Raw genomic sequence first — 1153433 nt, 5'->3', positions numbered from 1 at the left:
CTCCACATGACTAATTGGTCATATTTCTAGATTTTAGCCAATCATTTTTTGTGTTAATATGACCTGCCCATCAAGAAATTACAGCAGAAACTGTGTGTGTGTGTGTGTGTGTGTGTGTGTGTGTGTGTGTGTGTGTGTGGTTACTACTGTGGTGGAATTAAAAGGACATTGAAAATTTCACTGGCTCAGATATTCCTATGCCATTACGGCACATAATGTTTCAAATCCCATCACTGTACTCATTCCTTCAGGGTAAATAAAGTAAGAAGCATTCAATATTCACGTTTAGTTTTAAATGCTGATATATAATTTATAAAACAGTTTTCATAACGTTTTTATTCTCCAAGAGGCAACATGAGTCATTCACATAGAATTAGGTAATGTTAAAGCTAGAATGTGAGTTAATGCTCATCTGGTACAATCTGTCCATTTTTATAGAAGAGAAATAGGTTCAAAGGTAAAGCCTTGCTCAAGACCGTAAAAAAGAGAGTGCTTTGACTTTTCTAACTCTTCCTAAAGAAATGTTTTCACACTAATCACAGTACTTTCCTTTTCCATACTGATTGTAATTTCCAGAAATGCAGGATCTGAATTTTTGCAGCTATTGTCCTTTTCTCAAGTTATTTGAAACTCACTAGAGAACAAACATGATGACTATTTGACACTTCCACTATTGAAGAAGGTGATGTTTCTCAAGACAATATATATTTGCTTCTTTTCAAACCATGGGGACTGAGAGCTATGATTATGTGGAGCCCAGTAAATGAAAGACTGCTGACAAAGTGATTTAATACAGACCGTGTAAAGTGTCAATTATTAAATGTTTCATACCCAGTGATAAGGGACAAGGAGAGATAAATTACCACTTTGGTGACACATTAGAAAATACGCTCTGCAGAGATGAAGCACCTGAATTGTCAAGTTAGAAATGACCCCATTAGAAGAGTAAGAATCATGGGGAAAGAAAGAAACAGAAAAAGGCATGCTTTACACTGAATGACAGTGAGAGAGGTTATCCTGGATTTTCCTGACCTTTAGTACACACAAGGCTCATCCTTCAGCTGCATTTGGGCCCTATAGGGTTATTTCTCTAAGAGATTATTTTTCTATTGCTAAGTGTACATAATATTGATTCTTAGTAGCATTCAAACTAAGATTACAATTTTTCAAATTAGAAATGAAGATAGACAGCATATAAATAAATCATGATCTCAATAGTTCATATAATCCAATAATCAATGCTATTCAGTTGCTGTATAATAATCCTATCTGTATTCAGTACTTTTACTAATTCCCATGCTCTTTTTATCTATAGGTTTGTATTTTATGAAGTGTCACATAAAGTGTATCATTCCAATTTCCTTTTACCTCCTGTTTCATGTTAATGTACACAAAATTTTAGAGCGTATAAGAGTATGGTAGTAGTTCTCTAGAGTTAATTTTGTTATACAGTGTTCATATTTGCCACCTTCCCGAAGAAAATTTCCATATTCTTATGCTCTGGGTATTCCTTCTCAAACTATAATGTACATATACATCATCTGGGAGTCTTGTTAAAATCAGAGTCAGTAGGTCTGGGCTTCTGCATTTCTAACAGTCTCTCTGGGGAAGCTGAGGTTGCTGCTGTACAGACTACACAGTGGGTGAGAAGCAAGTAGGGACAGGGATTCCAGCAAAACCAGCAGCACCTGGCAGGTTGTTAGAAAGACATTTCTGGGCTATACCAACAGTTGCTATATATTAATCCCTGGGCCCAGGAACCCCAGTTACCACTGTAAAATGCTACTCATTCTTCCAAAGTTTTCTTTCTTTTCTTTTCTTTTTTTCTTTATTTTTTGAATGCTAATTGGCCTTAAACAAGAACTGTATTTTATATATATATATATACATATATAATATACTTGGTACTTTGCTTAAAACTCTTGAGAAATTTTAGAATAGTCACAGTTTTTCTCTTTTAAACTAATAGGGGTGGACTCAATTTAAAATGAAATTCAAAAGCAGAAAAATGTAGAGTAATAAATTGATAAAAAATTTAGTTTTTAGCATAGATTCAGTTTTCCTCTTTTTCTAGTATAAATCCCCCTTATAAAGAACAAGCACATCAGTTTTATGAAATTCTACTGCACACCACTATTATATTTATAATTTATTAGATATTTAATTATTGCTCAATAAACTTCCTGGTTTCTATAACATTCTACCAAGTTCAGTATTTCTTTGCTTTTAATTTACATTACTTTAGAGTAGGTAATGTTTTTCTATGCAATTAAGTCAAAACTTTATTTAAGAAGTGGTTAATTTCCAAAGTGACTTACTGAAACTTCATGCACAATGCACGATCAAAACAGCATTTCTGATATATATATCTATATATAGATATATATATGTCAAGTTAGATTATGTTAGATATTAAAGATATTAACCATTGTATGATTAACCAGGCCCTAATTTTCTGGAGTTTATTTCTTTCTAATATCTAGAGGAGGAGAAAAAAATGAAATGGGTACCATTATTTTGAAGGCCTCAATCTACTTGATGTCATTATATGAAAATGTATCTGTATTTTGCTTTGCAATTTTTCTTTTAGAATATTATGAAATAGTTATTCTTTCTTCGGATTTTAAATTTAGCCCAAAGTAACTCATCTAATGGCTATGGCTTGTTATGACAATTATCATGTATTCTAGGAATTCCTGTGAATCAAGAAACCTGACTTTCAAATTTAAAAATTATATATATAATCTTCCTTATAAAACAAGACATACTCTTATCATATCATATAAGCTCTTGTACTCCTTGGTATTTACCCAAAGGAGTTGAAATCTTACATCCAAACAAAACCCACACATGGATGTTTATAGCAGCTTAATTCATAATTGCCATACCTTGGAAGCAACCGAGATGTCCTTCAGTAGGTGAATGCATAAATAAACGGTGGTATATCTATACAATGGAATATTATTCAGTGCTAAAAAGAGTTGAACTATCAAGCCATGAAAAGACATGGAAGAAACTTAAATTCATATTACTAAGTGGAAGAATCTGGGCTGAAAAGATATATATACAGTTCCAACTAGATGACATTCTGGAAAAGACAAAACTATGTAGATAGTAAATATATAGATCAGTGGTTGCCAGGGCTAAAGGGGGAGGGAGGAGTAAATGGACAGAACACACTGGATTTTTAGGGCAGTGAAAATATGCTGTATGACATAATAATGATGGATACATGTCATTATACATTTGTCCAAACCCATAGAATATTCTATACGAAAGTGAACCCTAATGCAAATTAGGAATTTTGAGTGATGATGAGTCACAGTAAGTTCATCAGTTTTAACAAATGTACCACTCTAATGCAGGGCGCCCATAGTAGAGGAGGTTGTGCTTGTATAGAGACAGGGAGCATATGGGAACTCTGTAATTTCTGCTCAGTTTTGTTATGGACCTAAAACTGCCCTAAAAATAAAGGTTTTAATTAAAAAAATGTAATAATTGAAAACTTATGAATAAAAATTTTACAATTAATGAAGTTAACATGATGTTGGTTCCATACATATTCAATTAAACTTCTTAGCTTTTCAATCAACTTTTTATTGAAGTTTAAAATACATATAAAGAGTACACATTATAGTGTACTTGATGAGTTTTTATGATGTGAACACATGGAAGTTTAAGATACAGAATTAATGATATTAGTTTTATTTCATTTGTATATTTAAAGGTCTCTCTCCAGCATTCCTGCTGCTGGGCTGCTTTGGGAAGGAAGTGATATCATGTTCATCTGTGAATTCCTAGGGCCTGTATTTACAGGTATGTAGTAAACAATTTTTGAAAATATAAGAATGAACAAACATAAAATCACCATGTGAATTATGACATTTTCTCAATTAGACAATGTCCTAAATAAGCTAGTATTAACTTATTTGTTGTTCATAAATCTTTATAGTGGAGTATCAGTGGAATAGCAAGGAAAAAAGTAGCATATCAAGAAAAATTTTGTCATTAGCATTATTTAGAATTGACATATGGTAATAATGAAAAACAGAGTAACCTTTATTCACTGTTATTATTGCATTTAAATTCTCTGCAGGCACGTCTTATCTCCTGAAAAAGGAGAGAACCGTATCCACTGCCCATAACCCCTTGCTATGTTCCACTGAAAAGTACCTACCATCATATACACATACGTATATATATAATTATTACATATATAATGTGTCATCATTGCATATACTGTATATTTGTGGCAATATAATTACTATAAACTAAAACTTTCTTCATGACAAATCAACTTCAAGGTAAACTGGAAATAACTGAAATATATTTAATATAGAATAAGTTATGAAAGTAGTGATTGTGTTATTACAATATTTTTACTATTCTTTTGGATAAAGGTAAGCAGGTATCTCTCTTGCTCTCTATTTTCCTCTCTTTCTCTCTCATTATACTTTACAAATGTTCTTTAGTGTAAGCCTGGACATGACCAAACCACATGATGTTCTACCACTTAAGAAAAATATCCTGTGTAATACTGAGTTATGAAAACAATAAAGATGAATGATAACTATAATCAACAAGTTCATTCTGTTACCTTCTGTATACAACCTTTTGTTTACTTATCTGTTTGGTAATAACATGCAATCTTTACTACATTTTATTGTAGTATATTTAAGGAATAATATTTGAAGCATAGATTTGATTAAGGGACATATTTGTAGGCAATCTAGTTGAAATCACCTTTTACATGCCAATGTTTCTTGTTTCCTATTAGGAATTATTTTTCTCTTAAAAAGAATTTATGGCCCTAATGACTGAAATAGTATGCATATGAAAAACTTTCCTGTCATCCCAGCACCTTTAACCAGTCATTTAATTTTGTTATTTATAGATTTATAAAGCTCATAGCTATGGTTCTTTGTTCTTTCTATGAAGAACCTAAAACACTCAAGGTGCTATCAGTAAAGTATCTTAGAGTAGTGGCTAAGAGTGTAGTGAAAGTAATCAAATATAACTGGGTTTAAATTCTGGTTCTTTCACTTGTTACCTAGTGTTTCTGCAAAATTTATCTAATTTCTATGTACCTTAATTTATAAAAATTCTGCAAAATAAAGATAATATTAGAATACACTTCAGGATTATTCTGAAAAATTTAGTAAGTTGATATTTGTAAGATGCTTATTTTAATGTCTGGAACAGACGAGACATTCTATCAGTGTTCGTTATTATTTGCCATGTAGTCTTTACTGATATTATAATTAGTCATTTTGACAGTGTGCAAAGAAGGAAGTTTAACAGCTGATTCAAGGGAGTGCAAAGGAGAAATGCCTGAAAATTATGCCTGAGTGCCTCTGGTTTTTCAGCCAGCCAGCACTAAACAGGGAGCATGGTCGAAGACTGCCATACTTTAATCAATGTCTAAGTTCATCATCAAGCAATTTATTCAGATCAAATAGATGGAGACCAAAGACTTATAAAATCCTCCCTACAAATTATTGATCAAGGACGACTGTAACAATAAGCCTTACTTTTCCTACAAAGTTGTAGCAAAGTTATATTAATCTTGACTTCAATTTTATTTTTACCTCTATTAAGACTTGAAGACAAAAGATTGAAAAAGATTTTCTTCCTTTTCTGTTGGCTTAGCAGTCTCCTAATTCAGCAGTAATTTAAATAATTAGGTAATAGAAACTGGGTAATGAGGATAATAGTCCTTTCAACTTCCCATTCATATTTTTTTTTTTCCTTACCATGTTTTCTGCCCCATGTTTGAAGCATTTTTTTAAAAAGTGTTTCCAACCTGGGAGCAGAAATGACAACATGGTGTGTTGGAAGTGATTAATGCCTGTCTAGAGAGCACAGTGTAACATGAGTACCTTCAGTATCACCCAGGCAAGCATTAATCAGTACCTCAGCACAGCCTGAAGTGACTTTTTGTGATAATAAAAAAGAAATCTTTCCCCAAAATGTATGTCAAAAATGTGTGTTGCAAGTATTTCTCTGGAAAGAAACAGTTTTTGATGAAAGCATTTTCTTTTTATATGAAATGAAACATTTTCTGATTTGACACACAGCATGTCAGTTCTGGGGTGGTTAAGAAAATATACCACTTACAACTCAAAAAATGAGTGGCAGTTGTAAATTATATCAAAGCCTATTACACAAAGAGAATGTTCCTCAAAGCTAGGTAATACCACACATATACATAAGGGTTATCAAAAACCCATTAAATTCGACCCTTTTAGGTTTTCCAGTTGAGATTAATTTCCCAACATAACATTCCCCTTTTACAGAAAACCTTTCTTTCTCAGAAGCTCTTGTTCTCATGGGACCTTTCCACAATTTCCCTGATAGCCAGGGGCTAACCAGCAATCCTTCACAATCTCGTAAGGCATTTCATTTAAATTTATATTGAGAAATTTATAGTCTTATTAAGTTGTCTTCCCCTGAGATTCATTTTCCTGTGTTTCATTGGTATTTCATTTTAAATAGGTGCCATTTAAAATCTTGCCCCATATTTTTATGGGCCACACTACAATCAAATGAGGTTAAATCAAAACTTGAATGTTTCCATGTGGATAACCAAAGAAGACATTTTTCAGTACTTTGGTTTTGTATTACTCATTCACATGTGCTGCTTAAAGTTTCTGTGATCTCTCAACATATTTAAGCCTACATTTTATAGTAAAGATAATCATTATAAATGACTGATTGTGCCCATGTTAAAAAACAACAGTCAATGACTTAATAATTTAATATTTTAACAAGTGTTTTTTTTCATCTTACTATGGCCTACTTGATCACTGAGACAGTATTTCTTGATCCTGGTAATTAGTTGAGGCACTTCTTTCTTCTTTTCCAAAGCCAGATATTTCACTGTAAATCTGCAGACCCAGCAAAGATCCACAGCTCACATCAGCTGTAATAGTGAGTTTTGAAACCTCCTAATCTACATGTCCTTGAACAAATTATCTTTTCTTTATATTCTGGTGAAAAAGATCAAGCTTTTGGAACAACTGAGATTCCTGAAATCTGACATGCAAGGAGTATTCCCTATGGGAGCTTTAGTAAGCAGTTCAAAAAACATCACTCTATGAGAGGAACCCTTAGCAGTCATCCTCAAAAACAAAACTGTTCAGAAGATGATGATGATTACGGCCATATTAGCTTCTTAGCGCTGCTGTAACAAAGTACCACTGACTGGATGTCTTAAAACAAAAGAAATGTATTGTCTCATTGTTGTAGAAGCTGGAAGTTCAAAATCAAAGTGTCTGCAGGGCCATGCTCTCTCCCAAGACTCTAGGAAAGAATTTCCCCTAATCCCTGCCCCACTTTCACTTCCTATTTCCCCCCCTTTCTTGCTTGCTTTCTCTCGCTTTTTGTTTTCACTGAATCTTTTTGGATTATCAGGAGTGTAATGTTAGTAGAAGAGGTTATATGTGAGAAAAGAAATAACTTATAAGAAGTTGTTGGTATACCCAAAAGATGTACTAACTTAGAAATAAAAGACTAAATAAATTTTGACATCAAAGTAACTATGTAATATTGAGCACACCAATTAATTACCTTTGGGTGCAGTTTTCTCATTTATAAAATTTAAAAAAGGATTATTAAATTATTGGCTATGTAAAGCATATATACACCTGGAAGATATATGAAGGAGATGCCAGCAGAAAAATAATATTTATTTTAAAACTGCTAGTAAATTGCTAGTAAAGCCATGTTATGAATCCCATTTAATAAATTTTATATGTACATCCTTAAGTGATTACCTGTTCTGTTTGGACCCAAAAAGATATATCAAAATGAAAATTAGAAGACAAATCTCAGTAAACTGTGGGAAGAGTGGTTATCTCCAAATTAAAAAGTATCATATTTAAAGCATACATAAATTTAATATCAGAGAACTCATTTATTTTAGATATCTTATTATTAAAATTGGTGGTTTTGAATGGCTGTAACCATTTGAGATTATCTAAATTATTTCTAACATAATTTAAAAGGTTTTTTTCACTTGTATTTTTGAAAAGGAAATCAGAATTCCCCCCAAATTATCTGGTACCAGTATTTATAATTTTTTGAGTAAATATAAGTGTAAAAAAAGCACTCAAATAACTGTACAGTCCCTTAAGGTAGCATGTTTATTAAGGGATTTCTGTTATGGGATTTGTACGCACAATCATATTTAGCCTTTACCAAAGCTCCATAAGTAATGAGATTGTTTCCAATATATAGGAGGAGAAACTGAGGCTTAGGAAATTGAATATCTAATAAACTGACATCATTTAAAAAGGATGAAAGTGAACTACAAATTCTGGTTTATCTGAATCCAAACCTAATGTCATTTCCTCAGTATGAAGGCGCCAGACAACAAAGTGTATGAACTTTTGGTCTTGCCCTTAAGCCATTTGTAATGTCCTTTGTGAAAATCATATATGTGAAAAGTTACTGTCTTTCATTTGTCTCCATGTTCTAATGCTACCATCTAAATCCAAGTCACCATCCCCTGCCACACACACATAAACTGTAATAATAAGCTACTAAGCAGTTTTTTTTTTTTTTTCTGCTCAACACTTGTTTCCCTCCAATCCATTTCTAATAGAAACAGCCAAGGTTATATTTTAAACAATATAAGTATGATCATTGTAGTCCTTTGTAATGACTGCTCAATGCTCTTAGGTTAAAATCCTATATAATATAACCTGGGCTTCCCTTTTCAACCACTTGGTGTACATCTTATATCACTTAAGCTGCATGAACTATTTTAGAGCAACTATTTTAGACAGGCTATTTTTTCACCTGGACAGTTCATTGCAGAAAAACATACATAAATCTTCCAGGTCTTAGATTAAATGTCATTTATGTAACTAGGTTATTATTTTCCTTTTCAAGAGCTCTAAACCTAGGTTAATTTTGTGTTTAATATCTATTGCCCTCCCTAAATAGTATTCCCATGAGTTGTGTCTATATTGTTTACTGCAGTACCCACTGTACATGGACTAGTGTTGATGTTCACTTATTCAACAAATTTTTGTTGAATGTCTACTTGGTACTAGGTATAATTTTAGATACTGGGAATATACTAGTGAACAAATTAGACAAAAACTCCTGTATTCATAAAGCTTTCATCATAGTGCACAAAAGAAAGAGTATACAATAAGCATAATAAATATATAAATGCACGGTATATTAGAAGTTGATGAGTGCTATGAAAATAGAAAATAATGGGGACTGTCAGTATGGGGGAAAAGTTGCAATGTTTAAATGGGTGGGTAGGATTGGCCTCATTAAGAAGGACATGAGATCCTCAACAATTGTTTTTCAAAAGAATGCTTGAAACCTTAAGAAAAGACAGTTTAATAAATACCCCCAAAAGATGAGATGTGATGAGAACTTGTGGAAAATGATTATATCAATAAGGAATAAACTAGGAATAGTTTTATAGAGGAAGTGATATAAGACCTAGGTTTTGAAGAATGTACAGGTTTGAGAGATTGAGATTAAACATGAGCTATTGGGAAAGCTTTTCAGTAAAAACAAGTGGAACAAGCAAATGTAAGAAAGTACAGAGATACTCAAGGACTGCTAAATTTGATGGTATATGAGTGAGTACAGGAAAATACTCATAATACTTGTTGAAAAGTCCAATTAATATGTTATTTTTGAGAGTTTGGAGGTTATAAAAAGACAAAGTTTAATACTATAAACAGAACAATTAAGTAACTATTCGGGAGTGTTTATTTTTATAGTGGGTCAGTAATGATTGGAGTCCCTAATGCTATTTAAGAACCTATTTAAACAACCCAACAAAAGGTAATAATAATTTATATCAGAGTGCTGACAATTTAACAGAAAGCAGAATATACAGGTTTTGGCAACTATTAGGATATATGATGTGACAAACTTGAAAAAGTAGAGTATTATTCTGAATATTAATTTGGGGTAATTGTAATATGGGACCTGCTAGTTACTAAGAATAGAATTGGGATAAAGAGTTTACCTGTGAGAAAATAATGAATTTGGATATGATTATTATAAATGTAAAATGCCATTGTATATTCAGGTCATTATCTTCAGCACCCTATGGAATCCACTCATAGAACTTGAGAAAAGGATTGTGATATATACATTTGTTCATTACCTTCAACTATTATCTCTATGCAGCTAAGGGACTGATGAAATACATCAGAGAGAAAATGTAAAGAGAAGAATAAGGATTTAAAACAAAATTTTAAAAACACATACTGGATCAAGAAAAGAATGCTACAACAAGAAGGAAGAGATGTCAAAGGGATGAATAAGAAAAAGTGGTCCAAGAAAAAAGAAGACTGGAAGTATGTAGACTATTAACGTCAAGGAATGAGATAATGTTAAAAATAAGAGATAATTTAAATACCACAGAAAAAGATAAGAACTAAAGAATGGTTATCAATAATCTGGAAACAATAAGGATATTGATTACTTTGAGAGGAGCATTTGTTGAAATATGGAATGGGATGATGAAAATTGCCTTTTATGAGGTATTAAGGACTGACTAGATTAATACTTGAGAAGAAAGAAATCAGGTCTATAGACTGTCCTTTCAAGAAGTTTGGGAATTACATAAACACGAGATAATTCAGTAAGTAGTTAAATTCAGAGAGATTATTTTCATTTTAGTTTAGGGAAGTAGTGGGTATGGTTGTGTTTATGGGGACAGAGGAAGTAAAGGACAGGGAGAGAGAGAAAAGAAAGTAAGTTTCTAAAGAAAGGAAATAATAAAAACCTGATATTAGGTGAAAGGGTGTCTGTAAGAGGTAAGAGGTCACATCTGAGAGAAAAAGAAGACAAATATAGGAGAATGAGAAATAAGTTTAAAGATGACACTCAGATAAAGTATTACAAAAGAAAGTCAAGAAGACATGAGACAGGATTGGCTACAGACTGTTATGTCCAGGAATGGAAGGGCCCTGAAGATATGACAACACCAGGAAGCCAGGGAGCCAATCAATGGTTAGGAAGGTATTGAATCAAGTAATGATGAGAAGACAATGTAAGCATGTATTTGGCTCTGAGTAGGTTTGGCAAGATGTGACAAAGGCCTAATAATAGGAAGCAAAGTTCATGGCAACTGAAAGAAGGTAGACAGGACCTTGATCCCAGAGAAACTGGCAGTTCCAGATACATTAGTGAACATGATGAAGTCCATTTCTAAAACTAGTAAAAAAGTGGCCAGAACAGGCTAGAATTTACTGACTGGAAACCACAATTTATAATATAAGAAGCATCGATGTTCACTTGTTTTTAAGACTCCTCATGTTTGAGATGTTTCTTATTTCTATAGTGTGATAATAAGATTTTCCATCATGTCAGTGATAGGATTAAAGCTACAATTTGTGATAAGATCATTCAATATGCAGAAATAGGTGAGATTAGAAGAGAACCAATGGTATATTATGTCAAGCAACAGTGAAGATTTGATTGGTTCTAATCCATAGAGTATAGTTGTTTTTTTTCCTCCCCTCTCAAGTTCTCCACTGAACTGTTTGAAAACACCCACTGCTTTACTTTCAGTGATCTGTATTATATATCTTCTTGTTTGTTTTTTAAACTTGTCTCAAGATCATGAACTTACGTATCATTATTTACTTAGGAGAAACTTAGGCACCAACATCAGGTACTTCTCCGTAAATTAACATCTTTAGAACAATAGGAATGTCTTTGGGAATTAATATATTAATTGAAGCACATTATACTATATTGCCATTCCTTAAAAAGACTTTTGATCCATTACTGGGCATCAAGTAGACAGCAAGATCTGTTAAACTGAACCTATTTTAAAAATAAGCAGGTGAAAGAAACATAGCTTGTTATTTTTTGTAGTGAATTATTCAGTGTTTTAAAAAATAGCATGTGCTTTCTTTACCAAACATTATTATTCAAGTGGCCTGAAAAGAGCTAATATCATTTTGAACATGGATATATAGAAAGGAAAATGCATAGTACATCCAAAGAGCACAGTTTTGTGAAACTTTGTACTATTGTCAAACTGCAGAGAAAACACATAGTAGTGATTTCCCATGCCTGATCATTATTGAGGGGCCCTGATAGAAGTTAATGTAGAAATGTAGTACTAATTTATTGATGACAACACCTTTAAGAAGGCTAACTGTGGGGTCTTTTCTTGGTATCTATATCAAAGAGATGAGGAAAAAAATGATAGAATAATAGGGTTTGTCCACTGATGTATTGGGTATGTTGAGATATAAGAACAGGCAGAAGTTTTAAGCTTGAAGGGAGTAATTCAGAAAATAGAACAGACAGAAATAGGAAATAGGTCAAACTAAAGACTTCCAAAATGAAAGATCTTGGTGGTAGAGAACCTCTCAGGTATGATGCATTCCAAGGTAATCATTTATTTTATCATTCCACAAACTTATATTAACCCTTACTTTTAAATACTAGGCATTCTTCTATATGCTGGGTATAGAGCAATGTAGCTACAGAAACAGAAAAAGTCCCTGTATTCATGGAGGTTAAATTCTAATATGGAAAGATAGACAAAAATAAATAATTAGGCATAGAGATCAGATGTTGATAAATGCTATGGAGAAAAATACTGCAGACTAAGAGTTAAGGAATCAGAGTGGTTAAGGGGTTGCTATTTCATGTTGGGTGAATGGAAGGTATTGCTGATATGGGAATAATTAGGAGAAACCTGAAAAAAAATGAAGAGTGAACCGTTCTGATAGAGGACTGTTTCAGGGGGAGAGAAGAGTACATTCAAAGATCCACAGCAGCAGGGCCTTACTTAGTGTGTTCTAGGAACTGGAGTAGAGTAAGCTAGAGGAAAGAGGTAGAAATTCAGAGAGCAGAGGGCTAGATCATAAGGGTCCTCAACACAAGTACTTCTTTGTCCAGTAGAATTTCTTCACATTGGAGAGTTTTAAGAAGATGGTTTTCATAATCTGACTTTTAAAAAAATTTTTATTGGAGTATAGTTGATTTACAATGTTGTGTTAGTTTCAGGTGTACAGCAAAGTGAATCAGTTATACATATATTCACTCTTTTAGATTCTTTTCCCACATGGGCCATTACAGAGTATTGAATAGTGTTCCCTGTGCTATACAGTAGGTCCTTATTCGTTATCTATTTTATATATAGTAGTGTGTATATGTCGATCCCAATCTTCCAATTCATCCCTCTCCCCCATACTCCCTGGTAACCATAAGTTTGTTTTCTACATCTGTAACTATTTCTTTTTGTAGATAAATTCATTTGTACCCTTTTTTTAGATTCCACATATAAGTGATATATGATATTTGTCTTTCTCTGTCTGACTTACTTCACTCAGTATGACAATCTCTAGGTCCATCCATGTTGCTGTAAATGGCATTATTTCATTCTTTTTTATGGCTGAGTAATATTCCATTGTACCACATCTTCTTTATCCATTCCTCTGTCGATGGACATTTAGGTTGCTTCAATGTCTTGGCTATTGTAAATAGTGCTGCAATAAACACTGGGGTGTATGTATCTTTTCGAATTATGATCTTCTCCGGATACATCCCCAGGAGTGGGATTGCTGGATCATATGCTAGCTCTATTTTTAGCTTTTTAAAGAACCTCCATACTGATCTCCATAGTGGCTATACCAGTTTACATTCCCAGCAACAGTGTAGGAAGGTTCCCTTTTCTCCACACCCTCTCCAGCATTTCTTGTTTGTAGATTTTTTGATGATGGCCATTCTGACTGGTGTGATACCTCATTGACTTTCATTTTTGATTCACTGGTGATTTATGGGAAGGAATAAGGGTATGAGAATGGAAGCCAGCAAGAAAGCTACTGTAATAAGCTAGGTGGAAAATAATAGTGCTTTGGATCATGATGGGTATGGTGAGAAGTCAGATATAATTTAAACTTGAGCTAAAAAGATTTGCTGATGAATTTTATGTGGGCATTGAGGGAAAGAGTAGTTAAAGATAACTCCAGGGTTTGGGGGTGAACATTTGAAGGAAAGCTATCCATATACTGAGTCTTTCAAAATTAAAACTCTAACCCCAGATTTAATTTTGAAGGTTCCTTGTGGATTAGTAACTTTCATATTTAATTATTATCATTTTAGTTAAATTTCAGGAGGGAGTAGGGATAAATAAGCGTGTTCATTCCTCCCTGTTTAATGAAACTCCAATAATTCATTCCCTACATACTATCTACCTGGGACCTATATGGGATTTATTTGGTTTATTAAATTAATGCAAACAACAGAACTAATGATGCAAAATTTTCTGTGAAACAAATTAATATTGTTTTTTTCCCAAGTTATTTGAATTATCCCTATCTAAATATCTCTTACAATGATGTTTAAAGTAATTTTTTCAAGTCATTTTTTAAAAACTTATTTTCCAGTTTTATTTTGCCTAATTTTTTACCTGTAAGGTACACTGGAGAGAGAGCAGTGGAAGAAGAAAGAAAAAGTCAATAAAAAATAAACAAGATATGAGGTTTAAAAAGGATTAAGGGCACACATTTTGCCTACACATGTAAGTGTATCTTTAGTGGCAGTTCTCATTTAGTATCTGACCTACTATTGATAGGGCTACTTTTATATAAAATAAAAGAATATAAGAAAACTGCAGTTCAAACTATGTGTCCTGCAATGATGGATGACTATGTGTGCCCCAGTACATCAGGGATGGATTAAGCTATTGAAAAAGCACTCAACATTGGCTAAAGAACAGTAATATATGAGAAATTCTACAGTTAATGCATCATTAAATACTTTGCTACAACTGATTTATAGGTGCAATATACTACCCTGTGTCAAACAGTGCAATGTAATAAATGATATCAAAAATATACTCCCAAAACTTTTGTTATAATCAGTCTTTTGAGTTTAGCTTAGCACTTATCTAAGTACTGAAGGCATCCTATTTTCCTCTTGATAGTATCCACAGTCTAATGGCTTTTGGCTACTGGCCTACATTTGCTGAATCCTGTAGTTGCAAGAAAATTATTTGACTTACAATAAAGGACTAAGAAAAATGTCCAGTCCCACTAATGGCAATAGTAACTGGTAGACTTTTCCTGATTAGAGTACTAAAAAAGGGATCTAACTTTTGTTGCAGGAAAAACCCCTAAAATCTAAGAAAACTGACCTTTACCTTGTACATTTTTATTGATTCCCTGGCAATTAGCTTTGGCTGTCATAACAAACCACCCAAATCAAGATTTAACTCAAGATTCTGTGGGTTAGTAATTTGAACTGTGCTCCACTGAGCAATACTCTGCTCAACAAAATGGCTCCATTTCTGGTTGTGGGATGATTGTCGGCTGGGGAAATGGACTGGTGCATGGTAGGGGAGTGTTGCTGAGTCATGTGTCTCTCATCATCAGCAAACTAGCCCAGGGTTATTCACATGAAGATGGTCACAGGGTTTCCAAGAGAAGCAAGCAAGCACCAGCCTCATGCACCAGTCCTTCTCAAGTATCTGCTTATATCATGCTTATTAATATGCCATTAGCCAAAGCAAGTCATGGGATGGCACTCAGTTACATGGCAAGGGGATCTGGTTACAGGGAGGGTGTATGAGTTTGCTAGAGCTGTCATAACAGACTGGGTGCCTGAAACAACAGAAATTTATTTCCTCACCCTTCTGGAGTCTAGAAATCTAAGATCAAGGTGTCAGCAGGGCTGGTTTCTTCTAACACCCTCTTTCCTTGGTTAATAGATGGCCATCTTCTTCCACTGTCTTCACATGGTTTTACCTCTGTGTCTGTCTGTGTCCTAATCTCCTCTTATAAGGACACCCATTATATTAGATTAGGGCTTGCCCATATGACCTCATTTTATCTTAATTACCTATTTAAAGGCCTTTTCTCCAAATATAGTCACATTGTGAGGTACTGGGACTTAGGACTTAAACATACGAATTTTGGGGGTATACAATTCAGCCCATAACAGAGGGAAAGAACTGTGGCAATTTTTGATTTTTCAGTTTACCTCTTATCTCACTAATTTTTCTAGGAAAACATATATGTATAGCAGACAACTGCTTATGAGGATCATGTTTCTGACTTGAAAATACCTCTTTAACAACAGAATATTTCCAAGCTTAGACATTAAATTTTAGGTTAATGCAAGGATTCTCAATTTCAGCATGATTGATATTTTGACCAAATAATTCCTTGTTGTTCTGTGCAATGTAGAATGTTTACCATCATCCCTGGCCTCTACCCACTAAATGCCAGGAGCACCCTTTCACCAGTCCTGACAAGTAAAAATGTCTCCAGATACTGACAAACACTCTCAGGGAAGTAAAAATTTTCCCTGGTTGAGAATTACTGGGTCAAGAGAGAAATTCTAAGCAGGGAAAAGTCATTTCTTAAACTAACAAATTATTAAGAAGGAATAAGACATGAACTTTTGGCATCTGCTTCTATGTTTTTCTAAAATTAAATTGATTTATCAGATTTTATATTTTCTACCTTGAGAACATGAGCATGATACTGAGCATGATACTGAGAACTTCCCCATTCTGAACCAGATAATACAATTTCTAAGACATAGGTTAGAGTGTCACAGAAAAATTTTCTTAAAGCACTGGCCCCAAAACAAAGTTTAGGTTCAATCTTTTAAGAATTTAATTCCGGAAAAAAGAAGAAGAATACCAATGAAACATTAAGATATGAAAACATTTTTTAAATAAGTAAATGAAAACATAAAACCACCTTTTCTGACAAATATAAATGATTTGAACTTCTCCTAATAAAAAGAAAATACTTTCATTTAATGTAATAAATAAAACTTAATTATATGAGGCTCATAATAACACACCTACATCTGTATTTCATAGAGGATGAGCAAAATATACTATGCAAATACAAATAAAAATGGAGTCATTACTAATCTCAAGCATAATAGATTTCAAAATAAAAATTAGTTGATTATATAACAAAGTAATTTAACAAAAACAAATTTATATAAATCCTTACATATAAAATTACATGTCAATATATTCAAGTCAATCAATGTAGATCATATCAAAACTTAATTTTACTTAGAGCTGTTGTCATATCACTAGAAGTCAATGACAGGTAACTAGATGAAAATTCAACTACAGAATATTTGGATAATGTAAATAATATAATCAAATTGTGTTTGCATGTATATAAATCAAGATTTAGTTATAGATACCTAAAGGTTAGATAGATGTTTATATCCTAAAATTAATGTATCTTTTTTAATGCTTATAAAACATTATACATGTTTTATATTTATCCTATAATAGATGAAAATAACACAGGATTTAGTCTTTGATCACAGTTGAGTAGATTTAGAAACTCATTACTAAAGAGCTTTTAAAAAACTAACAAAAAAATCTATCTAGTATAGTATTAGTCTCATGAAGACTGGGTGAGAAAAATAATTTTGTGATAGCTGTGAAGACAACAATAAACAAAAAAACAATTCTGGGAAGAATCTCAGCTAAGTATAATATAAATGGACCTGAAATGAAAAATACTTTACCTCTGATCTTGCTAAGTATCACACTAAAAATGTTGTACTAATTTTCACTTCTACTATAAATATACGAGAACCTTTTGCCCTATACCCTTTATGTTTGACTGTCACCCTATATGCAAACCTTTCCTTGACTTCTTACTCCTTCCTATGAACATTTGGCTGTAACTTCATTAAAAACTTTATCTTTTGCATTATGTTTGTGATGGAAATATATTTCAAAATAGTAACCACAATAATATCCTCTGTCCTTGCATTCATCAAATGCCTTCACTTGGGTACTAAAGATTTCTCAACCCGATATCCCAGTCTAAATAGCCAGACATTAATTATTCACTGCTCTGTGGGAAAAAAGACAAACATGAAGCAAGAAAAAGGGAAAGAAGATCTTGATAATTAAAATTTAAAAGATATGCACCTAAGCATTGGACTAAAGATTTGTATGCACACTTGATCAGCAGTTTTCCACTCTGGTCCCATTGACTTTAGGAGGGAGATAAAGAAAAGACCACACAAGAGGACCATATGTTAGAGAACACAAGACTCTTCATGAGCAAACACAGTCTTTTGCCAGCACCTGAGAATTCCCTGAAATCAGAGTCCTCACCCACCTACTGTCTTTCTCCATTAAGGATCAACATTCAACAGCAGCCAGCCAGCTTGTTGTCTGGTCATTTGCTTTTTAGGTGTCATACTTTGAGTAGACAATCTAAGACATTCAAATCATCTGAGGATTAAAAGTTGGGGTCTATAAACGTAGAGACGTTTCAGTGGCTTAGAAAGACACCTGCACGTGACTAAGATTGACTAGAGGAAATATTGCCAGAAAAAAACTGTGGAACGCGCTTCCACTATTATGTATGTTAGTCTTTGCTAAGGTATGAATTCCCTGTGGTTTACTTGTATATTAGACTACCTTTCTTATGTAAAGACGCCTTAAATTAGAGTTGGCTAGATGGATATCTCATAGAGTCTAAATGTCAAGTATCTCCAGACTATTTCACAGTGAGATCTATAATATTTAAAAACTACATGCAAGTTAATCAAAGATAGTATTTAATTGTGAAAGTCTGAGAATAATTCTAAATTCTTGGCCCAGGAATGGATCAGACTACTTCATCAGAGGTATGTAACAAAAGATTGTGCATAAATCACCAGCTCCCGCGCCACCACAAAGGTTTACTGTGAAACTGAAAAAAATTGAAACATAAAGTACCTAAAACACCTAACACATACTTGTAAGAGTTACTACTATTATTATCAATTCTAATTAACAATAAAGTAACAGATTTCAAATGCAATGATATTAAATGTCAACTAATAATGCTAGCAGAGAATAACAAAGTAATAGTGGCATGATTACAAAAATCAAAAATCACTGGCAAAAAAACCCCCACAAAACCCAGAAAAAATAATACCTGCTCCTAAGTAGTAGTCTGATCTATCTGGGATTGAAATTTCCCACACAATTCCAACTGGATATTTAGAAGCACACAGAGCCAGCCTCGACTCCCACAGATCTTAGGTGTGCTGACTTGTCTTTCACTGGAAAGACTGAAATCAGAATGCTGCTCCTTTTTATTAAAGGAGAATTTGGGGAAATTTTTACCTTCTGGATACAACATTAGTTCAAGACAAATTTGTGACATGGTCATTTAACTCTTCACTTTCCTTTTTATAAACCTCCCTCCCCAAATTTAGCCCTTTTCTCCTCCATGTTTGCAGAAACTAAGAATTTCATGCTCATAGCGCCTTAGTACTTAACCTTCTGATAACTCTTTACAAAATATACTAAAAACTGAATGCCCTGATGTAAAGAATACTTAAAACTCACAAGAAAATAATATCAAAATTTTGAAAAGTGCATATGAACAGATATAAAAAATAACTTAACTAAACCATAATTTAAGCTATTAACATAACTATAACCATAGTCTTATAGCATACAGTACAAGTTTCATAACTGGAGAAATACAAATATAAGTAATAAAAGATGTCACATGAATAAAAGTTTTTCACCTATGAAGTGGGCAAAAGCAAAGACAGAAATGGCCATAATATTCAGTTCAGAATATATGGGGGGAAAAATGCTCACAAATTATAGGATTTTTTTTGATAGAATGATTTGGTCATTTCTATCAAAAGAATATGTTTGGTGCAATTTCAATTTTTAGAATACATCCTAGAAATATATTTGTGAATTAACAAAGATATACAGAAGTTACATGGTTTGCAACATTGTATATTTAGAGAGAAAATCATAAGAGATAGCATAAATAACCTCAAAATGGGGAAGATGAAAGAATTAATATTATAACCATAAAGTTGAGTGGCATAAAGTATTAAAGACAATGAGGTATAATTAATTACAATGGTATAGCTATATATCCAAAATACGTTTTTAAGTGAAAAAGTAATTTTCAGTACAGAAACCCTGATCACATTCATATAGTGGTTATCGTAAGACAAAAGACCTAGTAGGGGGAATATAGCTTGGAGTCTTTTTTCAATACATAGTTTTCTTTTTTAAAAAAATAGTTACCATAACATTCATTACTTGTATAATTATAAAATTTTGTAAAGTAATGATCCCATTAGTGTTGATAAGTATAACATTAGGTATTCATTTAGCAACATCTAGATGAAAAGCTTCCTCATACATCAAGGCACTTGAGTAGGTGTCATATCTTAGAACTGTATGCTTGGCAGTATAATATAGAAATCATCTTGATACTGAAGTAATATTCTTTTATTTTTAAAGAATAGCATGGGGCTTCCCTGGTGGCGCAGCGGTTGGGGGTCTGCCTGCCAATGCGGGGGACACGGGTTCGAGCCCTGGTCTGGGAGGATCCCACGTGCCGCGGAGCAGCTGGGCCCGTGAGCCACAATTGCTGAGCCTGCGCGTCTGGAGCCTGTGCTCCACAGCAAGAGAGGCCGCGATAGTGAGAGGCCCGCGCACCGCGATGAGGAGAGGCCCCCGCTTGCCGCAACTGGGGGGAGCCCTCGCACAGAGGCGAAGACCCGACACAGCAAAAATAAATAAATAAATAAAATTAAGAAGTGTTGTAAGAAAGGATTAAAAAAAAAAAAAAAAAAAGAATAGCATGGAAGAGTAGGTGCCTTCTTCAAAGGCTAGATCCTAAGGAAAACTGAACCTTCAGATGGATGCAGTGTGGTCCAAACCATTGTTTAACATCAACAACGAAAATGTCTGTAGAAAACATGCATACAATTTCCTGAAAGAATTTCAAAAATTCAGGTTCCTGGGACCTACCCCAGACCTGAGGAATTAATAGATGGGATTAAATTACACTTTTAATAGCACCACACTACAGAATAAAGTTTGAAAACTTGTGTTCTAAACTTTGTAGATCTGAGGGCTAAGATAAGGGAAGAAATGGAAAAGGCTCAGATAGGTCTTTATATTTCACAGTTCTAAAAAATAATAACTGGGAAAAATAGTACTATTTCTTTACTGACTCTAGCCATTTGATAAGTAAAATTAAGAAATAAGGCTAGTGGTTTCTTTTAGTTAAAAGCAATGACTTGCTTTAACACTTTTATTTCAAATGAAACAATTAAAATAAAATAGGAAGCAATAGTCTTTGTAAAACACACTAACTTTAGTGGGATTTCTTATCAGTTCACTGTAATTTTCTTGGTTGTGGTATAATTGAGGTTTTGGATTTGTTGTTTATAGTCATAGAATTCTTTAACTTTATGATGGAAAGCACTATGTATAAATATATTTAGTATGGATGTTATGATCCCTTCATTATTGGTTGGCAAGATCTTTAAGTATGCATTTAAATGATCTTTTACATTAGGCTCAGTAATTTTTATCATTCATTGTTTCTTTTATTTCCCTAAATGATTCTCTGTGATTTTGTTATACACTTTTAAGTTTATAAATCATGTCTAAGAATCAACATTAATAAAAGTGATGAATTCATAGTTCTTTTTCATATAATCGCATTTTGGAGTCATGTTTTCTGCATACTTTTTGTTAGTTTTCATGTGTTATCCAGCTTTGGGGTCTCCTATATATTAGCCTTTTAGTCTTAAAAGTAATTGAAGGAATTTATTTTTGCCAACATAAAAGCTTTTGGTCCAATTTACCCATTTTGCATAATTTTATTGAAAAGCTGTTCTCTAGTTCTCCCAATCTCAAGCACTTTTGTTTAAAGCATCTGGTGTAACAGCTGTGGAAGTCAGTATTTTCCTTGCCTCCTTCGTTTTCCTCCTTGCCTCCTGCGTTTCCATCATATCCCCTGTTCATCATGCCTCAATATCTTTATCTTTTATCATAAAATGACTCTTCTAAAACACTCTCAAGTACTATTCCTACTTGAATCAGATTGGTATTTCTTTCTTCAAGAAGTTATCATGATTCAATCACCAGTGTTAAAAAGAGAGTTATGTTCTACCACTTGAAAGGATTACATGTGCGTGTGTATGTGTGTAAATGTAATGAGATAGATATATATTTATTTATATAAAATACATATAATAAACTATATAAATATATCTAATAAAATTATAAAATCAAAGGCAGGTTAATCAATTGATGTCACCTGGTATTTTAGAAAGGTGTCATGGAATTTTGATTGTGTTTCTAGGAATTTTGAAATATCATATTCTTTCTTTATCATCCTCAACTCCCTAATGTTTTTTTTAAAGAATCAATTTTATTTATTTATTTATTTTTGGTTGCGTTGGGTCTTCATTGCTGCTCGCGGGCTTTCTCTAGTTGCGGCGAGTGGGGGCTACTCTTTGCTGCGGTGCGACGGCTTCTCATTGCAGTGGCTTCTCTTGTTGTGGAGCGCCAGCTCTAGGTGCATGTGCTTCAGCAGTTGTGGCATGTGGGCTCAGTAGTTGTGGCTCATGGGCTCTAGAACACAGGCTCAGTAGTTGTGGCACACGGGCTTAGTTGCTCTGCAGCATGTGGGATCTTCCCAGACCAGGGATCGAACCCGTGTCCCCTTCATTGGCAGGTGGGTTCTTAACCACTGAGCAACCAGAGAAGTCACTCAACTTCCCATTTTGCAATTTAACATTAACATATTATGAGGGTTATTGTGAATTGGCTATAATATGTACTCCATCTATTCCAAGGATTTTGAGTATTATTTGAGGATTATTATAAATATATACAAATATTAGAAACATAAAAATTAGATATATATCTTTGTTTATATATAATTATACCTTAATTTTCTACACATATAGCTTGAGTTGGATTGGTATTACTCTCCTCTTCTCATAGTGTTCTAGCTGTCATAGAAACCAACTAATAAATATAGTGTCTTTGAGAGAAAAATGCTTTGTTTTGAAACGTCTATATTTTGGTTTTTATCATTGGGTGAGTCTTATTGATCTTTGCCATCTCTTGCCTAAAGCCATTAAAGGGAAGTTGTTAATGGCAAAAATATGATGGCTAAATTTGTGCCTTTATTACCAAACATATTTGATTCCTTTCTATTGATCCTCTTCATCCTGCCTGGTCAGTAATTTGTACAAAAAACTAGGTCTTGTTGTTTCTGTCACTGGTTAAATATTTGAGCTTCAAATATAATACATCAGGTATACGAAACAGAATAGTAAACACACGGCAAAGTTTTTACTCACAGTGATATCCAATGATGTGTCTGGTGCAGCAGGAACTGTGTGTGTGTCTATGTTTATGTTGGCAGAGAAACCATTTCTAACATGGTAGGACTGATATTTATTAGTTCTTCTGTTACCTACATGACATACCAAGTCCAACACTTCTCCTGAGCATGTGAAACTGAAGGCATACAGAGGTTACAACATACAACAGATACAACTTGACGGGAAATTCTAGATTGCTGAAAGTCAGCTGAAAACATGTTATAGTTTCAACAAATACACCACCCTTAACAAAAGCACTGCCTATAAATTTGGCAAATAATTAGCAGCTGGTTTTTGAAAAGGCAGGAGCCAGGCAGCAGGGCTCTTGAGCACATAAGCAGACAGCCCATAGGTAGCTCCATTTTATCAGGTTAATTGACAAAATTGTGTCTAATTAAATTAATTAAAGATGCTTTGGATTCCCCAAGGTGTGTCTGTAAAAGGACTGAATATGCTGTTGGAGGCAGTTACTTGAAGTCATCATGTTCATGTTTAGTTGGAGTTGAATTCCTGTTTTCAATATAGCTGGGTTTGGAAAGAGAAATCTGGAGTGTTTATTGCTGTTTGTTTCTTTTCCTTTTTCTTTTTTCTTGACAGCTTCTTTCAGTCCATTCTAGGACTTGGATATGTCTCTAGATAAAGTTGGCAATTAAAATTTACACATTAACATATATAAAAATATTGCATATGTCAATTGAAGTAGGTCTGTGGGTTTTGAGGATTTGATATCTATGACCTGGATTATCCACTGCAGTCCTGAAAGAGCACAGAGTGATTTTTTACACTGGTAATACCGTTCCCGGGGTGGCAAGTTTCTTATCTCTTGCAGAAAGAACTCAGAGATGAGATAGGGAGATCAAGAAAGTAAAGTGAGCATTTATTTAAGCAGAGAGCGGGCAGACAGGTGAGTAGCTATCCCGGGTTTCTTTGGCAAGCCGGTTATGAAGGGCATACAAATGAAGGGGCAGAATATTCATTGGGGAAGGAGGAGTTTGGGGGTTGTATTTCCTGATTTTCATCCCAGCTCCACCTTCCCGAGGGGAGGAGGGATTTTTGTCCTTATTTAGTTTTTATCTGAAGTGTCATGGCATCAGTGCATGGTGGGTACTTCTTATCTGCAAGGCTAATTTTATTGTAATGAAAGCATAATGAGCAACAGGTTACATTCAGATGCAGGAGATTCATGTATTTCCCCACCTTTCTTTGCCTGTCTCCAGGACCCTCATCACCCCAAAATGTGTGGTTTCCTGTCAGTCTGAAGGTTGCTGCTTTTCTTTGCCCATGGACCCCCGCTGTTACAAGATGTGTGATTTCTTGCCACCTGGTCCATGTCCCACCCCCTCCTCTCTGCTCATATCTAGCTATCTGCCTGGTGTAACAATACTGCAGAGGTGACTACTTGAACCAATCACCTAGCTAATGTACAGAGCCAAATAAATTTCCCAGAATACCTTCACTCTACATACCATATGCAAGCAGCATGTGATATGAAAGAAGTAAAATGGTAAGCAAAAATTGGTGTCTTTTCTGCTTTCAACACTTCAATGCCTAGAGGAAACCATCCTCATTGTATCTCTGCCATCATCGTGTATGCACTACCATTATGTAAAACATGCTTTACAAAAGAAAACTTCTTGTTGGTGGTCATGATGGAAATGAAGAAAGTTCCAAGAAGAGGATGATAAAGGTTTTGGAATGTATTCTTAGTAACTATTAGTGCTGTGCTGTATTACTATCGTTACATTCAATTACCAATACTGTACAATGAAGCCCAGAGGGTGGGGTTGAAGGGAGGAGATCAGTGGTTCGTGGACAGAGGGAGGAAAATGTTGGGAAAATACTAAAAATAACTCATAGTCTAGAAGAATCCTAAAGGGTATGCAGATTTCTATGATAGATTTTTACTCAATGTCCAAGCTAGCTTACCTATGTTGACTTGTATGGTTTATGCTATATATATAAATGGCAAATTAAATATTATATTAGAACTCAACAGTGTTTGGGAAAAAATAAGTAGTATAAGGAGCAAGAAGGTTCTAGGGGGACTTGTAGTAGGGAGCCAATTGCTGCAGTAAATAGGGTGATTATGGTATTACATATTGAGACTGAAAAGGTGTTATTAGATTTTGTAATATTGATACTGTGTATCTGTATAAAATAACAAAGAAAAGGTAAACTATGTAAAGTTGTTCTGTAGTCCAACATTAATGGAGCTATTATGCATTTCCTTAGGTTCTACTATACCATGTTCAAGGGTCCATCTGGTTTTGGAGGTACCTTCTAAATGATACTAGGTTTTATCTGTCCATCTGTCTATCTATCTATCTACCTATCTATCTATCTTAGGGCTGTATAAAATTCAAATACAGCTTCCTTTTACATATAGAATATATTTAGCATACCACTCAGGACAATGCTTTTTAATTAAGACATAAATAGTCAGCCAATGCAACCACCTGTCTATATAGAAAAACCTGTGTTAGTCAAAAGAGCATTTCCTAAATAAAGATTTAAAAGCCCAAAATAAAATACTTCAAACCAGGAAAGAAAAAACAGATCAGATCTTATTTAAACTTTTTTTTTTTTTAACCCCAGAAAGACAGCTAACCCTAGTTTATTGTTTTTCTTTTTGGAATCATCTTTCTATATGTATAGTCAAATTCAGGCACTAGATTGCCTTATAAATATTAATTTATAGTTAATTAGTCTTTTTATTTGAAAGAGTGCTGTAAATGTCTGGTTCGTCAAAGCATGCATACTAATTATAAGTAAAAGTACCTTCACAATCTTCATAAGGAAATGATAGTTTAATCTTAGGACTGTCACTTATTGCGATGCATGATGCCTGGCAGCTCTATGTCAAAATGAGTGGTCAGAAGGGTATACTTCAAAGACACTTAGGTTCTCAATTGACAAAACAATAACACAGAGAGACAATCCCCAGTTAAATGAGTAGCACCACGTATATGGAGTTTCCAACACTTCATTTTACACACTTTGTAACTTTTTACTTGAATAGAGGAAATCCCAAATTATAGGCCAGGATTTGGGACAAAACTCAAAAGTTCCTAAAGGCACATGCTAATGTGAACTTGCTTACATTTGAATTGTTTTAATTGCCCTGTAGATTGGATGAAACTGTCTACTCACAATGTTTTTTCCTTCATTCTAGCTGTTCTTGCACTTCAACAGTGTTGTAAAATATTTAGAAAAATGTCTGGTAGATAAAAGTGGCTATCTACTCTATATTGGATCTCATTGTACACTACTAGGTATAGCATGGGTGGCTATCTCCTTTCCTTGAGTTATTCTTAAATTTCTGAAAGGTACTATGTGATGCACTGGAGGAAGATTAAGAAATATATTTTAGCTTACAAACTAATACTGTCTTTAGACTTCTAGGAGTGTGCTAGGGATTATAATAACTGCTTTATATTTATATTAACTCATTCAATCTTTATAGCAACATTTTTAAACTGTTTTATTATTATTCTTAATTTTTAGATGATAAAATTACAGCTTAGAAAGGTTACAGTAAATAACGTAAAAAAAAGAATAAACAGAAACTTCAATTAAATACTGTCAGGAGGCCAGAATGGGGAGTTCTCATGCGCTGTGACTACAGCAGAGCCCAACAGGAAAAAGAAAGACTCCTCTTCTTTCCTGGCAAGGACTTAGCCAATGAAAAGCCATGGACTCTTTACTAGAGCCCTCCCAACTTCCTTTTCCCTCTATAAAAAGAGTTCTTCTCAACATTTTTGCTGGGGACTTGCATGTGGCTTGTCATGGTTGCAGACCCCAAATTGCAATGATCTGCTGATCACAAATAAACCTATTTTTACTGGAGAAAAAACTGGTAGCCTGTTTTAGGTCAACACTGTAAATCACGTAATATGAAAATAGAAACTACAGATTTCAGTATAAGCTGGCTTGTGACAGGGGCCCAGGGTCTTAAACACAGTACAATACTGATTTTTAATGTTAAATTAGTTATTTTTCTTTTTAGAGAATTTCTGGCTTTCTTTCCATTCAAAGAGCTACTAAATTCTGGAAATTCTTCAAATGAGAAATACACTTTTCATGTAAAGTGTAAAATTAGTAAGGATGTTTGGAAATTTCATCATCAATAGCTACATGTACCCATGTAATTTCAAACTGAAATTTCAATCGAAATTAAAACTCACTCTTTCCTTGATTGTTGTGCCTCCCATCTACTGCATTTCACACTCTTTTCCTACCACTCTCCCTTGCACTCAGTTTGCTCAATCTGCTTATGCCTGCTGGAAAAGACAGGCATGTGTTTGACCTTAAGATCTGGGCTGGAGAACTTGGTTTGCCTATCTAGATCCTCTCTTCATGTTTCTCCACCTTTCTCTGTTCAGCCAATGGGGATCATCAAGACAGGATCAGGAGGAAAGAGGGTAGAGGTCCACATGTTTTAACCCTGGCTCCTTCCCAGTGGGGTCAGTGCAAGTGGACTGAGTTCCTCAAGCAAAGGCTATTGGAGCTCCTGTGAGGCTGTGATCTATCTACATTGCTTTCTTTGTATTAACTGCTCTCTCATCCCCTCATTTTGTCACTAGCCCTAGGATATTATGCTTTTCCTTGTGGCTTCCCTACACAATGTTCACACACTTGTAAATAGTTCCTTTATTAAACTCTTCTCCAGTTACCCATTTTGAATGAACTATGTATTCTCTGCTAGGACTTTGATTTTTACAGGGCATATGCACTTAGTATTCTTTCTGCCAGGAACACCTTTCTCCCAGATATCCTCATTGCTATTCGTTTATTCCCATAAAGTTGTTGCTCAAATGTCACTTTTCTCAGTGAGGTCTATTCTGACATTTTTATTTAAAATTACAACTCCTGCCCCTATCCCAGCATCCATATTCCCCTTACCTAAATCTGTTGCTTTATAGCAATCATCACCTTATAATAATCTACCTAATTTATGTATTAATTATTCTCATTGACTTTGCTCATCATTAACGTGTAAGAACCACGAGAGGAAAAATATTTGTCTATTTAGTTAATTTATGTCTCCCAAGCTCTAACAGAGTGCCTAGCACATAGTAAGCAGTCAATAAATATGTTGGATGGATTTAAAAGTTAATGCAGGGGAAGTAAGTTTGACAAGGGAGGCAGCATGGTATGGTGCTAAGAACATAGTCTATGAAATCAGATATATCTTCTTTCAAATCACAACTCAGCCATTTGCTAGCTTTGTGAAGTTAATCTTGATGAAGTTCAATCTTGTTATCTCTAATATAGGCTAACAATACCTTGCAGAGCTGTTGTGAGGTCATAGGTTGCCCGGTGTCCTGGTGATATCCGTAAATATTAGTCTTCTGCTACACTTATTTAGTGGTGTTGTATTCTACCCATATTATATTACATCTAAAGAGTTGGGTCACATGATTAAAATACAAGTACAATTACTAAAAATGCTCATAGCACTCTACTTTTTCTCACCCTACTAGTCTTCACTCTTCTTTTCATGTTGTGGGCCTTCCACACATCAGGGAAAACATTTATCACCATATGAGCTCCACTGCCAAAGGGTAAATATTCCAAGGCACAATTACTAGATTTCCCTCTCAGAAATGGATAGCATACCTTCTCTCACTGCCCCCACCTCTTTCCACATATATATATGTATAATGTCATATCATAGGCAGGACCTTGAGGGACTATGGACTTACTATTTCACTCAGTTTTTTATAACAGTAAAAGAGGGAAGATAAAGGAATTAGGAATTAGATGAAAATTTTTAAAAAAACTTGTTTTGATAATATCAAATAAAAATTTAATGTGGCCCTTAGATCACTAATATTTTTCTTGTTTTGACTATTAGTTTCTGGGATGCAAACTCAAATCCCATTCTTAGCAGATAGAAACTTTACTTAATATAATGATATTTCAGTGCAATCAAACTTGAATTTTGATGGACAATTATGATTTTTCTGTTCTTATTCAAATGTATCCCCAGCCTAAATCTTTTGTTGTAAACCAGGAAAATCTACAATGTCAAATGGACATCTCTTCTCTGTTGTCCTATAAATACCTCAAGCTGAAAACATCTCAAATTGAATGCATCTTCCTCTCCCACAAACTTACTCATCCTCCTTTATAGTTTAACTGAATTGCTTAACTATTCAAATAGTTGCTAAAGCCAAATCTAAGAGTCATTCTTGCCTCCTCTTTCTCTGGCTAAATCTTCTGCATTGATTCATACATCCATCAGCAAACACTTATTAAGTACCTCCCAGACCCTATGATGCATAAAATATTTCTGTCCTCATGAAACTTACATTCTAGTGAAGTAAAGAACTCATAGACATGTAAATCGATGAGCAAAATAATTTCAGACTGTCATAATTCCAAAGAAGAATATAAGAGTGCTGTGACAGAGTGTGAATGGAGGGTGGGTGAGGAATCACTGAGGAAAGGTCTCTCTGAGGAGATGATAATCTAAGATGAAAAGATCATTGTCAGGTGAAGTCAGCCATGCAAAGATAAAGGAACAGGGTCTATTCCAGAAAGAAGAAAGAACCAATGTACATATATACATTTCTGGGCACATTCACAGAACAGAAAGAAAATTAATATTGATGGATGACCATAGTGATAGAGAACATATTAGATGAACCTGATATATTAGCAAGGACAAGGTGAACTAAAGATTTTGTAAATTATGTCAAGATTTTGACTTTGATTCCTGGTGTAAGGATAAAACATTGAGGGAGCCAGTGACTCACTAAATCTATGCAAATCTCTTCAGATCTTTTGACACTATTTTCCTCTGACTTCAACTCATGGCTAGCTGTTCCCTCCATTCAGGCCATGATTAATTAAAACATTAATTGAATTAATCCATTAATTGTTCTTTATCCATACTCTTCAGTCTTTCTACCCTCTAAGTCTACTCTCCACAATAAAGCCAGATTTACTTATTTAAGACTTTATTTTTTAGAGAAGTTTTAGGTTCACAGAAAAATTGAGAGGAAAGTATAGAGATTTCCCATTATTCCAGGAGATATATATCTGGGGGTCAGGCTTGGTGCTGTTTTCTTGTTTGCTTTGTTTTTTTTTAGTAGACTTTATTTCCCATATACTGTCTGCCCCCACACAGGCATAGTTTCCTTCGTTATTGACATGCCCCATCATAGTGGTATATTTGTTACCATCAGTGAATCTACGTTGACACCTCATTATCACCCAGAGTCCATAGTTTACATTGCAGTTCACTCTTGGGATTGTATATTCTATGGGTTTGGACAAATGTAAAATAACATGGATCCATCATTAGAGTACCATACAGAGTATTTTCTCTGCTCTAAAAATCCCCTGTGATCCACCTAGTCATTTCTCTCTTCTTCTCTACCCTCTAACACCCTGGCAACCATTGATCATTATATTGTTTCCATAGTTTTGCCTTTTCCAGAAGGTCACCTAGTTGGAATCATATAGTATATAGCCTTTTCAGAATGACTTCTTTTACTTAGAAATATGCATTTGTTTCTTCCATGTCTTTTCATGCCTTGAAAGTTCATTCTTTTTATCAATGAATAATATTCCATTGCACTGATGTACTACAGTTTCTTTATGCATTCACCTACTGAAGGACACCTCTTTTGCTTCCAAGTTTTAGCAATTATGAATAACGCTTCTATAAACATTCATGTGCAGGTTTTTTGTGTGGACCTAGGTTTTCAACTTCTTTGGGTAAATACCAAGGAGCACAATTGCTGGATCATGTAGTAATAGTATGTTTAGTTTTATAAGAAACTGCTAAACTGTCTTCCAAAGTGGCTACACCATTTTGCATTCCTACCATTAACTACTGTGGGTTCCTGTCGCTCCACATCCTCGCCAGAATTTGGTGTTGTCAGTGTTTTGGATTTTGGCCACTCTAATAGGTGTGCGGTTTATTCATTTTTAAGGAATGTTACTCTCTTGATGAAAAGTCTTTGATGATTGAATAAAGAAGGAAGGAAGAAAGGCAAAAGGAAGGTACAATTCTCCACTTGTTCTTCATTGCCATGAAGGTAAAATCAGGTTCTTCAACAAATGTTAAAAGATCCCTTCTGTATGATCTCTTTCCCCAACGTCACCATCTCTCTTATGCATTCTGTATGTTTGAGACAGTGAACTATTTATAGTTCCTGAATAAGCCCTGCTTTTATTCCTGGAATTTACATGTGTTATTTTCTTTGCCTAAATAATTTTCAACCAGTTTGTCTGGCTAATTCCAACATAATTTTTGGATGTCAGTATTATTCTGGACAACCATGCCCCCCCACCCCAGAACTGGTTAGTTGGCCTGGTGTGTCCTCCCATAAAGACCCTTTATTTACTCCTATCATGGAAGAATCACACCATGTGGTGTGATTGTTTCTTGTCATTTTTAAACTGTAAGCACCTTGAGGGAAGACTGCATTATTTTCATTGGGTTATTCATAAACACTTGATATTTAGTAGATGTCAATTAATATTCACTGCATCACACTCAATTGATTTGATGTCTGTGTGTCATTCCCCTCAAGATAAGAAAATGGAGGTGGGCAGGGTGGGAACAAAACTATACTTTGGTAACCTTTTATACACAATCTCACCTGACCTTTTTTGGTTTGTATACAGTGACAGCAAACTTACGGTGAAATAGTTGAGAAAATATGATATAAATATACATATATATAGATTTGATAAATATTTGAATGATATCAATAAGGAAAATCACAGAAAAATATTTTCATGTATATAACTCAGAGCGATATCTATTTATTGGCTTTAGTGAATGAAATTAATAAATATGTATATGTAATTTATCATTTAACTATGATATTGCTTTTTAGAAATAAACTAATTTAGAATAGCTTTAGATTTATAGAAATAATTATCCACATCCAATTTTCCCGATTATTAACATGGTAGTATGGTACATTTCTTATAATTAAAGGACCAATATTGATACATTATTATTAACTAAAGTCCATGATTTATTCAGATTTTCTAAGATTTACCTAATATCATTTTTATGCCACAAGATCCCATCCCAGATACCACACTGCATTTAGTTATCATGTCTCAAAGCTACGACTCACTTGACTGTGACAATTTCACAAACTTTTCTTGTTTTTGATGACCTGAACAGTTTTTCAGAGTACTGGGTCAAGTATTTTGCAGAATATCCCATTATTAGGATTTGTCTGGTGGTTTTCTCACAATTAAACTGGTTATGGATTTTAATGAGGAAGACCAATAGGAAAACTGCCATTCTTATTACATCATATCAAGAATACATATATCAACATGACTTTTCGATGTTGAAGTTGACCTTGATTGCCTGGCTGAGGTAGCGTTTGTCTGAGTTTTCTACTGTAATGTTAATGCCCCCACCTCTTTCCGAACTGTAGTCTTTGGAAGGATGTCACAATGCACGGTCCACTTTGGAGTGGAGAGCTATGCTCCACTTCCTTCAGAGTGAGATATCTACATAAATATTTTGGAATTCTTATACATCAGAGATTTTTCCATAGAAATTCCTTTTTAAATATTGTTTATATTTTTATTCTTAGCCTGCTTCAAATAAAAGTCTTACAAACTACACATAAGTATAGATGTTTATCGCTGCCATTCCTGGCCTCAGAGAATTAAATCTTAACCCATAAGTAAGAGAAGGTATATATTTTTGTTTGTCAATTTTAATTACAAGAGACATAAAACTAAAATGCAATATACTTATCATTTTCTTCTTTTTTGGCTACCTGTTAAGTTTTTTCTGATAGGTGAGAAGAAAGATTGATTTATGTATTCACTGTCCCTTGCAAACACACACATACACACACACACACATACATACATACACATACACACACCCAACACCTTAATTGCATATCCAGATCTAGTCATAGACCAGCTGTGAAGGAACTGAAGTTAGTCAGATTGGTTCAAATCTGCTTCCCTTGTCAAGATTTCATTGCCCCTACTCTGATGCCCCTAGTCTTCTCCCCATCTCCTTCTATGAATGTTCTACACACAATAATCCCCTAAAGAAACTCCTATAAAATTATTTGAATACTGCTCTGTCTACAGTTGCCTTTTTAAAATAAATGAATTTAATTCATTAAGAGTAACATACTATCTGGCACTTTTAAGAAATAAGGTGCCATGTAATAAATGGAAATAGGGAATACATTTCAGACAAAAGAGGAAGATACAGAATCATATGATAGAGTGTACAGTATTAATTTTGAAATCTGATATATGGTTGACTTGACATCCAGCAAGACAGCTTTGAATTATAACCTGGGAAAAGTTAAGGTTGATCTCTGATTGACAGTGAAGACAAAAGCAGAGCAGTAAGCAAGTGATCAAAGAATTAAAGCAGAGTTTACAAACCAATTAACTCATAACTATGTCACAGTAGAAAGTAATTTTGCAAAGTGATGACCAGTGAATGGAGACTTGTAAAAAAGAGTCTTGCTTAGCACTTGGAGAAGAAGCAAACGTAAAAAAGCCTATCTAAGCAAGTATTTAGATTAACAAAACTTGTAAGACAAAATAAGAGATCAAATATCCTGATTTTAGCTCAGAGCTTGTTTTATTTTTTTATAAGTTGGCATTTGGTTAGTTGTCTTTTAGAATCATCTATTTAACTAGTAGATTAATTTCTTTATACATAAACGTGTAAATTTAATGATGAATCTATTCCCTTGATAGTGACCGGATCAGTGTGCTTCCTGCCTGCACAGAGCTTACTGTAGTCAAGAACTACAGAGGGCTCATTATAACATGCTGTCCCCGATAGATAGCAATTTGGAAGCATAACACAAAGTAAATAGCATTGCTTAACTTTTATGTATACCTGACCCTAAAATATCATGTTGTATTAAAAAGTGTTTGTCATGTGGTTGAGAATGAATATACCACTAGAAACACTTTAATAGCTCCTTACTGGAATTAGCTTTATTATAAATAAATTTTTTAAATCCAAAATAGAATTTTAAAATCATTTGTAGAAAATAGCTCATGTTTCTTTTTCTTTTTTCTTCCTTCGGAATATATACTAGCATGATAAAAATAAAATAAATTATAAAAAACAAATAAAAAAGAATTAGGACGTTTCTCAGATGAAACTAAGTGAATAAATCTGCATACTTCTATTTGTTTGATGTAGCAGACAATTACATTATTACACTTCATAGGATAAACCTAGTTAACAAATCATGCACATTGTTCCCTTATTTCTATTCAGCAGATCACACGGTTAGACTATAGTCTGATAACTATTTCCATTTGCAGACTCAGAAATAAGAATTGTACTTCTGTTCATTTCTCTCCCCTCCCTAATGCTATTTAGATTAATAAGATAAACACCATTCTAAGTCATTTGTATTTGGCCAAGGTAAAGTACGTGGAATGAAATTTTATTCTTTCCATCCAATACAGTTCTCTCTGCAAAGAAAAAATAATAGTAAAATATTGAAAATAGGAAAAAATTTGACATCTTAAGATGCTAATCTGATTTATATTGTTTTAATGTTCATTTTATTCTAATATACTAGAAAAACAAATGTTTGTAATGTTGTCTCATATCCTAACCCCTATCTTATTTTGCAATTTATGTTAATATCATTTGCAGACTAATTTTATTTTTAAACTTGAAGCGCTACAGGCTTTTCTGTCTGAGTAAGCTAGATAATATTTTTATTTATTTATATATTTCATTTATTTAGGGTGTTTCTTCAACCTTAGTCTTAGTCTTGTAACTAACGCAGATTGCTTTCTATGGAGTAGATTCGTTCTGAACATGTCACCTACAACTTCCAATTATCCCGGTTAGCTGCCAACCAGAAAAGAATAAATGAAAGGTATGAAAATGTTACTTACTCATGTATTCCATTATTGTGGTGTAAGTGAAATGGACTGATCAGAAAAACTGAGTCTAGTGTAAAGAAGTTTAAAATTGGACAGAACTGATTTTGATTACTGGCTCTACCACCACCTGTGTTCTGCCCTTGCTTCCTTCTTAATTTCAGTTCAAAATATATAAAATAAGAATAGATAGTTTTTTGGGGTTTTTTTTTCTGTTTTTTTAAGAATAGATAGTTTTATAAAAATAAATTTTCAAGTATTAAAAACTTGGTTGAGATAATATACAGAATATTAATCTGTGCACTTTTCTCTTCTTCTTGGTCTTTTTTTAAAATTGTACTTCATGTACCTCTTCTTTTTTGCCCTGAATAGTTAGATTTATTTATTACAAAGTCAGACAAAGGGCTATGCTTACGGCATAAGTCGAAAAGATTCAAATGCATGTTTTTTTAAGAAGAGTTTTTCAGAAGCAGAAATTTGATAATTGTTTGAGGAAGTTACATAAAAGGAGAAGGGACACCAGTGCCTTGGAAATTCAGGTTCTATGGAACTGGAGAGAGAAAACTGAGCCCTTTAACTTTGGCAAACAAGATGGATGAGAAGCTAGGTGTGGTTGGACAGGTCAAAATACCATGAATCTGTGTGGAAACAAACTCAGGGCCAATAGGCACATTTTGTTACTAGCACCCAGCCAACTACCCACTGATTGTTCAGTTTGGAGCAATGAATGCCTTGTTGTGTCTACAGATTTTATTTTAGTGTATTAATAATTTAATTAATCCTCAAAGCCAATAGAATAGGGGTTGAGAGGACTTGGACATGCTTTTGTATAATAGTACATAAAGTGGAAGCTTAGCCCCTGAAGAGGGGAACAGGGCAGAATCCATTTGAACTTGCTTCTAATCTGTACTCCAGTAGAATAGAAATGTGCTTCTCAAATGATCTGTAATGAAGGCCAATTTTAACTTTGTAAAATATAGTAAAAAAGATTGCAGTTATGCCGTTATATAGCCAGAAGTAGAAGTTATTGTAGGTTGTAAAGTAATAAGATGCATATTGTTCCCAATGTGTCATTTTAAAAATATATATTAAAAAGAAAATAGCCATGGATTTATCTAAAAAAACAATATAAATATTTGTTTATCAACTTGTTAACAAAGAGAAATCAAACTGGTAAAATCTAGTTTTATTTTCTTGAGAGTACTCTGGCACCACTAATTATGATGGAATTTATTATCAAGGAACTTTATTATGTAACTTTTAGGCATAGTGGACTATTATACAGGCTTAAGCTGTATTGTGTAGATTTTTGAAAGATATTTTCAGCTTTAAAAGGGCTAGTTAAAAGATATATAAAGTTAATTTTTAGCCTAATAAAAGGTAGCATAAAATTGGGGAGTTAAAAGTTCCCCATTGTAATAAGAGTTTTGAATGGTTTCTTCTTACTGAAAATAATAAATGCATTTTAGAAAAGAAAAAAAATTTCCAATATACAGAATTCTGAGAAAATAGCTTTCAAATAGAGAAGCTTAATCTCCCTTTTCATTGTGTTAAGTAGATTTTCAGGTACACACAATCTTTGTCATATTACGTCATGGGAAGGTGATTCATAACCACAGTTATACAATGACATTTCCTCAGTTTAGATCAATTTGCAGGGTATATTTTTAGTTTATTTCAAGGTTGTCACTTGAGTAAATGAAAACATCTTGTCAGTTTATTCACCCTCCTATTTTTTACGTGCATTCCCTGAAAAAAAAATTCTGTGTGGTTTATTACTTATTAAATCACACTTGCCTTCCTGAATTGTAAAGGAGCTTTTAACAATTCAGCATTTGTGAAGTATACTTGAATTACCAGATGTCTGCTTTTATTGAGGAATATGTTTGGGTGTTTTGATCAATGGAAGTTTAGAAATACTAGGGAAAAGGCTGTTTTAGAAAGACAGCTGGCTGTCAGGTAGCAATAGACTCTTAATACTAGGATTTAGAACTCATAAGTAGACTGATGTATTTACAAAGCAGATAAGATAAAATGTAGAAACATCAAAGTTGTGTTGACTGCTGATTCTGACATGCTGAAACATTTTGATACTTGTTTTGGATTTTTAGCAGTTCATATCAGAAGTTGAATCAACAGAAGTATCAGGTAAATTATAGCATTATTTGTTCAGGGAGTCTCCTGTAGAAGCACAATCCTATTTAAGAGTGAAAAGGAATATGCTGTTACACTTTAGATTTTAGTCTCCCAGTATGTCTTACATAAGTGGCACCAAATTTGTTGTTCTTTGTTGACACTCCTTACCTAAGGAGGAGGAGTTAATTTTTGGAGCTAACTTTGAAAAAAAGACTCTACTATGTGTTTCATTCTCCTTGAGCCAGAATAAGGTGTATATTTGCTCAGAACATGATTTAATGTGATATTTTTTTCCTGAGGGATGTGCTTTCTTCTAGCAGTTTAAAATCTTTGGCACACTAACAACCTAGAAGTAATGGATAAATTCCTAGGAACATATAACCTATTAAGACAGGATCATGAAGAAAGAAAATCTGAACAGACTGATTACTAGTAAGGAAATTGAATCAGTAATCCAAAAAACTCCCAGCAAACAAAAGTCCAGGGCCAGGTGAATTCTACCAAACATTCAAAGAAGAATACCAATCCATCTCAAACTCTTCCAAAAAATAGACGAGGAGAGAATACTTCCAAACTCACTTCACAAAGCCAGCATTACCCTAATACCAAAACCAGACAAGGATACTACAAGAAAAGAAAATTAGAGGCCAATGTCACTGATAAATATAGATGCAAAAATCCTCAGGAAAATATTAACAAACTGAATTCAACAATGCATTTAAAGAATCATACACTGTGATCAACTGGAATTTATTCCAAGGATGCAAGTATGGTTCAACAACAGCAAATTGATCAATGTAATATGCTACATTAACAAAATGAATGATAAAAAAATAATACAATCATCTCAATAAATGCAGAAAAAGTACTTGATGAAATTCAACATCCATTTATGATAAAAACTCATAACAAAGTGGGTATAGAGGAAATGTACCGTAGTGTAATAAAGGCCATATATGACAAACCCACTGTTAATGTCATCCTCAATGGTGAAAACCTGAAAGCTTTCCCTCTAAGATCAGGAACAAGACAAGGATGCTCACTCTTACCACTCTGTGCAATATAGTACTGGGAGTCCTAGCCAGAGCGATTAAACAAGAAAAAGAAACAAAAGGCATACAAATTTTGAAAGGAAGAATTGAAACTGTCACTATTTGCAGATGACAGTGAAACTGTACTACTATCTTTCGCTGCACATAAGAATTAACTCAAAATGGATTAAAGACTTGAATGTAGGACCTGAAACTATAAAACTCCTAGCAGAAAACATAGGTGACAGTAAGCTCCTTGACATTAGCCTTGGAGATATTTTTTTTTTGAATTTGACACCAAAAGCAATGGCAACAAAAGTAAAAGTAAAAAAGTGGGACTACATCAATTTAAAAAGCTGCTACACAGCAAAGGAAGCCTTCAGCAAAATGAAAAGGCAACCTACAGAATGGGAGGAAATATTTGCAAATCACAGATCTGATAAGGTACTAATGTCCAAAATATATACAGAAGGCATTATAGCTCAATAGCAAAACACACACACACACACACACACACACACACACACACACACATACATACAAATCTGATTAAAAAAATGGGCAGAGATTCCGAATAGACATTTTCCCAAAAAAGACACACAGATGCCAACAGGTACATGAAAAGATGTTCAATATCACTAATCATCAGGTATATGCAAATCAAAACCACAGTGAGATTTAACCTCACACCTGTCAGGATGGCTATTATTAAAAAGACAAGAAATAAAAAGTTTTGGCAAGGATGTGCAGAAAAAGGAACAGTTGTACACTGTTGGTGGGAATGTAAATTAGTGCAACCACTATGGAAAACAGTATGGGGGTTCCTCAAAAACTTAAAAAAAAGAACTACCATATCATCCAGCAATTCCACTTCTGGGTATTTATCCAAAGAAAATAAAAAACACTAACTCAAAGATACATGTACTCCCATGTTCACTGCAACATTATTTACAATAGCCAAGACATGGAAACAACCTGTGTCCAACAATGAATGAATGGATAAAGAATATGTGATATATATAATATATATAATTAAATATTATATACATAATATTATTCAGCAATAAAAAAGTAGGAAATCTTGCTATTTGTGACAACATGGATGGACCTCGAGGGCATTATGCCAAGTGAAATAAGTTACACAGAGAAAGACAAATACTGTATAGCCTGTCTTATATTTGGAATCTGAAAAACAATCCAGAAAAATAAACTCATGGACACAGAAAACAGACTGGTAGTTGCCAGGGGCAGGGGCTGGGGGCTGGCAAAATGGGTGAAGGTAGTCAAAAGGTATGAGCTTCCAGTTTAAAAATAAATAAGCCACTGGGAATGTAGGTACAGCATGATGACTATAGTTAATACTACTGTATTGTATATTTGAATGTTGCTAAGAGAAGAAATCTTAAAAGTTCTCATCATGAGGAAAAAAATCTGTAGCTATGTATGGTGACTGACGTTAACTAGACTTACTGTGGTATCATTTCAAAACTTATACAAATATAGAATCATTCCATTTACGGCTGAACTTAATACGCTATATGTCAATTATACTTCAATTTAAAAAAAAAAAAGCATTTTAAAAACTTTGTGTAATTTTATTTGTAAAAAATTTTCAAAATAAATGTATTCAATATTGAATTATTTAATATTTAATTATGGACCGTGGATCACACGTATGCTTTAAAAATGAATATGCACATATTGGCGTGCATACTGCACATTTTTTTTTACAAAGGGGTGCACAATCAAGCAAGTCTGGAGAAAACAGCTGGGACGAGCCTAGGACAGCTCAGTGTGGCCGGTGCAGCCTAGCCTTGTGCCTGTGGTGGAGGAGTGACAGGACAAGGATTGAGGAAAGGACTGAGGTGTGCTCTGGAAGACAGGGTATGCGAACCTTCTGAATAGGTGGAGGAGAAGGAACCTAGCTCAGAGGGCATCTGAGGGACAAAGAAAATCAGGAGCTGCCTGAGTCACCTAAACCCACCCAGCAGCAAGCACAGGTGACTCCAAAGACCTGAAGAAGGAAGAGAGGGCGTCTCCAAGCCCCGTCTAATGCTAGGGCAGAGCCCTGTTCCAAGCCTGGGCGCCTGCTGCCACCACTGCTTACCTTCCCGCCCTAAGCCCCTGAAAGCCGCAATTCTTTTCATTGGGGTAGAAAGGCAATTAACACCATATTCCAAGTTCCTAATTTTAAATCATAGCATCAGAAATGGACAGACCTGTATCCACTGTCTCGCAGCAAGCACTTTTGATGTTCCGAAGCGTCCACTCGATGGCGGCCGGAAGCGGGTAGCAACAGAGCTACTCCTTTCAGGGTACCGCCCAAGTACAGGTGGGAAGGTGGAAGGGAGATGCTCAAAGGCAAAGGCAGGGATTCTGAGGGACAGAAGTGCACCCGGGAGGGAGGCTGCACAGGGTCTGGGTAAGGAACGGAGGCGGGATGCTGCCGCTTACCTGACAAGGGCTCCGGCCAAGTCGCTCTCTGGGCCTCGTCTTCCTCACCTTCTTCAGCTGCAGGGCCGGCTCTGGTCTCTGGGCCACGACTCCCGAGTCTCGCGCTTCTTCCTCTCCTCCAGCAGCTGACCGCTGACCTGGCGGACCTCCTCCTCGAACAGCTGCCTGACCTTCTCCAGCCCGGGACGCTGCTGGTGATGGAGCTGCTCCTTGCTTGCTTCAGGGCAAGCTCTCTCTGCTGCGGCCCAACAAAGAACATGGAACTGTCTCCCGGGTCCTAATGTTCAGGTCCAGGGTCTGGTCCGGTCTCGCCCAGCTTTGCAGCTTCGCCAGCAGCCTCGCCTTCTCTAGCTCCAGATTCAGCAGATTTTCCTGCATCTCCTGACGTCCCAGCCTTCGCTGCAGCCCCTCCGGTTTTTGTCTGAGCTGCCTGTTTGTTGGTCTCTCACTCTTCCGGCGGGGAGGCTTCTCTTCCCTCAGTTCGTTCAGCTCCCGCCATCTTGGGCAGCGGCACCGCTCAGACTTCCGGTTCTTCAGCCTCGCAGCAGGAATCCTTGATGCTCCAAATCCTTAATCTTATGCTCCTGGTCTGCTCTCCCTTCTTGGCCGGCCTGGAATTCCTAAATTTTCTGAATAGCTTCCTGTCATTTTTTTTTTTTTTGCCTGTGTGTGCTGCAAGTCCAGCTGCACGCACCTTCAGCTTCTGCTTCTCAGACTCCAGGAACCTCAACTGCACCTCCTAGCTCCGCACTCCACTGCCATTCCGAGACCTTCCCCTTTAAAGCGCTGATGGTCTCGCTGGCTTCTGCCAGGCCCTCCTTCTCCCGCGGGCTCTCGCTGGCTGCGTCCAGGCTCTGCTTCCGCCATCTGTTGCGCTCCAGCTGCTCTTTCATCTCCTCGTCCGCCTCGGCCTCCTGCTCCTGAAGCTGCTGAACGCGTGTCAAGAGCTCCTTGTTGTGGTCAGGCTCGAGCTGCCGACCCCTGGCACTGGTGCTGGACGCTCGCTCCAGTTCCGCTCAAGCCCTCTTGTGACTCGGCGCCATCTGCATCTTTTCCCGCTCCATCTGGATGAGGCAAGTCTGAACGGATCTACTTTGTGTGTTTGTCCAACTGCATCTCTGCTGGTACTGCGTCTGCAGAGAACCTTGGGTAGAGGTGGAAACATCCAGTCCAAATCCTCCCTCCACTCCCTGAGAAATGAAATTTTTCAAGACCTTAGGGTGGATAGGAAGGTGGCGTTTTCCCCAGGTGTTCCATGTTCCAGCTCCTTCTTTCCTCCCTCCCTTCCTCTCTTCCTTCCGTCTTTTCCTCCTTTCCTTCTCTCTTCTTTTTATCCTGTACTAAAGGTAACATCATCATACTGATTTTCCATTTTTGGTTCTTACTTTCATCAGTCCCAGGAAAAGGGCTTCTAGGGTGCTGCTTATTTTCTGTTTCTTAAGCTAGGTGCTGGTTACATTTGTGAAAATTCATGAAAGTAGAGAATTATCATTTGTCACTTTTCTCTATATAAAATTCTGATCAAATATTTTATATGGGCTATATTTTGTCTCTATTGAACATCCAAGCTTGACCTGTTTTTGATATTCTAAAATTCCCTCACAACTTCTTTATAACATCTGTTATTTCTGAAGGCCTAGCTCATGTTTCCTCATTCAGTTCAATGACTAAATTCTCAAACATTATCCTTCTTATACTCCCACTATTGATTTTAGCGTTGGTATTGCTGTTGTTGCTATTTAAGTCCTTAATTTACAGGTGCTTACTTTTTAACACTTGAAAATCATTTTAAAAATTAAATTGCAACTTTAAAATGAAGTTCTCAAAAATTGCAACTTGTTCAACTTGACTGTATATGAGAACGTGAAATCTAAAGGTGCCTTAAAAAAATCTAGACATAAGAAAAAATATAATCAAAAAGGGACATTATTATATAAATACAATAACAGAACTTCTGCTATGTAGGTAATGCAGACAGTTCTAGGTATCTAGTCAATGAGCACACAGCAAGTACTTAAAAAGTTTTCATTTCCATTCTTTTGTTCATCTTCTCCCTCCTTCCCTTTCTGTCTCTTTCCTTTCCCTGCCTTTTCTTTTCTTTTCCGTTCCTTTCTTTTCTTTTCTTTTTTCTCCATTCCTTCCTTCCTTCCTTCCTTCCTCTCTCCCTCCTTCCCTCCCTCCCTCCCTTTCTTTCTTTCTTGGAACTGGAACTAGATTCAGGTTAGATATTTTTGGCAAGAATGCTTCATAGGTGGATTGTGTACTTCCATCAGGAGGTACAAATTAGCTAGTTGTCTTTGTTTTTATGATGCCAGTGGCCATTGATTACCATTGCCTAAATTCAGGATTTCATTAGGAGTTTGAAAAATGGTATTTTTCTATGGTTTTTTCTGTGTTTTTTAGCTGCAATGTTTCCATAGAGAGAAACATGTCCTCAATAATTTGTTGGCTATCTCTGATATCGTTGTCAGGATAAATGTCTGGTTATTTCCTTTCATTTACCAGTTTTTAAACAGCAAGTTAATTCTAGATATCTTCCAAAAGCGAAGAATAGGAATTTAAAAATATATATTTTTGTATCTTTACAAATTCATAGAATTAGCTATATTATGTTTTAATATATTGCAGTGGCTATTCTTATCAATACTCATATTTTTACACCTTTGACCTTGTGGGAACCTTTTCAAGGGAGTTTATGATGCAACTCCAGCTGTGTTTGATAACATCTTTGCTTTCACATATGGCAACTTATTCTGTACATTTCCTAGATTCACCATATGTCTCTTAGGAATAGGAGTATTATCATAGATAACCATATTAGAAATATCAAATTTAAAATAATGATAAAATAGTATTCTCTAAAATATATCCCATATTTGACATTTGCTAGCTCAATTATTCTAATTTGAACTAATTAGCAATCCTGCATAGCAATTATTTTCCAATCTAGGATCCATATTAGAATCATACATTGCATTTATTTGTTATATCTAAGGAATATTACATTTTAAAGATATGCATCATGAGTTCAAAACAGTATTTCCAATTCAAATTTAGAAGTTCATGGGGTTTTGAGGTTCTGTTTTTTTTTTAACCTAGTATCAAATCTTATATCTGTAGAGTCTGTCTCCTACGTGGAAAATTTGGTTCCCAAGAATAACAAAAGAATTACTCATTTTCATATACTTTTTTCTTTAGATGGCAAGTGATATTAATTTTCTTATTTTTGCCATATATATTATCATTATTTTACTGTTTATTTTAAGATTTATTGAATCAACTGAAAGGTTTCAAAGATAGTAATCTTTAGAAATTTATACTTCTAAATATTTTTCTAACATCTGAGCTCTTTCCATCTCCTTTAGCTCAAATCTTATTGCTGTAATTTTATGTCAATTACTTCCAGTTGAATGATAAAACTGGATGAGGTTAAAGTTGCTAAGGCAGCGTCTAATCAATAATCCCTTGCACAGCCTCAGAGCAGAAGTATTTTGCTCATCTGGTTGATCTGATGCTAATAACTTTTTGCCCTCTTGTGAATTAAGGCAGTGCCTCTTAAGCCTGACGTGTATACATATGCACCTAGGGATCTTGTTAAATTGCAGATTCTGATTTAGTAGGTCTGAAGTGGGGCCTGAGTTTTCTGCATCACTAACAAGATCCTAGGGGTTGTTGATGATACTTGTCCCTGGATCACAGTTTGAGTAGCAAGAATTTAAGGTTTTCTTGGCTAAGTTTAGGGTTTTCTGGGCTAAGAATTTTTTCAGATGATTAATGTGCTACATTTCTTCTTTTTGTCATCTTGTAATTTATAGTTTTCTGGATGTCTGGGCAGGTAATTGAAGATGTAGCAGTACCAAAATTGAGGTGGATGTTTTTCCTGGGTTTCATTTTCTCCATTTTACTCATTCTCTTTATTGATGCCCTCTTTAGGCTGTCATTGGTAAAGAGGCCCTCTGCAGAGCATTAATCTGCAACCCTAGTGTCTAACTGGTCTACTTCCTTTACCTTAACCATGGTTGTCAGCACCCTCCATCACTGCCCAGGGAGGCTTAGTATATCATGATTGAGGGTCATAGTGTCTTCACATCTAGCAAGGTGACAATCACCACTGTTTGCAGTAAGGATGGCATTATTGGGTTGCTTTCCAGGGGCCAGTCTTTGAATTCACCTTTTTCCCATTCCCATTATGTTGGTGGTGGTGTTGGTAATTTGGTGTGGTTATCACCTATGATGGTCACGATCTGCTACATATTTAATGCCTTGAACTGGAACACCATCTGTACAGTAAGCCCCCTACATACGAACATTCAAGTTGTGAACTTTCAAAGATGCGAACATGTGTTCGTATGTCCAATCACGCAGTCAGTTCACGTGTCTGGCATACATTGTCACGGGCAGCTTGCCCTCCGTTTCCTATTGCTAATGATTCTTCAGCTCTCCCATCTCCCACCTCCTCTCCCTCCTCCTGTCAGTAACTCTTCTTGCCTGTTCACTCAGTGCCAACCCCTGTATGCTAGCTGTTGTACTGTACAACTGTACTTTTCAAGGTACTATACTGTAAGATTAAAAATGTTTATTTTTTGTGTTTTTTTTATGTATTATTTGTGTGAAAAGTATTATAAACCTATTACAGTACAGTACTATATAGCCGATTGTGTTAGTTGGATACCTAGGCTAACTTTGTTGGACTTACAAACAAATTGGACTTAAGAACTCACTCTCGGAATGGAGCTCGTTCTGATGTAGGGGACTTACTGTAACAGCTGCTGTTGTACCTAATTCCCTTCAATAACATCAAACTACTTAGTTTCTCCACTTCTATACCACCAAGTTGCTTCCTGATTTACCTTCTTTATGGCAGTCTTCTGCACAAAAATAACTTTCACAGTGTCATTTATTTGATTATATATGAAGTACTTTTTACAGTAGATACTACTGGAAAATGTCATGAATGAGGTCACTGAACTGCTGATTCCTCTGCACTTCACCTCTGCCACTGGTTCCAGGCTCGATTTTCCAGAATTGAGGGAGACTCAGTGGTGAGTGACAGCTAGGTCCCTTCCTCCCTGCTCAGTCACTGAGATGATGTCTAAGACCTGCTGTCATGACTGCAGCCCTGCTTTATGGTGATGTTAGCCAGGCCAGTGATGGTGATCTGCTAAGGGCGGTCTGCTAAGGGCTTTCTTGGACTTACACTTCATTACCAGGATTAATCAGACTCAACCTTAGTTTTCTTATCTGCAAAAACAGAATAATCATACCTACTTCACAAGAGAAGTAAACACTTGGAAAGCACATAACATAAAGCAAACATACAAAATACATCTTAAAAAAAAGATAGCTTTTGAAAATGTTTACTGCAAATTTTCATGAATTCACACAGACAGATTTGTCACCTTTGAATAGTTACTTAATACCTAGTGATCATTTTACTCAACTATAAAATGGTCAAAAAAAACCCAATTCCTGCTTTGCAGGGTAAGGGTGGTATCAGCACTATCCTTTAGTAATCAGGTTCCCCAGACATGTGAATGTAAGTTAATGAAAACAGAGATGATTATGACTTGCATCTCTTGGGAGATCTTATTTTTCTCTAAGAGCCTAGGATTACAAGGAAAAAAAGACATCAAAATGAGTTTTTTGAGTTCAACAAGTCCATTTCAAATAGAAACATTATATATATATGTATATGTATATAATTTTTAAAGAAATATCTTTATCCACTGCAATATTTCATAATCTTGTCCTAAATTCAGTTGTCTCTCATGTCATGAAGTTTCACAAGTCAAGAGAGATGACTGGGGAACAGTATTAGGTGAGACACAAAGAGTGTGCCAGTTTTGCCCCATGATTTGGAAGTGCTTGTCCTTGAAGTTGCCCTGCTTTCTACTCATTTTTAGCTCTGAGTACCTTGTGAAATTTAACAGCTTCCACATGCACATAGAACATCTCTTCTAATGAAAGTGGAACGGAGGAGAGGAAGATGAATGTAAGTGAAGGGAAGTTTATATGTATGTAGGTGTTGAGAAATTTGTTAACAGTTTTTGTATTTATTCTCTTCAGTGTTCTCTGATGACCTTGGGATTTAAGGTCATCTGAGGTGGATGAGGTGCCAGTAGATTCTAGAAAGCTTTTAGGAAAATGTATATATTCTCTTTGGGATACACAAAGAGAGGCTACATAAACAATTTGTGGCATTAAGCATACTGGAGCTTGCTTGATAATAATTGCAGAAGCAATTGCTGTAGAAACATCGGATGGGTGAAAATACCTTCACTGATGATGTTTAAGCAGCCCCTGTAGTAAGGTTTACTCTGTAGTAATAGGCTTTGGGAAAGTCCCAGTGTTTGTGATAAAGGTGAGTTGAAAAGTTTAAAATAAATCATCAATGTGTAGAGCAACTGCTAAAAAAAAAAAAAAAAAAGTTCATACCGAGGTAGTACTCAGTGATAGAGGTGGTTTCGAAAATGATTAAGAGAATGTTCCATTAAAGATGCCCATAGCCACATGAATGTTCATGTTGCTAAGCTCATGTGCCTGCCATCACACAAAATATGACTGAAAAAAGAAGTCTCTAAAAGTGATCATAGAAAAATACATTTTTCTTCCTTCAGAAGTATTTTTGAGGTGCTCCTTTTTCATAATGAATGATGCTGCTTTCAGTAAAAGTGCCCCCCTGTGGTCTTCCAAGCTTTGCCTCTCAAGTTTTCTAGTTTAATATTAGTTGAGCAAATGCACTAGATCCCATTCTTGCCCTGTTAAGTTCACAAAGGCAGCTGAAATTCCTTAGGCAAATTTTTGTACTTAGTACCTTAGATTACAGGGTGATTTCTGCTTCCATTTGATAGCCTTTCGAAATACTACTCGTTGTTGATGTTGTATGTAATTCTGCCAAGGTTATTGTGCCGTTGGTCTTCCCATAAGTGACATGGATAAACTTTCTTTTATCTCTTTCAGCTTAATTACATTTGATCTCCCCTGAATTATAACAGAAAGACTCATAATTATCTAAGATCTGGCAATATTTTTTAGTTTTGTTGATGGGTCTGCAGGGGCCAAATTCAATTCGAAGAAATTTGGGGAAAAGAAAAACACCCACCCTTTTGTTTGCATTGTTGCATTAGCCTTTTAACTGATCTGCATGATTTCAGCAACCTTTTCTTACCATTCTGTTCATCAAAGTAATCTTCGCAGTATGTATATTTGACAATGGTAGTCTCCAGCTAAACAAACAAATGAAAAACACACGTTTTAATGGTTCTCTATTGCCAATGAATGAAATCCATAATATTCAGAATCCTTGTTCTGTTGTTTCTACCTTTTTCTTACCACTCATTTCTAAACTCCTCTCTTTGGCAACATACAACTGTTATTCCCCAAACACATTATATACTTCAGTTTTTTCCATGTAATTATTCATTCTGCCCCAACTTGTAGAAATGCCTTTTCATATCTTCACAATACAGACACACACACACACAGAGTCACAGATTAGCAAACCGTGGCCCTATCCTTGAACCAGTCAGGCAAATTCATCTTTCTGTCACATATAGTTGTATTTATTAAACTAGTTGCTTATAATTGGTGCTATATTCAGTGCATGTTTTTATCTCCTCCTGCGCATTAGACTATGTACTTTTTGAGGGCAGAGAATGTGGCTTGGTAACAACTGTGGAGTTCAAAAACGTAAGAATCATTTTGTTTGAAGAATTAAGGGGAAAATGAAGCCAGTTTGTTCCTTTTTACTAAAAGTACAATCAGCTAAGTGCTTTTTCTGCCTTTCCACAAGCATTCGATTGACTTCTGTGATCATAGTTATGAAAATGGTTCTCTTTTCCTTGGGAAACTCCTTTGCAATTCAGTGTTCATTTTGCCTTTCTGAAATATTTACTTTTAGAACATATGATAGTCAAATATTATTCTTCTTTTGAAAATTATTTTTCAGAATTAGAGTCAATAATCTGGAGCTGCTTCTTTTCACTTCTCCCATTTTTACATGATAAAAAAGGAGAATAAAAATAATTCACAAATAACTGAAGAAAAATTAAATAATTTAAAAAATTATCACATGGATAGCTACTAAGGGTGTTGGCTGATTTAGAAATCCTGTGCTCCATTACTCTGGGAAGTTTAATTTTACAGACATCACTGAGAATTCATTTGTGCATTTTGAGTCTTTTAGAAATTGTTTGATAAAATAACATACAAATGAAGAGAATGAAGACCTGGACAAATTTCAAGTAGCTAACTAGAGAGTCAAGCCTTATATTCTCCACTCATTATCCCCAAACTTGAAAATAAATCAGTGAATCAAGATGATTCATGAATGAAAAAGAATAATACTAGGGCTGCTACCAAAGTTTCCTTTATAAAAAAAAAAAAAAGAGAGAAAGAAAGAACTAAACAGCCATGTATAGTAGCACCGACAATATCAGAATTTCCTTCTTTTGTCACTTCTAAGTGTATTTATTGTAGTTTGGTTTGGCTCCAGTCCTCCTCCCCTTGTTTTTACTTTGAATTAGGTCCAGGCTTTTTAGCTCCAGGGAAGCTAGTTTCGGTATTGAAATTGCACTTTCCTTTAAACAGTGCTAATTGCAGCCATAATCACTAGTTCATGACCATGGAAATTAATGATGGAAAAGACTTGTTAGATCATCTCTTCCATCAGATTCTGACAATACAGGATTATTTTTTACATTATGTCCTGGGGTATTCTGCCTGGTTAACTTTAAGAGACTGAAATAATGAGGCTTTAACCATTTCCCTTGGGAGAGAGTCGTGTATCCTAATAAACTTAGGACATCGATCTGAAGATTAACCTAAATTTTCTTTTTCTTTAATTTCATGCCATTACTCCTAGTTATACACCCTTGGGTCACCCTAAACAATTCCTTTTCCTTATGCATTCAATATAACAAATTTCCTGGCTACCATCCTACAAAGAACTCCATGGATGGTTTTATTGTCATTTACAGAGAAGGGTGTGATCTTAGCTAATAGTGAAGCAAAATGCAGCTATTCATTAATTCATGAATCATTCTTGTCCTAAGAGAGACAAGTAAAGACTTTTTAAAAAATCCTCAAGAATGTGACTGCTTGCATTATATCTGTGATTTTATTTGTCAGCTTTAAAAGTATATTAAAAGTAAAATTCTGTCAAAGTATTTTCCATGACCTATAAATATATCACTTCCATTCAGATTATCAACTTCTTGAAATCCTGATAGTGAAATCTGTTTTTGGACTCAATTTTTCACTTCCATCATAATGTTCACTTGTTCTGTAAGTGTGAACCTGCTATTTTAATTTATTCATTTAAAATATATTAGAACATGATTTTTTATAAATATTTGATTTCTCATTGTGTTATTTAAATGGAGCACATCTGATTTTGAATTATAAACTGATGAAGTAGTCAATAATGTACCATATCATTTAGGTTTATGATTGAGGGGAAAATACTTGGTCTCTATTTATAAATGATGATAATAAAAATAAAGCGTTATTATTATAAAAGATTTACAATAGAAGGAAAACATTGTTGCTGTTATTGCAGCTTTATTAGCAGATTTGATAAATTTCTGGGGTTTGGAAAATAGTATATTTTAAACTCTAATAATGAATTGTCCTTATGTGTATTTTATATGGCACTGATTCTAAATGAAAGATTTATGAGCAAGTTATACACTACTCACATCGTCATAGGCAATAAAAATAATAATCATCATTATTTTTGCAACATGAACTTATTTAAAATAATATGGAGCATGAGAGTAAATTACTCACCCATGTTAAGTAAAATAAATGGTCCTGCTCACCAAAATAAAGCAACAGAAATGCATTATTATAATCAGACTGCTCATGGGAATTCAGCTTAGAGAGTTTCAATATATTCCAATGATAGGTAAAATTTTGAAGAAATTTGAAAAAATTCATATGTAATTTATATTCTCAAATTATGTATACAAGGGGAAAATTCAAGGGTAATTATCAATAATTTAACATTCTAAATCTTCTGCAGATAAACACTTTTCTTGTATCTTTTTATTTTCAAATTCAGTAAGATGTCATTCTGACTCTTTAAGACTAGATCCAAGGAGATTGGTTCAAGATGGCGGAGTAGAAGGACGTGCACTCACTCCCTCTTGCGAGAGCACCAGAATCACAACTAACTGCTGAACAGTCATCGACAGGAAGACACTGGAACTCACCAAAAAAGATACCCCACATCCAAAGACAAAGGAGAAATCACAGTGAGATAGTAGGAGGGGCGCAATCACAATAAAATCAAATCCCATAACTGCTGGGTGGCTGACTCACAAACTGGAGAACACTTTTACCACAGAAGTCCACCCACTGGAGTGAAGGTTCTGAGCCCCACGTCAGGCTTCCCAACCTGGGGCTCTGGCAATGGGAGGAAGAATTCTTAGAGAATCAGACTTTGAAGGCTAGCGGGATTTAATTGCAGGACTTTGACAGGACTGGGGGAAACAGAGACTCCACTCTTGGAGGGCACACACATAGTAGTGTGTGCATCAGGACCCAGGGGAAGGAGCAGTGACCCCTTAGGAGACTGAAGCAGACCTACCTGCTAGTGCTGGAGGGTCTCCTGCAGAGGCGGGGGGCAGCTGTGGCTCACTGCAGGGACAAGGACACTGGCAGCAGAAGTTCTGGGACGTACTCCTCGGTGTGAGCCCTCCCAGAGTCCACCATTAGCCCCACCAAAGAGCCAGGTAGTCTCCGCTGTTGGGTTGCCTCAGGCGAAACAACCAACAGGGAGGGAACCCAGCCACACCCATCAGCAGACAAGCAGATTAAAGTTTTACTGAGCTCTGCCCACCAGAGCAACAGCCAGCTCTACCCACCACCAGTCCCTCCCATCAGGAAACTGGCACAGGCCTCTTAGATAGCCTCATCCACCAAAGGTCAGATAGCAGAAGCAAGAAAAACTACAATCCTGAAGCCTGTGGAACAAAACCCACATGAACAGAAGATAGACAAAATGAAAAGGCAGAGGACTATGTACCAGATGAAGGAACAAGATAAAACCACAGAAAAACATCTAAATGAAGTGGAGATAGGCAACCTTCTGGAAAAAGAATTCAGAATAATGACAGTGAAAATGATTCAGGACCTCAGAAAACGAATGGGGGCAAAGATAAAGAAGATGCGAGAAATGTTTAACAAAGACCTAGAAAAATTAAAGAACAAACACCTAGAAGAATTAAAGAACAAACAAACAGAGATGAACAATACAATAACTGAAATGAAAAATACCCAAGAAGGAATCAATAGCAGAATAACTGAGGCAGAAGAATACATAAGTGACCTGGAAGACAGAATGGTGGAATTCACTGCCACAGAACAGAATAAAGAAAAGAGAATGAAAAGATATGAAGAAAGCCTAAGAGATCTCTGGGACAACATTAAATGCAACAACATTCACATTATAGGGGTCCCAGAAGGAGAAGAGAGAGAAGGGAACCGAGAAAATATTTGAACAGATTATAGTCAAAAACTTCCCTAACATGGGAAAGGAAATAGCCACCCAAGGCCAGGAAGCACAGAGAGTCCCAGGCAGGATAAACCCAAAGAAGAAACACACGGAGGCACATAGTAATCAAATTGAGAAAAATTAAAGACAAAGAAAAAAGATTGAAAGCAAAAAGGGAAAAATGACAAATAACATACAAGGGAACTCCCATAAGGTTAACAGCTGATTTCTCAGCAGAAACTCTACAAGCCAGAAGGGAGTGACATGATATATTTAAAGTGATGAAAGGTAAGAAACTACAACAAAGATTACTTTACCCAGCAAGGATCTCATTCAGATTTGACGAAGAAATCAAAAGGTTTACAGACAAACAAAAGCTAAGAGAATTCAGCACCACCAAACCAGCTCTACAACAAATGCTAAAGAAACTTCTCTAAGTGGAAAACACAAGAGAAGAAAAGGACCTACTAAAACAAACCCATAACAATCAAGAAAATGGTAGTAGTAACATACATATTGATAATTACCTTAAACGTGAATGGATTAAATCCTCCAACCAAAAGACACAGGCTCACTGAGGGATACAAAAGACCCATATATATGCTGTCTACAAGACACCCACTTCAGACCTAGGGACACATACAGACTGAAAATGAGGGGAAGGAAAAAGATATTCCATGCAAATGGATATTGAAAGAAAGCTGGAGTAGCAATACACATATCAGATAAAACAGACTTTAGAATAAAGAATGTTACAAGAGACAGGGAAGGATACTACATAATGGCCAAGGGATCAATCCAAGAAGAAAATATAACAATTATAAATATATATGTACCAAACAAAGGAATACCTCAATATATAAGGCAACTACTAACAGCTATAAAAGAGGAAATTGAAAGTAACACAATAATAGTGGGGGACTTTAACACATCACTTACACCAATGGACAGATCATCCAAACAGAAAATTAATAAGGAAACACAAGCTTTAAATGACACAATAGACCAGATAGATTTAATTGATATTTATAGGACAATCCATCCAAAAACAGAAGATTACACTTTCTTTTCAAGGGCACACAGAACATTCTTTAGGATAGATCACATCTTGGGTCACAAATCAAGCCTCAGTAAATTTAAGAAAATTGAAATCATATCAAGCATCTTCTCTGATCACAATGCTCTGAGATTAGAAATTAATTACAGGGAAAAAAACGTAAAAAACACAAGCACGTGGAGGCTAAACAATACACTACTAAATAACCAAGAGATCACTGAAGAAATCAAAGAGGAAATGAAAAGATACATAGAGAAAAATGACAATGAAAACATGACAATCCAAAACCTATGAGATGCAGTAAAAGCAGTTCTAAGAGGGAAGTTTATAGCAATACAAGCCTACATCAAGAAACAAGAAAAATCTCAAATAAACAATCTAACCTTACATCTAAATGAACTAGAGAAGAACAAACAAAACCCAAAGTTAGTAGAAGGAAAGAAATCATAAAGATCAGAGCAGAAAAAAATGAAATAGAAACAAAGAAAACAATAGCAAAGATCAATAAAACTAAAAGCTGGTTCTTTGAGAAGATAAACAAAATTGATAAACCATTAGCCAGACTCATCAAGAAAAAGAGGGAGAGGACTCAAATCAATAAAATTAGAAATGAAAAAGGAGAGGTTACAAGAGGTACCACAGAAATACAAAGCATCCTAAGAGATTACTACAAGCAACTATATGCCAATAAAATGGACAACCTGGAAGAAATGGACAAATTCTTACAAAGGTATAACCTTCCAAGTCTGAAGAAATAGAAAATATGAACAGACCAATCACAAGTAATGAAATGGAAACTGATTAAAAATCTTCCAATAAACAAAAGTCCAGGACCAGACGGCTTCACAGGTGAATTCTGTCAAACCTTTAGAGAAGAGCTAACACCCATCCTTCTCAAACTCTTCCAAAAAATTGCAGAGGAAGGAACACTCCCAAACTCATTCTACAAGGCCACCGTCTCCCTGATACAAATACCAGACAAAGAAACTCCAAAAAAAGAAAATTACAGACCAATATCACTGATGAATATAAATGCAAAAATGCTCAACAAACTACTAGCAAACAGAATCTAACAACACATTAAAAGGATCATACACCATGATCAAGTGGGATTTATCCCAGGGATGCAGGATTCTTCAATATATGCAAATTAATCAATGTGATACACCATATTAACAAATTGAAGAAGAAAAACCATATGATCATCTCCATGGATGCAGAAAAAGCTTTTGACAAAATTCAACACCCATTTATGATAAAAAACTCTTCAGAAAGTGGGCATAGAGGGAACCTACCTCAACATCATAACGACCATATGCGACAAACCCTCAGCAAACATCATTCTCAATGGTGAAAAACTGAAAGCATTTCCTCTAAGATCAGGAACGAGACAAGGATGCCCACCCTCGCCACTATTATTCAACATAGTTTTCGAAGTCCTAGCCATGGTGATCAGACAAGAGAAAGAAAAGGAATACAAATTGGAAAAGAAGAAGTAAAACTGTCACTGTTTGCAGATGACATGATACTATACATAGAGAATCCTAAGGATGCCACCAGAAAACTACTAGAGCTGATCAATGAATTTGGTAAAGTTGCAGGATACAAAATTAATGCACAGAGATCTCTTGCATTCCTATACACTAATAATGAAAAATCTGAAAGAGAAATTAAGGAAACACTCCCATTTACCATCGCAACAAAAAGAATAAAATACTTAGGAATAAACCTACCTAGGGGGACAAAAGACCTGTATGTAGAAAACTATAAGACATTGATGAGAGAAATTAAAGATGATACAAACAGATGGAGAGATATACCATGTTCTTGGATTGGAAGAATCAATATTGTGAAAATGTCTATACTACCCAAAGCAATCTACAGATTCAATGAAATCCCTATCAAAATACCAATGGCATGTTTTACAGAACTAGAACAAAAAATCTTAAAATTTGTATGGAGACACAAAAGACCCTGAATAGCCAAAGCAGACCTGAGGGGAAAAAAACAGAGCTGGAGGAATCAGAGTCCCTGACTTCAGACTATACTACAAAGCTACAGTAATCAAGACAATATGGTGCTGGCACAAAAACAGAAATATAGATCAATGGAACAGGATAGAAAGCCCAGAGATAAACCCACTCACCTGTGGTCAACTAATCTATGGCAATGGAGGCAAGGATATACAATAGAGAAAAGACAATCTCTTCAATAAGTGGTACTGGGAAAACTGGACAGCTACATTTAAAAGAATGAAATTAGAACACTCCCTAACACCATACACAAAAATTAACTCAAAATGGATTATAGACCTAAATGTAAGACCAGACACTATAAAACTCTTAGAGGAAAACATAGGAAGAACGCTCTTTGACATAAATCACAGCAAGATCCTTTTTGACCACCTCCTAGAGTAATGGAAATAAAAACAAAAATAAACAATTGGGACCTAATGAAACTTAAAAGCTTTTGCAAAGCAAAGGAAACTACAAACAAGATGAAAAGACAACTCTCAGAATGGGAGAAAATATTTGCAAACGAATCAACAGACAGAAGATTAATCTCTAAAATATATAAACAGCTCATGCAGCTCAGTATTAAAAAAAACAAACAACCCAATCAAAAAATAGGCTGGAGACGTAAATAGACATTTCTCCAAAGAAGATATGCAGATGGTGAAGAGACACATGAAAAGCTGCTCAACATCACTACTTATTAGAGAAATGCAAATCAAAACTACAGTGAGGTATCACCTCACACCAGCTAGACTGGGTATCATCTGAAAATCTACAAACAACAAATGCTGGAGAGGGTGTGGAGAAAAGGGAACCCTCTTGCACTGTTGGTGGGAATGTAAATTGATACAGCCACTATGGAGAACAGTATGGAGGTTCCTTAAAAAACTAAAAATAGAATCACTATATGACCTAGCAATCCCACTACTGGGCATATACCCATAGAAAACCATAATTCAAAAAGACACATGCACCCCAATATTCATTGCAGCACTATTTACAATAGCCAGGTCATGAAAGAAACCTAAATGCCCATTGACAGATGAATGGGTAAAGAAGATGTGGTACATATATACAATGGAATATTACTCAGCCATAAAAAGGAACGAAATTGGGTCATTTGTAGAGACGTGGATGCATCTAGAGACTGTCATACAGAATGAAGTAAGTCAGAAAGAGAAAAACCAATATCGTATATTAACGCATATATGTGGAACCTAGAAAAATGGTACAGATGAACCGGTTTGCAGGGCAGAAATAGAGACACAGATGTAGAGAACAAACGTATGGACACCAAGGGGAGAAAGTGGTGGGGGGTGCGGATGGTGGTGTGATGAATTGGAATATTAGGACTGACATATATATACTATTATGTATAAAATGGATAACTAATAACCTGCTGTATAAAAAAATAAATACAATAAAATTCAAAAATTCAAAAAAAAAAAAAGACTTGATCCAGTCATGTAATTAACTCAGAGATAAGACAATCTTTGTTTCTTTTTAATGTCTATCCATATTGTGTTTTCTTGTTCAACACAGAGTCATCTGTTTCATATGTATTTTTATAAATTTTATTGACTTTAGTTGGGGGTCAAATTAGACATCTTTAGTTGATTGCTAAAACAGATTTTAAAATAAGCTGTTACATATGGAGTTAAGAGTCCATACTCTCCTAGTTTCAAATTTTTGTGGGGGAAATCTGCATTTTTCATTCTTGGTTTTAGCAGAATTTCAGTTTTCCTTTTGTTACTTTGAAAATAACTATTTATCTCACTTAATATATAACATCTAATAGAAACTAAAACCTGTAGTATATATTTAGAAATTCATGAATTCATTTCATCTAGTTAAAAGGTAAAATATATATCCACTCTTGTTGATAAGAGGAAAAAATAAAAACACTCCCTCTTGTATGCAGTGATTCTTTTTAATGGTGTAGGGACTCAAATGCTTTATTTGATGTATTCAGGAATTCAGTGGACACTGGAAAATTTGTCTTTATAATATCACGAATAAGTTTGAATAGTAATTTTTATGCTCCCTTTAATAGAAAATGAACCATATAGAAGATTATTTATAAGAGAAAGACAAGAAAAGGATGGGAAGATGTTAACAATTGGATGAGCAAAGAAGCAAAGGAAGCAAAGGAAGGAGTGTGACTAGTGATGTGTCCTTTCAAAAGTTAAAAAAGGACATAGTATGAAATGCCAAGAGGCTTGACAAAGTCACTGAGCCATTAGGTTTATATAAATATATATATTTTTTCTCTACACAAAGAAATAAACTAGTTATTCAATATAAATATAAATATATAACCATTTTAGTTGTTTATTAACTCAAAAAGCTTCATTGAGTTTTCCTCTCTGGTCCAAATTAAGTTTATATAAATTTTAAGATTTAAGCAGATTTTTCTGAGGATCTGATCCCTCCTCGGATGGAATGTTCTAGTTTCAGACCTATGGTGATAAATGACTGGCTAGGATTCCTGATCACCTATCCAGTTGCAATGTTGATAGGGTCCAGCTTAAAATCTTTCCCAGATTCACTGCTTATATTGTCCCAATAATATTTAAATCCAAGGTTCTTCTATTCCTAACTTTAAGAAATCATAAAATAAAATTTCCAGCTAAAGACAAAATTATGAAAATTACTGTGCTGATAAAGTACTGTACACAATTCCAAAATTATAAAATTTCCAGGAATATTGTTAATACTCTTGTAATAAACAGAATTCTTCTCTCAAGGAGCACTTTTTGTATTTGGTATTCAGAGGTCATAGTAGTCAGTGTGCTAAATAAACAGCAGAGTATAGGATTAAAATATAGTTGAATGATTCTGGACATGGCTAGGAAGTACTGTACCTTTATGACCCAAAGAATATGAATTGCAATTTTAGCATATGTTACGTATATTTTATATCAACTCTGAGTGCTTCCTGAGGAGATTAAAGTTAACCATAGAATACAAGCTTAAACCCTCCTGCAGTCCATTCAGGGGAAAAGCATCAACATGGTTTGTTGAATGCTTTTGAAGCTATTTATCTAGCTCTATTGCTACACAAATACTGACTTCTATTTTTAGGTACTGTAAGAAATATGACAGGAAGCAAGGTCTTCAGAGACTCATTAGGGCCATTAGAAAAATGCTTCTAGCAGCTCCTATCACAACAGAGGAAATAAATAAACTTTGTTCCTGGGATGTTGATTCACCCTGTTTCTGCAGCCCCATTTCCAAATGATGTATTACAGTCATTATAGTCACCTCTGTAAGACACTATGTACACAAAGTGTGACAGCCTCACCTAGCAGTTTGGGGTATTTCCTGATATATGAACCATTTGTCCTTGTCAGATTGTCCAAGGTGAAAGAGTAAAGTTTAAATATGAACCACTTCTAGGCAACACAAGTATAGGAAAAGAAAATATTTTGTCTTACTTTCTCTTGTCACAAAGGTAAAAAAAAAAAAAAACTCCAAAAGAAAATGGAGTCAAGGATAAAATGCCTTAAAAAGAAATATTACTTGTTTCATTTTTTAAAATTGCTGTTTAATAGAGCATAAAATGAAAATGCCAAAATCTGTTATTTGCAGAAAGTTGTGCTTAATAATAAAGAAAAATGTTCTAGAGATTTACAGCAGAAAGGAATATGACATTCTGTGTCAGTGGTAGAAAAAGGTGGAGGAACGTCACATTTATTTCTTTATTCAATGTAATATTACCTGCATAACTTAAGTTTATGAATATTTGCAAATGAATGGGTATTATTGGACATTTTTCTCTGAGGAATTCCAGGAAATTCTAGCAGAACCTAATTTGGTATTTTGGATTGCATTTTAATATTTATATGTAAAATATGTGTTTACATGTTAAAAAGTAGTTACTGACTAAATTTTTGTTGTAGATTTTTTTTACTCAGTCTTCAAGTTGTGTTTGAGGGAAACTGTGACTTTATCAGTTCAGGTTTTTCTGTTCCAGAACAGTAACCCTAACGTTATGTCTAGAGGTATTATTGCCAGTTTTTTATTATTCTCATTAATCCCTTTTTCTTTGTTTTGCATAACTTGTTGGAATAAATAATATTAATGTAATGCATTTGTTCCCCTAGATTGTAACTAACTTGGTCCATCATCAAAAAAAAAATAGTACTGGTTTAAGTCATTGTCTAGCAAGGAAACTGAAAGAACACTAAGTAATTCAATGAAAGGCATGTAAGCAGGGGATTTAAATGCCAATATGCCTAGAGATGCTAGAAGTGCAAAACAGTGGCTAGTGAGGCAATCCAGAGATTAGCAAACACAGGAAGCGGCAACCACTCTGAGGGATGGAAGGACAAAGGGAGGAGACAAAGTGACCTGAGCCCAGGATCTGTGGCCACGCAGCAGAAGCACAGGGAATCTGCTAGGGGGAGCTAGGACTATGGATGAGAAAGGGCCACTGCTCAAGATGCTACTGATGCAGAGAGAGAAAGGGGCAGAACTGATCTGCTTTCTTCCTGACCCCTGCGCACCCCAGTCTCTTGCCAGTACCTCTCAATGACGGAAGCTTGGTTCGTTGACAAGGAGGATGGGAAAACCTAGTCTGCATGAGTCAGCACGCAGTGAGGCAGGAAGAAAGAAGAGAAGTAGATCTGAGAGCAAACAGAAAAATGCCTAGCACAATACTCAAACTCTGGAACTATTTATTAACTATGTGGCAGCATTTTTTTTATTGAAGTATAGTTGATTTACCATATTATATTAGTTTCAGGTGTACAGCACAGTGATTCAGTATTTTTACAGATTATAGTCGATTAAAAGTTATTACAAGATAATAGCTGTAATTCTCTACTATATAACATATCCTTGTTGTTTATCGTGGCATATTAATTTAATAGCCAGCAGGAAGAATTCACATTTACAGGAAACTATCTAAACCAAATCAGGCAATAAGTATACCATTCAATTGAATTCTAATTGTAAAGCAAAAATATCTTATTACAGTGTAAAAACAGGAGTGATTCTATCAGAAGAGAGACTTAAAATGGCCCTTGCCATCAACTTGATCAATATTAATAAAACACAGATACATGTGCACACATGCACTCTAACATACACATATACACACAGTCACACCTCTCAATTTTGTCACTGTGCTGCTGCTTTGTAAGACTATTAGGAACCACAATTATATTTATCAAATAGCATTTGAATTTGCTATGTTGAAGACATTTTGCATTTCCCTAAAAAAGTACAGCTAATTCTTTTGTGGAAGCATGCAATTTAGCAGAGTTGGCAGAAGGAATCTAATAATAGGAGGTAGTTTGGACTAAATATTTATAAACTGCCTTATAACTCCAGGATTCTTTACGTGAGAGTATCTACAAAATTGATAATAGTTCTGTTCCTGAACATCAAAGTTATTTAGAGATTCCAAAGAAGTGCCTGTAAGGTGATTGACAGTGTGTGAATTTAGGAAGGTATATCATCACTAGTTGATAATTTGTAGAAATTTTGAGGTAAAACTAAAGTCTTGGATTTTCCTTTTGCTACTGAAATGGTGTTTGAAACATATGTTTTCTTTCTTCCTGTATCTTGAGTCTACCCAATTTGGAGATCCTGTTTTGTTTTGTTCTTTAGCCAAAATATTTATCATTGTCCTTATAAGCCACCATGAGATATTTGTTACAAAGAAATGATCACTGCTGCCATTAGCCTTTTCAGAGCTAACACTAGAAATTCTGCTTCTAGGATTTATTTTTCTAGAACATTTATTAAGACATTTTAGGACCACATAATTTTGAAGTACCCATTGAAGTGAGAGACAAAAATTTAAGGAGAAAAAATAACTAAGAATAATCACTTATTTAGTAGCCCTTAAAATAATTCTAAACAGCTAATCCCATAATTTTGCCACGTGTACCTACTATTTATAGAAACTAACCTTTCATAAATGTACACTTGAAAAATAAGTCAGAATGGCTTAATTCAAATCAATTAAGCATTATCATTTAAACTCCACATAGTTCATATATCTATACAATCATGAGATAACTGATTCTCTCATTTTCCGCAAAATATTTTCAGCCTATCACATAGTTTACTTTCAATGTAACTTTCTATCACCAGTACTAAAAGAAAAAACAGCAACTGAACTAAATATATGTATGTATATATATAAAATATATACATATATAAATGGAATTGAACATTTTAAAACAACTGAGTGCATGTATAAAATAGAAAAAAAATGTATTGAGGCTATATATTAGCTTACATAACATCATATTCTCATAGATATTCTATTACATATAGAACAATTGTTAAATAAAATAATGGTTAATTTTCATGCTCTTATTCTTTAAACAAAAGTTGGTATAAGGCAGGTTACTTAATATTACGTAAACAAATTTCTTCTCAAAATTACGTATAACAAATACTTTGCATCTCATATCTATTAGTCAAGGAAGTTTATGTTATTTATTTTGTATTTTCCCAGACTTCCAGGAGCTCAGAGCTTGAGATTCATGTGTATTAAATAGAGTTAGCTTATCTTTAGATATAATCCCAGCAGTCTCCTCTACATGGTGTATTTTTTAAATCTTTATTTTTATGTGTTTGGGTGTATTTTATTATAAGTTTCTAAATCATTTTTAGATGACAGAACAGAAAGAAGAAAATATGTTTATAAAAAACATATAGCAATGCCTCTAAGATGGTCCATACAGGGCATTTCATAGGAATCACTCATAAAATATGAATTAGTCCTTTAATAACTTTCTCTTCAGCACCTATCAGTTCATACTATGTGCTTCATCCATCGTTGTAATTATTTGTGTACTTAAGTACAATAGCAGTGGTATTCTATCCTTCTCTCTTGATATAAAATGAGTAAGAAAATAAGTTTTTACTAAGTTTTAAAAATATGTAAATTAAAATCATAAAGATCAGAAATACACTGATGCTCAGGTTAATAACAATAATAATAGCACTTGTATAGTTGCTCTCTTAATAGAAATTGCAGTACTCCTCTTCACACTAAAGACTACAGTGGCACAAATCAAGTAAAAGGGGCCTTTTAGTACCCAACTTGTCAAAAGTGACACGTTTTAATTTGTTGCCATTGTTGTCAAATCAGATTTGAATCCTTGTCTAAGAGTATTTTCTCCAAGGTGTACAACCTCAACCTAATCTGTAACCCACCCTCCTCTTTCAAATACCTTTAAACTAAATTCTCTGAAATACTTCAATAAGTTGACAAAGGTTACCACTTGAATTTTACTTTGAAAGTAAATATAACTATTTGGACAAAGAAGGACATGATGTAATCTGTACTAATCAAGCTTGCTTTGGTTCCAATAGCACAACAGGAGGCTATTGGAAATGCCCCCACCCCATCCCTGTGCAGAATAATTAAGCTTAGATTGGTTTGAATTCTTTTATAATTATCCTTCTCACCATGCAGTTGGGCTTGAGAAGTTAATTATAACCATTTTCATGCCTATAATGCAGAAATGATCTCTCCGTTACATACAGATTTGACAAGTCTTTAGAAGGATGTTAGATGATGGTTCCTGGCTGTATATATCCCTCCCCTTGACAGTAGCTGAATGTCTATGAGTCATTTTTAATGTTTTAGAAAGTGTTTCAATAATTTCTACATAAGCACAGAGGAGAAACAGGTGAAACTATTTGAAGACTAGAGTTTCACAATAAAGATGCTTAATATAACACTAGAAGTCTTTGCAAATCATCGTAAGTATTACTATTGAAGATATAACAATTTGCTATTTTGAAATTGCTATATTTGGTATACTTCAAGAAAAATTTATTTTGACAACATTCTTCTCCCTGTAAAGTTGCTCTAAAATTTGCTGTAAGAAAAAATCTAGTTTCAAAAATGAACACAAATTCCCTAAAATCCTCTGAAATTCCTATTGCAAAAATGTAGATGAAAATGATTGAACAGCGCACATAATTATAAAGCTGTATTGTTTTCAGGATAGAAAAAAGTAATTTTGATGTATTTTTCCTTAAAAGAACCACCGCATTATAATGTGCTAGCCTGACATGTCTGAACAATGTTTTTGGATTTTGGCAATGAATTTTATTTGGCATACTGTATTTACATAAGTAGTTGTACAATTTATGTAGATTGGAAATCAAAGAAACCAATTAAGCTTAAAATATAGCTCACCAATTTATGTGGTTTTAAATGACAGTATCACTGCAGTAAAATTAACAATTTTTGAAGGCTCTCTTCCAAGCCTCTAGAAACTTTTATTTCCATTATAGCATGCCCCAAGACTAAGGATTTATAATTTAATTAGTTTTTTCTCAGGGTCCTTATTTTGTTCACTGTCTTCCTTTTGAACTATGGAAAGTCTGCTTAATTTATAGCTTTGTAACTATATCAAAATTCTCCTTAAGTGTAAATGGTATGTCAACACGATGTTCCTAGGAAAAACTCAACCATCTAGAAGTGTCCAGGAAAGAAAATTTCACCATTTAAGCTCTTAACCAGAGATTGTATTGTTACTTTGAAGTGTGCATGATGTCAATTTAATTTTGTCATAAATGAATGTAAAGAAGTGGGTATTCACTATTCAAGAGACAACATTCAGATATTTTGAGTACAGTATTGTATTTATACCACATGTTAATCCCATTTTATACAAACAATATAACTGCATTTTTTCAAAATCAATTCACTAATCATTTTTCTTAATGACCAAATGCTGTCTGAGAGTCACAAAGACCTACCAAGTGAACCACATTTCCAAAAAAATTGTGATGATCAGTTGTCTAAAATACCTGGGCAACGAACTGGTTTGTATGTGTGTTTAGTTTAAGAGAATTGGGTTGCTGAATCTAAAAAGACAAAGATTCACAAGGAAGGGAATTGTTATATAGTAATAGAAATAATAGTCATGGTGGTAACACTGTGATAATAGTAGTAGTTCAAAAAGAGGAACATGAAAAACATGTAGCAGTCACTGCTTCAAAGTATGTCTGAGAGAGAGCCAGGCATATGTCACCAAATCTCTCTGCTTAATAAAGAGCATGAATTGGATGTAGAAAAGACCCAGTTCCGCTCCCAAGGGTTGGTACTCTTTCACTGTCTGCTCTACTTTCTGAGCTTTTTCTTAGCCCCAGTGTCGCCCTGAAGCACTTTTTAACTTTAAGAACATTTTGCAGGCTAGAGAACCTGAAAGGAGAAATAGTTTTCTTTTGCAGTCAAGCAAGTCCTTAGGTAGAAATATTCGCTCTAAATTTTTCTCTTCAATACATTTCTTAAATTTTCCTTGAAACTGGACAGTTTCCTCTTCAATACATTTCTCTCCTCCCCAGTTTTATCATACACAGTTAAAAGAGGCATTTGGCACTTTTTACATTCTCCCTGGAAATCTTCATAGACACGTCCACAAGTTCATTAGGTATATTTTTGAATTGCCCACAGGCATCAGTATTGCCAAATATCCTGCCAGTTTATAATGTGTCACTTTTTCTCAGGTTTCAATACTTTCCTCACTGTCTTTGAAGCTTCCAATGAGAAGCTTTGCTACTCTTGGGCCCTTTCTACCTTCCAGTCTAAAATAAGTACCAAATATTTTAGGTTTGGTAGTATTTTTTAAAATGTAGCAATAGATAACTGAAACACCACTTCACCCTATGGGGTTCATTCACATGTGACTTCATGTGCACACAGCCTGTAGCATAAAATAAGTATACATTTTTGTTGAAACACTGCCTTTTGCCTTACATTTTTCTAACAAGTAATTTAATTTTAGCTGCAGACTCTCCAGCCTCTGGCTAGTACTGACTTGTGAATGCTTCCTATTACTTTCAGAGGCAATCTTAATTTTCTTCTTCAAAACCTTTCCCAAAACATGGATTACGGGTGAGGGTAAAAGAAAATAAGTATAAACAAAAGAAAAATAGTTTTAGATATGAATATTTAAAAACAGGGTATCAATTTCTATATATCTATAGATATGCCCATTCTATTTGACTATAGTTTAGATTATTGTTATTTGTAAATGTCATGTTTCATTGCTTATTCAAACCAGGATTCTTTTATATGTTGAGCTTGTTCTATACAAACGCTAGATGAGGCATAAGATTGACCTGACCATTTCTTGAGAGTTTCCTTGTTAAAACATTAAACCCTAAGGATCCATGTTTAACTACAGATTCCACTCTTCCTCCAGTTCCTGAAACTATTCTGTGATCCCATTAATTCATGAAACATTTTATTCTAGCCTAATAACACCACCATGCATTAATTGCTTCCTTATTGTGACTAGATATCAGAACTGATTATTTCAAACTTTATTCCTCCAATCCTCTCATCTTCCTCTTCTCTTTCCATATTTGTGATGGAATTTGAAGAAACCCCAAATTATAACATTATAATTTATTTGTTTTTAAGACTTGCAAAATATATAATACACCACAGTAAATGAGATATGTCTTAATGTTATTTCCTCCCTTACCTTCTTCCAATTTTTCCAAAACTTCAACTTTAAACTGAATAGGCTTTAATCCAAACTCAAGTTGAGACATACACCAGTACTTCCAGCTGCTAGCAACTGACCTGTATTTATTTTTCCACCTGTGCCACCCCCATAGACGTGTAATTTTTTTTTTACTTATTTTTTTTGAATTTTTGAATTTTATTTTACTTATTTTTTTATACATCAGGCTCTTATTAGCTATCCATTTTATACATATTAGTGTATATATGTCAATCCCAATCTCCCAATTCATCCCACCACCACCACCCACCCCCTGCCACTTTCCCGCCTTGGTGTCCATATGTTTTTACTCTACATCTGTGTCTGTATTTCTGCCCTGCAAACTGGTTCATCTGTACCATTTTTCTAGGTTCCACATATATGCGTTAATATACGATATTGGTTTTTCTCTTTCTGACTTACTTCACTCTGTGTGACAGTCTCTAGATCCATCCACGTCTCTACAAATGACCCAATTTCGTTCCTTTTTATGGCTGAGTAATATTCCATTGTATATATGTACCACATCTTCTTTATCCATTCGTCTGTTGATGGGCATTTAGGTTGCTGCCATGACCTGGTTATTGCAAATAGTGCTGCAATGAACATTGGGGTGCATGTGTCTTTTTGAATTAGGGTTTTCTCTGGGTATATGCCCAGTAGTGGGATTGGTGGGTCATATGGTAATTCTATTTTTAGTTTTTTAAGGAACCTCCATACTGTTCTCCATAGTGGCTGTATCAATTTACATTCCCACCAACAGTGCAAGAGGGTTCTCTTTTCTCTACACACTCTCCAGCATTTCTTGTTTGTAGATTTTCTTATGATGCCCATTCTAACTGGTGTGAGGTGATACCTCATTGTAGTTTTGATCTGCATTTCTGTAATAATTAGTGATGTTGAGCAGCTTTTCATGTGCTTCTTAGCCATCTGTATGTTTGGAGAAATGACTATTTAGGTCTTCTGCCCATTTTTTTATTAGGTTGTTTGTTTTTTTTAATATTGAGCTGCATGAGCTGTTTATATATTTTGGAGATTAATCTTTTGTCCATTGATTCGTTTGCAAATATTTTCTCCCATTCTGAGGGTTGTCTTTTTGCCTTGCTTATAGTTTCCTTTGCTTTGCAAAAGCTTTTAAGTTTCATTAGGTCCCATTTGTGTATTTTTGTTTTTATTTCCATTGCTCTAGGAGGTGGATCAAAAAAGATCTTGCTATGATTTATGTCAAAGAGTGTTCTTCCTACATTTTTCTTTAAGAGTTTTATAGTGTCTGGTCTTACATTGAGGTCTCTAATCCATTTTGAGTTTATTTTTGTGTATGGTGTTAGGGAGTGTTCTAATTTCATTCTTTTACATGTAGCTGTCCAGTGTTCTCAGCACCACTTATTGAAGAGACTGTCTTTTCTCCATTGTATATCGCTGCCTCCTTTGTCATGGTTTAGTTGACCATAGGTGCGTGGGTTTATCTCTGGGCTTTCTATCCTGTTCCATTGATCTATATTTCTGTTTTTGTGCCAGTACCATATTGTCTTCATTACTGTAGCTTTGTAGTATAGTCTGAAGTCAGGGACTCTGATTCCTCCAGCTCCGTCTTTTTCCCTCAAGACTGCTTTGGCTATTTGGGGTCTTTTGTGTCTCCATACAAATTTTAAGATCTTTTGTTCTAGTTTTGTAAAAAAAATGCCATTGGTAATTTGATAGGGATTGCACTGAATCTGTAGCTTGCTTTGGGTAGTATAATCATTTTCACAATATTGATTCTTCCAATCCAAGAACATGGTATATCTCTCCATCTGTTTGTGTCATCTTTGATTTCTTTCATCAGTGTCTTAGAGTTTTCTGTGTAGAGTTCTCTTACCTCCTTAGGTAGGTTTATTCCTAGGTATTTTATTCTTTTTGTTGCAATGGTGAATGGGATTGTTTCCTTAATTTCTCTTTCTGATCTTTTATTGTTAGTGTATAGGAATGCAAAAGATTTCTGTGCATTAATTTTGTATCCTGCAACTTTACCAAATTCATTGATCAGCTCTAGTAGTTTTCTGGTGGCATCTTTAGGATTCTCTATGTATAGTGTCATGTCATCTGCAAACAGTGACAGTTTTAATTCTTCTTTTCCAATTTGTATTCTCTTTATTTCTTTTTTCTTCTGATTGCCGTGGCTAGGACTTCCAAAACTATGTTGAGTAATAGTGGCGAGAGCGGACATCCTTGTCTTGTTCCTGATCTTCGTGGAAATGGTTTCAGTTTTTCACCATTGAGAATGATGTTTGCTGAGGGTTTGTCGCATATGGTCGTTATGATGTTGAGATATGTTCCCTCTATGCCCACTTTCTGGAGAGTTTTTTATCATAAATGGGTGTTGAATTTTGTCAAAAGTTTTTTCTGCATCTGTTGAGATGATCATATGGTTTTTATTCTTCAATTTGTTAATATGGTGTATCACATTGATTGATTTGTGTATACCGAAGAATCCTTGCATCCCTGGGATAAATCCCACTTGATCATGGTGTATGATCCTTTTAATGTGTTGTTGGATTCTGTTTGCTAGTAGTTTGTTGACGATTTTTGCATCTATATTCATCAGTGATATTGGTCTGTACTTTTCTTTTTTTGTGATATCTTTGTCTGGTTTTGGTATCAGGGTGATGGTAGACCTGTATTTTTAATGCTATGTCAAATCCCATATGTAAAAGGAGAATGAAAATCTTTTCTCAATATATGATAGATAGCTTTCCTTTTCCAGTCTCTGCAAAGTGGCTCTATTATTACAGTCATTCAGGTTTAAACACATTCAGGTTTAAAAACTTGGAATCCTCTTTGAATTCAAAGTTTAACTCCTTCTAATATTGACTCCACAACAATATAAGCCTTGCCAAATCCTTCAAATAGCATTCATTAGTTTTCATTCAATAATAAATAATTATTAAAATACCATTACTATTATTATTATTAAGTCAATATAGGCTCATGATAAAAATATATGGAGCATAGAAAAACAATGCACATAAAGATGTAAGTCTCAACTCATTCAAGACTACTATACAGTAATAATCATTGATGACTTGCTGGCATATCCTTTCATAATATTTCTATATATATAGGAATATATACTCATATTTTTATATTATATGTATATATACATGTATTTATAAAAGTAGGAAAGTTGTAACATTCTGCAATTTAATATTTTTATTTAATATATGGTTTTCATAATTTATTTCTGATGCATTTCCAAAAATTTGTATGTCATAATTTAGTCCCTAATTTTATTTTTATTTATTTCTTTTGGCTACATTAGGTCTTTGTTGCTGCGTGTGGGCTTTTCTCTAGTTGCGGCGAGCAGGGGCTACTCTTTGTTGCGGTGCGCCAGCTTCTCATTGCGGTGGCTTCTCTTGTTGCGGAACAAGGGCTCTAGGCACGTGGGCTTCAGTAATTGTGGCACACGGGCTCAGTAGTTGTGGCTCACCGCCCAGTTGTTCCGCAGCCTGTGGGATCTTCCTGGACCAGGGCTTGAACCTGTGTCCCCTTCATTGGCAGGCAGATTCCTAGCCACTGCGCCACCAGGGAAGCCCAACAAATTGTCTTCTGAACAGGTAGAATCACTATACATTGTCAAAACAGTGCATAAGAGTACCTGTGTATACACAACCTCCCAATACTGGCAGTCATCGAAATCTTTACCGCTTGATAATCTAATAGGGTAAGAAAATGAAGCCTTGATTTAATTTGCATTTCTTTATGGAGAAAGTTGGGAATCTTTCTTTATAGTTGTTATCCATGAATATTTCTTTTGCTATGAACCATATGTTTATGTCCTCAGTTCAGATTTTTCCGTTACATTTTAGGCTGTTTCTTATTTATGTGTAAAGTTCATTGTATATTAACGAAATTAGTACTAACTCTAAGAGCTCTTTGTTATGGGTAATGAGAGAGTACTGAATTACTTTAACTTTGTTTATGGTCTTTTATCTATTTTTCCCTCCATAACTACTCCATCCCATGATAATATAAAGTACTTGTCTATAACTTTCTTTGGCTTTTGCTCAGAGCTATTATATTATTTTTAATGTTTAAATCTTGATTAAATTGAAATATATTTAATATAAGTAATGAGGTGAAAAATATGTTCTTTTGAAAAAATTGATAGTTGGATACACCAGCACAATTTATTGAGTAATCTATTACTGCACTAACTTAAAAACTTCATTATGAGCAAAATTTCTCTGTGGATGTATTCTACCTTTTTTTGATCACCCTCTCTAAACTTACTACATTACTGGATTAATTATTATTGCTTAAATACATTCTAATATTTCCCATATTTTTCTTTGTTTTTGACATTTTCTGTTTATGCTGTTAAGTTTAATTTTTCAAGTGAAAATGTTTAACTTTTACTAAATGTCCTTTCTTCCCATTGCTTACTTCCAAAACCCTGTTGGTATTTTGATTCCAGTTTCATTGAATGAACAGATTAAATTGAATTATAGATCAAATAACATTATTAAATTGTGAGGACTTCCTCTCCAAGAACAAGATATGGCTTTCTATGTATTTGAATCACTCTTTCATGAAATAGCATATCTAGATATGTGAATCTCCTCTTATTTTGTAGGAAAACTGAGTATTTTCCCAAAATGACTTTCTTTGACTCACTCACATGAATGTATTCTTTTCTTCTTCCTTTGCTTCCTTTAAACATATACAGAGTTGTATACTGTTTTATAGTTTGCCATATCAGTTCTTAATTTGAGTTACTCATAAGCATGTTTTATATTGAATCTCATTCTCATATTCCTTAAGTGAAATATTTGCACTAGAGCTCTGTCTATTGTATTTTTGTAGCCACTGTAGCATATTTACTCAAAGTAGAGTTCTTCAATATTTAATGCTAAATAAATTGAGATAATTATACATTAAAATCCCAGGTAGGATCATGGCAAAATCTAACTCATTACCTTGTGTCTGTGTTCTTTATCTTTCCACCAATGAACTGTTTGTCTTCATATGGAAAGGCTGATGCCCACACAGTTAACAGAATAATTCTGGTTCCTCAAACATCTTCTGTCTGATAACCTTGTCTTTTCCCTTCTTCTTACCTCCCTCCATTTTCTTCACGTTAGTCTGACCAAATATACAGTTTTGCAGAACACAGACAATTGGTCTCTATCCCCATCCCTAATATGGACCAAGCTTTACTTATTTTTAGTACACTTACTTTGTAATCCAAAATAATACAGTCCAATGTCAGTTTCCTCTCTGCATCACTACTTATCTGTTAAGTCAAAACCAAAGTCCCTGAATTTCCTAATCTTCATTTTTTTGAACTTGATTCTGTAAGAATCAATATGTATTGATTCTTTTTTTTTTTTTTTTTTTTTAAATTTATTTATTTATTTATTTATTTATTTATTTTTGGCTGTGTTGGGTCTTCGTTTCTGTGCGAGGGCTTTCTCTAGTTGTGGCAAGTGGGGGCCACTCTTCATTGCAGTGCGCGAGCCTCTCACTATCGCGGCCTCTCTTGTTGCGGAGCACAGGCTCCAGACACGCAGGCTCAGTAGTTGTGGCTCACGGGCCCAGTTGCTCCGTGGCATGTGGGATCTTCCCAGACCAGGGCTCGAACCCGTGTCCCCTGTATTGGCAGGCGGATTCTCAACCACTGCGCCACCAGGGAAGCCCTGTATTGATTCTTATAATGCTTTATTAGTTGAAATAGTTCTTCAATTAAGCTATAATACATCATAATATTTCAGTGTATAGTTTAGTCTTTGATTTCTTGAGATTAATATCTATATCATTTGTGTTCAGTGTTTTTGTTTTTTTAATAATAAAGCATATATGGTTAAATTGCTTTCAAAAATGAAATTTTAAAATTGTCCCAATCATTTTAGAGTGAAATTGTTTTATTATTTTCTACCTAGTTGATCATTTCAATTTTTTTATCTTCTTTATTCTAAAGATTATAAAATATTTTATAATTTCATTTACTAGCTTGGAGTTCTAAGTGCTATCCATTCTGGATTCCCTTTTGTTGTGCCCTGCCCAATGTTAGCCAAGAAAGCAAATATTCTACATGGGTATGCAACTTCTGCTCAGAAAAACCTCATGTTTGGTTTAGTGTTCAACTATTACTGTCTTGAAAATCTTAATTTTGAACAAGAGGCCCTGATTTTTTATTTGAGGGGCTTAATACCTCAATTTCGTCAGAGCTATGCCTATCTGGATGAATCCCTCTAGTTATTCTCTGAAATAAGTGATTCTTGTTCCATCTATGAAAGAAGGTGTAGTGCCAGAACTCTGCTCTTTTCTCATTGCATTGTCTCCTTGCAAGCAAACATCTATGCATCTCATAATCCCAATATAAAATATTAATTGACATTTAGACATAGGATATCAAACAAATATTCTGTTTCTTCCTTGGTTGCTGGTAAAACTCACAAATATTCAAATACATTTTAGTTGCTCTATAGTTACATTTATATTAGCTATATTGTTTCCAAAATCTTATAATTTCTTTATGCCAATAAATGTTATTGAGTCTCTGGTGTAACCTAATTGACACACCATTTGATCCTTAAGATTTGCTGTCAATCTACATAAAGATGTAAGTTCTTGGACTCAGTGTAATATTTGATTATATCAACTTACTATACATTAATTTACCTAATTAATCAATTTGGTTTAAAGTCATTTTTATCAGAAACTCTGGCTTGTCCCACAGAACCATTTAGATTAAAGGAAATGTAATGCTGAAATATATCATTAATACAAATTAAGTATGAAGACAAATGATCACCTATCCCTTCAAATTTATTTGTTCTTTCTGAGAAATATTTGCTTTTTTCTAACAAATTTATGTAGCAAATAACATAAACATAATTAGAAATATACTCTGAGTGTCCACTATTTCGGGTATCAGCAAACCCTTAAAATAAGGAAAGAGAAATGTTGCAATGAGATCTCAAAATTGTTAGTTACATAGTAACTAATCTTTGAATTACTTGGTAATATCAAGTATAATTATCAAGTAATTTGTAGGAACATGTAATTCCCTTGTAATTATAGAGCTATTACAGATGCTGTACAAAATAGGATGCTAGTACAGCCTTACCAATCTAAAATCATTGCCTTCTTTTAACATTCACTGACTGTGATACTCATGAATGAAACATCTGACTTCTAAGTGAAAAGCTCCAGATGCATTATGTACAATAGCAATTCTTTCAATCAAAAGTATGGTTTATTTTCGTCATATGTAAAACGAGATCCCTCCCACCATTGACTACAAAAACATTCTGAATTGCTATTCTCCATGTATAATTATTATATGAAAATGTCATAAATATACAAAAATGGCTTGCAAACTTATATGTAGTCTTACCTTTCTCAAACGAACTCTGTTTTGTGTGCACTCTTACAATTCTGTCTTATCAAAGTATATTGGAACTGAGTGAGCCAGTATATTTTGGCAGAAATCTGCAAATAAATGAATATATTTTCAGTAAGTGCTTTCAATAAAAGTGACAATAATGTAAAATGAAGTAGAAATGTAAATTATACCATTTTGAAAAAAAAGTAGACATAAGCTTTCTGTTTGTAAGATTGATTTTTGTGTATGTGCCACCTTTTCACTGAGGTCGCAGCCTATCATAGTCCCTGGTATTATGTGGAGGACACAATCTAACCCCCTCACTTCATGTGGCCCTATGTCTCATTCTTCATTTCCATGTCTGGACAATAAAACTAAAGGATTATGATTACTGAGACTGGAAGACAACAGAACCACCCAGAACTACTATAATGTCAGCTCATCTCTCATTGCTCTGATTCTCAACTCTCTCTCATTTGACCAATAGGAATTTTACTTATTTTTCTGTCAGCTCAGCTATATATTTCAAAGGTGATTCAGGGCATTGAGTCAGCCACATTGCTGGAAACAGAAGCCTGTGTATTGACCTTCTACATTTAAATAGTGTACAAAAACAAGTATGTGGGGTATGGTTAAAAAAAAAATTCTCTAACCCACTTGGTTCACTGATCAATAATCACTAATCAATCAGACTCTTAAACTTTGCTCAGATATTCATTATTTGACCCTAATACAGGACATCTGATAAAATTTATTTCTTATTTCTTTCTGAAAGTCAAATTTTATTTCAGAACCTCTGCTACCTCTTTTTTCCATCAATACATATTTTATTTTTTTGACATATAACATTTTGTAAATTTGTATACAACATGTCGATTTAATATATGTATATATTTTAATATGACTGCCATTGTGGGCATAATTAGTAACTCTATCACTTCACATAATTTTCACTTGTTTTTTGTAGTGGGATCTATTCTCTTAACAAGTTTGATAATTATAATTCAATATTGTTGTTTATATTCACTACACTGTGTATTAGATCTCCAGGAATTATATGTATACTGGTTGTAAATTTGTACCCTTAAACAACATTTCAGCTAGACATTTGAAGAACTGGTTCTAAAGATAAACAAAGAAAAGCTATTACTTACCTTGAAGAGTTGAAGAACAATTAGTGAATGATTATTTCAATAGTCTTTAATTAAATTGTAGTGTCCTAAATAGTTGATTTTTAGTCTACATTCATTTAAGTAATAGCTAGTTCTTTATTTTATGCCAGTTTTTCAGTGAACTCTGTATCTTATTTTAATTATTATTGCTGTTATTTTTTTAAATTTCAGTTTGTATGATCTAAAATCAGTGACGTAAACTACAAGACCTGACATTTTTCATAGTAAAAAAGAATCATAAACATGGAATTTATGAAGCAGACACAACTGTTGCAAGGATATGTTATTTGTCCCTGTTGTTCCACAAGATTAAAGAAAATGAGGACCAGTGAAATGTTCAGTAACCCAGGCCAGTGGCAATGCTAGATAGTGTATATGTCCTTCTAACTCTCATTCATTTTCCTTTCTACCATGTTAAGCTTATTCTAATATTCAGCTTTATTTAAAGTTAGCTTTTATTTATTTGATTTAAAATTACCTTTTAGATTATTTATGCCTATTGATAAGAGAAGATTTAGAAGTAGAGGGAGAGAAAAACTTTGGGATGATATTTTAGCCAGTCCCAAATAAATTATTGCCCTATGTTCTATCCTTTTATATTTTGCCAAATATTTAGAATTCATTAAAAAATAATTTACATAAAAAACTGTCAGAATGTATGTATCTTTCACCTTTAGGAAGACTGAGACTATACACATTCAATATGCAAAATTGAATCACATATTTTCCAAATTAATTATTTTTAGGAAAAAATACTTACATTAGGGATATAAGAATAATGGAAAGGAAAAGAACCTAAATCTCCTGAAATGCAGAATCTTAAGAGTTTAGGCCTTATTATATCAGACTAGGGTTTCCTATTGCACTCACATATAAAATGGCAAGTTATATTTAACATAATCTATAATATTTTTTAAATGTTTAAAATATATGTACAGGTTATTTAAATTTTATTTTTTACCAGAGTTCATACATTTTCATATAAAGTTGATATAACATTAATTGTCACATTTTTCAAATTATCAGCCTAATGAAGTGTAGAGTGTGTTACACTGAAAATAAAGATGCCTGGATTCTAGCTCTAGTTCTGAAACCAAGTATGCCTGTGAATTTTGAGAAGATGTTTAACCTAGCCTTTCTCAGTTCTGCACTGCAACTCCCATCCCCACCCCAAACCATTTAAAAAATGATAAAATTGGACTAAATGACCTATAAAGTCCCAAGTCTAATGTGCTGTGATTTTAATGCATGTGCATGTAACACCTTTCCACACAGCTAAGACGAATTGGTATTCAGTGTGTTGCAAGGTTCCCAATTCTTATTTGTAAGACATAGATATGGAGTAATGTACTGTGGCAGGAAATACATAATAAATACATGAATGAATAATGCAGTGTCCTTGATCCTTAACCCTTGCCAACATTTCTTATTAATTGAATGGCTAATTTTTGAGTAAGCAACAAATACAGTATCTGGTTCATTCAATTTAACTTTTAAATGAAGAGGCTCCTACTGAGAACTTAAAATATAAAAATTTATTATATGAAACAAAGCATTATGTCCACAACCTTCAAATCATGTCTTTTTTTATCCTGACATGTTCATTTAGGGGAAATTCTAGACCATATTTGTGTCCTGTCTCAACCCAGAGCTTTACTACCTATTCCCACTCATCATACAAACTGTAAACAGAACAAAAGAGAATACTTATTAGTGAAACGCATAAATGTCTTCCCAAAGTGGAGTAAATATAACACATTTATATAAATAATATAGTCTCTGAGTTTGAGTAGTTAAGAACCATGCACTTTAATATGATTTAAGAAAAAAATTAATTGATAAAAAATACTGACAAATGCCTTAATACTGGCTATTTACAGATTATGCAGTTGACTTGCCCAAGTCAGGCAGACTATGAAATTTAAATTCTTAGCTAAGCCTCATGAGTTATGGCTTCACCCTTTATTTCTCCCTCTATTCATCCACTCAAATATAACCTATAATGCAAAGCAACATCATTTCACAGAGAAGAATTTCACTGTATGTTCCAGCATGATACCACTCTCAGTATCCCTGGTTAAATGTGAATTCTGCCTAATATGTTAGCATGTTCGTTAGAGGACAGAGAGTAACTATTTACTTTGATCTCCCCAGTAAAATATTCATCCAGGAAAAAAAGTCAACTGAAACAGTTCCCCTGAAAATAACCTAAGAAAATAACTTTTCCTCAGTTTAAAGTGTTTGCATTTTATTGTTGAATTATAAGAATTTTATATATGATAAATAAAATTCCTATTAGATAAATAATGTATGATTTTTTTCATAGTCTGTGGTTTTCTACTCATTTTCTCACTCTTTTTTTAAATAAATATTTCATCTTAGACCAGTTTTAGATTTATAGAAAAATTGCAAAGTTGGAATAAAGAGTTCAAATGTATCCCACACCAAGTTTCCCCTTTTAACACATTATTATATTAGTAGGTGTATTTGTTACAATTAATGAACCAATACTGATACATTATTATTAACTTGAGTCCATACTTTATTCATGTTTCTTTAATTTTTACCTACTACCTTTTGTCTGTTTAAGGATCCCATCAAGGGTACCACTGTGCATTTAGTTGCCATGTCACATAGCTAAGGTTCCTCTTGACTGTGACAGTTACTCAGACTTGTTTTTGATGACATTCAAAGTTTTGAGGAATACTGGTCAAGGATTTTGTAGAACATATCTCAATTGGGCTATGTCTAATGATTTTCTCATGGTTTACCTTGTAATGGATTTTTAGAAGGAAGACCACAAAGGAAATTTGCCATTCTTGTTACATCACATCCAGAGTACATGCTATCAATATGACATCACTGTTGATATTGACCTTGATCACCTGGCTGAGGTGGTATTTGTCAGATTTCTCCATTGTAAAGTTATTCTTTTTCCCTCTCTTACATACTGTACCCTTTGGAAGAAAGTCATTATGTGTAGCTCGCACTTATTGGGTAGACTCTAATGATGGCAGGTTTCTGTATAAATTATTTAGAATTATTCTCCACTGGAGATTTGTCTCTGTTCTTCCCATTTATTTTGTTTTATTGTGGCAAAATATACATAACATACATTTTATCATTTTAACCATTTTTAAACATACAGTTCAGTGGCATCAATTACATTCACGTTGCCCTACAACCATCACCACCATTCACCTCCAGAACTTTTTACATCTTCGCAACCTGAACCTCCATATCGATTAAACTAACTCTGAATTCTCTTCCTCCAGTCTCTGACAACCACCACTCCACTTTCTCTGTGAATCTGACTATTCTAGGTACTCATATATAAATGGAGTCATACAATATTTGTCCTGTTGTAACTAGCTTATTTCACTTAGTAAAATATCTTCAAATTTCATCTGTACTGTAGCATGTGTCAGAATTTTTTTCCTTTTGAAGGCTGAGTAGTGTTCCATTTTATGTATATACCACATATTGCTTACCCCTACATCTGTGAATGAACAACTAGGTCGCTTCCACCTTTTGGCTATTGTGAATAATGCTGCTATAGGGCTGTGGTGAATAATGCTGTGTTGTGGGTGCACAATACATGTTTGAGCCACTACTTTTGATTCTTTTGGGTATATACCCAGAAGTGAAATAGTTGGTAATTCTACATTTATTTCTTTGAGAAGCTGCCATACCATTTTCCATGATGGCTGCACCATTTTATGTCTCCAGCAGCAGTACACAGGGGTTCCAATTTCTCCACATTCTTACCAACACTGATTTCTTTTTTTTAACAATAGGTATCCTAATGGGTGTGAATTGATATCCCATTATGGTTTTGATTTGCATTTTCCTCATGTCCCTGATGATTAGTCACATTGAGTATCCTTTCATGTCCTTATTGACCCTCTGTATATCTTCTTTGGAGAAATATCTCTTTAAGTCCTTTGCTCATTTTTAAATCAGGTTGTTTGGTTTTATACTGTTCTTATTATTCAGTTGTAGGAGTTCTTTATATATTCTAGATATTGATCCCTTATCATATACATGATTTGAAACTTTTTCCTTCCAAACAGAAAGAATAGGGACAATATAAGGGCATAATCATGAACTATAAACAGATTCCAGTAGATTATTTCTGAACAATGAGAACATTATAGAGTATAATAAGCCTAATAGAACTTTTTATTTCTTTCTTTCTAGTTCATTTTCTTTATTGAGTTCACAATTGTACAGGCAACAAGTTCTTTTTATTATTAACTAATGGATCCAGTTGGCATTTTATGCTATAATCCCAAGATTCTAAAATAGACTGTTGCTTTAAGACTAGCAAATTTTAAGTATGTAGCAATTTGTAGTGACAGTTCTAAAACCAAAATAGTGGGAACAGTAGAAGATGACTTTTCTCATGACATTTTTAAGATAATTAAGAGGCCAATAGGGAAAACATAAAATTTTCAAAAAACTTTCTTGAGGAAACTTTATTGAGATCAATATTTCAATTTCAAAATCACAGTAAAAATGGAGAGTTTGTTGTAATGTTCCAGTTGTGATTTTTCAAATATTTTATTAGGAAAATTTTAAACATAAAATTTGAAGAGAGTTTACACTGAACACTCATATACTCATCACCTAGAGTCAAGCATTAATATTTTACTAGACTTGCTTTATATGAGTATCTATCCACTTTTCTATCCCAATTTCCATCCATTATTCTATGTTTCTTTTTGAGACATTTTACAATAAGTACAGACATCCACACAGGCTACCCTGAAAATTTCAGTATACATGTCATTAACTAGGTTTTACTATTTCTTTAAAATTATTTCTAGGTAAAGTTTATATACAATGAAATTCATAAATATTAAGCGTACCATTTGATAAGTTTTGACAAATAAATATGTCTATGTAACCAACACTATCGAGGTATAGAACATTACCATTAACCCAGAACATCCTCTAAAGTTAGCAAAGCCTGAAGGTATATGGGACAAAGTCCAGGAGAAGCAAGGCACACACTCCAGGTGTCCTCTTCCAGTGGAGTTACATGGATATGGCTAATTGTCCCAGCAGTGATGTGTGGCAACACATATGAAGTCTGGCCAGTCAGATTAGCCCACCCAAGCCTGGTGTCCAGGAATTTTATTGCAAATCTGTCAGGAAGGCTGAAATACCTGCATAAAAATTTCAGCTATTCAGATTTCAGACCCCCAGAGCAAAGATATGCATACCTCATATATAACATTCTAAGAATAAACTATTTAATCAGAGTTGTGCCACTTGGCCTAAAATGTCAAACATACAAAAATGTTCTTCTCAGACATAATATTCTAATGGATCAGAACTCATTTCCCAGGTGCCAGTCTGAGGCCATTCCTGAAGCTAGGCATTTGTAATGAATATGGAGGTAAACCCTACAAAAATGAGAGTACATGATTAAACTGCATAATCATGCACAAAGAGAAAGGGAAAAAGCAGAAAACAGTTTGCAGCACAATTTTGAAAAATAGAAAAGAGATGGTTTAAAAGTAACTGAAAAAAAAGATGCCTACATATTGGGATGTTAACCAAAAAAAAAAAAAAAAAAAAAAAATGAACTGAAGTAGCTAAAACTTTCAGACATTGCAGACCCCAAGTAACTCCATAAGAGTCAAGACAGTGGTGCAGCTGAAATGGGGAGGTTACAGAAACTATTTATAAAGTTAAGTTGGACATTTCTCTATCCTCTCCCTTACTCATTCAGCTGACAGGGCACTTCTCCTCTTCAAGAAAGAAAAAAGAAATTTAATTTCTGGGGGAAAAATTGATCCAAAGTATCTCCAAACACAGGGTATCAGACACAGTGTACATAAGGAACAGGAGAACAGGTGTCATAATGAAAAAAGAAGTTGGATTAAGCAGAAGACTACAGACTAAAAAGAAATAATTCCAGCTTTCTTGCCATGCTTAGCTCTCAGAATGTTAGAAGTCAGGTGAGCTAATACAGAAGCTCAGATTGTCAAATTAGACTCATACAAATCAAAGATTTTGCTAAATAATTTGAATGATACAACCAATAAAAAAGCTCAGACAAGGCAGTGAGTTGTCTGGGATATCAAGAATAGCATCCCAAGTTCTTCCCATTTAGTCCATGACACTCAGGTCCAGAATAGATAAGATTGCTATGTGAGATTCACAGGTTCACCCATACAGAGGGAATATTTAAATGATCACAAATCTCTATATTTTGCCTTAAATATGTAATCCATGTGGCATCCTCCAGAGACCAATGATTCATAGACTCTCTGTTATTTACTATAGATAATCTCTAGCTAAGGACATCTTGCTAAGGACATTTCATAGTGAAGTTCTCTTGCTCCTAACAAATATCATTAGTCTGTTTACTCAGAATTAAGATTGACAAAGAGATTAGACTGGGTCACCTGCCTTCTTTTCTTTCCTCCACAGACATCCCTTTAGTACAGAAAGTCAATAGATTGCAGGCCTCTTCCTTTTATAGGATTTTCTCAGTGACTTGGCAAGTCACATCCTCCATCGGGGAATCACAAGGTTCACAAGCCCAACCTATTCCCCATGGGCTTCTGACCAGTTTCAAAGACGTTTATCTTAAATCTGAATGAAGGTTTCCAGATCATCAGACATTAGGGTAAAGTTTAACACAAGACACCAAAACCAAAACATTAAAAAAGAAAAACTGAACTGAATATAAACAGAGGGAATCAAAGGAATCAGAAAAAAAAAGTCTTGAAAAATACTCAGAGATAAGTGGAGATATATCAGCTGAGAAAAAATACTTGGATGCAATGATAAAAGAAATATTCAGAAAATAAGAAATATATTTTAAAAATAAAAAAATTACTACTGTAATTTAAAAATCAGTAGAAGAATCAGAAGATAAAGTTTATGAAATTGTTCAAAAGGCAGAACAAAAAGGAAAAATATTGTAAAATATCACATAAAATCTACTGATTCAATTCAGTAAGATACCCAGAAATTAAGAACATAAGAAAAAGATGGAAGGTCATAATTAAATAAATATCACAAGAATTTTTCCCCAAAATAAAAATATAAATCACACAAACAGTCAAGAAAATGAGTGAAAAGAATTCATAGTCAGGATTCCTTAAATGTTTAGAATACTAGGATTAATGAATGTATCTTAAAACCTCCCCAAAGAATACAGGTAGGAATTTCAACGAAGATGATGAGGGAAGTCTGAGGATGAAAATGAATAGTAAGCCTAGAAACTCTGATGCAGACTGGAGTAAGATGATGAAAACTTTCAAGGGGTTGGAAGTGGGGTGGGCTGTGGCAAAGAGTCACATGAAATGATCCTGTGAAGAGCATTTGGGTGAGAAATAGTGATAAGTAGATGGAAAAATAAGAAAGCAAAAAGAAAAGCATCAAATAACTTCATAAAAAAGAAAACATTGTAAAAGGTAAAAACAGAATATGCTATGTACCTATTGTTTGAATTAGTTTTTACATAGTCATAAGTTTTATTAAATGTTCATTTTGCATATAATTATGACTAAACCAAAAATGGAATATAATACAGAATTGTGGTATTGGAAGTTGGAAGGAGTGTGTGTCTGTGTGTGCATGTTTGTGTGTTGTGTTGTCTTTCCACCCCCCTCTCAGCTCATCCAAGTTTGATTTAGTTGTTCCTTCAAGTACATATGATTTTCTTCATCACAGTTCCTTTATCAGGGATTGTTACACCATACTGTAGTTACATAATTGTATGTTTATCTCCCTTAGTAAGTTGTAAGCCCTTTAAAGGGCATAATTTGTTAATTATCTTTGCATTTGCCTTGTGTAGCAGATTATCTTTCATGCAGTGGACCTGGATAAATATCTAAAGAATGTGTGAATGAATGAATATATCAATATTTTCTGGTTATGTTTACCTCTAACTTTTTTCAAAGAAAAAATAGAATTACATTCTGAAGCTTAACATATTATCTACAATGAAATATATGTAATTAATACTCACTTCTCAATAGTGTGGATAATTTGTACATGCTTAAAAGTAACAATAACTTGGGCAATTTAAAAATCCTGAATAAGGAATTCCCTGGTGGTCCAGTGGTTAGGACTCCACACTTTCACTGCCGAGGGCCCAGGTTCAATCTCTGGTCAGGGAACTAAGGTTCCACAGGCCCTGTGACGCGGCCAAAAAAAAAAAAAAAAACTTCCTAAATAAAACTGACCTTGAAATTGTTAAAGAGAAAATATAAATGTTTCTCTAATATTTTTCTTTTAAAAAGATTCCAATACTATCTTCCTTCTTCCTTCCCCAACAAAAATAGATGATAGATAGATAGATAGATAGATAGATAGATAGATAGATAGATGATAGATAGATAGATAGATAGAAAAATAATAGTAAAGCAAATTTAGAAAAATTTGAAAGCACATTTTTTTCTCACTTGTTCCATAGCTCCGCCTATTGCGACATATCCACATTCTGATCTCATTCCTTAATTTTTTCTGAGAAAATGAATTGATATAGTGGAGACAGTCAATGAGGTGTTTAGGAAGACGTGTTATTAATTTTCTTAAATGAAGCTTCTAAAACTAATGAGATCAATCATTTTGTATAGAGAAACTATATTTTCTCTAAGTCATTAAAATTATATCGAGAAAGAAAAATGAAATCTTCTAAATTAATAAGATGAATACTGTTTAGAAGAAAATGCTATAAAATGAATTTTAACTGATTTACATGTAGGATATTGTCACAAATTGGGTTCTCCAGAAGCAGATGCTGAGGTGGAGTGTGATGTGCAAAAAATTTTTATAAGATTCAAATCCTGTGAAAGGAAACAAGGCAAATTACTGAAAAAATAAACAAAATGAAAGAAAAATGAAGAAAATCATTTAAAATTTGAATTATAATTAAAAATTAAATTTGCTCTATTTTATCATTTCCTGCTGTTTCTTTTTGAAAGCTGATAGTTTTGAAATTAAATACTAAAATATTTTTGTGAAAACCTAATTTACCTCAGTGTTAAATATTAACTAATTAAATTAAAATAAATAAATAACAAATGAATATTCATTGCTATGGAATACACTGTTTACAGCTCACACTAACCATTTACTAACATAATTTGTCATTAAAATAAATAACAATTGAGGGACTTCCCTGGTGGTCCAGTGGTTAAGAATCTGTCTTGCAATGCAGGGGACGCTGGTTTGATTCCTGGTCGGGGAACTAAGATCCCACATACTGCAGGGCAACTAAGCCTGCATGCTGCAATGAAAGATCCTGCGTGCTGCAACTAAGACCTGACGCAGCCAATCAATCAATCAATTTAAAAATAAATAAATAAATAAATAAATTAGAAATCTATTTTAAATAAGCATTTCTTAATAATGTATCAAAAAGTAAACAAAGTGGTTTATTATATTTTATACATGAAAATAATAAAAGGACTTAAGTCCAATAGATGTATATACCTAGAACACCAATAATAAAAAACCTCTGAAGAAAACCGTAAGTTTTTCTGGCAACATAATTAAACTTTTCAGTGTAAAAATAAAAGCCCAAACTTTTCAGTTATGCTGACAGATAATTTACTTCCTACATTGTGTCAGTATTTTTACTTTAAGACCTAAGTGCTGTGACTAATTCTTGTTAACACATAAGAAGTAGCACACAAGAGACACCTTTAAACTCATCTCTGCATAAGTTATATTTCAGTTGGCTTGATGCCTTACATTTTGTTTTTCTATTCCTGAAATCATGTCTTCCTTTACTGCTGGGTTATTTCCAACTGTGTTCTGCAGCTGTTGGTTCAATGCATGATAAAGAATTGATTACACAGATCACAGAACAAGTTAATCAGCCTGGGACTTTGGTAATGAAAAATAAAGCTCCAGCAAGTTAATATATCAGTCTTAAGTAGAGAAGATATCTAAAACTAATTAAGCACTGTTCCCAGTGACAGTAATTTCAGCTCTACTCCTGAAACCTTTATACTCCCTAGAACCACTGTTTTCATAATGGTAGTGTCAAATTACAATTTCGTCTTTTGAATCAGTATAATTGAGCACTATGAGACAAACTCTACCTTATAAAAGTGACCTTGAAATCAAAGTTTCTAAGTATAGCATATCATATATGGATCCATATTATCTGACTCAATACTTCCCTTTGTCCTGGGGTAGGTAGTTATTAATGAGTAATTTCCCTTGGGAAAATAAGTTCTAGGAGATATTCAACCCAGTTTTAGGGAGTGTTTGGTACCAGTTTACTCAGTCATTATTATGAAGAAAACAAAACTTTCATAGGAGCACTAAGTAGACTTAGATTTCTATAATGCTTAACTCCCAGAAAATCTGGGGAGGTAAATATTTAACTTTTCCCATAGTGGAGGCAAACAAGGAATAAAGAGCTTGGCAATTTGTATTGGGTTAACTAGGTATTAGTATCTGCTACAGGCAGAATTATTTCTATAATAAATTATTTGTTTTAAGACACCTAAACATAACTTAAGTATTATATAGATGCAAGGAATCCAAAGTTATACATTCAGCTCAAACTAAACCTTGAAACCAAGCCATGGTAGTTCTCTCAATACGTTATCTCTGCTCTGATTTGGTTTATTTTTATTCTCTTAATACATTTTATATCCTTCCTCTTACAGGGCAGGCCAAATATTGGTAATTTTATAGTTTCTAAGACACATGGAGATAGTGAATATCTCAGTATAAAATTTAATGCTGAAGAAATAGAATCTGATAAATCCATTTATGAGTCAAAATATTTAACTCTGGTCATTCAGCTGTGGGTAAGGTGAAGAAAATATGCTAACATGGTTGTCAGGGCTACAAACCTATTTTATTGGGTTTATATTCCTGTGTTCGGGTTTACTAGTAATAATTTCCCACACCCCTAATGCCTCATCTAAGTTCAGACTCAACTGAGAAATCAAACAGTGGAGTCAAAGAGAAGGATATCCAAGTATTGGTATTAATACTAATAAATTAATACCAATAAAGACTAGATTGGAAATTGTGGGTTAGATATAGGCCATAGTCAAGTATTCTTATAATCTCCATAAATGATTAGATTATTGAACTCTGGGTAATCCAACCAAAGGAGATTTTGCATATGCAGAGATGATACACTCAATTTAGAATCATTATCTTCCATCCTTTAAGTCCCTTACTTGAAACAGAGAGAAAAGTGGGCTTCCATATTTACCTCTAGAAGGGGCCAGAAGGCAAGGTCAATATCTTCTAGAAGTAACAAAGTAGAACCACCAATTTTTCATATGGAAAGAGAACAAGACAGAGAAAGAGCAAGATGGGAGAGAAAAAAGAAAGAGGCAGAGATTTTCCTGGATCTTAATCAGACAATTCATTCTTTGGAGTGTAGTAAGTCAGTGTAAGGAATCATGGGATATATTCTTTCCAGTACAAGTGTTGAGCCAGACAAGACTAAATTTACAAAAAAAACAAAATGGTTTCTTTTACACTAAAGAAGATAAAGTCAGATAAGGCCACGTTTAGATTGGTTATGGCCAGCGAACTTGATTGTCAAGAGGGTGTATGAATCATGGGTAGAAGGGTTATGCAGAAAGTTACTGTTCAACTACAGTAGCATTGGTGAAGGGAGGACAGTTTTCTTAATAAACTCATAGGATACCAGTCAAGGTGTTCAGCACATTTTTAACTCTTACTGGTAAGGTCAAAGATCATAGTCCTGTTGAAATAAAGGTTCTATATGGCACTATGAGTGATATGGTGAAAACAAGAACATGTTTGCAAGGTGATTAAATATATATTTGAAGTTATGAAGTTGTGGTAACAGTGAAACCAGAAATGACAGTGTAGCTTTAAGGGAGAGAAAGAAGAAATTTAAAAACAGACATAAAACTATATTAATCTTTCAATTTGAAACAAAAATTTTCATATTCACCTACAAAATCCTCCAGGGAATATCTTCAAAATAACATTCCCGAATATTAATAATTTTTAAATTGCTTATTTCCCAGGCAGTTATTCAGATAAGTAAATCACCAAATTTCTCAGTACTTTTAGCTTTTTAGGAATTGTTCTTAATATATTAAAACTGGAAATTTTAGATCTTAGTCGAGGGACTGAAGAGTCGCCACCACCCTGAGTCCCGGTAACATGCATTTAACAGTTGGCTTCTGGAGACAGCGCCTTAACCCAAAGAAGTGACTTCAAACAGTGAAAACTTCAGCCACACCGTGCGGCTCGTGCTATCTTAGTTCCCCGATGAGGGATTGAACCCAGGCCCTTGGCAGTAAAAGCATGGAGTCCCAACCACTGGACCACCAGGGAATTCCCAATTAGATCATGTTTTAAATCCATTCTGCCAATCTGTCTTTTGATTGGAGAGTTTAATCCATTTGTATGTAATTACTGAGAAAGGAGGACTTCCTTCCTTCCTCATTTTACTGTTTGTTTTCTATATGCCTTATAGTTTTTTTTTTTTAAATTTAATTTTATTTATTTTTTTATACAGCAGGTTCTTATTAGTTATCCATTTTATACATATTAGTGTATATATGTCAATCCCAATCTCCCAATTCGTCCCACCACCACCACCCACCCCCTGCCACTTTCCCGCCTTGGTGTTCATATGTTTGTTCTCTACAACTGTGTCTCTATTTCTGCCCTGCAAACTGGGTAATCTGTACCATTTTTCTAGGTTCCACATATATGTGTTAATATACGATATTGGTTTTTCTCTTTCTGACTTACTTCACTCTGTATGACAATCTCTAGATCCACCCACGTCTCTACAAATGACCCAATTTTCTTCTTTTTATGGCTGAGTAATATTCCATTATATATATGTACCACATCTTCTTTATCCATTCGTCTGTCGATGGGCATTTAGGTTGCTTCCATGACCTGGCTATTGTAAATAGTGCTGCAATGAACATTAGGGTTATATGCCTTATAGTTTTTTTGACCCTCATTTCCTTCATGACTGTCATTGTGTTTAGTTTATGTTTTGTAGTGAAACATTTTCATTACTTTTTCATTTCCTTTTGTGTATATTCTATAACAATTTTCTCTGTGGTTACCATGGGAATTACATTTAACATCCTAAAGTTATAATACTCTATAACAGCTTAATTTCAATGACATTCAAAAACTCTGCTCCTTTACTGCTTTGTTACCACCTATTTCAGTTATTGATGTCACAAAATGTATCTTTATACATTGTGTGCTGTGGCATTGCCTTTAATGATATAGCCTCTGAAGTTGCATACTGTCACTTCCTGTCACATTCTGTTCATTAGAAGAGAGTCACTAAATCTGGCCTACATTCAAAAGGCATGGGATATTAGTTTCCATCTTTGGCAGGGAGGAGTGTCAAATAGTTTTAAGATGTATTTTAAAATGCTGGGACTTCCCTGGTGGTGCAGTGGTTAAGAATCCGCCTGCCAAGGCAGGGGACATGGGTTCGATCCCTGGTCCAGGAAGATCCCACACACTGAGGACCAATGAAGCCCATGCGCCACAACCACTGAGCCTGCACTCTAGAGCCCGCGAGCCACAACTACTGAGCCTGCATGCCACAACTATGAAGCCCGTGCACCTAGAGCCCATGCTCCACAACAAGAGAAGCCACTGCAATGAGAAGCCTGCACACCGCAACAAAGAGTAGCCCCGCTCGCCGCAACTAGAGAAAGCCCATGTGCAGCAATGAAGACCCAACGCAACCAAAAATAAATAAATAAATAAATAAATTTATTTTAAATAAATAAATAAATAAAACTGGAAATTTTAGAAAATTTGAACTTTAGGACAGTGGAGATAATTTAAATACAGAAGGAAGGAAGGGAAGGGTTTTTTCCTTGGAAATCATTTGGACATGAATGAATGAATGAATAATTATTAGAACAAGAACTAGGATCAATCATGTTATCTTCATCTAGTATCTGTCAGTAGGCATTAAGAATGTCTTCAATACAGTTTGTTATCTTGAATGTTGATTCAGCATTTTTATGTAGTTCTGATCCCAAATCAGATTTTTTTAAAGCAGAATTGATTTGGGATTTGCCTTTATGTAAAAGAAACATGAGATTAGTTTCTGTGAATAATCCTGCTTTTCCACACGTCATCCTGAATTCAAGGCAAGTCTCTTATTAAAACCATGCCAAATGTTAGGGCAGTTAATTTTTAATTTTTAAGTTTTTACTTGAATCAAAGTTGAAAAGGAGCTTTTGTTTTTAGATTTGTTTGTTTGCTTGTGTATTACCTACTACAACATAGAATTAGCTGTGAAATTTCTTGTGTGACTATTGGATTTATTTTATCTTTTCCTACTTTCAATGTCTAATGTTTAAACTGTCCACTCAGTATTATGCCTGAAAAAATGTGGATTTACCTAGTAGCTAAATAAAGTATGCATTAGGTCATACCAGCTCCTAAATACCCAAGTAATACAATGTATGATGTTAAAAGGAAATGATAAACTGGAAAAAATGTAAAATACGTAACAAGGATTGGTGACTTTCACATATATAAAGAATTCATAAGGTAATGAAAAAGGATAAACATACTGAATGAAAACTGGAAAAAGAAACTAAGCAGACAACTTACCTGAGAAATAACAATTGCAGCTTAAGTGTGGAGCTCTTGCTATTGGACAGGAACTGTGCTAATAACAACCTGAATTGTCTCATGTAATTCTCAAATAATCTATTATTACTGCTAGTAATAGTATGTGAAACATCATTATTGGTATTAAACTCATAATTTTATAACTCATAAAAATACAAATAGGCAGTTTGATTCTCACAAGGTGATTAAAAAAAAAAACAAACATTTAAAAATAAGGTTCTATTTTTTGCACATGTCTAATTGATGAAACAAAAATAACAAAACCTCATTTAGAGGTAAATTTTGGATATGAGAAAAAGATTCCTTCATATTCATTGCTTCTGGAAATATACAAACTTTCTGGAGTCCAATTTGAATAAGTAATAAAATATGGCAGAGAGTGTACATATAATGCTCATAAACTAATTGTCAAACAACAGACTATGTTCAAAGGCAAAACTACAGTATACATAAAAATGTTAAAGCTGAGATATTTCGATATTTTTAACATGGAAAATATGAGACTTGAGATAACCTCCATTTAGCAGAATCTTCCCAGAGTTTACCAAGTATGTCAGTTACTATATAGAAAATAGTTATTGATTAAAATATTATGATCTACAGAGAAGAATCAATTAGCCATAAAATGAAAGTTTGAGGAATATGGCTGCCAATTTTATAAAGGAATAAGCAGACCATGTAATAGACTACTATAATATAGACTAATAATAATAGACCATATTTGAAAAAAAATATTTTTCAGAAAAATAACTGTGACATACTATTAAAGACATCTATGGCTAAGAAAATGATTAAAATACATTACTTTTTGCCAAGAATAACTATTTTGCATATATTTTTGGATGATCAGAAAATATATATGAAGAATTATTATAAATTTTGCTTATTTATAAATATACAGATTATGATATTACAATTTTTAAAAGACTATATCTTTTGAAATTACTTTGGATAGAACTATTATATAAGTACACCAGAATAATAAATAATCATTGATAATTAAAATAAATATTTTAAAAATATTATTTTAATGATTTTTAATACCATCTTTCACTGTCAGAAATATCCTGGTGGGTGATAAATTATACAGTATATATTTCACCCAATAATAGTGATATATTCCTGGCACTGTGGGATGAATTAGACTGCAGGGTTGATTATGCAATGTGACATGAGGAGTACACAATGAATCTTTTTAAAATTATATAAATAAATGTGATAGTTCTTTTACAAATGTGTTTACAAACATGTTCATATATAAACTAATTATTGGATAGCACAATTTTAAAATGTTTTATTCTTTTGGAGTCACCCTATTCTGGGAGAGCCATAAAGTCCACTGGCCAATAGAAAACATTGATTATTCAGGCATATAAATAATGATAGATTACCCTAGAACAAGACTGAGATCAGGTACCGTGGTATTTGATAATAACTTGCATCTAAAGGACATTCTATAGTTTATACATTTTATCTTTTCACTCCTTGATTTGACTCTCACGACTCTGTAGAAGGCAGAACATGTTTGATTCATCTTCATTTACAAAAATGAAAATTGAGATGAGTTTAAATGACTTGGTCGGGTTTAGTTTTGAGCTAGATTTTAGCTTAGGTCTTTCTCCAAACTCATTAGTTATGTCTTTACAACATGTAATTTCTCATTGTTTCATAACAGTTAAATAGAGGAAGTATTAAAAATTTCTAACACCTAAGTTACAGTTTTTGAACTTGTGACTGATGGTTTCATCATAGAAACAGTAATTTCCCATTAAAACACAGATGGGTAACAACTGCAATTAAGATTCTTTTTCTGGTCTCTTGAGAGTCATCCTAGGTGTCTTCTTTTATTAGTATATTTACAGGTACTTAAAACACAACAATGAAATCTCTTGAGAATTCTGTTTTGTGGGGATGAACATAAGAAGTGTTTTCAAGTCTGGCATTTATAATATGATTTATTTGATGACATTACCATTCTGTGTAAAAATATATTAATGAATGGCACAACCACTGTTATGAAAACCAACTATTGTTTTCCAATGTTCTATCACTTATTCTCTTTCCATCTTTAGAGAAACTCAAGCTACACCAGCAGGGTCAGCCTAATCATGGTCTCCAAGACCAATCTGATCATCTGCAGAAGGGATTTGGCAATGACTAATATCTGGGATTTGATTTCAAAATATTATTTCTGGCATCATATACCCCTGCTTATAGTTTGCCTTGAATTGTGCAATTTACTTCGGAATATGCAGTTTTATTCCATCTGTCTGTTCTGGAGCTACTTGTTTTTGCTGTTGATTTTTCTCCTTTATAACCTGTCTAATTTTTCAGAATCCTTTTGATTTTTCAAATTATGCTGCCATAGGGTTATAATTAAGTTTATATACATATATATATACATATATATATATATATGAATAAAGCTGATTTTTGCTAATAAAGTATCCAAATGATAAAGATGACATCAGTCTACATTTCAAAGATGAGAACAGGGAGACATTCAAGATGGAGGAGGAGTAAGATGTGGAGATCACCTTCCTCTCCACAAATACATCAGAAATACATCTACATGTGGAGCAACTCCTACAGAACACCTACTGAACAATGGCAGAAGACCTCAGACTTCCCAAAAGACAAAAAACTCCACACGTACCTGGGTAGGGCAAAAATAAAAAGGAAAAACAGAGACAAAAGAATAGGGACAGGACCTGCACCAGTGGGAGGGAGCCGTGAAGAAGGAAAAGTTTCCACACACTAGGAAGCCCCTTCACTGGCAGAGACGGCAAGTGGCAGGGGGGAAACATCAGAGCCATGAGAAGAGCACAGCAACAGGGGTGCAGAGGGAAAGCAGAGAGATTCCCGCACAGAGGATCAGTGCCGACCAGCACTCATCAGCCTGAGAGGCTTCTCTGCTCACCCACCGGGATGGGTCGGGGCTGGGAGCTGAGGCTCCAGCTTCAGAGTTCAGATCCCAGGGAGAGGACGGGGGCTGGCTGCATGAACACAGCCTGAAGGAGGCTAGTGAGCCACAGCTAGCTGGGAGAGAGTCTGGGAAAAAGTCTAGAACTGCCTAAGAGGCAAGAGACCATTGTTTCAGGGTGGGCGAGGAGAGGGGATTCAGAGAACTGCCTAAACGAGCTCCAAATAAGGGCTCGAGCCACGGCTATCAGCGTGGACACCAGAGATGGGCATGAAACACTAAGGCTGCTGCTGCCGCCACCAAGAAGCCTGTGTGCAAGCACAGGTCACTATCCACACCTCCCCTCCCGGGAGCCTGTGGAGCCCGCCACTGCCAGGGTCCCAAGAACCAGGGACAACTTCCCTGGTAGAACACACGGCGCACCTCAGGCTGGTGCAACATCACGCCGGCCTCTGCCACCTCAGTCTCGCCCCGCATCCGTACCCCTCCCTCCCCCCGGCCTGAATGAGCCAGAGTGCCCTAATCAACTGCTCCTTTAACCCCATCCTGCCTGAGCGAAAAACAGACGCACTCAGGAGAGCTACACTCAGAGGTGGGCCAAATCCAAAGCTAAATCCCAGGAGCTGTGCAAACAAAGAAGAGAAAGGGAAATTTCTCCCAGCAGCCACAGGAACAGCAGATTAAATCTCCACAAGCAACTTGATGTACCTGCATATCTGGAATACCTGAATAGACAACGAATCATCCAAAAATTTACATGGTGGACTTTGTGTGATTTTTGTCTGTATAGCTTTGCTTTTACCATTTGTCCTAGAGTTTTGTCTGCCCGTGTTTTGTTTTTGTTTTTAGTATAGTTTTTTACTGCTGTTATAATTGGTGGATTTGTTTTTGGTTTGGTTGCTCTCTTCTTTCTTTCTCTTTTTTTAAATACTTTTTCATTTTTTTAATTTCTAATAATTTTTTTATTTTTTATTTTAATAACTTTATTTTATTTTATGTTTTCTTTCTTTTTCTCTCCCTTTTCTTCTGAGCCGTATGGCTGACAGGGTCTTGTTGCTCCGGCCGGGTGTCAGGCCTGTGCCTCTGAGGTGGGAGAGCCGAGTTCAGGACATTGGTCCACCAGAGACCTCCCGTCTCCACGTAATATCAAATGGCAAAAGCTCTCCCAGAGATCTCCATCTCAATGCTAAGACCCAGCTTCACTCAATGACCAGCAAGCTACAAGGCTGGACACCCTATGCCAAACAACTAGCAAGACGGGAACACAACCCCACCCATTAGCAGAGAAGCTGCCTAAAATCATAATAAGTGCACAGAAACCCCAAAAAACACCACCAGGTGCAGTCCTGCCCTCCAGAAAGATCCAGCCTCATCTACCAAACACAGGCACCAGACCCCTCCAACAGGAAGACTACACAACCCACTGAACCAAACTTACCCACTGGTGGCAGACACCAAAAACAAGGGTAACTATGAACCTGCAGCCTGAGAAAAGGAGACCCCAAACACAGTAAGTTAAGCAAAATGAGAAGACAGAGAAACAAACAGCAGATGAAGGAGCAAGGCAAAAACCCACCAGACCAAACAAATGAAGAGGAAATAGGCAGTCTACCTGAAAAAGAATTCAGAGTAATGATAGTAAAGATGATCCAAAATCTTGGAAATAGAATGGAGAAAATACAAGAAACGTTTAACAAAGACCTAGAAGAAATAAAGAGCAAACAAACAATGATGAACAACACAATAAATGAAATTTAAAATACTCTAGAAGGAATCAATAGCAGAATAACTGAGGCAGAAGAACAGATAACTGACCTGGAACATAAAATAGTGGAAATAACTACCGCAGAGCAAAATAAAGAAAAAAGAATGAAAAGAATTGAGAAGAGTCTCAGAGACCTCTGGGACAACATTAAACGCACCAACATTCGAATTATAGGGGTCCCAGAAGAAGAACAGAGAAAGAAAGGGACGGAGAAAATATTTGAAGAGATTATAGCTGAAAACTTCCCTAATATGGGAAATGAAATAGTCAGTCACATCCAGGAAGCACAAAGAGTCCCATACAGGTTAAATCCAAGGAGAAACATGCCAAGACACATATTAATCAAACTACCAAAAATTAAATACAAAGAAAAAATATTAAAAGCAGCAAGGGAAAAACAACAGATAACATACAAGGGAAACCCATAAGTTTAACAGCTGAACTTTCAGCAGAAACTCTGAAAGCCAGAAGGGAGTCAGAGGACATCTTTAAAGTGAAGAAAGGGAAAAACCTACAACAAAGAATACTGTACCCAGCGAGTATCTCATTCAGATTTGATGGAGAAATTAAAACATTTACAGACAAGCAAAAGCTAAGAGAATTCAGCACCACCAAACCAGCTTTTCAACAAATGCTAAAGGAACTTCTCTAGGCAGGAAACACAAGAGAATGAAAAGACCTACAATAACAAACCCAAAACAATTAAGAAAATTGTAATAGGAACATACATATTGATAACTACCTTAAATGTAAATGGATTAAATGCTCCAACCAAAAGACATAGACTGGCTTAATGGATACAAAAACAAGACCGGTATATATGCTGTCTACAAGACACCTACTTCAGACCTAGGGACACATACAGACTGAAAGTGATAGGATGGAAAAGGAAATCAAATGAAAGCTGGAGTAGCAATTCTCATATCAGACAAAATAGACTTTAAAATAAAAACTATTACAAGAGATGAAGAAGGACACTACATCAAGATCAAGAGATCAATCCAAGAAGAAGATATAACAATTTTAAATATTCATGCACACAACATAGGAGCACCTCAATACATAAGGCAAATGCTAACGGCTATAAAAGTGGAAATCAAAATTAACACAATAATAGTAGGGGAGTTTAACACACCACTTTCACCAATGGACAGATCATCCAAATTGAAAATTAATAAGGAAACACAAGCTTTAAATGACACATTTAACAAGGTGGACTTAATTGATATTTATAGAATATTCCATCCAAAAGCGACAGAATACACTTTCTTCTCAAGTGCTCATGGAACATTCTCCAGATTAGATCATATCTTGGGTCACAAATCAAGCATTGGTAAATTTAAGAAAATGGAAATCATATCAAGCATCTTTTCTGACCACAACATTATAAGACTAGATATCAATTACAGGAAAAAATCTGTAAATAATACAAACATATGGACGCTAAACAATACACTACTAAATGACCAAGACATCACTGAAGAAATCAAAAAGGAAATCAAAAAATACCTAGAAACAAATAACAATGAAAAGACGATGACCTAAAACCTATGGGATGCAGCAAAAGCAGTTCTAAGAGGGAAGTTTAAAGCAATACAATCCTACCTCAAGAAACAAGAAACATCTCAAATAAACAACCTAACATTACATAAAGCAATTAGAGAAAGAAGAACAAAAAAACCCCAAAGGTACCAGAAGGAAAGAAATCATGAAAATCAGATCAGAAATAAATGAAAAAGAAATGAAGGAAACAATAGCAAAGATCAATAAAACTAAACGCTGGTTCTTTGAGAAGATAAACAAAATTGATGAACCATTAGCCAGACTCATCAAGAAAATAAGGGAGAAGAGTCAAATCAATAGAACCAGAAATGAAAAAGGAGAAGTAACAACTGACACCGCAGAAATACAAAGGATCATGAGAGATTCCTACAAGCAACTATGCGCCAATAAAATGGACAACCTAAAATAAATGGACAAATTAATAGAAAAGCACAACCTTCTGAGACTGAACAAGGAAGAAATAGAAAATATAAACAGTAATAACAAGCACTGAAATTGAAAATGTGATTAAAAATCTTCCAACAAACAAAAGCCAAGGACCAGAGGGCTTCACAGGCGAATTCTATCAAACATTTAGAGAAGAGCTAACACCTCAGACTCTTCTAAAATATAGCAGAGGGAGGAACACTCCCAAACTCATTCTATGAGGCCACCATCACCCTGATACCAAAACCAGACAAAGATGTCACAAAAAAGAAAACTACAGGCCAATATCACTGATGAACATAGATGTAAAAATCCTCAACAAAATACTAGTAAACAGACCCAACAGCACATTAAAAGCATCATACACCATGATCAAGTGGGGTTTATGCCAAGAATGCAAGGATTCTTCAATATATGCAAATCAATCAATGTGATAAACCATATTAACAAGTTGAAGGAGAAAAACCATAGGATCATCTCAATAGATGTAGAAAAAGCTTTTGACAAAATTCAGCACCAATTTATGATAAAAACTCCAGAAAGTAGGCATAGAGGGGACTTACCTCAACATAATAAAGGCCATATATGACAAACTCACAGCCAACATCCTTCTCAATGGTAAAAACTGAAACCATTTCCACTAAGATCAGGAACAAGACAAGGTTGCCCACTCTCACCACTATTATTCAACACAGTTTTGGAAGTTTTACCCACAGCAATCAGAGAAGAAAAAGAAATAAAAGGAATCCTAATCGGAAAAGAAGATGTAAAGCTGTCACTGTTTGCAGATGACATACTATACATAGAGAATCCTAAAGATGCTACCAGAAAACTACTAGAACTAATCAATGAATTTGGAAAAGTAACAGTATACAAAATTAATGGACAGAATTCTCTTGCATCCCTATAGACTAATGATGAAAACTCTGATAGAGAAATTAAGAAAGCACTCCCATTTACCATTGCAACACAAAGAATAAAATACCTAGGAATAAACCTAACTAAGGAGACAAAAGACCTATATGCAGAAAACTATAAGACACTGATGAAGAAATTAAATATGATACACACAGATGGAGAGATATACCATGTTCTTGGACTGGAAGAACCAATATTGTGAAAATGACTCTACTACCCAAAGCATTCTACAGGTTCCGTGCAATCCCTATCAAACTACCAATGGCATTTTTCACAGAACTAGAACAAAAAATTGCACAATTTGTATGGAAAAATAAAAGACCCAAATAGCCAAAGCAATCTTGTGAAAGAAAAATGCAGCTGGAGGAATCAGGCTCCTGGACTTTAGACTATACTACAAAGCTACAGTAATCAAGACAGTATTGTACTGGCACAAAAACAGAAATATAGATCAATGGAACAGGATAGATAGCCCAGAGATAAACCCACACACATATGGTCACCTTATTTTTGATATAGGACGCAAGAATATACAATGGAGAAAAGACAGCCTCTTCAATAAATGGTGCTGGGAAAACTGGACAGCTACATGTAAAACAATGAAATTAGAACACTTCCTAACACGATACACAAAAATAAACTCAAATGAATTAAAGACCAAAATGTAAGGCCAGGCACTATAAAACTCTTAGAGGAAAACATAGAACACTTTATGACATAAATCACAGCAAGATCCTTTTTGACTCACCTCCTAGAGAAATGGAAATAAAAACAAAAATACACAAATGAGACCTAATGAAACTTAAAAGCTTTTGCACAGCCAAGGAAACCCTAAAGGAGACAAAAAGACAACCCTCAGAATGGGAGAAAATATTTGAAAATGAAGCAACTGACAAAGGATTAATCTCCAAAATATACAAGCAGCTCATCAGCTCAATATCAAAAAACAAACAACTCAATCCAAAAATGGCCCAAAGATCTAAATAGACATTTCTCCAAAGAAGATATGCAGATGGCGAAGAGACACATGAAAAGCTGCTCAACATCACTACTTATCAGAGAAATGCAAATCAAAACTACAGTGATGTATCACCTCACACCAGCTAGACTAGGTATCATCTGAAAATCTACAAACAACAAATGCTGGAGAGGGTGTGGAGAAAAGGGAACCCTCTTGCACTGTTGGTGGGAATGTAAATTGATACAGCCACTATGGGGAACAGTATGGAGGTTCCTTAAAAAACTAAAAATAGAACTACCATACGGCCCAGCAATCCCACTACTGGGCATATACCCTGAGAAAACCAGAATTCCAAAATAGTCATGTTCCACAATGTTCATTGCAGCTCTATTTACAATAGCCAGGACACGTAAGCCACCTAAGTGTCCATCAACAGATGAATGGATAAAGATGTGGCACATATATACAATGGAATATTACTCAGCCATAAAAAGAAACAAAATTGAGTTATTTGTAGTGAGGTGGATGGACCTAGAGTCTGTCATACAGAGTGAAGTAAGTCAGAAAGAGAAAAACAAATACTGTATGCTCACACATATATATGGAATCTAAAAAAAGAAAAAAAGAAAAATTTTCTGAAAAACCTAGGGGCAGGACAGGAATAAAGACGCAGATGTAGAGAATGGACTTGAGGACAGGGGAGGGCGAAGGGTAAGCTGGGATGAAGTGAGAGAGTGGCATGGACATATATACACTACCAAATGTAAAATAGATAGCTAGTGGGAAGCAGCCGCATAGCACAGGGAGATCAGCTAAGTGCTTTGTGACCACCTAGAGGGGTGGGGTAGAGAGGGTGGGAGGAAGATGCAAGAGTTAGGAGATATGGGGATATATGTATATGTACAGCTGATTCACTTTGTTATAAAGCAGAAAGTAACACACCATTGTAAATCAATTATACTCCAAAAACAATGTTAAGAAAAAAAAAAAAGTTGAGAACAGCAGAAATTGTTCATCATCTGAGTTACGTTTAAGTCTTTGCTTTTATAGTAATAGTTACATACCAGGTATTGTTCTATGTGCTTCACACACAATAGATATTTTAGTATTCACAACAGCCGGACAAAATAAGTGCTAATATTCTGAATTCACAGAAAAGGAAATGGAAGCATGAAAGGTTAAGTAAATCAACAATGTTACATTTCTAATGTGTTGTAGAGCTGTGATTCAAAGCCAAGCAATTTAACTCCAGAGTCAGTGCATCTTTTAATTCTTATCTTATATAAATTCTGACCTGAAAGCAACTATGACTTTTTGTAACGTGTTTTCTGTTAATAAGAATCAAAATTAGTACTCATTACCATGGATTCTTGTTCCACACATTCTCTATATATCACCCATCCTTCTCCTCAATCAGATTTTTCATTCACTCATTAATTTTTTAATTTGTATCTTTCTCTAGCTGAAGGCTGCAATTAATCAGCTCTACCTTCTTTTTTTAGTACTGCTAAGTTTGCATATATGTTATGACCTTTCTTTTAAAAGCATCACACTCCTTTTATCAATACAATCTAAAATTAAACGTAACAAAACCATTTGCTAAACAAATTAGAAACTCTCCTCTGCATGCATCCTCATTCAGGTTAAGATTAATTATAACTATTTCCCCTGCGTTGCTGTGTGTTGTTTTATAAATGTATGGGTTCATTCTATCCTATTACATGTTGAATAACTTTTCTAATATCTTTTCGTTTTTTTCTGGCTTTTATCAAGATTACCTTGAATGATGATTTATGAACATTGAAGAAACCTACACCATGCATATAGAAGTCATGTTCTAGCCATAGCATATCATTGCAATCTATAATTACTCATTATGACACCTTCATTATCCAACATGATTTCAGTAGAAACTTTTGTATTCTGGATACATTAAGACCCCAGTCTATTATGAAGGTCAACCTCCTTTGTTTTTTGTTTTTTGTTTTGTTTGTTTGTTTTGTTTGGTTTTTTTTTTACATCTTTATTGGAGTATAATTGCTTTACAATGGTGTGTTAGTTTCTGCTTTATAACAAAGTGAATCAGTTATACATATACATATATCCCCATATCTCTTCCCTCTTGCATCACCCTCCCTCCCACCCTCCCTATCCCACCCCTCTAGGTGATCACAAAGCACAGAGCTGATCTCCCTATGCTATGCGGTTGCTTCCCACTAGCTAGCTATTTTACGTTTGGTAGTGTATATATGTCCATGCCACTCTCTCACTTTGTCACATCTTACCCTTCCCCCTCCCCATATCCTCAAGTCCATTCTCTAGTAGGTCTGTGTCTTTATTCCTGTCTTGCCACTAGGTACTTCATGACCTTTTTTTTTTTTTTCTTTAGATTCCATATATATGTGTTAGCATACTGTATTTGTTTTTCTCTTTCTGACTTATTTCACTCTGTATGACAGACTCTAACTCCATCCACCTCACTACAAATAACTCCATTTCGTTTCTTTTTATGGCTGAGTAATATTCCCTTGTATATATGTGCCACATCTTCTTTATCCATTTAACCGATAATGGACACATAGGTTGCTTCCATGTCCTGGCTATTGTAAATAGAGCTGCAATGAACATTTTGGTGCATGACTCTTTTTGAATTATGGTTTTCTCAGGGTATATTTCCAGTAGTGAGATTGCTGGGTCGTATGGTAGTTCTATTTTTAGTTTTTTAAGGAACCTCCATACTGTTCCCCATAGTGGCTGTATCAATTTACATTCCCACCAACAGTGCAAGAGAGTTCCCTTTTCTCCACACCCTATCCAGCATTTATTGTTTCTAGATTTTTTGATGATGGCCATTCTGACTGGTGTGAGATGGTATCTCATTGTAGTTTTGATTTGCATTTCTCTAATGATTAATGATGTTGAGCATTCTTTCATGTGTTTGTTGGCAATCTGTATATCTTCTTTGGAGAAATGTCTATTTAGGTCTTCTGCCCACTTTTGGATTGGGTTGTTTCTTTTTTTGTTAATGAGCTGCATGAGCTGCTTGTAAACTTTGAAGATTAATCCTTTGTCAGTTACTTCATTTGCAAATATTTTCCCCCATTCTGAAGGTTGTCTTTTCGTCTTGTTCATGGTTTCCTTTGCTGTGCAAAAGCTTTTAAGTTTCATTAGGTCCCATTTGTTTATTTGTGTTCTTATTTCCATTTCTCTAGGAGCTGGGTCAAAAAGGATCTTGTTGTGATTTATGTCAAAGAGTGTTCTGCCTATATTTTTCTCTAAGAGTTTGATAGTGTCTGGCCTTACATTTAGGTCTTTAATTCATTTTGAGTTTATTTTTGTGTATCGTGTTAGGGAGTGTTCTAATTTCATACGTTTACATGTAGCTGTCCAATTTTCCCAGCACCACTTATTGAAAAGGCTGTCTTTTCTCCACTGTATATGCTTGCCTCCTTTATCAAAGATAAGGTGACCATATATGTGTGGGTTTATCTCTGGGCTTTCTATCCTGTTCCATTGATCTATGTTTCTGTTTTTGTGCCAGTACCATACTGTCTTGATTACTGTAGCTTTGTAGTATAGTATGAAGTCAGGGAGCCTGATTCCTCCAGCTCCAATTTTCCTTCTCAGGATTGCTTTGGCTATTCGGGGTCTTTTGTGTTTCCATACAAATTGTGAAATTTTTTGTTCTAGTTCTGTGAAAAATGCCAGTGGTAGTTTGATAGGGCTTGCATTGAATCTGTAAATTGCTATGGGTAGTAGACTCATTTTCACAATGTTGATTCTTCCAATCCAAGAACATGGTATATCTCTCCATCTATTTGTATCATCTTTAATTTCTTTCATCAGTGTCTTATAATTTTCTTCATACAGGTCTTTTGTCTCCTTAGGTAGGTTTATTCCTAGATATCTTATTCTTTTTGTTGCAATGGTAAATGGGAGTGTTTTCTTAATTTCACTTTCAGATTTTTCATCATTAGTGTATAGGAATGCAAGAGATTTCTGTGCATTAATTTTGTATCCTGCTACTTTACCAAATTCATTGATTAGCTCTAGTAGTTTTCTGATAGCATCTTTAGGATTCTCTATGTATAGTATCATGTCATCTGCAAACAGTGACAGCTTTACTTCTTCTTTTCTGATTTGGAATCCTTTTATATCTTTTTCTTCTCTGGTTGCTGTGGCTAAAACTTCCAAAACTATGTTGAATAATAGTGGTGAGAGTGGGCAACCTTGTCTTGTTCCTGATCTTAGTGGAAATGTTTTCAGTTTTTCACCATTGATGACAATGTTGGCTGTGGGTTTTTCATATATGGCCTCTATTATGTTGAGGAAAGTTGCCTCTATGCCTACTTTCTGCAGGGTTTTTATCACAAATGGGTATTGAATTTTGTCGAAAGCTTTCTCTGCATCGACTGAGATGATCATATGGTTTTTCTCCTTCAGTTTGTTAATATGGTGTATAACAGTGATTGATTTGTGTATATTAAAGAATCCTTGCATTCCTGGAATAAACCCCACTTGATCATGGTGTGTGATCCTTTTAATGTGCTGTTGGATTCTGTTTGCTAATATTTTGTTGAGGATTTTTGCATCTATGGTCATCAGTGATATTGGCCTGTAGTTTTCTTTCTTTGTGACATCTTTGTCTGGTTTCGGTATCAGGGTGATGGTGGCCTTGTAGAATGAATTGAGGAGTGTTCCTCCCTCTGCAATACTTTGGAAGAGTTTGAGAAGGATAGGTGTTAGCTCTTCTCTAAATGTTTGATAGAATTCGCCTGTGAAGCCCTCTGTTCCTGGGCTTTTGTTTGTTGGAAAATTTTTAATCACAGTTTCAATTTCAGTGCTTGTGATTGGTCTGTTCATATTTTCTATTTCTTCCTGGTTCAGTCTCGGCAGGTTGTGCATTTCTAAGAATTTGTCCATTTCTTCCAGGTTGTCCATTTCATTGGCATAGAGTTGCTTGTAGCAATCTCTCATGATCGTTTGTATTTTTGCAGTGTCAGTTGTTACTTCTCCTTTTTCATTTCTAATTCTATTGATTTGAGTCTTCGCCCTTTTTTTCTTGATGAGTCTGACTAATGGTTTATCAATTTTGTTTATCTTCTCAAAGAATCAGCTTTTAGTTTTATTGATCTTTGCTATTGTTTCCTTCATTTCTTTTTCATTTATTTCTGATCTGATCTTTATGATTTCTTTCCTTCTGTTAAATTTGGGGTTTTTTTTTGTTCTTCTTTCTCTAATTGATTTAGGTGCAAAGTTAGGTTGTTTATTTGAGATGTTTCCTGTTTCTTGAGGTAGGCTTGTAGTGCTATAAACTTCCCTCTTAGAACTGCTTTTGCTGCATCCCATAGGTTTTGGGTCATCATGTCTCCATTATCATTTGTTTCTAGGTATTTTTTGATTTCCCCTTTGATTTCTTCAGTGATCACTTCGTTATTAAGTAGTGTATTGTTCATCCTCCATGTGTTTGTATTTTTTACAGATCTTTTCCTCTAATTGATATCTAGTGTCATAGCATTGTGCTCAGAAAAGATATTTGATATGATTTGAATTTTCTTAAATTTACCAAGGCTTGATTTGTGACCCAAGATATGATCTATCCTGGAGAATGTTCCATGAGCACTTGAGAAAAATGTGTATTCTGTTGTTTTTGGGTGGAATGTCCTATAAATATCAATTAAGTCCATCTTGTTTAATGTATCATTTAAAGCTTGTGTTTCCTTATTTATTTTCATTTTGGATAATCTGTCCATTGGTGAAAGTGGGGTGTTAAAGTCCCCTATTATGATTGTGTTACTGTTGATTTCCCCTTTTATGGCTGATAGTACTTGCCTTATGTATTGAGGTGCTCCTATGTTGGGTGCATAAATATTTACAATTGTTATATCTTCTTCCTGGATTGATCCCTTGATCATTATATAGTGTCCTTCTTTGTCTCTTGTAATAGTCTTTATTTTAAAGTCTATTTTGTCTGATATGAGAATTGCTACTCCAGCTTTCTTTTGATTTCCACTTGCATGGAATATCTTTTTCCATCCCCTCACTTTTATTCTGTATGTGTCCCTAGGTCTGAAGTGGGTCTCTTGTATACAGCCTATATACGGGTCTTGTTTTTGTATCCATTCAGCCAGTCTGTGTCTTTTGTTTGGAGCATTTAATCCATTTACATTTAAGGTAATTATCAATATGTATGTTCCTATTCCCATTTTCTTAAATGTTTTGGGTTTGTTATTGTAGGTGTTTTCCTTCTCTTGTGTTTCTTACCTAGAGAAGTTCCTTTAGCATTTGTTGTAAAGCTGGTTTGGTGGTGCTGAACTCTCTCAGCTTTTGCTTGTCTGCAATGTTTTTAATTTCTCCATCAAATCTGAATGAGATCCTTGCTGGGTAGAGTAATCTTGGTTGTAGGTTTTTCTCCTTCATCACTTTAAATATGTCCTGCTACTCCCTTCTGTTGCAGAGTTTCTGCTGAAAGATCAGCTGTTAACCTTATGGGGATTCCCTTGTTTGTTACTGGTTGTTTTTCCCTTGCTGCTATTAATATGTTTTCTTTATATTTAATTTTTGATAGTTTGATTAATATGTGTCTTGACGTGTTTCTCCTTGGATTTATCCTGTATGGGACTCTGTGCTTCCAGGACTTGATTAACTATTTCCTTTCCCGTATTAGGGAAGTTTTCAACTATAATCTCTTCAAATATTTTCTCAGACCCTTTCTTTTTCTCTTCTTCTTCTGGGACCCCTATAATTCGAATGTTGGTGCATTTAATGTTGTCCCAGAGGTCTCTGAGACTGTCCTCAGTTCTTTTCATTGTTTTTTCTTTATTTTGCTCTGCACTAGTTATTTCCACTATTTTATCTTCCAGGTCACTTATCCGTTCTTCTGCCTCAGTTATTCTGCTATTGATCCCTTCTAGAGTATTTTTAATTTCATTTATTGTGTTGTTCATCATTGCTTGTTTTCTCTTTAGTTCTTCTAGGTCGTTGTTAAATGTTTCTTGCATTTTGTCTATTCTATTTCCAAGATTTTGGATCATCTTTACTATCATTATTCTGAATTCTTTTTCAGGTAGACTGCCTATTTCCTATTCATTTGTTAGGCCTGGTGTGTTTTTACCTTGCTCCTTCATCTGCTGTGTGTTTTTCTGTCTTCTCATTTTGCTTATCTTACTGTGTTTGGGGTTTCCTTTTCACGGGCTGCAGGTTCCTAGTTCCTGTTGTTTTTGGTATCTGTCCCCAGTGGCTAAGGTTGGTTCAGTGGGTTGTGTAGGCTTCCTGGTGGAGGGGACTAGTGCCTGTGTTCTGGTGGATGAGGCTGGATCTTGTCTTTCTGGTGGGCAGGTCCACGTCTGGTGGTGTGTTTTGGGGTGTCTGTGGCCTTATTATGATTTTAGGCAGCCTCTCTGCTAATGTTTGGGGCTGTGTTCCTGTCTTGCTAGTTGTTTGGCATAGGGTGTCCAGCACTGTAGCTTGCTGGTCTTTGAGTGAAGCTGGATCTTGTTGTTGAGATGGAGATCGGTGGGAGATTTCCGCCGTTTGGTATTACGTGGATCTGGGAGGTCTCTTGTGGTCCAGTGTCCTGAAGTTGGCTCTCCCACCTGAGAGGCACAGCCCTGATGCCTGGCTGGACCACCAAGAGCCTTTCATCCACACGGCTCAGAATAAAAGGGAGAAAAAATAGAAAGAAAGAAAGGAAGAGTATTAAATTAAATAAAATAAAGTAAGATAAAATACAATAAAATTATTAAAATAAAAAATAATTATTCAGAAAAAAAAATTTTAAGTTAAAAAAAAAAAACAAAACGGACGGACAGAACCCTAGGACAAATGTTGAAAGCAAAGCTATACAGACAAAATCTCACACAGAACCATACACACACACACTCACAAAAAGAGGAAAAGGGGAAAAATTAATATATCTTGCTCACAAAGTCCACCTCCTCAATTTGGGATGATTTGTTGTTTATTCAGGTATTCCACAGATGCAGGTACATCAAGTTGTTTGTGGAGTTTTAATCTGCTGTTTCTGAGGCTGCTGGGAGAGATTTCCCTTTCTCTTCTTTGTTCGCACAGCTCCCGGGGTTCAGCTTTGGATTTGGACCCGCCTCTGTGTGTAGGTCGGCTGCGGGCGTCTGTTTTTCGCTCAGACAGGACGGGGTTAAAGGAGCAGCTGCTTCAGGGGCTGTGGCTCACTCAGGCGGGGGGAGGGAGGGGTACGGAGGGGGGGCGATTCTGTGCGGCAGAGGCCAGTGTGACGTTGCAGCAGCCTCAGGCATGCCGTGCGTTCTCCCAAGGAAGTTGTCCCTGGATCACGGGTCCCTGGCAGTGGCAGGCTGCACAGGCTCCTGGGAGGGGAGGTGTGACCTGTGCTTGCACACAGGCTTCTTGGTGGCAGCAGCAGCAGCCTTAGCGTCTCATGCCCGTCTCTGGGGTCCGCCCTGATAGCCGCGGCTCGCGCCCGTCTCTGGAGCTCCTTTAAGCGGCGCTGTGAATCCCCTCTCCTCACGCACCAGGAAACAAAGAGGTAAGAAAAAGTCTCTTGCCTGTTAGGCAGCTCCAGACCTTTTCCCGGACTCCCTTCCGGCTAGCTGTGGTGCACTAACCCCTTCAGGCTGTGTTCACGCTGCCAACCCCAGTCCTCTCCCTGTGATCGACCGAAGCCCAAGCCTCAGCTCCCAGCCCCCGCCCGCCCCGGTGGGTGAGCAGACAATCCTCTCAGGCTGGTGAGTGCTGGTCAGCACTGATCCTCTGTGTGGGAATCTCTCCGCTTTGCCCTCCGCACCCCTGTTACTACGCTCTCCTCCGTGGCTCCGAAGCTTCCCCCCTCTGCCACCCGCAGTCTCCGCCTGCGAAGGGCCTTCCTAGTGTGTGGAAACCTTTCCTCCTTCACGGCTCCCTCCCACTGGTGCAGGTCCCGTCCCTTTTCTTTTGTCTCTGTTATTTCTTTTTTCTTTTGCCCTTCCCAGGTACTTGGGGAGTTTCTTGCCTTTTGGGAGGTCTGACGTCTTCTGCCAGTGTTCAGTAGGTGTTCTATAGGAGCAATTCCACGTGTAGATGTATTTCTGACGTATCTGTGGGGAGGAAGGTGATCTCCGCGTCTTACTCTTCCGCCATCTTCTCTTCTCTCCCGGGCTCCATTTTAAATCCTCCTTTTTTTTTTTTTTTAAATTATTAACACCTTTATTTATTTATTTATTTGTTTGTTTATTTATTTTTTGGCTGCGTTGGGTCTTCGTTTCTGTGCAAAGGCTTTCCCTAGTTGCGGCAAGTGGGGGCCACTCTTCGTCGCGGTGCGCGGGCCTCTCACTATCGCAGCCTCTCTTGTTGCGGAGCACAGGCTCCAGACGCGCAGGCTCAGTAGTTGTGGCTCACGAGCCTAGTTGCTCCGAGACATGTGGGATCTTCCCAGACCAGGGCCCGACCTCGTGTCCCCTGCATTAGCAGGCAGATTCTCAACCACTACGGCACCAGGGAAGCCCTCCTCCTTTGTTTTTGATAGAACACTTTAAAACATACATAAGAAAGTTTACTGAACATAATTTTATCTTTCTTTGATAACTAGGAGTCAATGATAGTAGTAATATCCTTGAGGCTCTGTTAGGCTGTGATAGTCCGCAGAGGATATTGAGTGAATTCGGGCTCAGCTTTTCATTTCATTCAAAGCCTCAGGGCATTTGAGCTCCTTTAAAAGTGATTTCTCTTTGGGATTCATTGAGATCTGTAGTCCTTTCTGCCACTGCTCAGCATTGTGGTTTAGTCTGCTATTTAAGAACCCCAACTGTTCTAATCAGTAAGAACTATTTAAGTGTTAGGTATTACTGATTGTTCCATATCATGCATATTCTCTGTCCTCCATCTAAATATTTGTAATGTTACAGAGTTACATGGGTGGACTCTTCCTCTCTTTTATCTTACACTCTTCCCTAGAGAACTTCATTAAGTCCCATGAGTTTAAATAATATGTATGTATTTATGACCAAAAAAAGTGTTTTTAATACTTTGTAGTACAGTTTATGTGAGATTATCTTTTCTCTATTCAAGGATCCTCTCTCTTCTCCCTCCATCCCCCTCCCCAACAATAAGCAACCACACAATTGTGTTTAATATGTATTTTGTATGGTTTACAAGATGTTTATGTAAATGTATTTCTAAGTAAATTGTACTGCGGTTTCTTATTGTGTCTTACTTTTTTCCTTTTTTTCTACTAAATAGTATGCTTTAAGAGCTATGCTTATTGCTTTGTGTACATCTAGTTTGTTGCTTCTAATTTTTGTATCTACCACTTGCGATGAACACCCACATTACATCCAACTCACTGATCCCCTGAGCAAAGCTAAGTGAGCACGCATGCCTATATCTCTGTGTGGATCTCTGAAATAATTTATTTAAAATATTTAGGAGGAGAATTGCTGAGGCATTGCTCCTCTTTGAAAATGACTCTATCATTTACATTCCCAAGACCAACGCATGTTGCAGGCAGTGCCTGGCAATACCCAACTTTCAACTTTTGCTAGTCTAATAGTTATAAAGTTATTTTTAGTCTGAAATTACATTTTCTGGCTGTTAAGGATTTTGAGAATCTCTACATATGCTTCTGTGTCATTTTTAAGGTATAATAAAATATTTTAGAATATAAAAATATCTATTAGGAAAAGGACAATGCTCCAGCATAATTGATGACTTGAACTTCAGCACCAAACATTTAATAATACCTTAGGTGTATAAATGTATTATTAGTTGTAAAAATTCTGCAAGTCTATCATTCTCTAGATGTACTCACACTAAGCCCCCATAGTCACAGGTCCCAGTTACCAGTAGGAAAATGTGGCTATTTTCAGTGAAGATGTATGCATATCTAGACGTTACCTGCAACTTACCTTCTGTTACTTTTCTTCCTACTCTACAATTCTGTAGTGCAGATATAGACGCATGTATCCATCTGACTCAACAAGTTAGATGATATTTCTAACTTCTACTGTGAAACATAATTCATTTCCCCATAACTCTTTTCATCCCTGTTAATTGAAAAAAAAGAGAAAAAATTTCTTAAACACTATTCATTGTCATATAGAAATATTTCATGAGTTATTGGCAAAAAGAAAATAATAAAAGAAACTATGATATGAAAGAAACAAAGTGCTTGAAGTATAAATATACTTAAATGTAAATGAGTAGGTAAATAAAAGATGAGGCTGGTCCTATATATATCTTCCTTTTCATTCCTTATCATCTGTTCTGCAGTAATTCTTATTTTCTTTTTTCTAATTTTGTTTCCAGCTCCTTGAAATAGTTCTCATTCTATGTCTTAAGACCTACCAATAAGAGAGATATATGAAATAAAATTAGTTTTCAATTCAGACTCTAGTGTACAAACAAATCAATTTTCCCCTAAATTATATTATTTTTACAATTTTATAACACATTCAATGCTGTCTCACCTCACAGGATAATGAAAATTTTTTCTTTTCTCTGTCAATTTTAATTCTCCAGGTGGTTTAATTAAAGTCTCATGACTTTATATATCATTGACATGCTGAATAATCCCAAATTTATATTACTGGTCCCGATAGGTTCTCAGACCTTCAAACTCTTAAATCCAACTGCTAATTCTACATGTTCACCTTCACACATAACTGGCTTGTCAAACATAAAACATAAAAGAGGAGACTCAGTTTCCTCCCTGCAACTCTGCACATCCTCCAGTCTTCAACATTTCAGGAATTGGCATTATCATCACCAATTTGATCAGGCAAAAAATTCTGAGTCATCATTGACTTTTCTCTTTCTCTCATCCTCTTCCTCCTGTCCTGATGAGAACTATGTGTCACTCATTCTACTCTACACTCAGGTAGAATATCTGCATTTAACATGTGACATATTCAATATTGAACAAATTAATGGACCAATGAATTACACTTAGGTTCATTTAAGCCTTCATTCACAATTATACTTTTGTTTAAATTATACTTTTATTTGGATAAGTAATTATAATAAATAGAAAGAATCATGGAATTATAGAATGGAAAAGGATCTTAGGAGTGTATATTTCAACCTCTTCACTTTAGGGATGAAAAAACAGAGTTTCATGGAACTTGTTTCTTTCTTTCTAAAGGCTTCATATTTAGTCATTGTCAGACCAGAGGAAAAATCAGACCTCCTAATTTCTAGACAAGAGTTCTTGCCTATATTTCGCCAAATTTTTTGGCCAAAGTTAAAACAAAGATATATGGATATTCAAGAATCTCTTCTGAATATTTGAAAATAAAAATCAATGGTAGCATGTAAACTGCCATGGGAGTGATTTGTTTGAAGTTGCTAAGAGATGCTAATTGTCTGAAATTACTATTGCCTGTATTCATTATATTGAAAATGAATGCAGAAGATAAAAATGGATATAAAATTGAGCATCTGGGAGGAGAGTAATGAATATTAGGCAGCTGAAAATAAATGAGTGATTCAGTAGCCAAACTGATTCATTTTCATAATGTGTACTAAAATATATAATGTTAACAATTAAACAGCATGGTCATATCAATATATAACAAAAGAGTTAAATGGTTAAATGTGGGAAACACTTAGAAAGTAGAATGTAGCTTTTAGAATTTTACCATTGTTTTTCATGTTCATAGCTCTAGGAACTGGGAATAGGTAAAAGCCATAGAAGGGAACCATAATGTACTCAAAAGGGTCGTCTTCCTGTTAGCCTTCTGTCTAGAAGTTATTCCTTCCAGAACTGCATCTAATTTTTCCCTGTGAAAACAACAGTGCCAACATGTATAGCACCACCCCTAGTTCTGAGGAATAATAAAATTATTCTCTGGAAAACAATATTTGGGACAGATACAAACCTGTGACTGTTAAAATGAAGAAAACTAATCAGTTTTAGATGGAACGGTTAACCAACTATGGTGGTCCTGAATTTAATCCTAGAAAACTAAGATGTAATAAATAATTATTTGCAAGCAGGATAATATTTAGAGCTACATTGACATAATTTCTCATTTGCATTTTCCTGAATGTATCATTTTTCCTAGTCAGAGCAAGATTTGGGGCTGATGCTGAGATGATGAGGCATTTAGATCATCACCATAGAAGTATAAAAGTGAAAAAATATTAATATCACTTTCTGACATTCTATAAAATATTTTACTATAAAGCAACATGGTTGAAAGATAGGTTTTGTAGAGAACAAGAGAGAGCAGAGGTTTTCTGAGTTCCTTTAAACCACAAAAGTCAGGGCAGGAGAACTCAAATAATAGCATTTGTAATAAATAGATAGATGAGCAGGTAGATGCATGAATGGATGGATGGATGGACAAACGAATGGACAGACAGACATAGGATAGATCGATAGATAGGTAAATAAATGGATAGACAGATACATCCTATGCTTTTAGCATGTGAAGTTGACTGAAAGTTGAAACACAAAGCTTGACCCTTCTGTTCCTAGTACATTTCAGAGATAGTAACTGGGGACAGAGGCATGGGGTTCACTTTGGTTCTGACCTTCAGCTTTATGAGAGGAAGATGTGTTAGGTAGGTTAAGGGTAACCTGGAAATACGGTATTCTTGCTGTTATATACATGTAGATTCTACAAAGGTATTTCCTCACAAGCTGTTCCTACCCCAACCTGGGGCAGTGTCCATGCCAAATTCAGCAAAGAAATACAGCATTATTGGGACAGGGAGAGAGCTAGAATTTCACTTTCTCAGGCCCCAAGAAGGGTCTTTGAGTTGAGTTAATGGGCTTGCCATGGGGTCCATGTAGCAAGGAATGAAGTAAATCTTTGACAGAGTCTTGGAAAATTAGCTAGACCAGGGGTTCAGTGCAGAGTATAGCAGATTCTCAAGTGGCCTAAATTACTGTCAAGGACCAAGTTGAGGCAAATTGGACAAGAATACCTACTATGCCTAACTGTTGTAAGGGCAATTCTCCATGGCAATTTTTCATGTCTTGTGATGACTTTTGTCCTGGACAAGGATGCTTGCACAGCAAATAGCCTTGGAGGCTAGAGATAGAGCCTCTTTCTGAGGTAGAGGGTATATACGTTTTCTAACCAGTACAATGAAGGTAGGGAATGTCTCCCTACCTTCCTTGCTTATATTCCTGGGTTATAAAAAATATATGTCTTGGGAAGGGAGGAAGACAGGTTTGCTGGCAATCCTTTTATAAGGTTGGAGATTTTCTAATCTTAGAAATCTTCAGCCATGAAACAGACCATATGCACAGACACAATTAGACCACCTCTGAATTGCCCCCCTGAGACTTAGTGGAGGAGAGGAACAGTTACAAATATGAAGCTTATGTGCTTGCTATGCTTTGAGTAATAAACTTTCTAAATGCATTTAAGTTCATTGTTTCTTTACTGACTGAAACTATGGAAGTGTGGTGAATAAACCTAGTAGCTACCTGTGTCTTAGGGACCACTGACCATATTGACACTAACCAAGCCTAAAGACCACACCTGGAAATATACAAGCTGGAAAATTTATCTACAAATACCAGTACAACCAGTAATAATCACGTAGATAAGAAATGTTATCATGGAGGCAATGGAGTCAGCAGATTTATACAGATTTGAGGACCTCTTGTTCTGCTACCATGAGCTCTGCTACTGTTAAATCCTTTTCTAATAATGTTGTTACTGTGTAGTTTAGTAAGATGTTGTTTAAAGAGCATGAGTAAATATGTCTGAGAGACTGGGATTCAAAGGTCAGTTTTGGACACTTATTAGTTGATTACCATTGGCATGTTGCTTGACCCTTTAAAGACTTACTTTTCTCATCTATAAAATGAGGTTAAATAATAATACATAGCTCACAGTTATTGTAAAGAGTAAATTTTTCAAGACAGCTATGGTACTTGACTATTAGCCTTAGAGATGTTCTCTAAAGTAAGTTTGAACTAAAAGTGATTTAAATTTTATTTATAAATTCTTAACATATTGTTAACTAAGTCACCATTCTATTGTATGTACTAAATTAAGCAGAGGTAATTTTCAATGTCATTCATCTTCATAACAACCTTATGAGGTGGGTGTTCTTAACTCCCATTTTACAGATTAAAAAATTGAGTCTCTAAGAGGTTAAATAACTTGCCAAATATTATCCATTTAATAATCCTCAGAATTGATTTTTAAACACAGGTCTCTCTGATGTGCAAAATGTATGCTTTCTCCACTCTGCTTTGATAATATTATGAAAAATTTGGGAAAATGAGAAAAGAAAAATCACCAAACTATCACAATAATCATTATCTTTTCATTCCATGAAAATATATTTTCCTTTCAATTATTATACATACTTTTATGATTCATTTTAGTCATAAAAATATCTATGCAGTTAGAAATGTATTGGGTTACATACTTTTTGATTGATATGGAACTCATAATACACTTAACTTCAAAAACATTATTAATTTATTAATCTTTTTCACTGTGGAAGACATTATTTTATTGCATTTAGTCAGGAAAATTTAACTTTGATTTACCAGTTAAAGTCAATTAGAAAATTTATCTATAATGAATATTTAATCTTTTTTATTGGTTTAAAAAGATTAAGAAATAAGTTATTTGCCATTTTAAGCTAAAGGAAAATATGTAACTCTATAATACAAATATCAAAATAAGATAAAAAGAAGGCAATTAGTCCATTGCAAATGGCTAATTTGTTAAGGGCTCAATCTTTAACCCTTTATCAGAGAGATTGAATTTACAAAGATGTTTTCATGCTATTTAGTTGTCTGCAGGAAAAATAGCACGAGGTTATTTACATTTATATTTCTAACTCTACAGGCCTGGTGTTTTATGTTCCTTTAAGACACATGTAATTCATTATGTTCGTGTCACAGGCAAGAAGAACTTGACATTTGTCCACTTTGGGCAGTCGTGGACATACAAGTTGCTGAACTGCATAGAGATGTGAACAAGTCAATAAGACCTCTCTCCTGACTTCATATTGTTTACATTACTTGTCAAGCTGTTTTATTTCATCTGCCTCATACTACATTCTATAGATAATAGAGTATCAAATATGTTACCCTGAACTCCTACACTGATAATTATGTTCCTTCAATAACTAAGTTTGAAAAGGTTTGCAAGATTAGCCTTTGGAAAGTGGATGAAAGCCTTCCTCTTTGAATGTGGGAGGAATATAGGATTTGCTCAGAAACCAGCTCACCACTATATCCACAGCCCTTAGAGAACACAGGGGATACTCAAATATATAAGGGAAAATAATTTAAAAGGAAGAATGAGCAGATTAACAAATAAATTATTGAGTGAATAATGAGGTTTAATGGAATTTTCTCTTCATTTAAAATAGTTTACCTACAATGTTATATAAATATCTCACAGTAGATGATATACAAAGGAGTCCAAACACTAACCACAAATCAACTTGTTTTGATTGAACGTTTATCTATCACTATTTGGGGTCAGCAGTTTAAGCCCAGGTATCAGCTAAGTCAATTGATTACTAATTAGTAAATAATATTTTCTAATCAATCATGTTTTTTAATTAAAATAATTACAATGAGAATCAAACTAAATCCAGTATGCCCTATGTACATAGAAGCACATAAGAAGGAGTCCAACATGCTCAAGGAGGTCATAGAATTCTTCTTGGAGGAAGTGATCCTCACACTGAACACATTGTTAGTGTAATTGTACTTTGAAAGTGAATTTTATCAAAATAAAATATCCAGTACAAAATTATGGGTAAATATATGATAGACCTATGTGGATTCCTACTTCTTATCTCCTTTAAGCTTTGCTCACATATCACCTTGTCACTCTGTCTTATTCTGACCACTCTTTTAAAATTGCATTCCATCCTCCCTGAATTTAGATTCCTTTTATCCTGCTCTTCATTCTCTTTTTCCCATTCACCTATAATTTCTATCTATGTACTACATAATTTATTCATGTTTTATGTTTATTGTTTATCCTCCTCAACAAAATGTAATCTCCATAATGCTGAGCATTTTGTCTTATTTCGCCTTATCCCAGGTTCCTAGAGCATAATAGGGATTACTTTTTTTAATGAATAAATGAATTAAGAGCAATTCAATAAGTTTCTGTTACATGAATAAATGAATTAAGAGCAATTCAATAAAATTTTGTTGAATAAACAAATGAATGAAAAGTAATGATAGAGTAGAAGGTGAAGGAATATGATGCATTTAATAATATAGGTAAAATTTATGGGTTGCTTACATTGTGACAAGTACTGTACTATGTACTTTAAAGTGTTGTGTAATTTAATTTTTACAGTAATGCCATAAAATGGATACTATAAGCATCTTCACTGTAAAGATAAAAAGAATGGGCTACAGAGAGATTTAATTACTTACCCAAGAACACACTACAAGTAAATATTAGAACTGGGATTGAATTGGCCTATTCTATTACTGTAAGGAAAGAGAAAGAAAGGAAAAGAGAGACAGACAGACAGAGAGAAACAGAGAGAGAGACAGACAGAGGAATAGGCTATCATTTAATGCACCAGAATGGAACCCTATTTAACTGGACAATTTTTCAGATATTCTGTGCTTTGAGGTAATGAAATTTTGGAATTGGAAAAGAACTTTAAAACAATCTTTTCCATTCTATTTTTTCAATGAGAAAACCAAGGCCAGGTGCAATAAGGATTTGAAATATATACATTTCAAAGTTCTTTAATTATATCACTTAGCTTCCCAGCTAAAAAGTAAATATATGTTGTAGTTGAATGTTATATAATTGTTGCACATGAAAATATTACATAAATCCGCATATACATAAATTACATAAACAAATTACATAGATCTCCCATAGCAAATCAAACAAATGCAAAATTGAAAAACATACAGAAAATCCATTTTCTTAGAAATAGATAATTTCTATTCATTTAAGGTTTTATTAGCACTTACTCTATTGCTAGGCTTGGGAATAAAGAAAGAAATTATATATTCTCTGACATAAAAAAACTGTTGTTATAAGAAGATAAAGTGAGTTCATTAATAATAAAAATTTAAAAAAAAACAACTCATCTTAAAGAAGAAAAATAAGCAAGCCAACCTTCAGGGGAATTTTTAAAATCAATCCCCAAAGTTATGAGCTTTCTCTCAAAATACAAACCAAATCAAATCCCAACTCATGTTAAACACTGGAACAAACATTTTGAGAAGGTTGACTTTATATATTCAATAGGACCTTCAAAGGAAAAGTATATGGCTATAAGTTAATTTATTGAATCTCTTGTTATGGCAGATTTTATGTAAAATTATTCCCAGGCTGTTAGCATTTAAAGATAACTAAACTTCACAGCCTGAAGATTTGAGGTTAAGGACAGGCCATCTCAGGAGAATAATAAAACAAGAGAGGTTAGTTTGATGAAGGGCACTGCCTTCTATAGGTCCTTATAAGATAGACTGTAATAGGAAAATTATTCAACATAGCTGTTGTTCTTGAATTATCTTTCCAGGGATTTGGACCAAAAAAAAGATGTTTTAGATTCTTTCACATTAAAAATGTTCCCTATTTTCATAATTATTTATAGTATTTTAATATATATCCTGGTTTTTCTTTACATTTGATTAAACATTAATATGTTCCATCATTTTAATCACTTAAAACTGTCTTTTGTGAGAATTATCAATATGGCATCATTTACACACTAATTGAATGATCAGTCCAGAAAATATATTCATGCAAACTTTTATTTTAATCAGAGATTATAGATTGAAAAGTGTAATAAACTGAAACCCCCACTTCAGTACAACTCACTCTGGAGTAGAGCTTGTTATAAGTTTGCAAATCATGTCTATCACCCAACAGGTAGATAACATCTGAGCAGAGACCTGAAAGAAATGTGGGAATAATCATGTGAAAATCTGGAAATCTAGAGGAAGTGTTTCAGGTAAAGAAGCCCTAAAGCTGGAGGCCAAAATAGCTTGAGAAGAGAAAGAGAGGAAAAATGTTAAGAACAAGAACAGAGAAGGACTAAGGAAAGGTGATGGAGTTTACATCATTGTAGGGCCACATAAGGATTTGGATTTTGCTCTGAGTAAAGTGGATTCAGCAGAGGAATGATATGCTTACACGTATATTTTGGAAGGATCACCTTAGCAGTTTTGTGCAGCAGCCTATGAAGAGAGGGCTGGATCACAGGAGTCAATCAGGAGGCTATTGCAACAATTTTGTTGGAATATGGCTCTTTCTTGAACCAAGATGGTATTGACTTAGAAATTGAAGGCAATAAGATTAGAACCATTTCCTGTGGGACATTGTGAGTAGAGACAAGAATTTAAGGAATTTTCTATAAAGGTAATAAATGGAGCAATAGTTGGAGTTAGGAAGTTTATTCTTTTCTTTTTTAAAATAGGAGATATTGAAGACTATTTATATGCTCCTGGGGAATGATACAGTAAAGGGGAAAAATAACAAGTCAGGGACAAAAGAGACAGTTGATGGTACAATATCCTTGTGGAGGGAAAATGAGACAGATAGAATGCAGGGCAGGAGTAAAAGACTGATTTTATACAGGAACAAGGACTGTCTATCCATTATAGTAAAACTGAAGTATGTGGATTCGGAGACAGGTAGGATGGTAGTTTTAGTATGAGTTTATGGATGCTTTCTTTTTTTTTTTTTTTTTTTTAGCAGTTTCTATTTTCTAGAAGAAATAAGAATCAACATCATCAGCGGAGAGTACATGATAGATGCTCTATTGAAAACGTGATAAGAGGAAAATGTGAAATAGTCATGCAAAGAAAAGGAAGTTAACAACTAGGGAAATGGGCCAAATGGTTAGGCAGTACTAACATTCTACATAATACCAATTATGATTAAAGTGAGAAGATTTGGCATCATTGTGAGTTTTTCTCTGGTAACATTTCGCTTTAGAGTTCAAGAGAAAAGCACATAGAAATGGTTTTGACCAGTTTGAGTTTTGTCTGGTAAGTATGAGTGGAGAGAGGAAATAAAGATAAAGTTATATGCAAGGAAGCAATTATACTAATGGGTCACGGAATTTAAGCCAAATAAACACAAATGTGACCCCGAGGGAACGAAGGACATTAAAATGTTAGGTCAGTAGAAAGAAGGTCCCAGTAGAGTCCAAGAAAAGTTGGAGTTGAAATCCAAGGAGAGAGGTAGGAAAATAGATGGGGTGTTTCAAGAATGAAATGCTTGCAAATGAGATTACAAAGAAAGTGCAGTTATTTTTAATGACAAGGTTATAGTCTATGAAAATTGAAATTATTAATAATTATGACAAGAATGTCTTTGGAGACAGTGAGAGTAGACTAGGTTTTGAAATAGTCAAAGACAGAGACAAAATGCCTTTGGGAGCCTCTGGGTGTTGCTATAAAGAGCAATCATGGAAAATATGGCTTGTACTTTAAGGCTGGCATTTTTATGGACAAGAGAGGGAAAACTTTCTAGACGCACCAATGATGCATATTGTAGACTATCACATTATCTCCAGGGTCAGAGATATGAAGGATGTGGAACAGCAGCCATATTTGAAAGGATCAAAGAGAAATTAATGTCTCCAAGAAAGAAGCAGATTTCAATTAGATCAAAAAGTAGAAGTAGAAAGGAACGTTTCGAAGGAAGTCATATGTATGGGAAATTTTATTTATGTCAGATCATGAGTTCCATAAGACAGAGTGGAAGGTTTTGTGGACTTAGGTATGAGTGGGAGATGGGGTTAGATTGAACATATTAGAGTCTGGTGGAGCTGAGAGCCTAGCTGGTGAGGAATGGCAGAGCAGATGGTTCAGTATTCTTGTGAGGGTTAATGGAAAGAAGACTGTAGGGCATGTGAAAGTCATCCTGAGGGTCTCTGGGGAAAACCGTGATGTTGAGGCGGTGAGGGTTGGAGAGAGTGAACCAATGTGAAGCTTTCCAGCATCCTGGAGCACTCTGAGGCTTCTTTTTCACTCTTGCCCAAGAACAATATTCATATTTCTTATTGGATTCCCTGTTGTTTTGCATGTTCTGACCTGTTCTGTCAAACTAGATAACTTTGAAAACAGAACCTAGTCTTACATTTTTAAAATATGTCCTTACTGCACTAACTCAACGTGCTAAGGGCATAACTTGGTAGATGCAAGCATATGACAGGATAGATTATTTCAGGGGCAATATGTTTTCTTTATCCTAAAATAAAAATGCATTGGAGTTCATATGTACACTTTACCAAGTGGGAAATTAATGACCTGTATAAACTGGAAACCAAGTCATCATACGATCAGTACCAGAGGAGACACATCATTTTGTTTTTATGGTATAAAACTGACATAATTTCTCCAAAGTGAAAAATTAAGCCTAAAGTGTTGTGCCTAAATGAAATACCAGAAATTTCTTCCAGGAATGACCTACCTTCTGCATTAAAGAGAAAATAAGCAAAGAAAACTTATTATTATTATTTTTTTGCCCCTTGTGGGAACAATCCTCCCATCCCAAAAGAAAAGACTTTCAGTCCTGACATTCACGCCTTGTAGCACCACATATTTTCCACAACCTTTCCCTAAAAAGAGATGAGAGAGATACAAAAGAGTCACAGTGTAATTCTTTGGAAAGTGAAGAGTAGGACTTCAGTGTTATCTTTAGAGGAACTGGGAAATGGAGGAGAGAAAAGAGAAATGCATGTCTATATATAATTAAAGTAAGAGTGACAGTAACCAATTGATTTTCAAGTCTATTAACACTCATGCCTATAAAAGCCAGAGCAAATGTCTGTTAACTCAGCATTTCCCATAATCCATCTGGCCAAGAAACTTCTTTTTCACTTAATATAGCTTGAAAGATTATATCCACAAAATAACAGAAGAGAGTACCTTACATATAAATCAAATTTTGATCACTTTAGTATATTTATTAGATGCAACTACTTCTTTCATTTGAAATATGAACATATGGCAAGAAAACCCAAAGGAAAACATTGGAAGAGCACTATCTACATGACCATATTTCAATTACTGCTCATTTCTTCCTGTCTCTTTCAAACAATGTCCCCAACTCGGGTACAACCTAGAAGCCTTCTGACATTGCTAACTTCTCTTCTAATTGACCTCTAATTGCTAACCTCTCTTCCAATTGACCTTCTGTCCATAGGATCTTATTGATAATGTAGTTACAGATTTGAGAATGTAAAAATGTCTTTTGCTTTTTTTACCCATAGTAAACAAACACATCTCTATGAATTATTCTAAATCAATTAAACTTTCCACTTGCCAGTAAAGATAGAAAAGCTTAAGCTCTTTTAAATAAGACTTAATTGACATCTTCTTTCTGGATAAAGTGGTTATCAAAGGTTAAAATTAATTTCCCTAAACATTGGAGTGAGTAACTATAAACAATTGTCAATTGTTTTACTTGGGAAATTACGACATTTCAATAAATATCTTCTCTTTCCTATTAATGGAGGGAGCAGTTGGAGAGAGAATCAGTAAAAACATTTTAAAACTAAAACTAAGGCATTTTAAACTACATGAAACTAAACAAAAATGGTCAAAGTCTTTAGTAATATTTATTCCATATATTGGACAACCATACCTACGTCAGGTATTAATCTTGTAAAGATAAATTTCAGGTGACAAGGTTTAATATATATACAAGGTTATGTAAAAATAAGTCTGTTAAAATTAAGTTCTCTGAATAGGAAAAACAAAAGCATTTATCTAATTGGTGAGGTTAGTGATTTGAACTGGTTATGAGTCTTAATTAAATAAATGTAAAAATGTATCTTTCAGGTAATTAGTAATCTAAGCTCCTAATTATTATATAATAAAAGTTTTAATCAGTAGATAAGAAAAGTTGTGATGATTACAACTATTTCCTTTGTAAATAGGTCTCTAAAATGCTTACAACTTTCAACTGTTTTTAATGCCAGCCCTACTCTTACAAAGTTTAAAATATACATTTATTTTATCCAACTCTATTACTCAAGATTTTCTTTAAAAATATATTCTCAAGCAATATGAGTAAGTTAGGCTAGCTTTCCTTGTTTAGTGACTCTTGGACTCCCATTGCTGTTGTTAATGTAATCCGTGTCCAAAAATATGCCCTTTTACATTCTATACTCACTTTCTCTGCTTCCCTCTCCCACTTTTTTCTGGACATTTTCTTTCCTTTGTATCTTGTGTTTCTATGTAGTTAAATATAAATTCTATTCAGCAGATCTTCCTCAGAGCAGGACTTTGTCTTAGAAGAAAGCTTCAGTTATTTAATTTTTGAATGTTCAGAGGACCATTTCTGTAGTTTTCTTGCATCTGCCATTTCTGCAGTTTTCTTGCACTCATGCAATCGCAGCCTGAAGAACTCTGCAACCCATTTTCAGATTTTACGGAATTTTTTTTGGAGGGTGTGGGCAATTGGAGAATCCTTCAATTTGTGACTTAGTACCTTGGGAAACTTGATTTTTTTGGTTCTCCAGCTCTCAGGCTCATCAGAACTCTGCCTACCCTCTGCTTCCTCTCACACACTTAGCAAAACCACAGGGATTTTTCCCCCAGTGTTAGTAAATATTCCTGTTCATAGTCAGGACACTTTATCATTTAGCTTTGCTGTAGAGGTGTGTTTTTGGTCATTTTCTTTTTTTCTGTCCTGCTTGTTATGTGTGATAGATTGATTTTTTTCAAAAATGGTCACAACAATATCTACCATCTCATATGGACTTCCAGAAAGTTGTCATTTACCATCAAAAGCTGGAGTCTGTTATATTCCCTTTCCTCTCTTGACCTTCACTGAGACATGACTGCCTTCATTAATAACACATGATCTAAATGATTCTGTGTGACTTCAAGAGTCAAGATCATAAAAGGCAATATGAGTTCTACTTTGCTCACGGTTTCTCTCTCTCTCAACATCTGTCTCTGTCTCCCTGTGTCTCTGTCTCTCTTTCTCTCCATTGTTTGTTCTTGGAAGATAGCCAGCATGTTCTGGGAAATCCCACATGAGAGGGCACTTGCAGGCATTAGGACTGACCCCTCCCCTCGCACCCCGCCAGTTGAAGTCTCAGCTGATAGCAACATCAACTGCTAAATATGACAGTGAAGTGAAAAACTTTTAGATGATTCCAGCTCCCAGTGTTTGAGCTGCCGAGCTGATACTGAGTAGAGCAGAAATGAATTTTTACTTCCAATCCCTTAATAAATTGCAAATTGGAGAAAAAAATATATATATATTTGTCTTAAGCCACTAAGTCCTAGGGAGGTTTGTTATACAGCACTAAATAACTGAAATACACTTTTTGTCGTAGGTGGTGGATTTGAGGAGATTAAAAATCACCCAGGGAACCTCGGAAGTGCTTAATGGTAATGTAGTCCAATTTATGGACCTCATTTAATAGTACTTTTTGTGTTTTGTTTAATTTTTGTTGCAATCTGGTTAATGATCTAATGCTAGAAAGCCCATTTCACTTGGTTATGAAGTTTGTGAAATTTATTAGTTTAAACAGAAGCACAGGGTACAAAATATCAAATACACAGATATCTATTTTAAACTGGTAAAATAAAATAAGTAGGCACCAAGTAACAAAATTTGCAGGATTGGATAATAGTGTTATATTTTCAGAGATATATGGTTATATCACTGGTATATACAAAAGTTTTATTATATTCAACTCAAAGTTTCAACCAAACGATTTAGAAATTCAGATTTTAACATGATATAAAGTGTTACTGAATGGAATTATTTGCAAGATTTCACATATAAATTGGACCAGATCTGACTAGGAATATAAAAAGAATAGGAAATTTTTATACTAGTATTAGTATTTATATTATTTCTACATTTAAAAGTTCAAATTTTAAAAAACATATTCTGTGAAAGTAGAAAAACATTTTTTCAATTGGAAATGAGTATAATAAAGGATAACATGGTTTGTAATTTGAATTAAAATGTTTTTGTCTTCTAGTTTCTTTGAAGTAGACAAGCAGAATACACTTTTCATTAGATTTTTGAGTGTGTTCTAATTTTTCTGTTTTGTTACATAGAAAAACTCATTAAAAGAAAATAATGGAAAATATTAAAAATTACGTGATACTGTTATGTTACGTCAAAATGTCCTTTTACTATTACTTTAATGTTCTTAACAAAGAAAAGATGTTATTAAGTATAAAAGGAGGAGAGAGAGGAAGAAAGGAAGAAACAGAGAGAAAAAAGAAAAAGACTGAAAGACAAAAAAGAAGAGGAATTTATTTTGATCAGGCCAAACAAATGTAAATAGTATTACAGAAACATAGCAAAACAAAAGAAAGAAATTGCTTTCTGCTGAAAAAAATTTACCTTAGATATAAAGAAAAAAGTTTTATGAGGAAAATATGAAAATATGTAAGGACAACATAAACATTAAGAAACCAAAAAGTTAAAGCCTAGCTCTGGCTAAGAGAGCCCTGAGGGAAAAGATCTTGTGAATGGCGGTGGAGCTTAAAAAACCATTTTGTTTTAACTGTGGATAAACTGATCCAAGTGACTTTAAAGATTTTCCTTCCTGCATATTGTGTGTGTATATATATATACATACTTTTTTCCTATTAAGAATTTGGAAGAGGGACTGTGAATATTGTTTTCAGGTCCATGTGGGACAGACAAAAATTTGAAGAAATCTAAACCCAAGTTTGAGCTAGTCATAGTCTATATTATAGAAATTTTCAAGAAAAGCAATTTCGAAATATCAAATACCAGAAAGTAAAATCCAGTGAAAAGTGTAAGTTGAAATTTTAAATGTATTTTAACTTTTGCCATTTGTCTTAGCCTCAAATCCCTATAAATGAGAGCCTGATTCAAAGGCTTACCTGTAGATACTTCTTTGCAGCGCAATACCAGAGAAGTAGGAAAAAGGGTAAAAGGGATGTGAGGCAAGGAAAGAGGAGAAAAAAATAAAAGGAAGTATGTTAATGAGCTGGCCATGGATTCTTATCAAATGCAATTGCTTGTTCAATCACTGTCTTCTAAGAAGCCATAAAGTTTATTGCTGGCGGAAGGAAGAGGAAATAATCAGTTGGCTCCCTCCCACCCCCCTACTTGTTACTGGTCCAAATTCACCCCAAACGGCATAGTTGCCCACTTTTCTGGGTAATGTTACTATGATAGTGCATAGGCATAATAGATAATCTCTCCTTTTCAGTTGGTACCACATACAGGGCTCCTTGATATGTAGCGACTTGGCACTACAAACATGGAACATCATTAACTGTTCTTAGGATGACAATTGATATTGATTCAACATCCTTATCTTACTGAGTGAAGCAAGTTTGGTCACACACACACACGTGAAATTTTAAAAAATAAAATAAGGAAGCATCTGTTAATGAAATTAAAATGCTTTATCTACTTCCTTTACTTAAAGGAGTACATTCCAAATCTGTTTTCTCATAATACTCACACTTTTTCCCAAACAAGTTTATCATGGGTAATTTTAGAGAAATGCCCTTTTGGCTATAAAATAATCCATGGTCAAAACATAAAATTTGTAATTATGATGTTCTATGGCAAAAAAATAAAATTGAAATAGGTTTGGCATGGGACAACCATCACGTTCTGCTTCCTTGTGATTTCAAACTTTTCCTCCTTGAAAATAACAGGCAGGCACTTTAAGGCTTCATGATCAGTAAAATGAGCTTTCAACGTGCTCTATGCAGTTCTCGTGTCATTTTTTAAAATTGATAATTCTCATCTTTCCCCATAAATATTAAAATGTTTTAAACTTCTTTATTTATAAAGCCAAATTCTTATTTTCTGAATGAAAAACTTAAAATCAGTTATTGATTATAATGAATATTCTCACAATAACTCATAATGCCATTTGCTATATTTAGCTAAATAAAATAAGAGCTATTAGACCCCTAGAAGCTAATTCTATCCAAATATATGTAACGTTTTCACTTGTTCATTTTTTTTTTTTTTAATAAATTTATTTATTTATTTATTTTAGCTGTGTTGGGTCTTCGTTTCTGTGCGAGGGCTTTCTCTAGTTGCGGAGAGCGGGGGCCACTCTTCATTGCGGTGCGCGGGCCTGTCACTATCGTGGCCTCTCCTTTTGCGGAGCACAGGCTCCAGACGCGCAGGCTCAGTAGTTGTGGCTCACGGGCCCAGTTGCTCCTCGGCATGTGGGATCTTCCCAGACCAGGGCTCGACCCCATGTCCCCTGCATTGGCAGGCAGATTCTCAACCACTGCGCCACCAGGGAAGCCCCAATTTTTTTGTCTGTAACATATTTTCTCAAAGAAACAATGTTATTAATGGTCATCAGTCTTCAAACTAGCTAACTAAAGTCTAAACAAGACAAACAAATGCAGAAGTATACTATGTTCATGGATCAGAGAAATTCAATACTATTAAGATGGCAGTTCTTCTCAAACTAATCTATGGATTCAAAGCAAACTCAATAAAAATCCCACCAAACTTATGTTGTAGAGATGAACAAGCTCATTCTAAAGTGATATCTAATAGCAAAAGATATTTTGAATGGTAGAACAATTTGAATGACAGATTACAAGACTCACAATAATACCACAGTAGACAAGCCAATAAGGATATACAATTAGATCATGCAGACATATAGAACCAAATAGGAGGTCCAGAAATAGATCCACTCATATATGATCAATTGATTTTTAAGAAAAGTACCAAAGTAATTCAATGGGGAAGACATAGTTTTCTCAACAGTTTTCTCCTGGAACAATTGTAAATCCATTTGAAAGAAGCGTATCTTCTTCACGCCATACAAAATATTACCCAAAATAGATCATAGACCTGAATATAATAGCTAAAACTTTTTTTAAAAGCCTAAAAGAAAATATAAGAAAAAACATTTATGACCTTGTGTTTAACAGATGTTTCTTAAATAGTACACAAAAACCTGAACAAAATAATTTATTAGTTATGTATTTGTCCTAATTAATTATGGCAAGTGGCATGGCTTTTCATTTATGGTAGTTACAAAATTTCCCTTTGTTTAAATAAAATCAGAGGAATCAGACTGCAAGCTAAAATCCTATGTGCTATCGTCCATGAAATTACCATGGTCAATTACAAAGGCTCTACCTGCAGGCCTCTCAGGAGAAAGCTGCCCTCCCTACACCAGATATGGTATACAGCCAGTAATGCAGTCTCTGAAGAGAATTGCAGCCAAAGACTCAGTTACACACACCCCCCCACACACACCGCCAGCCATACTCTTAATGCCATTGGCATTCCTAACCTAGATGCCTCCATTTAAGGCCCACTTCTTGGGGGCCCTCAGTCAAGGTCTCTGGGGACACATCGTTATGTAAAGTCTACAAAGGCAACATTCTCCACTACTGAGTATTTTAATCTGATTTTTCTTCCCTCTCCCTGTTCCTGGTCCCTGGGTCCTTAAAACATCAGGATTCTTTTATTCTGGTCTCCTCCCCAGTGAGCTAACACTCCAGCCCTATTATCTGCCATTTGAACATTGGAGATGTTGGCACCTTCCTTCTGGTATCTTGGTTACAGGATTGCAGCAAATGATAAAGGCTTGGCTCTTGCTTTTAGTTGCCTTGTTGCTCTAACTGACCATCTGCCAGGTCAGCTCACTCCTGCATTTCCTCCCTCTGTCTCTCTCTCTCCCCCTCCCCCTCTCTCTCCATCTCCACTTCTCTCTCTCTGTCTCAGCTCTTGACAAGACCTAATTTAATACAATTAAAAAATAAATAAATACATTACAGGATATGTGCAGATACATAAACATCATAGTTATAAAACAAATGGCTGAATTTAAGAACAATGCTTTAACTTTTTTTTTTCCTTTGCAAAAATTCCCATTGTATTTCTGGTGCTATCATGGTAATAGAATGGGAGTGATAGTCATTTAAACACTTTCTTAAAGTGTATTTTTCAATGGTTGAATTCATCTTCAATCTAAAGAAATTGTAGAATAAAAAAATGAGAATTTTTTTTTTAATAAAGAGAAAAAGTACTATTATAAAAAGTGAATGTGCAGAGTTTGGACTGCCACTCCCAAAATCATATTTGTAAGAAAGTGCAAATATATTTTTGTTACTACTTGTATTAATCCTGCTCTAGAATTTTCTAAATATTTGTCCCAAATGAGTTCAAATTTTGTTATATCCCTTATTTAAATTCCTGCCAATAATATTGCAGAAAAAGCAATTAGCAGATAGGTATTTTAACCACCTCCCTTTTATAGATAACTTAGGTATTTTAACAGAAACCATTACTATTAACTGTAAGAACACTATAATCCCATTTTAAAATGAGTAAGAAAAGTATCAAAATATAACGATTAGAATGATTCTCTTTAATTGAAAGGCCACAAAAATTCCTGCTGATACAGAAACCGCTACTGAATGGTCAGCAATTTTCTCAAATTGCCAAATATTATTAGAAGTGATTCATGCTGTGACAACTACTTTGTATGAAGAACTTTAAATAAAACAGGAAAATAGAGTGCAAATTCACATAAGATTTCTATTCCTCCAGCCATGCAATTGCTATAAAAAAAGTAATAACAGATTAAGTAGTTAAATATCCAGTAAATCTGAGCCAAGAAGCTATCTTGTAAGTTATTGTTATTATATTTTTTCACATAGGACATCTCTGAAGTGTTCAACTCTATTTTAATTTCTCTCAGAACCATTATGACAAAAGATTCCAATGCTTGAAAAGGTTAGGTGGAAACTGTCTGTTCTGTAAATATTATACTTCCATATTTTTAATGGATTTGTTGATCCCTGGCTATTTTACTTCTAGCAGCAATTTTAATATTTATTTTCTAATTAAATTGTGACAAAAAATGATTTAAACAGATTTAATGTAATAATAAAGCCCTTTAGGGTATTGCAAGTGTCTAAAATATTCTCATTCATTGGAAGCTGAACATCTAGAGCAAAATTTTATGAATTGTACTTTGGAAAAATTCTGATTACTTCATGAAATAACAATGTCAAATTGTCAAAGTTGTTGAAAGCTGTGTTTATTAAGAGAACATGAGCAAATATGTTCGTTTGCAGTGAGAATGTTTAAAATGTTCTTTAAGCTTTCCTGAATAGGCATATTTCATACACACATTCTTGAAACAATTTTTAAAAGTATCAGTCTTACCTGACAACTCTGAGGAAGCTGAAGAAATTTACAAGCCAAGTGTTATTATCTAATAACCAAAACCATAAGACATCAAACTACCAGAATGAGAAGGAGACTGGATAGCAACAAAGGCTTGGGGAGGGTAATGAGAGGATGATGGCTGGGAAAGTTGGCATGGTCCTGTCCTCTAATTTGGTTAGAAGGCAGCATTTAGACAGACTTTGGCAGGAGGCTTGATTCCCTACTGCTTGAATATAAATAGTCATGCTTAAGTAATAAAGGTTTAATTGTAATCCACCATGAGATTTAAGGCTTAGACTATGATGGTGAATTAAAGTAGACACTTCATTCACAATTTACATGTTTTTTAAAAAAATCATGTGTGTATGTGTTTGTAAAATCTTTTTATGTCAGACTGTCAAACACAACTTGCATTGTGGGGTTTAAGTCAACAAATATTTGAAGGAGAAAACTTGGAATCAATGGAAGTAGCCAAATATAAATAAGAAAATCTGAAGGTCTGTGCTCAGTAACTTCATCTTTTGTATATGACTCAATGGAAAAAGACCTAAAACTATCTGCTTCTCTGTTTAATTTTTCCTTTTTCTCTTTTACCAAGTAACCTTCTTCTTCACCTCACTATTCCTCAGATGTTCTTTATATATTTTTATTTTTTCACATGTAGTCAAGAAAATACAATTATTTTTCCAGTTACAATATTTATTCCTGAAAAAAAAAATTCTAGGCACCAAACAAATGTTATGAGAAAATCAAGAGAGTTTCTTTTAACTCTGCTAATTTCATCCCTTAATTTCCATTACAGGGACACTGATAGTAATAATTACTATCTTTCAACTTCAATAATCACAATAATATGCATACTTGGATTGTAGAATAGGTACTTTTTCATCTATGAACTGTTCTCTAATTCCAATTGTTCTAAATTTGTTACCTAGGACATCTGTGGTTGAAGTCCTTATTAAATGAAGGTCTTTATCTTGTCTTTCAAGTTTTATTATAGAACTAAAATTCTGAGTGATCCAATACCAGTTTCCATAATGACCTTAAAAATCTCCTGTGTAAAATGTGGTTAAGATAATTTGTTCATCTCAAGGCAATTCTTTGGATTCACATAAATAACAAACATACTTCCTTTTGTCTTAACAAACCTATGAAATGTATATTAAGCGGTGTTTCTGCAAGTAGATTTCAAGTCTAAATCTCAACATTGTCATATAAACACTCAAAGGTTCTTAAATGTTACACTATCAAAGCTACTGGACTGCTTCTTTGCTGAGAAGATAGTACTTAAGTTCCAACACTTATCTTGAGTTTTATTTAAATACTTTATAAGAAAAAAAAGAGAAAGAAAGAGAGAAGAACACTGTTAGCTGAATCTCAACAGAGATTCCCAATGTGCCCTTAGTTTTCCTGACAGCCTCAAGCAAGGTTCAGAATATTCAGTGTGTTAAACTAGGGTGAAAAATGAATGGTGTGAACTCCAGTTCTGGGTTAAAAGCTCTTAGGAAAGGTAAGAGTTATCAAAAATGATAGACATGTGCCACTGCCAAGATAGATAGTAAAATTTTATAAAACCCAGTCAGTAAAATACTAGTTCATAACATGACTTGCTTAGTAGAGTATAAAACTTTCAAAGGATCTTTAGAAATTACAATTTTGTTTTGACCAAAGGTGGTATTGCCTGAACACCTACTGTCTTATAGGCTATCAAAATAGGAATGTATTAATCATGTTTAAATCTATATCTAGTATTCAAAACCCAGCAAGAATTCACCTGGATAATAGATATAGAGCATTTAAGTCAAATAAGCTTTTATTTTATACAAATATACAGCAGAAGACATTTCACTTGGTAAAAAATATAGCACAGTCTTATATGATAATACATTACTCCAGGTTTCATTTACAATTACTTTTACTTTAAGCATAGAAACTTGACTAAATTGGCAAATAGTACTTAGACACTCAAGTTTTCACCAAAATAATCTGTCAAGGTGAAAAGATTTTTGCACTGAGTGGTATAAACATATCAGAGCGTCACTAAATCAAGAGAGGGATCAGAATGTAAGATATTTGTGCTTAGTATTGCTTCAAACCTATGCACTCTCTCTCTGCTCCCTCAAACTGTAGTATGATTTTTCTTCCTGACTTAACACACGCACACACACACACACAGACTTGTCTTGATCCAAGATCCAGTGGCACTTTGGAGATTAAAAGTTTTAGGCATAGCCTAGTAGAAATGTCTTAGAGAAAAGGGACAACCTATTAAAATAAAAAACATAAAGGCAGTGACATCGGCAGAAGAAGGAGTGCAGAGTCAGAGGTAGATGTAACTAGGGTTCTCTGGCTGTTGGCAGGGTGCTGAGTTTTCTACCATATGCCATGAGTGTGCACCAAAGGGAAAGTGAGTCCAGTTGAGACCTGGATTACATAAAATATTTACAAGTGGAAAAGAGAACCATATATGGAATACACAAACATAGACAAGCACACACCTTTATACACACACACTGTGCTGTTTACTCTTTCTATATCAAAAAGAATACAAATCTATTGTGCCATCTGTGCTCTGGATCTAACATCAACTTGTGAGAGCCAATTTTAAATTTTCAGGAATTTTGCCATCTAGCTGTTAAATTCAGTCATTTTTAAGAGTTAAATTATGTAAACTGCCAACAAAATAAATTATGGTGAAAACAAAGTTAATGAAGTATCAAAAGTCATAATTTCTTAATTATATTACTACATTTTACTATTATCTATGTTCTTTAAGTTAATTACATCTATTATATTTGTATGATTGTGGTACTATAAAATGTATGCAACTGTGAATCTCTTCTGAATTCTTTGTAAAGTCGTGTCACATTCGTAGCTTGAAATCTGTCATTGTAGGATTATTAACAAAATATGAGCAAACTAAAAATTAGGGCTTTTTTTTTACAGAGCCAGTTGTTAAAACATTCCTAGTACATCACAGTGTGATGCCTTAACATTAAATTTAAAAAGGGGTAATTTTCAACACAAGAGTACAGTAGGTTTTCTTTAGTTCAGTTAACCGGATAATAATATCAGAAATCAATTTCCAAACCAATGTCTCAAAACTTTATACCTAATACCAGCTCCACCCAATTAATTTGTATCCATCTGACATCCATATATGTGACTGTAGATGCTCAATTTATGTCCTATAGTAGAAAAGTCACAATGTAACAACACATTAGACTAGTAAGAATCCACAATTATATTTGCATGTTCCTATAAAAAAACCTGGTTCAATATGTAGTATATATTAACCATATTCATAGCTGTCTGAGAGAGTATAGCTGTAATGTTGAATTGTGGGGAAAAAAAAAGAAAAAGAAACTTTTCAAATATCCTACCAGCTAAACGCTTATAGGATAGCTGTTCTTAAGCTTTGATATGAAGAAAAATCATCTAGCAATTTTAAAAAAATATTGATGGCTTACCTCTAAGATTCAACTTCAGTCAGTATCAGTTAAGCCAGTACCCTAAGTAACGTAGGTGGTCTACAGACCACACATTTAAAAACACTTTTCTAAGAGGTAGTAATATTTAATTTAAAAAAAAATAAATGTGATATTATATAATATTGTATATGAACTATACTTTGATTTTAAAAACCTACAAAAAAAATGTGATGAAGATCACATTTTATATATACACCAGTTTGGAACTGCTTCTAGTATACATCTCCAAATGGCTTGATATCTTTAGTCAGAAATTAAAATAAAATTTGATTTAAATAAATATTAAGCAGCTTGAAATGCTTATGCTTACATTTTGATATGATTTGTACATCACTCTTCTAAAGGTCTCTTTCCAAATTTTACTGACCTAAGAAGATAGTCCTATAGGTGAAGGAGTATAATAATCCCAGTAAAGATTGTTTCAATATTAAAACTGTCAGGGAAACATAAGGGCAGTCAGGGAGCTTGATTAATTAATACTTGCAACTGGAATCAAACTGTATAGATCAGCTTCTCCAAATAGTTCAGGGTTGATGAGAAATTAAGACCACTAATAAATGAAGAGTGAGTGACATTAAATTAATGATGACTTTAAAGCTTCTGAGGTATTGAACTCATCAGGTGAGTTTATCCTTAATAAGAAAAACAACCAAGAGAAATCCATGCAGTTAGAAGCAGCATGCTTGTAATAAAACCAGCTACTGGCAAAAACAGGCATAGGATATCTTCTTTGAACTTAGACGCTTTGCTTGATAAATTAAAAGTACCACTATTTTAAAAATAGAGGTACTTAAAATGAAAAAGTTACAAGAAAGACATATGTTAAATATTTTAGTAATCTAAGTATTAAAAAAGCACCAGAAATCATTTGGAAACAAAGTAAACATGAAATAAAAGGAGATATTTAATACTCATTTTTATTAGAGAGTATTAGAGTAAATAAAAGTTAACAATACAAGTTATTGAAGAATTATGACTGAATCTAAGCCCAAACCAGTAGTATCTCTCACCATCATACCTCCTTTTTCCTCCGGCCCCCACAGATAGCGCTGCAGGATGCACAATTATCCTGTTCCCTAAACTATTTAGACTGCAGGACCATTTTCCTCTGTTTCTTTTCCTTTCATCTAACTAAATCTTACAACCTCTGGTTCTTAGTTTAGACACTTGCTCTGAGAAGACTTCCCTGAATTTCTTTCTGGGTTGAGAATATTTCTATGTGCTTCCATACCATTATGTATGCCCTGTTGTAATCCATCATCTTGCCTAATCTGTCCATCCCAGTAAATTGCTTGGAGGAAAATAACCTGTCTCCCTTTTGAACCGTTTCATCCTTACCATCCAGAAGAGTTTTTGGTAAACATTTATTGAGGGCTTGAGTGTTAAACTCCCTTGCTTGGGATATGAAGAAATTCTATTTAGGAACTGATACTGGAACAACTCATAGGAGGCTTACATGTATGCCCCCTTATCTCTTAATTTCTGTTGCAGAGCCGTTTCAAAAAACAAAGCCCATAGACCATCTACATCAAAACTATCCGAGACATTGTTAAAATATCTAGTTTTTGGATACCACCCAATAACTTCTGAAATAAAATTTCTGGAAATAGAATCAAAAGACTACTGCACGTATTAAAATCAAGGAGCCCTGCTGAGGAGAAAACATGGCAAGGATGGGTTTTTTGTTGACTCTTCGATACAGAATCCATACCATTATCTCACAAAAGTATGGAATATAAAATTCTCAACTCATGGACACATAGCAGAGTTTTGTACAGAAAATATGCAAATGTAATTATTTTGCACATAATATGTAAATATAATGTAAAGATAATAAACTGACCAGAAAATTCTGTCAAGTTGCATAAAGTAATATTTCAGAAGGCAACAGAAATAGCAGCATAGAGAGAATTGACAGATACAGATACACTAATTCATATAGATCCTGACTGCATTGCCAGGTATGATTTGTCTAATTTTATACCAATCTGAAAGTTAGTAGAATGAAGTATGCTATTAGTGAGCTAGTCAGGAAGAATAAACTTATATTAGCTTCAAATCCAATTGTTTCAGGACACTGTGATGAGAAGTTGTCGAGTGTGAATGTGAAACAAGGTCAAGTCTAAAGTCCAGGCTTGACACCTAGAATAGTACCCTTGTTACTGGTGAGAGAGGACTACCCGCCCCTCATCCTCAGTTTAAAATACCACAGGCTCATCTCTGTTTCTTTTCAGTTTTTCTTTAATTAACACCTCATTTAAACTGTGTCATATAAAAGCAATACTTAGAATCATTCCACAAGTCTTAACTGCTGACCTGAGCAAGTTATTTGAGATAGAAAATATCTAGTAAATCTCCTTATAATCAGGATGCCCATACACCCTAGTTTGCCTGGGATGGTCTGATTTAATCCTATATTCCTAGTGTGATTATTAAGAGTGCTTCTTTCATTCTCAAAAATACCCCAGTTTGAACAATAAATTGTGTGACACCCAAATTTTTTTTGGATTTTATTTTATTTTTTAAAATACAGCAGGTTCTTATTAGTTACCTATTTTATACATATTAGTGTATATATGTCAATTCCAATCTCCCAATTCATCACACCACCACCACCCCCGCTTTCCCCCCCTTGATGTCCATACGTTTGTTCTCTACATCTGTGTCTCTATTTCTACCCTGCAAACCGGTTCATCTGTACCATTTTTCTAGATTCCACATACATGCTTTAATATAAAATATTTGTTTTTCTCTTTCTGACTTACTTCACTCTGTATGACAGTCTCTAGGTCCATCCACGTCTCTACAAATGACCCAATTTCATTCCTTTTTATGGCTGAGTAATATTCCATTGTATATATATATGTACCACAGCTTCTTTATCCGTTCATCTGTTGATGGGCATTTAGGCACCCCAATGTTCATTGCAGCACTGTTTACAATAGCCAGGTCATAGAAGCAACCTAAATGACACCCAAATTTTAAACAGCATGGGTAAGTGGCATGAGTCCTATAAAAGTTCTTAGAAAATACAATCTTTCATTGGTAAATTACTTGGTTTGTATATAAAAGTTGAAACAAAATGATTGTATTGTTAAATTACCAGAAAAAAATTATTTTTGAACAACTCTAGTCTCTAGGTACATGTGGAAACAATCACAAAAGCAAGTAACAGAAAATGAATGATATCCTACCTCAGGCTGACCATCAATCCTGCTCAAATCATTTGACTGCCCTTTGCTGACTCCCTTTGTCACTCCCCTTACTCGTGTGGTTTTTATCTGAAGCAGTATATAGACTATTATATTAAGTAGCAAATTTCTAACTTGTGCCCATGTTGAAATGAAATTACTTTTTACCCCAGGTTTTAATACTAAGGAAAATTTAATAGTGGGAAACAAAACAAAAGTAATGAAAGAAATTTCCAGGTAACACTAAGTCCAGTTGCCTTTACCTGGGTAAGGCTAGGGAGAACTATATAGCCTCTAAGGGAACCTAAAAAGATAGTTTTTAGAAGTCATTTGCTAATATTTTGAAGATTTCACTTGCAGCTTCTGCTAGCATTCAAAGGGAGTCACTTCTTAAGCATTCACACGGATATATAGATTGGTAGGTATATTCAGTAATCTCTTTTGGAAAGTTAGATCCTAACATCTGCCAGGTGAAGTTTGTAATTTATGAGTTTTATTTGAAATACATTTCTTTTTGTTGAATAACAAAGCACAACTAACTTGCTCTTAAATGTAACTGTGTATAAATATTGAAAATTAATCATCCATCAATTCTGCATTTCTTGGCATTGACCTAATAGCAAACACTTGTCATCTGGTTTATTTATTGTGAAAATATACTAATTCAAATTTTACTTTTTTAATACTTTTGCTAAGAAGGATCAATACTAAAACATAACATTGAGAATTACCTATCAATTTCCAAATAATTAATATTTATTGAGTCCTTTTGATATGCCTGCCATTTATAGAAATACTCTACAGGTACTCTCATTTAATTCTCAAAACACTAAGAAATAAGTATTGTTATATTCCCCGTTTTAGAGACATGTAAACTGAGATACAGAGAGATTCATTGATCCTCCCAGATCAGTCTAGCTATATCAAAGCTAGAATTTTGACACAGAGCCTATATACCTAACCACTATATTATATTGCTTTCCACTGTTTTTTCTTAACAAATGGTCAGTTTGTATTCTTCACTGGTTACACCACTGTTTGAATACATCCACTATGGCATCTAGTAGTCCAAGAATTATAGATTAGTAATGATATTTACTTAAGAATGGGATATGAGTGATCACTTATATTAGCATACTTGTGAAATGAAGGAGACTTCTTTCTAAATAAAAGGTATTGCTATAAACCTTTATCTACTGCACACTACTCCCAGCCCATCACTATAAAAATCCTGATATTTTTCTTCTAAAGAGTACAAATCCTGACCAAAAAAATGGTGTATGGGATATATCTGCATATTATATTAGAAAGCTAAGCACTGGATTTCGTCTTAAGAAGACATATCTACAGGGATTCTAAACCCAAATGATGAATAGGATCAAAATTGGGAGATTAGGATTGACATATATACACTACCATGTGTAAAATAGATAGCTAGAGGGAAGCTGCCGTATAGCACAGGGAGCTCAGCTTGGTGCTCTGTGATGACCTAGAGGGGTGGGATGGTGGGGGGAGGGTGGGAGAGAGATTCAAAAGGGAGGGGATATATGTATACATATAGCTGATTCACTTCATCATACAGCAGAAACTAACACAACATTGTAAAGCAATTATACTCCAATAAAAATAAATCTAAAAAAAAAACCATAATGGACATTATGGTTCTGGTTGTAAAATGATAAATGTCAACCAGTACTTGAGCTCTAGTGACCAGGAGACAACAGGGACTCGTGGGAATTGTGGCAAATCAGAAAATATATGTCCTGTCTAAAGAGTCAGGCATGAAACACAAAGACGATAGTTTGACTGTTTCTAAAGGGAAATTAGATATCCAGATTATTACATGAAATACTATTTTTAGACCTTAGTAGTTAATGCAGTTTAAAAACATTTGCAAGCCAAACAATGGAGCAAACAAAACAGTCTTTGGTTCAGATTCAGTATATCCTGCCAGTTTAGCCTCTGGTCAATAGCATATAGATAAGGAGGAGAACCTTTGCAGCTGCCATGATACATGGTTATTTTTCTGTACTTGGACATAAACTTTTCAAGAAATGTACAAAGTGAAAGACTAAAGTTCACTGAACAAATACATAATGAATACCTACTCAAATGAATATTTCTTAGATTGGGCAAGTTATTGGGGGTTCAAAAATCATAGATACATTTTCTGACCTATGATACCCAAAATCTAAGTAGAAAAACAGAAACATAAGCAAATAATTACAGTTCAATATACATATTGATACTTCTTCTATAGCCTTTTTTACAGTGCTAGGAAAACAGAAAAGAAGAAGTAACTAATAACTGCTGATTAGCAGAAGTCTATGCTTTGGGTCTTGATTTAATCAGTAGGAGATTTTAAGACAGAAAAGGTGGATAGGAATAGAATTATCAGCTAAGAGAATTAATGTGCATTAATATTATTATTTAAAGTGCCTGGAATCTTGAGACTAAGCCATTTATTTTTCCATGAAATTGTGGAACAAATAGAGAGAAATGCTCACATACAACACTAAATAATATTAGAACCAAATATTAAGTCAGAGGATTTTAATTACTGATTTACTTTAAAATATTAGACATAGTATTAATTTCTCTTCCCACTAAACTTGGGTAATTATCGTAAACTCTTATAAATTCTCTTACGATAAAGTTTAAGAAAGAATTAGTGAAATTTTCTGGTTAGAAACAACATTATTGTTCATCTAATTCAACTTCCATCCACTGCAGAAATATGTTCTATAGTTGCCAAAGAGTTGCTACATCTACTTACACAATTCTAATGAAGGAAATCTCTCTGCTTGTCTAGAACTGGGTTTTATTGTTGGATAACTTTCATTCTAGAAAGCTTCACATTGCAGTGAGTTCAAATCTGCCTCCATATAATTACTATTTATTGATCTTAAGGTCTTTCTTCTAGAATAACAAAATTTTTTTCAAATTTTCACATGGTAATTCTTAAAATGTTTGAAGAAGCTGTCATTTTTGAATGTTTGAAACAGTCATATTTTTTCTTTTTGTATTCTAACCCCAAGCTATATATAGCCAGCTCCTTCAGATATTAATTATTTATTGTGGTTTCCAGAACTCCATGAATCAGTTAGCTTCACTCAATCCCATTACTACAAGTGGAACCTCTATCTCTTATTTATGGCATGATCATGAGTGGAAAAGGATAAGAGGATATGAATGCATCAGTGCACAATTGTCCCCAAGGCTTGAACAATAATACAAACCATATTAAAAGTCTGGAGTGTCATCTAAGTATATACGTCTACATATTTGGTTTAGATTTGGAGTGTACATCAAGAAAAATCCAATTATTCCCACTGTTGTTATACTCTGTATGTGCTATCTTCACAAAAATTTGTATGAAAAAAAAAACCTGTTTTTGAAATCTTTGCCATTTAGAGTAGTCCATGCCTAAATGGGCCATTCTCTTTGTGGGATCCAATATTGCTGCCCTGTTTGCCATAACATGTGCTTTATTAAGGTTACCTCTCTGCCTTTATTTTTTGCAAGTTTTTCTTTTCTTTTCATATTTGGATTTCAAGCTATTCTTCTTAATCCAAACGAAATAGTACTCCTCAACACTGTATTACTTATGTGCTAATAAGTGACTCTGAGGAAAAGCAGTGTGCCAGATGGATGTCATTAAAGTGGAACCTGATAGATTACACTCGAACAAAAGTATGAAGTATTTTGTTAAATTCTCACGGATAATCACAAGATGGTATTAGCAGGTTTAAAATATGAAAACTATAGAAATCATAAAGAAGAAGTTATCATAAATACTTGGTGAAAAAAATGACCTTTTAATGAGATATAACTTTTGTTTATTGTGAAAAGAATAGCCACCATGGAAATAAAAAATAAGCAATTATATATGATTTGGATATAATTTGCTTATGCCAGAGGGACTTGGCTAACTACTGAAATATATGAAATGCATTGAAATTAATAACAGGCATAGCAGGGACACAGTAAATGAAGTTCAAATAATAGAATTGCAAGAAAAAATTTCTGAAAATAGAGAACATTTATGGGAAAAATAGCATCAATGAAAGAAAGAAGTATGGAAAGAATAAAGGTGTTTCAGGACTCTAATAAATGGTAACCCTCTTCCTCACCCAAGTTCAGAACCAATTGAGAGGTACACAAAATGGTCAAGTAGATTGTGGTAGACTGTTACATGTTAGTCCCCAGTGAACACATCTGAGTATTCACATCCAAGTACGATCCCCTCCCACATTGACCTCAGACTTGGTAACGTGACTTGCCTTGAATTCAGCTTACATGAATGACCTTATCTAAACCATATGCAGCAGCAGAAGTATCAAACTAAGCCTAGTGAATCCACAGAATTATGAGAAAAAATAAATTTGTTTTAGGCCACTAAATTTGTTTGTTATATAGCAGTAAGTAAAACACCGATGTAGATCAAACAACAGGGCTGTTGGTGAACATGGCTTAGGTATATAGCCTAATTGGCTTCCTAAAAGTGAACCACAGAATTAGATAGTCTTATACCCACCCACTCATGGAAAATGCCTGGCAACTAAAAGTCCCTCCCCATAGGTGTTGAATTTCTCTCATGTAAAACTTGCAGCATGAAGGAACAGAACTGAATATGCCCTGTGCAGGCAGGAACATTCTTAAACGAAAAGAAAAGGGATTTGGCCATGCAAACTCAATTTTTTTCTCTGTAAATTAATCAGATAACACTTCTTTTTCCCAAGGGATTCAGTAAACAGTAAGGGAGGAAAAGGAGACATGAATGCCATCTTTATTGTAGTCTCTCCACTTGGAAGCAATAGCACATGAAAAAGATCAATCCCCATCCCCACCATTACCACCAGCTGAGGCCACAACAGAGTCTATATACAGATACCCTAACTATCAGGAGACCTCATCTTATAACCTGAGTTTCTGATGAAATTTTATAATCTCTAAGGTTCAAGATGTGTCTTTATATGTTGTTTCTTCCTCAGGATTCAACTCAATGCCTGACATAGGGTAGACATATAGGATTGAATGAATGAGCAAAAACACAAACTTTCTAGCTTAACTATAGTCATTGAATCCACTCAGAATTATTTCAAGTATGGGGAAAATACTCTATTTTGAATTTTAATGTATTTTAGTTTGTATAGCTAAATTAACAAACAAAATGCATATTAAGTGTTTGTAATTTCTGCTTAAGTCCTGGATAAATTTATTTTTAAAATCACCTCCAACCTCTGTGCTCTATGATGGCTATGTGGAATTTAATTACTATTAGTTGCTGTTATTATTTCCTGATGTTCCTTATCAGAATATTTCATTTTTATGCCAATTAGGGTACAATTATTAGGATAATGGACTCTACAAAAACCAATTATGCAATGAGACTAGATGGGATTTATCTCTAGTAATTGAGTCTCACAATTTAAGTTCAGAATAAGTGAATCAAAATGAAAATGTAGAATCATTAATCCCCCAGGCATCAACAATAAGGTTGAATTTGCTCTTTTATCCCAAATTAAGCTGATATTTTACAATGTCACATCAGTTGATATATAGGCCCAGTTCAGCATGAGTAAAGAAAGTTATGTTCATCCACTTACATTTCAGCCCCAGGCCACACATCTTCCACAAAACTTTTTTTATTAGAGGTTTACATTTGATCCAGAACAACAATGTAAATATGTGGTAAATTCTCATTTACAAAGTTTGCTTGGAACTTACTTAGTTCTAATTTTATTTCCAGTTCTAAAATGCATAGTATTCATTTCCCTTTAAAGTAAAGCAGAATGGACAGCCACTCTCTTGGTATTAGCGTGTTGCTCTGGGAATGTCCATATGCCTGATCTTCAGAAACCATGATAGAATTCTTTTTTTAAAAAAATACATCTTTTTTTTTTGGCTGTGTTGGGTCTTCGTTTCTGTGCGAGGGCTTTCTCTAGTTGCGGCAAGCGGGGGCCACTCTTCATCGCGGTGCGCGGGCCTCTCACTATCGCAGCCTCTCTTGTTGCGGAGCACAGGCTCCAGACGCGCAGGCTCAGTAGTTATGGCACACGGGCTTAGTTGCTCCGTGGCATGTGGGATCTCCCCGGACCAGGGCTCGAACCCGTGTCCCCTGCATTGGCAGGCAGATTCTCAACCACTGCGCCACCAGGGAAGCCCTAAAATACATCTTTATTGGAGCATAATTGCTTCACAATGCTATGTTAGTTTCTGCCGTACAACGAAGTGAATCAGTTATATGCACGCATATATCCCCATATTCCCTCTCTCTTGAGCCTCCCTCACACCCTCCCTATCCTACCCCTCTAGGTGGTCACAGAGCACCGAGCTGATCTCCCCGTGCTGTGCAGCAGCTTCCCACCAGCCATCCATTTTACATTTGGTGGATGTATGTCAATGCTACTCTCTCACTACATCCCAGCCTCCCCTTCCCCTCTGTGTCCTCAAGTCCGTTCTCACATGATGGAATTCTGAATTGTAGAGATGCATTGCTTTAGATAAACTCACCCTAAATAGGTATATAGCAACACTTTAAACCGTATATGTTTGAAAAGGAACTGATATTGAGTTTGGTAACGGAGAGGAGAAGAGAACATGAGGGCAAAATATGCCTGGGGACACGGAACTGGGCAGTACTGAAAGGGTACATTAATTTTATACACACACACACGCACACACACACACACACACATACACACATGTGCATTTCTTTGGGGAACAGATTTTGCTACTTAAAGTGGTACTAGAGAAACAGAATCTTAAGAATGTGTTTTCTAAGTTGGTTCTGGGTTTTGTTTAATTGGTTCGCTAATCAGTTTTAAAGGCACTGATGACAATTTCCAGTAGTAAAGAGAGCATGGATGGTTCATGGTGTGATGTGGAATAGAGATAGGCAAAATATCACCTTTGGATATTGCTAATCAAATACTTATAAGAATCAAGGTTATGGATGACCATATATTTTTTAACTTAGAACATTTTTGTGAAACCAACAAGTATAATGAAGTTGGCTACTTGCTCCTAATTGCGCCTAACAAAATGAATATAGCAAAAGATGAGCTCAAGGCTTCCAATTCCCTACTCAAGCATCACATAAATGACGTAAAATTTTCTATGTCTTCTCTGAAAAAAATCTTTATCTCCTGTAATTGCAGAGTTGAGATTGCTAAAACCCCAATCTAGAGTCTCAAACATCAAACTCCTGAATTGCGGTACAAATTGAATTACCAACCTTGCAGGGTGTCTACTGTTAAAGTGAGGACCTGATTGGAAAGGAACTGGATTCTGTAAATTGGACATATGGGAAGATTCTGATGAAGCTGGAGATACTGAACCCTAAATTCTGATGAATCTTTTTAACAGTAGTTGTCCTCCCACCCTCATCTGAGAAGGTTAACCCCACTTTGCTTGAGGAAATTGTGATGGCTACCCCTGAAGTAATTTCCTTGCAAGACCCTGCTGATTCTCCTCAGAACCCACCTCCAACACTTCTCTTTGCTTCTAGACCTATAACTAGACTTAAGTCCCAGCAAGCCCTGAGAAGTGAGATCAATCTGTGAAACATGAAGAAGTACTCTACATGCCAATAGAACTGCATGGGTTATCCAATTTACATAGACAGAAATCTGGAGGATTTGTATGGGAATGGAAAATAGGAGTATGGGATAATGATGGAAGGAATGAAGTTGGATCCAGTTGAAATCATTGATATTGGCCCATTAAGCAGAGATTCTGGAATCAGTGTTGTAGCTTGTGGGTAGAAGAAGGTAACCAAAGGAATAGACATACTCAGCAACTGGCACAATCCCCGCATTGATTCCCTGACCTGTGGAGTGTGGGCTATCATGGTAGAAAAGTTCAAATAGAAGCCACTAGACCTGCCTCTACCTAGGAAAATAGTAAACCAAAAACAATACTGCATTCCTGGAGGGATTACAGAGATAAAGTGCCACCATCAAGAGCTTAAAGGATGTAGAGAACTGTTTCCCACCTCATCCCCATTCAACTCACCTATTTGGCCTGTGCAGCAAATAGAGCTTGGAAGTGACAGTGGGTTATTGTAAGGTAACTATGTGGTGACTCTAATTGCAGGTGCTATACCAGATGAAGTTTCACTGCTTGAGAAAATTAACACATACCCTGGTACCTGATATGCAGCAGTTTATCTGGCAAATGCTTTTATCTTGATATTTGTCAGTAAAACCACCAGAAGCAATTTGCTTTCAGATGGCAAGACTAGAAACACAATTTCACAGATGTACTTTAGGGATATATCAAATCTCCAGCCCTATGTCATAATCTAGTCTTGTAAGGTAACTATGTGGTGACTCTAATTGCAGGTGCTATACCAGATGAAGTTTCACTGCTTGAGAAAATTAACACATACCCTGGTACCTGATATGCAGCAGTTTATCTGGCAAATGCTTTTATCTTGATATTTGTCAGTAAAACCACCAGAAGCAATTTGCTTTCAGATGGCAAGACTAGAAACACAATTTCACAGATGTACTTTAGGGATATATCAAATCTCCAGCCCTATGTCATAATCTAGTCTGTGGGAACCTTAACTGCCTTTCCCTTCCACAATACATCACACTGATCCATTACACCACATTGATGACATTATGCTGATTGAACCTAGTGAGCAAGAAGTAACAACTACTCTAGACTTATTTGTAAGGCATTAGTGTATCAGAGGATGGAAAATAAATCTGACAAAAATCCAGGGGCCTTTCCACCTCAGTGAAATCTCCAGGGTTTCAGTGGTGGGGGGCGTGTAGAGATATCCCTTCTAAGGTGAAGTATAAGTTGTTGCATCTGGTCCCTCTTACAGCCAAAAGAGAGGCACAGCACTTAAGGTGTCTCTTTTGGGATTTGGAGGCAATATGTTCCTCATTTGGTAATGCTACTCTTGGTATCAAGGGACTCAAACAGCTGCTAGTTTTCAGTGTGGCCTAGAACAAGAGAAGGCTCAGCAACAGACCCACTTTGGCCATACTATTCATCAGATCCAATGGTACCTGAGGTGGCAGTGGCAGAGAGATGCAATTTTTAGCCTTTGGCAGGCTCTTATATGCGAATCACAGCATGTACCCTTAGGATTTTGGAGGAAAGCCCTGCATCCTCTGCAGATAGCTACTCTCTTTTCCAGAGCTGTGTGCCACCAAGTTACCATGTAACCTGAGCTGTCCACTATGAACTGGATGTCTTCTGACCCACCAAGCCATAAGATTATGCACAGTAGCACCCCATCATCAAGTGGAAGGGGTATATGCATGGTTAGGCTCCAGCAGACCCTGAAGAAACAAATCAGTTTACTGGGAGGATTTCTGACCTTCATGGATATCTCATAGAGGAGTAGTAGTGCTGTGGCTGTCCACTTTTAGGTGATGCCTGTATACTGTGCAGAACCATCTGTAAACTAGGCCTGTTTTCTCTTAGTCAACTGATTGTAGAAAACTCCCTAATAAAGCCATAGATGCAGGCAAGGAGAAGAAGGGAAAGTAGCAGGAGTAAACTATGAGGAAATGGCCCAAATGCCCATGGGCCTCACTCCTTCCAGGAAGGACAGTGGTGACAGGAATCCTTCCAGTGGGCAGAACTTTGAGCAATGCATCTCGTTGTTTATTTTACCTGGAACAAGAAACAGCCTGAGGTTCGATTGTATAGCAACTCATGGGATGTGGCCAGTGGTTTGGTTGGATGGTTAAGTCCTTGGCTGAAGACTAGGCCAGCTCAAGTCTTAGAGTTAATAACCAAGAAGTAGTGGTGGACTGAAGCAAAAGTCAAAAGAAAAAAATCATTGAAACAGTGAAAACAAAACAACAACAATAAAACATCTATAATTGTTCTTATAAACTTACATTACATACTTAATATGTGCTAGGCACCTCAATAGTTTCTTTACTTACCTTAACTCAATACATCCCCACAGTCCTATGAGTTAGCCCATCACTGTGTCTTCTAAAACAGCAGAAGGTCTGTGTATTGTTTTTAATTATAGGGAGACAAGCCTCATAAATCATCTGTTTTTCTCACAGATGGATGAAACTGGCTTTCATATCAAAATATTTTATGCTTTCTCCTCACAATCCTGCCTCCAAATCACATATTACAGAGGCTCACATGGTAGAAAAGCCAACTAATTATGTTGTGACCCCATACTCCATCAAAAATCACTCATAAGCAAAGAGAAGGACAACTGTGATGACATCTACAGTGCTTCTATTTCTTTTTCTTTTCTCTAAATAAAGTACCATGTTTGTAGCTTAGTTTTGGTTACAAGTGATCACCAATTACCCACTCACTTTCACATTAAGGGCAATTAATTGTTGGCAGAGAGTTTATGACTCTAGGGTAACAGAGAGAGAGAGAGAGAGAGAGAGAGATTGAGGGAGACTAATTTAGGAAAAATGTGGTCAAAATTTAAAAAGTCAATTTTCTTATGTCTTTTGGAGGAAATTGAAAGCAAGCCAATAATAATGGCCCTCATTCTGTGATACTATCAATTTCTCAGGATTATATATTAACTGATTTTTGGATTCTTTTTATTATAGATATTTAATTTTCTGTAAAATAAATGTATAGCCTAAATCTACTTAGAGATAGATTTACGGTCATCTTTAGTAGGGACACTTGTGTACATTTTTTTAGATTAAGATTTAGGAAGAGAGAAAAGAATAAATGTTCCTATAACTAATATATTATAATATATTCTTTCATGATATTTTGGCATAAAGAAATGCCTGACTACACACATAACTCTTCCATTTATGGTATTTCTTTCTTTTGAGGGAATACAAATTCTAGTGCCATAATATTTATATATATTTAAGTTAGAAAGTGAGTTTTTGCCATTTTCCATAGGAAGTAAAACTGTCCTTTATGATAGTCATGTTGCAGATAATCATATCCAGGATTTCATTTTCAGTTGCCTTCAAAGATTACTATATGAAGTAATAAAACCTAATTTCATTATCCATAGTACCCAACTATACTTTAAAAAATGTTGTACTTTTAAATTTTTTGAATAACCAGTTCAACAAGTTTGAGTTTTTATTTACTATGTGCCAGATTTGGAAAAAAAAAAAATACCATTTCTCTTCTCGAGAGGTCCACAAATGTAAAGAATCCATTATACTACATATTTTTAATTCTAATTCTCAAATTTAAAGTCAGAGGCTAAAACGTTATGAATTTAAAGAGGGAAGCACTTGGAGTGCCCTATCTGAAAATGTACCAGAATTAGTGTAGAACACTCAAAGTCAAACATAGTTCTGCAAATCTTCTTTGGAACAGAAGTGTTGCAAGAGAGCTTCCACAAGTTATTTTAAGTGACTTGCATTATGCTTTATTGTTCACTTTAAAACCAGAAAGGAAAAAAAAAAGTACAAACACATAGCCTTAAATCCATCTAATGATGTCGGATTTTACTAAGGTGTTTCTTAGGCATGTATATGAGATTGAAATAACCCATGTGAGTGACAATTATAAGTGAACAGGATAATATGACATTTTGCTCAATAAAGATGATATACCTGTGGATATATTATCCTCTTCAGAGACCTAAAACAGTGATGTAGTTTGATTTGTTAGAAATAATGTCCCTTATTCTCTGAAAAATATGTAATTATTTCATGTGCCATAACACAAATGAGAATTTGAACTGCTGTTTATTGAGCACCTAGAGTGTGACAGGTCCAAGACTAAGAACTATACATAGATGATATCCCTTAAGCCTTGCAACAGCACTAGAAGATGGGCATATGCTATGATTATCCTCTTGTCGAGATCAGGAAATCTAAGTTTAGTGAAGTTAAGGTCAAGGTCATAGAGTTGCAAAATCTGGGATAAATACCAGAGTCTGTGTTGTACTTCTATAATATATTTGCTTTATAAACACCAAGAAAATATATAGATGCATTTAAACAAGAATATCTTACGTTTAATTCACTGTTCATTCATTTATCAATGAGCATGATTTGATGGAACTTAGATCGTGAGATCTGCTGTTAGGCTTAAGTACATCAGCCTAGGCATTCTTCTTTAATTTTAGCAGTGGAGTGTATTGATTAAGATTTCAAGCTCAGAAGACAGACTTCCTAGATTCAAAGCCCAACTCCCATACTTAACAGTGTTATTTTGGGCAAAATACTAAAATGTTCTGCACTTCAATTCCTTCCATGATAAATAGGAATAATATAGTACCTACTTCATAAGTTTGAGGTAATGATTTATTAAATGGAGTAGACATATAATAAGAATTAAGGAAATATTAGCTATTACAATTCTGTGTAAGAAAGGAGAAATAAGAATTTGTATTTGCTTGTATTTTCATGAAGAAAGAGTAGAAGAACGAAAAGAAAAAAACTAATAAAAATATCTGCCTACAGGGAGAGTAAAAGTGAGATTTTGATTATAAATTTTTTTATAGTTTTGACTATACTTTGTTATCAGCATCCTCGGTGAATGTATTGCCCTGCCGTTATTAAAATTAATTTTTCTCTTTCAGACACTATGATATATTTTTCTAATCTACACAAAGTTTTACATAAATTATGAGTTTTATAGGTAACACTTATTAAAGTAGAAAGCGTTTAATAGAAAGGTAAATGGTAGGATCATGTGATACATACAGTTCTAAACAACAAATAATAAACAAAGAATGGAGGAAAAAATGAGTCCAATACAACAAAACTGGAAAAGGATATGAGGTTTATACTTCATTAAAAGTTTGGTGAGAGCTAGCAAAATCACATTATTAAGTGAAAAAGAGCAAACCACTACAAAAGTCAGTGGAAGATACTAAAAAGGAATTTTGCAAGTAGGATCAGGGAAAATAAAGCTACTGTACTCTGGTATTAAAGATTCATATCTATGTTAGTATTATAATGTTTTATCCAGTCATTCCCATTAGGTTGCTTTATTCAAAGACTATGGAAGAAATCTTCAATGGCATTGAGAAATGGCAAACTTATTAAGAGACAGCTAAATTCTTGTGTGGAGTGAGATCTTGACTTTCATTACCATTGAAAAAGAGGTAGCTGGAGAGTGAAGATGTAGCTAAAACCAAGCTCAATTGCCTTTATTTGTGTCTGTGCATTTGTTGGGGGGGAAAAAGACAAGTTCTCCCTATCCCGAAAGGAACAATCCAAAGTGAATCAAGTTAAAGGAAGAGAGATTTTTCAGCTAGACATAGAAATAACAAAGTAAAATATCTTTTGACTATCATGATAATAAGATATTATCCCTGAAAATCTTTGAGATGGCAGCATGCAACACAAATGTATTCAAGATAGCTGAGTCACTAACAAGCTTCAGAGCTACAGATTATGTCATATCAATTTCCAAGCATTCTACCAACTCTGTTATTCTATGATTCTGAAAGTCAATAGCAAAAAGCAAATCACTCCAGTATTTCAACAGTTCATCCTGTCATACACACACACACACGCGCGCGCACACACACGCACACAAGGCTGTTTTAGTTAGATTTTTTTTTTTAATTTATTTTTATTTACTTGTTTTTGGCTGTGTTGGGTCTTCGTTTCTGTGCGAGGGCTTTCTCTCTAGTTGTGGCAAGCGGGGGCCACTCTTCATCGCGGTGCGCGGGCCTCTCACTATCGCGGCCTCTCTTGTTGCGGAGCACAGGCTCCAGACGCGCAGGCTCAGTAATTGTGGCTCACGGGCCTAGGTGCTCCGCGGCATGTGGGATCTTCCCAGACCAGGGCTCGAACTCGTGTCCCCTGCATTAGCAGGCAGATTCTCAACCACTGCGCCACCAGGGAAGCCCTAGTTAGATTTTTATACACATTTTTTCTAGTATCACCATCTTTCCAGTTAATTTGAGTCACCTATTATGCACATATTATTTATAATAAAAATAAAATGTTATTGTAGAAATCAAATTTGAGAATTATATATTTTTCTTTTCACCATTTATAAGTAGTTGAAACTTTTATTTGTATAGGACCAGTTTTTAAGGGACGATCTCTCTGATTTGATTTTAAAGTATATTTCCTCAATCAAAAATAAAACTTTAGTATCCAACTACATGAAGTTCCAACAACTCTCAATTTTTTAAGCATGGTATACCAAGGTTATTATCTAACATTTGTTTTTAATATGATTAGCATTGTTAAGCTAAACTCTTCTATTTTGAAACAATGTCTTCTAGACCTAACCTAACTTTATTTTGAATGAAAAACATGCTAAAATGCTTAAACTCTAAATGCCACCTTGTTTATCTGGAATTTCTGAGGCCTCAAATCATTTTAAACAAACTTTGAAGGTACATGTTCTTAATTTCATTTAAAAAAATTCTGCAAATCAAAATGAACACTTAAGAGTTTTATTCTTCAATCAAATGAAATATAATGAACATCTAAACACTCTCATAGACATAAAAATCATCCTTAGTTTTCTTTCCCCACCCTCAGCAAATCCAGAGAGAGCCCTAAAAGGTTATGTTACTCCTATATTTAGTTTTCCTCTATTTCTGCTATACCTCTGCTTGCTAGTAGCAATTACGGACAAAAAAAAATTATAATAAAACTATTAAAATGATATTCCTGTCAAAACAGTTTCAGAAAATTGCTATAGAACAATGCAGCAATCTGTCAAATTTACCCACTTCCTCCACAGTCTCATTCTCCAAATGGTCTGCCAACAATTGTACTTTAATAAACACATCATAAGAACAACAATGAACCTATTAGGATACATTGCATACATTGTGAACTTTTTTTCTTTCTGAAATGATGGTTGACATCTTAATTTTGCTTGGAGGGAAGAAAATAAGAAATAGAAATCAAGAATAAAGGTAATACTGATTTAAATGTCTCATTTTTCCTCTAAGCTACAATACAATAGTTGCTCTGACTTATTCTTATCCACCTGATCACAGAAAATTTGATTTTATAAAACGTTTACTTTTTATGAGTATTTGTGATTTACCAATATTTCTTTTCATTGTCTACCATGTTGCCACATTTTACACCTCCAGGAGGCTCATTATGCATTGTGTTCTGGGCCGTGCAGTGCATAGAACTGCACTGCACTTCTAAGTGCAGAATAATGATTATTTTGATTGATAATTGACTTTATTCTAAATAGCATACCATCATTATACTGACAGTGCCATATGTTCTCATTAGTCAAAATTCTCAACTACCAACTATATAAATGTATTAAACTTTGGAAAGCAATGCTTGGAGAATTTTTAGCAACATGACAAATACAGGTGATGGACAAGTGCTCTTATCCCATTAAGACAAATAGAAATGCTAGATAAATCATAACAGTTAAAGAAGAAGCCTAAGTCAAAAGAAATGAATAGCCTCAAGTACCAAATTAAGAGACCAAATAAAGCCAGAGCTTTAAGACAAGGTGACTTTGTGGTCTCCTATGAAGGATTCAGGTCAAAACAGGATCTAGGAGTAGGAATCTGGATTTCCAATGCTAAGGCATGAAACTTGTTATTAAACCAATGTAAGGTGCACCATAAAAACCAAACAATCTAGTGCTCCCCTAACTCAGGATCCAGAACAAAGAACACTTCTTCCCATCAGCCTAGACCAAGTATAAAGAAGTTTGCAGTGTGACCAGTGTCAATGAAAAATTAATCAGTGGATCTAAGAAAGAAACGGAGAATTTTATTCGAGCCAAATGAAGATTATTATGTGGGAACAACCCCTCACAAAGCTCTGAGAACTGTTCCATCCATTAGAAATCAAAGCACAGTTATATAGGTTTTTGAGACAGAGGGCTTTACATTAAATGCTGTAGATACTTTGCATAATGCAGATCTGTAAGTACAAAGTGGTGAGTCATTGTGACCCCTTACAAGACCAAGAAGGAATGTTATCTTTTAAGAATTTGTTTTGTACGTGCTAGGAGAATGGTACTCTTTATGGTTGAGCAGGTATTTCTGCCAATGGGGAAGGTTTGGTTGATACATAATGCAGATACATGATGCACAGTAGAGGGGAGAGAGTAGGCCAAGGGCAGAGAAATTTTTTTTTCATGTTTAAAGTTTTCTTGTCTTGCCATAAAATATAACTTTTTATCTCATCACTAGGATTTCAGATGAAAAGTGATTTTGAAGAAATCAAGGGCTTCATTATTCCCCACATATGTGCTGCAGTCTGAACTTGCATGGTGTGCATTATGGTGATATTTCTAGTAAAAGAGAGTTGGAGGGAAATTGGAAGTTCATCTCTAGGAGAATAGCTAATAACATTTGTTACATGTGTACTTGGGAATATTAGCTTAGAAAGAAAAACGCTAGTTTGCATAGAGCACAATAGGCAGATATTAAAACATACGTTAAGTGAAAAAGTCAAGAAACAAAGTGAATTTTATAACATGATACAATTTAAAAAAATAAAAACTCATGCATTCAATGTCACATATAGGTTTTATAAGGATGAGTTCATAGTAAAAGACATATATCAAATTTATTAACATGAGTGCTTATGGTAAGGAAGAAATATGCTCTTGAATCTGGGTTGTAAGGGGAAAATAAAATAACATAAATGGTCCCCAAGTAAGTGAGGAGCCAATTAGGAGACTGTGCTATGGTAGAGGATGACAAATAACTCTATAAAACTCGTACTCATTAAATAATACATTAAAACAAAACATAGGCTTTTAAATGGTTTTTTTGAGAAAAGAATGAATAATGTGGCAATTATAAATATATGTATAAGTAAACAACAACTAAAACACTATATATCAGACCTGTGGGAGTCTACCTAAAAGCTAATAAGGCAGAAGTTTCACTTCCAGGATGACAGCACGAGGAGCTCTGAAGACCTGCGCCCCTCCAGCAAAACTGGTGAAATTTATTTTTAAACATACACATTTAAAGTCTCTGAAAATAGTCCTAAGGGAATACAGCAAATGAAGAAATATTTGTTTAATAAAACCTAATAAAATCATTTAATAAAATCAAGAGTCTATGGTCTTTGAACCAAGACCTACTCTGTTCCTCCCCACTCCAGCTCAGTGATATGTAAACTCCACTCTGGTTGTTGAAGTCAAGAACACAAGACTCCTTTTCCCCCTACTCTGATTTGTAGGGTTATCATCCTGGGAGGAGCAGGATGTCAGCATTTTTTTTCCTGCCCCCTGCTCCCTGTTTCTGAAACTAAGTTCCAAGTCAGAATGAACAAGAAATGAGGGCTCCCTTTCACCCAAACACCACTCATGGGGTGCAAAGCTTCTGAACACTGAGGCCCAGATCATCTTTCCCCAGCTCATGGGGTAGAATGTTTTACAAAAGGAAAGGCAAGCCAAGTAGACATTGAGCTGCTGCCCCTCTCTACCAAGTTCTCAACTACTAAATCAAGGGTGTCATTTAGAAAGAAGTTCACCATTGTCCCTGCCCCCAACATCAGAGCCATTGCTCAGAGATTTTGCCCTGGGGAGAAGCAGGCATACAACAGAGAGCTCCAAATCTCCCTCCTTAAGAAATGACTTCATTTGCAGCTGAGTGTGAAGTTCAACACTAAGAGTACTCTCAGAAACAGTGGAGATGGTGGTGAAAGGCAACTGGGATGAGATTGGCAGATTCACTGGAGAAATATAGACCGAACAGTTGGCCAGAAAAACAGGGACAGGTGGAAGGATGCCTTCTGGGAGCAGAACAAATCTCAAACATTATCCAAGGAAACTATCCTTTTTAAAGAACTTGAATTTGATTGGATTAGTCTGTGGAACAATTTATGCCCCAGGATATTATTAAAAACAATAATGCAATCAGCCAACAATTAGTGAAGCTTAATAGCTGGATGTGGTCAGGGAAAGAGACTATCACAGAACCCTGCTAAAACCACCGTCATTGCAGGGTGAATATGGGCACATTCAGGGCTATGCACCCTGAGGAGCTGCACACAGCCCATCAGTAAAGAAATGGATGAGAAAATGCTAATATAGTCACCCAAGGGAATAATATTGGACAGTTAAAATTAATAAACTGGATTTGTACTTTCAATACAGATCGATCTCAAAAGAATAATGTTGAGTGAAAAAGATATGCACAATTAAGGAAGAGTATAACAGGGTATCAACTCCATGAGTAACCTTTTATTCCCTTAAAAATGACATGAAGGAAATATGAAAATAATTTCTTCCTTATAAAATGTGTTCTTTTTGTTTAAGTGTAGTGTTTATTAATTTAAATTATAGAGGATTTTTCTTTCATTTTCTGTACTTCCCTTTAGGTTTGAAATGTTTCACAATTAAAACAAAGACGTAAACCATTTTAGCATCATGCACTAGTAAATGAGCTATAAGAACAACCATAGAAAAACATATTTTCTATATTAAACTGAAAATAGTGAACTAGTAAAAGTCAGGACATAAGTACATATATGACAGTTATTGAAATCAAGTGAACAAGTTTTTCTATAATAAATAAAATAACTTTGAAAATTATAAATTACTACAACTGACTCAAAAAAAAATTCTGAGGAATTTAAACACATGTGTTAGTTGACTCATTAATTTTCCACCCACTGAAAACTCTTACAGACTACAGGTTGGAATGCAGATTGGTGCTTTTGAGAGAAACGTGTCAAAACATAGTAAAGTTTAACACGCATATGTTCAATACTCTAGCAATTTCACGCATAGTGGGTATAAACCCCAGAAAATCTCATCCATATGTGCAAGGGAGTCATGTAAATGACTGTTGAAGAAGCAGTTCTTGTGATAGCAGCATAGTGGAAACTTCCCAAATGTCCACCCCAAAGAGAAGCACACCATGAAGTTTTATAACTTTTTAAAGTGAATCAGAATTACACACGTTAATATGAATGTGTTAAAAATAAATAAAACTTATGCTGTCATACAAAAATAAGAATTTATAGATGGATATATATATGTATATAAAATGCAGATGGATTTATATAAAAATAAAAATTACTGTAGATAAATATTAAAAGATGAAAATAAAAACTTTATATAGTTTATGGATTTATACATTTATAATAAAATAAAATCTTGTATGAAAGTAAGAAGCAAAGAATTTTAGATAATGGTTTCCTTGGTGTAAAATACTGTAGAATAGTATTGGCAGAAATGCAGGGGGCTCCAACGGTATTTTAAATGTTTTATTTCTTTAAGAAAAAATTTAGAGAAAAGTAATCATCATAACCAGTGACATTCTAAAAGAGTTGTAATCAGAAAGCTGGGCTTTGATGTAATTTAATGAACATTGGTTTTCTTTTGTTCTCTTATATTTAACTTTCACAGTGAATTAACTCTCAATGTGAATGTTGAGGCAATACCTAGAATGAGGAAAATGATAGTTCCCCTACCCATTGCTTAACATATTTATTGAATAGATGCTTAAATATACATCTGTAAGTCACTAATTTAAATGAGTGAATGCAAGTCATGAAATGATGACACTTTATACTTCTGTTCATTTTCTCTATCTCTACCATTTTTAAATATGCCTCTGGGAGAAAAAAATGGGTTTTTTTGGAAAAACTTATGCTTTTTACTCTCAAAAATATCCCAACTTACGCTTATGACACTTTAAAAAAAAATGAAATCTTTCACTTTCAGGATAAGTCAATATTAAAAAAATGTGGGATTTTATGTTAACCTGCTTCCAGCTAATTTTATTATTGCTGTTGGATGTGGTTGAATGTATATATTGCCTTTGACACGGTTGGTGTTGTAAATACTGACAGTAGCAAAGCTGTAGGTAAGTCAGTCTCTACACTGATTTCAAAAATGCCCATTTGGTCTAGAGATTAAAAGTGTATTTTCGATATTACACAGCAACTTCTACATCAATGATCATGTTTTCTTCCCAGCCTTCTTCCATCTGGCATATTTCCTTGACATCAGACCAGAAAATCTGGAATTCACCAAAAGTTTCAAGAATAAAAAATCAGTAGATTTCACAGCAACGGCAGAGTTGGATTGCAGTGGATGAAGTGATAATGAGTATAGATCTCAGTGGGGTGACAAAACTGGAATAGAGGATTTTTCTCATGATATTAAAGCTCTCAGGTAGACATAAGATCTGCTTTGGGAATGAGAACACTGAGGTACATTAATTAGGATTTTGATTGACAAAAATGTAAGGGAAGCAACTATGAGATGCTATGAGATTACTTTCTTGGTTGGTATAATATTGTTCATGATAGGGTTAAAGCTTATCTCTATGCTCAAATCAAGATATGAATCACAAAGAAAAAAAGTTTAGGTACCTTTATTATATTTCCATATATTTTTGTTCTATTGCATTTTCTAGTTAAACTGAAGCAATCTTCCATGCTATTGTTGTTCAGAAACATTCCTAGATCTTTTTTTCTATATTTTTAAGTCAGCTTATTTTCAAAACCTAATATTACATATTTATTTTAAGCAAATGATTGATCATAGATTCTTAACATTAATATATCCTCATCCTAATCAGAAGATATTCAGTGATATTGTTAAAAGAGAAAAACTATAGCATTCCAGATTTTCTCCAATATATAGTGAATTCAGTGCTCAGTTATCATGATCCAGTCTCTGCAAGGACAAGAATTTGAATGAATTAATGTTACACATGAGTATTGAATATATGCATATTTTAATTTCACCAAACACTCAATTACCTGGACTTATTTTATACTTGTTACTTTAAAAGGCAATATTGTTGAATGATAATTTTACTTTTTGTTTGTAGGCTACTAAGTATGGATATATACATATGAATATTTCTAGTTGTTTATCTCAACTTCCCACTATTCCATTTAACATACACTTAAATGTCTCTTTTTCTTCCTCTCTCTCAGATTTTTTGGGGGTAGAGTCTTCTATTATACTTTACTTTTTTTGTTTTTCTCTTGTTTCTTTGGCACTATATTTTAACACTCTTTATTAGGCCTTTTTCATACCCACACTTTGGCAATTGTAGCCACTCATATAACTCAATTTATTATCTATATGATGATTCTTAAGCATATACATATATTACAAAAACAAAGCACACACATAAATATATATATAGAGAGAGAAAGAGAGACAGAGACAGAGAGACAGAGGCAGAGGCATAGATACAGAAAGAGACAGAGACAGAAACAGAGACAGAGAAACAGAGACAGAGAGATAGATATATTTTGTATTTCCAACTGCCAACCTGTTATACTTATTGGATATAACACACACTCAGCACATCTAAAATTGAACTAATTCATGCTCTTTTCCTTTTCCCAACTAACTGCACAAACCTGCTCCTCTCACAATATCTAATTCTGCTAACTGCACTACTACCTGTACAAAGAACCAGCTACTTTTCTCTATATCCACCATGATTATCTGAGTCTAAGCCACCATCATCTCCTGCCTGAACTTTCTGCCGTCTCTCTACTTGTTTTGCCTCCTTCCAGTTTCCATCTATTCAGTATAATTACTAATTAGAGAGAGTAACTCCTCCAAAATGAAGAATGTATCACATCACTTACTGTTTACCTTTCAATGCCTTCAAGCCTTTGGGAATAATGTTCAAACTCTTTACTGTAACTTGCAAGACTCATTTTTTTTTTTTTTTATTGGCGTAAAGTTGCTTTACAATATTGTGGTAGTTTATACTGTACAGCAAAGTGAATCAGCTATATGTATACATATATCCCCTCTTTTTTGGATTTCCTTCTCTTTTAGGTCACCACAGAGCACTGAGTAGAGTTCCCTGTGCTGTACAGTAGGTTCTCATTAGTTATCTATTTTATACTTAGTATCAATAGTGTATATATGTCAATACCAATCTCCCAATTCATCCCACCCTCCCTTGGTATCCATATGTTTGTTCTCTATGTCTGTGTCTCTATTTCTGCTTTATAAATATGATTGTCTATACCAATTTTTTTCAGATTAAACATATATGCGTTAATATATGATATTTGTTTTTCTCTTTCTGACTTACTTCACTCTGTATGACAGTCTCTAAGTCCATCCATGTCTCTACAAATGACCCAATTTCATTCCTTTTTATGGCTGAGTAATATTCCATTGTATATATGTACCCACATCTTCTTTATCCATTCTTCTGTTGATGGACATGTAGGTTGCTTCCATGTCCTGGCTGTTGTAAATAGTGCTGTAATGAACATTGGCGTGCATGTGTCTTTTTGAATTATGGTTTCCTCTGGGTATATGCCCAGTAGTGGGATTGCTGGGTCATATGGTAGTTCTATTTTTAGTTTTTTAAGGAATCTCCATACTGTTCTCCATAGCGGCTGTATCAATTTACATTCCCACCAACAATGCATGAGGGCAAGACTCTTTTTGATTGTCTCTTGCCCATGTCTCCAGACTCATCTCTTGTCACTTCACCTCTCCACTTTAATCTCCAGCAATATTTATGTTTTAATTTTTGAATCTACCTAATTCTTCTTGGCCTTCAGGACTTTGTATATGCTGATAGCTTTACTTACAATATTTTCCCAATTCTCTTCTTAGCCAAGATAACTCTTAGGCATCCTTCAGGCACAAATTATTGACCATTTCTTCTAGGATGATTTCTTTGTCCTTCTAGGCTAGAGTAGGTCCTACTGTGTTTACCATGTTATCTATACTGTATTTCCCCTATCACTGCACTTATATGCTTTTTAAGTTGTCTTCTTGACTGAACTTTAATCTCCATAAGAGCAGGGGCTATATTTATCTTGCTCACCATTATACATCTATGATCTAAAACTTTGCATAGTCCATAGATGATACTTAGTAACTATTTTTTTAATCATGCAAATGCATGGTTAACTGAAGGAATACACTGACGCATATGCTCCTGGCTAGTTAGGCAACAGTGAAACATTTGTCTATTAAAAAATCATGAATGATCAAAACAGTTGGATATATGTATATATTTATGTTTCACTTTATTCAAATATTTCCATAAATTTATTAAGTAAATGAGATTTTTTTTCCCCACACACTCCATAAATCTAGAATTTGGAATCATCTCTATGTTTTTTTGGTTTAATATTCCCCCTCTTCGTATTTTTTTAACGTTTTCTTTTCCTCAATTAGGTTTCATTTGGTAAAATGATGACATTCTTTACATGAAGATAAATAATCCATAGAGACAGTAATACATTGAGACAAGGTAAATAACACATGTAGACAAGAATAATTGTTTAATATATAGTATCCATGCCATAAATATAAGTGGGATAAACTAATGAAATTGACCTCTCAATATTGAACACAATTACTAGAGTTAGCCAAGGGGTTTTAATTTGTATGCCCTTTCTGATCAATTGCTAGAGGCTGTCTTATACTCAGTTAGGAGGAGGAGAAGTGAAAAGGCATGTGATAATTAGCAAGGAAAAATATCATGATTAATTATTGATGTCAACCAGGAAGGTAGGAAAGAGGAGTGATGGCATGTCTGCCACATATGTGCCATCATGATATTGTGCAATTATTCAGTAGAGAAATAAAAATGAATGCCAAAGGACCTCAATAGCTAGCATAAAAGGGGTAGAAATTTGAGCTAATAGTACTTTGAAATACCCTATATATAGCAAACACACATTGTATACACACATAGACTCACAAATTCACACACATGCATATAAAAGGTAATCATTAATTTATGATATTATAATATTATTGAGGCAACTCTATTAAGATTTAATTAGAAAAACTAGTGATTCTTCCAAATCTGATTTTATAAATAGGCTAAAAATATAATCATTATATATTTTAGAATATGTTCCACTTTCAAAAGCATAAAAAAAAATTTATTAATTCTATATAAATATTATATTAATTATACTTGAATAATTTAGAATTTAGAAAGAGTCTAAATTTAGTTCAGTATTTGCCTTTCCTAAGCAAATCTAGAGGCATATTTTTATTGTAATAAAAATTTGATTGTGGAAATTTGAATTTTATAAAGCTAATTATGTTTCCTTTTATTCAGAATGGTTATATAATTTCAAATGTTTTTGAAAGTTTTTATGAAAACAAAAATACTTATAAAACTTATTAAAATAAATTATCTACTAATTAGATTTTGAAACATATATAATTCATACTTTTAACTTAGGGAAATTAAACTTTTCCCAATTAAGGATCTTTTACTGTAATTAAATTTGATTAACTTTTTACTGAACAGTAGACATCATAAACAGAGATAATATGTTGGATATTTTTAACATCACTAATTTCTAAGCATAAAGCACATTGCCTGGAAAATAGTTTGTACTCAAAAAAATTTCAAAGGATACTTCACAGAATGTATATATATATATATATATATATATATATATATATATATATATATATATATATATATATATGACAAAATTTATAAATGTGGAATTATACACACAATGAATGATAGTGTTGATGGTTTTTAGAAAACAAAGCATAACTTTGTTTTAGTGGTTGGAAAACTGAGGTTGAAGGAGATTAATATAAACAGCTACTAATAGTGGATGTGGGACTTGAATTCTGATATATTGTTCTCCAAGTAAAATGTAGTTCACAGAATATAATAATTTTAATGAAATCGCTCTGTAATGAAATAGGTTGTATTTGACTAATTCTTTGAAAAAATTCACTTACACGTGATATAATCTGTTGCTACAATGTACCCATTTATGTCGTTATAAATTACCTACGTAACAGCTCTTACCTAAATCTTCGAGAGAATTGTTTGAGCCCTAGGGTGGCATCTGGCCAGGTGTTTAATTAGCTGGTTTTCATCCAGTCACTCCACAAGGTGGCAGTGTAGCATTACTACGAATACTACCCCTCTTGCATATTTGTGAAAAATTGATAAATAAATGAGAAATTGTTTTCATACACGCTGGCAAATTATTTTGGTTTTTTTTCCCCATGCTAGATATCTTGAGGCTAAACAAATTCTGAGTGAATATTAGACTTCAGAAATTGTACAAACAGGACAAAATGAGCTTGATTTGATGCCTGAATGATGCAAACTATCCAAGATTTATTAAATATCATGTCAATATCTTGAAGAGAAATCTAACTTTACTAAAATAGGAAATGTCATGTATATATGATCAGGGAACTTAATGGATTTTATTTCTTATGGTCTTACAAAAGCATACTATGTTGAAAGTGATGATTTATCAGAATCTATACTGGGCCAAATCATGCTAGTGGTCTGATTTTAAATTTTAATTTCGGATTTGTCTGTGTACTTTTGCTTGTTATAAACAGGAAAAATCACTTATAATGACTGCATGTATAAATTGATGCCACCAATAGATACTTCTTTTTTGAACTATAGTCTTTTAAATAAAGATCACTAGAGTCATAAAAAATCAGTAAGTGGAAGGTTTTTTGTTTGCTTTGTTTGTTTTATTTTCCAAGCATAATTTTGATGTATAGGATTCAACCAATATAAGTCTCAAATAGAATTCAATATGGGCAGCCAATCTACAGAAATATCCAAAATGTATCTCACCAACACTTGTGATTTGTAATAGTTTTCACAAAGTGACTGCAGTCATGCTCGAGAGTTCATGATATTCAAAAGATTCATCATTAAGTGGAAATGGGGATAGGCAAGATTAAGTGGAAGCAGAATATGTTTGAAGTCATATGTGCTGTAGGCAATAAGACGTCTATAGAGAAGCAACTTTATTGTGTATCTTCACAGAGTAATCTCCAACCTAATGAATGCATAAGAAAATAAGAACAATTTTGTCAGTGATCTTCTTTATTTGCTTTCCTCTTTTTCTAAATCTTATTTCCTGCCCTAATCAGTTATTGCCTACTGAAAAAAAAAAGTTCATAATGTGTGAATAATTAAGATATTAAGATTGCCCGAATTTGGTTTTATCTTTCCATAATTATTTTCACTTTTTAATGGTAATAGATACTCCTCCTTTCTTTGAAAAAATTGTTTCTCCTCCACTCAAATAATACTTTTCTGAAGGACTTCCAGTCATAATGCTCAGACAATCTAGTTATAGGGTTGAACCAATATCCCAGACCTGGTCAAATATATTATCCGTGCCTATGGTCAGAAAAAATAATTTATAGGTAGACTCATGACTCAATCCAGGCCAATCACAGACCTTCCCTGGAATGCGGTATATTAGAGTTTGGAGAGAGAGACAGAGAAATTTCAACTGCAATATGAAAGGACTTAGCCAAGCAAAGAAAAGAAGAGAAAGGTTGCAGAGGGGTGGAGAATCTTGACAATACTCGATAATCCCTGTCTATCTTCTGTTAATTCTGTGAATCACCACAGGATCTTTCCAATAAATGCCATTTTCTGCTGCAGTTAGTTTATTTGGATTTCTTTTACTTACAACCAAAAGAATTCTGACTGGAACAGCTATTTTTCAAGATACTTCTTTATTAACATATAATATCTTTTAAACATTTGCAGATGATATTTTTTAAAAAATACTTATCTTGACCATCTAGAGAAATATTGTAGAAAAAACACAAAAAGTAGAACATAGTCTAAAATATATAGTGATCATATTTTAGGCTATTATAAATATCAGATTTGGAAGGAGAATTACAATTCAAGGAAAAGTATATTAAAAATAAATAAATATGTAATAAATATGTTGAGTTATAGTTTAGATACAATTTTAACATAATAAAGGGTTCTTCTTAATTCAATTTTCAACACCACATCCACCTCTCCCACACCCTATGCTTTTCCCCCAACATAAATATGCAGGGGAAAAACAAGTAAGTGAGGAGGGAAAGAGGTCACAAATAAGAAATATGTTCAATGTCGTAGACTTGTAAAATAAAAATCATAAGCCTAGGGTGGGCAATCATCATAGAAACATCAAGGAAATAGATTCTGTTTTTACTCGGAGTTGAGGAGAATAATCAAGTCAATGACCATGGATCACAACAAAATACATAAAGATCCTACTCTGGAACATAAGAATGATTAGAAAGGAAAGGTAGGAACCAGTAGACATAAAGAAATTATGGATGTATGGGAGTTTACTAAGGATATTTGGATGTTGTAACTTAATTATTATGGATGGCATCTTCTTTGGCAAGGCACGTTTTGGTTTATCACTCTTCAGTTTTGCTTTTAATTTGTTGCATGTTTTGTTTTGCTTGTTCTGACATATTTTTAAGAGTCAAAGTGTAAATCCTTGATTACAAATGAAGATTAAGTGTTACCAATTAAAAAAAAAGAGTCCATTCTCTACGTCTGCATCTTTATTCCTGTACTGCCCCTAGGTTCTTCATAACCAGCTTTTTTTTCTTAGATCCCATATATATGTGTTAGCATATGGTATTTGTTTTTCTCTTTCTGACTCACTTCACTCTGTATGACAGACTCCAGGTCCATCCACCTCACTACAAATAATTCAATTTCGTTTCTTTTTATGGCTGAGTGTATTCCATTGTATATATGTGCCACATCTTCTTTATGCATTCATCTGTTCATGGACACTTAGGTTGCTTCCATGTCCTGGCTACTGTAAATAGAGATGCAATGAACATCGTGGTACATGACTCTTTTTGAACTATGGTTATCTCAGGGGATATGCCCAGTAGTGGGACTGCTGGGTCGTATGGTAGTTCTATTTTTAGTTTTTTAAGGAACCTCCATACTGTTCTCCATAGTGGCTGTATCAATTTACATTCCCACCAACAGTGCAAGAGGGTTCCCTTTTCTCCACACCCTCTCTAACATGTATTGTTTGTAGATTTTTTGATGATAACCATTCTGACTGGTGTGAGGTGATACCTCACTGTAGTTTTGATTTGCATTTCTCTAATGATTAATGATGTTGAGCATTCTTTCATGTGTTTGTTGGCTATCTGTATACCTTCTTTGGAGAAATGTCTATTTAGGTCTTCTGCCCATTTTTGGATTGGGTTGTTTGCTTTTTGCTATTGAGCTGCATGAGCTGCTTGTAAATTTTGGAGATTAATCCTTTGTCAGTTGCTTCATTTGCAAATATTTTCTCCCATTCTGAGGGTTGTCTTTTTGTCCTGTTTATGGTTTCCTTTGCTGTGCAAAAACTGTTAAGTTTCATTAGGTCCCATTTGTTTATTTTTGTTTTTATTTCCATTTCTCTAGGAGGTGGGTCAAAAAGGATCTTGCTGTGATTTATGTCATAGGGTGTTCTACCTATGTTTTCCTCTAAGACTTCTAGAGTGTCTGGCCTTACATTTAGGTCTTTAATCCATTTGGAGTTTATTTTTGTGTATGGTGTAGGGAGTGTTCTAATTTCATTCTTTTACATGTAGCTGTCCAGTTTTCCCAGCACCACTTACTGAAGAGGCTGTCTTTTCTCCATTGTATATTTTGTCTCCTTTATCAAAAATAAGGTGACCATAAAGATGCAGACGTAGAGAATGGACTTGAGGACACGGGGAGGGGGAAGGGTAAGCTGGGATGAAGTGAGAGAGTGGCATGGACTTATATACACTACCAAATTTAAAATAAATAGCTAGTGGGCAGCAGCCCCATTGCACAGGGAGATCAGCTGGGTGCTTTGTGACCACCTAGAGGGGTGGGATAGGGAGGGTGGGAGGCAGAAGCAAGAGGGAGTAGATATGGGGATATGTGTGTACGTAGAGCTGATTCACTTTGTTATAAAGCAGAAACTAACACACCATTGTAAAGCAATTATACTCCAATAAAGATGTTAAAAAAAATAAAAAATAAAAAAAGAGAAGAAAAAACACATTTAGTTCTTGATAATTTTGTGGAACAAGAAAACCATATGTTGTTTTTTACATCTACATTTTTGATAGTAGTGTGTAAAGTTAGTTTTAAGCACATCTTTATCTTGTAATAAAGAATGTGGGAAAAGTAATTAAATGACCATTTTGGATATGGAGAGCAATGAAAGTACTTGTATATATTGAATTAGAAAGTTTATGCTATTTATAAGAAATAAAATCAATGCCAGTGCTATAGTTATTAAGTTTTCAAGAGAAACTTTGGTTCAGAAAAACAATATCAGAGAAAAAGGACAAAAACTTCATTAAAGGACAGCATTGTACTAGTGTTCAATTCTACATTTTCAGTGCTTCACTGCCAATTAAGAAAAAGCAATGAGATAAAAATTCCATCAAACTATGGGAGATTAGTTTTGCTACCTGTGTGGAAGATAAATATTTTTAGGCCATGTTGATGGGCATATGTAATAAGGGAAAAACAATTCTTGATCTTTTCCCCCAAATTTATTCTCCCTATTTTCATTAAACAAACTTAGTGAGTCAGAAAACCTAGTTGATTTCTTCCTGATACACATCCTACATAATGAATTTCAATTGTAATTATTCAGAAAACCTCAATTCTGTATTACTGTTTCTTTTTTACTTTCAATCCAAGCCATTATCAGGTTTCCCATTCTTTATATTCCTTTTAGGGAGTATGAACAATGATGATATTTCCTGATTTGAAAACATATACTCTGAAATATTTAATCTGGAAAAGTTAAAAAAGAAATTCCAGTTTGTGTTATGTTCTAGTTTGCCAATGTGCTTATTTGCCTAAAAGCATATAGCATAATTTTTCTAGAATCATAATATAGTATCTATTTTTACTTTCAGGAAAAAAAATAGAAATTAGTGAAGTTATTTTCAAGAAGACCTACAGCATCATATTCAGGTCACAACGCTAAAAGAAAAGAAAAACCTTTAACAAGAGTTGCTATTACCAAATACATCTTTAACAATGGGGGTATAGGTTGTGGCAGAAAACAAAAACAGCATAGAAATATTTTTGAGTAATAGCAGTGTAGGGGTGGAGACAATAGAAAAGATTATTATTTAGGCAACAGTCAGCAAAGTGTCTTTTTCCCAGTCACAGCCAGAGAGAGAAAACATAAAGTCTTTCCCAAGTAACCTCAGAAAGCATTTTATGGAAGACATTCACTTGCAGAAACTTTCAACATATCCTATTGAAGAAAATATAACTTTAGTAGCATTTTTATTTTTTACACAGATTTCATAATAACCATTAGAATCAGAATTAAGTATGATTAGCTAAGGAAAAACATATTAAAGATAATTTTATTTTTAGTAATTTTTAGAGAGATTGAAATCTGTATCACAGCCTGGATACCAGAAAGGAACAACATTTGTTAATATATTTCACTATGAAATGTGATGTATTATAGGATGTCAGAAAAACTAAACCTGAACCATTCCCCTGATGACTTCCAATTAAGAAATTAAATAATCTCCTAATTAAATATTGATAGTGGTAATGATAAGGATATAACAGGTATAAATGTATATTCTCTGAACTCATTTTAATAATATTTTAATGACATATATATATTAAATAGAATAATTATGTAAGAAAGTATATGTAGTTAATTCTTTTCTCTATATATTTTTCTAAACAATTATGTTGTTTTAAGACTATATCCAGTTAAAACTCCCATGCAGATATTATTAACATTAACACTTAAATCCAGTAGACCCAACAATCATAAATGGTGACTTAAACATAACCTTAAGTTTTGTAAATATTTAAGTATTTTATTTAAAGATGGTTTTAGTTTACTATTCATTAAATAAAACTTTTCTAGGAAATTGCCAGCCTTAACTGTGGAATTGTTTTAAAACAATAGTTTAAGTGACTAAAGTAACAACAGAATGTTTTTATGTTGGAGTCCATGAGACTCGTTTTATTGAAAAGATAGGCACAATCTATAATTAGTATAAAATATAAATCATTTAGGTAAACTCTATGAAAATGGGTGATTTTAGAGAACTTGATATTAGTACCTTTCTTTAAATGGATTAAATTAAATATTAAATATTAAAAATATTTAATCCCTTTAAAGGGATTAAATATTTTCTTGGCCAGATTTTTATACCACTACTTTGTTACATACCATAACTTTAAAAATTTATTTAATTCATGATGCTAAGTTTAATACTAGGCTACTATGTGATTTAATTGTCACAGTATAGGAAATACTTAAGTTGATATTAATAAGATTTTATTATATGTGCCATATCAGAAAATCTCAAAATAAAGTGGTAAGGTTTTAAATTTCCACCTTCCCTGAGTTAGAAAATCAACATATTCATGGATTCAGGAACATATTCATGTAAGTTTCCTTTACATGAACTTTCTAAAAAAGTATTAGAGACGTCAACATTTTAGTGCAGACATCTGTTGAGATCATACATAATTAAGTTGATGGCACTCCCAAAAGAACCATAAATAGAAACGCTATTCAATAACTGTTTTCAAGTTCATATGTTTAAGAAGACATAGAATTCTCTTTAGTTCTGTGATTTCAGTGAGAGCCTTAGAGGTCAATGGTTACATGCTGTTCTGAGGCTCTGACTACTAAGTGTCATGTTGCAGATTCGGAATGGTATTTCCAAGAGCAACCAGAAGAGAGCATCCATATCTCAGAGACTCAAGTGGCAAAATGAATAAGACACAGGTCTACCACACAGCTTAAGGCACCTCTTTTTGGGGAAATGATGATGAATTTTTTGTGATCATGCTCAACTGGCTTAGGAAATGACTGGAGTGTAGTTGATATTCCAAGATTCAAGCATCTGGTGTTCGAATAAACCCAATTTAACTGTGTCTTAGTTCTACAAATTTGTTGTCAAGACAATTTAGGCTAAGCAGTATAGTCATGTACTTATTCCAGACCACAACAGTACACTAATCTAATTACAAATGGATTCTAAGAAGAAAAAAATTAAATTAAGAAAAATTGTTTTGCATAGCAGTGATTTATAGCCTACTTTATTCCCCAAACTAGTCAGAATTGTGAAATTCAAGACTTTCAGAATATGATTTTCACAGTAAAAAGGCAAAAAATTAGTATGAATAAAAGGGGAAAAAAGACTCATTAGACTAAAAGCAGAAGTTGTACCCGAACTACTTTTTACAGTAGTATTTTAATAATAATGCTTCTTTATTCTAGTACATAAAAAATCCACTAGTTCAGTTTCCCTTTTGTGTGGAGTATAATTTTAACTTCTTGTGTGTGAACAATATTTATGTACTGATGATGTGATTTTTCCTATTATGTATTCATTTCCAAGTCCTCATTATTTAAACTCCTCTGTGCTTCCTACTCCATGAAATTAGTCTTTGGTACTTGAATCAGAAGAGAATGTTCTCTCATATATCTCACCTAAGTTAGATCAGGTTATGTCATCATAATACTGCATGCTAAGCTATAACTATATTAAATACATAAATCAAAAAGTGGTTAACTCTTAAGTTGCAACATTTTCAGACAAAGTATATTAGAGATACTGTTGGAGCTAGAGTTTCACATACTTTTCACTGAAGGGATTTTAAAACAAGAAGTCTTACAAAATGCTAGATCAATAAATGATTTCATAATGGAGTAAGTAATTATTATTTGGAAAGTTATTTTTCTCATTCTATCACAGTGTTAATCTAAATTCTTCCTCCCTCCTTCCCTTCCTCCCTCCCTTCCTTCCTTTCTTCCTTCCTTTCTTCCTCTTTTCTCTCCAAATCTAATATCCAGAGATTTCAATTCCCTATAAAGTGGTTATGGGCTTCATTGCCCCAACCAAGTGCAATACTACTTCCTAAATATAGATTTTTGGTCAAGTTCTCTCTGATGGTCTGATGGAAACTATGTAGACTCTTCACAGAAAAAAGCATACAAACATAAAATTTTTTACAGTTTTATAGAATTATAAGATTGCTCACCCAAGCCCAAACATAGACACCACAGTGACTGATTCTTGAACCTTGTCTTTAAAAAAAAGCTCTTGACTGTGAGTCCATTATTTGAGATAATTTAAAGTGAACTTAACTTCTCAAGGCAAAAATCACCTCACTGTTTTCCATAGGAGACAGAGAAATAGGCTCAAAATTTATTTTAACTAGAAATATTCTCTGACTTCCAACTTACTGTATTATATGCATATTATGTAAAATCATGATTCACCCAAAAATTGTTTTTCAAAAGTTGTTCATTTACTGAACAACTACAATGGAACAGGCATTGTTTTTTACACAAGGAGTACAATTATGAAAAAGAAAAAAAAGGTAAATCATCGATTTCGTGCAATCATCACCTCTTTTCTATATAACTGTAACATGTAGCATGAGGGTATTATTATCTGTCTCATAAAATATCTCAACAATAGTAGTAATAATAGATATTAGTTTTTGAGCATTGGTACCAACCATTATACTAAGTTCTTCACATGTATTGCCTCATTTAATTTTGAGTACTGAAAATAAATACAATACTGTAATAAAATAATAATACTGTAATTAAAATACATTCTGAAGTATAAAGTACAAGTAAATTTGTGAACTTTTACATAGAAAAAACACCTATCATCTGTGGAATAGTAAACTTGATCCCTGGATGGTTTGAAGATATTAAGTGAAATAACCCATTGTGAGTGGCAAGTTTTAAAAATGTTCATGTTTTTGGCTCCCAGAGGACTTACTTCTCTGCAGGCTGATCCCTGAGGTACAAAAATGCCACCTTAGCTCTGCTAAGAAGACACAGAAGCCACTTTCCTGGAACCTACAGATCCTTTCTTGCCCAGAGCCTTGGGGCTTCTTGCCAGGATCTATGGAAATCACAAGAAACTACTGTCTGGTCAAGGTTGGCCAACCTCCTTGAAAAGGCTGAGCAAATGCCCAGGATGCCAGGCGCTTGTGTGGGGTGGGAGAGCCCACGCTCTGCCATGGAGCAGCAGGGGGTGTGGGGAAGTCAGACCTAGCGCAGCGACATACCCAAGATTTGATTGTAACAATGTTCTGCAGCCCTGAGGGAGAGCACAAATGCCTCTTTCAAAGTAGCCCTGTGTCTCCCTGGCTCTGAAATGCTGTTGATAGATCTCACCCGCTCCTAGCTATCTCACAGCTAGGTGGTACCCAGTCTTCAGCATCCTTGCATGGTCCAGCAGAGGGGAGACCAGACTGGGGAAATAGTTCCCTCAGGACACCAGAGTGGGCACCTGGGGGTTGTCACTCTGCTCCCAGCCTCCATCTGACACCCCATAACTTGACTGTCACCATCAGCCCTTTTGGAAGTCCTGCCCATGGTGTCAGAAAGTACCCTAGAGAGCAGATTCAGCACTTTCCCAGCCTCCAGTGCAGTGAGCCACTCTTTGGAGGAAGAGAGCAGAGAGAAGAAGCAGGAAGGGCAGGAGAGACACTGGACTGGAATCCCACTGTGACTTTTAGAATAGACCTTTCATCTGTCACCCAAAGGTATTTCTTGAGTGCCAGATGCTGTGGAAGGAAGCTACAGCCATGAACAGACAAACATGACCCTGCCTTCATGGAAATTACAGTCCAGTGGAGGAGGCAAAAAATAAAGTAAGCAAAGTCACAAAATAACATATTCATATTGTAGTGAGTGCTCAGAAGGAAATAGTTACTGTGACAGGAAAAAAAAATGTTGTTTCGTCATTTAAGTAAATCACAGGAATGTTTGGATTATAGTCTACAATGTATTTCAATATGGAAAAATGTATAAGTTGCCAGGTAAGTTAACTATTTTACATCAAGTATTTGAATAAAAATATCTCTCCAAGAAAATATACTGTTTTTATTCCAATCCTTTACAAACTCCTGGCACTTCATCAAGTACCCCAGTAGGAGATGAATGTATTCTGAAGTGTGACCAATCTGGAATCCATAGGAATAGCCTTTATCCCATTTGGAATATTCATCTCTTCCTTGCTCCAGCTGGGCTCACATGTGTGTGCATGTCCGTACCAACACACACACACACACACACACACTCACACACACTCACACCAGTTCTGGGAGAGTTCCAAAGTGGCAAATTGCCAGAGGCAAAAGGAAGTAGAAAACAAGAAGGGGCAGATAAATCTTCAGGGCCAAAATAGTCTACCTCTCTACCATTTGTTCATCCATGATTCTTAGCTACAAACTTTATCCCATAGGTAGTATACTCAGGACCTATTTTATATCTCCACTTCCAGTCTCTAAGAAATAAATAGTTCCTGGGATATTACTGTAAAACAGCTTATGAGAGTGAAGGATTAAGGAACAGGATTTGAATCCTGCTCAGGTCCTTTGTGGCACTATGACACTTGCCCTGTCTACGGACATGATCATAGCAATATATAATTTCTCAGGTTGCCTTGAGGATTAAATGAGATAGTAAATATAAAACCATTTTGTATCTTATAAATTGCTACAATAGATATTAATTGTAAACATGAAAATTTTGTGTTCTCTATACAAATTTTGGGTAATTTAGGCAAAACTTAGTGAAACACTTGTTTTTAGCCTAAAATATACTCAAAGATCCTCTATTATAATCCACATAGTCCCTTGTTTTCCCATATAAAATCTAGAGGATGTAGAGAAAGAACTAGGCTTTTTAAAAAAGATCCGTATGCTTTAATAATTATTATATGTATATGATTACAAAGTGTTGGGTTATGGTCACATACATGTAATAGTGCATATAGAGTTGTTTTTTAAAAATCTTCTTATTTCCCAACATCCTCTAGATGGGCAAAATGAAGTATTTTCCATGGAAGACCAGGGAAAGAAATAAAAATTGACTCAGAATGTTGGAGCACAAGGGGCCAGGCAAAATCGGATGGATTGCACTAAGAAAAAAAGAAAGCGTATGAATGCGAGTCGGTCTGCAATAAAACATATCCATAGAGTATAGTATAAGTAGGATATCTTGATAGCTCATTCTACTTCCCCTTACCACTTGAGAGACATCTAAATTTCTCAGCTTCACTTTCAAAGGAATCCATCCTAAACGTTCACACCTTACTTCTCAGGACACCCCTACACAAAACCTACAATCAGCTAAAACTCTGATTGTAACCAAATATACACTGGACATTTATACTCCTTTACTGTGTGTTTACTCTAGGATCATGTGTTAGTTTTTCACTCCTGCTGTAACAAATTAGTATAAACTTAGTGGCTTAAACAACACAAGTTTAATATCTTACTGTTCTGAAGGTCAGAAGTCTGAAATGCGTCTCAATGGACTGAAAAAAAAAGGTGTCCATCGGGTTGTGTTCCCTCTGGAAGGTCTAGGGGAGAATTCATTGTCTTGCCCTTTCTAGTTCCTTGAGCTGCCTGCATCCTTGTTGTGGCCCCTCTCTCCATCTTCAAAGCCTGCAGTCTTCTTATCTATCTCCATCTAATTCCAAAATCTCACTTTAAATGATCCTTATGAATATATTACATCCACTTGGATAATCCAGGTAATCTCCTTATTTTACAGTTATCTGTTTAGTAACCTTATTTCTCCTTTGCCAGACAACATAACGTACTTACAGGTTTAGGATTAAGACTTGGACATTTTTGGGTGGCCATCATTCTGCCTACCATAGATTCTACTCCAAACTAATTGCTCATATTCTCAAACTTAGAACAACATTTTCTGTAGCAATTGCTTATTATTTAACCATGAATTGTTTTACAATATTATTTTCATTGTTACTTGTTTATCTTACACTTCTGCACAACAATATTAGTATGTTAGATTTTATATCTTCTTTTCAGGGCTTGATGCACTGAGGGGCCAGTCTAGTACCCCAAATCCAAGGATACTTTCATTTCCCCCTAAGGATTTCTTTGAAAAGTCTAAAATGAAAACATTCACTTTAATCTCTTGAGATATTGCACTTCAGGAAACTCATTTGGTTGTTTGATGCCTCTTAACAATCTGCACATATCCTCTGACAGTTCACCGGGAATTCTTAACAAAAGAGGACCTGTGCTGATACAACAGCTAAGGGCAAACAGACATAGTTTATTCTGAAGCTGCGTTTATCAGACTTGGTTGCAAAGTAAAGCAGGTTCTTTGCAAAGTATCCAGGCACTAGGAAGCAAGTAGTAGGGAACAGGGCTTGCTGATACCCACTTCTACTCCTGCTGGCTCTCGTTGCCCAAGTGCTGTTGCAAAGATCATCCCTAATTTCAGTAGTTGAAATAAGAGGCAGACCTATGTGCACATGGAGATAGTCCATCTGGAGGAAAACCTGAGAGTGGATCCAAACCTGTGCCAAAGTAAGCGTTGCATCTAAATGGTCCTCCTCACATGATTGCCACTGCTGAGACAGGCCCAGCTACACACTGAGCTAGATTGACAGAGAATGCAAATTACCTTCATTTATTTGTTGAGTAGAAATGGAGTGTTCATATGTAGCTTGCTTATGACGACATTTCCTAATTAATTTTCCCTGGAGAGTATATATACTCATGTATATTTAAAATTGAAAGCAATAATATTTCCCAGTTTTAATGTATGATTTTTCATTTTTGGAAGGATTTAAAAGCTCACAAAATCACAGAATTAATTTTCGGTAGCAAGTGTCAATTTCTGCTTCTTCCCTTTGTCCCTCACATATGTTTTCTTTCTCTAGATACTTAGAATATTTTGTAATTTGTGAACTTAAACTTCCATTGCGAAAGTGTAGGTTACAAAACCATTTTGTTACTACAAATTATAAGATTTTAAACTCTTACGCATGTCATCATATCTTGCTATCCACTGAATCTGTAGGTGTGATATTGCCAAATAGAAGAAGAACTATAAAAGTGGGTTAATTCAGTTTGGCTCATTCTTCAGGGAAATGACATAGTGTATCTTAGACAAAACAAAAGGGAGGATTTGACACTTGGCTTATTTTACCTATATCAAAAAACACTATTTTTATATAATTGTCTTTTGTTAATTTTTTTCTTTTGTTCAGCAGGGAAAAGGTATTAATAAAGATTAAAAATACATGATTTTTATCCAGTTTGGCAATCAACATCAATAGCATTCACTTCTTTGAAAGTTACTATACATTTTTATTGATTTATTTATAAATATATAAATTTATTTGCTTATTTATTTATTTGATAAATGCAACTCCATTGACCCTGGCTGAGTAAAAGTGTGCTTTACCTGAGACTTAATTGATCAGAATAAAGTGTTTACATGAGTTCTAGAATAATGGTGCTAGCCACTGTGCACTTTTTAATGTAATCTTGTATTGTGCTTTTCTTTTTTCTGATGTTATGCCTATGGTTATATATAGATATAAATAATAAATACATCTCTATAATTTTCTTGAAATACTGGTAGTTCAGCATTTCAATTTCATTTGCGTTATTATTTTAGTGTGCAGGTGCTCTGTTGCATCAGTGGTGGCAGAGGGTCCTGTCTTGATGGGCTAGGTGCTGAGAGGGAGCACACAGGACACCAAATATCCAAAATTCTGTCATACAGGATGAAGTGTAAATATTTCATTCTAATACTTAATGAGTACTTATTATCATAGCCATAGCTCTCAGCCTATATGAGCTCTGTATTATTTAAGTCTAACTTAAAAGTAAGTGGTACTATAGTAGTATCCTGTTGCCATTGTAACAAATTACCACAACTTTAGTGACTTAAAGCAGCACAACTTTATTCTCTTACAGTCTGGAAGTCAGAAAGCCAGGCAAAATCAGTTTCACTGGGTTAAAATCAAATTGTTGGCAGGGCTGTTTGCTAGTGGAGGCTGTGAGAGGTTAGCCCACTTTTTCACATTTAGCTTCTATGGCTGCCATTAGTCTTTGGCTTGTGGCCCCTTCCTTCTTCAATGTGTGTTAATGCAATCTGCGTCTGCCATGAATTACCGTCTCATCTTCTGTAGTCAAAAATCCCTCTGTCTCCCTTTTATGTGGACAACCATATTTATACTTAGGGCTCACAGGGAGAATAATCTCCCCATCCCAAGATCCTTACTTATTTTATCTTATTATCAATTTAATCACATCTGCAAAGTCCCTTTTGGCATATAGGGTAATATTTATAGCTTCTGAGGATTAAGATTTAGATATTTTGGGAGCACATTTTTCAGCTTAACATAGGTATTATTATTTTCCCCCTTCTGAAGATTTAAAAAATGAGGCACACATAATTAACTTGGTCAAGGTCTCATATGTTAAAGGGTATCAAATCAGCCAAACTTATATTCTTAACCGTAAAACTCATAATAGAGTAGTAGGAAGATCCTTTACATATTACTGGAAATTTCAAACAGAAGATATATGAAGAACTGTCAAGGATGCTGTAGATGTAATTTCTTTATAACCATAAGATACTCTACATATTATGGCTCACAGACTTCTGGCTTTTAAGAGAAATATTTGTGACTAATAAGACATAAGTATTCTTGACAGAGAAAAATCTATTTTTGATAATATTATCATAATTTTATAAAGGATGTTATTTCAATACTTACTAGGAATAAAGAATGTGTGCCAGATAGCTTCTAAAATGGTTTACCCCTTGGTTTTTGTCTTCCATAATGATGTCATTAGAAACAAACATTAAATAGCACCCCCATGCTCAGTAGTTTTTACTCAATGGAAAAATTAAAACAATGTCAAAACACAAAATAAGTGTATTATACTGCTGAGTTAGTAACAACCAGTCCAGAGAAAACAGGTAGCCAGTTTTGTATGTAGACCCAAACTCACTATTTTAAGATTCACTACTCTTCTTGAGAAAGAAGCATTATATACATTCAGAACCAGACACTTTAAACAAATTTTATTCTTATTTGCAGTAATAACTGATTAAACCCATTGTTTCAAATTGGGTTCCCTAGAGGCAAAACCTGGAATGTAAATTTGTTGCACTTGGCTTATTGAGGGAATATTCTCAAGAGAAAGGGAATAAGATAAAGATGTGTCTCAGAGACTGTAGCTGTGGCCCAATGCCTCAGGGAGATCTGGAGCATGAATTGCACCACGGAGTTGGTCCCTTGAGGCAACAGGGTCTGGCTTGCTTTAGCCCTGCGAGTCAGTCATTGCTGGCAGAATGTGTCTGAGGTTATGCAATTTACCTGACAACCTGACTCCCAGTCAACATTCAGGCAAGAGCCAGTCTTCAGAGAAGGAGTCAGCTGTAAGCTGGTAGGATCTGATGCCAACAGCAGCTATTTGCTGTTGGCATTAGATTTTTTTTTATTACAAAATATTTTTTATTACAAAATTTATGTCTTTGGAAAATCATTTAATTATTATATGTGCTATCTCTCCCCTCACCCCAAACACTGTGAATTTCTCTGGTTTCCATAATGACTTATGGTTATGTCTACATAATTAAATCAGCCTAGCTGAAAAGGGTAAAGTTAATTAATCAATTAATTAATTAAAACAATTCAGTCTATCAAATTGTTTGGCTTCATATTATTGACAAATATCCTCTATTAAATTATCTCTCTACAAATGGTTAGTGGGTAACTGAAATGCTAGTACCATGTATTTAAATATCATCCTACTTTGCTTCATAAGATTGGACTACAAGATATTGGACATGGGAAACAATCATTTTGTGGTTTCAAGATACCAATTATTATATATTGACTATGTAATAACAGTTTTTATTTCCAATATTATTCATATAAAATTATGACCTGTCAAAAAACTGTGGTCACTGGCTGACCCACTTCATAGAGAACAGTGTTTTATGTTTACTCCTACATCAGACCATGAAACTCGAAATAACTTTTACCAAGTAAGTTTGTTGACTAAATGGTAATTTTCCTACTAAATTCATTTCTCAGTGATCCATGACCTCAAAGAAAACAGAGGTGCCTCAACTACTTGTTATGCATCTGAGGAAAAACCATGACTACAAGTTCACCATACTTGTAATTAGCAGTGTGAAAAAGATTTCAAATGATCCCTTATGAATAGAAAACTGTGACATTCTCACACTCTAGGCCACCAAGGGCACAGGCATTATTTGATATATTGTTAAGAAAGAGGCCCTGCTTTTAAATGCACAATATATTTGGTTGATAAGCTCCCATAAGCTTATCCAGTATAGGAAATGAAGAAATGAAAAGAAAAAGGTTCTTTCTGAGGTCACAAAAATACTGCATTACTAATTTCCCTAGCTTCATCAGTGAAGTAGACATGACCAATTAAAGATCCCAGAGAAATCTTACAGACATTGCTATCTAAACTTATATATAATGTTTTGCAAATATATAATGACAAAGACAAACATACATTTCTCATGCTTTTTTTCTTGTCCTGATCTGAGTTCCATTTTCCCTTTTAATGTTTCCTTCTTCATTGTAAACACATAGGCTCATTTGCCAACCCAATATTTTTCTGTTCTCAAAAAATTCATTACTTCTTTTCTGAGACCAGATTTGATAACAAAAATAAGTAGGAGGGAGAAGCAGAAATTTTGAACACCATCATCCTCAAATTCACCACCGGATCAGAAAAGTATAAAATGCTTCAAATTAATTTCACTCTCAAATCAATCCTTCCCAACATTATGCAAAGAAAATGTGAATTTTTTTCTTCCTGATTTTCTAAGACACTGGCTGTTTGTATGAATGAAGCAAATATAAATGTACATAAATTATATAAAGAAGCTGCATATAGATGTTTACATAAATCAATTAAGAAAATTACATGTTGCAATGATTTATATAACCTTAAAATGATTAAATAGAGCTTTGGATTCTCATCTAAATAACAATATCCATTAACAGTCTTCTGTCTTACTAAATCCTTCTGACACTCCCAATCTTTTAGCTGTCCAAGACCATAACTCCTGGGAGTATACATATTTTACTCACTTAATTTTCAATACTGTGGAGCCAATCAGTATATTAAGTACTGATTACATTTATCTACTCTCTTTTTTCTAAGTCAAAGAGCAGCTCTGATCTCTAGATAAGTTACCTAATCTTGCCCTAGCTCAATATCTTTATCTATAAAATGGAGAAAATATCTAAATCTCAGGGTGTTTAAGAGGAAAGTCAGACACAATACTTAGAAAGAGATAAACAGTGGATAAAAATTGTCCCTAGTTAAAACTTACTTTGGATATTGTTCAAAAGCTAAATTGAAGCAAGAATTAAAGTAACCTCATATTCATATTCTATAACTTCTGCCACTGATACTACCCTCCATAATTTGTGGCAGCTTTTAAAAATGTGTGTATTTTATTAAAGACTTTATATTGTGTTATATAACTGTTTCATATTATAGTGGAAGAAAGTGTTAGATACCTATTTATCTTTCTCAACCATTCTCCAGGGAAGAGAAATGACTAATAGAATTGTTTATGTTCAGAGGTCATTGATTAGACCATGATTACTAATGGGTAGGGTAGACCTTTAAAAGGTTCATTTGTCTATATGTGGTTTTCTCTCTTCTAATTCCACATTTTTAGCCTTTGGAGAAATAAACAAGCTCAAATATTTGACAGTGGTAATTTTTCCAGCTCTCTATATGTGTGTGTACATGTGATGACTATTGATAGATTTTTTTTATAGCATGGAGCCATACAAAGCATGATAAAAGAACTTGGATTTGAAGATAAGCAGAAGGACATTCTTCTATCAGTCACTTAAACCAAGTGCTCCTGTGAATCTTTACACATCTTATGCATTTGGGTTTATCAGGCTCTAGCTTAGTGATGAGTTAATTGCCTCATGTTAATCATATATAGATCCCTTAAGAGCTCTCTAAGTGGGAGAGGGATACCAAAGAGAGGTAAAGGTGGTAAAAAAAAAAAGAAGAATTTGGATAAAGCACCAATGACACACAATTCCAGACCTACTCTTACTCCTAACATATGTATATGGCTTAAATGTCCAGATCTTGCGTCAGTTATAAGGTTTAATGGCAGATGACAAGGACCAAGTTTGCTACTTAATGTGAAAGATGTTTAATATTGAAAATTGGATTCTTGCTGAACAAGGCACAGAGAAGTGGGCTACACACTAGCCTTCCAGACATGATCCCTAGAACAATCCACAGAACTGATTCACAAATTGCAATTTCTGTCATGACAGGAAGCTTAGGACTTGGGAAATTTCTGCTTAAATTTCTGGGTATAGACCACACCACCATCCCTTCCATAATCCAGGAGTCTGAATCAGGAAGCCAATCTCAAAAATATTGTCCCCAGCTACACACTGCTTCAGCCATAATCCAGGATATCAAAAGGGTCCCTGTGCTCTGTCTCTCACCACCCATGTAATCTATCAAGATTGGGCTCTCATTATAGATAGAAAAACAAAAAACACATCACAACAAAGCAAACCACTTACTCCATGATGAAGCTTGCTAGCAAGAACATTACCTCTCTTCCCCACCTAGTAGCATTCATAAGACACAAAGGAGTGTGCTGCCTCCTGCTTACCAGGTCCAAACATTATGAAATCATCAATTAATTGTACTAGTGTAAAGTGCCCTGGGATGTTGAGATCATCAAAGATTCTCTAGACTAAATTACAGCATCAAGTGAGACAGATGCTGTATTTGACAAAAATAGTGAATGCATACTGCTTCCCAGTCAGTTGCAAACAAGCAGATTCTATGATGCACAAAGTAGTAGTACATAGAAAATAATGCATCCATCATTATCTATAGTCACATATGAGATGTGATCACCAGTGAAAAGATTATGTCTCTAAAGGAGCAGCTACTGTTGGTGTCACCACCTGATCACATGTCCTATAATCTATATTTCATTCTTTAGGTTCCATCTGTCTTATGGGTATGTGATAGAGATCAACACCCCTGAATCTTTCAGATCTTTGATAGTAACATTAATCTCTCTAGTGGCCCTGGAGATTATGCTTTCAGTTTATTCTTTCTATAGGGAGAAGAAACTTTAAGGGCTTTTTCTTGGCTCCTCCCTCTATAATAAACTTTGTGAAATAATTGTGAAATAAATAATTTCACAGATAAGAAGAACAATGTGAGAATTCTGCCAGTGCCAAATATAAATATGCCAACTATAGAATCAGGGATATAGGATATGTTCATGGAACCGCTGTCCTTACTACACTTTGAGACAGACTCAGGCCCAAATTCCTTTTACTCTCTGACCTCTCTAATCCCCCAGTCAAACTAGTGGGTGGGCCACACAGCAATTATGGATGCTTAGAGAATTTTGTCAGCCTAATGCCAGTATCTATGGACACCTAAAAGATCTTGTGTGAATATTTCCCTTTTCCCAGTACAAATATTTCCTATAAAATGGCTACAGAACTCTTTGAGAAAGGCTAGGAAGAAGATGTATGCTTGTGAATTGACAGTCCTTTCTCATGTGTACACACACTATCCTTCATTCAAGGTCTCAGAGCTGTGAACTGACTAATGTCTCAGAACTTGGAAAGGAGCTATGAATCTACAATGGAGGTTTACATCAAAAGTCTGCTCATTAGACCTAGTGAGGTTTTTTTTTTCTTTTTGTTTTCTATATAACTCAAGTTTGAATGTAAGGGCTGCCAGACTATTTTACAGACAAAGACCGATCAACTAACCGCTCAAAAATCCGCGTGAGTCAAATTATTATGATACTTACTCTGGCCTGATGTCTATTAAAGAAGTTTTTCTAACTTGCCAGGGGGGTTAAGTGCAACTACTTGTCTACTTAAGTACTTTGCATATTGAATTGTTCACCTAGAAAATGGAAGATATCCTTATTATTATTATTATTTTTAGCAAGAGGGTGTTTTTCTGTAATAACATGGAATCATACAGTATCAAGAGTTAAGTAAAACAGCTCAGCTCTGGATAAATACTTGTGACAAAGTAATTTTGGTGAGAAGTTGTCATCGAAAGAAGCCAACTCTTCATTTTTAGGAAAAGACACTTTGGGGGCCTAAAAAGGAGGCATACTCTCTGCACCATCAAAAAGGAAACATGAGAATATTATCAGCTGAGCAAGAAGAGGAAAATGTAAGGTGATTATCAGTTTGAATTGATTCATAAGATTAATAAAGTTACTTAAATACCAAAAATTCTATATGGTAGATCCATCCACTAGCTTATTTTATTTTATTTTTTTGATTTGATTTATTTATCTTTTGGCCTACCGAGTATATTTTTTTTTGACAACTTTGTTGGAGTATAATAATTGCTTTACAATGGTGTGTTAGTTTCTGCTTTGTAACAAAGTGAATCAGCTATACATGTACATATATTCCCATATCTCTTCCCTCTTGCGTCTCCCTCCCACCCTCCAAATCCCACCTCTCTAGGTGGTCACAAAGCACCAAGCTGATTTCTCTGTGCCATGCGGCTGCTTCCCACTAGCTAGCGTCTCCCTCCCACCCTCCAAATCCCACCTCTCTAGGTGGTCACAAAGCACCAAGCTGATTTCTCTGTGCCATGCGGCTGCTTCACACTAGCTATCTATTTTACATTTGGTAGTGTATATATGTCCATGACACTATCTCATTTCGTCCCAGCTTACCCTTCCCCCTCCCTGTGTCCTCAAGTCCATTCTCTACATCTGTGTCTTTATTCCTGTCCTGCCCCTAGGTTCTTCAGAAGCATTTTTTTTTTTTTTTAGATTCAATATATATATGTTAGCATATGGTATTTGTTTTTCTCTTTCTGACTTACTTCACTTTGTATGGCATTCTCTCAGTCCATCCACCTCACTACAAATAACTCAATTTCATTTGTTTTTATGGCTGAGTAATATTAGATTGTATATATGTGCCACATCTTCTTTATCCATTCATCTGTCGATGGACACTCAGGTTGCTTCCATGTCCTGGCTATTGTAAACAGTGCTGGAATGAACACTGTGGTACATGACTCTTTTTGAATTATGGTTTTCTCAGGGTATATGCCCAGTAGTGGGATTGCTGGGTCATATGGTAGTTCTATTTTTAGTTTTTAAGGAACCTTCATACTGTTTTCCATAGTGGTTGTATCAATTTACATTACCACCAACAGTTTTCCATAGTGATTGTATCAATTTACATTCCCACCAACAGTGCAAGAGGGTTACCTTTTCTCCATACACTCTCCGGCATTTAGTCTTTGTAGATTTTTTGATGATGGCCATTCTGACTGGTGTGAGGTGATACCTCATTGTAGTTTTGAGTTGCATTTCTCTAATGATTAGTGATGTTGAGCATCTGTTCATGTGCTTGTTGGCAATCTGTATATCTTCTTTGGAGAAATGTCTATTTACATCTTTGGGCCATTTTTGGATTGGGTTGTTTGTTTTTTGATATTGAGTTTCATGAGCTGCTTGTATATTTTGGAGATTAATACTTTGTCAGTTGCTTCATTTGCAACTATTTTCTCCCATTCTGGGGTTGTCTTTTCGTCTTGTGTATGGTTTCCTTTGCTGTGCAAAAGCTTTTAAGTTTCATTTGGCCCCATTTGTTTATTTTTGCTTTTACTTCCATTACTCTAGGAGGTGGGTCAAAAAGGATCTTGCTGTGATTTATGTCACAGAATGTTCTGCCTATATTTCCCTCTAAGAGTTTTATAGTGTCTGGCCTTACATTTAGGTCTTTAATCCATTTGAGTTTACTTTGGTGTATGGTCTTAAGGAGTATTCTAATTTAATTCTTTTACATGTAGCTGTCCAGTTCTCCCAGAACCACTTATTGAAGAGGCTGTCTTTTCTCCATTGTATATTCTTACCTCCTTTATCAAAAATAAGGTAACCATATGTACATAGGTTTATCTCTGGGCTTTCTATCCTGTTCCATTGATCTGTATTTCTGTTTTTGTGCCAGTACCATACTGTCTTGATTACTGTAGCTTTGTAGTATAGTCTGAAGTCCAGGAGCCTGATTCCTACAGCTCTGTTTATCTTTCTCAAGATTGCTTTGGCTATTTGGGGTCTTTTGTGTTTCCATACAAATTGTGAAATTTTTTGCTCTAGTTCTGTGAAAAATGTCATTGGTAGTTCAATAGGGATTGCATTGAATCTGTAGATTGATTTGGGTAGCAGAGTCATTTTCACAATATTGATTCTTCCAATCCAAGAACATTGTATATCTCTCCATCTATTGGTATCATCTTTAATTTCTTTCATCATTGTCTTATACTTTTCTGCATACAGGCCTTTTGTCTCCCTAAGTAGGTTTATTCCCAGGTATTTTATTCTTTGTGTTGCAATGGTAAATGGGAGTGTTTCCTTGATTTCTCTTTCAGAGTTTTCATCATTAGTGTATAGGAATGCCAGAGATTTCTGTGCATTAATTTTGTATCCTGCTACTTTACCAAATTCATTGATTAGCTCTAGTTTTCTAGAGTAGAGTAGAGTAGTAGTTTTCTGGTAGCATCTTTAGGATTCTCTATGTATAGTATCATGTCATCTGCAAAAAGTGACAGTTTTACTTCTTCTTTTCCAAGTTGCATTCCTTTTATTTCTTTTTCTTCTCTGATTGCTCTGGCTAAAACTCCCAAAACTATGTTGAATAATAGTGGTGAGACTGGGTAACCTTGTCTTGTTCCTTACCAATGGTTTCAGTTTTTCACCATTGAGAACGAGGTTGGCTGTGGGTTTTTCATATACGGCCTTTATTATGTTGAGGTAAGTTCCCTCTATGCCTACTTTCTGGAGGGTTTTTATCATGTGTGTTGAATTTTGTTGAAAGCTTTTTCTGCATCTACTGAGATGATCATATGGATTTTCTCTTTCAGTTTGTTAATATGGTTTATCACATTGATTGACTTGCATATATTGAAGAATCCTTGCATTCCTGGGATAAACCCCACTTGATCATTGTGTATGATCGTTTTAATGTGCTGTTGGATTCTGTTTGCTAGTATTTTGTTCAGGATTTTTACATCTATGTTCATCAGTGATATTGGCCTGCAGTTTTATTTTTTTGTGACATCTTTGTCTGGTTTTGGCATCAGGATGGTGGCGGCCTTATAGAATGAGTTTGGGAGTGTTCCTTTCTCTGCTATATTTTGGAAGAGTTTGAGAAAGATAAGTGTTAGCTCTTCTCTAAATGTTTGATAGAATTCGCCTGTGAAGCCATCTGATCCTGGGCTTTTGTTTGTTGGAAGATTTTTAAACACAGTTTCAATTTCAGTCCTTGTGATTAGTCTCTTCATATCTTCTCTTTCTTCCTGTTTCAGTCTTGGAAGGTTGTGCTTTTCTAAGAATTTGTCCATTTTTTCCAGGTTGTCCATTTTATTTGCATATAGTTGCTTGTAGTAATCTCTCATGATCTTTTGTATTTCTGTAGTGTCAGTTGTTACTTCTCCTTTTTCATTTCTAATTCTATTGATTTGATTCTTCTACTTTTTTTCTTGATGAGTCTGGCTAATGGTTTATCAATTTTGTTTATCTTCTCAAATAACCAGCTTTTAGTTTTATTTATCTTTGTTATCATTTCCTTCATTTCTTTTTCATTTATTTCTGATCTGATTTTTATGATTTCTTTCCTTCTGCTAATTTTGGGAGTTTTTTGTCCTTCTTTCTCTAATTGCTTTATGTGTAAGGTTATGTTGTTTATTTGAGATGTTTCTTGTTTCTTGAGGTAGGATTGTATTGCTATAAACTTCCCTCTTAGAACTGCCTTTGCTGCATCCCATAGCTTTTGAGTCGTCGTGTATTCATTGTCATTTGTTTCTAGGTATTTTTTGATTTCCTCTTTGATTTCTTCAGTGATCTCTTGGTTATTAAGTAGTGTACTGTTTAGCCTCCATGTGTTTGTATTTTTTCAGATTTTTCCTGTAATTGATATTAGTCTCATAGTGTTGTGGTCAGAAAAGATTCTTGGTATGATTTCAATTTTCTTAAATTTACCAAGGCTTGATTTGTGACCCAAGATATGATCTATCCTGGAGAGTGTTCCATGAGAACTTGAGAAGAAGTGTATTCTGTCATTTTTGGATGGAATGTCCTATAAATATCAATTAAGTCCATATTGTTTAATGTATTATTTAAAGCTTGTGTTTCCTTATTAATTTTCCTTTTTGGATGGTCGGCCTATTGGTGAAAGTGGGGTGTGAAAGTCCCCTACTATGATTGTGTTACTGTTGATTTCCCCTTTTATGGCTGTTAATGTTTGCCTTATGTATTGGGGTGCTCCTATGTTGGGTGCATAAATATTTACAATTGTTATATCTTCTTCTTGGATTGGTCCCTTGATCATTATCTAGTGTCCTTCTTTGTCTCTTGTAATAGTCTTTATTTTAAAGTTTATTTTGTCTGATATGAGAATTGCTACTCCAGCTTTCTTTTGATTTCCATTTGCATGGAATATCTTTTTCCATCCCCTCACTTTCAGTCTGTATGTGTCCCTAGGTCTGAAGTGGGTCTCTCATAGACAGCGTATATTCGGAACTTGTTTTTGTATCCATTCAGCCAGTCAATGTCTTTTGGTTGGAGCATTTAATCCATTTACATTTAAGGTAGTTATCAATATGTATGTTCCTATTACCATTTTCTTAATTGTTTTGGGTTTGTTATTGTAGTTCTTTTCCTTCTCTTGTGTTTCTTGCCTAGAGTAGTTCCTTTAGCATTTATTGTAAAGTGGGTTTAGTGGTGCTGAATTCTCTTAGCTTTTGCTTGTCTGTTAAGATTCCCATTTCTCCATCAAATCTGAATGAGATCCTTGCTGGATTATCTTGGTTGTAAGTTTTTCCTTTCATCACTTTAAATATGTCCCGCCACTCCCTTCTGGCTTACAGTGTTTCTGCTGAAAGATCAGCTGTTAACCTTATGAGGATTCCTTTGTACGTTATTTGTTGCTTTTCCCTTGCTGCTTTTAATATTTTTTCTTTGTGTTTAATTTTTGATAGTTTGATTAATATGTGTCTTGGTGTGTTTCTCCTTGGATTTATGCGGTATGGGACTCTTTGTGCTTCCTGGACTTGATTGACTATTTCCTTTCTGATATTAGAGAAGTTTTCAACCATAATCTCTTCAAATATTTTCTCAGTTCCCTTCTTTCTCAGTTCTTCTTCTGGGATCCCTATAATTCGAATGTTGGTGCATTTAATGTTGTCCCAGAGGTCTCTGAGACTGTCCCCAATTCTTTTCATTCTTTTTTCTTTATTCTGCTCTGTGGTAGTTATTTCCACTATTTTATCTTCCAGGTCACTTATCCATTCTTCTGCCTCAGTTATTCTACTATTGATTCCTTCTAGAGAATTTTTAATTTCATTTTTTGTGTTGTTCATCATTGTTTGTTTGCTCTTTAGTTCTTCTAGGTCCTTGTTAAACGTTTCTTGTATTTTCTCCATTCTATTTCCAAGATTTTGGATCATCTTTACTATCATTACACTGAATTCTTTTTCAGGTAGACTGCCTATTTCCTCTTCATTTTTTGGTCTGGTGTATTTTTACCTTGTTCCTTCATCTGCTGTGTGTTCCTCTGTCTTCTCATTTTGCTTAACTTACTGTATTTGGGGTCTCCTTTTCGTAGTCTGCAGGTTCGTAGTTCCCATTGTTTTTGGTGTCTGCCCCCAGTGGCTAAGGTTGGTTCAGTGGGTTGTGTAGGTTTCCTGGTGGAGGGAACTGATACCTGTGTTCTGGTGGATGAGGCTGGATCTTGTCTTTTTGTTGGGCAGGACCATATCCGGTGGTGTGTTTTGGGGTGTTGTGACCTTATTATGATTTTAGGCAGCCTGTCTGCTAATGGGTGGGGTTGTGTTCCTGTCTTGCTAGTTGATTGGCATAGGGTGTCCAGTACTGTAGCTTGCTGGTCGTTGAGTGGAGCTGGGTCTTAGCATTGAGATGGAGATCTCTGGGAGAGCTTTCACTGTTTGATATTACATGGAGCTGTGAGGTCTCTGGTGCACCAGTGTGCTGAATTTGGCTCTCCCACCTCAGAGGCTCAGGCCTGGCACCTGGCCAGAACACCAAGGCCCTGTCAGCCACACGGCTCAGAAGAAAATGGAGAAAAAAAAGGAAAGAAAGAAAGAAAGATAATACATGAAATAAGATAAAATAAAGTTATTAAAATAAAAAATAAATAAATATTATTAAAAATAAAAAAAATTAAAAAGTAATAAAAAAAGGAAAAAAGAAAGAAAGAACGAAAGAAAGAAGAGAGCAACCAAACCAAAAAACAAATCCACCAATGATAACAGCTGCTAAAAACTATTCTAAAAAAAAAAAAAACGGACAGACTGATACCTTTGACAAATGGTAAATGCAAACCTATACTGACAAAATCACACAAAGAAGCATACACATACACACTCACAAAAAGAGAAAAAGGAAAAATACAGAAAAAAAGAAATATATATATAATAAGGAAGAGAGCAACCAAATCAATAAACAAATCTACCAATGATAATAAACTCTAAATACTAAGCTAAGATAAACATAAAACCAGAAACAAATTAGATACAGAAAGCAAATCCCAAGTCTACAGTTTCTCCCAAAGTCCACCACCTCATTTGTGGGATGATTTGTTACCTATTCAGGTATTCCAGAGATGCAGGCACATCAAGTTGATTGTGGAGGTTTAATCCGCTGCTCCTGAGGCTGCTGGGAGAAATTTTCCTTTCTCTTCCTTGTTCGCACAGGTCCTGGGGTTGAGCTTTTGGATTTGGTCCCACCTCTGAGTGTAGGTCTCCTGAGGGCATCTGTTTCCTGCCCCAGTTGGACAGGGTTAAAATAGCAGCTGATTAGGGGGCTCTGGCTCACTCAAGCTTGGGGGAGGGAGGGGTATAGATGCGGGGCGAGCCTGCAGCAGCAGAGGCCAACATGATGTTGCACCAGACTGAGGCACGCCGTGTGTTCTCCCGGGGAAGTTGTCCCTGGATCATGGGATCCTGGTAGTGGCGGCCTGCACACGGTCCCGGGAGTGGAGGTGTGGTTAGTGACCTGTGCTTGTATGCAGCCTTAGCGTTTCATGCCCGTCTCTGGGTTCTGCGCTGATAGCTGCAGCTTGTGCCCATTTCTGGAGCTCCTTTAGGCAGTGCTCTGAATCCCCTCTCCTCAGGCACCCTAAAACAATAGTCTCTTGCCTCTTAGGCAGGTCCAGGCTTTTTCCCGGACTCCCTCCCAGCTAGCTGTGGCACACTAACCCCCTTCAGGCTGTGTTCATGCAGCCAACGCCAGTCCTCTCCCTGGCATCTGACCTCCAAAGCCTGAGCCTCAGCTTCCAACCCCCACCCACCCTGGCAGGTGAGCAAGCAAGCCTTACGGGTTGGGGAGTGCTGGTCGGCACAGATTCACTGCGCGGGAATCTCTCCACTTTGCCCTCTGCACCCCCATTGCTGCACTCTCCTCCATGGCTCCGAAGCTTCCCCCCCCACCCCCACCCCCATCTCCGCCAGTGAAGGGGCTTCCTATTGTGTGGAAACTATTCCTTCTTCACAGCTCCCTCTCCAAGGTGCAGGTCCCGTCCCTATTCTTTTGTCTCTGTTTTTTCTTTTTTCTTTTGCCCTACCAGGTATGTGGGGAGTTTCTTGCCTTTGGGGAAGTCTGAGGTCTTCTGCCCGCATTCAGTAAGTGTTCTGTAGGAGTTGTTCCACATGTAGATGTATTTCTGATGTATTTTTGGGGAAGAAGGTGATCTCCACGTCTTACTCCTCCACCATCTTGAAGGTTCCTCCTATCCTTATTTTTAAGTTAAAGATATAAGTATATATACATGAGTAAATCTGATAGTGAGCTTATATAAACAATGAGGACAATGAGTACGTTTCAGACCATGGAAGATATACAGAGTAGATGATGAGAGGTACATGCTTCAAAAAGAAAGGGAATCCCAAGGGAATACTGACAAAATCATTTACATGAAAGGTGTAAAAGTGAATGTCAGGTATTCTTCAGTTATAGAGTCAAATGAGATAAAACTTTAATAACTAACAAAGCAAACCTGCACCACACTAAGAAGTCCTTCCAACTAATGCTGATGCTGCAGGAAAGATGCAAATGTCGTAGCTGAGTTTCTGTTGTAATTAGTTCTCATACGGTGGTAAACTGATGTTGATGCATTATAAGCTGGAGTGGTGACAATGACTGTAGAAATAATGCATGTCTTGCAAGTCACAAACTTCTGGAAATTAACCAAGTGACCTCTAGTGACAGCCAGGAGAGCATGCTGACTACACCAAGAAAACCTGTGACCCTTTCCCATAATGCACCATATTTTTAAAGACCTTTGTCTTTAGAAACTTCAAGGCATGCCATTCAGTGTTCACTGGAGCTTGTGATTATATTACCTTGTCACCTTTACTTTGCCAGACTCTGACTTGCATAACTGTTAAACAATATCTTGTTAAAATAGGAGGATTTGATACCCCTGAAAACAATAGGAAGCAATTGAGGGAAATCTGGTAGAGCATAAAAAGATGATCCAACATGTATATTAATAAAGATCATTTTTCAGAGTGTGGCATGACGGATTCCAGGTGGACACAAAAAGATTGAACATATGGAATCGCTTAAAAGCTAATAAGGGTAATCTATGTAAGAAATTAAGTCCTGAGAAAGAAGGGATGGACTTTTAATAGGTTGATTTAGTAGATTTAATGAGTGACTGAAATGCCAACATTTTGAAAAGAGGAATCTAGGATGATTACCAATTTACCCTCTAAATAACTGGGATGATGGTGGTGACATTTATGAAGATTTGTAATATGATAAGCATAAAGAGAAACACGTCTTAATTTGTTCTTTTTCCCCTCTGCAACCTCCACTGGGTGCTTGTTTCCATTCATATACACAGAGATTAATTAAGTGAGTGGGAAAACTGGAAGGAACTTTACAGAGGAAGGAGCTAAGTGATAAGGATTCAGAGTTTAGAGGAGAATAAAATGACTTTTGCCCAGAACATTGTCACTTGTAATAGTTTTGAGCCTCCTGGAGAAAGAGTATAGGTAAAGAGCCCAGGAGAATCTATAAGCCTTAAGCACAAGAAGAGATATTTTGCAGACTCTGGTAGCCCAGTGAGGCACAGGGTTGGGAGAAGAAGCCCCATCTCACCACACCTCACCAGTACCATTTATGTCAGGAGGACTGAAACCTTTGGTAGCACTGGAGAAAGCATTTTAATAATTATACTGCCAATTTCATGGTGGGCAGGGACAACTGTAAGTCTCCAGATAGCTTTGTAGGCATCTCCCAAGAAGAATGATCACACATATTCATGGCAGCTGCAAGACATAGAATAATTTGTAGACATTTATGAAAAGTTTCTTGGTCTACATACTTAGGGTGTAAGACTGATACTGAATATATAAAAATTTGGAAAAAACTAAAGGAAGATGAGGAGTTCAGATTCTACATATGATATTAAGGTAACAGCAGATTATTTAAGTGGAAATCTTTAGTATGCATGAGGATATATGGATATGAATATTTTGATACTGGTTTGGGCTAACTGCATAGTATCAGATATTTTGGAGAATACTGATAGTTTGAACTGCATGTGGGGGTCACTCAACAGGTAGAGTATGTAGGGGAAAAGAAAAACAAAAACAGATCCAAGATGGAACTCTTAGTAACACTGATATCATCACAATTTCTAAAAGTGATATTTTTAATCTAATTTTTTATATATAATTTTAATACAATTGATAATTTCTTAAATTATTTGAAGCATTTTTTTCCTTTATAAACATCAATTAAGTTTTTTTTTTTTTAATTAATTTATTTATTTACCTTTGGCTGCGTTGGGTCCTCGCCTCTGTGCGAGGGCCTCCTCTAGTTGCGGCAAGCGGGGGCCACCCCCCATCACGGTGCGCAGGCCCCTCACTATCGCGGCCTCTCCTGCTGCGGAGCGCAGGCTCAGTAATTGTGGCCCACGGGCCCAGCCGCTCCGCGGCATGTGGGATCCTCCCAGACCAGGGCTCGAACCCGCGTCCCCTGCACTGCCAGGCAGACTTTCAACCACTGCACCACCAGGGAAGCCCCATCAATTAAGTTTTTAGCTACAGTGTGTTTGGCCTTATAACAATGAGTGAGATGAATCTGTAGCAACTCTCCCAAATATAAGTTAGGGGGTATTTCTGGGACCCAGGAAATCTGAGATTTAGTGCCTCCTTGGAGATCTACATCTAGAAAGGTTCCCCTTTAAAATAGAAATGAGAATGAAAATCATATATTGTGATCTGTCTCTCTCTCTCCTCATTTATTTCTCCACCCTTAGTTCCCACCACTCCCACTCCCCACACACATGCAAAAATGCTCATCACACTTAGTCTCTCTCTTTGGGAAATTTGGAGAATTCCAGGTGCCTAGACTGGCTTTACAGGCATGATTTCCAAATTACAGGGAAGGCCTTCCCAGACCAGTTGATAGATCCCTAAAGTTAATTTAGCATAAAACAATTTTTTTTTTAAATTTTTTAAGTAGAGATAGGCTCGATACAAATATCTCTGGAGGTGTGCACACAGGACTTAAGCATGTGATTTTATGCAAAGACTGATACCAGAATGCAGATTTGGCTTGAGGGAGTTTGCCAAAGAATAGTCAAAGAAGCTGTTTTGACATACTTCAAAATAATACAATTATTTCCGGGTACATTAGTACTCATTGGCACTTCCAAAGGTTATTAGAACATCTGCTGAGAAAGGGGAGGCAGGGTGGTAATTAAATTACCATTCTTTATAGAAGCCACTGAAGATTTAGAACTATCCTGAAATTAGGCAGAACTTTAGTCTGCAGGTTGAAGCAGTTTATTTAAACTTACTTAACTCCTAAGAAATATTTGATGAATTAGTTTGGCACTCCTAAGGAGTATTTTGAAGATAATCTTCAACTTAAATAATATTTTGCCAATGCAGAAAATCTGCATTTGAGTTTCTTTTTGTGGGTGGCCAAACATACCGAGTATATGTGAAGTTTTTATCCAGTTTCACATTCCAAAATATAAGCCTTGAAAATGACCAAAGCCTCCTCAGGTCTATTTTCTCTCTGCTGTGCTGTGGTTAAGAACTCAGTCCCTGGAGCCAGATGGACCACAGTTGAATCCTAGCCTCATCACTTGTTAGTAGATTTTGCTTGGGAAAACCACTTAACCTTTCTAAGCCTGTTTTTTTAACCTGTAAATATAGAAAGAAAACTGGTATCTCAAATTACTATAGTGAAGTTTGAAACAGATAGAATTGCCAAACTCTTGGCACATGTGAAGCATTCAATAAATGTTAACTCTCGTTGTCAACAATACTTCCTATTCTGCTTTTGTTTTCTATTTTCACAATTTGCTATAAGGATACTTTCACAGGTGTCATGGCTGTGAATCTGAGTACAGGGAAAAAAGAAAAATATATAAACAAAAGGTAGAGGCCAACTGAGGAAAATACCAACAGGAAAATGTGGCAACAGATTAAAATACATAACTTGCCAAAAAAGTCATTTTAATTGAAAATTAGGCATATTTGAAATTATCCATATTATAACTTTTCCACTAAAAGATGGAAATAGTCAGTGATGGCAGGAAACTAGCTCTTAGAAACCTGTCACATCAAACTGGCATAATTATACTTTAAAATACCTCATTATTCATGTGTTAACATGAAAATCTTATATTAATGTACTTCTTTTTCCATACACATGCCCTATTTCTACTATATGAAAAAGAAATAATGCAATATTCAGTTTATATTTTGACATCTTTAGTCTAATTTCAAGGCTTATGGTGGAGCACTTTAAAATTAAAATAGAAATAGAATTAAATAAAATTAAAATAGAAATAAAATAGTCTTAAACACAAAGGTAGTTTGAAAGAATGTTTTTAATGTTCTATGGTTCTTTGACACAGTTTGGAATAATCTGTCTAAGAAATAGTCACTATGTGGCCTCTTTCATCAAAGTTGCATGCTGTATGCAAATGGTTACCAAGGTAGTCTAAAATAAATTCTTTGATAGAAATTATCATATTTTAAAGGAATCAAGCATGGGGGAAACTTTATACTCTCCTTTACCTGCAGCTTAATATCTGGAATCATCTATATCCATCACCATCATTATGTTTTCCCTTCCTGGCTGGTTGCCATTCAAGTATGCCTCATAGAAAATTCTCATGCAGTTATACTTTTTGTGGGAAGGCACTGTAAAACTGTTATCTTCTGCAACTAAATTCTCTTTTCAAAAGTTTGAATTATTTCCTCTTTCCTTTCTTTAGTTGTGCTTCTTGAACACTTTCTCTGTAAGAGCAGTCAAACCTATCATAAAGCACTTTGTTTATGCCTATCAAAATATACAATCTAGAAGGAGTCATAACCTTGGCAAGTCTGCTTCTTTTTCGTTTTACATTGTGTCTTCAACTCAGGTTTTATTTTTTTTCCTAAAGATGTACCATAACTTATCTTTTTTATTTTGTTTCTTTTTCATTATTTAGAACTTGGTTACCATGGCTTTGTTGTTGGACCAGTGGCACGTGGATGGAATTTTGCTTGTTCTAGAAGGTAAGTACACACGACATTCATCTTCTGTTTAAGAACTCCAAGATGATGAAAACTCGGTAAATTCTGCTGTTTTTTTACATAGTTTCTGTCCAGGATTTCATGTTTTACTTGACATTACTTTACTTTCATTTTCTGGTATATTTGCTCTGTGATAATTGTCATATTCCATTAACCTTTTTTTGATTCTGCCAGTCTGAGAATGTTTTGTTTGTACCATTGGAAATGATGACATAATTATTTGATGGTGTAATGAATCTTTGATGTCTATCTTATCTGTCATATGCTTTCCATCATCATTTACTTTCCTTACACACTAGTTATCCTAATATAAGCAATGATAACACTACAACGTTTTTTCCTTGGCCCTGAGTCTTTCAGTATCATTATCACTACTCTAACTTTCCCTGTAAGAATAACCAACACAAGGCAAAATTTTTAAGACATGCTATTAAATCAATTTAGTAAAAGCAAGGTTATAGTTGTAATAATTTTCTCAATATATTACAGATTTCTCATCCTGCCACTTCTATGTAAAGCACAGGAATCATATTTTATGAAAGAAGCAACACTGACTTTGTAGTAACTCTGAACAACTCATTCAATTGTTTTCTGTCTCTGATTTCATGTCTGTCCATATGGGATAACATAAAGCTGCATAAGAAACTCATTGACATTAATTCAAATTCAGTTCTGTAAAAACTTTGGGAGAGTTCAGAGACAAATTGAGCTAACCTGTTTCTTTAATTTGAGGGCAAATTTCCAGAAACTGCCCAAAATAAACACTTCACTGAAACCTCTAATTAGATCAATATTATTTTACCATTGATGAAATACTGCTTAAATGTACAGATTTATATTATATTCTCCAAGTAAGATTTGTTCCTTCTTGGGTTTGATATGAGATAGATTACCTCATTCATCAATTGAAAAGAGTTTAAATCCTAAATTTTAACGATGATTATTGTGTTAAAGTACAGAAAAAATTAGGGAAGTCTATAAAAATAGTTTTCCACTTCCTTGGCTTTAGCTATGTAACAACCTCAGTAATAACTTACTGCACATTTATTTTATTATAATTATAAACATTGATTTTAATGTTTAAACTATGAAGGAAACTAGAAAGCATTTGCAATCTCACCAAATGTCACTGAATATTTATGACAGGAAATTAGAAGTCACATTAATTTCTCTCTCTATGCTGTTTCTATCCACAGTAATGAATAATGCTCTTGAACCGAATATTTTATTAACTCTTACAATAATGACTAAAAATAACTGGCTCAATTGGAGCTTTCCATTAAACTGAGTACTTGTTTATTTGTTTAATTTTTATTAATTCACTCACCAGTTACTTATTGGACTCTGACCACAAGCCACACATTGAAATAGAAAATGGGAATAGAAAAATATATGTGTGTTATTCCTACGCTCAGATTGCTCATATTCTGTTGGGTCAACATAAATATATGCAAAACTCATACCGTGATGAGTGTTCTAATACCAGTGTGATAGGAACATAATAATGTATTCCGAAGAAGGAGTGTTATCATAGAGAAGTTGATATTTGTTCTGGACTTTATTAAATAAGTAGAGTTTTACCAGGCAGAAAAGAGTAATATCACAGGACAGAGTAACAACACAGAGTTCTAAAGGATGTGGTAGATTTGAGTGCTATAAGCACTGGAACCCACAACATGCATGGTGGTGTTTAGCAGAGGACAAGGCTGGAAAAGAACCTTGAGATAATATTGTTCAAGGAATTGAATAGACTGCTTAAAAAATTTAGATTTTGCTTTGCTGAAAATGAGAAGACAATAGGATATTGTCCAAATTCTCAGAAGAGCATATAATACACTCAGGATTTGACTCCTGAAACCCTCTTCAACCTAATGGCCTAGATTTACCAATAAGTAATTTATATTTTAGGCATTTTTAATTGATTATAGTTCTCCAGCATATCTGTGGCTTTATACTTCCTATGACTGGGACATATTTTCCTTTCTTTCTCTGTCCCTCCCTCACTTGGCTAATTCCTACTCTGTCTTCAAATCTCAGATTACACATCACACCCTCCAGGAAATGTTCACTAATTCTAGTATATTGTTAGGTTTTCCAGTTATGTGCTTTAACAATAACCATATCTCTAGCAAATTCATAATGTATTATATTTATGTTTTTTCCTCTTCTATCATACAATGAGCTAGTTGGGGACTAGAACAATGACTGGTATAAAAAATCTTCATACAATGGAGAAACCTGAACTATTACCTTAACCAAGTGATCAGGAGTAACATGACAAGTAATATGGTGTATAGATGTCATGCACCCCATGATAGGATAAACTGAGAACGGCACATTACTTTCCTGGTACCCTTGCAAAAATGCATTACCTAATCTAATCACGAAAAACCATAAACAAACCCAAATTGAGAGGCATTCTGCAAAATAACTGATCTTCAAAATGTCAAGGTCATGAAAAACAAGGAATGACTAAGGAGTTTTCACAGATTAGAGGAGACTAAGGAGACATAACAACTACATGCAATGTGGGATCATGGCTTGGATCCTGGAACAAGAAGAACTATGTATAGTAGTGGGAAAACTCATAAAATCTGAATAAAGTCAATAGCTTAGTTAACAATATTGTACCAGTGTTAATTTCTCAGTTACGTACTATGATAATGTAAGATGATTACAGTATAGAAAGCTGGTTGAAGGGTATACAAGAACTTTGTGCTAGTTTTGCAACTTTTTTGCAAGTCTAAAATTACATCAAAATAAAAGGTAAAAGGAGTTCCTTAAATATTTTTTAAGTATATAAGTTACTGAGGCATGGTGTTCTGAACCATAACTCACTATTTCCTCTTCTATATTTCCAAATAGTAGTTATTGAATACCTAGCCTACAACTTGTACTATGTTGGGAACTCAGAAATCTTTTAATAAAAGATAAATAATAACCACTAAAACTGCACTTTAATGGCTATTACTAAAATAAAATTAATTAAATGTAGTTTAATATAGTGCTAGTTATATATATATGTATATAATCCATTTGCACACATTTTAATCTCCCAGTGAGTTTTTTTGTGTCAGCGTGCTACATATGTAGTATTGCTTTAGTAATTTTAACTAATATCAAATTAGTAAATGTTACATTATGTCAGGTAGCAACAAAGGAGCCATAATACCATGAAAAGATTCAGTTTTCATAGAATGAGCTATATTGGGTAGCTTTTGAAGATCAAAGAATAAATTTCCTCATGAATATCAATCATGAAAGTTCTCAACAAACAATTCAATATAATCAAACCATTGCATGGGAAGCAAACCAAAGACACAGTTACAGTCTTCAAAGACATTATTTTTTAAAGCAATAGTCCAAAATATGCTGCAAGGGCACAGAGTTTTTGAAAATTATCCTCAAGGGGGAGTACAAAGAATGTCTTGTGATATGAAGTAAATCAAAACTTCAGATTAAAAATGCACTTGTAAAATATCTGTAAATATTGTAAAGTGCAGATTTATTACTGATCCTCTCTTATTCTAGACTAGTTGGTTATTTTTGGATTTTGTGACTATAACATGTGTAACTCAGCTTATGGAAGCTAAAGGTCACTCTCTGTGTTGTTTCATTTTCACAGACTTGCTGACAAGTAAAGCATTGTACACAGATTGAAATATTCCATTAGATGTGACAGAAAATAAAAGGTTAACATAAGCATTTTAGAAGTGAAAAAAAGGTTGAAATTACTAAGATCTTCCCATATATCATAAATTGTAAAGGCCGATATATATTTCAGGTCATTTCTACTCCTTCTCTTAAAATTTTAAACTTTATTTTTAAAACTATACCACTCACAATATGGTATTTGCCTACAATCTAAAATTTACTCAATTAAGGTCCATCTTATTTATGGGGGACAGAAATTTGGAGACAGTGCTTTCCATGGACACTCCCTGTCTCAGTCTATAACTCCTTATAAAAGGACCCAATGTCTCCAGAAGCAACCTCTCAAAGCCATCCCAGGAATCTTCAGCAGCTGTCTTCAGGTCCTATCTGGCCTGCCAAAACTGTCAAATGACAAAATTAAAACAATTTAGTAACTAGTGTGATCTCCTTTATTCAAGGGAAAACAATCCGCGGATGGGGGGAGTACAGTGCCTCACAAGCAGTGGTACACTCTTCCCGAGGGATTTTGGGCAAGAGTGAGTTTTATGGAATGTTAGGAGAGGCATCTGGAAACAGGGCGTGATTGACCAGGAGGTTGGGGTTTTCCTGACAGGGCTAGTGGGGTTCTATTTTCTAGGGTAAGGTAAGATGGCTAAAGCTGAGTTGGAGGCCTGTGATTGGTGTATGTTAAGCATCCTTGTCAGGTGTTTCTCATAAGTGGAGGCTGATTTAGGTTTGGTTTGTGACATGGGCTGGACCACTGGGGCAGCCTCCATTCTGTGGGTCTGGATATATGAATTAACTTTATCACTCCTCACTTTGTCTGTTTTCCTCTTAGTTCTTTTAGTTTGTTGTTTTGCTTACTTTCATGAAGGAGGTTTCTTCATATGTGTGTCACCTTTTGTTTTCCATGAATTCTTAATCTTGAGAGACTAAAATTCCCATGGGTGTGGTTGGGTGTGTAGGGTGATGGGATGGCCAGCTGAGGACACTCAAATGTATTTTTCGTAGTTCTTTCTCCAAGAGGATAAAATTTCTCCAGATAAGAATCCTTTAATGTCCAATCTTCTTATTAGGTTCTTTATTTTCTTCTATAGAACAACATTTTTAAAAAAGACATAATAAATTTTTGGTCAGGTGTCATGCAAATCTCAGAGTCAGAGAGGCCCCAGATGACTGAAGGGCTTTATAAAAATTATTTTTAAAGTAAAATTCTTTTGAATATATCTTTAAAACTGAAAAATCCTTCAGTAAAGATTCAGAATTAGGGCCTTTAGAGATTTGAAAAGCCAAATACTCCTTCCAAAAGGGTAATACTCCCACACAATGAGGATACTAATAAGTTCATCAAGTAAGCAAGAGTAAAATTGGGAAAATATTCTCATGTCATAAATTGATAGCAAACTTGAAAAAATCTTACTATTTTTTCCTAGCTTATATCTAAATATAAGGGAAGAAAAATAGTGTGAAACCAAAGTAAAAATGTTAACTAAACCTTAAAATGGGTTATGTTAGTCTGTCTGTAATTGTTTTTGAATGATTCCTGTAGAGTAGGAGGTTAGTAATCCCTGGTAGGGACTTGTTTATTTTGCACTACCCAGCAAAGCCCTAAATTGATTTATTGTGTTAGATCAGTTGATTGTTTGTCTGTTTTCTGTATAGTTGCCTGGGTCTGGCTCAGTACAGCATTAAACAATACTACAACTGTTTTCTACTACAACCTCTCTTTCTTTTTGTGTACTCTCTTATTTGATGGAAAATCAATATATTGTAGCCATCACCTGTGTTATTCAAGTAAGTAAGGTCCAGACCAGTAAATAAAGAATTATACCTATTGCATATTTTTATTGATGTTTTAATGCCCCTTTAGTACTGAACTCAGCTATTATTTTCTTGGTGTATCACATAAGGTAAAGAGGCAGTAAGTGCTCCATCTGTTTCTTCATTAGGTTAGCTATTTGTTTCTCTGTTAACTGCTATGTTAAGTTGGGAAAAATAAGAGCTTGTGCAAGAAGACAGTTGCCTTTACTTAGCATAAAATGTTTATGGTACTTTGGATTAGTTGTGGATTTCTTTGAATTTCAGTGACTTGAAAGAGCTTGGAATTCTAATCCAATTGCTTTCAGATTCAATGGAACTGTAAATAAACAATTTAGAGATATGTAAAAAAATTTCCTAATTAATTAATACATTTCATGATTACATGTATTATCCGGAATTCCAAATTGATTATACATGTTCCAGAAATTAAAGTTTGAGTATTTGGGTTGACAACTTTATGTAAAATTTGGGGACTGGATTATGTTAATGAACAAAATCAATTGTTACATGGTAATAAGTTGGAAAACACCATGCAAAGTTTTCATAAAGTAAAGCAGAAATCAAAAAAACAAAAACAAAAACAAAAACCTCCTCATATAACTGTTTGAACACCACAATTTTTGTTACCCTACAAGAGTCCCTATTTATTTATTTAAATTTGATTTTATTGTTGTAAGAACACTTAATATTAGATCTACCCTCTTAAAAAATGTTTAAATATGCAATACATTATTGTTGAATATAGGTACAATGTTGTACAGCAGATCTTTAGAGACTATTCATCTTGCTTAACTAAAACTTTATGCCTGTTTTTTAGAAGCTTGACATTTCCCTCTCCTGTCAGATTTGATTCTATGAATTTGACTATTTTAGTTACCTCATATAAGTAGAATCATGCAGTATGTATTTTTTTGTGACTGGCTTATTTCACTTAGCATAGTATCCTCAAGGTTCATCCACATTGTCACATTCGGTAGAACGTCCTCTTTTTTTAAGATTGAATAATACTCCATTGTATGTATATGCCACATTTTCTTTAAGCATTTATCTGTTGATGGTCATTTAGGTTGTTTCCACATCTTGGTTATTGGGAACAGCCCTGCAATGAACATGGGAGCTAATATCTCTTTGAGATCTTGATTTCAATTATTTTAGATGAATATCCAGAAGTGAGAAATTGAGATCATACAGTAGTTCTACTAGATGACAAAGTAAGTTTTAAAAAATTAGTGCAAAATAATAGCTTTAATTAGTATGTTACTACCTTATAAAACACGATAATCATCTAATATGGGTAATTTATATAAATCCCATTCTGTGGTATATATGACCTTCCTAGAATAGTGACAAACTGGAGGAAATATTGGAGCTGTAAAGATGTTTTAGTTTTGTTTCCTCTAATTTTATTTGGCTGTTGGTTTATTTTAAGTGTATAAGGGGTCATCATAAGTATACATTTTATATTCTAGACTAATTAAAATGGAACTTTGAAATCTTGCTGTACTAAAGTGGGTTTGAATAAGTAACTAAATAACATAATTAAATACACAGATAAAATAATTTAGATAAAGCTAAAATTCCATTGTTACCTGGCTTTTACTTCCCCGAATAATTTCTCAGAGTGATGTTTAATATACAATTGTCCACAATGTAAAAAAACAAAAATTCCTGCATACTCTTAAATTCACACATATGCAAATCCTCTTTCAACAATAATGAAAAGTGTTATTGACAAAGGACAACATCTCCTAACCACAAAATAAGAAAGACACCTATATTTAACTGGAAGGAAAAACTCTCAGATGTTGAAGAAAACAGGACATCTGCAGGGGTTTATTCCATTCAACAGTACCATTTCTCCAAGGCCCCAATTCTCTGGGAACATAATAACACATTCTTTGCAGTATGAAGCTCCTTCCTCTCTATGTTTCCTGCCTGTTCCACATTCCTTATTCTCTGTAGCATCTGATAGGGGCACACAGTTGGAAATACACCAAATCAAAAATTGCATAATTTAAATTTTTTCTAATTATCTAATATGAAAACAAGGAAGTGTGTGTCTTTCTGGGGTAAGATTTGGTTTTCAATAATAAGTGACTGTGATAAACTAAACATGAAATGCTTGAAGAAGCAGAACCTGGTAATTCTCAAAGTACAGAAAAACAAAACATGGACCTGATTAGACAAAGATCCATCTGATGGAAGTTGTCCTTAACTATCCTTTTCCTTTCTCTTCAAGGTACATTTCAGGAAATAAGTGCTTTAATATCTACTTGATGTGATGAAGGACACTAAAATTTGAGAACATTGTAACTATGTTCATTTTACTAGTATGCTGATGTTTCTTCATATCCAGTTTTTATTTTCCATCTTCTAATAAGCTGGAAAAAAAAACTGAGTAAGAGTTCTTTAGGAGCTATAAATACAAAAAAAAAAAAAGAAGAGAAAATTTAAAAGTCTAATTTACAAATGTATTGCATTTTCTAAATAAAGCTCCTTTTATTTAAGGCAAACATCTTGGCAAATAGCAAGAGAAAACACATTTATACACTTTAGTATATTTTGCTTCCTTAAATTAAATGACTTAAGATTGTTAAAGAGTGCTAAAATATTGTGTATTTCCATTAGCACAAAAATGATTTTAGGAGTAAAAAGGTAACACACCACAAACACAGACACAGACACACACACACACACACACACACACACACTCACTCTGACCATGACTTCAAAGTTTGGAAATGTTTACATCTCTATATCTTCCAGTGATTTGTTCTGTCTTCCTAGCTGAACGAGATAGAAATTCATGCAGAATACTCAATGCAAATACCTCTCTCTCTCTCTCTCTCTCTCTCTCTCTCTCTCTTTCTTTCTCTTTCTCCTGTGGTGCTGTATGCCATGGAAGTTAACCTTCCATATCTGACATCTTACGTATAAAAAGCACACCAACTTTTACAAAGTGTAAGAGGAAAATATTGTCAAATATTGTCCAAGTCCTTAACTAGGTCATGGAACCTAGTCAGTGAGCTGCTGTAGGTTTTGACAGCTGTTCCTGGCTGTAGCTCTGCTGTGTGCATAAGGGCTGCACCTCTCTCCAGATGCCAAGTAGCAGAGCAGCGGGGTGCTGATGGCAGTTAGAGCTGTGACAGTCAGCCAGCTTGGTACTTTTCCCCAGTTGGAAGGCTACTGTCTTCAAAAGTTCACTTTGGGTACTACTTTCTCGTATGTTTACAAGAAAACCACAGCCAAATGCCTCGCCTGCCCATCTGTGCCATATTAGACATCTGGACAAACTTGGCCCTTGTATGCACATCAACGTGATGGCTCACAGATTTGTTTTGTCAGCGTTCACAGACCACTGGTCAAGATATGGTTCTCAAAGAAAAATGTCCTTACCTGTATTTCTATGAAGCCCTTTGTTTTAGATATGACTTATAAATTGGATACATTACAAGAGCAGGTTTATATCATGGAACTTTTGGAAAGTCTATTCATCCTAAAAATTCCCTTGTTTACTCAATTTGCCAACATTTAAGTGCCTTCCCTTAGCCGTTACATTAATTGTTGTAAGCAGTATCTCATTGCACTATTTACAAATTACACAACATAATTGTAGGTGGAAATTCTTGAGGATGAGACTTTTGCCCCTCAGCCATTTTATGAAATCTTACTAAGAAGCATTTAACAAAGAAAACATAAATAAATGTTTTATACGAACATTTTCACTTCAGTGCTATCTTGTCCTCTGTCTTTTCAATCCACAACCCCTTTCCTCACCCTTTCTCCTGCACCAGCCACCATTGCCATTGTAAGTAATTTACTACAACTTCTGGACTAAGGGTCAAAAGTGACCTCCCACTTCCCAGTACTCTTCTGATTCAGAAGCACTTGGTACGGTTGGCCACACCCTCTTTTTGCAGCCTTTTTTTCCTATTTGTGCCTATGACACTTGAAACAGTTTGTTCTTATATTTTCCAGTCTTAGTCTATTTTCCTAGCTCCTTTCCTCCCCTCACACTTGAGACTGGCATTTTCAAAATTCTGGCTCCATCTTCCTTGCTATGTTATTCTGTTCTTGACTCTCTCTTGCCCTTATCATAGGATTTCACACATTGGAGGCATAATTTGTCTCCAGTCCTTATACCTCTTAAACTCAGGTAATGATAAACTCCGTAACCCATGTAGTACATGTACCATGGCTTCCTCAGTGTTTAGAAAACATTTTTGTACAATATTTTAGCATGTATTGTGTATTCAGTTGAGTTTCAGTTCTCTTTTTTCCCTTTTGTGTTAGTTTACTATTGCTGCTGACACAAATTACTGTAAATATAGCCATTTAAGTGATTAAATATTAAATATTATTTAAAATTATTAAATAATTCCTTTAATTATTTAAAATAACATTATTTTACAATTTTATGGTTCAGAAGTTCAAAATGGGTCTCACTGGACTAAAATCAAAGTTTCAGCCTGGGTATATATAAATTCTTTTCTGGAAGCTCCATGGGATAATTGACTGCTCACAGTTTTCAGATTCTAGAAGCCACACACATTCCTTGGCTTGTGGTCCTCTTTCTTTAGCTCCAAGGTGAACAACAGTAGGTCAAGTCCTTCTGACATCATATCACTCTGACCTTCCCTTCTGCCTCCCTCTTTCATTTTTAAGGACCCTGATATAACATTGGGCCCACCAAGGTAATCCAGGATAATTTCCTTATTTAAGTTCAGTGGATTAGCAACCTTAATTCTCTCTGCAACATTTTTTCCCCTTGCCATCTAACCTAACATATTCACAGGTTCTGGGGATTAGGACATAGACATTTTTGGGGGGGGTATTATCCTGACTACCACACTTTATCATCTTTTTGCCTAAACTATTACTTTAGCATAAAATTTTCTTGATCTAATCTGTAAAAATTTAGTGTAAAAATATTTGGACTTTCATCTATGAATCTTGGGACTGGGGAGATTTTTGAGGGTAAAAATTTCACTTTTTGAGACACTTCTGAATCTTTGTGCTATGCTGAGTATGTGGCATTGCTTCTGGTGATGAGTATAAAATGAAGAAAGTGCTGTATGGAGGGAACATGGACACTGCTTGTGATGATTAGTAAATGAACTAGATAATGCATCCAGGGAACAAAGCTGTGGGGTGGGGGGGAAATAAAAGTTACTAACTTCAGTGGGAACTTCCATAATAAGTATAGACTCTTCCATCATAGTTTTCATGCTCAACATAATCATCTACTCACAGCTTTATGAAATTAGAAGTTATAAGGACACTGAATTCATTAGATGTATATATTATGTATGTGTGAGGATTATGTTAAAAAATGTTTTAAAAAATGTTCATTTAGAGATTACTCTGTTTAAAGCTTGCTAACGATTTCAAAGGATGCCAAGATGATAGCACCCAGCCACTGCTCTGACCTCCAGAGGGAGGAGAGAGAGACAGAGACAGAGAGTCTCAATGGAGCAAATGAGGAGAGCTGTTGCTCTACAAAGGTAATACTGTTCTTAGAATAGTGAAATATATGACAGTGCTTTCTGCCATTAATCTTCCCATGTGTCGCACAGGAAGAGAAACAGAAGAACTCCTGCAAGAATAGTTTAGACTCTATCATCTGGTTCATCTTGCCCTTGGTTCTTTCCTTTCTTTTCTGGTTCTGTTAGCCAGGATCTTCCTTAAGAATTGGGATTAAGGTCCTGCCTTGTTTTTTTGAGTTTTGAAATAAGACTTCAACCCTTAAATTCTAGTCTTCATAGTTATTCACCCCATCATTCATAGCTTGTCCACAGAAATATTACCCTCTAGAGTGTTGTCTACAGTTTGGCCTCTCAGTTCAGATATTTAACCACTAAGATTTCTGTGTATTTTTTGTTACTGACTCTCCTGATTGTCTGCCTTAGCCTAATGAGATTGTTTTCATTTCTGAATATCAGCCATTTCTGCTGGTAAAGCCATGGTTCTGACAGGAACTATTCTTAATACAGTATGTTTGTTTACTTTTGGTACAGAATGTGTCTTTTCATATTAACAGGTCTCCCTTGTACCAAGTATTCGCATAACACATGTAACATTACTGCAGAAGGTAGAATATTTGTTAATAGAAACAAAGAATTCTAGCTCCACACTTCCTGCCTTTTCTCCCTGTAGCATCCTCTCCCAAGTTTAGTTATTGTATTAGCCAGGGTTCTCCAGAAAAATAGAACCAATAGGAGACTGATTGATGGATTGGTTGATTGATTTTACAAATTGGTTCACAAGATTATGGAGGATGAGAAGTCCTAGAATCTGCCATTGGCCAGTTGGAGAATCAGCTATTCGGTCCAATTCAGAAGACCTGAGAACCATTAAGGCGGATAGTGTAAGGCTAAGTCCAAAGGCCCAAGAATTGTGGAGCACAAGGTATAAGTCCTGGTCTGAGTCTGACAACCCAAGAACCAGGAGCAAAGATGTCTGAGGGCAGAAGATGGATATATCAACTCAAGCAGAGAGAATTCGCCTTTCTTCCACATTTTTGTTCTATTCAGACCCTCAATGGATTGGATAATGCCCACCCCTATTGATGAGGACAATTTTTTTTACTCAGTCTACTAATTCAAATGTTACTGTCTTCTGGAGACATTCTCATAGACACACCCAGAAATATTTTACCATCTGGCTGGGCAACCCTTAGCCCAGTCAAATTGACACATGACATTAACCATTAGTGTTATACATGTTAGATTTATTCTTGACTTTTTCAGCCCTAAGGTTAATAATATCTGTGCAAAAAACTTTGTGACAGAGATTGAAGCCCATAACTAGACACCTACAGACCCCATTTCCACTTGAGCTACTGTTATATTTATTTTCTTTCCTTTTTACCAAAGCTCCTGAAATAAATTTTCATTTTCTACTGTATCCAATGTTTCCCTTCCCATTCTGTATTGAACACACTTCCACTGGAGCTTCAAACTCATCATTCCTCAGAAATTTAACCATAATTCTTTTTGTAGTCACCTTCCTAGGTCTAATGGCCGATTTTCAGATCTCACTCTATTTCACCTATTAGCAGCATTTGATATAGTCAGTCACTACTTCATCTTTCACAAATTTTTCTTCATTTGACTTTTTTTATGTTTTTAAATTTTTATTGAAGTATAGTTGCTTTACAATGTTGTGCTGGTTTATACTGTACAGCAAAGTGTATCAGCTATACATATATATATATCCCCTCATTTTTGGATTTCTTTCTCATTTAGGTCACCACAGAGCACTGAGTAGAGTTCCCTGAGCTATACAGTAGGTTCTCCTTAGTTATCTACTTTATACATAGTAGTGTGCATATGTCAATCCCAATCTCCCAATTCATCCCACCCCCCCTTTCCCCCCTTGGTGTCCATACATTTGTTCTTTACGTCTGTGTGTCTTTTTCTACTTTGCAAATAGGTTCATCTGTACCTTTTTTCTAGATTCCACATATATGCATTAATATACGGTATTTGTTTTTCTCTTTCTGACTTACTTCACTCTGTATGACAGTGTCTAGATCCTTCCATGTCTCTGCAAATGGCACAATTTTGTTCCTTCTTATGACTGAGTTATATTCCATTGTATGTATGTACCACAACTTCTTTATCCATTCTTCTGTTGATGGACATTTAGGTTGCTTCCATGTCCTGGCTATTGTAAATAGTGCTGCAATGAACACTGGGGTGCATGTATCTTTTGGAATTATGGTTTTCTCCAGGTATATGCCTAGCAGTGGGATTGCTGGGTCATATGGTAGTTCTATTTTTAGTTTTTTTAAGGAAACTCCATACTGCTCTCCATAGTGGCTATATCAATTTAAATTCCCACCAACAGTGTAGGAGGGTTCCCTTCTCTCTACACCCTCTCCAGCATTTATTGTTTGTAGATTTTTTTATGTGAGGTGATACCTCATTGTAGTTTTGATTTGCATTTTTCTAATACTGAGTGATGTTCAGCATCTTTTCATGTGCCTCTTGGACACCTGCATGTCTTCTTTGGAGAAATGTCTATTTAGGTCTTCTGCTCATTTTTTGATTAGGTTGTTTGTTTTCTTGATATTGAGCTACATGAGCTGTTTGTATATTTTGGATATACAAAATATATCCTTGTCAGTTGCTTCATTTGAAAATATTTTCTCCCATTCTGGGGTTGTCTTTTCGTGTTGTTTACGGTTTCCTTGGCTGTGCAAAAGCTTTTAAGTTTAATTAGGTCCCATTTGTTTTTATTTTCATTACTGTAGGAGGTGGGTCAAAAAAATCTTGCTGAGATTCATGTCAAAGAGTGTTCTGCCTATGTTTTCCTATAAGAGTTTTATAGTATCTGGCTTTACATTTCGGTCTTTAATCTATTTTGAGTTTATTTTTGTGTATGGTGTTAAGGAGTGTTCTAATTTCATTCTTTTACATGTTGCTGTTTGGTTTTCTCAGCACCACTTATTGAAGAGACTGTCTTTTCTCCATGTATATTCTTGTCTCCTTTGTCATAGATTATATGACCATAGGTGCATGGGTTTATCTCAAGGATTCTTCAATATATGCAAATCAACCAATGTGATACACCATATTAACAAACTGAAGAATAAAAACCATATGATCATCTCAATAGATGCAGGAAGCACTTTTGACAAAATTCAACACCCATTTATGATAAAAACTCTCCAGAAAGTGGGCATAGAGGGAACCTACCTCAACATACGTTATAAAGGACATACATGACAAACCCACAGCAAAGATCATTCTCAATGGTGAAAAACTGAAAGCATTTCTTCTAAGACCAGGAACAAGACAAGGATGTTCACTCTCGCCATTATTATTCAACATAGTTTTGGAAGTCCAAGCCATGGCAATCAGAGAAGAAAAAGTAATAAAAGGAATCCAAATTGGAAAAGAAAATTAAAACTGTCTACTGTTTGCAGATGACATGATACTATACATAGAAAATCCTAAAGTTGCCACCAGAAAACTACTAGAGCTAATCAATGAATTTGGTAAAGTTGCAGGATACAAAATTAATACACAGAAATCTCTTGCATTCCTATACACTACAAAGAAAAATCAGAAAGAGAAATTAAGGAAACAATCCCATTTACCATTGCAACAAAAAGAATAATATACCAAGGAATAAACCTACCTAAGGAGGCAAAAAACCTGTACTCAGAAAACTATAAAATACTGATGAAAGAAATCAAAGATGACACAAACAGATGGAGATATACCATGTTCTTGGATTTATTTGACTTTTAAAACACAGTACAGTATTGACTCCATAATACCTCAATGACTGCTCTTTCTATTTTGTCTTTTGATGATTCTTCCTCTTTTTCCCAACCTTATAGCAGTGAAATTTTTATCCTTATTTGCTCTATCATATACTACCTATAGGCCATCAACTCCAATATTGACATCTCTATGGTAGACCTTTCTCCTAAACTCAGAGAGAGTGCGTCCCATATAAATGTGTAATAGACATTTCACATTTAATACACACAGACAGACTTGAGCTTTTGATCCTGCCCCTCAATCCTTCTCCTGCTTTAGTCTTTCACATTTCAGTTAATGGCAAATTTTTCTTCAAAACTGCCCAAACCAAAAGAATGTGGAGCCACTCTTGATTCTTTTCTTTTTCTCTTATATCACATATAGCACTTCACTAAATTCTGTTGTATATACCCTATCACCTCTATTGCTATTATCCCAATCTAGGTTACAATCTTCTCTTATCTGGATTACTGAATATTGTATCCTCTTAACTGATCTTACCACTTCTGCCCTTGTCCTTCAGTCTATTTTTAACAAAGCATCTAAAAGTGAAGTCATATTTTTCCTGCTAAAAAGTAAGTCATATTTTTATTATTTCTTTCTTTTAAAAGCCTTCTATGGTTTTTTCATGAATTAAAAATAAAAACCAAAATCCTCATAATGGTTTAAAAGGCCTTAAGAGATCTGAGTCCTGTTCACCCTCTCATCTTATACCCTGTATTCTCCCCTCACTCACCCTGTTCCAGCTACACTGACTTCTGCTTCCCTTTAAGACCACTTAACTTCTCCCTCCACGGGACCTTTCATTTGCTCTTCCTGAAATTTCCTGATGCCTTCCACAAATACCAACAGGGCTCTGTCTATCATGTTTGCTCTTTATGAGTCTCAATATCCAAGAAAAAAAAGGATGAAGTTTAGACTTAACTTGCTTAAATTTTTAAAAATCTGCCATCTTACAATGCATTTTCTCTAACATACTTTAAATCTGTGGCTTTAGCAAACTGCACTATTTATCATCTCTCATTTCTTTTTGCATTTAGTGTGATAATTAAAAGAGGCAGATTTGCATAGTGGTAAAGAACATGTATGCTGAGGTGAGACTTCCTGAGTTTGACTCCTTGATCTCTGCTACTTAGCAGTGTGATACCTTGAACGGGGTACTTTTACTCTGTTTTTCAATTTATTTATTTGAAGAATGAGGAAAATAAAATACCAAGCTCATAGGGTTACTGAAATAGTGAGTTAAAACATAAACAACTTAGATAATGTCTAGCAGTTAGATAGGCATTAAGTGTGGGTCTGTATCCACCAACAATTTTGACTGATGGGAGGAGTCACACTCACGTGTCAAATTTTGATTATAATGCAGATTGAGTTGTTTTATATCTAAGTGACTCCAGGCTGATTTCTTAAATTCTGTGAGTCTCATTTTCCACATTCAAAAGTGGAGGTAGTGTTGCCCTCTGTTTATTTACCAAAGTGGTTATGAGTAACAAGTTTGTGAGAAGACTTTGAATTCCTACAACTACACCTTGCCGTTAAGCCAGTCAATAATTCTACTTTCATGAATATGTATTTTCTTACTTACGTAAGAATAAAAATGACTGCTTGAATCCAGATATACTATTTTCAGTAACATTAATCACTTTTATCAAACATAATATTAAGTGTGTAAAGCTTTATTGAATACCAGATGTAAGGACATGGTAGCCCCTGACCTCACGGAATCTAAAATCTAACTGGGTTGTAAGATATAGTTATAGTAAAAGAATAAAAAATTCAGGGTAAAAATAATAAATACCAGTTGGAATGTAGCTTTAAGCATTTATAGGAAAAAACACATTTTATTCATTGATGCTAAACACAATGCCTGACAAAATTTATTATTTAACTTTTAAATTAATGAATGAACTAAAAATATAACTCAATGGATTTTAAAATTATAAATACTGAAGGCAGTCCAAGAAGGGAGAGATCATTTCCTTTTGACTTTCAGGAAAGCCTTATGTTAGACATTCAATTTGATCTACATCATAAAGTATAGCCTTTATATTAATTGAAAACAAATTATCAGTAAGGGGTAAAGTGTGAACCAAAGAAGGCATATAAGAAAGAATAAAGTTTATTAAGAAGTTAAGCAGATGGAATGGAAAGGCAGTGAGGGAGAAAGAACAATGGTGTTTTAAAAGAGAGAGAGAACAATGGTTTCAGAAGACTATGTTCTTATCCTTGTTCTGCAAAATTGGATCAACTTGAGCAAGTGGTTTGACGTCTGTGCTCAGTATATGAAGTTGGCAAGTAGTGGTTGATGATCCCTAGTTTATACAGCTAACTTGAAAAGTGAGTAAATACTATGTAAAAAAGATTGTGAACTGTGAAACTCAAAACAATTTTAATATTAGCAAAAACTAAATTCCTCCTAAGAGTAAATATATAGAATTATGACATAAAAATGAAAAGATAAATTTAGACCACATTTAATCAGTTTAGCTTATGAATATTCAGGAAGTTACTTTTTTGTTAAAGTATAGTTGATTTACAATGTTGTGCCAATGGAAGTTACTTTTTAATGAAAATATGACTAAACTAATTTTGTTGTTGTTGTTTAAGAATAATTAATCTAAGTGGATATACTGGAAGGATTGAGTGAAGTAAAATATTTGAATAAAAAGACCAGTTAAATAGTCCTTGCAATAATACTTGTGTTAGGTGATAAATAGCTGTTGTGTTATTAGGTACAATGAATTTATGAAATATGGAAAGAATAAAAGTATATAATATTTCAATACTGTTTTGTATATAAGAACTGAGGAAACTTAATATTATACAATGATAATTTGGTACAGGAGGAACTGAGAAAGTAAGCAAGATGCGGGTGAAAGTATTTTGAGATCTGGGTAGGAGTCTGAGATGATGTAGTTGTTTTGGAAAATTTAAGTTCAGATGACAGAAAACTTCAAAGTAAATAATAATCAGCTCCTAAAGCACGAGAAGGTCGGGTTAAGAGAAAGATGTCCCAATAAAGTATTGAGGGTGTTAGTTAAGATGTAATTTTAAGACGAAGTTCATCTAAAAGGAGCTGTATTCATCTCTCTGTGTTTTCCTTATCGTGAACCTTGTTACACCTTCTCCTTATGAAATTACTCTTTTCTCTCTGATGGCAGCATTCAGATTCATTGTCTCTATTTCCCAGGATGCCCTTTACACTTTGTCACAGATTCTATGAGCAAAACTAGTAAGTATTACTAGTAATTACTAATTACAGGACTTCAGAGATTTTTAGAGTAGTTCTGTTTTATCGCTACCAAGAGAAATAGCCACAAAGGATCAAAGACATCCAGGGTACAATTGAGTGAATCAAATCAATTCAATACATCATAGAGTAAAGTCAACAGCCCAAGGCTTTTTGATAATTAACACCAGAAGCTGTAAAATTACAATTCACATCATGATCAAACAAAGCATATTGTATAATCAATCAAATATGTCAATATGATTATCAAAATAAACATCATATCATAAGCAAGTACACGATTTATCCAAATTAAATTTGACAATCTCAGATGATTATTTGTCTTTTTCTTTCTTTCTTTTAATTTACTCCCACATTTTTCTTTCAAGTTGAAAGTATACCTTTCAAATGTGGAAAAACTTTTTTGTTAAAAAAACAAAAATAAACAAACAATGACAGCAAAGATGTCAAACCTTTGTTAAATTCCAAATGTTTATAAAATTGAAAACCCCAGGTCTTTCTCGATTTGTGTTTATTGCTGCTGTTTTCTTCACAGAGCCACCTGCAAGGTCAGCTTCCAAAATGTTCCCAGTTGAAATCTTGACATTATTATGAGGGCTTAAACTGCAATTTTTACAGAGAATCACTGCTGTAAATTCTTAGAGTGCATTAATAGAACAGACAAGAAATTGAGTCTTTAGGCTAAAGAGAAAACAATCAGATGCCTTTTTCCCCCTTATAATTGAAACTTTAATAATGATAATGATAATTACAAGATGATAGTGATTTAAATACTCATTTGAGCTGGAACTTATAAGAATAACATATAGCAAAAATAGTTTTATAATGGTATTTTTAAATTATGCAAATCAAGGGTCATAAAACTTCTTAAAGTAATTTTTTTAATATAATAAACTGGTTCATTCCATAATAATGATAGTTTACATTCACTACATAAGACTTTGAAAAGAATTTGAACATTTTACTATTTGTCATAGGTTGGTTCCCCAGAAATCAAGTCAGACAAAGATTAGTGTACAAAAGATTTATTGGGGCGTGCTCTTAGGATCAACAGCCAAGGAAGAAGAAAAAAGAAAGAAGCAGGACAAAACAAGGGTTGAAGTTGAGCTGCAATGCAATTTCAAAGAAGGTTTCAAATAATCCAGGGGGTCTGAAGCTGGTATGGTCCTTCAGAGCTTTTCCTAATTGAACTAAGAGGTGGGACCTTTTTATCCTGAGTCAAATAGTCATTGAACATGGGTTTTTCTGAAAAGGGGGAATGATGTTTAGCAACGTGGCTCTCCTCTGCCAAGGCAATGTGAAGGAGGACTGTCTGCTGGCACCATTCACAGCAGCTGGGAATATGCCTTCATAAAGAATTGGGAATCAGGGAGGCAAATCCTAGCATTCACTGAAGCCCAGCTCTTGAGCCCTGGGATACACATTTTTACAAAGGTTCTGGGAGCAGCTCGTCCAGGAGGATTCTGGGTGGCCTCTTTCCCTTGAGGAAACTGATAAGAGAAAGTTAGTGGGATGAACTATAGATCTGCTGCTGCCACTGGTCTTGGGACCACTGATATTCATTATTTCCTCCTTTTCTTTACATTCAAGGCTCCCCTCACTCTCAGCACTTCTTATGATTTTAGAGGTTTGCCTGGTGGCAGGAAACAGGTCTTCATCAGTGAGAGGTCTGAGCCTCTGGTTATTACACTCTTTTTAGGCTGTTGCTGCTGCATTTTTAACATTTAGTGTCAAACTTGTTCAAGAGAGCAACCAAAATAGAACCCATTATGTAATGGCAGTGCTATCTGCTTCTGATTATTAGAGTCAATTACCCCAGCTTAGTGGGCGACTTCTTTTCTTGTCTGCCGGCTCCTTGACATGGGGAATCTGAAGCCTATAGTTAGTGGAACTTTCCCTGTGTCCTCTTTTGGGAACCAGTGCCTGTAGAGCCACATAGCACAGATTTTCAGGATTAATTCCTGATTTTGGCCCCGGATTCTTAGATCCAGTTATTTTACCTGTTAGAAATACTTTTTTTCCCTGCTTATCATACACACTGAGTCTCAGAGATTGGTGCTGCAGGCTCACAAGGTCCTGCCTGTGAGTGGGTGATGCATCTGTGCCTTCAACAGGCTTCTCCACCATTCTATCAGGACAGCAACTTCTGAGTCATGCAATATGTATGTACAATCTGCCCAGTGGATCCCATGATCTTATACCCATTCCTGTTCACCCTTTGCTTTGTTAGTCACTTGGTCTAACACGATGTTAGGTGGGCTCCTGTGCAAGTGGGTCAAAAACTCTATAACTCCTTGGATTATGGTGTTGGTTGAGTTTTGTGAGCAGAAACAGCAAAACTATACCTAGAATATATGTATATCCCTGTCAAAACCTTGCTACTACTGTTGAGAAACAAGGGATCCAACTTGTCATCAGGTAGCTGTTGGTGTCCTCAAGGGATGTTGCTGTATCAGGGACTTGGCATTGGTCTCTATTTCTGGCAGGTTGGATGCTGGCAACAGCAGTAGCCATATTAGCCTTGATAAGTGGAACCCATGCTGTTTAACCTATGCATAATCTCCATCCATGCCATCATATCTATTCTTTTAAGGCTCAGATGAGCAGGGTTCACTTCTGTTGCCACCCCTGGACTCTTGGATACATGTATTTTACTTTTAGTGGTGGTATAATGCCCAGTGACAGAAGCTGGGTGAAATCAAATGTCTGAGTAATTTTGACTACCTGGTTGTTTAATCTATTTTCCATGGCAGATGCTCTTTGGTGGTGGTGCAATACAAAGATTTTCACATACAGTTCCCACTTCCATATGTGTATCTACATGCTTCTTCTCCAGACTGCTGATTTACCAGTCATTTATACACAGGCCCCATGACGAGGTAGTCAAACCATTTCTTCACTGTTCATGAGTCCATTTATATTCTAATTTTGTCCACTTCTCTTTCCTCACAAAATGGATGACCAAATAACTGTCCAGAACTCTACACTTTAGGGAGACTTGTATCCTGCCACCGTCTTTGAGGGTCATGCGTGACTGGGGCTGTGGTGCAGCCAACCATTCATTTATAGTTTGCATTCACATACTGAACTGATCCATTTGTAAACTAAGCTTGGGCTTCTCCTTTTTCTGTTATCTAACCATAGGTGCTTACTGAGGGAGAAGTGCTGGTGCAAAAGTGGTAAATAATATGGGAATCTGCGCTACCTGCTCATGAAACTTGCTGTGCCCTCTCGCCCTGCCCATGCTCAATCCTTTCATTTTAAGACAGATGACTGTAGAGCTTCTTGACTTTATGACCTGTTGGATCTAAAATAAATCAGCATTAGATGGTCAATTATAGCCTCAAGTCTCATAGGCATGTGTTACCTCACAGCTGGTCTCTGCACATCCATAAGAGCCCAATAGTACATCAAGTGCTGTTTTTTCCAAAGGAATAAAATTCTTCACTGAAAGGCGCATGGTCTTCTTCTAGAACCCTAGGGTTTGTCCTTGTGATTCACCCATCAGGACTGGTCTTAAACTCCACATGGTGTTTTTCCTGTCATTGATACTCATAATACCACAAGAGTTACTTACATCACAGCCCAGACCTGCTGCGAAGCACTTTCCTGTTATGGGCCCCCTCAAAACTGGAAGCCTTTTGTGTCACCCAGTTTGTGGTTCAGACAGTATTTCCAGGCATGAAATATGGTACTCTCAGAGTCTGAAGAGATGTATTCTGTGGTGAGCTTCCTTTGTGTGTGTGTGTGTGTGTGTGTGTGTGTGTGCGTGTGTGTGTGTGTGTGTGTGTGTGGTTAGGGTACTTTGTCAGGGATATCCCAAAGTGTTCCAGATCACTGAACCCCTAAGAATTTTTCAGATATATCAGGCCCCTGAATATTCCTGCAGTCTATCACCCACCCGCTGGACCACATGTGTCTTATTAAGACCTCTAATGAACTACACACTAATTGCTCATATTGTCCAATAAGCATGATGCCATTGATAGAGTGGATCAGTGTGATGTTCTGTAGGATGTCTAGACTGTCCAAGTCTCACTGGACTCTATTATTACAGAGGATGGGAAAGATAACAATTGTGATACACCCAAGTGAGAACAAACAGTCTCTGATCCTTTTTTTCTGGTAGGAAAACACACATATATACACACACATACACACAATGGCCTCATCCCATGTATCAAAGAGTGAATCTACTCTGGCAAAGAGCCAATATCTGTTACAACAGATACAATTGGATGAGGTTGTTGAAGGTCAATGTCATCTTCCAAAATCCATCTTGTTTTTATAGGTGCCAGACTGCTGAATCAAATAGTGAGAACCACCACTTATGCATTCTTTAGGGTATTTTTTTTTCCTTATTTTTTCTTTCTTTCTTTCTTTATTTTGGCTGCATTGGGTCTTCGTTGCTGCATGCGGGCATTCTCTAGTTGTGGCAAGTGGGGGCTACTCTTCTGTGCAGTGCGAGGGCTTCTCATTGTGGTGGCTTCTCTTGTTGTGGAGCATGATGAGCTCTAGGCACGCGGGCTTCAGTAGTTGTGGTGCGTGAGCTCAGTAGTTGTGGCACATGGGCTTAGTTGCTCCACAGCATGTAGGATCTTCCTGGACCAGGGATCGAACCCATGCCTCCTGCATTGGCAGGTGAATTCTTAACCACTGTGCCACCAGGGAAGTCCCCATTCTTAGGTTTTCAAAGGTGGCACTAAATTCTACCATTCTCCTTGGAATGCAATATTGTGATTTGCTATCTTGGCCTGGGTTGAGGCTATTTCAGAGGCTTCCAGGAGCCTTTTCTGAGTACAATTGACTTTCCTTCATAAGCCAGGAAACCAATGTAAAGGTTATACTGACTCCCAAATAGATCTGTTCCAATTTTGTACTTGGGGAACAAGAAAGAACAGAGAGTGAGTCCATTGTCCCACTGTGAACTAGACCTGGGTCAGGACTCTGTTTAATTATTTTATCCCTATGAACCTCCACTCTAAGTGGGGACCCAGTCCTCAGATATCAATGTTAATTGAAATCTTGTGTCCAAAATCCCAAAAATATGAGGGTATTCCCTCTCCTAGTCTATGGTTACCCAAATAAATGGCTATGGGACCATTTCAGGAAGGACTAGTGAATACATTATCACCTTCCATTAGATGTTGCACCTTCCATTAGAAGACCTAGATTCTCCTTCAGTTAATGTGTTTGAAGTCCATTGGCATAAGTCCAGAAACTGGATCACATTTTCAAAAAATTTTAAATTAATTAATTATATTACTTTTTATATTGAAGTGTAGTTGATATATAATATTTTATAAGTTTCAGGTGTACAACATAGTGGTTCACAATTTTTAGAGGTTATACTCCATTTATAGTTATTATTGGCTATATTCCCTATGTTGTACAATATATACTTGTAGCTTATTTATTTTATACATAATAGTTTATACCTCTTAATCCCCTACTCCATTCTATCCCCACTAGTAAATACTAGTTTTTTCTCTTTATCTCTGAGTCTGTTTCTTTTGGTTATATTCACTAGTTTGTTTAATTTGTTAGATTCCACATATAAGTGATATCATACAATATTTGTCTTTCTCTGTCTGAATTATTTCACTAAGCATAATACCCTCTGTATGCACCCCAGTGTTCATTGCAGCGTTATTTACAATAGCCAAGATATGGAAGCAACCTAAGAGTCCATTGACAGATGAATGGATAAAGAAGATGTTGTATGTGTATACAATGGAATACTGCTGAGCCATAAAAAAGAATGAAATTTTGCCATTTGCAACAACAGGGATCATACTTTTTAAAATTGGTGGACTGCTCTTAGCCTCTTGATCAGCCATTCTTTTTTTCTTTTAAATGTACAGATATAGCAGTAGCCTTGTTGGCTTCCCATCCATTTTGCCCCTAGATATACCATATTTTATTTATACCATATTTTATTAGCCATCTCTATAACTCTCTGTGGGTCAGTACCCCCACCTAGACTGCCACCATGTCTTTGCCACTCATTTACAGTAATTGTATCCTGGCATCTGATAACTAGGCAGTATCACCAAGTCTTATGCAGTCTAGCTCTATAATGACAGCTCCTACTGTCAGCTATGTCCAACTGGAAAGAGTCACCATTTAATTTAGTAATGATGATGGTACATTACTAAATGTCCTGACAAGTGTTGTATCATGTGAGCTCTGGGGGGTTTTCCAGACTTATTTAGTATATCTACTCTGGTTCTCTGATCCTTTTAATCCCTTTTTCTACTATCTGCTTTGGTGATTTTGGCACTACTATCTCAAATAGAATGAACCATATCTTTTTGCATGCTTCTAGTGCCCATCTTAGCAGTATGTTTGCACCAACTTTCAGATCCTTACCAGAGTGAGATATATATATATATATCCCAATTTGATAGACTTTCTCTTATCCAACCTGTGTTCTATCATCACCCTTGCTCCTCAAAATACAGCCCCATGTATGTTTTCTCAGCTTTAGCCAGTATAGGCAAACTATATCCTCTGGGTCCTTTGGACTGTAGTTGCCTACTTTTCTTTTCAAACTCAGCACATCCACAGTCACATCATACTGCTACTTAATTCTAGATATTGTCCTTGTGGCCAAAAGTGAATTTTCAGAGGACTTGATGTTGTATTAGAGAAGAGAGGCCTCTGGGTCATCTCTAACAATTTGGGGAAGGCAAGAGTCCTAAAGAGGGGAGGTTGGGCCATTTCTGTATACTCAAAGGATTCAAGGGGACTTGAGGATTCAAAATTTTGGTGTGCATCAACCCAGAAGTCCCTTTCCAATTTGGCAAGGCCACATTCTTTTCCACCTGGGCCCTTATCTTAGTATAATGGATCTGCCAAATTCTTTGGGGCTTTGATGCTTTATGCTTAAGTCCTGGACCTTGTCTACAGTTGTACATGACGTTCTGCATTATGAAATGAAGACCTCTTTCTATACTACTAAGGAAGCCTTCTGAACTTCTTACTTAGCATTTAATTACCAATTCATGACCCCCAACATTTAGTTATTCTACTCCAAAATATCAATTGAGCTTAACAACAGCAGTCCAATTCCACTATCTTTATATTTACTCTTTCCTCTATATTCTCCAAACTCTTGATGTATCTTGCCAGATAGTGTATACCTTTTTACTGGTAGCTCATCTCAATTTGCCACTAATAAAAGATTTAACAGTTGAGCTGAAGATTTGTGCTAGTTGTCAGCTGTGGTCCACTTATAAACAGCACTGGAGTTTTTATTGCCTTGTTGACCTAAAACAAATAGACTGTCATATATTTCTCTAGCAAAGATGGGTTTATTTGGGATCAACAGAGAATTGCAGTTTGGGGTGTGCAACCATGGTGAGCCACATGCAAGTCCAAGTCCCCCAAGGAAAAGGAAAGGGAAGAGGAAGTTGGGAGGGCTGTAATAAACAAAGAGTCCGTGGCTTTTCATTGCCAGGAAAGAAGAGGAGTCTTTCTTCTTGTTCGGCTCTGCTATCCTCACAGGGTGTGAGAGCTCTCCCTTCTGGTCTCCCAACTCTATTTAATTGAGGTTTCTGTTTATTAATATTTTACAGCCATCTGGGTGGCGGATGATCCAGCTTCAAAATTCCATCTAAGTTTGTACTCACTTGGGTTGCTTCCAGAATCACCTGTTGTAGGTTAGAATCCACTATAAACAAACTCTGATATAGAAATTAGCAAAGAGGAATCACAAGCTATGTAAAAGAAAGAAAGGAATATAATTGAAAAGAGGGAGAAGTTGAGCTGTGATACTGTCTCAACAAAGACCTCAGCTGATCCTGCAGGGAGCTCTGACACTAGAATTATCCTTCAGATTTGTCCTCAGTTGCAATGAGGTCTTTGTATCCTTAGTTGACCATTCATTTGATGCAGGCCTCCTTGGAAAGGAGATGACATTAGGTGACGTGGCTTTTGTCAGGCAAGATAGTTGTGAAGAGTGTTAACAACCAATGCTATCTGCCAGCAGCACTTCCAGCAGTGAGGGTAATAAGGTCTCTGAGTCCTGAAGGGAGACTTGCATACCACATCCAAATGCAAATCTGTAGTTCAAACTCTCAATGCCACTATGGTCTTTAATTAGGATTAAAGTTAGTTGATCAGAGTTTGAGTTACTGTCTTTCTTTGTTTTCTCTTCATCAAAGTGTGTTTACTCCTCAACCCATTAAATGTGGTTTCTGCCTCAAATATTTGCCCTGACCTATTTTTGTATAGGGTAATTGAAATGGTTAAATAAAGTTGTGTAGTGAAAATAACACTGAAATTTTGAAAAATATATATAGAGATATATTATTGCTACTTACCTCTAACCATATTTATTCATATTCTTTGCTCTACTTAATTTTCTCTTATAACACATCAGATGTCTTAATCTAATAAAATGCATGTCCTTGTCTATACAATTTTAGTTAGTTTGAAAGGGCCTTTGATGACTTACAATTAATTTTCTTTTCCTCCAAGTGGACTCTAGGAAATATAAATACAATCAACATTATTTTCTTTTCATTCTTATAATTCCCGACAATGAAAATGAGGTCACTGATTTTACTTTCATGAGCATGAACCACTTTTGTCTTTGATTGGAAACCTGTATCTCCTCTTTGACCCCACTGGAATTACCATAAGTAGTGTTCTTAGCATATTTGACACCTGGAGCAGATTATTTTTTTAACACCTTATTTCTCTATATAGCAAAATTATTTTCAGTAATAACCATGACATAAAATGAATAATAATAATGGACAGGAAAGAAATACTGACAGGGGAAATTTATTGGAATTGAACTTTATATTTATATGTATTGAACTTTATATGTATGATTATATAAAATAAAAATAGCATGCAATAAAAATTATGAAAAATTCTTTTCAATAATATTAGTGTATTTTTTAAAACAGGGAAAAATAAATATATACTTACATGTTGGTCAGTCATAGTATTGAATAATGACTACAGTTTCTATTTTTGAGCTGTAACTTCTGGAAATTTGTGAATGACTTCATCAAAATTGATCTTCTTCACATAATCATGTTCAATAGGTAGAACATGATTTGTCAATCTAGCTTTGCTCATAGTTGATTGAAGAATGCTTTTTAATAATTTTTATTTCAAAAAGTTTCTCCCACATGAAGAAACAGATATACAAATAGCTTCAAAAAGAAAGATAAGTTTGGCAGAAATTTATAAAAATCCCATTTCATAATGAAGTTTAGAAATGGGTATTTTAAGTGTTTGTTTCTTCAGGATCAACTATAGCAACTTTCAAATGTCTCTGTAGAAAGAAATATATATGTGGAGAGAGAGAGAGAAAGAGAGACAGAGCCTAAAAGGAAAAAAATAAAAAAATAAAAACTGCAAGTAGTCACATTGAATGACAGAATGAATTTAACTTATGTTCTTTTCTTTTGCCCTTAAAATCACTGTGCTAGTATGACGGTTCCTTAAAAAACTAAAAATAGAACTACCACACGACCCAGCAATCCCACTACTGGGCATATACCCTAAGAAAATCATAATTCAAAAAGAGTCATGTAGCACAATGTCCATTGCAGCTCTATTTACAATAGCCAGGACATGGAAGCAACCTAAGTGTCCATCGACAGATGACTGGATAAAGAAGATGTGGCACATATATACAATGGAATATTACTCAGCCATAAAAAGAAACAAAATTGAGTTATTTGTAGTGAGGTGGATGGACCTAGAGACTGTCATACAGAGTGAAGTAAGTCAGAAAGAGAAAAGTGAATACCATATGCCAACACATGTATATGGAATCTAAAAAAAAAAAAAAAGGTTCTGACAAACCTAGGGGCAGTATGGGAATAAAGACGCCGACCTACTAGAGAATGGACTTGAGGACATGGGGAGGGGGAAGGGTAAGCTGGGACAAAGTGAGACAGTGGCATGGACATATATACACTACCAAATGTAAAACCAATAACTAGTGGGAAGCAGCCGCATAGCACAGGGAGATCAGCTTGGTGCTTTGTGACCACCTAGAGGGGTGGGATAGGGAGGGTGTGAGGGAGGGAGATGCAAGAGGGAAGAGATATGGGGACATATGTATATGTATAACTGATTCACTTTGTTATAAAGCAGAAACTAACACACCACTGTAAAGCAATTATACTCCAATAAAGATGTTAAAAAAAAATCACTGTGCTATCATCATTTATTTTGAGTTAACAGTTTAATACCTGAAATATGTAGCACTGGAAGAGTTAGAGACTTGATTCCCAAAGTGAGCACAAACAATCCCAAATCTTAATGAATTTAGTTTCAAAACAAATGCGCATAGTTGAATCCGCAAGGGTTGAGGGCAATCTATAAAACCCAATTTAATTTCTCTATAAGATACATTTAATAAAGGATACATATTAAGTATGTGCTAAGTTGAAAATTGCATATATATAAACATGTTAATATAAATATATGTTTAAAACTTAACAATAACTGAGCAATTGCTTAGAGGAGCATTTTCTCACTACCATAGTTTAGAACTGCTAGCACATGTTTATAATAAAAAGACATCCATGTTTAATTGGTTTTATTGTTATTTTTAAATTATTGGCAATCATATTGTAAGACCATCCAATACAGTCAACCCTGTGGCCACAACAATTCAGATCTTTCTCATGTGCAAATACATTCATCTCTTCCCCAAGAATCTCCTTCCACTATATCACCAACTTGAAGTCCAAGATTTTATTATCTACATCAAGATTGAATGCTAATGAAGCTCCTGAGGTGTGGCTTTCCAACTGAAGATCTCTAAACTAAAGAGACAAGTTATTACCCTTAAACACCCAGCACAAGCATCGTTGGTGAAAGAGGAATGGGATTAACACAGTACATACTGCCATATGAAGTGGGAAGAAATAAGAGGCACTAGGCCATAGCTGGACCCATGTTCTCAGAGTTCCTTGATTAAGCACCTCCTGGAAGGGCTTCTCTGAAGCTCTCAGCTTCACCTTCCATGCTATTGGTCCCACCCCTCCACTCCCCCCATTCCCACCCCTGCCAATCTTCCTCCTTTTTCATTAAGAAATGGCCCAGGTTTGCAGTTAAAGGACTTTTTCAGTTGGCTTCTTACAAATAGAAGTTGGGTGTCAGAGGCTTGTGCTCATTTGGTCTCTTTCCCTTTCACTTTTAGTTCAAAGTGTATCACTTTAAATTATTTGAGACATTTTTATACAACAATTTATAATTCACTCTTTTAGACAAAAGCTACCACACAAGTTCCTTGTGGTAAGGTACTCTTTACTTTGGGCTGTAAGTCTGATGCTGGGGGAAAATATCCTTATGACTCTCAACAAACACTTTTTGTTTAGCTAAGAGGGTCTACAAGCCCTGCTCTGAATCATTCAAAGGTCTTAACAAAGGTGTCTTACAGGCACATTTTTGATATGATCTTTAACCTAAAAGAGAATTTTTTACTGGCAACACATTGAAGCCACTTCTTACATTAAGAATCATTTGCTCTAGAGAGGAGAGGTTGAGAACAAAAACAAGTGTCATTTTTTAACCCAGCAAGCTCTGGTTTGAAATATTTTCTCTAAATAGAACTTGAAACATGAATATTTCCTGATTTTAGTACATGAATCTCTTGCAACACCTTATCATGTTAAATAAAACTAATCAGTATTTTCAAAGTTCTTCCTGGAAACCTTTTTAGTTATATCCACAATTTAAGTAAATTCTTTTTTCTGTTTTCCAAGACCACAAGCAATATTCTTACTAATTATTTTTCATATCACTATTTTTAGGCTCCATTGGAAGTTTCCTTATTGCCCTTCCAGCTTCTACTTATGGCTATCTCCCAAAGCCCATGTTCCATGTTTTAGGATTTTGTTACAGCAGCACTCTACTTCAAGTAATCTAGGTGCCATTCTCTGAATGAATTATCAATTGCTGTAGAGTCAACCATAATTTAAGCCGAAATCAGAGACTACTTTTTGCAGATATTTAACTTAATTATCCCAACAATTTAAGAAGTAGATTTTACTACACTGCTTAAATTGAGTGAGGAAATCTGCCTACCTAGTTCTAGGGTTGAATATTAGGAAGTCCAAAATCTCTATGGACTGATATTTTCTTCTCCATCTACTCATTTTGTTTGTCTTTTGAAAAATTAATTTAGAAATTAAATACATCATTTGTTAGTCCTCTCAAACAACAACTTGAACCTCATTAATTTACCATGTGTATCCAAAACACATAACAATGCCAAGAACATAGTAGTCTTTCAATAAATATTTGTTAAGTGAAAAAATTCTGAATGCACATTAAAATATGAAGACCCCTTGGAGACATCCTCAAGAAAGGATATCTGCAATCAAGAGAAGATATTTCTCCCAACATTTCCCAAATGCTGTCCTTTGAATTTCTCTGAAACTCATGGTTGTGCATCTAAAACCAAATAATTCGCCATACAAAATAAATTATATTGTCTATGATATATGAACCTTGGTGCATTTATATGAATCTATGCTTAAAACACATTTCAACGTGTATTCAGGAAAACCTTATAATTAGGGATTAAAGTCGGGATAAGATATGGAAGTCTAGCAGAGAGATTCCACTGCTTCTCCTTTAGCAGCACCAACCCCTAATTAACACTTCAATTGACTTTTTAAAATGTAACAGTTGAAAATCAGAGCAGTTTAAAAGTGAAAAATTGTATCTTTTTGTCAGAAGAGCAATAGAAAGTTGCCCTTGATTCAGCTTTCTAGACCCTAGAAAATGCTCGTCATCTTTTTTTTTAGATTCCCTCCAACAACAAAAACAGATATACACATATACTGAAATAACATTCAAATTAATCACATCTAATTTTGAAAAGGAGAAATGATTATGAATTTTTTGCTGATTAACTACATAGGAAAGAATAACAAATCTATACCTATGGAATGTTGAAAGTAAAGCAAATTGAATATATTTGGCTCTGATAACAAATCAATAGACTTAATAGGAAGGGTTTAGAGTTTGTGGGTTTGGTTGATAGCACTATTTTGAATGAAAATCAGTATACAATTTGGAATTTCATAAGATTACTAATTTATATATATGTAAATAATTGTGTTTATTTTTTTTCTTTGAATATTTATTTAGCATGATATATGCACAAGTTTAAAAATACATGTCTTGGAAAATAAATTCTACTTTTCCTTTTATGTGTATGTGCATTTTGTTTTATGGTTCTATCCACCAGCAGGCAGATTCCAATATGGCCCTCAAGATTTCCACCCCCCGTTGTGAAAAGTCTTGTATAAGCTCCTCCTTTTGTGTGTGGGCGGGACCTGTGGATATCATGCACCTTTCTCCCTTGATATGTTACATTACATGGGGAAGGTGAATAGATTTTGCTGATCCAAATACCAGTAATTAGTGTGACTTTGATTTAATCAGAAGGGCTTCGGGAGTGGGGAGCGGGGTGTGGGGCGCCCTGACCTAATCAGGTGAAAATTTAAAAGAGAGCTTATTCCTTCCTTGGAATGAGAGAAATTCTCCTTCTGACCTTAAAAAGCAGCTACCACGAGTTCTACAGTTTCAAGGAAATGAATTGTGCCAACCACCACCTGAGCTTTTAAGAGGACTCAGAGCTTCAGAAAGGAACACAGCATGGAGTGATGTCATCAAAAAGGTGGCAAAGGAGACTGCAGCCACCATCCCCATGCGAAGATCAACAGTTAGACAGCTGTCTGCAAACAAAAGTAGTTCTAGAGCTCTGAAGTCCACTTAAGAAACTTCAGCAACACAGTGAAACAAAAAATCTGAGAATAACCACACACACAAAAAGAAGGAAAACTGCTTCATTTTGTCTCCATCACCCATTCCCAAAGCTGGCATTGCTCAGTGCCAAGAGAGAGCTCCCCAGCTAGAAAGAGTTTCTCTCACCAGGAAAGGAAGTGCGGGATGAGCAACAAGCTTCCCACACAACAAATTCAAACCACATAAAATTAGTTTGGGTTCGTGGCAGTCTGCTTTATCTATTCAGAAGATGAGTATGTGTGGCTGAACTTAGTCTTAAATAAGCTATGAGGGCTTATGTTAAAATACAGAGAAAATAAAATTTTAAATACATTACATTTTAAAACAAAAGAGAGGAATATGTTGAGGAAGAATGATTCTACCAGAAATCTAGGCAAAGTTACTGCAACTGAGTGTAAACCTTAATTCTAAATTTCTAACTAGTCTATCAATATTTTCATCAAAAGAGAAAAATATTTTCTTGGATCCGAGTCTTTAATCTGTAATTTTCATAGAACTAATTTGTTCTATGGTATAAATTAGAGTTCTGATTATTTTCATCGATTAAATTGATTACTTTAATCATCAAATCTCATAGGCATATATTTTTATAGGTCTGATTTAGATCAGGCAGTCTCTGAGGCATTATATTCCCATACATCGTGGAAGCTGTAGCATTCTGTGTTTCGGTCTTCTCCAGTTCAACACGGCCTCATAGAATAGTTTCTACATGTGAAAAATGAGAAGGATCCAGGTTACCAAAGAGAGCTGCACATGGCCATGGAGTAGATACACTTGACCCAGTCCACATTGCTCATCCAGTATATTTGAGAAAAATCCTACAGATATAGGGGAAGATATCTGGCTTTTCTTCAGGACTGATTCTTCTACATGTGTTCATACCTTCATTTTCTTTTTCCTCATTCCCACTGGTACCTTGTTCCATCAGTAATTTCAACTTTTGTTTACATTTTAAGCACCACCTCTTTAAAAAAAAATAATTCCTCTTCCAATATTTATGAACATGCTCTCCCATTATAAAACAAAATAAAATCTTTCATTTGATCCTCCCCTTCTCCTCTAGATTCTACCACATCTTTCTTCTCTTCACTTCCAATCCCCTGGAGTAGAGATGGGGATGGAGAGTACAAATTCCGTCAATACTTTCTTTTTTTTGCCGGCACTTATTTCTTTTTTCTTTCCAAGTAAGAGTTTATATTTCCTATTCTGATGCCTAAATCTGTCCAAGTGCACATACCATTGTTCCCATGGCTTCCTGACTTAGCATTTTCTTGTTTTCATAACTATCTCTTCCACCAGATTTTAAAATTCTTAAGAGTAAGAACATTTACTCATATTAATATCATCCCCATCTAGCCCAGTGCTTCCTGCAAGATGAGCACTAAGCAAATACTTTAAAATAAAATTTGATGAAAATACAGTTTTCCTGTATGTATATTATATATGTTTATAGCTGCTGAATTTTCACAAGTTGGGCACATCTTTGTAGTCAGGACCCAGACTAATAGGCAGAACATTGCCATCATACCAGAAGCTCCCTCATTCTATTTTTAGTCACAAATTCACCTTTCCACAGTAACAATTATCCTGACTGTTAACAGCATAGATTAGTTTCAACAAGTTTTGTACCTTATAAAAATGGAAGTATATTGTTTAAACTTTTTTGTATATAAAGACTTTTATCCAACACTTGGTTGTGAAATTCATTCATATTGTTGCTCATACTTATAAATCACCCATTAATATATCACATAATCTAATTAAATATTGATGAACATTTAGGCATTTTTTAGTTTGGGGCAGTAAAGAATAGTGCTGCTAGAAACATTTAGGCAAATGACTTTTGGTGAATATATATACATATATATATATATATATGTGTATATATATATATATATATATATACACATATATATATACATATATATATTTATGTTGGATATGTACCTAGAAAGTAATTGTTGGTTCATGTGTATATATATTCAGCTTTAATAGACTAAGCCAAATATTTTCAAAGTGGTTGTAACATAAAGATAACAACATACATTCTTGATTTACTAGACTCTAATACACACTACTTTTACCATTTCCCCAATACCACTAGAACTTTAAATCTTTAAACTCCATTTACCCATTTCTCATATTTCATGTTATTGTTGTCATACATAATAGTTCTACATGTAGTTTAAACTCGATGTGTTGCTTTCTATGCAGTCTTGTAAGACTCTGGGTAGAGGACTCAGCTAAGCTGTGCCTGAACTCCTGACTCTTAGGAACTGTGAGATAATAAACATGTTTTAAGTCCTTAAGTTTATGGCAATTTGATGTACTGCATAGAAAAGTATCAGACAACTGTGTTCTCAACTGGAGGCTCAACTAAGAAAAAAATCCATTTCCAAGCTCAGTTAGGTTGTTGATGGAATTCATTTCCTGGCAGCAGAAGTACTGAGGACCCAAACTTCTTGCTGGCTGGGGACTGGAGGCCACCTTCAGCTCCTAGAGGCCCCTATAAACTCCTAAAACCTTACTACAGTTCCTCAAGATTGGCTGCTATTCCTTACCACATGCCACATGTGCTTCATTACGCCAACCAGGGGAGTCCTTAGCGCAAGTGTACCAGGAAGGAGTCTTATGTAACATAGCATGATGTTGAGAGTGAGGTCCCTTCCTTTTGCCATATTTTCTTGTTCGGAGGCAAGTCAAAGATCCTACAAGGGTATAGCATTGTACAAGGACCTGAATACTAGAAAGTGAGGAACTTTAGGGGTAGCCTTAGGTTCTGACACAGTGCACAAGACAACAAATATTGTTTTGCATTCTCCATAGTCAACTTTATTTACCCTTTCTGGTATTCATTCCTTCCTGCATTTTCATATTTCTTGGTTTTATTATTTTCTTCCAGGAGAATTACTTTTTATTATTTAGGTTTTTAACTTTTGCTTCGTTTCTATTTCAGATGTGCTTATCAAAAAATTATCTTTGCATTTGTCTAAAACTATTTTTATTCTCCATTTTAAGATTATTTTTTGCTGTAGTATAGAATTCTAGAATGCAGTTATTTTCTTTCAGCAATTTAAAGATATCATTCCACCATCTTCAGATTTCCATTATTTTGCCCAAGAACTCAAAGTCAGGTCATCATTCCTTTGATCTTAATATTTCGTTTCTTCTAACTGCTTTTTAACTTTTACTGAACGTCTTCTATTTTGTTCTGTGTTCCCATTATTTTTACTCTCCATGCTTCAGTTTGAGTATTTCAAATTCAACAATTCTGTGTTGTGCTTTGTTCAATCTGCTTTCATTATTTCAGATAATATATGTTTTTATACCTATAAGGTCAAGTTGATTCTGTTTCAATTATTTGCTCAAATAATCCATTATTTTTGTCTATTTTCCCATTTTCCTTCCTTATTTTCTTAAGCATATTAATAAATGTTATTTTAATGTAGCTATCTGCTAACTCCAATATCTGGATAAAATGGGTGTTTACTTTCTGCTTTTCTATTAATTTTTGGTCATATCTGGTACCTATTTTCATACCCGGTAGTGTTGAGTAGTATTCCAACAATGTGAAAGAAAAATACATTGCAGGGACTCCAGATGATGATATCTCCCCTCAGAGAAGCTTTCACCTTCCAGTTGGGGGACTGATCACTTCAATCCTATCAGAAATTAATCTGGATTGAGATTGGGTGCAATTTCAGTAAAACCAACTCTACCTGTGGTACACTCCTGTTCTTAGTACGTGGCCATCCCAGGCTTCTGATTGAGAGCCTACTGGGTCTCTAGCTCCACAGAAATTAAAGATGGTGCAGTATCAAGCCCTGCCCACCACATTTGCATGTCCAGTTTCCGGTCCACCTCTCCAGTTTCATATCCCAAGATATTATCCCAGATAGCTTGAAATCTGGCAAACACCTAGAGGTAGGCAACTACAGTTAATTTGAGGCATGCTCCCATCATGGCTGCTCTTTGCTTCCTAAATACAGTGAGACTGAGGAAGTTTTCATTTTGCGTTATTTTCTTTTATTTTTTTGAATTTTCTTTCTTTTTTTTATACAGCAGGTTCTTATTAGTTATCTATTTTATACATATTAGTGTATATATGTCAATCCCAATCTCCCAATTCATCCCACCCCCCACCCCCCACCCCCACTGTCCCCTCTTGGTATCCATACGTTTGTTCTCTACATCTGTGTCTCTATTTCTGCCTCGCAAATCAGTTCATCTGTACCATTTTTCTAGATTCTACATATATGTGTTAATATACGATATTTGTTTTTCTCTTTCTGACTTACTTCACTCTGTATGACAGTTTCTAGGTCCATCCACATCTCTACAAGCGTTATTTTCTTTTTAAATAAATATTAAGTTCCAGTTTTAAGCCTCACTTGCCAGCCTCCTGCAGAGCACCATCAGCAAATACCCCCAGTAAAAAACGGCTGGATATCATCAGCTTACATTAAATAATTCTTTTGTTTCTGGAATTTTGGCTCCTCTAATATTTATATCTTCCAGACTATTCTGATGACTGTAAGACATGATTCTTATAATTTTTAAATTCATCAAATTTTTCTGATAGTTGTAATAGGAGTACTAGTCTACTATAAATTAGTCCACCCTACTCAGAAGCAAGAGCCAAAATATTAATTTAGGTTTTACAGATAAAGTTTCTGAAAATATATCCTTTATTAATATATTATCTTGGGATAAGAAAATTGCCTTATATTTTACCTATCATTATTAGTAGATTTTCAGCTTTTTGTTATTCACAATGGGTGATTGTCATCTTGCCAACTTTAAAAGTTGAAGATTCTCTGAGGTGATTTAGGAAAAGACACTGAGTAGTGTTGAAATGACTCTAAAAGGAGCCAAATAATAGAGAACTTGTGATGTACGGTGTGAGAATACATTCTTTTAATATCACTCCTTTGACCGCACCAGATATTTCAATATCTGTTTGACCAAATTCTGTGTACCTTATCCAAACTTTAAGGTTCCAAGCTCTGTATTTTATGTTCTACTATTCCAGGTACTTTGGCTTTATTATTAATATTTTCCATGTCAAACAGTGGTTTTGTAAGATTATATAGGTAGTACTGCATAGATCAAAGCATGAAGCTAAAGTTTCATGTTCTTTCAAAGTCTTTTATGAAAACAGTGGCCTTAGCATCTCTATCTAATATAAAGTAGGTAAGAGCTTGGGTTCTGGAGTCAGACTGACTGGGTTATAATCTCTTCTCTATCTTTTCCTAGATATCTAATTATGGAGAGATAAATTCATTGACTTTTCTATGCCTCAGTGTCTTCATCTGGATAATAGGAATAATAATATTTTACCATATTTTGCTTTATGTAATCAAAGACTCAATACCAGAGCATGAAAAGACATATGACGTGTCTGGCATATAGTAATTTCATTAAAAACTGGTTTTTAAAAATTATTATTACCTATACAGTTTTTCACATAGTCTAATTATAGATATATACTCACAATTGTTAGCACAATCTTCTTTGGCTTTTTAACCTCTAAAGCTATAGAGCAGCTTAAGTACTGTTAAAAATCAATGAAACAGTATTTTATAAGTTATTATCAAATCCTGCAACGACAGCCATTTCTTGCTGCTTATTTTCCCATTCTAAGAAAACTCCTATTTTATTAAAATAGAAGAGATGTGATAAAGGTTTATCAGGAAAAAAATATGTTTATCAGTATCTCAGAGTTATAAGTGGGTAAAAGACATAAATCAGTAAGGGGAGATATCTAGAAAACATTTAAAGAAATACAATCTAGGTAGTTTGTATGTTTTGTGTTTTGTTTTTCCCATTTTCCCTTATGGGAGTCCAGCACAATGGCTGGATGAGAAGCAGTGATCTTGCAACCACAAGTTGAAAGTCATGAGAACAAAAATTCTGTTACAAGGATGGCTTGATTAAGAGATAGAATGTGACTAAGCTCCTCTTGACAGTTATGGACTTACTGGAGTTGAACTGTCTAAACCTGCAGATTTCTTGTGAGAAAAATAAAGTTGCTACTTGGTTAAGCTATTGTAAAACTGTTTTTTCATTATATTCCAGCAAGAAATGGGGGGAAAGTAGGTAAAAGGAATTTGAAATCTGGTCTGAAGGAGTTCAGAATGTTGAATGCAAAAATGAATCCTATATAAAAAGAAAGGTTACCGATGACAAATTTTGCCTATTTAATTCTCCTTTCTTCTCTTGTCTTTCATAAGCTCCAACATTTCTATAAATAATTCTTCAAATATTAGAGATCTTATAATTGTTATAATGAGTCAAATAGTTGTCCACACACCCCAATTATTATTTTGTTCAAATATCTCTAAGATATATTTAAAGAAGCTTGATTGTTCACCCAGAAGACAAATGTAAAGGGTATTTATATATGTGTTTTAGTAAAATTTCATCTTCATTATTTTTGTGTGTTCTTAAGCTCATCTAAAATATCTTTGTATATCTTGTAAACTCTGCTTCTTGAGAGTGAGAAAATTTATAATTTACCAAATATAAATTACATTATATCACTGATGTATGAAGATACATGTAATGTTCTAGCATATCAGGATTTTGCATACATGCTACTTAGTTGTCAAATTATGGACCTTAAAGCATGTCTCCATCTCCTTGGCCTTAGTTGATTACAGTTATTGCAGTTAATACTTTATTTTTTCTTCATTGATCCTCTGTATAAGGTCTCCTCCCCTCAATTTTAACTGCTTTCCTCTCTACTTTCAATAAACTTTTGTGTAATTTGTAGAAACTAAAACTCATTAGTGTTCTTCAATCATCCATAGCTAAAGGGTTCAAAAAACGTTCATAAATCAGATGTTTCCATCATTTCTTCCATTGTCATCCTGGCTTACTTTCCCTCCCCTTCCAGCATGCAAATGTCAGAATCCAAGGAGGTGGATTCTGGACCCTGTGATGGGGGAAAGGGTGATACTTGGAGGCAGCAGAGGCAGTGTACCTGGCAGCAGAGGAAGCCAGTTAGTGGAGGTGGAGCAAAGGGGTGGGCAGAGGAAACTGTGAGAGTGGTTAGGAAATTAAGGCCAATACGTTAATTGAGAAAATAAGTAAACATATTGAGGATGATGAGAGCCAGATTTCTCACTCTCTGAAAAGGATTAACAAACATGGAGATGAGTAGTGTTACATATATATGTGTGTATACATATGAATATACATATGAAGTGTACATGTGTATATGTATATATCAATATATGCATAAACATTTAACCATATGGATAAATTCAATATATGTATGCAAATACATATATATGCAAAGTATATATGTAGCTATATATGCAAGTTACATATATGTGAGTAAAGGAAACGTTGGAGTTTTTTGTATAGTTCTTAAAATTTTTCTTTTATCTTGATTTGAAGCTATTTCAAAATAAAAATGTACTTTCCAAAAATAAACAAACTATCTCAGAAAAAGATATATTTTTTCATAAACCTCTAAGAAGTCCTTTTAAGAGAAAATTGTTGATATAGACCAAGAATTACTAAAGCAAAATAATATAAAGTAGCCAATATTAGTTTTTTAAAAATCACACTCAACAAGCAATTCCTGAATCTTCATCCTAAGTCAAATCTGAAATGACTTAGAAAAAGCTTTTTGGGTTAAAAAAATAACGGTTTTCTAGCAAATTTTTAAAATATCACTTAAAATATTTTGAGTTGGAAAACAATAATATCTAACTCCTAAAGAACGTCCCCATGTCATATCTACTCTTAGTATTGAATAAAAATATTCTGAAATTCTCTTCAAAGATCTTGAGATGAGGATACTTAATTCTAAAGCATTGCAAGGGTGTACTTTTAACAATCATATTAAGATGTCTAAACGTTGGCACCTACAATTCTCTATCACACTGACTTCCACAAAAGACAAATAATGTGAGTAGAAAAAATTGCTTATCTCAAGAACTACATATATAGTACACCACCAAGAAATATTTTTGATTGGTTGGTTAGGTAAAGTCACTTGGTAAGCTTTTCCCTTTAGTTATAGCCAACTTGCTGAAAATGACCAAATTAACAACAATATAACATCCTTTCATGAAGTATCAATCCATCCTCTGAGGTTACTCTTTTATAATGATATAAGATTTAACTAAAATAGAAGCTTACTTTTTAATAATTATAACAATAATAAGAGATTGTCATTTACTAAAGATCTATTATATTTGTAGTAGGTACTTTACTTATATTATTAAATAGAGTATTTATAGTAACCTTGAAGAATGGAAAGGAAAGTAATTTAATATTTTGTGAGTAACTATTGTGTCAGGCAGTATTCCAGACACTTTAAATATGTTACTTCATTTAACACTTATGTGACTATGTTTGAGAGATATGAAATTGAATCTGAAGGTCACATCACTTGTAAATATCAGTGTGAAGAATTGAATTGATATATGATTTTAAAATTTAAGCTCATTTAATCATAATATGTTGAGTATAACAATATAATATGCATTAATTAATTAAATAAAACAGATCAACTTTGTTAGAAAGTGAGGATCATTTAGTCCAAATATGTCTTAAGTATTTTCTTATTGCAACATAATTTTGAGGTTGTGGAAATTTTTAAAAATGTTTAACTTATGGTTCCTATTCTATTTTTACTTACAAGACTATTAGGGAGATAAGACAGAAACATGAATAGCTTTAATATTAGATATTTTAAGTGCTTAAGAGTGCCTAAGCTCAATTCTCTAGGATTTAAGTGCCAGGGAGAGTTTCCTCATTGTTATGGAGAAAGGTGAGTTGTCTCTGGGCTCATATAGCTAATCCAGTTTTGTTTCTTTCTCATTATTACTTAAATTAGAACAAATTTCAAAGTTCTAGATACACTGGGAAAGTTTCTCACAGTCTAATAATCCAAAAACATATCTGAGTCCTCTGTTAAGACTTCTCTCCTTTAAAGGAACACTTGTAGTGAAATACTGAGACACTATTTTCCCACTGATTAACAAAGTAACTAGTTAAAAGTACATGACCATCGCAAGTTGACGCTCTAGCTATTGCGGTCACCCATCATTCTTGGAGTTTTTCATTTTCATTTCTTTTCAGGTGTTCAGCTCTTTCATTAATGTGAGACATATTTAACCTATAATATCAAATTGTTACTCATTATTATTTATAATGGTCTGTTGACATCAAGCAATAGATTCTGAGATTCTTGAGATTTGCATACCGGACATTTGGCGGGGAGTGCGTCAAGAATACCTTTGAGTGAAGCAGGATTGGGCAGAAGGAGAGGATGAACTCTAATGCAGTTGCAACAAAGATCTCAGCCAAGCCCACAGAAATCTCTGAAGCTGGGGATGGCTTTCAGGGACTAAGCTGAGAGTTATGATTCTCTTAATGGCTAGAAATATGAGTGTCTTAATCCTGAAGAGGAAATTGAAGTACTTCACTTCAACATCCACTACAATTGTGAATGGTTTTTATCTAATATATGAATTTCCAACAAACATTTGAAATTTAATTTTTGTTAACGTTCAATAAATATTGTATTTTTTCAATATTGTGATTTTAAATATTCTAATGTTTCTGAAATTAGGGTGGTATATCTTATAATCAATGTGCACCTTTAGTTTGAAACCAGTGTTACACTTTCCAAGAAATTCCACTACAAAATGGATAATATAGAGTATGTGTGGGAAGAGCTTCAAGATGGCAGAAGAGTAAGACGTGGAGATCACCTTCCTCCCCACAAATACATCAGAAATACATCTACATGAGGAACAACTCCTCCAGAACACCTACTGAATGCTGGCAGAAGACCTCAGACCTCCCAAAAGGCAAGAAACTCCCCACGTACCTGGGTAGGGCAAAAGCAAAAAGAAAAAACAGAGACAAAAGAATAGGGATGGGACCTGCACCAGTGGGAGGGAGCCGTGAAGGAGGAAACGTTTCCACGCACTAGGAAGCCCCTTCGCGGGTGGAGACTGCGGGTAGCAGAGGGGGGAAGCTTCGGAGCCACGGAGGAGAGAGCAGCCACAGGGGTGCGGAGGGCAAAGCGGAGAGATTCCCGCACAGAGGATTGGCGCCGAGCAGCACTCACCAGCCCGAGAGGCTTGTCTGCTCACCCGCCAGGGCGGGCGGGGCTGGGAGCCGAGGCTCGGGCTTTGGTCGTATTGCAGGGAGAGGACTGGGGTTGGCGGCGTAAACACAGCCTGAAGGGGTTAGTGCACCACAGCTAGCCGGGAGGGAGTCCGGGAAAAAGTCTGCAGCTGCCGAAGAGGCAAGAGACTTTTTCTTGCCTCTTTGTTTCCTGGTGCGCGAGGAGAGGGGATTCAGAGCGCCGCTTAAAAGAGCTCCAGAGACAGGCGCGAGCTGCGGCTATTAGCACGGACCCCAGAGACGGGCATGAGATGCTAAGGCTGCTGCCACAACCACCAAGAAGCCTGTGTGTGAGCACAGGTCACTCTCCATACCTCCCCTCCCGGGAACCTGTGCAGCCCGCCACGGCCAGAGTCCCGTGATCCAGGGACAACTTCCCCAGGAGAACGCAGGACGCGCATCAGGCTGGTGCAACGTCACACCGGCCTCTGCCACCGCAGGCTCGCCCCGCATCCGTTCCCTTCCCTCCCCCCGGCCTGAGTGAGCCAGAGCCCCTGAATTAGCTGCTCCTTTAACCCCGTCCTGTCTGAGTGAAGAATAGATGCCCTCTGGCGACCTACACGCAGAGGCAGGGCCAAATCCAAAGCTGAACCCCGGGAGATGTGCAAACAAAGAAGAGAAAGGGAAATCTCTCCCAGCAGCCTCAGGAGCAGCGGATTAAATCTCCACAATCAACTTGATGTACCCTGCATCTGTGGAAAACCTGAATAGACAACGAATCATCCCAAATTGAGGAGATGGACTTTGGGAGCAATGATATATATATATTTTTTCCCTTTTTCTTTTTTTGTGAGTGTGTATGTGTATACTTCTGTGTGTGATTTTGTCTGTATAGCGTTGCTTTTACCATTTGTCCTAGGGTTCTGTCTGTCTGTTTTTGGGGGTTTTTTATTTGTATAGTTTTTAGCACTTGTTATCATCAGTGGATTTGTTTTTGGGTTTGGTGGCTCTCTTCTTTCTTTTTTTTTTTTTTTTGTTACTTAAAAATTTTTTTTAATAATTAATTTTTATTTTAATAACTTTATTTTATTTTACTTTACTTTATTTTATTTTATTTTATCATCTTCTTTCTTTCTTTTCTACCTTTATTCTGAACCTTGTGTATGACAGGCTCTAGGTGTGCCAGCCAGGCATCAGGGCTGTGCCTCTGAGGTGGGAGAGCCAAGTTCAGGACACTGGTCCACAGGAGACCTCTCAGCTCCACATAATATCAAACAGCAAAAATCTCCCAGAGATCTCCATCTCAATGACAAGACCCAGCTCCACTCAACAACCAGCAAGCTACAGTGCTGGACACCCTATGCCAAACAACTAGCAAGACAGGAACACAACCCTATCCATTAGCAGAGAGGCTGCCTAAAATCATAATAAGGTCAAGACACCCCAAAACACACCACCAGACATGGACCTGCCCCCCAGAAAGACAAGATGCAGCCTCATCCACCAAAACACAGGCACTAGTCCCCTCCACCAGGAAGCCTACACAACCCACTGAACCAACCTTAGCCACTGGGGACAGGCACCAAAAACAATGGAAACTACGAGCCTGCAGCCTGTGAAAAGGAGACCCCAAACACAGTAAGTTAAGCAAACTGAGAAGACAGACAAACACACAGCAGATGAAGGAGCAAGGTAAAAACCCACCAGACGTAACAAATGAAGAGGAAATAGGCAGTCTACCTGAAAAAGAATTCAGAATAATGATAGTAAAGATGATCCAAAATTTGGAAATGGAGAAAATAAAAGAAACATTTAACAAGGACCTAGAAGAACTAAAGAGCAAACAAACAGTGATGAACAACACTATAAATGAAATTAAAAATTCACTAGAAGGGGTCAATAGCAGAATAACTGAAGCAGAAGAACGGATAAGTAACTTGGAAGATAAAATGGTGGAAATAACTAGTGCAGAGCAGAATAAAGAAAAAAGAATGAAAAGAATTGAGGACAGTCTCAAGACTTTTGGGACAACATTTAACGCACCAACATTCGAAGTATAGGGGTCCCAGAAGAAGAAGAGAAAAAGAAAGGGACTGAGAAAATATTTGAAGAGATTATAGTTGAAAACTTCCCTAATATGGGAAAGGAAATAGTTAATCAAGTCCAGGAAGCACAGAGATTCCCATACAGGATAAATCCAAGGAGGAACACACCAAGACACATATTAATCAAACTATCAAAAATTAAACACAAAGAAAAAATATTAAAAGCAGCAAGGGAAAAACAACAAATAACACACAAAGGAATCCCCATAAGGTTAACAGCTGAACTTTCAGCAGAAACTCTGCAAGCCAGAAGGGAGTGGCAGGACATATTTAAAGTGATGAAGGAGAAAAACCTACAACCAAGATTACTCTACCCAGCAAGGATCTCATTCAGATTTGAGGGAGAAATTAAAACCTTTACAGACAAGCAAAAGCAAAGAGAATTCAGCACCACCAAACGAGCTTTACAAAAAATGCTAAAGGAACTTCTCTAGGCAGGAAACACAGGAGAAGGAAAAGACCTACAATAACAAACCCAAAACAATTAAGAAAATGGTAATAGGAACATACATATTGATAATTTCCTTAAATGTAAATGGATTAAATGCTCCAAACAAAAGACATAGACCGGCTGAATGGATACAAAAACAAGACCCATATATATGCTGTCTACAAGAGACCCACCTCAGACCTAAGGTTACATACAGACTGAAAGTGAGGGGATGGAAAAAGATATTTCAGACAAACGGAAATCAAAAGAAAGCTGGAGTAGCAGTTCTCATATCAGACAAAATAGACTTTAAAATAAAGACTATTACAAGAGACAAAGAAGGACACTACATAATGATCAAGGGACCAATCCAAGAAGAAGATATAACAATTGTAAATATTTATGCATCCAACATAGGAGCACCTCAATACATAAGGCAAATGCTAACAACCATAAAAGGGGAAATCGACAGCAACACAATCATAGTAGGGGACTTTAACACCCCACTGTCACCAATGGACAGATCATCCAAAATGAAAATAAATAAGGAAACACAAGCTTTAAATGATACATTAAACAAGATGGACTTAATTGATATTTATGGGACATTTCATCCAAAAACAACAGAATACACATTCTTCTCAAGTGCTCATGGAACATTCTCCAGGATAAATCATATCTTGGGTTACAAATCAAGCCTTGGTAAACTTAAGAAAATTGAAATTGTATTAAGTATCTTTTCTGACAACAATGCTGAGACTAGATATCAATTACAGGAAAAATCTGAAAAAAATACAAACACATGGAGGCTAAACAGTACACTACTTAATAACCAAGAGATCACTGAAGAAATCAAAGAGGAAATCAAAAAATACCTAGAAACAAATGACAATGAAAACACGATGACCCAAAACCTATGGGATGCAGCAAAAACAGTTCTAAGAGGGAATTTTATAGCAATACAATCCTACCTTAAGAAACAAGAAACATCTCAAATAAACAACCTAAACTTACACCTAAAGCAATTAGAGAAGAAGAACAAAAAAACCCCAAAGTTAGCAGAAGGAAAGAAATCGTAAAGATCAGATCAGAAATAAATGGAAAAGAAATGAAGGAAACGATAGCAAAGATCAATAAAACTAAAAGCTGGTTCTTTGAGAAGATAAACAAAATTGAATAACCATTAGCCAGACTCATCAAGAAAAAAAGGGAGAAGACTGAAACCAACAGAATTAGAAATCAAAAAGGAGAAGTAACAACTGACACTGCAGAAATAAAAAGGATCATGAGAAATTACTACAAACAACTATATGCCAATAAAATGGACAACCTGGAAGAATGAACAAATTCTTAGAAATACACAACTGTCTGAGACTGAACCAGGAAGAAATAGAAAATGTGAAGAGACCAATCACAAGCACTGAAATTGAAACTGTGATTAAAAATCTTCCAACAAACAAAAGCCCAGGACCAGATGGCGTCACAGGCGAATTCTATCAAACATTTAGAGAAGAGCTAACACCTCTCTTTCTCAAACTCTTCCAAAATATAGCAGAGGGAGGAACACTCCCAAACTCATTCTACGAGGCCACCATCACCCGGATACCACAACCAGACAAAGATGTCACAAAGAAAGAAAACTACAGGCCAATATCACTGATGAACATAGATGTAAAAATCCTCAACAAAATAAGAGCAAACAGAATCCAACAACACATTAAAAGGATCATACACCATGATCAAGTGGTGTTTATCCCAGGAATGCAAGGATTCTTCAATATATGCAAATCAATCAATGTCATACACCATATTAACAAATTGAAGGAGAAAAACCATATGATCATCTCAATCGATGCAGAGAAAGCTTTCGACAAAATTCAACACCCATTTATGATAAAAACTCTCCAGAAAGTAGGCATAGAGGGAATTTTCGTCAACATCATAAAGGCCATCTATGACAAACCCACAGCCATCATCATCCTCAATGGTGAAAAACTCAAACCATTTCCACCAAGATCAGGAACAAGACAAGGTTGCCCACTCTCACCACTATTATTCAACATAGTTTTGGAAGTTTTAGCCACAGCAATCAGAGAAGGAAAAGAAATAAAATGAATCCAAATCGGAAAAGAAGACGTAAAGCTGTCACTGTTTGCAGATGACATACTATCCATAGAGAATCCTAAAGATGCTACCAGAAAACTACTAGAGCTAATCAATGAATTTGGTAAAGTAGCAGGATACAAAATTAATGCACAGAAATCTCTTGCATTCCTATACACTAATGATGAAATATCTGAAAGTGAAATTAAGAAAACACTCCCATTTACCACTACAACAAAAAGAATAAAATATCTAGGAATAAACCTACCTAAGGAGACAAAAGACCTGTATGCAGAAAATTATAAGACACTGATGAAAGAAATTAAAGATGATACAAATAGATGAAGAGATATACCATGTTCTTGGATTGGAAGAATCAACATTGTGAAAATGACTCTACTACCCAAAGCAATCTACAGATTCAATGCAATCCCTATCAAACTACCACTGGCATTTTTCACAGAACTAGCACAAAAAATTTCACAATTTGTATGGAAACACAAAAGACCCCGAATAGCCAAAGCAATTTGGAGAAAGAAAAACAGAGCTGTAGGAATCAGGCTCCCTGACTTCAGACTATACTACAAAGCAACAGTAATGAAGACAGTGTGGTACTGGCACAAAAACAGAAATATAGATCAATGGAAGAGGATGGAAAGCCCAGAGTTAAACCCACGCACATATGGTCACCTTATCTTTGATAAAGGAGGCAAGCATATACAGTGGAGAAAAGACAGCCTCTTCAATAAGTGGTACAGGGAAAACTGGACAGCTACATGTAAAAGAATGAAATTAGAACACTCCCTAACACCATACACAAAAATAAACTCAAAATGGATTAAAGACCTAAATGTAAGGCCAGACACTATAAAACTATTAGAGGAAAACATAGGCAGAACACTCTATGACATAAATCAGAGCAAGATCCTTTTTGACCCACCTCCTAGAGTAATGGAAATAAAAACAAAAATAAACAAATGGGACCTAATGAAACTTAAAAGCTTTTGCACAGCAAAGGAAACTATAAACAAGACCAAAAGACAACCCTCAGAATGGGAGAAAATATTTACAAATGAAGCAACTGACAAAGGATTAATCTCCAAAATTTATAAGCAGCTCAAGCAGCTCAATATCAAAAAAACAAGCAACGCAATCCAAAAATGAGCAGAAGACCTAAATAGACATTTCTCCAAAGAAGATATACAGATTGCCCACAAACACATGAAAGAATGTTCAACATCATTAATCATTAGAGAAATGCAAATCAAAACTACAATGAGATATCATCTCACACCAGTCAGAATGGCCATCATCAAAAAATCTACAAATAATACATGCTGGAGAGGGTGTGGAGAAAAGGGAACCCTCTTGCAGTGTTGGTGGGAATGTAAATTGATACAGCCACTATGGAGAACAGTATGGAGGTTCCTTAAAAAACTAAAAGTCGAACTACCATATGACCCAGCAATCCCACTACTGGGCATATACCCTTAGAAAACCATAATTCAAAAAGAGTCATGTACCAAAATGTTCATTGCAGCTCTATTTACAATAGCCAGCACATGGAAGCAACCTAAGTGTCCATCAACAGATGAATGGATAAAGAAGATGTGGCACATATATACAATGGAATATTACTCAGCCATAAAAAGAAATGAAATTGAGTTATTTGTAGTGAGGTGGATAGACGTAGAGTCTGTCATACAGAGTGAAGTAAGTCAGAAAGAGAAAAACAAATACCGGATACTAACACATATATATGGAATCTAAAAAAAAAAAAAAAAAAGGTCACGAAGAACCTAGGGGCAAGACGAGAATAAAGACACAGACCTACTAGAGGGTGGACTTGAGGATACGGGGAAGGGGAAGGGTAGGCTGGGACAAAGTGAGAGAGTGGCATGTACATATATACACTACCAAACGTAGAATAGATAGCTAGTGGGAAGCAGCCGCATAGCACAGGGAGATCAGCTTAGTGCTTTGTGACCACCTAGAGGGGCGGGATAGGGAGGGTGGGAGGGAGACGCAAGAGGGAGGAGATATGGGGACATGTGTGTATGTATAACTGATTCACTTTGTTATAAAGTAGAAGCTAACACACCATTGTAAAGCAATTATACTCCAATAAGGATGTTTAAAAAAAACGGAGTATGTGTCAAATGGTAAAATTCTTGATAATGCCTCACACGCATATGGATACTTCAGAGTCCCTTTCTGATGCCTTCAAAGCAGATCAAGTATGTAACTAACTTTCTACCTGTGTATCTATGGAGAGATCTTTTGCTAGAGTTTTGCTTTGTGGTCTTTCAGCAAATCCTGGGGAAATGGCCTGTAGTCATGTTGATTCAAATCCTATCAGGCTAACCTGGCATCACTATTTTTGTTTGAGTATACATCATGTAGATTATTACCATCCACAAGTGTTTCTGTAGCCTTCTGTATCTCCCTTTGTCTTCTGAATGAACATTTTCTATCATTTTTGTTTCACTCTAATTACCAAAATGAATTCCCCAGGCTAGTACATCACTGTTCTGACAGGTCATTTCTTTAATTGAGAAGGATGTCTTGAAATAGAGGTAGTAGGGTTAATAATTTTCAACAAGATTCATTAGAAAAATCTCTAAAATCATGTTGACTGGTGAAGTCTCCTTGAAGTCCCCGACTGGGAAACTACACTTACAAAATATATGTCTAAAAGTGTTCTTTAGTGAAAGCTGCAACATATTCCTCACATGGAATCAGATGAAAATAGTGTAGCACATCTGGAATAAGCATCTGTTTCCTTAAATTTAATTTTCTAAAATTTCAGACAACTTATTTCTACGATCATACCTTTTTTTTCCTTTATAAACTAACATCTAGAGAACAAAAGACTCTATGACCCCTACACTCCCCCTCTAACTAAGTACTATTAGGTACTTACATAAGGAATAGTAATAGCATGAATATTCCAGTGAAGGGTTAATTCCATTTCTATGATCTGTAAAAGGACAATATTTGATTCTTTTCACAGAAAGCAATGACTAAGTTGATTACCAAATTAGTAATAGCATAATATTCCACTGGCTCTTTCAGGTTCTGGTTTTATATAAGCATACCTTCTTAATATTGGTACCAAAAAAATCACTTGTACACATTTAAAAAAATATATTTCTAAGTGTTTATGTATCCCTGATTATAAATCAAATGGTTTTTGTGGTTTTTGCCTGTGTTACAAAAAAAAAACAAAAAACATTTGAGATCATGTGTGGTCGATCTGATTCATGTCACTATGCTGACATCTATAGAAAATGAATGAGTCAGTAGAAGACATAAAAGGTTAATTTAAGGTGAACAAGTCAAGATCTGCATATGCCTTTGGGGGGATTCACATTAGAAAAAGATTTCAATTCTGGGATTCACATTTGAATGTAAGTATCCAGTATGTCACAATAAGTTACAGTTGATCTGAATGTTATACAAGTCCAGTGGCTCACCATATGACCTCAAATGCTGGAAACCACATAAGCAACACAGGAAACTTTGAGACTCAGAGAAATGGCAAGAAAAGTAATTTCTGGTTAGAGAGGAAAAATGGAAGTTAAAAAAAATAAGTCCATGAAATATTTATGGGTTTTGCATGTATCATTCTAATAAGAATGCAAATATTGTGAATGCTTTCTACTCACACAGTACTGACATTTACCAAATAGAATTCTGTTATTTGACCTCCTTCTGTAAACATTGACATTGCACTCACATTTATAATAGATTTCTGTCTGTTTTACTGCAGTTGAATGTTTCCACCGGGAATGTTATTAGTTATTACGGCTGAAAATGCACCTGCACCAGCTGTGCGGCTAAGCATAAAGAAGGCACCAGTCAAAATCCCGGAGTCTCTTAACAGACCTTTGCTGCATTACTGCCACAGATCCAACATTCATCCTGAAACAGCAGGGAGGAAAACCTCTTCCAACACTTTATTTCCGTAGAAATGAGGATCTGACTTCTACTCTTGCTTTCCCTCATAACATTAGCTACTGTTCCCTTCCTTGCATCCTAATCTTTATCATTTATACATTAGCTGTAGACAGTTTCACGTTGCATTAGTAGAAACTTTTGGAAGAAGAGGATGAAGTCAATTGAGTCATAGGAACATATAAATGTTAAAAGAAAAAAGATCAATGCAAGCAAGTTTATTTTAAAGTACAAAAGCACAAAGAGAATGGGGGAAAGCAAGAGCTTAGTCTATTTTTTCAAACTATTGAATTATTAACACAAATTACATTACTGAGAATTACTGAGATGCTCTCTGAGATCAGAAATATTTTCCAGAAAAATTCCTACTTAGATTAAGCTCTTGAATAATTATATTTTTATAATTTTGTGAGTGGTGGAGATGGAGACAAGAGTCAGGTCAATTTAGAGTAAAAATGCTAAGAACAGTCTATGCAGTAGTTCAAGCTGAGGAACAAATAAAACACTAACCCAAAATATGAATTAAAATACAACTTTCATAGATATTGTTTCTTTGAATCAATAAGGATATTTATTGATACTAACAGGTTTTTATTATACTATCAACTGGCCTGACTATTTTTAAATAAAATATTTGAAAGAGGTTATTTTTGATGTTATGCATCCAGTAGTCAATTTCATTGTATTTAATTATTTTTGAGTTAGTTGTTTTGAAGATATTTCTCGATCTCATAGGATAGGCTCAATCTCGACTTTGATGACACTTTTGTGGGTTAGGTTAAAATGAGCATTTTACTTTTCTGATAATCACCGAATTATTTTTTGTTGTTATTTATTGGAGGAGGTCATGGAGAGGGTGCGACTGCTTGTTGACCCGTGAGCTAGACACCAGCAATCATAGGCTCCTCATGCCCTCCTCTGTCCTTGGAATGTGTATTCCACTTGTCTTCCCCACACTAATACATGCCTCAAGGACACAGCCTTGAGTTAGTGATGTGCTATTGAGACTGTCAGGATGGTATATATGACTGGACCCAATTAAGGCCTCTATATAAACTTTTAATATTCTGGCGTGCAAATGTAGAGATCTACTTGTCTTGTGGATGCCCAAGACAAGCCTCATATGTAAATTCTCTTGCTTATTAAACCTGCCACCTCCCAATCTGGAGTGATCTGTCTATTTCTTTGGTCTCTCATTGCCTTCCATGTACAGAGGCCACTTTCAGATTTCACCCAGAAGCTCCTTTGTGAACCAACATTATTCCTGCTCACAAAATTATGTTTTCTCATTTCATTTTGTTTGTGTTGCTTCCAAACAATATATTTATGACTACTTGAAAATCAGTGGCAATAAATACATAGACGCTAGTTTTCAGTCAAAAGTTTAATTAATTAATATGATTTATTCAATACTCAGCTAATATGCTTTAAACACTATGGTTAGGGATCATATTAGGTACTGGAGAAATAATCCCTGCTCTTAAGAAACTTTAAATACAGTAGGGATGACAGATAAGAAGAAATGTATTTTAAGTCACTCTGATATATGGTAAAGTTTGGGGTACTTTTTTGTTTGTTAGCTGAAGGTCTGTGATTGAAGAGAAATGAAGTTTCATTAGAGGAAACAGCATATAAAAAGGCCCAGGTACAGTTTGTAGTTAGAAAAATATAATAATAGTCAGGACTTCCCTGGCAGTCAAGTGGTTAGGACTCCACGCACTTCCAATGCAGGGGACGCGGGTTCAATCCCTGGTCTGGGAACTAAGATCCCACATGCCACACGGCACGGCCAAAAGTATATATATAAAATAGTGATTAATATTTTTATTTTCATCCTTACAATAGAGTTTTCCATACCACACTGTAAACCTCACACCTGGAATTCTGAAGAGTTTTGCCAAATTTACGAAGTTATAAAAAGTATGAAAGGTGATTATTCCAAATTAGGAGAATAACGTGTGTTCATGTGTATCTACGTGCACATATTAATATGTGTGTTTTATTTGATGGTGTTTTAAAAGAAATGCAAACAAGCAAAACCCTGTAACTTACTTTCCTAAAATTGTCTCAGAGGCCCTTTTTGACATCATAAAAACAAAATCAAAAGCAAGTGCTTTCTCTCTCCTCCAGATATTTTCAGCACTAGAAACTTCCACACTCCCTAGTTTTTCTGCTTCTCCTAGTTATTGCTTGTATTTGAAAGAAGAACCATGTTGCCATAAAAAGGACACCTGCTCTGGAGTCAGGCAGGGAGGGGTAACATGCCCAGGCACTAATGAACTGTTTTACTCCAGTTAAATTTAATAAAACTCTGAGCTTCAATTTTTTCATCTGTAAAAGGTGGATACTACCATACATAGTTGCAGGAATTAAGGATGTTGTAAAGTACTTTTCAAACATAGGAATGTATGAACTCTTATTACCATGATGCTTATCTGCCTTGATTTCATCTCAGTAAAATAATTTTGAATGAAGATATTGGATAACCTAATATAATTTTCATATATTGGATTGGCCCACTTGAATTGACCCTATGCATTACATTCTTTTTATTTTCCCCTTCTTACTACTTTATAAAGTAATTGACTTATAAAACATCAATATTATTCTTAATTAAATGCATATTCATTTGAGATATAAAAATGAAAATAGTAAGAACTAGGTATAATATTCCTGTGACTCAACAAATGCAAAACCTAAGGCATTTTTTAAAATGTTTCTCTTTTTTTTAAATTAATTAATTTATTTTTGGCTGTGTTGGGTCTTTGTTACTGTGCCTGGGCTTTCTCTAGTTGCAGCGAGCAGGGGCTACTCTTTGTTGCAGAGTGCAGGCTTCTCATTGTGGTGGCTTCTCTTGCTGTGGAGCATGGGCTCTAGGTGCACGGGCTTCAGTTGTTGTGGCATGTGGCCTCAGTAGTTGTGGCTTGCAGGCTCTAGAGTGCAGGCTCAGTAGTTGTGGCACATGGGCTTAATTGCTCTGTGGCATGTGGGATCTTCCTGGACCAGGGATCAAACCCTTGTGCCCTGAATTGGCAGGCGGATTCTTAACCACTGTGCCACCAGGGAAGTCCTTAATGCATTTTGATCAAATGTAGAAATAAAACGTAGAACAAAAGAAAGAAAAATAGTTTAACTATCTTCATCGATTAATTTCTTTATCGAATATTAAGAAAATTTCAAAGCAATTCTCTAGATTCTTGTAAGGGAAAATGTGAAGAATTAGATAGAAATTATGATTACTACAGCTTTTGACAGAGGTGGAACTTCATATATTCTGGATATGTAACAAAAATTAAGTGTATGAATGTAATTCAACATAATATAGCTTCAATTAAAATTCTGCCAACTATTTATGGTCTTGAGAAAAGCAACTGATCATTGGGTAAGAATTAAATTATTCTTAGTCACCTCATTTGTTGCACAGCACTTGCTGCACTCACTTTATTAATCAATGCATTCCCATGTCAAAGTACTAGTCTTAATACCTAGAACCTACTGTGGATTATAAGTAGTTCCATGTTGCTCATAGCAACAGAGGCAAAAATTCAGTAGAAAATAATGATACCAAATTTAGATGGCCAAGGTTTATAAATATCCTATATGATATGTTCAGTTATCTTTAAAAATGCATTATATCAACTAAACAATTAATGCAATCAACAGCGGAATTAGATTCCTGAACCAGAAATAAAAACTTCAGTCAAAAAATTAATCTGAATACAATGTAAACCTTGTACAAATCTTTTTTTCTCTCAGAATGGTTACTAACTTCATAAAAGCTAGACAAGATATTATAGGAAAGCCTGTTCTTAGGTACAGATCAGATCATATTTCCACAAACTCTAGTGGAAATTCCTATTCTGTATCATTAGACTATTGTTTCTCTAAATATTGTTTTAGTAATTAGTTCTATGACTAGATGTTCTTTCAGAAGAATTTTCACTGCAATTACAATGAAATTGCAAATCTATTTTATATGAAAAACTATCTAATAGTCCACTAAATAGAATTACAACACAGTTTTGTTATAGCATTAATTTTCAAATTAGCTGATCAGTGAAAATACCTTATGCCAGCCCATTTACCATTACCGGAATGACAATGAGGCAAAAAAAAAAGATAGCTGACTTTTTAAAGCATTTTTTCTGTACCAAATATTGTACAAAACATGAAAAATGTCAAATTTTACTTAATGTTCATTACAACCTTGAAGTGGGTATAATTTTTACATATGTATAGTAAATGATAAAAGTGAAGGTTGAAGTAGTAATCTACTCTAGGTCACAGTCATTACCTGATGGAGTCAGAATTCAAACTTGCATCTGTATTGAATAAAGTACATGGGATTTAGTTCAGGAGGAAAGAATAACATAGAAAATTTCCAAAGTTCTATACTTCAATTTTTACATTTATTAAAATAGTATGTTTTATGATAAAACTGAAACTACACAGTACATTAAAATCAATTGTCCTAGGTTAAGGCAGAAGATAAAATGAACTCAAATCTGAACAACATCCTAAAACATGGATTCTAAATCTATCCTTAGCACTACATAACTTGAGGAACCATCATTTTGAAATATTTAGGACTGTGTTTTCTCATTTATGAAACAAGAAGATTAGACTAGCTGATATCTAACATCTTCCCAGATCTCAGATTCTGTCTTCTTCTTTTCTCAGAATTGTCAAAGAAAGAGCAAAAATATGGCCATGAAACAGGGGCTAGGCAAAGTATTCCTTGTAACCCATGTATTCCATGAAACCCATGAGTGATTAAAGAATTTTCTCTAAATAATAACCTAGTTATTAATATCTGACAATAACATAATGTTATTATAAGATCACTCTGACAAGACAGTAGAAATGGCAGATGTAGATTTGGCAACCCTTGAGTTTGAATAACATAGAGAATGATGAAAGGGGAGTGTCCAGGCTGAAACAATTGGGTGAATAGAAGTAACTTTCTGAAATATTGAACATTGAGGGGAGGGTAAGTTTGAGAGGGACAAACTTGTTTTGTTTTGGACATGTACAATTTTACGAAGTGTGTTAAGTACTAGATTAGGCATTTGATTTGAATTAAACAATATATTGAGATAATGAATAAGAATATTTTAAGGCCTTAAAATATATTGCCAAATTACCCTTTAAAGGGTTTGTATAATTTATCATGTCCTCAGGCATAGTATGAGACCACCCATTTTCCATACTATTGCCAAGTACTAATATTTAATATATTCAAAAGTTTTTGCCAATTTTTCGGTAAAAAAATGACATTCTTCAGGGAAGAAAAAGAATATTGCTTTAGAAAGCTTAATCTGTAGTGTAAATTTTATCTAAAGGGGTCATAACTGGCTATAAAAGGGTAAAATAAATAGAAATTAGAAATCATAAGTGGTAACTAATGTTTGGATTGCAAAACATAGAAGCCTCAATTTTAGATTTGGTCAATTTGAGTTGATTGTGAAATTAAAATTACCTATCAGAGCAAGTATTGGTGATGACTTGATGCATTAGTAATCAATTGCTCCGTAACAAATGACCAAAAGCTTAGAGGCATAAAATAACATTTAGTATCTCACTATATCCATAGGTTAGGAATCTGAAAGTGGCTTGGCAGAATCATAGGCTCAGGGTCTTACAAGACTGCAGTCAAGGTGTCAGCTGGGCTGTGTTTTTTCTGGAGCCCAGAATCCTTTTTTAAGCTCAAATAATTGTAGGTAGAATTCAATTTCTTATAGTTGAAAGTTGAAGGATTGGAGGCTCCTTTTTTTTTCCTGTCTGTCAGCCAGGGATGCTCTCGGCTCGTAGAGCTACCTTCAGTTCTTTGCTGGTGTGATCCTCTTATAAAATGCAGCTTATTTATTCAAGACCAATAGGAGAATCTCACTCTAGTCTGCTAAAACAGAGTCTCATATGATATAACCTATTTAGGGAGTGACTATCCCAGCATCTTCCTGTAGTCTATTGGTTAGAAACAATTTACACATTTTGTTTGCACTTAAGAGTAGGAGATTATAAAAGGGCATGATTCATTGGAGAAACCCCTAGGGTGTATTCATCACACCTCTCCATTAGGTTACCAAAATGTATTGTGTGGGTTTTGGTTAGGATATGTGTGGCTACAATTATCAGAGTCTCTTTCTAAAATTAAATAAAAATTAGAGGGATTATCATCTCACAATGTAAGAAGAATAATAGTAGGGCAATTCCAACCTTGATGTTTTAGCTTAATGAAATAGCTAATGGTGGCGGTGGTTGTCACCTCTCCCCTATATCATCCATAGCTTCCATGCCCTCTCTCTTCTCATGGTCACAAATTGGACTCAATCAGCTCTAGGCTTCATGTATAGACATCAAGCAATAAAGAGACAGAATGTCTTTCATTCACTTTTAATATGGAGGAAAATTTCTCAGAAGACTTCTCAGATCCCATTGGGTAGGACTGGATTACATAACTAGCCCTAGCAGCAAGGGTGTCTGGAAAAGCAATGTGGCATTTTCAGATCCTAGAGTTTTGGAAGAAAGTCTTCCATCAAAGACAGAGCATGAGAGCATGGCTGTTGGGTGTACCAACAGATAGTATCTTCCATGTTATTAAAGCATAATTTTTAATAAATATATCACCTTTTATCCAAAGTTTGCATATAGATATATTTTAGTATATCCAGAATTGTAGAACAAACTACTGTCTTCCTAAAAGACTCAAAGTTTCATCCTATCCGTAAGAAGCATCTGTTTTATTTCAGTTTCAACTTTGATTCTTGCAGAGAAATCTGTTTCTAATCTTTATATAATGGTTCCTCTGAGAGAAAAGAAATACCAGTGAGATATGATCCACCATTTTCACCCCCGAATTCACTGGAAACAAACTACTGTCCTCAAGACTTCAAAGAACCTCACAACTAGAAACCCTGATAAACAACTGTGTTTTAGATCTCCCTTCAGTAAATTCCATACAGTGTGTGATTTCAGTTTTCCACCTAAGGAAGACTTTGCATGCAAGATGACAGCATGTGCTGTTTAAAGTGATGCCTTGGTTCAGGTCAAACGGATCTCCCTCTTACTATTCCTACTTAAAAGAAAAATGGCATTTGAAATCCTAAGATAAGGCAACAAATTGGCCATAATTCAACAATATCTATGGTTTTATATGACATTTGGCACATTTGAAATCCTCAAACAAAATTGAAGTTTCAAATTACTAGACTATCTTCCTGCATCGTGAAATTGCTTCAAAAGACTCTCAGGCACTAATATATTTAAGATCCAATTACAGGCTTTCTGTAAACAAGTAATTTTTCTAAGTAGCTAATAAAGTTTTGTGTCTTTATTCATTGAACTGTTGTTGATAGATGGCAAAGAAAATACAAATATGTCAAAGGATTTTTTTCTGGCAATTGAGTGTTTCAGAAATTCTATTCTTTTTTTTGCATTATGGCTTACAAATTGCTATTGCTATTTTTCATTGACAAAAAAATTGTTTCCTAGATGTGACAACAAAAAACAAAATATTTGGAAAACAGGACTTAAATAATTAAATGTTTGAAATAACACATAATTTAAAATAATAACAGTTGATTAGTAGGATAAATGTTACCCAAAGCTAATATATGTTTTATGTTACATGCCAAGTGGAAGAAATATATATTTTACCCATTAAAAAGTACTTTCATATCACTTGCTATTTATTTGTCTTCTCACAAAGTGATGTTCTTGTTTTTGTTGTAGTTATTGTTATTTTAATCTAAAATGACTCTAGATGTTTCCAGAAATGACACCCCAGTGGTCAGAAAAATGTGTATGGATATTTGTGTGTACACACACAAACAAATACAGTGTGTGTATGCATAGATATACATATACATAAATATACATGTATAAACAGACATTCATGCATACATACATCTGTAACAATTTCTATATCTAACTCTGTATACACACATACCGACACACACATGTATATATATGACATGAGTTTATACCAATATTTCTAATTTCAATCCAATACCTCAAGGTTCTTTCTAGCCCTCCTCCTTTCCTTGTTGGTAAAGCCACTTCAGCTATATATGAGGGAGAATCCTGGGAAAAGGGGAGACCACTTTATTTATTTATTACATTTACTTTTTTAAAAATTCAATTTATTTAAACTAAGAAATGAAAACAAAAACAGTTCACTCAGTCAGCAAAATAACAGTAGTGAAGTGTTGTTTTCATATTCATTGCACAGGTGATGAAACCTGCCCAAGTTCACACAGCCAGTAGCAATAGAAGAAGGATACGAAGCCAGGCAGCTTGATATCAGGTAATATACTAAACCACAATTTGATATGGAAAATTTTTAGAATGATAACCAAAATTGGGGTGGGAAGAAGGGCATTTAGAACAGAAATAAAATGTCTACAAAGGATTCTTCAAATACAAGAAGAATTGTACTAAATCTAGTTGTAGGATGTCAATCGATGTTCCAAGTGGACTTAGAAGCTTAATTAAACATTTGATTAGGCCTAAAATAAGGTAAGAGAGACTAAGGATAGATTTTTTTCAGGATTGTAAAAGGGCCAAAAAAGTAATAACCTATTTATTTATTTCTACTTCTGAATTGGACACAGAAACATTTTGATCAAAATATTAGCTTTACTGCTATAAATAGCTGAATGAAAGTCACGACTTTTGACCTGTGAAGAAAGTGCTTGTTAATATGTTACGGAAATACACAGCCTTAAGGCCATCCTTTCTTCCCGCCCCTATGTCACTGGCTCAGTAGGACACCACAGGCCCCACATTGAGGGTCTTAGCGAATTACTTCAGCTTACCTCAGAGCAAAGAGCAAACTAGACTTCACTCTCTTTGCAGGCAGGCAGATACAAAATAGAGGCACAGACATATTCGCGTCAGTATGCTCAAGTCCTCCCTAATTCACTTAACAAATAAGTCCCTCCACCCTTGAGAAAGACTGAGTAGCAGAGAGAAGGTGGGTTTTTTCTGAGTGAATTTCCTGAAATTCATGAAAACCAGAGAAATAGAGAGTTCCCCTCAAAGGATTAAACCTCTGGAACTGGTGGGGGGTGGGGAACCAAATAGATTAATAGGAATCTGGATAACATAATCCAAGTTATTTAAAAGTTCAGAATAGAAGTAAATGGGAGCATAAGGCTATTTAGAATAAATTGGGAATAGGACAACATAGTCTTGGATATGAAAGAAACTCTAAGGACATGACCCTCAAGGAGATGGGAGACTGAAAAATAACATTTGATAAAATTATAAATAATCCCAATTAAAAAAGAAAAAGGAAATCAACTAAACTAAACCAATTGGACTTGTTAAATTGTAAAACTGGACCTCTTAAAAGCATCAAGGACATATTGCTAAGAAAGTTCACTCTGATTCAAATCAGTAATAAGGACATTGTATTGAGACATTTATTCTTTAAAATCAAAGACCTTGAGAAATTTTGGTTTTTGAAACCACATCGGGGACAAAAAAGATCTCAATAAAATATCTTTAAGTTGGGACAGATCAGAATGCTGAGGCAACTCAGCTTGGAAGGAAGGGCCTATGAGAATCTTTTCCTGAATCCATTAGAGCCAATCAGAATATTTCACTACTTCTTTGTGAACCAATCAAAGCACTTTATGCTTATACAGTGTAATATATACAAAATACTCAGACTATTCAGAGAGACTGCTTCAGAATAGGTTTTCCCTGCCTTGCCTAGCAAATTTAACAATTTAAATTTTGTCTTCCCTTTGGTTTTATTATCTTATCAACAGATTACATAGGAGACTTCTAGAAAGATGAGTTTTAATTTTAATTACAAAAGTAATTAATAATCATTGTAAAAATAATTAGTGACAAAGAAAAAAAACTAATTCTTTTTGAGTGCTTATCCTGTACAAAGTTCCTGTACAAAGTTTTTCTAAGTGTTTTACAAATATTAACTATTTTAATCATTAGAACAACTAAAGTGGATACTATTACTATGGGCTTTTATAATAGAGAAAATGAGCCACAAAAATTCACATTCTATAATTTGTGAAGCCAGGATTTCAAAGTCAAGAACCCTACCGCTTAGCATCTAATAAAAGCTCTCAAAAGCTAATACCATTATAAATTTTATCATCTAGATATAACCATTGTTAAAAGTTCCTTGTAATTTCTTATAGAAATTTTTCCAATATAAACATATGCATAGACATATATGCAGTTTTTTTTAGAAAAATGCAATTATATTACAATATTGTTTTATAATCTTTTTTCATACTTAAAATATATCTTCAATATTCTGTCATGGTATTATAGATTCGAGTCATAACTTTAAGAATAAATTCTGAACTTACACTAATTATTCAACCAAATCTTATTATTGGACATTTAATTTGTTTTCCAATTTTTACTCTTATACAAAATACAAAAATGAACAATCAGTGCATTCGCTGTTGTAGAAATATGCAATCATTTATTCATTTAAGATAAATTTTAGCTTTACATTTTTAATGCATTTTGATATATTTAATGACAATTCATCAAATAAATAATTTTTAGGACTTACAAGAAATAGACAATAAGATTGATGGTTTCTCCACAATATTTCATTACTGATAAATTAGAATTTTTGCAACATTTTACAATGTAATTAACAACAGACATCTCACTTTAATTGGCACTTCTCTTATTAATAACACAGTTTAATACTATATCTTGATTGGTTCTATGTTTAATAAAATACTTTACCCTTTTTTATAATGTGATATAGATATAGATATCACATATATGTGTTTGCATTGATATTTAAGAGCTATTTATATAATATGAATATTTTAAAGGTATAATATACAAATCAAATAATGTTCCTAATTCATGAATGGTGTTTCAAAATAGTTTACTTAAAGTTCTACTATTTCAATGATTAAAAATTATTATAGGAAAAGATAGTCATGATTTGTTTCTGGTTTCTATGACACCTTAGGAAAAAGACTGCAGAGCTGCCTTCCAGAAAACACCATTCACATAGTATTCAGGGAAGATGACACCAATCACTTAATACCCTAAGTTTCCTGAAGTTGAGCAACACCATGACCCTTCTTAGAAACGGCTTTCCTATCTCTAAGGTTATTTAATTATCTCCAGACATTTTCTCCTGGTATTTTTATGGTTTGATTTCTTTACAGGTAAAATTTTAATCTACCTGGAATATATTTTCATTTGAAAAATGGGATTTATTTTTATACTGTGAATAGACATTTAAGATCTTTCCTCAAAAAGTAAGTTGTTGCAACATTATGTTTTTAATAATCTATTCTTTTATCTTTGATGTGAAATCTTGACAATTCTTGTAATTAAAATTGGACATACATGAAGTAGTATTAGGTATGTTTAATTCCATTCATCTCATTCATTGGTCATTTATCTTGGCAGAAGTACCACACTGTTCTGATTATGGAGACTTTCTAATATGCATTTTTATCTAATATGATGAAACACTCTTTTCCTGATCCTTTTCCATCAAGACATTCTTCTAAAAAGAAAAAAAAAAAGTCTTTAGATTTCTGCAGAGTTAATCTGCAGAAAATGGTGGAAGCATTTGGTTGAAGTGCAAAGTATGTGGTTTTGTTGTATTTACTTTGTAGTTGATCAGTCGTCATTTAGTAAGTAGCTATCAATTACTTTCCCAGTCTGAGGATATACTAGTGGACAGTTAGTTATAGGCTATGCCTTCATGGAGTTTCCTGGTGATTAGGGATAACATACCTTAAACAAATGATGACAAATATCAATATGATGTGCTAAAAGTGAAATATGAGGGATGTTGTTCCCACATAAGATAAGGGAGTAACAATCTACAGGGTCAGGGCAAGCTTCCACGAAGAAGTGATGTTTAAGCTCTCACATAGAATATCAGTACACCTTAGTCATGAAAGGCAGTAGAAGAAGAAAATTTGGTAAACCATATTTTTACTGGTATATTTGCTTATTTTCTATCTTCTCAAATTGGAATGTAAGTTCCTTAAGGGCAGTGTATGTTTTATTCACTAAATCATGCTCTGTGCCTAGCTTCATGCCTGGAACAGAAGGAAGGAGAGGAGGAAAATGAGGAGAAAGGAAACGTTATAGTTGAAAGACTGAAGACAAGTGAGGATATTTTTTGTAGAATTTAAATAAGTCTATGTGTCCAGAGAAGAAAAAGCAAGAAAAGGCAGATTTTGAAGGATTTTAAAGGTCATCTTAAAAATGAATTCCATTCTAATAGCACTGAAAACACTGAGAGGTATTAAGAAAGGAAGTGATAGGGATTTTTCTCTTTAAAAGATCATTCTGGCTGCAGTCTTGAGCATGGATTTGGCTGATAGGAAGAGACAATGTGGAAATTACTTACTTGGACTAGAACAGTAGCAATGGTGATAGCAAGAAGTGGACAGAATAAGAATTCACGCAGGCAGTAAAAAGGCAGGATTTTGACTTCAAGTTTTAAGGCTTGAGAAACTGGGGGTAAATTGAGAAGAAGTGAGGAAGTCGACTAGTAAATTTTTGAACATTTAAGTTTGGAGTATCCATGACACATCCAGGCAGAGGTATCAAGAAAGCAGGTAAATCTGAATCTACTTGAATTTAAGTTGAGGGACATCTTTGGTAGAATATTAAGTAATTCTGTGATTGCTTTTCACTTGTTAAACATTTTTTATTAGTGGCTTACAAGATGAGTTAAGATAGGCTTACCAAATTTTCAGGTGGCAAACATCTGAGGCCACATAATTAAATAAAAGTGAAAATAGTAATAGAATATTTTGTATATGATGACTTTGAATATTAAATGAGATAATTGCTTAGTACTGTGTCTGTGGATTAGTAAGTGCTCAATAAATGTCAGGTTTTAAATAGTATGATTCAGTATTAAAAATAATATTTTGGGAGGAGAGAATGTGACAAAGCTGAAGAGTGCAAGTTAATAGAAATATTCACATATGCAATTGTTTCAAGAAGCAAATTCAACTGTAGAATGGAGAAGTCTTGGGATCATATCAGTTCAGGAACAAAAGTTCCAGGGATTCCATTTGACTAATAGGTTAACCTGAGTCCACAATCCATAGTTGAAGCAACTTAGGGTAAGGAAGAACTCTATGCCCTGCACTGAACAGACAATATGTGATAGATTATCTTCAAAATGTAGGATCACAAATAGGATTGCATCCACAGAACAACCAAGACAATGAAGAACACAGCAACACTTCATATGCAGAAGGTTTGAAAGAACTAATAATTGTTTTTCTTGGAAGATAATTCTAGGGAAATGAGAAACATGACAAATAGTGATTAAATTATTCTACTTTTCCAGAAAACAGAGTAATCATGATTGCATGGAATTTTAAAGAAATCAATTTTTAAGGGAATCGCTTATTCAATATAAAAATGAAATCCATAAATCTCACCAAGAAGTAAGTTTTCTCTTAGTGTATTTAAGTGAATGAAGGTAGATAACTTTCTGCTGGAATGTGCTCAGAAACTGATGAGCATATAAGACTTCCTTTATTATCAACAAAATTCACATCACATCAAAGATACACTAAAATAATGTGTATCAAACTGTAATTCCATTGTTGTCAGTTAGCACATGGCTAATGGTGTATATATTTTACAAGCTCACTGTAACATTGGATATCCTATTCAAGCTGAATACTGGAAGTAATATTTAGTTTAGTATACTAAAGTTACGTTTGGTGTAGTATACTATACAGTATAATTTATTTTTAAAAAATCACATTTAACGTCTCACAATTTGTTTAAAGCGTATTTGTTACACTAGAGTGATTGTATATCTAAGAACCTGAGATCAGAATAATAGATATTAATTCACATTATTATTTGAAGTTCTGGGTTCAGAATATCCTGAATTACATCTCTTTACTTAGATTCTGCATTTTGTAATTTAAGGGTCTGCTACTTTGAACCCTCTATATAAATAATCAAGAAGAAATATTTTAAGATATAAAAGAACTCTAGCCTTTTTCTGGTCTGTTTCTTTTCATAGAAAAGGAAGAGTTAAATCTCCAGAAAATAGACAACAAAATTATTAACCCCATCAATTGGCATTGTGATGAAATAATTTTAATAATAACGCCAAAAGTGGCTAGACATTTAACTTTCAAGCATGCATAGTCAGTGGGCAAAGTTCTATATATGAACTAATTCATGTGTCATCACAGCTACTCTCTGGGGTAGGATGAAGAAACTGAAGCACAGAAATATTCCACTAGATCCAAGTCACACAGCAAGTAAGTGTCCCAGCCAGAATCTGACCTCAGTCAGCGTGGTTATAGAATCTTCATTTTTAACATATTCTTTAATTATTTTAGTGGAATAATCAAAACTTGCATATGTCAAATTGTAAAGGACAAAATAGCTACAGTAAATTTAAATGATAATGCTATTGAATATTTCCACAAATTTGGAAAAATCTCATTTTTTTAAAAGACTTTGGCGATAAAGAGAATATTGCTCTAAATGCTCCTTAGAATGTCCTTGAAAGGACTTTAAGGAGAGGTTTGAAATAATTGCAAAATCTAGGCCTTTCCTTACCTCCTTTAGCAAGATACTTAAAGAAACCTTATCTCATCTAAAGCTGGATAAATCTTACAAAATTTAGCTATTTGGTAACATTACATCATTGCCATTTTCCTTGACCTTCCACCAGATGGAAAGCATCGACTCTAATAATTTTGCCTTGGAAATCCTAATGTTTGTTATTCTGTTAGAGAGGAAATGGTATATTGTTACATCTCTTCCAACAGTGTTCTTATTATTAAATCAATGATGCCATTTTACATAAAAAGGGTTCCATAAGAACATAACAGTCTCATAAATAAAACAGGCCCAGATTGTCTGGTGAACTGTTTCTTACACATCAAATAATGCCAGATGCTTTAAAGGTACTGGTACTGGACCACAATGTTATTTTGACCAGATTATTTATATCACATTCATTTATCCAGTTCTTTCCTTGAATAAATATCATTATTTTGTTAGCCTTAGTACAACTGAAAAGGCTTCTGGTAATTTCATAATGATTTTTCCAAAAGGAAGTTAAATATTCAAATCAGATCCAAATCACAGAAACAGACCAGGGCTACCTAGAAGTAACAAGATTCTCTTCATCTTGTCAGACTTGACAGTATGATTCATTACAGACCAATAGATTGCTATTGGTGGCTTGAGAAAGGTGAGACACTTTACCCTTATAGAAGCATAGAATATTTTTCTTGATAAAATTCATGATGTTGTAACTCTTTAGCCAGATACTATGACCCATAATGCAGGGGTTCAACTGGCAACAAACCAGTGTAGGGAGATATCCATGACTATGGGATTGTTTGCTTTTATTCATATCACATGAGTAAGAAGAGATAGTCTCAGTGTATATAACATACACAGACACACACAGACACACCCATTACCACCACTACCACCATGGCTTAAAAATCATGTTGGACTCTTCAGCGTTAAAAACTGAATAAAAATATAATCATAAGGGAGACAATTTGGTTAACATTTTTAAGAGCCATATTTAGGATTTATAATGTTTTTCTATATCAGATCTTAAAATATTTTAAAGACTGTGTATATTATATATTCACAGTTAAACTGATATGATTGTTAGCACTGGAGGGTCAAGTGACCCAAGCACTGTTATAGAAATAAAGGTACAGCTGTTAATGAAGTCTTCTTTCTCACCTTGCATTGTAGAACTTTAACTCAGACAAAATTACTTTACATTGTCTATATAGCGGGAATATATTATATTCATCCTTGCAAAAATCCACTCCTAAGTAGTTTTATGTATGAAATTAAACCTTCAAAGTGACCAAATTATGAGCATCTTTCTGAGTAGTTTTAGCACTATCAAGCCAAGAACAAGAATGAATGAACTATTGTTAGCTAATGTTTAGTTGACACTTACATGCTAGGAATTTTGCTTAGTATTTTGTGTTAAAATATGTGTAATCTTACCTAATAGGGTTATTATTGTGTGTATTTTACCATGAGTTATCACAGTACTATGTTATTGAGAAAGAAAAAAAAGAGGCAAAACATGTTTCTAGAACTTAGAAGTTCTATTATTTTGGTTAAGATATGTAAAACTAATGATGCCAAAATATTAGAAAATAATTGATTTTGTTAGTAGTGTAGCAACAGTTACTAGCTCAAAATATTTGAAGATTATTATTGACTGGAACAATACATTTTGAATTTGTAGGCTATGTAAAAGCTGAGCTGAACTTAGCATAGCAGGTAGAATTTGTATACTTAATAGAATAAAAGGAATTCCTTCCTAACTAGGGGTCACGTATGAAGCACAGTGTCTATCATCCATGCTGAATGTAGCAAAAGCAAGTTCCAAAAAGAGACAAAGAGATTACTGTGGGGAAGACTAAGAAATAGGATTAAATAGATGAATGAAGAAAATTAATACCAAGCTCTATAAAGCTGAGAGCTCAGAGTTTAGATTTTGATGTAAAAGACCATTAAGGGTAGAGTTACATAACAAAAGTTCTACCTGTCATGATCTATTCAAATAAAAATTGGGGTTATATTCAACTATTTAATATTCCTTTTCTGGTAAAATATAAATATTTCATTAAAAATTCCAATATTTGACTACATTGTAAGTTACTTATTAGAGAATATTTTTGCTAGAATTACAAAAGGATGGGGAGTAGGATGGAATCAGGATTGGACTACAGACACAGAGATTCAGTGTATGTAAAAACACATATCAGTAATAGAAGAAAGGATTGAGGGTATAGTGTAAGCCAAGGCGGAAAGCATTGAGAGGGAAACAGAACTAAAGAAAATATTTCAGAAATTTCTGAGTGATGCAAAATTGAATACTCTAGGTGACTTTCAGAGAGGTATTATGGCAATAAGATCTACATTATTCTTCAAGACCTCGGGAGTTGAAATAGTGAAGAAACTGGAACTCAAAGTTAGTAGCTGGGGTGAGGGATAGGAGAGCATCTCTATTCAGATAGCAGGTAGACGGTGCTTAAGATTTATGTATCTTCAACAAACAAAGAAAACCCCAGGCTTCTCAACTGAATCCAAAGAATAACTAAATGGACAAATGTGTATAGGCCAATTCATGATTAGCAAATAAATTTCAATCTTTGATTGTTGATTTGATATCAAAGGTATCATCTCTTAAAATACAAGGTGAATAGGCTGAAATTCGTGCTAGAATAAAGCTCAAAATAAAAAGAAGTACTTATTTGGAAGTACTTATATAACTCAAAACCTCTTCCTTCAGTATTTTAAAACATATTTGAATTTAATATAAATTTTCAGGAGAACAATAAGTAATATTCAATTGGTCCATTCTTTGAACATCGTCCAACTTTCCTATAGATATTTCTTATGAAAACTAAACACCCTTCACAATGTTTTTGTCTTCTTCATCTATTTTTTAAAATGTCTATTTATTCCAGATATTCCTTCAAAGAGCAAAGTGAGTGTTTCAAATTAAAACGGCCAAGCTCACAGCATTTTCAAAGGCTTTTGCATTTGGAGAACATCTTATACTCATTTGTCCGGGAAAAATAATTGGGGTGACTCTGACCCCCCCAATATGTGTGACTAAATTTAAATGTATTGACTACTATTAACCTTGAGAATATATCATATGATGGATTTTTTTCCATGTAACTTTCCCAAGGTATTCTCAACCCATAGAATTTTTCATGTATATTTATCAGAAATCTTATAATTTGACATAATTTAGAGGGAAATCTCTACTATTATAATAATTTACTTCTAACTCTTTAGGAATCCCCTCCCATTTTAAATTGTGATTTTCTCATTCTTGATTACCTTCAATGAGCAAGGTATATCTATAATAAATTGTTTTTGAAATGGATTTATTTTCTAAGTTATGCATGTGATACAGGTGCATATTGAACTCATTAAGCTGGATAATGTTTACAAATTGATTTTCTTCTGAACTCATCTTGTTTCAATGAAACAAATATAGTTTAATAAAGCCATTATTACTTGTCAATAAATGACATTTCATTCGATCATATATGAGTAGAATGCACAATATTTTCACAGAGCACTGCTTTTATAAAGATGATATTTTAACTAATGAATTGGTAGCTCTTATAAAATAAACAATACATAACAGCATTATTGATGAAATTGGATATATTGTTCCTTATTTATTGCTATTTACCAAATTTTAGTCTTTAGCTTGGTAAACTATTCTTTTCGGACCTCATTTTCACAAGTTTCTAAGAGTTTATACTGGGAAAAGAATTGCAGACGTATGGAAATGCAGATCTAGTATATGCCAATAACACTAATGAATTGATTCACTATTTTTTAGATAAGGAGGTAGAGAAAGAGCAGAAAAATAAGATGAAAACTGTCCTCTTTCATTCTTGCAGATTTCCCTATCTTAATGGTGCTACACATCATTTGGCTTTAATTCCAGATTTTCTATTTCTCAGCATAGAAAAGAAGATAATGTTTCTTTTCTTCCTTCTTAGTAGCATCAAATAACAAATTTTAACTATTTAGAATGAGAAAACTTGTTGTATAGTAGAGGAGTGGCAATATAACACAGCAACAATCTCAGCTCCACCACATACTAGCATAGGACCTGACCTCTTTATGATTCAAGTTTCTTTGTTAATAAAATGGAAATAATAATATTACTTAACTTATAGAGTGATTGTGCTGTTGTTGTGAGTACATCAACCTTTAGTTATTGTACTAGATTTGTATGCTGTACAATAAATTACAAATTTAGCTCCTTAAAACAATACATATTTATTATCTCCCAGACGTCTGGGAATGGCTCATCTTTGTCCACTGTTCAGAGTCTCACAAGGTTGTAATCAAGATGTTGGCTGGAGCTGGGTTTCCTTCTGAGGCTGGGGGTTCTCTTCCAAGCTGATATAGTTGTTGGCAGGATTCATCTCCTTGCACCTACAGAACACATAGAAGCCTATTTCTTCAAAGCCAATGGGAGACTCTCTCTCTTCAGAAAGGTCCTAGTATCTCTTTCACATGTTTTCACTAATGAAGTCAGGCCCACCAGGAGAGTCTCCCTTTTGATTACCTCAAATGCAAATGATTTGGCACCTTACTTACAGCTGCAAAATCCCTTTACCTTATGACATAATTTTATCACAGGTCTGAATCATATTCACAGGTCCTGCTTACATTCAATGCAAGGGAATTATACAGAGGGAGGGGAGTCATACAGCTTCCTTAGAATTCTGCCTACCACAGTTAGCTACCTACAGCTGGATATCTTTGTCCTTTCCTTTCTGTACATCTGGCAAGGTTGTACTCTACACAGAATTCTAGTCATTCATATCCTGGTCAATAAGTGGTATTATCAATCTTTTTGAATTTCATCTTTTCTTTTGAATGCATAGTGTTACCCTATTTTTGTCATAGATGTATTACTCACCTGAAATGGTGTTCTTTATCTTCCAAGTAAAGCCAAGTAGATTCTTTTGCGCTTCCTGGAGTGTCAGCCATGTCCAGGAAAGCATTATCCATATCCAGGGTGATACATAGAACAAAAGTTGGAAATAGAAGCACTCTGTTCAGTCACTGTTGTGATGTCAAGCATTGTGGGGACAACTGTAGCCTCTTTTGGTTAAACCCTGATGGTCTACAATAAGGCTCCAAGTAGAATATCTACCAGTGGAGACTAGGTTTGGCCCATGAGTCAGTATTGCAGATATCAGTTACTTATTTTGGCTGAGGGTTTTCTGCTTTTCCATGTGCTCCACAATCTTTTCCAGAAAAAAAGCCTTTCTACTTTATCACCATGTTCATGTACTTCCATGTCTGGTTCTCTGAATCAGCCTTTTCCCCAAAGTGCAAGTACTTTTCCTCAGTGGTTGGCACCCAGGACAGGTTGCTGGAATGATTTGCCAATGGCTGAATACAAGTTATGAGCTGGCTTCTTCCTGATTTCATCCATGAAGTAAGCTTTTGGCCATGGGCAGCAGAGGCTTAATGAAAAACATGTCTGCCTAATCTTTTCTTTTTCTTGAAACACTTAAACTTTTCTCTTTGACAAGACAGTATAGACTTACTAAGCCAAGAACATTACCTGTGGGCATGATGCCACATATGTGCATAACTGCAGCAGGCACTGAGGTTTCACTTGTAGCACATCTCAACACACTTCTCTCATGGTGGCACTTAGCTGTCCTGAGAAGAGTCCACAGCAATCAGGCAGTAACACTTCTCCTTTCTGAGCAGTCCCCTTCTCAAAAGGCTCAGAGCAGCCATCTTGGTTTTCATCTTGACCAGATTAGGTTTCATCTTCCCCCTGTTTCTCCTTTAATAGACCACTTGGCTCTTGATTCTGCTTATCACTTGCTCCTTGTTGCTCGAAGTTACTTAAGGCTCATATTCTAAGACAAAACAGATTCCCATGAGAGGGCATCCATGAGAGGATGGACCCAGAGGGGGCTGCTATTAGAAGATACTCACAGATTCAGGTTCTGTAAGTTTAGGATTCATCTCCTATAATGCAATATTCTGTATATGCTGGTGTCATCTGGACCTCTTTGCATCATCTTGTAGGAATTAGGGTTTAGGGAACTGACACAAATATGCTGTTTCTGTTCTGACTCAAGGATAGATGCTTGTGTGATTTTGTTATATGAGTGATGCTGGCCTAAACTGATAGTTTCATTCCTTCAGTAGACTGGATCATAACACGAGACAAAAGGTGAAGTTTAAGACTGCAAAAACATACTGCTTTTCAGAGAAGTGCATAGAAACAAGCCATAAAGAACCACCAAAATGAATAAGCAAGTGAGATATCATTCTGTCTGCAAACACAATATTAACCCATGTTTTGAGTAGGTGATTATGTGCTATGTCCAAAATATACAAATTTTATGGTGGCATTTTAAGTAAGTTGAGGTAAGTCTAATATCACAAATTTCATAAGTTTTATTCACTGATTCTTTTTTAAAAATCAGTGCAATTATTATCACAAAAGTATTAAAGAATAATATCTAAGCATTTCATTTTCAGAAATCAAGAAGTAACTCTGGTACAATTTTATGGAATTATAAAAGATTAGATGAATGAGATTTAGATTTGTTAAACCTATCCGACATCAACACTATGCAGTTCTTTTTTATTAATTTCATTGTACTTCTTTTTCTATAGTTAAAGGATGTCCTTATCCATCTTGCCTAGAGAAAAAATGCTCACAGATTCTAAAAGCTAAAGAATGTCAGGATTCAGTATTAAATTTAAAAGACAAAGTGTTTCAAAGCAATTAATTAAAGTTGGCCCCATGTCAGATAAAAGTGCCATATAATAAAGTCCTTAGAAACTGATGTAAAAATCTAAGAGTTAAAGCAGTTAGTTTTAGACCTACTCTCCTATTGATTTAAGTTGTAGGGAGGCAAAGGGTTAGTATTCCCCAACCCTGTCTCCACACACTGCTAAACAAAAGTGTTCTTGCGTTTTTCATTTCATACCAGATCTTGACATCCTTTTGAATTTATTTTACATACTTGGGGAACATGAATACAACTTCATGCTTTCATCCTTTTATAAGACATTCATTATGTGCATTAACTGACAGCTGTGAAATTATCTGCCACTTGTCTTAAATAAAAGCAAGAAAATTCAAAATAGATGTGCATTCTGTACTTAGGCAAATTTCACAGAATCTTCTTTAATTCAAATTTCTCTAGACATTTCTTTTAATATAGGCTTTAAGTACAATGAATATGTTCAGTCATTACTACATATTGAGTGTCTGATGGTTTTTGAAAGCTCAGGAGGCAGTCTACATTTTTCTCACTTGTTTTTAGTGTAACTAGGTTTGGCAGCTCTATGTGAGTTTTTGCATCTTAAAAAATCTCCATCTCTATTGCATTTTATTATATATTAATGTTGTCCTTTAAATTGTTTCAATATTCATTTTGACGTTTAAGGCAAAGTTGTCCAAAAAGAAGTGACAAGTGAGCACAATGTTTTCAGCCATTCAAGCTGATGCCACTTTTTAAAGATCTTTTTTGGTGACAAATATGAAAAAATAGCTAGTGGAAAAAGTATGTTTCCCTTAGGGAAGAGTGTCTGGGAAAATATTAATGGTCATTTCTAGCTATAGGCCTTTGTTCTGCTTTTCATAAAGATAAAGATCTGATTAGATCAAAAGACAAGGACACAGAGTTTAAGGCAAACAAAACTATACAAAAGGAGTAAAAGTGAAAAGCCCTATCCTGGAAATTCAACTGTGGAGACTCCCATCCTCTTTTCACTATTATTTAGGTTTTTTTTTTTTTAATTAATTAATTAATTTATTTTTGGCTGTGTTGGGTCTTCGTTTCTGTGCGAGGGCTTTCTCTAGTTGCGGCGAGTGGGGGCCACTCTTCATCGCGGTGCGCGGGTCTCTCACTATCGCGGCCTCTTGTTGCGGAGCACAGGCTCCAGACGCGCAGGCTCAGTAGTTGTGGCTCACGGGCCCAGTTGCTCCGCGGCACGTGTGATCTTCCCAGACCAGGGCTCGAACCCGTGTCCCCTGCATTGGCAGGCAGATTCTCAACCACTGCGCCACCAGGGAAGCCCTATTACTTAGGTTTTATAGCAGTAACCCGCAGTAAACAAAGTAACAGCTGCTCTATAGAGTAAAAGATTATTCAACCCTCAGTTTCAATTGCTTGGGCAAAAACTTCCTTTGGAACATGCTCACATACTTTACCAAATTAATGTGTACTTTCATATTTAAAATACAGATACTAGACAGATAGATGGATAAATAGATACATAATAGATGTTCTCTTAATAATTAAAACAGCATAAAGATATAATGGGACATTATTGCTTTTTAATTTGACTTATTTTGATTGGTTGATTTATATTTACCAAAATGAAAATGACAGGTGACTAGGCAGTTACACTATTTAATACCTTTTGCTTCTAAGATTTTCTTTGGGAGGTATAGGTCTGCCCTAAATAATCTGTCTGTAGGATAATAACTTAAATCATTACAGGATACTGTTTCACTTCAGGATTTACCTCAGTTTGTGTGTTTATGTTTGTTGACTAAGTATGAGTAGTTATGTTATTCTTGTAGTTATTTTACTATGATTATTATTATTACTACTACTACTATTATCATTAATGGGGAGAAGACATAGACAAATAACTTCAGAGACAAATAGAAAAATGTAACCATAGTAAGTACAACAAATCAGAGGTATATTTTAGAGAGATAACATAAAGGGATATAATACTGGTAGAAAAATAGTGGATTATTTTCAAGTGGAAGAATCTATTTAAGTGACATCTGAAAGATGATTAGGTGTTAATTAGGTTAAGTATTTGCAATTCCAATAAAAATTCTGTCAGTATTATTCATGGGGTTTGACAAGCTGCTTCTATATTTTACTTGGAAAACAAAGTATAAGAGGAGCCGTGTTAATTTTGAAAAAAGATAGGAATAAGTTGAAGAAGCTTGCCCCATCAGATATCAAAGTATAATAATTAAAAATATGGTATTAACCAATGAAGAGGTAATTAGAACAGAACTAAATAAAGAACACAGAAAAAAGCCTATACTTATAAGGAAATAAAGTATGATACAGGGGGCATTACAGATCAGTGTGAAAAGGTAGACTAGATATTAAATGCTTCCTGCACAATCAATTATCTTTATGGGGAAAAAAATGAATCCATACCTGACATCATATATATTTAAAAACTTTAGTTTTAATTTTAAATTTAGGAAGAAAATATATACTCTCTTCATAAAATTGGAGATTTCTTAAATAAGGAGTAAAAAACACAGACTTTAAAGAAAAATATTGATAAATTTGATTACATTATAATTTATAACAATTTATATTCATAAAAAGACATCAGAAAGCTAAAATATAATCTTAGGTTAGGAGATATTTCCCATAATATATTTTCAAAAATTAAGGAGAAAAGGTAAACCCAATAGACTAACAAACAAAATATTAAATTGGACAATTCATAGAAGAGAGTAATAAACATAAAATGAGCTCAAATTTTCTACTATCAAAATGCAACTAAAAACCTAGTAAGATAGAATTTCACAGGAAGTGATGACAAAGATGCAGAGAAATGACATCTCTTATTCTGCTAAAGAAATATGAACTGGTGCAATCATTTTAGTCAGCAATATGATAATTCCTAGAAAAACTGAAGATGCACATACAATGAATGCTACCCAACCATATATATGTGCACAAGAGAAATAACTAACTTGTTCATATCAATATTTGTTTTATCACTCAAGAAAAGAAAGGGTAGTGGAAAGAGGGGAGAGGAGGAGGAAGGGAGGGAGGGAGGGAGGATGGAAAGAAAGAAGGAAATTTAAAACCCTAAATGTAATCTTTAGAAGAATGGATGAGCAAATGACATTGTATTCCTACATTAGATATCAAACAAAAATAAAAAGGGATAAACTAGCTCTATATGTATAAATATAGATGAACTTTTCAAGTAACATTGGGTGTAAAAAAGTAAACTGCATGTGAATATATACCATGATATTCAATGGTATCTACCATGATCCCATTTACATAAAGTTTTAAAGCATGCAAAACAGTGATTTATTGCTTAAGAATACATATATATGTAATACAAACTATTTGTTAAAGGTGTGGAATTGATAACCCTTCAAATCAGAGCACTGGTTATCAGGGGTTGAGAATGGGAGAGGAAGTAGCAGAAGTAGATATGATTGGAGTGACAGGGATTCACCTCTATTGGCAATGTGTTATTTCTTATGTTGAGTGATGTAAACATGATTATTGGTTATATTCTCTATTGTTGTTGTTTGTTTTTTGTATGTCTAACAGTAGGTAAGGACTTTCCAGACAGAGAAATTGGTGTACACATAGGCCCAGTAGAAGGAAGAGACATGAGACTAAAAGAAAGCCAGTGTGCTCAGGTGGAGCCCATCAGGGCTAGAGTGTTTGAGATGAGACCATACAAGTTAGGCAGATGGGAAGATCATGCAGACAGAGTCTTGCTAGATGTGCTAAGAGAGCTTTGTTCTCAAAGTTATGGGGAAAGTTTGAAAGAATTTAAGTAGAAAAGTGATGTGATCAAATTTTTCTTGTAAAATAATATAGTCCCAATTTTATTGTTTAATACTATTTTCCTTCTGCCTGATTTTATGGATATAATCTAAATTTAATCATAGATTTTTTAAAATAGATCTTTATTGGAATATAATTGCTTCACAATACTGTGTCAGTTTCTGTTGTACAACGAAGTGAATCAGCTATATGCATACATATGCCTCCCCATATCCTCTCTCTCTATAGCCTCCCTCCCACCCACCCTATCCCACCCTTCTAGGTCATCGCAAAGCACCAAGCTGATCTCCCTGTGCTATGCTGCTGCTTTCAAATAGCCATCTATTTTACATTTGGTAGTGTATGTATGTCGATACCAATCTCATTTCACCCCAGCTTCCCCCTCCCAACCCGTGTACTCAAGTCCATTCTCTATGTCTACATCTTTATTCCTGCCCTGCCACTAGGCTCATCAGTACCATTCTATTTTTTTTTTAGATTCCATATATGTGCGTTAGCATACAGTATTTGTTTTGCTCTTTCTGACTTACTTCACTCTGTGTGACAGACTCTAGGTCCATCCACCTCACTACAAATAACTCAATTTCATTTCTTTTTATAACTGAGTAATATTCCATTGTGTATATGTACCACATCTTCTTTATCCACTCATCTGTCGATGGACATTTAGGTTGGTTCCACATCCTGGCTGTTGTAAATAGTGCTGCAATGAACATTGTGGTACATGACTCTGTTTGAATTATGGTTTTCTCAGAGTATATGCCCAGGAGTGGGATTGCTGGGTCGTATGGTAGTTCTGTTTTTAGTTTTTTTAAGGAACCTCCATACTGTTTTCCATAGTGGTTTTATCAATTTACATTCCCACCAACAGTGCAGGAGGATTCCCTTTTCACCACACCCTTTCCAGCATTTATTGTTTCTAGATGTTTTGATAATGGCCATTCTGACCTTCATGAGGTGATACCTCATGGTAGTTTTGATTTGCATTTCTCTAATAATTAGTCATGTTGAGCATGTTTTCATGTGCCTCTTGGCCATCTGTATGGCTTCCTTGGTGAAATGTCTATTTAGGTCTTCTGCCCACTTTTTAACTGGGTTGTTTGTTTTTTTGATATTGAGCTGCATGAGCTGCTTGTATATTTTGGGTATTAATTCTTTGTCCATTGCTTCGTTTGCAAATATTTTCTCCCATTCTGAGGGTTGTCTTTTCATCTTGTTTATGGTTTCCTTTGCTGTGCAAAAGGTTTTAAGTTCCGTTTGGTCCCATTTGTTTATTTTTGTTTTTATTTCTATTTTTCTAAAACGTGGGTCAAAAAGGATCTTGCTGTGATTTATGTCATAGTGTGTTCTGCCTATGTCTTCCTCTAACAGTTTTATAATGTCTGGCTTTACATTTAGGTCTTTAATCCATTTTGAGTTTATTTTTGTTTATGGTCTTAGGGAGTGTTCTAATTTCATTCTTTTACATGTAGCTGTCCAGTTTTCCCAGCTCCACTTATTGAAGAGGCTGTCCCTTCTCCATTGTATATTCTTGTCTCCTTTATCAAAGATAAGGTTACCATATGTACGTAGGTTTATCTCTGGGCTTTCTATTCTGCCACTTTTGGGTGGAATGTTCTATAAATATCCACTAAACCTATCTGATCACCTGTGTCATTTAAAGCTTGTGTTTTCTTATTTATTTTCTTTTTGGATGATCTGTCCATTGGTGAAAGTGGGGTGTTAAAGTCCCCTGCTATTACTGTGTTACTGTCTATTTCCCCTTTTATGGCTGTTAACATTTGCCTTATGTATTGAGGTGCTCCTATGTTGGGTGCATAAACGTTTATAATTGTTATATCTTCTTGGATTGATCCTTCAATCATTATGTAATGTCCCTCCTTATCTCTTGTAACAGTCTTTATTTTAAAGTATTTTATCTGATACGAGTATTGCTACTCCAGTTTTTTTTTTTTTTTTTTTTGATTTCCATGTGCATGGAATATCTTTTTCCATCCCTTTACTTTCAGTCTGTATGTGTCCCTAGGTCTGATGTGGTTCTCTTGTAGACAGCATTTATATGGCCCTTGTTTTTGTATCCATTCAGCCAATCTGTGTCTTTTGGTTAGGTTATATAATCCATTTACATTCAAGGTTATTATTGATATGTATGTTCCTATTACCATTTTAAAAATTGTTTTGTGTTTGTTTTTGTGGGTCTTTTTCTTCTCTTGTGTTTCCTGCCTAGAGAAGTTTCTTTAGCATTTGCTGTAAAGATGGTTTGGTGGTGTTGAATTCTCTTAGCTTTTACTTGTTTGAAAAGCTTTTGATTTCTCTGTCGAATCTGAGATCCTTGCTGGGTAGAGTAATCTTGGTTGTAGGTTTTTCTCTTTCATCACTTTAAGTATATCCTGCCACCCCCTTCTGGCCTGCAGAGTTTCTGCTGAAAAATCAGCTGATAACCTTATGGGGATTACTTGGTATGTTATTTGTTGTTTTTCTCTTGCTGCTCTTAATATTCTTTCTTTGAATTTAATTTTTGTTGGGTTGATTAATATGTGTCTTGTGTTTTTCCTAGGCTTTATCCTGTATGGGACTCTCTGTGCTTCCTGGACTTGGGTGACTATTTCCTTTCCCATGTTAGGAAAGTTTTTGACTATAATCTCTTCAAATATTTTCTCAGACCCTTTCTTTTTCTCCTCTTCTTCTGGGACCCCAATAGTTTGCTCACCTGGGAGCTCAGCAGGCTTCCTGGGCTCGAGTGGGCAGGGTAAGCACCCTCCTCTCCTCTCCTGCTACTCCTCGAGGGCCCCTCCCACCTGCCTCTCCTGTTCTCCCCTTGGCCCTCCTCCTTAGGGCTGGGACTGGCCTGGGAGCTCAACAGGCTCCCCAGGCCTGAGTGGGTGGGGCAAATGCCCTCTGCTCCTCTCCTGCTCCTCCCAGATGGCTCCTCCTGCCTGCCTCTCCTGCTTTCCCTGGCCTACCTCCTATGCCCCCAAGGACCCACACGGCTTGAGGGGGGGTGCTCTGGAGGGCAGGGGATAGGCCTGGGATCTCAGCAGGCTTCCCAGACCCAAGAGGTGGGCAGTTGCCCTCTGCTCCTCTCCCGCTCTTCCCAGAGGGTCCCTCCCGCCTGCCTCTCCTGATCTCCCTGGCCTTAGGGAAGCCGATCTTTTCTGGACTCCACTTCTCCTTCCCCCTCAGTCCCTCCACGTCCTACAGGTTCACTTGGTGGTTCCTCCCATCTCCTTGGGCATCAGGGTCCCCCACCAGCAGCCAGCAGGCGCCCTAATTGTGGGGAGATGCTAACTTGGCATCTTCCCTCACCACCATCTTCATGCACTTCCCAAGCCAAACTTCAATCATAGATATTTGATATAAAAATATAATCAAAATTTGTGCTGTCCTATGCAAAAGTAGGAGACCTACAGAAACATAGGACATGCTTGTTTTTTCACTAGGGATTTTACAGGACATTAGATTTTCCTAGACGCTAATAGATTACTCACAGGAGGTCATTCATGTCCCTGGCACAAAGTCAGTGTACTGAACATTTTCCCATAAAGCTACACATGGATCAGAATTATTGTCTTCCTGTTCTCATCCAAGTATTAGTACTAATTTTGATTCCAGAAAATTAGAAGGGGTAATATTTGGATCAGCTCTTAAAACAGGATTTTTCACACATGGTTCATTTTTGTAATTTAAATAAACACAACTTTAATTAGACTGAATGCTTTTCAGGTTTTTTGTATCTTTTTTCTTCAAATACTACCATTTAGAGTGTTCTGCATAAATAAGTATGTGTTAAAGATGTTGCACATTGACCAAAATTTCTTATACTTAATAGAAATACTTCAATCCTCAAGTCAGTTGTACAGTCCTTTGGGGAAGTGACACTGCTTCATTGAACAATTTTCATAACTTCTACTTTAGCTTCCTCTTCAGAGAAATAAATGTACTATAGACTTCTTAATGACTAACAGATTCTTCCTATGGAGCTGAAGCCACTTTATTTTCTAAGTCTCATTCTTCTTCAGCAAGTGAACAACTCTGAGGAATACAAAAAATCTTAACATTCATGATGAATTATCCCATCCATCATTAGAACTGTCACACTGCTGTGGTACTCATGTAATAGATCTTTGGTGCAAAGGCACCATCGTGATATATTACTAATAAGGTAGGTTCTTCTGAACAGTCGATTCAGCTTAATAAGAATCTTGCCAATTGTTTGGAAACATAAATTTTCAAAATGACACCTTATGCCAGACCCAATGCCATTTGCCACTCAATAAGCAAACTACCTGTTACATAAAAGGTGTGAAAACATGCTTTGAAATGCTACATACAAATATATCAATGAACAATTGTATGATTTTAGAACTCAAATTTAATAAATCTATATATCTAATGAAATTTAAATTTATAAGAGAATAGATATTTTAAAGGTTGTAAACTATCTTAAATGCTTTTCAGTCTTTTCCTCCTACAGTAATTACTTACACATATACACAGTATCTCAGTGGAACTAAGAAATAAAGCAAAATCATTTTTAAAATATAATATTACCAAAAATCACACTACTATTTTTTCAATATATACTATTTACTTTTTTGTCTTTTGAATATCAGATCCATTGTATATAATTCATTGATTGATCTTATTAGAAAATAAACATCAATTCTTCAAGGTTTTCATGGAATTAAGACTTGTTACATATAGTAACAAGATGTAAAATATGCTAAACATCTTTCTCCTCCTTGAGGATTTTTAAATGCCCATTCTCCTTTCAAAAAGAATAGTAAGTAATTGTAAAAGTAAACAAAGATTTTACTGTTAAATTCTAATAATTTCATACAGAGAATATTTTTTTTTCTCTCAGACCAATGCTTTCCTAGTGTTTCTTTTAATAAATGGAATTGTATCCTTTGGACAATGTCCCAACATTTTATGCATTTATGTAATCACAGATCACAAAAATATTGGCTTTTATGTATGTCTAATTGTGCATACTTCCCATAATTACAAAAAGAACTTGGGTCCACTTGTAATGTAATACCATGTAATACCATTGGTAACATATAAAATTTAAAAGCAGTGTTAAATAAAAACAAGATTAAATATTAAAATGAAACAGATTTTAAGACCTGAAAAGAGAAAACTCTGCACAAGTATAAACCTCATTCAAAATTTGACTACATCATTATCAAGTATCATAGATTGTGTAGAATAAAGGCTTGTTAGTTCATATCTGATGTAGAAATTTGGTAGCATAAGAAAAAGTCTTTTGCGGGGCCCCATTAAAAGATGAAAAATTCACTCAAATTTCTTACCAACATTTTTACAAAAACTATATCTTAATTTTTTTCTTATAGAATTCCTCAATGAAACCTAATGAAGAACAATCTGGAAAATGGATATTTGTTAATATTCTCTGCTACTTTTCACACTTCTAGGCATCAAATATCCCTTTGCTTCTTTCTTTTCACACATAGAAAATACTCTGAAATTGTTCAAGAGAAATAACCTACCTTACTGTCCTGTCCCTCCGGCTCAGAGCCAAGTTCTCTGGGTAATGAATTTTGTGCCATGTTTGGGTGTGGCTCCTTTTGATCCACTGACCTATAAACACAAAAGATAAGTTATTTGCCCACACACTTCACACACACACACACACACCATGCAAAATGGTGGAAGAGTGATGATTAACGTTCCTTACTTAAAAGGAGGAAAAAAAGGGAAGGAAACACTAGAATTCCTTTTATTCAAGCCAAAACCACAGAGATATATCTATACCTCTAGAGATATATCTCATTTTTAAAATATTTCCTTTCTCCTTCAGTCTCTACCTCAGAAAAATGATGTGTGAAATCTTTACATACTTTTCTTCATACCATTAAAGATGTTTAAAAACAATAAAAAGACAAGTTTTTTCTGTATTTTGAAGAAAAATGAGATCATGTTTATCTAGCAATCTATCTGTTTTTCTAACTATTTATTCATATTTATTATGTGGCAACCTATGTATCTTTTTTCTTAACATTATATCATGAATTTTCTTCCAAACCAGTGCAAATAGGCCTAAATAATTTTTAAACAGCTACAAAGTACTTCCTACTATGTATGTGCTCTATGTAAGGGCTAGGATTTACTCCATCATTCTCTTATTTATAGGTTTCCAGGGATTGTTTTTCTCAGTTATTTTCCCACAACAAACTATCACACACACACACACACACACACACACACACTGCACTTTTTTTTGGGGGGGGGATATAATCTCAAAAGTGGCTTTTGATTCAAATTTTAATTATTTTATTTTACAAATTGTAGCATTTCAAACTTGGACTAGTGTACCACATCTTCAACAGCAATAGATATGATTCATCTTTATAATTATAAAATTATAATTTTATCAATTTAAGTGAAATTTTGCATTGAGTCTTTGAATTTCATTTCCCTAATTCCTAGAGAAGCATTTCATAGGTCTGAAGGTTTTTATATTCAGAGTTTGCATTTCCATCATTTCTCATTTTTATTTTTGTCCTTTTATTCTTTTATCTTATTTTATAGGTACAAATTTATTTTCCTCCAGTTTAAATGAGAGATGATTGACATACCACACTGAATTAGTTTAAGGTGTACAGCCTAATGATTTCACTTACATACATCATGAAATGATTGCCATTTAAATTTAGTGAACACTCATCAACTCATATAGATACAAAATAAAAGGAAAAAAAATAATTTTTTCTTGTGATGAGAGCTCAGGATTTACTCTCAACCCTTTTTTTAAATAACATACAGAAGTGCTAATTATATTAATCATGGTTTACATTACATCCCAAGTGCTCATTTATCTTATAACTGGAAGTTTATACCTTTTGACTGCCTTCGCCCGTTTCCCCATCCCACACACCCATGTTCTATAGCCACAAATCTGATCTTTTTTTCTATAAGTTTCTGTGTTTGTTTGTCTGTTTTTTGAAGTATAATTGACCTACAACATTATGTTAGTCCCTGTTGCACAACATAGTGATTTGATATTTCTAAATATTACAAAATGATCACCATGATAAGTCTAGTTATCATTTGTCACCATACAATGACATTCTGTTCTTATTTACTGCATTCCCCAGGCAGTAAATTTCATCCCTGTGACAGTTATTTTGTAACTGAAGGTTTGTACCTATCCCACCCCCACCCCTACCACCGGCAACCACCTCCTTGTTCTCTGTATCTGTGTCTCTGTTTGTTTTGTTATGTTTGTTCATTTGTTTTGTTTTATAGATTCCACATATAAGTGAAACCATACGGTATCTATCTTTCTTTGTATGACTAATTTCACTTAGCATAACACCCTCTCAATCCATCCATGTTGTCACAAATGGCAAGATTTCATTCTTTTTTATGACTAATATTACATTATATATTGTATATACATACCACAGTTTCTTTATCCATTCATCCGGCAATGGGCACTTAGGTTGCTTCCGTGTCTTGAAAATTGTGAATAATGCCAAAATGAACATAGGAGTGCATATATCTTATAATATTAGTGTTTTTGTTTTCCTTGGAAAAATACTCACAGGTGGAATTGCTGGGTGGTATGATAGTTGTATTTTTAATTTTTTGAGGAAATTCCATACTACTTTCCATAGTGACTACACCAATTTACACTCCCACGAACAGTGAACAAGGGTTCCATTTTCTCCACATCCTCTCCAATACTTGTTATTTGTTGTCTTTTTGGTAATAGCCATTTTGACAGGTGTAAGATGATATCTCATTGGGGTTTTGATTAGTATTTTTCCTGATGATTAGTGATGTTGAGCATGTTTTTAGGCATTTGTTGGCCATCTATATGTGTTCTTTGGAAAAAATATTTATTTAGGTTCTCTGCTTATTTTTTAATTGGGTTGTTTATTTTTTTATATTGAGTTTTATAAGTTCTTTGTATATTTTTTATATTAACCCCTTACCAGATATGCCATTCACAAATATCCTCTCCCATTCAGTAGGCAGCCTTTTCATTTTGTTGATAATTTATTTTGCTGTGCAAAAGCTTTTTAGTTTGATGTAGTCCCATTTGTTTATTTTTGCTTTTGTTGTCCTTGCTTTAGGAGACAGATCCAAAAAAATACTGCTAAGACCAGTGTCAAAGAGATTACTACCTATGTTTCCTTCTGGGAGTTTCAGGTCTTCCATTTAAGTCTTTAATCTATTTTGAAGGGTTTTTTTGTTTTTTGTTTTTGTTTGTTATTTTTGTATCATGTGAGAAAGTAGTCCAGTTTCATTCTTTTGCATGTAGCTGTTCAGTTTTCTCACCACCATTTATTGAAGAGGCTGTCTTTTCCTCATTGTTTATTTTTGCCTCCTTTGTCATAGACTAATTGACCGTATAAGTATGTGTTCACTTCTGAGCTCTCTATTCTGTTTCATGGATCTATGTGTCTATTTTTGTGCCAATACCGTAGTATTTCGATGACTCCGATTTTGCAGTATAGTTTGAAATCAGGGAGCATGATACCTCTAGTTTTGTTCTTCTTTCTCAAGATTGTTTTGGCTATTCAGGGTCTTTTGAATTTCCATACAAATTTTAGAATTATTTTTCTAGTTCTGTGAGAAATGTCATTGGTATTTTGGTAGGGATTGCATTGAATCTGTAGATTGCCTTAGGTAGTATGGTCCTTTTAACAATATCAATTCTTCCAATCCATGAGCACAATATATCTTTCCATTTGTTTGTATTGCCTTCAGATTCTTTCTACAGTTTCTTATAGTTTCCCAAGTATAGGTATTTTATCTTCTTAGTTAAGATTTATTTCTAGATATTTTATTCTTTTTGATGCCATTGTAAATGGGATTGTTTTTTGTACTTTTCTTTGTTATAGTTTGTTGTTAGTGTAGAAATGTAGCATATTTCTGTATATTAATTTTGTATCCTGCAATTTTACTGAATCCATGTTTTAATTCCAATAGTTTTTGGTGGCATCTTTAAGAATTTCTATATGTCATATTATGTCCTCTGCAAACAGTGACAGTTTTACTTTTTCCTTTCCAATTTAGATGGCTTTTATTTCCTTTTCTTGTCTGAAATCTGTGGTTAGGACTTCCAATACTGTCTTGGGTAAAAGTGGCAAGAATGGGTCCTTGTCTTGTTTCTGATCTTAGAGGAAATGCTTTCAGCTTTCTACCCTGATGTGGAAAGTGACAATATGCATCTTCAGAGTAGGAGAATTAATGAAGTTAATCAACTGAGAAGAAACAAGTATTAATGTTTAATTGTATGTGACCTTAATATTTAAAAGTCTTAATTGACTTCACTATTTTTATTCATTCATTCAACAGATATATATGCAGCTTTTATAATGTGTCAGATGCTATTCTAAGTACCATTGTTATAATAATGAAGTATAGATTTTTTTCCTCTCGTGGTGTTTACATTATTTTGGTGTGTGAGGTGTAGGAATAAACAAGTTAATATAAAAGCACAAAATGAACTAGGTGATTATGAGATAAGGCCTATGAAAAAATGAAACAAGATGACTGAAGAGAAGAGGATTAACTTAGATTGGGTAGCCAGAGGTTTTAGTGAGAAGGTGATATTTGATCAGAAACAGAAACAAGAAAATAAGAAGGATCCAGCTGTGCAGAGTTTTGGGACCTGAGGGTTTCAGGCAGAGGGTTCCACAAAAGCAAAAATTATGATTCAGAAGTGAGTTTGGAATGCTTTAGATTCTGGCAGAAGATCGGAATGGATGGAATGAAGAGAGATAGGCAATGAGTCAGAGAGGCTGATTAGAACCAGATAGTGTAAGGCCTTGTGGGTCAGGATGAGATTCTCGAGTTTATTTTCTGATTGTTATATAAAGTCATTGAAGGGTTTGTGTAAGTGAGTAAAGCAGAGAATTTCCATTTTAAAACAATCACCAATTTTGTTTGTAGAGAACAGAATCTTAGAGAGATGAGAATAGGATCATGGAGACTAGTTAGTAGGCTATTGCAATAGTGAAGATAATTGTTTAAATTGGATGAGATATTAGTATCTTATTGCTGCTATAAAAAAATTACTGCAAATTGAGCAGCTTGAAGCAGTAGAAATTTATTATCACACAATTTTTGAGGTCAGAATTCTGAAATAGGTATCACTGGGCTAAAATCAAGGTGTTAACAGAGTACATTCTTCCTCCAGGTTCTAAAGAAAAATCTGTTCCATGCCTTTTCCAGTTACTATAGGCCACCCACATTTCTTGGCTCATGGCCCTTGCCTCCATCTTCAAAGCCAGCAATGTCTTTCTCATATTGCCATCTTTCCTGGTTCTCCCTCCCCTGCCTCCCTCTTTCATGTATAAGGACCCTTATGATTACAGTGAGCCCACCTAGATAATCCAGAATAAACTTCCCCTATCAAGATCTACTGATTAGCAATCTTAATTCTATCCACAACTTTAATTATTCTCTGTCACGTAACCTAATGTATTCACAGATTCCAGGGTTAGGACATGGACATCTTTGGTAGTCCGTTGTTCTGCCTATCACTGATAGCAATGTTACCAATGGTAAGAGGTGGTCAGACTCAGAATATAATTTGACAGTAGGCCTAACAGGATTTATGGATGCATTGGATGAGGAGCAGAAAGCAAAAAAAAAAAACAGTAGGAGAAGATTTCTCATATTTTTGGCCTGAGTGAATGCTGATACCATTTGTTGAGAGTGGGCAGTTCATTCTAAGAGGCTTGCTTTCAGGGGAGGGATTAAAGCTGGAGATATACAGTTGGAGAATTCAGGTTTCAGTTTTTATTTTTTCTTAAATATGTTCCATTCAGCCTTCTACTTTGCATGCCATAATAGTAGTAAATGAATTACTCTTCACTCTTTCTCATTTACTTGATTTCATAATAGTTGCTTTATGTGTGTCTTCTTATGTAAATTTTAATTATTTGGTGCTAAACAAAAGAGTAATTCAATTTGGAAAAGAGACATTGCCATCCATCACTCATGTGTTTTGACAACGTAATAAAAATATCTCTTTCTTGATTTGCTATCTCACTCTTTAATAATACAGAGCACTCAGCACAATCGTGCTAGAAGGGTTGTATTAAACCAAGGAACAGATAATTACTCCTCTTACTTTTAAAGGAAAATCTTAATTTACTCCATTAAAAGATGAGTTTAATTCTAGTAAAGGAAGCATGTAGATCTTCTAAAACTGAAATTATCTGTAGAAATAGGTTACTGGTCCGAGATTTTTCAAATAGTTCACCCAATATGTAAAATCTAGTATTATAGTCATTAACAGTAGGTAAGCAATTTACGTGTATACAAATTTTATCCTTAACTTGGTTGAAGAAGCTCATGTAATAAAGTGGAAAGACTTTTTATGACTTTTCAAAACATAGAGGAGATGAAAAGGCAGATATAGGTACAGATAATAAGTTTCATGTGTCCAAAATTGCATTCACTAACTGACTTGACAGAACAGATTGAATAGCAATAGGAGTAAGTGTAGTAGTTCCATAAAGGATAGTGCCACCAATCATGGACTCCCAGAGGGCTTGAGGGACCATAAATCTGGATCGCTCAAAGACTGTGAATGACAGTAGATTGGGGGAGGGGTACAAGCAGTACAATACCTTTGTAATTTAAGAAAATATTTTTTAATTGACTTAGTTATACAAAGCCTTCAGTATGGAGGACTGCTGTGCTTATCTGTATGAAAATTTAACCACCAACATTGTCATGGATATTGGCCATGCATATAGGTTTAAAGTCATTTGACTACTTTGGGCTTCCCTGGTGGCACAGTGGTTAAGAATCCACCTGCCAGTTCAGGAGACATGGGTTCGAGCCCTGATCCGAGAAGGTCCCACATGCTGTGGAGCAACTAAGCCCGTGTGCCACAACTACTGAGCCTGTGCTCTAGAGCCCGCGAGCCACAACTACTGAGCCCGTGTGCCACAACTACTAAAGCCTGCGCACCTAGAGCCCATGCTCCCAACAAGAGAAGCCACCACAATGAGAAGCCTGCACACCACAAGGAAAAGTAGCCCCTGCTCGCTGCAACCAGAGAAAAGCCTGCGTGCAGCAACAAAGACCCAATGCAGCCAAAAATAAAATAAAATAAAGTAAATAAATTTAAAAAATATATATCAGAGCTGGAAGAGCTTTTTAAATAAATAAATAAATATAAAGTCATTTGACTACTTTGATTAACATTTTTTTCTCACAAAGGCAATAATATTTTGTTTATATAGGCTTGGCTGTCAGTGATTTATTTTCATAAATTCAACTATTTTCAAAGTACATACTATGAATTTTATTCAAATTTTTTTCATTTTAGAAGTAAAGTCAATTAAGAAAAATCAGTGGTAACTCCAATTTGGACAGTTTTGTGAGGAAAATGTACTTTAAATCATTATCTCAGTAGCTGAATCTATTTACTCCACCTGAGAAAGGGCAGTGTGTAAATTCTTCACTAACTCTACCCTTATTAGTTACATTTGACCACAAAACAGAATTTTTCTATTAAATATTAACATAATTTAATTACACACACACGCACATGCACACACAAGCAGTTTTACTAACATTGTGATTGCTTACCATTTCTGGCTATCATTTATTGAGTGCATTAGTCAGGTTCTCAGTAACTCAACAAGGAACAGTGTTATTTTGTTTCTCACACAATTGTGCTGGTCTGGCCCCTCTTCAAGTCAGCTCCCTTCAAGTCACTCCCCAAGCAGTGACTTGGGGATCCTGGCTTCTTCCTTCCTGTGACTCTGCTGTCTCACCAAAGAGCCTTTATGGTTAGCACAGCAGAAGAGAGGCTGACAGTGGACCAAGAACATTAGCTCTTTAGTTCCTCAGCCTGGAAGTAACACTTCTTTTCCTTGGATAAATTTAGTTCCTTTCACCTAAGTGCAAAAGAGCTTGAGACATATGCTTTTCCTGTGGCTCAGGAAGAGAAAAATCAAGAGATGGTGCTCACATAACTTGTTCTTTGCCATAGTGATTGCTATACCAGACAATGTGCTAAGCACTTTCCAAACATTATTTCCCCAAACACTAAGAGGTAGGCACATTTTTATTTACACTCTTCAGGTAAGATAACAAGGTACAAAATACTCAGAAATTAGTAGCTCCTCTATTAGGTGGAGAAGCTTTTTTTAAAATCTAAAGCTATTTGAACTTTAATAGTTAATTTTAATGTAAGATTTAGCGTTTCAGAATATAAACCTTAATAAACAAGTGATATGACTCATGTAGTTAACAACTCTGCCCTGTATACATTGGATTTTGAATACCTAATCATTATTGGAAGCAATTTTTTTTATTTTGCAAATTTTGATCTCATTCCAAATTATATCAAACTTGATATCCCAACAGTCATTTTATAAACTTGAGCAACATTTGTGTAATTTTATGGTTATTTAGGTTGCATAGATGAGCAATTGGTCAATTATATTAAAGCTCAGTTTTAATTAAGCTTCGTGTAATAGAAATATTGCATTGTAGAAAAATTGGTTAAAACATTGATTTAAAATATCTCAAAAAATGTAAAAGTGTTTTAAAATATTTTAATGGATCAAAATGAAGAATTAAAATAATCTTGCAAGCTGACTACAGAAATATCACCTCGTACAAGAAAGACCAGACTACAGAAATATCACCTCGTACAAGAGAGACCAGATAAAAACAGCAGCAACAAACCTCTATAAATTGCCCCAGTAGAACATAAACAAAATGTTTTAGTTGTTAGAGTTTCTATAGGCTTCTATAGCTCCTAAACACGAGGTGTGATAGACTAAGTACTGTATTAAGAAAAGTAATTAACTCTATAAAATGTTCAATCAAAAATGCTTCATATGGGGGCTTCCCTGGTGGCGCAGTGGTTGAGAATCTGCCTGCCAATGCAGGGGACACGGGTTCGAGCCCTGGTCTGGGAAGATCCCACATGCCGCGGAGCAACTGGGCCCGTGAGCCACAATTACTGAGCCTGTGCGTCTGGAGCCTGTGCTCCGCAACAAGAGAGGCCACGATAGTTAGAGGCCTGCGCACCGCGATGAAGAGTGGCCCCCGCTTGCCACAACTAGAGAAAGCACTCGCACAGAAACGAAGACCCAACACAGCCATAAGTAAAATAAATAAATAAATAATTTTAAAAAAAATGCTTCATAGAATCAATGAATGATAATTCCACAAATAGTTAAATTTAGCAATGGATTTTGAGTATGGCTTCTTACATTGAATTTACTAAAAATGTATCATTTTTAATACCTAACTTTATATTAAGCACATATCCAAGAAATAATTTTAATCATATCTTTCAAACATGCCAAAACAAGTTGGAAAAATTTTAAAAATCAATCCTTTTGCTGTTGCTTATTAGGTTGGTTGATTAATGAAGAAAAATACGTATTCTTGTAAACATTTTAAAATTTTAGCTAAAGTCGGTTACTTGTGTAATATATTTAATCATATTTGTTTGTATATAAATACCTTTACTTAAATTCCTGAAATAACATAGTATACAAAACAGTTAATGGCTGAAGCTAAAATTTGATTTAGATAGCATTTATTGGTTTAATTTTCAGTGTCATTTTAATAAAAAGCATACTTCTTGATCATTGGAATAGAACAATATATTTTACAGTATGAAATTAATAAACGTAGATGTTATTGATTAAATTGACAAAGAAGATGATAGTGATGTTTCCACTGAAATAAGAATTTAATCATGTAATTCATGGGTTAGGAATGCAGGGAGAGAAGAACCAGCAACTTCTTAGATATTTCAGAAAATTTGTTGGTGAAATGATTGCGTACTCATAAGTCAGGTTTTGCTTTTATTATGATAGCCAGGGCTGCTGTGTGTAAAATTATGCTTTCTGGCCTCAAATGATTTTTCAAAGAATTTTTCAGTAACCCCGGCCCTCATATTATATAAGTTGGCTTTCTAGGAACTGAGGAGGAATCAAGCAAACCTCAGAAGAATCTCTAAATGTTAACCTCAGCCTAGACTTCTCCCCCTGGCTCTATGCCAGGACACTGGAATAGAGCACTTTCTCTAATCTATCTTAATACAGTACACATTTCCAGCTCTCTCAGGCACAGCACCTCTTAAAGCTCTTTCCTTTATAAAAAATATATTTTGTATGAATTAAAGACATAGGGCCAGATTCTTATCCCTTGTAACTTCCAGGGAATGCCTACTCATCAGACCTACTTACACTGCATTTCCCTAGAGTTAAGAGAATGAGCTGGCCTGCAGTAGTTTATTCTCTTGCTTTGGAGTGCTTTAACTTTTTCTGGGACTTCATAATTTGAAAACCTTATTGTCCCAACTTTCCCTTCTTCTAACATATTTCTCCTAAAGTCTGAGTCTTATTGCTTCATTTGCCTTAGCTTTTATTCCTGACTTTTTTGGCACTTAATCTTTTCTGAAATATTACTGATGCCCTGAGATAAAAGGTTATATTTCCTATTTTGTCCATATGCTGAGATGATCAGGAGTAACAAGTAAAATAAAATGCTAGACTTTTTTTTTTTCAGTAAACATAGATTGCTGATAGATTATTTCTTTTAGAGAAAGAAAATTAGTGTCAGAAATCTTCCCTTTTTTTCTACTATATACACTTAGGCTTCAGACAAAAAAATAATCTTTTGTTTATGCACATAGTAGGAATTGTTATTTAATGGATAATTAAAGTGAAAAGAAGTGAAAAAAAGAAAAAAAATATGACCACTCATTGAAAAATGCTTGTCTATCTTGTCTATATTTTTAACACATCTTTAAGTTAGAGAATTGTCATTAACTGATTGATCTATCCAATTGATCTGGGTGTCAAAAATACTGTTATGACATATAAACATATTCTTAATTTTTGTTTGTTTTTTAATTTGAATTCTCTTGACCTCAGAATGTGTTATTACCTTTATGCAGCCATTTCTTTATATAGATCAATTAATAGGTTATTAACTCAATCTATTAAGCCACTTCTATGTGACTGTTGCTGGATTGTTCTAATCAATTGGGATATATCAGTAAAACAGAAAAGATACTCCTCTTCATGGAGCTTACATGAGAGAGAAGATGTGATTAAAAAAAAAAAAAAACACACACAAATGAGAAAATAACATAAATGGTACTAGTTAAGAAATACAATGGACAAACAACAACAACAACAAAAAAGTAAAGCAGAGTAAAAAGCAAAAATGCAATTTTAAATAGGAAGATAGGAATTAGATTTATTGGGAAAGTAATATTTGAGTAATGACTTAAATCAGTGAGGAAGTGATTTCTTATAGATATGTGGGGGAAAAAACATTCTAGGCAGAATAAAAAGCCAATATAAGTGTCCCAAAGGAGGAGTATTCTCAGCACATATTAAGTGTGTCGAGGAGGAAAGTGTGGCGACAAAGAATAAGCTAGACAAGAGGATTAGAAAATAAAATTGTTGAGAAAGGAAGGTGAAGATCATACTGGGCCTTGGAGGCACTTTATGTACTTTGGCACTTTATTTGAATGAAATGAAGGTCTATCACAGGGTATTGAACTGTGAAATGACATGATCTAACTTAGCATGTCACTTTTAAAAATTCACTATGACTGTTGTGTTCAGAATAGACTATAGGATACAAGGATTTCATCCACGTGGCCAGTGAGAGGATGATAACAGTAATCCCAGAAAGAGATAATGGTAACTTGGTAACTTGGTACAGCGCTCTAGAAGTGGGGATGGAGAGAGTGGTAAGATTCTGGTAATGTTTTGAACGTAAAGACAGCAAGATATGGTGTGAGACTGGATTTGGAGTGTGGAAGAAAGAAGGTGTCAAACAGTCTCCTTTTTTTTAACTAAAAAAATAGAAGAATAGAGTTGTCATTAGCTGAGACGAAAAAGGCAGTGAGATAGGCAATGGCTCAGAGGAAGTGCAGAAATTAAATTTTTGATATGTTGAGTTTAAAATTTTTATTAGACATGACTGCAAAGATGGTAAGTAGGCATTTGCAAATACAAGTGGGTATACGAAAGGGAAGGCTGAGTTAGATTAAGAATGTGCACCCTGTTTGTTTATTGATGGTATTTAAAGCCAGAGGTGTGGATGATTTCGCTAAGGCAGTGTGTACAGAGAGAAACAAGGACCAAGAATTGAGCTTTAGATTCTTCCTACATTAAAACATCAGGAGAAAGAGGAGAAACTAGCAAAAGTTCTAAAATGAGTGAGCAAAGATATAGTAGGAAAACCAGGAGAGTATGCCATCATGGAGGCAGAGTGAAGAAAGTGTTTCACAGAATAGAATGGGATCAACTTCATCAAATGCTGCTAACAGGTCAATTTAGAAGAGAACTGAGAACCAAACACTAGAATTAGCTACATAGGGCCAACAGTAACCTTGTCCATAAAAGTTTTAATGCAGAGATGCAGACAATATCTTGATTGGAATGGGTTGAAATGTGTCCTCCTAAAAGATGTTGATATTCTAACCCTCAGGGTCTATGAATGTGATTTTGTTTGGAAATAGAGTCTTTGCAGATGATCAAATTAAGATGAGGTCACTAGGCTGGACCCTTATACAATATGACTATGTTCTTATGAAAAGGGGAAATTTGGACACAGAGATAGACATGCATAGAGGGAAGAGGATGTGGAGTCAAGGGGAGAATGCCATCTACAATCAAGGAACACGTGAGGATACCAGAAGCTAGGAGGAAGCATGGAACAAATGCTCTCTCACTGCCCTCAGAAAGAACCAGTTCTGCTACACCTTGATTTTGGACTGCTAGCCTCTAGAACTGTGAGATAACAAATTTCCTGGGGTGGGCCACCCAGTTTATGGTACTTTGTTATGGCAGCCCCAGGAAGCTAATACAGAGTGCATATAAGAATGTTTGGGAGAAGAGGAATTGGAAACAGATTATAGTCCATAGGTGGTAACTATAGTTATGGTAACAGAAGATGGGACTCATGTGGTCTCTATGCCCTTTAGTGCAAGCACATTCATTCAATTAATTCTCAAACAAGTGTTTGTTGAATGACCATTATATGCATTCAACTTGGATAAACACTGCAGTGCAGAGCGGAGTTACAGGGCAGGTTATCAGGCTCTCAGCAACTTGTGGACTTTTGCTACATTTCCCTATTTACAACTCATTCTAAAAATAAGGCTCTGCTGGATGTCACGACCCCTCTCCACCACCTCGCCCCAGTTCCCAGCTCTGACTCCATCTTCTGCCTCTCCTTCCCTCACTCATTCTGTTTCACATTCCTAATCGCCTCAGGCTTTTTGCCTTTTGAGCATTCTCTGCCTAGGATGTTCCAGGTCCCATGCGGCTCCCTCCCTCCCTTCCTTCAGGCCTTTACTCGAAGGGCATCTTCTCACTGAGACCTTTCCTGGCCAGAACTTTCCTAAAATTATTACTGTCCTTCTCCTTCCCACCATGGAAATATAAGAAGGTAGAAATAACAGAAAGAGAAACAGATTAGTAGTAGAAGATTCTTTGTACAAGACAGAGCAAGTGTACAATAAAAGTAAAATACAAGATAAAAATAACATAATGACTAGATAGATATAATTAATAAATAAATTTTATATATACATACATACCCATATGTATAGATAGATGATAGATAGGTAGATAATGTAATCAAAACCTTTATACTGAAATCAGAAACTAGACTCTCTTTTCAAATCCTTAGAGTACATTTATAAAGATATTCTACATATTAGGCCACAAAGGAAATCTCAGTAAATTTGTCTCTCTGTGCTGGATTCCATGCATCAAAGACACTGCAGAGGAGTGGGTACCAGGTACCAGGAATGGGACCAGGCAGGCAAAACCTTGGGAACCACAACTACAGCAGCTCCCTTGTTACTGCAATTTGAGAAGAGAGCAAGCACTGACCAGGCTGCTGTGTGCTTTTCCTCCAGCCCATATCTCCCAGTCACCCAGATCAGCAGATCAAGGGTCTCAACAGGAAAAAGAAAGCTTCATTAAAGAACTAAAAATCCTTAAAAAAAAAAAAAAAAAAAAAGACTATATTAATTAGTCCTGAGTGCCAGAAAGTAATTGCTTTTCATCTCCTATTTTTCCTGCTCCAGACTTGAAGGTCTGAGTTAGAAACAAAACAGAAATTCTTCTAAATTTAGTTAATAACCACTGCCTTGCAATTTCGGGTGATTTCCCTTTAGCCAACTTCGGACAGAATTCTACCTCTTCTTGCTTCCATAGTACCCTTCAAAAACCTGATCTATTGCCTTGATGACTTTCAGAAGGAAAATAAGTAGATTAGTAAGAAAACATTTTTGGCAAGCCTAGGCATTTACAAATGTGCAACCCATACACTACCAAAGGGAGAAATTTGTCATAATTAGCATTGTCACTCATCAAACACATGGGAAGTTATGGAAAAACTGATTATCTGGAAGGAAAAATCCTAAATTCCATTACCATATACAACTTTTGTTGGGAACACTAAGCTTCCCCTAAAGCTGCTATTTATAGGTGTGTTAGTGGCTCAGGAAATGATGGAATTGTTTTATTCCTACAATAGTATATAATTTGTATATAAAGATAATGGTTTTTAATACTTTCATTTATTTTTTGTACTGAAAACTTGATTCTTTCCATTACTGAAGAGACCATGTGATAAGCAGGCTGTACACATTTTTTAAATTAATTAATTAATTAATTAATATATTTTTTGGCTGTGTTGGGTCTTCGTTTCTGTGCGTGGGCTTTCTCTAGTTGCAGTGAGCGGGGGCCACTCTTCATCGCAATGCACGGGCCTCTCACTGTCGCGGCCTCTCTTGTTGCGGAGCACAGGCTCCAGACGCGCAGGCTCAGTAATTGTGGCTCACGGGCCCAGCTGCTCCGCGGCATGTGGGATCTTCCCAGACCAGGGCTCGAACCCGTGTCCCCTGCATTGGCAGGCAGATTCTCAACCACTGCGCCACCAGGGAAGCCGGCTGTACACATTTTAAGGCCATATTACTGAATGGTGGCCAGATTTTTTCCCCTTGAGTCTTTCTGTGTTATTTTGGTCCTTTATCATCAGTTCTAGCCAGCATTTTCTTGTCCTTCTCCCTAGGCATTAAGCTAACCACAGAATAGGCATTTTAAACAACGATCAAATTTAGATGGAACTAAAATCATCTGCCACTATTATCTAATCCACAATGGTCTAGGTTAACCACAAAGAGAGTTGTGATTCAGCTTTTGGAATTTGTCTATTCAATTTTTTAAAAAATAATGTGGAAAGTTAATCTGTATTATATTTATTGGCATGATAATGTAATTTTGCTTGTCTCAATGTTTTTAGTGTCTCTTGGTAAGGAAAGAATGCAATATTTTTTCCTTCCTAAGAATATGTACTGCTCACCTAAATTTGTATAGAGAAATATGGATGGGGTGAAGGAAACTGTTTGGATAGTAATCTCCCATTGAGTGACAATTCTCAGAAAGAATTGAGCTTATGTCTATGAGTTTTAAATAATGAAACCAGTGAGCTTTTCTCATTTAAGGGAACACAACTGTTGTACTGAATTCATACTTTATAAAAAATTCAAATTCTTATTATATCAAAATTGAGGATATAAGTTAGTTCTTTAAACTCCAATTATGTGCCAGGCGCTATTTTAGGTACTAGGGATTAGAGAAGTACAATAGAATCCCTGTTCTCATAGGGCTTATATTCAAATGGCAGAAACAGAAAGCAAATATGCAAGCAAATAAATATATAAGAAACATTATTTAAAATTACTATCAAGAAGATTAAATAAGACATGGTAGAGGGCTACTGGGGAGCTGGTCATTCAGAGAACTCATATGAGCTAGGCTGAGGGCAGAAGACCTGTCAAAGAGAATTATATTTGAATTCACACCTCAGTGATGGGAAGGAAGAAAGAAAAGATCTATGAAAAGTGTTCTTCAAACAAAGAGAAGAGGAAAAGTATAACTACTTAATTAGTATAAATTTACAGCAACTCAAGTCAGGATTCTTAAGCAATGACTGTAGCCTAATTGAAGTGGAACACTGAAACCACAAGCTGAAGACATTTATCTATTTGACTAATAAAGAAATATCACTAAATATCTGACACATATTTTTTATGAGACAGGCTTTAGACCTATAAGAGTCTATGGTTTCTAAGGGGAAAAAGGTAAAGTATACCCTGAGGAGCTATAGAAGGAATGAAATCAACAAACCGCAAAATAGCGTAAATACAGAGCTAAGTTTAACAAAATTTATAATACCTAGGAAAGTTCAAAAAAAAAAGAAAAAAAAAAAAGGAAAAGAAAATAGGAGCTGGGAATTAGAGCCAGGGAAAGGCTAAAATAGATATGAAATATACATTTTCAAGAGTCAAGCAATTATAACAAAATTTGAGAGATTCCTGGGGGTTCAAAAAGAGCTAAGCCTAGAGAATAATAACCTTTATCTTTGCAGATCTGATTCAGGTTGGAGGTAATTTTCCATCAAACAGTAAATAAAATATTATCCTTTGGGATTTTGAAACTTTTCTCTTTATGAGAAATCTGCATCGCTATTCTGCATTTCTTGTTTTGAAAGAGATCAGGATAATTGCTGCAAGGAAAAGAAATAAAAATAATCAAGACAAAAGATGATATAAGTAGTAATGAAAACTGGGAAGAATTCAACTAAGTAGACAAGTAGATTAAAAATACGAATAGTTAAAATTGTTGCTTCCCAATTTTGAAGCCAAAGGGGGGAAAAAAGATTAAAATATAGTCTGTTCCCTTTTTAATTTTTGTCAAACTGTTAAATGGAGCATCTTTTCATGTGTTTTGGACATTCTTGATTTCTCTTCTGTGAAATGCCTGTCCCCGATTTTTGTTCACTTTTCTATTGGTGATTTGTCTTTTGCTTAAGGATTTTTAAGAGTTTTGTGTGAATTTTTTTGATATGTACCAGTTAATTATCCTTTGTCAGTTAGATGTACTGCAAATTTTCTTCCGCTAGTTGGTTGTTTTGCTTTTCATTATCATTATTGTGTTTTTTAATGAACAGGTGTTCTTAATTTCCTTCTTATAAGGAACTTACCTTTCTGGATAATTTTTGCCTTCATATTTTGAATCTGTGCTATTAGGTGCAGACAAGTTTACACTCATGATGTATTCACAATAAATCAAAACTTTTATCATTAAAAAATACACACACACTTATATGTGTGAATTCCATGGTTACATTTTCAGAAAGGAGGAAAAACAGCAGTTTTTTGGGAAAGGCAAAACTTTTCAAGCACCAAAGTCTAAAAGAAATTCTTTAATTCTTCCATTTCTTGAGTAATACTACAATGCACAACCAAATCAATCATTCAAAATTTTTTAGCAAAAAAGATGAAATATTTTATATGATTCATCTTATATTTTTGATGACAGCCAAGAACATAATATAAAAATGCAACATGCCAAAGATATTTTTTTTAAAGCTAAAATATCATACCTGATAACATTTGGCTTTCTAATTATCAGGCTTTATTCAAGAATAGTGCAAAGAGTGTAAAGATTGCACATCTTTCAGAAAATTTTCCTAAATTTCTTTCTCAGCTGGGCTTTTGATAGGAACTTGAGAGAAAATACTTCATTCTCTTTAAAAAAGACCTCAATTGCTAACATTTTTAGGTGGAGGTTGAAGTTGCAAACAAAGCTATATAAACGTTATCTAAATGTATAATAAAATAGACATTCTTCTGTGAAAAGTTAAGAATCTAAGCAAAATCCCCAGTTATTGATTCTAAGTTAGTTTTGTTTATATTTATTGTTAATGGCTTGTCTTTTTCTAAATTTAAATCAGTAAACATCAGGAATTTATTTGGGTGCATGATATAAGATAGGCTTTTAATATAAAACATTTGGTAGCTCCACTTATGACAAAATGGTGACGAGCATGGTATACCTTTATGACTAATGTGCTCTCAAATCAGGTGTTTCTAATCCCAATCTATTTAACAGTCATAGATTGTACCAATTTCCGAGGAATCCTAACTTTGCCTTCTTTTTAAACTGTTCTTTCCTGTTGTTGTTTTTCTGTTTTACATGGTATTTCAGTGTAAATTCAGCCACATCTTTTGTAGGTTTGTCTTATTTGAAAGCAGCTATTGGTCTTAGTCTTATGTAAGTGAGTTTTTCCTTTGGCATCATGGCATCTTTCTGTCCCTGCTCTCTGAATATAGGAAGCAAAAGCTGGTACAGGGCACACTGAGATAAAGTTCCAAGGATGATTCAGAATACTAGGGAAATCCATCTGAGCTCAGTAGGGAAACAATGGAGAACTATCAAAGGAGACACCCTTAAAAGGGTAACAAAAATAATAGCAGCCAAAAACTAATCAAAATGTTTCAAAAGTGAAGACAGCTAACATACTATGTAAACAAATGTAGCAGTATCTTCTATGGATACTTTTTGGAAGCCAGAAAATGTAACAGATTCTTTTCCAAGTCTTGGGTAGTCTTTCTAAAATGACTTTTCATTGGATATTTTACAAAAGAAATTGTGAAAAATATGGTAAGTTAAAGAAGTTAAATAGATTATAGCAAGATAGTTCAGTTTCTAAAATGCCAATACACTGCTGAAATCTCCAACAGGAGAAATATGAAATGTGGTTTTTCCCAAATGGAATAATTCTTTCTCATGTGACATCCATTAATCTCACAGAACTTTGTTTCTGGAATTGTTTCATGGAATAGGGTTTGGGGAACTTTGCTTTAAAGTATAAATTATCTTTCTGCTGGCTTTCTCTCGTATGTCAACAAGTTGCTATTAGTAATTCCCAGAGTCCAGAGAGGTTTTCCATTCAGCTGTTTGTCATTCAGTTGACTGAATAAAGAAATTGAGTTCTTTTTTGTGTATATAAAGGCTTGCATGTATATCAGAGAGCAGCCTGAAATATATCAAGAGACAAAATGAAAATAACCTCTTTCCTGATTTCTGAGTCAGCATCCACTATGCACAGAAGACTACCCTTTTCTTGTCTTTGAATGATGAGTGATCTCTTTCCCCTGGGGCTTTTTAGTTTGCTGTAGCTTATACCATATGACTTGCTTGTTTCATGCATTAATAACAAATATCTAATTTTTAATCTTATATTTAAACTACAATAGCAATTATTTTGGTGAAAGTTATATTGGTGATTTCAAGAGCCACAGTTTTATTCTATTGTTCCAAAACTTGATTTTAACTGCACCTCCCATTTTCCATCTTTCTAATACAAAAGAATGTTTGTTGCATAATGGTTGAGGCCCAATTCATAGAAATAGCTGCACATTGTTTTACACATTTGACTACTTCTAGATTAAGGTATTTTTCTTACCAATATTGTAAGTAGAATTGTGATTAATTTGTTTCATTGAGTTAGTAAAGCTATTTAAAATTTTTCCTTTGATTTAACTTCTTAAGTCATCCTGCATCCGTAAGTCACCATTTCCTCCGATGATATGTGACATCTTACCAAATTTGTGAATATTTATATCTTCTCTGTTTTGTGCTATTTTAAATGAATGTATTCTGATGAACCACAACAACAATGAAAAATATTGATAATTGGATGTTCCTTGGATTTTCTTCCTCCAACTACTTAAAGATTTACATAAATCAGTATTTTCTCTAGAATTCTAAACTGAAAATCTTTTATATTCAGAGTAAAAAGCACACAGTCACTTCCACCTTTAACTGACACTTCTGCAATGAATGGTTGATTCATTAATACACATGCTTTTCAGGAAGTACAATTTTATTTCAACCAAGTTCTTCTGACATATTTCTACAAAGTCCTTCTGAGAACACAAGTCTTTCTAAAACAGAACATATGTTTCATTTCACAGCCTCTCTCACTTTCTTGGTGACTGTGTAGATTTATTTCCTTCCAAGCTGGCTAAGATGTTTTCCAAGTAGTTTCATAGATATATAGAATGTTTCAATAGTTATGCAGTAAAAAGTATTACAAATATGCATATATATGGATGGATTGTGTATGTTTAAAAGATCTTTCAAAGATTATGGTATTCTCTGAAAGTGGGGCAAAATCTCATCTTCAGATATTGGTTGGTATCCAAACACGTTTGAAACTAGTATTGTTCTCATTTGAAGCCATAGCTTGAAATGGTAAAATACTGGAATTTAAAAGAACTGGTTCTCAGGGGTAGTAAGAGAGCATGAATAGCCAATGAACAGGTCAAATAAATCAGCTTATGAACAATGAGTATCTTAAGTCAGAGATTTACTTCTTTTTGTATTACCCTTATAACCTAGTTCAGTGATAAATGCTTATTGAGTAAATGATTAAATAAATGAATAGATGAATACATCAAGAATATGGGTTTGAACTGTGCAGGTCCACTTACAAGGGGATTTTTTTCAATAAATATACAGTCTGCCATCTGTATATGAGGGTTCTGATTCCACAGATTGAACAAACTTCAGATCCTGTACTATGTTTATGCCCCAAGTTGGCTGAACTTGCAGATGTGGAATCCCAGGATATGGAGGGCTGACCATGGGACTTCAGCATCTACAGATTTTGGTATCTGTGGTGGGGCCAGGAACCAATCCCCCTCAGAAACTGAGGGGTGACTGCATAGCATAGTGAGAAAGAGAAAGAACCTCACATCATTGAAGAAGACAACATCAAGAAAATCAGCATGAAAAACAATTCAGATTATCCATTTATTCAAAAATATTAAAAAAATAAACCTGAAAGTCTATACCATGTATGTCATGTATATAGACAGGGTTAGTGCATACCAAGTTGTATAAGATGAATATTTTTGCCCTTACTATATTCCAAATCAAATTTTATAGATTTCAAAAGAAACACACACACACACACACACACATGCACACACATTCCTACTTTCTTGCATGAAAATGTCTCTTCAAGAAGTATATATTGATAGGAAGCGTAAACATCAGTTCTGTCCTTAGGGTAAATGACAATAAACTAACAATTTGACAAATTCAAAAAAAGCAAAATGGATTAAAAAAAATTTTTCCATCTCAACCAATGAAACCTATCAGGGTCCTTGTGATGATTAAAAGTATAGTGTAGCCAAGCATTATCCTGCCTCTTAGGAAGTGTGCAAAATTTGTGATTACTGCTTCTCTCTGCAGAATGTAAATCCAGACCAGACTCCCATTGACAGGGCAGATTTAAAACCACACAAGAGATTCATTAAATTCCTGAAGTCCATGCCCCTGCCTCCTGACATTCTCAAAAATCTTTTTGGGAACTTCTGAGGTTAGTTTCTATTCAAGTTCACCTTAGAGATTTTAATACTTTTATCAGCATTACTGCTAGATGTTGCATTGAAATTTCTTATGATTGATTTTTTTGATCAGATAATAATGCCATTTTCATGAATTTTATGAAATCTAGATAATATTTATTGCCTCTTAATAGTATTTGCAATGGAAGCGCTGAAGGCATCATGACACCTTGGTTAAAGAGATGATAGAAAAAGGTCACATGATAACCAGTGTCTCTGACAGTCCTTAAAATTTTAACAGCAGTAGCTGTCTAACAGCTAGGCTGATTTCTGACAGCTGCTATGATGAGAAAGGCCAGACTGTGGAAAAGGATGTATAACTTCTCTCCACTGACCTTCAGGCATAACAGCTGTGCACAGTCCTATATGAAAATTTTGAATGAAGAGTTCAGGTGTAATTTATATACACTCTGTGTTGGATTTTAAATGTTGATAGTTCTATAAAGCAATAGTTTCATTTTACTCAATGTAGCTTCCAAAATATAATTATTTCATAGTTTAATAACAAAAGACTTTATGAAGACATCATGCACATGTATGTTTGCACACTTGTATTAATATATCTTAAGTATAAATAATAGAAGTGAAATTTCTTGTATATATTAAAAAGTACATTTAACATTTTGATAAATGATTACATATTTCCCTCCTAGACAGTTGACAAGGACTTGCAAGTTCACAAGAATGTCCAAAAGTTATTTTTTCATATACCTTTGCCAAAAGACAAACTTCTGAAATATTCTCCAAGATATTAGGTGGCAAAAATTGCTATATGTTTTAAATGTTTATCTAAGGATGAGTGAGAATTTTTTTCATATTTATTGAGCATTTATAATTATTTTTCTATTGGTTATTAATTTTTTTGTAACAGCTAAAAAACTAGAACCTGCCCAGCCTACCTTCTGTATATGAATGCTATCTGCTGACAAGACAAAAAATAAAATCATCAACAAAAACACACACACATATACACTCACAGACAACTCTACCAACTTCTCTTGAGGCAGAAACAAAGGAGGGTAGTGGTTTGAGATTCAAACCTTAGAAGTAAACTACTTTCAAGGGCATAAATAAACAAAATGCTTGTAGGAGTATTAGGATATGCTGGTAGTTTTACTTATTTTTTTGTTCATGAACTCTATCAGTAAGAGTTTGAGTTTTGTTTGTTTGTCTGTTTGGGTTTTTTGTTTGTTTTTTCTTTTTTTTGAGAAGTTCAAGTATTCTTTAGTCAAAGTTTAAAATGTACCACACTGCATTTTCACAAAAATTCACCAGTACAAAACACTTTGCAGGTGCTGAGAAGGCAATAAAAAGTTGCCTGCAAGTTTTAAACTCATTACTATAAATTATTCTTACAGTACTTTGCAAATTCAAAATTTTCAAACTACATCTTATTTTTCTAAATTGCCCACAGTACTCAAAGTTCCTGAAGCTAAGAGGATTAGGGAGGGAAAAGTGTAGATAAACTTTTCACTCCAGCAGAACTGCACAGGAGGTATAATTACTATAATCTAGGGATCTTAGTGTATACTGTACCCTGTTTTTCATCTACAAGTCTGAAAAAATAGAATATTTAATGAATATTCTATAAGAACAGTCAAGGGAAGTTAATATAATCTGTCTATCGGCAAATAATGTCATGATAAACATCTTCAAATGGACATTTTAAAAAAACACTCATATGAACACACAAAAAACTACAGAACAGAGTTTTGAGCATTGGAGTAAAACAACTGTATCTATATTCTCAGTATATTCCCCTAGAAGTGTGAACAGTAGTGAGACAAGCACTGTGGAAAAACCTCCTAGGAGAGTTGCTACAGTAGCTCAGGCAAAATAAGATGGCAGCAATTCTGAAGTATTAAAGTTAAACTTGGAAAAATAAGGGCATATTAAATGTTTCAAGAGAGAGTTAAAATATTTGGTATTTGAAGGGTTATTGAGTGATGGTACTTAAACGAAAGGGAACTATCATTGAAGACATTAATGACATTCTGGGATGAAATATTAGGTGGTTTTGATGCTGGACTGAGACAGGTATTCCTGGAAAAGGAGGAGTACTCTTGTGTCGTGTTGTTCTGAGGTTAGGGAGAAATTGTGAAATCAGTTTTAGACAAGATTTCGGGTTTCCTGTGAAACATCAAGGTGAGTATGTTAAGTCAGATTCTTGGAAATCAAAAGAGAGTTCTAAGCTGGTGCTATACATTTCTAAATAATAGTCATATTGATGTTATGGGACTAGATACGATCACTCAAAGAGACAGTGTAATGTAAGAATAAGAAGGGCCAAGGATTGAGCCCTTTAGAGGAATAATGAAATTTTGAATGAATGCAGACAGAAAGAAAGATCTAAAAACAGACCTAGAAGAAGTTGGAAAGTCATCTATGAAGCAAGAGAAAAACCAGGAGATTGTGGTGTCACACAGGCCAAGTAAAGAGAATTTTCAAAGGACAGTATTGTCAACTGAAAAAAATAAAATGCTTCTGGAAATTTAACTAGGATAACTGAAAGGATTCTTTTTTATGGAACATTATGTAATCATTCTTAAGTCTAGTAAAAACAAGACTCAGAATTCTTATCACTATATGCCTGAAGCCAGGGAAATAATTTCTAAGTAATTTTGATAATAACAATTGTGCAGAAAGACGTGTTTATTATAGCTGTTTTATTCTATAATTTCAAAAACAATTGAAAATATGTTAGATATGCAAAGAAATTTAAAATATAATATCCATACAATGTTTTTGAAAATCACTGCAATACTGGCACAAAAATCAACAGAAAGATCAATGGAACGATTTACATAGACCTGAAATAGTTTCTAGTATATTTAAGATTTCAACATATCATTAAAAAAGAGTCAGTAATGAATGGAAAATCGCACATTCCTTCAAAAGTATTGATGTAATGTTTGGCTATCTGAACAAAAAACCATCTTACTATATTGCAAAATAAATTTCAGGAGGAGTAAATATTTATTTGTAAGATTACCATAATTTAATTCAATAAAGAAATTTAAGTAATTAAGAAAATTAAAATCATTACTAGAAATAGAATAAATTTCCCCACTCATTTCATAAAATTACTGTTGTATTTGAAAGCTAGATAAAGAAAACTCAAGAAAATTATACATTTGTATCACTTGGAGATAAATATTAGCTTAAAAATCACAATGGTGTATTTAAAAGTAATATTTCATGATCAAATACCTTATCTCAGAAACACAAACATCACTCAGCATGTTGTACATACATGGTCTAAGTCAATAGACCAAACAGAAAAAACATATTATTCCATCAATAAATATATATATATATAAAAACTTCTGGTAAAGTTCATTTCCTATTTAAGAAATATACTCCTAGTGAACTAGGCAATGAAACATATGGAGTAAACTCCAAATCAAAAATTATAAAGCAGAAAATTGGTGAATAGAACCACAGCAAAATTAAGAATCTTGATCTTTAATAAAGATTACAAAATACAAACAAAAAGAAAACAAATTAGGTAAGATATTCTCAATGTTTGTAACTAACAGAGCAGTTAAAGGAACTTCTGAAAATTCACACAACATTGAGCTGGACAAGAAGAACCTCAAAGAACTAATGGGCAAAAATATGAACAGAAATCCACAGACAGGGACAACCAAAAGGCAAATAACCGTGTAAAGAGATGGTCAAACTCATTACAATTAGAGAAATGCAAACAGAAGCAGCAACGGAATATAACTTTCCTCCCAGAAATTTGGCAAAAATAAAACATCTAATAACATAAGTATAGGCAGATAAGTGGGCATTCAGGAATCTTCATACACTAAAGGTGTAAGTGACGATTGATATATTCTCATTCTAGGAAGTAATCCAGCAATATTTAGTCAAATTAGATAAACACGTACTCTTTGTTTCAGATTTCCTTGTCCTGGTTATATATGCCAAGGAAATTCCTACACAAATCCGTAGAGACAAATTTAATGATGTTCACACACACTGTTGGAGTTAGTGGGGTTTTGAAGGCGATCTGGGTGACCCTCTTGGGGAAATAGATAAGTAAATATGTTGGATGCAAGTTAAAGAATGTAAGTTATATAAACTATATATAATTATATATATATATATATATATATTTCACAAGAACACATAGAAATAAAAAAGAATATACATTCAAAAAATTAGAATGATTCCCTAAGTGGAACTGAAAAATGGAAAAGACTGGGAATATATTCATAAAGCTATATTGCATAATGCTGCTATATTGTCAAGAACTCTGAGTATTAAACTTAATTCTCTATACCTGAAATTTTCTCTCTTTATCTAGCTAAGTATAGTTGAGAGCATTTTCTAAATATAAATTAATGAGAGAATTTCTAAAGAATATCTGATATTTTTGATATATTTGCATATATTTGATATATTTGACTGCATAAAGATTTATAAACTGTCAGAAAAAAATGATAAACTGAAAACAATCTTTGCAATAAATATAGCAGATGTAGATTGAACTGCATTGATATCTAAGTTTTTACATATGTAAGTTTTTACATATCAGTAAATAAGTACAGTTTCTCTCAAATGCGTATATGACATTAATAGCCTATCTACATACAATGAATATAAATGCCAATAAACAGATTAACAATATCCAATCTCATTCAAAGCCATGCAAATTAAAAAGCAGTGTGGTATTTTGCACTCAGCAATAAAAAGATATAAAATTTCTATGATAGTGCTTGCTAGATGATAGTGAAACAGAAATTAACTAACAAACCATATGCAAGTTGTGGAATGGCTAATTTCAAGCATAAATATCTAAAAGATCCTATGATGAGCAAAAATGAAAGAGATCAAGAGTTGTGACATGAAATTTCATCAAATGGAAACCAGAAAAAAAGAAGAGTCCTCAACTCTCTGTAAGTAAACAAAGAGGTTTGTTGAATAAACATTTTAAAAGTGAAGAGTCAAGATTTCTAAAATGAGCAGTCTCCAGTTATTCCTCATGTCTGTTCACATGCTAACTGAGGAAGTTTCTGGGAGCTGTGTCCTACAAAAAAAAAAAAAAAAAAAGCAAAGGTTTATATGGAGTACAAAGCCTCTGCAAAAAAAGCTTACAGGTAAAGAGATGTCCAACTCATAAAGGACTCATATAATCAAATATTAAAAATTTGAGGGATATCTAATAAATTGGCAAAATGCTGACAATACATGAAGTTAAAATATAGGCATTAAAACAAAAACAAACAAAATAAAACCATTTCATTATTTTCCTATTTATTTGCTTGTGTATTCATACCAAATATTAAATCCTTATCTATGAGTGGTAGGCTGGTATGCAATTTTTGAGTCTTTGCTAATTTCTTTAGTTTGAAAGTTTTCAACCATGCAAATATATTTAAGAAAATATTTTAAGAAAAGTCTGCTCACAAAAGCCCATGAAATGAAGAACACAGTCACACTTGAGCGCTGTTAGTTGACTTGTGTTCCAAATTTAGAGTGTCCAGTTCCCACTGGACACTTGTGGTGGAGATTAAGTGGCCTGGGGAGGATCTCTGGAAACCAGAATTTGTGAAATGAAGATTGGACTTGGGGAACAAGGGCAATGTTTATGTTTATAAACCATCTGAGAACAAAAACCTTTTTAAATAAAAAAAAAAAAATTGAAGAAACTTTTCTTTACAGAAAAAAAATTGTCAATGTATTTCTTTTTAATTTGTGGTTTTAAAATATTATAAAAGAGGACTATGGTATCTTGGGACATTAAAAGTAAGACATGCACCAAAGTTTTGCTAATAAGGCACAAGAGTAGTGAGTGACAGGCAATTTCAAAACCAAAATGATTACATTTTTTCACATAGTTCTCATAGCTTCACCACTGTCACATTTTCAGAGAAGCCCCTAATTTTTAGAGTTCCTGCCAGCTTCCTGCATTTTGCTTTATTTCACCTGACAAAACTAGTATTTACCTGAAGTGTTAGGAACAGTTTCACAGTAATAATTAAGGAAATGTCATGAACAGAGGTTGGTGGCAAAACACTTTATTACTGATTCTTGTCATGTCTTTTCATTATATATTCAGCTTATACACTTAGAATATTATTGGCATTTATGAACTGAATAGGATCTCTAATAAAAATCATAATGCTTAGTAAGTAATATCTCATAAACAAAATTCATTGTATTTTTCAATGAAACACATTCCTTAATTGTGAAAATCCCAAACCTGAATTCAGTACTTTATATATCATCAAGTAGTAACATTTTCTTTTAAGTCATTTCCCTGTTTTCTTCAAGTTAACTTCAGGAAACTTTTTGTTACCTGTTATTTCACCTTCCTTTCTCTCTCTCTCCCTATGTATATATATATATACATATATATGTATATATGTGTGTATATATATATTCACATATATGTATATATGTGCATATATATGTGTGTATATATATATATCACACTCTATATTTGCATAACAACACTGCCAATAATCAGAAATGGGGAAAATGAGAATATATGGTAAATGGTTAGCTAAACTGAAATCATCAACTGTGGATGAGACATATTCTGAAAGATACCTTATACCATATGATAATAGAAAACCTGAATTTAGTAAAAACCACAGAAATCGTAATACATTTTATCTGAGTACTTTATCAAACCAAATTGCATTTTGGACGATTACTCAGACAAAAAAACATGCTATTTAACTGTGTTAGATGGGGATATCTCAATGTTCATTGTAAAATGAGTTTGTGGGATATTACAGGTTAAATGTTGCAGGTTACAAATGTTTCATGGATGAAGATATCTGGAAATGCTTGTTTAAATAATTTAATCATTACTGGCTGAAGAACTTGTCAGAACATTCTCAAGAACTGTGAAGGTTTGGGCTTTTACCTTATTTGCAAGGTAACAAGTTAGCTTGCTACAGTTTCATGGATGCTGGCAGAAGTCATGAGATCCTTGGGTCAGAGGCAAATGACTTTGTTACTTATGGCACAGCAGGCAGCATGAACATGTTCCATACAGGCAATAAGAATGGGTCCAGAGAAAGCCAGCACATGCAGTGGGTTGCATTACAACAGAAGAACAATGAGTTTAGGAAACTCAAATTTATTCTACTGAGCAGTGAGCATCCTTCTCTTTTGCTCCTATCTTCCAAGGCTGTTCACTATAAAAATATACTTGAAAAGATAATCCAGATTAAAAGACATCCTGTACTTCAAAACATTCAGACAAGCAATATCCCATGGAGAATTGCCTCCTAAGAACCCTTTAAAATGCTTATTCGCATTGTGGATCTTACGGATGCACTAGGACTTCCCAAATCCAATTTGAATATGAACATTGTGTATCTCTGTGTGTGTAAAACCTCTCTTAATTAGATGTAGAAATCAAGAAAAAATTGAAATAAATCTTTTTCCATCTCATATGCTGGTTAAGATTTAAGATTGACATTCTCTTACCATTGCATATTTTAAGGTATGACAGGAAATGGAACCCTTTTGTGAAGTTTAATTAAAATATTTACTTAAGTATAATGGCCTATGCTTGAATCCTAGCTCCAACACTTACTGTTTACATGTAGGGGGGAAAAAAAGGAAAAAAATTCTTAGAACTTCAGGTTTTAGCTGCAAAAACTTACCTCGTGAATTCATTTCTTTGATTAAGTTAAATAATACATGTAAATAACTTAATGTTCCTCATATATAGATTTTGTATTATTATATTAAAATATATTCTATAATGCTATGTACTGTATTGTTTTATAAAATATTAAAATTGTAAATAAATCTAAAATTACATTAATATAGAAGCGTAAAATAAGGGTCAAGTGAAAACTGAGGCACATGCACATACACGCATAAAACAACATCATTGGAAAATGACAAATACCAAAGACCAAGCAAATTTTAATTTCCAACAAATGTCAAATACAAGATAAAAACATCAAAAATAAGGACCAAAAAAATCATTTAGTTTTAAATATTTCACATTTATTTTTAAATTATCTATATAGGTGTGATCAGAAAGCAAAGTTGTTAACTGGTCAATCATTACTTATAGTCTGGAAGCAAAAATAGGGATATTAATATTCCTCTTGAAAGATGTAAGGACAACCTCTACAGAATGAGACTGATGACATTTCCTTCCAGGTCTAAATAGTTGTATCATAAGCACAAAGCACTGGTCCTTTTTCCCTGTTAACTTATATTCTCAAGAGTGTATGAAAATAATGCCAGTCAAGTTTATATTCTTTTTGTTTAGCAAGAATTAATATTGTAACTTATAGGAGCCACAATCATGTTAAACATCAGTTGTTTAAAAAATGTGTTGAGGGATTCCCCGGTGGCGCAGTGGTTGAGAATCTGCCTGCCAATGCAGGGGACACGGGTTCGAGCCCTGGTCTGGGAAGATCCCACATGCCGCGGAGCAACTAGCCCCGTGAGCCACAACTACTGAGCCTGCGTGTCTGGAGCCTGTGCTCCGCAACAAGAGAGGCCACGATAGTGAGAGGCCCACGCACCGCGATGAAGAGTGGCCCCCTCTTGCCACAACTAGAGAAAGCCCTCGCACAGAAACAAAGACCCAACACAGCCAAAAATAAAAAAAAATAAAAAAAAAAAGTGTTGAAATAATTTATAATTAGAAAAAATACTTTCCCTTTATTAAAATCTAAACAAACAGAACAAAATGTTTCAGCCAAATTCCTTTTAAGATGCATGGGGCTTAGATTAAAATTGACTTTAATGAGATCAGAATAAGGATATCCAAGTATAAAATTCAGATTTCATGTGCTCATTTACTTGTGTTGTAGGCAATCATTTTACTGTAAGTTTCTATTTTTGTATAGTAGTTAATTAATACAAAGAGAAGAGCTTTTTTTTTTCTTCAATTTTTACTGTTGTCTCAGTTTACTTATTCTAATAAATTAGCCGGAGTTAAATATATTTTTTAACGATGCTTTTAAAAAAAATTCATGTAAAAAGATTGGTATGGAAGTTGTGAACTGTTTAAACTATGAAAGCTCAAAAATACCTTGGCAGTGTTGCCTTTGTTAATGAACTTGGCATAAAGATTCTCCAGATGAGATATTAAACTAAGGTTTTTTCTGTAAAGTCAAATATTCTTACCTGTACTTTTTCCAGATGGCCTTCTGCAAGCCATCATTTTTCAGCCGTCTATGAAACAAATGCTAGGCCATCTATTTGTTTGGGAATTACTTTGCCAGAATCATTAAACCCATGTTGAGGGTAGCAATGTGAGAATTCCATAAAAAGTTTGAACCATGTTTGAAGATATTAATAAAATATTTGACTAGGTAAAATGGCTTAAAAAGGAGGGTATCTGTGAATACAGGAAAGCAATTTCTCACACCAGGTTTATTTGCCTGATACATAGCATTAATTTAGGTAGATGCAACGTCTGTTAATTCTCTACAGGGTCTTGAATATTTTTTTAATAAAGAAAAACAAGCAAAACAATTTTCTGTCAAAATTATCATATGTGGAGCACTTTTTGTGTACTTTGAAGTAATGTCATAACCAAAACAAGAATAATTAAATTATTTTCAAACATAAAACAGTGAGAAAAATCTGGAAAAATGATTGCAGTTCTAATGATGTGTGTATTTGGCTATTACAAAAGAAAGTTTTTTACTAAGTATGGATAATAGATCTATTACTCCTAAAAAGCAATTAATTTTTTAGCAAGCACATAGCTTTTGTCTCTAGAGATAAGGTAATCAGGTAGTTAGATAACTGGAGACTAAGAATTTCCGAAATGTAATATGGTTTCTATCTCTTTTCTTAAATATCTTTTAGACTATGTATCTGTCTATTTATTATCTATCTCTTTGTGTTTATGAGTACAATATATGCTCAACTGCTGTCATTCATCCTTTATTTCAACTTCATTTTCTTAGAACCTGAGTTAATAAAAGGCTCTGAAATAATTATTTATGTTAAATATCATGAGAATCTTAATTTTGTCCCTGTGCAGTTATAAAAAAATTAATATGGCAATATTAATCTAGACATGGTTGTGTAGCATATCCAAATTCATAAAACAAGTCAGCCTCTTTATTATGAAACTACTTCTTTAATCATCTCCATTTTCTAAATAACCTGGTTGAAGTGAAAAACCAAATGCAGTTGAATACTCTTACACAAGAAAAGTATCCATGTTTTTCACCATCAGTTGATATTAACTATTACTAGTCAAAGGCAAAAATATGAGAATCTAGAACAAGGGTCTACCTGGTGTAAGAAAATAGAGTACAGAAATTAACTCCAGGCATAAACTACCAAATCAGAACCTAAATCAAGTTGGTACAAACATACATATTAAGTTTTGTAAAATGGAGACTATACAGTACATAAGTTAGTACCGTGAAATTTCTCACATGTGACTGTGTGTATTCTCCATTCATTTATTCATTCATTGAGAAAAAAAAAAATCTGTTGGATACCTATAATTGGATAGGAACTATGTTAGGCCTTAGTGATACAATGGTGAGCAAAACACTAAACAAATAGGGTACTTGTTTTTATGGATATACTAGTAGGAAAATAGAGAAATTAATATTAAACAAACATAAAAATTCAACCATAAATTGCACAACCATAGAAAAGTAGATGGTTTTGTTAAACCATAACGCTAAAAAACTTGGTGATGTCTTCCTTGAAGAACTGACAAATAAGTTGAGATCTTAAGGATGACTAGGAGGAACAAGACAAAGAAAAGGAAGAGCAATCCATGAGGGAAGGAGGTGTCCCTGCTCTGTAGTAGGAAGCATCATGGTGCATATGAGAAAGTGAGGAAGTCCATTGTGACCAAAATGGAAGTTGGAGACAGTGGTGACGACGAGGAGAGAAAGGGGGGTGAGGGGCTCACCATGAAGTGGCCTGCACGCTGTGTTAAGGATTTTGGTTTTCTGTCATAAGAGCAAGTAGAAAGTCATCAAAGGCGTTAATCAGGAACTCAAGTTGTGACATAAATAAATCAATCATATTTTCTTCTGAGAAAGGTACATTCCAGAGGCCATATTGGAGGGAGGAGGTTGAGTAAGTCAAAGTTTTGAACAAGTAAGAAAACTCCTGCAGCAGTCCAGGTATGAACTATGTGGTTATGATGGATATGGAGAGGTAGAAAAAGATTTAAAACATATTTAGTGGGTAAAAAGAGAAGATATGGAGAGGGAATGAATAAGAGAAACATGGGATGGGGTGAGGGATGACTTCCAGGTTTCTAGTTTTTACGATTAACTGGATGGTGGTGCTAATCTCTGAAATAGAAAACTCTGAGCTAGAATGATTGGGAGGTAATGGGGGAAGATGATGAGTTTAATCTTGGAAGAACTGAACTTGAGGTATCTTTCAAATATCCAAGTGGAACTATCAGAGAGTTAGGCAAATACACAGGTATGGTGTCCAGAGGTGAGGTCTTGATGGAGATTTAAATTTGGAAGTTATAAATGCTGGAGAGGGTGTGGAGAAAAGGGAACCTTCATCCACTGTTGGTGGGAATGTAAATTGATACAGCCACTATGGAAAACAGCATGGAGGTTCTTTAAAAAACTAAAGATAGAATTACCATATGACCCAACAATCCCACTACTGGACATATACCCAGAGAAAACCATAATTCAAAAAAACACATGCACCCCAATGTTCACAGCAGCATTATGTACAATAGCCAGGACATGGAAGCAACCTAAATGTCCATCAACAGAAGAATGGATAAAGAAGATGTGGTACATATATACAATGGAATATTACTCAGCCATAAAAAGGAATGAAATTCAGTCATTTGTAGAGATGTGGATGGACCTAGAGTCTGTCATACAGAGTGAAGTAAGTCAGAAAGAGAAAAGCAAATGTATAAAAACGTTTATATGTGGAATCTGGAAAAATGGTATAGATGATCTTATTTGCAAAGCAGAAATAGAGACACAGATGTAGAGAACAAATCTATGGATACCAAGGGGGAAAGGGGTGGGGTGGGAGGAATTGGGAGACTGGGATTGACACATATACATTATTGATACTATGTATAAAATGGACAACTGATGGGAACATACTGTATAGCACAGGGGACTCTGCCTAATGCACTGTGGTAACCTAAATGGGAGGGAAGTCCAAAAGGGAGGGGATAGCTGTATGTATATGGCTGACTCATTTTCTTGTGCAGTGGAGACTAACACAACATTGTAAAACAACCATACTCCAATAAAAATTAAAATAAATAAATAAATAAATTTGTAAGTTATCTGTATATAGTTGATAATTAAAGCTGTGAGTAACGATTAGATTCCCAAGAGAGGAAGTATAGGTGAAAATGGTGTAGGACTCACTTGAGGAACTCAGACGTTGAGAAGAAGAGACAAACTGGAAAAAGAGATGAATGGACATGATCTAAGAGGTGGAAGAAAACCAGGATAAGAGAGTATTGCACGGGCTTCCCTGGTGGTTCAGTGGTTAAGAATCCACCTTCCAATGCAGGGGACGTGGGTTCGATCCCTGGTCGGGGAACTAAGATCCCACATGCCGCAGGGCAACTAAACCATTACGCCCCAATGGAAGATCCCATGTGCCACAACTAAGACCCGACACAGTGAAAAATACATACAATTTTTTTTTTTTTTAAAGAGAATATTGCAGAAAGAAAGTAAGTTGATGAAAGTAGTCAGTGTGGTTCAGAGTTAGAATATAATAAGGCATGAGAAATATCCTTAGAATTTAATGATACGGAGATCCTAGTTAACTTAGTGATTCTGAAATAGAGAAATGGAGATGAAAATTAGATACACGAAAGTGATAGTCTGGGTATGTTAATATAAACATTAGGTTCAGAGAATTAATGCATTTGCTATATAACATGAAGTATAACATAAAGTGGGAAATTTTTCCATCTCATCACCCAAAAAGGGATCCTTTGAATATGTTTACTATTTAAAATGGACAATTCTTAAGTATTCTAGTTTTACATGGGAAACAGTGTAGGATGTTAATAAGAACCTTGGCCCTGAAGTTATAACACATTGAGTCCAAGTGAAACTTCATATGGCTAGAAGTATGCATCTTTTGTGAACCTCAGTATCTTCCTGAATAGCAGGTTTAATGGTAATAATTAACATATCTCAGGATTGTTTTGGAGATTCAGAAAGGAAAAGAGATAGAACATATATAGGATATAATCTATAAAGTTGTACTGAATAAATTAGATTGATCTGATTGTGTGTAATAATATCCTAAATGGTGTCTCTACCTCTGGTCTTGCTACCCCTTTGAACATCTGGTGCCTAATAAAATATCTATGTCGTATATATCTTTGTGTCTCCCTACAGTGCCCAAGGTAATACTTTTCACATAGTATAGCCACAAAGATGTGTTATTTAAATCTCAAAAAATTATGTTAGATAAATTTATTGTTTGTTGTATGTTCAGACATACCTAGAGAGGTTCTGCTTCTCTACTGTCACGTCTTATTGTGTTCACGCAATAATTATTTTTTTCCACTGGCATTTAGAAAGTGTAATTAATTGAAGTAAATAGTTACAAAGCAAAACAGTCAGTACTGACAGCCGCACTTTTAAAACCCTGTTGAATCAGTGTCATCCACATTTATCTGAAGTCAAAATGCTGACAAACTGTTATTAAATACACTTATGTATTCTAACTATTTTTAAAGTACAATTGTATTTTCTCATCTCTCCTAGCTGCTTTGTTTTCTCCTACTACCTCTACCTTGAGTCAGTTAAGGATGGCTATGTTTCACTCAGCACTAAAGGATATACACAGACTTAGCTTAATAAATACCAAGTTGAAACCTGACAGGAATCATCTGTGCCCCTCTCCAGATTGATGGGCCCTTTCCAGGAAGCTTTAATGTGCACATAAAATGTCAACTCTCTGAAATAATTTGCAGAAGATTAGTTCCATGGTGATTCAATTTGATAAGAATGGGTATTAAGAACTACCTCAGTGGACTTATTTGTACAAATCTGGCTTATTGGCCATTTCCATAAAGATCACTGAAGTGTAGATGATAAACTAGCAGGAGGAATAGCTCTCGAACCACCAGCCCCCAACCATCCCGACCTTCCAGCCTTCTGGTTGCTGAATATTTTCAGTTTGTTTAATACATATCTCTGTTACATTTATGACCCAGGATTCAAACATGCAGCTATCACTGTTGGCCTCTGGGTCTCGAATTATAGCACCTGAATTCCAATTGTCTTCATCATATTTTATTTGTTTTTAAATGAGAGACCTGTACTATTATTTGTCATCTTAAAACTTATAAGCTGGAGGGAAATGTCAAAGTAGAAAATATTTTTGCCTGTGAATGGTGGAATCCTGGATAATGTTTCTGTTTTGTTTCATTATTTTGTTAAATTTTCTTTACTTTTCAAATTCACTGGTCATCAGGAAAAAAAATATAAAGTGAAACATATTTAAAATGATGAATGAATACTAATATATCAGCCAAACAGGTCATTTAAAATACCCAGAAATAATAAAACAAGGAATTCTCTCCAACCTAGAAACGATCCACTGTCATTTTAGTTGAGACTATGAGTGTCATCAAACTATCAATCTTAATATATGAGAAAAAGTATTAAGCAAGCAGACACATAAAGAACGTTTACACGTAAAGACACATAAAGAATATTTATCACAGTGTAGTAGCTTTTACAAAGAAGCTCCAAGGATCAAAGAGTAGCTTTTCAAATAACACTTAATGATTATTTTGTGACATTTTTGTTAACCATTTGTTTTCACCTTCTAAAGTCTTTGGAAAGAGGCTCACATTTTGTCCATTTTGCCCTTTTTCACTTCCTTATTTCTTCCCTTTGTGCTTAAAAAGACTAGTTCATATTCTTAAGATGTTTACTTTTTTTTGCAACACTATTCTCTTCAAATGTTTTCCTACTTAAATGCTAAGGAATACATTGAAATAGATTCTACAAAATCAGATAAGCTGAACTACAAAAATGAAGCCTTTAATATGTCATTATCTAAAATAAGTTAGAAAATTGATTTTTAATACTAAACTTAAAAAAGGATATGATTAACGTTTACACAAACCTGATGGGAATGAGTACTGTGATGATGATCTTAGGTGAAAATATCACAAAGCCATATATCCACATACCTGTGCAGCTGAAAGCTACATAAAAGGACGAACCCTGTTTTTAATTCGTTTTTACTCATTATCTTCCTAAGTATATACAGTAGTTAGTGCCCAAGTGTTTTGGGGTTTCTCTACTAAATTTCTTACAAGAGGCAGGCGAAGTCCAACTTTTTCCAAGTGGTACTTACACTACAGCCTTAATACTTCCCCTGACCCTCTGACCACCCTCGCTGTTGCAGGGAAGAGCCATGTTGTTTCATGCTGCCCTGTCCACCTCTGGGCCCTGCTGCCGCTGCTACTCATGGTGCGATGCCATCTCTCTCTCAGTATGACCGACACTTCAACTAGCTTCATGTATGCCCTTCTGCGGTGTTCCACACCTCAGTGTACTAGGCACATATCTGGCACATTGAAGCCAGAAGCTAATGATTATTTATCTTTTCTTTTATACTTTGGTAAAGGTACTTTTACCCCTCACCCCAATTCTACCAGATTTTTGGTAAAACCACTGTTGTAGATTTAAATTACAGATTACTTTTTTCTTCCTAGTAACTACACATGAGTTCATGAGGTGGGCTGGTGAAGGATTCGAGTGACAAACCACATAGCACTAAAATCATTTCTTCTCTCTAAGCCTAACACTCTTATGGAGTCAAGTTTAATCCCATCAAATTCATCTTTACATAAAACATTAATAAAACAACTTGTGCCAAACACTATCCTAAATACTTTATAACGTTAACCTATTTAATTCTTATTCCAAATCTAAGAATCAGGTACTCTTATTAGCCTCATTTCACAGATGAGAAAACCGCAGCAGAGAAAAGTTAACTTGTTCAAGGTAACACAACTAATAAAGGAAAGATTCAAGCTTCGAACCCAGGCATGCTGGCTCCAGCTCTGTGCTCTTAACTGCTCCATATTAAGGCAGGCTGCCTCTCTCTTCACGGAAAGCAACTCAGTATCTCATGTAAATATACACCCAGTAAACCTGATCTACATTCCAGGTTAGTCTGAGACTGCAGCCCCATACAGAGACATCATGCCCTTGAATTGGCTGCAGTCATGCAAAATTGACCACATATATTCATCAATGCTTATCTTTTTGTTTCAAAGCTTAGGTAATTGCTCAGATGCATATTATCATCTTTGTCCTTTTATTTCTGAACATTCCTCTTCTAATTGTATTATCTTGTTTTTGCTCAATGCTAGGCAGGTAGAATAGAATAGAATTTAAGAACATGGATTTTGCAGCCAGGCTATCTGAGTATGAATCCAGACTACCACTTTTTGTGTGACCTTAGGCAATTTACTTACCCTTTTTGTGGCTCAGTTTTCCCATATGTAAAATATGAATAATAATAGAACTTACTTTTTAGGGTTATTATGTTAATTAAATTATTTTAAAGTGTGTAAAACACGCAAACAGTCCCTAGCATGTGGTAAGCATTAGGTCAGTGTATGCGCTGTATAAAATTTGTATAGTCTGCTACCGTTTTTTATGCTGTTAGTTTGATCGTTGCTAATTATTGAACAATTATTATTCATACTTTTTTGTAATTCTAGAGGTGCACAGTTTATTCCCTAAGTCTCATAAGTATAATAAAACAACAACAACAAACTACCTATTAAACCTGTTTACTCATACATTGTTGAGAAGAAGCCAGTTAAAAGGTAAAGACTTAAAAACTGGAATATAACACAATTTTTTCTGGGTTGGTGATAGCTCTAATTCTGTGTAATTCCACCCAGACTTTAGATGTCTTTCTAATTATATGGGAAGCACACCGCTAAATTACAAATATTTCTGAGAGTAAAATACCAATGAGATATTGGAAATTTTGATGGACTTTTTAAACTTTTTGGCTAATGCACACATAGACAAAGAATCAAACATATTTAAATATTCCAAACAAAATAGCTCATAGCTCATATTTCCATGCATTTTAGCCACTTAACGTGTAATTGGTTGACTTTTGAAACGACAGGCCAAATCATTTAAACTTTTTTCAGAGCACATGTAAACATTGGTATAGAACATTTAATTTCTCATGGAGATATTATTGAGTGGTATTTTAAAACTCTGATAAAGTAATAGGATTTGATCACATGTTATTACTAATATGCTCACAAACTGAGGTCAAATGTAAGATGATTAGTCAACTTATAGCTAATATTGTTATAATCCTGTGCTATTTAGAAATGTCAACTGAGCAGTAACAAAAAAATTGACACTCCATTTTCTTATCTTTCTTTTAAATGTCATACCAAAGAGCGAAATAGATGTGGGCCAGAGGGTATTTTGAGTTGTTTTCAGACTAAGGTTTTTATATAATGAAGTCAGTATGTATTTTGGCCTCATTTATGTGATAACATATCACCTTATTTCAATGAAACTTAGAATGCAAACAAGTTGAAACAGAGCATAAGAGAGAACGATCTAAAGTTGCTGACAGTGAAAAAGATGAGAGAGCTAAATGCTTCCAATACTGGTTCCTAGGCCACTCAAGCTCCTATGTCAGTTCTCCAATGTACATTCAACTGGATAGACTGGTAGAAGCCATTGTCCTTTGGTATGTCCTTTATTTTTTCATATTATTCAACACTTTCAGATTCAGGTTTCAGATTCAGATTCTGGCTCTGGGAGCTCCTGACATACATTTACCAGATTTCCATGAGTAATGGAACTCCCTTTATTCATGCAACATATATTTATTGAAATGTTAGTAACTGACAGTCTCTGTGCTGGGTTCTGAGATAGTCCCTACTATAGAAATGCTTATAGATCACTGAGGAATATATACAAGTTCACAGTCACAGTCACTGTAATAACTTCATGCCAGAAATGTCTACAAGATGTGATGGAAGCTCCTGGGAGTGGTTCCCAGTTCAGAGGGGGCCACTTAGAGAAGGAATCTGGAGGAATGAGAGACAACTCACCTGAGGTCTGAAGTACTGACAAGAGTTAGTTGAGAGTCTGAAGAGTGTAGTATCAACAAAGACATGCTTTGGAGTAATTGAATCTCAGTTCTACCAACGATAGGTTATGTAAACTTTGCAGGGAAACCATACAGTTGTGCAAGGTGTCCATTATACTATGGTCTCCAGTCGAGGGAGTAAGTCATGATGAAAACCAGCCAAAGCTCTAGTTACTAACCCATAGGCCATGGAAAGACCTGTGACTGCTTAGAGAGGACACATTTTCTAATTCACAGGAACACTAGGGGCTAAAGACAGATCCGATGTTGGTTTAGTGACTTAACTTCATTAGCCCTCCATTATCTAAAATGCAGGTTATAATGGTAACTATTATATTATACATAGTGTCATGAAGATTATATGAAAAAATTCCTATAATTTGCTTTGTAGCTAGGAACAGCACAATAAATGGTATTGTCATCACTAGAAAAGATGAAAATGGGAAGATAAACATGGATAAAAGTGGTTTCCAACACCAGGATCCTTCCACATTGAAGTCTTACAATATGAAAAAGAAAAAAAAAAGATAAAATATTCTGAGATATGGGACAATCATAAACATGAACTATATCTGACACCTTGAATTTAGAATAAGTTACTTTACACTAGATGAACATTTTTCTTTACTTCTCTATTTCTTCTTTTTACCTTCCATCCACATTTTATTTCTTCTTCTCACTTTCTGTTTCTTCTCCTTTTCCCTTTACATCCAGTCTATGACAGTGACCTACCAGTCTTGCTCACGAATGTTGCCAGTAGCAACTAAAAAGCGTCAAAACCCCCAAACATCCACATGGCTAGCCACTGAACATTTTTTTTATATACATGGCCTTGAATCTGCTAATTGATAAATACATTAACTTCCATTTTAATTTTTCAAAACAAGGTAGAGACAATGATATTTTAAATATCATACACTTTGCTTCTGCTGATTATGTTTCTTCCTCCTGAGCTACTCAGACCAGTACCAGTGCCAAGGAGATGACTCTTTCTGATTAGAAAATAAATGGAAATTGAAGATCTGTCACAATGTATCCAGGAGAATTGCACAAAGCAAAATAATTCTTCAACTCTGGGATGAAAGGATGAGCTCCCTCTGTGATCATCACTTCCTAGGATTGAAGAGTTCATGGTTGTATGTATGGTTTGAAATTAAACTGAGTTCAAAAGTGTGAAAGAATTTTTTTTTTTTTTTTTTTTTTTGCTGTTTATCTCCCAGAGAGAAAAAAAACTAAAATGAAAATAACAGTCGGATATTTGTATTACTGTGCAGCATAACTCACTAGTAATAGATTAAGTAAACAAATAACAGTGGTTATTAATAATTTCTTATATCATTATGTTACTCAGAAGTCCATAAAATTAAAACAGAGAAATTATCATGATTTTAGTCTATATATTTTGATCTTTAGTTTTCTGTTTTATCATTATTATATTCATACTCTTGAGTGTATATGAATACTTCCTAAATATATTATTAGAGACTATGACAAATGGCTCATTTATGTAGAATGTTAAATAAAAATAACAGGGAATTTGGAAACATCTTCATAGTAAATTAAATGGTGAGTGGAAAAAAATTATATCTTTTAGGGAACTTCTAAAAACTTTATTCTAAGATACAAAAACAAAGTACTATTCATCAAAAACATATCATGTCATGGTGGGAGATTACACATATCTCCTGCAAGTTTCTGCAATGGAAAATACGAATTGGTAAGAAACATATATTAGCAGCATGGGAATTCAGATAGTAAATTATGTCTTTATTTTACAACAGTGAAAACTTCTCATCAAATTGAAAATTAAATTAGAAATTATTATCAAAAATAGAACACAAGTCCTTACTTTTGGTATATAACTTTTTTACTCACCTTCAGTCAGTCATTCAGTGTTTCAGTCATGATCTTTTAAGGTTATATTTCAAATCAGCATTTATCCAAAAAAAATGTTGTACCAATTATTTTATCTCGTTTCTCAACTCCAATACTTTTTCTTTCCTTCTTGCATTTTCCCTTACAAATTTATATAAGGATTGTTAGTTAATTTTACATTGAGCCTTTAGGTTGTATGATACTCAGGTGGGATTGTGACTAAACAAGAAGAGGAAGAATACGGATACTGTGACTGGGACCAAGAGATGAAAATGATGATCCTTGGGAATTTACATCTACCCTTTCTGGGGAGAGGGTGAGAGAGACAATTTGTACCAAGGAGAATTACATTTTGTTAGGTGGAAGCATATTGTTTGTATTTGTCATAACATATTTATAGGACGATGTATTCCAATGATGAGTAGCCAAAAGAATGTACTGGTGATTTGACAATTTTTTCTCAGCTCCAAATAGAAGGTAATAGAAGGAGATTGGAATGAGGAGAAGGACGTACTTCTAACTCTTTGCTTGCTATCCCTGATAGTATTGCCCAGCGGTAGCTGTTTCTTCCAACAGCTGCAGGTGGTTCTCCTCAGCTTCTTTTGACACTTTTGGAATGAGTCTCATCATTCTTCCTTAGTAGGACCAGCCACACACAAATTACATTTTGTGTAAGTTCTAGATCATTGGTGCCCTTGCTCAGAGATTCTTGATCTGACAATCTAATCTCTTCCTTTTGTTCTCCCAGTCCTGCTTTTTTGCAGTTATTATCTCTGGGTTATTTCTGTGCTCTCTTTTTTGCTCAGACAGCCTTCCAACTGCTTTATAACAAATTCTCTATATTAAATATCTTTTGTTGAAATACCTGGTGTGTGGTTTCTGTTCTCCTGTTGTATCTGAATCAATAGAAATACTGAAACAAATAGGATAAATTAGGAATTTGGGATTAACAGATACACACTACTGTATAGAAAATATATAAACAACAAGGACTTACTGTATGGCACAAGGAACTATGTTCAATATATATATTCTTTTTCAGATTATTTTCCATTATAGGTTATCACAAGACAACTGAATCACTTAGCTGTACACCTGAAACATTGTAAATCAACTACACTTGAATTTTAGAATATTTTTAAAAATTTTAAAGTGGTATGTACACTTTAAAAGTGTACATAGTTTATGTTAGCCCCTTTACCAGTACAATTTGTTTTACTACCCTTTATTTTTCTATCTGTATCTACTTTGATTTATACATTTGTACATTTAATAATGCAACTCTCATTAAATCTTTTTGGGGTGATCATTTAATGTATAAATACATACATGAATAGCATCCTTAGTATCTCAAAAGAACTAATGAAGTGAGTCCATTCATATTAAAAGAAGGTGGAGGTCATGCACAGGGTTGTTATTCTTGTCACTAGTGAGAATACTCATTATGCCTCATTAAAATTACAGCTCTTGAGGCCTTTTAGTGGTCAGGTAAATAAACTCTCTCCAGCTCCTGAAACTGGAATAGCACTGAATTCATTACCCTCTTCTTCCCTAAGTCACCCCTATCTTACACCATCCATAATGGGTTTTCTCTACTAAACAATATAACTCCAGTATTTTCAAACAATTTTAATCACTCAATTTGATTACTGTTACCCACCTTTTTCTTCAAATATTGTATCCAATACATCACCTTTGTGTATTTCTATTTTTATATCTATTTGTTCATATTTATGTTAATTTAACGAAGAACTATATGTAACCTATATGTAGTCTTAAATATTTCTTTTTAAAATACCAGATTTCTTCTGTTTTAGAACTTTTACTGTCTTAAATTAGAGTCTTCCCATGGTTGCCCAATGCATATATACACTGCTACAAGATTAATTCTTAAAATTAAAAACAAAAAGTTTGTTTTCTATTTTTAAACTTGTGATATTTTAGTTTTATCTATTATTTAATACCTGACACTTTCAGCCCACTTCTAAAGTTTTCCAAAATCAGACCTGACTCTAAGAAGACAACAATAACTGCTTTTCCCAAGCCAAACCTACTTCTGTAGCCTAACCTTTCTTCTCATCTCTTAGTCCTCACTCCTAACAAAAAATGAATATATTCTCCAGGTTTGGGGACTCTTTCTTCTTCCATTATCTATAATAAAGCAATACATTTTCTCAAAGACAATCTAAATTCTCACTTTCTCTAGCATCCTTTATCAAAATCCATCAGTCACCATAATGATCCTATAGGATTTATTTTCTTTATTATGCGTTTGATTACTTAATTACATGTGGCTTTGTCATTTTTCCACTTAACTTTATCTTCAGTTTCTCATCTCTCTACCTTGGTGGAAGCACCTAAATGGAGTTTTTGGAGGTAATTATTTTTTACATTTACATATCCTCTCAGTGATTAGTAAAATACTCTATGTATAAATTGTTCCTAGTAAATATTATTTGAAAACTGTTCTTATATGTTTCTAATGTATTTACTACTAACAACATTTGACAACAACTTAATTAATTTTGTTCAGGTATCTTTAATTGTAATTGTTTGGAATGGACAGTCAAATATTTGGAAATAATTTTTTTTTAAATCAAATTATCAAATGAAAATTCACAGTAAGTGGTCTTCCAAATGTGCTTTTGGGGAAAAAAAATTACCATATGGTTCTAACAACAACAAAATCCAATTCCAGACAATTTTGTGCGCCTAACAGATTGGAGTTTTATCACAAATATGTTGGTTACCTAATGAATTCATTAGAGTGTGATTAACTTCTGGATTGTAGCAAACCTGTTTATGTATGAAATTATGGTTTGGAATGATCTTCACTTGTTGGCTTGTGAATAAAATAATTTGGTTTGTATACAGAAAATTCAACGTGCATATGGCATGAGTGCCACTTGTAAAAATATAATTCATAGGAAATGGATAGTGTGAATTTATGGTGACTTTGTAAGTTGGCTGACAACTTATTTTGTGACATACGCCCAGAAGGAATGCTTTATGTAGCTCATAAAAGAGGGTTTTAAATCCTAAATCTTATTTTCTCCATCGATTGCAATCAAAAGGATATGAAGCTATCTTTTTTGATATCTTTACAATTAGTTGAAATTATATAGGTGAAGGAATGAAGGATTTCTCAAGAAAAATTCTTTATATTAATAATTTCAAATAATTGTGAAGAAGACTTTTGAAATAGTTTTGATTAATCTATGTTTTTACATGTAGAATATTTGTAATGTCTGCATTACGTGAACTTTAGGAAGTAATAATGAAATTAAGAAAGATCTTCAGTGCATTGAAATCTGTGAATAATTAGGTAAGACAAGGAAAGCTTTGAACTAAATGTTTACTAAGACTTTTTTCTTTTAGCAACGATTTTCTTTAGTTTCACCCAAGATATTATACACTTTTGTAAGAAAGATATGACAAAGCAAAAGTACTTCAACCCATTTTCATATAAAAGAATGAAATAAATTTCAGTACTTTGTTCTTACCCTCCTCATCCTAAACCCTGCCAACCAGCAAGACCAGGAAGAGCTAGAGGTAAATAATTCGGCAAATGGTAATTGAGTGCTTATTATGTGCCAAAAAAACTCTTAAATTTTAAAATGGAAAAGTACAGTGAATGTTTACTTACATAGTTTCCAAAGGTAGTAAATAATGTTGCCTCTTCAGACTTGACATCTTTCCTGGTATGTTACCAATAGTGTTAACTACTAAAAAGGACTATACTCCATATCTAGTGTTAAGTCAGATAACTGCACAATGACTTTGGCAAAAATACAACGCCTGTTATCATGGAGTGAGTTATAATATTTCTGAAATAATTTAATTTTAAATATTAAATATATTATCATATAACTTCTATTTCTTATTCCATTTACTGAATACCATTTAAATTGGTGGATTCAGAATTTTGTTCTGACTTGGAAATTTTGATTAAAGGATACCTGAGTGTACTCAGAAATAATACCAGATACATGACATGAAAAACAGGAAGGGGTCCATTAGTCTGAAAGTTTATGAGAATGATTGTGGCTTTAAAAAGTTTTTTTTAATTTCAAATTTTTGGAGCAGTTTTATGTTCACAGCAAAATTAAGAGGAAGGTACAGAAAATTTCCATAGACCCCCATGGCCCCACATATGCATAGCTTCCCCCATTATAAACATCTCCCAACAGAGGGGTACATATGTTAAAACTGATGAACCTACGTTGACACATCATTAGCACTCAGAGTCATAGTTTACATTAGCGTTCACTCAGTGTCATACAGTCTATGGGTCTGTACAAATATATAATGACACATATTTATCATTATAGTATCATACTGACTATTTTTACTGCCCTCAACTCCTCTGTGTTTCATCTATTTGTCCCTCCCACCTCCTCACCCCAACCCTGGCAACCACTGATTTTTTTACTGTCACCATAGTTTTGCCTTTTCTAGAATGTCATATAATTGGAATCATACAGTATGTAGACTTTACATGTTGGCTTCTTTCACTTAGTAATATGCATTTAAGCTTCCTCCATCTTTTTTAGTATTTGTTATTTTATATGCAATATTCAAGGGAGGGCAACTTTTTCACTGAAAATTTTAAAAGAACAAAATAGAACAATCTACACATGTATTCATAAATTCTGATGGTGCAAAGGTGATCATGGTGATGGGAAAATTATGCTAAACTTAATATGGCTCTTTGAGTCATAGGTTCTCCTTTGCCCTGGGTATCTAAAAGGCACGTTTCATGAGCAAGATGGAATTCTCTGGCAGATTGCTTTCAGACTTCATCTGCACTACAGGTCTTCTAGGTCTCCAAGCTTCTGCCCTTTGACCTGGAGCTGGAACATCAGCTCTCCTGAGTCTTCAGCCTGCAGAGTTTGGACTAGTCAGCCTCCATAATCTCATGAGTCAATTCCTTATAATAAATATATTTCTAAATATATACACATCTTATTAGATCCATTTCTCTGGACAACCCTAATACACCTACCTTCTCATGAATACACATGCCAAACCTGGGGTCTATCTATCATCTATGTGTATTTGCATATATATGAGCATATATATACGTGTGTGTGTGTGTGTGTGTGTGTGTGTGTGTGTGTGTGTGTGACTAGAGATAGAGATAGAGCTATTGATATAGATATAGCCAGGATTCTTTGAACAACCCTACCTCTAGCAGTCTGGGGGATTTCAGGCCTTTTCCATGTGACAATGCTTTGTCATCTACAAATACTTGGAATTGGTATATTGTCACAAAGAAAGCCTGATAGAATCAGGCTTAAGCCATTCCATTCCCATGAGGCAATTTAAGTCAGTTATAACAAGGAAATGGAATGAAAGCACACAACGTTCCTTTGTCTTTGTTTCCCACATTATGTCATGAGAAATTCTTTCATGCCTGCCACGTTGTGATATCTCTGATGGTGAATAGAGAAGCCAGTCCCTTAGTGATGCAAATGAGAATGGAAAAGTTGTAATTAGATGTCATCACAGTCAATCATCTTAGACATAAAGGAGGGAGGGAGGTTATCTCAAGGGGGAGAAGCAGTGTGTCCAGATTGTGTCCATGGAAACACAACCTCTTTGTCTACCCCTCCTCAAACATAGGGTCTGGAATCTAGGGTCAGTAACCAAAACTGTCAAGGAAAAAGACTTCATCATTAGAAGACAAGCAAACAAGGGTCAGTTGTTGTATTTATTATCCCATGTTAGCTTTGGTAAGGGGAAAAGAAAACACCTTGGTAAAAATTGTTGCCTCTGACTGATCTGCCTCTTAGCTTTCTGATGTCTCAGAGTTACCATTGGCAAAAGAAATGAATTTTTTAGTAGAAACCTTGACAAATTAAAAGACGACTTCCCTAATATTGGCCAAAAGTCTCTTAAAACAATCAGCTTATCCTAATTCTAAAGAGAAAATTTGTGACTTTAAGGGATTAAATAACTTGCCCAAAGTCACCCAGCATCCCAAGGACCACACTGAGAACATTTAATTTCTGAAGAAGTCTGATTCCAAATCCCAGGCCTTCTGACTGGAGCACACTTACCACTCAACCACTCTCTGTTTCTCCCTGCTGGAGTGTAAGTGCCATGGGGCAGACAGTGTTATATGTTTTGCTCACTGCCACATTTCCAGCACCTAGGGTAGTACTTGACACATAACAGGCACTCAATAAATATGTTAGGAGGATATATATTCAGTCCAATTTGAAATGGCTCACAAATATTTTTCATTGTGTGTGTACATATGTCTATATACACACACACATATATATGAACATATATGAGAAACATTATTCAAGCTAATAAATAGAATATTCTCTGTATCTTTTGGTTTTCTAATCTGTCTCATTCATATTTTTCACTGGTAAATTGGCTAAGCAAGCAAAGAAATGTAATTGTTATTTTAAACAAAATGATGTATTTTGTAAAGTTCATGATCAATTCAGGACTTGAATTCCTCCTCTGATATCAGTCTTGGCCACAGGTCACTGAGCAGACCAAACCTGAAAAGAATGTCATTTACTTTGGTCAAAACTTAGTACTTAAGTATGTAAATATTTAATGTGAGACTTTATTGATATTACAATACTTGAGATAACTTCTTCTTGGTGTTCCAAATGAAGTCAATGACATGTGATATTCGTCGCTAGAAAGGTAAAAATAAAATAAATTAATTAAGATAATGATAATTTGAAACCCTAAAGTATCTTTCTTTCTAATCCACTAGTAGAAATATTTTTCAGTAAGTACATTCAGTTATAGAAGGCCTTTTTATTCCAATATTAAAGCATTTTGTCTCTGCAAAAGAACGACATTTTGGTTTAAGAACATTATTAAACCTTGGGTCTGTTTAAATGTCAACCTTGAAACGTATTGCATTTCCAAAAAATCAATAAGCTTTCAATCTCCGTTTGGTAAATATGCCTTTCATTGGAAGAAAAGTAAGAAACTGTCAGAGGAGCTAATCTCTTGTGGTCACTAACATACTATTTCCTCTAATTTACATAGAGTCGTATAAAAAGAACACTTTCTGTTGGTCGGTGTCATTGTTTTTCATTTGTGGATGTGTGTTTCCAAATTCTTGAAAAATCAAACAATTCCAGTCTGTTTTTTCTTAATGGTTAGAGTATCAGTCCATTTTCTATTTATTCATTTGTTTTTATTTATTTATTTATTTTACTTACTTACGTCACACAAAATCTGATATTCTGAACCAAAATGATATATCACCTACATTTATGAAACTTTATTTTCTAATTATTTTATCATTTGGAAAAATATGACATTGTTTCCTTTCATTGTTTGTATAGTATGTGGGTTGGGGGGTGGCACCCAGGAAGATTTATTTTTTTCTTTTCAGTTAAACAACACTGTTGTATGACTTCAGTCTTTTCCAAAAGCAAAGAAATGTCAGCCTGTGGCTCAAGAGAGAAAGAGTTCAGGGAACTGTTTCCTCTGATAAACTCGCAGTTGACTTTCATGGTCTATTTCGAAGAAATGGGTCAGACTGGTGAAATGTCATTTTCGTTATTTGTCTTTTGCAGTTTGTAAGCTTGGAAAGCTGCAGAGGTTTAAGAGCCAAGAGCAATGCTGGCATGATCATAAGGTCACTGGTACCTCAACATATGCCAGAAACAGAATGGTGGTTCTCAAAACACATAAGTTCAGAGAAAAAGATATCAGAAAGTTTGTGTGCCAAGTTTTTAATTACAATAATTATGTGAAATTATTCTACTAACCTAAATCGTGTTCATTTGATGCTACACTCCTATAGCTCCTGAGATCCTCTCAAAATATGGAGCAGCTGTTTAAACAGCAGATGTATCCTATGTATTAACTATACATTAAAGGTTGTCAACAGCCGTTCTTGCTGGAGAGTGTTGAGGGCTACTAAGGATTTGGAAATGAAGCAGACTGCTAGCAACTCTGCCCCAAACACAAACATTTACCATTTTAACTATTTTATTTTCTGAGATATGGCCATAAAATTTTATTAGGAACATTATTAAACTGCCTTATATTAATTTTTTAGAGCTTGTCATTCTCCAGCAAGTCTATTTAACTACCACCACCATTGTCATCATGACTAATTATTCTATTTCCTTGGACTTTTTCCAAGGTCTTTAGCCATCGTGTATTCTTTAATCTTTACCATAACTCTATGAAGTAGGTGCTATAATTATTCTCATTTTATAGATGAGGAAATGGAGGCACAGAGAAGCTAAGTCACTTGCTCAAGGTCCAACAGCTAAGTATAAAAGCAAGACTTGATCTTAGGAATTCTGGTTCCAGTGACAAACCTGCTTCTAATTATGAAAATAAGTATACATTAATTGAAAAAACGTATTAGTCTTTTTGGGCTGCCACACAAAATGTCACAAACTCAATGGTTTAAACAACAGAAATTTATTTTCTCATAGTTCTAGAGGCTGGAAGTCTAAGCTCAGGGAGTCGGCATGATCTGGTTGGTTTCTGGTGAACCTCTCTCCTCAGGTGGCAGACGGCACCAACTCTCTTGCATCCTCCTCTCTGGGCACGTAGAGAGAGATCTCTCAAATCTCTTCCTCTTCTTATAAGGACATCAGTTCTATCAGATTAAGGACCCACCCTTATAACTTTTTTAATCCTAATTACCTCCATAAAGGTCTTATCTCCAAATACCATCACGTTGGTGCTTAGGGATTCAACATACACTTTTGGAAGGACACAGTTTAGTCCATGACACAAAGTATACAAACTTAATATTCAATACTATCCAAAAATGGCTCTAGAAATCTAAACATTACTTTACATTGGTTTGACTTATTTTATTTCCAACCAGATTAAAAATATCTTATTATTGTAAGATCTTATCTTATTCTGTCTCCATTAATACAGAAATTGAAAAAGCAAACAAACAAACAAAGCACTATGGTGACCATTCTAGGCTGAAAAGAGGTCTATAGCCTTTTTGAATAGGCAATGCTTAGACTCTATTTTAAAATGTAAACAGTTCATGAACTAGGTTTTAAAGTATAACCATGAGAGTGGGTATTCAAGAAGGCAGAGGAAGGACTGAGAAGATGAAGCATTTTCTAGTCTCATCTTTTTCAATATATTTCACTTATCAATAATTATACCTGATTATAAAAATTTTAGAGGTAAGATTTGCCACCAGCTGAATAGGTTCTGATACAGAATAGCTGCATTAGGAACTGCTGCTTCATTTCTGACATAATATATGTACCGTTGGAGAAAAGGTAAAACAAATTGTAATATTGGTTTCCCTACGAATTCCAAAATGATGAAAAATACGGAGAAAATGTGACTTCGGCTGAAAGCCATGTACAGGAAATGGAATTTGATATGGAACCTTGCTTCTCAAAGTGTGGTCCAGGGATGGACAACATCAACATCACCAGGATGTTGGAGACAGTACCTCAGGCCCGACTCCAGGCCTACTAAATCAGAATCTTCATTTTCTCAAGATCCTCTGGTGAATTGCATGAACGTTATTGCATAAGAAGCACTAATATAAGGAATGTGTTCATGTGGTGATGAAAACATTTGGTGGATAGGCACAATTCTTATATTTGTATCTGATTCTGTTCAATTACTGTGGTCTAATTTTTAGAGATTATATGAGAATTATGTAATGGCTCTTCTATTTATTTTTGTTAGGATGACAAAGGGGATCATAAGGAAAATGGCTTAGAAAAGTTGAGATGAACTATAAAGGATATATTCTAATTATCTTTACATAGACTCTATTGCTTTCATTTAAACTTGGAATTTTGCTTTAAATATTAATAATAACACATCTGATTCGGAGACAAATTAATCAAGATGAAGTAAATATTGAAAAAATCTTTAAAAAGGTATTCTTAATCAGTCCATTAATGAATAATTCTAAAACTGTTCTACGAATGAAAGTGGACTAGTGTAGAAGTCAGAAAGAACAGATTGATATAAAAATGGAGTATTTGCAACCATAAAAAGAAACGAAATTGAGTCATTTGTTGTGAGGTGGATGGACCTAGAATCTGCCATACAGAGTGAAGTAAGTCAGAAAGAGAAAAACAAATACCATATGCTAACACATATATAGGGAATCTAAAAAAAAAAAAAAAAAATTGTTCTGAAGAACCTAGGGGCAGGACAGGAAGAAAGATGTAGAAGTAGAGAATGGACTTGAGGACACAGGGAGGGGGAAGGGTAAGCTGGGACAAAGTGAGAGAGTGACATAGACATATATACACTACCAAATGTAAAATAGATGGCTAGTGGGAAGCAGCTGCATAGCACAGGGAGATCAGCTCGGGTGGGAGGGAGACGTAAGAGGGAGGGGATATGGGGATATATGTATTCGTATAGCTGATTCACTTTGTTATATAGCAGAAACTAACACAACAATGTAAAGCAATTATACTCCAATAAAGATGTTAAAAAAAAATGGAGTATTTGATCAAAATTGGTCAGGTAAACTCTAAGTTCCTTGAGGGCAAAGATTCTCCAGAATATATATTTTTTAAATTCCCATTGCTTACCACAGTTCCTGGCTCATAAATGGTGAAAGTAACATTTGACAAAATAATTAATACAATTAATTATAAAATTAATAATATTCTTAAAATTAATTAATTTTATAATTAATACAATTAATTATAAAATTGATAATATTATAAAATATTAATAATTAAACTTTTGATTAAAAGTTTTCTAAAAGGGGGACTTCCCTGGTGGTGCAGTGGTTAAGAATCCGCCTGCCAATGCAGGCGACACGGGTTCGAGCCCTGGCCCGGGAAGATCCCACATGCCGCGGAGCAACTAAGCCTGTGAGCCACAACTACTGAGCCCGCGTGCTGCAACTAATGAAGCCCACACACCTAGAACCCGTGCTCGGCAACAAGAGAAGCCACCGCAATGAGAGCCCGTGCACCGCATCGAAGCGTAGCCCCCACTCGCCGCAACTAGAGAAAGCCCGTGCGCAGCAACGAAGATGCAAAGCAGCCAAAAATAAATAAATATAAATAAATGTATAAGATAAAAATACAAATAAATAAATAAATTTAAAAAAAAAAAAAGTTTTCTAAAAGGAAAATTTCTAATATTAATCTTTTATGACTTTTGGAGTAGAGATCTCCAAGTCACATTGCTATCTTGTCATTTAGGATAAAGTGCTCTTGAGTTAAACCAATGGGATTTAGGCAATGTATTAATTTCCTATTGCTGCTGTAACAAATCACAACAAATTTAGTGCCTTAAAAACAAATTTATTATCTTACTGTTCTGGAGGTCAGGAGTCTGAGTTGGGTTTCAAATGGGTGAAAAGCAAGGTGTTGGCAAGATGAAATTAATTTCTGGAGGCTTTAGGCAAGAATTTACTTTCTTACATTTTCCAGATTTTAGATGCTGCCTGCATTTCTTGGCTTGTAGTCCTCTTCCATCTCAAGCCAGCAGCAGTTAGTAGAGTATTTCTCATACCACATCACTTTGACACTAACTCTTATGCCTCCCTCATCCACATTTATCAATCCTTGTGGTTACCTTGGGCCTACCCAGATAATCCATGATGTTCTCCCTATTTTAAGGTCAGCTGATTCACACCATTCCATTAGATGGCAGCTAATTCCATCTGCTACCTTAATTCCTACTCTGCCATGTAACATAACATATTCACAGATTTCAAGGTCTAGGACATGAACCTCTTTGGGAAGCTATTATTCTACCTACCACACACAGAAATCACAATGGGACAGGAAAGATAGTCGACCTTGTGAGTACAGCCTTTTGGACCAGTTTAATGTACTACTGTTACTTTCTTTATATCTGAATGTATAGTAGGAATTGCTGAGTAGTTATATGCATAGATTTCCCCATCTTGCACATTGCAGTGGGTGTTCTCCCAACTGGGGGATCGCTACATGTAGAGAAGAGCTACTACCTTTGTGGTCCCACAACACTAAAGAATGTTCTGAACTACAAATCCTTGTGACTGATGATGGCATAATAAGAAATATATATTTGATCTTTGTCTCTGGGTCCTGACAAAGAGCTCCTAAAACCCCTGTAATTTCCTGAGTGATAGGGGTGATAACAGCATCTTTTGTTTCTGACACAGGGCTCCTAAATCCCTTGGAATTTCCAGGATGATAGGAGCCTCTTTTGTTCCAATGAGGTGACTCTTGGTGGGACCCTAGATAAATTCAGGATAGGGGCTGGTCACCAGAAAGACTAAGCTTTGATTAGAAGCCTGAAAGTTTTTTTTTTTTTAAAGATTTATTTATTTTATTGATTGATTGATTGATTGCTATGTTGGGTCTTCGTTTCTGTGCTAGGGCTTTCTCTAGTTGCAGCAAGCGGGGGCCACTCTTCATCGCGGTATGCAGGCCTCTCAGTATCGCGGCCTCTCTTGTTGCGGAGCACAGGCTCCAGACGCCCAGGCTCAGCAGTTGTGGCTCACGGGCCCAGTCGCTCCGCGGCATGTGGGATATTCCCAGACCAGGGCTCGAACCCGTGTCCCCTGCATTAGCAGGCAGACTCTCAACCACTGCGCCACCAGGGAAGCCCAGAAGCCTGAAAGTTTTAGTTCCACCCTCCCCAACCTTTGAGAAGGAAAAAGGGAGATTAAATTAATAATCAATCATGCCTATGTGATGAACTATCCATAAAAGCACCTAAATGGTAAGGTTGGAAGAGCTTTTGGATTGGTGAATGCGTGCACATGCCAGGAGAGTGGCATGCCCTAACTCCACATGACAGAAGCTCCTGTGCTCAGGACCCTTCTGGACTTCACCCTATGTACCTCTTCATCTGGCTGTTCATCTGTATCCTTTATAATATTCTTTATAATAAACCAGTAGATTTAAGTGAAGAGCTTTTCCTAAATTCTGTGAGCCATTTTAGCATATTATCAAACCTTGGGGGCAGGGTATGGAAATCCCCTAAATTTGTAGCTGGTCAGTCAGAAGTCCTAGAAGTTGGGAACTTGCATCTGGCATATGCAGTTGGGGCAGTCTTGTGGGACTGAACCCTTAATTTGTGGGATCTGATGCTTACTCCAGGAAGTTAGTGTCAGAAGTGAATCAAATTGTAAGACACCCAGGTGGTGTCCAGAGACCTGGAAAATAGATTGTCAGTGTGAATGAAAACTTCATACATTTGGGGGCAGAAGGACGGTGAGTAAAAATGGTTAGTGTTGATTATGTCACCAAAAGAAACTAGGAAATGGAAGCATCCTCCACCTTGGAGTATTTCTTAGGGCCTTAGACTAGTTGCCTCCCTGATACAGTTACCAGAAACATCTCCTTTGAAAAGTAGCTATTATTTTGCTACTGGGCCCTGATAGGAACTGAGCCATGTAAGTCTTATATACCCATTTTGAGGTATTTAGACAGATGGTCCACCTAATCTTGCCTAGACATCTGTTAGACTCAGCAGAGAATGGTGCCATTTCCTGTATCTTCCATGCAAAATATCTGCCAGAACCTCTGGGTGTCTGCCCTGCTCCCATTCCTGTAGCTGTTAGTCGTTCCATGGATGAACAAATACCATCCAGTCAGTGACTGGAAAACAAGACAGGTTGTATTGACAGCCTTAGGCAGTTTTTCCATAAGCATGCACTGAATGTAATTATCCTAACTGAACTGGGAACCCTAAGGCTTACCAGCCAGCTAGAGGCCATGTTGAAGGTGCCATCAACTTGCACTCCCTGAGTGATGTAGGTCAGATCTGCAGATCACCAGCAGTTGTCAACAATTTCCCTCTAGGGGTATCACATACATTCCTGGAACTGTACTTCTTGAGGAAAGCCAGGAATTAACTTGCCTCTAAGAAACATGGTGATCGTATCTTGGTGGTGGTTAGGGAGACTTTTCAATTGTTTAAGGCAATACCACAGTCAATCGTGTGGTTCTCAAATGACTGTAAAGAAATCTCAAAAATGAAACTATGCTTGGTTACTTGTATTTAGCAGATTGGTGGACTTCAAAATATATATTCACATCTTAATCCTCAGAACCTGTGAATGTTACTTTATTTGGGAAAAAAAATGGTCTTTGTAGATGCAATTAATAGTTAAGAATCTTTGGATGATGAGTTTACCCTGGATTACAAGGTGGGCCTTAAATCCAGTGACAAGTGTCCTTATAAGAGAAAGGCAGATGGACACTTGTCAGACAGAAGAGTTGAAAGCAACGTGACCACAGAGGCAGAGATTATAATGATTTAGCCACAAGCAAAGTAAAACCTGGAGCCACCAAAATTGGAAGAGGCAAGGAACAGATTTTCCCTAGAGCCTGTAGAGGGAGTGCTGCCTTGCCAACACGTTGATTTTGGACTTCTGGCCTCCAGAAGTGTTAAAGAATAAATTTCTGGTATTTCCAGTGGCCAAATTTGTGGTAATTTGTTACAGGAGCCATGGAAAACTAATTCATTCAAGAAAGCTTCCCAGAGGGATAAATGGCTCATTAATTTTGTGTGTTTTAGGGACAGTTATCCCAAGGAAGGGAGTCATTTAATTAGAAAAGATCATATGAACTTTGTACCTGACTTTAGTCAATGTGATCAATGACACAGCTCTGGCCTTTGGAGGCAGTCAGGTCATTCCCAAGTTACAGGCCAGGGTTGTTATGAATGATAGACTTGTTCTAACTTCCTCCCTAGGAACCAAAGCAGTGTATATACACTTGCTAATACATTCTGCTGCACCTAGAGTAATACCTTCTGCCAAGAGGAAAGTGCAATTCATAAACCTAAGGAGAAAGCCACTTTTCTTTCTAAGATAGACACTGATGGTTTGGCTTATGGGTTCATTCTCCAGATTGGAGCCAGGACTCTTGAGCACGAGGTTAAGGTCCATATTGCTAGCTGGCCTCATTACACTGCTTGAAATCTTGTTGATAATAGTCTTAACTAAATACTGACAGCAGAAATTGAACAAATCTGGTGCCAGTCTCTGTTGCTCAGATTCATCAGAGTGGCCAGAAAATGGTGTACCCAGGGGAAAATTCACTAGAAACCAAGATGATGTAGAAACAAGAAGTAGATATTGGTGGGAGACAGTTCTCTGTGGGTTTCTCATGTCTTGAACATCTCACAAGCAGAGGTGCTGTCTTTTTCCTGACAATCTTTTCAAGAGTATTTATAGAACAAATAGTCTTAGAAGTCTTACTTCTCTCCAGAATACAGGGCCAGTTTATTTACTATCCAGAATAATAAAGATATAGTCTCCCTTTGGGGAAGGCTTGCTCCCACTCTAAAATATTCGGGTTTCCTAAATCATGCGGTTCTCTCCTGTAGTGTACCTCCCTGCATGTGTGGGTATCATCGAGCCCTGTTTATATTGTGGCCTGGGGTCTGTAGCTCAGAAAACTGCAGCAAATGCTACTGTTATGAGTAATAAAGTCTATTGTTTCTGATCCCAGAGTCTCTTCCGCCAGCACCCATGTAACTGTGGCAGCCTAACTTGTCAGTTTGCAAGCAGAATAAAACTTCAGACTTCAAACCCTTCATTGTTCTTGCTACTGAACGACAACCGAAAAGAGATGAATTTAATTGTATAGGTATTATACCTCATTAAAAAATAATTAACAGAACAATGATTATAATCCGTTTTCCATCTTTTTTGTTTTGCTTTGTTTTTTTAAGATAAACATGGTTCCTTTTTTCATAAAATACAAATTACATCTGTTAGTTCATTTTGATTAATTTTAATCTAATTAAGTTTAGTCCTATATTATGTATGTATATTATTTCATTTTCAATAAGTTTACTTTATTGTACAGGGTACAGATACATTTTGTTAAATTCCATATAAGGTGATAAGTATTATGGCAGAAATATAGAATAGGGTTCTTGCTCTAGAATTACATACAAGGAACACTAGCACGGATGTATACACATATGTGGGGGGGGGGGAGTAGAGGGAAGGTGTAAATCAGGGAAGGCTTCCTGACTGTCATTACAATCATTTTGAAAATTGTGACACCAGAACTTCTGGAGATATATAGAATCACATCAGCTGTCATTTAAAAGTGTATAAAAATTATGAGAAGAATATTAAAAATAATTCATCATAAACTAGAATAATACATACATTATTTATTAAGTAAATAACAAATACATTAGTTGAATCCAATCAGGAAGTATAGCTATAGGAAGTTTGAGTGTTAGGTAGACTGCAACTTGAATTATGGGGGTATTTACTACAAAACTACTCTTTTTGGACTGAAAGTCTTCTCCTGTTGTAAACATAGTGGACGAGGGTTCAACACAGCAGTTTGGATGTGGGGAAACTGTACCAGGTAATTGTTGCTTCAGTTTTCACAAGCTGGTTTAAATTTCTGACAAATATGCAAATACTCTGAGATACTATCTTCAGAATTTTCTTGCCACTTGTCTTAGTTTTATGTTGCTTATGAAACATATTATCACAAACTTAATGGCTTAACCAGTACACATTTATTATCTTATAACTCTGTAGGTTAGAACTCACACACAGGTCTCACCAAGCTCAAGTCAAAGTATTAACAGGGCTTGGTTTCTTTCTGGAGACTTTGGAGGAGAATCAGCTTCCTTGCTCATTTAGCTTGCCGGCAGAATTCTGTTTCTTGCGATTTCCAGATTGGTTGTCAGCTGAGGTACATTGCCATCTCCTAGAGACCACCCACATTCTTTGGCTCCTGTCTCCCGTCCACTATCCTCAGAGTCAGCAGGAGTGAATTGAATCCTTATGTTGCATCTTTCTGCCTTTCTTCCGTTGTCACATCTCTCTCTAGCCAGACCAGGAAAGTTTCTTTCTTTTAAGGATGTGTGTGATTAGACTGGGCTAAAGCAGAAAATCCAGTAAGTCCTCTTCATCTACAGGTCCATATCTTAATCAATCTGCAAAATCAATTTTGCCACATAAGATAAATATTTATAGTTTCCAGAGATTGGGGTGTGGACATCTGGGGGAGGGGTGTAAGCTGCCTGACACAGGATGACATAGTTTTTCCTTGGTGGATTAGTATATTTTACCCACAGGAAGATTTAGTGTTTGGTGTAGAAATAATAAAATAAATTCAATACATAAAAACTGCTTTTATGTTAAGGAATATTCCGTGCATATTTAGTATTATTCACATGTATAATGCTTCAGAGAACTTGGCCTAATTGAGTAACAGTTCTTCCTAAAGTACTTTATGATACTATAATATGTATAATTATTATTATAAGTTGAAATTTTACTCAGGTTTTAAACTTTACCTAAACACTTAAGTGAACTTAGTAGTAAAGATATTTATATGTTTAATTTATCAGATTCACAAGCATTATTTAAGTACTTGAGAAGATCTATTGGAGATCTTCTCAAGTAAAGATATTTATAAGTTTAATTTATCAGATTCACAAGTATTATTTAAGTACTTGAGAAGATCTATTGGAGTACTTAATAAGAAAACCAAACTTATTAAATATGTAAATGCAGTTTAAAATTTTAGCAAATGTATCTAAGTTTACATGTTAGAATGGGTATTAATCAAAAAGCCACTTAAAGTAATGGTTAAAGTGTGCTAGTTTTATAAATAGAAGAGTAATATTTATAAACTTTTAAGAAAAATAGAGTTTTGAGCTTAATAATTTGAATTAATGGAATAAAATTTAATTTTAAATAAAAAGAAAAATGCCTGAGTAGTATTTTCTGTGCATGGGCTATACAAACACATACATACACTGTTAACAAGTTATCATATATATCATATGTCTTAGATGGGTACCAAAAAACATGTATGAATTAGCCAATCATAAATAGTAAAGAGGAAGAAGGAGAATGGGCAAGTAGTAACTTAAGTGGCAGGAAAAGAGGAAGTTTGACTGTTTCAAGCCAATAGAACAGACAACAGTCTTGATGTATAAAGACATCAAGATATGAGAGCATGGGCATTCTTTACCCTAAGCTATTGAGATTTCTTGTTGGTTAGTTACTTCAAACAATCCATTATAGTGAGAAATTGTAAACATGCATTCATTAAACTTAATTATACATTAATAATACATTAAACCATGCGTCAAACTGATACCTAGCAGAGCTCTGTGGGGCTCCTGGGCACAAAGCCTTTCTGTGTCTCCCATTTCTTGATTATAGGAAGTAGGCTTCATTCAGCCTCCATCACCTTCCCTGCATTCCAACGGGCAGATTCAAGCAGTTGTTAATTAGGGAAGGGAGGGGATGTGAGACCAGGGAGAAACAAACTGTCAAGAGAAACAGTAGTGCAGCCTTGGGGCAGGGTCTTGGTTCCCCATCAACGGATACACACAACAATATCTTTGAGCTGTTTTGCACAAATGAAATGCCCACCAGGTGGGAGAAGTTAACTGTTAATGAAGCTATGTTGCCCACAACCACGTAGCTCCCAGACCAGTTGGAATCTGAAGGTTGATGATGCTGACTCCTACTTACCTCACCACCAACCAATCAGCAGAATGTCCACAATCTGATCACACCCTCTTTGAACCATTACTATGAAACTTCTCACTACCCTCTCCAGGTTGGGAAACACAGTTTTGAGGGCATTAGCCTACTGTGGCCCCCTTTGCCTGGCAAAGCAATAAAGCTATTCTTTTCTACTTTACCCAAAACTCTGTCTCTGAGATTTAATTCGGTGTCAGATTACAGAGGCTGGATTTGGCTTTCGAACTTCAAATATATGCAAATACATTTATTCTAGACTTTCCTAGAGTATGGGGACCATGAACTAGAATTCTATGTAATTTTTTTTTATAAAATCATACCCAAAATTCATGATCTGCTCTCTCCAATTTTCTTTTTCTTTAAAATGGAGGTGGAATGTAAGGACATTTGTAAAGCAATATAGGCTCAGACTTTCCCCTGTATTTTATAGTTATCCATTTCACTTAATTTATTAACTCAGTTTCATTACATCTTTTCTAAAACATTCAATTTAGTTTTCATGGAAATAACGGGTTTTTCCTCTGCATGTTTCATTGGTTTACTCAATAGTTAATCAAACCATAAAAGCAATAACATCCATAACTGCATAAAAAGATTTGGAAACAAATGTACTTCCGGCAAGGATCAAACTCACTAGATAGGAGAAGTGTTGGTTTGTACTAGGAAGAATTGAAATAATAGTGGAGATCTATCAGTATGATTTACAGAGGGAATGAAGAACCTTAGTTAATACAGGTAAAAGGTGAAGTGCATGTTGGTTATTTAAAGGAATTTAACTCTGTTTTTTTTTTGTTTTGTTTTAAGTAAATTCAGCATAGAGTCTGGTAGGTGAAAAGTAATTCCAAAATTAATCAAGAATGAGATAATTAAAGGCCTTATATGCCATCATAAATAGATTCGCCTAAAGGAAATTTCTTAACATTTTTCTTACCTTTTATCATCTTGAGTATCTAGCTCAGAGTTTTGGGCACAATATGTACTTAATAAACAGTTGCTGTATTGCATTTAAGTGAGGTACAATTGAGAAAAGAGGACTTGAACAGAGGACAGGTGCCTTTAAGAGACTTAAATTATACTAAGGAAATTTGAGGGCTTAGTAAAGTTAAAAACAGCATGTGCTATTTGTTATAACTCACTAATTTGTGAACTATTTTTATCCTCTCAGACTCTCATGTTCTTAAAATAATAACTCCTCAAGGGAAAGAAGAAATGGTGTGAAATCCATAAAGTCCACAATCCCTAATGCAGTTGAAAAAACAGATCCTCTTTTAGAAGTGAATCCTAAAACTATCCCAATGGTATTCTCTCCTGTTGACCTAACCTGATTAAATTCATAGCCCTAAAATTGCACTCAGTTTTTGGCTCACACTGGCAGACTACCATATCCAGTTCTCATGCACTAAAGTGAGGAATGAGAAACCCACATGGTGTCTGTTTTGGAGTCAGTGAGGTTGCAGGGGTGTAATGAAAGATATTCCCTAGAAGAATTGGTCCCTCAGAAAATAGCTTTCTAAGCAGATATCTGTTTGCAAAAGTTTTCTTTTATATTAAGACAAAACCCAAATCTCTGTAGCTTAATAACTTGCAGTGCTTTGCATTCCATACATCTCACATGAAGTCTCACCATTATGCTATCGTATATAATATAACCATCACAGTGGAGTTTAAATACATGAATGTCACTGACAGATTGGAGAGAACAGGGGGGAGGGAACAAAGAGAAATGAACAAAGAACAAATCTAAATGACTTCAGGCTAGGTAAGGTCTTTAATTTAGCCAAGGTGTTATCTCATTAGCTAGGTGTCTTTATGCCCTGAAGGTGTTGTCATTCTTTTTTTTTTTTTTCTTAGAAACAAATTACTCAACTGGCCCTCTTGTTATACAGCTGCATCATTCAGTAGTCAATTCATAGGTTTCTCGCAGTTTGTAGCCTGAGGACAGGAGTGTCAAAGGATGGCTCAAATTTATCATGGATAGTGTCCCATACATCTGGGACATACAGATTAGTGATGGTATGTCTAGGAATGTTCATCTCTCAGTGCATGGTGGAAGTTTTTCTCTTTTCAGTTAAAATTTTTCATCGAAATAATTTAAAGATATTAAATGTATAGTTCATTTCAAACATGACCTTGGAAGTAAATTACTGCTGATCATTTAAAGCCAAATTTATAGTCAGAAAACTTCTGTCCCTGTGAATATCACTGTTTTTGCAGAGTCGGTACAGTAATGAATAGAATATTTGTGAAGGAATAGTTGTTGTAAGAGAATAGAATATTTTCTATGTTCGTGCTCTACTAGTTTTGCTATTGTTAATTGTATGTGAGGTTTCAGATATACATAAATAGCACCACAATGTTTTAACTTTTTCTAGTATTAGAATAGGCAGAGAACTTTACTTTCTGATATCACACAGATTCCTTTGTATACATCCCCACAGAATGTTGCTCTCCAATTAAATGTCATAAAAGCTCTTGGCTGGGAGCATTGCAGATTGCCAAAAATTTCCCCCTGAACTTGCAGCTGGTTGTGCCACAAGGCATACAAACCATCCAATTCCACAGAACTTTTAACAACGGTTTTATATCAGAGATTGCCCTCTATTTTCTTTCCAAATAGTAGCATTTCTCCACTTCTCCATACATTCTAGGCATAATTTATATGCAAATAGCCTTCTTATTATAAACCTCGATCCTCCTCAGATGAAGCTTACAGAAGATTCTAAGTGTACTTTTGGCTTGCTGACAACAAACATATTTAGGAAAGAAAGACCGAAACTTACAAAAGCGTCCTTACAAAAGCTAAACTGATTTCAAGCCCTCTGAACTAATCAGACGGAATTAGCAGGGAGGAGTGGAAGATGATGAGAGAGCAATGTGTTAAGTGTTAAGCATATCATCGTGGTTTGCTTCCTCTCATGGCCTGACAGCCTTGATCAGCTAATTAGGAAACCTTTACCCAAACTAGTGTCAATTTGTTATTTAACTCCCGTGGGAAATTTTCACAGCCAGAAGTCACTTGGGTGAGAACATGTAGTGATATTTAGCTTGAAAACAAGGAGACTTTAAAAAAGATAGGAGAAGATAAAGGGAGGACATTCTTTACAAATTATCTTTTTTTTTGTTATTTTATGCCATATAAACGATAACCTTCAGAATGAAAAGAGACATTCGCGTGCCATGTGTCAACTTTTGATCATTTGACATATAATGTGAATCATATGGCTGATTAAATCTATCTCTTATGCTAAGTATGAAGCTTAATTATATCAAACTCGCCAAAGCCTCACTGGCTGCTTGGGTCTGACTGACAGGAACAGCATTTACTGTCAGGTTCCATCTAAGCCTGCCCCTTTCACGTCTTAGAGCTTTCATTCATCAGACAGTGTGAATGTTAGACCCATCTCTTGGGATGGGATTACTCAAATAATAATAGTGAAGCACTCTGTCTAGTGATGTACTTATAATTTTGAAAGCGAACTACAGTGGGTACCAGCACAGGAATGAAAGCAATAGCCTGCCTGGAAACTTGATCTTTGATTATTTTATTGAGAACCACAATTTTTAAGGGGGTGTTAATTCTCTGAATGACACATTTTTTTTTTAATTTCTAGGAAAAATAAATGGACTTTCACAAAATCTAAATATTTAGAGAACTCCAGCATATAAAGTAGTTCCAGAAATAAAATACTAGATTCAAATATATTTAAATCTTGAAGATTTTATTTCCCTTAAATTTAAAAGGAAAATTTTTAGACAAAAACATTAAAAAAATTCATTTTTAATCTTTCAAAATACTAAAGATGAAATTAAGATAACTTGAAGAATTCCAGGTTAGAATAATGAAAAGGAACAAAGTTAATTCATATTGCTCACTTATTATATACCAGGGGAAGGAAACCAGTATATGTCCCACCAAAATATGACTTTTTGCTGTAAAAATCATTTTGAGCTGAAGGCAATCAAGGAGTAAACACACAGAAAGCTCCCCCCTTTCTGCCTAAAGTCCCGAAATAAATTTTCCTTTTACTGGAGACATCTCTTATCATCCAGAGATGGCACCAGAGGAATCTGCAAACAAATCTTGTTAAATTAACCCTTATCTTCCTACTTGAGGAAGATAAGGACTACCTAGCCCTAATCCCACTACCCTTAGCCCAAACCCCATTGTCTTGTCAGTTCTTCACAAATTTATTGTTTCTTTGTCTCGAAGGTATAAAAGCCTCCTCTAGTCACTTCCTTAGGGTCTTCATTCTCTTGTGAAGGCTCCCATGTACATGTAAAAACTCAATAAAATTTGTATTCTTTTCTCCCGTTATTGTCTTTGTCAGTTTAATTTTCAGACCCTGCCAGGGACCCTTAAGAGAGTTGAAAGAAACTTTTTCCTCCCCTACATAGGCATTGTTCTAAGCACTTTATATGTATTAAATCATTTATTCCTCATAACAACCAAGTGAGGTAGGTTTGTTACTATTTCCATTATGCAAATCAGGAAATAAAAGCTCAGGAATTATAAGTAACTTGCCCATAGTCATAGGTAAGTAGGTGTTAGAAATTCATTTCAAGTTTTCAGGCTTTAAAATGCTTCCAAGGTAGTATAATAGACTTTGTATATAATTATCATGATCATTCTTCCATGTGTTCATTGTATTTCCAAAGCTTCTTGAATCCACTTATTAGCAATTTATGGAGTTCTTTCAGTTGCTTCTCTAAGCATGGAACATGTCAAAAAATAATCAATTTTAGCAGACACTCTACTGTTGAACACCATACCCTTCATCCTACAGCCTGAGGCCATTAGTGGCTAAGGGATCTATTCTAGTAGCCCTTGGCATTTCCCTCATCCTCTGCTTGTCTGGAATGAACTTCAGAATCTAGGTGAGTACTGATTTTCTGTGTAGGCAAGCCTGATATTACCATATATCCAAAAATTGGAAGCCTGAGAAAATCTTAAAGACATTTTTGCTAAAATGTTCTTAATTCAGACTTTGATTTCACAGGTCTTTCGCAAAAAAAAAAAAAAATCCATTTGTTATCAGTGTAAGAATTAGAAAGCAAAGAAGATATGCTGGCTAATTAACAGGTTTAAATAAATAAAGATGAACTTTAAACACATGAAGATTAAAAAAATTTTTTTAATTATTAGGTTAGGTCAGTTATTCTTTTCATTTGACAAGTATTTGTTGAACCTGTTATGTCAGGATACCCTGCTGAGCTGCATCCCACAGACCTGCAAGACGTGTACTTGTGCAGCCTCAAGCCTGAAGAAAGAGCCTGGAGTCAGCAACAGAGACATAAATAGTTTAATGGATGGGGGGAGATCTTACATGTCTGAAGCAAGGTCGTGCGGTGACACCCCACCGTGTGCAGCAGACTGTGGGCAGGACAAGGCGGCAGTCTTTGCTCCGGGGAAAGGAAGAGGGAGATTAGCAGTTATAGGGGGAATTGACAATGGGTTGGTTCATCAGTTACCAGGGAAACCAGCAGAGGGGCATAACCTCCACAGCCCCTTTAATAAACATAGTAGAAAGTTCTGATCTAAAGCTAGAACAATCATTAGCTGGGGCCTGGGGCAAGTACATAGGAAGGTCAGTCACGTGAATAGGGTGTAGGTGAAGCAGGCCCTGGTAGAGCAGGGGATGTACGGAGAGCAAGAAAACAACCATTTTGAGTGGCCTGACTATAGAGTACGCCCTCACCCAAATGGAGATTTCATTCTGAAGGATGAAAGGGCTAATGAACAAATAAAGAAGTAAATACAGAAATGGTCAAATGATTACAAGGACAAACAAAACGCCAAATTAGAGGACTAGAGGGGTTGCCGGGAAAGGGAAGGTGGCTATTTTATCTAGAGTGGTTGAGGAATGATTCATTTATCTGTGGTGACCTAAATGGGAAGGAAATCCAAAAAAAGAGGGGATATATGTATATGTATAGCTGATTCACTTTGCTGTACAGTAGAAACTAGTACAACGTTGTAAAGCAACTATACTCCAATAAAAATTAATTAAAAAAAAAAAAAGTGACATACTCCAAACCCTAGAGAACATTTCCTGTGAATACAAGGGAGGTGACCTACTAGTTAGAGAGAAGATTAAGTAGAAATGCCCTGAGGCAAGATCATGCTTGAGGAGATCAGGAAGGTTCAAGGAGGGCAGCAGGGCTGGGGCAAGGATGAGTGAGAAGGCAGTGGATACAGATGGTTGTCGGAAGTGAGCAGAGGGCCAATTCATGCAAGTTCTTGTAATAACCTTGAAATTCACTCTCAGTGAGATTGGAAAGGTAGGGAATTACATGATCTGAACTACATTCTGAAAAGGCCAATCTGTATGTTAGGTGAAAAATAAAGGGGCTTCCCTGGTGGCGCAGTGGTTGAGAATCTGCCTGCCAATGCAGGGGCACGGGTTCGAGCCCTGGTCTGGGAAGATCCCACATGCCGCGGAGCAACTGGGCCCATGAGCCACAACTACTGAGCCTGCGCGTCTGGAGCCTGTGCTCCGCAACAAGAGAGACCGCGACAGTGAAAGGCCCGCACGCCGCGATGAAGAGTGGCTCCCGCTTGCTGCAACTGGAGAAAGCCCTCGCACAGAAACGAAGACCCAACACAGCCAAAAATAAATAAATAAGTAAACTACATTCCTTTTAAAAAATTAAAAAGTAAATAAATAAACAAAAGGGGACAAGGTTGGGAAGAGAAAGATCGGTTAGGAATCTTTTAATTAAGTGAAACTAACTCTAAGGAGGAATGGCATAGGTAGTAAAAAGTGGTTGGAGTCTGGGTATATTTTGAACATAGATTTCAAAGATTTCTATTAGTTCTATCAATAGAAAATACCAATGGAGTGAATATGGGGAGTGAGAGAAAGGGGTAACTGATGACCCCAGGTGCTTGTCCTGAATGGGAAGAGTGACTTGCAATGAATTGAGATGAAGAAGAGTGTATGAGGAACAGATTTAGGGGATGAATTAAAAATTCTGACTTGGACTATTTATATTTAAGGTGCCTATTAGACTTCAAGTGTAGATATCTAATAATTGGTTGGAGAACAAGTCTTCAGGTGAAGGCAAAGGTCCAGGCTGAAGGAATAAATTCAGAATCACCTGCATATAGATCACAATTAAGATTATGAGATTGGATGAAATTCCTAGGGGAAGGCAAGGAGTCTGAGGAATGATCCCTAGGGCACTACAACAGGGAGAGCTTCAAAACACAAAACAACAAAAAACAAAAAGCAAAACCCACACAATTAAATAATTGAGTTAAAATCCGTGATAGTCCAGTAAAAAGAAAACTAAAAACAGAAACCCTGGATTTAGCAGTGAGGAGGGGTTGTTCTTAACAAGAGATATTTTGGCATGGGAGGGGCAGAAATGCCCATATGAACTGGGTTCAAGAGGGAAAAAGACAAAATAATTAAGAAATAGTGAATGAAGTGAATGTAAAACTATCTTGAGGTTTTACTGTAAAGTAGAACAGAGAAAAGTGATAACGAAACCAAGTCCCCCTAAAATCAAGTTCCTCTGCCGAGTTTATGCTTAACATTATTCCCTTTCTTGTCCATTACCTGTTCCCCTCAAGACTGAGAAGTATCACAGAAACGGGGGTGTTGAAATCCAGCAGGACCCTGTGGGACCCTCCCAGTACAAAAGCCTTTCTGTGTCCCCTGTTTCTTGTTTGTAGGAAAAAGGCTTCAACCTCCTAGACCTTTTCTGAGTTCCAAAGGGCAGATTCAGAGAGTTACTAATTAGGGGAGGGAGGCAATGCAGAAAGAAAGGAGGAGAAGTCAAGAAACAGTATTACAGAGATGAAATAGGGTCCTGGTTCCTCTTTAAGGCATATGCATAACAATCTGATACATATCTCTGAGGTCTTCTACAGGAATGAAGGTCCCTATGCAGGTGGAAGATGATAAATTTAGGCTGAGCACCAGCACTGGACCCCAGACTTCTCAGAACCAGAAGGCTGCTAATTGAGATTCCTGAAACACCGCCCTGTTACCTCACCACCAACAAGTTAGAAGGAAGTCACACACCATGCAGCGCCCACCCCCCCACAAATTTGCCTTTAAAAACTCTTCCCTGAAACCCATTGAGGAGTTCCGGTCTTTTGAGCACAAGCCACTTCTTGCTGGGTCCTTGCAATAAACCTTTCTTTGCTCCAAACTGATGTTTTGGTTTGTGTGGCCTCACTGTGCATGGGGCGCATGAACTTGGGTTCAACAACAGTAACAGCCAGACATGCTCAAGGAAAACTTTTATTTTTTATGGGAGATTCTGTAACACATTTTTATGCTTTGGAGAATGATCCAGCCAATTTTGAAATAAATAAACGGTTCAAGAGAGAGCCAAAGCCAATTGTTGAAGTACTTTTTTTGAAAAGGAATAGGGGCATGAAATTCATTTTGCAGGTTTGGGCTTTGAAAGGAGCATGACCTGTGTATATAATGGTTCTCAATGCCATCAGGCCCACTAACTCTGTCTGTATCAAATATTTGGTAACTTGCCCTTCATTATGCAAAAATTATATTTCTAAAAAAGGTAATGTCTTTGCATTTAATTTCAAAAATATCAACATTATGTCCTAATTGCAATCAAAATGAGAAATAAAATAATTTATGACAAAATAATAATTCTTTAGCTTAATTTCTAAAACATAATTACACTGGAAAACCTGATGAAATAGTTAAATGACTGCACTGTCAAAGAGAATCTATGTTAATATAACAAGTACAGATATGGACTGACACATGTATTATGTTTAGATCCAATTATCTCAAATATAATGAGCTATGTTATTTGGCTGACTTATTTTCAAAAATGACGAGCAGCTATTGGTAAATTTCTGAACAAATTAAAGTAAAATCTTCCCTCAAGAATATATGCTTAATGAAATTCACTATAAATTCAGTGTGCATTAAAGACAGGTAAATTTTTCGTTATGCTTACTTTCCAAGTAGAATTATGTTTTAGACACAGGTAATTATAAACAGATATTTACCTACATGAATGCATGGCAAGACATTTAAAAGTTGTAAGACATATTAGAAACACTTTTTTGAGGGTATTACTATCACATTTGTTGTAGTTTTTGTAGGATTACTGGTCTCTGCCATCTAGAAGCTAGTATCACCCTCACCCGCAAGCATTTCATACATGAAAATAAACCCAGAAATCTTTAGGAGACTGTGTGTTGATGATGAGCATCACTGATTTATAATAACAAGAAAAAAGGCAGGAGAAATGAGTAAAAATGCAGGTTGGCTGGCTAAGGTGGAGGTGTGAGGGGAGTTAATTCTGTTTATTAAATGTGAGAATGGGGGAGATGTATTGCAGATTGCGGAGGAAAAACCTATGAGTAAGAGAGATAATAAACTAGGAAAACATAGTAAGATTTCTGGAAAGAGTTCTGGGCTCAAATATTGCTGGTGATCGATCCCAAAATGATGATCAGGCATCATGACTCTGTAACTTTTTCCTTGCCAAGCTAGCTGCACCAGTTGGACTTATCCAGACTTTGGTTTTTTCCCAGGTGAGAATTGATGGAGGGGGAACATTGTAGATAATACAGCAACAAGGTGGAGTATAAAGTGGTTTATTTCTGTGGCATAATATTAAAACTGAAATTTTTAGGATGGAGGGACAATAATTCTAAATAAATACCAAGCCTGCTATAATACATGTCTGATAGAGTAAACTAGCCACTACTTTATGAGGTAGCAGCATTCTCAAAGGAGAACCTACTTTTAGTTGATGTAAGATAGTTCAGAAGGAATATTTCAGAAGATGAGGGCATAGGGATTTTACTGAGATCAGGCTGTAGGAGAAAGCAGAGGAAAGTGACATAAGGGACTATAAGGGAGAATGACAGCGGGTACTCTTTCTTCCCCCAACCCTGAAGGGACAAGAGGAGGGACCCAAAGAATGAGAGAGAATTTCATGAAGAGACCACTTGACAGAAGCTAAGACCTTTGGTCTAGAAAATGCCAACCCATAGAGACCCCACAGGGAGGGAGCCTGAGGGATAAATATATGACTCACTCTTCCATTTCTCTCTGATATTCTGTGATTGCCATTGGCTGCATCCAATCAGAAGCCAAAGTACGAGAAAAATGTTGATTGTAGCCCATGTTGGTCAGCACTCTGGGGCACAGAACTGAGTGGAGAAATCTGGAGAGTGAATCTGAAGGGATGGGAGGTGGGGTCAGGTTACGGGAAGCACAGACCTCTAACTGGATGAGAGTCCAGGTTGTGAGGGATGACCCAGGAGTCCTGAGACTTTGTGTGGCCTTCACGAAGAAGGTAAAGCATAAGATTAAATTAGTCATAATGGTCTCCTTGGTAAACTGTGATGGGTAGCTGTGAATATTGGAGTTGAGGGAGAACAGAGATAGAAAACTCTTGAAGAAGCATATGGAACTCTCTTGCCCACTCTTCAATTTGTTGTGCTTTAGATAATACTTTACACATATTTAGCTTCTTAAAATTTTTGATAAATTACAAATGCAAAATTGCATTTAATACTTAACAAAGAACAACTTAATAATAAAAAGAAAATTTGGACCCAGCATTTTTTCGTGAGCTGGGCTATGTTCCATGTACATCATATGAATTAATTTGTTGATATCTTATATAAAGCCCCATTAAGTGTGTAATGCTATCATTCTCATTTTCTAACTGAAGAAACTGATGCAAAAGGAAATTATGTAACCTGCCATGCTTACACAGGCAGTTAATGATAGAGCCAGAATCCAAATCCACCTTATATTCACTATAACAAACCTAACAGATATGCAAGAAAATGTAATACAATCACATTAATTCTCAAATACGAGAGGGCCAATACTAGTAAGGGAAAAATTCTGAATTGAAAATTATTTTAAAATGTAATTTCAAAAACTGCATTTTAAAATTAAAACATTAGTAATCTGAAACATTAATAGCTCTATTTCATTTAATGGGTTAATTCATTACAGCTTTTTAACTACGTGTAAAAGGAATAGAGTAAGGTGCTGATGTGTGCAAAATCCAAAAGTGGATTCTCTGCATTTAAGTCTAAACTCTGTTGCTAAAGCCTTAGACAAGCTCTCTAAGTTTCTGAACTCTCATCTGTGAAATGGAAAAACTAATATTGTCAAACAATTGGTATTGCTCTGGAGGCATAAATGAGGTATGTGATGCTCTTAAGAGATGGTCTGGCCCATAGTTACCGCTCAAAACATGCTGAGAAAATGACAAGTCAGGAGTTCATATCTTCAAGGACTGAAGGGAAATCCTAATAATAATGTTAAAGAACAAAATTCAGTGAGTAAAATGTAAAGATGTATTTGGCTTTATTCAACAATTCATGAGTTGGGCAGATTCCCATCTAGCAAACAGGAGTCTGAGGAGCTATACAAAATGGAATACTTTCATAGTCAGAAGGAAGCAGGGCAAGGAAGTTATTCTAGCAAAGAGTGCATTGTTTCAGGCAAGGTCACTTTCCTTTGGGGAAAGGCAGTGGTCAGTCAGGCAGATTACCTCACTAGTGCTGACCAGGTAATTCCAGACTGACTGGTTAAAGGTCACATTGCTGTGAGAGGCTGGAACTGAAATTAGGTTAGGTATAAGACTTGGATTACTGATGTGGGGCTTAGCACAGGTGAATCCATTTGGGGCTGTTGTTGTTGTTGTTTTTAATAATAATAGTATCATAAATATACTCACACATTAATAACTATTTGTTAGACCTACCACTTTGATCATAGAATTGCTATTCAAGAAAAACAAGATTTTAATAAATTTGAAGCATATCATTACCTGAATAATTGAGGTCTATGTTAATGAAACTTCTGTGTAATCACTTTAAGTTATGAAATATAACTGAATTAGATCATGATCTTTTTTGGAGGGGTTGGAGTTATAAAATAATTGTCAAAGAAGATCATCATCACAGTGACTTAGAGAAGAAAAAGATTTTTCATTTAAAAAGTGGCTAAGCTCCACTTACTAAAATTTTATATATGTATATTTTTATGTATATGTATATATGTATATTTCCCAAATCTAGAGCCTTAGCCAGAAAAAAATAAAACAATATTCTGTAACAGTAAAATTGCCAGGACATTGTTAAAATTGAAGTTCTAAGAGAATGTTAATTTTATTAAAACTGCTACTTAATAAAAAATCACCTGAAATTTTCAGTTTGTATATTTACTGAACTCGTTATTGTATGCTACCAACTTATTCCTGACATATTTAGATCCTTTAACTCAATAATGTGACTTGGCATCACATGCCTATGACCCATCCATTTTCAGTGACTTCTAGATCACAGGCTTCGTGCTCAGTGGGTCCTCTAACTTCATCTTTCCATTGGTAAAGATGGGCAAGGCTTAAGCATCGCTGCTCCCAGACGTTTCAAGTACTTGATAACTTTTTATTTTAATTGTGATTTGAGTCTGCTTACAAATGTACAGAATGAATAATCAAAAGAACTCAATGTACTAGGATAATGTCTCTTGTTCTAGGAGCCTCTCTTATTAACATTTTGCCTTTGTATTAACATCTGATTTTGCATTGCCATCTCAGTTCCCATTTTTATGTAAATAATGACTGACCTCTGGCACTCATGTGTTATTAAAAATGCACACTTGGAAGCACATGTATTTACTAATTAGAACGACTCAGAGGCTTTGCAGGAACAGTAAAGAACAGCATTCGTGATGGTTAAGTTTTCCCACTTCTTGCTGTTGCTTAAATTTTAAAATGTTATTCTTTGTTCAACTAAACTCTATTCACTTTTTAAAATAATATTTTAAGAAACAGCACCAAAGATGCTTGGCAAATAATTTAATGAAATGTTACTCAGTGGAGCTGAAAAATTCTGAAAACTCAATAAATCTAATATAAATTTGAAATTTGACGTTTTGCTGCTAAGTTTATGTGTAGGAGAATATAGACATTTTTATTATTGTGTGCAAGGCTTAAATTTCATATTTGTCAATTACATCAATAGAAGTTAATTTACAAAATAGAGCTCATAAAGTCATTCTTTAGAACTTTCCGATTCCAATTAATTTTAAATCACTTGCTGCTTTAAAAAAACATTTAAAAATCTAGTTTATATTAATTTCGAGTCACTCATAGAAAAATTATATTATTAATCTATTTACTTTTGTATTTGAATGGATTAAATATTAACACATTGGAATTTCATTACTATTTACAGACCATGCCTTGTGTTACTGAGAAAAGAAAATGCCTTAGGACATCTTATTATTGATGGTTTGGTAGAGTGAACTACCTTTAAAGTTGATAATGTAATATTAATAACCAGTATGAGTTTTTTAATTAGATGCTTTAAACATTTCAAGTTTTCTTTTTCTTTCAACTAATCAAAGAAGCAGAACAAATATGCACAGATTCAGTTCATTTCAAGCACTCTTACATTTGGACATTCGTGTGTTTATGTGTGTGTTTTAAAAATATAAAAATTACTTTTTTTCTGATAAAAATGTAACATTTTCATGTTAAAAAAACAGAAAACAGGAATTAACAATTTTAAGTTAAAGTTGCCTACATACTAACCACCCCAAAATAATTACTTTTAATAATTTGTTACATAGTTTCCCAGAATTACTTCTTATATAGGTATGGGTATGAGATACCCTCTCCCCTGCCCCCCAAAATGTGCTCAAATTTCCAAAATATTTTATAATTTTGTTGTTTTAAGTTAACATTATGTGGTGAATATTTCATAGGTTAATAAAGAATTGTCATTGCCCTTATAATGGTTAACCAGCTTTATATTATGTTGAGGTATCATAATTTATTTAACCAAACCCTTTCCAATTGACATTTTAGTTGATATTGCTATTTTGACATCATAAATAGTACTGTGAAAAATATTTTTGTACATATTTGTACATTTCCAATTATTTTTCTTTGCATAAATCACCAGAGGTGAAATTGCTAGGTCAAAGTGTATGCACATTTTTAATTTTTATGCATATTGCCTTCTAGAAAGGTCAATAGGATATGATAGTGATTATTTCCACATACCCTCACCAATTAAAGTGGGTTAAAGTGTCAATCAGGAGAAATGGTATCTCTTTATTTAACTGGCCTGTTGTTGTTTTTTTTTATTACTGTTAATTGCAAGTATCTTTACATATGTACAATGTAGCTTTACAGGACTTTAAAAAAATAATGTTTATTTGTCATATGTATGGCAAATTTTCCCCAGTTATTTCCTTCTCAGTATTTTTTATAGTGATAGGTATTATTGTTTGAGTGAAATTTTAATTTTTATGAAATACTGGTTAAATTAAGTTTTGAAGTACAAATGAATGTGTGGACCATTACTTCCACAGAGTGAATTTTTTCTTGTATTTATTACTTTAGCTTATATTCAAAATTCAAAAGGTCTTTCTTTTCAAAACAATGTAGCCTTGTATTTTCAGACACTACTCTCTAAAGCCAAGGGGAATATGCTAATCTGTCTGTAAATCAACTGCAGTAAAAATTATGTACTTTAGCTTCTCCACTATTTGCTCCCCAGTGCAAGGAATCTCTTTTACCACTCCTATCATCCTTTTTCTCATCTTCCATTCCCAAGATTTGTATATGTGTACTGATTGGGCATAGGTAGCTCCAACCCATGTATTTTCACAAATATATTCTGTATTTGCTGTGACAGAACATTTTCTTGAGAAATATTGTTCCAGTATCTACTGAGAAGTTACTGAGTTTTTGTTTCTAAGAATATTTATGATAGTCATCAAAATTTTCTTCATTAAATAAAAGATAATTGAAGCAACCATCCATAATATTTTATTGTATCTATATCAAGGTTTTAATGATTTACACAGAAAAAACAGGTAAGACATTTTCTCTTATATAAGAGAGGTGAATGCTGTGGTCTAAGGACAACAGATTTTTTAATAATAAGTATTATTTTAAATTGAATAGTAAAATTTTTTTTGAAAAAATTTCTTACTAAATGTAAATTTTAAAAGGAACTGTATCAAGAAGCAGGGAGATTGGGGCTTCCCTGGTGGCATAGTGGTTAAGAATCCGCGTGCCAATGCAGGGGACACAGGTTTGAGCCCTAGTCCGTGAAGATCCCACATGCCATGGAGCAGCTAAGCCCATGCACCACAACTACTGAGCCTGAGCTCTAGAGCCTACAAGCTCTGGTGGCGCAGTGGTTAAGAATCCGCCTGCCAATGCAGGGCACACGGGTTCGAGCCCTGGTCTGGGAAGATCTCACATGCCACAGAGCAGCTAAACCCATGCACCACAACAACTGAGCCTGAGCTCTAGAGCCCGCGAGCCACAACTACTGAAGCCCGTGTGCCTAGAGCCCGTGTTCCACAGCAAGAGAAGCCACTGCAGTGAGAAGCCCGTGCACCACAACGAAGAGTAGCCCCTGCTCGCTGCAACTAAAGCCCACACACAGCAATGAAGACGCAACGCAGCCAAAAATAAAAAAATAAATAAAAAATAAAAAATTAAATTGTGTTGGGGCTTCCCTGGTGGCGCAGTGGTTGAGAATCTGCCTGCCAATGCAGGGGACACGGGTTCGAGCCCTGGTCTGGGAGGATCCCACATGCCGCGGAGCAGCTGGGCCCGTGAGCCACAACTACTGAGCCTGCGCGTCTGGAGCCTGTGCTCCGCAACGGGAGAGGCCGCGATAGTGACAGGCCCATGCACCACGATGAAGAGCGGCCCCCACTTGCCACAACTAGAGAAAGCCCTAGCACAGAAACGAAGATCCAACACAGCCATAAATATTTAAATAAATAAATAAAATAAACCCAAAGTTTAAAAAAAAAAAAGTAAGCTGAAATATTTAGTTTAAAAATAAATAAATAAATTATTAAAAAAAATTAAATTGTGTTAGAAGGATGAGAAAGGGTAAAAGAGTATAGGTGTGGGCTATATAAGAGGTACATTCTCACCCATTGTAACTGTTAAATAGAAAACTCTACAATTGGCAAGACAAAAATAACAGTGGAGTGCAATAATTAGGAACTGAAATAGCAAAAGAAACATTGGAAAGATTTAAAATATTTGCCTATGAGGAGCAGAATGGGCAAAGAAATGGGTCACAGCATGACTCTTGCTCTTATGAAGCTTTCTGTAGTATATAATTTTTAAAAATCTATGTACATGCTCTTTACGTTGACAAAAATAATTAAAATAGTTTTGTTAAAGAAAACATTTCAAACGTTACCTCAATACATGAAATATCACAAGTTTGCTGTTGCTCAAACCCTTGAAGTTTATCCCTCTCATTAAGTGGCAGTACCTCTTCTCAGAAAAAGATAACTTTAGAACTATTTTAAGGGTAAATGCAAGTATTTGTAAGAAAATATTCCTCTGACATGAAAAATTCGTTAACACATGTATTATTTTTATGTAGAAAATTAATATTTTCTTAATTTTTTTCTCTCAGACTTTAAACTCCAGTCCTCATACTGGCAGTTTTTTAGTTCATTTTTCCCTCCCCCATTATTTTAATCTTAAGGCAGTTTAGAAGATAACGGGGTTTTAATTCTCCAGAAAAACTAATTATGGAAAAGATGGCATGGCTTCAAAAAGATTTTGCACAGCACCCACATCACCAAACCAGCTTTGTTTTCTTTGGCACCAGCAGCTACTTTTATCTTTCTTTTTATTTTGACTCTTCTTTTTTTTTTTCTTTTTAAACTGCATTTATCAATGTCAAGATACTCTCACTTGCTCTATTAAGCCTTATGATAAGACATTTAAGAATAACGATTTTTTACAATCCAGGGAAGCACATCAGTCAAGGAGTTGTGTTCAGAAAGGGAAAACAATGTAATTGGACTTTAGATCCATTACCTCTACTGTTGAAAAACTAAAAGTAAGTCATCTTATTTTCTTTTTATCTGTACTTGTTTAAGTACGTTAATATAAGAAACAGCAGTTTTACCTTACAGGGTAACATTAAATCACATTTTGCAAAAATTGACAAAACAGAAGAAATTAGTGACATCCTTTGTAAAAAGAAGCGAACAAAAGACACCAGAGTGATTTGTTTTTGGTCTGTGAAATATATTAAAACTTTGCTGATGACAGTGGGAAATCAAAACATTAAAACTTTTAACATAATAAAATAGCTGTGTTTGTGAAGATTTTTTAAAAGTTTCCTAAACCAATAAGAGAGAAAAATTGAAAAGTAGTGAATATAATACAAATTAAACATCAATTGAAAATAGGAGTCAGTGTGTTAAAAAAAAATTAAGAGGTTGGTCAGGTATAAAGGAGTTCATCTTAAATTTCTAATACTGTTACAGTATGTACAGCACAGCTGAGGTAGGGTGATGGACAATATGACCTCTTGAAGCCCTTTACAGTCTTAAGGTTCCAAGACAGTTGAACAGACTGTTGAGATGATGCAACAGCTGCATATAATGAGCCACTGGCTTTTATGATTATTGAACTTAATATTTTTCCTATATATATAAGATCTATTGATTGATGCATCGAAGCATAGAAGTACAACAGCTTTAGATTAAACTAAATTATGCAATATTCACTGTAGAAAATGGAGTCCTCTAAATTTACCTAGAAGTTGGCAATATTAACCTAAATCTAATCATTAATCATTAATCTAATCATTAAATCTAATTATTAATCACACCCAATACCAACTTTCTGATTGTCTTCAGGACTGTTTAGGATTACTTTCTTTATAGACATCAAAGTACAAATTTCTCCCAATGTGAGTCTCAAGTTTAACAATTTTAAAATAATTGTGACTTCAAGCATCACTTTGTTATTTTAAGCTAATGAAAATTAAATATTTTGTTAAAAGAACATGTATGCTATTCAAGGATTTTAAAAATAAATATAGATTCAATTCTGACTTCTGTGTGAATGATTAATCAGCTTGCATTTTGATTCTTGGTCCACCTTGCTGTTTGAGTTTCTTTATTCCAAATGTTTCTTAAATATTTTGATACATAATGACCTTACCAAATTTATTGTAATTACTTTTGGATAAAGCCTTTCTGTTCTCTATCCTGATTTTTAATACTACTCTAGAACCTATTAACTTATTCTTTAAGTATTTCAAGAATGCCCTTGCCTTCAAAATCTCCATGTTCTTATCTATTCTGCTGATCACCACTGTAATTATCCTATTAAAGAACAATTCTGATTACTTCAGAATTTAAGTAATTAAGTAATCCATTTATATCACTGGACTTTGAATAAAGCAGATTATCCTCCATAATGTAGGTAGGTCTCATCCTATTATTTGAAGGACTTAACGGAACCAAGACAGGCCAGCAAAGAAATTCTTGCCAGTTGTTGCATTTGGACTTGAACTTCAACTCTTTCCTGAGTCTCCAGGCTGCTGTGCAAGCTGCTCTGCCATTTGGGCCATTATAATGAAACAGATCTAATGGTTCTCAAAATGTTAGTGACAGGTAAGGATGCTGTTCACTGTTGCTCTCTAGGTGAAGCACAGTGCAGGCCCTTAGGATTTTGGAGCAAAGCCCTGCCATCCTCTATGGATAGCTACTGTCCTTTAGAGAAGCAGCTTTGGCCAGCTACTGGGGCTTAGTAGAGACTGAACACTTAATCATAGGCCACCAAGTTACCATGTGATCTGAGCTGCCCATCATGAACTGGGTATTACCTGCCTCACCAAACTATGAAGTTGGGCGTGTAGAGCAGCACTCTATCATCAAATACAAGTGGTATATATGATATCCAGCCTAAGATGACTTGAGGTTACAAGAAAATTACATGAAGAAGTGGTCCAATAACCCATGGTCTCCACTCCTGCTACACAACCTTCTCTCTCCCAGCCCACACCTATGGCCTTGCGAGGAGTTCCACATGCTCAGTTGATAAAGGAAAAAAAGACTCATACCAGGTTTGCCAATGGTTCTGCATTATATGCCAGTACCATCTGAAAGTGGACAGCTGCAGAACTACAGCTTCTTTCTAGGACAAAGTATAAATAAACAAAACTGATCAAGGGTGGATTTGTTATAGTTAATTTTACGTGTCAATTTGGCTGGCCACAGTGCCCAGATATTTTTATTTGGTAAAATATTATTCTGGATGTTTCTGTGAAGGTGTTTTTTGGCTGAGATTTTTTTCATTTATGATTTAAATGATTTAAATCATTTTATATATGTGTATATACATATACACATATATATACATATATGTATATATAAAACATATATACGTATATATAATACATATATATAAAAGATATTTTAACATCATTATCTGAATATATTTTGTGCTTCGAACTTCCATGCATTGCTAAAGGAAGATCCTCTGACTGAATTTTGCCCCTTCCCACTCCATCCTAGAATAGGAAACACACGTCTATTTTTCAAGGCCAAACTAAAATGCTACATACTTCTAGTTTTATGATAAAGTCTAAAAAACTGTGTGCTTGAAACTGTACTTGTAGTTTAAAGATGCAGCACCAAGCGTTCCCAAGAAAGCCCATGGAAAACATCGAGGGGTTTTAGTAACATGTAATTTAATTCAAAACAGAACTCAAGACAAGAAAGGGGACTGTCTGTGAATCAAAAGCAGGTTTCGAAAAAGAAGTAGACAAGAAACTGCAATGCTTGCTACCGCTGAAAATCTCAGCTATTACCCCCAAATTGCCCCAAACTAGATAGGTTGCTACTGTTGTTGCAGCTCAGGAGCCAATGTAACCAGGCCTGGAAGGCTTACAAACACAGTCCAAGGAGAAGATGGGATAATTGTGATGCAGGGTCTGATCCACAAGTGGGAAAAAACAGACCTCAAAAAATGAACACAAATAAATTAACAAAGAGAAAAATGCAATTCAAGGAAATGATTAATAGAGAAATCAGGTAATAGCTTCAAAATAAGAATGTGTGGGAGTCTCAAAGATAATAAAGGGACTTGCATTCAAGGGGCAGGGGAAGCAAGAAGAGACTACGACAAATACATGTTGCTATTTTTAGACCTAGGAAAAGGAAAATACTGCACACAAAGAACAAATGAGGACACTGGAAGATCAATCTGAAGAATTATCCTATTTAAGAATAAATGTTACCACAATTAAATTATCCCACTTGAAAATTTTTAAGAAAAAAAAACTGAGAGTTGAAAAACAGCTTGAGAAGTTCTGGGATTCATTTAATACCAAACTTAGAAAAAATAGAGTAAATAGGGAAAAGCAATGGTTGAAAATAACAGCTGTTACTTTGTCAGAACTGCAGAAGAAAAGTAATCCTCAGATTCACGACTTAGAACCATGCTTAGTATTAGATCTATAGAGACGGATAAGCCAGATTCCATCAAGCTTCATCCCCTTAGTTGGGGAGGGATGCGTGTGAAAGTCAGACCTGCATGGAATATTAATTCTCTATATTGTCATCTACTATCAATCTCCTTCTCCAGGTTCTGTTCTCACTTTTACTATATGCATGTAAAATCTATAGTATGTAAAATCTATACTCCAAATCCAACCCACTTTCCTTTGCTTATCCCATTATTATCCTCATGCTAAAAAAATTTATTGTTCATAGAGTTCTCATAATTGCTTGTATGCAATCAATAGATAACAAATACCCCAGACAAGGAGTAAATATAACACTTGGTGAGCCTGTTAAAGGAAATAGAAGGCGTTGTAGATATAAAATGAATATATGTGCTAAAGAGAAGACTTAAGTGTTCCAAGAAACAGTAGAAATCCCATTGGTTCATCTCGCATTCTAAATTATACATACGGGTTCTACATTGAACCAATAATAATATAACTAGATATAGACAATTGCAATAAGGTAATTTGTCATGAACTACTGAAAATTATATCTATTCAGATGTTCCAAAATATTTCTAGGATATTATAGAAATAAATGAGTTTGTGCTGTTAGCATTACTCTCTTTTTTATTCTCTCTGTATTTATTTTGTTTATGCAAAGCAACTTGCTTACCTACATTTCATTATAGTATGATATAATACCAAGGTTGAAAGAGTCCTTCAAAGGATTTTAACCATGCATTCTTTTACATTTTTCAGGAAGTAGACTTGGGTTTTCCTTTTGATAACTGTATTGCTTATGAAGGTAATAGGTATTTTGTGAATAACAGAGAAACCAGCATTCGGGTAGTACTAGATATTCTATCATGATAGACTTCCAAATTCTTGTACAGATAAGAGATGTGTGATATAAACCAGATGCATCTTTTTCTCTCTTTCTTCTTATGTTTTTTAAGGCTCTACGAGTGGGAAAGCAGAGAGAGTTTATTCTTTCAAGGTAATATTCAGATCCTCTATCAATGGGGTATATACTATACATGAATTTCTAATTGTCATGACATGCTAAGACTAAACATGAATATAAAAAACTGGAAGCCATTTGGAATACTCTTTTATTCTTTCATGCATTCTTTCACATATTAAAGTCTACTATGTCTATGGCATAGGGATATAAAGATAAATGGAATAACTCTCCTGTCTTTATGTCTACAGTGTGAATCAAATTTGAACATACACATGTATATTAATATGTATATTGGAGTTTCAAAGGGAGATCTCATAGAAATATAAATGAAATGTATAGTAAGGAGAGTTTGAAGTTAGGGCTTCACAATGCATACACTTGATAGAAGGTTCATCAGATGGAGAAAGAGGGACAGAGGTGGATATTGCATTCCAGCCAGAAGAATGTGTTCGTAAACAATGCTGAGGCAAGAAAGACAGTAGGAGTTCCAAACACTGCAAGCGTTTACTATGTCTAGAGAACAAAATTTATATGTGCTTGTGACATGTTTGGGCTGTACCCAGGTCATTATAGGTCTTGTATACCAGGGGTTGGATTTTATTTTAAAGACATAGTGGAAACAATTATACATAGTCAAACAGAAAGATCATCTAGTGTGTCTTTTAGTAAAATCAATATGGTCGCAGTATTGAGCCATAGTTTTCAATTATTTTTCGTTTGAGAATTTTTTCATATTAGAATAGACTGTAATAATGTTGCAGTTTCTCAGCATTGAGAACTCATTTCGTGAAGGATGGGTTGAAGTCACGCAAGGCGGAAAGCCTGAATCCATTTAAAGCAGTGATTCTCAAACTTTAATATGCATATGGCTCACCTGGGCATCTTGTTAAATGCAAATCATGATTCTTTAGGTCTGGGGAAGAGTCAGAGAGTCTGCATTTCTCACAAGCTTTAGCAGAAAGTACTGAGTAAGAGTATATTGCTCTTTGTACACCCAAGTTAAAAAGTCCAATTCCTGTTTATAATCACTTTTCTCCAATTCTGGAGAGAATTTTTGGTATCTCTCAGGCTAAGAGCATAGTAAATATCCTGTACAATATAAAGAAAAAAGCCATAGCCTGAATCCCATAGAATAACATCTAACACTGTTACCAATTTTATGTAAATCTCAGAACTTTCAAGTAATCTGTGCCTGAACTTTTTGCAAAGTGATGACCTAAAATTCAAATACATTAAATGTATGCTCCTGAGAGAAATTCTGAGTGGTTTTAGAGTTCAAAATGCTTAGAATATTCTTTTTAATCTGCATGCATTTTACTTTCCCACCTGTATTGTATAGCTTTAATGAGAATTTCAGGATAATCTTTCTAAATCCCTAGTATCTTTCTTCCTATTATCTCTCAGGACGAGCCAAAAGGAACATCTAACTATTGCTATTTACATTGATATGTAAATTTGGTCATACATATTTTATAGAGACATGTAAATGACTCAGCTAAAGCAGATTCACCTGTTTATCCCTTGGATTGGTGTGTGTACCCCTCTTAGCAACACGACGATTGCAGATACCTGCTTAGCATAAGCAGCTTATTAAAATGCAGTAAGGAGGAGAATGCCTTTGTGAGCAATTTTCTTATAGTATTAATAATCCTGATGGAAAAACAATACAACACAGATATGGACCTTTTCAACAGTGAACCATCTAGACTTTTTCACTGTGAATTAATGCAACGGGCTTAATGGTTTCAGGGAGGTTAATGCCCAATGAAAGGGTTCACATTACTAGAAAAGGCAAAAAGGGAAGTAGAATGAGAGAGTTCTCTTTGACTTGAAAGGAAAATCCATGGAAAATAATATAAAATTCTCAGTTGGGAACTACTTGAATGTTGCCAATGAATGATATAATTTTTGAAAAACTGAAATAAATCTTTCGCTTTTTTTATTATAAGACTTTTTCAGATTTATCTCATTGGAGTCTGATCAGAAAAGAATTAAAAGAACTAATTAAATCTCTGATTTCTAAGTAAAGTTAGATCTTATTGTCTGTACCGACAGTTTGTGACAAATTAGTGTTTTCAAAGTTTGAGGATATCAAAATAAATATGATGACAAGAGTGATCATGAATTTTTCTATATATTCTTAAATAACGTTTCCTTAAGAAATGTAGTATTGATGTTTATTTTACATTAAAAATTAGTAACACTGACCACTAAAATTGAGATTTGTTAGTTATATTTGAATTATAATTTCAATTAGTAATATATATTTCTGTTAGCATGTATATAAACAGAAGTAGAAGGAAGTATCATCAAAGAAATTTCCAGTCCAGAAGTCTGCTTCAGTTTATAGCAAATTTAGCATAGATCGATATCTTATTTTGATAACTATATGTCTACTTGGGCATTAAAGACCAGGAAACGTCAGACTTGACTTCTTTTTGTCATCTTCCGTAGTTAAGTCTCTATAGGCTGCCTCCTTTGTGGAACATATTTGTATCAGAAAAAAATGTGAAAGGCGTTGAAATGAGTAAATGATTATTGGGCGTCTTCTCTGTGGAATGCAAGGTGTTGCTAGTGGACATTTGGGGGCAATCTGGTTCTATGGGGATGTACGCTTTTCATTGTCTTTACTGGTCTGTTATACAACTCTGTACAGATGGAAGTTAACTTGGAAGGCTCATGGTGATGCAAGTCATTCCTGTTCACACAGATGATAATTAATTGTGTCTGGTGGAGATGCAATTGATTTCCAGCCCAACCCCCCAGGGTGGTAGAGATAATCCCAAATATCACCTTTTAATTTCTTTTTGATATTGAGCAGTTTTGCATAGATTAGCAAATTTATTTTAGTATTCCTGATTGCCTATATATATGTCTATTCTTAGAAATCTAATGAACCAGTTTTAGCATCTTACTGTTTCCTTATCAATTACTGAGTAAAATAAGATCTTTGACAGGTGGTTGTTTTGTATTTATATGTGAGTCATGCTTTTACCTTTATCATTTGTTGACATAAAGATTGACCCTCTTATCCTCAGACATGGTTTGTTGTCCAGATATTTAGAACATGGTGGTCTGGATGAAAATTCACTATACATTATTTCCTCCTTGTAAATTTTCAAGTTCACATGAGAATTTCACTCAAGTGAAGAAAATTATTTTACTAGGAAAATCATTGAATTATTAAGTAAAATAGTTCTTAAACAAGGTATATAGGAAAGTCAACTTGCCAAATTGCAAGGGTCTCATTTTTCCACACTACCCATCAAATGCTACATCTACTCTTCTTATGATCAGAAAATTCTATGTCAACATTTACCTTTTAATTATATGCCAGCATTTTGTAGTTTACTATGCCACATATTTTTTCACTTATTCTGTGTGATAATAAACCTCTCCAATTTTAAAATATGCTATGTGTCTCTTTAGTTTTCTTTTCAATTAACAGGAATCATCATGTGCTTCATTGATATAAACTACTGTATTGAGAAAATTTAATATATGATTGAGGAAGCTTAGAATCATATACCAGACTAGATGCAGAGCTTTGCAACCCGTGTGCCAGAAATGGGTTGTATTTTTCACGCTGATATACTGATGCAGTAGGGAGGGAGAAACTTATGATTCAGACAAGAAGGGGAATAACTTTGAAGCAAAGACCTTGAGAAAGTAAAAAAGAATGGGCTCCAGTGTATGGAAAGGTGTTGGATTTGTGTAGAAACCTGAATACCATATTTAATGACCCAAATGTAATAAAGAAAATATAGATTGGTAAATATGATAGGGCTTAGTCCCTAAACAATTACATCTATTTTCTCTCTGCAGTATGAGGTAAGGTCATCCAATGAGATTGAGGCCTTATTACTTCAGTTTTAGAAATGAGAAGGTGATACAAGCAAAAGAAACACTACGGACAGGTGGAAATACATGCAAAATGGAAAGGCTGTCGAGCATGACTAAACAGCTAAAAACATGTATTAGAAGTGTGAAGAAGGAGGAAAGAATGGTAACCTAGAGTCAAATGGCAAGGGTCTTGAATGATATTTCTTGATTAGGAATTTATTTGTAGGTAATGAAGGATTGTTAAATTTTTGACACCATGAGAACAATGTTTAAGGATTTATTCAGTGGCTGAATGAAAGGCATTGGAAATAGAAGAGATTAAAGGCAAATATTTTTGTTAAGAAGCTTTTATAATAGTGCATGTTCCAGGCCATGAGAGCTGAATTCAAGTACTGTCAGGAAAAAAAAAAAAAAAAAAAAAAAATTCACAGAAAATTGAGGGAGGCTTTTTAAGATCCTCTAAAGAAAGATAAAACCTCTGTATGGTAGTTTATTCAAAGAAAAATATACCTTCCAGTAAATTATAATTCACAGTATACTAAATGAAAGAAGTTTCTACTCTTTCTTACTAAAGGTCTATGGGTAGTATAGAATTTCACTAATGCTATCTTACCTCCATCATCTTATCATGTAGTTTCCAATATGTTCCATAAACATATGCTTAAATAATGAAGGGATTTCTAGAAAAATATAGATATTACACTATGAATAAGAATGAGTTTACCCTAAATATGTGATAAATTAAACATGCATAATACAGAGGTAAAATCTACTGCTCTGTATTCTACACAAATCACAGAACTTTATATTTTCTAGCCGGTAAGAACCTTAGTAACCAATATCGCTTATTTTATATATAGGGAAAATGAAAAAAAGATATTAAAAGCTCAACTAAATAAACAAAAACAATTTAGCAAGGCTATTAACAGTGAGTGATAAAGTTGTCTTTGTTTTTGTTTTACAAAGTCTTTATTTATCACTTGGAGGCTTCTGAGAATCACAGTTTAAAAAAAAAAATCACTTGAGGCAGGATTCGTGGTTTGCACTCAAGGACTGATTTGCTGTACTGAGGTATAACAAACAAACAAACAAACAAAAAGTGTTTCTCTGTAAATGTATAGATACTTCACAGGAGTTATTTTATCAAAGCACTTGTGATATGCCTTCTTATATACCCCAATTCAAGTGTTCTAAGACAAATTCTTTGGAAAGATTTTGAAGTGCCCTTGTTGTTACATTGCTGAGGTCACCTTTTACTGGCCTTGTGACAGTCCTGTAAGAGTCCACAGTTGTGAGAGGATGTGGGACACATATACGTGACTGCCCCTTACTTGCCAGGCAGAAATTTGAAGACATTCAAAATAGAATCTACAAATGGATCATTAACTAATCAGGTTTATTTGAAAACCATGTTTATAACTAGCTTAAACATTTAAGATTTAGGCTTCAGTAAGGTGTGTAGTATTCACATTATTCGTTTATTGTAAGAGTTTGTTTCTAGGGCCTTTTTTGATCTCTCAGGATGTGTCAGAAAAAGAAGTCATGTTAGAGATAGATAAAAATAAGAATTGAAATCTGTATTTTTGTAAGGATTTGAAGTAAAAAATATTGTAGAGAAGATATGTATAGTCAACAAAAACAAAATGCCAATTAATTAATTTTATCCATCAACAAGAATGATACCAAGAACAAAGTTTAAGAGATGGTGCTGGCAATGTCTTAGCTTATTGCTGGAAGAGTCCAAGGGAACAGAAGGGTGAGGTTCAGTGGGTGAATGCTGCATGGGGGCTGGGGCACCTATTCACTAGATCCTTCCCTCCATTCCTTGAGGTGTGTCCCTGGGGGAATTAACTCTTCTTTCTACTATTACACATTTTCCCTAGTTTGTTAAGTAAGACCAAGGCCTTTGGAATATATATTTCTTTCTTCTTTTGTATAAACTTAGCAATGTGAATGGAGCAACAAGTTTCTTTTCCTTCAAGTGTATGCATTGTCTGCTTTCTACTTCCCCAAATACTTAATATCCTTAGTCCTTTATATCTTTTACATTGATTTGAAAACGCTTTTCTATGCTTGCTTCAAAATGAGTATTACATCTTAGAGTAAGTTTTTAAAAGTGTATCTTTTTACATAGCACCACTTAATAAAAATGACAATGCCATAGAGACAAAAACCAAAGAAAAACGAAAAGGAAAACAGACAAGACACACGCAGGATGAAAAACGAATAGAGGAAATCATTAAGCCACCCACCTGTCCTTCAAAGTTGGTGTGGTAGCTGGAGAAATTGCAACACAGTCTGACTCATTTTGCTGAAAAGAGCATACATCTACCCATTATCAAGAAGAGAACTCTAACTTCCTTAGTTTCAGAAATTCACCATTGTGAAAACTAAGTATATTCCTTGGTATTACATTAAAAAATAATGAAGAAAAATGAGTATAGTTTTAAAAGCTTTTTTAATCGTGTTTCCATGCTTATTCTATTACTGTATTCTGGTAAGTAGACTTGAATATCTCATCTTCTGTGGCTATGGTTTTTTTTTTTTGCCTTTAATATAGAAACAGAAAAATTGGTTTTATTATGGATTACCCTCCAGAGAATATTCCTTTTGATTGAGTTTTCTCTTTTTGGTACTGTGAGAAAAAAGGATGATAGCAATTAGAGGAATGTGGGCTAATCTAACTAAAAAATATATATATATTTTAGATTATATCAGTTCTTTATATTTTATCTATGATTGAAAATCTTAACATAATAGCCAAAGTACCAGAGCATTTTTACTGTATCATTCCTGAGTTGTAACTATGAGTTTGATTGAAAAGCCCAATTTTTAAAACATACATGATGACATTAGGTCATATTATCCAGAAACTGCCCAGAAATCATATGTTTCTGGATAGCTTATTAAATTGTTATATGAGGTTGTACAATGTTAAGAAGAATAACATATTTTTGTCTTGCTCTATCAATTCTGAAAAGAAATCTGAGGGTACAGGGAAGACTATAGAAAGAACATTAACTATTGACCCAAATGCATGCATTGTCTTACTGGGGCCCCTGAAAGCCCAAAGTAACTTCTCCATTAAATAAGAACAGATCATAAGATCATCATGGTTAATACATCAAAGAAAATCTGAAAAATCTGCTCTTTGTTATTAAAAACAAACAAAAATAAGAGTTATAGCAAGGAACTGTGATGAAGCAAAGCTATAGGACTAATATCTACTTCTACAGAATATTTTGGAGAGATTGGTATATGGAGACAAAGAAATTTCCTGTGGTTAATATCTTTTGACCTTAGATTAACAATCAAACAAAAATGGTACTAGTACCTATATGTTATTTGTAAATATGAATTGCAAAATATGTATGCTTCCTCTGAATGATAGTTTTGTTAACATCCTATTTTTGGTCATTTTAATAATCTACTCATTCCTATGTAAGTAAAAAATTAACTTCTTATAGGAAGCATACTTATGGAATGTGAAATATTAGTTATGGTAAAATAAAAATTATAGGGATTTAAATTGATCCTACATGCTGTACTACCTAATATTAATTGTGATTTTCTTCATGTTTGCATTTAGTTTTCAGGGCTGGGGAGTTCAATAAATTTGGGCCCCAAACTAAACTTGTCATCTAAGACAGCAGTCCCCAACCTTTCTGGCACCAGGGACTGGTTTCGTGGAAGAAAATTTTTCTGTGGGGGCGGGTGGTGGTGGGGAGATTGTTCAGGCAGTAATGCGAGCAATGGGGAGCGGCAGATGAAGCTTCGCTTGCTAGCCCGCCACTCACCTCCTGCTGTGCAGCCCCATTCCTACCAGGCCTCGGACCAGGCTGTGGACCCCTGACGTAGGATACAACAGAGTGCAAGCCTAAGATATATATATTTTTTAATTTTTTATTTTTTTGGCATTTTTTTTTCACACACACACACTGTATTTTATTTTTACAAGAGATAAATAGACTGACACCAAGCATTGTAAATGGATGACCACAACAAAAGCAACAATGATTGCAATTACCAAACACGAAATACATTCATACTATGTCATAATATTGACATTCAGTCCAGTAATCCTCCACTGTAATAGCTCCTTTACTTTGCAGTGAAAATTGATTTGTATATTCTTTGCCTCTGAGTCCTTGTGGGATTTTTTTTTTTTTATTCAAACAGCAAGTCACAAAAGTTATAATCATCCTCATCAGTTCACTCAGTCCCATGTAATTAATTTTTATCTTGATCTTTTGTTAGCACTTTTATGAGTTCATCAGTTTTTCATTAGAGTTCTGAAAATGCTTATTCATCCAGTTCAGCAGTACAGTTACCAGAAACCTGTACTTGTCAGAGTCTTTTCTATGAATTCCTTGAAGATGAAACCCTTTTATAGGAGCATATTTGCAAAAGCATCAGAGTACACCCAGAACTGTCTGTAAATGACAAAAGACTTAAAAATGACCACGGTTAAAGATTTGATGAAAGTTCATAATAGTGCAATTGACAAGGAAATTTAGTTATTTCTGAGATATACATTTTAAAGTAATAACTAGAATTATGACTTATAACATTATACCAGAACATATAAGATTTTTAGAAATTTCACGTAATGTCTGAAACATTTGTATTAACATATTTCCATACAAATAACCCAATGAAAGTTTAGTATTAGTTGTTTTGTTTGTTTGATTTTTATACTGCAGGCTCTTATTATTAGTCATCAAGCCTAAGATATAATACTGTGCTGTTACTAAGGTACAACTGGGATAGTCATGTAAGTTAAGATTCTATGCTCATGGAATAAGAACCTAGTAGGAAAGCTAGCTATTAACCTAATAAGATCACACTAATAAATGTATACTTTTAAACTCAGAAGAGTACTCAAATGCAACTTTTTTGAAATTGCAATGTACACACAAATCACCATGAAATTCATTAACATGTAAATTCCGTGTCAGTGGGGCCTAAGTGGAGCCCACAATTCTTCATTTTTATCAAACTTTTTGATGATGCTGATGCTGCTAGTCACAGATCACATCTGAGTAACATTTAGTCAACGTTCTCTGGAGAAACAAAACTAAGAGGATAGATAGATAGATAGGTAGATGATAGATAATAGATAGATTAGAATTTATGGAATTGGTTCATGCACCTGTGGGGGCTATCAAGTCTGAAATTAATAGGGTAGACTGAAAATTCCAGAAGGAGTCAGTGTTGCAGTCTGGAGTCCAAAGGCAGTCTGGAGGCAGAATTTCTTCCTCTTTAGGGAATCTTTTCTCTTATGGCCTTCAGCTGATTGAATGAGACCCACTCACACTCATACATGGAGGCTTTACTTAAAGTCTATTGATTTAAATGTTAATCAATCTAAAAAATACCTTCACAGCAGCATCTACATTTGTGCTTGACCAAACAAATGGGTACCACATGGCCAAGTGGACACATGAAATTAACTGTCATACATATGAAGGCTCTAAAGCAGAAATGGGCAAACTGTGGCCTCTGGGTGAAATTTGGAAAACCTCTTGTCTCCTTCGTGTATCTGACAAACTAAGTACAGTTTTTACATTTTTAAAATGGTTGAAAAAACCAAAGAAGAATAGTATTTCATGCCACATGAAATAATATGAAATTCAAATTTCAGTGTAGCTAAAGTTATATTGCAACACAGCTATATGCATTCATTTACATATTGTGGACACAGAGTTGACCAGTTGCGACTGAGATGGTATGATCCACAAAGCATAAAAGATATCTCATCTTTTACAGAAAAAATTTGTTGACTCCTACTTTAAAAGAAAGAACATGGTTTTATGTGAGTAGATTTGAGATGAGGGTATGGAGGAGAGACGACAATGCAGAAGAGTAGTTCTCAACTTTAGTGTGCGTTAGAATAATTTGGATCACTTGTTAAAATACAGATTTCTGGCCTCCACTCTGAGCTTGTCATTCAGCATGTCTGGGATGGGACCCCAGAATCTATTTATCTAATGAGTTCTAAGTTGCTGCTGCTGCTGTTTGCACACCATACATTGAGATTACTGGGATCTAGGATAGATTTAAGAAATTTCAAAAATTCTTAGCTAGATAGAAGACAATGAACCTGTAAAGAGTCAGGAAAATAACTGAAAAAAGTAGGAGAAAACCAACATCACATGAAAGATACTCTTTCAAGAGAGAGGAAGTATTCCAATGTGTTAATAGCGCTAAACAGTCAATAAACTGATGACTAAAAATATAATAGCCTTTGGATTTAAGGAAAGGAAGTCTCTGCTTGTCCCTGTTAGTGAGGTCTATTCTGGTGTATTCCTGGTATATCATGTGAATACAACATCTCTACATCTTACTACTGGAAGTTGAATGCAAGAAAGTTGAAATTAATAAATGATGCATGCTAAATTATAATTATGTCATTAGGTAACTGTGCTATATTTGAGTTGGATATGCTATTCCATTATGTTACAAAGTAAGTATATCATATTGTAAGGGGTGAAACAACTTATTTGACAGATGTCAGAGTTACTATTATAAATAGTGAGAGCTTTGTAATATTGGGCCAAAATAAACATAACATGTTAAATCTGACCTAAACTTTTTGGTGTTTTCTACCATTAGCATATGGTATTTTAATTATCTTTGAAAAAAATAAACAAACAAAAAACAAAATAATAAAAATTTAAAACAGAGCCATATTTAAAGCTTAAATAAAACTGGTGTGCTTCTAAGATCCTCATAAATGAATTACTCCCGAGAAAATACTTTATTGAGTTGCTGTTCTTTCCCTAGTGGTGTGTTTGAAAGAAAAAAAAATTTTTTTTCAGCTATCCAAGGGAAAAGGTAGATTTCCCTTTTTAGATCTTGGTTTCTTTGATATTTTAGCCATGTGAAATAAATTGAACATCTCATTATAAGAATAAATGGTCAACTTTCCTTTGTGAATACATTTTATTTATAAAATATGAAAGAGACGGCAGTCTTTATTGAAAAATAAAATTGTCATAATTTTACTGAAATGTTTAACAATTTTTCCCTCTTTCAACATTATCGCAAAGTGACACAATTCCCTAAATCACAACCAAAACTTTATCCCTCTAATGCACTGGAAGTCATATCTGGAAAAACACCTTATAATGTGGTTTTATTTCTTTTCTACTTGGAAGTTTCCCATGAGTTTAAGAGATTGAAGGGCCAGACAAACATGCATGTGCACCAGAAAGGTGTGCCACTGAAGTGAAAGGCCACCTCTCCCCAAATATTATACATATTTTTAGTTTTATATATTTATTTTTTTCTCTATGTGGTTGCTTGGACAGTTAGCTGTGTGTACCAAGAATTGTTAAATTCTTACAAACTATGCCTGGGGTCTATTGGAACTGTTTGCTATTTGGTCAATTAAAAAATATATATTCGTTCCTGAATCATTGAAGATAGGGGACAAGACTAAATTTTACTTCTTCAAATTTTTAATGTTTTCCTTCTTTGAATTTAACAACCTTAAAGATCTTAAGAATATGCATAACATTAACTTCTTAGGGATGAGTATAATTATGGTCTATGACTAATAATCTAAACTTTGCTATTGGGGAAGGTTTTTTTTTTCCACCATTAAGACAGTATATAGAATTGAGTAATTATTTCATATCTTTATAGTATCTGTGAAGGTTTTGAAGAAATATTTGATTCCATGTGATATAATTAAAATGCCCAAAATCGTTTCTAAAACAAGAAAAGAATCACAAGGAAAATAAATGGGAAGATACAAGAGACAGCAGCTATGAGAGTGTCTCACTCCTGCTCCAGTTCATTTGTATGGTCATTTGGTCTTTTTGGGAAACTGAACCAAGTAGAGGGAGATGTTATAGGAAGAAAAAACAAGTCTCTATTTAAGAAAATAAAATAATTTGGGAATAAAAAGTAAAATAAGAGCAAGCAGAATTGGACCTTATAAGCAGTGGGTAAAAGGATAGGTTAGGGAACCAGACCACTGAGATTCAAATACCGGCCCCAACACTATGTTATCTTGGGCAAATTGTTTAACTTCTCTGTGCTTTTCTTCATACATACAAAAGTAACTGATTCAAACAGCTGTTACGAAATTTAATATAAGCGCTAAATATAAGCACATAATAGTCACCATAATACATTTTATTTTTACTATTATTACTCTCTAGTGATTTAAAAGGCAGAATTAATAATAAAAAATGACTGTCTATAGTATATCCATCTTAAGCATATCTTAGTTTATATCAGTAACTCTAAAATTTACGATAATAATGTCATTTCCTTACAAAGTTTTATAATTAGAATTAGAATAATATCAATATTTGGCTGTCTGGAAGAAACCTCTCCAAATACCCCTACATGAAACTCATTTCTGTTTCCAGTTGAAACAAAAAAAGTATAAATAGATGTAACTACAAGCAATAGTAATTGATTATAGTTTATTTATTTATTTTTAATTTTTTTAATACATCTTTATTGGAGTATAATTGCTTCACAATACTGTGTTAGTTTTTGTTGTACAACAAAGTGAATCAGCCATATTCATACATATATCCCAATATCCCCTCCCTCTTGAGCCTCACTCCCACCCTCCCTATCCCACCCCTCTAGGTCATCGCAAAGCACCAAGCTGATCTCCCTGTGCTATGCTGCTGCTTCCCACTAGCTATTTTACATTTGATAGTGTATATATGTCGATGCTACTCTCACTTCGCCCCAGCTTCTCCCTCCCCACCCCGTGTCCTCAGGTCCATTCTCTATGTCTACATCTTTATTCCTGCCCTGCCACTAGGTTCATCAGTACCTTTTTTTTTTTTTTTTTTAGATTCCATATACATGTGTTAGCATATGGTATTTGTTTTTCTCTTTCTGACTTACTTCACTCTATATGACAGACTCTAGGTCCATCCACCTCACTACAAATAACTCAATTTCGTTTCTTTTTATGGCTGAATAATATTCCATTGTATATATGTGCCACATCTTCTTTATCCATTCATCTGTCGATGGACACTTAGGTTGCTTCCATGTCCTGGCTATTGTAAATAGTGCTGCAATGAACATTGTGTACAGGTCTCTTTCTGAATTATGGTTTTCTCAGGGTATATGCCCAGTAGTGGGATTACTGGATCATATAGTAGTTCTATTTTTAGTTTTTTAAGGAACATCCATACTGTTTTCCACAGTAGTTGTATCAATCTACTTTCCCACCAACAGTGCAAGAGGGTTCCCTTTTCACCACACCCTTTCCAGCATTTATTGTTTCTAGACTTTTTGATAATGACCATTCTGACTGGTGTGAGGAGATACCTCATTGTAGTTTTGATTTGCATTTCTCTAATAATTAGTGATGTTGAGCAGCTTTTCATATGCCTCTTGGCCATCTGTATGTCTTCTTTGGTGAAATGTCTATTTAGGTTTTCCACCCATTTTTTAACTGGATTGTTTGGTTTTTTGAAATTGAGCTCCATGAGCTATTTGTATATTTTGGAGATTAATCCTTTATCCATTGATTCATTTGCAAATATTTTCTCCCATTTCTCCCATGATTTCCTTCACTGTGCAAAAGCTTTTAAGTTTAATTAGGTCCCATTTGTTTATTTTTGTTTTTATTTTCATTACTCTATGTCAAAGAGTGTTTTTTCTATGTTTTCCACTAAGAGATTTATAGTGTCTGGTCTTACATTTAGGTCTTTAATTTATTTGGAGTTTTTTTTGTGTGTGTATGGTGTTAGGTGTATTCTAATTTCATTCTTTTACATGTAGCTGTCCAGTTTTCCCAACACCACTTATTGAACAGGCTGTCTTTTCTCCATTTTATGTTCTTGCCTCCTTTGTCATATATTAAGTGACTATATGTGCATGGGTTTATCTATGGGCTTTCTATCCTGTAAGATTTATCTGTATTTCTGTTTTTGCGTCAGTACCATACTGTCTTGATTACTGTAGCTTTGTAGTATAGTTTGAAGTCAGGGAGCCTGATTCCTCCAGCTCCTTTTTTCTTTCTCAAGATTGCTTTGGCTATTCGGTCTCTTTTGTGTTTCCATATGAATTGTAAAATTTTTTGTTCTAATTCTGTGAAGAATGCCATTGGTAGTTTGATAGGGATTGCACTGAGTCTGTAGATTGCTTTGGGTAATATAGTCATTTTCACAATATTGATTCTTCCAATCCAAGAACATGGTATATTTCTCCATCTGTTTATGTCATCTTTGATTTCTTTCATCCGTGTTTTATAGTTTTCTGAGTACAAGTTTTTCACCTCCTTAGGTAGGTTTATTCCTAGGTATTTTATTCTTTTTGTTGCAATGGTAAATGGGATTGTTTTATTAATTTCTCTTTCTGATGATTCGTTGTTAGTGTATAGGCATGCCAGAGATTTCTGTGCATTAATTTTGTATCCTGCAACCTTACCAGATTCATTGATTAGTTCTAGTAGTTTTCTGGTGGCATCTTTAGGATTCTCTATGTATAGTATCATGTCATCTGCAAATAGTGACAGTTTTACTTCTTCTTTTCCAATTTGTATTCTTTTTATTTCTTTTTCTTCTCTGATTGCCATGGCCAGGACTTCCAAAACTATGTTGAATAAGAGTGGCGAGAGTGGATATCCTTGTCTTTTTCCTGCTTTTAATGGAAATGCTTTCAGTTTTTCACCATTGAGTATGATGTTTGCTGTGGGTTTGTCATATATGACCTTTATTATGTTGAGATAGGTTCCCTCTATGCCCATTTTCTGGAGAGTTTTTGTCATAAATGTGTGTTCAATTTTTTCAAAAGCTTTTTCTGCATCTATTAAGATGATCATATGGTTTTTTTCCCTTAATTTGTTAATATGGTGTATCACATTGATTGACTTGCATATATTGAAGAATCCTTGCATCCCTGGGATAAATCCCACTTGATCATGGTGTATGATCACTTTAATATGTTGTTGGATTCTGTTTGCAAGTATTTTGTTGGGGATTTTTGCATCTATGTTCATCAGTGATATTGGCCTGTAGTTTTCTTTTTTGGTGATATCTTTTTCTGGTTTTGTTATCAGGGTGGTGGTGGCTTTGTAGAATGAATTTGAGAGTGTTCCTCCCTCTGCAATTTTTTGGAAGAGTTTGAGAAGGATCAATGTTAGCTCTTCTCTAAATGTTTGATACAATTCGTCTGTGAAGCCATCTGGTCCTGGACTTTTGTTTGTTGGAAGATTTTTAATTACAGTTTCAATTTCATTACTTGTGATATGTCTGTTTATATTTTCTAATTCTTCCTGGTTCAGTCTTGGAAAATTATACCTTTCTAAGAATTTGTCCATTTCTTCGTGTTTGTCCATTTTATTGGCATATAGTTGTTTGTAGTAGCCTATTATAGTCCTTTGTATTTCTGTGGTGTCAGTTTGATTTCTCCTTTTTCATTTCTTATTTTATTGATTTACATCCTCTCCCTTTTTTTCTTGATGAGTATGTCTAAGGGTTTATCAATTTTGTTTATCTTCTCAGAGAACCAGCTTTTAGTTTTATTGATCTTTGCTTTTGTTTTCTTCATTTCTATTTCATTTATTTCTGCTCTGATCTTAGTGGAAAAGTTCCCTAACATGGGAAAGGAAATAGTCACTGGATTATAGTTTAAATGTCCAAAGTCCTATAAAATTTATTCAATTTTACACACAAAAGTTGAACTTCATATGCTACAAGGAAGAGATAACTATTTGTCATTGAGCCATGCAGAGAAGTTTCCTAGTGCTAAATCCTTTGCCTTTTCTCTGCTCTTTATATTGCATCCTAGCTTAATTTCTCTGACTTGCCTTTCATGTTATTATCACCCAACATCTTGGTTTCTTCCGTGTATCACAGGCAGAAATAAGAACTGTCTATTTTGAAAACATAATTATAAGGAAGTTCTTCGTTATAGCAACATTTCCATTCCAGATTCATATTATAACATTTATTTTATAAATGTTATAAAATAAACTCTGTGTGTGGGAAGAGGTAGATGTAAGGAGTTCACAAATTTTTCTTTTCATTTTTGGCCCTTGGTATGTTATGGCAATATAAAATTGACTAGAATTATATTCTGTAAAAAAATATAAAACTTAGGCTACTTTTATTTTTTAAAATATAAAAGCATCACTTAAATTGTTATTACCTTTTACTACAAATAACATTTCTTTCCAAAAATATTTCTTTCTTTATAAAAGTACAGAATGATGAAAAACACTATGTTCTTGGGTTTGTATTATTAAGGTCAAGTCGTCTATCAATAAAGGAATAGTTCTAGTCTAGCAAAGTCAGGTTTAACAAACTTCATATAAGCAATTATTTTCCACTGGCTGTTACTCTAAAAGCCAGAGGCTAGTTTATTATTAAAAAGTGTTTCCTAGATGAAGTACACTTTCAGCATAGCAAATTTTCCAAAGTAACTTAAAAAGACAACAACTTTCAAATAATAAAACAATTTCAAGGCAAAGGCAATAACTTTCTGATAAAATATTAACCGTGTAATACTGAACACATTCAAACTATTAACAGTTCTGAACTACTATAAAAAGTGATCAGATAGAAAACCAAGAAAAATATAGTATAGTACACAAACTTTATCAGACAATTGTCTGTGCTCCAAGTATGCTAGCTTCAATATTTAAGCGATTGTAATTTGAATAATGTTTTAAATTTTTTTCTGATTTTTACAAATACTATTATTTAACCCAATGTATTGTTATGGTTATTTGTTTTTAACAACACGACGAAGAAACCACAAACATCATGCTATTAAATAAATCCTTTTCCAGTCAATATTACCTGTTAATAATTACGTGGTATGGAACAGCATTCTTGTACAAGAGAAAAAGAAGACAAAAGAGGGAAAGAGGGAGAGAGAAAGAGACAAGATGCAGAGCAGAGAGGTGAAAGGAAAGAGAAATGGAAGCTACAAATAGCTAACCCCGAGAGAAAAAGAAAATGAAGACGCTATGTGAATGTTAAGTATTCTGTTGCAAACCCAGGGATCTACAGAATAAATTATTACAAGGTGTTGCTTCATTTGACTATTCACTGACTGCCAAAATGACAGATTTCGCTGGATTTTAGTCAGGTCTAGAGGAGCATTAGAGAGTTGGAGACGATTATTCTGGTAGATGGAGGCCAGCAAAATAAAGCTGTTTCAGATCTTTGTATCCTATAAATATCTCATCTCTTTTTTCTTCTCCCCATTCTCTTTCTTCCTATAGTGGACATGTGAATGCACTCTTAATTTCAAACTTCCTACTGAATTTCTGGAAACCCTTATTTCTAATAGGAAAAGTCTGTTTCATTTGCTCACAGACATAAACATCCAAAACAACACAGATCAATTTTTATTGCTGTGCTAATCATGTACTTGAAGTATTGAGTAAAGGAGAGAGTATTTATCTCAATACATCAGTGGATGTTTATGAAACAGACATTAGCCTTTTGTCCATTATCCTTTCTGTTACTCTAAGAGCATTTAAAAGTATGTTGATAACATTTATAAGATTAAGGCAAAGTTCCTTACACCCACCACTTCATTCCTTTTTTTCTTAGTTCTATGATGGACTTGTAAATAATTTCATCATCATTATGGTAATAGTTTATGGGAAATGACATAATTTTCCCCAAACAAGAAGTTCATTTCTCCAGAAGCGTTTATTTTTCTCAGACAAAATAAATTCTCTAAAGGAGACTACTGTGTAAACTATAATGCCTTCTTTCCCTGGATTTATCCTAATGACTATACTTACCGCCTAAACTGGTTGAGTCCAGGGCCTTGTATTAAGCCATTCATTCAACAAGTTTTTACAGAACAGCTGGTTTTTTCCTTTAAGCACAGTGTTCTGTAATTGAGATGCAATGTTAAGCACAAATATCATTTGGTGCCCTCTGGACATTACAATTCAGTCAGATAGGTAGATATATAAGTACATGATAACAGTACAGTTTGGCAAATGTGGTAAATACTATCATTCTTCTTACCAAATTGCCCCCCTTATTCTTTAATAAAAATTCAATGTTTTCTCTGTGTATAGTTCAAGACTACCTAAATCATCCTTCTCCTTCCCAAATGATGTCTTATTAATCAATTTTTCTCTTGTTGAACACTTGTGTGCCAGGTATTTATCTAGATATTGAGATAATAGCAATAAGCAAAGCAGATACAATCTTATTCCTGAGAGAGTTTACATTCTAGTAGTTGAAACAGACAGTAGGCACAAAAATACATACATACATGAATTAAAATAGTAATGAATTATGTGATGGTAAATAAAATAGGGTAAAAATAAATAGTCATGTGGAGTGTGGGGAGGGAATGTTTGAGCAGAAACCTGAGGAAGAAGGAGACTCCTGGAAATATCTATGGGGGAGAGTAATCCAAGCAGAGAGAACAGAAAGCCATGAAATGAACTAGGGATACTTGAGATACTGCAGTAAGACCAGATCATTGTGATTAGGATTAAGTGAAGGAGATAAAAAGCAACACACACACACACACAAATTTAAGAGATAGAATCAGAGAATCATTTAAAATACACTCTAATTAGAGTTCTGTCACACTTGTTTAAAAGTTGGATTTTGGAACAGGGAACTATTGTAGACTTTGAGCAGCAAGCTACCATGATACAATTTAATTTTTTAAAAGACAATTATGATCATTTTAAGATTTTACTTAGGGCAATAAGAACAGAGGCAAGAAGATCAGTTAGGTGGTATCTGTATCATATGCAATAGAAATGGAGGTGACGAGAAATGGTCAAATTTGGAATGCATTTTGAATGTGGAGCAAGAAGAGAGAAGAGAAGCAGGCTTTGGTGCCCATGGATGAAAAGTTCTGTGTTAAACCTTTCCAAATTATGATGCCCTTTAGACATCCGAATGGAGATATCAGGAAGACAGGTGAGCACATATGTCTGTAACTAAGAGTGTAGCTCTGAAGGCAAGGGTTTTGGAGTTAATGACATTGGTGATATAGAAATTATTTACAGTTATGAACGAGGGTATGAATTGAGTGTAGATTGGGTGTGGATAAAGAAGAGTACAAAAGAAACCCTGGATACTGCAAGGACTCTGAGTCTGCTCTAGAGGCTAAGGGAATAGTGTTTCAGGAAGAAAATTTTGATATCTCTGAGGTTGAATAATAGGAGGACTAAAATCGATCATTGCATTTGTCAATATGGAAGTCACTAAATACTATTAATGAACTTGGCAGAATCAGCATAATTGGAGTGGGTGAAAGAGAGCGTGTGAGTTGGGGAAATGGATCAGTTTTTTAAATTTTTTGCCACATAAAGATATAGAGAAATGGAGCAGTAACTGGAGAGAGTTGAGGGATCAGTGGTCATTTATGGAGAATATTACTGCATGTTTGTATCCTTATGAAAATGACATAATACAGTGATGGCATTGATGATGTAGAGACAGGAGCTATTTCTGGGGGAAAAAAAAATCCTTAAATAGGTAAGGGAAAGAGAGTGAATCAACTGGACAAATGCAATAAGATTGCTAAGCAATGCTATGCACCCACTTGAACTTTGTGATACTAAATGTAAAGTGATTCCATCAACAGTGGTTTAATTTTCCCTACTCATGTTCTACAGGCAATTAATTAGGAGACACATAGTAAAATTAAGTGGGTTGCAGTTTTGCCCATTGAGGAAGACAGAGGGATTTGGGGCACACTATTTAAAGATGTCTATAAATGTGATTACCTGATTATAGTGATGGATTATGGCATCTAAGTTGGAAAAGGAAATTTTGAGATGGTGATTGGAAGTGAAAATGGGACCATTAAAGAATTGGAAGTTGAAAAGTTATGACAATGGGTAGAGTAAGTGAGCTGGAAATATTAGAGATGGTGGTCAGAGAAGGGGCTGATTTTGGTAACATTCTGGAGGTTATACTGTTACACATAATAGGAGTAATGGTATGAGTCTGGGAGCTGGTGGTAGAGGTAAGGTGGAGGGAAAGTTACTGACAATTATGAAAATAAAAAATTTAAAGGAAAACGGAATTGGAAAATTATTTGCTTGGGACAATCTGGTACCAAGGGGTTGGCAGGCTGAAGTCTAGTCCAGGCTCTATTTCCAACCCTGGGCTCCGGACAGAGGCTGGTCTCATGCTGAAGGAAGAAACTCCTTTTTAAATTGAACTGCCTGAAGGGAGTGCCTCTATTGAAATTCATACACAGAGAAGAGGTTTTTTAAAATAATTTGAACAAAAATACTCTGTGCTACCGATCCCTGGTTTGAAATCACCAGACGTGTAGTAAGGAGTAAGGGTATTATATTACCATTGTCAAGGAATGAGAAGGACTGACAGGAAGGCTTGCACAGGACCACAGCTAAGAAAGGGAGTAGACAGTATGCTCTGTTGGCATCAGCTTCAAACAGATTGAGATTTTAAAGATGGGGAAAAGCAATGGTCTGGAAGGGCTATGAGAAGCAAAGAAGATGTCTCTCTGTTTACAGGTCCTGTGGGTGTAAAATCATCTACCATTCTATAGGGCTGCAAGGTAAACCATGCCTTGAAGTAACAGCATATTTCAATTAGATTAAGAAGATGAAGAAAAAAGTTTCAGAGAACAGTTTTGTGGCTTTACCAGTTAATGTGTATTGTTTCCTATTTACTTAAATTCTTTGTGCTTCAGTTTTTCACCTGTAATATAAGAATGATATAAATTGTCAGATTACTGTGAGGGTTTAGAAAGATAATATACACAAAACACATAAAAGGTTTCCTAACACATAGCAAACACTTAAATATGACTTGTTATTATTCTTTATTAAATAGTTTTGAGAGTGTTGTTGTTGGTATGTGTACATGAGAGAGAGAGAGAGAGAGCAGATGAGGTTGTGTGTGATGTCAGGTAGGGCATGGATAGTGACAGTCTTACCATGAGAACTCTTAAGCTGGGAAGGTTCCTTCGAGGGTGTATTACTGATCATTATTCTACTGTTCGAGTGTTAAATCCCTCCTGTTTTACGAATGCATGATTCAAATATAATATTCATTATTCAACACATTTTTCAGCCACTACTCTTTAACTTTTGAACAAACTTGGAAGATTTTTACCCTGTCTCATTTTCTTCTTACTCAAGATTTTTTATTGTCCTGACTTGAATGGTGTGGAATGGTGGCTTAGCCAAAACCTGGCCTCTTCATTCCTTGCCTTTCATCCCCATAAGTCTCCACTTTCAAAATCACGGAATTAAATATGTCCATTTCTGATAATATTTATGTAGGGTGGCTTGGAGGTACATATTGGAGATTAGAGACGAGGCTAACTTCTCTACTTCACTACCACTTGGGAATAAAGTCTGGGAGACTGGGGAGAATTACAGATTATTTTAACGACCAATGTCACATATCCTGGACTGATTTCTTATTTCAACCACATGGGTTGGACAATTCCATCTTATTCTGATGGTCTCTAGCAGTTTCTCTTCACTCTTCTGCAATGGAGGGGGGCTAGTAATTGTTTAACCAGCAGCTGGTGCTAGATGGGGCAGTGGAGAGGGCAGGAATCATGCCCTGATTTGTAGCATTTGCTGATTTCCCTGGTGTAAATATTCTCACCATGGACAATTTCAAGATTCAGCATGAGGGACTGAATGCATTTCTGGGAAGAGATATGCAGTAGTGCTCCGTTATATTAGTATTCCATACAGATAATAGACAAGTAATCACAAGAGGGTAGATAATAGAAAATAATTAGTACAAGATGGATTTTGAGTATTAATTATTTCATTTTTCTTATAATTTATTTAATTATAAATTTATGCAATTTAATTTTTAATGATGGCTGTGTTTTACAACAAGCTCTCAAAATTCCTGGAAGATTTCTACACAGGACCATCACTAAGGCCATGGCCTTCTTCAGAACCATAACGGACTGCTCTATTTGCACACCGGTGCAGCCTGAGAGAATGAAGAAGTTAACACCCCCCAGAGGCAACCCTCGACAAGTATGGATGTGAGTTACTAAACAGGTGCCCCAACATCTCATGCCTCAAACAGACAATTTTTGACACTTCTCCGTGATTGCAGGTTAAACCTCAATAATGCACCCACCCTGATGTTTAGTCCCCTTTTCCTGTCTTACTTTCCCTGCTCACCGGCTCCTGATTTCTAAAAGTCTCATAAATAAATGACCTGCAACCATGACTTTGACCCAGACTATGCTTCAGAGAAAACCCCCCAACCTAAGAAGCTAAAACCAGAGCACTCTTAGTCAGCAACCTTTCAGAATGAGATTCTGGAACTAGGTCACTGTAAGATAAAGTTATCTTAAAGCTGAACTGCTTTTCTGACTTATCTGTGGGGATGTCTGGAAGTCTGATACTGACTCTAGGCTAAGATAAGGAGGAGAGAGGCTACCTAGTTTATAATTACCTATTTAATGTTAGAAACTCCCCCAGCAGCCAGAGCCACCTTTTTTATGTTATTTAGGGATGTGTGGATTAATGGCTTACACCTGGTGAAACCAGTTATCAGCTGGCTCATATACATGTCCAGTGGGGCATAAAAGACCCTCCTGGAAACGTTTGCCCTAAGTCTCCAGAAACCAAGACTCCTTATACATGTCTTAGTAGTTCACAATCCAGAGTTAAAGAGTATCCTGTGTGACTGAAAAGGATTTTGGAGAGCTGTGCCTAGAAGTTTCTTGGGTCCCATATGCTTACCTGCCTTTTATTTCTACTGTTCGATACAAAATCTTTCAGCTTCATTAAAGCCTTACATGAGTATGCTCTGTGGAGTTCAGTCAGTCCTTTCAATTATCTGACCAATGTAACCATTACAGTCTCTCATCACTGGAATGTAACACAGATCCCATTGCTTGTGGTAAATGGCCTGTTGCAACACCACAATTAATTAGATACTCATCTGAGCTGATTTGGGGTAAAGTACAGGCAAAGTGGAAACACTGAGTTATACAGTCATTCTAGCATTTGATTGGTGTGTTATACTACTGGGCAGTAGTAGAGACTGATGATAAGTGACTTCATGACTCAATAGAGCTTCCTGGTGTTATCGGTTCTGCTAATTCATTAGGTCCAGCGGGTGTAGCAGCAATCCATCATACAATAGAAAAAGTACATCTTGGATCAAGTACCAGCATATCCAGAGGGCCTGTCTGTTTCTTGAAGTGGTGGCACCGTCCTCCGTGTTAGCCCACTTGGGGTACACTAATGTGTCTATTTCAGCTCACGCTTAAGACTCAAGGAGTTGGATCCCCATAACTAGTTGGTGACTGAGGAGAACTGGGGGTCTGTTTCACAAATTGTTTAGCTTGTTGTGTTGGTGTTTTAGCTAAAATTGGACTACTACTCCATTGACTATAGCTGTACCACTACTATATTGTGAGAAGTAAACTTGCCTGTATACTTGCAAAGAGGGAGAATTGGCCTGGTAACAATATACATAGAGTATAGGTAGTGGTGAATACCTTGGTAGGTCAGCTTAGGGGCCTGGAAAGGCAAATTGGAAAGTCAGAGGCAAGGATATCTAAAGAAGTGACATGCTGATTTTGGGGCATATGAGGATGAACACATGCTGAGAGAATTTTTTATTTTACGCTAATACCCACCACAGAGCATTAAGTACAGAAGAGACACTCAAAACCGTGGTGCATATGAGGATGGACCTGTTAGAGTTTGGCTAGCTCTATCTGTGGCTTCTCCAATGCTCATATAATGGGTTCATGAGTGGAGTAGTCATGGTGACAGAGCCCAACAGCATTGGCCCCTTTACAAGGCCAACTGAGCTGCTGCTTTCCTGGCAGTTAGTGCTTGATATCAGACCAACCACTTGCTAACAAACTAATTCCTTCAGACACGTTTTCCCCTTTCACACCTATACCAGATATGGCTTCATCTACCCTGATGATAGTGTCTCTGCCAGAACCATTAGGGGAGTGTTGATAGTATGCCAGGCTTCCTCACATTGAATGCCACATCACAGAACCTGAAACCAAGGATGCATTTTATAGTGAAGAATTTGTGACTGTGAGTGTATGATCACGGATCCACTGATCCCACCATATACCCATCACTCTGAAGTAGTCAGCCCCATAGAACCCTGGAATGCCCTCACCTAAGGCATCAGGTGGGAAACAAAACACTACGAAGTTATGGTGCTGTCTTCTAGGATGCAATATTTATGATAATTCAAGAACTAATTCATGCTGCTTTATCAATAACAGTTAGAATATCAGGGTCCAGAGACCAAAGGTTGAAAGTAAGGTTTATCATCAGACTCAGTGACTGTTATGGGATGAGTTGTTACCATTTCTTCCACCCCCAGATTCATATGTCAAAGTCCTAACCCTGAGTATCTTAGAATGTGACTGTATTCTGAGATAAGGTCTTTAAAGAGGTAATTAAGTTAAAATGAGGTCATTAGGGTGGGCCGAATCCAATATGAACTGATGTCCTTATGAGAAGAGGAGATTAGGACACATACTGGAGGGGTGACTATGTGAAGACAAACGGAGGAGAAGATGGCCATTTACAAGCCAGGGAGAGGGACCTCAGAAGAAACCACCCCTGCAGACACCTTGATCTTGGACCTCTAGCCTCCAGAATCATGAAAACATAAATTTCTATTGCTTAAGTCACCCAGTCTATGGCACTTTGTAAGGCAGCCCTAGCAAACTTATACAGTGACCAACTTACAGAATTTACATTTTCTGTTTGCTTCTTCGGCTCTGCTGTATGGAACCTGCTGCTTTGTGCCTGGAAGGAAATTCATCCTCTACTGAATCTGAGCTTTGATTACTGAACCCACAGACAAGTGAATTGTTACATTGACAGGCATAACTGACCCTCATTATCATGCAGAGCTAGGATTGTCCTTACATAATAGGGACAAAGAAAAATATGTCAAACTTGAAGAAGTCACTAGGGATTTTCCCCAGGTTTCTGTCTTTTGAATAGGCAATTGCAGTGACTAGAGTGTGAAAAGACCAAGGCAATCAAGGGCTCAGACCTCTCAGGGTTGACAGTGGGTTCCCTAGTCAGTTAAGCAGACTTCACTGGCTGTGATGTTGTTGGAGAGTGGGTGGTGGAGGAGGGTGATAACGGGTCTCCTTTATGGCTTCAGGTGTAGCTGCAGCAGCTTGTTTCTTCTGTATTATATGTATTTTATCCTTTTTAAGAAATTGTGGTTTGTTGCTTCCCAGTAACAGGGCTGGCTACATGACTTGTGGGGCCCAATGCAAAATGAAAATGTAAACCTCCTTGTTCAAAAAGCAGAAACAAAAATGCTGTTAAAGATACTAAAATATTGTTTAAAAAACTGTTTCCTTTCTTCCTTCTGGTCTCTTTCTTGACCAGTCAGGGTGTTTTCAATTTGTTATTGAATGTCATATTCCCTCCAGGAAGGAGATCCCCCCAGGGAGAGTGTAGATCTTCATAGGTGCCCAGGGTGTCCCTTCAACTCAGCATGTGCACAAGAGTGGCATTTAGGTTGTCAAGCTGGCTCTTCTGTCAGCGGCAGGACCAACACACTATGCAGGGCAGGTGGAGAAAGTGGGTGGGGCGTCAACTTGCCTTTTCCAAGTGCTCACAGCCCCAGCCCATGATGAATGGGTGACCCTCAAGAGATTGCAACCTCCACTTTAGGAAGCACTAGCTATCTAGGTTCCAAGTGGGCTAGAGGCTTGTTCCTGACTAGTCGCCTGCCATGATGCTGCAGGCTGGGACCAGGACTGCAATTGTCATGATCAACTCCGAGACTCTGTGGGTCAGGCATCCCGATACCAACCCTCCCTTCATCTGTGCCCAGGCTGCTATGGGGGGTCAAATGGAGATGTAGAATGTAGGCCTCCCCCCGCCCCCCCCACTGATGTGACCTGGTTGCTGTGGGAAAGGAAGGGCTGACAGCAGTGGTCTATGGCCAGAGTGGGTCTGGGAAGCTAGGCAGTTGTGGTGCTAGTGGAAGGGGAGCAGGGAGCCTGGCATCCTCCCCAGGGAAATACTGAGAGCTGGGAGAGTGCAGGAGCTGAGGATCCAAGTACCCTCCTCCTCCATTAACCCATCTGCACACACACACACACACACACACACACACACACACACACACACACGCTTCATTGTTCCATCAGATTTCACTTACAAAAGATTAAAGGTAGCATTTTAAAGAATTTTAAGATGGCAACTGCAAAGCATTAAATTTCAAGTGCCAAGCCTTACTGAGCATGGACTTTAAGGGACTGCACTGGTCGCAGGCCAGTGAGGCTGGCTCTGTCTTGAGGAGTAGAATTAATATGAAGCCTGAGTAGATCTAAGTAGTGTAAAAGTTGGGCTGCAACAAACACTCATGGTGTCCTGGGTCACATTCCTTGGTCTGACTCTGATTTTATCTACAGCTGAAGTAAATAGTACTGATTTGTGGTAAAAACACCTACCTGGATTGTGTGTTGAATAGCTCTACGTTTCTGCTGCAGGAACTCACAAAGCCTGTACACAAGTGCAGCATGAAAGCTTGTGGATGATGAATTACCTGAAGGTGGCTTTCAGTCATTGTGGACAAATGGACAGCCTTTCCTCTAGAGGCTTATTTTTAAGAGGCATTGTTGAAGCTTCCAGAGATCCTGGTGGAAATGGAGTCCTTGGTGTCTACAGCATTATCATTTTGGCTTTTCCTCCTTTCCTTTTTCTCACTCTTGCTTTCCAGAGCCATCTCCCAAATGAATCTCATATACCCAAGACATTGCCTCAGGCACTCCTTTCAGGGAATGTATATTAAGATGGGGGGAGGGATGAGACACTAGTACCACTACTATACCCTTCAATCATTCTCCAGTGCTTTAGCAATAACTCCTAGTAATTTGATTATGTGAATTGCAGAGTCTTGAATGAAACTCCCAAGACATTGATGGGACTTCTAGAAGCTGGGGAAATGAAAGTGTAATTTCAAAACTGTGATTTCCTGTCTTTTAAAAAGTGGAGATCATAACCCCTCCATCCCCCCACCCTTTTTTGAACATATTTTTTTTCTCTCCTTTATTCTGGTGTTCTGGGAAAGTCTCAAGAATTATCCCTTTAATTCTAGTGGTACACAGAAAACAAACCAAATGTGGGATGACATCTTTGAGGTAAGCGTGGAGTTTTAAACTTCTAAGCCCAGTTTTCATTTGATAATGTAGATTGATGTCCATGTCTTTTTGAGTCAGCTCTTTGTCCATAAAAATTGTGTTGCTCTTTTTCAGGGAAATGGTTCTTTTCCAGATATAGATTGTAACTGCACTGCATGGCATGCCAATGCTTATTTGCGTGGACATGAGTATTTTCATATTTGAATAGTCACTGAGACAAGAACTGAGATCCAGGGGCCTACAGACAAGAAGTGAAAGCTTGGTCTCTGTTTTTGGTCAGAGAAATAACCCGGAAAAGAACTCGGCTAGATTTGTTGAAGCTCACCCTCATCCACAGGATAAGCATTCTATATTCGTTCTAATCCTGGGAAGCAGCCACTCAGCCATCCAGGCCAGAAATTTTGGACTCATTCTTCTCTTTTCCTAAATAAGTGACATCAATCCATCCATGTGTCCTACTGATTCTACCTCTTTACTTTTCTTAAAAAATGAATTCCTTCCTTTCTATTAGCACCCACCCACCACCACCACTATGTCCCTGGTTTAAGCATTTCCCATCTACTTCACTAACTATATCTCTACCCTAATTGGTTTTCTTGACTTTCTATACTTGCCCTCTCTAAGGCATCCCCCTGCCCCCACTACAGAATAACACGTGAGACTGTCAGATCAGTGCTGTTGAATAGAACTTTCTGTAATTATGGGCATGTTCCATATCTGCAGTGTCTCTTAGGATGACTACTAGCCACATGTGAGCACTGGAAATATGACTAGTGAGATTGAAAAATTATTTAATTTTAATTAATTCAAATTTAAAATTAAATAGCCACGTTTGGCTGGGGCCACCCTATTGGACAATACACCTCTAGCATGTGAACTCCATGAAGAGGCCTATCCTTAGCCATCAGAGATTGAATATTCCTTCTTTCTTGTTCCTAAAACCCCATATGCACATGATGCTTTACTGTTACTTAATTTCTTTACTGGTATGTCTCACCTGATAAGTTGTAGCTTCTTGAGGTCATGGATCTTATCCTGGAAATCACAATAAAAATAACAATAGCCTCAATAGCAATAATTTGAGACAATTACCACTTACCTCCTCTCCCTATTTTCCTGCTTTAGTCTCCCAAAAGATTCCACAAATAATTCCATTTTCTTGGAAAAGTCATTGAAAGAAAGCCCTTTTCTTTTATTTCTTGCTCTTCATTAGAGGGAAAGGTTATGGAAGTTATTGCAGAAAACCTAACATTCACTGGACCACATCATGTGTACTAATATGAGGGATCACTTTGCCTCAAAAGTTGGTAAGAAAGAAACACATCTTGACCAGGTTTTGGGGCAACCTTCTAGAGGAAGGGTTAATGACTCAGATGCTGTGCCTGTGTTGTTCCAAGAACTATGCTGGGTGATAGGGATACAGCAGTCAGCAAAAGAGACTTGATTTCTACTTTTATCGAGCTTATATTCCAGAGGAAAAGAAAAATAATAAACAAGCAATGAAATAAGCAATATGTTTCAAAAATCAATATATATTTACAAGGTTCTTTGAGAAAAGTCGGGCCATGGTGTGATACTTTCAGACAAGCTGAGTAACCCAACAGACATTTAGTCAGAGACCTTAAGAATAAGAATAATGAGCCATACAAAGTTCTGGGGAAGGAGTGTTCCTGGTATAGGAAACAGCACATACAGTGATCTTGAGGTAGACCGTCACTTGCAGGTCTCTGTGACAAGAACATCTATAGTATGAGGTGAGTATTGTCCATATTTATTGCAGATGAAGAGGCTGAGGCATAGATATATACACTAACTTTCCCAAGGTCACACAGCTAGTAAGTGACAGAGCCAGATTTTGCACTATTCTATAGGATCCCAGAGCCCACGGTCTGGATCTTGATTGTTTAACATAAAAGTGCTTAAATGAATGAGAAGATGAATAAATGAGCTTTGGAAAAGGGATCTATATAGACCATTAAAGCTCATCTGATCAGCCAAAATATCAATACTAGTCTAATAATAGGAATGTTATTTAAGGTAAAAACCATGTGAATGATAGCCACTACAGTAATACAGGCATATAATGCCAGCAGCTGGGGATAAGCTTTGAGTTTAGGTTTAAGACAATATATTGTGCTAAAAATCCTATTGTGAAAGCAAACCTATTAGATTTCACATCTATATAATTTCTTTCATAGTTAGATGACTCCTTACTATTTTTTTAAAGTTCTTCTCTCTGATAATACCATTGTTTTACTTACATAGTAGAATTTGTCTAGTGGTTAGAATAGTTTTCTCTTTAGTTCATAAAAAAATAGAAATCATATGATATTATCTCTAGATTCCACTATATTATGAAGCTATTATCATCAATATATTTTATCCTCTGGCTATGAGATACAAGAAGTTAATCTCCTAAAAGTAATATCTCAGAACTACTCCCTAAGACTTAACCTTTGGAAAAATAAGTGAAAATAGTAGGAAAGTCCTATTACAAATTGTTTGCTTGCAAATATGACGTCACCAATTAGAAGATATTCAATCATTACTTTAAGTCATGATTTTAAATATTTTATGGTAGGTAGCCCTTTGAGAATTTAATGAAGATCGTGAGTCCTTTCCTTCCAAAATTCCAAGTTTGCAATTTTCCCCAGTTCCCCAAGGCTATCATCCATAGGCATTAAGTAATGTTAAAAAGGTTAATAACACTTGTATTAAGACCTTTGGTTCTGGGTCATTTCTTCAGAAATATCTACGTAAAATTACCATATGTATTTCCTTTATTTCATTTATTCTCTACTTTTCTGAGTACTATATATATGTACTTCTATTTTTATACTTCTCTTTTTTTCACATAACACATAACATTCTTAATTTAAAGTTTAGCAAAATGTGTGTGTGCGTGTGTGCATGTGAACACACACATGTGGAATGTTTTCTTGATTTTCAGTCTTATTTCCAGGTCCCAGCCTTTTTTCCTCAGTCCCTCAGGGTTGATGCATTGTGCTGATGCACTCGTTTCTAATAAGATGCCCACACCATCAACAGCTGCTTGTTACATGTTTCTTTTTTCTCAGAACATCTCTATTCCCCCAGTCTGCTGCCTAACTTGGCTAAGAATATTTGAAGAGTTCTATAACTTTTAATATCAAATGACACATTCACCAGGGTAATAATTTTTGTTTTAACGTTTTATTCTGTAACCTCTTAATTTAGGGCCATATCTTAAGTAACAGAAAATAATGAAATATAATACATATTTCAAAGAGAGTGAATTTGAGTAATTCATTTTTATATGTCTTAGGAACCACCCAACTCCATGCAGCTGCATCATAATTGTGCTGCTGCATTGGTCTCCAGGAAAAGTAGGCATGAGTATGGATGGAGCATTATTTGGATACAATGCACTGATACAGATACTTCCCAGAGTGGATGTCGTCTTGTCATTCCATCCCCACAGTAACATAGGTTGAGAAAATAATAGCATTCTTACGGTTAACTTGATAAGTGGTCACATAGATGACAATTCACTCTTAGAATTACCATGTGGTAGTAGTAATAATCACTACCAGCTAAAAGGGTTCCATGGCCACACATTTGGGGAATCATTGAACTAAATTTAGTTGAGGCTTTGTATTTCTAGAATGTTTTGTGAAGCTCTAATAGAGGATAATACAAGCAAAGTTTTCAAAACCTATTTGACTTTGACCTTTGGACCACTTTTTTTTTTTTCATAAAGGACAAGGACCATTTATTTGTTGGAAACTGTTTTTCTATATTATGGACAATCAGGACCATGTGCTTTGACAGAACATGAAGGTACGGTTCATGAATAAACATGGGGAACATTCTGCAAATCTTGAGAAAGACCTGTGCTTCACCACAAAAATTAGATCATAATTTCTTGCCCCTTCTTCAGAATTAACAAAGCAAAGGACTCAGAAGTCTGCAATATACCTGCCCTGAAAGCACATCTAGGCTGCACATTTCTGAAATATTTTGTTTGAAATTAATACTCATTATAATTGTATTTCACATATTTGTAGGAAAAAAAAGGATGATTGAAAAACTTTGTTGTTTGGTCTGACCTCCATACCTGATATGGTTAGAGCTGTTACTACTCCAAAGAAGATACAGTAAATCATTTTATTTTATCTTTATATCAGAGTGGAAACCCTTCAAGGCTTATCATTTCATTTGAATGTATAAATTTTTATTTTCTTTAAAAAATATTTTTTAGCATAAATCAAGTCAATTTGTTTGCTGACATGGTTCAGAATACCTTCTCTAAGGGGTATGTCTATTTATTTGTACAAAGGGCCAATCTGATGCTTTCTAATTGTTTCTTTCATGATCCAAAGTTACACTATTTTATAAAATTTTGGACAAAATGTGCTGTATAATGTTTATAACTGATTGCTAAATGGTGTAAGATTCCTATTAAATCCCCATCATAAAAATGCATAAGGTAGAGTATCAAGGAAGAGGGTCTCTTTTGTTCTGGGTGATATATTTAATTTTCTAGCCTATGTTTCCTACTTAGAGTTATCTTTGACTTTTTCTTATTTTTTCTACATTTGCTGGTGATACATCTGAGAAACATTTTCGATATGAAACTAGTAAAATTTTATAAGTTTTAGATGGAGCTGAGGGTAGAGAAAATTTAAAATATAAATTTTAGATCTCTCCTTTGTTAACTATATATAAAGTAGTATCTTCTGGGAGTATGGAATAAGATATAAGCTGTGTTGAAGGTAAGGAAGTCAGTTTGGGATATGCTGATTTTAAAATGCATACATTACAGCCAATTGGAGAGCTTTAGTAAAAATCTATACACATGGAGTTATATTTTGGGAGAAAGATTGGTTCTGGAGATTCAGTACGGAATGCTATTCCAATATATGTTAATATTGGAGACTTGTGAGTTGATACAACTTCCAAGGGAAAGCATATAGCATGGGGTGGGAAGAGTAACCACAATTTCAGTATTTGAAAGGAAGGCAGAATAATAAAGGATAATGGAAAAGATTGAAAATAAATGGCTAGAAATGTAGGCAAAGCAAGAAAGATTGAGCTCTTGGATGCCAAGAAAGGGGGGATATTTAAGGTGGACATAAAATCGAAAGGGTCTTCTTAATGTTGTTAAGACATTAGTCAAGATGAGAATAGAGAGACTGAGGAAAAAAGATCAATAAAATATGCCATCAGGCCCAAGGGCCACAGGGGGGTCATTTGAACATTTGATCACTTTTAAATAAAACACAAAAAAATAACACCAATACACTTTTCTGCTTTATCTATATAAACTCTATCTCAGAAAAACTAAATAGTTAATGAAGGGAAATTAGGCTTTATAAAAGTAGTATAGCATGAACAAAGAATGATGAAAATCACCATCTTGAAATTATTAACAAATAATTACTTGGCAATGATCAATTGCCGTTAACATAGCAGAAAGATAGCTTGACTTTGTGTACTGATGGAAGTACACAAAACTACCTATGATGTATTCTTTAAAAAATCAAACCTGAATCTGACTGCCAATTTACAGGAAATAAAGGGAACATTTGGATATTGATTTAAGGGAACTGTAAAAAAAGGTATGATAAAACAGGGGACTACTGACTGGATATTTAAAAATATTTTAAAAGTTTATTAAATTTTAGGTAGGGTAATGGTATTATGATTATATTTTTAAAATAATCCCTCCATTTTGGAGATGCACTCTGAAATATTTATTTATGAAATGATATAATATCTGGGCCTTTTCTTCAATCTAGGAGAAGAGATAGTCAGTGGAGTTATGTACAAAACAAGATTGGCATTGAGTTGATAATTGCTGAAACTGGTTAACATATATAAGTGAATTTATTAAAATTTTATCAAATTTTATGTTTGAAAGTTTTGATAATATTATGTAAAAACAAATACAGAATGAAAGGAATGATTGCAGTGAAATTAAGGGGAGGAAGAGATAAAAAAATCGAGGTAATTCTCTTATATGTTTTGATAATGAAGAGATGGCAAAGTAGGATATATAAGGATACATAATTTTTACTGAAGAATTATTATGTGGTGGACACTACTTTCACTCTATGTTGATATCCTTAGGTATTATAACAGTCATATTATTTCCTCATTTAATAGATGAGGTACCTGAAGGCAGGGAGGTTAAATGGCTTGTCTGAGTTCACGCAACTGTTAAGCGACAGATCAGGATATGACATGTTGGCTCAGACAACCAGAGTGCTCTGTACTCCGTCACACGGTGTAGAGGAGGAGTAAGGGGGCCAGGGAGACTGACAGCTGAGGATATTCAGAGCAATGGATGGAACAGATTCCAAAGCATGTAGGAGAGTGTAATCTGGAACTCAGGGGCAGTAGGGTTAACTTTAAAAGAGAGAAGGGATATATGAATGAGCTATGTGATCTGGATGAAAATCACTTAACCTTGCATAGGCTCCATTTCTATCTTTGTTCAAAAGAAAAACAGAATAAATGTCTCACTTAACTGTTGTGAGGATTGAATGAAGATTTTTACTTTCTGGAAATTTAGGATCATTCCGAAACTTCAAACTGAAATTAATAATCCCAACAGATTTGTATTTTTCATAACAAACTATTTAAAAATTAGAGGGCTGATTTAAGAATAACTCTTGCTGTGAAAAAATTCACCTATATTTCAGCATTTTTGCCAACTTCATTCCAATTTGCTAGTTTTTAGCTGCTGAATTCAAGTAGAATACATTTGATATTTTATATAGAGCTCTGCTTAATTTGAATGGCTACTGTGGATTTTCAGAAACATCAACTTATTTTACTTTTGGTAATAATAATTTGGTAGTAAATCACCTGTAGACTGCAAAGTTTCATAGGGGAAGTTCAGCTATCATGGATGGAATTAAGTAATATATATTAATTACAATTTCCTAAGCTTGTAAGTGAGAAAACTATGACATATGTTAGAAAAATACTCTGAATTAGATTGTGCTGCTACTCAGTGGAAGAATCACAAATAAGAAAAACTTTTTTTGATTCCCAAAGTCTGCTTATTCTGAAAACTGAACATGTTAGAAATGTAATCAGTCAGATCCTGGTTCCCACCCAAGGTTTACACTTTGCTTTGGAAAAGTGTGCACATCATTTTTTCTCACTAACCATTAGTTCCTGCATCAATTAAATTAACAGGTTGGCTTAAATTAATCCATTACCTAGATAGCATGGGGTGGAATCAGAATAGTGTGGTGGAAAGTACATGGGTTTGGTCTCAAATAAATGTGGGTTTCATCCTACCTTTGAAGAGAAGTCAAACCTTGGGCAATTTCTTGACAGCTTTGAGTCATTGTTTCCTTATCAGTAAAGCAGAGACAATAAAATGTATCTCAAAGGTAAGTGTAAAAAATTCTAATACAAAATAGTGCGTTCTTATTAAATGTTAATTAACTTTTTCACCACCACCCCATCACTCCTACCTGGTCAAAAGTGCCTATGGGATTGGGGGAAAATTCCTTTTATCACAGGATCTTTACCTCTGTAGCAAAGCAAGAGCAAGTATTGTCTACTTGCTGAGAAAGAACTCATAGTCTTTACATGAGGGTAAAGCAAATAGCATATGATTTCCCTTGTAATAGTGATTTTCTGCATAAACAAAGGGGTTATGGATAATTTCCATAGCATGGTGATGTCACTTTTTATGAATTAAGTGCAAACAAAATACAAATATGATTCATTTCCTCGAATACAGCAGATTGTTGTTATGCTTTTTACAAAAGGAGACCAATATGATACAATACACAGAGAAGAAGAGGGAGTGTTTGTACTTAATGACATCCCTTCCTGTAAGAATGCAACTCCTCCACACTGCCACAAGCAGATGCTTGTTGATAAGAAAGTCATCAGAAAGTCTCTTTTTGCAGACTGTACACACACAGTTTTCTGGGTTTTTATTTTCTCTTTTTTCCCACTTCTTTTTTTTTCTTTTTTTTTTTTAAGTAATGTTGTATAATACTGTCACAATTAAACTTCTAATTAGGTTTCACATAGTTATGCTCATGTCCAACAATCTCAGCGTCAAACTCTAGTTGCAAAAAATATTTGAATGCAAAGATTCGTGAATATGTCTTTGAGGAAAATGGATGCTGATTGCGCTTTAAATATTTAGCATAAGAAATTCCAACATGTTTAGCAGAAGGAACTGAAATCATTATACAAAGACTGTAAGTTTAAAGTCTTTTGGGGGAGGGTTAAGCATGACAATCGGAATTAACTGTATTCAAATGTTTTTTTATTTTCTGAAAAAATATAAAATTTCATATCTTACACTACAAAAACATGTACACAAACCAAATGCACATAGAGCTTCAAACGGAGAAAAAATACAGAAATGCTAATTCTTCCTTGAATTAATGTTGAGGCAGGGACTTGAGATATCTCAATGCCTAACATAGAATAATACTATACAGCTGCTTCTGACTTGCCTGAAACTAAAACATTCTAATAAACATATTCACAAATGACTGAGTCTAAGTTTTATTCTCAGACTATTATAAATGAAATTTTATACACTTTTAAATAATAAATTGTAAAACTATTAGCATCTAAAGATGCACAAACATGTTGACCACTGAAACTTCTACTGTTAAGATAGCCCAGCCTGAATAAATATGACATTTTTTTGCCACCTTCAATTTTTTTTCATTTACATTTAGAAGAAACAAATAACATTTGATTCTGATTATTATAAATGACTTTTTTTTTAAAGAATTGGTGTCTTTTCCTAAGCAATAATTATGTGGTCATTCTGAATAAGAACATTCAATCATTTATGTGTAAAAAGACTTTTTCATAAATCAACAAGAAATGAAAAGAAAGTTCTTATCTATTTCTTCTTTGATACGTTACTATATAATTAACAGCATAATAGAGAAAAATATTCAATGTAACCAGCTGTGCTACAGAGTTGAAAAAATGATGACTTATTCTAGTTATTAATTTCAAATAAAACTAGCACTTTGATTGTTTATTCATTATCATCATCATCATCTTATTGTACCTACTTTTTATTTATTTTGAGGTTATACATCTGTCAGGACATAAGCAAAGAAAGTTTACTATCATACTTAGCTTTCTTTTCTCTTTATTTTTAGAAAGGACAAAATGAGAAAAGGATCTTATTCTACTATGCAACATCATACATCTAGTAAATTTCTAACATCTGACTCAAATGGCATTTGCCATCTAATGCACAATTACAGCCAACAAACGTCTTCCACAGGTAAATATCTCTGCTTGTGCTTTTGAGAACCCACTTTAAATGGGAGAAAGAATGGTGTTAAAAAAATCTTTAACTTTCACATGGAGATTAAATAGCAGACATGCAAACACATTAAGTGCTCAATTGATATTAATTTTCCATTTTAAACTTGAGATAGGAAACTATTTCTTCACCATTGCACACTGGTTAAAACTCTTACAAACTGAGTTAAGGATGTTTTGTATTGTTTTGGCAACTCTGAAACTAATAATGCTGACCACATTTAAGTTTAGGTAGAATATTGGAATATAATTTTTATAGTAATCCTACAACTTTAGAACACTGACTTGGTGATTATAATACAAGAAATAAAAGACCATGCACATTAATTTTTTTTAAACGGGAAAATCAAAATTTTTACATTTTTACATACAATTCATACATTTCAACAGCCAAGAAGAACTGATTATGTCATTTTTACATGTGAGCAAATGGCAAGATTAGAAAACAAATTATGATTGATAAAAGTAGAATTGAGTGACTTCGATAGATATCAGTAAGTTGAGAATTACTCCCTGCTTGTACCTCTTTTTCAAAGTTAAACACTGAGAAAGACTTATGATTTAAAGATATTGTTACTGATAGTTAAAATAACATTATGTTTAATTTGACAAATCCATCTTATGTAATAAAATTATTGAATCTATATTTTATTTTTGGTTGTCTGGTAGGTGACGATATGAACCAAAGGGATAAGAAATCACACAATCAAGATTTGTCAAACCTTGCCCTGGGTTACCGCCTCGTTGCATTTCACAAAAGCTGCCTCTCTCCTTGTTCCACTTCTCACATTTATAGATGAGATTGGCACTTCCCAATTGGTGATATATCCAGTGGTGAACAAATATTTTTGAAAGGAATTCTTTCTTCTTTTTTTGGGGGGGGGCGGGAGTACATCTTCTAAAATCATATTGACATTCCTTAGCAAGTCTCAACCAAAGTGAGATATGGATGAAAGCTATGTGTCTATTTAACTTTCATCTCAATTTACTTTCCAAAATATACATTAAGGTTGCAAAGGAAGGAAATAAATTTGATCAAAATTAATTTATAATGTTCTTTTGTGTAAAAGAGAAAATCTGCATTGTAACTTCAAATTCCAATCACTTAGATATATTCTGTCCTGACCTCCCAATCATCTTTGAACACATAAAGCTGGAAAACAATTTAAGTATATTTGTTAATGTATAAGTAATTGTGGCTAGTCCATCAACTCTAAAACTTATGGTCGTTTCTCTTTTAAATCAATACATTTATTCTTACTTTGAAGTTTCTCAATGGTTACTTTATAACTTATATTTGGTTGGTTTTACTAAATTCAATAAATGCAACACAATCTCCAATTATTTTGTACAAAAGGAATTAGTTTAGTTACTTTTTTGTTACCTGAAATGAACAAATGCATCTTTCATAATGGTGATGCCTCCTTACTTGTGATTTTATCAAGACAAAGTTAAGTCCATCTCTCTCTATTTTCTCCGGAAATTTCACTACTATAGAGTATACTTAAGCATAGTTTGTGTGGACCCATGGTACAGTATAGACCCAGTAAAGAATTATAGCCCTCATTGGACAGGACTCAAGATATCATTTGAAATTGCTTAAAACTTCCCTTTTTCCTTATATTCTTTAGCAAAGAGATACTTAAGTAAAATGTGGGCAGGGTAGAAAGAAGTTACGTCCAAAAGTTTATTCTTGTATATGCTAACATTTGACTGAAACAGCGCTTGGGAAAGAGAGAGGGAGTGCCAACAATATAATGCTGGTATATTCCCTATGGATGTCACTAATCCAAGCTACTCCAACATAACTGTTGCCATTGGTAACCAGAAGTAGGCTGTATTTTGCTTAAATGCTGTGCTCTTTGAATAATCACATGTCATTCATGATTTATAAAGTGTAATAATACAAAAAAATTTGGTTATTTCACCAAGGAACTCAGTTTTGTTCAATTTCTAATAAACAGTTCAAATGTCAGTCTTCACCAAGTGTGGTATACAGAATGTACATAGGACATATATTTCTTAATAAGGTCAATTAAATAACACTTTAGATGGGCTCATCAAAATAAATTCAGTTCAGTGTAACTGAATACAAGATGAAATTACCAAATGAATAAACTGCCATCAACAAATAAAACCGTCAAGTCTTGCCATAGAGAAAATTCTAAAGGGAAAAATATATACATATGTATTTATCATCATTCCATTGCTGCTTTAGTATCAAAATTTCTTAGAGCTGAGCCACAAGGGAAATGGTTACCAAGGATTAGCACTTAGGGGTAATGCTTGGTGCTATGTGCTGGATTTAACAACATTAACAGAAGTCTGCACAGTTAAATCCTTCTACATCCTGCTGAAAATGTGCCCTTCGGTGTCAACTTTGCTTGACAAGATATTTTCTGGGACTCAGAAAGGTGAAATTTCTTACAGGGGTGCAAGATTAATGGCTAGAAGAACTGCATTGTCAAAGATATCACAAAGTGTTTTTAAAACGCCAAAGGGGATTTAGTCTTTTAGACATTTCCTGTTGGTGAATAAAGAGATTTAGTAGCTTTTAGACACATGAGAGGAAAAAAGACACAAGCTTGGGTTAAATTTTGTTTTACAGCTTCCTTATTTCTCCAATTCCTAATACACTGGAACACTTGTTCCTGAATGTTGCTAAAATTAAAACACTATTAACAAGGCAAGCAGAATGGTAATACACACATGTGCAAGCCACACACACAGAGAGCTCCAACTTAAATTGATTCCTGGGTATATAGCAAATTATACCGTATATTCACATTTATTACCTAGTAGTTTCTAGAAGAACAACTAAAAGTAAATTTTATAACACAGAAAAATAAATATACACCCTGTATTGTACTTGTCCTTGATCAAGCAACATGTTTATACACTAGTTTCTATAACTTAACGCTGTGTAACAGCATTTAAAATTACAAAAGAAGATATCTATTTAGAAATTATCTAATCATATTGCTCTTCAATACACTTATGTAGACAATTAAGACTTGAAGTTTGAAGTAAACTTCAGTAAACTGCAGCTTTTGTTAGCCCACAAATGGCTATAAAACTTTTCCTTTCAAATAGATTCTTGGAAGTTTTGAAAAGGGCTGCCTTCATTCAGTCTATAAAGGTGCTATATATAGTTATATATTTCATGTATAAAATTTTGTAGAAGTAGTGAGAAGGATTTTGTTGTTGTAGTATAAGATAATGTTTAACCTCATGTTCTTATTCCATGCTGGTTATATTTGCTTCATGAAAAATGAAGATATTGAGAGGAAGATAAAGAGATTTTAGTAAAACACTGATCACAAATTCTGTGGCTGAAACAAATGCTTTCTTAAGGTTTAGAAATCACTGAGTTTTCCCTTTTACCCCCTTTTTTGTTAAAATAAATCTCAGGGCTTGTTTACAAAGTGCAGAATCATTCACTTGACGAAGTGACAATTAACTGAAGTTACAATGGCACCATCCCGTTGACCAGCTGCACCTTCATTTCTTGAAGGCTGTTCATAATCTTCTTCTGGTGACCAACAAGAGTCACTCCAAGCCGTCTCAAATCCCTGCATGAAGAAAGCACACATTGGATGTATGTATTGATTCAATTTGTAGCACACCTCAATACTTCACGCTGGCAAAGAGGCAAACATTTTGCAGAAACTAATTAGATTACAATCCCAATTTAGACATACAGGGTCCAGTTTTCAAAAGCAGGCTCTAAAATTGTACCTGAAAATCTGTTTGCAGTCAAAGATATATTTAAAACAAGGAGTGATATATTATATAGTTGCCCCCCTTTTTGGACATGATTATTTTGGTGGCACAGAGCAGTAAAAAAACAAATTTGCACATGCTTACCAATAAATATTTAAATTAAAGGGTACAATTTCATTGAACGGTTTTGAAAATATGGACCTACAATATGAACAAGCACAGTTTTTTTTTTTTTTTTTTTTTGCTAAAAGAAGTGAGCATAAAATATACTTTAAAAAATTTCATAGCTAAGCAGTTGAAGACCAAACTTTTCAAGTGACTCAGTCAGCACAATCATCTTCTATAACAGATATCTTTAGGGGATAATCAGCACTACATTGCTCTTATAACACTTACAAATATTTTATTTTTTACTTGGAACCCAAAGTAGGGGAGTTTTCTTCCTTTATCAAATACATCTAGGCTCTATGGGCATTTAGAGCATTCTGAAGATTACACGCTATCAAGCAGTCTTTTCAACCAAGATGCTTTCATACTGTTTCTTTTAAACAAGCTTATTATTCAAAAGAAAATTACAAATGTTTAGATTCCTAAACTACTGTCATATTATGGAGCTCAAGGCCTGTGCTCATGGTTTTAAAATGTTATTTCATAGGATATTCAGGAATTCTATTTTCCCAAAATATGCGTTTGGCAAATATAATAATTCAGGTACGTTTGGCAAATAATAACGTTAATTATAAAAAATGAGCATTAACAATTCAAGATTTTTAAATGACAAGGGATGTTTGGTATGTTAGATTTCTTTAGATAATTACTCTATTTAACACATTATGCTAAAAGTAGAATATTTTTGCATTCAGTAAATGCATCAATTTCAGATTCTTAGAATTCTTCAGAATTGGACACAATGACACTAGAATCATTATGTGTAAAATTGAATAGTTTTGGAAGATCCAAGAAATCTCTTAATTATCAGAGGATACAAATTGAATAAATGGGTACTTAACCTCCATGTGTATTATTATTGGAAATAATTATTTATCTAAATAATACCTTAGGTGTCTTTTTCTTTTTATGTTTTCTTGATTTCTTATGAGAGTTTTAGCAAATGGCAAATAGCTATAAAAAAAAAAAGCAATCACTTGGCTAGATAACACAGCCAGTCTTAGCAGAGCCGGGACGAAAACCAAGAATCTGACACCAAAGTCCACACTCTTAATTTCTCATTTCTCTGAGATATAATTTTGAGCAAAGAACTTTAAATTACATGTAATTATTTATTCATCTGTAAAATGAGAACTCTGTATATATAACATCAAATATCCAAAATTCTAAAAGAAAGAAGATATCTAGTAAAGGAAACCAAATGCATACTTCTTTGACTGAAGCTATGGTAACACAATCTATGGAAGTATACTTCATGGCAACTACAGTTAAGGGCTAACTAATACGCTCATGTTTCCACATGTAACTTTTGCATCATGAATTGAGAAGATAAGAGAATTCACAGGTGCTCACTACCAAACTTTGGACCTAAGTCAGGAGAAAAGAGTCTAAAATTTCTTAAACTGAAAGCAATCAACCTCTACTAGAGAATGTAAATAATTAGTACTTGAAATCAAGTTTAAAACATATGTTTTATCATATGCTTTATAAACCTACAGGTGATTCTGACAAATTCAGATTTGAAAGTACTGATTTAATATATACATACTTAAACTGCACAATTCATATGGCCAACCCAATTAATAGGAATGAGGTTTTGAAAATATCTATTACAGTTTATTCTGAAAGACCTGAAAAAATTTTACAGGTTTTCCTGCTCAAACAGGGTGGACTTTGCATATACAATACCAAAACCTTAATTTGAAGTGTGTGTCTATGGGGGGCGGGGCATGGGTGTATGCGTGTATGTATTCCATATTCCAACTCTTGGTTGTTTTGTCTAACTCTTATGAAATCACTAGTTTGACTTATTTTTGTTTCCACTGTCTTAACCTGTTATTATATTATATGTAAATATAACCTCATTCTCTGCAAATAACCGCAAGAAAGACTCTGGTTCAGTGCTTTGGGAATATAAATTTTTTGTGGCATCTATATCATGCTAAAGAATGAATGTTTTAAGGAATTGTATTGGATTAATACAGTTATAGAGTTTGTGTTTACAGGCAAATAAAACCTGTCCTTCTTCAGAACATTTCATATATCTAGATTTTAAATTAAATTTGTTTGAATTTTCCCAAGCATAAAATTTTATTTAGGGTCATCTTATGATCTGATTATCCCCTAAGATTCATACGGAAGGTCAGACCACTGAAATTCTCTCTCTCCTTCTTCCTCTCTCTTCCTCCATCTCACCTCCCACCTCTACCCCTCTTTCCATGGGATAAACGGAATTATGAAAACACAGCATTGAGTTTTACATACTGCCATAAATTATGTCTTTAATGGAATGCTGTTGTTTTTAAAATCTGATCTGTCATTTCAAAAGCTGTCAAATTAATGTGCAGAGATTTAGAAAGTAGCATTTATAATGCATGCAATATACATTTACCTTTATACAATGTGATTTACAGTTAAAAAGTGCGGAGAAATAAGATTATTAATGCAGTTAAACTTGTTCTCAGCAGCAAAGTAGTTTCTTTAAAAGTCCCGTTTATTATTTTTCTAATAATACTACAAATGAGAATTAAAAAGGTATTAGAAAAATGTTTCTGGTAAAGGTTAAGTAACTTTATTCCAATATTGATAAGTACATTAAAGTATTTTCTTTTATGTAGTTTTGTCTCACACTTTTGTGATTTCCAACAATTTCCATTTTACTCCTTAAAGTACATATTAAATGGTCAATTTAACAGTAATAATGTGAGAGAAATTTGATAAAAATTGAAGTATTTTACATTTCATGATGAAGGTGCTGCTCTATTTGCAATGATTTTTGAAAAAAAACTTGAAAATGGTTTAAGATGTATTTTACTATTTCATTTTTCTATATAGGAATTTCTGTAGCAAGGCAAAGTTTTAGGTGTGTCCCCTTTACAAATATTATACTAATTTTTATCATGACCACGTGTAATCTTAAGTAATACCCAAAGCCAATTCTAATGATGATGAACTATATTTCAGCATAGGCCTATGAATCTAAACATGATGAGAATAGTACTGTTACATTAAAAATGGTTTGGATTTTGTCAACAAAGCATGGTTAGTTTTAGAAACGCTGCAAATATAATGAATTGCCATTGTTGTGAAGACATTCCAATCTTTTTTTCAAATGTTATTCCATAATATTAAATAATGGAAAACACTGATATTATGGTGCTAAAATGGCAGAATGAAAAGTGAATAACAAGAGGTGTTTAGTTGATATTGGAACCAGCTCTTGATTATTCAGGATGTAGTTCATCCACTTGTAGAGGAAACATTCCTTTACATTCTTCTCCCTTCTTCTTTACACACCTTTTAGCCATATCATTGGTACTTAGCCCCACCAACACTGGCTGGATAGGAGAAGGGAGAAGAGAGTTTAATGAATATTCACTAAATTTCAGTGCTTATTCTTTTTGTCATAGTTTTATTATGCAGTTGTATATTTGGACCTTTTTGGTTCACTTAGAAGAATCCTGATAATCATTATATATGTACTGTACAAGATTATATTTATCATATATTTGGCAAGAGAGAACTTAACCATGATTTGGTTATGTTTTTCAACAGTTGAGACCTTGTGAGGGTTTCACTAGACATTTTAGCTTACTTATGTAGAGCACAGAAGACAGTAAGCTCTCCTATGTGTATTTTAGGCATATAATAAATTATGCATAATGATAAGTTAAATTTATTTGAATTAGTGTGCACAAATTTTGGCTCTAGATTTGTGACACTTTCCTTTAAAATATTTTAATATTTTAAGACCCCATTTTAATAAATGATACTAATAGGAATCTCTTCAGCTTACACACAATTGACATAATATTTAAGTTCATTGGACTTTGCTCATTTTCTGAATAATCAAAAGTTGATAGTACTGGTCTGACAAGAAGTTTAAAAAACAGCTGTAATACCGTCCTTAATTCAAATCTTTGGATTCATTTTGCAGCTCACCTCAAGCTCACAATTCCCCCTATCGACCATAACTCACTGCACTTAAACACCATAGTACAGATTGCGTAATTACTGCTACAACAATTGTTCTAATATGAGTACTCTTCACAGAACAGCAAAGTTTAGGCACAGAGATCAGCAGACAGAAACATCTAAGGTTGAAAGCCACTTTCATTGAACACATTTTAACTCTAAGATCTTGAAATATTTCATTTCTATTCCACATCAAGCCATACATGTATGTGCTGGCAAAAAAAAAAAAAAAAAAACATAAATAAAATTAAACCTTTATGTGAAGGAAATTTTCACCAAAGTATGTGGTTCTGAAAAACCATAATTGTTTACTCTTCCTTATTCTAAACCCACCATGAGAACAAATTTAATGGCGCAAATTATAGCATATTTTTCTTATGTAGGTATATGGCAGTTTGATCTTTTGCTTTATATTAATTAATTTTAGGTTTTTTTTCTAAGCATTTATTACAGGTATGAATATTTCTTCCATTTCTCAGTTTCTATTATACTCTGGCAATAATACTGGCACTAATATTTTATTTTATTATAGTATTATACAGGCTACATAAAATTATTGTTTAGATATAGGCAAAGACCGTGTATAAATAAATCATTAAGTATTTAAGAGTTTGTCTTTACTGATATCCCTGTTCCTTTGCCATAGTCCTTAATAATGACTGACTTTTTTTGGTGAAGGGCAAGCAAAATGCATAGATAATTTTGTTTCTTATATTTCTGACCAAACAAGTAACTGATTACCCACTCTTTTGTGAGTTAACATAATATTTTGAAAAATATGTTCTTACTAATAGGAAAAAAATATGGTCAAAAACACAATAAACAGGACTTCCCTGGTGGTGCAGTGGTTAAGAATACACCTGCCAATGCAGGAGACATGGGTTCGATCCCTGGTCTGGGAAGATCCCACATGCCACAGAGCAACTAAGCCTGTGCGCTACAACTACTGAGCCTTCACTCTAGAGCCCTCAAGCCACAACTGCTGAGCCCGTGTGCCACAACTACTGAAGCCCGTGTTCCTAGAGCCCATGCTCCGCAACAAGAGAAGCCACCGCAATGAGAAGCTCGTGCACCACAATGAAGAGTAGCCCCTGCTCGCTGCAACTAGAGAAAGCCCACGCGCAGCAATGAAGACCCAACTCAGTCAAAAATAAATAAATCAAAAATAAATAAATAAAAGATAAATAAATTTATTAAAAAAAATCAGCCCTACAATTCAAATATTTATAAAAATCAAAAAACAAAACAAAAAAACCACAATAAACAAGAGGACATGTATTTAAAAGGTGTTGGACTCTCCAATAAATCAGCTTCACTGTGGTTAAGGTTGGCTGGCTCAGTTCCTAGTAAGGAATGTGTTATTATGGTCCCAGGAAACTCAAGCAATTGACACATGGTGACTAACATTCTCTGAACAGGAAGATGTTGGTAAGTCTCTTAATTTCACCTTACTCTTCTGGTCAGAGTAAATAAATTAAAACATAAAATATCTGAAAGGAGGCAATATAGCAGGAGGCAACAAGCTACCAAAGTAACAGAGAGAGAAGAAATTGAACCAAGTAGAGAAGAATTGACCAGACAAAAATACTGGAAAATAGAAATGAGCTGCAGACCATCATAAGACGATAGAAGAAGCTATTAGGGCTTGAAAGAAAACAGACAAAATGAGAGAGTTTGGAGATAGAAGGGAAACTAGGAAAGTAAAGAGAAAGGAATTAAAAGAAATAAGAAAAAGTGAAACCATAATTCTAAAACACTCAACATATTTACAATATTTGGGGGCCCCAAAGAAAGTAAAACAGAGGTAGTTAATGCAAAAGCCATTATTGGTGATTATAACTATTCTCTGAAGGGAGAAGCAAAAATGTAGTGGATATAAATATATACATGTATATGTGCTATTTTAATTAAAAAAAGAGACATCATTTAATGCAAATAGTTTTATTATATATTTACAAGTAATCTGACATTGGGTAGAAGAAATACCTACAGTATCATTTTAATATAAAATGACAAATGACTTTAATAAATTAAAATGACCATTTTTACTGAAAAATTAAAGAGCAATCATGTAAAAATAGTTTTAAATTATCAGTAAAATTTTCCATTTATTATTTTAAGTATAGGACAGATGAGTTTTTTGAGTGTCCAAAGAAATAATGGGCAAAGTATACGTGTCATCAAGTATATATGATTTAGTGGTGATGATGAAAATGGGATTCAATAAATTAAGATAGCCAGCTGAGTGGTGATTTTAGGTCCTTTTAGCTATAGTTATGGAGAAGAGAAATGCTGAGAGAATGTGACATTAATTGGTGATAAATGATGGTACCCTGTTACCTTTTTGTGGATGGGCAGTGAATTCAATGAACCAGAGAATGCCAGAATAGAAATGGTGAGAACCAAGCACTCAGTGTTCATATTATGTGAAGTAATGGAAGAAGGTCTGTGGTTTAGTGCTTTAGAAGGTTCTACCATGTTTTAAACCTTACAACAATATTTTAACCTTTGAATTTGTAGGTAATTTGAACTAAGTTATCATTATATTCACAGGTTAAAACATCATTCGTGTTAATGTAATCTAGATGTAACCACCATAACAACAGTTAATTTTCACAAATAACAAATATTAGGCTAAAGTAATTACACATACAGAGTATATAATAAGATACAAACAACTTACAACCTTAAAGAATTCAATATTTAACTCTAGTGGTTTTTATTTAATAAGATTTGATAAACTTTATCTTAAACGTGCAAACAGAAAAGGGCACAATTGGTTCCACTGAGATTGTACCAAATAACAAATCAGAGGCAGGATCTAATATATCCTTGGATTGCAAGAATATAATATGCACCACTTAGAGAGTAAACAAGATTCCTGCCTGGGAAGCTTTGCTTAAGCTGATGTTACCTGGGTATTCATCAGAGCCAAAATTTAAGAGTATGTTTTGTTGTTATTTAGGGCTAGCCACACCAATTGTGCTTACAGTTTGTTTTGTTTTGTATTTACATTCATATAACATAGGTATCAGTATAAAAACTTTGTCAAGAAAACATCTTTTCCACAACACAAAGTACCAGCATTTTGCCAAGGAGATGTTATTCCAATTATTCAAGTACACAAATGTTATTTGTTTGAAGTAAAGAAGCAAAGATACTGGCCACAAGTAGCATTAACCATGCAGTTGTTAACAATACAGGCTAAAAATGAAGAGGCTTCTTTGAAAGCTGCCGTACATGGACAAAGGTTAAATGATTTCCCTTGACCTCATCCAGATTGGTTTCTGAACAATTTTTCTCACCCCAGCAATTATGAAAAAATTATCAGAAAAATTACTCACTCCAAGGTCACCTGAGCCACAGCGTCCATTGAACTGTATCCATTTTCCATGAAAATCTCTGTATATCGGCCCATTTTGATTGCTTCTAGCCATTCACCTACTGATCTGTAGGCCCCAGACCCCAGTGAGCCATGTTCTGCCAACAAATTAGGTACTCTAAAACACATAAAAGACAAATATTAAAGGTAACATTTAAATTCTTTTGTAACAAATTATATTGTAATATTAGCTCATAATCAATGGATCTTTGAGTCTATAAGTATATTTATAATAGAAAAATATACAAATGCTAACAAGGAAGAAAGTAATTCAAAATACAGAACACAAAACAATCTATTCAGATTTTTTCTATCCATAGTTAATGATGACTTATAATGGCTTGATATGTACATTTTCTGTAATACAAAACATTAGCTAAAAATTCCATGTAGTAATTTAGATGTATTTACTTCCTGAAGCTGTTTTATTTGTAAAAATAATATAGAAAATGTTACCGAATAGAGATATGGGGGATAATTTTTGTAAAGCCAATTGCTTCTAGACTTCACTAGAGAAACTCATGCTCATTTAAGCTACTTTCCCAGGAGACCAGAAGTTAGTTATCCTTTATATTATGCTCTTACATATACAGGGGTGCTTGTTAATTCACCTAATTACTGGTTAATTCCAGTAGTGGAACTGGAAAGCAAAATGTAACCCCCAATACATAAGAAAACTGAATAGAATTAATCAAACCATGCGATGCTCTTAACTATACTAAGTTTATACACTTTGTCCAATAATATATGATATGATAATGATGATGATGAAGATGATGATTTCTAGGAAGGTATCCTAAGGAAATAATCAGGAAAAATGGCAAAAAGTACACGTGCACTTTTTTGCTAATGAAAGTAAACATCAAAAGCAATTTAAATTTCCATCAGTGGGAGTTTACTTAAGTACATTTCAACCATAAGATGTAGGACATATACCTTTCTTTCTACTCATGTTCTCTGTACTTTCTCACATCCCATTTACACTTCAACCTACTTCAGTGTAGTTTCTTCCACACCAATTCTATAAAAATTGCTCTGGTTAAGGTGAGCAATGACCTCGATTTTATCAAAATCTGTGAAGATTTTCCAATATGTAAGATGACTGACCTTTCAGAAACATTCAACAATCACCACTACTACCTTCCTCTTGAAATTTTACCTTATCTCAACCTTCTTTGAATCACTGTTCTCTCTTTTGTGGCTACCATAACAGTGTACGCGTCTCTTCAATCTCCTTTGCTTGCTTCTTTGTCTGACTTTAAAATTTGGAGGTAGCCAGGACATGGCTCTATATCTTGTCTACTCAGGCTATAACTTTATTCTACTTTAGGCAGTTTTACCCACTTTCATAGCATCTATTTTTCTCCAAATTTCATCTCCTGCCTAAATCTCTCATATATTCATATGCTTACTTCGTGTCTCCATTAGTTCCTGGGGTTCTCATCACAACATGTCCAAAGCCACACTACTCATCTTCTCCACATCCAATTCTTCCTGAAGTTCTCATCTTTATACTCCGTGATACAATAGTCTGCTCCTTCCTCGTTTTCAGTCCCCTCACAATCTATAATTGTGTGTACTATCCATTCGGCTTCTAATATATTGCAAATCTGACAATTTCTATTTAATTTGTCACCACCTTAGTTCAAGACATCATCATGTCTTACCTGCACAAGCACTCTAGCTCATAGTTATTCTGCTAAATTCTACTCTCACTCTCACAATGTTTTATTTTGTTTATCTCTCTCTCCCCCAAAAGTGTGCTGCTCAGTGTTGTATAACCAGCACCTAGCCCACAGCATGACACAGAGTAGACACATGAATATTTATTGGATGAATAAGTGGACATTTGATAGTAATTTGTAGTCATTAAACGGTACAGTCAAAGATTTGTTGAAGATAGAATGAAGAATAGAATCTCAAAGTTGAGATTGTAGAAGAGTTGCAATTTTTGGTAATAGCAAAGTCTAGAATATGAATATGAAAAAGAGTCCAAGGTGGGCTAGAGACCAAAATCATTGAAGGGGAAAATTTCAAGTATTGAGACATATTTGAATATCATCTACATGGTTACTCAAATCACCTAGTTTTGTGACATGGGTTGGGATAGAGAGAAAGAGACAGTGAATCAGGAACTAACACCTTCTAGAACCAGGATTTGTAGATGACTGAATAAAGATGGGGTTGTGAGCAATACAGTCCTCCCCCATTATTTGCAGGGGATTTGTCCCAGGACCCCGCCCTCCACCCCATGGATACCCAAAACTATGGATGCTCAAGTCCCTTATATAAAATGATATAGTACAGTCGGCTCTCCACATCTGCACATACAGAGGACCAACTATATAGTCTTAAGCTAAATCTATTTAAATGAAACCTAGCAAGCTGAATTCTACATAATACATACAAGGAAATATGAAAATTCTTTGGAGATTTTAAAGCTGCTCTCAAGCTATAATGATGATGCTGATATAAATTAATACAATTTAGAATATAAAAATATCTTTTTATGATTTCCTTTCCTTATATCCATTTGTGACAACTTAACATAACTCAAACAAGTAGATGAGAGAAACACAATATTTTAGATGACAATAAACAATTTAAAAGCAGTTATTTCGGGAACAACATAAGGAATGATCTCTAAGATGCATTCTCCAGTTGCTACCATAGAAAGTTAATGATGCCTGAACAGAGTTTGAAGATTCATTCCTCATTTGTATTTAAAAATGACTTTTTGCCTAGTAAACAAATGTTATACCAGAATCATAGAACTTATGTAACTTTATCAACAAATTGTTTCTCATTTAGTTCATACTATGGGCAGCCAATTCAGTTACCAGCAGGATACCTTTTCTTGTGGAGATAGACAACTGCCTTATATATAGTGAAAATAACAATTTGGTAAATTTTCTAGTACAGAATCAAACTGATTTATTTTTTGAGAGGATAATGTTCTAATTTTTCAGGTAAAAGAGGTAAGAATGCTTTATATAATGTAACATTATTTAAATGCATTCACATGCATTCAGAAAAGTTTAAAAAATGTTCATTTGCTCACACAAATTTTTTCCACAAGATTACTCATTTATTATTTTTAAGTCCTGTTCATACTACACAGTAAATGATTATCCAAATATCTGTACTCAACTGGATAAGGAAAAGGAGTTGTTGATGTTCATAAAATATGACAGGTGGTGAAATCTATTCTAAGGAAATCAAAGAGTAATTGTTGTTATATATCTCCTGTTTAAAATTATACCAGTGCTTAATTGGCTTTCCCCCATCATCTTATAATCTTATTTTCCCCCATCCAAACCTATGCGGGGTCCAAAGCACCTGAAAATACAAATATCTGGGGATTTTTAAAAATGCTACCTGAATCTGGCTATAGTTAACATTTATCTGAAACTGGTAGGTTACACTATTAGATTAGGTACAGGTGTTTTAAGTATAATTTAATCATTTATATTTCACTCATTATAAAAGAATAACATTATGCAAAAACCATATTCAAATAAATTAGTGTAATATAGGTTCATAGGCTAGCATGTGTACACAAATAATTTCATTAACTTGATATTTGTGGCATCAATCTGAATTAGCAATATTCAGAAACACCTCTCTGGACTGGCCTTGTACCTGCTCGATGCATTAACCAGCGTCTTCAAGCTACTTGGGTTACGGATCAGCTTGTCCAACATATTGACGATTTCATCAAACTTGGGCCTGCTATTTCGGTCTTTCTGCCAGCAATCCAGCATTAATTGGTAGAGAGCAGCAGGACAGTCCATGGGGCTTGGCAGACGGTAGCCTTCCTCTACAGCTTTAATCACCTGTGTAAAGTGAAAGAGAACCGGTCCCCCAAAGCCACAAATTTAGTACAGAATAGATTGAGAAATTTCCCACTGTTCAGCTTGCATCCTTTCTTACTCTTACTCTTGCAGTAACAAGCATCACTGTCTCTAACATCCTTGATTATTCCATTTGCTGCAAAATACAACAAAGAAAAAATATGCTATCGCACAATATAAAAAAAGATAGGTTTTCCTCACATATGATAAAGAAAATAAATGGTAATCATCTCTACCTAAAATCTTGGTGTAGGGTGATTTTTAAAATTAATTGACATAAAAATAAACAGTTTATCTTTTATTTATCCTCACATTCTGGAATCAAAGAGAGATTAACTTTTCTAGTGGCTTCTCTGAAAAGTTAATGTCTTTTTAATGAAAAATTATGTGTAGAACCACATTTTTTAAAGTAATAGAACTGTAATTTTACTTCTAAAGTGACTTTTGGATGGCAAATGATGGATAAGTCAAAGGCTAAATTAGCATAAATGTCTTATGTATCATTTAATAATGTCAAGGTCTGGCTGTTTATTATCATCTACTGATTTCTGTCAGGAATTTGGAATGACTGTTTAATAGTGCAGGCATTACAAACATCATTGATTTTAAATGCAGCCACACATATGAGTATCAGTCTAATTGTGAGATTGTTTTATCAAAGACATTCTTAATGTTGCTGCTGCCATCAAAATGTCTAATTCCAGAAGAGTTCTGTCTATGCTACTGAACATAATAATACAACTTTTATTCAATTATTAAAATTTTAATATTTAAATGATACTCCAAACCAATAATAATGAGCATATTTCTCAAAATCCTATTTGAATAATTTCTTAATGATTAAACTTAATTATATTTTTCAACAAGCACTTTAGATTTGATCTGACAAATGGAAAAAATATGATGATTAGAATTGAATTTTTACCAAGATAATTTTGAAAGATTGTAGAGAAACCAGTCTCTCAATGATAAAGGAAATGGCATCTGAACAAAAGTAGTGGCAGATGGAGAGAGTTCGGAGACATTTATAACATAAGGGTAGAGGTGAGAGTAGAGAAAGTATTTGAGAGAAAACAAGTCCAAGCCTTTCACACCGGATGGCTGTTGTGATTAATTTTAGGTTAGCACATTTGTGGGGGTGGGAAATGCTGACAGGTATAATTTGGGGCTTGTTTATTTGAGGTGAGTAGGGAACCACAGATGGCAATCTGCAGGAATCTGTCTGCAGTACAGGAGATATTTGGGCTGATAATAAATGTGAGGGTCATCAACGCTTGGTCACAGCTTGAAGTAGGGTGTAGTATATATCTCCCTAGGAAGGGCACAAAATAAAGGTTCCTGAGAAGCACCAATAGTTAAGTTTGGGCAGAGAAATAAAAAGTACTCAAGGACTCGAAAAATAAATGGTCAGATAAATAATTGAATAACTATGAGCAAAATACCTGAGAGTCATCTACCACTTTAGTTAACTCAAAAACAATACAGCTTTATTATTATTATTTAATTTTATTTTTTAAACACCTTTATTGGGGTATAATTGCTTTACAATGGTGTGTTAGTTTCTGCTTTATAACAAAGTGAATCAGCTATACATATATATATATATCTCCATATCTCCTCCCTCTTGTGTCTCCCTCCCACCCTCCCTATCCCACCCCACTAGGTGGTCACAAAGCACTGAGCTGATCTCCCTGTGCTATGCAGCTGCTTCCCACTAGCTCTCTATTTTACATTTGGCAGTGTATATATGTCCATGCCCCTCAAAAGTTAAAAGGCATAGAGGGAACTTTCCTCAACATAATAAAGGCCATATATGACAAACCCACAGACAACATCATTCTCAATGGTGAAACACTGAACCCATTTCCACTAAGATCAGGAACAAGACAAGGTTGCCCACTCTCACCACTATTATTCAACATAGTTTTGGAAGTTTTAGCCACAGCAATCAGAGAAGACAAAGAAATAAATGGAATCCAAATTGGAAAGAAGACATAAAGCTGTCACTGTTTGCAGATGACATGATACTATACATAGAGAATCCTAAAGATGCTACCAGAAAACTCCTAGAGCTAATCAGTGAATTTGGTAAAGTAGCAGGATACAAAATTAATGCACAGAAATCTCTTGCATTCCTATACACTAATGATGAAAAATCTGAAATTGAAATTAAGAAAACACTCCCATTTACCATTACAACAAAAAGAATAAAATGTCTAGGAATAAACCTACCTAAGGAGACAAAAGACCTGTATGCAGAAAATTATGACACTGGTGAAAGAAAGTAAAGATGATACAAATAGATGGAGAGACATACCATGTTCTTGGATTGGAAGAATCAACATTGTGAAAATGGCTGTACTACCCAAAGCAATCTACAGATTAAATGCAATCCTTATCAAACTATGACTGGCATTTTTCACAGAACTAGAGCAAAAAATTTCACAATTTATATGGAAACACAAAAGACCCCGAATAGCCAAAATAATCTTGAGAAAGAAAAACGGAGCTGGAGGAATCAGGCTCCCAGACTTCAGACTATACTACAAAGCTACAGTAATCAAGACAGTATGGTACTGGCACACAAACAGAAATATAGATCAATGGAACAGGATAGAAAGCCCAGAGATAAACCCACACACATATGGTCACCTTATCTTTGATAAAGGAGGCAAGAATATACAGTGGAGAAAAGACAGCCTCTTCAATAAGTGGTGCTGGGAAAACTGGACAGCTACATGTAAAAGAGTGAAATGAGAACACTCCCTACACCATACACAAAAATAAACTCCAAATGGATTAAAGACCTAAATGTAAGGCCAGACACTATAGAACTCTTAGAGGAAAACATAGGCAGAACACTCTATGACATAAATCACGGCAAGATCCTTTTTGACCCAGCTCCTAGAGAAATGGAAATAAAAACAAAAATAAACAAATGGGACCTAATGAAACTTAAAAACCTTTGCACAGCAAAGGAAACCATAAACAAGACCAAAAGACAACCCTCAGAATGGGAGAAAATATTTGCAAATGAAGCAACTGACAAAGGATTAATCTCCAAAATTTACAAGCAGCTCATGAAGCTCAGTATCAAAAAAACGAACAACCCAATCCAAAAATGGGCAGAAAACCTAAATAGACATTTCTCCAAAGAAGATATACAGATTGCCAACAAACACATGAAAGAATGCTCAACATCATTAATCATTAGAGAAATGCAAATCAAAACTACAATGAGATATCATCTCACACCAGTCAGAATGGCCATCATCAAAAAATCTACAAACACTACATGCTGGAGAGGGTGTGGAGAAAAGGGAACCCTCTTGCAGTGTTGGTGGGAATGTAATTTGATACAGCCGCTATGGAGAACAGTATGGAGGTTCCTTAAAAAACTAAAAATAGAACTACCATACGACCCAGCAATCCCACTACTGGGCATATACACTGAGAAAACCATAATTCAAAAAGGGTCATGCACCACAATGTTCATTGCAGCTCTATTTACAATAGCCAGGACATGGAAGCAACCTAAGTGTCCATCAACAGATGAGTGGATAAAGAAAATGTGGCACATGTATACAATGGAATATTACTCAGCCATAAAAAGAAACAAAATTGAGTTATTTGTAGTGAGGTGGATGGACCTAGAGTCTGTCATACAGAATGAAGTAAGTCAGAAAGAGAAAAACAAATACCGCATGCTAACACATATATATGGAATCTAAGAAAAAAAAAAAAAAGGTCATGAAGAACCTAGGGGCAAGACGGGAATAAAGACACAGACCTACTAGAGAATGGACTTGAGAATATCAGGAGGGGGCAGGGTAAGCTGTGACAAAGTGAGAGAGTGGCATGGACATATATACACTAACAAACGTAAAATAGATAGCTAGTGGGAAGCAGCCGCATAGCACAGGGAGATCAGCTCAGTGCTTTGTGGCCACCTAGAGGGGTGGGATAGGGAGGGTGGGAGGGAGGGAGACGCAAGAGGGAAGATACATGGGAACACATGTATATGTATAACTGATTCACTTTGTTATAAAGCAGAAACTAACACACCATTGTAAAGCAATTATACTCCAATAAAGATGTTAAAAAAAAAGGCAATAACTATGTTATAGCATTTGTAGAAAATATTACAAAAACTATAACACATGGTTAACATATCTAATGTATTAAAATCTCATGCATATTGAGAAATAAAATAATAAAACAGTAAAATAATAAAACAACAAATAAATAAGAAAATAGGTACTAATCAAAAATTTACAAAAGAAAAAAAATGCTAAATCGATTTTGAGAAATTATTATCACTAGTGATCAAATAAATGAATAGTAAAAATTAAAAGTATCATTTGCACTCATATATTAATGGAAGTTCATTTATTTATTAATTTGCTTATTATAAGACTTCCCCTTGTGGATAAGGACAGTGGTATTACCTTAATAACGTATATGTACCCAAATTAAATGTCTTAGTATATTTTATATCATGAAATATTTAACTATGCAGTGAAAACAGTTATTCTTATTTACTTAAAACATGATATATTTTATAATGTGCTTTTCCCCAAAGCTGATACCAATTATGTCTATTTTTTTCTTTAGCACTTATTTAAAAAAAATATTGTATTTCCTTCACCGAGCAGCTAGTCTTTTTTTTTTTTTTAGCAGCTAGTCTTATATGTGATTATGAAATGAATGAATTAAACCAATTCCTTAGTTTTAAAGGAATTAGTACGTTATTTGATCTGATAAATTATTTTCAGATTATATTACTTAACTTTATTTTCAGCTAAATGTTTATATATAAATATAATACTCTGTCTCTAAGTTAACTTAGAACTTGGCCCAGTAATTAGGTCATTGAATTTAATTCTAAATTCATGTTTAGAATTTATATTTAAAATAGATTTAGAGCTATAATTTTAGATTTTATATTTAGACATTTTGAAGTGATTTTTTTTTTCATTTTTACCTATTGTTCCTTTCATAGCTTGGGGGAGAAATGAATGGCATTAGTACTCTGGTGGTTTGTGAAATGCTGAAAATCTGCCAAAGTGCAATTTAGGTTGTTCATTTTACCATACAATTTATAATGTATGGCCAATGAGTCATTATCTCAATTGACTTTGTTATTACGATTACCTTTGTTAATTGAGGTGGTTGAGATGAATGCAAGAAAAGAGAAAAAAAATAAAAATAATAAGACAACCAGAATTTTTACAGACAATCTGGCACCATTTCAGATTTCTATATCTGAAATATTATCATAAGCTATGCATTTTCTTGGCATTGACATGTAAATCAATAGTCTGAACACAATTTAAAGAATGCTGCCTTTCCTTCCAATACATAAAACCCAACACTGAGCACCTAATAAGGCATTCTTCACTGGGTGGTGACTCTATTGGGCCCTTTCCATCATGCAAGGGTCATGGGTTCATCTTTCAGATACATATACCCATTCTGATTTGCTTTTACCCACAGAGCCTCAGCTAGCATTATAAGGTTGGAATGCTTGATCCACAAACATGGACTCCCACCGAGCATATACCCTAACTAGAATATCCACCTCATAGTGAAGGATGTGTGAGCTTATCGCATACTTAGTGATGTGTTCCTAAATATTTAACAACTGGCTCTTCTTGCGGGGAAAACAGATTTATAACATTTTCTCACTTATCTGATATAAATACTCGCTCCATGTCAACTGCAAGTTACCAACATAATCTCATTCAGGTAGAAATGTTCTGAAAATTCACCAGCTGATATGTGCTGGTTCCAGCAACCACGACACATAGTTCATCATCCAGAAGCGACTAGCCTCACAGAATGCTGGAAGGCTTTTTAAAGGCACAGCTGAAGTACCAACATGGAGGCAACACTTTGATAGGAGTAGATGTCATTATTCAGGATGCAATTTATGTATTAAATCAATTAACTCAGAAACTTCTATATTGTGCTTCATTCCCAGTAGCTCTTGCAAGGTGACAAATGGTTATAGCTGTCACCAGGCACTTTGGACTACTTGTGCCCAGGTACAAGCACAAGAGAAGGTGAGTCACCATGATGGCCAAGGTTATTGATACTGAACAGCAGGAGGCATTTGAGCTGTTTTCACACAGTTGGGGTGGGGAGAAATTTGTGTGGAATCCAGGTAATACTCTAAGGGGCTCTCTTGTTACTCCTTTATAACAGCTGTGGCCAGAAAATGCTGACCCCCCCAAGAGTGAAGGATTGATTTCGTCTACTAGTTAAGCCACAATGATCTGCCAGGTTGTTGGTGATGGGAAGTCAGAATGGAGAGTGGAGGAGGGAGAGGCTAAGGACCAGATGAGGTCCTGAGATCAGCTGAAGCCACAGAGGTTACAGTTCAGTCCATAACCTGCCTCTGCTGAATTTCCCTTCAGAAGGAAAACCCCACAGAACCATGGAGCAGATGCTTCCTGAACCTGTGTGGAAAAGTTGTTCTGTGTTGCAAAAGGGGTGGAGCATAGCAACCTCGAGAATCTGTCTCTCATATCTTCACCTGCAGGGATGGAAATTGATCTACAGTCCTTAACCCTAAAACCTCTAAAATCCATCATCACATTTACACCAAGGCCATGCTTTACAGAGGTTACTCCCAGTCAGTTACAGAATATGGTAGTGATAAGATAGGCACATTCCTATGAGACTCCTATGACAGGCAATACTGGCTTGAGGACTCCTTGGCGGCCTTGGCAACCTCTCTTAGAAGTGCACTTCAGCCTCAGATGCTTGCCTCCAATCATCTTTCCTTCGATCTCTACTCTACCTGGGGTCAGATTTGTATCAGAGTCTGACATCTCTCCCAGCTTCCTCTCATCCCTTCATGTTTGTCCTCACAAGCAATTCCCTTTGATAATACTAATGTGTATGTAACTTCCTCATGGCATAGGCTTCTTGGAGGATCTAGACTAGCCAAGGCTCATTGGTATCATAGGTACTAAGATGCAAAGTGTATGTATATTATCTACATTCATTTTTAACACATATTTGCAAAATAGAAATCATTATACACATTTTACAGGTGAAACACGTGACATTCCAGAAGGTTAACTATTGCCCACGTTCACATAAGTAACAAGTGGCAGTGGAAAGATTCACATTTAAGTCTCTCTGGCATGCAGATATGTGGTCTTTCTATCCTGGTGCTGAGTCACACTATTGAAATGAGAAATAATTACCTCCCAAGAAAATAATTTGGGACAGGTATGGATATTACCTCACGGAATCAGATTTCTTGCACCATAAGAAAAAAATTAATACCCAGAATTAAAATGAGCTATTTTGGAAGATAATGCATTCTTTATCACAGGAGGTGTGAAAGTGTAGGCTGGATAAGTGAGTGGCAGGAAATTTGTAGGGAAACTTTGAGCATCAGCTGTGTGTTTTGATGAATTAGGTTCTATATAGAGTGCGAGTGCCTGTGTTGCTTGGTGTTTACTCAGAATTTCACAGATGAGTCCTTTAGTTACTATGAGATATGAAGCTTCCCCCAAAGTGACTAGAGTTTAATAATATAGTCCTGGAAATTATCTCAAATGCCACAGAAATAGTTCCAGATAGACCAATTTTCTTCCTCGGATTTTTTTTCTGTCTCCAATAGCTATTAAAAATGTACTGAGTATGTCTTTTTTCTTTGTATATCAATCTTAGATCAATAGAATTCCAGAGATTAAAGAGATCTTGGAAATCTGTTCAAGTCCATTCCCTTTATAATCATTGAAACTGACCGAGAGTTATAGAATCAAAGATGATTCTATTCTTTCAATTTCAGATTTGTGTTTTAGTTGTTTTTAAACAACAAGGTATAGCAATTTTAGACTGCAGTATTGATACTTCTTTATGTCTCATTTTTTCCAAAGGGGTAAGAATTTCCATGAGGTTACCTACCAGTCCCTAAACTAATTACTTGCATCCAAGGGCAGCATTATCCTTAGAAGACCAATAATCATTTGTCCAATAGGCTCATTTTAGACATTACTGCACTGAGACTAAGAATAATTTGCTCACTGTCAAATCTTGGTAATTTGCAGTGCTTGGATGAGAACTAAATTTCTCATACTTTAGTTAATTACAACATGCTGTGTGTTACCATAAAATATTCTTTTTTGTTTTACCATTAAAAATTCCAGCAATATTATATACATATACACATATATACATCATTCTATTCCATCAGAAACTGAAACAAAAAATTGTTAGAGGAAGAGAGGCAAACCCAGCACAAAGTGAGTTCACATCCTTCTGGAGTCAAAGTTTTTGCTGCCTTAAAGGTCATATTTAGGCTGACAGAAATGGTACTAGAAACCTGAATGCCTAAAAAAAATTTTAAAAACAGATTACTTAAAACATTTTGAGTTTTTAAAACATTTTGTAATTTATGTACTTAGTATACACTATGTATTCATACATTTCTGAATAAATACAAGAGAAAGACATTGTCACTAAATATAAAAATGCAATACAATGACATCTCTTCTTATTTTGTTTTTTATTTTAAGTTCTGAAAAATGTTGAGATTTAAAATGTTTGCTATAAATAAAGAAGCTTCTACTGACTACAGGATGTTATCTTAGCTTCCGAAGCTTGAATCAGAGTTCATGGGCTGATATGTACCTAAAATCATCTTAGTCATTTTAGTTTATTTTTATTATGTGTTGTTATGGCTTTTCTCTGTGGTAACAGAGGCAATCCTAAATCAGAAAAAACCTACTGCAGCATTCTATCCCTCTGACACAGTGGAAGGTCTCCTCTGAGAGATTTAGATTATTCTGCATGTCTTGGTAATGTAACATTTTCATGGTGGCAAAGCCTTTTTAGAATCAGTATCTGGAATGTAGAGATGATGGGATACATCATTCAAAACTGCCAAATCAGTACTTCTATTTTGCTTTCTGAGAATCTTTTTTCAAAAGAAATATTCAATGATCATGATTTTCAAATACAGTAGATCTGTCATGTTTCTTAGATACAAATTTTGATGGAAATTGAGGCATACCAAACTTAATGCCATATCTAGAAACTAAATGCCACTAATGCTAGTAAACTTGCTGAGAAAATGCAAAGCATGTATTGGACCGTCTATTAAAGGCAGACATTTTAGAAAGATCTTTAACTGTATAACATTTTTCTGTAAACCTCATTTAGATTCTTGGAAAACCCAGCCAATGCCAAAATATTAGTTTTTATTTTTATTATGCCTTAAAAATATTAGCACTTCCTTGTATTTTTCTAAATAGTTTGAAATAAAGTTATCTGCAAAAGTATCAAGGCTCTCAAATGGCTGAAATCAGGAAAAATATCTGTTGCCAATCCTTCACACCTCTTAGTTTCTATGTCCTTTTCCATATAACTTTATATTGTCCATTCAAAATGAGCAGTGTGAGTACCTGATCCTCTGATTATGGGATTGGATGATGGAATGTTGCAGGCTGGGTTTATTCTCACTCTTCAGCCATGGGGAAAATGAGCTCATATCTAGGCTAGCCTGCTGGTCTCTGAAACAAGATGAGGGCCGTGTGGAGCAGAGCCAAGGTTTACCAGTATCGATCAGCCAATCCGCAGAAGCATGACCCAGCACAGTCCAGATCAGTAGAAACACTTATGAGCATTCACCTAGCATTATGTTCTACTTTGATCTATCATTTTATTTGTGACAGATAACAGCTATATCAGGCATAATTTCCAATAATGTGAATAATAATGCTACACATATTATACACATAGTTGGGAAAGACTAATAATTCCTAGTGATGGAGTCAGAATTCAAAATATCTCAAGTGAGAAGGAGTTATAACACTAGGCAACTAAGGGGTAAATGTTTTCCTTGAGTGAAGGGAGCAGGCTTGCTGGCATTACAGAATAAAATACTTTCACAAAAACTAAAGGAAAAAATGGCATTGAAATGAGCCTTGAGAGAAGTCAGAAGCCAAACCATACATCTCAAGTTAGCATTCGGCATTTATCTGGAGAGTAGCAAGTAGCAAATAGGTCTGGTCTTTGTCTAGGCTAGATTAATGCATAGTAATCATTATATATTGAATTGAATATTTTATATTCAATTAGAAGGTTGAGCTAGGCTCACTGGTTGGAAATGAAAGGGAGGATGTAAACATTGATTCAATTGGAAACAGTATAGTGGTTAGATATTAAAATTTTGGAGAACCAGGTTGAAATTTCTGGTATAACTTTTATTATTTTTGTGGCACTAAGAAAATCATTTAATCTCTTAAGTTTCAGTTTATTAACAGCCAGACAGAAATAATATCTCTCTGATGGGTTGTTAAATGTGTGACAAGAGTTCAATACTTTGGCCATAGTCCTGCCCCTAAAATCATAAAGTTGAAGACAATAGATACTACGTTCTCTAAATTTAGAGAAACATAGGTCAGCATCCCTTCACTAGGTCAAGCGAACAGGGCAAAAGAAAACTAGTTGTAGCAATTTTAGATGACTAAAAGAAAGGGAGACTCACTGCCTTGCAGTATGCTTGTTGAGAGGAGAGAATCCATCAGCCTAATTTATTATTGCTATCCGAGAAGAATGCTGTGAAATATTTCTTGGGAAAGCCGCAGGGTGACCCTGCCTTCTCATCTGGGGAAATCTGAAGAAGGCAGGATGGCTGGGGCAGCCTGCAATAGTATCTAAAAGAGGGAAGACTGGTAGAATATCAAACAAGGATGTGCTTTCCTCAGGCGAAGCAGATATGTGTAAGGTACCATAAGAGGCTGTGAAGTGGGGAGCAGGCGGCAAGCGCGAGGAACTCTGGGACATCTCAGTTGGAGCACATCCTCCTCTTAAGGACCTTGCAGAGAGGAAGGCAAGAATCTGACAATTCTTCCTTCCCAATCTTGCTACTTAGGGTCAGGTTGGCCCTGCAGTTGTGGAAAACACTTTGAAATGGATATAGGATTGACTCTGATTTAGATTGGACTTGGATTTTTATATCTGAAAGTGAGTCAATTACTGGCATGGTACTGTTGATTCACCAAAATGCAGCTGGAGAGCTAAAGCACCTGTCTAATAATCCCTGAAGGCATAGGAGCAGGAGATTTTACAGAGCATGGATGAAAGAAATAATTGGAGAAAAAAAGAAATGTTTTAAATCAGCATGGTATTTAGTTAAAACTGTTCATTATACTGGTTTTTATATAAAGAAGTAATGAGCTATTAGTTGGTAAATCATTTAAAACAGAGTATGGCATATAGTAAGGGCTCAATAAAAGATAGCTTTTATAATTATTTGAAGAAAAAATATCAAATTTCAATGCAGTCCAAAATAGAAAGGGCTATATTGAATAGTAACGATGGAAAATTACAAAGGCAAAAACCAAAGAGCCATGTAGTCAGGCAGCATTCTGAACTTGAATAGAAGATTCTTTCATGGTTTCTTTAATTCCAGGATTCTATTAGTCTAAGCCTGAATTATTTCTCCATGTGGGAAAAAAATCTGTTTTTTTTTCCCAAATTAAATAGACAATATTACTCTTCCTACATTTTTTTAATGTAAAGAAACAGATTATTTCTTTTTATCCTCTAAGAGCATCCACTATTAAATCAATATCATTCACCCTTTTGGTTTGGAGTTTTAGCTCCCTTTATCAAGTGCATGTCATAAAAACTTGTCTGTCAGCATTCATTCTTTGATGGCTCTTTCTTCATTTTTGAAAATGATACTGACATAAAACGAGTGACACAGCACTACAGTGCTGCTAGAACTGTCTGGCAAGCTTTTATATAACAGTAACTTGCTTTCCTTTGTACTAACTTATTTTGAGCTTCTGCATAAAGGATTTTAATAACAACAAAACAGATCAGAGGTTAAGCAAAGAGTATTTCATTTTTTTAAGCAACTGTCATTTTCAGAAATATACACACACACACACACACACACACACACACACACACACACACATATATAGTCTCCCGACTCAGAGAACTAACTGTTTCAATTCAAACTTTAGGGGGAGCAGTTCCATACTTACATCTTGGTTGGTCATCTCCCAGTAGGGTCTCTCTCCATAAGACACAACCTCCCACATCACGATCCCATAGCTCCAGACATCACTGGCAGAGGTAAACTTTCGGAAAGCTATAGCTTCTGGGGCAGTCCATCTGATTGGAATTTTGCCTCCCTACAATTGAAAAAGAAGAAAAAAATTCCCACATACTTCAAATGTATCTAGGGATACTGCTTCCTCACTGAAAAGATCTAGAAAGAGATGTAGCATTTTTAAGTGAATCTGTTTGACAGCATACAGTCTCTTTTCACATATCTCAGCCCATAAGCACTTGTAGGCTGACTACTAATTGGCTGTCTGGACTCTTTCTAGTTTAAATTCTGTTTGACTACTGGAACACATACAGGACCCACATCTCAATTACAGTATCAGGATGGCAGCTCTAAGTGGGGAAAGCAGGCAGTCAGGCAAATCAATAAGGTATACTTTCATGACTTTCTAACAGAAAGTAAAGGACTCAAATTCCCAGGGTTCTTTTTTCCTTTAATATAGGGACTGTAAATAGAAAGTCTTGATTGCTGAATGTAACCATGAGAAGTTTAAAAGTTAATAAGACAAGCATGAAAATCAGATATATTAAAAACTTAGTTATACTTTCTCCTGACACCGTGCAATTTCTTTTAGACTTGATTTCTCTTATTTCCCATTGTCATATTTTTGTGTGTGTTTGGTCAAACTGTTTTGTTTTGTTTTGTTTTTAACCTAAAAGGTAAGTATCTAAATGAGATTCAACCAAATTAAAAATTATTAAAATTAGATTACGGGGGAAAACTTACAACATTATCAAGTTTGGGGTTTTTACATGATAAAAACAATGATTTGGTAAGTTTTCTCCTAGTTTACATGATAACACTTTTATATCCCACCCCTTTCAGGGTAAACTTTTTTCTCCTCATTTTTAAAAGAAGAAAAATCAATGCAACCAAACATTTCATCCATAAGCAAATATATTTTAAAAGAGAGAAAGAGAGAAGTGTGTGTTTTTAATATTTTCCTGTAAAAAGACTAATATATGCCTTCCTGTTTTGCAGGAAGAAAAAAAAATTAATTCACAAACTAGAAAAAATGGGACTTAAACTTTCTTTATGAACCAAAGTTTCAGGATATATGAAGAAATAACAATTTCATGTACTGCTTAAAATTGTTCTGAGTTGATGTTAGTTTGAATTATTGAAACTAAGTTTGAATTATTTGCTCCTTATGGTAGCACCATATTGAGAAGACTTTCCTGAAACATAGCTTTAGTTAATTAATTATTCATAGGCAAGATCACATCATTAGGCCTGGCTATGTGACACTGGGATCATCTATAATTACTACAATTCTTCTTGAAATTGTAATTTGTCGATTACTTTAAACTTCAGCCTAGAAATTTTCTCCTGGTCCTCTGACCATCATATTGGACATCAATATTATCTGAAGTTCCCTTATTGGCTCATCTCTCAGTATATGGATTTTCCACGAAGTGCTGCCAAACCCCATTTCTCAGGAGTAAGTCTTGAGGGTCTCAGGATCTCTGGCTCCTCTCCCCCTCCCTCTCCACCAGCACGACACATTCACACAGACCTTGGCAAATTTATTTTATGCATTTAACTGAGACACCAACCAATCATGCTGGGAATGGATTTTTCTATAACCCCAATCTTGCTTAGGCCAAGTTTATTAAGTGTAACTCTAATCCCAGGAGAATTCCTAATTGAGGTTTCATTTAACTCAAATAATGACAATAATAATTAGGTCTAGAAGGAAAGGGATATTCCACCAATTAATTTATTGATTTATTAAGCTGACAATTTGAAGGCTTTGTTTGCTTAGATAAGTTACTCATGATCTTCAGCATAGTATAATCCTTAACTATCCATAAATCACAATGCCACAATGAAAAAAAAACAGCCTTATAATCTATAAATAGTTTATTGTTAGACTATGAGTAGAAGTAATTTTAAAACGTTGAATTAAATAAGAAAATGTGTAACATCTATCATAAGAATAAGAGATGACAAAAGTATTCTGCATTGAAACAAAAGTTAGCCACATTGTATAGATATAAAAAGATATAATGATAAATTCCTGTCTTCATAAGAAGTTTAAACATTGAGGATATCTTGATGCCCTTCAGAAGATTTAGAATTAAACAAATGTAGTTTATTAAAAGGGATTAAAACTCCAGAAGTGCAATACATAGACTGTCCAGAAAATTCTGTTGCATCAATTCCCACAGTTTTCCACAGAAAAAACTGTCAATTATACAACAGCAATTCAGGAAGCAATTACTTTGCTGGAAAAGGGTGTTGATTTATGCTAATTATGACAATGTGAATTAGTGACCAATTTTCCATAGATGGGGGCTTAACAGTTTACATAGTATAAAAGAAATTAGGCATTAAAATACCGCCAGTAATGTTAATATATGTATATATAATATATTTATTGCTTTTAATGCAGGAGATTCTCTCTTTAACTTTTTCTTTTATGTTTAATACTCTATATGATTTTTATGAGTTGTATCCACTCTGAACTCAAACTTTTTATTTTCAGTATCTGCAAGGAAAAAATGAACTACTAAGGCTCATAAAGTGAATACTTGGCTTATCTGAATTTAATATTTGAATTTTCTGATACCTAACAAGGAGAGTTATCTGGATTTTTTTAATCCACCTTCCCCTTTTTCTCTCTCTTTCTTCCTATATTGGAGGAATTTCTTTCTTTTTTCTTTTCTTTCTTTCTTTCTTTTTCTTTTTTCTATTTCCTTTAAAATCTTTAAATATTAAATGTCTCTAGTATTTCAGAAATTCACTCTGTTAGCTCTTACCCTAGTGGTGTAGGCTGCCTCAGGATCATCTTCCAGTATCCTGGAGAGCCCAAAGTCAGACACTTTGCACACAAGGTTACTATTGATTAAGATGTTTCTGGCAGCAAGGTCTCTATGCACATAGCCCATGTCAGAAAGGTACTTCATTCCTGCAGCAATGCCTCTCAGCATACCAACCAGCTGGATCACAGTGAACTGCCCGTCATTTTTCTGTAAAGATTATACAGAAATATTAGTCCTACAACCCCAATCACTAAGGGAAAATATGAAAGGATCTCCCTTCAATCCCCAAATTAATATATACTACTACCAAATTCATATGCAATTTCTATCTGAAGGAGAATGGAAAAAGTTAAGCAATAGATAGTTAACTTGATAATGCGTAACAGTCCTCTGCTTGGTCAAAGCAGATAAAGGCTTTGAGAGCCCTTGATAAAATCTCACTTATAGTTGCTCTTTTCTACATTGTAATCCTTTATTCTCAGTCATCAGAGGAGTGTTTCCATCACTTCAACCTAGTGCCTGCCTTGGGTTAACACTGCACATTTTTGAAATGACTTAAAAGAAGCTGGCTGGATAGGCGTATTGGGGTAAGGAAGAAGTGGCCAGAGGAAGTAAGGGAGAATCTGCAGTAGCAGATGGGGGAGGGAGGGACTGAACAATGACCAGGAGAATGTTAGCATTTCTTGCAAGCTTGCTGTCTTTGTCAAGGGCACTGGACTTGGTGCAGACACACAGAACAAGGCTCAACTGAAGCTTATTTTGAAATAAAGGAATGATGTGACCTTAAGAGACTGAAGAACTTAAATATATGTATAAGAAATTTGGCAGCAGAGTCTGGTAGAGGCTGGAGATTGAAAGGGAAGTTTGCCTTGTCAGTGGACCCCTGTCATAGTCAATGCACAGGCCCTTCTTATAATTGTCATTAATGCCACTGTCCCATTACTTTTAATCAATAGCAATAGTTGCTACATTGAAAGTGAAAAGCTGCCAGACTACAGGTTTAATCAGGCCTGCAAACATGTTACATTGTCTAGCACATGCTATTTATTAATAAAATGAATTGCCAACGTTTAAAATTTGAAGACTTGCGTATTTAAAAATACAATCTTTTCCTAAAATCCAGAAGATCTGACAACATTGGCTACTGTCTGTTATCACATAATGACTCTGCTGGTACAAGTAGTGACTGGCCCTCAGATGAGTTATGAGTCTATTTGACTCTTTCATTAATATAGATGATTTTCATGGACTTTTTAGACATTTTCCTTATTCTGTCTGATATTATATACTTTGAGAGAGTTAAGTACTTTTTTTTTTAAATTTTTATTGAAGTATAGTTGATTTACAATGTTGTGTTAGTTTCTGCTGTACGGAAAAGTGAATCAGTTACACATATACATATGTTGACTTTTTTTTAGATTCTTTTCCCATATAGGCCATTACAGAGTATTGAGTAGAGTTCCCTGTGCTATACAGTAGGTCCTTATTAGTTATCTATTTTATACATAGTAGTGTAGTGTGTATATGTCAATCACAATCTCCCAATTTATCCCCCCTCCCCCCATTTCCTCCCCTGGTAACCATAAGTTTGTTTTCTACATCTGTGACTCTATTTCTGTTTTGTGAATAAGTTCAATTGTACCATTTTTTTAGATTCCACATATAAGCGATATCATATGATATTTGTCTTTCTCTGTCTGACTTACTTCAGAGAGAGTTAAGTACCTATAAAAGCTTCTCTTTTTCTCCTTTCCTTACTTCCTTTCCTCCTTCCTTCCTTCTCTCTTTTATTTTTTTTGGGGGGGGGGCACATTAACATACACTTAAATAAAACTGTAGAGACACGTAATTTGGATTTGTATACATTTTCTGAAGTGGATAATTTTCAAACCAAAGTTAATTTTTGTAGTATAATTATCCTGACTCCAGATATTTCTATTTAAAATTTAGCTTTAAAGTGGCTGGATTTCAACTTCAACATCATGGTCAATATATGAATAACACTTTGAATAGTTACATTTGTCTCATATCTTACCTTTAAAAATGTATCTAAAGAGCCATTTTCCATATACTCTGTCACTATCATCACTGGTTTACCTGAAAAGAACACAGTGGTATAAACTGTTGCTTTTAGATTTTGTACTCTTATCTAGGAAAAGTTTACCTGAAAGTTTTTTATTGTTGTCCAAATTATATACATCCGTTAAAAAAAATAGTCCTCTTTGAGTAGCAAGTAAATTCATGACATGATGATATCTTAGTATATACTAAATTGGGTCAGTGAGAAGAAAGTATCACAAGAATGATAAAGATTCAAAAACCCATAATTTTCAATACCAAAATCAATTTATGTAGAAAATGAGTTTAAGGATGAATTTTATTTTAATAGAGGTAATGACATAAAGTGCCAAATAATAATATCCAGCAAAGCACTGCAAACATATTCATCTCCCTCACAGTTCTAAATAAAAACTCCTGTCTAGTCTAACTACCCTGTTTATGATCCCTGGAATATATGTCTTATTTTCCAAACTTAATTTCTTTGTTCTTATAATTCCTTTACTTATGGCTACCTCCCTTTTCCTTCTCTGCCACATACTTACGATCTTCATCAACCCAAATTTTTTCATTCTTCAAAACCCTGTTCTGATTCCTCTTGCTGTCTGGAAACTTCTCTTGCAATCATCATTCTGATGGATGAGGTCCTCCTCTTTTCATGTCTGATATAAAACTGTAGCTAGACAGACTCTGGAGCTACACTGCTTGGCTTTGTATCCCAGATCAATCACTTACTATCAAGTGATCTTGGGCAAATCAACTCTTATCTCTGTATCTCATTTTTCTCATCTGTAAAACGGAGATATGAATGGCACCTGCCTCATAGAGTTACTGTGAGTATCCACCAAGTCCTATTGTTACCCAGGTCACTTAAAATAGTGCCTGTCACTTAGAATTTGCTATGTATTATTATTTTATAAACTTTATCAACTTTGTATCTGTGGGGTTTCATTGCTAGATGTAAGTCGACTAAGAGAATAGATCATATTTTATCCCTCACAAAATTGTAGCATTTAGTGTGTAATATGTCTGTGATACAAGATGAAAAATATAAGATCAAAAATCTTTGCTATACGAAAAAATATCTAAAACATGGTTGTTAGTTTTATCATTCCACGCTAACCTCACTATATTTTAAAACATGCCCCTTTACTCTTTGATAAAAGTATACTACATACAATTTTAGTGTTAATTTAAACTATTTTTAGGTAAGTAAAAAAAGACCTTATGATAGTAAAATTCTATCTTGTATATCTATTAATTAACTTTTTATATTATAAAGGGAAACAGGGTCTATTCAATTATGAAATGCACTGTAATTAACTTAATGGCATTCTCCAGAAGGGTGTCTGTATTTTACTTGAGAAGTGATTCATTCAGGTCATAGAGTTAGAACTTTTATATTTATTCATACAACATTAGTCTGAAATGTAAACAGAGATATAGAAAGTTGACAATTGCATGAAAAAGAAATAACTAGAAAGAAAAAGGAGTTTTCATTCCAAAATCACTTAAAACTCACTATTTAGTATAATAAGGTAGGTCAGTCTAATTTCTCACTCAGACAATTATCTTCTTTTAAAATACTTTAGAAGCATTATTCTTTGAATGAAATGTGACAAGTAATGCTAAAAAGGCGGATGCATTTCTCCTCCTCTTTAAAGTTTGTAAAAGTTATTTAAAAAGTTTGTCTGAAAAAATTCATTTGTCACATATTTGTACTATACCTACGTTAGGTAAAACATCCCATGTGTAGAGAATACACATTGGAGATGTCATTTGATTTGACTTTGGAAGATTGAAAGTCTTCCAATGTGTATTTGGAATACACATTGGAGATGTCATTTGATTTGACTTTGGTGTAATAAAAGGTGACAGATATTCCAGGAAGAAGAGGCAGCATGGGCCAAGGTATCTTGTCATGAAAGAGTTCATCAAGTTCAAACACGGCTAGAGGCCTGAATTTTGCTTTGTAATTCAGGAAGTGACAGGAGATGAGTTGGGGAATGTTGATTTTTAAAACTGACTGGAAATACAATACCTTAGTTAGAAAAAAGAGAATGACTCGTTGTATTTGTAAATGGCCAAGACAACATAACAGAAAAAAAGATTATAACTGCTTTTTCTCCTTAGTATGGCTGTAACCTAAGTTCATGAATTGAGATATGCTTCCAATTTAACTTCATTTTAATGATGCCACACCCATTTTAATGGTCCTCAGACAAACTCTAAATAGACAAAATTCTGCTTTGGGCCCTTTTGGTCCCATTCTTACATCCTAGAGCCTATTTCTGGCTTTTATTAACGTTGAAACCCCTTTTCCTTCAAAAGTCCAGAATTAATATGCTTCCCCAAGGGCGACAGCCAAAATATTTGATAACTGCTTTGGCACAGGGACCTACATGTCTGAAGTTCAACCAGCCATAATGCTGGAATATCAGAACGTCCTGGTGTACCAGACATCACCTCTTCATCTGCCTGATTTCAGGAATTCAGAAGTACCCAGAGATGAAGCTGAGTAGGCATATAAAAGGGACATGTGGGTAACCCTGGCTTCAGCTTTTTATCAAACAGCATGGGAGTATTTCAATAAATTTATAGCTAATAGAGCCAAAAAAGTATGTATTTGCTGAACACCAGCCCTGATCAAATTAGGAAAAGGGCTACATTTTCTAGAATCAGCCTGTGTTTCTAGGAATATGTCCTGTGTAGATCTGACTCTCACTTACAGAAATCTGTTGAGGGAGCTGTCATAGTTTAATTGGAATTGGAAGAACTGAATTCCAGCAGATATCCAGAGAATATAGTCTTAGCTTTCCCTCATTGGTACCTCTCAGCTCCTACCACATGAGCAGATGCCTTGTCCATCAAAGTGAAGGCCTAATCAATGTCTACAATTATCTACTCTACCCCAAGCCTTTTATGATTACAGCACTTCTCCTATATTACTACTTCAAAACCTTCAGTTTCCTTCTATGCTCTTTTTCTAGAGAATAGAAAACTTTTTCTCAGTTTCTTTCTCTTCTCTCTGTCTATCCTCTAATTTTTTAGATCCTCTTCTTACAGCTATGGGTTAGTGGTAAATATTTACTACTGCTCACCCAAGGCCTTCTGAGCAGGAGTTGGATAAAATCCCTATGTATAAATACCTCTTTCTTGGGTAAATTTGTTCCTTAAATTCAACCCAGATTCACTGAGCTTAGATGAAAGAATTCATACTCTAAAGAGAATGACTGATCAGAAACCTTACTGATATTGAATAATAATAACCTTACTGATATTGAATATATATAATAATATATATTTGGAAAGAAAAAGTAATTGCTTTTTAGGGAGATGGGCACCTGGTATTCCTCCTATAAGATTTTTTTTTTTTAGCATTCATCACTTAGTTTTAAAAGTCAGATTCATTATTTATGACAGTGTAGGTTTTGAAAAATATGATAGGGACCTAAAACACCTCTTGTATTTCAGAAAATGGGGGAAAAGCAATTAAAATGCATGTTTGCAAACAAGCATGATCTTCTTTTGTTGACAAGAATAAGACAATTCAGGACTCATTTGATTATTTCTCATGCTTGAGCCATTTTAATGATAATTATATTTAGTTTGGCATATGTTTTGTCTCAGTTCCTGCTAGCCTGCAAAAATGACATAGCATTAATTAATGTGGCTTTAGTCTAACCATTGTAAATTCAATAAGGTGGTATAAAACATTTTCCATTATCCAGCTTGAAGTACAGACAAAGAGTAAATCTGCCAATAATTTTGAAAGCATATTATCAAAAATCAATATAAAAAGAGCTCATAAAGCATGTCAAAACATGATTTTAATCACAGAGTAGAGTTTTTACATTACTTCATAATATTTACTGAGGACCCAGTTCAGGCAGAGTCTCAGTAGTAATATAAACACATTATTTGTAGAATCCACCAACCTCATATTTCATCATTTGGTATTGATAATCATAAAAGAACTACAGTTTATTGATATACTGAGTGCCCACCTACAAGGCATGATGTTATTTTTAATTGTCATCAAAATTCTATAACAGTGATATTACAAAAGACACTTTTCAGAGAAAGAAAAGTGAGGCTTAAAAAGATTCAATATATTACCTGAGTTGATTAGTGCAAGTCGTATAAGAGACAAAGTTGGGAATCAAATTCATGTCCACCTGACTATAAAAGTTGTTTTCCTTCCCTCCATACTATGATGCCTATAATTTCCAAATATTTATTTTAAATTTTAAATTTAACTTTAAAATTTCACAAATATTTAGTCTTTTGTGATAATATAAGTTTGATAATCATGACTATGCCATACCAAACTGTTCATGCATTAATGGCAGATCTGGTAGGAATTCAGTTGCTTTCAATAAATAATATATTCTTACGTATGAGCATTACTTATATATGCTCCAAGCGTTCTGAAGTGTTCGATAGTGAAGTGGATAGGTCTTGGACTCCAATTATATGAAGTATCTAAAGTAGTCAAACCCATAGAAACAGAAAGTAGAATGGTGGCTGCCAGTGGCTGGGGGAGGGGGAAGGAAGGAATTACTGTTCAATAGGTATAAAGTTTTAGTTATGCAAGACAAAAAGTTTCTAGAGATCAGCCGTACAACATTGTGCTTACAATTAAAAAAACTGTACTGTGTAATCTACACCTAAAAATTTAATAGGGTAGATATCATGATATGTGGGTTTTTCTTACCACAGTAAAACCAAACTGCATTTGCTTCCTTAGTAAGTGATTTTTTTGGTGCTAATGTTCAACAAAATCCAAGAGAGAAGAGAACACGCTACTTCTGGTAAAGCAGTCTTTTTTCACAAGCTATCTCAAAGTTAGGTGAGACAAACTTTGGGGAGTGTTGATTTAGTCCTTACTTTTCAGAGCATGGCCCTTGACAAGTGGCATAGCTATCACCTGAGAGCTTGTTAGAAATGCAAAATCTCAGTGCCCAATCCAATCTATTAAAACAGATTCTGCATTTTAGCAATATCCTCAGAGGCACGTTGTATTTTGAGAAACACTGAACTAGGCCACATCACAAGAGTTGCAACTAAATCTGGGCTTATTATTTCATTTGCATTGGTACTACCTGCTTTACTGAAACCACGAGGGCATCAAAAAACATGTGGTACCACTTAAGGGTATAAGGGAGCATTTGATTTAGAAATATCATAATTCACTGGAAAACAACAGTCACTTGTTTCTCTTACAAACATTTTACAAGATTTGTAAATAATTAAAAGTAAGCCTGTGCTTATACTTATATCTATAGTTTTATTTCACTATGCCATTCTATTTGGGTTGTATTCCATTTAGTACATTAACACTTGTAGGTGTTTGAAATTACTTTTATTTTCACTCCAAGGGAAGTTTGGAATAAGAAATATCATGATTCAATTATTAATGGTTAATGGTCACCCAGAAAATGGGACCTTGTGCTTGTAGTAGGAATAGATAGTGCTTATCAAGTGGGGGAGTGTGAAGGGAGGACGAAGTATGGGGCAATCAGAACTTAGAAAGGTACTCAGATATTTTAATTCCATTATGACCCTTATTTATTGGTTAACACTTTAGGGAAAACCACTTTTAAAATTATGTAATTTTAATTTTAGGGAAGACTATAAAATCAAAAGCCTCTATACCTTACCTGAGATGGAAACACCAAATGTTTCTATTAAATAGAAATTCCAAATTTTCCATAATATCCTCTTTTATTTCAGATTGTTTATATTGATATAAACTTTCTCATTAGCTGCTCATTTCTCAAATTAAAAATAAATTAGAATTGCTCTGACATTAGCAAAGGTGAATAATTACTTGTGGAGTCAGAAATGATCGACTTTGCAGAGGAGCTAAGGAATCTAAGAATTAACAATGTGACAGCTTTGTTTAATTAGTAATGAAAATGACTTTAAAAACACAAGGTTTAATTTACTGATAATCAATCTTCGAGCCAGTAAATCTCTGTTTCTATAGATACATATTTTTCAGGTGAGTAGAATTTAGATTTTACCAGAAAAAGCCCTTGTAAATATCTAATAAATATCTTATGTTTATTTATTATACCTCTCTCTATGCCTTAATAATGAAAAACAAGTATCAAATTAATGAGCTGGCTTCCATTTCTACTGCAGTGTTAAATTTGTTTATTTCCATCATGGTTTATCACTGATAATGGCTCATAGAATTGTTTCCTTTTGTGAAAGGGAAGTTATAAAATTCAAGCATATTCATACTGCAAACATTTTCATTTATACTTCTCAGAATCCAATCTTATACACAACATCTGCAATTGGGTGCTTATAAGCCTCTCAAAAGTAACGTGTCCAAAACGGAGCTACTGATTACCAACCACAGTCCTGCTCCTCCTGGAATTTTCCCCATAACTGACAATTCCTTTCTTCAAGGTACTCAGGACCAATAATTTATAATTATCATTGACTCTTCTCTTTTTCTCACATTCCACATCTAATCCACAAAAAGACTTACTGTGATTGCCTTCAAAATATCTATAGAATTCAACTACAACTCGCCATCTTGTTAGATTACTACCCTGACGTAACCCATAATGAGGTGTGAATAATGACCGTAGTCTCCTCACTGTCTCCCCATTTCAACACTGGCTTCTACCGTCTTTATTCAACACAGCATCCTGACTGATCCTGTTAATGTAGAAATAAGATTCTATCACATCTTGGCTCCAAGGCTCAGATTAAGAGGCAGTCTTTGCAGGGACCAAAGTGTTCACATACCGTCTACTCTCCTATGAAGTCTTCAAGTTAAGCTCTTACCAGACTCCTCTCATTCATTCCATTGAAGCGACACTGGCCTTGTTTTTTCTTGAACATTCTATGCAAGTTCCATTCGAGTCTTGCGGGTTCTTTCTACAACACACTGCCTGCCCCCAGATATCTGTAAGGCTGACACCTTCACTTATTCAAGCTTTATCAGAGAGGCCTTTCTCTAAATAAAATAGAAACCACCAACCCTCAATAGAAACAATCCATAATCTCCTAACTTAGCTTTACTTTTTTCATTTAATATATTATAAATGTATTTGTTCAATTAGTTTGTCTCCCCTACCCAAAGGTAAGCTCCATAAAGGCAGGAAATCAGTCTGTTTAATCTCTGCTATATCCCACTGATTAATAGGAATAGACATGTATTAGGTGATCAATTAATACCTTTTGAATAAATAAATGTTTCTTGTCAAGTGTATACTAAATAATAAAAATGAAGTTAGTAATGTACACTGTAAGAGCCTGGGTTTTGGAGTCATGCAGAACTGCTTTTAAATCTGGTATTATCCTATGCTAGTTTTATGATATTGGATAAGGTATTTAACCTCCTTAAGGTTAATTTTTCCCATCTGTAAAATGAGAACAAATACTAGTGTCTACAGGATAGCATTATTGTGCAGATTAAAGGAGATAATATGTAAAGAACATTAACTTAGCACATACTTAAAGTAATGTTAATTATTAGTAGTAGTTATAACTGTTATATTTATATGCAAGATCCTGTGCAATTTTCTTCATATGAGTTTTAATTATTTTTCCTAAAACACCCATGGTTTTATAGAACAAAGTTGTTTAAATTAAAATATAAATTGTATATCACTCTAACTCATTTTAACTGTTTAGATGACTGTAATTTAGTCATTGATTCATTTACTATCATTCATGTCTTTTTAAAAAGTTTTGAAATTCCCTAATGTCTGGCCCTGTGACAGATACTAGGGGTGCTGTAAACATATATCAATTTCAAGAAGTTCATCATGTAGTAAGGACAGAACATGTAGAGAGATAACTATGATACAATGGACAATATGACAAAGTGCAGAGAAATGCAGCTAGAATTTGTAAGACTGTCTCTGGCTGAGAATTCATTCATTCAACAAATACATGAAATGCTACACGTGCTGAGCACAGATCTAGGAACACACAGGTGAGCAAAATAAAACAAATGTAGAACTGGGATGCTTTCCTTTACTCAGCTATTCAACATTATTGAGTGGCCTACTCTATGCCAGGCAGACACTGAGGATGGAAGGAAAAATGAAGAGAAATGATCTCATGGAGATCATGGAGAAGGTCATGGAGAAGGTCATATTTGAATTAAACTTGAAGGTCAAGTAGAACTGAGGAAAGTGGAGAGGACATGCTAGGGCGGAATGAAGTATCTCCAAGGGCAGAACAAGAACTAGGTAGAGTTTTCTGGAAAGGAAATAGTGTAATATGGAGATATGGCCAAATTATATCAAGCTCAGTATCAAAGTATATGCATTTTGCTTGATTTGTTTGCTCCTGGTGATGAAGCAAGAGAGGAAATTGATTTCATAAAATGTATGGAATGGACTAATGTCCATTGGAAAATACCAAAATGGAAAGACTAGTTTGAAGATTGTTGGAATAGCCCTGGGTAATATATAATAAGGGCCTGTAAAATAAAATGGACTTTTACAGGATAGAATGAAATACTATATTTGAAAGATAATTACAAATTTATATGTCAGAATTATCTGACAATTTAAATCATCAATTGCCATTGAATGCGTTATTTCCTCAGACATGGAAAGAAAAACAGGGAGACATTTCTTTAATTTTTCTCTAATATTTTGTTTAAATTTATTAATTTTACAGGAGAACTAAGTTTATTTGTATATGATCCAAGATTAAGAAATATAAGTATGAATATTTAAATAGAAATATACATATTTCAATAGAAATATTATATAACTATAAATATTTCAATATAAATATTTATATTTATATAACTACATTGTATAAACTATATTATATAATTATATTATATAAATATTTATATAACTATAAATATTTCAATAGAAATATTTCTTTGGTCAATTTTGATAATATTTCCATGGGTGGAAAAAATAAATCTTAAAGAACTAAGGCTGCTGCAATGGAAAAATTATAATTTTCCACTTCTAAATTTTATTCCTGAATCTATTTGAATAGTAAAAGCTGGCTCTATGTGTGTTACATTAAAGCATCATGCATTGCGAATGAGTCAATTAAGCCAGGACCTGTGGGTTTCTTACATCATTTGTCATAGGTCTCTCTAGAATACATATATTTATTTATGATGTCTCCTGTTTAACAACAAATCACAGAAGGAATTTGAATGAGGCTCCATATTTCTGGCACGTAAGGTAGTGATAGAGGAAAGAGGAAGGTTCATGATGGCACCACCCAGAGGAGTGCTACTTCAGACTCCCCACCTCAGCTTCAATCAAAACAATCACAAGATTTAGTTGCACTTATGTCTCATTATCTGTGTGCTGCAGGTTGAGAATAACTGCTGAATAAATTAGCATCAGATCAGAGAGCATGAAATTAAGGATACAAATAAAGTGAGTTGCAACATGGTAAATTAAAAACAAGTTGAAGACTTCCTAAGTTGAACATCAAGAGCTACATTTATTAAGGGGAAATACAGCTTCAATTCAAATAGAAAAAAAAATAAGACAAAGAAGTATTTTAAATATTTACATTTTGCTTTACCTGTATGTGTAACTTCACCGCAACAACATCAAACAGAATATTTGATTAGAAGATTGGAAATTTAAAGTCTGTATTTTCAACCACAGCCCTGTTTTTTAGACTAGACTTTACAGAATTTAAATATGATCATTTGCTGATAATGGCATTTGCTTCTTAAGATAAAGGTCTCAAGTGCATATAAAATGGTATATGACACATTTAGTTGTTTTACTATGAGAGTTTAGTTGTCTTATATTGCTCAGTCAGGACTCATTCACATAAAACAAATTCTGTAATAAATTAGAGATCTATAAAAGTAGGTGACTATTGGCTCTAATAATTTTGGGATCTTGTCTCCTAATATCTGATGATATTTGATGAATTCACCTAAACAGATTAAAATAAATACTACTATAACTACCTGCAATTTTGTTCACATACACACAAATATATCTTAATTTAATCTGCATAAAATTTTTATAAGGTAGGTACGATTTTTTTCTTTTTCTGTGACATTGAGGCTCAGAGTGCTTAACTAAAGTGACCATAGATTGGTTTTAGGTTTAAGTGTAATGGGTTTACATAAATATTTAGGACATCATCTGTTTCTTCAAGGAGCAGACTTTTTTAGCTAGGGAGCTAAAATATATATGCAGAGGAGACAAAATTAAATGAAAAATTTGAATAAGAGTTTTGGACAAAGGAAGGAACATTACTGACAGTTGCAAAAATCCTTATATAGGTACAGTGTTTGAAAGAAGGAGCCATTATTTCAGGGTTAAGTGATGAGGAATTATTTCATGGAGGTGATAGAATTTGAATAAGATTTTGAAGGAATTGGAAAGGTAGTTAAGTTTCAGAGAAAGAGGCAATGTAAGCAGGGCAACATATCAATTAAAATGGATTAGGAATGAAATGGATATGGAGGAGTTCAGAGCACAGGAAGAGAAATAAATGGAAAAGTAATAACCATGTGTTTATTAATTACCTACTCTGTGTCATGCCCATTTAACCTTTACCTGTATTAATTCATGTCACCTTCACAACATTACAGAGGCGTTCTTACCCCATGTCATTAGTGAGGAAACTAAGGTTCTGAATGTATAACCAACTTGGGCAAAGTCACATAGTAGTTTATGGCAGAAGCAAAATGAAAATTGGTGGCTAGAGCCATAGCCCGTGTTCTTGACCATTATGCAGTACTGTTTTCCATAATCATAATAGGGATCTGGCACTCTCCTACACATTACAACTTAACTCATTACAGGATGGATTGGCTGTCTACATATAGGCATTAGTTTTACATATACCCTGGGTAAGAGGAAGTCATGGTCCTAGTTTATTTGAGGAAGTGAAACTTAGCAGTCATACTATGGATGAAAAGAAGACATGAAATATATCAAATATTTTGCATCCTATTATTACTGTTACTTCATTAAGAAGTATGTTTTACATTAGATAATACCTTTCCTGCGTAGGAAATAATTTTACTCAATCACTGTTATAATTCTTGTTCCCATAGTATCTAGCCCAGCACATGCTATCACTAATGTCCTTTCAAAGTCCTTCCCCTCAGATAGAGTATAGTCCCATTCAAATTCTGATTTCATTTTATTGTACCTGTGACGATCTCCCTCACATCATATTCTTACTTAAAATATTCCTCCCCATTCATCATAGGGCATGATTTTGTAAAATATTTTAATTTATTTTATTCCTTCAAAAAAATATATATTTTCTTTGTCTCTCACCTGCGTGGTGTCCCTGCCTCTTACCTATTTTTAGGCATGTACTCAATTGGGGGAAAGAAACACATCTAAGTTTTTTTTTTTTTTTAATACATCTTTATTGGAGTATAATTGCTTCACAGTACTGTGTTGGTTTCTGTTGTACAACAAAGTGAATCAGCCATATATATACATATGGGCAGAGGACCTAAATAGACATTACACCAAAGAAGACATACAGATGGCTAAGAGGTACATGAAAAGTAACACATCCAAGTTTGAAGAAACCCACATGGCTGCAGGTAATTTTATTCCTATGTTGCATTCCCCTATGGGCATTCTTACTGGAGATGTGTATCTCTTTGAGACATGGAGAAAAACAATCTCCCAGCAATACAGGCTGATTCAAAAGTTCTGCCAACCATCAACATGATAATTTTAGCTAAGGTATTTTTCTTCTGTGTTCTCATCTGTGACCTACTGTGAATGAATCATGATTTGGGAATTAACTGGTTATAAACCAGTAAATTTTTTTGTTGTTGTTTCTTTTGTTCCTCTTTATTTCGAAAACGTTTTTATTGTTGTTGTTGTTTTTGTTTTGTTTTCCATATTTAAAAGCAAAATGGCATAAATGGATATCCAATCAATTGAAATTACTTCATAGGTTGAGAACATTTATTGAACATACTTTGCTGCTATGCACATTTGGCATATGTAACTTAAAACTTGATTAACAGCAAATGGAAGTTGAACCAGTGCTTGAAAAAAGTCTAAAGCATGTTCCTTGCCAAATGTTTCAGACGATTTTACAAAGTGGTATGAAGTGTATGAAGTATAAAGGAAGGAAAGAGGATACATAGGAATGATGAAGAAAAAATGGATTAAAAGAAAATAAAGGCCTCAGTTATGTGTCACATAAATACTTTATTGAGTGACTGAAGAATTATTTGAAATCCTTATAATGGGAAGCTCAACACATAACCACATTTACAAGACACTAACAAGAATCTGAGAGATGTGAAATTCCAGATATATCTGAGTAAAAACAGGATTTGCTTTAACAAAATAATTAGTCTCAAGGAACTTTCCCAGTCTTCTGAGGCAATTACTTTCCTTAGAACTATTAAAATATCTCAATGAAAAAAATCAATAAAAGAAATACATCTGGCTATAAAAAAAAACCACTTAAAAGGTGGCGGGCATCTATGGTTACAGTAATCCTATTAAATGTTAAACTTCAATGCCTCAATCAAAACTTTGAAGTTAATATTTCATTAGGATAAAAAGTGAAGGAGCCAAGAGGAAAAAAAATTGATACTTTTACTGCTCCTTTTATCTGGATACAATGTCTCTGGTGCTGAATTCATAGTAAGTGAGTTAACACAAATATTTCAAATAATAAATAGAAATTTGGGTTCACTGAAGATCAGCTTTGACAAGAATCTACTAAAATATAGGACAAATACTATTAATATTAGGGAAATTGTTAATCACATTATTATGGCCAGTTTTCTCTCTATCCTGAAATCAATAATAATCTAATAGAAGAAATTCAGATATTTATGATCACACACACATGCATAATTTGCCATTGTACTTACTTTTGGTCACAACACCTTCTAAGTGAATGATGTTAGGATGGTCAAACTGCCCCATGATACTTGCTTCACCCAGGAAATCTCTGCGTTGCTTTTCAGTATAGCCTACTTTAAGGGTTTTAATTGCCACAGGTAATTCTCTTTTTCCTGGAAGTTTCAAACGTCCACTACAAACTTCACCAAATTCACCTTGTGATAAAGATGTAGAAAACACAGAAACTCATTACAAATCCCTACTCTAACAGTAGTCTAAAATTCTCTTAGAGTAGTAAGGTTTAGATAAAACAGAGTTGAAGGGGAGTCCAACTTCCTTATCTATGTTAAAAGAAATTAATGGTGCATTGGGAAAAATCATTTACACGTGATCGTAAGACACATTGGGGGCTATTAGTTTCATCTCTCTCACCTACAGAAACCTTAATGGAAACATTAGAAAGAAACTAAAAGCAACTGACTGAAAATCACTTCCTTCTTCCTTTCTTTCTACTCTAGCAGTGACACTAATGAGAAGAGAAAAAAGAAAAGGGCCATAGCAGGACAAAAAGGAAACAGTCTTAAGGAAGAGATGATTCATAAGTAGAATAATTGGGTGCTTCAATTTTGTAAATACTTTTGGGTATTAAAAATTATATATATTATATATGAAATATAATAATCAGTAGATGGTGAAAAACACTATGTTTGAATATACATTTTTGCTGGTTTGTTTTTTTTCATAAACCTAACATTTGCTGGTTTAAGTATGAGCTAGGCAGAAGGTAATATTAAAATATGATCAATTATATACCACCTTGAAAGCAAGTCAATTACAAAAGATTAAAAACATTCTGAGTTAGATCAGGACATTGATATATTACATTTTATAATATAAACACCGGTTAAAAGTCCGAGTTAAACACACCGTCTTACCCGCTCCAATAACTCTTTCAATGGTGATGCATGAAGCTTCTATCTCCTTGGCGAATTCATGGACAGCTTGATTGGGATCCTCATAGGTGTGTGGATCAATATAAGTTCTTACTCCTGGCAGTTTAACTGTAAAAATAAATGGGCATTACAGTCGAAGTGCTTGTGATGGATGAGTGAAATTATAAACGTTATTAATGTACAACTATGGCTTAAATCCCCAATTCCTAGAAGTGACAGAGCTGCAAGGACAGACCCTCTCCTGAATTATAGGAGTCATTTGTACAGCTATCTCTTTTTTTTTTTTTTTAATCTCATTTTTATAACTTTAGAAATCTGGTTTGTTGGCATGCACAAGACGAAGTGCATATTGTGACGACGTATTTGAGTAAGGACATCTTTCAACACTAATGTTCAGGAGTCAGTCTCTGAGGCAAACTAAGACACTTTTGTTTACTAAACTGGACAATGAAATGCTACTGGTTTAGTTGTTGGTTTGTTTTCTTATGCTTTCCTTAAAATCTTATCACAGATGATTAGTTTAGGTTTTACAAACATAATTTAAAATAACTTTTCTGGTGCTTTGGTCCTATAAGACTGACAAAGCAGTCAAGAAGAAAAGAGAAATTCACTCTATTGTTGCTGCAGGGCATTATGCAAGTCTCTTATGCTCTATGAGCCTCAGTTTCATCACATTTTAAAGGCTACCGATATTACCCTCACAGTATTTTTTGACAATAAATAACATTAAATAAGATAGGACTGTGAAAATAGACCCCAAAATGTTTTGCAGCATGAATTATGGCTTTCATGATTTTGACTTTCATGGTCATGGCAGAGTGACAAAAACAAAAAAACCTTCTTTTTGTCATTTACTTGGCAAATCAACTCATACTGTACTATTTATTAAAAATGAACATATTAATAATAAAATTAGAACCCATTTAGACAGATTTTTAAAGCTCATTATTAAAACTTGATTTTCTGCATTTCTTAAAAGTGTAGTCTTTTTCAAGTCATTTGAACCAAGGTTGCTGCTACAGGATGTGCTTAGGGAAATTCCTACCAAAATGTTAGAAAAAGAAGAAGAAATTTATTCATTTAATCTGGTGGTGTTATTTAATGACATATTTCTACTGATTGTTGTTAGGAATTAGAATTGGCCTGGAAATATGGTTTGAAATATAATAGCTTTATATATTAAGCAAAAAGTTTTTATTTTAATGATTGTAATGAAAGTATGCTTTAAAGAATTGAAAAAACCATCCAGCTGTTGCCTAGGGTCAGCTGGCAACACCACAAGCCCATACGCTTTAGAGGAATGTAACAAAACACTTACACTTTTTATCCCAATATTTTTGGTCAGTTATTACAAATCTCTAGCCTGAAAAGAAGCCAAAATCACAATAAAGTGTCCCCTACTTTGTTTTATTTTGATTTTTTTTACAGTTTGCTTACTGTGCCCATTATGAAAATGCATCTTTTCCTCTTCTGGATCTTGTTTTGCTTTGCTGTAACCACACCGCCTGGAACAGAGTAAGCTACGATTAGCCACATCTCCAAGTGGTGCATCACATCAAGCCCAGAAGCACGCAACACAATTGAAATGATTGCAACCTTAAGTGATTTTCACACCAGCAGTATGAAATAACACCAATACTCTTTTGTATGAATCGTATTTCCCCAGCTAGTATCCCTCACTCTTGCCCAGATTTCAGTGAGAAGTCTGAAGCTCTCCAAACCTATTTTTAAACATGACTTCACCATATACCATACACCAGACATTTCTCTGTTCCCTTCTTCTTTTACTGCTTTTTGCCACCTCAGAGGTCCCTGCCTTTTCTCAGGATGAACTGTCCCAAATACGTCTCTGATTCAAAAGTCTCCTCCTTTCAGCACCTTACTCCATTATTCTGTTTCATTTATTTCTCTTGTTTTGGAGTCTTTAGTGTCTCCACTGGTCTCCTGTCAATCTATCCATTTCCATCAATTTAATTAATATCTCTATCCCTCTGGCTTTATTCTTTTGAGAGTTATACTCTTATTCCCTTTGGATTTATTTTCTAGGAATATTCCACTGGCATTCAAACTCAATAGATCTGAAAAAGAAAAGAGTATCTTTCTCTTTACTTTCAATCTTGATCTGCTGCCTTCTTTTCCTCTTAATAACATTTTCATGGCTTTGGTACCTTAAGATCATAGCCCTGTTCTCGTGGACCTCACAACAAATTAGTTGCCAAATCCCAAGCATTATATAACATAAAAGTCTTTTGATCCACCTCTTCCATTTCACTAGCTCTACCTCTTCTTCAATTAAGGTCTTGCTGTTTTTCTTTTGGATTACTATCAGTGCCTCTGAACTGATGCCCCTGCATTCTATAACTGCTTTCCTAAACTACACTAGACATGGCTGTAGCCAAATTACCATAAATAAGGTATTTTTCTATTGTGTTAGCTCTCTTCTGCAAAGTTTTCAATAAAATAATAAGGTAAAGATTCCTAAACGTAGCCGCAATGCACATTTCCCACATCATCTCTGAGATATTTCTCCATGCTTCCGTTATGTTCCTATATACTGGTTCCTGCACTTAGGATGCTCTTCTTAACAATTTCCAATTATCAAAGTCCAGTTCAATTGTTGCCTTCTTCATGTTTTCTTTCCCTAATACCGTGGCTTAATGCAGTCTTGCCCCCTCTGAACCCAGTAGCTTTCTGTATCCCTCTCATGGTGTGACTGCCATTCTACAATGCAACATAGTCATTTGAGAATGTTTTTTGGCTCTCTTGCTATTGTTGTTAGTTTCTTAAATGGCAGCAACTACCATTCATCTATAAATTTCTGAAGTGACCTAGCACCTGGCTCAGAGTTGGCCCCAAAAATATTCGTCACATTGATGAATGAATAAATGAATGAGTGGATGATATTCTGGTTGAGTCTACACAAGGACAAGTGTTTGGAGAGAGAATACGCTGATGAATACTAAGGTACGTGAATAACCATATAACGTTAAAACAGCTGACCAAAATAAAAATATCTAAATTACTTTTAGTGAAACTCTAAGGAAGTGAATTTATTATTCACAAGCTCTTATAACAAAATTGAGTTTATTAAAAACAAAATTTCATTTACTTCTGCATAAAGAAAATACAGCCAAAATGTCAGATTGACAAAATATTTTCATTACAAAGTTGACTGAAAACTACTATATGATGTAAATGAAGTGGCCAGTTGACATGCACTGAGGACTGTTCCTTGGTTTCATATTCTAAAATGTTTCTTAAATATGTGTATATTTTGATATAAAAATGAAACATTTTATTCTCTATCTTTCTTAGTGTATAATTACGTATATTATACAACATAAATAACAAAACCTGTTCTTGTGCCATTTTTGAAAAATTGCAATTATCTTAATTTTATCGTATTAAAGAACTGGCAATTTATTAGTAAAGTACAGCTAGGAAAATTTAAGTAAACTTGAAGTAATATACTTAATACATATAGTGTTCTTGGGTGAGGAAAATTACACAATGAGGAACTGGTGGCTTTTCAAATTTTATTCATAACATGTAGATGCATTTGTCACTTAAGAGCCCTTAAGACATCTTGAATCACCTCACCACAGTGAAATGGAGAGAAAAAACGAACACATGATATCATCCTGAAATAATAGCTGGTCTATTCAAGCTGACATTTAAGATATTTTAATACACTGTTCATATTTTTTAGATATTACATTATTCTTTCAATCTTTAATGTATGTACCTCTAGAGAGAAGTTATTGATACTGGGTTGTTTTTTTTTTTTTTTACCAATGTTCTAAATACAATTGTGTGAAATCATCCTGAGATTTATGTTATTTAAATAATACTGACAAAAAACTTTGTTAGAGGAATTCTAAAGATACCTAAAAAGTATACAAGTTCTTGCAGTTTACATTAGAAAACAAACATCCATTCCACCTTTAACTCTCCTACCTTCAAAAAAAATTAAGCTTTGAAACTTATATCCTCAAATAGTCTTTATCATTAAATAAGCTTCATGGATATTTAAATTGCATGCAAATGCCTCATATGAAAATGGAAATAAAACTTTGGATCTCATCTAAAAAATGATTTGGGAATACCATGGTGAGGAGTTATTAACATTTTAATACCTAGGGTGAGAGTCAGGAGGTCAATAAGAAGGAGTTATTTTTGACTACAGGCATCTCAAGACTTCTATAACATAATACGGCTGCATGTCACATTAACATAGAAAATTAAGTCTGGAGCACCCCAAAGCAACATTAAAACAAACCTCAACAAGATACAGCAAGTAGAAGTGCAGCTGGCAGAGACTGGCACTCAAGCAGTGGTTCAGCCTTGGTAACAAAGCATTGCAGAGAGCAGGTTCATTCAGTATCATCTTCTGTACCTTGTCCAGATGCATCATTTTAACTCAGCATACACTAGAGTCAATAAATATGCCATTCTGTACATCAATTACAACTCCTATCTTCTAGAACCGATTTGTTTTTTTCAAATGGAAAAGAAACAGTTTCTTCATTTTGCTTCAGTCACAATTTTAATGAACTTCGATATCATTTTACTAAAAACAATTGTAGTGGAATTAGAGGAATCATCTTCTAGCCATTTATACTTATTTTCTTCTAGAAAACAATGTTATTTTATTTTTTAGTAGTAGAGGTGGGCATGAGAAATCATTAAATGTAAGCATAATTCATCTTCATAAATGAATATTTATTAAAAGGTATGGGAGTGATGCTTCCTATGTAAGTGACTTCATGGGTAATTTAGAAATCAATCTATTTTCCCCCATTTCTATCCTAAGGATTTGAATAACACAGCCTTGATAATATTAATGCAGATCTTAAAAACTTGGCCCAAGCCACGACATCTAGATTTGGATATTTGAAATTTCTATAAGACATGAATTAGTAAACAATAATCTTTATGAATGGATGGACGTGCCAATGAGTAATTAAGTTCTTGGATGTAAATTAAAGATTTGATAATAAATTAGTGGTATGAATGTCAAGCCCTCCAGAGTACCAAGTGAAGCACAGAGTCAGAACTTTACTAAATGACACCATTATGGACAATGAGGAAAGATGAGTGAATGAAAGAGCAAAAGGAGACTGTAGATCCTTACTCCACAATAACCTCCACAAAATTTGATTTTTCCATTGCTTTAGCCTATGGAAATAAACACTGAATAAACACTTTTTTCCCCTTAATTCTAAATAAGGTGGGGAGGGGGGAATGGCGAAAGAAGGAATGGTTTTGCATTTTGATGTCTTTGAAAGAATGAGCATATGCAGTGCCTGGCTCAGAAATGGACGTGCCTATAACTGTTCCTCTATTATCCAGATGGATTAAGAGATGCTTTACCATACTTTAAAGCAGAAACATTCAAAAGGCAACGTTGGAGCAAACATTAGAGTCAATATGTGTTGCTTATGGAAAAAAAAAGTTCCTTGTATTGTAGCCTCTTTTAAAAACACATTTCTCCATATATGCACTCTCTTGTTCTGACATAACGACCTCAACCACCGCATAATGTTGTGTTTAAGAATTTTATGCTGGAATCTTGAAAAAAATAAGTTACAGTTTTTTGGGAAATAGTTTGACCTTTTCACTTCAAGAGTCTCTCCAACTGTAAAGTAGTTTTAATAAAACCTCAGTTAACTCAGCCCCCATAAAATAAAGAAGCATATGAAGATTAGCTTATTTGTATATCTAATAAATACTGAAAATAGATTGTTTTATTTTACAGGACCACATTCTTCAATAAGAATGTGAGTGCAAATGCAGAAAAATGGGACATTGGATATATAGGCTGTCTTGCTAGCATTTGTATACTAGGGTACTGGATTTTGGGTTCCTTACAGAGAGATGTAAGTTACACAAAAAATGCAACTGATTTATTATTATTTACTGAAAATTCTCGGACATACTTCTCAAAGAAAATGTACATATTTTTGAAAACATGCTTTCCTTGGATAGGGGAATGGAGTGATGATTATACCACACAAAATGAGGGCACAGCTTGCTGTGTTCCCATCTCACATTCTTCCAAGGATATTAACCACTCTGTGATTAATGGCAATGTAAGAAGCTAGCTTATTTCCTATTTTATGCCTTATATATCATTTTTAATTTCTATATTATAAAAGACAAAGAAAAAAACCTTAGAACTAACACTTCTAAAATAAGGTAGTACATATGAATTTGTAAAGTTTTTCATTAATAACCTCTACAAATCATTTTAGAATTAGCAATAAGAGAAAGACATGAATAATTTGAAATACTTCAGAAAACTCAAAGATGAATTATAGACTCTTCATTACTGAGTTAAAATTTAATTACCTTAGAATTTTGATATAAAAACACATTTCGTAAAGTATGACATGTAAGTATTGTGTCTCCCTGTTTTCAACAAATTTTGTTCTAATGTGAGAGTAGGTAATTTCCTACTAATTTTTAAAATAGTTCATGGATGTGACCATTGGATTTCTCAATTAGAGTAGTCCCACTTAATATCTCCTATGGTCTGAGGTCCACAGGTATTACAAAAAAGGATTTGGTAGCAGTTCATAGCAAGCCCTCAGTTGGAATTTAATATATTATCTCTCTATATTGTGGGCAAGCCTCACATCTGCCTGCCAACAGCACTTTAAATGGCGGTCTAGAATTATAAGGATGATTTTATTCTCTATGTCTCTTTCGTAACTCTATAAAATGGAATAGCACTTCCACATACCTCCCCGACAGAAATCTGTTGAAGATGAGTGAAATAATCTGTTAAGTATGTAAAAATAAAACTTTGCTAACTTCAAATTTCAACAAACTTTCAGTTAATGAATTAACTTTCAGTTAGTTCATTGAAAAATTAAGGTAATAATTAATGTTTCAATGTAATCCACAATCATTTTGGTCAGATAAATATGTTTTGTTTTTGTTTTATTCTCTGAATTATGAGAGAAGTTAGAGTTTATCCCTTGTGCTTCCGATTTTAAATAGTATTTAAAATAAATAATAATAATTTCTAAAAAAAATGTGGTTGATTTTCTAAAAATCACAGAGTAGGTAAATGAACAAAATAAGAATTTAATATCTCTATTTTCAGAATAGTGAACTCCATTTTACTTGCCACATGAATCTCTCAGAAGAAGTAGTAAGGGATATAAAAACACTGGAAAGCTTGACAACTGATGAATGAAGGAAATAATCTAACATATGTTTGAATTTAAGAAATGCAAGAAAAAGCTACTTTGGGACTATGGGAAATTTCAGAAGAACTTATAATAAACATTATGTTATAAATATATATTGGTTCCTGTAAGCATAAACAAAAATGAATATCAAGGGGTAAATAGTAATGTTATTTTAGAAATTGCACATATTAATATCTTATTTACATTGAAGACAATCAATTCAACACTGGATGCTTGTAAAAATGGATGGGGTGAGGGTGGGAGGAATGAAGAAATGACTAGAGTCTCAAGCCAGCTGTGATGGTATGAAGTCAAAGATCACAGATAAAAAAATACCCCTGCGAAAAATGTAGGCCATCTTGGGGATAGGGTGCCTAAAATCTAGGCATCTGGGTTTCATTAAGACATATTACAGAAATATCTTCCATCACTGAGTAGATTTCCATAAAAGCAGGAAGAATATTTTTAAAATTAACATTATGCATATGTGTAAAGATTTCACAACAAAGTAGGCAACTAGAGTGATGAAAAATAATTTCAGATCAAAGATAACAACATGTAATTACCAATTTCATCTTATAAATGGCACACCAGGCATTTGAAAAATAATGGAGTATGGTTTCCTGGTGGGAACTTTGAGAGTAAAACTCAGAACTCCATAGCCCTGCAGAAGATTTAATGTAGTTGAATTGCAGAACAAAGGATCTAGATCAATGGTTTTGAAATTATGTTTTTCAGACCCTGAGATTTCCACAAGGTATATTAAGGTACTTCTAAAAGCCAGTATATTTACAATGGGCAATTTTAATGTATATGTGTTGCATTATATTAAGGTCAAAACCAATCACACATATTCATGAGTGGTCTTTCAAGAAATGAAAAACTATGATATTCCAAAATCTCAAAATGTCTATCTAACCTCTGCTCTGTAATTGTAAATATGTCTGTTCACAAATGATCACAGAATGTTCCTTGGAAATTATTTGTGTGGTAATTGACAAACGCTGATATGATTATACATACAAAATTAGGTGACAAGATTTTAGGTCAAGATTTCTTAGTATTTTACTGATTGTAGTAGGAAAATTCTCAGCCCTTAATTTCCACTACCTAAGGTTTTTTTTTTTTCTCCTTCCTAATGCTTTAATCTAAACAAATAGTATCTTTAACTGAAACCTCATAGTGACTAGAAATTGTAAAATGGAAGTTGAGAAAGCAGAGCAATAAAAACATATTTAGCTTCCATTCTTCCCAACTAATAATTTTGAACAACTTTCTTGCTGTCCAATTTATGTAAACTCAATTAAAGTTTGTTTCTTTTGCTTTATTTTGTTTTGTTTTACTAATGCATTAAAAAAATTCTGGCTTTTCCATAAATCTTTGCACACAAATTGTTAGCATTTTATTGGGTACCTAAGCACATTTGTGGCTCAATAATTTGTTTTTTGTGTACACACACACACACACACACACAAATACACATGCACACACACAAACACACTCATTGAATAATTGCTGACATTATTTGAAGAAAGATGTTAGAAAAAAAATTGTTTTCTTAGGTTTCCTGGTGTGTGATTTGTGAAGAAAATGTTCCACCTTCCCTCTTTTCCTCTTTTCTTTTATTTCTTCACTTTATAAACTCCCTGAAGTCAACTACACAGTAGAAAGAGATACCATTTTTTTTAAAAAATCAAGCAATTTAAATCCAGCTAAAGTTAGTTTTCATCAATACTTTCTAAGTCATGGCTTTATAAATGTTCATACACCCATATCTTTGAGGTTTAGTTCAAGGTATGTCTGGATGTCGTTTTTCTTTTTTTCCAAGATGTAAATTCTGCTTATTCTGCTTCAGTGATTATTTATCTCTTATAATAACCAAATTTGAGAGTCAAGTAAAATGAGCAATTCAGTGACCATTTTTAAGTTTTTTTATAGAGCAGTAAAAAAAATAAAATCACAGTTTCAAGCCATTTATATTATACTTCAGCCTTTGCCAGGTTTCAGGGTTGTTTTGTTTTTGTTTTTAGTCTGTCACTGAAGCCCTAGGCTCATATAAGAATTTCCTAAGTTAAATAATTAGGAACAAATCTGTACTTTCATATTAACTTAAAAATTTTTTTCAAATATAAAAATTTCAAAAGATTGAGTAAAAAGATCAACAAATCTTACCAATCTGTATTTGTTTATGCTCTCTTGTTCTCAGAAGATCATTGGTATCAATTCCACCACTTCTCACATCTATGCATGCATGCACACTCATTCACACCACAGTTTTTTGAATCAACAAAAATTAATTTACACCTAGAGAACACAAGTAACAATTTTAAATGACCCAAGGCAGCCCTATAATTCTCTAAAATGCATTTCAGCTCTTTTCTTGGCAAATTTTGACTACAAATAACAGCTCAATATAGTAGTGGAGGGATTTAGACTCCTTAATCTAGACAGAAATTATCTGGAATATTTCACTTTTTTACAAGGTAGCTCACTACTGTGTAGGAGAGTTCCTCTAAATCTGTGAAGAGAGTTCTTTGGTCTTATGTTCTAGCCTATAGTTTCATAGCTATAACCCAGATATATTTAGGATTTGCATTTGTAAATAATTAAGACTATCCCATTTGGACACTGATCCCAAAAATGTGCATATTTTTTACTTAATTGGTATCAACTTAGGAATATCACTTCTAATATCTGAAGTAATTCAAGCTTAAAACTATTAAGTAAACCAGTTAAAATTACATATGGTTCTGTTCTCCAATGCCACATATATCCACAATGATTATGAACATAGAAGATCCTACTTAGGCTATGGTCATTCCATGGGTCTGGGAGACAGAAAAGGTGACTTCACTTTGACAGAAGTGGCATTCTACTTCCACGTATGATATGGTTTCACTCTTGATGGAACAACAAAAACAGTGACATGTTAAATGTAAAACAGATGTTACGATCTTACAACGTCCTGCTTTAAATCAGGACCACGGTAAAAGCCTTGGAAGAGAAGTATGAATGCTTGACTTAGGGGTGATATGCTATATGCATATTTTATTTGAAAGTATCCATTGTGAAATCACTTCAGATTCCTTTTTGGGACTCAGTTTCAGTCTACTCTTCTATTAAAGCGTAACTTGAATACTAACTATTAAAATGTACACAAATGAAAAAAAAAAAAGGAATGCTGACGATAATACATGTAGGTGGGACAGCACATAGGAGTGAAAGCAGGAGGGGAACACTAACCATATTAGGCTTGGATGGGCAACAGCGCACAGGGAAGAAGCCCTTCCACAGCCACAATCGCAGCAACTGAAAAGCAAACAAGAGAGCCCAAGATAAGGAAGAGATCCCACTCCCTCGATATAGCTATAAAGACACTACGAATTTAGACAGGTGTCTGCTTTGCTTTTCAAAAGCAAAAATTCCTAAATGCATACAATTAATTTTCCCACAATGCTTTTCAAATTAAGAAGTATTTTATGGGTTTAAGAAATACAGAGCTGTATTAAATAGTTATTTTTATTTTACTTAAAAAGCTTATTTGGTAGGAAATATAATGAGCCAATGTATTTGATTATCCAATTAAAACAGACATGCAAATAAGAATGTAAGCATTTGAATATTTCCTCAGAAATTCCTGCAAAAATTATACTCAGAAGACGTTCTAAATAGCCCTGTAAATAAATGTTTTGCGTAGAGCTTAAATATTTAGGATGGAGAATAATGCCTTGCTCATTTGACCCACTGATTTCTTATAGCAGTGGCATCATTTATTACAGACTATTGAAAATGTTATGCTTACATGACTTCTCCAATCATTTATGGAAAGCTGTCAATTTAAATTTAAATTTTCAGATTTTAAATGCATCTCCATAATATATTTGCAGACCTATTGTTATATTAAAAAAAAAAAACCTATATATAATACATGCACTTTTCTGGATATTGCAAGATTCAATATTCTTTTAAATTTTCCACATATTCATAGTAAAAAATCCAGAAAATACCAAGTAAATTGTTTAATATAATGTACTTTATTGCTAGAAACCAAGTAAACTAAAGGCAGAATATAACATAGAAATTATTTAGTGCTTCAATGCATTCACTTTCCAGTATAGTTCATAAATTGCACTTAGAGTGATTTCAAGAGAACTGTGGGATGAGCTCAGTAATGGTACCACACACCAGCAGGCCAAGACTTTTATCTAAACTGTCTATTTTGAACTTTAATTACTTAAAATGTACCTAGTCTATTTTATATCAAATAAGGAGAAGAAAACACAATATAAACATCCAATATATTTGGGAATGCTAACAAAGGTAGACAAGTATTTCCAAATTAAATTCCAATGGATCTTTTTCAAGGAAAAATAGGCAATGTTCCATATATTTTCTTTGGAGCATTGACAATGCTTTAATGTTCCCACTACTAAGTATCTGAGAATTTGGCTGTCACTAAAATGGCAACTGTGACATTTATTTCCAAATAGACTATTTGTATTTTAAAGAATATGCCAAATAATTATTTTCACTGTAGAGATATTGAAAGTCAAAGTTACAGTATATCAAATTGTTAAAATACTTATAAGAGCAGATAAAGCATCTGTAAAAACCTTTGGCAAATCTTGATATATTTCCTTATAATTACATTTATTTCATTAATGTCTTAATTACTGATATCTTGGATATGTTAACTTTTCTACTGCTTCTGTTTGTATCAGCACTCAGATTTGGGGTTGGTAAACTATGGCCCATTGGCCAAATCTAGCATACCACTTATTTTTGTAAGTACAGTGCTATTGGAACATGGCCACACTCGCTATTTATTGTTTATGGAGTCTTTTGTGCTGTTGCGGCAGACTTAGGTAGCTGTAACAGAGAATGCGTAGCCTGAAAAGCCTAAAACATTTACTATCTGGCACTTTAAAGAAAGTTTGCCCTCCTCTTTTTTTAGACTATTAGTTTTGTGAGATGAAGATGATTCCTTGACCTTTTTTTCCATCAAAGTTTAAACATAATTAATGACACGTAAGTAGTTTCACTGTAATTGGTATTACCTAATGGCACAATTATCTCAATTTACTGATAGCTATTACTATGGAAAGTTTGCATAGATGTGTTAATTTTGAATAGCACAGTTCCAACTCAATAAATAATAAATAAATAATAATAGATTGTTGACAAATGTATACAACTGTTTTTTAGCAGTTAAAAAAAGATGATGTCATCTCCTAATAAAGTACAAACATCCTTCTAGTTGAGTGTGCACAGCTTATAAACACATGTAGAATTGTGCTTAGGAAAGCAAGAACTGCACTGTGAATGGCCATTACCTATAAGGATTTGTTTAATGCTTGATCAGTGTTCTAAGACTCAAAAAATACACTAATGATTCCAAAAATAATAACATTTTGTTCAGTCCTTTTTATTTGAAAAAATATAATAAGGCTTTTGTCTTACAAATTAGTACATATACACGCACATACACACACACACAATTCACTATAACACCAAATCTACAAATTTTAGTCCTGAAGAATTTAACTCACCTTACCTATCATTAGATTTCAAATTATAGTTTTTAAAAAGTTTAGTCAAAAAATCTGAAATCTTGTAAAATCAAACACTCCTACTTTTTCTGAGTCATTGTTTTAGATTTGGTACTGATGCTTTCTTTGACTTGTTTTAAGATGGCATAAATAAATACCCTGGGTAACTTAGTTAACTTCTTGGTGTTTCAGTTGACAGCCATAAAATAGGGATAATAATGGATTCTATCTCATAGGTTTTGTGAAAATAAAGTGAGAGAATATATGTATTCACTTAGATCAGTGTCTGGCACATCATATGCCTGGGAGAAAAGCGGTAGCTATTACTCTTAGTAATACAATAATCAAAGTGATAGAATAGATTCTCATTATTTCAGAGAAATTTATTTTTTTCATGATCCATATAATATTACCATACTAAGTATTTCCATTTATAACATAACTAAATATCTAATTACTTTCAGACCAATTCATATAAATATAGATGGCCAATGTAAGTTAAAAAAATCATTTCCACAAGATACATTTTCTTGGGGTTTAGTGATCAGAGCATACTGTGCATTAATATGTCATTGAGAAAATTAAAACTGAAGCTCCTTTTCTGTGAATGTCTGAAGTGGAATAGTAATCCCTCAAATTACTCTTTTTAGATTAACTCCAAGGATGCTGTCACAATAACACTTAGACACCAGATGGTATAAAGAACATGTTCTTTCCTTAATCAATAAATACTCAAAGTACAGGTTGAAAATGTTTACAAGCCTCAGAGATAATTTAGAAATAGAAACCAAAATGTGCTAGAAATAGCAGCCAATCTAATTTATGTGAGCTATGGTTCAACAAAGTCCATCTGCATTCCCATAACATTTTAGCACCTGGAAGCCTGTAAGTGACTGCATGCAGCTATAACAAGATTGTTATTATCAAAGTTTAAAATAGTTTAGCTCTTCTGGACTTAATATCAAAACTGTAGATCTTTGTTTTAACAGATATTTTGATTTGTCCTTCCAAAGATTAAAATGTGATAACAGAACCTTTCCAGACCCAAAGAAGATTCAAATGAAATTACTTTAGCCAGGTCTTACACAGAATTGATCAATACATGTACCAAGTGTGTCAATGTAAGTAAGATAACCTCCCTTCTACCCAAGAAAGATGATTATAACTCTAGGGAAGAAATTCTCAAAGATACTAGATCAGAGAAGTAAGACTACAGGCTGTGGATAAATGATGACTTAAATTCTTAAATAGAGATCATACAAGTGGATAAGAAAAACACTAAGATCCCAAAAGATAAATGACAGAGGCAGAAAGAGTAATTCCGAAAAAGAAGTATTTTAATTAAATAGAAAGTATTTTCAGTTTACTGGTTAAAAAAAAGAAGAAAATGAAAAGGTTGCATAATTAACCCATTTTAAATAAAACAATGACAACAACAAAATTGGTGGTACTTAGTGCTGGAGAAAAGACTGTAGTTTGTGCCCTCAAAGGTCACAGTGAAAAGTACCACCGGTACTTTAGAAAACAATGCTCCAAAACTTATTAAGAGTGATAAAAATGTCCTTACCTTTTGACACCATTGAGTAGCAAAACAGTTAAGATCATGGAGTTTGTAGTCAAATTAAGAGCAGTCCTGGTTGTATCCACTACTAAATGTATAGCTTTTGGTAAACTTGTTATTGATGTAAATGAGATAAATAGTAGAAACTATATTACATAGGGTTGCTTTGAAGAATGAGTTTGATTATAAATGTAAAGCTTTCTGCACTGTCCTGGGCTCACAGTCTGCACTTAAAACTTTTTTTAACTGGTATTATTATAATAACATGGACTTATGGCAAAAAGTAAGGTGTAGATAATATGCACGAGGCTGGCTACAGATTTTAAAGGAACCAATGACCAACAAATATTTTGCAGTTAATAAAATCTATTTGTGGAGTCTATGATGCAACAAAATTAATATGGTGTAATATTAAATTTTTTAAACTTTAGGTAAAAATTAGTGTGCAGAGAAACAAAATGATGGTAAAAATTATATAAAATCTTTAAGAGCTACTGTGTTGGAGTGTTTCATGAATTTGAATTTTTATGAGACAATTTTAGTTTCCCTGATTTCAAAATTTTTTGTGGTTATTTCACTTTGTAATTTTAAGAAAAACAAAGAATTCAAATAATTCCAATTATGTTGCTGATTACAATATACTGTCATTTACACTGCATCAGTTTTAAAATGCTAAAAATGGGGCTTCCCTGGTGGCGCAGTGGTTGAGAATCTGCCTGCCAATGCAGGGGACACGGGTTCGAGCCCTGGTCTGGGAGGATCCCACATGCCGCGGAGCAACTAGGCCCGTGAGCCACAATTACTGAGCCTGCGCGTCTGGAGCCTGTGCTCCGCAACAAGAGAGGCCGCGACAGTGAGAGGCCCGCGCACCGCGATGAAGAGTGGCCTCCGCTCTCTGCAACTAGAGAAAGCCCTCGCACAGAAACGAAGACCCAACAGAGCCAAAAATAAATAAATAAATAAATAAATTTTTTTGAAAAAATGCTAAAAATAATTTAAACATGTAACAAATATTTACAACAAAAGAAGCTTAGGTTATCGTTCAGTGGTAATTAGAACTGACAGTGTTGTTTTATACATTTGTGAAAATATCTCATCATGCGATACCTTTTGCATCTGTGTCTTTATACTTACTCTTCTTAGATTTATTACTGATTTCCTGATGAAGCTAGGCTAAAACTGAAAATATCTTTTGCAAAAACTAGGAAGGAGATAAAAAACATAATGATAACACATATGGTTCCCAAACTCTACGCCTCAGTCCCCATACTTCTGACAAAAAGGCATAAAATTATTCCACCCTCCAAGAGGAGGTAATGTAAAATGGCTGGAAAGAGGTTTGTTTTCATTTTTGTTTTTGTTTTAGTGTGTTTTTGAGTAACTCTGAGGGGAATCCCACATCTACAACACAAGCATACATTTATATGTGCAATCCAATCACTACTCCCAAGTCGTAGTCTAGGCAAATTGGAATAGGATAGAGTTATACACAGTAATTTAAAAATCTTTTCCAGTTGTCTGCTTCCTTCCTATAAAAAGCTTCTTACCCCTCACCAATGATTATAGCTGTCTCCCTATTACCCTCTAGAACCACTTATCAAAAACTGTCCTATCTGAGCCCTAATCCCTGGTAGGTGAGTTTTGAAATATCAACGGATCTTAGTCTTACCTAATCAAGTTCCAATCCTGGCATACTCATATCTTGCTGTGAAATAATAAGAAATATATATATTGGTCTCTGCTCCCAGTTCCTGACACAGACCTCCTAAAACCCTTGTTAAATAGGGGTACTATGAGAATCTTTTGTTCTAACTTCCAGTTCCTGACGCGGAGCTCCTAAAATGCTTGTAATTTCCTAAGTTACAGAAGCACTAGGAGCATCTCTTGTTCTAATATTTGGTCTTTGACTCTGGATCCTGACACAAAGCTCCAAAATCTCTTGCAATTTCCTGGGTGATAGGAGTGTCTTTTGTTCTAATTAGGTGACCCTTGGTGGGTTGGTTGCCAGAAAGTCCAAGTCATGATTAGAAACTTGGAATTTTCACCCTTACCTCTCATTCTCCAGAGGGGGGAGAAGGGCTGGAAATGGAGTTAATGATTCATTATGCCTACATGATGAAGCCTCCATAAAAAATCCCTAAAATACATCCATGTACTGGAAGCATGGCACACCTTAACTCCACAGGATAGAAGCTCCTGTACTTGGGACCCATATAGACCTGGTCCTCCATCTGTCTGTCTATCTGTATCCTTTATCAAATCTTTTATTATATAATCAACTGATAGTTGTAAGTAGGTGTCTCCCAGAGTTCTGTGAGCTGTTTTAGCAAATAATCAAATCCAAGGAGGGGGATCATGGGAACCTTTGATCTGTAGCCAAGTCAGAGAGAAGCTGTGGGTAACCTGGGGACCTACTGGTTGTGACTTGCATCTGAAGTAAGGAACAGTCTGGGACTGAGCCCTTAACCTGTAGGGTCTGTGCTAACTCTGTTTAGTGTCAAACCGAATTACAGGACACCCACGTGATTTCACAGGGAATTGCTTGGTGTGGAAAATATAACCCCAGACATCTAGTATCAGAAGTCTTGTGATTGTGGTAGCAGTGTGAAAGTAAAGGAGAAACACACAACAGGACTTTGCCTTTCCAACACACTTGCTTTCTCCTTCTGTTACCTGTTTCAAGCCGGAATAGTCCTATTGTAACATTCATCCTAAAAGTAAGAATCCTGGGACTCGGAGACAGGGAACCGCTTTCGCAAGGTGGCACTCATAACAAGTTGTGCAGGTAAGATGTGGGCACCAGTTACTGCATTGTAGTGTACTGGAAGCACAATTTCTTCTTCCATGTCTTCCAGCTCCTTTCATTTCTACCTCTCTCCCATGCTCAGCTCCCCACTCCCTCTGTTGAAAATTTAAATACATTTGCATGGGGAACCCTGTTATGAACACTTCTTTCTTCCTTCACTAATAGCTAGTTACCAGGTTTAAAAAGTCTGATAAATTTATTCACAATAAGTTACATACAACAACTAAATTGCCTTTATCTGAGTCTAGCCCCTATTGTAGCAAAATATACCACATTTTGTTTTAAAGTATTAAAACGTGTGTGCCGTAAAAATAGTCAATGATACTCAATGATCCAAATTCTACTACATTATTCAAATGCATGTATAAAATAGAGATTAGATCATATAAGTGACTGAGGTAAACTAAATAAATCATACATATTCACAGATTTCTAAAATAAAAACTAACCCCCAAATTCTACAAATCTACGTGTTCTACGTGCAGTCATCCTTTTTTCTTAAGGACAAAGTCACAAAAATAAACAAACAAACAAATTCACTTCAACTTACTCTGAAGACAACTATTAAGACCTAGGAATATCAAACTACATGAAAGTGACACTGACCAGGACCCTGTGGGGCTCCTGGGCACAAAAGCCTTTCTGTGTCCCCCATTTCTTCATTATACGAAATAGGCTTTATTCAGCCTCCATGACTTTCCCTGAGTTCCAAAGGGCAGGTTCAGATATTGATAGATGCTAATTAGGGAAGGGGAGGGGATGCGGAGACAAGTGAGGAACAGTCAAGAAACAGTAGTGCAGCCTTGGAGCAAAGTCCTGGCTCCCCCTCAAGGGATATATATAACAATATCTTTGAGCTGTTTTGCAGATACTGAAGCCCCCGCCAGGTGGGAGAAGTTAACCGTATGCTGCCCACAAGTGTGTAGCCCCCAGACCAGCTGGAACCTGAAGGATGATGATGCTAGCTCCCACTGCCCCCACTTACCTCACCACCAACCAATTGGTTACCTCACCACCAACCAATCAGAAGAATGTCCACCAGCTGATCACACCCTCTTGGAACCATTACTGTAAAACTCCTCACTACCCGCTCAAGGTCAGGACACACAGTTTTGAGGGCATTAGCCTGCTGTGGCCCCCTTTGCCTGGCAAAGCAATAAAGCTATTCTTTTCTACTTCACCCAAAACTCTTTCTCTGAGATTTAATTCGGTGTTGGGGTACAGAGGCCAGATTCGGCTTCAAAAGCAGAAAGAAAACTTGTGGCAAGTTATCTTAGACTACTCTTCAGTTGGTTTATTTCCCAAGCTATACTTTAATGATGATTCACTGTACTTCTTTTAATCATTCTAATGGGCCAGAGAGATCATTATAAAACAAGCTCTTCTTTCATGAATGCCACAGGTACAAGGACTGATGCAACTAGCAAACGTTATTGAACATGTTCGATTCAGTTTACTTATGCCAGTATATATTTGGGAATGCAAAATGAATTTCACCAAATACTAACCACCTTTTATAAGCTTTTTTGCTACAGTAAACACAATCATTCTCATTATCTGCAAACATTTACTAAGAATTGATGTGCTATGCTTTAAGAATAAGAAATTATATATAAAAAATGCTTTCTACTCACATTATATAATGATTCTAAACCTGGCTACAGACTAGAGTCAACTGGGGAGTTTTGGAAAAAAAATGAAAAAACCCCACAATGCCCAGGCCTCAGCCCAGAACAATAAAATTAGAACACCTTGCCTTTGGGACACAAGCATTATTATTTTTCAAAAGCTGTTAGTTGATTTTCTCCATGTTGACAACCACTGATCCAATAGGTACTCAATAAACACTTGTTGTATTGAATGATGTGTCTTATAATAGTCTTAAGGAAATTTACTTAATGAATACAAAGGAAAAGGTTTGTAATTAGCATATTAATGGTCTGCATGTTAATAAAAACTTCTAAAGTGCCAGAAGGTGCTTTAAAACAATTTGTTCTCTGGTAGTAATTTAAATAATTCTCCTGCAATTTGTTTACAGTGTTAATTTACATTATCTACAAACGAAGATTGGTTTGTTAAGTAACTGTAAATTTCATCCTATCCTCTATCTTTTTAAATCACAATTTTTTCCCCCATAACATTTAACTTTACAGGTTTCTTTCAATTGCAAGTTCTATGATTAATGACAGATTTTTGTACTTCTATATTTTAATACTAGCTACTTGGATTCTCTAGGAGTCATAATATCTCAAATAAAATAACAAAACAGTAAAACTATTCTTTATTCAGTGTTCTCATTTTGCCCTTCTGAGCTACTGGACCACAGACTTAAAGTTACGTGAAAGCAAAGCTCAGTTTTCTCAAGGCTTTTCTGCAGAAAGCCTTCAAGAAGTGGTGAATATTTTGATGTAAAAGATTTTCTCTTTGAACTGTTCCTGGGCTAGAGTAAACCAGAACTATGTATACATATCTTTAATTATATATATGTATTATATATATATTTATTTATTATATTTATATATGAGAACTCATGCCATTAATGAGGCAGGCAGGAAGGAAGATGAGGCTGGGGAGGGGCCCAGGCAGAGACTGTGGAAGGCCTTGTAGACTGGTCTAAAGAGTCGCAGGAACCTGGACACTCCATTCGCATTCATGTTTACATGCCTTACCCATCACACACACTCTCTTGTAAAATTTCTCTTCATCCTCCAGGTCCAGCTCAAATTTACAATTTCTGTAATAATACTTCTGTACCCCTTAAGGTAAGGGGTACATCCATTCTATTATTGCACCAATTTGTTAAAAATACAACACTAATTGTGTTATGTTGAAATTATCTAATTGCATGACTGTGTCACGATTAAACTACCCACCCATGCTATGAAAGCAAGAAGCATATCAAAGAATCAAATTTTATCAAAAAAGCAAATTCTGCAGGTCACCAAGCTCAGAAAAATCTAGTGAGCCCATAACAAAAGAGGTTACATGATCCATTAATTACTTTGCTAAAAGCTGCCCTGTGTGATATTTTGAATGGGAAAATCAAATTGTTTTACCTTTTTCATACATTTCACCATTTAATTTTTAAAATATTATTCAAATTTATGTAACTGAATGTCAGTACTATATTACTTTACACATGTGTACATATGTGTATTCGTACATAGATATTTATATACACATGTACCTATATATATAAATTCAAATATATATAAGTATATTTTAGATATGGCCAATAAAACACGAATGCTTTTAAAAATTATTTGGTCTACATACTCTTGTCAAGTATACATGATGTTTTAGATTAAACCTTCTGAAAATTCAACTTTCTCTTCAAGTAGCAAATAGGAAATAGAACAATGTAGGTATTATATAGGTAAGGCAGATTACAAATTTTCAAACTGATATCTAACTCAAAAACTGGCAAATAGGCAGGTAAAAGAATAAGCTTAAGAACCACTAAAAATGCAAAAAAATATTTTTTCACCTCCATCTCAATCTCATTCCACACCCCCACTCCTTTTTCTTTTCCCTTATCTCCCACTTTCCTTCTCTGGCACTGTAAAGACATATCGTTTCTTGAGTTATTTGATAAATCAAAATCCTTCTCAAACAATTTCAAGCCTCCAACTTCAAAATTATATTGTGTCTTTCATAAACCAGTAAGATTCAAGGTGATGCTGATTTGAACTAGTTAATTAGCTGATCACATAGTAAAAGGAATTCACTGTATATTCATGTCTGTAATCCTTACGATTTTTTTCTCCTCTTTAGTTTTTAGAAAATTTTTGAACATTAAGCTTATAAAAAGCCTTGCAGAAGATGGGGGGGGGGTGAAGACGCAGAGTCAGCGTCTCCCCACAACTAGGGCTCCTGCCTGCCGCTGGTGGGGGACTCTGACGCCTAAGGAGACGGGAGGAACCCCAAAGTGAATCGGTAGGATGTAGGAGGACTAAGGGGGTAGGAGAAGTGGAGGCCAGACAGGATCGGTGCCCCTGAGGCCAGGGAGATCAGGAGAGTCAGGTGGGAGGGGCCCTCCAGGAGGAGCGGGAGAGGAGGGGAGGGTGATTGCCCTGCCCACGTGGGTACCCGGAGCCTGCTGAGCTCCCAGGCTGATCCCCTGCCCTCCAAAGCCCCCTCCAGGTCTCCTGGGTCCTTGGGGGCATAGGAGGGAAGCCTGGTAGATCAGGAGAGGCAGGCGGGAGGGGCACTCCGGGAGGAGCGGGAGAGGAGAGGAGGGCGTTTGCCCGGCCCACTCGAGCCGAGGAAGCCTGCAGGGGTCCCAGGTGAGGTCCCGTGCCCTCTGAGACCAGGGGTGGGGGGCACGCCTGGGCCCCTTCTGTTCCTTGAGCCTAAGCCCCACCCCCCACGGCCCCCAGGGCCTTTTCCAGCCCTGTGGGTCCTGAGCATTGGCAATGACCACCACACAAACCTCGCCCTTGCTTAGGCCCCGCCGTCCACAGCAAGGCCTTTTCCCACTTTCTTTTTTTTTCTTTTCCCTCCTCCTCTTTTTTTACTATTGTGGTACTGATTTACCTTCCGGTTGTTGATTCATCTATATATTTATTTTTATATTCTTCCTAACATATCTGTTAGTTTCCTAGTCTAATTTTTTATTTTTTGAATTTTATTTTATTTATTTTTTATACAGGAGGTTCTTATTAGTTATCTATTTTATATATATATTAGTGTATATATGTCAATCCCAATCTCCCAATCATCCCACCATGACCACCCGCCTCACCACTTTCCCCCCTTGGTGTCCATATGTATGTTCTCTACATCTGTGTCTCTATTTCTGCCCTGCAAACCAGTTCATCTGTACCATTTTTCTAGGTTCCACATATATGCGTTAAGATACAATATTTGTTTTTCTCTTTCTGACTTACTTCACTCTGTATGACAGTCTCTAGGTCCATCCACATCTCTACAAATGACCCAATTTTGTTCCTTTTTTATAGCTGAATAATAGTCCGTTGTATATTGTACCACGTCTTCTTTACCTATTCATCTGTCGATGAGCATGTAGGTTGCTTCCATGACTTGGCTATTATAAATAATGCCTCAAAGTATATTGGGGGGCATGTCTCTTATTGAATTATGGGTTTCTCTGGGTATATGCCCAGTAGTGGGATTGCTGGGTCATATGATAATTCTATTTTTAGTTTTTTAAGGAACCTCCATACTATTATCCATAGTGGCTGTATCAATTTAAATTCCCACCAACAGTGCAAGAGGGTTCCTTTTTCTCCACACCCTCTCCAGCATTTGTTGTTTGTAGATTTTTCTGATGATGCCCATTCTAACTGGTGTGAGATGATACCTCATTGTAGTTTTGATTTGCATTTCTCCAATAATTAGTGATGTTGAGCAACTTTTTATGTGCTTCTTGGCCATCTGTATGTCTTCTTTGGAGAAATGTCTATTTAGGTCTTTTGCCCTTTTTTCATTTGGTTGTTTGTTTTTTTTAATATTGAGCTGTCTGAGCTGTTTATATATTTTGAAGGTTAATCCTTTGACAATATGGTACTGGCACAAAAACAGAAATATAGATCAATGATACAGGATAGAATGCCCAGAGATAAACCCACACACATATGGGCACCTAATTTATGACAAAGGAGGCAAGAACATACAATGGAGAAAAGACAGCCTCTTCAATAAGTGGTGCTGGGAAAACTGGACAGCTACAAGTAAAAGAATGAAATTAGAAAACTCTCTAACACCATTCACAAATATAAACTCAAAATGGATTAAAAACTTAAATGTAAGATCAGACACTATAAAACTCTTAGAGGAAAACATAGGAAAAACCCTCTTTGACATAAACCACAGCAAGATCTTTTTTGACCCACCTCTTAGAGTAACGGAAATAAAAACAAAAATAAACAAATGGGACCTGATGAAACTTAAAAGCTTTTGCACAGCAAAGGAAACTATAAACAAGACGAAAAGACAACCCTCAGAATGGGAGAAAATATTTGCAAATGAAACGACAGACAAAGGATTAATCTCCAAAATATACAAACAGCTCATGGAGCTCAATATCAAAAAAACAAACAATCCAGTTTAAAAATGGGTGGAAAACCTAAATAGACATTTCACCAAGGAAGACATACAGATGGCCAAGAGGCACATGAAAAGATGCTCAACATCAATAATTATTAGAAAAATGCAAATCAAAACTAAAATGAGGTATCACCTCATGCTGGTCAGAATGGCCATTATCAAAAAATCTACAAACAATAAATGCTGGAGAGGGTGTGGTGAAAAGGGAACCCTCCTGCCCTGTTGGTGGGAATGTAAATTGATACAAACACTCCGGAAAACAGATAGAGGTTCCTTAAAAAACTAAAAATAGAACTACTATATGACCCAGCCATCCCACTACTGGGCATATACCCTGAGAAAACCATAATTCAAAAAGAGACATGTACCATAATGTTCATTGCAGCACTATTTACAATAGTCAGGACATGGAACCCACCTAAATGTCCATCGACAGATGAATGGCTAAAGAATATGTGGCACATATATACAATGGAATATTAGCCATAAAAAGAAACGAAATTGAGTTATTTGTAGTGAGGTGGATGGACCTAGATTTTGTCATACAGAGTGAAGTAAGTCAGAAAGAGAAATACAAATATCACATGCTAACGCATATATATGGAATCTAAAAAAAAAAAAAAAAATGGTACTGATGATCCTAGTTGCAGGGCAGGAATAAAGTGGTAGACATAGGAAATGGATTTGAGGACATGGGGTGGGAGGGCGAAGCTGGGCTGAAGTGAGAGTAGCATCGACATATATACACTACTGAATGTAAAATAATTGGCTGGTGGGAAGCAGCAGCATAGCACAGGGAGATTGGCTCGGTGGTTTGCGGTGACCTAGAGTGGTGGGATAGAGAGGACGGGAGGGAGGCTCAAGAGGGAGGGGATATGGGGACATGTGTATGCATATGGCTGATTCACTTTGTTGTGCACCAGAAACTAACACAGTATTGTGAAGCAATTATACTCCAATAAAGATCTATTAAAAAAATAAATAAAAATCTTGCACTACTATTTACTGAAATGTATGAAGTGAGAGAGTGAATATACAAATAGACAATGATCAGACCAAGTAGAAAAATAGAACTCTGACCCCAAATCTGCAGCAACCAGTCCAGGAAGCCCAACTACAACCTCTGTAGTAATTGTCTCAAATGGTCAGGACTTTATCAATAAATGCCAGTTTCCCTAATTTTTGTCTGTGCTTCCAACTTAGGACCAACTAGAGGAAGCCTAATCAATCACATAGGATGCCCCACTTCTGGTTAGCCCACCTCCAACTACCCCAGGCCAATAACCTCCAATCAGGGCATACCTGAAGCCTTCCTTTTTTTCATTATAAAGCTTTAACACTCCTCTGCCTGCCTTTGGGTCTCTGCCAAATTCAGGTGATGGTGGCTGATTCCCTTGCTATAGCAAGCTCTTAATAAATAGCCTTTGCTTGTTTTAATTTGGGTGTTTTTTTTTGTTTATTTCCACAGAAGAGATCATCTTTACTAGTTCAATAAAGGGAAATTACATAGATTCATTTTTGCAATCAACCACTATCTTTGGTCTGTTCTGGCACAATAGTAGTGTTAATATACAAAATACTGAATTATGTGTTTCTCCTGCAGTATGACACCTCCACCGAGCAAACATCAATTTCCTCCATTTCTAGAAGCTGAAAGTGACTACAAGCTCCTTCCTCTGAACTTCTCCTTCCCAGTCATTTCACAGCTGAATCAATCTATCTGCAATGCTTCTTCGAGAGGAGCATACGACTGTCATGACTAACTTGATTGTGCTTATCTATTTTAGGTTTTAATTTATTTTGAGAGAAGTAGAAAGGAAAAAGCAGGAGAAAATAAAGTTGCAAAAAAAGTGATGCTAATTTTGCCAGCTTAAAAAAAATAGAATATTTACACACAGTTCTGATAGTAACATTTGTTCCAAACATTCCTTTGTCTTAATGAAAGTGTAATATTAATTAAAAATATGAGTGGGTCAAAAAAAGGGAAGAGATTATTCAAAGAAATAAGCCAAATATTTAAGTTCTGATTTATTTAGCTCCCTCCATTGTGGCTGTTAAATATTTTTCCAAAGTTGAATCACATCTATCAGCATTAAACTTATAAGGTAGAGAAACCAGGACTAATGTTTTAATTTAATTACATAAGGCACAAAAAATTAAAGTAACTGGGGAAGTACACTGAAATTATTAAAACACAAGGAATGTGTGTATTTTGTGATAAGCAAATTATGAGAATTGAATTCATTATGAGAATGATTTACAAGAAAGCTAAAGATTCATTTTCATATCGAACTATTCAAATTCCATGTAAATATATTTTGTTTTCTATTAGTATTGGTCAGGAGTACCAAAATCATATATTATGGTAGTTGTGTTTAAAATTAAATACAAGGGTGATAAATGTTAACTATTTTAATACATTATGCACATATTCAATATATAACATAACAGTGGTTAATTATGATTACAATTGCTTTATATGCATGCAATGGTGTATACGTGTATATGTGTGTGTGTATGTATATACACGCAAAAGTACTTATGTCAAATATTTATAATTGTGACCATATGTGATTTCCCAATATGAATTTGCCTGAACAAACATTGAAAAATATGGTTAATTTATAATACTGAAACTAATATGATCCTGGTATAAGCTAGAAGAATAGCTTTGATAACCCAGAGGCAGTATAGATAAAAGAATTCCTACATAGACACTTATGTAATATATGCTACATGTAGAGACCTATAACAGTATCAGGAGAGGGTGATAAACAGTGTTGGTACTTATATAAGTCTATAGAAAATATCAATTTAGAGCCCCAACCCCATAAAATTAACATTTTTTGTATCCCATGCAAAATAAATATTATTGAAAAGCAAACAAATCTTGCTACTTCTAATGATATATTTTCACTATATGAAAAGCTAAGATCCCACTAGCCTAAATGGGTAAAAAGCATGTACACTTAATTTACAAAATAGGTAATAAAATAGCTAATGATATATACTCATTGCAAATATATTAATGATCCTATTAAATCTCAAAAATATAAAGAAATTCAATTAAAAACACAGAACTATTTTTTTCCTATTAAATTAGCAGAGATTGACTAGTTTGTGAACCACCAGGCAATTTCATTCACTGTTGGGGGGGAATAGTAATTGGTACTATGATTTAGGAGGGCCATTTGTCAATATGTATCAACAGCCTTTAAAATATTCATATTCATTGACCCTTACTTTGAATTATACAAATGTGTTCTAAGAACATTAAAGATAAAAAATAGCAACCCCCTTCCCCTAAACCAACACAACAAAAGAAAACAAATGAACAAAACAAAAGGAAAAGCATATGGGAAAGGTTAGATATTAGAATATCAAAGAAGCAGTACATTTTTGCTTTTAAAATATTTCCAATTATGGAGGAAATTTTTATATTATAAGTTAATCAAAGAAAAACAGAAAACAAAACTATAAATTTTGAACTCTAATATATATATAATATTTTAAATATATATGGCAAAATATTAATAATGATTACCTCTGGTAGATATTTATGACTCATTTTCTTTCTACATTTTGTCTTGAATGTTCTATGTAATTTTTATCATAAAATTTAAATATGCATACATAAATGAAATAGCAGCTAGTAAGAAATTAAGACAATAACCGTAACTATGTAACATGCAATGTAAAAAATCAACCGAAAGGTATAGGCAAGGCAGACAGCAAGAGGTCTTGATAAAGTCAAAACATCAGGATGTTCATCTAAGGAAATGGCCACTAATCTAACCTCTGGAGATATTTTAGGATATAGCTGAAATAGTTCAGCAAGTTGAATATTTGAGGTCTAAGGAGACAAAATGCAGTGTGTGGAAAGATAGAAGCAGGATTGATAGTGAGTTTCACTTTAGGACATATTGTACTGAGATGACCCCCAGTAGACTTCCAAGCTAGGTTATTTAAGAGTCCTCCTAGAGTGAGGGGAGTTTCAAAGAGTTGGAGGCGCAAGAGCAGGATCCAGTCACCCTGGCTTTGGGGAAATGATAAGAACCAATAGGCCAAACTGCACCGGCTCCAACCAGATATTTGAGATGTACGGAAGGACTTCCTATTTCCATTTCCTGCATGAAGATTTAGAAGCCTCAGGGCTTGGGTAGAAAGATACTGGGTGGTAAAATAGACATCAACTTGGAATTCAAAATAGCTATTTCCCTTTTGGGGCTGGTGAGCGACAGTACACACTAGCACAGCTTTGGAATGATTAATTATGAATCTTTAGGACTCCAGGAAAGGCCCAGTTTGTCCTGTCCCTTTACATTCCAAATGACTAGAGAAGAGGTGAATCTAGCAGAGCATCATAAGTACATTTGAAACAGCTAGAATAACAGGAGGTCAGTGAAAGTCAGATATCAACATCAAAATAAATCAAGAGGTCCTTATGTATTAGAAAACATACAAAGTCATGCTAATATAGAATTCTGATTCATCATATATTTGTCTCATGAAACTGTGTATATAAACAATGCTCAATATCACTTATCATGTAAATATTGAATTCATGCTGATTTGATGATAACAGATTTTTACATCATCTTTGGCATGATGAGATAGAAGTTAGTCATTTGGGTAGCTAAATTTCATCTTAAAGTTTTCTGAGGAGGATTGGACCTATAGATTGACATTTTCCTGATAATTTTACTTGTAGCAAATAAAGGAAATCAGAATAATTCTACAAATTTAGTATCTACTGATTAAATACTGATGCTGAACTTAGTATCCTTAAAATGTAACACTGTGTCGCTGGCACATATGGAGATCTCACAAACAACTTCATCAGTGAGGATTGGTGGTAAATTCCAGTATATCTAGGAAAAATTAATATTAACATAGAAAATATTTCACTTAATCTTATATTCTTACATATTTTAAAGATGTTTGTTCAACTCTGCTCTGTGATTGTATGCTATGATTATCTTTTACATTCTTATGTGTACTATGTCCCCATATTTTGAAAAAAAGATATCTTTGTATTAAACAGGGAAAGCATTAAGTAATCAAGGTATTAACAAGTTAAAGTATTAAACGATCAAAGTTACATGACACGAATTGAATTCCACATAGACAGATTTTTTTAAAAATGTGTTGGCAAGATGTGTACATCATCGATGAATAGAATCAGTTCAAACCAATGTCTATTAAATTTGCTTCAGGAAAATCAAATGAAATAGACATAGGAATGTGAAAACAGCACTAGGATTTCTCAACGTCAGAAGCATGGAGGGCTCTTGGAGGTGGAGAAGCAGTATTTGTGAGATACATGAGAATATTTGAAGCCTATGGAATATTCAGTCTGGAGGGACCCTGAAGAGGAGTTATGCAGTTAGTCTAAGAAGGGCCTAAGAAAACCTAAGAAACAAAGAAGCTTTCCTCCACTAATTACCCCACAGAGGTCTCAACTTGCCAACTTGATGATATTTTGCTACTCAGGATGAAAGTGGTAGCATGAAGAGGAAGCAAAAACAAAAACAAAAGCACCTACGATAAGCCCCCAAGCATCTGTCTTGCCTTTCAATTGACCCTGAATCAAGAGAACTCATGACCATCACAGAGATAAGAAAACCAGTGCCAGACCACAAGAACAGGATGATAAGTCTTTATAAATAACAATTAAAAACATATAATTAAACATAAAATAATAATTAAAACTCACTAACATCATTACCCGCAATACTGATGGCTCAAGAGAGTGGACAATGCCTGTAGACTATTGACAGCAAATGTGTGCCAAAGGTCTGATACAGAAAAGTATGTCATTTTTCTGTGAGATTAGAAAGTCAGGGGAGTAAGAAATAAGAAAGAAAAAAGAAGCAATGGGTGAGAGATAGTAAAAGAATTTGGTAAGCAAGATAATTGGGATATAGTATGTTTTGTAGCACTATAGCTATCAGAGCCATCAGACAGATCTCAAGTCAATACTTCCACATGGTATAATAAAGAGTTCAGCTGTTTGAGTCTGAGTTGTTAATCCATTAGAGACATTTATTTCTTTCCAGGTTCACGCAAGTTTAAAAAAAGAGCACAGGTCTTGAAAAATGTGGCTTTTACCTGGTGTTTAAAATCATTTGGAACATTTTATTGTTCATTTGCTTCATTTCTCAGCAATAATTACATTCCTAGACATGCCTCAGGAAATTGACTGATTTTTTGTTGAATAGATGGTCCACCTTTTGGCATAGGGCAGTGCTATTGATTTTCTCTGTAGAGCTGGCTATCAGGCTCCTATGAAAGCCTGTGCTATTGTGGGCTCTGAGAGACATGGTAAGGTTCCCAGAAACTGGCAGAGTTTTCCACCAGAGCCCAGCGTCTACTGGCATGCCAGCATGCTCTCTCTTTCAGATGGGGATCACATTCTAAAAGAAATGGAGCTTCAGGCAAATGGAGCTTCAAATAAAAAGTGTATTCAGCTCTTGTGGTTAGGTTTTTGACCTGTCCTGTGTTTCACAGTACTTAAAATCTGAAAGTCTCCAGATTCTTTGTTAAAATAATTTTCTTCTTTGCAAAACAATTACATTAACTTGCTTCCAGTACCATAAATAGAGTTTTTCCTTCCAAAAGTTTGCCTCAATATAACTTCCTGAGAGTTGCAGTGATGTTTAAATGTTTGATCTGTGAGAAGTCGCAGGTGGGATGTTCAATAATGTCGAGCAATTGAGCCAGTAACCCTCTTGGGTTCAGTTTCCTAGGACGATTTATTTCCCACAGTGGGCAATTAGTTGTTGCTATGCCCCTAGTCTTTCTGGCACTACTCTGCCCTGATCCCCATTTGTATGTTATTAATAAATTATCATCTACTCTCTAATTATCTTTGCTTCAGATTCTGAAAAAAAAAGCACGTAATCATGAGAAAATAGAAGGGATAACAACTCTCAGATATTAAATCAATACACATGCCTGGATTTATTACAGTTTTATAAAGTCACATCTATTGCTAATTCATAAACCACTGAGATTTGTTTTTAATGAGCTCTTTTCTAAAATCAGCGATTGCATGTGTGATTACAAATATTTGTCTATTTATCATTATTTTAAAATAAAATAGTATTTGATTAAAATATTTTTATGTAATACTTATCCTTATCAAAACTTATCAAGTCTGAAAGTACATAATCCTAGTTGTTAAAGGTGCCAAATATATCAACTATCCATGCTGCCTATAACTTGAAAAGATTGAGAGGGAAATACAGTTACCTTGATGTACATTATCATTTATAAAAGTGAATACTGATTGATATCACCATGTGCATCACCACACTGGCATTAGGATGCCCAGATGTCAAATAAATAATATAAGCTAGTGAAGATTTCTTATCTCCTATACAATACTTCTTTGATATCATTGCATTTATTTTGCTGATGGCACAAAAAGTTCCATTTCTCAGGAAGAAAGCACATTTATGGGTTAGGTATTTGATTGTGCTTATGTCAGAGTTACTAACATTTTTCATTTTCCAAACTATCAACATTAATGGGAAAAATGAGACAAAGCACTTCAAATAGAGATTGATACTCAATTTATCTTTAATTCAATAATTTATGAGGTATTCATTCAATTAGGTTATGTGGGAGAGCCACAGAAGCCTTTATCCTCTATATACTTACTGGAGGGCAGAAAAGAAAACATATTTACTATAATTTGTGGTTGAAAGTGTTACATTCCATGAGAAATACTGGTATATTGTTCTGAGACTTAAGTGGAAGGGGAGAATACTTCAGCTAAAGGAACTGAGTATGTTTTTATGATAGAACAGTTGATGTGAGTTTTGACATGTGGGTGAGGTTTAAATATTGAGAGATGAAATAGAGGATATGAAAAAAGAAACCACGTGAGATCTTCTTTCTTCATTCTTAGTTCATGTGCGTTGTCTGAGGCTGACCCTACTTCAGGTTCAGGCACAAACTCTAACTGTACTGCCATGCAGTATACCTTCCCCATACTCTTCTTAGTTAAGGTCTCAGTGCTACTGATTGGTTTACTCTGTGGGGCTGTGTATTAGGTTCCTGTCAGAGCATGTGCCACCTGTGAGACTGAAGGTCAAAAGCTCTAAAGTAGGGGCTGGATTCAAGATGGTGACCATTTCTGCTTCAGGAATACAACAATTGTCTGGTCTCCTGCTACTTTATGGACCACTCCTTCTCAGTCTCCTTTGGCTGGATCTTCCTCCTTCACTCTATCTCTCAATACATATCAGAGCCCCAGGGCTCTACCCAAATAGCTTCATTCTGATCAGTGCCTTTAAATACCATATTTGTGCCAGAGCATTCTTGAATCATGTATCTGCAATTGCATAGCAGAGAATATTTTACCATTTGGATCTATTAAGTGCCTGTATTTTGGATTTTTAAAAAATCTCTGGAACTTTTCATCTATATGATCTACAATTATCTTTTGGATAAAACCACTTTGAATGTGCCTTCTGTCATATGCAACCAAAGGAATCCAGGTCAAAAACACATAGTGATAATGCTGGAAAGCTAGTTCGAAGCATGTTTTCAAGAGTCTCCAACTCCAGCTTCACTCTTCCAGTCATCCAGTCATTGGACATTTATTGAGAAGCTACACTAGAATCTGTGTTCAACATGAATACATATCTATCAGGGGAGACACATATAAAATGATGAACTAAAATCATTTCAATTGGGAAAAAAGTTTTGAGGGGAAACAAAAGTGATATTAACTAGCTTTCACAAAATCAGGAATGGTCATGGGGTTGGTGACATTTGATATGTGTGATTCTAGAATAGATACAGTTTACCAGGTATAATTGCCAAGTGTAGAATAGAGGGAAAATTCGCTATAACCCAATGTATTCCTTAATTTACTTTAGTGGTAAGATATCGCTGACTTTAATTTCTAAGAGTTATTTTATTCATAGCAGTTTGGAAGGTTCTTAAATGTTAATATTATTATCTTTAGCAGTAAATATTCAGTGGCTTTACATATAAGAGATCAGAATTTCACCAAAATCATATAGTTGAATGATATAAGTCATGGGGAAGTTATATAGTGAAGAGCAAATGTCTTAAAGTAAGAGCTGTGCTCAAGACCCAGGCCCTCACTAACTGACTATATAATATAATTTATGTTCTAGACAGTGTTCTAAGGGGCAGGAACCCACAGATAAAAATCCCTATCATTTTAGAGCTTATATTCTAGTATGGGAGACAGACAAAAAATCAACAGAAGAAATATATATATTGGGTGGGCCAAAAAGTGCCTTTGGTTTTTTAAGCAAAAATAAAAGACACATTTATCACTTTCTCCAAGAACTTTATTGAACACTGTATTCAGCCTTTTGTTCCACTACCTTCTGCCATTTTTCAGGCAACTTCATAATTCCATCTTCCCAAAACTTTTTATCTTTTTGAGCAAAGAACTGTTCCAGGTGCCTTTTACAGTCTTCCAGGGAATTGAAATTTTTTCCATTAAGAGAATTTTGTAAAGACTGAAATAAGTGGAAATCGGAAGGTGCAATGTCTGGTGAATATGGCAGATGAATCAGAACTTCCCAGCCAAGCTGTAGCAATTTTTGCCTGGTCATCAAAGAAACATGCGGTCTTGCCTTATCCTGATGGATGATTATGCATTTTCTGTTGACTAATTCTGGACGCTTTTCGTCGAGTTCCACTTTCAGTTGGTCTAATTGGGAGCAGTACTTGTTGGAATTAATTGTTTGGTTTTCTGGAAGGAGCTCATAATAGAGGACTCCCTTCCAATGTCACCATATACACAACATCACCTTATTTGGATGAAGACCGGCCTTGGTCTTTGGTGTGGTTGGTGGTGGTTCATTTCGCTTGCCCCATGATCTCATCCCTCCATTCCACACTGCTGTACAGTATCCACTTTTCATTGCCTGTCACTATTTGTTTTAAAAATGGAATTTTTTCATTACATTTCAGTAGAGAATTGCATGTGGAAATACAGTCAAGAAGGTTTTTTTCGCTTAACTTACGTGGAACACAAACATCAAAGCAATTCACATAACCAAGATGGTGCAAATGATTTTCAGTGCTTGATTTGGATAGTTTGAGTATGTTGGCTATCTCCCTCATGCTATAACGTTGATTGTTCTCAATGACTGTTTAGATGTGATCACTATTAACTTTAACTTGTCTACCTGACCGTGGAGCATCATCCAGTGAGAAATCTCCAGAACAAAACTTTGCAAACCACTTTTGACACGTTCGATCAGTCACAGCACCTTCTCCATACACTGCACAAATCGTTTTGTGCATTTCAGTTGCGTTTTTACCTTTCTTGAAGTAATAAAGCATAATATGCCAAAAATGTTGCTTTTTTCTTCCATCTTCAATATTAAAATGGCTACACAAAAATTCACCAATTTTGATGTCTTTTTTTAAAATGCACGCTGATCTGACAGCTGTAACATACAATCTAACAAAACTGTTTTGAATGAACTTAAAGACAGCTAAGTGTTACTAGAGCCATCTTATGGGAAAATAAATGAACGAAACTTTTGGCCCACCCAATACATTATAATATACATAAGATATACATACTATAATGGCAATGAGTGTTATAAGAGACAAGGCAGGGTAAGGGATATCTGATGTGCAGAGGAAGGAATCATGGGTCATCATTTTAGTCAGCTCAATTGAGAGAATTAGATTGAGCAAAGAAAGAAGGAGGAAGCCATATTGTTCTCTGGGTCAAAAGAGTTTTAGACAGGAAGAAGAGCCAATGCAAAAGCCTTACAGCTGGACTATTTTTACAAGATTCAAGAAACATCAAGAAGATAACTTTTATGAAGTATAAATTGGATATAGAGCTGATACTGAGACATAGCATTGTAAAATATTACATGTAGTGCTTCCCTGGTGGCGCAGTGGTTGCGAATCTGCCTGCCAATGCAGGGGACACCGGTTCGAGCCCTGGTCTGGGAAGATCCCACATGCCACGGAGTGACTAGGCCCGTGAGCCACAATTGCTGAGCTTGCGCGTCTGGAGCCTGTGCTCCGCAACAAGAGAGGCCGCGATAGTGAAGAGGCCCGGGCACCGCGATGAAGAGTGGCCCCCACTTGCCGCAACTAGAGAAAGCCCTCGCACAGAACCGAAGACCCAACACAGCCATAAATAAATAAATAAAATTAAAAAAAAAAAAAACTTTAAAATATTACATGTAAAGTCCTTGGAACAGTGCCTAGTAGTAGGTAGTATGTAATTCATGCTAGACAATATTAAACTTATTATTATCAATATTATTATTGTGTTACTTCCGTTAGGCAAAGATGCTTCTCTGATGGTTTTAGAATGCTACATAGCCTAAAAAATCATTCACTTTGGAAGCTATTATTCTTTGATATCAAATGTGGGCAGAGCTCTGGCATTTGTCTGAATTAAATAATTGCATTCAAGATGCCTGTACAATTATTTTATTTGGCTCCAAATGAGCTTGAAGAAATATTTCTAAGTCCAGCATATTTTACCATCAAGCTATTGTTTTCCCTAACATAAGAACTGTGGCAGGCATTTAATAACAAGTCAAATATTTCTTGAATTAATGAATCATACCATCATTTTGGTACAAAGGAAAAAATGTTATCATGAAGGAAATGATTCCAATTTAAACTCTTTTACTTAACCCTGGCTGTTGTAATTCTGTTTATGAAATTCTGTCCATTTATCAGACTACTAATTTAACCAGGAAACACTTTGAAAAAAGGACATTGCCTTTTTATTTTAAATGCCTGGGACTTTTCTTGGTGTTTTATATGCAATAAATACTCAATATATGTTTGTAATGGATAATTGGGAAGAGTGTGTCATTTACAACATATTAGACTTCAAGAGACTTGAAAAAAATTACAAAAGGCTACATTTTAATATTATTTTTAAGTAACAAAAAAAAAAAAAAAACCTGAAAGCAGTGCTTTCATAAATCTGTTTTTTCCCCTAAATTTCTAACATGGTCTGAGAAACTTAAATTTGTACCTAGCCTCCAAGTACAGTATTAACTGATTTCTGAAGAATTTTTGCCTCAGGAAATGATTTGACATTTCAAATCGATTGCGTTTCAATTGTTTAATGAAAGACAAAGGGAAACAGGATTTAGCATGTCTAACCACAGTATTTGAACATGACCAGAACAAGCAAGGGAAGATTTTTTGCCTGGAAAATAGTCAATCCTTTTTATAGGCATTACGCCACCCCTTAGACTAAATTTATCATATCAGGAACATCACAGAAATAAAGTCACGTATTAATAGCCTTAGAATCATATCCAAGACTAAGCATCTTGAAGGATTCCTTCTGCCCCTTCAGGAGCTATAAGTTTTTGGTTTTGTTTTCCAATTTTAAAATTGGCAAACAGCTTTATCTTTTTTGTGTTTATATGAAAGATAAGTACACGTAAGTGTGGGCATGCATGTGTGTAACATGTGTGTATCTTTAACCTCTCAGTGTACAAGTGGAATTAATTGAGATAAAAAAGCAAAGCTCTGAAATTTTCTTAAGATTTAATTAAATTCATAAGTAATAAAAGAGACAAAATATTAAAATATATTCTTTTATCCCAGGGTGTCTATATTGAGCAAGTTTCAAAGAAATAGTTTCTGTACACTGAAAGATGTTTTCCTTTGTATTTCCTATACAACTAAATCCTGTTAATTTAAGCTTTATATCAGACTAAGAAAGTGTCCAGTAGTCAATTTTCAGAATGAGGTCCCAAGTTTAAAATAGGGACACAGAAAAAAAGTCAATCTAATAGTATCAATGATTGTCTTCAAAGGAAAGAAAAAGAGAAGGTCAAAGTAGAAGACTTTCTCAAATATGTAACTAGAAGAGTGTGGAGATGACATCATTGGTTGAAAGACTGATTAAACAATTTATATCTATAAAATTGTATATATAAGAGACAACCTCACAAAATTAGGGTATAATAAGAAAGTTATCAATGTGCAGTGTCATTACTGATAAAAGAGAAAGATTAAAAAACAATTACAAAAAAACTCCTAAAAAACAAAAAACAATTACAACACGCTGTGCATATTAGGAGGTTTAATTTATATTCAGCCCAGGGTAATTAGCTCATAGTTTGCTGAGAACAAGTCAATTATTTTGTAGTCCCATGAAAACACCATTTACAAGTAATAGAAAAGAAAGTAAAAAGGATAGTCTGAAACCTGCAGAAAATGCTCTATGGAATATTTAGCACCTTTAAACAAGATGATCACATGATTTCTAAAACTGATAGAATCCTAAATGATGTTACAATTCTTTTTGTCATTTTTTAAATAGAACTTTCTCCCTTCAGGATTGATACTTGTCTATATTATTTTAACTGTATCTAGGTACGAAGACTCCAAGAGGTTTCTGCATAATCAATTTTAGCCTAAAAAGATTAGAAAGTCTCTATATTTAATTTATTTTTCATTTTCAATGTATTTTAGAATAAAAAAGTTTATTACTTTCTTTGAAATAGATTATTCTCATAGTATTCAATGTGTTATATTCCTGATTTTTTTCCTTTGGTCTGAATAAAAATTCAAATTGCCAATGAATATGTACTTTCAATACATAGCTGCTTCTGAGCCCAAATGATGATATAAATTGTCAATGAATATTACATACAGATGATAGTAATATATTTGCAGTATATCAGAATTAAGTCTATATCACCACTGAGTTAAATTATTTGTAATTAAAAGACATTTTACGTAAGAGAAAATATCTGGTTTATAATATATTCAAGAGGTTAAAAGGTGATATAAGAGAGTAAGTTCAAAGTGAGACTGGAGTCTAAGTGTTATTATGTTTTTGTGTGTTTATCAATCATATTTTAGCACAGTGAAGAGGGAGAAATATATATAATTCACTGTCTTTAGAACATTCCTAGAAAAGGCTTTTTTTCAATAATTTGCTATTGCTTAAAGGTAACTCCCAAATTTGTGTTAGGCTTTGTCCACACCTCTTCATTTAGTTTTTCTTTTATTTGACAAAATTTTACTGAGTTAATCAGGATACTCTATGTACTAAGAGGTAGGTTCAATTTTCTTAGTCCCAACAAAAATTGCGAAGTTCATTGCCTTGAATGAGATAGGAAAAGCCTTTCTAGAATCATATCATTTAGTTTTTGAATAAGTATGTTTATATAATACAAACATAAAATAACCTGTTCATGAAAAGTAAAATAAAATGGCCAAATATATTTCTTTTTTTTTTGATTGCCAGTTAACTTTATTTATTTATTGGGAATATACATATCAAGTATATAAAATGGAGTTTAACAAGCAATTACAAAGGAAATACTTTGTACAACTACCACCCAAATCAATAACCCCCAAAACCCCAAATATGCACACCCCCTTTACAACTTCACCGTCATCTTTGTCTGGGTAGCATCTAGTTGGGTTTTGCTTTTTTATCTAAACTGACAGTCTCTTTTTAATTGGTATGTTTAGATTATTCACATTTAATGTGATTATTGTTTGGATTAAAATCTACCACTTTGCCAGCTCTCTTCTATTTGGTCCAAACTTTTCTTTGTTTGGCCAAATATATTTCTATCATAAGACAAATGCCCTTGAAATTCAAGAATGTGCATTCAACAAAATGAAGTAAAAGTTTGGTGCAAAAAATTTGCTGGTAAAAAAATATAAATCTCAAACTGATTTTTAGTAAAGTGTATTTTCCTTTAAATTGCAAATTCCTAGTCTCAGCATCACAGTCTGTGTAATTAAGAAAAAAAAATTAAAGTGAATAAACAATGCACAAATTTGTAAGGTATTGCTATTTTTAAATAGTAATATACTTCCGTAAGACAGTAGATCCAAAATTATCTTACCATGTCTTGGGTTTAGTTATGCTGAAAATTAAGCTTTGCCTCTTGGGTATAGATGTCATTTTTATTTAACTGAGAAATACACTAAACATTTCTATATACTAAGATTTAGTTATTCTTGTATGGTAGTTTCAGATAGATATGGAATTCGTGTGTGTGTGTGTGTGCTAAAGCTATACTCTCCTTCAGCTACCAAATAGTAGGTAGATTGACTCTTCTCTCACTTTGTCTAATGCTGCAGATGTAACGAAGTGAATTGCTTTTAAGTCAATTTTGTATGCATTAGGGAAAAAATTGGGGAGGGCAGGGGCTGATTCATATATAGGTAAGCGAGAATCCTTAGCTGAATGTCATCAGTAAATTCACATTAACAATACTTAGGTTAAACAGATAAAGTGTGCTAAGTCTATAATAAAATACTTCCTATACTTTATTTGTTCTTTAATAAACCTTCAAACACACAAATTTATTGGCCTTTAGACGTCTGCTCTTTCCTCCATTTTTATTCAGTGGACCCGACAAATAATATTTTCTTATGATCCCCATGGGCCTAAATATAACTAATGCTTCTGGATTTATTGGAAAGGAAGAGGCCAACCATTTCTCAGAAGTAAATAAATGATATTACAAACCAGCTTTGCAAATGTATCATAGTTATCCACCCTCTTGGGGTAGAAAAGACACATTATCTCATGGTAGTTTTCTTAGTAGTTACAATTAACTCAATTCAATTATCTTACTTGATCGAAACCTGAGCAATGTTTTTATGACAAGACTGGTGGAATTAGCTTCTCTTCCAGAAAGCAGGGACAATGGTAGAGCATTCTCCCAAAGTGACTTCAGAGGGAAGAGATCAGTGGGGCATGAGCTAGTCAGCCTCTGACTGGGAAGGGCTGGCTGTCCTCAACAGACCACAAACTGCTTCCCAGTTTGTGGGAAGAATTTAGAATTTAGCAATTCTAAAAATGTATCACTGCTATCCTAACATTAAAAGTAAGCAATGATTTCTTAGGAAAACTTTCAACACTCAAATCAACAAGAACTAGAAGAAAGGGAATTTTCAGAAAAGAGAAAGGATGTTCAAAGGAAGTAACAGTGTTTTATGAAAATAAAATGTCACTACTGTAATTTAAGGATGTAGTCATAAATCTTTTCAGAATACAATATGCAGTATATTGAAAATGTCTAATTCTATATATTTATGAGTTGAATAGGTGCTGAAGAGTCAAAAGTAAATGAGTAAAACAGTACAAAATCAATATGAATATTGATTTTATGACTTTTTTTGGACCTTATAGTATATTTTTGTGTATTTGTGCAGGTTTAAATAAATATCTTCATGAAGATTTTCATGAGATTTTCTATAACAGTCTAACACCAAAACATTTTCAAATGGACAGCTCTCATTATGGAATATCCCTTCTAATAGTGGCCTGGATGAAAAATGAAAATACATTTGCTGTAGGAGTAGAACACACTCATGCTTTTATTTGTTTATTTTTTTAGGAAGGCTGATTATGTTCAGCTCAATGTCAGGAGATACCTTCTACATAAGCTCTTGCTGGGGCTCTATCTCTTTTATTTTTGTTCAAAATGAAAAATGTAGATAGGTAATACACATATTAATGTATCTATTGATACAACATTCAATAAAATTCACTTTAAATCAGTATACACTATGATTGATGTATTCAGGTTGAAATCATTCAGAAGCTGAAAATAAATGCAATCATAAAAAAGGGGTGGTTATTTCTCAAAATGCTTGTTTGTGGGTGTGTCTGCTTTGTATCCATCACCCTGTTAGGATAGAACTCTGGCTAACTAGAATTATTAGTTTTATCCTTCTAAAATATCAGGCACAGACACAGACCTTCCCAAACACTAAAATTGAAGCTTTTGAGAGGATACTGCAATACTTTTGAGAGGAAAAATAAAATTCAGGTTAAAATAAACTATATCAGAAAAAGATATGGTTATATTAACAACATAATAAATAATAACAAGTTAATACTATTCTTGTGTAGACAGTATACCTGGAAAAGAGGAATTGTGTGCTTAAAAGTTAGCACTAACATGGACAAGGTACGGCTTGAGAAATACATCCTACATACAGGTTATCTACTGATATATTGCTCGCCTCATTTGTTTCGGGATGTGTTTAATAGCCATATGGTCAGATCAAGGTAAGGAAGAGATCAGCTGTAAAAGTTCAGAAGCACAGCTTCCTGTCTTACCTTCCACTGAGGAGGAAGCCGATAACCACTGCCAACAAAATGACTCCCACTGTCACAGACACAGCAATTATAGGAATCTGGCTTTGATCGCTGGATGCTGCAACTGCTGATAGGAGACAGAGAAAATATAGCCTGTGGTTACAGGGATCATATGCATTCAAATAAGAGCTGCTTAATAGTCAGTAATCAATGCAAGGTTTAAGCAATTCACCCACACTTGGCTGAGATTTCCCCTTATATCTCTTCTCAATGGTGTGTAATTGAAAAGACATCTTCAGGAGAAAATATTTATTCTCCAAATGGAAATTGGAAAGAACCACTAAGTCACTGATTATTTCCTTATCATAAAAAAGAATGTCATTGTTTGTATAGTATTAATTTAGCAATCTTAGGTTTGCAAGACAAAATGGAACTTTGTTTTTGATTTCAAACACCTCCTAAATAGGAGGTGCTAAGTATATGAGATTTGACGTTTTTAAGAGTTTGCATGTGGCTGTTCTCTAGGAAAAAAATAGTCTCATTATATTAGATAGGACTTTTTCTTATAGATATAGGTTGAAATGTCCAAAATGTCCAAAATGATGTGGCTATGACCTCGTATGATATCACTATTTTGAATATAATTTTAAAAACTATAATTTCAAGCAGAATATAAACACTAAATATACTTTATTAGTAGGAACGCTTTTTCAAAAATATCAAGGCATACATTTAGAACTTTGTATCTACAGTAAGATTAGATTTGTTTACATGATCTTTTTTAAATACATGAATTTAGATGAAATATTTTATATTTTAATAACACAATTACTATCATAAGAGGAATATGAACATAATTAGATAGTGGTACCTAAAAAAGCAAGGGACTTTTTCTTTTGTGCTGATAGCTAAGTTGATTAAAATAAGAAACATATAGAGCAAAATAAATTTTATTAATGTTCTCAAGAAACCCTCAATAGGATACCTTAGCATGCTTATTGTTTAATGACATTATCATTTTGATAAATTCAGAGTGGCATGATAACAAATTTTACGTCACCAAAACTAATAACAACTATATTTCCCATGTTTTGTTTTTCACAGTCTCTTACATGATCTTGGCCCTATCAATAGTTTTGGACATTTAAATGCTACCCTTTCTAGTCTTGTCATCTCATCATTTATTCTTTTAACCAAAATTGACTGACTTTCTGACAACCTTCTTACACTGATCTACATTTTCAACCCTTTCAGATCAGTCTTCAAGAGCCCAATATCGGCAACAAGTGGTTCATGTATGAGGAAAACTACTACTTACAATAGAAATCTATACTCTTCCCCTCCCTCTTCTTGGATAATAATAGTTGCAATTCAAGGTCCCTTTACCCTGCTTTTTCCTATCCTCTGATGCTGAGGTCTGTGGTAGAGAATTTATTACTGGTGAACAGTATAAATGTAGTAGGGCAAAGCTACCCCACTATCACTAGTAGTAGCCTTCCCCAAGATTTGCTTTTTTAATTTCTAAATTTAAATTACTTATTTTCTCAGTTGACTTTCTTTTTGGCAGGTGGCACTGTTTCTAGAGAAAAACATGCAAATTTGGTCCAAATAAGTTCAATGTTATTTCATTTGTGCTCCAAAGCTTTTGATTCTCTCTTTTAATTTCCTTACAGAGTCATCCCCATAATGAGTCTTCCTCATTTTCTCAGTAGACTAATCCATTCTAACTTCCCACATTTTAGAAATGTTAAACTTTATAGATAAAAGAGAGTGATCAAGTCTGAACTCCATGGTTAAATACAACTCTATACCCTTCTTTTGCTTTACCTAACTCCACTGTTAGAATCTTTCTTGCCTCTTCCAAGATAATGATCTTTAAAGATCTCCCTCCAGGAGAGATTATCATTTCTTTACAGACTGCTTCTCTGCTACTTACAAGCCTAAACAGATAATTTCTCTTGGAGAGAACAAATTCTTATACCTAAACTTACTGATATTATTAGTTCAAACTGAATTTGAAAACAGGTCCAACATTTACTGTACATTTGGGTTAAGGCAAATTATTTAACCTTATAAAGTCTCATTTCATTAATCTCCAGTTAGGGATAATTTCCCTGTATCATTATATTTCTGTTTAGAGATAACACTTAGCATAGAGCTTCAACTATTGCCAGCCTTATTTAAATAGAAGATATTACATATACATATTATCTCCTGTTTTATTTGTCATTCTTATTCTCTCCTATTTTTCAGCATCTTGACTGAGTCATCTAGAGCCAGCCTCATCTTCTGAGAGCCAACACTACTAAATTTCCTCTGAAACGTCTCTTCTGCCTTTGAGTTCTATGCATGATATATTTGCCATATGTAATGAGTACTTCTCCACTTACCTTACCATACACTATAATGAGGTATTTGACCTTGTTGAACATACACTCTGCCTTTTAAACTCTTCTCTTGTTTCTATACATCAGATGAGATGTTTTCTCTTTTTCCCACTCTGAAGCACTGCTTTGTCAGTTCTATTGGCTCTGAATTCTCTTCCAACATTTTATGTGTGAGCAGTTCCTGATGAATGCTGGTTCTTAATCCTTCCCACTTCTTTCCATCTCTCTTTCTATCTCTTTCCATCTTTCTCCCTTTCTACCTCTTTTTCGCCCTACCTCTCATAGATATTTCTTTGCTCATGGCATCAGTTAACTATAAGCTGAAGAGTCCCATATTTATATCTCCAACTAATATTTGTCTTCAGAGGATCATTCTATTAAAAAAAAAAAAACACCTCTATTCCCTTTATTTGGATTTTATTTTCACATAAAAATAAACATGTTTAAAATCGACCCTTATACCACATCCACCCCCAATGGCATTAAAAAAAAAAAGCATCAATAAATAAACATACCATAAATCAAACCAACAAACCAAACTGATTTTATCTTTTTCTGGTTTCTTTTAAGCAGTGCTGAATTTTTCTTAACCCCTACTTACACTTAATCACCAAATATTTTTGTGTTTCTTTTATGTTTCTCCGCATGCATTACTTTTTATTTCATCCAACACTCACCTATTTGATTCAAATCTGCTGGAATATGGTTCATACGTTTTTTAAGTGCTCCCTTTGACTTCTACGTACTCACATGAAATATCAAAAAATATCACTTTGATCACGTTTCTCTGAACAAAAAGTTAATAAATACCTACTGCCTATGGAAAAAAATTTCCAAATTCTCCATCTGGTGTTCAAAAGCCCTTCTAATCTGACTCTAACAAATCTTTCTGGTCTCAATATGCCAGTTTGGGACTCTGAGAGATAGGGTTTTGGAGGAAGCAGTCATGATTAATCAGAAGTAGGGATCAAAACAGGGCAATTTCAGACTAACCAAAGTATTAATTTTGAGAAAAAGTACGGTGCTTAGAAGTGTGGAATGCTTCATTTTTTAGTAATTGCCAAGATCTCTAACTTAGCAATGTGCTAAAATGTGCATGTAGGTATAGGATAATATCTTGCAATAAAACAAATGTTAACGGCATGGCAAAATTTTTCAAAAATGTTTAAATTAATATATTTTATGAAAATACTTTGTAACGTCAAATCACAAATGTTCATATTTACGTTTTTATCTGCTGTCCACTGAAATCAGATCTTTTTATAAAATAGGCAATTAAATAAAGGGACTGTGAGGAAGAATTTTAAAAATAAATTTTCATTTATTTTTTAAAAGTTTGCAGCATTTTTTTTTAAGTTACCTTCCTTCCTTAGGCTTTCTTTCTTTCATTTTTTTTTTTTGAATTTTTGAATTTTATTTTATTTTTTTATACAGTAGGTTCTTATTAGTTATCCATTTTATAAATATTAGTGTGTATATGTCAATCCCAGTCTCCCAATTCATCCCACCCCTGCCCCAACCCCCACTTTCCCCCCCTGGTATTCATACGTTTGTTCTCTACATCTGTGTCTCTATTTCTGCCCTGCAAACCGGTTCATCTGTACCATTTTTCTAGGCTCCACATATATGCATTAATATACGATATTTGTTTTTCTCTTTCTGACTTTCTTCACTCTGTATGACAGTCTCTAGATCCATCCACGTCTCTACAAATGACCCAATTACATTCCTTTTTATGGCTGAGTAATATTCCATTGTATATATGTACCACATCTTCTTTATCCATTCATCTATCGATGGGCACTTAGGTTGCTTCCATGACCTGGCTATTGTAAAGAGTGCTGCAATGAACATAGGGGTGCATGTGTCTTTTTGAATTATGGTTTTCTCTGGGTATATGCCCAGTAGTGGGATTGCTGGGTCATATGGTAATTCTATTCTTAGTTCTTTAAGGAACCTCCATACTGTTCTCCATAGTGGCTGTTTCAATTTACATTTGCACCAAGAGTGCAAGAGGGTTCCCTTTTCTCCACACCTTCTCCAGCATTTGTTGTTTGTAGATTTTCTGATGATGCCCATTCTAACTGGTGTGAGGTGATAACCTCATTGTAGTTTTGATTTCCATTTCTCTAATAGTTAGTGATGCTGAGCAGATTTTCATGTGCTTCTTGGCCATCTGTATGTCTTCCATGGAGAAATGTTTATTTAGGTCTTCTGCCCATTTTTGGATTGGTTTGTTTGTTTTTTTAATATTGAGCTGCCTGAGCTGTTTATATATTTTGGAGATTAACCTTTGTCCGTTGATTTGTTGGCAAATCTTTTCTCCCATTCGGAGGGCTGTCTTTTCGTCATGTTTGTAGTTTCCTTTGCTGTGCAAAACCTTCTAAGTTTCATTAGGTCCCATTTGTTTATTTTTGTTTTTATTTCCACTACTCTAGGAGGTGGCTCAAAAAAGAACTTGCTGTGATTTATGTCAAAGAGTGTTCTTCCTATGTTTTCCTCTAAGAGTTTTATAGTGTCCGGTCTTACATTTAGGTCTCTAATCCATTTTGAGGTTATTTTTATGTATGGTGTTAGGGAGTGTTCTAATTTCATTCTTTTACATGTAGCTGTCCAGTTTTCCCAGTACCACTTATTGAAGAGACTGTCTTTTCTCCATTGTATATCCTTGCCTCCTTTGTCATAGCTTAGTTGACCACAGGTGCGTGGGTTTATCTCTAGGCTTTCTATCTTGTTCCAGTGATCTATATTTCTGTTTTTGTGCCAGTAATATATTGTCTTGATTACTGTAGCTTTATAGTATAATCTGAAGTCAGGGAGTCTGATTCCTCCAGCTCCGCTTTTTCCCCTCAAGACTGCTTTGGCCATTCGGGGTCTTTTGTGTCTCCATACAAATTTTAAGATTTTTTGTTCTAGTTCCATAAAAAATGCCATTGGTAATTTGATAGGGATTGCATTGAATCTGTAGATTTCTTTGGGTATTATAGTTATTTTCACAATGTTGATTCTTCCAATCCAAGAACATGGTATATCTGTCCATCTCTTGCTATCATCTTTAATTTCTTTCATCAGTGTCCTATAGTTTTCTGCATACAGCTCTTTTGTCTCCCTAGGTAGGTTTATTCCTAGGTATTTTATTCTTTTTGTTGCAATGGTAAATGGGAGTGTTTCCTTAATTTCTCTTTCAGGTTTTTCACCATTAGTGTATAGGAATGCAAGAGATTTCTGTGCATTAATTTTGTATCCTGCAACTTTACCAATCATTGACTAGCTCTAGTAGTTTTCTGGTGGCATCTTTAGGATTCTCTATGTACAGTATCATGTCATCTGCAAACAGTGACAGTTTTACTTCTTCTTTTCCAATTTGTATTCCTTTTATTTCTTTTTCTTCTCTAATTGCCATGGCTAGGACTTCCAAAACTATGTTGAATAATATTGGTGAGAGTGGACATCCTTGTCTTGTTCCTGATCTTAGAAGTAATGCTTTCAGTTTTTCACCATTGAGAATGATGTTTGTTGTGGGTTTGTCCTATATGGCCTTTAGTATGTTGAGGTAGGTTCCCTCTATGCCCACTTTCTGGAGACTTTTTATCATAAATGGGTGTTGAATTTTGTCAAAAGCTTTTTCTGCATCTACTGAGATGATCATATGGTTTTGATCCTTCAGTTTGTTAATATGGTGTATCACATTGATTGATTTTCTTATGTTGAAGAATCCCTGCATCCTTGGGATAAATCCCACTTGATCCTAGTGTATGATTCTTTTAATGTGTTGTTGGATTCTGTTTGTTAGTATTTTGTTGAGGATTTTTGCATCTATATTCATCAGTGATATTGGTCTGTAATTTTCTTTTTTTGTGGTATCTTGGTCTGGTTTTGGTATCAGGGTGATGGTGGCCTCATAGAATGAGATTGGGAATGTTCCTTCCTCTGCAATTTTTTGGAAGAGTTTGAGAAGGATGTGTGTTAGCTCTTCTCTAAATGTTTGATAGAATTCACCTGTGAAGCCATCTGGTCCTGGACTTTTGTTTGTTGGAAGATTTTAAATCACAGTTTCAATTTCATTACTTGTGACTGGTCTGTTCATATTTTCTATTTCTTCCTGGTTCAGTCTTGGAAAGTTATATCTTTCTAAGATTTTGTCCATTTCTTCCAGGTTGTCCATTTTTTTGGCAAAGAGTTGCTTGTAGTAGTCTCTTAGGATGCTTTGTATTTCTGCTGTATCTTTTATAACTTCTCCTTTTTCATTTCTAATTTTATTGATTTGAGTTCTCTCCCTCTTTTTCTTGATGAATTTAGTTAATGGTTTATCAGTTTTATCTTCTCAAAGAATCAGCTTTTAGTTGTATTGATCTTTGCTACTGTTTTTTTTTTTTGTTTCTATATCATTTATTTCTGCTCTGATCTTTGATTCCTTTCCTTCTGCTAACTTTGGGTTTTGTTTGTTTTTCTTTCTCTAGTTCCTTTAGGTGTAAGGTGTAAGGTTGTTTATTTGAGATTTTTTTGTTTCTTGAGGTAGGCGTGTATAGCTATAAACTTCCCTCTTAGAACTGCTTTTGCTGCATCCCATAGGTTTTGGATTGTCGTGTTTCCATTGTCATTTGTCTCTAGGTATTTTTTAATTTCCTCTTTGATTTCTTCAGTGATCTCTTGGTTATTTAGTAACGTATTGCTTAGGCTCCATGTGTTTGTGTTTTTTACGTTTTTTTCCCCTGTAATTGATTCCTAATCTCATAGCGTTGTGGTCAGAAAAGATGCTTGATATGATTTCAATTTTCTTAAATTTACTGAGGCTTGATTTGTGACCCAAGATGTGATCTATCCTAGAGAATGTTCTGTGCACACTTGAGAAGAAAGTGTAATCTACTGTTTTTGGATGGAATGTCCTATAAATATCAATTAAATCTTTCTGGTCTATTGTGTCATTTAACGCTTGTGTTTCCTTATTAATTTTCTGTTTGGATGATCTGTCTATTGGTGTAAGTGAGGTGTTGAAGTCCCCCACTATTATTGTGTTACTGTCGATTTCCTCTTTTATAGCTGTTAGCAGTTGCCTTATGTATTGAGGTGCTCCTATGTTGGGTGCATATATATTTATAACTGTTATATCTTCTTGGAATGATCCCTGGATCATTACGTAGTGTTCTTCCTTGTCTCTTGTAACATTCTTTATTTTAAAGTCTATTTTATCTGATATGAGTATTGCTACTCCAGCTTACTTTTGATTTCCATGTACATAGAATACCTTTTTCCATCCCTTCACTTTCAGTCTGTATGTGTCCCTAGGTCTGAAGTGGGTCTCTTGTAGACAGCATATATATGGGTCTTGTTTTTGTATCCATTCAGCAAACCTGTGTGTTTTGGTTGGAGCATTTAATCCATTCACGTTTAAGGTAATTATCAATATGAATGTTCCTATGACCATTTTCTTAATTGCTTTGGGTTTGTTTTTGTAGGTCCTTTTCTTCTCTTGTGTTTCCCACTTAGAGAAGTTCCTTTAGCATTTGTTGTAGAGCTGGTTTGGTGGTGCTGAGTTCTCTTAGCTTTTGCTTGTCTGTAAAGCTTTTGATTTCTCCATCAAATCTGAATGAGATCCTTGCTGGGTAGAGTAATCTTGGTTGTAGGTTCTTCCCTTTCATCACTTTAAGTATATCATGCCACTCCCTTCTGGCTTGTAGAGTTTCTGCTGAGAAATCTGCTGTTAACCTTATGGAAGTTCCCTTGTATGTTATTTGTCATTTTTCCCTTGCTGCTTTCAATAATTTTTCTTTGTCTTTAATTTTTGCCAATTTGATTACTATGTGTCTTGGCGTGTTTCTCCTTGGGTTTATCCTGCCTGGGACTCTCTGCACTTCCTGCACTTGGGTGAGTATTTCCTTTGCCATGTTAGGGAGGTTTTCAACTATAATCTCTTCAAATATTTTCTTGGGTCCTTTCTCTCTCTCTTCTCCTCTGGGACCCCTATAATGTGAATATTGTTGAGTTTAATGTTATCCCAGAGGTCTCTTATGCTGTCTTCATTTCTTTTCATTCTTTTTTCTTTATTCTGTTCCACAGCAGTGAATTTCACCATTCTGTCTTCCAGGTCACTTATCCTTTCTGCTGCCTCAGTTATTCTGCTATTGATTCCTTCTAGTGTATTTTTCACTTCAGTTATTGTATTGTTCATCTCTGTTTGTTTGTTCTATAATTCTTCTAGATCTTTTAAAAACATTTCTTGCATCTTCTCGATCTTTACCTCCATTCTTTTTCCAAGGTCCTGGATCATCTTCACTATCATTATTCTGAATTCTTTTTCTGGAAGGTTGCCTATCTCAACTTCATTTAGTTGTTTTTCTGGTGTTTTATCTTGTTCCTTCATCTGGTACATAGCCCTCTGCCTTTTCATCTTGTCTATCTTCTGTGAATGTGGTTTTTGTTCCACAGGCTGCAGGATTGTAGTTCTTGTTTCTGCTGTCTGCCTTAGTCAGTTTGAACCATTTTTTAAGTTCCTTGATGGGTTTTAATTATTGGCTATTTCATTTGCACTGATTAATTTGTGAGATATTTCTTTTTTTTTTAAATATAAAATTCAGTATTATTTTATAATTGGTTTGTAACTGGAGTATGATTGCTTTACAATGGTGTGTTAGTTTCTGCTTTATAACAAAGTGAATCAGCTTTACATATACATATATCCCCATATCTCCTCCCTCTTGTGTCTCCCTCCCACCCCCCCCATCCCACCTCTCTAGGGGGACACAGAGCACCGAGCTGATCTCCATGTGCTATGTGGCTGCTTCCCACTAGCTATCTATTTTACATTTGATAGTGTATATATGTCCATGCCACTCTCTTCTCATAGGAAATAATTCATCAAGATTTTTTACTATTTATTCCTTTGTTTGCCCTGACAGCATGAATAATATCTCCAACTACATCAACTAAATTTAAAAGATATAGAATTTATGAGATACTATCAATACCTTCATACTTGTTCATTCTTTAGCAGTGGTTAAAAAAAAAAAAAACAAGTAAGCCCAGTATGATTCATGATTATCCTTTTACATTTTGTTAAAATTTTTAATTTTTAAAGATATGAACCTCTAGTCACGCATATTGCCTATTTTCCTATATATGTTTATTAAGAATTAGTTGATTTATAATGTAGTTTTGGAAGAATAGCTGCAGAATATTTTGGAAATATTTAAAAGTAAATTTTGGAGCAATGAAACACACTACTATCAAAAGGATGTTAATTATGAAAATTAATATTCTTTCTTACATAATATGTTTCTTTGTGCCAATTATTATATATTTACATCATCCCTGGAAACTTTAAGATAGTATCTGTTGAGAAATCATATTGTTTTCCCTTATTTTGCTTCCCCACTCCTGGTTACAAATCCATATTACATAAATATTCTCTAGATACTTGCTACATATTTGAATCATTGAGTTAATCATTGAAACTAAAGAGGTTTGTTAGAGACAGATTATAAGGGTTTTCTAAGGCCAGGGTGAGAATTTTGGATCTTTCTCACACAGCAAAATGTATCTGTTAACTTTCTTGATCAGGAGAATGTGATCAAAGTTATAATTTTTGATTTGTAATATGAGTACACAGGAGTTGGGAAACTTAAAACAGTATGGCAGGCAAATAAACACATGAAACAATGTTGAACATCATTGGATATTACAGATCTCAAATAAAACCACAATGAGATACCACTACTCCCCTGTCCAAAAGGACAAAATAAAATAGTGACAACACCAAATGCTAATAATCATGTGGAGAAACTGATCACTCTTACGTTGCTGGTAAGAATGTAAAATGGTCACCACAGCCACTCTGGAAAACATTTTGTCGGTTTCTTACAAAATTAAACATGCAATTACCACAAGACCCAGGTAATTGTATTCTTGGATAGTTATCCCATGGAAATAAAAACTTAGGTTGACACAAAAATATATACATGAATGTTCATAGCATTTTTATTGATAATAGCAAAAACTGGTATCAGCACAGATATCTTTCAACAGGTGAATGGTTAAACAAACTATGGTACATACATATCATGGAATACGACTCAACAATGAAAAGAAACCAACTTGATATGCACAACAACTTGGATGAATCTACAGGGAATTATGCTGAGTGAGAAAAAAATTCCAAACTAAAAGGTCATGTACTGTATGATTCCATTTACAAAACATTTTTAAAATTTCAAGATTTTAAAAATGGATGTTTAGTTTTAGTGGTAGCCAGAGATTAATTATGGAACAGGAATTGTTCCTGAAGGTGGTAATTGTGTTTATAAAAGAAACAGAAAATATGAACAGACAAATCACAAGTAATGAAATTGAAACTGTGATTAAATACCTTCTAACAAACAAAAGTCCAGGACAAGATGGCTTCACAGGTGAGTTCTATCAAACATTCAGAGGAGAGCTAACACTCATCTTTCTCAAACTCTTCCCAAAAATTACAGAAGAAGGAATACTCCAAAACTCATTCTATGAGGCCACCATCACCCTGATACCAAAACCAGTCAGAGGTACTACAAAAAAAAGAAAATTATAGCCAATATCACTGATGAATATAGATGCAAAAATCCTGAACAAAATACTAGAAAACAGAATCCAGCAACACATTAAAAGAATCATACACCATGATCAAGCGGGGTTTATCCCAGGGATGGAAGGATTTTCAATATATGCAAATCAATCAATGTGATACATCATATTAACAAATTGAAGAATAAAACCATGTGATCATCTCAATAGATGCAGAAAAAGCTTTTGACAAAATTCAACACCCATTTATGATAAAAACTCCCCAGAAAGTGGACACAGAGGGAACTACCTCAACATAATAAAGGCCATATATGACAAACCCACAGCCAACATCGTTCTCTATGGTGAAAAACTGAAACCATTTCCTCTAAGATCAGGAACAAGACAAGGATGTCCACTCTTGCCACTCTTATTCAACATAGTTTTGGAAGTCCTAGACACAGCAATCAGAGAAGAAAAAGAAATAAAAGGAATACAAATTGGAAAAAAAGAAGTAAAACTGTCACTGTTTGCAGATAACATGATACTGTACATAGAGAATCCTAAAGATGCCACCAGAAAACTACTAGAGCTAGTCAATGAATTTGGTAAAGTTTCAGGATACAAAATTAATGCACAGAAATCTCTTGCATTCCTTTACACTAAGAACGCAAGATCAGAAAGAGAAATTAAGGAAACAATCCCATTCACCATTTCAACAAAAAGAATAAAATATCTAGGAATAAACCTACCTAAGGAGGTAAAAGACCTGTATTCAGAAAACTATAAGACACTGATGAAAGAAATCAAAGATAACACAAACAGATGGAGAGATATACCATGTTCTTGGATTAGAAGAATCAATATTGTGAAAATGACTATACTATCCAAAGCAATCTATGAATTCAATGTAATTCCTCTCCAATTACCAATGGCATTTTTTGCAGAACTAGAACAAAAAATCTTAAAATTTGTATGGAGACACAAAAGACCCTGAATAGCCAAAGCAATCTTGAGAAAGAAAAACAGAGCTGGAGGAATCAGGCTCCTTGACTTCAGACTGTACTACAAAGCTACAGTAATCAAGACAATATGTTACTGGCACAAAAACAGAAGTATAGATCAGTGGAACAGGATAGAAAGCCCAGAGATAAACCCATGCACCTATGGTCAATTAGTCTATGACAAAAGAGGCAAGGATATACAATGGAGAAAAGACAGTGTCTTCAATAAGTGGTGCTGGGCAAACTGGACAGCCACATGTAAAAGAATGGAATTACAACACTCCCTAACACCATACACAAAAATAAACTCAAAATGGATTAAAGACCTAAATGTAAGACCGAACACTCTAAAACTCTTAGAGGAAAATATAGGCAGAAGACTCTTTGATATAAATCACAGCAAGATCTTTTTTGACCCACCTCCTAGAGTAGTGGAAATAAAAATAAAAATAAGCAAATGGGACCTAATGAAACTTAAAAGCTTTTGCACAGCAAAGGAAACTATAAACAAGACAAAAAGACAGCCCTCAGAATGGGAGAAAATATTTGCAGACGAATCAACGGACAAAGGATTAACCTCCAAAATATATAAACAGCTCATGCAGCTCAATATTAAAAAAACAAACAAACCAATCCAAAAATGGGCAGAAGACCTAAATAGACATCTCTCCAAAGAAGACATACAGATGGCCAAGAAGCACATGGAAAGCTACTCTACATCACTAATTATTAGAGAAATGCAAATCTAAACTACAATGGGGTATCACCTCACACTCATTAGAATGGGCTTTATTGGAAAATCTACAAACAACAAATGGTGGAGAGGGAGTGGAGAAAAGGGAACCCTCTTGCATTGTTGGTGGGAATGTAAATTGATACAGCCACTATGGAGAACATTATGGAAGTTCCTTAAACAACTAAAAATTGAATTACCATATGACCCAGCAATCCCACTACTGGGCATATACCCTGAGAAAAACATAATTCAAAAAGACACATGCCCCCCAATGTTCTTTGCAGCACTATTTATAATAGGCAGGTCATGGAAGCAACCTAAATGCCCATTGACAGATGAATGGATAAAGAAGATGTGGTACATATATACAATGGGATATTATTCTGGCATAAAAAGGAATGAAATTGGGTCATATGTAGACATTTGGGTGGACCTAGAGACTGTCATACAGAGTGAAGTAAGTCAGAAAGAGAAAAACAAATGTCGTATATTAACACATATAGGTGGAATGTTGAAAAATGATACAGATGAAGTGGTTTGCAAGGCAGAAATAGAGACACAGATGTAGAGAACAAACGTATGGCCACCAAGCGGGCGGACGTGGGGGGCGGGGGTGGTGGTGGTCGGATGAATTGGGAGACTGGGATTGACATATATACACTAATATGTATAAAATAGATAACTAATAAGAACCTCCTGTATAAGAAATACATAAAATAAAATTCAAAAATAAAATAAAATAAAATAAAAAATAAAATAAATGGTTATCCCTTGGGAAAAAAAAAGGGGGGCAACAGCAGAGATCTTTGTGAGGTTGACACTATTCAATATCTTGACTGTGATGGTAAATACACGAACCATCACAAGTGACCAGATTGTACAGAACTTAATTCATACCTGTCTACACACATACACACAAAGGAGTACAAGGAAATGTAAGATTGGTGGATTGCATCAATGTCAATATCCTGCTTTTGATGTTATACTATAGTTTTGCAAAATGTTACCATTGGGGATACTGAGCAAAGTGTGCAAGAGCTCTCTCTGTATTGTTGCATGTGAATCTACAATTATCTTGATAAAATTCTCATTTAAAAAACAGAATAGCATTATTCTAGCAGTTGGGCTATACAGATTTTTGAATCAAATAGGTAAGAATTAGATGAGAGAAAGTATATTGAGGAAAAAAAAATCATAAAAGAAACAGAAATGTGTTCAGTAAATCTTGGGCAAGTAGAGACTAAGAAAGATTCAGTGATGTTTCCATAGTTTCAAGACAATTTATATTAAGGAAAAACAAAAACAAAACAGAAAAAGAGCTAGCTAGGTTAGCTGGATGGTTTCATTCATGCTAGGTTTATTTGTTGGCATGTTTTTATCATCGCCATTGGGAATAGGAATAATAAAAGGGGTCAATTTTAAACACATTAATAGTATGCACAACAAAATTAAAGTGGGTTACAGTCAGTTATAAAACATAAACTAAAACCTGACAGAAAAAAAGCTGGAGATTTTCCACCCAAATCCTCATGGTAAATAGTTTTTCTAAAATAATTATTTTGCATTCTTGTTTCTATTATTTGCATTTGGTTTTAGGGCTATATTTTTAACACAGAAGATAACGTAGATGAAAAAGGAAAGTTCTTCATAACAATTTTGTAACTGAAGTATAATATAAATTAATAATTAATAAGTTTAAAAAATTAAGCAAATCAAGAACACATGTCAATATATCATATCATGCAATTATGAACTGAATAATCAATTGGAAAATTCTTTGTAAAGTTTAAGTTCAAAGTAATGACTTTCAGATAATTTTTTGTCCTAATATACCTGAATGATAAGGTAGACTTTCCTTAACAATGGTGACTCATTAAAGCCAGGTTAACTGTCACCCACCAGATGAAAATTGCCGATAGCTTTGACAGCAAAAATGTAAATATGTTTAAGATACCATAATTCTTGACTCTAGTATTTGCAGATTGTGTTTTGGAATAATATATGTTTGTGAAGAATTAAATTATAATATTAAGTAAATAATGCTCAATAATATAATTGAAGTAATTTCACAAAATACTGCATAAATAGTTGTCAAATGAATGGTATATAACACAAAATGAAGTGTTATTTTAATAATAATTGTGTATCTTCTTTAACTCCCTTTAACTCTTCTAATCCTCTCCAGGATTAGAGTATAATCCTGGAGAAGGGAGGGATTATGCCTTAAGGTTATTTGAGTCACTCACAGTACCTAGAGTGAAAAATCTTTTGATGTGTAGGGAGTTAATGACAAATTTAAAAATAATGAACAAAACTATTATCCTAAAATGGTTCTTGACACAAACATTCTAATCTTCATAAGTAAACAGTCTGTATTCTTGTTCTCAGGAGAGAAGTTTCCACGTGTTACTCATGTATATTTCTCCAGAGTCTAGCAAAGCCAAGCACATAACAGGGGCTCAACACATTCTTCCTGAATTGTATCCAGAAGATTTCTACATGAAGGTCAAAAGGGGTTGGTATGTAACAGATACTTGGTACAAAGAAAAATTCATTCTTAAATTGTTTTCAAATACATGTACACATAAGCAAGTAAAAATAAAATTCCACACTAAAGTTGAGGCAGTACATCCCTAAAATATTTTCATTATCTATTAATAATAACATTAAAATCTGATTTTGTAATAAAAATATTTGTGTGATATTTCTTTCCATCTAGAAGTTATGCAGGAAAAAATTTAAAGGAAAGTTTCAGGTCAGACTTTGTAAAATTATATGGAAAATGACATATTATTTCTCTCAATGATCAGATTGATGAGTATTGGCATACCTAGAAACTACTACTTAAAAAAAAAAGTAAAGGAAAGAACATCAAATAGTCTGAAGAAAAACTAGTTGCTGAACATGCCAACATCCTAAAACTAAGTATAATTTTGTAATCTTTTAAAGTGAGATTTTTCATTTGTAAAATTATCCAAGCACTTGAGCATATTGTGAGATATTATTTACTTTATGGCTTTGTTCCCAGAGTTGGTAAAGCACAGAAGCATAAATAGAAACAAGCCCTATTAGGATGACCAGCTTATATAATACATATTTCATCATAAATCCAGATCAGGGTCCAAGATATGAGAGTGAATAATCCATTGCCAATATTATGGAAATTTTCTGACTAATTACATCAATTCATATGACATTTATTAAAAAAACTTTTCTAAATAGCATTAAATATTTAAATTTCAATATGTCAATTAAACTTCAGAAATGGGACTTTCCTTGCATGGAAAGAAAATAATTTATCATTTTTCACCATGGCACCCTAATCTGTATAAAATCAAGTGAAGTCATACTTAGCTATTTTTAAAGTAATAAAAATTATTTTTTAGATAATTCAGTTAAACCTGCTTTAAACAGAAGTATATCTTCATTTTCTAAAGAGCTGTATTAAATAGGTTTTTGAAAATTTTAATTTAATAGTTCTCCTAATCATTACAAAGTAAATCTGATAAGTAAGCTCTCATTTTGTTGGTTTTCAAAGGGAGGAAACACGTATTTTATTTTCTTCATTTAAAAATAAGTAATTCTTACAAAACTTGACTTTAAAAAAGTATATATATATGTATTGTATATGTACAAACAAATACATTTACACATATTTGACATTTCACACTACTTCTCTGTTATTTTCTTCGTAACAAGGCATTAATAGTGTCAGTTCTTTCATCTATAAACAAGGCAAGTTATTGCTTTCTCCTAATCCTGCTTTTAATGTGTGCTTTAGTACAAGTAAGTAATCTAAATATTTTGTTTGACATTAAAGAAGAAAAAGTTTCATGCTATTTTTACTATTTTATGAAAAGAAAGGTACAAGAAGGGTTTTCCAGAAATATTTCCGGACCCTCCACTCAGAGACGTTGCCACAGATTTTGATTTTTTTTTTCAAAACAATCAGACTGGTTCCTTAGAGCACCATTTTCTTGCCAAACTCAATACTAATGAAAGTTCCCTGTGGAATTTTCACAGAAAGACTAAGCCTAGTAGCATTGTTCAATAAAACAAGTGAAAAGTAAATGGCAATAATTCAATAAAGTATGGCAACAGTGGAAAGAAAGTCTTTAAAAGCAAGGTTTAAACAGTTCTTAAGGATCTCCTGATGTTTCATCTCCCTGTAGACTAAATGCTATGAGGATCGGGGACCGATGTGTTAACCCGCTAACCTCCCATAATAGCATGACAGCTGCTTCCTACCTGAAGGAGTAATGCCTGGGAGAGAGAGAAGAAGCGGGAGACTGACAGAATGCCCAGGGAGAGTATTGATCCACTGACTCTTTTCTGGTAACCATTACAGAGACATGAGTTGACAGTAATTAAAATGACTTACACACTGGGATGGTTTCAAACTCAAATCTTCGACTGAAGACACCATAGCCTGCTGCTGTGCGTGCTCGAATTTGGAAGACATATACTGAAGCTGGTTTCAAGCCCTCTGCAGTTATAGTTGTCTCTTTAGATTTGATAATTGTATAGCTGGTCTCTTGGTCCTTGGATTACACATGTATATGCAATAAAAAGAAGTCAAAAAAATGCATTATTAATGACAGCAAAACACAAAATCAAAGATAAGAAAAAAAATCAGAAACGAATAGGTTTGCTATCGGTACAATTATGATATTTTACAAACAAAATCCTACGCATCCTAGTTGTGTTAGTTATATAGAACCTTAAAGTGTTTTCTAGAACTCATAGATGTAAGGTATGTTCTCCACCCATCTGCCACACTTGCCTTGGGCAGAAATAGATATGTAAACTTTAAAAATAAAATTTCCAGGAGATACACTATTTTATAGACTCTAATTTAGTATTGCTAATTGTGTGCTTGTTTTTCTCATAAATGATTTATTGGAGTGCAACTAACATGCTGCTTGTTTATAGAGGAAGGTGACAATGTCTGATATACAGCCAGGTAAGACTTATGCCTTTTATCTTTAGTGAATTTGATTTCTTTTTTTATTTTATTTTATATATTTTTTTATTTTTTTAACATCTTTATTGGAGTATAATTGCTTTACAATGGTGTGTTAGTTTCTGCTGTACAACAAAGTGAATCAGCTATACATAAACATATATCCCCATATCCCCTCCCTCTTGCGTCTCCCTCCCACCCTCCCTATCCCACCCCTCTAGGTGGACACAGAGCACCGAGCTGATCTCCCTGTGCTATGTGGCTGCTTCCAACTAGCTATCTATTTTACATTTGGTAGTGTACATATGTCCATGCCACTCTCTGACTTCGTCCCAGCTTACCCTTCCCCCTACCCGTGTCCTCAACTCTATTCTCTACGTCTGTGTCTTTATTCCTGTCCTGCCCCTAGGTTCTTCAGAACTTAGGGGCAGGACAGGAATAAAGACACAGACGTAGAGAATAGAGTGATGGTGGCCTCGTAGAATGAGTTTGGGAGTGTTCCTCCCTCTGCTATATTTCGGAGGAGTTTGAGAAGGATAGGTGTTAGCTCTTCTCTAAATGTTTGATAGAATTCGCCTGTGAAGCCATCTGGTCCTGGGCTTTTGTTTATTGGAAGATTTTAAATCACAGGCTCAATTTCAGTGCTTGTGATTGGTCTGTTTATATTGTCCATTTCTTCCTGCTTCAGTCTCGGGAGGTTGTGCTTTTCTAAGAATTTGATCATTTCTTCCAGGTTGTCCATTTTATTGGCATATAGTTGCTTGTAGTAATCTCTCATGATCCTTTGTATTTCTGCACTGCCAGTTGTTACTTCTCCTTTTTCATTTCTAATTCTACTGATTTGAGTCTTCTCCCTTCTTTTCTTGATTGGCCTGGCTAGTGGTTTATCAATTTTATCTTCTTAAAGAACCAGCTTTTAGTTTTATTGATCTTAGCTATTGTTTTCTTCATTTCTTTTTCATTTATTTCTGATCTGATCTTTATGATTTCTTTCCTTCTGCTAACTTTGGGGGTTTTTTCTTCTTTTTTCTCTAATTGCTTTAGGTTTAAGGTTAGGTTGTTTATTTGAGATGGTTCCTGTTCCTTGAGGTAGGATTGTATTGCTGTAAACTTCCCTCTTAGAACTGCCTTTGCGGCATCCCATAGGTTTTGAGTCATCGTGTTTTCATTGTCATTTGTTTATAGGTATTTTTTGATTTCTTCAGTGATCTCTAGGTTGTTTAGTAGCGTATTGCTTAGCCTCCATGTGTTTGTATTTTTACACATTTCTTCCTGTAATTGATACCTAGTCTCATAGCATTGTGGTCAGAAAAGATACTTGACACAATTTCAATTTTCTTAAATTTACCAAAGCTTGATTTGTGACCCAGGATATGATCTATCTTGGAGAATGTTCCATGAGCACTTGAGAAGAAAGTGTATTCTGTTGCTTTTGGATGGAATGTCCTATAAATATCAATTAAGTCCATATTGTTTAATGTATCATTTAAAGCTTGTGTTTCCTTATTTATTTTCATTTTGGATCATCTGTCCACTGGTGAAAGTGGGGTGTTAAAGTCTCCTACTATGATTGTGTTACTGTCGATTTCCCCTTTTATGGCTATTAGCATTTGCCTTAAGTATTGAGGTGCTCCTAAGTTGGGTGCATAAATATTTACAATTGTTAATGGATTGATTAATTGGATTGATCCATTGATCATTATGTAGGGTCCTTCTTTGTGTCTTGTAATAGTCTTATTTAAAGTCTATTTTGTCTGTTATGAGAATTGCTACTTCAGCTTTCTTTTGATTTCCATTTGCATGGAATATCTTTTTCCATCCCCTCATTTTCAGTCTGTATGTGTCTCTAGGTCGGAAGTGGGTCTCTTGTAGACAACATATGTATGGGCCTTGTTTTTGTATCCATTCAGCCAGTCCATGTCTTTTGGTTGGAGCATTTAATCTATTTACATTTAAGGTAGTTATCAATAAGTGTGTTGCTATTACCATTTTCTTAATTGTTTTGGGTTTGTTATTGTAGGTCTTTTTCTTCTCTTGTGTTTGCTGCCAACCAAGTTCCTTTAGGATTTGTTGTAAAGCTGGTTTGGTGGTGCTGAATTCTCTTAGCTTTTGCTTGTCTGTGAAGGTTTCAATTTCTCCGTCAAATCTGAATGAGATTGTTGCTGGGTAGAGTAATCTTAGTTTTAGGTTTTTCTCTTTCATCACTTTAAATATGTCCTGCCAGTATGGGGATTCCCTTGTATGTTATTTGTTGCTTTACCTTGCTGCTTTTAATATTTTTTCTTTGTATTTAATTTTTGATAGTTTGATTAATATGTGTCTTGGCATGTTTCTCCTTGAATTTATCCTGTATGGGACTCTCTATGCCTCCTGGACTTGATTAACTATTTCCTTTCCCATGTTAGGGAAGTTTTCAACTATAATCTCTTGAAATATTTTCTCAGTCCCTTTCTTTTTCTCTTCTCCTTCTGGGACCCCTATAGTTCGAATGTTGGTGCCTTTAATGTTGTCCCAGAGGTCTCTGAGGCTGTCTTCAATTCTTTTCATTCTTTTTTCTTTATTCTGTTCTGCAGTAGCTATTTCCACTCTTTTATCTTCCAGGTCACTTATCCATTCTTCTGCATCAGTTATTCTGCTATTGATTCCTTCTAGAGAATTTTTAATTTCATTTATTGTGTTGTTCATCATTGTTTGTTTGCTCTTTAGTTCTTCTAGGGCCTTCTAAACGTTTCTTTTATTTTCTCCATTCAATTTCCAAGATTTTGGATCATCTTTACTATCATTACTCTGAATTCTTTTTCAGGTAGACTGCCTATTTCCTCTTCATTTGTTTGATCTGGTGGGTTTTTACCTTGCTCCTTCATCTGCTGTGTATTTCTCTGTCTTCTTATTTTTCTTAACTTACTTATTGTGTTTGGGGTCTCCTTTCTGCAAGCTGCAGGTTCATAGTTCCCCTTGTTTTTGGTGTGTGTCCCCAGTGGGTAAGGGTCATTCAGTGGGTTGTGTAGGCTTCCTGGTGGAAGGGACTGGTACCTGTGTTCTGGTGGATGAGGCTGGAGTTTGTCTTTCTGGTGGGCCAGACTGCATCCAGTGGTGTGTTTTGGGGTGTCTGTGACCTTATTATGATTTTAGGCAGCCTCTCTGCTAATGGGTGTGTCTGTGTTCCTGTCTTGCTAGTTGTCTGGCATAGGGTGTCCTGCAGTGTAGCTTGCTGGACGTTGGGTGGAGCTGGGTCTTAGTGTTGAGATGGAGATCTCTGAGAGAGCTTTTGCTGTTTGATATTACGTGGGGCCAGGAGGTCTCTGGTGGACCAATGTCCTGAGCTCGGCCCTGCCACCTCAGAGGCTCAGGGTTGATACCCGGCTGCAGCACCAAGACTATGACTGTGGAGGCTTGGTGATTCCAAAATCTGATATAGTAGGCCAGCAGGTCAGAGACTCTGGGAAGAGTTGCAGCCCAAACGAAGGCTGCTGGCAGAATCCCTTGAGTTTGATTTCTAATTATATTTAGGGGTTGGGAGAAGGAATGTGAACTTCACTGGAGAACTTTAAAGAAAAAATTCACATAAGCAAAATATTTTTTTCCTTTTTAAAAACTTCATTTTTTCACTTTCACGTGTTTGGGCTGGGTTAGTAGTGAGTGGAGATGAAGGGGAAAAAGTCACTGAAAAGATAGCTTTGGAAAGTGAAACAAAGAGGAACTATTCCTATTTTGACTGCTAACAAAAGTCTAGACAAACCATCTATAACTCCTCATTATCTCTGAAGTTACCATTCTGAATATAAAGTGTTAGATACATAAAGATTTAATACACATTCCCTGCTTTGAACTTTCTCTTCCCTTATGTTTTTCTGTGTAAATTTTTGGCTAAGCTTGTTTCTTCCTTAAGGTCTTTTCACATGTATTAAATTTCTGATAGATATTATAGGATGAATTAAAGATAGGTTATGGTTAGAGATTTTATTCACCTTTTTTAAGAATTGGCCTTTACTTAAAATAACTTATTGATGCCTGTAAATCATTATTTTCTAAATATTTCAGGGAATTTTGTCTTTACAAGCAGAAATAATGTATTGATTTTTTAAAAAGATCCAAGGGGAACAACATGCAAAGGATTTATTTTTCCTAAATGAGAAAAAAAAATTGAAAACAAGAAAATAACATTTACTTCTCAAACACTCTAGTAGGGAATAAGGTTATTATTTAATGTTCATAACTATTAAAAAGTAAAACAAATGCAAACCACACTTCTTGTCCCTTGAAGTTTACAGCATGTCATTCTGGGCCTTTAGTGTGAACACTGAAATCACGTGCTAAAACACAGCAAACCCATTTTTACTTTTATCCTCAGTTTCCTTATCTGTAAAATTGGGATAAAAATTGGAGGCTGGATATCCTCACAGAGATGTTGTAAGAATGAAACAGGTAATGCATGTGAAAACATGTATTAAACTGTAAAGCACATGTTTTAATTGTCATAATTATTATTTTAATTTTTTTCTAATTTGACACATCAAAGTCAACTTCTAACCATATTCTATGCTACCACCAATACAATCTAAAATAAACAGTGTTGGGCTTCCCTGGTGGCGCAGTGGTTGAGAGTCTGCCTGCCAATGCGGGGGACACGGGTTCGAGCCCTGGTCTGGGAAGATCCCACATGCCGCGGAGCAACTGGGCCCGTGAGCCACAATTACTGAGCCTGCGCGTCTGGAGCCTGTGCTCCCAACAAGAGAGGCCGCGATAGTGAGAGGCCCGCGCACCGCGATGAAGAGTGGCCCCCGCTTGCCACAGCTGGAGAAAGCCCTGGCACAGAAACGAAGACCCAACACAGCCATAAATAAAATAAATAAATAAAATTAAAAAAAAAAAAAAAAAAAAAAAAACAGTGTGTAAATATTCTTCCCTTAAAGCAGTTTACCATTCCTCATTTAATACGTTCAAACATATAAAATTTTCTTAGGGTTATGTATATCCAAATTTCTCTCTAGATAGATATGGTTTAAATTCTAATCCAAATAGGTTTTTCTGATTCAGTCTACATAAACAATTGATCTTTGTTTTTTTAACGCTCACGTTAGTTTAAGTGCCTAGTCTCTAAAGTGTTTAGGAAATTTTGTTAGAGTTTTCAAAGAATTTAAAGTAGAAAATTAAATTCTATCAAGTTTTACCTAGTAATGTCAGTCATTTTCTTCACTCACAAATATTTATTGATCTTGTCTACTCTATTACCCCTTCTATGTGCTAGGGGTAGAACAGTAAAAAAAGCAGGCAATTTCTTGATGTGTTCCTTTTAAAAGGGGTAAATAGCTTCTATAAACTATTGTAGTTACTGATGCTCTGAGTACACTCAAGTTTATAACTGAATGTGTAAGACTTTCTTAGTAATATTATCCTTTCCAGTTTGGCTGTGATTGAATCAGTAATTTCCAGTAAAAAATGATAAAATATATGTTCGCTACTATTTGCATTTTGTTTAAAGGGAATTTGAGTTCATGAGAAAAATCTAGACAAAACTGAAGTTATGATTCTGGTATATTTGATATAATTAGGATTTTTACATGAAGTATTAACATTTATATGTAAAGTAAGATATTTTTTTAATGAAAAATAGCATAGGAATATCACGGTTAGAATTCCAACCATGTTATTAACTAAGTACGTGTGTAAATGTGCGTATGCAACTCAACCTAAGTTTTTTTTCTTCTTTAAAATAGCATGAAATTATTTATCAAGACTCTGTGAGGACACAGAGATAGAGATAATATACATAGCACCTAGCACAATCTTCTGAGCACTAGAGCTTCTAGGTAAATTTGAGTTTACCCTATAGCATGATGGCAAATTCTTCTACTGAAAAGAAAAAAAAAATTTAAAAGCTTACATGATTGTAACTCTTAACTATTGAAAAAGTAGAAATTGATAATTTTGTCAAAAGTAGAAAAAAAATCATTGCAAGGAAACTGGAATTCTGCTCCTTGAAATAACGTATAATCTAACATCAGTTGATTATACAAAATTATACAACATTCCGTCTGATTTATCTATTAACATTATGTATGCCTCAGTGGTTCCTTATCGCGGGTCTAATGGTACGTTGTCTCTCTGAGTTAGTTGAATACTGTATTATTGAAGAGACCTAGCGAATATATCTAAGGGATCAAAACCCATAAATACACATTTTGAATCCTCTAATTATCTTCTAAAATTTGCTTCTGATCCACTCCTTTAAATCATCCTCATAAAGTCCTCCATTTCACAAACCTATATACACATCTTCAACACCCACAACCAAATGTTGCCAAGTCCTTGGTCAGGGTAGTGGTTTTGCTGCCTTCATGCCCCAGCTGAGCAAATGAGCTACATTCCCCAGCTGCTTAGCAAACACTGTTCACAGGCAGCGAGGGGAGGGCCTCAGCAGAAGGAGCCAGCTGGCACACACCCTGCCAAAGGGCAGCTTCTCTTTGCCTCTGTCTTTAATTAAGAGATGGCAATGGGCCCATCACCATGCAGGAGCAGAGAGGCCCAATGACCTCTATTAGAGCAGGGCAATCACAGGCAGAAATGCCAGCTGGCGAATGTGTGAGTCCTGGAAAGCTCTGCCACCTGTGTCTGGCCAAGAGCCATCCAATAAAATGGTGGTATCATTCTGAAGATTCAAAATGAGCTCTGGAAACCTATCAGGACCCCCACCTCAATACATGGTATAAAAGCTCATTATCCTTTTTTTTTTTTCCTTCTTAAAGTGTTAAAAAAAACCCAACCTTTTTGTGTATTTTATTGGTGTGCTCAATAATTTTGCTTGGCAAAAAAGTCTGGGAATTAGTATCTTCTCTGTAAAATGGAAAACATTGACCAAAAGAAGTTAACTTTCCCAAAATAATATATAAGGGTTGCTGTGTTAAAAGCATGTAGGTAGGCAACTTGTTATTCATTTATGGAGAATATGAATAGAAATCATTTTTCCCCAAATCATTTTTTCTTATTTTCAGTTATGCAGATAATAGAATGTATTAATACAGCTTTAAATATTAAATATTAAATGTAAAACCAAATCTTACTGAAATGAATATAATATAAACATGAACTATAAAGAAAATATTTCCACAACATGGATAAAATTAATTAGAATGAACATTAATAGAAAAGGACTCTGCCCCACCACTTGTTGAGTAACTCCCTGTTTTAACAGAAGCAGCAGCTTAAAAGAAAAAAAAAAAAGATAAATCCTTGCTCCTAATGAATATTATGTGTATGAGACTCATGCATATGCTGGGAAGTAAGAGTAAAAACAATCGAAGGTTACTCATACGGGGAAAAAAACCAGGACAATTTCCTTAAAGACATAAAAAAGAAAAACAAACTCATCGGTCCAGCTAGTTGCTTCAGGTAAAGAAAAACTATGCAGGAAAACAAGTACTTGTTAAACTTTTAGTCTTCCCGCTGTTGAACTTTATTTCATCTAAGATATGTATATTCAAATATATAGTTTTCATAGTACAGTTATTTTAAAATGTCATTATGCATCTCAACTTCTTTTAAAATCAATTTTAATTACAATAAAAATCTGGAAACTTAAAATGTTTACAAAATAATTCATAAAGATATATATATATATATATATATATATTTGCCTAGCTTTGCATTAGTATGCAGTAATAAAGCTTACAAAAACTTGAAAGAGGAATGTAAACATTAATTTAACCAATTGTTTCCGGATACAGCATGTGTTTAAATTGTAGACTTCTAGCATTGGCAATTCAGTTTGGACCACTACTCCCAGAGAAATGGGAATCAGTGAGGGTATTAATATTATAACATTTTATTTGATTTACCGTATTTTTTTTTCAGTAAACACTGTAACCCTTATCGCAACATAGCTTTGTCTCAGAGGTATTTTCTTAGGACACTCTTGGTGAATAATGTATTAAATAATATATTTTTTTCTGAAATATAAGTATCTTCATTTATGTTCCCTAGTAATCCACTAGTTACATGTAATGCCACCAGCAAATCATTCCTAGAGACAACTATTTCAAACATGATAATTGAGTTTATTTATCTATTTATAAAATGAATATATGAATATTGTACAGACATCCAAAACCTAAAAAGAATGTAGATAACCTCACTCTCCCCCACATAAACTTGGCTGTTTTGTTCTCTGTTGTATCTTTACACAGGTAATTGTTGAATCAATGATGAAAGAAGCAATTAAAAAATGCTATGAATTGGGACTCCCCTGGTGGCACAGTGGTTAAGAATCTGCCTGCCAATGCAGGGCACCCGGGTTTGAGTCCTGGTCTGGGAAGACCCCACATGCCGCGGAGCAACTAAGCCTGTGCACCACAACTACTGAGCCTGCGCTCTAGAGCCCGTGTGCCACAACTACTGAAGACTGTGTGCCACAACTACTGAAGCCCGCGTGCCTAGAGCCCATGCTCCGCAACAAGAAAAGCCACAACGAGAAGGCCGCGCACCGCAACAAAGAGTAGCCCCTGCTTGCAGCAACTACAGAAAGCCTGTGCGCAGCAACAAAGAACCACTGCGGCCAAATAAATAAATAAATAAAATTTATTAAAAAAAAAAAAATCAGGGCTTCCCTGGTGGCGCAGTGGTTAAGAGTCTGCCTGCCAATGCAGGGGACACGGGTTCGAGCCCTGGTCTGGGAAGATCCCACATGCCGCGGAGCAACTGGGCCCGTGAGCCACAACTACTGAGCCTGCGCGTCTGGAGCCTGTGCTCCGCAACAAGAGAGGCCACGATAGTGAGAGGCCTGCGCACCGCGATGAAGAGTGGCCCCCGCTCGCCGCAACTAGAGAAAGCCCTAGCACAGAAACGAAGACCCAACACAGCCAAAAATAAATAAATAAATTTATTTAAAAAAAAAAAAAATCAGTTGCAAGAAAGTTTTTTTAAAAAATGCTATGAATTACTTCAATGTATTTCAATGTTTTATCTATAATCTTTCATCTATGCATATAAATGGAATGTTGAATTTTTAAGTAACTTTCATTAACAGGATATCAGTATTTCTCATGATACTTTCGCATTAGTATAAATGGGACCATTCATTCCCCTTCTCGTTTCCAATGTTCTACCTTGGACAATTTCTTAGGTATTGCAGAGTAAGTTTTTGAACTTCCACCCTTTTCATTCTTCCCTAAGAGAGAAGGAGCGATGTCTCTGGGAGTTTGGGAGAAGCAACCGGGTAAGTGTGGCTGAGCCCTTCCTTCCCTTCTCTTTTGGGATCTGCTTCTCTGCATTATGTCAGCAATCTTTTTTACTCCTACTTTCATAGGACACATATGTCTGGGCCAGGGTCTCCTAGCCACCTCTTAGAGACTAGTTTGGGCACTCATCTATCTTTATCTGGTCTATTAGAACTCAGTTTGTTCTAAGTAGTGTATGCCATTCAGATCTAGTCTGTACAAAAAAATCACAGTAAAAAAGTGTGGGAGTTGTCGCTTCCAACATGGAAGCAACAAGGTGGCTACATATCTAAGCCAAATATTCCAGTCCAGCTTTAGAAATTATAAGTTCATCTTTAGTTTCCACCTGTTTATTCCTTTATCAATAGCTCATTTGGTTGTGGATTCAGAAAAGAGGAAGAGGGATGATTATTGCCTTTAGATTTCGACAACTATTAGGGCAAAACATGTGAGAGTGGACCTAGGAGCCAACTCAGTGAAGAAGAGGAAATCAAGCAACTATAGGGAATGTGAAGCATACACTTCAATTTTATGCCCTCAAATTTTTAAAATAAATTTTATGCTACAGTGTTAGATTTTTGTTATAGATTTTTTAAAATTATAAGGTACATATACACCTTACCTGCCTATACTTCCTTAATAGTATAGGTATCATGCAGGGTTACTGGCCATAAGAATGTGTTTTTCCCTGTGGTACACTGCAGTTACTACTGAAGGTTAACAACTCCAGTGTTTGGGACACTTTGAAAATGTCCTATGACTTCATCTTTTAATGCTGTGAACCCTAGTTAAGCTAATGTTAGACTCTACGGCAGTATCCCGGCGGTGTAAACTACTTGGCAGCAGCAGAACACAAATAAAGTGCTCCCTGTACACTTCCAGCCTTCATAATCATGACTGCAAGTCAATTGTCATTGATCTACACATAAAATTGCAACACGCTTTTCTACAAATTGGATAACTGCTGTTGCTAAAATTAAAAAAAAGAAGAAGAAGAAGAAGAAAGGATATTCTTTATTCTTAATCCCACCTTTTCAAAATATTTGATTTCATACTCCAGGATGATTCCATTGGGGCGATCTGGCTCTTGCCAAGACAAAGAGATGCTGTTTTTTGCAATTTTCCCCTTTTTCACATTGGTGACTGGAGAGGGAGCTGCGGAATAAAGAGTAGCATGATTAACAGAGCCTTGAAATTACACCTGTCTATAATGTATATCGGGCATTCTTGACATGTAGAATAACAAAAATCCCAAATAATTAAATTTTCATTTTACTCGGAAACAATTATACTTAATATACAGGTTTTTACAGATTTTGAAGTGTTTTAAAAAATATAAATCAACTAATATCCTGAGAATTTTCTATAATAAAATTGTAGTCACATAGAATCTTAAGTCTACATTTTCTCTATAAAGTTTAGATACATAAACTATCTTACTTTTTATAGAATAAAGATGTTCTTGATGACCTTATGTATATTCTATATTCCTAAAATTTGCAGACTCTGTATAATATATCCCATTACACTAATAATACATAATTATCTATATTACCACATTTTCACGACATTAAAACTCTTTTGTAATTTCTTATTTTTGAAATCATATGGGTTCTATAACCACTGAAAATTCATACATTAAATATAGTGGAGTTTTTCTTAAAAATATGCTATTAAATGTGTTAATATATTGAAAACAATAGCAAATAAAAGAGACATTTTCCTTCATTTCCATTTCCCCAAATATTTCAATAGAAATCACAATCGCTTATGGTGTTCATTGCTATTTGCCAGTGTCTATTAAATGACACTGATGAAAATAGAAAAAGGATATGCTATTTTAGGTATATCTGAATATTTTGAATTTGAATTCACACACATATGAATATTTATTTCAACATCCATTTTTATCAATTTGCTGAGACTTGTATAGACTCTGGGTTTGACACCATAAAGAGGTATTGACAAATACTTTTCTTGATGTAGATAACCTTTATTTTTGTAGTTTTCAGCTTTTATAGACAACCAAGGAAAAAACCATCCTGGACTACTGAATGGTATATATATATATTATATATATATATACACACACACATTTATATGTGTGTGTGTTTATGTATAAAGAGATAGAGAAATAATATATAATATGCATATTTTATATATAAAATATATACACATATACATATTTTATAATGTATATACATTATGTTTTTATATATACATTATTTTTATATAATGTATACATATAATAAGATGGAAAAGATGTCAGCTATAGTGAGTAGTGTATAACCACAGGCTTAGCCCTATGTGAACAGTATTAGACATCTGGTGAGATTAAAATTTAAAGATATGTTATATACATATACATATATATGTATAGTAGTTCTAACTATTTTAATCTCCAGCGGTGTTCAGACAAAGTAATACACTGTAATTTGTCACGTTTAATTATTTTTTCTACTTCTCCGAAAATGTAATTAAATCAGAGGCACCACTTTGAGCAACAGACAGCAAGAACAAAGTTTAGAACTGTTTGGTGAGCCCCATACTAGTGTGACAAGGGGGTGGGGAAGAGGCTCATCATTTAAAAACAGAAGTGAGATCCTGTCACTCCTCTGTACCTCTCTGCCTCACTGCAGAGTGAAACCCAAATGTGCAAATGCATACAAGCATCACTACTGTATGGCTCTCTACATCTCTGACCTCATCATCTCCTGCTACTGTTCTTCAGCAGCTCTACCCAGGCTGGCTGGCTGTAGGCACTTCTGACACACTACTGCCTAAGGATCTTTGTATTTGCATCCTATTATTCAGAGGTGCTTCTCACCCTGACTTCTCCAGGGCTTTCTCCCTGCTCTGGGTTTCTCACTGAGACCTTTCTTGTCTGCTCTCTACCTCAGCCCCTCTCACCTCACCATGCCCTCTGTTTCTTCAGTGTTTTATTTTTCTCCCTAGTTCTTGAACTTCCACCATCTGATATTCATATCTTAATTTTATATTTGCTTTTTCAGTTCTCTCAAGTAAAATGTAATTTTTATGAAGGCAGGGATATAGTTTATTTCATTGACAGCTGAATCCCTAGATCTAGAACAGCACCTGGACAGAGAAGGATTCCATAAATATGTATGCAATAAATGAGTGGTGGTAAAAAATCAAATATAGAGAAAACCTTTATTTTTTATTATGTATTACGTCAACAAACTCATCTATGAAACAAGGGTGAAGTGTCTTTCAATAAAATTAAAATAGAGACAGATATACTCTGTAAGAGCAAAATTTGTTAACTAGTGTTTTCTAGTGTTTTATGTACTCATAATAGGGTGATGATGACTTTGGTACTATAAAATGTACTTTTATTCTTTTAATCATAGTGCTTTGTGGTATTCAGATTCAGAGGATGCATAATTTCAGCCTTATCTGTTTTTCTTAAACATGTCCAGCTCCACAAATTTTCTGGACTACTACAGAACACATAGTGTGCATACAAAGCTAAAATTGTCTAAAAGAAGTTTTGAAATTGCAGTGTATTTACTTCCACGGAAACTTTACTGGACTGGTGGTTCTCAAAGTCACATTTTGGCATAAGTTCAAAGTCCCTATTGATTCCCTCATGAAGGAAAAGTCATGCCATATTTGGTATTGTGGACAAAGCATTCAGAAGACATGGAAACAAGAAAGAGGAAGCTATAAGTCCCCTAGTTCATCATAGTGTTTGCAGCAAAATAGCAAATTTACTGACAGAAACAGGAACAAAGAATTAAGGAAGACAGTAGAATTTTTTTTAATGTATTTTGTTCAGTAGTGAATATCTTTATGAATAATCTTAAATTATAAACTATACTTACTTTCCCATTACCCTATATATTTTTTGCATTATACTTTAGTAAAGATCCAGACAAAGACTGTTTAAAGTTCTTCACTCATTTTACTACATTGCAAACATTCTCATTTTGATTGATGTATTTCTTGTAGGTAGCTATCAGTTTTCACTTAATAAATTGATAGTGTTGCCAACTTTCTATTCATAATTGCATTTAACATGTATGTTCCATGAAGGCAGGGATTAATTTGGTCTAGTTCACTGCTATATTCCCAGCACCAGAAAATTACTTGGCATATAGATATTTCATAAATTTTTATTGAATGGAAACATGCATGAATGAATGAATGGGAAATACATACATTATCATGTATCATTCAAAACCGAGTTTGTCTCATCTTACGTGCATATACTGGGATCTTATTATTTGGAGATTTGAGCTTTATTTTAAAGCAATCAATTCTTTAATAAAATAATCAACCATTTCAACATGAAGTTATCAAATAAACATCAACACAGACATAACTAGCCTAAAGTGGAATTCTTTGTTATTTACTTACATCCATCAAAGTTAAACATAAACTGTATGGCTTTCAAAGACTGTTTGATTTAATAAACACCATTGTTTTCCAACTTGGTTGTCTCAGAGGCTAAATCATACCCTTTAAATCATGGTTCAGAATGGAGGGAGAAGAGGAAACCACTTCTCAGCTCAGAGTAATTCAAGAATAATTTGCTCTGTGAAGAGACCATCTCTGCACCATTTGGGTAAAGCTGATCAAAGTGGGGACACTGACAGCTCCTGGGGACACAATGATGATGTACAAATTGTAAATGGCAGCACTCTTACCCTACTGCAAAGTATTTTACAGAAAATATGTACATTAAAATAACTGTAACCAGACTTGCAATAGCAGGGCATGTTTAATTTATTTCATTCATCTCCCTCACTAATACCTTCTGCTCATTCTTTATCTACTCAACCATTTATTAAGTAAGCCTGGAACAAAATGAGAATTATGACACAGAACATTGCTGCCTGTAAAACTGCGCTGGATGATGTTACATCATAAAACTATTACCATCCTAGTGTAAGAAGAACAAAAATACTAGGAATCAAGTTGTGAATAGAACAAAATAATTTACATAGCTTCTAAGTTTCACCTTATGTGGAAACATCCCAAATGGTTTCTGTATTGTAGCTTCTATATTGGAGGTGAACTTTGAATACCACTATAATAAAGCAAGATATTTATCCCTTAGTAACATTTCCCATTATGGGCTAATTTGTCTAATTGAATTTAAAAAACTTAAATCGAGAATGGTTTTATATTTATAGAAAGATTATTAAGGTACTACAGAGAGATTCCATGTATCCCACACCTAATGTCCTCTATTAGAAACATCTTTAAAAAAAAGTGGATATATGTATAGGTATAACTGACTCACTTAGTTGTACCACAGAAACTAACACAACAACTGTTAAATCAACTATACTCCGATAAAAAATTTTAAAAAAGGTGTTGTAAGATGTTTCCTACAACAGTACAGTACATTTATCACAATTAATGAACCAATATTGATACATTATTATTAACTAAAGTTCATTTTTATTCAGATTTCTTTATTTTTACTTATTATCCTTTTTCTACCCCAGGATCCCACTCAGTATCTGCCCAAATTATTGTCTCTTCAACCTATTTATTTATTTGTTTGTTTGTTTAATCATTTATTTATATTCATGTGGAGTACAGACACATGGGTTTTTTATACTTTAGCTTATAATCTAATACTTTATTTTTTACTCATATTGTTAAAGCTTTGGCCATTGATTACTCTTTCAGTTAGCTCCTATGTCTCTTTGACATACCTCCATCATCCTGGTTTTTTCTGTCTGTTGTTTGTATTCTACATCACTTTCATTCCCCCTGGCACTGCAAGACCAGATGCGCTAGGTCCATCTTGTTTATTTACTGTCCTCAATCTTAGAATAAGTAATTTCTCCTAGGAACACTGGTTTCTTTTATTGGAGAATTCCAAGGTCTGGATAAGTGTGCTCCTTGCTACTGGGGTTTTGCTTCTTGGCCCTCTCAGCTGGTAAAGCCAGGAAACAAATTGGTGTATGTTAACCTGTGTATATCTGTAAACATTTCTAAATATAACTATATGTGTATATATATATATGTTAAGCTAAACATAAGTATAAACTGATGTCACCAACTCTAATCAGTTATCACACAGATTATTCTAGCTTCTTCACCCTAACTTATCTGTAACCTCCTACTTCAACAGTGGCTCCCACCATCTGCCATCCATTTACTTAATTGTTTAATTCCAGTATATATGTCTAGTGGTTAAAGAATTGCCAATCTGTGTCTGTTTGACTTATTGATAATTATGTAATGTAGAAATCTCTAACATCTCAATGGCACAAGCAATGACATACAAAAGTCTGCTTTTATGTAAAACAGCATATCATCTTAACTTTTCAAATACAGAAGCTAGTTTAGGGCACAGTGTCCTTAGATGGGAAGGGATGCCATGACACAGACAGCTTGGAAGTCAAGCAGAATTGGCTTCAAATCCTTTGGCAACCAGCCATCTCCTAGCTGAGTGATTCTGTTTAAGTTCCTTAACCACTATGAATGTAAATTCTATCTTTAAAATAGGAACGATACAAACTTTTTATATGACTGCAGTCTGATTCTGTATTACAGTATAGGTATAAGGTAGGTACCAATTAAGTACTGTTTGTATTAATAGTTTTAAAATATTAGACAATTGTTTAGGAAGACTTCAATAATAGATTCTAACTCCTTAATCCTTTCAACCTTTCATCAATCGAAATTATATGTAGCCTCTTCTCTAAACTTGACACTGTTCTAAATGTTGGGTGGGTGAGATCAAAAGGCAAAGTACCTATACAGATAAGATATTTAATTTTCAACATCCAGTGGATTTCACAACTCTACATAAATAAATAGTTATAGGTAAACTTCCTTCATCATCACAGATTTTTTTAAAGACCTAAAAGTGTTGAATTTTTAATTGCTAATTAAATGACTAATAATTCACTTAATATAGATTGATGTCTGTCTCATTATTCAAAAGAAAGTTATCATGATGAAAACATGAAACTTAATTGTGTTAAATGGAATAAGAAAATACCATTTATCAGTCCCTGTACACAATGCTATTTGTGTAGACGAAAATAAACTATAGATAGACTCAAGTATTGGTTACTTATATTTAAAAAAAACAAATAATACATCTCTATGTATCAATATTTGACCTATCCACGTAAAATTTGAATCTTAAAGCACTGAGAAAGATAAATAAGGTAATATTGAAATCTTTTCAGTCTGTGACAATCCACAAATGTGTTAAAACTTTCTCAGATGGCACTTCTTTTACTTTCCTCCAAAGGCCCCTCCACATGAGTAATGTATTAGTTTATTTATATACAAGCTTCAAAAATACATGTATCTTACATTTAATTCCATAGGTCAAAATCTGGCCAAGTGGATTGTCAATATCTGCCAGCTGGAAGCTCCCACTCATCTCTGCCACGCACAGTTCATCATATTTAGGTGTTTCTTGTTACCCAGATGGGTCTGGGACAGTGTTTTTTAAAAATACAGATTATTAGGCTTCACTCCAGGAAATTCTGACTCAGGAGGTCAGAACGGGCCAGGGATTCTGTGTTTTTAATAAACACTCTAGCTGAATTATTTTTTCAGTAATTTTGGGAAATATTGAAGGCAACCATACTAGGATCAGTTCTTTTAACAAAATTATACAAACCTGGAAACCTGAGGCAAGAAACTGGATCAGTGTTGTTTTGTGAACTGTTGACTTCTTAAACCTTTGGCTCACTCTAACTGCCTTGTTATCTTGATGTCTGATACCATATTTGCCTTTCTTCATTTGGGAATTGTTTCTTTTTATATTTTCCTGACCCATTAGTACTTTTTTGGTAAACTGATTTGTTTCTTCATTCAAGCAATCTGTTTTAGTCCAACCAGACTATAATCTCCATAAAATTAGAAAACTCTTGTGCCTTTTTCACTATTGTCTGCTTAGTTTTTAGAACAGTTTCTGGACGATCCTAGGCACACACAAATTTTGATAAGAGGTGAATAAACACTTATCCACATTCTATTACAATAGATTTTCTAGAGTTTTAAAATGAAGTCATACAGTATGTATTCTTTTTGGTTGGATTAATAAGGGACATGAGTAAACTTGCTGAGAGAAATGGATATGATTGCTGTCTTATTTTTAGTGATGTTTCATAGGTATATAGATATGCTAAAACTTATCAAGTTGTACACTTTATGTGCAGTTTATTGTATATCAATTATACACCAATAAAGACACTAAAGTGTATGTGCATGTGTGGGTTTGAAGTGAAAAGCATATGTGCCCAATGCCCCCCCAAGACTATTTATCAAAATTTGAATTAGTTAGAAAAGGGTAATAAAATAATATTGAAAGTTTTAATTTTGGGAAAAATTTGAATCTATTTTTATAGGTTAGCTATAATTGAAATTTAGTGGCTTTAATAAAAATTCTATATGGATAATTACTTCTTTGCTGCTTAGGTAGACTGAAATAAATATTATAAAAATTAATGACTACAATCTCTTGTTACAGACTTGATATTTTTGTCTTTGTATTGTACCATACTCTGATGATACAATATAAATGAAAGTTGTAAATGTATATCAAGCTATAATACAGTCTTAACTAAAATCAATTTTAAGGAAAATAAATGGTAAATGTTTAAATCAATTCATGAGAAATGGCAGGAAGATAAAATAAAATAGAAAGAAGTGTGACCAAAATTATGTTGCCTAGGTGTCTGATGCAAACTGACACTATATCATCATCTATCCTCACATTATGAACAAGCATTTGGAATACTGTGTTTACTTGAATTTTCCCTATATGTGAATTTTCACTTATTTTCTTTCTAAAAGAAAACACCTTTTAGTCTCACTATTAGCAAAACTTCCACAGTTTTTAAAAAGGTAGAATCATCTAAATATTTTACATTATCTGATTTTTACATTACCATAACACTTCTATTTCTTTATATAATTTTAGACCATCTTTTGAAAAATTTCTACCCCAAGGTAAAAAGCAAAAAATGATTTTATTTATATGGTAGTGTGCTTAGTGAGGGCAGGGACAATTCCTTAATTGTATGGTTTCCTTCCAAGTGCAAAGTGCTGACTGAAATGGACCGAACTGACATGGCAGCAATTACCAAAGGAATGGTTAAGAATGTCTATATATAAAAGAGCTGTCTGTTGGGCTCAATTCATCCTGGAAGACTTTTAAAAGTTTGTGTTTTTTTTTTTTAAACTGAAGTTATTTAAAAATTTGTTTGATCCTGATCTTGCATTTGTACCATCTGTTGGACAGTAATTTCCCCATCGTTGGTCACTTTGTGCCATTTCTGTTTTTATAATTAGGTGGGGAAATCATAAACATATTTAGCGCTCCCCCCCCAAATCTCAGTTTTAGCTAATGTTACTATTATTATTACTATTAAAAATATGATCTATGGAGAGTAATTTGTCAGCAATTGCCTTATATATTAAGCCAAAGTTTGGACATAATTTTACTTCTGTGTGCATGTACATGTGTGTATGTGTGTGGGTTTATGTAGTTTAATGAAATGTAGATACATCCTTATTTCATTATATTTTTATATATGTATATATAAAATGTGTATATTTATATATATATACATATGTCTACATCTATATCTGTATATATAACACTCTATATATACATATATATATAAATAGCAAGAGAGTAATGTGCATCTTTTGTATAGCTGGTTTAATGAAACTACATATAATGACTACTCTGCTATACTTGCTTTTGAGTACATATATATCATTTGAACGTAAGAAAACAAGCAATTAGATTTCCTAAAGTAAATGAGAAATGCAGTTGCTGAATTAAATAATAAACATATCTGAAATTGTCAAACTGGAAAAGTGGGGCAGATATTTTAAAATATGTACATGTTCATTGAGTATTATATCGTATATTTTATATTTCATACTATATGTAGCACATAAATTATAGATGTATACACTTATTCTATACTTAAGATATATTTATTACTATGTTGTCATTTGATACCACCAGAGCAAGAGAAATAACTACAGTGCATTCTCACCGCACCTGGTATCCATGGTCTCTTCTAAAGAAAAAAGGCATTTTAGAGGTTTCTTTCTCAAATAAAAATTCAATCTGCTCATTTAGACAAAACCTACAATCCCTCCATCTTAAAAGCCTGCACTGGATCTTTTGATATATGATCAAAAGACCATTCCAAAACAATTGGCTTTAAATGTCAGTACTTATAGAGAGATGACGTCCTTTTTAATAAAAAGAACCTATGAACTGAAATGTCCCGTTAGGTATAGTTTGTTTTTTTTCAAAAACTTGAAAATCATAAGATACTGAAAATGAATTGTTTTCAGTAGGAAATAAAAGCAACTTAATTGCAAAGAAGTAATTTTGATGTTATCAGACTTAATAGTATTAACCATATGCATCAAATACCGTTTTGAAGACATGTGCACAATGATGCTAATTAGAAAAGAAAATGGCAATAATAATAAGAGAGAACTATATCACTGGCATTTATAGTCAATGTTTTTTCCGATACAATCATGCAAATTACAAAACAAATATTAAATGTAACAATGTGTAAAATGACACGTGCCTCTTTATGAATTAATCTCACACCAAATAAACTATCATAGAATTTGTTTTTCATTTATTACTTCTTATTACCCTATAATAGAATTTTTATTACACAAAGTGGCCTTACTATCAATGACAATTTAATCTTAACCACAATATTCATTTGATGATAAACAGAATTTAAATAGTTTTTACAATATCCTTTTAAAATAAAGTGGGGTTATATTTAGCAAGTAACATGGCACAGTTGGAAAACTTTAATCAACACAGTATTCTTCATATACATTATATCCAAGGGAATATAGTGCCATATTTAATTTTAATCAATTTTACCAACTTTAATCAATGCTAAACCTCAATTATAGGATATGACAATTAGTCTTATAAAGTGGATAAATAGTAATTAGGTCAATAAACACACTCTCATAACTCATGTTTTTTCATAAGAGAAAAATTAATCTCTTCTTATAAATCCATATTATGTAAAGTCTTGTTTACCACAGAATAAGCCACAAACAATAACAAAACCATTAACTGGTAACTTTAATTCAATTCTTAATTACTTCAAGATTTTCATAATATAAACTGATCTAGCATTTTAAAAAGCAAAATAAACACATCATAAACAACCTATTTTTTTCCTTTATCATTTCCTATTGGTCTTAATCTTATATAGCTATATAAACAATAGGGATTATTTAATTCAACAAAGATCATGATAATAAGTTATCATTTATCTATTGACTGTTTAAATAATTAGATTAGATTTCTGTTATACCATTTAAATTCAAGGCCATCACATCATCTTTCCCTAAATATATTTTCTCTGAGGCCATCTGACAGGATTCTTTTAAAATCTGAAGTTGTGGTGGTAGAAACAAGAAATTAAATTTTATGGCTATCAAACAACCAAGGAGACCTAAGCAGTGCTTATCAGCTGACCTCATAAACATCCCAATTACAAAGTCTTGAAATAGTATAATTCCTAGCAGCAACAAGAGAGGCCAAAAGAAAATGCAAGATTAATGATTATAGGTAGTCAACCTTTTAAAGTCCAGAAAAAAGCCAAATCAAGATATTCTGTTCCAAGTTAGTAATGTTATCAGATATTCAATTCTTCAGCTCTTACCATGAGACCAATTTTAGTGAATCCAACCACATATTCCCCAAGTGGTGGGAAATCTCAGCTAATACTGAATTTGCATGTGAGGCCATTTTCTTTTGAGAGTGACCACACAGAGAAATTTCTAAAGCCAACAAAATACAGCACTATATATTTGTCATTAGAAGTTCAAATACCATGAAGTTCATATGTTTTGTTTTATTGGAGCAGTAGTTTGTGCTCATATTTTCCAGAAAAGAAAAATAGAAGTACATAATTCTAGCTGTAAAATGCCCAAGATGATGCATTTTGCAAAATTTCAGTTATTACTCAGAAGGGACTAAGTCCACATTTTACTTTGAGAAATGTTTAACAAATTTTGGCTTAAAAAAAAAAAAGGAGCAAGTACATTCATGGATGAATAGATGGATAAAGGAGTTATTGTAATTACCTGATAATACATTGCATTTATAGTAAACATTACATGCCCGATACTTTGTAGTCTAAGTACTTTATACACATTAACTCATTAAATATTTCTAAAACATCCCTAGGAAGTCCACATTATTATCATCCTCTTCTGAAGCACTGAAAAGTTAAGTAATTTGTTCAGTCAACCCACCAGGAATTGGTAGACCTAACCAGTCTTGCTTCAGAATTTGTATTCTTAAGCATTACACCATAGAATAATAAAAGAATCCCTCAATAAGAGAGATGTTGCACTTCGTACTTAATTGAACATCAGATTATGTTAAAGATTACTCAGATTACCTAATTTTTCCTTGATATGGCCTAACCTCTTAACTTTTGTTCAACTTTTTAGTATCTGCCAAAGCTGATGACAGAAAACAAAATACAAACACTAATCTCATAAAAGATTAGGCAACTCTACTGTCATATATACTGTATGCATTTTGTGATGTATAATTTTATCTACTCTGAGTTGTATTACCTAAAGCAATGGCTTTACAACCATTTGATCTACCATTTTTAAATACGTATTTTAAATATATATAAGTTAAAAAAATTTTAAACACATGTTAAGTCAGAAAGAGAAAAACAAGTATATATTAATGCATATATGTGGAATTTAGAAAAATGGTACAGATGAACCTATTTGCAAAGCAGAAACAGAGACACAGATGTAGAGAACAAATGTATGGACACCAAGTGAGGGGGTTAGGATGAACTGGGAGATTGGGATTGATGTATGTACACTACTATGTATGAAGTAGATGGCTGGTGAGTGCCTACTGTATAACACAGAGAACAAAAACACTAATTCAAAAAGATATATGCACCCCAATGTTCACTGCAGCATTATTTACAGTAGCTAAGATATGCACACAACATAAGTAGTCATCAATAAATAAGTGGATAAAGAAATTGTGAGATACATATGTGTGTGTGTATATATATATGTATATGTATGTATACATACATATATGTACATATGTATACATATACATATGTACATATATATACACACACATATATATCTCACAATCACAAGATTGTTGCCTCACATAATGTTGCAATCCCTTTCACTAACAAATTGCAATTTTGAAAACAAAATGTTGACTATTTTTTATCTGACCACAAAGTACTCAATCCAGGGCATGCTCTTCAGAAAGAATTTATGTGACTTCTCCAGCTTGTTCCAGAAAATGCTCCAAGCAGGCACAATGCTTTGTAAAGATACAGTGATTAAAATAAAGCCTATAAATGAGACAACACACAAAATATAGATTCCTATATTTTCTCCATTGCCCTCCTTGTGTGCAAATTGTGGTATATATAGGTAAAGAAATTTACCATTAACAGTCTATATTACATATAATAACCACATAAAAGAAAGAGCAAATCACTTATAATATCCAAATTCTGACTAACACTTAGTCATAAAGTAAATATACAACCTGGGCAAGTTCATGAATGTTCTATTAGCACACATTAAAACCCAACTTACTATCACTGAGAATTTTAGAATTTAAGATTTGTGTAATAGGTGTTTGGGGTCAGTACATGATTTGTATCCCCTGTTACAGGTTTCTCGGCCCAGAGTGGAAGCAGTTGCATTGATTAGACCACACTGATATGGGCCAAGGATAATATTTGCAGCACTCAGATGAAGAAGTATGCTTAAAGGCATAACAAACACTCATAACATTTATTGGGGCTCTTTCATCTTCATAAGATGATTTTTTAAAGTGTAGGAGAAATTAAGAAATCAAAATATTACAGACCTTGATGCTGACTCACAGGGCTGTAAGAAGAGATCTCTTAGCAATCTCCAAGATCTCTAAGGTATCTAATTAGATTGACAGATTTTAGAATTACTCTCAAGAAATTAAAGGTTTATAAACAAAGAATTTTTCTAGATGTGTGTTGTTGCACTCCTTGTTTGCTGAAAAGTTCTCGTGATTGCTGGAAATCTCAGATCTGGGAGCAAGGAGAACTTCTGTTCTAGCTCTGCCATTATCCTTTTAGCATTAGGGGCAAATCATGGAGCCTTTTTATGTGCAAAATTAGGGTGCTGGAGCAGACTTTATATTATTCCTTCTGACACAAAATATTCTATAAGTATAGAAATGAAGCAATGGAGGAAAAAAAAGTCCTTCTTGAATTGAGCAGAGAAGCCCTGACACATGGTCATGTATCTTGAGCATCAGTCCAATTAAATGCCTGAATTAATACAAATTACCTCTTCTGTAAATTTTAAATGATTTTTTTTCAATTTTGGGGTCCTAAAAATTCATTATAATGTTAAAATTGAATTCAAACCTTTTCCTTACTTGACGGTGGACATTATAATATTCTCAATGGACAAAGATAACAACAGTTAATGATGAAATAACTGTATATAAATTCACGTTATGTTTGTTGAGAACTAAACTGTTTAACATGAGAATTGCTTAATTCCACCTTTATCTATAGGAGGTGGGTCTTTGGGGGCAACTTCATCTTTTGAGGCAGAATTGTTCTGATGAAATTGAACTTGGGAAATCCGAAACTCTATATAAATAATTTTAACTGAATGATCTATATTCTCCAGACAGCATTTAATTACTTTGGAGAAATGTTTCTATGTTTTCTGACCAACTACTTCAAGGTCTATTAAAGTAGTGTTACAAACAAGCACCAAAAAGTGTAATTAATCATTAGTGATACACAGTTCCTTGTGGGCACTTGCATGTTAAATCTTGATCTTTCCCTTATATTTTAAAACTCCTCTTTACTTAGAGGATCCAATAGATTATACCTCCTTATGACTAAATCATCCTCAAATAAGAAAACGGAGGTACTAATGGAACAATCCAAAGAGTCTGGTAAAAAATGATAATCTGGCACTGCATGTGTATTAAATGTTGGCTAACTTGAGACCAGTTTTTTTTATTGTTGTTTTTGTTTTTTTCCATTTCTGAATATGGACAAAATTCCATGAGAAGTTCTTAGATTCAGATGCACAATACCTATTTTAAATGTATATATTTTAAACAGTGAAATCAGCATGAGACTACACTAATATAAGAATTATTACAACAATAATTACCTGGCCATTTAGACATGAGATTATCCACCCATAACTAACTCACACCTACTGGGACCTGGAAAGTTTAATGACTTTGTGATCAATTACATAATGCCAAAGGTTGTCTTTTCCCAATAATTTAGTACTCATTTCTTTTCTTTTTATCCTCTCATGAATAAATGGTACCAGGCTTTTGATCTGTATATTTCCATCACAATAACATGGTAGGGGAGGAAACGAAACTCTTTTTACAGTGTTCACTGCCAGGAATTTATAAATTATGTGCTGATTTCTGTAAGTGTGCCTGAATATAGTGAAAGGGGCGTTTCATGAATGTGTAAACAAGATAAAACATAAAAAAACAATGCTTTCTAATAGGAAAAACTAAATACTACCACTGTTATAATTTATTTTACTTTCACTTTCCCTCTTCACCCATGCATTACAAAGACATTTTTCTCAAACTTATCCCACAATCTCAGCTCATAATATTGTTGCAAAGAAGGCAAATAGAGCACTAATACTGGCTTACAGGTCCTCAAAAAGAACCTCTGGCTTCCTGCCAATCAGAGTTTTTTTCTTATTGTACTCAGTGGCCATCCTTCTTAACAAGTTTTAAAAGTTTAACAACCTTTCCAATGGGTCTTAAGAGTGTCTATATCAATGTCTATCATCATTAGGCATTTGTTTCTTCAATTCATTAAAAAAGATACATCAAATTTTGGACAATCCATAAATAATAATAGAAGTCTATTCATTTTTATTAAATATTAAAATAAAATTGATTGTATTTTACAAGAAGTGCCAAGTAAGAAAACAATTTTTTGAAATGCATAATCATTAGAGAACGGCCCAAATTTCTGATACAGAAGCAAAATAACCAATCCCACTAACTACAAAGTCATTCATAGGATTGTAAACCTGTTGTTTTCAATTATAAAATTTGATTCAAAATTTTGAATTCTAGAGTGAATCTGGAATTCAGCTCGAGTTCTTTCAAAATATAGTAAAGTCAGAAAATTCTACCAGTGCCTCAGTATATTCATTTGTAAAATTGGGATTTTATCTCTCTCCCACCTAACTCATAAAGTCACAGGGAGTTGATGCCATATTAAATGTAATATTAAAATAATAAAATCTCTATATCAAAAAAATCATGAATTTACAGAGGTAAAATTAAGCATCCATTTCCTTTGTCTCTCCTGTGGTGTCTTATCAAATCTTAAAGGCTTCACACTGCATTTTTAAAAAAATGTGTCAGAAATGGTTCTCTGGTTTCAGAATTCAAAACAGTATTTATCTGTTCATAAAACACCATAATAGGATCATTCTTCCATTTAATTAAATACTTGCAGAGAGACTACCATGTGGCAGGCACTATTTTAATTGCTGGAGAAACAGCAGTGAACAACCTAAGCAAGTCCATTCCTTCTTGAAGCTTACATTTAAAATGCTATCAATTTATCTATAAACCTATTTATTTAATGAGCAGGAGGTACCAAGAATAATCACCCCAATACCTCAAAATATTCCACTGAACTCAGATTATTACAAAAGTTTCACATCCATCTTTTCCATCTATTTTTTCCTATGTGAATTCCCTGCATCAGTTAAATTAATTACTCAGTTAAACCCATTTACTTCTTGGAATTATATATATATATATAAACATGAATAGTAATGTAAATGTGAATACACATACATATATGTATATATTTTCATATTTTCATCTTGTTTGGAATGCCCTCTCACATCTTTCTTCTAAAATATGAGCTGAAGGCGATGGAAACAAAAAGAAGACAGTAAATAACCATGTGGAGTTGAAGAACATTATGAAAGGATTAAAGTAAGGAAATATACGGGCTAAACCTTGAAATGGAAAATTTTCTATTGGGCAAAAACAACAAGGACCATTTGGGGTGAAGGAATATAAGTATAAAGACTAAGAGATAAGAAAAAGTTATATCATTCTCAGTGATGTTTGATGTTATAAAGGATATGTGTGGTGGGTGAAAGCAGAAAAAGAAGTTGGAATAAGTGTTGAAAACCAGAATGCTGTTATCACTGATTTTATAATTAGGATAGTTTGTATTGTTGTTATTATTATTATTAATATTTTATATTTGGTATAAATTAAGTGTCTTCAAATAGATATTGCGTTCTTAAAAACAGTGACCAGTGATCTGCAACTTTTTGCCCCTAATCTCAAAGCAATGGGAATCACTCCACAAACGTTTGTGATTGCTATTGCTAACACTGCTATTGTTTGTGCTGGCAGTGTGTGGTAAATGTAATACTATTTAATATCAGTGAGAAAATCGTTAGGAATTATAGAAATAGAGATCACAATGGCCTGGCAGATACTAGATTTTACCTGGGACTTGAATGATAGGCTATGAATGGGTAGGAAATAAGAGAGAAAGGAAATTTTACCAAAGAAAATGTCCAAAGGCTCAAATGTGCAAAATAGAAAAAGGCACTAAACTATGGGGACATTTAATCCTCTCTGGATTAAAAGGCTTGCACTAACATGTGTTTGGATAATAAGCTTAAATACTTATGCTAGGACCAAAGTACCAAGGACTTTGTAAGTCAAACTGATAGTTATATTGGAGACATAGGAACTAATATCATGAAGGTGGTACGGTAGGAAGATATCTCTGCCAAAGTAGGTAGGATGTCTGGGATGGGAGGAAGGCAGGAGGGGTCATATGAGATGGGTTTTAAAAGGAAAACAAAGAAAACAAAATGCGTGAATGATTGTTTTGCCATTTCTTAAATAAGTTGTTTTCTTTTTCCAAGGGAATTACAATGCTATAACTGCTCAAACTCAAACCCTACAACCACCACCCCGTGCTATCCTTCGTTTATGTTAGGAAAAATGAACATCTACTCTGTTGAAAACCTTAAGGATATCATACTCCCTGTATGGACATATTAAATTGATCACAAATTAAATTAGTTGCAAATTGAATTAATAATTAATCACAAATGCCCACTGATTCATTTCTATTATATTTTTTAAAACTTTCTTCATCTCTATTACAATGCCACCATAGATCAGGGTCTTATAATCTTGCTCTATAATTTCAACAGCCTCTAAATGGTGAAGTGCTACCATCACCTGAAAAGTAGAAGCCCTTTAGTCTGCACACAAAGATCTTGACCTTTCCTCAGCCTGTGCTTCTGGTCTCACATTCTTTCACTATCCTAACAGATGCATTTCATGCCAGCCATCCACATTTTCCTGTGCAATACTGATTGGGAACAACATTTTAAAAGTCTGGAGGCCAAAGGTAGAGACATACTTCACAGAGACATCAAGCAGGCTGGGAAATGGAAACTAACTTTTGGAGTTAGCTACAAGACGGCTAGTGGATTTATTTAAAAAACAACAACAACAACAACACACACACAAGAATATCAGCTCAAAATGAGTAAAGAATAAAAGGAAGAAAGTTAAAGGTAAGTTGTAACTACAAGAGACTATAGTAATATGTAATTATGAAAAAAGAGTGAGAACTCATAATTCTAGCTGAGGAAGAAAAAGGAAATAAAAAAGAAGGGTTCAGACGGCTTATATTTGAACATAGCTGTAACAGTTAACACTGATATACAGTTGTCCTTCGGTATCCGCAGAGGATGGGTTCCAGGAACCCCCCTCTGATACCAAAATCCATGGATGCTCAAGTCCCTTATATAAAAATGGTGTAGTATTTGCATGTAACCTACACACATCATCTTGTATACTTTAAATCATCTCTAGATTACTTGTAATACCTAACACAATGTAAATGTTATGCAAATACTTGTCAGTGCATGGTAAATTTAAGTTTTGCTCTTTGAAACTTTCAGATTACTTTTACCAAATATTTTCCACTGGTGGTTGGTTGAATCCATGGATGTGGAACCCACGGATATGGAGGGCTGACTGTGCAGCTTGTATAACTCCATACACTGAATTCATTAAAATGTACTAAACTGTTACATATACTAACTGTTAAAAATCTCATAACAACCCTATGAGGTAGATGCTGTCACCATTTCTATTTTACAGACAGGAATACTGAGGCAGAGAGAGGGTACAAATAGCGTTGGAGTTGGTCAAACCCAGGGAATCTGGGTTCAGAGTCCACATGCTTAACCACTGACAGTACTATACTATATTACAACAGTTGTGTCCTAGAAGAGGCAGGAAAACTTGAAATACCTTAATACTTTCAGATATGTAAAAACTGCTTTACATTTTTAAGGGAAATCCAAATATTTAGCATTGCTGTTTTGCTTGGATTTCCTGTACAACAAGAATTTAGGTTAATCAATAGATGTTGTATTTGTGTCTAATTTCTAAGATAAATGGTGTACAATCTTTGTTCAACATAGAAAAGTTTTTTTTCCTATGAGACATAATCACTGTTTAAAGTTCTTGATAGTCTGAGAGTTCTTATCTTGCAAGTGCTGGTTGAAAATTCCTTCCTAAATCTAGGCAGAATTACAAGATGCCGATATTAAGTGACATAAAAGCATTTGAGTTAGAAAGAAAATGTATACGAATCAATGATTAAGTAACCATAAAGTCAGATAACAGGGTATTTTAACCTGTCGTCTTAGCGGTTTGAACTGAGGGTTCATGATCTTTTTCAAAAACTCTCTGATTTATTTTAGCAATTCCAGTAGCATAGTTTATTCTGTATACAACATAGCTATATTTAATCTATTTTCTTTTATGTTTGCATTTGCCAAAAGGAAAGCCAAATGCTTGGGATTATCTGTATTTAATTGATTCAGGTAAAATGATGCCCTTGATGTTTATAAGAAGTAGGAAATATGCTTACATTACGAGGGTTTTTGTCATCTGTGTAACTATAGTATTAATTATACTTTATTTTATTTATCTTTTTGCAATGCTTATAGGTTGTACTAGTTGCTTTCTTCTTAGTTATCAAAAAATAAATAATATTTCTTTTTTGGAAATACCACTAATATCATGAGATGTTCTCTCATAGAGTCTTTGTGAATGAATATTTATTTATATAGATATTTAAAACCAAATAGAGTTGTTTCTTAATAATTCTTTAAATGATTATCTGAACATAATTATTTCTAATTTCAGAAATGTTACCATTAACCTCATGAAGTATTTGCACATAATCAGTGTGAATATTACTAAAAATTTGCATAGATATCAAACAAAACAAATAAAGGTATTCTCTGGCTTTTATTAATTCATTAAAAAGATTTTTTAATAAATATATGAGTAATACACTAAGGGGGGGAACACTGTGATAAAAGAGGAGGTTCCAGAGGAGACCCTGAGATCTGGATAAATATTGAACTTTAGTATTATGCCTACAGAATTTCAGTAATATTTATGCAAAAAATAATATTATGGAAAATATGAATTTACTATTTTTATGCAAGTTATTAAAATTTTTCCTAAAGCTTTGCAAAGAAAAACAAACTCAGGATAGAATTCTCTGTTCTTGTCAGAATAGAGATGAATTTATTTTCCATTACTTTATAATATAAAAATATACTTCAATTTTTTTCTATGGTATTTTGATACATATCTGTCCAATATTATTTATTTGGGATTCATCAATGTTAAGGTCCAACCCTGCCCAATTCTACGTCTGCAGATCCCTCCCTCTTAAAGTTTTTGGATATCAAAACATATCACTCCAAATCTAGTCATTATAATTCAAAGTCTTATTACTCACTCAGACATATGCAAAGCAAGGGATGTCTTTGGGGAAGGGAAGGGTACCACCATGGGGAGGATTCTCATGTCTGGAAGGAGAGGAAGGGGGAGAGGAAGAGGAAAAGGTAAAGCCTGGTCTCAGGAGCCATTTCTGGTGGCCCGTCTCTCTGTGGGTGTGTTTGGAGGGGGTGGTAGTTGGGAAGGAAGATCAGAGGAATAATGTGGGTAGCCTTGTGTATGACTTCTCATGCATAGTAAAAGTAAGTAGGGCTGGGGCTTCTGTCTGTCCTTGTCTGCCCAGGCCTCTGTTAACTGTTCAACCAAATGTCATTTTGCTATGAGTGACTTATTGCTTCCAAACTTATTCCTCCACAATTTAACTATCAGAAATATATTCACTGTATGATACACAAAAAGTTAATAACTTTGAAATTAATAAATGCTTGTCAATATACCTGCTTATTGATTTTCTAATAACTTCAAGTCACCATATTATATAACACCATTAGGACATTTAATACTCTATTATAAAAACAAATGATATAGAGTAATTAATTGAAGAAAAATGCAAATGACCAATAAACATGAAAAAAGTGCTTAGTTTCATGTAAATTAAAGCAACATTCATACCACTGGCAAAATTAAAAATAATTTAAACACATCTTATAGTATTAAGAGTGTAAGAAAATTAATGCTTCCATGATTTACTTATAAAACTACAAGTTTTTGAAAAGTAAGTTTACAGAATATCTTGAATTTAGAATGTACATACCTAGAGAAATTTATCTTTACCACTAGGTAAACATATGCATAAAGTAATGCTTACTCTAACATTATGAGGAAAAAAAATAAAGAGGTAAGAGGGAAGAAAGAAAAAAACTCAAGGGATGGAGGGAGGAAAGGAAAAAGGAAGGGACAGAGGGAGGAGGAGAAAATGAGCAATTTGCATGACGTAGAAGAGTAATTAAGGTATATCCATTTTATGGAATACACTACAACTGCTAAAAAGGACAATGTAAATTACATATAAACACAGCCTTGGAAGGTTCTGCAAAAGGTATTAAGAAAAAATAGTAATTTGGAACATTTGGAAAATCAAGCTACCAGAGTGGAAAAACTGTCTCCAGTTCAGAAATATTATCTAAGCCAAATAAAGTAACAATCAAGAAAACCCACTGATTAGCCAACTCAGTTGAACTTATTGGTTATATCCTTTTGTAATGTAACTTCAGACATATGATCTTTTTATTCTAACATATATATAGCTTTCACTGGTCTGTCATTACTCTGCTAGGCATTTTACATGGATTACCTCATTTAATCTCCCGTATAACCACATGAGTTAGATACTATACATTATCCCGTATAACAGATAGTATATAGGTTAAGTAAGAATTCCTAAGTAAAATGTTTAATATCATTCAGTTTGTAAACATTTCCATGTAGTCTGACTACAGAGATGACTACACAAATCTTTAAATTAGCTTTGCCCTGTGTATCAGTTAGTGTATGTGTGTGTGTATATATGTGTAGGAACTGGGCATAGCATATGTACACATGCTCATACATTTAAATAATAATAGTTATTATATGCTACACATATAATATGCTATATTTAAAAAATTTTTGAATTTCTAAAAGCAATAAAGTGGATTAAAATTAAATATGCCTACCACAATCATATTTTTTCTCAGAGATGGCAACAAGAAATTTTGCAGTCAACTTTTATCTCCTAGAAAATCATTGTTATTCAGCAATTCCCTGTAAGGTGAGAAGAACTGAGATGCAGAGGAGGGTGAGTGACTTGTCTGTAGTCACACAGTCACTGCCTAACACTAGGGATGACAACTCTCAAGTCTCAGATCTCTACTGAGTTCACCAGATCACCAACGTTTATACAATGAACTTCAGAAGTTAGAGACGCTTTAAAGTTCCTATTGAAAAAACTATATTTTCCAACAGTTCCTTTCAAAGAACAATGCTAGAAACTTCAAACACCTCAGTGACTTGCTTTTTAGAAGAGTAAATCTGAAATGTCAGGTGTAGTGGATGAGAAGGTTCTGCTGCAGTATCCTGGGGTTTGCCCTAGTTATTTTCAACTTGTCTAGACTGAGACATTGTAGTTCATAGTTGTGTCTGCTTTTCATTAGTTTTTTAAAGTGTATCCATGTATAAATCTTTCTATCTGAATTCCATAAAGATGATCAGGTTTTTCTAAAATGTAAATGAATATCATCTGCACAATCTATATCAATAATTGCATTAGCTGGGGTCCATTTAGAAAAATAGAAACCATACTAGATATTTCAACAGAGGGAATTTAACATAGGGAGTTGTTTATACTGGTGTTGTAATACTGAAACAGATAAAAGGAAATATTGAGGTATTCCACTGGTAGGTGCTACAAAAGCAGCTATCATCCTTACATAAAAGAGACAGAAATTTGGGGATATCAGAACCAAGAAGCCTGGCTGCTGCTAGTACCCCAGTTGTTTGGAGAAGCACCTCTGAAGTGGTGTGATAAAGGTGGTTCTGAAATGCCTACAGAAATTAGAGGCTGAAACAAACTGCTGTTGTGGAGACAAAGCACTAGTGGAGCAATGCCTGAAACAACAAGCAAATAAGAAGGATAATTTCCCATCTTCCAATCTCCCTCTATTGCCTGCAGTTGGTAGACTCTGACAGGAAGCCATCTGGCAAAAAGCAAAACCTTTTTTTTGCTGGGTCTCAGTATGAGGATGACAAAACTAACTATAATATAGTGGAATTCCATTTGAGAGACAAAGATTTAATTGCCTATTACCCCTAACCAAAGTTTATGTTTCTAGGCTTTTGTGGTGTGTGTATAGGGGGAGGGGCTTGGGGACAGTGAGGAATACACATGTATGTGGACAGGCTTTCTGTTGCTTTGGTTTGTACTGTAACAGTAAACATCACTTAGTAACTGGTTGTTGACTCTTACTTGAAGCCTTTCATGGTTGACTTGTATGCTTAAGTAATGATTTACTAATGTTGCCACCAAGTAATGAGGCTGTATATCATAGTGAAAAGAGTTTTAGCTTTGGAATAGCACACACAAGCTTAAATTTCAGTTCTGCAACTTTCTAGCTGAGTAACTGAGGGAAAATTGCTTACCCATTCCGAACCTCTTTTCATCTCTATAAAATCAAGATAATATCTGTCTTTAAGTTGTTATAGAGATTAAGGATATCATATTTATCTAATCTAGTCAATGCCTATTATATAGCAGTGCCCAGTATAGTATTATTACTGTAGATACTGGGAGCTTCTATTTGAATAATCTTATTTAGTCATCATAAAATCTCAGTAGAAAAGAGGAAAGCAAAGCTCTATGAATGCTTACTATGCACAGCACACTGATCAAAGTTTTATAGAGATGATCTCTTTTATAGCTACAAAATATACATTTTGTCTTGGTTTTCTAAATGAGAGGTATTAATTTTAGACAGGTGAAGTGACAGCTCAATTCTGCACAGTTAGCATTCAAAGATAGTGTGTTTTTGCTTGTTTTCTGGTTGTTTTTATCACAGGTCTAGAAATACTACAGACATCAGCTTAATTCTCATGAGTTTAGTTAAAATGGTTAGTGCCCAACTGGCAGATACACTTTCTCCTTCCAGATCAGGAACACATTTAATCAGCTTGTTTTTCTTGCCACTGTAGCCAGTATTTATCTTTTTTCTTGGTAGTTCTGCTATATTATTCATTAGCCACATCATCACTATTTATTGAATATGAAAATAGCCACACCAATTACTGATACATTTTGCTTGGGTGCTTTTAGGAGTATTTGTGTCATTTTTCTCAAAAGCTTCAAATTCTTCCATCCTTAGACATTTCTTTTGCCCAGCAATAACTATAAAATAGATCTTTAGTCTTAATTTTTGTTTGAATTAGCCATTTAACACATTTTATTTTGTTGAACCAATACAGAAAAACAAACAAAAAAATAGCGATAGGTTTTAGAAAAGTTGTACACAGCTGTCAATTTCACTATGTTTTAGCATTTATCCTATACTTCTAATAAATAAAATATTTCCTTTGGATTCTCTTCCTACTTCATAAATGTTTCTTATTCTCCTTGTCTATATATTTTGGATATATATTTTTAGAGAATATCAACAAACCAAAGATGTAGTAACTTTAAATGTCTTTTTTTTTTTTTTAACACTTTGGAGTTTAGTGTTTGGATTGATGATTTAAACTGCGGTATATATACATTTTAAATTTATATACAAATTGTTCAAAATAGTTTAGATTTTCTTCTTTTAATGCAGTATGTGGCTATAGAGTTCATAACTGAATTAATAAATATATTAACATTTTAAAACAGGAAATGTTATCTAAGCAATTTACTTATCAGTGCAGGAGTGTTGATAATCACAGATGGAAGAAGTCAGCCTAAAACAAATAATGAATAGCAAGAGGCCTTCGAATATTGCTGCTTTATAAGAAAATTTAAATGATCATACAGCTTCCTGGATAGTGAAGATGCCAACAAGATTGTGAATAGTCTCAAGTAAATTTATTATAAAGAAAGTTAACTACACCTGAAACTGCTGCTTCGCAGACCAAAATTTTTGCTATTCCATAAAGAACCAGCCATAAAGATGAAACATTAATATATGATAAGTAGAGGTTCATCATTTTTTATTACAAGCAGTTTTCACTTCACCACACTAAAAAGATTATCTCTGTACTCCTGCCTTAACTTGCAAGTTTAAAAAAAGTTAGTTGTGCCATCTAAAATTTTAGCATTTTTTTCTATAGTTTGGCAGGTGATTCATATACTCAGCGACCTTCTCCTTTCCAGTCTATACTCACTGCATTCATCTTTCAAACTAACAAAAGCATTAATGTTCTTGTGCAAAAATATTAATCTTAGTTCAAATAGTTGTGCTTCAAATCCACTACTTCAACTACACAGACGGGTAACAGACACAGGAACAAGACTAGCAATTTCTTCCATCAATTCCTCTAGTAGCTCAAGGAATAAAAATACTTAAATCTTCTATTAAATACTGAGTCCATTTTAAAATGTAACATTCAAAACATGCCACCTCTTTTGCTACTGTTGTCGTCCAGCCCAACAACATCTCTTCCTGGATCCTGTAATAATATCCTAACTGGTGTCCCTTCTTCCGGTGTTGGCCACATAGCTATTAACTACCAAGCTGTCAAAGGGATCTTTGTAAAACAAAACTCATATCATGTCAGCCCTCTATTTAACATACTCAGGTTAGTTTTAATAAAACAGCAAACTTCTCAACACGGCTTACAAGGCCTTTGATGAATATATTTGTTTGATTACTTAAGGTGTACCAGTTGTTTGTTTTTTACTTTTTAAATATATTACTATTAACAACTTTATTGTCTTAGTATGAATTATTTTATACAACATTTACAAGTATAAGGCCAAAAATGTCTATTTGGCTAAGAATATTATAATCAGGAAAAAGAAAACTTGTTTATTCATTCATTCGTTCATTTACTTATTTAATAAATAAATATTTTCCCCATATTGTACTAGAAATTTTGATGAGTACTAGGACACTACAGCAATACACAAGAAGACACAATCATTGATGTCACTGAGTTTAGACTCTAGTGAGGGATACAGGCAAATAAAAGAGGCTATTACAATGTAGCACTGTGGGAAATAACTACACTGGTAGAATAGTGTACCTTGGGAAAACATAAGTGGAGTACCTCTTCCTGACTTGGAAAGTCAGGTGAGTTTTACCAGAAAATAACTTATAAATCAAGATAGTAATAATGTCCAGAAATTAGCCATTTAAAGGAGTGTAGAGAAGTATGTTATAGACAAAAAGAACACTGTGTGTGTGTGTGTGTGTGTGTGTGTGTGTTAATGAGCATATGTTTCAATACGGCTGCAACACAAATTGTAAATTTGGAGAATGAGACATGAGGTTAGTGAGATAAACAGGGGCAAGTGATATAGAACCAATAAACTATATTAAGGAGTTTTTGAATTTATCTAAGACCAATGGGGATATTTAATAGCTACAAATAAAGAGTCATACTGCCAAGCCTGCATTTTCAAAAGCTTACTTTGTTTACCTTGCAAATGATGGATTAAAAGTGGGGGGGGGGTAATATACCAGTTAGGATATGAAAGTAGTCCCCAATCAGATATATGTTGTTTGGTGGGGATCATGATATTCACTTAGATATTCCAAATACTTCTGCAAATAAATAAATGCTACTGAATTCCAGATTCTGCAGCCATCATTATAGTCAATGTCAAAGAAATGTATTATTCCTTTTGTCCCAGTGGTTTCTCTGAAAATGTAGTTTTGGAGGAGATATCTATGAGATAGATAGGTAGATAGATAGATAGATAGATAGATAGATAGATAGATAGATAGATAGGTGATAGATAGTAAAAAAGAAGGAAAGAATATATATATATATATATATATATATATATATATATATATATATATATATGATCTAATTCTGAAGGCTGGACTTGAGAGTGACAAAATTTTGTTGGTTTTTCTTCAAGCAAAAATTGACAAAAGCTAGAAGACTGATGAATGTTACTAAATATTATTTTTACTTAGACAACCTTAAATCAAAATTTTGCCTTCATAACCCATTCCTTGCCAACATAAACAGTTGCAAATGTTGAATTCTTTGCTACAGAGGATTCCATTGACTTGCAAAAAGTGCAAGATTGTATAGGAAGTGATTTAAAAAGTTGTTAGGAATTTCTGGTATACCTTGAATAAATTTTTCCTTGTCTGGCAAAGAAATGGCAGACCAAGAAAACTCTAGAAGATAGATCTGAGGAAATTACAACAAAATGACAAATATTAAAAAATGCCATGTAAGAGAAAAGAGACATGGGATATTTGAGAAAAATTAGAATTTTCTAAAAGAAGTTCCAAAAGAAGAAAGCAAGAAGAGCCAGAAGACAAGAGTTGAAGAGAAGATGATGACCAATTTCCAAAATAGGTGACTATCATATTTCCTCATTTCAACAACTGTGTTCCAAGAACTATTAAAGAAAATAATCTCAACATCAATTTCTTGCCATATGGAAAATTTAAAAATCACAACGATAAAAACTTAAGAGACTTTAGAGAAGAAAAAAGACAATTTACAGATAAACTACAATGTACACTGATAACAGTCCATTCTACAGAACAACAAAAAGTATACCAACAGAAATAAAAAAAAAAAATTATTGTCAACCTATTACAAAAGCAGAGAAAAGCTACAATCACCCCCCATGCCAACCACCAAAAAAAGAAAGAAGATACAGATATTATGTATATATTACAAACTGATAATTATTCCATTGTAATTATAAATAAAAGAAACACAATGAAGAGTTTAGGAAAAGAGCCATGTATATATGAGAGTCTTTATTAAAAGCCCATAAAAATGATAAACATTTTTAACAAATGACATGAGAAAACAAGCCACTTGTATTAAAATGACTCCAGAATCATAATATATCAGAAAGCAAATTATAGATGAACTAAATTATGTGAAAATCCAAATACAAATTTTGAGATGAAAATATATAAGAATATTTTTTGCAGCACACACCAGGAAAGGTTTTTTTTTTTTTTTTAAATTGACACAGAAATTACAAACCATGCAGAAAAGACTGATAATTCTGAACATGTTAAAATAAAAAATAATGTGTAACAAAATTTAAAAACATACTACAGGTTAATAAAAGATATATGCATTGTTTAAAACCAACAAAATTACTATCTAGTGAATGTAAATTTTAAAAAGGAATATTTCAATATAATAAATGGGTTTAAAATTACTAGGTCACTCATAGAATAAACCTAAATGCCCAAAAGTATATAAAAAGTTTTAGTACTTTTTCAAAAATCCAGAAAAATGCAATGAAAACAAAAAAGAATACATTTAATACCCAAAATTTTAAAATCTGATAAAACCTGCATTAGTGGGAGCTTGTTGAAAAGGTCCTTTGCATTGATTTACATTTTTGAAAGTATATACATTGGCACACTTTGAATTTTAAGAACAGGAGAAAATTTAAAATACAAGAATTTAAATTCTGTGTCTCTGGCCCAACAAAACTCTAGGCAGAAGAGGTATGTACAACGATTGTTTGTATAGAAAAAGAAGTTGAAAAAAATCAAACTATTATTCAGTGAAAGAATGGATATACTGTGGTATAATCATATAGCAATTATATTCAGTAAAGTTCATATGTAGGCATTGTTACGGGTTCGATTATGTCCTTCAAAAAATGTTAAATTCCTAAAACCCCGTATCTGTGAATGTTACCATCTTTGGAAATATGGTCATTAGTACTGACCCTAGTCCAAAATGACAATGTCCTTATAAAAAGGAGAAATATGGACACATTGACATACAAAGGGAGAACCTCTTATGACCACTGGGGTCATACTGCCCCAATCCAAAAAACTACCAGAATCTAGGAAGCCTAGAACAGATCCTTCCCTAGTGTCTTCAGAGGGAGCATGGTCCTGTCAACACCTTGATCTTGAAATTCTAGTCTTCATAACCATGAGACAATAAATTTCTTTTGTTTAGCCACTCAATTTGTGGTATTTTGTTAGGTTAGCCCTAGCAAATGAATACAGACAGGTATCAACATAGATAAGTCTCAAAAACACTAAAAAAGCAAGATGTTAGAATGTACATCAAGAGTGAACCCCCTATATTACAAAGCTACAGTAATCAAGACAGTTTGGTACTGGCACAAAAACAGAACTATAGATCAATGGAACAGGATAGAAAGCCCAGAGATAAACCCACACACATATGGTCACCTTATCTTTGATAAAGGAGGCAAGCATATACAGTGGAGAAAAGACAGCCTCTTCAATAAGTGGTGCTGGGAAAATTGGACGGATACATGTAAAAGTATGAAATTAGAACACTCCCTGACACCATGCACAAAAATAAACTCAAAATGGACTAAAGACCTAAGTGTAAGGCCAGACACTATCAAACTCTTAGAGGAAAACATAGGCAGAACACTCTATGACATAAATCACAGCAAGATTCTTTTTGACCCAGCTCCTAGAGAAATGGAAATAAAAACACAAATAAACAAATGGGACCTAATGAAACTTAAAAGCTTTTGCACAGCAAAGGAAACCATAAACAAGACCAAAAGACAACCATCAGAATGGGAGAAAATATTTGCAAATGAAGCAACTGACAAAGGATTAATCTCTAAGATCTACAAGCAGCTCATGCAGCTCAATAACAAAAAAACGAACAACCCAATCCAAAAATGGGCAGAAGACCTAAATAGACATTTCTCCAAAGAAGATATACAGATGGCCAACAGACACATGAAAGAATGCTCAACATCATTAATCATTAGAGAAATGCAAATCAAAACTACCATGAGATATCAGCTCACACCGGTCAGAATGGCCATCATCAAAAAATCTAGAAACAATAAATGCTGGAGAGGGTGTGGAGGAAAGGGAACACTCTTGCACTGTTGGTGGGAATGTAAATTGATACAGCCACTATGGAGAACAGTATGGAGGTTCCTTAAAAAACTACAAATAGAACTACCATGCGACCCAGCAATCCCAGTACTGGGCATATACCCTGAGAAAACCATAGTTCAAAAAGAATCATGTACCAAAATGTTCATTGCAACTCTATTTACAATAGCCAGGACATGGAAGCAACCTAAGTGTCCATCATCAGATGAATGGATAAAGAAGATGTGGCACATATATACAATGGAATATTACTCAGCCATAAAAAGAAATGAAATGGAGGTATTTGTAATGAGGTGGATGGAGTTAGAGTCTGTCATACAGAGTGAAGTAAGTCAGAAAGAGAAAAACAAATACAGTATGCTAACACATATATATGGAATCTAAGGAAAAAGAAAAAAAAGGCCATGAAGAACCTAGTGGCAAGACGGGAATAAAGACACAGATCTACTAGAGAATGGACTTGAGGATATGGGGAGGGGGAGGGGTGAGATGTGACAGGGTGAGAGAGTGTCATGGACATATATACACTACCAAATGTAAAATAGATAGCTAGTGGGAAGCAGCTGCATAGCACAGGGAGATCAGCTCGGTGCTTTGTGACCACCTAGAGGGGTGGGATGGGGAGGGTGGGAGGGAGGGAGATGCAAGAGGGAAGAGATATGGGAACATATGTATATGTATAACTGATTCACTTTGTTATAAAGCAGAAACTAACACACCATTGTAGAGCAATTATACTTCAATAAAGATGTTTAAAAAAAAAAAAAAGAGTGAACCCTAAGGTAAACTATGGACTTTGGCTGATTATCATGTGTCACTGTAGGTTCATCAGTTATAACAACAGTACCATGCTGGCAAAGGATATTGACAGTAGGGGAAGCTGCACATGTGTGGGAGCAGAGGGCATATGGGAGACTGTTATACATTCCTCTCAATTTTATTGTGAACCTAAAACTGCTCTAGAAATATTTAAATGAAAAGCAAGATGCAAAAAAGTCATGGTATACCAAATTTTAAAGTATGGATTTTTATATTAATGCCTACATTTGCAGTAAAACTACAAAAAACGTAGAAACAATATACACACATACTTCACGATCATGGTTTCTTCTGGGAACAGGGTGAGGGAGAAAGAATGGGAGTCAGAATTTAACTATAGAAATTTTAGTGTCTTTTTTTAGAAAGTGAAAGAGAATTTAAGCTACCAAGAGGAAAAAATTCTATGCTTCAGCTTACTAGTATCTTATATCATTTTGTGTATACTTTGTTTCTTTGAATTGTTTCACCATTACAAAGCGGAAAACAGAGCACTTACATTACTCCACGTTTTAACATCCAATAACCCAGATCTATATGCAGTATTCCACATGCAAAGCCATTATGACCATTACATGGAAGGACAGACATTTAGACCAATGTAAAACCTGATAGTCACCTGTTTCACTTGCACATTCAAGGCAGAATGGAAAATGTGTGATCATGTGAAATATTAGAAATAACTTTTCTCTTTCTAATTATGAATTATATCAAATCATTAAAATTGGAGCTAGCAATTAAAATACTGGACCAATGCTTGGATTAAAAAATGAAAGTGACATCCTAACAAATCAGTCCATTTTTCTTGACAGAATGAAGTTACCTACATATTGATTTCCCCATTAAGTTCCCAAAAAATTTGTTCACTTTCTAAACTCAGAGCACAGTTTCTCCTTAAGAACCTCAGAAATAAATGTGACAAAGAATTCATCAGTACAAATCCTACATTACTTTTTCCTCCTCTGTCCTCTCTCTTGAAATTGAAATGAGTAGTGCTTTGCCTCTTTAAGTATAACTTTATACAATCTCAAAAGGGTATTCGTGCATGAGACTGCTTTGACTAATGCCTGGAGCATGAACAGTGAAACCTTATTCCTTACCACAGCCCTTCTAATGATACTTCAAAGACTAACCAAGCACCCTAGAGGCTGTTCAGAAGTGCCCATCCTTCCATGATAAAGTTTGGCTAACAGAACAGATGGCTTCAATCACTTTTGAATGAGAAGTAGCTTCTTTCTGTGAGATATTTTGCATCACATACACTGACTATCCAAAAGTCAATAGCAGTTTAAAAATTTTTTTTAAGAATAATTGAAGAAAAAATGGAAAACCATATTTGTTTTTACAGTATAATCCCAAGTATCTTCAATTCACCATCTTTTTTTTTTTTTTTTCTATAAAGGAAAACAAATAATTTTGGGCAAAATTCTGAAAAAAATACCATTCTATTATATTTTAATCACACTTATCACACTTTGCAATCCCAGATACCTACCAAAGTAAACATTTTCATTTTTGCTAGTCATTAATTATAGCATATTCTGGATATATTAATTCCAAGTTATACAAAAAGCATGTTTAAAAAACATAATTATGATACCTAAATACCACATTCAAAGGATAGAATGGCACTTTTATAACAACTGATTCATAGTTAAGAAAAAATTAAACAACAATATAAAGTAAAAATCAAATCAAATACATTCCTGAGCATGGCAAAACTATTTTATCAAAAGTATTATTAAAGTTATGGCAACTTTTCATAACTACATTCAAGGGCTCTTAACATTAGATTTTATTTTCCCCCTATCTAAGAGCATCAGTCTAGCCAGATTCCTGGAATAATCAAAGTAGGCCTGACATTATGGTCAGGTACATATAAATCAGCTATGTCAGATGCTTAAGACTGATTGGGTTTTGTTGCCATTTAGAAGGAAGGATTCCTGAATGTGAGAAGGAATGGGAGGAGTCTGTAGGAGGAAGCAGACACTGTCTGCTGCAAGGAGGATTGTTTTCTTCTGGTTTAATTATTATCATTTTCTCCTGTAAATTTCCAACAGTCATTTTATTTTTTTAATTTAATTATATTTTCTCAGCTTCACTGAAGTATGATTGACAGATAAAAAATTGTATATATTCAAAGTGTACAATGTGATGTTTTGATATATGTATACTCTGTGAAATGATCACCACAATCAAGATAATTAACATATCTATCACAAAGTCATATTATTTTGATAGTTAAAGCTCATTTTTTTTTCTTTAAAATTATTTTACAGGTAAAGATGAGGTTTGAGTAGGTGGAGAAATCTATCCAGTGAAATATTTCAGAATCATTAGAAGAATGGGTTATGGAGAGAAAAAATAAATTCTACTGAAAAGTTTCATGTACTTTTAGCTTTTATTCAAAATGCTGTTGATCCTGTTTATACATATTTTACTCGTAAGATTTTTAACCACTTCAGTGTTTGCTACTTACTGTGGCAGGAGTTAAAATTCATAATCTATTCTGTATAATTATTTAAACAAAGAGAGATTATACATATTTATTTCCACATGAAATATTTAACTTGTGTTATAAACATCAAATAAACATGCCCATTTTTAATGTTAGTGAGAATGTAATTCATAAAAGTATTTTAAATGCCAAGGTATGTCAGAAAACTTATCTGCAGTATTCTTAATTAATTTATACACACACACACACACACACACACACACACACACACACTTGCACAAGGGAGGGAAGGGGGTAACTATTCCAAGTAAACTTGTGACAGAGACAGACTATTGCTTAAAACAAAGTACACTACCTTGCTCAACTAAAATACAAAACAAAAGAAATCAATACTGAATAGCTGTGAGAGCTCATAAATTAAAAATTAAGACAGTAAAGTTTTAATGTTTACAAATTCACTTAAAACAATTTTTGAAGTGTCATTTTCCATGAATGCAAGCAAAGAAATTAAAATGAGTAATGTTTGTCTTTAAATTTGAAAGTAGAGCAGAAACAAGGAGGAAATTAGATTGTTCAATTGATTCATAACTAAAAACAGCTGTTGCACTGTATTAAATCTGTGTTCTATTTAACACTTATGTATTTGTAGTAAAATAACAAGTATTTTTAAATAAGAAGAAGGAAAAATTCCCTCCAAAAAAGGAGAAAATTTTGCTGGACTGGTAATCGTTATTTTTCCTTCCTATGTTTTCCATTTTCACTGAGTCACAGTTGTTAGGAACTTATTTCCTCAGTCTTTGTGCATATAAATGATGGTTCTAGTAATTTAGAAAAATTTAAAGGAGAAAGTCTGTGGTAATAAATGAGCATAATCTTTTGAACCGTAATGGAAAAAAATTGTTTTCCTTTCAAATGCCTTTGCTTTCCATGCAACCATTGCAAGTTAAATGAACGCAGATTTGTAAAATTGTGTTTCATGGTTAATCATTTCTTAATACTCATAATGTAAGCTATTTTTCTAATTTTACTGTATCAGCACACATGAAAAATTATACTTACTTAAAAATCCTAATTAAATAGTGGAGAAAGATTAAGTGGTTTTATGTGTAAAAAATTATAATGCATGATTAACAGAGTAAAACTCTACACGTCACTAGATACCCCACTAAGTATGAGATTTTTAAACATATTTGTACAATCTGTTATCTACCTTTCTCTCCAAAATATGTGAAAATGAATTAGCGTTAAGACTTTTAATTCTCCACTGACTCTTTAGATCAAATAAAACTGCCCTGAAAAAGGCACAGAATTCTTTAAAAATAACTAGCTATTTGAGAAGAAATATTAAATTTATAGAACTAATAATACCTAAATTCAGATTACTGTGAACAGCATGCTTACATCATTAAAAACAATAAGACTTTTCCATCAAATCCTAAAACACTCTAGATTATAGATTTTTAAAATAGATAAGTGTAAACATGTTATATTTTTAAAGCAAAACTTGGCCAAAGTGACTCAAAATTTTCTGATAAATGAGAAAAATTTTAACTGAAGTTTACATGTAGAGAAAAAGAATAAGAGAGTGTAGAACATAATAATTTGATCAGCTATTAGGTAATCAAATCATTGCTTTTTCTATCAAGCTAATTTTGGTCATGCAATTGTGAGTTAAGAACTTGATGTGAACAAAAAGCTAAGTTCTGGTAGCAATAGCAGTTGTGGGCAATCACTTAAGTAAAAGTCATTGGGTTGCTAATTGTTGCTCATGTTTCCTGGGCATTTGCTTAATTATAATATATGTCAAGTACATTTTAATCTCATGTATTTGATTGCTAAAGAAATGGCAGCAATAGAAGTGTTTCAAAGAAAGATACATAACCTTTACGGAAAAAAAGAGACTAAAAAGTTAATGATGACCAAAAAGGAAAATATTATATATTCATATGTATTGAAATAATTGGATACTGGACAGCAAGAAAATTCTGAAGGACAAAGAACAAATTCTGCATCATGATAAGTGTTGGTCCTATGTAACATTCAGTGCACCCTCAGCAAATATGGAAGAAAGGTAATTCATCAAAAATGTAAAATCTTTCCAGTGTGTGTTTAGAAGCATGTCAGATACCCATTAGACAAATGTTAATGCAGGAAAAGGCTAGGACTTGTTCTATTTAAAGGCTACGTATGGTAAAAAATCTACACATGTTTATTTTTATCAACTGAATTTTGAAAGACTTCTTTCCCTCCTCTTCAAGGAAAGATCAGATTTCACGGCCATTCATAAAGGCATTATTTTTCTTACTCAACTGGATAGTAAAGGCTGCCAAAAGGAAAGTTGGGAGGAGAAAGAAACTTGTTAAAAAGAAAACCATGAATCAGTATGAATAACTACTATGCAAATTTGCTTGAAAATAGGGGCAATGAAGAGTGAATGCCTGAACAGTGCTCTGCCAGTCTGTCACTGAAAGAAAGGAGACTCTCCGAAGACAGAAAAGGGAGTTTCTGTACCAGAGGCCGATCTTTACTGCCTGTGCCGACTCTGGCAGATTTCACAGCATTAATTTCTCTGGTTCTATTTCTGAACTCTGTTTTCTTCTGCTCTTTAATTTTCTTTCCCTTCATGGGAATGGGAAAGGAGGGAATAGTAGCATAAAATAATCTATGATTCTAAACATGCTGTGGTAGCTGTGCTGTTTTCTCCAATTTGTTAAAGACCAGCAAAAAGGAAAAACATGCACTTTGTTTTAGAATCATTGATGAAATGTTAATGCTGATTAGTGTGTCACAAGAAGACTGTATTTTTAACTAATCACATATGCTGCTCAGTTTCTGATGGGAGAGCTTGAAGGGAGCCAAGTAATTAATGGGTCTTGGAAATGTTTAATTAAAATTTTAATCAACATAAAAGTTGCATAAAAACACAATTATTTTAGTCAAATATGATTCCATTGAAGTATATCAGCTATGAGAGGGAAAAAAACACGTAAAATAAACACACACATTATTAGCTGATTTATAATATGTCACCTACCCACATTCTCAAACTTGATTAGTAATAAATGAAAATTTTCTTCCCATTTCAAGCTATGGAAACACATTGATATACATGAAGGCATTATTTTCTTCCTTTCAATCTGATTAAACTGCTTAGTATATGAAAATGCATAACCCCAAGAGTTTATTTGCTATCTCACTGCAGCAATTAATAGCATTCACATTACAAATTTCATTATTTTATTAGGGTATAATGTAAATCAGTGTAACCAATAAAGAATAGATAGAAATGATAACCTTAGAACTGACCTCCAGAATACAATAATACTATTATTATACTTAGAGGTAGGAAAAAATAAATAATACTATTATTATACTTAGAGGTAGGAAAATAACCAACAAAGAATAGGTAGAAATGATAACCTTTGAACTGACCTCCAGAATACAATAATACTATTATTATACTTAGAGGTAGGAAAATAGACATTTTAATAAGGTACATGTACTTTCATTTGTGAACTGAAATAAACATACCATATTCATTTCTCCTGTAAGAATGGAAGAGGGAGGAGCACACTGGAGAAACTGCATCTTGCTTTGGTTAATGGAATGGAGTCTGGCTTGTTTGTATACTGGATTTACCACTGTGACTTAAGCAAGTTCTCTAAACTCAGTGTCCTAATTTGTTAAATGAAGAAAACATTATACCTACAATTAGGGTCGTTATAAGGATCAAATGGCTTAATTTGTGAAAACAATATAGTAAGCATTTTATAATTTATATATAAAATAAATAATAACATTTCTCCCCCATTTCTTCTTCTGTTAAAATAGACTTTTCTTTGATTTGAGAATATATTCTATATGTGAACTAATATTTGCTAATAATCACTTTTAAATGTATATCCCAGAAGAGAAGTCAAGGACTCATAATTTCAAATCAATAAGTTTTTCTACAACGCATTATTGTTTTTCCGTTCAATGAGGAGTCTCATGGCCTAAAACAGTGGTTTTCTAAGCATAGTTCAGCACCTACCATATCACAATTAGTAGGTATAATTATTAAAAATGTAGATACTTTGACCTACACTATATCTATTGCATTGGGGGTCTGGATTTTTTGAGATGCCAATGTAATGTACAAACGTATGCTATTTAGATTCATTGTTGAGGAAGGTTGCTTAAGAACAATTTTCTTGAAGGAGGTTCCTAAAATATGATAAACGACTGTATAAACTTCCATTGTAATGAATTTTTTCACATTTAAAATTTTTATTTTTAATTATTTTATCTTAAAAAATTTGAAGCAATGAAGTTAATTTCATACAAAGAAACTTTAATGGTTCTTCAATGCATAGAAAATTAAATCTTTTTACTCTGGTATTAAAGCTTTCCAAAATCTTGTCCCAAAATAGCTTTCAAAATTTATAGTCCTACTGTTTTACATACAGCACAATCAAACTGCACCATTTGAAGTTCTTCACATGCATCTTTGACAATACTTCTCTGATTTTACTCAACATATTTCTCCACAGCCCAGCATGTTCTTTTCAGTCTCAACATGTCCAGATTCTACCTACATTTCATTACCTTATTCAAACAGTATTTCCTTCATGAAAAAAGGAGATTTTTGATTTTCTTACCTGGAAATAATTATTATTTCTTCTGAAAGTCCACATTGATTTATTAATCTTCTTAATAGACCTACTTTTAACTCTATCTTATAGTTACTTGTATACATATATAGTTTCTCACATTAAACTTTACACTCACTGAAGGCAGGAATTATGATTTATTTCTCTATTTTGAATATGGCCTAGAATAGCATCTTTTTAATAGCAGGTGTCAAAATTATTATAGACTAAATGTATTAATAGAAACAAGGCTAATGTAAATGTCATATATACATGAATTTGTTCAATCACTTATTTAATTAGCCATTCATTGATAAGATTTATTTATGCCCATATTGCTCCATGTAGGATATGAGATTAATATCACCATCAGTAAGTGAGTTAATATATTCATTAATATGACTTTGAATGTTATTCTCCTAAATATCAAAAAAGTCTCTTTCATTAATTTTAAGTGCCTATGCCATACAATGAAAATGCATGTGAATTTTCACATCTGGTTTTTTAAGAGACTAAGAATCAGTTACAATTTCACATTCTAATGCCTGCAAACAAGTTAAGCAAGGAACATAATAATAAATCTGAAGTATTGTGGTTCTTGCCTCTGGAGATTAAACAGGGGCCAGCTATGCACTATGCATATCCAAGGAATATAATAATCATGTTCAGTACTTTAATTCCTAATTTAAATTGGATCTAGAAACAAATTAAGAGAAATATTACATCTTACCAGTGGGCTTCAACTCCAATTTTGTGATCTAACACTTGTAAATTATCATATCCCATCACAATGAAACAATGAAAACTAAAGGAAAAGCAAAACAACAGTGATTAAAAAATTAACTCTGGTTTATGGAAAACTACTTTCCCAATCTTCCTCAATTATGATATATAATGCAAAAATCACTGCTCTTTGGGCATTTTCATATTTCTTATAATATTTATAAATATTTCCATTTCATCAATTGCACAAAGTATGAATGATTAGCTGGAGATAAGGTTTTCACTTGTAATAAGGGTATCAAGCCAGTGATCTTAACTAGTCATGTATGGGAGATTTACTTCTAAGACATGATTATCTACAAATCTCTTTGTAACTTTTCACATGCAGGGTATTATAAGAGGAAAATATACAGCATAATAATGTATATAGTTTATTAAGTTTATTTACGACTACAAAATTTTCCTAACTTAGGAAAAATAAAGCAAAACTCCAAATTTATCTGCCTATGCATTTTCAGTCTGTCTTTTATTAGAATGGGGATGAAAAAAACACTAAAGCCACTAGAACCAATATTGAGGACTTTGTAATTTTGATAGAAGAAATCTAAGGAAGAACTATTCTGAAATAGAAGAATCTATTAAAAATATATTTGTTGATTCTAAAATATTCTGTTATCCAATCCAACATAAATCACTTGGTTGGTAACTAAAGAAAAAAGGGCTTTGTATCAAGGGCTAATGTTGTCGATAGAAAATCCTACCCAAATCCTATTTTGAAATTATCTACTCTCTGGATGGAATTATCTTTGAACTTCAGCCTGAGAAATTTGAAAATAACGTATTGTTGGCCTTTCCAGTTTTATTGTTTGTTGTAATGTTAATGTCTTGAAAATAAATAAACATGCTTTACTTTTTAAAATAATATATATACAGATATGTATATTGATTCTGGTGATAAAAATAGGTTTAGGAAAATTAAATATATATGAGTACAGAATTATGTTTATCTATGTAGAATTTTAATACTATACAGTCTTAAATTTCAAATGTATAATATTTTATAATACATTTCTATTTCCAAATATGAATTTAACTATGTGACTGGAGATGGCCAGACATGATTTGAATCTCAGTTCCATCAGTAACTATAATACTGAATAATTCTTAGTTTCCATTTGCCTCAGTTTTCTTAGGTTCAAGTGAAGATTCCATGGAGGATGCTGGAGAATTAAATGAGTACTGAATGTAAATTACTTAACTTTGTGCCTGGAACATACTAAACAACTGTTATAATAATGACTTTTCAAGGTCAGCAGCCAGATAGAGGAAATATAAGATAAAAGCTAATGAGGATATAGTTTCATAAAAGAAACTCAGGCCAGGTCTCTAGACACAGTGACAGAATACAATTGATATTGAGTAATTATGCAGTTAACCAAGTACAGCATGCCTGCTATGGGAGGAATGAAGCATATACACACTTAAGTTGATGGAGAAATAGGTAGACAGACTGATAGACAAATAGATAAACAACACAATTCATACATATTCATACATAAAATAGGACTACTGAAGAAGTTTGGTCTTTTGCATTTTAAGAATAAATCATCTATGTTGATTTTTGAGTTATCTTTTGAGAATAAATACAGTGATGGTGGTTAATGTGATGCTCCTGAAACAAAATTGCCTGGATTCAAATTCTGATTTCTCTACTTATTAGTTCTATGTAAGTGGATTCAATTTTTGTATGTCAGATTTCTCCTCAGTAAAAGAGGAATGATGAAGGTGATAATGAAGTAACATTCATTAAGTATTCAGAGCACTTCAAGGTATTTGTAAGTGTACCACAGATGTTGGCTATGTTATTAATTTCCAGTTTCTGTAAGGAAACAGCCCCCAAATTTGGTGACTTAGATCAACAATGATTTACGATTTCTCACAATTCTAGGCATTGGCTGGGTGATTCTTCTGCAGATCTTGTCTGGATTTACTCACATGGCTGCATTCATCTCCCAGAAGGCTTGGGCTCTAGGCTTGTCCCAGAAATCCTTATCCCAAGTGTAGGGCTTTCTATGGGAAGGGTGGAGCCCTGTCTCTCCAGGTGCTTTCTCATCCTCCAAAAGGCTAGACCAGGCTTCCTCAGAAAACTATGACCTCAGGGTTCCAAGAGGTGGGGGATGGAGCTACCGGTCTTTAGAGGTCTGGGTTAACGAATTCACACCTCACTTTTGCTGTATTCTATTACTCAAGGAACATCACATTCTGGCCCAGATTGAAGAGTTGGAAAAACAGACTTCATCTCTTGATGGAAGGAGCTTTAAGTGTTTTTATACCCTACCATAACTATTATTTTTATTCCAGGACCTGGAAGCTTAAATAGAAATCTCTATGTCTGCATATAGAAAGAATGAAATAAATTCTTTAGCCAGGTCTCTAAAAAATTTATGATAATAAATGCAATCTTGAGAATATAAAACTGTACTTAATAGCCATGGTCTATAAGTAAATAATATTTTTAATATTTTCCCAGGAGGTCAGTGTATAGTACACAGAGGTATCAGTCTGTATTTTTATTGTTAAAGTTGTAACTAATGTTTAATCTAGTACCTGACAAAGAAGTCATATTATGAATGCAAACATAGGCATATAATTTATATTTGCAACAAAACTAAACAGTATTGGTAACAGTTTTTTTTCTTTTTTAATGAAGATAAGATCTCTCTGCCACTTACAATATATGTGCTCTCGTGGGATACATGTTGGTTCATTCTGTATCCCAGCAGCTTCCTATTTGGAAAACCATTTAGGACAGATGACTCAAGCATTTAGTAATGACATTCACAAGATGAAACCTTATGAAATCTATCTCTTATAATCTTATATTAGGCATGGAATTTGTAGTTTTAGTGATACCAGTGAAGAAAATCCTTTTATTTAAACTGGATTTCAGTTGTTTAATATGTCACAGTCATGAGTTTGAAACGATTCTACAAAAGTTATGAGAAATATCACTGCTATTAATAAAGAATCTTTGAAGCAATAGGAAGCTCTTTACATCACTGTTTGCACTATTAGAAAGGAAGAACACCAAAGAATCCACAAGGTTAAGTGTGAAGAGCACTGGATAGGGATTCCAGACATCCGTATTGCAGCATAAAATCTTTCAATGATTAAGCAGCCTTTGACAATTACTTCATTTTCTACTCTTCTCATTTAAATATCAATCCATTCAGTTAAATATAAATCCATTCGGATGTTGTGAAAATGTCATCGTCTACAATGTAAATCATATGCAAGTCTTTATAGAATTTTTCTTTTGTCATTATGTGTTTAGGATTGATATTAATATTGATGCTTACTTGTACAGAGATCCTAAGAAAGAATAAAAAGCTATAGTCACAACTCTTAAATGTAAACATCAAAGATGATTAAGCAAATAAGTGAAAAATGTTTCCTGACACTTAAATTTAAAATCTATCCATAAATTTATTTCTCCCTAATTAAGGTTAAGCAAATGATTTATTATTCTATTTTGTTTTCCTACACTAAAAAACTCCACATCCATTAACACTATAACAATACAAAATGTAATTTTACTTAGAGACCTCATAAAACTTTGCCTTTCACCTACTCTAAGAAGAACAAAATTGTAGTTGCAGAATATCATGAAAAATATGAAAGAAACTCAGGCATATGCTAAATAAAGTAATAACTTCTTATAAATGTACAGTGTAAGAGTTCTGCAAATGTGCATTGGTTGGGACTCAGTTTTGTTCATTTTAAATAATTAAGTTTCAAGGCTCATCAGTCTTCCCATATGCAGATTATTTTCTACAATTTTTTTTTTCTATTCAGAACCAATTTAAAATTACTGGCATGCCTAGAAATTTTTTTTAAGAAGCAAGAATATACGTGAAATTTGCCTTCAGAAACTGATAGAGCAACGCAAAGAGCAACCAGGCACTTTCATTTTAAGACATTCAATTAATTTAACCTAAATAGATAATATTTTACAAAATCGTACAAAAAAACTGAAAAACCAAAAGCTGTGATAGTTTTAACTAACAATGTTTTTGATGTAACAAATTACGAAATAATTAAACTGTAAGGTCGAATAATGTACACAAGAAGAAGCACAACAGTATTTTCAGTATTTTAAGAAGAAATCAGACAGGATTATTTAAAACATAGAAATTATGACCAAATGGGAATGCTGTCAAAATTATGATAATTTCATCTGAAAAGCAAAATTGCTTTTGGGTTCTTGAAGTGTCAGGAAGAATTGATATTAGTATTGAGACGAGATCAGTTTTCTATTAATAAAATTACATATAAAAATTTCCTGATTTTTGAAAATTAATACCATTTCACTTAATTACATTATTTATTTAATCATTTATGAGCACCTGTTATATGTTAGAACCATACTAGTCAGTGAGAATTCAGTCATGGATAAAACATGCATAATCTCTGCCCTCAAGGAGTTTATAGCATAGTGGAGGAAATAAATGAGAAAGCAAATAATGACATACTTGCATGAGAGGGATGAGCGTTTCAGAGCACTGAAGAGAAGCACCTATCTCAGATTTGATGATTCAAAGACAGCTTCTTGAAAGAAATCATCTTAGCTGGGAAATAAAGACCGAGCAGGAGCTAACCAAACAAAAAGTGGAGGTAATGGGGGCCTAGGGGATGTCTCTCGTGTGGGGTCCCATGCTATCAGCCAGTGTAATGACATCTTTTAATGTAGATCAGCAAATGATTTGAGAATTAGGAAGATGTAACTTTTCTGTTTGATAAAACTGTAAACTTTGGAATTTTCTAAGACAAATACCTATTTGTAAAAAGATACCTTTCAAGAATTTCCGTCATTTGTTCATTCACTCACTCTTCCAACAAATAATTATCAAGTTATCTCTACATGCAGGTGCATTTCTTGGCAAGAAACAATAGTAACATTGCTGCACTTGATGGAACTTACATTCTCAGGGAGGAACAAAAAAGATATACAAACTAAGTTATATAGTGCTATAAAGTGCTATGTTCTGTGGAAAAAAATAAAACTGGAAAGTGGGATAAGAAAGGCCAGGATGAGGGCCCTGTGTGTGAGCGCAGGTGCGTGTGTACTAGCATAAGCACACAATTATAAGCAGGATGGTTAGGAAACACTTCTGAAAAGATATGTAGGCAAAAGGCATTTATTATGCCAAGCTAGGGAGACATATGGAAGTTTGGGAGACGATGGTCCTAGGCAGAAGTAACAGCAAGTAGAAAAGTCCTGAGACTGGTACATATCTGGAAAGTTCAATGATTAGCAAGGAGGCAAGTGCACCTGGTAAAGTGAGTAAATGAGAAAGTACTGGGAGATGAGGTCAGCCAAAGAAGTGGTAAAGGTCCGGATCCTGTAGGTCTGTGTCATTTACTCTGAGTGAGATGGAGAGTCATGAGAGTTTTGAGCAGGGAAGTGATATCATTTGATGTATTTTAAATAGACCCCTGTGGCTGCTTTGTGGAAAATAAACTGTGGAAGTCCGAAGGGTAAACAAAGGGATTCATTAGGAGACTGTTACAATAATTTAATAATGAAATAACAAGGATTTGAATCAAAATGTTAGCAATGGAATGGGTGGGAAACAACTGAATTATAGATTCATTTAGGTGTAGAATAGTTAGGATTTAGTGATGGTTGGATGTAGGATCTGAGGGTGAAAAAGCATCAAAAAGGACTCCAAGATTATGTCAACTCTCAAACATTACCTGGTAGTATCTGATTGTAAACACAGACTCTTTGTCCAGGTTGCTTCTTTTCCTTAAGATTTTATGGGCCAAGAATCTTGTTATTAAAGTCAGATACTTAAGATGGAGGCATCCTTTCTGTAACACTTCCCTTTCCTTCTAGGCAAGTCACCTCGGTGCATTTGAGCCTATAGCTGTCCACATGAATTCCCCACATCTTTCCTGCATCTGAGAACAGAAGGCAGAAATGAGACACACAAAATCGATAGTCCCTTAATCACCAATGGGACAAACAAGATAGTTATTAAAAATATATGTAAAAGAGATGGCAATAAAGATGAATGAAATTTAACTCTCTCACTTGTTTCTAATGGAACACACTCATAACAAACCAAAATACAAAGAGATTATTAATTTACTTCTACACAATGGGATGAGCAAGGGAAAGATGGAGCAATGCCACCTACTCAGAACAACATATGAAGGTCAGAAAGCAAAATAGAGTTTGCATGCTTAGAGAGTAAATCATGGTGATTGCAGAGTCTTTCTGACTGGGCAGGTCTTTTGCCTTGTTTCAGCTAGTAGAAAGCAATAAATGTGATGATGTGTAATTTTTCTTGGAAACCTGACTTCAACAAAGAGACAAACTGCAGTTTGAAAACCATATGGAAAAAAAAAAAAAAAGAAAAGAAAACCATATGGAGAAAAGCCCACTTTTCCTAACCAAGGCCTTTCTAAATAAGCCAGTTTGCTGATCTTCAGATGTATAAGACAGCTCAGACAAAACCAACAGAGTCACTGTGGTAGGCAGAATAATGGTCCTTCAAAGATATCCATGTCCTAATCCCCAGAACCTCTGAAAATGTCACATTACATGGCAAAGGGAAATTAAAGCTGCAGATGGAATTAAGGTTGCTAATCAGCAAATAAGGAGATTATCCTGGGTTATCTGAGTTTTTCTAATGTAATCACAAGGGTATATGAAAGTGAAGAGGGACGCAGGGCAAGGTAATGTAAGAGGGACTTGAGTCACCATTGCTGGATTTGAAGTTAGAGAGAGGGGCTCACAAGCCGAAGAATGCAGGTATCCTCTAGAAGCTGGGAAGACAAGGAAATCAATTCTTTCCTAGAGCCCCCCAAAGAAGACACAGCCTTGCAGACCTTGATTTTAGCCTAATGAGACCCTTGTTGAACTCTGATATAAAGGATAATTATCAGAGATAATTATATCGAATGATAATAAATTTGTGTTGTTTAAGCCACTAGGTTTGCTTTAACTTGCTACAATAGCCATAGAAAACTAATACAGTTACCTATCCAACATGCAGCTGACTATACATGGATGAATAAGCAAGCCGAGGCAAGATGGAACACCTAGCAGTTACAGACTCTTGAGCAAAAATAAATGGTTATTATTTTAGGTTACTGAATTTGGGGGTGGTTTGCTACATAGTACATAGTCAAGCATGCTTGTGGAATAAAATGTCACTTTTTTTTTTTTTTTTAAGTGAGAAGAGAAAAGGCTCTAGGGTAGAACTTTGCGGAATAAAAATGTACAAATTGATGGGAAAAATAAAATAATTTACAAAATAAACTGCAAAATGCAAAAGAAGATATGTTTTAAGGGAGGGTTGGGTATTCCAAGAACAAAAAAATTTTACTCATAAAGACACTTGAAATACTAATAGACAACCTTTCACAAAACATTTACCAATTAGAACAAAGAACACTGCACATGGGCAACAAAACAGAGTTTTAATCCTCAAATCCATCTATCTATCCTTTTTTGTGCCACAGTTTTAGAGTTTTGATGGGATTGACTCTACATCTGGGTCCGTGGTGAGGACCCCGGGGAGGTCCCTAGGGAAGCCCATGGGGAATGAGCCAGCTGGTCTATTCCCGACCCCTCGTCACAGCGATGGGTTCCATAGTATCCCTCTCTCAATCTGGCCCTTGTGCTTGAAGTCTAGGACTGTTAGTTGATAAATTGAGGAAGAGAAGTTTTCTTTCCTTCTGGTATGATGTGCTATAAATGTATGAGGTCTGGAATCGCTCTAGCCATTTTGCTATCTTGAAAGAATTCCATCAAAACAGACCCAGAAGAGGGTAAGCTCTAAAAATCTCAGAGAAATGAAGTCAGATCCGTGATCAAACTGTTTCTGAAACTGGTGCTTTTCAATGATAAAATATGTTCCCTGCGTTGCTTAAGTACATTCTAGTTGAATTTATCTTATTTGCAGCATTTTGGCTGCTGTAGAGTCATACAACTATGAATTTAAATCTGTAATCTATTAAAATAGGTAATACTGTGTAAAATAGGGATACAACTTACATACTTCAATGAGCTGGTGTGAGGAATAAATAAGATAATGGGTGATACCTTTGGTTGTTCATATTTTAGAAAATATTATGAAAGAAAAAATAATTCTTTTATATGATAATTAAAACACCAAAGCCATGGCTGGATTAGATGAAATCTGAAATACCTTGAATTTCTCAAAACAAAAGTCCAGGGTTGGATGAAGGTGAGGAATGCAAGCGGTATTTAATAGTTATTTGGGAAAGAAGACCAGATTCAGGGATAAAAGGCAAACTCTGTCTCTATTTCCAATTTCACCAAAAATATTTTAGACATTTTGCTCAGAAATTTAGTTAACGTATCTCTATAAAACTAGAACTTGGCACATAGTGATACATGTTCTTGCTATAATCATCATTATCATTATCAGCTTCTTTAAAATAAGTTTAAGGAGCATTTAATTAAGAATTTAAAATAGATTCTGATTAAATATGAAAAAAAACCTATTCATATTAGTAAGACAAAAACAAATAAGAAAATTAAGGGAGGGTAGACTGTTGTTAAACCAGAGTCTAGTTGCACCACTGATTTGACTTACTAACAAAATAATCAATAGTTGTTTTTCCAGACAGTATAGCTAGTCCTTTTAAAAGTTCATACTTTTGAGCTGAAGAACCTCATCTCACATGGAAGTAACTGCAGAAGCCTTCGAGGGATTTTCTAAACACTTAATAGTAGAACATTTATTTTCTCTGCTGACTTGTAATAACCAAGTTGGTGAATACTTTCTCCACCAAAAGCACAGTGACATACAGTGTTAGATTTTTTTCTGTAAGGAAAAAGTAACGGTAGGACTAGAAATAATTGTAGTGCTTTAGAAAGTAGAGAAAAAAGTCAGACTACCTGACTTTATGATCCTTTACCAATTATGTAAGTGTGTGATTTCATAGTTTCAGGAAGCAAGCCACTAATATTTCCAGTCCAAGTCCCTGGAAAAATAGACTTAAGTCCTGTGAAAAACTGAATGTTTAGCTCCCTCTGAGAGTACCAATATTATCATCTTACTGGAAAATGTTTAAAATGATTCATTTAATCTTTGAGTCCTTTTATCCTCATACATAAATTTTAAATGTGTAAAATGGACCAAAACAACAACAAAAATATGGAGTAGTCCCTCCCCCCAGCCTTATCCACAGTTTCACTTTTCACGGTTTCAGATATCCCCAGTCAACATCAGTCCAAAAATATTAAATGGAAAATCCCAGAAATAAACAATTCATAAGTTTTAAATTGCCTACTGTTCTGAGTAATGTGATAAAATCTCACATCGACCCGCTCCATCCCACCCAGGATCCCCAACCATCAACATCCTCTGCTCCTGGCATCCAAAAATCCACTTCTTCATGGCTCAATGATCCAGGACCACCTGAAGCAGATGATCTTCCTTCTGACAAATCATCAGAATGTCAATAGCAGCCTAACACTATGTCACAATGCCAAGGTCATTCATTTTATGTCATCAGATAGGCATTTTATCAACTCACATCATCACAAGAAGAAAAAAAGGTGAGTACAGTACAAAAAGATATTTTGAGAGAGAGAAAGAGACCACACTGACGTAACTTTTATTACAGTATATTGCTACAATTGTTCTATTTTATTATTAGTTATTGTGGTTAATCTCTTGCTGTGCCTAACTTATGTATATATGAATATATAGGAAAAAACATAGTATATGTGTATAGCACAGGTCACCAACCCCGGGCCACGGACCTCTACTGGTCTGCAACCTGTTAGGAACTGAGCCACACAGCAGGCGGCGAGTGGCAGGCGAGCCAGCGAAGCTTCATCTGCCTCTCCCCATCGCTCACATTACTGCCTGAACTATTGGTCACGTTACCGCTCACACCGCCCCCCCCCACCGTCCATGGAAAAACTGTCTTCCACTAAACCGGTCCCTGGTGCCAAAAAGGTTGGGGACCGCTGATGTATAGGGTTCCGTACTATCCAAGGTTTCAGGCATCCACTGGGGGTCTTGGAATGTATCCCCTGCAGATAAGGGGAGAATACTGTAAACCACTAAACTGCTACCACCATTCCCATTACTACCAATAATAACTTAAAAACACTACTAATTTACTCTCTACAAAGGTTTTTTCTGAAATAGAACTATTTCTTTCTATATCTATAGTGTATCAAGGGTTAATTAATATAAGTAATAACAAGTAAAGTCTTATTAGTATGAGTAGACTGTTGATGACAGAAATTATAACTTGAAAGGTTAGTAATTTATAGGGTAATGAAAATTTTCATCTTCAAATGTCATTTACTGTTTTATTAGGGAAAAATAAAGATTGTTTAAAAAATAGATAGACACCCTCTAAATTCATATACTTTAAATACACAGATGTAATTAAAGCAGAGAAACTGCACTGTTTGGAATAATACTGTATTTGTATTTGGTTCTCTACCACAAGCCTAAGGGAAATCATTGCTCGAATTGTAGTTTAAGCATCGGTTTGCAATACAGGTCATATCCTCAGGCCTTTTAGGCTTGAAGGTTCAATAATATAGGCTCTCTTTTCTTACTAATGGAAGAAAATTTGTAAAAAGTGAGATCAAAAAGCCAGCACTGCAAGCATATTTTGTTTAATGGAAAACATTTCACATCTTCAAACACATTCTTCAAGCTAGATGCTTGTTTTGACAAAGAAGATATTGGTGTTTGTGTGCCAAGCTACAAATAGGTAATTTGCTCTGACTGAATTCCAATAATGTATTAAATGGGCTGTCAAATATTAATAAAATTAGATAAACAGAATAAATTAAAATTATCCCAATAGTCAAATAATCTCAAGATATTTTTTGTCACTTCATTTTGTGTTAATATATCATTCAATAATAGGTCATTATCAGCAAAGATTGATTACTCTGGTATTGATGTTCACCAAACAAGGCATGACTATTGAAATAGATGTAAGGGCAGTTACAAAACGGTGTATCATCTATTTTTAATAAACGCAACTGTATATCCTAAGTGGATTTGAAAATTGCCTCTACAGACATGTATGTGTGATAAAGGAAGAAAAATACAGAGAAAAACAATGCGAAGTCAACAAGTCAATCCATATCGTCATCCAAAGATAATGAATTTGATGCTATTGCTGCGGATCTTAATACTCAAACTGTCATTAGTTCTCTTCTGTTTTATTTTATTAGACTTTATTCTTCAATTCGTTAATTCTTTAGCAGGAAAATAAAAATTTCTAAGGTTGGAGTAGGATGGAGTATGCCTTCAACTATTTTTGTATCTTTCAGAATGCTCAGTAGCATATGATGAATGCAGGAGGTGCTGAATAAATACTTGATGTTTGAATGAATGGCAGTCAATTTCAGGAAAATCACATGAACAAATCATTTTGACATGCTGTACAAAAAACGTTTCAGTATTCTAAGTAAACTTCGTTTAGAACCTAATAGAGGACTCATGGATATGCTTGATTTAAACATGATTTCACATCTGTATTATGCTACATCTAAAGAGCACACTAAGAAGCTTTACATGATGCCAGGTCACTGGGAGTGCTTTCAGAACTATGTTCTCAAGGACTAGAGAGCAACAGCACTTCAGAGTGAGGTTTTAAACAACTTGATATTCTATGCATATCAATTTACAATAGGCATCTTTACACAAATAAGTTCACAGCATACATGCCAGTGAGAAGAATGATTGAACAGTTCAAATGCTGAGTGAGCTGCTCTGATTCTGAACTGAACCACATGATGGTTCACACTTGAAATGGACTTTTGACCATGTTTCTGTTAAATAGGGAGTGAGTTTGCAACCAGAATTACACAGAAGAGCAGAGTTTAAAACTAGCTTCCAGGTAAGCAGGAGGCAGAATAGAGTACCCACATTAGAAAGAAAGAAAATAGTATTAACAAAATCATTGCTGGCGTAAAAACAGAAATCAGCAGGTATTTTGTAAAGAGCTTTCGAGAAAAGCAACATCAAGCAAACCTGATTAAGCCTTGTCACCATTTCCCTAGAGAGGAGGGACAGGAAACAAATATCATAACCTCCCGCAACTGTAATTTTTCTCAAAATGTGGGCTAAACACACCCTGCAGCAGAATCACTGACGTGTGTGTGCGTGTGTGTGTGTGTGTGTGTGTGTGTGTGTGTGTGTTAAAATATGCAGATTCTCGGGCCCTCCCTTGGATATAATGAACCATAAATGCAGAGTGTGCAGTTCATGAGTAAGTAACTCATAAACACACTATAGATTGAAAACACTATGCATTGTTCTTAAATAGCACAGTAATCATTATACAAAATTCCTCTCTGGAATGAGTTCAGTCAGTTGCAGTGAATCCTTTTGTCAAGATTAGAGTGTCTAAAGAAACAGATATTAAGAAAGTAGGAAGGCCAGCTAAGCAGTAGACCTTAAATAATAATGTCTTATTTCAGAGTTCCAGAAAACCTAAACCTATGAATTACAATTAGGGCTCTGTGTCTGGATCCTGAATTTAAAAGAGGGGGGGTGGGGAGAGGCACTCAACAGAAATAAGAAAACAAAACCTTAGCACGTAATTATCTGAAGCATTCCAAAAAATTTAGAAACACGTTACACATCACACCAGTAACTGAAATTATAACATTAATTCAAATAATAGAGAAACAATTGAACTCATTATTTTAGGTAATATTTTAAGAAGCACAGGTTCCAGGCATTATTGTGATCCCCAGGGGAAGATTCCAGAAAAACAGATAAGAAAGCAAATAGTTGTACTGCCTGTGCTCCAGGTTACCTTAGAGAGGCAAGCCCAAACTGGAGAGCAGAGTAAACTTTCTTATGGAAGCAGCGATTTAAGCAGATCTGAAGACTGAGCTATCTAGGACAATGATGTAAGAAATAGGCTTCAGGCAGAGGAAACAGCAATATTTACTAGTGATTCAGAGCACAGTAGCTCTAGAGTAAGAATTTCGTGGTTTAGATTCCTATTCCCTCACTTACTAGATTTGTGACCTTGGGCAAATCACTTCAGATCTTTAAACTTCAGTTTCTTCATCCTAAAAATGGGAATAATAATAATATTATGTCATGAAGATGTTGCTAGAATCAAATAAGAAAATGCAAATAAAGTTCTTCGCATAGCAATGTGCACACACTAAGTGCTGAAACATGCTAGCCATCGTAGTCTCTGTTATTGGTACCACAGTAGGTAGAAAGGAAAAAAAGAAGGAACAGAAGTCCCTGAAGTCTCTTTTAGAAACCAGAGAAGTCTCTAGAAAGATTCTTGTCAGTGAACCAGACAAGTATTTTGAGGATTTCTAAAAATATTCCACCCCATCTGCTAATCTGTATTAAATACACTAGAGATGAATTATGGAGAAATTCATCAGATTAGTGTCTCATTTTTGAACTATGTTTTCAAAACAGCAAATAGGCATAGGAAAAGCTCAGAACTTGTGCCTCACTTAAGCCAAGTTTTGATGTGGATGGGCAGCTTCAATTGGCAAAATTAAAAGACTTTTTGTTGGTAGTATGAGGCCAATGTACAGATATTCATGATATGTAATTAAACAAAACATTTGTCTCTAGATAGTTTTCTTTAGAAACTTCAATAATTGACAAATTAATATCTGTCCATAAGCAAAAATGATGTAGCTAACAAAATTTGTATTTTTCCAAATACATTTTGATGAAAATGAAAATTATGACTATTTTCTATATACAAAGTATTTTCCCCCTTTTTGCTCTTACTTTGATGCTGTTATTCTCTTGTTTCTTTATGTTATTGCTGTGGATATTTTATTGAATTGAAAAACTTCAATGCCAATATAAAACTCAGTGTTTTAAGAAATCATTGAAGATAGAGTCACCATTGGAAAATGAAATCTCATAGTTTACTCGTCCAAACTTGAAGCAGTTGCTTTTGTTACCTGATCACTGATTCTATATATTATTTTTCACTTTTGAATTTTTTTCTTTTTATTTTACTTCACCAATGGGTCTGTCTATATAATACTCATAAAGTCTAAAAAGGTATTTATCTCATAGTTTCTTCTATGAACTCACACTATTTGGAATACTACTGAAAAGTTTCTTAAATACTACTATAGTAACATTTATCAATACCTTATTATGTGCTAAGCATTACTCTGTTTTATAGATATTAACTCATTTAATTCTCACAACCATCCAATGTTATAGATACTATTTTTTTTTTCCATTTTACAAGTGGATAAACTGAGTTTCTGGAATGTTTAAGTAACTTACCATGTCACATAGCTAGTAAGTGGCAGAGACCGTATGGAAACAGAAAGTCTGGCTCCACAGTCTAGATCTTTAACCAACACACTAATTTGCTGCTCTGTGTAACAGATTAAATGCACACACACACACGCACACAGTTTCTACTCTGTGTATTATATTTTGAAGACAATGAAATTATATTAGGTACACTGTGTAGGGAAATTGGAAAAGAAATGAAAATGTGATCTACTAGTTTTATTGAGTTTTTTTCCTTTTTTATAAAATAAAATTTGGATATACTGAATGAAAATCACTATATTAGGGCTTTAAATTGAATAAAGAATGCCCACAGATTGGGTAGTCAAAGGATCTGGGTCTCTGTCCCTGGGTGAATTAGTGTGTAAAGTGCAGTGGACGTAAGACAGTTATAAGCAGCACATTAGATGGTCAAAAGCAATATAAGTGGATCTATAAAATATTTTGATTGTGGTGAAAAACTTAGTAGTCAGAATGAGATATTTAACATAACGATTACCTGAAATTAAAAACACATGCATCCAATGCTAAATAAACTTTTAATAAGAATACTTATGAATAGAAATGAATAATCCATGAAAAGGCTGCTGTTTAGGAAAATGGATTTGGGATAAAAACAGTACATAAGAAAATATATAAACCAGGTGAGAACCTTGCATAGCTCAAAGATGGTAATGTGCCATGAGTTAAGGCATATTATTAACTCAACTCACATCATCTGAAATACAAAGAAAATACAGAATGAAGGAAAGAAAGAACAAAGGAAAGAAAGAAGGAAGGAAGGGGGGAAGGGAGGAAGAAAAAGAGAAAGATAGGATGAACAAACCTTAATTACTTGAAAAAACAGATTTTTTCAAAATAGTGAAGATAACTTGCTTAACAATTATATGTAGAAATTTTCATTCAAATTCGAACAAATTCATTGGATATCATAGTTTGAATATGGTGGCAAATCTGAAGATTTTTCAGTAGCTTCAAGTTTGAGATTCCGAAATAGCAATGCTACTAATGGCAGCAGCAACTGCAATAAAGTAAAGTGCCTGCCATTTATTGCTTGACAGCTGCAGTGGCAATGTTTCACTTCATCAGGCCAGATCTGTGGTAGAGTATTGGGCATTTCTCCTGAAACTTGCCTCTAATCTTTGAATCTATTTTTCTCAATGATTGTATAAGCCACTTAATACTTTTTATTAAAGGGCTTTTCTGTTTAAACCAGAGTAAATTTTGTTTGCAACTAAGAAAATAGACATTAAAACCAAAAAATGTTCCCCAAAGAGAAGTGTCACAGGCAACAAGTCTTTTAAAGGGATGGGGATTTGGACCAGTGGTTTGACTGGTTGAATTTCAGTGTAGCAAGAACCTATGTAGTTTTAAAGGATGGTAACCTAACAACACGGGGCATATGTCTTATCACCTCTGGTCACCTCAAATAAAGTGATTCTTGAGGATAATATTTTTGGTGACCAAATTCCATCTGTTTTAGTACCATAAAAGCATGAGAAATATAAGAAATATAGGAAGGATAGCCTGTGTCTAACTGCACTGCAGAATTTAAAGAAACAAAATTAGCTTCTCAAAGTTTAAATTATCTGCTCAAGTCATATTGAGATGATCAGAGAGTCTCCATATCTCATGTCCTCTTAACAGTGAAAAGGATGACAGAACTGCACATCAGAAACCAAGTATTATCCCACAGAATTCCTGAACTGCTAAAATGATTGACTTTATTGCCTTGTCTCATGAGAAAATGAGGCCACTGACTGGTGAAAAAGAGTGAAACCCTGAGCATTGGAATGTGGATATGTAGGAGAATACAGATGACTCAAAATATTCTCAACTTCTAAATCTTAACTGAGTCTCTCTTGCTACCATTAAGCTGTTCCACACCTGACCGAAGAAGCTGTTCCTTCATGTCTTCAATACCTTATCTAAGATCATTAACTGATAGAAGGAAGTACTTGTCTTCCTGCTCAAACTTATTACTCTATCTGAACTCAAGATCCCAACATCCTCTTGGGAGCCAACTACCTGGTCAATACTGGTGACAAGAAGCTCCTTGAATATGAGTCTCACAAGATTCTATAACTTAAATCTGCAAAAGCATAGGGAATATGTGTGAAAATGGATTCTATGTGTTCCTTACAGAGAAGTGAGAAACAATTTCATTCAAGCTGGTATAAATGCATGATTAGAAATTCTGGATCCAATGTGGTTCTCCAGGTAGCTATCACAAGTGCTAAATGCTTCTTCAATTAGTTGACCAAAATCTGGACTGAAAGGTGGGCTAAGTTTTTAAATAAAGTTCAGATACTGGGAATTCCTTGTTTTAATGTAGAAGAAGGGATTAAATGATCTACTGAAATAGGAATGTTAAAGTGGATTTATTTTCCAAAACCTATGAAACTATCCACTAATTACATCTTCAGAAAGGATCCAGAAGACAATTTCATTACCATAATGATGAGAAATAAATTGATGAGGACAGTGCCACCTTTATAAATAAAATCTCTAAAATTTCTGTTCTCTATACTTGAGAACACAGAGGTTGAAGATGCAGTGAAATGATTTCCTGATTTCTTTAGGGTTCAGGTATGGCAGAGGCCAAGTAGTAGCACTTTACCACTAGAAGGAAAGTGGGCACAGATTTCATAATAGGCAGCAGATGTGAATGGAAAAAGTCTAGTACGATGGCATTTAGTGACTGAAATAATGGGCCATTTGATCTGTACCACTAATGATATGAAGGTCTGAGAAATACAAATCAAAATTTAGTGACCTAGTTAGTCATGGTCTCTTACGAATTCCTAGACCTGATTTAGTTCACTTACCCTATAACCCCTAATAAGAAAAGAAAGTTGACTGTCCTTAAGAAGGACTGTGCAATAGTAACATACGTTAATATTATACATTTTCCTTTTCAGTTTATCTGAAAGGAATCTCTGGCAATTTCTAGATAAGTGGGAGGGGGGGTGTTACCGCCCAGATTATAAAATGTAGATTTCTGGATCTAAATTTAGATTTACAAACTAGGGTATAGAATATAGATTTCACAAATTATAGAAAACTGCCTCTGAGCTAACACTAATCCATGTGAATCCGGAATACCACTAAGAAACCCTGATCTGAGTGGAGGCTATGATGGTAATGTGACGAATGAGATTTTGTCCTGAGCCCATATTACAACTGGCACATTCAATTCTTTGATTATTTCACCAGGTTACTGGTGTATATTTGGAAGATTTTCTCTTCAACTGGAAGAAATCTCTCTTTGTCTCTGAGGCTCATGCAGTAAAAGCTATAAAACTGTAGTAATGACCAAACTAAAGCATCTCCCTTCTGCCAAAAGAGTAAACACACACCTTTAGTGGATCCATAGGGGAATGCAGCAATTAGTGTCACCATAAAAAAATAAAAGAATAAAGAGTGGGGGTTACCAACATGCCGATTTAAATTACCTGTTTAATCTGTATAGAAGACAAACTAATCTTGGCAAACAACAATACATTTAATCAAGTGGTGATTACAAATACAATCAATAAGTTCTCTCCACTGAAGAAAATCAACAAAGACCCTCAGAATGATTATAGTAATAATCTAGCAAGTGACAATGAACATTTTTTTTAACATCTCAGTCAATAGAGACCAACAGAAAATGTTTGTTGCCCTCTTCTCAGGAACAACTATGTACTTTTACCATCTCAGTTCAGCATTCTCTTAAATTTCCAACTCTACAGCATAATTTAGTCTCAGGAACCCTGATCATCTCCACATCCTGTGAGACATCATGCTGGACATGAATGGCATCAAATTGAAAGTACCTGATGAAATGGGATTATCATGTCCCCCAGACACCTTTGGAAGAACCAAGAAATAAAACCCTTCAAAATACAGTAATCACATTTCTTAGTAATATTTCTGATAGTCTGGGACAGGTTGGGACATTCCCTCCAAAGTGTTTGTTGCACTTTGCAACTCATATCATGTTAATCAAGTGCTCTGAGGAAAAAATCCAAGAGTCTAAGACTATTTCAAAAACAATTAAAATTTGGTCTATTTCAGCTTAGAATTAAGATTCTGTACCTTTGCAAATTAAAGTGTTAATAGTTTTGGTTTTTCAGTTAGAATGAGCTTATTCCTTCTAGGGATAAGATATACATTTGTGTATATTAAAAGAGCTTTATGATTTAATTCTTGATAAAGTATGCCTAGTGCAAAATTACTTTAAAGTAAAAATTTTTAAAATATGTTTATAGAAGAGCATCATAAATGCACACTCTTTTGTGAGCAGATAATGAAACATTTGAAGTAACTGCTTTCAATGGGATTTTTAATTTTCATACTATGTTGATAAGTCACCCTCCATCTATCCATCTATCTAGCAGATATATACTTTCAGACGCCCTAAAATAATAAAACAGAAGAACAACAGGAGTGAACAACAGAAGCATTGTCATGTAAATAATCTAAATGCTTTTTTCTATAAAGAAAAATTACTAAATGTACGTCAATTTTTTAAAACAATGCACTGCATAGAAAGGCAAAATCACTAGAAAACTGGAGGAGCTCAATGAATTTTATTCCTTTTCTAAGTTTGAGTTTAATAAAGCACGGTTTTTATATCCATTATTTTATCCACTTTGCAATTTGACTATTAGAGTTCTTTATGTGATTAACGTATTCACATTTCCATGAGATGTTATGGAAAAACCCGAATGAATCTTTTGGCCAACGCAGTATTTACCTATCATTTTCCCCTTCTCACACTGTTCTTTTAACTTTTTTTCTTTTTTAATACATCTTTATTGGAGTATAATTGCTTCACAGTACTGTGTTAGTTTCTGTTGTACAACAAAGTGAATCAGCCATATGCATACATATGTCCCCATATCCCCTCCCTCTTAAGCCTCCCTCCCACCCTCCCTATCCCACCCCTCTAGATCGTCGCAAAGCATCGAGCTGATCTCCCTGTGCTATACTGCTGCTTCCCGCTAGCTATCTATTTAACATTTGGTAGTGTATATATATTTCGATGCTACTCTCACTTTGCCCCAACTTCCCCCTCCCCCCACCTTGTGTCCTCAAGTCCATTTGTAAATTACTTTTTTTTCCTCAATTTCCCCCTTCATATGTGTTTATATTTCTTGACCATGATAATCCCCACAATAACTCTGTAATTCTTTCCTTGTCAACCTAAGTACTTATGCTGCATTTTACGAGGCTCATAAATTCCAACTAAGTATAGTATTTAGCTTTTCTTAAAACTTCATCTTTTGACTTGACTATTAAATTACATGCAAAAAAAGTATCATTTGAATTCTGGCAACTTGCAAAAGCAAGATGCTAGACTCCATAATGATTTAATAGCTGGAAAAATGTCTTAAATGCTGTATAAACATCCATAAATTAATCATTTAATCACTATCCTCAGCACGAAATCATTATTTCCTTCTATAGACTGAGCCAGGGTTACCTAATCAGTTTCAGTTTCTAGCTTAATGCAAGATTCTCATCTTGAAAAAATTACTATTTTTTTTTTCTTCTTATACTTGTTGAATATAATTTTGCATCTGGACAGTTCATATATCACATTCATGTCACAAACATAAATCAATCAGAAAATGACAAAAAATTATAAAGTCGAGACAAATCAATTAAGAAACAAATGCATTTCTCAAAAAACACTCCTTAGAGGAGAGTAAAACTAATGTTGGAATCTGCTGAAAGAAGTTTTATATAAAAACCGCATATGGTACAGATAACTTTCTTCAATTTAATGCTGAAGAAAAATTCAGACATTAAAACCAACTACTACAGCCCACTTTCTATAATGGTGGTACTTGATAAATGTCCAGCATAGTGGCATTGAATCTAAGAGCTTTTAGGAGCTACTCGAAGTTAATAATTTTTGTGGAAGTTGAGACTTAGTTGGTCTGAAATGTCAGATACTGCGAAAATCTCCCTTCTTATTTTGATTTTTTGGGGGGTAGTTTTGTAGTGATTTTACACTATGTGTACTCTGAGAACTTGGGGAAAATAAGCAGCAACCAAAAGTTTCTGCTCTGAATACAAATGTTTGTTTTACATGATAGCCATGCCTTGAACAGCTGGATGAAAATTATTCTTTCTTGATATTTAAGGTTTTTAAAGTTGAAAAAAACAAAAAACACAATTTGCAGTCCTAACAGGCGAGCAAGTCAAAGACAACTAGAGCAAATATCTATTAATAACATTATTTAAAAAATAAACGGTCATTTCTTACATCTAGTTCATCAGAGAAATATCTTTCAAAGAAAGTTATGCAAGCTTAGAAAATGTCCTCCCAAAGGGATACAACTCTTAATGATTGTTCAATATGCTTTCAATATGTTAATGGAAGATTCACACGTAGAACCAAGTAAGCTTGAAAGACGTTACATATGAAGCCTGACATCAAATGTTTAATGCCAGTATTTTTCTGATGTGGGAAGGCGGTTCACATTCACAGAGCACTTGTGGCATCTAGACACTGCGATGGAAAGTCAACATACACTAGTATTGCCGGAAGCTGAGTCTATACTGAAGAAAAACCTAATTTTCACTATTTTTGTCTAGCTCTTTTTAGCACTTTTATTAGTTCAACCTTAGGTTAGGGAGTAAATGGAGAAAATATAAAGGATTCACTGAGGACAGTGGTGTATACGTGTACCATGTATTTTCTCATGGAATAAAAAAATGCTATTGGCATGTATTCAACATGGATGAGAACATCTAGAGTGCTTAGAATGATTCTTTGTGAATTACACAAATACCTGTATATTATCTGGGCCACTTTTGAAAGTTTTCTTCAGTTTTATCAGTCAAAAATAACTATGAACTCAATGGCATGTGTTTTCTTTTTCTTATTCTCAAGAGATAACCACTTCATTTACCTGACACATCCAATAATTCACATTATTTTGGCCAAAACTTGATTACCAACAGCATTCTCTTGTCAACCAGATCATTCCACCACCTACAAACTTATACTAACATTATATGAATTAAGTCTGATTCGATTCAGTCAAACACATCCTATTGCATTGTGAGCTCTACCGGCAAAGATGTCCTCACCCACCAAAGCCCACCTGAGGTAATTATGAGGTAACAAGCTTATGCCCTTGGACTGAGAGTTTTGGCCAAAAAATAGAAGGAAAGTTACATCTAATGCCTCTTCCTGCCCATGTACTTGTTGTTGACAAAAACAAGTAATAAGTTACTCATAGGCTTTGAATGACTCCTGCCACATAATGAGTTATTAATTCAGCCATAGTTTATCTTTGGTTTTTACTTTAACAGAAAATAATTCTTCTATATTGTTTTCTTAAAATTAAATATTTGAGGGGAAAATTTAGGGGAATTAGTAGTTCAAGCAGAACTATTTTCCCTACTCTTTAATAATTACTCTCTAATATTTCCAAGATCTTCATATAGAATATAGATGTATCTTCACATGCATGGTGGTTGTACAATGGTTCCTAGTTATTTTAATTTTGATAAGTGGATTTATCAAAAAATTATCTCATGCATTTTTATTATAATAATAATAGAAATAATAAGATAACCCTATTTCAATCTGCAAAGAAAATTCAGATGTGGTGCCAAACAAACAAACCAACCTGCCAGATTACCTGCTAAATTAATGAATTAAACAAAAACACCTGAAGTAAACAAAACAACAAAAATGTAGATCTGAGCTGTAATTATTGCACTGTGTGAAATTATGAGATAAAAAATTTTGCCACAAATGGATTTGAGCCAGAAATGTATTTTTGAATGAAAAAATTCAATTAAAGCCTATCTTTTTTTTTTTTCTGTCCATGGATGTGTCTGCTAAGAAAGCCTTAGCTTTTATTTGCTTAAAGCTAAGATAAAGCATTTCAAGATGTATTTTACTTTAAGTCCTAACCCTCTGGATAATGGGAAGTCATCTCTCATGTCTCAGGCGACTTAGCCCTGAGCTGTGGAGATGACTGACAGCGCTCGGCCTAAGGTACATGATTTGGTTAGACATCACACTTACCTGCTTGATTTGTGGTTACATTTACAGACACATACTGCCGGGCTCCTGGGCTCAAGTCGGACACTCCATTCACTGCCTCAATCTCAAAGGTATAGTTTGTGTGAGCAAGCAGATCCACCATCATGACAGAGGTGTTTTTCAGGCCGATTTGCTGGGGGAGGTACCTGACATGACCGCCACACTCGTCACACACACCTGCATGTGAGTTGCACTTCTTGCATGCAATATAATATGACACATCTGTCCTTCCACCAGTGTCAGCAGGAGGAATCCATTCCAGAAAGACACTAGTTTCATTAACATTTGAGATGGCATTCCGAGGAGCTGAGGGGGGTCCTGGTTTGCAAAGTAAAGTGAAAAAAACAAATTTTGAGATGATAAAATTAGGCATTGTTTACTACACAAATCTCTGGTCTGAAGGAAAAAAAATGGATTTGCAATCAATCTGTTAAGCAGGGAGAATGCAAGAGTCATCAATTTGTAATAATCTTTGAAAACTCTTGTTATACCTTTGTAGAAACAATAGTGGGGTTGGTATACTATAGAAATGACTTATCTTGGCAAAGTTGCAAATTCAAATAAAGATGTTTTGCTTAGTGTATATGTAAAGAATTATGGAGTAAAAATATGTACGCAAAAAATGTTAGATAAAATTATGTATTCAAATAGTGGCAAGTTCTTTGGCAAGTCCAAGGAAAAATTCTCCTTGGGGATTGAACAGATTACTTCCCCAATGATACTCATCCCTGAAACCTAGGAAGTAAACATGAAGAATTTACTAAGCAATGAGCACAGGTAGAAATAGGATTTATTAGTGTGGCTCTTGAGTACAAATTCCACAAAAAGTAGAAAAAGTAGCCTTAGTTTATCTCCAAATAAATTGCATAGCTACTGATAAACCACCAACAGAATTTGGAACCTCCCTCATATGTCAAGAAAGAACTAGAATTTAAGTAGTTGATCAACATTACAATCTGTAATAAAATTCTACTTACTCTGATATTGTTTTAATATTGTGGCTCTGCAAAACTGTGAATTTTACTTAATTGGAAATCTAAAATTTATTTTAAAAATAACTCTCAAAAACACAATAAGAGGAAGAATGAACATGTTCTGACCTTGAAAGATCAGCAGAATAAATTTATATATAAATAACAAATAATATTCATGTGTATATTACTTTATTTCTGAAATAATAGTTAGCAGACTAAAGAGAATTAAACTTGTTTACATATCAATTGTAACAAATTTATTACTCTGGTGGGGGACGTTGATAATGAGACAAGCTATGAATGTGTGTGGACAGGGGATACATGGGAAATCTCTACACCTTCCTCTCAATTTTGTTGTGAACCTAAAACTGCTCTAAAAAATAAAGTCTTTAAAAGAATTCACTGCATAATGTCTGACTCTATAGTAGATTTTTAGATACTCAGAGTTACAACTTCAGTCAGCTGTTAATATTATATGATCAGATGTTCTCAAAGAGAAAATACATTTATATTTGTTTCAGACATAGTAAAGATTTCCCAACAGGGAATAAAATAGACTGTGATGGTAGCTGAATGGTTCATAAGCATAAATTAAGCTACTTAGGATGACATAGCTTAGTTATCTTAATATGTGCTGTCTGTTCTAAATATAGAAATTAATGTTAATTTCTACCTAACATTTATTAAGCCATGACTGCTGAGGACTAAATTTAAAAGTAATAAGAAAGCTACCTAGTATTTATAAAATGTCACTTAAAATTAAAAACCCCATAACATAAAAGCTGCCAGTTTTGACAAAACAATCTCCACTTTAGCTATATTTGTGGTTGAACCCTGTGCATTTTTCCATACAACCTCACACACTTCAATATAAAACAGTCACTTTTAAGTTGAAACAAATACTTAAGATGGAAATACAAGTGGTTTTTTTTTTTTCTATTCCCTCTACCTTATTTATTGAATAGTGGAAGGTTATGGAGAAAATGTAATTTGAGATCAAAATGTTACAGGTCTACTTGAGAGAAAAAGGTAAAATATACTTGAAATTTGTCTACTTCAAAAAGATATCAAACTTCTGAGGGTTTTTTTCTACCAACTGAAATACACCCCTCAGTTACCACCTTTCCTCTAAATCTGTAAAAACTGCATCAGAGTCTGACTCTTTTTCTTGACTCTTCTACTAACAGCCCCTCAGCATGTGGGTGGGGGCACATATGCCTCTCAAAGTCAAAATAAAACTCATATTCAAGGGAAGCCCTAAAGTAGAGGTAACCAGTGGAGACTGAGACTGACATGCACCTAAAAATAATGTAATGAAATTTCACTGTCCTGCTAATAGATGTGATGCATGAACCAAAGTAGAGCTGTGAGAAGTACCCTCAATTTGAACAGATTCATTAGAATCTGAATTTTGTTTGATTTTCTTTTCCTACAGGTCTATAACATTTTGTTGTCCAGAGTACTAGAAAAAACATTAAAAGTAGTTGAAACCATAAATTTAATAGCAAAGAGCCAAAGAGACATCAATCAAGCCATCTCATCTGTTCAAGGGTATCATCACATGAAGAATTTGTGTTATTATGAATGCAACTAAGAACAGAACACACACACTCACAGATTATATATTAGAAAGATCTTCTACAGGACTCCCAATAGTCTTTTTTGAGAAATGCATACAAATTAGTGTTCTTTTGAGACACAGTATTAGAAATTCACGCACCTGGAGACAGAGAAAATATAAAGCCTCAGGTCCTAAAAGAAAGCTAAGCAGTCCTTGCCACCAGAGCAGGGCTTTCCACCATTCCCAAACCTAGTAAATTTACAGAAAGAGAGGCTCACATTTGTGCTGAGAAAGATAAAGGTCATGGATGGACTACTTAAAGAAAGAATTCTTACAAAATTAATAAAATTTAAATAAGTCAAGATATGGTTTTCTCTCCCTAATTTACCAAACTACAGTCTAGCCAACACTCCCCCCTACTATTTGGGCTTTCTTTTGCTCTGAATAATTGAAGCAATTTCCACTGAAACCAAGATGCATCACATTCAATCACTGTTTATATCTCCTCAATTCAAATGTATCCTCTCAAAAAATGTATATAATGATGTCATTTACTTATTTGAAGAGGATTGTTTATAATTAGTAATCATCTAACCCATAAAATTATCAGAATGTGATAAAGAATGATCTTTAGCAATATAGAGTTAATTAATATCAATGATTTGAGAAATTATGAAAATATGTTTCACTGACACAATGAAATTGACTGAAATTCAGATAAAATTTCAGTTTGTGATTATTTAAGTAAAGAAACTGTATGTCTTTATATATGATACTCGTGAATAGTAAATTTCAAAAAAAAATGTGTCTTCATCTTTGAAAGCACCTACAACTTACTGGGATCTAAAATAGTAAAACATGGGACGCCATGGAAACTGAATGTTATGGGGAGATGGGATTCACTGTTCTTCCCTTCAATTTTCTGTTTTTGTTTGATCTGCTATAGAGACTATGGTAGAAAAACTAAAGATGTATTGTCATGAAGCAAACTAACACATAAATTTGTTTCCTTCCCAGAAATATGTGGAACACTAGAAAAACAAAAACACCAAAACACTGATAGATGTGGATGTACCCACTGCAACTGTTGGAATTAAATGTTTAATATTCATCTACTCATTATAAGATTACCTGATCATATAATTAATAACAGTTAAGGACACTCACTGTTAATAAACACAACAACTACTTGAAAATCCTAGTTGACAGCTGATTTTATATGTGACTCTTAAATTTGATTTGCCATCCCCCAGTTCTCCATGTTTGTGTAGTGTTTCCTGTCTTCTTTTATAAATGACCTTCTCATTGGTCTTTGCAGCTTAGTGGGGCAGGTTAGAACGAGAAGGTGGAAGAGCCATGTACTGCACGTTTTTGTGATCAGAAAGCTGCCTTGGAAGAAGAAGAGGAGGAAGAAAAATAAAAAAGGTTTACCAGAAACAGGGGAATGGATTTGTCAAAGTCATGTCTGGCTATCACGAACACTAAAATAAATCACAAAATAAAAGGAAAAATTCCATATTTGTGGCTCAGATGTTGAATTTGAAATGAGGGAAAATGGATGCTTCTCACAGTAAGTGATAAAACAGACTCAAATTTCTCAATGCTTACTCAAGAAGGTTGAAATCTGGTGAAATACTATATTGGGAGATTAAATATTATGCCTGTTTTAGGGAAATGGTAATAGAATGTAACAGGCTCCATCATGCTCTTTCTTCAAACTGGTGAAAGTTAGTATCACCAAATGTCCATGGGTTTTCTTACTTGTGCATCCCATTGTGGGTGGATCAGACTCCCTCCTGAAATAATCCTTTTCACAGACACAAGAGGTTGAAGCTTCCTCATGGGTATAACTGTGAGGTGGACATTTGCTGCAGCTCTGGCTGTGAGGTGAGGCTTTGAAGAACCCAGGTCTGCACACTGTCAAAAGAAATAAGAGACTAAGCTTTTCCCTGGAACAGATGCAGTGTTTGTTTTGTGAATAATGTCATTATTTTGACTAGTATACACAGATTACATATAACACCATCTTTTCATTAATTTCAAAAATTTTTTTCAGTTTCTGAATCATAAATAACAGGCTATTCATTCAGATAATTAAATATTTATTTTAAGTATTTAAATTAAACATGTTTGGAATAGATATATTTTTAATGATTTTTATGCTATAGGAGCTTATAAGAAATTATATTATAAAAGGTAAATACTCATATGTATTTAAAACTGAAGAAGTGCTTTGAGTATAATTTTCAATTATGCTATTATTAATACAACTTATGTTGAAGAAATACAAAATTTCCACTATGCTCAGAGAATGGCATGGTACACAGTAGTTACTTAAAATTTTGTTGTTGAATTAATAAATAAACCAATTAGTAGGTGCTAAAACCTTCACAAAATTCTGTTAGAATGGAGAGAATGCATGATTGAGCTGGTATATCATTCACATTATTATTAATTCACATTATTATTATTATTATGTTGATTCCAGGAGGAGTCTGATTTTAGGCATTTGTTTTACATTTGACTCCATTTTAGAACTTTTCATTGAGATTCTTACTGATTCAACATGCATCTATTCTAATATCAGTCATGTTTATACTATAAAAATTATGATGCTCTACAAAGGGGAAAAATTGTGCCTTATTCAATTTTCCATTCACAGTACTTATCGCAGTGTTTGACCACAGAAGGTGTTCATGTACTGTTATGTAATGCACACATGAATAAATGGCATGGCACGAAAAATGTAACTGAACTACTTAGAATCACATGAAGAAAATGTTCTCTGATATTTTTCTTCAGTTGGTGGTCAGGTAAGTAAATGCTAACTTTATTAGTTAGCATTACTATTAGTAAATGCTAATAAAGTAAGTCTCTTTATTCTGTAGATTCCCTAGACTTTTGTATCTTTCTTTCTTCTTAATGGGTAATAAAGCCAAACTTCAATATTCCAATTGCCCATTATGGACAAAGTGAAGACCATCAAACTGATGGTTTGATTACTTTTTAGAGCTTAGTTAACATAAAGCTAATCAACCATCTATGTTTTTTCATATTTTGAAAACTCACTATTTATACTTAAGCGCATTTATTCAAGTATCAATGAAAATTTGCTAAGCTTAAAGGTAAACTTGTATTTCAAAGGAATTTTTTGATAGACATAATGAATTGGGGCCAATTTTCATGTGCTATAAATGATCTGGGGTTTTAGTAATCCATGCTAAGGCTTTCTGCCATCCCCATGAATAATCAGGAATTGACAAAAATGAGAAGGTACTTTTTCAGTAGATCTAATTATAGCTATAGTAAAGCCTTAATGCTCTTATAAGTTCAGAGCGAATGTGAACGTATTTGAAAGATAAGAAGAGCTTTTTGATAATATTAGGGACATTGTTGTAGTTAAATGATTAGGAGAAGATTTAAAATATTATTTTTCTTATAATAGGATTGCTGTAGCAACCAGTACCATTCTTAGCTAAGTTACCCAATTTTTCTTCTTTTATCCTTTTTAGTAAAACCATTCTCACTTCAAACATGATTTGCTCTCAAAGACATGAACTGTCCATCTACATATTCTGCATATTTGGAACTCATTTATCACTCATGAAACAAAAGTCATTTCTTTTTAATGAGTGCCTTTTAATTTAAAAACTTTATATGATATCACATATTACACTATTTTTCAACCCTCCATGGGAACTTTGGAAATAGGAAACAATATAAATGTAAGTAAAAAGTAGATAAATGTATCTTTCTCTTCAGTAGTTGAACAAAATGCTTTCAGCAGGTGGTGGACCAGAAAGTTTCCTTGCTACTGGGTTATGAAGGTAAAAAACATAGACATGGCCCTGCCTTTATGAGTCTTAAAGGTACTGTAGGAATAATTATAAATATGATATTCTAGGAAAGAGAAAGAGCTTGGGAGTGAATATGGACACTTAATTTAGACTGGGATGTCAAAGAAGACATCCCTCAGGAAGCAGAGCCTCTGCTGAAACGTAAAAGATTAGGAAAATTATCCAATTTGAGGAGGAGTACTGCAGTGCCTTAGAGGGTAAAGTCTTTTCAAAGGACCAAAAGAGGAGAAGGACCAATAAGGATATGAAAAACACTAAAATATTGATCAGGGAGATAGTAGGAATAAAGAGGCAGAGATGAAGTTAGGGAAGAGGATACCAGGTCAGAAAACACCTTATGGTTTCTATTATTTGGGACTTTTATTTAATGGGTAAAAACAGGTCATTACAATGTTTTAAGCATGGAAATAATAAGATCAAAGTAGTGTTTAAGAGATCATTTCACTGTAACACGTGCAATGGATTGGAAAGGAACATGGTTAGAGGCATTTGACCTTTTTGTTTCTGTTGCATTGGTCCAAAAATGGACAAGAGTGGATCCAATGGTGATAAGAGTAGGTAAATTCAGGAGATGAATATGAGGTAAAATCAGCAAGATTTCATGATACATTTAATTGATCAGATGCATGAGTGATAAATCTTAAGTATGACTCTAAGGTGCTTGGCTTAAACTGCACTGGCAATACTGGTACCATTTTCTCAGAGAACACTAGATCTGAAATGTATTGGGGGAAGATAATGATTATGTTTAAAGCATTATTTAATTTGAGGTGGCTAAGGAAATCCAAATAGAGGTATAGAGAGGAAAACTGTAGGGTTTAATGTTGTCCAAGAAAAATATCACAAAACCGTAATTATCCATTGCCTTCAAATCATGGCCCTAAATCCAAGTGAGACATGCAATGCTGCTACACAATCTTAGTGTTATTTTCTTAGTTAACTTCAGTTCCCACTATCGAAAGGATTATTTTGTAGCTTTTCCTCTTTCTTCTAAGTCCTTACAAGCTCTGTTCCTTTGTGACTCTCATGTTATATTTGTGTGCGCTGAGAAAATAGAAGTTATCAGAGAGGAACTTTCTTATTTTCCTACCACCAAATCTCCAAACCTATATGCACCTTTCTTCCTGTTAAAATGGAAATGTCTTTGCTCTTATCAAATAAAAATACCTTTATTTGAATTAGGAACTGTAACTCTCTGAGAGTAATCTTCCAAGTGTCTACTATCCCTTTTACATACTCAGGGGCACTCTCAATCAATCTCTCTCTCTCTGTCTCTCTCTCTGTCTCTCTCTCTCCCCCTCGCTCCCTCTCTCTCTCCCCCTTTCCCTCCCTCCTGTAGTCATTAACAGGAGCCTGATACAATTTCCAGAACTCATCAATGGAAACAAAGTGAAGCAAAACAAAACACATAACAACAACAAAACTATCAATCTCACATGACCCCGTTTCTCCCCATGGGAAAAGCTACCAAACAGTTTGGTTTCCATGCAGAACATAATTTCTTAAATTATTTTTCCATACATGCATATTCACCTCCTCATTTTAAGTCACATGTTGACACACTCCACCCCACTGTCACTGCTTTTATTAAGAATGTGGCCTACTTGTTGCCATACTTCTCCACAGCATTTGATCATGTCTTCTTCTTGGAAACTCCAGTTAATTTTCCTACAAAATGCTAGCATAGCCTACAAGTTTCCACACAATATTTAAGAAACCCTTTAAATGTGACCTCCTACTGCACTCACTATCTCCATTCACACTAACCTACTTGCAATTTCCAGCACTTGAGAAACTCCTTTATCTGCCTCTGAATATTGCAGGAAAAGCATTCCAGGCCAAAAGACAAAAAATGTAAATTGGGGATGGGGAGGTAAAAAAGCTTGTAGTTCATGATAAACTTGGATTTAATCTGAACACATTTGGAAGACTCTGTGTGTATTATTATTAATTTTTTTGAGGACATCCTTTCTGTTAAGCACTGTGGCAGGGAATATTTGTACTGTGGTGAGAAAATAAAAATTATGCTCTATACCCTGAAGCTACGATATATTTGGGAAACAGAAAATAAATAATAGTCAAAAAAAGTAAAATTTACTTTTTACATTTTAATCATGACAATATTCAACAAAAATTATTTAGGTAAGCAGTAAAATTTCTCTAAATTCCAACTTGATATAGTTCATTCAAAATAAAGGAAGCTTCTGGAGCAAAGCTGTTTCACATGACACGTCACCTAAATATTTGAAAATACTATGCAAGTCCACTCAAGTTGGACAAGAAACAGGAGAAAAAAATGCATCCTATGTTAACATGTTTCATAAGATTATCTTAGCAGTCCTCTGGAGGCACAGAAACTATTTTTAATAATTCTTATTCTGTCCATGCTTCAAGTCTCATTTTAAGTGCTACGTTTTTTTTCTATGATGCTTGTGCTAAATCCATGATTACATATTGTTTCCTTACACATCCTTTAGAACTTTGAACCATTTGTTTAACGTCTCTTTTATGGTAGATAGAAAATATTTTGCCAAAATTCTATGTGTATGAATTCCATCTACTCCCAACTCATATAAACATTCTGGAGAATGGAAACTGTTCATTTGATTTTCATCATATGAACCATAGTTCTTTGTATTGAGTACATATTCATCAGTATTTACTGGTATAAGTAGTACATTTGTGTCTTTCTTAGGGTCTAAATGGTATGTCAGGAACTTAAAAAAGCTGGTAATCAGAGTTGTTTAAATATTAAGTTCTGGCAAGTAAAAAATATTTCATCTTCACTCACTACTTTAGAAGTTTTGCACAGATTACCAACACTAACTCTCATATGTATCACTTTAAAAACAAAGATGTTATAGTCAGTTTTTAGATTTAAACATAAGATGCATGTCATCTATATTCAAATTAATGAAGGCTGTCATTTGTTAAAAGTGTGAAAAGGTGCTGTCTACTCTGATTAAGAATTTTTTTAAATCCTCAATATTACCAAAAATGTATAGTTGACAAGTTAGGATTTTTCCAACTATTTCTTGTCATTTAAATTACTTTTAATGTTTCCAAAATATTTTCGTGTTAAAGGTCCTTCACCCTTGGGATACTTAAATGAATCCATTTTACAATTCAAAGTCAATACTCCAGAAGCATGGTCACCAAGGAAAAAAATTATTTAAGTAATGTAAAAAATACTGTTTTAGTAATTTATAATTAAATTATAATTCTCCCCATTCGAATTAAAACATACAGATCATTTAAATATATATATAAATATATATGTATAGAAGGAAATGAGAATAATAAATGCACAGACTGTTGTTGTCTATAGAGTTCAAGATATAATTAACCTTCAAAAATGTCATTAGATTTATCTAATTATACTTTATTAAGAATGACAGAAAATCACTATGAACAAGATTTTTACCATAGTTCTATCATATGTGAATTGTCAGAGAATATAAGCTATGTCAAATTTGTTTTTTAAACAGATTTTTCAAAATAAGGTGCCCACAAGATAGCTGAAATTTAAAAGATGTGTTAATTAAGAAAAACAGCATAACACAACATGCTAGAAGGAAATTACAATTCAAAATATATCCAATAATATTTATACCAAAATTTAACAGCAATAGATTTATCCTTACATTTAAAATATATGCTCAGTAAAAAAATAGGTACTGTGTTAAAACACTGACATTAAAATAGATTTTCAACTAGGTAACAGTTCTTGAATGCTTGCAAACAGAAACATAAGAACTAACCTATTTTAGAATCTAGAATAGGCTAATTAGAATCTAAGTTAAATGATTGAAAGCAATAAGGCTAATTTGAATATTAGAAAACAATATCAGAGAAGAACAAGAATACTATTGATAAATACTTTAAATATATCTCTTTCTCTAGATATATATATGTCTATATATATATATAAATTAGGCTCACCAAATATTGATAGACGCTCAAAGGAATTACATAATATTTATAAATAAAAAGTAAAATTAATTGCTACATATCCTTTACATATTCACTCATTCAATATATGTAATAAACCAAGCCTGTGTGTCAGAAACTGTACTGGACATATAAATATAAGTAAAAACTACTCATTGCCATTATGCCATTAAATAACTCAGTCGTGGCTATTGCTTACATGTTGTCTGGCACATATTTAGGCATTCATTACTTGTTTAATGTTTAGTATTAATACACACATTTTTAAAAGACACTCAAAATGACAATTTAAAAATAGCATCCTGTGTGTGTGTGTCTGTATGTGTGTGGAGACAAAAAATTTTTGACTCTCAGTAAAAGATATACACACACATATTATTATAAATTATAATTATATATAAAATTATAACTTTTACATACTTATTAAATTATACTTTATATTGTAAATTATAGATAAAATATAGATGTGTCACTTTAGAAATTGTTTAGGATTGTATTACTCTCAGATTTTTATGTTCTAAATGTATGTCATTTATAGAAGTGCTGTATCATGTAGGGTCAATGATCAATTCTACTGAACTGAACTCCCTCTCATAGTCTAGGGTAAGACACCTCCCCTATAGGTCACAAAAGAGCAGAATATCCTTAAATTTAGTAAAAAAATGTATTATGTACCAATATTACCTCCTACTTTATTTCTAAGATCAGAACTTATATACTTCATAACTAACAGCTAGCGACATTAGAAAATACTTAAAATTTGAAATATACTGAATAAGTTATGTATAGATAACATCTACGTACTAAATAACCTGGAATGGAATATTTGTCATGCTCAAGTAATGCATGTTGATTGAATTATTACTTAGTTAAAATTATTCCTTGATGATGATATGGTTTTCTAAGATAAAACAGTTAAGCTAAACTAATTTCAGTTTCACAAGTTTAAATACCAAGAGTCCTGTGGAGTATTCATGAAAAGACATTATGCAGTGATATGATGATGAGTCTCTCCACTGTGGTTTGGAATGGACTGACACATGGCCCCTAAACTGTGTACAGCTATAATTCACAAGATTACCATTTTATATTTATCTAACTAAATCTCCACTAAAATAAAAGCCACAGAATTTCAGCGACTCTTCAAAGACTTCCATAACCAATCTATATAAGGATGAACATTTATTGAAAATAATAGAATCTATGGTATCTCTCAAAGCAGAGGTTATAATTTCCCTTTAATTTTTGATTAACTGGATTTCTCTCCAATAACAAATTGCTATAGATAATTTTAAAGTTGTATTTTAATTGTTAATTTACTGGACACATTTTATTGCTGTAATTTCAATAGATACTTAAGATGCTGAGCAGTTTTGTTCTCCCAAACAAATATCAGCATGCTTTAGTAATAGTGTGTACAGGACATGTATGAGAATGTATGTGAATGTGCAAAACACTTGATATTTGGTTATATATTTTCAACTTCATTTAAAAATTAGATAAAATTAATTTAAAATTTTAATCAGATAAAGATTTGGAGTTAAAAAGTATGTTGTTAAAATGAACAGAATCCAACGCACCATTTGATTTGAAAGTATATGCAAGGTCTGGCCCAGGGTCTTGACCTTGACAGCTATGATAAAAATAGTGCTTTCTGTTATGAACATTTCACCTTGTACCACTGGGCATTACATCTCAGTTCACTAACTCAGAAGATGATACCACCAGAGTAACAAAATCATATCTCCTTTGATATGATGAAAAAGTACAGATTAAGTATGTACCATTTTGAAATAAAGAATAAGCCACTCTTTGTAGTATAAATGAATTAGTGATAATTTTCTCCTTAAAAATCAAGCAACAACTACAACCAAGGAAAATTTACTCCTCAGTCCATTCAGAGAATTACTCCCCAGATTGGTTATAATTTGACTTTAACTAAAATGTTAACAATGCAGTTCTCTTTAAAAAGCATAGATATAGAGAGATTAACTACGGTAAGTATTTGAAAACTATAATTTACATTAAAACAAAAGAAATATTTAAAAATTGCCCTGATTATTTGCGAGAAAGTGTGCTTGGATATAGGATGTACCTGGTTTATATGAACATAAATACAATGAAGGCAGTATAAAGCATACCTAAGACATGCAGTCATTCTAAATTTTCTCCGGATTGCACACTGAGACAAACTGAATTAAGCCATTTTGCAAATGTTTAATCCATATCTATGAAATGTTGTCCTTTTAAATTGAAAGTCTGTGAATTAGCAAAAGCAACTGGCTAGTGAAGTTAATTTGGCAAAAGCAACCATCTATTTGACCCTAATTTTCAGTGTTCAAGTGTCCTACTGGGTTTCAAATTAAACAATTTCAGATGTCAACATTAGGGACACAATGCTTTATTCACAGAATAGAAAATTCATGCCCAAAATAACTTAGTAAAGACTGTCCTTTAATAATATACCTTATTTCTAGAAACTTCAAGCAGGCAAAATCTGAAATATATTTCATAGCATTATATATTACATTATCTTTATTTGTCTATGTTTAGCTCACATATTTTTTCTTCTTAGTTTAATGTGATCGGTGCTATAGAATTTCTCAATCATTCCCAGAGTTTATTTTTATGTCTTAGCTATCTGGATCTCAATTTCAAAACCAGAATGAGGCTTGGCTTTTTTTCAAAAGTCAGAGCAGGAAGAAAAAGGAAGCCAGAAAAACAATAACTAAATGGCTGATCTCAAGGATGATTACAAAACAGGTTCTTTACTTCGTAATATGGAAATTTAGACTTCAAGATTATAATCTCAATTAAAATTAGATTATGTTTTAAAGCATATTCCTTTCCACTGTCACTTTATGGTTACCATCCTGCCAGCATCTCACCAAACATTCTCTTTTATAATTACATGACATAGAAACAATCATTACAGTAGCCATACTAATAAAACAAAATGACATATATTCAGCATGACCACTAGTGCCAGTCAATAAGTGGAACTCTACACAGATCCAGATCATTTAATTAGGACAATAATAATATGAATTCAGTGCTATTAATTCCATTGTATAGGTACCAGACTAAGCAATGTGCCTAAATTCTTAGAACCAGCCAGTTAGTAAAGAATCTGGAAGTTCAGCACAGGAGTGTCTGGTAACACAGCTAAGCTTTCTCACCATTATTCGGTTGAGAGCAGGCCTTGAGGCACCATCTTTCTCGTTCCTGGATAATAGTCACTCTCTATGTAATGAACCATTCTCAGGGTTGAGGATTGTGGAGAACATTTCAAGTGTATTCTATGCAATCTCAGGTAACCCAGACTGCTATTAGCAGGACTTTATTCACTACTTGTTTCTCATTACTGTGTTCTCCACAGTCCTGTTTTTAACTCTTTCAGTCCATGTGGCCACCTAATATCTCTTCTTTGATTAAAGAGCTTGGACTTATGAGGTTATTAGACTTGAGTTCAAATCTTGGCAATTTTACATTGTATCCATATGACCCTTGAGATGATACATTACAAACTTTGAAACTAATTTTCCATATCTGTAAAACAGTAGCTCCTTTATGGATATTTGTAAGGGTTTAATTGGAATACACACATACACAGGTATAGATCCAAATATAGTATAGGTATAGATATACACGATGTGTAACATACACACCCATATATGTGTAGCACAGCACTTGGCAGAGAACACTCAATAAATGGTAGCTCTTTACTAATATGAAGAATACTATGATTAATATGCCAATGGTCATCAAGTCTTGAGCTACCTCTATGTCTATCCACTTCAACTCAGAATAGATTTACATCTCATAATCACAAGATTACAGAACTGGAAATGACCTTACACGTGACTGTCACATGCCAGACGTAATACATGCACATACCAGGCTTGTATATAATGAGTAGCAGTAATTCCTCTCACCTCCCTTTGTTTTTCCACTGAAGAAACCATACTAACACTTGAGTGAGAGTAAAAGACAAGGCTTCATTAAAACTAACCTAAAATCTAAATTAAGAAAGACATTTCAGGGCTTTTAACTATTTAACAGAGAAGCAAAAAAGATTAAAATAGCCTGCCTAAAATCACAGAGAAATTTAGAACTAAAACTTTGGCCACTGATTCCAATGTTATACTTTTTCAAGTACATTCTTGAACTATTGTCAGAAGGATAATAACTCACTTTTAAAACAAAAATAAACCTCATAAAACCACGCCATGGAAAGCAGTTGTTCATGGTGGTGATGGTGTTAGACTTCACCTCTTCCACTTGACTGTGTTACCTTGAATATCTTACAACTGTCTTGTCTAACGTCATCCACTCCAGGTTTAGATGGTCACCGCACTATGGGCAAGTCTTAAAGTAGTCTCAAATTAGATAAACAAATTCAAAATGTTCACTTCATTAGAATATAAAGCTTTAAGAGACTGCCAGCATTTATCTTTTTTAATACAATCAGGAATAACCTTTTATAAGGCTAAAATTTGACTCATGATAATTTTTCCTTCCTTAAACAACAATCTCAGAAGTTAGATAATCTTTGTGAGTGCCTAGAGATGTGGGGTATATTAATTTTCTTACAGTTTTGTAGAATAATATCACAATTTTAGGGAAACACTTTCTTCTAAGGAACTACAATTTGAATAGTATGAGTGACTAACCTAAAAGTTACAGATGATAGAGGCTGATGAAAGCATGTGCAGTGCATTATAGAACCTCAACTTTTACATTTCTTTTCTTCTTTCTTCTTTCTTTCCTTTTTTTACATCATGAACATATTACATTGACACATTTTTCAGCATGAAACCTACAGAATTGATATTGAAAAGATAGCATTTGTTATGGACTAAATGTTGTTTGTGCCCTCAAAATTCATATGCTGAAGCCCTGACTTCCAATGTGATGGCAGTAGGAGGTGGGGCCTGTGGAAGTTAACTAAGTAGATGAGATCATGAGGGTGAGGCCCTCATGATGGAATTAGTGGCTTTATAAGAAGATGGGGAGTGGCTGGAGCAAAGTTAGTAAAAGTAAGTGTATTAGGGGATGTGGTCAAACAGGTGGTGGGCAACAGATCACAAAAGGCTTTGAAGGCTGCTGTAAAAACTTTCATTCTTACTCAGAGAAATGACATAGTACAATTTTAAAGGCTCACTGTGGCTTCTATCTTGAGAACTGACTTTAATGGATAAAGAGGGAAAGCAAGGGGAACAGTTAAGCGGCTACTACTATAATCCACCAGAAGGATAATGCTGGTTTGGTCCAGGTTGGTAGTAGTGGAAGTGCTGTGAAACCACTGGATGCTGCATATAATTGACAGTAAAGAAAACAGCATTTGCTGATGGATTGGATGAGAGATATAAGATAAAGAGAGGAGTAAAGCATGATTTGAGGAACTGAAAGGGTGAAACTGTCCTCATCTGACATAGAGAAGTTTGCAGATGGTGCAGGTTTTCAGGGGAAGATGGGGAATTCAGTTTGGGACATATTACATTTAAGAAGTATGAGAAATTCAAGAGGAAATGTCAACCATACAGCTGCATAGATGAGTCTGGAGTTTGAGAGATAACTCAGGGCTGAAGTTAAGAGTAGTTAAGGCCATGGGACTGAATAAAATCTCCATGGGGAAGAGTGTTCATGGAGAAGAGAAGATGGTCCTCCACACTCAGTATCCAACACACAAAATTCCAGACATTGTTGGTTGTCTTTGGCTGAGTGCTCAGGATACAAAGATACTACCAAGAGACTAAAAGCATAGCTTTCAGCTATTTATTTACTAATTATTGTGCCTTCAAAGTTCCGGGCAACTTACTAAGACATATTTTAACTTCACTTCCTCAGTTAAAACTCAAGAAATCCATGAGGTAAATAATATCATCCATTTTACACTTAAGTAAACTGTACCCCTGAAATATACCCCCCAAAAAAGCTGAGATTCAGACTCCATTCTGTTCACTGACAAGTCTGTCCCCCAATCTCCTACTTCTTTATCCTTGAAGGGATTCTGGCTCTTTATTCTTGAAAGGATTCTGGCTCTGTCAGCCTTCTTTCCCAAGAAGAAACTCAGCCCCACTTTCTCTCTCCACCTTTCCTTTTGGTTTCTGAAGGAAAACCCATATTTGGTTGGACTAAATGCCACCTGGCTTTGTACCATCCTACTTTTTATTCAAAGATGACCAAAATTAAGTAATACATTATCTGGGGGAACATTTTCATTTTTTTCTCTGTAAGATGTAAATTTCTTTCTAGCTCATGATAGTATTTTTATCAAAATTATGGTAAAAATCAACAGGGACAAAATTAAAAATCATCTTTTGGAAAGTAGTCATTATGTTGTGATACTTAAAGCTTCTTATTAAAAATACACTAAATCCATCATTAGCAGTAGTTACTATTAAGAATATTTTACATATCAGTAAGCATGGCATTGCCAGTGGTAGGTGAACGTACAGAGAAAATAAGTATAAGAAATAAATGTCATGAATTATGTTAACTTTAATAAACTTTTAAAAGACATTTTAAATATAAAGACTATAGTGTTTTACATAGATTTTACAATGAATCATTTAAACATCAACTGATATATCATAAACATGAAAAATAAATGAATACACCTAACTTTTTCAAAATCTATCCTGTATGCAAAATTTAAAAATTAATCTAGTGGTGAAATCTGGAGGGAAAAAACCCTGACTTTTCAAAAGCCAAATGTGTGATGGCTTACTAGAACTGAGTCTTCAGTCCTGTGATCAAGCCTGCCATGCAGTTTTGTCACTGAACCTGCAGAGAAAGAGGGATTCTCAAATTATGATCTGTTTTAAACAACTGGAGTAATTTGTGGTTAGGAAATATGACATTTGGGAGAACTTATTTTGATTTATGTTGTGTGTGTTTGCTCTACCCACATTTTAGGGCTCTAGTCCAAAGCAGTAATAAGTTACAAACATTGTTCTTAGGGAGCCACTAAATATTCTTGATAGATTTTCATTTATGTAAGCACACAGATAGTAGGGAAGTCTCTATTTTTTATAAACTCTTCCCCAGACATATTAAGTATTTAAATTAAAGTTGAAATGGAATCAATCATTCCTAGTTCTGAAAAATCATATTTTTTAGTGGAGTACTTCACATGAAGATTTCTAAGCACTTTTGAATATTTCACATATTTTGTGTGTTTATTTTCTTTAAGGTATTTGAAACTATGCCTAGAAACAAAGCATTGACTGAATCAACTTTTACACCTTTTAAAAAGTTTGGAAAGGTATCTCAATAATCAATCTTTGTCTGGTCTTTTAAATCATTTTAACATGTATTATGATTTTGTCATGAGAATCAAAAAAAGTCAGTGGGAAACAACTTTCTATTCTTATCCATATAATAAAAGTCAAGACAACACTTATTGAGTGCCTACTATATGCCAGGTCTTGTCATAAATGCTTTGCATATACTATCACACTTTACCTACCATTTTATCCCTTACCTCATGAATCATCTTCTCTATACAACTCTGTACATCTCCCCTTTTATTGATCCCATGTCCCTCACTTCAGTAACACCTGAAAACCTACTATTATAATTCTGTCTATTTTAAATTATCAGCAAAATCTCCTGCATCCTCAATCTATTTTTTTTTAAATTAATTAATTAATTAATTTATGGCTGTGTTGGGTCTTCGTTTCTGTGCGAGGGCTTTTCCCAGTTGCGGCAAGCGGGGGCCACTCGTCATCACGGTGCGCTGGCCTCTCACTATCGCGGCCTCTCCTGTTGCGGAGCACAGGCTCCAGACGCACAGGCTCAGCAATCGTGGCTCACGGGCCCAGCCGCTCCGTGGCATGTGGGATCCTCCCAGACCAGGGCTCGAACCCGTGTCCCCTGCATTGGCAGGCAGACTTCCAACCACTGCGCCACCAGGGAAGCCCCATCCTCAATCTTTTTTCATATTCCTTTTACTTTTTAGCTCTAGCAAACACATGGTTCTCTCCTGAAGACAGTAACTGCCCAGGGGTACTGGTTATCTCATATGCCCGCCTACCAGTTGGCTTCTAAATGGGGCAAGTGTCCCTCCTGCTCTACATTGCACTTCCCAGACCATTCTCCCTATAGTAGATTTTATCTACTATAAAGTGCCTGCCGCAAGATCTCCCATGATATCTTTTAAAATTTATTTTTGGTGAGCGCATTTAAGTTCTACTCTCCTGGCAAATTTCAATCATACAGTTTAGTGTTATCCACTGTAGTCACCATGTTATCTTTGAGAGTAAAAGCAAAAGGTGAAACCTGAAATGTATAAGTTTTTGTTTCATATCCTAGAGCCTACTATGTTTTTTCCAACATTTACATTTACTTTTTTTATGTCTAAGTTTCTACCAAAATTAAAGAAAGCTGAGCTTGTGAAGTAAGCTTTATAGAAACGCCAAACCTAAACTATTCAGGTCCTAATCATTTGAGAGTCACTGTTGCATAGGTTTGCCCCAAAGGGAAGCAAAAGTAAACATTTCCCTTCCTCTTCTTTATGTAATCCAGCTACCATTCCCACCCTGACAAATCCATTTCCCATTACCTGCCATAAACTTGAAGTACTAGCCTGCAGCAAGTTCAGCAGCAGCTCTTAGCCCACTGTCTGTGCTTCTTAGATTTAGAGCTTCCAGAGCTTGATTTGTGAAGCTCTATTCTGAAAATCGTTATGTAACTTAACTTTTCCCTTCATTTAAAATCTCACAGTCCATCTGAAAATTCTTTTTATTTAACAAATAGCTATAACTCTCAAAACACCCATCTCTGGTACTCAAACCAATAGAAAAAGGTCTAAGATCTCACTAACTGATTTATATTTGCTAGGGGTGCTGAAAAATCTGAGGTCTGTCCCAGCACTGCCTCTAACGTGTTCTGTATCTTCCAAGGAGGCTCTGGTTCTTTTGTGTCCCAATTCTTTGAGAATATTGCAGGATAGGGATTTTCTGCTTCATCCTTGGTCTGCTGGGCTTTTCTAAGTAATTAATAATTATAGATGAACTATGTAAATACACAAATTTTCAATAATTGCACTTGACTTACTCAAAGTCAACACCCTATTTTCTTTCCTCATCATTTTCATCTTTCATACTGGTAAGCAAAACATTTCTCTGTATTTAAGTATAATTAAAAGAGCAACCTTGACCCTTCTCCAAATCATATCTGCCATCAAAATTAGTTTTCCAGAGTATGGAGACTTTTTAATAACATATGATCTGAGCTCTGTGGTTAGTGGAGAACAGATTTAAAGTGTCATCCAGTTTATCCAATATTTACATTACAGAAACCTCTGTGCTTCCTTAATATAAATGTATGAATGACATAAGACTTTGAGTTAGTGTAACTGAACCAGCAGAGGCCCTATTTATTTCATGATTGATGTACAGCTCTTCATATCACACCCCTGTCCTCTACCAACAATGCCTTCCTTACACAGTGTGCAATCGGTCCTTTTTCAACTCTTCATTTCTATTTTCTATTCTTACAATTCACTGCAATTGAAATGATTCGATATAAATTTTACAACAATCTGAATAAGGTGGTCTCACATCACACATTTTATTTTAAATCACTTACTATAAGCAATACTCTGGGAATTGAGAATATATTAAGGGAGTCTAAAAAGCATGATTAACAGAAAGAGGCAAAGGATATAAAAGAAAAGCATTATCATGTGGCTGCTAATTTAGTTAGTGGATTTAATTTTTTTCATACTCTATCTTCTCCATTCTTAATATTTAATCACAGAGCATCAGTAGGTAGACTAACACAAAATATATAATTGAAATGTATACTTAATATGATACATGATAAAGTATGTAGTATAATATTTAATATAATATAACATAACAGACATCATATTATATAATATGTATTATATATCACCTGGGATCCTACAAAAGTAATAAATATGCATAAGACAACTATGAATATTTTTCCTTTGTACCATGATTTTTCATGTAAAATAAGTTGGAATCATACATTGTCACAGTGACCTGGTGCTTGAGCTTTGAAGCAACAAAGTATGGAAACAGAGATTAGGGGTACATTTTCAGTTGGCCTGATATTTCATTCCTCTTTGCTATTGTAAATGGAGGGGACTGGCTAATTTTCCTACAGTGTGTGAGAAGATGTCCAGCTGGCTGGGATAAAAGACACGTTTTGAGAGAAACAAAGTTGTTTTGCTATATGATGAAAAACATATTTTATAACCAAAAGTGAAAACAGAAAACAGTTTTCAATTGCGCTTACAAATCTGATGCTGTACAATATTTTCCTTTATGAAACAGTTTGGATATCAAAGACCAGGAGCTATCAATGTGGAACTGAGGCTTTACAGAGATAATAAAAAGGACGTTCCAATAGCTTTGTTGAATTTTCAGAGTCCTCTTGATTTTTTTAGTTGCTTCTAGCTCCTTCTGAGAGAAAGAAAACTACTGAGTAAGAGGTTCAATACACAGAATGACTACAGGCAAGTTTTCAAGTTCAAAAGTGTCTTTTTCCTAACCTAGAACAAAGAAGGGGGAAAATGGTGGATGATTTACTTCCACATCAGAATAGCTAAGGTGATTAAGCCAGCACCACAAAAACTCTTCTGAAAACTTCAGAGTAAATATTTAACTATGAAATGCCTAGAAATAATTTAAAATGATTGACTAGAAAAACAACTTGGTCTCCCCTTCTAAGCAAAATTGTAAACATACATAAAAAATTTTACTGCTGTCTACATTGCTTTCACTGTATTTTTTCATTCACTACATTTTTGATGGACCACAGTACTCAAGGAGGTCTATCAAACAATTGGAGCAGGATTGTCATTAGAGTAGTGAAATTGAAATAGGTGCGTATAAAATTTTTAAAAAGATAAAATATTTTGAAGTGACTCTGTCGAAGGAGAAAGGAGTCTAGAGGCAAAGTCTAGAGAGCAAAACAGATAATGTGCTTCGTCTCCTGAGCCAAAGATGACTACGTAGACAAAGGTGTGATTCTTTCAAATGTTAACACATCATATCCTTTATTATTGCCTTATATTTTTATACCAGACATGTATTTCTATGCTATTTATGGTGTGTACATTTACATACCACTTGTCACATTGCTCAGTTTTGTAATTATATCTGTACCTGTATTTTCGCTCCAAACTGTAAGTTCCTAGAAGATCAAAGTTGTGTTGTATATATCTCAGCATACCTGTTTGGAACCAATCAAACTCTGCTTGGATTAGCCAAATGGAGTATCAGAAAATAGCCTCTAGATAAAGGAAGTGAAATATTAAATATGCATATATATCACACTTTATGTAGCTGTGCATTTTCATTGTGTTTAATTCTGAATAAAATCCTGGTAATTTTCCATATCAATAAACAAGCTTTTCAAGTACTTATACCAATATTTTCCCCAGAAAAAGAACAGATTGTTTGGCAGCTGAAACACTGAGGATATAAGTAAATATAACAGATCCCCTAGCTACTCCTACAAAGCAAAGGAGGGGTACCTGAATTTTGTGTTTAAAAGTATCTAATCCTTCCAACAAAGATCTATTCTGTTCCACAATGATACACATCATATAAATGTCACATCTTCTTATGAGGCATTGTCTGTAACTTTTTCCTTTCTTAAAAATATCTGCCATACCATATTATCTCCTAAGTTCCATGTAGAGTCCTACAGTATGTATCCTGTGACTTAAGAAGAGCCTGTATTTGAAGGTAGTAGATTTTTAAAGCTTACAATTATGCAATTTTCCATCTACTAAAAGACTATTAAGTAGATATGTCTTGGAACTGCTGTATTAATGGAGTGGCATTTGGCAGGTAATGCTATGATTTATTTTAAAAGTTGCCTTTATGACTGTGTAAGAAAGAGAAATAATTTAATATAATTTCATTCATTCATTCATTCACAAATTTTTGATTATTTTGTCCCAGGGCTATGAAATGATAATGATATAATTTAAAAAGACAGGTTTAAAATTTATCATGAATTTAATATATAGCTTTTTTTTTTTTAAGATGGAACATTTTTATACAATGTATTCTTTCTCCTGCCTACAGCAGTTATCAATCTGTTTGCTACAAGTGTCCCTCTGCTCTTAAACTGTACAGATACACATTTGTGACGCGTTCAAGTAACCTACTACACCCTTTGGAACCACTGAAAAACTATTTACTATACTCTAAAGAGCAGTGATCTGCCTTAAAGTGCTAACATTTAAAAGTACAGACTTCCTCAAATGAAATACATAAAGAAATAAAAACACAATGACCTTACTAAACACAGAGACTCATCATTTTCTCAAAGAGAAGCCCCCTGGCATGAATAAACCATGAATATATTGTTGAAGGAATAGTATAAGAATAGTAAAAGTTAGAGCATATCAAATTTCTTTATTTTTTTGCTTCAAACAAGTACCATGGAATTTTTCTGAATCTGTTCTTCTATATCTTTCTCTCAGCCACCAAAGATGTTTTGAAAATCTCTTCGTAGCTGGCTATTATCTTAAGCACTGAGGTTATAGAGATGAGTAACACTTCCTGTAACTTGATTTTGCCAGTTATTGGACAAATTAACCTCTCTCAATTTCAGTTTCCTCATATAAAATATAGTATACTACTACTATCTACCTCATTGTATTATTGTTATGAACCACCAATATTTAGCCCAGTACCTGTCATATAGTAAGTATTTGACTGATGATAGGTATTATTATTTTTCATTTATCAAAACTTATTGGTAATCTGATAAATTGTCAGAATTTATCAGATAGCTTGTCTAAAAAAAGACAAGTTAATTTTGAAGCAATTCTCTCCTTAGTGAGTTTCCACTGTTTGTTAGGAAAAAATATCTACAATAGTTCGAAATCAGTTAGAAAAATAAAATTAGCATCATCTCTGATATCAGTTTAAGGAAACCAAAATGCCATGAAAGCCATACCTTGCATATTTGTAGATCATACCACCTAAATGTCAACTGCATCAAATTAAAGTTTTGCCTCACTTCCACCTTCTTAGAAAAATGCAGGATCTCCCTCATTTTCTTCCTTCTTATCTTATTATTTATCTTCAGTAAGGTAAAGGCAATAGATCCAGATAATAAAATTCCAAAATATATTAACAGGAATTTCAGAGAAGAAAAAAACCTCTATTGCCACCAAATACACATTTTAAAAAAAAGTTCATTCTTACCCCTACTTGGAAAATTATAAATTTTAGCTACCAACTCATAGATATCAGACTGCAACCATTTAAAATATTGATATTACTAACAGTTGGTGAGCAAGTGGTAACAATTAAATTTGTATATAGTGCTAAGGACAAGCACACTTTGGAAAGAAATTTGGCAGTATCTGCCTAAATTCCACCTCTATGTATGTCTCTTAGAGAAACACTCACAAATGTGCCAAGAGCCTTGTATTAAGATATTTATTGTGCTATTGAGACACAATCTATAGTAGAATACTATACAGCAATGAAATTAAATAAATTAGATATTTATTCACCAAAGGCATAAAACATGAAAAACTTATGTTGATAGGAAAAATAGCTGTAAAATTATACATAAAATATTTTCCAATTACCTAAATTTTGTAAAACTAAGAAAACATAATTATATACTGAATTGGAGATACACACACACAGACCCACAGAAGCACAGAACCACACACGTAGAAACCCACACACAACATACACATGAAGTACAAAAAGACATAACTAGAGGAGAGTATTTACTTTTGGAGAGGGTTAAGACTCAGTAGGAGTAGAGCCTCAACTTTACTTTTTTAATGAAATAATAATTTAAAAAGAAAACCATTTCTTTTTAAAATCAGACCTGTATTTTCAACCAATAACCCCATGGGGTTTGGTATGAAAACCTGAATGGTAACTCTACTAGGACTAGGATGTGGTGGGAATTAAAGTTCTGGGCATCCTTATTTTTAAACATTTTAGTTAATTAAATGAATGTTCCAGGGTTTAGTATTATCTTGCTCATCTCTCTCATTACGTTGATGGAAGTTTAAGCTATGGTCAGCTTGAAAAAATGATCATTTGACCAGTAAATGGCATTACCAAAATGTTTCCTAAGCCATTTCATACGTAATGAGATATAATCTTGCTGTGGATGTTTGCAAATATAAAAGAGGGACACAGTTAAGCATTGCACATTGATAAAATATTAGATGCTGTGAGCCGAAACACCACAGAAGAAATGAGCAGCTTCTAGATTTAGCCTAATTAATCCAAAATTGGATAAAGAAAAAAATACACTGTGCTTTAATTTTGGCACTAATTTTTGCTAAGATTAAAAAAGAGGGATTTCCTAGTTTAAAGAGTCTAATTATTCTCCTCAAGTACATTTTATGCACTCTTAAGAAATGTGGTTAAGTCACTTCCTCCTCTATCCTCCTTTTATCCTTAAGAAGTAAAAAGAATTTGGTTTTCCCTGTTGCTTAAAAAAATCTGTAGAAAATTCAATCTGTATAGACATTCATTCATTAAAATCCATCTTTTAATGTTTAATTCAAGAATCCCAAGAGGGAAATAACTAGTTCAAGATACCCAGTGATTTACATACTACATCCTTGTCAACAAATATGCAGGGCAGGAATGAATTTCATTTCCTTTTGTTTCACACTATTTTTTCCATCTTTGGTTGCATTTGAATTTTAACTCTGTTCACATTCTGCTATTCATAGGAAAGTGGCCTGAAGCGGACAGCAAAAGAAGCACTAAATCGAGTACATAAATCACCTCTTCCCTAGTTCCACAGCCGATTTAAAGAGCATCCTGGCACTAATGCTTGGAAATAATATACTGTCGAACCCAACACAGCAGAGGGACTCTACTTCAAATTATAGGATAGTCCAGGTGACCGTGCAATTACAATTAACCTCTTGCCCACAATGTCAGTGATAAACAGTCAAGTGAGTGATGGATCTAAGAAAGTAATCAGGTAACTGAAAAAGCGATTTCTGAGGTTTTAGTGTTTAAAAAAATATTTTTAATTAAAATATCTCACAACTTCGAAAATGGTTTCCTGGTGAATGTAATAGTGTTCTTCCCTGTTAAAGCAACTATATCATATGACATAATAAAATCGACTAGAAGAATATCTGACACATAACAGGTGATCAAGAAATGTTTATGAAAACACTTGCAGAATGTTAATAAGCACATTTGCAGAAATCCACAACCTTTCTAATCCTCAAGCACTGGTCCAATTTTTGAAATAGTTTTTCAAAGCATACTTTTTCCCAATCAGGTTTATATGAAATAATAACTATACTGATATATTGACATCAATTATGTATGAATATAATGCATGCATACAGACACAGATATAGCATATCAGGTTATGTATACTCTTCATATAGAGAACCAGAGAACAAGAGAGACAGAGAAATATTGTGTTTAAGTATACCTGGTCTTTTCACTATAGATATTAATAATTTTCATTGTGTATATGCCACATACACACATAATGAAAGTATGTAACAGCTTATTAATAGATATTATGGTTTAACAAATCTCTGTAGAGGCAAGAATTTTCCAACCTTTGAATCACACAAATGTGCTTGCATATGTAAAACTGGAACTATGACATGGACATATGTTACCCTTACTCTACTAAAATGTACTTAGTTCAAACTCAGTATATTGAATTAATATAGTGATAGTAATTACCATAAAAATTTTCCAAGGAATTCAGTGATCAATTCTGACAAAGTTCTGGTAGGTGTTATTAATGAACTAAAGTCTACTATTAAAAAGCAAACTTTTCTAATTCAAAATGACATTATAATCATACAAATTTAGAAACATTGATACTCAAAGTTAACACACATATATAAGATAATTGAGAAAGCAATTAAAGTATAAACAATTAAAAATAATACTATGTATTCTTTATTGTGACAAGTGCCAGGTGAAACAGAAGTAGTATAATAAAATGATGTTAGTTTCATACTTCTTACATTCTAGCTGGGGGAAAAAGTCTATCATAGAGTTTTTAAAAAGAGAATTAATATAATCAGTACAAACTATTGAAAGGATGAAACCCAAGAATAAATTAACCAGTTAGAGAAAATTTATGGAGCTGTTAGGATTAGAGCTATGCCTAGTAACACAAAAAAGAATAATCTTAATATTAAAAAAACAAACAACCCAATCCAAAAATAGGCAGAAGACCTAAATAGATATTTCTCCAAAGAAGGTATACAGATTGCCAACAAACACATGAAAGGATGCTCAACATCACTAATCATTAGAGAAATGTAAATCAAAGCTACAATGAGGTATCACCTCACACCATTAAGAATGGCCATCATCAAAAAATCTATGAACAATAAATGCTGGAGAGGGTGTGGAGAAAAGGGAACCCTTTTGCACTGTTGGTGGGAATGTAAATTGATACAGCCACTACAGAGAACAGTATGGAGGTTCCTAAAAAAACTAAAAATATAACTACCATGCGACCCAGCAATCCCACTACTGGGCATATACCCTGAGAAAACCATAATTCAAAATGAGTCATGTACTACAATGTTCATTGCAGCACTATTTACAATAGCCAGGACATGGAAGCAACCTAAGTGTCCATCGACAGATGAATGGATAAAGAAGATGTGGAACATATATACAATGGAATATTACTCAGCCATAAAAAGAAACGAAATTGTGTTTTTTGTACTGAGGTGGATGGACATAGAGTCTGTCATACAGAGTGAAGTAAGTCAGAAAGAGAAAAACAAATACCATATGCTAACACATATATATGGAATCTAAAAAATAATGGTTCTGAAGAACCTAGGGGCAGGACAGGACTAAAGATGCAGACATAGAGAATGGACTTGAGGACACAGGGAGGGGGAAGGGTAAGCTGGGATGAAGTGAGAGAGTGGCATGGACATATACAAACTACTATATATAAAATAGATAACTAATAAGGACCTACTGTGTAGCACAGGGAACTCTACTCAATAGTCTGTAATGACCTATATGGGAAAAGAATCTAAAAACGAGTGAATATATGTATAACTGATTCACTTTGCTGTACACCTGAAGCTAACACAACATTGTAAATCAACTATACTCCAATATAATTTTTTTTAGAAAAGAATGAAAGCAATATACACAGGATGGCTTTGTGGGATAACAAGGATCGTGGTACCTGATAGCAAAGAAGTATCACATCAATCCTGGGCTGAATTCCCCTCCAGGCTTCTTTTGCATGAGAGAAAAACAATTATACTTATTTAAGCAATGAAACTTGTTTAGGCCTTTGAACTTTCACTTATATTCAGCAAAAGCTAATTCTAATGAATACTTAAGCCCACAGCACTTCAGGGCAAAAACTGCCTTCTCCTAATCTCTTTTGAAGCAAACAGATAACAATTTATCACTGTGATCTGACTTCTTTCAGTTCATTTAACTTCCTTGAAGTATGACAGGCATCAAAATCTCTTGTAATTGACTCCTTACTGACTGGCAAGGAAATCACTGCATCTGACAAGATCTTCAAGGAAAACAAATTTCCAATTCCATAATATGGAATAAGTTCCATTCCTACTGAGCTAGTATATGAGTGAAACCATGTATATTTTACTAATTGTCTGAGATAAAGTGCAATTTTCTCACACACACCAGAAAGATTAATCCAGCAGCATCCTGAGCAGTCAATTTTACTGTACTTTTTGAGACAGAAGTTTTACTGAAATCTTTGCAAATTCTCTGAATTCTACATATATATATTTTAAATGTTGGTGAAATAAATTAAATTTGGCTTTGAATCAAATTACAAACAATTCCAAAGCATATAAACTTAATTCAACAATTTCATCCACATAAAATGAGACATTTGTATCTTTCAACTTGAATAAAAGGAAATCTAAAATACAGAAGATTTAAATCCATTGTTCACATAGCAGAAGTTTTGGAAGGAGAAGTCTATAAAAATCTTTATATTTACATCCCAGTTAAACAGCAATTCATGGAACAAAAAGGAAAATGAAAACTGAAATTAATTGTTCGGTTTCAAGTATTCTATACTTGATTTATCATGATATATAAAATTGGTGCATATCTTAGAATCATGTTTCTGTGATGACAACCCAGTTTTACATCCTTTAAATGGTAAATGAATTAATCACTTTCATATTCTAATTGGGTCAGACTATGACTTAAAGGGACACATTTTTCCATAAAACCCCTGGGATTCAAAAATTAGAGCATATTTCTCACATGAGAGACAGAGTGAATATCTATATGCTCCCTGTAGGGGAAATAAAGGAAGGTAGTGAACCAAAATTTATTTTCAGTTATAAGAAACTGGGATATGGACCAGTTATTTTCCAATTGATTCTTTATAACTCAAATGAGCATGTGCTTATATCTAAATTGGAACATTATTATCTTAAATTTAAGGAATAAAACTAATGTGCATCATTAAGTCTTATAGTTATTACATAACTGTATGATAAGTAGGAGATACTTAGTGAAAATATATGACATAGAAAAATCCAAGTTTTTCAGATGGCAAAATTAAGTTGTACCTTGCTATTGTGACACTAGCTCCCTGAAACTCAGGAATGCCTGCAAGAGGATGTTTACCTACCCTACTAGATACATTCCCAAATTTTAAAAATGCCCAGAAATAAATATCTACAAAATAGGTTCCGGCTCACAGTCTTCATATGGGCTCAATTCTTTTTTTTTTAGTTTAGAACCATTTCTTACTTGTATCATGTTAAACATGGACTTTTCTACATATTTGGTATACCTCAGAACCCAAAAGTGAATTTGTCTCAAAGTTCTAAATAAGGATAATAGTATCTTTCTCCTAGGATTTGATAAGATTAAAGATTTGATAAGGTTAAAAAATTAATGCAGAGGAAAATAGAGTAGGGCCTGTCAAGCAGTGGGGACACAAAAGATGTTAGTGGTTACTATGATTGGTAGAGAAAAGTGAAGTTTCATAAACACCTGCTGCAGGGGCTCCCTGTCTCCCACTCTCCCTAAGGCCAGGTCCCTCCATTTTGGCTTGAACTCTAGTGATTTCAAAGCCACATCCTAAATCCCCTTTCACTCTAGTAAGCGTAAGGCATTCTGTTCTTTGTAAACACAAGACAGAAAAACTGAGAGGCAAATTCTGCTTCTACTGTCTACTTTTATAGTAATTCAGACCTCATAGAGATCTTTATCCCAAGACATGATATAGACTAAACACACAGATAGCAATTTTTCAAAAGTTTAAATCAATGTATTAATGATAGACAGTTTTATTAAGGGCAACCATAAGGTTGTAAGAATGTGGAATAAGAATAATCTATCTTATACTGCTGAACAAATGGCATGAAGTATACAAACGGCTTCACCAAAGAGCATTTCTTGTCACTCCTGCTAGATGTTTAGGGCTCGGCTGAAGTGCCCCTGGGTCTAAAGAAAGATTAAAGCCTTATTCTCCTTTCTTAGGAGCATAAATAAGACTCTAGCTTTGATAGGTATTAATTTTGCATGATCTTACTTGGTTCCTTCTTTTCCATCATTATTCTCTCCAGGAATGAGTCAAAGATGTTATTCTAGAAGAAGTTTCTTAAAAATGTAATTAGAATTCTTAAAAGGTGAACAGAAAAAGAAGAAGTAGGAAATGGAGAAGGAGAAAGAAGAAAAAAGATGGAGAAAAGAATTTGTTAAAATATAATTTATTAAGGGAATGAAGATAGGCCTTTTATGTGTCAGCATAAAAGAAGACAGAAATAATGTCTGAATATGACAAAAATGACCCTTCGTTAATTATTTCTAGGCAGATGTGAAAAAGAAACATAGTCATAATTCCATTTGCTTCTATAATCATGTTCAATAGCAGTTTGTTAAAATTGTATGGCAAGCAGATCAAGGGACTGGTATGTTCAGATAGCTGCTCCAAGAGGTTAAAAACAGCTACAATCTGATCAGTAGAGATGTTACAATCTCACTGAAAAAAAATTTCAAATTAAATGATATCATAGAGAAAGAGTTTTGGAGGAAACAAGAAGGCTTTAAATTAGGCTTATTCACTTTTCAAGAAAGTTTCTTGAAAGCATACTGTTTTCAAAATCTGACTCACTTTGCTAATGCTTCCCTCTAGTTGTTGTTATTGTGAATCATGTTAGTGATGATCGCACCTTTTATTTCATTTTACAATCATATAATATGACAAATAATAAGCTAAATATCATTGCACCTTATTATACAATAAAATTCGCATGTGACTACTGTATTTTTTGCCAATAAGTGCTTTTGAAAAACTATTCTATTCTGAGAGCATTCCTGCAATTTAAAATTTACAAAAAAAAAAACAGGCAATTATGTAATGTGATTGTTCTATAAGGGTGTTCTACTGGCAGGAAGAAGATACTGACAAAGTCAGCACCATGCATGAAATTAATCACAGTGAAACAAATGTCAGGAACATACAGACACTTATCATGAATGTCATAAATGAATGGGTGGCAACAAGACATGTTAACACTATATTTCACGGTATAGACCAAAGGGTATATTCTTAAAGCCTGAGGAGTATTCTTAAAAGTTCTATTTTCCAAATGGAAGAAATATGATCATGAAAAGTTATTTCTTCTCAAAAGGATCAAATTGTCTCTTGTCTTGCACAGTTCATGTGAATAAATGGGATCTGACACCAGTCTAACTTTATCATTGACAATTCTATAGTTCAATAAGCAATCATTTTTTTCCTCTCTGAACTGCTTATTCTCCCCTGAGTTTGGTGCCCAGAGCATGTCTTTTCAGTGTGTGTTTAAAAATAATTTATATGTTGACAATCTGAAAAATAATAGTAAAACAAAAAAGCAGGACAACAGGTTCATTTTTTTAAAGAAGAGAAACATTGCAAAAGATTCCTGCAAACATGAATTTAAGTTGGCAGGGTCCTCTTACACCACTAATCATACAATAATTAAAATACTGCAGGAATTTATTTAACACCAGGTTGGTTTCACCTAGGCACTTAGATTGCCACATTACAGGACAGAAAGTCAAGGGTTCTTAACACAGTTATCCCTCCTGGATGCCTTTTTTCTCCTTATTCTTTTTCTCTTTGTAATGGTATGAGTTTCCAAGCCCCAACCCCATCCCATCCCCATCCCAGTACCTGACAGCAGTCACTTTTAGTGAAAAATCCTTTTTAAGCGTTAGTCACTAAACACATTGAAGTGTTAGGTCTGGTTGCTGATTTCCGTTCAAAGGAAGGAAAGGAACACTTTTCAACAAAGGAAAGACTTTGAAAATGACGAGCCTGAGACAAAAATGACAGTACAACTACATGCCCCTCTCTCTCTTTCTCTCTAGCCCACATCCCTCTCTCTTCCTCTCTCTCCCTTTTCTCTTTGTCCTCTCTTCACTCCCCCAATCTTCCCTTCCTTTCCTCCTTTCTTTCTATCTTTACTTTTTTTTCTACTTTTAAGAAAAATATCATTCAGGTTTTTTTTTTTTTTTTTCCTAAGTCTCCAATCTGTCTTCTCCTCTAAGCTGTGTTTAAACAGACAAAGATAGAAAGTCCAGTCATGATGGAAAAACTACCTTGTGGTCATAAAACTAGGCAGATGCTATTCTCATTAATATATTTGTCATCAAAGAAGCACAGTTTTATCCAGGATCATTTTTTTCTGCCCTAGTAATGTTGGTATTTCTAACTGAAAGAAATATAATGTCAAAGAATCAGGCATCTGTGATTCTCAAATAAGTGTATTCCTGCTACTTTCTCTTCATTTAATTTGTCTCATTTCTCCTCTCCCTGCTTATACAGTTTGGATGGGGTTTCAAATGGGATCAGTTACGGAAAGCAGTACCCATGTATCTGGTAGCCCCCAAACAGATGGGATCTCCATTTTTCCAAAATAACCCATTACTCCTGATCAGGTAACTACAAAGATCACTGTCTTGACTAATACATATGAAAGCAGAAAGATGGGATCAATACATGATGCCAAGGCTTGAATAATGCTTATCAAAAATAAAACAAATTGTTATCAGTTATTTCTTTGACCTAAAAGTCCAGAAGAGAGACGAGGTTTATAGAACTTGACTAGTAGTACAACAATTTGACAATGGGATATGAATAAACTAGAAAACACAAAACAAGGAATTCTGGAGCTCAGGCTGAGTGATCATTGATAGAGAAGAAGATGAAAAAGGAAAGAACAAAATATTTTTAACACTAGGTGATTTTCCATTTGACAAAAGACATTACATTGCAGCATATATAAGCTACCACTCTTTATAGATCCAACAGAAGCTTGCATGTGAGGCCAATGATTTCATTTGCTAGGACCAACTCACATGGTCTGGAACAAAAAAGGTCAGCAACAATAGAACAGTAGTCTAACAACAGAAGTTACAACTTGACATATCTACTGTAGGAGTCAATTAATTGCAGAGCAGCACTGGAATGATAGAATGCCACATTCACCATACTCAGTGGTACTCTAACGCAGGGGTCTGTGAGGACCACACAGTAACTATTTACAGCTTCATGAGCCACAAGGTTTCCATCACAGCCACTCAACTGTCGAGTTGTAGCTCAAAATTAGGAATTGACAATATGTAAATAATAAATAAATGAGCTCTGGGTGGGATTTGGCCCACGTGCTTGCATTTGAATGACCCCATCCCAAAGAATCACACTTGAGTAAACATTTTAAATTATTTTACTACTTTTTAATCTTTATTTTATAAGTAAATGGAGAGGCAGTGAGAGTTTGTAAGTGCTAGAATGCTTACTTCTGACTGCCATGTATTATACACAGCATTCATGGTAGAGGCACTTAGAGAATTTAATAACTAATCAAGTTGCAGCTATACGGGACACCAAACAAATATTTATGTGTCCCATCATTAATATTTCCTTCTATTCTGGGAATAATAAAAGGCATCAAGAACAGTTATGTGGAAAATTGAGTTGCATCGAAAGGGGGATGTGCTTGCTATTGCTTTAAAAGCAATGCAGCTCTTTGCACATTTGCATATAAATTTTTTCCTGAATTTAAATAAACGATTTTTTCTAATGGTTCTTATTTATTTTTGAACAAATATATTGCACTTATTCATTTTCTCTGTAGTGCAATATCTCCTGACTCAAACATACTTGCAAATATTTTAGCAACTGTCCACTGATTTGCAAAAGTGATTTATAATGCCAGAGTTTCTGATTCTGTTCAAAGTTAGCAAGTGAAACTCTAAACTCTATGACACTAAGTTACCCAAAAAGCACTGACTTTCTTAATCTCATCTGGATATTAAGAAGAAATTAAAATATGTAAGAATTTCAAGATCCCTAAAGTCTAATTCTACAAAAAACATGTCAGCGTTATTAAAAGCAATCATTAAGTTTCTACCAATCACCAAAAGGAATGTTATTTTTAGGAGGTAGCACTTTAAAAAATTTTTACTAATTCAAATCAACTTTGTCCCACTTGCAAAGTAACCTGTCTGCATAACGCATTTATTGGAAAATTTCAACCTCTTCCCTAACAGAATAAGCATTCATAAGTCCCAATGTGACTGGAAGCAACAGTTCTGTAATGGAAATGTCACTGCAACCTTAAATATAGCATTTGCCACCGTGAAAACTGTAATAAGAGATGATCACAAATGACTGGTGTGATGAATCAATGCAGAGAAAGAAGGAGAGAAAGAAGTCTGTGTAGGTGTTTGTGTGGAGTGGGGGGAAGAGTGCCTTAAACACAGGAGTAAACAGATGGCAGTGACAGAGGCATTCTGGGATAAATTTGACTTTTTACACCATGGGACTTCTCTGCTACCTGCAGTTACCTATACATCAACTGGACATAATAATGAAGATTCAAAGGCAAGTGGAGAAAAAAGAAAGAACAAGAGTGACCTTATTGCTCTCACTTTGGTGATGAGAACAAAAGAAAGGAGGAATAAAAAAGAGCAAATGAGACAGGCAAGCTGTTTTGAAAAAGGTCAGTCAATATATATTGACTGGGCTCTCCTGACATATTTCATGGTCTAACATAGTTCATAATCCATTAATTGTTTTCCTACTGTTGTATTAAATACAATGTTCTGGATAAGAGAAAACAGATTTAAAAAACTACTCTTGGACTTCCTCTTTTTATTATGATGAAATAGGTAATTCAGGCTAAATTTCCCTCTTAGAACAAGTTTAAAAAGCAGAACAAAATACGTAAGAATATCTCCTTGATGTTTGAGGACACTGTCCCTAGCAGTATTGTTGATCCCCAAACTGAAAGGCTAAGCGGTCCTTTTGACAGCCACATAAGTTTAGGGAAAGAGAGATTGGAATCTAATGGCCGCCCAGAGACAGGGGCTGAGGGATCCCAGGTAAATACAGTAGTACTACATTGGAAAGTGACTCTGGAAGCCTGCAGTCTAGATAAAACCAGAGGCACTCTCATACAGGATTTTGCTCAGCTTCAGATTATCTCAATTCATTAAAATGGATTGAGAAGATCTCAGATTATGAGTACCACAAATCCTGGGTCAAAAGCAAGCATTCTCTGTCGAGGAAAATATTATCATCCAGTAAATCAAATAATCACACAGTTTTGCAAATAAAGTATACAATACATAATCAAAAATAACCAGCACCACAAGATAGGGCAATATGAATAAAAACTATCCAGCCCCAAACAACAAGCAATATCAACTGATTCATGGAGACTACAGTATTGATATTAGCAGATGTAGATATTAAATAACTATAACTATTTAAAAATAGCTATATAAAATATGTTCAATAAGAAAAATACAAGAATAAGATTTTTTGTAGAAATTTGGAAATTTTATTTTAAAATGGTAAAATATAATAGAATTAGGAACTTAATGGATGGGGTAAGAGCAAATTAGACAAAACAGAAGAAAGAGTTAGTGGACTGGAACATAAGAGGAAAAAATTCCAGACTGAAATAAAAGGAGAAGAATGGAAAATGTAGAAGAAGACAGGGTATGAGACAAAGATAATATCCTGGGAAGTAATAACATACCTCTAATTGGAATCAGAGGAAGGGAGGAAAAATAAGATGAGTCAGAAGTAATGTTTAATAAAGTAAGGACTAAGAAATTTGCAAACATGATGAAAGATGTGAAACCACAACTTCAAGAAACTTTATTAATTCCAAGCAAGGAAATATAAAGTAATACATTTGGGGAGATTATTGTCTATGCTTCATGTTTCTGTATGTCCTACAAGCAGAAGCACTGACTGGCTTTGTTCAAGACTGATCTTTACATACATGTTTGTATAGTAAACATTCTTGGATAATAGAGTAAGTGCCTCACTCCAGAGCAAAGAGAGGTTTTTCTGTATGCTCCAGTGTAACAAAGGTACAGCTATAAAATCTCATGTTCCCTTAACACAATGCCTCTCACCTGAAATGCAACCCACTGAGTATGCAGGTGCCACCTGGCACTCTGCTTCTCTATCTGGGAATTGAGTCTCAGGGAATTGGCATGATACTAACAATCTAGCTAGTGGTAATGCAGTGAATAATAAAGCCCTTTGTCTCTGACCTGGGAGTATCCTGTCTTCTACCAGTATCCATGAAACTTGGCAAGATAATTGTATTAGTTTGAAAATGAATTGAAAATAGCAGATCTTTCACAGTTCTTGATGTATATACCAAGTAGAAATTCAGAAAGCCAAGACAAAAATAAATCTGAATATCAGCCAAAGAAAACTGTCAGTTTGCTTTCAAATGAGAAAAAGTACACTAACAACTGAATTTTCAATAGAAATCATGGAAGCAAGAAGATAATGGAGTGACACCAGCAAGTCTCGAAGAAAATTCTGGCAACCTAGAATTTATAATCAGCAAAAGCATCCTCAATATTCAAGGTGATTTTCAGACAAACAAATTGAGAAAAATTATTATCAGTAGACCCAAGTCTTAAGGAATTCTAAAAGGTATTCTTCTGGCAGCAGGAATATGATTATAAATGGAAGGACTCAGATTCAAGAATGATGATAAATAGCAAAATATGTAAGTATATGGCAAATTTTAAATTAATATTTATACAACCATAATAGTTTGAAATATAGAGCCAATTAAAATAAAAGACAGCAATGGCTTCAGTTTGGAGAAGAGTCATGGTACTAAGTGTTCTAAGGTGATCTTTTTTCTGGAAAGAAGGTTAAAGTAACAAATACATTTCTTTAATATGAAAGAGATGCATGCTGTAATCTCTAGGACAACCCTTAAACCCTCAAGAAAATAGAAAAAACAAAGAATTGAATTAAATTTCCTATTTAAAGTATGTCTTTCTATAGGAGATTAACAGACCAAGTAGATCAAGGTTACAGTATATATTTTTTTTTATTTGTACATAGAAAGATTAATGTTAAAGTTTTAAAAATCATGTATATGCCCAAACTTTGATATACAGGAATATTTCCTTTAGACACATAAAAATTAAAATTAAGTCCCTGCCTTGTAAGGGTTACTAATAATCCCTAAGGTATCTTTCAACTATGCTGCCCGGAGCCTCCAAAGCACACTTTACATTTATTTATAAAACTAAGTATATTACAGCATTTAAGACTGTGTATATGACTACATAGTGATGTTGTTATTACATAAGTATCATGTTTAAAACATTTGACATGTAAAACCAATATACAAAAATTCTTAGAAGTTTTTCTCAAAACATAACAAAGATGAATATTTCAAAAAATAATAATAATCACTGTTAAATTATTGTTTTTATTTGCTTTACTGAACTGGATAAAACATAAGAAAAGAGCAATAATAAAAAGAAGTAAAAATTACTTTTAGACACAAGTTGCTAATTCTTCAAAACTTTTGTTTCATGGGTGGTGGGGGAGAAGAGCTCCTATTTCTCTTCATTCAGTCACTACATCAATGTGAAAATATGTTGAAGCATAAGAAATTGCTGATATTCATCTATTTTGACACGTGAAAATGGATATTTCACTTGATTTATATTTTAGTAACATTTCAAATGTTAACTAACTTCTAAACTTTTCTTAACTTCTAAATGTGTGCATGTTGTATACAGCACTTACATTTTTATTTTATTATGTCAAGCATGTGTTATGGCATATTGCATACATAGCATTCTAATATAAGTTTAAAAATTTTGTGATATACTTATGGCACAAACAATAGTCAATACTAAATAACCAAAGTAGTCGTCCTCATTTTTACTCATACTGATTATACCACTCAGTCATCTGTATAATGAATAATGCTGATTGATTCTGATTGTAATTTCAGAGTTCTGAGAATGTAGATATTCCAATGCAGATAGTACAATTATTCTGAACACTGGAAGCTAGTGGTTAATAAATTACATGTTAAAAATTGTAGTAAAATATTTATCAAGTCTGTACTTGCAAAGTTATTTTGGCAATTTTCTTTTCCTTCTACAAACTTGTAGAACTGCAACACAAAACACTGTAAATGAGGCTCATCTTAAACAAGCTGAGCAATGATTTAGGCCTCAGTACATTTCTACCTGTCTCCTCAGTGATGCTATGTTTTCATTCAGAGCCGGGGGGATAAAAACACCAACATCACTAATGAAGCTGTTCAGCCCTGTGGCCTGATGTTGGAACAGCAGACGCTGACTTCATCAGTATTTAAATTACAGGAGCAAAGAATGTTTTCTAGTTGAGCACTGTTCCAGTTCTTTGAACTGACTGCCATGGATTCCTGGAGCTTGACCGCATTACAATTTTCACACTTAGCAACTGTAAAATTGTTAAAGAGATATCTTTCCACACGGTTTATCCATTATTACAGCTAAGTTTGGCATACCACCTTAGTTACGGACTTTAAATGCCACTTTCATCACTTCCCAGGGTAACCTTGGCCATGAAATCGGAAAATCAGATCATTTTCTGGTCCGTTTTCTTCTTTTCCTTTGGATGAGATTAGATTTTGCTACGCTTGACTGACAAATCCCATTTAGGATTCAAGGAGAGGCCTGTGCCCCGACCTCTTTAAGAAGTGGGAGGTGAGATGTCTTAGGCAGTGATGGGGAAGAAAGGACCAATTTCAACTCATCACACAAAGGCAATTAGTGATTAATTCACACTGTGAGACAAAAATACTTGTAAAAGTATAAAGAGTGTTTTAGTGTCAGATCACAACATTATTTAAGATTCTTTAAAAATACCAGTCATGTTCAAGGCTTTTCTCTGCATGTTTTTTCTTTCAAATTATATTTCTTGTTATGTGACAGAGTAAAGCACAAGCTCAAATTATTTTTACCTGAATAATACGTTCCACAATTAACAGGAAATATCATTTTTTAAGAAATAACCAGTGTTAATCCAAAATAGATACATTTTTCATGGCATATTAACATAAGATGATCGCTTTATTATTCAGGGATGTAATGCTTAGTTGCTCGGCTGTACAGTTCCAGATATTACCTGCTTTGAGGACATTTATCCATTGTTGATGTGGTGAAAAAGTGTGGTTGAAGAAAGGATGAAAATAATAATTGGTAAATGCCTCAGATTAACATTATGTATTCCAGATTTTGTTTTCTGAGTATATGTAATAGGATTAAAATCTCAATAATGAGTTTAGGGATGAGTTGGCATTTTAAAATCTATGTCCTGCTACACCACAAATTTACATTAAACTGATTGAAACAAAAAAACAAAAAATCAACTAGATACATTGTCATAAGAATCTGAATGAGCAAATGGATCAATGAGATGTCCAAGCCACCTTCTTGCATTTAGAGACCTGTTCAACATTGAAAGACCATTTGATTTAAATAGGCAAACTTGGAAGAGTAGTATCTTTAAGGATCAACCGGCTAAAAATGATTGTTACTTTATGTTGATTTCTACGCCTACTGTCCTGTTTCTTTCTAAACTTCTTTTTATCAATAGTTGCATTTCCAGGAATTATTATTGTATCACAATTTGCATCACTGAAGTTCTAGTGACTTCAGAAAGAATCTTTAGTAGTCCTCAATTTCTCTTTCAATACATTTAGTTTCTGATTTGTGTCCAGTCAATTTGGGGCTCTAGCCAAACACCTGGTAAAAGAATAAGCTGAAATTCATTTCTAAACGTTATGTGGGAAGAAATGTGGATCACAATACCTTGCATAAAGTGCTAAATAAATATTTGTGAAAGACTAGGCCATTTCCCTTCATCTCTCTGGCTGTATAAATATTGCAGTGCATGAATGAAGTGTTCAGCTGTAGGAACTCAAATGTTTTGAAATCAATTATAAAAAAAGATTCACAGCTGCCTAAAAATTTAAATAACTTGTTTTCCCTCAAATGGAAAATCTTTCAGTAATATGGAAATATGCACCATCCTAATAGAAAATTCTAGTGAAATTTTATTTTATATATTAGGTACATTTCTGAGAAGCTGTGCAAAGCAAGCATGTGTATAAAAAAGAAAAAAATTCTCAGTGAATTTCATTACACTTTCAGTAAGAATACCTCTTAGCAAAAGATGTTGTCTTTGGTACATGAGAAAAATTATTACATACCTTTGAATTTCAATGTTCATTTCAAAAAGTATTCTTCTTTTACCCCTGTGCTTCTAATACTATATGCCATTTGAAGATGCCAAGCAAATGAAAAAAAAAAAAAATCTCTGAAATTTGTACTTCTGCAAATCTCAAAGATACACACTCTCACTTGAAATCTCATATATGTATGTATATTAATATATTACATTCATATGATTTCCATTTTACTATTTTCATTCATTTCATTGGATTTCATTACTTAGTTGGCTGTCATTTTGGCTATACTTGGTGTGATATCAACAACATTCAGCTCTATTTTATTCACCAAATAATGATTATTAAGTATGTGCAAATTAATTTTTATTAAAAGTTAATAATTTACTTTAGGAAATATAGGTGAGAAATAAAATAGTCTTTGAACAAAATCTGATAGTTGGGCAAGGAAAAAGTGGTAAGACAAATATGTAGATAATTATAATAAAAATATACTACAGATTTGATTTCTTCTTAAACTCTACATTAGTTTTTTCAGGTAATGTTAGTACTTAGTTTACATTTAATTAATAAACTATTCCCCTATGTACGGTCAATGGATTTCTCATCACTAAATATATTTCCATGTTGAATTTTCTTTTTACTTGATAAAAAGTTCTATCATTCTGAAGACAACTATATGAATTATCTGATTATTTTTCATATCGTCAATATTTAGTGAGAATTTACCTTATGCAAACAATTGTTTTAAGGCTTGGTTATGTAATTGAGGAGTAGGTATCCTGGGTCTCTGGACTCTCAGTATTAATAAATTTTAATGAAATTTATTTTTATTCAATAAAATTTACCTGTGCTTCTACACAGTGATAATGTTCCAGAGATGGGGAAAATTCACGCTTAGGTATAAAATGTCAGCACTTTCCCTCTTTACAACAAAGAATAGATTTTTTACATTGCTTTTATCCATTTCAGGGAAGTTATATTTACTACACAGATTGTTTTAAAATAGTGAACATACTCTGTGACTCAACCATTTTACTCCTGCGTGCATCTTCAATAGCAGTGGATATGTTTTCAGGTTTTGCAGACTCAGAATGAATAAGAAAAGGCTATGGCAGCTTGGAATCCACTGGGAAGAAATGTCCGAAGGCTAAATTTGAACACATCACCATGATTCAAAACACTGATTTGAAAATAGTGTTTTAAATATATACCATTGTTCCCAGATCCTAAATTCACTCTTAAAAAAATGCCCACCTATTTGTCTGTGGCTATCAACTCAAAACAAAAAGTTAAGTGAAACTCAAGCACCTGTTTTTTCAAAGAAAACAAGATTTGCTTTATTTTAAATTTCACATAGTACACTACTCTGACACACTGTTCAAAGCTGGGCTACTTCATCAAGCTCTTAAGAGATCATTCAAATATTCTGACAACTGACAGTAATTGATTATTTAGTGTGGATTTTTTTACTCAAAACCATGAGGCCAGACTAATGCTACCAAAGAGATATATGCTGTATTCAGACTGTCAAATAGGAATACTAGGATAACATCTGTTAATTTGACATTTTTCAAGCTGTATTTATTTCAAATCTCTTTTTATTTTTCACAAACTGTTATCAAATAATCTAAAAAAAACATGGAAAAGATATAACAACTTTCCAAAATTTCAGGATATTGTTTTTAAAATCACTGCCTTTCTTAATCCAATTCCAACTACAGTTTTTAAAAATGGAACTAAAAGAACACCCTGATGATGATGAATGTGTGCAGACTTCACCAAATCCTACTGATGTTTTATAATGTAAGAAAGACCTGTACCCTAGGTAAGATATAAGTAGCCATTTCTGATACAGAAAACACATCTTTCTACTGACATGTCAGTTTTGAAAAAGCATAAAGCCAATTTGATGGCAAGTGTGGATATGTGTTATTTCACCACCAGTCAGATTACATGGAACAGGCTCAAGAGATCCTACAAGGACTATTATGATGTCAATAAAACGTTCTGTGAGTGGCAGGGCTAAGCCGGGGACAATTCACCCACTCACTAGTGGAAGTCGAACCGCATGCTGAGAACACTCAGAGGAGTACTCGGCAGGATTAGAAATAGCCTCAGCATGACCAATATAATTTTTCCTCTCCACAAAAGTAAACATCTAGCAAGTGTGGACCAAAGAGAAATATCAAATTAGAAGGATTAAGCTATGTTTCTACCATTGGCAATATATTTGTGTTTGGTAGAAATAATTTATCCAACAATTGTGTACATATGTGCAATTATGTACATGGCTATGGAAATCACATGGGGAACAATTTCCTATAATTTAGAGGATTCTAAGGACTTTTAGTATTACTACAATAATACAAATTGATATTGGTTTTATCTCTAATTCTATTTTCAGAGTATGGGTAAAATTTAGCAAATAAACTTTTAGCTTCAACACAGCTCAATTTTAACTACCAACAAATGCCCTATGGTACATTATAGCCCAGGAAAAGAACTGGCACCATTTTTGTTCCTTTGCATTGGCTAAGACCTGAATAAATATTTATTAAGAACTATCGTGCAACTAGATGCCAATAAAATGGACAACCTGGAAGAAATGGACAAATTCTTAGAAAGGTACAACCTTCCAAGACTGAACCAGGAAGAAATAGAACACATGAACAGACCAATCACAAGTAATGAAATTGAAACTGATTAAAAATCTTCCAACAAATGTCCAGGACTAGATACCTTCACAGGTGAATTCTATCAAACATTTAGAGAAGAGCTAACACCCATTCTTCTCAGCTCTTCCAAAAAATTGCAGAGGGAGGAACACTCTCAAGCTCATTCTACGAGGCTACCATCACCCTGATGCAAAATTCAGACAAAGATATCACAAAAAAAGAAACTTATAGACCAATATCACTGATGAATATAGCTGCAAAAATCCTCAACAAAATACTAGCAAACAGAATCCAACAACACGTTAAAAGGATCATACACCATGATCAAGTGGGATTTATCCCAGGGATGCAAGGATTCTTCAACATACAAAAATCAATCAATGTGATACACCACATTAACAAATTGAAGAATAAAAACCATATGATAATCTCAACAGATGCAGAAAAAGCTTTTGACAAAATTCAACATCCATTTATGATAAAAAATCTCTAGAAAGTGGGCATAGAGGGAACGTACCTCAACATTATAAAGGCCATATACAATAAACCCACAGCAAACATTCTCAGTGGTGAAAACTGAAGGCATCTTCTCCAAGATTAGGGACAAGACAAGGATGTCCACTTTCGCCACTATTATTCAACATAGTTTTGGAAGTCCTGGCCATGGCAATCAGAGAAGAAAAAGAAATAAAAAGAATACAAATTGGAAAACAAGAAGTAAAACTGTCACTGTTTGCAGATGACATGATAGTATACATAGAAAATCCTAAAGATGCCACCAGAAAACTACTAGAGCTCATCAATGAATTTGGTAAAGTTGCAGGATACAAAATTAATGCACATAAATCTCTTGCATTCTTATATACTAACAAAGAAAGATCAGAAAGAGAGATTAAGGAAACAATCCCATTTACCATTGCAACAAAAGAACAAAATACCTGGGAATAAATCTACCTAAAGAGGCAAAAGACCTGTACTCAGAAGACTATAAGATACTGATGAAAGAAATTGAAGATGACACAAACAGATGGAGAGATATACTATGTTCTTGGATTGGAAAAATCAATATTGTGAAAATGACTATACTACCCAAAGCAATCTACAGATTCAGTGCAATTCCTATCAAATTACGAATGGCATTTTTCACAGAACTACAACAAAAAATTTTACAGTTTGTATGGAAACACAAAAGACTCTGAATAGCCAAAGCAATCTTGAGAAAGACAAACAGCTGGAGGAATCAGGCTCCCTGACTTCAGACTATAGTACAAAGCTACAGTAATCAAGACACTATGGTACTGGCACAAAAACAGAAATATAGATCAATAGAACAGGATAGAAAGCCCAGAGATAAACCCCCACACATACGGTCACCTTATCTTTGATAAAGGAGGCAAGCATATACAGTGGAGAAAAGACAGCCTCTTCAATAAATGGTGCTGGGAAACCTGGACAGCTACATGTAAAAGAATGAAATTAGAACACTCCCTAACACAATACACAAAAATAAACTCAAAATGGACTAAAGACCTAAATGTAAGGCCAGACACTATCAAACTCTTAGAGGAAAACACAGGCGGAACACTCTATGACTCTATAAATCACAGCAAGATCCTTTTTGACCCACCTCCTAGAGAAATGGAAATTGAAAACAAAAATAAACAAATGGGACCTAATGAAACTTAAAAGCTTTTGCACAGCAAAGGAAACCATAAACAAGACGAAAAGACAACCCTCAGAATGGGAGAAAATATTTGCAAATGAAGCAACTGACAAGGGATTATTCTCCAAAATATACAAACTGCTCATGCAGCTCAATATCAAAAAAACAAAAATCCAATCAAAAAATGGGCAGAAGACCTAAATAGTCATTTCTCCAAAGAAGATATACAGATGGCCAAGAAGCACATGAAAAGCTGCTCAACATCACTAATTATTAGAGAAATGTAAATCAAAACTACAATGAGGTATCAGCTCACACCAGTCAGAATAGCCATCATCAAAAAATCTACAAAGAATAAATGCTGGAGAGGGTGTGGAGAAAAGGGAATCCTCTTGCACTGTTGGTGGGAATGTAAACTGATACAGCCACTGTGGACAACAGTATGGAGGTTCCTTAAAAAACTAAAACTAGAAATACGATATGACCCAGCAATCCCACTCCTGGGCATACACTCAGAGTAAACCATAATTCAAAAGGACAAGTGCACCCCAGTGTTCATTGCAGCACTATTTACAATAGCCAGGACATGGAAGAAACCTAAATGTCCATCAACAGAGGAATGGATAAAGAGGATGTGGTACATATATATAATGGAATATTACTCAGCCATAAAAGGAATGAAATTGTGCCATTTGCAGACACAATGGACTTAGAGACTGTCATACAGAGTGAAGTAAGTCAGAAAGAGAAAAACAAGTATCATATATTACTGCATATATGTGGAATCTAGAAAAATGGTATAGATGAACTTATTTGCAAAGCAGAAATAGAGACACAGACATAGAGAACAAATGTAAAGCTACCAAGGGGGGAAGGGAGGGGTGGGATGGATTCAGAGATTGGGATTGACATATATACACTACTATGTATAAAATAGATAACTAATGAGAACAGACTGTACAGCACAGGGAACTCTACTCAGTGCTCTGTGGTGACCTAAATGGGAAGGAAATCCAAGGAAGAAGGGATATATGTATACGTGTGGCTGATTCACTTTGCTGTAAAGCAGAAACTAACACAACATTGTAAAACAACAATACTCCAGTTAAAAAAAAAAAAAAAAAAAAAATCTATCACAACTACTAAGGTTAGTAACCATAGAGGATTTTGTCATCTGAAAAACATTTAATTTTGTGTTCCGATTCCATATGGAGTTTTCCTTCATTTTCTCTATCAAAAAGTTATTGACTAAGAGAGATTCTGTTTGTTTTCTTTATTTGGACTACTGTGGGTCTCATTTTCTGTAGTTTCTTCTTGTGGGAGGTGTGATAAAGCTTAGAAATAGATTTTGAAAATAGGACTGATGTATAAACACATTAAAATTTACATGGAATAGTCTAGGCTTGACTACTGGGGGTAAAAGTGAAAACAGATGTGGGGAAGGGTCATGGTAACAGCGATTTTGGCGGAACATATCTCATAGATCATATATACTGGGGTATATATGTTTTCTCTCATTCTGTAATTACACACCCCAATCCCATAAATTTTGTTATGAATGTTTGAAGACTGATACATTGGGGATCATATGAAGCACAAATGATGATCTATAACTAATATCATTGAAAAATTAAAGTTAGCTAAATAGTTTGATCAACTCTGACCCATAATTATTTAATAAATATTAAATTTATACTTATTATCACCATTCATTCAGAAAATATTTTAGAGTATTTATGATGTGCTACCCTTTGATCTAGGCACTTAGACCACTACAGTAAAGAGAACAGAAAAAAATAAAATCACAAAACCAAATTCATAAATATATATAGATTATTGCATAAGTCATTAACCCAAGAGACCAGAGAGAGAGATAGAGAAATGTGTGTGTAGACACAGACCAAAAACGAGGGATAACTGTAATAAACAAGAAGGTTTGATTAGGAGGTGAAAGGCAGAGACAGTCAAGCAGATTTCAAGGAGGAAGAAGGTAAAGAGGCAACAGAATTCTAACAATTATCTGGGACTTCAGAGGGGAATAAAGAGGGAAGGAGCTGTAAAAGGCTGGGTAATGTGAGTTAAAAAAAAAACAAACATAGCAATGTTCTCACATCATTGATTGATTACTGAAATGATTCTAAAACTTCCAAGCCAAAATTCTTCTTAAACTGCACTACTCAGAAAATCTATTTCCACCTTTCTCCATTAGCTGTGTATAAGCGTAGTTATACATGCATTTATTGATAATGATAACATATCACACCTGCATGAAGTTGCATTTGATGTGTATTTAAATTTCTCACAGTGGATTGGTAAAAATGAAATGTAAAATGCACACGGGAGTAGTTTAGAAAAAACAAAATACAGTATCATTACATTAGAATATTTCATGTATGTGTCCCAGCTGATCCTTTTATTGGTCTTCATTTTAGCTATGTATGTGTGTGTGTGCATGTGTATGTATGTGTAGGTTTTTTTGGACACCTTTATATGCTGAGCACAGTAGGACAGAATCCATTTGGGAATCTATCCGTATTTCCTTTTACAAGAAAAGAAAATAATTGTAGAGTATCTACTGCTGGGATTTAAACCCATGTTTCATGCCTGGAGATATAACATTTTATTCAAGGTGCCAAAGCTTACAAATTTCTCATTAGAAAATTCTTCAAAACAAAAGATAAGGGTAGTGTCCCATTGTCCCTCTGTTGGGATGCCTCATTCATAAGCAAGGGCAGGTAGGGGGTAGACTGAGTACAATGTGCTGAGGAATGGCACGACTTAGTGGGCAGGTGCATTTCTGAATTTAGGCTGTTCAAGTGGTCCACTGATCCCATGGTCAACTTCTAATGTCTCACAAGTATATATAAATACATGCATTGGGTAAAAGCAGAAAGTGAGAGCAACAGAATCATTAGGCCACTGAAATTAAGACACACTGTATTGATATAAACTGTTTCAATGCCTCAACTCATCATCAAGTCCATGCACCTCCATTATGTTAAAAGCCAAACATATGTATTGATCTGTGGTATATTTCTTGGAAACCATGGGGTAGAATGAACCACAAAAAGGTAGGGGGGAAAACCATTCTAGGAAATAATTTTTAAGCAACATTGATATACTAACAAATTGGAGATAAAAGGGCCTAGAAAGAATTGCTTTGCTGCTCTCAATACAGTAATAATTCTCTTCCCACTGGAGTGTAATATCTTAAGACATTTCTGGTGACCATCCAGTTTGACAATATTCATAATTAACCTGATCAATATCTATAATCTAGTTAACTGTGGTTATCAGAATGTCAGCACCTTTAACTGAATACAACAGAGCTCTTGATTCGTTTGATTATTTGGAATTTAGAGTCAAGTTTGAAGGTCACTGGCATCATTCCTTGAAAGAACCAGACATGTTAGGCATGGAAATTATGTTATAGACACAGTAGGATGGTACTTTTCAACTGTGATGCAAGTAAGTTTGGAGGTCCATAATTTCAATGGAACACTTTTTGTGGTTTTATTTCAATGATAATTTAGGGAAATTAATATAATGAGTTCTAAATTTCCTATTACTACTGAGTAGTGCCACTTTCGGGTTTATGTTTTGGATTATATTGGCACTAAGTGACCAGAGTTTATATTGTAACTTTTAAGGCCATGTTTCTCAATTGTTTTTCTAACACACTTTGGAGACCTTTAGGGTTCTCTAGTATAACCTTGAATGCTTGTGAATGTTTGTGGACCTTTAGAGTATGCCTTAATTTCCTCAAGTATAAGGGAAAAATATGTAATTAGCTCTTCTTGAAACTAGATTTCATATTAACATAAGAAAAAAAACCTAGATATTTTGGGTTGGTTTCATAGCCATTAAGGCATTTTGGGAAAAGAGAACTTTAAATTTGGTGTCTAGTATATTCAGCCCAATTTCATTTCAATAACTCTATTCACAAAGTATTTAAGTTCTAAACTCATACTCTTGTATAAGAAAAAGATTCATGAATTTATAATTATGTGTTCCATAATAAGGGATTTCTAATATGGCCTTTTGTAATTTTCACTTTGCTCAGACTACAATTTACTTTATTCTACCTCAATGTATTTTGGTCAATTTACATTTCTAAAAACTCGTGAATCTATTAGTTATGTTATTTTCATAACTAATAATTTAAATAATATTCCACTTTCACCAAATTTGGAAAACTTGCATATGTGTAAGGCAAAAGAAATAGTATAGCAAAAAACAATAACTGAAAACAATAACTTTTAAAAGAACAAGATAATCTTTAAAGTTAAGAGAATTCTAAACTATAGTTAATGCACATATACAGTAAAGGTACATATATATATTTTTTTAATAAATATATTTATTTATTTATATATTTATTTTTGCCTGCCTTGGGTCTTCGCTGCCGCGCGCAGGCTTTCTCTAGTTGCGGCAAGCGGGGGCTACTCTTTGTTGCGGTGCACGGGCTTCTCATTGCGGTGGCTTCTCTTGTTGTGGAGCATGGGCTCTAGGTGCGTGGGCTCAGTAGTTGTGGCTCACGGGCTCTAGAGCGCAGGCTCAGTAGTTGTGGCACACGGGCTTAGTTGCTCCGCGGCATCTTCCTGGATCAGGGCTCGAACCCGTGTCCCCTGCATTGGCAGGCAGATTCTTAACCACTGCGCCACCAGGGAAGTCCCAGTAGATGTATATTTGACAGTGAAAATATAACGAAAAAATTCTAAAAAGACTGACTTATAGTAGAAATAAAAATTGAACAGAATACAAGTAAATGTTAATTCTAATTAGGAATAGTCTGAGTTCATAATTTGAAATAAATTATGAAAAATTTTTATTTCCTATTGTACTTTGGAGACAATAACTAGAAGGCTATTTTTATCTCATTTTTTTTTTTTGCCCTTATGATCTTTACTTCAAATTTGGTTATGCCAGAAATGCTGTGATGTTCAATTTAGCCAATTCTTAGGTTATAACCTTGATTTCTCCACTTCCTTCAAAATATTCTTTCAAACTTGTCTTTCATAATTTCTCTGTCCTTTGCATTACAAAAAGACCTCTGTGGGGGCCCTCCTTTTACCACATGGAAATATGGTAATTAAGAGCTTTTCTGCCCCTATTTTCTCATGACTGAGTAACATGGAAAACAATGGGGTCTCCTCTTCCTGTTTAGCAATTCCGTTCATGCAACAAACATGTTCAATGTACATGTCATAATATAATAACAGTCTAAATGGATTAAATTGCAGTGTGTATTAAACACACAATTCTCTCTGGCAGATGTATACAGATATTATGCAGAGCACCACTTAACACTCTTCATATCCAGTTGCAATGCACAAAGTAACACTTCACAGGGTTCCACAAAAACCCACTCCAAGAAACTAAGACTCCTCTGAAACACCTTTCCGAAACAAACTTTTTTTAGAAATTAAGGCTGCCATGTAAATGGTGAACCATTTTCTAAATCAGTTTCATGCCCTCTCTTCAACTCCACCTACCCACCTTCTTTTTCCTTTTTTTCTGTCATTCCTTATTTATTTATTTTTTTTGATGGAAATCCAGAGAAGCAGAATAGCGCTACTCCAATTTAATTCACAGTAGCAGCACTGAGTGATTGGGCCCTAAAGCTCCGAGGTGGCTAGAAACATCTGCCAGTTATCAAGGCCTATTCTTGTCATTTGCAGGGCTTGTCTGTATTACACCATCATATCTGTAATGGGAGTAAAATGCAATTGACAGCTCACTAATTATAATAAATTGTTTTTCCTACCAAAACAGTAACATACCTAGAGACCACTTAAAATATACCGTGGTGGTTGTGGAAAGCAGACTCTTTAAACATTTCTTTATTTGGGGGTAATTCCTTTATTTATTTATTTATTTATTTATTTATTTATTTATTTATTATAATGTAGCTTCATTTTTTTAATGGGAATTTCAGGAATGCACGTTTATGCATGGTCATCCTCTTATAGGTCTAACATACTTAATATAAAAGAATCACACACTGACTATACCCACCCACCTACACTCACTCCACATTTCTATTTGTGCATTCATGAAACTGTTAATTTACAGAAGCTTGAAAATATTTATTTCTAATATGCTATGAAAGCAAAAAAAAACCCCAATTTTTTATAGATAATTATAATAGATGTTTGCAATTCTTGAAAAGTTTTGGTTCTTAAAGCATTTCATTATATGAGGCATAAACGGATTACCACCAAAAGTGAAGTTCTTAGTAACCCCTTACTTCCATCAGTCAACAAGGTTGCATCAGAACGCTTAGGCTCTTTTTTAAGTTTTGATACTTGGTCTTGAAATGGCCATATGTCAAACTGACACTTCTCATCATAGGAAAAACATATATTTTAAACAGCTGACATATTGCCACGTGTAAGCTAATATCAATAACATCAGAGTCTAGGTTCTCTGAGTATCTAACCTATTAAGGAAAAAAGACTGAAAGAAGGGCTCTGCCAGGAGGTAAATGTTCAAGTACAAATTGGTGATAGCCAAACTCTTGTCAGTGTATGACATTCTGCTACTGAAAATTGAATGAGATAAAAATGCAGCATGCTTTAAAATGATTCATATAAAAATGCAGCATGTAACATCTGAATGTATATGTCTAAAAGCATATTTTGCAGGAAGCAGTGAATACAGCCTATGGCTGTGCCTATTAACCAAAGAGCTTGAGGAGTACACTCCACTTACCCACAGTGAAATGCAAAATATGGATCAGTGAAAGTTTCCATGTTGGAGTGGATAGAGGACTCTCTTATAATAATTTATGTTCTTATCACTGACGTTGTCCTGTTCTTTCAGATTCACATTCATACTTTGTTCTGACCCTCCTGTTTTAGATTCTGCCAACCGATAAATTAATCCTCCTCTGATAATTTTTCATAGGTGTCATTAAGTACTGGCCAGTTTTCATACTCAAAGTCTTGGCACAGAAACAATGGAAATCTACTTACAATCATGAGTAATCAACATTGAAAATATATTTCTATTTTTAATCAAAAATATATTTTACTTCAAGAAAAGACTCTCTCTCTTGTCATGGCAAAAATTTGTGGTCCTGACTCCACAATCTTTTTATCTGCTCTAAAGAAAGTGTGACTTTTTGCTTCAAGTGACAAGTGTCTTTTTTCAAACAACTTTCAAATTTTGCTAGAAGTAGATCTTATTGGAAAAGTAAAGCACCCTTTAAGGTGTGATTCCAACAACAGTTGTTAAAGGAGAAGCACGGAAACTTATTTTATAAACTTATTTTGCTTCAGTAATAAGTATGAGAATTAAACATATAGCACTTTTGGGATACCTAACACAATTATATCTACCAAAATACTGTTGCATTTGATTTAATAATCCCCAAAGATGGAAAATTCTGTCTTGTGTTATGAAAAATTAGATTTACTCATGATTTGTCATAAAATATCAAATAATCACATACTATATTTGGACTACAATAATATTTTAAATACCAACTAAATACCAAATGTGCAACAGAAAATTAAATGTTTTTATTAATCATTAACACTAAATCTGCCTATTTTTATTTAACACCAAATCTTCATGCTTGAATATTGTGTTTTATTCTACTGTACAGAAAATACCAACATAACTTTTGAAATGACTATCATTCAGTTTACAGAGAAAAAATTATTTCATGAAAGTACTTGTTTTGAAAAGCAAAAATACCATACCAATAGGAATAATATCCTAAAAATATATGTATTTTTTAAAGAAATCATTGTTTCTTATAAAGAAAGAAAATAAATCTATCATCAATGAATTTTTCAATTTTATGAATATTTTATTACATTTAGGATCATGAGAAGTGTTTCTCTAGTGATCTTCAGCTTTAATCTACTGTTCTAATCATTAAGGTCTAGCATATATTCTAACACTAAATATGACTAATTATTTTCCTTTATCATGACGTACATTAAAAAATAATTTTGCTTAATTTTTCTAAGCATAAAAAAGAGCTAAAATGTTTAAATGTTTGAAAAGTAACATTCAACTAACTCACCAATTTTATTTCAGAGAATAATGTAAATACTTATCTATGCAAACATGAAACTGTCATAAATGCATATCACAAACATATACTTTGAAGAAACATTTTAGTGAATTCTATAGTGCAATACAACAATATGAAGTGTGAATTATTTTTCTTGAGTCAAATATGACCCCTTTATAGAATTCTAAAGGAAATAAGTTTTTAAGGAGTGAAGGAGAAAATAATTATTCAATAAGGGTAACTGACACTTAGTTCTCTACCTTGAAGTATGTTTTCTGTTTGATTTTACTGACTGGTGATGAACTTCTCACGTTCCTGTTTAAATCTCATCCCTAAATAATGATATGGCTTCTAGGCTCAAACCAAGAGTATAAAGAATTTCTTTCATCTTCAGAAGATTCTACTCCCAAAACCATTCTGCAATTAGTTTTCAAGTATATACTTACAGATATAATAATTTTATTATTTATGATAATGTCATCATACTTTATTTAGTCATTTTATCTCTTTAATATATCACTCAACCTCCATAGCAGGCATTCCTAGAAACAGAATTAAGTCTCAATATTTAAACTTAAATCCTAACCACATCTAATAGCTTCTAAGCATGAATCATCCCAGTAATATGTGAAATAAAGGGAAAAAATTTAGACAGTGCAGAAGTCATGATTATCAATTTCTATCACTTTAGTAATAATGAAAGGTGATAGAAATTGATAAACATGACTTTTGTGATATATACTAGCTATAAAGTTTATATAACTATTGTGGTTGCAAACCTAGTTCTCTGGCAGAGTTTCCCTCAGCTTATGTATATGGAGTATGATAAGCATGTGTGTGTGAGAAAACAGAAATAAAGAAAAGTACAATAAAGAGAGTGTGTCCTTTACTCTCACTATTTGTGTAATAATAGTTATCACAACAATTCTGTAAGATGGATTTGAATATATTTCAAAAGTTTTGAAAATACCCAGATACAATCATACTCTTAAAGCTCTAAATTAAGAGAATAATTAGAAATACAGTTAAATATTTGTTTAAATAGAAATTTATTGAAATGTTTTTCCAAAAAGAAGAGAAAGCAGTCTAAATGTCCAGGAATAGGTAAATTGTTAAATAAACTACTTGTATTTTGGTAAAAATAAAAATCATTAAAAATCATTTTCTCATAAAGTACTGAATGCAATGGCAAAATGCTCCAGTAATGCTCCAGAGATACTGAGTGTTTCCGTCTAAATCCCCCAATTGACATTTCCTATAAACCCCGTGAAACTTCAGATGGATTCTCCAGCGTCTCACCTTCAGTTCAAGATCAGAGTTATGGAAATACTAATACTTAACATCACTGGTTTTACTGGACAGTGTTTCCCTTCTAGAGACAAGGCAAAGAGGCTGGTACAGCGACATAATTTGAATCAACACTATCCCACAAAAAGTAAGATCTAAATTGTGAAAAGACCATTGCTAGCCATAGAAAAGGATAACTCTAGGAAAACAGTATAAAGAACTGGGCACTTTTAGGAGAGAGCAATCAATATAAAGCACATACCAACTAGAACAAGTGAGTAGATCAGAGAGAAGCTCAACATGAATCACTACAAGATTAATTCTTTCCCAGTGGAATTGAGTAGGCCATACTTTACAGCATCTCTGCTGCTCAACACCTTGGATGGTCAGCAATCTAAATGTTTAAACTCTTACCAAGCTGAGTAGCTGTCCATGTATCTCCTCCTCTTGCTCCCCAAACCCCACCCCTCAGCAACTTTATGACAGAGAAATAATCTAGTTTCTCCACTTACTACCTCCACAACTCAACATGGAGATGTTAGTTTATCTGAATATTCTACTACACAGTGAAGCTCTCTATTTGAAAATGTCTATTCAGGGTCTCAAAGTTTTTACCCTAACATTTTCTGCAAAAGGAGGGAAGCATTATGTTTAATATTATAATGGTCTATTTCCTCACATGAATTATGCCACTTATCCTCCTCTTCACCCTATAAAGGAAAAGGATCAAGTCTATAAACAGATTTAGTTCTAAATATATGGCATATTGAAAACCCAATAGCAATCTCACCACCACTATCCTAAGATAATGAGAACTCTATTAGAAATAACTATATAAAATTAGTCAAGGGAATGACATTTTCTAATTTTGGTCTGAACTTTTTCTAGAAACATCCCCATGGCAGAGCTCTCCATCCATGTGGAAAAAATGGCAAAGTATAAGAATAAGACAAGTACGAAGTATGTAGTATGTGGAATGTGATTATCATTCACCTGAAGAGGCTTAGTGTCTTTAGAGTCATCTCTCTCAACTTTGATTCATCCAGTATTAGGCGCCGTCCCTAAACTATACACATATTTGAGTGTAAAAGATAAAAATGAGGAGCTAAAATATCTTGGTACTCACCACAGACTTTGACATATTTTCTTTAGTTTCTACTATGAATTGTCACTTACTCGATAACTCTATTCGCTTGGGAGATCTCTCACCCTAGACACACACGAAAAGTTCGCGAAGTTAGGACAGGTAGGCATTTGGAGTAGGACCACTGGGAGTTCAGGTCTTGACTTCATACTTGATGCAAATGTTCAGTCCCTTGCCGCCTCGTTCCAAGTCCATCAGTTTGAATGACATTCACTCTCCACACCGAAAGAGAGAAAGTTTACACACCACAGAAATAGGAAAATGAATCCTATTTTTCTTGAACACATATAAATCTTTCTAACACTGTTTCTAATAGAATGTTTGAATGTGCATTTTATTTCCAATCAAAGAAACATTTGCTAAAAATCATATCTGATGGTAAGGTTTATTTTTTAATTATTATTATTTTATTGACTGAACACAGACTTACGTTTAATTTGCTATCATTATAATTTTAGGGACTTGCCTGGTGGCACAGTGGTTAAGAGTCGGCCTGCCAATGAAGGGGACACAGGTTCGAGCCCTGGTCTGGGAAGATTCCACATGCCACGGAGCAACTAAGCCCATGTGCCACAACTACTGAGCCCACATGCCACAACTACTGAAGCCCACATGCATAGAGCCCTTGCTGTGCAACAAGAGAAGCCACCACAATGAGGAGGCCTCACACCGCAACGAAGAGTAGCCCTTGCTCACCACAACTAGAGAAAAGCCTGCGTGCAGCAATGAAGACACAACACAGCCAAAAATAAAAAAATAATTAATTAAAAAAAAATAATTTTAATCTATTTACTTAAAAGTAAATTTTTTATTAACTGAATATATATTGTTTTTCAAAATTTATGAGAATTCCTGTTTTTAAAAGACCATTTTATCTATTGGACTTCAGTATTTGGAGGGTACCTTCTTTAATACTTTCAGCTATGTTCATTCATGAGATAATTAGGCAGTTCATTTCAAAGCCTTTTATAAGTCAGTGACAGTTACATCATTTTTATGATATTAAAAAAGTCTGCTATATCATTTTTATGTGACAGTAGCACATGAAGTAAGTTACTATGTATCTTGAGGCTACTAAGGGATTGATGTGGTGTTTAGAGACTAGGGAAGGAAAATCTTTCCACAGTCAGTTAATTTACATTATTATAATTTAAGCCTAATTTGTTTATTATTCCTCTGCTTGAAAGTTTTAAGCAAATTCTGCATAATACTATTATTTATATTTTAATTTGAAATAGACTAATTATTTACAAAGTAGGCTTTGTTTTAGACAAAAACATTACATTATACATGAAGAAATACAACTAACTACCTAGACTCTAAAATATCAATAGAAGTCCAGCGACAATTTCTTTTTTAAAGAAAAAAGGTTAAAGGGAAAATACGTACTTAGCATCAAAACTGAAGTGTACGTTTACAAAATCCCGTCACATTTCTCTCACACCAGACTGGTATGCTACCAAATATACTAGAAACAATCTCCACAAATTTAGGAAACTTTTGTTCTTTGTTCACATTGTGTCTCTTGTAGTAGAACATCTAGTACTTAACTGCCCTCAATTAATATTCATTGAATAATTAAATACATGCAAATTATAAATAAGTTTAATATACAAAAATGGGTTACTTCTTGAGATATCACTATATATCAATATACCTATATGTATATCTAATTTCTAACTCTCTAACTCTATCTATGTCTTATCTCCACACCCATCCCAAATGTGTAAATCATTTGGGATTATCTATGAGTTTCTCCTATAAAACTCTTCCTAACATATTCTACCCCAACCCCCAGCTGTTTTTTGCAATATATACATACCTCCTATAACAAGCAGACTTGTTACTTCCAAACTTTTATACTCAGAAAAATGACAGCGGTGGTTTTTTCCTCCTCCCTCTCTCCCATGGAAGGGTCAGTAAAAGACACCGCTGGTGGAGGAGGAGACTGGAAAGGCACAGGTAAGCCAGGGACTCAGTGCTCAGCCTCTCACTGCCATCCTCAGGGGCAGGAGCCAGGGACAGTGGCAGTTCACCTTTAAGGAACCGGGTAATAGTGGACCTGGACAGTCCCAGTAAGCAGAGAGAGACAGACATACAGGTCAGATGTCTGCCCCACCCGCATATGCTCTGCATGATCTGAGCCATTAATATATGTTCAGGGCAGAATGTTGACAGCAATTAATGTAGTGTAAACTTGTAAAGGCTTCCACTACATAAAGAATGTATGTAAATTAAAGTTTTATTTAGGTAAAGATCTTACTGTTTGCAATGAAAAGTGTGTATGTTGTTTGAATTTTTTTATAAAAGAGGAAACAAAAAGGATACATTAGAAAAACAGGTCTTTGAGGTTTACCAACAAATACACGGCCAATATTATTATCAAGACTTAGGCAATAATTTGGCAACAAACTAAAGAAAATATGAGAGAAGAACTACACAAAGTGCCCTTAATGCTGGCTTTTACTCATTCTAGCATTATTCCTGAGCCTATAATTATAGCCTTCTTATGTAGAGAATTCCATATTTGTTTGAAATGCTAAAGCTTACTATTAAAAGTAGTAAGAGTATATTTTTGGAAATAATCAAATACTATACTAACTTGATCCTTAATTAGATCTTAAACTACAAAATGCAGCTGAATATGGGAAGCAATTACTTTATTTGGTGTTTTGAAATATTAACCTAAGATAGAAATTGCTATATACAGCATACTTTTATAGATGGCAGGTATGGTGCTTTCAAAAAAAAAATTTTCAAAGATCATTAAAAAATTCTTATGGAAATTCCTTTTTCTTTAACTACAAAATAACTAAATAAGCAGTTTAGCATGAGAATGTGGAATTTCTACTGTTTCATCTCCTTAGTTATGTTGTCAGTGTTTTTCTTCCCAGGTATTGACTGAATAACTAAAAGACAGAAGGGAAGCATTTGTATGTAGAACTGTAGGTAATGGGGTGAAGGATGGAAGGAAGGGTTCCCTGAAGTGGAACCCACTTCAGGGTTGTGGCAGTGAAGCCTAAGTAAAGTTTCAATGTGAGATACATGAATATTGGAACAAATGAGTGTAACTACATTTAGAATGTTTTACTATATGTTACTGATGGCTCATAATATTTTCAAAATATTTCCTAATTATAAAATTAGGAATATAATTCCTCTTATTACTCATTGAATTTGTTTTCCCCATATTTGCTTAAAAGAGTCTTCAGTTCTGTTGGGTCAAACATACCAGTGCCTAATAGTTCCAGTCAGTGTGATTCAAATTTGACCATTTCCATTTTTTCGAGTTGATTTCCAACCAACATGTGTCAATTAAGAAAACTGAAATGATAAATTTTGATTTTTCTGGGCATAGTAGTTTCAAACCAACAAGAATAGGACTTCTTATTATTGAGTTAGCCTATCAATGAAGACACATACACACCTCAAAGTATTAAAAATAATTCTTCAGTGATTCTCATTTGAAGAGCAAGTAACTTAGGCAAGTGCAAACACTTGCTTCTACAACAAAGATTAGAAGATTCTGTCATTCGTTTAAAAATTTAATCCACTCCATTAATATTTGAAAAAAAACCCTAAAGAGTATATAGTTGATGATAAATGTGTGTAAGCTAAAGTTCTAAGCCTGAAAATAATCCAATGATTGCATTTTCAAGAAGAGCAGCTCATTTTAGCAGAGTTCTAAAACCTGAATAATGCTCCAAAAAATTCAGTCTCTCAGTATTTGTTTAATTAAAAAAATTTTCTATCACTACTTTATATATACAAATACAAAGCTAAAAATAAAATTATTAGCTTATAGTTGCTATACTTATAAAATCAAATAATTTTACAAAGTCAATGCAAACAAAACTACAGAACCAATAAAATTCAAATTAACAATACTATTAATGTCACAGATTATGATATTTTAGTTGCAAGTAAAATACTATGTTTGACTACACTCTCTGTCATTACATGGGGAACTTTCAAGTTCAGCACAAAGTGATGATTCAATCCTCTTGAAACTCTTCTATATTTAAAATGCTATGAGGGACTTCCCTGGTGGTCCAGTGGGTAAGACTCCACGCTCCCAATGCAGGGGGCCTGGGTTCCATCCCTGGTCAGGGAACTAGATCCCGCATGCATGCCACAACTAAGATCCCGCATGCTGCAACTAAAGATCCTGCGTGCTGCAACTAAGAGCCTGTGCAACCAAAATAGATAAATAAATAAATATTTTTTAAAATAATAAAATAAAATGCTATGAAACTTCTATTGATATAATGAACATTATTTTCATTTGGATTTTGCTTGGTCATGCAACAAATTACTTGGCTCCATTCTTTTACCTTTACTCTGAATAATTAATATTTAAGTAAGTTAAATTTGCATAAAGGTTTATTTGGAAAAAGTGCATAAGTAGACCTAGAGAAAATGCATATTCTCCCAGTACTCAGATTTAAAACATAATTATATTATTTTTTGCTATGGTCTGAATGTTTGTGCTCCCTCCCCAATTCATATTGTTGAAATCCTAACCCTCCAAGATGATGGTATTTGTAGGTGGGGCCTTTGGGAGGTGCTTAAATCATAAGGGTGGAGTCCTCATTAATGGGATTAATGCCTTATAAAAAAGAGGCTCCTGAGGGATCCCTAGTCCTTTCGACCATGTGAGGACACAGGGAGAAATCAGCAGTCGACATCTGGAAGAGGGCTTTCATCAGACACCACATCTGCCAGCATAGTCATCCCGGACTTCCCAGCCTCCAGAAGTGTGAGAAATAAATGTCTGTTGTTTACAAGCCACCCAGTCTCTGCTTGTTTCTTACAGCAGCCCAAAAGGGTGAAGACACTTTTTAAAGATTTTTGTGGTAATTAAAACATAAAATATAAACATCCTAATAAAGATCTTTAAGGTCCAGAAGAACATGTCCAGGAAACCCATTCTGAAAAGCACCATAGTAAGTCAATCTGTCACCTCAAAAAATGAACTACTGAGCTCTAGCAAGTAAAGTGACCTATTCACAGTCATCTGTTTCTGTCACAGGTTTTTGAAACACCATTAACTATCATTGTCTTAATTCATCAATCTGGGATCTTAGAAACTTAATCTGAAACTTTCATTCCATGAGTTTATATAGATTATGGAGACTAAAGGTAATGAGTTTTAAAATATATTAGCCATAGGGACATTTTTAATTCTTGCTTTTTTAACTGCAGTAGGCTAAAATTCTATATAGGGTCTTGAGTTAGAAAATGTCTTCAATGCATTTTACTTCCTTAAATGAAATATAGGTTATAAATAATCTCTTGACAAAATAACTATTTCAAACCAATTTAACAGAAGGTTTCTAAATGGGCTTTGTATTAAATGCTGAAGACATAACATAAATGTTCAAATTTTTAACACTGTTTTGTTTGTAATTCTTTACACTTAGACATTTAAAATTCTAACAAAATCATCTAAGTAACAAACTTTAGGTGAAATGGTGGCAAATATTCATGTCTGATTATGTGGGAGTGTATGTGGGTGTGATTATGCAAGTATATGACTCTATGTCAAAAAACAGGACCTGAGCTGCAGTAAACATTTCCAAATTCATTTAGGAAAAAGAAATATAAAAAGAAATCCTGGATGTATTCTGAAAGAAAGAAAAATTTAATAGGTTGAAACTAACATTGTTAATGTGGTAACTTAGGTATGTGTAGAAATTTCCGTGAGATAAACAATTTATAACTAATTTTCTGGATGCCACAATTCTGTTCGTAGGCTAACCCAGGGGAGTAGGTATTTTTGACTACACCTTGAATAATTTTCCATTTTAAATTTTAGAGTCTAAACTAGATGGAAAACTATGCATTAGATAAGCAAAATTGGGTGTTATGTACTCATAAAACATTTTATCTTATTTTTCTCTTCCTCTGGAGGACAAAGACTAAATTATAATTGTTTGAATATCAGAAATGACTAGAAATTGGGAAAACAAAAGAAAAGAAAACAATCTCAAAGATTTTCCTAAGCATAACCTATGGGGAAAAAAAGAGAATTTGTTTATGGACAAATTATCAAAAAGCAATAAAGTGAAGTGTCTTGCTTCAGTTGAAATTTTCTGATAACTGGTCTCCAGACAAATGAAGGTTACAGAGATATCTATGAAAGTAACCTGTGTAGTCCCTGGGGAAAGAGGAAAAGTTAAAATTGCATTCCAACATCTCTTGCAACTGGCTTGCAGCTGTGCTGTGTGTGGGTAATCTTAAGTATCTGATTTCTGAAAAAATGAAGAAATGGAGAAATTTAATAATTTACCGATATTTACTGAAGATTCAGTCTGCAGTAGTGTAGAATGAAGGGAAATGACAATTGAGACTAGTGCTAAATGACTTTCTGTTGATTCTACAACTTTGAATTACATAATAGATCATCACTTCTATGTCGTCTTTGCCACTACCTCCACTCTTCCTTCCTTCTATCCTTGTCTCCTTTATATAAGAGGAGGAGAAATACAGGAACTAGAATTGAGACAAGGTGTTCTTTCCTTATTTTTAATTCTACAATAAAAGCCCTATTAAACTGTTAGGTTAACAGACTCATTCTTATTTGCAAATGTACACACATGTTCGTTAAATTCATTTAAAAATATGTCTTAAGGTAAAGTCATTGTTCCACGTGTTACTGTTATACAAAGTCCCTAGTCTCAGGGAGTTTATATTCTGCTGACAGAGAGGAAATTAATTAATTTTACAATTATAAGAGGAAAATGTATTTTAAAGATCAATATTTAATGAAAAACTATTGCCACTAAACATGATATTATTAAAACTTTCTCTATAGGATACAGAGAAAATGAATTAAAAGAAAAAAAAAACCTACAATAAGCAACAATAACTTATTTCCCTGTCTTCAAAGTTTATGTCCTCCTACAAAAGAGGACATTAGTCTTTAATCTTCCTATTTTTTTTTAGATGGGAATGACATCTTCAGAATAAAGTACACAAACTAATGTATGCATCACCAATATAATTCAGTGAAATTACATATGACAATAGTTTATCAAGGTTTTGTTATAAGAAGAACAACAATTTGCAGACAATAAAGGCCCAGCAGAATAAAAGCCTGATTGCAGCGATGAATAATGCACATCACCTATGGTACTAATTAACCTTGTACTCCAGTAAGATAATATAGAACAATAAGGCTAATTTGAATGTGGTCCAGCACTTTTCCCTATGGCTTGTGGTTATCACCCTTCAGAACACGTAAAATTTTATTTTGTAAAGTGAGAAAGATATATCTGTTATTTTTTACATAAAATAATTAAAAAATGAAATTATATTTTAATATCATGAATTTTCCAAAAAGGTAGAATAAACATATATATAATATAATGTACAAGATATATAGTATGCTAAATAAAAACAAAATGTGCTAGGTAAAAATAAACATACACTGTTTACTTATAGAGTAAATTCTACAGAATATTAACAATACATATTAATTTGGCAAAATATTTAACTGAAATATCAATGTATAATCAAGCCAACTGGACCCAGAAAATGCCTATAATTTATAGCTAATCCTTCGATTAGTGTAACCAAGAATTTTCCCCTTCCTCTTAAAATTATAAGATGAATTAAATGGACAAGGTAAAACTAAAATCTGTAATGGGAATATTTTCTTCAAAAATAAACTCCTATGAATTTATTCAAAATATAATACTTTATTCTTTGTGATTAAATCACTGTTGGATGGACAGTCATAGTGATGCCTGAGAAGAGATAAATTATCTTCAATCAAAAATGCCAATCTTTAATGTTTTAATCACATTATTTGTTATTATTTATGTATATTTTAAAATGAAAATAATAACATTTCAAATCCCTGTTTCAAAAAATCTCTTGCGAAAGTTTGATGATAGAGAAAAGATCTTTTTAGATTTTTAGGTGGCATGACACAGCTTCCCTACCCCCCTCCAAAAAATGCTCAAAAGTGACAAAGCATATGTATACATAAGTCTTGTCTCTATTGCATGTTTAAAAGTAGGCAGGAAACAAGAGAAACTGAATGTGAACAGAAACTGAATATCTGGTAAAAAAGGTTTTCTACCTTTTATATAAATATACTTCTGAATGAAAATATTGCTCTCTTAGTTCATAACAATGTATGTTTATTTTTAGACAGAGTTTGCATATATGTGAATGTCATTCTTGATGGAAATCCTTTGTATTTGAACTATTCTCTTTTGAGAGAAAAGTATATTGTTAGGCAGTCTATTAAAATATTTATTTAGCATCCATATAATGATTACATATATGATCTTTTCTCTTTTGAACTGGTTATCTCTTGATGGGAAAAATCAAAGAAAATTTTGGAGAGAGGATAAAATCAATGCTTGTAAAATACAGTGTGCTGGTCTCTCCACTACCAGTGTGGTATAGAAGTTGAAAGCAGAAAACTGAAACAAATGGCCTGGGCTTTCATCCAACTCCACTACTTACTGACTGTTACCCTTGTTATGCAAACTCTCTGTGTCTGCTTGTTTTTCTGTAAAACTTAAGAAGCATACATGATTCATAGTGTGTATGTGTGCACACGCGTGCACATGTGCATGTACACAAGGATCAGATTATATAACAAATAAGCAGTGTTCAGTAGAGTGTGCCACATAGAACTTGCAATGGAAGTGTTGGGCATGTTATTATTATTTTAATATCATCATCAAGAGGCTCATCACCATCTCTAATAATGGAACAAAAAGGATGGATTTATTGTACAGAAAAATTCCTACACACACTTAACAAATATTTATGTCAGGCTATGTCTTTACATGTCACAATAATACCCTTCTATGTCCTTTGGTTCTAAGTTAAGAGAACCAAACATCCTCTTTTGGAAGAAAGAGGCAAAAGAAATAAGGAATTAACCTCAGGTTTTCTCGAAGAGTAAAGGTATTCAAATGAAGGAAATCAATTTATAACAGAAAAGTTTATAATAGAAGGAGAAAAAAAAGGAAATTAGGAAAGGATATAAGTAGAATTAATTGTAAGTAGAAGCAATCAAAGTAATACAAGAGAGAAGCAGCTTGTATTAGAAAAAAATAACTAAGAATTGGAGGAAAAAAAACATAACCTAGCTTTAAATCTTGTCTGAGAGTTGGGCCTCAGAGTTTTTCAAGGTCAAATACCACTTCAGTGAGGAAAAATACACGCCAAGTGCATTTTAATGAACAGTAAGAGCTGAAGTCGTCAGTACTTTCTTAAGTTTAAACAGAATATATTCACTTTAGTAGTAGAGAAGCTGAAATGACAGAATACAAATACAAAGACAAATCTTTTTTGTCTCCAGGACCAAAGTAAGTAAGACGTTTTCAGAAATAACAGGGATATGTAAGGATTACTGGAGTCCGCAGTTACATTTAGCTGTGCATCTGACCTTTCTATATAGAAAACATAAAACATTTGGGGCTTCCCTGGTGGCGCAGTGGTTGAGAATCTGCCTGCTAATGCAGGGGACACGGGTTCGAGCCCTGGTCTGGGAAGATCCCACATGCCGCGGAGCAACTAGGCCCGTGAGCCACAACTACTGAGTCTGCGCGTCTGGAGCCTGTGCTCCGCAACGAGAGAGGCCGCGATGGTGAGAGGCCCGCGCACCGCGATGAAGAGTGGCCCCCGCGAGAAAGCCCTCGCACAGAAATGAAGACCCAGCACAGCCAAAAATAAAAAAATAAATTAATTAATTAAAAAAAAACATTTGTTGTAACTAGCAGTTATAAATCAACAAGCTCTAATAAGCATTTAAAAACTATATTATTAACTAGAAACCAATTGAACAAAATAAAGAAACAGAATATGTATTTTTCTATAGAAGCTAATGACTTATACCCCCTCCTTTTTTGGTCTTATTATGTAAAACTAGTAATATTTATCATATCAAAACTGAAAAAATCCTTCCAGTATTATTTTTTTTCACTTGAAATACATTGAAAACTTTGAAAATTATCATCTTTGAAATGATGGAAATAGTGTCTCCCAAATAAAGAGAAAAAAAAAAAAAAGAAAGAAGGAGAGAAGAGAGAGAAGGAGTAATGACGGGGAGAGAGACAGAGAGAGAAAAAGTATTCTTAGGGAATTTGAGTTTTCAGCCATATTTTCCTCAATTCCTGGGTTATTTTCCGGACATAAACAATGAAGAAGTATCACTGCATATTAACAGTATTTGACTGCACATATATTGCTTTAGATCATATGAAACTACCATCTTTTGTATTTCCAAAGTGGTCATGTACTAGCAATTTCATATAATTGCACCCAATTTAATAACTTTTTTCCCACTAAAAGTCAAATATTTCAGTTATATAATAATTATACAATCTTGATTTGTCATGATTCTTTCAGCATTACTGACTACATATATATCTAAACAGAATTAGTTCTTTTTGTACCTTTTCCTATAGTTATTATCATATATTGTTCTTTGAATTTGATTTTTTAAAACAAGTAGCAGTTATTATTTTTCTTTACATCAATGCTACGATCATCTCCATGCTTGTCCTTTGGCTGTACATTTCTCCCCCATATAACTCTAACAATTGAGTTTATCGATTTTTTAAATTAAAAAATAAAAGGTGGTGCCTTCCGGGAACGTAGAATAGTCAGTATGTTTTTCTCTCAAAGTTTATATACATTGAAGTCAAACAAAACTGTATTAGAAGCTAACTCAGAGTTCTTGGAAATCATACTATCTATTTCAGCTTCAATTTCCTCACTTATAAAACAGAAACAACAGTATATCTGTCAGAGTTACATTGTTTCTATATACCTGACATATAGCTGGGTCTAAAAATGCAGGAATATGTACTATTTTTTTCCTAGAACAGTTCTGTTTTACCCATTAGAACATAAGGACATTTGCCTTTATTATCAGGCTGACTGTTTAATTTAGATGAGTCAACAGAGAAGTAACAATTATTTTAATTGTACTATTTTATTTATGAAGATCTGTTTGTTCATTTTAAAATTTTTATATTGTATTTCTTTTGTTTTGTATTCCACTTCTTTTCAACTTCCCACGATTAAGAATGACATGAAAATACTTCAAAATGGAAGTCTCCAGTAAGACCCCTTGTATCTGAAAGCCATAATATCAGAATTGGTAGGGAGGTGAAGAATCATTTAGTTTCTTTATTGTGGACATGAAAATTCAAAGGCCACACCAGGTCCATGAGGTGCAGAGGCTTTTTCCCAAGCCAGAATCTTTACAAAATCTCCTCACTCACATTGTACAGTACAGTTTCATTTTTTTTTTTTTTTTTGGCTTCCCTACCCCACCCGCAAAAGAAACAAAAGCAACAAAACAAACAAAACTTGAATAAAATCACACTTCAATACTCCAAAGCTAAAACACGAAAAAGATAAAGGTTTCCTGTACTACTTATGGGAGCAGAGAAATAAGGCAAAGTAATTTATGTGCACAAGAATGCAAAAAGCAAAAAAGTCAGAAATTGATTGAGAATTCTTAACCTACAACCCAATCTCTCTCCCTCTCTCTCTCTCTCTCTCTCGCACAGCATGTATATTGGGTTTATTCCAAAAGATTTTTCTTCCCCCCCTTTGAATATTCACATAGAATATTGAATATTACATAGAACATGTAATCAATTCTAGTTTGGTTCCTGATTATAGGGTCTCTATTGACCAGGGTAAGAGCTTCACGCTCTTGCAATTTCCTCTCACTCACACTTTGCTTTGCTCACACAGTCTTGCTTTGCTTTATTTGTTCCATTCCCCTGTCACTACATAATCCTTCTACCTTAAATTGCCTTTCCACATCCTCAGTTTGAGGTCTGAATATGGGGACAATAATCTCCTCAAGGCGACTCTGGTGACTCCTAGGTCCCTCCAGGGTGCCTCTGCCTCTGATATACAGTGTAGTTCTGCTCACATAGATGTTAGATTAGCCCATAAGGGATTTGAGTCAGGTGACAAAATTAAGTGGAGCGCAAGTGCATTTTAATGGAGAACATATAATACAGTGGGAAAACACAGATATGAAACAAACACACCTAGGTTAAAATGTCAGTTTGCCACTTTATAGTTTTAGTTAAAATTAACCTCTCTGAGCTTCAGTTACCCCCGAAACTATGGCTCACAGGATGCTGTCAAGCTTAAAAGAGAGAATGTCAATAAAACATTTAATAGTACCAGCACACAGCAGGTCTTTGCACATGTGTCAACCCTTCTTCTTGCCTTACCATCCCATATTAGATACCCTGACAATTCTGGCGTTCAGAATTGTCATAAATTGCCAGTTTTTGTCATTTATCATTTATTGGCCTCATTTCTTGGACTCTCTATTATTTCTAGTATATTATTGCTTTTTACACTCACTTGAAAGTCAAACTATTCCCTTTGGCCAGATTTTGTATTTTCAAGGAACAAGATTTTTTTTCTCCTCAGTTTTCATTCCATTCTCTTCTAACTTCAGATGAAAATAATTTAAGTTCTCCTGAGATCTGATCAGAGGAACACTCTGGCCAGTCTTCCCCTTGATGATGGAGGTTGCCCTTGGTTAAGACTTTCACTTTCATCAGATTTTTCTAAAACTCAGATTTTTTTTGCCTAACTAACTCTGTGCCTCCTCAATGATTAATTTCTTCTTCCTTCAGTCCCTAATCAAAGTTTGTCACAAATGGACTCTCCATTCCTGTAATATACATTCAATTCCTTGCAACATGCCTGGTTGGCCCAGTTTATCTCCCTCTTAAATTGAAATTAAAATTTTCACACTTAAACTCAGAAACCTCCTCAGTCTTTAAAGGCCGTGACCTGAGGAGCTGACCCGGTGCAGACTGGACTGGACAGAGTGGTCCCCCCTCCCAGGGTTCCACATGTCCTAGGAGGATAGGTCGCCATCCCAGGGCGGTGAAAGCAACACAAAGCAAACGTCCATTCAAAAAGCAGATACAAACAAACAAGCAAACCTCCAGCACTTTGCCTAGGGTTATTTTTCACTGAAATGGCTTTCAACTTTTAAGGCAACTAGCATGTACTGAGGATTTACTCTGGGCCAAGTACTAAGCTTCATGAGCCTCCAGTCTTTAAAATCTAATCCAGGTTTCAAAATCATAAACAATACTTTTACTGTGGGAGACAGTGGAAAAACTTTTTTCCTGTGGATTAGTTTCTAACGTTATGTCCTGAGATCAATAACATCTCAGTGCCTGCCAATAAAGCATGGAAGAAATCAAACTGTAAAACTAAAGTGCTATACTTGAGTATTATTTGGAGGCAACTACTAACAGATGTTTTCCTCTTGTCCGTGGTGGGACAAAAGTTCCTATTTTGGATTTAACTTCATTTTCACCTGAATGAAGAGCAAAGTTCCTCCAAGTTTAAGTGCATTGTCTGTTGCTGTTTGTTTGTGTGGGCCTGAAGAGGAAGGCTTGACTTAAGTCAGCTCTATTATTACTGTGTGAATGCCCTCACCACCCCCTCTCTCCAACCACTGACTGTGTCAAAAAAAGCTACTGCTGTCACAAAACAAGGAGTCCTCACTGTTGTGACATTTCATTTATCTGGGCAGCAACATGCTTGAAAGGAGACTGCCTCGTCTGGGTAAAGTATGGAAGACAATCAAACCCAGTTAAGCAAACCAGTGTTGACATATTAAATCATGCTTGAAACAAGAAAGCAAAAACAGGCGACACACAAAACCTTCTAAAGAAAGTTTTAAATAAATAAATAATACAGGTCAGTGTAGTTCTAAAAAAAGAAGCTTTTAGCGTTGGAAAATACTGGGACGAGGTGAATACGGGGATGTCATTCACAGGAGCCAGTGATTCTGTTGCTCTCTGATTGTGGGGTGCAAAACTAGAGTTAGTGTGGTAAAGGCAAGCATAGGAGAATACTGGGAAGCTTTAGGGAAATCACATCACCTTACTTTCCAATCCATAAAATGGAAAATAAAATTTTGATACTCCCATTCTTTATTTAAGAAATGTCCTAATAGAATCCTTTCCAAGCGCTTTGAATTCATCAGAGAAAAAGCCCTTATGCATATGGAGTAGTGCATTATTAGTCTCCTGCACAATCACACAGCAGGGACTTTGGAGTGCTCATTCTCTAAGTCTGATGCCTGCTAACAATTCCATCAAAGAAATGGAGTTATCCATCAGTCAAATTATCATTTTCTCTAATTGTTACTTCCCCCAAACTGTGTCTCTTCTTTTTTCTTTTTAAACTATACCTTAACAGCACTCAAATGAGCAGGATATCTTCAAGCTCAGAAAAGATCAAAGCATATCAACAAATCACTTGAGTTCTTAAGGATGAACCCTACTGGTCAGCCATAAATGCAGACAAAGTGTTTAAACAACAAAGAGAATCAAACACTAGAAGATAAGATGTGATCCACATCTATGACCAGAAATAATAAAGGATACAAAAGCCTTTTCATGTAATGATAACCAGTTATGAGATCATGAATAGCTTAGAATTCATAGTTTCATTTTTACAGCTAATTAATAATACACTTTCTAGAAAAAACTATGCGGAGCTAGTGGCTCCATGCCCTCCTGCTTTATAATAATTGGCATGTCTTTCTGGACTAATGTACAAACTAAATTTAAAGGCAATAAATTATACTGTTTAGGTAAACAGTATACTTAACCTTTTTTCCTGTGAGTAGTATAAACTGGATATATAAACAAATCAATTAAATAGATTGATACCTACAAATTAAGCTAAGCTTCTTATTAGTTGCTTAGATAGTTAGCTTTCTGTGCAACCCTCCAAAGTGGTTAAGCAGATTTTTCAAGGCTTATCCATACAGGAGGTGTACTACATAACTCTAAACCTGTCGAGCAGAAAACATTTGACATATTAATTATAATAGAAATATGGTCTTAAGAAGAATCAGTGCTTTTTATTCAGGATTATCATGGATGCTATATGTGATTACAAACTACAAATCAATTTGTGATTAAGTGTGTTTATATACTGTTCAAAGTACAACAGTAGAATGGAAAATCTGAAGTTAAATATATGATTCTAATGCCCAGTCTAAAACGTGGTGGCTGTGTGATACTGGGCAGGTTAATCTTCTCCTTACTTCCAACCCTTGGACCCCAATTTATCAGTTTACTGACGATCATTAAATTTGCAACTAATATATTAAATCCTGATTAGCTAAAGTCAAGTCACAGGCTGTGCTAATATTTAAATATGTTATTCCCACCCCCCCGAATTAAAGTTCTCTTTTTCCTGCAAAAAAGGATAATTTTGTTTTAGTTATTTTGTTGTAACAGAGAGCTTATGAAATACATCAAGATTTCCATCTGTATCATATCTCCATTTTTAGTACTATGAAAAAATATGATTATTCTTATTTCAATAAAGAGCATTAACATAGCACCTCTTTTGTTTTCCTTTATTCAGGATGAATTTATTTATTATAACTACACCAAGTTGGCTAATAACATGAAATTAAATTTTGTGGTATCATTTAGTATCCTTTATGCTAAAATTGTTTTAGACAAAACAGTATGACTACTAGTTTGTGTTTCCAAGTTTCATAAATGTTCCTTTTATACTCCTTTCTCAAAGCCAGGATGTCCTCTTCCCTAAATTAATTTTTTAAAATATTATTTTTTTGAAGAAGTTTGAGAGATTTTGATAAAAGAATGTAGAAAAAATTGAAGGAAATGGAGGAATTTTTTCTCTATGGTCTGTAAATCATTTTAATTCTAATGCTACTTGCAGAAGAAGAAAAGTAAAAGGTAACTTTTTCTCTATTCATGTCAATGTTAAAATGTCAATTCTCATTTTAAAAAGTTACTTTACTTGACAAATGTTTCAGTTTAATTTTTTCAGCTATTAACTCTTTAGTAAAACATGTTGACTAAAACATAAATGAAATGTACTTTTCAAAAAATGAACTACTTTTTATTTCTGATAAAATGAATACCAATGAATTTTGCATTTGGTGGGTGGAGAGTGTTTCAGACAGGGATGTATATATCCTTCATTAATTTTAGCTTCCTGTAGGCCAGCAATAATTTTTCAAAATTAAAAGTTTTATATTTGGGCATTGTATACTTAGGAAACTATAGACTTAAGTTTAGCATTTACTAGTTCACCCAAGTCTTCTGGTTCCAACAACATGAAGGTCTAAGAAAACCTGGAAACACTCCAGGTACAAATACCTAGAAATTAAATTAAATAGAACAAAGTTTGGGGCTGATAAAGTTAATTCATATATTGGGACCCACAAAATTGAGGTCACCCCAGTGGCCTGGCACATGTCACAAATCTAAACCTAAATCAGCCTGCACTTCAGAGAAACCTAACATACACCAATCAGTATCCTCCAACTCAGCTTAGTTAGCCCACCTTACCCTAGAAAGTAGGACCTGCTAGCCAGCCTTGTAAGTAAATCCGGACCTCCGAGACAATCATTCCCTGGTTCCGCATTGCCTCTTCTAAAGCTCTAAAAACCTCACTCTTGCCCAAAATCCCCTGGGAAGAGTGTCCCACTGCTGGTGAGGCACTGTACTCCCCCAGTCCATGGATTATTTTGAATAAAGGACATCAAACTTGTTACTAAATTGTTTTAGTTTTGTCATTTAACAGGGCTCATTTTACTGTGTTTTGTTTTAATGCAGGGAAATTTTAAGATGGCAATACATTTTATAAATCTGGGGATGGAAACCCACAGGGGGCAGAAAAAAAGAGGGAACCAAAGCATGGAGTGCTGCCTTTTAGAGCTGATCCTATCCTGCTTCTCTGCAGGACAGAAGGGCTGAGAATGGGTGTGGGAAATGGGAAGACTTGGATTTTAATGTCCCAGGGTCCAGGAGAAAAAGCCATAGCCTTGTGTCAAGTGGGGAGCCCTTCAGAGAGTCTGAAACCTTGAAAAACTGGCTGCACCCTCAAGAAGGCACTGGTTAGTAGGAGGAGGAGGAGAGGAGAATTTGTAGAGTTAGACAGAATAAGACAAAATATTAATATGCCTATCATTTCTGTGTTGTTTATACAGTTTCTTTGTATTTGGGTATAAAGCAGAAGGTTGGCAGACTACAACCTATGGGCCAAATCCTGCCTGTCACCTGTTTATGTAAATAAAGTTTTATTGAATAAAAAAAAAAAAAATAGAAGGCACTGGGTAAAACGCTGCCCATGTATACAAGGAGTGCCAAAGAGGCTTGTGGGAGATGGGATCTCTTCATGGAGGGAAGAAATCAGTCTTCAAGAATCAAAATTTGTGGCCTTCCCTGGATTAGGTTTTGGGGTATAAACTTACATAAGACACTAAAAGCCACCAAACCTTAATCCTAACTATCATAAAACTCCTTAATCTGGACTACACGTTACAGTCACCTAGGGAGCTTTAAAAAAAAATACTGACGCCCTGGCCAACACCACACAATGGAATCAGAATCTCTCATAGGTGTGTCCAGCAACAATATGGTTTCCAATTATTAAAACTACTTGTGTTGCACTATAAAAATGTTGAGAAGAGAAGAATTAGATAAAAACTGGTCCCAATAATACCTCATCAGTAGGAGGAAAGCTTAAATCATGTGAAGAACTCCTACAAGCCAATAAAAAAAGACAAGCGATCCAAAAATGTATTTCATAAATTGGAGTGATTAGGACATGGATGCCATTTGTACTTTTTTCTCTACCTTGCTGTGGTTTGATTTTTCCCCTAATTTGCCAATACTGTTTACTTATGGTAATAGTAGAATGAATTGATGGTAAATATGAAATTCCAAAGTCAAGAAGCAATTAGCAGAAATAAAAAAGGAAAGAATTTCATTAGGTCTAATACAATCAAAAGTTATATAATTACCATCTATATCAAAACAAGAAACATCTGGAGGGAAAGATAAATACATAATTAATGCACAATAGTCATGAAACAACATGGAGAGTGCTATATTTTGATATTTATTCAAAGGGATTAAGATAAATACATTTCTTGCCGTTACGTAGTTACATGGCCCTCAAATTTATATCTGTATTTCAGTTCCCTAATCTTTAAAATAAAGAAAAAAGGAGGATTCACTCCAAGAGTCCTTTATATTAGTGCTTCTCAAACTAAGATGCACATAAAAAACACCAAGGGATCTCGCTAAAATGTAGATTCAGATTCAGTTTTTCTATGATGGGGCTTAAGATTCTGCAGTTCAAAAGTGCTCAGGTCATGCTGAAGTGGCTAGTCAATGCCCCGCTCCTAAAGTAGGCATACTTTACATGCCTTTACAGGCTATCTCTGCAGGTGCATGTTGTATTATTTAACATTTCACATATGAGGAAAGTTGGGCTCAATCTGATTTTGTTTGTCCACAGTCACACAGCTACCAAATGGAAAAGTGAGATTTGAACTGAGACCTGCATCACCTTAAAGCCCAAAGCTCTCTGTTTACTGCATACAAAATCTCCTGGTGATTTCAGATCGATTTTGAGGTTTTAAGTCTACTTAATGAGTTTATGCCAGTGTTGGCTACTTTGTTTCATATCATTTGCATTCTTTTTTTAACTTTTTGCTCTTAAGAATCTGAGAACAGACACTGAGATGTTTGCTGAATCACACTCAGTGAGTTTTCAAAATTAAATTTTCCTGTACACACAACTTTTCCCATGAGAGCTATACTGATTTATGTTATCAGACTTTGTGAAAATTCTTCTGCTGCTATCTCAATAATAAAAAAAAGCAAACAATAAAACAGAAGGAGTACGTTGTGGTTTCCCAGTACATTTAAGTATCATGGATTTTAAATCACTTCTGAATATATCAATTCAGATATATATAATAGCCTTTATCTTTATCATTAAACCTTTTTTCAGAGAATTATCTTTCTATATTAATTTATTTCTATATTTCTGTGTTTATATATTTCTATATTAATTTGTTATAATAAAAGTAGCCTATCCAATGCATATCATTTTAATAAATGTTTTTTATCAGGAGATGTTTTGTAAAATATGAGACACTTGAACATAAATATAATCATTAATTCTCCATCCATGTGATCATAATGGAGCTCAAGATCAGAAATGCCAAAATTCCTTTGCACGGTAACAATACGGAATGTGCCACCATCATAATAAGACATTCTAGAGACTGACCCAAAGTAAAATGTACAAAGTAGCTATTACTATTGCTGTAAATATGAGGCATAGTATTTATTTGTTACATTTATTCTAAACATGGCATAGGAAAGGGAGACTCAAGACTTTGCCTAATGTACCTTCTTTTATGAGTGAGAAAGTAGGAGTGCAAAATCAAGATCAGAAGCTTGTCTAGGAGAGATTATGGAGTGTTTGTTTCTGCTTCTTCTATTTCTTTTCCTTTATTGCCAAATCTCTCTCTCTTTTTTTTTTTTTTTTTTTTTACTGAGCACATATCCAGAAGATTCACTGGACCAATGAAACATTAAGTTCTTAAAAAAGAAAAGGCTTTCATTCTTTCAACTGGTATAATAATTTACAAGCTGCCATCCACCACACCAATACTACTCATAAATAAACTGAGTTGTTTCATATTTGATATGTATGTATTTGACCCTAGGTATTATTAGGAATTCTCTATCCTTAAGACAGTATAACATGTATATGAATAGCCTCTTTTAGCAGGTAATTTCAGGGAGTAGCAGCTCTTTTATTTCTCAGATTTTAATATGCAAATACATTTTAATATAATTTTAGAGAGAAAAGAGATATATACAAAATTGATTAATATACTATGATAGATCTCTGCACTGAAAGCTTCCATCTGCTTGTTAAGCTGTTTCCCATAGTCTTCATGTGGCTTTTTTTTTCACATCTGTGTTAAACATCACCTTTTCAGAGAAACATTTTCTTACTACCCATTTTTTTGCACACTCACACTGCCAGTAACAACACTCATAAACCGTAACTGTAGATGTGAGTGCATATGTACATTTGTGAGCTATCTGTCTGCATTACTAGGATACAGGAATTGTAGAGATAGACTACAGTGCCTAGTACAATAACTTAAAGGATGAGTGATCAATAATTTAAAGAATGACTGATGATATCTAAGGAGAGAGCAAATCTCCTTTATAAAGTAGGTTCCAATATATTTACATAGTTTTGATCACCCAGTAAATAAAAATGTAGGATTATCCTTTGATAAATGATTCTACTCAAGAATATACTCTCTAGTTTAAACAAATTAGAGAATTTTCTAAGCTGAAGCTACCCTGTATTTTCCAATGGACAGACACATATTCCTGTACATAACTTTATTTTTAATAAAATATCTAAGACATAGCTAATGTTTATTGAATAAGTACTGTTTTCTAGGCATTATTCTAAATAATTTTCATATAGTATCTCCTAGAATTGCTATGAGGTAGTTAGAGACGAGGAAAACAAGGAATAAAGAGATTCAACAACTTGGCCAGGGATACAGAGCTGATAAATGTCAGAGGTAGGATTTGAATCCAGGCATTCTGGCTCAGAATCTGCATGCTTAAAACACTAGAGTACATTGCATTTCATCAGCAGCATATTTCCTGATATCCTATATCATTTTATCCAAGTTAAATTAGTCGCATTTCAAAATGAATATGCATTTTAAGAAATGTACACTTCTTTCGTTCTGCAGAAAAATGTTCACTTTTGCAAAGGTAACCAGTCTATAAACATATTTAGCTTTAGCAGCACATCTGCTCACGTAGGCAGATGGAGTATATTTCAATCAGTGGTTCTCAACTAAGAGAGATTTTTGCCGCCAGGGGACATTGGCAATATATGGAGGCATTTTTGACTATGAAAATCAGGAGTGGAGTATTAGAGGCCAAGGAAGCTGTTAAATATCCTACAGGGAGCAGGACCACCCCTCCCCCCAAACAACTAGTTATCTGGCCCAAAATATCAATAGTATCAGTGTTGAAAAACCCTGATTTAGAAAAAAAAAAAGAAAAGCAAAACCAAAAAAAATGCAGAGTATGCTCTAACATTTTAATAGAACTAATCTAAAATTATTCAAGGGAGGAGTTAAAAAGAAAAAAAAATCTATTTTATTACTCTCATGTGTAATACCTGCAAATAGATGAAATGACTTAACTACTTGATTGTCTTAGTGGTGGCTCACAGCAGCAGGTCACACACACACATATACTCACACACCATTGACACTCTGCTTTCATAATTGCCATCTTTTGTTAAAATTTTTAAATTAAAATTAGTTTCCTTCTGTTGCATAAAACAGAATACCAAATAGGACCAAAAGTTCAACTCCTTTGAAGTTTTTTGGTAATGTGCCTAATTAAAAATAACTAGGCTCTCCAATGCATAATTATATGAACACCTAATACCCTAAATTTCCAGCCAATTTTGTTTCAAACATAAATATGCACCAGAAGTTTGAATGATCGACATACTATTCCCTGCAGTATCTGTACTGTTTCTGAATCAAGTTTCTTTCTTGAGCTTAGTATTTTCACTACATTTCCTTGCTGTGCAATCATCTCCCAGTTGGACAATTAATGTGCTTTTTCTCCGCAGCCCTTGGCATGTGACACCCCCTCTTACCCTGTATTTGAGCATGTACCATATACCTTCTTCACTCTGACTGGTTTTGGCAGTGACCCACAATCTGAATCTCTTTCCTCCATTTGATATAAGTGAAACTATAATTATCTAGGGGTAATTTCAAATTACTACTTCATTCCACTAGCAACTGATGAAGATTAGTGGTCTTGCCTTGCATCTGAGTAAGTCAGCAACATAATCACAAGAGAACTCAGCAGGCAACATTTGATTCATGTGAACTCAATTACTTCTGTCAAACACATTCACTTCAATAAAAAGCAGAAACTTCCAAAATGGGTTTCTGCTAACAATTTTGTGCTCAAAAAAATTTCATTTGACTCTTAAGGGAAAAAACAGCATGAATTTCATCAGAAATAATAATAAATAACGAATATGGAAACATACTTGTATAAATGGATTTAATACATGATTAGTTCCTGAAAATAAAGAACATTTCAAGGAAATAAATTTGTATACCTAAGGCAGCTTATTATAGAAAATTCAGGCATATAAGTAAGCTTTAGAAAAATGAATTCACTCTATATTTTAAGGTAATACAGTAGAAACCAGAGTACTTGGTTACCTTGTTAAAATCAGATTATTATGGAAAAGGTAGCCAAGTTCTCCTAAAGGAAGTTAAATATGAACTGCTAAATGGACAGGGACCCCTGAATCACTTCTTGGTTGTCTTCTGGATTGAAGCCGCCATATGTTAATAAGCTGCCTAGCATTCTGATTCCTTAAGGTTTAGTTGCTAAAAGCCTCTCGGTCAAGTCTATCATGCCCTGCACGCATATCAGGTCACATGAACATGATCCAACAAAAACTACCTGGTCACTTCCTAGTACAGATTCAGTAAATCTTAACATATGACAATCATTACAACAGGTTTACTCAAACTTCACCTTCTTATTACAGCCTTAATTAAATCCCAACATATTTTGATTATAAAAGAAACTGTTATTAAATGTAAATATGTAATAAGGCTATATTATAAACACTTTTCAGCATGTGATGTTTTGAGGTCTACAAAAATCACTAAGACGATCTCTATCATAGTTAATATATCATATGCCAATCACATATGATTTAATACCTGAAACTTGAAAATTTGGCCTGAGAATCTTAGGACTAAGTAAAGATTAATTTAAAAGATATATTTGTCAATTTTTATGACCAAGGATGTTTTCTAAAGATAAGTACAAAGGTAAGATAAACACAATTATTTATTTAAAATAAATAATTTTAAAACATAGTATTCTTTCATGACTTTGCTCATCCTATTTCCTCTTTTGAATTCATTTTCCTTACCTCTTGCCTTTCGATTTCTTTCTCACTTCTTAAGATTACATACACCACTGCTGTAATCAAGGAGTATGTAATCTAATGGGGGTGGGGAGTGAATCATTAATCAAATAATAAGTTAACAAATATGTGCAAAATCATAACTCTAAATGGTTTTATGAAGGAAAATATGTGAGTAAATAACAGAGGGGGATGACCTAGTCTTCAAGGATCAGGGCCAGCTTCCTTGAACAAGGGGTGTTGGAGCACAGATCTGAAGAATTAGTATGAGTTAATCAGGCATAAAGGAGGTAAAAGAATGTTTCAGGGGAAGGGAACAGAATCATAGAAGAACAAGTAATGAAAGTGAGTCTTCGAGAAACTAAAAGCAAGCCAGTGTGGCTAGTGCATAGTTTAAGATGTGTCTAGAGAGCTAACAGGAGCAAAGTCATGCAGGATCTTAGGCTACTTTAAAAACTTTATTTTAAAGGAAACCATTGAAGAGTCTAAAGTAAGTATGTTGGGACTAGTCAGGGACTGAGGAGGATGGGTGTGTGCAACTACCAGATTTGCATTTTTGTAGAGATGATACACTCACATGGCTCAAAAACCAAAACTACATAAAAAGTCATTCATTATATTTAAAAATAAAGTTCCAACAAGATATGCTTATAGATTGGAGGAAAAAGGAAACAGAGAGAAGTGGGTGATTTTATGAGATAATTGCGTGGTAGTTTCTATAAATACTTTGGAATGGATTGAAACTGGGAGGTGGGTAAGAAGGAGATGTCAAGAATGATTCCTAGATTTCTGGCCTATCAAGGATAGCTCCAAAACATCAATGCCCCTACTTAAAGGTTTGGGGACAGTACATTAAAACCATAGAATGAGTTAGAGTTATGGAGGAATTGTATATGATACACACACTTACACACATACATACATTTACATTTGCATGTACATATAATATATAGGTTTAAATGCATATATTTATTTATGTGGGACTATCTGTGATGCCTTAATTCTCCGAAACAAACCTTCAACATTTATTTATTCATTCAATAAGATATGTTATTTATAGAATAAACATTTGAAATTCCTCCTAGAGTGGCCACATATCATTTGTACATGGGAAAACACCAAGAGGCACTATTCATATAGAATGCACTGTGTAGAACAACTTCTGGTGCTGTGTCTACAGCCTTCATGACCCACAGCCTTTGTTCCTCCTACCAGAGTAGGGTAATAAACACATTAAGACAGAATCCAGTTTATTGACATTTCCTCCAAGGTAGCCTCTCCAGTTCGTCCCTCTTTCTCTCAGGTCTCTACTCCTCAATTAGTAAGAGTACGAGAATAGAAAGTTGCAGTAAATACATGCACTAAAAAACATCCTGTCAGAACACTACTTCCCCAAGATGTTTTCCTGATAAGCACCTGCAGAATATTTTAAGCCCAGCAACAATCAAAAATTATCCTCTAAATGCAGAGGTCCTTTATACTCTGTGTCAATATGGATGAAGACAAAATCACTGTGTTTGAAGTAAAGCTACCACATATCATTCGCTAAAAGGATATAAACAAATAACCAAATCAAGCATGCTGCTTTATAATACTAGTAAACAAATTCTTAGAAATAATAAGATTCATATTATAAATATTTTAGGGAAAAGAATACAGTGTATTCAATGGATTATATTTAACTCCCACTTCTGATTCTACAATTACATATATCTTTCACCTTATACCAAGAAGGCTGCTCAAAAAGAAAAGTTAGGTAATGTTAGTTAGAACTTTCCTTTAAATCCAAACCTAAATAAAATCTGATTCATTTCCTTGACAAACCTTAAAGCATATCTGAAACATAATTTTGATTTAATAAAACTTTACATATACATATAAAGGAATAGAAAGTTGTAGATTACATGGAGAAATAATCATGCACTTGATTGTAGATGGTATACAAATATGAGGTGATGCTGAAAAAGTAAGTTTAAATATGGTGCAATGTGTTTCTAGAGAGAAATAATTAAGCAAAGTCAGTATGATTTACAGAAAATTTCCTAGTTTTGTTTCCCTGGATCTACGGTCAATCTACAGTCAGGCCTGAACAAACTTGAGCAAGTTTGATCCACATTATATACTGGATTTAGAAAAAAAAAAAATGCACCTGAAGCTACTAGTGGGATTAGGGGACTTCTTAGCATTTGGTTTTCTCCTCAGCTAATACACATTAACTCTCATTACCTATTTGGCATGTACACATCATGGTGAAAACAAGTTCAGATTCATAAGGATGGATTTTTCCTCTTTTAAGGAAAACGTGTTTTCTTCTTCATAAGTTGTTCTTCACTTTGCATAAAGTACTATCCTGTTCCAAAAAGCTATTGATAAAGATCCAAGTTTAAAAGGGCAACTCACCACACTGTGGGCAAAATGAGGGTATTTTCAGATGAAGAAGGAGGCATGCATGATCAAGTTTCAATTTAAAAGAAAAACTAAAACAAAAAAATTTCCAAGTGCAAATTGCTTTGAAATGACCTTTCTGTATTGGCTCTATCTCCAAACAGTTATTTTCTTGGGTTCTACTTATTATGCATTTAAAATTGACCCGGAAATTCTTAAAAGCAAGCATGTAATAGCCATTACATGTAAACAACACAGTAAACTAAGTCCTGTCACCTTACCCATATTTTCCAATGAAGTTCATGTGGCTGAACTTATATCTGAAGAAATTTTAAAAGGCAGTTAAAAGCATGCCAAAACAAGCCTCATCGAAGGTTTACATTTGAATTTCATATAACGAGTAAAGAGTACTATTTTCTCTTCATGGAGATAAAGTAGCAATAAAGTAGCAGACACTAATCATACAAAGAAAGTTATATACAAAGAAATAATCCCTTGATCTGAGCTGTCCAAAAATAAAACTTCTGAAAGCAAAATGAATATGAAATATTACACTGCAAGTAAGACACTCTCTGAGAATTATGTATATCCAATAAAATATTACATTAAATGTTTCATCATTGCCAGAAGTTTTAAAATTCTGAGAAGAAAGAAACCAAACTTGAAGAGAAATAATCTCCATAAATTAGCAAAGTAAAAGGTCGTTTGCTCATAATCACTGGAAGAAATACATATACATGATCCAACTGAAGATCATGACAACCCGTGCAGATCCACAGGTAAACTCTTACCTTGACAGGTGCCGTTTTTCTCTTCATATCCTGCCTTGCACATGCATTTCCCGATGGGCACAAGCCACTCCCCTTCAGCGCTGCAGTGCATTTTGGGTGGTTCATCTGTCACAGAATGGTTGACACAGGAGCCCGACACTTCAAGCAACTGTGAAGAATCAGCTCCAGTGATTGTGTCAGGGAAGACAGCCAAGTGTCGTACCACAGAAGGGCATTTTTTATAGTATACACGAACGGAAACGAGAGCAATGCAAGCACCCACATCTTGAAAAGCGAGATAAAATCCCTTTTTGCTTAGAGGTCCTACATCTCTGACCTCTGTATTCAGTTTCATGACACGGTCACCAAGATCAAGTTCTGTAAAGCTTTCATCGGCAGCAATGGTATCAATTTTGATGTACTGGTTTTCCTTGATGTTTCTCCCATTCTCATCTGACTCAAAGTAATACATGTTAAAAGTTTCCTTACAGGTCCCCAGCCCTCCAGGAAGACTGTTGCAGTCCCGCAGAGTAAACTTGAGTTCTATGAAGATTCTGGAAGCACCTTCGTTGGAGATCCAACTGGTCAAAAGCCAGTTATTTTGATTCTGTTCCATAACTTTGCATACTTGGTATGTGTGGATAGGGGCATAATTTTCATCAACTTCACCAATCTCTTCCCACTGTGTAATATAATAGAAGGACAAAAAAAATTAAAAGACAATTAGAAAATAACCAGCAAAAATAGTCAAAGAAAACTAATTCAGGTGTAAAATTTCTGCATCCTCAATATACAGTATTGAGAGGAGCAATACCATGAAAATTTTAAAAAATTATTTCCCTTTCTAAATTATGTAAATAAAGTATTAGTCATTTTCTCCAATGTAACTCAAGCATGAGGACATGTGAATTATATTCCCCAGAAAAAATCATGTATTTCAGAGTAATAGTAAAAGAAAATTCAATCTGGATGTGATTAACAAGAAGCAGTGAAAGGCAAGTATATATATTTAGAAGAACGTTTGAAAGAAAAAGGGTAGGTAAAGTTTGAAAGAAAAAAGGAAGTACACTTTGTTTTAAAATGACAATGAGAAAAAAAGCAGTAAATGTGGAAAAGAAGGGATAAAAATGTAACGTGAATCCACATTTATTTAACCCTGGCATGTTACAAATAACACAACAATGTTATAAAACTTGAAAGAAAATTCATTAGTTTAAAATTAATAACAAATGTTTATTTCATTGAACCAATCTGGTTAGGAATCTTTTACAATTGGATAACTAAGTGTTTATTCATACATTTATTCACAAATATAAACCTACAGACAGAAAATAGAGATAAAAACTATAGATTAGTAATATCGAGAGCCTTGTCATTTCAAATACTGAGACTTTTTTGTTATACATATCCTGGGAATGCATTATTCTTTCTTACCAATGCATTATTTTATGCACAATGACCTTAGAAGTTCTGAATATACACAGGATGTAGAAAAATTAAGTATGATTTATATAGCTTCCAAAATACTATTCAGCCAAAGAAGAGATCTAAACCTATCTCTTTCCTAGTAAAATACTACGGTTTTGAGAATGTCAATGCACCATACCACTTTCTAAACAGTGTAAAACGAGATTTTTCTTCTTCATAAAGGTTATTATAACAAGAAATTTTTAAAACCTGTCTACAATCTGTGTGAATAAAACTACATATAATTTTGTTTTAAATCTTTAAAAATTGTCCTGAAACACACAGAGCAATGAAACCATACATACTGACTTTCAATAAATCCAGAATGTGATTTCAGACATTAAGTATTAACTTCACAGAACCTCATTTAGTTAGACATGAAATTAAATGGAGCATTATTTTTTGATTCTGTTGAAATGACAAAGATATGAAAATGTGGCATCACAAGGGATGCACATAAATCGTATACCTCAGATGGCCCCTCTCAGAGTTCTAGCTGCCATCAGACAGACAGAAGTAAAAGGTCTGTCTTTTAATGAGGGAAGACTGCTGAGCTCCTTAAAATCACAGAGACATCAAGGTTGTATCTTACCTAACAACTTTCACATTAGGGTGTTACATGAAACCTTAGTTCATTCATTTAATCTCACTTTTGTCCTCTCTCAAAATTTATCTAAATTGTACTTAGCCTCTGATTTTCTAAACCAGCTTTCTCTCTCATTAAACTACTTACAGTTTCTTCCTGAAGCCATCCAGGTATCAATATGTTTATTATAAATGCTTAATGAATGTCATGATTAATATTTCATGGAAACAAGCACCTCAGCTAACCAAATGAAAACAACAAAAATGATCAACTTACTGTAAAAGATTAATTAAATGTATTTTCTTTGCATTAGTAAATTGGAAAAGAGCATCGAAAAACTCTTCTCTGAAAAAGGAAAACCAAAATGCTACGTTATCTCTGTTTTAGATTCTCTTATTTTTTAATAGTCTTCCAATGCAAAATACAAACATATTTCAAATCCTTGGCCTTAAATCATTTATAGAAGACTCATTTCTGCATCACATATTCCAATAGGATCCTGCTAGCAAGTCAAAGGAATTGGACAAGTAAGAGGAATTGGAATAGGAGCATCTTCCAAGATTATAAAGCAAGCAATTCACAGTCTTTGTACAAAGTCCAAGGTACCACAAATATTATTAAAAATGCAAGCCAAGCAGCACTTGACAAGACAGCTTAATAGTTACTGCTTCGGGTGATAATTTCAAAGTATGTGCATAGGCATATTACTTCTCTGAATATTCTCAATTAAGAAGAGGAAAAACTGTAATTTTCTTTGATGTTAGGATTTATCATGGTGGGATTTTATGTATTTTTCTTTTCAAGTGTCCAAAATATAAATGAAGGCTCACATTTTCTATTTCTAATGCATGAATAGGAGGACTTTAATTTAAATAATTATGGCTATAAGCCATTCAGAGAATCAGAAAGGTAATATATACACATTTCCAATAAGTATCTGCTCCTATTTAGACAAATACGCTAAGAAACAAGCAAAAATATTTCATTTATTTTAGATTGACCAGCTGAAATAAAACGTTGAATTCTTCAAAGTTTTCTTCCCTTCTAATACAAAGGAGACATCCTGCTGTCCTCAGCAAATATCTTATTTACGAAGAAGAAACAAAGAAATGAACAGAAAGTAATACTCATCAAGAACTTACGATCACAGCAGGTATATTCCTAGATGCTTTAGCAAATGTCATGTCAAGGAGATTACCGTAATTTAATGAAGGGCACAGACAGAAAACACAATATTTTCAGTTTAATTTTGTTGGATTCCTATGATCCCATGGTTTAATAAAATATTTGCTGACTACTACAAGCAAGGTGCCTGGGCATTTTGGAGGCATGGCCACTGAACATAATATGGTTGGTGTAGCTCTGTTCTTCAGGTCTGGCTACTCCTCAAGACCCACCCTTTGAGCCCAGGGTTTTTCTTTGTGTTTGCTTCCTCCTCATTCCTATTTCTTTGCCTTAATATTAAAGAACTGGTTACACACTCAGCTTGGGCTGACTTGATTTCTCTCTCAAATGCTTGGGCTTGCTCCTTTTCCCACTGGCCACTGAGAACTCCAAGTCAGGTGCATTCTAATCCCATGCCTGGCCAGGCATCACAAGTCAGTCACATTCATCAGAAAAGTGCAAAAGAAAAAAGACTTATTTTCATATCCATATGTGTATCATGGAGTTACCCACTTATCCTACCCAAAGCCATTAAGAACTATTTTCTCCCTGCCTGCCTCTCATTGCCCTATTAGGTTTCTTGCCCCAAGCTCCTATTGCCTCTTATCTTGTTAGCATTGACTTCATTTCCAATCCCCTAGCCTATACATCACTTCTTTTGCTTTCACAACTTAAAACACTGATTCAGGACACACAGCCTAAAGTAAAATCTCCCCTTACATTGTGTCCCCAAATACACATAAAGAATCATCAAGCGAACGGAGTCGATTTTGACCTTTCAAGTTATGGGGGTGCCTATTATCTAGTTCTGTTTTCATTATTATGCGTCTATACAGAGATTAATTTATTAAGGCTAAAGTACAGTGCTCAGAAACTTTGTAGTAGAGGCCTGCATATAAATACTTGACTGGTCTTGTACAGAGGAAAGATTATCAGCCTGAAGCTCTAGAATTAGTCCCAGCTCTTACAGTATCTAAATGTATAAACCAAGACTTAACCGCTGGCATACTGATTACCATAATCTCGAGTGAGAACTGAAACTCCCTATCCCAGTCATCTAATATCCAGTATAAAACATCAGAAGTGGCCTTAAAAGACCTGGTCCTATTGTTCATTTTAGAAATGAGAAAACCGAAGACCAGATTTTCCCAAGCTCACGAAGTACCACCCTGATACCATCTGAGCATCCCCTCTGCCTGTCTGTACCTCTGCCTTCTTATTAGCATGTCTCTGTCCTTGAAGTCTGGGTTTCCGTGTGGGATTCCTTGATTCACTGCATTGATTGCTACTCCACTCTGTTGATACTAAATTCACTTTTTTTTTTCAAACATGATGTAACCATGAATAATAATTTTCTCTTTCTTTCTCTTTCTTTCTTTCTTTCTTTCTTTCTTTCTTTCTTTCTTTCTTTCTTTCTTTCTTTCTTTCTTTCTTTCTTTCTTTTCTTTCTCTCTTTCTTTCTCTTTCTTTCTTCTCTTTCTCTCTCTCTCTCTTTCCCTATATATAACTTAATACTCTAAACATGGATATGAAGGTAAAGACAATTTTCTTTTTCTCTACTATACCTCAGAGTCTGACACCACAGGACACAGAGTAGGGCACTCAGTAAATATTTTATAATGAATGAATTAATAACAAACACATACATATCCCTCCTAAGTCCAGAGATATATGTTAATATGAAATCTGAAATAATTCAAACATGGTAAATAAATGACTATATGATTTGCCTTTTGTTTTTGTTTGAAGAAAAATAAATTTTGTTCTCTGTAAATTGTCTGAACTTTATATATTCAAATAAAGGAAAGTTTATAAGTTCATATTTTTGAAAATTAGTCTTCAGTAAAAACCTCTAGAAAATTTATTTTAAGACATTTGCTTATTCCAATCATACAATTATTTTTAGTTTAGTTTTGCATATTAACCTATAGAACTCTTTTTCTTTAGCATTACATTTTCCCAGTTATAACCTACAGCTTAGTTTAGATATGTTAGATAGTTTTAGATATTTTTTAGCATGAAATGTTTTAACATATCAGTTTTTATTTTTCACTCACTAGCCTTCTTCAACATTCGATACAAATTAAAAGCCCAGGATGTAGCATATCAGTTAGTGGCACTATACCTTCTTTCCTATTTCAGTCAAACAACATTAGTACCATCTTAATGATTTTCTTCGGCAGAGCGATGTTAAAATATAGCTAGGAATCAACTGCTCCCAGTTTTACTCTGAAGTGTCCAAAGCATAACTTTGTAACTAACCTTGTTTACCACATAAATGCTTCTTTGAATATAGGGATAACTGTCCATTATCCTTTAATATCACAATATTTTGTATAATGTATTTTGAAATGCTCCAAAAGAAACTAATTCTAGGCTTCTCATTTTATTTGAAATATTGTTAGATATCATTTATTTTTTATTTTCTTTGTGTGTGTGTAGTGTGTTTGCTAACTTCACTGAAGATATCCTGACCTCAAATTACTAATTAACTGTTGTTTTTAAAACAGTAGTACCTCTCCATGATCTTAGAAATTGCCTGGGAAAGAGTTTGACTATGTGCTCAAATTCCGAAATCGGACATTTTACCCATTTTAACTAGTGAGCAAAACATTCCAATTGCTACCGCATCATATGTTTACCTAAAGTCTAGAATTTCTGGAAGCTTCCTGCTCTTGCAAAAATCAAATGAAATACAATATAAAAAATCAGAAACTTCAAACACACCAAAGATCTTTTGTTTTTCTTTCTATTAATGTCTAGTTTCTTATAGTAATTTATATTTTTAATATCAGATTTTTAGTTTCATTATTTCATTTTTTTTCAATTTTGCTATACTGATTAAAATTAGGTAAAATATACTCAAATAAGAACCTAAATGAATTGCTTATTTTCTCATTTTTCCCAGGTGCATGATAAACTCTTACTAATATTCTTCCCCATAACACTTTATAAGACTTGCTATGTTTACATAAAATCATTATGTTTTTCCTCCCTGTTGGATGTACAATTGAGCTCATTTGTCTGTGTGTGCATGCAGAAGTTTGCCATTACCTAATACATTCAATCCAGGACAATTCCTCTGAGAGAAAATGAACCAGAAAAATCCTCAAAGAATAAGTGACTTAGGAACATGATTAATGGCAGAAAAAGTGAGGAATCCTACTATTGTTGGGGCGGACTTTTTTGTTTGTTCTTGCTACCTTTGATGTGTTACTGTCCACTAGAGGTCATTCCTCATTAGAAAGAAATACTGTATTATTAAGACCAGTGCATATTGAACACAAATATGTATCCCTAGTCCACCTGCTTGTCCAGCGGCTGCCCAAATGCTTAAACAGTGAGAGTCAAGTAGAGGACCAAACTTTACCTTGGGTCATAATGCTTTGAAAGAAATTTTATTGTAATTCAAAGGTAATCATGGAATGTGTGAAAACCTCAAGGCTATAATACAGTACAGGAAGAACAGGTCCGAGCTACAGCTAGTCAACCTACATTTGAGAAGATTAATTTTCTCATTACACACTATATGCGTGACATAATCATACAGAACACAGCCACATCATTTTGCAGAGGAGTAAACTAAGATCCAGAGAGACTGATCCACTAATTAGTGCCAAATTAATGTCTAAGATCGGAAGTCCCTGATATTAATTAACATTTGCTCCTTTTGAAGGGTTAAAATTTTAATGCATAAAATATACTGGCACATGAGGTCATTTTAACCAACAAAAGAGAAAATGTTTCGTTACCTAATGAACTAGGTATTTATGTTTCAAAAGATAAAGTTGTGGGCCTTTCTTGTAGAATTCTAGCACCCATCCTTCCTTGGTCAGTTTACTGACTTTTTGATCAAGACAACACAAGTCCATTGAGCAAGAGAAGTAGCTCAGTTTTTATGCACAACCGCAAGGCAAAATGGTTTAAAAAGAAAGAAATATGTAGTAGTAGTTTCTGTTTCAGAAATTCAATCTCTTTAATAGCTATGGTTTTTTAGTAAACTAAATGTGACAAAATGTATCAACTTTCAGCAAAAATCATTTGAATTAATAATCTTGTTACACTTCCTCAATAGTATGTTAGTGGAAAAAAGGATTGCATCAAATAGGTGTTTGAGCTGTTTAAAGCATCTTTAAAATTCATGAGTATGATGTAGCAATATTGCTAGAAATGAGTCAATTAATTTTCTATGTATGAAATAAAGCTGAAGTCAATTACTTTATTGCCCATAGAATAGTACAAGTATTTATGGGCTCAAATTCAATTTGTGAAACAAAATCACTTGAGAAATATAGAGATGAAAACTTTCAAGTTTATATGAATACTTTCACAGGGAAATTTGTAGACAATTGAGCATCTGCTTACAACACTAAATATGAATGGTAAAGAGGAGATTTTTTTTACCTGGAAAAACAATTCATATTTTTTTCTGTAATGTTGCAGTCAGTATTTTTTTTTTCAAAAAGGAAAGAAAGAAAAAATATGGATTCTTTCTTTATTTATTCTTTAAAAAATATCCAAGCGCACAAGAAATACTTAGAGACTGGAAAAATCAAAAGTACATTAGTAAAATATTGACAGAGAAGTTTATGATTTAAACAAAAAGGTATTTCTTAGAAAAATATTGTAATGAACATAATTTAAAAGCAAAAAAGAAAATGTACATATAATGACTGCTTATATATTTGTTGTTATTCCACTTTTAAGAAGGTATATATTAAACAGTTTCACATTACATAAAATGTTAAGATATCTCACGAATACTTCAAGCTTTTATTTGGCTTTTTCTTGAAAAGTTTACTTAGGAAAACAAATTCAAACAACAACTTGTCAATAATAATTTTAAAAGGCAGAACGAGCTAAGTGAATAGGTATGTTTGAAATTAACAAATTAATAAACTGAATTAAAATCTTAAGTGATCTCATCAGTGTTTAATCAAAAAGCAGTCCCATTAAATATGACATGTTATCTAGTTTGTCAGTAATTTTGTGCCATGAACTAAAATTTTAAAAGCAGCAGCTAAAAATAGATTTATAAACCACTGATCTAGTTTAGTTCCATTTTATACAATATATTGAGACACCTCCATTTTTATGCGATAGTAGCTTACCACTGTATATTTTCTATCCTGTTATACCAAGAGGTAGGCAGTCCAACATTTGATAACTTGTAAAACTGTGGTAATACAGATAATCTTTTGTGTACGATTACAAAAGTTCACATAGTCTGTGAGTTTATATCTTTCTAAAGAGATGACTGTGATCTCAATTACATATTTGCATAAGTAAAAGTGTAGATTTACCACAGAGATTTTAAGATCTAACGAGTCATATGTTTCTATGTTTCAGGGTTTCACAGTGGACACACACACACACACACACACACACTCACAATGAAGAATTCTTTCATGACAGTATTACAAGATGCTAGAAATGGTCCTCCGAGTGTTATTTAAATATACATGTTCTCAATAACACTTAAAAATTTTAGAGTGGCATTACTACTGTCTTTAATATAAATACTGTCCTATTATAAATAGCTAAGAATTATGCGGAGAAGCCTTCTTCTCAAAGCAATATGAAAGCTTCAGTAAATGAGGAAAAAAACTATTTCACTTGGGATTCAATTTAATGAAAATAACGTAGATTAATCTCTGGTGTTAACCTCTGGTGCACTTAACATTTCAGGCAAAATAGATACAATTATACACTTACCATTCTGGCAAAAAAAAAAAAAAAAGATTTCAGTAAACCATTTGCAACTCTGGATTATTTATCCAGCCTATAAAATATACCAGAAAACATAATGTTGTCTGTGGTCTCTGGTCTTTATGCTGCCCTCATTTTTCAATAGAAGATACTACATTTCTGGTGTAGGCCTTCACAACAGCACCTGTAATCAATTCCATATCTCACGTTAATCATGTTCTTGTAATCAGTGGCTATTCAACACAAATTTCCATCTCAGTTTTTGTTGGAAAACAGCCACATTAGGGCTTTGAGTTTATTCAAGTTTAAGTGATTATATTGCCATCATAGACTAAAGTTCACCGCATCCACTTGCCATAGCCGTATTACCAACACCGTAGAAATGGAGGGCGTCTACAGTTACTGTGTTGTCCAGTCAGAAGCTCGAACTTCCATACAGAACAACTTTATTTTTCAGAACCCCAGGGCTTCTCTCTTTGAGGTGGAAGTAAAAGAAGGAACAGCGAGGGATCCATTGCAGTTTCTTCCTTCTGAATTTGTTGAGTCTTTTCTGACCAAAAAACTGCTCTCAACAAAAATAGCTCCTTAAGTAAAAGTACACATTTTTACCAAAAACTTAATATGAACATTTTCAATGTTTAGTGATAGTTCTAAGATGGCAATTCCATATTTTTAGCATTCATTTTTACATGTTTTTGATCATTAGGTTAATGCAAATTTAATTTTGACCTACATTAAACTGTAGAGTTTTATAACAGGGCATGCTAGTTGAAGACAGTGATTGACTAATACTTATAGAAATTTTCTATCAACTCAATCTAAATATTTTGTTGCATTTTATTGAGGAATTTTTTTATTTGAGGATTACTGTGAAAATGGATTTTTCTGAGAGTGCTAAGAATTCTAGGCAAATATAAAACCTTTACAGCATTAGTGAAATTACAGCAGTAGGGAAGAGAAATCTTACGTTTGTTCTTCCTACTTGAATCTTCTGCCTATATTTTTTCCATATCTTCCTAGATTGTCACTTAATCATCTTGAGGCCTTTTTTTCCTTAGGTTAGTGACCACAAATGGGAATAGTGAAATTAATTTTGCATTGGGATTTTAATCTTAAAACTGAAACAAGTTTTTAATTGCCTTTTCCTCTGCTTATCAACAGTCCCTTTCACCAATATATTCTAGTAATAGGAAGCATAAATGGAGCAAATGTAGATAACAGATAAGTTATCATACAGTTACATAGTTATCTAGTTATCGTACAGAAACATAGAATTTTTTAGCCTAAATAATCTTAGATAATATTTGATATTTCTGTATCTACTTGTAGAGGAGCAAACAGGACTCTGTATATGATAAAGGATATATCAATAATCACAGGAAATAATTGTCACTGACTTCCATTTATTGTTCTGTTTGCTACACAACTAATAGTTAATAACTAACAGATATTCTAGAAAGCTAAATAAAATGTTCAAAACTATACTTTGTCTTAGTATAAGGCCCAGATGAGGCTCAGGTTTCAGGTTTAGAAATATAAAGAAAAAAAATTTGAGTTGGATTAAAAAGAATTGTTTCCTTTCCCTCAATTATAATCTAAATGCACAGTGTTCTTTTAAATATACTAAAAATCAAATTAATGCGATGTTCCTTCACGATACTTGAATCTCATTCAGTTTTTCTTTTCTGTGAGAAAACTACTACCATTTTAGTAAAGACCTAATTTACATTTTAATTTTTTAAAGTTTTTTAATCTACTTTTTTTTTACATTTTGTCTATGACAGTTACACAGAATGAATGATCATTCAAAATCTCCTATCTGCTGGTCTATGTAACCCTTTTTATAAATAAAAATGAAAGTCAAAATAGTATTTCAGTTCTTGAATGCTTATACATCTATTGCTGTAAAATGAAAGCAGCCCATGGTGTTGGCTGGAGTTTTGTTTGGCTAAAGACATGCTAAAACAGAAAAGAAATTAAGAGTTTCAGCAATAGGGAAAAATTTAAAGATATGTACTCAGAAAATGACCCAGGAAACTTGAGGAATCAGATAATGGATTTGTATTAACTTATAAAGGACTCAATGCCTTCACCATATGTGGGAACAAAGAAAAACACAAGGTAATATGGTCTTCCCTCCTTACAGATAGGCAGGAGAAACAACAGGGAGTAGCATGCTTCAGTACTTACATGGGTATCACTATGAACCAAGTCTCCATTTTTTCCATGATATATTGAAACTCATTAGGAAAAGCAATAGAGTAATTGTTAACCTCAGACACCGGTCTTAGAAAAACGATACTCCCCTTAATCAGGTTATAGCCCAGTTTGAATAATGAAGACTGCCATCAAGTTTAATGAGGTTAAACAAGAAAAGATGAAATAAAACCATCGGGGAACATCACTTGTTTACATAAATCGCCTCCTTCTTCACTTATGCTGGCTATGACAATATGCACCAACCTGGAAGACATCTAAGCCCAGGAGTGGCAAATACTACTGAGGCCAGAAGTAGGATGGAACAAACAAATGTATTAAAATCTGGGCTTTAAACCATTTGAAAGTGGAGATAAGATATCCATATTTGATTCTGCAATGCCAAATACAGTCACTGGCACATAGTAAGTGAATGATAATGCTTATGAATTAATAGTTACAGTCTGTTTTCTCCATTAGACTATGAACAGCACGGAGTTTGTCTTTCATTTCTCCAATTATAATGTACAAAGTACTAGGACAAAATAGATTTACAGTAAGTGTTATTTTGTTGAATAAATGAAAGAGAGCACCAAAAAGTGAGAAAGGTTCAGAAATCATAATCCAGGAAAAAAATTAAGATCCAGAAGCAGAAATAAAGTCAGGTTCCCAGGGATAAGAAGAAGAGTTCAAATACTGGGTTAATTCCAGAAAACCCTTTCACAGGGTTCTAGCATGTGATATTTTTACTAGGACTCCTAGCACGTTGACACATTTAGTCCTGGACATCTTCTGAGTGTTTCTCTGTATCTAGTACTGGGTTGTGCGTATCTGTGTGTCTGTATGTGGATGTGTTTCTGAGCATGTTAGAGATTTGGAAAAACAAAGGAAGAGTGCATCGGGCATGAACATTACTATCAGTACTCGGAGTTCAAAGGACAGCCTATAGTTCATTAAGTTCTCAGATCAAAGTTTCACTTAGATTCTATTTTGCTGAAGCCTAAGGAGTACGATTAAATCTTAGATGGGAATCTTAATGTTAAAATTATTCAGTAAGGCCCAACTTGCTCTAGACATCCTCATATTAGTCCTATGTAATTGTAGTGTGTTCAGATTGCTTTATTCTACAGAAAAATAACTTTTTTTTGCTTAGAATCAATTCTAAACAGTAATTTTTTGGTATACTCTTCAAAGATGAACTCTATACCTAGTACAGTTTTTTATTCAATCTACCAACTAGGATCTGGGTGCATACCTTGAGTTAGAAAGAATGGTAAACACCTTAGTAATGTAAAGGTTTTCTAGAAAAACACTTACACTTTAATTTGTTTATATGTTCACATATGGACTGGTGTGAATTTACATTCAAGTCAGAGGAAACATGGCAGATTTTTAAAAACCCTGGACAAGAAGTTAAGTGTTTCAGTCTGTAAGTGAAGACCAAATTTTATATCATTTCCAAATGTTAACCAATGGACTGTGACAAAGTCTTCACTAATTCTTAAAGAAATGAGAAAAATGTAGTAGGTATTTCATAAAACCCAATTGGTTCAATTTAATGGATTATTCTTTATTTGGGGATTATATGCTTATTATTTTTAGTATTAGAATTCTCTCTTTTAATGAAACATAAGTGATAATGGAGGGTAGTTTATGGGTTTTGATTTAGAGAGTGTTTTGAATTTAATTTTCAAATCACTGGTTGGTGAGTGGCATAAGTATTTTATATTCTAGGAAATGCCTGTTGGGTTTTGCCTATGAAAAGGAAGGAATGAATGATGTCTTCTAGAATGGACTTGGTCTGGCTTCTGAAGTAAACTGTGCACAGTACTTGAACTTCAAGTTCATGCAATTTCAATTATTAATAAGAGAAGAATGGCTGGTGTGTCATGTAGAAACTCAGGAAGGCTGCAAACAAATAGTATATTAAGATTTAATTTTAAGGGCATAAAGTCATTTTATGGCAATTTATTATCAACTGATTTGGATAACATGGGTTTAGGCAGTTTAGCTTATGAAAAGGTAGCACTCCCATAATATTTGTAACTAACCTATCTGAATCTTGGAAATAATATCCCATAATAAAAAGCTTTTATTAAAAGAGGTTGGGCTCCTAGGTCGTAAGTCTCACAAAAAGCTATCAACATATGTAATATATAATTAATATATATGATATTGTTTCTATGAGAAGCACATTTAAAATATAACTGAGGAGGTCTGGTACTCATAGCTCTTTTGCGACAATCCCAAGGATCTAAATCCATACTCTTATAAATGAGGAAATGTTTCTCTTCCTACCACACATTCATTTATTTATTCATTCATTCAACAATTACATTGATCACCATATGCTCTGGAGACTCAACAGTGAACAATAAAGACAACTGCATGTTTCTTAAAGTATACCTATATTTAACATGCTATCATAGGTGGCATACAATCATAAAATTAATATGATATAATATAACATAATACAATATAATTAATATAATATAATGTCAGGTTTATGATAAGTGCTAGAAAGGAAATATAAAGTCTCTCTTATACTCTTCCAAAATAGCTATATGAGGCAGGAGGCTCTAGGATTTTGGAAGTCAAAATCTAGGTATATTCAGAATAGCCACTCCATGGAGACTAAGGCATAAAAACTCTGGGGTCAGTAAAATAAATAAATGGACCTTAATCAAACTTAAAAGCTTTTTCACAGCAAAGGAAACCGTCAATAAAATGAAAAGACAACCTATGGAATGGGAGAAAATATTTGCAAACAATGTGACAAACAAGAAGTGAATATCCAAAATCTACAAACAGCTCATACAACTCAACAGCAAAAAAGCAAACAATCCAATCAAAAAATGGGCAGAAAACCTAAGTAGGCATTTTTGCAAAGACATACAGATGGCCAAAAGGCACATGAAAAGATGCTCTACATTGCTAATTATTAGAGAAATGCAAATCAAAACCACAATGAAGTATCACCTCATACCAGTCAGAATGGCTATCATCAAAAAGTCTATAAATAATAAATGCTGGAGAGGGTATGGAGAAAAGGGAACCCTCCTACACTGTTTTTGGTAATGTAAATTGGTGCAGCCACCATGGAAAACAGTTCCCTAAAAAAATTAAACACAGAACTACCATATGACCCAGCAACCCCACTCCTGGGTATCTATCCAGAAAAAAATGAAAACTCTAATTCGAAAACATACATGCACCTCAATGTTCATAGCAGCACTATCTTCAATAGCCAAGACATGGAAACAACCCAAGTGCCCATCAACAGACGACTGGCTTAAGAAAATGTGTTGTGTGTGTGTGTGTGTGTGTGTATATATACACACAATTGAATATGTATGCATACAATGGAATATATATACACATAGTATACATATACACAATGGAATACTACTCAGCCATAAAATGAATGAAATATTACCACGTGCAGGAACATGGATAGACCTAGAGAATATTATTCTGAGTGAAGTAAGTCAGACAGAGAAAGGCAAATAGTATATGATATCACTTATATGTGGAATGTAAAAATAATACAAATTAATCTATATACAAAACAGAAACAGACTCACAAACATAGAAAACAAACTTATGGTTACCAAAGGGGAGAAGGAGGGAGGGAAAAATTAGGAGTATGGGATTAACAGATATAAACTACTATACATAAAATAGGTGAGCAACAAGGATTTACTATATAGCACAGGGAATTATATTCAATATCTTGTAATAACCTGTAATGGAATATAGTCTGAAAAAATATAACAATCACTTTGCTGTATACCTGAAACTAACACAATATAGTAAATCAACTATACTTCAATTAAAAGAAAGACTTTGAGGTCAGTGGCTTCATGACTTCCTGATAGGTATGTTTCTGCCTTGTTATGTAATGGATCATACCTATTATTATGAGTGCCATAGAACAATATAACAAAAATTCTTAATGAAATCACATTAAAGATTGTGATACAGAGTATCTCGCTCTTAGAAACAAATGAACTATGTGTTTTAAAAGCCATATGCTTTGATAGTACTATGGCAGCTATTATAAATAGCAATGAAAGTTTAAGGTTTTATTTGACAAAATTGCTAAATTCAAAGTAAAACTTTAGAAAATGCTAAAACTGCATATATTTGCACCATCAGTAACTAATGACTAATGGACAAAAAATTAAAGTAAAATCTATGATCTAACAGCTAACCTCACATTTCACTATTACCAGTTGTGATCAGATCAGAAACTAGGAAAACAGAATTTGGCCAAATAACCTGTAGAGATTTATGAAAATAGAGGTAAAAGTAAAGTGGAAATAATTGTCATACTTCAGGAAAAGTTAAATAGAAAGAGATAAAATTATAAGATAAAAATTTTATTGAATTATTTCAAATACAAAAATAATTTTTGGTGACATTCCAAAACTGAAAATTGAATGCTTTTAGGTTTATGTATCATTATTCAATGCCTTTCAGATTAGTGATTCACAAATTCACTGCAGAGTATGGTTACTACCCACTGGAGTAGTAGATGGGGCAACTGATTGTAGATGGGGGCAAGAACTTTCATTTACTGCTACTAAACAGTGCATTTGCTTTTAAAATCATAACAAAAAAAACCCCATTGTTATCTCTCTCATAATATTCTAATAAATTTGAAAGTAGATGTTTTTAAGGACACAGATTATTGAAAATAATTTCATCTGTGAAACAGGAACAAATTTAATAGACAAACAGACATTTAAAAGCAACTGATGTAAAAAAAAAAAAAGACATGGTTCAAAAGGATGCACCCAATGTTCATTGCAGCACTGTTTACAACAGCAAAACATGGAAGCAACCTAAATGTCCATCAACAGACGAATGGATAAAGAAGATGTGGTACATATGTACAATGGAATATTACTCAGCCATCTAAAAAGAATGAAATAATGCCATTTGCAGCAACATGGATGGACCTGGAGATTATCATACTAAGTGAAGTAAGTCAGACAGAGAAAGACAAATATGCTATGATATTGCTTATATGCAGAATCTAAAAACATGATATAAATGAACTTATTTACAAAACAGAAACAGACTCACAGACTTAGAGAATGAACTATGGTCACCAGGGGAGAAGAGGGGAGAGGGTTAGATTGGGAGTTTGGAATTGACATGTACACACTACTATATTTAAAATAGATAACCAACAAGGACCTACTGTAAAAAATAAATAAATTAAATAAATGAATAAATAAAATAAATAAATAAATTAATTAAAACAACTGCTGTAAAAAAAGTCATTGATATAGATGAAATGACCACCTTGGAGTTCAGTGTGTATTGCACATGATTGTTTTTATTAACTACAGCACTAAACATATTTCAGATTTAGATAACTAAGAAAAGATTTTTCCTTATGATATTAAGCTCTATTAAGATTTCCCTTATGTGATCTCCTACATAAATTACTGAATATGAAAGAAAGACACAGATCTCTGTTATAGAGGGAAATCTATTAAATGTAATAATAGACAGATAATAGAAGAAAAAGCTGTGTAAAGAGAATTATTGTGCCTGTGATCTATTTTTTTCTGAAACTGCCAATTTATCAAACACAATATATAAGATGATTACTTGCCTTTTTACATGTGTATAGAAAGCACACATCTATGAAGAATTTTCATATATTCCGTATGCACCTCTTGTCATGTGCAGAGGCAATCACATACTATGTAACACAGGAGGTAAACTAATCTCCTCCAGTCATCAAGTGATACCAGCTATGACATTCAGAAATATTAAGATATCAAGCATTTAAACAGTGCTTGTATTTCTCTCCCAGTTCTCCTATGAGGTATGTCAATATTCTCATCTCTAGAAAGATTTAGTAATTGACCTACTTGATCTAATTCACAGAAGGAGGCCATTGCAAAAATGAGCTAAATTTAAAAATCTGCTTGTCTCTGTGGTTGTAGCTACATGATAAGAAATTGTCCACAATATAATAGCTGATTCAATTTATAGTTAAAAATAAGTAAATCTGATTTTGGCATCACCAATTACACAGACAACATCCAGGATCCAGTATGTGGGTTTGTTAGCAGTTGTTATAATATTTATTTAAAGAAAGTATTTCAATAAATGTTAATATCACATAAATATGTCACACTTTGAGTGACAATTTACATTTGAAAAGAGGCATTATGTAAAACATGGCTTGACACAAATTTGTCACTGGCAATGGAGAAATAAAACATGAATTTATTGCAATAATGAAAAATACTTTTGAACTTCTGAGGCTTTATAAGTATCGCAGTAGAAGCCTAACATATCATTGAATATACAAATTGCTCACCAGAGTCCACAGACAGCATTGCTATTAGCTACTTCATTATTTTGATAGAATATTTAATGTTACACATCTGTATTTGGAGTTCAAATTTCATTGTTAAAAACTATTACAAGACTTGAACTTCTTTATGTATTTAATTGTATAATGATATAATCTCCAGCCCTAGCACTTGTTTATTAAAAAAGTCAATGAATAACTTGCAACTTTGTATCCTGAGTGTCTAGTATAATTCTAAGCACATAGTTTGATGGATAAATATTTGTTGGAGGAAATGATGAACAAATAAACTATTCAAGAAATTAAGTTCAAAAGCATGATTTCAAAGTTATATGCAAACTCATATAATCTCAAATAAGTGTTATTTAGAAAATCCACTTGTGCATGTGTGATGCTCAGATTAAGGGAAAAGTTACACTGTTTTTTTAGACGACATTCATTCAATATAACTTTCTGTGGGATTTTACATGGCTTCATTCTCTATCCTACCATGTAGCAACAGATGATATTATATAGATGTGTAACTAGAGCTAATAAATTATTATTTATTTATGAGCTAAATAAATTGTTTTGTTTCTCATTTATGTAAATGAAAAGGGAATTTCTCTCATTGACCCTTGGAAAAAGTAGATCTGAAATCCTCTCCAACCATAACTTGCATATCTAAGTCACCTAGTCTCTGCAATAAGAATGTATAATAATCCTAATAAGCCTATAATAAGCCACATATTAGAAACTAATATGGTGGTAATTTCCAGTGATAGACTAGCTAGTTGTTATTATGGTGCCTTAGACAAAATTTCCAGGCATGTGTAAGAAAGTGATTCTTAGGCACTGTTCCATATGTCATTATGACAAAGGGAAAACATATATTTCTGTATTCTTATTTCTCTGTTATCACTGCATCCAGATGTTTTAAAAAGAAAACAAGTTCTTTGAAAAAAATGTTTCCTAAACTACGTTCTGCTGAACATTCTTCATGAAGATGTTCGTACATATAGTGGGTAAAATGTTTCTTGATCAAATTATTTGGGAGACCTGCATGGTCATTAATCTACAAAGGCTTAGTATAATGCAATAAGTAGAGAAATATGCTAATTCTACTTCATTTAATATTTTTGAAACTTACTTTAGTATAAAACCCCTTTGGCTTAACACATGAATTTCCTGTTTCAGACAATCTATTAAATCTACTACTCTACTAATGTAAAACATCAATTTGGGAAATATTAAGCCTCAGTTGAGGAGTTTTAGCCCTCCTTAAGTTATCTGCACCCAAAAAGTCTGTCTTGTTTACTAAATACATATTCATTTTATGGGATGTGTAGTTTGAGCAGGAGAGAGAGATCTCCCATATTTTCATTGCCTTTTCTGTGGCTGACCACATTATACATTATTACTCCTTTAGAAAAATAGAAATTGGCACCTGTCTTAGTTCAGTCTGCTTTAACAAACACTACAGACTAGGTGGTTTAAACAACAAATATTTATGTCTCACAGTTCTGGAGGCTGGGAAATACAAGAGCAAGGCACCAGCAGACCTACTGTCTGATGAGATTCTGCTTCCTGGCTTGTAGATGGACACTTTATTGCTGTATCCTCATGTGGCTGAGAGAGAAAAAGAGAGAAAGCAAACTTCCCCTGCCTCCTATAAGGGTACTCAACCCATCTTAAGGGTTATACTCTCTTGATTTTACCTCCTGAAGGTCCCACCTCCTAATACCATTGCATCATGATTTCAACATATGAATTTGAGGAAGACATAAACATTGCAAAGATAGTAAATAAGATAATCTTAATTTCAATATTTTACTGACTGTGTATATGATATTGTAACTTCATGCTCATTTCTACTTTCAAAGAACAACACAACATATATTATATGTACATGTCAGGAATAAATTTCAGTGCACTAATGAATAAAGCTACCATGAAAATTACTGGTGATTGGCTAGCTAGAAAACACTCTCAACATCTGATGACATTATAGTTACCTTTCACCTTCCAGATTAATGACATGCTAATATTACTTTTCGGAACCATTTTAATCTTCCTGACATTAGCATTGAAATTATATGCTACTTTTATCATAATAACCTCAATCTATATATTTTACAAATGTAGCAGTATTGCAAAATTATAAGATGATATAAATGCAATATACTTTCACTGTTAAATTACCTTTAAAAATCCCATTATTCAATCTGGCATTAAAATAAAGCAAACAGTAAACCAGAGAAGCTTGTTTAATGAAGTAACTTTATCTCTCAGGATTATACTCATCGTTATGCCTTTAATGGTGAAGATTGGAACTATTTGTGACACAAAGTGAATAATCCTCCATTATTTAAATAATTTGTAATCACAGCACAGCCCGTGATTCTTCAGCTTATTACATATTTGCATGTTATAATCAACTAAAAGTTCATGCATGCCCAACTATACAAAGCTCTGTTTAAAATGAAACTTCTCCAACAGCTTTGGCAACTGTCCTGTCTGGATGTATATAACGTGGAGTGGAATACATGAAGGATTCATGAAGCATATGCACACCATTTCTATTATATATGTTCTAGATCGAAGGTTAAGAAATAAAGCTGAATTGGAAGGTATATTCTGAATAAGTTCAGATTCATAACCTATGGCATTAAATATTCACAGTAACATTTTGGAAGCATTGAAATCACATAAGGCAATCCCACATAAGAAAAGCATTAATTTATCTTAAAGATTGTAAAAACTATTACTCAACAGTAAAGACTGCCTTACTCTTTTGTTTCTATATTTTTGTATCTATAACTTGCTTCTAAACAAGAGATTTGGCTTATGATGCAACATAGGGACTTTCAGGACCAGGTCAGCAAACACAAGGGTGATTTTCTTGCCCTCTAAGGAAACAATGAGCTTATAGGATGCTGTTAGTCTTCTTACTCATAATAACTAGATGTATACTGAAATACGCAAAGAAGCATGGAGGCACATAGATATTTGTCTTACAGAACAGAATGATGATAATCAAAAGATGTAGAATCACTGATTACAATGAAGTCTAAAATATAAAAATAGTGGGACATATAATAGTAAGATTTTAAATAAGTCAAATAGACCAATTAAATATGATTATCAAATAGAATATAAATAAATCAAAGAGACCACTCAAATAAAATTATTGAACGCTGGGTAAAATTCATACGCATTGTAGAAATCAGGCTTTAGAAACATGATGGAAATTATGTATTGAAACAACTAATTTCACTGCAAATTTTTGGAATAAACATTTCACATTAGTAATTATTTTTATAACTAAATAAATTTTATATGAGAAAATGGCTTTATACTTAGGGAAATGCTTCCTTATCAGAATTCCTAAGAGACACTAATTGAGATGACACCAACTTTTTTTTTTTTTTAAGCTGCTCTCCTTATAGCAGAGATGGTCACCAACAGCTAGAGCTACACTTATACTGTATGATTTTACCCTCCTTCCTCAATCCAGCTGGGTATATATGAATCAGTGACGGTCAGCAGAACCAAGTGGAAATCTTTCTATGTGGAATTTGGAACATCCCCAGTCAGCCTGAGCTGGTCTTTTAAATACAGGCAATCAAATTTGGAATTGTGTGAAAGCCATGTGAAACTGAAGCAAAGAAATCTGGTTTGCTGAGAGAATAACAAAGAAATGACTAGTCAAAGGTAGGAACCAGAGAGAGGCGAACATCAGATCATGAAAGGCTGGCCAATCCCTTGGTTTCATTTTTTTCAAGAACTCAATTGATATTGGGTTCTGTGAGTTAAACAGGCATCATGCTAAACATTGCATCATTATCTCATTCTAATAGGCATAAGAACATTGTGCAGTAGGTAGTATTATACATAATTTATAAATGAGGAAATGGAGACACAGAGTGACTAACTTGCTACACATTAGGTAGTAAGGTGTGGAGTTAGATTCTGAATCTAGATTAGCTGATTTCAAAGTCTCCATGTTAACCATAATGCCTTTAAGGAGGCAAATATGTATACAAATTAGTAATTTGGATTGAACTCAATAGAGAGGGGGGCCCAGAGTTGTGTATATGTTTGTGCAGACTGTATATTTCACAACTCTAGGAGACATCATTCAAACTTATCTGATTAGCTGAGGAGAGGAAGTGAGTCCTGTATATCAATGTAATCTCACTATTTGGCACATAACAGTCTTTTGGTAAAATTAATTGTATAATAAAAATAAAGTATTCTTGGTTCAAGCTTACATGACACCAAATAAATAAGAACCCCTAGATCCAAACTTTGGTGTGTCTTTTTACTATTCTATTTTAGCCAAAAATGTATAGCCTTTTGCATCTAAACAACCACCACTTCCTACAGATTCAGATGCCTAGTTATGTATCAATCAGTGGCAGATGCGATTAATGTGAATTTATATTTGAGGCATAGAGCAACGTGCTAGAGATAACAACATAAAGGTCTTTACACTAGAGAAGCTTACAGTAGTCATACACAAACACTGGTAACACTATAAATATCTAATTTTTATTGTATTCAATACACAGGAAGTGCTGGATTTTGATTCAGCCTAGGAAGTGGTCACCCTTCCAGGTGGTAATGGAAAGTTTCATGCTGTATAACTTAAACTGGGCTTTGGAAAAAATGATTAGTATTAAGATGGGTTATATGGAGGGTGGAAGGTGAAGTATTTCAAGCAATCCGTGCAAAACACTAGAGGTAGAAATTTATATGACTCTTTTGGGGATTTAAGAAGAGAGAAGTCAGTTCATTTGGGGGGAAGTGTGTTGGGATATAAGATCACAAGGATACCAGCCCCAGGCTCCAGAGGACAGAGTTTCCAGGCTGAGCAGTATGGACCATCATTTTCTGCATTAGTGCAAGCACTGAGTGGCATAAAAGAAAAATAAAAGAGAGAGAGAGAGAGAGGGAGAGAGGGAGAGAGAATAAGGCAATGAATAGCAAAAGCCTCAAAAAACTTCAAACCCGAGAGGAGTCTTGAGCATTCTCTCTCCCTGTGCTGCCTTTAATGGAAATAATCAACAGGAATGCTGGATGATTACAGTATATATTTTCTCTGTGGGAGAGGAAGATTATCTACTCAGAACCATAAAGCATTTTGCTTGCAAAATTAATTCAAATTGACTTGCATGGGAGCACTGTCACATGAACTGAAAACAGCTGAAGAATGGTTTAAAAAAAAGATCATGATAAACAGCAATCAAACCACTAGGAAAATATCTGGTGTTTGGCCCCTGGGGACCTCTGCAAAGCCATTTTATTTAACATCTTCATCAATGAATGGGAAGATGAGAGTAAAAAAAAAATCATTATAGTCACATATGGAAACTGGAGCAAATATCAATGAGAGCAGAGAATTTTTTTTCAGAAGAAGAAGGATTTTAGGTCCAGATTTTACAAGGAGTAAGTCATTTCACAGAGAAACCTCTAGATAGAGACCCAGAAATCTCCATATACGTAATGGGGAAAAGGAAAACATGAGTACCCAATATGAAACAGGTGGGAATAATATTGGGAAATGGCTGTTTGAAGTAAGTGGGTGCACAGGTGTCTGACATCGCAGGTAAGGTGACTGTAATATATATAACTCTTTAGAAATAACCTGAAACTCTGTTCACATGTATGCTCCCGGCTTCTTATACAGACCAATAGAGAATGTCATCCAAAAGGAGCGGATCAGGAGAATTAAGTGTTTGGGTAGGAAGCTAGTCTAGGTGATGAGTATGGATAACATAGCTGTACACACTGTGATCTGGAGAAAAAATAGATAGGGGTTGGGATGGAGGGAAAAAGGATTTCACAGCATGATCTGCTAATGGAAGAACAGTTAATCTTTGAACCATACTTTCCTGAGGAAATAAGACTTAAACTGCAGTTTGAAGGATGAGGTCTTTAGCTAGCCTATTGCAGTTAGGGTAAGAAGAAGGATTAACAAGAGGATATCATGAATAGAGGCCATTTTCCAGTTTATGTTTGTGAGTTGCCCTATAATGCAGGAGTGTTTTGAGAGACTGTAAAGAAGAAAATATAGGCACTATTTTATAGTGACTTTAAGTATATAAACAGAGTGACACCTAGTAAACAAATAATATATGCATGTCTCAATCCTACCTTGCATGAATACACTGTGACTCTTGCTAATACATTCAATATATAGCAAAGGCGAAATACAACATTTGTCTCATATGCCAAAGCAGAACTGCACACTTTAAAAAACTTTCTTCATAATTGCTTAGTTTCTATATGGGAAATCTAAGTGCAAAACTGTGCTTCATCTAAACTTCAGTGTATGCTAAATGACTGTCTTGAATTCCTTAAATTATTTATCTTAATTACCTTACAGGTTGGGTGTGCTTTTTGTTTTTCTAAAAAATAATGAATACAAAGCTACTTTGGAATAGGGTTGTTCTTCATTATACTGGCATTTGCATTATATAGTATAATATCCATTCCCTTTAGAATTATTTTCCATCACTGTCCAAATAAAGAGCTTTTCTATATCCACTAATGTGCTCTTTTTTCCCCCACTTCAGCATAACTTTAATCTTTATTAGCCTCTCCATGCTCAGTGTGGGCCTCAGTGCTTGTCATTATCTTTCCTCTCCTTTGGTAGAAAGCAAAGCCAAAACAAGGTTCTGGCAAAACATCCTGATCATAACCAAAATATATGAGATTAGCAGGGTTCAAATACTTCTCCTCATTCTTTGCCTTTAAGTTTGGGGAGGAGGAATCACACACAAAACCCTCACATACACTTTTACCAAAATCTGAGTATCAGAATAGAAAATCCAGTTTAAGTTTCTCTTGATGCAAGAGAATCCACATAAAACACTAATGGTGGATTCACAGTCCATTTTGAGTAATCTAAACCTGAGTTATTTTCAACTTCAAAAGTAAACACAGGTTCTCTGTCTTGAAGAAATCAGAAAATAGAACAAACTGACACTAAGACAAGAAAAGCCATAAACTCCCGTTTTGAAGTGACTTTATGTAGGACTATTGCTTGTTCTTTCTCCCCTAGGCAGAGAGCAGCTTACTCTGTCTCCATTTTAGTACAAATATGATTTAAGTCAATATTCTGAAATCTCTCTCAAGTGAATAAGTTATTTTGAATGATCCTAATACCCCCTAAGATCAGCATAGGAAAAGACTGCAAAAATAATGTTTATCTTCTTTGAATGGAATAGGAAAAGAGAGCAAAAATAAAAGCAGAATTTGCAATATGATTCAGAGGTGACAGCCAGGGGAATGTGGTGGCTTGCCCACTGTGTGAACAGGAAGTACAAAGGACTCACTGGGGAAAAGGCTTTCCGCCAAAGCAAAGAAGGCAGGTCTATCTTGTGATCTTTTGTAACAACAACATATGGAAAAAGAGCAATAGTGAAATTTCTAAGACGTTAAGAGCATAATCTGCTCTAAACAAACACGATAGCCATTCATTTTATTCTTATAAGAATGTTTTGAAAACACTTGCTCAAAATTTCCAGGAAACAATGCTATTAACATGAATGATCAGACTATATAAATTAATCAACATTAAATGTTCTGGAAGGTGAATGAAATAACGCTACTGTAATTAGAAGGAAGCAAAGTACATCTTCAGGGTGTGTACAGATAGGACAGGGAATGTTCTGTATGATACTGCAATGTGTAACTGCATGTGTAAACACATGTTATTATGTATTTGTTAAAACCCAGAGAATGTACAAGAGAAAGAGTGAACTTTAATATAAACCTGGAATTTACCTAATAATAATGTATCAACATTGCCTGGTCTATTGTAACAAATGTGCCACACTAATGCAACATGCTAATAGTGAAAAAAGGTTAAGGAGGATATTGAAGTTGTGTATAAGAACCCTGCATACTTTCTGCTCACTTTTATGCAAACCCAAAACTTCTCTAAAAAAATTAAGTATATTAATTTTTAAAAATAAGGCAATGGTTAAAAAAGTAACAAGTATTTTAAGACAAAATCTTATGTAAATATAAAAAATAGAGGGTTGGCAATAGAGTCAATCATGAAATAAATTAATTCTCAACGTCTCTTTATTATTCCTTATTCACAATTACGAATTACTATTGCTGTTAGAATTATGTCCTAATGGGTTGAGGCTGAAAAAGTTTGAGAACCTCAGTGTAAAATACTAACAAAAGGTGCTCTGGAGGAAAAAAATATTTACTCAAACAGGCAGTGAAATTTAGAATTGAGGGTAACTATGCACATTTTACATCAATTAAGCCAGAAGTCAGTCTGTGTTTTGCTTATTTGTTTTTATTTCTGTCTACAATTAAAGACCAGTTCCGGGAGAAAAAAAAAAATTGACAAACCCTCCCCTTAATTTTATTCAAAGTGAAATACGAGTACTGAGTCCCACATTTGGGAGTTGAGGCATAAAAACTCTGAAGAGTTTACTTACTTCATTTGAACAGTCAAATGCCAAAGAGATAGCTGAGTGGTTGTTGCTTTTAACCACCAAACTGTTGCTTTCTGGTTATGTTTGAAAACAGCAATACAAAAGTAGCTTTTTAACCAACCATCATCTTTTCTGCTTCTTCAGTGGTTGAGCGATGATGTGGTGAATTCAAATACATTATCTTACTTTATCCTAAAACAACACTGCAAGGTAGATGATATAATAGCCACCCATCCTTGCTTAACAAACAGGAAAGCGGAGATTCACACAGGTCCCAAAAATAATAGAGTGAATTACAGATATAGCTGGGAGTCAAGTTAATTCATCCTTTTCATTACCTATCTACGTTTTATATAATTATTTAATTATATATATATTTGTTATATACACAATATAACAAATGCAACTTATATATTTGAGCACCTACGTGCTATACATTTTTCCAAAGATGTATTACGATCTAGCAATTAATAGCATGTGACCCACTCCACCTCATTTAAAACTTTCTTTGAGGTGAATTTTCCCTTCAGCATGAATTCCTCTCTTACATGAACTAGACGTCTGAGAACCATCCAGAACCTATGTCTCTGGAGACCTAACTATTTGTAGGAGTTCACCTCTGGTTTAAATTAATCAGTATCCTGGAAGATCTGGGTTTAAAATGGCCTCAGTCTCTTACCAACTGCGTAACCTTGGGAAAATCACTTACCCTTACTGAGCCTCATTTTCTTCATCTACAAAAAAGTACTAAATATCTCTTTTTACATTGTCATTGTCAGTACTAAATGAATTTATGTACTAAATGAAAGAGTAGTTTTTTCATTGCAAGACAATGAGAAACAATGATATGACAGCACACGTGCCAAATGCAACACACGTGTTGCTCCCAGTTGTGTCACAAGCTACTTTAATGACCTTGAGAGAATACTCTCACCTCTCTGCCACTTTCATACAAGTATAGAAAGAAAATAATAGAATGCATTTCATTTATCACCTTGCTCTAACACTTTGATAACTCATTCTCAAAATACCAACACTGCCCCAAGCTCCAGGGTATCAGGGACTTTTGCTTGTTTTCTTCACTTACTATCTTCACTACCGTAACCTTGGTTATAGTAGTCACTGACTCTTCTTCACTACTATAACTAACTACCAAAACTAGGCACAAACTAAGTAAGGCACACTCTTAGAAGAGTTCAAGCTACAAACTAAGTGTCCAATATATATCTGTTGAATGGATGAATGCAGCAAATTTGCAATGAAAGCAACCTTTGCTGTAACATAGTAATCCTAGATATGTACAGAAAAAAAAAAAAAAAGGAAGGAGGCTTCAAGTTATTACCATGAGGCAGAAGACACTCACACATACACCCACTGTCTATCTCATACATTGTAGCTACAAAGCACATGCTGAAGCCCAAATTCAAAGGATGTGCCATAACTGAGGTGAAGTACTCAAACAAAAACTAGGAAGAAACAGTCTCAGCATGGAACACAGAGAAGTTTTTTAAAGTCCCTCCTAAAACAGAAGAAAAAACCGATGCGTGTGCAGTATTAAAAAATGACTCCATAATAATGCCAACATTGCAGACCAGCAACTTAAATGACTGAAGAGCAGCAGGTAGAAATTGAGTCAAATAGGAGAATTTGCTTACTCTCTTCCAATAGCAGCCTTTACTCAGCTTTGGGCTGTTGAGGTCATAGAAAGCTGCTAGCTCTGGCTTTCTGAAACTTCCAACTAAACAGAGAAGCTGGAAATTCAGACTTTATATGAAATCTCCCAATCTTTAAATGCTGACAATGAATTCATACAGATATAGTCAAAAAACTAGCAAAGAAACACAAAAACATGACTGACTGATGGATCTTTTAATATAAGGAGAACAGAAATGCAGCAGAAGATCAAAGAAAGGATGTTTACTGGGTGCCAAAACTGTGCCCAGCTCTACTCTCAGTCCCACTTATTTAATCTTCATGCAAAACTACATCTCAGTAATGTATGTCCCATTTCATAAATTAACAAATAAGCATCCTTCTAATAAATATTTATTGAAGTTCTATTATATGCCAGGAACTGAGCCTAGTTTTAGAAACACTGTACAGTGGTAAATATGAGATTGCCATAAGAAATCTAAAAGCTTAAAAGCAAAGAAAAAGTATGACAGGTGCAATGATTGTTTCTAAGAGGTGTATGGAATGTGTGCCTGACTACAAGGGATGAATAGGGTTTCTCCTAAGTTACTTGCCCAATTCTCAGGCCTAGATTTAGGGTACTATTTTTATCGGTCTAAGAAATAAAATAATAAAACATTCATTCTTAAGGCCTGAGGTTCAGGACATGTTCTGGAAAAAAGAATATTCTTCTTTACTTAATATAGTAAAGGCTTTCAGACTGGGGGAGCTCTAAGTCAGACAAGTCAAGACAGCCTTACAAGAGCATTCTTTCATGGAGTTATCAGGTTATATTTAATGACAATCCTCTGAGATCAAGTCTTTGAAGAGTCTCCTACCTGACTCTGCCCACTCTAGTGCCTGCCAGGCTGCTGTTTTTCACCCTGACAACAGAGTTTTGGTTTTGTCCAAGGCTACTTTAAAGAGCTGGAGTGGCAGAAAAGGACACAGGGCACCTTGAAATGCCACAAACTTGTTGTTCTAACAAGATTTAGTCCTTTTTCTTGACTAAATGTTCCCTGGATTGCTCCAAGATTTTGGTTAATTTCCAGAGTTCTGAAAAGTTGATTCTTATAATATTTTCCACTTTTCTCATGGCTTTCATGGAAGAGAAAATTTTCAGATGCCCTTATTCCAAAATTTTTGCTGATATCACACCAATGATCTATATTTCACTTAGAGTTAGATTTCTTATCTAATCCTAAATGACTCAGCCTAATAACAATATATATAAAGTGTGTATATATATATACCTTTTATTGGAACTACTTGTACTTTGTATGCTTATTTTCTTTAAAATATAATTTTAAAAGTATCTTCGTTTTGCATTTGGGTGACATAACATCAATATAACACCTGAATTCCACATGCATTCCTCATACTTGGATAAGTGCACATTCACTAAGTTTCTCTAGTTTAACTTCTTTTTCTTCAGTATTAACATCAGGCATTAGCTATGTCAAAAGAAACATCACTCAAAAAATTACAAGAATTTTGAAAAAATACTCATTTAAAAATATGAACAAAATTAACACTATACTAACAATTATATAGAAAGAAAAAGAAAGGATGAAGTTGTTAGAATGACTGGAAATAGCCCATTCCTGATAAAAAGATTATGTTTTTATAAAGGAGTCAATTGTGCTTTATGCAGAAATCACATACAGAATTGAGTAATTTCCCTAAAAATGCCTAGTTACAAGGACAACTACAACATCAGATTTACCCTCACAGTTACACTCTGTCAAACCTTGTCTGAATAACTTCTGAATGGAAATAGGAGGAACACAAAACTAAATTCAGAGAGATTCAAAGAGAATATGACATATTTTCTCAGACTTTTAAAAAATTAATTTCAACCCAATATGTCAGCCATCTTCTCAGGAAGGGCAATTTATTTATGAAATAAATCATTTTTGATATGTGAAAAAATGAAGAGTACAAAATATATTTACAGGTTCTCACAGATGGATGTTAGCCATCCATCTTCCTGTATAGGGCTGGTGAAAGATGAAAGAAAGACAGTAACGCAGAGGTTGGTGAGTGAGGGGAAGGATAAGGAAAGAATGGAGAAAGGAAGAGCATAAGAAACATAAAAGACAGATTAAGAGAATATATATACCTTTATGTTGGCACTGGCTATATCTGATTAAGACAATTTGTTTTTCATTTGGCTTATCTTCATGTTTTAATATCTTAACAATCTACTTGTATTACTTTATTTATATTATACCTCTAAGTGTAACCATAATATTTACAACCAAAAAGAAATATCAACTTAATGAAAAAAGAGAAAGCACATTGAGATGAGGATGTTAACATATAAATTATTATGCATTAGAACAATTAATGCTACTTGTCTTATTTCCACAGAAAGAATGTTCTAAGTAAAGAACCAATTAAAACATCTGGTATACTCATCAATTAGAAAAAAAATTTAAGTTTTGGTTATTTGGGTTGTTATAACCAGATTTATTATAATATTAAATTACTTAATTAAATTGAAATTAACCTTCAAAGTCATATGAAATATTACTAGTGTGCATAATCTTCTAATTAATTGCATATATACACTGTATAATAAAGTTTTAAGCATTCAAATTGTTTAACAATACTTTTTCTTTAAATAGAGGATTGAAAATATTATTTGTTTTTGTCACAAGGTGGTTAGATAATTTTTTTTATTTTTCTTTTTTATATATTTTCTTTTTTATTATAAAAATCCATGTGTGTTTTATTTTATTTTTTATTTTTATTTTATATTGGAGTATAGTTGATTAACAATGTTGTGTTAGTTTCAGGTGTACAGCAAAGTGATTCAGTTATACATATACATGTAACTATTCTTTTTAAAATTCTTTTCCCATTTAGGTTATTACAGACTATTGAGCAGAGTTGGTTCAATAATGATGTTGGGTAGTTTTAGCTTGAAAATTTTTTAAATATTTAAATATTAAAGTCATTATATAATAAAAATATTCTATCAAAGTCTAGATTGTTTTCAATATAATAGTCATGCAATACAGTTAATGTTTTCTATGTAATACAATGATTTTGTCACAATATTTTACTAATGTTTTCATTTTCCATCTGATAATATGGATGTGTTTTTAATTAAGTATGAGATAATTGAATATTTTTTATATAATCTATGTATTAAGATTGTTAGTACTATAAATATATTAATAGGCATATTGTTAAAAAATGGCTTACCTAATTTTCATCCCAAAGAAGTTATTTTTAATGTACACCATAAAATAATTTACTAATAAAAAAACAATGGTTGATTATAAAAATCTTCCAATGGAGCATCTTTTCTGAAAGTTCTCAATAGAGAAAAATTCAAGAATTAAAAGAAAACCTTTGAATGATGAATAATCTGATAATCTGAGACATTTTAAATTTCAATGGAATTTAAAGGAATTTCTTATAATATTTTAATTCCCTAATGTAGTAAATTAAACACATAATAAATTGGTCACAGTGTTTGATTCAACACTGTCATTGACACATGAACTTTTATTTCCTATTCAATATAAACAAGATAAGGGCAAATTGGCAGCAAATCTTTGTTTTTTTCTTAGCTCTTCTTCTTCTTCTTTTTTTTTTTTTTTTTAAGATAAACCAATTCTAAAAATGTGTTGGTTGCTTCAATCTAAAACTCTCCTGAATGCTGAAGAAACTTCACATTTCTTTATGGAGAAATATTCAGAGAGGAAAATTAATATATTTGTTGTTCAGTCATTAAAATCTCCTCCCAGTTTGCTTGCTTTTCCCAGTCAAAGCTAATTTGAAGTCTCCTCACTCCCCTTCACACACACCCCTCTTTTCTTAACATCAACTATGTCCAGAGAATTTACAACTATATGATATTTAAGATGATGTCTATTCAAGTAGTTTAAGTTGTAGGGAAAATTTCATAAAGGCTTACCCCATTTTTTGGAAAAGCAATCCATCCCAAGTCCCCCATGACAGTCCGTGAATCCAACAAATTCACTAAAAGAGAAAGAAAACAAAACTGAGTCAAATATACAAAAATACATCACTATTTTCATAGAGTTATTAAAAGCACATATTACATCCATAACTGAAAGTAGATTGAGCATTCATTATGACGAATACAAGAGTTATAATTTGAAGAAAACATTATTAGGATGCAAGAGAACAAGTGATTTTGAATAATTATTTGGAGAAAAATTACAGCAAAAGTACATAAACAAGTTATTACCCTAAGTGCTTTTTTTTTTTTTTTTTTGGTCAAATAGGAATAAAGGAAAAGAATTAATAAGAAAAGGGGAAAAATGAAAGGTCCACAGAAAACCATGAGGACCATGTCCATTTTTTAAAGATGCTGGTTCTTGGGATTAAGCTGCAGCTGTAAAGTTGGGGCTAAATATACTCTATTTTCTTCTGGAAAGCTGTTATAAAGGCAATGAACAAATAATTAACATTAAACAACAATAAACTATTCCCAAGTTTGTAAGATTTTTTGTGATATTAACCAAAATCCGTAAACCAAATTGCAAATTTAGTTAAGAAATAAACCTATACACTCTTAACCAAGCCTAGGAAATGCAGCAGCTCTTAAGGTTGTTGCAATAGCTAAGTGCTCATTGCATTCCCAAAGATACTTTCTATATATATATAACTATAGTCCAAAATGTGTTTTTTACAAAACTGTTAGCTACATTTTGAAAGGCAGAACTCAATTAGGCTTGGGTATCCTAACATGTTTGTAACTCCGAAGATGGAAGTCCAAACATCATCATTGCAAAAGGAAGCAATGGAAGAGTATCCACACGCACATGCACCAACATTCGCACACTCACAAACTTGCACATACTCACACACAGATACATAGACACTCAGGGAGTTTATATTTCAACAGGTTCACCTACTGTCCTTCTGAAATTAAAGTAGTTTAAAAGTGTGCTAGGCAGAGAGGCTGCCTAGAATCATACTAAGTTCACAGACACCCCCAAACACACCACTGGATGCGGTCCTGCCCACCAGAAAGACAAAATCCAGCCTCATTCACCAGAACACAGGCACAGTCCCCTCCACCAGGAAGCCTACACAACCCACTGAACCAACCTTGCCCACTGGGGGCAGACAACAAAATCAACAGCCTGCAACAAGAACCTGCAGCCTGCGAAAAGGAGACCCCAAACACAATAAGTTAAGCAAAATAAGACAGAGAAATATGCAGCAGAGGAAGGAGCAAGGTAAAATCCCACCAGACCAAACAAATGAAAGGGAAATAGGCAGTCTGCCTGAAAAAGAATTCAGAGTAATGATAGTAAAGATGATCCAAAATCTTGGAAACAGAATGGAGAAAATATAAGAAACGTTTAACAAGGACCTAGAAGAACTAAAGAGCAAACAAATAATGATAAACAACACAATAAATGAAATTAAAAATTCTCTAGAAAGAATCAATGGCAGAATAACTGAAGCAGAAGGACAGATAAGTGACCCAGAAGATAAAATAGTGGAAATAACTACCAGAGGGCAGAATAAAGAAAAAAGAATGAAAATAATTGAGGACAGTCTTAGAGACCTCAGCGACAATATTAAATGCACCAACATTCGAACTAAAGGGGTCCCAGAAGAAGAAGAAAAAGAGAAAGGGACTGAAAAATATTTGAAGAGATTATAGTTGAAAACTTCCCTAATATGGGAAAGGAAATAGTCAATCAAGTCCAGGAAGTGCAGAGAGTCCCATACAGGAGAAATCCAAGGAGAAACATACCAAGACACATATTAATCAAACTATCAAAAATTAAATACAATAAGAAATATTAAAAGCAGCAAGGGAAAAGCAAGAAATAACATACAAGGGAATCCACATAAGGTTAACAGCTGATCTTTCAGCAGAAACTCTGCAAGCCAGAAGGGACTGGCAGGACATATGTAAAGTGATGAAAGGGAAAAACCTACAACCAAGATTACTCCATCCAGCAATGATCTCATTCAGATTTGCCGGAGAAGTTAAAAACTTTACAGACAAGCAAAAGTTAAGAGAATTCAGCACCACCAAACCAGCTTTACAGCAAATACTAAAGGAACTTCTCTACGCAGGAAACACAAGAGAAGGAAAAGACCTACAATAACAAACCCAAAACAATTAAGAAAATGGTAATAGGAACATACATATCGATAATTACCTTAAATGTAAATGGATTAAATGCTCCAACCAAAAGACATAGACTGGCTGAATGGATACAAAAACATGACCCGTATATATGCTGTCTACATGAGACCCACTTCAGACCTAGGGACACAAACAGACTGAAAGTGGGGGGATAAAAAAAGGTATTCTATGCAAATGGAAATCAAAAGAAAGCTGGAGTAGCAATTCTCATAACAGACAAAATAGACTTTAAATAAAGACTATTACAAGACACAAAGCAGGACCCTACATAATGATCAATAGATCAATCCAATTAAGAAAATATAACAATTGTAAATATTTATGCACCCAACATAAGAGCACCTCAATACATAAGGCAAGTGCTAACAGCCATAAAAGGGGAAATCGACAGTAACACAATCATAGTAGGGGACTTTAACACTACAGTTTCACCAATGGACAAATCAACCAAAATGAAAATAAATAAGGAAACACAATATTTAAATGATACATTAAACAAGATGGACTTAATTGATATTTATAGGACATTCCATCCAAAAACAAAATAATACACTTTCTTCTCAAGTGCTCATGGAACATTCTCCAGGATAGATCATATCTTGGGTCACAGATCAAGCCTTGGTAAATTTAAGAAAATTAAAATCATATCAAGTATCTTTTCCGACCACAACGCTATGAGACTAGATATCAATTACAGGAAAAAGTGTGTAAAAATACAAACACATGGAGGCTAAACAGTATGCTACTAAGTAACCAAGAGATCACTCAAGGAATCAAAGAGGAACTCAAAACATACCTAGAAACAAATGACAATGAAAACAAAATGGCCCAAAACCTATGGGATGCAGCAAAAGCAGTTGTAAGAGGGAAGTTTACAGCAATACAATCCTACCTCAAGAAACAAGAAAAATCTCAAATAAACAACCTAACCTTATACCTAAAGAAATTAGAGAAAGAAGAAAAAACAAACAAACAAACAAAAAAAAACCCAAAGTTAGCAGAAGGAAAGAAATCATAAAGAAATAGATCAGAAATAAATGAAAGGGCTTCCCTGGTGGCGTAGTGGTTGAGAATCTGCCTGCCGATGCAGGGGACGCGGGTTCGAGCCCTGGTCTGGGAGGATCCCACATGCCGCGGAGCGGCTCGGCCCGTGAGCCACAATTGCTGAGTCTGCGCGTCTGGAGCCTGTGCTCGGCAACGAGAGGCCGCGATAGTGAGAGGCCCGCACACCGCGATGAAGAGTGGCCCCCGCACCGCTATGAAGAGTGGCCCCCGCTTGCCACAACTAGGGAAAGCCCTCGCACAGAAACGAAGACCCAACACAGCCATACATACATATATACATACATAAATAAAAAGAATGTAAGCAGACAAGAATAGCATTAAAAAATAATAATTAAAGAAAAAAAAAAAAAAGGCCTTGAACGCCATGCTGGGCACCAAGGACAAAAAAAAAAAAAGAAATAAATGAAAAAGAAATGGAGGAAATAATAGCAAAGATCAATAAAAGTAAAAGCTGGTTCTTTGAGAAGATAAACAAAATTGATAAACCATTAGCCAGACTCATCCAGAAAAAATAGAAGACTCAAATCAACAGAATTAGAAATGAAAAAGCAGTAACAACTGACACTGCAGAAATACAAAGGATCATGAGACATTACTATAAGCAACTCTATGCCAATAAAATGGAAAACCTGGAAGAAATGGACAAATTCTTAGAAAAGCACAGCTTTCCGAGACTGAACCAGGAAGAAATAGAAAATATAAACAGACCAATCACAAGCACTGAAATTGAAACTGTGATTAGAAATCTTCCAACAAACAAAAGCCCAGGACCAGATGGATTCACAGGCGAATTCTATCAAACATTTAGAGAAGAGCTAACACCTATCACATGGCCATCATCAAAAAATCTACAAATTATAAATGTTGGAGAGGGTGTGGAGAAAAGGGAACCCTATTGCACTCTTGGTGGGAGTGTAAATTGATACAGCCACTATGGAGAACAGTATGGAGGTTCCTTAAAAAATGAAAAATAGAACTACCATATGACCCAGCAATCCCATTACTGGGCATATACCCTGAGAAAACCATAATTCAAAAAGAGTCATATACTACAATGTTCATTGCAGCTCTATTTACAATAACCAGGACATGGAAGCAACCTAAGTATCCATTGACAGATGAATGGATAAAGAAAATGTGGCACATATATATGATGGAATATTGCTCAGCCGTAAAAAGGAACGAAATTGAGTTATTTGTAGTGAGGTGCATGGACCTAGAGTCTGTCATACAGAGTGAAGTAAGTCAGAAAGAGAAAAACAAATACCCAGTATTAACACATATATATGGAATCTAAAAAAAAATGGTTGTGAAGAACCTAGGGGCAGGACAGGAATAAAGACGCAGATGTAGAGAATGTACTTGAGGACACAGGGAGGGGGAAGGTAAGCTGGGACGAAGTGAGAGAGTGACATGGACATATATACACTACCAAATGTAAAATCAATAGCTAGTTGGAAGCAGCCGCATAGCACAGGGAGATCAGCTCAGTGCTTTGTGTCCACCTAGAGGGGTGGGATAGGGAGGGTGGGAGGGAGACGCAAGAGGGAGGAGATATGGGGATATATGTATACGTAGAGCTGATTCACTCTGTTATAAAACAGAAACTAACACACCATTGTAAAGCAATTATACTCCAATAAAGATGTTAAAAAAAAAAGGTGCTATGTAGTCAAAATGCTTTAGACCTAGATCATAGACCATTATCTTTCAAACATATTATACCTAAACCAAATGGATCTACCTGGCGTGCTGTGCAGCTGAACCACTTTGAATGAGCATGGTATTTGGACCCAAAAGGGAAATGACTGGGTTATCCCTCGTCAGAGGTACTGAAGCTTTCTCAAACTACGTTCAAGAGTCAGTATCTTGAAATGCCCGCAATTCTAAAAAGATGGTTGGATTTGCAAATATAAGCCTAGGGTACTAAAGGTTTAACATTAGATAGGCTGAGAAATGTGTAAAACTTCTACAAGAGAACGTAATCTAAAATTATCATGATCTAGGAAATCAGGATCACAACTGAAATAGAAATTTTCGGCATGCTATGGAAATGATGTGCATTTAACCCTTATTATCCATCATTTTATTTCATATCACATATGCAAACATACATATCTTACACACTAAGGTAACAGTCTATATTAAAATTATTAATATGAAAATAAATCAAAAACTTTAAAATCTTAAAAAACACAGATATATACTCAATACTGTAACCTACCCATAAACTTGTCCATTTTCCTCATTAAGTTCTGAGCTCTTTAACTATAAAAATGCATGCCTATAGAATGTTTGTATCAACTCTAGCCTACATACACCATGTTGGCTTTAGGGAATAAAACAATAAATGATATGTGGGATTATTATTTTTTAATGGAAACTGACCTAACTCAAAAACCATTGTTTTAAAACAGCAAAAACCAATAACAAACAGACCGAAACTATTTCACTACCCACTACCCTTGCAAATCCTCGAGTTAGTCCACTAAATTTAATTTTTCAGGTAGATCCGTACTCTTTTTCTTTTTACGCTACTGTTGGCTCTTCTGGTTTCTATGGGAATAAGGCTACATTAAACTTAAATGTCCTTGTCCTCATTTTAGTTTTTCTGGGGCACTAGGTCTGTGTCTAGACATGACTAAATATCAGGGGAGTGCAGAACCTAAATCCTTCTGTTTATTCATCTTTATGATTCATTTTACTCACCTTTGACATTGAGCAGCAGCATATCTGTGTGGACTAGATAAAGTAGAGTAAATGAGTAAACTAAAGGCCTTCTGCTACGATGGCAGTCAAATTGAACTTAATCCTGTGGTGGCAAAGTGATGTGCATAGGAATTCTAGGAATTCATAACTAGCCTGCCATGAGAAACACAGCATTCCTTGTAGACTTCTTAATAATATGTGCATCTTGAAATATTCATTATTATCAACAGAATTCCAGATGTCTTTCTAAAATTTAATTGTCCTCATTTGAATTAACTTTAATTAAAATTACTATTTTTACTCTTCTTGGCTTAGAAAATGTGTAAGTGTGAAAGCAAATGAAAATACTAGCTTCACTATTTTTACAATTTATTGGGAGTGTTCCATATTGGAATACATTACTGAACACATGGAAATAACTACAATAGGAATGTATATCATCTTTCTTTTGATGATCTTGTCAAAAGATTTTCTTCAGGTAAACAGATTAGGAGTTTTATAGGAAATACATGCATGTCACTTTTCCATACTGCCTAAAATTGCTTTCCTCCTAGAAGATGATTTCATAACATTCACAGTGCAAAGCAGATATTTACATATACCATTACTGAATTGGAAATTGAGGGAAAAAAGAGAAAAATTAGGTGTTTTAGGTAATTACCTGCAGATTACTACTTTATAATTTTGTTCATGTAATGCAGAGTAAATTGGGATTTGACGCCTCAGGAAAAATAACTATCTAAAATTATATCTACATAAAATTAGATATACAGATAGGTACAGATAAGAGTAAGAGAGCTTTCTTATACCTCCAAGTCTTGCACATGCTGCTTTAGCTCTCTCAAATACCCTTCTCCCATTGTGAACTGCTAACTCTTCATTTGTACTTCAAAACATATTTCAGAAACTGTCTTCCCCAGGAAACCATCTCTGATTCTCCTTTTCCTAAATGTGGGTAAGGTAGTATTACTGAATATTTTATTAACACCCAATTCTTATATCCAAAACACGGAATACATAGAATTGTATTGTTCCCCTAAAAGAACACTGTTTGACTCATGCCTATGAACCTAGCCTGCATTCAGAACAGCTGAATAGCTGTTTGTCTTATGAATGAATCATTTGGTCAGTAGACAGATCAGGAGGGTGTGGCTGAATCAACACACACCAGTAGTTCTCAACATGGGCATCTGATAATGTCTGGAGACATTTTTGATCATCAAAACTGGGAAGTAGGGGAGTATCTGCTACTGGCATCTCATGGGAAGAAGCCAGGCATGCAACTGACTAAACATCCTTCAGTGAACAGCAAAACTTCTTCCACCGCACAGGAAAGAATTGTGTGGCTCAAACTTCACCAGTGCCAAATCTCAGAAACCCTGGTATACACCTATGATGCTTCTAGAAAATCTCTACTTCCACAATTCCTTGCACAATGCATCAGTAGCATGATCATCATTAATAGAAGTTAACACATTTGGAAGCATTCCTTATGAATGAAAATACTACTCCTATTTAAGGAAATGAAAGTAACAAAAATTGACATCTTACTTAGAGAAAACAGAGTATTCTGAATACCCAACACCTATAAATTATTTTTAGTAACCAATGTAACTATTATTACAAGTGTAGTCATTTATGCTCTAATAATTTCTCAACATTCATGATGGTATGCATGAAAAAGCTTTATGCCACTGATATTATCAATGCTTCCATTCCCCCCATTACTTAAGCTACTAACATAAAAACCAGTTTAGACATAGCGTATATATAAATGTGAATTTTCAGAATTTCCTTTTCTAACTTCATTACTGAATTTATTAAAAGGCGGTTTGGCAGTAATGCAGCACAGTCACTAAGTATCTTCTGTGCTACAATTACAGTAATTAAATTGTTCTGAACAGTATATATGCTTGTTGTAAATTGCAATGAATACACAATGAGTATTGATCTTCATTGTACAACTTAATTAAAACTTGTCCGGGAGAAGCCACTAATGAATATAATTAGAGGGAATGTTTGATACCACAGTTACTCTGAAAGACATTAATTAGATATCAGAAATTTTATGGAAAATGTTTTTATTCTATTATTTATATTTTAAAATAAAGCCACACCATTAAACTGAGAGACAGCCTTCAAGGTCATTTTCCCTCAGCCATTCTATAATTACAATGAAGATGGGCATATTGGTTGGTAATCTAATCATTAATTTAGAAGACTGATTCTCCAGGAGAAATAACTCTGTAGAGGTCAATGAGTATTTAGTCTATTGCAAATTCCTAAAGTTAACATAGGAAAAACAACGACTCACAAATACAGGAACTTTTTAATAAGTAAAAATCAGTTAACTGCCTAACCAAATAATAGATTATAATAGAAACTAATTCAAACTAATCTTAAGTATGTCTTAATTTTATTACTACATACTAATAAATTTAATGCTTTCTTGAACAGAGAAAAGCTTTTAAAAATTTTACCTTCAGAAAAGCCAGAGAGTTGCTAACTCATTCTTTTTGTTGGGATTCAAGAAGGACAAAGGGAGGGCAGAACGAGTAAAATGGAATATGCACAAAAAGACTCCTAAATCTTCAACTTCACACATTCTAAAAATTAAAGAGTAATTGGAGTTAATTATTCAAATATGCTCTTTAATGGTTATAACTTTCAAGATTTGTAACTTGTTGTGTATCCCTCTGACTCCATTGCTTCCTCCTTAACATCTTGCTAATATTAGGCAAAAAAATGTTATTGGATTTTCCAGGAAAATGATGTATTGGGATGAATGTGTTTTGAGACTTTGAAGAGTCAAAAGACAGCTGAAGGCACATGGTCCCACCACCATCAGTGGGTAATGCCTTGAAAGAATGTGTGATCCTTGATGATGACATGAAGGTAAAGGAGACCCAAAAGGCATATCCATAACTTTACATTGTTTCTGTTTTTCCTGTGATCTTCACATTAACACACAAACACGATTATAATGGTAGTCGGACCTCCACCACAGTGTGAAGAGAGAATACTTTGGATTAGTAGCAGATAAGATGGCATTCTCTCTCTCTAAAGGCACTGAACCAAAGTCCCATTGAATACAGTCGAGTTTTGATGTTTGCCTGCCTATTCATTTCCATTTAACAATACCAGAAAAGCTACTGGATTCAATTACAGCACACGTTTAACTAATCTGTGGGACTAAACCCCAGATATACAGCTGTCCAGCCACTCTCCATAGTCTCATTCAGCACAGATGTGATTTCTTGCTTCTGGGCTAAATTTTATAATGAGACAACTGCTGCAGGGAACAAAGAACAGTTGGCAACAGGAGTGCAGAGAAAGAAGACATGTGTTTCCCATTGGAAAACTAAATTTGTAAATTTGGTAAGAATTATGTTTTAGGTTTAGGGGTGTTACATAGATTTCTGTCGTCTTTGCTTGAAAGCAAGAATCTATAACCAACTGTATTTCGAAAATGAATGGGAGAGTATTCATTTCTTTTGTAATTCTGATCAACATAACTGTACAACCTTTTTTTAGAAAAAAAAAAAAGGAAGAATATTAGGAAAGAAACTTATTCAGTGTTTACTATGTGTCAGGTACTCTACCAGGCAATTTATGTATATTCTTTCATTTAATGATCCCAGCAAACCTAGAGGATCAACACAACACTGACAGTTTGCAGTATCATTCAGAGTCCCAGCAGGGAAATCAAGGAAGGAAAAAAACATGAGGCAATACCTGAAGCCTTCATGACAGACCACAAGCCTTGCTTATGGTTTTTCCCATAACCAAGTCCCGCACTTAAGAGCCTAGAATCATTAAATACCTTGACTACAGCAACCTATCTCCCCAGGGCATCCAAAGGCCAAGAAGTAAACCCTAATCATGAATGAATCTACTTTATTTGTACATGAACCATGGCTGTCAAACACTGCCTGTGGAAAATCTCACCAATCTAAAAGATTGGTTCTAAAAATTGTGATAATCATGTAGCTGAGTTCCTAATTTTCCTTATGTTTTGGTAGCATATGATCATGACCCCCATGGACACTCTCTCTCATCTTTCATCTTCAGTGACAATGCATTTCTGTGGTTTTCTTTAACCTCTCTGGCTATGTGTTTCCATTATAATCTACTCTTCCTCTACCAACCCTTCAAACCTTGGCTTTGATCAATACTCTATTTTTGTAGACTGTCTTCACTTATCACTCTATACTAACGATTCTTGACTATGACTTAAAATGGGAATAAGGAAAAAGAATCTTTGGAAAGAACAAATGTCTTAGCACCAGTCCATACATACTGAATCAGACTATTTAGGATGGAGAATGGCTAGGATATTTAATTTTTGTTTGTTAGTTGATTGGTTTTAGAGGTGATATTAGCACATACCCCCTATGTAAGAACCCCTGCAGAGGAGCTCATGAACTTCCGAGTCTTCAGTTGTAATGTAAATATTAATAACCCCCCAGATCCATATATTTTGTCCATCTCTCTCTCCTGAACTTCCAATCAACTTATAAAACTGTCTGCTATTTACTAACACATTCATGACTTGCAGTCATTTCAAATTCAACCTGTAGCAAAGTGAACAAAGTATCTTCCTTGTACAAAAAAATCCTCCTCCTATGTTCCCTATCTCAGTGAATGCAATGTCATAGAACCAGTTGTTCCATCCAGAAATCTGGGAGTCACCTTTGTCTTCCTTCACCTTTACCCCCTACATTGAATCAGTAACCAAATCCCAGCAGTTCTAACTCTATTCTGTATATAACTCTCCGAAATGCTTTCTCTGTTTCATTCCACAGCAAAATCAGTCCAGTCAAATCTGTGCCATAATTTTTAACTTGAAAAATCTCCTAACTGGTTTCTCAGTAGAGAGGCATGATCCCTGAAAATGTCTACAACACACTGCATCCAGAAAGACCTTTCTAAGCCACCAATGTGGTCACGTCACCTCCCTACTTCAAACCTTGTAGTTGTGTCTTGTTTTTAATATAAGTTCTTCCAGAAAAATTGGTCTCTATTTTCTTCTCCAGTTTCATTCAGTCTTTTCCTTCCTTCTTTTTCCGCAATTTAGCAATGCTGAACTTATCTCAGTTTCAATTATGTGGCCTTAACTATTGTTTCAGTTCTGTCCAACGAGCTGTGAAGGTGATCTGCAAAGGAAAGGAGTTTTTATGAAGAAAACAGTAGAAAAGGAAACTCCTGGATGCCTTGAAAGTTGCTGGGTATGAGTATATTTCCTGGAACTGATACAGCCATCTAGAGCAAATAAGGAGAATCAGCAGGAGAGCAAAGTTTATAGATTAGGGTTGGCAGAGTGAAGGGATGAGAAGTATCTGATTCCAAATTATATCACAGAGTTGCTAATCCACCTAAATTTGAAACTTGCCTCTCTTGGGACTTCTTGTTATATGGGAAATAATCAGATTTGTTGCTTAATCCAGTGGGAAGTGATTTGCTGTTATTTGCAGAGGAAGGCATCCTAACAGATACAACTGCTAAGTGCCAGAATTTGAAGGCAGACTTTAGTCTCTCTTATGCCAGAAGTCTGTTCTTCTTCTATCATGTCTCAATACTTCACATTTAAAGATATTTGACTTAAAGAATTCCAATGACATTTCAAACTGAGTTACTTACACCATCATATTACTTATCTTTGAAGTGATAAGTGATATCAAAGATAGATGATTTTTGTTGTCTCTTTCAATCTTATTACTCTCATTGTTGACTATGAGCAATAACCACTGCCTTTAATTGTTTCAAAATACATTCACCTCTGCTCATTTTGTTCTTTTTGTCTCTTTTTTTTCATTTTCTTACAAAATATTTTTCATCATCATAAACAAAGAAGTTTTAGCCACTGCTCTTTGAAAAGTAAGCAGTAGCATAGTCATACTATGAAGCATACAATTCTGAAGGAAGCAAAAATCAATCAGAAATGTATGCTAAAGACTTTGAATTGTTAATATACTCTAAAATTATAAACTCATGGAGATGGCAAAGAGGGATTGAGAATTCGTATCCACTGGTTAGTCTATACAGAGTGTTTAGGCAAAGGTAACTCTGAAATCCACTGAGCGAAATTATGACTAATGAGCAGTCTGCTCCCCACAGGACACACTGCATGAAAAGAGCAAAAACATAGGGTTTTCATGGCTACCTTGTCAGGTGTGGTAACCAAACTTGTCTAGTTTTACATATTGTTTTTATTCTAAAAAGAAAAGTCAAAATTAGATGACATAATGGGCTTGAAAATTGTCATATTACAGAATATGCTCACTCAATTCCTGTTCACCACTCTACAATGTATGTAGATAGTATATGAAGCTCTTCCTTGCAAAACAGTGCAAATCCTCAACATTTGAAATAAATGTGCATATTCACAATTCACTTTGAGAACAGTTCACTGCATGGAGAATATTCATCAGTCCTATGGTTCTGGTTTGCTACTGTGTGAGCTCGTGGAAGTGATTTTACTTTGAGGGCCTCAATTCTCATATTTGTAATATCAGTGATTAAGACTAATAAAATTATGTGTATCTGTAGTTAATACACATTATATCACTTGATCTTAACAATGATCCTTTGGTGTGTTATTTTCCCCACTTTACAGATAAGGAAATTGAGGTTGAGAAAAGCTAAACACAGCAGTGGTCTAAGGTCATGGAGCTGATAAGCACAAAACCAGAATCTAAATCCAAGTCTATCTAACTCCAAAGCTCTTTCTCTTGCTTCTATATCACACTTGCCCCAATATCAGACTTACTGAATCCAAAGGTTCCCTCCTTTGAAACTCTTAATTTCTACATATCAAGGAGTTTTACTAAATCAATGAATTTTGAATAACATGTTACAGAAGCCAGCATCTCCCATAATGATCTAGTAGTACTCTATATAAAATGGAAATCCTCAGATCTATTAATCTAAACAGAGCAGATACTAGTTTTTCCTGGAGAAATCAAAATTTAGTATCAAATTTCCAACAGTAAGTTACAAGATCTCAGAAAGCAAAAGGGTAACTCATTTTTTAATTTTATTATTCATTATGCTTTAATAAGCATGCTAACTGGGGCAAAACAACGTATAAGTTTGTCAAAATATACTTTGTCCTTAGATGTCAAAAAGCACATCAAAATAGAATGGGAAATGTATGCAAAGCTGATTCTTCGTTTGGAATGAATCTACCCCAGTCCCTAATTACCCCTAATGTTTGATTGAAATATACCAAACTGCAAAACAACCTATATAATAATTAGCTTTCCAGCCTTCAGGTTAGGATAAAATGATGATTAGGTCTGAACATGCACTAAAACAGACAGAAACTTGCACAAATTCGCAGTCTCTATTTTAAGGTGATGTCATTTCCAAAAAAAGCACGAACAACTGTGTGGCCCAGTAGCCCTTATTGTGAAATGAGAAGTGACCCAAATTTCTGCTAGCAACTTCAGTCATTATCCCATGTCAGTCTTGTGGCTTAATTAAAACTGAATTCTGATGTAAACCCTACAGAAGGGCTTTGTTATCTAAAATGGAAAAAATATACATATATTACAAGAAATCCTTGGATAACAATTTGTCATCAAAAGCTAGTCAAAATATAAAGCAATACTGACAGAAGTATAAATAAATATTGTGTCCAATAATTTTAGGTGGCCGAACATAAACATTTTAGTACCCAGTTCTAATTACTTATTTCAAAATAGCTAGCAAGATTCATGACAGCAGCAAAGTAATTTTTAAGTCATTTTTTAGAAATACAATAAATTATGTATCTTTATAAGGTATAAGATTGATGATCTAGTAGTAATCATTTTTGCCTAGTTAACCTGGTACCTAAAATATATTTTTGGTCAAAGTATAACCCCACTAGTTGGCTACTTCTCCTTTTACAATGTGTATAAAGGAAAAGAAAAACAAAGAAAATAAAGTAAAATAAAACAAGATTAAAAAAAATAAAAGTATTTTCTCTTTTCAGTGGTATTGTATCAGATGCTATTTTATGCCAATTACTAACATCCTTTCTCCTTCATTCATATCAGAATCTCACTTGTGTTTAGAGGGGCAATGAGCCCAGCACCAGACAATGGCTCATAACTGGCCTTACCAAATAATGATCATTATGTTTCTATAATCTTAACCTCCACTGAACTGGGGGCCCTTGTTACATAGGTCTGAAATCTCCTTGTCAGCTTCTGGGAAAGTTTTGTTGTCCTGGCTGAAGGAATGGTGCAGCTGACATGATTCTTGGCTCTTCTCTTTCCCTTCTTCTTGTTCTGAACTGGATGTGATGCTTGGAGATGCATCAGCCTTCTTGCAACCATGAGGCATTAGACTTGAAAGTAAGGCCAAAAAAGTCACAGTGATTCCTATCCTGACATCATTAAGCCACTGAACCCAAACCACCAGACATCTACCCTGAAACTTCTTTCTGAAACATTTTTTTAACCCCTCTACATTGCAAGTCACTGTTGGACAGTTTTTCTATTATCTTCAACCTAATAAATTATATGTAATACAGATAGTATATAAAAAGGAGAAAGTCTAGCTCACTGCTTTAACTTCTATTAAAGTTCTATGGACACCTGCAGTGAACGAGCGTTCATTCGTTCAACAAATGTTTATTAAGCATCTACTTAAGTACCAAGAATTGTTCTAGGCCTTGGGGATGCATTAGTGCATAAAATAGGAAGTATCCTGCTGATTGTTCAGCCTTCCAATTGCTTAGCTCTAAGAGTAGACACTTGCTTGAATCTACATTACCTGTGAAATAATCCTTCTGTATTCCCCAAGTCAGACTCTTAGGGTATAATTATCTGAATTAACATTTGACACTCAGGGATCTATGTGAACACATTCAAAACGAAGATAATATTGTTTAGGAATATAAAGGGGAAATATTAATCAAAGCATACACTTTGAGGATCAGTTCTGATATCAGTGGTCTATCACTGACTACATATCAAACCATAGTTAGAATAATTTTGGATTTTGACGTTTGTTTTTACAATTCTCTAACATTTTGTATGTCCTTATTGTACATAGTGTTATCTGATAATAATATACATTACCTTTAGCCTTAGCACATTTTCATATTCGTCTTTTTGAGATTAATAATATAAAACATTTATATAGCTTTTTCTAATATAGAATATATATATAGCTTTTTCTAATATAGAATATATATTCTAAAAGTACAGATTCTCAGGTTCTAAACTTACAGATTTCCAAAGGACTTGCTTTAATGAATTTTGACTCAGTGAGTATAGGAGGCTCCAGGCATGGTATATTTAACCATGTTTTGAGGTTGGCTCTGATGAGTGCCTCTGGGTTAGGAACCATTGGTTCAAAGTAAACTTTACTAGATATTATAATTTATTTTTTAGCTAGATTGTTACAAAGCTACAAGTCAGGATCATAGCACACGGATTTTCTATACAACATTCCTTTTATATTTTAACACAGTGGTTTTCACACTGAGCCCACAATGGTCCCTGTGGTTCTAAAGAGATATCTCAGAGGCACAAGCAGATGAAGGGAGCAGGGAGGTAAAGGCAGAGCCAGGAAACCCAATAACTCTGTTGTTATCTGCTTCATGTATTGGGCTTCCACAGTGATGAGAGGAATGAGAGGTTCTGAAACTTAAAAAAAAAAAAGAAATTTGAAAAGTATTTTTAACATTTTGTCCTTGGCTTTCAACAGTGACTTACATAAGAACCTATTAGCTGGTCACAGTGTTGTTTGTGTTTGAACAATGCCATGAATAATAACTCTTACCAATTTTCAAAATATACAAAACTGATTTTCATCTAATAGGTTCTGACAGGTTTTCTGCCAGGAAATGAGAACTGTGTAACTCAAAGCTTATACTTAAATTTTCTATTCAATTGCTTTAGCATTAATGATAGTGAGATTTTCTTGATATAAATTTTCCATGTCCCCATATACTTTGCTTATATTATTATTATTTTTTTTTAATTTAATTTATTTATTTATGGCTGTGTTGGGTCTTCGTTTCTGTGCGAGGGCTTTCTCTAGTTGTGGCAAGCGGGGGCCACTCTTCATCGCGGTGCGCGGGCTTCTCACTATCGCGGCCTCTCTTGTTGCGGAGCACAGGCTCCAGACGCGCAGGCTCAGTAGTTGTGGCTCACGGGCCTAGTTGCTCTGCGGCATGTGGGATCTTCCCAGACCAGGGCTCGAACCCGTGTCCCCTGCATTGGCTGGCAGATTCTCAACCACTGCGCCACCAGGGAAGCCCTGCTTATATTATTCATAATTGATTTTCTTATACAACATGTGGTTTTGTAACAAAACGTGATTCCTTCCTTGAACGATTGTATATGTAAATAAAATACAAATCATAATACTGAAGTACATTTAAATAAGTATAATCTCTAGATAGTGGGTGAAACCAAGAGCTTCTGCATCAAACACACCTGGTTCCTATCCTATCAATTTATTTGTTGTGCAACCCACTGCAATTTACTTAATTGCTCTCCAGCCCCATCTCCCACTAGTAAACTGAAATAATATCCAGCTCACAGGGTTATTGTGAGAATTAAAGGAGATTATGTGGTAATAGTTTTCAGAACAGTTATCACTATTATCCCTCCCATCTAGAAGGAAAATTCAGTTCAAAGAATTCTTAGCTCAGTAGAATACAGTATTAACCCGCTGACACTTCTCATATATTTGTTAGAATTTTTAGAGTAAATAAAAATATGTTCAAAAGGGATAGTTAATTAAATATACTAACCAGACACTGGGTAGAATTAAACACACTAACCAGACATTAACCAAGCTATACTTAAAAAGCCATTCATCATTACATTTTAAACTTTATTCTTTATAAATCTATTATTTAATGTTATTCTGTTCACATGGTTGATGATATCCATTTTCCTGCTTCTTTCCCTGCATTATTAAGAATTCCTACCAAGGTGTAAATCTAAAGTGCTTCATAAAGTAAGTGACAGTCTAAATTATCCAGGAAATCTAGAACAAATGAAAGAGTAAATCCATCCCCTCCCCAGAAATTTAAACCATTAAGAAACAGATGTTTTATATTAATTGTTTTTCTAGAGATAAGATTAAGTCATGCTTAAAACAGAAAAACATATTTTATGTTGGCTGATTGTGGCTCAAGTCATGAATTCTGAGAACTTATCATAAGAAAGAGGGGGAAAAACAGTAGTTGATTAAATCACAAAAATATAGTGACCACAGCATATATCCTATTTATTTCCTAGTGGTTTGCAAATTTCAATAGAACTTTCCTCTCATTAATACTTTTGGTAAATCTAAAATAAAGTATTTTACTGCCAAATTTCTTGGTATTAATTTGTTTTGGTGGGCAAATCATACACTCTTTTAGTTGGCAAAATCTCCGTTTAATAGAGACTCTATAATACCAGAGATTCTAAACTCTATTAGCTATGAATTTAGGACAAAGGCTACATAGGCTCTACCAGGAAAAACAGTAATGTGGTGAGAATGGGTGTGTTTAAAAGCAGAAACCAAACAAGTTACTTAATATAATTTATTCCTTAAAAGTAAATTTACAGGGCATAACATACTTCACTGATACCTACGGAGTATCAGATATTGGTGTTACAGACAGGCAAAGCTTTCTTCATACTGATGCATTTGGTAAATGCAAAAACAGAAAACCTGCCAGTTTTCTTGGAATCAACTTGCTTTAGTTGGCAAATCATACTAAATAACTCTGTTCGTAGGGGTGTCTCAGTTCAGAAGAGAGCATTTTCTCTCGTTAACCTTTACTATTTACGGCAATTTCTGTTCTTATCAAATATCAGAAATGTATAAACAAGGGAAAACTTGATTCCAGCCCAGCGTGATACGCTACACACGGAAAAAGAATGGGCACAGAATATTGGGAAAATTGGGGAGGGCTCTTACCCTGTATAACTAGGCGTACAGATCAAGGTAACCTAGGTGCAGGAAGGAGCTGAGGGTTTCCTATTGAGCACCCAGAATCCAACTGTGCTGAGAGCGGGGCTCCCCCACAGAAGCATGGAGTGCAGGGACGTGGAGGGAAGCAGCAGGAGAGGTGGGCCAGGAGCAAATCACTGAGTGCTTTGTACTCAGGCTCAAGGAATTTAGATTTTATCCTGAGGGCACTGGAGAGCCATTGAAGGGTTTACCCAGGGAGTAAACAAGGGCTGCTTGAGCAAGTGAACTGAAGTCAAGTGTTTTTCTTGTGGTATTTCCATATACAATAAATATTAGACAGTACTCACTAACTAATGTCGAAAATTAGACCCTGCTAAATGTCAGAGTGCCAACCCACACTACTTTTTAGCACGTGGACTATTTAACACTTATATAATGCTTCCTGTGTACCGGAACTTTTACAAAACACTTTATTGATATGAACCTAATCCTTACAACCCCGAACTGTATGAATATTCCCATTTTACAGAAAAGAATGCATAGACACAAGGAGATTTTCTAGCTTTCTAGGTTTTCAAGTTCACACAACTCTAAGTGGTTTAGCCAGACCCCAGAGCCTGTGCTTTTACCACTCTGCCTCACCGCCTCCTAAAGTGGAACGCTGATTCTGCAATCATGAGACTTTGGCTTTGAAACCAGTTCTGATTTTTTACTAGACCAAATTTTCTTGTTTCAGTTCCTTTGTTTATAGCAATGATTTGTCTAATCTACCTTACAGGTTTTTATGAGATTCTCGTGGAATAAGGTAGGTTAGCACATTTTGTAAACTACAAAGCATTTTAATAACATAAACTACATAAAAGTGATTATAAAATATTTAATATTGCCATGTATATAAAGAGAAATAAAAAAGCACCCAAGAAGTTGCCTTGGATAGGAGACTAAAGGTGAATACTTTTTCCACTCAACTCACTGAACGTTTCAGTACCTTCACTTGTTACAAAAAGTAGTGTTGCCTAAAAATTATAATGTCATGAGTTTCAGGCAAAACTTTTTCTCAAAACTGCCCTCTCTTTCCAACAGAGCAAGGGGTAGTGATCAGCCACAAACAGCACTTCGCCGGGAGAGTTTCTGGATGGGATTACAGGTATACACAGCTAGGTCCAGCGTGTAGCCTGGGCTAGAGGTTGAGAACTGGGCTGCTTATACATGAAAGTAACAGAAAACAATTTGAAAACTAAAAAATACATGGCCTAAAATTAAAAAGACATAATAGGGAGGAAGAGATCTTGCCTTGTGATAGTGGGCAATGAAGAGGGGAGATGTCAACATGGGGGTCAAACAGTGTGTAAAAGCCCAATGACAAGAAGCGGATCAAGTATTTAGTGAGAAGGAAAAAAAAAAAATTAGAGGTATGAGTGAACATGAGAACAAATATCTTCAGGATGCCACATGAATTTTTGTATGCACTTTAACTGTACTTCCCACTGTCTGTGGAATGAGCCATTATTTGGATGGTGAGGGCAAGAGTGACTGTGGACATCTGAAGGACTTTAGTCAACAGTCTCCCCTTGTATAGAAGAGTTGAAAAGAGCAGTGCTGGAGTCAGACTGCCTGGGCTTGAATGCAGATTTCTACCACTTTTGGATGTGTAACCTTGGGCAAGTTATTTAACTGTTCTCTGCCTCAGTTTCCTCATGTGTAAAATAGGAATAATAATAATAATAATACATATTTCCTAGGCTTTTTTTGAGGAAGATGAATCAGTATACATGTAAACCACTTAATGTTTGGCAAGCGGTATATCAATAATGAATATTAGCTATAATTATTGTATACTGGTGGGTGTACTCATGCACGCAGATACACACATACATTTCACAAGCAGATCTAAATACAATACATTCTAAACTTCCTTATACCTGTTTATGTTACCTACACAAAAAAGATAAGCTTTCACAGAATTGTATTAAAACCTTTCTAAAAATATAAAAGCTCAGTTCTATTTCCAAGTAATATCTTAAAATCTGAATATAACTGAGCAGATGAGAAAATTGTATACTTTAAACCAAAACAGAGGTGTCGAACTATAGTGTCAGACATATGTTTCAGGAAACTTCTAAGGATTTAATTCTCCCAATTATCCACTTTCATAGCACCGTAAAGGTCATTTAAAATATATATTATATACTATATTAAATACATATATATATAACTTACTATGCCAGTACTAAATATCCAAAACATTTGAAATATCTCTTGATATGTTTTGTGGCTAATAAGAAACTTCTGACCCCTCCTTGGAGCATAATGAGATAAAAGGCAACATTTACAACCCATGATCCTTGTACTGATGATTTTCCCTTTATTTCCTAATCAAATCCCAGTATTCAATATTAAATAATTAGGAAACCAGCTAGAAAATAGGACAACATCACGTGGTTGATTTTTATCTTTGATTGCTCTATGGAAAATTTGCATATGCAATTCTTTTTGTTAGATTGTTTTCCTGTCCCAGATTCCGTTTGATCATCCAATGCAAGGAAGACAATAACCTGTGATTCTGAAAGCTTATCTCAAATATCCCACATTTGGTAGTGGGGAAACCCCAGGGACTAACATTTGTTGGATACCTGTTTTGCTCTAGGAATTTTACTAAGCAACATACATACTCTGCACATTATTTTATTTTCACAACAACACTATGAGTGTGTGTTAACACTTAATTTTAACTATGTGGAATCTGAGGTGGATGGTTCAAGAACACATCACTCATACATGGCAGGGCTCACTTCATGATCTTTACATGTTCCCATTTTGCACTACCCAGTGAGAGGCAGTTATCACGAAGTTAATTAAAATTAAGCTACAGGGCCCTCAATGACATGGGTCACTTCCATGCCACTAAGGCACCAGCAAAGTGTTCACTAAGTCCGTATTTCTGCTACACTTGCAAAACTAAAATATTTTTGTACTCCTTTCCTTAAGGACGATTCCTCACATAGTATAAACTTAAATCCACAAAACTGCCTCTCCCAATGCTTCCTTGTACCCTAGTCCTCACCTGGCAAGAGAAGCATTAACATACATGGACTTTGCAGAGTTCTAACCAGCCACACTCCCACAACTTCCATATGCTCACCAATTAGAAAATTATCTCATTTTGATTGTTCTCCACAACAATTATGTGAAGTAGTACCATGCTACAGATACATGAACTGAGGCTAAAAAAAATAACACAATGAGTGTCCACAGAATTCAGAGGTAGTAAACGATGGAGATTAGAAAAAAAGGAAAGAAAACAAAACAGAAACAAAAAAAACTCCACAAAATACAAAAAAAAAAAAAACCCAAAACAAAACAAGACTAGTTTCTTTTTGAATTTCAAAGCCAGAAGTTTGGATTTGATTTTTTCTTTTCTCTTATTTTTCTGTAATTCCATACCAGAAATCCTTTCCCTGCTTCGTTTTGCAGGCTTGAATCAAAAAACAGTGGCTCCAAATCTCCAAGATTAAATGGTTCTGTTGTTGTCGTTGCTCCTATCCCCAACTTCCAGAAAAATCAAATAGGATGGTTTGAAACTAGATATGGTTAAAATCCTTCAGACACAACAGTTCCCAAGTATTTTCTACTTTTCTCAGAAGGCTGGTTGTATCCCTTTTAGGAGACTCGTGACAGCATCACTATACTGCCTAGACTGTAGGGAGACGACAGACCACTGTCATCTTCCACAAAACAGGGCAGTCGAATCACCTGTCCAGCTAGCAGCACACAGGCCAGGACTCTGCGTGAAAGCTACAACTTGGCTCAGAGAGAGCGCGCCTGCTGCGGACTGCTGGGCTGAACTGGTGCCAGCCGGACCTACCTGCTGAGTTTGTCTTTCCACAGAAGACATTAACAAGCATCCTGGAGCTGGAAGGGACAGCCAGTGCGAAGTAAATAAGTGAGCTATCTTATAAGAAACACAAAACTGACAGATACCTTAAACTCTTGTACTTCTGACTTAAGAATCAAGTAAAAAATATATAACTTGGTTTGCTACAATCTACTCTTTACCGTTAAGGGCTGGGTCCCATGATTTATTTAACAGAAGACTATATTGTCTGATCACCCCAATACTTCCTTGGAGGCAGGATGTATGGATGAGCTCTTACAAGCATGGATGAGCTCTTACCCTCTTATCTTGATTTGACTTTGCATAAATGGAGTATCTGATAAGGGAGAGGGGAAGAAGGAAGAAGGGAAAGAGAGAGAAAAGGAGGGGTAAAGGGGAAATGAGATGTGACGGATGAAAATAAGAGTGTGAAATTATCATAAGAGAAAAAAGACACTACCCATTTCTGAGTAAAAGAACAGACTGTATTTTCTCTAAATCCTCCAATACTGAGCCGGAAACATGTTTCCAGGTAGGAACATTTTCTCACAAAGCATATGCAAAATATTTCAACCCTCCAGTTTTGGCTCTTTGATTATTATTATTATTATTTTTTACCAGATCATTTACTTAACAGAGTTACGAGCCCAGTTTAGTTAGAACCGAAGACGTGTGTGATGGATGGAGAAGATAGCCTGGGCAATAGTCCAGCAACTATAACAGAATTAGACTCATCACAGTCACTTTAATCCCAATTATTTAATCTGCGAGGTATCTAACGCCACAAGTATTTGTCATGACTCAAGAAAACTGTACAACTTACAGAGAAATAAAAGAAAAAAGAACTAAATGGATGAAATAAAATGAACTAAAGAGTTATTTTTTTCCATTAGGCTGGGATTTATATCTTCAGAGTCAGTAAAACAAATATAAAATTAGAATGTGTGTGTGTGCTGGTATGGTATTTTTTAACAATATAAAAAATAAAACCCAAGCACTTGTATTAATATCAAGTTCATAGTGATACCATCATGACATCCCTCCCCACTCTATCTCCCAGCTTCACCACAACCTTAACACACAACCTAAAACGTGTCCATGTGCACAAACACAATCCTCAGGCCAAGTTCCTGAACTCTGCTTAATAAATGCACAGCAATTAAAGCCATGAATACTGAATCACTGGAAGATACAGAGGAAAGAATACATGACCTAGGGTCAACTTCTGATCAACAGTTTTGTATATTCTCCAATAGTTTAAATTATATTAATAAAGTACTACATAAACTGATCAGAAATTAAAGGCTGTAGAACCTACAGGGAAAAAAAAAAAGAGCTAACATAATGCTTTAAGAACAGAGCTTACTAGGTTTTCTTTAACTGAATACATTATCAATGAGATTCTAAAGACAAAACACATACTTTTTTTTAGAGGATTTTTCGGCATTCTTTAAATGGTAGAAATGACTCCTTATGGTTTCTTTAAATTGCTAAAGATTAAAAAAAAAACATTAAAAATTATACCCACATAAAATGGCAGCTAGTAATAATAAAAGTCATCATGCTAAACCACAGAGTTTTCAAAAGCTCCAAGTGGTGCAACTGCTAAATTACAGTTTTATTTTATAACTTTGTAACACCTAGAATTCTCATTAGAGATATTCGATGACAAGTTTGAACTTTTAGAAAAAATACAAGCTAGACCATAAAGTCCCACACATTTCACCAGACACAATTTAAATTATTATGTACCTTACAGCGTTTTTTTCTTTTTATTTATTTATTTTTTGCTTTACACTAACAATAGATAGTCTAAGAAATTTTTAAGATGGTAATGAAATAAGTTAAAAGGTAATTTAAAAATCTATTTCTCATGAGATTTGTTGATTAGAATTACATTTTAAGTCATTCAATTAAGTGTTTTCTATTGCCATTTTAATATGAATTTTAAATTACAGCCATTTCTTATTTTATGGGATTAGAATGAGTGAAATGAATAAATCCTATACATGTGAAATTTACAGTGTCAATAGAAAAATGTAAATTCCAATCAAGTTTTAATACTCAAGAATACCTGTACCACTATCTATTTGTAATTTGATTTATAAATGGCTATTTCATAGTACAATGTACAGCATCAGTGAGCCTAGTATTTTGGTGGAAAGTTCTTTATTACAACACCTTGTATATGTTATCAAATGTATTCTAAAAAATGAGCTGTTGTCCAAAATTTGGATTTAAAAATTCTTAAACATTTTTTCTTGTTCAAAAGTAAATTTTTGTCTTGTTCAAACGCTTTAAAATTGATTTCATTAACTCTGAATAAACAAATGTCTAGAAAGGCAGAAACTAAAACAGGAAAAGTATATGATAAAGGGAGACTCCTTAAGCAGTCATGCTAACTGTTTTGGAAGTTAAAAACCAAATACTTAAAAACAGATCATTTACATTTTGATTTAAACATTTTCAATGGAACCAATAAATTCAGACAAGATTTTCACAGTGAATAATTATCAAATCTTCCAGTTTTCTAACTGCTATATAATATAATAATAACATAATGCTTTGAAAAATGTTATGAATAGATCAGAGAATCTCCAGTTATTCATTTCCTATATCAAATATATCTTACTGAATAACCTATTTTGTTTATTATTTCAAAGTTATGTATTATTAAACTTTTTGTAAAAAACATGAACTATTTAAATCTGTGTTTACAAAGCCTTTAGAACTTATTTTATTTTTTAGTGACTTTTGTATACATTCATAGAAACGTAAGTGTATCATTTAGTCTGCGATAGAACATATGATACATTTTTAATGTCAATTAAAAATACCATTAGGTGTGTTTATGTATACAATAGACTAGGATAACTCCTTTGAAGAAATAACTATCTAACCAATTGATTATATACATTTTGATAAAATAACTAAATATGTATTTACCCAATAGAGCATGCCAGCAGGAACTATTCTGCTCTATAGATAAATACATACTCACCAGAGATATTAGAACAGAAAGAATCATTGAGTCTCTAAGGTAACAATTTACATTTTTAGCTCTCGTATTGATTTCATAGTTAAAAGTCACTGTTTCTGGAAAGAAAACAAATGGACAAATACTGCAATCAATTTTTAGTGATTCATAAGCAAGGCTGAATATTCAAACTTCAGTTAATTTTGATGTTTTATGAAAACTATTGTAAAAGTATTTTAAGATTGTTAAAAATGCCATAATCATCTTTGAATAATCAGATACCTCTGCTGACTTAAGTTCATGTTATTCATTAGTAAAATGAAATATATCTGCTAATTTAAATTGAAAAAATAAAGTATAAAGAATTATTACTTTTTACAGTAGTTATTTCTTCAAGATATCAACAACACATTTTTCTTTTTAAAAAAAGTTGTTTGACTCATAAAAGGAAAAATAACTGTAGTTAGTTAACATAATCATGCACATTATACCCTATTTTTACAGTCAAAGGTAAAAAGGTTTCTTACAAATGAAAGAGAAATAAATTGGTCACTCAAGCAAATACATAAAAAAGCACACCAAACAAAGGAGATTCGAGTGGTCAAGTCAATAAACAAAAATGTAGTGAAAAATAACTAAAGCATAGTCATTTCTCAGCAGTAGCAGCACTGAATAAAGTCTAATATTTAATTAAATAGACTAGGGCTGTTTTGTCTGTAAATAGCTATATCATCTCATTTTTATATTTCATGTAGAAATATTCTAAATGGTCATATTTTGTAAAGCAGAGTATTAATAATACAAATAATGGCAAGTAATACATTTCTAAGCATAAAAAAATGAATCTTTTCCCATACCAACTATATCCTATGTGAACTTACATAAAGAATTAATAATATTTACAAGTGACAATATTATAATAAGAATATTTTCAATCAAAGGAGAACTATCCATTAGAAATGCAGAAATTGTTCAACCTCTTCCCTGCCTTAAATGAGGAAATGAAATCCTCTTACATGTCACCCTGACACCCAAGAAGATCTTTGTCTACATCAAAAAAAAGGCTTAAAATGTTAAGACCCATCCCTCTGCTCCTCATTCATGGTTTATAAAGCAAAAAGCCTAAACTCCTCATGGTGTCTTCCTAGTTCCAACAAGCTATGATTCAAACAGGGGTAATGGCTCTCTTTTTTCCTTCAGTAGCGTCCTGGTGAGGGAATAATTTTACTGTCCTTTTTCTGTGGGGTCCTGCCTCTTTATCTAAAAGGAAATGAATTACAACCAGGTGACAAGGCCACAAAACAAAGCCATTTGGTTTTACAAATCTATTATGTCTGTCGTCCAATCGTTTTATGGGCCTGGTCCTATTATAAACCAAGAAAAACCCTAAAACAAACTTTCTTCCTTTTCTTTCTTTCCATTGAAAACATTTACAATTTTATAATTGTTTTTCAAACAGTTGAGCCCCCCAGTTTTTCCCCTCATGTGGTGTTTTTTTTCTCCCTCACAGCCCCTCCATTCCACTTTCTCCAACATACAAAACATTCAGAGACAAGAAACTGGACTTTTCAAATACAAACTGCTGACAACTGTCAGAAGCACTTTACTGGGACACTACTGACTGTAGCTCAATGAATTAAGCTTGATTCACTGCGGGTGAATCATTTTCAATGCAGAGCTGTTCAGCAGTAATTGGCCAAGAATCCCTACTGCGAAAAGCACTTGTCAAATAATGCTTGTTTACAAATATATCTCCAGACAGCAAAAAGTGGCAGTTACTGAATAAGTTCAGGGCCACCTCCAATATTCATAACAGTGGACACGCTCCCTTTACTTATTAAATCTATTAAAATTTTCACTTGTTGATACACTTGCTAATATTTGTCCTGCCTGATCAGTCTTAGACAATTTTTTTGCTTTATATATGCCTCAGAATTATTTTACAATAAAAGTCTTGTATATTACACTGTAGTTCAAAGGTTTCTTCCATATGTTATTTATGCTTAATGTGTGTAATAAGACAACTAAAGATATATTTACATTATCCTAGAATTCAGGCTAAAGAGTACATTTTCCTCTTTTTGTCTATTATCCAATGTATTCTAAAATTCATTTCATAACAGTCCAAGATTCTAGACACATATTTGACTTTTTCTGTTCAATTCTGCTTATTTATGTCCACCAAACTTAAATTTTAAACATGACTGGAATACCAGTTATAAATGTAAACTCACATTTATTTCTATCTGCCTTGAAAATTTTTTTTCTCACATAATGGGAGCATTCATATCATACACATATATAATGTATATACACACTATAGTCTGAGAAATCACTAAGCATCTATAGGTTGCAGAAAGCAAAGTATAGGAGAGCAAGTTATTAATGGAGTCAGTGCATACATAAAATCTTTCTGCCCCTGATCTTCCAAAGTTCCTCCAAAAACAATCAAAAACAAACTTAAAATCTCCAATCTGAATCTTTAAATAAATAAACAAACTGACTTCTGTTATAAATACCTTATATTCTTGTTGTTTGATTTAGAAGAGCAGTATCATGGAGAAACAAAAAGAAGAGAACATAAATATTAAAGGTCTGGGATGACACTAATGGAAAGATGGAAACTGTTGGGCAGAGACAGGATGAATGAGAGGAAGTGTGTGTGTGTGTGTGTGTGTGTGTGTGTATGTGTGTAGATATATAAATTTTATTTCTAGTTATGTAAAATAATGAAGTTACAAAATGTACCCCAAACAACAGACACGCTTTTACTTTTAGCGTCTTCAGAACACTGGCTGGTAAAGTACCGCTCATTGTTGGTTAGACCTCGGCAATCCCCATCTCACTGAAGCCCAAGTTTTGCTGTGTGTACCAGTAGCTGGGGTAAGGACAACACAATCTGTGGGTGTTAAGTCTGTAATATAAGCCAGTCAACCTTCCACAAGACTCCAGCTCCGCTTACAATAGGAGACCGATGCTATTTGCTTGCTTCCCTCCATCTCCTTTTGCCTCTTTCTCCCCGCACAGTCTCGACCCTTGTTTCCATTTAGCGCCACCTTCCCTGAGACTTCATTTCTTCCATTCTCTAACCAAGAGCTACTACTCCCTTACACCTCTACATAAGCCCCTTCCCCCATCACACCTGGAAAAAAAAAAAAAAAAAAAAACCCTGAAACATAACGGAACACACGAAAGGATAAATTATATTACTACTACTATTACTCTTTAAATCCAAACCAGGATGCCCCTTTCGGTGGAATAAGACAGTTAATGAAAGGACTCCTAACCCTGTCATAATCCTCCGGACTTCTAACATAATGAATCTAACATGAGATGTCAATAAAAGGACTATGACTTCAGAAAACACTTTCTCAACTTTGTCGGGAAGGTAAAAAATGCAGACTGCTTGTGTTAAGCATTGGAGACTTTATAGGTAGGTAAATAGATAGGTAGATAGATCGATCTACATGTAATCCTTAAATCAGATTTTTAAAAATAAATGTAGGGGTTAAAGAGAGAAATTCATGGGGTGGGGTGAGGAGTCTCGATCTGCCCTGCTTTTCACACCGTTCCTAGGGAGCTGGCAGCACCCCGAAACCAGCTCAGCGCCTTCTCCTACAGCCAAGACACAACCCGGGCAAGTCACGAGGACATACACGACTCCGCCGCTGCTGCTTAATCTTTCCGGTCCGGGGTCCCCTGCCCCACGAGTGGAAGGAAAATTTTAAGGTTCTGTGCCTCACTCGAGGCATCCGGAGCCCCAAATCGAAACCCCAACCTTGCAGCCAAGAGGGTAGGGTTTTCGATGTTTTCGGGATGGAGCTGACCGATATGAAATGCTGCCCCCCCACCCCCACCCCCCCCCACACACAGAGGGCTTGTGCCCTTAAGCTCGGTCCCGGCGTGTAAGAGGAGCCAGTGCGGCAGAGCGGACCCGGAGGCCGAGGGCGGCGGGCCGAGGGGCTGAGCAGAGCTCGGAGAGCCGCGAACGCCGCGCAGGTGCTGCTCCCGCGCCGGCCCTACTCTCCCGGTGCAAGGCGGGGACAGTCTTCTGGGTTCGGAGCGCAGGATTGGGGGTGGGGAGGAGAGTGGGGACTCGAGGATCCGGAGCGGGGCTTTTCCTTCACGGAAACATGGGAAGACCTGACCCGGTGGGTGCCCGGAGGCGACACTCCCCTCCCCCCGAACCCTCCGCCTCCCGCGGCGTCCCACCTTCCCGCCTTCTTCCAATTTCGCCTCCGTGTGATTATGAGACCCCCAAAGTGAGCGACACCAGCACAGAGTGGAGCGCCTTCCTTCCTTCGCCATCCCCCTCCCTCGAGAAATAAAAGCTCTTACCACCCACCCCAGAATAGCAGCGGGTGATGCCCTAAATAACAGCTCCCAGAAGGCACTCCCCTCTCCCCCAAATAAAAGCATCCAGCTACCCTCGCTGCGTTTCCCATCCCCGGCCTCAAACAACGGTTTCTAAAAGCCCCAAACGCTCCCGAGATCCCTGCCACTGCTCTTCAAACAGTTCCCACTCTTTCAAGCCCGAAATGTCACTTCCCCACGGGCTTCAAGTGAGACCCAGCCGCACCCAGCCTCCGGGCGCGGGTCTCGGAGCCCTCTTTCCTCCTGGCTTCCAACTTCCCAGCCCCCGCCCCCCCCCCAAGCAGCCTGTGTCCACAGGCAGGTTCCGCGCCCAGCACTCCTCAGCTAATGTCAAACAATGCAAGCAGAGACGGCGGGATGCGGGCGAAAAGGCTAGCGAAAGCGGACGGCAAATGTTAGTTCGAGAGGAGGGGTGCGATTTCAACCGCGGCAGCCGCGTCCAGCGCGCCCGGACCCGCGCTTCCAGGCCCCGCCTCGCCCCTCCGCCCCTGGTCGCCGCGGTCCCCACCCCCACCGCTCTACCTTCGTTGCTGGGGCTGGCCAGGAGGGTCCGGAGCGCGGCGCACAGGAGAAGGCAAGTCCAGAGGGGGGCCCTGCGAGGTGCGGAGTAGCAGCCGGCCAGAGACGCGGGGGTGCTGGGTAGGTCGCCGCCGCCGCCCGGGGGCCGCCGGCGTCCCGCACCCCGGGGCCCCGAGCCCCGCATCTTCTCTTCGCCGCCTCCGCCGCCGCTGTCCCGCGCCGCTCAGTCCACGGCTCCCGCCTCGCGGAGGGGGCGAGAGAGGCTCGCGCTTCCTCCTCGTTCCCCGTGGGCTCCTTCGCCTTCTGGCTCGCGGCTCGTCCAAATGCGGGAACCAGGGATCCTCTGAGACGGCTGAAGTTTGCTCCCGGCTCTCTACTCCCTCCTCTACACCGGGGTTAAATGAAATACTAGTTACGGTGGATAGTGCAGTTCGGGACCGGACTCAAGGGTGTCGAGAAGGTTCCGCGTCCTGTTCTTCACCTCTTTAGACTTTTAAGGATTGGGGTCTTTTAAATGCCACTGGGGGAGAGATAAAGGCTCCTTTTCAGTCTTCAGGGCTGAAATGGACGAAGGTAAGGAAGACAAGGCATCTTAAGAAGAAATCCTCAATAAAAAGAGGAGAAAAAAGCAGGGTGGCTAAGGAGAAAGGAAGAGGAGTTGGGAAAATATAGGGTGGGGAAAATACGAGAGAGGGGAGCGGAGGAAAAGACCCAGAGTTCAAAGAGGCCGGCAGAAGGAAATAGCTGCGGGCTGAGCGCTGATGAGGGAAGGACTGACGGCGGCTAGCGGGCAAGAGCGCGGAGCCCTGCGGCGGCGGCGGCGGCGGCCCGGAGCTGCGGCGGTTCCCGGTGCTCGGGGAGGAGGCGGTGTGTGCGCCGCTGGGCAGGCGAGCTCGGAACTGCACCGCCACAGCGCGCTCCTGCTGAGTCTGGAGCTCCGTAGCCTCCTCCGCCTGCCCGCTCTGCGCCTCCCACCCTCCTCCCCCCTCCTCTTCCCGGCTCCCCCCGCCCTTCGCTGCTCGCAGCCTCGCCAGTGAGAATCTACTGTAAGTGTGAGTAGCTTAGACGAAGTCACACACCCACGGAGGGAAGTAACCAGGAGGCTGCCGTGGTGAGTGTTGCCTAGCGGTCTCCGGGAAAGGCGCGTCTGTCTCCGAGGATAATTAGGGCGAAGAATTCTCCTGACGACGCCTGCGAAGACCCGGGCTCCCGGGAAGCTGAAGGGAAATCGGACCCAGTTCAGCAGCAAGCCCTTAGAGGAGCGGGTCCCTTGTTTGGCATATTGCCTGCTGCCCATCACAGGCTTGTGGCATCAACAACCTTGCCGTCACACAGCCAAGCATTCGTAGGCTGTGCTAGTCCGTGGCTAGTTTCTTAAATACCCGTATCGCTCACTGCTACTGACCCTTTCTATTCTTCCAATATTTTGGCGGCTGGAATGAAATAATTAGTCAACATTTTCTTCAAAGTAAATGGTAGAATTTCTAAATATAGAAACGGTAGCTATGATTGCGATTTCAGGAAGTCAAAGAATTTGGCAATTGAGAATTGTGGTGTTCCAGTTACTTTTAAGATGTGATGATTTAATTAACTAATTTCATTGATGGGACGTTTTATGCTTTAGAAATTATATGATATGCAGATATATGAAATTAATTCCACTGAAATTAATTTCAGGATATTTTTAATTAAATTTGTTTTAATATCTTGTGTTCTGCTGCACTGAGAGACACAAATAATTAAGAAAAACGGTTTAAAACAATTAACTTTCCATGTTTCACCCCTATTATGTCTTCCCTTGCTTTATTATTTTTTCCTCAATTTTCTCATTCATTTTTTCAAAGAGATACATCTGAAGGGCAAGTTTTAGTATACTGGCATTAAAAAACAAAAAACAAAACAAAACAAAAAAACCTGCAGATAAAGCATCTACCAAAAAGTGTGATTTTAGAAGAAAGGTATCTCATTTAATTTGCTGCAGAGTCTCTACTGTGAAGATTGGGTTTACACTCACACCTAATAATGTTGGTTCTGCTAACCAACTTTAATATCGAGAGCCCTGTTTGTCTTCACAATAAATTTCTCATAATCTTTAGCTGATGACATTTGTTTTTTGTTTAAATATTTACAATAAAGATGAAAGAATAAAGCGGCAGTGATGCAATTTCATGCAGAGGTGGAAGCTCATCTTTGATTTTTTTTTTCCCTGAAATGTTTTGGCACCAGAAATCTAAAAGCAGCTTCTTTCTATTATAATGTGCTCCAAATGCATGAAGCAAATTTAGAGGAATGGCAGTGAATCAGTCTCTCAGTTTGGCAAAAAGCCTCACAGTGAGATGAAAAGTTAAAATTTATGTTTCTATTTGAAGACCATTCAGAATGTAAGCTCCTCTGCCCAAATTTATAGTTGAGTTACTTAAAAATATCTAAACAGAATATCAAGGAAGTTATCTAAAGCCTATGAACACATAATAATGCTGTGTATGAAACAGAGGCAGTTTAATGGGACTTTGGACTTGTTGTTTTATTTCTTTAGGCCTCAGTATCCTCATCAGTAAAAAGAGGGATTTGGAGAAGATTATCTTCAAGTTCTCTTCTCTTCCATATCCTTTGCATTTCTGTTACTACTCTGTTCATCTGTCTCCAATTATTTACCTTTGACTGCAAAATTACCAAATTTCTTCAGGCTATCTTTGAAAGCCTTCTACTACAAACGGCTTAAACAAATTTTCTATTTTATTTTACACTAAAATTTTGAATTCAGTGTTACCTAAATTGTCTCATACCTCTTTGCTTTTACATCTGGCACTCCACTCTACAGAAGTCCACCACTCACTAAAAATATTTAACATTTCCCCCACCCTATTCCCTCACACACATCTCTCTCATCTAAAACCCTACTCAGTGTCCAAGGAGAGTCAAGCATTGAAGACTGATTTTTCTCTTCCCAGAAAGAAGTGATTTGGTTCTCTTTCTCCAAGTATCCATAGCTTATGATTTATGTCAATCAACACAATGATAATATTTTCTGAGTGAAAAACTGGAATGAATGATCTAACTATAAGTATATATATATATTGGTATAAAGAGACAGAATTTAAACTAGGTATGCCAAAGAAAACCTGGGACACTGTTCCCTATGGTAGGAATTATTCTACCTTCTCATTAAGGGACTGAGAATACAGAATGCAAAATCCTTTGTATTCTCCACCTTGCTATTCTCCATCTTTGTCATGGTTGTTAAATAGTATTTATTACATATCTTTGAAAGAATGAACAGCTGTAAAATGAAGCCCCAGGGACAGCAATGAAAGTCATTTTTTGGTCTAATGAAGGTTAATCAGAGGAGACAATGAGGGTGGTTTGGCTTTGGCCTCAATCTCAAAGGAAATCTTATATTTGACCATGTGTTGATTTCTTGGCACGGACATACTCTTAGCATACTTACATTGGATGATGGCATTGCATGAAAACTAGATTTGTCTTTTTCTGTCATACTACAGCTTTGCACAAGAAAGCCTACTATGTTTGCACTTCTCATTGCTTGGGATAACTGCTGTGGCCTCAAAATGGTGAAAGTGGCTGGTGTCTCCCTAGATCTCTACTTGGTCTGGCTTTCGTACTAAGCTTTCATGAAGAAAAGATATGAAGAATCACCTTGATATGACACGTTGAATAGTTACTACCCTATAAAAGGTATTATAGTTAAATTCAATGTATTAATAAACCTGAATATATCTTCACTGCATTCAAAGTAGAACAACAACAGAAGCAATTTTAATAAGCAGACTTGCTGGTATTTACGGATGATTTGCTATGTATTAAGCATCATGTGATGTTTTACATCAATTATTTTATTTAATGTTGACACTCCAACCATCATGTCTGTGTAATTATTGGCCGCATATTGATGATGAGAAGACTGAGAAAATGAGGTAGGCACCCTGAGTAGTCCAACAGCTGGTAAGATGTCGAAATTTTAACCCATGGCACTGACTCTGTGTGAGAAAATTATAATGTAACAGAAGTAAAGAATAAATTTGATAACCAGTTGTTCAGGAAAAAAGAGCAGTACCCAAGAATTCTCCATTAATGGGAACAATTAATGGAAAAAAGTATTCCAATTTTCAAGTTTATTTAAATCTAAAAGGAATTAGCCAAATAATACAGTACAGGTCAGTTAAATGAACAGGAGAAAACAAGAAAGGAAGGATCCTAAATGAGCATTACATGGAGAAAAAGACTGTCTCATGTATACAAAAACATGTACACAATTTGTTTGTGTAAAATGGAGACAATGGACCAAATCAAGAAAATAACAAAATTGAGGTGTATGGACAGATAAACAGACAACACAAACAGATGGCAGGAAGCTCACATAAACCATGGAAGAAAACACAAGCAACAGTCTTTATAAAAATAATCTAAATAAAACTCCATAAACCAAAGAACATGTTTCCCTAAAATATTATGTAATCTTAGCAATTTTTTACATAATTGTTTTAAACGTTTTTGTCACAGCTACTTTCTTTGGGAGAATTTGGGAAAAACAAAAACAAAGCAAAATTTAACCCATGGTAGATGTTACATTTGAAATTATAAGATACCGTAATGAAACAATAAGATACTCTAATGAAGTTACTTTTTCAGATCCATGATTTCCTGAAAAGAATACATATATGGTGATGTCAATTATTTTGATCCCAAAGGTAAAGATTCATTAAAATATATTTATATATATAATATATACAAATATATATTATATATATTTAATATATATAATATATATTAAAATATATTTAAGCAATCAATAGTAGCTCTTGAAGTTCACAACCAGATTAATGCTAATATATTCATTATTTTATACATTGCATTTTAATTTAATTAACATAAAAACAAAATTTTTTTCATTATTGTTTTTTAAGAATTTTTTTAAAGTCCTAGAACCCCTTTGTCTATTAATAACCCAAATTTTTATATAACAAAGTTAGATTTAATTTTATTTAAAGCTAATTGATTATCAGTTAGGTATTTAATTTTAAAAATAATGAATTAATAGCATTTTAATAAATTAATGAAGGTTTAAATATATAAATTATTTCATTACTATACATTAAATGTAATATTCATTACATTAACAATACATTAAAGCACTACTCATCAGAAACTTCACTTATTAAATGGGTTCATATTATAATCAGCATTCATTTTTTTTTTTTTTTTTACTTTCAATGAATATCGAGAACAGAATAAAATCTTCCACTTTCTGTGAGTATTAGTAGAGAGTTTTATAGCAAAGAATAAGGAAAAAAATATTCAAATAAATTATAGTGATCTAAAGAGCTACCGATTTTTATTGTTGTTGGTGGTGGTTGGTTTATTCTCTAATGGTCCCTATATCAATGTGCTACAAGTGCCCATATTGCAGTGTATTAGGAGGCCAAGGCTGCTGAAGTTGATGAGGAGCCACACTGATTTGCCCAGAAGTTCGTCAGCTGCTCTTTGCCTCCAGCATCTTGAACAACTGGCATCATACGAAGACGTAGACACTGAAATAACAAGGAATCTTGGGGCTGAAGAAGTAGGAATAGTGTGCTCAGAAGAGTCACAAGATTGAAGTGATACATTGTGAGAGTGACTCACTTCACTTAAAATTCCACTTTTCTAACCATCTTCTGGACTCCAGAAGTCTTTGCTGATATGTGAAAAATAAGCTGTATTATTTTTCATATTCAGAGAAAGGTTTTTATTAAATTCAATGCATATACTGACTTGAAATTCATAAATAATCCACATATGAGAACATATTTTATAATATAACTAGCAATAGTTTGCTGGGGGGAAAACTGATACATTTGCTCAATGACATAAGTAAGTAAGGGGTACATTTGCAACCAGGCTTTCAATACCACTGTTGATTGTCCATGGAACCGGCTTCTAAGTAAAAGTTGGCAGTGATAATCTCATGTACTCTCACACTCTATGGGTGAGAAGTGAATCTGGAACGTCTTTTGTAGGGTGGTTTCACAATATTATTGTGCCTTTAAAATGTGGGTAACATTACACTCAACAATTACACTTATTAAAATTTAAGGAAATAAATTAATAAAAATGGACTAAAAGATTAAACATAATGGGATTTTTAATGGATACAAATCAGAAATACTCTAATATTCAATAAGAAGTGCTAAATACATCTACATAATAGACACCATGGAACCATTTAAATGCTTGGAAGAATATGTACATAAAAAAGATAGTTCTAAAATATCAAATTATAAAGGCATATACAAAGCAATTTTTTAATATGGAAAGAAGACATGTTCCATTAATGACATTTGTATATGACTGGTGAGATAATTTCTGCCTTTTATTTTTGTATTTTCTACCATTAGCATTTATTATTTGTATAAAAATACAGATATTTTTTGGTAGAAAAATAAAGTAAAAAAATTCCAGAAGAAAATGTGTATGTACTTATACACACACACAGAAAGAAAAAATAAAATAAGGAGAAACAGAGGAATAGAAGAGAGTTGAAAGACAGTGATAATGAGTAACCTTATACTACCATAAATTTGTAAAATAAAATTATTTCAGTTGGCCCCTGCCCCTATTCTAAAAACAGGGGTGATCATTTGTTTGATTTAATCGCTTTTGGCATGTCCACAATATTTCCAAGTATTCTGACAATTCTGGTAGGCATAATTTCTCTCCTCTACCTCATGTTTCAGTGCATTTCCTGCTGGAATCTCCAAAGCCCCCACTTGGTTGATGGCACTTCTGTTCCTGTTTTCTTTCCACACTGACTTACTTCATAATTGGCAAAACATCCCTATAAGTTTGCTTCAGAATGTGTAGGTTCTGAATAGGATAGCTAATTTTCTTAAAATACATGGAAAAAGAGGAGTATTTTTTTCACAGAGTCAGTGAAAATTGATATTTGACTTCAATGTCCTATAATTTTATGGCCTGGAATATCACAGAGAATTTCTCTGGAGCAATACTTTTCATCAGATTCTTTCTGAGTGTCTATTTTTCTGATTTTCTTCTTTCCACCCTTCTTCATCTTTCCCTTTACCATGCACCTAAATTTCCATTTTTTCAACTAAGTAAAATCGTCCCAAAGTCATTTTCTTCAGTAAACTTATGCCACAGATTCTCAACAATCATAACTCAAAAAATCCATGAAGGGCTTTCCCTAGTCCAATTGGCTCAAAATGGAGCCTTCTGAAATAACAATTTTTCCTTCATGTTCCCTCCATGTTACTTTTATAAAAACATGTCTTTCCTCCATGTTACTCTTATAAAAACATGAAAGCTATGTGGATAGGACAAATATATATTATTAGCTATTTTAAAGTGATAAAAGGACATAAGGTAAATGTGGAAATGTTAGTGATTGTAGTAAAACTAGTTGATTCCATTAAAGATACTATCAGACACCATGATCAAGTGAGATTTATCACAGGGATGCAAGGATTACTTCAATGTACACAAATCAATGTGACACACCATAATAACAAATTGAAGAATAAAAACCATATGATCACCTAAACAGATGCAGAAAACGCTTTTGACAAAATTCAACACCCATGTATGATAAAAATGCTCCAGAAAGTGGGCATAGAAGGAACCTACCTCAACATAATAAAGGCCATATATGACAAACCCACAGCAAAGATCATTCTCAATGGTGAAAAACTGAAAGCATTTCCTCTAAGATCAGGAAGAATACAAGGATGTCCACTCTCACCAATATTATTCAACATAGTTTTGGAAGTCCTAGCTATGGCAATCAGAGAAGAAAAAGAAATATAAGGAATCCAAATTGGAAAAGAAGAAGTAGAATTGTCACTGTTTGCAGATGACATGATACTATACACAGAAAATCCTAAAGATGCCACCAGAAAACTACCAGAGCTCATCAATGAATTTGGAAAAGTTGCAGGCTACAAAATTAATACACAGAAATCTCTTGCATTCCTATACACTAACAACAAAAGATCAGAAAGAGAAATTAAGGAAACAATCCCATTTACCATTGCAACAAAGAGAATAAAATACCTAGGAATAAACCTACCTAAGGAGGCAAAAAATCTGTACTCAGAAAACTATAAGATACTGATGAAAGAAATCAAAGATGACACAAACAGATATACCATGTTCTTGGAATGGAAGAATCAATATTGTGAAAATGACTAGACTACCCAAGGCAATCTACAGATTCAATGCAATCCCTATCAAATTACCAATAGCATTTTTCACGGAGTTAGAACCAAATATTTTACAATTTGTATGGAAACACAAAAGACCCTGGATAGTGAAAGCAATCTTGAGAAAGAAAAACAGAGTTGGAGGAATCAAGCTCCCTGACTTCAGGCTATACTACAAAGCTACAGTAATCAAAACAGTATGGTACTGGCACAAAAACAGAAATATAGATCAAAGAAACAGTATAGAAAGCCCAGAGATAAACCCATGCACCTATCATCACCTAATCTATGACAAAGGAGGCAAAAATATACATTGGAGAAAAGACAGTCTCTTCAACAAGTGGTGCTGGGAAAACTGGACAGCTACATGTAAAAGAATGAAATTAGAACACTCCCTAACACCATACACAAAAATAAACTCAAAATGGATTAAAGACCTAAAGGTAAGACTTGATACTGTAAAACTCTTAGAGGAAAACATAGGCAGAACACTCTGATATCAATTGCAGCAAGATCTTTTTTGATCTGCCTCCTAGAGTAATGAAAATAAAAACAAATATAAACAAATGGGATCTAATTAAACCTAAAAGCTTTTGCACAGCAAAGGAAACCATAAACAAGAAAAAAAGACAGCCCTCAGAATGGGAGAAAATATTTGCAAATGAAGCAACTGACAAGGGATTAATCTCTAAAATATACAAACAGCTCATGCAGCTCAATATCAAAAACCAAACAACCCAAGCAAAAAATGGGCAGAAGATCTAAATAGACATTTCTCCAAGAAGACATACAGATGGCCAAAAAGCACATGAAAAGATGCTCAACATCACTAATTATTAGAGAAATGCAAATCAAAACTACAATGAGGTATCACCTCACACCAGTCAGTCAGAATGGCCATCATCAAAAAATCTACAAACATTAAATGCTGGAGAGGGTATGGAGAAAAGGGAACCCTCCTACACTGTTGGTGGGAAGGTAAATTGGTACAGCCACTATGGAGGACAATATGGAGGTTCCTTGAAAAACTAAAAATAGAACTACCATATGACCCAGCAATCTCACTCCTGGCATATACCCAGAGAAAACCATAATTCCAAAAAGATACATGCACCCCAGTGTTCATTGCAGCACTATTTACAGTAGTCAAGACATGGAAACAACCTAAATGTCCATAGATGGAGGAATGGATAAAAAAGATGCGGTACATATATACAATACAATGGAATATTACTCAGCCGTAAAAAGAACAAAATAATGCCATTTGCAGCAACATGGATGAACCTAGAGACTGTCATACTGAGAGAAGTAAGTGAGACACAGAAAGACAAGTACCATATGATATCGCTTAAATGTGGAATAAAAAAAAAGGGTACAAATGAACTTATTTATAAAACAGAAATTAGAGTCATGGATGTAGAAGTCAAATTAATGGTTACCAGTAGGGAATAAGGGAGGGATAAATTGCGAGATTGGGTTTGACATATACACATTATTATATATAAAAGAGATAACTAATAAGAACCTGCTGTATAGCACAGGGAACTCTACTCAATACGCTGTCATGGCCTATGCAGAAAGAATCTAAAAAAAAAAGAAAGAAACTTACTCACTTTGCTGACACCTGAAACTAACACAACATTGTAAATCAACTATACTGCAATAAATTTTTTTTTAAAAAGATACTATCAGTCCTTTTTGGCTGTAGCTGAACATAGATTTAACTGTCAGTACTGATCGCCTCTGAGGAAGAACATGGTTCACCAAAACGACTAAGCATGAACATACATCACAAATCAAAACCTTGGTTTAGAATTCAACAATAATTTTTATTGTTAGACTGAATTTGTTTATTAAATATAAATTACAAAAAATATGAAAATGGGTGTATTTCATAAATATATTATTTTAAATATTAAACAAATAATTTTTCCAGAGAACAAAATGTCTAGGGGAAAAAAACTTCCTTTTCTTTACTTTTATAAAATATATTCCCAGCATTATTGTGTCTTAGAATCAAATTCCATTCCATGTTTAGAATTAAAAAAAAAAGGAATAAGAAAAATGCCCAAAACTGCAGAATGGAAATGCCCCCATTTGTTATTTAAAAAAATCACTTCCAGTCACTTGCTCATAGCTTGTGTGTGAGGCTTCCCTGCAGACTTACACAGTGGACTAGTCTGAGGACAAAGGTTTTTGTAGGCCCGCCAATGGGAGATAAATAGAAGAGAACAGTAGTACCTTGAAAATGTGACAGGGTCCCAAAACACAAACTTCTAAAACACTATATTTTCTCTTAAGGTTTTGCCTGTCAAAACTATTTTACTACAAGTGCATTTTTTTTTTTTTACAAGTGCATTTTTGTAGACATTTCATTTTGAAATAACTATAGATTCATAAGACATTGCAAAGAAATGTAGAGAAGAGTCACATAACCCTTCCCTAAATCCCTAAATCTCCCCTAATGTTAACGTGACACATTTATAATACAAAATCAAAACCAAGAAATATCATTGGTACAATTTATAGAGCTTATTCACATTTCAACAGTTATACATGCACTCATTTATTTGTGTGTGTGTGTGTGTGTGTGTGTGTGTGTGTATGAGCGTGTATGTCTATGCAATTTTATTTCATGTGTATGTAGCCTTGTGTATCCTCCAGGAAAATCAGGATACTCATACCGTCACTAAAATATTCCCTCATGTTATCTTTTATATCCACACATATCCCTCTACCCCATCCCCTGGAAACCATTAATAAATCCTCCATTTATTATGCCATTTTACAATGCTACATAAGTGGAATGATATAATATGTACCCTTTTGAGACTGGCTTTATTCATTCAGCATAATTTCCTTGAGATTCATCCAAGTTGTTGGCATATCAATAGCTCATTCCCTTTGATTGCTGAGTAGTAGTCCGTGGTATGGATGTACCACAGTTTGTTTAATCATTCACTAATTGAAGGACAGATGAGTAGCTTCCAGCTTTGGGCTGCTACAAATAAAGCTGCTATGAACATTCGTGTACAAGTTCCTGTGTGAAAATAAGTTTCATATCTTTGGAGTAAGTGCTCACAAGTGCAATTGTTAAGCCAAATGTTATGCCATTTTCATCATTAATTTTTAAAGATATGTGGTTTACAGTCATTCCATTTGCACCTCCAACTTATTCAACAGAAACAGGATAAATCATATCCAACTGTATAATAAATCTCTGTAAAAAGAAAATGTTAGGACACACAAAGATATTCAACATGTACACAAAACAGCAAGTGAAATAGTCAATGGAATATTAAATAAATAAAAAAGAATATTTGAAGGAAAAATTTCAGAAAATTAAATGAATATCTTGATATGCAAATTCCACAATAACATGTCTATACTGAAACTTTAAGTATCATAATAATAACTATCTTAATGAAATAATAGTCACACAAACTTTTACTTCCTTGATTTATTCAGAATAGACTCTTCAACCTCATTATTTCTCCTTAAAAATTTTTAGACTCTTTAGACATATTCCAGTACCTGAATGAGTAACTCATATCACTTCATCCCAAACTGACATTTCAAAAGATGAGTTCAAATACATTTGCAGAGATATTTTTGAGTTCACTCAAGCTGAGCAGTACTTCTTATATTTTGAAATGTCAGACAGCTGGTATGAGGAAAATGGAAACAGATCTCTTTTTTAAACATCATCATACATGTGGGCACAGGATTATGACTTGGTTTCTCCAAGCACACTGTGGAAAAAATTACATATTTATTTGTGTACAATGGTTTTCCAGAAAAAAAAAAAAGTGAAAACACTAGAAAAGCAAGAATCAACTATTTTAATGACTTTGTACTGGGAGTTTTACTTGAGGTCCATTTTTATATCTTCCCACTTTGGATTTTCTAATTGTCTTAAGTGGGTTAAAACTTTCATTATCATGTAGTAATATAGTACTATGAAAATTCAAGAACTCTATTATGTAGACCAAATATCTTAATGGGATTTTTGAAACATAAATTTCACATTAAAAATATTTTTAAAAATTGCAAACAACTACATAAAATATTCATGTACCCTTAATTCCACATGAATAAACTTTCACAGCTCCCAGATTTGCCCAAATTAAAAATACTGATGAATTTGTGCGTTATATAAAGGTAGCAGATAGAACTCAAGCATCTGCTTTAGATTACCTCTAAAACTCTACTAAAGTTACTAATAAAGAGATTTTAAAAAAACAAACAGAAATTCATAATGAGCAAGAGAACAGGCAAGGAGACAACAGAAAACTATCTTGGAAGATAAGACTGCAAATGGCTGAGTGATAAATAATCTAAGAGGCCCAAGAAAGTTGAATCCTAAATCAACAAGTGGAAAAACTAATTAGCTACCTGATTTTTATAAGTTCCAACAAGAAAGGTTGCTTTCAGAAGATAAAATTGATAGAATGCCTGATGCATTTTAATACAAGGAGAAGAGTAATATAATTAGCAATTTTTTGGAGATATTTCACTGATAGGTAGAAAGAACAAGACTGTTATTCAGGGAAAACATAGGTTTAAGGAAAAGACAAGTAATCATATGATAACTCTTGAATGACCTGTTGATAGCAATCACATAGTAAGAACAATGCAAATGGTGAATGTAGATCTAATAAAATTTCTGATAAATAGATGTGATGGAAGGATGTGAGAGAATGGTTATAGAGGGGAATTATCAAAGAGAACAAAATCCTTATCTTTATTATTACAAAATCAATAGATAATGCATAAACCTTAAATAGAGATGCTGAAGTATTTACATGTTATTTAGAAATACAGTGTTAACATACAAAAATAATCAGCTAAAAGGGTCAAAATTGTTGATTTTGGAGATAAAGATGTTAGGAGCAGAGACGGAAGCACTGTTTTATTAATAAATTTTATAACTATGTGTCTTTAAATTATACCCATGTATAACATTTATTAAAATAAAACTAAAATGAAATAATATAGTTTATGTGGTTTTAAATATTTCAAAAATATTTAACATATATGTAGTATTCTTCAATTTGTATTTTTAATGTCAGAATTATATTTTCAACTCCTATACATGTCAATAAATATACATCTCTTTCAGAAAGTTATCCATTTTTTAGTTATCCATTTTTTCTACTGTTTGCAATTTAATAAAAATTCTTGCACATGTAAGAGTTTATTTAAATTTACATACTTAGAAATGGAATTAAATGACTATAAGATTCAAATTTTAATCTTACCTAAATATTGCAAACTCGTTCTCTATAATGTCTGTAAAATTTTTCAATTGAAATATTCCAAATTTGGCAAGGGACGAATATTGTTACCGCTCCCCTCTCCAAAGAGGGGAAGTGGTTCTCCTTTGACCACTGACTTCTGAGAAAACAGTTTATTTATTGGTAAGTTCTATAGTGACTTTATTGCTATATTTCTTTTTTTATTAATTTTTAATTTTTTATTTTTTTTATTTTTGATGTGGAACATTTTTTTTAAAGTCTTTATTGAATTTGTTACAATATTGCTTCTGTTTTATGTTTTTGGTTTTTTGGCCCCGAGACTTGTGGGATCTTAGCTCCCCAACCAGGGATTGAACCTGCACCGCCTGCATTGGAAGGCGAAGTCTCAACTACCGGACCGCCAGGGAAGTCCCTATTGCTGTATTTCTATAGTGACTTTCATCTAAGGAGTTCATGGGGTTTCTTTTTTGTTTTGTTTTGTTTATGCAGCAATAAATGCAGGAGGACAGTGAAGCAAAGTCAATAGAAGTTTAACAGAAAAACAATTTTAATTCAGAACCGTTTTTTCCAGCAAAGACATTGTTCCTGTGTGGAGGAAACATTCAGAGCCCTGTATAGCTTCAAAAGAATAACACTCAAATATATTTTCCTCAAAAAATTTCTGGAATAATTTTTCCATATCACCAAGAGTTGAGCAAAATATGAACAAAGGAATGGCTATGAACATTTAACAGCTAAAAAACCAAGATAAATGTGTGAAGGTATTAAAGTCTATTGGAAAGCATAGGGTTTTAATGCATTTAAATAACTATTGTAATTATAACTCCAAAATAGAATGTTTAAGTATAAAAAAAAACTTAAATGATAAATTTATTTTTTAAATATGTTTCTTGTGACCTCAAGATAAATTACATGTGAACTGAGGAAAATGTTAGGGAAGAAATGTAAGGAAAATGAGTAAGAGAGACTAAAAATAAATGGTTTAATTTTAATACTAATAAACCCGTTTTTTTAAAAAAAATTCAAAATCTTTAATTGAAATTAGCACCCTACGTTTTAAATCACTGCAGAGAGAAGTGCCAGTAAAACAAAAAATGGAACAAAAAGGAACCCAAAAAAGCATAAAATAAAATCATACATTGGACCAAATATAAAGTTATTTAAGTAAATATGAGCAGCTTAAATTATTTAATTAAAATTTAAGATACTCAAACTGAATATAAGGAAAAACTATTCATTGTTGTTGGTTCATAGATGATCTCTTGTAGAAAATTATCTTTCAAACAAAACCTGAGGGATAAGAAAGTTTGAAAATGATTTAGATAATATTTGAAATGATGGAAATACAAGAGGAAATGAGAAATGAGAAAATACAAGAAGAATTCAGCAATGGGATAGAATGTAATATCCTTCTGACTTCTCTGCCTGTGAAATTTCTTCTCATTCTATAATAATCTGCTCTAATGTCACTTCTTCAAGTATTTACGAATAGGCCACGACATTAAAAAATGAATGATGTTTTCCTTGCATTTTTGTATTACTTCCAAGGTAGCATTTAGATTTGGTGATACTTATGACTCCTGTACCATATAAAGTCTTTAGTGGCGGGAAACATGCACTAGTAATTTTTGTTGTCAATGTCTACAGTAATTTGAGGTGTGTATATATGCAAACCGTGTTTTTGAATTGAGTTGAATTGATTTTTTAAAAGTTCTCAGCCTCCTTACTCATAGGTAAGAACTTTTCATACTTTGTGATTGTGTGATAACTACTTTATGTTAGAATTACGTCTAATTAATATATCTTTGGATGTGATTAGGAATGTTTTTAAACTCTAAGATCATCGTATATTTACTTGCAAAATGCTAAAAATAAAATGCATATTTTTAAGTATCTTTGCATTTAGAAGACCCACAGATTTTCAGTCTGGCAACACAAAAATACATTAAAATAATATAGATTTTATAAATAAATACACAGTGCATTTTCCCTGTATTCTTTACTTTCTCCCATCTTCTTACTAAACAACCTTTAATGAGTTATATTTTAGAATAGTAGCAAAACTGAGACACAATTTGGGCAAACTGCTTTAAATCTTTTTAGCTTAACCTTAATGAAATCACAAAAACAACTGTGATATCAAGGATTAAATCTACATTGGTACTTGGACCTGGGTTTATGTTTGTTTGTTTGTTTGTTCTGAGTGGAATACATTTTTCCTTTCAGGTTATTGAAAAATGTTTGATGGTATATCCTGAGTATCAATTTTAAATAGAAGTCTAAATTAAAAAGCAGAAAAGAAAAAATAAACCTTTTTTAGTTATGAGTAACTGAAATCATCTCACTATTTTATTTAAGCAAAAAGCAGTTAACTTTTAGTTAATAACGTATTAGAAAGACATGCATGAAATTCTAATGAAGCTGTGCATGTGTATAATTACTATTCAGATTTGCACACAACTACTGGTAAAATTGCTGTAATTGTGTTTGCAAGTGTGGCTGAAAAAAATGACTAATGCAAATCCATTTTCACAATTTTTACAATTCTTTCTTATAACCATTTCTAGAACTGAGTTTTTCATTGTTTTCAAGTCAGTTTCAGCCTCAACCTTATAGTCCAGTCTGTTCACACGTGCCTTAGGTTGGAAATTGCTAATTAGTGCAGACAAATTCATTTATTCATTCTGGTTCTTTTTCAGGTGTTTAGGTGCTCTAAGTTGAGGGAATTTTACTTTGGGTTGTAAAGCATTTTCTTTGCATTCTTTCGGTCTGAATTGCAGTTCTCAGATCTGAAATAAGGAGCTCAATTAGAAGACATTTTAGGTACCCATCGATTATATTAAAGCACAGTGGTATTTCAGGTCATGCATCTTCCAGAAATGAAGACTCTATAATTTGGTTAGCAGTGAAAAGAAAATATTAATTGTTCCATGTTTGTTAACCTGAAGCATATAAATTAATGGTAATGTTATCCCAAAATTGAACACCTGCCCAGAGCTATAGGACACAGACACAAAAAATCTTAAATGCAAACTCTGTATCTGTGAAAGAAGTGATGAATACAGCTAAGTCCAACTTGTAAAACTGGTGAAGATTAGTTTGTTTCTTCAGAGGTCTCTGCTTCTCTGTGGAATGCCAGCTTAAGACAAAGATGTATTCAGCTCATGACTCAAATATTTTGGGAGTTCTGCTGGAATTTACATTGACTAAGAATGCTGTGGGGAAATGATTCATCCTGAAAGAAAACTGTGTCTAATTATGTACCTTCTCCCAAACTTTATATTCTATCGTTCAAAAAAAATCATTGTCTTTAGTTATTTATGTATGAATTACCTGAAAATCATAATATTATTAATACTATTTATACATGTAGAATAGCATAATTATGTTATCATAAGCATTATTGGAAGGTGACTGTTTCTTCTATATTTGCCATTTAGTACAAAATATACAGAGGAAATAATGCTGACAAAATTTCTAAATAGGCAGGTGCAGAGCTATTGTTCTTTCTATCATATAGAAAAATTAACCCTAGGCTTTCTCTAGACAATGGATCCCCAAAGTTTTTTGATAATACAACCCACCATTAAAATATTTTTGGACAAATATCCCCAAATATGTTTATTTATTTATAAATTGTTTACACATACTTCTTTACTGATGCAATATGTACTACATTGTAAACCATCACAAAATACAAAGATGTTATAAGTGATTAAGTTTAAAGATTTTAATAATTACAGATGTACATTTATACTTCAAATTGTCTTTTTGATGACTTCGAAGTTTTTTACAAACCTCTTGTCATATCATTTAGACCATCACTGTTTTTGTGTGGCAGGGTGGCAGACCAGAAGATTGAACTTGATTGATAAGTATCAGTTCTGCCATTTTCTGATATTTGTTCATGTTTGGATTATTAATCATATATTATCTTTAACATATGTTTATTTGGCAGAAATATTTGTAGGCCACTTGTCCATTTGTAAGTATTGTATTAATTAATTAAGCCTATAAAATATATAGTATGTAAGTCCATTCAACTGTGCACATGCAAACTTCAATAAGTCAGAAAATTCTCAGCAAATAGAAGTGTGGCTCTGTCAATCTCTCCAGGATGTGGAACTTCTACTGTTTACGCAGGAAACATTGCATGCCATCTGTGATATGTGACAGAAAAAAAAGGGACTAAGTAAGGAACCAGTGTTAGTCTGCATATTCAAACTCTCCAAGGGATTGTCCCCAGTTTGCAGGCAGCCTCCTTAGACCATTCGTCTTCCAACTGGGGTACAGATAGCCTGGGGTTACAAGATACAACAAGCTCAGATGCTTTTAAGGAAATTCATTTTCTGATCCTCACTTCCATATGTATTCTTTCCTAAGACAGATTAAGGTTTCTGAGTCAAGCAGCTTCTTTCCTACATCTCCCTTCTCTAGTACATTTATCTACACCTTATATTAAAAGGATAGGTTTGAATAAAATTCTGTGGAGGCATTGGGATTGAACATGATCTAAAGAAGTAAAGACCACATAGTATTATACTTGTTCATGTATTTCTTTTTAATTATTAATGTTGTGTTTCAAATCATTATTATATTTAGATCTCACTGTATGTTATTAAAAGACTGACATAACCTGTCCATTTTAAAATGGCAATATTTAATGAGCAAAATTTCAAAAGTTTTAGCTATTTAAACTGTTAGAATTTAATTGTCAACCTAAAAATTTTCTTGAAAATACTTGTTTTATTCTAAATTATTGTAGGGGATATATGAGGGGAAAATACTTTTAAAAGACACTGCTTTAGCCGGGCACTAGCCGGGCACTATCATTTTAGCATCAGCGTATATTGGAAGTTAATATTTTTGAATGATAAGATACAGTCAGATTTTAGCCACCAGATAATAGTGTCCTGGTAGGAGAAAGAGGGAGGGATGGAGAGAGAAAGAGAGAGAAAAAGAGAGAGAGAATAAATATGAGAGAAAGACAGGAGGCTTTTATAGCTGATGTAAAACTGATAGTTATTTATAGGTTTAATTACTGATATGCCTGAATGCAATCAAGAATAATTCTGTGTCATGTCTCCTAGATCTTCCTAATGGATCATGTGTTTGAGGAGAGTCTTCTATGTCAAAGTGATTTTTAACGTAATTGTTTTATTATAATTATAATTACTATTATTACTACCACTATTACTGTTACTACATGGATGTTTAGGGTATAGGACAACTGACCAATTTTTCATGGGTCATTATATGCCACAGTCCATATAGTCAAATTTTGTAAGACTGTATGTGAGTTTTGCATTCATTCTGGATATGCTTAACAACTACTACATTATCTTTAACAAATATTATTTTTTTATTGTAAAATCTTGCTTTTATCATTGATGCTTCCAAATAGTTCCAGGTAGCAAGTTGCTATTTTCATAACACCTCTGCATTAAATTAAAAGGAAAACATCACTTTAAGCTCTCATTGTTTCTAATTAGCAAGAAAAAGAAAATTTTTCAATAAATAGAAATCACACAGATGCATGCACATATTGCATTTTAGAAGGAAGACATAATGAACCAGAATTATTCACTTAGGGAACATGGAAAAAATAAATGATTAAAAATAATCCCATTATACAAATGCCATGGTCTACATTGCTGTACTCTATGAGTATGTAGGAAACCAGAAAATATGAAATTCAATTCAAAAGGTAATATTTTAATAAAAGATAGAACATTTTGTTATGAAGATTTTGTCCTAGTGATGTTTACTGAAAAGTTTTTTGATAATGATGACAGTTTTTATAATTTTTAATAGAGATATTAAAATAAGAAGAATAGCATTGATGACACTGGATGTTTTATGTTTTCTTTGTGTCATTTACTTTATATGTGTTATTATTCCTTCTAATATATACATTCTTTTGACTAAATTTCCTTTGTACTACCTACTTGTATGTAATGTGCAATGTATCTCTGACTATATTTTCTCTGTTTTTTCTTCCTCGTCATACAACTGGACTATTTTTTCCAGGCTCCTTTTCAGTGATGTATGGCCACTTGGCTTAGGTTCAAGTAATTGAATAGGAAGTAATCAGCTTTCCTTTCTGGAAGAGACAATAAACACATGCTCCTTCTTAATACCACGGCTATGCTCTTGCCATCAGTTGACTGAATGAGGAGGAATTCAAGGATTTAGAGGCAAGCAAAACTATGATCTGGAAGGATCCTGGGGGTCCAGATGACTCTGTAGAGCAAGGCTCCCATGAGGGTCTGTCCCCTCTGTGATATAAGTGAGAAATAAACTAATTGTATAAAACCAGTGTGATATAGTGGTTTGTTTGTTAAATCAGTTAGCCTACTCTGGCTAATACATCATGTCGTGGGTGACTTTGAGCCATAGGTTAATTAATACAACCTTATCTTAGGTGCTTGTGATATCAAGCCATCCTTCTTCTCATTGCCAGGATACATTTTATATCAAACAGCTGTTGAATAGCTGCTTATTTCTAAATCATTGCTTTGGTTCACTATCCTATTATAGTTCCTATTATGATCCCAATTCCCTCAATATTTTGATGTTTGTTTTACTCACTTCTTTTTCAGGTTTCCCTCATCTTGGAGTCCCTGCCTTTTCTTCTATACAAATCTCAACTTTCCGTCCAGATTCTAATAAAGTTCTACAACCTTTCTAAGCCTTTCCTGACAATCCCCATCCTTTTTTCATGTCAGACCCTTCTCCACAAAACCCCAGTCCCATCTCCTATCATACTGACCCCTCACTCACATTGTCCTTCCCTGCTCCTTTTCTGATATGCCAAGCTTATTTCCCCGATGCTTCTTCATTTATTTACCTATATTCCTGAAACTCTATTAACCCTAAAATCCCTCATAGTTTTCATTCTTATTTCATTCAGATCTCTTACTATGTGACATGTCTCAGAACAGAGTTCCCCAATTACCCTGCTTAAATTAGTTCTCCCAAAGGCTATCATTCTGCATCTCCTTATTTTGCTATATTTTTTCTAGTGTTTACAATCTGATCTGATATGTGATATATCTGTTTATTTATTCATTTTCTGTCCCCTTCCCTAGAATGTAAGCTTGCCCAGAGTAGGGGATTGATCTATTCTATGCTCTATATCTAGCCATAGAACAGTGCCTGATATATAAATGGGGTTCTATAAGCATAGAATGAATGAATGAATCAGTGAAGCACCCTTCTGAAATTTTATATTAATGGTGGTTAAAACCAAAACCACTTTTGGTACCTTTCAGATGCATTGCCTCATTTGAGCCTCTCTCTCTCTCCCTCTCTCCCTATTTCTCTTTCACATATTTTATTATTTAGAGATGAACACAACAAAACTCAAAATTACCCTCTTATGAAATTGCAGAGGTAGAATCCACGACTTTTGACTCTGGACCCTGAATGATTACCACAACGACATACACACACCATCAAACAGTATGCAGATTCAGTCTTAAATGTAATACCTAATTATTACTTCTTTAGTATTTGCCCATTATGTTAATATGATTTGCTTCTTTATAACTACATTGTAACCCTGTTGAAAGAAAAGATCATACCTTAATATTATGGCAAGAGCTTGCATTTGCTCAAATATTTCCACTGATTTACTCACTTATTATTTGTTCAGAAAATACATTCCTTATAGCTCAACACAGTATCATTTAAAATTTTTGCTTTAAATATAACATGATTCCTTGATTACATACAATATATGTTTTACACTTTAAGAACTATTTTCTAGCCGTTGTTTAATTAAAATATAAACAATGGCAGTGTTTTACATTCAGTGCAAAGCAATAAAAACTGAAAGCTCTTACTTGTTCTGTGGCATATTTACTTAGTCTGAAATGAATACTGTTTGAATAAATTCATTGAATAAATACATGACTAAATGGAATTTTGTCATGCCTTTTCTTTCTTTGAGTGACACACCATGTGCCACAAAATGCTGCTACCTTTCACACATTGGGTGGCCTTCATTTATATTTGAACATTTTTTTCTCATGCAAAATGTTCTCAAATAGTTGTAAAGCAGTAAGAGGAATAATTTAACATCATGGTAATAATTTATGCTGCACTTTTTAAACAAAATGCACTATTCTCCATTAAGTCATGTAAACTATGTATAGGGTTTACATTAAAATACAATGCTTGCATTGAAGCACAAGAGAAAGCTCTCCTAGGGATTGGCTTGTTTGAGATTTCTTACATACTTTTACACTCTGCTTTTGGATTGTAGAATCATGTACTTTTTGATTCTTAGGGATGGTTTCTCTAACTAGCTTTTGCCAGGCAGTGCTAAAACTTTAACCATTCAGGATGTTTTCTAATCACCTTTTCTAAAAGGAAAAAGTGACTATATATTTCTTTAATCTTTGATTCCAATTATCAATTGTACTTGAGATACAATTTTCCACTCAATCAGAAACTTACTCCCAGATAGATGTTTCTAAAGTAATACCCTCTTTTGCAACTCTTATCCCCACATCCTCCTTTATTTCCCTTCACAGCCCTTATGCACCTGATATATATTAACTGTTTTATTTTCTTATTCTCTGCCTTCCTCTTCTAGAATGATATGCTGCATGAAACCAGGCACTTTTGTCATTGCTTTTTCAAAAAATTATCTTATCTCTAAGTCCTAGCATATAGTATGATCCATCAACATTTCTTGAATGAAAGGATGAATACATAGATGAATTCAAGTTTAATTTCTAGTGAAATGAAAATTAGCTATGTTGAATCTACCAAGTTTCAAAAAGATTCATCACACTTGTATGATATTTCAATCCAGAATGAAAGCTAAGTTACACATACTTTTAAAAAATATGATTAAAAAGGACCATAAACCTGTCCTCTAATTATTTAATTGCATAATCTTAAAATTTAAATATAAATAAATCAGTTAACTCATTTTTTAATATTCTTTAAAGTCACATGTCATAGCTTATTCTTGTTCTGTCACATACATTTCTGGCAAAGATGATTCGAGTTCTCATTTAGAAACACTGGCAACTTATTTTAAAATAGCCTATTTGTTCTTCTCTTGCTAGATGTGTGAGACACAGAAATAGAACACTGTGTGATGGAACAGATGCTGTAGCAATGGTGAGTTTATATGAGGATGCTGATGACAGATGCCACCTTAAAGCATTAGCCAATAAAAAAGCACGGGTATTACACTACTTACAATTACTCATATGAGCTGGGCCGTGGGCAATCCCAACTGCACAATCTCACTCTCATGTGCTGTAAGTGATCTTGTATTATGGATATAATAAATATCCAAAATTAATTTAAAAGGAAATAACGAAAATTGTATTTTACGGCATGTAGCATGAATCACCTCAGGTTTTTTCTTAGGGAAGTGCTTTATTCTCTACGGCAAGAAGAAAGAAACTAAAACCAAAATTTATTCAAAACAGAATCCACTGGAGATAGTCAAGTAACTTTGAAGATTAAACCAAGAACACATTTTTCAATAGAGAATATATTATTTATAACAGTAAGGAGTATATTTACTAGGATTATTTTCCCTTTTTTTGAACAGCTTACAAATATGAACAGTTGAAATCCTACTAAAATTAATTGGAGGGAATCTCCAATTATTTTCTTAGTGAGGAATTATGTTTTATTCTACATCACTAAAAATAAATGTGCATTTCACTTAAAGTAGTTTTATTTAGATAGTTTGAAAATAGTCATTCAAGGACACTTTTGAACCTGCATATGTAAAATAATTAAATTGAAAACCAGTCAATATATTTTGGTCATCTTACAGTCCTGCCAGAATTCCATTTCACCAGGTTTTCTATTTCTATTATTGATTATTTCAGCAGCAGAGGTAACTCAAATGAACAAATTATATTTGCCTTGTTCAATTATGTCAAGTTTGGATGGCTCAAAACACAGATTCAGAGAAAAGAATTTGGGTACAAAGAATGTATGTGAGAGAGGATCCCAGGAAGTGCAAGTAAGAAAGTGTGAGGCAGGGAAGAGAAGCTTGGGTTATGGGCACTTAGCCCTCTAAAGACCCTCTGGAAAACGATATGGAACAGGCTTCAGAATCATCCTTCCAGAAAGGGGAAATCTTGTTATTATTCATTGACCACCCCATTCCCCATTGTTTCAAGGTTCAAGCAAGTTCTTAGGTACCAATAAAGTCTTCAACAATAATGTATTGTATTCTTAAAATTCACTAAGGGGGTAGAGCTTATGTTAAACATTCTTACCATCATGCACCTACAAAATCATCATCATCCTCATCTAGGGGAAGGGAGGAAACTTTGGGAAGTAATGGATCTGTCTATGGTATTGATAGTGGTCAGCGATGATTTCATGGGTATATACTTATCCCAAAACTCAAGGAGTTGTGTACATTAAATATGTACAGCTTCTTACATGTCAATCATACTTCAATCAAGTGATTTAAAAAGTCCTCACAAGACAAAACTAAAGAAAGTCTTACCTAAATAGACATTTCTCCAAAGAAGATATACAGATTGCCAACAAACACATGAAAGGATGCTCAACATCACTAATCATTAGAGAAATGCAAATCAAAACTACAATGAGGGATCACCTCACACCAGTCAGAATGTCCATCATCAAAAAATCTACAAACAATAAATGCTGGAGAGGGTATGGAGAAAAGGGAACCCTCTTGCACTGTTGGTGGGAATGTAAATTGATACAGCCACTACGGAGAACAGTATGGAGGTTCCTTAAAAAACTAAAAATAGAACTACCATATGACCCAGCAATCCCACTACTGGGCATATACCCTGAGAAAACCATAATTCAAAAAGAGTCATGTACCACAATGTTCATTGCAGCTCTTTTTACAATAGCCAGGACATGGAAGCAACCTAAGTGTCCATCAACAGATGAATGGATAAAGAAGATGTGACACATATATACAATGGAATATTACTCAGCCATAAAAGGAAACGAAATTGAGTTATTTGTAGTGAGGTGCACGGACCTAGATTCTGTCATACAGAGTGAATTAAGTCAGAAAGAGAAAAACAAATACCATGTGCTAACACATATATATGGAATCTAAAAAAAAATGGTTCTGAAGAACCTAGGAGCAGGACAGGAATAAAGACGCAGATGTAGAGAATGGACTTGAGGACACGGGGAGGGGGAAGGGTAAGCTGGGACGAAGTGAGAGAGTGGCATGGACATATATACACTACCAAATATAAAATTGATAGCTAGTGGGAAGCAGCCGCATAGCACAAGGAGATCAGCTGTGTGCTTTGTGTCCACCTAGAGGGGTGGGATAAGGAGGGTGGGAGGGAGACGCAAAAGGGAGGAGATATGGGGATATATGTATATGTATATGTATAGCTGATTCACTTTGTTATACAGCAGAAACTAACACACCATTGTAAAGCAATTATACTTCAATAGAGACGTTAAGAAAAAATAAAATATAATTGATACTAAAAAAATAAAAATAAAAAAATAAAAAAGTCTTAAATGAAAAGCTGAAGGTAGGCTGGAAACTGTCAACTAAAACCACTGGTGAACTCATTTGGGGTGAAAATATATGGGATAGGGAATGAATGGCATCTACTACAGAGATTTTTATCTTTTTGTGTCATGTATCAAGATTAATGACGTTTGTGTGTGTGTGTGTGTGAATGCATATGTTATGATATCTGTATGTTTGTGTATAATTTAATTTTGCTTTAACACAAACATTTGTTGAAGACTTAAAAATCATTGCTAATAAGTTTCCAGAAATTAATGAGTTCAACACAAATGGTAGCATATGAGACTAGCTCTTGATATGTTAATTTTGCTATTAACATTTTCTTCTTATTATAGAAGTACAATACTTGTATAGAAAGGTCTCTTAAAAATTGAGTTAACAGAAGCATCATCACTGAATATAAAGATGGTTTTCATTTTAATTGTTTTCATCCTGGTGTTCCTTAAATTTTTCCCTCTAAAATTCCCCACGAAGAATTTCTTCTTTATCAAATGAGCAGGATTAAATTCAAATTAACTTAATTGCCTTGTAGCTTATTATCAAAAACTAGATTTTTATCTGCCAATATAGAATTTAGAATATACTGCTAGTTTCCTATATTTACCTTGAGACAGTTCATTTTCTTTCCTTTTTCATTTGTTGTTAGTTTTTTATTGCTTTGTTTTGTTTTTGTTTGTTTGTTTCTTTTTTTTGGCTATGTCAGGGGTCAGGGAGAAAATAAAAAATAACTTGCTAATTTCTTTGGAGCAAAAAAGAATCAGTATAGCTTGAAGTGTGCTCAGATCTGCTTTCTGCCATCTCTGGAATACTTGCAGTCTAAGCTCATATAAATGCCACTGAGTGAAGGGAAAAGGTCAGGAGTGAGCTTGGGGTTGACCCTTTGTTCAACTTTCAGTCATGCTAATCTGTATACAGGCCTATCCTTTGAGGCTTCAGCTCTTCCTTGAAATTCTCTGCTTCAGTTTCATTCATTTTGAGAGAAAGAATATTTTCTGAAACTCTAGGATATATTTAAGGTCAGAGGCAAAGCCAAACAGGTAATGTCATCAGGTCCTTTCCAGTAATAGATACAAATTTACTATGAGCCACTGTACTGTCTTCATATCTCTTTTCTTTCTTTTAATATAAAAAATATAAAGAAGGAAGTAACTATTTTCTATGTCCCTCACAATCAACAGGATAATCACTTTTTCTAAACAATACCAAAACTTTCAATCAAATGACCAAAACTTATAGAATTTTTGAAAAAATTATCAGTAGTTCCTAAAAACACATTAGAGGTATGAGTCTCTGTTATAGATGTTGTGTGCATGTCCAGATGATCCCTTTCCTATTGCTGTCAGTCCACATGGAGTGTTATATTATTTTTTAAACAAATCTTTTGTCTAAAGTGTATATGCAAAGGATTGAAAGAGATTCAAATATAAAGTCAGCCAAGTAATCTGCAACTCAAAATTAATCTTGAAGAGCTAAAACAACTCTACTTAAAACAAGTAACAGCTAAAGTGCCAAGTCTGAGCCATAGTCTGAGGGTAGGGTTACAGAACTAAAGTACAAATACAAAATTGTCCAGGCAGTAGGTGGGGTACAACAAGGATACAATTAGAAAATAATTGGAATAGATCAAGATTAAATGAAGTGGTACCTGGACCATAGGCAAGAAAGGACATACAGGGTTTACCACTTGCTTTTTTTCACTTAGTGAACTTGCTGATGCATTGTCTTAAAATAACAGGAGATTTGAGGTGAAAAATTTGGATTATTCTAAACAATTCATGAAAGAATGTGGGGATTTTAGGAGTTTGAGATTATTTAGAAACCCAATGAATGAATTGAAACAATGATTGGACTTCTTATAGTCAGGGAATGTCTATCTCAGGGTGACTATACTTTTCTACTTTTCTGGAAGCCTACATTGGCCTTCCTAGAAGCACATCTCTTAAAGGTATGGACTAGAAATGAAGAATGAGTGGGGTTCTGCCTTTCTGATATTCAAAATTCTAGGACCCAGTGTTCTTCTGTGGAGAACAGGGTTTAGTCAAGAATTTTTCTGAAGTACTGTGTCACTTTTACTCTCATGGAAGAAGACAATCTCTACTCATAGCTTTTACTGTAAAATTGTTTTTAAGCACTAACAGTGGGTGCATAAGACGAGCAAAAAAGGATTGCCAATAAGGACTTGTTTAAGTTAAAATTTGAAGCCATTAACCTATGGCTGTTCTAATTGCTATAGCTTCCAGTTAAAAAGATAACATATCGTACTTCATAATAAATATTACACATATCATTTGGAATGGGCAAATAGAAAGTTTAATGAATTCATAAACAACACAACCAATAAAGAACAAGAAATTAATGAACTTAAATGTGAACATATATTCCAATGCTAAAAAAAAAAACAGTTAAACTCATTGGGGAAATCAAATGTGTGAAGCATGGCACTATTACATATACAAATAAGATAGCACATTCATTGCATATCACTTTATGGTTAATCTTATGACTCAATTTGGATAGGCTCTGGTGCACAGATGTTAGGTCAAACACCAGTCTAGACATTTCTGTGAAGGTATTTTTTAATGTGATTAACATTTAAATTAGTAGGCTTTGAGTAAAGCAGATTATCCTTCATAATGTTGGTGGGCCTCATCCAATCAGTTGAAGGCCTTAAGAGAAAAAGATGAGGTCCTCTGAAGAAGAAGAAATTTTGTCTCCCAACTCCCTTAGGACTCAAGACTGCAACATCAATGCTTTCCTGGGTCTCTAGCCTCCTGGCCTTCCCTGCAGATTTCAGACTTGCCAGTCGCCATAGTTGCCTGAGACAATTCCTTAATATCTCTGTCTCTCTTTCTCTTTCTCCTTATCTCTCTATCTATCCATCTATTTATCAACATGCACACATACACATACGTTGGTTCTGTATCTCTGGAGAATTCCAACTAATATGATCATTATTAAGTATCATAACAGTAAAATAAAGGTGACTAGAACTTCAGAGAGGCACTGTGAGGTAGGAAAGAGCCAGTAGACCTGAGTCTAAATTCTGCTTATCTTTTATTAATTAAGTGTTTTTGAGCAGTTTATTTAGCCTTTCAGAGGTATAGATTTCCTGATCTGTAAAATGAGATGGTAGGTAAGGGGTGGGTAACAAATGCTACAAGAGATATTAATATGTTTTGAGGATTGACTGGGAAAAACACGAGAATTCTTTAGAACAGTGATTTTATACAGTAGGTGATTAGATGCTATTCTTTTTCTCTATGGTAGAGAAGAATCATAAATACTTATACTCTTTTGTTAAAATTATTAATTCTAGTGTCATGAGATCAAAGCATCTTAGAATTGTAAAGGTGTTCTTAAATTACTGATAACAATGACTTTAGTGGCAAATAGTGGAAACTGTTGTAAGCAGTAAATGAATACATTATTTTGATTGTAGCAGACTAAATTAAAAATCCATGAATTGACAGTAAAGGTAAATATATATATATATACACACATATATATATATGTGATGAAAGAAAGCTCTTTGCAGAAGAATGAGACATATATGATGATTTATAAATCACCATTTTTACAACATTCTATGCTATAATCCATTCAATCATATATAATTAGTGGATGCCAAAACCATTACATGAAAATGTATTAGAAAGCAAGATATGAATGGGGTGCCCATTATCACTCCACATATTAATTGCAAAATATAAATTTAAAAAAAACACCTTCTAAAGTGATCAACTTCAAGATCATTCATAGAATTGCATCCTCACACCATGGTATTCCTGGTTAGTGCATTAAAAAGTATCCAAAATCACCTATGAAATATTCATCCCCTACATGTTTAATCTGAATCTATTTCGGCCTCAAGGTCTAACGTTCACTTATTGGGAATAAAAGAATGAGGCTAACATCACCATCAAGCAACATATTCAGAATATGGGATATTCTCCAAAATAACTGGCCTGAAACAGTCAATGTCATTAAAAAAAATGAGAAGACTGTTACCTTTTGGTACAAGATATAAAGGTAAAGGAGTATGTGTATCTTACAATAGATAAGATTTTATATTATTAATAATTGAATCATTTAAAATTTTGGAGCAGAGAACTGACATAATCACTTGTGCTTTTTTAGAAATGTCACTCTTACAGCAATATGGAAAAAATAATAGATTCTATTGAAATAGTGCTGTAAGAGAAGAAGAACCTTAAGTTAAGTCTAAGTCAGGAACAATTAAGATGTGAGATCCTAGATTTGGTGCTCGGTTTAATGTGATTTTTGAAGAAATGGTGAGTCAAACATCTTAGAATTGTGCCAGTCACTAAAACAGTAATGCAGAGGGTGGCACAAGTCAAAGTGAGAAACAATTTCCATTTTGGACTTTTGTGCTAAAGCTGCCTATGTGAAATCAAGGTGGAGATGCCTTACCCCACAGACAGAATGTGAGCATCAACTGCTTACAGATGGTGGTTACAAATTCAGGTGAGGATGGAATCTTCTATGGCTATATAGAACTAGAAGAGGGCTAAAAACAAAACTTTGTAGCACGTTATATTATTTTACTTGTTGCTGCTATAACAAATTGTCACTAATTTAGTGGCTTGAAAAAGCACAAATTTATTCTCTTAAGGTTCTGGAAGCCAAATGTCTGAAGTGCGTTTTATAGGATTAAAATCAAGTTGCCTGCAGGGTTGTTTCCTTCTAGAGGTTCCAAGGGAAGAATCTCCTTGCCTCTTCCAGTTTCTAGGAGACACTTACATTCCTTGGCTTGTGGCTACATCACTCCAATCTCTGCTTCCCTCATCACATTCTCTTTCTTTCTCTGACACTCCTCTTCTGTCGTCAAATTTCCCTCTGCCTCCTTATGTAGACCCTTATAATTATGTTTAACCCACCCAGATAATCCAAAACAATAGCCACATCTCAAAGTCCTTAACTTTCATCATATCTGCAAAGTTCCTTTTACTATGTAAGGTAACATATTCACAGGCTCTGGGGATTCAGATGTGGACATCTTGGGGAGACCATTATTCAGCCTACAACGCACATCGACATGCAGATTCATGGATTAAGATATTTTCTTTATGAAGACTGATAAATAGAAGCCAGAGAAAAAGGAAAAAGAAAAAAACAGAGATACTTTTGCCATATTAACCAAAGGTGGTAACATTACAACAGAGCACTTTCCATACAACTGCTATTAGACATTGCACATATGCTTCCTGATAATACTGATAACACTTCTCTGCAAAACTCTTGGCAGATCTGAATTTAGTTAACTGGAGTTTTCTCTCATTTTCATGAACATTTCTAAGTAGAATTTATATACTCTTGGGAATGCAGATCGTGGAACATGTTCCAGGATTTACTAGATTATTCAAGTACAGGCACTGGCATTCCAATTAGACCACATGCATCCACATATGTTACTATGAGTAGCATTTTATTTAATCATTTTACTAATGACTATTGAATAGCTAGTAAGTGCCAAGTATGCTAGACACATAACGTTCACTCTCATTAAAAAGTTTACATTCTACAGGACTTGACCAAAAACCATGGGTCATACACACACACACACACACACACACACACAGGTATTCAAATCTAAGATGCCATTGATTGTAAAATACAGGCTTCTTTTATGTAACACTAGGAAATTAAAACTTATATTATTGAACTATACCACAACACTAAAACACCATTCCATTTATATTAAGATAAATCTCCAATTCCAGAGATATTGTGGAAATTAATGTGTCCTGAAATTGATAAAATGTTGTGATTCAATATACTGTGTATTGCTGTGCCCATATTAATTGAAGTAAGGAGATTAGTGAAGTTTAACAGGAAAGGATATTGTCCAGTTTTACTCAAAGGGAAAGAAGTTATCAGGCCATGACCAAAAAGGTTGCTTTTGTTTGTTTGGTTGTTTATCTGTTTTGTCCTCTTGGCTACAGATTCAAAGATATATTACACCAAAGAGAAGGGAGATAAAAAACTTAGATCTATAGTTGATTTAGATCTAATCTCCAGAATTTAGACCTACAGAATGAGAGAGATGTAGCAATATACAACTGGACAAATGGGGACACTGAAAAGTCAATAGTACTTTGTATACTTGGTTTGCTTAGATTCTTCTCTGGGCTCTGAATTGACTCTCACATAGGTTGAATCCGCTAGACAGCATTGTGTGAGCACGGGCTTGAAGGGTGAGAAAGTAGAAGACAAAACTCAAAGAAAACCATTGACAAATGCGTGGAAGCATGAAAGAAAAGGCCTCTCTGGAAAATTTAAGTATTTAGTATTGTTGATACATCCACTGTGCCAGGCCCTGGTGGGGTTCTCAATATTAATGATGTTACTGATCACGGCAAGAGCACACTGATGATTCGCAGCCTTTGAAATGTTGTATATTTGAAAACTACATGCGTTTGTATTCAAAATATAAAATCATGTTTTTCAAATAAGCTTTGGAAAATGTAAAATAAAAGCTGAATAGTCTCACTGCGGTCAGTGTTATTGATCATATGGAAAACACCCAATTTATTTATTTTGAACTTATTTTTAGTAATTTACAATTTCAGAATGCAATATGATAATATATTTACAGATAGTAGCAGGGGAGCTGGGAGCAAAAACCTAGTCTCATTGGTTTCCAATACCTAAGCCCTTAAACTATGACTTCTCAGGTCCAAATTCTAGAATCTTCGATTTCAAGTCAATTCTGTTTAGGAAAAAAGAGCAAAAAAGAAACCCAACTAAAAAGGATAATAAAAGACCCAAAGTTATTTCTGTTAGAGGATATATTAATCTAACATGAGCAATTAATTAGATTTGATGGTCTCTGTTTCACAGAGAAGAAGTGGAAGAAATAGGATTAGTTCCTACGAAAAGAGTATTCTCTCTGTGGCTCTATCATTATCATCATCATGCCTGTGAGTACCTATCAGGAAACATTACACAGTGAACAATAAGGAGATAATTTAATGTTATATGTCAGGTAAGCTTCTCTGGGAGATATGCTGGAACTACAGGAAGACATTAGGCAGGTAAAACAAAGACAATGTTTAGATTGGTAGTAAAAATGCTAATTCCATTGTCAGAAAGGTCATGTTCATAGTCAACAACTGTTCGAATAGAAGCTTTAAAGCAAGGCTCAACTAACTTTTCTGTAAAGAGCTAGACAAAATATTTTCAGCTTTGTGGTACATATGGTCTGCACTGAAACTACTCAAGTCTCCCATTGTAGCATGAAAACAGCCATAGGCCATATGTGAATAAATGGGTATGGCTGTGCTCTGAAAAACTTTATTTATAAAAATGAGGGAGAATTAGATTTAGGCTTCATACCTTAGTTTGACAATTTTTGTTTTAAATGATTTAGATAAATGTAAGCTATATCCAAAATAGAAGTAAGAGCCAGAAAGGTGAGCAAGCCATTGTAGTAAGTGGTCAAATAGCCTAGGCAGTAGTGATTCTCAGAATCAGATAAATCTTAATTCTGAGTAAACTATCAGGTTTGGCCAGGGAAGTTTTCTGAATCCTAGATGAAAAGGATAGGCTAAAATTTAGGATTAGACTCTAACCCCAGTTGGGGAAAAAATCATCTAAATAAAAAGTCCATGTTAAGGACAGATAAAGAAGACAGTGAGCTCACTAGAGTACACTGAGCACAGTGGCTCATAGTGAGAAGAGAGGTACACCATGATAATTGCAGCTAAGTTTGTTTTAGATCCCGTCTCCTGTTAGCACCATATCCTAATCAAACATGCCTGTTCAGAAATTGGTTAAAGGGAATTCCCTGGCAGTCCAGTGGTTAGGACTTGGCGCTCTCACCACTGGGCCCCTGGGTTCGATCCCTGGCTGGGGAACTAAGATCCCACAAGCTGTGTGGCGCAGCCAAAAATAGAAAAAAGAAAAATCCTCAGTATGCACCAGAGTAAGCAATTTTATTTATATTTAAAACATGAAGAGCTGAGTCGACTCACGCAGGAATTAAATATATTATTTTATAGAGTCTCAATGTAACAAAAATGAAACATGTGTCACTAATCCACCTTGCCAGCTTATACAGCTTTTGAGAGTGAAAGGTTCTCAGTAATAACATTAATTATTATTAAATATTACTAGCTTAGTGTTGTAGAGAATATAAACACCAATACTTACAGCCTTTTGGTAAAATGTACTTTAATTTTTTTAGGACATTGTAGAGTTGGCTATCAATTTCTAACACAACATATTGTAGAATTGCCATCAAATAATTTTTAGAACTAATTAGTGCAAGCCATTTTCTCTCAAGTGGCAAATGTTCCATTTTCTGTACTTTCCTCATCTTTACCACCTGCTAGCAGTGTTTTAGGCAACAAAACAGCAGTGTTCTCAGCAGACAGTAGAGCATGCTCCAAAATGTTAGCTATTCAGATGGTTCACAATAAGACAAAACCTTGAAGACTATGATAAATGATTTTTATTTCTTTATTTTCATTCTTCCTTTCCTCTTTAATGTCCAAACACTGGATTGTAAAGGTGATTCAAAACTCTATTTGGGGTGTACATGTGAACATATAGGAGTATAATTTTAAAAATCAGATTAAAAATATAATTAAATATATCTTAATCTATACATTTATTTGTTGAATCAATTCTCTGACATCCAAAGATTAACTTTCCTTTCTTTGCATTATTTTATGGTTCCTGGTTTTCTAATTATTTTTTCCTCCTGTGAACAGGGGTTCTTTTTTCTCCAGGTGGAAAGTGTTCAGGCTGCTCTAAATAAATACCATACACTGGGTGGCTTACAACAGCAGATTATTTATTACTCATAGTTCTAGGTCTGAGAAGTCCAAGATCAAGGTGACAGTAAGGACCCTCTTCCTGGTTCATAGACAGCTGTCTTTTCACTGTGTCTTCACATCGCATAAGGGGCAAGTGATTCCTTTGGGGTCTCTTTTATAAAGGCACTAATATCAACCATGAGGGCTTTGCTCTCATGACCTAATTAACTCTCAGATGTGGTACCTCTTAATACCATCATTTTGGGGGTTAAGATTTCAATATTTGAAATTTTGGGAACACAAACTTTCGTTTATAGCAGAAAGTTATCCTCAGTATTAATTATGTTCTTTTTCTTTAAATGAAAATTTTTTATCAGTTATAAGACAATTTAATAACATAGAAACATTTTGAAAGGAGTAAAACAACTAATACTGAATAATGGCTCAATTTAACATTATTTTGAATACTGAATGAGTCTGTTTAAACAATACGTTTAGAATGAATTGTTGGTAGAAAAATGTATTCATGACTTTCTAAATTATTGATATCTTATATGTACTGTTTATTTTGCATTTCAAAGGAAGGTAAAACTCCTGATTAATTTTAAGATAGAGCAGAAGGCAATGTTTTAACCAATATATAAAATAAGATAAAATATTTGAATTGATCTTTATACTAGTAAGGGAATAAATGAAATAAATGGTCACACAGTTTTAAAAATCTGAAGTTATAAATGCCCATTTTTCTTCAAGGAAATAAACATGACTACAGATTGGTCAGAGTAGGATGATATTCACTTGCAACTTTAAAAATAAAACTGTGTGGGTAGGTCTCATTATTTTATTTGAATTCTACTAGAATGAAGTAAAGACTTGAATGAACTAAGAATGTAAAAAATTACATTATACTGCTTCAGTATTTTGATATGAAGAACAGTTAAAAGAAATATATTTACAAGGGCAACCCTGAAAGTGTCCAAATATTCATTTTTTTCTCACTGACCTAAAAAATATATGGGGAAATTATGAAACAGATGATATTATTCTACATACTGAAAGTTCAATTTAATTAAATAAATTTATTTAAGCGCTTACTTTATTACTTTATTAAATTTATTTAAGCACTTACTTTTCAAAAATAATGTGCTAAGTGATGGGAATTTAGAAATGACTCAATGCCTGACCTCAAGGAATTCAGTCTATCAGAAAGACAGACAAGTTAAACCAACCAATACATTACAGTGTGATAAATGCCAAAAGGAAGGGAGGAAATAGCCTAAAAGTCCATAAAGGAGGTACCCCAAACAACTTTTGATAGAAATGGGATAGCTTGGGAAAATATTCCTAGAAAAAGTCAACTGAAAAAAGTTTTAAAGGATAAATGACACTCATTTAAGCAGACAGGTGGAGAAAAAGTTTCCATTCCATGTTGAAAAATGTTTCCCAACTAAAGGCAGATATATTTATATGGATCTATAAAATCATGTACATGGTAGTAATTTTTTTCAGGGAAAAAGTTGACAGGTGCATTTTCTTTCAATTGATTTTGGAAATATTTTATGATAAATAACACTGATTTGGGTCCTTGCAAAATAAGAGGCACTCAACCGATTTGGGAGAAAAGGAAATGATTATAAGAAATTAGTGACAAATTAGGATACTTTTTTATTTTTACCTGGATTACTTTACAAAATTATGTGGAGTAGCTTATATGCAAATAAATATTTTTAGAGGTTAATGGAGCTTAAGTTTTTGCAGTTTAGTTCTCCTAACCCTCCTGCAGATAGAAATATAAGACAGAAAGAAAAACATCTATTTGAAGGTGATGTAAAATGATCAAATCTAGCAGAAACTGGAGGGGAGTCTGTCCTTACGTAGAAAATGGAACAAATGAGATTTTCAAATTTGCAGGTTTTGGCTGAAGGAATCTTCCATTTGAATACTGCTCCTGTGGTGGAAAACCATGACCTTACTAGCTTAAGGTGTCAGAGGACAGAGCTTGGGGTTGGGAAAGCATTTGGAAACTTATGGAGGAAACTTTGGAAAGAGAGAGTTGGATAGGAGATGGAAACAAAAAGTGTTTAAAAACTGCACAAATCCTAATAAAACACTAAATTTTTCATGCATGGAAGAGAATGCAGAACACCCTCAAAATGTGGTAGTTCAAACCTGAAAGATCTGGGTGGCTGTTTCAGCTGCTGCCCATGCAAGGGAGACACAAGCTGAGTTCAGACAAGTGAAATACCTGCTTAAAAAAAAAATCAATCCTCTGAAGAGAATTATAACAAAATGTAGAGCCTCTATAATGACATAAATATAAATATAAATGTAATATCTATTCAGAAATCATGAGAATGCAAAAAAACATTAACATCTGTACAGAGAAAAAATGTAGTCAATAGAAAACCTTCCTGAAATTATCAGGGTATTGCAATTAGCAACTAGGAGTCTAAAGTAGCTATTAAAGTATGCTCAATGAGTTAAAGAAAACTATACTCATATGGATAATCAGATGGGAAATCAACAAAGAAATAGAACTATAAAAAAGAACCAAATCAATGCAGTAAGGCTAAGAAGTACAACTAAAATAAAGATTTTACTGAATGAAATTGATAAAACAAAATAGGAGGCTGCAAAAGAAAACATCAGTGAACTTGAAGATAGATCAGTTGAAAGTATCTAATCTGAATAATAGAAATATTAAGTACCTAAAATATATGTAATTGAAGTCCTATAGGAAAGGACAGAGGGAATGGGGCAAAAAATTACTTGAAAATATATTATAGCCCAAAATTCATAAATTTGGAGAAAAAGCATCAAACTACAGATACAAATACTTCAAAAAATCACATCATTGTGAAATTATGGATATAAATAGATAAAGATAAACAACTAAAAGAGGCCAGAGGTAAATGACATATCACAAACACAGGAACAGGAATTAAAATAACTGTTGACTTATTAGAAAAAAAGGTGGGGTTTAGAATACAACAGAACAACATATGTAATATGCTGAACAAAAGATACTGTCAATGGGAATGCTGTATCTAGAAAAATAAGTCTTCAAAAATGAAGGAAGAAAAAGACATTTTATTGTAAACCAAAACTGAGAGAATTCATTCCATTCAAACTTGCATACAAAAATGCTAAGGAAGTTAATTCAGAGTGAAGGAAAATAACACCAGATGATAACTTGAATATACATGAAAAGGTACAGATGTTAAATGTGAGTAAATAAAAAACCGATTTTGTTTCCAGCCAAAATGAAGCAAAAGAGACCAGATTTACCTTCCCACCCAAAACAACAAAGAATCCAGACAAAATAAATGAAACAATGAAACACATCCAGCAATGTAAAAGTGATCCCTGAAAGATGGGAAAGAAATGAGATGTGCCATATAATTGCCTCAGCCTACTGTCTGAAGAACATAAACTCAGGCAGAACTCAACTACCTCTCACTAGAGGAGATAGATTTGGAAGTCCAGGAGTCTAAGGTAGCCAGAGTTCACAGTGCAGAGTACAAGAGAAAAGTGAGTGAGTGAGCGAGAGAGAGAGAGAGAGAGAGAGGGAGAGAGAGAGAGAGATCTGGATTTCTGCAGTGCCTGTATAATACTAACTTGTGAGTACATATATGGAAAATACCTGAGTTCAGAAAAAGAACCACCAAAAATGATTAGAAATAACAATCTGCAAAGCTCAGAGTGAAGAATATTGCTTGTTCTCAAAAACCAGTGTGGAGAGCCTCATAATTCATGAAGTAAGAGATGGAATACTAAAAAGATCTTACTTAATGGTTTGTAAAATTAACACCTGGCTAAACACTGATCTGCCTCTACCTAATGAAGTTTAAAGACAATATCCACAAAGATCAAATGGTTTTGAGTAACTTAATTGTGTCCTGGAAGCAAGCTCAATATTTATAGGAATACAAAAAAAATCCATCATCCAACAAGGACAAACACACAATGTCTATCATCTTATCAAAAATTACCATGCAGGGCTTCCCTGGTGGAGCAGTGTTTGAGAATCTGCCTGCTAATGCAGGGGACATGGGTTCGAGCCCTGGTCTAGGAAGATCCCACATACCGCGGAGCAACTAGGCCCGTGAGCCACAACTACTGAGCCTGCGCGACTGGAGCTTGTGCTCCGCAACAAGAGAGGCCGCGACAGTGAGAGGCCCACCCACCGCGATGAAGAGTGGCCCCCGCTTGCCGCAACTAGAGAAAGCCCACGCACAGAAACGAAGACCCAACACAGCCAAAAATAAATAAATAAAAAAAATTATCATGCACCCCAGAAGCAGAACAATCTGCCCATAGCAAAAAGAAAACAAAAATCTATCAAATAATCCTAGGTATGACACAGATGATAGTAGATAAAGATATTGAATACATAGTGACAGAAAATATCCAAAAATGAAATACAGAATAAATAAAGCAATATTATTTGCCACAGCCAAAAACTTGGAACAGCTCTAACGCCCATCAAAAATGGAATGGTTAAACAATCATACAATAGAATGCTACTCAGTATCACATAAGAATGATAATATAAAACTGATATATGGAATGATGTGGATGAATATTAAAATAATTGTTTCAGTGAGAAGCTAAACAATATAGTAAATTCTGTATGAATCCATTATACAAAATTTTTTTAGATGCACATTAATCTATAGTGACAGAAAGCAGATCAAAGGTTGCCTGTTTGGGGATGGCAGCAAATATGAGGGCAGAATTACAAAGGGGCAAAAGGAAACTTATAGAAGTGTTGGACATATTTATTATTTTGATTGTCTAAATGGTTTAATGAGTATATACATATGTCAAAGCTTATGAGACTGTATAATTTAACATGTGCAGTTTATTGTATGTTAATTATGCTTTAATAAATGTGATGAAATCAAACCAAACCAAAGACCAAGAATATATTTTTAAAAATTTATTTAAAACCTATGTCCTGATATAATGTTATCAGTCATAATTCTAGTTATTATCCTAAAATATTATATGTCACAGAAATATCCAAGTTTCCTGCTAATTGCATTGTACTCAAGTCTTTAACCATGCTATTTTAAGTTTTGGCCTCTATAGACAATCATTATTTTACGCTGATGTTTTTACAAAATGAAGATTTTCAAGAAGACTCATAAAAAGAACTTTTTTTTCTTTTAACAAATGTAAGTTTCTGATAGCCTTTAGGTAATACCACTGAACTGGGTAACAAAAGACAAAACTCTAATGGAAAACCAGATTACTTCATCCAAATCAACAGAATTAATTACATGGGACTGAATGAACTGATGAGTATGGTTTATAAGTTTATGACTTTTTGGAAAATATAATAGCTTTAATTTTTTGTTTTCCAGAAAAAAACCTTTTCTCTTATGCTATGATCTAAAACAAGTTGATAAAGTATACATTTGTAAACAAAGATAAAACATTTATCTTTTTCTCTCTACCTGATCCTGCTAGAATTTGGCTTCTCCAGCTGGCTCTCCTATGGACTTGATGGTTTATTGCAACTGGATTACAACTAGTTATACTAATCATTGTTTTAGTTTGCTCTTTGTTTCCAAATTGTTTATGATTCGAGTCTTCCTTTTACACTATCACTTTGTCAATGTTACTACCTACATTTCTTATATCCTGTCTATTTATAAGATTGTTGTCTCTTACAGTGTTTAATGTGTAATCAGACCTCCAACAAAATTGACAGCTAAACATCTTGAGGAAATAGATCACATTTATAACTCCATAAAATAATTGTAATAGTGTGATTCTAGGTATGGGAAGAAGCGATAAGGGAAAATACCTCCTGGATCATAATGGACTAGTAAGACAGAGGATCCAGAGAATCTTTAATTATCAACAGGGTTAATCTGGAAATTAGCACCTGGGGTGGCATGTCAACAAGAATTTTGCCTGATCTGGGCTGAGCCTCCCAGTGCCAGGGGACAAAAATTGGTCATGAAATGTCTTCCAGATATTAGTCAAATTTTGGACCAAGAGGAGGATCTGAGGAATGGAATATTTCTTGCCATATCAGTAAACTCAGGGTGTCACAGTCATCAGAAATTGCAACCACAGCCTATGGTGAGCTGGTGAGCCCTGAGGGAACTCAGGAGGGAAAGAATACCTGCCATCTAGCAGCTATCAGACTGCAGCCACTCCCTGTGGTGAGCCCTGAGGAAACTTAGGATATGAAAACACAGGTTACTGGCCCCAGGTAGCTGAGGTGCATATCAAAGGAATGATTTTCTGTGAGCCTAGACACTTGCGTCTTCCTATACATAGAAAAGCACTAAATTCCTTAACTTGACATATCTGGTCTTCTTTAATTAACAGTAATATTTTGATGTTGCCAACTATCTGCCCTTTGTTGCAAAACTCCTATATATCCTAGCTCCCCCTCTCCTCCTGGAAGCAGTTCTTTTAGGGTTACTTGAGATGCTGTCCTGTCTCCTGGGCTTGAAGTCCTAAAAATTCCCACCGAATAAAACATAACTCTCAAAAACAATATATGACTATTTAAAGTAAAAATTAATTATTTAAAAACTAGCACTACCTTGAGGTTCACAATATAAGTGGATACCATATATATAATGTAAATCACACAATAGACAGTGCATGAGACCACACTGTTGCAAGGCTCCTATATTTCACACAGAGTAATATTATTTTAACTCTAAATGCATATTGTGTTATATAGAAGGTGCACATTATAATCCCTACACTAAGTAGTAAAAAATTATGCAAAGTGGTTCAGTGAAAAAGCCAAAAAGAAAGTGTGATTTTCAGAATTAGAACAAGAAATTTCACAACTTGTATGGAGACACAAAAGACCCTGAATAGCCAAAGCAATCTTGAGAAAGAAAAATGGATCTGGAGGAATCAGGCTCCCTGACTTCAGACTATACTACAAAGCTACAGTAATCAAGACAGTATGGTACTGGTACAAAAACAGAAATATAGATTGATGGAACAGGATAGAAAGCCCAGAGATAAACCCACACACATAAAGTCATCTTACCTTTGATAAAGGAGGCAAGAATATACAATGGAGAAAAGACAGCCTCTTCAATAAGTGGTGCTGGGAAAACTGAACAGCTACATGTAAAAGAATGAAATCAGAACACTCCCTAACACCATACACAAAAATAAACTCAAGATGGATTAAAGACCTAAATGTAAGGTCAGACACTATAAAACTCTTAGAGGAAAACACAGGCAGAACACTCTATGACATAAATCACAGCAAGATCTTTTTTGACCCACCTCTGAGAGAAATGGAAATAAAAATAAAAATAAACAAATGGGACCTAATGAAACTTAAAAGCTTTTGCACAGCAAAGGAAACCATAAACAAGATGAAAAGACAACCCTCAGAATGGGAGAAAAGTTTTGCAAACGAAGCAACTGACAAAGGATTAATCTCCAAAATTTACAAGCAGCTCATGCAGCTCAATATCAAAAAAACAAACAACCCAATCCAAAAATGGGCAGAAAACCTAAACAGACATTTCTCCAAAGAAGATATACAAACTGCCAATGAACACATGAAAGGATGCTCAACATCACTAATCATTAGAGAAATGCAAATCAAAACTACAGTGAGGTATCACCTCACACCGGTAAGAATGGCCATCATCAGAAAACCTACAAACAATAAATGCTGCAGAGGGTGTGGAGAAAAGGGAACGCTCTTGCACTGTTGGTGGGAAAGTAAATTGATACATCCATTATGGAGAACAGTATGGAGGTTCCTTAAAAAACTAACAATAGAACAACCATATGACCCAGCAATCTCACTACTGGGCATATACCCTGAGAAAACCATAATTCAAAAAGAGTCATGTACCACGATGCTCACTGTAGCACTATTTACAATAGCCAGGACATGGAAGCAACCTAAGTGTCCATCAACAGATGAATGGATAAAGAAGATGTGGCACACATATACAATGGAGTATTACTCAGCCATAAAAAGAAGCGAAATTGAGTTATTTGTAGTGAGGTGGATGGACCTAGAGTCTGTCATACAGAGCGAAGTAAGTCAGAGAGAGAAAAACCAATACCGTATGCTAACACATATATATGGAAGCTGAAAAAAAAAAAAGGTTCTTCATTATACTATATTTGAAATTCTCCATGTTAAAGTGTTTAAAAAGCTAAAGCCTATGAGTTCTACTAGGAAGAGCATGTGTGTTTTTTGGGGGGAACTGGGTGGCCATAATAATTACTGCAGAAAATCAAGGCTAAGAGAGAGAGCTTTATGGAGAATAAAACTGGAACCCTTAAGAAAAAAGACCATACAAATTATTACCTCTTCTTCAGTACAACACTCTAACCAGGAGGAGCATTGATGTGTGAGTAAGAAGGCAGAGAGATTTATGTATTAGAGAGACTCTGGTTTACATTTTTGTTCTTCTTTATTAGCTTTGTTACTTTGTGCAAAGCAATTAACTTTTCTGAGTTTCAGTTTATTCAACTCTAAAATGAGATTAATTATCTCTAACTCAAAAGGTCGAATGAGAATTTGGCAACCTTAATATATTGTAAGCATTTTCTACATTGCATGAAATTGACTATATGTTAAAGGAAATTTTGTTTTTCTTATTCCACAGCCCACCTTTCATTACAATCCCTGGCCTTGAACAACTTTGCTTTGTATATATTTGGCACTAAACAAATTGAAGCTACTTTTATTATTAGCATCAGATAAGCGTTACAGAAAGGCTTATTTTGTGATCCATCCAAAGTCTACAGTAGAATAGAAGTTTCAAAGAGTAGTCTGTGTGAAGAACTTCCAATTGAGAAAATGAGCCCTAGAGTTTTGTGAGAACCAAGGGTATATATTTGTAAGTTTGAATAGGAGTTTCCCTCACTAATATGTAGGACAAAATATCCTTTATGTCAGTTCTTAAGGCATTAAATCTGTGGGCTTAGAATAATTTTGCAAGTATAGTGGCTCACATAATTTAACTAGAGTAGAAGCAGCAAAGCTACCTGTAATTTAAGAAGATTTATATTATCATGCATATTTAGCAAAACTGGAGTCCAAGAGTGAGAAATTTGTTCTGATGCTGAAGGCTGTAATTCTGAAGAATTGAGCATTGTTATAAAGGCAGCACATTAAAATAAATGGCTTCTGAGCTATCATTTAGGATAAAGTTGGGAAGAAGTCTTAAATTTGTAAGAATATTATTGTAGCACATGTGTCATTTGTTGATACACCCTGCAGCACCTTAAATAATGAAGTTCATTTTTATCTTTTGTAATAAATATACAGCAGTACCGGATTTCTGATTTAGCTATAACTTTTAGGACTGAATAGAAACGCTAATGTCTGAAACACTTTTGCCTTATCCATTCTTAAGAATATATTACATATATTATATTAAAGCATATAGTTATAGTATTATAGCATAAAGTTATAATGAATCAAGTGACCGATACTAAATTTCTTTGGAGATGTGTATCAGATATCTAGTAAAAATGAGACTCCATAAAATAATGAATAAATAATTTAAAGAATTAGCAAATATATTAGAACACCACAGTTGAGAAACAGGAGGCTTGCATGAAGTATCTTGTAATATGGAAGAGAATCTCTAGGTTTTATATCTTTTTACTGTCATAAGAAAAAGAGGCAATATAACTCACTGGTTTTTTTTTTTTTTGTTTATTTGTTTGATTTTTGTTTGTTAGTTTGCTGATGTTATTGTTTTAAGAAATTATATGGAAGGAAAGAGGGCAATGACAGTGAATCTATGACTAGGGAGTAAGGAGATTCATTTGAGTAATATTTAAGGTAGAACTGACAAAATTAAACCGACTGAGAATACATAAATGTTCCTAAATCTTCCAGCAGAAAGAGACTACAAAGAGGTATACAGCTTATTCATCCAGCTACTGTTACAACTAAGCTAACAAATATGAATTTTCTAAACCTGAATTTTGAGGTTACCCAGTGCTAGAAATTTTAAAACCAGCCTTAATGGATAAATTTAAAACTTAAGAAAAATTATGTTGTTATAAATAAATTATATTATTTTATTACTGTTATATATTTTTATATTATTATGAAATCATAGCCTTTTAAATTTGGTAAGGAACTTTGAGACCATATATTTTTAAATGTTCACCTTAGTTTTGAAGAATCCAGATTAATGTATACCTTCTTTGTATGTTATTGTATAGTTCTATGATTGAATTTCCTTTGAGAACTGAAGAAATTAATATGGTAAAAACTTTAAGTAGCATCATATTATTATGATGATAGAAAATTTAAATATTAATATTTGAATTTTGTTGTTAATTTCTGTATACATAATGATTGGTCTGGGGAAATACTGCAAGGGTAAATTTTATTTTCTCTTCGAAAATGAGAAAAGGTAGACAAGTACATAATGGTTCAAAAATTTGAATATTATTTAATTTTATAATTAATTAAAATTGCATTTAGGACAAATACATATAATCTTCTTTGAAGTTATTCAATGACATGGTTTTCTTTCTGAACTTTAATTTTTTCAAGCTTGTCTAATGGATTAGATTTCAGAAAGCCACTGGGACATTTTTATGTGGTGACATTGTGTTCCCAATGCCATTTATTCCACAACTATTATGTGCCTGTTATTTGCCAACAGTATCATATTATTTGACCTCCTCCTATATATAAAATGTTTTATTTTACATTGTGTATTCATTAAAACTTTGCCAATAAATTAATACAAGCACTGCTAAGCTCAATTATCATTATTGAGCACTTATAATGTTGTAGTCTAGGTTCTCTATTAAGGACTTTACATGTATTTTCACATTTGATGCTCACAACTCTCTGGGGTAGTACTTACCTTAGTTTTGTAGGTGAAGAAGTAGAGACTAAGGGCTTTCAATAATTTGCTCAATGTCACAAGGTAGCGAGTGACTGAAGCCACCATCAAAACCTAGCTCTATTGGATGACAAATGCATGATTCTATTGCTACTCTAAGCTCCTTCAAAGCAAATTAAACATGAATATATAATAAATTTCTCATTTTTTATGTGAAAAACATCATAAATTCATCTTACGAGTCACAAAGAATATAGCATTTTTGGAAATCTACATTTTCTAGGAGGAGGGGTCAAAAGTGAGGGGTGGAGATGATGGTCTGCCTATTAAACTGCTTTTCTGTTTGTTTTTTTCTGATCTGTACTAGTTTTGTGAGGGAGAAATAAGGCAAAATTTAGTTGATACCAATAGCTCGTTTGCCACGAATTTCACATGACAACATGTGTTTTATCCATTGACCTCTAAAGAGTAACTATTAACTTGAAGTGGCAAGTTCTCTCAGTGCAAGTAATTGAAATGTGTTTAATGAGATGACAATAATGACAAAGACTAATAAATGCTCAATGTGCATTATGTATTATTCTAAGGACTTTACAAATATCTATTTATGTAACCCTTACAACAATCCTGTGAGATAGGTACAATTATCTGTCTCTATTTTTCAGATGAGGAAACTGAGCCACAAAATGGTGAACTAACCTGCTCAAGGCCACCTAGAACTAAGCAGTGATATTTTCACAAAGGCTACCTGATTCTAGAGTCTGTGATCTTAACCATTATTCTTTATTTTTATTTTTTAACATCTTTATGGAGTATAATTGCTTTACAATGGTGTGTTAGTTTCTGCTTTATAACAAAGTGAATCAGCAATATATATATATATATATATATATATATATATATATATATATACATATATAAATATATCCCCATATCTCTTCCCTCTTGCATCTCCCTCTCACCCTCTCTATCCCATCCCTCTAGGGGGTCACAAAGCACCTTATTCTTTAACTAATCTCAAATGAAAGGAAAGATCCCTCAGTGACTTCTCAGACCATCCCCAGTGCCTACAGCTCTCTCAGGCACTATATAATATCCATCATCCCTTTTGTTTTCTTCGTCTCTTTCCCCAATTTACTAGATCCTTCCTTAATGGCACTTGGATGTGTTCAAGTTTCCCAAATCTTAACAATATAATTGCCTCCATCTCAATTACTCTTATAACTAAGTAACTGTCACATTCTTTTCATTCTCTTTAAAGCCAAACTTCTTAAGAGAATTGTCTATACTAATTAACCTTACTCCCTTGGAGTTATGTATTCCCCAAACACATTCCAATATCTAAAATGTAGCTACAACTCCTCTGGAAGATTTTACTTTTAAGTTCATTATTGCCCTTTGTCACTGAACATGATGAGATTTTTAAAAATCCTTTCTATCTTGACATCTCAGTAGTTCTTAACACAGTAAAGTCTTTTGTTCTCTTGGCTAAACTGGTTTTCTTGACTACTTCTTAACAACTTTTTTGTCACCTTTGCTGGCTTATCACTCTAAAATGAGCTTGTAAATTATAAAGCTATGTGAATTTTTGGCTTTACATTTGTTAAGTTTAATTGCCATTTAAAAATATATTTCTTAAGTGACACTGGTTTGGCAGTAAAACAAATTGGACATTGTGAATGCAGAAATGCATGGGAATAGCAATGTGGCATGAATTTGATAGTGCAGCAAAGGTAAGTCAATGAAGGAATCACTGCCTCTCCACATTTACTTGTAAAGTAGCAGTGAATTTTTTTATGGTACCTGAAAAAGATATCCCAACAATAGATGGAGATGGGTTATATTTTGTTACTGAATTCTGTGCACAAAGATTGCCTTTCACATGTTAAGTTGGAAATTACTGGCACCAAAATTGCAGAATGGAGTTCAGTGGCTTGAAAGAAAATTTGGGAAGCAAAGATAGGGTTCCTTTGTAAGAAATCCTATACAATTAACATTCCTGATAACACAGAGAATGATTGTGTGTGTGTGTGTGTGAGTGTTTGTGAGAGATGACATCAATACCACTAAAGGGGAGGTTGACTGTGAATAGAAAACATTTTTAGGAAAATGTTATCTACTTGATTTCACTTGTATGCACTTTTTCACATGTGACCAAGAGTAAAATATGATGAAATTTGTCTAAAAAACTTTAAAAATATGAAATATAAAATCTAGGTGTAAAAAGTATTGTATGATAGTTTAATTATCATTTATTGTTGTTGTTTGCTTTCTTAGTGAAAATAACACATCTTACAATTGATGGATATTCAGATTTGATGAAATATAATATCATAGTATATATAATGTGTGTCATTATTTGATTACTCTTCATCTTCTCCCCCCAGATTATAGACTCCATAAGGAGGATATGCACTCTATTGTTTATCATTCTATCCCAGAGTCTGCAAAAATGCTTGAGACATAAAACGGATGAACTTTCTATCATTAGCAAATAAAAATAAAGATCAGTTTCACTTATTATTCTAATGCTTAACTCCAAATCTCTTCAGGATTAAAAAAACACTTCCTCACCAAGGAAGTGATTCCATCTTCTAGAGCCAGTTGGTGTCTTGAGGTTGCTATTGACCGGAGGCCCATGCCTTTGGCATAGTGTGGAGCTTATGCTATTGTTATGTATGGACATTTCAAGTTCTATGTATAGTGACATCAAAGGACACTTCTTAAATTTAAGAATTGGGAACTATTGTGGCCCACATTCTTGGGCTTAAGTCACGTCATCAGCCATTTCTTCTGATGTTATTTACTCTCACAATCTTTCAAGCACTCCTAAGTTTGCATATAACTCTCTTACATCTTAATTATCTGTTGGGTTTTGCATTATTTCTGGTTTTCTTGAGATATTTAAAATGTCTTCCTACCTATCTCTAGAGAACCACTAATGTCATTTCATTGGGATCCTTATACACATATGAATTCTGTTCTACCTCTTTGATTTTTTTGGCAGAATTCTATCCTCTATCTTTATATACATATATATATATATATACACACACACACACACACACACACCACACACATATGTATACACACATATATGTGTATATATATATATATATATTTTTTTTTTTCTTTCCAATATGTCAGCATTGCAAGTATTATATACATTAAAATTACATCTGATTGGATTCTGGATAGCTTTTATAAGATGGGTTTATCTGGCTCAATAATTATAACCCTGAAATCTTGCTAATGATATATTACACAGCACAAACTTGTTAAGGTTAAAATCAGACGTAGTCATCACATGCATAAGAACTGGTTAACTTCCAAATATACAGAAACCAGCAATGCTACCCTAATTCTACCTTTACCTTGTCTCTCTAAGTTTCAACAGCCTGTGAGCAGATAAGGAATCCCACTGGCAACTTACCCCTAGAGCAGATGGGAGAATTTTATGCTCAACAAAGGTCCCTATTTGGTATTTTAGAGAGTGTCTCACATTTTCTTGCAAAAAAGGCTGCTCCCACCAACTGCAACCACCAGTGCTGCTGTCTCCCTCTGGGGATTGGCACTGACCTACTCATCTTAGAAGTCCATTTGGGCGTCTATGAAATGTATTGCTGCTTTACTAGGTACTACAATCCCTTGCCAAGAGCTACTGTCACTGTGCCAAATGCCTCTGCTTATGTACAAAAATCTTAATGCCCAATGAACAAACAAGGTGGTTTGGAGGGATCTGAGTGAACATTGTGTGATCCTCTGAGTTATACCGTGTCAGAGTGGAGAGGAAGCCCTGCTATAAATCTTTTAGTTAAATACCTTTGCCCTTTTAACTTATTATCCGTGTCTTCTTAGGACTTTTAGGCACTGGAATGGAGGACAGATCAGAGGGTTAATATTACAGGATCATCAGCTCCTTAATGACAAAGCTGACTGTGTGTAAGTGGGTCTAACTCCCTGTGTCTCGCTCCTTTTTTGCTAAGGATGGGCTGTCCCAGGAGGCTTCTCTAGACCTTCCTCAACTGTTCCTAGAGAACCTTTAGCACTTTGACTCAAGCTTGACTCCTGCTCAGAACTTAAAATTATAACATGGAAAATGCACAATGCTGGCTGATTGGGTGATACAAAAAGTATATTTACCTCATTTTTTGTGGCTTAATTCTAATTGGACAAAATTCTCCTAAAATCAATTCTGAAAGATTTTTTAAATGTCATCTTTGTACATCATTCATACTTCCTTTTTACCAGGAAATGTGGTTTTCCTTTGACTTGCATGCTGATATTAGGCTAGAAATTCCTTTAGTTAAAAGTGCTTTTTGTAGTTAATAGTGTCACTTCACAGTGATTAAGACTGACACAGGTACTGACACAGGCTCCTGTTTTGGGCACAGGCTTGTCTGCACATGCTCTCAAGTTCTGACAGTCTAGTGAAGATTCCTAATATGGCCTTAGACCACTCAGTCTCCCTTTCTGTACTGAACTCTACCTAAAAAGCTGGGCTAATAGAGCTCACAACATTTCTCAGAATTAATTATTCACTTTTCATACAAGGTTCAAAAGCAGTACAGAAGAATGGATGTGCTCAATGTTATAATCTCTTTATTCTGTAAAATGGTAGGTTTTTACAGTTAAAACAAACAAGGCCAAGCTTGATCAAGAAAAAAACCTCCCCTACTGATTTTGCCTACATTAGCTTTGGCACTTCTGTGCTAAGGAAATTCATGTAACTAGGCACAGTCAGACAGCTACAGCCAGTTATTACCCCACCTGCTCTCCCTCATTATATTCTCATGGCTTGCTCTCTCATTTCATTTGGGTCAGAATTCGTCTGACCACACTACTTTAAATTAATTTCTCTCCTCACTTTCCAACACTCTCTATACCCTTGTCCAGTTATATTTTCTACATTATAACTTATCACTGTCTAACATTATATATGTATACATAATACATATAATAAACATTATATATGTATATATACAAGTATACATATATATTTATATTTTTGTCTATCTACTCTCCCTCTCCAATAATATAAGCTCTATCATGGCAGTGTTTAAACTGTTTTGGTCTCTACTGTATCTGCAGGATCAGACCAGGACCTGGCACATAGGAAATTTCAATAAGTGCTTGTTGAGTGACCAAATGAATGACTAATCACTTAGCTATATCTCTAAGAAGTGAGTGAGCCCAGGTTACAGAAAAATTACTGTTGTTTATTAATGTGTTTTTTCCCATGAAAAATAAATGGATTTAAACTGGGCCTTCTGTATATAAAAATGTGTTACTTCACAGTGCCTGATCTAAAAGTCCATTAATTTTCATTATATAACAATAATTTAAACAACAACAGTAACCATCATTGGAAGAAAACTAGCAAAAATATGTGAGTGATTTCTTTGGACCAGGCATTAGAAGAAATGGTCTCTCTCTGTCTCTGTCTGTGTCTCTCTCTTTCTTACACTCTCAATATTTTTTCTAATTGAGTGTACCCAGCATTCCTATGGGTACCCTTATATAGATGAGAAAACTGAGGGTAAAAGTGAAATGTCCCAAAGTCTATGAGTGGTAAGTGATTGAATAATGACAACCTGACCCAAGAGTCTGAGCTATGACAGTAATCCAAGGCAATTATTATTTTGTCCATACTTGAAGTGGTTTCTAATTTTATGCAAATTTTTTCTGTCTATATCTTAGGGGAGGAAGTCTTTATTTTTCTAGTTACATGAAGCAATGAGAGAAAGAGAGAGAGAGAGGGAGAGAGAGGGAATATGATAGATTTTCTAAGTTAAAAAAATACTCTAGGAGAGACCTTCAAGATGGCGGAAGAGTAAGACATGGAGATCACCTTCTTCCTCACAAATACATCAGAAATACACCTACATGTGGAACAACTCCTACAGAACACCTACTGAATGCTGGCAGAAGACCTCAGACTTCCCAAAAGGCAAGAAACTCCCCATGTAACTGGGTAGGGCAAAAGAAAAAAGAAAAAACAGAGACAAAACAATAGGGACAGGACCTGCACCAGTGGGAGGGAGCTGTGAAAGAGGAAGAGTTTCCACACACTACGAAGCCCCTTCACTGGCAGAGACAGGGGTGGCGGTGGGAGAAGCTTCGGAGCCACGGAGGAGAGCGCAGCAACAGGGGTGCAGAGGGCAAAGCGGAGAGATTCCCGCAAAGCAGATCGATGCCAGCCAGCAATCACCAGCCTGAGAGGCTTGTCTGCTCACCCGCCAGGGCAGGTGGGGGCTGGGAGCTGAGGCTTAAGATTCAGAGGTCAGATCCCAGGGAGAGGACTGGGGATGGCTGCATGAACACAGCCTGAAGGGGGCTAGTGCGTCACAGCTAGCCGGGAGGGAGTCCGGGAAAAAGTCTGGACCTGCCTAAGAGGCAAGAGACCATTGTTTCCAGTGCGCAAGGAGAAGGGATTCAGAGCACTGCCTAAACGAGTTCCAGAGATGGTGTGAGCCGCGGCTATCAGCCCAGACACCAGAGACGGGCATGAGACGCTAAGGCTGCTGCTGCAGCCACCAAGAAGCCTGTGTGCAAGCACAGGTCACTATCCACACCTCCCCTCCTGGGAGCCTGTGCAGCCCGCCACTGCCAGGGTCTCGTGATGCAGGGACAACTTCCCTGGGAGAACACATGGCACGCTTCAGGCTGTTGCAACATCATGCCAGCCTCTGTCACTGCAGGCTCGCCCCGCATCCGCATCCGTAACCCACCCTCCCCGGCCTGAGTGAGCCAGAGCCCCCGAATCAGCTGCTCGTTTAACCCCGTCCTGTCTGAGCAAATAACAGACACCCTCAGGAGACCTAAAAACAGAGGCGGGGCCAAATCCAAAGCTGAAGCCCAGGAGCTGTGCGAACAAAGAAGAGAAAGGGAAATCTCTCCCAGCAGCCTCAGGAGCAGGGGATTAAATCTCCACAATCAACTTGATGTACCCTGCATCTGTGGAATACCTGAATAGACAACAAATCATCCCAAAATTGAGGTGGTGGACTTTGGGAGCAATGATATATATATATTTTTTTCCTTTTTCTCTTTTTGTGAGTGAGAATGTGTATGATTCTTTGTGTGATTTTGCCTGTATAGCTTTGCTTTCACCATTTGTCCTAGGGTTTTGCCTGTCCGTTTTTTTGTTTTTGTTTTTGTTTTTGTTTTTTTAGTACAGTTTTTAGCTCTTGTTATCATTGGTGGATTTGTTTTCTGGTTTGGTTGCTCTCTTCTTTCTTTCTTCTTTTTTTCTTTTCTTATTACTTTTAATTTTTTTTAATTTTTAATAATTTTTAAATTTTTATTTTAAAAACTTTATTTTCTTTCTTCCTTCTTTCCTTCCTTCCTTCCTTGTTTCTTTCCTTCCTCCCTCCCTCCTGCTTGCTTGCTTGCTTGCTTGCTTTCTTTCTTTCTTTCTTTCTCTCTCTCTTTCTTTTCTTTTTCTTTCTTTCTTCTTTCTTTCTTTCTTTCTTGCTTGCTTGCTTGCTTGCTTGCTTGCTTGCTTGCTTTTTTTCTCCCTTTTCTTCTGAGCTGTGTGGATGACAGGGTCTTGGTGCTCCGGCCGGGTGTCAGGCCTGTGCCTCTGAGGTGGGAGAGCCAAGTTCAGGACATTGGTCCACCAGAGACATCCTGTCTCCATGTAATATCGAACACAAAAAGTTCTCCCAGAGATCCCTATCTCAACGTTAAGACCCAGCTCCACTCAACGACCAGCAAGCTACAGTGATGGACACCCTATGCCAAACAAGTTGCAAGACAGGAACACAACCCCACCCATTAGCAGCCAGGCTGCCTAAAATAAGGTCACAGACACCCCAAAACACACCATCGGACACAGTACTGTCGAACAGAAAGACAAGATTCATCCTCATCCACCAGAAAACAGGCACTCGTCCCCTTCACCAGGATGCCTACACAACCCACTGAACAAACCTTAGCCACTGGGGGAAAGACACGAAAAACAATCAGAACTATAAACCTGCAGCCTGTGAAAAGGAGACCCCAAACACTATAAAGTTAAGCAAAATGAGAAGACAGAGAAACACACAGCAGATGAAGGAGCAAGGTAAAAACCCACCAGACCAAACAAATGAAGAGGAAATAGGCAGTCTACCTGAAAAGCAATTCAGAGTCATGATACTAAAGATGATCCAATATCTTGGAAATAGAATGGAGAAAATGCAAGAAACGTTTAACAAGGACCTAGAAGAACTAAAGAGGAAGCAAACAATGATGAACAACACAATGAATGAAACTAAAAATTCTCTAAAGGAATCAACAGCAGAATAACTGAGGCAGAAGAACGGATAAGTTACCTGGAAGATAAAACAGTGGAAATAACTACTGCAGAGCAGACTAAAGAAAAAAGAATGAAAAGAATTGAGGACAGTCTCAGAGACCACTGGGACAGCAATAAATGCACCAACATTCGAATTATAGGGGTCTCAGAAGAAGAAGAGAAAAAGAAAGGGACTGAGAAAATATTTGAAGAGATTATAGTTGAAAACTTCCCTAATATGGGAAAGGAAATAGTTAATCAAGTCCAGGAAGCGCAGAGAGTCTCATACAGGATAAATCCAAAGAGAAACACGCTAACACACATATTAATCAAACTATCAAAAATTAAATACAAAGAAGAAATATTAAAAGCAGCAAGGGAAGAGCAAGAAATAACATACAAGGGAATCCACATAAGGTTAACAGCTGATCTTTCAGCAGAAACTCTGCAGGCCAGAAGGGAGTGGCAGGACATATATAAAGTGATGAAAGAGAAAAACCTGCAACCAAGACTACTCTACTCAGCAAGGATCTCATTCAGATTCAATGGAGAAATTAAGAACCTTGCAGAAAAGCAAAAACTAAGAGAATTCAGCAACACCAGACCAGCTTTACAACAAATGCTAAAGGAACTTCTCTAGGCAAGAAACACAAGAGAAGGAAAAGACCTACAATAACAAACCCAAAACAATTAAGAAAATGGTAATAGGAACATACATATTGATAATTACTTAAGTGTAAATGGATTAAATGCTCCAACCAAAAGACATAGACTGGCTGAAAGGATACAAACACAAGACTCGTATGCATGCTGTCTACAAGAGACCGACTTCAGACCTAGGGACACATACAGACTGAAAGTGAGGGGATGGAAAAAGATATTCCATGCAAATGGACTTCAAAAGAAAGCTGGAGTAGCAATTCTCATATCAGACAAAATAGACTTTAAAACAAAGATTATTACAAGAGACAAAGAAGGACACTACATAATGATCAAGGGATCAATCCAAGAAGAAGATATAACAATTGTAAATATGTATGTACCCAATAAAGGAGCCCCTCAATACATAAGGCAAATGCTAACAGCCATAAAAGGGGAAATTGAGATTAACACAATTATACTAGGGGACTTTGAACCCCATTTTCACCAATGGACAGATCATCCAAAATGAAAATAAATAAGGAAACACAAGCTTTAAATGATACATTAAACAAGATGGACTTAATTGATATTTATAGGACATTCCATCCAAAAAGAAAATAATACACTTTCTTCTCAAGTGCTCATGGAACATTCTCCAGGATAGATCATATCTTGGGAAACAAATCAAGGGTTGGTAAATTTAAGAAAACTGAAATCGTATCAAGTATCTTTTCTGACCACAACGCTATGAGACTAGATATCAATTACAGGAAAATATCTGTAAAAAATACAAACACTTGGAGGCTAAACAATACACTACTTAATAACAAGAGATCATTCAAGAAATCAAAGAGGAATTCAAAAAATACCTAGAAACAAATGACACTGAAAACACGACAACCCAAAACCTATGGGATTCAGCAAAAGCTGTTCTAAGAGGGAAGTTTATAGCAATACAATCTTACCTCAAGAAACAAGAAATATCTCAAATAAACAACCTAACTTTACACCTAAAGCAATTAGAGAAAGAAGAACAAAAAACTCCCAAATTTAGCAGAAGGAAAGAAATCATAAAGATGAGATAGAAAATAAATGAAAAAGAAATGATGGAAACTATAGCAATAATCAGTAAAACTAAAACCTGGTTCTTTGAAAGAGAAAAAAAATTGATAAACCATTAGCCAGACTCATCAAAAAAAAAAAAAAAAGGGGAGAAGACTCAAATCAATAGAATTATAAATGAAAAAGGAGAAGTAACAACTGACACTGCAGAAATACAAAGGATCATGAGAGATTACTACAAGCAAATATATGCCAATAAAATGGACCATCTGGAAGAAATGGACAAAGTCTTAGAAATGCACAACCTTCTGAGACAGAACCAGGAAGAAATAGAAAATATAAACAGACCAATCACAAGCACTGAAATTGAAACTGTGATTAAAAATCTTCCAGCAAACAAAAGCCCAGGACCAGATGGCTTCACAGGCGAATTCTATCAAACATTTAGAGAAGAGCTAACACCTATCCTTCTCAAACTCTTGCAAAATATAGGAGAGGCAGGAACACTCCCCAACTCATTCTACAAGGCCACCACTACCCTGATACCAAAACCAGACAAAGATGTCACAAAGAAAGAAAACTACAGGCCAATATCACTGATGAACATAGATGCAAAAATCCTCAACAAAATACTAGCAAACAGAATACAAAAGCATAATAAAAGGATCATACAGCATGATCAAGTAGGGTTTATCCCAAGAATGCAAGGATTCTTCACTATATGCAAATCAATCAATGTGATACACCATATTAACTAATTGAAGGATAAAAAGCATATGATCATCTCAATAGATGCAGAAAAAACTTTTGACAAAATTCAACACCCATTTATAATAAAAACCCTCCAGAAAGTAGGCATAGAGGGAACTTACCAAAACATAATAAAGGCCATATATGACAAACCCACAGCCAACATCGTTCTCAATTGTGAAAAACTGAAACCATTTCCTTAAGATCAGGAACAAGACAAGGTTGCCCAAACTCACCACTATTATTCAACATAGTTTTGGAAGTTTTGGCCACAACAATCAGAGAAGAAAAAGAAATAAAGGAAATTCAAATCAGAAAAGAAGAAGTAATGCTGTCACTGTTTGCACGTGACATGATACTATACATAGAGAATCCTAAGAACGCTACCAGAAAACTACTAGAGCTAATCAACGAATTTGGTAAAGTAGCAACATACAAAATTAATGCACAGAAATCTCTTGCATTCCTATACACTAATCATGAAAAATCTGAAATAGAAATTAAGAAAACACTCCCATTTACCATTGCAACAAAAATAATAAAACACCTAGGAATAAACATACCTAAGGGGACGAAAGACCTGTATGCAGAAAACTATAAGACACTGATGAAAGAAATTAAAGATGATACAAACAGATGGAGAGATATACCATGTTCTTGGATTGGAAGAATCAATATTGTGAAAATGACTATACTACCCAAAGCAATCTACAGATTCAATGCAATCCCTATCAAACTACCACTGGCATTTTTCACAGAACTAGAACAAAAAATTTCACAATTTGTATGGAAACACAAAAGACCCTGAATAGCCAAAGCAATCTTGAGAAGGAAAAACGGAGGTGGAGGAATCAGGCTCCCTGACTTCAGACTATACTACAAAGCTACAGTAATCAAGACAGTATGGTACTGGCACAAAAACAGAAATATAGATCAATGGAACAGGACAGAAAGCCCAGAGATAAACCCACGCACATATGGTCAACTTATTTTTGATAAAGGAGGCAAGAATATACAATGGAGAGAAGACAGCCTCTTCAACAACTGGTGCTGGAATAACTGAACAGCTACATGTAAAAGAATGAAATTAGAACACTCCCTAACACCATACACAAAAGTATACTCAAAATGGATTAAAGACTTAAATGTAAGGCCAGACCCTCTAAAACTCTTAGAGGAAAACATAGGTAGAACACACTATGATATAAATCATAGCATGATCCTTTTTGACCCACCTCCTAGAGAAATGGAAATAAAAACATGAATAAACATATGGGACCTAATGAAACTTAAACGCTTTTGCACAGCAAAGGAAACCATAAATAAGGTGAAAAGACAACCCTCAGAATGGGAGAAAATATTTGCAAATGAAGCAAGTGACAAAGGATTAATCTCCAAAATTTACAAACAGCTCATACAGGTCAATATTAAAAAAACAAACAACCCAATCCAAAAATGGGCAGAAGACCTAAACCAACATTTCTCCAAAGAAGATATACAGATTGCCAACAAGCACATGAAAGGATGCTCAACATCACTAATCATTAGAGAAATGCAAATGAGAACTACAATGAGGTATCACTTCATACCAGTCAGAATGGCCATCATCAAAAAATCTACAAAAAATAAATGCTGGAGAGGGTGTGGAGAAAAGGGAGTCCTCTTGCACTGTTGGTGGGAATGTAAATTGATACAGCCACTATGGAGTACAGTATGGAGGTTTCTTAAAATACTAAAAATAGAACTACCATATGACCCAGCAATCCCACTCCTAGGCATATACCTTGAGAAAACCATAATTCAAAAAGAGTCATGTAGCACAATGTTCATTACAGCACTATTTACAATAGCCAGGACATGGAAGCAACCTAACTGTCCATCAACAGATGAATGGATAGAGAAGCTGTGGCACATATATACATCGGGATATTACTCAGCCATAAAAAGAAATGAAATTGAGTTATTTGTAGTGAGGTGGATGGACCTAGAGCCTGTCATACAGAGTGAACTAAGTCAGAAAGAGAAAAACAAATACCGTATGCTAACACATATATATGGAATCTAAAAAAAAAAAAAAAAAGGTTCTGAAGAACCTAGGGACAGGACAGGAATAAAGACGCAGGGACGAAGTGAGAGAGTGGCATGTACTTATATATACTACCAAATGTAAAATAGCTGGTGGGAAGCAGCCGCATAGCACAGGGAGATCAGCTGGGTGCTTTGTGACCACCTAGAGGGGTGGGATAGGGAGCGAGATATGGGGATATATATATATATATATATATATATATATATATGTATAGCTGATTCACTTTGCTATAAAGCAAAACTAACACACCATTGTTAAGCGATTATACTTCAATACAGATGTTAAAAAAAAAATACTCTACTCATCATAGTCCAAAGAATATGTTTAACTATTTTCTTTAAAGAAGATATATTGTAGCTTTAGAGTAAATCACCCATGGAACCCAATTAATAGCTGCTCCGTATTATAATCAAGTCTAGTAATTTTGTATTTAAACTCCCTTTGATTGGGTCTAAAATGAACCCTGTTTATTTCAAAATTCCAAATTTTTAATATGATACAATCTTTGTGTCATAATTTCTCTGATATTTGTGTCATAATTCCTCTGAAATTATTGTGATGAAAAAATTTCTTTGATTTTAATTTTCCATCTTTATGGCAGAAGATCCAGTTCTTCTCTAGCTGTATGGGTGTTCTGTAAAGAAATTCAGCAAAGATTTTATCACCCTGTTGCAAAACTGTCTATATATTGATGCATTTTTTATAAGCAGAAATAAAATATTTTAATGATATACCTGCCTGCTATATTTTGTGACAGATGTTCTATGATGACCCAAACTGTAGAAATGTCATCCTTTATTTGGGGCCTGATTAGCAACAGCATGACTTCCTCATAACATCTTATATTATTCTTCTATATGGCAAATGTAATAGATGGTTCATTTTTGTATATTATTTTGCACACAGATTAACATTTAAAACTGTTTTTATAACTAATGTACTTAGAATTTACCTGTTCCTTTAGGAATTTTATTTTCCCCTCAATAAAAGCTTATCATTCTGTTGTTAGAGAGTAGCAGATAATAGCTTTCTTGGGAAACAAATATTTGCATGAGAGCTTGGGAGAACAAAACCACTATACCTGAAAAATAATTTAACTTTGAGGCCTTTATGCAAGTATATTTGTATTATTGTCTCTACTTATATGAGAGAAAAACACAGATTAAAATATTGCAGAATTTGGAATTCTATTTTAAGTTTATTTATTTGAATATTATTTAGTTGATAAAATTTGCAATATAAACCATGGGTTCTTGTGACTTTAGTTTCATGGTATTAATTTATTTTGTATTCAGATTGAGTGATGTTTAGTTGCTAACTGATCAATTTAGTTGAGAAAATATACATTTTTTGGTATCTATAATGTGTAAGCACAGACAGCAAAATAAAATTGGAAAAGATTATTCTTTCTATAACAGAGGTTTATGTTATGATGAAGAAAATTAACACATACCAATAGGAGACCTTGGTCAGTATAGTAAACTATGATGGGGTAGGTTCAACTATAAACAATCAGAACCTTAAGCCTCAGCTGGACATAGATGCTATTTCCAAAAAGACACTACTCTCATGGGATTGACACTGTTCAAAAAAGAAAAGTTTGGCCTTAGTGGGACTCCAGCAGAACCAAACAAAGTGGCCCCCACAAAATGCCCATACAACCCAAAGTCTGTGGTACTCCCATGAAATTAATAACTGCTGAGGATGAACTCACTACTTAAAATTACAAAACAATAGAAGAAAAAAAATAACTATGTCAAAAAGAGTTTATGGATACAACCAAACAGAGAACAGAACTTAAAAAATCTGTTAAACTAAAAAAAGAACCAATTAAACAAAAGATGGAAAAAAAAGCAGATATGAAAGAAAAATATATCAAACTAAAATTTTAGAAATGAAAAACATAGTTATTAAAACAATAGATAGAAGAGTGAACTATATTTACAGAAAAAAGACTTAGTTCTCATAAAGATTTCCTCAGGGAAATTACCAGAATATAACATAGGAAGATTAGGGATTTATTAAGACACACTCCAACTTGTATTTTATAGGAGTTCCAGAAAGGGAAAAAAATGGAAAATAGGCATATTTGAAAAATATACTGACTGAAATCATTTTATAATAGAGAAAAGACATGAACTCTCAGATTGAAAAATCACCTCTTATCCTAATCAGGGGAAATGAAACAAAACACTTTGTTGAATAAATAGCAGTAAATCTTCAGAATATCAAAGCTAAATATAATTTTTTTCATATGGAGGAAACAGAATCCCTAAAATGAAAAGTTTCTGACTGGCTGCACACTTATCATGAGCAAAAGGGACCAGAAGTGTCTGAAGATATTAGTCGACCCAGAAGTCTGTTATGAATTCAGCTTTTATTGAGAAGAAAGGTGAATTTTCAGATTTACAAAGACTAATAAAATTTATAACTCTCAGATCCTCTCTGAATAAAGCACTAAAGGATATATTACAGCAAGAAGAGAATCAAAGACAAAAAGAAGGTCTGTTGCACAAAAGCAAGGGTAAACAAATAAGTAAAATATTTGGTAAATCTAATTTTCACTATGATTTTTAGTAATGGTATTACTATTACAAATATTTTAGAACAAAAGTAAGTAGATTTAAATGAATAATCAACAATGCCTTGGAGAATATAGGAATGTCTGCAATATTCTTATTGTGAAGGGAAAGAATAGAAATATTAGCTAATTTTGAATATTACTCAGTTAAGTATGCATGCTAAAATTTTTATACTCAATCAAATAAATAGAATAAAAGGCATGTAAGTTTTAATCCAATGAAAGGCACACACACAAACACACACACAGACATACACACAGAAAAGGAAACAGAAATAGAAGGTAAGAATTCTGAAAATTAATACAAAGGAAATTTTGTTAAGTAGAAGTTACAAAGTAAAATTAAACAAAAATGTATCTTTAATAGAAATTGGTATAAATGGATTAATACACCTCCTTATATTAGGACTTACTTTGATAGAAGAATATGATATGCTACATCTGATTTACACACAACATACCAAGGACTAAGGAGGGAAAATCAACATGGAATGACTTCTAGGAGGTGGGATTTTGTCTTAGGTTTCAAAGAAAGGGCAGAATTTATCTGGGTCATACTTGGGATGTGTATGTGAAATGGATATTCTAGCCAGTATGAAATAATGTAGCAACATGCTAGAGGGGCAAAGTGCAAAACATATTTGTTGAATTGTGGGAGAGGTAATAAGCACATAGTGTATGTGAAGCAAAACTGTATATGATGGAGAGATAAACAGGATTCTCTTACTGGAAGAATTTGCATTAGAAGACTAGAATTAGTGTTGGCAACAAGTTGGTACCTGTAATAAAGTCGAGCTAAGTTTGTGCACTGAATAAATGTGGAACTTTTTATAAGTTACTGAAATGATCTAATCTACAACCCATTCATATGGAATATGAAGAATATAATATAGATTTCATAAATCTATTTTGAGTATTAAGTTAGATAATTTTTGTTAAGAGCTCAGTTTATTATCTGGCAAGTGTTAGAATCATAGAAAATGTTAACACTCATTACTTTTATAATGCACTTTCTTCTGTAATGTAGTGGTTGAAACTCTCCACTTTTTTCCTTTGGAGGGGAGTGGAATGGTGTTTTCTGATGGTAGATAGAAAGGTTGGTTGAGAATGAGATCAAGAGATCTGTGTATTTGGAATGAACTCTAGACACTTTGTGATAGATTGAACCGCTGGCCTGAGTGCTCCGTGAGGGAACCTAGTTCACTTGTGTGTCTTCCATTCACTATAATGCCATCTTATAGTATGTGACTAATGATTAATTTTTATTATAAACAAGCATATAGAAGAGTCGAAAGAGAGGATAGCCTCTAAGATACGATAGTTGCCCTCAAAATGTTTCACATTAAACTGTAGCATTATGATAGTGAATAAATCATATTAAATGAATATTACTCCAAAGAATTCACCAGTGGTAAACACATAAGCACATTCATTCATGTATTGAAAAACCACAAATTCTTTATAAGATTGTTATATAAAATAGGAAAACCTATATCATGTTAATTTGTAACTATTCAGTCTCCCAGAACCTCTAATTTTGGAGGCAGAGAAGGTAGAGGAATATGTGCTATTATAGCAGTGGTCTTCAAACTGACACAAACCTCTGGTTTTCCGGGAAGTATGTGGGCATGAATAATTTAAAGAGAATAATCATCTAGACCCTCAACTTTTATATGTACCCTTTCCTAATTTTAACCTACTTCTGGTCTTTATTTTCCTTTCCAAACTCTCCTTTCACAATAACCCATTTTCCCTTTTGTAATAAAAAGGAAATCTTTTCATCCAGCAATGAGGCATTGCCATAGAGGAGAAAAAACCAAAAATTTCTAAAGAAGAAAACATAGAAATGATTGATAAAAGCCTGAGTCATTGAGGAGATCCCTGTGATAATAAAGTTCATGTAAGATATATTAAAGTGAGCACATTATGACAATATGCTCTACAGTGAAAATTTTCACATGGTTACAACCCTGTGCATTATGTATGTATGTGTGTATGTATGTATTTATTTATCTTTATCATCTATCATCTATTACTTATCTTGATACTCAGAAATTAGAGTGTAATAAATAAGTATATTAATGTACTTACTGGAATTGATTAGGGAAGAGAGATTTTTCTGACAGAAATTGTCTGACTTGCAGATTGTTTTAATAATGAGCACTTCATTTCTCCAAAGAAGACATACAGATGGTCAAAAAGCACATGAAAAGATGCTCAGTATCACTAATTATTAGAGAAATGCAAATCAAAACTACAATGAAGTACCACCTCACTCCAGTCAGAATGGCCATCATCAAAAATCTACAAATAATAAATGCTGGAGAGGGTAGGGAGAAAAGGGAACCCTCTTACACCATTGGTGGGAATGTAAATTGGTACACCCATTATGGAGAACAGTATGGAGGTTCCTTAAAAAACTAAAAATAGAGTTACCATATGATCCAGCAATCCTACTCCTGGACATATATCCAGAGAAAAACATAATTCAGAAAGATACATGTACCCCAACCTTCATTGCAGCACTATTTATAATAGGCAGGACATGGAAGCAACCTAAATGTCCATCAATGGAGGAATGGATAAAGAAGATGTGGTACATATATGCAATGCAACGTTACTCAGCCATAAAAAAAGAATGAAACAATGCCATGTGCAGTGACATGGATGGACCTAGAGATTGTCTTGCTGAGTGAAGTAAGTCAAGAGAGAGAAGGACAAATATTGTATGATATTGCTCATATGTGGAATCTAAAAAAAAATGGTATAAATGAACTTATTTACAAAACAGAAATGGAGTTACAGATGTAGAAAACAATCTTATGGTTACCAGGGAGAAGGGGAGCAGGGATAAATGGGACATTAGGATCGACATATATACACTACTATATATAAATTAACTAATAAGGACCTACTGTATAGCACATGGAACTCTACTCAACACTCTGTAATGACCTATATGGGAAAAGAACCTAAAAAAGAGTGGATATATGTATATGTATAACTGATTCACTTTGCTTTATAGCAGAAAGTAACACAACATTGTAAATCAACTATACTCCAATAAAAATTAAAAAAAATAATGAGCACTTGCTTTATCATTAAGTCAAATTGTGCGTGTATTCATATATTGGAAGATCTAGACTTGCTCAAAATACTTTCATTAAAATACATGTAAAGTACACTTGCAACAGCAATATATATATTAAGGCAGAAATACATACTTGGAAAATATTAAACTTAGACATTTTAAATGTAGAATATGTTTGGTTAGGGAAACAGAAACCACTCCACATACTTTAAGCAGGAATGAAATTAAATGGCAAATTAGGTGCTTACAAAACCATTGAAAGAGATGGGTGATGAAACAGTCAGGAAAATCTCCACCAGTTTCAGATTCACTCATAGCTTTTAGAGAATTAAGAAATTTCAAGAATCTCAGAAAACTACACTAATGACTATAGCTTCCTAGAGCATTAAGGAAGTTGATTTGCCAGGAAATGTCTTGAGCTTATGGCAAAACCTGTGGCTACTGCAGCCTCAACCTCTGCTAGGGAAATAATAACATAGCTTCTGTCCTTCTTATGCTTTCTAAGCCTCCTGCAAATGTATCTCACTGGCTGAATGTACTTCAGGACTCTGCTGCCAACTACTTTTTTAAAAAAAAATATATAGTTTCAAGGTTTCCAGCCTCTTTGATGGAGAAAAAGCATAAAAGTGAACAGGAATGATGCTTACTTGCCAGTAGGCAGTCTGGCACAAATGTTAAATTTTAAAATGTACTTCTTTTCCAAAAACACTTTAAAGATTAATCAGACAAGAACTTTGAAGGCTAGTGTTCTAGAATGTCATAATCAGCGCTGGCTGTCATAATAAAGTACCAGAGACTGTGTGGCTTAAAAAACAGACATTTATATCTCACATTTCTGGAGGCTGAAGAGTCCAAGGTCAAGTGCCAGCAGATTTGGTCCCCAGCGAGAACCTTCTTCCTGGCTTGCAGATGGTCACCTTCTCACTACGGGTTCACCTGGAGGAGAAAGAGAGCTATGGTTTCTCTTCCTCTTCCTGTAAGGACAATAATCCCATCATGGGGGCCTTACTCCCATAACTTCATCTAAACCTAAGTACCTCCTAAAGGTCCCACCTTCAAATACTATTATGTTGGGAGTTAGGGCTTCAACATATGAATTCTGGAGGGACATGGATATTCAGTCCATAACATAAGAGTATTCTCTCTTTTCATCCTCTACCACACTTCTGGTTTCTGTTATGTCCTCTCAGCCATTCCTTCAAGTTGGCCATTTTCCTTTTATTTTTATTTCTGGCTCCTTGATATGACCTCCTGCTAAACCTTTTAACATCTAGAAAGTTGTCTCAAATTTCACAGCTATCAAAGTTTCGTGCTTGACCATGAGTTTGTTGAGTTACTACTGCTTGTCAAGGTAGAGTTTCTTGCTATATATGTTCAGTGATTTCTGCCCAAAGAGCTACCAATAATACTTCTTAATTTTTTTTAATTTAAGTTTATTTTTTAAAATAACAAGTTAAAATTGACTTTTGTGGTGTATGTTCTAAGATTTTTTATTGAGGTAAAATATATGTAACATAAAATTAACCATTTTAGCCTACAATTCAGTGGTATTCAGTACATTCCAAATGCTGTGCATCCATTCCCTCTACTTTCAAATCATTTCATCACCCCAAAAGGAAACCCCACACCCATTAAACAGTCACTGCTCATTCTCCTTCCCTCCAACCCCTGGCAACCCCTAATCTGCTTGCTTTCTTTATGGATTTATCTCTTCTGGATATTTAATGTAAATGGAATTATATAATATGTGATATTTTATGTCTGGCTTCTTTCACTTAGCATAATATTTGCAAGTTTCACCCACACTGATCCACAATGTATCAATACTTCATTACTTTTCATGTCTGAATATTTCCTTGTATAGCTATACACATTTTGTTAATTCATTCTGTTGTTGGACATTTGGGTTGTTCCAACATTTTGGCTAGGGGAGCAGTGCTGCTATGAACATTCGTGTATCAGATATGTTTTCATATTGAGAGAACTATCTGCTGTGTCTGAACTCTTTATAATTTTTCACTGGATGCAAAAGCTGCTGAGAGTACCCTGTTTTATAGATTTTAAAAACAAAAATTTCTGTAGAGTTGAACCTGATAGATAATATTAGCTAATATTTTGTACCTGATCACCTGAAACTATGAATAAATTGTCTTAAGAATAGCATTTCATACCAAAACTTTTAGTAAGTTAGTAAATAAGTAATAACAGTGGTCAAAATAACACTAATGGAATGTTTAATATGTGCCCAGTAAAACATTATTTTGATTCACTTGTTCTTTACAATAAACTATGATTATCCTAATTCTGTAGATGAGGTCACTGAGTTAGAATAACCTACTCAATGGCACAGCTAGGGAGTGGTGAATTCAGAGTATGATTCCAGAAAACATTGTCCCAGAAACCAACATTGCACTATTTCATTTTCTACTAAAGGCCTCAATCTCTCTCCTCTCATTTAATCATATGTTTTAAAGCAATGCTGACTTGATCTCACTTGGTCATTAGTTCTTGTCTTCTTCCACAGATTTTAGTCTCCTTATCTCACTAACATCAAACTTCAAATTCTCTGCAGTGGCCTAACTGCTCCTTTATGATCAGGCCCTTGGCAGCATCATTCACTCTTCCCTTCATACATTCTACTCCTTAAGGATTTGCATTTTCTGTTTTCTCTGCCTAGATGAAATTTAATTTAAGCACTGTTCAATTGTCACTTCTTTACAAAGGCATTCCAAGTCAACCTTTCTCTAATCACCAATCACTAATCTATCCTCTCACCTTGCTTTGTTTCTTTTATAGAAATTACTACCACCTGCATATATATATATACACATACGTTTGTAATTGTTCGTGCCCCACATGCTACCCACCCATGTAAAGCTTCTTCAGAGTAGAGACTTTTTAAAAATTTGCTGGTGCATTTCTAGTGTCTACTATGGCGCCTGGCAAATGTATCATATGCAGTAAAGATTTGATGAATAAAGGGCTTCATTGAGTGAATTTCATGGGAGCTCCCCTGGATATTATCTGACTCCAGAATACACTGAATGTACTTAAGATATTCAAGTATCTTCTCCAGCATTAAACTATCATCTTGGTTCAACCTTCTAAGCCTTGACTACCTCTTATTTTTGGACGAGTTTTTCCATGGAAGACATAACATAATGCAGCTGGGGACTTGACTCATGGACCCTCTACTCATATCTAGACATGTCTATTTATAGGACCAGCAGAGCTTATGCTCAATTTAAGATTCTGCTTGGTCAAGCTGAGGTAGACCTAGAAAAGTTGATTTTGATTTTTTTACACCTTTTGAAAAATTTCCTTTGAAGTTGCTTCAGACGATTTGTAATTTGCTGGTCTGGTTCACTTAGAACTGGCTTCAAGGAAAGTACATAATCTGCTTCCTGGCTTTGAACTGGGATCAGTGGTGCACTGGTCAGGTGTATACTCTTTTTCCTCCTTGTCACTAATCAGCCTCTGATTTTAATTATATTAATTTTTCTTTCATTTGTTTTTTGTTTTATTTTGTTTGTTTTTCCTATCTCTCTGTTCATATATATTCTGATTTGTTTCATTGTGGGAAGGAGGCAAAGATGGCCATTTTCCTCTGTGTTACTTCTCTGTGTAACTTTTCTCCTTTTCCTTTAAGGTGATCGTGGTAACTTGGTAGAATAAGATGAAAATGCTATGGAGTTTAACTCGTCTTGCTTGAGGTGACCTAACAGATTCTATTCCTATTTCTCTGAATCAACGGAAGGAAAATCTGGGTTGAATATTAATAACTAATTTTATTTTTACCTACTCAAATATTTTTCATGAAGGTATATTATCAGTTACAGATTTTTTTTTTCAAAGTTAGATCTGTGGATTCATTGTACTGGAATAACTAGTGGTTCTTGTTGCTGAGCTCTGCTGCATACAGAGTTAGTGAATCACTAACTCTGGATAATAGGCCCAGAAATTTAACAAACTTCCTAGGTGTTTCTCTGTCACACTAAACTTGGGAATTATTGATCTACAGATATATTACTATGAAAAAACTTTTAACATATTTGGTTTTTTGGGGACATCTTACAAATTTGCAACATGGTTTCCAAACACTCCATTACTTCCACTTGAAATTATTTAAAAAATGTATTAAGTTGGTATTTGAAGAAATCTACATACCAAAATGCAGGAATTTTTTTTTTAATTGTACTTTTTTGGTCTTGAACTCAAAATGTTCTATTTTCTAGTTGGTGTAATACTGGATTGAAGCTGTATAGATTCCATGATATTTAACATTTCTCATCAAACTGTTGCTATTTTCATCTTTACTGTATGAGAATATGGAATATGTTTATGGCACTGTGTTGTATTGTTTTTGGCTACCAAACATACTTCCTGTGGAACAATAAATTGGTAGGCATCAATCATCATTCATTGTAGAAAATTCAATATATCAGTCAAGAACATGATGTTCTTGTTTGGATGGTATAGACAGATTCCAGGAATCATCTTCCCTCATTTATCATCTTGAGAAAAACATAACAAACCCATATCTCTTATCCCATCTATAATATGTAGCAGCATGTAAAATATATCTTCAATTTATTTGGATGCCTATATATGTCAAATGTTTTGATATAATATCCTCTTTTTTATTCATAAACCTATGGCTTGGGGGGATTTTTGTAAATATATTTGATTGTTCTATTGAATTTCATTCAGCCTCCCTTAATATGAAGCTAGCTTGCATTGCTTTAACTCTTGCTCATTTTTAACATTCACTGATATTAATATTAAAATTAGCAAATGATGGACATAAAATTATAATAACAAAAGCCACTTTCTGAGATTGTATTGCTGATACAAATATGTAGCATTTTAAATAATATTAGTGGTCATTGGGTTACGGTTTACTAGATGTATTAGAAATACGCTTATTAATATGGCTTCAGTCAACTTGTGACCTGACAATCCAATTCACTTAGAACTAATGTAGTGTTATTTGGGCTCAGTAACTTGGGAGAGTATTGGGTACATCATGGCCTGGGAATGTCAGATAGATAAAAACTGCAGAAATATTTTTTAAACTACCGTTGAGGTATAACAGAAACTAGGTTTTCTACCTAAATATCAAGCAATTCTTTTTTTTCTTCTTAATAGTTATAAAAATTTAGCATAAGCTGCCCCAAACTATCCAGCTGTTATTCTCCCTTCTTTTCATAGAGTCAGAGAGGTTTGTCAGCTCCCTGAGCTGTCAGAGAGAGATTTAATGGCTTCATGGTGTACTCTGTGACATCCCCAGCACACTTACTTTCTGTGTGGTGAAAAGCTTTTCTTTCCCAGCTGCAGGAATAGTATTCTTCAAATAGTTTCAGTTATTACATACTATTACTAAATTACCTTATATTGCATTATGTTTGTTATATGATACTAGTTAAAGTTACCATTGTATCATACCAGATTTAATAGAAGTTTGATATATGAAAGAGAGTCCTATGTTAAGAGAGGCTCTAATGTTAATTCCATTTCTTTGGGAAAATATTTTAGCATCTCTGAATACCTGCCCTGTCTATATTTCATGATTCTTGTGAGTTTCAAAATGGAGTGTGTATTCTATAGAGCTATAGAGAAAAAAAAATCAGGTAATTTATAATAGTAATATTATGCTATATTTTATTAATTAAACACTTGTATGTTTTAGGTTATTTCTTCCATAGTGTTGAAACATCTTGCATTCTCAGGAAAACAAGCTAGAATTGTATTTGGTTATCATGGACAGACCTAGTTAGCACAGACACAGTTAGAGTTTGAATCCTTATAGATTTCACTGTCCACTGATGTTTTATGAACTGAGTTTCCTCATATTTTTATGATTCAATCAATCTCAAGGATTCTAAAAGGGCTTTTGTAATTTTACATGAAGTATTTCATACTGACCCTTGAGTAAGACACACAATTTAAGAGAGCTAGCTCACATGAATAAAATGTAGTCTATAAAGAACAATCTCTGAAATAAATTTCCTCTCTCCTTTATGCTAATCAGCCTACATAAGAAAAAATAAATAAATAGATGTTCCCACATCATAGTAAAATATTGAAAAAATATTGAATACTGAAAAATATTGAATATTGAAGTAGCAGTATGATAACTATTTAAAAATGAGTCTTCAGGCTATGACAATATAAGCAACATTATTTACTATGTTAATCGTAAACATGTTTGAAATTATGTGAATAAAAGGATGTTTCTAAGGTTTGTTTTCTATTGTGGTACATGGAATAACATGATTAATTCATAACTGTGATTTTGAAATTTGAAGAAAAGAAGTTTTAATATGTAAGACATCAAAATTAGGTAGTTTGGTGTCAAAGCAAGCAGAAGCAGATATGGAAAACCTGGGAGAACACAAACAAATAAGCTGGGATAGGCTTTGGCTTCTTGAGCTTCCTCTCTGTCTCAGGTCTTTTCACAGCCTGTACCTGTTCCTGGGATTTGTCACTTTTCCCTAGATCCACAATGGACTACCCAACATCATAAATGTTTTGTCCCATGACTTGATTCAGCATGGATATCAGTTTCCCACATTAGGTACTGGGGGTGGTCTGTGGTATCTTGGCTTTCATTCCTGCAAGTGAATGTGGCTCTATCAGGGCCTTCAAAGATGGGTGTAGATGACCGATCTCATTCCCAACTTCCTAAGAATTTGTTGTACTTCCTCTGTAGATTTCCAGGGTCCCATATGTCCAAGAAGATCCCCCTCATTAAGCCAAGCCTCCCTGTAGGATAGAGTAATGCAATCCATAAGGAAATGAGTCTCTTGAACCACTCGAGCACCATGTGGGAGCTACTGGAGGGCAGAATATGTGATGTTGCTCATTTTCCCTGCCTCCTTCCCAGTCAGAGAAATGCCATTGTTTTCTGTATCCCGTAGCTGAACATACCATGCCTGGATATTTTCCCTGGCCTTTTGTTGGAACTTGGCAGCTATATCAATAAGCTCAGCAGGCATATATTCTCTCATTATGAACATTTCTTGAATTGGGGGCTGGGGTTGTTGTTGATGTGCTTCTGCTTTTCCTTGTATTAGGGGTTGGATGTCACCAGACATTTCATCTGTTTCACTGTCAATCACAACATCTTCCTCTTCTTTCTCTTCACTTTACCAGGGATTCCACCTCTTAGCGTTCCAATCAGTCTTTGTCACAAGCACTTGGATTTTAATCCACAGTGGTTTGTGCTCTCTTAGTTTTGCAAAAAGGCATGCATGCTAAGGTTTCCAACTTATCACCCTGTTCTTGCATCTTGTGTGCCAACAGAGTAGTGGGCACCCTAACATCCTTCTCTAACCTCAGCTCTTCTTCTAACTTTCTAACACCAGCTTCAGCCTCTAGTTGGGCAATTCAGTGGCCAGCTGAACTGTCCACAGTAGAGGCCAGCTCCCTGTGCCAACCATTTGTTTTTCTTTTTTGCTGGAGTATACTATGTGCAGTTTCTCAAGCAAATGCATTAAACCTCCTGTTGTCATTCATCAGGACACAAGCATCTGACATATGGTCCACTTCTCCCTACATAGAGATGGATGGCCAACCTGAGATTTCCCCCAAAGATGCCTCTTTTCCACAACCCATTTCTTCAATCTCCTGACTGGCTCACCAACTGCTGTTTGAAACCTTGGGAGTTTAGGTGAAATTCAAAATTGGCCCCCATAAAGGGAGGGCAAAGACAAATGAAGAAAGAAGCAGATCTCTCCAGATTGGTAGGTGGCAGGTTTAATAAGCAGAGAACTCACATAGGAGGCTTGTCTTGGGCAACTGCAAGATGGGTAGATCTCTGCACCCATCCACCAGAATTTTAAGAGTTTATATAAAGGCCTTAATGGGATTTAGTCATTTATACAGTCCAGATGGTCTCAGTAACACATTACTCTCTCAAAGCTGCATCCTTGAAGTGGCTCCCAGTATGGAAATGGTAGGCAGAATGGACATTCCAAGGACACTGGACTGGATAAGGAGCCTCTGATTGCCTCAGTCCAGCTCATGGGTCAACCAGTTGTCACATACCCTCAATGACTTCTTCCAACAGAAGTATAATTAAATGCAAACAAAGTTGGATTAAGAGGAACAGACTGTTTTATTAAATTCTCTCCTTTTTGTTCTTGATTTTGCCCTGTGTGATATAGGGTCGACTTCTTTACTAAGTACTTAATAAATATTAGCTAACTGGGTGAATTTATAAATATAACAGTTAAAAGAAATAGATACCTGAAGAAAACAGTATTTTCAATGTGAGTATTATGGAGAGTTGCTGATCTGAGCACAAACTCGACACTTCCCAAGTACTTGTCCGTAATAATTTCCTACTAAGCATTCTCTACCTCATTGAGGATGACCTCATATGTCACTGACAACAGAGATTCATTCATGTAATTATTCATCGTAGAATGAATCACTCTGATCCCTATTGAACTCCTTAGAGGTGATATGGTGAATGACAATCTCAAATACCTTTTGCTTATTTTCTTTTCCAGTTTGAAAAATCACTTAATTATAGAAAACTCCCTTGAATAAATATTCATACATAAAAAGGACATGTGTTGTCTTAAGAATCATCACCTTGTTGAAAATGGTGATTTCAGACAATTAGTAATTACCTTCTATTCACTTTGTTCCTAATTTTTCTACTTGCCCCTGAGATATATACTCTTTGCAGAAGCACACTCAAAACTAACTAACAAAATTCTTATCTAATAAGAACTACTTTTAATAGAGTAATGATATATGGAACTAATCATTTTTTTCATTCTATTTGTAGAAAACTAGGTTTTCTGTATTACATTCTAAATACCTTCTGAGGGCTTTTGTTGATTCAAAATAAAAACTATATATAATTTGATTATCTTGATCCCTTATAAAATTTCCTAAGATCAATTTGTCTGTTTCTCACTGGCTATGAGGGACTTTCTTGAAAAACAGTGAGAAGAGTGTTAAATATTCTTGTTTTGCACTTTAATTATTATTTATCCTAGGTTTTATTATACATCATAGGTTGGCAAACACTTTTCTGTAAAGGGCAAAATAGTAAATATTTTTAGGCTTTGCAGGTTATTGGGTCTCTGGTACAGCTACTAAATTTTGTCACTGAAGCACAAGAGCAGTCACAGACAATATGTAAATGGTCCAGCATGGTTGTGTTCCAATAAAACTGTATTTACAAAAACAGGTGGAGGGCTGGATTTGGCTTGTGAGCTGTAGTTTATTGGCCTCTGATATGTAGAGCATTTAAATATATAATATGAAGACAGCTGTTTTTCTACCTACTAATTTAAAATTTATAAAAGAGTTATTTGAGCCTTAGAATTATTGTCTGTTAGACTGTTTTCTCCACTAGACTATGAATTCCTTGAGAGTAAGGACTCTGTCATTAAATTAAACTCATTCAACTGAATGAGAATCTATATTTCATTGAAAAACATTTTCCATTTTAGAAGTTTTGAATCTATTTTCTCTTTTCAGATGCATCTCAAGTATCAAAGATTCTTAACAACTTGAATAATAAAGCATGGGCTATATGGCTATATAGCTGAGGAAATTGTAATCTTTTCTCATCATTTAAGATAAATATTATTACCAACCTCCTCTAAAAGATGTATTAAGCTTTATCTAGACCCATATTTTAATTTATTACTCTCACCATAGTTAGGGTCATTTTATCTTCTCCTTAGACTCAAGTCTTCCAGATATTGCCACACAACATAAAGCATTTAGGCTCCACAAATTGTTTTGCCGCTGGTCCAGTCTTGCGCATCATTTGTGATATTAGGAGTGGAGGAGTGAGGTATTTCTATGGGCTCTGATACTTATTAACTTTTCTACTTAAACTTTTTTTCTGTTGAACAGCTATCCTCAACCTGAACCACTACACCTTCCATTTATGAGTTATTCTCCAAAAGCATTAAGAAAGTATTTTGCCTTTATCCATATTGTAAAATGGGACCTTACTACCCTTTTATAGGATGCCCAATTTCTGGAACTTGAGTTGCCCTTTCAAGATGAGTTAATGCTGAGTTGTATGCGTATGTTGGGGTTTTTGCTATTTTATCTGACATTTCTTGTTACTTATTTATTTGCTCCTATATCATCTGAAGATCCTTTTTTATTGATCATATCCTCTCACATTTCAAACACTAGGAGCCAGTTCAGCTGAGGAGTATTTGTTTGATTCCATTGGCTCAATCTAGTGATAAGTTTTGACCTCTTGCTAAAATCTTCAGTTGTAATTTGATAGCATTTCTATATGTGTCTCAAGGTATATATAACAATTTTGGTATTATAAGAAATAGAATTCTATACTATTTTAATTCCCTACAACTTTATGGTTCAACTATTTTTTCCTAGCTATGGAAAGTTTGAATCACTGGCATATTTGAAATGAATGAACCAGATTTTTCTTAAATTTTTAAAATTAATTCTGATTATCTTGTCTACCACTAAATACCAACGAGCAACATTTCACCACTATTGAAGGCATTAACACACATTAAAACTGAAGACAGAAGGACAAATGCATTATTTGTGATATGGGAAAACCAGCACCAATATTCATCCTTACTTCCTATTCCCTTGTTCAAAAGTTTTTGTCATTATGGAAAACAGTATGGAGGTTTCTCAAAAAACTAAAAATAAAGTTGCCATATGATCCAGCAATCCCACTCTTGGGCATATATCCCTATAAAACTATAATCCAAAAAGATACATGCACCCTTATGTTCATAGCAGCACTATTCATAATAGCCAAAACATGGAAACAACCTGAATGTCCATCGACAGACAAATGGACCCATGTATAACATTTCTATTTTTATATTATATAATAAATTAGCTGTATTAATTAGAGCTCACTTAGTTAAGAAATATATCTCAGAGAAACTGTTTGAACGCACAATTCTCAGAGCCACCATAAAAACAGCGGCTCAAACTTAACATTTGTGTTCATTTCCTTTATTTACCTCCCTCTGTCTCATCAGTCTAATAATTTTACGGTAACAAGGCAAAGGCAAATTGCAACTCAAATATGCCCAAATGCATGTAACTTGCAAACTTACTATGTATTTGAAGTTCATTTCATATAGTAAATCACTTAAAAGACACAGTATGTATGTATGTCTTTGTATATATATATAGAGAGAGAGAGAGAGAGACAGACAGACAGACAGACAGACAGAAAGGAGAGAGTTGACTCTCCTCTCCTCCACATACTATCCTATTTATTTATCTGTTTCTCTTTAGAGCAAAAGATCTTGCAATAGAAATCTCTATTTTTCTATAATTATTATTCTTTTATTCTATTTCAGATTTTGGGGGGATAATTTCCATTAAGTTTTTATTGCTAATATCCTACCAAAATCATTGTTATTAAGGACATGAACAGCCTCCGCTTTGATAAATGCAACAGTTAATTCCAGTCCTCATTTTATTTCAACAATCAATGAAAAATTCAAAGTGTCAATATAGAAGTAACAAAACATATGAAAACAAATGGCTGCCAAGTATTTAAAGAAATATTTAGATTAACAAAGAATAAAACAGAGCAATTATAAACACCAATAGGCATTTAAAAATTTCTTATATTAGGGAACTTTTTACTATTTTCAATGTTAACTCCATTTTTCACAGAGGTACATATGGGTGTGCAATAAATATCACTGCCTGAGAGGATAAATGAATGAATTAATTTAATAGAAATGTATACTACAGGTAGGCATACACATTTTAGAGTCCTTATTAAAAGTAATTAAAATGTAGAAATGAGGAATCTTAAAATTATGTAGAATTTGGAATTTGAACTTAATAAATTTGCAGAAATGTAGAAATTACTATATACAAATAATGTTCATTGAAACATTTTAAAAAACAAGGGAATAATAAAAGCAAATTTCTAACATGCTCAGTTAAGTGTGGTATTAGGTAAAAATTATACCAATAGAAAGAACAGCAATTCTCAGGTGGGAATAAACTTGTTATATTTTAGAAATTAAATTAAGGCCAGAGAAGTTGGGAAATAGCATTCAATGGGAAGAGTGTTGTAAAATGAAAGCTATCATGCAGGGTTTATAATCCGTTTTAAAGCACTGGAATTCATCCAAAGAGCAATGAGAGGCCATTGAAGAATTTTTAAGCTGGGGATTATGAAATAAAACTTTTCTTTCAAGTATTATTCTGGTTCCTGTGAGGAGAATAGATCATAGAAGGGGGAAGGGAGGCTACAAGGAGACCAGGAATATGGTGATGCAGTTTTCCAGGTGTGTAGGCATCATTTTTTTTTTAATTTATTTTAATTTATTTATTTTTGGCTGCGTTGGGTCTTCGTTGCTGCGCGCAAGTTTTCTCTAGCTGCAGGGAGCGGGTGCTACTCTTCGTTGCAGTGCCCAGGCTTCTCATTGCAGTGACTTCTCTTGTTGCAGAGCACAGGCTCTAGGCATGTGGGCTTCAGTAATTGCAGCACGCAGGCTCAGTAGTTGTGGCTCACAGGCTCTAGAGCACAGGTTCAGTAGTTGTGGTGCATGGGCTTAGTTGCTCCACGGCATGTGGGATCTTCCTGGACCAGGGATCCAACTCGTGTCCCCTGCATTGGCAGGTGGATTCTCAACCACTGCGCCACCAGGGAAGCCCTAGGCATCATTTTTTTCCCTGTGTTTTCCCTCTTTTGTGCCCATACATGGAAGACTGTAATTCTCAAACTCTTGCAGTTGACTATTTCTGGACCATATATAGGTGCATATATCCCTTCTAGGCAGATGCATTTGGTTTCCAGTTTGAAATTCTCTAGCAATCTTTTTCTTACCATAGTGATTGAAGAAGACTGTATTAGAGTTCTCTAGAGTAACAGAACCAATAGGACATATAGAGAGTATATAGAAAGAAATTTATTATGAGGGATTGGCTCACCTAGTTGGGGAGGCTGAGAAGTCCCGTGATCTGCTTTCTGCAAAGTGGAGGCCCAGGAAAAATGGGGGTGTAGATTTAGTCCAATCCTGAAGGTATGAAAAACAGCAAAGCCAATGATGTTAAGTCCCATGTCCCAAAGGCCTGAGAACTAGAAGCTCTGATGCTCAAGGGCAAGAGAAGATGGATGCCCTATCTCAAGCAGAGAGAGCAAATTTGTACTTCCTCCTCTGCCTTTTTGTTCTATTTGGGCTCTCAAAGGATTGGATGGCTACCCATACTGATAAAGGAGATCTTCTTTACTAAGTCTACCTATTCACAGACATACCCAGGAATGTTTTACCAGCTATCTGGGCATCCCTTAGCCCAGTCAAGTTGACACATAAAATAAAGCATCACAAAATCCAATTATTAAGATGGTGCAGCCATGAGACTGAAGCATTCTGAATCAGTAATTTGTGGCATGGGGCAGTTGTCTGACAGAGTATCTAAAGCCAGAGCCTACTTTAAATGAGCAAGAAAGAAATCTTTGCTGTGTCAAGCCACTGAGCTTTGGATGTTGTTTGATAATTTAGCCTATCTTAACTAATATATCAGGTGGGAGAAGATGATTTCAATTTGTGTAGAAATGGAAAATCATGTGAGTAGATGTGACAGTTTAAGGAGAAAACTTAGAGGAAGAAGAAATGACACCCTGGGACAGGCCCCAAGAAATTCCTGTGAGGGGCTGCAGAGGTGAATGACACAGATGCCAGGTAGATAATATGAATAAATGAATTTGCAACATGAAGCATACATTGATAAAAACTGGAAATCAAGATACTCATCTAAATTTGATACTTATTCAATATGTTCACATTTTGAACTCTTTTAGTTTTTAAAAGCTGCCAGTTAATTTTATTAAAAAGTAAAGATAACAAAAAAAGTCAATATATTGTGTCAGACAGACTGGTGGCCTGATTAAATAAAGACTCTGAACCACTGGTTCACATCATCTCATCTTCTAAATATACTCAAATTTTATTTCCCCCCCCACACACATTATATTTTTTCTGTCTTAAGCCTATTCAATTCTTTTTTATGTTAGAAAAAAAAGAGGGAAAGTAGAGAGGATGAAAGAGAGAGAGAAAGAAAATCAAAGCAGGCATTGTTTTTGAACAAATGGTCAGAAAGAACTAATTTCCTTAAGAATATGCTGCTCTTTTACACAGCCTACCCAGCAAGACAGAGAAGCAGGGGACTGGATGCTGATAATGGTAATTTCTCACGTTAGAGATGTGATAACCTGAATTCTGAAATTGTTATGTGAATATAACTTATCTGCTTAAAGTAGTTTGTATGTTCAGATTACTCACACTTAGTGTGTACATGTGTATATGTGTGTGCATGTAACTGCTCCATCATGAGCACATAGTCATTTCAGTGTACTCTATGTAAGGCAATCAGAGGCGAATTAAGGGACAGAATCTTATTCTCAAGATACATATTTTTTAACAATATCTTTCATTTTTTAAAGTGATTGAAATAAAAATAGATTGCTATTGAAATACAAATTTTCAGCGGTTCTTTTAGATGCTTCTATGTCTATGGTCGAGTAGAGGATTGAAATAGTACACAACAAAACAGAAGGAAACTGCTGGTCCAACACAGACAGATAAAAAAGAATGTGAAAGAAGTTGAGGCATAAAGGATAGAATGAGAAGCTCAAAAAAACTGAGTAAGTTTCCCAGAAAGAAAAAATAGGGGGAATGGAGAAGAAGCAAGATTCAAATTGAAAACTGCTGACAATTTTTCCAAAATAGAAGATCCATACTCTCAAATTATTTCTCCCTACTGAGTGCCAAGTAAAACAGTAATAATTAAGAGATCCACAGCTCAATACAAGTTAGTGAACATAAAAAAATCATAACAAAAACTTACAAAATACTAAAAGGACCTAAAAGGAAAAACAAAGTACCCAACAAAATATGGCAATAAGGCAAAGATTAGAAGAAAAAAAGAAGGAAAATATTATTTTAAATTGCGATAGTCCATTTAGAAGTCCAATAATTTACGTCAAAGTCATAAAATATTTACATGGATCACTTGGTGTCATTTCCCACCATTGTTCCAATGGCCACATTGCTAATCAGCCATAGTGCGCTTCCCCTGAGCTGAAATCCTCAGCACTTTTCCCAACAGTGTGCTTGGCATTGAGATAAACCACAGTTTCCATTCCAGAATGGCTAAAATAGAGTGTGGAAGACAGTAGATTTTCAGACAGTGACAATAAAGTTTCACCTCTATGCAAAAAGAGTATCTTCTCTTGCCTGGCATGGCCATTTGCACAGGTTTCATGGCCCAGTGATGTCTGTGCTTCCTCCTGGTGGGATTTTCCAGCCATGGGGCAGCCTCACTAAGCTGTGACTCAGCCCCCTTCTCTCTGAGTTATGAGTATCCCTGCTTTTCATTCTTCTCTTCTACTATGTTCTAGTTCATAAGATGAGAAGTAAAATGTCTCACTATTACATTTCTTTCAATACTGTTTTTAATACAGTATCTCTAAAAGATTTTCCTGGTTTACATCAGCGATGCAGTTTTTTTTTTAATTTATTTATTTGTTTTATTTTATTTATTTTTGGCTGCATTGGGTCTTCGTTGCTGTGTGGGCGTTTTCTCTAGTTGTGCTGAGAGGGGGCTACTCTTCGTTGCGGTGTGCAGGCCTATCATTGCAATGGCTTCTCTTGTTGCGGAGCATGGGCTTTAGGCACGCGGGCTTCAGCAGTTGTGGCGCAAGGGCTTAGTTGCTCCGCGGCACATGGGATCTTCCCGGACCAGGGCTCGAACCCATGTCCCCTGCACTGGCAGGCGGGTTCTTAACCACTGCACCACCAGGGAAGCCCCACAGATGCAGTTTTATCCTAATTTTATAACATCTATTTTCACAAAAATGTAGGAATTAGGAGAAATGCTGCTATCTTCCTTGAAAGTTCTGCCAATTTCTACTTTTAATATTCCTATACTATGTGAGGTTTTTCTGATGATCAAGGTTGGAAGAAAATTGTACTATAAATCCTAAGACTACTGGGACTCTGGGATTATAATACTACAGTGCTTCTCATATACTTTCATCAAAGTAGTTCTTATGATAGGAGAGAAGGAATGCTTACTTCCAGTTGTCTTGAAGGCATGTCCTAAGCAGCCTTAGTGAACAAAACACTTTTTCTGAAATTATAAGGTTTAACATATAAAGCATGAAAATATTTCCAAACAGATGCCACATTAATGTAGTTTTAATATAAAAATATTTCAAAATTGCCATTGACTAAACTTGACACTCCAAAAGGAACACTGTATTTATTCTGAGAATAGATATACTACTCTGTTATGCACCATCAGTTAACTCTCTTCTTGAAGGTGCTATACATTAGTTTGAAAAGGCCAGTTCTATGACAATCATTAAATATAAAATATATATTTATTGTAATGTCAAATAAGATTTTCTTAAATGACAATAATAAAAATAATCTCAATTTTATGGAAAGACATGACAGTCCATTCAGAAAATCTTTGAAGCTGCAATTATTGCTATCAAGTCCACATTAATTTAATATAATTTTTATTTGTCATGTATCACTACTTACAGTGTAGGATAAAAATGTAATGGTAAAATATATCCAAGCACCTGGGCTTTACTGACAATAATGACAACAAAATCAATGGCTTCTATCTGTTGTACATAAGTTATTGTTTCCAGAATAGTTTTCTTAATTTATTAATAATGCAAAATAATACCAGTACATACAAACTATATACAAACATATGCAAGATGATTAAATCTCTATAGTTCAGTTCACAATTGTGTACACTTTTAGAGTACAGACACAAAACAACTGGCAAGGAGTGAAAAATGAGATTGCCTAATACCATTTTCCAAGGTAGATAAGAAATCTTTTTCCCAATAGAACCTACTATATGTGTCCCCTATTCTTAACTTTTATTTAGTAACAGCATTTGGAAGTATACCATCCATTTATATGATTTATTCACATGGGCTGTAAAAACAAGTCCTTAAATAATGTGTTTTTTAACTTGTAAGCAATTTATTGAACATTTTATATGGTCTCTCTTTACATTCTTCTCTTTAATCTGTCTTTTGGCTTGAAATTGGACTTATTTCTGAAAAACAAAGCAATGCAATCAGCTCAAAGTTCTAACTTTGTTCTGCTTTTTCTTTCTTTTTTGGTCAGTGATCCATATATAGTTTGGAGCTTTGAAAGAGAGTGGAAGTCTAGAAATTTATGTTATTGAAAATAATTAAATTTGAGAAGCAGCAGTGTGAAAAAAGACATGAGTGAACTAGAGCCCTTATAAGCTCTATTGCAACTATATAATTTTACAAAATCATTTGACCTAAATTCTAACACTTATAATTTCATTAGAGATGAGCTTTGTTTCTCTTTTAGAACTAAATTCTATTTGTTGATACAATCACACTCTGTGGCATTGACAAATTTTCAGCAGCTCGATGAGTTACAGTACATTGTTTCAAGAAATGTAAATCATCAAAAGAATTTCACAAAACCAATTTTTTTGGCACTTTTCACTGCTTATTGTCAAACTTCTTGACAGTTGAGTTTATCAAAAGTGACAAGTAACAATTAATTGTATTTTTCCTCACTACACATTTGAAGAAAAATACTGACTACAACCAGCATTTAAGACCCCAGGAAACATCATTTTTTTTTTCTTCAGAAAGCACAGAATTGGGATTTGCCAAAGCAGCATGGGTTAATATCTTGATATGCACACTTAAAGGAATACGTGAAGGTCTAAAGTAAATCCACACAATAAGAAAGAGTTAAATAGATGTTGCACAGTTGAAGTCTTCAACATTACTTTGAATCACTTTTTTTTTTTAAATAGAATGTAATCAGATGAGAAATCTTAAGCCTATTCAGTATTATTATAACCTTATTTCATTTACTGTCCTTTGACAGACAATTTGGAAGTTTTAAGAAAACTGTTCTTTAAACTTTAAAATGTAAATAATAATTTTTCACAGTACATGATGATAGCACATCAGTAGAATCTACGCTTGGATTAGAATGCAATGATTTGACTTTGCCAATATAGGCTGATCTAGCATGCTGAACTGGGTGTTCTCTATGTGAAGGTTATTACTGAAAAAACTAAAGATTTCAGATATTTGTTGTCAGGATGGGCTGCAGGCATTTTACAGAGCCATATGTATTGAAACTGAAATTTCTGCTGATATGGAAGATTAGTAATACCAAATTTTACTTTGATTTAGAGGCTAGTTTTAAAGACAAAGGGAAATTTGGAAATGATGCTACAAGTAAATTTCTACACAGTTCTTCATAGCAAAAAGATAGGAATAATATGATCTTATAAAATCTAATAGCATTAACTTAGTTGTCAGTTGTTGTGGTCTATGGATGGGAGTGCAGAATGACAGATAATTAAAAAAAAAAAAAATTAGTTAAACCAAGTGTTAATTCATGTGTCCCAGGTGGTTTCCTTCTTGTGTCCTATAATTGTATTGAAAGATAGTGATTTATAAATGTAAAACTCCACTGTTTTCAAAATTCCTTGAGCAATGTCTTGATTTGTTCTTTCTTCTCTATCCTTCTCCTCTCTTCACGAGCACACACACATGCACACTTACTCACACACACACGTATGAACACACTGAATCTTACAAACCAGCAGGGGTGCAACTGCCATATCCACCTCAACACCAATACCTTATTTCTGCCTTTGTATCAGAAATAAAGCTTGACTAAGAACAGGCGAGAAAATTCAGATTAAAAAAAAGAGAGACAAAACAACAAATACAAAGATTAAAAATATTAAAAGTGATTCAGCAAAACATATTTCTCTGGTTATCCCCTTTTCAAACTCTTACTTTTTTGCTGCTACTGTTTTTACTGCTCTAAATATTATATTATGTGTCAGTTACATCTCAATAAGGCTGGAATAAAAAGAAATAAATATTCAAGTTTTCCCTGATCTCTTTTAAAAGTTTGAAAATGCAGTTTTCTATTTTTTGTTTTATTTCTTATAGTAATAATTAAATTCTAAAATTACAAAAGAAGTCATGAAAGAAAGCAAGAGATAATTCAAATATATCTCTGGGGGCAAATCTATTGTTACAATTTGGTGAATATCATTACAGATATTTCTTTATGCATCTGTACATGGAGAATGATGTCTATATCCATGCATGCTTGTCTGCATGGATAGATGGATGGGTAGTTGCAGAACAAATAGTCAGACTGATAGATAGATTTTAAAATAAGATCGTACTTTTAAAGGTATTTACAGTAAGAATCATTACATGGAAGCAAAAAATCTTTTTTAGCATGGAAGTATTTGGGTAGAGTGTTGTTTTCTAGACAAATTTATTTGATCTATGCCATATACCTCTAAAACACATGGGTTGGTGAAAGAAGGAGCTTGGTTTGTGTGTAGTTCCTGAAAATTCCAGAGAAATATACACATTATCTTCTACAGAGCTGTTTTTGAGGTTAGGCAATGTTATACCCCCGCCTGCCCTGCCTTTCTGTGCTATTTCTTTCTAGAGATTTAAAAAAAAAAAAAAAAAAAAAAAAATATATATATATATATATATATATATATATATATATATATATATATATCACGGTTTATTTCATTTTATATATATATATCACAGTTTATTTCATTTTATATATATATATCACGGTTTATTTCATTTTATATATATATGTATATCACAGTTTATTTCATTATATATATATATATATATATATATATATATATATATATATCACAGTTTATTTCATTTTATATATATATATATATCATGGTTTATTTCATTAAGTCAGGGCTTATTTCAGTCCCATGAGTTTCTGCTCACATTCCCAATTCCTAAACATGACTGAAAAATGACATAGTCAGAAGCCATTCATTCTGGCACCTTCCCTGGTACCATGAATATGCAGCACTGTCTATGCTTAATGTTTTTGCCACAGCAGTGTATTCATAACTCACCCACCTCCAACTCAATCAACTCTGAGATAGAAAAGCATTGGTAGGAATTCTTAGGATTAATTCCATTCTCCTTCTCCTCTCAGTGCTGTTTGGCTGGAGGAGGCCAAGTAATTCTGATCTAAAATCTTTTGTTTCTTTCCCTTATAGCTACATTTCCCACCCTTAACAATTCATTTATTTTCCTCTTGTTTATTTGATACTGGTACATAAATGAAATTATATTTTAATATCTTTATTTCATTGTGTGTTGGAAAAGGGAGCATCTACACTTCTGTTTTACTCTGTCTGACCCACTCCACGTCCAGGTTTTAATATCATATTACATTTGCATGCATGCAAGCATGTGAACACACACACAGAAACACACACACACCAGTAGAAGATATGTGTAGGTTAGAGATATAAAGTACACTACTTGCTAAATCTTTTTTCAGACATTCATTATACTAAATTTTCATTTTGTTCAAAAGGAAAAATGCCTACCAAATTATAATTTATGCTTCCTCACAATTTTATTTACTTGTGTTGTACATCATTTCAGCCAGGTGTTAGCACATTAATCATAATCTCAGCATGCTTCACTAACTTTAACATTATTTCTGAAGTATTGTAAATTCTTTCCCTAATCCAAATCCTCTACCCCAGCTCCAAGAATAACATATAGCAAACCTTCAAGCATTCATTAACTAAATGTTCTACAATGAGTTATTTTTTAAACCTACAGTTTATTACCGTAAATAATTGCTGGATTCACCAAGTAAACAAAGAACAATAAAAGTCTATAAAATATAATATTAAAATTAAATAAAAATCCCATAATGAGTGACAGCAGATAGATAATAGTGGATTATATTACACTAAGGCTGTCACTAGTCAAGGAAGTCATTTTTCAGCTTTAATATTCAAATGACATAGCAGGAGCTGCATGTACCTTATACCTATAACTATTTTGTACTGACACCACTAATCCACATCAAACATTATGACATTATAAAACTCTTTATCATATAAAATATTACTGTCACTTGATTGAATAGATTTTTATTTTTGTCCTTCTTCTTCATCTTTTTTTTTCCCCGAAAATATATTGGTCAAATACTTGTCTGATATATGTGATACTTTATTCTCTAAGCTCTTATACTAGTGTTCCTCTAATGTTAAGCATGTAAATCATTAATACATGTTCTACCACTAGTTAACTAGGTTGGGGAGACACTACCTGTTGAAATCAATGCTTGAATATTTACAACTGTCATTAGCATATTAAAAAGTCAGAGTAGGCTTACATTAAAGAAAATTAAATGTTTAACTTTTTGTTAAATCTGGTAGTTACCAAACTCTTTGGACTAGCTGATTTTGCATATTGTAGAGCTAATCAGGAATGTGTACTTTGTTGTTTTAGAGAAGTGGTCATAGAGGGATTCTCTGAGGATATCTAAGGTGAAGGATAAAGAAGAATTAGCTAAGGAAATACAGGCTGAGATAAAAATTGTATTGGCAGTTAAAATGTTTAACCAGCTGTCTGCACAACTTCACTGGCACTGACCAGTCAGAGGATACTCATGCTGTTAAACCAGACCTGGACCCTAGAAATGAATCATAGAAACCCTTCTGTTCTGGCATTAACCCTTTTATTCCTGGATCATGTGGCATTTTGAAGTCCCAGGGAGGATGTCAAAGTAGCTCAGGCAGCAGAGAGTGGAAAGCCTAGGATCTCAGGAGATGGATATTTAGCAATTAGCATTAAAAATTTGAATACTTTAATAGAAGTAATAGTTTGTGGCTGAACTATTAATACAATCCTGTATAAGACTGACCTCACCTTAAGGACAAATCTGAGAAAAGGAACAGAGGTCAGAGGAGACATGTTGTCTTTTTTAGTAAGTTTTTTTAAATTAAAAAAAGCTGAACTTTTTCATCTTGTAAAAGTTCAGTAAGAAATCCCCTTTTTAAGGCAGATGTAGAGGACATGGCCAGTCACTATATTTGGATTATAGTGTAAGAAAATCGTTTCTGATTCTATCAGGGTGTCACTCCTTGAGATTCTTTCTTCTCCATAATCCAGAATCTTGAAATAACACTTAAAACCAATGATAAGAAAGATGGCGGAAGAGTAAGACGCGGAGATCACCTTCCTCCCCACAAATACATCAGAAATACATCTACATGAGGAACAACTCCTACAGAACACCTACTGAATGCTGGCAGAAGACCTCAGACTTCCCAAAAGGCAAGAAACTCCCCACGTACCTGGGTAGGGCAAAAGAAAAAAGAAATAACAGAGACAAAGAATAGGGACAGGACCTGCACCAGTGGGAGGGAGCTGTGAAGGAGGAAAGGTTTCCACACACTAGGAAGCCCCTTCACTGGCAGAGACAGGGGTGGCGGTGGGAGAAGCTTCAGAGCCACGGAGGAGAGCGCAGCAACAGGGGTGCAGAGGGCAAAGCAGAGAGATTCCCGCAAAGCGGATCGATGCCAGCCAGCAATCACCAGCCTGAGAGGCTTGTCTGCTCACCCGCCAGGGCAGGTGGGGGCTGGGAGCTGAGGCTTAAGATTCAGAGGTCAGATCCCAGGGAGAGGACTGGGGATGGCTGCATGAACATAGCCTGAAGGGGTTAGCACACCACAGCTAGCCAGGAGGGAGTCCAGGAAAAGGTCTGGAGCTGCCAAAGAGGCAAGAGACTTTTTCTTGCCTCTCTGTTTCCTGGTGTGCCAGGAGAGGGGATTAAGAGCTCCGCTTAAAGGAGCTCAAGAGATGGGCGCGAACCGTGACTATCAGCGCGGACCCCAGAGACAGGCATGAGACACTAAGGCTGCTGCTGCAGCCACCAAGAAGCCTGTGAGCAAACACAGGTCACTATCCACACCACCCCTCCCGGGAGCCTGTGCAGCCCGCCACTGCCAGGGTTCTGTGATCCAGGGACAACTTACCCGGGAGAACACACGGCATGCATCAGGCTGGTGCAACATCACGCCGGCCTCTGCCCCTGCAGGCTCGCCCCGCATCCGCATCCGTAACCCACCCTCCCCGGCCTGAGTGAGCCAGAGCCCCGGAATCAGCTGCTCCTTTAACCCGTCCTGTCTGAGCGAAGAACAGACGCCCTCAGGCAACCTACACTCAGAGGCGGGTCCAAATCCAAAGCTGAACCCCAGAGCTGTGCGAACAAAGAAGAGACAGGGAAATTTCTCCCAGCAGCCTCAGGAGCAGTGGATTAAATCTCCACAATCAACTTGATGTACCCTGCATCTGTGGAATAGCTGAACAGACAACGAATCATCCCAAATTGAGGAGGTGGACTTCGGGAGCAACGATATACATATATTTTTCCTTTTTTCTCATTCTGTGTGTATGTGTATGCTTTTGTGTGTGATTTTGTCTGTATAGGTTTGCTTTTACCCTTTGTCCTAGGGTTCTGTCTGTCCTTTTTCTTTTTTTTTACTTTAAAAATTTTTTTCTTAATAATTATTTTTTATTTTAATAACCTTTTAATTTTATTTTATTTTACTTTATTTTATTTTATCTTCTTCTTTCTTTCTTTCTTTTTCTTTTCCCTTTTATTCTGAGCCATGTGGAGGACAGGCTCTTGGTTCTCCAGCCAGGTGTCAGGGCTGTGCCACTGAGGTGGGAGAGCCAAGTTCAGGACACTGGTCCACAAGAGACCTCCCAGCTCCACGTAATATCAAATGGCAAAAATTTCCCAGAGATCTCCATCTCAATGACAAGACCCAGCTCCACTCAATGACCATCAAGCTACAGTGCCGGACACCCTATGCCAAACAAGTAAAAAGACAGGAACACAAGCCCATCCATTAGCAGAAAGAGAGAAACACAACCCCATCCATTAGAAAAGAGGCGGCCGAGTATTATAATAAGGCCACAGACATCCCAAAACACACCACCAGATGTGGACGTGCCCACCAGAAAGACAAGATCCAGCCTCATCCAACAGAACACAGGCACTAGTCCCCTCCACCAGGAAGCCTACACAACCCACTGAACCAACTTTAGTCACTGGGGACAGACACAAAAAACAATGGGAACTATGAACCTGCAGACTGCAAAAAGGAGACCCCAAACACAGTAAGTTAAACAAAATGAGAAGACAGAGAAACACACAGCAGATGAAGGAGCAAGGCAAGAATCCACCAGACTTAACAAATGAAGAGGAAATAGGCAGTCTACCTGAAAAAGAATTCAGAATAATGGTAGTAAAGATGATCAAATCTTGGAACTAGAATGGAGAAAATACAAGAAACGTTTAACAAGGACCTAGAATAACTAAAGAGCAAACAAACAGTGATGAACAACACAATAAATGAAATTAAAAATTCTCTAGAAGGGACCAATAGCAGAATAACTGAGGCAAAAGAATGGATAAGTGACCTGGAAGATAAAATAGTGGAAATAACTACTGCAGAGCAGAATAAAGAAAACAAAATGAAAAGAATTGAGGACAGTCTCAGAGACCTATGGGACAACATTAAATGCACCAACATTCGAATTATAGAGGTCCCAGAAGAAGAAGAGAAAAAGAAAGGGACTGAGAAAATATTTGAAGACATTATAGTTGAAAACTTCCCTAATATGGGAAGGGAAATAGTTAATCAAGTCCAGTAAGCACAGAGAGTCACGTACAGGATAAGTCCAAGGAGAAACATGCCAAGACACATATTAATCAAACTATCAAAAATTAAATACAAAGAATAAATATTAAAAGCAGCAAGGGAAAAACAACAAATAACACACAAGGGAATCCCCATAAGGTTAACAGCTGATCTTTCAGCAGCAACTCTACAAGCCAGAAGGAAGTGGCAGGACATATTTAAAGTGATGAAGGAGAAAAACCTACAACCAAGATTACTCTACCAAGCAAGGATCTCATTCAGATTTGACGGAGAAATTAAAACCTTTACAGACAAGCAAAAGAGAAGATAATTCAGCACCACCAAACCAGCTTTACAGCAAATACTAAAGGAACTTCTCTACGCAGGAAACACAAGAGAAGGAAAAGACCTACAATAACAAACCCAAAACAATTAAGAAAATGGTAATAGGAACATACATATCAATAATTACCTTAAATGTCAATGTATTAAATGCTCCAACCAAAACACACAGATTGGCTGATGGATACAAAAAAAAGACCGTATATATGCTGTCTACAAGAGACCCACTTCAGACCTAGGGACACATACAGACTGAAAGTGAGGGGATGGAAAAAGATATTCCATGCAAATGGAAATCAAAAGAAAGCTGGATTAGCAATTCTCATATCAGACAAAATAGACTTTAAAATAAAGACTATTACAAGAAACAAAGAAGGACACTACATAATGATCAAGGGATCAATCCAAGAAGAAAATATAACAATTGTAAATACTTATGCACCCAACATAGGAGCACCTCAATACTAAGGCAAATACTAACAGCCATAAAAGGGGAAATCGACAGTAACACAATCATAGTAGAGTACTTTAACATCCCACTTTCACCAATGGACAGATCATACAAAATGAAAATAAATAAAGAAACACAAGCTTTAAATGATACATTAAACAAAATGGGCTTAATTGACATTTAGAGGACATTCCATCCAAAAACAACAGAATACACATTTTTCTCAAGTGCTCATGGTACATTCTCCAGGATAGATCATATCTTGGGTCACAAATTAAGCCTTGGTAAATTTAAGAAAATTGAAATCATATCAAGTATCTTTTCTGACCACAACGCTATGAGATTACATATGAATTACATTAAAAAATCTGTAAGAAATACAAACACATGGAGGCTAAACAACACACTACTTATTAACCAAGAGATCACTGAAGAAATCAAAGAGGAAATCAAAAGGTACCTAGAAACAAATGACAATGAAAATACGATGACCCAAAACCTATGGGATGCAGCAAAAGCAGTTCTAAGAGGGAAGTTTATAGCAATACAATCCTACCTTAAGAAACAAGAAACATCACAAATAAATAACCTAACCTTACACCTAAAGCAATTAGAGAATGAAGAACAAAAAAACCCCAAAGTTAGCAGAAGGAAGAAATCATAAAGATCAGATCAGAAATAAATGAAAAAGAAATGAAGGAAATGATAGTAAAGATCAATAAAACTAAAAGCTGGTTCTTTGAGAAGATAAACAAAATTGATACACCATTAGCCAGACTTACCAAGAAAAAAAGGGAGAAGACTCAAATCAATAGAATTAGAAATGAAAAAGGAGAAGTAACAACTGACACTGCAGAAATACAGAGGATCATGAGAGATTACTACAAGCAACTATATGCTAATAAAATGGACAACCTGGAAGAAATGGACACATTCTTAGAATGCACAACCTTCCAAGACTGAACCAGGAAGAAATAGAAAATATGAACAGACCAATCACAAGCCCTGAAATTGAAACTGTGATTAAAAATCTTCCAACAAACAAAAGCCCAGGACCAGACGGCTTCACAGGCGAATTCTATCAAACATTTAGAGAAGAGCTAACACCTATCCTTCTCAAACTCTTCCAAAATATAGCAGAGGGAGGAACACTCCCAAACTCATTCTACAAGGCCAGCTTCACTCTGATACCAAAACCAGACAAAGATGTCACAAAGAAAGAAAACTACAGGCCAATATCACTGATGAACATAGATGCAAAAATCCTCAACAAAACACAGGCAAAGAGAATCCAACAGCACATTAAAAGGATCATACACTATGATCAAGTGGGGTTTATCACAGGAATGCAAGGATTCTTCAATATACACAAATCAATCAACGTGATACACCACATTAACAAACTGAAGAAGAAAAACCATATGATCATCTCAGTAGATGCAGAGAAAGCTTGAGACAAAATTCAACACCGATTTATGATAAAAACCCTCCAGAAAGTAGGCATAGAGGGAACTTTCCTCAACATAATAAAGGCTATATATGACAAACCCACAGCCAACATCGTTCTCAATGGTGAAAAACTGAACCCATTTGCACTAAGATCAGGAACAAAACAAGGTTTCCCAATCTCACCACTATTATTCAACACAGTTTTGGAAGTTTTAGCCACGGCAATCAGAGAAGAAAAAGAAATAAAAGGAATTCAAATTGGAAAAGAAGCAGTGAAGCTGTCACTGTTTGCAGATGACATGATACTATACATAGAGAATCCTAAAGATGCTACCAGTAAACTACTAGAGCTAATCAATGCATTTGGTAAAGTAGCAGGATACAAAATTAATGCACAGAAATCTATTGTATTCCTATACACTAATGATGAAAAATCTGAAATTGAAATTAAGAAAACACTCCCATTTACCACTGCAACAAAAAGAATAAAATACCTAGGAATAATCCTACCTAAGGAGACAAAAGGCCTGTATGCAGAAAATTATAAGACAGTGATGAAAGAAATTAAAGTTGATACAAATAGATGGAGATATATACCATGTTCGTGGATTGGAAGAATCAACATTGTGAAAATGAGTATACTACCCAAAGCAATCTACAGATTCAATGCAATCCCTATCAAACTACCAATGGCATTTTTCACAAACTAGAACAAAAAATTTCACAATTTGTATGGAAACACAAAAGACCCCGAATAGCCAAAGCAATCTTGAGAAAGAAAAACGGAGCTGGAGGAATCAGGCTCCCTGACTTCAGACTATAGTACAAACCTACAGTAATCAAGACAGTATGGTACTGGCACAAAAACAGAAACATAGATGGATGGAACAGGATAGAAAGCCCAGAGATAAACCCACGTACATATGGTCACCTTATCTTTGAAAAAGGAGGCAAGCATATACAGTGGAGAAAAGACAGCCTCTTCAATAAGTGGTGCTGGGAAAACTGGACAGCTACATGTAAAAGAATGAAATTAGAACACTCCCTAACACCATACACAAAAATAAACTCCAAATGGATTAAAGACCTAAATGTAAGGCCAGACAACATCAAACTCTTAGAGGAAAACATAGGCAGAACACTCTATGACATAAACCACGGCAAGATCCTTTTTGACCCACATCCTAGAGAAATGGAAATAAAAACAAAAATAAACAAATGGGACCTAATGAAACTTAAAAGCTTTTGCACAGCAAAGGAAACCATAAAAAAGACGAAAAGACAACCCTCAGAATGGGAGAAAATATTTGCAAATGAAGCAACTGACAAAGAATTAATCTCCATAATTTACAAGCAGCTCATGCAGCTCAATTTCAAAAAAACAAACAACCCAATCCAAAAATGGGCAGAAGACCTAAATAGACTTTTCTCCAAAGAAGATATACAGATTGCCAACAGACACATGAAGGAATGCTCAACATCATTAATCATTAGAGAAATGCAAATCAAAACTACAATGAGATATCATCTCACACTGTTCAGAATGGCCATCATCAAAATGTACAAACAATAAATGCTGGAGAGGGAGTGGAGAAAAAAGGAACCCTCTTGCAGTGTTGGTAGGAATATAAATTGATACAGCCACTATGGAGAACAGTATGGAGGTTCCTTAAAAAACTAAAAATAGAATTACCATACGACCCAGCAATCCCACTACTGGGCATACACCCTGAGAAAACCATAATTCGAAAAGAGTCATGTACCCAAATGTTCATTGCAGCTCTATTTACAATAGCCAGGACATGGAAGCAACCTAAGTGTCCATCGACAGATGAATGGATAAAGAAGATGTGGCACATATATACAATGGAATATTACTCAGCCATTAAAAGGAATGAAAATGGGTTATTTGTAGTGAGGTGGATGGACCTAGAGACTGTTATACAGAGTGAAATAGGTCAGAAAGAGAAAAACAAATACCGTATGCTAACAGATATATATGGAACCAAAAAAAAAAAAAAATGAAAGAAAAGGTCATGATGAACCTAGGGGCAAGACGGGAATAAAGAAGCAGACCTACTAGAGAATGGACTTGAGGATACCAGGAGGGGGAAGGGTAAGCTGGGACGAAGGGAGAGAGTGGCTTGGACATATATACACTGCCAAACGTAAAAGAGGTAGCTAATGGGAAGCAGCTGCATACCACAGGGAGATCAGCTTGGTGCTTTGTGACCATCTAGAAGGGTGGGATAGGGAGGGTCGAGGGAGGGAGACGCAGGAGGGAAGAGATATGGGGACATATGTATATGTATAACTGATTCAATTTGTTATAAAGTAGAAACTAACACACCATTGTAAAGCAGTTATACTCCAATAAAGATTTTAAAAAATCAAAAAAGAAAAAAAAAATGATAAAAAGACCACCCACTATAAAAATGGATAAAACTTGGTTATGCTCTCCTTGAAGAAGATAACTCAATTATTAAAAATCATTAGTATGTTGTTTAGTATGTAGAGGAATGCAATCTAAAATCACAATGAGGTATCACTACTGCAACAATTTAAGGGGTTAACATTAAAATTAATCACAATATTCAGTCTTCTGAGGATGTACAGAACTAGCAACTTCCATGCACTGGGTGACAAGAACGTCTCGGATATGTCTAATAAAATCTTGGCTATAGCTAATTTCTCCAGCATGCTTTTTAAAGGGGCTACTTTTTTAATTTTCAAAAGTATCTTATTTTGGACAATAAATTACATGGATAAATTATCTGACCCACTGGATGGAGTGGAAATTGATACAACTACGTTTAAAAAGTCTTGCATTTTCTACTACATTGGAAGTGCATAGCCTATATTCCTTTTCTTCCTTTCCTTCTTTCTTTTTCTCCTTGAAATTTTCTTTCTAAAATTCTTTAAGTGAGGGCAAGGAATCTGCTGCAGATGAGAGAACTCTGTGGCCTAGAGTGGGATGTAAGAGCCCAAGCAGGAAGAGGGGGAGTACCTGGGATGGAGAGTGCTGTGCTTTGGGGTGCTGAGGCCTGAAGAGTGTAAGAAGGTTTCCATTTGTGGGCTGCACTAGTGTGGAGTGTTGGAATTCGAGTGGGGTGATGAAGGCATTTGGATAGGCGGATAGTACTCCAATAGGAGTACCATTGGCAGTAGTAGATTGGTTATAACAGAGAGGTGTAATCATAATAGTTAGGTTATTTTTTTATTGGAGTATAATTGCTTAATAGTTAGGCTATTAAGGATAATTGCAGCAAGATTTTTCACTGTCAGAAGGGAGTTAAAATATGGAAAGGGAAGAAAACTAGAATAAACCTTGGGAACTGGATTAGAATTGGAGTGAGCTCATGGTTTTTAAATCTGGAAAGAATTTAAATGTCCATCAACTGTTGAATGGATAAATTATGTTATAGGATGGAATACTAAACTGCAATAAAAATAACTAATTCTCAGCTACATGCAACAATATCACTGAATTTCAAAATATCTTTGAACAAATTATGCCAGACACAAATGAATATATACAATGTGATTCTACTTATGTCACATTAAAAGTCAGGCAAAAATAGTGTTTAGGGATGCATATTCTGCTGGTAAAAATATTTTTAAAATTTGGAAAGAATTAAAATCAAGTTCATAATAGTGGCTACCTTCACAGGGATGAGGTAGTGATTGGAGGAAGAGGCATAAGAGGGGTTTCTGGATTTCTGACAATTTCCTCACCTGGGTGAAGCCTACATGGGTGTTTGTGTTCTGGTAAATTACTGAACTGTACAGTTTTGTTTTAGGTACTAGTTTTAAATATGGTATATTTTACAACCAAAATAAAGGTAATATGACTGTGAAATGGAATAAATGGTTATATTAAAAAATATAGTAATCTTATGTTTGACTAAGGTTTTACAGCTTTCATAGATTCTAACCCATTTAGGACCTAAATCAATCTTCATAATGAACTTATAATTAGATATTATTATTCCTGTATACAGATGAAAAAAAGAACTCCCACAAAGATGAAGTTGTCTATGATTTTTCATCTAGGAAGTAGTAGAGCTGTATATAAAACTTAGTTGTAAGACCCAAATTCAATATTCTTTTTATTATAATATGTCTAGTACAGTGCCTGATATATAGTGAGCATTCAATGAGAATTGTTGAGTTAAAATACAAGATATGGATGGATTTCTTCTTCTGGGCTCCAGCAGTGCTCTGTTTATTCATCTATTTCTGTAACTATAGCGCTCTATAATAGAGTATTGATGTCTGCCTTCCCTACTGCACTGAATTCTTTGGGGGCAAGGATAGCACCTAGCACCTCTGCATTATTGTTGCCTAGCATGTCTGCCATAAAATGAGTGTCCAATGAATAGTAGCTGAATTTATAAATAATCTACTTGAAAAACCAATGGTGACATGCGGGGAATAAAAGCAAGAGGAAATAATTGCTTAGCTTCATGGTGCTTACTTTAAGTGTGTAAGTATATGGGCACTCTACAGAGTATTCCATTCTCCTTAGAAGCACTTCTCAATTAAATCCTTGCTCAAGGCTTGGTATAGAGATTTGATGTTTAAACTTTATAAAAACAGTGATGCTATGCTAGCTATGTGCCAATAAAGCCTCTTCCAACAATTAAAATCCTATAATTGTGTTGTTTCTTAAATTCTGCAATTAAAAATCCAATTTTTTCACATCTGAAAAAAGGAGTGAAAGTGAATGTAGAATTAAATTTAAAACATTTTTTTTTGGCAAATGTGCTCATATTTTTACTTCAGCTTTTTATTTGTATACAAGGGTACACAAATGCTTAATTGTATTAGAATAAACTTTACAACTGACCTTTAGTATCATGTTTATCAAATGACTGTTTTTCTTTTTCTTTGTTCTTCATCTTTAAACAGAATCTACCTGAAATAAGTATTAGAGGGAAAATCAAAGCAAGGAGATACGCTCTACAAAATTTAGGTCAATATTATTTAACACCAAAAAAACCTTGATTGTACCCAAATAGTGAGAGATATTACAATTGATATAAATTTTCTCTCTGGCCCTCAAAGTATCAATAAGAAAATGTTAAAACATAATTATAAGTGTATTAAGACCAGTGACAGTGTTGATCAATATGACATTTATAGTGTATTACCTATTAGCACAAAATTACTACAAGTTAAAGTAACAAGGATATAACTAAATAGTAAAAAAATGCATTTGCATTAGAGATATAGCTTGAAAGTTTCTTAAAATTATCCTTATTTCACCAAATTAACAACTGATGATGGCTTCATTTATATAGAAAGAAACAAAATTTTGAATGTGAAAATGCTCATTGCGATGAACATAATCTTTTCATATTCAAAATTTTATCTCTTTTTACCTATAAATGAGGACTTATAACTTTTTTCCAGATGTTTCCAAAGCATTAATTTGACATTTCTGGTTCTGATCATGTTGGACATTAAATGTAACCCTCTGCTACAAACAACTATAAAACTGGACAAAATCTATTTTTTTTGGCATTGGACAACACTGGACAGCATAGGACTGTGGTCCCTGGCAAAAGGGAAACAGATGAGGTGACCTCTACATTTATCCAGGCTTTTTGCATGGGGACACATTTGAAAACACAGTATGGCACAGTGAAGCTCAGAGAGCAGTGTTCTTGCTGGTGGAGGAAACAGACTGGAGTTCATGGCAGCTGAAGTTGATGTAACTTATAAGAGTGGCTAAGAGAGAGGAGAGTTCTGCATAGAAAATGAGCCACATAAATTTTTACAGGGGATCCTTTAAGTCTTTGGCTAAATACTCTTTCACATACCCAATACAAGATTCTGCTAATCCTTGTAGAAGGCAAGTACTTGGGAACTGTGAGCTGAATGATGATTCTGGAAGTCATGTATTACTGGAAGAGGTTAGATTTCTGGCCTACCAGATGGAGAAAACAGAAAGAAAACTCTAAGAATTCCATTAAAACCTCAGGAAACCCACTCCTAGGGAATAGGGCTATTTATCCTGAGAATATGAGTTACTATAAACCCATCCAGTCACAGCTTAAAAACCAAGCTTTGTCAGGATCAATATGAGCCATCATATGTTAACTGCTTTCCAGAAATAAATTTTATAATTACTAGTAGAAAACAATAAAATTTATATTCTCAAAACATAGCAACTACAATATCCAGCAAACAATAAAATATTCCTAGATATGAAAGGGCAGGTAAATGTGACTCATAACCAGGAGACAAAAAGAAGAGAATATACGCAGAACCAGCAAGAAAATATCAATAATCTTGGAGACAGTTCAATAGGAAATATGCAAACTGAAGCACAGAATATTCAAAAATACTTTAAAAAACATGAATAGAGCCTCAGTGTCATGTTGAACAATACCCACAGTCTAACAAATGCAATCTGAGGCTCAAAGCAGAGAAGAGAAATGGGAGCACAAAAAATATCTGAAGAAATAATGGCTAACTTTTCCCCAAATTTGATGAAAACATCAACACAGATTCCAGAAGAACAATGACTCCCAAGCCAGAAATGCATAAAGATAACCACAGGTAAGCATATCACAATAAAATTTCCAAAACAAAGATTTTAAAAAATTGAAGGCAACTAGAGGAAAAAGATTATACATAGGGTGGTAACAAAATGAAAGTTTACTAGCTTCTTTTCAGAAAAATGTAAGCAAGAAGGCAATGAATGACATTTTAAAGGGTTAAAAATAAAATGAAATGAATCTTACGCCCAAGGAAAATATTTTTCAAAAATAAAAATGGAATAAAATATTTTCAGATTAAAAAAAAAAAAAAACTCTGGAATTTGTCACCAGTAAAACTGCCCTACAAGAAATACTATGTAAGTTAATCATGCTAATGGGAAATGGTATCACAAAAAAATTTGGATCTATTTGAGTGGTGAGTACTGAATCAGGTAAATATATGAGGAAATGTAACAAAACTTTTCCCCCTAATTTCTTAATTTCTTTGAAATAAAATTGATTGTTTGGAGTAAAAATACGAGTGAGGTCTGGGGCTAAGCTGGGAATAGAGAGCTGAAATGGTGTGCATACAAAATGAGGGAATCTGAATTTTTTTTTCTTTGGGTGGGGAATGGAAGAAGCAAGAAGCTCAAGAGTGAGGGGGTGCTGGGAGCTGGGAAGAAGTCGGAGCTGGATAAGGAGACCAGCAACTTAGATAAAGAAATTCTCCCTTAACCAAATAAGTGTTTAGTGTTCCATTCTTGTGCTTGTTGAAGCGTTTAATTTTAGCCATGGAAATAGAATTGAGTTCCATATCTTAACTTCTGAAACAGAAGAAAAAAGACAGCCATAAAAAGGGCTGAGGGGAAAAAGGAATTGGGTCCTTGGCCAGAGCAGGAACTCAGAATCAAAAGTAGCTGTATTAACCAGAGGCCTTTACAAATGCATGGAAATGTTGAGAAGGTCATTGTACTTCCCATAGGAAGTTAGTAGATGGATATATCCAATTTTGCTTAAATTTCCAAGAATAGAGTAACATTGGCTAACATTGATTGATTCAATGTATCACAGGAATCAATTTGACCCATCACTGTTAATTTCCTTCAATTTAACAGACATTTAAATTTATTAAATATATTCTAATCTTTTGTTCATTTAGTAATTTAATATTTTTTGAGAGACTAATATGGGTAAATGCTATGGGGCAAAGATAATTTAATCAGAATTCTAACAATGAAAATAAATCATAAAATAGAGAATATCCCGTAATTTTATCAAATGATAACATAAGGCAGAAAGAGTTAAGGGGTACGAAAAGGAATAAATGAAGTGTTGTGGATGTTTAGAGGAGAGGGAAATTTCTTCCATTTGTAGAGAAAAGGAGATCTTGATAGAAAAAATAGAATTTGCATTGGGCCCTGGATGATAGGAAGGATTTGATCACATTGTGATGGGATATACATTCTATTCAGAGTAAAGAGGTAGAGAAGAATGGATATAGGAAAGTGCATGGGGAATATGGAGAACACCAAGCTCTTACATGTTATAGTGCATGAAGAAGAGTAAAAGGTGATGAATTATAAGGCTAGAAGAGAGTCAGGTTTCAGAAACCATGACTGTCAATCATAGGAGCTCTGTTCTTGGCCAAGAGGCATTCTTTGCAGGTTTCTTTTTTGGGGGGAGGGGTGGTGGGGGACTTCTGGAACTCTACTTCAGCAATATAAATCCTTAACTGTGTTTTGAATACTTTGCATAAGATTATTTGTGAAACCATTGCTAAAGTCCTTGAAGAACTCACTTGAATTAAGGAGACTGCAAAGAAATGGCTTGTGGTGTGGGCACATGTCTGAAAGATTTCAGAAATATAATGTATAGAACTTGGCAATACCCAGTTTCTCCCTCTGTTAATGTCACCAACACTCTCATAATTATTGAAGGTGAATCACAGGAGTCATCCCAGATACCACCCTTTCTTTTCTCCCACATAATTAATCCCATAATACATCCTTAATCTCTCTGCCACTTTCCATTCCCAGCAATACTACCTGGCCTCCTTGCTGTTTTCGCTGATTCCACTGTTGCTTCCTCCCAGCTCACTTCCACTAAATAGCCAGAGAGAACTTTTTAAAATTTTAATTCAAATCTTATAATTCTCCTGTGTAAATATATCAATAACTTGATATGCTACTAATAATAAAGTTCTAATTTCTTACTATGGTGTGCAAAGTCCAACATGATCTGGTCCATGTAATTTTATAACTCATTACACTCTGTCCATACTTGCTTTTTAAATGCTCTGGAATATTCCAAGCCTTTTCCCACTTCTATGATTTTGCATTTGTTTGTCTTTCTGGTCAAAATGCAACTTTCTTAGCTTTGTTGCATGGCAGACTCTGGTTCATCTTTTAGTAGCCATCAAATGTCATCTCTTTAGTGTCACCATCCTTGGTGATTCTACCTAATGTACCCACACCACCCTCAACATTTTATTTTCTATCATATCAACTTAAAAATTCTTTATGGCAATTATCACAATTGTCTCTTCCACATCACCATTTTTTCTTCTTAGATTTTACAGTAATCTAAAACTGTCTTGTTCCTGTGTTTGTTTACTGTTTTTTAATTCTTCTAGGATCTAGCTCCCATTTTTTGTCCTTATCTGTATCCAAGGACCTAGAAAATTACCTGGCACATAGGAATTGTTCACTAAGCATTTTAAAAATCAGTGGATAAATGACTGCAATAAAACAGGGAAATTTATTAAAAACAACTCTAAAATATCCTGTTTGAGTGACTAGGAAAATGGTGTTTCTTTAATTGAACTGAAGAATTGGCGATGGAAAAGCTATTATAAAGGGAGAATAGCAAGCTAACTGTGAGATGCACAGGTTAACACAACTGATTTTAGAACCTAAGTTTTAGCGGTACAAAACACTGTGGGGATATAAAGTAAATAAAGCATGCTTCTGTTCCTAGAATTTCCTGTTTAGTAGCTTATAGCTCTGTGTATGTAGGTAACTGTGGAAAGGCAATAAAGTAGATGTCCTCAATTACAGTTTTAGTTTCTCTGACACTCTAGGCCCTGGCTCCCAGAGTGCCTAGAGCAAGAGTGGTCTCATAGCCTATAAGACTGTATAGGGGCTAATGTAAGGCACCATGGAAAGTGTGGGCACTGTTAATGAAAATCAGAACAGGATGGTTAAGCACAGTGGGAACTTGTTGCCATGCATAAGCGTGTAGGAATAACAGGAGAGAGCAGCTGTCCAGATGCAGTTAACCTGGTGTTCAGTAGGAAGGATGCTAACAGAATAAAAACCTTCATTGCATTCCTCTACTGTCCATGATGAACTGATGATACTGCTCATTGGCCAACCCAACCAGAAACCAGAAGTCAAGAGAACCTCTTGCTTTATTCTATAAAATTCCACCTCCTAAGAGGCAGAGAAGAATTAAGTGGCATGAAGTTCCAATATTTTGTCTTTATCTATATCCACAGAATCTAGGAAAATGCCTGGCACATAGTAATTCCTATAAAGTGTTTTAAAAATAAGCAGATGAATGACTATAAATAGGATGTCATCAAACAAAGAAAAGTTATTTAGAGCTGCTACAAGATATCCTGTCACGGTGACTAGGAAAATAATGATATCTGAGGGTATCTGAGAGGCAAATGGAAATTATCTAGCACAATTTCTCTTCTATCAGCTGTACCTAATTCAAATAATGTATTCCTGTAGGTACCAGTTAAAGAGTGACTGCTATGTGCAAAGCATTATTCTAAATCCTTTGCAACTCAGTGAGACAGGAAGCTGAGGAACCACAAAAGTGGTTGTCTGTTCTAGGTTGCACGTATAACAAGTGTTGGACCTGAGACTTGAACTCATGCTTTTCTAATTCCAAAGTCAGTCACTTTCACAAAGGAATATTGCAAACCAACCATCCCTTTCTCCCTATGGTCATTAATTTCCCAAATTATTTTGTCACTCTCATTCTCCCTTCCTTCCATAAAATGAAAAATTTAGATAAGATGAAGTCTATGATTCATGCCAATTCTGGGATTCTGTTTATTTAGATAGGTTATAATTATTTGTGTAATACAATGTTATGAGAAAATGAATAAAAATTTGGAGGCAAAACATGCAAAACACTAAGGGAACACAAAAGTAGTAATAATTACTCCTCAATATAACTTGGAGTCCCAAAGATATACTCAGGAAGGAAATGTCAAAGGATAAGTCAATAACACCTTTACTTCAGTGGAAATTATTACATTACAGTGTGGATAATGTGTTCTTTATGAGTTGAAACTGCTTCTTTACTGGGTGATTTATCACATACACAATGAAGCTATCTAATGAATAATGAAATAGATATTAGCAAGTTTGAATCTCACCGAAGCCTGTCCTTTAATTATAATGGTTTTCTGAGGTTGGTGTCATGTGATATCAGAGGGTCTATCTAAGAGACTCATGGACCAAACAATATTTGAGAGTGAGTTATTGAAAAATAGGAATGTTTCCATATTTTCTCATGTACATTAATATGAGTCATGGAAAAATTTCATAAATGGATCAAAAGTAAGAGAGGCCTGTGTTTGGAGGTAAGCTCTACACTTTCTAGCCCAGTAATGCGGAACACTTTACTTAACCCTGTAAGCATACTGTATTAGGTTTTTTTGAGGATAAGATTACATAAATTGCTTAGCATTGTGTTTGATCTATAGAAGGCATTTAATAATTGGTAGCTACAATTATTATTATTAATATAGGACATAAAATATCACAGCTGTAATATATAAATACTCTCTTATCATTTAGCAGGGATGCTTATAATTTATGTTAATTTCCCATGGAACTGACTCAGTTAAGCAGCTGAGTGACATCATATGTTTAAGGCTATCATTTGCTTAAATACAATTAAATCATCACTCTAATGCTCTTTTTTTGATCTGTTTTTACCAGCATCTTCTTTCATAGGATTAAAAGAAATAAGCAAACCTTACTTCCTTTAGAGTTCTTAGAAATCTTTAAGTAACTCTATTTTAGTTCATTTTTTTCAGTTAATTTTTATTTTACATTGGAGTATCATTGATTAACAATGTTGTGTTAGTTTCAGGTGTACAGCAAAGTGATTCTGTTATACATATACATGTATCTATTATTTTTCAGATTCTTTTCCCATTTAAGTCATTACGAATATTGGGCAGAGTTCCCTGTGCTATACAGTAGGTCCTTGTTGGTTCCAGATATGTAGAGATAGAGGCTAAAACAAGATAATAAAAGTTCTTCATAGTTTTAAAAGTTGGAGATTTATCTCAGAAGAGAATGGGGTAAAATAGTAGTAGCAAGGTAAATATACCATACTCATACTTAGAGGGAGAAAGCATTAGATGCAGAGAGTAAGAAAATGCTACAGACTGTAAGAGATGATCTATCAAACATTGACATATAATATACATGAAATCTGGGTCATTTTTATTATAAAATAACATGCTCACTGAAAATATTCAAATAATACTTAAATATATAAAGCAAAAGGTGAAAGTGAGAGCCCATTTCCCCAAATCGCATTTGGCCATATATCATATATATAAAGTCCAGTCTTGCTTTAGATTCTCCCTCTCAAATATTTCCAGGAATACCAGGATTATTTTTATGTGTCATCTGATATAAACTAGACCTCTCCAGACTCTAGCAGAGAAGGTAATTTTCCAGCCGTGAGTCCTAGTGGTGGTTGTATAGGTATGTTTGTGTAGGGCTAGTGATGCCATCTCCAACATAAAATTAAAACACCTGCTTGCAGATCCTGTCCTCTTTATGCTATGTTGAACATTGTTGATGTCACTCCTTGTTGTGGACAAGGCGAACTTGTTGTGAAAGGTGAACTCCAGTGAGTTATGGCCTATATAATCTCCATCCCCTGATTGTTGAAGAACCTATGACCTGCTTCTAGACAAGAGAAGACAAAGGTGATAGTCACTCCCGTCATGATTATGTCAACTTTTATAAGACTCCATCTTAGCAAACCTGAGGGGGAGATTCTTCTGTGGGCCTTGAAAAAGTAAGCTGCCATGATATGAAAAGACCTATAGGGGGTCATATGGTAGGAGCTACAGCTGGCCTTTAGAAGCTGAGAGTGGCTATACCTGACAGTCAGCAAGAAAGGTCACCTAAATCTTGTAGCTGAAAGAAACTGAATTCTGCCAACAGCCACACGTACTTGAAAGAAGAACCTGAACTCCAGAAAAGAATGGAGGCTGGCCAGTATCTTGACTGACTGAAGTCTTCTGCTGTGAGATAATAAATATATGTTGTTTTTAAGCTGCTGTGGTGTGAATTCTACTGATGATCTCCAAAGGCTAGTAGCCTCTGGATAACTATACACATCTTCTAATTTTCATCACTGAACTCCACAGCATAGTGATACTTTTCTGTCCTCCTCCACATGGATGCTCACATGTGGTGATGGTGGGAAGAGTGGTAATGAAAGAAAGTTCAAGTTGGCTACATATTGCACCTAGAACCAATTTAAAGACCAAACTCTGCAGTTTAGTCCCACCAAATTCCTGTATAGAGGGTGATTTTCTCTCAGAGGCCCAAATGAATGCACTTCCTGATTTTGTTTGAGGCTCTCCAGTGAATCATATAGGTATGTTGGTGCAAACCTGATCCAATTGGAAAACAGATCAACTTCTTTCTCAAAGAACTTTTTACAGATCAGGATATTGGATTATTCATTTTATTTTTAATTTGTAATTAGAACTTATTATTAGAAATTAAGTTTATATTATGAATTATATGAATTAAGGTGTGAGATTTGTCACTTTTATAATCTATAGTTCTCCTCAGTTATTCTTGCTGATATTTCTAAATGCTTCGGCTAAAACTTTATTATACATATGCATACAATCAAATACTTATTTCTTATATAAAAATGGGAATATGCTATACACTTTTGCCAGCTACAAATACGTTATAGCATTTTTCTAGGTTAGTATAAGTAAATATATACTGTATTCTTGACTGCATTGTAACTCATTGCAAGTACTTACATACTTATGCACATACACACATGTGTGTATATATTATTATATATATATTACATAATTTAGATTATTTTTATGGCTTCTTTCTCTCTCTGAAATACATAGTTCTTAAAAATGGGATTAATTATGTATTTTTTAAATGCAAAAAAAGTATGCTTCCAAAATAAATAATATTCAAGAATATGGAGTAAAGAGACACTTTCTTAAAAGAGAAATAACGTGAGTGAGATATTTTATACACTCTTAGTAAAATATCGTTTCATCCAGAAGTTGTTAGCTTTTCATTTAAAGGACAATGCTTAGGAATAATAATTATTTCTTTGCACAGACCTCCTTGGACAAATTAAATTTACTCTCTTCTTTTCACTATGTACTATTTTTCTTAGCTCATTTTTGAAATATTATGTAAGAGAATTTTGGTAAATTACTTTATGCCAAGTGCTGGCAATATCTGAATAGCAATTTCAGCCTGAACTTGTCTATATATTGACTTTAAGGGAGGTGTATAATTCTAGCTTCAGTCACAACCTGTTGTCTATTAGAGACAGTTCTCAGGATTGTCCAATATTTGAATTACACAAAGGAGTATGATATATTAATTGTCTTGCATTTGTAGAATATGCTTATGCATCATTCTGGCATGTTTCTGGGAAGATAATAAAAGGTCCACATTGCTTCTCAGTTAATCTTGGATGAGAAGCATAATTTCTGGCACCACTAGCTGAAAATTTCTCTTGGGCAGTCATTTCTCTTTCCATGCATGGTGAAGGAGTTTACCAGTATCAGAAAGAAACTTAATCTCCAGACCCTCTCCAAAATTTCAATTCTAATCAATTACTTAAATCAACAACCATATGAAAAGCTGCTGAGAGGTCTTGGAAAATCAGAACAGAAATCAATCTCAGAGTAGTGTTAGTAGAGAAAACTAATTTGTATGCTGTAGTTGAGTGTAGAATGTGCATTGAGAATTGGGATGGCTTTGCAATGTGTCAACCAAGTTAGGCTGAACTACATTTCCCAGAATTTCCTTTATTGTGTATTTCTATTAGAGTGAGCAACAAGGGAGAGTTTGGGGAGATTTGAAAGCCAGAAGGCAAGCAGCACCTACTTTGTAGCTCACACACTTATTGTGGATCTACTAATTTATCCCATTTGGTGTGAAGCATCAGCTGGCCTGTAATTGTTCTATTTTCTTGAAAATCTTCTTCAGCTTTTCTGACTAGCTGTGTATGTTTAGCTTTGTGACAAAGGCTCCAGTTTCTGCAAGTTATCCTTTCCACCAAGGACACAGGCAACAAGAAACTACATGAATTTCAGTATGTTTTTGGGGGTTCTAGCTCATGCTTTGGGGTTCTAACCTGCTCATGACCTTCCCTTCCTCACTGCCTGCCCTGTGGACTTCAAGTTCCAGCACAGACAAGGAGGAAGTGGCAGCCTTACAGAGACAGCTTAATCAGCTTACAGAATTGAGTAAGCAAGTTCCAGGTCACACACACACACACACACACACACACACATACACACATCACTGGTTCTGCTTCCCTGGTTGAACCCTGACTGATACATGAAGTAAAGACAATAGACATGGACAACTCTTTCATTAACTTTTCTTATGAAGGGGAGTAGAGACAGTATCTGGAGATGGTATGAAGTTAAAGGATGATTATAACAAATAGAGAGTTTTTTATTCCATTTCTATGTTTCTGTTTCTATAAGAGAAGAAAAGCTGGTGAGGCAGAAGAGAAAGAATATGATCAATATAACCAATACCAAAAGGAGAAAAGGCAGAGAGTACAGGCACAGATTCAGATGAGTCAGTAGTTATCTTGTTCTTTCCCAGACTTATTGAAGTATAATTCACAAATAAAATTGTATGTATATAAAGAGTACAACGTGATGATTTGATATATGTACCCATTGTAAAATGATTATTTAACACATCTATTATGTGACATAATTACCTTTTTTCCACCTGTGGTGAGAAGCTTAAGATCTACTCTCTTGGCAAATTTCAAGCATACAATAAAGTATATTTAACTGTAATCACTATGTTTCATGTTAGATCCCCAGAACTTTTACATCTTATAACTGAAAGTGTGTGCCCTTTGACTGGCATCTCCCCATGTTCCCATCCCTCATCCCCTAGCAGCCATATGTGACTCCTCTGTTTCTCTAAGTTCAACTTTTATTTTTTTTTAGATTCCACATGTATGTGAGATCATACAGTACTTGTCTTTCTGTGTCTGGTTTATTTCACTTAGCAAAATGTTCTCCATGTTCATCCATGCTGTTGCAGGACTTCTTCTTTTATGGCAGAATGATATTCCATATATCACTTTGGTTATATATAATGTTTAAATGTATTACTATATATTAATATTATATTAGTATATATGTTATACATATAACCAAAGTAAATATATATATATAGGCATAACCAATAGTTACATATACATATATACTATATATGTGTGTTTATGTGTGTGTCTATTGTATTTTGCAGTTCATGAAATAATTTACAGCCATAATCTTTGGCAGTAGTTATTATTTTTTATCTTACAGAAAAAGAAAAAAAATGACTTATCAAATTTAAATAAGCCCCATAAATATCAAAGCTAGAGCACAAACTCAGACATTTTAACTGTTATTGCTTCGAATATAGTAGAGTGTTCAGCTTTTAAAAAGCAATGCCTAAAAATAACAAAAACCAAACCAAACAAAAAACTAGTGCCTCTGACACTATTATGTGACTGATCAAGTGACCTTCTTTTTTTTTTAACAACAGGCTATTTCTTTTTCTTACATTGGGCAATAGGAACTTCCCATTCGGTATAATTGTCAATTATATTAAGCAGTCCGCTAAAAGATCATGATGTCTTAATCATTATCACCGTCATTATTATCAAAAGATTCCAGATCAAAACTGGCTGCTGGACAATCATTGACAGGAAGACCCTGGACTTCACCAAGGAGGATACCCCACGTCCAAGGACAGAGGAGAAGCCACAGTGAGACGGTAGGAGGGGCGCAATCAGAGTAAAATCAAATCCCATAACTGCTGGGTGGGTGACTCACAGACTGGCGAACACTTATACCACAGAAGTCCACCCACTGGAGTGAAGGTTCTGAGCCCCACGTCAGGCTTCCCAACCTGGGGGTCCGGCTACGGGAGGAGGAATTCCTAGAGAATCAGGCCTTGAAGCCTAGTGGGAATTGATTGCAGGACTTTGACAGGACTGGGGGAAACAGAGACCCCACTCTTGGAGGGCACACACAAAGTAATGTGTGCATCGGGACCCAGGGGAAGGAGCAGTGACCCTGGGGGAGACTGAACCAGACCTACCTCCTGGTGTTGGGGGGTCTCCTGCAGAGGCGAGTGGTGGCTCTGTTTCACCGTGGGGATAAGGACACTGGCAGCCGAGGTTCTGGGAAGTTCTCCTTGGCGTGAGCCCTCCCAGAGTCTGCCATTAACCCCACCAAAGAGCACGGGTAAGCTCCAGTGTTGGGTTGCCTCAGGCAAAACAACCAACAGGGAGGGAACCCAGCCCCACCCATCAACAGTCAAGTGGATTAAGGTTTTACTGAGCTCTGACCGCCACAGCAACAGGGAGGGAACCCAGCCCCACGCATCAACAATCAAGTGGATTAAGGTTTTACTGAGCTCTGACCGCCACAGCAACAGTCAGATCTACCCACCACCAGAGCCTCCCATCAAGCCTCTTAGATAGCCTCAACCACCAGAGGGCAGACAACAGAAGCAAGAAAAACTACAATCCTGCAGCCTGTGGACCAAAAACCACAGTTACAGAAAGATAGAGAAGATGAAAAGGCAGAGGGCTATGTACCAGATGAAGGAACAAGAAAACACCCCAGAAAAACAACTAAATGAAGTGGAGATAGGCAACCTTCCAGAGAAAGAATTCAGAATAATGATAGTGAAGATGATCCAGGACCTCGGAATAAGAATGGAGGCAAAGATTGAGAAGATGCAAGAAATGATTAACAAAGACCTAGAAGAATTAAAGAACAAACAAACAGAGATGACCAATACAATAACTGAAATGAAAACTACACTAGAAGGAATCAATAGCAGAATAACTGAGGCAGAAGAACGGATAAGTGACCTGGAAGACAGAATGGTGGAATTCACTGCTGCGGAACAGACTAAAGAAAAAAGAATGAAAAGAAATGAAGACAGCCTAAGAGACCTCTGGGACAACATTAAACGCAACAACATTCGCATTATAGGGGTCCCAGAAGGAGAAGAGAGAGAGAAAGGACCAGAGAAAATATTTGAAGAGATTATAGTCGAAAACTTCCCTAACATGGGAAAGGAAATAGCCACCCAAGTCCAGGAAGCGCAGAGAGTCCCATACAGAATAAACCCAAGGAGAAACACGCCGAGACACATAGTAATCAAAGTGGCAAAAATTAAAGACAAAGAAAAATTATTGAAAGCAGCAAGGGAAAAACGACAAATAACATACAAGGGAACTCCCATAAGGTTAACAGCTGATTTCTCAGCAGAAACTCTGCAAGCCAGAAGGGAATGGCATGATATACTTAAAGTGATGAAAGGGAAGAACCTACAACCAAGATTACTATACCCGGCAAGGATCTCATTTAGATTTGATGGAGAAATCAAAAGCTTTACAGACAAGCAAAAGCTAAGAGAATTCAGCACCACCAAACCAGCTCTACAACAAATGCTAAAGGAACTTCTCTAAGTGGGAAACACAAGAGAAGAAAAGGACCTACAAAAACAAACCCAAAACAATTAAGAAAATGGTCATAGGAACATACATATCGATAATTACCTTAAACGTGAATGGATTAAACGCCCCAACCAAAAGACATAGACTGGCTGAATGGATACAAAAACAAGACCCATATATATGCTGTCTACAAGAGACCCACTTTAGACCTAGGGACACATACAGACTGAAAGTGAGGGGATGGAAAAAGATATTCCATGCAAATGGAAATCAAAAGAAAGCTGGAGTAGCTATACTCATATCAGATAAAATAGACTTGAAAATAAAGAATGTTACAAGAGACAAGGAAGGACACTACATAATGATCCAGGGATCAATCCAAGAAGAAGATATAACAATTATAAATATATATGCACCCAACATAGGAGCACCTCAATACATAAGGCAACTGCTAACAGCTATAAAAGAGGAAATCGACAGTAACACAATAATAGTGGGGGACTTTAACACTTCACTTACACCAATGGACAGATCATCCAAAATGAAAATAAATAAGGAAACAGAAGCTTTAAATGACACAATAGACCAGATAGATTTAATTGATATATATAGGACATTCCATCCAAAAAAAGCAGATTACACGTTCTTCTCAAGTGCGCACGGAACATTCTCCAGGATAGATCACATCTTGGGTCACAAATCAAGCCTCAGTAAATTTAAGAAAATTGAAATCATACCAAGCATCTTTTCTGACCACAACGCTATGAGATTAGAAATGAATTACAGGGAAAAAAACGTAAAAAAGACAAACACATGGAGGCTAAACAATACGTTACTAAATAACCAAGAGATCACTGAAGAAATCAAAGAGGAAATCAAAAAATACCTAGAGACAAATGACAATGAAAACACGACGACCCAAAACCTATGGGATGCAGCAAAAGCGGTTCTAAGAGGGAAGTTTATAGCTATACAAGCCTACCTAAAGAAACAAGAAAAATCTCAAGTAAACAATCTAACCTTACACCTAAAGAAACTAGAGAAAGGAGAACAAACAAAACCCAAAGTTAGCAGAAGGAAAGAAATCATAAAGATCAGAGCAGAAATAAATGAAATAGAAACAAAGAAAACAATAGCAAAGATCAATAAAACTAAAAGTTGGTTCTTTGAGAAGATAAACAAAATTGATAAGCCATTAGCCAGACTCATCAAGAAAAAGAGGGAGAGGACTCAAATCAATAAAATCAGAAATGAAAAAGGAGAAGTTACAACAGACACCGCAGAAATACAGAACATCCTAAGAGACTACTATAAGCAACTTTATGCCAATAAAATGGACAACCTGGAAGAAATGGACAAATTCTTAGAAAGGTATAACCTTCCAAGACTGAATCAGGAGGAAACAGAAAATATGAACAGACCAATCACAAGTAATGAAATTGAAACTGTGATTAAAAATCTTCCAACAAACAAAAGTCCAGGACCAGATGGCTTCACAGGTGAATTCTATCAAACATTTAGAGAAGAGCTAACACCCATCCTTCTCAAACTCTTCCAAAAAATTGCAGAGGAAGGAACACTCCCAAACTCATTCTATGAAGCCACCATCACCCTGATACCAAAACCAGACAAAGACACTACAAAAAAAGAAAATTACAGACCAATATCACTGATGAATATAGATGCAAAAATCCTCAACAAAATACTAGCAAACAGAATCCAACAACACATTAAAAGGATCATACACCACGACCAAGTGGGATTTATCCCAGGGATGCAAGGATTCTTCAATATACGCAAATCAATCAATGTGATACACCATATTAACAAATTGAAGAATAAAAACCATATGATCATCTCAATAGATGCAGAAAAAGCTTTTGACAAAATTCAACACCCATTCCTGATAAAAACTCTCCAGCAAATGGGCATAGAGGGAACCTACCTCAACATAATAAAGGCCATATATGACAAACCCACAGCAAACATCATTCTCAATGGTGAAAAACTGAAAGCATTTCCTCTAAGATCAGGAACGAGACAAGGATGTCCACTCTCACCACTACTATTCAACATAGTTCTGGAAGTCCTAGCCACGGCAATCAGAGAAGAAAAAGAAATAAAAGGAATACAAATTGGAAAAGAGGAAGTAAAACTGTCACTGTTTGCGGATGACATGATACTATACATAGAGAATCCTAAAACTGCCACCAGAAAACTGCTAGAGCTAATTAATGAATATGGTAAAGTTGCAGGATACAAAATTAATGCACAGAAATCTCTTGCATTCCTATACACTAATGATGAAAAATCTGAAAGAGAAATTATGGAAACACTCCCATTTACCATTGCAACAAAAAGAATAAAATACCTAGGAATAAACCTACCTAGGGAGACAAAAGACCTGTATGCAGAAAACTCTAAGACACTGATGAAAGAAATTAAAGATGATACCAACAGATGGAGAGATATACCATGTTCTTGGATTGGAAGAATCAACATTGTGAAAATGAGTATACTACCCAAAGCAATCTACAGATTCAATGCAATCCCTATCAAATTACCAATGGCATTTTTTACGGAGCTAGAACAAATCATCTTAAAATTTGTATGGAGACACAAAAGACCCCGAATAGCCAAAGCAGTCTTGAGGCAAAAAAATGGAGCTGGAGGAATCAGACTCCCTGACTTCAGACTATACTACAAAGCTACAGTAATCTAGACAATATGGTACTGGCACAAAAACAGAAACATAGATCAATGGAACAAGATAGAAAGCCCAGAGATTAACCCACGCACCTATGGTCAACTAATCTATGACAAAGGAGGCAAAGATATACAATGGAGAAAAGACAGTCTCTTCAATAAGTGGTGCTGGGAAAACTGGACAGCTACATGTAAAAGAATGAAATTAGAATACTCCCTAACACCATACACAAAAATAAACTCAAAATGGATTAGAGACCTAAATATAAGACTGGACACTATAAAACTCTTAGAGGAAAACATAGGAAGAACACTCTTTGACATAAATCACAGCAAGATCTTTTTTGATCCACCTCCTAGAGTAATGGAAATAAAAACAAAAATAAACAAGTGGGACCTAATGAAACTTCAAAGCTTTTGCACAGCAAAGGAATCCATAAACAAGACGAAAAGACAACCCTCAGAATGGGAGAAAATATTTGCAAACGAATCAACGGACAAAGGATTAATCTCCAAAATATATAAACAGCTCATTCAGCTCAATATCAAAGAAACAAACACCCTAATCCAAAAATGGGCAGAAGACCTAAATAGACATTTCTCCAAAGAAGACATACAGACGGCCACGAAGCACATGAAAAGATGCTCAACATCACTAATTATTAGAGAAATGCAAATCAAAACTACAATGAGGTATCACCTCACTCCTGTTAGAATGGGCATCATCAGAAAATCTACAAACAACAAATGCTGGAGAGGGTGTGGAGAAAAGGGAACCCTCTTGCACTGTTGGTGGGAATGTAAATTGATACAGCCACTATGGAGAACAATATGGAGGTTCCTTAAAAAACTAAAAATAGAATTACCATATGACCCAGCAATCCCACTACTGGGCATATACCCAGAGAAAACCGTAATTCAAAAAGACACATGCACCCGAATGTTCATTGCAGCACTATTTACAATAGCCAGGTCATGGAAGCAACCTAAATGCCCATCAACAGACGAATGGATAAAGAAGGTGTGGTACATATATACAATGGAATATTACTCAGCCATAAAAAGGAACGAAATTGAGTCATTTGTTGAGACGTGGATGGATCTAGAGACTGTCATACAGAGTGAAGTAAGTCAGAAAGAGATAAACAAATATCGTATATTAATGCATGTATGTGGAACCTAGAAAAATGGTACAGATGAGCCAGTTTGCAGGGCAGAAGTTGAGACACAGATGTAGAGAATGGACACATGGACACCAAGGGGGGAAAACTGCAGTGAGGTGAGGTGGGGATGGTGGTGTGCTGAATTGGGCGATTGGGATTGACATGTATACGCTGATGTGTATAAAATTGATGCCTAATAAGACCCTGCAGTATAAAAAAACAAACAAAACAACTAATACTAAACTTTCATTGGGTTATTTGTATGGAAATATGTTAATATAAATGTTTCAGACATTACATGAAATTTCTAAAAATCTTATATTTGTATTTGTATGGAAATATGTTAATATAAATGTTTCAGACGTTACATGAAATTTCTAAAAATCTTATATTTGTATTTGTATGGAAATATGTATGGAAATATGTTAATATAAATGTTTCAGACATTACATGAAATTTCTAAAAATCTTATATGTTCTGGTATAATGTTATAAGTCATAATCCTAGTTATTACTTTAAAATGTATATCTCAGAAATAACTAATTTTCTTGTCAACTGCAAAAAAAAAAAAAAAAAAAGATTCCAAAAAATATTTAATGTACTAGACTCTATCAAACTTAAAAGAATTGAGGCTAAATGTAATCTTTATGTTAAAGGAATTTGGTTTTCTTCCATCTCTTGTTGGTTCCTGAGGCTTACATAAACATGGCTATTCTAAGAAATTGTTTCTACTAATGTGAGGTTGAATGGGTTAGGTAGAACAAATAAAGTTCTGGAGGGACTCTAGCAAAGAAACCCCCCCATTCCATTTGAGTAAATAAATTTCTGCTTTTTATGATAGAAATAATACCTTGTAATGTTAACTAACACTTTATTTATTCACCTGAATAAAAGCCTATTGGCTAATTTAAATGTAGATAGTCAAAATCATTAAAACTGAGGATTTAATCAGAATATTGTTTTATGATTTTAGTTTCTATAAAAGGACTCATAAATGAACAGGTCATCTGATTACCAACACCCTCCCCAGCAAGCCCCCTTTGAAACTGACAAGAGAATTAAAATTATCCTTCTAATGAAATTTAGTAAGGAAAATAAAATAAAAGTATAGGCATAACCAATAGTTATTTACTATACAAATATGAAAGGATGATAGACTCAGGAATTGACTGCTTGTTCCTTATTGATCCATACAGAATTATGAAACAGGGTCCTTGAAAATAACTTACAAATTTCTTTTCAAGCTGACTCTTTTCAACATTCTGTCACATTTTACCCAATCTAGAACAAACAAATCTGACATTTTAATTAAAAGAAAAACTGGAATAATATATTTTTTTTACTTAATTGAGTCAATTAAATATCTAGAAGTGTTAACTCTGTTTCAGAAGATCCAAGGATATCCTATGTAAAATATAAAGTGATGACCTGAGAATTAATTGACTGAACATGCTATTTCCTTATCAAGCTAAACTGTAGAACCCTTAATAAATACCATTTTTTTTTTAACCTATTCTATACTTTTTAAAACCTATATTCTATCCTTTACATTTAACTGCCTCTGAATTATATTTCCTTGAAATTTTATCAAGAAAGGAATATTGAACCAGTGTGATGCTGCACTACAGACCTCCTGGTTGAACAAGTATAATACTTTCTGTCCCTATCTATCATTGTCAAATATCCACAGATCCATTATTGACTCTGCTTAAGAAGACTCCCTCTGAAATGGAGTACATGCCATAAACTTATCCCATAAAGCAATCTTAGTATCAAAATGAGTAATAAATATAAATTTTATTATCATAATAATTTGTACTTACCTAATATGTTACTTATTTAATTCAATGAGAATGCTGAATAGTAAACAACCACAGTCTCAATGGTACACGATGATAAACATTGATTTAGCTCACACACCTGTATAGTGCATCTGGTTTAGCTGGGCTCACTTACGAATCTGCAGTCATCTGCTGAAGGTCTTGTAGATAGCTCTGTGGATCCTGGCTCACACACAAGCGTGGGCGGTCAGCTGGCTGACTGTTGATATAGGATGGTCTCAGCAGGGATGGTTTTGGGCACTTGGATCAGTCATTCCTTTCTCTCTAGCTTTAGCATGCAAGCCTGGGTTGTTCTCACATTAATTGCAGAGCAGGAGGAACAAAAGGACAAGCTCAATCACTCAAGTGCTTTCCAATGAATGCTTCTGTCAGATTTACTAACATCCATTAGCCAAATCACAAGGTTGAACCACATGGCTGGACCAAATCATATCACATGGCCACCCATCTGAGTGGGAGGGCACTGTGTGGTGAATGGTTTTATGTGCTACTCAGATTCCCCTGGAATGAAGGACAAGCTATCTCAGTTGATGTGAATGTTACTGGAAGGCATTCCTCAAATTTTAGCTCAGTTTGGGAATTGCCTTGACTGAAGAGAACCACCTCACCAAAGATCATGCTTCCTTCCTGGGGCAGCTCTATTCAGTGATTAGTTGACACGAGAGTGTTAAAACCTGGCTCTTTTACCCCAGCCGTAAAGTGTTCTAAATAGTAATTCCATTTTCCCATTTCCCTGTAGGGTCAGCTGTAGCTTCCATAGGGGCTGAATTGCAATTTAACTTCTCCTTCTGTCCAATCCTGCTTCCTTCCATTCCATTCCACTAGTATTGAGCCCAAGGTCATTCCCTAATGCACTTACTGCCACTAATCTCCACCTCAGAATCTATATCCCAGGGAATCTAACTTGTAGCACACTTCAAAATTACATGAGAAAGGGCACAGCTCCAGGGAAAGAAGGTAAATTGAAGTTATAAACACCATCAACTTAGCAAAACTTTCTAGTATAACAATCTAACAATGTAAGATTCAATCATCCTTAAAATAGTAATCACAGAAAAGATATTTTTCTCCTAATCATCCTTCCTTTTCCCAATTCTCTTTTGGTACTGATTAATATTCTTGTCACCCAGTATAATAGCTAACCTGTATTCACATTATCTTGTTTTTTCTTCTTGGTCATGTTACTGTCTTTGTTAGAATGTCTTGTTTATGTTGATTTGCCTGTCAAAGTTTAACTCTTTATTCAAATTTGAATTCAAATCTTACTTTTGACTTGGTACCTCTCCTGATTATTCCCAGTAAGAACTAATCAGATCCCTCCCAGCATATTATATCTCACTTTTTGAACTTACCATGTCATACTTGATAATTTACAATTATGCCTCACCTTCTATTGAGATCCTCAAGAGTAATAATTCTATCATAGTCACCTTTTTTCCCCTTAGGTCATCTAGCAAGGTGACTTAGCACAGTTTCTTTTTTAATGTAAAAATCTGAATGATACAGGAAAAGCCATGTGTTACTCACTGTCTTCCATTAAACTTTCACATATGGAAATACGTATCAGCAAACATAAAATTTAACAACTCTTTCTACAAAGAAAATGCACGATTTTTCACAGGAAAAACATATCAAATGTAAACAATAAAGAAAACTTCAGCAGCACTCAAGATATAGAAAGTGAACAGATATTTTGATCTCTTATTTATTGGCCTGTAGAGTTATATATACATCACGACACACACACACAATATATATATATATATAAATATAGTATATATATATATATATATATATATATATATAGTTTTAAGTGTACCCAGGATGTGTTTTAATCAGATATAGTAAGACATGCAGATATAGAAATGACTATCATGAAATAAAAAGTTTTCACTCACAGTTTCCTAGAAATAGGAGGCACTGCATGCTACTCAAGGTCACAAATAGAAGGAGCAGGGTGGGCAGGAGTCAGAGGGAGTGAGAGGAAAACATGGGCAAGGGCCTTTATTATGGTTTCTGTTGGGAGGACTGGATGAAGCAGGGAAAACGGTCTAAAAAGATTGGCTACGTTGAATAATTTTAGTGGGCTCCAGGGTATATGGTCTGTCCCTACCTGACCCTATGATTAGGGCAGGGGAATTGTGATTCAGAGTGTAAAAACCCAATAAAGGAGGTGGTTGGGGGTGTGAGCTCTGGATTGGTTGGCTTACATATAGGCACCCTCCCAGGTGAGTTGTTTACCATTCTAGGAATTGGTTAGTCCTAGAGGAGGCAGTCCCTCCAGGCTCAGCAAAACCCCAAAATGTCAAAGCATCAAAAAAAAAAAAAGGAAAGAAAAAAGTTAATACATACAGAAACACAGACATATGCAATTTTTTTTTGTACTCTTCTTTTCTGGACCACATGGGACATATTTTTACAACTCCACCATTATGTTAATGCATAGACTGTTCTCAAGAAATATTTTCATTTTGTATTATTTATTCAAACCAATGCAAAAAACCTATGCAAGCTGTTTACACAATCTACATTCCCCCCAGAAATCATTCTAAACAAGAAGCTATTCTCCTCATTAATAGCTAATATACATAAACTTGTTGCCCTTTGGCTTATTTTGTTGATTTATTTTATAATCAATCGCAGCCCACAAAATAACTTACTTGACAAGTCAATAGTTATATAACAGTTTTTTCCTTCACTACTCATGTCTCACAAACTCTCCATACTCTTAACACAAGAGCAGACAAATTTATTTTGCTTCTTTTAAACTCCAAAGTATATTTCATTATTTCAGTTACTCATCTGTTTTCAATTCCTTAAGAGTTTCACCATATAAACAAGTCAATATTTCACCAATTCTTTTTATTAAAAAACAATATTATCATTGGGATTTAGCAACTATAAATCCTAACTATTTGTGCTCTTATATGGAATGGTATAGAGTGCAAAGCATATGGTTTTTAGGTTGGGATGCTAGAATATATGTCAAATCCATCTTGGGGCATTTGATATCATAGGCATCTTAAAATCATTAACATTAAAAGTGCAATATTATCAATACATTTCTGTATGTAGAGGATATCAGTGAAAATGGTATAGTAAAAGCCTCCAAAAATTCTCTTCTCCATAAAAGCAAAGAGAACATTTGTGAAAATCATCAGAATAAACATTTTCAGAACTCTGAAAATTATTCTAAGCCTTGCAGCAATCTGGAGAGCATTAATGCAACATAAACAGCTGAATCTCAGCAAAAAACATGAATTTTATGGCACTATAACTTGCTCTATTCCCATCCCCCAGCAGCTTCTCAATAGCCTTGAAAACAAACATATCAAAATCAAGGTAAAGATCAACAGCTTTGCAGTAACTGGAGAAGGCAAAATGAAGTAGAAGCTCCCCAACAGCCCTATTCTTAGAGAATTGTCATTATTTGACTTGTTTGTCTTGTTTCCTTGGAAGATTCCACTTGCAAGAGTCTCTTTATTTGACCTGACACTGAGCTCATCCAATATGAATAGTCTTTGGCCCCAAGTTGTCAAAAACAAATAGAGGCAATTGTTTAACTTCACAGCTGCCAAGTAATAGTTGGGCAAACAATATTTAAACCAAAAAGCTTAAAAGGAAAAATTGGAGAATGAGATAAACTCTGATACATACCTAGGAATCTAGAAAGCTACACACATGGGTAGGGCAATGCACATGTCATGAGCTTTACTGAGCTCCCCTCTGGCTGACCTTGAGGCTCTATATATTGAAAGAAATAAAGACTAAGGCACCAGTTTCAACTGCCTGGCTGAGTGTTGAAGGTATGCCTTAACTCAAACTCAGAAACTCTCCCAGAAGACTGAGAGACTTATTGGTTCCAGGTGTTTATGGAAATCTCTACTCAATCATTAGTGAACCATTAAAATATTGGTTTAATAGTTTAAATAACTGAAGAGAGATTTAAGTGGTTACATATGAAAAAGAATACAGACTTTGTAGAATTGGTTCATAAAAGTCTCTAAAAAAATACAATAAAAAGAAACCCTGCAGAGGAGAAATAATCAGATTTTCAAAGTTGATACATAATATTATTCATTGTGTTCAGTTTTCAAAACAAGTATTATAAGACATGCAAAGAAACAAGAATGTATGGGAAAGTAAGGAAGGGAATCAGTAAAATGTCCTGAGTAAGCCAACATGTTGAACTCACTAGACAAAGAATTCCAATCAGAATTTCAATATTTGAAATTAGTTAAAAGAACTAAAGGAAATGATGAATGAAAAATAACGGAAGGTATGAGAATAATGTTTCACCAAACACAGACTATCAATAAAGATACATAAATTACAAAAAAGAACCAAATATAATTGTGCAGTTGAAAATTACCATATATGAGATGAAAAATTCATTATGGGGCTCTACAGAAGATTTGAGCAAGCAGAATTAAGAATATGCAAATTTAAAAATAGTTCAATTCACTGCAGAAATACAAAGGATCATGAGAGATTACTACAAGCAACTATATGCCAATAAAATGGACAACCTGGAAGAAATGGACAAATTCTTAGAAAAGCACAACATTCTGAGATGAGACTGAACCAGGAAGAAATAGAAAATATAAACAGACCAATCACAAGCACTGAAATTGAAACTGTGATTAAAAATCTTCCAGCAAACAAAAGCCCAGGACCAGATGGCTTCACAGGCAAATTCTATCAAACATTTAGAGAAGAGCTAACACCTATACTTCTCAAACTCTTCCAAAATATAGCAGAGGGAGGAACACTCCCAAACTCATTCCACAAGGCCACCATCACCCTTACACCAAAACCAGACAAAGATGTCACAAAGAAAGAAAACTACAGGCCAATATCACTGATGAACATAGATGCAAAAATTCTCAACAAAATACTAGCAAACAGAATCCAACAGCACATTAAAAGGATCATACACCATGATCAAGTGGGGTTTATCCCAGGAATGCAAGAATTCTTCACTGTACACAAATCAATCAATGTGATACACCATATTAACAAACTGAAGGATAAAAAGCATATGATCATCTCAATAGATGAAGAAAAAGCTTTTGACAAAATTCAACACCGATTTATGATAAAACCCTCCAGAAAGTAGGCATACAGGGAAATTACTTCAACAATAAAGGCCATATATGACAAACCCACAGCCAACACTGTTCTCAATGGTGAAAAACAGAAACCATTTCCACTAAGATCAGGAACAAGACAAGGTTGCCCAATCTCACCACTATTCTTCAACACAGTTTTGGAAGTTTTAGCCATGGAAATCAGAGAAGAAAAAGAAATAAAAGGAATCCAAATCGGAAAAGAAGCAGTGAAGCTGTCACTGTTTGCAGATGACAAGATACTATACATAGAGAATCCTAAAGATGCTACCAGTAAACTACTAGAGCTAATCAACGAATTTGGTAAAATAGTGATATACAAAACTAATGCACAGAAATCTCTTGCATTCCTACACACTAATGATGAAAAATTTAAAATAGAAATTAAGGAAACACTCCCATTTACCACTGCAACAAAAACAATAAAATATCTAGGAATAAACCTACCTCAGGAGACAAAAGACCTCTATGCAGCAAACTATAAAACACTGAAGAAAGAAATTAAAGATGATACGAACAGAAGGAGAGACATACCATATTCTTGGATTGGAAGACTCAACATTGTTAAAATGACTATACTACCCAAAGCAATCTACAGATTTAATGCAATCCCTATCAAGCTACCAATGAAATTTGTCACAGAACTAGAACAAAAAATTTCACAATTTGTATGGAAACACAAAAGACCCCGAATAGCCAAAGCAATCTTGAGAAGAAAAACAGAGCTGGAGGAAACAGGCTCCCTAACTTCAGACTATACTACAAAGCTACAGTAATCAAGACAGTATGGTACTGGCACAAAACCAGAAATATAGATCAATGGAACAAGATAGAAAGCTCAGAGATAAACCCATGCACATATGGTCACCTTATTTTTGATAAAGGAGACAAGAATATACAGTGCAGAAAAGACAGCCTCTTCAATAAATGGTGCTTGGAAAACTGAACAGCTACATGTAAAACAATGAAATTGGAACACTCCCTAACACCATACACAAAAATATACTCAAAATGGATTAAAGACCTAAATGTAAGGCCAGACATTATAAAACTCTTCGAGGAAAACATAGGCAGAACATTCTATGACATAAATCACAGCAAGATCCTTTTTGACCCACCTCCTAGAGAAATGGAAATAAAAACAAAAATAAACAAATGGGACCTAATGAAACTTAAAAGCTTTTGCACAGCAAAAGAAACCATAAACAAGATGAAAAGACAGCCCTCAGAATGGGAGAAAAGATTTGCAAATGAAGCAACTGACAAAGGATTAATTCCCCAAATTTACAAGCACCTCATGAAGCTCAATATCAAAAAAACAAACAACCCAATCCAAAACTGGGCAGAAAACCTAAATAGACATTTCTCCAAAGAAGATATACAGATTGCCAACAAACATGAAAGAATGCTCAACATCATTAATAATTAGAGAAATGCAAATCAAAACTACAATGAGGTATCACCTCACACCAGTCTGAATGGCCATCATCAAAAAATCTCAAAGAATAAATGCTGGAGAGGGTGTGGAGAAAAGGGAACACTCTTGCACTGTTGGTGGGAATGTAAATTGATACAGCCACTATGGAGAACAGTATGGAGGTTCCTTAAAAAACTAAAAGTAGAACTACCATATGACCCAGCAATGCCTCTACTGGGCATATACCCTGAAAAAACCATAATTCAAAAAGAGTTATGTACCACATTGTTCACTGCAGCTCTATTTACAATGGCCAGGACATGGAAGCAACCTAAATGTCCACTGACAGATGAATGGATAAAGAAGATGTGGCACATATATACAATGGAATATTACTCAGCCATAAAAAGAAACGAAATTGAGTTATCTGTAGTGAGATGGATGGACATAGATTTTGTCATACAGAGTGAATTAAGTCAGAAAGAGAAAAACAAATACTGTATGCTAACACATATATAGGGAATCTAAAAAAGAAAACAAAAGGTCATAAGAACCTAGGGGCAGGATGTGAATAAAGACATAGACCTACTAGAGAATGGACTTGAGGACATCGGGAGGGGAAGGGTAAGCTGGGACAAAGTGAGAGAGCGGCATGGACATATATACACTACCAAATGTAAAATCGATAGCTAGTGGGAAGCAGCTGCACAGCACAGGGAGATCAGCTCGGTGCTTTGTGACCAGCTAGAGGGGTGGGATAGGGAGGGTGGGAGGGAGGGAGATGCAAGAGGAAAGAGATATGGGGATATATGTATATGTATAACTGATTCACTTTGTTGTAAACCAGAAACTAACACACCATTGTAAAGCAATTATATTCCAATAAAGATGTTAAAAATAAATAAATAAAATAAAATAAATAAAATAAAAAATAGGTCAGTTGACACTACATAATGATAAAGGGATCACCCCAAGAAGCAGATATAACAATTGTAAATATTTAAGAACCCTACATAGGAGCACCTCAATACTAAAGGCAACGGTTAACAGCCATAAAATGGGAAATCAACAGTACCACAATAATAATGGGGGACTTTAACACTCCACTTACACCAATGGATAGATCATCCAGAAAGAAAATTAAGAAGGAAACACAAACCTTAAATGACACATTAGACCAGATAGACTTACTTGAGAGTTCTAGGACATTCCATCTGAAAGCAGCAGAATACGCTTTCTTCTCAAGTGCAAATGGAACATTCTCCAGGATAGATCACATCCTGGTTCACAGATCAAACCTTGGTAAGCTTAAGAAAATTGAAATCCTATCGAGCATCTTTTCTGACCACAATGCTATGAGATAAGAAATTAATTACAGGAAAAAAACCTGTAAAATACATAAACACATGGAGGCTAAAAAATATGCTACTAAATAACCAAGTGACCACTGAAGAAATCAAAGAGGAAACCAAAAATTACCTAGAAACAAATGATAACAAAAACACAATGACCCAAAGACTACGTGCTGTAGCAAAAGCAGTTCTAAGAGGGATGTTTATAGCAATACGATTCTATCTCAGGAAACAAGAAAAATCTCAAATAAACAATGTAACCCTACACAAAAATCAACTAGAGAAAGAAGAACAAACAAAACCCAAAGTTAGCAGAAGGAAAGAAATTATAAAAATCAGAGCAGAAATAAATGAAATAGAAAAGAAGAAAACAATAGCAAAGACCAATAAAACTAAAAACTGGTTCTTGAGAAGATAAACAAAACTGGTAAACCTTTAACCAGACTCATCAAGAAAAAAAAAGGGAGAGGACTCAAATCAATAAAATTAGAAATGAAAAAGGAGAAGTTATAACTGACACCACAGAAATGCAAAGGATCATAAGAGACTACTGCAAGCAACTATATGCCAACAAAATGGACAACCTGGAGGAAATGGACAAATTCTTAGAAAAGTAAAACCTTCTAAGACTGAACCAGGAAGAAATAGAAAATATGAACAGACCAATCACAAGCAATGAAATTGAAACTGTGACCAAAAATCTTCTAACAAACAGAAGTCCAGGGCCAGATGGTTTCACAGGTGTATTTTATCAACATTTAGAGAAGAGCTAACACCTATCCTTCTCAAACTCTTCCAAAAAATTGCAGAGGGAGGAACATTCTCAAGCTCATTCTCTGAGGCCACCATCACCCTGATACCAAAACCAGAAAAAGATATCCCCCTAAAAAAAGAAAATTGCAGGCCAAGATAACTGATGAAAATAGAGGCAAAAATCATCAGCAAAATACTAGCAAACAGAATCCAACAACACATTAGAAGGATCATACACCATGATTAAGTGAGACTTATCCCAGGGTTGCAAGGATTTGTCAATATGCCCAAATCAATTGGTGTGATACACCACATTAACAAATTGAAGAATAAAAACCATACGATCATCTCAATAGATGCAGAAAACACTTTTGACAAAATTCAACACCATTTATGATAAAACCTCTCCAGAAAGTGGGCATAAAGTGAAACTACCTCAACAAAATAAAGGCCAAATATGACAAACTCACTGCAAACATCATTCTCAATGGTGAAAAACTGAAAGCATTTCCTCTAAGATCACGAACAAGACAAGGATGTCCACTCTCACCACTATTATTCAACATAGTTTTGGAAGTCCAAGCCACAGCAATCAGATAATAAAAAGAAATGAAAGGAATCCAAATTGGAAAAGAAGAAGTAAAACTGTCAATGTTTGCAGATGACATGATACTATGAATAGAAAATCCTAAAGATGCCACCAGAAAACTACTAGAGCTAATCAATGAATTTAGTAAAGTTGCAGGATACAAAATTAATACACAGAAATCTCTTGCATTCTGATACACTAAAAGGAAAGATCTGAAAGAGAAATTAAGGAAACAATCCCATTTACCATTGCAACAAAAAGAATAAAATACTTGGAATAAATCTACCTAAGGAGGCAAAAGACCTGTACTCAGAAAACTATAAGATACTGATGAAAGAAATCAAAGACAACATGAACAGATGGAGAGATATACCATGTTCTCGGATTGGAAGGATCAATATTGTGAAAATGACTCTACTACCCAAAGCAATCTACAGATTCCATGCAATCCCTGTCAAATTACCAATGGCATTTTTCACAGAACTAGAACAAAAAATTTACAATTTGTATGGAAACACAGAAGACCCAGAATAGCCAAAGCAATCTTGAGAAAGAAAAACAGAGTTGGAGGAATCAGGCTCCTTGACTTCAGATTATAGTACGAAGCTACAGTAATCAAGACAATATGGTACTGGCACAAATACAAAAATATAGATCAATAGAACAGGATAGAAAGCCCAGAGATAAACCCATTCACCTATGGTCACCTAATCTATGACAAAGGAGGCAAGAATATACAATGGGGAAAAGACAATCTCTTCAACAAGTGATGCTGGGAAAACCAGACAGCTACATGTAAAAGAATGAAATTAGAACACTCCCTAACACCATAGACAAAAATAAACTCCAAATAGAGTAAAGACCTAAATGTAAGACCAGACACTATAAAATTCTTAGAAGAAAACATAGGCAGAACATACTTTGACATAAACCACAGCAAGATCTTTTTTGACCCACCAACTCTTAGAGTGATGAATATAAAAACAAAAATAAACAAATGGGACCTAATTAAACTTAAAAGCTTTTGCACAACAAAGGAAACCATAAACAAACCAAAAACAACCTTCAGAATGAGAGAAAATATTTGCAAACAAAGCAACTGACAAGGGATTAATCTCCAAAATATACAAACAGCTCATGCAGCTCAATATAAAAAAAACAAACAACCCAATCAAAAAACGGGCAGAAGACCTAAATAGACATTTCTCCAAAGAAGACATACATATGCCCATGAGGTACATGAAAAGATGCTCAACATCACTAATTATTAGAGAAATGCAAATCAAAACTACAATGAGTAAGGTATCACCTCACACCAATCAGAATGGCCATCATCAAAAAATCCACAAACAGTAAATGGTGGAGATGGTGTGGAGAAAAGGGCACCTTCTTACACTGTTGGTGGGAATGTAAATTGATACAGCCACTATGAAGAACAATATGGAGGTTCCTTAAAAACTAAAAATAGAGCTACCATATGACCTAGCAATCCCACTCCTGGGCATATACCCAGAAAAAACCATAATTCCAAAAGACACATGCACCCAAATATTCAATGCAGAACTATTTACAATAGCCAGGGCATGGAAGCAACCTAAATGTCCATCAAGAGAGGAATGGATAAAGAAGATGTGGTACATATATCCAATGGAATATACTCAACCATAAAAAGGAACGAAACTGGGTCATTTGTAGAGCTGTGGATGGACCTAGAGAGTGTCATACAGAGTGAAGTAAATCAGAAAGAGTATAACAAATATTGTATATTAACTCAGATATGTGGAATCTAGAAAAATGGTATAGATCATCTTATTTGTTGCAATTCAGAAATAAAGACACAAAAGTAGAGAACAAATGTTTGGATACCAAGGTGGAAAGGAGAAGTGGGAGGAATTGGGAGATTGGGATTGACATATATACACTCTTGATACTATGTATAAAATAGATAAGTAATGAGAACATACTGCATAGCACAGCGAACTCTACTTAATGCACTGTGGTGACCTAAATGGGAAGGAGATCAAATAAAGAGTGGATATACATATACATATATGTGTATGTATAGCTGATTCATCTTACTGTACAACAGAAACTAACACAACATTGGAAAGCAAATATACTCCATTAAAAATTAATTAAACTAATTAAAAAAATAAAAATAGGTCAATTGAGATTATTCAGTCTGAGAAACAGAAAGTAATAAGAATGAAAATAAATGAACAGAATCTCAGAGAAATGTGGGCAAGCATTATGTGTACCAACAAATGCATAATCAGGAAAGGGGTGAGAAAAAATGGCTGAAAAAATACTCATGCAAATGATGGCCAAAAATTTGACAGATATTTTGAAAAACACTGATATTCCCATCCAAGGAGTTCAACGGAATCCAAGCAGGATACACACAAAGAGATTCACACCTAGACACACCATAATCAAACTGTTCAAAGCCAGTGCCAAAGACAGAATCTTGAAAGCAATTAGAAAGAAGTAACTCTTCACGTATAAAGGAGCCTCAACAAGATTAATAGCTGATTTCTCAACAGAAAACATGAAGGTCATGATAAAGTGGGTTGATATATTCAAAGTGTTGGAAAGAAAAAGACTGACAAAAAAGAATTCAATATCCATCAGAACCATCCTTCAAAATTAAAGGAGAAATTATGACATTCCAAGATTTAAAAAAATGAAATAAAACTGAGAGAACTGTCACTAGCAAACCTGTACTACAAGAAATGGTAAAGAGAATCCCTCAGGACAAATGTATGGACACCAAGGGGGGAAAGTGGCGGCGGGGGGTGATGGTGGTGGTGGGATGAATTGGGAGATTGGGATTGACATATATACACTAATATATATAAAATAGATAACTAATAAGAACCTGTTGCATAAAAAAATAAATAAAATAAAATTCAAAAAAAAAAATAGACATCAAAGTTTACAAACTAAAATAAAAAGATAAAATGAAAGGACACCCAATGATAAACTCATATGAATTTATATAAAAAAATAAAGAGCACCAGTTTTGATAACTACTTAAACATAAAATACAGGGTAAATATATTTTTGGGTGTGGATTTTTTCTCCTACCAGATTTAAAAGACATCTGGATAAAGCAGCAAATATTAGTCTATGTTGTTGGGCATACAATGTATAAAGATGTAATTGTATGACTACAAAAGCACCAAGAACAGAGAATGGAATATTGCTACATAGAGGCAAATTTTTTGTACACTATAGAGATAATTTGATATTAATCCAAACCCTAGATTATTATAAATGAAGATTTAATTGTAATCCTTAGAGCAATCACAATGAAAGTAACTAAATATATAAAACATGTATGTATATATGAATATAAAAATGACAATGGTTAAAATGCTACATTAGAGAATATTTAACACAAAAGAAGGCAATGAAAGAGGAAGAGAGGAAAAAATAAGACTTAGGACATATTGAAATCAAATGGCAAAATGACCAGAAATACAAATTTATGCTGATTAATGTATAGGTTAAAAGGTCAGAGAACTTAGAAGAAATATAATTAGATAATTGGTAACAAGGAGATCTGGAGAAAAGATATGTGGATAGACCTCTTCAAACAGCCAGAGACTACGAAGATGTTTTTGTCCCATTTTGTCCAATTTGAATGCTCCCCGGAGAGCAGCCTCCACAGAGGAAGACTGTAATCATCAGATGGACAAGAATAAAGGACAAAAATTCAAAAGTAAAAGGACAAATAACCCAATTTTTAAAATGATAAAGGAATGAACAGACATTTCTCCAGAGAAAATATACAGATGGCTAATAAGCACAGGAAAATGTATGCAACATCATTAATCATTAAGGAAACACAAATCATAACCTTAGGAGACACTACTTCACAGCACTATATTGGTTATAATAAAAAGGCAGACAATAACAAGTGCTGGCAAGAATAATGAGAGACTGGAATCTTCATATATTGCTGGTGGGGCTGTAAAATAATGCAGCCACTTTAGAAAATATTTTGGTAGTTCCTTAAAGTTAATCACAGAAGTATCGTATGACCCAGAAATTCTGTCTCACGGAACTAAAAAAGTGTGTTCACATAAGAATGTATACACAAATGTTCATTAAATCATTATTCATAATAGCTAAAAAGTAGAAACAGCTCAAATGTCCATCAGCTATTGAATGGATAAAGAAAATACAGTATTTATACAATGGAAACATTTTGTATAATAGCCATAAAGTCAAATTTATACAAACTACCTCATTTATTTCTGTATAAAAATCTAGCTATTTCTCTTGAGTTAATGGTTATATATAAGACTCAATATAATTTTTTCCTACTAAAATTACAGGCCTTCATAGACAGATAGATTATACAATAAGTGTACTTGTATTTATACACATAATTCTGCTTTATTTATCAGTGAATGTGCTTTTATGTTAGATTATTAAGCAAGATATGGACTTTTTTTTCATTTTTGATTGATTGGTTTGAATAATATACTGAGCAAAATCATTATGGAAAGATTTGGTGTTCATTTAATTAATGTATAGAATTTAAAAATAAAATACTACTCCAAGGTTTTTAATTAAAACTTCCTCCATGTCAATCTTATTTCCCAACACTGTAAATTGTTTCCTTAGGTATCTACCACCAAATTCTTTATTTTTATACTACTTCTTGATACCTAATGTTAGGATTATTTAATGACTTTCATTTATAAACAATAAAGTTTTAGGTTTAATTTTTTCACACCCATGCTCATGCATACTTTATTCATATCCTCAAATATCATTATACATCACATTTTGTTTAATTTAATATTTGTTTTACATCATTATGATTATGTTATTATTTTTCATAGATGAACCCTGTACTAAACTATGATATTTCTTCCATTCTTGAATAATTGTTTTTGTAGCTAATAATTGCCTTGTTTTCATTTGCTTAGATTTCTCAGTACTCAAGTTTCCCCAAACAAAATTATAAATCTCTTCTAATATGGTTAACCACATCAGGGAATCTATTATTCTATTTTTTATCTTGGAGATATCCTTCTAGGAGTCCTCTGTCCTTCAGCTCTTACACATACTGATTACTTTATAGGCCTGCTAGAAATCTGCCAGCTTCACAACGGACATCCTCAGACATTCCTTCAGCATCATTCTGGAAAATTCTTTAATTATCCTCCTGTATTTGATCCCTATTTCTGTTTAATTTATATCTTTGTATCTAAGAGTACATGAGAGACAAATATTTTGAGATCTTCCAGCTCTGAAAATATTTATATTCTACCTTACTTCTATTTGTTAATTTATCAGGCTTTATTAGCTTGTTAGGGCTGACTTAACAAAGTACTAAAGTTGAGTGGCTTAAACAAGAAAAATTTATCGTTTCATAGTTTTGAAGGACAAAAGTCCAATAACAGGTACTGGCTGGGTTGCTTCCCTCTGAGGTCTATAAGAAAGAATTCTTTCCATGTCTCTCCCCTACTTCTGGTGGTCGTTGGCAATGTTTGGTGTGGCTTGCCTTGTAGAAGCATCATCCTGAGCTCTACCTTTATCTTCATGCAGTGTTCTCCCTGTGTTTGTGTTTGTGTATAAATTTCCCTCTTTTATAAAGGCATCAGTCATATTAGATTAGATGCTTACCCTTCTCCAGTTATGACTTCATCTCAATTTAACTAGTTGCATCCTAAATAGTACTTTTTTACAAATAAAGTATTGGGAGCTAGGACCTCAACATCTGAATTTTGAGGTGACCCAATTCAACCTAAAACACAGACCATGCAATTTTTGTTTGTAAATAATTTTACTTCAGATAATTGAAGGCATCTTTTTATCATATCCTATATTTTAATATTGTTGTTGAAAAGTTTAATGATATTTTGGTTCCTGAGAACTTGTGTGTGTACAATGTTTTTTCCTCTCCTTTCTCTTCTGATTTTTCTTTATTTCCTGGTGTTCTGAAATTTTCCAGTGGCATGTGCTGATGTAAGTGTTCATTATTCTATGAATGAAGTCTCTAAATTAGCCCATTCAATCTGTGTATCAGTCAATGTTCAATCACAGAAGCAGAACGAGTAGGAGAGGGATATGTGCATATATACACACATATACATATGTATATACATGTATATGTATATAAAGAGATCTATTCAACTGAGGAACCTAAGTCAAAAATCCACTGGGAAGCTAGTCACAAAAGGAAGATCATAAACTGTCATCCATGGGAGAAATTTCTTCTCTCCTTTGCTGCTTAGGTCAGTGCCACTTAAATTATCCAAGATAATCTCTCTTAAAGTTATCTGACTAAGGGCTTTACTTACATTTCTAGATTACTCCTTGAATAACTGGGACTAAATGGAGCCTAGACAAGCTGAACATCAAAAAGTCTATCACAATCTGTAAACAGAATTCTATTGGTTTTGAGGAATTGTGTGAAATATTTATTCTGCAAAGTTCTTTTCAATATTTCTTTATTCTATTTCTTTCCTTTTGGAACTATTATGAGACAGCTTTTTGGAACGCTTGGTTTGATCTCTACATTTTATAAATTCTATTTTCCATCTTTTGACTTTTGGTTCTATTTTCTACACTAGCCTTTCAAGTTATCTTTTACTCTCTTAGCAATGTTTTTTTAAAAAGTGTATCTTGTCCTTACTGCACAATATTTTAATTACTTGTTCTCTAAATTTTCCTGTCATAGTTCCTCAGGTGCACTAACTTGTCTAATCACTCTAAGGTTATTCTCTCTATATATCATATATCAATATTAATAAATACATATGAGATATGTGTAGGAATATTCATATATATTCACATAATATATATAATTATATTCTTCTACTTGTGTGGTCTCTTTTTCCACTAATTTTTTTTAACATAAGCTTTGTTTCTCTGACTTCTACATTGGAGGCTTTTCTTAATCTCAGGATGCTTGAATTTTTGCTGATATTTAAGGAGATACACAAAATAGATTAAGATATTTATGTTTGTATGTACCAAAAGTGTCTACTATTTAATCTCCATCACACCTAAGAGCTAGGGATCCTACCATTTCACTGGCAACCACCCGTCCCCATGGTGTCTTTATTTCTAGAGTTTTTTCCTTAGGCCAGTCAATTTTCCTAAGAAAAGAATTCTTCAATCTTCTTCCTGGAAGGATATCAGCCTGGCTAACAATATGCTTTAAGTCTAGTGGGCAAGGAAACCAGGAGGTCTCCCTCCATTTTATCTCTGTATTCATTATAGTGCTTTACTTCTGACAGCTTATATCCCTGACCAGGTTTCTAATTTCTCTGTTTCAAGCTTTTTAGAAATAACTCCCTATATTCTATCAGAGTACAGATGGAGAAATTAACTCTTGATGTGGGGAGGGAAAGAGGACAGTAGTGTCTAACTTCTTATTGTGACGATATTTAACCAATTCACTTTTGTCAAGTTTATCCCTTCAGTCTCACTTTAAGAAGTATTATACTTGTTGACTGCAATTGCTAGATCTTCCTAAGACTCTGTGATTTGAATTCTTATAAGATTCCCACCACTTCCAAACTGACACTCTTAGATTTCAGCTTTTCTACTTTGGTAAGTAAAGTACTGATAATCTTTTGCTTCCTTCCTAAAAAATGTTATTGATATTACTGATATACTTCTTTTTGTATTCTCCTTGACCCTACATGTTTAAATATTTTTTCTTAATTATATTGTTTTGTGAGTCTTTAAGAGCTATTAGAAACAAACTCTTGTGTTCACTTCTCCAAATTTAAACAGACAAGGCATTTATTTGGGTTGTATTTTCTAATCCAATTTCATGAGATTTGTATTTTAGCCAGATATTTATTTTCCTAATTGTGCTGCATGTGCCATTAGCACATGACATGAAATCACCTGCTGACAGGGACTGCATGAGCTGTTTACCACCTCTGCTGACTCTGTGTTCCCAGCTGATATGGTTAAAGAGCAGTTCTAGGGCTGCAGCAGAACATTTCTGAGGTAGTGTACAGCATTGTCTAACTCTTTTGCAGATATTGATGTAACATGGGTCGTTGAATGGTGTAATTTCCACTGTACAGTTGCTATTGATCTCTTCCAGTGAGTCAATATGTGCTTGGTTTATTCTGAAGCCATTTAGACAATTGAGGATGCCCAGAGATTTCACAAATTCTGTCCTTTGGTCTACTAATAATGTGCAAAAGAACAATGTTTAATATTCTATACTCTCTTTAACTGTCAAGACTAGGTAGTGGAATTCTCTGGTTAGAATCATAAATCAAAATTAAGATTGAATGCCATGTGGTCTTCCCTATTGCTGCTACTCATGCAACCGCAGAGCGGCTATTAGGAATGAGGCTCTGAAGCAAGACTACAAATGTTACAATTCTGACTCTGTCCCCTACAGCATGTGGTATTGGTACTGGGCTAGTATCCTCATCTCTCTGGCTTTAATTACTTCATCTGTAGAATGCAAATAGTAATAATAGTAATGATAATAATAATACCTTCTTCCTGTTGTTAAAATAAATGATTATATGTTGATTAAATTATGCTCTTGTGACATGGTAAATCTCATTGTTATTATTATTAAATGGGAAAAGAGTTCAAAAGCTGATAGGCAGCTGCAGAAAATTTCAAGATTGACTGTTATGTGGAAGGACAGCCATATTTCTCTCTCCTCTGCTCTGGTCTTGTCAAGCCTTTCAAATTTCTAAACATTTACTCCAATAATATTGGAAATTCTTCACATAATATGGAGGGGACTGTTTTCAGATAGATTGTTGAAAGGCAGTCAATGTTTTTTGTTCCTTTGGGAGCAGAGAAGACAGGAGAGCGGGAGAAGAAAGAGTAGTGACTTCTAATAGCAACTCCATTCTTTGTTATAGCGTAGGCCCTTTAAAGCGCACATGCAAAACTGAACAATACGATACACAGCCCGAAGTGTTGCCTGCCGGTACTCGTCAGGCCGCCCTGGCAGCCCCCAGAGTTTGTCTGTATTCTGCGGGCCGGGCCTGGGTCAACCTCACTCACCTCTGGGTCCCCTGAGCCAGGACTCAGGCCGCTGGAAAGTTCTGGTCCTCGCCCCTGTTTTCAGATGAGCAGTGAGGAGGCGCCGTCCTCCCGGGATGGGATGTCTGAGGTCGGCAGGTGAAGAAATCGCTCCGGGCGCAGTGAGGGTCAGGGCAGCGCTCACCCAGTCTGCCTTGTCGGGAGCTTGGGGCTGTCCGGCCCTCTCAGGCCCACACCTCGCCGGCCTGCGGAACCTGCGAGGGGCCGTGGGGAGGACTGCGAAGAAGCGGTGAGCACAGGAGTGCCTGGTGGCCAGCGTGCAGGTAGGCCAGCGGGTGCACGGGCAGGGTTTACGGTTCTAGGGCGCGCAGGTACTGGTTTCCCAGTGGAGCCTGGGCCCTCGATGCCCAGCTCCTCAGAGGGTAAGCGCTGGGCCTGCGCCCTGCGGCGGGGGCGGGGGCGGGGTCAGATGTGGAGCTGGCTGCCCCGCCCCTGGGAAGGCGCCTCTTGGGCGGCTTCAGGCTTAGCCAGACGTTCAGACCGCCCCCCTGTGCCACGCACAGGCTCCTGGTGTCCTGAGCACCGGGGTCGGAGAAGTTGGGAAAGCAGAATCTTAATTGTTTGGGAAAGTTGGGGGGTAAAAGAAAGGAAGATATAGTCACTCAGATTGTTATGGAGAAAAATACTACTCTGCACCCCAACCCCAGGCAAATAGTTTTGTAGAATGACCAGGATCAGAGAGCTGATAGCAAAGAGGCAAATTACCCACAAAATTACCCGCAGTTACTCAGCATCTGTTCATGTTACTTCTTTTAATCACATCACTTTTTTCTCTTCATATTCAAGATGGCATGCAGTAACGGCATCATTTTTCCATTTAAAACAATGCAAGGATCACTTGTATAAGACACTGTCTCCTTCCAAAGAGGCTAAACACGAAGTTCAATCTCCATATTCAGCTCTGATTGATGTTAATTCCCCTTTGACTTCCATCTGCGTATTTTTTAACCCCAATGTGTAAAGATAAACAACACCAACATTTACTCTATGAAAATAAAAAATAGCGGAAGGGAGTGGGAGGAATAATTGGTCGATGTATGCATATGTGACTTACAGTTCCCATTTCTGAACCTAACATGAAGTCATAATTGCTATTTGTTGCTTTGATCTTCTATTTTCTATTCATGATGCTTTTACCTTCAGTCAGTAGGTCAGCTGCTGGGGGTTATTTACCTGTTGGGGTGACAAAACTTTTACTGCTGTAGGCTCTGTATCCTTAGTTACCTTTGCATGGCAGTACAGGCTTGTAAAAATGACTACAAGCTGAATTTTTTTTAATTTAAATATAATGTTTTAAAAATTAATTTTAAAAATATTATAAAAAATTAAATGAAAAAATATAAAGGTCACAGAATAATCATAACTTTGCAAGCAGATATATCGGCTTGAAAAGTTTTAATTATCCTGTGACCTTTAAATTTTTGTCAGAACATTGTAAACTCTCTACTGTTGGTTAGAAAAGTACAGGCAACTGAAAAAATAGTAAAACTAATATGTAATTAGTACAATGTAGTTTAAAACATTAGAAACATTGAAAATTAGAGTGTTTTATTTCTTTGTAAAATCTCACCAAGAATAGTTTGAAATTCTACTTAATGCTGTGTAATTTACAAGACAGAGTGAGCATCTTTGTAATACATGGGTGAATTGTCGTACTTCTTTTTGAATTTGTATCAGATCCCCAAATTTTATCCTAGGCACTTTTTAAATTTTTTAAATTTTTACTGAAGTATAGTTGATCTACAATATTGTGTAAGTTTCAGGTGTACAGCAAAGTACATCCGGTCCTTGTTGCTATCTATTTTACATATGGTAGTGTGTATCTGTTAATCCCCAACTCTGAATATATCCCTCCCTTACTTTCCCCTTTGGTAATCATAAGTTTCTTTTCTATGTCTGTGAGTCTGTTTCTGTTTTCCAAATAAGTTCCTCTGTATTATTTTTTAAATTCCACATATAAGAGATGTCACACAATATTTGTCTTTCTCTGTCTGACTTATGTCACTTAGTGTGATAATCTCTAGGTCCATCCATGTTGCTACAAATGGCATTATTTCACTCTTTTTTATGGATGAGTAATATTTCATTATATTTATATATATGAGTAATATTTCATATATATATACATATATATATATATGCCACCTCTTATTTATCCATTCATTTGTTGATGGACACTTAGCTTGCTTCTATGTCTTGGCTATTATAAATAGTGCTGCTGTGAACACTGGGGTGCATATATCTTTTCAAATTGAAGTTTTCATCTTTTCCAGACATATGCCCAGGAGTAGGATTGCTGGATCATATGGTAACTCTATTTTTAGTTTTTAAGTAACCTCCATACTGTTTTCCATAGTGACTGTATCAATTTACATTCCCACCAACACTGTAAGGGAGTTCCCTTTTCTCCACACCTTCTCTAGCATTTATTATTTGTAGACTTTGATGATGTCCATTCTGACCAGTGTGAGGTGATACCTCCTTGTAGTTTTGATTTGCATTCCTCTAATAATTAGTGATGTTGAGCATCTTTTCATGTGCCTATTGGCCAACTGTATGTCTTCTTTGGAGGAATGTCTATTTAGGTCTTCTGTCTATTTTTTTGATCTTTTTTTTGAGTTGCATAAGCAGTTTGTATATTTTGGAAATTAAGCCCTTGCTGGTTGCATAGTTTGCAGATATTTTCTCCCAGTTCATAGGTCATCTTTTCGTTTTGTTTAAGGTTTCCTTTGCTGTGCAAAAGCTTATAAGTTTTATTAGGTCCCATTTGTTTATTTTTGCTTTTATTTCTTTAGCTTTGGGTGACTAAGAAAATATTGCTACGATTTATGTCAGAGAATGTTTTGCCTATGTTGTCTTTCAGGAGTTTTATCGTGTCATGTCTTATATTTAGGTTTTTAAGCCGTTTTGAGTTTATTTTTGTGTATGGTATGAGGGAGTGTTCTAACCTTATTGATTTGCATGTGGCTATCCAGCTTTCCCAACACTACTTACTGAAGAGACTGTCTTTTCTCCATTGTATATTTTTGCCTTTGTCAAAGATTACTTCACCATAAGTGTGTGGGTTTATTTCTGGGAATACTTTTTTCCCTCCCTTCTCTTTCAGTCTGTGTATGTCTTTAGATCTAAAGTGAGTCTCTTGTAGGGATCATATTTATGGGTCTTGGTTTTTGTATCCATTCAGTCACTCTATGTCTTTTGATTGGAGCATTTAGTCCATTTACATTTAAAGTCATTATTGATAAGTCTGTACTTAATGCCATTTTGTTCATTGTTTTCTGTTTGTTTTTTGTAGTACTTTTTGTTTCTTTCTTCTTTGCCATCTTTCCTTGTAATTTTATGACTATCTTTATTGTTATATTTGTATTCTTTCTCTTTTTTGTGTGTGTGTATCTATTATAAGATTTTGGTTTGTGGTTACCATGAGGTTCACATATAACAACCTATATTTATATATGATTATTTTAAGCTGATGATCTTTTAAGTTTGACCATATTCTAACAACCCTGCATTTTCACTCCCCTACACACATTTGATGTTTTTGACATCATATTTTACATGTTTTTGTTTTGTGCATCCCTTAACTACTTATCATGCTTATAGATAATTTTACTCCTCTTGTCTTTTAACCTCCCTACTAGTTTTATAAGTGGTTGATCTACCACTTTCACTGGATATTTACTTATGCCAATGAGATTTTTCCTTTCATAATTTTCATAATTCTAGTTGTGGTCTTTTATTTTCCACTTAGAGAAATGCCTTTACATTTTCTTGTAAATCTGGCATAGCCATGCTGAACTATTTGAGCTTTTGCTTCTCTGTAAAACTATTTATCTTTCTTTCAAATCTGAATGAAAACTTTGACAGGTAGAATATTCTTGGTTGTAGATTTCTTTCTTTCATCACTCTGGTTATACCATGATACTCCTTTCTGTCCTTCATAGTTTCTGCTGAAAAGTCACCTGATCTGATTGTCTTATGGGAGTTCCTTTGTAAGTTCCCTTGTAACTAGTTGCTTTTCTCTTGCTGCCCTAAGATTTTCTTTTTATCGTTTATTTTTGCCATTTTAATTATAATTGGCATGGAACTTTTTGCCTTATGTTGTTTGCTACTCCCTGTGCTTCCTGGACCTGGATATATGTTTTCTTCCCCAGGTTAGGGAAGTGTTCAGCTATTATTACTTCAAATAAGTTCTCTGCCCCTTTCTTTCTCTCTTCTCCTCTGAAACCTCTGTAATGCAAATGTTTTTTATGTTTGATGTTGTCCCAGAGGTCTCGTAAACGATCTTCATTTTGTGTTGAATTCGTTTTTCTGTTTTCTATTCAGCTTGGGTGATTTCCACTACTCTGTCCTCCAAATCACTGATATGTTTCTCTGTTTCATCTAATCTGCTTATTCCTTCTAGTGTTTTTTTCAATTTTAGATATTTTATTCTGCAGCACTGTATATCTATAATATATCTCTTTATATTTCCTAACTGTGTTGAAATATTGAGCATTCATCCATTCTTCTCCAGTGTTCACTGGGCACCTTTATTATCATTAGCTTGAACTCTTATTTGAGTAGATTGCTTATCTCCACTTTGTTTAATTCTTTCTCTGAGGTTTTCTCTTGCTCCTTCATTTGTAACACATTTCTCTGTCTCCACATTTTGCTTAATTTTCTGTTTATTTGTACATATTAGGTATGTCAGTTGCATTCCTTGGTCTTGGAGAAGTGGCCTTCTTTAGGAGATGTCTTGTAGAGCCCAGCAACATGCTCCCTTCTGGCCCCCAGTGCCATATGTTCTAGGGGTGCCCTCTGTGTGAGCTGTGTGTGCCCTTCTATTCTGATAGGGTGTGCTGTTGGCCAGGGCTGGTCTGTGGCCTGGTTGGTTGTGAGGACTTACTTTATGCAGTGGCTGCAGACCCACTGTGGGGCAGGTTAGGCTTCCCACAGGGTTGGCTGCAAGGCTTGATGCTGTGTGGCTGTTGTGGAACTGCTAAAATGTGGAGCTCGGCCCCTGCATGACTGATTTTGTGGCACGGAGGATGCAGGGCTGCTGCTAGCCCTCTGGGGGGTGGGGCTGTTTCCCTCTGTGGCTCAGATTTCTTCTTAAGTTGACTTTCCTTTTCAATTCTTTTTACCTATTTTACTCTCTTCTTCCTTGAATTTCATCGATCATTTTATTTCTAACTTTTTGGTGGCACTCAATATATTGTACAGCACTTTATAATTAAATTAATAAAAGTTATTAGCTATATGTTTCATAGAAAAAATATTTGAGCAGTATTCCTGGGTCTTAGACACCTAAGAAACTGCCAACAAACCTTCTAGACACCTGATATATATTTCTAGCACTGAATTAAATTCATTGATGATTACTTCCTGGGGTTTTTGCCCCAAATTGCCATGTATTTCCATTCTTTCCTGAATTTCACTGAGATGTGATTAAACCATGAAGAATATTATTGTCCCTTAGAATAAGACTGATATAAAAGTAAACTTAAGTAATATTTTCCTTGAGGAAAATCTAGAACTCGCATTTCTACTTGGGCATTTAGTGTTTAAAGAGGAAAAAGAGGATGTACCAGGCTATCTGACTGCACAGCCACACTGGGGAAAGAACCTAAAATAATAGCCACACAAAGCATTACAGAAAACCATCTCATTGTAAAACAGCACCCAAGTCATCATGGGTGTTTCTATCATGATGTTTGATATAAAATCTTATCTATAAGAAATCATACCTTTCACCAATTCTACAAACTGATCTATTATCTCTTTGACTATTGCTTTTGTTGTATTTTTATAACTATAACCTTTTAAACTTGCCAGTTAGTTTTAGGACTTCACATGTATGAAAGAGAAGTTCTTTGTGTATGTAGTCTTAATTTTTGTCCCAGTTTTGTATTCACAAAACACAGGGAAAAGAAAAATCATATATCACAAAATAAAAAGATACCCAAGGGGAGGAAAGAAATGTACTTCTGTACTTATCTTCTTCAGGATGGTAAGTCACTTTTAGGCTATACTTCCCATAATATGAGGGAATACAGTTTCGGGAGTGGAGATAGGTGAGATGGAAAATTTTCCTTCCTCTGAGACAGGGAAATATATTCTAAGCTAAACTGAGGAGGAGAGAACTTGTTATTCATAGCATAGTGTCATATGCCCTGTAAGCTTTCAACAATATAATTGATGATGATGATGATGTGACAGTCTTATGTGTACTTCTCTTTAGTCCTTGACATTATAGCATTCATTATTCTGCCTACATGTAACAGAGTAGACTACAAAGTCAGTCAATACAAACTGAAATTTCAGGAGATAAAAAGATGTCAGATTTCAAAATAATAATACCTTCTTTCTTCTGGATTTCTCCTTTATTCAAAACCACTTTCAGTGACAGCTTTTCTCTTTATTATTCCTTTACATAAATCATCCCTGATTGCAATAAGTTCTGTCTCCAGTTTTTGTGACAGTGATCTGAGAATTATGGCACTAGCATTTACCCTCTTGTTCACGTTAAACTGTTCCTTCTGTTCTTGGAATAATTCAGAAGATACGATATTTGAGCAATGCAGGCTTAAAGGACACAGGCAGTTTATGTTGATGTCAATGATAGTGACCTCTTGTTCTTGAAAGAAAGGCCTGAATCTTTAGACCATTGCTAAAGCTAGTGTGGACTTTGCTTTAAAGTCTAAAACCAAGATGACTCATAGGATGGAGATATTTGAAACCTCACATGTACCCTGAGATTTTATTCCAATCCTTTCATTTTATGAATTAGGAAACTAAGTCTACAAGAAATTCTAATTTACTCAAAGGCACAGATTTATTTAGTTGCTAAAATTCTTATTCTTCACATCATAATAAATCATTTAATACATCAGTTTTACAACATTCCTTTTTTTCAGCACAAATCAATGTTGGGTAAGTTGTTCAATACAGAACATATTATAAATTAGAGATTGATTTAAAAAGAGGTAGAAATATATGTTATCCGTGTTGTTGCTGCCAACAGCCTAATTTGGCCAGTGAAGAGTATGAACAACTCTTTTTCACACACCGACCCATAATTAAGCATTTGTTTCAATATTTTTCATGGATCTTTTCCAGGTAAATGAAACAATAGATCACAGACCTTGGAAAATTGTTTCTCACTCTTGTCAATTTGCCTGCATACCCATTTTGAAAGATAAAGCAAATACTTCAGGAGGAGGAGCTTCAAGAAGGCGGAAGAGTAAGACGCAGAGATCACCTTCCTCCCCACAAATACATCAGAAATACATCTACATGTGGAACAACTCCTACAGAACACCTACTGAAAGCTGGCAGAAGACCTCACCTCCCAAAAGGCAAGAAAATCCCCACTTACCTGGGTAGGGCAAAAGAAAAAAGAAATAACAGAGACAAAAGAATAGGGATGGGACCTGCACCAGTGGGAGGAAGCTGTGAAGGAGGAAAGGTTTCCACACACTAGGAAGGCCCTTCGTGGGCGGAGACTTCGGGTGGTGGAGGGGGAGCTTCGGAGCCACAGAGGAGAGCGCAGCCACAGGGGTGCAGAGGGCAAAGCGGAGAGATTCCCGCACAGAGGATTGGTGCCGAGCAGCACTCACCAGCCTGAGAGGCTTGTCTGCTCACCCGCCGGGGCAGGCGGGGGCTGGGAGCTGAGGCTCGGGCTTTGGAGGTCGGATCCCAGGGAGAGGACTGGGCTTGGCTGCATGAACACAGCCTGAAGAGGGCTAGTGCGCCACGGCTAGCCAGGAGGGAGACCTGGAAAAAGTCTGTAACTGCCTAAGAGGCAAGAGACTTTTTCTTGCCTCTTTGTTTCCTGGTGCACAAGGGGAGGGGATTAAGAGCGCTGCTTAAAGGAGCTCCAGAGACGGGCACGAGCCGTGGTGATCAGCACAGACCCCAGAGACGGACATGAGACGCTAAGGCTGCTGCTGCCGCCACCAAGAAGCCTGTGTGTGAGCACAGGTCACTATCCACACTGCCCCTCCCGGGAGCCTGTGCAGCCCGCCACTGCCAGGGTCCCGTGATCCAGGGACAACTTGCCCAGGAGAACACATCTCGGTGCAACATCTTGCTGGCCTCTGCCACCACAGGCTCGCCCTACACTCCATACCCCACCTTTCCTCTGCCTGAGTGAGACAGAGCCCCTGAATCAGCTGCGCCTTTAACCCCGTCCTGTCTGAGCAAAGAACAGATGCCCTCAGGTGACGTAAACGAAGAGGCGGGTCCAAATCCAAAGCTGAACCGCAGGAACAGTGCGAACAAAGAAGAGAAAGGGAAATTTCTCCCAGCAGCCTCAGGACAGCTGATTAAATCTCCACAATCAACTTGATGTACCCTGCAACTGTGGAATACCTGAATAGACAACGAATCATCCCAAATAGAGGAGGTGGACTTTGGGAGCAACAATATAAATATATATTTCCCCTTTTCCTCTTTTTGTGAGTCTGTATGTGTATGATTTTGTGTGTGATTTTGTCTGTATAGCTTTGCTTTTACCATTTGTCCTAGGGTTCTATCTGTCCGTTTTTTTTTTTTTTCTTATTACTTTTCAAAAAATTTTTCTTAATAATTATTTTTTATTTTAATAAATTTTCTTTTATTTTCTCCTTTCTTTCTTTCTTTTTTTTCTCCCTTTTATTCTGAGCCGTGTGGATGACAGGCTCTTGGTGCTCCAGCCAGGCGTCAGGGCTGTGCCTGTGAGGTGGGAGAGCCAAGTTCAGGACACTGGTCCACAAGAGAACTCCCAGCTCCACGGAATATCAAACAGTGAAAATCTCCCAGAGATCTCCATCTCAACCCCAAGACCCAGCTCCACACAACGACCAGCAAGCTACAGTGCAGGACACCCTATGCCAAACAAATAGACAGGAACACAACTCCATCGATTAGCAGAGAGGCTGCCTAAAATCATAATAACGTCACAGAAACCCCAAAACACACCACCAGACGTGGACCTGCCCACCAGAAAGACAAGATCCAGCCTCATCCAACAGAACACAGGCACTAGTCCCCTCCACCAGGAAGCCTACACAACCCACTGAACCAACTTTAGTCACTGGGGACAGACACAAAAAACACTGGGAACTATGAACCTGCAGCCTGTGAAAAGGAGACCCCAAACACAGTAAGTTAGGCAAAATGAGAAGATAGAGAAGCACACAGCAGATGAAGGAGAAAGGCAAAAACCCACCAGACCTAACAAATGAAGGGGAAATAGGCAGTCTACCTGAAAAAGAATTCAGAATAATGATAGTAAAGATGATCAAATCTTGGAACTAGAATGGAGAAAATACAAGAAACGTTTAACAAGGACCTAGAATAACTAAAGAGCAAACAAACAATGATGAACAACACAATAAATGAAATTAAAAATTCTCTAGAAGGGACCAATAGCAGAATAACTGAGGCAAAAGAATGGATAAGTGACCTGGAAGATAAAATAGTGGAAATAACTACTGCAGAGCAGAATAAAGAAAAAAAAATGAAAAGAATTGAGGACAGTCTCAGAGACCTCAGGGACAACATTAAACACACCAACATTCGAATTATAGGGGTCCTAGAAGAAGAGGAGAAAAAGAAAGGGACTGAGAAAATATTTGAAGAGATTATAGTTGAAAACTTCCCTAATATGGGAAAGGAAATAGTTAATCAAGTCCAGGAAGCACAGAGAGTCCCATACAGGATAAATCCAAGGAGAAACATGCAAAGACACATATTAATCAAACTATCAAAAATTAAATACAAATAACAAATATTAAAAGCAGCAAGGGAGAAACAACAAATAACATGCAAAGGAATCCCCGTAAGGTTAAGAGCTGATCTTTCAGCAGAAACTCTGCAAGCCAGAAGGCAGTGGCAGGACATATTTAAAGAGATAAAGGAGAAAAACCTACAACCAAGATTACTCTACCCAGCAAGGATCTCATTCAGATTTGATGGAGAAATAAAAAACCTTACAGACAAGCAAAAGCTAAGAGAATTCAGCACCACCAAACCAGCTTTACAACAAATGCTAAAGGAACTTCTCTAGGCAGGAGACACAAGAGAAGGAAAAGACCTACAATAACAAACAAAAAACAATTAAGAAAGTGGTAATAGAAACATACCTATCGATAATTACCTTAAATGTAAATGTATTAAATGCTCCAATCAAAAGACATAGACTGGATGAATGGATACAAAAACAAGACCCGTATATATGCTGTCTACAAGAGACCCACTTCACACCTAGGGACACATACAAACTGAAAGTGAGGGGATGGAAAAAGATATTCCATGCAAGTGGAAATCAAAAGAAAGCTGGATAGCAATTCTCATATCAGACAAAATAGACTTAAAAATAAAGACTATTACAAGAGGCAAAGAAGGACACTACATAATGATCAAGGGATCAATCCAAGAAGAAGATATAACAATTGTAAGTATTTATGCACCCAACATAGGAGCACCTCAATACATAAGGCAAATACTAACAGCCATAAAAGGAGAAATCGACAGTAACACAATCATAGTAGGGGACTTTAATACCCCACTTTCACCAATGGACAGATCAACCAAAATGAAAATAAATAAGGAAACAGAAGCTTTAAATGATACATTAAACAAGATGGACTTAATTGACATTTATAGGACATTCCATCCAAAAACAACAGAATACACATTCTTTCAAGTGCTCATGGAACATTCTCCAGGATAGATCATATCTGTGTCACATATCAAGCCTTGGTAAATTTAAGAAAATTGAAATCGTATCAAGTATCTTTTCCAACCACAACGCTCTGAGACTAGATATCAATTACAGGAAAAAATGTGTAAAAAATACAAACACATGGAAGCTAAAAAATACACTACTTAATAACCAAGAGATCACTGAAGAAATCAAAAAATACCTAGAAAAAAATGACGATGAAAACATGACAACCCAAAACCTATGGGACGCAGCAAAACCAGTTCTAAGAGGGAAGTCTATTGCAATACAATCCTACCTTAAGAAAAAAGAAACATCTCAAATAAACAACCTAACGTTACACCTAAAGCAATTAGAGAAAGAAGAAGAAAAAACTCCCAAATTTAGCAGAAGGAAAGAAATCATAAAGATGACATCAGAAATAAATGAAAAAGAAATGACGGAAACTATAGCAATGATCAATAAAGCTAAAACCTGGTTCTTTGAAAGAGAAACAAAATTGATAAACCATTAGCCAGACTCATCAAGAAAAAACAAGGAGAAGACTGAAATCAATAGAATTATATATGAAAAAGGAGAAGTAACAACTGACACTGCAGAAACACAAAGGATCATGAGAGATTACTGCAAGCAACTATATGCTAATAAAATGGACCACCTGGAAGAAATGGACAAATCTTAGAAATGCACAACCTTCTGAGACGGAACCAGGAAGAAATAGAAAATAGGAACAGACCAATCACAAGCACTGGAATTGAAACTGTGATTAAAAATCTTCCAGCAGACAAAACCCCAGGACCAGATGGCTTCACAGGCGAATTCTATCAAACATTTAGAGAAGAGCTAACACCTATCCTTCTCAAACTCTTCCAAAATATAGCAGAGGGAGGAACACTACCAACCTCATTCTACGAGGCCACCATAACCCTGATACCACAACCAGACAAAGATGTCACAAAGAAAGAAAAGTACAGGCCAATATCACTGATGAACATAGATGCAAAAATCCTCAACAAAACAAAGGCAAAGAGAATCCAACAGCACATTAAAAGGATCATACAACATAATCAAGTGGGCTTTATCCCAGGATTGCAAGGATTCTTCAATATATGCAAATCAATCAATGTGATATACCCTATTAACAAATTGAAGGAGAAAAACCATATGATCATCTCAATAGATGCAGAGAAAGCTTTCGACAAAATTCAACACCTATTTATGATAGAAACCCTCCAGAAAGTAGCCATAGAGGGAACTTTCCTCAACATAATAAAGACCATATATGACAAACCCACAGCCAACATTGCCCTCCATGGTGAAAAACTGAACCCATTTCCACTAAGATCAGGAACAAGACGAGGTAGCCCACTCTCACCGCTATTATTCAACATAGTTTTGGAAGTTTTAACCACAGCAATCAGAGAAGAAAAAGAAATAAAAGGAATCCAAATCGGAGAAGAAGAAGTAGAGCTGTCACTGTTTGCAGATGACATGGTACTATCCATAGAGAATCCTAAAGATGCTACCAGGAAACTCCTAGAGCTAATCAATGAATTTGCTAAAGTAGCAGGATACAAAATTAATGCACAGAAATCTGTTGCATTCGTATACACTAATGGTGAAAAATCTGAAAGTGAAATTAAGAAAACACGCCAATTTACCATTGCAAAAAAAGCATAAAATACCTAGGAATAAACCCACCTAAGGAGACAAAAGACGTGTATACAGAAAATTATAAGACACTGATGAAAGAAATTAAATACTCTGCAAACGGAGAGATATACCATGTTCTTGGAATAGAAGATTCAACATTGTGAAAATGACTCTTCTACCCAAAGCAATCTACAGATTCAATTAAATCCATATCAAATTACCACTGGCATTTTTCACAGAACTAGAACAAAAAATTTCACAATTTGTATGGAAACACAAAAGACTCCGAATAGCCAAAGCAATCTTGAGAAAGAAAAACGGAGCTTGAGGTATTAGGCTCCCTGACCTCAGACTATACTACAAAGCTACAGTAATCAAGACAGTATGGTACTGGCACAAAAACAGAAATATAGATCAATGGAACAGGATACAAAGCCCAGAGATAAACCTATACACATATGGTCACCTTATCTTTGATAAAGGAGGCAAAAATATACAGTGGAGAAAAGACAGTCTCTTCAATAAGTGGTGCTGGGAAAACTGGACAGGTACATGTAAAAGAATGAAATTAGAACACTCCCTAACACCATACACAAAAATAAACTCACAATGGATTAAAGACCTAAATCTAAGGCCAGACACTATCAAACTCTTAGAGGAAAACATAGGCAGGACACTCTATGACATAAATCACAGCAAGATCCTTTTTGACACACATCCTAGAGAAATGAATATAAAAACAAAAATAAACAAATGGGACCTAATGAAACGTAAAAGCTTTTGCACAGCAAAGAAACCATAAACAAGAGGAAAAGACAACCCTCAGAATGGGAGAAAATATTTGCAAATGAAGCAACTGACAAAGGATTAATCTCCAAAATTTACAAGCAGCTCATGCAGCTCAATATCAAAACAACAAACAACCCAATCCAAAAATGGTCAGAAGACCTAAATAGACATTTCTCCAGAGAAGATATACAGATTGCCAACAAACACATGAAAGAATGCTCAACATCATTAATCATTTGATAAATGCAAATCAAAACTACAATGAGATATCATCTCATGCCAGTCAGAATGGCCATCATCAAAAAATCTACAAACGGTAAATGCTGGAGAGGGTGTGGAGAAAAGGGAGCCCTCTTGCACTGTTGGTGGGAATGTAAATTGATACAGCCACTATGGAGAACAGTATGGAAGTTCCTTAAAAAACTAAAAATAGAACTACCATAGGACCCAGCAATCCCACTATTGGGCATGTACCCTGAGAAAACCATAATTCAAAAAGTGTCATGTACCAAAATGTTCATTGAAGCTCTATTTACAATAGCCAGGACATGGAAGCAACTTAAGTGTCCATCAACAGATGAATGTATAAAGAAGAGGTGGCACATACATGAAATGGAATATTACTCAGCCATAAAAAGAAATGAAATTGAGTTATTTGTAGTGAGGTGGATGGACCTACAATCTGTCATACAGAGTGAAGTAAGTCAGAAAGAGAAAAACAAATACCGTATGCTAACACATATATACGGAATCTAAAAAAAAAAAAAAAAGGTCATGAAGAACCTAGGGGCAAGACAGGAATAAAGACGCAGATCTACTAGAGAATGGACTTGAGGATATGGTGAGGGGGAAGGGTTAGCTGGGAGAAAGTGAGAGAGTAGCATGGACATATATACACTACCAAATGTAAAACCAGTAGCGAGTGGGAAGCAGCTGCATAGCACAGGGAGATATGCTCAGTGCTTTGTGATCACCTAGAGGAGTGGGATAGAGAGGGTGGGAGGGAGGGAGACGCAAGAGGGAAGAGATATGAGAACATATGTATATGTATAACTGATTCACTTTGTTATAAAGCAGAAACTGATACACCATTGTAAAGCAATTATACTGCCATAAAGATGTTGAAAATAAATAAATAAACAAAAAAGAAATACTTGAAAGAAAAATAAGTATTTTCTTTTCTTTTGCAATTTCAAGCTTTTCATATAGCACCATTTTCTCTATTTTTCTCTGCAATCCATATCTTACAAATGATGGTCTCCTACATTTTATGGAAAAAAACAATCAGATAACTCCTTCCTGTTTAGAACTAATAATTAATGATGCTAATCTTAGTTATGTTTGTACTTTCAAGAAAGAGTAGATGTAGAAAATTTTTATTTAAATGGTAAAACTTCAAATGTGAGTGTCAGGAGGCTACTGGCTAATTTGTCAATCTAATAAAGAGTCATATGAAGTGGAAGGTTATAATTTTTGTGTCTTATCCCTACTGAATAACCACCAACTTTCAAAAGTAATCATTGGTTGTAGCCTTAAAAATGTCGCTGTGTTTCAACTTGGTGATATAATTCTTAAAAAGTTAAGATAACAAACATCATTTGCTGGAGCAGTTGATAACATACCCATCGTTCCCTCTCACCTTTTAAATTTGGCACACAGTAATTTAGATTTGACTATGTGCCTGACACTTTTCCCAGTGCTTTGCAAATATTAACTATATAGTCTGCATTAATAAGAAATTTTTGAGGTAAGTCCTATTATTAACCCCATCACATAAATGAAGAAGCTGTTGTTAAATGTGTCATGTCAAATACATGGTTGATGAAGATCATCTTTCAATGGATTCTTAAGGCAATATGTTCAGAATTTAAACATTAAAGCAACTTTTCAAAGAAAGAACAAAACCTTCCTCATCATAATTTGGAAAGAAGATAAACATTTTTCAATGTATAATCCTTAAATTAAAAAAAAAATTTTATTGGAGTGTAAGTTGCCTTACAATGTTGTGTTAGTTTCTGCTGTACAGTAAAGTAAATCAGCTATACATATACATATACCCACTCCTTTTTGGATATCCTTCCCATTTAGGTCACCACAGAGCATTGAGTAGAGTTCCTTTTGCTATACAGTAGGTTCTCATTAGTTATCTTTTTATACATAGTAGCGTATATATGTCAATCCCAATCTCCCAATTCATCCCACCCATCCTTTCGCCCCTTGGTGTCCATATGTTTGTTCTCTACGTCTGTGTCTCTATTTCTGCTTTGCAAATAGGTTCATCTGTACCATTTTTCTAGATTCCACATATATACATTAATAATTGATATTTGACTTTCTGACTTACTTCACTCTGTATGACAGTATCTTGGTCTGTCCATGTCTCTGCAAATGGCACAATTTCGTTCCTTCTTATGGGTGAGTAATATTCCATTGTATATATGTACCTTATCTTCTTTATCCATTCCTCTGTTGATGGACATTTAGGTTGCTTCCATGTCCTGCCTATTGTAAATAGTGCTGCAATGAACATTGGGGTGGATGTATCTTTTGGAATTACGGTTTTCTCTGGGTATATGCCCAGGAATGGGATTGCTGGGCCATATGGTAGTTCTATTTTTAGTTTTTTAAGGAACCTCCATGCTGTTCTCCACAGTGGCTGTATCAATTTACATTCCTACCAACAGAGCAAGAGGACTCCCTTTTCTCCACAACCTCTCCAGGATTTGTTTGTAGATTTTTTGATGATGGCCATTCTGACTGGTGTCAGGTGATACCTCATTGTAGTTTTGATTTGCATTTCTCTAATAATTAGTGATTTTGAACATCTTTCCATGTGCCTCTTGGCCATCTGTATGTCTTCTTTGGAGAAATGTCTATTTACATCTTCTGCCCATTTTTTGATTGGGTTGTTTTTTTGATATTGAGCTGCATAACCTGTTTGTATATTTTGGAAATCAATCCCTTCTCAGTTGCTTCGTTTGCAAATATTTTCTCCCATTCTGAGGTTTGTCTTTTTGTCTTGTTTATGGTTTCCTTTGCTGTGCAAAAGCTTTTAAGTTTAACTGGGTCCCATTTGTTTATTTTTGTTTTTATTTTCATTACTCTGGAATGTGGTGGGTCAAAAAAGATTTTGCTGTGATTTATGTCAGAGTGTTCTGCCTATGTTTTCCTCTAAGAGTTTTATAGTATCCAGTCTTGCATTTAGGTCTTTAATCCATTTTGAGTTTATTTTTGTGTATGGTGTTAGGGAGTGTTCTAATTTCATTCTTTTACATGCAGCTGTCCAGCTTTCCCAGCACCACTTGTTGAAGAGACTGTCTTTCCTCCATTGTATATTCTTGTCTCCTTTGTCATAGATTAGATGACCATAGATGCGTGGGTTTATCTCTGGGCTTTCTATCCTATTCCATTGATCTGTAGTTCTGTTTTTGTGCCAGTACCATACTGTCTTGATTACTGTAGCTTTGTATTATAGTCCGAAGCCAGGGAGCCTGGTTCCTCCAGCTCCTTTTTTCTTTCTCAATATTGCTTTGGCTATTCAGGGTCTTTTCTGTTTCCATACAAATTAGAACAAAAAATTTTACAATCCTTAATGTTTTGTTATTTACTATACCAAGAAACTTGGAACAAACAGTTGGATGATTGGAGTATCCGATTTGGTGGGATATTCTCTTTCCCAGGATATTTAAGGAGTACGGAAATGGACTTTATCTGACAGTAGAATTTTGGTAGAGTCTTACTACACAATCCTTGAATATATGAAGATGTCATCACCTGGAGAATTATATAGCTTTTATTATCTCATAATTATTTATGAGGTAAATAATTAATAAATAATTATTTAATTATAATTATGAGTATTATTCATATTATGAATCTTTATGAAATATTATCTCATGATATTTATGGGACATAAATGGGACATAAAGCCCAATGCCTTTTGACCCTTTGTGAGGAATGAGATCTATCACCCTGTGATCTTGAAGCACCTAATTTCTTTCATAGTAACATTCACAAGCTTGTGCCATGTAATCTATTTTTAAGAATGAAATTCTGCTTACCAAAATATCTACACTTTAAAATTGGAAAGTTATAAAGTCATAAAATAAAATAAAGACTACTGATTAGGATTCTACCATTGGAGATGCCCCATTTATTTTAGTCACAAAGAAGTTATTTTACTAACTGCCTTAGCTTTTTTGATGTATTGAAGATATTGATTTCTCTTATCAGAAATTTTTAAAAATTCAAAATATGTCCCTATTTCTCTGTGATCTGATATCTTAAGAAATAATTTAAGAGGTTATTTGTAGCATGTAAGCAATATTCCAATCAGTTGGCAAAAAAATAAGACATTGACACTTGACACTAGTTGAATTCTGGACATAGATAAATTAATTTTAAATTAAACTGTTTAAATATTTTAATTAATAGTGTATAATCTTTTGCTAACATTTTACCATGATTTTTCTTGACTGGCTCTTCTGATTCTTTTTCTTTTAACTGCTGAAAATAGTTAATAAAACAGACTTCTGATTACAGTAAGAAGATCCTTATATGCTTTTACTTAAGTCATTTGGTGCTTACCTTTCTAATATGGATAAACAACACATTAATTTGATTTTTACATATGAAGCTTATTAAAAATGTACTGAAGGTACTATAACTGTACCTTATCAATATTTGAATATTCTTCTTACAGAGAGAGTAAGAAAGATATATGGATTGCTTTGTTGTATATTGTAAGACCTGTTCCTTATTTCCATTAAGTTTGAACTATCAAAAACTGATAGAAAATGATATTATAGATAGATTATAAACCCATTACAAAGATTGATTAGATATTAACAATTTTCTATAATTGCTTCAGACAGCTCTTTCTTTCTCTCTGCATGTGTGTATATTTCTCTCTTAATGTAAAATGCAGCACATTAAACTAGAGCCCTAGCTTCTGCCCTTTCTAAGACTGTCCACACTCACAGTAACCAGTCTTTTGAATTTGGATGTATCCTTCAGTTTTGTGTCTTTATATACATCTAAAAATCTATATTCTATTGTTTTATAAGGATTTCTATTGTTTTATAAGGATTTGAATATTTGGTATAATATACTACATACATATGTATGTGTGTGTATATATATATATATATATATATATATATATTTCCATATATATTCTTTTTCAGATTCTTTTCCATTATAGGTTATTATAGGTTATTATAGGATATTGAATATAGTTCCCTGTGCTATATAGTAAGTCCTTGTTTTTTTTATCTATTTTAAATATAGAAGTGTGTATCTGTTAATTGCAAACTCCTAATTTATCCCTCACCTGCCCTTTCTCCTTTGGTAACCATAAGTTTGTTTTTTATGTCTGTTAGTTTATCTCTGTTTTGTAAATAAGTTCATTTGTATTATTTTTTAGATTCCAAAAATAAGAGATATCAAATGATATTTGTCTTTCTCTGTCTGATTTACTTCACTTAGTATGATAATATCTAGGTCCATCCATGTTGCTGCAAATGGCATTATTTCATTCTTTTTTATGGCTGAGTAATATTCTGTTGTGTATATATACCACATCTTCTTTATCCAGTCATCTGTTGATGGACATTTAGGTTGCTTCCATGTGTTCAATATTGTAAATAATGCTACCATGAACATTGAGGTGCATGTATCTTTCCAAATTAGAGTTTTTGTCTTTTCTGGATATATTTTTAATAATAAAAGCATAAAATTTTAAAATGCCTTGAAACATGAAACTATCCAGTAGTGTCTAGTACATGGCAAAGAGCACATTGTTGGTAGAGAAAATGGCAAGGTCAAAATGGCAAACATTATTAAATGCATGTTGTGTCCTGAATACTGCAAGTACTCCAGGTTGGCTGAAGCACAGGATATATGTGTAAGGTTCTAATAGAGATAAGTCTGCAAAAGCAGATTGGGCCATATGGTAGACTGCTGCTTTGATGACCAGCCTTGAGATTGTCTACTAGTTAAAAACATTTCTTCTTTAAATGCGTTAAATATTTCTGTTAATCCGTGTTGCTTAAACTTCTTTTAATTAATATATCTTTCCTATGAAAATTGTGCAAAGGCAAATGTTAGCCTTACACTATGGGAATTGCTCAAATTCTTAATTTTTTTGTAAAAAATAATGATTCCTGAATTCAGTTTACTCTAAAATGTACATTAAACCCATAAATATGTATTCCACTTATTTTCACACTGATAAATTCCAAATGCTCTACCATTCTGTATGTAACTGTACTGAGATAATACTACCAACTTCATGTAGAAAATAAAACCTTGATGTTAGAATTTTCTTACTCAAACATTCTTATATTTCTCTTTTCACAAAGGATGAGAAAAAAGAAGCCAAAATATACTAATTTTTGTCCCAATTATACTAGACAATATTTACTTTTATTCTTCAACTTGTTGCTGACTTTTTGAACCTGGTTAGGTAGACAAGTGCTTATTTTCTCATTACCTTACTAGAAGTCCATCTTACTAGCAATAAAATTGTATTTGAAGTTCATTTAACTGAGCAGTATAGGGACAAGCAATTAGAACTATCTCTGGGAAGAACCTATAAAAGGTATTAGTTTGCTAAGGATGCATCATAAGACTTACTCTCTGATATTCAGGCAGCAGGCAGTGCCCAATCCTTTTAAGATTGTGCTTTCATTTTCTGTTGGCCCCATTAAAATTTCCAGAGATGTTTGTAGTAGAGGGGATTACAGACAGTGGCAAAACCATAAGTCCCTAAAGGAAAGTGGTGTGGACATCGTAAAAATACATGTACTAGACCAGGCTAATTGGTAATGCAAGAATGGTTCAAACTACTAATGCACAGTAAGGGAGAGTCACAAATTTGAAACATAGTATATGGGCTAAAGTGAAACCATCTCAACTCTTAATTAAATAATTACATAGAAATTGTATATCTTGACCTAATAAACAAAAACTGTGGTGTTTAAAATTTTATTTATTTGTTTTTTTTTTTTGTCTCTTTTGATTTTTTTCCATGAGCTTTCCTTTTATATAAAAGATCCTGGTACACTTTTCTCTGCCATTCAAAAATAGCTTTATATAGAAGCTTTTCAGGGAAATCTAGTCTCTCTCAAACAGGTACTTTTAATAACCTAATTAGATTGTCTGAGTGCTTCACTGTTACAATGATAGACAATATATAAACACCCCGGCTGTCACCTGAACACTCAGCATAGCTAAATTTGCATCTGAATAGTCGACACAATGTATTTTTTGCTTTTGGGTCCACTGCATCATGCATTCTTTTAGTCTTTTGTAAAAGAAAAATCTGCAGCAAAATTGCAGAAAGCCTTGTTAATTCATTTTTTAATGAATAATGCCCTTTGGCATTCTCTTTGATAGTCATTGTTTGCTGGAATGAACAGCGTACACTTCTCTTTTGGATTACTACAGCCCTTTTCAAGCTTGAATATGCCTTGGGGGTAAAAGAGAGAGTTATCCATTTGTACACAGGAGGGAAAGTACTTAGATGAATACCAAAATAGAAGTATTGGGGTGCATAACAAATTTGCTTAGTGGAGATTGAGGGCTAAATGACTTTGTCCATGGAATAACATTTTAATAGGATGTATAAATTAAGGTTATACCTTAACATACAATGTGAAATAATTTAAGTAGTTTCTATGACAATATAACAAATAGTAATTTCCAAACTATGTTTTTCTTTGTTTTTGTATACTTTTATGGGCCAAAGTTGAAGTCATTTTAATAAATATTCATGGAGTGGGTACAAAAATCCAGTTACTATGTAAAGAGCTGAGGATATAGGCAAGCATGAAATGTAATCTCTAACTTTAGGATTTATATCCTATTAGAGGAGACGGACAAGTACCTATGATAAAATATGATTAGTGGCATAATAGAAACACAGCAAGTACAATTATAGCTAAATGGAAAGAGCGATTCATTTTGTACAGAGGGACACCTGGACAGATTTTACAAAACATGTAACACTTGAAATGAGAATTTTGAAGCACTAGTTGTCTTGTGTAAAGGGGTGTCAAAGACTTTCAACAGAGGGAGCACAGCAGGCAAAATACTGGGTCAGCGGAAATCCTTGGGTAATGGTGAGGATGAAGATAAGAGGCAGGTCTGGAGGAGTCTGGGAAATGGCAAGAGATGAGGCTGGGAAAATAAGATGTCAGGATCAGTTTCAACTTCAATTTGCCTTTGTAGAATAGTCTATTCCAGGATCTGACAATCTGAAGCCCATGATGATTCCTGGACAATTATTTATATGTGTTCATCAATTGTTTTGAAACAGTTGCCATTGAATACCAGTGAATATTTTAATAATTTGGAATCAGAACAACGTTTTAAATTAGTTCCTTATTCTGGTATTTCCTTTCTGTATTATTACCCAGTCTATCCCAAGAGTAACGTCAATGAAGCAAGAAGATAAAAATTACATAAATATAATATGGTTTATAGGTGTGGAGTTAAAGATTCCATCCCATCAAAATGTTCAGTCAAGGATGGAGGATTCCAAGGTCAATTAAGTTTGGGAGAGTAAATAATAAATTTTCTTTTTACAAGAGTCACATTCAGAATGAAGTTTTTGAAAATTTTGAACTAGACAATCTTATATAACTTTGTTAAGCTCACTTGTTTGAGCAAAAATATATATTTTTTCTTAACGTTAAAAATGAATGACAGATATCAGAGATGCATGATTTACCAGGTACCTATGTGAAACATGAACCAATTTTTTTTTTCTCAAATCCATTTTCTTGCCTGTCTGTTGCTGGGCTTTGTATGACAGGGGGCTGACTATATAGGCTACATTGTCCAAGTTCCTGTAGTAGCAAACTTGTGACTGAGTTAAATCAATTAGGAAGCAGTGGTGCTGGATTAGAGGGTGGAACTAAGGGAGATGCCAGGGTATTTCCTTCCTTTCTCTGGCAGATCCCATATCCCCCCTTGGCTCCAACTCTGAGTAAATGGCCTCTAAATGGTTCCAGCAGCTTGTGGTTCACCCATTTTCTAGGTGCCAGTGTCACCACCTCTTGACGTTATAATACACTTGGAGCTTGCAGTGTCTCCTGCTGTTGCTAATACTTCACCATCCCCAGTTTGACTTCACAGCTCTTCCATTATCAGTGTGACAGACTCCTTCTATATCAAACATTTTGAGAAAGTTTCTGTTTCCTTAGATGGAATCTGACTGATACTGCACCTTAAAATTTTCTTCTCAGATGTTAGATTTCCACAATTGCTTTAAGAGTTTAGTATTGTATCCCTTCCTTACAGATAAAAGACTGTGAGATAAAGAGTCTGTAATTCTATCAAGTTTTAGTGAATCCAAAACCAATGCTGCTTCACATTAAAAATGTCATTTTGCAAAAGCCCTCTCTAAGGAAGCAAGGAGAAGAGGAATATGAATATAAAGGAGTGCTTGAACTCCCAGCTTCAGTCATCTTCCTCATTACCAAGATGCACACTAAATCTTATTACAACTCAGGTTTGAGAATCTTGTCTTTAAGGTCTTCGTCAACAGCATCTACAACCTCCTGCCCTTATCATAGAAGTCAGAATGGAGGAAGGGCATTTTTTTCCTCCTAGTCCAGATTTTTAAGATGACAATCCAACCTACACTTTTGTTGAAAGCTATTTGAAGCTATGTAAGTATATTTAAAAACTATGATGGATACAGTATTGGCACAAAGCCCATTTTTTTTCCCTTATATATCTAAGTCTGTAATAAGAAATAATGCTGGTTTTTGGGAATTCCCTGATGGTCCAGTGGTTAGAACTCTGTGCTTCCACTGCAGGGGGCACGGGTTCAATCCGTGGTCAGGGAACTAAGATCCCGCAAGCTGTGTGGCACAGCCAAAAAAAAAAGGGAGAGAAATAAAGCTGGTTTTAGTGTTGTATGTATGTCTTCTAACCTGTTAACAGTCTAGTCTGTTAGCATTTAGCACTAGTTCTATCTAGGCAACATTAAGTGGCCCCTGCCTCCTTTTGGAAACTAAAAAAAAATTTTTTTTTCCTCTTTTATCCTAGACAAAAAATTCAAGCCATTAGGAAATACTGAGAGAAGACCATTATAATTTGTTTTTATCTAGGTCTTTTTTATACAGTAGTGTTTTCTTTTTGATTGTCTCTTCCCACCTGCTACTCAATGACATAATTAAAACTTAAAACATCAAAATCACTTCTTTAGGGACTTCCCTGATGGTCCAGTGGTTAGGACTTTGCCTTCCAATGCAGGGCATGCAGGTTCGATCCCTGGTTGGGGGCTAAGATCCCACATGGCTCGTGGCCAAAAAACCAAAACATAAAACAGAAGCAATATTGTAACAAATTCAATAAAGACTTTAAAAATGGTCCACAACAAAGTAATCTTAAAAAAAAGATAAACGTTAAAAAAAATCACTCCTTGAAAAATACACAATATTCCTAAGCAAGTTGAACTCAATAGGAGTAAGATCTTCAGAAATTAATGCCAAGTGTCTAATTCTTTACCTCTCTCTCTCCATGATTAATAATAGTGATCCTATTCTCTCTCTTTTTTAATTTAACAATTCAAAAACAATGGTGGTATATATTTTATTTCTTTTGGTGAATCAGTAGACAAAATGCTTTTCACTGACATCAAATCTCAAAACAGTGATTTCAAGGATATGTTTCGAACAGGAGACATTCACTGGAAAAATAGCTGTGTTTTTAGGTAGCTGACTTTTCCCCAAGCTTTGATAGGTTTTTTTTTTTTTCTTTCTTTTTAGTGTTCTTTTCAGGGAACAGTAAACTTTCAAAAACATGTCAGAAACCACTGATTTTTATACGTAAGATTCTTAGGCTTTGAACAAAGTGATATTTTATAGGATCAAAAGTCTTGTAATTTGGGGGTTAACAATTAATTTTCTCAGCATTTACTGTACTGGAAACTCTCTTCTGAGATGTAGAAGATGCACATATGAAATTAATTAACCATGAAGTAAAAGTTAATCATGCACAGGGATCATACAGGTTTCAGTTAAGGCAACTTCAAACATTGGAAAAGATGGAGTATCAACAGAAAGGAGCATCTAGTTAAAATCTGAAAAAGGAAAATGTATCTAAATTTGGTGCAATTTCAACATTTTGTTTGAACTACCCTTTCAAATACTCATTCCAACAGAAAGTTATAGGCAATGAGATAACACAGAATGGAAGTAAGCAAGCCACATGGTTATACTGAACCCGTCTAGCAGTATTATTTTGGGGGTCCTAATAACATGCACCTTAAGATCAAAAAAATCTCATTCTAAGCCCTTAAAAATTATGTTAAAAAATCTGTGTATACATATGTTCATGTTTTACAAAGTGATAGGGACAAATTGAAATTCAATAGACTAGACTACTTTGATCTTTAGGGAGATATTAGAAAAATTTTCTTATTTTAGTGCAGCTAATTAATTATAACTCCAACTGTAAGTATAGTTCTGTGCTTGTATTTTGTATATGCAACATGTATTTAAGGTTGTGCCTACACAGTGAATTTTAGGCAATAATTTATTCAATGTAATGAAATAAAAATGAAAGTTATTCTCCAAACAGAGAGGAATTTAACTCTCTAATGTTCAGCACAGGGTCTTTTCATTAAAGACCTCAAGTGACGTATGTTGAGTTCATGTCTGAACCCTGGTACTTACTGTGTATGTCACTTTGAATATATGGTTTACACTTCACTTTGGAAATCATCTAAAATAGCTTCCTCATAACACCCTTAGAACATTAAAGAAGGTAACGTAAGTTATAGGACTCAAAAGACTAAAAAATTGACAGTTAAATTTTAATCCTTTTTTATTCAAAATCTGCTTATTCAGTTTAAGGTGCTTTTAATCACAATAACACAAATGGACTTTGTGACTTTGACAGTTTAAAATTCTTAGATATTTCTGAATGACAACAAATAAAGTATCGTATTAGATTTATTTAGAAGCCATGTTTACTCCAAAAGCAATAATTATATGGCAATTTATTCCCAGAATTTTACTTTCCAAAATGAAAAGTGTTCATTTTCTTCTTATAGTTTATCAAACAAATATTTAGTAATAAATATGTTCCTGATATTGACGTGGATCTGAGTATGTATTTTACAAAATAAATTGTAGAGTCACTTCAGATGACTTATATACTTACTTCTTTAGAGGTACAGATTTTATACACTTGTGTGAAAACAGAGCCTAGAAAAATAAGCGTTGGTAGAGCTAGTGGAAATGTAATCTGTCAGAAGGATTTTGTTAAAGTAAAACAGCTATAATCTATTCGTTTTGCAAGATCTCCTCCAAACTTATACCAAGTTGGCTACAATCTTGGATGTACTCCAAAACTAATAAACGGAAATGGAAAATTCAGAGGGATTATGGGGAATCAAACAATACCTTTCAAACGTGGTAATGACTAAAACGAGGACACTCCATGTACTAATAATGAAATTTATCTTTCAGAATTCTCAGCCTCCTGGATTTGGAAAACAAGCAGAATAGCTATTCTTGTTGGATAAAAATGTTCTTTTATATAAGTGCTGTCTGAGAGGAGGTGCTTCACAAAAAAGCAAACAAGCAAACAAAATGAACTGAGTCAAATCATTCTAGGTCCTTATGTAGAATGATAAATAATAGAGCAGAGTTAATGCTTAAGGAGTGTACTATAGACACAACTTTAAACCACTCAGCAAAACTAGGAAGATTTTTCTTAAACTCTATAGATGAACAAATTAAGCCATGTGTTTATTAAGAAACTTGCTCAGGCTCAAAAACCCAAAAAGTAAGAGAAAGAATTTATTTATTTATTTTTATTGGAGAATAGTTGCTTTATAATGTTATGTTACTTTCTGCTGTACAGCAAAGTGAATCAGCTATACATATACATATATCCCCTCTTTTTTGGATTTCCATCCCATTTAGGTCACAACTGAGCACTGAGTAGAGTCCCCGGTGCTATACAGTATGTTCTCATTAGTTATATATTTTATACATAGTATCAAGAGTGTATATCGGTCAATCCCAATCTCTCAATATCTCCCACCCACCTCCTTTCCCCCTTGCTATCCAAAAATTTGTTCTCTATGTCTGTGTCTCTATTTCCGCTTTACAAATAAGATCATCTACACCATTTTGCTAGATTCCACATATATGCGTTAATATACTATATTTGTTTTTCTCTTTCTGATTCACTTCACTCTGTATGACACTCTCTAGGTCCATCCACGTCTCTACAAATGACCCAATTTCGTTCTCTTTTATAGCTGAGTAATATTCCATTGTATATATGTACCTTATCTTCTTTATCTATTCCTCTGTTGATGGACATTTAGGTTGCTTCTATGTCCTGGCTATTGTAAACAGTGCTGCAATGAACGTTGGGGTGCATGTATCTTTTGGAATTATGGTTTTTCTGGGTATATGCCCAGGAGCGGGATTGCTAGGTCATATGGTAGTTCTATTTTTAGTCTTTTTCAGAAACCTCCATACTGTTCTTCATAGTGGCTGTATCAATTTACATTCCCACCAGCAGTGGAAGAGGGTTCCCTTTTCTCCACAAACTCTCCAGCATTTATTGTTTGTAGATTTTTTGATGATGGCCATTCTGACCAGTGTGAGGTGATGCCTCACTCATTGTAGTTTTGATTTGCATTTCTCTAATAATTAGTGATGTTGAGCATCTTTTCATGTGCCTCTTGGCCATCTGTATGTCTTCCTTGGTGAAAAGTCTCTTTAAGTCTTCTGCCCATTTTTTGATTGGGTTGTTTGTTTTTTTGATATTGAGCTGCATGAGCTGTTTATATATTTTGGAGATTAATCCTTTGTCAGTTGCTTCATTTGCATATATTTTCTCCCATTCTGAGAGTTCTTTTTGGCTTGTTTATGGTTTCCTTTGCTGTGCAAAAGCTTTTAAGTTTAATTAGGTCCCATTTGTTTATTTTTGTTTTTTATATTTATTACTTTAGGAGTTGGTGGGTCAAAAAAGATTTTGCTGTGGTTTATGTCAAATAGTGTTCTGCCTATGTTTTCCTCTAAGAGTTTTATAGTCTGGTCTTGCATTTATGTCTTTAATCCATTTTGAGTTTATTTTTGTGTATGGTGTTAGGGAGTGTTCTAATTTCATTCTTTTACATGTAACTGTCCAGTTTTCCCAGCATCACTTGTTGAAGAGACTGTCTTTTCTCCATTGTATATTTTTGCCTCCTTTGTCATAGATTAGGTGACCATAGTTGAGTGGGTTTTTCTCTGGGCTTTCTATGCTGTTCCATTGATTTATATTTCTGTTTTTATGCAGGTACCATACTGTCCTGATTACTGTAGCTTTCTGCTATAATCTGAAGTCAGGGAGCCTGATTCCTCTAGCTCTGTTTCTCCTTCTCAAGATTGCTTTGGCTATTCCAGGTCTTTGTGTTTCCATACAAATTGTAAAATTTTTTGTTTTAGTTCTGTGAAAAATGCCATTGATAATTTGATAGGCATTGCATAGAACGTGTAGATTACTTTGAGTAATATAGTTATTTTCAAAATATTGATTATTTCAATCCAAGAACATGGTCTATCGCTCCATCTGTTCATGTCGTCTTTGATTTCTTCCATCAGTATCTTATAGTTTTCTGAGTACAGGTCTTTTGCCTCCTTAGGAAAGCTTATTCCTATGTATTTTATTCTTTTTGTTGCAATGGTGAATGGGATTTGTTCCTTAATTTCTCTTTCTGATCTTTTGTTGTTACTGTATAAGAATGCAAGAGATTTCTGTATATTAATTTTGTACCCTGCAGCTTTACTAAGTTCATTGATTATCTTTAGTAATTTTCTGGTGGCATCTTTAGGATTTTCTATGTATAGTATCATATCATCTGCAAACAGTGACAGTTTTACTTCTTCTTTTCCAATTTGGATTCCTTTCATTTCTTTTTCTTCTCTGATTGCTCTGGCTAGGACTTCCAAAACTATGTTGAATAATAGTGGCAAGAGTGGACATACTTGTCTTCTTCCTGCTCTTAGAGGAAATGCTTTCAGTTTTTCACCATTGAGAATGATCTTTGCTGTGGGTTTGTCAAATCTGGCCTTTATTATGTTGAGGTAGATTCCCTGTATGCCCACTTTCTGCAGGGGTTTTATCATAAATAGGCATTAAATTTTGTTAAAAGTTTTTTCTTCATCTATTGAGATGATCATATGGTTTTTATTCTTCAATTTGTTAATATGGTGTATCACACCAATTGCTCTGTGGATACAAATCCTTGCATCCCTGTGATAAATCCCACTTGATCATGGTGTATGATCCTTTTAATGTATTGTTGGGTTCACTTTGCTAGTATTTTGTTGAGCATTTTTGTATCTATGTTCATCAGCCATATTGGCCTATAATTTTCTTTTTTTGGTGATATCTTTGTCTTGTTTTGGTATCAGGGTGATGGTGGCCTTATAGAATGAGTTTGAGAATGTTTCTCCCTCTGCAATTTTTTGGAAGAGTTTGAGAAGGATAGGTGTTAGCTCTTCTCTAAATGTTTGATAGAATTTGCGTGTGAAGCCATCTGGTCCTGGACTTTTGTTTTTTATAAGATTTTTAATCACAGTTTCAATTTCATTACTTTGATCGGTTTGCTTTTAGTTTCATTGATCTTTGCTATTGTTTTCTTCTTTTCTGTTTCATTTACCTCTGCTCTGATCTTTATGATTTCTTTCCTTCTACTAACTTTGCATTTTGTTTGATCTTTCTCTAGTTGCTTTAGGTATAAGATTAGGTTGTTCATTTGAGATTTTTATTTCTTGAGGTAGGATTGTATTGCTATAAACTTCCCTCTTAGAACTCTTTTTGCTGCATCCCATAGGTTTTGGGTTGCTGTGTTTTAATTGTCATTTGTTTCTAGGCATTTTTTATTTCCTCTTTGATTTCTTCAGTGATTTCTTGGTTATTTAGTAGCATATTGTTTAGCCTCCATGTGTTTGTGTTTTTTACCGTTTTTTTTTTTTCCCTGTAATTGATTTCTAATCTCATAGCTTTGTGGTCAGAAAAGATGCTTGATACTATTTCAGTTTTCTTAAATTTACTGAGGCTTGATTTGTGACCCAAGCTGTGATCTATCCTGGAGAATGTTCCATGTGCACTTGAGAAGAAGATGTATTCTGCTGTTTTCAGATGGAATGTCCTATAAATATCAATTAAGTCTATCTGGTCTAATGCATTATTTAAGGCTTGTGTTTCCTTATTAATTTTCTGCCTGGATGATCTATCCACTGGTGTAAGTGGAGTGTTAAAGTCCCCCACTATTATTGTGTTACTGTTGATTTCCCCTTTTATGGCTGTTAGCATTTGCCGTATGTATTGAGGTGCTCCTATGTAGGGTTCATAAATATTTACAATTGTTATATCTTCTTCTTGGGTAGACCTCTTGATCTTTATGTAGTGTCCTTTCTTATCTCTTTTAAAAATCTTTATTTTAACGTCAATTTTTCTGATATGAGTATTGCTACTCCCACTTTCTTATGATTTCCATTTGCATGGAATATCTTTTTCTTTCAGCTCTCTTTTAGTCTGTATGTGTCCCTAGGTCTGAAGTGCATCTCCTGTACACATCATATACATGGTTCTTGTTTTTGTATCCATTCAGCCACTCTGTGCCTTTTATTGGAGCATCTAATTTATTTACATTTAAGGTACTTATTAATATGTATGTTCTTATTACCATTTTCTTAATTGTTTTGGGTTTGTTTTCATAGGTCTTTTTCTTCTCTTGTGTCTCCCACCTAGAGAAGTTCCTTTAGCATTTGTTGTAAAGCTGGTTTGATGGTGCTGAATTCTCTTAGCTTTTGCTTGTCTGTAAAGCTTTTGATTTCTCTATTGAATCTGAATGAGATACTTGCTAGGTAGAGTAATCTTGGTTGTAGGTTTTTCCCTTTCATCACTTTAAATATGTCCTGCCATTCCCTCCTGGCTTGCAGTTTCTGCTGAAAAATCAACTGATAACCTCATAAGGATTCCCTTGTATGTTTTTTGTTGCTTCTCTTACTGCTTTTAATATTTTTTCTTTGTATTTAATTTCTGTTTGGTTGATTAATATGTGTCTCATCATGTTTCTCCTTGGGTTTATCCTGTATGGGACTCTCTGCACTTCCTGGACTTGATTATTTCTTTTCCCATGTCAGGGAATTTTTCAACTCTAATCTCTTCAAATATTTTCTCAAACACTTTTTCTTTCTCTTCTTCTTCTGGGACCCCCATAATTCAAATGTTGGTGCGTTTAATGTTGTCCTGGAAGTCTCTGAGACTGTCTTCATTTCTTTTCATCCTTTTTTTTTTTTTTTTTTTTTATTCTGCTCCTTGCAGTTATTTTGACCATTCTATCTTCCAGGTCACTTATCCGTTCTTCTGCCTCAGTTATTCTGGTATTGATTCCTTCTAGTGTATTTTTTATTTCAGTTATTATGTTGTTCATCACTGATTATTTATTCTTTAGTTCTTCTCATTCCTTGTTAAACATATCTGGTATCTTCTTGATATTTGCCTCCATTCTATTTCTGAGATCTTGGATCATCTTTACTATCATTACTCTGAATTATTTTTCAGGATTGTCTATTTCCTCTTCACTTATTTGGTCTTGTAGGTTTTTACCTTTCTCCTGTGTCTGCAACGTATTTCTCTGTCATCTCATTTCATCTAACTTACTGTGTTTATGGTCTCCTTTCTGCAGGCTGCAGGGTCATAGTTCCTCTTTCTTCTGTTGTCTGCCCCCTGGTGGTGAGATTGGTCCAGGGCCTTGTGTAGGCTTCCTTGTGGGAGGGACTGGTAGGCACCAGCCTGTGCTCTGGTGGGTTGAGCTGAGTCTTTTTCCTCTGATGGGCAGGGCCGTGTCAGGTGGTGTGTTTTGAGGTGTCTGTGAGGTTAGTACGACTTTAGGCAACCTGTCTGCTGATGGCTGGGACTCTGTTCCTGTCTTCCTGTTTTTTGGTGTGAGGTGTCCAGCACTGGAGCCTGCAGGCAGTTAGGTGGAGCCAGGTCTTGGTGTCTAGATGGATACCTCTGGGAGAGTGCATGCCAGTTAATATTCCCTGGGCCTGGGAATTCTCTGGTGGTCCAGTGTCCTGGACTTGGTGCTCCCACAGTGGAGGCCCAGGCCCAACCCCTGTCTGGGGAACCAATAGCCCACAAACCGCACAGTGTGTTCAGAGAAAAACGAAAGAAAGAAAGAAAACAAAAAGGAAAATAAACCAAACAGACAAACAAAACCCAAGACAAATAGCAAAAACAAAAAGAACAACAACACAACACACACACACACAAAAAAAAAGAAGAAAGAAAACAAATAGGTACACCAAATCCAAGACAATTGATAACAACAAAACCATACTAACAGAAAGAATCAGACAGAAATGAAAAAAATAAAGCAAAGAAAACATAAACAGATTAAATAAATAAATAAATAAAAACAAAGAACAAAAATAAGAAAAAAAACACAAAACAACAAAAAGGAAAGTAAAAATAGAAAAATTTTAAAAAGATATATTAAAAAATTAAAAAATAAAAATAAAAAATAATAAAACAACACCAACTGAACAAAACAAAACAAATGAAAAAAAATATTAGGAATAAGAATATTTTCCTGGGACCTCCTCTGTCAGTGTCCTTGTTCCCACAGTGAGCCACAGCCAACCTCTGCCTCCCCTGGAGGCCTTCCATTACCTCTAGGTAGGTCTCTGGATCTGCTATGGTCACTGTGGGAACAGCTCAGACTCTGACTTCACCCAACTCCCATGTGTACTTGCCCCCAAAGTCCACCGCTGCTAAAGGCACACTGGTCTCATTGTGAGAACACTTGTTGTGTATTCAGGTATTCCACTGATGCAGGATTTACCAAGCTGATAGCGGGGATTTAATCCACAGCTTGTACAGCTGCACAGAAAGATTTCCGTTCCTCTTCCTTAGTCACACAGCCCCTGGTGTTCAGCTTTGTTTTTGACCCCACCCCTGCATGTGCATCACCCTCAGCTGTCTGTTCCACGCCCAGGTGAGAAGGAGTGAAAGCAGCATCTGATTGGGGCACACTTACTCACTTGGACTGGGGAGGGGTATAGCAGCTACAGCCGGGGTGTGTGCAAATTGCCTGTGGCAGCATAGGCCAGCAGGCAGTTGCAACAGACTGGGACATGCTCGCTCTGGTGGGAATCCCTCCCAGTGCCCACAGAGGCAGGGACTGGCATGTGGGTGCAGTGGTGGCTACCCCCCTTACATGCCACTCAACAATGGTGCCTCATTTCCTAGGTAGACCATGCTTCCTCTAGGGGCATTCCTGGCTGTGGAGCCTTTCATTCCCATCCCCTCTGTTGTATCTGCGCAGCCAACAGTGGTCCTCTCCCCAGATCTGCTCTCTCAACCTCGTGCTTTAGCATTCAGCCCCTGTCAGCACTGGTGGATTCCCATCTCATGCAAGGGCACCCAGAGCTGATTCCCAAGGAAGCTTTGGGATGAGCAGTGCGCAGGACCCTGGAGGCTATGCAGGGGAAGGAGGCCTTGGCTTGAGTGCCTGCTCAGATGTGTGCCCTTCCCAGTGCCTGCATAGGCTGAAGAAGCCAGCAGGTAGGGGAAAGGATTGCAATGTTTGCCCCGTCCCTTGTGTGCCACTCAACAATGATGCCTTGCTTCTATGGTAGCCGGGCTTTTTCTGCAAACTTTCCTGGTTGTGGAGCTCCTTACTCCTGTCCCTTCAGGCTGTCTTTTCACAGCCAACAGCTGTCCCCTCTCTGGATCTTCACTCCAGACCACCCTTTCCAGCACCCAGTCCCCCTCCACGCCAAGAGACACATGACTCAGGCTGCGGTGCGCCAGGCTGCGGCACAGACCATGCACACAATTCTTACTTTGTCCTGCCTTTCACAGACTGTCCACTGCATTCTCCTTTGATCCCCTGAAGGTCCGTTTCTGTCCCAGCTGATTTCCCCAACGTGAGGGGGTTTTTCTGAGTGCAGGGGCCTCTCCTTACCTTCAGCTTCCCACCAGGGTTGCTGGTCCCTTTTTTGATTCCTCTTTTCTTTTTTTCTTTCTTTCATCCTACGTGGTTAAGAGAGGATTTTTCTTGTCTTTTTAGGTGTCCAAAGTCTTCCGCTAATGCTCAGCAGGTGCTCTGTGAGAACTGTTCCATTTGTAGATGTATTGTTGACGTACTGTGAGGAGAGACGAATTCTGAGTCCTCCTATTCCACCATCTTGACTCCTTCCCCAGGAGAAAGAATTTAAATCCAGGTTGTCTGGCACAAAAGTTCAGGCAGTTAGCTACTCTCAACACTGTCTCTATAGGTCATGAGTTAAGTTTAGCCAAATAGGTTTCTTATTGACTGTTTTTAATGTCTGGAGAAAGAAGAAACTAACCTTCATGATACCTTTTTTGTTTTTTTGGCTGCATTGGGTCTTTGGTTGTGGTACATGGGATCTTCGTTCTGGTGTGTGTGATCTTTTGTTGAGGCACGTGGGCTATTCGTTGTGGCGTGCGGGCTTCTCTCTAATGGTGGCATATGAGCTTAGTAGTTGCAGCATGTGGGCTCTCTAGTTGTGGCACGTGGGCTCCAGAGCATGTGGGCTTAGTTGCCCCACAGCATGTGGGATCCTAGTTCCCTGACCAGGGATCAAACATGTGTCCCCTGCATTGGAAGGCATATTCTTAACCACTGGACCACCAGGGAAGTCCCCCTTTACGATATCTATGTGCTGAAGCAATAGAAGAAAAGATAAACAGTCGGTCTTGAGGATTCCTTTAATTTTATGATGAAAGAAACTATGTCTAAACAAATGCAAGAATTAAACAGGAAGAATATTGATTTTACTGTTTTCAGGCAAATCTCAACATACTAAACACCTTCTTTGTGTATAAAATTGTGCTAGATACACATGACCCAAGTTAAATTTAGTTTGTATGTCATTGCAGTAGGACATATACATATGAAGTAAAAAAGTAACCGTGCAAAGTAGGATTCTTGTATACTCAAAAGACAGGATTAACTATAAATGTTCTAGAAATTTGGAGGAAGGTAATGTTACAACATGATAATAGAACAGAAATAAAGTAACTATTAATTGAACCATGAATAATCTGTGAGCTTCAAATTAATAAAGAGGATGGGGGATGGTATTTTGAATGAGATGGCTATGAGAAGCAAGGTCCTAAGACAGACTTTGACTTTGGACATATGGGTAGGTATGGAGAGAGAACCTGAAGAGAAGTGAAGAATGACTCACTGGAAGATAGCTGGTACAATCAACATTTATCAAATTAAAGCATGAAATATCTCCAATAAGAATTTAAAAGCAGGCTCAACAAGTTAGTCATATTATAGTATCCATAGAAAACTGTGAAAGGTACTAGGTCTGAAGTCATTCATGGTTCCAAGCTGAAGGGAAATGAGACCTGAGAACATATATGTCATAAGAAGTCATAGAAAAGCTAAAAAGAAGGCTAGATCAAAATCTTTAACCTGTTAGCAATGAGGAACTGCCCATGTTTTAGATCAGAAAAATGGCATTATGAATAATATTTTAGGAAGGAAGAACTTGCAGTTAATTTTTAGGTCAAGAACTCATTTGAAATTTTGAGATTTCCTTGAAAGCTCAGGAACGTTTCTCTTCAAAATAATTATATGCATTTATACAGCATTTCTTGCTATATTACAGGCATTCAGAGACACTTAGAATCCAAGTTAATAATAACTTTTTATAGGATAGAGTATATGTGGTGTGAACTAAAGTAGAGATGAGATATGAGGCTGTAGCAATCCAGGTATGAATTGATAAATGTTCCACGTAAGAATGGAAAAGAATGAATGGATCTCAGATTAAAGAAAGAAGACTCCAAAGGACTGTGGTTTTTTAGTGTTATTTCTTAATTAAATTAAAAATGTAAAGCTAATTCATGTTATGATTTAGCTAAGATGTTTTTATTTTATCTATTGAGTAATCCCATGTTTATTAACAGGTAGGGTTTTAGGAATAAAAAGAAAAAGTTTTAGTAGTTTTTTTTCAATATATGAAAACTGGAGCTCATATAAGTTTAATTATTGCAATTTTCAATCTTCCTAACACCAAAACTCATGACTTTTCCACTTACATGCCTAAGATACTGAGTCCCTGATTTTTTTATCCATTAGGTCACATAATTTTTCTGTTCTAAGAGAATTAGAAAATTCATGATAGAGATATGCTGTAGGAAGAGAAGAAATTGAGTCTACATCATGAGCTTAAAGCAGTGCAGCTTTACCTCATGATTTCTGTAGGACACTAAGCTAGGTACAGTGTGGCTGGGTTCTCTGCTCAGGTATCTGTCGGTTTAAAACTTTGGGTACTTCCTTGGGTGAAATCTGAAACTGGCCACCATATATGGAGGGCAAGAAGAGACCTAAGAAAGGGGCAGACAAGTCCAGATTGGTAGGTAACACTTATAATAAACAAGGGAATTAACATCTGAGGCTTGTCTTGGGCAGCTGAAAAATGAGTAGCTCTCTACCCCCAGCCACCAGAATCTTAAAAGTTTATATAGAAGCCTTAACTGAGTTCAGTCGTGTATTCAGTCCAGATGATCTCAACAACACATTTTTCTCTCAAAACTGTATCCTTGAAAACAGCTCTTTCTTTGAGATGGTGGGCAGAAGTACATTTTAAGGACAAGGGAAGGGGTGAGAAGCCTTTGATTGCCCTCATTTAGTTTTGGGGTCAACTTGTAGTCATTTCCTCTTGATAACCTCCTTCAAACAGTGTCATTAGGCTGAAATCAAGGCCAAGCCTATAGTTATCATCTGGGGCTTTTGGTCCTTTTCCAGCCTTAATGGTTATTGGCAGAATTAACTTCCTTGTGGTTGTAGGACTGAAGTTTCCATTTTCCAGCTAGCTGTAAGCCAGGGATCACTTTAAGTATCTAGAAGCCACCTTTAATTCCTTGCCATGTCATCCCATAGGCAGTTCACAACATGAAAGTTTGTTTTCTCCCATGCCAGCCAGAGTCCAATTTTTGACATTCTCTGCTGTGACTGGTCAGAGAAAACTTTCTTTAAGGGGTTCATATAAGTCGGTCAGGCCAACCCACATAATTTCCCTATCTTAAGGTCAACTGTTTTAGGACATTAATTATATCTACAAAATTCCTTCAAGCTGCACCTAGATTAACGTTTGATTGAATAACAGGAAGAAAGTGTGTACCTAGTAGGAATTTTGGGGGACCATCATAGAACGCTGCCTTCTATATTCACTAAAATATGAATATAGCTCAATAAAGTAAATAAAGAGGTGCAATAATTTTCCAAATTTTCATCTTCCTCAAGAAATAATCAACTAATCTATTAATGCTTATCTCATTTTAATACATTTATTTTTTATTCTTGTTCCTCTCCAACATTAATAATGAGCTTTCTGAGGAGAGAAATTGTGTATTATGTATTAAGTGTCCCCGACAAGTAGCACAATACCGGGTAGATAAAAGTTACTCAACATGAATTAATAGAAATTATACTTAATATCAATAATTTCAAAATATTTAAAACACTTATCCATGTATCTCACTGTAGACAGCCATCCTTTTCTGAGGAGATGGTTTTGTGGAAAGTGTGAATGTTAAGAATGCAGAAATTTATAAACAATATTCAATGATATTTTACATAGGAAGAAAACCAGACCCTATAATCTTTGTATAGTCAGTTAGAAAGTGGCATTTTGTGCTTTAATTTTAGAATAGATCTTTCTGACTAAGGAAACATTTGGATATGTTTTTTAAAATGTCAACAGTACAAGAGAAAATGTCATGTCTGTTTTTAATCTTTCCCCCCACTTCATTTCTGACATCTAGAAAAGACCCACTAAAGCTAGCAAGAGATAAAAGGAAGAGGCGGCTTTGAGCCATCTCCATTCTTTGCTCTAACATGGGTCTGTCACTGCCACAGCTTCACTGAACATGTGTAAAAGTGTTAATATGTCAAGAGTTCTATCACCATTTGCCCCTAATCTTTTTCTTTCCTTTACTAAGAAACGTGGTGAACAAATAAAATGTAGGGACATATAAACCAATACTTATTAATATATTTATTCAAACAATCCATTACTGTTTCCAAGTTACAAAGAGAGCCAAATCATAATTTCTAAAGAGTTGTCTGAGCAATACTGAGAACCAGAAAAATCAAGTGGACTTTTTCTTACCTTCACATTTCTTTCTTCTAATTTAATTTTTTAAAAATTTCAGTACAAATTTAAAAAGATCTTAATAAAAACTATATTGTACAGGTATTTTTTCTTCTTCATATCCATAGCTTGTATTTTCATGCCTGGAAATAAAAATTTTAATACAACCTAGGATGTAGTTCAACTGCTGATATGAAATTTTACCTCCAACTCAAGTACAGTCTTCAGTCTTAATGCAGTTTTGGGCTAACCATCAGACACATTGTTTCTTTTTCCTTCTTCTTTTTTTTTTAGATTTGTATTTTTTTCTAAATTTGCTAGAAATTGTGGAAGTTTTGTTCAGATAACTGAAAATAAGTGAATTTAAATTTGAACGTGAAACAAATTCTACAGCTATTCAAGAAAACACTGAATTTCTGAGTAGGATCCAACATGCAGTTATCATGGAACAATATTAAATAATCTTTAAAAAATTTTGTTCCAAGTGTTTGATGATAAAAGTAAAAATGCTGTTCAATTTATTTTATTTTTAATAGCACCTTTACTCTGTAGGTGCAATAGTCTATCTTCTTTATGTTTGGGGTAAAGGTAGAATAAATTAAGTTTAGGATGAGGTCAAAGCATTTTTAAAAAGGAAATAGGATTGAGTTTCCCCAGAGATTAATATGACTTTAATTTGAAGTGGGGAAACATCACAGCCTCCTTTGGGCTAATTACAAGGTCATATTAACAAGGCCATTTAAAAAATAAATTAATTTGAAAATAGACATCTTTCTATACATCATATATGGGAATAAAAATTGTTGTTACTACATGCAGAAAACAAGGGAACAAATAAGAGTTTGAAAGAAGAAATAAGGAAGGAAGAATAATGCCTAAAATGAGAATAAATAACAGTGCTGTTTAATATTAAAAAAATTGATAGCTATATGTTGCAATAAACCAGATTCTGTACTACCTTTGGGCATGCGGAAATTGCTCTATCATCTTCCTCATGTAGCTAGTACTCCCTGCTTTGAATAGCCAGCTTCCTCTCCACCTAGATGTTGTAAAGAATCCTCTCTCAGCTTCCTGGACTTCATCCATTATCTTGGAGAAGATAAGTGTAGCAATCTATCAAAAAAAAACACCTTTTTTTTTTTCTAAAACTGAATACAGTTGATTCACAATGTGTTAGTTTCAGGTGTAGAGCAAAGTGATTCAGCTATATATATGTGTGTGTATATATATACATATATATGTGTATATATATATATATATATATTCTTTTACTCTTTTCCATTAAAGGTTGTTACGAGATATTGAATATAGTTGCCTGTGCTATATAGTCGGTCCTTGTGGTTTATCTATTTTATGTATGAGTGTGTATCAATTAACCCCAAATTCCTAATTTATCCTTCCCCTGCTCTTTCCCCTTTGGTAATCATAAATTTGTTTTCTATATCTGTGAGTCTGTTTCTGTTTTGTAAATAAGTTCATTTGTATCATTTTTTAAGATTACACAAGTGATATCATATGATATTTGTCTTTGTCAGACTAACTTCACTTAGCATGATGATCTCTAGGTCCATCCATGTTGCTACAAATGGCATTATTTCATTTTTTGTGGCTGAGTAATATTCCATTGTATGTATACACCACATTTTTGTTATTCATTCATCTGTCAGTGGAAGCTTAGGTTGCTTCCATGTCTTGGCTATTGTAAATAGTGTTGTTGTGAACATTGGGGTGAATATATCTTTTTGAATTAGAGTTTTCATCTTTTCTGGATATATGCCCAGGAGTGGGATTGCTGGATCATACGGTAACTCTGAAAACGGAACCCTCCTACACTGTTGGTGGGAATATAAATTGGTGCAGACATTAAGGAGAATGATATGGAGGTTCCTTAAAAAAAAAACTTTGTTCTTCACTTTCATTAACTTTGTTATACTCAAACAGACTGATATCTTCTAACTTCAGCTATAGAGGCAAGAACTTAATGTCAAATCAGAAAAATGTTGAATTCCTCCATAATTCAAATGGTATATGGGTATGCCAGATATTTCCAACTTTTAGCCAAAAGTTTATGGCTTGTAAGTATATGGTACACAGAGTGAACCAAGAGATAAAAACAAGACCCTACACAAGTGAGCTCATTGTTTTACCCAAATGCTTAATCTAGGTAGACGTTGTAGCTATGTATTACTTCTGGCCTTACCTGAAATGACACAGGCATATTATCAAACTGGTAATATTTTAGTTTTATAATATTCTTAGTATACCTACGTTTTCCTCACTGGCAATTATTAGATGATAGAAGGAACCATTCTACAAAATATAACAAAGAACTTGGATAATTAGGCTCTTAAAAAATAAAGTCTTTTTTTTTTTTTTAATTATGACATTTCAAAAATTTGTAGACCCCAGAGATCCATTCTTGATAAACATTTATTTGCCTTTCACATATTTTCTGAGAAATATTGCTTAATTGTGTAACATCAAGATCAATTTTTTGTGGTTACTCCCTGAAAAACATCTCTCATGTCTAATATCTCTCCCTTATTGTCCCACCTCCATTTCCAAATAATGTCCAATCTTTATTGTTTTCCTACATTCTCCAAAATCTGTTCTTTTAGCAGAGAAGATAGCCTCTGGCATCAGGAATTTGACAGTTCACAGGAGAGAAAGAAGCTTGATAATTAGTATATAACTTTATAAATGCTATGAGAAGTGGAAGTAAAAGTAAATTAAAAAGTACAATAAATATACTGAAGAGGAAACTTTAACTCATATTAATCCAGCTTTGTGATTTCAAGTTAAAATGGTTCTTGACTTTCACATTAGTCATGCAATTATATCTACATTCTTTAGCATGACACCCACAACTCCACATTCTTTCATCAATCAAGCAGGCCAGTGTCATATCCCATCAATTCCTTTGCCTTCCCCCTTTTTATATGCCAATTACATTAATATGGCTATCCTTATATCATTATACCTCTTGTACCTTTGTACATACATATCATGACTTAGCCTAAAATATTTTTATCCACCAGTTGGGGCCAGTGGATCACTTGTTAATACTCAGTTCAAATCATTCTTCTATGATACTTCTACCTTTCAAGGCAAGACTTGGATCCAACAGTTCCATTATTCAGTTTGTCTTATGATATATGAATATATATAAAAAATATATATTTCTTATTATATCTCACTTATTTGGTATATATATACACATATATACACACAAATTATATAACATATATATAATATATTTTAACAGAACTTACAATATTTTATAATTATTATTTTATTATTAGACACAGTCATTGAGCCCCAAATGCTGCATTTACCTACTATTATAACTTTATATAGAATACATGCTCTATTAATGTTTCACTAAGTTTTATGTATCTTTTAATTCCAAGTGGTGCTTGCTTCTGTAAAATATTTTTTGAAAAACATAGAAGTAAAAGTAGCTGGTACATTGAACAAGTGTTTTTAAAAATGTAAAAATAATCAAAATATGACATTTTGTTTTGGTCTCCCACTTGTCTTTTCAAACTTCTCACTGGGGTAAATGCTTCCAGTGGATAAAAACTGAGAGAACATTCATCTTCTCTGGTTATTCTTAGGTAATAGTCAGACAGTTGAAGTGGTACAGCACGGTCTCAATTCAGACCTTAGAGCATCCATCTCAATATATTAACTGACACTTCTATTTTCATTCCAAGGTAAACTTTCTCCACTTCTCTTCCATTTAGAGCTTGCTCCTTGCAGCCTTCATCTTTGAATTTGGTGAGGAGAATGCGTTTACTTCTTTTATTTTAATTACTCCATACTTTTGACTTAGCTCTCCAAAACCATGAGGGGGAAGAATCCAGGGAATAATAAGCTCGTCCTTGAGTGGTAGGGTTCTTATTCCCAAGTTGGCTTTCCACTGTCTGGACCTAGCTGTGCTTGAAGCAGATCATTCATTCCCATGGATATCTTGCTGTTTTTCTTTTTTTAAAAATTTATTTATTTATGGCTGTGTTGGGTCTTCGTTTCTGTGCGAGGGCTTTCTCTAGTTGCAGCAAGCGGGGGCCACTCTTCATCGCGGTGCGCGGGCTTCTCACTATCGCGGCCTCTCTTGTTGTGGAGCACAGGCTCCAGACGCGCAGGCTCAGTAGCTGTGGCACACGGGCTTAGTTGCTCCACGGCATGTGGGATCTTCCGGGACCAGGGCTCGAACCCGTGTTCCCTGAATTGGCAGGCAGATTCTCAACCACTGCGCCACCAGGGAAGCCCCTTGCTGGGTTTTTTTAGAGGCTCCCCAGCTGGAGTCCTCCAGCTGTAAGTTTCCAGAGGCTGCTGATGGTTTTCAGCAGTTAACGTCACACAAAATCTCTCTGCTGAACTTTGAAAAAGTGACCCCAGCCCGATAATTACTTTGAATACTTACTTGGACACCTTGTTTGGAATTTCATATCAAGTGTGTGATGGTCCCACAGTGAAAAATTCCAATTACACATTAAATTTTATATAATAAAGAAAATGAAATTTGATTCCCAGTGCCAAATGACCTACACAGAAATAAAAACAGTTAATAGATTTGTGCATGTTTTCCAAACATTTTTATGTATGTAGAAACATATCTGTGCACACTCACATGAACACACAAACACGTATATGAATGTGTATGTATACATGTGTTTATCGGCCTATGAACACTGTATATGCATATATACCATATATGTATATATTCAGTGCCCACACACAAATATGTATAAATCTATATATAGACTTTAGCAACTTTAGTCACGTAGAATCTGTGCACATCTAAGTCTACATATTAATTTGCTTGGATGTTCTAATATCTGTTATAATCTTTACTTTTCTTATATTATTTTATTTTTTCAACACCTAAACAGGGAACATATTTGAGAGAGAACATCTGTTACTTGGGTAAGCTTTGAGTGACCTGCTTAACTGGGAAGCACCAGAGTCCGGGTGGACAGACTGTGGCAGTTGTGTTAACAAGCACTAATGAATGAATTTGGCTATAACTGTCCTCTGCATGGAAAGGACACAAATATTAACACAATGTGAATTGCTGCATGTTCTCAGTGGGCTCCACAGGTCAGAGAGGGTGCTGACAACCATATGCAACATTTTATATCTCTTTAAATTGCTTATTTTAGTATTATACAGACATATCTTTTGTTAGAATAAGGATGTGGGGGATTTACATATGAGATAAAATTGTATAAAATCTCTCTCCCCCTGAACACACAAAAACACCCACAGACATATAAACACACACATACACATGACACATAGTATCTTTTTGATTTTAAGAGCTTTTCTTCATTACAGAATTTTGAGATAATACACAAATAGGTCAAATAATATATCTAAAAATCATCCTTTCCACTATTTGAGATATCTTTGTTAAAATTTTGATATGTTTTTTTCCCTGTTAATATGTCAATCATATTTCAGTAAAAAAATAAATAAAATATACATTATACTATTCATTACTACCTAAAATTATAATAATTTTGGTTTCTTAAATAGCATTGACCTCTGAGGTGCTGTTTAGGATTACCATTACAAATAGTAATGTGGAAGTCTTTTTTGTCCTTTTATGAACTCTGACTTATTTTTCAGTATTTTAAAGATGTATAGCTAAGTAAAGGAATTTTATTTGCTTTAATTTTGGCATATTTTGTTACAGGGGAATTTGAAAAATAATTCCGTAAGCCTTTGCCTTTCCTTATTTTTTATTTTGTGAATATTCTACTCTGTCTTCTATAACTTCATAGCTGTAGATCTCTTACGTTTTAATATCTCCCAGGTTTGTTTCATCTCAGACTATTGTCTTTGTTTCTATTTGTGTACTCTATTTTTCTCTTGCATTGGTGTTTCTTTATGGAGTTGGCAGCTTCTGGATCTACTATCATCCTGCCAAAGAAGAGAACTTCTCTGACCATTAGGCCCAATACCATCCTCTTCCATGAGACAAAATTCACCCTGCATTTCATTCAGGTTTTCAACAATTAACACACACAAACATACACACATTATCAGCCCTAACCCACATCCAGCCATCTAACCTCTTCCATTCCATAATGTTCTGTATTCCCTTGCTGCTAATATCACTTACCTTTTAACACAAGGTAACTTTTCTCCCCCAAACTTCCAGACATTTCAGTGCCTTCTGCCACTGGTACTCCATAACCAGCAAAACTCCCCTTATTCTCATACTCTATTATAAAAAACCGTTCACTTCCTTGGCTTACACTGATCTAAAATCTAATCTCAAGAAGTATTTACTTCCTTATCTATTATGATTTTAGGTTACAGGAATTAGGAGTGTTGTCTCCTTTTGTTTCTCATTGTTGCTTACAGTCTATTGTTCATCTACTCATTTGTAAATTATGTTTTGTTATGGCCTCTCTTTTTCAATACCACAGTGGGTGATTTCATCATTGATGTGGATTTCATCATTGATGTGCACCATTCAATACAAGAGCTTCTCAGTTACTTGACTGACTTTCCTGTACCAAACTAATTATACTAGTTTCACCTCAGTTACTGACTGCCAAAATACACACTGGAGTTTGTTGCAATCTGGCAACACCAAATCACTAAAAGAAGTATTTTGCACTGTAACCACAGGATCCTGTTCCTACAGCTTGTTTCAGCTATTCTCTAGATACTTTTTTTTTTAACCCATTGACCTCTGTAAATTAAAGATGGAGTAAAGCCCCCACTTTACTTATTCTACTTATGTCTGAGCTAATTCCATCTCACCTGTCCCTTCTACCATAATAGAATAACACATGAGCCCTCCAACCCAGCCATATGTGCTTTTGGACACTATTCTGCCCTGTGTTTTTGGAAAGCGTACACTATCATCTTTACTTCTCTCTCTTGATCTCTCTCCCTCCCCTGAACGATCTCACTCTCTCTTTCTTTCCTCCCTGTATATTGTAAATATATATATTTACAATATTGTGTAATATTTGTAATACTTACAATATTTACAATAATTACAATATTTACAATATTGTGTTAGTTTCAGGTGTACAGCAAAGTGATTCGATTATACATATGTATATGTATATGTCTATATTCTTTTTTTTTGATTCTCTTCCATCATAGTTTATTACAAGATATATATTTTTTATATTTGTCCTTTGTCAATTGGATACTTTCCATTGCTTTAACAAAATCTAAAATCTTTATACTGAGTGGTAAAATGAAAAGAACTAAAACACACACACATGCACACTCCTCCTCTTTATACCCTTAATTAGGCTATCCCTCATTTTCTCCCCAATTATTCTCTTTATTTTTTTTTTTCTGAGTTCATTCTTTCCATTTCTTAACTCTCATAGCCCCCATTTACTACCCAGATCACTCTAATTAGGTTTATCTCCTCATTGCCATCCCCAAGTAACTTTTGCAAAATTCTTCATAACCTCCATGTTGTTAAATTCAAAAGCCACTTTTCAGTCTACAAATTTCATGCCCTTTTAGCAGCAATCAATTTTGTTAGCAAGTTCCTACTTTTGTAAACACTTCTGTTAGGTTTTATGACCCCATACTTTCATAGACTTTCTCTGACCTTTTTGACAAACAGTTTCTTCCTTCTTTCACTGTCTTTTTCTACTCAGCCATTTACATTGGGGCATCATCAATCCCTATTTTCATATTCTCTTCTCTTCCCTTCTCCTTCAATGTCTTTCCCTAGATTTTCTCATCCATTTCACACTTTTACTGATCTCATATATGCTGATGATATGTAAATTTATACTTCTAGCCTAGATAGTTCCTCTGAGCTCTGGAACAATATATTTAAAAACCTACCTGACATTTGCACTTGAATGTCTTAAAGATAGATCAGAATTTTATGTCCTTAACAAACTAAAGATTTTTCCGTATTAAAATACAATTTCCCACCTGTTTCCTCTATCAGTAAATGGTAACAACATTCATCCATTTATGCAAACCAATTACCTAAAATTTATAACAGATAATTTACTCTCTTTTAACCAGCATCTAATCCACTATAAATTCTGCAGATTCTATAGTGGTAGATATGTCATTCTGAATATATCTTATTCTTTCTGTTTATCCCCAGCTTCACTGCCAGCATCTCATGCAAGCTCTTGAAATGACTTTTTGACTGTTCTAGCTTCCACTGTAGTCCATCATCCATTCACCCTTTTCCCGTCTGTTCTTATTATGGAGTGATCATTTTCAAAATATATCTCAGCATGTCTTTCAGGTACTGAAGTTAAAAGGCATCCATTTGCTCATGGAATAATAATTAAAATCACTAATGTGTTCTTTAATATCTCTCATGATCTATCCTTAACTAGTTTTTCACAGTCATCTCACATAATGCTTTCTCCACTCGACCCCCAATTCTCTGTACTCAACTCACTGGCTTTCTTTTAGTTCCTTAACCACTTCATGCAAATCTTAAAATGGTGTCTTTCCACATGTTGTTTTTTAAAAACTTTACTTAATTCATTCCCACTCTTACTTTAGATGCTTCCTAACTAAATTGTTGCTTTCTTTGGGAGGCAGTTCTGTAAGACACACACATTTCATAGCACCATCTACTGATTAGAGTGTTAATTTAGTATTCATTTTATGAAAATTTGGTCACTGTTATTCTTCCTGTGTAAACGCCATAAAAGCAAGAGCCCCCTCTCCACTTCTGTTCACTCTTGTAGTCAGATGCCCACCAGAGTCTTAGATATATTGTAGACACTCAATAAATGATTTTGTGAAAAATATATGTCTTTTATCTCTTATTTCAGAAAGCTCACATTTCTTTTATGTTATTGAGGATGCCAAGCTGTGTTCTTTAAAACTGATTTCAATAAATAATTTTCTGAAAATTCAGTAGAATGTGTTCTTTTTCCCTTTATCTAAGGGATTTGTTTTTCCAATAGACCTAAAGTTTGGATGTTTTCTCTTTCTAGAATGAGGAGAGATACATGTAAATACAGTATTTATCTGTAATTTCATGTGTGTGTCCTGGATTCATCATCTTGGTTATTTTGGAATTCTTCATCAGTTCCACAGCCTGGAAGCAGGCTGAAATGCAGAGCTCTTAGACTAATTTCCAGGTCCAGAGATGTTCATCAGGTACAATTTTGATTGGCCAGACTTTACCACATAACTTTTTTTTTTTCCTGAAGCTTTGTTCAAATAAAAAATTCTGCATTTTCCAGTTGTACAAGTATTCTTCCTGATATTGTTCCTCCAAGGGAGATCTACTTTTGGAAATCTCTCACTCTAAAATGAAGTGTCACTCCAAGTTTTCTTGCTAATTTTATTAGATATTTCAGTCTCTGAATGGATAAATAGAAATAAATGGAAAAAAAGGAGACAGTTTTTTGCCTTCCTCATGAAAGAACAATAAAATAATAAAACAAAATAAAGATCAAATCTTTATTTTATTAATATAAAATGAGTACTCACAAATCAAGGAGCAAAAGGCAAATGAACCTAATAGAAAACTAAACAAAATGTTTGAAGAACAATTTTACAAGAAAACAATTAAAATTATTGCTAAATGTATGGATAATGGAAGTGTGTTACCCCTTTCCAATCCAGCCCAACATGGATCATGGACTTACGTGTCAAACATACAACTCTAAAACTTTTAGAGAAAAAAACGTAGGAGAAAATCTTCTTAGACTTGACACCAAAAGCACGGTCCATAAATGAAAAACTGATCCATTGGACTTCTTTGAAATTAAAAACTTTTGGTCTGCAAAAGACTGTTAAGAGCCTGAAAAGGCAAGCCACAGAGTGGGAGAAAATATTTACACACTACATATCTGACAAAGGACTAGTATCTAGAATATATAAAGACATCTCAAACCTCCACATTAAAAAAAAAATTCATTAGAAAATGGGCAAGAGACATGAAGAGATGTCTCATGAAAGAAGATACAGAGATGACAAATAAGCACATGAAAAGATGTTCAACATTATTAGCCCCTAGGGAAATGCAAATTAAAACCACAATGAAATAGACTACACAGAATGGCTAAAATAAAATATAGTGATAACACCAAATGCTGGCTGGGATACACGAAACTGGATCACTCAGACATTGCTGGTGGGAATGTAAAACAGTACAGCCACTCTGGAAAGTTTGGCAGTTTCTTTTAAAATTAAACATGCAAGTACCATATGACCCAACAATTACACTCCTGGGCATTTACCCAGAGAAATAAAAACTGATGTTCACATGTTCACACAAAAACTTGAATGTACATGAATGTTTATAGCAGCTTTATTCATTATAGCCCCAAACTGGAAATGAAGGAGTTGTTTTTAAATGTCTTTTAACAGACAAATTGTTAAACTAACTGTGGCACATGCATACTACAGAATTCTACTCAGCTATAAAAAAGAAGGAATTCTTGACACACCCAAGAGCCTGGATGAATCTCCAGGGAATTACGAGTAAAAAGGCCCATTCCTGAAAAGTTACATACTGTATGATTCCATTCTTGAAATGACAAAATTATAGAAATGGAGAACAGATTAGTGTTCCAGGGGCTGGAAGGAAAGGAGAATGGGGAGTTATTGTTTAATGGGGATACAGTTTCAGTTTTACAATATGCAAGGAATTATGGAGATGGATAGTGGTGATGGCTGCCCAACAGTGTAGACATAATACCGCTGAACTGTACACTTAAAAATGGTTAGGATGGCAAATTTTGTGTTAGGTGTATCTTAACACAAATTATTTCTTCCAACTACATATGAATTTACAATGACCTTGAAATTAGAAGTTTAAATTAAAAAAAGAAAAAAGACTAAGCAAAAAGTCAGAATTCCAATACAATGCAAATGGAACACTTGCTGGAAAAATACACAGGAAATATTAACAGTTGTTACTTCTGGACAGTATGATTTGGAAGTTTGGGAGAGAGAACTGTACTTTTCACTTTCCACATTTTAGTACTATTTAGATGAGTGTGTGTGTGTGTGTGTTTGTGTAATCATAAACTTAATACTGTTGGAATTAAACTACATACCAAAATATGTAGAAGAAAAAAAAGAAAGAAAGAAAACAGGCATGGTTGACCTCGTGCTGAAGAGACAGGTGCTCAGTTTCTCATTTTTGTTTGTTTGCTTTGTGTTATTGTCACGCTGGTTATCTATGTCTAGCAAGAGGAGGTGGAAGTTGGGGACCTGGATAGAATAGGGTATTAGACTGACAGAGAACCATCAGTCACCAGTTGTAATTTTTAATAATATTGTAGACGGAGGATGTACTGAGATTTTTGCAACAAATTGGTTATTTCGCTCTCTGCTTTATTATGTTTTTGAATTTTTTTTTTTTTTTTTTTTGCTCTTATAGGTTTTCTAGTAAATATTCAGAGGCACGGTATTAGGTCGAACTAACCAGATATCATTTTAAACAGAAATCAATAAATGTATCAAATTAAATATTCTAAAATAATAGGGTTTAGGTTGAGGACACCTTAAGCTAGTTATTATAGGTACCCCAGGACTTGGTATATTTAGGTATATATTTAGGATCAGGAAGCAAGAGGACATTCGGTGTCACAGTCTTCACATTGTAATTAGCCGTGGATAGGGCACTTATGTTCCTATCTTAGTTTTAGATTTGTAAAATAAAGCAATAATGCCAGTCCTGCTAACTTCAATGCATGACATTTTTGAAAAAATGTAATGCACTCCACAAGGGCACAGAAGTTATTAACAGTGGAAACTAGTCTTCACCGGAAGGAGTAGCACTGGAAGGAGAGGACCTCCAGTTGTCATGTGGATATGGCAACAGCCTCTTGACTGGTGTCTTTGAGTCTAATGCTTCCTCCTTCAGGCCATTCTCCATACAACGATTTAATAATATTTTTTTTAAAAATGAATGACTTCATATTACTTTTATGCTTACAAACCTCTGATTGCTTCCTATCACATTACAATGAAATATAAACTCCACCATGATTGATGACCAGGTTCAATCCCCCTGCCTAACTCCTTAACCCCATCTCATATTCTCTCCATTGCTTCCACTACTCAAGGCAGCTAAATGTACTTTAAGCACACCAGTCTCTTTCTCCATGTTCTTCCTCTTTACACTCCCTGGAATATTTTTAACTTGGATATTTGCATTGTTCTTCTTCTCACATTATTTATCTCTGCTTAGATACCATCTTTTCTATAACTGCTCTATCAAAATATTTCTGCCTATCAGTCATTATCTCTTTACCCCTAAATAATGCTATATATTTAAGTGTTTAATTGTTAATTGTCTGAATGATTCTACCAGCATGTAAGTTCCATTTGGGTGGAGACTCTGTTTTCACTAATTTATCCCCTGAGACTAAAACAGGCAAATAATAGGTTCACAATACATATTTGTCAAAAGAATAGATTAATGAGTACTTGGCTGAATAAATGATATGTGATATAAAAACTACTTAGCTGTCCTGCTTTCACTATGTTTTACATAGATTTTCTTTTTTTCCTTTGACATCTAATTTATAAAGATAAAGTTGCATCTCATTTTAATAATCCATAATAAATCACTCTAAAAATTGGTGATTATTGATTCAGGCTTTAACTGAATTAGAAAAATGCAAAGCTACATTTGCCATCTGATCGGCCATCAGGACACATTGACACTTATTTACCTTTTCTATAAAGTAAAGTTTTAAAATATTGATTTGGTCAATCTGGAATCACTCTATGTTTCCCACTGATTATTTTTTGCCAACAGCACAGTCAAATGCAATGATACATGTAAGCGTCCCACACTAACATAAGCATACAGGCACACTCATACTCTAGAATTTCCTAATACTTCCATCTGTTGTGTTGTGAAGTTAGTAGACAGAGGGTACAGCAGTCCACCAGGCCTCTGAAGAATTTCTCTCATTTTCACTTAACAGCTTTACATAGGAGCCTCAGTGTTGGCATCTGGACAGTATGTCTCCACATGAGCTCAGTGCTGCTTTATGAACCTGATAACAATAAATTTGAACTTGGTGGCTTCTTGTGTGTCCACTTGATTTAGTTTTAGTTTTATTTGGTTTTGAATTTTATACACACATGCATAAATGTCACTGTCTATCCTATATGCAAAGTAAGACTTCTTACATATATTTATATACTTAAGAAATATAGATCTGAATAAAAAACTATAAAATATTGGTGAACTAGTTAACAAATATTTAATGAAGATAAATGAAATACATTAAACCAAATAGCTTTATGATTTCTTTTTGCTTTTATTAATGTGCCAGGAATTCTAGGTTAAGTGCTTACAGGCCTTATTTATTAATTATGAGAGTGGGTATGGATGTCCTTATTTCTTAGATGAAGTGAGTGAGCCTGAGAGAATTATAATAACTTTGCCAAGTGCACACAGCTGAAAAATGATAGCACTAGGATATGAACTCATGACTGACTTAAAGCCTATAGGCTACTTGCTACTACCACTATATAACTTTGGAAAACTCACTTAGCCTCTTTGAGCCCAGGGTTACACACCTATAACATGCAGTATTTATACCATTCTTATCCATTCCTGGATAAGGTTGGGGTAGTGGAAGGCTTTGTTCAGCATGGGCTTCTATCCTTGGCTCCTGACAACCTGATAAAAGATAAGGTCTTTTCAATGTCCTGTTGCTTTTTCTTTTTTTATGTGTTTGGGGACATAAAAAAGTAACAATTCAAAAAAAAAAAAGTAACAATTCCAATACTTCTCACTTAGAAAATAAGAGATTTGCTACATTTAACTAAAAGGATTCTCATAAAATTAAATGAATGCAGCATACATCACCTAAGAGAGAACACCACTTTAAGTGTCTCAGCAGAACACAAGGCTCTCACCATTCATACCCTCTTCAACAATTTTGCACAATCTTTGATGATCTGACTTTCTGCTTCCAGAGGGATGGGACCAAGGAACAAGGGCTCTGAAGATGAGGTGACAGCAGATACATAGTCCCTAATCTGATGACCTCTTGAGATTTTATTTCTGCCAGTTCCTGAAGAGTTGGAAATCCGTCAGTCAGTTGTTCATTTGTAATGTTAAATATGTTATATGATTGATGCTCCAATTGCTGGTAAGCGAGGAAGGGGCAAAACGTCAGCTATTGGCTTTATTTCAGGCATCAGGGTATGGTTTCCATTGCAGTATGGATTGGCAACTCAAATAAGCATAGGTGTTTAGATTAAAACTTCAAACTGATTTTGAAATACATACAGAAAATTATGTCTTAGAATAGCCAACACAACACTGAAAAAGAAGAACAAATTTGAAGAACTCTCACTATCTAACTTCAAGACTTACTTTTAAGCTTCAACAATCAAGACAGCATATTATTTGTGAAAAAATAAACAAATAGATTATGGAAAGGATGAAAGAGCTTAATAATAGAACTACACAAATATAGTCAGCTGATTTTTGACAAAGGAGCAAAGGCAATTCAATGGAGAAAGGATAATATTTTCAACAAATGGTGCTGGGACAATTGGACATCCAAATGCAAACAAACAAAAACCTAGACAAAGACATTATGCCTTTTAGAGAAATTAACTAAAAGTAAATCATAGATCTAAATCTAAAATTAAAAGTATAAAAGTTCTAGAAAAATACTTAGGAGAAAACCTATATGACATTGAGTTTGGTTATGAGTTTTTAGTTCATTAAAAAAATTAATAAATATTTAAAAACTTCTGCTCTGTGAAGTCTCTTTAAAGAGGATAAAAATATAGTCCATAGACTGTGAGAAAATATTTGCCAAACACATATCTGATGAAAGATTGTCATTCAAAATATACAAAAATCCCTTAAAACTAAACAATAAGAAAACAATCAACCCAATTAAAAATGGGCAAATGCTCTGGACAGACTCCTCACCAAGGAAGATATACAGATGGTAAATAAGCATATGAAACAATGTGCTACATCATTTATCATTAGAAAACTGCAAATTAAAACAAGAAGAAGATACCACTGCACATCTATTAGAATGTCTAAACTCCAAAAACTGACAATACCAATTGCTGGTGAGAATGCAGAGTGACAGGAACTCTCATTCATTGCTAGAATGAATGCTAAATGATAAGACAACTTTGGAAGACAGTTTGACAGTTTCTCACAAAGCTAAACACAGTTTTTCCTATGATCTAGCCATCAAAGTTGGGGATCAGTATGAACTCATGTTTAGCTTAATATGGCTGTAGAAGGTTACATATAGAAATATTTGAAGATATGCATATATGCACAGATTAGTTTGCACACATATAATTCCGTGTTCTGGCAGCTGAGAGGGCCTAGCAGCAACAAAATCCCAGTGGTTACAAGTACACTAACCACCCAGATCTTGGTTTCTAATACCACTCTCCAATAAAAGGAGGGCTCCTTGGAGAAATGGCTGATTCTAGAACTGGGGTAGGAAATACACAAGATGGGCTCATAGCATAGTATAGTAACAGAAACTAAGGAAGTGCTCAAACAAACAAGCAAACAAAAACACCACAGTAATAAGAATATATCAACCGGACATAGGGGCCAATAGTCAAAGCTGCAAGAATTTGATCAACAAAATAAATAAAGTAGTTTTGGATTATAACCCAAAATTTAAAATAAATATCTAGGAGTCCATATTAAATGAATAAATGATTGAATAAATAAATAAGCGTGGGATAATAGAAAAAAGTTTTGTGCAGAAAAATTCCAAATAATTTATGTAGATAATTAAGTGAAGCGTAACTATTGGGCTATACACAGTGACTTCCTTCTAAAATGCAGAGTATGAAACGGGGACTAGTGGTGGTTACAGTAGCTTTACAATCAAGAAACCTGATAAACACTCCCTCAACCAGGTGATCAAGGTTAACATCAACAGTGATAATTCATGTAGATTGGTACAATGTACCTTTGATATGATGCAATTAAAATGGCACTGGGCCTCTTTGATCTTCCTCCCAAAACACATATCCTCAGTCTAATCATCAGAAAAACATCAGGCTAATCCCAAAGTCCCAATGGGACATTCAACAAAATATCTGACTAGTATTCCTCAAAACTTTCAAGTTCACAAAAACAGGGAGAGCTTGAGAGAGTATCACAGTCAATAGGAGCCTAAGGAGAAATGATGATTAAATGTAATGTGATATTCTGGGTGGATTCCCAGAAGAGAAAAAGAACACTAGGTGAAAACTAAGCAAATCTGGATAAATTATGAACTTCCATTAATAAAAATACATAAATATTGATTTATTAATTGTGACAACTGTAACATACTAATGCAAGATGTTAATAATAGGGGAAACTGTGTGGTGGGGTATATGAGAACTCTGCACCAACTTTAAAATAAAGCATTTATTTAACAATAGAAGGAGAATTCAATTTGACAGAATTATAGTCTCTTCAAAATGTTTGTATAAGATGGTCATTATCATTATCAGTAGCAGCAGCAGCAGAATCAGTATTTCAGAAGTTAAATTCAAAATATAGTATTCAAACTTAAAACTAATGTAATATTGTAAATTAACTATATTTTAATTAGAAAAAGAAAATATAGTATTCCACAAAAATAAATTACCTATATGCAGGGATGAAACAATCTCATTCAGAAATATAAAAAAATAAAATAAATATTTAAAATACATTTTTGGCCTATTAATTGACACAAAATATAGAAACTTCAAGGTTCCAAGTTGGCAAGAGTGTATTAAAACTAGTACTTTTAAGAGTGAAGGTATATTGTGAAGAGGTTCAACTTATTTGCAGAGTAATAAAACATGATAGTGATTGACTCCATTAATACTAATTCTAGAAATATTTTCTAATGAAATAAATTATATTTGAATAAAAGTCATATGCATGATAATGTTCTTTGCTATGATATTTAAAAAACAAAAAAAAATGAAAATATCCTAAATGCACAATTTTAATAGAATGAGTAAATTAATTATGGTTTGTTCATTCAGTAGAACATTATGGAACCTATAAGATAGGCATAACATAGTCTGATTTGTGTTTTAAAGAGACTACTCCAATTGATTATTGAAAATATTCTGTAGATGGGAAGCAGCTTTCCATTTAAGATACATTGGAAAATCCAGGCAGAAAATAATGGGCATTTGATATAGGAAAGTGAAATTAAAGGTACTGAGAAGTGGTTATAATTTGGATTTACTTTGAAGATTGGTTTGAAAATTTTTTCTGATGAATCAGATATGAGACGTGAAGTAAAGAACAGGTCAATTATTACTCCAAGGATTTTGCCAAAAGCAACTGAAAGAAAGGAGTTAGCATTCAGAGAGATGAGAGACCACAGAATAGCAGGTTTGGGAAAGGAAAGCAAGAGTCTGGTTTTGGAAATTTTAAGTTTGAGATATTTATAGTTTGTTTTGAAGAAGAGATATTTTACATCAGGTATGAATACTAATGGGAATGATCCATAATTGGAGAAAAAAACCCATATGATTCAGAAAAAAATTGTCTGAGTTATTTTCTTCAGTAGGTCCGATGATTAGGACACAGTTTACAAGCAGGGTATTGATTTTAAACACGAACCAAATATTGTTATTCAGACTAACAGGAGGGAAGACAAAGTAGATAGACATAGATGCAGGTATGTGGATGGAGGCTGTGATTGGGGCATGGGGGTGTTCTTTTCTTATTGCTTTATTGTGAGTAAGTGGTAATGTGAGAAAGAAAATTGGTGCATATGTGAGGGAGGATTAGAGGGAAAATGTTTATCTAGGAGAGTGCAAGAGTAAATGGAGTAAGGCTAGAGGACTAACAACTCACTAACTTTAGTGGTGATAGATTTAAGGAGAGAGCAGTAAACTTGCTTGTAGTTTCTCAGCAGCGTGGTCAGCATTATGGCTGCAGGCTTGAGTTAGTGGATAATTAGAACTGAGGATGGTTAGCATTGCAGGTGTAAGGTGTGAGACTAGAGGATCAAAGGAATTTTGGTGTTTCCAGGAAGTGATTATATTCATGAGCCATGGCACCAGCAATGGGTAAAAAGTAAAATTAGGACATGATGGTAAATGAGAAATAGAAAAAAAGTCAAAGATAAATGGGTGATAAGAATAGTTTCACTGAAGAGTTATTGTAAAGAATGTATTAGAAAGATTGAAAGTAAAGAATTTAAGAATGGAACACTTGCCATTGTAAGGGAAGTAGTGCAGCTATTGGCGATGTAAAAGTGCAAGCTGTTGGGATGGCATGTAGGGTATGTTAATTTATTAATTGAAGGAGAGAGTGGAAAAAAAAGAGAGAGGAGTGGGGAGAGAGGGGAAAATCTTGGCAATAGGAAGAATTATTTATGTGATATTGAAATTACCAAAATGTATGTCACAGTATTGGACAGTGGAGCTGTTTTTTAGAATCCAAATCTTCATGGAATGATGGGCAACACTTGGGATCCTACAGGTGACTGCATGTCTTAAAAATAAAAGAAAGATTAAAATAAATGAGGTAAGCATTCAACATAAAAAGTGCATGAGGGGACTTCCCTGGTGGCACAGTGGTTAAGAATCCGCCTGCCAATGCAGAGGACACGGGTTCAAGCCCTGGTCCAGGAAGATCCCACATGCCGTGGAGCAACTAAGTCCATGCGCTACAACTACTGAACCTGCGCTCTAGAGCCTACGAGCCACAACTACTGAACCCCACATGCCTTGGAGCAACTAAGTCCATGCGCTACAACTACTGAACCTGCGCTCTAGAGCCTACGAGCCACAACTACTGAACCCCACGTGCCTAGAGCCCGCGCTCCGCAACAAGAGAAGCCACGGCAATGAGAAGCCCTCACAGCACAAAGAAAAGTAGCCCCCGCTCACCACAACTAGAGAAAGCCCACGCGCAGCAACGAAGACCCAACGCAGCCAAAAATAAATAAATAAATTTATTAAAAAAGAAAAAGTACATGAGAAGATGGCCAATCTCTAAAGAAATAATGGTAATGCAAATCCAAACTATTTCATAGTTATTCAGTTCACACACACACACACACACTCACATACACACACAGTGGTGTTACCAATATCTGGAGAATTATGAACTCACATACACTGCTTGTGGACCAATAACTACATGACCACTTTGTAAATAAATTTGATTTTACTTAATAAATGTGATGATGAACATCTTGTCAGACAGGCCCTGTGTTGCAGGAGGGCATGGAGATCATATGATCACAGGTTGACCCAAGAGCTGGACCAGGGCAATCACAGGCTTCTCACTCCCTCGTCTGTCCTTGAAATGTACTTCTGCCCACTGTTCCCACAGTGGGAGTCATTTTCAAGGATGTAGCCTTAAGTGAACAATGTGTTGAGACCATCTGGATGGTATACATGAATGAACCCATAAACTTTTAAGATTCAGGGAGGTGGCAGGGGGATGCAGAAATCTACCTGTCTTGTGGCTGTCCAAGACAAGGCTATTATGTAAGTTCCCTTGCTTATTGAACCTGCCACATACCTATCTGCAGTGGTCTGCTTCTTTCTTGGGTTTCTCATTGCCCTCTATGTATAGGGTCCAGTTTGCCAACTAACAAACATCCCTGTAATTCTACTTGTAGCAATAGGTCCATAAGCTGCATTTCCCATGCTTCCTTGGACTTAAAAGATATCCAGGTGACTCAGTTTAAAAAACGGTCCCAGACTCCTCTGGAGAGATCCTGCAAAAATTTGTTAAGAACATTCCCCAATTAAGGAATAATAAAATGATTCTTATCACTTGAGACACACCACCCTAGACAAACCCTAGCACATGGGAACAATGGGAATTCAGACATCTGTTGAAACTTAGTTTATCACAAATGAGTCAACTGAAATATCATAAATAGAGGTACATTCATATAATAGATTTAAGTTCTTAAAAAGAATAGGTAGACGTAATTTAAAGGAGTAAATCTCAAAAACAGAGTCAGAATAAGAAAGACACTATATTTTCCTAAAACATGACAACAGGAAACATGCCAACTAATACTGTATTTTCCCTATCGATACATATATAAATAAAATATGAGAAATCCATGAAAATGATAAACACCATATTCCAGACAGTGGAGACTACCTCTGGAGTGCATTAACAAAGAAAAATGGGATGGATAGAATACATGGAGTTTCAAATCTATCAATAATGTTTCATTAAAAAATAAAAATCTGAATATGTCAAATAGCACTTTATGAAGATGTATAAGAATTTTATATTTTCAAATTTATGTAGTTTATATAAACCTACATTATGTAGTTTATATAAACCTATATTTTTAAAACTACATATTTATATTTGGACTATTTCATTAACATTTTACATTCATTAAGTATAATAACTTAAAATTCCCTGTACCAACAATGGCCACAAATAAAGAATATGCTCCCTGATACTGATGATTTTTATCTTTTGTTAACAGGAACACTTTCTATATCACTTTATTATTTTGTTGCCCAAATATAACAACTATTAAATAAATATCTAATTAATCATGGTTAGTCTATAAAACAGTTGTTAGTCTTGTACTAGAAAACAAGCACTATAAAAGAGGATCTACCTATAAACTAATAAGCAATCAAAATCTTGCTATACACATGTTTTTAGATTATCAAAAATGTCTTTCAGAGTTTAGAGGCAAGTTGGCTACATAAGTAACATGTTAATAAAAAAAATGTAAAAGGAAAATTTTCCCTCCCACCAAGTGTTATGATATGGTAGTTATGATATTCTCATGATACTGGTACTTTGGACACAACATTATGCATCTGTCCTTCCTGCTTCATTTGGAGGTCCTTGAAGGCGAAGCTTGGATCCTTCATTTTTGTGACCCAAGAAGCTAGACCCTTGTTTAACACATACTAGTGGCTCAATATATGTGTGAATTGAATTCATGTCAGATGCAGGAACAAGAAAAAAAAAAAAGACAAAAAAAGGATAACAATTCACAAAGGATTCCATATTCTAATTCTTGCCTATGGTAATAGATGACCAAGTGCTGGAAGCTTGAATTAGCAACAAAACACAATACAAAAAATAACTATCTCATTCGTTCCCTAGGGACTGTCTTTACACTGACATGTGCACAAGATCACAGCTGAACATAAAAGACCCTTCTGCTATTTTAAAAATTCAGATTATCATTGTGCTTAAAAATATACTCAGGCTATCTTTACTGTATTTATTTCAATATACAGTCCACATGGCATGTGACATGGTTACTATTTTCAAAAAATATAAATTTGTGACTGGCACTGTAGGTAGAAATATGAAGAAAAGACACTATCTTGTTTAAAGAAGAAAAATGGAGGCTAAGAACTTCCATCTCATAAATGGAAAAACAAGTGATGTTCTTGGGATTAAATAGGTTTTTTTTCTCCCCTAATTAAAAACATCACATCTCCATCAGCATAAATTTTCTCAGTGCACAGAGATGCATCTTTAGTGACGTATTCAGAAAGTTTACCCACAGAATACTTGGTCACAGACACTTTATTCAAGGATATACATGGGACCGTAAGATAAGGCAAGTGAATGTCTGCAGAGTTTACTATTAAGACTAAAATGTAATGTTCTCTTACTGCAGGTATTAGAGAACTAAACATCACTTACTCTTGAATGTTCTTTTGCTTTCTCTTGTCCACTAGGTAATTTGCTCTATTAAGACAGTCTTTTATCATCTGCCTCCAAATACTTAGTTAACACTATCTGCAGGGCAGTTGTTTAACATTCTGAACCATTTCTAACCAATAGTAGTAAAAAATATTGAATGCTGTTTGACAAACTTAAAAATTATCTTTTCAGAATGATTCCCTGAAGGAATATCTTTGTGTAACATGGAAGCAAAATCTAAAACTATTTTTGATTACTTGGCATATTTTCTCCAAAACTAGATTTATTTTAAAGTGAATCCTTGTTTTTCTTTAAAAAAGCCTCAGCAATGTCTATATAACTCGACTGATTTCAATATTGTAAATTGTGGGATAAATTTCAGGGCAGATCATGAAAAATCATAGCTACATCTAAATGAAGGATTGCTGATGCATCATCTCATTTCCTTAACAAGATGGGAAATAAAATGCCTTTTTTCCTAAAAGATGCTAGATTTATTAGGAACTTACATATGCAGAGTCTCCTGATCTAAGATACTTTGCTGATTTCCTTTTCTTCTGCTCTGTGTATTTGATCTCATTAGTAAGGCTTTACTAACAGGTCAAGTTTAGGTTCAAATTTAATAACTTCCTACTAGTCTCAAGTATTAATATTTTCTGTACAGATGCCAACACCAGGGGTGTGTGTGTGTGTGTGTGTGTGTGTGTGTGTTACCTACATGGTTAACTACTGGTCTTTATTTCATTTCTTTCTAGGAGAGAAAGATAGAGGACACCCTGATTATAGGTAGTTATTTAGCATTTTGTGATACTGTTGACTTATTACAAAGTAAATACTAGATCTGCTAGGAAATCTAACTTATATTTAATCCAAATTACATAGTTGGGAGCAACTCAAGGGAAGTGTTTTATTTTGACGCAATAGGTTTTTGTTGTTTTTTTAACTCCATAGTATTATAGAGATAATGACTCATGTGACACTACTCCATGAATAGGACACCAGACAATTTAAGTTTAGGCTGTCTCAAAATGAAATAATCTTGGAACTTTGATACCTAGTCTTTGATTAGGTTCCACATCAGATCAGTGTTCTGTTAAATGTAATTTGATACAGTATAGAATTATAATCAGTCTTACAGACACACACACACACATTATTCTATGTTAAGGAATAATTCTTCAAAAATATTGTTTAAAAAAGTAACTATGCTGTGTGTTTTTAAATCAAGGAACCACCTTAGCATATGTTCCTGCTAGGGAGATATAGCAAATGTAAAAATAATTATCTAGAAGATAATTATGTTTAATTTATTTGTAAATTTCCCACTTAGTTATTAATATATGTATAGGAATGGAGAGCATCAGAAGATATCTGCATGATTAGAATGATTACAACCATTAATAATCAAAACTTTTTATCTTATAGCATTTGAAGAGCCTTATGAGCAAATGGTGTTCAAAAATATAAGCATACCTCTTCCATGGAGAGCATTATAATAATTTAAAGTTGCTTATTTCTCTCCAGAGTCTACCAATAATCAGCAAATTATTGGCAAGTCAAAAGTTTTTTTATGTGTAATTAGAATTTTCAAGGCATCATCTGCTTATGGCTACAAAAGAAGTCACAGAAGAACAAAACCCAACTTTGACTGGTGTATTGCTTCTGCATGTTAATTCAAAAAACTCCCTCCATTTTTGAGGGAGTATCTGAAGGGATCTTATGTATACAGAAATCCCATGTTGCCTGCAGGAATAATGTTCTACTGCCCCACACCAGTACCCCTCAAGTGCTGCCTTCACTCTGTACTGCTCCACTAGGTATAAAGGGTCCTGTCATTATTAAGGAAAATTATTCTGCTCCTCTGTGCAGAATAGTTCTCTTCCAAGATCCACAAAATGGAAACCTGAGCACTGGTCTGAAAAAGTCAGAAAATGGTCCTCCTCATGTTGTGTTAATGGCATGCTATTCAGGCCATGTGATCTTGCCCATTTTAATGTCCAGGGCTAGATCCAGGTGTATTACAGTGACTGAAATTTGCTTTAAAATACTTCAGTAGACATATGCACATCACATGTTTTTCATCTATATCTTTTTAGTAGTTGGTTAACAATTGAACTACCTTAAACCAACAGGGAGCTCCCATTTCAGAAGGAGCTACAAAAGAGCTTCAGCAATCTTTATTTCTGACCAAGCAGAAGTTTTAGTAATGAGCATAATGGATGTTATAAAATATTTTTGTAGGTTTAAACATAGATATTCAAAATGTAGAACTTGGATATAACCATTGCTCTTTGTATGGAAAGGAGATGGCCAAGGCTCTTTGTAATGAATCTCCTAAATTAGGATTCAGTCCAACTCTGTGTACAGATGCTTACTGGAGAATTCTGCTACCTAACTCTGGATATAAATTTAGGTGTATTGTGCCTGAAGTATGTTAATGTACCTGCCTCTAGTGAAACTTTCATTCTAGGCCCTCTCATAACACCTAAAAGCATAGAGAATTGAGATTACAGAAGAGGTCGTTTGGCTGTTTCTGTGCATGCTTACTAATAGATGTTTGTGTAGCAGAATTCAGTCTGTGACTTAGTTCCATTCCACATAGTTGGAAAAGGGGAGGAAAAGGAGAAATAGAAAGAGTGCATATATGGTCCTTATTTACTTCTTACTGTTCAAGTTTAACAGTATTTTCCAGCAAGAATTATAATAATCCTTACTGTTGGAAATGGCTCAGGTCAGTTTGCACAAGGTAACAGCCAACAGCATTGCTCAAAATCTCTTGAAAGTTGTGTTGCTGGATTTCACTTTTCCCACCTATTTTCTTATTCTCCTAGGATGAATTCTCTTGAAGGAGGTTCCACAGCACCCCTGTAAATTAAACAGAGTTGGTCCAATCCACAAATATATGCCCTAGTGTATACTTGGCTATATTTGCATCTCCAAGGGAACAAAGCCTATCTCCTTTCCCTAGCTTCTCTGTACACATTCAAACCATTTTTAAAAGATCATTTCCACAAGTTTTCCGCATAGGTCCAGGGATGACTAAACCCCTAACAAAGACTTAGTATAAGTTAATATCTCCACCAAATAAGAAAAAATATAAGCACTATTCTATGAGTTATATGTGATGTGTGGTTTAGTATTTATTCAGTGTGATATGGAGCTACACACAATTTGGGGGAATCATTAGTTTTTAAAGGGGACCTCTGATGAACCAGACTCCTGAAGAGTACTCCTATTAGTTGTCAGATTTTACACCTGAGGATCTGAACTAATTTCAGCTAACAATTTAATTGAAAAAAGGGGCCTTCTTGGTGTCTCTACCTTTTAAGGAGCATTTATGTCAATTACAAATAAACAAATGAAACATCTTTTTTTCCTAAAGTTTTATTTTTTTCTTTTTAAGTATTTGTGAACACTGGAAAATACTCCTCCCCAACATTTGTACCAAGTGTCTATCTTGGTGTGTCAGATAATGCCGGATGCCAGTTAAATCTGAATTTCAGATAAACAACAGATAATGTCTTACTATAAGTACGCCCCATGCAATATTTGAGATATACTAAAAATTATTTATCAGAAATTCAAACTTAAGCAAATGTCTTATATTTTGTTAAATATGGCAACCCTAGTCTATAAACAACCAATAATTATATGAGGAATAGGGTAGTATTATGGAGCTGATTTATTTCAGTAGCAAGCTACCATATGTGTTCATATATATACCATATATATGTACACACATACGCATGTATATATAAACACATATCTCATATATGTGTATTATAAACACACAATAGTTTTAGGCAATTTAGGCATTAAAAAATTCATGTTGAAGGAAGTGTATGTTATATATTTTTCCAACCTACATAATTTGAGGACATGTTCTCTTTGTGAAGACATTGTCTACTGCCCCAAATCTGAAGATAAACAGCACACATTTCCCTTTACCCAATCCCACTTTCTCTGAATCTTTTAGTTGAAGAAACTTTTCACTTCAAAAGTAAGTATAAAGCGAGAAATATATTCTCCTGGGCAAAACTCTGAACCAAACTCTAAGCTCACTGATTTGGAAAGCTCATATTCCCGTCAGCTAGCAAGTCTTAACTTTCAGTTTCTTTCTTGATTCACTTCCTGTATACTGTACTTTAAGTCCTCTCCTCTTAATCTTGTTAGCTGGATTAGTTCACAAGAACTGATTTTCCATTTTTTTTTCTGGGTTTTGTCAGTGAGATTTATGAGTCTAACTGCAAATGTAGACTGTCCATAAAAGAAAATGCTCTCTGTATTAGATCCCATTTTTCTAGTGCCTCTCTACTCTCCTTCCTTTGCAAATGTAAGATATTCTATATTCCCATCAATCATGTTGGGGACCAAATGAGCCTCAGTGCACTTGCTTTTAATATGTTGCTTCCCAAGACCTTTCTCTAAGGAGCTCAGTGTACATCACTAACATTATCTAATTAGTTCTCACAGCATCTATGGGAGGCTTTGGTATCCTGCTCCTGTAGCTTCCAAACAGTAACATGGCTGTAAGATCATATAGCAAGTTTTGAAAACCTCTCAAATTGTTCAAAAGAGCTTATAAAAATTTTCATCCTTCCCCACCCTCACTTCACTATGAATCCACACCTGCCTCCTTTCTCTTACCTTCTCCCTTAGTTTTCCCCTTTTCAGTGTCCTAGTTCTAACTACCATATTATTTTTCTTTTAAATATATATCTTTGTGATGTTAAGGATTTATAGATTCAAATGCCAGCTCCTCAGTTAACTTAGCTCCTATGGGCAAGTTATTGAAGCTTTTTTGAGCCTGACTTTTTCAAATATAGAAAATACTTTTTTTCAGTGTTATCATAAGAATACAGAGTAATGAACATAAAACATTTGACACATTGCCCAGCATTTAGCAGACACTTAGTAGCCTTCCTTGTTATTGTTAGAATAAATAGATTGAAGCCTGGTAAATAGTTGCCATATAGAAAGTCCTTATGGAATTTTTATGGAATTCAACATTGGACTCTCCTCAGTTACTGCCTTCATTAGACAGCATACTTAATTTATATATCTGAAACTTTGGAAGATAAAAATAATAACTTCTAGACAAATGATTCTACGTTTTGGCCCTTCCAAATTTTATCAAGACATTAAATTGCTTCATATAGAGGAAAGAACATGGGGAGACTTCAGGGTTGAATTTGCTATATGATTTTGGGTTCATTATTTAATCTAACTAAATCTTAGTTTTCTCATCTATAAAATAATTGAGATCATAATCTATACTCTGCAGTTGTAAGGATTAAATGAAATAAATTTTAGGATGTACCCAGTATGTTGTTGGTACCTGCAGGTAATAAAGTGTTAGTGACAATATTAAGGGAGAGAATATCTTTAGGAAATTTTAATGGCAGGCTCTTAAAAGCTCTTACTTATCAACAAGTCTACTTGTAGATATTCTTGAGGGCACTAATCATTAAACACTAATAATAATTTTTGTTATTAAAACTTAATTATATAATTTATGTATTATTTAAATACTGATTATTTATTACACAAAATTCCGTTGTCTGGAAAATCTTAAGCTCCTAAAAAGGTATGTCCTAATTCCAACATACAGAAGTAGCAAAATAAAATGTGTTCATGCTTTCATCAAAGTTTCTTCAATCTCTTTGGTCATTTGGAAATGAATCTGTGTGATCACCTAACACATTGTACCTGCTGCTAAGTACTTTAATAATATTAGTTCCCTGTGCTAACTGTAGGGTCATCTATAAGATTTCATTGCTCCTGCTTATTTTAGTGTTCACTACGATATTTAGAGTACTCTAGCCTGCTTATTTTATATAAAGTCCATGGATACCACTTTCATTTTGACCTGTCACCTTAGAGTTTCCATTTCAATTTTAAAAATTAAAATTGTTTTTTATGAGTGTTTCAAATTACAGGTTTAATATTTTGCTCTGAACTTACTCCAGGTTTTCATAATTCATATGAAGATGTGATGGTCAAACCACCATTTAAATAAAAACCAAAAAGAAGAGTTCATCTTTAACCTTCAGACAAAAATGAAGGGCCAGTGTACTGTATTTATTCCTACCTTATGAAATTTCATTTATTAATTTTTCTTTGTGTTTTAAAGTGACATATATAAACTGAGTATTGAAATCAGAATGAATGGATTTAAATATTATAGTGCAGTTTACTCCTTTACATGCTCTCCTAGGCATTTCTAAATAGTCTAACCTCCTTGAACAGTTTTAGTAGAATTTTTATGCCTAAGAATTTTTTTCTTAAAGCTATAAATTTTATATTTGAATAGCACCTGTCATGTATTAGATTGACCCAGTGGAGTGGTTTTGCATTATAGGCATGAAAGATAAAACTTTTACTCAACTTAAATATGCACAAGATGTTTTTTAATCACACTCTTCACTGAAGTAATTGGTAAACTTTAAACTCAGCTGTAATAGAGATGAGAAAATGGGCTAAATTCTATCAACAGATATTCATACAAAACTCTATAGAAATCAATTACATTTTTATTAGAGTTCTGTGTGATTTTCTGAGAGTTGAAATTGGCTTAACCTTGTTTAAATAACTTCAGTCCAGCATGGAATGTGATGGGAAAATTAGTACATTTACTGGTGAAGATAAAATGGAAAACTAGTCAAAAATGGAAAATATTCCTATTTTTTACTCTCTTCTGTCTTCTTGTTGACTACCTTGTTGAATATATGACTTTCTCCTGCATTAACTTAAATTAGTGATGAGCATCTTTTAATTGTACATTTTTCTGGTTTTGAATGACTCAAAATAAAGTATAATCTGCTATAGACCATAGGCAGACCATCTGTAAACCAGATGATACAGTAAGAAACGGAAAGTATGTAACCCTGGTGGGCCTCTTCTCACATGGTATACAAGTAGTAAACCAATGTTTCTAGTTCCTCTAACTTGGCAATTTCCTTACAATCACTACAAAACTCAAACTTCAGGGGATTCATGGAGACAGAGATGCTTCACCAGACCTCCCCTATAGGGCTGAGGCATACCCCTAGCTGCTGGGAGTGTTGGCTGGCTACATAGCTGTATCACATCTCTCTCTGAGTTTCCCTCATAGAAAAAAAGCTGCCTCTATTAATGTTATGACCCCTTCCTGAGGCAGTCTATATCCAATGACTGGTCAATGATGAAGGTACAAAGCCTGATCCCCTTACATCATTTTGAGGCAACTCTGTAGGCCATTCTAGTTCCAGAGCTCAATATGAAATCATCTGAGCTTTCTATTGAAACACTTCACATTTCAACATCTCTTTCTGCTTAATCTTGCTTCACTTATTTTATTTTAGGTATAGATATTGAGTGCACTCTCAAATAATATTCCTGCATGCAATTCAGTACAGTTTCTGGCTCTTAGTCTTTAGGATAGTAAAACAACAGCATGGTAGGGAGTACCTCCATTGAAGAAATGGGGAGGCACCATGACCTGCATCCATTCTTTCACTGTGGCATTATCTGGAATGTATTCGTTGAACTGCTTGATGGTTGATTTGGTAGCAAATCTGTGGAACCAGCATTGAATCAGTTCTGAATAATTATTCTCTCTAGTCATCAGGCTAGGCCTTTCTAGTGTGGCTTACTCCATACTATTCATGGCCTGGTTTCATTTATCTTGTACTTTAAAAGATCTAAAACACTAAAATAGTCTGTGCTCTGTATTCAAAAGCAAGCAATCAATTAATCTAGGAACTATTCTAAATGTTCATGTGAATGAACTCATTTATTCATATCAAGTATATACTATTTCTACCCCCATTTAACAGATGAGGAATCTGGAGCACAGAGCGCTGCTATTTTACTCTACATGATTATAGTCAACAACTAAATTGTTTTGAGAAGGGAACTGAGAGGATAACCAGGGTGTATAAGGAAATAAGACTAATTTTTTTCATAGCCATTATTTGAGAAATTGGCTTCACTTAGAAATCTTTTAGATCTAATAAATTTTGTTGTAGCCTGCTTTAACTCTCTCTTTCCTCTGTCTTTAAAGTTTTTGGGTTAATGAGGGCTCTTCTTTGAATAGGACAAAGCTGACACATATGAGACTTTCATTTTTATGCATTAATTACTTCAATGAAGGCAAATAAATTTTAGAGTTGGAGAAATCAAGGCCGTTCTAAGTTAAATAGCTCTTTTGGAGAGTTACTTATTTTAATACAAGCATTGGGCTGTATATTCTCTTGATGAAAGATAGCATGAGGATGGCTGTTCCTCCTGAAAGGACTACATAAGAATTAATGTATTCCTGAAAAAAATAAGGTACCAAGAAACTGAGTTATTTTTTAAAAAAAGAAACTTTTGGCAAAGAAATACCTTCGGAAAAAAAAAATCCACATATTATTGTTGAATTAGATCTAAATTCACTTTTGCTATAAAAGTCTGGGTGTGTGGTTTATCTTAAGGGAAACTCATGAATACCTTGTGAGGTATAAATTAAAATGAAATGTAAATAATTTTTATTCAAATAGAATCTGTTATATTGTCATTTCTTCTACTTTCCTACTTTAATAATTTCACTGAATTTTTCTTTTCATCTGAAAATGACAACTCAGTTCCCCCAAAGTAATTGATTCTAAAAGTGAAAATAAACATACAAATTGGGCTTCCCTGGTGGCGCAGTGGTTGAGAATCTGCCTGCCAATGCAGGGGACACGGGTTCGAGCCCTGGTCTGGGAGGATCCCACATGCCGTGGAGCAACTAGGCCTGTGAGCCACAGTTACTGAGCCTGCGCGTCTGGAGCCTGTGCTCCACAACAAGAGAGACTGCGATAGTGAGAGGCCCGCGCACCGCGATGAAGAGTGGCCCCCGCTTGCCACAACTAGAGAAAGCCCTCGCACAGAAACGAAGACCCAACACAGCCAAAAATAAATAAATAAATAAATAAATAAATTACTGTTTAAAAAAAAACAACATACAAATTAATAATAAAAATCATAACAAACCACATTTGTGGTAAAAGATGAATAAGAATTGATAAATTCTGTCCTTAAACTTACTTATTGGGCTTCCCTGGTGGCTCAGTGGTTGAGAATCTGCCTGCCAATGCAGGGGACACGGGTTCGAGTCCTGGTTTGGGAAGATCCCACATGCCGCGGAGCAATTGGGCCCGTGAGCCACAGCTACTGAGCCTGCGCGTCTGGAGCTTGTGCGCCGCAGCAAGAGAGGTCGCGAAAGTGAGAGGCCCACGCACCGCGATGAAGAGTGGCCCCCACTCGCCTCAACTAGAGAAAGCCCTCGCACAGAAACGAAGACCCAACACAGCCTAAATAAATAAATAAATAAATAAATAGCGTTCCCTTTAAAAAAAAAAAAAATTACTTATTACCATTAATTATGTAGTATTATACAAAGGTGCAATTCTTCTTTGTTATAATTATAAACACATAAAATAATTCACCCTTAGTTGTTTAAATATTATCCTCAAGCAAAGGATTTTAAAATAAACCATAAACATTGACTTAAATGCTGCAGATGTATACTTGGATTTACATCAAATTCTGTCAGTTTTCACTTTCTGTTAATTACCATAATAATCTCCTCTCATTAGAACTAAGTGTTTTGGACCATATGAAAATGCCTGATTCTATCCATCTATCTCGTTTTTCTTCTAAACTCAGTTTTAAGGCAGAATAGTTAGATTTAATGCTAGTATAGTTTATTTTGAAAATGTCAAAGCAGTGTGATTAACAGTAACCAGTTCTATATGTTGAGTTCTTCTTTTTTTCTTTTTTTTCCCCTGTTTTTTTGCCTTTATGGTCACATGCCAAGAGCATGTATTTGGGAGAGATTTGACTGGAGGTATTGTTTTTATCTTTAGAATACATTTCTTATTTCTCATGCAAATTTAACAGGATAAGGGAAGCTTTTGTCTCATTGGCACGGGTATTCAGGTTGATTTGAAATATTTAAAAGCATATTTTAGAGATGTGCTAATTTTTAAATTGAAGTATAGTTGATCTACAATGTTTCAGGAGTGCAGCAAAGTGTTTCAGGTATACATATATCTATATCTATATCTATTCTTTTTCAGATTCTTTTCCAGTATAGGTTCTTACAAGATATTGAATATAGTTCCCTGTGCTATACAGTAGGTCCTTGTGGTTTATCTATTTTACATATAGTAGTGAGTATTTGTTAATCCCAAATTCCTAATTTGGTCCTCCTCCCTCCTTTTCTTGTTTGGTAACCATTAGTTTGTTTTTTATGTCTGTGAGTGTATTTCTGTTTTATAAATAAGTTCATTTATATCATTTTTTACATTCCACAAATAAGTGATGTCATATAATATTTGTCTTTCTCTGTCTGACTAGTATGATAATCACTAGGTCTGTCCAAGTTGCTGCAAATGTCATTATTTCATTCTTTTTATGGCTGAGTAATATTCCATTGTATATATATACCACATCTTCTTCATCCATTCATCTGTCAGTGGGCATTTAGGTTGCTTCCATATATTGGGTTTTGTAAATAGTGCTGCTATGAATATTTGGGTGCATGTATCTTTTCAAATTAGAGTTTTTGTCTTTTCCAGATATATGCCCAGGAGTAGGATTGCTGAATCACATGGTAACTCTATTTTTAGTTTTTAAGGAACCTCCATATTATTTTCCATAGTGGCTACAACAGTTTACATTCCCACCAACAGTGTAGGAGGGTTCCATTTTCTCCACACCCTCTCTAGTATTTATTATTTGTAGACTTTTTGATGATGGCCATTCTCTCTGGAATGAGGTGATACTTCATTGTAGTTTTGATTTGCATTTCTCTAGTAACTATCAATGTTGAACATCTTTCCATGTGCCTGTGCTAATTTTTAGTCAGTAAGGATGTCTTTATATGTAATAATAATGCTAATAGTGTATTCAGATGGTGTTAAGTTCACTGTTTCAAGGTTGTGGATTTTTCTTTTTCATTTAAAGTTTGTATGAATCTTTAAAGAAGGCCAGATATTATTTGACACTTACAATCTGATAAAAAAGGTATTTTTATTTTGGCTTTTCTTAACTTGAAAATAAAATATGTAGTTTACTGCAAGTTTGATACTAGACCATCTTTGTGAAGTGCTCTTATTAACTCAGGAAATTTCAGTTATAAAACAACAAAATCCAAACAATTAAAGATTTTCCAATGTGAAAATTTAAACATCTTTTTTTTTTTTTTTACACTTAACAATATCTACCTTTTTACTATTTTCAGATGTGGTGTATTTAACTAGTTAATAATATTATCAGTTATATGTATATAATTAATAGTATATAATTAGTAATTAATAATACTATAATTAAATTTAACATATTTAAGAACATGCAATGTGCTCCTTTGAAGATATTGAAATATGCATTTAAAACTAAACATCTTCTTAAGTAAGATCATTCAACAGAGCCCATAATGTGTTGATTTGAACTAGCTAATTAATGATGGTTTATATTATGTGAGTATTTTATAACTTTGAGGAAGTTTTGTAAGGTCCTTTTAGATAAATTAATCTATTCCGTTCATACAAGAACTAAATGAGTTAGGTGCTATAATTATCTCCATTTTACAGTTGAGGAAACTGAGTCACAGGATGGTAAAGTAATGTGCAGAAAATCACAGAGCTATAGAAAGTGAGAGAACTATAATTTGACTAAATAAATATAGATATACAAATACATATATTTCTGGATATTATCTTTTATTCTGGATATCGCCCATTTTGCATTTTAGTGGTTTCTTTCCTTCATGTGATTACATTGTATTTGGAAGGAATTTAGATCTTTTTATTTTAAGAGACATGGCTATAGTTAAGCATGAACAGTATATTCTATATTACTTAAAGTAAGGAGCTTGACATATAAGCAAATTAATCAACTTAAGGTATTGTAATGGGGACTGTGCAAATAAAAAATGTCCAACTCAGAATCCATTTACATAATCAAAGAAGAAGAGACCCTTGTTGTAGAATTCATAATTCTCAGTTAAAAATGTGAAAATAATTTTCTTTATCATTGGCCTAGCTGTGAAAATCAGAGAATTTGAGAAATCTTTCAATAATAACTGAATATTACTATTTAAGGCTAAGCACTATTTCAGGTAATGGACAAAATAGATAAGTAAAATAGTTATTTCACCAAAGAACCTCACTCTCTAGTTGGGGACATGCATATTTAAACAATAAAGTCATATCACTTTATAAACATTTTCTACAATAGAAGAAGGCACTAGTGAAAATACAAATATGATCTGTGTGATCTGGCTGGGTGACTCTGGAAGGTTTTACTCTTTCCTTTCACAAATAATATTGAAGATCTACTGACATGACATACTGTCTTTGTCTGTTGGGGTACACAAATAAACAAGGCAGTTTTCCTGTACTTTCCTGAACTATGTCTTACAGACATAGTTCATGGTCTAAAAGTCAAGGGGGAAAATTATGTAGAAAAACAAATGAGTGATGTAATAGAAGGTCATATAAAGACTTTTGGGGACAAACATCAGTATCAAAGTAGAAGACTGCCAAAATAACACGGGGTGATAGCCAAAGGACATATGTGAAAAAACAAAGTATAGGAAAATGCAATACACAAAGAATTGTTTCCAGTAGAGCATACATGTATGGACTGACAAGGTGAAAACAGCAGACATAGGCAAGGCCAAATCAGGAAGGCTAGTAAAACAATTACTAAGGAATTTGGACTTTTCCCTTACGTCATTGATTTCTCTTTATGTCATTTATTCTGAAACTTCCATTTATATAACAAGAAAATATTCTGATTCTCTGTGTTTAAGTTATACCTTTGAGAAAAATTTTCTAAGTGACGGGAAAAACTGAAATTAGATTATTAAGGAAGCCAAGATAATAAATGATTAAAAAACCTGAGCTGTGACAGTAGGCAGGAGAATTAAAAACATGGAATCATTTGAAACAATCAATATTATTAAAATTTTAGTGTCTGTTGGATGAGCTGATGAAGGAGAAAGGAAATGAACATGATAAATTTATTTTTAATCATTTTTCCACCATACTCTTTGCACTAATATGGTCCTGTTGATATTTTTTAATGGTTTGTATGCATAGATAGCCTAGGGGTAAATCACAGCTTCTGACCTTCTGCGTGACCCACGTTAAAGACTATTTTATGTGAAAAAAATGCTTTGTGGCAATAGATAAATAGTTCAGGGGTAAATCACACTTTTTCACTTACTATTTGAGCCATATTAGAGACTATGTTATTTGACAAGATGTGCTTTGTGATATCTGATAAATTTTACTGAACTTGTCTTGTATAGAAAGAACAAAAATTACTATTCCCCCCATATTCTTGGCCTTGCAATTGGAAAAAAAGCTTTGAAACATATTTTGCCACGTAACAAAACTACAGAAGTCTACAGCTGACTTCTGAATTTGGAGTACATCTCCAAACATTGTTACGGAGTGCTAGGGTCACAATTGAATAATATTTTAGCAATGCCATTAGTGTAGATTAGACATACAAATGAATTTACAGTTTCCGTTAAGAATATTCTGATATTCTGCCCTCCTGCCACCCCTCCTTGTGTTATTTTATACTCCTTCCCATTTATATTTTGATCAATCTGAAAAGACACTTGTTAGTCAAAGAAGATGTCCAAGATCAAGAGTATGGGAAATATGTGAATGAAAATAGAAAACTACATTAATTGCTTCACTCAATTCATTTAGTGTTTGTGTCAAGCTGCTTATTCTTTAATAAAATTAAGAATTTAACTGCTCTCCAATTGGGTCATTCTAGCTGTAGTAATCACGTGTGTTTTATGCAGTTCATATTTTCTATTGTTGCTTGTTTCTGAGCACATTATAGTCATCTATAAATTAAACAACGAGGAAAAGCCCAAGGCTTCATGATTAAAAAAAAAAAAAAAGAAAGTTGTGCCTTGGGAAAAAAGTTTGAACTGAAGGTCTAGGATTGAACTTTTCAATTAAATTGGCTCTTGTTTTCTTTCTTTTCTTCCATATGTTTGGTTTATATTAAAATTTGACATTTTAATCATGCTGTGAGTGAACTCCAAATGAAATCTGTACCCAATGTACATAAGTGATAAAAGATATGAAAAATGTCACATTTTTTCTTTCCAAATTTCAAAAATTCATTAGGCACTATTTCCTGAATTTATAACTGCTTGAATGCATTAGATTGGAGTTATGTATAATTTAAAATTCTTTCAGCACTTCTGTGTGAATGGTTTTTAAACAATACACTTGTTTCCATTTTTATTTAATTTTTTTATTGCAGTGCATTCTAGTTGTGAAATGATTTTGATTATTATATTACCAGAGCTGAATGACACAGAACAATTTTCATTAGCCTCCTCAGCCAGGAATTTAAGCATTCTTTGTTACAACCTGAGTAAATGCCTGAGAAATTTTTCTCCTACTATTGTGTAATGTGTAGCCTATACTCTAGCTAAATTCGACTCATTATTCTTTGCTATGTATGCCTGGAACTTGCCTTTATGTTTTCATTTATACTATTTTACTGATTGCCATGTCTCCCTCCACTTTAATTCCTTCTTTCTACCATGTTTCAGCTTCTGTCCCAGATTTTTAAATGGTTAATAGTTTCCTAACCAAAGTTGTCCTCTATCTCATGAACCACAATAATATGATACATATGTAAATTATACAATATTAGAAGTCACGTTACTTATATGCATACCTATTTTGAAGTTGCCTCATTGTCAGCTTCTTCAAGTAGACTGTATGCAATAACAAAGGCAATGTGTTATTCTTCTTTTAATCTAATTAGCACAGTGGGAGAAAAAAACTTTATAAATAAATATTGGAATTGATTTATTCTTCCCGAAAATTTTATTTTTTGTTCTCTTTGTTTTCATTCTGAGCCTCTTCTACTCTTCTTAGATATATTATTTACCACTTATTTTACTTATTGATATGTTGTGAGCTTTCTAAAATCAGAGAATATATCCTGTGTTTTGATTTGATCCACTCAAGTCCATAGCACATTATTGAACATATAATAGATGCTCAATAAAATACTGTGGATTTACTTAATTTCTTTGATGACTGTGATTTTATCTAGAACATAAGAAAGTCCATCTGATACAGAATCAAATTTCCCCTGGTATTTTTAAGCTAATGCAATATTATTCAGATCATACGACATGAAAGAACTTAGAGTATAATGGCTAAAGGTAAAATAAAACATTATAATGAATATTAAATTATACAAATACTATAACCAATTTATTATTAATACAATATATTTATCTTATTATGGATTACATGCTAATTTCTTTAATGTTATGTTTTTTCAAGTTATGTACAGTGAAATGTTGTATAGGAAAGAATCAGAGTAAAGTCTGTGTTATCCAAACAATCAACATAAAATGCTAGATTGCTAACATTTTTCTGATCGATTTTGAGTTGAGGGTGGCAAAATATAACTCATTTGGTTAACCACTGATCACTATTTTTTTACTTTGGTAAAATATAGTTGAAAGAGATAATAACAATTTAATTTTCCTGTGAAATCCAAAAAGCAAGCTAACTATGAATCTGAATAGATTCTGGAAGTATCAGGTTTACATGTTTTCTTTCTGTGTGTTGTTGAGCTGTTGATTTCTTTGTTTTTAAACAATGTGTTTATGACCTACAGCTTGCCAGCGTCAAAGTAACAGCACTTTTAGTCTTTTTTAACCTGCAGTGGCATCACTTCTACAGAATTATGACTTCATTCATCAGCAGGCTTGCTTTAAGACTACAAGAGTCCAACTTCCTGCTCAGAAAATGTGCTAAAGCTTCTGGCTGAGCCTTAAGACATTTTAGAAGCAATTCTTCACATGACAGAAAAGGCACCAAGCCATTCTACACATGAATAAATCTGTAAATTATCTAAGTCTGTCACAAAATTCATGTCACTTAAGGGAAAAGTATGCTGAGAGATTGCAGTTCCAGCACAGAAATTGCTATTTTTTTTGTTTAGTTTTGTTTTTATGTAAAAAAGCTTGCAGTTGATCCCTTAAAATTGATGGGGGGGGAAGAAAGAAATGGAAATAAAAACAAAAATAAACAAATGGGACCTAATGAAACTAAAAAGCTTTTTCACAGCAAAGGAAAACATAAACAAGATGAAAAGACAACCCTCAGAATGGGAGAAAATATTTGCAAATGAAGCAACTGACAAAAGATTAATCTCCAAAATATACAAGCAGCTCATGCAGCTCAATATCAAAAAAACAAACAAGCCAGTCCATAAATGGGCAGAAGACCTAAATAAACATTTATCCAAAGAATATATACAGATTGTCAATGAATACATGAAACGATGCTCAACATCACTAACCCTTAGAGAAATGCAAATCAAAACTACAATGAGGTATCAACTCACACCGGTCAGAATGGCCATCATCAAAAAATCTACAAACAATAAATGCTGGAGAGGGTGTGGAGAAAAGGGAACCCTCTTGCACTGTTGGTGGGAATGTAAATTGATACAGCCACTATGGAGAACAGTATGGAGGTTCCTTAAAAAACTAACAATAGAACAACCATATGACCCAGCAATCCCACTACTGGGCATATACCCAGAGTAAACCATAATTCAAAAGAGTCATGTACCACAATGTTCACTGCAGCACTATTTACAATAGCCAGGACATGGAAGCAACCTAAGTGTCCATTGACAGATGAATGGATGAAGAAGATGTGGCACATATATACAATGGAATATTACTCAGCCATAAAAAGAAACGAAATTGAGTTATTTGTAGTGGATGGACCTAGAGTCTGTCATACAGAGTGAAGTAAGTCAGAAAGAGAAAAACAAATACCTCATGCTAACACAAATATATGGAATCTAAAAAAAAAAAAAAGGTTCTGATGAACCTAGGGGCAGGACAGGAATAAAGACACAGACAATGGACTTGAGGACACGGGGAGGAGGAAAGGTAAGCTGAGACAAAGTGAGAGAGTGGCATGGACATATATACACTACCAAATATAAAATAGATAGCTAGTGGGAAGCAGCCACATAGCACAGGGAGATCAGCTCGGTGCTTTGTGACCACCTAACGGGGTGGGAAAGGGAAGGTTGGAGGGAGACACAAGAGGGAGGGGATATGGGGATATATGTATGTGTTTAGCTCATTCACTTTGTTATACAGCAGCAACTAACACAACAATGTAAAGCAATTACACCTCAAAGGTTTAAAAAAAAAAAGAAATTAGGGGAAGATTATAATTTCTTGAAAAATTGATAAATAGAAGTTTAATTTATGAAATATGAATATCTGTGAATTTTTACAGTGGATGAAAGCAAACTGTGGTGAACTGAGCCTCCACTCTCTTAAACATTCTTAATAGCTTTTTTCTTCTTTGGTGGTGATTGTCATTTTGAATTGGCTTAGTGGTGATTTTGCTCATTTAAGTAGGGACTGTGTATATAGTGGCGTATTGGGTGAGGAAGGTGGGGAAGCTAGAGCAGAGGAAACCAAAGCAGATACATTTTACTATGTGAAATGGTAAATGGGTGCTATTATTGGCACCTTTCGCAGCTAAAATAGAAGGTTATCGCATCCTAATTTAGTCACATGCTTGAGGCACTTAACCTCACAGCTATCAAAGGTCTGCACTGTGGAAGACCTCAACACTTCCATACTATAGAATATTCCGGTTCCTTGTTTCTGTGCCCAGTTGTGCAGCTGCATTCCGACTTCAGAGCTCAGTACTTTTATGAAAATGCAGCTTTTGAGAGTGCTGAAAGATACAGCATCCCATGCTGCTCAAATGAGGAGAAAAAGAAATGTTTCTAAGAAAATTATACTAAGTTCAGTTAGCATGTAATGATCAAGATAAGCTCTTCAAAGCTTTTAGGTGTGAATCCAACCTCTTAAAAAGTAAGCTTGCAAATTATTCAGTATTATACTTGGAGGAATGTATTCCTAAAGCTGAAATTTAAGACATTTTCCTGCAAACTTCTTCCCTGATTTTATCCATTTTATCTAAGTTGCTAGACAGTTGATGATTCATCCTTGAGTGTTTGTTCTTAGTAAAGTTCCTAACATGATGGTAATTTCAAAAGTAAGAATACAAGCCCTGCTTCAATAGTGAATTCTCAAGTTCTTTACTTAAGCACACTTCATTACAAATGGTCCAAAGTAAAATTTAATTCAAAGTTAGATAATTTTTACCATCCAACACATTGAGGAAATTATACTTCATACTTCTACCTATGTTTTTAAAAACGATTCTAGAATCAAACACTTTTAAAAAATTTCCAATATCTGCCTTTGGAGTTTATTCATGCTTTTGATCATTTCAATTAATTCAAATAAGTGAGACAGATTATTATTACACCACCAAAAGATAAAATTTTTAAATAAAAAGATATGTTAAAAATAATTAAACTGTTACATCTTAAAATTAATTGTTGTAAGAAATAATACTATTCTTTATTCAGTTTCCTTCAGTGGTAACATCTTGCAAAACTATAGTACAACATCACAGCCAAGATATTGACTATGATACAGTCAAGATACACATGATTTCCATTACCACAGAATCTTTCATGTTGCCTTTTTATGGCTACGTCCACTGGCCCACTCTCATACCATGAACAATTTCTAATCTGTTCTCTATTTCTATAATGTTGTCATTTCAAGAATGTAACATATAGTAAATATATGTATCTGATGAGTTCTTGACAAGAATGCTATTCTGATATTGTTGGATGGAGGAATTCTATAAATGTCAACTACATCCTGTAGGTTGATGTCATGCTTGATTTTCTGTGTACTTGGTCAATCAATTGTTGAGGGAAGGATGTTGAAATCTCCAAATATATTTGTGGATTTGTCTATTTCTCCCTTCAATTCTATCAGTTTATGCTTCACCTGTTATGCAGCTCTCTTGCTTGCTGCATACACATTTAGGATTGCTATGTCTTCTAGGTAGATTGATGATTTTATTATTATGTAGTGTCCCTTTCTGTCTCTGGTAATTTCTTTGCTCTGAAGTGTACTTTATTTGACATTAATATAGTTAATCTTGCTTTATTTTGATTAATATTTCATGATGTTTTTTCATGCTTTTGCACTCAATGTAGCTATGCCATTAAATTTGAAATGTTTCCTGTAAACTGTGTACATTTTTAAAATCCAATCTGTTAATGTCTTTCACTTCATTGATTTATTTAAACCATTTATATCTAATATAATTATTGGTGAATTAGGGCTTAAGTCTCCCATTTTATTTTTTGTTTTCTGATTGGTCTTGTGTTTTTGTTTCTCTCTTTTTTTTCTGAGCCTATCTTCAGGTCTTTTGAATATTTTTAGTGTTCCATTTTGCTTTACTTAATAGTGTTTTCAAACATACCTCATTATATAGATTTTATAGTGGTCACTCTGGGTTTTACACTATATTGGGCTGGCCAAAAATTTTGTTTGGGTTTTTCCATAACACTGTATGGAAAAACCCGAATGAACTTTTTGGCCAACCCAATAGATACAAAACTTATCATGGTCTACTGGTGTTAACATTTTTCCAGTTTAAGTAAAGTTTTGAAACCTTACCTCCCTTTATATCTTCTTACTCTCTCATTCATAATATAAATATCTTAAATATTTCTTCCACTTTTCTTCACTCTCTCCTTCCTTTTATTTCTTTCTTCCTTCCTTCCTTCCTTCCTTCCTTTCTTTCTCTCTCTCTCTTTCTCTTTCTTTCTTTCTTTCTTTCTTTCTTTCTTTCTTTCTTTCTTTCTTTCTTTCTTTCTTTCTTTCTTCCTTCCTTCCTTCCTTCCTTTCTTTCTTTCTTTCTTTCTTTCTTTCTTTCTTTCTTTCTTTCTTTCTTTCTTTCTTTCTTTCTTTCTTTCTTTCTTTCTTTCTTTCTTTCTTTCTTTCTTTCTTTCTTTCTTTCTTTCTTCTTTCCTTTCTTTCTTTCCAATACACTTTCTCTCTATTGTTCAGATTGGGAAATTTCTGTTGTTCTATTTTGAAGTTCACTGATCTTTCCTCTTTCCTCTTCATTCTGCCCCTGATCTTATCCATTGAGTTTTGTTTTGTTATTATATTTTTCAGTTCTGAAATTTCCTTTTCATTATTGTTTATATCTTTAGGTAGAAGTAGAAGTCCAAGTTCCCCACTAAGCCTCTGTTATCACTTGAGGGGCATAAGTGTTTTTCATTATTGCTTGGTGGGGGTGGGATTTCTGAATATCCACTATATGTCTAATGATAGCACCCTGGCTGTAAATAATGGGAGTACCTAGTTACAGCTCTCTAGAACTCTGCTGACACCAGGGTGGTAATGAAGTTCATGACTCTCCACTAGGCTTCCACTGACACTACTCCAGTGAGAATGAAAAGGTGACTGTGTTGCTTCTTGGTAAGCTTGGAATTTTAGTCTCCCATGTAATTCTACTTGTATGACAAGTTGGTTGGGTGCCTCCTTTCTCTCTGATAGTGTGAAAGTTTGTGCTCTTCAGTCTCTGCCAGTGTGAGTGGGAATGGGACCACAGTATTTTTCTGTGAGGTTAACCTCACATAGAACAGCTGTTATGTAAATGTATTCTCTTTTACTAGGCTGCCCATTCCTGGTCCTTTGGGACTTTTTATATCTGTGCTTGTTAGCATTTCAAGTTTGCTGACTTCTTCAGCTCCAAGTCCAGGATATATGAAATAAAAAGAAAAAAAGAAAATTTACTAATTTGTGTAGTTAATTTAGGAAATTCATGGAACTTGATATTGGAGGATAAAAGAGAATACTATTGGTGCCATGGCCCATGGAGAAATGCCTGGATTTTGGTTATTTTTTCCAATAATTAGGATACTTCAATGATTGTAGAGAGTATTCTATAAGACATTCCTACTCATTTTCTTTTTTATGTTTTCAAAAGAGCTGGAAAAAATAAAGAAACACAAATATATAACTTAAAAGATATGTACACACACAAAAGATATTCTTACCAAATATCCCTAGAGTGACAAGAGAAATCCCTGCTATTTTCCAATAATAATATGCAATCATCTTGCTACATTTTCATTTAAATATTATACAAGTTAAAAAAGCCTGCTTTCACTCTTTAAAAATGATATATCTGTTTGTTCTGAAGGTCTTATTAGTGATATAACACTTCATCTTCTAACCAGTAGAATTGCTCTGTGTACTAGTTGAAAGCCTTTTGAACTGACAATCCTTTGTGCACTCAAATTCTCGATACTGAAACCAGTGGTAATACCCATGCTTAACTTCGTGGAGAACAAAGAGCAGATTATAACAAGATTTCCTTTGCATGATAATTGAAAAGTAGAGGAAAAAATACTGTATTGACAAGAGATTTAGGGCATATTTTATACTTTTACCTGTTGTAAGGTAAATCTATCAAGAAATGCTGTGATATAATTGTGTTAACAAAATGGTTTATAATTATATGCAGCGTGTTTTATTTGAAGATAGCAATAAATTAAGAATGGAAAGTATACTTTCTTATTTGTAGCAAAAAAGGTGTCAATGAGTTAAATATCTCCTTTAGTAGAAGTAGTGAATAGTGGTATTTCTTTACAAACCTTAATTTTCTAGGTGACTTTGTGTCTATAGGCTGAATATATTTTTTTATTTTGTAAAGACATGATATCACATTTGTGTTTTCAAATTATATTATTGCTGCATGTTGCACTACAATCTAAATCGTCATGAACAGTAACCAATTTATGGATAACTGAAATAGATCTTATATAGTGCAACTTACACATTTCACGTGGTAGAAATAAAAAACATTTACATTCGCACAGGGTGTCAATATATATTTAATCATTTTTGCCATACTATGCTCTTGAGTCTCAAACAGATGGGCCATCACTGTGTTGCATATGGGGCTATATATATTTAAAAGCTTCCTGATGCTAAATCTAACATATAAGGGGAAATTCAACTCCTAGATACTGTCAGAACTAGGAAAAATGTCTTCCTGAACAGTGACCATCTGTCAAACAAAACTGTACTAAAGTAGTGTGTGGTACCCACATGATAGGATCTCATTTACTGAAATTGAACTGGGAACACTGCATGCATTTCACATATGGAAGGGTTTCAATTTGACCATGGAGAGACATATAAAAGAAAAAATTCACTCTTCTTTCAGATACATTTCTTGTATTGTCCTCATTATCCTACCAAGACATTTAGCAAAGGAAAAAAATAGAAGGATGCAGGGAATCATAAAAACAAGTCTTCATGCATGTGAACATATTTGTTTAATTTATATATAACGCCTACTGAAATAGTTTGTATGTGATAAGTTGGAGGAAATACCTAATAGTCAGGTTCACTATAACACACACAGTACATTCAGGAATGTAAGAAATTCTTTGAAACTAATAGGACCACACCAACTTTCTTCCCATGTCAATGGTACAATATATAGACTGATTTTTACCACTTCAGCTTTATCCTCAGACTCTATCAGCTGAATGATTTAGATGAATTCTGTGCCCTCTGTATGCCAAATCTATTTTGGTCCCTCTGCTATTTAACACTGGCTTCCTGCAGAGAAAGTATTTTGAAGTCTTGATGCTTTTTCCACATGTATACATAAAACAGAACTTGTTTTGTTTCTCCTTTATCCAAATATAGAGATGGTTAAGTAATTTTCTCCTTCAAAAATTGATGTTACATAAATGCAGTTATGAAAATTTGTTATTGGCCAGGCCAACCAGAAGAAAATGAAAACAAGTTATTTGATATAGCAACTCTCTTATAAAATAGTTTTCAGTGCATGCTTTATCTATTTAATGTAGTCACCCCTATGTTTTGCCATATGTGTTGGTTCTTACTTAGAATTCATGACTGTCGTTCTGTTGCCACAGGTTTTATTGAAAAGGGATGAAATATTGTTTGATTTCATTCCTCTGACTTTATATTTTTACACCTGCACATACAAAGCCCACACATTCTTTGGTTCTTTTGGTTGGATCACTGATATGTCCTTCAATTCTATTTTTCCAGGGCTTTTGTAGTGTCTCCAGTTTAGTCAGAGTATTAATTTTGCAGCAATTCTTGATACTCATTCTAAAAGGTATACTAACTCATTCTCCATATGGAAATATGTTGCTTTTTCTTCCCTTAAAGTTCAACACTGATTATAAGTGACTTGTTATCACTCTTCAAAACATAGTTCCTTCTTCAGGTAAAATTTAAAAGTCCTTGACATGCCTCTAATCAACACATCTACGTGGTATCCAGTAACCTGTCTGGCATGATGCGGACAGCCATTGGATGTTTGTTGAATTAATAAACTAACAAAATAAGTGAATGTTAGCTCATGAAAAGACAAATTAGGTGAATTTTAATCTTTCACTTGTCTTTTAAAAACCTGTTGAAAAAGCACCTCTTTAGGACTACTGCTGATCATCTCAGCTCTACCTACCTCTTGCTCCAACTGGGAGAGAGTACTGACTGATCTCATCTGCACTTCTGGCTCCTTCATACAACTCTCACCTGCAGGCTGGGGACTGTGCTGGTGATGTCGTCCATGATTCTCTGTGTCCTATCCCATGGGTCTGCTTTCTGGGGAACCCACACTAACTGAACTCATCTCAAACCAACCAAAAATTTCTTTGTGCTTCTTATCATCTTTAGGGTTTGTACTGTTATTTTAGAGAGCTACTTATGTTTCAAATATACTCTTCATTATATCAAAATAGTAGTTAATAAATTTATTTACTACAACTTTTATATGTCCTTCACTCTATTAAGTCATGTAAAGTCAAAGATGAAAAGACATTCCTCACATTAGGGAGAAAGGAAAAATACAAAGACAAAACAAAGACAATGTCTTATGGAGCAACATGCAATGATATAGAGAGGCTGAGATACCCAAAGTCCTATAACTATTAAAAAAAAAAAAGAGCCAAGATTAAATTCAAATAGAAGAGCATGTATTTAGTATTTTTTTATGCATCAGATTAATGTTCTTGGTCTCTCTACCCTTGGACTCAGTGACTATTTGTGTAAGGGTTTCTGTCCACAGGATAGTGGGAGAAGAAACTGGACATATGTGACTCATCCTCTCCCTGAACTCTCTGCTGTCAGACAGAGTATTTATGTGGTAAGCATAGAAGGGCAAAATGATTTCCTGAGTAGGGGAAGCCATGGTTTCCACTGAAGCCTACAACTGTTGTGTAGGCTGCATTAATGGGGCGATTCTTCATTTCTCCCTTCAACTACACCCTCTGCCATGTGACTTTGTAGTTCCTTTCACCAGTGAGGCAAAGTGTATTTCCTAGCCCTTAGATTCTGAGTTCAAACAAGTGATGCACTTTGACAAAAGTGATGTACTTTGACAAAAGTGATGTTAACAGATGTGAGCCACATATAGGCTTGAAAAAGCATGTGTTTCTGCTCTCAACTCATGTCCTCTTGTCACCATTATGATCACAGGAATGAGCTAGTGTACAATAGGCTGAGATCAGGTGGCCCAGTAACCCTTGTTATCCCAGATGACAGTCTACTAAAATCCAGAAATATAAGCACAATTAAAACCAGAAGAGCCACCCAGCCTGAATACTGAAACACAGTCTCATGAGATAAATAAATGCTCTTTGGTTTATGCCATTTTTTTTTGGTGATGATTTGTTGTGCAGCATTATTGTGGCAATAGAAAACTGATGCAGAAGTTGGTGCAGGGGTAGAACATTGCCATAAGAGAAACTTAAGATAGGTGGCATTAGTTTGGGGCTGGATGACAGCAGAAAAGAAGTGTCAGTAGAGACTGGGAAAATAGTGAGAAAATTGTTAGAGAAGCCTGGAAAAAATGTCAAGGCAACATCTAAAAGTGTCTGAAAAAATGGCCACCTATGTTGTATCTTTGTAATCATTTGGTAAAAATGTTGCCTCAGGTAAAGTAGGCTTTTTAGTTTAATAGCCCTAAAGTTCTTTTGGATTTGAGAAGAGTTGTCTAAGTAAAATATTGAAAACATATATTTATTTATTTTAGCTGTTTGTGAAGAAATGTATGAAACAAAAAAAAATAACTGGACACTTTGGAATCAAATTTATAAGAGAATACCGAGATATCAGAACTTGCTAGGTTGTAAAATAAAGCTATTTCTCATACCTAGAGAGCCAAAGATTCTAAAAGAAAGACATAGTGTCAGGATAGAGATCAAATCAATTGTGTTGTTATGAGATCCTTTGCTAAGACCACTCAATGAATTAAGGTGATGCCTAGCAGATAGTCTCAGCTTGACAAAAAGTGCTTTTAGAGAATTCAAAGTCATGAGCTTTAAAAAGTCTGAACTATGGGCTAGTCTGCTAGTAAGAGGCATTTATCAAAAACTGCTGTTTTGGAGCACGGGTGAGATATAATCAGATACATAGAAAACCCATAAAGATTTTAGGGTAGCTGTATATATAAAATCTCTACCAACATGGGACTGATTGTTCAAATTGTAAAATTACCACTGAACCTTCAACTTCCTATGGGAAACTACGATTAGAAAGTTGCTTTAGATAGATATTTTACTAATTAATTTGTTGTTTAACTTACATTTATTGGAATGAGGAAAAACTTAACTAGTTTTGTTTCTTCAAAATCTGGATATTTAGCTTTTCCTTAGATTTAGTGGTTCTTTGTGTAAAGTTTGTACCTTGGACTCCATGACTATCTGTTTGTGTAAGGCTTGTTGGTAATTTCAACACAAGCTAGGACAATTGAGCCTAACATTCTCATATTCAAGGAACAGATAAGTGCAATGACATACCAGCATCAGTAAATTTTTCTGTTAAGAGTCATATGGTAAATACTTTAGGCTTTGTAGGGCATAAGGTCTCTGTCACCACCACTCAACTCTGCCATTGTACCTAAACTTGTCACAGACAATATGTAAATAAGTGAGCATGGCTATGTTCCCATAAAACTTTATCTATTGGATTATGAACTATAATTTGCTGAATTCTGATTTAACTAAAATAAGAAAATTGGGAATAAAAGCACATTTGTTACATAATAGCATTCTATTACTTTTGTAATGAAGTGCTCATGTAACTTGAGTCAAGTAAATATGGAATTCTGAGCAGCCTTATATTTGAATATTTGTAGAATTCCTCTGTAAATTTTTAATCTGATATAGATTGCGATTTACAATTTATGACTCATGGTATAAGACCTATGAGGATTTCATCTAGTATGGCTATTGAATACTGAGAAAATTACAGTGCACCTAAATGCACTCTTAGCAATATTATTTCTGTAACATTTTACTTTGGAAATTTGTGTCTTCCTAAATAGAATGTGTCCCAAAGTGTACATCTATATACTGCAAAGTTAAATTATGTGAATTGAAATCTCAAAATGTATGTTATTGAACATACTGAGACAGAAAATCCTTTTTTCATCTTAGGAAATAATATGTGTGTATTAGAGAAAACTAACCAATTTTCAAGTTGGTATAATTGTAATTCTGCCAAGCATAACTTATTTTGTTTCAAGCAGGAAAACAGGTCATCTGTCAAATGTGTTTCTCATTGTAATACCATTAATGTTGTAATTATAGGAGATTTCATACAGATATTATATGTATATTGATGGCTGACGATTTTTGATATGAACATGAATTTCATTTTTTTCTGGGTTTTCATTTTCAGGAAAAGTTGGGGAAAAGATGAAAAGTGAATTGTAATTGGAATACTGTTTTAATAACTTTTTTTTTTTTAATTTTACACTTTATTTATTTATTTATTTTTGGCTGTGTTGGGTCTTTGTTTCTGTGCGTGGGCTTTCTCTAGTTGCGGCGAGCGGGGGCCACTCTTCATCGCGATGCGCGGGCCTCTCACTATTGCGGCCTCTCTTGTTACGGAGCACAGGCTCCAGACGCGCAGGCTCAGTAGTTGTGGCTCACGGGCCTAGTTGCTCCGCGGCATGTGGGATCTTCCCAGACCAGGGCTCGAACCCGTGTCCCCTGCATTGGCAGGCAGATTCTCAACCACTGTGCCACCAGGGAAGCCCTGGAATACTGTTTTAGACTAAAGTTCTTTTTGTGTTTTGGTTACAATAATATTTTTTTATAAAAATCATTTTATAATTTTTTATCTGTATATTTTAAAAACCTATTTAAAATCCTTCTACTCTTCATTTGGGCAATTTTTTTTTTAATGGAAGATTTCTCAACAACTATCAATCAATTTTTTGATCCCAGTCTGGATTAGAAGAAGAGAGTTAGATTTTCAGAGACACATATCCTATGATCGGCTGACAATTACCCCCTTATTTAGTTTTCTCCTACCCATATTGATTAACTTAGTCATTCAGTCATGTAATTTGATACTACTTGAGAACCTACCATGTGCTATATGTTGTGTTATTGACAAGATAAGTAGACTCTGTGAACTCACAGAGATTACAATCTACCAGCCAAGACAAATTTTAAACAAATAAATTTGAATGTACATAGATTGAAGGAAAATATCATGTATAATAAAAACATAACACTAGGAACCAGTTTTTTATGGCCAGCAAAGGAAAGCTCTTCTAAGTAAATGTAAATTTGTTTTCTGCCTATATCTGAAGAATGAGTAGGAATTAGGTAGTTGAGAGATTGTGTGAACAGCATTTCAAGCAGAGGAAAGAACATAATGCAAAGGACCTATGGAAAAGAAAATTTGGCATACTTCAGGTAGTGTAAGAAGATCAATGTGGCTGTAGCATGATAATACAGAGTGAGAATGTTAGAAAGTAAGGCTAGAAAGTTAAATGGCAGTTAATTAATGTCAGTGTTGTCATGTTAATTTTCAAATGAAAATGGGTATCCATCAGAGGGATGCAATCAGCTTCTTTATAGTGCTGCATTATATTCCATTGTCTGGATATACCACAGTTTGTTTGCTTACCTACTGAAGGATATCCTGGGTGCTTACAAGTTTTGTCAATTTATAAATAAAGTTTCTGTAAATATCCTTGCTCAGGATTTTGTGTGGAAGTAAAATTTCAGTTCCTTTAGGTAAATACCAAGGAGTATGATTGATTGATTATATGATAAGATTATATTTAGTTTGGTAAGAAATTGCCAGACTGTTTTTCAAAGTGGCTGTATCATTGTATTCTCATCATCAGTGAATGAGGGTTCCTTTTGTTCCACACCCTTGCCAGCATTTGGTGTTGTCAGTGTTCCAGAGTTTGTCCATTGTAATTGGTGTGTAGTGGTATCTCATTGTTGTTTTAATTTGAAGTTCCCTGATAACATGATATGGAGCACCTTTTCATATGCTTTTTTGCCTCTTGTATTTCTTGTTTAGTGTGGTGTCTGTTACAGTTTTTGGTCCATTTTAAATTAAATTGCTTATTTTCTTATTTTTGAGTTTTAAGAGTTCTTTGCATACAGTAAGTTTCCTATTTAAAAACTTTGTGTGTGTGTTTCCTAAAAATGTGCCAAAAGTGAATATTAAGAGACTGTGATTTCTTTGGGGAAATAAAGTTGATGTCATGTATCCTGTTGGTGCTAAGGAAAGTGAAAGAATTATGTATATATATATATATATATATATATATATACACACACACACATATATATATTTGAGAAATGTGTAAGTGATAACAACTGACCAGAATTCGTAGTTTGAGTCAAGCGGTGGATGATGAAGAACAGGAAGATTGTTGACATGAGCCACTGTCTAACACTGAAAAAGGAAACTTTCAAATTCATAACACTAAAGCAGGAGTTGTTTCCTTTCTCTTAGATATAAAACAAAGTGACCTCACTCTCTGGATTTTTCCTTTCACATGCGCATGCTGAACTTCCATTTAATAGAGAATATGTCACTATTTCTGTGGGTCTGTAGCAGAGTGTCACTGTAGTATGGAGGATCATCTCTACTCCACCTGCCAACCATATCAGCTTCATAAAGAATGGTGTCCTCAGTTGGAATGGGGTCCTCTGAGTCATGGCAAAGACAGATAGTGGCAGAGGCATTCTTCTGTTTCTTCCCTTCAGTCATTTTTAGTAGCACTAAAGTGGTCCTATTTTTTGTTCTTTTTTCTTTCCTAAACCAGACTGTAGAGACCATGGATGACGTGCTCTAGTATCACTACGTATGTGTGAGATGGGAGGGAAGAAGGTCACATAGCACTTTACAAATGCAGATTTATCTTTTCATGGCATAAATAGACTTTAAAAAAATACTCTATAAATGTGGAATATTCATTGATTCATATTAGTGAATAAAGGGCTAAAAAAGCCTTGTGATAACATTTACCATGAATTCTAAAGTAATGCTTTTAAAATCATTAAAAATAATTCTTCACAGATGCAAAATAAAATGGCAGAAGTAGTTATATTTAAAAAGAAAATGTATATGTTTTTATATATTTGAATAACTTAAGAGTGAACATTTTGTTGTTATAGGATTTTTTTAGGATCAAAACAATAATTCATTTATTTACAATACCTTCTAGGATGATTATAAAAATCATTTATTAATCCTTCCTAGGCCCTGGTTAAGCATTTTACATGTATTAACTTACATAATGCCCATAAATTATGAAGTTGGAATGATTGGTCTCACTGTTGTACATGTGGGAAGCTGATATACTGAGATAGTGAGTCTAAATTGCCAAAGGATACCCAGACTGTAATTGGAGAAGCTTGAATCAGAGCCGGAGCAACATGAGTTAAGGTCCTAACTCATCCATTAAGCCATACACAACAGGGAACTCAGATCTCAGGTTCATGATCAGAACAGATTTGATTTTTAAAAAATCTTAAATTTAATTCCATTGGGTTTTCTCTATCAATAGAGCAGGACTCAGGCACGCTGTGAATATTATCTCCAGAAATCACTCCAGGATGAGTGTTCTATTTTACTGGTTTTGTGTACTTGCTTTGCCTTGTCTCTGGATGCCTTCCCATTGTTTTTAACAAATTGTTCTTCCTTTTGTATGGTACATTGGAATGATGCTTTTCTCAGGCTATGTGCTGTGGGTCCCAATACCACTGTCAATTTCAGTGATTTGGTAGAACTCACAGAATTCAGAAAAGCTGTTATACATGTGGCTATGGCTTATTACAGCAAAAGAATACAGATTCAAATTAGCAAAGGAAAAGATGTAGAGAGCAGAAATCCGTGAGATACCGAACACACACTTCCAGTTTTCCTCTCTCAGGTAAGTTGTAACGATAGAACTTAATTCTCCCAGAAGTGATATGTGACAATGTGTATATAGTATTGCCAATCAGGGAAGCTCACCTGAGAGTCTGTGTCCAGGAGTTTTATTGGTGGTTGGTCACATAGGCATGAATGAAGCACCTCTGTGACTGTCCTTAGTTACTCAGTCTCCAGCCCCTCCAGAGATCAACTTGATACCTCATGGCTCAAGGTCTCCACAATAAGTCACTTATTTAGCCTAAACTGTCTGGTGTGGCCAAAGGCCCCAGGTGTACAAAATGCCTTTATTAGGTAAGATATTAATAGGGCTTAGAGGTTGTCTCCAAGAAGCCAATCAAAGGTCAGTTTATTTGGAATGTGCAAGGTTTAGACACCCAAGACATGCTGAATTAATATTTTCCTGAGCAGAATGTTTGCTTTATTATTGTCTATATACTCAATATCTGGATACCTACAGTATTTCCTGTTTCTTCTAATTCTCTGTTATATAATATTCACAGGATGGCCTCACCCCAACTTTTTTGCAGTCCTTGATCAAAGAACCCCAGGGTTTGTAGAAGAAGAATTATACTGGTATGATTATTACTTTTTAATTTTATGGCTGTGAAATCAAGAAAAATAAGAGTATGTCACATTGCAAAAATATTGAAAAGCTATAAACAAACAAGCTTTTATTAACTGAATCACATTTATAAAACTTCTGGTTATTTATGCTCCTCACCTTCACCATATATATATTTTTTTAATTAATTTTTTCCATGACTAACTACCCTTAATTTGCCTGTACTTTCCAAGATTAATCTGTTTGGAAAAAAATTTACTCACATCATTCTCTCTTTTTTTTTTTTAAAGTTGAAATAGTTATAATGATGTTATTTGCATTTTTACTGCAGTAAAATATACATAACATAAAATTTACCATTTAAATTACATTTAAGCATACAATTTACTGGCTTTAAGTACATTCACATTGTTGTTCAGCTATCACCACTATCCATCTCCAGAATTTTTTCATCTTCTCAAATTGAAATTCTGTACCCATTGAATAATAACTCCCCATTTCCCATGGTAACCACTATTCTACTTTCTGTCTCTATGAATTTGACTACTGTAGGTGACCCATATAAGTAGAATCAAGCAATAGTTGCCCTTCGTGTTCTGCCTTATTTTACTTAACATGGTATTTTTAAGGTTCACCCATATTATAACTTGTATAAGAGTTTCATTCCTTTTTAAGGCTGCATATTATTCCATTATTTGTATATTCCACTTTTGAAAATCCATTTACTTGTCAGTGGACATTTGGGTTGTTCTCATGTTTTGGCTATTGTAAATAAAGCTGCTATAAACATTGGTGTAAATACCTGCTTTCAGATATTTTGGGCATATACCTAGAAATGAAATTGCTGAGTCATATGATAATTCTATGTTTAATATTTTGATAAACCACCATGCCATTTTCTATAGCAACTGTACCATTTAGCTTTCTCACCAGCAACATACAAGCATTCCAATTTATCCACATCCTTACCAACACTCATTATTTTTTGTTTTCTTAATAATAGTCATCTTACTAAATATGAAATGTTATCTCATTGTGGTTTTGACTTGTATTTCCCAAAGATTAGTGGTGTTGAGCATATTTTTCATGTGTTTATTGGCCATTTGTAAATCTTCTGTGGCAAAATGTCTATTCAAATCCTTTGTTCATTTTTAAATTGGGTTGTTTGTTTTTTGTTGTTGAATTGTAGGAGTTCTATATATCCTGGATATAAATCCTTAACAGGTATATGATTTGTAAATATTTTTTCCCATTCTGTGGGCTGCCTTTTCATTCTCTTGATAGTGTTCTTTGATGTACATTTTTTTAAAATTCTAACAAAGTCCAATTCCTCTATTTTCTTTTGTTGCCTGTTGTTTTAATGTCACATCCAAGAAATCATTGCCAAATTCAATGTTACGAAGTTTTTGCATATGTTTTAAGAGTTTTTTATTGTTTGTTTTTTTCCCCCAGTTTTATTGATAAATAATTGACATGCATCACTGTATAAGTTTAAGGCATACAGCATCTTGGATTGATTATATATTTTGTAATGAGAGTATTTCACAATAGGTTCAGCTAACATCCATCTTCTCATATAGATGCAATAAAAAGGAAAGAAAGGAAAAATAAATCTCCTTGTGATGAGAACTCTTAGAATTTACTCTCTTAACAACTTTCCTATACATCATTCAGCAGTGTTAGCTATAGTCATTGTGTTGTACATTACATCTGAAGTATTTATTTTATAACTGGAAGTGTGTATCTTATGTTACTTTTCTCCAATTTTCCCTCCCCCTACCCTCCACCTCTGGTAACCACAAGTCTGTCTGACTTATTTTACTTAGCATAATGCCTTCAAGGTCCATCCAGATTGTCACAAATGGGAAGATGTCCTTGTTTTTTGTGGCTGAATAATATTAATAGATAGATAGATGATAGATAGATAGATAGATAGATAGATAGATATCACAACTTTTTTACCCATTCATCCATTAATGGATATTTAGATTGTTTCCATGTTTTGGCTATTGCAAATAGTGCTGCTTTGAATATGGGGGTGCAGATATCTTTTTAATTTAATTTTTTAATCTTTGGATGTATTCCCAGAAGTGGAATTGCTGGATCACATGGTAGTTCTATTTATAAATTTTTGAGGATCCTCCATACTGTTTTCCATAGTGGCTGTACCAATTTACAATTCCTTTGACAGCATTCGTTATCTCTTATTTTTTGTTTGTTTGTTTGTTTTTTGTATTTTTTAAATGATGGGCATTCTAACAGGTGTGAGTGATTATCTCATTTGGTTTAACTTACATTTCCTTAATAACTAGTAACATTGAGCATCTGTTTATATACCCATTGGTCTTTCAATATATCTTCTTTGGGGAATTCCCTGTTCAGATTTTTTGCCCATTTTTTAATTGGGTTAATTGGGTTTTTGGCTATTGAATTATATGAGTTCTTTATATAGTCTGGGTAGTAACCTTTATCAGATATATAATTTGCAAATATTTTTTCCCATTCCATAGGTTGTCTTTTTACCTTGTTGATGGTTTCTTTTGCTTTTGCTGTGCAAAAGCAATTTAGTTTGATCTAGTCCCACTTATTTATTTTTTATTTTGTTGCTTTGCTTTAGGGGTCATATCCAAAAAATCATTACCAAGACACATGCCCAGCAGCTTTATTCCTAAGTTTATTCTAGGAGTTTCATGGTTTTAGGTCTTACGTTTACTTATTTAATCCATTTTGAGTTAGTTTTTGTGAGTGATGTAAAATATGGGTTCAGTTTCATTTTTCCATATGGGAATATTCAATTATCCCATGATCATTTATTGAAGAGATTATCTTTTCTCCATTGAGTATTCTTGGCTCCCTTGTCAAATATTAGTTGACTGTATATGCCTGGGTTTATTTCTGTGCTCTTGATTCTGTTCCATTGGTCTATTTGTTTTTACACCAGTACCATACTTTCTCAAGACCTGCTGAATGATATGCTCTACTAAATGAGGAAGGAAAACAAGAAAGTAAAAGTCATGGTACCCAGGAAACAAGATTCACTGTGGCAGATGTAAAGGGAATCCCTAAGATGGTGGTGAAGAACTTCTAGGAGGAGAGCTAAGCAGTCAGATTTCTATACTTAGATGGAGAAGATAAGTGCTTTGAGGGGGTTATCTACAAGCATGTAAAAGGAACTGATCAAAAAGTTGATGAGTTTAAATATTCTGTAAAAGTCTGGGAGAAATTAATATAACTCTGCTAGCAACTAAGATAAAGAAAATTAGTAATTCAAGAGAACAAAAATTGTTCAGGAAGGTAAATATGAGAACAGTACATTACAATGTGGATATCATATACATTGTTATGATAATATATGCCTTCTATATAATTCAAAATTGTGACTTTGAGATTTCGGGGAACTGGGAGTTTGACTCTGTGTTATGATGAAAATGGTGACTGGTGCTTTTGGTTGTGAGAGAATTATAACAAAATCCTCAGCTTCTATTATAGGAAATTAATAAATAATATCTAAAACTAGAAAAAAAGAGACTAATATTTTTAATTTATACTTAGAATAAGGAACTAAGTACTAGAAGGAAAGACAAGTACAGCTAAAGGTAACAGCTTTTGAAGAACAGGAATTAATAGTAGGGAATTTGGGAACAGAAAATGTTTTTAATTAAGCTTTGTAAAATTATTTGACATTTTAAAATATGTGCATGCATTGCTTTGATAAAAGCAACAGTTTAATTTAATTTGGCATTAATATTTCACCATATTTTTCTGACTTCTGAAATCTGAAACCTACAACTAAGAGAGGAATTTTTAGGCCCAATTTAATGCTGTAGATCTCCTCATAAGAAACACACTTTCGTAGGGATCCAACATAACCAAGTCATGGTATAGAAAGCTTTGCAAAATAGCATCTATGACCAGTAACATATATCTTAAGGGAGAAGAGTAGAAAGCAAGAGCCTCCTGCCTTTGAGAGACCTAGAAAGAATGATTGCTACTACTACTACTGCTACTTCCTATCCTTTTAAAATAACAATTGGTCAGTTCAAGCTTGAATGAGTAGTTCGAGAACTGAACTACATTTTTGTTCCTCTTCCCTTAATTTTTCTAACTAGCTCGAGACCCACATTTCTTCATCTCATTAACACTTGAACAGCCTGATCTTTGAAAATTTGGTAATTTCTAATGCATATATTTCTTAATTGAATATGAGAGAATTGGAAAAAGAGTGAACTTTGATTATAATTGAGTTATCTATTCGTAACAAATTAGGATATAAAAGTTCTGCAACTCAGAATAATTCAGTGTGAGAACATTTGGATTATATATTGCCAGACAGTTGTTTAGCTTTACTAAAGATCATTAATACTGTCAGGAATCTAATCTGTAAGGGTGAACCAGGGACAAAAATAAGATCTGGGGGTTGATGACCATAAAATTAAGGTGCTACCCTTTCCAAAATAAATTACAGCACCTGTGTGTGTCAGTGACTGGGAAATCAATACTTGTTAGCATTCTCAATGGGGAAAAAGGCTTTGCTACTATTCATCTGTAAACACATATTGTACAATCATCAGTCATGGGACTACATCCTAACATATGTACGTGGGAGGTTCATCTCTGTATCTGAATCTTTGAATTAGTCCCAGCATGACAGAAAACAATCCCTGCAATTTTGGGGTAAGAAGCAAATAAATGCAGGTTGGATAATTATTACTGGAGGAAAAAAACTATGTATCTCTTCTCTAATGATGGGAAAAAACAACACAACATTTGAAGTGCACTGTGCACTTGCCTATTGTAGTTATTTTTCCTTTTAAGGTCCATTGGGTGGTACGGATGAGCAACAGTACCTGCAACTGCAGAGATGTGTCAGTCCTCACAGCTGTCAGTAAAGCCTACACTAATGTGTCCTGAAAGAGTGATTAATAGGTTTTGACAATATCATTGCATTGCATATTTAATCAGATTATACATCTGTTAGAAATGGTTTGCTTCTAACATCTGCAGTCAAAATCCACTGTCTGTATTCAGATCATTGCTTTAGCAGAAGCATGAAACTACTATGTCAGTCTCACTGTTGACAAGCTAAAATTGCATGCCAGAAACAGATGAATCGTGACATTTGCTTGATTAATGTAATGAATTTTTTCAAAATTTCCTAGAAATTTATCTGTGCCTAAGTTAATGTTCATTAACAAGGAAGGAGATGAATATATGTAATTGTAAGTTACACTCTTAAGAAAGATGTACAGTGGCTTGATGCCATCCTAAAGTTGGTACTACCTGGTTATAGTTTCAAAAACATATTTCACATGATAATTCTTGTCTAAGGAGATAGATATTATGAGACCCATTTTCAGGCTACAAAAATCTAATCTGAAAATTTGTATTTCCAATGTGATTATTATATAAAATGTTGAAGAAAGAAATGTATCCAAAAGTGTGAAAGTAAGATTTAGAATTAAGCCCTATTTTCTTCTCAGTATTTATGCATTTCCCATATGTAGTTGGAAAACATTGCTTTTAAACAAGAAACCATTTCAACACTAGTCTTTTTCATCTCAACCCAAGAGAAACCTTGCCATAAGAAAGTATGCTTTGATATCTTTCATCGTCTTGTCTCCAGCATTCCATCAACAGCCAAGTCACATATTCTTTCTATATGTTATTAACATTCATTCCTCAAAACCTGCAATCTGCTTTGAATTGACCAGTGTAATAAAATTCCCTGCCAAGGCTATCAATGACATCTAGTTACAAACCAAAGTGATCGCTCTCTAGGCCTTATCTTACTTGATCTCCGTACAATTTAGCAATGTTACTTATTCCATTCTTGAAATTCTGTTCATATTTTTTTTCTCTGTGATCTAGACATACCCCTTTTCTTTCAAATTCTCTGAGAATTTCTTCTTTGGTTTGTTCTGCATCATCCTCTCTCTGACTTATCCTTAAATATGCTATTCCAGGTACCTTCATTGATCATCTTTTCTGTTATGAATAAAGCTACTATAAACAGTTTTTTCTACACAGTTTCATGAGAACATGCCTGTACTTTGGTAGTATAAATGCAACTAAAGGATTGAAATTGATGGTTCATGGTATTTGTAAATATATATTTTTTTAATTATAATAAAGTATCAAAGAGTTTTCAAAAATGTTTTACAATTTTACTCTCCCACCAGCAATGCATTAGGTGTGCTGTAACTCCATAGCTCACCAAAATTAATATATTCAGTTTTTAAAATTTTAATTTCAGTCTTCCTAGTTGGTGTGTTGTGGTAACTGATTGCTCATTTTTTCTTTTCTAATATAAATATTTTAAGTTATAATTTCCCCTTTAATCACTGCTTTAATAAAAAAATTGAATATGTTGTTTTAATTTGCATTCAATACAAAATATTTTCTAGTTCTCTTCTGAATTTTTAAACCACACGTTATTCAAAATGTATTTTAAAATAATTTCTATGAATTACTGGGGTTTATCATTTCACTTCATTTGTTAAGAGAAGATGTTCCACACTATTTCAGACATTTTAAATATATTGAGACATTTACTGGTCCAACAAATGATCTCTCTTGTTGAATGCTCCATTTCAACTTAAAATAAAATGTTATTTTTGGGTACTATGTTTTATAAATATTATTCAGTTCCAATTTATCTTCTATATCTCATTAATTTTCTATCGAGTTTTTATGATCAACAGAGAGAAGTATTGACATTATCAATATAATTGTATATTTTTCTATTTCTCTCTTCAGTTAGACTTTGTCTTAGGTGAATATGTTTAAAACTGTTATTTCTTCTTGATGACTTGTCCCTTTATGAATATGAAATATTCCTCTTTATTTCTGAAAAGATTTCTTACTCTGAAATCTAAATATCTTGATACTAATATAGTCATTCCAGACATTTTAGGGTTAGTGTTTAGATAGCATATCTTTCTTCACTTTTTTAACCTCTATCCTTCTTCATATTTAATGTAGCTTTTATATAGACAACATCCAGCTGTATCTTGTTATTAACCAAGTCTTTTAAGCCTTCTATTTTAATTGGAGTGTTTAGATAGTTTCTGTTTAATGCTATTATTTGACTGGGGTTAAATCTTCACCTCACAATTTTGTCACATCTTTTCTTTTTTCTTATTTTCCTCTTTGCCTGCCTTCTTTTGAGTGAGTACTTCTAGCATTCCAGTTTCTCTATTAGCTTATTTAACTATCCTTTTTTGATATGTTTTAATGGCTGCTCTATTGTTTAAAAGATGCATCTTTTAGTTATCACTGTCTCCCTTCAAATAATTTTAAGCAACTTCAAATGCGGTTTAACAAATTTTCCGGAGTATAAAACAATAAACCATAGTCTATTATTCTCTCCCATCCTGATGTTGTCATATCTTTTCTTTTATATGTAAACATAACCATACAATTAAGAAATTCTTCACAAAGGGAAAATGTGAATTTACTCACATATTTTTCATTCCATTGCTCTATAATTTTCTGTGTAGATTCAAGTTTTCACTTGTTAATTTCTTACTGCATGAAAAAATGCCTTTAATATTATTTGCGCTGAAAGTTTGCTGGCAATAATTATCTCATGTTTTACTTGCTGAAAAATACTTATACCCCCTTCCATTTTTGAAAATGTATTTTTGCTAAGTTTAGATTTCAGTTTGACAGTTTTTATCAATGTTGAACGTTTTAAGTTGGTCTGTTGTCTTCGTGCTTGTACTGGGTGAGACAAGAAGTACAAAGTTGTTTCTTTTTGTTTATTTGTTTCTCAGTATATATCACCCTCGCCCACCACCTACCAAGGCAACTTTCAAAGCTTTCTTTTTATCACGTTTTTTCAGCAATATTTTACTAACTTACCTTGACATGAATCTCTTTGTGTTTATCTGTTTGAGATTGGTTCACTTAGTTCAGTGAATTTATACTTTTCATAAAATTTAATATATTTTGAACATTATTTATTCAGTTTTAAAAATTTTCTCTCCCTGCTCACTCTCCTCTCTTTTGATTCTAACCACATATACATTCGAATTTGTATCTCAAGGCCATTTAAGCTCTTTTCATTGGTTTCATTCTCTCGTTTTCTGTATCTTGAATTTTGATTAGTTTCTATTGCTATATTTCCAAGTTTAGTGATCCTTTCTCTTTTAGTGTCTAGTTAAGTCAATCTTATCAAGTGAAAATTTCGAATTCTACATTGTATTTTTGAAATTAAAACTTTATTTTTTAGAGTGGTTTTATATTCACATAAAAATTGAGGGGAAGGTGCAGAGATTTTCCATATACTCTTCTATCCCTACACACGCATAGCCTCACCCATTATTAATATTTTCCACTGGATTGGTACATTTGTTATAATTAATGAACCTACAGTGACAGAACATAATCACTAAAAGTCCATAGTATAAAGTTCATTTTGGGTGCTGTACATTCTACTTCTTAAGACAAATGCATGATAACATGTAGCTGTCATAGTATCATACAGAGTTTTATACTGTCCTAAACACTCTCTGTCTCCACCCATTCATCTCTCTCCTCCCAATCCCTGCCAAAAAAGCTGACCCTTTTACTGTCTCCATAGTTTTGTTTTTTGCTGAATGTAATATAATTGGAATCATGCAGTGTGTAGCCTTTTCAGATTGGCTTCTTTCACTTAGTAATAGTACTGAATAATATTCCATTGTCTAGATGCAATAATCCACAGTTTATTTATTCATTCACCTACTGAAGGGCATCTTGGTTGCTTCCAAGTTTTGAGCAATTATAAATAAAGCTGCCATAAACATCTTTGTGCAGGTTTTTTTGGACATAATTTTTCAACTCCTTTGGGTAAATGCTAAGGAGGGCGATTGTTTCATCGTATAGTAAGAATGTGTTTAGTTTTGTAAGAAAGTGGCTGTACATGACTGGGTACTAGAAATTGTAAATTCATACTCTTGAGGACTGGATACTATATTATTACAAATGGTGCTGAATTTTGTTTTGCCTACTAGCTATGTTACATGTGGTTCAGCTAGACTCAATTGGGGCATTCTTTCAAGGTTAAACGGGCAGTTTTAGAATATTTTTTCTATAGTTACCCCACACATAAGGTGTGGCATCTTGGGGGTCTGCACTGAAGGCCTGAGTATTTCACAGGTTCTTTCCACTCTAGCTTATTTCTAACCAAACATGTTCCAGTCCTGAGTGAACACTGGGATTTGTCCAGCTTATAGTTTCTTAGTTTCTATTTGTCTTGCCTCATGAAGTTTTCACATTATTCATATGAATAAATGGGACTTTAAGACTTTCCTCTGCACACAAATTTAGTATTCCACTCCACAAGTTAATCTAACTCTCTTTATCAAATCCTTATCCCTATTGCCTCAAGTCAGAAAGATCAATCTTCTCTGCTTGAGGTATCCTTCCTTACACCAGAATTGGGAATATAAGTCAGAAGTTGATATAAATCAGAAGCTAAAAAATTAAAGGGTTCATATAATTTGTTTCTCTTTTCTCAATTATCTAATATCTGAAAACCACTAGTTCACATATTTTGTACAGTTTTCTATTTTTTCCTAATTGAAAGTTAAATCAGTTCTCATTCAATCCATTGTGGCTGGAGGCAGAATTTTATTTCTTTGTGTTTTTATTTACATTTTCTTAAATTAGTGATACAGTTGAACTCTTTATAATATATTTGTTGGTTACTTGGATGTGCTTTATTTGGAAGTTCCTATTTCTATTCTTGTTTATTGTTAGGGGTTGTCTATCTTAAGAAAATATATATATATATAATCTTGTCTGCTGATAAGTGTAAGAGCTCTACTATTTCTTTTATGTTGACACATTGCTTTTGCTTTCATATGATTTTGTTTGGTGGAAGGAGATTCTTGTTTTTAATGTAGTACAATTTATATTGGTTTTTTTTTATGTTTAGTGCCTTTGTTCTTGTTTTAAGAAATTATTTTCTGCAATAGGTAATCATGGGATCATCCTATATAATCTTCTCAAAGTACTACTGTTTTTGCTATTTACCTTCAGATCAGCAGTCTACCTGGAACCCATTTTTATGAGTATTGTGGTGAAGTAGGGTCATGATTATTTCCATATGTTTCTACTGCCACTGTTAATTAAGACCACTGCTAATTAAGAAGTGCTACTTTTGCTATGAGCAAAAGGCCCATAAATGTTCAGACCTGTTTCTAAGCTCTAAGCATTTTGTTCTGTTCCACTGATTCCTTTGTCTATTCTTCTGTCAAAACAATCCACTCTTATTACTACAGTTTTGATAACTGGTAATTTAAGACAACCTACCTTGTCTTTTTTTTTTCAATGTTATTTTATCAAGTTGTTATTTGGCCCTATCATTCCATATATAGTCTATAATTAGTTCTTAATTACATATGAAATAGTATTTTGATTAGGAATGTATTGAACATATATTAATAGATTAGTTTAGGAGAATATATATGTATTTTTTAATTCTTGAGTTTTCCAATCCATGCACCCATTTTACTGTTATTTGGGAACTCTTCAAATTCTCCCAATACTTATTTGATAGATATATTTCCAGACCGTTTACATTTCTGGACTGCTCTTGGAAAAATATAAGATGAGCTATGTAAAGCCTCCTGGAAATAGTAGTCACAAGTATTTCCTCATTAATGTTTGAGAGGCAGTGTTAAGTACCACATTGTTCTTCAAATTGTGCTTCTAGGTGCTTCCTCTGAAGGGAAAGGGAAATAATTTGTAGATGCCATTGTGAATCTCCCTTCTTTTGCTGCAATTAGAACCATCTTGATTTTATTAGGGCAGCCTTTCACACCGCAACGTCCACATAAGTCTTTTGAAACAAGACTGTATTTAAAGTCCTCAGTAGCATAAAATTTATTAGCGTTGCAATATAGTAAGCCTAAATTTAATTCCAATTTTTTATTTACCAGTATTGTGCTGCTCAGCCATGTAGTTTCCCCTGTCAAACTTTAGTGTGCTCATATATGAAATGGAGACAATGAAAGTTACTTGTATTTTATTATAATTTTAAAATATGAAAGTGTATAGCATGTGGTAGACATTCAATGTGAATGGTAACAACTTTATTTTTATAATAAGGTATAAATGGTAGAACTCTAGAAATCACTTACTGTAACATATTCACTCTGTAGCTGAAAAACTGAAACTCATTCATACACTCATTCAACAAATATCCATAGGTTATTTACTACATGCTAATGGGGGTAAAGAGTGACAGGCAGTAAAGGTGCTATTATAGAAATGGTGCTCAGGGAAAACTTTAAAAGGAAGAAATATATTAAGTGACTCCAATGAAATGATACAGTGAGTCATGCAAATAGCTGAACAAAGACTAGAAACAGAAGGAACCATACATGAAAATACCTTGGGGAAGAAATAGTTTGATAGGTTCAAGAACTGGCAAGAGAGCAGTGAGCCAAGAGTGAAGTAAGCTATGCTAAGTGGAGAATGGTATGAAATGAATTTAGAGACATAAGCTGTGGCCATATACTGAAAGTGGGATAGGTTGTATAGGGGAAACCCCTGGAGAGCTTTGAGCAAGGAAGTGAAATAATTTGATTTAGAAGTTTTGTGTGTAACCCAAAGGGCTCTGTAAGTTTGTACCTCTCCACTACCAAATGTAAAATAGATAGCTAGCGGGAAGCAGCTGCATAGCACAGGGAGATCAGCTCGGTGCTTTGCGACCACCTAGAGGGGTGGGATAGGGAGGGTGGGAGGGAGATGCAAGAGGGAGGGGATATGGGGATATATGTATACGTATAGCTGATTCACTTTTTTATACAGCAGAAACTAAAACAACATTGTAAAGCAATTATACTCCAAAAAAGATGTTAAAAAAAAAAGACTTAAATATGATGATGTTCAGTACATTGAAATGGCACTAAAACTCCCTCAAACCTACTTGGTTAACAAAACACAAAATGATTTAGCTTGCTTGTAAAATCAGTATGTTCTTTGTTAAAGTCATAGTTAAAATTTGTCTAATTTCTTATAATTTATCTGAAAAGATTAAATTAAAAAACACTTTCTATATATGTTTTATTTCTCTCTTAATAATATTTTGTAGTATTGATATATATTGGTCTTTCTGTACTTATGGATGCCTATTCAGATATCAGTACTTTCAGTACTGATCAGTACTTTTTATTTATTGACAAATAAAAATTTATCAATTTTTATTCATTTTTGCCTCAAAACTATTATTTTAATTGAAATAAAATTATTTTAATGAATTTAAACTGATGATACACAGTAATCAAATTGATAAAGATTCTATAATGGACTCAAAAGTTTGCTAGTATCTGTCCTAACTAAATTGCTGGCCAGTCTCACAAAAGATTACTTAACCTTTACCTCAGTCTCTGATTAATAGAATAGGTTAATGACAGTATCTAGCTTTAAACCTGCTTCATACCAATAATGTATTAGAAGGTACAATGGTAAAGTGTACTTTAAAAACAGTAATCTAAAATATTTATTAGAGTCCAAATATTGAAGATAGAGACTATTCACAGCATGCCCTAATTTTGAAATTAACAATGAATCAAAAGAAGCTATTAAGCTTCTGTTGTACGTTTATTCTTAATAAACCTCATGCTGGTTAATGCTCAAAATTCTGTTGTCCTCTTAATATGTTTATAGATTTTATAGTATCAAATACAATAGTATGTTTGACGGATAATTATTTTCATAAACATTTATAAAGATTATTTCAACATTTTCCTCTTTTCCTTGCCATTATAGCTATTTAACATTCCCCTGCATGTTTTTGTTGATGTGAAATATTGTCCAGCAACCGTGGGACAATTTCAGTGTGTATCTTCCTTTCCAATATGCTAATCTATTCAGCATATGTTCAAATTTCCCAGGTTTTTGTTTGCAGGCAAGTCTGGTCAATGTTTAATTTTGGCAGACTTCATTAGTTTTTCATTGTACTGACTTATTTTTTTCTGTAAAGAACATCTACATTTACAGGATAAGCATTTTCAATCATGCAATGAAAATACTGCTCTATTAAATTCACTCTAACACTAGCATGTTATTTAAATGCAAATGCTGACACCATCATAATGCAGCAAAATTTTCTGGCTAAGAAAATGACAGATATTAGAATAGAGCATTTGGCTAAAGTAGGTATACTTTAAGAGATAAAAAAAATGATTATGTCCATTTCATTGTCCACTAAATCAGGGGAGAGAAAGTGATAACTCCAAATGTGTGTCGTGCTGTACTTCAATTGGTACATTCTTATACTGTTGATGACTTTTAAAAACATTGCAAAAACAGAAAGGCAATATTCAACTCATAGCTATAACCCAGGAGTCTCACTCTCAGAAATGTAAGTTAAAAGATAATTGAACAAAAAAACAGAAACAAAAACTTCACTTATAAAAATATACATGTGGCATTTTTTTCCTAGAATTGAATCCTGCCCCAATCTCCCATTCAAGAAGTTTGGAATTATAAGCCTGGTGAAAAGCCAGGTAGCTTTTTCTGTTATTCTCTGTGTCCTCCCGAATCTAAAAGAGTATAAAGGGGTACAAAATCTCTGAATACTACATGGCATATTTATTATATGGCATACACAAGAATAGTGTACTAGTCAGGTGCAATTTTAGAGAATGCACTCTATTTTAAACAAAATACGTTTTATTAGAATGGTATTACACAGCTTGTGTAATATATGGGCAGACTCAAAAACACACTCCAAGGTAATCTTCCAAGAAAGATGCCCAAAGTCACAAGGCAGTTCTGTGCTGCCAAGATCTTGACTGCCTCTCTAGAACTACCAGGAAATGGTAGAATCTGGAAGTTCTCACCATAGCAGCGTGCTACTCCTGCCATTACCAGGAAGCCTTGTGCTAAAATAGGAAAATGGTGGTACAGCTAGCTACCAGCTACAGAACTATGCCTCTTCTGCTTCAATATGCAGCAGAAAAATAAATGCTCACACCTTGCCTCCTGATGCCCTTAAAACCAGGGAATGGGTACTAAGACCTCTGAAATAGCTGCTGAGCAGGATGGGGGAGGGGGGAGGGAGGTAAATGCATTTGCCACAGAAAACAGCAAAAGTAGCAGATGTTAGGCAGACTTCTACCTTGCAGTGTTCTATTTCTGCTTTCCAAATATTCTGCAGATGAATTTGATAGGTGAAACTCCAAACATATCTGTAAACTGAGTTATAAACTTTCTAGCATCTGCCCTCTGTAGTGTAAAATGCATACCAGAAAGATGTTGGAATGAACACTGAGTCAGCTGATTGACAGTATCTGCCAAAATAACATTGCTGAGGAAGTTTGCCTATACTTGATTTTGTGAGATGGTAGATACTCTGAGAGAATTTGTCGGAACACAGTTGAGAATTTTGTATTTGTACTTAGCATAGAAAATGCCTAACTGGTTTCATCACCCAAGAACTATTTCTCACTATCTGAGTATTTCAGTGAACTATGACTGATGGTTAGTTTTGGTCCTGAAGAGATGACAAAATATTGTTAAGTTCTGGGATATGAAATCTTGACTGGAATATCAAAAATGAAAGTCAAATATTGGGAACTATGTTATTTAAAGCAATGCTAAACAAGTGGATGTACCCTTAGATTGGAAGGTTAATAGTTAACTCACCTATTACAAAAAATATTATTATCCACAAAATCTCAGAATGTCATAAATTACATGGGAAAGAGAAAAAGAATTATAGTACTTAAATCATAGTTCACATTTTAAGAAATACAATCTATCACTTTAACACCTCAGGAATTCATACACTACTTAAATACATTTTATGCAGACAGCATTTATGGTATAGATGTCTTTGTCTCCAGGTATAGAAACTTAAAGATAGTTATTAAAACTATTATCTTTGCCTCATTTGAGTTCATTGTATTACTATACCATTCGAATTTTAAAATTAAATTAGCATTTAAAATGTCTTTCCACACTGTCTAGAAATTTGATAACATTGGAGATATACTCATATTTTAGTTGTGATACTGGTATTATTATTATGTATTATATATCTCAAAAATGTATTTTAGAGATATAAGTTGAACTATACATATATATTGAACTATAAATAAATTACATTATTTACTTTATGTATTCGAGTGAAAAAGAAGGGAAATGAATGAAGGTAGAAGTGACATCATAGTTATTGAATCTGAGTGAAGGATGCACTGATTCATTATAATTATCACTCTACCTTTGTATATATTCAAAGTTTTCCATAATAACAGATTTGAAGTCTTCAAAATTTAGAAGCATATTTTCATATTGAAAGCAAAATTTATTGTGTTTGCTGAATGGAACAAAAATAATTATTACTCATATGGTAAAAATACATGTCTTTGTAATTGTAAAAATTTGTCTTAATAAGATAAAAATGAATAACATTTAAAACAAAACAAAAAATATGAAGTGATAAGAAAGAATTGTATCATATTTTAACTGGCAGCATTTTATTATTTCCTAGTGGTACCCAAAATAATGGTATCTTACATTATATAAAATAAAGTGTATAGACATGATATCCATTTGTAATGTGGCTTTTATAAAGAAGCACAATACTTCACAAGCTATATACATTTAAATTGACCTTATTGGATTTTTACAATAAAAATGTAATGTTAGTATGTTACTTTTTTATGTTATTAGACATAGTTTATAGACTATATCAACAACACATTATAGTCTGGAATTATTATCCTTATTTTGCATATAACAAGGGAATGGATTGCAAGCCCAATGACATGTTTAGAGGTTCCACAGTGAATTTGACAATGAACTAGGATTAAGACATTTGAACTCAGACTCTTACCAGAGTTCAGCTAAACTTGAAGGATTTTACTTAACTATTTACAACAGGCTTACTCTATATTTGTATTTTCTGCATTTTCTTATAGATTAGTCTAATCTACCTTCTTACTACCTCATGAAGTTCTGAAATGTCAATTGCTTTAGAAGAGGAGGCATTTGCCTTGTTTGGTTCCTGTGAATTAATTCAGCATCTTAAAAACAGCTGCCATCAGAGACCTTCAAGATGGCGGAAGAGTAAGACATGGAGATCACTTTCCTCCCCACAGATACGTCAGAAATACATCTACATGATGAACAACTCCTACAAAACACCTACTGAACGCTGGCAGAAGACCTCAGACCTCCCAAAAGGCAAGAAACTCCCCACGTACCTGGGTAGGGCAAAAGAAAAAAGAAAAAACAGAGACAAAAGAATAGGGACGGGACCTGCACCACTGGGAGGGAACTGAGAAGGAGGAAAGGTTTCCACACACTAGGAAGGCCCCTTCGCAGGCGGAGACTGCGGGTGGCGGAGGGGGTAAGCTTCGGAGCCACGGAGGAGAGCGCAGCCACAGGGGTGCGGAGGGCAAAGCGGAGAGATTCCCGCACAGAGGATTGGTGCCGAGCAGCACTCACCAGTCTGAGAGGCTTGTCTGCTCACCCGCCGGGGCGGGCGGGGGCTGGGAGCTGAGGCTTGGGCTTCGGAGGTTGGATCCCAGGGAGAGGACTGGGGTTGGCGGCTTGAACACAGCCTGAAGGGGTAAGTGCGCCACCGCTAGCTGGGAGGGAGTCCGGGAAAAAGTTTGGAGCTGCCGAAGAGGCAAGAGACCATTGTTTCAGGGTGCGTGAGGAGAGGGGATTCAGAGCACCACCTAAATGAGCTCCAGAGTGGGGTGCAAGCTGCGGCTATCAGCACGGACACCAGAGACGGGCAGGAGACGCTAAGGCTGCTGCTGCCGCCACCGAGAAGCCTGTGTGCGAACACAGGTCACTATCCACACCTCCTCTCCCGGGAGCCTGTGCAGCCCGCCACTGCCAGGGTCCCATGATCCAGGGACAACTTACCCGGAAGAACGCACGGCACGCCTCAGGCTGGTGCAACATCACGCCGGCCTCTGCCGCCACAGGCTCGCCCCGCCTCCACCGTACCGCTCCCTCCCCCAAGCCTGAGTGAGCCAGAGCCCCCGAAGCAGCTGCTCCTTTAACCCCGTTCTGTCTGAGGAAGAACAGATGCCCTCAGGCGACCTACACGCAGAGGCGGGGCCAAATCCAAAGCTGAACCCCGGGAGCTGTGCGAACAAAGAAGAGAAAGGGAAATCTCTCCCAGCAGCCTCAGAAGCAGCGGATTAAATCTCCACAATCAACTTGATGTACCCTGCATCTGTGGAATACCTGAATAGACAACGAATCATCCCAAATTGAGGAGGTGGACGTTGGGAGCAACTATATATATATTATTTTCATTTTTCTCTCTTTTTGAGTGTGTATGTGTATGCTTCTTTGTGTGATTCTGTCTGTATAGCCTGGCTTTTACCATTTGTCCTAGGGTTCTGTCTGTCCTTTTTTTTTTGTATAGATTTTAGCCCTTGTTATCATTGGTGGATTTGTTTTTTGATTTGGTTGCTCTCTTCATCTTTCTTTTTTTTAGTATTACATTTTAATTTATTTTATTTTTAATACTTGTTTTTTATTTTAATAATTTATTTTATTTTATTTATTTATTTTCTTCCTTTCTCCCTTTTCTTCTGAGCCGTGTGGCTGACTGGGTCTTGGTGCTCTGGCCAGGTGTCAGGCCTGTGCCTCTGAGGTAGGAGAGCCGAGCTCAGGACATTGGTCGACAAGAGACGTCCTGGCTCCACATAATATCAAATGGCAAAAGCTCTCCCAGAGATCTCCATCTCAACGTAAGACCCAGCTCCATTCAATGAACAGCAAGCTACAGTGCTGGACACCCTATGAAAAACAACTAGCAAGACAGGAATGCAACCACACCCGTTAGCAGAGAGGCTGCCTAAAATCATATTAAGGTCACAGACACCCCAAAACACACCACCAGACGTGGTCCTGCCCACCAGAAAGACAAGATCCAGCCTCATGCACCAGAACACAGGCACCAGTTCCCTCCACCAGGAAGCCTACACAACCCACTGAACCAACTTTAGCTGCTGGGGGCAGACAGCAAAAACAATGGGAACTACAAACTTGCAGCCTGCAGAAAGGAGACCCCAAACACAGTAAGTTAAGTAAAATGACAAGACAGAGAAACACACAGCAGATGAAAGAGCAAGGTAAAAACCCATCAGAGCAAACAAATAAAGAGGAAAAGAGCAGTCTACCTGAAAAAGAATTCAGAATAATGATAGTAAAGATGATCCAAAATCTTGGAAATAGAATGGAGAAAATACAAGAAACGTTTAACAAGGACCTAGAAGAACTAAAGAGCAAACAAACAATGATGAACAACACAATAAATGAAATTAAAAATTCTCTAGAAGGAATCAATAGCAGAATAACTGAGGCAGAAGAATGGATAAGTTACCTGGAAGATGAAATAGTGGAAATAACTGCTGCAGAGCAGAATAAAGAAAAAAGAATGAAAGGAATTGAAGAGAGTCTCAGAGACCTCTGGGACAACATTAAACACACCAACATTCGAATTATAGGGGTCCCAGAGAAGAAGAGAAAAAGAAAGGGACTGAGAAAATATTTGAAGAGATTATAGTTGAATACTTCCCTAATATGGGAAAGGAAATAGTTAATCAAGTCCAGTAAGCACAGAGAGTCACATACATGATAAATCCAAGGAGAAACACACCAAGACGCAAGAGCATTTCTAACTTCTGTATAGAACAGTGGATTCTTGGTTTATTTTCTTTTAAAATATTTTGGTTTTAAAACCATTATTATAAACATTTGTAAGTTCATAAATAGTTTGGGAAGTTATGACTAAGTTTTAAAAATTGTTTAAAGCGTGGGATACACAGAACCACAAAGAGGCTCAAATGACAATGATCTTGGCATAGATATATAACATTTTGAAATTCTAAGTCAAAAAGTTCCTTAATGGTATATATACTTCTTATTTGTTTAGTGTTTTTTCAAAGGTGTTAACCTAAATTAACATTTTAGAGGAGAAATGAATAGACAAACAAGCCAAAAGTAAAAAAAAAAAAAAAAAGTCATAAAAGTTTAAATTAAACAAGTTTGCTAACTTTAATACAGTCCCAAGGAAAACTATATTCTTGAAAGTTTAGGGCATTACTAGTTTCTTCTTAATGCTTAGCTTAAGGTTTGAGATTTTTGGATGACCACAGCCCCTATTATCCTACTTCCTTTCAATATAATCATGCATTATGTTAGGTCTTACCTGTTTTATACTATTAAAAGTGATGGCAATAATGGGGTATGATTCAGAGATTCAACTTCAGGAAAACCACATCTGTTCTGAATTATATAATGGGGTTTCCAAGATGCTTTTATTTAAAAATTGGCTTCTTTTTATTATTTAGCTGGTTACTGAGTTGGAAACTTTTGAAAAAGAACATGAAATAGATCTGACCTTAGGGGAACAATGAATTGTAATTCTGTTTAAAAATCAAATTAGTTTAACAGAATGATTAAGTTGATATTGAGTCAAAAGGAGTTGTTTAGTATACTATATATATATATATATATATATATATATATATATATATATATATATATATAATGTTTTATGTATATAATGTTTTACACCTTTTTAAAAATATGGGGCATACAAATACATAGGCAAATTTGTTTTTGTTGTTGTTAACAGGTCTACATTTTAGTGACCCTTGTAATATAATTGAAAGACATGTGGAGAAAACTATAATGGAAGAATTTTTCTCATTTAAATTTAAAAATATGTCATTTATTAAGCAATTGTTAAATAGGAAAAGATTCTAATTTTTTTGTTTTTCATGGAATTCCCATAATCAGACAATGTTATATGTGGAAAGACCCTTGTAAGAATCTGATTAATCTGTGTCACTGTATTTTCCACCTGAAATATTTTTTCAATTTCTTTTCTGGCCTAAAACCAGAAAAATATAAAAATTAATATTTATATTAATATTTCTATCATCCTTGTTATCTTTACCCTACCATGTTTCAAAATTCAAACTTATATGCTTTCTCATCTATAAAGTCTATATGGATATCTGTCTATATATCTCTCTGCCTAGTATAAACTCTGAAGTCAGTTCTAACACTTAACTAAAGCTGTGACCTTGGGGAAGTTATTAATACCTCTGTGTAATTCAGTTTCTTCATTTGTGAATTCGAAGTGTCAACAGAAGTATCTACCACATAGTGTAATATTAGAATTAAATCAGTCAGTATATGATTGGAAGAGAATAAGACTTCAGTAAGGGTTAGCTGTTAACTACTAATAATATTCACAATTCCACTATTGTCTCAGATCTACTATAACTTTTCCAGTCTATACAAGTGAGTTGGCAGTAGTATAATATAACATACTCATATTGTGAATTTAATGTTAACAAATGTTTTATTGATGATTATATTTTTATGATTATCATTTCTTCTCCCAATATATGTTAAGGTTCTTGAATGCAGAGATGGAATGCTCTCTTTTCTCTGCATAGATGGTATAAATTGGTGGAGTACCTCAAAGGTATCAACAACAACTTAACCTATAAATATTTATCATGTTTATTGTTAAGGGAAGAACCTTGGAGTATTGAAACTGGGATCAGGATTATTTTCACTAATTATGTGGAAATAAATCTGTAAAATCGATAAAAAAATTATTGTATTAGTCCAATATTTGGAACATTTCAAAATAATTTCATTCATTTGAATTTAGGGAAACTTCTAACCTAATGTCTTTTTATGTTCTTCAAATTATTTGCCTCTGTGCTATCTTTGGCCTGGAGTCCACATCTTTCGGATCGTCTAGTGGCCTGTTTCTTCTTACCTGACAGGTATGTATAGCTCAAATGTCACCTTATTAAATGAGGCCTTTTGGATGACCCTCTCTAAAGCAGGACCACTCCTATCCCACCCAGTTCCACTATTTTTTTCTATTATTCTGCACAATTTTAATTACTATCTGAAATTACTTTGTTTAAATGTTTCCCCATTTTAATTTTTTTCCTTCCACTAGAATACTAGCTCTATCATATCAGAGACCAGGTCTGTCTTACCCATATTTTTATACCCAGATTAGAACAGCAGCCAGAACATAATAGATGTTTAATAAATATCTGTTAAAAATGAATTAATAATTTACATGAGTTAAAATTTTTTCTTTTGGTGATATAAAATCAAGAATATTGTAACTCAAAGGGATTAAGGTGTTCTGTCCTAGCTGTTGTCAGAAGCTTAAAGGAAAATAATATTATCCAGATGTATAAGTTGTCCTTAAATCTTTTACATTAAAAAGTATCAATAGAAATAAAAATTTATCTAGAATATCAAGATGAAATAAGTCACCTAAACGAAGGGAAGTTTAGAAACATAGCCAAAGAGATCAAAAGATTATAGTTATCTGATGTGAACTTTGAAATAATTATGATAAATATGTTTAAAAGTTGTAATACAGCTTTCACCTTCTGGCCAAAATATATTAACAAGCACTAACTTTACTCTTCCACTCCCACAATTATAAACCTACAAAAAGTATATGAGGTAACACTTTTCAAGACCAGACAATATAAATAGTCATAAAATGACTGAGATGTTGATGATAAGAGACACGAAATTTAAAATGACTGTTTAAAATACATTCAAAAATTGGAAAGAAAGAAGTAGTGCTAGTTTGCTAAATCAATCATAACCAAGTGTCACAAACTGGGTGGCTTAAACAGCATACAAGTATTGTCTCCCATTCTGGAGGCAAGAAGTTTAATTAAGATGAAGGTATTTGCAGGATTGATTTCTTCTGAGGGCTATGAGAGAGAATCTGTTTCACTCCTCTCATGTAGCTTCTAGTGGTTTGCTACAATCTTTGGTATTCCTTTCTTTATAAAAGCATATTCCCAAACTCTGCCTTTATTTTCATATGGCATTCTTCCTGTGTGTATTGCTATGTCTAAATGTCCTCTTTTTATAAGGATAATAGTTATATTGGACTATGGTTCATACTAAGGACCTCACTTTAGTTTTACTAATCACATCTTCAAATAAGGTCACATTCTGAGATTCTAGGAGTTAGGACTTCAACATATGAATTTTGGGGGAACATAAATTATAACAATAAGTAAATCGATTTAGAATTTCAGCAAAGGAATTAAGGTCATAAAAATAAAATAAAAATTATAGAAGTTACAGCAAAATTAATGGAATGAAAATTAGCTGGATGAGTTTAACAGTAGATTGGAGACTTCAGAAAAAAATTAATTAATCTGAATACAAGCCAATAGGAATTCAATCTGAAGAACAGAGAAAAAAAGCTAAAAAATAACTAAACAGAACCTCAGTGACTTGTGGGGCAATATCATTTAATCTAAATATTTGTAAATGGAGTTCCAGAAAAAGGAGAGAAAAAATTGAGCAGAAAAATATTTGATAGAATAGTGTCCCAAAATACCCCAAATTAATGAAAAACCACAACCTGCAGAGCCAAGAATCTCAGCAAATCCTAAACTGGATAAATAAAAAAACCTCCAAAAAATTTCTCTTTGAAATTATCAAAGAGATTAGATAGATGATAGATAGATAGGTAATTTTCCACTCATTTTCACTATATCCATGGCAATGCTATATCTTTAGCAGCAAGAACCATGCCTAGCACCTAGCAAACCTGAAAGATCATTGAATAAATAAATAGATGAAAAACTAAAAAGAAACTAAGTTGTTACTGTGAAAAGTACAAAACACGTAGCAATGGAAACACTTCTCATTGCTTTTTTTTTTTTTAATGAACTGAATCTTTAAGAAGTTTTTCTCATGACCCATGAATAGGGTTCAAATACACCAAGGGCCTGATGTAGCTAAGCAAAATCAATTTACATTCAAAATTCCAAGCATTGCCTGGGTAATATAGACAAATTTCAGCAGGTGTTATATCAATATGAATTTTGTAGATGGTTGCCCAGAGAGCATGAGATATAATTTTAATGTTTGCCATATTGTTTGCTCAAGGGACATCTCATAAGTAATATGTTTAAAGAAAATATGTGGGTAGTTAACTCTTAACTCTAAGAGTTAACTGAGTAGGCTGAGACAACTTAGATACAGAATTTACCCATTCAAGCTAATGTGATAGAATGTATAGCAAAGTATTTAAGGATGTAGAAAAAAGAATTAGTCAAGATCTACTTTTCTATATCCAAGTTTTTTCTCTGATAATTTTACTCTTTGTACTCAAAACACCATTACTTTGTTTAGTGACTATTGATTAGGAAGGCCATACATACAAATAAATGGACAATACTGCAGTTTTCCAAAAGAGGTAAGGACCCCAAGACTAGGGGAGAAGCCAAGAGTAGTCTGCTACAATAGCAACTGATTGGGGATTCAGGATCCTGAAAAATAACTCTACACAATTCCAGCTAACTGGGTTTCCAGTTCAATAATGTATTTAGGTAAGACAAACAAACAAAAAAACCCTCCATTCTCTAATTTATGACTAGAATATGAATGTTAAAATTAAATTGTTCAATAGAGTAATATGTAATATGCCCTGGTATCTTAGAGCCACAATTTCTCCAAAATATTGCAGTTGGCAAAGACATGTTAATGTTTAATACACATTATTTTTAAAAATTTTTTATTGGAATATAGTTGATTTACAATGTTATGTTAGTTCAGGTGTACAGCAAATTGAATCAATTATACATATTCATATATCCACTCTTTTTTAGATTCTTTTCCCATATAGGCCATTACAGAGTATTGAATAGAGTTTACTGTGTTATATAGTAGGTCCTTATTAGTTATCTATTATATATATAGTAGTGTAATACACATTATTTTTAAAAATCAGATAATTAAAGGTTTATCAGGACATTATGTTGGTCATTGTTTAACCAAAATTCAATAAATGAGTGAACTTTTGTGTTTATGGTGAAAGGAGTTTAGTGATATAACTTGATGAGCTCTGAAACAGAACCTCCTCAAATATATTCTTTCACTAGTGCCTGAAATTCAATAAGCAGACATTTATTTCTGAATCCTAAATGTTGTTTTTCTTTCCTCATGTTTTTTTCTTTCAATGCAAATGCTTCTAAAATGGTACATGTACTACACATTCCTTACGCTTTAGTATACAGTGACTCTTAAGAGAGACCAAGCAAGTTAAATTGCATCAGAATCAATAGGAGTGATTTGAAAAACTATACAAGTCTTCTTGTCCAAACTGTGTCATGTATTTATTATATTAATTTTACCCTGGTTAAGATAACTAGAACAACATGAGCAGACTAGACATCTGAAGAGAGTATGTGCTGATGGGAAGGGAGGGAAGAGCACACATGACATGATGTCATGGAGTATTCACCAAAATTTATCTCTTCATTGTCCTATATTATTGTTTTGTCTGAGTTGGAGACTGTCATCAGACACAGTTGAAAATCACAAATATCTTTATATATGCAGAAGCACAGTGGGTAGGAGAGAAATGAAATGAGCAATGCAAATGTTAAAGGTATGTGTGTAAAAGAATGTCATAAAGCCCCTTCTGAAATTATTTACTGAAAAAATTGCCAGGTTTTTAAATTACAAATAGGGCCCTCAATTATTGGAGAAATCTCTGCTTGGTGATCCTTCAGGAAGGAATAATGCCTCAAATATCACGTGCTTTCTTTCATAAGGATCAAAAGACTTGAAATAAAATTTTTCTCCCAAATATAGCACTTTTATTTATTTGCATGATTATTTTCTTAATTTCAATTATAAGGCACAATACATCTTCATACTTGATTTGGAGGTCAAACTAAATCTTTGTTGTTGTTCCTTGCTAACAGCAAGTCATACAATTGAGACATTTAGTTTTGGAACACAACACTCATTTGATGTTTCATCACAATAAAAAAGGAAGCAGGATTTTACCCTATGAAACTGAGGGAAGATTCTCAAATATCAATTTTATAGATGAAATTTTATTTGAAAACTTTTATAGCCCCGTTTAACATTTGGAAGATTATCATTACTGCAGCTTTTCTGTGATTTTCTAATAAAACAAATAAACCAAAATTAAATGTGTAGAAATTATAATATGATTGGCATAACTTTTGCTCTGTTTAATGGTGCCCTAGATTGTGTTCCCTGGAAACAGACTATCAATTTGTTTCAGGATGAGTTGAATTTAGAAGGTTTATTGGGGAGTTCTCTCAGGAGACACACCTGTGAAAAGATGGAATCTGTACTGGGAAGAGGGAGGAGCTGATTTATAAGGTAGTGGGAGCTGAGCCTTCAGCCAGTCCCAGCATCTGGTGGATCCTATTGCCAGCAGCTGGTATCCACTCTGAAGAAAGGCAAGCAGGGATATGTTTGGTGGAAGAAAACTCACCACGATGTCTCCTGGAGCTCCCAGTTTAAATAATAAATAAGGATATGCAGCAGCCACTGCCTGGTCCTTATTCAGAATTTAATATTTAATGACTGTTCTTGTAAAAACCTGAATATCTTAAACCAAAATCAAAATGCAAAGAGTTGGTTTTTGTAATATGTTAAATTGTGAGACAGCACATGACAAACCAAACACTTCCAATATTTTCTCAACTCCCCATCGCCAATATTAAGTCAGACCTGCACAATGATATTTTTATTCCTTAGCTCTTTCAGGAGCATGTTTTATGATTTCTGAAACTTTTCTGTGGTCCCTGAAAGCTGAGTTGCCGCAAGCAGCAAAGAACACATTCTTAATTGTTTTTTTCTCTCTCTCCAAACCGTTTTGCATATTGGGCTGCCTTGCAACTTATATGAGGTTTACCAAGTCACCCCCTTTGCCATAGTTTTATTTCAGTGTTTTTAATAGGAAGTGTTTTTAACTGGATTTTAATAGGAAGCTGGCTAGTGATTTGTCACATTATGGATCAGTATCTTAATTAGAATTTAAGACTAGAATGTTTTTTATTTTTACTTCCTATTACAGACACCCATTACAAAAGTGTTATTTGGTTGATTCTTTTCTCAGCTAGTTAATAAAATCCAAGGTATTTGCATTGTCCAAGAAGAAAGTTCTTACTCAGAATTCCAGAGTCCCAAATCACTAAATTCTCTGTTGCTTAAGAGACTAAAAAGATGAAAAGGTGAAAATAGAGTTTCAGTGCCTGATTGTTTATCAGCTAACAAAGTTGCCATTATATGTTGAGAGAGAGAGAGATAATTTGAAATAGAGAAATATTTATAACACTTTGCAATCACAGTAGGGAGAGTTTCAGATTTCCCTAAGTAATATCTGAATTGTGTCATTTTTTGAGTGTGTAATGCTGTTAAAGCAATAATACAGTGTGTATCTATGCCAAAGGTAACTGCTCTGCCTATGCTTGTGCTTATTTTTCTCTTGAGATTTTTGCAAATAAAAAATTTCTCTTTGCCAGCAAAGTAACAGCTTCAATCAATTTCTCTTTTAGGTTATGTAAGAGATTCTGATTAAAATAAGGATGATTCACAGATGGAACATGAAGCACACTGTTCCCCCTGGATATTAAAGGACAAACAAACAAGGTCTTTTCAGACTTCAGTTTTCTGTCAGAATGATCAGAGAACGGTAACTGAATGGCATCCATTAGGGAGAATCAAGGCCAACTATGGCAGTAGGTTTTGGTAAGTGCCCAAAAGTATCTCATGGGAACTATGAGACTCTGACAAAGCAGGGCTCTCTTCCTGTCATGTCATGTATCCGAATGCTGGCCTTTATTTAAGACTGACATTTGGGTGATTAACTGTATGTTGAACTTTTGTACTTGTTCTTTTTTGCTATGTTCTCATTCTTAATCAAATACAAGTAATTTCCCTGTTTGGTATGGTATGGTATGCAGCATTTTAACATCTGTTCCAGACTTTCTTCTTAATTACACCCGACTCTAGGTGGTGCAACATACTGTTCCCAGTGCTCATATCTAGCTACCTGCCTGCTTTAACAATACTAGACATTTTATCCAAATTCTGATTTATCAGTGCTAATCAATTGCTAGACTTATCACTACTACTTCTTTAAACTTCTCAAGTCTCTCTCCCTGTTCCTTACCTGTCTCTGTCTCGTTCTCTCCCTATCATTTCCACTGAATTATTTTAATCCATAATCCCATGTGACCTGAATTATTTCAAGAGCTGCCTATCTGGTCTCTCTGCCTCAGGCTGCCCACCCTTCAAGTTGTTTCCACACTATAGTCAGAGTGGTCACTCAAAATTTCAGCTTTGTTTGTATGACCCCAATGTTTGAAAGACTTCAATGACTTTGCATTATTTTAAGTTTTAGATTTGACTCATTAAAATGATATAAAAATTCTTTATTCTTTGACCTAGTCTTGCATCTCCAGCTTTACCTCTCATTAATCTCTCAGCTCTACCTCTTGTCCTACTTCATGACTTACAATTCCACAATACAATGTGGCCTCTCTCACCAACCCTCATTTGCATATGACAGTCCCTCTACTTGAAATTACTTTCTGCTTGAATAACTCTTATCTACTTCAGATTTATTTTCACATATTATTTCCTTAGGGATATTTTTGCTTCTTTCTCTAAGACTAGATGAGGTGGCTCTCCTATGGCTACCCAAGCCTGTGTTCTGTGTTTTACCCCTACAGTAGAACTTATCAAGTTGTATTGTAATTACTTGCTTTCTTGCTGTCTCATATTCTATACAACAAATTCTTTCAGGGCAGAAAGAATTGTTGGCTTCTTGAGCAGTTAGTGGATGCAAAATAAATATTTATTGGATAAGTAGATGAAAGAATTAATATTGTTTTATGTATATATGTGATGAGATTATATTTTCTAAGAAATGCTTTCTTTTTTTATCAGACTTTGACATTTGTGAGCCTACATAAACTTAGATGCAATTTTGAGGAAATGCTCAGGGGAGGTGGGGGAGATCTGAAATTTACTAAAATAATCAGAATAAGTTTTTCCAAATCCTTAAAGAATGCATAGCAATATGGAAACTATATAAAACTATAGAGGAAATTTAAGTTTCTTGCACAAAAAAGGGGTAAGTAAAAATAGGTGACAAAAAAATACCCTACCTGATCTATTTGGTTTATTTCTGACAGAATTCAGAAATGAGTATTGATAAGACTTTTGACCACTTCATGATACAACTTTCCGTGAAGGTATGAATCAATTCACAGAAGATTTTTATGGGACGTGTTAACAGTCAGGTGTTTGAACAACATAGGAAGTCTTCCTTACCTCCATCCCTAGATACTGAGAATCATCATAAACTGTAAATTTGGGAGATAATGGGGAACTTGTCACATATGTTTTTAGGGCTTCTTCAGGCAGGCAGTTATGGAATTCTTTTGTAAAGTATATGCTTGGAATCAACTAGTTAACCCTTTTAGGAGAAACTGTAGCTGCCACTAGGAATCTTCACTTCTACACCTTAGACTAAACTTTCTACAACTACTGGGTTTCCATTTGAGGGAAAAGGAAATGTGACAAGAAAAGGAAAAGTTATTCCTATGACTTATTTATTCTAGTAAATATTAAAAACTTGTGAAAGTATTGAAAGAAAGCTGAACTTGGATTGGAAAGGCTTGATTTTTAGCACAAGATTTGCCATTTAGTTGTTATTCTTAAAGAAAAGTTGTCACAGAAAAGAATTACCTGAAGATTGTGGAAATTAAAATTTTGATCACTGATTTTTTTTTTAAAGAGTAATTTAGCAGAATGAGCAACAGAATAGAAAAGGCATAAGGGTAACTTAATAGTGATGTAGCTCAGCCCCAAAAGCCATCTATTAGAAATTCCAGCAGAGAAGAGAGACAATGTGGGGTAGGGAATTATTCCAAAATAATAGAGGGAACCTTCTCCAGTGTAAATTAGACATTACTGTTCTGAACTAAAAGCCAAGGAATATATATATATATATTGAATTTCTACTCTTTGTTAGCTACTGATGCCTGTAATTTAATCATGGGTTTAAAATCAAAACAAACTAAACAAAAAGAAAATATTGCTGTTATCATGGAACTTACAACATAGTGGAGGAAGAGACTAAAATAAAAATTAATAAACATGTTATATTTTAATAAACATTAAGAACATTTTATGTAATGATAAAAAGTATGAGGAAAATGGCACAGAAATGAGAATAATGAAAATGGGGATCAAGAAAGTGACAGAAAGGCAAGGGTTGCAGATGTTGTAAAATGTATAACGCCCCAGGATGAAGTCTAACAAAGAGGTTAGTGCACTGGAGCTGAGTGATCCACAGGAAAATGGCATGATAGGAAACAGGGTCTGAGTGACTCCATGGTAAAACTGGATTAACTTAATCCAAGTTGAGAACACAGTCAAATTTTGTGGCCCATTCAAACTGTTACTAATGTAAGAAAGGTAAAACATATAGATATCTGCTAAACCAAAGCAGATAAATTGGCAAATTTATCAATTTTGCCAGTATGGTGCACAGTTGATTATGTGACTGTGGAATATATAATAATACCTTTTGACTGAAGTGCAAAAATATTTCATGTCAGAGTTTTAAGTATATTTCCCCGAGTTCTTTGTATTTGGATGTTTCATTGTTAGCAGTTTGATAATATTTCAATATTTTTTAATGCTTTAAAATTCTCAACTCACTTTTACTTGTAATATCCCATTTTGATTTCACAACCATCTTGTTAGATGGATTAGCATCCTAGTTCTACAACAGAGGAAACTTTCAATCAGATAATTAAAGGACTTTACCAAAGATTTTTAATCCCATGTTCAATTCAATATGCAACTGCATTAGGCTGCCTCTTTAATAGGTTAAGTAGGTGGTATCAAACTGAATATATATGTATTTCATAAAAAATACAGTTGATAGATTAAATAGATACTTTCTAATCACTCTTCAAATACATCTTCTGATTTCTAGCAAAGTATTTAAAATTTCAAATATGTTATTTGATTTTCCAATTTTAAAATAAGTCTATTTCAAAATTGATTTGAAACTGGTTTTCTAAACACCCTTTTTTCCTGCAGTTTCCACGAGGAAATTTTCTTAGTTCACATAGCTCTCTTAGGCAGTATATCCAAAAGTGTATTGGTCAGAAACCCCAGCTTAGTAGCAGGCCAACATGAGGCATTCCTCTTCATCAGAGATCCTTGTAGCAGTCATTCAGCAGACAGCTGAGGTACAAGGAGATGGAATCCAAAATCTCACCTGGTTTAAAACCTCCATGAGTCTCAAGAGCTAGTATTCATAACAGCTTCATACCCAAATGTAAGATCCTTGCAGTGGTTGTGTCAATTACAAGAGTCACTGCCCTTAGGAAAGCTCAAAGTTCAGAGTTCCTCTTACAGCGCAGAAGCAGTTCGTAAATCTGGAAACATTTTTCATATAAATACTCTTGCTTAGTACTGTAACTGGCATTTTACATTTTTCATGTGTCCCAGGGAACAATGCAAGAAAGTTAACCAAATGTTGATGACTCTTGCAGCAGAGGCAAGGGTTTTTAATCCTTACCTACTCGGGGTTGGGGAGCTATGCTTGTGTTGGACTAGCTCACATAGAACTACTGGCTAATGTTGTTTGGGTCTCAAAGGCCCACTAGTAGTGGAAAAAGAATACCTCATCTAGAGTTTTGGGCTTTCCATTCATCCATTCATTCAAAAAATAACAATACTGAATATTTGCTGTTTGCTAAAACCTCTTCTAGACTAAGGGCATAGTCAGGGAACAAAACATTACATTCTTGTAGGAACAGAAAATAAGAGTGTTGAGAGAAATATTAGGTGGGATGTCTGGAATAGATTATTTATACCTGCTGATTAAACATAGGATGGGTTTTATGTAAAGTCTAGAGACAGAGATGTAAAACCATGAGTTCACAGAAATTGAAAGGTAAAATTGTAATAGCAGATCCTGTGAGGAAATGGGAGAATGGTTTGGCTGAATAAGAGGTGTTATCAGGGGCTTTCTTATATTCTGGTTCCTACTGTGAGAATTATGGCAGACCAGTTCTGACTGAAATGCCACAAACAGGATGACAGACATACAAGCACCATTCACAGGAGCCTAGATGTAAGCATGATTCCTTAGCTACCCAAGATCGTGTATGTGGGCTTGAAATAGTAAAGTTATTACATCCCAGGTTAAAAATTAATTTTGTCCTAAAAAAATCTTTTAATTCTAGCTTCTAAAGATCCAAAGTGTCTGATTAAGGAAAATAATAGACAAATACACATGGTTCTTCTGAGACAACTTCTGAGCAATAGGGGAATCTTTTATAGAAAATTGAGGTTAAGCATACATGCTATCATTTTCCTATGCAACCAACTGAATATATAGAAATAATCCATAGGTGTTTGAAATCTGTCTTAAAAATCCTTCAAATAAAATGTTTACATATCTTTAAGACTACATATTCTAAATTTGTCAAATTTTCACAGATTTCTATAAAAGGAACAAATACTGCTAAACTATTAAAATGTCAAGGAAGTCTGTAAAATTGAGATGGAAAGTCTCTATATTCAAAAGATTCAGTATTAATCAATTTTATACACAGAGACTGAGCTCTGCTTCTACAAGTTGAGTGACAGAGTTTGGAATGTGTACTGAGTCCTAAAAGACTCAACCTTCATTTCATAGTCCATAGACAGCCACAGAATATTATAAGCAGGTGAACAACATGATCAGATTTGCATTTTTGAAAGATCACTCAGTCAGCAGTATGAAGGAAGAATAGGAGTTGACAACACTACAGACTAAGACACAGTTCAGTATGTGGAACAATCCATTGCCAAATGAGTACAATGGGCTAGAATGATTAAGCAACATAAGTGAAATAGTTCAAGCATTGTCCTATTAGAGCTAAAAAACATTAAAGAAGAAAAAAGAAGAAACCTCACAAGTGGAAGCATAATTTGGCTGAAGGAAAGTCTTATAACTGGAGGTCTCTAAGAGGTTGAAGAAAAATGTTAACTAAATGAAAAAAATGGACTTTTTGTAAAGATGGAAGTAAGGATTACAAGCTTAAGTGTTAACAGTGGCCATCTCAATAACATAAAGCAGGCCTTTGCTTATTTTGTTAGGAATAATCTCCTTTACAACCACAAAGAGATTTAGATAGATAGATAGATAGATAGATAGATAGATAGATAGATGATAGATAGATAGATAGATAGATAGATAGATAGATAGATAGATAGATATAGATATATCAACTATATATACAAAAAAAAAAATGGAGGCATACTTTTTTGACCCCTGTGAAAGGATGACAATGAGGAGTAGTAGGGGTTGTGGTGAGCTTCCCAGGGTATGACATATCTAAAGGAAGCAAGAAGTACTTAAATCCAGCTTATTTTGTCATGGAGAAGCATCTAGTGCAGGGATTGAGAGTAGGAACTGTCTGGTTGTCTGTCTCTCTTCCTTATTAGGACAGTGACCTCTGGCAAATCACTGAACCTCTCTGCCTCAGTTTCTTTGTCTGTAAAATGGTGATTATAGTATTTCCTACCTCATAGTGCTTCTATTACTATTAAATTTCTTAAATCATAAACATTTAGAAATAAACCTGGAATATAGTGGGCATGCATTCAAGGGATACACAGATTCTTTTGGCAAATGAGTTTCTTCTTGTGAGCCAATACTGAAGTACTGGTAGTAGCTGCTTGGATCACTGTATTGGAAATGATTGGATACTAACTCAGAAGATCCAAATAGATAATTGAACACCATCAGATAAACTTTCAGAATTTGAAGTTTTATGGGCGTAATATAGTTCAGAGTATGGCCATTGAAATGACTTGTTGAAGTTAATTATGGGTAAAATTTCAAGAAATTTTGGAAGCAAATTTTGTCTTCTATCTGAAAGTAGAAACTATTCAATATCATGGATTATATTTTTCTATCAGCATGTTTGCATGTAGTGTACATACATGTGTGCATGTTTGTATGTTTGTAGTCCCTTATATTATAGGGTAAACTTTAGAAAGCCTATCAAATAGAAAATAAGAAGATCTGATTTCCAGGATGATGCAAACAAATTTAAGATTTTTAAAAATTTGAGTGAATTATTAGATTGTTTATTAAAAGAGATTTAGAATTTTTTTTTTTCAGATTCTAAACTTAAACTCTTGGGAGAAAAGGAGCATAAACACCTCAACTGCAATTCAAACTAGAATTTCATATATACGATAGAAACAATGACTTCTTGATATGAAACTGGTTGAAATTGAAAAGAAAATGAAGTTTTTAGTTTGCGTCTCACCTTACTGATGAATGCACTATTTAACTATGACAACTGACGATTGTCATATTTCCAGTGATCTTCAGAAAGATTCATCCCAACCAGGCATCAAATTATTTTACAATAATATTACAGAAATGCTAGAACAAGTAAGATTAGCTAAGACTCAACATATAGGATGAGTTAAAGGAGATTCAATATTTTTCATGTTTATTTGATATAGTTTTCATTTCCCCTGGATATTAATCCCATTTTTTAAACGAATTCCAGTAGCTTCCAAGTATAACGTTTTAATATTACAACTACAACTTTCCGGAATCAAAAGTAATGTACAAAATGATTTTAATCTACTCAAATCATTATGATTTCTTTTTAATTGAATATTTTAGTCTGTTGAGCAAATATATATTTAAAGTATTATTTTTCTAACACATTCTTGCAAAATGATTGAAGCATTATAGGGATTTTGAATCTTAGTGTTCTCTGTACCATTAACTGGCCATATTTAGTGAAGCGCTGAGTAATGGAATAGTTTTTTTTAAGTTAAATACGCAATTAATACGGGAGACTAGCTATTTTCAAAGCAATAATATAATCACTGCTATTTTGGTTTGATTTTCCTGTACTTTAAATTTTAACACAGAAAATAGGAAAACGTTGGCTTCCACTTTGAAAAATTATTTTATGACTTATTTTTTCAGTAAATTAAATGCAGGAATATATCTTCAGAAAGTTCCCTTTTTTGTAGAGAAAATTTGTGATCTTAATTCAGTGTCCCAACGAAACTAGTCTCTTCATAAATTTGCGATGGTTTATTAATTTTAAATCACCAATCTGTACAATTGAATAATACCCTAAAACAACATGAATATATCAGAAAATCTAAAAATAAAAATAATATTTCTATCATAAGAGCTACTCATATATGCTGAAACTATATATATGATTTGTGTAATGTGGAATTGTCCTGTGCCCTTTCTCTGTATGTTTCAAAATGCCAGAGTGAAAATTTCATTTCTATTATGGACTAATTTACGAAGATAAGAAGAAAGTGCATATTTATGGTAAAGATAAAGCTTTCCACAAAACAAATATTTTTCCCATGCAGCTAGGCATCAGGTGTGAACTACCATACGAAGCACGAGCTACTTAGCTGCCAAGTGATGGTTTATAGACAGTGATCTTACCAAGCTCTGGCTGCCACTTTGAGAAAGCCATTGCAAGGGGTGAGACTGATTTTGTCTAAGGAAGCACTGGAGTTAGACATAGTGGCCATCTGAAAGACATTTGTTCATGACTACGAGTTTTCATGAGACTTGTTCATGAGACAATCCCATGGGTAACAGAAATATGGGGAAACACTTTAAGGACAGAGGGGTCAATAGGCATAGATACAGATATAGATACAGATATTTTAAATGTTAAAATATATATCTGCAGTTAAGATGGGCTTATTTGGGCCTGAAGTTATGCATGGTATAATTTTGTTTCAAAGTTGACATCTTATTCAGATAATGCTTTCAAGTTCAGAATGAATTTTGAGAATTTCATTAATTGTTCTTCTAAGGCATTATTTTACGGACTATATTATGTTACACTGCATACCTAGGAAATATTTCATTTAAGTAATATTTTACTATTCAAATTTAGATTGTCCTGCTTTCTTGAAATCGTAAATAGTACACCATGAACCAATATCATAGAAAATGTCTTCATAACCTATTTCTGGAAGTGTAATTGCTGATCATAATGTAAGTATATATCTAATGATTTTGATACAAGTGGCCCTGTTATTTTCTATAAATAGTAAGAAAACTTATACTCTAACACATAGTATATCAGAGTGACACTGTCACCATTCCCAAACTGATACTAGAATATTTTTTTAATGTGTGTATATGTGTATTATCAATGTATTAAATGAAAAATTGTATCATTTTCATTTGTGATTAAAATTGATGTGACCATTTTTAATATGGTTGGTCTTTAGAATTTCCTTTTGCATAGTTTTAATTATTTCTTTTTATTTATTTTTCAATTAGGTTGTAAAAACTATTAAAGGTATTAATAATTTGTATCATATATGTTTTATGTTTATTTTTCTGATTGCTTTTTATTTAAAATTTGTATAGAACTTTATTTTATATAGTTAAATGTATACATTTGTTTTATCCTTCTATATATATTTTTTTATTTTAAAGTATACCTAAATTATATTTTGAAGTATTTATACTCTATTTTTATCTTTAATATATCAAATTTAACTTTATGTATGGTTTGAAATAGGCATTAATTTAAATTATATTTTTTTCTAAGAGTAACCACTTTCTTGAAGTTAACTTCACTGATTTGAAGTGCTTTGTTTATTATTTACTGCATTCTATATATATACATAACACATTATATACACACACACAGAAAATGTGTGTGTGTCTGTATGCATAGTACATTGCCTTGAAGCTTTCTACACTGTTTCATTCTCTATTAATGTTTTGGTAAGACAATTATTAAGATATTTTACACTTAAAATGCTCTTTAATATTTGATAATGCTAATCTATTCCTTTTTTCTCTTATGTTCTACTTCATATAGATGAAATTTAAAATCTGTCAGTGTCCATTCTTCACAACCCACACCTCAGTTTGGGGGGACATTTTTTGTGGTTGTATTAAACTTTAAGGAAATTAGGGAAAATTAACATCTCAATAGTACTTGATACACCAATGCATAATGTGGTGCTTCCATTTCGTAAAATACTTTTTATAACTCTCCTTAACATTTTGAAGTTTTGAATTTATAGTAAATTTGCTTTTCTGCTTTGTTTTTTCTGTGGTTTTCCAATGTCAGTTTCTACTTCACATTACTTGCTTACTCTAAGTTCATGAAGACTGTTTTTATTTGTACTGTAACCAGAAACTTTCAAGAAGCTTTCAATTCTAGTTGTTTTCTAAATGATTCTAATTATTTTTTCAATTAGACAATGTATGTAGTATAAAAACTAATAATTTTCTTCACCTTTATAATTATAAATTCTTATTTACTATCTTATTGCTTCTTGTTATAAAAAATTGTCATTCAAAAGATCCCTAGTCATCCTTTCCTTCCAGAATTAATGTTATTAGATGTGGTTTAGTAGTATTTCACTATGTTCTTTGGGACACCAGTTCTCCATCACTTGGAGTCCATGCGGTTGCGTGTACTGGGTTTCCTGCTCATGTTCTGGGGGTTAGCGTGGGACACAGGCCTGGACAATCAGCACATCAATCCTCTCTCACACTGACTAGATCAAGGATGACCATATGAACAATTCTTCATTCATCATATAACATTTTCTCTGTATCATCTTGTCAGCTTTGGTTTTTGACTCAGAATTTAGCATGTGAACAAAATAGACCTGAAAAATTCAATTGTGAGACATTGATCTAATGTTACAAAGAAAGAATCTTTTCTCCAGCCATAATTCAATGTGGGAGCACTCAAGCTGGAAGCAACTGGATAAATCTAGATAAAGAAAAACTTGCAGGAATCAAACAAACACCAAAAGTAGAAGAACCAAAATATAGAGAATAATTTTCTTGAACCCCAACTGCTTACAGGGAAATTTCTAAAACAGATGAGTTTTTCTTACATATCTCTGGAATGGTAACATGACGACGTGCAATGGAACCTGTGAGTATGTGCAGGATATAGATAGACATTTGAGTTATATATGTCAAAATATGCTAAGATAAGCAGATGTAAAGATTTATTCTGCAACTCCCAAGGATCTCTCTTTTAATCTCTTTTCTATACAAAGACATAAGGATACACGCCAATTCCATCTACAACTTTGAAATCTCAGTCCATATTCCCTATTTTTTCCTTACAGGCTAACAATTCTCAGCTTGAAATATTACATATTATTTCTGTTTACATGTAATTGTCTAGAACTGTTAACTTGATTCATCCTGATTTGAGGAGGCTAAGAAGTCTACATTTCCTATGTTCCTGGAAAATAGAAGAGAACAGAATAAGGGTAAATGGTGTTAATTCCTCTAACAATAATTAATTAATGGTTTATGCATTTACTCACTCAGAGAGGAGAGAATGATTCCAAAGTTTAGTCTGTGTTAAAGCCACTAGAGTTCTCTTGTTATTTTGACATAAGACCCTCCCACTGTTGAGGTCAAGGCTGAAATTCTGTAGGTTGATTGTAAATACATAAAAAAGAGAAAATATATGGCAATAATAAACAGAAACATGCCTGCTTTGGAATTTAATAAATGAAAAAAGGCACTTCATGTCAATGGCGAAAAGACCCATTTAGTATTTCTGAATAACTTTAGTATTACAGAACCATATGCATTTTGTATGAATTGTGTTAATTTTTATTCAGAAAATTAATGACAATTACTAAAAAATATAACTAATATGTGGACTAATCTTTTCACTTTAGAAGAATTTCACATTTAAAATTATGCCTCTTGCATGCCTATACACTAAAAACAAAAGATCAGAAAGAGAAATTAAGGAAACAATCCCATTCACCATTGCAACAAAAAAGAATAAAATACCTGGGAATAAACTTACCCAAGGAAGTAAAAGATCTGTACTCAGAAAACTATAAGACACTGATGAAAGAAATCAAAGATGACACAAACAGATGGAGAGATATACCATGTTCTTGGATTGGAAGAATCAATATTGTGAAAATGACTATACTACTCAAAACAATCTACAGATTCAATGCAATCCCTATCAAATTACCAATGGCATTTTTAACAGAACTAGAACAAAATTTTTTTAAATTTGTATGGAGAGAAAAAGACCCAAAATAGCCAAAGCAATCTTGAGGGAAAAAAGCGGAGCTGGAGGAATCAGACTCCCGGACTTCAGAGTATACTACAAAGCTATAGAAATCAAGACAATATGGCACAAAAACAGAAATATAGATCAATGGAACAGGATAGAAAGCCCAGAGATAAACCCATGCACCTATGGTCAACTAATCTATGACAAAGGAGGCAAGGATATACAATGGAGAAAAGACAGTCTCTTCAATAAGTGGTGCTGGGCAAACTGGACAGCCACATATAAAAGAATGAAATTAGAACACTCCCTAGCACCATACACAAAAATAAAGTCAAAATGGATTAAAGACCTAAATGTAAGACCAGACACTATAAAACTCTTAGAGGAAAACATAGGAAGAACACTCTTTGACATAAATCACAGCAAGATCTTTTTTAACCCACCTCCTAGAGTAATGGAAATATAAACAAAAATAAACAAATGAGACCTAATGAAACTTAAAAGCTTTCGCACAGCAAAGGAAACTATAAAGAAGATGAAAAGACAGCCCTCAGAATGGGAGAAAATATTTGCAAATGAAGCAACTGACAAAGGATTAATCTCCAAAATATATAAACAGCTCATGCAGCTCAATATTAATTTATTTATTTTTATTTTTGGCTGTGTTGGGTCTTCGTTTCTGTGCGAGGGCTTTCTCTAGTTGTGGCAAGCGGGGGCCACTCTTCATCGCGGTGCGCGGGCCTCTCACTATCGCGGCCTCTCGTTGCGGAGCACAGGCTCCAGACGCGCAGGCTCAGCAGTTGTGGCTCACGGGCCCAGCCGCTCCGTGGCATGTGGGATCTTCCCAGACCAGGGCTCAAACCCATGTCCCCTGCATTAGCAGGCAGATTCCCAACGACTGCGCCACCAGGGAAGCCCACAGCTCAATACTAAAAAAAAAAAAAACCCAATCGAAAAATGGGCATAAGACCTAAATAGACATTTCTCCAAAGACATACAGATGGCCAAGAATCACATGAAAAGCTGCTCAACATCACGAATTATTAGAGAAATGCAAATCAAAACTACAATGTGGTATCACTTCACACCAGTTAGAATGGACATCATCAGAAAATCTACAAACAACAAATGCTGGAGAGGGTGTGGAGAAAAGGGAACCCTCTTGCACTGTTGGTGGGAATGTAAATTGATACAGCCACTATGGAGAACAGTATGGAGGTTCCTTAAAAAACTAAAAATAGAACTACCATATGACCCAGCAATCCCATTATTCAGCGCATACCCAGAAAAAACCATAATTCAAAAAGACACATGCATCCCAATGTTCATTGCAGCACTATTTGCAATAGCCAGGTCATGGCAGCAACCTAAATGCCCATCGACAGATGAATGGATAAAGAAGATGTGGTACATGTATACCATGGAATATTACTCAGCCATTAAAAGGAACATAATTGGGTCATTTGTAGAGACATGGATGGACCTAGAGACTGTCATACAGAGTGAAGTAAGTCAAAAAAAGAAAATCAAATATCATATATTAATGCATATATGTGGAATCTAGAAAAATGGTACAGGTGCACCAGTTTGCAGGGTAGAAATAGAGACACAGATGTAGAGAACAAATGTATGAACACCAAGGGAAGAAAGCAGGTGGGAGATGGTGGTGGTGGGATGAACTGGGAGATTGGGATTGACATATATACACTCACATGTATAAAATAGATAACTAATAAGAACCCACTGTATAAAAAAATAAAGTAAAATTCAAAAACAAAAAATAAAATTATGCCTCTTGTTTCTCACATCTTTTTTCACTCCTGTGTTGATGAGTTTATTTATAAAAGAAAGCACATTTTTGAAGTGCTAATAATTATGTGCTGTGATGGAAAATATTTTAATATTTGGATATGTTTTGTACTGTATGTAATCTATAATACGACTGATGATTTCCTGGAGCAAATTGGGCCACTAGAGTTACTATAATGTTTGTTTTCAAATCTATATAAAATGGATTACAAAGGAAATACACATGTATATGTGTATGTATAAAAGCAAATATGCATGAGTGCATGCACACACACAAATACAAGTATTTTGATAACCCTGACTGTGCAGCATTTTTCTGTACTGGACGGTATGTTTACATTGACTATAGATCTAATATATACATTTAATATATACTTATATATTTCATATATTATTTTTATATTGTGTATATATGTTAGTACATAAAAAAAATTGGAACTAGTGGATTTTAACCATTAATTGGGTATTTTGAGGATCATGAAGTGAAGTAAGTTTAATTTAATTATTATTCCACTACCAAAAATTTACAATACTTAAACTTGTTCAAATAAGTTTAAATAGTGATAGAAAAAGGAGGGAGATAGGAAAAAGCAGATACACAAAAACAGATTGCACAAAATGAAAAAAGCTAATATGAGTATCTTCATAGATTGTTATGTGATATTATCTTTATGAAAATGAATTAGATTTTATTTTAATTTCTGTTACTTCCTAATAATTCACATTCATTAACTTTTGTGTATCTGAAGAGAGTTTTTAGCTTAGCTTTAAGAAAAACAGGTGGACAGAATGCAGGATGCCTAATTACCTGATTTAGGAACCAATTTTAGAAAGCTGACTACTTCTAAGTAAATATTTCTCAATATGCCCAAATATAAATAAACTCTTGTACAAAAGTTGTAGCTCATTACAGATTGTACATCACAAGATTTAATACTAAGTCAAAATGTATTTTAAATAGTAAGGATCACAGGCAAGAAATACTGAAATTATGGAGATAAAAGAAGCAATTCTTAGAACACTTAAGCCAATTAAGTGGTATAGGGAGAACACATAAATAAATCCTGGCCACAAATTTCCAGGAATTAGAATAATGCAAATAAATGGATATCAATAGTATCATTTAATATTTTAACTAAACTTATTTACAGAAAATATTAACACAAAGCTATGATACATTACTAATTACACAGAATATATAAATATTAGACTAAAATAATTTAAAACTCCAGTCTATTGTGGCACACTACTTAGTGTTACACGATTTAAAAAATAAATACCTATATACATCATTTACCCATTACTAAATTATTTCTCTATTTTTTAACTTAAATCACTGTAATAAAATGTATTCATGAGGTAGTATGTAGCATTGGAGATGCAGAAAACTCTATGAATTAACGTTATTGTTTTGTGTCTGTTCATCACCAATTTAGTCTTTTATAAACTGAAAAACAAATAGGGAAAATGGGGAGAAAGCTCTTAGGCCTGTCAGGATTAATTGCACTGCCAGTGTTGTTAATCTCTCTCTATTCAAAAGGGTACAAAAAAGAAAGCTCCTAAAACAAAATTATATAAAAACCTAGTCAAGATTCCCAAAGGTGCTGGTAGAGTTATTGGTAAAGCCCTAATATCTACTCTTCAGGGACAATTTTTAACATTTAAACTTCAGAATATCCTGAGAGGAGGCTTTTTAGGAAGCAAGCTGTGGACATCTGGAGTCAGGGTTTTGCATTAACAGTGTTAGATGAAGTGTGGGTGGACGTTAGCATCTCTTTTCTTTAGAAATGTTTTGGAACGCTACTGTACAATACTCTGCAGAACAGGCAGATTCCTGTAATTATGCCACACAAACCCTCCCATTGCAGGCAATGGAGATTTTACACACAGAGCAAGTGAAAGGCTGTTTTTTCAGGGACCGTTTCTTTAGTGAGTAACAAGAGTGGTGAAATAATAGGGTCTTTTATTTGTAGAGTTCCTTAGTTCAAAGAACTCAAAGGAAGCTGTAGTCATGATCTCATTAACGAGCAAAGCAGCTCTGTGAGAAAACATAGAACCAATAACCATATTCTGCATATAAGGAAACTTGGACTAGAAAGTTGTGTGTGAGACCCAATTATCTTTATGTTTGTATGTGATGGGAATAGTAATGGGAATACAACGCTGTGAGACCTCCACTGCACAAAGCAGTAGCTCAGCTGCCTCCCAGGCAGCCTCCTGCAGGTTGCTTGATTACACACGGTGGTTGTAGCTTGCCTTAGTTTCCTTCCTAGTCTGCCTAGTAACTCCCACAAACCCATGGAATTTTTTCTATATAAGACAAAATCATAGTCATAATAAATTTTCTAAAGGTGGTTTCCATACAGGCTTAAATATGATCTTTCCATCAAGGTGATGTTTTTGTTTTATATATTCTGTCTAAGATGAATTGATGCCAAGATTTTGATTGGGTCAACAAAACAGTGGTAGTATTTTACTATGGTTATAATAAATCTTAAGTTAGGATAAAGTCAAAGTTCTGAGAGAAAAAGAAGTAGAGATGCATTTAGGAAATGTTGTAGCATGTGCTTTATTGAGAAAACCCAGGTTCATTCACTTCTGTGTATTTAGGAAAATAATTGTAAAATTCCAAGTTAGTGATGATATATCCTAAAGATGTAGATCAAATATGAAGAGTACTGATAGGCAGTTCATTCCATTAGTCTTAGAGAAGAATTAAAAACTGCTTTCAGAGTTGATTAGCCCAGGCTAAAATTTCCTGTTTTTTCATGTACATTCTCCAGAACCAGTTTTCACAAAGTAAAAATTATTAGCTACTGCTCTTTCAATATCCATTGCTGTGCTTCCTGTAGAATCCTGAAATCCAAAACTATTTAAGTATTCCAAATGGCTAATTCTCATATCTAAGAGTAAATTTATGGAATCTCTATTCTAATAACAATTATTTTTCATCACTGAAGAACTTGAGAATAGTTTCCATGTTCATGATTTAATAGTATTCAAAATTTATGATTCAAAAATGTTTTGTTAAGATGAGAGTACTTGAATTTAGAGTAAATTTTTACATGTTATCAACTATGATGCTGAGATGCTATAGCTGAGTTTGAACACTAATATTAGGGTTCTTTGTCCCTGGAATATTTAGATTTTTCTCAGTTTTCCTAAGTTATAAAATGGAGATATTTAATAAGATTGCTTCATCAATAAGCCAAAGTTATTAGACTGGTTGTTAAATACTACTTTTCTATGCTTCAATAATTTCTAGTTTTTTGAAGAAAACAAAGTAATGATTGGTTGACAAAAAAAAAGTGAGACAAAAAATGTTTAAGTAACTTTTCTCAGTGATGTGAATAAAATTCAGTTAATCAGTTAAATCATGTTCAGGTAAAAATGGCCTAAGTGGTGAACTTGTCTAACCCTTTTCTCTTCTACTGAAAACCATTGAATGGACACCAGAGAACCACAGCACAGAGGTTAAATGATTCATTCATGGTCACATGCTAACATACAACAGAATGAAGAATCGGATTCCATCCTCTGTGTTATCCACCCAGACTCTATACTTAATATGCCATTTATAGGTTCAGAAAATTATTTAAATCTTATTGCAAATAAAGTCTCAAGCACTGTTCAAAGAATTACTTTCTTGAATTCTTTCTTCCCTTTGGGAGGTGTCAGAATTGTCCTTTCCTTTGCATTTTAAATAAAAGTGAAAATAATTTAAGGTCTTTATCTATACCATGTAATCTGTTTATAGATTACTGTCTGTAGTTATGGTCCATAGTTACTTTTTCTTTTCATATATGAAACTTTTATTGAAATTCTTATTGAGAAACTCCATCAGAGTTACCCCAGTATGCACAGCATCCCTGATTTTCCTCTCATTCTATTAAGCCAAAGAACACACATTTGAGGGGGAAAAAATTGCATGATATAATATCCTTTAAATTCAAGTTCACTTTTTTCAAAGGATGTTGTTAATATTAAATAAAATGATATATGTAAAATGTCTAACACACAGCAGATGCCAATAAATGCTAAGTTCCCTTCTCTCTTTTCTTATTTGTAGGAAATCGTGTCACGGTAAATAACAACCTGAATAGGTTCATTCCAGATATAAAAACAAATAGACTATTGTAGCTTATTACAAGTGACAATCCTCATAAAATATACAAGTGACAATCCTCATAAAATAAAATTTTAATATTAAAATTTATTTGCATACATGGTTTTAACTGAAATATAAATTAAGTATGCATATTTTTAAAATAAGAATGAAGGTATGTTCTATAATTTCATGTAAAACAAATATTGATATTTATACCATGTGATTTCAAGTGAAATGTACATTAAAAACTGTGCTACCCAAAATTATTATATTTTGAACTAAATTAAATTTAAAAGGCTCAATGATTAATGATGTACATATCTTTTTTTTTTTTGTACATATCTTTTAAATGAAATGTTCCTATAGGCTATGACCTTGGGTCTGAAAACCACACCAAATCCCTTCTGAGAACTAATTTTATATGCATATATATAAATTTGTGTGAATACATCTTACATTGGTTATCTATTGCTGTGTTACAAATTGCCACAAAATTTAACCACCTAGAACAACACACAAACATGTATTTATTATCTCATATTTTCTTTCTGTAGGTAAGAAAACTGGACAGTGATTTTCTGGGTCCTTTGCTTTATAACCCCTCACCAGGCTGCAATAAAGGTGTGGACCCAAGGTCTGTACACTCATCCAAAGTGTCAGCTGGAGGAGATTGTGCTTCCAAGTTCACTCAGTAGTTTTTGGCAGCATTCAGTTCCTCAGAGTTCCTTGCCACATGGACTTCTCCAAAGTGAAGATTTTACCACTTCATCAAACCCTGTAAAAGAGAGTCTTTCAGCAAGATGTAAGTTATAATTTTTTGTAAGCTAATCACAGAAAAAGGATCCAATGTCTTTACTGGATTCTATTGGTAAGATGTCACTGTATCCAGCTCACACACAAAGAGAAGGGATTTCACAAGAACATAAATGCCAGAAAGTGGGGGTCATAGAGAAATATATTTGATAACTTGATAACTGCTTACAGCACTTCTTTAAAGTGATACTTAAAACATTTTTATGGTACCCAAAAACTTAAATGAAAACTTAGGATTTGTGTTAGGTCTAAGGAACAATGTACAAAATTGAAGCATAATCTAAGAAAAATATGTCACTGAGATAAATGAGTAGCTAAATATTTATGAGTTAATTCAGGCTCATATGATGTAAAAACATTCTAAGTCTAGTAAATAGTATAAGATTTCATTGAGATACTTGAGGATCTGTTAGAGTTTACACATTGAGGAACTTTTTTTTTTTTTTTCCCCAGGGAGTATAGATGTTTTAAAAATTGAGTTCGGTTCTATTTTTTCTGAGGGCTATAAATAAATCCATGCATTTATCCATATCTGAGTTTGCATACTCTGATACCTTCTTCAGTTCATATTTTGGCTCCCCTAGCTACTTGTTATATGCCTTAGACAAGTCATTTAATGCTCTTTGTCTCAGTTTTCTCATCCTTAAGTAATAAGGATGTTTAAAATTTAGTTAACACACAAAATACATATTCATGAATGAATGAATGAATGAAAAATTATCAATAAAACTATTATATTGATACATTTTTTTCTCATGTCTCATATAATTCCTATCATTGATAACTGATTCATTTATGTATTCATCCAGTTAATAGCAAAGGTTTATTAATTGACGATTTAGTGCATTAGTTGTTTATATGCTATTAGGTATATGCTGTGGATATTGACGATGACATAACATTAACGTTTTTAATATTATGGCGATTGTCGTTCTAGAGGCAGAAACAGGATGCTATAGGAGCACAGAGAAAGGCACCTGGCTTTGTCTAACATCTTAGCAGAGACATACAAAACTCCTGAATCGTATCTAAAATCATGAGGAGTCCAGTGAATGAGGGGAAAATAGTATCCATGGCAAATTATGGCACATGAAAAGGTATCAGTGTATGGGAGCCATTCAGGAGTGTATGATCTATTCAGCAAAACTAAATTGCTTCTTATAACTGATGCATGAGCACTCATGGAGAGCCTAAAGCAGGTGAATTTAGAAGGCTAGGAGGAATGGGACTCATGAAAGGCTTTAAGTGCTCATCAAGAGATTTTATATTTTACAAAAAAAAACAAAGATAGGAAAACTTATCAAAGCAAGGAAATACATTAGTTTGGTTAGTTTGATTAATTCAAAATATTCCTTGAAATATTATACATTGTGTATCTAGGATAAATTTTTCCAACATTAAAAATATATATATATATTAAGTACTCTGAATTGGACTTGGCCTTAGTTAGCCTGACCTCTGTATATCTCCAACAGAAGTTTTAGCTAAAATCAGAGGTCAGTTTATATGATTGGATATAGAGGATTATTAACATTGGGTATCCTGCAATTTTTGAATATAAGTTTAGATAATATTCAGTCGGAGTAAATATTAAAATGAAGAGTGAAACATTTAAAGAAGAGAAATTCCATATTTAAAAATTATTTTTAAGTATTAAGTAGACTTCTTAATAATCTAAAAACATAATTAAATGAAAGAAACTATGAACTCTAGCCTTAGCAATGAATGATAAGCTAATATGAATTGGAAGAATAATTATTCTAGTTTACAGTTAAGCAAAAAAAATTGAATATATGAAAATTATTACTTTTGTAATGAAAGGTGAGGTAAAAGCTTCACAATAAATATGGTCCATACATGATTTGGAAAGGGTACTCATGAGCATGTGAGAGTTTGGGGAATTAAATGCTCAAGTTAGTAAATTCTATGATAGGTAAATTATACCTCAATAAATACATTTAAAATGTGTTAAAAATAAATAAAACATGTATAACAGTTTCTCTCCACCCCCAAAAAATAGGGAAAATATTTTTATAAGGAAGCTGGAAACTTGAAAATAAAATGGGAAGTTTTCTTTTAACCAATCAGTATGAGATTATAGGAACTCTGGATCTTGGAAAACCAGAGAGAGAGAGAGAGAGAGAAAATGTAGAATGCCTCGTTTACCTTTTTCTGGTATCAATTTTCATTCAGAAAAGTGTACACCCTTCTTTTTGTCTTTTTTTAAACTCCCCATTCTTCCTAATTTTTGTACATTCTTCTGGTATGCTACACTTCTAATTTCTTTTTTCTAAGGGAGCTAAAGTTCTTCCTGATAATAATTCCACTTAAAATATACTTACTTCAAGCAAATTTTGCTATAATAAACAGAGAATATGTATATATAGGGCATGATGTGTAACTGGGAACCTAAAGGATGTAATATTGTTGGAAACCGTTTCCGTTAAATCATGGTGAAATTGCTTTCTATTATGTAGTAGACACCTCATCAAAAAAGATTTATTCAATACTATAGCAATAAAGTTATATATAAATTTGAAACCCTCTCCCTTACCTCTGGAATTAATGTCTTAAAGGACAAACTAACCAAAAATGGCTTAGGAAATCCTATGGCATCTTGTATTAGGATAAACTCATATTTACACACACAAAAAAATCAAACTAAAATGAGTAGATCTTTATTTTGAGAAGCTTTTTTAATGATAAAATAAAATTTTAAAATATGGTAAATGGCCATCTAAGATATAGAAACCATTGTCAATCCCTGATACAAAGAGCCAACATTTTAAAACTATTAAGTTAACATATTAGTGATCCATCATTTCCATAGAGGTCTGTAGATATTTGGCTACCAGCAATACTGAAGTAGTCACTAATTAACCATGGACAGCAGAGTTAAAGCAATTAATGAAATATATTGTTGTCTTCACAAAATCTACAACTGCTGAGAGGATTTCAAAGAGTTTCTGAAGGGAATAAGAAAAGAAATAAAACTCAAGTGTAAGCAGTTAACATTAATTCTAATGTTCCCTGAGTTGCATAGTTACATAAAAGGTGAGGGAACAGACTCAGAATAAAGACTCTGGTTTGTATGCCATATATTCTCTTTTTAGATCTCCTACTAATGTGCTACATAAGTATCAGAGTCCACAAGCTTCTGTGCAACTTGAAGTCATCTACTAAAAAATCAGGATAATCCTCCCCCTACGCACACTTAGCAGATTAATAGAAGAAACACAGAATAAAAGTGATTATACAACAAATGCAAATATTCATGTAAAGATTTTGGTATATGTCATAAGAAAAATTCATTTCAAAGGAAAACTTAGCTTACATTCAACTTCCCTGAAGTTATAATGGGTTTGAATTCAATGGTAGGTTCTAATTTCCTTAAATAGAAAAGTTTTATGTAAAATCAATGTGAGCTTTACAATAGAATGCTTTTATTATGTAGTCCTAGGCCAGCCAGGAGACAGGGGCTAATTTCCTGGTATATTTTACTGAATGCACTAAGAATAATAAGTGTCCACCATGAGATTTAAAAATCCACTTAAAGCCTCTTCGTCAAAGGCCAAAGGAGTAGAAATCAAGTATTTCCAGACATAACCACCCCCTAAATAAACCTTGCAGTAATTAGGAATCCTTGATAAGAACTTTTCATTGGGCAATAAGAAGGGTAGAGTCAGGAAGTACTTATAAACTTGTCTTGAATTTAACCAATACTTTGGGCAAAAAGAATCTAATGCTCATTAGATTATATTTTCCCATTTATGTTAAATATTTCAATTCACATATTTAGAATGTAACACATGATACATTTATACACTACCATCTAACAAAAAGAATTAATGTGGTTTATGATATGGTCAGTAAAAATTTGTGCTAGATAATTATATTTGGCAAACAGAAAGCAACATTTTTTGCTACTCATTTTGACAAAATATATAACATTAAAAAAATTAGTTAAAAGCATTTTTGGTTAAGTTTTGCATTTCCCCATACTTATAATATCTGTGTTGATCTTGTTGACAATATCTCTGCTTTTAATTCAAATTAATGTTTAAATAAGGTGATACTTTTAAAAATATTTGACTTAGAGAGCATCATGAATACTTATGTGGCAGAGACTTATTTGCATCTCCTAAAACCCCTTCCAGGAAGCATCCACTGCCCAGCTGCAGTTGAGTGGTTAGCTGACAGACTCTAGTAGTCTATATACCCTCAGGATCTGCCTTGGTTTCGTAGCAGAGGTGCTTCTTTTCTAGGGCTTGTGTGTGTGACAAGGGTGTTCCCAGTCAATGACTGAGGGAATGGTGGTAAAAAGGCCTAGCTATTCTTGTCCCACATGGCATTCCTCTAACAGCAATCTTTGCTTCAGAGCTCCCCTTTGGGCTGGCATATCTAAATTGATTCCCTAGAGGTGAATTTTAACAATCTGAGGGCAATTAACAGGCAAATAAAATAAAAGTGTGAGAGTCAGACAGTCTCCTTGGTAACTTATAAGAAACTCTCATTTTATGCAGCGGGTAAGGAGAAAATGCTGAACATCAACTTCAGGATTTAAGTTCGGAATACTGAGCTTAAAGATGATTGAATTCTCAACCCAGGCAAATCAGTTATGCCAAGATCAGTTCTCTTACTTCGAAACCTTGTGCTGCTGACATGTACGACAGGGACAACTCAAAGATTTTGGTTCCTCATACTTTTTACACTCCTCTGTGTGGAAAGATAAAGTTTTTCCCCAACAAGGTAACAGGTACTCCTTTCATGAGCTACTCCCACCTCTTCTTGTGGGTAATGGACTTATAAGCAGAGTTCATTCACATTCTGAAAGAATTTGGATCACCCAGACATCACATGCAACATCACATTGATCTACTATGTTGAAGTATCATGCTGATTGTACAACAAGAACGAGAGGTAATTACAATACTGGAAGACTTGTGAGACTTGCCTGATTCAAAGGGAGGGATTAAGCCCTACAAAAGTTCAGGGACCTGCCATTTCAAAGAAATGTCTAGAAATCTGTCATACCTCTGGTCAGAGGTATGCCAGATATCCCTTACAAATTGAAAGACAAATTGCACCATCTTGCATTCTCTACTGCAAAAAAATAGACCCAATACCTAATAAATCCTCACAGATTATGAAAGTTTAACATTTCACACATGGGAATGCTGCTCTGACCCATATACCAGGTAACAGGGAAGGCTCTGTGGTATATCCTGATTGTGATGCAAGCAGTCTTTCCCCATGTGTCACATGCTCCAGCAACATATAGTATTGTGCTGCAGGAGTCATTATTAAACACACACACACACACAAAAACATGTTGTGTGCTGTTTATGGCAAGCCCAAGAATAAGACTGAAAACACAGGCCCCTAGAACAAGGCTATGCAATCTGTAGCAGAGAATTGCTCTATTGAAAACAGCTACTGGCATGTGACTGAGCACTGGGAGAGATGAAATACTTGACTATGAGACACCAAGTGACCATGGATCTGAAACTGACCACTACCGGCTGGGTTCAGTCCTTTTGAACCCATTAAATCATATATCTGGGTTGGTTCTGCAGTAATCCTTTGTAAAATGCAAATAGAATGCTCAAGATGAAGCAGAAGCAGGAACAGAAGGTGTAAATAAGCTACATGAGTAGGTGGTACTCCATGTCACATGTGCTCCAGGTGACCTCCACATCACATAACAAAGTTGTATAAATTCCCCTTCCTCAACACACACCTAGGGTGGTTCCAAAGGTGGTTCCCTATGATCAGATGCATAAGAGAAAAAAACACTCACCTTTGATTGTAGGTGGGTTTCTCAGTAGGTGGATATAAGCCAAAAATGGAGAATGACTATATTATAGCATTGCACGTAAGTGGCCTTGAAAGACAATGGTGAAGTAAAAGTTTTTTTTTTTTCCAATGGGACTTTGGAAGGTGAACCTGATCTTCCACACTATGAAGCAGGCAAAGTATCCTGAGAAGAAAATATATATGGTCACATAGGCAGTGGTGAGTAGCCTGGCCAGATTGAAGCCTGAAAGGGATAGTATTGAAAGAATGGGAAAAAGAAGGCCCATGTTAGAGGCATTTGAAAAAAAACATACAGAAGTGGGCACAAAGCATGAAGATATTTGAATCATATGTTAACACCCACAAGAAAGTATCTACCACATGCGAGTAGACAATATGACTTAGCCAGTTGATATTAGCCAGCATTTTTCAGTGATCACTCCAGTGCTGACACAATGGGCACACAAACAAAATGGCAACAGTGACATTGACCAGAGGCTACACATGGGTCCTACAACATGGACTGCCACATAGCAATGCCGATTTAGCAATGGCTGCCTCTGATTGTCCAGCAGCAGGTTATTGATTGCCCAGTATGGCAGCATTCCTTGTGAAGATTAACTAACCACTTGGTTGCAAGATGAGTTCATTGGGATTCTTCCAACATCAAGAGTTACTGAACCGTTCTCACAGAAATGAATATTATGTTCTTCACATGGGTTTGACTTTACTGTCTTCAAGATCTCAGCCAGAATTGCTCTCTTGGGATGTTCAGAATGTCCGATCCACATGAAAATAATCCCATGCAACACAGCATCTGATGAGAAACCACTTTACAGAGAAGGAGGTGTGGCAATAGACCCACTACTGTGGGATCTTCTGTCCCTATCATATACCACACCACCCAGTAGCTGCTAACAGGATGGAACCCTGGAATGACTCATTGAACGTACAGCTGAAGCACCAGTTTGGAGGCAATACCCTTGGAAAATAAGATGGTATCCTGCAGGGCATGTGCATACATTGAGTCAGAGACTTATATATGGTGTTATGCACCATAAAGGATGGATACGTGAGTCCAGGAACCAAGGGGTTGAAACAGTAGTCAGCACAGGTACCATTTCCCTTAATGTTTCACTTAGGGACTTTGTGCCTCCTATCTTTGCAGCTCTAGAGCTCCTGTCACTCAAAGGATGCAGAAACTCATTAGGGTTATTGAACTACTAGCACTAACTTTCACCAGGTCATTTTGAGCTGTTTATATCCAGTCAACAGCAAACAAGAGGAATCACTATCATGGGACAAGGAATTAGTCATAATTAGCAGGAGGAAGTAAGCCTCTTTTACACAGTGGAAGTACAGAGGATTATGTGCATAATTCAGCTGATGAATTTGGGTTCCTATTGGTGCTCCTTGCCCAAACGTGAATGAACAAAGGCAGCAGCTCTCTCTCTGGGAAGGTGAAGAATATCAGGAGCTCAGCCATCTCAGGAATGAAGGGTTTTTTTACACCATCAGACAAACCAACTTAGATGGAAACAGAGGGTGAGCAAAATTTGGAATGAATAAGTATAACAGATAGATCTTCCCTCCGAAAGAATAGCTCACTCTGGAGGAGTGGATATGCATGGAAAAGTGGATCTGTGTTGCATAATTAAAGACTTGCTGCTCAACCACAAGAAATATGCTTAGATGACAGTTTCTAGCTGTTAGTTTCATCAGGGACTGCTTCAGTGTTCAAGATGAAGCCACGCTTTTCCAGCGGTATCCCTCTGGTCAATGGCTGATCAAGTCGGTAGCAGCCAAATTCAAGCTCATGTGTGGGTGGCACCCTTGCAGTAGTTGAACAAGGAATCAGTGCAGTGGCATATTCATTCTACCCAACACAGGACTCCTCAAAAGGTCTTTTCTTTAGAGCTCATGGTTGGGTTGCTAGAGACACAGTTAGGTTTATTTCTTGGTTGACAGTCCTTCTGTTTGAACTTGCTGCCTCCCTTTTCTCCTTTCACAAGTTAACTCCTCAATAAACATTTTGCCCTACTAACTTTGACTCAACGTTGGCTTCTCAAAACCTTAACCTCAATGGCTTACTATAATCAATTGTTATAAATTTTCATTTTTTCTTGCAAAGAAGTTTTATGGCATGTACATTCACTTAATAATTCATTCTTTTTTTCGATAATTTTCTCAAAATATTTTTCAGAATCCAAAGCATGGAACTAGATTCTGCCCAAGGCAGTCTGTTATATACACTGACTATTCCCACAAGAATCTTACCCTTCAGAAACTAATAGAATATAGACCAAACAAATGAAGAGGAAATAGGCAGTCTACCTGAAAAAGAATTCAGAGTAATGATAATAAAGATGATCCAAAATCTTAGAATGGAGAAAATACAAGAAACATTTAACAAGGACCTAGAAAAAATAAAGAGCAAACAAACAATGATGAACAACAAAACAAATGAAATTAAAAATTCTCTAGAAGGAATCAATAGCAGAATAACTGAGACAGAAGAAAGGATAAGTGACCTGGAAGAAAAACTAGGGGAAATAACTACCACAGAGCAGAATAAAGAAAAAAGAATGAAAAGAATTGAGGACAGTCTCAGAGACCTCAGGGACAACATTAAACATACCAACATTTGAATTATACGGGTCCCAGAAGAAGAAGAGAAAAGGAAAGGGACTGAGAAAATATTTGAAGAGATTATAGTTGAAAACTTCCCTAATATGGCAAAGGAAATAGTCAATCAAGTCCAGGAAGCTCAGAGAGTCCCATACAGGAAAAATCCAAGGAGAAACATGCCAAGACACATATTAATCAAACTATCAAAAAATAAATACAAAGAAAAAATAGTAAAAGCAGCAAGGGAAAATCAACAAATAACATACAAGGGAATCCCAATAAGGTTAACAGCTGGTCTTTCAGCAGAAACTCTGCAAGCCAGAAGGGAGTGGAAGGACATATTTAAAGTGATGAAAGGGAAAAACCTACAACCAAGATTACTCTAACCAGTAAGAATCTCATTCATATTTGACAGAGAAATTAAAACCTTTACAGACAAGTAAGAGCTAAGAGAATTCAGCACCACCAAACGAGCTTTACAAAAAATGTTAAAGGAACTTCTCTAGGCAGGAAACACAAGAGAAGGAAAAGACCTACAATAACAAACCCAAAACAATTCAGAAAATGGTAATAGGAACATATATACTGATAACTACCTTAAATGTAAGTGGATTAAATCCTCCCACCAAAAGACATAGTCTGGCTGAATGGATACAAAAACAATACCTGTATATATGCTGTCTACAAGAGACCCACTTCAGACCTAGGGACACATACAGACTGAAAGTGAGGGGATGGAAAAAGATATTCCATGCAAATGGAAATCAAAAGAAAGCTGGAGTAGCAATTCTCCTATCAGACAAAATAGACTTTAAAATAAAGACTATTACAAGAGACAAAGAAGGACACTATATAATGATCAAGGGATCGATCCAAGAGGAAGGTATAACAATTGTAAATATTTATGCACCCAACATAGGAGCACCTCAATACATAAGGCAAATACGAACATCCATAAAAGGGGAAATTGACAGCAACACAATCATAGTAGGGGACTTTAACACCCCACTTTCACCAATGGACAAATCATCCAAAATGAAAATAAATAAGGAAACACAAGCTTTAAATGATACATTAAACAAGATGGACTTAATTGATATTTATAGGACATTCCACCCAAAAAGAACAGAATACACATTTTTCTCAAGTGCTCATGGAACATTCTCCAGGATAGATCATATCTTGGGTCACAAATCAAGCCTTGGCAAATTTAAGAAAAGTGAAATCGTATCAAGTATCTTTTCTGACCACAACGCTATGAGACTAGATATCAATTACTGGGAAAAACCTGTAAAAAATACAAACGCATGGAGGCTAAACAATACACTACTAACTAACCAAGAAATCACTGAAGAAATCAAAGAGGAAATCAAAAAATACCTAGAAACAAATGACAATGAATACACGATGCCCCAAAAGCCATGGGATGCAGCAAAAGCAGTTCTAAGAGGGAAGTTTATAGCAATACAATCCTACCTCAAGAAACAAGAAACATCTCAAACAACCTAACTTTATACCTAAAGCAATTAGAGAAAGAAGAACAAAAAACCCCCAAAGTTAGCAGAAGAAAGAAATCATAAATATCAGATCAGAAATAAATGAAAAAGAAATGACGGAAACAATAGCAAAAGATCAATAAAACTAGAAGCTGGTTCTTTGAGAAGATAAACAAAATTGATAAACCGTTAGAGAGACTCATCAAGAAAAAAAGGGAGAAGATTCAAATAAATAGAATTAGAAATGAAAAAGAGAAGTAATAACTGACACTGCAGAAATACAAAGGATCATGAGGGATTACCACAGGCAGCTATATGCCATAAAATGGACAACCTGAAAGAAATGAACAAATTCTTAGAAATGCACAACCTTCCAAGACTGATTCGGGAAGAAATAGAAAATATAAACAGATCAATCACAAGCACTGAAATTGAGACTGTGGTTAAAAATCTTCCAACAAACAAAAGCCCAGGACCAGTTGACCTCACAGGCGAATTCTGTGAAACATTTAGAGTAAAATTAACACCTATCCTACTCAAACTCTTCCAAAATATAGCAGAGGGAGGAACACTCCCCAACTCATTCTACGAGGCCACCATCACCCTGATACCAAAACCAGACAAAGATGTCACAAAGAAAGAAATTTACAGGCCAATATCACTGATGAACATAGATACAAAAATCCTCAACAAAATGCTAGCAAACAGAATCCAACAGCACGTTAAAAGGATTATACACAATGATCAAGTGGGGTTTATTCCAGGAATGCAAGGATTCTTCAGTATATGCAAATCAATCAATGTGGTACACCATATTAACAAATTGAAGGAGAAAAACAATATGATCATCTCAATAGATGCAGAAAAAGCTTTCGACAAAATTCAACACCCATTTATGATAAAAACCCTCCTGAAAGTAAGCATGGAGGGAACTTACCTCAACATAATAAAGGCCATAAATGACAAACCCACAGCCAGCATTGTTCTCAATGGTGAAAAACTGAAACCATTTCCACTAAGATCAAGAACAAGACAAGGTTGTCCACTCTCACCACTATTATTCAACATAGTTTTGGAAGTGTTAGCCACAGCAATCAGAGAAGAAAAAAAAATAAAAGGAATACAAATTGGAAAAGAAGACGTAAAACTGTCACTGTTTGCAGATGACATGATACTATACATAGGGAATCCTAAAGATGCTACCAGAAAACTGCCAGAGCTAATCAATGAATTTGATAAAATAACAAGATACAAAATTAATGCACAGAAATCTCTTGCATTCCTATACACTAATGATGAAAAATCTGAAAGAGAAATTAAGGAAACACTCCCATTTACCATTGCAACAAAAATAATAAAATACCTAGGACTAAACCTACATAAGGAGACAATAGACCTGTATGCAGAAAACTATAAGACAGTGATGAAAGAAATTAAAGATGATACAAACAGAGGAGAGATATACCATATTCTTGGACTGGAAGAATCAACATTGTGAAAATGACTCTACTACCCAAAGCAATCTACAGATTCAATGCAATCCCTAACAAACTACCAATGGCATTTTTCACAGAACTAGAACAAAAAATTTCACAATTTGTATGGAAACACAAAAGACCCCGAATAGCCAAAGCAATCTTGAGAAAGGAAAACGGAGCTGGAGGAATTAGGCTCCCTGACTTCACGCTATACTACAAAGCTACAGTAATCAAGACAGTCTGGTACTGACACAAAGACAGAAATATAGATCAATGGAACAGGATAGAAAGCCCAGAGATAAACACACACACATATGGTCACCTTATCTTTCATAAAGGAGGCAAGAATATACAATGGAGAAAAGGCAAACTCTTCAATAAGAGGTGTTGGGAAAACTGGACAGCTACATGTTAAAGGATGAAATTAGAACACTCCCTAACACCATACACAAAAATAAACTCAAAATGGATTAAAAACCTAAATGTAAGGTCAGACACTATAAAACTCTTAGAGGAAAACATAGGCAGAACACTCTATGACATAAATCACAGCAAGATCCTTTTAGACCCACCTCCTAGAGAAATGGAAATAAAGACAAAAATAAACAAATGGGACCTAATGAAACTTAAAAGCTTTTGCACAGCAAAGAAACCATAAACAAGACAAAAAGACAACCTTCAGTATGGGAGAAAATATTTGCAAATGAAGCAACTGACAAAGGATTAAGCTCCAAAATACATAAACAGCTCATGCAGCTCAATATTAAAAAACAAAGAATCCAGTCGAAAAATGGGCAGAAAACCTAAATAGACATTTCACCACAGAAGATATACAGATTTCCAACAAACACATGAAAGGATGCTCAACATCACTAATCATTAGAGAAATGCATTTCAAAACTACAATGAGGTATCGCCTCACACCAGTGAGAATGGCCATCATTAAATATCTACAAAGAATAAATGCTGGAGAGGGTGTGGAGAAAGGGAACCCTCTTGCACTGTTGGTAGGAATGTAAGTTGATACAGCCACTATGGAGAACAATATGGAGGTTCCTTAAAAAACTAAAAATAGAACTACCATATGACCCAGCAATCCCACTACTGGGCATATACCCTGAGAAAACCATAATTCAAAAAGAGTCATGTATCACCATGTTCATTTCAGCTCTATTTACAATAGCCAGGACATGGAAGCAACCTAAGTGTCCATCGACAGATGAATGGATAAAGAAGATGTGGCACATATATACAATGGAATATTAGACATAAAATATGAAATGGAGTTATTTGTAGTGAAGTGGATGGACCTAGAGTCTGTCATGCAGAGTGAAGTAAGTCAGAAAGAGAAAAACAAATACCATATGCCAACCCATATATATGGAAACTAAAAAAAAAAAAAAAGGTTCTGAAGAACCTAGGGGCAGAACAGGAGTAAAGACACAGATGTAGAGAATGGACTTGAGTACACGGGGAAGGGGAAGGGTAGGCTGGGACGTAGTGAGAGAGTGACATGGACTTATATAAACTACCAAATATAAAATAGATAGCTAGTGAGAAGCAGCCTCATAGCATAGGGAGATCAGCTCGGTGCTTTGTGACCTCCTAGAGGGATGGAAGGGAGACGTAAGAGGGAGGAGGTATGGGGATATATGTATATGTATAGCTGATTCACTTTGTTATAAAGCAGAAACTAACACACCATTGTAAAGCAATTATACTCCAATAAAGATTAAAAAAAAGAAATTAATAGAATAATACACATGATAAGACATTTATAAACAAAAATATGGTCACTATTTCCATTAAAAATTTTAGAAAAAATTCTTGTGTGTATTCAGTTTGGATAGTCATTCTCTGTTGGGAAGTAAAAGCAGGGATCATGAAGTACATGGCACCTGGTCTTGGCCGGAAAGCAGGAATGAGATTTGGTGTCCAAAATGGTAGGGCAGGATCAATGTGGACAGAAGACACAAGAGTGACTTTTATCCTTTCACATATCTGGACATATAAAACTAAATATAATTGGTCTGTAGTTTTATTGAGTTCAGAATTAAACATATAAATTATGTCTTTTAGTGTGTCCAAAGCAATAAATTTATTGTTTTATATAAAAATAAAACTGAAGGTGTATAGGAGAGAGTGAAAATCTTTTTCACACCAGACATAGTTGGAGTTGAAACTTGACTTTCCTGATTACATTGTACGGTATCCTCCTATCTGGTCTCCTTGACTCCAGTTTGTTTCCTCCAATCCTTCTGCTATAGAGCTGCCAACACCTCCTTTGTGTAACCTTTGAACACTTTAACATGTCACAGAAGGCCCACTCTGCCACCATGTGCAAGCATTAATGTTCTTGACATAGTTATCTTGCAGTTATTCAATCATACCATGCTCTTTCAAATGCCTGACTTTTTACCAACCTCTCCTGTCAAGTTTTAATTTCTTAAAGATTAGATTAAGGTTGGAAAAACTGTTATCCCTTCTTTACTTGGGTAACTCTATGTATCCTTCTAGATTCACATTAGTGTCATCTTCCTTGAGTGAGTTGTCCTTTCTCTGAATATGGGCTAAAAGTCCCTTCTCTGTATTTCCATAGTCCTGTTGAACACATAGCAGTTACCATTACTTCTTCTAATAATTGTATTGTTGTTTTTTTGTCTTCCCATCACTCTAAATGGCAGAGACTATTTGTCCTCTACTTCTATGTCTATTTAAAGGCTTGTGGACTAATACTTTGCAGGTATTCAGAAAGAGTTGTTTGAATAAGAGCTGTAGAGTTTTCAGCATGTAGACATTAGAAGTCATAAATGTGTATAAGAAAACAAGATGAAGAAGGAAAAGAGATACAGTCTAAAAGTGATGTTCTGATCAACACCACTACTTAAATAGTAAGTAAGTAAAGGAGTCTTGTGAATACTTTTCAACTTTTGACACTGGAGCATCTGAAGCCCTTTCTTTCACTGGGCAATTTTTCAACAAATGAGTCTTGCAAGGAGGAAAATCCCATATCTCACTGTACAAGTCAAAAAAGGCTAGATACAGATGTTTTTCCACTCTTCCTTAGAACAAAGAGGCTGGTACATGATCTAGATTCAACTGGTCAGATTCCACTCCCCCCCATCCTACTTTCAAACTTTGAAGCAGGAGCTAGTTTCAAAAGAAAAGGGACAGTAGAGAAGACATCCCAGTGGTGATGGCAGCAGAAGTGGTAGCACCCAGGTACCAGATTCAGCAGTAGCGGCAGCAGCAGCAGCAGCTACAGAAGCATTCGCTCTCCTGAAGCAGCAAATAAAGCAGTACCAGCTGCAGCAGGCCAGCTCTGTCCTCACGGGCCTGATTCTGGCATCCTGTTTGCATGAGTCCAGCAGCTCCCTCAGGTTTCTTGTTTCTGACCATCCCCAAATTTGGTTTACCACCTTTCCAGTGACACTGTTAGTCGCCAAATATTCACTCAACTAATTTGTGCTCTGTATAAATATGGAAGAGTTATTTTCTGTTGTTTGCTTCAAAGAACAGACTGATGTGGAGAGATGGTGCGTGAAGACCCAGATGAATGAGGAAAAATAGAAAGGGTGACCTTAAGAAAAGTGAAAAACTTAGGTGGAACCCTGTATTCCTCTCTTGCTTTCAACTTTCACATCCAAATTTCTAGCTAGACCTGCTGTCTTATCCTCTAAAACATCCTCCAAATATACTTTATTTTCCATCTCCATTAATATGACCTCAGTCCAAGTCACATCTGTTGTTTATTTTTAGGAAATGTTTGTGTAAATGTCCTCTCTAGTTTGAAAATTAATTAAAGACTTTTCATAAGCCAGTGACTGAAAAGTTTGGAAATCTAAGAGAGAGATAAGAAAGTTTTTTTCAAAAGCTTTATTTTCTACTTAAGAAAGAATTAAGTATTTAATCAGATATTAAATGCAATGGATTTTCAGCCCTCTGTCTTTTTTCAGGCCTTGAAGTTACAGGAGAATCACAAAAGCCTATTTATCCCCCACTTTCTTCTATCTATGGAAAGCAGAGATAAATAAGTTCAACTGTTGTCAAATTCTCTGCAAAGAATTGGGTTACTATTTTTTCTCTCTTGTGGTGACCAGGCTCCTTCAACTGAATGATTGACAGTGATATCATATTATAATTTTTTCCTTTTTCGTTTGGAGCATGTAAAGACTGTCTTCCTATATTTCTTAGAGAAGAGATTGCAGTGTAACAAGCCTGGAAAATTCTCATAACACAGTTGATATATAAAGACTACAGAACACTTTCTCTCCCAGTTATTACTTCTATAACTGGTTTACAAGCACATGAGGTAAACAACTTAGTCTCTTCTCCCATTGCTCTGAGAAAACTTGGAAAGTTCACTAGTTTGGAAGAGCTATAATTGAATCTATCTGTGCCTGTGAATTTCAATTTCATTTTTGCTTTCTTTATTTTCATTTTTTTATTTTTTTGTGGAAGGTTTTAAACAGCAGATTTGATTTCTTTAATAGATATCAGACTATCCTAATTTGCCATTTCTTCTTTTGTCATCCTTATTAAGATGTATTTTTCCAGGTATTTGTCCATCTCTTCCACATTGTCAAAATTTTGCCATACATTTATGATGTCCTTTCTAAATATCTTTTTGATGTCTGAAGATTTGCAGTGATATTAGAGTGAGATCACCCCTAATGTTAAGTAATTTATCTTTTTTCTCTTGTATCAATATTGGTAGGCATTGATCAATTTTAATAATGTTATTTCAAACAAATTTTGGCACCTTTTCTTTGACACATCTATTTTCATTTTATTAATCTCTGCTTTTATTTTTATTTATTTAGATTTACCACTTTTATAAAAAGTAAAAACAAAAGTAAGAACAAAATGCTTTTTTAGCATAATGAGTATGATAATATCCAAGTATTATTTTTGAATTCAGGTTTACAAGAAAATGGAAGAGACAGAAGATGAGTTTGTGTCTTCTCATTAAGAACATTTCTCTGAATTATCACATAAATTTCTGCTTGTATTTCAGAGGACAAATTTTAATTAAATGAACTCTTCCATGTAAGACAAATTACAAAATATAATCTTTATTCTTTGGCAATAGATCTAACTAAGAATAAGCCAAAAGATGGTGAGAACACACATTGGGGTAAGTAGCAAATAATCTTCACCACAGGTCAAAAGAAAAATAAGGAGAAATACTTAAAAAGGAATACCTCTGGATTAGAGAGTGTATGGGTTGGTGGTAGCAGAAAACATTTACTTTTAATTACCACTCATAGAAAATACTATAAGGAAACATTCAATAGCTATTAAACTATGTAGAATAAGGATATATAATAACATAGAACAGCATCGATAATACATATATTAGTAGAATACGTGTAACAAAATAATCAGCATGACACATATCTAAATTACATATATGTACACATATATGCATACATACAAATGAATGAGCATACACATAAGATTTCCAGAAGGAAATATATCAAATATCTCCTTAATTTAGCTTTTTTACCCATTTATCCTAAAATAGTGCACTATTTGCATATGAATTAAAAATTGTGTGTGTGCATATATATAATACAGAAGTTTATATAACCTTAGCCAATCATTTGAAAATAAAATGTTAATCTGTATGGTTAAAATTCAGATTAAAGGATTCTAGGCTACTGTCATTAAAGGAATCCTTCTCTTTTCTGTTTAAAAGAATATTACATATTATATTTCATGCAGAATGTTACGTTTCTGCATAAAAGGGATATTACAACTTCATGAAATATTTTTGAAGCAACAATGGTAGTGAGGGGCTTCCCTGGTGATGCAGTGGTTGAGAATCTGCCTGCCTATGCAGGGGACACGGGTTCGAGCCCTGGTCTGGGAGGATCCCACATGCCGTGGAGCAACTAGGCCTGTGAGCCACAATTGCTGAGCCTGCGTGTCTGGAGCCTGTGCTCCGTAACAAGAGAGGCCACGATAGTCAGAGGCCCGTGCACGGTGATGAAGAGTGGCCCCCACTTGCCGCAACTGGAGAAAGCCCTCGCACAGAAACGAAGACCCAACAGAGCCATAAATAAATAAATTAATTAATTAATTAATTTTAAAAAAAAAAGAAGCTTTAAAAAATAATGGTAGAGTGACTAAATTTATTGTTCAAAAAATCTTATAAATTGAAATGATTTTAGTCTCTTTTTGTTATTGCATCATTAACTCCACCATATCCAAATGGTAATAAATTCAAATATAAGAAAATGATTAATTACCTGTGTAAGCTCTATATGAAATAATGATTGAACTAGATAGACTAGTGAGGAATACAAAATGACCTAGTGAGAAGCCATCTGTATTTCTGTCCAACTTTTTAAAAGCATTTCTCCTGCTATCATCATCACAGTGTTTAATAACAGTGTAACAGAAGCTTTATCACCAGGAAATCATGGATGTATTTAATGCCCTCTTGATATGCTTCTATTACCTCTTGAAACATTTCAGGGATAACTGTCTTTATTAGGTGTATTTCCATATCTTCTTGGAATCCCACAACATAGGTTTTTACAAATCTCTGAAAAGACATAAGTATATCAGTCTAAAACCAAGTCATATATGCCAAAAAGTGAGAAATGGAAAATCCTGAAATGAATGTTGCTCTCAGTATCAAACCAATTATTCATCTGATTGTGTTTATGTAGTTTATTACTTGACTGATAGATGCTTTATATATAAATTGATGAACCACTTTGCTATGTATGGTCAATTCCTATTTCAAAAGATTATTTGTATATTAAAAGTTTAGTATAATGAACCCTATCAGGTAGCTATCTCTAGCTTTAATAATAATTAATGTTTTGCCAATTTGTCTCCCTTACCTAATTAATTGTGGGGTTTACATAATTACATAGTCATTTTTTTGGTGCTATCCATTACTACAAAATGTGTGCTAAAATATCCCATGAAACTGTAGAGATCTAATTCTGCCAAGTTTAGCTTTACATATTGTGGGCTACTTTATGAACAGCAGACAAGTGTAGAATTGCTCAAACTCCCTGGTGAAATTTTTTTCTGTTATTGTGTAAAGATAATTTTTTTAAAAATCTCAAATAATGAAAATACATTATAAATAGATAAAGAAACAGATAATACTAATATTTTGCTATTCATCAGCAGTCCAGCATCCTCCTGAGAGACTTTTATTTTATTTTAAATTTATTTATTTATTTCTTTTTGGCTGTGTTGGGTCTTCTTTGCTGCATGCAGGCTTTCACTAGTTGTGGCGAGTGGGGGCTACTCTTCGTTGTGGTACGTGGGCCTCTCATTGTGGTGGCTTCTTTTGTTGTGGAGCACGGGCTCTAGGTGTGCGAGCTTCAGTAGTTCCTGCACGCAGGCTCAATAGTTGTGGCTCGCAGGCTCTAGAGCACAGGCTCAGTAGTTGTGGTGCACGGGCTTAGTTGCTCCATGGTATGTGGGATCTTCCCGGACCAGGGCTCGAAACCGTGTCCCCTGCATTGACAGGCAGACTCTTAACAACTGCGCCACCAGGGAAGTACCTGTTATTTTAATTGAGTAACTTTTCCCATCTTTTACTTTAAAAGTTTCTGAGAACTTATATTTTATTTGTGTCATTGTAAACAGTTTGTATTTATTAATTCTAATTTATCTTGTCTGCAGATCTATGTCTTTAAATTAGTAAGATTAGTTCAAATTACTATTTTGCAGCCAAATGCTCACCCTCTGATTTACATTGTTATCATGATTGCCAGTGTATTAAGATTTAATACATTTTTGTACTTTCCCTTTATTCAGTTTAATCTCTTTTTTCAATTTTCCTTTCTTTTCTTTCCTACCATTTTTGGGGGAGGTGGTGGGGAGGCAGGAGTAATCAAAGGTTTTAATTTTTATTCTTTCCTATCTACTGGTTATATATTTTATTTATATAAAAATAAAAATTTATATAAAAGTTTATTTATATTTTTAATTATATGCATATTTAACAAATTTTTAAGATAAAACTTAAATATCCAAACACTTTAATATTAAAAATTAAAGAAATAAATGAATTAACAAATGGGTGAAATAATGGATGTGGGACAGAATCAGCAAATGGGTGCTCAGTTTAGAAATGTTGTTTTTTGGGAGAACATGTGTATTCAGTCTTGTGGTCTCTTTAATCTGTGTAATATTTGAAATGTTTTGTCTTTCATCTCTTTGGTGATGATTTCCTCAGGAAAACGGAAGAACAAGAAACAAAACTTGTCTTAGCTTCATTAGTAAACGTGCCATTTAATTGCCATTTGGGATAAAAATAAGTTTTTGGTTTTTTTTTTAATGTACCGTTGCCAAGTCAGATCTTCTCCTGTGTGATAAGAATAATAGGTGGTTATGTTAAAAAGTAAGAGGACCCCACATAAACCTAAGTTATGGCTCACTTTCAAATTTTGGAACATAATATCAAGCTATTTTAAGTATATATGTGTAAACACTGGAGCTCTTTACCTATTTATAATTTGGTTTTCAATAGTATATTTGGATTATATTATAAAGCTTAAAAGAAAAAGATGTTATTTATGAAAAAAGTTCCTTTATGAATGCGGTGGTTTTGAGTTAAACTATGAAGAGCTGACAGCTTCCATGGTCTTATATATGGCAGTCACAATAGCTGGATTTCTTAAGGTCCAAGAGGAAAGCGTTATACGATTTTGTCATGTAACCAGTTGACATAAATGTACAGGCATTAAGGGATCCATCGTTTTAGGTACACAGCAGAATGAGGGAACACATCTTCCATAATTTAACACGTTTTCCTGATTAGCTGAAGGATGACCTTATTACACCATTATTTACCCCATATAGGAACAATATTGCAGATTACTTTCAGGCAATTAGTTTTAATGTTTTTGACACATAAAGAGTTTTATGACTACTTCTGTGTGGCAAAAGTGATGCCACAGAAGGCAAAAGTGTATCTAAATATTGAAAGTCTTCCCATTAAGATATGTAGCGGGAAATAATATTTACAACCCCTATTTATTAATGATTTGTGTCCAGTACTAGCATTTTACATGCAGAACATAAAGCTGGTGTAAATAGGAGATAGAAGAAATTGGATTCTAAACCAAATTTCTCTTGATGTCAAAGGCAGTGCCTGCCACAGTATAAAAGCAGTAGTGTGGGCAACTTTAGATTACATTTTACATTTTAAATACTGTTTTTCTGACCATTTGTAAGTTCGTGTCATTGTTTTTATTTGCCTTTCCATTTTTTTTAGACTCATTGATTACCTGGTCCTAATTCTCAGACAGACTCTCATGTCTATGTTCATCCATACCAACTTAACTCACTCCTCCTGCTCTGTTACTCTTAAACCTACCCTGGTCATGTTCTTATTCCATGATACCTTTACTTCTCTTTGGCTACTTGACTAAAACTTTAGATCATTTTGCACGTGTGTTACTCAATCCTAATCTACCACAACTGGAATTTCTAGCTATTATTCAAGATCATTATGCTTTCAAGGCTGATTTTCTCTTTCTCTACTTTCAAGGTTCAGATTCATGGCCTGAAATATAATATAAATGAATCTTGTGCTTACATTCAATACCCTATGTAAATCATGCCTAATTTACACTTTCATATGTATCATCTAGCTTTCCATATGATCACTTTGATCCATGGTTAATACAACATCTAGGTATTTGCTCTTTTTTGTTTAAGCTTTTTATTTTATCAAGTTGGGATTAAAGGATTCATACTGAGGGATGGTTGTGACATTTGCAAAGGATTTGAAGGTTTCCTATAAGCAAGGGTAGAATTTCAAGCATGCAAAAGACAAAGTTTACTCCTAAGGTATTAGAACCACTACTGAGGTTTTTTAATTAAGGAAAGTAATACACAATTATTTTGTGAAAAACTATCCTAAAAAAATGTATTCACAATGGGTTGACCAAGAAGAAAGAACAGGCCAGGGGCATAAAGTTGGGATCTACTTCAATAAACTGAATGTGTAAAGTGGGAGTCCTGAGCTAAATTTGTAGCACTGGGAATTAGAAAGCAGAAATCATCGGGGGTGGTAATAAAAAGAGAATACTTTGGTTTATAATGTCTTATTTGCTATGGGAGTTGAAGAAGAGGTAATGATTAAGGAATAAAGTTTTCTGGTGACTGATTAAAATGTGTTTAATTTGGAATATTAGAAGGATAGGCATGAGTTGGGGGGTGGATGATGAGTTCCAGTTTAGATATGTTGTAATTGAAGGTACTAAAAAATGTTCATATGGAAATATGCCTTGAAGCCAGTTGAAAATGAAGTGAAAGTTTAGGTGAGCCGTCAAGTTTAAAGATAGTAGTTTTGAAACTCATCCTCCTGATTGTAATAGTAAATATTTTAAGATTGGTTGGATCTCTTAGGGAGAAAAATGTTTATCAGAAACAGAAACCTGGCAGATGCTCAAATCCAGAGAGCGGGAGGCAGGAAAGGACAGATGAAAGCAATGCCTACTACAAAGAGCTGCTCTGAGCTGTCCCTTACTTCCATATAGAGACTGTGGGCGCATTAGTTAGAATCCTAAATAATATATACCCACATGGCTGGCACAGTATCCTAGGTGTTTAAGACATTTTAGCTGAAATAAAATGAAGTTGCCAGTAGGGAGTTAGGAATAGAAAAAAGACAATGTGAATCTAGGGAAAGAGAATTTCCGAGTGGAAGCCTACGTGGCAAATTCTGGCAGGGAGGATTCTAAGAAAATTAACAGAGAAAATATTGAATATGGCAATTAGACTATCATTAGTGACTTTTGAGACCAGAGGGTAAACATATTCAAATTTAGCAAAGTATTAAGAAAATAGTATTTCTAGAATTTACAGCCATAGTTCCAAAAGGTTCTTTTCTCTTTCTATGGTCACTTTTAATATTTTGATATGACATATAAGTGCCATTGAACTTTTATCCTCATTTGAATAATAGAGAAACTGTGTCAGGGAATCAAGATACATATTTTACAAATGTTGGATTAAAGGCCAGAATTTTAAATTTGGCATACTGCTCCTTGGATATCAAACTAAATGTTCTTTAATTGCGGCCATGGCAAGTAGTTTTTCTTTATGATGTGATCAGCTCATGCATGTAGTTAAGTGGCATATAAACAACAATCAATTCAAATTAAATCATTCCATTTTTAGATGTAAAACCTACCAAGCCATTTCATATCACATAATTGTATCATTCACTGTAATTACATAATGCTCATATGGTGCTAAAAAATTGATAGGCTGACATTAAAGCAAAATGACTTAAACCTATCTTAATCTGAAATGCAATGATCACATTACTAATAATAAGATTAGTGCTACATTTTGGAATTGTATCCCCTAGGAAATTTATGAGTTTTCCCTTAAACAACTTTAACAACATTCAGAGGAAACCCCAGGAGAAAATGCATTAACAAAATGTCTATTTATTTGTCACATATTTTTAATATTTCCTGATTAAAATTTCTTTATTTCCAGTCTGTTAAGATTATAAATATATTTGGCCACAAATAATGGCAATGTTTTTTTATAATTAGCTTCATCTTTAGTGATTTATTTAGTAATCAAGTAAGCCAGATTCTGCAACTTTGATCACTTCTTAGGGAGTGAAATCTGGCATTACCAAAGGCTTGAAACTGACTGAAAAAAGACAAAATTCCTGCTATCCTGTTGCTGCATATATTACAGCTAAAGTCAGATGGGACTTCCTAATTTAGCTATAACCTGAAGATTTCAAGGCAACACTTAGGACAATTTTTGCTGGCCCGTGATATATTTAAAATGGGCTTTTAATGAAAATACCTCACTTTTCAATACTGAACATAATATATTTATTCAAATAAAAGTTGCCCACAAGACACATGCCTGGAAACAAAGTGGCCAGCTTCTTTGAGAAAGTAAAAGCTATGCCAAGGCAGGTTTGTTCAGTGAGGAAAGTATGTGTGGGAGATTAGGCAGAATGCAGTCCTCAGGCCCGTTGGGGAGCAATGTGTCAACTGGGAGTACACACAACAGAAAGGCAAGATTATCATCTAAGGAACATTCCAGACGCTTCCCACAACCCTTAACTGCTACTTCTACCAAAAGATTTTCATATGCTTTTGCCAGAGGAAACAAAAATGTATTTTATTTTAAGATTAAGTTTAAGTACATATTTTTAAAAAGTTAACTTACTTGATTTGATTTTCTTCAAAGTATGCCTCAAAACATTAATCGTATCTGGACTCGCTATATTTTTATCACCAATAAATTTATCTGTGACCCTCAAGAATTTTCATTTTCTACAGTTATCTGAGTTTAGTCGATGTCTCTAAATCTAACTTTAAAAATTTTCTTTCATTATGGAAAATTTCACACACATAAAAGTAGGAATACTAGTATAACGAATCCCGATGGATTCATTTTAATTTTGTATAGTCTAAAAACAAAGCCTCCTATATCTCCAACATCCCCCAATTTTTTTAATGTAAATTTTAGATAGCACATTATTTCATCAACAAATGTTTAAGTATATATTGCTAAAATGACTATTTCCAAAACATAACCATAAGATTAATAACAATAATAAAATGCCCAGTTAGTTTTCATATTACCAAGATTGTCCTTTTATTTTCTCCCATTTATACAAATCAAGGACAAATTAAGGCCCATATGTTACAATTTATTCATATTTATTTAAATTATTTATTGTTTTCTAATCTGTAGCTTCTATTTCCATCTTCTCCCCTTGCCCCAGAAATGATTTTCCTATGGGATTTCCTCAAACTCAGAGTTACTAATTTCATCGCATTGGCTTCATAATTTAACATCTTCCTTGGTTTTCTCTATTTTTCTATACATTTCTATACATTGGCAGTTAGAAACTCCATCAAATATGATTTTGTGGAAAGTTTGTTTTGTAGGATTTATTGTGTATGTACATTACATCTAGTTTTTTGAGACTGCATTCTTTTATGTATTTGTGAGATGCATTTTAAAATATATGAACTAAAATCTTCACAATAAAGGTAAAATATGTACCATTAGCTCTCAAACAATTATATTTGGAAATATACTGACATTTTTGCCCTGTAATGCCCAAATTAAAAAAAAAAAAAAAAAAAAGATTCCCAAATACATGGAAAAAAAAAGTAATTTCCACCTAGCTTCCCTCTAAGAACTGCTTTTATGGTTATTTCTCCTTTTCCACTCCTGAAATCCTTTTTGAAAACCTGCAAACCATAATAAATCTAAGAGCTGTGGAAAGAAAGTAGAATGAGTTAAAAGCATGAGGAGGCATGGGTAATCTTATATTTTAACAATATAGCTAAATAAACTAAGCTAATAAATTATAAATTACAATGTAATTTATAAATAAAATATCTAAATAAAATATATATTTTTGTTCACAATATTTTATACAATTTCAAGAATCAAACAACACATAAAGCATGTGATTTTTTTTTTCTTATAAAAAGTCATGGTCCAAGAAATTTTGAGGAATATGACTTTATAACCTTTAGTTTGACTGAAATTTTGTACTGAATTGTACAACAAAGTATTTCCTGTCTATTAAAACCTCCCTATGTATATCATAACAAATATATTACTAACTCACAACATAATTCATTCACTGATTAAGTGGAAGGTCAATCAGTCATTAAATAGCTCTCATTGACTTACCAGCTATTCTGGAGTTATGTTTAGAACAATTTAGGACTCTGTTGGCACTCCTCCTAATATAGCTCAATAACTACACATACCAAAACAAATTTCTGTTTTCATTGCAATTATTGACCAAAACATATTTTTGGAAATTGCCACTCCATTTCGTTAAGTGCATATTGTCCACTTACAAACCTTACACTAAGGCCATTCATAATTGCTAAGATGTTTATAATTCTGAAATATTTGTTAATGTGTAGCAGTGACCACTCTGTAATGGGAAATCTTTGCACTTTACAAAAATAAAGTTCAATATAACCTCAGGTTGTGCTTCTTAAACTGGGGGATACAATGATTTTTCAAGAAGTGTCCAAAGCCAAAGGATAAAATGATGCATCTCTCTGGAGTACTGATTTTACCCAGAGATTCAGTTAAAATATTTGAGCTTTTATCTTGTTAAAAATCATCACAAGAATGGGCAAGTGAAATAACATATAATATGTCAGACAATCTTATGTTTTATGGGGGCGTAAAGTAATTTTTAAAAAATTTACAAGACTCAAGTGATTGAAAATTGTGTGTGTGTGTGTGTGTGTGTGTGGTGTTACTATTTGAAAATTCAAAATCTGGTAATCTTAGTACAGAAATATATTTGAACTGAGAGGAATAAACTGACAAATCTCAAGGAAAAGTTTTTCTGTTGTCACCAGTGTCCTTAAATGTTCATTCTTTGTCAAAACAATTATAGCATCAAACTATGCACTGTAATATGTTGAGTATCAGGTTTACACAACCCATTGAGTAAGTATGTTTAAACTGTTTCTGAACCATATACTTAGATGAGTGTAAGTAACTCTTATTGGTCTCAGTTACTTTTAGAATAATAACGTCTCTGACGACAAGTAAATATCACAATTTTTAATGTTAAATTAACTGATGAGGATACTTTCAACCAGGTGTTGCAATTTTATTTTTTTTGAATGCAAGCTATTTTCTGGATAATATGTTTTCTATAACCAGATCACAAGAATAGAAGGAAGATTGTTAGTTTCTTTAAGATAAAAAATGATAAAATCTGTAGTTAAATTCATTCCATTAGCAGTTAAGTTTCTTCTTGGAAAATCGTTTTTTGGAACTATTTCCTTGAAAGACCAAACTGTGAATGAGGGCCCTTTGACCTCACAGCAAGAAGATACACTATTTGTGATTTCTATCAAAAGGAACATGAAAGTGTGCCCCATGCCAAAACTTTGGCATCACTCTATGCATCTCTTTGTAGAAATTCTTTTGCTATAGATCAAAAAGTAGTAAGAAAAATATTTGTCATTTGGTTACAATTACTTGCAGAGTCTCTAATATTTCTGAAATATTACAATACCAGTATTACTAGATTTCCCAATTATTGAACATGACAGACTATTCATCTTTTTAATTAAACCAAACATCTAAAATTTGTAAACATGTCACAGTAGCATTACATCTAAACCTAAAACACATGAGAACGAGTAATTTGAAATCTGTTTGGTTATCTTATGTTATTTATGTTATATAATAGTATATATATTATATTATATTGTAGTATATATATTATATTATATTATATTATATTATATTATATTATATTATATTATATTATATTATATTACCAGAGTTAATAGAATGAAAAATTTGCATTATTTTTAAGAGAAAAAGAAGAGCCCTTTCAGTATAGTTCTTCAGAGTCCTAAAGGGTGTGGCTCCATCTATTCTACCTTTAGTGGTCTCTCATGGAAATGTCTCTGAAACCATCTCTACCATGGTCCATATTTTTATCTAGGAAAAGTTTTTTTTCTATGGGGAAAACACAGTTCTCTGACATTACATAAGTTTCTCTGAGATAATTAATTTTTGTTTCAACTTCTCTGGGCTAAGGGATGCCCAGATAGCCGGTAAAACATGACTTCTGGTGTGTTTGTGAGAGTGCTTCTGAAGGAGATTAGCTTTTGAAGTGATACACTGAGTAAAGAGATCCACCTTCACCAATGTGAACTGGTATCATCCAATCCCTTAAGAGTTTGAATGGAACAAAAAAGGGACGGAGGGACGAATTATCTTTCTTTCTTCTCCAGCTGCAAAGTCCATCTTTTCCTGCCTTTGGACATTGGAGCTTCTGGTTCTCATTCCTTTGGACTCGGGCTGAATTAAACCACTGTTTTTTCTAGTTCTCCAGCTTGCGTGAACCAATTCCTATAACAAATTTTTATATTGGTTCTGTTTCTCTGGAAAACCCTGACTAATACAGTCTCCTTTCTCCAGAGTTTTCACCATTCATTAGGCTCTGGGAGGTTCATTCTGGGAAGTAAGGAATAGTAGGTAATTAGGAATAATATATAATTCTAGAGCTCATGCACCTTTTATTCTTTAGTAATGAAGAAAGTCAGGAATACTATTAGTTAGAGAGAATATTCATATTTTGGCTTGGAATAGTTTTTTTTTCTCAAAACAATTGCATTATCTCTATGGTCACTTAAGGTATTAAATATAAATAGCCAATTATGTATTAATAGCAACTGTTAGTTTGGTAATCATAAAGGAATTTCTGCAATTATAGGTAAACATGTTTGGAAATTAGCAGAGACTTGATAGCATATTAGCTAAGCATAGAGGGTAAAAATACAACTAAGGGGTAACATTCATGCCACTAGCATATTTTAGGGTCCTCTCTCTCTCTTTCTCTCTCTCTCTCTCTCACCGTCTCTCTGTTTCTCTCACTTTCTCAGCAGTAGCAGCCTAGGTTTAAGGATCTAAAATTATTTTATGATCTGGATGATTTTGAACTTTTGTCACAAGGATTTGATAGATATTACAGTAAATTTATTATGCTTTATTCTGTGGTAATGATAGTTTAGAATACAAATATTATCTCATTGTTTTTGCCATAGATTTCAAACCTATTTAATCAAATTATTTAATGTTACTGCTGAAAAATAATTTGAAACTTTGTGTTTCTTACTTCTCTTAAACAGCACTTTGTGAAAAGCTGCAAATATTGTTTAAAAGACTGACCACAGGATGCAAAATAAGACGAATTGGTTGTCAATAAAGTCATAGTTGAATCTAAAAAATTAAAAGTTGGTTTAGTAGTCAACGATTTATTTTCTAGAGTAATAATAAAAAAGAAAAAAACCAAAATAAAGCCTTGATTTTATTATACAGTTTTTAAAGTTTATAATAAGTTTAGAGGGGCATATATCTTTCACATTCAAAGACACTTAGCTAAACAAATATTGAAATTAAACTCTGAAAAATATGAATATAAAGAAAACTGCAGATATACAAGGATTTTGCATTTTGATTTTTCTTAGGTCCATTTTTGGTGAAAATATAACTGAACCTTGGTCTGAGAAGCAGGCAAAGAAGGAGTTACAAGAGGAATCAAAGGAAAATTACCCCACTTTCCAAATGCAGCCACTCACGAAGAAATACAGATAGCTTCTCTCCTTGTTTTATGTGGTGCCAGAATGTTGCAAAAAGTTCCCTTCTTAGATATAGATTTTTCTAGTGAATTTCACAAGAAACTGCATTTTAGATAAATGGGTTTCCCATTGTTCTTCTGAAATTTGGAAGATCACAAAATAATGGTCACTTTTGGAAAAAAGTATTTTTATCTTGGTTTATAGACATTTCCTGATTGTTTCTGTTTTAAATCAGTGGAGCCCCACACATAAGATTTATAGGGTCTAAAGACAGTGGGTGCAGTGTCAAATTAATCTTTGTGATTTATTACAAATCCAAGAATGACCCCTGATCATGCAGGGTCTGAGAGCATGGCCATAATGGTTTATGTGCCACTACTTGATTCATTGACCTTTCACCCTTGGGGCTTTAAAGTCATTTTGTGGAAATCTTTGAGGACACCATTAACCCCAACAAACACTGCATTCCTTGCTTTTGGCTTTTATCTTAAGATGCCCTTTTTCAAAATATCCACACAAATAATGATGTGTAGTGAAAACAGCTGATTAATAAATAAGTTGTCTGGGCTTTAATCAAATAAAATATTTTATAAAGAATATATTAGATTTTAATTGTCTTTCGATGGATATAAAGTTATAATTATACAAGATGAGTAAGTTTCAGAGACCTACTGTACAACATAGTGCCTATAGTTAACAATATGGTATTGTGTACTTAAAAATTTGTCAAGAAGGCAAATTTCATATTGTGTTCTTGTGATGATGGCATCATGGGTGCATACTTATGTCCAAACTCACAAAAAATTGTATGCACTGACTATGTGCAGTATTTTTGTATACCAATTATACCTCACTAAAGCTGGGGGGAGAAAAGAAACAATACTTACAGCTAACATGCAATCTTTATTACCTTTTCAGAAAAAAAAGTAGGAGGAGGAAGAAGAGAAGGAAAAGAAAAAGGAGGAGGAGGAGAAGAAAATATTTACTATTTAGAGTCAAAAGAAACAACATTCATATGACCAAACAAATTACTGTAAGTCAATACCCAACCAATTGGAACTGTCAAACTAATTATTCAGTATCAGATGGTTCATAAAAATGTATTTTGTTTAATTTTTACATATGTCAACGGCCAAAGACCACCAAGAACATACCTATAGTTGAACAAGTTGGGCTTATTACTCATTGCAGTGGGAGAGAAGGCACGTGGTGGGTAATTGTGAGGCATCTAAGTTAGAGGACATTCAAAATAACTTGTTATGGGATTTGGGGTTGTGTTACCAAGATTTGGGGGAGAATTTAAGGAACCAAGGCTTTGCTTTGTATTGGATGTTGCCAGGAAGTGGAGCAAGTCTATTATTTGGCTCTCTTAATATATTATATCTAGAAGGAGTTAAAACTAAACCCAAGTTAAAATATTTGAGTGTTCAATGAGATAATGGAAGCAAAGGGACTAGTAATTCTTGTCCAGTTTGCTTATAATAATGATTACTACAATTATTTTCTTCATTTATAATTCTTAGGATGTTAAAAAATACTTGGGCATTAAGTATGTCCAAAAGGATGGAGGATAAGTTTGTGTATTCTGTTTCTCTGTGTGTAGCGATGACTCTTTTGCATGCACAGTGACCCTGACTTTATTGAAAGGAGAAATATGTTCTCAGAGTTTCATTCAAAGCCACATTAAATAAATGATGGCCCAGCATTTTAGATTTATGTTGCTTCATGTTTCACCAGAACTAGAAATAGAATCACAGAAAGAGTAACTTAATAGATTTCATAGTGACTTTTAAGCTAAGTAAATCATATACATACAACAGCCCGGGAGAAGTAATTCAGTAACATAGCTTTAAGTGTATAATATTAATAACAAATTTTCTACTTGTAATAGTAGAGTAGGGGAAGAACAAATAACAAACAAAATGATGAAATTATTTGTTTTTTGGCTTTAGATTAAAATCTGGGAAAAACAATTGGAAACAGACTTATAAACAAAGCAATTCTCCCTTCCTCTATTCTTTACTTTTAGTATTTATTAATCTATTCATGCATGCATTCTACAAATATATTTGAATACATATCATGCAAGAGGAACAAATCTAGGAGTCTTATTTGAACAAAACAGATGATATTTTCATGGAACTTACACTTAGTAGCCTCAAACCTTTTTTGACAACATTAAAGAAACCGTTTTCACATACCTGGATGGGAGGGGAGTCTGTGGGAGAATGGATACATGTATATGTATGGTTGAGTCGCTTTGCTGTGCACCTGAAACTATCACAACATTGTTAATCGGCTATACTCTAATATAAAATAAAAAGTTAAAAAAAAAAAAAGAAACCGTTTTATGCCATGGTGGCTGACCTAGTCACAAAGAAAAAAAGAATGGAATATAGAGAAAAAAAAATTGCAAATTTACAGTTTTTATTTTATTATGCTCTTTTTTAACTAAAAATATTTTAAAATACTAAAAATATTTTAGAAATATTTTTATAAGTTACCAGCCTAATCTCTTTGGGCTTTCTCCTTCCTCTTGTCATGCGTATATATTGTACAGAGTTGTAGATATAAACCATCAACATCAGTTGCATCTATTTAAACTTACTATCAAAAGTTAAGATCATTTTAAACACTTACAAGGAGTACATAAATTTGAAAATTCTTTAAGGGAGGACAACTTCACGGACCGCCATCTTAAATAAGGCCTTTATCTATATATTATTATTTTTATTACTACAACCATCTCCAACCAGAATCTCTGACACTTACTGGGTTTATCCCCTTCCAATCAATTATTTAGTGAAAAAAATCCAATAACGCTGAAGCAATTGTGTCACCTCTTGCATAAAATCCTACATGAGCTTTCTTGAATCTTCTGAGTAAATTATACATTCCTACTCTTTGCTTATGCCTTATCATTTTGCTCTCTCACTCCCTATGTTCCAACCTGACTGATCTACTTGGGAGTTGGATTATCCTTATCTGAGCCTCAACACCCAATATTTGGTCTTACTAAATCCAATTAGAACATCTGACCCAGTCTAGATTTCAGTTCTCCTGAGACATTTTCCCTACTTGAAAGGGACCTCCCCATCATCCGCTCTCCCACAGGCAATGTTAAGGGCTTCTTAACCCTTCTATTGTTTCCCTATCCTAGTACTTGCCATAGTTAAATGCATTTCTGTTTATATATCTATTTTCCGTTAGCCTGTAAGTTATTTGAGGTCTGTTTGTTTTTCCAGTGCCTAGATCATTTCTTGGGAGGCAGTAGGTGCAAAATATATATTTGTTGAATGAATACTGAATGAATATTTTAAAATACCATTGTACAATGCCACTAACACTCCACAGGTCCACAATCCTTTATATGAAACTCATAGAACCAGAAGTGTTTCAGAATTCAGAACTGTTTAGACAGATAATCTGTTCAGAAAGGTAATATGGTGCAAATACTACAGATTATGTAACAACCCAGTGGATTCAAGGACAGCAGTAAGTAATGCAATAGGTTAATATTTTTGAAGCAATACATGTGAATAGTCCTACTAAGTGGAGTAAATAAATACTAGTAAGTAACCTCACATCAAATTGGAATAAGTAAATACCAGTAACCAGATACATTCCACTGAAGTCAGATTTTACTCTCAAGAGTTTAGAGTAGTCAATTTGGTTGTCAATGAGCTACCAAATAGATAGATAAATAGATATATAGATCAATCGATCTTTGGTTTCTAAGACTTTCTGGATTTCAGAATTAGAGAAAAGAGATTGTTAGTGTATGAATTTTGCCACAGCTTAGGAATTACTAGGTTTTATATGTTTGAAATGTGTTCACTTTCTAGGTATAAAAATGTATCTCAAAGAGTCAGTCTTTGTATATTTTGCTCACTAAGAGATACACTTTTCTTATGACTTACAAGGCCACCTGAATTAATTTTTCCCTAGTTATCTGATAGTAAATTTACATTTTCTTTCAAAAGTAAAATGAGTTTTCTGTACGTGGTAGATGTGTTAACCATTTTGCATATTAGACAAAAATATTTTAGAATATGTTTTTCCTTTGTTTCTGTTAATTTATCACATAAACATTCAATAATTATTTTATTTCAAAAATGTCTTCCTTTTAAAGTTATGTGTCTGTGAGATACACACACACACACACACACACACACACACACAAATAGATTATTTTCCTTTTATTCTGATGCCAATATTTCAAAACCCAGACTCTGAAATTTCTTTTGGAATGGATTCCAGTTTTCTCTGGAGCATGTTACTCATAATTTCTTCCTTTCATCCATTTATTCACTCATTGTATGAAATGAAGGGAAATTTGTCAGACACACCAGTGCTCCTGACACATGCCACTCACTTGGAGCAGTCCCTGTCATGTGATATATTCACAGTGCAACTCTTAACCAATTTTCTCTATACTTATTAAACTTGAATTTGGTCACTAGAACCCTTGTAGTTAACTTATAGACAGGGATGATTTTTGCAACTTACTTCACTGCTACAGTGACATGGTCTTGAAAATATTTTACTATAGTTAAAGATATAAAAATTTTTATTAAAATCAAAGAGATTAAAGTCCAGGTTAAACCCTTTCTATATGAGATTGAAGGAAAGGAATTAAGCTGATTCAGCTTGCCTCCAGTAAGTGGTTGCAGACAACCAGACTAGTAGCTCAGGTTTGTACATGCTGCAATTTGATATAGTAGTTGAAAAGTGGCCAGCTAACAGGGAATTGCAGTAATCAAGTTGTTGGGGGAAAAAAATCAATGTACTGAACAGACTTTCAATCTTATTATTGTAAGACCAACACAAATATAAATACAGGCAGTATGTGGATAGGAGGAGTGGGGAAAAAGGAAAATGACTTCATAGCTCTAAAGGAAAAAATATCATTCAAAAGGCCACTAAGTGTCTACATAAATCCTAAAATCATGAAATTGAAATTTGCCATTTCTGCCAAGATGTAAAATGAAATGACTTAATTATAAAAAGTTACTTAAATGAGTTAATAGAATTTTGTTCTTATTTGTATAAGTTGACTTATAAGAAATTTGGTTATGTGACAAAGTTACATAAAACCCAGGAAAAGTAGCAAGCCTACAAATGTTTAAATATAGGTAAATGCTAGTGAGTAACTGTACACAGGTCAGTTACATAAACCTTTTCAAATATGAGTATCCAGAATAGCTTGAATATTGGAAATTAAACCAAACCAGATTTGGGATCTTTCTTTGATTCACCAGCATACTTTGTTTCTAGGAGTAAAAAGTAGGAGGAATTAGGTGAGGGAGGATCAGAAGAGAGAGAAAAAGAAGAAAAAAGGACAGAAGAATTATACGCAAAACAGTGTTGACTACTCTCTTGAGGGCAGCTAAGGCCTAAATCAATCTGAGACTGCTCTTGAAATGTAGGCATACGTTTCCAAACATTATATTAAAATTTCATGATCAATAATGCTGAAAGCTGCAGAACATACAAGCAAAATAAATGCCGACAAATTCACCACTTCTGAATTTAATAAAATGTCATCCTTCAGCCTCAGCAGTATTGTCAAGAGAAGATGGCCATCCTGATTAGAATGTGTCAAATGAATCTCCATTTGTCAGGTAATAATAAACTCAGGATAGTACCTTTTGTTCCAGGTTGTGTTTCTCTCCAAATTATAGCAGTCAATTCATATTCTAATATAATTCTACTGTTTTTAACACCAAGTCAACAAATCAAAGACCTCTTTTTTTTTCCCTGAGGGAAAAATCCAATATTATTTACATATTTTAATTCTGTATGTAGATAACATCCAGACTTGAGGATTATCCTCTCTCCATTAAACAGGTTTGGTTCCAGGGGCTCTGCTTATGTATTCACACACCACTCATCTAGTTTTTGTGTAATTTCTTCATCTTTGGAGTCTTACTTGTTATTTGTTAAAGATATGGAAAATGTTACCTTTCATACTTACTGAAAAAGTCAATATCACTTAAAATTTAAGATATTCTGCATGGAACCAGACACTAAGAGGTAAATATTTAGAAAAATCATCAGTTTTGGCCTAAAGGAAACTTCCACTCATTTGAAGGATGACTCATAATGCCAGATTAAACCTGAGAAAAGCATTATGATCTAGAAGATATCACATATGAGTGATTAGCCAGAAATCTGATTTCTGCTGTCCTTTTTTGTTATTGAATAAATGGCTTGAGAATGAAAAAGAACTGGTGAGTTTTTTTTTTTAATATTTGCTTCACAAAAATGCTGTGTTGCTCTGTTTTTATACATTGTTAAATATTGCTATAATCTTGTAATTATTATTAACACAGGGTACCAGAATAGTCCTGAGAAGTATATTAAGTGCTTAGAATTGCCCTTAAGTTGGTATACCTGCCAATTCACCATCCTCTCCATGATTATCTTTCTATTCAGTTTATTCTCTTCTGTTTAGCCAGGGATTGATTAAGTTTTGCATTTATTTATTTCATTAAATTAATCAATATTCATTGATAATCTATGTATCCAACTCTGTGCTCAGAACCTGAAATATCCTTGCATTGATTATTGCTGAAAGTTTTTGACATTTGCTGTATCATTTGACCTGTATTCTGAACCCACCCATTGTCTTATCTGTTTCATTATGGTTAGAGCTTCATCTAGAAAATAAATTTCTGAATTTGTGAGGGTGTATAACCGAGATTATTTGGAACAGATTCAAACAGTTGATTTAAGTTTACAGAGGGAACTTTTAACTCTGAAATCTGTGATTTTATAAAAAGAGAGCTATAAGTAATAACATGATGGGTTTTTTTCTCAATTAAAATGTGGAATTCACTTAGTGTGATTTATTTTCAGCCAATAGTATACATGTTTTAACTGTTCGAGTCCACCTCCAGGATGAAAGTAAGTATTACAGTTTCTCAAAAACAGTTATGAAAAAGTGACACTCTAATGGGCTCTGGTTATGTGAAGCTTTGGAATGTGTTGCATGGAAAATTTACCAAGAATAGCAAAGTGAGAGGAGAGAGAAGTATGCCATAACTAATGAGGAGCATGAAAACAGAAAACTACAACTCACTAAAAATAAACTCAAGTTGCAACCTTATTTCTTTCCTTTACCAAAATATGCTCTATTACAGGGGTCCCTACCCACCCGGGTCACAGACTGGTACCAGCCCATGGCCTGTTAGGAACCAGGCCACACAGCAGGAGGTGAGTGGTGGGTGAGTGAGCGAAGCTTCATGTGCCGCTCCCCTTGCCACTCCCCATCACTCACATTACCACCTGAACCATCGTCGCCCCTCCCCAGTCCACAGAAAAATTGTCTTCCATGAAACCAGTCCCTGGTGCCAAAAACGTTGGGGACCACTGCTCTATTCTATCCGAGAGGGTTTTGGATATGGCGTTTTGACTTTTCTCCTCTGGAGTATAACCAAGTCATAATTAATCAAGCGTAACATATTAGGAAATGAATACTTTTTAATCAAAGAGATGTTTGTGAGGTGGATGGACCTAGAGTCTGTCATACAGAGTGAAGTAAGTCAGAAAGAGAAAAACAAATACCGTATGCTAACACATATATATGGAATCTAAAAAAAAAAAAAAAAAAATGGTCTTGAAGAACCTAGGGGCAAGATGAGAATAAAGACGCAGACCTACTAGAGAATGGACTTGAGGATACGGGGAGGGGTACGGGTAAGCTGGGACAAAGTGAGAGAGTGGCATGGACATATATACACTACCAAATGTAAAATAGATAGCTAGTGGGAAGCAGCCGCATAGCACAGGGAGATCAGCTCGGTGCTTTGTGACCACCTAGAGGGGTGGGGTAGGGAGGGTGGGAGGGAGGGAGATGCAAGAGGGAAGAGATATGGGTACATATGTATACGTATAACTGATTCACTTTGTTATAAAGCAGAAGCTAACACACCATTTTAAAGCAATTATACTCCAATAAAGATGTTAAAAAAAAAGAGATGTTTGACATTATTCTGATTTAAGAAAGTCTTAATATAGATGTGACTCGACTTATTCATATTTTGCTAGGTCAATCAACAGGTTGAAATACTTTGGTTGTCATTTGTTTTTGCAACATATGGGATATGTAGTAAACCTGTTCTCCAAGTTTTCCTCCATTTTTGCTTGTACTACAAATAGTAAGCAGCAGGGTATAAGACTGAAATACTAACTCTAAAAACGGTTCTTGCTGTCTATTACTATTCCTATTACTTACTTCAGGTGAAATGAAAACCAAGTCGGTAACTGTAAGTTGATCATTTATCAACCCCTCCTTTTCACAAATGCTTTTATTTACTGCCTCTTTCAGCAGAGGTGGCTGCCATTAGTGACTAACAGGACAGAACAATAATAAAAATTCTTCACCATTACCTATTATAGATGACTCTGTGACAGTTTGTGGGTCACAAATGGAAGGCTTGCTCCTTGAATGGAAGTTTTACCATTTTGTTATTTTAAAGAATATACCAGGAATTTGAGTATTAAGTTAGGAAGAGTAGTTTAAAACTCTGAAATTTATAAGCATTAAGATTTTGGCAACATAGCTTATTTAGGTAAAGACAAGTTTGCATATATACTTAAATTATAATTGTACATTTTAAATACATAATAAAGTATATTTAAATTGGACTTCATTTTCAGTGTTGGACAATGGAGAAAAAAACACAGCATGGACTAGTCACTTTTGTTCCTAAACATTTCTTGTTTTGTTTCTCTTTCTCCTTCTTCTCTTTCCAATTATTGTAAATTTGTGTGAATATAGTTATTACACATATTCCTTTTGTACTTCTATCCATAGCAATATGTATACATTTCCCAGCCATTTCTAACTTTTATACTGAGGGCAGCAGAGTTATAATAATAGTGGATCTGCAAACAGGTCATAAAGTTCACACAGCTTTGTTGAATCCAAAGTAATTTTTCAGTTATAACGACTGTCTGCCTAGATCCATGTAACTTACTCTTCCGGGTTTATATGAAAATATACTTTCCTAATTGTCATGGATACCATTTAATTAATAACCATACCACATCATATGAATTAATCTGTGAGAAATCTATCCCTTGCTACACAGAAGGCTAAATTTTAAAGTTAAATTTTTAGTATACTCTCTATCAATAACATACAAGTTAGGTTAAGCAGAAGTGTGCAACGTTAGAGAAATGTTTGAGAAGACCAACAATTTGGGACATATTTAGATTTTATAACAGCAGTCCCCAACCTTTCTTGGCACAAGGGACCGGCTTCGCGGAAGACAATTTTCCATGGACCGGGGGTGGAGGGGATGGTTTCAGGATGACTCAAGTGCATTACATTTATTGTGCACTTTATTTCTATTATTATTACATTGTAATATATAGTGAAATAATTATACAACTCACCATAATGCAGAATCAGTGGGACCCCTGAGCTTGTTTTCACTTGCTGCTCACTGTTAGGGTTTTGATATGAGTCTGCAAGCAATTGATTTATTATAGTCTCTGTGCAGTCAAACCTCTCTGCTAATGATAATCAGTATTTGCAGCCACTCCCCAGTGCTAGCATCACTGCCTCAGCTCCATCTCAGATCATCAGGCATTAGATTCTCATAAGAAGCGCGCAACCTAGATCCCTCGCATGCGTAGTTCACAGTAGGGCTCGAGCTCCTATGAGAACCTAATGCTGCTGCTGATCTGACAAGAAGCGGAGCTCAGGCAGTAATGCGAGCGATGGGGAGAGGCTGTAAATACAGATGAAGCTTCGTCAGCTCGCCTGCTGCTCACCTCCTGCTGTGCAGCCCAGTTCCTAACATGCTACGGACCGGTAGCAGTCCATGGCCTGGGAGTTGGGGACCCCTGCTTTATAGTACAAACTATCCATACGTTTATTCTTTACTCTTTCTTCTATGAAGCTAAAAGACTGTTAACTTCAGTGAGTAGAAGAGCTGTATTCAGACATTTGATTTCCACTCCATCTTCTAAAGCCCAAACGAAGTTGAGGTAAAAACTAATTTGAAAAGGTGGAAATATGCATACAAGAATATATTAAAACTATAGAAAACTTGATTTTAATTTTTTCTTCTGCCTGCATTATTTCAGATTATGTTTACATAGACTGGGTTTCAAGTAAAAGAAAAGCAATTCAATATATTTGTGAAAACAAAAGAGATTCACATGAAGCAAAAACTTGGCACTTAAACAAGGAAGTAACCATTTTTAGTAAAAACATAGGCAACAAATATTGCAGATCAGTCTTGTTTTATAAATAGAATGTCAAATATACCAAAATTGAGTGCCAGAGAATAAACATTAATATTTGGATGATTAAAAATAAGAAAATAATGCTCATTGAGCAAAATAAATGAGGAAGTATGCCCCAAAATAACTGTGTGTTATCTGGAAAAGTAGAACAGAGATCTAAGAAAAGAGAGGAAACCCAGGACTAACAGAATGGATGGCATTATCTAGATATCTTCCCCAAAGATCCTTCTGAAGATTGTATTGAAACAGGGTAAGTATACACATCCAGTAGTTATGTTTATTTCAAACAGACATTGAGGTAAATGAACATGGAGTTACCACTTCTTGGCTGCTCAATGGAACCAAACAGTATGATGTGCCAACACAAATGACAGGAATGAGTTATAACTAATTAACATGTAATAATATATTAATATGGTTCAAAGTTGATTTCATTAAAATATAAAAGAGGTAATATATAAATAATTTCTTCATATCAGACAAAAGAAATCACATTATTTACCCAATCACTAATAGTGTACTAGAAAAAATTATAAAATGTTTGAAAGAAAATATTGTAGGGATAAGTCTTTTTGAATTTATTTGAGGGAAAAGCAATATGAACTTGTCAAATAATACTGAGGCTGAATAAATATCAATAGTGTATAAATTAAGTGGAGGTAAATTGATCTTTCCAGAGTAATAGCTTGACATAAATCTGACTGAAAAATAAATAAATCTTATAACTGTGTCATAGTGGTGTACTATAGAACATTTAAAACTACTCCTAATATGGCTAACAACTTCACGCTATAGTTAGGTTGCAGTGGGTCCTGGAATATTTTACTTTCAAGCTGTCTAAGAGATTTCAAAGGGTTGACTACAAAATGTGTTTATTGAGGCCCCCCTTTTCTTCTGATGTGGTGTCTTCTAAGGAGAGTATTTCTCTGGCACTCTTGGTGAGCTCAGCAACCACTCTCTGCTATATTTACTCAGGCCTAATGTCTTTCTCTCTAGTAGCTATGGTAGTAGTCAGTACTGTAGCTCTTGGACTGTTTTTGCTCTCTCTCATAATTAAAGGCTCAGTAGGAATTCAAGGAAATATCATAGTCTTTAGTGGTCAGGAGGAGTTGTATTTCTCACTCTGAGGCTTTAGCTGGATTAAAAGCAATAAAAGTAGCATGAAACCAATTATTCTGTTTTTAAGCTGTAATTTATAAAGGCTGTAATGGTAATTTAAATACATTGTTATTTTAATTTTAGTGATTTATTTTCACAGTTAAACCATAAGAAGATAAACCTTAATTGTATATAATTTTACATTGTTATTACTATTATTGTTATCATTAAATATCATTTATCTGTGTCTCTATTTTGTTCCTGACAATATGCAATATGACTTACCTGAAAAGCTTATTTAATCCCTCTGAATTCTATGAGGTAAACAATATTACCATTACCATTTGGAATTACCAGCTTATTAGCAAGAGAAAAAAGAAGGCAAGAGTTTTTATATCATGCTATGTGTCAAAAGTATTAAGTGACAGAGCAAGAAATGAACGTGTCTGACTGATATGTCAAAAACAAACAAACAAACAACAAACAAAAAAAATTGTACTCTTAAAGAAGAAGTAAAGAGTAGGAAAATGAGGGGATAAAATCAGGACCAAGACTGCTTTTATATTGATTTGTGAAAATAGTCTAGTCAATTTTTTAAAACAAATATCGTAGAACTCTCATGGCTTCCATTATTTGTACTTGATTTTGAGCAGAAGTTTGAGATGAACAAACAATATTCTTAAGCCTCTTCAGATGAAATTAACCATCTGTAATCTCCTCTATACATTTTCTAGTAAAATATTTGTGCAGTGAAATAAAGCTGGCTTAATATTTTACTTTGACTCTTTTATAATATTGAATACATTTGGGGGGAAAAAACCTGAAATATATCTCAAAGTTTACCTAGATGTTTACTAATAGAAATATGGGCAAGATGCACACTGGATTCAAGAGTCAGCACAACTGACTTCAAATCACAATGGTCACTTCTAGCTGTGTGACCTTAAGCAAGATATTTCACCTCTCTAAAAGCCCATTTCCTCATTTTCAAAATGGGTAGACTCATAGAGTCAGAGGGTATAATATAAGTTAGCACATGTATTGCACATACAACAGCGCATGGCATGTAGTAAGCCCTTGAGTGAGCATTAACTGTTATTATTATCATATATGCAATAGAAAGCAAGACACAAACTAGATATTTAACACAAAAATGCACTGAAACAGTTTATACAATCCAAAATTAATATTTTATCTTTGATTGCAATATAAAATTTTTCTAGGGGGAAAAAGTGTTCTACAGAATTGATCAATGAAATGTTTAAAGCAACTTGGAAACCTAATGGTAACATTTAGCAGTTTTATGTGTAATATAAAGGCACTGATTTAATCTAAAACTTGTATATCTTTCACTGACACACACACATACATGTACATTTATGACAGGATCAAAACAAAGCTTCAAGAAACAGATGTCCATCACTCAGCTCTCAATGTCATAGACTAACAAAAGAATCTATTGGCCCTTTCAGAAATATATCTGTATCCAGCATCACTCAACAGGTATATGACTCCAATTTACTTACTTTCTATGAATGGTTCATGAAAAAGAGTCTTTTACGATATGTTATTCCCTCTACATTAATGATTTAATAAATGAAGATTGAATACTAATAATAAATTATTAACTTCTGGATGACAAAGTATCTCAAATGCTGTTGAATACTTACAAGCAGTGCTAAGGTCTATATGATTACTTAATCAGATCTCAGGGGATTATTGAGAAATCCAATGAAATGAAAATTAGCTATGTTTTTTATCTTAATATACAGTGGGTTCTCCTTATTGTTACCATTTCAGGCAGGGGTGATTTGCAACCATTAATTAGATAATTGAATACAAATTAGGCTCTTTTTCCCCAAAGGAAAAGGCTTAATTTTCAGATATTCAAAAGCTGTTGTCCATTTGTTGTATTTGTGGTTTGAGTTGAACTTCCCACCAATTAGTGTGTTATTCTGTGGTAAAACAATCATTCAGACAGGAGAAAGAAATCAACTAATCACTGTTCCTCACAAAATCACAAAACCTTGAAGACCGAAGAGGTAAAGAATATAAAATCCTTAAGCAGACACAATTTATAAACCATCAGTTTTCCAAGAATCTCACAGATACTGCATTAGCTGTTTAGTCAGGGCTGTGGTAATGAGTAGAGACTAAAATTTCAGTGGCTTATAATAGAACATCTGTGCAGGTATGCAGGTCACGGGGGGCTGTTCTCCAGACAAAATCTTTCAGTCACTCAGTTTGCTAGACATTTTGCTATCTTCAGCATTGGTTTCCAATGTCAGCCTGTTCTTATTAGCATAATCAAGCCTAAGTTGCCAAGTCAGTTTCTAGCTGCAGGAAGAGGGAAGAGAAAGAATGAAAGTTCATGGGAGATTTTTGTGTTCCACTGTGGAAGTAGCACTTATCATTTCTTCTCAAATGCACTGGCCTGGATTCAATCACAAGGCCACACCTGAAATGCAACCAGAACAAATATAGTATGGTTATGCACCCTAAAATAAAAGGACATGGCTTTTGATGAAGTACTAGAAATCAGTGGTGGAGAATGTATTTATCTGAATATGCCCATTAAAGGAACGGAATTAAATAGCCTACTGATGAAAAGGATAAAATAAGTTCAAGTAAAAGAATGAACAGAACTAAACATAATTAGGAGAAGACTGAATCAGGAAGCTCTCATCGGACACTGAATCTGCTGGCACGTTGTATTTGTACTTCCAAGCCTCCAGAACTGATCCATTCCAGGATTGTGCATTGCATTAAATGATAACAATGTACAGCTGTCAGTGGATGACTGAGGTGGAAAGGTGGTGAAATCACATTAGAGAAGTTCACAGAAATTCAGAATACCATTCATTTATTCATTCTTTCATGTATTCATTCTTTAATGCAGGAGGAGACAAGATGGAGGAGTAGAAAGAAGTGGGCTCACCCCTTCTTATGGAAACACAAAATCACAACTAACTGCTGAACAACCACAGACAAAAAAATGCTGACACCTACTAAAAAAGATACCCTGCATCCAAAGACAAAGAAGAAACCAAAATGAGATGGTAAGAGGGTGCAATCTTGATAAAATCCAAACCATGCATGCTGGGTGGGCAACCCATAAACTGGAAAACAATTAGATCACAGAAGATCTCCCACAAGTGTGAAAGTTCTGACCCCCACAGGAGGCTCCCCAGCCTGAGGGTCTGGCATTGGTAGGAGGAGCCCCCTGAGAATCTGGCTGGGAAGGCCAGTGGGGTTCGATCTCAGGAATTCCAAAGGACTGGGGGAAACAGAAATTCCACTCTTGGAAGGTGCACACAGGGTCTTGTGCACACCAGGACCAGGGGGAAAAAAGCAGTGACCTCATAAGAGACTGGGCCAGACTTACCTGCTAGTATTGGATGGTCTCCTTTGAAGGCGGGAGGGTGGGGGATGGCTTTCGCTCCCTGCAGGGACAAGGACACTTGTTACAGCTGTTCTGGTGAGTACTCATTGGCATGAGACCTCTTGGAGGCAGCCATTTTCTCAGCAAGACCTGGCCCCACCCAACAGCCTGTAGGCTCCAGTGCAGGGATACCTTAGGGCAAACAACCAAGAGGGCAGGAACACAGCCTCACCTATCAGCAGACAGGCTGCTTAAAGTCTTCCTGCATAAACAGCTGCCTGATAAACACACTCCCTGCAACAACCCTGCCCACCAGAAAGACAAGACCCAGCTCCACTCACCAGTGGGCACGTACTACTCCCTCCCAACAGGAAGCCTGCACAAGCCTCTTAGAAAGCCTCATCCACCAGGGGGCAGATTGTAGAAGCAGGAAGAACTAAAACACTGCAGTCTGAGGAATGAAAACTGCAATTAGAGAAAGTTAGACAAAATGAGATGGCAGAGGAATATGTCCCAGATGAAGGATCAAGTTAAACCCCAGAAGAACAACTAAGTAAAGTGGAGACAGGCAACCTGCTGGAAAAATAATTCAGAATAATGATAGTGAAGATGAAAGATGAAACAGGATCTCGGAAAAAGAATGGAGGCAAAGATCGAGAAGATGCAAGAAATGTTTAACAAAGACCTAGAAGAAGTAAAGAACAAACAAACAGAGATGAATGATACAAGAACTGAGATGAAAAATACACTAGAAGGAATCAACAGCAGAAAAACCGAGGCAGAAGAACGGATAAGTGACCTGGAAGACAGAATGATGGAAATCACTGCCACGGAACAGAATAAAGAAAAAAGAATGAAAAGAAATGAGAAAAATCTGAGACCTCTGGGACAACATAAAGTGCACCAGTCCCAGAAGGAGAAGAGAAAGAGAAAGAACCTGAGAAAAGATTTGAAGAGATATTAGCTGAAAACTTCCCTAAAATGGGAAAGGAAACAGTCATCAAAGTCCAGGAAGTGCAGAGAGTCCCATACAGGATAAACCCAAGAAGGAACACATTGAGGCACATAGTAATGAAATTGAGAAAATATTAAAGGAAAATATTAAAAGAAACAAGGGAAAAGCAACAAATAACAAACAAGGTAACTCCCATAGGTTTATCAGCTGATTTCTCAGCAGAAACTCTGCAGGCCAGAGGGAGTGGCACAAAATATTTAAAGTGATAAAGGGGAAGTACCTAAAAGCAAGAATACTCTACCCAGCAAGGCTCTTGTTCAGATTCAATGGAGAAATCAAAAGCTTTACAGACAAGCAAAAGACAAGAGAATTCAGCACCACCAGACCAGTTTGCAATAAATGCTAAAGGAACTTCTCTAGGTGGAGAAGAAAAGGCCACAACTAGAAACAAGAAAATTATAAATGAAAAAGCTCACCATTGAAGGCAAACATACAGTAAAGATAGGAAATCACCTGCACACAAATACGATATCAAAACCAGCAAGTGTGAGAAGAGGAGAGCACAAATGCAGGATACTGGAAATGCATTTGAAATTAAAAGCCCAGCAACTAAAACATCCTTGTTTATATGTAGACTGCTATGTTAAAACCTCATGGTAACCACAAACTGAAAGTCTACAATAGATACACACACACACACAAAAAGGAATGCAAACACAAAACTAAAGTTTGTCATCAAATCACAAGAGAAGAGAACAAAAGAGGAAGGGAAGAAAAAGGACCTACAAAAACAAATCCAAAACAAGTAACAAAATCCAATAAGAACATACATAATAATCATCTTAAATGTAAATGGTTTAAGTGCTCCAACCAAAAGACATAGACTGGCTGAATGGATACAAAAACAAGACCCATATATATCCTGTCTACAAGAAACTCACTTCAGATCTAGGGACACATACAGACTGAAAGTGAGGGGATGAAAAAATATATTCCATGCAAACGGAAATCAAAAGAAAGCTGGAGTTGCAATGTTCCTATAAGAAAAAATAGACATTAAAATAAAGACTGCTACAAGAGACAAAGAAGGACACTACATAATGATCAAGGCATCAATCCAAGAAGAAGATATAACAGTTGTAAATACATATGCACCCAACATAGGAGCACGTAATTATATAAGGCAAATGCTAACAACCATAAAAGGAGAAATCGACAGTAACACAATTTAGTGGAGGACTTTAACACCTACTTTCATTAATGGAAATATCATCCAGACAGAAAATTAACAAGGAAACATAGACCTTAAATGACACATTAGATCAGATGGGCTTTGTTGATATTTATAGAGCATTCCATTCAAAAGCAACAGAATACACATTCTTCTCAAGTGCACATGAAATATACTCCAGGATTTATCACATGCTGGGAGACAAACTGAGCCTCAGTAAATTTAAGAAAGTTGAAATCATATCAAGCATATTTTATGACCAAAACACTATGAGATTAGAAATCAACTACAAGAAAAAAAACTGTAAAAAACACAAACACATGGAGGTTAAACAGTATGCTACTAAACAACCAATGGATCACTGAAAAATCAAAGAGGAAATCAAAAAAATATCTAGAGACAAATGAAAATGAAAACATGATGATACAAAACCTATAGGATGCAGCAAAACAGCTCTAAAAGGGAAGTTTAAAGCAATACAATCTTACCTCAGAAAACAAGAAGGATCACAAATAAAATAAACAACCTAACCTTACACCTAAAGCAACTAGAGAAAGAAGAACAAACAAAACTCAAAGTTAGTAGAAGAAAAGAAATCTTAAAGATCAGAGCAGAAATAAATGGAATGGAGACAAAGGAAATAATAGAAAAGATCAATGAAATTAACAGCTGATTCTTTGAAAAAGTAAACAAAATTAATAAACTTTTAGCCAGACTCATCAAGAAAAAGAGGGAGAGTGCTCAAAGCAATAAAATTAGAAATGAAGAAGGAGAAGTTCAATGGACACCACAGAAATATAAAAGATCATAAGAGACTACTACAGGCAACTATATGCAGTAAAATGGACAACCTAGAAGAAATGAACAAATTGTTAGAAAGGTACAATATCCTAAGACTGAACCAAGAAGAAATGGAAAATATGAACAGACCAATCACAAGTACTGAAATTGAAAGTGTGGTTATAAAATTCCCAAAAAACAAAAGCCCAGGAACAGATGGCTTCACAGGCGAATTCTATTGATATCAAACCTTTAGAGAAGAGTTAACACCTATCCTTCTGAAACTATTCCAAAAAATCTCAGAGGAAGGAATACTCCCAAACTCATTCCATGAGGCCACTGTCACCCTGATACCAAAACAAGACAAAGATACCACAAAAAAAAGAATATTCCAGGCAAATATCACTGATGAACATAGATGCAAAAATCCTCCACAAAATACTAGCAAACTGAATCCAATAATACATTAAAAGGATTATACACCATGATCAAGTGGGATTTATCCCAGCGATGCAAGGATTTTTCAATATGCAAATCAGTGTGTTACACCATAGTAACAAATTGAATAAAAAACATATGATCATCTCAATAGATGTAGAAAAAGCTTTTGACAAAATTCAATGCCCATTTATGATTAAAAACTCTTCAGAAAGTGGGCATAGAGGGAACATACCTCAACATAATAAACTCCATATATGACAAAACTATAGCTAACATCATAGTCATTGATGAAAAGCTGAAAGCATTTCCTCTAAGATCAGGAACAAGACAAGGATGTCCACTCTTGCCTCTTTTATTCAACATAGCTTTGGAAATTTTAGCCACAGCAGTCAGAGAAGAAAAAGAAATGTAAGGAATCCAAATTGGAAAAGAAGAAGTAAAACTGTCACTGTTTGCAGATGACATGATACTATACATAGAAAATCCTAAAAATGCTAGCAGAAAACTACTTGAGCTTATCAATGAGTTTTGTAAAGTTGCAGGATACAAATTAAATACACTGTAATATTTTGCATTTCTATATACTAAGAACTAAAGATCAGAAAGATAAATTAAAGAGACAATCCCACTTACCATCACATCAAGTAGAATAAAATACCTAGGAATAAACCTACCTAAGAAGATAAAAACCTGTACTCCAAAAAGGATAAGATACTGATGAAAGAAATCAAAGATGACATAAACTGATGGAAAGGTATACCATGTTCTTGGATTGGAAGAACAATATTGCCAAAATGACTATACTACCCAAGGCAATCTACAGATTCAATGCAATCTCTATCAAATTACCAATGGCATTTTTCACAGAACTAGGAAAAATTTTAAAATTTATGTGGATACACGAAAGACCCTGAATAGCTAAAGTAATCTTCAGAAAGAAGGGCAGAGCTAGAGGAATTAGGATCCCTGACTTCAGACTATACTACAAAGTTACAATCATCAAAACAGTATGGTACTGGCACAAAAACAGACATATAGATCAATGGAACAGGATAGAAATCCCAGAAATTTCATGCACCTATGCATGAAAGCATAGGTGCATGCACCTATGGTCAATTAATCTACACCAAAGGAGGCAAGATTATATAATGGAGGAAATACAGTCTCTTCAATAAATGATGTGGAGAAAACTGGACAGCTACATGTAAAAATATGAAATGAGAACAGTCTTTAACACCATACACAAAAGTAAACTCAAAATCGATTAAATCCTAATGTAACATTGGATACTATAGAGCTCTTAGAGGAAAATATAGGCAGAACACTCTTTGACATAAATCTCAGCAATATATTTTTCAATCCATCTCCGAGAGTAATGGAAATAAAAACAAAAATAAACAAATGGGACCTAATTAAACTCAAAAGCTTTTGCACAGCAAAGGAAACCATAAACAAAATGACGACCCACAGAAACCAAAAGACAACCCACAGAATGGGAGAAAATATTTGCAAACAATACGACTGACAAGGGATTAATCTCCAAAATTTACAAAGAGCTCATGTGTTTTAATATCAAAAAAACAAACAATTCAATCAAAAAATGGACAGAAGACCTAAATAGACATTTCTCCAAAGAAGACGTACAGATGGCCAAGAAGCACATGAAAAGGTGCTCAACATAGCTAATTATTAGAGAAATGTAAATCAAAACGACAATGAGATATCACCTCACACCAGTCAGAATGGCCATCCTCAAAAAGTCTACAGACAATAAATGCTGGAGAGGATGTGGAGATAAGGGAACCCTCCTACACTGTTGGTGGGAATGTAAATTGGTACAGCCACTATGGAGAACAGTATTCAGGATCCTTAAGAAACTGAAAACAGAACCACCATATGATCCAGCAATCCCACTTCTGGGCATATATCTGGAGAAAATTCTAATTCAAAAAGATAAATGCACTCCAATGTACATAGCAACACTATTTACAATAGCCAAGACATTGAAGCAACATAAATGTCCATGGACAGATGAGTGGATAAAGATGTGGTACTTATATACAATGGAATATTAGCCATAAAAAAGAATGAAATAATGCCATTTGCCACAACATGGATGGGCCTAGAGATTATCATACTAACTGAATTAAGTCAGAGAAAGACAAATATCATATGATATTATTTATAATGTGTAATCTGAAAAACGGCTACAAATGAACCTATTTACAAAACAGAAATAGAGTCACAGATGTAGAAAACAAACTTATGGTTACCAGGGGAAACAACGGGGGAGGGATAAATTGGGAGATTGGTATTGACATATACATACTACTATATATAAAATAGGTAACTAATAAGGTGCTACTGTATAGCACAGGGAACTCTACTCAATACTCTGTAATGACTTATACGGGGAAATAATCTAAAAAAGAGTGGATATATGTATATGTATAACTGATTTACTTTGCTGTACATCAGAAACTAACACAACATTGTAAATCAACTATACTCCAATAAAAATTTTAAGAAAAGAAAGGATACATGCACCTCAATATTCATTGCAGTGCTGTTTACAATAGCCAAGACATGGAAGCAACCTAAATGTCCATCGACACATGAATGGATAAAGAAGATATGGTGCATATACACATTGGAATATTACTCAGGCATTAAAATGAATGAAATTATGACATTTGCAGCAACATGGATGGACATGGAGATTATCATACTAAGTAAAGTAAGTCAGACAAAGACAAATAACATATGATATCTCTCATATGTGGAATTTTTAAAAAATGATACAAATGAAATTATTTACAAAACAGAAACAGACTCACAGACTTAGAAAATGAATTTATGGTTACCAGGAGGAAGGGTGGGAGGGAGGGATAGATTGGGACCTTGGGATTGATATGTACACACTTCTGTATTGAAAATAGATAACCAACAAGGACATACTGTACAGCACAGGGAACTCTGCTCAGTACTCTGTAATAACCTAAATGGGAAAAGAATTTGAAAAAGAATAAACACATGTATATGTATAACTGAATCACTGTGCTGTACACCTAAAACTAACACAACATTGTTAACCAACTATACTCCAATATAAAATAAAAAATTTTTAAAAAGAACTAAACATTATTAAAGGAGTATGTACTCACTGTCATCAGCTGGATACACGTCAGCCTGGCAGGGTAGCTTTTTATAAGTGTTTCCATATGTCTTAACTTCTACTGCTTTTCTTCTATTACCAAGCTTTATTAAAGTGTGAAAACCAGTAAAGGAAGAATAGGTGCTGGACTTTCCATAGATGCAACCGCCTTCCTTTTTTTTTTTTTAACATCTTTATTGGAGTAGAATTGCTTTACAATGGTGTGTTAGTTTCTGCTTTATAACAAAGTGAATCAGCTATACATATACGTATATCCACATACCTCCTCCCTCTTGCATCTCCCTCCCACCCTCCTTATCCCACCCCTCTAAGTGGTCAAAAAGCACCAAGCTGATCTCCCTGTGCTATGCAGCAGCTTCCTACTAGCTGTCTATTTTACATTTGGTAGTATATATAAGTCCATGTCACTCTCTCACTTCATCCCAGCTTACCCTTCTCCCTCCCCATGTCCTCAAGTCCATTCTCTACATCTGCATCTTTATTCCTGTCCTGCCCCTAGGTTCTTCAGAACCTTTTTTTTTTTTTTTTTTAGATTCCATATATATGTGTTAGCATACAGTATTTCTTTTTCGCTTTCTGACTTACTTCACTCTGTATGATAGACTCTAGAACTAGAACAAAAAAATTCACAATTTGTGTGGAAACACAAAAGACCCCAAATAGCCAAAGCAATCTTGAGAAAGAAAAACGGAGCTGGAGGAATTGCACCTTCCCTTTGAAATTTTCCGTATGCCAGATATAAATTCAGCTTAGAACCTCACCTTTCTTCTCTGGTTAGTAGTCCCTAGATTATCAAATAATAAATATTTAATAAACATACCATGGGTATGACTGAATAATGCAGGTTTTATGGAAATGCACTGAAACTGAACTCTCACGTGAAATTAAAACTAGAGGGCATATCTATGGAAGGGGGTCAAGAGATCCCTGAGTAGAAAAAACTTTTGTTATTAGTTATCTTGGGAAGACTTTGATTTAGTACTGGGTGGTGAAACTTGGATGGTTTCCTTAGACAATATGAGGTTAATAACTATTGCTTCTACAACATTTAATCAGCCTATAAGCTATGTCATTTCTGCCTCTGTAATGAGCTAAAACAATGAGAAGAGTGAGGAAGTGATGGAGCATATAGATACCCTCACCCTCTGCATCTCTGCAGTAGGCAAACTAAAACAGAAAAAAGAAAGACAACAGGAAAATGCTCAAAATGCCAAAAAAAATGTAATGCCAGAAATAATTAGTAGTTACCTGAACTAAGCTTGTGTATAAAATTAAGTACACGGGTACTGGGTCCTTTACCTGCAAAAAGAGGCTACCACTGACCTATACCTGGGGCTATTGAAGGTAGAACTTACAGGCAGAACTTGAGCTAAGCTGTCTCATGATAAGGTGATTGGATCTGTAATGTTCATGTGTTCAATATCGCTAGGGGCGAGGAGTAACAAGCCTTTGTTTAAAAAAATGAAAAAATCTGCACAATCACAATGTGGTAATAGATAAAAATGAGCTGCAAAGAAAAGTTAAAAAGTGCATTAAATGAGCCTGTAAACTAAAATTCTAATACATGTAAGGAAAGATAGTAAACAAAATCAATAAGCATTCTTAGACAAAATGAAAATAACGGAACAATCTGAAAAATGAATAACTCAGAATCAATATACAATTAGTTTCTAGTCACCATAGCTATTTTTATTCCTGTATTCTATAATACACTTTTGTGTACTAGATGAGTTTTGAAAACTCTTTGGGGCTTGGTATATGTTCATATGGGGGTATTATTTGTTTTTGTCACATTGTGTATTCTTTTCATTATACTGTGGAATAAGACTTACTCTTCTTTTTTCTCAATTAAAACTGGTAACTTTCCATGATATCAACTAAAGGACTAACTATCATATACAATGTTAGAAAATGTATTACTACATATGCAATTCATCTTATTTGGATAGATTATCATAGTTGCTGCTGAATTTACTCAAGGAAAATTACTTTTTAGCCATATTACATGAAAATTGAAATCAGAGGAACAAACATGTTGAATGCCAATTGCAGCTTGGATTTACTGTGTTAATCTACATGTTGTTTACATAACTAAAGGGATATTGAATAGAGAAAAAAACATGTGTTTTGGCATTCAGTAAACCTGATGTCAAATATTAGTTCTTTAACTTAATCATGTGACTTTGAATAAGTTGTTAAAGCTTCCTGCATGTCACTTGGAAACAAATTTCCTCATGTCTAAAGTAGTTGTGATATTGCATGAGATAATAGATGTAAGGTAGTTTTTACATTGCCTGACACTTCCTGGCTGCTTGATAAATCGTAGTACTTATTGTGGATATTTTTATTGTATTTGTGATTATTACCTTATCTTACCACCTCTTGAAATATGCATATAATTTCATCTTTGGTTTGTTTTCAATATTAAATAAAAAATTTACCTTTAAAAAATACATTTAGTAACCTATATTCTTCTGAGCATTGACACAGCATTAAGAGGTACTGGAGTAAAGAGACTGACTTCCCTGCATTTCAGTCCAGCACTATTATTTGAGCAAAAAAGTGTATGTGTTGGTTTTCTACATGGTATCAGGCATTGGCCTTAAAACACAGTGCTTTGTCCACATGGTAGTTTTGTTAAGTGCCAGATTTCACAATAATGAACCAGTTTGATCTAATGTATATGCTTTAGGTCCATCTAAAGAGGATATAAATCCATATCACATTCAATAATGGTAGGTAATAAGAAATTGATTCATTATTAAGAAACTTGTATAATTTGCAACCACTTCTAAAAATTGGTTACTTATTACTTATTCTACAATTTTTTGTTTTAAAATAGTACTGTTATTTTCATATTGTATTATTCTTCCATTGATATTACATTTCAAATTTTCCTTTATTATGGTAGCAAATGGGAAAAAAAATTTTGCCCTAGAGGTTACTACTAGTGAAAATTATTGAATAAGTTTAGGATACATTAATGGATAACACACCATCAGTTGGTTTGTACAATTTGTTTGGTGCATATCCCTTACCGTTTCAGGCTGGCATAATTGGGCTAGTAGGCACACCTCTGACAAAAATCTGTATATGGTAATTTCACAGACAAATTTGTAACTTGCATGAACATGATGTCTCAACTTAAACAGCTTTACTTATGTTCTTGATGATGTCATGACTTTCTTTTCCACATTAGAATACCGAAAGACAGATCTTTATTTATTTACTTATTTATTTATTTTTTTATCTATCTATTTATTTATTTATTTATTTTGGAGGAGGAGCCAATGTAATGGCTAGTCTTTATTGGAAAGAAGAAACTGTACCCCACATTTTGAGTGAGTTAGTGCAGGGGGTCAGCGGGCCAGCTGGTGGGGCACCAGCTTGTAATGGGTTTCACAGCTAGGGCATTGCTGGGCCTGGCCTTTGTGTGGTCAGAACCAGATAACAGCACAGTTGTCCTCTTCAAGGATGTAGCCCACTATCCGCTTGTTGGTGATGGAGGGGACTAAATTAGGATCTTCCTTGGTACCTGAGGCTTTCTTTGGGGCAAACATTTTATGGGTCCCGTCTCTTGCATGCGGCCAGCATGACTTCTCTCTCCAGCCCAGTCGCCTGCTCATCACCAGTAGGAACACCACCTCCAGATGCCATAGACCGCACTGTGGCGACTCCATTGGGAACGCAGGCCCCTAGGGCCTGTGCGCCCAGCACTCCAACTCCGCGGAATAACCTTGAAGCCATCGTGCCTAAAACAGATCTTGAATTGTCTGAAATCACAGAAGAAGGGTAGTTGATTCTATGTCATTGAGGCTAGGTCATTCAGCTCATCTGGAAATTCTAAAAAGCTTTCTTAGGTTAGTATGAAGTTCGGAAAACCTAGTGAGATTATATAATAGTTCTAGGAAATGAGAATAGAAAACTTTTAAAAGATTATTCTAGGACTGCTCCTACAGCACAGTTTTCCTTGAATGGATCTTATGAGCTATCCAGGTAAATCAAGCCAAAGCTTTGGGTAATTGCTAGCATATCTGAAATGCTGCTTTCATTTGGTACTCAAGTGGCAACTTTTTTTATAGTTTATAACCTGTTTTCTATTTATCCCTATTAAAAAACAAACAAAACAGGAACTATTTCCTTAGTAGCTTTTATGTCTTTGTTCTGTTAAACTTGCCTCTTATAATCTGCTGAAAGCTAGCACTTAAAACAGTGTTCATGGTTTGTGTGTAAAATTGATTGTTTTAAATTACATTTGACCTGAATTGGAGAGTTTGAAAGGTGGCACTCGGAAATGTGAGTCTAAAGTTATTGTGTCCACATTAGTCTGGACTTTAAATCTTAACTGTTCCTATGTTCTGTGTAAAAGCCAGCAATAACAAAAAAAACAAAAAAACAACAAAAAAAGAAAAGTATCTTATATATGGTTGGAGGTGTGCAGCAGGTAGTACTCTCCAGAACAACATAACATAGAACATTGCCCAAAATTCTCTTCATTTAATGTATATGCCTTTATCCCATATCTATTTATTTATATGAAACAGAATAAAATTCATATAAAATGGCTCAACCTTTCTGATATTTCTGTTATAAATGTAGAAAAAACATATGAAAATATATTTTAATAGGGACGAAACAAAGCTTAATTTTTTCCCCTGCCAGTTCTAAGGGGGAAAAAAGAAACAAAGGCAAAATCTTAATTACCACCTATATAGATTTCCTAAACTGTATTGCGATTCTTAACATATTCCATCTCTATCACAATAAATCCATACTTGGTTAACTCCTCATTCTTTTAGCGATTAACACAATTTATCGGGTCATGAATATGCAACAAAAATAATCTTTGACAGATTTTTTTCCATCCTGGTTATGAAACCACGTTTTATTTTTCCATATGGCATTCCAACTGCTGGCACAATTGTTTTATTTCACTTGGCATTGACTGCCTGATTACTGTCTTCCATTGCCTTTTCTTATCAGTGTGTGTCCAAATTAACCATTTTTGCCACTTAAAGCAGAATTATTCAATCATTACATTTTTAAAGTAGCAAGAACTTTTGAACAATCGAGTGAGTTTTAAGCAAAGAACTGAAATTAGATGTAGGCTGCATGACAATCTGATTACATAAACGCAGTATGGAAGTACCATTCTACATTTAATGCCTAAAATGTATAAACCTTTTCTTATTGCTACAGCCTCTACCTTGCATTGTTAACATGGATAATAAAGTTGAATGTAAAGAACAGGAGAATTGCAAAAAGAGGTGTGAATTTGTTCCAGTACTGTTGAAAGCCAGCTCTGTAACCACTGGTAAGCCACACAGCCCTTCTGTGTCTCAGAGTACTTAGTGCGTGTGTGTGATACCTGCTCTGTGTACTTACAACAGAGTGATGTGAAGGAACTGAGGCAAACAGATGAAATGTTTCTGACTTCTCTGACATTTGGAACAGCAAAAACCAGAGATGCTGTAATGATTAGTCTGACATTTTTTGAGTAATAACAGACCTCCATGGTGCTACTTCTTTACATTTAGTTTACAATTTGAATAAAAAAAATAGTACAACTTTAGGAAAAATATAACTTTTAGTCAAATTTGAATGTATTTAGAAGTTCAACTGTTCTAATTCCCTATTCAAGTGTATTAAAGTCAATGAGTTTGGGGAGAACTTTTGGTATCCTGGGGTGGCCAGACTTTTAAAAGTTCCATCTTAAGCTTTTAAGATTATTTAATAGTCTTGGTAACAAGTGGCAAAATAATATGATATGAACAATATTTTGTAAAAATTTAACCAAAAATTAATGGTTGTCTACAAGCTCCATATCAATGACAAAATATTGCCACAAAAGAAAAACGAGATAGATTTAAGAGAGAATATTATAAAGAAGACTATATAAACTGGAACATCCCTAGTAAAATAATTGTCTTTTGTAATGCCTCCTTGAAATGACTGGTGAAGGCACACACACTTGTGCATAAAGAGCTTGGTACATGTAGATGGAATCTGCTCACTGAACCTTGTAGCCAGTGAAGATGTGCAAAGATTATGAAGAAGCTATGCACATCAACAACACAACTAATTCTTTTAAATTTTTATTTTAAATTGGAGCATACTTGATTAAACATGTTGTGTTAGTTTCAGGTGTACCGCAATGTGATTCACTTATATATATACATGTATCTATTATTTCTCAAATTCTTTTCCCATTTAGGTTATTACAGAATATAAAGCAGGGTTCCCTGTGCTATACAGTAGGTTCTTTTTGGTTAACTAATATTAAATCCTAATGATAAACTACCCCTACGAGTCACTATCCTTCTGCAGCGTTGTAATATTCTACAGTTACTTAATATCTGACTTGCAAGCAGCTAAGCGTCCATGCTGTCACAGCATGCTACGAAACATGTGGTATTCAACATGGCATCTGACGGTTTCAGGGAATGTAGAGTCTTCCTAAGTGCTTTCAAATGTCAGATTTTGTTTAGACTTAATATGAGTTTTTAGTTGATTCTTGAAGCCACACCAATGTGTGCCCTCCTGAGTAAAGACTAAATTTCAAAGGGAGAAGAATAGAAAGGTTTATCCTTGAAATGAACAATTTGACAACTTTATCTCCTAAGAAAATGTGGCCATCATGAGTGGTCTCTTTTCCCCTTGTTATTGTCTTCTGCTCTGCTTGGATAACAAGTGCCTAGGAAGCAGTTAAGACCAAGAGAGTGACTGCTTATTCTCTGGTTAAACTCGCTGATGGGCTCTGGTTTCTAGAAACCAAACTGGAAGCAGTGTATTCTCATCTAATTTAAATATTTCCTTCATTCTCAAATGTACAGTTTCCACTAGCTGAGTCCTAAATTGTATTATTTCCTACCATGGCTTAGACTGCTAATAATAATATTAAAAAAATGAGAAAAAGGGGAAATAAGAGGAATATGTTAACTAGCTAATCAATTGATTCAAGATACAGTGCTTGACCAAATTGACAAGGCCATTGTTTCCTGACATTTTGAATGTCTCTACCAAGTTTAAGAATTAGAGTCTTTTATTTATTTTTTAAAAGTAATCTATCTTGTTAGGACTTATCAGCTATCAAATATCCAAATAAAATTCAGTACTGAATTTATTGGCAAATAAACCAACAAACTGTGCAATGATGTAATAATTCTTAAACACACAAACCCAATGTTATAATCTAGAGCAGTGCAATCTTAGAACAATGTTAGAGCAACCATGTGTCTAGTTGAAGATTGTGAGAATGAAGTCTCCGGATGCATTTATGAGAGATGGTGAGGTGAGAGTTAATTGGAGCAAACTACAAGCGTGTCAATGTTTCATCTTAATTCATGAAACTAATTTGAAACTTCAGCATGGTTCCAATTAAGGGAGAAAAGACCCTATTATCCCTTGAAAACATGGATTACATTACAACACATTTCCTACCAAAGGGGAAATTTTTTCATTACTTAACACTAAAGTGCTGAAACCATTAGTATACCCTTTTAGACTTAAAGTAAACATGTGTATTATGAGCATGTATCTCCCAGTGGAAATCACAAGTGGTGTCACATTGCACTGTGGATCCATTAGTAACATAATGGCATCCAACCACAGGTCTTGCTAATGGTTTAAATTGGAAATCAGGTTCTTTTTTTTTTTTAAATTCAAAGTAGGAAGAAAGAAAGGAAGGAAGGAAGGAAGAAAGGAAGAAAAAGAAAGAAAGAAAGAAAGAAAGAAAGAAAGAAAGAAAGAAAGAAAGAAAGAAAGAAAGAAAGAAAGAAAGAAAGAAAGAAAGAAAGAAAAAGAGGGAGGGGAGGGCGGAGGGAGTAGGAAAGAAAGTGTCTCTTGCTATTTTTAAGTACACAGCTTAAAAATGTGTTTCTGCTGAATATTTCAGATGTGACACTTCAAGAAAAAAAAAAAGAATGAAACAGAAGATCCAGTACTTTTGAAAAATTATGCAAGAATTAATAAAGGGCATGGCCCATGTAAACTCATTGAACAAGATGTTTTTCTCATGAGACGAAGGAGAACTGTAACATTTTAAAATTGGGAGATGTGACCTAATTTGGGATAAATATCTCAGGACATACTAAAGCTTGTTTGCATAAATCATGTACAAAAAAAAGCTAATTGGCTCCTCAGTGTGACTTACAATATCATTCTTCTGGCAATATTGCTTTAATTACTAGAAAGAAAAGGGGAGTAGAAAATTTATAGTCATGAAAGAGATGAACAATTCCATTACTGGAAAAATAGAAAAAAATTCTACGGTCAGGTTTCAAGTATTGAAATAACTTGTATTATGAATTCTCTCTGTTTTTTCTTACTATGTTTTGGGAAGACATGAAAAATAAGTAAGAGGACAATTGATTAAAATGTATCACACTATAAGTAAGGCACTGATCTCTCTGACTGCTAATATGGCAGTCAGGATACTTAAAAGGGAATTTGTTGGGGAGATATCTGGCTTACAGATGTTTTTTAATGTAGAAGCCAGAGTTTTTCCAAGAAACTTAGCTGCATTCTTCGTTACTGATAGTGTCCTGAGGCCACCAGGCTCCAGTAAATCTCTCTCTATTTTTTTTATAGAGCCTTGCTGAGAATAGTAATTCTGATCATTATTTTTTTAGGAAAATATAGGCATATGCTCACTCATTCTGCCATGTTGCACTTAAGTGATTAAAAATTCATGTTCCAAGTAAGAAGCTGTTAAGGAGCTAATTATTTATTCTGTTTACAAGATATGCCCCAACTGGTTAGGGAAAATGGATGCTGGAGGCTGAAGAAAGCATTAAATATATTTAGGGTGAGAAGGCCAACCTGTCTCCTGGTGGGTATATTACCAAGTGGTACAAATTGAAAGAGTGCCTTAAGCAAACAAACCACTCATTAAATAAATGGAGTATTCATTTTAGGAAGATCTGGAATATCTTTTACCTCTTAATAATTCCACACACAGAATCTATTAGAAATTCATTGTTAGAGAAATTCAATTCATTATATACCCCAAACTAGCTTGTTGGATGGAACATTTTACAATTGAATACATATCATAGAAATGAGTTTTTCAAAAAAGAAGAATCAGGAAGAAAAAAGAAGTGGACTTAAGATGGGATAAATATTATATTTAAAAGATTATAGACGAAAAATCTGCACACTAAACTGTTAAAGAATATATTTAGAATAAAATTGCAAATGGTCACTAAAAACTACTAATGAAAGCCATTTTTATAAATCCCTCAAAATTAGTAATATGGTTACTTGATGAAAGCCTTATGAAGGAATAAATTTATATTCTGTAAGATTAATTCAGTAACACTGTCAATTGTCATATTATTCTTATGATTTGCATACAGGATATACAAGCTGTGGAAGTAATGGTAATAAAATGTGCTGTGGAGTACACATTAAGATGTTGTGGAAAGTCTGTCACTGGTCCTTACAGAAAGCCTGCTCTGAAGAGAGAAGTGCATGAATGAAAATATGAGCTTGAAAAGGTGACTGCAAAATCTGGAAACACCTAAATGATCATTTTATGAGCTTTCAATCTTTCTTGAAGCTTCAGTTAGAATGTTGTATGTCACAGGACTAAGATTTGTGCACCAATAGTGTTAGATATTTCTAAATAAATATATGATTAAATGTTTAATGGGAATATTTAAGGAATAGGTCATTCTCATTAATTAAATAAACCTAGCTAATAAACCACACATAATTAACAATTTTTATAGAGTTTCATGTAATAAAATATACTTACATAAACCATAATGATAATATCTAATCTTTATTATATTCTTGATAATTTAAGACGTTGTTTCAGATCATAATTATGGGGATTTAATAGCATTACAACTACATTATTTTTTCCAGTCAAAGGAATAATACAGAATAGACTTTCATCACACTTGGTTTTCTTTTGGATCCTACAGTTTAAGCCTGCCACTTTTTGTTATTTCTGATAATATAACAAATGACATAATAAACCATAGATAAAGTTATGGCTTAAAAAAGTTGATCCAGGTTTTGTTACAAGTATCTCAGTATTCTAGTCATTGTGCAATTTATAGGTTTGTTATGATTTTTATTTCCCCAAAATGACCAGGTTAATACAACATAATACTCAAATGTATTAGTTAAAATTATAATTACTACTAATGTTCTGAGTATAATTTTTTTTTTGCATCTTGTTTAACATTACTCCATTTAGTTATTAGCTTTTCAGCACCGTGCAAACAACCATTTTATCCTTTGTCCTTACATGTTTAGAACTTGTGAAGCATTTATTATAACACTGATTGAATGGTTATCTCCCATTAATGTACATTTTATTCTGCCATTTTTCAGTCCAGTCTGCCTGTAAAACTAATGCCATTGCTGAAGTAATTAGATGAGATGTGGCTGTGTAACAAATAAAAATATCAAAATAATATTTCCATTTTTATAAAGCTTCATGCTATACTGATTTCACCTGTAATCATCTGGAACAGCAGTTTGACCTCAAGGTAAAATTCATGCCACCATCTGTTTTTGTAAGTAAAGTTTTATTGGAACATTGTTATAAAAAGGCCTCAAGCAACACTTAATGTGAAAGAACCTACAGGCAAAAAGCCTGGGAATATATAGCCATCTATTCAGGGGGATTTCATACATGCCAGATCTGGCAATCCCTGATGTAACTTGATCTTTCAACTATATTTTTTGAATCTTTCTCAGTGGTTGCTGTAGGGATTAGAACATACATTTTAACATCATATTCTACATCAGATTTATCCTAATTTGATTCCAGTGAGGAATAGAAAATCCCCACTTTGTACTATTATTCATTTATATGTAAATATATTTGCATATACATATGCACACACACATATTCATGTTTATACACATATATCATATGCATGTGTATATACATTCTATACTTGCTTTGGGACATACTCATATAGAAATTATCTACATATACACACATATACATACATAATTATGTAAATATATATACATACATAGTTTCTATATGAATATCCGCTCATATCCACATACTTCCAGTGCCATATACTTTGGGACATAGTTATATAGAAGGTATATATTTATATACATATGTATATATATACACATATATGTATATACATGAGCATTTCCCAAAACACCTTGCACTGGAAGTGTGTGGATAGTGGAGGAGAAATAAGATTTAAAATTTACAGGACCTGAAGCTAGTCTATGGAAACTTCTCCAATATTTAGATAAGGTTATAAGTGACAATTTTTGGTTCTCACAATAGTCTAGTCAAAATGGAAGCTCTTTCTGGTTAGAAATATACCTGTTTATGAAGCATATATAATTATAAATGCTTGATACATCATTTTATCAGTAGCAAATCATGCATTTTATTAATAGTGAATAATAATGCCACAGGAAAGATTGATTTATCTTTTCCTTTTCACTTTACAAAATTTTCAATTTAAACTTTAAATTATACTCTGTACAATTACAATTTATAATTACAAAGTTATTGTCAAATAAAGAAGCAATCAAAGAACACAAATTCAAAGTATAGGGGGCACTGACTTAGAGAACGAACTAATGGTTACCAGAGGGGAAGGGTGGCAGGGAGAGATAGATTGGAAGTTTGGGACAGACATGTACACCCTGCTGTATTTAAAATGGATAACCAACAAGGATGTGCTGTATAGCACAGGGAACTCTGCTCAATACTTTGTAATAACTTAACTAGGAAAAGAATTTGAAAAAGAATGGAAACATATATATATATAACTGAATCACATTGTTGTACACCTGAAAATAACCCAACATTGTTAATCAACTATACTCCAATATAAAATAAAAATTAAAAAAAATAAAATAAACAGAGTTTGGAAACCACTGCCCTAAAAAAAAAGTGTAGGGGGTAAGTGTTATAAAATATACCAGGAATTTAAGTATTATGTCATTTTCCTGGATTTTGAGCTGTTGGTTGCATTTTCAGATTATTAAAAAGGAAAGATGCCACCTTTATAAGGCTGACAGAGTAGACAAATACCTGCATGGGGAGAATAGTTATTAATCCATACATCATGTAAAATAGTATTTCTCTTACTTGGGTACTCCAGTTACCAAAATTGAACAATTTTACATTCACTCTTTTGGGTGAACCCTTTTCCTGTAGTTTTCTTTAAATAGCAAATTTGATATCATATGATATTGCTTATATGTGGAATCTTAAAAAAAAAAAAGGGTACAGATGAACTTATTTACAAAACAGAATTAGAGTCATGGATGTAGAAAACAAATTTAGGGTTACCAGGGATGGGGGTGGGGAGGGATAAATTGAGAGATTGGGACTGACATATACACAGTATATATAAAATAGAAAACTAATAAGAACCTGCTGTATAGCCCAGGGAACTCTACTCAGTACTCTGTAACAGCCTATATGGGAAAAGAATCTAAAAAAAAAGAATAGATATATGCATATGTATAACTGATTCACTTTGCTGTACTTCTGAAACTAACACAACATTGTAAATTAACTATACTCCAATACAAATTTTAAAAAAAATAAATGAATGAATAAATAAATAGCAAATTTGCCTGGAATAAATGAAAAAATATCATTTATAACTAGATGTGAATTATCAGAGCATTTGTTTTATTTATTAATTTTTAAAAATTTGTTCCTGATGGCAGATAAAAGAATAAGGCAACTTGTGATCAGTAAGGGAGAAAGGAATTGTTAGGAAGTAGCAAAGAAAGAAAGAAAGAAAGAAAAGGTTAAGAGGAAGTATTGACAAAGACAAATTTACCAGCAATAATTGGGCCTAACTTCATCCTTCAGCTTTCGAATGCTGAGAGCTGTCCACAATATTTAAGTTTGTTGCCTGGTGAATGGAAAAGATTTACTTGTTCTATGCAAAATAATAATATACCTTGTATATTCTTAGAGTCATTTCTCGGGAAGTCAAACACATGGGCATTAGTAAAAAGTATACGAGTTTAATCAATTATCACTTTTACAAATGAAGAATCTGAGGCAAATTAAATATTTTACTCAGGTTTTCATAGCAAGCTGGGGCATAACAAGGATGAGCTGAAATCTTTCAGTTCTGGTGCTTGAGCTGCAACTGTTGGGCCTGGGCAGGGGTCCTCCACTAGTACATTTCCCTGAGGCTTAACCTCAATTACATCATCCTTTCCCATTTTTATTCTTTTTACTAAACTGACACAAATCTTCACCTAAAAATTCCTTACACCAATTATTCCTTAGTTGATAATAGTATCAAAAGTCTTAGGTTATTTGCTTTAGACTTATTTTTAACTTTACAAATGTAGAAACAGGAGTGCAGATGAAAAGTTGATGAGGATTATTACTATGGACATGGACTTTTTAGGGTGAAAACTGCAGAGTATCTAAGCTCTCTGGAGACATAATAAAAATAGACTAAATTACACTTTAGTATTTTTCCAGACCCTCCAAGTCTCCTTGGGAGAACATTTTATCTTTTTTAAAAACTCCTATTTTTACTTCACATCCTCAATTATTAAAGGAAAAATTTTGCTTATTAGGTGAAACAAGAACATAAAAAATATTAAAGTGAAACTTGCAATTTTGGGTTAAGAATAACTGAATACATGCATTTATATTTCTCTATAGCATATTATCAGGATGTCATACATCAATGTGGTGTAAAAACAGAATACTAATCAAGTTATTTTAAGAAGTTGAATCAGAGTATAAGGTGGAAAAAGATAACCCATGAAACTAATTATTTGGCATACATTCTAAAGTAAAACTATGTAAAATATTCTTATTTTTCAAAATATTGGAAACAAATTATCCAAAACAATCGTGTCCCTCTCAAATATTTTCTAAAGTCCCCATGATACATTTTTTTTCTGTTTCAGAAATCATGACACATTCTTTCGGTTATCCTTTGTGATAAAAACTCTGCATTCATTGGTAATGAATTAGTTTTGGAAGTCATTAAAAGTTTAGAGTCAAGCCCCATGACTATATGCTTGTTAAACAGCCAAGTATCATTTAGTTCTGAAACACAGTATATTTATTTACAGGATTCTGAAAGTAATTTATTAAAGAACCCACTCCCCATACCTAACTACAGTACATTAAGCGAAAACATTATTATTAAATGGGGCCGTAGCTTTGAAAAGTTGCTACCTTAAAGCAAGATTCTAATGTCAGTTTTGCTGAGAAACAGAACAAACAAAAACTGGTTTCATTACAGGCAAATTTATATAATAATGTACATGACTATCATGGGTCTTATTGTGCCCATGACAGATTTTGTTCATACTGTTCACCCTATGTGTTTTGTGTTCATGCTATATTTCTTCCTGAAAGGAGAAACATATTTACTTTTCATTTCAGTATTTATTAGTGTAAAATAGAAACAAAAATTTCCATATATCCTCTACACCTTTATAGTGTACCCACTAAATTTTAGGTGCCTCAAAATAGAGGAAAAATCTAAACAAGACCAAAAAGAAATGAACTAATAAAAAATTCTACAAGTACTATTTTTCAAATAGCCTTTAGCCTATGTTACTATAAACCAGTAAAAATTATATATATAAATTCTATGTACATCTATATGAAAATTATATATATATGTATATATATACTAGAGTTTTTATATGCAAATTCCTTTAATGGGGAAAATTAACTAAAAGACTATTAATAGCTGTAAGTCAGTGATATATACCAAGAATTTAGGTGATTTTACTCTAAAGGATCAAATGACTTATTGCAGTCTCTTCTATTATTTCTTCACACATTAATACATTTGCAGACCTCTCAGAGTGTCTGCAGTTACTTCTGGCTACAGATGTCTGCCATTTCTGATATATTGTGATTTCTCTCCAACTGGAGGATTTTCTTCATTGCAGTGATTAGTTAAACGTTTTAAACAAAGAGAAATAATTTCCAAATTAAAGAGATAATGTGAAAAGGAACCAAAAAAAATGGCAAGTTATGTGTATTTCAAATAATTGTGAAAATTCCAAGAAACAAATAATTGGGCTGAGATTTCTCAATTTTCTCTCCTCTAGGAAGACTCTCTGGTACCCTGCTGTGGGAATCTGTGTGCATGTATGCATATGTGTTTGTATATATATGCGTGTATGCATTTTAGTTCCTCTTATAAAATAAGCATAACTTAGGCACTAGTTATTTGTCCTTGACACTCATTATCCATAAATGTCATTGTAAATGAGAGGTGCATGACTTTAATATTTCAGTTAAATCTCATAGGTCATGATATAGCCAAGAAATTTTGCAGTTAAAAGTAGATACTCCCCTAGCATGAATGCAAAAAGAAAGGAACTCTATGCTTTAATGCAAGTGGAGGACTGGGAGGTGGAATAATGAATCCTTTTCAGAAAAATGTGTTATGTAAATGTCTTTCCCGCAGCTTAGAACCTTATTCATGCACTAGACACATAATGATGATTATTCAATATGACTAGATTTAAACATGCACAAAACCTACTTAGATGTCTCATAATTCTCCATAAGCCACATGGCTAAACAGCATTTAAAGAGTGAGAAAACAATACTTCAGTCTTGTGAGCCTCACTAAAGGAATGAATAATAAATTTCAGAGAGATATTCTTAGGTTGCTAATGCATACTGGTTTCATTAATTTACCAACAGACTTTGCTTTGTTAGTTGTTCTTACCTTAAAGAGATTATAACAGTAGAAACAGAATGAGTGCAGGAAGAATCAGGAAACAGAAGTGCCAGGTACGTGTGCTTTTTGGTTTTGTTTGTTTTTTAACATAGCCAACAATTTCAGGATCTCAACCACACATTGAGAGATGTTACAGGTTCTCTGTTCTTGAGAAATATCACCTTAATAAACAATCCAATTACACTTAGCATTTTCTCCTTTCTTTCTTTGTTTTAAGTTGTTGCTTTAAATATTGCTGAGTGTGTGTGTGTGAGAGAGAGAGAGAGAGAGAGAAAGAGAGAGAGAAAACATTGTACTTTACCTTTTTTTCCTTAATTAAGCATCCATCCTAATTATGTGACTTCAGGATGATATATAGCATTTTCTCTCTAGCAACCTACTTACTACTTCTAGTCTTCCATCATTTTCTTCAGCAGCCCTAACACTCTCACAGGTAAACTCATAGGGAGAGGCCATCTCTAGATGAATCATTATTTTGTAAATTTAAATGATAAATGGAACTCTTTAAACACAGCTTGATCGCCAGTAAGGGTTAGTCAAATTTCAGCTGAATAAATTAACTAATGCATTTTAGAATAGAAAGGCAGTGATAATCTATCCACTTTCCTTTAATTCCTGGTTATATCCACCTGTTGTTATATATGGGAAAGTAGAAAGAAGAGAGGGGTAAACAAACAAACAAAACCTTTAAAGCAAAATTATAATCTTGAATTGCTACTAGGAAAATAATATTACATATGTTTCATGTTACAAAATTAGAATTCAAGTGTATGTCATTGAGCATTCTGAACTAGTATACTACTTAGTTAAATTTGGTGAAAATATTTATTCCATCTCAAATAATGTTTTGTATGACTTTTGTGAGCAACACACTGCCATTATTGTTAATGTGTTACATGAATAGAAATAATTCAGTACATAATTTCTACTTTCAAGGGTGTTACAATTTAACTAAAAAACATTTCCAGCCAAAAACTGGTTGAATAAAAGTGTTTATAAGTACTTAATAACATATGGCAAATATATTAACATATGGCAAATTACATTATTTAGAATGAGGGACAACATGTAGGAGGAGAACAAGATGATCACAGAGGACATGCAATTCACTGAATGATGAATAATCTCTATGAGACCACCAACTATGTCTATCTCATTCTCTATGGCATTTTCCCAGTGCTTTTCCTATCACAGAAGATAAATAATTATGAAAAAACTTAATTAATTTCTTAAGATAAATCTGACGATCAGAAGCTAAATTGTGTATTATTTAAATGATTACAGAGTTAAATTTGGACACATTTTCTGTTTCAGCTGAGGCATGGAGATCATCAGTATCAAATGATACAATTAGTTGTTATCAGATCACTTTGGAGGGTCTGCAAATAGTATTTATCCAAACATTGTATATACAATTCTTGAAATTTATCACCCAAATTGTGATTATAAAAGACTAGTGATAGTTTATGTGTCATCTTGACTGGAACAAGGGATGTCCAGATATGTAGTTAAACATTATTTTGGGGCATGTCTGTGAAGGTGTTTCTGGAAGAGATCATCATTTATGTTGGTGCACTGAGTAAGCAGATAGCCCTCCCCAATGTGGATGGTCATAATCCAATCTCTTTAGGGCCTGGATAGAACAAAAAGGCAAGGAAAGTTGACTAACTCTGTGGCTGTCTTATTGAGCTAGAAGATGGATCTTCTCCTGTCCTCAGATCCTGGTTCTCAGGCCTATATTTTATTTTAGTTTTTAGTTATTTTTTTAAAATGTATATGTAACGTTTTTATTTTTTGTACAAAAATGTTCATAGAAGATTTATTTTATTTTTTAAAACATCTTTTTTTTTTAATTTAACTTAAAACAATTTTTTAAACAGCAGGTTCTTATTAGTCATCCATTTTACACATATCAGTGTATACATGTCAATCCCAATCGCCCAATTCATCACACCACCACCACCACCCACTGCTGCTATCCCCCCTTGGTGTCCACACATTTGTTCTCTACGTCTGTGTCTCAATTTCTGCCCTGCAAACCGGTTCATCTGTATCATTTTTCTAGGTTCCACATATATGCGTTAATATGCGATACTTGTTTTTCTCTTTCTGACTTACTTCACACTGTATGACAATCTCTAGATTCATCCACGTCTCTACAAATGACCCAAGTTCATTCCTTTTTATGGCTGAGTAATATTCCATTGTATATGTGTACCACTTCTTCTTTATCCATTGGTCTGTTGATGGGCATTTAGGTTGCTTCCATGACCTGGTTATTGTAAATAGTGCTGCAATGAACATTGGGGTGCATGTGTCTTTTTGATTTAGGTTTTTCTCTGGGTATATGCCCAGTAGTGGGATTGCTGGGTCACATGATGATTCTATTTTTAGTTTTTTTAAGGAACCTCCATACTGTTCTCCATAATGGCTGTACCAATTTACATTCCCACCAACAGTGCAAGAGGGTTCCCTTTTCCCCACACCCTCTCCAGCATTTGTTGTTTGTAGATTTTCTGATGATACCCATTCTAACTGGTGTGAGGTGATACTTCACTGTAGTTTTGATTTGCATTTCTCTAATAATTAGTGATGTTGAGGAGCTTTTCATGTGCCTCTTGGCCATCGGTATGTCCTCTTTGGAGAAATGTCTATTTAGGTCTTCTGCCCATTTTTGGATTGGGTTGTTTGTTCTTTTAATATTGAGCTGCATGAGCTGTTTATATATTTTGGAGATTAATCCTTTGTCCGTTGATTTGTTTGCAAATATTTTTTCCTATTCTGAGGGTTGTCATTTCGTCTTGTTTGTAGTTTCCTTGGCTGTGCAAAAGCTTTTAAGTTTCATTAGACCTCATTTGTTTATTTTTGTTTTTATTTCCGTTACTCTAAGAGGTGGGTCAAAAAAGATCTTGCTGTGATTTATATCAAAGAGTGTCCTTCATATGTTTTCCTCTAAGAGTTTTATGGTGTCTGGTCTTACATTTAGGTCTCTAGTCCATTTTGAGTTTATTTTTGTGTATGGTGTTAGGGAGTGTTCTAATTTCATTCTTTTACATGTAGCTGTCCAGTTTTCCCAGCACCACTTATCGAAGAGACTGTCTTTTCTCCATTGTGTATCCTTGCCTCCTTTGTCATAGATTAGTTGACCATATGTGCGTGGGTTTATCTCTGGGCTTTCTATCCTGTTCCATTGATCTATATTTCTGTTTTTGAGCCAGTACCATATTGTCTTGATTACTGTAGCTTTGTAGTATAGTCTGAAGTCAGGGAATCTGATTCCTCCAGCTCTGTTTTTTTCCCTCAAGACTGCTTTGGCTATTCGAGGTCTTTTGTGTCTCCATACAAATTTTAAGATTTTTTGTTCTAGTTCTATAAAAAATGCCATTGGAAATTTGACAGGGATTGCATTGAATCTGTATATTGCTTTGGGTAGTATAGTCATTTTCACAATATTGATTCTTCCAATCCACGAACATGGTATATCTCTCCATCTGTTGGTATCATCTTTAATTTCTTTCAACAGTGGCTTATAGTAATCTGCATGCAGGTCTTTTGTCTCCCTAGGTAGGTTTATTCCTAGGTATTTTATTCCTTTTTATGCAATGGAAAATGGGAGTGATTCCTTAATTTCTCTTTCAGATTTTTCATCATTAGTGTATAGGAATGCAAGAGATTTCTGTGCATTAATTTTGTATCCTGCAACTTTACCAAATTCATTGATTAGCTCTAGTACTTTTCTGGTGGCATCTTTAGGATTCCCTATGTATAGTATCATGTCATCTGCAAACAGTGACAGTTTTATTTCTTCTTTTCCAATCTGTATTCCTTTTATTTCTTTTTCTTCTCTGATGGTCATGGCTAGGACTTCCAAAATTATGTTGAATAATAGCGAGAGTGGACATCCTTGTCTTGTTCCTGATCTTAGAGGAAATGCTTGCAGTTTTTCAACATTGAGAATGATGTTTGCTGTGGGTTTACTGTGTAGGGCCTTTATTAAGTTGAGGTAGGTTCCCTCTATGCCCACTATCTGGAGAGTTTTTATCATAAACGGTGTTGAATTTTGTCAAAAGTTTTGTCTGCATCTATTGAGATGATCATATGGTTTTTCTTCTTCAATTTGTTAATATGGTGTATCAAACGGATTGATTTACGTATATTGAAGAATCCTTGCATCCCTGGGATAAATTCCACTGGATCATGGTGTATGATCCTTTTAATGTGTTGTTGGATTCTGTTTGCTAGTATTTTGTTGAGGATTTTTGCATCTATATTCATCAGTGATATTGGTCTGTAATTTTCTCTTTTTGTACTATCTATGTCTGGTTTTGGTATCAGGGTGATGGTGGCCTCATAGAATGAGTTTGGGAGTGTTCCTTCCTCTGCAATTGTTTAGAAGAGTTTGAGAAGGATGGGTGTTAGCTCTTCTCTAAATGTTTCATAGAATTCATCTGTGAAGCCATCTGGTCCTGGAGTTTTGTTTGTTGGAATATTTTTAATCACAGTTTCAATTTTTTACTTGTGATTTGTCTGTTCATATTTTCTATTTTTTCCTGGTTCAGTCTTGGAAGGTTTTACCTTTGTAGGAATTTATCCATTTCTTCCAGGTTGTCCACGTTATTGGCACACAGTTGCTTGTAGTAGTCTCTTAGGATGCTTTGTATTTCTGCGGTGTCTTTTGTAACTTCTCCTTTTTCATTTCTAATTTTATTGATTTGAGTCCTCTCCCTCTTTTTCTTGATGAGTCTGACTAATGGTTTATCAATTTTGTTTATCTTCTCAAAGAACCAACTTTTAGTTTTATTGATCTTTGCAATTGTTTTCTTTGTTTGTATTTCATTTATTTCTGCTCTGATTTTATGAATTCTTTCCTTCTGCTAACTTTGGGTTTTGTTTGTTCTTCTTTCTCTAGTTCCTTTAGGTGTAAGGTTAGATTGTTTATTTGAGATTTTTCTTGTTTCTTGAGGTAGGCTTGTATAGCTATAAACTTCCCTCTTAGAACTGCTCTTGCTGCATCCCATAGGTTTTGGATTGTCGTGTGTTCTTTGTCATTTGTCTCTAGGTATTTTTTGATTTTCTCTTTGATATCTTCTGTGATCTCTTGGTTATTTAGTAACGTATTGTTTAGCCTCCATGTGTTTGTGTTTTCTACTTTTTTTTCCCCTGTAAATCATTTCTAATCTCATAGCATTGTGGTCAGAAAAGATGCTTGATGTGATTTCAATTTTCTTAAATTTACTGAGGCTTGATTTGTGACCCAAGTTGTGATCTATCCTGGAGAACGTTCCGTGCACACTTGAGAAGAAAGTGTAATGTGCTCTTTCTGAATGGAATGCCCTATAAATATTAATTAAATCTATCTGTTCTATTGTGTCATTTAAAGCTCCTGTTTCCTTATTTATTTTCATTTTGGATGATCTGGCCATTGGTGTATGTGAGGTGTTAAATTCCCCCACTATTATTGTGTTACTGTCGATTTCCTCTTTTGTAGCTGTTAGCAGTTGCCTTATGTATTGAGGTGCTCCCATGTTGGGTGCGTATATATTTATGATTGTTATATCTTCTTCTTGCATTGATCCCTTGATCATTATGTAGTGTCCTTCCTTGTCTCTTGTAACATTCTTTATTTTAAAGTCTATTTTATCTGATATGAGTATTGCTACTCCAGCTTTCTTCTGACTTCCATTTGCATGGAATGTCTTTTTCCATCCCCTCATTTTCATTCTGAATGTGTCCCTAGGTCTGAAGTGGGTCTCTTGTAGACAGCATATATATGGGTCTTGTTTTTTTATCCATTCAGCAAGCCTGTGCCTTTTGGTTGGAGCATTTAATCCATTCACGTTTAAGGTAATTATCGATATGTATGTTCCTGTTACCATTTTCTTAAGAGTTTTGGGGTTGCTTTTGTAGGTCCTTTTCTTCTCTAGCGTTTCCCACTTAGAGAAGTTCCTTTAGCATTTGTTGTAGGGCTGGTTTGGTGGTGCTGAATTCTCTTAGCTTTTGCTTGTCTGTAAAGCTTTTGATTTCCCCATCGAATCTGAATGAGATCCTTGCCGGATAGAGTAATCTTGTTTGTAGGTTCCTCCCTTTCATCACTTTAAGTATATCATGCCACTCCCTTCTGGCTTGTCGAGTTTCTGCTGAGAAATCAGCTGTTAATCTTATGGGGGTTCCCTTGTATGTTATTTGTCATTTTTCCCTTGCTGCTTTCAATAATTTTTGTTTGTCTTTAATTTTTGCCAGTTTGATTACTATGTGTCTTGGCATGTTTCTCCTTGCTTTTATCCTGTATGGGACTCTCAGTGCTTCCTGGACTTGGGTGGCTATTTCCTTTCCCATGTTAGGGAAGTTTTCGACTATAATCTCTTCAAATATTTTCTCGGGTCCTTTCTCTCGCTCTTCTCCTTCTGGGATCCCTATAATGAGAATGTTGTTGCAGTTAATGTTGTCCCAGAGGTCTCTTAAGCTGTCTTCATTTCTTTTCATTCTTTTTTCTTTATTCTGTTCCACAGCAGTGAATTCCACCATTCTGTCTTCCAGGTCACTTATCCGTTCTTCTGCCTCAGATTTTCTGCTATTGATTCCTTCTAGTGTAGTTTTCATTTCAGTTATTGTGTTGTTCATCTCTGTTTGTTTGTTCTTTAATTCTTCTACATTTTTGTTAAACATTTCTTGCATCTTCTCGATCTTTGCCTCCATTCTTTTTCTGAGGTCCTGGATCATCTTCACTAACATTATTCTGAATTCTTTTTCTTGATGCTTTCTTACCTCCACTTCATTTAGTTGTTTTTCTGGGTTTTTATCTTGTTCCCCCATCTGGTACATAGCCCTCTGCCTTTTCATCTTGTCTATCTTTCTGTGAATGTGGTTTTTGTTCCACAGGGTGCAGGATTGTAGTTCTTCTTGCTCCTGCTGTCTGCCCTCTGGTGGATGAGGCTCTCTAAGAAGCTTGTGCAAGTTTCTTAATGGGTGGGACTGGTGGTGGGTAAAGCTGGCTGTTGCTCTTGTGGGCTGGGCTCAGTATAACTTTAATCCACTTGTCTGCTGATGGGTGGGGCTGGGTTCCCTCCCTGTTATTATTTTGGCCTGAGGTGACCCAACACTGTAGCCTACCCCGGCTCTTTGGTGGGACTAATGGCGGACTCTGGGAGGGCTCACGCCAAGGAGTACTTCCCAGAACTTCTGCTGCCAGTGTCCTTGTCCTCATGGTGAGACAGAGCCACCCACCACTTCTGCAGGAGACTCTCCAACACTAGCAGGTAGGTCTGGTTCAGTCTCCTATGGGGTCACTGCTCCTTCCCCTGGGTCCTGATGTGCACACCACTTTGTGTGTGCCCTCCAAGAGTTGAGTCTCTTTTTCCCCCAGTCCTGTCTAAGTCCTACAATCAAATCCCGCTAGCCTTCAATGTCTGATTCTCTAGGAATTCCTCCTCCTGTTTCCAGGCCCCCAGATTGGGAAGCCTGACGTGGGGCTCAGAATCTTCACTCCAGTGGGTGGACTTCTGTGGTACAAGTGTTCTCCAGTTTGTGAGTCACCCACCCAGCAGTTATGAGATTTGATTTTATTGTGATTGTGCCCCTCCTACTGTCTCATTGTGGCTTCTCTTGTGTCTTTGGATGTGGGGTATTTTTTTGGTGAGTTCCAGTGTCTTCCTGTTGATTACTGTTCTGCAGTTAGTTGTGATTCTGGTGTTCTTGCAAGAGGGAGTGAGAGCATGTCCTTCTACACCGCCTTCTTGAACCAATCTCTCAGGCCTTTAGATCCAGACTGGAATCTACACCATGAACTTTCTAATTCTCAGGCCTTCAAATTTTACCACTGGTTTTCCTGGGTCCCCTGCTTGGAGATGGCAGATGGTGGGACTTTTCAGTCTCCATAATAGGTGAGCCTATACCTTACAATAAATCTCTTCATATGTATATATCCTCATGCTTCTATTTCTCTGGAGAACCCTGAGTAATACACGACATAAAAACAAATGTTTTGGAGGGGATTTTATATTTTGATTTGGAGGGGATTTTATGTTTATTTTTGTTTTGTTTAGGTAGAACTCTATATTATTATCTGTTCAGGGTAGTTTCTATTGATGAATGTAATTATGGAGGAAAATGTTATTTGTTCCTCTTTCACTCCAAGCTGAAAATGTGGAGCTCAAAATTGGACTACTTGTAGAATGTAATATGAGTTCTTTGCAATTGGAGGGGAATGGGAAGGGAAATTTAATGAACTTGTGTCTGGAAAACCTACAGATTAAAAGAGATATGGTTTTGCTGGGGAGCTGAAATTCCTCAAGTTTCTCAGGCCAAAATGATATGGGAGGTTTTTCTAAGATTCAAACATAAACTACAGGGGCTAGAGGGACAATAAAACTGCAAGAGACAGTTTATGCAGAAGGTACTACCTGAAAATCAGGTGCCAAGAAAGAAAGTAGAAGATAATAATTTTTTACTATCTAGTTGAGAGTGGAAATTTTTAGTCAAAGGAACAGCAGGTGAAAAAAATTCTAAAATTTAGAATGCTCTAGAAAAACATACATACAACAGCTCATGAGAGAAAGTCAGTTGTGAAAATATAAGTAAACAATAATGTGTAAGAACATTTCATGACAGTACCAGCAAGTTACACTTTTCCTGATTCTCTAAAGACAAGATAGGGGAGAAGTGGAGATTTAAGTCTGGCAACGAAAAATATAGGAAGATAGTCACTTTAACCAGCTATTACAGATTTCTTGTCTACTGTAAGGTCCAGATGGAGCAAGAGGGAGAAATATAAATAACAATGGAAACTTTGGTTGTATTGTAGAAGACTGGGTAATTAAAGTACAGTTTTGGGTCTTTTTTGTCTCTTTTTATATAAATTGATCATAGAAATTACACTGCATACAAATGTATATAATGCTGAACATACAAATGTTCAATGTGAATACAATAATAAACAGTATCTCACTGAGTGTGATACACAGTTTATGTGTTACTCTGCTCCCCAAACCAAAAATTAAAAAAACTTTTTTTGATGGCATTTATCACCTTCAATTACATTAGTGCATGGCTGTATAATTGTAATAAATATAACAGAGAATGCATTCCATTGTTTGCTTTTCTGGTAGGTGCAAAGGTAACAATTGCTTTTTAAACCAAAAAGGGGGGTTGGTGGTTGGTTAGTAAAAAGAAGTTTTTGTTTTTAAGTATGTAATTGCTCCACAGATTTCTTTTACTTTTTAAAACTGATTTCTCATTTAAAAAAATACTCTACATTGTGAAGCAATTATACTTCAATAAAGATGTTTAAAAAAAATTAAAAATTAAAAATTAAAAAAAAAATACTCTAGACAACCACATAACACAGAATATGTACATATATATCTAGGTACCCACAAACAGGTATGCACATATATATTTAGGTACACACAAACATTTTCAGTGAGGTGTTCTGCATTGGGGTGAGAATGCACTGCTGTTTTGAATGTAAGAGTTAGTTTCCTTTAACTTAATATTAACACAGCTTTGCACTCTTAAAGTCTACTTTCTAGGTCTTTATAGTAATTAAATTATTAGATATACTATTTTTAACTTATTCAGGTTTTTGTCATATTCTTTTAATCGCCAAATTCATGTCTCTGAAGTTCTCATCCATTGCTCTTCGCAGGCTACCAAAGCTGACAAGTTACTGATGAAGGTTTTCACAGCATACGAAATGCTGACTCTAAGATGCATGACTTTTCCTATGAAAATAAAAATAAATATAAGGTAATAGAATTTTCATTGGGCATTTATAAAGAGCACAATTTCTTCTGGGAAAATATTTGGAATTCTCAGAAAGTAATCTAATAATTCAGTTTTAAATAATAAACATGGAAAGTAATATTTTATTATCTTGTTTTAAATTATTCTAAGGATGGGCATGTGTTTACCTCCATTCAGAGGGACTAGGATACTGGCAATTACTGGTTTTCTTAGTTTTTTAAAAAAATGTTTAACCATATGTATATAGATTTTTCTAAATGACCAGCTAATTTAATAGAACATAATTATGACAGAATGGTATTTTATTTTAGGGCATATCACTCCAATGAAAATTTAGAAGTTTTCAGTTTACCATGACAATAAATAGCATTTTTCAAATATTTTCCAATAAATAAGATTGTCAAAATCTCATTAAGAACAATTGACAGTCCGCAATAAAATCAGTTTTTTTTAATTTCTCTAAAATTATCTGGTTCTTTTATGACTTTCCAGGTGGTAGCAACTTATAAATTTCAATTAATTGTTGGGCTAGGAAGGATAATAAGCTTCCTTCAAACTCCCAAATTCCATTATTCCAGTTGATAGAAGCATATACTGGTTCCTACACAGTGACATTAATCACTGTTTCACTTTTTTGCTGACTTTCCTGCTGACCATGAGTGTCAGAGACCTACATATATCCACAACTGCAGGATATATCTTGTATTTCTACACACTTTGCAAGCAGAGGCACTTAATGGCTTTGTTCCAGACTATCTTTTCAAGGACATTTATATAGCAAACATCCTTGGAAGATTACAATAACATCTCCTTTCACTTCAAAGGACAAGGTTTCTTTAAGCTTAGTATAAGAAAGATAATGTCACCATTGGGACAAAGGTCAGGTAGGATTATTGAACATTATACAAGATTTGGATTCCCTAAACTCAAGGTTTCTCTCCTGTTTATAACACACCGCTAGTGGGTTTTTTTCTTTAGAAAAATGAGGATGGTTCCTCTTACTTGCAACCAAAGTATTTCTGAATAGAACATCGGTTTATCTTCATAAGATCTATGAAATTATCAGCATTGTTTCATCTATTTCACTGCTATGGACAGAGACTCAGAAAGATTAAATGTTATTCTAATTATAAATAAATGATCTGGGTCTTAATCACAGATATTTTACCTTTCCAAAACTCAGTACTTAAAACAAATTTGGAATTTCATTGTAATAAGTAGCACATATATGAACTAGATAATCCAAAAAGTACAAAAATTAAAATCTTTTTCTTCCCTGTCAAACAGCCACTTAAATTTTAACCTCCAAGCCAAGATCTTTTGCCAGTTCTTTTTTATTCAGGAGTTAATTTAGACTCATATAAGTATATACAATTTAAATTCTTTTATAATAATATTAGCATTTAATGTACTCAGTTATTCACCTACCTTCTTTTCACTTAATTATATATTGATATTTGAAAAAGGGTTCATTCAGGAAAGCACTCTGGGCATTTTGAACAAAAAAGCATTCAGTAAAGTGAAATTTTGTTTTTAAATACATAATTTCTCTACACCTTTTTTTTACCTTCTAAAGCTTGTCTCATAAAAATTAGGCTATAGACAACCAAATAACACATAATATATTCCTTACTTTTCTTATGGGTATGATTCAATTAATATGAACACTTACTAGAAAAAGAGAAAAATGCACATGGGTTTAATGAATACATGGCTTCCAACATTTCATTAAGAGTTTCAGGTAGTTTTTAACATCACTAGGGGATCACTTCCTTGAGAAGACTACATACAAATCTTGTGTTATTGCCCTGTTATAGGCATAGAATAATTCTTTATCTTAAAAAAAGGTATCTGTGCCCTAGAAACTTCGCATGATTAGCACGAAGACATTATGATAAGTGACAACCACATTTTTAGGTCACTCAAACCATCTCTTTTTATCTATTCAGAACATGAAGTTTCCAATAGTTCAGAATTATAATACATTAGTTATGCAAACAAGCAATGATGATATGATACCTTTGGTTTATATCATGGCCAGGTGTCCACAAATAATCAATTGTATCCTTCTAATTGCCCACTCATATTTAAAGTTTTCCACATGATCAGTAAAAAGAAAAAGAGAGAATTGAATGAATAATTGTCAGATAAGTTACTTCTATTCCAGTCTTTCTAATAAAATCTGGGTTTCAGTCACAGGTCTTAGATTTAAACCTCTCTCCCTCCTGTGTGATTTGGTATTTTACCAACTTCTACCAAAAGCATAGAGAAAGTAAGAGAGAGTGGGAACTCTTGGACCTTAAGAGAAGTATTAACACCAATTACCCATGAATTATTGGAAGAGAATGAGAAGCGAACCAGAGAAATGATGTCAATTTGAGTGTTTGCCTTTTATGTCATGGTGATATGACCCCTAGTATCTCTGGACAATTCAACATCTAAGATTCTAAGAAAGTAGCTTAATATGTATGTAAGGAGAGGAAAAGCATAATTTTTCCTGCAATAGGCAAAAGGCAAATAAACACAGCTAATTTATCATTCATCCATGATACAAACTTACTGCTTTTTAACTCTGAAGAGTTGTATTTTTCCCCATTCTGTGGTAATGGTTAATCCCCGAACACTCTGTGACACTAATCTGTTATTCTTTGAGGAATGTAGTGAACTGTACCTTTCTTTGGGTCAATAGTCTTCAAAGAAAGTATACTTTATCTAGTAATACTGCTCCTTCTTGCCTGTACCTTGGCTTTGGAGCATCCAGATTTATGTAAAATCCTCATTTGTTGCCCTAACCCTTTTTAGTGCTCTAGCACAAAAAAAAAGATTGTATTTTTTCTGCACCAAGATAAGAATGAGGTCTTTGTAAGAAGAAAATCACCTTGTAATAGACACTGATCTTGAATATGACATGATTTTTTTCTTTCAATTATGGAGACAATGCTGTAAAATAAAAATATGAAATGCTCAGCCTAAAACCATACACTGAGACCAAAATAAACTTTATGACTCTCCAAATTTTTTTATCACTAAAAGTCTTTCACAATGCCTGTTGATACAAAGATGTTCATCTGAGCATTTTTTAGGTTAGCCATACAAAATATAAAAACAAAATGGAAACTCATGGAAATGCATGACAATAGAAAATTGGTTAAATAATGTAACATGAGGAATATCCATAAATAGAACCATAGAGACATTTAAAATGCTTACAAAGATATTACTAATGTTAGAAATGTCTACACTCTCAAGTAAAGAGAAAAGTTATAATATGAAATTATGTATGTGAAGCACTCTCAGTCATGTAAAATATTGTACAAAGAAAGAAAGAAATTTGCCAAAAGTCAGTTAACTGTGGTCACTGAGTGGTCACTGTGGTTCTTTGGATGGATTTAATTTCTTTTACACATTTTTCTGCATTTTATAATGTGCATATTTTACTCATAATCAACTCTTACAAAACTGCTTATTTTAGGCATAGTTTTGAAAGCACTTTAGCTGTAGGTTTTCATAAAAATTTACAAGTTAAATGATTAAGCACTTATCATTTAAAGAGGTTGTACTGTGTAACATTCTGGTAATTTTATCAAATTAAACTCCCTATTAGCAGAAAAGGGTGAAAGTGCAAAAACTTTTGAAAGGACAATTTAAATTTCTACAAAATTTTGTACTGTGTTCTGACATTTGTTCCAGCCTTCCATTCTAAGTACCCTATTTTTCTCAGCTTTTCAGCTAATCTAACAAGAATTGATGAAAAACAGTATAGTCTTTTGTTTAATCACACTTGATGTATAGATTTGCCAGGTGTAGAATTGTATGAGCTTTAACTCTCTCTTATTAACCATTCTGAAATCCACTGAGTCTAGGAATTAGGTTCAGTTAATAACCCACTGACATCTAAGGTAAAATTCACAGTCACTGTATATGCATGTCAAAATCTATTAAAACAAGTGAACAAAGGGTTTACTCTACAAAGCTTAATTAAACAAATAGATTTTCACCAAGCTGATTTCAGAGGAATGACTGTATCTAAATGGTGATAAAAGCGTTTCCATTAAAAAACTGTCATTCAAGTTGTCCCCAGTATATATTGTAATATCTCCTGTGGTCTGCAGCTATATTGTCATGTTTATATTTATGAAAGGATTATATATTTTTCTACTATATTCCACATATATTTGGGCCTAAATTCATGGTAAATGAAAACCCACAAATAGCTATAAAAGACTACCTTTTACCAGGTACTCAACAAAATGTAAATGAACACAGACTAGAGGTTTGACACTGATCACATTCAACTGGGAAACATAGTTAAGAATTTAATTCATTGGTGTCTCATGACAACTATTGGGAGTATTCTACATAATTAAGCTGTTGCTTAAAGTAACCATGGAACAGCCAATGGAAAATTGAGGTTAAAAAATCATTTTGCTAGCATTTACTTTCACGTGCTAATCTGTTATTCAAAAGTTATTGGGCTGGCCAAAAAGTTCGTTCGTGGTTTTCCGAAACACCTTACGGATGCCCAACCCAATATTTATTTAATATTAACTGTGTGCATACTGTTTACCATGCTGGAAGCTGGAGAAGCACACAGTCGCCCTGCCTTCCAAGTACTTATTATTGAAATATGTTGAGATAGAGATAAGTGTTTCATGAAACCCAAAATAGATAGAAATGGCTAAAATATAGGATGAAAGGGAGATAGTAAGAATTGAATTTTTTAATATCTACTACATTGTATAAATTTAAAGTTTTGCTATGTTTGATAATTTAATATTTTAACATTTGCAAAGTTACTTCCCAAAATTCAGCATTTCTTTTTTTTATATATTAAATATTAGGCTGGATGCTGTATCACTTCATTTGCTTGTAAAGTAATTGAAGTGTAGGGAAGGTAATCTCACCCGACCCTCACCCCTTAACCCCATAGATAATTATACCTAGAAGGTATCAAAACCAGAATTTGAAACCAGATCATCTGACTAAACTTTGCATTGTTTCATTAAAATACCCTCTTCTGTCTCAAACGCAAAAGAAAATGAAACAAAAAATAAAGCACTCACGCACAGGTGTGTGTGCTCACACACACACACACACACACACACACACACAACTATTCAAATTCAACCTGAACTTAAAACTCAATAGCTTTGCATTGGGTTTAAATTGCACATAATTGTAACACTAGAATGTACAGACTTGACTGCTTTCATTTTTATAACTGAACCCAACTTGACTGTTAAGTTTTCAATTCGTTATAGAGTCATAAAACTTATTCTTGCCAACTCAGGCTTCTTAGTCACTTCTAGTTTAAATTACAGTGTCCCTTGGTTAATACTGAAGTTCAAGGTTCACAAACTTATCTGATACCTTTCCTTATTCCATGGTGGACACTAAAGCCCACAGAGAGCTTACTTATAAACCTGACATCTGAGGCAATGTTTCTAGAACATTTAGCACTGCATTGTCCTGCTGGCCTGCACTGTGGAGTAGAACCCCTCCTATTTAGTGTTTGTCTGACTCTGACTCTGCTTGCATCCACAGCTGACAACCAAATTTCCACTATGTGGTACCCCTTATGAGGGCTAGAATTCTTCTTTTGTATGTTAAAAGATAAACTGAAGCATATTAAAACTTTTAAGAGTTTGAGTAAAAGTCATTTCCAGTGGGTCAGTGGCAAAACAGACATGGTTAGGAGAACTCCTTGGACAGGAGCCAGGGGAAAGGTTTATATAGAGAAGGTGCAGATACAAAGAAAAGAAATTATTTGATTGGATAAAGCTTAAAGCTGAACTGACTGTTTGTGATGGGTTGTCCTTAGGTTTCTATTTCATAACCTTGAGACATTTACAGAATTAGGTTTTGGTTTGCTTACATAGGCCACCACAGCATTGGAGCCACTTTAGTCTAATGGCCTCCTTGTTTAATTAATTTAATAGGTATGTGACATCCCAGCTATTCTTCCTAAAAGTTTCAAAATTTCCTCCACATTTCTCAGATAGTCGGTAAAATTTCCCTCAATGGTATACATATAGTCATCTCACTTATCTTCTATCCCTGTGGTATCATAAAGGACATGAAACCCTGCTAAGTGATCTGCTGTTGCCCTCTTTTACAACCTTGGAAATTAATCAAATTTGCCATGTCCTTTGGGATGACCACAAATTGCCTGTGCCTTCTCTTGCTTCTGATTCACTTTGGGAATACGACCTGAGATATAGGGACTTGAAGTCCCTATCAGTGAATAGATTTTCTTTCTTCCTCATCCTTTGTTTAAATTCTAACCCCAAATGCAGAAATGGTTCACATTTCCTCTCTGTGTGAAAGTTAAAAAAATAAGCTTTATGCAATCATGAACACATCTTCAATCTGTATGTTAACTGAGCTCTAAAATTCCTAGGGTATATGCTCTTGCTATTGCAAACCAAGATTTTTAGATTTGAAAACTCTATTTTCTCTTCTCAAGCACCTAACTCTTAATAGTAAAATGCTAACCTTTTAAGACTATGTCTCTGCAAGGCATTTAAAATAATCCATTCACATGTTCAAGTGACTTTGTTCTAAGTTACATCTGACAAGCTTCACAAAGCAACAGACGTCAATGAATTATTAAGTATAAAAGTGAAGGCAATAGAAAAAACTTTAGAAATGAAAGAATATTGATTGTCAGCAGAAAAAAATTGTTTTTACATGCGTCATCAATATTGTTTAATATATTTGCAATGATTATGTCATTATAGAATATATGAGCTAAATTGTAGCACTTTATGAAAGCTAAGTAATCAGTTAACTAATATAATGACTAGTCAAGGACATTAGTTAAAATATAAAGATACACATCCCTATATATATGTATATAAATAAGAGATTTTGTATAACAAATAGTAACATATAGTTAAAAAATACCCTGGCCTTTTCCATATACCAATTACTAATCTGATACATTATATTAGACAATGCATAATTTTAAAAAAATTTATATAACAATATAACTCAAATACATGAAGAGAAAATTAGACCCATAAATGACTTAGAGAAAAATTGGTGCTAAATATGGATAGACAATTTAGGTTAAAGTGAGTACATAATGAAATCTAAATATGTTGTCAAAATGGACAAAGAAATTGTCTCTGGTTCATCTGCTGACAAATTAATTTCTTTAAAATTCTTTTTAAATCACTATATTAATTAAACACTGCTAGGAATTCTAGGAAGTGATGTGATAGTCAGCCAATAGGTTTTCATTTAAACATTCCTTAAGTAATTTAATCTAAAGAATAAATTAACTTAATTTAATAAGCCCATTTGTTCTTTGTTTTTAAAGTTTCAATATTGTAGGAACTAGTGTTGTATAAGGTTAGAGCTAACAGAAACTCAAGAGGTCTGAAGCAGACCTGGCATGGATTTAGTGGCCCACTGATGTCAGAGTCAGTATCTCTGCAATTCTCTGAGCCTGTTTTTCCAAACTGTAACCTCATGGTTACAGGATATTCACTATTGTTCTAGAATTCACATTTATAGTAAAGGCAGAATAAAGAAGAAAAATATCATTTTCTATGTACAGCTCACCTATAATCAGCAGAGCAAAAGTTTTCAGAAGACCCTTCTTTCCAGCAGATTCCTGCTTAAGTCTAATAAAGTTTAGGTTAAAACTAGGTCACATAGCAACTTCTAGCTTCAAAAAATAGAAAATGGGAAAAATAGAAAAATGGTTGTCATGACTGACTAAATTCAGTTATAATCCACTATTTGGGGTAGAAACATTAATCAGGGTTCTATTAAACCAAAGAATAAGGGAGAATGGATATCAAGGCGAAGACAAATTCTGCCACAAATTACCATCAGATTCTGACTGCAAACTGGGACAAAATTCCTCTCCTGATTATCTAAATTGATATGGTATATCCTATTTGATGAGTGAAGGATATGACCTAAGGTCACATAATTTCTTTGAAATGTGAAATTCAAAGCCTTTGTGTCACTCACTCAATCCAAAGGGTCAGTCTTTGTTACTCTTCTATGAAAACTTGGAAACTTGGTGACCACATTTGCCACTAAAAGTTCCACTGGCATTGGCAAATGATATCATCTAAAACAGGCTTTCCAGTAATCTGAAGACAGTGTTATTGACCATAGGAAGCATCATGGTTTCCAATGTCTTGTTTGTTACAGCAGTGAATTTTGCAGTAGTAACTGCAGTCTTCGTGTGTGTTGTGGTACAGGAATACAAGATAGTCTGTAAGTGTTATCATCAACCCCTGGCACACAAAAACAAAAACTACCTGAGTTCCCAAAGTTCTAGTCTTTAGCTTTTTTTAGTTCTTAAATATATATGCATTTTCTCAATGCCACCCAAGGGCCTGGAGTTGGGGACTTCCATGTACAGACTATGCTCAAAACAAATCCCTGCCAAAATTCTGGTACAAATTATCCATCCAAACTTCTTTATCTCTTTTGGTACATTTCTTCTCAGTGAAGTCCTCCATTTGATATTATTCAGGGTGACATCAGTTTATTAAACATAATTTCAAATCTCAAGAGTCAGGAGTTGGTGTCTTGATCATTTTCTTTTAAAGAGATATTTGTGTTCCTTATGCACTCACATTCTCCCTGAGACATCATCTATCTTTAATACAAATTGATGAGAGGTAATGGGTAGGTGGGAGTTAATTGACCCTTCATACTTACAGAACCAAGAGCTAGGCCAGAGTTCATATTCAGCCAGGAATGGCATATCCACACTGACTGGGAAAATATTTCTGCATTGCTCAGTGTCCTCACTATTGTACCCTTGATTTCCTAGACACCTTTGCACTTTGCCACTGTCAAGCACATATGTTGTCTCTTGAAACAACATAGGTTCCCCAGGACCTAGCTCCACTGCTATGGCTTTTACCAGCTCTGATTGGTCCTTGTTATTACATCTGTGGCTCCAAAATACTTTCAACATTACACCTGGGACTATCCCAAGCCCCAAACTGTGAAGTTATGCCCTTATCCCAGAAACATGGGGATGAACTAGTCTTACATGTGTGTAACTGAAAGGTATATTTTATTTCCCACAGAAAAATGTCTATTTACGATTTTAAGAATGCTGCCAGGAATTTTAGAGTAACTGCTACTACTCTCTAGACTCTCAAACTGGTACCATGTTAAATATTTCATTGCTGAAATTATACCTAATTATTTCCCCAAATGCAACATTTACCTAATCCAGTGGCCACAGATGGCATAGTAATATGCTTTTAAATGGCATCTTCCTAATAGAAAATGTTTATGTATATAGAAATATGAAGTAAATGCAAACAACACCTCCCTTAAATATCAATAATATTTCAAAACTTAAAAAAAAGTCAACAATTATTTCCTTCATACAGGCTAACTGGATTATGAACCCTATGTTCTAATCTTATGAATTCTCTAAACAAAATCTTCAAGTCCACCTAGGATTTGTTGAATTTTCTCCTATTAACCAATTTAGTGTATTATTTTGCCTTCTGTATTAATCGTTGAGTACTAAACTTAAAGTACTTATTTTTGCTTAAATTTTTCAAAGATATTTATAGATTAATTTTCAAGTTCTCCCATTCTTTCTTTCTCTCCTGGTGACCCTTAACCTGTTTTACTCCACTGGTGGAGTTAAAATTATACTAGATGTCCTGTCTAAACCACTGAACACTATTTGGTCTCGGTCATTGTGATTCTCACCCAAACCCCAACCTACATTAAAAGGTAATCTTTCTAAGTAATAGACCTCTGTTTTGTTAATATTTATTAACTAGTTGTTAATGTTTATTCACTAGTTGTTAATGTTTATTCAGCAACTAGTTCAGTGGTTTGTGCTTAGTAGGGCTTTTTACAAAATGTTAATACATCACACATTTTATTTTTACTTTTCACCTTACGTTTAATGAAATAATTAGAAAGTTTTATTTTAGTATAGTTACCATCGAATGTTGAAATTCTATGAAACGCCACTTAATAATTCATTATCTTGCAACAGGAACCAGACTTTAAGAATTTATTTGAAGACTGTTATGTAACATTAGTGAGTATGTATAAATTTGGCATTGGCTCTTATTTCTGTCTTCTTTGAAAGAAGTGTCAAATAAGTTGATTTAGAATTTTTTAAATTCACATATTAATTTTCCACACTGGGGCTGATATGAGATTGTCCATTTCATGTTCAATTAAAGTTGAATTGAGCCTATTAAATGTGGCAGCTTTTATAATTAATATAAAACATTTAATTTATGGCTTTTCAAACATCAAACAAAGAGGCAGATAGTGTAAACTGAATCTATTCTTTTTCCTTAAGGATGAAGAAGCACTGCAGGATGCAAGGCAAGGAATACCTATTAGGTTACGAGAGGACCAGGAAGCAAAATTTCTAAATTAAGATTGGGTAAATTAGACCCAAGAAAAGAAAAATCAAAGAAAAATTCTGTTGAAAAGGAATTTGTTACAGCAGTCCTAGGAAATTAATACTTATTGTAATATGTGCTATTTTGTGGCCATTGGCTTTCAAGAGCAAGAGGAGAGCCTGCAGGGGATAACTGGTTAATGCCTAAATTAGGGACATCCCTGAAGGGTCCTTCATAGGATTGCCTAAGGCCCCTGTTGCAATTGCATCACAGTTCAACTTCCCCATCTCCCCAATCCTGCAACACTACTATCTTACTGGTGTTGTTCCTGAGAACACTACTAAATACACCTTAGTGCATCCAAATCTTAGAGTCTATTTCCTAGGGAACCCAGCCTTTGGTAGTTGGTAGAAGTCTTGTTTTTAAGAAGCAGAACCTAAAAAGAAATTTCAGAATTGGATTACCTACAGGCAAGCTAGAAATGAGGAGCCTAACACTGGAGGAAAGTAGCATATCATAGACGTTAACATGCTGTTGGACCACAATTGCTAAAATGTTCAACAGTGATAACCTTGAACAGAATTACTGTGAAAGACATTGCACAGGCTAGTATGTATTATCTCAGGCTTTGAGAGGCAGGAGATGTAATAATTATATGACTATTTTATGCAGAATAGTGAATGGTTTTGCTTATTGGTCAAGGCCTGGGAGAAGACAGATGAAAAATTGAGAACATAGACAACTGGTAAAGAGACATACAGATGGAGATATGGGAGAGGTATGACCTTTTATTGTGCTGTTTCCCCAATAAATAGAATTTGTATGCCTGAATCTAAGTGGTAGCCATATGAATTGTCCTTATTAGCCTCACTCCCAGTGACTCATCTGGATTATTTGTATTTCCTGACCCTGAAACTCTAATCTCTGCCATTCTAGATACCATGGTTAGAGGTTGAATGCTTATAGGAGTGTATTGCTGTCACCTGGTCACTTTGGGCTCTTTGTGCCAAAAGCCCTGCAGTCAATGCTGACAAGGATAAGAATAATTGATCTTGACCATCAGATTAGACAGGATTGCCCTGATATAATGGGGACTGGGAAGATAGTGTTCGCACCATCTTAATCCCCTGTGACAACTATTTGACTTCCCCTGCCCAATTTTGATGGTTAGTGAGCAAACGTAACACCAATGATCTAATAAGGACATGAAGATCAAGGCTCAGGCCTCTCAGGTATGCAAATCTGGTTCTCCTCAATAGGTAGCCACCTAGACTAATAGAGATTTTAGTCAACAGTAAAGGAAATCTAAAACATATAGTAGAGGGAGCAAATAATGAATAAACAGTTGCCACCATGAGATTAGTTGTGATGGGGATATTTTTGTTCCATTAACATTTCTCTTATAAGTTGTCCAGAAAAGAAGCCAGCCAGAATCTTGGAAAACATATTCCCAGATCAGGTGAAGTTATTATACAAAGCAAATAGATTCTCACTAGTCAAGAAAGAGACTGTATTGAATTGTAGATTTGTCTCAGATCCACTTTCAAGTCCAAAGCACTCAGTACTCTATCTGCCAGGACAGATGGTTACAGGCAATCACAGATGAGACTCAAGGAATTTCCCGTGGTCAAAGGTAACAGCTTCCTTACTGTTACAACCTCTCTCAGGGGTCCTTCACTGCCAAAAACTGGTCTGTGCAGAGGTACAAAGACCCAACTTTCTTGCCTCCATTTGGGATATCTCTGAAGTGCCATCAGCTAAGGCCTCTGTTGCAATTGCATTGCAGTTCAAATTCTCTCTCTGCCTAATCCAGCTTCCCTCACTCATAAATGGGATGGATGAATGACAGAATGGCAATTATGAAAGTGTACATTTTGATCACAGGATAGTCTTCACTGAGGATCTGCATATCCTTTAAAAGCTATCCTTTCCTAAATATTTCATAGAAAAATCTTCATATACTTCCAGGCGTACACATATTGAATTTGAAAAGGCTGATCTATTTCAGCCACTATTAAGTACACTTTACATTTGGAATCCTCATTATAAATCATTTTGTGAAAAATAAATTAAAACATTAGATAGAATTAATCCTGGAATACTTTGTTTACATTTCTTTTAAATGTTTTATCATATATGACAATTTATTTACTTGCCTGGTGTTCCATTAAGTGTCAGACATTTGCATTTTATTCAAAGTTTATATCAAACTACCACAACCTCTTCTCTCTAATAACCGGTCAATATCATTTTGAAATGAACATAGGAAGAATGTGTATATAAAAGATAATGCATTCTACTGAACTAGATGTCATTTGAAGTAAAATTATCAGTGAAAGAACATAAAGGTGGTATGATTCAAGCAACTTATTTTTATAAACCAAATCCTTTGTTCTTGCTTTAGGGGAAAGACTAAGAGTGTTTCTGACTCAGGCAACAGGATGATATTAGGTATGATTGGAATCTCACTAGGCAGATGTGCAGTCACTGTAAATGCCGATAATGTTCTTGTTTAGTACAGAATGTTTATAATTTCTCATGTAATCAATGACAGCCTGTGACAGATTTCTCACAAATAAAGGTCAAATTTTGCACTAGCCTGTCATAATTGATCTTTGCACAAAAATAGAAACAGGAAAAGTCCCAAGAATTTCTGTAGCTATGTCTTTCAAGACTCCCTTTCTTCTCTTTAGAATGTTTTCTACATATAGGTTAAGAATTTAATACTTTTTTTATTCTTCCTACGTTATAACAACACATCTTCAAAACAAGTAATATGCATAAATAAATTTTGCAGGGATATGTTACAATATATATTATTTTAATAAAGATGTCTAATGTTTCTGGAGAATTAGCACACAATGAATGAAGCCACTCAGCCCTGAAAATAAAAGTCATAGTTATCCTCAGAATTGTAAAAAATAATTAAAGGTCATCTGGTATAATTATTCTCAACTGGGGCAATTCCTGGTAGAGGCCAGGGATCCTGCTAACATCATACAATGAATAGGAGAGATTCCCACAATGATTATCCAGCCCACGACATCAGTAGTATCCTGCCTGAGGAGACTGATCTAGTGTAAACTTTCTATTTTAGGTAACATTCAGATACGTTTTCAATAGAATCATTTCAGTTTTCAAATGATTCAGAGAAAGGGTTCTACAACAACTTTAGAAAACAAAGTTTCATTTTATTACCACTTTAATGATATAGAACTGGGGAGGTATATAAATTTTCCGTAATAGTTTTAGAAAGGAATCTAAATTAGGCTAAGTCTATGATTTCTGAGTCATTTACCTATGTTATTTAATTTGGAGAGAAATCAATATAAATACAAATAATATAACTCTATGTAAATGATCTAGCTAGTAATTTAGGACAAAGTTTTTGTTTTGTAAACCCTTCATAATTTATGCATATTTATAAAAACTCCTCTGCCCAGATCTATTCAACCTGTGAAAAGAGAAATATAAGGTTCTTGTGACTTACATAATGTTAATGTTAATTCTTTTCTTTTGAAAAATGTAATTGTATTCTACTGCTCCTATTTTCTTTTCTCAACATCCATTACTCTTTATGTTTTTAGTGTTTACTTCTTTTTATGAGATGTGTACAAGTATGTGGTTTATTTTATATTACTCATATTATCACTCATATTATTATCTGTTTTCTGTGTACCTACCTATTCCAATTTTTTTCTCATTTTGCCTACCTTCTGATTTAAAAAATAACTTATAATTTGTAAAAATGTTTTCCCTTCTACTAATTTTACATAGGTATGTGTGTGTGTAATTTTACTATTCTAGAGATTAAAACTTTTAACTTTTACCTATTACAGTTTTAACACAAATTGTTACTTTCACTGGTCTTGCTAGAAACTCAGAATATTTCATTCCATTTACTCCTCTGTATTTTGAGTTATTGTTCTGAGAAGTTTTAAAGCCACAAAAATACTACTGTTATTTTATACCTTCATTTACTTTATCACTGTTCATTTATATTTACTCTTTCATTTCCCCCATTGTTCTCTCCTTCCTGCATGGCTGCGTTTCCATGTGGGGTCATTTTCTTCAGTCTTAACAAATCACTTTCAAATTCTCTTAGTCCAGGTTGTCTGGTAACAAATGCTATCAGGTTTTCATCTGAGTCATTTTATTTTACCTTTATTCTGAAAAACATTTACTTGGGATAAAATTCAAGATAGGTATTTATTTCTTTTTAGTGCTTATAAATACCACTCCATTATATTCAGGTTTCCATTTGTTGAAAGAATATTTGCTGTCTTGATATTACACTTCTGAAGATAATACAGACTTTTCTCTAGCTGCTTTTAAAATATTCAATTTGTTTGATTTTCAGCAGTCTTACTGTTGTGTGTCTCTAGGTACAGTTTTCTCAGAATTTATTTTTGATTAGAGTTTGCAGAGATTCTTGAACATGTCACCTGAGGTCTTTACTCGGTTTGGGAAACTTTTCAGCAATTTTTCATTCCATATTATCATTGTCTCTATTCTTTTGTCCATCTGGCACTCAAATTGCATGTATGTTGGGCTTTTTCATGGTACCCCATCAATATTTAATGTTGTTTTATATAGTTTCCATTTTTTCTTTGTGTTTTAGTATGTATTCTATGGATATATTTTATTGGCCTATTTTCCAGTTTACAAATCTTGAATTCAACTGTGGCTGATCTCTTATTAAAATGATTTAAAAGTTAAATATTAAATAAACATTTTAAAATTTTAGAATGTCATTTTAATGGATCTTAAAAATCTGATGAAATTCTTCATCTTTTATCTTATTGTTCTATCTCATTCTGTACTTGTTTTTACAAATATCTGTGCCATATTCTTGTCTGTTTCTACTGTACATTTTTTATCTTGTTTTAGTTACACAGCTTTATCTTTTGTTATATCTAGTAATTGTTTTATTGAATGTCATAGATAGTGTGTATTAAAAATATAGATATTCTTATTAATGGCATCTTGTTCCAGAGAGTAGGGCAATGTAATATTGGCTGATTACCTTAATTTACTAAAGTTTGTGCTCATAGAGGCTGGATCTGGTAGACCTTGGTATTTCAGTTAATACTAGGGTCTTTTTTCATTGAGATATAATTGATGTATTACATTGTATATATATATATACATGAATTATATAGGTAAAGTTACATATGTAATATATATTTTATATAAATACATGTAAAATGTATAAACATTATATTTAAAATAGATAAATATATTTTTGTTTATATATTTTTGTATTTATAAATTTAAATATACATAACATATATATATACATATTTCTCACTGAAATAAATATTTTATTAGCATTTGATAGTAGTAAGGAAGAAGATGTAAATGTAGATGAATCCAAGAATTCAAAGGCCAATCTGAGTCAAGGAAGTGGTCAAATAGAATATTTCCTTAAATGTTTAAATTCCAGAAATAAATTTAAAAATTATTGCAAGTCTGTATTATATCATTAACTAATTCTTGTATTACATCAGTGAGGAATAATTTTTCAGTAGGATAATTTTCTGTCTATATATCTATGTTTCTACTTATCTATCTATGGATAGCTCTCAATATATATTTATCAGTTTACATATATCTAGTAAAGAGTACCCAATAAACAAATTAACCAGCCTGAATTATAACATATAAATTCAGACTTTTTAGACGCCAAAGTTTTCCATTTAAAATTTAGAGATAAATTGCACAGTTTAAAAATTATATACCTGTAGCCTTTTTGAACACTCTTGGACTTCTCCATACACTATACTTTATAATATTACCTCCTTAGAGTAATGACTTCTTTTCCCTCTAGGAATCTAGTTGGTCTCAAACTTGCCATATCCCAGAAGCACTTATTGATGTCCAGTTCTCTTGAAAATAAAAATCTAAGTATTCATAACTTTGTACAATTTATTCTACCAGTAAATCATATTGTTTTATATTTTCAGCTTGTTTTTTCAAACACCATACACATAGTCAAAAACTTTATTCATCCACTATCAGGTCAGAGAAACCCTTCCTTTACGTAGAGTTGTATTCCCTCATTTTCCATTCATTACAAAACAAAAATCAAAAACAAACAAAAAAAAGACCCTTAGTCTTCATAAATCAGGCAAAACATCATAGAACTGCAGAAATGATGAAAAATTACAACCTGTGTTCAATAATGGTAAAGCTATACCCATAAAAAATATTAATAGAAGGCTGAATAATGCAAATACCATATTGATGACCAAGGGAAGTGGGAACACAAATAAAGAAAGGGATTTCAAGCTGGGTGACCAGGGAGTGCTAAGTGAAAGTGTTGGTTTAAATTAATCATGTGAAATAAAAAGAATTTACCTGGATGTAAAGGCAAACTCATTAGTTTATGTAATTCCTCTAATTGCTTAATTTAGACCATCTCCTAACTTAACTACTCATATTAATTTACAACGTTTTGGCAACCCCTGTACCATTAGTGAAATGTTATATGGATTATCAGTTATATAATGGGGTTTGGAATGTTTGCATATATATATATATTCCTATTTTTATTTATTTATTTATTTTACTTCAGAAACAAAGACTGTGTTATTGTGTTACCAGATTCCTTTGTTTTTTCACACAATACTTAGTAACATATAAATCTGTTGTTCAATAAATGATAGTACTGCAATCAGCATTATGCAACAATAATAGCAGTGTATGGAATTCAATTCATACAATTAATAATTGATATCTGATATTTTCTTGAGAAAAAGTTTTCTAGGGAACTTCAGGGGAAGAAGTATACCAGCATTCTCAAAGCTGAAAGGACTATTGTGCACTGTAAAGACACAAGGAAGGAGAGAAATAACAACATAAACATACCCAGCATTCATTGAGCCCGGTATCTGGTTAAGTACTTTCTGTACCTGATCTCATTTTTGTCTCAGAGAAAAAAAGACCCGTTTGGCTCATTAATTCCTATTTCTATTACATATTCAGTTTATGAAATAACAGCAATTTAATTTTATATCTAGATTACTTTAGATAAACTTGTTCAAATGCTTCTGTAGTCGGGGAAACTGAAAACCTATTGTTCAGAATATCTGGTCACTAAAAAAAAGGGACATGCTTGTTTTATGATTACTCCCAGGATCCCAGGGAGTACTTATTTTTGCTTAAATTTTTCAAAGATATTTATAGATATTTATAAATATATGATATATGAACCTTATTTATAGATATATGGTATATGAAGCTTATGTCAATCTTATGAATTCTCTTAAATAAGTATGTTAAGTTCAGTACTCAGGGATTAATACAGAAAGCAAATAATCCCATTCTGATTACTCCCAGGATCCCAATGCCTTATCCATTCCTTGGGACAAATCAAAGAAGAAAAATGGAAGGTCACCTTTGGGTCACTGCTATTCAGTTTGCTGTGCCAAGCTGAAAACCCAGGCCATTAAATATGAAAATCCACTCATTGTCTCAGACCTGATTGTATCCTGTCTTTCAGATCAGACTCACCATAGTCATAGCAACCCTAATGGGCGGATGTGCATTGGACCACATCAGTTGCAGGGTGTCTTTAACTGAGAAAAGTTTTGTTGAAAATATGTGTGATTAACGCCTTCAATTATTATCTCTAATTGAACAGACATGAAAGAGGGTCATTTTGTTGTCCCAGATAAGCCTATTGCATGGCTATTAAAGGCATATTTAGCCCTTGCTGAATTAATCTATTATTGCTTCTTGTCTTTGGTAACCATAACATGTCGTTGGAAGGCGGTGCAAAATTTGAGTAACTGTTTGAAACACAGCTCCAGTAATCCTCTAAACATGGGTATAAGAGAAGAGGGAAAAGCTGTTTAGTGCCTAATTGAATGTGCTGTGCTGTTTGCATTAATATTAAGGAGTGGTACTTTATTTTACTGTGTTTATAGCAGAGTGATGCATGACCTCAACATCAGCAGCTACTCAGCAAGATTCATGGAGTTCCTCTATCCATAATATAACTAAAAGAGAAGATCAATAGAGAGATTCAAACTCTGTGTCAGTGTGTGTGTGTGTGTGTGTGTGTGTGTGAGAGAGAGAGAGAGACAGACAGACTGAGAGACAGAGAACATTCAAACTGTAAAGAACCAAAAAGTTTTTCAGAGATGTGCAGCTGACAGTGGGTCAACATCTATGTAGTTCATATAGAATATGATTTATGGGAAGTACAGATTTTGAGAAATAAATCAAATATTGATGGGAATTAATTCCAGAAGAATAGACTGTCTGGCTGAACGTTGAATCTTGGAGGAACTTGGGCTATGATTAGATGGGCAAAAAATGATTCTTATGGAGACTTAAAGGTAGCTGTGTCTAAAACAGGTAAAAACAAAAAAGTGATGAATATGTTTTGTTATTTTGAAAAAGTAAGAGCAAATTCTACTCTATTATGTGAACAATGGCATTTATGATAATTCTGTGTTGAGCAATAAAAAATATAGAGAAATTAAATATAGCAAGTTAAAGTTGCAGAAGAGATAAGCTAATTTTTAAAATAAATTTTAATGCATAATTTTTCATATCAAATATGGTCTTTTATAATTTGTTAACATCTAATTGACTATACATTTATAATATAATAAAATTAAATCTGCACGTAACACATTAACAGTTATGTGGATGTGCATTCCAAAATGACCAAAGGGCCAAGCATAAACAACCAAGTAAAAATGTATGGGAATAAATCTAGGAGAATTTGAAAAATAATCTTGAAGTGCAGGATGTCAACATAAGTGTCAAATTCTGAAGTAAAATATTGTCAGAAACTACATAAAATTAAAAATTTCCATACAGAAAGAAATTACATAAACAAAATTAAGAAAAAGTGAAAGTCTGCATGAAATACTTGTAATATAGAACAATAGGTTTTTTGGTCACAATATTTGAAATATTCTAACATTTAAAAAATCACAGTCAATTTAAAAGAGTAAAAAGTTTTGAACAGTTGTTCTTAAAACCATTCAAATTTATTATGTAACATTGCCTGTCTAACAGACAGAAAAATGAAAAATAAATCAATGACATATTATTTTGTCCTAACAGAGTGACAAAATTTTATATCCATTATCAGCTAGGGTATGCAGGTAAGAACAGTTTTATATATTCCTGGTGCCAAGTAAATTGACCGGAGCTTTGAATGGGGACGTTTTTGAGTATTCTATATCAAATTAAATATTTTTCACTGAAACATACATTCAACATAAGAAACATGTTCCATAGAAATACAAGTCTGCATATTTCTTTTTAAAAATCACATACAGGTATATTAATAACAGTATAGCTTGTAATTATGACCAAATGGAAACAATTATAAAGTTCCACTGATAAAAGAAGAGTTAAATCACAGAAAAATGTATCCTCTAGAAAACTACACAGCCATTCAAAAGATATACTAAAATGAATAGATTTCTAAGACACAATGTAAAGTTAAAAAAAATGGACAGAAGACTATGTGAACTATTATTTACTTTATGTAAAGACAATCGGGAAAGTAGAACATCTTTCTACATGAGCATATACATACATGTAGAAAGGGATCTGAAATATTCTAAAATAAATCACAAATAGCTATATGTGCATGTCATTATTTTAAATATTCTCTCTTCCCTATATCTCAGTTACTTTCAGATCCTGGCTTCAGAACCCCTTCCTCTGTAAACTTGAGAAAATTTCTTAACTTCCCTGTACTTCAGTTATCTTATCCTTCATTGCTCATATATTGTGGTATACATGCACACACACACACACTCACATACCCATACTGATCTTGAGTGGTGCAAATTTGCTACATTCACTCATTACTTCTAGAAACCTTTTGTAGATTTCTTAGTATTTTCCATATATACTATTGTGTCTTCAGTGAACAAAGAACTCTTTACTGTTTATTTTCCGAACTGTATGAGTTTTATTTATTTTCTCTCTGATTGAACTGACAGGATCTATAGTACAATATTGAATAGAAGAGGTAAGAATGGACATCAATGTCTTGTTGTTGACCTTGGGTAGAAAGTATTCAGTTTTTTACCATTAAGATAGTAGCTGGGGCTTCCCTGGTGGCGCAGTGGTTGAGAATCTGCCTGCCGATGCAGGGGACATGGGTTCGAGCCCTGGTCTGGGAAGATCCCACATGCCGCGGAGCAATTAGGCCCGTGAGCCACAATTACTGAGCCTGCGCGTCTGGAGCCTGTGCTCCGCAACAAGAGACGCCGTGATAGTGAGAGGCCCGCGCACCGCGATGAAGAGTGACCCCCACTTGCCACAACTAGAGAAAGCCCTCGCACAGAAACGAAGACCCAATACAGCCATAAATATTTAAATAAATAAAAAATAAACCCAAAGTTTAAAAAAAAAAAAAAGAAAAGATAGTAGCTGTAGATTTTTCATATATGCTTATTATCAGATTAAGCATGTTATATTGCTTTCTAGTTTTCTAAAAATTGTAGTCACAAATGAATGTTGAATTTTACAGGCATGTTTCTGCATTTATTGAGAAGATTATATGCTATGTCAATTTTATTAATATAGTGTAGAGCATTAATTAATATTTGGAAGTTAAACGAAGCTTAAATTCTGGTGATTAGCCCCACTTGGTCAATGTATATATTTTTTATATACTACTGTATTTGATTTGTGAATATTTTGTTAAGGCTTTTGTAGCCATGTTCGTAAGTGATACATTTTCATATTTCTTTCCTTGCAGTCCTTTCGTCTGAATCTGTATGAAGTAACACTGGACTCATAAAATGAGTTAGAAAGTGTTCCTTTCTTCTCTATTTTCTGAAGGTTTTGATCTAGTCCATAATATTCCCTTATTATTCTTTGAATGCGCTTATTACCTCTAGTGATGTCCCCTTTCATTTCTGATACTGGTAATTTTTGCCTTCTCTCTTTTGTCCTCTTGATTGGTTTAGCTATTTTTCTTACCATTTTATGGGTCTTTTCAAATATTCAACCTTTGTTTTTATTCATTATCTTTATTGTTAAACTGTTTTCAGTTTTATTTTCTACTTATTTTTCTTGTTTCCTTTTTTCTACTTCTCTTGGGTTTAATTTGATCTTTTTCTGAATTCTTATGGTGAGAGCTTAGAAAATCAACTTATTTTTTGAACATTAACATTCAAAAGTATATATTTCCATCTGAACAGGTCTTTAATTTCATTACAGCACATTTTGATGAGTGTTTTAATGTCATTCTATTTAAATATTTTCTAATTTCTCATGTTATTTCTTCTTTAATACCAAGGTAGTTTAGAAGCATGTAGTTTGACATTTATATATTATTACCTTGATTTTTTTTTCCTGATTTTTGTATATAATTTAATTCTGGTGTCAATAGAGAACAAGGACTATATGATTCAATCCTTTTAAATTTTGAGAATTATTTTATTGTCCAGGATATATTCTGTCCCAGTAATTTTTCCATATACTATCTCCAAAAAATATGTATGGCTGTAGTGTTTTATAGTTCTTTGTTTGTCCAAGTTGGTTAATAATGTTTTCCAATTCTTGTATATCCTTACTGATTTTCTGTCTGGTTGCTCTGTCAATTCGTAAGAAAAGAATATTTAAATATCCAATTATATTTATGTTTTTGCCTATTTTTTTGTTACACGTATTGTGAAACTTTCTAAGTGCACATACACTTATTTTTTTATGTTGTCTTGCCCTCCTGATCCTCTTGTCATGATGAAATATCCTCCTTTGTCTGTAGTAGTATTTTTTCTTGAAGTCTATTGTGTCTGACACTAGTTTAGACACATTAGCTCTCCCATGTTTACTTTTTGCATGGTCTATCTTTTCCCTTTTGTCTTACTTTCAATCTATTATTTCAGTTTTTGATTTAATGCATTTCTCTTGTGGACAACTTTTAGCTCTACCTTCAGTCAGATTAATTTTGTTTTTTGGAACACAGTGTTCAGTCTGCTCACACTTGAAATAACTAAGCATGTATTTGGATTTATGTCTATCATTTGACTATTTTCTATTTGTCTCATCTCCCTTTTGGTTCCTGATTCCTACTTTTTGGATATCTCTTTTGCTAAATATTTAACATATTATTTTAATGGCTCTATGCATTTTAGTTATATTTTGTGCTATTTTTAGTAGTTGCTCTGAGAATTTTAATATGCATATTTTACTTACCACAATTTATTTTGTTAATATGGACTTTATCCTAGTCATATTTTACCTATAATGTCTCCACTTCTCCCCTTCTTTATACTATTGCTATCATGTGTATTAAAATTTATGTATGTTGTAAACTCAAGAATACAAGTATATGTGTTCCTTTAGGCAGTCATATGTCTTCTGCAGAAATTAAAGAAAAACATACAACATATATAACATATATATGTAATGGAACATTTTATATTTATGATCTTTATATTTATCCACATGTTTACTGGTTTCATTCCTCTCATATTGCTTCTTATGGATCTGAGTTACCATCTGGTATCACTTTCCTTCAGCCTGAAGGACTTCCTTTTTGCATTTCTTATAGCATGGGTCTGTTGGCAATAGATTCTTTCAATTATTGTTTATGTAAAAATGTCTTTATTTTGCCTTCGATTTGAGGGATAATTTGCTGAATATAAATTTACTGACTGATTTTTATTATCAGCATCTTCAATATACAATTCCATGTTTTTTGACATCAGTATTTTTTATAAGAAGATAATCATTAATTATATCATTGCATCCCTGTATATCATTTTTTATATCATTTTTCTCTTGCAGCTTTCAAGACTTTCTCTTTTTACGTTGGCTTTCAGCAGAGTGATATAATGTGAATTTCTTTGTACTAATCCTACTTGGGTTCGTAGCTCCCTGGAGTTGATCTTTTTTAGTACTGAGGCAATGTTAAATGTGGGCAAAGCTTATGATCAAAAACCTAAAGGCTGTAAAATGTTCACCTTTTGTTGTCTGAGTTGAATTCAGAAATGTAGCAAATTTGCAATTTTTTCTGGTTTTACATTTTAACTGGACTCCCTATGTTCTCCTATGTGCATGTGTATCTTAGCAGTAAGCCAGGGTTTTGTGGCAGGTTAATATCACAGTGCTTCATGGCTCTCTCACTTCCAAAATCTCTGCATTAAATTTCTCAGTGCTCTGTCACCTTCCCTGAACAAAAATCATCACTTCTGGCAGATAAAGCTGTGGGTTTGGGCACCCTTGGTAGGGGAATGAAAGTTCCATCAGGTAAGTGGATCACAGACTCGTGGATCTTATACAACACAGTAGCAGTTTTTTAATGAATAGATACAGTCAATCTTCATTATTCACTGACTCTATATCTGTGAATTTGCCCACTCACTAAAATTAATTCATAATCCCCAAGTTAATACTCATGGTCTTCAATGCTTACTCAGAAATGTGTGGACTGGTAAAAACTTTGAGTGGCACACATTCCCAGCTGAGGTCAAACAAGGTAATGATCTGCCTTCTTGTTTAAAATGCATTTTTGTGCTTTTTTTTTTTTTTTTTGGTGATTTCACTGTTCAAAATGTCCTCCTAGCATAGTGCTGAAGGGCTGTCTAGTTTTCCTAAGCACAACAGGCTGTGATGTACCTTACCAAGAAAATATGTTTAGTTACACAAACTTCATTCAAGCATGAGTTATAATGCTGTTGACCTTGAGTTCAATGTTAATGAATCAATGATATATATCGAATAAGGTACCTTGAAACAGAAACCAATATAAAATAAGGTGTTGTACTGATCTGGTGATGAAAGTTTTGAACAGAGGCTAGCAGGAACCTAACCCTCTATTTTTCTTGAGGGTAATGATTCAGTATTCAACTTTCTAGAACATAACCATGAATAACAAGAATAAACTGTACTTCTCAAGTTGTTGACCACCTTCAATCATTTTCCAGTGTCCTGATATTGTTGTTTATGGTAACTTGGTTCAGTCATATTATTCTTTTCTCTTGAGTAGATTTCCTCAAACTTCTCATGTTGCCATTTCTGGAAGTGGAGTCTGCTGCTTATTTTTTCAATATTAATATATTAGATTTTATATGTTTTATAATTTCATTCATATATGCTTTATTTCCTCATATTATTAGCTATGAAAAAATATATTGAAAAGAATGATTTATGAGACGCTCTGTATTCTCAGTCATTTGGTAATGTGGCTTTCATATACAGATGTTTTTCTTTTAGCTACTTGAAAAAAAGAAGTCTAAATTATTCGGAAAATTTTCAAACCAAAATATCTACTTTTTATATAATTTAAATATATATATAAATATAATATATAGAACAGAAAAGTGACTAGAACATATATATCAAGTATAAATAAATTAAGAAAGTGAATAATCTTATTATGGTATATGGAAAAATAGTAGAATATTATCAGAACTTCAGAAGCAACCCAGATTCCCTTCCTCTATCATAAACTTGATCCTTCTCCCAGAGTTAGTAACTATCCTGAGTTCTGTGATAATCATTAATCATTGTTCTTCTTTCTTTAATTTGGATTGATGTATGCATTCTGAAACAATGTTTTTTAAGTTTTACTTGTTTCTGAAATTTATAACAATGGACTCAGAGAGTATATACTTCTATTGAATCTGATTTCTTTTGTTCAAAATTATATTTATAAAATTCATCCAAATTGTTGCATGTAGGTTTAGCTTACTCATTTTTATTGTCATATGATCTCCTATTGTATGAATATACCACATATTTATTTAATCCATCCTACTGTAGGATGAGCTGTTTCTATTTATTATTTGTCCCAAATAATGCTGCTATGGATGTCCTGTGTATATTTTTTGGTGTACGTGATGGTTTATCTAGAATCTATACATAGTGGTAGAATTGCTGGATCAGAGGGTATGCAAACCTGATAATTTAACAAGTAATGTCAGAAATGTTCTAAAGAATATACTAGTTCATGATGCTCTGCATCCTTGTTACTAATTGATATTTTCAATAGTGGTATTGTCTTGAGGTTTTAATTTGCTTTCTCTGATTACAAATTTGATTACATATAATCGCTACTATTATCTACTTCAGTTTCCTTTTAGTAAAATTCCTTTACAAGTCTTTGGAATTTTTTTTTTTTTCATTTGAGTTAATATCTTTTTTTACTGGTTGGAAAGTGTTCTTTTCATATTTTGGACACTAGTTCTTTGTTAGCTTTTTAAATTTTTGATATTTTCTCCCATGTTGCAATTGGTATTTTTATTCTGTTTATGGTATCTTTTGGTGAATGCAATTCTTAATTTTACTGTATTTTAATTTATTAGTCTTTTACTTTGTGGTCAGTGTTTTATGTGTCTTGTTTAATGACTCTTTCCTTGCAGCAGGTTATTGAAAATATTCCACTCTATTATGTCCTAAATCTTTATAATTTTAGCTTTTCTTTACTTGAAATTTATTTTTTAATATGGCAGGATGAGAGGCTGTGATTTCATTCTACTTCATATAGATACCACTTGCCCTATTGTCATTTATTTCAAAGGGTGATATTTCCCTATTGGTCGTTTATGCCATGCCATTTTTCTCTTACACTAGTCCATACATCTATCAATCTTTTTTTTTTTCTAATTCTTTGTTCCATTTACATGGGTAATTTTCTACACTTGAAACAATACAACGTCATCTTAATTATCATAAGTTTAATACTGCCTTGTCATTTTCAGAGTAAATTCTTCCACCTTGTCCTTTGATCAATGAGTGTCATTATTGTCCCTTTAGATTCAACTCTGAATTCTATACTAAAAAAATCACAATTCTGTGGATATTTTAAGTAGCATTGCTTTTAACCTATTATGAATCTTAGGAAGTTGCCATTTTTACAATATTGAGTTGTCCAGTCTAATAACATGAATGATCTCCCCATTTATTTAGTTCTTCTTTCATTTTATCTATAAATTTATATAATTTTATCTAATTATTAACTTGCCCAACCTTGAAATTAACTCATAGACCTTCCATGTGTTCAGATCAGATCACTATACTTTATTCCTTTAAATATCATTATGTTTATATCTGTATCTAATTACTTCCTGCACTAAATTTAAAGTATTTTTTACATATGTTTATCTCTCAAAGACAGGGAATATGTCTCATTCATTTTTGAGCCTAACATAGTTTCTCAGTAAACATATGTTTATTAAAGTGTGACAAATATTCAGCCATATGGAAATGGTTGTGACCATTTATAAACCATTTTAGCATAATGTTATATAAGAAATGATTATACAGATGTTCATATCATGGAAAGATATTCATGGCATTTTAAATAAATAACTTGGAGTCATCCTCATCTCCCCTGACTCTCACATCTCTCATTAACTCCATCAGTAGATCATGTTGGGCTCAGTTCTTAAACTACACCTAGAAATCCTACCCTTTACCTCTACCCTCTGCACTAAACACTAGTCCAAGCTTCCACCATTGTGAAACCCTCTTTTCACTCACGCAGTCTATTTTATAGAGTTATCAAAGTAATAATTTAAAACTAAAATGAAATCAAAAGGATACTCTGCTTAAAAATGCTCTAAAATCACTTTTCATCCACTCTGAGGAGTAAAAGTCGAAATCTTTACAATAGTCCACAAGGTTATAGATGACCTGTCCTTGCCTTATCTCCAAATGCATCTACTGCTTTTGGCATCCTGTACTATTTTTCATCTATAGTGACCTCCAAGACGTTTCTTGAACTAACTTCTGTTTCAACTCTGTGTGCTTACTTTTCCCTCTAAATTGGACCCTTTCTGGGTATTCAAATAGATTTATTCCTTGACTCCATTAAATTTTTGATTAAATATCATATTTTCAGTGAGGCTTTCTGTGACAAGCCTATGTAAAATGGCACTGCTTCATCTCCCTCCACCTTAAGTTCAGTCTTTATGCTTATTTCCTATTCTACTTTTCTTACAACCCTTATTACCATCAAACATCTAACATGTCTTATCATCCAACATGTATAAGATTATGTAAACATTTTTTGTATAATGTACCTATTTAAATTATTTATTGTCTGTCTTTCCCCATTCTAGAATGTAAGCTCCCATAGTAGAGAAGTTTTGTTATGTTTTATTTAGTTTTGTTCTTTTCCCTTTTGTTCATTTCTGTGTCTGGTGCTGAGAATAGTTATCTGGCACATGGTAGGAATTCAAAGTTACGTTGGATAATTTAAACAAAATTACGTAAATGAACAATGTTTGAAAATTATTTTAAATGGTTTAATATGAAATTACAGAGAGGATGTTTCTGTGTGTTCCTAAATAATATGCTATGATATTTTTAGCCCCATACTTATTATCTGAGCTATTTCACTAAAGTATTAAGTATGTTACAAAATTTGGATTACAAATAAAATAATAGATATTATTGATTCATAAAAACAATAAATAACATGAATAATACAACTTCTCTATTTACATTTTAACAGATTTATAATACAGCCATCAAACCACACTCTTGAGGAAAAAAACCAAATAGGTTAAGCATTAGTATATCCAGACATAAGTGTTATTTGGAAGTCATTTTTATAACGCTGTATATGCTTGAAGTGGGATTTCTCTTTAATTATCATCATATTTCAGACACACTGAGAAGCCCATTAACTATGACCTTGTCAAAGAAAACAGGGGAATAGTAGTTAGAATGATAGAATCTCTCTTTGGAAGTACATAGTTGGCAGTGAGACCAGATTTTCCTAGATCATTAATAACACATTTTCCAGTGTTTGTTCTTTAATTATTTTAAAATAAATTTTAACGAAAGCAAATTCAGAAGTCTCCCTTTAAAATGTCTGATCAACAATCACTGGCATAAAAACCAAAAATAAGTTATGGAAAATTATTTTTTAAATCCATAATATAATCAGTATTTTTAAATTTTAGGTTACTGTTGATGCAACACCAACTACCCCAAATGTTTTGGGTTAAACCTAATTTCTTATTTCTCCCAATTCAGTTGTTTACTCTGTCATTTCTTCTGTTGGTTACACCTGGGCTCACTCACAAGTTTGAGGATCAGCTGGTCTGGGAGGTTTAAAAATGGCTTCACTCGCAAGTCTTGGAGCTGCTGGCTGGCTGTCCGCTTAGGTACCTTGGTTCTTCTCTACAGGGCCTCTCAACTTACTTGAGGTAAGAATATGATTCTTTATGTGATGGTCAGTACTGTTCCAAGAGGGTCAGGTAGAAGTTACAAAACTTTATGAGACCCAGGCTTCAGAACTCACACAATGTCACTTCTATTCAAAGCAGGTTATAAAGGCTGCTAAGATTTAAGGGGCTGGGGAACAGGCTTTACTTTTAATGAGAGGAGCTACATACAATCTATGGCCATATTTCATTTACCATAGTACTGTGAGACTATTTCATTGAATTTTGCAATAAGTTCTGAGTCACAGAGGTAACGTTTAAGAGTTTACAACAGAGTACAGATTTAGAGAGAGGGTTACTAATCTAATGAAAGATAAAAAGGTAATCAACAAAAGAACCCAATGTGATGTCCAATTACGTAGTTCATTTTCCTATAGCCACTTGGTTTCATGATTTATTTTACCAGAAAATGAAGTAAAATAGGAACAAAACAATTGGTCAAATCAACTTGGAGGTAAAACCAAAGTTATTTACACAGTGAATATATTATAGGTCTGACTGAGCTTCACTGTGCAGGTTAATGAATAGAATACAAGTGTATAAAGTGCAATCACTTCCCACACAGATTTTCTAATCTCTAAGGGAATACAATATACAAATATATTAAATGATTCAAACATCCTTTTTAGGTGCATAGTGCCTAGGTGTGCTACTAATAGTATAGCAGCCAGAGGATTAATTACTAGCTTCGGCACCCTTGTCAAGTCAGAGACAAGATACAAAGTGTAAGATGAAATCATTAAATTTGAGCAGGATTAGGTAAGAAGCAGCAGGTGAGGTTTAAACAAAGTGGGGTAAGAACCAGGAGAGATGATTCGTAGGCTCATCACATACAGCTAGAAACCAAACTGAAAAAAAATCCTTTGGAATAAAGTTCAGATGCTTTTGATGGTTTTTATTGCTATGTGTGTGGCTACTGGTTTAACCAGGCCAAGGTCAGTTAAAGCTGCTGACATTATGCAGAGACATAGGAACCAATACACACAATATACTCATACATACATATTATCTAAGGGCTAAATTTAGTGACAAAGGCAATCTGAAATAGTGTTCTAAATCAGTGATCCTCAAACTTTAGTGTCCATTGGAGTCACCTGTAGAGCTTCACTGACCTATAGACTGCTGGGTCCCACTCCCAGAGTTTATTCTGGTTTGGTAGGTCTGCGATGGTACCTGAGAATTTACAACTCTAACAAGTCCCAGGTGATGCAGTTGCTGCTGGTGTAAGAAACACGCTTTGGTAAACATTACACTAAATCAAAACAGAGCACCACATCAACCTTCAAATGCTACACCCTAAACTTTAGATTACCCACATCCAGGACCCCAGAAGCTCCATTAGCTCTGACATCACTGCTGTTCCTTAGAAAAGCAATTAATTTCTTAAACTACCACAAAGTTCTCCTCTGCAACACCATCCTATGATTCAGTGCACAGGTACCTGCATTTGTTTGGCAAAGCCTAGCTCCCATATTAAACGAGCTGTAGGACAACTTGGGAAGGTAGGTCAACTCGTATGTTCAGGGTGTCCCAAACAGAGTGGTTCAGATTCTGAATAGCCAATAAGAATGACAAATATATGTTCTAGGAAATGAAATCTCAGTTAGCAAAAGGCAAGCCTAACTCTTTCTAGATCTTGATCTCTTAGGTCTCAATTTGGAAGAGTCTAAGATATACTCAAGTTACTGTTATATGTGTAGATGAAAGGATGGCTTTGAAAAATAGAGGCAGGCTGAAACCTAGGCAAGGAATTATTACCTTAGTGTAGTCCAAGTTAATAACAAGTATTTTTAAATTTTTAAGAATCACAAGATATAACTTCTTTCTTGGTGTTTATTTTCATTCACTATCAACAAGTTGTTTAAATCATCCAACTTGCTCTCAGTTATCCTACCTTGAAGGCGTTGGCACTTATTCTGAAAGGGGGGGGGGATGTCTAAGAACCAATGATGATAATGATAAGCAAGGTGGATATTAAGAGGAAATAATACTCAGGTGAGAGAATTCAGGGCTGCAAGATCTAGCTGCCATTTTCATATCCATAGGATCTGGGGTTTATCTTACAGGGTGAATAGAAACTTTAGTGTGGAAGGTTACATAGAAGACTATTTTAATAATGTAATGTGAGGGTTAAAGGTATGAGTGAGGATGATGACATGAGAAATGGACAGAAATATGGAAAAGGAATATATCATTTGAAGGAACATGATGGGTCTCTGTGGCTAAATTACCAGCAGTGAAATATTTGCTTCAAGGATAACTGGAAGCATAGGAGTGCATTTTTAAAAGATAAGTTGGTAGGGAGGTCTTGTTTGAGGGAAAGAATTAAAAAAGTTCTGGACTAATTGCATTGGTAGTGATGGGGAAATATTTAATACTTATTTTGAGATGCAAGACTGGAACATAGGGAGACAGGAGAATTTTAGAGATTACAATGCCATTCTCCAAAGAGAACTATTTTCAAAAACCTTGGTGACAATGTGATAAAAGGTAATAGGCCAGAAGTTTTTTATAAAGGAAAATCATAACTGATATTCTCATCTTAAGAAAAACATATTTCTTCTTTTTTCTAATTTCTGGGTACTGAAGTTGTGGGTATAGTGGGTAACCAAAAACTTAGTCTTACTGACTAACTGAGCACTTAACTAAGGTTTGTTTAGGAGGAAGGAATTAATAAATATCACTGGAGTTAACTAAAGTGTGTTCCAAAGAAATGAATATATTAGTGAGAGTAGGAAGATTAATACACGGAAGATTTCTTGCCTTTTGTATCTTTACCACATTGTATGTTGCTATATAAACAGTACCTAGAAGAGTGCTCAGTGCATAGTCAATTCTTAATAAATGATTGCTTAAATAATCTGTGTATGGTCTTTGAGCTTTGAAGCAGTTGGTGATGTTGCAATACTAAAAAGAGATCAAAGGCAAACCCAGACTTGACATTTGTATAAGTTGTTGAAATGGAATGCTCATTAATCTTCAGATGGTCGCAATCTCAGAGTAAAACTGTAGACTCTTCATTTAAAATGTTGGACCAGAATTCAGAATAAGCTTGAATTGGTCTTTGATTTTAGAAAATACACTCCTGCTCAACACACCTGTGTACTTGCAGGCAGAACAACAGACATTCTCATTCCCCATGACCCCACTTTCACTCAGCCATCTACACTCAGGATGATTTTCAACACTTTGTGGTCTCTTGGAATTGCTCCACTTCTGCATCTTTAAATTTGACCATCTTAATTGTTGGCACAACCTCATATTTTCCCAGATTCCTAATTCCCTCATCTTCATCTGCCTTTACTTTGACCTTATCTAAATAGGCAAACTTCTTTTTATTCCAAAATATCAATCTCCTACTTGTTTCACTATTTTTGTTATAGAATAAAACATAGACCCTAAGAAAACTCCCTTTAATCAAGCTCTAATCAAATGTCTCATAGTTCACTTCCCTCTTTGCCCTTCATGTTATCACTTCAGAAACATTCATATAACATTCATATCCTTGATTTATAATTTTTGGTTTATGTGTTTCTCACCTCTGTTATACTATGAGAGCATTGAAGGCAGGGAGACTTTTACTATTTTTCTAAATCCTCACATTTCAAGGTTTTAAAGGAATAAATTTGGAAAACTATAATACAGTGAAAAATTAAAGTGTCCATTAGAATTTATTATGAGAACGGAAAAGCAACGTGTGCTTATCTAAAGGGAAGGGATTTCAGGCAGAGAGAAAGTTACTGAGTAAATTCATATAACTGGGAGAAGATAGCCCATTTTAGTTAGATTGAAATAACCTTGCCAATAATATCAGAATTTAAAACTTTATACATCAAATGAGTAAGAAAGGATTTCAGACGCTGAGGTACTGAATAGAAAATCATCATGAATATATGTTCTAATATCTGGTCAGTATTTAACCACTTCCTTTGATAATAATTCTAAGCATGTCCTTATGCATTAATCATACAATGGGTAGCATCATCTATTGTTGTTTGTGCCTCTCCTAGGAGTGACTGAAAACCAGAACAAAATCAATGTCAATATTAAGTATGAAAATGCTCAGAATTAATAAGAGGTTAGAGATTGTAACAAGTAATAATCAGTATTCATAAGTGTTCAGAGTTCAAAAGTATTTAGAATTCATAAAATTAAAAAATCAGTAAAGCTTAATATTTTCAAATACAAAATTCTGTATACACTAAAACATTAATGTAGCCCAAAATTAATAATCTAAGGTCACAAATCAAGCCTTGGTAAATTAAAGAAAATTGAAATCATATCAAGTATCTTTTCTGAGCACAACACTATGAGACTAGATATCAATTACAGGAAAAAAACTGTAAAAATTCACACATGGAGGCTAAACAATACACTACTAAAAACAGAAATATAAATCAATGGAACAGGATAGAAAGCCCACAGATAAACCCACGCACATATGGTCACCTTATCTTTGATAAAGTTGGCAAGAATATACAATGGAGAAAAGACAGCCTCTTCAATAAGTGGTGCTGGGAAAACTGGACAGCTTCATGTAAAAGAATGAAATTAGAACACTCCCTAACACCATACACAAATATAAACTCAAAATGGATTAAAGACCTAAATATAAGACTAGACACTATAAAATTCTTAGAGGAAAACATAAGCAGGCACTCTATGACATAAATCACAGCATGATCCTTTTTGACCCATCCTCTAGAGAAATGGAAGTAAAAACCAAAAGAAACAAATGGGACCTAATGAAACTTAAAAGCTTTTGCACAGAAAAAGAGTCCATAAACAAGATGAAAAGACAACCCTCAGAATGGGAGAAAAAGTTTGCCAACGAAGCAACTGACAAAGGATTAATCTCCAAAATATACAAGTAGCTCATGTAATTCAGTATCAAAAAAAGAAACAACCCAATCCAAAAATGGGCAGAAGACTTAAATAGACATTTCTCCCCAGAAGATACACAGATTGCCAACAAACACATGAAAGGATGCTCAACATCACTAATCATTAGAGAAATGCAAATCAAAACTACAACAAGGTATCACCTCACATCAGTCAGAATGGCCATCATCAAAAAATCTACAAACAGTAAATGCTGGAGAGGGTGTGGAGAAAAGGGAACCCTCTTGCACTGTTGGTGAAAATGTAAACTGATACAGCCACTATGGAGAACAGTATGGAGGTTCCTTAAAGAACTAAAAATAGAACTACCATATGACCCAGCAGTCCCATTACTGCACATATACCCTGAGAAAACCATAATTCAAAGAGTCATGTACCTCAATGTTCATTGCAGCTCTATTTACAATAACCAGGACATGGAAGCAACCTAAGTGTCCATCAACAGATGAATGGATAAAGAAAATGTGGCACATATATACAATGGAATATTACTCAGCCATAAAAGGAAATGAAATTGAATTATTTGTAGTGAGGTGGATGGACCTAGAGTCTGTCACACAGAGTGAAGTAAGTCAGAAAGAGAAAAAGAAATGCAGTATGCTAAAACACATATATGGAATCTAAAAAAAAAAATGGTTCTGATGAACCTAGGGGCAGGACAGGAATAAAGACAGAGATGTAGAGAATGGACTTGAGGACACGGGGAAGGGGACGGTAAGCTGGGATGAAATGAGAGAGTGGCATTGACATATATACACTACCGAATATAAAATAGAGAGCTAGTGGGAATCAGCCGCGTAGCACAGGGAGATCAGCTAGGTGCTTTGCGACCACCTAGAACGGTGGGATAGGGAGGGTAAGAGGGAGACACAAGAGGGAAGGTATATGGCGGTATATGTATACGTATAGCTGATTCATTTTGTTATACAGTAGAAACTAACACAACATTGTAAAGCAATTATACTCTAATAAAGATGTTAAAAAAATAAAATTAAATAAATTGCTAAAAGTAAAACACTGTTCAAAATAAAAACGGAATATAATGTTAAAATGTATACATAACTTACTAATTTTACATAAATGTATTAATATGAAAATTATAGCAATTTAATTCTGTTTAAAAATGTGATCTTTGGACACAAAGAACATCTGAGCTTTTGGCATTAGCTGTGAGAATTTGTGTGTATGTACACTCATGCACACATATTTCCCTCTGATTGAGAAATTATTTCTGACTCTGGTATAGTTGGGGAGTGTTGAAGTAGTAGATATTTATGAGCTAATTTCAAGTATTTTCCTCAAGTTCTTTCATCCTCAAATAATCCCACATTTTCCTGGCTAATTTGGGAAAAGTTGTTCTTTCTAATGCAGTAATATAAATACTTCTATTGATAAATAGCAAAAACTGCTTCTTCCAACTTTTCCCAGTCAACTTCATTTTGCATTTCGATCATCTAGTTTATTACTGTCATCGTCATATTCTACTTGTCCAGAAAGTCTTATATTAGAGATAAGTTTATTCTTGCCTGATAGTTTCCTCCCTTGTCTTTATTTTACTTTGACTTTCTTTTTACTACTTCTCCTTCTCCTTCTCCTCATTCTGCTCCCTCTACTCCTTTTTACTTCTTTTGGCAATTACCAAAAGTGTACAGATAAATCTACACAAGTCTACAGAAATAATACTTTCCTCTTGCAATGATGTGAAGAAAAAGTGCATTAAGATGTATGTATGTAAGACCATGCAGTTATTATCAGATAGAATTTTACATATTGGTCCTACTTAGATAAACAATAATTGTCATTACTATCCCCTAAGCATTCAAGCATATATCTGTAAAGAGAAGACAATACACCGGGAAAGGACTTTATTTGCTTTAGTTATAATATGATAGAGTTTTAGCAGTATATGAATATATAATCCTAAGCATTTGTATTTTTAAGAAGCATAATATTTATCTACTTACTTTTTGAGTCTCCAGTCACTTAGAGGTTATGCTTTACTCTTGAGTAGTTACTTCGGTTTCTCTTTTAGAATTCTTAATTAAAACTCCATTATGGACAGAAATTCATTACAAATATTTTATTTAGCTCATTGTTTTGGCTTCTCTATTCATGTAAAATAGGTCATATCCTGGAAAATTATTTCATTTTACATGGTCAGTATTAGAGATAGTTTTTGTGGCTCTTATTTTTTCATATATGTAATTTGAACTTTTTCAACAGCTGGAAAATTTATAACTGAAAATCAGGAAATGGACTTTCCAACATACAATTACTTCATAAAACTTCAAATGCTTGGCAGAATGTTCCAGTGGCAGAAACTATCTTGCTCAGTACAATAATTCAGGAGTTTGAAAAGGATTGGGAGGGGGGTGCAATGCATACAAGGGCGATGGAATTGGCTGACTGGTATTAAGTTTCATTGACATCCTACAGCAAATGAAAAGCAGAAATGTTAACAAAAAATTGAATACTAAGTGTGAAGGTTGAGGGCCTTTTGGTAGCTTACAAAGAAGCCCTTGTCTGCTGCTGTGGGAGAGCAGGAAAATGTGGAGACTAAACTCAAGATTTAATATTTAGAGTCCCTGAACTTCAAAGACCCATGGAATGTGCAGTTGATGAAGATCCCATATGCTAAAGTTAGGGTCCTGGTTCAAAAATTCAGACACTCTAGCACATGGAATGGGGTCAAAGGAATGCATGACACTCAACATTTTAGTTCCCCAGCCTTTTAAACCCTAAGTTTACAGAGATGGTCCACCCTTCCCTAATAAGACTGTCACTTTCCTCGAGTAGAAAGCGCTGAAGAGGCTTCTCTCCCACAACATAAAAGGTTCTGCCTTGTTAATATCTTTTCCCAACTCCTTGACTACTGCCAATTGTAGCATAATCCAGTCAGGCATATGCTAGATCTGATGAGGGAGAAAAGGGTCAATGACCCAAAGAAGCTGCAAAAGTTAGCCAGCAGATGTCATCAGGAGCTGGGAGATTGCCAGTGTGACTATATTAAAAGGATGCTTGATAATCAAGGGGACAGAAACTTAGGACTGGAAAAAAGAATTTATTAATTTGAGGATATTTCTGAGATACAATATATAATACCTTGGTAAGAAACCCAGGCAAAGGTGCTAATTAGCTGTTTGGATGACTTCTGTAAACCTGGAGAAAATGTAGACACTGTTGAGTGATATGAAAATATTTATATTTCTATAGCAGATAGTAGAGAAAGGGATTAAAAGGCACAGGAAAATGGGCATGGTGAAGTGTATGTATTACCTTAGGCCAGAATAATGACCACACCATTCACTAAAGTCATCAAGAATGAGCTGGTGACAGGTGCATCAATTTCACTAAGTTCAGTGGTGGTTGGCCCTTCTCTACAGTTAGGGCTAATGGCAGGAGAGGCTGTCACACAGCTTGGTTGGTTTGGGTATGATGGGCCTCAAATAAATAGACATCAAGTGATCATGCTAAAATGTCAGACACTGGGTGGTCACAGTTACAATACCAGCACAGTCTTGAGTTGCTGTTAAGGGAGCATAGGATTATGCAAATGAATACTAGAATGTAACATCCCTGAGGGCAAAATAATGGGCAGCCCATGAGGTTGCTGCATAATATAAATAAAAGAATGGAAAACAGATGCGTAGGAGTTCAAGGGTAGTTACTTCAATAAAAGTTCAAGGCCCAGCATTTATTGTTTGTAGATTTTTTGATGATGGCCATTCTGACCATATATACACTACAAAATGTAAAATAGATAGCTAGTGGGAAACAGCTGCATAGCACAGGGAGATCAGCTCTGTGCTTTGTGACCACCTAGAGGGGTGGGATAGAGAGTGTGGGAGGGAGATGTAAGAAGGAGGGGATATGGGGATATGTGTATACATATAGCTGATTCACTTTGTTATACAGCAGCAGCTAACAACTAACACACCAATGTAGAGCAATTATACTTCAATAAAGATGTTAAAAAAATATAAAAGTTCAAGGCCCTTTACCCAATTCCTGGGAATGAGACAATTTTCAGACCTTCAAATGTTGAATGAAATGGTCCTGCTCCCCAGGAAGGACTCTGCAACCACAGAGCAAATGTATGTATAAGTGATTCCCTAATCTTTTCTCCATGGACCTGAAAGCTGTTCACTTATGTGTGTGGTATGTTGGGGAAAGGAATAGCAGACATTTTAATAACAACTGAAAACAGTGTCTCAGATGATATTAATACGCAGAGAATTTAAACATCATAGTTCTCTGACAAAATTCTGGCATATTAGAGTCATGTAAAACATGAAGACCTGGCCAAAATCCAGCTTCCAGTGAGCCTACAAGTTTTATATACTCACTTGTTGGTCAGTTCCCAAGACTCTGACTATATAATTGAGACTGACATACTTGGCAGTTAAAGCAACGTTTGTATTAGACTCTTGGTCTGTGGAGTAAAGCTATTATAGTGAGGAAGGCCAAAGGGGAGCTTCTGAAACCACAACCCTTGAGGGAGTAAATCAAAAACAGGATAAGATCCTTGTGTGACAGGGACAGGGGGAGTGAGGATGTTTGTTGCCACTTTTCAGTATCTCAGGAATGCAGGGTGATGGTCCTTTATATGCCTTCATTTACTTTACCAGTCTAGCCACTGCAGTAACCAAATGGATTCTGGAGAATTCCTGTGGACTACTGCAAGCTCAAGCCAATGATAGCCTCAATTTCAACAACCAGGATATTTTTGGTATCTTTATTAGAGCAGGTTAATACAGTCTGAGTACATGGTATGTGACCTTTGAGAGTGTGTGTGTGTGTTTAATTTCAATGAAGAAAGAGGGACAGAAACACTTCTCATTCACAAGGCCTAACAGACCCGCAAACGGAGTGTTTGTGGTGACAACAGCAGAGACTGCATGGGCCCATCGGCATGGGTTCCTACTTACCAAGGCTTATCTAGTTATTGCCACTTCTGCATGCACAGCATACCAGCAACAGAAACAAAAGATGAACCTTCGATATGGCTATTCCTCAAAAGAAGCAACCATCGACTTGGTTGTCAGTTTGCTTTTACCAAGTCCCTTCCATTTTAATGGGCCTGCAATTTGTTCTCAAACAATAGGCACCTGTTCTGGGTATGGGTTTGTATTTTCTGCTTAGAGAGCCTCAGCTAGCACCACTATATAAAGGCTTAGGAAGTGCTTACTTCCTAGGTATGGAATTTCACACAGAGGAATCGTATTCCTTCAGGAATGAAAACGTGTGACACTCCACTAGGTAAGTCACCAAATCCAGCAGAAATAGTAGCTGAGGGTGAAGGAAATTTGGAAGGAATATTGAAACACAAAGATGACTAGTAATAAGTGAGGCCTTCCATTTTCTAAGTCTCCCCTTAGGAAATGAGGCCCACTAGAAACCTCTAGGAGTTTCCCTCCAAATGTATTGGGTTGGCTAAAAATTTATTTGGGGTCTTCATAAGACCTTACGGAAAAACCCCAATGAACTTTTTGGCCAGCCCAACTTCATTTGGCCAGCCATATGGAGAAGTGGGTCTGCGCTTCACAAATGTTCACCTGTGGCAGTCCTGGTGGTGAACCACTCAATTATCCCTTCTAAAAAGAACCTGCCTCCAGCTGCAGCAACTTGAAAATCTTCTGCAGATTTCCTTCAAGGCCATGCTTTTCACAGGTACCAGATCAGAGTTGCTCCCTGAAACCTTTTGCTGAGAATCCTGCTTCCTCCCTCTTAGTTATTCTCAGATGTTCCCCCAAGCAGACGTCTTGCATTCCTAACTCCATCTCAGTACATCTGCGTAAGTACTTTGAATGAATACACCCAATGTCTTCATGTTGGTTCAATCTTTTAAAAATATCTCATAAATGTTCTAATAGTGTCAATTTGCTTACCATAAGTGTCATTTCTTAAATTATAAATGCAGTGATGTGACTTGTGACATTGAAAATCCTTTCAATATATTTTCTAAACTCAGAGGTTTTATGTGCTTTTCAATATAGGGTAAAATGAAGAGATAGTGTACGTGCATAGTTAAAGTCACAGGGTCACCATGATACATCTTTGCATATTTGTTTTAATTATTTTGAAGAAATTAAAATTGAAGTTACTATGTATATATTAAGGAATAAATGGCAAAATATGCAAAAATTCTAAGGGTAAAACATGAGTCTCAAAATAAATAATATTTTTGTATCAAACTGTTCTGAACTTTGGGCAATATTCCCAGAGCCGATGTGGTTCATATGATCTCAGCTCAGTCTTAAGAAGCGCTTTATTATTTTTTTTAATTTATTTATTTTTGGCTGCGTTAGGTCTTCATTGCTGTGCGCAGGCTTTCTCTAGTTGTGGTGAGCGGGGGCTACTCTTCGTTGCGGTGCATGGGCTACTCTTCATTGCGGTGCATGGAATTCTCTTGTTGCAGAGCACAGTCTCTAGGCACGCGGGCTTCAGTAGTTGTGGCTCATGGGCTCTAGAGCGCAGGCTCAGTAGTTGTGCCACACAGGCTTAGTTGCTCCGTAGCATGTGGAATCTTCCCAGACCAGGGCTCGAACCAATGTCCCCTGAATTGGCAGGCAGATTCTTTTTTAAAATTTATTTATTTTATTTATTTATTTTTGGCTGCATTGGGTCTTTATTGCTGCACATGGGTTTCCTCTAGTTGCAGTGAACGGGGACTACTCTTCATTATGGTGTGCATGCTTCTCATTGCGATGGCTTCTCTTGCTGTGGAGCATGGGCTCTAGGCTCGCAGGCTTCAGTAGTTGTGGCACACGGGCTCAGTAGTTGTGGCTCGTGGGCTCTAGAGCGCAGGCTCTGTAGTTGTGGTGCACAGGCTTAGTTGCTCCGTGGCATGTGGGATCTTCCCGGACCAGGGTTCGAACCCATGTCCTCTGCATTGGCAGGCAGATTCTTAACCACTACGCCACCAGGGAAGCCCAAGAGGCACTTTAGAGGAGATGTTTATCCATATTTAAATAGAATTTTCATATTCTAGGATGTTTATTAAAACTCTCTGATCCAGTAACTATTTCATATTATACAATCCATTTTGCTTCTGAAATCTGTAATCTTGATTTGGAAAGGAAGGGATAGTATTTAGGATTCAAAATGGGAGATTTATTTTATCCTTGCAATGCCTTTCTCATCATTCAATTCCCCTCAGTTCTCACCATTATCACCTTAGCTCAGGACCCCTATCATCAATTAACTATTTCAATACTGTAATGTCTAGTCTCCTGACCCCAGTTTATTAGAAGCATAATAAACTCAGTGACTTTAAATTCTTTACTGTGAGTTAGGAAATGCTATTCATGAACAGGAAGCTGAAACAATAAATCAGTAACAGAACACATTTGGATATAATGTTTTGTCTTTTCAAAAGCCACTTACACCACATCCAAATTTTTACTTTCTAAATCTCCTTTACATTCAGTTTTTTTAACTTCTGTGCTCAGCTTTCTCTATTATGATATAGCATGTCATGTTCTCAATGTTCATTATTTTTTTAAAAGTACAGAAAATATAAGACAATGAAGAACAAATAATAATTTATAGTAACAGTATGTAAGTCACTCTTGGTTTGTAATTTGGTTTCTTCTCCTCCCAGACATTGGTTCTGCTCTCACCTACTAAACGCAATGCTGATTCTTGACGCCCTGTCTGGCAACTAATCTTGTCATTTGACTCATGCCATTCAAAGTGCCCTGGAACTTGTTAGCTTTCTCTTCCTTCTATTCAGCCTATAGCTGCTTATTTTTTTTTTTTCTAAAGAGCAGTCATAAATAAGTCACTGTCAATCACTCAATAATATCAACATCAACAGCAGCAACAAAAATGTTAAATAAAAAACACCCAAATCAGATGTTTTATGGCTTTCCATGTCTTCAGAAAAAAAGTACTGGACCATTAATTGACAGGATAGATTTGGAATCTTGGTGGAAGTAGATGTGGCAATCCAAGTGTCTCCCCAACATGAGACCACTTTACTAGGATGATCTGATTTATACAGTAAATCAACTTCCTTCTCTTAATGTGTGAGGAATCAGAATGAAGTTGATATTGTTTAGGAATATTAACACAATGTATTAACAATGTATGTGTATAACACAATTAACAATATTAACAATGTACAATTACAGGTCATTGATTCCCTGATAATAGTTTTCACATTTTTTTCCCAGCGGTCACTTTAGTAAAATGATCTTGTTGTGGGCTCATGTATTATGCTTTTTTGTGACTGCAATTCTTCCTTTCTTTCTCTCTCTATTCCCAATGCAAATCATCCTGCCCCTACCTCTGATCCAAGGCTTCCAGCATCTGCTAAACCATATAAAGATGCCTTGATAAATCTCTTTGGCGCCCACTGAAAAGTCACTTTCACTTGACTTTTATTAGGTTCTACTCCCCAGGCTCTGCAACCACCTGTTCTGAGTGTAGGTATTTCCCCCAGGCATCATCGCCTCTTCTGTCCATACGCCCACCTTCGCTGAGCATTGCACACTCTTCAAACATGACTGCTCCCTCCACTGGATTTTACAACTTGTTTCTGTTTGATCCAGCTTGATCTCCAAGCTATGTCCATCAGGGGAATTAAACCTGTGTAGCTAACATGCAGTGTACAGCATCGAGGTGTTTATTTCCGTAAGGTGTTTAAGGGCAGCCCCTCCTTCTATACAATACTATATACCTTCTAAATGTCAACTGAAAAAAAAAACCCCACACAACCTAAAAGTTGAGAGTTATGTTTTATTTGAGGACCTTACTGAGGACTATAGTTCAGGAGACAGCATCTCAGATAGCTCTGAGGAACTGTCCCAAAGAGGTGAGGAAGGAGCCAGGATATGTAGAAGTTTTTGCTGGAAAAAAACAAAAACATGTAGCTGAACATCAAAAGATTACTGTTAATCACAAAAAAATAGACACCTCAAGTTAATAGATACCTCAAGTTAATACCTCAAAAAATAGATACCTCAAGCTTTTCTGTGTACGTGAATATGCAAAAGTCTGGGCTCATTGAAATTATTCCTTTGATATGCATCTTAACTATCTAGGGCCAGTATCCTGTTTTTCTCCATCCTGAATTCTCCTCAGGGCACACCATCAGGGCCCAGGCAGCTGCAGTGGCTGATGGCAGGCAACATTCATTGTTTACTGAAATGGCAGGCAACATTTTTGTCCACGTGAAGTACACTACTTCTCACATCAAGAACAGCCTTATTACTAAGGCAGTAATATTATTAAGCAGTCTTTTTACTAACACTGTTCCACTCTTGGTTTTTGTGTCAGTTTGGGTTCTCTTAGAATCAGATTCCTATATAAGATTAGATATGCAAAAGTTTTATTGGGAGAGATGCTGTGAAGGATAAAGTAGGCAGGCGCTAGAGTAGATAGTGAGAGCCTCCAGCCCACAAGGCAGGCTGCCTCCTGTGAAAGGAGAGGGGGAAAGAAAGATTGGGCAGAAAGAGCCTGACTGCAGCACAGTTCTGTGAAAGCCCTGGCCAGGCCCACGTGGAGTCCATGAGCAAAGTTTCCCAGTCCTGAGTCTGGCTTGACTGAGCCAGCTTTAATACCACTCTACCCCACCATGGTCATTCACTGGCTGAGAGCAACCTAAGAGGAAGTGTGGCCTCATTGTGACCACTCTAGTACACCCAAAGGGATAGTAGGTGGTGGATATAAATGAGCTAGTCTCTTGGTAGTAGCTTCTCTTAATGGAGATTTCACAGGATTCCTTCATGGTCGTGGCTATTACCAACCACAGGGGTTATAGCTCTACAGGATTCTAAGGCAAAGTAGAGTAGAATGTACATAACAAGTAAATAATAACTTATCTCCCTATCTCATACTGAAGTGTTATCCAAATCAGAATTTTCTAATTCTACCTATTGTCCTCTCTCTTCTCTCTGCAAAATCCAGTTATCAGTCTGTGGGGACCTAAGCTGAGCATAAATCTGGGTCTCAGATAACATGGAATACTTATAACTTTTTCTTCCTTCTGATATCTGAATTCGTTTGGGGGCTGATAGTGTCTGGCAAATTCCAGTTCAGTGGAGACTGATGCCTTCCTAGGGTACTCTTCAACACCTCATGGGATCAACTCCTTGATCTTGATCCTTGGCCCTGCACATTAGCCCTACAGGTTTGGGTTCACCTGATGGAAATAGTTTGAGGAACAAGCTAGGTCTCCCATGACATTATCATAAAGTTGTACAGGATAGAAATAAAAGAAATAATAAGCTACTTTCTCCATAGATATTGAAGACCACCAACCCCTTACATTAAATTAAGTGATTTTTTTCTCTGTTTCAGTATAGAGAATTTGTAACGCAACTCATTGGGTTTCTTTGATCTCTATCCTAATGACTGCTATAATAGATTAACTTATGTCCAGCATATATTGTTCTCCCCCAACAATGCTACCTTCATGCTTCATTAATTTTGGCCTTGACTATGTGGCTGACTGTGTCCAAAACTATGGGTGGAAGTGACAGTGTACCAATTTCCTATCCACATCTTATTGGCTTTTCCTCATCCCTCTGAGATTTATAGCCTTTATCATAAGAAAAAGCAAGTCTCCATGGATGCTGACACTTCAGACTTGCCCCAGATGAGATCTATGTAGCCAACTCAAACTCAACAAAAATCCTGAAGCAGAGCCACACAAGCTAACACACAGGTGTAAGACTGAGAAATAACTGCCTACTTTTGCATTGCTACTGAAGCTTCATTATGCACAAAAGTTACTCAAGTAATTACTATTATCTCCAGTGTCATTGATAAAGAAGTCAGGTTTTTTGTGACGTTTTCCTTTTGGCTCTGAGATTCAATACGTGAGCCTCCTTCATGAAGGGTAGCCATTCATATTTGCTGTTATAGTCTTTTTCACTTGAGCTGCTTTGTCTTTCATGCTCATTTTCTTTGTGATTAGAATGGGTCATGGAAAATTCACACATTGAACTGAAGGAAAATAGTATTAGTTTTCAATTTCCAGTAATGAGATTTGGTGAGAAACAATGAACCTTTATTGTATAAATACGTGCCATCAAGGTAGAATGATTTCCTAAAGTATGCACAGGGATGTGAAAGCTAACACATGGTAAATAGCAAGCATCTACTTTTGAGTACAACATCACTCTCCTTTATAGATGTCTATTGAACATTTTGTAGGGAATTCATAGAAATGAGGCAGATTGTTAATTTAGGGAATTGACCTAACAGGATTGAAGGAGCATAGGTACGCAAATAAAAATGGATACTGAACAACTGAATAGTTACTTTTAAAGTTTTTATTGGGAAAATTACACAAGCTTTAGCAAATATTGTCAATTCTGCTGATGCTGCCCAGCAAAATGCAAATTATAGCAAGCTACAGTGATTTTTGAAGGTTGCTGAAATCAATACTAGAGAGAGGTTAGAAGTCTTAGACTAAATCCAATACGTTGACGAAGGAAGAAAAAAAAAACTTTGTAGCTTAGATATGACAATTTTTGAGGGCAACTTCAGAGCACAACATTTTGTGATCCCACAGTCCATTTAGGTGGCCACATCAATCTGCCTTATAAATTTCTATAGTAAATGGTACTCCAGAACTTTTTTCTATACATCTCATGTTTGTTATTTTTCAATTTCATTGGATCAGTAATAGGTTAAATTGTACCTTTTCAGTTAAGAGGCATACGCTTAGATTTTTTTTTTTTTTTAAGTGGGATGAATATCAGGAGTCCCACTTTTTTTTTTTTTTTTTAATTAATTAATCTATTTATGGCTGTGTTGGGTCTTCGCCTCTGCGCGAGGGCTCTCTCCAGTTGCGGCAAGCGGAGGCCACTCTGCATCGCGGCGCGCTGGCCTCTCACTATCGCGGCCTCTCTCGTTGCGGAGCACAGGCTCCAGACGCGCAGGCTCAGCAATTGTGGCTCATGGGCCCAGCCGTTCCGCGGCACGTGGGATCCTCCAAGACCAGGGCTCGAACCCGAGTCCCCCTGCATTAACAGGCAGACTCCCAACCACTGCGCCACCAGGGAAGCCCCATATGCTAAGATTTTATGTTTGTGTCTTTCTACCTTCATTCTTTTCCTTCAATATTTCCCAGGCCCATACCCTCCCTGACTATCACAAATCTTTTGTGGGCAAACAAGCTCACAAAAGCAGCAGACATTTTAGTTGTCCCTTGACTTGAATGCTGAATAAGTGTCAGAATAGATACAAAAAGAAGGAATTATTATGCTAAATACCAAAAGTAAGTAAATTCTTTGAATACATGTAAATATTTTATTTCCCAGATGGGGAGAATGAACATAAATATATATTTTTAAAGAAAAATATCAATTGCTGATTATGTGTTCTGTTTTTCTTTATTTAAAAAGTCAAAGCATAATATCATTTTAAAGCTCTACAGATAGACCTGATCTTTTGTTGAATTATCTAAAGCCTCCAATATTAGAATTCTTAAGATGTGCATAGATATTTGTTTGCAGTCCTTATGAAAGAGAAGGTTTGGTTTGGGATTTTAATTTCAAACTGTGGCAGTAGAAGGTCCTTTACAACATCTAGTTTCAGTTTTATAAAAAAAACACTTAAAAATAAAACAGGACAAACAATGCACATTTTTATCTTTACAAAATATTGACATTCTGAACTTAGAGCTGTTGGATATCACATTACACAAAAAAAGCACAGTTCTGTCTCAAAAACCAAAATTGGCACTTAAGCAGAAAATGTATTTTTCATATATCGTTAATAAATTTGATCATTTTTTTTAACAAAAGGATTACTTTTAAGACAACGTTCTTCAGCCAAATCAAAGAATGTGCAATTTTTACACTGGAAAAGTATAAAAGCACCACCTTATACTATTATTTATGTTAAATTATAATCTTATGGATGGAAAACTTAGTTTTTAACCTAGAGATAAATTCCTTATATCACTTTTAAACAAATGTTAAAATTGGCTTAAAAGATATTAATTGGCATGACCATTAAATACATATTACAATTTAGATTATCTTCCAAAATTAATAGTTTGCATTGTGTTCATTGATTTAAATAAAATACAGCACGATGTTTTGTGACAAATAGAGTTATAACTGTCTCCTACTTTTAAGAAATTCTGTTGATCTGTTATTATCATTCATAGTAGTGATAAAGTAATATCATTCAAGATGGATTCTACTGCATAATCACCTGGTCAACAGTAAGGATTTTTAAGGTGAAAAATCTAACTCAGGAGTATAGGATTTTTCCTTGATTCCCTTCCTCCCTACCTCATATTTCTTTTTTTCCCTGTTTCTCCCTGCCCTCCCATACTTGTTCCTCTTTTATTCTCTTTCCTTCATCCTTTTTTTTCTTTCATTTTTTCCCTTGGAAAAATTTTTTTTTTTAATTAAATGAATAAAGTATATCTCCATCACAGCAATCACAAGAAGTCAAATCCACATTAAATATTGTGTTTTAACTCATCTTTATTTATAAATTTATTTTAAAACAGTGTGATGAATGTAAATGGTAAACACAAAATATATATATAATAATAAAAAAACAAACTTCCTAACTTCTGCAAATACCCCCATCTGCACTAGTGTTATGTGATTGCTATTACCAGTTCTCTGTGTGTCTTTCCCTACTATTTGTATGCATGTACCAGCATGCATATGATTTATATTTATGTCTTTATACTTTTCATACTCTTAAGCAACTTTCATAATTTTAATTTATCATTGAATTCTTTTTTTTAAACATCTTTATAGGAGTATAATTGCTTTACAGTGTTGTGTTAGTTTCTGCTGTATACCAAAGTGAATCAGCTACATGCATACGTATATCCCCACATCCCCTCCCTCTTCCGTCTCCCTCCGACCCTCCTTATCCCAACCCTATAGGTGGTCGTAAAGCACCCAGCTGATCTCCCTGTGCTATGTATGCAGCTGCTTCTCACTTGCTATCTATTTTACATTTGGTAGTGTATATATGTCAATGCCACTCTCTCACTTCGTCCCAGCTTACCCTTCACCCTCTCTGTGTCCTCAAGTCCATTCTCTACGTATGCGTCTTTATTCCTGTCCTACCCCTAGGTTCATGAGAACCTTTTTTTTTTTTTAGATTCCATATATATGTGTTAGCATACAGTATTTGTTTTTCTCTTTCTGACTTCACTCTGTATGACAGACTCTAGGTCCATCTATTCACTACAAATAACTCAATTTCATTTCTTTTTATGACTGAGTAATATTCCATTGTATATATGTGCCACACCTTCTTTATCCATTCATCTGTTTATGGACACTTAGGTTGCTTCCATGTCCTGGCTATTGTAAATAGTGCTGCAATGAACATTGTGGTACATGTCTCTTTTTGAATTATGGTTTTCTCAGGGTATATGCCCAGTAGTGGGATTGTTGGGTCATATATCATTGAATTCTTTACAAACCAACTTATACAGAATGATATTGTTTTCCAAGGAATAAAATTTATTTTATGAATATGCAATTAATTATTGAAACAATATTCCTATTGATAAACATTTGGACTGTTTTTTTATATTTTCTAAGTTCCTTGTTACTTAAATCTTTCCAGACTGATGGAAACATAGGCTGCCTCCATTTTTCTCTAACTACAACTAATATTGAAATGAATATGTTCACATAGGTAGTCTGCCACAGTTTTGTGCATATATGCATAGACCAATTCTTACACTGGAATTGCTTTGAGATGACAAGGGTCATGTATATTTGTAAATTCAATAGATATTACCATATAACCCTCCACATTTGTGCATGATAGTTTTCATCTACCCATACTATTAAAAGTATTAAAATTTCAAACTTTAAAATACTTTTGCAGTTCTCACAAATTGAAAAATGCTTTATCATCGCTTTGATTTACATTTCTTCTATGAGTAGGGATGAAGGTCACTAGCCACTTTAAATTATTTTCTGTGAAATACCACTCATAGCATTTTTGAATTTTTCCAATTAAAAATATGCATTCTGACAAAACAAATGTAGCAGTGGTGAAGACAGTCAAATTGAACAAAAATATATTGGGACTAATGTTACATTTTAGTATGGTAAAGTTTAATTCTGTATTGTACTTCTGTATTGCTTTTGTGCCTGATTTACACAAATGAAAATAGGTTTGTTAAGAACATTAGGAAAAACCTTAGATAAGATTCTGAGATGTTAGATAGGAATGAGCTCCAGTGACCATGCAAAGGATTATCCTCAGTAACAATAATAGTAGAAAAGGATATGCCTAAAAGGAAGATGAAAGAGATTTTGTTCCACATTTTCCATTTTCTCTGTGAGGCAAATATCTGTTGATGGTCATGTGACATAATTGCTTTAGAAAATAAATTTAGATGTTTCCCTTTATTACATATTCTTTGGAACAATATATCATTGGGGTTACCTGGTTTTCAAAATTCCATTCTCCTGTGAAAGTAACTGGGGCTGGTGGTTTTTTGGAGATAATTCCTTGATAATTTTTCTCTATTCATTCTAATGAAATGAATGTCTTTCAGTTTACAATTTCTATTGTGGTCAATTGGAAAAATTGCAGTTTTCAAGTAAATTTTTCCTTTTTACCAAGGTTTCTATGTGTGTTTGCATAGAATTCTATAAAACAGACACTTCTGGAATTTTTGTTTGTTTCTTCTAATAGTTATTTCCCTTGTCATTTCTTATTTAGCATATTTGTGATTTCTACCTTACTAAATGGAATAAGTTAGCTACCAGTTGGTTAAACTTGTTAATTTTCCCCATGAACCAGGACTGTGGTTTATTATTAGATCTACTCTTTTTCTATTCTATCAATTTCTTCTTTCTTACTTGTCTTTATGCTTCTCAGACTAGAACCACTGATGACAATATTCATAATGATTACCTGTGTAGTGACGTTATAGCACAAGCTTATCTCATTGAGGTTTGAGGTCTTTGTGACCAAGTTTTTGGTCCTTATTAGCCTACATTTCAGACTCTGGAAATTGAAAAAAACAATAACTGAAAAGCAATCAGGAAAACCTATATTATTGGATTAATTTGTAAAAAAAAAAAAAAAAAAAAAAGAAAGAAATTCCTTGTTATGTCCCATCCCTTGGTTGAATGTTTGTTTCTTCCGTTATTTGAGTTATTCTGAAAATAGGATCTAACACATCATTGGCTGCAAGGAAACCATGATCTAGCAAATATTGAGAAATCTCAGGAGAAAATATGTGTATAAATTTGAAGTTGGCATGATTAAGAAAGACAAAGTATAAAATATCAAATACATGTCAATAAATTAGTCATCTTTGAGCAGTTCTATCTAGTGCAAAAATGAGTCACACAATGATTTGCTCTAAAGTGTTCATAAAGTATCTTGAAATCTCTAATTTTAGTATTTTTTATTGCAAGTTTTGGAATGAAGACTATTGTTTCAAAAATAGTTATACATTCCCACTTCATTAGAAGCTTTAGTTTGAATTTAACATCTTTTGTCTTGCCACATCTAACTATGCATCCTTAAAGTACTGTGACTAGAGAGAATAAGAAAGCAATGTTTTGAGAATATTATTTATAGCTTTTTAAGTTTATAATCCCATCACATTGTATTGTTCTCCTTGTAAAAATATACTAAAAGAGAATTTAAAAAATAGGCTGGACACCCACCCCTCAATCATATCCACAGGGATTTTACATGGCCTATATAGAGCAGGTTCATTGCAATCAACGTTTGTCCTTCTTATACAGAACAAAAATCAAGTAAAATGAATTCAAAGAAAACAACACGCAGGCTTAACATTTATTGTTTTCTTGGAATATTACGCTTTTTTTTTCCTGAAAAGTTAGAATATCTGATTTATTTAATCTATCTTTTCAGCAGAATGATATGGATGAAAAAAAAGCTCAATTTTATAAATAACATCTGTAGATTCATTGCTATTCAGTATCACACACAAAAAAAAACACATTGTACCGTTCCTCATCATCAAATTTTAATCTCTAAAAGGAGATTGAGATTTCATTTTTTTTCAATAATGTTTCTACATTGAAACAAATATTCTCTATCATCATATTGGTAAATATATAAGTGCAAACAATAGTCATAATTTAATATTTAAGTGATTATTATCTGCAAAACAGACCATAGTTTCTAATAGATATCACCTTACCTAATACTGATCCTCTATTATGAATGTACATTTTTTTATCTTGAAGTAGGTTTTAATTAATAGAGAAGTTAATTAGTCGGTCTATTTTTTTAAACATCTTTATTGGAATAAAACTGATTTACAAGGTTGTGTTAATTTCTGCTGTATGACAAAGTGTATTAGCTATATGTATACATATATCCCATATCCCCTCCCTCCCACCCTCCAAATCCCACCGCTCTGAGTGGTCACACAGCACTGGGCTGATCTCCCTGTGTGATGCAGCTGCTTCCCAATACCTATCTATTTTATGTTTGGTGGTGTATATATGTCAATGTCACGCTCTCACAACGTCCAAGCTTACTCTTCCCCCTCCTGTGTCCTGAAGTCCATTATCTACGTTGGCGTCTTTATTCCTGTCCTGTCCCTAGATTCATCAGAACCTTTTTTTATTTTTTATTTTATTTTTTTTAGATTCCATATATATGTTTTAGCATATGGTAATTGTTTTTCTCTTTCTGACTTACTTCACTCTGTATAAAAGATTCTAGGTCCATCAACCTCACTACAAATAACTCAATTTCATTTCTTTTTATGGCTGAGTAATATTCCATTGTATATATGTGCCACATCTTCTTTATCTATTCATCTGTCGATGAACACTTAGGTTGTTTCCATGTCATGGTTATTGTAAATAGTGCTGCACTGAAAACTGTGGTACATGTCTCTTTATGAATTATGGTTTTCTTAGGGTATATGCCCAGTAGTGGAATGGCTGGGTCGTATGGTAATTCTACTTTCAGTTTTTTAAGGAACCTCAATACTGTTCTGCATAGTTGCTGTATCAATTTACATTCCCACCAACAGTGCAAGAGGGTTCCCTTTTCTGCACACCCTCTCCAGCATTTATTGTTTGTAGATATTTTGACAATGATCATTCTGACTGGTGTGAGGTGACACCTCACTGTAGTTTTGATTTGCATTTCTTTAATGATTAATGATGTTAAGCATCCTTTCATGTGTTTGTTAGCAATCTGTATATCTTCTGTGGAGAAAGGTCTACTTACGTCTTCTGCCCATTTTTGGATTGGGTTGTTTGATTTTTGATATTGAGCTGCAAGAGCTGCTTATATAATTTGGAGATTAATCCTTTGTCAGTTGATTCATTTGCAAATCTTTTCTCCCATTCTGAGGATTGTCTTTTCATCTTGTTTATGGTTTTCTTTGCTGTGTCAAAGCTTTTAGGTTTCATTAGGTCCCATTTGTTTATTTTTGTTTTTATTTCCATTTCTCTAGGAGGTGGGACAAAAAGGATCTTGCTGTGATTTATGTCATAGAGTGTTCTGCCTATGTTTTCCTCTAAGAGTTTTATAGTGTCTAGCCTTATATTTAGGTCTTTAATGCATTTTGACTTTATTTTTGTATATGGTATTAGGGAGTGTTCTAATTTCATTCTTTTACATGTAGCTGTCCAGTTTTCCCAGCACCACTTTTTGAAGAGGCTGTCTTTTCTCCATTGTATATCCTTGCCTCCTTTATCAAAGATAAAATGACCATATGGGCATGGGTTTATCTCTGGGCCCTCTATCTGGTTCCACTGATCTATAATTCTGTTTTTGTTCCAGTACCATACTGTCTTCATTAATGTAGCTTTACAGTATAGTCTAAAGTTAGGGAGCCTGATTCCTCCACCTCCGTTTTTCTTTCTCAAGATTTCTTTGGCTATTTGGGGATTTTTGTTTCCATACACATTGTGAAAATTTTTTGTTTTAGTTCTGTGGAAAATGCCATTGGTAGTTTAATCAGGATTGCATTGAATCTGTAGATTGCTTTGGGTAGTAGAATCATTTTCACAATGTTGATTCTTCCAATCCAAGATCATGGCATATCTCTCCATCTCTCTGTATCATCTAATTTCTTTCATAAGTGTCTTATAATTTTCTGCATACAGATCTTTAGTCTCCTTAGGTAGGTTTATTCCTAGGTATTTTAATCTTTTTGTTGCAGTGGTAAATGGGAGTGTTTCCTTAATTTCTCTTTCAGATTTTTCATCATTAGTGTATAGCAATGCAAGAGATTTCTATGCATTAATTTTGTATCCTGATACTTTACCAAATTTATTGATTAGCTCTAGTAGTTTTCTGTAGCATCTTTAGGATTCTCTATGTATAGTATCATGTCATCTACAAACAGTGACAGCTTTACTTCTTCTTTTCCATTTTGGATTTCTTTTATTTCTTTTTCTTCTCTGATTGCCGTTGCTAAAACATCCAAAATTATGTTGAATAACAGTGGTGAGAATGGACAAATTTGTCTTGTTCCTGATCTTATTGGAAATGGTTTCAGTTTTTCACCATTGAGAATGATTTTGGCTGTGGGTTTGTCATATGGCCTTTATTATGTTGAGATAGGTTCCCTCTATGCCTACTTTCTGGAGAGTTTTTATCATACATGGGTGTTGAATTTTATTGAAATCTTTTCCTGCATCTATTGAGATGATAATATGGTTTTTAATCTTCAATTTGTTAATATGGTGTATCACATTGATTGGTTTGCATATATTAAAGAATCCTTGCATTCCTGGGGTAAATCCCACTTGATAATAGTGTATGATCCTTTTAATATGCTGTTGGATTCTGTTTGCCAGTATTTTGTTGAGGATTTTTGCATCTATGTTCATCAGGGATATTGGCCTGTAGTTTTCTTTCTTTGTGACATCTTTGTCTGGTTTTGGTATCAGGGTGATGCTGGCCTCTTAGAATGAGTTTGGGAGTGTATCTTCCTCTGTTATATTTTGGAGGAGTTTGAGAAAGATAGGTGTTTGTTGGCAGGATAGGTTTAGTTTGTTGGAAGATTTTTTTTTTTTTTTTTGGCTGTGTTGGGTCTTCGTTGCTGCGCAAGCTTTCTCTAGCTGCAGTGAGCGGGGGCTACTCTTCGTTGTGGTGCACGGGCTTCTCATTGTGGTGGCTTCTCTTGTTGCGGAGCACGGGCTCTAGGTGCACGGGCTTCAGTATTCGTGGAGCACAGGCTTAGTTGCTCCACGGCATGTGGGATCTTCCTAGACCAGGGCTCGAACCCATGTCTCCTGCATTGGCAGGTGGATTCTTAACCACTGAGCCACCAGGGAAGTCCCTGTTGGAAGATTTTTAATCACAGTTTCAATTTCAGTGTTTGTGATTGGTCTGTTTATATTTTCTGTTTCATCCTGGTTCAGTCTCAGAAGGTTGTGCTTTTCTAAGAATTTGTCCATTTCTTCCAGGTTGTCCATTTTATTGGCATATAGTTGCTTGTAGTAATCTCTCATGATCCTTTGTATTTCTGCATTGTTACTTATCCTTTTTGCATTTCTAATTCTGTTGATTTGAGTCTTCTCCCTTTTTTTCTTCATGAGTCTGGCTAATGGTTTATCAATTTTGTTTATCTTCTCAAAGAACCAGCTTTTAGTTTTATTGATCTTGGCTATTGTTTCCTTCATTTCTATTTCATTTATTTCTGATCTGACCTTTATGATTTCTCTCTTCCTGCTAACTTCGGGGGTTTTTTGTTCTTCTTTTTCTAATTGCTTTAGGTATAAGGTTAGGATGTTTATTTGAGATTTTTCTTTTTTCTTGAAGTAGGATTGTATTGCTATAAACTTCCCTCTTAGAACTGCTTTTGCTGTATCCCATAGGTTTTGGTTTGTAGTGTTTTCATTGTCATTTGTTTCTAGGTATTTTTTGACTTCCTCTTTTATTTCTTTAATGATCTCTTGTTTATTTAGTAGTGTATTGTTTAGCCTCCACATGTTTGTATATTTTATGGTTTTTTTTCCTGTAATTGGTATCTAGTCTCATAGCATTGTGTTCAAAAAAGGTACTTGATATGATTTCAATTTTATTAAATTTGCCAAGGCTTGATTTGTGACCCAAGATATGATCTATCCTGGAGAATGTTCCTTGAGTACTTGAGAAGAAAGTGTATTCTGTTGTTTTTGGATAGAATGTCCTATAAATATCAGTTAAATCCATCAGGTCTAATGTGTCTCTTAAACCTTTTGTTTTCTTATTTATTTTCATTTTGGATGATCTGTCTGTTGGTGAACGTGGGGTGTTAAAGTCCCCTACTATTACTGCATTACTGTCAATTTTCCCCTTTAATGGCTGTTAGCATTTGCTATATGTATTGTGGTGCTTCTATGTTGGGTGCATAAATATTTACAGTTGTTATATCTTCTTCTTGGATTGATCCCTTGATCATTATTTAATGTCCTTCTTTATATCTTGTAACAATCTTTATTTTAAAGTCTATTTTGTCTGATATGATAATTCCTACTCCACCTTTCTTTTGATTTCCATTTGCATGGAATATCTTTTTCCATCCCCTCACTTTCAGTCTGTACGTGTCCCTAGGTCTGAAGTGGGTCTGTTGTTGACAGCGTATATTTGGATCTTGTTTTTGTATCCATTCAGCCAGTCAATGCCTTTTGGTTGGAGCATTTAATCCGTTTACATTTAAGGTAATTATCAATATGTATGTTCCTATTACCATTTTCTGAATTGTTTTGGGTTTGTTTTTGTAGGTCTTTTCCTTCTCTTGTGTTTCCTGCCTAGAAAATTTCCTTTAGCATTTGTTGTAAAGCTGGTTTGGTGGTGCTAAATTCTCTTAACTTTTGCTTATCTGTAACAGTTTTAATTTCTCCATCGAATGTGAGTGAGATCCTCACTGGGTTGAGTAATCTTGGTTGTAGGTTTTTCCCTTTCATCACTTTAAATATGTCCTCCCACTCCCTTATGGCTTGCAGAGTTTCTGCTAAAAGATCAGCTGTTAACCTTATGGCAATTCCCTTGTATGTTATTTGTCGTTTTTCCCTTGCTGCTTTTAATATTTTTTCTTTGTATTTAATTTTTGATAGTTTGATTAATATGTGTTTTTGCATGTTTCTCCTTGGATTTATCCTGTAGGGGACTCTCTGAACTACCTGGACCTGATTGACTATTTCCTGTCCCATGTTATGCAAGTTTTCAACTATAATCTCTTCAAATATTTTCTCCAACGCTTTCTTTTTCTCTTCTTCTTTTGGGACCCCTATAATTCAAATGTTGGTATGTTTAATGTTGTCCCAGAGGTCTCTTAATCTGTTCTCAATTCTTTTCATTCCTTTTTGTTTATTCTGCTCTGCGGTAATTATTTTCCCTATTTTATCTTCCAGGTCACTTATCCGTTCTTCTGCCTCAGTTATTCTGCTATTGATTCCTTCTAGAGAATTTTAAATTTCATTTATTGTGTTGTTCACCATTGTTTGTTTGCTCTTTAGTTCTTTTAGATCCTTGTTAAATGTTTCTTGTATATTCTCCATTCTATTTCAAAAATTTTGGATCATCTTTAGTATCATTACTCTGAATTCTTTTTCAGGTAGACTGCCTCTTTCCTCTTCATTTGTTTCATCTGGTGGGTTTTTACCTTCGTCCTTCACCTGTTGCATATTTCTCTGTCTTCTCATTTTGTTTAACTTACTGTGTTTGGGGTCTCCTTTTTTCAGGCTGCAGGTTCATAGTTCCTGTTGTTCCTGGTGTCTGCCCCCAGTGGGTGAAGTTGGTTCCATGGCTTGTGTAGGCTTCCTGTTGGAGAGGACTCGCGCCTGTGTTCTGGTGGGTGGGGCTGGATCTTGTCTTTTTGGTGTGCAGGGCCACGTCCGGTGGCATGTTTTTGGGTGTCTGTGAACTTAGTATGATTTTATACAGCCTCTCTGCTAATGGGTGTGGTTGTGTTCCTGTCTTGCTAGTTGTTTGGCGTGGGGCATCCAGTGCTAGAGTCTTCTGGCCATTGGGTGGAGTTGGGTTTTGGCACTGAGATGGAGATCTCTGGGGTAGCTCTTGCCAATTGATATTTCATGGGGCCAGGAGGTCTCTAGTGGTCCAATGTCCTGAATTCACCTCTCACAACTCAGAGGCTCAGGCCTGGTGTCAAGCCTGATCACCAAATCCTGTCAGCCACATGGCTCAGAAGAAAAGGCAGAAAAAAAGAAAGAAAGAAAATGAAAATTAAAGTTAAAAAATAATTACTAAAATAGAAAAATAAAAAATAATAATAATAAAAAAGGAAGAGAGCAACCAAACCAAAACAAATCCACCAATGATGACAAGCGCTGAAAACTATACTAAGATAAACATAAAAATCAAAGACAAATCATTTGTAGACAGCAAACCCCAAGTCTACAGTTGCTCCCAAAGTCCATTTCCTCAATTTTGGGCTGATTCATTGTCTATTCAGGTATTCCACAGATGCAGGGTACATAAAGTTGACTGTGGGCATTTAATCCACTGCTCCTGAGGCTGCACGGAGAAACTTCCCTTTCTCTTCTTTGTTTGCACATCTCCTGGGGTTCAGCTTTGGTTTTGGCCCCACCTCAGCTTGTAGGTTGCCCTCAGGCTTCTGTTTCCACCCAGACAGGATGGGATTAAAACAGCAGCTGATTAGGGGGCTCTGGCTCACTCATGCCAAGGGGAGGGAGGGGTACGGTAGTTATAACTGGAATGCGGGGTAAGCCTGCAGCAGCAGAGGCTGGCATGACTTTGCAACAGCCTGAGGCACGCTGTGTGTTCTCCCAGGGAAGTTGTCCCTAGATCATGGGACCCTGGCAGTGGAGGGCTGCACATGCTCCCGGGTGGCAGGGTGTGGATAGTGACCTGTGCTTGCACACAGGATTCTTGGTGGCTGCAGCAGCAGCCTTAGCATTTCATGCCATCTCTGGGGTCCAAGCTGATAGCTGCTGCTCACGCCCATCTCTGGAGCTTGTTTAGGCAGTTCTCTGAATCCCCTCTCCTTGCTCACCCCAAAACAGTGGTCTCTTGCCTCTTAGGCAGGTCCAGACTTTTTCCCTGACTCCCTCCCGGCTAGCTGTGGTGCACTAGCCCCCTTCAGGCTGTGTTCACGCAGCCAATCCCAGTCCTCTCCCTGGGATCTGACCTCTGAAGCCCGAGCCTCAGCTCCCAGCCCCCACCCATCCCGGCGGGTGAGCAGACCAGCCTCTCAGACTGGTGAGTGCTGGTCGGCACCAATCTTCTGTGCGGGAATCTCTCTGCTTTGCCCTCTGCACCCCTATGGCTACGCTCTCCTCCGTGACTCCGAAGCTTCCCCCCCGACACCCAGCCCCCGTCTCCTCCAGTGAAGGGGCTCCTTAGTGTGTGGAAACTTTTCCTCCTTCACAGCTCCCTCCCAGAGGTGCAAGTCCCATCTCTATTCTTTTGTCTCTGTTTTTTCTTTTTTCTTTTGCCCTACCCAAGTATGTGGGAATTTTCTTGTCTTTTGGGAAATCTGAGGTCTTCTGCCAGCGTTCAGTAGGTGTTCTGTAGGAGTTGTTCCACATGTAGATGTAATTTTGATGTATTTGTGTAGAGGAAGGTGATCTCCATCTGTTACTCCTCCGCCATCTTGAAGGTCCCCTCAATTAGTGTGTCTTATGTGGGACTTCTAAACGATTGATGTTTGGGGCATTTATTTATATTTTACAAACATTTTTTGAGGAACTAATATGCCTTGTATTAATTTTGCCGAAGTTGGAGACAAAAGACTAATTAAATAGCTTATAATATATCATAGTTTGCTTTGGTAACACAAAAAGCATAACTCCTTCTGGAGTTAAGAAAGATTTCATGAGGTGACATTTTTAACTTGGTTCTGAAGGAAGAGTAGGGAATTACCAAGGAATAAAGTCAGAGTCACTAATCAGAAGAAAAAAAAATATATAAACAGAATACACTACCAAAAATAGATAATGTAAATAACAATAATAATACTAATAAACTCAACATGTGATAGTAATGAGGAGAATTTCAGTGTGTCAGAAAAACTAGGTATGGTGGCTTGTCAAGAAAAGGGGCTGTCTGTACAGTTTGAGACAAGATTAGAGGAGGCCATATTTTTAAGGCAGTCAGTAGTACCCACCAGGACATGTCTTTAGTTTTCTGGTAAGCCTGTCAGAAGAAAGAGCAGCCCCCAAATAGGTTTAATTTTCTTAAGTTTGGCACTTGTGTTTGGGCACCAGGGTTAGCCACTGTTTATCTAGAAGGGTCAGAGATACCATTCACACTCCTCTACAGGATAACTTACCTCCATCCACCTAAGGCTCTCTGTGACCTTCTAATTCTGTTCATTTGCTTGAGGCATTAGTGAGCTTTCTCCAGGCCTGGCTGAAGGCCCAGAATCTCACCAGAAAATAAATCATGACTGGTCACAGAATGTGACTTCTTACTAGTTATAGGTACTTCCCAGGAAATAGTCTGACTAATGTAAAACCCATCACTATAAGTATAGTTGGGGTCTTTTAATTCCAGTGAGATACTCTGATTAAGAAGAAAACACCCACTAGTAAAAGAGTTGCTCCCCAGAGGAGTTTGCTCTCCATTAAGATTTTACTGGTGATCACCCGTCAAGGACCTCTCTTTTCCAAGGCCCTTCAAAGGCACAATCTGATGATGGAGTACAGAGTGGGATTCCTTCAGGACCTAAGTCAGAATGACTCCTTTTCTCAGGGACCTGCATGGGCTTCCAGCTTGTTGAGTGGTGTGCTTGAACAAGATCTCTCACTTAGTGTCTCATTATGAAAGATTCCCTCCACTCAGGTTTTCTGTGCTCTTGGCATTTTACTCTTTGATATGGCCCTCAGAGAAGCTGAATTGTAATTAAAAATGTTTCTAATATGTGGAAGAAATGAAGACTGCTTTGTGTCTCTACCAAGATACAAAATCAAACTAAAAACCCTGTACAGCTGAAAATTGCTAAGAGTAGATCTTAAAAGTTCTGATGCCAAGGGGAAAAAAAATTGTAAGGGTGTGCAATGATAGATGTTAACTGAACTTACTGTGGTGATCATTTCACAATATATACAAATATCAAATCATTATGTTCTACACTTGAAACTAATGTTATATGTCCACTGTATCTTCATAAAAACTTGCTTTTAAAAGAAAGCCAGTAGGAAATTTTAACCATAGGTTGATAACATCAACCTTTTTTTGTCATATAAGAAGATACATGTTTAACCAATTTACCAGAAGAGAAAAAACCTAGTATCAAGGAAAACCTTTAGGAGTCCTTTGCAACAATCTGAAGAGGCATGATGAGGGTCTGAACTGAGGCAATATCACTGGAAGGAGAAAAGTGAGTCAGTAATTGAGACATTTCTGAGGTAGAATCAGCATATTTTGTTGATTTACTGAAAATGGAAGTGGAGAAAAGAGAATCTAAGTTTGACATCAAGATTTTTTGGTCCTCTGATTGGGTGCTTGGTGTTGTCACCATCCAAGTCTTAATAGAACATGGCAGAAAAACGTGATGGGCTGGGAAAAATATTATTTTGTATATATGAAATTTAAAATATCTGCAAAAAGTCTAAAAGGATGTATTGTAGAATTAAATACGTGGTGATTTGGGATGACAGATGTAGTGATAGATACATACTGTAGAACAGCAGTTGAATTTATGTGAGAGGGAAACACAGCAAAAGAAAAAAAAAAAAAGATTGAACCCTGTTGGTTCTAGGATTTAAGAGATACTCAGAGTAGGGAATTCTATTCTTAGACATAAGAAAACATACGTCAATTACAGTATGAGAGATATTATATGAGTTCATAGAATTCCATATCTACCCAGAAGTATCTTTTATTGTGTTCTATCTTTTATTTTATCAACTTGCCCAAAATCTTAAATTAGGCCTGTTTTCTATATGTGTATTTGAAGCAGTTTATAATCTGTCTATATAAATATAGTTTGAATCACGTTAAATTGACAATATCAAAACCTTTATACTGTAGTAATATCAAAACATTTTTGACCTAGACAAAATGGCAATTTTATGGTTAGTCTAATAACCTTAAAGTATGAGACTCTAACTTAATTCATTAGTCTTAAATAGGGATTACATATGATTAGGTCAGTTTTGGTACATGGCTTAATATCTAAAAAAGGCTTGATCAAAAGAAAATTTTAAATTTCTGAAACATATATGAAATATTAGTTCACAATTTCTCTAGATGTTAAATTTAGCTATTTTGTACTAAAAGGCTTGGAGCAGAACTGATTTTTTATGAATGTGTGTTTGATATGTTATTTCTAGGAGTGTTAAAAATATGCTGGAAAACATGTAAATAAAATAATGCCTTCATAGACATCTATTTCCCCGTTAGAAAAAAAGAAATTGATAGAATGCCACTGAGTGACTCATCTGGGCAAAACCACTACAGGTAAATCCCTAAGATCTCATTTCATTTTCTATAGGCTGTGGCTATCATGGGGATTCAGTGTGGTAAACTCTATTGTAAAATAAGGATTAAATACGAATTTAGACTGAGTAGTGTGGCTCCAGTGTCTGATTTTTCCTTAAGAAAAATTGAGAACCTCCTTTAAACTGAAGCTCTTGTCTTCAGGGAAAGGTTTACTTTGTATAAATCTTTACAATCTCGAAGAGATGCTGTGGAAATTGTTGCAAATATAAATACTCCACTGAGCTCTAAAGTAGATAAACTTGTGAAAAAATACCTAAAAAACTATAGTATCTACAGGAAAACAATGGGAAGGTAGAGGAATGTGAGCCACTTATGGTGGCTTCTCTTCTCAAAAAAAGAAGAAAAAAATTATTTATTAAGACATTTAACTATTTGAAACTAGGAAAAGACAAAATCGGCAAAAAGAATAGCACCCGAGTTCTAGCCACGATCTTATCTATATTGGATTTCTGTATCAGCATTCTAACTTATCTCTCTGCTTCCATTCTTACCTTCTACCCTCTGTAGACTATTCTTTACACACTTTAAGCCAAAACTTGATATTTTTAAATATAAATCAAATTATGTACATTTTCTGCTCAAAACCCTATAAAGATTTTCCATCACACTCAGAATAAGCTTTTAACTCTGAACCATAGTTCAAAAGGCTCTTGTAATCTAAGGCTGACTAATAATTATTGGGTGGCTAACTCACTCCCCATTCCTAATATTTTTTTTCTCCATTCTCTCGGGGATAGCAAGGCTAAAATAAAATATTCCTCACTTTAAGGGAAAGAATTCTAATAAATTATATTAATGTTTATGTATAATATGAACAAAAACTTCAAGTGTTTAGAGGAGAGAGGTGGAGCAAAAAACAAACACTTAAGCAGACAGACAAGAAATAGAAAGGAAAAAAACTACAGAGAGAGACTTGAAAAAGGACAAATAGAAGAACAGAGTGGGAGAGGAAGCTTTCTCCCATCGACTCTAAGTTTATGCCTGCCAGAACCATTTAGTGGAGCTGCTAAACAGCTTTGTTAAGGTGTTTATCCCCTAGACACAGTTCTGAGCTGTGCGTATTCAGTGGTATAGAAACAAATTCAAAGTATGCCAAACACACAGACAAGATTTCCTAGGCAGACACAGTGTTATGACTCATCTGCATAATCCCTTCACCCTGCTCAAGAAGGAGGAAGGAGAAGACCATGAATCTGGGAATGTCAGCACTGACAGCTTTATTACAAAGGAGGAGGCACTCAACTACTATACATTCTGGCATCGCTACTTCCAGGCTTGCTAGAGCTACCCAATTAAGAGGATATTCCGGTTGTTTATTGTTAATTTATTTCTCTCTAAGGCACAAAGGGGAGAAAGATGAAGATGATGAAATAGATCTGACTACATTAAATAACAGGTTCAATTTCATCAGCTTCTTTTGGCTACCCAGGACTATGGGAGATAAGGAGGTAGAGAGAAAATGGATTTTCTTTTTTCACCCCATACCCATCACTGCTACTTTTCAATACCTGCATTGTTACTGTCAGTGCTATTGTCCTTCTTCCTTTCCTTCTCCCTCTTTTTCTCTGTCTCCATTCCTCTTAGTAGGGGAAATGTCCAATCATTGCCACTTTAGTAAAAAAAACAAAAACAAAAAAACAAAAAAAACCTTTATACTGTAGTAATACATCAGCTATACTTATTTATCTATTTACTCTATTTACCTATTATATCCCCATATTAAGAAATAGGTAGGTATTTTGGTTAAAACATTACTTTGGCATTTTTTTTGTCTGAGCCAGAAGTGGGACAAGGGAAAAGCAAAATGAGGACATTAAAGAAAACTGCAATTAATTATTATGAATTTAAAAACCTGAAAAATGCATACATTAAAAACTAGTGGAAAGATTTATCTATTTCCAAATATGTTTCAAGAATTTTATTTCCAGATTAGGCTACTCTCCTTGGTGTTGGAACTAGATTTGATCTAGGCAGGTGTAGATTCCATTAATCAAAAATAAGAATGTGGTAACAAAATTAGGCAACAGTCAGAACTAGAACTTTATTGAAAGTAGGATGCAAAAATATTGTAGAATATTAACAGAATAATGGCATACTCTGATATTTAAAAAAAAAAAAATTCCTTCTGACTCTGTTGTAGAAAACCAATAGTGGAGTCAGTGGGGTAAATAAAGTGATGATTACAGTAATTCAGTTAAATGATGGTGGTGGCTTAGACAAAAGTACAACAGTGGAATCCTCTAAAGTGGCCAGATTCTGGATATAGTTTGGGATAGAGTGCTTAAGAGTTTTTGTTGAATTGATTTGGGACTATAGTAAAAATAGATAAAAAGAAGAATATTAGTGTTAAATTTCAGTGGTAATGTAAATGGTGTTGCTATTTTCTGAGACAAAAAAAAAAAAACCGGTTGTAAAGTAGATTACAGAGTGCTAGCTATCAAGAGGTCTTTTATGAATTTGTTAAGCTTAGATATATAGTAGGCATTTTGTGCTCCACATTAGCCAACTCCAGGAGTAATCATTTACATGGTCCTCAATAAAGACATTTTACTAAAGATAATCAAATGGATATGTTAAGCTGGCTAAACAAGTGTGAAAATGGGAGATAATTTTAAATTTTACTTAATGTATGCATTTAAAGGCATATAACCACATGATAACAACAGTAAAAAGGAGTAATAAGAAAAGAGAAGGGGGCTCAGGAATAATTACTGTAACATCTCAATGTTTAGTTGATGAGCCATGGAGGGGACCTACTAAAAAGATAAAGTCACTCAGATAAGAGAAAATCTGGACAGCAAAAGAAAGTGTTTCAAAGAAGTGGTTGTGATAACAGTCACTAATGTGGCTAGAGAAATCAAACAAGGTGGGGACTTGACAGCTAGGAAGCCAATAGAAAATTTGACAAGAAAAATGTCTTGCAGTAGAGGGGAAAGACAGCTAACTGTAGTGGGTTGCAGAGAGAATGGGAAGCAAGCAAAAGAGGAAAGCCACTAGAGATAACTGTTTTAAGAGTTTTTCTGTGAAGGGAAGTTAAACTGAATTTTTATGTTGAAGATAGCTAGGGGGTCAAGAGATTTTTGTAGTTGAGTTTGTTGGGTTTGTTTGTAATTATTATTTAAAATATGGGACCTGCTGAGATGTTTGTATACTCTTCAGGATGATCCAGGAGAGTGAGATAAACTGATAAGAAAAAGATAGGGGGAAAAAATGGAGGAGAATATCTCTTTATAACGCTTGGGAGGCAGGATCCAAGACACAGGTAGAGGTTTTGGGCTTTTATGGTACATAAATGAGTCATTCCTTATAATAGGAGAGAAAGGATATAAATGGCAGATTAGTAGATATGAGTGTAATAATATTAAATAGTTCTTGAATGATTGCTTATAATTTCTAAATTTGTATAGAAGGTCATCAGAGTTAGGTAAGAGAGGTTGCTTTTTATAGAGTGATTAAGAGAGTATGAAATGTTTATTTTGCAGAATGGGGGATTTACATTTTAGGAAGGGTTAGCAGAATTACTGGGCAAAGTTAAGTACCCATTTTTTATTTCTTGGCATATATGTTAAATGAAAAAGTCAGTCTTTGGGGGTTTTCTATGTTTCTCTTTGTTTTCCTGGACAGTTCAACTAGTACAGTGAAGGTAAAGAATAGGGAGCTAGCTGGGTGTAATCAGGGCTAGATACGGTCAGGCATGATAGTCGTCAGGGCTATTAGTAATACTCCAGTTTTCTCCCCTCACAGATACTTAGTAAAATTGTACTCCCTTGCCCCTTGAAAATAAGTGTAATTATGTGACTTGTTTTTTTTTCCAGACATGTAAGCAAAGTTGACATTTATCACTTCTGGATGAAGCTCTAAGAGCTATCACATAATTTCACAACTTCTCTGAAATAGTTACTGGAGATTTTGACAGTTTAAGTTCTGGAGTAAAGAGTTCTGCACCAAATCAGGAACAGCAAGATAGGAGTAGGGGATTAAGAGGTACAAATTACTATATATAAAATAAATAAGCTACAAGGATATATTATACAGGACAGGGAACATAGACAGCATTTTATAACTTTAAATGGAGTATAAGCTATAAAAATATTGAATAACGATGTACACCTGAAACTAATAAAATATTGTAAATCAATTATACTTCAATTAAAAAAAAAAGTTATGTATCAGAACCCCAAAGAACCTGTGACAGAAATATAATAATTGCAAGGAACAAATATTTGTTTATTTGATTTATTTATTATTTGAACCAAAGACAGGAGCTAATGAAGAGACTGATTTGAATGTTGTCACTATAGTATAACTTAAACTACCCTGTTACAAGAAGCTAATATGAAGAAAAGAGAAGAAACTGAAGGAAATAGGGTTATTTATCAGGGAATGATTATAATACTGCACAAATGATTTAAGGTGCATAAGAAAAAGGTAAATTAATAGAGAAATAACAAGGTCAATGGATTGGATGTCTGAATAAAGTTGAAATGTATTTTTCTAATACATTTAATTATTAATCCCAATTAAATTTTGGGAGTAATAGAGTAAGTGATCTAAAAGGCAGGTGATTTTAGCACAAAGCTTGAAATTGAATTTCAGATAATTCAGTTGGGTATGACATGGTCTAGGTTATCACTCTGGGAATATGTTGTTGAGATTAGGTGGATTAAAAGATTATTAGAGTGAGGAGGTACAAGATCTGAGAGGCCAGGATATAAATGGATCATAGGTGTTTCAAATTTAAGAAACCATATTTACCATAAAAGTATAAATTATCTGCAAAGACAAATAAGAAAATTTATAACTTTTATGACCTTATTTCCTACTAAGGCCCACCAAGGGTGAGGAGGAGGCTTACTCCTTCAGGTTCTATATTCTAATCACAGAAGTATCCCCTTATTTTGAATGCACTGTGTTGTTCCTTGAACCTAGGCCTTTGTACATGCTTTGTCCTATACCAGGAACTCTCTCTTCCCCAGACTGACTGTTCCCACAAACTTTGGCATCGGTCAATACTTTATACTTTTCTTTAAAATTTAAGATTCAATGTCAACAACATTTCCAATGGAAATCTTTCTCATCATCAAACTTACCTACTCCCACCTTTAAAACTATGAGGATATTTATATTAATTTTCATAGTATTGTGCCATTTTTGCTGTCACATTATTCTGAGTACATATAACTTTTCTGTCCACCTTGATAAACTGAGATCTTTTTGATGGTAGGGAATATATTTTGCCTGATGTGTCCCACTTAGCAATGAAGTTAAACTAATTGAACAAGTTTGTTGCTCAAACACTATGGTTTTAAAAGTGTAAGTTTATGAAAAACGTAAAAAAAATAATCTTAGACCCAATGGTGAGATCCGAGTATTTTTGTCTAAATAAAAAACACTTTTCTCTTTCAAGGAAAAAATCACATACCTTGGAAATGAGAGCCTAAGTTAAAAAAAAAAAAAAAGTGGTATCTAATTTTCTTTTGATAGTTTTCATCAGGGAATGGCAAATCAGAGATTCAGATCCCCAGGCTAAATATCATCACTTTGGCTTTCCTTTATCAATTCAAAATAATTAATTTACTTCTTTATCTATTCCTCTTTTTTGCCCCCCTTTTCAAAACACATATTTTTTTCTGGAAGTAAAACAAAATAGATTGCTGAAATAATAGTCGTAGATTGTGTTCCCAGTATTCTCAGTTCCTGATGTCCAAATTTTGGTTTGTTCTGTCTATGCTTTCGCAAAATTATATGGAGAAATAGATTAAAGCTGTTCAGGGGATAAATAAGAAGCACCCTAAACTGAGTAATATTTCATTGCATATATGTACCACGTCTTTTTTATCAATTCCTCTGCTGGTGGACATTTAGGTTGTTTCCATGTCCTGGCTGTTGTAAATAGTGCTACATTGAACAAAAGAAGGAAATAATGCCGTTTGCAGGAGCATGGATGTACCTAGAGATTGACATAGTGAAGTAAGTCAAACCGAGAAAGACAAATATCATATGACATCGTTTATATGTGAAATCTAAAAACAGGTTACAAATGAGTTTATCTACAAAGCAGAAATAGTTACAGATGTAGAAAAAAAACCTTACGGTTACCAGAGGGTAAGTGGGGAGAGGGATAAACTGGAAGATTGGGATTGACATATACACACTACTATATATAAAATAGATAACTAATAAGGACCTACTGCAAAGCACAGGGAACTCTACTCAATACTCTGTAATGGCCTATATGGGAAAAGATTCTAAAAAGAGTGGATATATGTATATGATAACAGATTCACTTTGCTGTACACCTGAAACTAACACAACATTGTAAATCAACTATACCTCAATACAAATTAAAAAGAAACCCCCTTCACTGTTCTGAGGATAAACAAGAAACACCCTAAATTGTTTTTCAGAGCATTTTTATCTTTTTTTTAAAGATAAAATTTTTTATCCTTTTTCTTTAAGAAGGGAATTTTGAAAAGAGATATAAAGCAAAAGGTTCTTCCTATGCAAATATTAAGCTCGTCTTTTTTATATTTATAACAAATTCAGAAATATACTTGTAACATTCATTTACTTTGTAATGTTTTTTGTTAAAGAGTTAGAAATTGTGCTTCATAATAAAAGGAATTGTATTCTATAACATTGCATTTCACGCCATTTTAGGAAAATACCATGTAAAACATATTCTACTGTGTTAACCCATAGGTTAAAAGTCGTGATTAGACTAAAATATTTGTTCAACTTACTTTTTTTTCTGAGTCATCTTCAAAAATCCAGCAGGAGTTATAATCCCTACTGTGATAGTCAGTTTTGTGTGTCAACGTGGCTAGATTACAGTTCCACTTCTCCAATCAAATACTAATCTAGGGGCTGCTGTGACGCTATTTTGTAGATGTGATGAAAGCCCATAATCAGTTGACTTTAAGGAAGATTATCTTGGATAATCTGGGTGGCCCTGATTCCATCAATTGGAAGGCCTTAAGAACAGAGGTAAGGCTTCCCTGAATAAGAAGAAATTATGCCTGTAAATAGCATCTTCAGCTTGTACCCAAAAGTTCTTGTCTGCTCTTCCTGCTGTCGTGCCCTTACCGATTCCAAACTTGGCCGGCCAGTTCCCACAGTTATGTAAGCCAATTCCTTTCAAAGAGTCCCTTACATTGTATCTCCTACTGCTTTTGTTTCTCTGATTACACCTACCTACAAGTATCAGGTGATTCTTATTTCCTCCAGCATCTCATTTCCTCTCTGAGTGTCTTGGAAATTTTAGAGCTGATATTTTTATTTCTGTCCAAGATTTTGCATCTGACTGAGAGTATTAATAACCAAATAGAGAATTTATATTATATAAGGAACAAACAGTAACCGAAGGTAACTTTTTAAATAGAAAAATATTGTTTTCTCAGGCAAGTTACAGTGTCCCTGTCCAATGAAGTAGAATAGTTATAAAAGACAAGATGATAAGAGACATTTTATTGATAATCCAAGAAGTAAATATAAATTGTGTTTATAGGCAGGCATAATGGTCAAATAATGAATAGATAATACATATAACTGAAATACCTCCTTTATAATAAATTATTTTATACAATAAATTTTTAAGACTACTTTTTCAGAGAAGTTTCACGTTCACAGCAAAATTGAGAATATACAGGTATTTCACATATACCCTCTGTCCTCACACATGCATAACCTCTCCCATTATCAACATCCCCTACCAGAGTACTACATTTGCTAACATTTGATGAACCTACCTGGAAACATCATAATCACCTAAAATCCATAGTTTATATTACAGATCACTCTTGGTGTTATACATTCTTTGGGCTTGAACAAATATATAATTACATGTATCCATCATTATGATATCATATAGAGTATTGTTCACTGCCCTGAAGTTTATCTGTGTTCCACCTATTCATCCCCACTCCTACACCTGGAAGCCATAGATCCTTTTATTGTTTTCCTAGTTTTGCCTTTTCCAGAGTGTCATATAGTTAAACTCATTCAATATGTAGCTTTTTGGAGTGCCTTCTCTCACCTAATAATATGTGTTTAAGGTTCCTCCATGCCTTTTAATGGCTTGATAGCTCATTTCTTTTTCTGAGGTACCACAGTTCGTTTATCCATTCAGGACATCTTGACTGCTTCTAAGTTTTGACAATTATGAATAAGGATGCTATAAACAATCATGTGAAAGTTTTTGTGTGGACATAAGTTTTTAACTCCTTTGGAGCAATACCAAGATGCATGATTGACAGATTGTATGGTAAGAGTATATTTTGCTTTGTTAGAAACTGCCAAACCGTCTTCCAAAGTAGCTATACCATATTACATTCCCATCAGCAATGAAGGAGAGTTTCTGTTGCTCTACCTCCTCATCAGCATTTGGTGCTGTCAGTGTTGTGGTTTTTAGCCATTCTAATAGATATGTAGTGGTATCTCACTCTTGTGTTTTAATTAACATTTTCTTGATAACGTATGATGTGGAGCATTTTTTCAGGTTTTTTTTTTTTTTTCTTCTTTGCCAACTGTATGTATTCTTTGGTGAGGTAGGTACCTGTTAATGTTCTTGGCCCATTTTTTAATCAGATAGTTTGGTTTTTTATTGTTGAATTTTAAAAGACTTTTGTACATTTTGGGTAACAGTGTTTTATTAGACATGCACTTTGCAAATATTTTCTCCCAGTCTGTGGCTTCTCTTCAAAATCTCTCACCATTGTCTTTCACAGAGAAAGTCTTTCATTTTAATAAAGTCCAACTTGTCAAGAACTTTGTGGATTAGTGCTTTAGGTGTTGTGTTTAAAAAGTAAGTGCCATACCCAAGGTCATCTAGATTTTCTCCTAAGTAATTTTGTAGCTGTTTTTTAGTTTTGCATTTCACACTTAGGTGTCTGATACTTTTTGAGTTAATGTTTGTGAAGGTTGTAAGGTCTGTGTCTAGATTCATTTTTTTGCATGTGGATGTCCAGCTCCAGAACCACTGGTTGAAAAGATTATTTTTTCTCTGTTGTATTGCTTTTGCTCCTTCCTCAAAAATCAGTTGACTACAAAACAGAAACAGACTCCCAGACTTAGAGAATGAACTTACGGTTACCAGGGGGGAATGTTGCGGGGAAGGGATAGTCAGGCAGTTTGGGTTCGACATGTACACAACGCTATATATAAAATGGATAACCAACAAGGACTTATTGTATAGCACAGGGAAATCTGCTCAATGTTATGTGGCAGCATGGATGGGAGGGGAGTTTGGAGGGAGAATGTATACATGTATATGTACGGCTGAGTCCCTTTGCTGTGCACCTGAAACTATCACAACATTGTTAATCAGCTATATTCCAATATAAAATAAAAAGTTTTAAAAATTCAGTTTTCTACATCTAGTTCTGTGCTCTTTATTCATTCGGTTGATCTTTTGTCTATTCTTTCACAAATACCACACTGTCTTGATTACAGTAACTATGTCGTAAGTCTTGAAATCAGGTAATGTCAGTCTTTCAAAGTTGTTCTTCTCCTTTAATATAGTGTTGGCTATTCTTGGTCTTTTGCTTTCCATACAAAGGTTAGAACTGATTTGTTGATACCCACAAAATAACTTGCTTGATTGTGATTGGGATTGCATTGAATCTATAGAACAATTTGTACAATAGATGTTTTCCCTTAAATGTTTGTAGATCCAGTTTTTAAAATTTGAGTCATACTTGAAAAGTTCTAGATCTATGCTTTCTAACAGAGCTTTCTGCAGTGATGAAATGTCCTGTAATTGCTTGCTAGACCTGTGCTATCTACTAGCCACATGTGTCTACTGAGCACTAGAAATGTTTAGTAGGATTCAGGGACTGAATTTTTTTTTTTTAACATCTTTATTAGAGTATAATTACTTTACAATGGTGTGTTAGTTTCTGCCTTATAACAAGGTGAATCAGTTATACATAAACACATGCCCCCATATCTCTTCCCTCTTGCATCTCCCTGCCTCCCAACCTCGCTATCCACCCCTCTAGGTGGTCACAAATCACCGAGCTGATCTCCCTGTGCTATGCGGCTGCTTCCCACTAGCTAACTATTTTATGTTTGGTAGTGTATATATGTCCATGCCACTCTCTCACTTTGTCCCAGCTTACCCTTCCCCCTTCCTGTATCCTCAAGTCCATTCTCTAGTAGGTCTGCATCTTTATTCTCATCTTGCCCCTAGTTTCCTCTGACCTTTTTTTTTTTTCTTTTTTTAGATTCCATATATATGTGTTAGCATATGGTATTTGTTTTTCTCTTTCTGACTTACTTCACTCTGTATGACAGTATTTAGGTCCATCCACCTCACTACAAATAATTCAGTTTCGTTCCTTTTTATGACTGAGAAATATTCCATTGTATATATGTACCACATCTTCTTTATCCATTCAACTGTTCATGGACACTTAGGTTGCTTCCATGTCCTGGCTATTGTAAACAGAACTGCAATGAACATTGTGGTACATGACTCTTTTTGAATTATGGTTTTCTCTGGGTATATGTCCAGTAGTGGGATTGCTGGGTCATATGGTAGTTCTATTTTTAGTTTTTTAAGGAACCTCCATACTGTTCTCCATAGTGGCTGTATCAATTTACATTCCCACCAACAGTGCAAAAGGGTTCCCTTTTCTCCACACCCTCTCCAGCATTTATTGTTTGTAGATTTCTTGATGATGGCGATTCTGACTGGTGTGAGATGATATCTCATTGTAGTTTTGATTTGCATTTCTCTAATGATTAATGATGTTGAGCGTTCTTTCATGTGCTTGTTGGCAACCTGTATATCTTCTTTGGAGAAATGTCTCTTTAGGTCTTCTGCCCATTTTTGGATTGGGTTGTTTTTTTTTTTTTGATATTGAGCTGCATGAGTTGCATGTATGTTTTGGAGATTAATCCTTTGTCAGTTACTTCATTTGCAAATATTTTCTCCCATTCTTAGGGTTGTCTTTTCGTCTTGTTTATGGTTTACTTTGCTGTGCAAAAGCTTTTAAGTGTCATTAGGTCCCATTTGTTTATTTTTGTTTTTATTTCCCTTTCTCTAGGAGGTGGGTCAATAGGATCTTGCTGTGATTTACGTCATAGAGTGCTCTGCCTATGTTTTCCTCTAAGAGTTTGATAGTGTCTGGCTTTACATTTAGGTCTTTAATCCATTTTGAGTTTATTTTTGTGTATGGTGTTAGGGAGTGTTCTAATTTCATTCTTTTACATGTAGCTGTCCAGTTTTCCAGCACAACTTATTGAAGAGACTGTCTTTTCTCCACTGTATATTCTTGCCTCCTTTATCAAAGATAAGGTGACCATATGTGGGTGGGTTTACCTCTGGGATTTCTATCCTGTTCCATTGATCTATATTTCTGTTTTTGTGCCAGTACCATACTGTCTTGATTACTGTAGCTTTGTAGTATAGTCTGAAGTCGGGGAGCCTGATTCCTCCAGCTCAGTTTTTCTTTCTCAAGATTGCTTTGTCTATTCGGGGTCTTTTGTGTTTCCATACAAATTGTGAAATTTTTTTACTAGTTCTGTGAAAAATGCCAGTGGTAGTTTGATAGGGATTGCATTCAATCTGTAAATTGCTTTGGGTAGTAGAGTCATTTTCACAATGTTGACTCTTCCAATCCAAGAACATGGTATATCTCTCCATCTATTTGTATCATCTTTAATTTCTTTCATCAGTGTCTTATAATTTTCTGCATACAGGTCTTTTGTCTCCTTAGGTAGGTTTATTCCTAGGTATTTTATTCTTTTTGTTGCAATGGTAAATGGGAGAGTTTTCTTTCTTTTTTTTTTTAATTTTTATTTATTTATTTATGACTGTGTTGGGTCTTTGTTTCTGTGCAAGGGCGTTCTCTAGTTGTGGCAAGCGAGGGCCACTCTTCATTGCGGTGCACGGGCCTCTCACTATCGCGGCCTCTCTTGTTGCGGAGCACAGGCTACAGACACGCAGGTTCAGTAACACATTAGAGATGTGGGATCTTCTAATCCCATGTGGGATCTTCCCAGACCAGGGCTCGAACCCATGTCCCCTGCATTGGCAGGCAGATTCCCAACCACTGCGCCACCAGGGAAGCCCTGGGAGAGTTTTCTTAATTTCACTTTCAGATTTTTCATCATTAGTATATAGGAATGCAAGAGATTTCTGTGCATTAATTTTGTATCCTGCTACTTTACCAAATTCATTGATTAGCTCTAGTAGTCTTCTGGTAGCATCTTTAGGATTCTCTGTGTATAGTATCATGTCATCTGCAAACAGTGACAGCTTTACTTCTTCTTTTCCAGTTTTGATTCCTTTTATTTCTTTTTCTTTTCTGCTTGCTGTGGCTAAGACTTCCAAAACTATGTTGAATAATAGTGGTGAGAGTGGGCAACCTTGTCTTGTTCCTGATCTTAGTGGAAATGGTTTCAGTTTTTCACCATTGAGGACGATGTTGGCTGTTGGTTTGTCATATATGGTCTTTATCATGTTGAGGAAAGTTCCCTCTCTGCCTGCTTCTGGAGGGTTTTTATCATAAATGGGTATTGAATTTTGTCTCAAGCTTTCTCTGTGTCTATTGAGATGATCATATGGTTTTTCTCCTTCAGAGTGTTAATATGGTGTATCACATTGTTTGATTTGTGTATTTTGAAGAATCCTTGCATTCCTGGGATAAACCCCACTTGATCATAGTGTATGATCCTTTTAATGTGCTGTTGGATTCTGTTAGCCAGGATTTTGTTGAGGATTTTTGCATCTATGTTCATCAGTGATACTGGCCGGTAGTTTTCTTTCTTTTTGACATCTTTGTCTGGTTTTAGCATCAGGGTGATGGTGGCCTCATAGAATAAGTTTGGGAGTGTTCCTTCCTCTGCAATATTTTGGAAGAGTTTGAGAAAGATAGGTGTTAGCTCTTCCCTAAATATTTGATAGAATTCACCTGTGATGCTATCTGGTCCTGGGCTTTTGTTTTTTGGAAGATTTTTAATCACAGTTTCCATTTCACTGCTTGTGATTGGTCTCCTCATATTTTCTGTTTCTTCCTGGTTCAGTCATGGAAGGTTGTGCATTTCTAAGAACTTGTCCATTTCTTCCAGGTTGTCCATTTTATTGGCATAGAGTTGTTTGTAGTAATCTCTCATGATCCTTTGTATTTCTGCAGTGGCAGTTGTTACTTCTCCTTTTTCATTTGTAATTCTATTGATTTGAATGTTCTCCCTTTTTTTCTTGATAAGTCTGGCTAATGGTTTATCAATTTTGTTTATCTTCTCAAAGAACCAGCTTTTAGTTTTATTGATCTTTGCTATCATTTCCTTCATTTCTTTTTCATTTATATCTGTTCTGATCTTTATGATATATTTCCTTCTGCTAACTTTGAAGTTTTTTTCTTCTTCTTTCTCTAATTGCTTTAGGTGTAAGGTTAGGTTGTTAATTTGATATGTTTCTTGTTTATTAAGGTAGGCTTGTATAGCTATAAACTTCCCTCTTAGAACTGCTTTTGCTGCATCCCATAGGTTTTCGGTCGTTGTGTTTTCATTGTCATTTTTTTCTAGGTATTTTTTGATTTCCTCTTTGATTTCTTCACTGATCTGTTGGTTATTAAGTAGTGTGTTGTTTAACCTCCATGTGTTTGTATTTCTTACAGGTTTTTTCCTGTACTTGATATCTAGTCTCATAGTGTTGTGGTCAGAAAAGATACTTGATATGATTTCAATTTTCTTAAATTTACCAAGGCTTGACTTGTGACCCAAGATATGATCTATCCTGGAGAATGTTCCATGAGCACTTGAGAAGAAAGTGTATTCTGTTGTTTTTGGATGGAATGTCCTATAAATATCAATTAAGTCCATCTTGATTAATGTATAATTTAAAGCTTGTGTTTCCTTATTTATTTTCATTTTGGATGATCTGCCCATTGGTGAAAGTGGGGTGTTAAAGTCCCCTACTATGATTGTGTTACTGTCGATTTCCCCTTTTATGGCTGTTAGTATTTGCCTTATGTACTGAGGTGCTCCTATGTTGGGTGCATAAATATTTACAATTGTTATTTCTTCTTCTTGGATTGATCCCTTGATCATTATGTAGTGACCTTCTTTATCTCTTGTAATAGTCTTTGTTTTAAAGTCTATTTTGTCTGATATGAGAATTGCTACTCCTTCTTTCTTTTGATTTCCATTTGCATGGAATATCTTTTTCCATCCCCTCACTTTCAGTCTGTATGTGTCCCTAGGTCTGAAGTGGGTCTCTTGTAGACAGCATATATACGGGTCTTGTTTTTGTATCCATTCAACCAGTCTATGTCTTTTGGTTGGAGTATTTAATACATTTACATTTAAGGTAATTATTGATATGTATGTTCCTATTACCATTTTCTGAATTGTTTTGGGTTTGTTATTGTAGGTGTTTTCCTTCTCTTGTGTTTCTTGCCTAGAGAATTTCCTTTAGCATTTGTTGTAAAGCTGGTTTGGTGGTGCTGAATTCTCTTAGCTTTTGCTTGTCTGTAAAGCTTTTAATTTCTCCGTCAAATCTGAATGAGATTGTTGCTGGGTAGAGTAATCTTGCTTGTAGGTTTTTCTCCTTCATCACTTTAAATATGTCCTGCCACTCCCTTCTGGCTTGCAGAGTTTCTGCTGAAAGATCAGCTGTTAACCTTATGGAGATTCCCTTATGTGTTATTTGCTTTTTCTCCCTTGTTGCTTTTAATATTTGTTCTTTGTATTTAATTTTTGATAGTTTGATATGTGTCTTGGCGTGTTTCTCCTTGGATTTATCCTGTATGGGACTCTCTGTGCTTCCTGCACTTGATTAACTATTTCCTTTCCCATATTAGGGAAGTTTTCAACTATGATCTCTTCAAATATTTTCTCAGTCCCTTTCTTTTTCTATTCTTCTTCTTCTGGGACCCCTATAATTTAAATGTTGGTGCGTTTAATGTTGCCCCAGAGGTCTCTGAGACTGTCCTCAATTCTTTTCATTCTTTTTTCTCTATTCTGCTCTGCAGTAGTTATTTCCAGTATTTTATCTTCCAGGTCACTTATCCGTTCTTCTGCCTCAGTTATACTGCTATTGATCCCTTGTAGAGAATTTTTAATTTCATTTATTGTGTTGTTCATCACTGTTTGTTTGCTCTTTAGTTCTTCCAAGTCCTTGTTAAATGTTTCTTGTATTTTCTCCATTCTATTTCCAAGATTTTGGATCATCTTTACTATCATTATTCTGAATTCTTTTTCAGGTAGACTGCCTATTTCCTCTTCATTTTTTAGGTCTGGTGGGTTTTTGTCTTGCTCCTTCATCTGCTGTTTGTTTCTCTGTCTTCTAATTTTGCTTAACTTACTGTGTTCAGGGTCTCCTTTTTGCAGGCTGCAGGTTCGTAATTTCCATTGTTTTTAGTGTCTGTCCCCAGTGGCTAAGGTTGGTTCAGTGGGTTGTGTATACTTCCTGGTGGAGGGGACTAGTGTCTGTGTTTTGGTGGATGAGCCTGGATCCTGTCTTTCTGGTGGGCAGGTCCATGTCTGGTTGTGTGTTTTGGGGTGTCTTTGGCCTTATTACGATTTTAGGCTGCCTCTGTGCTAATGGATGGGGTTGTGTTCCTGTCTTGCTAGTTGTTTGACATAGGGTGTCCTGCACTGTAGCTTGCAGGTCATTGAGTGGAGCTGGGTTTTGGCATTGAGATGGAGGTCTCTGGGAGATTTTCCCCGTTTGATATTACATGGAGCAGGGAGGTCTCTGGTGGACCAGTGTCCTGAACTTGGCTCTCCCACCTCAGTGACACAGCCCTAACACCTGGCTGGAGAACCAAGAACCTGTCCTCCACACAGCTCAGAATAAAAGGGAGAAAGGAAAGAAAGAAAGAAAGTAGAAGATAAAATAAAATAAAATAAAATAAAATAAAATAAAGGTATTAAAATGAAAAATAATTATTAGGAAAAAAAAATTTTAAATAATAAAAAAAAAAGGACAGACAGAACCCTAGGACAAATGGTAAAAGCAAAGCTATACAGACATAATCACACACAGAAGCATACACATACACACTCACAAAAAGAGAAAAAGGGAAAAATATAAACATATCGTTTCTCCCAAAGTCCACCTCCTCAATTCGGTATTATTTTTTGTCTATTCAGGTATTCCACAGATGCAGGGTACATCAAGTTTATTGTGTAGATTTAATTCGCTGCTCCTGAGGCTGCTGGGAGAAATTTCCCTTTCTGTTCTTTGTTCGCACAGCTCCCGGGGTTCAGCTTTGGATTTGGACCCGCCTCTGTGTGTTGGTCGCCTGAGGGCGTCTGTTCTTCGCTCAGACAGGACGGGGTTAAAGGAGCAGCTGATTCAGGGGCCCTGGCTCACTCAGGCCGTGGGGAGGGAGGGGTACGGATGCGGGGTGAGCCTGTGGCGGCAGAGGCTGGCATGACGTTGCACCAGCCTGAGGTGCGCCGTGTGTTCTCCCGGGGAAGTTGTGCCCGGATCACGGCACCCTGGCAGTGGCAGGCTGCACAGGCTACCGGGAGGGGCGGTGTGGATAGTGACCTGTCCTTGCACACAGGCTTCTTGGTGGCGGCAGCAGCAGCCTTAGCGTCTCATGCCTGTCTCTGGGGTCCCCACTCTTAGCCGCGGCTCACGCCTGTCTCTGGAGCTCCTTTAAGCAACACTCTTAATACCCTCTCCTCGCGCACCAGGAAACAAAGAGGCAAGAAAAAGTCTCTTGCCTCTTAGGCAGCTCCAGACTTTTTCCCGGACTCCCACCCAGCTAGCTGTGGCACACGAGCCCCCTTCAGGCTGTGCTCACGCAGCCAACCCCAGTCCTCTCCCTGCGATCCGAACTCCGAAGCCCGAGCCTCAGCTCCCAGCCCCCACCCGCCCCGGCGGGTGAGCAGACAAGCCTCTCGGGCTGCTGAGTGCTGCTCGGCACCGAGCCTCTGTGCTGGAATCTCTCCGCTTTGCCCTCTGCACCCCTGTGGCTGCGCTCTCCTCAGTGGCTCCGAAGCTCCCCGCCTCCGCCACCCGCAGTCTCCGCCTGCAAAGGGGCTTCCTAGTGTGTGGAAACCTTTCCTCCTTCACGGCTCCCTCCCACTGGTGCAGGTCCCATCCCTATTCTTTTGTCTCTGTTTTTTCTTTTTTCTTTTGCCCTACGCAGGTACGTGGGGAGTTTCTTGCCTTTTGGGAGGTCTGAGGTTTTCTGCCAGCATTCAGTAGGTGTTCTGAAGGAGTTGTTACACATGTAGATGTATTTCTGATGTATTTGTGGGGAGGAAGGTGATCTCCCCGTCTTACTCTTCCACCATTTTGAAGCTCCTCTCAAGGACTGAATTTTTAATCTAATTTTAATTAACTAAAATTTAAACATCAACTATGGCTAAGTCTACTGTGTGAGTAGCACAGATCTAGAGCATAAAATCTTAGAGTAAATTCGTTGTAAATTAAAGACTAATTTCAGAAAAGTTACTAACTGCTGACCATATACCTACACCAATCCAATGTTATAATTAGTTCCTTAAATGATGTGTGTAGCATTTATCAAACATGATGAATTTGATATTTCTATTTTATAAAAATACAATAGCATAAAGTCATAGTTTGTAACAACTTGAGAATAGATATTGCCTTTAAAAATTAGAAATGTGAAGACCATATTACTATTTTGATAGACATTAAATGTCATTTCTTAACACCCATATTATTCTGTGTATTCACTTCTTACTTTCTCTAAATTTCTTTCGTTATTCCCTGGGTAAACCAAGAGATGTCTCCATGAATTAAGAAATTTTTAAAAAATATATTATTAGTTTTCAGTATTTTCAATTTAATTTTTCTCATCACCATTTAAACAATTACATTTCAGATATACACATTAATGTAAAAGATACTGCCAATATTGCTGCACATTGTCATGGATTCTCTTACTCTTCAGCTTATTGAAAAATTGATCTTACTTTTTGTGCCAATACCGAAATAGTTTTTACAGGCGTTTGTTTTTTCTCCGTCCCTTCTTCCCTTCCTCCTTTCCTCTCCTCCTCCCTTCCTTTCTTCCTTTTTATTGACTCCATTCCCCACACTGTACATTTCTTATCTGTGATTTATTTATTTTGCAAGTGGAACTTTCTACCTCTTAATCTACCTCAACTATTTCTTTTTCCACCCACCCTCTTCCCTTTGGCAACCATCGACTTGTTCTCTTTATCTATAACTCTGTTTCTGTCTTATGTTTGTTCATTTGTTTTGTTTATTAGACCTCATATAAGTGAAATCATACCATAATTGTCTTTCTCTGTCTGACTTATTTCACTTAGCATAATACCCTCTAGGTCCATTCATGTTGCTGAAAATGGCAAGATTTCATTTCTCTTTTATGACTTAGTAATATTACATTGTGTGTGCATGTGTGTGTATATATATATGTACCTGTGTGTATATATATATACATGTGTGTATATATATATATGTATATATATAATCACATGATTTTTTATCCATTCATCAACTGATGGACACTTATGTTGCTTCCATATCTTGACTATTGTAAGTAATGTGCTGAATGCAATGAACATAGGGGTACATGTATCTTTTTGAATTAGTGTTTTTGTACTCTTCAGATAAATACCCCGGAATGAAATTGCTGGATCAAATGGAAGTTCTATTTTTAATTTTTTGAGTAATCTCTATACTTTCCATCATGGCTGCACCAATTTACTTTCCCACATTCCCACTAACAGTGCACGAGGGTTTCCTTTTCTCCACATCCTCACCAACACTTATTACTTGTATTCTTTTTGATAATAGCCATTATAAAATGTGTCATTTGGTATCTCCTTGTGGTTTTATTTGCATTTCCCTGATGATTAGTGATGTTGAGCATCTTTTCATGTGCCTGTTGGCCATTTGTATGTCTTCTTTGGAAAAACATCTATTCAGATCTTCTGCCCATTTTTTAATAGAGTTTTTTTTAATGTTGAATTGTATGACTTCTTTGTATATCTTCAATATTAACCTCTTATTATATATTTTTTTTCAAATATCTTCTCCCATTCAGTAGGTGGCCTCTTTGTTTCATTGATAGCTTCCCTTGTTGTGCAAAAGCTTTAGGTACAACCGAATAAATATTACTAAGAACAGTGTCAAAGAAATTACTGCCTATGTTTTCTTCTAGAAGTTTTATGGTTTAAGATCTTAAATTAAAAATGGATTAAAAACTTAAGTGTGTTTTTGTGCATGGTGTAAGAGCATAGCCCAGTTTGATTCTTTTGCATGTAGCTCTCCAACTTTCCCAGCACCACTTGTTGAAGAGACTGCCTTTTCCTCATTGTACATTCTTGTTTCCTTTGTCATAGATTAATTGCCCATATAAGTGTGGGTTAATTCCTGGGTTCCCTCTTCCAGTCCAATCATCTATATGTCTGTTTTGGTGCCAGTACTATATTCTTTTGATGACTGTAACTTTGTGGTATGGTTTGAAATCACAGAGTGAGGTACCTCCAGCTTTGTTCTTCTTTATCAAGATTGTTTTGGATATTTGGGGTCTTTGTGTTTTCATAAAATTTTAGAATTTCTTGTTTTAGTTCTGTGAAAAATGCCATTGGAATTTTTATATGGATTGCATTGAATCTGTAGATTGCCTTGGGTAGTATGTTCAATTTAACAATTTTAATTCTTCCAATCTATGAACACTGTGTCTTTACATCTGTTTGTGACACGTTCGATTTCTTTCATCACTGTCTTATGGTTTTCTGAGTACAGGTCTTTTACCTTCTTAGATTTATTCCTAGGTTTTTTATTCTTTTTGATGTGATTGTAAATTTTATTTTCTAATTTCTCTTTCTGATAGTTCATTGTTAGTGTATAGGAATGCAGCAGATTTCTTTGTAATTTTGTATTCTGAAACTTTACCAAATTCATTGAGTTCTAGTAGTTTTTTGGTGGCATCTTTAGGATTTTCTATGTATTGTATCATGCCATCTGCAAACAGTGATGGTTTTACATCTTCCTTTTAAATTTAGATTCCTTTTATTTTTCTTCTCTGATTGCTGTGGCTAGGACTTTTAATACTATGTTGAATAAAAGTGATGAGAGTGGGCATCCTTGCCTTGTGTCTGATCTTATAGGAAATTCTTTCATCTTTTCATCATTGAGTATTATGTGGACTTGTCATATATGGCCTTTATTTTGTTAAGGTATGTTCCCTCTATACCCACTTTGTTGACAGCTTTTAATGATAAATCATTGTTGAATTTTGTCAGGAGTTTTTTCTACATCTATTGAGATGATCAGATGATTTTTATTTTTCAATTTGTATATCACATGATTTGTGGATACTGAGCCATCATTCCATCCCTGGGACAAATTTCACTTGATCATGGTGTTTGATCCTTTTAATGTATTGGTGAATTAGGTTTGCTAATATTTGGTTGAATATTTTTGCATCTATGTTCACCAGTGATACTAGCCTGTAATTTTTGTTGGGGGGGATGGGGATATCTTTGTCTGGTTTTGATATCAAGGATGTTGGCTTTGTAAAATGAGTTGAGGGAATTCCTTCCTCTGCAAATTTTTTCGGAACAGATTGAGAAGGTTAGGTGTTAACTCCTCTCAAAGTATTTGGTAGAATTCACCTATGAAGCCATCTGGTCCTGGACCTCTGTTTGTTGGGAGTTTTTTATTACTGATCCAATTTCATTACTGGTAATTGTTCTGTTCATTTTTTCTATTTCTTCCTCATTCAGTCTTGGGGGATTGTACATTTATAGGAATTTTTCCACTTCTTCTTGGTTGTCTATTGGCATATAATTATTCATAGTAATCTCTTATGATTCTTTGTTTTTGAGTGTTGGTTGTAATGTAAATGTGTTTTTTCATTTTGTTGATTTGTGCCTTCTCTTTTTTTCTTCATGAAGCTAGATAAAGGTTGATCAATTTAATTTGTTATTTTAAAAAATAGTTCTTATTTTCTTTGATATTTTTTGATATTTCTTTGATATTTTCAATTTTTCTAGTCTATCATATTTAGTTTTGCTCTGACTTTTTAAATTGAAGTATAGTTGATTTACAATATTAGTTTTAGGTGGGCAACATAGTGATTCAATATTTTTATGGATTGTACTCCATTTAAAGTTATACAAAATAATAAAAAAACTTATGATGGCAAATAGTAAGATAAAGACAAACACTGAAGTGAAGAATTTATTTCAATCATGAAATATTAATTTTCCCATGTTATGCTAAGTATTGAGGAGTATACATCAGAAAATAAGATGTCCTCAGAGTCTAAAATCATACAGGGCTCATTAGTCAGATGTCTCTCGAATTCTGACAAGCATCATTCAAGCAGTGGTGGAGTATCTGAGGATAAACCATACTGATCTCATTTGTAATAAGTGTCTTTTATTCTCGCCAGCACCTTTCAAGTAAAGGTTGTGTGTCAGAAATTATTAATAAAAAATTAAAAAGAGCACAGAGTGTCCCCAACTTACGATGGTTAGACTGAATGGATTTTTGACTTTATATGGTGCAAAAGCAATATGCACTCAGTAGAAACAATATTTTAATTTTTGAATTATGATCTTTTCTCAAGCTAGCAATATGCAGTATGATCCTCCCTCATAACGCTGGGCAGCAGCAGTGAACCACAGCTCCCAGTCAGATACAATGACAAGGGTAAATAACCAGTATACTTTCAACTGTTCTATACGTGTACAACTTTTTTTTTTTTCACTTTAGTACAATGTCCAATAAATTACATGAGATATTCAAAACTTTATTATAAAATAGGCTTTGTGTTAGATGATTTTGCCCAAATGTAGTCTAATGTAAGTGTTCAGAGCACATTTGAGTAGGCTAGGCTAAGCTATGATTAGTAGGTCAGGTGTATTAAAGACATTTTTAACTCACCATATTTTCCACTGTTTATAGTTTTATTTAGATATTACTCCATCATAAGTAGAGGAAGATCTGTAATTTATACACAGAAAACAAAAGCTAGTTGGAAGGAATTCTAATTATTTGTAGTTCTCTACTGAATGACCACTTGACTGGAAAAAAATAATTCAAGGAAACACATTATGGCATTAAAATGGCTCATTAAAAATTTTGCCATAATGACATATTGTTCAACAACTCCTTCCTTACTGAATGTCCATTATGAGTACACAGTTTGCAAATTACAATAAAAACTCTTGGGAATTCCCTGGCAGTTCAGTGGTTAGGACTCAGCGCTCTCATTGCTGGGTCCCTGGGTTCAATCTCTGGTCAGGGAACTAAGATCCCACAAGCTGCAGAGTGTGGGCCAAAAAAAAAAAAAAAAAAAAGGAGAAATGTCAATTTAAAAAATAAAATAAAAAATAAAAGCTTTTCGTATACTTTTAATGTATATAAGTTAAGCTGGTTTAACTATTCATTTATATCGTTCATTTAATATTTGTTGATTAAACATTCACTATATATAATTATTTTCTGATAATAACAATAACAGTATTACATTACACATATATTGTTTTTAAAACTCTGGGAGCATATTCCCTAACTTGATACCTTTAATAACATTTTAAATTAAGTAGATAAAATTATGGCTTTTACTGAAATTGTTGTTCAGGTTGGTTCACTGATTTTTCCAAGAACATACAGCTAGCATCTGATAACTTCAGACTTTTACTAATGTTCTGAATAAATGCTGGAAAAGAACCAGAAAGTAGAAGTAGGGAGTGGGAGTATAAGTAACTGTATATGTCAAGGAGACTACACTCTTTAAAAGGAGATACCCATGTATATACATAATGAAAATAGAAAACATTATGTAATGAGTGGACAAATATGGAAGATTTTATATGCTGTGCTGAAGTTATTATGCAACGTTAGCCTTTATAGAGCAATTTTAGTTTTATTTTAATAAACATTTTGAGATAAAATGAAGATTCACAGGCCTCTGTAAGTCATACAGAGAGATCACATGTACCCTTTACCCAAAATCTCCCAACGATAACATCTTGCAGAACTGTAGTACAGTGTGTAAAGCAAGATACTGATATTTATGCAAAGGTACAGAACATTTTCATGACTGCAAGGATCCCTCATTTTGCCGTTTAAAAGCCACAGCCATTTCCCTCCTGCTATCTCCTCTCCTTAACCCCTGGCAATCATTCATTTGTTCTCTATTTCTATAATGCTGTCCTTTCAAGAATGTTATAGAAGTGGAAGCATAAATGGTATTGCTTTTTTCCGCTCAGCAGAATTCTCTGGAGATTCATTAATGTTGTCACATCCACAGATAGATGATTTCTTTTTATTGCTGAGTAGTATTCTATGGTATGGGTGTACCAAAGTTTTCTTAAACTTTCACTTATTGAAGAACATCTGGGTTGATTCCAGTTTGGGCTAACAGAAACAAATCTTCTCTAGTCATCCAGGTACAAGGATTTATGTGAATATAGTCTTTATGTGAATATAGTTCCCTAGGACAAATTCCCAGAAGAGCGATTGCTTGTTCATATTTAGTTTTTAAAAGAAATTGCCAAACTGTTTTCCACAGTGGCTGTGCACTTTGCATATCCACCAGAAATGTACAGGTAATTCAGTTTCTCTGCTTTCTCACTAGCATTTTGTGCTGTCACTATTTTTAATTTTAACAATTCTAAAAGATGTGTAGAGGTATTTCATTAAGATACATAATTTACATTTCTTCAATGGCTAATGACATTGAACATCTTTTCATGTGCTTATTTGCTCTCTTTATATACGCTTCAATGAAATTTCTGTTTGAGCCTTTGCCCATTTTGAATTGGATTTTTTTCATTGTTGAGTTTTGAGAGTCCACTGTATATTTTATGCAATAGTATTTTGTTAGATATGTGGCTTGGAAATATTATCTCCCAGACTGTAGTTTGAAGTTTGTCTTTTCATCATCTTACAAGGCCACTTGCAGAGCAAAATTAATTTTGATGAAGTAGTTTACCAACTTTTTTGGCATCAAATAATTTCACCTATTTTAGATCTCAATTTTTTTCTATTTTTTAAAAAGTTTTACACTTTTACTATTTAATTTTAAATACATGATCTATATTGAGTGTGCTCCATATAAATGTAAGCTTTAGGTCAAGAATCAGTTTTTGTCTTTGTATAGCCAATTGTTCCCACATGGTTTAGTGGTAGGCTGTACATTCTGCATTGAACTGATTTTGCAACTTTATAAAAAAGTCACTTGGGCATATCTGTGTGATTCTGTTTCTAGATTCTCTGTTGGATTCATTGATTTATTCGTCTAGCCCTTTGCCAATACCACAAAGGTTAGCTATATAATAAGTCTTGAAATTGCATAGATGTATCTCTCCCACTTCAAATAGTCTAGTTTATTTTCCTTTCCTTATAGATTTTAGAATAATCTTATTTTTGTCTAGATAAAAATATTTCTAGGATTATTTTTAGGGATTGTGTTAAATAAACTCATAACAATTTGATGAAGAATTGACATTGTAGCTATGTTCAGTCTTCTAGAGCATGAATACAATAGATCTATTTATTTAGATATTCTTTGATGTCTTTCATAATTTATAGCATACAAGTTCTGAATATGTTTTGTTGGATTTGCACCAAAACGCTTCATTTTTTCGAATTATTTTATTATTTTCAAGATACAAGAATGAATCTGAAATTTTATTTAAAATTATTGTTATTTTAGTTTTAAAATGTTAGCAGTCACATTTTTTAAAGTGTGCTACCACAGTACTAGAAAAAATAATTTTCAGCATGGTGAGCTTCTAGAATAATTTGCCACATACTTGGCAAGATGCTGAATTAAAACCAGTATGCTGAAAGAGAAAACTTTTCATGTCTGTCTCTCTCTGTGTCGCTAATTTTGTTCTCAAAATTGTCTTTTTCTTGTGTCCTTTTATTCCTTATGTCTGAAATTTCTTTTTGGTCACATGAGAATTTCCAATTGTTCCAACACCATTTGTTGAATAGCAGTTTCTGTGCGTAATGATATATGGTAAAATCTCTATTACATATTAAGTGATCTAATATAACCTCTATTTTTAAGACTACATGACTGTATAATATTAAACTGTTGTAATTTTTATAGCTCCAAAATAATTCTTGGTTTAAGTTAAACATTTCAATTTTTTTTTATCACTGACAGGTTTCCATTTATTTTTTCTACTTTATCGAGGTATAATTGACAAAATTGTATATGCTTAAAGTGTAAAATATGATGGTTTGATATACATATAACATTGTGAAATGATTACCTCAATAAAGTTAATTAATGCTTCTATCACTTCACATAGATACTTTATTTACACCAGAGAACTTAAAATCTCTTAGCGAATATCAAGTATTAAACACAGTATTATTAACTATAGTCACATGCTGTACATTAGATTCTCAGAACTTATACATCTTATAACTGAAAGTTTGTATCCTTTGACCAACATTTCTCCATTTTCCCCATCCCTGGCAACAACTATACTATTCTGTTTCTATGAGTTCAACTATTTTTTTGAGTCCGTGTATAAGTGATACTATACAATATTTGTTTTTCTCTGGCTTATTACATTATATATATTACATTATATATATATGTATGTGTGTGTGTGTGTGTGTGTGTGTGTGTGTGTGTGTATATGTATACACAGCACATTTGCTTTATCCATTCACCCAAAGACATACACTTAGATTGTTTCCACATCATGGCTGTTGTGAGTAATGCTGTAATGAACAAGGGGGTGCAGATATCTCTTTCAGATACTGAGTTTTTCCCCTTGGATATATACCAGAAGTGGGATTACTGGATCATATGGTAATTTTATTTTTTAATTTTTTGAGGGACTTCCATACTGTTTTCAATAATTGCTGTTTACGTTCCCATCAATTACATTCCCACCAACAGTGTACAAGTGTTCCTTTTTCTCCACATCATCATTCACTTTCGTTATCTTTGGCTTTTTGATAATAAACATCCTAACAGGTGTGAGGTGATATCTCAATGTGGATTTGATTTTCATTTCCTTGCTGATTAGTGATATTAACCATCATTTCATGTACCTATTAGTCATTCATATGTATTTCTTGGAAAAATTTCTATTCAGATCCTTTGGCCATTTTTTAAATCAAGTAATTTGTGTTTTTCTATTAAGTTGAAATAGTTCTTAATATATTTTAGATATTAACTTCTTATTGAATATATGGTTTGCAAAATTTTTCTCCAATTCTGTAGGTTGCCTTTTGTTTTCATTAATTTTTATCTTTTGCTGTGCAGAATTTTTAGTTTGATATAGTCCCACTTGTTTATTTTTCCTTTTGTTGCCTTTGATTTTGTGTCAGCTCACCAAAATCATTGATAAAACCAATGTTAGGGAGATTTTCTCTATGTTTTCTTCCAGGAATTTTGTTTGCAACATCTTATATTCAAGTCTTTAATCCATTTTGAGTTGATTTTTCTGTATGGCATAAAACTAGAGTCCAATTTCTTTCTTTTGCATGTGGATATTTGATTTTCCCAGAACTGTTTATCAAAAAGACTATTATTTCCCCATTGTATATTCTTGGCTCTTTTAACATTAATTAATTGACTATATATGCATGGGTTTACTTCTGGGCTCTCTATTCTATTTATTACCTGTTTTTATACAAATACCATACTATTTTGGTTATTATAGTTTTTCAATACAGTTTGAAATCAGGAAGTGTGATGCCTCTATCTTTGTTCTTCTTTCTCAAGATTGCTTTGGCTATTTGAGGTCTTTGTGGTTCCATACAAATGTTAGGATTGATTGTTCTTTTTCTGTGAAAAATTTCATTGGAATTTTGATAGGAATGGGATTGAATCTATAGAGTACTTTGGGTAGTACAGATGTTTAACAATATCTTCTAATCCATGAGCACAAAATATATTTTCATTTATCTGTGTCTTCTTTGATTTTTTTTCATCCATATCTTATATTTTACCTCCTTGGTTAAATTTATCCCTAAGTGTTTTATTCTTTTTGATGTTACTATAAATGGGTTGTTTTCTTAATTTCTTTTTTGGTTAGTTCCTTGTTAGTGTATAGAAATGCAACTGACTTTTGTAAGTTGATTTTGTATCCTGCAACTTTATTGAATTCTGTTATTATTTCTAACAGTTATATGGAAGAGTCTTTAAGGTTTTCAATCTATAAGACCATGTCATCTGCAAAGAGAGAAAATTGTATGTCTTCCTTTCTGATTTGGATGCCTTTTATTTCTTTTCTTGCCCAGTTGCTCTGCTAGGACTTCCGGTACTATATTGAATAGAAGTGGTAATAGCAGTCACTATTGTCTTACTCCTTATCTTAAAGGAAAAGTTTTCAGCTTTTCAACTCTGAGTATGATGTCAGCTGTGGGCTTGTCATGTATGACCTCTAAGACATTGAGGTACATTCCTTCCAAATGCCTAATTTGTTGAGAGTTTTTATTATGAAAGAATGTTGAAATTTGTCAAATACTTCTGCATCTGTTGAGATGATTATATGATTTTTATCATCCATTTTGTTAATATGGTATGTCACATTTATTTATTTGCATATGTTGAAACAGTTGCATCCCAGTGATAAATTTCACTTGATCATGGCTTATTTTCCTTTTAATATACTGTTGAATTAGGTTTGCTGATATTTTGTTGAGGATTTTTCATCTATGCTCATCAAGGATATTGGCCTGTAATTCCCTCTCTCCCTCCCCCCCTCTTTCTTCCTTCCTTCCTTCCTCCCTCCTTCTCTCTCTCCCTCCCTTCCTTCCCCTCTTTCCCAGGATCCTTTCTGGCATTTATATCAAGGTAATCCTAGCCTCATAAAATGAGTTGGAATTATACCCTCCTCTTCAATTTTTTGAAACAGTTTGAGAAAGATTGCTATTAATTCTCTAATTTTGGTAGAATTCACCAATGAAGCCATCTGGTCCTGGTCTTTTCTTTCTTGAGATATTTTTGGTTACTTTTTCAATCTTCATACTCATTGTTGGTCTGTTCAGATTTTCTGTTTCTTCATGAGTCAATCTTGGTAGGTTGTGTGTTTTTAGGAAATTACCATTTCTTCTCTGTTGTCCAATATATTGACATATAATTGTTCATAGAAGTCTCTTATATTTGTATTTATGTGGTGTCAGTTGTAATGTCTCCTTTTTCATTTATTTTATTTGAGTCTTCTTTTTTCATAGCAAATTTAGCTAAAAGTTTGAAAATGCATCTTTTTTAAAAAAAACCTCTTAGTTTTTTTTTATCTTTTCTGTTGTCTTTCTAGTCTCTGTTTCAATTATTTCCTGCCCTAATCTTTGTTATTCATTTCTTCTACTAATTTTGGTCTCAGTCTTTTTAGTTTTCTTTTGTGTTTTCTCTTTCTGTAGTTCCTTGATGTGTAAAGTTAGATCATTAACTTGAGGTCTTTCTTTTTTCTTAATGTAGGCATTTATACTATAAACTTTCTTCTTAGAACTGCTTTTGCAGCATTCCATAACTTTGGTTTGTTATATTTCCATTTTTGTTTGTCTCAAGATACTTTTTCATTGTTTTTCTTAGAACCATTTGTTACTCAGGAGTGTACTGATTAATCCCTATATATTTGTGAATTTTCCAGTTTTCCTCCTGTTAAAGATTTCCAGTTTCATATTACTGTGGTCAGAAAAAAATTATTGGTGTGATTTCCATCTTCATAAAATTATTAAGACTTATTTGTGGCCTAACATATGATATATTCTGGAGCATGTTCCATATGTACTTGAAAAGAATGTATATTCTGCTCCTCTTTGATGCAGTGTTCTGTATGCCTATCAAGTCCTTTTTGTCTAAGGTAGTGTTCAAGTCCAAATAAGTTTCCTTATTGATTTTCTATATGGTTGATCTGTCCATTGGTGATAGTGGGAAATGGAAGTCCCCTACTATTATTGTGCTGTTGTCTATTTCTCCTTTCAGATCTGTTAGTATTTGCTTAATATATTTAGGTACTCTGATGTTGTATGCATATATATTTATGATATATCTTCTTGATGAATTGATCCTTTTATCATTACAGAATGACCTTCTTTATATTTTGTTTAATTTTTTGGCATAAAGACTATTTTTTCTGATATGAGTATAGCTATTCCTGCTCTCTTTTGGTTTCCCCTTGTATGGAATATCTTTTTCTACCCTTTCACTTTGGGCTTCTGTGTGTCCTTAAAGCTGAAGTGAGTCTCATGTAGGGAGAATATTATTGAGTCTTCTGTTTTTTTTTTTTAATCCATTCAACCACTCTATGCCTTTTGATTAGAGAATCTGATCCATTTGCATTTAGAGTAATTATTGAAAAGTAAGGACTTACTAATGCCATCTTCTTGCTTCCTGGATATTTTATAGTTCCTTACTCCTTTTCCCCTCTAGCTGCATTCCTTTATGAATTGATGATTTTTTTAAATAGCAGATTTTGATTACCTTCTCTTTATCTTTTGTCAGTCTACTTTAAGTTTTTGCTTTGTGGTTGCCATGAGGCTTTTAGCAAACATATTATAGATATAACAGTCTATTTTATGCTGATAACCTCCTTAATTACATACAAAAACTCTACCCTTTTATTCTCCTCTGTTATATATATATATATATTTTTTTTTTTTTAATTAATTAATTTATTTATTTATTTATTTTTGGCTATATTGGGTCTTCGTTTCTGTGCGAGGGCTTTCTCTAGTTGCAGCGAGCGGGGGCCACTCTTCATCACGGTGTGTGGGCCTCTCATTGTCACAGCCTCTCTTGTTGCAGAGCACAAGCTCCAGACGCGCAGGCTCAGTAGTTGTGGCTCACGGGCCTAGTTGCTCCGTGGCATGTGGGATCTTCCCAGACCAGGGCTCGAACCCGTGTCCCCTGCATTGGCAGGCAGATTCTCAACCAGAGAAGCCCCCCTCTGTTATATTTTTGATGTCACAATTCACCTCTTTTTATACTGTGTATTCATTAACAAATCTCGTAGCTATCATCATTTTAATACCATATTATATATTTTTAATAACCATATTCTTTAACCTTTATTAATTAATGACTTTTTAAAAATATTCTTTTTATTTTAGAATAATTTTGTCTTACAGTGCAGTCATAAAAAGAGTACAGAGAGTTCCCACCTACTGTTTACCTAATTTCCCATAATGTTAACATCTTATATTATAATGATACTTCTTTTTTTATTGGAGTAAACTTGCTCCCTGATATTGTGTTAGTTTCTGCTGTACAGTGAAGTGAATCAGCTATATGTATACCTATATACATAGGTATACATGTATATATATGTATACCCTCCCTCTTGTACCTCCGTCCCCCATCACCCCCCCATCTAGGTCACAGCAAAGCACCGAGCTGAGATCCCTATGCTATACAATAGGTTCCCACTAGGTATCTATTTTACACATGTTAGTGTATTTATGTTAAACCTAACCTCCCAATTCATCCCACACTCCCCTTCCCCGCTGTGTCCAGATGTCCATTCTCTTTGTCTATGTCTCTATTGCTGCCCTACAAATAGGTTTATCTGTACTATTTTCCTGGGTTCCACATATATGTGTTAATATACGATATTTGTTTTTCTCTTTCTGGCTTCACTCTGTATGACAGACTCTAGGTCCATCCACCTCAGTACAAATAACTCAATTTTGTTTCCTTTTATGGATGAGTAATATTCCATTGTATATATGTGCCACATCTTCTTTATCCATTCATCTATCATTGGAAATTTAGGTTGTTTCCATGTCCTGGCTATTGTAAATAGTGCTGCAATGAACATTGGGGTACATGTGTCCTTTTGAACTATGGTTTTCTCAGGGTATATGCCCAGTAGTGAGATTGCTGGGTCGTATGGTAGTTCTATTTTTAGTTTTTTAAGGAACATCCATACTGCCCCCATAGTGGCTGTATCAATTTACATTCCTACCAGTAGTGCAGAAGTGTTCCCTTTTCTCCACACCCTCTCCAGCATTTATTGTTTGTAGATTTTTTGATGATGGCCATTCTGACCAGTGTGAGGTGATACCTCATTGTAGTTTTGATTTGCATTTCTCTAATAATAAGTGATGTTGAGCAGACTTTTCATTTCAGTTTGAAGAATCCCTTTCATCATTTCTTGTAAGGTAGGTTTAGTGGTGATGAACTCCTTCACTTTTGTTTGTCTGGGAATCTCTCTCCAATTCTCAATGACAACTTTTCTTGTCTTAGTTGAGAAGTTTTATTTTTTCTTTCAGCACTTTAAATATATCGTCCCACTCTTTTTTTTCTGCAATATTTCTGCTGAAAAGTACACTGATAGTCTTATGGGGGTTCCATTGACATAACATATTACCTTTCTCTTGCTGATTTCAACATTCTCTCTTTGTCTTTAGCTTCTGAAACTTTGATTATAATGGGTCTCATTATGGATTTCTTTGGAACCATCTTATTGGTGTTTTGGGGGGGTTTCATGGATCTGGATATATTTTTTTTCCCCCAGATTTAGTAAGTTTTCAGCTTAATTCTTTAAATTCAATTTCTACACTTTCTCTTGTCTTTCTGGGTCTCCCATAATTTTTATATTGTTCAGCTTGGTGATGACCCAAATTTCCTTTAAGCTATCTTCAGTCTTTTTTTTCTTTTCTTTTTCTTTTTGCTCCTCTGTTTGATTTCTAGTGATCTGTCTTCAGGTTCACTTATCCTTTCTTCTGACTGATCTAGCCTGCTGTCCAAACCTCATATTGAATTTTTCAGTTTAGTTCTTATATTAATGAGCTCCATTATTTCTGTTTGGTACTCTCTAATATTTTCTCTGCGGTAAAATTCTCACTTTGTTAATGCATTGCTCTCCTGACTTTATGAACATCTTTGTAACCATTATTTTTAATTTTTGGTGTTTAACTCATTTAATCTCTTACATTAGGGTCAATTTCTAGAGATTTATCTTGTTCTTTTGCTTGGGATACACTCCCTTGTTTCTTTGTTTTCTTTGACTCTCTGTATTCGTTTCTATGCATGAGATAAATCAACCACCTTTCCCAGTCTTAACAGACTGGCATCATGTAGGAAATAAAACTTCCCAGTTAGCCTAGCCCATAATCCCAGGAACTTCTCAAACCTTTGTGCCTGTCCAAACCACCATCTTTGTTCTTAGTGGCTCCTGGGACTTTAGTGTATGCCAAATCCTGTCAGGGCCCCAAAAGCAGAGAAAATGCCAACACACCTATTTAAACTCCTGGAGTACTAATAATTTCCTGCCCTCTCAGCTCCCATATGCAGGCTAATTAGAAGCCCAAATTTTTGCAGCAACTTGGAAAATTGGGACATTAGATATAGAGTCTGGCCCCTACTGGGGAGAAATTGTATGCTGGGTGTTTTTCCTACTCACTTTATATTAAGCCAGGGGGAGTAGCCACTGCTAATGCTTGTGTACCCATACAGAACTACTTCTTTGTTCTCTATTGTACCAGGGAAGTCATGAATGCTGAGCTTGATCAGCTCCCAGAGATAAGTGATATAGAAGTCTCTCGGGTAGGAGCTATAGTACTTGGGGAACCAAATATGTAGACAAACTCCTTTCAGAGAAAAACTAAAAAAATTGTTTTATTGTTCTGAGGCAAGCTGGGGAATGAAGGCACGGAAGTCCTTACATGCCCATTTAAGCTCCTAGAGGATTACTAATTATGGCCCCCAAAAGCTCTCACATGCAGACTAATTAGAAGTCCAATCCTTGGGCAGCAGCTAGGAAGTATGCAGGTAATCCCTTTCCAGGGAGAAACTGGGAGCCTTGAGTCTTTACCTTCTCCATTTGCTCTGAGCCTGGAGGAAGTGTTTGTACTCCCATTTAAAAACTGTGTCTTTGTTTAATTTGGTTCTAGGGGACTTGCAAATGCTGAACCCCATTGCCTCTTTAAGCAAAGTATTTTGGGAGCCATCCTTTGGATGACATACATAAAAGTTGGCGAGCTAACTATATGGTTCAAACTCTACATTCCTCAGGGAGAAACTGGGAGTTGGGGGTTCCTTCTGACTATAAGGTGCTGTGCCAGGTGTAGGCTTATCACATGAATGTGTCTCACCTTTTTGTATCTACTTCAATATGGGTATTTTCTCAGTTATGTGATGTAAAGGAATCATTTAACTGATTTCTGGATTTCACTGAGGGAATTGATCCATGTTTAGCTATATATTTGATGTGTTCACAGGAGGAGGGAAAGTCAGAAGTCTCCTATTCTACCATCATGCCAATGTCCCTCTTTGAATGATTTTAAATAGTATTATATATTTAATTTTGGTGTTCGCATAATCATTAGTGAATATAGAAACACAATTGATTTACTGCAAAACAAAATCTGAACACTATTTTCAATTTTTGCCTTTTTCCATAAAAGTGAAAATCCTCTTTGGATTTCTTTCAGTAAGTGAGAAAATGTACTAAAATAGGCCTTTTTTAAAAGCAAAGTGACATAAAGTGTACTTTAAAAATAATTGAGGGATACCAGTATTGGTGGGTTTTGAGGAATTCTTTCATTTCATCTCATTTGTGAAGTTTATGTTTATAGTAATGAGTGTTCATATTATGTCCTTACTACCTTTTTGATGTTGCAGGGTTTATAATAATATCAGTTATTTCATTCAGGATACTAGTAATTTTTATATTTTTGTGCTTTTACTTTGCCAATCATACAAGTGGTTTCTCAATTTTATTTATCTTTTCAAAGAATCAAACTTTGTTGCATTGTTCTTCTCATTTCAGTTTTTTTTTGATTTCTGCTCTATGTTTTTCTTGCCTTGTGAATATCTTTGGTGATTTTGTTCTTTTCCTAGTTTCTTGAAGTGGGAGCTTAGATTATTAATTTGAAATATACATTTATTCTAAGTATACTTTTCTCAGTGAACATTATTTTGCAAAATTTTAAGTCAAAAAAAGAAATTGAGTTCTTTCCAATGTGCAAGACATTGTTTAAACACTTAATACCATTTAAGAGGCAAAACAAATAATGTGGATGATCAGAAATTATATTTATTTTTATTTTTTAATTTTTATGTGCTGAGATAATGAAAAAATTATAATTCAGTATATATTATTTTTAAAAAACAATTTTATTCAGTTTTATCTTAATCACCAAATTTTATATACCTAAAAACTTTATTTTTTTAAATTAATTTTTATTGGAATATAGTTGATTTACAATGTTGTGTTAGTTTCAGGTGTACAACAAAGTGAATCAGTTATATATAAAAATGTATCCACTCTTTTTAAGGCTCTTTTTCCATATAGGTCATTACAGAGTATTGAGTAGTGTTCCCTGTGCTATACAGTAGATTCTTATTAGTTATCTATTTAGTATATAGCAGTGTGTATAGGTCAGTCCCAGTCTCCCAATTTATCCCTCTCCCCCACCTGCCTTTCCCCATTGGTTGTTTTCTATATCTGTGACTCTATTTCTGTTTTAATAAATAGGTTTGTTTGTAGCTTTTTTTTTTAGATTCCACATGTAAACGATATCATATGATATGTATTTCTCTGCCTTATTTCACTCAGTATGATCATCGCTAGGTCCCTCCATGTTACTGCAAAGGGCATTATGTCATTCTTTTTTATGGCTGAGTAACATTCCATTGTATATATATACCACATCTTCTTTATCCATTCCTCTGTTGATGGACATTTAGGTTGCTTCCATGTCCTGGTTATTGTAAATAGTGCTGCAATGAATACTGGCGTGCATGTATCTATTCAAATTATGGTTTTCTCTGGATATATGCCCAGGAGTGGGATTCCTGGATCATATGGTAGCTCTATTTTTACTTTTCTAAGGAACCTACATATTGATCTCCATAGTGGCTGTACCAGTTTACATTTCCACCAACAGTATAGGAGGGTTCCCTTTTCTCCACACCCTCTCCAGCATTTATTGTTTGTAGATTTCTAATGATGGTCATTCTGACTGGTGTGAGGTGATACCCATTATAGTTTTGATTTGCATTTTTCTAATAATTAGTGATGTTGAGCATCTTTTCATGTGTTTGTTGGCTATCTGTATGTTGTCTTTGGAGAAATGTCTATTTAGGTCATCTGCCCATTTTTTGATTGGGTTTTTTTTTGATATTGAGCTGCATGAGCTGTTTGTATATTTTGGAGATTAATCCCTTGTTGGCTGCTTCATTTGCAAATCTTTTCTACCATTATGCAGGTTGTCTTTTTGTCTTGTTTATGGTTTCCTTGCTGTGCAAAAGCTTTTAAGTTTAATTAGGTCCCATTCGTTTACTTTTGTTTTTATTCTTATTACTGTAGGAGGTGGGTCAAAAAAGATCTTGCTGTAATTTTTGTTAAAGAACATTCTGCCTATATTTTCCTCTAAGAGTTTTATAGTGTCTGGACTTACATTTAGGTCTTTAATCTATTTTAAGTTTATTTTTGTGTATGGTGTTAGGGAGTGTTCTAATTTCATTCTTTTTTTTTTTTTTAACATTTATTTATTTATTTATTTATTTATTTATGGCTGTGTTGGGTCTTCATTTCTGTGCGAGGGCTTTCTCCAGTTGCAGCAAGTGGGGGCCACTCTTCATCGCGGTGCACGGGCCTCTCATTATCTCGGCCTCTCTTGTTGCGGAGCACAGGCTCCAGATGCGCAGGCTCAGTAATTGTGGCTCACGGGCCCAGCTGCTCCGCGGCATGTGGGATCCTCCCAGACCAGGGCTTGAACCCGTGACCCCTGCATTGGCAGGCAGACTCTCAACCACTGCACCACCAGGAAAGCCCTAATTTCGTTCTTTTACATGTAACTGTCCAGTTTTTCCAGTGCCAATTATTGAGGAGGCTGTCTTTTCTCCATTGTATATTTTTGCCTAGTTTGTCATAGATTAGGTGACCATAGGTGCGTGGGTTTATGTCTGGGCTTTCTATCCTGTTGCATTGATCTATATATCTGTTTTTGTGTCAGTACCATGCTGTCTTAATTACTGTAGCCCTGTAGTATAATCTGAAGTCAGGGGGCCTGATTCCTCCAGCTCCTTTTTTTTTCTCAAGATTGGTTTTGCTATTTGAGGCCTTTTGTGTTTCCATACAAATTGTAAATTTTTTGTTCTAGTTCTCTGAAAAGTACCATTGGTAATTTGATAAGGATTTCATCTGTATATTGCTTTTGGTAGTATAGTCATTTTTACAAGATTGAGTCTTCCAATCCAAGATCATGGTATATCTCTGCATGTGTTGTGTCGTCTTTGATTTCTTTCATCAGTATCTTATAGTTTTCTGCATACAGGTCTTTTACCCCTTAGGTAGGTTTATTCCTAGGCATTTTATTCTTTTTGTTGCAATGGTAAATGTGATTGTTTCCTTAATTTCTCTTGCTGATATTTCGTTGTTAGTGTATAGGGTTGCAAGAGATTTCTGTATATTACTTTTGTATCCTGTGACTACTAAATTCATTCATTAGCTCTAGTAGTTTTCTGGTGGCATGTTTAGGATTTTCTATGTATAATGTCATGTCAGCTGTAAACAGTGACAGTTTTATTCTTCGTTACCAATTTGTATTCCTTTTATTTCTTTTTCTTCTCTGATTGCTGTGGCTAGGACTTCCAAATGTATATTGAATAATAGTGGTGAGAGTGGGCACCCTTTTCTTGTTCCTGATTTTTGAGGAGATGTTTTCAGTTTTTCACCATTGAGAATAATGTTTGCTGTCATATATGGTTTGTCATATATGGCCTTTATTATGTTGAGATAGATTCCCTCTATGCCCACTTTCTGGAGAGTTTTTATCATAAATGGTGTTGAATTGTGTAAAAAGCTTTTTCTCTGTCTATTTGGGCGATCATATGATTTTTATTCTTCAGTTTGTTAATGTGGTGTATCACATTGATCAATTCACGTATGTTGAGGAATCCTTGCATCCCTCGGATAAATCCCACTTGATCATGGTGTATGATCCTTTTAATGTGTTGTTGGATTTGGTTTGCTAGTATTTTGTTGATGATTTTTGCTTCTGTGTTCATCAGTGATATTGGCCTGTAATTTTCTTTTTTGGTGATATCTTTGTCTGGTTTTGGTTTTAGGGTCATGGTGGCCTTGTAGAATGTGTTTGGGAGTGTTCCTCCCTCTGCAATTTTTTGGAAGAGTTTGAGAAGGATAGATGTTAGCTCTTCTCTAAATGTTTGATAGAATTTGCCTGTGAAGCCATCTGGTCCTAGACTATAGTTTGTTGGAAGATTTTTAATCACAGTTTCAATTTCATTGCTTGTGATTGCTCTATTCATATTTTCTATTTCTTCCTGGTTCAGTCTTGGAAGGTTGTACCTTTCTAAGAATTTGTCCATTGCTTCCAGGTTGTCCATTTTATTGGCACATAGTTGCTTGTAGTAATATCTTATGATCCATATTTCTGCAGTGCCAGTTGTAACTTCTCCTTTTTCATTTCTAATTTTATTGATTTGAGTCCTCTTCATTTTTTTCTCAGTGGTCTGGCTAAAGGTTTATCAATTTTGTTTATCTTCTCAAAGAACCAGCTTTTAGTTTTACTGATCTTTGCTATTGTGTTTTTTTTCATTTGTATTTCATTTATTTCTGCTCTGATCTTAATGACTCCTTTCCTTCTACTAACTTTGGGCTTCATTTGTTCTTCTTAGCTCCTTTAGGTGTAAGGTTAGGTTGTTTATTTGAGAGTTTTTCTTGTTTCTTGAGGTAAGATTGTATTGCTATAAACTTCCCTCTTAGAACTGCTTTTGCTGCATTCCATAGGTTTTGGGTCATTGTGTTTTCATTGTCATTTTTTTCTAGGTATTTCTTGATTTCCTCTTTGATTTCTTCAGTGGTCCCTTGGTTATTTAGTAGCATATTGTTTAGCCTCCATGGGTTTGTGTTTTTAAGACTTTTTTTCTGTAGTTGATTTCTTTTTTTTTTATTATTTTTATTTTTTATTTATGGCTGTGTTGGGTCTTCGTTTCTGTGCTAGGGCTTTCTCTAGTTGTGGCAAGCGGGGGCCACTCTTCATCACGGTGTGCGGGCCTCTCACTATTGCGGCCTCTCTTGTTGCGGAGCACAGGCTCCAGATGCGCAGGCTCAGTAATTGTGGCTCATGGGCCCAGTTGCTCCGTGGCATGTGGGATCTTCCCAGACCAGGGCTCGAACCCGTGTCCCCTGCATTGGCAGGCAGATTCTCAACCACTGCGCCACCAGGGAAGCCCTGTAGTTGATTTCTAATCTAATAGCATTGTGGTCAGAAAAGATGCTTGATATGATTTCAATTTTCTTAAATTTACCAAGGTTTGATTTGTGACCCAAGAAGTGATCTATCCTGGAAAATGTTCCGTGTGCACTTGAGAAGACAGTGTATTCTGCTGCTTTCGGATGGAATGTCCTATAAATACCAGTTAAGTCTATCTGGTCTAATGAGTCATTTAAGGCTTGTGTTTCCTTATTAATTTTCTCTCTGGATGATCTATCCATTTGTGTAAGTGGTGTTAAAGTCCCCCACTATTATTGTGTTAATGTTGATTTCCCCTTTTATGGCTGTTAGGATTTGCCTTATGTACTGAGGTTCTCCTATGTTGGGTGCATAAATATTTACAATTGTTATATCTTCTTCTTGGATTGACCCCTTGATCATTATGTAGTGTCCTTCCTTGTCTCTTGTGACAGTCTTTATTCTAATGTCTATTTTGTCTGATATGAGTATTGCTACTCCAACTTTCTTTTGATTTCCACTTGCATGGAATATCTTTTTCCATCCCCTCACTTTCAGTCTGTATGTGTCCCTAGGTCTGAAATAGTCACTAGTAGACAACATATATATGGGTCTTGTTTTTGTAACCATTCATCCAGTCTGTGTCTTTTGGTTGCAACATTTAATCCATTTACATTTAAAGTAATTATCGATTTGTATGTTCCTAATACCATTTTCTTAATTGTTTTGGGTTTGTTTTTGTGGGTCTTTTCCTTCTCTTGTGTTTCCTGCCTAGAGAAGTTATTTTAGCATTTGTTGTAAAGCTGGTTTGGTGGTGCAGAATTCTCTTAGCTTTTGCTTGTCTGTGAAGCTTTTGATTTCTGTATAAAATCTGAAGGAGAGTTTTGCTGGGTAGAGTAGTCTTGGCTGTAGGTTTTTCCCTTTCATCACTTGAAATATATCCAGCCACTCCCTTCTAGCCTATAGCATTTGTGCTGAAAGGTCAGTTGATAACCTTATGGGGATTCCCTTGTATGTTATTTGTCGCTTTTCCCTTGTTACTTTTAATAGTTTTCTTTGTTTTTAATTTTTGATAGTTTGATTAATATGTGTCTTGGTTTAAACCATTTACCTTAAAAATATTTATTGATATATTAAGCCTAATTCTTCCATTTAATTTTTTGTTTTCTCTTCATTTTCTCTATTTTTCTGTTTCCTTTTTCCTGTTCATTTGTGAGTTACTTGGCCATTTTTATAATTCTTTTTTGATTTATTTACTGTATTTTTGAGTATATCTCTTTCTATAGAATTTTTAGAGTTGCTCTAGATATTGCAATTAATATTCATAAATTAATACTGTTATTCACAAAATAACAGTAGAATTACTGTTATCAGAATTACTGATAACAGTAATTCTACTGTTATCAATATCCTTCCATTTTGAACTAAGTTTGGAAACCCTACCTACTTTTGCCTCCCTTTTCCCTCGCCATTTATAATTGTCGTAAATATTATTTCTGCATACATTTAGAACTGTATGAGACAGTGTTAGAATTTTTTCTTCAACCAACAAACACAATTTAAAAAGCTCAAGAGGTGAAAATAATTTACTCATATTTAAAAATTTTCCATTGTACTTCTTTACTTTTTGATGTTCCAAGATTCCTTCTTTTATCAATTTGTATTTAGAAAATAGTCTTTATTCTTTAAAGGCATGTCTACTGGTGACACCATCTTAGTTTCCCTTCATCTACAAATATCTTGAATTCCCCTTCATCCTTAAGCATATTTTTGCTAGACAGAAAACTCTGTGTTGACAGTCCTTTTCTTCCAGCACTTGAAATATGTCATGCTATATCTCATTGGCCTCCATAATTCCTTATGAGGAATCTTATCAATTGAATTATTTTCTCCTTATAGGTAAGGTGTTATTTTTTCCTTCTGTTTTCAAGACATTTTCTTTGTCTGTCTTTAGTTTTCAGAAGTTCTACTGTGATTTGTCTTGATGTGGATTACTTTTGGTTTATCAAATGTGGAATCTTTTCAGCCTCTTGAATCTGTAGGTTTTTGTCTTTTGCCAAATATGGAAACTTTTCAGACATTATTTGAGTACTTTTCCAGCCCAGCCCATTTTTTCCTTTCCTTTTGGAATTCAAATGACACAAATATTAGGTCTGACAGGTCTCTGAACCTCTATTTATCATTTTTTTAGCCTGTTTTCCCAGATTGGGTATTTCTATCATTCTGTCTTCAAGTTCCCTAATTCTTCAAGTTTACTGGATGACACCATTTTGGTGGGGAGGGATGCCTTGGTAGAGACAAGTGTCAGTTGAAGTCTGGGCTCCCTATGTGATCTTCAATTATACCACAAGTGGGGGAAGAAGGGAGTTATCTCACTGTTGGGGATAAAAGTCCTGGCTCCTTACTCTGCCTTCTCTGACATTAAACTACTTGGGGGGTTGTAGTGCCTTGTTATAGCCTAGAGAGAGTTCACATGCAGGCTCCCCACTTGGTCTTTGCTGGCATGGGTGGGGTTTCACCACAGTTTCTTCTGTGGTGTTTCAATGGCATAGAGTGGTTATTATGTACGGTTTTCTTTCTTTAGGCTGCCTCTTTCCTTGTCCTTTGGTGAGAGAAGGCAGCCTTTGGTTGGGACTTTTTTGCTATGTCCATTGACATTTTGAGGCTATGGGCTTTCCCCCCTCAAAGTCTGTGGTATAAGGCAAAAAGAAAACTCAGGGAACTCACTACACTGTCATTCCTGGGTCCTGAGGTGCCTAACTGGTTTTCCTTCTCTTCTCTAAACTTCAGTCTTATATTTGTTTTAAATATAATGTCCAGGGTTTTTCATTACACTTATTGGGAGAAATAGTCAAAAGTATGTCTATTCCTTCTTTCCAGGAGCAGAATTTGAGATAATATAAGCTTTTTAAAAGTTCATATATTTATATGTTTTGGTGAAGTTTATGTCTTGAGAAGAGGTTTATGTCTTGAGAAGAGAAGTTTATGTCTTTATGTCTTTCATAGATATATATGAAAGAGGCTAATTATAATCAAGAAAAAGAGAGTTGTTTAATTTGAATGAATATAAGAAAAATGAAAAGCACTAACTACATGATTTAAAAAAGGTTCCTAAGAATGTTTTTGTACTTTTTATGGGATGTAAAAGGACTAGATGAAGAAAGACACTGAAATAGAGGGGAAATATACTATGCTCATTAAGTGTAAGGTAGTGGAGTTAGATCTATTTTGAAAAAATGGATAGAAAAAATTTAAATAACTGGGTTATAACTTTCAAACTTCATAATCTCTCCAAAAGTTATTGTAACCCTAATACAATAGCTGTAGCAGCATAGTTTTGAGTGAATTCTTTAATCTTTCCAAATTTCACTTTCTCACAAGATTGTTTTAAAGATTATTAAAAATAATATAAAATGCTAATTTAATGTCTGAATGTGGCAAATAGTGAGATTTTGAATAGAGATTCTAGGGAATATAGATAGGGATCACATCATTTCTGCAGAATTCAATTGGTCTAAAAGAAGGCTCTAGCTAAACTAGAAGTATAAACAGGGTAGAAGTTGAGATTTCATGTGGAACCAAACAAGTGAAAGAGTCTTGTTGAAGTGACTAAGCTTAGGAAAATGAATGGAAAATATATGGTGGGAAAGAAATCCTTAAAAATAATAGGTCAATATATTGCTCAAACTGAACTTAACTCCAAGCCTGGAATTTTTAATGATTCTAATTGGAAAATTCTTTTTTTGGAAATTTTTTATACTAGAAATAATATCTTTTTGGACTCACACACCTCTAGCTTTAGAAGCCCAATCAAGTACTCCAGATAAGAAGCAGAAATGTTTGGTATAGCTTCTATTCTTTCTGTATTCTTAACAAAAAAATTTTTGTTTTGGTGTGAACATAAAAACGTTTTAAATATGCATAGTTTAGTGTTTAATTCTCTGTTCTCGGATAATAGAAACCTATTTTGCATTCTCTACCAACTGCCTTCTTAACACATAGTCAGGACTCTCTTTACTTCAACTCAGTACATTTTCTTGGACTGAACTATTATTTCTCAGAAGTTATAAGAAATTGAGTTTGTACCCTAAATTAAAACATACTTTCCTGTCAGAGAGAAGAGTAACTTATTAATGTACAACTTTGTGTGAGTAAGTTGGGCATTATCTTTCCTAACAGACATTATTAGCATTTCTACCAGATAAAAATTATTTGCAAATTATCAATATTCTTCAAAGTAGCATCTAACCTTACAGTGGGTCATAATAAACAACAAACAAAATAATCAAATAACAGAGATACCCCTTTGGCTTCAGATGACTTGAGGCAGAATATATTTTTTTAAACATTTCTTTTTAATTAATTAATTTATCTATTTATTTATTTATTTTTGGCTGTGTTGGGTCTTCGTTTCTGTGTGAGGACTTTCTCTAGTTGTGGCAAGCGGGGACCACTCTTCATCGCGGTGCGCGGGCCTCTCACTATCGCGACCTCTCTTGTTGCGGAGCACAGGCTCCAGACGCGCAAGCTCAGTAATTGTGGCTCACGGGCCCAGCTGCTCCACGGCATGTGGGATCTTCCCTGACCAGGGCTCGAACCCGTGTCCCCTGCATTGGCAGGCAGATTCCCAACCACTGCGCCACTAGGGAAGCCCGAGGCAGAATTTTTGGACAATGCTCTAGGATAGCTTTGCAAAGACACACAGTGATCATTTGTCATATTTTTAACTTTGGTTAATTTTTATGAACATCTATGTGAGGAAAATAGTTAACTAGAGATTTCAATGTCTTAGTTTGATCTGAGAATTGGGAAATTCCTACCTGAGGTTTCCTTTATGAATGTTTAAAGTAAAAGAATAAACTGAATAAAATAATTTCCAAACATTGACTGTCATCATTCAAATAATTTCTTAAAATTGCTTTATTTGATGCACTAAAGTTTGTTCTTTTGGTCTAATCTATTGTGGTGAATGTTTGTAGTAATTTTCTTGACTACCCTGGTGACCTTCAGAAATTAACTCTTCTCTTCATGATCCATCATTTTAGCCTTCCTAAATGCTATTTGGTAGGTTCCAGATACACACGCTGTCTTTCAGAGTCTTCAAATCTTGATGTGGCTACACAGTCCTTATTGAATCCTTGTGAATGAGGAGATTTGAGTTTCCATGGTTAGTATCTCGGCCGACCCTGCACAACCTAGCATCAGGCAGGAATGTCTGAAGTAAAATCATCTGCTGAGCTATCTGTTAATATAGGACAGTTTAAAATATTATTTGCATTTACCATATCCCACAGGAAACCATAGTAAAATTCCCTCTTGGGCAAATCTGTGACATAGATATTAGCACTGAATTTTTAAAGCCAACTATTTGTTTTAATAGGAGATAATATAACACGCATTAACTCAATTGGGAATATACCTGTAATCCCTATTCCCACATCAACTTGTCATCTCCATGAACAGATGTTAATACAAAAATAAAAATCACAATACAAAAATCACAAATCAACACTTGAATTAGTGGACAAGCGTCTCCATACTGAAACACATTATTACCCTTTTTCATTATGAGGCTCTTTGCTGGAAGATCCCACAGAGAGATGGAAGGTTCACATAAACGCTAGATAATAACTTGCTGTTTCAGTTCTAACCTTTATTCCAGATTAGAGCTTGAAAAAAAAAATGTTGGTAAGATTAACTAACCTGTGGTTATAGATCATTTCAAGATTTTTAGTACTGGATCTAAAATACTGGAAATAATATATTCGAAATTCATTCACTTTGCCAACAGAAAACCTATGCTAGTATTCAGAATGCTTAATTAAAGACTTCCAAATTCCTGTTTCATTATCCATACACAAAACATGATGTTATTATTTATAATGTGCCTCTGATTCTACATAAAGTGGTGTACACTAACCTCCCATAAAGAGTATTTAATCATAGCTTAAGTACATTTGAGAGGAAAAAACATATAATAGCTGGTGGTACTTTAAAAAAAAATCTGAGTAAATCAGATATGAAACCTTGTTACAATTGTTTTTTGTTGTTGTTTTTGCTATTATCCTGATTATTTCACAACAGTCCAATTTCATGTTTACTTTTAGACTCTTTTTTAAATGTAATGAAATCCCTACTTTAACTTTCTCTTACAAAATTTTCTATATTCTCCAATACTTAAAGTAAGTCCCTGGCTGCTAATAATTATAATTATCACAAAAAAAGTCAAATTATTATTTTTGGAAAAAGTAAATTTTTATTTTAGCAAATTGACTATATGAAAGGAAAATAAAATTTAATTGATCTACTTTTCACTACCAGAAAATAGGCATTATTATTAGAATTAGGTTAGTATCTTTCCAGACACCTTGATTTGTTTATAAAAAATTTAGAGTCTGATAGATTAAAATACTTCTATAAAATTTTGGCCATATTATATGTAGTTATTTCAATATGGATTATTAAATTATATTTAACTTACAAGGACTTCCTTGGTGGTCCAGTGGTTAGGAATCTGCCTTCTAATGCAGGGGACATGGGTTCGATCCCTGGTGGGGGAAGTAAGATCCCACATGCTGTGGAGCAACTAAGCCTGTGCACTACAACTACTGAGCCTGCACTCTAGAGCCAGCACTCCACAACTAGAGAGAAGCCCAAACACCCGCAGCGAAAGATCCTGCATGCCGCAACGAAGATCCCACGTGCCACAACTAAGACCCAGTGCAGCCAAATAAATAAACAAATATATTTTTTTTAGAAAAAAAGGGCTTCCCTGGTTGTTCAGTGGTTGAGAGTCTGCCTGTCAATGCAGGAGACACGGGTTGGAGCCCTGGTCCAGGAGGATCACACATGCCATGGAGCAACTGGGCCCGTGTGCCACAGCTACTGAGCCTGTGCTTTCAAAATAGAGAAAGCCGTGCAGCAACGAAGACTCAATGCAGACAAAAATAAATAAACAAATAAATTTTTTAAAAATTTATAGTTAAATTGAAAGTGAGGAAATGGCTAAAATTCAGTATCTGCAAGGCAAGGAATACTATTACTTAAAAGATTTAATTGTTGCTAACAAAATGTTATGACAAAAATTAATGTGGTTGGAATATCTATTTCTTTCAAATACGTCTTGATTATAGGTATATTTGCCTCTCTGCTGTGATGAGGTCCTTACATTTCCTCCACTTCCTCAGCTCTGATTGTTAGCTACAGTATCATTTTTTTAAACTCCCAACCTTTAAAATATTTATTTTCTTAATAATAATTTGAACTGCTATCTAGAAATTTAGTGGAATAACTACATATACTGGTTCTTTATCTATGGCTTATTCATTTTTATGTCCTTTATTTTGATTTATATCTTAAATGGCTAGATTCCTTGGTCAGATTTCTTGCTTCCTTCCATCTTTCCTGTCACTTTTTAATGTTTATGTTGATGAGCAGGTTTCTTTTA

General features: G+C 34.5%; 1 protein-coding gene, 3 long non-coding RNA genes and 1 pseudogene across 18 annotated transcripts; 3 read left to right on the top strand and 2 right to left on the bottom strand.

The window, feature by feature from the left end:
* The first annotated feature begins 181261 nt into the window (after positions 1 to 181261).
* On the top strand, positions 181262 to 1046636 carry LOC309661923. The gene is made up of 2 exons (XR_014264374.1): positions 181262 to 181523; positions 1041366 to 1046636. It is a non-coding gene; the product is annotated as an uncharacterized lncRNA (long non-coding RNA).
* On the top strand, positions 262312 to 813181 carry LOC309661915. Its single transcript, XR_014264366.1, has 2 exons — positions 262312 to 266761; positions 812420 to 813181. It is a non-coding gene; the product is annotated as an uncharacterized lncRNA (long non-coding RNA).
* On the bottom strand, positions 382854 to 706185 carry EPHA5 (EPH receptor A5). Of its 14 annotated transcripts, none has more exons than XM_082463744.1 (18): positions 705271 to 706185; positions 675614 to 675678; positions 644127 to 644787; positions 567734 to 567889; positions 563420 to 563755; positions 503040 to 503164; positions 492216 to 492375; positions 475194 to 475299; positions 445351 to 445416; positions 436346 to 436413; positions 434891 to 435016; positions 433985 to 434170; positions 421115 to 421176; positions 419077 to 419286; positions 416229 to 416378; positions 403997 to 404190; positions 400317 to 400472; positions 382854 to 392678 (listed from the first exon to the last, which is right to left on the bottom strand). In XM_082463744.1, exons 1-18 carry the CDS (start codon positions 705449 to 705451, stop codon positions 392573 to 392575), a joined length of 3114 nt encoding a protein of 1037 aa, XP_082319870.1. In that variant the 5' UTR covers positions 705452 to 706185; the 3' UTR covers positions 382854 to 392572. The 14 variants fall into 14 exon arrangements, 11 of the variants coding, with proteins under 11 accessions (XP_082319870.1, XP_082319873.1, XP_082319874.1 ...); XM_082463747.1 differs by having other exon boundaries at positions 475194 to 475296; XM_082463748.1 differs by lacking the exon at positions 445351 to 445416.
* LOC309661908 lies at positions 706307 to 741142 on the top strand. The gene is made up of 2 exons (XR_014264359.1): positions 706307 to 708963; positions 725344 to 741142. It is a non-coding gene; the product is annotated as an uncharacterized lncRNA (long non-coding RNA).
* LOC309661846 (cytochrome c oxidase subunit 5B, mitochondrial pseudogene) lies at positions 1008284 to 1029361 on the bottom strand (annotated as a pseudogene). The gene has a single exon. The product of its transcript is annotated as a cytochrome c oxidase subunit 5B, mitochondrial pseudogene (transcript).
* Positions 1046637 to 1153433: the final 106797 nt, after the last annotated feature.

Source organism: Balaenoptera physalus (assembly GCF_965194825.1).
Source record: "Balaenoptera physalus genome assembly, chromosome: 5".
Taxonomy (NCBI): domain Eukaryota; kingdom Metazoa; phylum Chordata; class Mammalia; order Artiodactyla; family Balaenopteridae; genus Balaenoptera; species Balaenoptera physalus.
This window is presented reverse-complemented; position numbering and strand designations above follow the sequence as displayed.

Bases quoted from the DNA above. Each gene is read 5' to 3' on its own strand.
- EPHA5 (XM_082463744.1), bottom strand. From the start codon at position 705,451: ATGCGGGGCTCGGGGCCCCGGGGTGCGGGACGCCGGCGGCCCCCGGGC. The intron at 675,679-705,270 runs GTAGAGCGGTGG...TTTCTCTTTTAG, and splicing joins GGCCAGCCCCAGCAACGAAG to TGAATTTGTTGGATTCACGG. The intron at 419,287-421,114 runs GTAAGATATGAG...TAATCTTTACAG, and splicing joins CTTTAGATACATTTTTAAAG to AAAAATGACGGGCAGTTCAC.